At 40.8% G+C, this 1109757-nt stretch overlaps 1 protein-coding gene across 1 annotated transcript; it reads right to left on the bottom strand.

The window, feature by feature from the left end:
- Positions 1 to 167057: 167057 nt before the first annotated feature.
- On the bottom strand, positions 167058 to 949063 carry LOC126479258 (leukocyte tyrosine kinase receptor-like). The gene is given in 25 exon segments (XM_050103770.1): positions 167058 to 169260; positions 177004 to 177105; positions 177107 to 177230; positions 191882 to 191983; positions 231109 to 231299; positions 260169 to 260363; positions 264898 to 264988; positions 265090 to 265285; positions 300392 to 300499; positions 313284 to 313526; positions 336303 to 336482; positions 341858 to 342014; positions 366969 to 367112; positions 399104 to 399248; positions 408901 to 409057; positions 413298 to 413345; positions 425634 to 425690; positions 483272 to 483366; positions 494005 to 494168; positions 504317 to 504447; positions 525935 to 526096; positions 575233 to 575373; positions 600112 to 600242; positions 645882 to 646089; positions 948790 to 949063. Coding segments are annotated over 25 exon segments (4188 nt in total). The 5' UTR covers positions 949040 to 949063; the 3' UTR covers positions 167058 to 168594.
- Between the last annotated feature and the right edge of the window lie 160694 nt (positions 949064 to 1109757).

Below are 1109757 nucleotides of genomic sequence, written 5' to 3' on the forward strand. Positions count from 1 at the left end.
AGCTGTTTGATGAGGATAACCCACCAATGGTCCTGCTGTAGCAGGTCAAGGGCCCTCTGCTGGAGAGAGCAGGGATGCACACCCATGTGTGGCCATTTTTCCCTTGCAGCAGCAGGACCTCCACTGCTGCAGGACCCCTTGCAGCAGCAGTGGAGAGCTCATGGCATCTATTCCAGAAGGCAAGGAATGAAATGAATCATGCAATATTAGCCAGTACTTTGCCATTATATTGTTGAAAACTAGATTGCATAGCTCAAAAGGTGAAATTACATATATAAATCCTACCTAACAACTTAACAGTTAATCAAGCAAACCAAATTAGCTTCAAAATCTTACCAAAAAAAATGGCCGGTTATGTTTCAATTGCTTCAATTTTTAATCACTTCATGTTCTGTGTACGTATTCCATTGTAATCACCATTGGTTTAACACACTGTGCTTTCTCTCATGTGGGTCAGATAAAAGCCACGATACCACTGTGTCTACTGCTCCATAAAATTTTAGCTGTAGTTTGAAAATATCATAGTTCACACAGTCAGAAACCTAGTCAAGTCACAAAAGTGTACATATAAGGTATTATTCATAATCATCTCAGAAAAGTTTGAAAATAAAGTCTAATGTTTGAACCAGACAGATGAATCTCCAATTGTGTCAAAAAAAGATCAGAGTCACCGATAAGTAATACATTTACAAGTACAGGCAGGATCTCCCACAGCCTACTGTAAGCCAGCAGTTTTGAAACTGCTAATACTTGTAATGTCCCCCACGACAAGAAATGTTTGCAGAGAAACTAAATATGCTGATACTAAATCACTTTACAAACCTGGGGTTAAAGTATTCTTCACTAAACTGTTTCTTCAACAGCAACTGTAAAATTACTCTGGAATATACTGCACTGAAGAATTATGGAGCATTGCTACAATATAAACAACTTAATAGAATACAGTTTTGTTTTCAAAAATATATTACCACAAATTATGTACATCTTTTTAGTTCGCACATGATGCCTTACAGCCTTCAAATGGGGAAAGTCACTGATTAGTCTCTGCCACAATTTCACCAAAGTGATGGATCATGGGGCTTATCAGATAATCATAGAAATAATCTCTCATTATGGGTGCAGTAGGTAATTGGTTAAAATTATATCTCCCAGAGAGAATGCAAAAAATAGTTTTAGATGTTTCATATGTGTTGTAGAAATTCAAAGAAAATACCACAACATGCTATAACTAAATTAATAATGCACATGTGTGCTGCAATTCTTACAAATTTGGGACAACAAAAAACATGGCATAAATTTCAATCAGAGATATCAAATACATAGCAGAGAGGTTTCACTCAAATGTCGATATAAACATTTTGAGGTTGAAGCTCTTTTGTCTGTGTTTGATTTAACAATAAAATATGTTTTTGGCTGGGATCTGCCTTTAGCAAAACACAATTTTGTTTGTTGTCCCAGACATGTTTCACTCTAGTTGACGCATCATCAGTGTTTTTTTTTTTATTATTATGGCTGTTAAACACAAGGAATGTTCTTTACTATTTAAATAAATGTAAATATTAGTTTCTAAATCGTAATTACAGATTTTTGAAGAGACCACCCAAAAACATCTAAACATTTCACTTCAACACTTCTCCTAAATGTTAATATCACTAAGTACAGTAATTAAAGAATTTCAATTAACAATCTCAATTATTCAAACTTAACACAAGTCACTGGCCTGGCTTGGCAACAATATCTGAAGCTTGCTCATTGCCCTGTACATAATTAATGGATAACTGGCAATTTCAAATTTTCTTGTGGATGCTGTGCTTGCAAAGAACAATGTGTTTTGATCTCTTCATGATTTTTGGCCAGCTGAATGGCATTTGCATTATCAACAAGAAGAACAGGAACACTTTTCAGTGGTGAAATTACTTCAAAGAGTTGGAAAAGCCAGTTGCTTCTCTTGGCCCTCCAACTCACTTATTGACATTGATATACATTGCGGCCAGTTACTTGCTCCTCCACAAATCTTGCAACCACTCTGCTAACTGAGCCTCAAGTTGCTGGGCCACTGGGATAATCAGCATCAGTTTATATATCTCAAGTCTTCCATTTGCATGGCTAGCTTTGTACTGTATATCAAATGACACTGGTATTTTGATCTACGTTAAAACCGTTTTCACCAAAGACCAGTGATTATATTGAGTATTTGCAAAATATTTTGGCATGTAGCTTACTGTGAATGCTATATTGTGCTTGTACCAAACACTAAATACATCAGCCAGTCAACTGCTTCCTAATATGGATCAGTTGTTGGTTTATCATTGGTCAACTCATCTTGTTAATGGCAGTCCTCTATACCCATTAATAATTAGTGTATTGGTTTAGAGCAGATAGGAGAAAGATGACAAAAACTATCCTGCAACATCTTTTAGAATGAACTGTCTGCAGGCATGAGTGACAGAATAACAAGCTTGCACGATCTAGTCATACCACAGACCTACAAGCTGATTCACGTCTCTCACCAGTGATCTGTACTGCTTCTAAATGTTAAAACCTACCTCCCCTTATCTGGTCTGAATTCATTCCAAAGGTGTGCTCCAACTTAGGTAGCATAAATAATCTTTGCATTGCCCAAAACAACTCATGGAGAACATTGTACACCTTCAAATAAGTAACACATGAATTTGGTAGAAAAATACACTATTGTATAGGCCCTATGTCCCCCTATTAGGTTGGAGTACATTAGCAACATGGAGAAGAAATAAACAACATGGAGAAGAAATAAAAACATGGAGCAGAAATAAAAACTTTAAGGTTTGCCGATGACATTGTAATTCTGTCAGAGACAGCAAAGGACAGGTATACACTCGCACACACACGCATATCCATCCACACATACAGACACAAGCCTTGTGTCTGTATGTGTGGATGGATATGCGTGTGTGTGCGAGTGTATACCTGTCCTTTTTTCCCCCTGAGGTAAGTCTTTCCGCTCCCGAGATTGGAATGACTCCCTACCCTCACCCTTAAAACCCACTTCCTTCCGTCTTTCCCTCTTTCCTGATGAGGCAACAGTTTGTTGCGAAAGCTTGAATTTTGTGTGTATGTTTGTGTTTGTTTGTGTGTCTATCGACCTGCCAGCGCTTTCGTTCCGTAAGTCACCTCATCTTTGTTTTAATAAAGGGAAACATTCCACGTAGGAAAAATATATCTAAAAACAAAGATGATTTGACTTACCAAATGAAAGTGCTGGCAGGTCGACAGACACACAAACAAACACAAACATACACACAAAATTCAAGCTTTCGCAACAAACTGTTGCCTCATCAGGAAAGAGGGAAGGAGAGGGAAAGACGAAAGGATGTGGGTTATAAGGGAGAGGGTAAGGAGTCATTCCAATCCCGGGAGTGGAAAGACTTACCTTAGGGGGGAAAAAAGGAAAAAAGGACGGGTATACACTCGCACACACACACATATCCATCCACACATATACAGACACAAGCAGACGTATTTAAAGACAAAGAGTCTGGGCAGAGATGTCAGTCGAGGCAGAAGTGCAGAGGCAAAGATGTTGTTGAATGACAGGCGACCCACGCCAACCTATTCCTGGGTTGCTTAGAGGAAGCCTTCTTGGTTACCCAGGCCTGCCAACCCAAAGTTTGGTACAGATTTATTGATGACATCTTCATGATCTGGACTCACAGTGAAGAAGAACTCCAGAATTTCCTCTCCAACCTCAACTACTTTGGTTCCATCAGATTCACCTGGTCCTACTCCAAATCCCATGCCACTTTCCTTGATGTTGACCTCCACCTGTCCAATGGCCAACTTCACACGTCCGTCCACATCAAACCCACCAACAAGCAACAGTACCTCCATTACGATAGCTGCCACCCATTCCACATCAAACGGTCCCTTCCCTACAGCCTAGGTCTTCGTGGCAAACGAATCTGCTCCAGTCCGGAATCCCTGAAGCATTACACCAACAACCTGACAAGAGCTTTCACATCCCGCAACTACCCTCCCGACCTGGTACAGAAGCAAATAACCAGAGCCACTTCCTCATCCTCTCAAACCCAGAACATCCCACAGAAGAACCACAATAGTGCCCCACTTGTGACAGGATACTTTCCGGGACTGGATCAGATTCTGAATGTGGCTCTCCAGCAGGGATACGACTTCCTCAAATCCTGCCCTGAAATGAGATCCATCCTTCATGAAATCCTCCCCACTCCACCAGGAGTGTCTTTCCGCCATCCACCGAACCTTCGTAACCTCTTAGTTCATCCCTATGAAATCCCCAAACCACCTTCCCTACCCTCTGGCTCCTACCCTTGTAACCGCCCCCGGTGTAAAACCTGTCCCATGCACCCTCCCACCACCACCTACTCCAGTCCTGTAACCCGGAAGGTGTACACGATCAAAGGCAGAGCCACGTGTGAAAGCACCCACGTGATCTACCAACTGACCTGCCTACACTGTGACGCATTCTATGTGGGAATGACCAGCAACAAACTGTCCATTCGCATGAATGGACACAGGCAGACAGTGTTTGTTGGTAATGAGGATCACCCTGTGGCTAAACATGCCTTGGTGCATGGCCAGCACATCTTGGCACAGTGTTACACCATCCGGGTTATCTGGATACTTCCCACTAACACCAATCTATCCGAACTCCGGAGATGGGAACTTGCTCTTCAATATATCCTCTCTTCCCGTTATCCACCAGGCCTCAATCTCTGCTAATTTCAAGTTGCCGCCACTCGTACCTCACCTGTCATTCAACAACATCTTTGCCTCTGCACTTCTGCCTCGACTGACATCTCTGCCCAAACTCTTTGTCTTTAAATACGTCTGCTTGTGTCTGTATATGTGTGGATGGATATGTGTGTGTGTGCGAGTGTATACCCGTCCTTTTTTCCTTTTTTCCCCCCTAAGGTAAGTCTTTCCACTCCCGGGATTGAAATGACTCCTTACCCTCTCCCGTAAAACCCACATCCTTTCGTCTTTCCCTCTTTCCTGATGAGGCAACAGTTTGTTGCGAAAGCTTGAATTTTGTGTGTATGTTTGTGTTTGTTTGTGTGTCTGTCGACCTGCCAGCACTTTCATTTGGTAAGTCACATCATCTTTGTTTTGTTTTATATATATATATATATATATATATATATATATATATATATATATATATATATATATATATGACACTTCTCTGATGTAGCCGTTTCTCTGTATTCACCATCTACTACACTTTCCTTGGAACTCCACAACTAATCTCCTGTTGCTAAGCAAGTTGGCAAGTAATGTGGTTAAAATAAATTCATTAGTGATGTTGTAGAAGTTTTTCAGGAGTTATGGTTTATGGTGTTGTATGCAGCAGATTGGTCAACAAAGGCATCTTCAATGTAGTGGATAAGACTGAGGATTCTGAAGTGCAGTGTTTATCAGATCTAAAACCAGCATGTTGAGCTACAAGCAGAGAGTCAATTGCTTCTGTCAAGAAGTTGAGAATCATTCTCTCCAGAATTTTATACAGGTGACAAAGAAGATACAAGCGTCACTCCAAAAGAATTGCACACTATTTATGTAAAAATACAGTTTTCATTCTGCATGTGTGAAAGTTTTACAGTGTGTAGATACCTCCTTCCCGCTTGTTTTCAAACATAGTTCAACCTGTTCCCTTGAGTGGCGCCATCACAGCATGTCTTCAAGATGGCTGCTACACATGACATTCGTCAGAAGCAACGTGCTGTCATATAATTCCTGTGCTGTGAAAACGAGACAGTGGGAAACATCCACAAGAGGTTTAAAAAGGTGTATGGAGATGCTGCTGTTGATCACAGTACTATTAGTCAGTGGGCAAGCAGGTTACGTGATGAAAGTAGGCAAGGCAATATTGAGGATTGTCCTCTCAGCAGCAGGCCTCATACTGCACACACTCCAGACAATGTGCAGAGAGTTAACGAATTGGTGACTATTGACAGAAGCATCACAGTGAACGTATTGTCATGCTACGCTGGGATAGGGGAAGGAAGTGTTTGCAGAATACTGAATGTGTTTGCATTAAAAAAGGTTTGTGCCAGGTGGGTTCCCAGGATGTTGACACTGGCTCACAAAGAAACAAGAAAAACGGTATGCAGCGAACTTTTGGAACAGTACGAGAATCGTGGAGATGAATTCCTTGGAAGAATTGTGACAGAAGATGAAACATTGCTCCATCATTTTTCACCAAAGACGAAGAGGCAATCAATGGAGTGGCATCATGCAAATTCACCCAAGAAAAAAAAATTGAAAACCACACCTTCTGCTGGAAAAGTTATGGCTATGATGTTTTTCGATTCCGAAGGACTCTTGCTTGTGGACATCATGTCAAGTGGAAGCACCATAAATTATGATGCATATGTGATGACATTGAAGAAACTTCAAGCTCAACTGAGTCGTGGTCGACCACATCAGCAAAAGCAGGATGTTTTGCTGTTGCACAACAATGCACGGCCACATGTCATCAAAAAACCATGGGAGCGATCACAAAACTCAGATAGACAACACTGAAACACCCGCCTTACAGTCCTGACCTGGCTCCAAGTGACAATCATCTCCTTGGGAAACTGAAAGACTCTCTTTGTGGAACAAGGTTTGAAGATGATGACTCCCTTGCGCACACTGCCAAACAGTGGCTCCAGCAGGTTGGTCCAGAATTTTACTGTGCGGATATACAGGTGCTGGTTCCAAGATGGCATAAGGCAGTTGAGAGGGATGGAAATTATGTGGAGAAATGAAAATATTGTTCCTCAAGGAAGTATCTACACACTGTAAAACTTTCAAACATGTAGAATAAAAGATGGATTTTAAAATGAATAGTGTGCATTTGTTTTGGAGTGACGCTCGTATATTGGATGGTAATTCTTAGGGTCATTGCTCTCTTTACTTGGTTTAAGGATAGTAATGACATTAACTTTCTTCCAAATTTTAGGGATCCTTCCAGAGTGTAGACAGTTATTAAAACGATCGAAAATCAGTTTTAACATTGCAGGACCAAAACACTTCATTTGTTCATTACTAATATCACACAACCGAGCAAGTTTTTCTGATTTACACTTGATAATCACAACCTGCAGCTCTTCCAAACAGAAAGGGATAGACAGATCAATAACAAAAGTATGCATTTTATTAGATTTTGGCTTTATGTTTCAGTTGCCAAATTTCCATTTATTAATAACTGATGGGCAATATTAATGGCTATTGTGTTTTCATGGAGGATCACACTAGCTGGATCATTACTGAGGCATCTGAGACGTTTCCAGGTGTTTTGACTGTTTTTGCTGAAATCAGTTTCTTCCACAAGCTTCATTCAATGCTCTGACTTAGCAGTTGATATTGATTCAAGTAAATGTAATTAATGAGATTTTGTTTCTTCACCAAAGGAGTCTTGCTCAGATGTTGTGTAGTAGTGATTGAGGAACAATGCTATCACAGAGAACAGTCCTTTCACATATGTTGTTTGACTTCCACAAGGGATGGACATTCTAGAACATTTGTTCACAGCCTTTATGAAATGATCATACTGCTCAGAGTATGCACTAATATGTGTTACCTCTTGATCATGGAGAGTTTTCAACTTCTTCCAGTTTGCTTTTTGAAGTTGTATCTTTGGCGAAATGAAACTGGTGACTCTCGGTGTAATGTAGGCAAAGTCTGACACATGATTGGCTTTTGATGAGACTTAGGAATTGATGAGCATACTGACTTTATGCAAAGCTGTGTGATGGTGTCACTGGCAAATATAAGATCAGGATTGTATCCTCATTTCCATCAAGCACTGTTGAAAGATGGTGGTAACTTATCATTGTGTATAAGTGTCACAGACCAGTCCTTCCAGAGTGTAGAAAGTTATTAAAAAGATCTAAAATCAGTTTTAACATTGCAGGACCAAAACACTTCATTTGTTCATTACTAATATCACACAACCGAGCAGCTTTTTCTGATTTACACTTGATAATCACAAACTGCAGCTGTCTGCCCAATTCAGCACTGTCACTCCATTGACATCATCTTTGCTATAATACCAGCAGGTACTATGGCTATTGAAGTCATCTATGACACACTTAGCTGGCTGGCTGTAGAAATTGGGTGTTCCTAGAAAACTGAATGTTTCTGTAGGAGGTTTATAAACTGATGTTACCTTAACACCACACAATTCAACTGTTGTGATCTCAAAATTGTTCTTTGCAGTGATTCCAGTAGAGTTAATGTCTAGACAGGATTTTACAAAAATGGTACTGTCATACTGACTAAGATGTCATTCTGCAACAAGTGTCATGCCAGGTATTTTGGGGTGCCTATCCTGAAAATGCTGATGTGTCCTCTGGATGCAGAGAGTGTCACAACCACTGAGCTGTCACAGCTCTTTAAGGAGTTCCTCCTTCTGATTGCTAAAGCCCGCTATACTCTATTGATAAAGGATATAGTCAAAGCTTACAATAAGTAAAGCTTACAATAAATACCAGATATAAATAAACTAGTGAACATGGCAATGTTTCTCAATTGCTGAATATGTACGGGAGCTGAATAAACTTCTCTGTCCATGGCCTCTCTCTGACCTTGTGCCTTTTTTTTATTGTTATCAAAAACAAAATCTTGGTTGGGAACTGAAGTCACTTAAAATGAGTGGTAAATTGGTTGAGAACACTGGTGTGCATCATATGAGAAAGACCTCTCCAGCCAGATTTTTGAGCACAGAGCTTCAACAATAGTACTTCATGCAATTTTGCAAACAGGTAGAATTACAAAGTTTTGAATGATTCAGATTCTGTAGTAGTAATCATAAAGCAATAAGCTGTACAAACAACTTCTTTGTTTCCTGTTAAAAATGACTGTGAGGAATAAAATAAAACAGCACATTATTGTGGATACAATTTTTGTTTAAAATTGTATGTAAAGAGAAAGAATGTACACGGAAGAAATAATTTGCCTAATAGTTTAAACACTCTGCTATTGTTGTTAAAACTGACCCCAAGAAAGAAAGTGAAACTGTGCATTTTGACAGCACAGTACATTCTTTCTCGTAGTACATTTTAGCAGAAAATTTGTACACTGACGTTTAAAGAAATATGGAGCCTATATCCATCTGAATTTTTGTTAGAGTATTGTGTAAAAATTTGAAGTAAATAAGCCAAGAACTTTTCAGAGTTATTGCTAAAGATGTTTCCTTCCATATACCAAAACAACATGTAGCCAATGTCTGTCTGAATGGGGGTAGTACCTGCCCATAGATCCAAATGGGGGACTATTTTACCTCTTGAATAGTTTACCCAAGACAATGTCATCATCATTTAACCATACAGTACAGCTCCATGCCCTTGGGAAAAATTATGTTGTGTGTCAATTTTCGGCACGATTGTGTTCCGGTTGCGAGTGTTAAGGTCGATATTGGCCTTGCCAGAAATACTGGGGGTGCCGAGTTAGTGGCGAGTGGTCCTCTGTCGATGAGGAGTGGAGGATTAGACAGTACTGAGTGAGAAGGACAGAACGGCAGAGTGTTGGGGTCCGGATGGTCCAAATTGTGTATTTAATAATTTTGGCACTCTGTGGTTGTGGACTGATGGTGAAACCGAGACGCTTGGGAATTCAACATTGCTGTGAAATGATAAGCCATGGGCTCTGCATTTGTATGGGTGCAATTACAGTGAGCTGTGGCTGATGTCGTTTGTGGGTGTTTTGCCATGGCATGCTGTAGCATGTTTGTCCACAGTAAGGACGTCATGATATTGGAGAAGAAAGTAGTGGAAAATGGTGCGTGTATTAACCTTCAGTGACTTCTGTGGTGTTAGTTTCCTTAACTGTGTGGAGATTGAGCAGTAGCTGTCACTTTTCAAAGGAACTGATGAGTATGTAAAAGTGTGGCCAATGCTGGATGGGCATTGTCATAAAGTTATTATATTTCTTATTTGTGAACATAATTTTGTTATCAGGATTACTCACTGGATATATTTGAAATTCAGTTCTGCACTGTAGTTCAGCAGGTTATAAATACTGGAATTTACCATATCTACTAACTGTGAGTTTTTTTATATTTTTTTATATCTGTGTGTTAAATGAAAGTTAATTTTGACGTTTGAAAGGTACCTTTCTACCATTACGATTCTGTAAGTTTTTATTTGCAATTGATGTTGTTTGCTACTGTTATTGGTTAAGAATTTATTACCCAAAGGAACAGTTATTTAATCAGTATTTTATGAAGTGTTTTAAGACATGTTGTTTTTGGTGGATTATTACTAATAAATTATGTAAATTAGTAATGTTGAGTAAGCAGTTATTGAAGGCACCCATCTCAATTAGTCAATCAACCTTGGCCAGTTGGGAATGGGCATTGATGTAACATTAGGGAACTAGAGGCTATTTGATAAGTTGTGGCAATGCTAATCCTGTTGTTTGTTGTTACTGTTGAAGTGTCTAGTCGCCCCAAATTAAATAATAATTCTGTACATTGGTAGCAGAACGTGGTTGATTGGCTGGAGGAGAGTGTCTTCAAACTATGAAAAATTGGGTTGTAGTATAATATGGTTCACTACTATTTTGGACCTGATACTGCTGTAATTATTCCAGGATGCCGTCAAATCTGGTGAAGGACGTGGCTTTATTGAGGAAAAGTGAGCTGATGTATGAACTTCAAAGAAGGGGTTTGGAACCACAACTGGGTTGTTGGCATTATTAAGGAAGAATGTGCACCTTCCGGTAATAATAAAAATTACTGAGAAAAAAGAGGTAAGTTTGGCCTCTGCTGCTATAGTTGCACCGCTTGAGGAAATGTTGGAAAGTGTTGACGGTTTGAATAGGGGGTCACTAACCGAAAATCATTTTAGGAGGTTACAAGCAAGACATGCCCATTACCTAAATCGGGTGGATAATTTAGTAGGTATGGAGAGGGGGGAAGAGAATGAAATACGGGATTATTTAAAGCAAATCAGTGATGGGCTGGTTCACGTTGCGGGAGTGGAAAGTGAAGGGAAAGTGTAGCGGGGCAGGTCAAGCGACGATGTGTAGGGGGGGGGGGGGGGGGAGGGGGGGGGGGTGGCAATGTGTTTTTAGATTGACCATATTTGAAATTACCTCACCCCCATGCAAGATTATTTGACAGGATGTAAGGAATGGTGTTTTGATTCGGTGGAGAATATTGTAGAGTTTTTGTATTTCATGATCAGTTTTCAGTGGAAAGCATGAGCTGTTAACATGACGGACTTGGAAATTTTAAAACTCTTACTGGGAAAGGTAAAGGGAGAGTTAATAGAACACCTATTGATTGCAATTCAGGAGAGACTAATGCTGGAACAACTTAGAGGGTGCAGCCAGCTGCAGATTGTTGCACGTCGGCACCAATGATGCCTGTCATCAGCGTTCCGAGAAATCCTTGGGCGAAGGTGGCCTCCATCTCTCGAGGAGTGGAAGCCAAGCTGATGATCTGCAGCATCATACCCAGGGTTGACTAGGATCCTCTGGTTTGGAGTCGAGCGGAGAATCTAAACCAGAGGCTACGTTGACTCTGTGACAAAAATTGTGCACTACACACAGCAAGCAGCTACATGGGTAGCATAGTACTTGTGGCGTGAACATGGTTTTTTTTTTAGATTAGGTTCCTCCCCATGGGAAACAAACTGTTGGCCTGAAAAATTATCAGTTCATGTCACTGATGTGGGTGTGCCAACTGTAAAATTTGTTAGTGCACCTAAACAGGTAATCCCAAAGGATTTATAATATGCTTAATCTCATGTTAGTAAATTGTTGAAGTGTCTGTAGCAAGATCTCCAAGTTACTCTCCGAAATAAACAGTAGCAATGCCAATATTGTATTAGGCACCGAAATCTGGTTAAAACCAGACATAAAAAGCAGTGAAATTTTGAACTCGGCTTGGACAATGTTTAGGAAGGATAGGACTGATGCTATGGGAGGTGGTGTGTTCATTGCAGTTATAAGTTGTTTAAATGCTGTTGAGATTGATATTGGGTCGGATATGAAATAGTCTGGATAAAGCTGTCAATCACACAAGGATTGACCATTGTATTAGGATGTTTTTATAGACCACCAGCATCCGCAACAAACATTGCACAACGTGTCAGGGAAAGTCATGGGTACATAGGAGGTAAATATCCAAATTATTCATTAGTTATAGGTGGAGACTTTAATCTGGCATCCATTGACTGGAAAATTACATGTTTATCACGGGGGGCAGAAGCAAAGATTCATGTGAAGTTATTCTAGGAGTGCTCGCAACATACGACCTTGATCAATTGGTTAGAAAACCAACTCAAGATGGGAACGTATTAGATATCTTGGCAACAAACAGACCTGCTCTTTTTGAGGAAGTTAATCTAGAAGCTTTCCCCATGAACCATGGACCTTGCTGTTGGTGGGGAGGCTTGCTTGCCTCAGCGATACAGATGGCCGTACTGTAGGTGCAACCACAACAGAGGGGTATCTGTTGAGAGGCCAGACAAATGTGTGGTTCCTGAAGAGGGGCAGCAGCCTTTTCAGTAGTTGCAGGGGCAACAGTCTGGATGATTGACTGACCTGGCCTTGCAACATTAACTAAAATGGCCTTGATGCGCTGGTACTGCGAACGGTTGAAAGCAAGGATAAACTACGGCCGTAATTTTTCCCGAGGGCATGCAACTTTACTGTATGGATAAATAATGATGGTGTCCTCTTGGGTAAAATATTCCGGAGGTAAAATAGTCCCCCATTCGGATCTCCAGGCAGGGACTACCCAGGAGGACGTCGTTATCAGGAAAAAGAAAACTGGCATTCAACGGATTGAAGTGTGGAATGTCAGATCCCTTAACCAGGCAGGTAGATTAGCAAATTTAAAAAGGAAAATGGATAGGTTAAAGTTAGATATAGTGGGAATTAGTGAAGTTCGGTGGCAGGAGGAACAAGACTTTTGGTCACGTGAATACAGGGTTATAAACACAAAATCAAATAGGGGTAACACAGGAGTAGGTTTAATAATGAATAAAAAAATAGGAGTGCGGGTAAGCTAGTACAAACAGCATAGTAAATGCATTATTGTGGCCAAGATAGACACAAAGCGCAAGCCTACTACAGTAGTACAAGTTTATAAGCCAACTAGCTCTGCAGATGATGAAGAAATTGAAGAAATGTATGATGAGATAAAAGAAATTATTCAGGTAGTGAAGGGAGACGAAAATTTAATAGTCATGGGTGACTGGAATTCGAGAGTAGGAAAAGGGAGAGAAGGAAACGTAGTAGGTGAATATGGATTGGGGCTAAGAAACGAAAGAGGAAGCGGCCTGTTAGAGTTTTGCACAGAGCATAACTTAATCATAGCTAACACTTGGTTCAAGAATCATGAAAGAAGGTTATATACATGGAAGAATCCTGGAGATACTAGAAGGTATCAGATAGATTATTAATGGTAAGACAGAGATTTAGGAACCAGGTTTTAAATTGTAAGACATTTCCAGGGGCAGATGTGGACTCTGACCACAATCTATTGGTTATAAACTGTAGATTAAATCTGAAGAAACTGCAAAAAGGTGGGAATTTAAGGAGATGGGACCTGGATAAACTGAAAGAACCAGACGTTGTACAGAGTTTCACGTAGAGCATAAGGGAACAATTGACAGGAATGGGGGAAAGAAATACAGTAGAAGAAGAATGGGTAGCTCTGAGGGATGAAGTAGTGAAGGCAGCAGAGGATCAAGTAGGTAAAAAGACGAGGGCTGGTAGAAATCCTTGGGTAACAGAAGAAATATTGAAGTTAATTGATGAAAGGAAGAAATATAAAAAAATGCAGTAAATGAAGCAGGCAAAAAGGAATACAGACGTCTCAAAAATGAGATCGACAGGAAGTGCAAAATGGCTAAGCAGGGATGGCTAGAGGACAAATGTAAGGATGTAGAGGCTTATCTCACTTGGAGTAAGATAGATACTGCCTACAGGAAAATTAAAGAGACCTTTGGAGAAAAGAGAACCACTTGTATGAACATCAAGAGCTCAGATGGAAACCCAGTTCTAAGCAAAGAAGGGAGAGCAGAAAGGTGGAAGGAGTATATAGAGAGTCTATACAAGGGCGATGTACTTGAGGACAATATTATGGAAATGGAAGAGGATGTAGATGAAGATGAAATGGAGATACAATACTGGGTGAAGAGTTTGACAGGGCACTGAAAGACCTGATTTGAAACAAGGCCCCGGGAGTAGACAACATTCCATTAGAACTACTGACGGCCTTGGGAGCAAGATGTATGAGACAGATGAAATACCCTCAGACTTCAAGAAGAATATAATAATTCCAATCCCAAAGAAAGCAGGTGTTGACAGATGTGAAAATTACCGAACCATCAGTTTAATAATTCACAGCTGCAAAATACTAACGCAAATTCTTTACAGACGAATGGAAAAACTGGTAGAAGCTGACCTCGGGGAAGATCAATTTGGATTCTGTAGAAATGTTGGAACACTTGAGGCAATACTGACCTTACGACTTATCTTAGAAGAAAGATTAAGGAAAGGCAAACCTACGTTTCTAGCTTTTGTAGACTTAGAGAAAGCTTTTGACAATGTTGACTGGAATACTCTCCTTCAAATTCTAAAGGTGGCAGGGGTAAAATACAGGGAGCGATAGGCTCTTTACGATTTGTACAGAAACCAGATGGCAGTTATAAGAGTCGAGGGACATGAAAGGGAAGCAGTGTTTGGGAAGGGAGTAAGACAGGGTTGTAGCGTCTCCCCGATGTTATTCAATCTGTATATTGAGCAAGCAGTAAAGGAAAAAAAAGAAAAATTCAGAGTAGGTATTAAAATCCATGGAGAAGAAATAAGAACTTTGAGGTTCGCCGATGACATTGTAATTGTATCAGAGACAGCAAAGGACGTGGAAGAGCAGTTGAACAGAATAGACAGTGTCTTGAAAGGAGGATATAAGATGAACATCAACAAAAGCAAAACGAGGATAATGGAATGTAGTCGAATTAAGTCGGGTGATGCTGAGGGCTGGTAGAAATCCTTGGGTAACAGAAGAAATATTGAAGTTAATTGATGAAAGGAAGAAATATAAAAAAATGCAGTAGTTGAAGCAGGCAAAAAGGAATACAGACGTCTCAAAAATGAGATCGACAGGAAGTGCAAAATGGCTAAGCAGGGATGGCTAGAGGACAAATGTAAGGATGTAGAGGCTTATCTCACTAGGAGTAAGATAGATACTGCCTACAGGAAAATTAAAGAGACCTTTGGGGAAAAGAGAACCACTTGTATGAACATCAAGAGCTCAGATGGAAACCCAGTTCTAAGCAAAGAAGGGAGAGCAGAAAGGTGGAAGGAGTATATAGAGAGTCTATACAAGGGCGATGTACTTGAGGACAATATTATGGAAATGGAAGAGGATGTAGATGAAGATGAAATGGAGATACAATACTGGGTGAAGAGTTTGACAGGGCACTGAAAGACCTGATTTGAAACAAGGCCCCGGGAGTAGACAACATTCCATTAGAACTACTGACAGCCTTGGGAGCAAGATGTATGAGACAGATGAAATACCCTCAGACTTCAAGAAGAATATAATAATTCCAATCCCAAAGAAAGCAGGTGTTGACAGATGTGAAAATTACCAAACCATCAGTTTAATAATTCACAGCTGCAAAATACTAACGCAATTTCTTTACAGACGAATGGAAAAACTGGTAGAAGCTGACCTCGGGGAAGATCAGTTTGGATTCTGTAGAAATGTTGGAACACATGAGGCAATACTGACCTTACGACTTATCTTAGAAGAAAGATTAAGGAAAGGCAAACCTACGTTTCTAGCTTTTGTAGACTTAGAGAAAGCTTTTGACAATGTTGACTGGAATACTCTCCTTCAAATTCTAAAGGTGGCAGGGGTAAAATACAGGGAGCGATAGGCTCTTTACGATTTGTACAGAAACCAGATGGCAGTTATAAGAGTCGAGGGACATGAAAGGGAAGCAGTGTTTGGGAAGGGAGTAAGACAGGGTTGTAGCGTCTCCCCGATGTTATTCAATCTGTATATTGAGCAAGCAGTAAAGGAAAAAAAAGAAAAATTCAGAGTAGGTATTAAAATCCATGGAGAAGAAATAAGAACTTTGAGGTTCGCCGATGACATTGTAATTGTATCAGAGACAGCAAAGGACGTGGAAGAGCAGTTGAACAGAATAGACAGTGTCTTGAAAGGAGGATATAAGATGAACATCAACAAAAGCAAAACGAGGATAATGGAATGTAGTCGAATTAAGTCGGGTGATGCTGAGGGAATTAGATTAGGGAATGAGACACTTAAAGTAGTAAAGGAGTTTTGCTATTTGGGGAGCAAAATAACTGATGATGGTCGAAGTAGAGAAGATATAAAATGTAGACTGGCAATGGCAAGGAAAGCGTTTCTGAAGAAGAGAAATTTGTTAACATCAAGTATAGATTTAAGTGTCAGGAAGTCGTTTCTGAAAGTATTTGTATGGAGTGTAGCCATGTATGGAAGTGAAACGTGGATGATAAATAGCTTAGACAAGAACAGAATAGAAGCTTTCGAAACGTGGTGCTACAGAAGAATGCTGAAGATTAGATGGGTAGATCATATAACTAATGATGAAGTATTGAATAGAATTGAGGAGAAGAGGAGTATGTGGCACAACTTGACAAAAAGAAGGGACTAGTTACTAGGACATGTTCTGAGGCATCAAGGAATGACCAATTTAGTATTGGAGGGCAGCGTGGAGGGTAAAAATCGTAGAGGGAGACCAAGAGATGAATACACTAACCAGATTCAGAAGGATGTGGGTTGCAGTAAGTACTGGGAGATGAAGAAGCTTGCACAGGATAGAGTAGCATGGAGAGCTGCATCAAACCAGTCTCACGACTGAAGACCACAACAACAACAACAGCAATCTAGAAGAAGGTATTAGCGATCATAATGTCAAAAAAATGGTTCAAATGGCTCTGAGCACTATGCGACTTAACTTCTCAGCTCATCAGTCACCTAGAACATTTAAAAAAAAAAAAAAAAAAAAAAAAAAAAAAACGTTGTCACTGCCCCACTGACAAACAGAAATTATGACAAATGAAAGCAGCCATCAGAAGGACAATGACAGATTCTTTTAACGAATTTGAAAGCAATGTTTTATCTGCAGATTCTAAAAATAACCCCAAAAAATTTTGGTCGTACGTAAAATCTATTGTTTGTTGTTGTCCAGTCCTGAGTCTGGTTTGATGCAGCTCTCCATGCTACTCTATCCTGTGCAAGCTTCTTCTGCAGTACTTACTGCAACCCACATCCTTCTGAATCTGGTTAGCTTATTCATCTCTTGGTCTCCCTCTAAGATTTTTACCCTCCACGCTGCCCTCCAATACTAAATTGGTGATCCCTTGATGCCGCAGAACATGTCCTACCAACCAATCCCTTCTTCTAGTTAAGTTGTGCCACAAACTCCTCTTCTCCCCAATTCTATTCAATACCTTCTCATTAGTTATGTGATCTACCCATCTAATCTTCAGCATTCTTCTGTAGCACCACAATTCAAAAGCTTCTATTCTCTTCTTGTCTAAACTGTTTATCGTCCACGTTTCACTTCCATACATGGCTACACTCCATACAAATACTTACAGAAACGACTTCCTGACACTTAAATCAATACTCAATGTTAACAAATTTCTCTTCTTCACAAACGCTTTCCTTGCCATTGCCAATCTACAAATTATATCCTCTCTACTTTGACCATCATCAGTTATTTTGCTCCCCAAATAGCAAAACTCCTTTACTACTTTAAGTATCTCATTTCCTAATCTGATTCCCTCAGCATCACCCAACTTAATTCGACTACATTCCATTATCCTCGTTTTGCTTTTGTTGATGTTCATCTTATATCCTCCTTTCAAGACACAGTCCATTCCGTTCAACTGCTCTTCCAAGTCCTTTGCTGTCTCTGACAGAATTACAATGTCATCGTCGAACCTCAAAGTTTTTATTTCTTCTCCATGGATTTTAATACCTACTCCGAACTTTTCTTTTGTTTCCTTTACTGCTTGTTCAATATACGGATTGAAAAACATTGGGAAAAGGCTACAACCCTGTCTCACTCCCTTCCCAACCACTGCTTCCCTCTCATATCCCTCGACTCTTATAACTGCCACCTGGTTTCTGTACAAATTGTAGATAGCCTTTCGCTCCCTGTATTTTATTCCTACCACCTTGAGAATTTGAAAGAGAGTATTCCAGTCAACACTGTCAAAAGCTTTGTCTAAGTCTACAAAAGCTAGAAATGTAGGTTTGCCTTTCCTTAATCTTTCTTCTAAGATAAGTCATAGGGTCAGTATTGCCTCATGTGTTCCAACATTTCTACGGAATGCAAACTGTTCTTCCCCGAAGCCGGCTTCTACCAGTTTTTCCATTCGTCTGTAAAGAATTAGTGTTAGTATTTTGCAGCTGTGACTTTTTAAACTGATAGTTAGGTAATTTTCACATCTGTCAACACCTGCTTTCTTTGGGATTGGAATTATTATATTCTTCTTGAAGTCTGAGGGTATTTCGCCTGTCTCATACATCTTGCTCACCAGATGGTAGAGTTTGTCAGGACTGACTCTCCCAAGGCCATCAGTAGTTCTAATGGAATGTTGTCTACTTCCGGGGCCTTGTTTTGACTTAGGTCTTTCAGTGCTCTGTCAAACTCTTCACGCAGTATCATATCTTCTATTTCACCTTCATCTACCTCCTCTTCCATTTCTATAATATTGTCCTCGAGTACATCGCCCTTGTATAGACCTTCTATATACTCCTTCCACCTTTCTGCTTTCCATTCTTTGCATAGAACTGGATATGCATCTGAGCTCTTGATATTCATGCAAGTGGTTCTCTTTTCTCCAAAGGTCTCTTTAATTTTCCTGTAGGCAGTATCTACCTTACCCCTCGTGAGATAAGCCTCTACATCCTTACATTTGTCCTCTAGCCATCCCTGCTTAGCCATTTTGCACTTCCTGTCGATCTCATTTTTGAGACATTTGTATTCCTTTTTGATTGCTTCACTTACTGCATTTTTGTATTTTCTCCTTTCATCATTAAATTCAGTATCTCTTCTGTTACCCTTGGATTTCTACTAGTCCTCGTCTTTCTACCTACTTGATCCTCTGCTGCCTTCACTATTTCATTCCTCAAAGCTACCTATTCTTCTTCTACTGTATTTCTTTCCCCCATTTCTGTCAATTGTTCCCTTATGCTCTCCCTGAAACTCTGTACAACATCTGGTTCTTTCAGTTTATCCAGGTCCCATCTCCTTAAATTCCCACCTTTTTGCAGTTGCTTCAGTTTTGATCTACAGTTCATGACCAGTAGATTGTGATCATAGTCCACATCTGCCCCTGGAAATGTCTTACAATTTAAAATCTGGTTCCTAAATTTCTGTCTTACCATTATATAATCTATCCGAAACCTTTTAGTATCTCCAGGGTTCTTCCATGTATACAACCTTCTTTCATGATTCTTGAACCAAGTGTTAGCTATGGTTAAGTTATGCTCTGTGCAAAATTCTACCAGATAGCTTCCTCTTTCATTTCTTAGCCCCAATCCATATTCACCTACTGTGTTTCCCTACTGTGTTTCCTTCTCTTCCTTTTCCTACTGTCGAATTCCAGTCACCCATGACTATTAAAATTTCGTCTCCCTTCACTATCTGAATAATTTCTTTTATCTCATCATACATTTCATCAATTTCTTCATCATCTGCAGAGCTAGTTGGCATATAAACTTGTACTACTGTAGTAGGTTTGGGCTTCGTGTCTATCTTGTCCACAATAATGTGTTCACTATGCTGTTTGTGGTAGCTTACCTGCACTCCTATTTTTTTAAATTCATTATTAAACCTACTCCTGCATTACTCCTTTTTGATTTTGTATTTATAACCCTGTATTCACCTGACCAAAAGTCTTGTTCTTCATGCCACCGAACTTCACTAATCCCCACTTTATCTAAATTTAACTTATCCATTTCCCTTTTTAAATTTTCTAACCTACTTGCCTGAGTAAGGGACCTGACAATCTACGCTCTGATCCGTAGACGCCAGTTTTCTTTCTCCTGATAACAATGTCTTCTTGAGTAGTCCCCGCCCGGAGATCCGAATGGGAGACTATTTTACCTCCGGAATATTTTACCCAAGAGGACGCCATCATCATTTAACCTTACAGTAAAGCTGTATGCCCTCGGGAAAAATTATGGCTGTAGTTTCCCCTTGCTTTCAGCCATTTGCAGTACCACAACAGCAAGGCCGTTTTGGTTAGTGTTACAGGGCCTCTCAACAGATACCCCTCCGTTGTGGTTGCACGTACGGTATGGCCATCTGTATTGCTGAGACATGCAAGCCTCCCCACCAATGGCAAGGTCCATGGTTCATTCATCTATGAATGCTACAAATAATTCAATACCTTCTCTCGCTGACAGTATGGGTAATGTAACTGATGATGATAAACAGAAGGCCAAAATTCTAAACCTAGATTTCAAAAACTTGTTTACAGTAGAGGACTGCAGCACCATTTCCCCTTTCAATTATCGAACAAGTGCAAGGATGGCTGACATAGTGTTTCGTGTATCTGGGATTGTAAAACAGTTAAGATCCTTAGATGCCAGGAAGGCATCTGGCCCAGATGGTATCCCCATAAGATTTTATGTTGACTATGCTACAAATATAGCACCATTCTTATCCATCATCTATCAGAGACCATTGGAACAGCGGAAAGTTCCACAGGACTGGAAGAAGGCCCAAGTCATAGCAATCTATAAAAAGGGTAGAAAATCGGATGCACATAATTACCAGCCAATTTCACTGACACCAGTTTGTTGTAGAATCATGGAACATATTTTGTGTTCAGACATAATGACCTTTCTAGACTCTGAGAAGCTCATCTGCAAAAACCAGCATGGGTTTAGGAAACAGCGGTCCTGCGAGATACAGCTGGCCCTCTTTGTGCATGATATACAATGGGCTCTAGATACTGGCTCCCAGGTTGATGCCATATTTCTTGACTTTCGAAAGGCGTTAGACTCATTTCTGCACTGTCGCTTGCTCAAGAAAGTGCGTGCTTATGGTCTATCCGATGACATATGCGGTTGGATGGAAAGTTTTCTAACAGACAGGGATGACAGAAAGGGATGACTTCAACAGATACAAGCGTAGCTTCAGGTGTGCCCCAGAGCAGTGTAATAGGTCCGCTGCTTTTTACGATTTACATAAACGATCTGGTTGATGGTACTGACAGCAGCATTAGACTGTTTGCCGATGATGCTGTAGTCTACAGGAAAGTAGTATCACATGAAAGTTGTGAACAAATCAATGAGGACTTGCAGAAAATAAATGAGTGGTGTAATGACTGGCAGTTATCTCTCAATATTAGTAAGTGTAACCTACTGTGTATAACAAGGCAAAAATCCCCATTAATGTACGAGTACAAAATAAATGCCCAGTCTTTGGAAGCGGTAACACCCGACAAGTATCTGGGTGTGGCTATTCGAAATGACCTCAAATGGAATGATCAGATTACACAAGTAACGGGTAAGGCAAACTCTAGATTACAGTTTATTGGTAGAATTCTGAAGCGATGCAGTTCTTCAACAAAGGAAATAGCTTACAATACGTTAGTTTGTCCAGTCTTGGAGTACTGTTCGTCTGTGAGGGACCCTTACCAGTTGGATCTGATTCAAGAGATTGAGAGGGTCCAAAGAAGAGCAACAAGATTCATGACTGGTACATTTAGCCATCATGAGAGTGTTATAAATCTCATACAAAGTTTGAAGTGTGACACACTTGCAGATAGACGGCGTGCTAAACGGAAGGGGCTGCTCACTAAATTCCAAAATCCGATCTTCACCAAGGATGTAGAGCATATATTATTACCACGAACTTTCAAATCATGCATTGATCACCATTCAAAGATAAGGGAAATCAGAGCCCGTACTGAGGTGTTCATCCAGTTGTTTTTCCCTCACACGATCCACGAGGGGAACAGAGAGGGGGAAATATGACTTTGGTGTGAATTGTGCCCTCTGCCACACACCACTTGGTGGCTAGCAGAGTATATATGTAGATGTAGATGTAGTAAGGCACATCCAGGCTATTATGTATGTAGACTCACGGAGGGCGGGGCAGGCCATTAATTATGAAAGGGTACACGGACAGGTGAATCCGTTGGATAAGACAGAATGGAATAGGAATGTTCAAGCGAACAATAGGAATAATAAGGAAATTACTTTTACAAATCAGCAGTGGCAAAAGGAAAGGAAGATAAGGTGTTGGATTTGTGGGAAGTTAGATCATATTAATAGGAATTGTTGGAAGTGTAAGCTAGAGACATCCTGACAATTATAACAAGAGGTAGGAACGGAATGGAAAGAGATCTGTGCGATAAGTAGAGGGGTGAAACAGGGTTTACCTTTTGTATGCTGTGTTGTGAATGAGGAACCTGTGTGTGCGTTGTTGGACTCTGGTAGTGCTATTACGGCAATTGAAGAAAATTGGTTTAACCATAACGGTGCTGTTTGTAAGTGGAGTAAAATAGAAAAGGATAAAGTTAAATACAAGGCGGTAAATCGGTCCAGTGTAAGAGTGAAGGGTGTCGTATGGGTTAAACTGAGAATTAGGGATTTCACTTGGAGGGTGAGGATGCGAGTGGTAAGCAGACTTGCCACGACATACATTCTAGAAGCTGATGTTATTAAAAAGATCAGATTGGTGACTGATTGGGGAGCAAGCAAATTTGGCTTCAGATTTAAACCAGAAAAGAGTTTTTAATTTTGTAAGTACCAAGGGGAAGTTCTGTGGCAGTTGTGACTAGTGAAGAAGCATTACAAACCGAAAAGAGACAAGAAAAAGGGTTGCAGTTGGAACATTTGGAACCAGCAGAGAAAGAGGAGATACAGAGATTATGTAGTGCATTCCCAGATGTTTTGACAGAGGTTGGGGGTGACGTCCCTCGTGGAATATCACATCAAATTATCTGATAACATACCCGTTAAGAAAGCACCACATAGGTTGGCTCCACCTTGAATGAAATTGTTGAAGGAAAAGATTGAAGAGACGTTAGATCAGGAACTAATTTGGCCCTCTAATTCGCCATATGCTGTGTCTATATTTCTGGTCTGGAAACCTGATGGGAATTATCACCTGGTGGTCGATTATAGGGATTTGAATAAAAAAGTGGTATTGCAGTCAGTACCTCTTCCGGACCTGCATTCTTGTTTTGGATGGTTTCGCAGTTCCAGGATATTTACCACCTTATATTTAAACCAGGCTTATAATCAAATTCTGTTCGTGGAAAATTCCAAACCAATTACGGCCTTCGTGACTGATTCAGATATTTACGAATTCAATAGGGTTCCGTTCGGATTATCTACGGGTGCTGCAGTTCTATCTCAGCTCCTAGAAAAATATTCGCAGGCATAAAGTTTAAGTTTATATACCACTACTTGGACAACTTGGTAGTTTACAGTAATTACATGCAGGAACATTATCAACATTTAAGAGAGGTTTTAGTGAGGTTAAGGAAGGCAGGTCTTATGGTGAATTCAGCCAAGGTAAAGTGTGCTTGTGCATCTATGCACTTCCTGGGTCATGTGGTCTCTCCGGAAGGGATAACCATTGCTGAGGAATGGGTGTGAGCTATAAGACAGTTGCCCATTCCTAGAAGTGTGAAGGAGGTTGAAAAGTGTGTCGGGTAGCAAATTTCTTCCGTAAGTTCATTCCGATGTTTTTGCAGAGAAGGCAGCCCCATTGAATGCCTTACGTAAGAAGGGGCAAAAATTTGAGTGGGGTCCTTCACAGGAAGCTGCATGGGAATCCCTGAAACAGTCCTTGGTGTCAGCACCAGTACTCTCACTTCTTTATTTCAATGCTCCATTTATACTTCAGACTGACACCTCAAATGCGGAGGTGGGGGCGGTCCTTCTGCAGGAAGGGGATGAAGAAGGAGGCCTATAGCGTATGCTTTGCATGCCTTGAACCATTTTGAAAAGAACTATTCTATTTACGAGCTGGCGGTGCTCGCAGTATTATTTGGCATGGAGAAATTTCGGTATTACCTGGAACATACACAGTTTTTCTTAGAGACCGACAACCAGGTGCTCAGCTGGGTCCTTGCATGTCCTCGTAAGACTGGAAGGATAGCCAGGTGGGCAACAAGGATCTTGGCATTTAAGTTCCAGGTCAAGAACATTAAAGGATTAGAAAACTAGGTTGCTGATGGTCTCAGCCGCCTTTTTCAGGAATCTGACGTACAACATGATAGTCATGAATTGGATGAAGGTAGTGCTTCCATAGGGAGAATTAGTTCGATTCTCACTGATTTTCCACAGCTGTTTAAAGACATTCGGGAATATCAGGAGAAGGATGACAAGGTATGGGAGATAAAACAAAAGGTTGAAGAAGGAAAGGTGGTGACACCATACCTGCTTAGAAATGGTGTATTGTGTTGCAAGGCTTGGTACGATAAAGGTTACAAAATTGTGGTGCCTGGGAATTTGGTGCCTTTCATTTTTAAATATTTTCATGAATCGCCAGTGGGTGGCCATTTGGGAATATTTAAAATGCAAAAATTCATCAGTATTTGATATGGAAGGGAATGGATAGAGATATTAAGCACAATGTTAGTACATATCAGGTGTGTGCTGCTGCTAAACCAGTGCAGGATGGTAGGGTTGGGTGGCTGGAATCCGTACCTGCAGACTATCCTCTTCAGAAAATGTACATCGACTTTGTAGGGCCTTTACCTTGATCTAAGAAAGGTAATAAGTAAATCCTAGTACGTATTGATGCCTTCACAAGGTTTACTTGGCTGTATCCCACTAGGGCAGCGACGAATGAAATTGTGATACAGAATTCGAAAAATGTATTTGTCATGTTTGGGTCGCCTCAGTATTTGATTAGTGACGATGCTTCAGGTTTTACTTCAGGAAGGTTTAAGAAGTTTTGCATGGGAATGGGAGTTACTCATGGGACCACGACTCCCTATTACCCGAACCCATCGTATGCCGAAAGGATAAATCGCAATCTCTGGGTGGCATTAATTGCCTATCACAATAAAGACTGGGAGAACTGGGATTGCATGCTCCCTTGGCTTATGATGGCGTTTAAGATGGCCAAGCATGTGGCGCATTTGTCGACTCCTGCGGAGCTCATATTGAACTTTAAGATTTCCACTCCTCTGAGTAACCTATGGTCCATTAGGGATCTGTTACCTGAGCACATTGATCCTCAGCATCTGGTGAATCAGTGGAAAAGGGCAAACTGCAATATTCTTAAGGCTCATAAGATTCGCGCAAAGCATTACAATGAGGGGTGACCAAACCCGTACAAATTGGGAGATTCGATGTATGTAAAAAATTTCCAGTCTGTGAGCAGCAAGGTAGATAAGGTTACTAAAAACCTCCTCCCATGTTTCATTGGGCCATACATTATTAGACGTTTCATAACACCGGTCACCATTATGCTGATGGACTCCCAGCAAGGAAAGACAATAACAGCCCATCTCTCTCAGATAAAGCTGGGTCCATCACTTATTCATTCTGGGAACTTAAGGGCGCCATGATTGGCAATTAAGGGGGGGAGTATGTGCCAATTATCAGCATGATTGTGTTCTGGCCATGAGTCTTAAGGTGGATATTGTCCTCGCCAGAGATACTGGGGGTGCCAAAATTGTGGCGAGTGGCCCTCTGGCAATGAGGAGTGGAGGATTAGACAGTACCGAGCGAGGAGAACAGAACGACAGAGTGTTCGGGTCTAGATGGTCCGAATTGCGCATTTAATAATTTTGGCACTCTGTGGTTGTGGCAACGGCCTTGCCGCAGTGGATACACCGGTTCCTGTGAGCGCACCGAAGTTAAAAGAAAAGCAAAATCATAATTAAAATATTTGAGGTTTGGTTTTCTTGGACAAGTTGATTTCCTAATTTCAGGCTCCATGGGATCTGTTTCTAGCAGTGGATCAGTGTTCTTATCAATGTTGCTGTTATGGCGTAAAGTCAAAGAGCTGGCATGCCAGGCAGGAATGAAAGAACAGAGAGGGTTTTGAAGAAGAAGTCAGCCAATTGCAAGTGGATCGGCTCCTCTCTAGGACGACAACACAACAGCAGTGCACTCTATGCAAGGAGAACATAAGCACTGCACCTGACTGGCTGTGGCCCAGTTGAAGACTAACCCAGTTCTATGAGTTCTACAGCAGCGAGTTCAAGAATATCATCAAGACTAGTCATTTTGCTTCTTCTATTTAGCATTGTCTGTACTGAAGAGATTTCTATTTTGTCTGCCACCCTTTGCCTGCGACACATCGGTATTTCACAAAGTTAAGTATTTGCTTTTGTAATAAACTTCATTAATACAATTTGCTTGAATTCTTGTCTAGCGATCTGAGAAAGCAGGTTTCCTAGGCACCCCATATTTGACTAGTAGGCAGGATACAACATTGGCGATGAGTCTCCAATGAACCCAGAGCCAACAGCCACCACAGATGCTCTGTTTTCTTTTCATGGGCTATTGTGTTTTGCTGGTGCCGTAATGGTATATTTTCTTTTCTTTGCAGGGGTTTGTTTACTTGCCTTCATAGAGTCTCTTGTAGTGTTTTTTTTTTTTTTTTTTTTTTTTTTTTTTTGCTAATCAGTGTTTTCAGGTGGACGTTGCATATATTTTATTTGCTTTTGTACTTATTTTTCTTGCTTGCCTTGTCTGTTAATTGCGTTTGGTTTTCTCACAATAAACAACCCACCTATCCCACCACCTGTTCAGGTGCCTCAGCTGCATGCGTTAGATGCAATGCAGCTATGCAAATGTTTCAGTTTTAGAGCCAACAAATGTCAACCCTGCTAAACACAGTGCAGCAGCTACTGGCCAATGCTGTGTGCCCAATGGAACAAGCAGCTACAGTAGCTCTGAGTGCCATACCACCTTTTTGCCAGTTTGATGAACAACGAGAGGAATGACTTGAGTGGTTGCAACAGTTTGAATCCCACATAATTGCTCACAATGTACCTAGTACTGTGAAAGTTCGCTATTTTTTGCCTATGGTAAGAAGTGTAGTGTTCCATCTCATCCAGAAACTATTTCCTAATGCCACTCTGAGCGAACTTTCCTATGATCAGGTTGTAGATCTGCAAACTAACTATTATGACCAGCAAGTGAATGTGGTAGCAGCTAGATACCAATTCTTTAATTGAAAGAAATGGTCAGAACAAACTTATTGTGAGGGGGAAATGATTTCCGAGGTATGATGAGGAAATGCAAATTCAAATGTGCTTGTTGTGATTTATATTCAGATGTGATGTTTCATGATGCAATCGTGTACAGTGTAACTGATGTCAAACTTAGGGAACATATTTTGAAACAGTCAGATCCGTCATTCCAGCATGTAGTGCAAATCCTAGATCAGTGTGATTCAGGTGCCATGTTGGCCAATAAATTTGAGCAGCCACAATTGTCAGGTCATGTTGCCCCTTGCTCATGATCGGGCCATTCGGCAGTGACAGCATGCACACGCCACGCAGCATAAAAACTACTCCATGCCATGTAAACAGCTCTCTAAATAGGGAAACAGAATTAAGTTATGCCCATCCAGACAAGCACAGTGTTAGCTTGTGCCAAGAAAGGTGATTTACAATCCCTATGTTTGCAATGGAACAAATAAAAGAATTCTGCCCACTCACATACATCTAGTCACAAAGCCCATGTAATCAGAGCAGTGTAATCAAAGCCTCCGCAGGCATTAACAAATCTAGCAAGCGAACAGTTTCTTCAGTGCTATGCCCATCCACCACCCTTTTGTTCATTTGCATATTAGTGGAAAACATGTGAAATTTCCGATGGACATGGGTGCCTCTGTTACATTGCTGAATCATAATTCATATGAACTGTTAGGCTCCCCACACCTGTCTAAAACTACCGGTACTACGTACCTGATGTCTTATAATGGACAAGACATTCCCATTCTTGGAAAATGTATTTTGTCTGCTATGTATCGCTCATGTACGTGAACTTTAACTTTCATTGTGCTACCATCATTTGATTATAAAAATAAAATTTGGCCTTGATGCATTTGATATGTTTGGCTTTAACATTCAGGACAATGTGTTGTCAGTGTTGGCATTCAATGCAAAAGACAGTGTAGCTTGTCGAAAGAATTCCCTGAACTCTTTTCTGAAGGCTACCAATTTTGTTGCACATATTACTATGAAAGACAATGCACAGCTGAATTTTTCCAGGCTAGAACTGTTCCCATTGCATTACAGGACAAAGTCATGGCTGAACTTAAAGAATTGGAAGGTAGCAGAGCTATTGTGGCCATAAAAGCTAGTCAATGGGCAAGTTTGATGGTTTTGCTCCCCAAACTTCAGGTTGCATTCGCCTCTGTGTTGACTTTAAGTCTACAGTCAACCCACACACTATGATTGATTTTTATCCATTGCCAGGCCCAGAGGATATCATGGACAAATTAGACTCTGGTCACTACTTTTCAGAAATTGATTTTTGTGACGCATATCTTCAAATACTGTTAGATGAAGAATCTCAAAAAGTGTGTGTTGTGAACACTCATTTAAATTTGTTTTAAATATTTGCATTTAAAAGTGTGTGTTGTGAACACTCATTTGGGCTTTTTTAAATATTTGCATTTGCCTTTTGGCAGTGCTTCCGCACCCGTCATTTTCCAGTGGTATTTGAAACAGCTGACTGCTCAAGTACCACGCTGTTCAAACTATTTGGACAATATTGTCATAGCAGGTAATCTACCTGAAGAACACATTGAAAATTTGTGTGCTTTGTTTGATGTGCTATCTGATGCAGGACTAAAGTGTAGACAGGACAAGTTTGATATTTTTAAACCTGAGTTACAGTATCTTGGTCATGTCATAAATAGTCAAGGTGCACATTCTCTTCAGTCACATTTGTTAGCCATATGAGACTTTCCAGTTCCTCACAGTGTCACAGAATTGTAATCAGTTTTAGGGAAAATGAACCATTATATTCAGTTCATACCGAATGCTGCACAAAATGCAGCTCCATTGCATTGCTTGTGTTGCAAGAATGTCCCCTTTGGAGAGATGAGTGCCAAGAAGCTTTTCAAAAACTTAAAGACGCATTTCTCAGGGATTGATGCTTGGTTTGCTTTGATCCTGACAAACGAGTTGTGTTGCAAGTTCATGCTTACTCTTAGAGAATCGGTGCAATGCTTTTGCACAGAATTGATGATAAAGACAGGTCTATTGCTTTTGCATCAAAAATGTTGACCAAAACTCAGTGTAACTATTCACAAGTAAAGAAAGAGGTGTTGACTGTTGTGTATGGTGTCACAAAATTCCACCACTATTTGTATGACAGAAAATTCTACTTAGTAGTGGATCACAAGCCATTGCAGTCCTTGTTTCATCTGCAAAAGCTGGCTCCCGTATGAACTGCCAAAAAATTGCAAAGTTGGGCTTTGTTGTTGTCTCAAAATCAATATGAGATTGTGTATCATCTGACAGCTAAACATGGTAATGCGGACACACTTTCACATCTTCCGACTGGCCCTGATACAGCCTATGACGCTTCTGCTGCATCTTGTTGTCACATTGATGCTCAGGATTCTGAATTGTTTCAATCCTTTCCTCTGAACTATAGGAAAAGAGTGAAGGCCATGGAAGCTGATTCAGATTTGAACATTTTGCTAGAATATATTCGCACATCTTGGCCTTACTCATTGCATAGCATAAAGAATTCTGTAGTGTGCCAATACTTTGCACATCAGCCTTGTTATACAGAAAGGAGTGAAACTTGTTCATAATGACAGTGGGCAGTCACTTGTGTTGATCCATAAGGCTTTGAAAAAAGAAATGTTGCAGTTACTTCACCAAGGACACTGGGGGATTGTTATTATGAAACAGATTGTGCGTCAAAACTGTACTTGGCGGGTATGGGCACCCAAATCGAACTGATGACATCACTGTGTCCCGCATGTGCGGAAAATCAGTTCACTCCACCACAAAAATTCTCTGCTTGGTCTCAGTCACATTTGTCATGACAACATGTGCACATAGACTTCGCGAGGCCTTTTTGGAACATTCACTGGTTGATAGTGGTAGACTCCCATAGCAAGTTTCCTTTTGCTGTGCCAATGAACTCAACAACATCACATAGCACAATTCACATGTTGTCCTCTGTCTTTCACCTCGAAGGTTTGCCTGAAGTCATAGTGTTAGACAACGACCCTCAGTTCATGTCAAAGGAGTTTGAAACATTCTGTGAATGCAACAGCATACAGCAGCTAACTAGTGCACCATCCCATCCACAGTCAAATGGCGAAGTGGAATGTTTTGTCAGAACATTCAAGCAGCAGATAGCCGAACTTTGCACTGGACACACCAGGGATCAAGCATTGCAACTAGTTCTTGCCTCCTATCATTCACATCCACAAGATGGACAATCGCCGGTGGAATTCCTTCACAGCCACTGCCATTGGACACTGCTCCACCCCCTTCAGCATCCGGCACTGAAGGATGGCTGCAAGTATCACTTCACACCGCATGATATTGTGTTTTACAGGGTTTTTAGTGGCAGTAGACAGTGGGAATGAGATGAGATCCTTCGTCGACTAGGCACGTACATGTATCTCATTTCAGACCCTGACGGATTGCAGCACCTACATCACAATCAAATTCGCCACTGTCATGTGGATGGTGATCCTTCTGTGTCTCTCCCCTAGATTCATGGATCCCGAGGACAGTGCAGCCACAGCAGCTGCCAGAGGGTGCCATCATGACACTGCGGGATGACCCTATGGAAAAAGAGCCTTCATCTCCTCCACCTCTTCTCGTCCTACCAATGGAGCTGGACCCGCTCATGCCCCAGCAGCCAATGTCTTCAGCATCTGGTTACGGGCCTCAGGAGGTGGACATGTAACCTTCTGGTCATTTTCTAGGGAATGTTTCCTCCAGAGCGAAGGCTGGATGGCGGGGTACAACTGAAAGTCTGACATGCCCTGCAGCCACAGCTTCTGGTCCAGCACAGCATCCATGATCCTGCCTCCCCTCCCATTGTCGAGCTCCTTATACGACAACAGTCTGTCATTTTTGGGGGAGGGATGTTCTGGCGTAAAGTCCAAGAGCTGCCAAGTCAGTCGGGAACATTATAGAGAAGAGAGGACAGTGAAAAAGATGTCAGCCACTTGCCTGCGGACTGACCCCTCTCTAGGGTGACAATGCAATAGCAGTGCGCTCTACATGAAGAGAACATAAGCACTGCACCCGACTGGCCACAACTCAGTTGAACATTAGCCCAGTTCTATGAGTTCTACAGCAGTGAGTTCACGAATAGCGTCAAGACTAATCATTTCACTTCTGCTATGTAGCATTATTTTACATGTCACCCTTTACCTGTGAAACACCTGTAATCATTTCCTTTTGTAATAAAACTTCATTAATACGATTTGTTTGAATTGTTGTCTAGTGATCCAAGAAAGCAGGTTTCCTTGGCTGAACTGCATTTTCATCAGCATCAGGAAGTTGTGTTGGTCTCTGCTACTTCAACAATGTCAGGTACTGTCCACAGCTGAGCAATGTCCTTATCAATATCAACAATCATATAACCCTTCATGTTGTTGTCTCACAGCTGCATATTGAATTTTCAATGAATTACATGTTGCAGACCTTCACAGTTGTATTTGGTGAATGTTGACTCATTATATGGTAAGCTTTTGAATTTTCACAATAGCCAACAGAAATAAGTTCTTATGATTTATTTATTTATCTATTCATTTGTTATATTAGAAGCCAAGATGTTCAATGTGAAATAGTTTATTTCATGACCAGTTTTGACAGTAACTAACTGTCCTCTTCAGGAAACTGCCAGAAATATAACTACATATCAGCCTCATTGGCATACTGAGACATGCTCAAATTACAATAATTCAAGTCCACAGTGGCTTGTCAAATATATAAAACTTGCTAAATAAAATATCAATAGCACCAATAAGGAGTCTTCTAACCAATACAAGTACAAATACTCAAGATAAAAAGATTTGTAAATGACTAAGATTTTCTTCTTTAGGTTGTACTCCACTGATATGATAAAATAATTTTTTGTATATATCCAAAAAGCTGATAAAATGTTTATTAAGCTGTAACTAATTTCAACAATTTATGCCATCATTTGCCAAAGTTGAAAATGATTTACATCACTTAACATACCGTATCTAGTTAGTGTTATGAAAGAAAGTGGACTTTATGGGTAGGGCTAAAATAAATTTTAATCTATTCCAAGATAAATTCATTTCATTATTTGAAAATAGCTTTCTTTAATCAGAAATTACATGAAACAGCCATGTAAAAAGCCATTGATCACTAGAAGGCTTATAGTCTCTTGTGAAAGGAAAAGGGAAATGTATCTGTTGGCAAGAACAAGCAGAGATCCTTCAAAAATGCACATTATCAAAACTCTTAAGTTACTAATGGAAGGTACTAAAAAATTAAGAAGCTTGCACATCAGAAATTAGTAATTCTGACAGCAGACTGAAGGCTATACAGAATGTAATAAAACGAGAGACAGGGCAACAAGCCACAGACCAGGACAATATCAATTATTAATTTAAATGAAGGGCTATAAACCATCGGTTACATGTAGCAGATATGCTCTTCAGGGGCAGTGACAAGGGGGAGGGAGGGGGATCTATAGCCACCCCAAAGGAGTATCATATTACACTGGATAAAATGACTTCAGAAATCAGCTAATACATTACTCCAAGAGATTCAATCATTTTTTTATAATTATGTAGCAATATAGGTTGCAATGTATTTCCAACACATTTCAACAAAAGAAAAAGAGCGGCATATAGCTTACTATTTAAACCAATAAATGCCATTTAACTTAAAATGGGCATCTTCTTATTTATCAATACACATTTTTACCCTGACTTCCAAAACAGTTACCAAAAACTACTATAAACTAAACCAAATTTTACCAATTTGTCAGTGGAGGATCCCAATTCTCCTTTTGTTAAGTGATATTCTGTTTACCCAGACCCCCTTCCCTCCATTAGCCCCCCCCCCTCCCCCCCCACTTGACTGACTTCTAGAATTGCCCCTGATGCTTTTTAATCTTTTCTTAAAAGAAAGAGAAAATATAGGGATTAACAGTTCAAGCAACATGTCACAGCAGAGTGTTGAAAAAAGGAACCAGTCATATGAATGTATCAACTTGTCCTTCTGAAATTAAGCAACACACTATTGGCCATTAAAATTGCCACATCACAAAAAAGACGTGCTACAGACATGAAATTTAACTGACACAAAGAAGATGCTGTGATATGCAAATGATTAGCTTTTCAGAGCATTCCCACAAGGTTGGCGACGGTGGCGACACCTACAATGTGCTGACATGAGGAAAGTTTCCAAACGTTTTCTCATACACAAACAGCAGTTGACCAGTGTTGCCTGGTGAAACATGGACTATCTGCTCAGAGCCCATGGCTGTGGTTCCCCTTGACACTGCATCACAGACGGAGCACCTGCGATGGTGTACTCAATGATGAACCTGGGTGCACGAATGGCAAAATGTCATTTTTTCGGATGAATCCAGGTTCTGTTTACAGCATCATGATGGCCGCATCCGTGTTTGGTGACATCACGGTGAACGCACATTGGAAGCTTGTATTTGTCATTGCCATACTGGCGTATCACCCGGTGTTATGGTATGGGGTGCCACTGGTTACACGTCTCAGTCACCTCTTGTTCACGTTGACGGTACCTTGAACAGTGGACATTACATTTCAGATGTGTTACGACCTGTGGCTCTAACCTTCACTCGATCTCTGCAAAACCCTACATTTCAGCAGGATAATGCACGACCGCATGTTGCAGGTCCTGTATGGGCCTTTCTGGATACAGAAAATGTTCAACTGCTGCCCCAGCCAGCACATTCTCCAGATGTCTCACCAACTGAAAATGTATAGTCAGTGGTGGCCTAGCAACTGGCTCGTCACAATACGGCAACCACTACTCTTGATGAACTGTGGTATCGTGTTGAAGCTGCATGGGCAGCTGTACCTGTACACACCATCCACTCAATGCCCAGGCGTATCAAGGCTGTTATTATGGCCAGAGATGGTTGTTCTGGGTACTGATTTTTCAGAATCTATGCACCCAAATTGCGTGAAAATGTAATCACATGTCAGTTCTAGTATAATATATTTGTCCAATGAATACCCGTTTATCATCTGCATTTCTTCTTGGTGTAGCAATTTTAATGTGCACATTTGATGCCTACAGCATTCGGTGTGGGTGCAGGCTGTAGCACTTCAAGCAGGCACAACTTTGCATTCTGTAGCACTGCTGGGAGCATGCCAGGTGCTTTCACCTGGGCCAGATGGAAAAATTGGTGGCTACTGAGAACAGCTTGGAAGAAGGCATATTTTTTATGTTCAATGGACAAGAGTGCTCTTCATAGTCAATTTTGAGACAATGTAATAAAGGAAACCATGGAAATTAAGTATTAATGATCACCATAAATAGAGACTGTGGCTACTAAATTAGCTCTGCTTGGGACCGGTTACTGGGAACAATACACTTTGGCACTCCCAGCCAATAGATGCCCAAAGAACACATGGGTTGAAGACTGAATGACCATGCCATGTCTTGAGTGCAGACCCACCCCCTACTCCCACCCACTCAGCGTGTTAGTAACTGCCAGAGCCACATCTGTAGTTTCTATTTTCAAAGGAAACTGCCATTTCTTATATTTTTTAATAAACTGCTGACTTACAGAATCACTAGTAACACTGACACATGAATTCTCAATTGCAAAATTTAAGTGTTGGAAATTTGATGGAAGTTCACTTAGCATTATGACTTCTACCGAATCATTCTCCATCTTCTTAACGTACTTCTAATTCATCACACAAGTGACATGATTTTCAACAAATACACACTCATACTTTTCTCAGCAGCCAAATGTACATCCTCTGAATGTTGCAGCAGCCTGCTTCTTATATTTAAATGCTGACCGTAAATTTTGCCATGTTTCTATGGCAGTCATTGCTCCATGAAGTTTCATATGAATTTATCAGTTGAACATATTTTGGATACGGTTTCTGTACATTTTCATTCTCTGTACCAGCAATTGTTTCCCACAACCTCTCATGTTTTAGGTACACATAAATAGTAAATTTACAGTGGTCCTTAGTACACCATTCCAATTCATGTTCCAAAATTTAACGGTAACCATCCATCCAAGGCCATCTTAGATACATTCAGTTATTTCAGGAAATAAATCTAGAATTTTTCATAAAAGAGTATGATATAACGTGAGACAACTCATAAGTAACAGCAACAATAATTTATGCCAAACAGGTAATTTCTGAACAGATGGCACCTTTTAGGTGTGGAAATGTTACTACTATCTTCTTGTGATGTCTATCTGTCTGGGCCTTAATCTGCTGGACATTGATTCCAATCAGACTTTTAAGAGAATAAAAGGCTGACTTAGTAACAAATTACATTGTAACAAAAGAAAAATTCACTCAATAAACGTAAGAAAATATGAGGAGTTTCTGACCAGTGCTTGCCATCAGGAGGTGAAATATTTAATACCACCGATAAACACATGCAAAGACATACATTATTGTGGCTTTCTGGTCCTATTAGTTCCTTTTTCAAGGAGGAGACAGGGATAGCTTGGGGACGGTTAAAAGACAGGACAGATCATCCAGTGCCCCATTCCATCCCCTCTGTGCTCCCAATGGAAGGAGCTAATAATTCCAGAAGCTAGGGCAGTGCTTGAATTTTTATACATGTCTATCAGCAGAATTGAATATTTTGCTTCCTATAGGAAAGCACTGGCCATCCATTTTGTCTCATAAATAATGAATTACATTCACATATACAATATTCCCAACACAAATTATCATGGTATTTAGTCCATGATAGTTACAACAGAAAATCGAAGATAAACATGATAAAGTACCTCAAAGTGCCAACACAGAAAATACAGAGATACAAGCATAATTATGAAACTGTATGATTAATCACTTACTTGATGTAAACAATGAAGAGGAAATGACAGCAAAGACTTTTCATAAGCTTGCTAAGTGGCCAGTGCATAATGTTTGATATGCTTAACAAGTACCTCTTATACACAGTCATTACTACATTCATAAACAGTTATTATTTGAGGTATGGGGATATATAATTACTGCGAAACAAAATTGAAAAATATGTAATTTATGGTTGTTAAAGGTCAACTAACACTACAATTTAGCAGTGAAGCAATATAAATGGAAAATACCAGAGACTTGAGAGCAAAAAACAATGGGAAAGCTGTGTTCAGTTAATGAAATTGGACTGAGAGAACAATTATCATCCATAAATGTGTGATTGTCTTGTTGGGACAAAAATGAAAGAATATCAGAAAAATTCAGTTAAAACTGTGTCTAAGTCATTTTACATCTCTAAGGCCTATTGATTATGACATCAAGAAATTTACAATATAACAACTAACCATTTGACTGCTGCATATGGGATTGTTACATGCTGAGCTGAACAAGGAGTCATTATCGCTTGATCATCTACCTGTGCTAAATGGACCACGTATAGGTTTCTACTTGGGCTGGGGATGCCACAGTGGGCTGTCTCTGCAGTGATTTACGAGATGTCTCCTACTGTCACTCAAGATTTGTCACTACTAAGATCAACATAAATGTAGATGTAAAAAATTTGTTTCTGACTTTGAGGGTTGCCTGCAAATCAATGGTTATTACAAATCCACAGTGGTTTAAAGATGGCTTTTTCTTAAGTAGTTTATAATGATATTTAGTAACCCATTTTGATATTACATGTAGTTTGCAATACACATTGGCAGTTTAGTCTCCATTCATAGTTACACATAGATAATACTTACTGTACCATTTGTGTTCATTGCTCTTCTAAACAAAAAAGTTTGATTTAGTCAAGTGGATATTTCTGGATCAATAATCAATGTTTAATTTCTGTTTGCATGTAGACTACACTGTTTAGTTGTTCACGAGGGATGAAAGTCATCAATCATACAGTTGTCTTATTATTTATTATAATATTCTATTAGTCAAAAGAATCCTGTTACTTTGTATGAGAAACAAAATATACTAACTGTTTATGACATTGTTCAGATGCATTGGCATTGATTGTGAAACACATTTAAAACATTTGACTTTCACTTTTGCTTTATCATGAGATTTATTTGGTAGCTTCAAGAATAATTTTTTGGTAGAATAATTGAGTGCTTAATCTCTGGTGTAAGACAGACTGCTTACCTATAATATTTGCACTATGGAAATAGGGCATGAATATTTTTTGTTGCTATTTGAATAGATCAATATCATAAATAGACAATCATTCATTATTTTTCTCTATCTTATGCACTGTATGCTATTTGTTTATTCTTGTGTACTTCAACAACGAAATTGACATCACAGAACTTCAAACTGTCAGTCTATGTATTTATCAGCATAGTTACATAAATTAAAAATAATATGAAGAGTGACAGAATACTTGGGTCACTCCTCAATTGACAATAGTGTCCTGAGGGTGAATCATCAAATGTGTTGTTATTTGGATAAAAATAATTATCTTTCCTATTAAATTTGTCCCTAGACCTTGCATTCTTACTAAGCATTTCACCATCACTTCCAGATTATTCAGATTTGGATGAATTGTCAATTACACCTTAAGACTGTTGTTTTCAGAATCTGTGGAGGTGTTAGCACTTATATCAAGAGTGAATAATTTATCCTCACTGTTGCTCTTCATCAATATCATCATGATCTCTTCCTCAGTAGAATACTTGTTGAGAAAAAAATTGTAATATTAACCTTGATTAACAGTAAGACACAGGCAAAGTCGAATGCAGCAAAATAAGATCACAAGATACAAAGTACCCAAACACAATTAAGCTGCCAGAATCTTGAAAACCTACAGTGATGTAGAGTGAAAAACCACTGTACATTTAAACTCATCCACAGCACACAGGTACCTGAGAGGTAGCATGCCTATACTCATCAGCAGCAAGGAGGCATGAATTAACTCATCATTAGTGCTCAATAAATGAAGTAGAAGAAAAACAAAAATATCTTAAACAAAAAGGTAGCCTCACACACACACACACACACACAGAGAGAGAGAGAGAGAGAGAGAGAGAGAGAGAGAGAGAGAGAGAGAGAGAGCATTTGAGCAGATGAAGTAGACAAACTAATATGAAAAACAAATTGTAGTAAACATACTTTTATGGGTTAACAGTAGAAAAAACTTAAAAGGACAAATATCTTATTTGTAATATGACATTTCCTATATACTTTATATAGTGCAGTGTGTTTCATTATGCTGGAGATCAACATGAATTAAAAGTCACAAAACCACTATAACTTTGTTTGTCTTGAGGCACAATTTCCAATACATTGTTTCAACAGAATTTTTGTACATTCTTCAGCAGAATATGATAATCAAAAAGCTTAACATGCAGCAAGTGGTAATACAAAGTCTGACAGTCCAAAATTGTATTTATTGCATTCATGGATGGCTACACATTTAGCAAACAGTGATGCATTTTATTTAAAAATCACTAGGGAATCTTCATTACACCATACAAAAATATTTAATATTATTACAAATGTATTTATTGTTTGAAAATACATTCTAGAGAAATATGGCAAGATTATAGATTTTTTATGTACATAAAAGGGATATGATCATACTTGACCTAAGTGATTTTTTATTTAGCTCCAAATTGAGTTTATGAAAAAATATATGTCGTATTATTTGATTAGACACAGAAGCTTCACAGGCAACATTTCACTCAGCCTCTGCATTCACAGTGTCACAATTGAGGCAATGGCATACCGGCTTTTTCATCTCTTCATATTTCAGAGACAATAGGTACACTCTGAATGGCGATATTGGAAAGGTGTCACACTCTCCTAGGCCTTTCTGAAACTGTAAGGAAAAAGCAGCTTGAAGTGGGTTCTTAAAAGTTATGAATTACAAGCTCTATTTCATACATGATTTATCTTAACCACATTACTTCAGCAAATAGTACCAGTAAAACAAATCATAGACCATGATACTATGGCAAATTCATTTCAAAAACCATTGTCACAGAGTTGTGCAGAACATGCTCCCAAGAATCTTCAACAAGCCAATTCATTAAATTTACTCATTTTAAGCTGCAAGGGGCGACCTATGATAACAGATTAGAGAAGCTAAACTTCTTGGCCATCAATGTTATGACCTTCAGATCTCAACAATCAGGTTATTGCTTATTTCTAACAGTGCTCTGGTAGCAATGATGCGTTCTGTTGAGAGTAGCATAAGACAGATATATGTGGTGAACACCTGTGTATAGAGTCATTTTAATTTTGACATGCAGTGCATCAGTCTTCTAGTCTGTTATGTACCTCCCATGCGATATCCCCACACATACCTGATCCTCACATCCATCCCAAGAACCATTCACAATGAAGTGCGCCTCTTGTCACCCAGTACCATCTGGAATCGGAACGACTTAAGTACGTCCTTCATCAGGGCTTTGATTATCCATCATCACGCCTTGAAATGAGGGGAATCCTACCCATGATACTTCCATCCCCTCTCAAACTGGTGTTCCACTGTCCACCCAATCTCCACAATATCCTAGTCCATACCTATGTCACTCCCACCTCCAATCCTTTGCCACACGATCACACCCTTGTGGAGCACCTACATGCAAGACCTGACCTATCCACCCAACCAGCATCTCCTATACCAGACCTGTCAAAGGCCCATCAGAGGCTGGGCCACCTGTGAAAGCAGTCATGTTGTATACCAGCTATGCTGCAACTACTGCAGAGTGTTTTACGTTGGTATGACAACCAACCAGCTGTCAATGAATGGCCATATCTAACTGTCCCAAAAACAAGGTGGACCGTGCAGTGGCAAAACATGCAGCAGGGCACAACATGCGAGATTTCAATGGCTGCTTCACAAACCATGCCATCTGGGTCCTCCCCACCACCATTAGCTTTTCTGAGCTGTGCAGATGAGAGCTATCCTTACAGCACACCCTTCACTCCTGTAACCTCCCTGGCCTAAATCATCTAAGGTAACTCGCTCCCCCCCCCCCCCCCCCCCCCTTTCCACTCAATAGTGTGTGTGTGTGTGTGTGTGTATGTGTGTGTGTGTGTGTGTGTGTGTGTGTATGTGTGTGCATGCGCATGTTTCGCCTACAGCTTAAGAAAGGAATTTCGTTATGAAAGCTAGGAAAGCAAAGCTCTGTACCTTTTGTTCCTGTATCTGTCAACGACACAGCACTTCTGCCTTTCATTGAGCCATCCCCATTATTCCTAAATAATTCATCATTCTCAATGAGAACTTTCCACACATTACAATTCATGAGAAAGGGTACTTTTACTGCTATTTTAAGACATTCGCAATAACCTTCTCTTGAGATCTGAAGAAGGTGACATTGATATGAAAATGAAGGTTATTATTAGCAAGCTTGGCAAAGAAGTTTAGTTTCTCTACGCCAAGCAAATTCATTTTACAAATGTGAATGAATGAAGCTCACTTGTGATAATATTGTAATGATTTTACTTTGAATTATTCCAGTGAGTAAAAAGTAAGAAAACTGTGCAGGAACATACACTTTCAGACAATGGACACATATCTCTGCCACAACTGAAGACAGGCAGAGAGGCAGAACAGGAGAGAGAGAGAGAGAGAGAGAGAGAGAGAGAGAGAGAGAGAGAGAGATGCTGGCAAGTAGTAGTGAAACGGTTCTTAGCTCGTGTAAAAACACTTCTTTAGTCGATAAAAAGTATAGAAAGTGCGAAAAATGTTGAAAACTGGAATCACATGCAGTGAATGCAACAATTCGTTTCATTTTCAATGTGCTAAACTTGACTCATCAGTGAAAGAAAACAACAAATTTATGACAAGCTGGAACTGTATTCAGTGCTGCCTTAAAACCTAAGGTAAAATTACAAATGCAAAAAGTTGTGACTGTAAGTGTGAATTCTCAGCATTAGTTGAAGATTTAATAAGTGAAATTCAGTGTTTAAAAGCTGAGATTACATTACTAAATAAAAAGGTGAATAAAACTGATTGACAGTGCCTGTCAAACAATAGTAGGCCTAAATCAAAAGCCAAGGAATGCTTTCCAACTATTACAACTCAAAACAGGTATCAGATTCTTGACGAAATACCGATAGCGGAAGTTGCAGCATTGAAATCTGTGCAAAGTAAAATCAACCGTTCAAACTATAACAAAATTGACAGTGACAATTTCAAAAAACGCCAAGTCCCAAACTCATGTATTAATGCTAAACTAGTGAGTGAACATACACAAAATGTTCAATGTAATACACAAAATGTTCAATGTAACATCAGTGAAATCTGTGAAAGAAATGACAGTGTAATCCATGACATGTATGCAAGAAACTGTTCCAAAATGGCAGTAGAAGAAGTGAGAAGAACCAGAAGTACAAGAAGGGCTGGATTCTTATATATGGAGACAGTCACGGTCGCAAAATAGCTCAAAACATCGCGCGTATCCAAGATGACTTTCCAGCTGCAGCTCACACTCAACCTGGTGCACCTCTTTCTGCTGAAGTGAAGCAGTGTGTGCAAGATAGTGAATCTTTCTCAGCAAATGATTATGTCGTTATCATTGGTGGTACAAATGATGTGTCTAAAAATCAAGCAAATGACGCTATCAGGCACATGAAAGTAACATTCGGTAAGTTGACTGGCACTAAAGTAATTGTCATTAACATTCCACAGAGACATGATCTAATGGACCACTCTATTGTGAACTTGGAAGTGCATAAAACAAATGATAGGCTTAAAACAATATGTAATAAATTTTGCAATGTGTCTTTGGTAAATGTCAGTAACCTAGATAGAGACCTGCACACAACTCACGGTATGCACATGAATAACAGAGGTAAAAAGATTTTGAGTAAATTAATTACTGATGAAATTAGAAGAAACATTACACAAAGCAGTGTAAATAAGTGCATTGCTATGGAATGGCACAATCCACCCAAACAGGACCTGCCACACAAACAGCTACTGCTGACAAGCCAGAGAAACTTGTAAACTGTGCAGGACAGTCTGGTTGCTCTAAATCTCCCTGTATGGTCCAGCAGGAGAAACTCAGCCCTAATATCAAACAGCGGAACCTTCGTAATCTTAAAAACACTCAATCTGGTAGGATGATACGTCCATCAAGTGTTCAACAATCCAAACTCACATTCAAATTAATTCATTAGAACTTTCGAAGTCTTAGCAACACAATTGATAGCCCTGATATTTTAGTTATAAGTGAACACTGGTACACAGATGAGGTAGTTAGTGTATGTAAGCCACTCTCCATGATCTTTTGCTATGCCTTCAGTAGAAAAGAGAAACATGGTGGTCGGGTAGCTTTCTTTGAAGCCACCGTTAGTAATTACAGCGTAATAGATGTAAGTGCTTTCAGCATTGAGGCACTTAATTATAAGTGGGGGAACAGAACTTAATTATTATAGGCCTATACAGGCCTCCACCTGGTAGCCTAGACATTTTCTTTGATGTTCTTAATGACCTGCTTAGTGACATTGACAGTAAACACTGCAATAAAAATGGCTGGGTTAACATAACACTAACTGGAGATATAAACACTGACTTGCTGTCCAATGACTATATATCTAAAAAACTAATGCCAATGCTAGTCAATTTAACTTAACATTTCTGATTAACGAGCCCACTAGAGAGGTCAATAGTATAAAATCATGCATTGACAACATCATAAATAACATGTCCCACTTTACATGCAGTGCATCAGTTCTGAAGCTTGCCATTTCTGACCACTATGCGATACAGGTATTGATAGAAGCTGAAAATCTTCATGACAATAGAAAATAGAAACAATATGTGACAAAAGGAATCACCAATGACAACAATGTTAAAGATCTCAACAGTTTGCTGAAAAGCTTACAATGGGGTGGAAAAAAAAAAAAAAAAAAAAAAAAAAAAAAAAAAAAAAAAAAAAAAAAAAAAAAAAAAACAGCATTACTTTCAGTGAATTTGCATCAGACTTTTACTATTGCTTCACTGTCTCACACCCAGAAATGACCTTTACAGTAAATGACTGCAAAAAGAAACAAAAAAAGTAATGCGATAAATCAAGGAATAAAAACAGCAAGAGAGAACCTTAGACATTTCCAATATGCAATGGTAAATAATAACAACAATAATAATAAACTAAAGGTAGAATTTAAGAACTATCATGATTCTTATAAAGATCTGCTGCTAGACACTAAAAGTGAATATGTAGCCACAATGGTAAGAAACTCTTACTAACACTGGTTTAGCTGTTTGGAAAGTAATATATAGCTCTAGGGATTGTAAGGACAGATCAACTAGTGATTTTACTATAAACCATAAAGGGCATATCATGAAATGTCAATGTCAGATTGCAAATGTTTTTGAGTACTTTTTTGTGTTGGAAAATCTGTCAATGACTATTTTAAAATCTTCGGTATAGATATTAGGGCATTCCAATCAAACAAAGCATATACTTGGCCCCAACCAATAACATGGAAATCAAAAACATAGTTAGGTCATTAAAAAATACAAAAGTTGCTCATCCTACCCCTTGGAAGCCTGTATACACTAGAACTATGCAAATTTGTAAAAAGTAATATTACAAAATTTTATAAAAATGTAAATGTCCATGACTATGGTACTAGGCAGAAAATGAAACTCCATGTTAAAGAAATGCACACCTCTGCCTTTAAAAACTCTCCCTTCAACAAAGGCATTAAAATATACAACAGGCTGCCATCAGAAATAAAAACAGACTGTATTTAATAAAAAATTAAAATCATTCCTACTTGATCATTTTTTCTACAGTGGAAGTGAATTTCTGCTCCACACGGGTGGAAAGAAACATGAAAACAATGTACCAAAGAATTTTGTAAAAAGTAAAACATTAATGCAAGTATGTGCAAAAATCCTGCATCTATATCATCTCCTATTAAGCAAATCAAGTGCAGAAAGAATATCCAACCAGGTACTGTTGTTTATATGTGTGAGAGTAATACAGCATTAAAATACAAATGTGTAACTGAGTATGTAATTTGTGTGTTCATAATGTCTCAGAAAATATGTATGTAAACTCATGTTTGTGTAAACTTTTGGCATATTACTTCATGCCAGCAAATTATCATAAGGTCCAACATCAAATGTATGTTTGTGCATCACCATGTGCATGTCATGTACAGTGTTGATTCACAGGACAATAAATAAATAAATAAAATCAGCAGGCTGAAAAGATGCATAGACAACATATCTGATGCCATGGCCACAGCAATAAATGATGTAACTGCATCAGGTTGTTTCCCAGATAGTCTGAAGATAGCACAAGTAAACCCGATTTACAAGAAATGTGATAAATCTAAAACTGAAAACTACCGCCCCATTTCAATCTTACCTGCATTTTATAAGGTAGTTGAGAAAGTTATTTATGCCAGACTAATGATGTTCCTGAGTCAACACAATTTAATATTTGAAAATCAGAATGGCTTTATGAAAAACAAGTCAACTTCAGTAGCCACAGCACAATTAATAGACAAAATAATAACTGCCATAGAGAACAAGGAATATGTAACTGGAAGTTCCTTGATCTAGAAAATGCTTTTGATTGTGTCAAGATCACCATATTACTTAACAAGCTGTGGAACGTGGGTACTGGAGGAACTGGCTAGGAGCTAATAAAATTGTATATGAGCAATAGAAAACAATTTGTCTTGCTTAAAACAAACAGTGGGTCTTTCAAATCTAAAATTACTGATATCGAATATGGAGTGCCTCGAGGTTCTGTCTTGGGACGCCTTCTTCTCTTGATTTATGTTAATGATATATAGTATTGTTCTCCTAACTGTAAAAAAAATATTGTATGCAGATGATATATCAGTTGTGTGTATACACAAAGAGTATGACAATCTGGAGGTGCTGTGAAACAGTGTAACTAATGAAATAGTCAAGTATTTTAATGAAAGCCATATAAATGTAAGTGCTTCAAAGACTGCAATGATGGAATTTAACACAAGGAAACACATAGAATTTGGCATGAAATTATCCATAGGAAATGACATAATAAAAAACGAAAAATGGACCAAGTTCTTGAGAATTACAATCCAGGACAGCCTCAAATGGGACATGTATATTGATTCCTTAGCCTGTAAGCTGCCGAAGAATGTATTTGCTATAAATATGATTAGCAAATATTGTAAGGATATGGGTGTACTAAAAACTGCCTATCATGGCTTATTCTCGTCAAATTTAAACTATGCTGTAGGGATGCAACAACTCAAGTCAATCTAAGCACATTATTAATACTACAGAAAAAAGTTATCAGATTTATTTGTGGTGCCAAACCTAGAGAATCATGTCGAAATTTGTTCCCAAAATTAAGTGTGCTTACCATTATAGGTGTATACACATTGAAAGTTATATTGCTCATGAAAACAATAAATCCAAATTTCAACTGTGACCTGCACCAGTATGATACAAGGCAAAAGTTCAGATTACACGTGAATACCCACAGAACAGCTTTATATGAAACAATGCTCTTCATGCTGAGCTGAAGCTAGCCAATGCTCTACCAAAAAGTCTCACAGCCCTTCCTACTAACAAATTAAAAGCACAGCTAAAAAGAATCCTAATTGAAAACCCTTTTTATTCCCTAGACAAGTACTACATCTATATGAAAAGTGATTCGTTAGCATGTCAAGCTCATAGTTTTAAGTAACCTACAACTAATATAATGTTGATAACAACAATATCTGTAATATTGTGATTGTATACTACCAAATGTAAAATGCATCAAAATGTAAAATTTATTAATACAAACAAATCTTTAGTTTGTAATTTATAAACTGACATATTCAGAAGAATAATCTGTATTATATATATATATATATATATATATATATATAGACACACACACACACACACACTCCTGGAAATTGAAATAAGAACACCGTGAATTCATTGTCCCAGGAAGGGGAAACTTTATTGACACATTCCTGGGGTCAGATACATCACATGATCACACTGACAGAACCACAGGCACATAGACACAGGCAACAGAGCATGCACAATGTCGGCACTAGTACAGTGTATATCCACCTTTCGCAGCAATGCAGGCTGCTATTCTCCCATGGAGACGATCGTAGAGATGCTGGATGTAGTCTTGTGGAACGGCTTGCCATGCCATTTCCACCTGGCGCCTAAGTTGGACCAGCGTTCGTGCTGGACGTGCAGACCGCGTGAGACGACGCTTCATCCAGTCCCAAACATGCTCAATGGCGGACAGATCCGGAGATCTTGCTGGCCAGGGTAGTTGACTTACACCTTCTAGAGCACGTTGGGTGGCACGGGATACATGCGGATGTGCATTGTCCTGTTGGAACAGCAAGTTCCCTTGCCGGTCTAGGAATGGTAGAACGATGGGTTCGATGACGGTTTGGATGTACCGTGCACTATTCAGTGTCCCCTCGACGATCACCAGTGGTGTACGGCCAGTGTAGGAGATCGCTCCCCACACCATGATGCCGGGTGTTGGCCCTGTTTGCCTCGGTCGTATGCAGTCCTGATTGTGGCGCTCACCTGCACGGCGCCAAACATGCATACGACCATCATTGGCACCAAGGCAGAAGCGACTCTCATCGCTGAAGACGACACGTCTCCATTCGTCCCTCCATTCACGCCTGTCGCGACACCACTGGAGGCGGGCTGCACGATGTTGGGGCGTGAGCGGAAGACAGCCTAACGGTGTGCGGGACCGTAGCCCAGCTTCATGGAGACGGTTGCGAATGGTCCTCGCCGATACCCCAGGAGCAACAGTGTCCCTAATTTGCTGGGAAGTGGCGGTGCGGTCCCCTACGGCACTGCGTAGGATCCTATGGTCTTGGCGTGCATCCGTGCGTCGCTGCGGTCCGGTCCCAGGTCGACGGGCACGTGCACCTTCCGCCGACCACTGGCGACAACATCGATGTACTGTGGAGACCTCACGCCCCACGTGTTGAGCAATTCGGCAGTACGTCCACCCGGCCTCCCGCATGCCCACTATACGCCCTTGCTCAAAGTCCGTCAACTGCACATACGGTTCACGTCCACGCTGTCGCGGCATGCTACCAGTGTTAAAGACTGCGATGGAGCTCCGTATGCCACGGCAAACTGGCTGACACTGACGGCGGCGGTGCACAAATGCTGCGCAGCTAGCGCCATTCGACGGCCAACACCGCGGTTCCTGGTGTGTCCGCTGTGCCGTGCGTGTGATCATTGCTTGTACAGCCCTCTCGCAGTGTCCGGAGCAAGTATGGTGGGTCTGACACACCGGTGTCAATGTGTTCTTTTTTCCATTTCCAGGAGTGTATATAGAGGGAAACATTCCACATGGGAAAAATATATCCAAAAACAAAGATGCTGTAACTTACCAAACGAAAGCATTGGTATGTTGATAGGAGACAACAAAAAACACACAATCACAAATTTCGAGCTTTTGCAACCCGAGGTTGCTTCATCAGGAAAGAGGGAAGGAAAGATGAAAGGATGTGGGTTTTAAGGGAGAGGGTAAGGAGTCATTCCAATCCCAGGAGTGGAATGACTTACCTTAGGGGGAAAAAAGGACACACATTGGTAAATCACCAACTGACATGCCTACACTGTGAAGCGTTCTATGTGGGAATGATCAGCAACAAACTGTCCATTTGCATGAACGGACATAGGCAGACAGTGTTTTTTGGTAATGAGGCTCACCCTGTGGCTAAACATGCCTTGGTGCACGGCCAGCACATCTTGGCACAGTGTTACACCATCCGGGTTATCTGGATACTTCCCGCTGACACCAACCTATCAGAACTCTGGAGATGGGAACTTGCCCTTCAATATATTCTCTCCTCCTGTTACCCACCAGGCCTCAACCTCCTCTAATTTCAAGCTGCCGCCCCTCATACCTCACCTGTCATTCAACAACATCTTTGCCTCTGTACATCTGCCTCGACTGACATTTCTGCCCAACCTCTTTGCATTTACATATGTCTGCCTGTGTCTGTATATGTGCGGATGGATATGTGTATGTGTGTGTGTGTGCAAGTGTATACCTGTCCTTTTTTCCTGCTAAGGTAAGTCTTTCCACTCCCGGGATTGGAATAACTCCTTACTCTCTCCCTTAAAACCCACATCCTTTCGTCTTTCCTTCCCTCTTTCCTGATGAAGCAACCTTGGGTTGCGAAAGCTCGAAATTTGTGTGTGTGTTTTTTATTGTCTCCTATCAACATACCAACACTTTCGTTTGAGAGAGAGAGAGAGAGAGAGAGAGAGAGAGAGAGAGAGAGAGAGAGTAATTAGAAAATGTGTAGTAGTTTTTTCAAACATAAGAGCAATTTTTGTCAGTTTTTATGTGTCCACGCACCAACAACAGATCAGCTGCACCTGAGTGGTTGCCTGTCTGCCTTGTGTCCATCTAGGAAATTCAATCATTGAGATGTATTACTAAACTATTTGTAATAACTGCTGATCCTCAAGTTGAAATAAATTATCCACTAAATGTAATCAACACTTCTGCAGAGAACAATGTCAGTGAAACAAGAAGAAAATAAGTGATATTATTTCAGATATTCAACTCAAAAGGCTCACTAGGAAAAATTTCTCTTTCACATCTTGTGACTTATCTATGTAACTGTAAGTGAAAAGAAAATTTCATGGAGCAAATCATTAATTGTGATTAAAAATATATAGTCTCACCATTAAAATGTCACAGAAAAACCTGTATACAGTATATTTTCAAAGTAGCTTAGCATGTTATCAAAGATTTCACTTTTTTTAAAACTCAGACAAATATATAAAAAAAAATAATGAAGCAGTAAGGATGAACCAGTTAAAGCTATGGTGATATTGACCAACATCAGCACCTACCAAACATGAAGCAGTTTTGTTAAAAAATGTAATTATTTACATTAATTACACCAACATAAATACAGTCTTCTCTATTATCATCATAGTATTAATGTTTAGTGTCACAGATCACACCTGAACTATATTTCCTGTGATTGTTTTAAGTTTTTCGAAAGTGGGAGTATCGTGAGCTTGATTCAGAATCACTGGAGGATCAATTAACTCTTAGATCAACATATTTTATGTATTTTAGTTTCTGATATCTCATAATGATTCATGCCTCTCTATCAAACTCTAACTTGTATATGTGGTTTGATGCATATATATTAAAGTATTTTTGTTTAATATGCAACTTTAGACACTATCTTTGGACAACATCCCTTCACCTTAACTATTTCCCATAGTTATTTTTGCAGTATCAGAGTAAAACTGTATTCTCAGTATTATAGTATATTCAACATCATTTCAAAAATACTTTAGAATCTCTTTGCTTAACACAACAGTGTTTGAATAAATACCTATTTGTCTTACCTGTGTCATTCTCATTTTCATGCTATGGGTACAAAGTGTGAGCCATTCTGGGCATGTGGCTGAATCTCAGTGTCCTGATGGTTCTGAAAATACAGAACAGTTTCAGGTTCATTTCAGACTCATTTATTAATTCTCTTGAAATATATTTTTTCGCCATTGCTCCATGTAAATAACAACGCTGCTGAGCTATTCAAAGAAAGGATTCCTGTAATAAATATTGAAATTATTGCATTGACTTGAATTTTCACAGGTCACACATTACTGTCAGTACTAGGCTGCATTTTGCTTAGAATGATAACATATAACATCAACGAATAGAAAATTTATTCCAAGAGAAAAGAAATGGTATTTAGCCCCTATTTAGAATTTCCAGTTACCAGTGTGTTGCAGAAGAGTAATGGACTTCAGCTGTGAGAACAGACTACAGTGTTCTTACTAGATAGAAAAGTGAGAGATTCTTTAAATCTTGCCAGTTAAAGTAGTGAGAAATACATTGCAAATAAAAATGTAATATTTAATGTAATTTATTTCTGAAAGCTTCCTCTTGTTGTACTTCACTCTTTATTATGATCAATTCCAGCTGCTACAAAATATTTTACCCATTATAGTATTCTGCTATATCTGTATTAGTATCTGATCCACAAACTTTTATAACTAGTATTATTACTTGTTTTAATATCTTCCAGATATTTCTGCTGATGGCACATTCTTTTGTAAATGAGATCTACTGAATACAATAAGTATTAGTTATATATTCTGCTTGCTTCTATACTGTTGTGTTCTGTACATAACCCATCTGTACTACTAAATACACATTCATATAAAAGTAATCCAAATATTCATATTCTTCACGACATCATGAAAGATGTACATGAAAAGACTGTGGATTTTGAAGTTTTGCAGTAATGAAAGGATAAAGTGACCAGTGCTTCATTTCAGTCAGGCATTGTTTCCCTAAAACTATGTCATTAACTGCATGTATTGAGACAACTGCCTGGAAATCTTAAAGTCACATGAAGGAGAGAAAATTTTCTGCCAGACTATATGAACAAGTTAAGATTTTACCAACTGAGATCACATGAGTGATTCTGGCATCCCAAAGTAGAGTCACTGGCATTGGAAAATGTATGCCCTGTACAATAGTTGAGAGGATGTGACAGTTGGTAAATAGTCAACATAGGTAACATGTGAATGATTGGTCTTTCATAGAATTAAGAATTATATCAGTCATCTCTTACTGCTCTGTGCATAACGTATTTACAAAATAGGAGGTTTGTCCAGAAAATAAGCACAGTTTTGGAAAAACTCAAAAACATTTTTTTCAAACCAAAATTTATTTTTAAAAGAAAGAGAATTTCTTAAACTATTTCTTTACATAGCTGCTGGCATTGTACAGGCATGTGTTATAGCATAAAACAAACTTTTCTATGCCCTCTTCATAGAAAGATGCCACCAGTGAAGACAGCCATTGCTGAAGATGGTTATTGCATCACCATCACAGTTAAAGTGCCTTCCTCCCAAAACATGCTTCAAGTTCACATACAAGTGGTAGTCAGAATGTGTGAGCTCAGGTTATATGGAGAGTGGTTGAACGCTCCCAGACAAATCGCTGAATAAGACTTTGAGTGACACTGGCAGAGTGGAGATGTGCAGTATCATGAAACAACACAATGCCTGGCCTGAGTATTCTACACCTTTTTTTAAAATTGCATGCTGACGTTTTCTAAATGTTTCACACCTCTGGGATGTACCCCAACAAGCAGAATGAACTGTCTGTTCCAGAACTCACTGCGCATGATGTTTTGTACTGATAACATTGTTTTGAATTTTTTTGTTTTGGGGGTCATGAGCACTTCCACTCCATCAACTGTTGGTTTGATTCTGGAGTGATATTATGAACACAATTTTCATCAGTCACAATTCTGTTTAAGAATTTATCTTCCCCATCACTATATTGAGTAATAAATGTTGAAGCACTGCCAAATCGCTTCATTTTTGGAACTTAAGGGGAACACAATTTGCAATTTACGACAGCCTCAATCAAAAAAAAATTTCTGAACCATGTGGAAACTCATCACTATTCTTATTGTGAACCATCTGCTTTCATGCATTTTCTCATTCACTTTCGCAATCAAATGAGCATTGATTACAGAAAGCCTACACTTCATTCTTCACCATGAACAGTGGTTCATCCATCATTGAATTGTCTCACCCACTTTCTCCCCATTAAATCAGTGATTATATTTTCACCATAAATCTCTATGTGTTGACAATGAATTTCAGCTGGCTTAATATTCTTTGCATTCAAAAACTGTGTTAGGGAACATACTTCGCAGTCAGTGAGCTCAAAGATTGTCTTAAACATTTTGAATATTCACTAACAAATGTAAACACAACACAATTTGTCTGTAATGACATCAGTGGAAAGAAAAAGAATCAGAAAGATGAGTAATAGTACTTACTTTCTGGAAATACCTCATACACAGATCAGCAAACACGATTAGAAGTGCATAATACTCTTCAAGTGTGATACATGAATGAAAGCAATGTTTAAGTTAGCAGCTGAACATTAATTCATAAAACAATTTACATGATTTTGGTTTCTTAGAATTGTGGGCCCCCCATGAACCATGGACCTCGCCGTTGGTGGGGAGGCTTGCGTGCCTCAACAACCCAGATAGCCGTACCGTAGGTGCAACCATAACGGAGGGGTTTCAGTTGAGAGGCCAGACAAAAGTGTGGTTTCTGATGAGGGGCAGCAGCCTTTTCAGTAGTTGCAGGGGCAACAGTATGGATGACTGAATGATCTGGCCTTGCAACACTAACTAAAATGGCCTTGCTGTGCTGGTACTGCGAACGGCTGAAAGCAAGGGGAAACTACAGCCATAATTTTTCCCGAGGGCATACAGCTTTACTGTATGATTAAATGATGATGGCGTCCTCTTGGGTAAAATATTCCAGAGGTAAAATAGTCCCCCACTTGGATCTCCGGGCGGGGACTACTCAAGAGGACATCATCATTATCAGCAAAAGAAAACTGGCGTTCTACAGATCAGAGCGTAGGTTGTCAGATCCCTTAATCGGGCAGGTAGGTTAGAAAATTTTAAAAGGGAAATGGATAGGTTAAAGTTAGATATAGTGGGAATTAGTGAAGTTCGGTGGCATGAGGAACAAGACTTTTGGTCAGGTGAATACAGGATTATAAATACAAAATCAAAAAGGAGTAATGCAGGAGTAGGTTTAATAATGAATAAAAAAAAAAAGAGTGCAGGTAAGCTACTACAAACAGCATAGTGAACACATTATTGTGGACAAGACAGACATGAAGCCCAAACCTACTACAGTAGTACAAGTTTATATGCCAACTAGCTCTGGAGATGATGAAGAAATTGATGAAATGTATGATGAGATAAAAGAAATTATTCAGGTAGTGAAGGGAGACGAAATTTTAATAGTCATGGGTGACTGGAATTCGACAGTAGGAAAAGGAAGAGATGGAAACGTAGTAGGTGAATATGGATTGGGGCTCAGAAATGAAAGAGGAAGCCGCCTGGTAGAATTTTGCACAGAGCATAACTTAACCATAGCTAACACTTGGTTCAAGAATCATGAAAGAAGGTTGTATACATGGAAGAACCCTGGAGATACTAAAAGGTTTCAGAAAGATTATGTAATGGTAAGATAGAGATTTAGGAACCATGTTTTAGATTGTAAGTCATGTCCATGGGCAGATGTGGACTCTGACCACAATCTATTGGTTATGAACTGTAGATTAAAACTGAAGAAACTGCAAAAAGGTGGGAATTTAAGGAGATGGGACCTGCATAAACTGAAAGAACAAGAGGTTGTACAGAGTTTCAGGGAGAGCATAAGGGAACAATTGACAGGAATGGGGGAAGAAATACAGTAGATGAAGAATGGGTAGCTTTGAGGAATGAAATAGTGAAGGCAGCAGAGGATCAAGTAGGTAAAAAGACGAGGGCTAGTAGAAATCCTTGGGTAACAGAACAGATACTGAATTTAATTGATGAAAGGAGAAAATATAAAAATGCAGTAAGTGAAACAGGCAAAAAGGAATACAAATGTCTCAAAAATGAGATCGACAGGGAGGGCAAAATGGCTTAACAGGGATGGCTAGAGGACAAATGTAAGGATGTAGAGGCTTATCTCACTAGGAGTAAGATAGATACTGCCTACAGGAAAATTAAAGAGACCTTTGGAGAAAAGAGAACAACTTGTATGAACATCAAGAGCTCAGATGGAAACCAAGTTCTAAGCAAAGAAGGGAGAGCAGAAAGGTGGAAGGAGTATATAGAGGGTCTATTCAAGGGCGATGTACTTGAGGACAATATTATGTAAATGGAAGAGGATGTAGATGAAGATGAAATGGGAGATACGATACTGTGTGAAGAGTTTGACAGAGCATTTAAAGACCTAAGTCGAAACAAGGCCTCTGGAGTAGACAACATTCCATTAGAACTACTGACAGCCTTGGGAGAGTCAGTCCTGACAAAACTCTACCATCTTTGTGAGCAAGATGTATGAGACAGGCGAAATTCCCTCAGACTTCAAGAAGAATATAATAATTCCAATCCCAAAGAAAGCAGGTGTTGACAGATGTGAAAATTACCGAACTATCAGTTTAATAAGTCACAGCTGCAAAATACTAACACGAATTCTTTACAGACAAATGGAAAAACCGGTAGAAGCCGACCTCGGGGAAGATCAGTTTGGATTCCGTAGAAATGTTGGAACATGTGAGGCAATACTGACCCTACGACCTATCTTAGAAGAAAGATTAAGGAAAGGCAAACCTACGTTTCTAGCATTTGTAGACTTAGAGAAAGCTTTTGACAATGTTGACTGGAATACTCTCTTTCAAATTCTGAAGGTGGAGGAGTAAAATACAGGGAGCGAAAGGCTATTTAAAATTTGTACAGAAACCAGATGGCAGTTATATGAGTCAAGGGACATGAAAGGGAAGCAGTGATTGGGAAGGGAGTGAGACAGGGTTGTAGCCTCTCTCCAATGCTAGTCAATCTATATATTGAGCAAGCAGTAAAGAAAAGTTCGGAGTAGGTATTAAAATCCATGGAGAATAAAAAAAAATTGGAGGTTTGCCAATGACATTGTAATTCTGTCAGAGACAGCAAAGGATTTGGAAGAGTAGTTGAACAGAATTGACAGTGTCTTGAAAGGAGGGTATAAAATGAACATCAACAAAAGCAAAACGAGGATAATGGAATATAGTCAAATTAAGTCAGGTGATGCTGAGGGAATTAGATTAGGAAATGAGACACTTAAAGTAGTAAAGGAGTTTTACTATTTGGGGAGCAAAATAACTGATGATGGTGAAAGTAGAGAGGATATAAAATGTAGACTGGCAATGGCAAGGAAAGTATTTCCCAAGAAGAGAAATTTGTTAACATAAAGTATTGATTTAAGTGTTAGGAAGTCATTTCTGAAAGTATTTGTATGGAGTGTAGCCATGTATGGAAGTGAAACGTGGACGATAAATAGTTTAGACAAGAACAGAATAGATAAATAGTTTAGACAAGAAGAGAATAGAAGCTTTTGAAATGTGGTGCTACAGAAGAATGCTGAAGATTAGTTGGGTAGATCACATAACTAATGAGGACGTATTGAATAGAACTGGGGAAAAGAGGAGTTTGAGGCACAACTTGACTAGAAGAAGGGATCAGTTGGTAGGACATGTTCTGAGGCATCAAGGGATCACCAATTTAGTACTGGAGGGCAGTGTGGAGGGTAAAAATCGTAGAGGGAGACCAAGAGTGGAGTACACTAAGCAGATTCAGAAGGATGTAGGCAGCAGTAGGTACTGGGAGATGAAGAAGCTTGCACAGGACAGAGTAGCATGGAGAGCTGCATCAAACCAGTCTCAGGACTGAAGAGCACAACAACAACAACAACAGAATTGTGGGAACATTTTCCATAAAGATTCAGAGTGGGTAACATGCTTATCTACTTGTATCTCTTATGTCACTTGGTGTGGGAACATAGTGAGAATGTAACACGCAAGAGTTCTGAATAATGGAAGCAGAACTTTGAAAAAGGGTACTGACTGCTGTGAGACATGTGTGAAGAGATTCAATTGCTAGTTTGTCTGCCTTGCCTTGTAAAGAAAGATAAAATTTAATGATATAATATTTATCTTAATTTTTCAGTCTTAACATACCAAGAAAAATCACATTGTTTTCAAATAATCTGACCAAAGTGCAATACGGAAAGCACTCAGTAGAGGCTGTTTTAATTTTCTTGTCATCCAGTCATCTTGGAAGTAAGATTATTATGTAGGTTCATTCTCTATATTCTTTTGTCTAAACATATTCAATTTCAATTTTGTATAATGAATGAATTTCTGTCTAAAGGGAACAGTATGGTAATCCAGTGATCAGGAAATACTAGAATTGTTTTTTTCTTCTTAGTTTGTTTCTGTGCACCACTGTGTCTGGCACCAAATAACATGGATTCTTTTCTTCATCAATTCAAACAGAAATTTTTTGAAGATCTATTTGTTCCTACTAAAAACACTCTTGAACACAACAATTTGTATTGTTGACAATAATTACTTCACAAACCATATCCTGAAAAAAAAAATGTATGTCATGTTGCAATAAACATACATGTGGGTTAACCAAATCTGAATTTTAAAGATGATTCAGAATGAGAGTCATTGTCAAGTATTTTTCGAAACATCTTATGAGACTGAGACAGCAAATAAGATCTGTCTATAATACTTATAAAGATGCTAAGAACTGCAAACTAATTCCAGTTTTTGTACGTGATAAATATTACTATTAGAATATACTAAAAAATAAAACAAATATTTTGGTTACTATAATAATATGTATATTTAATTTGAAGTTGGAAAAACAGTAGGCCAAATCTGACGGGATTTCCTGCATTTGCATAATTTACATGGGTAATGCAAGTTAATGATTTAGCAGATGAACTGAGCCACAGTTACCATAAGTATCTGCTGAGATTTTATTTGTGGCAGTTGTACAGTACTCTAAAATTAAAGCATATCTCACATCATGTAGTACTGCAACAACAACTAAATGGGAACATCTCAGACAACATTATTTCTTTCCGATTCCCAGAATACAAGGATAAGTACATGAAGGACATGTAATGTAATTCTCTTACATATATTTAAATATCTGTGAAGCAACAGATGCACAAAAAATTATCCTAATGAAAATAATTAATGTCACAAATCGTCAACACTAAACTTGATTTTTTGCTTCTGTGAAAGCTTGGAATACATAGTCTACATGTAAACAACATAATGAGGCCTGAATGAAAACCTTAATAACAGTAATCAAGAAGACATTCTCAAGAGGTCCTGAATGTGTTTAAAATGGTAAACAATAATTTTTGAAACATTTTAGTATCTCACAAATGTAAAATTGAACGTTTTGGATGGTGCATCAATTGATACCTAAAAGAAGTAAGTAAATTTTATTATTGTGCTCGGCAAAAAGTTGGGTATCATGCTTCTACAAACAACTATGTGCAAGATAACAAACAGAATAGTCTTTGTACAGAAACAAATTTATTATTATAATAAATGTTATAGAATAATAATAGACAAAAATCAGTATTACTGTGATGGACTGTGCAAGTCATAAAACACAAATTCTAAACTTAATGGAAAGCATTCTTCAGTGAGCATGCTTTTTATGAACTAAATTACATTTAGGTACATAAACTATTTTTTTAGGATTACCTACTATGACAAGAAATTTCCACCAAAAGTAATAAAAAACCAGCACTTTGACACAAACACGATTCAGTACACTGCCTGATAAAAAAAGTGGAGCACCCGGAAAACATTGTCAGATATCAATGTAACTCTGTACTCATAAACACCATTGGCAGGAATGTAAATCATTAGAGTAGCAGTTCTCTGGAACAGCCACCAGACTGCATTAACATTGTTCCTGTTTAGTGTTGTTACTAAATTTGACAGGGTGTATAAGGGGGCATGAACAACATCAGATGTTGACTGATCACTGCAAAGGACGTGGAGAAGTCATATACTTTTGAGAGGTGGCCTTATTAGTTCCTGGCAGCATCTGAAAGAGGATTCAATGTGAATCTCCATTTAGTGGGCTGCTCAAATTATGCAACATTCAGATTTGTTGGGTATTTGGGTGTGATAGTGGCCTGATGTTTCACTGCATGGGAATGTGGGGCCAAGCATACTCATTATCAAAGTTCTGGTTGACCATGTCTGACCATCATAAGGAGGGATTGCCATATTGTGCACTGACCACATCAAAATCACTTCACATATATGCCTGCCACATGAGAACAAATAATGGGCTCCGTGCAACACTCTGTATCATTTTGCACCATCGTTCGGAGACTATCAGGAGCCAGACTAGGGTAATACCATCCCATGCTTATACTGTCATTAAGACAACAATAAAAATAAGTGGGGAGCATGAACTGCCAATGAACGGTATTGAATTGTATTCACTGACAAATCGTGGTTCTGATCATCGTCGGGCAGTATGGCGACAACCTTGGGAGGGGCCCCATTCTTCCATCATTTTCGAGAAGCGAATAGGTGTTACTCCTAGTATCATGCTGTGGGGAGCCATTGGGTATGTCTTCAAGGCTTGGATGGTAGTCAAAGAGGGAACTGTGATGACTAAATGGTACTTCACAGGCATCCTGCATCCTGAATTGTTATTTCTCGTGGGACAGTATTGTGGTTCCATTTTACAACAGGATAATGTTTGTTTGCACACCTCTAGGGACTTCCTGTGTCATTTTGAGGGACTCTCACAGCCAGAAAGATACCCAGATCTATCCCCGATAGAATATGTGGCACCAGGTTGGGCATTAATTCCATCCCAGTGACCATATTCAGGATATCAAGAACCAGTAACAACAGTTGTGGGCCAGCTTGCCTCTGGAGATTATAAAATGGCTTCATAACACTCTACCCAACTGAAATCAGTGCATCCATCCATACCAGACAGGGTGTAACATAATGCTGATAAGTTGGTTCATACGCTAAATTTCCTGTAAATTTTGCTCAGTATTGTAATCCCACAACCAATATTAAATATCCTCTCAACCCTTGAAGTTTCAGTTTGATTCCTCCTCACCTTCTGGTTGCTTCACTTTTTTGTCTGGAAATGTGTTTGTCTATTACAGTCCCCATTATCTACTGTAACTAAATTCATGCAGTGTTGGATAGGATAAACAACCCAAATTAGGGCCTGAGGTATGTATTACCTATGAATTACAGTGTATTATATAATGGCAGGTTACATAAATATGATTAATTCTCTTGCTTTTACACAATGTCTAAGGATTAATGTGAAATTTTTATTTTTGCACATAATATTGTAAATATTACAACAGAACATTGGTTGGTACCAATTGAAGGTTATTTGATAGTGTGCAAATCACAGCATAAAATCTATTTCTCATCCTTATACATGTAAATATTACAAGTAAATTGCAGTAGCCTAAAGAACAACTTATCTGTAAAAAAGAGATCTTGCATATCTCTATGACAGTATTGATATGAACTCTTTTATGTGTCACTATATAGCAAAGTAAGTTCTTCATTGTTTTTTGTTCATTTACTTTGAAGGCAAATTCTTCTCCAGGCCCACAAATAAGCTTTGCTTGTTTGTAAGTGTGTGTGTGGGTGGGTGGGTAGGTGGGTGGGTGGATGGGTTGGTGTGCGGGTTTGTGCGCACGTATTAGTCATGAGTTACCACCTCAGAACATTACATTATAATGAATGTACAAAACAACAATTTAGAAAAACAGATAATTTATCTAAGAAATTGTACAATCCATAGGCACACCTTCAGAACTTTTTCAACTGTAATGAACTTACATAGTAGACAATCAATCCCAACATGAAGAAAAACATACAGGATATGGCACAAATCAAGAAGTAGGTCAGTGAATTTTGATATGGTGATCAGTAACAAGCTCCATATATTTGATTAATCATTGTCAGAAATATAATAGGTGGTCTTCGTTTAGCAATAATAATGTACATTTCTATGTTATTATTTAATCTACTGTGTGAGAGTAAATGAATTGCTTATTCTTTGCAGAGCAGTCATGGTTTTTAAGTTACATGGTTAATTAATCACCTCAGTGCCTACACACATATACTTGCGTGTTACTTCCTCTAACAATTTTATGTGGTTTATAGGTGCAGAGAAACGAACATTATTTGCTAACATATTTCAATATGCATCGTATAGCTGTCTTTATATAGGTGTCCAAAGTTGATTATATGGTACGTCACTCAAAGAAATGTCACCCTTACATCAAACTTCAGTTATTATGCTGATAATGCTACTGATTTTTCTGTCTAAACTAACACAAATGAACTGTTTTAGTAGGCCACAACAAGAAACTGTGAAACAAATGTAAACATATGGCAAAGTATTCATGGTAAACAAATCAGCCACAGTTGTAGGCACAATATCATTCATGCACATTTAAATGGGATAGTCACAATTGCCTATAAGGAATGTTGGTGTAGGTTAAGGGAATTGATTAAAAAACTTGTGCCATTGAATTTCCACCACAGTGTACTGTCAAATGATGAGACATCACCATACTTTATCCAATGAATATTGGACAATCTCCTTATCAAACAAAGAACAAAAAATTAATTTTGAAGAACCAATCCTAAAGTTTCTAAATGTAAATCCTCTAGATTTCTTTGTTTAGAGACATGTCAGCTGTTAATATCCATGGACAACAATAATAACGTGGCTATTTGGACATTTGTTGTAATTCAGTAGGTCTAATTTCTCTGAAGTTTCACTGACCCACGAACTTCGATATACTGGCAAGACCTTGTCAGTGAGTACATAAAGAGATATCTCAAATGCTTTTTTGAGGTTCTTATATAGATGCCTGTATCAATATCTGTAACTGTACAATAGTATACAGAGCATAAAAAGAACAATGGTCAGTATCATGAGAGGTGTCATTTGAAGTAAAGAAGTCCATGTACATGTAAGTTTTATACCAAACAATGTTAGAGTACTGGTTTATTCACCAGTGATATGCAATTCTTATCTAAGGAACAAGATTACCAACACTGACAAAAAGGTAACTTGAACTGTACTTCCGCCATGAGGGAGTCTCTCCACTATACGGTGAGGCAACTTCTGAATGCACTTCCCCTTATTGTTGGACTGGTCATGGAGCTCAACATCGCATTTATTTCTGTCTCATACAAATATAGCACTGAGCTCCAGTTCACTTGTAACTGCATGTAGGATGATGTCATGTCATACTTCAAGCAGTTCTTGATCCAGTACAAAAAGTAGTGGATACTGACATCAATATGTAACACCATGTTTATGATGTGCACTGTGTTTGAGTTTATATGCCCATTGGATTCCATGGAGTTAAATGTATATTTGAAGTATTGTAATCTTTTACGTATGGTTTGTACTACTATGAACTATGTAGTAACTACTTAAAGGTATAATACAATTGTAGTACATTAGCCTTTTGGAGCATGCCAAATGGAGAAAAGTTGAGGGAGCTAAATAAGTGATGATTGGGTTGACAAAACTAGGAGTCGAAGCTGGGGACTGTTCATAGCCACCAATTCTCCAGTGCTAAAAATTCTGGACATGGCTCAGCAACTAATATTATGTACAATTTTCATACATTGAATATTTGAGAGAGATAGGTACCTAGCTTGACTGCTTGTTCATAATGATGGTACAAATCTCTCATGCTCCAGGGGTACTATGTTGCAGTGTTGCAGATGGCAGCTGAGGCAGAACAATTACTAGCAAGCAGTATCTTCTGAACTTGCTGCTCCTCAGATGTATTAGACTTGATCAAATATACATGCCTCTGCCAGAGTTGACATTTTTAAGTCTGTAGCTGGTGATTGTAATCCAATAGTTACCAATTTGTTCAGTAAATATATTTCCAACGTGTAATCAAACAATGGAAAATCCAGGATGGAATGTAACAATATTTGAGAAGGAAAGGTGCTACTCACCATACAGCAGAGATGCTGAGTCACGATAGGCACAACAAAAAGATTCATACAATTATAGCCACACACACACACACACACACACACATACACACACACACACACACACACACACACACATGCTAATGAAAATGCAACTTGCACACAAGTCTGCAGTCTCAGACAGCTGAAACCACACTTCAGCTGTCTGAGACTGTAGAAATGTGTGCAAGTTGCATTTGCATGAGTGTGTGTGTGTGCATGTGCCTATTGCTGACAAATGCCTTAATCTGAAAGCTATAATTGTGTGAATCTTTTTGTTGTACCTATCACTACTCAGCGTCTCCGCTATATGGTGATTTACAACATGTATGGTATCTGGGAGCAGTAACACCTATTTAGTAAAGTGGATTTCAGACAGTCCACTGAAAGCATCAACTCGGAAAGAAATTGTTAATGGTAGCACAATACTAATTCTTTTTGAGATGTCATTTAATCACAAACAGAGTAGAGGGGTCACTTGAAAAGGTGTTTCCCTTCTATTTATGAAAATGTCTACAGATTGTAACAGGTACTTTGAAATCAGTGAAACATCTAAGAAATGAACCATTATTAGCTGACACAATTACTTCCTGCACATCCTGAAAACAAATTTGTATCCATTTTCCTTGGAACAGCACTAAATTCTCAGTTTCAATGGGTGTGTTGTCACTTTTCAAGATCTCAGGCATAAATGGAATGAAAAGTTATCATTGATGTGAGAATGTAATGAACAGGGGCAAAGTGCAAGTTCAGAAAAACAGTCCCACTGTTATTGACATTTAGTCCATTGATATTTGTGTAATCCATAAAAGGTGGTTTCAACATCTGTAAATGATAACTTATGCTTCTAATACAACATTCTACTTCAAGTATCAGTGCCAAGAACGTGACCTGTGTGAAAAACAGACAAGCTGAAAACAATGGATAAATTTCAGGCAAATGCGCAGTCAGAATTCAAGATGGTTTATAATCTGTTGAAGGTCAAAAGATATGGCAGACTATGTTTACATTTCATACTCTGAAGAAAGGAAAAATTTTTAGATCCAAAAATCATATACAATTGTTACAATTTTTGCTTTAAAAACAAGTGCCTAAAACTATTCTTGCAAAGAGTGTTATGATGTAAAATCTGTAGTCTCCTCTACAGCATTTACAAAGTTTAAAGGGATGATTTTTAACAAAACTAAGGATTCCAAATGTACAAGCAGAAAGAAAGGAACCCAATAATTAACTCAAACTATAGGGTCTGTCACTAGAATCTCATGATTTTCAAATAAGATGTACTTAGTTTTGCTGAAAAAGATTTTTTATTTATAACAATACATGGTATCTCCTGGAATTTCAGTGTCATTTACATTTTGAAGATCGCATTACTCATATTTTGGCCATTTACATTTATGCATGATTGTAGCTGGTTCTGAAAAATATGAGTAGAACCAATTAACACCTGACACAGAACACAAACTGTTTTCTCTTGAACTGTTGTCTTCAGATCTTCAAGGCAATGCAGCTTTTTAACGTACTCTTGAGACACGAGATATCCTCACAAAAAGAAGTCACATAAGACAGGCACTATCCTCATTGCCTAGTCCACAAACAGATTGCATGCCATTTCCCCACACATCCTCAATCTTCTCATCACCCCCTTCAGCCTACAAAAGAGTGCCCTCTTTGTCACCCAGTACCATCCTGGACTATAATAATGAACCACATCCTTCATCACAGCTTTGATTGTCTATCAACATGTCCTGAAATCAGGGACATCCTGTCCAAAATCCTTCCCATCCACTCCTACAGTGGTGTCCCACTGCTCACATGACCTACACAACATCCTAGTCCATCACTATGCCACTCCCAATCCTAATACTTTGCCACAGGGATCATATCCCTGCAGAAGACCCAGGTGCAAGACCTGCCCAATCCACACACCCAGCATGCACTATCCCAGTACTGTCACCCCATCAAAGGCCAGACCACCTGTGAAAGCAACAATGCTGCATACCAGCTCTGCTGCAACCATTGCACAGGTTTTTGTACTATGAAAGTATTTGTATGGAGTGTAGCCATGTATGGAAGTGAAACATGGACGATAAATAGTTTGGACAAGAAGAGAATAGAAGCTTTCGAAATGTGGTGCTACAGAAGAATGCTGAAGATTAGATGGGTAGATCACATAACTAATGAGGAAGTATTGAATAGGATTGAGGAGAAGAGAAGTTTGTGGCACAACTTGACCAGAAGAAGGGATCGGTTGGTAGGACATCTTCTGAGGCATCAAGGGATCACCAATTTAGTATTGGAGGGCAGAGTGGAGGGTAAAAATCGTAGAGGGAGACCAAGAGATGAATACACTAAGCAGATTCAGAAGGATGTAGGTTGCAGTAAGTACTGGGAGATGAAAAAGCTTGCACAGGATAGAGTAGCATGGAGAGCTGCATCAAACCAGTCTCAGGACTGAAGACCATAACAACAACAAATGACTACCATCCAGCTGTCCACCAGGGTGAACAGCCACCACCAAGAACAAAGTAGACTACCCAGTGGCACTAAATGCAACTGAACATAACATGCTTGAATTCAATGGCTGCTTCACACCCTGGGCCATCTGGAGCCTTCCCTTCACCACCAGCTTTTCTGAACTATGCAGGTGGGAGTTATTACAAGACATTCTCTGCTCAGAAAATTATCCCAGTCCCAACCTATGGTAAATTATTGTCCCCCCCCCCCCCCCCCCCCCATCCCCAACAGTTTCAGCAGATGGGAGTTATTCTTACAACACACTCTCCACTCCTGAAGTTATTCTGACCTCAACCTATGGTAACCTACTGTTCTTACACACTCCACCCAACAGTTTCCACCCCCTCTCCTACCAATCCTCCCTTTTCACATTCCCTCGTTCTCTTTGGTGTGATCACCACTGCCAATGTACCCACCTGTTCTTTCCTCCCCTCCCTCCTAGTTTTCTTCTCTGCTCCCCATTTTTTTCACCCAACCCCACCTCCTGATGCTGTGCCTGGCAGACTCTAGCCCCTGCACACCCTACCAGACAGTGTTCTCTCCCCCCATCCAAACTCTGCTATCTCTTCCCCTTCCCTGCCCCCCACTCCAATTGCTACTCACATGACAGTCACCAGAGCTGCCAGTGGGAGTGGTCATGTGTCATGAGGTGTGCTTGCTTGTGAATGTGTGTGTTTTCTCTGCTGAAGAAGGCTTTGGCTGAGAGCTATAACGTGCAACAGTCTTTTTGTTACGTTTGTCTGCAATTCTATGAGTCATCTTAACAGTGAGTAGCAATCTATCCTTTTCCTAATATTGTTCATCTTGCAACCTGGAGTTTCCACTGCATGGTTTCACATAAATTTAGATCAGGGGAATGACGAGGCCAGTGAAAATCGCCAATATCCCGAGACAAGATGGTCTGGAAACAACTCCGTAAGACAGTCTTGAATTATGCGCTGTGTGTGCAGTTGCAACATCCTGCTGATACTGTCTTCATTGCCCATCTGCGATGTTGAAGGTCTGGAAAGAAGAAGGTTCGGAGTATCACAATGTAGCACATAGAATTAACAGTTACAGTAATGTTGTTTTCCTCAAAAAAGGTATGGTCCAAGAATGCCCTTCTCCTCAAGTGCACACCAAATTATTACTTAATTGAGCTGTGTTGAGAGGACTCAAATAACATCTGATGATTTTCATCTACCAGTATCTACAGTTTTTCTTGCTAGGGAACGCATTTAAATGAAAATGGGCTTCACCACTCATAAGAAAAATCATATTCTCATTATCAACCATGGTTTCACATATGGATTCACGAACTACATCATGCTGTTCACAATCATCTTCACTAACTCATGTGGGTGATGATGAAGATCTTTGTGCAGATCCTCTACACTGCTGACTTGTTAATACATTAATACGCATCACAAAAGTGAACCAACTGTTTAGGGCTCTGTATCACAGATAGCTCGCTTGATGTTTTCAGGCATATAGGCTGTGTTGACAGAGCCAAATGGTTTCTTCTTCTTTACAGAATTAGTTGTGTTAAAATTTCCAACAGACTTCAAAATGGTGTCATAGTCTGGACTAGGTTGGTGGACCAGAATATTAAAATGGTGCTGGAAGTACTACAGATTCAGTGTTTACGAAAAATCATCAGAGAGCAAACATATGATGTGCCATGTTCCATGTCATCATGAGAACTAACCTTCCCACTCTAAAGGACAAACCAAGGCCACCTGTCTCTCTCTGAGGCTAATCATTTGGCCGTATTACCCAAAACAAAATATGTAGTTTCCATGATTGACTCTGTAGGAAGGATCCGATTTATTTTGTGTATTCACATCATGTTCTGCTGATCCCATCATGATGGAAAACCCTTCAGGGAATGGCATGAGCCAGAATGTAAGTTAAGAGAAGAGAAGCAGCAATTAAAAACTAAATATGTACACTGTATTAACAGTAAACTAGAACTGCACTGCTATAAACTACTTGTGTTTACACAGCTCACTTGTCATGATGTTAATGTGCTCTTAAATGAAAGAAAAATGTTGCCTTTCAGCTTTATGTAGTGTACATTGTGAATGAAAATTTTGCAGGTAAATAGTCAAAGTATAGTGGTGAACAGGTACAATAATTTTACAACAGACCAAGTTATTGGTATCAGGTACGCTGAAACATGAACAGACTGTAAGCAAAATGAATTAGAGAACAACAGAACACCAGAAAGCTAAGTACATAGTCATCAACCCAATCTTCATAAGCCTTGCATGATTCACCCCCTTACCACAAATTTACAAGCAAGTGCTGTAAATTGTATATGCATCATAGGGTCACCACTCAGTGGCAGATACATATGGGAGGCATACAGGGCGTGCGCCCCCCCCCCCCCCCCCCCTTGTGGGGCCACCTGCATTGTCACCTCCAGTCAGCATGCATGCTATTCGTTCATTTCTTTCGTCAGTCAACTTGAATCAGTGCTTAACTGAACTATCATTCTTTGAAGAAGAATCACTCTTTGTGATTAAAAAGAGACTAATGGGAGCAATTCTTCAATACAAGCAAATGAGCATAAACACCCTTAATGATCGTGATTCTGTTATGCGAGTGTCGTCTGTTTATCCTAGATCTGACTATCCTACAATGCACATGCTGTACAAAATATTTCCCTGTCTACCTGCATCTATTGCTACAGTAGAAAGAAGTTTTTCAGCACTGCGGCATACGAAGACATGGTTGAAGTCAACAATGAAGGAGGATCGACTTAATGGCTTAGCTCTGTTGAACACTTACCCCGACACTGATTGTTATATTGACAATGTAATTAACCAATTTGCCAGTAAGAATAGGTGCAGATAATTTGTCATTTTAGGAAGAGAACCACAATTGTAACTTCCTTAAACTTTGCATGTGACTTGACTATTTTTATTACAGTAAAAGTAAAGGCATCTCAAGATTATCTTCAGTGCCCCCTCCTTGAGGTTTTCCTGTATCTGCCACTGGGATCACTGAAGGTGCTTGTAGTTGTCCTCTCACGATCCCACATATCAGGAAAGTATTATCAACCTCATCAAACAGCTCGCCTGCTATTTCTTTCTCTACAAAGAATTTATTATACACAAAAAGTGTAGGTTTCTTCTGCCTTCTACATAATGGTTAAATTATTGATATGTTGTTGTCAGGAGATCTGCATATTCTGAACAGTGGACAGAGCATGCATATCAGCTCCACAACAGGATGTTTTTCATAATCACCCTCTTCTTATGTTCTCCAACCCTTAAACGCACTGCACAGTGCAAGGTGGTTGCTGAATTGGCTGACAACTTTTTCGCCTTGGCTGGCATTCTTCCCCTTACACTCAGCAAGTGACTCTGGATATCATTGCTAAGTGATATGTAGTGTCTAATCATGCAGCAGCAGAACTTAACAGTTTGCTGCACAGTGTTACCAGATAAGTGTATGATTAAGTACTGGTAAGTTGGCCTTTTGTGAGAACATGACACGAGCATTGCGGGCTACTTCATAATCAGTGAGAACCAGTAAGCCTCACTTTTTAAATGAACATGGGCCTCCACAGCCCCTCTTCGTAGCCTGTTATTCCTGGTGTGCTTTGGAAACCACTTCTCAATTACAGCCACACTAATATTAGCAAGGACAGCAGCCCAGTGCCCTGACACCATTGCACACTGTAAAGCGTACCCATGTGAGCAAGTTTGTGAGTCCTCACGTACTTTTGACAAGTCATCTATTGATGTGTGTGTGTGACTTACGAGCATGTGAAATAAAATCATTGTATTAACCCTTTCATGTGAACTTATAGTAACATGAATTCACTACCTAATGTATTTATGCTTGAAAATTGTACTGTCTTCCTTTGTGTAAATGTAAATTCATTAAGAAATGACCCAACTAAAATTCTGGGGGTGAAATATTGTGTATAGTGTTTTCAGTGTGTAGACACAAGTGATGGAAAGAGCTCTCAAGTGGTCCACCAGATTTTTTCTATGCTCTGTTGAATCTGTAACTGTGCCTTTGTTTTCGCTCATTAGTGGTTTTGTTTTGGCTTAGGACATCGTATCTCAACCACTGTACAAGTTTCTTTCCGTATATTTTGTATAATTCCTCACCAAGATTTTGGGCTGGGTGCCCGCCTGTAGTAGATATATGTTGTTCAGTAGATATTATTTGCATGTCAAAGCATTTAAATTGTTTTTCCTCCTTCCCTAGTGCACATGCTTACTGATCAGCAATCCACTTGTAGGATATTTCCAGTTGTGCTAACGAGTAGAAAACCAATTTTCTTTTATACTAAGTTATTAGCAAGTAAGCACATTCCAATACAGATTTTATCTGTATTTTTCATGTATGGGAACATGAATGGGAGCTCGAACATGTGTCAAGTGAAACAGAGACCACCACCAAATGGCTCAACACATTGCAGAACCAGTCTTCCATTTCCTGATCCACTATGCATTTCCCATGCACCATCACATCCAGACAACCACTTCAACCTCCACAGTGAAACTGATGCCCTACTTTTCCTCCACTGTGAAAGTGCAATCAGTTTTCCTCAGTCAATTTCAGTGCTACCATTTATACCCGAAGTTCAACCACGCACAGTGCAAGTCATACCTACCCAAGTGTAGCAAAACTTTTTTTTTTGCAGGGTACAAAAGCCACAAATCGGTAAACTGCTATGTGTTTACGACAAGAAATCTTCATCGAAACCATGGTAAAAAAATTTTTTCTGTAATATGTCATTGTAAAACAAGAATGTCAGTTCTTTGCAATATATTTTTCCAACAGTGCACACTGCACCCAGACTTCCTGCGAAGTCAAATAATTCATTTCTTTGTTGTTTTTTAATATTTGTTATGCCATGTATAATATATCTATGTATGTGTATCTTTATCATAATTTCATTGTCTCTTACCAAGAAATGAGCATTTGTTATCTTTGTATAATGCATTAGTAAGAGTATGGCTCAATTGTCATGTAATTACCCTATGAACAAGTTACCATCAATTTCAGGTATACAAATATATTTACCTGTTATTCTTTATGTCAACCCTTTGACAAATGTCATATATGAAATGTATTGTAAAGAATTTTAGCAAGTAACACTAACTTGGTTCACGAAAGCAACAGTATTATGACTATGCGTAAGTCGCGATGATCCTCGTGAAGTCATCACTCCTCACATGGAAAGCAATTTAATATTATTGGATTTCAGATACTTTGCATATGAGATATTTGTCATAAAAGAAAAGGACAGCCAGCAAGCTGTAGTTTGTAAATATGCTAAGCATCACAGCACGAGAGTAAAGGGATGAAAATATATATATTTTTTTAATGTGAGCCTATACCAATACGTGCGTACAACGTTTAAATACTCTTAATAAACACTTTGACCCACTGGGCACAGATATTTAAAATCATTGCCACAGTGTTTGATAGCAAGAAGCTGCGAAACAGAAGAAAGAACAATATATCTTTTGTTAAGAAATATTCTAAAGCTTCATTATTCTTGTACTTTTGGTTGCCGACGTGTTAAGACATACAACATAGCATTGCTACAAGTTGTATTTTTATTTTGTATAAAAACTGTGAATTGACAAACAAACATTTCAGTAACTTGGGTGAGGATACAATGTACTTACGCACATGCAAGGACATTTAATTTTTAAGAAGGAATGGACTGACAAAGCAGCGATTATTAGAATGTGCCATGCACAAAAAAAATTTCAGGTGTAAGTCATGCATTTATTATGTGTTTGTCAATGTTTAGAAGTTTAATGCCAATTTGTTCAAAATATATTAATATTTTACGATGCAGTAATTTTCTTATTCTTTTCTTTCACTAACCAAAAATGATGTTCAAATTGTACACTACAAGCCAATAAAATTGCTACACCATGAAGACGACGTGCTACAGACACGAAATTTAACCGACAGGAAGAAGATGCTGTGATATGCAAATGATTAGCTTTTCAGAGCATTCACACAAGGTTGGTGCCGGTGGCAACACCTATAACGTGCTGACATGAAGAAAGTTTCCATACGCAAACAGCAGTTGACTGGCGTTGCCTGGTGAAATGTTATGATGCCTCGTGTAAGGAGGAGAAATGCATACCATCATGTTTCTGACTTTGATAAAGGTCGGATTGCAGCCTATCGCGATTGCAGTTTATTGTATCGCGACATTGCTGCACACATTAGTCGAAATCCAATGACTTTTAGCATAATATGGAATCAGTGAGTTCAGGAGGGTAATACGGAATGCCGTACTGGATCCCAACGGCCTTGTATCGCTAGCAGTCGAGATGACAGGCATCTTATCCGCATGGCTGTAATGGATCTTGCAGCCACATCTCGATCCCTGAGTCAACAGATGGGGACGTTTGGAAGACAACAACCATCTGCACGAACAGTTCAACGGCGTTTGCAGCAGCATGGACTATCAGATCAGAGACCATGGCTGCGGTTACCCTTGACGCTGCATCACAGACAGGAGTGCCTGCGATGGTGTACACGACAAACCTGGATGCACGAATGACAAAATGTCATTTTTTCAGATGAAACCAGGTTCTGTTTACAGCATCATGATGGTCGCAACCATGTTTGGTGACATCGCGGTGAACGCACATTGGAAGCGTTTATTCGTGATCACCATACTGGCATATCACCCGGCGTGATGGTATGGGGTGCCATTGGTTACACGTCTCAGTCACCTCTTGTTCGCATTGACGGCACCTTGAACAGTGGACGTTACATTTCAGATGTGTTACGACCCATGGCTCTACCCTTCATTCGATCCCTGCATAACCCAACATTTCATCAGGATAATGCATGACCGCATGTTGCAGGTCCTGTATGGGCCTTTCTAGATACAGAAATTGTTTGACTGCTGCCGCGGCCAGCACATCCTCCAGATCTCTCACCAACTGAAAACGTCTGGTCAATGGTGGCTGAGCAACTGGCTCATCACAATACGCCAGTCACTACTCTTGATGAACAGTGGTATCGTGTTTAAGCTGCATGGGCAGCTGTACCTATACACGCCATCCAAGCTCTGTTTGACTCAATGCCCAGGCGTATCAAGACCGTTATTATGACCAGAGGTGGCTGTTCTGGGTACTGATTTCTCAGGATCTATGCACCCAAATTGCGTGAAAATGTAATCACATGTCTGTTCTAGTAAAATATATTTGTCCAGTGAATACCCGTTTATCAGCTGCATTTCTTCTTGGTGTAGCAATCTTAATGGCCAGTAATGTACATGAGCTTTGTAACAGGATCGCTCTTTATCGCGGTGTCTCGATTGTACTTGGGAGACCACCTTGTGTTCAACTTCCAATCTGTTAATCTTTCTCTTAGGAAATTCCACTAATTTGCTTTCATTTCCATTTTTATATTCAAATAGGTCCCTTAGGTATTTTCATTGAAGATTCTGATTGCGTGAAGGCAATTCGGGTCAAAAGGTCAGTTATTTGCATGATCAATCCGTACATCTCCTGAACACAATCAAGAACCGACGCATCGGTGATCAATTAAAAATCTCTCTCTCTTTTAAAGTCGTACTAAAATACGGCCACACAGGATAGCCGTAAGTACACAATCTAGCATTAGGTTGAATTTTGTCAGTAAATATTACCAACCAACAGTTACAGCATCACTATGATTATTTACTACTATTTCTTATACAGAATAAGCAAGTTCCTAACGCCAGATGCGGCACCCGAACAAGGACTTGACTAAAAACTAATCTGTTCTTTTTATTTTTCGTGCTACCATCTGGAGGAAATTTGAAAGCACATGGCAAAAGAACCAGTAAAAAGAGACGTATGTGCAAAAAACTGCACTACAAATCCTCAACAGCAGTAAACAGCAGCACGCAAGACAACCAAAGTGAGTACAACTTTTCACTGCGTTTGAAGCTTTGCCTATTGAGCATTCAATCAGCTAGTGAACATTCATTCTTTACCCTTCTTTTCTTTTCCTCACGCTATTTAATTTCCAAATTTCTCTGTATTTTTGCTGTTAGACTCACCTCTTTCACATCATTTCGCTTAAAATAGTTAGAAACAGTTAGTCAAAATTTCCGTTGTATATTTTAGTAGATCAAAATTGCGGTATCTACACTAGTTTCAGTGCTGTACAAATGTTTTTCATTTATTTTATCTCTCCAGTTGCCATATTGGCATCTTTGTGTGCTTGAGTTTCAATTGTTCATAACGGACAAGCAATATCTGAGAAATCAGGATGCGAAATCATTGGCGCGCCTGACAAGTGAAAATCATAATTATAAATTATCTTTTCTGGGACAGCCAGAATGGCCGAGCGGTTTTACGCGCTACAATCTGGAACCACCCGACCGCTACGGTTGCAGGTTCGAATCCGGCCTCGGGCATGAATGTGTGTGATATCCTTAGGTTAGTTAGGTTTAATTAGTTCGAATCCAGCCTCGGGCATGGATGTGCGTGATGTCCTTAGGTTAGTTAGGTTTCATTAGTTCTAAGTTCTAGGGGACTGATGATCTCAGAAGTTAAGTCCCGTAGTGCTAAGAGCCATTTGAACCATTTTTCTTTTCTGGCTCGTGTGGTGTAACTACGCTAAATTTAAGATGGCAGATGAGCAACCCAGACAACTTAGACCACGCGCAGGTGTAAACAAACTTGCATCTCGTAGTGAAGGAAAAACAGATGACGAAGCGACACGTGAGGTGTCGGCACAACAGTCCGCGTCGCCACTGCGTGAATGCTCATTGTCAGATGTACTAAAATTGTTTGCTGATATGAAAACCAGTTTTGAGGCAAATATGGGACAGTTAACACAAAAAAGTGACAACATTGAAGTTCACATGGGTAATCTTAGAAGCCAAATAGCGGATGTTGATGCCAGATTACAGGAACAGAACAGAGCTGTAGACAGCAGGTTCAACAGTTTAGAATTGAGGATAGAGGTCACTCAAGTGCGAATGACCAATATAAATTGTGTTATTACCGACATCCAAACACAAATCAAAAGTTTGAATGACAACATGGAGGAAAAAATTAAAGCCACTACCACTGCTTACGCAAGCGACCTAAATGCAAGCGTACATGCAAAAATAAACAGTGTTCTTTCCATGGTGGATTCCGCCGATACCAACATTGGTAGAAAGTTTACAGATTTGCAGACCCAAGTCGATGTGTGTAAATCAACAGCGAGTGACTATTTGAAACATTACAATGATGTTTCAAAAAGAGTATGGCAGGCCAATTGACAGAATGTGTCAGCCATATTGGCAAGCGAGTAGAAAACCTTGCTCAGCGAATATCCCATGTCAATATTGACAAAAGGATCGAAGACGTCACTGCAGAATAAGCACTACACTTAATAGGGAATTTGAAAAGTGGATGCAATCCAAGAACAGTACATTGAGAGTAAGGTACACTTTGATCTAAAAGGTGTAGTTAAATCTGCCACAGTAGAAATCCTAACCGCTCCCAGTACTTCTGGTGACACTTCAGACAGTGAATTAGGCGAAATCAGACGAGCCTTCAGCCACGATCTTCCGGAATGGAAGCAACGGCTGACCCATGACATACACTCCTGGAAATTGAAATAAGAACACCGTGAATTCATTGTCCCAGGAAGGGGAAACTTTATTGACACATTCCTGGGGTCAGATACATCACATGATCACACTGATAGAACCACAGGCACATTGACACAGGCAACAGAGCATGCACAATGTCGGCACTAGTACAGTGTATATCCACCTTTCGCAGCAATGCAGGCTGCTATTCTCCCATGGAGACGATCGTAGAGATGCTGGATGTAGTCCTGTGGAACGGCTTGCCATGCCATTTCCACCTGGCGCCTCAGTTGGACCAGCGTTCGTGCTGGACGTGCAGACCGCATGAGATGACGCTTCATCCAGTCCCAAACATGCTCAATGGGGGACAGATCCGGAGATCTTGCTGGCCAGGGTAGTTGACTTACACCTTCTAGAGCACGTTGGATGTACCGTGCACTATTCAGTGTCCCTTCGACGATCACCAGTGGTGTACGGCCAGTGTAGGAGATTGCTCCCCACACCATGATGCCGGGTGTTGGCCCTGTGTGCCTCGGTCGTATGCAGTCCTGATTGTGGCGCTCACCTGCACGGCGCCAAACACGCATACGACCATCATTGGCACCAAGGCAGAAGCGACTCTCATTGCTGGAGACGACACGTCTCCATTCATCCCTCCATTCACGCCTGTCGCGACACCACTGGAGGCGGGCTGCACGATGTTGGGGCGTGAGCGGAAGACGGCCTAACGGTGTGCGGGACCGTAGCCCAGCTTCATGGAGACGGTTGCGAATGGTCCTCGCTGATACCCCAGGAGCAACAGTGTCCCTAATTTGCTGGAAAGTGGCGGTGCGGTCCCCTACGGCACTGCGTAGCATCCTACGGTCTTGGCGTGCATCTGTGCGTCGCTGCGGTCCGGTCCCAGGTCGACGGGCACGTGCACCTTCCGCCGACCACTGGCGACATCGATGTACTGTGGAGACCTCACGCCCCACGTGTTGAGCAATTCGGCGGTACGTCCACCCGGCCTCCTGCATGCCGACTATACGCCCTCGCTCAAAGTCCGTCAACTGCACATACGGTTCACGTCCACGCTGTCGCGGCATGCTACCAGTGTTAAAGACTACGATGGAGGTCCGTATGCCACGGCAAACTGGCTGACACTGACGGCGGCGGTGCACAAATGCTGCGCAGCTAGCGCCATTCAACGGCCAACACCGCGGTTCCTGGCGTGTCCGCTGTGCCGTGCGTGTGATCATTGCTTGTACAGCCCTCTCGCAGTGTCCGGAGCAAGTATGGTGGGTCTGACACACCGGTGTCAATGTGTTCTTTTTTCCATTTCCAGGAGTGTAGATCAGCTGAAAAGGCAAGTTATAGAATTGCAAGGTGACAATCACAACGATTATTCATTACCGCCAGAACAAGATACTTGTCAATATCCAGAATATCAAGTACAATTATCACCAACTGTAAATAATACGCGTCACGTAATCATACCAATCAACTGACACTCGTTGAACCAATGCGAGATGAGAGTGTGCTGAAACACTGAGTTTTCCAGACTTTTATAGCTGAAAAACGAAATATACATCGCATGGTATTTCTAAAATCGTTCACAGGTGCTTTTCCAAAACCATGGAACGACAGACAGCGAATACAGTTCATATTAGGGTATGTACATGGCGAAGGATCAATTTGGGGAACTGAAATAATGGACAAATGTCACACCTACGCAATTTCGAAAGGCATTTTTTGAATAAATTCTGGAGTTCAGGTATACAACAAAGACGCCAAAAGGAGGTCTACAACGCTGAACCTTGCAACACCAAGGGAGGTAGTTTGAGGTGTTATTTCGAAAAATATCTACGTAAAATTCAGTTTTGGGACACGCCCATTTCAACCAAAGATGTCATCACGATCTTAAAGTAAAAACTTCCTGTGTCAATAATGGAAAAATTAGTTAATGTGAGTGAAGAGGACCAAGAATCCTTTCTTTCCGTTGTTGCCGATTTGGATATGATCTACGAGGACGTGCGTGCGAGTGCGCGGAATAATTACAATAATGGACCGCTCGCTTCGCAATAGTATGTAGCAGACTGTGTCAACGGAATGTCGTACCATCATAACACGGGACAACCAAACGCTCAGCCTTACAGCAATGATAATAATTTCAACCGCCGCAGTGGAAAACCATCTAGTAAATATCCAAACCAGAACAGATAAAACCTGATTTATCAACGACAATACGATAACTCACCAATAAATCAGAACAGTAATTACCAGTATCCGAACAACAGGGAATATAGGCAATGAAAATCGTCAGAAGGGAAAGAAATGGAACAATTATAACGGGCCACAACGGTACAGTCAGCCAAGTAACTTCACTCCCTCACATCAAATGAATTCTTGACAACCTCAAAACGCGACATTTTCTCACCAACTCAACCAACAGTTCAGGAACAATAATCAGGACAACCGTCGCATGCTTTTCTTAACACCGCCAATCATTATAGCCAAGGAAACCCGACAATTTTTTACGCAACGGCGAACCAAGCATCAAACGTGATGTCAAATGACACGCAATTAAGTGATGCACAGTTCGGATGGGATACGAACGCAAGTTTTCAGCCTGGTATGACGCAAAATACTAATCAAGTAAAAATAACTGAAATTTTAACTCCACCCAAGTCGGAAACCATTAGCATCTTCTTTATGCCTCCACGGGGAAGCTGCGGAACAAAATTACAACACCCTGAAGTAATCTTAGACAAGTTAAGACAAGCTCTCATATCTTTAATCACTCATGCCAACCTAAGGCAAAGGGCGCATGACAAATACATTAGCAAACTCTTATCATATCATATAAATGAACAAATGCAATTAAAGACTCACTTCAAACCGTCTTTGATTCATCATAAGAATCAAGTGGCAGCACTTGTATGAAGGACCATTTATTACACTAAGAAAACCGCACATTAGTCGCTATCTACACTCCTGGAAATTGAAATAAGAACACCGTGAATTCATTGTCCCAGGAAGGGGAAACTTTATTGACACATTCCTGGGGTCAGATACATCACATGATCACACTGACAGAACCACAGGCACATAGACACAGGCAACAGAGCATGCACAATGTCGGCACTAGTACAGTGTATATCCACCTTTCGCAGCAATGCAGGCTGCTATTCTCCCATGGAGACGATCGTAGAGATGCTGGATGTAGTCCTGTGGAACGGCTTGCCATGCCATTTCCACCTGGCGCCTCAGTTGGACCAGCGTTCGTGCTGGACGTGCAGACCGCGTGAGACGACGCTTCATCCAGTCCCAAACATGCTCAATGGGGGACAGATCCGGAGATCTTGCTGGCCAGGGTAGTTGACTTACACCTTCTAGAGCACGTTGGGTGGCACGGGATACACGCGGACGTGCATTGTCCTGTTGGAACAGCAAGTTCCCTCGCCGGTCTAGGAATGGTAGAACGATGGGTTCGATGACGGTTTGGATGTACCGTGCACTATTCAGTGTCCCCTCGACGATCACCAGTGGTGTACGGCCAGTGTAGGAGATCGCTCCCCACACCATGATGCCGGGTGTTGGCCCTGTGTGCCTCGGTCGTATGCAGTCCTGATTGTGGCGCTCACCTGCACGGCGCCAAACACGCATACGACCATCATTGGCACCAAGGCAGAAGCGACTCTCATCGCTGAAGACGACACGTCTCCATTCGTCCCCCCATTCACGCCTGTCGCGACACCACTGGAGGCGGGCTGCACGATGTTGGGGCGTGAGCGGAAGACGGCCTAACGGTGTGCGGGACTGTAGCCCAGCTTCATGGAGACGGTTACGAATGGTCCTCGCCGATACCCCAGTAGCAACAGTGTCCCTAATTTGCTGGGAAGTGGCGGTGCGGTCCCCTACGGCACTGCGTAGGATCCCACGGTCTTGGCGTGCATCCGTGCGTCGCTGCGGTCCGGTCCCTGGTCGACGGGCACGTGCACCTTCCGCCGACCACTGGCGACAACATCGATGTACTGTGGAGACCTCACGCCCCACGTGTTGAGCAATTCGGCGGTACGTCCACCCGGCCTCCCGCATGCCCACTATACGCCCTCGCTCAAAGTCCGTCAACTGCACATACGGTTCACGCCCACGCTGTCGCGGCATGCTACTAGTGTTAAAGACTGCGATGGAGCTCCGTATGCCACGGCAAACTGGCTGACACTGACGGCGGCGGTGCACAAATGCTGCGCAGCTAGCGCCATTCGACGGCCAACACCGCGGTTCCTGATGTGTCCGCTGTGCCGTGCGTGTGATCATTGCTTGTACAGCCCTCTCGCAGTGTCCGGAGCAAGTATGGTGGGTCTGACACACCGGTGTCAATGTGTTCTTTTTTCCATTTCCAGGAGTGTATTAGCTGACACTGTATATGGACGAATAAAAGGATTGTTTCATCACGCAGACTTAAAGAAATACCGAGTCAAACACTGAAGATAACTGCTAAGTTGTCATACTATGTGTGAAGTATAAGGTAATAAGTATAATGCACAGGACTAACACCCTGCCGACCTGCCTCCACACGCGAAGTAATTTATGTGAGCACCTGAAATAAAATACATTTATTGCAGGAGAGCAAGATTTGCCTTAGATGTAGGTTAGTTTTAAGTTGATTGAGCCATGACCGGCCACAGCCAAAGAGAAGACGAATAAATAATATAGTAGGGACGTGCTAAGTGCCACCTGCTACCACTAGTTTTAAGTGTAGCAAAGCTCTCTCCTCTTGAATGAAATAAATTAAAATGATCATTCGGACCAGAATGATTGCTCGTAAATAAAAGTTGATTAAGGTCGCTTACCCTTACGAGGTAAATGTTATATATAAGGAATGTTTGACAACAATTTTTTTATGAAACCACCTGTGAAAAGCACTAGACAAAGGCAGCAGCTTAGCATATAAGAATCAAGTAAATCAATAACAGTCCATGTAGCAGGAAAGCAGTGCGCAACTCAATTATTTTTATTACAGTACGGAGAAAACCGTATGCGTTCATAAGAATTTTACGGCACAGCGCAGCTGAAATACTTACAAAGATCATTTATAAGTAAACTAATTTAGTACCAGAAGCATCTATTTCAGGTCCTCGAGATACGGACAACTGTTTCTTTTTTTCAGAACAGAAGATAGCTATCAGACTCTGTTCACTGCTAATGCATGGTGTAAGCAAGTTTGGATATGTATGGAAAAATGGAGAGCTGGATCAGACGATACTGAGACTACTATATCGATTTAATTAGGCTAACTACTTGTCATGAAAAACTGGAGTGATAATGCACAATTTATGTTAGTGTCATCATTTCATACGGCATTAACATCGTATCTTCAAATCTCTTCACTCCGAAAAAGTCTATTGTGTTTTCTGCTAATCAGTATCCTTACCTCCCTACCCAGTAGACAACTGAATTATACGGACTAATTGCATGCTTCATACGTACAGACCGTACGTGACAAATTGGTTGTTGACAGGCTATGCTTAATTTCCGCGAATTGCGAATTCAATTAGGATTTGTTGTGTGCAATTGAACGATAGGGAACACCAAGCTTCCCAATTTCACTGGTGGAAACTTGAACATGAACTGTTCATCACGTTAATAAAGCCACATTGACTATGCCTTCAAACTAACGACGTAATTAACTCAGAGAAAATAAAAGAGCTGAACTTGAGAAAAGAATAATTATTGTAAAAAGAAAAGAATAACAAGATTTCGAACATGGTGTAAACCTAAAGTGCCTTGGAAGCACAAACTATGAATAAGAGAGACGTTTTTTCGTCAGGCCTTGTAGTCAAAGACACTTAATTTTTCTTTGTAAATAATTTTTAGACATAATATGTATACCGAATGTTAACTGTAGTTTGTAGTATTAATGCAGTCATCAATTTACGGACACATGTGCTGCTAGGTGTGAACCGAATATAGACAAGCAATAAACGGACACGGTGGTGCGTGCGAACTTTTAACATGACGACAAATACATGTGGACATGAAATAATCATAACGTGTGAACTGAAAGGGTGATAACTTTATGGACACGTGTGAAGTAATGTTATAAGTACTTGCACCACGAAACCACGTTGTAGAAAGCCGAATTGTGCAAGTGAATAAGTGTTGTACTTACCGCAACCGGTACTGTACGCCTTTCCACGGACACGTTCTTCGACACAGCTGCGGGAGTCGCCGCGTCTGGCTGCTTCCTAATTCCGAGTCGATGAAAAACTGTAAACACTCACAACACGGCTAGTAGACATCAAACGATTTGCCTCTCGCAGAACACTGCTGCTAGCATTGTGAAGCCATCACGTGACTATGACAAACGGACGTAACACAGAGTACGCTGCGCGCTCAACAATGCAGATTCCTTTGCACAACGAGCGAGGGCGCCAAATGTGTTTGAAGTACTTTCAACATAAAATCTGATAAAACTATGAGTCAAGCACGTATATACGTTATAAAATCACCAAGACCTAATCTGAAAAATCTTAAACTCGACTTTGACAATTGCTACCGAATTTATAGACCAGGCCAAGTAATGACGAATACGTGTCAACCCAAACAAAACCAGAAAAGTAAGTACGGGAACTAAGTACTCCTAAGAGAATGAAACCTTATGTACATAAACAATTGTTATCCTTACCAATTAGCGAGTAAGCACATTCTAATACAGATTTTCTCTGTATTTTTCATTTATGGAAACATCAATGGGAGCTAGAACATGTGTCAAGTGAAATAGAGACCGCCACCAAACGGCTCAACACGTTGCAGAACCAGGGGTCGGCAAGTAGTTTTCAGTGGGGTCCGGATTCGGTGCAAAATTTTTTATGGAGGTCCAGAAAAAAACTAATAATTAAAAGGTAGTGTTTTTTATATTGTTTTCAAGTCGAGTTAGTTTCCAAAAAAAAAAGGTATAACAAGTAGTTCACAGTTAATATTGTAACATATTCAATGTGAGAAATTACATCGACGGTCTTGAGCCAGTTTTTTAAGTTCGGTGTACGAGGGGTACAGCAAATGCGAAGTATCTCTTCGAGGTGTGCGTCTGTCAGCCTTGACCGATATATCTTCTTAGAAAAGTTCATTTTCGAGAACGACGATTCGCATATATGTCGAACCAAACACAGTGGCCAGATTGATACCTACTTTCTTACAATTTTCATATTTTTCTGAAACATGTTTACCCAAAAATTCTTCAGCGGATGCGGTTTTATACATTTGCAAAGAAATGTCTTTTTGCAAGTCGATTATCTCCTCTTGAAGTGAAGACTTTGAAACGCTGAACAACTTAGCAGCCACATCAGTCCATTCTGCCACTGCACCAACTTCATAAGGAAATTTTAGAAATTGAGACAGCTTTCAAATTTCTTGTAGCAAATTCGTCCCTTATATCGGACACATATCTTACAAACACTGCACTGTCTTCTTCAGAGTTCTCTTTTTTATACTCGAGAATTGTTGGGAAATGAATAAATTCGTACCTTGCAATATCTTTTTCAAAAATATCCAGCTTACGACGAAAAGCAGACACGCTTTGTATTAGATCACATATTAATTTGCCATTTCCTTGTAACTCTATGTTGAGCGCATTTAAATATTTCAGAATATCCTTCATAAAAGCCACAGCTGGCATATTGCACTCGTTTGTTATGAACTCTAAATGCTTCTTTGCTCCCTGCGTATCCAAGATTTGCAAGAAGGAGGTCACCAAGCTGTCCATTACATCTTTCAGTGCAGCACTGAGCTTTCCACAAAGGGCAGTCTGATGAATTATACACTGATACGATATTAGACCTGGATTCTGATCCCTGACTTTCTTTACTACACCTTTTTCTTTGCCAATCATCGCTGGGGCGCCGTCAGTATTTTATCATAACGAATGTTGGAATTATTAATAAATTCGTCAATAGCTTTGAATAAATCTTCTCCTCGAGTGTTACCTTTCAAAGGCAATATTGCGAGCAATCATTCCCTGAATATCTTATTTTCAACGTCGAAAAATCTCACGAAAATAGATATTTGTTCATCATCAACAATGTCACATGATTCGTCAAGTGCAATGGCGTATCATGGTGCCTTTTCCAAAAGTTCAAGCAGAGTGTTTCTAACATCACTAGCTAAAGTTACCGTTCTTCTTGTATTACTTCATGCCGACATTGGAATACTTTGAACTGCAGCGACAACATGCTTTTTTTCCTCAAAAAGTGCTGAGGCTACTTCCAACATACATTCTTTGATTATTTCAGTATCTGAAAATGGTTTTTGGTGTTTAATAAGTGTCCAGGAGAAAGAAAACTGGCATACAAAGGATCGGAGCGTGGAATGTCAGATCCTTTAATCGGGCAGGTAGGTTAGAAAACTTAAAAAGGGAAATGGATAAATTAAAGTTAGATATAGTGGGAATTAGTGAAGTTCGGTGGCAGGAGGTACACGACTTCTGATCAGGTGAATACAGGGTTATAAATACAAAATCAAATAGGGGTAATGTAGGAGTAGCTTTAATAATGAATAGGAAAATAGAAATGCGGGTAAGCTACTACAAACAGCATAGTAAACGCATTATTGTGGCCAAGATAGATACGAAGCTCAAACCTACTACAGTAGTACAAGTTTACATGCCAACTAGCTCAGCAGATGACGAAGGTATTGATGAAATGTATGATGAGATAAAAGAAATTATTCGGGTAGTGAAGGGAGGCGAAAATTTAATAGTCATGGGTGACTGGAATCCGATAGTAGGAAAAGGGAGAGAAGGAAACGTAGTAGGTGAATATGGATTGAGGGGAAGAAATAAAGAGGAAGCCGCCAGGTAGAATTTTGCAGAGCATAAGTTAATCATAGCTAACACTTGGTTCAAGAATCATGAAAGAAGGTAGTATACATGGAAGAACCCTGGAGATACTTGAAGGTATCAGATAGATTATTAATGGTAAGACAGAGATTTAGGAACCAGGTTTTAAATTGTAAGACATTTCCAGGGGCAGATATAGACTCTGACCACAATCTATTGGTTATGAACTGTAGATTAAAACTGAAGAAACTGCAAAAAGGAGGGAATTTAAGGAGATGGGACCTGGATAAATTGACATAACCAGAGGTTGTGGAGAGTTTCAGGGAGAGCATAAGGGAACGATTGACAAGAATGGGGGAAAGAAATACAGAAGATGAAGAATGGAGAGCTTTGAGAGATGAAGTAGCGAAGACAGCAGAGGATCAAGTAGGTAAAAAGACGAGGGCTCATAGAAATCCTTGGGTAACAGAAGATATATTGAATTTAATTGATGAAAGGAGAAAATATAAAAATTCAGTAAATGAAGCAGGCAAAAAGGAATACAAACGTCTCAAAATGAGATCGACAGGAAGTGCAAAATGGCTAAGCAGGGATGGCTAGAGGACAAATGTAAGGATGTAGAGGCACATATCACTTGGTGTAAGATAGATACTGCCTACAGGAAAATTAAAGAGACCTAAGGAGAAAAGAAGTCCACTTGTATGAATATCAAGAGCTCAGATGGAAACCCGGTTCTAAGCAAAGAAGGGAAAGCAGAAAGGTGGAAGGAGTAGGTACATAGAGCGTCTATACAAGGGCGATGTTCTTGAGAACAATATTATAGAAATGGAAGAGAGTGTAGATGAAGATGAAATAGGAGATATGATACTGCGTGAAGAGTTTGACAGAGCACTGAAAGACCTAAGTCGAAACAAGGCCCCAGGAGTAGATACCATTCCATTAGAACTACTGACAGCATTGGGAGAACCAGGCCTAACAAAACTCTACCATCTAGTGAACAAGATGTACGAGACAGGCGAAAAACAGGCGAAATAAACCATGACTGCAAAATACTAATACAAATTCTTTACAGACGGGTGGAAAAACTGGTAGAAGCCGACCTCGGGCAAGATCAGTTTGGATTCCATAGTAATGTTGGAACACGTGAGGCAATACTGACCCTACGGCTTATCTTAGAAAATAGATTAAGGAAAGGCAAACCTACGTTTCTAGCATTTGTAGACTTAGAGAAAGCTTTTGACAATGTTGACTGGAATACTCTCTTTCAAATTCTGAAGGTAGCAGCGGTAAAATACAGGGAGCGAAAGACTATTTACGATTTGTACAGAAACCAGATGGCAATTATAAGAGTCGAGGGGCACGAAAGGGAAGCAGTGGTTGGGAAAGGAGTGAGACAGGGTTGTAGCCTATCCTCGATGTTATTCAAATGGCTCTGAGCACTATGCGACTTAACTTCTGAGGTCATCAGTCGCCTAGAACTTAGAACTAATTAAACCTAAGGACATCACACACATCCATGCCCGAGGCAGGATTCGAACCTGCGACCGTAACGGTCACGCGGTTCCAGACTGAAGCGCCTTTAACCGCACGGCCACACCGGCCGGCCCGATGTTATTCAATCTGTATATTGAGCAAGCAGTAAAGGAAACAAAAGAAAAATTCGGAGTTGGGATTAAAATCCATGGAGAAGAAATAAAAACTTTGAGGTTCGCCAATGACATTTTAATTCTGTCAGAGACAGCAAAGGACCTAGAAGAGCAGCTGAACGGAATGGACCGTGTCTTGAAAGGAGGATATATGATGAACACGAACAAAAGCAAAACGAAGATAATGGAATGTAGTCGAATTAAATCGGGTGAGGCTGCGGGAATTAGAGTAGGAAATGAGACGCTTAAAGTAGTAAATGAGTTTTGCTATTTGGGGAGCAAAATAACTGATGATGGTCGAAGTAGAGAGGATATAAAATGTAGACTGGCAATGGCAAGGAAAGCGTTTCTGAAGAAGAGAAATTTGTTAACATCGAGTATAGATTTAAGTGTCAGGAAGTCGTTTCTGAAAGTATTCGTATGGAGTGTAGCCATGTATGGAAGTGAAACGTGGACGATAAATAGTTTAGACAAGAACAGAATAGAAGCTTTCGAAATGTGGTGCTACAGAAGACTGCTGAAGATTAGATGGGTAGATCACATAACTAATGAGGAGGTATTGAATAGAATTGGGGAGTAGAGGAGTTTGTGGCACAACTTGACTAGAAGAAGGGAGCGGTTGGTAGGGCATATTCTGAGGCATCAAGGGATCACCAATTTAGTACTGGAGGGCAGCGTAGAGGGTAAAAATCATAGAGGAAAACCAAGAGAGGAATATACTAAACAGATTCAGAAGGATGAGAAGGATGTAGGTTGCAGTAGGTACTGGGAGATGAAGAACTTGCACATGATAGAGTAGCATGGAGAGCTGCATCAAACCTGTCTCTGGACTGAATACCACAACAACTAGTGTACAGCAAACTCGTAACGCTGCTTCTGCCGATTTTTCTTGCTCACTCATGCAGTGAATCAGCAATTTCGTGCTTTTTTCGTAAGAAGTGAGATATTCTTGTAATTTAAATTTTATCGTGATAAGTTTACAGAGCAGTTATACGTATCACATTTATACATTATCTAATAGAATTATATTACCTGTAGTTTTTCTTTACGAGTCTCACTGCCAAGAGGAAAGTTTTTGTCGAATTGCTGATGAGTTGTTTCATAGTGTCGCGTTAAATTGCCACTTTTAATAACAGCGACATTTTTATTACAAATTAAGCAAACTGGAACGGTTGAGGCCTACCAGGCAGCGTAAAACAATATTGTACAGTCAATTCAGTCAAAAACCTCCTATTTTCAGTGTCCACTTTTCGTTTCTTAGGACCCATTATTAATGTAGGTATGTATGTACGAAAAGGTTTTTCACACTACAAATTGTAAAACAAATGAATAATTGCTCTGCGGCCTGCGTGTGATTGACGAAATGAAGTAATGACCGACCGCCCACTGTGCTCGCTTTTAAAAACACGACAGATTCGAACTTGTTTAACAAATGAACAACTGAGCAGTGACGCTTGGTGGGAGGCGCTACTCGCCGAGAAAAATAGAATTAAATGGATTGGACTAAATGATTTGCTAATCTACTCTACTAAATTTTTGTTTTTCAGACACGTTTAGTTACTAAATAACCCAGCACTCGACTAAATTACTAGCCTAGTGCGAACGAGGCGCCGGGATACTTAGTTGGTCGTCGGACTGTATTTAAGAATATTTGGCCGTCCGAGGTTCCAGCTTTCGTGACCCGTATACGGGCCGCGGTCCGCCTGTTGCCGATCTCTGCTCTAAAAACACTTTAACACGCTGGGCGCAGATATTTAATCCTAGGATGCATATACAGGGCCTCCGAGGCCCTTGTTTGTCTTCATTTTTAAAAAAAAATTCTGTAATTTTTTGTTTGATTTCAAACTGCTTTCCAGTACTCTTTCACTAACACTGTGACATTCCGCCTATCAAGTCTGAACTAGATACCTTTTTAAGTTTTTTGTATAATTCAATACGTTTACCCATACACCGTGAATGCATAAGCAGGGCTTCAGAAGCCCTCACACATTTATAAATGTTCTTTAGCCTATATTGTCTTCAACATTTGTTTGGGAGCAGTTATTAATTCAACAATAACTGTAGTGGTATTTCCAGTAACAGAAGTGCCAACAGCAGCAGTAGCTGTAGTAGTAATAGTATAACTAAAAAATAATACACACTGCTTTCACCAATTGGCGATGTCGGTGTGTTATTGATCTTTTTGCTATGAAATGTTTTATTATTGCATAGTATTGTTATCCTGTGCTGCTCTTGTCAGCCTCATTGTTACTGTAGTTTGTTTGTTGCTGCAAGACCCATATTGTTACGAGTGTGACTCGTTTAGTGCTGCACAAGCTGCTGTTCGAGAGACACGCTTTTTGCTATGGCTTCGACATGCAAAGCAAGAGTGTCAGTACGTGCAAATGCAGCTAATTTTGAAAGTGTTGTGGCTCAGTGGTTTGAAGAAGATGATTCTTGAAACGAAGGAAATATTTTTGAAGATGCAAGTAGCGAAGAATCAGCCAATGAACCTGCAGATGTGAATATTGAGGGAGATGACAGTCCTTCCTATAATATTACTTCATCAGAGTCTGAAAATGAAGAACCACCATAAAAAGGTATAGAAGACCACACATACATTAGTCGGAATGGAGCGATTTGGAAATTAGATCCTCCTGCAACTTTTCGTACGCCTGTCCATAATATCGTAAAGAAGGCACCTGGTCCAGCGCGTGGTTTGAAAACCTGTAAACCTAAGGATGCTTGGGACTATTTCATCTCCAAGGAAATACTAGAGGAAATCATCCACTGCGCAAATATTGAAGGCAGAAGAGTGGCTGCTTTACGTGGTAAAACGTGAAAAAATGTTTCGCTTCCTGAAATGGAGGGTTTTCTTGGTCTTTTACTGCTTTCTGGTGTTGAGAAGAGTTGGGACTGATATACCATAGTGGAAGAAGTGGTAAAAGGCGTTTGTTCCTAAGAGATTTAGCAGAGGAAATGGTAAGACCACTAATGGAACTTCGTATTCAGATCCCTAACCTTCCAAAGAAAATCGTTGATGCCATGCAAAGATGTGGTGTTCAAAAAGATATCATATTGCTGAACCAACTACCTTTTCAGGAAAAAGAAGAAGATGCAATTATTGTCCATATAATAAACACAGGAAAAGTGCTATGACATGCATTAAGTGTAAAACCAACATTTGTAAGGAAACTAGTGTCATTCTTTGTGCTTGTTTGTCACATATTGAAAACTAAGAAAAATGCAATTTTATGTGCACAATGATAATAACTTTTTGTCAAAATATTGCCTATATAAATAATATTGTGAATAATGAGTATGTTTTAATTGAAGAAATTGGTTGGGCATGTTAAGAGGATGCATGGGCAGAGACTCCCCAAAATTATGGAAGAACTAAAGATGGATGGGAAAAGACCTAGAGGGCGCCCAAGAACACGGTGGAAATGGGAGTGAGAGTGTCTGTTGAAAGGAGAGGTGTGACCTGGCAGCAAGTGGAGGAAGAAAAGTGGCGGGAGGACCGAGCCATATGGAGAGGACTCGTCAGCACCCAGACCCGGCAGTAGCTGGAGTGGGATTTGGATATAGATAGATATGTTGTAATAAATGTTATAAGATGTAAACTGCAACTTACAAGTGCATTAATAAAATTATTTGTGTATGTTGTATGTAAATGGATGTAACTAATAAAAATCCACCTTTAAGAGTTATTTTTAAAAAATTAATAAAATGTTAATCAGGCCCACCAGATCCTGTTACTGTATCTTAGGAATCTTTCAATATGACAGTAAATTTGACAGAAATAAATTTAACTCCAAAGAATGATTATATGAAAAGAGGAAAATTTTTAATTAGGTCAGGGCCTCAGAAGCCCTGCATATGCATTCATGTGTGTTTTCGGCACCATGCATCCTAAGGTTAAAACCATTGCCACAGCGCTTGATAGCAAGAAACTGCGAAACAGAAGAAAGAACAAGCTATCTTTTGTTAAGGAATACTCTAGAGACTTCATTATCCTTGTACTTTTGGTCGCCGATGTTTTAATACGTACTACATAGCATTGCTACAAGTTATATTTTTATTTTGTGTAAAAACTATGTGAAACGACGAACAGACATTTCGGTAATTCGGGTGAGAATACAATGTACTTACGCACATGCAAGGACATTTAATTTTTAAGTAGGAACGGACTGACGAAGAGCGATTATTGGACTGCGCCATGCACAAAAGAAATATCAGATGTGAGTCATGCATTTATTGTGTATTTGTCAATGTTAGTAGTTTAATGCCAATTTGTTCAAAATATATTAATATTTAACGATGCAGTAATTTTCTTATTCTTTTCTTGCACTAACCAAAAATGATGTTAAAATTGTATATGAGCTTTGTTACAGGTTCGCTCTTTACTGCGGTGTATCGACTGTATTTATGAGACCACTAATGTGTTCATCTTCCGATATGTTAATCTTACGACAGTCCACTAATTTGCTTTCATTTCCATTTTTATATTCAAATAGGTTCCTTATGTATTTTCATCGAAGATTCTGATTGCGTGCAGGCAATCCGGGTCAAAAGGTCAATTATTCGCGTAATCAATCTGTACGTCTCCTGAACACAATCGAGAACCGACGCATCGGTAATCAATTAATAATCTCTCTCTCTCTTAAAGTCTCACTAAAAAACGGCCACACAGGATAGCCATAAGTACGCAATCTAGCGTTAGGTTGCATTTTGTCAATAAATATTACCAGCCAACAGTTACAGCATCGCTATTATTATTTACTACTATTTCTTATACAGAATAAGCAAGTTCCCAACGCCAGAAAATAAAATATCTGACAGGTAGCAGAAGAGTTTTAAAATGTGGGTTAGGTACATTCCCCCTTCACAATTCCTGCCGTACCACACAGCAATTATTGAATATCAATATTCAGTCATTTACTCAGAAAAAACTTTTAAATGGCCAGCATGTAACCATACAGATATCTGTCATCTTTTCTAAATGTATGTTCTGTGTCTGTACAATTGGTATATTCCACATCATAAAGCTTGTTTTAAATATGATTTACAGAAAATTTAGCAAATTAGTAACATTACATCTCAGTAGTGCCATCTAGGGTAATTTGTAAAAACTTTAAAGGCTAGCCTTGTATTAGACATAATGACTGCTGTGTCATACAGTGTGGACAAAATAAAAGTGGCCCGGAAACCATTTATGATAATGATGCAAAATTAACTCACTGAAAGAACTATTACCTCCTTAAAAAATAAAAAGTCTGTTGGCATTGACAATATTTCCTGTAAAATAGTGAAATATAGCTATAAATATATAAGTCCAATCTTATGTGACATATTCAATACATCTCTGCCAGAAGGAATAGTCCCTGACAGGCTAAAACTAGCTGTAGTGATACCACTCTTTAAAAAACGCGAGAAAAATAATGTTACAAACTATTTACCAATCTCCCTCTTAACTATGTTTTCAAAAATTCTTGAAAAACTCATGAACCGGTTGATTGCCAATGGTCTTAAACAAGAGTTAGTTTGGATTTCATGCTGGTCTTTCTACAGAACAAGCAGTATTCTGTTTCACCAATCAAGTTCTGGAAGCCATGAACAAAAAAAATGTCTCCAGTAGGTATTTTTTGTGACCTCTCAAAAGCCTTTGATTGTGTAAACCATCTAATCCTTTTGAAAAAGGCAGAATATTATGGTTTGGGTGGTACCGTTGGTTCGAGGCTCCAAGTATACCTAAAGGACCGAAAGCAGACTGTAATGCTGAATGGCTCATCCAGAGAACCTGTCTCATCTGAGTGGAGCTTAGTAAGTTGTGGTGTGCCACAAGGCACTGTTTTGGGTCCACAGCTATTTCTCATCTTCATTAATGATCTCCCACTTTGTTCTGATACAAACAGTAAATTAACTCCTTTTGCAGATGACACTACAATTCTAACTCATGATTTTACAGACAACAATCTTGAACAAACTATGAACAAAGTTTTCAATGATATTGTAAACTGGTTTTCTTCAAATGATCTCTCACTTAATACAGATAAAACCCTTTATGTGAGATTCAATACTATACAAAGACATCCGAAAGAAATTAAGTGCAGAGATCAAGAAATACAAAAAGCTAAGGTTACAAAATTCCTGGGTAGGCTAATTCTGTAGACAGCAAATGTAACTGGTCAGCACACATTCTTCTCTTTATAAAACACTTAGCTCAGAAATATTTGCACTGTGGGTTATTGCTTCAGTGGCAGGCAGAAGTAGACACCATTAAGGCTTCATACTTTGGCTATTTTCATTCATTAATGTCATATGCTATTATATTCCAGGGGAACCAATGTCTCACAAAGAAAATTTTCACTTGACCATAGTCTGTAAAAACCCTTCTACCTACAAAGATAACAGCCAATTTCATGACTATAACACAAGAACCAGTAACAGTCTGCACATTGAACTGAAAAGCCTCACTATGGTTCAAAAAGGAGCTTGTTACTCCAGCATTAAGCTGTTTAACGCTCTCCCACCACACATCAAATGCATTCCCAAAAGATTGCAGGCATTGAAACGAACACTCAAGGAGTACTTGATAGAAAAATCTTTTTATACAATTGATGAATATTTGAAAGAAAATGTATATAATCAATAAATTTGTAAGTGTTGTAAACTTAGTATAATTAATTTTATTTTGAGTACTATCACTGGCAAACTATCCAAAAAGAGTTGAAATACTATGTCAGTCTGATTGTAAATTTTTTCCAGATCAATTTTATTTTGTCCACTATGTATCAATAGAAACCACCTTAGTATTCGCATGCGATGCCTTGGAAAAATTCCATGCAGGATGGCTGCTGTGAAGATAGTAATTCAGTAATTCACATTGTATGTATATGGTCAATTAAATTCCGATTGTGTGTCTCTTGATGAAACCAAATACTCTATAGATGAATATCTTAACAGGGACTGTTACCCAAGCTAAAGTAAAAATGTCGGTTATATTTCAGTTTTGACAGCATTTGATCATAACAGTCAAGGTTAGGTATTTTGTGTATGATAAATTTATTAAAAGCACATAACAATGTTTCATTCAGGCAGAGTATTAATTCTGTAAATATTAACAGTTCAAGTTTACTGTAATGTATTCACCTATTCTGACAATCTCCTAACAAATGATCAGGGTAGTAAGTACTATATTCAAATGTTTTATGTTTTTTATGTTATACTTTCTGGCATGTTCCACACCCATGAGAATCATCTCATTTATGGAATCATCTAATCTTAAGGCATAATGATAAAATCAGACTACACACCACCTGAAGATTTATTACACTAACATTTGTGGGAAATGTAACACACAGAAATAATATTTTCAATGACCTGAAACACAGAAGATGTGTGGAACAGTGTACCAGGAAAGACTGGTTATAATTGAAGAGTGGTGATGCACATGAAGTATCATTAATAACCTCTCGTGTGACTGTCAGTGAAGAGTCATCAAAGTGGAAATGGGAAGGTAAGCATTAGTACGCCCCATTAACAGCAAAAGATGCAAAGTAAGTATTTGAGTAAATTTGAACATGACAGAATGGTCAGTTTTTGGGAAATGTGTTTTTCTTATTGTAACGTGTCAGCTTAGACAAGGCATGCAGCAACAATAGCAATATTTGAGTCGAACCAGTGGATAAGGGAAGGCTGTACAAAATGATTAGTATCTACTGGAACATGCAGTGTGATCACAGCACAGAATAATAACAATGTTGACTGCATGGATGAAGCAGGCCATAGAGCTTCATGCACAGTATTGGAACTATGACAGAACATAGACTGCTTTAATGGTTTGGCACTATCTGGTGTAGGCTGGACCTGTGACATCTGTGCCATTGTTTATAAACCACAAAAGCCTCACATAGCAATGGAAATGTAAATACAGTCAGTGGCATGCTGTGTGGTGAAATGTGGTGGTTTCAAAGAAATCCCACACCAGCTTGCCTTACAGAGGTGGCTGCACGAGACACTATCATGATAACTGCACCCTTGTAGCCAGTATTATTGAGGGAAGTAGGGGACAGACACCAATGTAATGGTTTGGTCATTGGTTACATGTGTGAAATATTATGTATTTGAAGCTTGTGGGAAAATAAAAAAAAATAAAAAAAATCTATTGTCACTGCAGCAGCTAGTTAGTTATGTAGCCATGTATTATATTGTACAATGTATCTTAACAGTAAGGAACAAGCCCTTTTATAGAATATCCATTTGACTGGTAATTTGATATGGCTGAATGGCATCGCTGAGTTCACAGAAAACAATATTTAATTTAATAACATACGTAAGTATGTAACAGTTTCACAATAAAGAAGCTACAAGTATCAGATGATATTATGAGTAAGTTGTGTATGCTCCAGCTGACTCAGGAATTATCAATGTGTATAAGGAATATTTTAAAGTAATAGCAACTGAAACAACAAATGCAAAACACGAACATTTCTGTAGTTGCATTAACAATGCTTTTATAGCTGGAAATGAATGAAGACACCATTACATCAGTAAAAATATCAAATTAACCATGAAAGTTGAGAGAGTTCTTGTTTTATGCTCCTGTACATTTGGATATGGCATGACCGCCCAGTCCAATATAGCTTCATGCTTCAGCACTCAGAATATGACTCAGAAATGCTCATGAAAACATTCCATCTGAGCTACAAAATTGGGAGGGGCCTTACTTACAAATAAGAGTGCTGACACCAAAGTTAAGTTTGGAGCAGAAAAATTTCCCAATGAGAAGAAAAATATCATTTTGCTTCTAATGTCAAAGCTAACACAACCTTTCCAAAAAAACATAGCATCTGTTTCACATTCTTCCAGCACAGAAGGGCAAAACATCTAAATTACATAGCTGAGTATTCTACATGGCTACTCGTGTCTAGCAGTCATAACATTCAATAGTCGAATTATTCCTATTACCCAAAAACACCATTTCAGTGGCATTTCTTGTGTTTTACAGTATTTTTGTACTCCCATGTTGTAGGAAAATGGAGAGATAACAGATTGTCTTCAGTAAGGAGATACAAAAGTGAGACTCCAGAAAATATCCAATTTTAGCATTAAATGAAGTTAAAAAGGGTACCATATCAATAACTGCAGCAGCAAACAAATATAACACAGCCAAAAGAACATTAATTAACAGGTCTTACAACAGACATGAAAAACAATGTGGCAAGCCCACTGTATTTTCAAATGAAGAGGAGATGGATTTAGTGCAGCATGCTGTCCTTGTTGGTAAGTGGGGTTTTGATACCCTTGATTTAAGACATCTTGCAAACACTTATTTAGATATGCAGGGAAGGAAAGTTAAAGGGTCTGGTAAGAATAATTTGCCAGGAAATGACTTGGTGCACTCATTTCTAAGCAGACACAAAGAGCATCTCACATTTCATAACTGCCAGAATATCAGGTGTGAAAAAGCAGAAATTACACTAGAGGTAATCAAGAAATATTTCATTAACCTGGAATGACCCTTCAGTATGAAAATGAAGACACTGCTGTACCACAGAAAGAGTCCTTAATTTTTATGAAACCAACCTTGATGATCCAGGTGTGAAGGAGTGCATTTTCAAGTGAAGGGTGAAATACACGGAACATATAAAGGACAGCAATAAAACCACTGTTTCTTTTATGTTTTTGTGAATCTGAAGCAGGAGAGGTTCTACCTCCACATGTAGTTTATAAGTCTGAACATTTGTGGTAAATGTGGATGGAAGGTGGCCCCGGCAAAACCAGGTACAATGGAATTAATTCTGGTTGGTTTTAACAATATTTTTATTGAGTGGTCTATGAAATCATTTCTCCCACCTGCTATGAAGCTTGAGGGCAAAGTTGTGCTAACTGGAAATAATCTTCCTTGCCATTTCACTCCTGAAGACATACATGCAGCTGTCAGCAGTAACACTGCCCTTGTCTGCATCCCAAAAATCTTTCAATATATTTGTCAGCCACTACATGTAGCATTTTACGCCCCCTTACAGAAATATTGGACGCAGGTTTTGGATGACTGGGAAGGCAGCTTAAAAAAGTGGACACAAATTTTGTCAAATGATAGTTTCCTGTCATGCAGCTGGTCCCGACAGAGGTTCAAGTCCCCCCTTGGGGCATGGGTGTGTGTGTTTGTCCTTTGGATAATTTAGGTTAAGTAGTGTTTAAGCTTAAGGACTGATGACCTTAGCAGTTAGGTCCCATAAGATTTCACACACACACAGTTTCTTGTCATTATTATCAATCCTGTATGATATGATGAAAGACTTGCAAGAAAATGAAACTGCAATTCAGAATCTTATTTCAGGACTCAGGAAATTTGATGTCCGCAGCTCGTGGTCCAGTGGCTAGCGTTGCTACCTCTGGATCACAGGGGCCCGGGTTTGATTCCCGGCCGAGTCGGTGATTTTCTCTGCCCGGGGACTGGGTGTTTGTGTTGTCCTCACCATTTCATCATCATCATGATCATTCGTGATAGTGGCATCACTGTGGGGGTCCGGATGGGGGTTTGTCGGGGATGGCCAGCTCATCCTACGCATTCCCCGATCGGACTATGGCTGTGGCTGCCCGGGATACTGCCCACATTGAGGCTGACCCCTCACCCGTGGTAGAGTGGGAGGTCATCTCGAGGTGTGGCAGGGGGCAAAAGACATTCCGGAGGGCTGAACGGAAGGCCTCTCCAGTTTGTCTGACGAACCAGTTCAGGCTCTGTCTCGGCTGATACTGATCTTCGGCCGGACATGGCTGCTTGTCCTGTTCCAGAGGTTGCCCTCAGTCTGCAAGATCTGGGCGGTCACAGAGGGTGGGCTTACTGGTAGTTGGGAGCTCCAACGTCAGGTGCGTAATGGGGCCCCTTAGGGATATGGCAGCAAGAGAGAGGAAGAAAATCAATGTGCACTCCATGTGCCTACCGGGGGAAGTCGTTCCAGTTGTGGAAAGGGGCCTTCCGGATGCCATAAAGGGTACAGGGTGCACCCATCTGCAGGTGGTCGCTCATGTCAGCACCAATGATGTGTGTCACTATGGATCGGAGGAAATCCTCACCAATGATGTGTGTCGCTATGGATCAGAGGAAATCCTCTCTGGCTTCTGGCGGCTATCTGATTTGGTGAAGACTGCGAGTCTTGCTTGTGGGATGAAAGCAGAGCTCACCATCTGCAGCATCGTCGACAGGACTGACTGCGGACCTTTGGTACAGAGCCAAGTGGAGAGTCTGAATCAGAGGCTGAGACGGTTCTGCGACCGTGTGGGCTGCAGATTCCTTGACTTGCGCCATAGGGTGGGGGTGTTTCGGGTTCCACCGGATAGGTCAGGAGTCCACTACACACAGCAGGTGACTACATGGGTAGCAGGGGTTGTGTTGCGTGGACTGGGCGGTTTTTTAGGTTATATGGCTTCGGGCAAGTACAGAACAGGCAACAGCCTCTAAGGGTGTGGGGCAAAGTCAGGACATGCGAAGACCATGGAGCAATTGGTATTGTAATTGTAAACTGTCAAAGCTGCATTGGTAAAATACCGGAACTTCAAGCGCTGATAGAAAGCACCGAAGCTGAAATCGTTATAGGTACGGAAAGCTGGCTGAAACCAGAGATAAATTCTGCCGAAATTTGTACAAAGGCGCAGACGGTGTTTAAAAAGGATAGATTGCATGCAACTGGTGGTGGTGTGATTGTCGCTGTTAGTAGTAGTTTATCCTGTAGTGAAGTAGAAGTGGATAATACCTGTGAATTATTATGGCTCAGAATTTCTTGTTAGGTTTCTAAGGAAACTAGAAAATAATTGTATTTTCCACAAGTGTCAGATGGAAGCTTAATATTACTTGAGCAAATAGCTTCTCTTCTTAGTAAACCAGATATTCTGAAGCATGGTTTACGTTTATCGGAAAAAAGAAATTAAGGGCTTTTCTCTAAATTGACTGGTTTAGGGAGGCCACTGCTATCTGAGATTGCATTAAGTTCAAGTTTAATTCAATAACCATGTATAACTCTTTTACCACTTATAAATGGCACATGGCTAAGAAGAACTGTACTGTAACTTCATTGAGGTTCATTACATTTCATATAAATTTTCTCAGCATGTTATAGTCTTAGGTGGAGATTTCAATTTACCAGATATAGACTGGGACACTCAGATGTTTAGGATGGGTGGTAGGGACAGAGCATTGAGTGACATTATACTGAGTGCACTATCCGAAAATTACCTCGAGCAATTAAACGGAGAACCGACTCGTGGAGATAACATCTTGGACCTACTGATAACAAACAGACCCGAACTTTTCGACTCTGTATGTACAGAACAGGGAATCAGTGATCATAAGGCCGTTGCAGCATCCCTGAATATGGAAGTTAATAGGGATATAAAAAAGGGAGGAAGGTTTATCTGTTTAGCAAGAGTAATAGAAGGCAGATTTCAGACTACCTAACAGATCAAAACGAAAATTTCTGTTCCGACACTGACAATGTTGAGTGTTTATGGAAAAAGTTCAAGACAATCGTAAAATGTGTTTTAGACAGGTACGTGCCGAGTAAAACTGTGAGGGACGGGAAAAACCCACCGTGGTACAACAACAAAGTTAGGAAACTACTGCGAAAGCAAAGAGAGCTCCACTCCAAGTTTAAACGCAGCCAAAACCTCTCAGACAAACAGAAGCTAAACGATGTCAAAGTTAGCGTAAGGAGGGCTATGCGTGAAGCGTTCATTGAATTCGAAAGTAAAATTCTATGTACCGACTTGACAGAAAATCCTAGGAAGTTCTGGTCTTACGTTAAATCAGTAAGTGGCTCGAAACAGCATATCCAGACACTACGGGATGATGATGGCATTGAAACAGAGGATGACACGCGTAAAGCTGAAATACTAAACACCTTTTTCCAAAGCTGTTTCACAGAGGAAGACCGCACTGCAGTTCCTTCTCTAAATCCTCGCACAAACGAAAAAATGGCTGACATCGAAATAAGTGTCCAATGAATAGAAAAGCAACTGGAATCACTCAATAGAAGAAAGTCCACTGGACCTGATGGGATACCAATTCGATTCTACACAGAGTACGTGAAAGAACTTGCCCCCCTTCTAACAGCCGTGTACCGCAAGTCTCTAGATGAACGGAGGGTTCCAAATGATTGGAAAAGAGCACAGGTAGTCCCAGTCTTCAAGAAGGGTCGTCGAGCAGATGCGCAAAACTATAGACCTATATCTCTGACGTCGATCTCTTGTAGAATTTTAGAACATGTTTTTTGCTCGCGTATCATGTCATTTCTGGAAACCCAGAATCTACTATGTAGGAATCAACATGGATTCCGGAAACAGCGATCGTGTGAGACCCAACTCGCTTTATTTGTTCATGAGACCCAGAAAATATTAGATACAGGTGCCCAGGTAGATGCTATTTTTCTTGACTTCCGGAAGGCATTTGATACAGTTCCGCACTGTCGCCTGATAAACAAAGTAAGAGCCTACGGAATATCAGACCAGCTGTGTGGCTGGATTGAAGAGTTTTTAGCAAACAGAACACAGCATGTTGTTATCAATGGAGAGACATCTACAGACGTTAAAGTAACCTCTGGCGTGCCACAGGGGAGTGTTATGGGACCATTGCTTTTCACAATATATATAAATGACCTAGTAGATAGTGTCGGAAGTTCCATGTGGCTTTTTGCGGATGATGCTGTAGTATACAGAGAAGTTGCAGCATTAGAAAATTGTAGCGAAATGCAGGAAGATCTGCAGCGGATAGGCACTTAGTGCAGGGAGTGGCAACTGACCCTTAACATAGACAAATGTAATGTATTGCGAATACATAGAAAGAAGGATCCTTTATTGTATGATTATATGATAGCGGAACAAACACTGGTAGCAGTTACTTCTGTAAAATATCTGGGAGTATGCGTGCGGAGCGATTTGAAGTGGAATGATCATATAAAATTAATTGTTGGTAAGGCGGGTACCAGGTTGAGATTCATTGGGAGAGTCCTTAGAAAATGTAGTCCATCAACAAAGGAGGTGGCTTACAAAACACTCGTTCGACCTATACTTGAGTATTGCTCATCAGTGTGGGATCCGTACCAGATCGGTCTCACAGAGGAGATAGAGAAGATCCAAAGAAAAGCGGCGCGTTTCGTCACAGGGTTATTTGGTAACCGTGATAGCGTTACGGAGATGTTTAATAAACTCAAGTGGCAGACTCTGCAAGAGAGGCGCTCTGCATCGCGGTGTAGCTTGCTTGCCAGGTTTCGAGAGGGTGCGTTTCTGGATGAGGTATCGAATATATTGCTTCCCCCTACTTATACCTCCCGAGGAGATCACGAATGTAAAATTAGAGAGATTAGAGTGCGCACGGAGGCTTTCAGACTGTCGTTCTTCCCCCGAACCATACGCGACTGGAACAGGAAAGGGAGGTAATGACAGTGGCACGTAAAGTGCCCTCCGCCACACACCGTTGGGTGGCTTGCGGAGTATCAATGTAGATGTAGATGTAGATATAACAGTTTTTGAAATGTGAATTCACGTTACATATCATGGTGTTGGTCAATATTTACACTCCTGTTGGGGATATTTTGATCAGTTAAGTATTTTTCATACAACAACTAGAAGTGGAACTAGAGACTGTTGATTGTTCGCTTGTTTGCCTAACAGAACATTGGTATAGGGAGTATGAAATTACACATGTAGCTTTGAACTCATATGATTCAGCTTTCCATTATAGTAGAACAACTATGAGAGGTGGGGGATCATGCATATATGAAAAGGAAGGGATTCTGTATAAAGTTAGAAATGATGTTATCCTATTGAGTGAAGAAAAACATATAGAGATATCAGCTGTAGAAATAAGCAAGCCATATAAGTTCCCAAGTCTTACTATTTTGTGTATTTACCATTCTCCCAGTGGAGACATGGACATCTTCCTAGCAAAACTAACCCATGTGTTGAACTTGGTTTCTAAGCCCAAGGGCGGCAAAATTCTCATTTATGGAAATTTAAACATCAACACATTGCATCCAGATGGGTACTGCAACACATTCTTGAATATCATGTACAGCTATAAAACATCGCCACTGGTTAACACTGCCACATGGGTAACCAAGCAATCGGCTTCAATCATTGATCATGTCCTAACTGACCTGGAGAAAATAAACTGTGGCATTGTTGTAGATAACCTTGGACTTTCACACCATTTCTGTCAGATCTTTAAATTACACATCCCAACAAAAAACAAAACTAAAATACTCACATATAGAAGAGTTTTTTCTAAATCAGAAAGATCAGAATTTGCAATGCAGATTAACAAAGGAACCTGGGATGAAGTCTACACAGAGGCTGGTACGGATAAAAAGTTTGTAAAGTTTCTATCAATATTTAAATTTAGATTTGAAGAAATGTTCTCAAAAGTACTCAGAGTCATCAAACCTCTAAATAGAACCAACTGGATGACCAGTGGGATAAGGAAATCCTCCCTTACCCTCAAGCACCTCAGTAACAAAAAAAACCCAAATGATCATGCATCTCAAGAATACTACCGCACCTACAAAAGATATATAGAAAAGTGCTACTAACAGCAAAAAGAAGTCTCATAATGATAAAATTATAGATAAAGCAGAAAACAATATAAAAGCAGCCTGGTATATCACTAAGCAGTAAAAAAAAATAGAAGAAAAGCTAAACAGGAAAACACCCTTTTACATCACAACAGTATTATAAGAGCCTAAAAAAGTAGCAAACTTTGCTAATCAATGTATCAGCAATATATTCACCAAACATACAACAAAAATTTGACAGAAAACAGTATGTACAATCACTAAATTATGTTCCAAACAAATGATGCTGCAACCCACCACCACAGAAGAAATAACCAGCATTGTTCGGAACCTAAAAAATAAAACCGCAACAGGTAAAGATGAAGTGCCTATGTGCCTGCTTAAGGACAGTATAGAAAGTCTACATTAAAAATTGCTCCAAGCACCATGGGACTTAACATCTGAGGCCATCAGTCCCCTAGACTTTGAACTACTTAAACCTGACTAACCTAAGGACATCACACACATCCATGCCCTAGGCAGGATTTGAACCTGCGACCTTAGTAGCAGCGTGGTTCAGGACTGAAGCACCTAGATCCGCTCAACCACAGCGGCCGGCTATAGAGAGTCTCAAAGAGCCTTTAGCACAGATCATAAATGAATCATTCACTCACAGGTAACTTCCCATAGGCACTAAAATATGCAAAGGTTTTCCCATACTTAAGAAAGGCAACCCAGAAAATATAGAAAACTACAGACCCATATCTTTACTGTCATCCTTTTCAAAAGTAATAGAAACCACAATGAAAAATAGACTAATAGGATATCTAACAAAGTACAATCTTCTGTGCAAAGAGCAGTTTGGTTACAGGCCTAACAAAAGTACACAGACAGCTATAGCTATATTTACAAACTTTGTTCTTGAAGAACTAGATAAAGGAAACCAGGTAACAGGCATGTTCCTAGACTTCACCAAAGCTTTTGATACAGTTGACCACACAATCCTGCTAAACAAACTGGATGCACTTGGCATAAGAGGAGTAGCAAACAGATGGTTTCACTCATACCTGAAGAACAGGGTGAAGCAGGTAGAAATCTCTCACACTAACAACAATTACACTATAAAATACCTCTCTGTTGCAGAGTACATTAACATTGGAGTCCCCCAAGGAAGTGTGCTCGGTCCGATACTCTTTCTGATATATATCAATGATTTCCCGAAGAGTATTAAACTTGGTGAAATGCTACTGTTTGCTGACAACAGTATCATCCTACTCACTGATGCATCACAAAACATATTAAACAATAAAGGTGAAGAAACACTTAAGCAAGTGTACAACTGGATAGATAACAACAATCTTACTTTAAATGTAAACAAAACCAATAGTATCAGCTTCCACACCAATAAAAAATCCAATGGTAAATCTATAAAAGTGAATGATGAAAACATAGAATGTGTCTCAAAAACAAAATTTCTGGAGATGCATATTGACGCTCAACTAAAATGGACTGAACATATTAAAGCCCTTGGAAAGCGAATAGCATCGGCATGCTATGCCCTTAGAATAATAAAATCAGTGTGTAGTAACTCATCCACCAGAGCAACTTACTTTGCATGTATGCACTCAATCATTTGTTATGGAATAATCTTTTGGGGAACAAATACGCAGAATATGCAGACAATCTTCAAACTCCAAAAAAGAGCCATCCGAATTATGACAAATAGTAACAAGAGAATACACTGCACCAAATTGCTTAAACCTATGGGAATCTTGACTGTTCCCTCTGAATACATTTTTCAAAGAGTGATTCACATAAAGAAAAACGTCAATCAGTACCCAACAAACATGAACATGAAACAAGATCAAGTCACCACCTACATCTGAGCAGCAAAAAGCAAAACAAAAACACAGAATATTGTACTATACAATGGACTTAAACTATTCAACAAACTTCCACAGAATATAAAAGATAGAAGCGAAATACATGCCTTCAGACATAGCCTAAAAAGTTATATGTTAGAAAAGTAATTTTATTCTGTCAAAGATTACCTGGAAAGAAGGTAAAATTTTGTCGACAATGTGACTGATTAAGTACTGTAACTAGGGGCTTTCTTTGGTATGTTCAATAACAGAGAGGTACATCATGTATAATCATGAAACACAGTAAGACATATAATTGTAGTTTATATTTAGGAAATGCAATTGTACTTTTATATACCCGTGTGTCTGTATCATATATATATAGTGTCTGTATCATATATATGTATTTGTTGACAACATCCATACAATCTATACTGTCTACGGATGGATAGAAAAAATTAATTAATTAATCCTGTGGAAGCATCCATAGTGATCCCAACTATGGATTAACTGTGACCAATAGGGGGGGGGGGGGGGTGATAAAAAAATAATAGTTTATTTTCCATGACATGCATGCTTTTAAATAACATTAGGTATACCATTCAGAACCTAGGTGGCTAGCCCCTAAAATACCACATTCAGTTTGAGGAAAATGTTTATGTATTTTTTAATATCGCATTTAAATTGAAGGTATTGATCAAAGTACCTCCATTGGACAGTACTTCACTGCTCTTCACTCTCCCACTTTATTTTCTCCTTTCGCCTCCAAATCCACATCTTTGAATGCTTCAATTTTGTCTCTTTATCTCTTCTTCAATGTTCAGCTTTTACAGCCATATGGAAAGTCACTACAGACTGTGCAGAACAATTTTACTGGCTAATTACTGAAAAATCGTAGCTTAGTAATCTGAAGCTAGATAATAAAAAACTGATATCTTAGGAACAATTTTGAGAATGAAAAGTAAGAATACTGTTCAAGGATATATGGTCTGGCAGACTAGTACTCATGGATTAATTTATTAATTTTGTTCTATAGAGACTACTAAGAAGGAGAACTTGCAGAGATGTTTAAATATTCTATGCAGACATTAACAACGATTGCAACACTTAGAAACCTAAGCTGAGCACTGTATTAGCTATAAAGTGCTACTACAAAGATTAGAACTATTTGTGCTTATGTTCACCTATTAAAGTAGCGTGAAATCTACTACTTTTTAAAAGGTTGCTGGGTTGCAATAGCTTTGCAAATGAAGTTACAGATATACCTAAATGTGTTTTCCCTGACCTAGACAGCCACATAATTGTATTTCCTGCAACTGTTGATGAAATAAAAAGCTCATATCCTCAGTGAAAAGTAAAACCTCTACTTGTAAATCCATCCAAGAATGAGTTGTTTTTAGGAAAACGAAATATGCTGTTGCGTATTTATTGTGTGTATTGAACCGGAGGCCTAGAAATGATGGAGAGGTTTCATCCAGCTGTAGCCCTCAGTGGTTCACAACCTCACAACAGGCCACAGCAGTACTCCCACCCCACTGCCACCTCACATGGAAGCCCGGATTATCGTGCTGTTCAGCCCCCAGTTGATTCCCCCCCCTCCCCAAGGAATGTCTCGTACAAGACGAGTGTAACCCCAAATGTTTGTGTGGTAGAGTAATTATGGTGTATGTGTACATGGAGACAGTGTTTGCACTGCAACCACCGACATAGTGTAACTGAGGTGGAATAAGGGGAACCAGCCGTATTCTCTGAGGTAGGTGGAAAACTGCCTTATAAACCATCCTCAGGCTGACTGGCACACCAGACCTTGACACTAATCTGCCGGGCGGGCAAATATGCTGTTGGTGTGCATCTTTTCAAAATTAGAGATGTCTGAAACTATTGTCTCACCTCACTTAAATAAAAACAATTTAGTGTTCCCAGAAAATTTATATATAGCAGTATTCATGCCAATCTTGGACACCTAAATGTTATTAACAGACATTTTAAGAAATTATGGACAGGACAGCTATTAGCCAGTACTTACCTTGATGAGTTGAAATGTTTAGGACTGCAGACAGACACATATAAAATTAAAAGTGATGCACTTCCTCATTCCTTGGCTTTCGGAATTAGTAGCTCCTTCCTTGGGGAGGACAGAAGAATAGGTGCTAGAAGATTAAAAAGGATGGTCAGGCTACTCTGACCCAAGGATGAGAGGGAGCCACTTGTAGCGAGGACAAAAGTTGGCAAAGATGAAAGGGGGAGATGTGTTATGAAGCAAAAATTTTTGCTTTCTTCTCATTATTAACACTCATGATAAACATTTTCCCAGATCTTGTGCTACAGCAGGTACTTAACTAACATTAAACTCTTCTAATCTTTCATATGTCTTCTGTGTGTGATCTTTGGTCATAAGGGTCTGTTTACAATCATGTGCCTGTGTTTTATTCTATGAAAAAGATCCTCAAGGAGAGAAAACTGCTCCTTTGAGGGTGCTTCAGTAATTCAGTGTCATAATTCTTTAAACAAGTTACTGTAAGTTCCTCAGCTATAAGCCAGTGTTCATTAAGGCATATTAGACCTACTTTCTTGAGTTCACTTAGACAGTACAGCTGGATTTCAAGGAATTTATTTCTTATTGGCAGTACATTTTGACAGAAAATACAAAGGACTGGTTCAGTTACCAGTTTATAGCTTGTGGGTCCCTTCATCAGAGCAGATGGGGCGATGGAAGAGGAAATTATGAAAGGAGTCTGCTAGCAGGCTGCCTTTTTAACGAAACCAGATAGAATAATCTCACCATGGGAGATATATCAGAAGAGCCCAAAACAGTTATTTATAGATGTACCTGAATGCTGAATGTTTTGGCTGTTAATCTTGGATACTAAGTGAGCAATTAAAAAAAAAGTGAGATCCAAGCAGCAAAGATGATATACCTCCAGAAAATTGACAACAAGACTGAGAAGGACATATTTTGAAACACAATATTTTGGAAAAATATAAATCGTAGCCACTGGAGAAAACAATTCTGAGCCAACAAAAGATTAGGGCAGTCGAGAAAGACATTCACGTATGGAACAGAATAAGCATTGTAGGAAAGGAGAATGGTGGCAAGAGAGGTTGTTGTTGTTGTTGTGGTCTTCAGTCCTGAGACTGGTTTGATGCAGCTCTCCATGCTACTCTATCCTGTGCAAGCTTTTTCATCTCCCAGTACCTACTGCAACCTACATCCCTCTGAATCTGCTTAGTGTATTCATCTCTTGGTCTCCCTCTACGATTTTTACCCTCCACGCTGCCCTCCAATACTAAATTGGTGATCCCTTGATGCCTCAGAACATGTCCTACCAACCGATCCCTTCTTCTGGTCAAGTTGTGTCACAAACTTCTCTTCTCCCCAATCCTATTCAATACTTCCTCATTAGTTATGTGATCTACCCATCTAATCTTCAGCATTCTTCTGTAGCACCACATTTCGAAAGCTTCTATTCTCTTCTTGTCCAAACTATTTATCGTCCATGTTTCACTTCCATACATGGCTACACTCCATACAAATACTTTCAGAAATGACTTCCTTACAGTTAAATCAATACAGGATGTTAACAAATTTCTCTTCTTCAGAAACGCTTTCCTTGCCATTGCCAGCCTACGTTTTATATCCTCTCTACTTCGACCATCATCAGTTATTTTGCTCCCCAAATAGCAAAACTCCTTTACTACTTTAAGTGCCTCATTTCCTAATCTAATTCCCTCAGCATCACCCGACTTAATTAGACTACATTCCATTATCCTTGTTTTGCTTTTGTTGATGTTCATCTTATATCCTCCTTTCAAGACACTGTCCATTCCGTTCAACTGCTCTTCCAAGTCCTTTGCTGTCTCTGACAGAATTACAATGTCATCGGCGAACCTCAAAGTTTTTATTTCTTCTCCATGAATTTTAATACCTACTCCGAATTTTTCTTTTGTTTCCTTTACTGCTTGCTCAATATACAGATTGAACAACATCGGGGAGAGGCTACAACCCTGTCTTACTCCCTTCCCAACCACTGCTTCCCTTTCATGTCCCTCGACTCTTATAACTGCCATCTGGTTTCTGTACAAATTGTAAATAGCCTTTCGCTCCCTGTATTTTACCCCTGCCACCTTTAGAATTTGAAAGAGAGTATTCCAGTCAACATTGTCAAAAGCTTTCTCTAAGTCTACAAATGCTAGAAAGGTAGGTTTGCCTTTTCTTAATCTTTCTTCTAAGATAAGTCGTAAGGTCAGTATTGCCTCACGTGTTCCAGTGTTTCTACGGAATCCAAACTGATCTTCCCCGAGGTTGGCTTCTACTAGTTTTTCCATTCGTATGTAAAGAATTCGTGTTAGTATTTTGCAGCTGTGACTTATTAAGCTGATAGTTCGGTAATTTTCACATCTGTCAACACCTGCTTTCTTTGGGATTGGAATTATTATATTCTTCTTGAAGTCTGAGGATATTTCACCTGTTTCATACATCTTGCTCACCAGATGGTAGAGTTTTGTCAGGACTGGCTCTCCCACGGCCGTCAGTAGTTTCAATGGAATATTGTCTACTCCGGGGGCCTTGTTTCGACTCAGGTCTTTCAGTGCTCTGTCAAACTCTTCACGCAGTATCATATCTCCCATTTCATCTTCACCTACATCCTCTTCCATTTCCATAATATTGTCCTCAAGTACATCGCCCTTGTATAGACCCTCTATATACTCCTTCCACCTTTCTGCTTTCCCTTCTTTGTTTAGAACTGGGTTTCCATCTGAGCTCTTGATATTCATACAAGTCGTTCTCTTATCTCCAAAGGTCTCTTTAATTTTCCTGTAGGCGGTATCTATCTTACCCCTAGTGAGATAGGCCTCTACATCCTTACATTTGTCCTCTAGCCATCCCTGCTTAGCCATTTTGCACTTCCTGTCGATCTCATTTTTGAGACGTTTGTATTCCTTTTTGCCTGTTTCACTTACTGCATTTTTATATTTTCTCCTTTCATCAATTAAATTCAGTATTTCTTCTGTTACCCAAGGATTTCTACTAGCCCTCGTCCTTTTACCTACTTGATCCTCTGCTGCCTTCACTACTTCATCCCTCAAAGCTACCCATTCTTCTTCTACTGTATTTATTTCCCCCATTCCTGTCAATTGCTCCCTTATGCTCTCCCTGAATCTCTGTACAACCTCTGGTTCTTTTAGTTTATCCAGATCCCATCTCCTTAACTTCCCACCTCTTTGCAGTTTCTTCAGTTTTAATCTACAGGTCATAACAAATAGATTGTGGTCAGAGTCCACATCTGCCCCTGGAAATGTCTTACAATTTAAAACCTGGTTCCTAAATCTCTGTCTTACCATTATATAATCTATCTGATACCTTTTAGTATCTCCAGGGTTCTTCCATGTATACAACCTTCTTTCATGATTCTTAAACCAAGTGTTAGTTATGATTATGTTGTGCTCTGTGCAAAATTCTACAAGGCGGCTTCCTCTTTCATTTCTGTCCCCCAATCCATATTCACCTACTATGTTTCCTTCTCTCCCTTTTCCTACACTCGAATTCCAGTCACCCATGACTATTAAATTTTCGTCTCCCTTCACAAGATGAATAATTTCTTTGATTTCATTATACATTTCTTCAATTTCTTCGTCATCTGCAGAGCTAGTTGGCATATAAACTTGTACTACTGTAGTAGGTGTGGGCTTCGTATCTATCTTGGCCACAATAATGCGTTCACTATGCTGTTTGTAGTAGCTTACCCGCATTCCTATTTTCCTATTCATTATTAAACCTACTCCTGCATTACCCCTATTTGATTTTGTGTTTATAACCCTGTAGTCACCTGACCAGAAGTCTTGTTCCTCCTGCCACCGAACTTCACTAATTCCCACTATATCTAACTTGAACCTATCCATTTCCCTTTTTAAATTTTCTAACCTACCTGCCCGATTAAGGGATCTGACATTCCACGCTCCGATCCGTAGAACGCCAGTTTTCTTTCTCCTGATAACGACATCCTCTTGAGTAGTCCCCGCCCGGAGATCTGAATGGGGGACTATTTTACCTCCGGAATATTTTACCCAAGAGGACGCCATCATCATGTAATCATACAGTAAAGCTGCATGCCCTCGGGAAAAATTACGGCTGTAGTTTCCCCTTGCTTTCAGCCGTTCGCAGTACCAGCACAGCAAGGCCGTTTTGGTTATTGTTACAAGGCCAGATCAGTCAATCATCCAGACTGTTGTCCCTGCAACTACTGGAAAGGCTGCTGCCCCTCTTCAGGAACCACACGTTTGTCTGGCCTCTCAACAGATACCCCTCCGCTGTGGTTGCACCTACGGTACGGCTATCTGTATCGCTGAGGCACGCAAGCCTCCCCACCAACAGCAAGGTCCATGGTTCATGGGGGGGGGGGGGGGGGGGGCAAGAGAGGTTATTGATTGCAAATACAAATAGGAAGAACTGGATAGCCCCTATATTTGACAATATTTTGGAAAGGATAGGTTGCTACTCAGCACACAGAGATGTTGAGCCACAGACAGGCACAACAAAAACACTGCTATACATGTGAGATTTTGGCCAAGAGGCCTCATCCTAGAGATGAAAACACACACACATTTACACAATCACAGCTCACACATACATGTCCACCATCTCTGGCCACTGAATCTGGACTGTGAGCAACTGTGCCAAATGGGAGAAGCAATATGGGTGGTAGGGTTAAGGACGGGGCTGGGGTGGGGAGGAGGAGGGATAACAGGGTAGGGGTGTAGTGCTCCTTGTGGGGGCATGCAGGGGCTTGGTGAGGGCAGGCTAGAGCTGCTAAGTGGAGTCAGGGGGTTTGAAGGGGAGGAGGGTGGGGCTGTGTCTGGAGTGGGGGCAGGGATACGGATAGGTGGGTGAACAACAGGAAACAGCAAAAGTTGACACCAAGAAGGTTATGGAAAAATAGAATATATTTCAGGGAGAGTTCCCACCTACGCAACACAGAAAATCTGGTGTTGACAGGAAGGATTAACATGGCACAGACTGTGAAGCAGCCACTGAAGTGAAGCATGTTGTTTGGACAGCATGTTCAGTAACAGTGTGATCCAGCTATCTCTTAGCCACAGTTTGTCAGCAGCAAAAAGACACCCACACCACCCAGATGCTGAACATGCTGCCCAACACAATGTGCTCAATGTGCTTCACTCCAATGACTTCTTCACAGCCTGTGCCACCTGGATCCTTCCCAACAACAGCTGCTCTTCTGAATTGTACTGGTGGGACCTGTCCCTGAAATATTTCCTATGTTTCCATAACCCTGTTGGCCTCAACCTTTGCTATTCACTGCCCTTCACCCACCTATCCCTTCCCTGCCACTACTCTAGAACTGCACAGCCTTCTATTCCACCAATTCACCCACTAGTGTCTTTCTCTTTTTTTGTCTTCCTCTATTTCTCTCCTTTTCCCCTTCTCCCTCACCCCTCCCCCTCAGGCCACCCAACTGCATCTAACGCTAGCAGACCTACCCTTTCCCCATTCCATCCTTGTATGCTCCCACAAGTAACACCACACCTTCCCTCACCCGTACCCTGCATTCCCTCCCCCTCCAAACCCAGTCTCCTCTCTATCCCCACCAGCCAGATTGCTTTTCCCATCAGGGTATAAGGCAACACCCTCCGCTAACATTACCTCAACAGAAGTAATCGATACCAAAAACATCTTTGAATCTTATGTAGGTTAATATTATCTCAGCTGTTTCCTAAAGAAATTTCATATGATTTTGTATACAGTGTACTATATTTCAAGCTAAAATGTATAACAAGAAATTATTTTATTACTTTATTACAATTGATATGTATTAACTCTGTATGTACAGTTATAATTACTTTTCTTTAGAAACATTTGAAATTACAAAATTTCTGGCATACTTAAAATTCCTATTATTAATTGCACAATGTGACACTAATTATTAAATGTATTTCAAAACTCATTTCTAAATTGATGACATATCTTCATGAAGATTCTTCTTTTGCAAAGAAAGTTTGCAAACTCTTTGGAATACTGTTAGTACAGCTGAATGATGTAGTAGTGGGCATACCTCTGATGCGATCAGATGTGTTTTTATGTTTGGCAATAACAATGTTATTTTGAAAATGAAGTGGAAATTGTAAAGTCGGTGTGATATAGAAAAATGTGACATAATAAAAATTATGGAGCAGGCTTACTTAGACATTATCATGTCATTTGGAACCTACGATGTCATTAACTTCAGCCTCAAGAATCAACCCCTAGACATGACAAACTGGAGCCAACTATGAGAAAAGAAGATAAGTAAAAAAGTTTATTTGTAGATCTTACTCATCTCTAAGCTTATGAAATGATTAAATTATGAGGGGATTGAAAATCAATTGGTGATGTGAGGGAGGGTAAGATTACAAGGGGCAGTTGTCTGCAGGCCAGCCTCAGTGGCAGAGACAGTGGTAATGTATGTGTGAGCTGTGATTGTATGAATGTGTGTGTGTTTTCCATTTTAGAAGAATGCCTTTTGGCCAAAACATCACATGTATAGCAGTATTTTTATCATGACTTCCTGTGACTCACCATCTTCCCTGTATGGTGAGTAGCAGTCTAACCTTTTCACAATACTGTCGTCATTCCATCCTAGATTTTCCACTGTTTGATTTTATCCTGTATATTCTTTGTGGAATACAAGGAAGTTACTAATTAAGTAAAATTAACTATGAAAGACGTTTTCAAGATACTTCATTGATTATTTTGGTTTAACACCTTCATCTTTTGCTCTATCAGATTCGAAAAATAATTATTAAAAGCACCTACTACTTGCAAATGATTATTTACAAGGTTCCAGTGATGTTATCCTGTAACATAAGTTATCACACACTATGAAACAGTTTTTTATACTAAAAAGAGAAAACAAAAACATTCAAGCAAATTTAAATCACAGAATTTCTGCTATTTGTGCATTAGGAATAAAACACATTTCTGCACAAAAATAAAACATTTTTAGAGAGTTTTAACATGCATTCCATGGCACTAACACCTCCACTAATGCAACTGCACTTAATTAAAATTTACTGCTATAAAATATTTTAAAATTGAATACAAAAGTCTTGGGTTTCCAGCCGCATCAAGTGATTAAATTTACATGAGCATTTGGTCAAACATTCCTTGGCCTTTGTCAAATGGTATGACTGCCAGTGGGCTGCTGGCACATCCCTTAATATGACTGTAGTACTGGCTGCTGTACAGAAAATAACAGGACATAAGAGTGTGGTTCAATAGTTTAATCCCGCTAATGAAATAAATGAAGTTATTTCAAGCAAGAAACACAGTAAGACCACCAATGAGGAGCAGGAAAAGAAACTTGCTTTCTTGCCTTTCTGTCGCTCCATGTCAGGCAAGATAAGCCAGCTGCTGAAAATATACAAGATCAAATCGATCTTCAGACCTCTGACAAAAATTTGTCAATTGCTAACACCAGTTAAGGATGGAGCAGGTCTCGAACACGTCAGGTTTGCAAGATACCTCTTGAGTACTGCCAGTCTTACATCAGACAAACAGTATACGCTGTGGAACAATGCAGGAAGGGGCATGAGACACTTTTTCGCTTACACTACCCTGAAAAATCCATTTTGGCTGAGAATACTTTAAAAAACGGCCACCAGATACAATTTGACAAACTTCTGTTTTGGCTTGCACTAACAGTATCTGGGACTGTATAATTAAAGAATCCATTGAAATAAAAATCATAAATAACACAGTATATAGAGACAGTGGCCTGTAGCTCAGCATGGTGTGGGATCGAGCAATCACATGGCTAAATCATGCACATTGAATGCCGAGGCAACATATGCCCATATATGGTGATGCTGTGAGCATCAATAACATTGCTGCCAGCAGCTATTTTATATAAGGCCACAACAGCAGCCCAATAACAGTTACATCACTTGACAATGACCAAGGAGTGCCAGGCCAGAAGCTCATGTAATTTTAATCACTTGATGCAGCTGGAAACCCAACAACTTTTTCTTTATTGTTACAGCTACAAAGACTCTGCATTCTTACATTGTTTTAGAAGTACCTGTTAACTCTTTTTCATTTAAAGACTGTGAGCAGAGTAATTTACAACAGACATATAAGTATAGGATTGACAACTTCATTAGCTGTATAAAATAACCTCAGTTTACTTGCTTCCATGGCCAAGATCACCAATGAACTCCTAAACAGTGGCATTAGATTCAGACATAAGCCAGTTTGAATTATGGCGGTGTATGAACTTTTCACTGCCAGTATTTGACCCATAATTGGAGTAGGAGTGGTGGATGAAGTTCATGGCTACCAGTCTTTGCACCAATAATCTAGATTAAATTTCAAACCTTTCCAGTGTCTGATGAAGTGAGGTCACGTGACACTGTTGATGGTGACTCATTTATTGGTTGGGTATATTAAGCTCAGCAGCTCACTTAGGGCTAAATGATGCACCCAGAAAATATATTCCAATGATCAACGAAGAAAACAAAAACCTATTTAAGAAAGAAACATTTATTGAGATATTTATATAGATTCACTAGCTAGTTCTCAACATAGTCCCCAAAACTGTTGAGGCATTTATTGTAACCGTGCACTATCAATCATACGTCCATGTTACACGAGTATCTCGTCAACATCCAGAATCACTAAGTCTCTTCAATCTGCTCCTCTGCACCATTGTGGAAATGGTTCATGAGATGGAAGAGATGAAAGTCACTTGGGGTGAGGTCACAGCTGTAGAAAGGATATATGAAGATTTACCATCAAAACTGATTCAACATATTTCCTGTGGCATTGGCTCTATGTTGTTTGGATTGTCACACACAAGTGTAAAGCCTCTTGTCAACATCCTACATCTCTTGTTCTGGATCATCTTCCTCAGATTTTTCAATGTCTGACAATAAGCATTAGCATTTACAGTCTCCCCTCGCAGTAAAAACTTGCTCAAGAGGGCACCAAAGTGGATCCCACAAGACAGTGTACATGATTTTTTTTGACAGGGACTTTCTGCTTGAATTTGGCCTTCACAGGTGAATCAGTATGCCAACAATGTGCGGAGTTTTGTTTTGTTTCTTGTGTGGGATGCGACACCCAGATTTCATCTCCAGTGACAACATGGTCAAGAAACTAATCACCTTTCTCTGTGTACCACTATATGAATGTAAATCCTGTGAACAGATGTTTGGTTTCATGTTCATCAGTCAGTGCCTTGAAACCTATCTTGCACAAACTTTATGAAAATGAAGCCACTGGGAAAAAATTTTGCGCATCAGCAAGTGAGGCACCTGGGGGGAATTGATGAGGGAGTTCTAAAATTGCAACATGCTGATTCTGCAAAATTGCTTGCCGCACAGTTTTGATTAGTTCTGCTGTCACCATGGATGGTTGGACACTACGGTGTTCTTGGTGAATATTAGTTCATCCTCCAGTGAATTGCCTGCACCACTGTCTGAGCGTACTACTGCTAATAATGTCAGGTCCTTACACATGGCACAATTAGCAATGGACCTCTGCTGGCGCCTGCTTCAGAGCCTACAAAAATTGGATAACTGTACAAACCTCAAGCTGGTGGGAGACAATATCAGAGCAGCCATTTTATTCTACACTGTGCAGTAACCACTGCTGTCACAAGACTGAAACTGCACTTCATTATCCCCGCTTATCTCCTCTCAACTCTTGCTCATGTGCATTCCCATCTGATTACTCATGTCATCTCTGGACGCAATCAGAACATACTTTCTGAATGCAGCTCATATTTGAGAAGGCTGATTTGCTGACATTGAGTTTTGCACTCTCCCTTTCTCCCACAATTATTGTACAACACACACTACAATACATACATCCATCACACTCACTACACTCCACAAATACACATCCACATGGAAATGGGCCAATGTATGTGGAAGAAGAACTGGGCTGAACCCAACCTGCGGTATATCCCAGCCAACAATTCTATATGACATTAATTTTGCTTCAGTTTTATGGAACATGTCAACTTCCGTTGAGGAACTCACATTTTCATTCTATGAGTAGGAGCTGAGAAAATGCATTAAAAGCTTTCTTTCAGTACTCCCTGTTTCTGTTTCCTTGCACCACTGAAGTTACATCTTTTCAAATAACTAGTTTACAATAGATTTAGCAATAAATGTTCTCCATCAAATCTTCTGATTATACAGTTTCTATTTATTTGTTTTCAGGCACTGTATAATCTAGATGCACATTAATCTTAGCAGCTTGTTGCAACAGTATTCTTATTACGGATAAGAATTATGTTTAATGCCCTCATATCTCTGTTATGATTGTTACCTCATTTAAGCCTTGTTCTTCTCTTTCATTATATATCACTCTCATTATGCCACTACTGAAAATTCCCTGTCCTTTCCATCTTTTGTTACACAATCTTGAAGTGTCGGTGTTGTTATTGACCCTTAATAATAATTACAAGTAACAAGTATAATATACACTGCTCTGCAAAGCTTAAGAATGAGCCAAGTAAAGTACCATAACATATTAACTACTAGATGGAAATGAATTAAAGTGTGTGAGCATCATACCAGAGGTCTCCCAGTTGGGCACAGAAAGCTGGATATTGCATGGCATGAGGTCATTGAGACTAAAGTGCCAAAAAAGGATGGTCCTGCAACATGAAGCAGGTGAAGGAATGGGAATAGACATTGTGTGTGAATCAGTAAGCAGTTACAGTGCACTGTGGTGGTGGTATTCCTTATACATGGGCAGAGGGATGGCTTCACATGGGGAAGAACTATGGGGAAACTGGAAGAAGGAACAAGTGTGATGCCAGGAGTCTGGTATTGCTAACAGCATTGCTTCATTTGGATCGGGAACAATCTGAACCACACAAACTGCTGGTCTAGGGAGAGGAAGTGGTTGACTAAAGTCAACTGCAGCAGCTTTTGTCCACTATATTGTGCAAGTGCAACTGCAACAACATTTAACAGTACTGCAAGGTACACAATCTCATGTCCTCAGTGGCATGATGACTGGATGTGGCCGGCCGGAGTGGTCATTCGGTTCTAGGTGCTACAGTCTGGAACCGAGCAGCTGCTATGGTCGCAGGTTCGAATCCTGCCTCGGGCATGGATGTGTGTGATGTCCTTAGGTTAGTTAGGTTTTATTAGTTCTAAGTTCTAGGCGACTGATGACCTCAGAAGTTAAGTTGCATAGTGCTCAGAGCTGTTTGACTGGATGTGGAAGGTCTCTTTGCCTAATGACCAGTATGTTGTGTTCCATTGACACCCACACATTGGCACTAACATTTGGGCAAGAGTGCCAAATGAGACATAATGTTGCACAGTGGACTGTGCTTGAAATCTTTGAACATGGTACACTCACCAGTCAACATTATTTTGACACTATGCACCTCCTCCAAGTGCACCTTTGAGGGGTGCATTTGACTGAGACTTCATTTTTATGAATGAAAATGTGCTAATGCATCAAACAGTGCTGATGGAGGAGCTCTTGGAGTGAGAGGATATTCAGTGAATGGACTGGCCTGCCCATTTCCCTGACTTAAATTCCCATCAAGCCCTGTGGGATGCATTGGGGATATGCACTGCAGCATGTCCAGATGCACCAAAGACTATCCAGCAGTTTCCAACTGTGGTGTTGGAGGAATTGAATGCCCTAAGAGCATACTGCAGAGCATGCATTACTGTCCCTGGTGGTAGCACACCCTATTAACGACCATGTCCTGCATTTTTTAATGTCCATCATAAATCATGACCACTTCAGTGTAATTATTGTCTTTGAATAAACATGTCATTTATGTTTGTCTCATCGCATTTTTCTTTCAGTTATAGAAAACCCAAATGCAGAAAATGTTGTCCAGAGTAGAGAAGAGGAGGAGGTACTAGGGATACAGCAAGTAATTAATGGTATCAATAGTATTCATGATGACCATGCTGGCAATAATGAGCCAGAAGGGGGAGCAGAAGACAAAAACAGTGGCACTTGTTCGTCATTTCAAGGGCTGGATGAACATGAGGCAATAAACAGTAGAGATGGAAGCATATTCGAAAGACTTGACAACTTAATCAAACTCACTTCAAAAAAACAAAGTACAGGAATAAATAAATTAGGTAAAAAACTTGATAACAAGGGCAAAAGCTAGATCAGTTATAGAAGTATGTACACGAGCGAGGGAAGAGCTAAAGCTTGTTTGTAAAGATGATGACCAAATTCAGATCACTGTTGAGAGCACTGTAGAGAAAACCAAAATTGTTGTAAATGAGGTTACTAATTTGATAGCAGATCATAAAGAGTTCAATATGAGGTTAGATAAAGATGAAAATAGAAATGTGGAAATTGAAAATAGCTTTCTAGATGAGATTAACAAAAATAAAAGAGACAGTAATGCCCTGAATACCGTGATTAAAAATGAGAGCTCAGCTATAAACCAAAGGATAGATTGGAGTAATTAAAAGAGTTAACAAAATTTTTTCAGAAGTCAAATCAATTTAGAATGCATGTTTCAGTGATATTTCCACTGTAAGATTGAAGGTTTCTGAAATAGAGGAAAATTTAATCACTAAAAACTTTTGCAGTAGTGGTTGTAGTGTTTGGAGTAACATAAATGTTAAAAACTTTCCAGGAGCCAGCAAAATCCATCCTGTAGATTTTATTTGCCAATGTAAAGATAATTTTACATTCAAAATGTCAGTTAACTTAAGGATTAAAGTGGTGAAAAAGATATTAGATGGTGATGCCTTATCCTGGGCAAATCAGATCATACTTTCTGAGATGAGTTTTAAAGCATTTGAAAAATATTTTATGCATAAGTTTTGGTCAGGCATTAAACAGTAAAGAATAAAATCAGACTTCTTACATATACCACACTTCAGGGATGGTAGTGGTCATATGAAAACCTTTTATGAAGAACAAATTAAAACGTTAGTACACCTTGACAAACCATTAGATGAAATGATCCAGATAGTTGCCCTTAAGAGATTTTTAGCATGTAAAGTGCAATGGGGATTGGACTATGGGCCAGATGATTCAATGGAGGAATTCTTAAGATACACAGATAAGTCAGACATTGCATGGGAGAGAAATGAAAGAGATACAGACAGACCAACAGATAATAAAAATGACCAAAATGGCAATTTTTCTGATGATCTCCTTGAGCACAAAGATAGGAGAAGGAATTACAGGAATCATTATCGAGATAATAATGTTAACCAAAGAGATAATTACTGGAATGATGGGCGTAGAGATGACAGGAGAGGTAACACTGGAAATGATAGGCATAGTGATGACAGAGGTCATGAGCGAAGGAATAGCCAGTATAACAGTAATTACAACAGGAATTTTAGTAATTGGAGCTCTAAAAATAGAAGGTACCACCCAGAAAAATAAGATTTGCCTCTAGGGGTACATGTTAGCTTGAGGAAAGGAGAAGTAACTATTGAAATCAGGTTAACACCAATTTCAGAAGAGACATGTCTGAATGGAAATACCAGAAAACCACATACAATGAATGAAATAGAATATGGTGGAGAATTTTGGGAAGGTTTTCTGGGTGAAATGAAAGAAGAGGAGAACAGTAAGAAGAAATCGCAATTAGAGCTTTGTAGAGACATTTTACCAATTTCTTTGCTGAATCTAATAACAGTAATGAAGTGACACATAATGATGCTAATGATGTGAATTTTGATGAATATGGTTTAGTGAGATTAATGGATAATTCTGATGAAGGTATGCTAAGTGAACTTGTTGGTGCTGAAGTTGCATGTGTAGAGTCAAAGAGTCACGTACTTAGGAAAGGAGAAGAGAGTATAGGGGATTGCTTGAATAATGATAATGAAGATTCTGTTAGGATTACTGGAATATTTGATGATGATTTAGATGTTAATGATAATATTTGTGCTGAGGATGATAATGGATATGCTGAGGATTTATGTGGTTATGATACTAATGATGATTTTTCTGATGTTGATAATACGTCACTGTGTGACAAATTAGAAGGAATGATTTATGTGGAGATTAAAAGTTAATTTTTGATGGAAAATGATGATAGGAGTTTAACTATGGGGTTATATGATGGTGTTATGTTAGATGGGGAAGTTCATGATAATTTGCTCTCGCCAGTAGATATCAGTCATATTGTGTCCACTTACTTTAATAAAAATAAAAGAAAGGACTGATGAAATACTGAAGGTAGCTAGTGATCAGTGTGATAATGTTATCAATGAAGTTTTAAGGAAGATTTGTCAAGATATGTACTCAGGCAATGAAGCGAAGGTTGCTTCTAACGAAGAGCCATCTAGATATAGTGTAGTTTTGGAATGTTTGTGATCAGCAGGAAGTGATAAAGTTTCAAATAGAGAGGAAGGAACGACTTTTAGGGAAACTGAGGAAAATCTTTTATGTGAGAATGAGAAAGATGAAAAACAGGATGAACTGGGTAGCCTTATATCACTGTACAGATTGATAATTGGAAAGGTAACTGTCTTCTTGACACTGGGAGTCCCATTATTGCTATGCCGAAAAAGTTGAGAGATAGAATATAGAATAGTGAGAACTTTACTGAATTTTCTGAGACAGGTATTAGAATAAAAGGAGCCACTGTTAAGAGGAGCAAATTAATCACCAGACAGATTTTACTATAGGTTAAGATAAATAATATTAGCTTTGTCCATGGATGCTTAATAATTGAGGAGTTAAATGAAAATCTGATATGTGGGATGAACTGGATGGTAAAAGCAAAAGTGAATTTTATTTGAAGTGACATGAAAATAATTTTTACTGGCTCAAAAAGTGGGATCTGTGGAGTAGCTAGTATTGAATTATTTAACAATGGCCACAGTAATCAGGTCAGGGGGTAGAAGAATCTGGAGATAAACATTATTTTGAGGAAGATGAAGAATAGAGTAATGATGAATAAGAAGTAATTCTTACAGTGAACTTGAAGATAAAAATTATCTGAAGCAGAAACTTTAAGCCCAGAAAACAGAGAAGAACTAGGAGATTTTCTGGGACAATATAAAGATATGTTTAATGTTAAGCCAGGAATATCTAAAGGTTGTTACTGTAGACTTAAATTAAATGCTCATGAGCCATTTTTTGTAAAGTCTTATATCATCCCAGTTTGTAAAAGGAAAGAAGTGGAAAGAGAGCTGGAACAAATGCAAATAAGAAAATAGTAGAAGAAGCAGCAGCTAGTACAACAATCCATTAGTCATACTGTATAAACGATATGGTGGTATAAGAATTATATTTGACTCTAGGCATTTAAATAAACATCTTGAGAGGGACACTGGCCATCTGGAGAACACTGATAAGTTACTCAATGAGTTTGAAACTTTGAACTTTATAACCAGTTTAGATCTGACATCTGGGATTCACCAAATATAGCTAGAAAAGGAATCGAACAAATACTCATAACTTTTCTATAACGGAAAAAGCTTTCAATATTGTGTTGTATCATTTGGTTTAAAATTTCTGTATCAGAGTCAATCAGAGATTTGGAGAAAGTGTGGCTCACAATTAAAGGCTCTGAGGTTGAGCTGCCTCAGAATATGTATTGAAAGTATTTCCAATGACACATTTACAGAATGTAAATTATCAGAACGCATTTCACATATTTTTGACTCATATTTAATTAATAGCGGTCTATGTTTTTGGAACTGTTGATATGTGATATCAAGCAATGTTTTTCGAACAGGTAGTATCTAGTCTTCAGGCTGTGGCTTGAAATGTCGCTTAGCTCTATGTAGCAGAGGTTTGAGGTCTTGCATTCCCGGCATACAGGTCTTATGGGAGTCCTGAAGGCCCTGGTGTTTCAGCCTAAGGGTGTCCTACCACCAAGCACATAATTTTCATGTTTCACTGCTTACATGAAAGGGGAATGAACATTTGCTATCGAATCCCTGTCTCTGTGTATCTATATTACATTTAATTGTGACATTATCTGATTAGTGTTTTAGACATTTTTTTGTATCTGTCATTGGCTATTTTCTCCACAGTTGGAATAAGTTTCCAAATGTCTCACCAGGGTCCAGAGTGCACTAGGGTATTGTAATGTAAGTATCACCACCTACTGAGAGTTTCATGAATGATTAGCTGAAAAAGAGTGCGATATACACTAGCACCGGAAGCAGATCAACTCACAGTGCCAATGATGCAGAAAGTGGAGAGGAAACTTTTCATAGCCCATTAGGTGACAGATGAAAGTAGATGTACCACCAAGAAGAACTCAATTTCATACCATATAAACAACTCTCCCTCCCCGAAATTTTAAACTACCTGCCACCTGCCTCAATAGTGCCCCATTCACAAGTAGGTTGCACCTCATGAAGTTTTAGAGATATTCCTACACTGCCAAATAAATGTTCCATATTATACCATGAGTCTTCAATCCAGGCAGTCTTTTTCAATGTTGTGCAAATCCAGTGAAGATGTATCCTTGCTATCTCTTGTGTCCTGTGATGTGTGTAGTGTTGCTAGCACTCAACAGCAACTTGGTGGTTCTGGATAGTATTGCTGTTCAACAGCTGTTGTTCTGCAGCATTTTATTGGTGAGTGTTTTACATCTACATCTACATCTACATTGATACTCCGCAAGCCACCCAACGGTGTGTGGCGGAGGGCACTTTACGTGCCACTGTCATTACCTCCCTTTCCTGTTCCAGTCGCGTATGGTTCGCGGGAAGAACGACTGTCTGAAAGCCTCCGTGCGCGCTCTAATCTCTCTAATTTTACATTCGTGATCTCCTCGGGAGGTATAAGTAGGGGGAAGCAATATATTCGATACCTCATCCAGAAACGCACCCTCTCGAAACCTGGTGAGCAAGCTACACCACGATGCAGAGCGCCTCTCTTGCAGAGTCTGCCACTTGAGTTTATTAAACATCTCCGTAACGCTATCACGGTTACCAAATAACCCTGTGACGATACGCGCCGCTCTTCTTTGGATCTTCTCTATCTCCTCCGTCAGGCCGATCTGGTACGGATCCCACACTGATGAGCAATACTCAAGTATAGGTCGAACGAGTGTTTTGTAAGCCACCTCCTTTGCTGATGGACTACATTTTCTAAGCACTCTCCCAATGAATCTCAACCTGGTACCCGCCTTACCAACAATGAATTTTATATGATCATTCCACTTCAAATCGTTCCGCACGCATACTCCCAGATATTTTACAGAAGTAACTGCTACCAGTGTTTGTTCCGCTATCATATAATCATACAATAAAGGATCCTTCTTTCTATGTATTCGCAATACATTACATTTGTCTATGTTAAGGGTCAGTTGCCACTCCCTGCACCAAGTGCCTATCCGCTGCAGATCTTCCTGCATTTCGCTACAATTTTCTAATGCTGAACTTCTCTGTATACTACAGCATCATCCGCGAAAAGCCGCATGGAACTTCTGACACTATCTACTAGGTCATTTATATATATTGTGAAAAGCAATGGTCCCATAACACTCCCCTGTGGCACGCCAGAGGTTACTTTAACGTCTGTAGACGTCTCTCCATTGATAACAACATGCTGTGTTCTGTTTGCTAAAAACTCTTCAATCCAGCCACACAGCTGGTCTGATATTCCATAGGCTCTTACTTTGTTTATCAGGCGACAGTGCTGAACTGTATCGAACGCCTTCCGGAAGTCAAGAAAAATAGCATCTACCTGGGAGCCTGTATCTAATATTTTCTGGGTCTCATGAACAAATAAAGCGAGTTGGGCCTCACACAATCGCTGTTTCCAGAATCCATGTTGATTCCTACATAGTAGATTCTGGGTTTCCAGAAATGACATGATACGCGAGCAAAAAACATGTTCTAAAATTCTACAAGAGATTGATGTAAGAGATATAGGTCTATAGTTTTGCGCATCTGCTCGACGATCCTTCTTGAAGACTGGGACTACCTGCGCTCTTTTCCAATCATTTGGAACCCTCCGTTCCTCTAGAGACTTGCGGTACACGGCTGGTAGAAGGGGGGCAAGTTCTTTCGCGTACTCTGTGTAGAATCGAATTGGTATCCCATCAGGTCCAGTGGACTTTCCTCTATTGAGTGATTCCAGTTGCTTTTCTATTCCTTGGACACTTATTTCGATGTCAGCCATTTTTTCGTTTGTGCGAGGATTTAGAGAAGGAACTGCAGTGCGGTCTTCCTCTGTGAAACAGCTTTGGAAAAAGGTGTTTAGTATTTCAGCTTTACGCGTGTCATCCTCTGTTTCAATGCCATCATCATCCCGTAGTGTCTGGATATGCTGTTTCGAGCCACTTACTGATTTAACATAAGACCAGAACTTCCTAGGATTTTCTGTCAAGTCGGTACATAGAATTTTACTTTCGAATTCAATGAACGCTTCACGCATAGCCCTCCTTACGCTAACTTTGACATCGTTTAGCTTCTGTTTGTCTGAGAGGTTTTGGCTGCGTTTAAACTTGGAGTGGAGCTCTTTTTGCTTTCGCAGTAGTTTCCTAACTTTGTTGTTGTACCACGGTGGGTTTTTCCCGTCCCTCACAGTTTTACTCGGCACGTACCTGTCTAAAACGCATTTTACGATTGCCTTGAACTTTTTCCATAAACACTCAACATTGTCAGTGTCGGAACAGAAATTTTCGTTTTGATCTGTTAGGTAGTCTGAAATCTGCCTTCTATTACTCTTGCTAAACAGATAAACCTTCCTCCCTTTTTTTTATATTCCTATTAACTTCCATATTCAGGGATGCTGCAACGGCCTTATGATCACTGATTCCCTGTTCTGTACATACAGAGTCGAAAAGTTCGGGTCTGTTTGTTATCAGTAGGTCCAAGATGTTATCTCCACGAGTCGGTTCTCTGTTTAATTGCTCGAGGTAATTTTCGGATAGTGCACTCAGTATAATGTCACTCGATGCTCTGTCCCTACCACCCGTCCTAAACATCTGAGTGTCCCAGTCTATATCTGGTAAATTGAAATCTCCACCTAAGACTATAACATGCTGAGAAAATTTATGTGAAATGTATTCCATATTTTCTCTCAGTTGTTCTGCCACTAATGCTGCTGAGTCGGGAGGTCGGTAAAAGGAGCCAATTATTAACCTAGTTCGGTTGTTTAGTGTAACCTCCACCCATAATAATTCACAGGAACTATCCACTTCTACTTCATTACAGGATAAACTACTACTAACAGCGACGAACACTCCACCACCGGTTGCATGCAATCTATCCTTTCTAAACACCGTCTGTACCTTTGTAAAAATTTCGGAAGAATTTATCTCTGGCTTAAGCCAGCTTTCTGTACCTATAACGATTTCAGCTTCGGTGCTTTCTATCAGCGCTTGAAGTTCCGGTACTTTACCAACGCAGCTTCGACAGTTGACAATTACAATACCAATTGATGCTTGGTCCCCGCATGTCCTGACTTTGCCCCGCACCCGTTGAGGCTGTTGCCCTTTCTGTACTTGCCCAAGGCCATCTAACCTAAAAAACCGCCCAGCCCACGCCACACAACCCCTGCTACCCGTGTAGCCGCTTGTTGCGTGTAGTGGACTCCTGACCTATCCAGCGGAACCCGAAACCCCACCACCCTATGGCGCAAGTCGAGGAATCTGCAGCCCACACGGTCGCAGAACCGTCTCAGCCTCTGATTCAGACCCTCCACTCGGCTCTGTACCAAAGGTCCGCAGTCAGTCCTGTCGACGATGCTGCAGATGGTGAGCTCTGCTTTCATCCCGCTAGCGAGACTGGCAGTCTTCACCAAATCAGATAGCCGCCGGAAGCCAGAGAGGATTTCCTCCGATCCATAGCGACACACATCATTGGTGCCGACATGAGCGACGACCTGCAGATGGGTGCACCCTGCTGCACTGTGGTCAATCTGTGCAATTTGGAAGCCACATGACAGTGACACCTGACATCAGCATACTGTTAACGTGACAGTTGATTCTGGTGGTGGCAGTTTTACCCAACTTAAGGTACTCTCAGTACACCTTTGAAATGATAACATGAGAAAAGCCCACTGCCAGCACAGCTCCAGAGAATGATAGTCCTATGCATAAGATATCCATTACCTGGTTGCAGCCATAGCTCTGATATTATTCCTCCCACTCTTCCTGTACTCAACTGTATGTCAACAGTTAGCATGTCTGATGACATCTCATTATGTGACATGCTAATGTATTCCATTTGCTATGGTGACAGAGCTTCTCCTTCTTTCTATGCCTAATGCAGCAACTACCTCTAATGCAGTTGTTCACCTCCATTGCTCAGTTGTCAGCATGTCTGGCTGCTATGCACAGGACCTGGACTCAATTCCCAGAACTACAAGGGATTTTTCCTTAACGGGAAGATTGTAACAGGGCGCACTCAGCCTTTCGACACCAACTGAGGAGTTTTTTGAATGAGAAGTAGCAGCTCCACAATCAAGAAAGCTTAAAATGAGCCAGAGAGGGTATGGTAATCTTACTTACCTCTATATTGCATCCAATGACATCATCAACACAGGATGACACGCTGGTTGATTGGTATATTGACTGGCTGATCAAGACCAGAATGCGGAGCTCTGCTTGCTCTAATTCAGTTGCCCATGAATGCATACAAATGTTTATGGATAAATTTAATAACAGACTCAATCACATCTGCTAATAATAAACAACTGACAATGAAATGTAAGTCTTTGTACTGTTTCTTAGCGTATATAATTTTGTATGTATTCATAATCACACAACATCTGTTTGCACAACTGACAATGAAATTCACTAACTGCCCTTCAATGGCTTCTTTCCTATTGGAATTCAGATAACTGTTTTACTTTCCATCTTAATCAAGATTTATTTTAGGTACAATTACCAGCCCCTGTACACAATCACAATTCTCCAAGCTGATAACTGACTCAACAATTCAGATAACTGTTTTACTTTCCATCTTAATCAAGATTTATTTTAGGTACAATTACCAGCCCCTGTGCTCAATCACAATTCTCCAAGCTGATAACTGACTCAACAATAAATGAACTACAGGCACATTTAAACTGCATTCATATAATTATGAAACCTCTATTTTATTGATAAATGTGAAAGTATTAGTATTTTCATTGCTGTTATATACAAGTGTATTAATAGTCTTTGGAAGTTGTCTCTCACAGGTCATCACAGTTTTGTTCTTTGGTTTTTCAGTTGTGGATTGTGTGTAATGGCTGTCTGTGACTTAAAGGGCGTTTCTGTTATTCACTGATGGTATTGTAGTAATGTCATACTTTATGTTTCATTTCAAAACAGCATTTTTCACTAAGTGCAACAGCTGTAGCCGATTTCCATGATAATGATGTAGCAGTGTAAAAAGATGACACAATGGCTGACAAAAGACAGCAAATTTGAAACCTCACTGGCAGAGAAAATTGGGGGGCTTGGAGAATCATACTGAGAACTATCTTAGAATGTGAGAAAATGTTTGACATCATAAACAGTGAGCTGCTTAAGCTAGAAGAAAGTGGACAAAACTGCGAAAATGGTCTTGCTAAATGGACCAAGACTAATGCAAAGGGAGAGAAATGGCTAATTCTAATGCTTGACACAAAACCTTTACTTCATGTTAGAGAATGTAAGACAGCTAAGGAGATTTGGGATAAGTCACATAAAATTTATGATGTTCACTCAGCCGAAAACATAGACCTGCTTCGACGGACATTTCATAACATTGTGTGGTAAGGATCTGGTGGTATGCAAGGCAATTTAGCCAAATCTGATGAGGTAAAAACTCAACTTCCATATCCAGCCAATTGACAGTGGTGATCTCTGTTCATGATTTTTGCAAACTTTGCCCAAAGAGTTCAACTACATTTATATTATGTGGCACGATTTACCTAATGAAGAGAAGACATGGAATAAGTTACAAAAATGCTGTTTAAATCACAGAGAAGACATGGAATAAGTTACAAAAATGCTGTTTAAATCACAATTTGAGAATAACAGATCGTGATGTGGAAAGTGTTGATACAGTAATGATATCAAAAATGAAGATTAACAAACAGCAACCAAGATGCAAACAATCTTCATCTGGAGCTGATACATTAAAAGTTTCTGACTTATCAAAACAGGTCACTTATCAAAACAGTGTAAAATGGAGTTGGTTTGTTTCAAATGTAAGGAAAAGGGGCATCGGTCAAATGCAGTCCCACCACAGATAAAAGAGAAGACTGTGCTATGTTGTCAAAGGGTGTACCATCCATGGCACATTCTGGAAGTTCCAGTTGCACAGGCAGGGCTGCTTCAAAAACTGAGAAAAACGTTTTCATGGTGAGATGCAAAAATTTTTCTGTAGATTTGAATACACTAGACTGTGGTGCAACACATCATACAACAAATCAACATGATTGGTGCACTATCTGTGAACTATTTAAAACTCTGAGGAAGGTGAATAGCATCACAAATAGTGTGCAAATTGAAGCATTTGGTACAGGTTGAATTGATTTATAGATATTCAACGAACAAAAATGGATAGAATGATATTTCGAAGATGGTTGGTTTTGCCCTGATGGATCCTGTAATCTATTTTCTGTTAACAATGCTGCACAAAAAGGAATAAATCAAATAATCGAAGATGATGGGAAATTGTTAGTATTTTTCAAAAACAATATTCCCATTGCTGTTGCTACAGTGTGGCGAAAATGAGCTTTATTGTTTAGCTGTGAAGGTTGTTCATCAAGAAAAGTCTTGTGTTGTTGCTGAAACTGATGACACTTTACAGAGATGGCATGAAAAAATGGGCCATCAAAATAAATGCCATGTCCAACAGTTTTTGAAGGATCATGGTATAGAAACAAAGATAGACAGTAGCATTTGTGAGGGATCTGTCTGTGGCAAACATCATTGGCTAGCATTTGGTGAATGAGTGCAGAAACCCACTAAACCTGGAGAATTAATTTATGTAGATGTTTGTGGACCAATGGAAGAACATGATTTGCAAGATCATTGATACTTTACTGTTTTTACTGATGATTTCCCAGTTTTAGAGTAACATACCTTTTGCAACACAAACTTCAAATTAAAGAAAAATTACCATTGTTCATCAAAATGATAAAGACTGAAACTGATGTTATGTGAAAGAATTACATACAGATAGTGGCATGGGTTCAGTAATAAAGATGTACATAAGTTTGCTGACTCAGTTGGATTGAAATATTTGATTACTGCACCATATACTCCTCAGCACAACTGAGCTGCAGAGGGGGAATGTAGAGTACTTCACGAGACCACACTTTCTTTGCTCTGCTTTGCTGAATACTTACCAAAAGCCTTATTGGGTAAGGTTGTTTTGGCTGCAACATACATTTTGAACTGATCTGGTCCCACAAAGATTAAAGGTAAAACTCTAATTGAAATATTTTTGAACAAAGAACATCGCTTGGATAATTTGACATTATTTGTAATGGAAGAGCTATGCTTGGATTCCTACACAACAGCTGAAGACGTTTGATGAGAAACCTGTGAAAGGATATGTGATTGGTTATGATGGTTGTGGATACCATGTTTATTTTCCTGAAAAGATGTATGTGGATGTATGCAGATATGTAAAATTCAACTACAAACAATTGCAGAGACAAGTTACTCAAGACACTAAAAGAACTGTTAATGTGCCAGATGGAGATGAAAATATTAGAGTAAATGAACATGAAAATATTGATTTTGAAGACAGCAGTCAATGAGATTTTATGAACCAAGATGCAGCAATAAGTAATGAAAGGATTACTAATCATCTATATGACACTGAAAGTCAGATCAACTTGGAAGCAAGAAATAAAGACAGAGGAAGCTGCAATTTTCATGAACAATGAAATTTGAAGAAACCATCATATTACTGTGAAGATTCAGTCCACCAACCAAGGCTGATGCTTCTTTGTGAGACACCAAGGAACTATAAAGAAGCAGTACAGTCAGAAAATTCTGAAGAATGGAAGAAAGCAATGGAGAAAGAAATGAGTGCTCTAAAAGGAAATAAAACATGAACTAGTTTACAAAACTAAATCAAATAAGATGATTGAAAATTGATTGGTCTTTGCTACAAAATTAAATGCAAGTAATGAAGTAGTTTGATATAAGACTAGACTGGTGACAAAATGACACACTCAATATTTTGGAATAGATTATGTTGACACATTTAGCCCTGTAGCAAGATTAGAGATGATGAGTGCTGTGTTGAGTGTTGCAATTCAGCATGATTGGAGTATAAGGAAATTCAATGTAAGGATAGCATTACTCAAAGGTATTCTGAAGAAGGAAAATGTATGTATCAACCAGAGGGCTTTGACGACAGTACAAGATGCATATGTAAATTACTGAAGAGTCTGTATGGTTTAACGCAAACCTCAAAATACTGGCATGAATGTCTTGTTAAATTTCTTAATGAATGTAATTTATGGGAGAACTGTTCAGATACATGTATATTCTATGGTGAAAACCTGGTGCTGTTGTTTTATGTTGACAGTGGATTGGCCATAGGCTCTAATGATGCAGCAACTGATTTTATTGAACAGTTGGGTAAATGTTTTCAGATCGCTGTAGAAAAGAGTGTTCAAATAAATCAGTCTGCATACTTGAAAAGAATTTTAGAGAAAAATGGTATTATGTATGCAAAAACATTATCTTTACCCACTGAACCAGTATGGATACTGGGTGAGTCACCTCCTTTTAATAATACTAAACTCTAATGAGAAATGATTGGAAGTTTGATGTATTTCACACAAGGTGCAAGACCAGATTTATCATATGCAGTTAATGCTGCATCAAGAGTTCAAGAGTCAAAAACACAGCACATCCCGCATTGCTCAAGCAAATATTCAGGTATCTTACATCAACAATTACCGACGGCATTAAATCCGAAAAGCATGAAAACTGTAATACTGAAGATTATACTGATGCTGTTGGTAGTGGGGATGGGGAGAGAAGCACAAAACAATCAACAAGTGGCATCCTACTCAAGTTCCATGGTGTTTTTGTTATTCACTGATGGTATTGTGGCATTGTCATACTTTTGTGGTTTTTCAAATAAAAGTTTCATTTCAAAACAGCATTTGGTGTTGTGTCAGCAATAAGGCCTTAATTGCCATCTTCTTCACGGTCACAGCTAACTTTGCAAAACATTTTGTCTTTCAAAACAGAAAATTAATAATAAAAACAACTTTCTGGGGAGGGTAACCACAGCTCAAATATATTGTACATAACAATTACAGCCCTCAACACTTAATAAACATTCAAATTTCATAAATATTACAACAATTAAAAAGTCAGGAATGATGAGGTGTGTCCAAAAACTGCATAGCTACATGACGGTGCTTTATTCACAACTACTGGTTTCATGTCAGTGTAGAAGGGTCTTCAGATTTATCTGTCAGCTATACAAAACACTGTGTGGAATTTTTGAAATGGTCAAAATACAGAACCATAGTGTTGGCATTCAATGAGAAACAATGACAACTACTCACAGTAGTTATATTTCCTTACTGTAGATGGACAACAATGGAGTCCCAGGTTTCGATAAGTTACCCATTTTAAGAATTAAACCACAATGGTAGGTTGTCATGAAAGTACACACAAAAGATGTTGCCAAAATGAACAAAACATGACTGCTCGGTGAGCCAGGCCTGGAAAAAAATGGGGGAGAAACTGATAATGACTGAGACACTGCTGTGAATGGGGATAAAATGCCTAAAAATTAACTAATATCCAGGGAACGTACTCTAAGTATACAGGATATATCATCCAGTTCAGTTAGTTAACTTTTAGGCATTCCCCATTCACAATAATCACTCATTCATTATCAGTTTTTTGTCGACTTTTTTCAGGCCTGGCTCATTCAGCCATCATGCTTTGTACATTTTGACAAACATCTTTTGGGTGTACTTAATTTTATTAGGACAACCCACCACTGTGGTTTGACACTTAATGTGGATAACTTCTTGAAAGATGGGAGTCCATAATTGTCCATCTATATTATGGAAATATATTTGTCATCATTTTTGTTCAGTGCGAACACTATGATTCTGTATTTCTACCATTTCAAAAATTTCAACCATCTTTTGTATGCTTGACTGATAAAATTGAAGATGTGCAACTGGTATTTGGAAATAAAGCACCTTCATACAGCTATGTGGCTTTTGGAAACACCTCATAATTCTTTACTTTTTAATTGTTATAATTTTTATGATAATTTGAATGATTACTCAGTATTGAATGTTGTTACTGTTAATCACAAAATTAATAATATTTATCATAAAAAACTGCCAGAAGTTCAATGGTGTCTGCATATAACCGTGGAAAATGAATACTCCTTCAAGAAAGAGATTATTTTCAGCCTTCACAACACTGAATTATTTCTTCTATTAAATTCTTTGTAACTTTTCCCCTGGCATATCTCAGCTGACTCCTAAAGAAGTGTTTTCCAGATAGATAAATGCTAACAGTGATTTCTTATCAGTACCCATTGTTTTCTTTCTTGAACATCCACCATTGTGGTACTCAACAGTTACAGTTTAGATGCTACTCACTGGTACTTCCCCTCTTTAACAGCTTTAGATGTAACTTCTTTTGATAAAAAATCAAGAAAACATCTAAAATTAGGGACATTTTTTTCATACCTGAAGTTCATAAACCAGCGACTCACACTGGCCCCAATGTGAAGCTGATTTAATTTAGATAATGGCAATGGTGATATTTTACATCATTCTTATTTGGCATGAAAGATACGGTATTCACTCACACTGTGGCAGATGATGAATTGCCCAGTAAAAAGCCACATTCAAATTATATGCACTATATTCCTCTGCAATGTGTCTCTTTACTGCGGTGAGGGGGCTTTTCCCTTAAAGCATGCTATATTCACTTCCTAAGCCGATGCTGAACTGTCCACAAGATGAGTGTAGTGATTTAATAATCTTATGGTGTTAAGTTTATGTTCAAGTTATTCCATTATCAGAACTTAATGGCTTGCCATAGCACTACAAGATAGGTGCACAACCCAGGAGTTGGTTTAGTGTGCCTATAAAGCAAACAGCATTGCAGGCTCCACGATGCCTCTGAAGAACTAGTATGTGACATTTATAACATACTTCTAGACAACATTATTCAGCACCCACTCATTGTCTCATGTCCTGAGCATGGAGTATCCGCTTCATGGACCCTGTTACATTATAGCGAGTCTGGCAAGACCCGACCTCTTTTCTGTGAACTATACACAAACAACTGCAGCACCATGTGTATGGCCATTAGAGATTGAAATCCCTCACACTGTTAGATTAACTTCACCTACAGTACCTCAAGTTTGTTTATTTGTATTATGTACACTCACATTCAGAAAAAAAACAGAACACCTTGAATGACTAGAGATAGGATGTTCATATTCACAGGACATGTACATTAGGATGTTCTGCAGAAATGGTTAGCATTTCAGTCACTTTGCTTCAGCATGTGTCCTGTTACCTAGCAGGCACTGCGTCTGCATGGGCCCTGACAACTTGTTTCATGCATGATGACACCGATGCATATAAGGTGCAAATGGCATCTTGTGATATAGCCATCCATGCTGCATTCACCTGGTTCCAAGTTCATCCGAGATGGTTGACATTGGGTGACTGCACTGCACCTGTCGTTTCACCATATCCAACAAATTTTCAATTAGCGACACCTACAGTAATCTGGTGGGCCAGGGCAATAGGCTGGATCCTGTAACAACAAGAAGGCACATTCATGGAGCAATGTGTGGTCATGCATTGTCTTGCTGAAAAATTGTGTCCTATTCACATAGGTCACACTGGTCACAGTGTCCTGGACACACACCAACTGTGATTTGTGGTTGTAGCCAATAGCACTCCAAACCATAAGGCTTTGAGTTGGTGCTGTATGTCTTGTGCGAATGCAATCACTGTGACACTAGTCCCTCTGTCTGTGGTGAATCAAAATGCAGCCATCTATTCAAACAAACAGAACCTGGATTCGTCCAAAAACACTATCTGATGCCATTCCTGTCCTCAGTGACATCTAACCAAACACCATTACCATTTAGCACATATCTGTACATTCATCAAAGGTAGGCAAAGAAGTGGACATTGTGTATGTAACCCATGCCATAATAAATGGTGACGGATTGTCACCTCTGACAGTGTACAATGCATTCCAATGTTGTGCCAGAGCTGAGGAGGATGCAGATTTGTCCTGCAATGCCATTTGGATGAGGTGTTGATCTTCTTTGGGAGTGGTCTGGGTGGCATGACCTCAACCTTCTTGTTGTGTTGTACAGCATACACCCATCACACTGTCAAACCACATCTCCCATATGAGCACCAACTTCCCATATGCATGCATCACATCCTCTCATGTCAATACTTCATCCTCTTTCAAACACTGATTTGATGGTACAGTTCGTGTATACATCTACAAAAATCCTGCACATCTGCTAAAATAACACTGATCCATTATCTTCGGTTTACAGTTACAACAAGAGCCACAGCCACATTTTACCAGTAGGTGGTGTTGCACCACGATATTGATGATTCATTTTTGCAGAACATACTAATGTACATGTCCTATGAATATGAACATACTGCCTCTAGTCGATATAGTGTTCTGTTTTTTATGAACATGAGTGTATTTGCTTCAGTCACTGTGTTATATCAGCTTCACTTACAATACCTCGAGTTCGTTTATTTGTGTTTTGTATTTGCTTTGATTACTGTATTAGATTAGATACGGTCACAGTACCTCAAAGTTCATTTATTTGTATTTGCATATTTACTTGATCACACTGTTAGATTAGCTCTGTCTACTACACCTCAAGATCATTAATGATGTTCTTCATATTGTCTTCAAAAACAAAAATAAAAAAACCCGTAAACTGATTCCACCACACACAGATGGTGTGCATCCCTTGCATGTACTCATATGCCTTCATGACAGGGAGGGGGATTACCAGACCAAACGAATGATAGCTTTTGTTCATAGACGTTTTCATGACAACTTACTTTTGTAAATGTGCTCTGCAATTAACCATGCCCGTTGGTGTTCCAGTAAAGGAACTGTTCCATATTCAGATGTCTTTTTATTGCATTGTTCCCATGCTTTATCCATCTGTTTTATTCTCCATGACCAGCAAAACCACTGTCTCCACCTGTCATGTTTGGTGAGGAACTTGACTTTCATGCCAGAATGATATTTTTCTCTATTTCTCTTAGATTCTTTCCTTATCGTGTCACGTGCCTGCAACTCCACTGTATGAATAAATCACAATGTATAATCTCGGGGAGCGAGAAGCAGTGATGATAGATACAGTGAGAGTTGGAGTGTGTTACTTCAGTTTCTAAACATCCCTTTCTGTGCCACTGAACTGCATTGCCTCATAAATTTCTCAGTGTCATATTACAGAATGATGGCATAATATGTTATTGAAAATAATTGTTTGCTGGATGAGAATTTTAAATTATGATCTTGGTTCTCACTTACACCATCACCTGTGATTGTGACATGCAGATTGACACTGGATCTCTCAATCTCTCTCACTTCAGTTTACCACCTTCATCGATAATAACATAAAAATTATACTGTATATTAATATATGAGGTCTGTTCAAAAAATTCCAGAACATTCATAATTTCACGCCACTGGGGTGTTGGAGCGAAATTTGGTTGGCATCCTTGCAAACACCTGTTTTTAATGGGTAACTTCCAGAAGTTTCATTGTTGTATGTCTGTTAGTTATTGGTCAGTGCTGTATACAGTAGAATGTTATGTGACACAGTTTGTGAATTTTGGCATGACAGTGTTAGGAGCAATGTGTCTGCATTAAATTTTGCATGAAACTCAAGAAAATCTTTACAGAGACACACCAAATGATGCAGGAAGCCTACAGTGATGAGTGCTTAAGCTGTATTTGATGTTGCAAATGGTTCAGATGATTTAAAAATGGTCAGAAGTAAGTAAAAGATGACCCTCACTCAGGACACCCTTCAGTGTCTACCGATGATGCTAATATCAGGAAATCGTGTGTGCAGTCAAAAACTGACTGCCTGAGAGATTGCACAAGAATGTAACATTTCATTTGGATCATGTCATGAAATCCTGACACAGAATCTTGGAATGCATCGTGTTGCTGCCAAGTTTGTCCCACAGCTCATGAGTCAAGACCAGAAAGACCTTCCCCTCACAATGTGTGAAGAGCTTTTGGATTGTGGAAATGAGAACGAGATGTTCCTTAAGAGAATAATAACTGGTGATGAGATGTATGATGTTGAGACCAAATTCAATCTTCACAATCAGTCAGGAAAGGTTCTTCAAGACCGAAAAAGCTCATGAACTCAGGTCAAATGTCAAATTCATGTTGATAGTTTTCTTTTACTTTGAAGAATTAGTTTATCACGAATCCATTCCACAGAGACAAACAGTTTTATGGTGGTACTATTGGGACCTGTTGTGATGCCTATGAGAAAATGTGAGAAGGAAAAGCCTGAAATGTGGTGAGACAATTCATGGCTCTTGCATCAAGATAACGCACCCGCACACTATGACCATGCATGACTATTAAACAAAAAACGGAATCTCTGTGATGCCTCAGTCTCTGTACTCTCCAGATCTGATCCCTGTGGACTTTTTTTATTTCCAAAGTTGAAAATCCTGTTGAAAGAACAGAGATTTGCAATGATAGATGAGTCAAAAGAAAATTTGCAGATGGCACTTCGCACGATCCAGCAAGAGGAATACTACGACTGCTTCAGAAGTGGAAATGGCAATGGCAGCAGTGTATCACTTTGGTCGACAGTAATTCGAAGGAGACCATGCACAATAAATAAAAGGTAGGTGCAGAAAAATTTTGTGTACTTTTTGAACAGACCTCATAAACAAGCAACTGTGTCACAACAGATTGCTTACAAACATGATGGTAACAACACATGAGAATGTATGTGCAGAAAATACAGTACACCACTTACAATTAGTCATACAGACTAAGAAAAGGAACAGATAAGGTCATATGAGAAAAATGAAATGTAAATTTGAAGTGCAGCCTAAAGTATAAGGAATGCATTGTGCAATATGGAAAATATTTTAATTGGTATGGCAACAAAAGTGATAAGATTAGTATGGCTTCTATATATTAGATAAAATTCTTCATTTCATGCCACAAAAACTATTTCAGATCTTTGGGACAACCAGCTGCTTCCTGAAATGTTATTTTACGACACTTGTTTTCATTATGTTTTTGTTTTCTAATTCCCTTATGTTTTGGCAACTGTAGTAAGCAGTAAGCACAGAAATAACCAGTTTTTCTCTATTGTCTAGGACCTCAGTAGTCAGGCACAGGTTACTAAGAAATCTGCATGATAATAAACATGACATTTTCAATCCAAAGAAAGTTAAAGATTATCAGATGGAAAAGAAATTTTACGACATTAAAGAGTACTTTGACCCTCAAACAGGCATGCTGGTGTATAAAATGTGCCAACCACACATAAAATGGTTTTGCACACTTCCATAGCTGTTTTGCAATTGGAGCTCATACCTATTCCTTCATTATTGCTTCAGCTCAAACAGAAAGAAATTGTACTCTCGTATGTCCAAGTGAGCAGCAGTAATACAAAATACAAAGCTGTTCTGGTCTGAGATGCTGCAGTTGGTGGTCGTGTGTGCGTGAGGTGTGCTTGCTTGTGTTTGTGAATGGTGTGTGTCCTCTTTTACTGATAAAGGCTGTCACTGAAAGCTTTATGCAAGCACCTTTTAATTGTGCCTGTATGCAACTTGACATGTCTTCTTTATGGTAAGTAGCAATCTGTCTTTTCCTAATTTGTTAAAATATAAACTGAGCTAGATGAGAAAAAATTTACAATCCAAGCAAGAAAATGACCCAGATTACAAGCTAGCAGCACAATCCCACAATGATGCAGTTGTCTACAGACAATTAGTATTTGAATAAGTTGTTGGCCATGATCTCACGTAAATGTGCTCTTTAATGATTCAAATAGGTCATTACTGTCTTGGCAACACCTGTCTGTGGCAACAGAGAGCTAAATGAAAGTTTATTTCATTATTGTTTATTTAATAAAACAGTGCTTTAACTCACATTATGCACATTTAGTTTATTTTAATTAAAATAAGATTGAACTGTGATTCTGCTTATACACGTTTAGCTTGGTAATATAATGCGTTATTTTTTACATGCGTATGAAGTCTGCCTCACGGTCACTCATTTTATGAAAAATGGCGTGGCCGCTTGAGGGTTAAATTAAATTTTTATGTATAGTTCTCTATTAACAATGATGTTAGGTAATGTAATCAAGATTATTGCTCCTTAGGAAATGAGTGATAATGATTTTTTTTCTTTTGCTTTTGATGTGTCCTATATTACATGCACATCTATTGTAAGCAAAGTAATCCTACACAATCAAATAAATTTTAGTTCAATGTAAATGCAATCTGTTCATACTAAAAATAGTACATTACCAATTGCTAAAAATAATGCAGAAACTTAAAGACGAGCCATTTAGACAGAACCAAATCAGGTGTTCTAGCTCCCCTCTTGCTTATAAACTAAGTGTGCACATTAGGTAATAAGTGATTATGTAGTATGATAAGATTAATATTGTGTCATATCACCTGTTGAAAGATTGTAATATCAATAATATTCTTCAATTATTTGTCAGTTTTACTGTAACCATTGGAAATCCATGCCTTACTCTTTGATGCATGTTTATGAATATTAATTGAAAAACTGCTTAGAGTCACTGAAGCGGTAAATCACAAATAATCTCAATACTGTACTTTACTGTGTTCAACATGGCTTACAGTTTTTTTCTACATCCATCAAGACCTACATTACCAGGTCACACATGCTCCTTATCTCCTCTGTTTGCTGTTTTCTAGTAAATGTTAGCAACCTTTATTTTCCACTGTAGCTTCAATAGGTTAAGCCAAACTATGGAATACTGATCCTGTTTCTTTGGCTCAATGTTATATGTTCTGTTGTAAGATTTTATTTACTTGCAAACAAACATGTTATTCTTATCTGTCTCCATTTACGCACAACATACAATGATCATTAAAAGATAATAAGTTTGCAATGATTATCTTTTACTAAATGGAAGCCAATATTGTTCAGTATACTGAAAATAATGAAAAAAATAGAAGAATATTTCTATAGCTAATAAAATATGCATCAGAGCTGACATGCACTTGCCATCTATAACAGCTGAATGCAATTTTCTGTTTACTTACCCTTAACATGATTCATTCGTGTAGTTCTCCTCTCTCACTAATGGATTCTGTCTGCTGAAGGCATCATTGCAAATCTATTAGTGATGCAATACAAAATATTATCTTAAATAATTGGTTGCTATAGCAGTTACCTTCACAAAAATGATTAAAGTAATACTACTTACCTCAAAATAACAAAAATACTCTCTGATGACCTCACGTAGAAGCAAAAATATTTGACAAAAGGAGTTTTAGTAATATTGTTCGGTCCACACAGCTTCTAAATAGGTAAACATAAAAATTAATTGAAATCTCATACCACGATACTTTTTTGTTATTCAATTTGAGAAAAGAACTGCACAAACTATTTCAGAAAAAAATTATATACCACAAAAAGCAAAGTTACTTGCTTTCTAATTTGCCTGAATAGTTGATTAAATACACCACATCGCCAATTTTAATGGTTCGTTGGTACATGAGCACACATATACATGCGTGCCTGGTTTATGTTCAATAAATAACATGTTCATGTTGATACACGTGACAGCAGTGCTACCTATGAAATATTTAGGAATAAAGGAGACAACTCACCAAAAGGCAGAAGCGCTGTCTCGTCAATAGGTACACAAACAAAAGGTACAGAGCTTGGTTAGCTTCTGGAATGCACTTCCTTTTTCGAACTAGTAGGAAACTCATGCACACACACACGCACCCTCCTGTTCACATGCACACTCTTGTCTCCCTACACTGTGCTCAGTCAACTGCCAGCACTTTCCTGGCCAACAGTGAGTGTACTGGGATGAGGTAGGGGTATGGGTGTGGTGGGGTGAGGGATGGATAGAGGCAGGAGGGCAGGGACAGGGTTTGGGGGAAGCATTTAGCAGCTCATGGGAGAGTGGGAAGCCTCTGTAGTCTAGCTAGGGGTGCAGGTACACACACACACACACACACACACACACACACACACACACACACACACACACTATTGGGTGGGAGATGAGAGGGGGTGGCGAGTTACCTTAGGTTTACCAGGAACATATTGGGAGCAAATAATGTGCTGCAAGGATAGCTCCCATCTGCGCAGCTCAGCAAAGCTGCTGGTGTTGGGGACGATCCAGACGGCATGGATTGTACAGCAATCACTGAAAAGCTCACACACTGTGCTCTGCTGCATCTTGTGCCACTGGGGGTTCCACCTTGTTTTTGGCAACAGTTTTGTGGTGGCCATTCACTCTAGTTGACAGCTGATTGGTTGTCATACCAATGTAAAACACTGCGCAGTGGTTGCGGCAGACCTTGTATGTAAAAAGACTGCTATCACTGGTGGCCTGCCTGGCCTCTGATGGAGTAGGATAAGCCTGTGATGGAACTGGAATTGGTGGTTCTGGGTGGGTGGATCTGGCGGGTCTTACTTCTGGGTCTTCCACAGGAGTATGATCCCTATGGCAGGGGATTGAGGGTGCAGAGGTTGGGAAACAGCTGAGCACCACTTTGGGAGGGGTTGTAAGTATCTTGGAATCAGGGCATGATCAAAAATAATAAAAGCCATGACTAAGGACATGGTTCAGTTGTTCCAGTCTGGGTTGGTACGGGGTGAACAGGGAGCCGCTGCTTTGTGGTTGGTTCTTGGGATGGATGTGACAATCAGGTATGTGTGAGGATATGGCATGGTATAGCCATTTGTGAATTAACACTTACAGCACGGTGCCCGTATGCCATACGGGCGCGGCCGCCCTGGCGTTGGCGACGGCGCCCGTATACCGTACGGGCGAGCCTTTATTTGGCTCTGCAAGCGCGTTTAGCGCATCTCCGAAGCAGTTTCGTCAACTAATGTGGAGGTATTTCATTCTTCTTCCGCAAGAGGCAAGCTCTTATCGGCTATCTCATCCTGGGAGCAGCTGTGAGCACTGCAAAGAAGAAGTTACCTGCAGTTCATTCACAGGTGTTTACGATCGTGAAAATATCGCGCAGCGAGTTGAGGGAGGTGGAGATCTTAGATATTCTTTATGGAGATGCAGGATCTGAAATTGACAATTCTGACAAAGAGGATTCGTACTCTCTAGACGAAAGTACAAGTGATGATTCAGGTATGTATATGTCTCAATTGTTCATAGAGTGAAGAGTTCATTACCGCATTTTGTATTGTGAGTAATGTTCATTACTTCACTTGCATTTAGTACCTTTTAGTACCAATCTTAGCAATATTTTTTTTCTATGCAGACAGTGGTACAGACCATCAGTCACCATCTGTGGTACCTGGTCATGTGCAGCTCACTGAGCACAAAGAGCCAGACTAGTCGGAACCAGACTATCAGCCAGCACTGCCGGGTTTCCAGGAGGAGGTCGGGGTAGCATCGTATTTTTCAGATGCCACTCAAGAGCTTCGATATTTTAGTTATTTCTTTGATGACGACCTTATTCGGCTCATCAAAATTGAAACGAATCTGTACGCTGGTAACGTTATTACGACAATGAAATGCAAACGTAGCCTGAAAATAAACTCTGACATAAGTGGTCTGCAGTACAATTGCAAGAGATTTATTGGTCTCTCAGTATTATTTTGCATATGTGCGTCGTCAAATTGCCGAAAATCAGTGATTATTGGTCAACAGACCCGTTTCCACAGACAGGATTTGTGAGTAAATTGTTGAGTCGCGATCGATTTTACGCTACACTGTTGATGTTACACTTGAATGACAATGCTACGTTCATTAGCAGAGGCGAAGAAAAGCACGACCCATTTCACAAAGTGAGGCCTTTGTTTGATTTCTTTGTGAATAAAAGCAAAATTAGTTTTCGTCCAGGCACGAATCTGACAATAGATGAGGCAATGTGTCCCTTTCGTGATACAACAAGCTTCAGAGTATAAATGAAAAACAAACCCAATAAATATGGAATAAAATTGTATGCTCATCAACCGGTTATATGCTAAACTGTGATGTATATACAGGTTCTGCAGGCAGTGTTGACAATAGTATCCAGGGCCTTGTAAAAAGGTTGTGTTCACAGTACTTTGGCAAAGGACATTGCATTTATATAGATAGGTACTACGCTAGTCCATCTCTTTTGGACATGTTGTGGGAAAATAAAGCTCTTGGAGTGGGAACTGTAATGAAAAACAGGAAAGGTTTGCAATGAATATTCAGAACACTAAAACTAAAAAAAAGATAGTTTTTCAAAGGAAAGTGAAGTGGAAGTCAAAACGAGATGTTTTTGGTCTTTCACACAGCATAAGTCTACCAGCACTGGTATTCAAGTGAGGGCCAAAGGTGTAATAGCAGAAATTGTAAAGCCAGACGATGTTATTGATTATAATAAGAATAAAGCTGGGGTTGACAGAGCAGATCAATTCTCCAGCTATTATCCGTTTGCCCGAAAAACTTTGAAGTGGTGGTAAAAGCTGTTTTTCCACTTGTTTATCGTGTCAACTGTCAACAGTTTTATTTTATATAAAGACAACACTAGGAAGAATGTATCCCTAGTAAACTTTATTCACAGAGTGGGGAGAAATTGGCTGAGAAGGGCAGAAATAATTTTCAGCAACAAGCCGCTTCATCCTCACAAATTGAGAGGACATTTGCAAGGCACTTTCCAGAGAAGGTCCCACACACTGTAAACGAGGTGAATACTAGTAGGTATTGCAAAGTATGTTCAGACAGAGGGAAGAAAGAGACGGGTAAGCGCATCAGGAAGGAAAGTAGATGGTGGTGCAAGGACTGTGGTGTTGGCCTTTGCGTCCCACAGTGTTTCCAGGATTTCACACACAGGCTAACTACATCTGAACTATTAAAATACTCTAGTTTACAGGTACCTGCAGTTAGACAGTTCAGTGATATTTTGCTTTAAATTTTTTTGTGTTTACTTTTTTAAATTATAACACCCATTTGTATTTTATATTGTAAAATAAACTCACATTCATGTAAAGCTCTTACTTTTCCCTTTGAAATGCTGCAAGAACCATATTCCTATCATTTTTCTGTTCTTTGCACTCTAATTTCAAACATCCATTAAATATGCCAGTTCACAGCCAAGTGCTGCGTGTAAAGAGGGCAGTGTTGAAAGTGTTAAGTCTGGAGAGTATTGCCTGTCTGCAAAGGCATTTGTGAGGCCTGTGACATACTGGGCGACCGAGTTCTTATCATGGCAGATGTGTCTACCAAAGGTGTCAAGGCTCTATGGGAGGGATTTTTTGATGTGGAAGGGCTGGTAGCTGTCAAGCACAGGTATTGTTGGTGATTGGTGGGTTTTATGTGGACCAAGGAGTGGTTGGAGCCATCTGAGAGGAGATCAAGATCAAGGAAGGTGGCATGACGTGTGGTGGAAAATCAGGTATGGGAGAGAAGTATTGAAGTTAAGGAGGAATGAGGATAAGGTGGCCTGGCATTGGGTGCAGGTTATAAGAATATTATCAATAAATCAGAACCAGGCCAAAGGGTTGGGATTTTGGGACCCTCCGAATCTTTCCTCTAGGTGGTCCAAAAAAACACTGGCATAGGAGGGTGTCATGCAGGTGCCCATGGCTGTGCTACAGATTTGTTTGTATACCTTCCCTTCAAGGGCAAAATAGTTTTAATTTAGGATTAGGTGTACAAGGAATGAAGTGTTAAGGTTGGAATCTGCAGGGTGTTGGGAAGAGGTAGTGTTCAATCACAGCAAGGCCATGAGGGATGTTGGTGTGTGTGGAGGTTGCATCCACAGTGATGAGTAGGGATCCGGGAGGTGTAAGGGCATGAGGATGTAGGAGAGCTGGTGCAAGAAGTGGTTGATATCTTTAATGTAGGAGGCTAGGTTTTTGACAATCGGTTGGAGATGTTGATCAACAAGGGCTGAGATACGTCTGGTGCAGGCACTGTAACCAGTCACAATGGAGTGTCCAGGACCATTAGGTTTGCGGATTTTGGGGATATTGTAGAAGGTGGGTGTGTGGGATGTTGCTGGAGTGAGTAGGGAGATGGATTCAGGGAAGAGGTTCTGGGAAGGGCCTAGAGATTTCAGTAGGGATTGGAGGGTACAATGGACTTCTGGGAAGGGGCCGCTTGTTGGGAGGCATCTGGGAAAGGTTGGTGCACCCAGGTTGGAAGTTAGGAACTTCTGGAAGGTGACCAAAGGATGATCAGGTGGGAGTATGGAGATTCACAGTTGGATAGTGGTATGATTTGGGGCAGGCACAGTTTGTTGTTGGGACTGGTTGGCTTTGGGTGGAGGGGTTGGTGGCAAACAAGTGTTCCACTGTAGGGAGTGGGAGAAGGAGAGTAAGCTTTCACAAATCCAACATGGTTAAATCTGGGAGTATGGCTGAATATGAGGCTTTTGGATGGGACTGAAACTTCTGTGGGGCTGAGAACTCTGGTGAAGTGATTAATAACAATGTTCTAGAATTGTTTCAGCTCTATATTTTGTGGAGTGTTGGTAGGGGCTTTTGGAGAAAGTGGTTGATTGAAAAGATCAGCTAGGAAGCATCTGGATGCTATCAGGGGTTGACAAGGAGAACTGTGGGTAGGATAGTGGTTCTCCAAGGTGGGAGTAGGGTATCAGCAGGTTGGATAATTTGCAGAGGTAGTGTTTGGAATGCTCTTCTATGTGTTGGAGTGTCAGGATTTTAATTTGGGTGATGTGTAGATAGTGGGGATTGCACAGTAGCAGTATTTTGTAGAGGGAGTGAAGGCATTTCAGGGATGCCCATGCCATAGAGATGTGTTTTTGTAGAACAAGGTTTGTGAGGGAAAGGGACTGCCGGAATCTGAAAAGATGAAGTCATTGTGAAAGGAGGGGTGGGATCCAGAAATACAGATTTTTATGGTTAGGCCTTTGCAGGGGATTCCATGGCTTAAGCAGCATTTAAGTAACAGTATATGGGACACGGTTTTGGCTGAGGATATGGAAATATTTCTGAACTGATGTAGATAAAAAGAGGAGGGATCCATCATGGTGGGAAAGGGGGGGGGGATGGTGTTGGGGAAAGATGTTGTCATTGGAAGTGGCAAGTAAAGGTGTCAGGTGGCTGTAGAGGGAGTTGAATAATGTTGATGCATCTAAGAAATCAAATTAATTGTGTCTGGGGAATAGGGTAGTATTGTGACTGGGGTATATCCAATCATGCGTGAAATATCATCACGTGTCTGAAATAAATTCGATCAGGCATGATTTATTGTCATGCGGAAGAGATAAAATTGAAACAAAAACAGGCAGTTTGGGAGTGATATGTTAAGAGAGAGGATTTTGAGTTGCTAGAACTGTGTTATGCTGTTGGGAGTCACATGGCACATGGATTTTGTGCACAGCTGTCGTAATGTGTGCAGCAGATACTACAGTGTGTAACAAAGTTGTGTGCAACCACATGTGTCGTGGGCATTACAGAATGTGTCATAAAGGTGAGAGGGAAGAAACATAAGAGAAATAAATGGACTGACAATAGATGGGATCTAAATAAAGGAGTCAGTTATGAAGGGTGGGTAGCAGGAGGTTTGGATGGAAGGGAGCTACTTGGTGATATAATAATGTACAGAAAGTTTTGGTTGAAAATTACGAATTATTTAGGAATAAAGGAGATGACTCACTGAAAGGCAGATGTGCTGTGTCATCAATAGGTACATAAACAAAATGTATAGAGCTTGGCTAGCTTTTGGAATGCAATTCGTGTTTCAAACTTGAAGGAAAAACAGGCACACACACACACACACACACACACACACACACACACACACACACACACACATGCCTGTCTCGCAACATTGTGCTCATTTGTCTGACAGCTCTTGCCTGGCCAGTGGTGAGTGCAGTGGAGTGAGACTGGGTTGTGGGGAGGGGGTTGAAGCACGGAGAGAGGCGGAAAGCAAGTAGGGTGAAGAGAGAAAGCATCTAGTGGTACATGGGAGAGTGGGGAGCTGCCTGTGGGTGCAGATAGGGGGGACAAGTGGCAGATGGCTGGGCTTGTGATTTTGTGTCTAGGGCAGCTGTTGGCCGAAAGCTTATTTTGTGACAGTCATTTAGCTGTTCCCATCTGTGACTCAGCATCTCTGCTATATGCCGAGTAGCAACTGCCCTTTTCATAATATTGTCATATCTAGGGTATGACATAAAAACCCCTATTTTTCTGGATCCCACCCCTAGTGCCACAATGACCTTCATCCTTTCTGACTCCACCAGCCCCTTATCCTCACAAATCAGATTCCACAAAAATACATCACCATGGCATGGGCATCCCTCAACCACCGAAACTCCCTCTGCAAAACACTGTTAATATGCAATTCCCACTACCTACACCTCATCACCCAAGACACTTGCAACATGTAGAACATTCCAGAAACCACTTCCACAAGTTATCCAGGCTGTTGATATCCTACTCCCACTTTAGAGCACCACTTTCCAACCCCAATCCTACCCTCAGTGTTCCTTCTTGTTAACCCCTCATACCACCCAGAGCCTGCCTAACTGACCTTTTCAACCAACCACATCCTCCAAAACCCCCTACCAACACTCCATGAAATACAGAGCTGAAACAATCCCAGAATACTGGTGTTGACCTTTTCACCAAAACATTCAGACCCACAGAAGTTTCAATCCTATCTAAAGGATTCACATTCAGCCATACTCCCAGATTTAACCATGTTGGACTTGTGAAAGCCCACCTTCTCCCGCTCCATACAATGGAACACATTTTTGCCACCAAACCGTCCAACCAAAGTCAATCCAATCCCAACATCGAAGCCTACCTGTCCCAATTCATGCCATCATCCAACCATGACCCTCCCACACTCTCATCTAACAATCCCCTGGTCACTTTCCAGGAATTCCTAACTTCCAACCTGGCTGCACCATCCTTCCCCAGGTCCCTCCTCAAGAACAACAACCTTTCAATAGAAGAAAGGACTGATCCACACAACCCAAAGACAGATCCAGGCAGGCAAAGGTTCCACCAGTGTTGGAATGAACCAGAGTGACTATCTTGCAGAGGCCCTCTGCCAGTATTCTGACACCTCCACCTACATGCTCTAACAAAGTAATCCCATCCCAGAAGTCCAACACAATCTCCAGTCCCTGCTGAAATCCCTAGGCCCTCCCCAGAACCTCTTCCCTGAATATTTCCCCCTACTCACCCCAGTGACAGCCCCCACACCCAACTTCTACATGCTCCCCAAAATTCACAAACCTAACAATCCTGGGCTCCCCATTGTGCCTGGTTATAGTGCACCCAATGAAAGAATCTCGGCGCTCTTTGATCAATACCTCCAACCAGCTGTCTAAAACCTAGCTTCCCACATTAAAGACACCAACCACTTCATCCACCAACTTTCCACCATCCCCACACCCTTACCTCCTGGAACTCTAATCATCACTGTTGATGCAGCCTCCCTGTACACCAACATCCCTCATGTCCATGACCTCGCTGTGACTGAATACTACCTTTCCTAATGCCCTGCAGATTCCAAACCCACCACTTCATTCCTCATATGCCTAACCAACAACCTCCTAACCCATAACTACATCATTTTTGAAGGGAAGGTATACAAACTTCCCAAAATCCTAGTATGTTTAAGGTTTATTGATTCCATTGTTAGAATCAGGACCCAAGGAGAGGAAACCTCTTATTCCTCCATAACCTCAATACCTTCTCTCCCATCCACTTCATATGGTCCTCCTCCACTCATCGTGCCACCGTCCTAGATGTCGATCATATCCTTTCAGGTGGCTAAATCCGAACCTAGTCCACATCAAACGCACCAATCAGCAACAGTATCTGCACTTGATAGCTGCCACCCCTTCCATACCAAAAAATCCCTACCATACAGCCTGCCCACCAGTGGTAGATACATCTGCCATGATGAGAACTCCATCCAGTATGACAAAGGCCACACATATGACTTTGCAGACATGCAATACCTCCAGACTTTATTCACAAAAAGATCTCCCATGTCATATCCTCACACACACCTCGTCCTCACATCCATTCCAAGAACCAACCACGAAGAAGCAACTCCATGAGCAACATGTACCATCCCAAACAGAAATAATTAAACCACATCCTTTTTCAGGGCTTTTAATATCTACCATCATGCCCTGAAATTAGAGACATCCTACCCATGATATTTCCAAACCATCCCAAAGTGGTGTTCAGCTGTCCACCCAACCTCCATGTCATCCTAGTCTATCCCTTTGCCATCTCTCCCTTTGCCACCTCCAATCCCCTGTGGAAGACCCAGATGCAAGACCTGCCGAATTCACCCACCCAGCACCACCTATTCCAGTTCCATCAGAGGCTTATCCTACTCCACCAGAGATCAGACCCCATGTGAGTGATGCTATGTTATATACCAGCTCTGCTGCAACCACTGCACAGCATTTTACATAGGTTTGATAATCAACCAGCTGTCAACTAGAATGAATGGCCACCAGCAAACTGTTGCCTAAAACAAAGTGTACCACCCAGTGGCACAATATGCAAAATTTCAAAGGCTACTTCACAAACTGTGCCATCGAGATCCTCCCCACTACCAACAACTTTTCTGACCTAGGCATATGGGAGCTATCCTTACACCAAGTCCTTCATCCCTGCAACCTTCCTGGCCTGAACTTAAGGTAGCTCTCCCCCCCGCCCCCCCCCCCACACACACACAATTTGTTTGTGTGTGTATACCTGCATCCCTAGAGCTAGACTACAGATGGCACCATCCATTGCCTCAGTACCCCGATCCAATTTGTGTCTCCACATCATCAGCTACTTGTGTGCTGTTATCTCATGCCCTAATCTATGTAATCACATGCCCAGGCATCTACCACCTGCCCACTCTACCTGCCCCCCTAGCTAGTCCACTCTCTCACAAGCCACTAAATGCTTTCCTGCAAATCCCTCCCTGTCTCCTGCCTCTTTTGAGCCCTCAGCCCACCCCTCCGCTACTCCCCCCTCACCCCACTACACTCTCCGTAAGCCAGGAAAGAGCTGGCAGTTGACTGAGCACATTGTAGGAAGTTAGCTGTGTGCAAGTGACAGTGTGTGTGTGTGTGTGTGTGTGTGTGTGTGTGTGTGTGTGTGTGTGTGTGTGTGCAGTGTGTGCATGTTTTTCCTACAACCTTGAAAAAGGAAGTGCATTCTGAAAACTAGCCAAGCTCTATACATTTTGTTTGTGATCTATCGATAACGCAGCAATTCTGCCTTTCTGTGAGTCATCTCCTATAATCCTAAATAATTCATAATTTTCAACAAGCACTTCCTACACATTATTTTTCTAAATAAGAAGAAATGTAAAAGTATGGTATATTCAACCGCATACGACAACAAAATCATTGGAAGCAATTAAATTCACTGCAGCAAACTAGTTAACACTGTAAAAAGTTAGTTACTTTTGTTTCTATTTAGTTTTCAGTAACCTTCCAACTGCTGGAGAATTATTATGCATCTATATACCTTTCTAATTGCTAGAACTCTCACTGATAGCTTCACTGAGTAAGATGAGACAATGGTTAAGGCACCGGACTCAAATTACGGTGGAACTGGATTCAAATCCTTAACCTGTTTTCCAGAGTCAGGTTTCCATCATTCCTTAATACGTTAAGACAAATGTAAGGATGGCTTACATGTTAGTACAGTTACTTTCTCCCCCATTCCAGCCTGATATGAGGTTGTGTTCCATCTCTAACAGCATCATCATCATTGGGATATTCAACTTTAATCTTACTTGTTCTCTCACTCATCTCTAATCTCATCATAGTTTATGAATTATCGCAGGCATCTCTATGTATGTTTCAATCAAATAGCTTCTTCGTGTTATTTTTCACATCATTCCCTTTCCTCACTAAGACCATTTATTTCCTGTTGCCTTATTCTGCAGCTCATCTTGTTTTCCAATTTAAAGTGATATAATACGAATTGATAGACAAAAATGTTACTTTAACCAAGCAGTGGCAGTCGAAAACATATAAAAGTTAATGAAATGCTTACACGTTTTGTGAACTATTATGTGTTTTCTCCTAACTCCTCTTGGTGATAGTTTTAGGAGTAGCAGTCATGTCATCTGCATATTATTTTTTCTTTTGATTTACATAATAGGAGAGGGAGTAATCAGTTTTAGGCAGCAGAATATAGTACAGAATTTAAGATTCCATACTCTGCTTTTAGTGACAGCAAATTCCAATTTCAAGCTTCTGAAACCTCATTAAATCTAGAAAATTAGGGCGAATTGTATGATAAAAAATTGATTCCTTGACTATATAACTACATTAATATATCAAAAGCCATTATGTAGGCACTTCTCTTGCACCTCAAGTATTGTTAATATTCACTCTTTATTTACTTTAAGTAGTGAATGTTTTCCCTCCAGCATCTTTTGAGAATTAAATTCAAAACTTTATTTTATACTTGTAGAGGTAAATATTTTTACAATTCATAGCCCAACATATAATCCAAGAATGATAAAATATGCTTACTTTTCCTTGACTTGCAATCCTCTGTCCATCATTTCTAAATCTGATACTTTGGTGCCCAATCTAATCTGTGGGCTGAAAAAGTCTTGTTCTGGTATGTAAACAATCAGAGGAGACAGACAGCAAAATGGGGACAGTTACAGAATTCCTTGCAATAACAAATAAAGTGCAAAAATTAGATGAATGCAGTTAGCTATCAGATAAGCAACTTCCAATGGAATTTGCATCAGAACTATTATTGTATGGTACCTCATAAAATCTAATATATATTTCATCAACATCAACTTCTGTAATGTGAGAAACTAAATCCTGTAACTAATTGTTTCTTTGATGGATACAATTCCATTATAATCTAAAAGTTACACTCTCTAGTGCTAAGAACTGTCCACTGAGACTGAACTTACAGCAAATTGTTAACATTCACAAAAATGAACCATATAACCGGCAGAAGTTAAAACATTTCATTGACAAGTTTTAGATGTCTGTGATATTTGGAAGTTGGAGGAAGATGATCTTTCTGTAGCAATGTGAAAATCTTCACAGTTGTCAAAACAAACTATTTAAAGCTCCAGATCACTGGCATATTTATTGTGTGAGAACAACATATATTAAAATAATGTAGTCATTTTCCATGAGTTCCAAAAAACATTCATTCTGATGTTTTAGGTAGTAAAATAATGTGTAGCTCTTATTCACATGATGTTTTATGATGTGTAATGCTTATGAGGGCAAGTCAATTATTATATGTTAAGTAGTTATAAAATTTTATTGTAATCAAATAGGAAACTAACAAGAACATCATTTTTTGACATAGTCTCCTTGCATTTCAATGCACTTGGGCCATCGTTGTACAAGCTTCCTGATGCGCTCATAAAAGAAGGTTCTCAGTTGAGCTGCAAACCAGGAAAGCACCGCTTCTTTCAATGCTTCGGCTGAGGCAAATTGATGGCCCCTTAATGCCTGTTTGAGTGGACCAAACAAGTGATAGTCAGAAGGGGCAAGATCAGGACTATACGGAGTGGATCCAGTATTTCAAATTTGAGTTTCTGGAGCATTTCAGCAGTGTGGGCGTCAGTATGCAGATGGGCATTGTCGTGCAACAACACAATACCTTTTGACAGCAGTCCTCGGCATTTGAATTGCAGGCTTTAGCCTGGCAGTAAGCATCTCACTGTAACGTACACTGCTTATTTTTGTGCCCCTTTCCCCATAATGATCCAGTACTGGACCTTGTGCATCCCAAAAAACCGTAATCATCAGTTTTCCTGTGGACAGTTGGGTCTTGAACTTTTTCTTGCATGGCAAATTTGGATGTTTCCATTCCATACTCTGCCGTTTACTCTCTGGCTCATAATGACGGATCAATGTTTCGTCAACTGTAAGGATCCTGTCTAAGAAGTTGTTCCCTTCGTTACCACAGCAATCCAAATGTTTACTCTCTGGCTCATAATGACGGATCAATGTTTTGTCAACAGTAAGGATCCTGTCTAAGAAGTTGACCCCTTCGTTACCACAGCGATCCAAATGTTTTTTGCAGATGTCCAAGTGCTTTTGTTTATGCAACTGTGTGAGTTGTTTTGGGACCCATCTTGCACAAATTTTATGAAACCCAAGTCTACTGTGGATGATTTCGTAGCCAGAACCATGACTAATTTGCAGACAATGTGCCACTTCATCAATAGTTAATCGTCTGTCCACGAGAATCATTTCACATGAATGCTCAATGGTTTCTTCATTTGTGGCGTAACACTTGTGCGACCATTTCAGAATATTTCAATCCATTTGTAGATACTACATTGTGGCAAAACACTGTTCCCCTACTGTACCAAAAGTCTTTGATGAATTTCAGCCCTTGATACGCCTTCCAACCACAAAAAACATATCACTAAACATTGCTCTTCTTTGGTGCAAATAGACAGCAGAGCAGCCATGCTTAACAGCATGGTGGTGATCACAAAACTAAACTAGCAGCTTGAAAATTGCAAATATATAACAACAAATAAACAAAGCATGTGTCATCAATGTCAAATGACAGTACTACCAAAATAAACAAAATTATAACTAAATTGCAGATAATAATTGACTTACCCTCGTAAAATCACTACAGTTATCAAAGAGCATAGGCCTGTACATGGCAATGTACTAGCCAATTACAGGTACGTAACTGACCACTCACTTCTATTAAGAGATGTAGCTGTCAGTCAGAAGTAACTTAAAACAAATGATTGAAACTCCACACAGGAATATCAGCAATGTAGGAAAAGACAGAATGCTATTCACTGTAAAGAAGATATCTTAAAGTTACAGACAGGTACAATTAAAAGACACTTACACAAAACTTTCAGCCACAGCCTTCATCAGCAAAAGAGAAACACATACTATTAATACACACAAGCAGGCACACCTCATGCACACATAACTGCTAACTATGGCAGCTCAGGCCAGAATACAACAATCATGGGGGTGGCAGCACCAATCTGGAGAGGGAGAAGGGGAAGGGATAGCAATGTATGGGGGGGGGGACAGAGGAACACAATCTGGTGGGGTGGGCAGGGCTAGAATGCCAACAAGCACAGCTTCACGAGGTTGTCAGGCAGGGAGGTGGGGGGTGGGGGGTAGGAGTGAGCGAAAAGGAGAGGAGCAAGGGAAGATGGGTGGGTGCGTTGGTAGAGGGTGGCAAACAGAGAGGCTGGGAGAAGCAAATGGAGACGATATGACATGACAGAGGGAGCAGGAACTTGTATGGAGGGTGGTGGGGACAACATGTTACTATAGGTTGAAGTCAGGATAATTATGGAAGTGGAGAATGTGCTGTAAGGGTAATTCGCATCTGCGCAGTTCAGAAAAGCTAGTGGTGGAAGGGAGGATCCAGATGGTTCGGTTAGTGGATCAGCCATGGAAATCAATCACATAGCTCCATGTTGTGCCACAGGGTGGTCTGTGCTGCTCTTGGCCACAGTTTGCCAGTGGCCATTCATCTTGGTGGACAGGTGGTTGGTAGTCATACCCATACAAAAGTGCAATGGTTGCAACAGAGCTAGTAAATGACATGACTGCTTTCACATATGGCCTAGCCTCTGATGCGGAAGGATAAACCTATGACAGGAATGGAATAGGAAGTGCTGGGTGGGTGGATTGGACAGGTTTTGCACGTGGGTCTTCCACAGGGATATAATCCTTGTGGCAAGGGGTTTGGACTAAGAGTGGTGTAGGGATGTACTGGGATGTTGTGGAGGTTGTGTGGACAATGGAACACCACTTTAGTAGTGGGGAGGGGGAGGGGGGTTATCAGGGTAGAATGTTCCTCATCTCAGGATTTCAGGATAGGTAATCAAAGACTTGGGAAAGTATGTGGTTTAGTTGTTCCAGTCTGGGAGGGTACTGGATGATGAGGGCAGCACCCTTTTGTGGCTGGTTCTTAGGGGTAGTGGGAGGATTGGGGTGGGAGTGGTGGTGGGAGGAAAGGGGTTGGGAGGGGAGATCTGTTTGTGGATTGGGTCTGGGGGATAGTGTGTGTGTGTGTGTGTGTGTGTGTGTGTGTGTGTGTGTGTGTGTGTTGTCAGTGGAGATAAATCATCTCTGGGTATCCAGGATGTATGGGAGTGATATTTGTGTGTGAAAGAGAAGACAGTGGTCGAATTGCAGGTACTGTTGGTGTTAGTGGTTTCAATGTGGACAGTGGATGGAGCCATCAGAGTGGAGGAGGTCAACATCTAGAAATGTGGCACATTAGGTTAAGGAGAATCAGGCTGTGAAGGAATGAAGATAGGGTCTCTTGGCCCTGGGTCCAGATCATGAAGATATCTTGAATGAACCTGAACCAGATTGAGGGTTTGATGTTTTGGGAGGCTAGGAAGGTCTCCTCTAGATGGCCCATGAATAGGTTGGCACAGGAGGGAACCATGTAGGTACCTATAGCTGTGCAATGGATTTGTTTGCATACTTTCCCTTCAAAGGAGAGGTAGTTAAGGTTAGGACAAAGTTTGTAAGGTATTTGAGGATTGAGGAACTTGGTTTGGAGTCTGTAGGATGTTGGGAAAGGTAGTGTTCAATAGTGGTAAGACCACTGGCATGAGGGATGTTGGTGTCTAGGAAGGTGGCATCAACAGTGATGATTAGGGATCCACAAGGTAAGGGAGTGGGAATGGTGATGAGTCAATGAAGAAAGTGGCTGGTATCTTCAGTGTGGTAGGCTATGTTATGGGCAATTGGTTGGAGGTGTTGGTCAATGAGGGTCAAAAGTCTTTCAGTGGGGGCACAATAACCAGCCAGAAAAGGCATCCAGGAGTGTTGGATTTCTGGATTTTGGGGAGCATGTAGAAGTTGGGTGTGTGGGATGTCACAGGGGCCAGGAGGGAAATGTATTCAGGAGCCTAAGCCTAAGGCTTAAAGCAGGGATTTGAGGTTGTGTCAGACTTCTGGGATGGGATCACTCTTTCAAAGGTTATAGATAGAGGTATCAGATACTTGTTGGAGACCCTCCATCATGTAATCAATGTGATTCATAAAACAGTGATGGAACCTTTGTCTGCTGGATTATAAGGTCAGGATCTGATTTGAGGTTCTGTATTGCTGTTCTTTCTTCTGCAGAAACAATGGTGTTCTGAGGAAGGGGCCTGGGGAAGGATAGTGAGGCTAAGTTGGAGGTAAGAAATTCCTGGAAGGTGACCAGCAGGTTGTTAGGTGGCAGAGGGCGAGGATTATGGTTGGATGGTGGTGTGAGGTGGGAGAGGCATTGTTCAATGTTGGAATTAGGCTGGTTTCATAGGAGGTACTAATGGCAAAGAAGTGCTTCCACTGCAGAGATCGGGAGAAGGAGAGTAGGTCTTTGACAAATCCAACACAGTTAAATTTGCATGTAGGGCGAAAGGTGAGGCCTCTGCATAAGACCGAAACTTCTATGGAGCTGAGGGTTTCAGTGGAAAAGTTAACAGCGATGTTACAGGCATGTTTTCACTCTGGATTTGATGGAGTGTAGGTATGGAGTTTTGGGGGATGTGGCAAGTTGAAAAGGTCACATTGGCAGGATTTAACTGCCATGAGGAGTGGACAAGGAGGAACACTGTGGGTAGGATAGCGGTTGGATAGTGGTGCCTCACTTCATGATCTGGACTCAGGGCCAAGACATCCTATCTTCATTCCTTCACAACCTCAAGATCTTCTCTCCCATCCTCTTCAACTCATCCTCCTCAACCCAACCTGAACCCTTCCTGGCTTTTGACCTCCTCCTCTCTGATGGCTCCATCCACACCTCTATTCACATTAAGAGCATGAACCACCAATATACCTGAATTTTGGCAGCTGTCTTTCCTTTCACAACAAAAAATCCCTCCTGTACAGGCTGGCCACTGGGGAACAGCATATCTGCAATGACAAGTACTCCCTTGCTCAGTATGCTGAAGTCTCACCAAGGCCTGTCCTGTGCCATTACCCTGTCCATCCCAGTATGTCCACCACCCCCAAGAACCAGCCACAAAGGAGTTCCCCCTCTATCACCCAGTACCATCCTAGACTGGAACAACTGAACCACATCCTTCATCATGGCTTCGATTGCCTATCATCATGTCCAGAAATGAGGGACATGCTATCCGAGATCATTCTCAACAATCCCAAAGTGAGGTTCCATCTCCCATACAACCTCCATCACTATGTCGCTCTGTCCTAACCCCTTGCCACAAGGATCATGTCCTTATGGAAGACCCAAGTGCAAGACTTGCTCACTCCACCCACACAGCACTCCCTGTTCCAGCCCTGTCACAAGTTTATCCTACCCCATCAGGGACCTGGCCACCTGTGAAAGCAGCCATGTGCTGTAACAGCTCTGCTGCAACCATTACACATCTTTCTACATTGGTATAACTGCCAACCACCTGTCCACCAGGATGAATGGCCACTGCCTGTGGTGGCCGAGTGGTTCTAGACGGTTCAGTCCGGAACCGCGCTGCTGCTACGGTCGCAGGTTCAAATCCCGCTTTGAGCATGGATGTGTGTGATGTCCTTAGGTTAGTTAGGTTTAAGTAGTTCTAATTCTAGGGGACTGATGACCTCAGATGTTAAGTCCCATAGTGCTTAGAGCCATTTGAACCATTTGATGAATGGCCACTGCCAAACTGTGGCCAAAAGCACAGTGCACCACCTTGTGGCACAGTATGCAAATGAGCATAATATGCTTGATTTCAATAGCTGCTTCAATATGTGAGCCATCTGTATCCTCCCTTTTACCACCAGTTTTTCTGAACTGCACAGATGGGAATTATCCTTACAACACATTCTCTGCTCCCATAGTTATCCGGGCCTCAACCTACAATAACATACTGTCCCAACACCTTCCACCCAATAGTTTCCACCCCCTCTGTCCCGTCATCTCATCTCCCATCATCTTTGTCTGCTGCCCTCTACCAATGCACCTGCCCATCTCTTCCCAATCCTTCCTTTTCATTCCCTTTTCCCCCCCATCTATCTGCCTCACAACCTTCTGACACTGCGCCTGCTGTCATTCTAGCTCCTGCACACTCTGCCAGAAGTGCTCCTCTGTCTCCTCCCCCTTCCCAAGACATACTCTAATATCCCTGCCCCGGCTTCTCCAGATTGCTGCTCCATCCCACATGACAGTTGTATCTGGCCTGAGCTGCAGGAGTTGGCAGTAATGTGTGCATGCAATGTGCTTGCTAGTGTATATGAATGGTATGAGTTTCTCTGTCGCTCTTTTGCTGCTGAAGTCTATGGCTGAAAGCATTGTGTAAGTGTCTTTTAGTTGTATCTGTCTGCAAGTTAAGGTGTCTTCGTTACAGTAAGTAGCAATCTAACTTTTCCCATATTGTTGGTAACTTAACACAACATTTAGACACTTTTCTGCTGCCTGTCACACATTATATTTCTGGTGATAAGTTGGAAATTTCAACTATGAATGTCATTTCAGTCTGAACCAAAGATATATCAACTATAGGATTGGATGGTTCAAATTTGGGTCCAGCTCTGTATTTATAAATATCACTATTATTCTCTGTCTGAATTTTATTGTTGGGACAATTATATAATCAACAAATAATTGTACTGCGGAGCTAATTTTAGCAATGCTTAAATATATATCTAGAATCTCATTCTTAATTTTAGTAACATTATGTTACTTTCACATCATATAATGGAAATGCTTTGTCGCAGATAGGCACAACAAGAAGACTGTTGTAAAATGAGTTTTGGTCAACAAGGCCTTTGTGACATTCTATCCTGTATTTTCCATTGTTTAATATTACTTTCATTCATGCAAGAATACTTTTTGACTAAGCAAAAAGTTAACGCAAAATTTTGTCTCTCCCCCTCCCCTCCCCACTCAAGACATCAGTGAATTTAGATGTGAATTTGCTGTGTATTACTTCCCCAAAGTTGGCAACAATTATTATGGCAAAAATAATTTACTTCTTAACATATTCACAATACAGTTCCCTAACTCAGTATGTATAAATAAGTAGAGTCTATTAAAAAAAACCATTTAAAACTTCCAGTCCTGTTAGCTTGCTACTTTTATTGTTTATATTTTATTATTGCTTATTTATGTTGGAACATTAGGTAAAATACACAATTTTGACTTTTAGTGCTGGTTTGTTTGTGTGAATCACTTATTAACTTTCTCAGCTATGTCAATTACAGTTTTATCTGCCAAGTTACTTAATTTAGTTTAGAAAGATAACTGTACTATCTTCAGAATAAACCAATTCTTTCTCCTGTTTTCAATAAAATTGCACATCTCTTGCATAATTATAGCAAGGAAGGTTCAGGCTCAAGATATAGCCTTGTGAAATGCTCCTCAAAATTCCTCAGAGTGCACATCCTATACTATTCATCTATAAACATCTTGGGTTACTCCATAATCTACTGTATCATTCTTCCTAATCAAGAAGTAAATCAGTCATGTGCTGAGATATTAATTCCATAAAAATATACTTCTCTCACAGTGAGACATGAGAGACAATATTGCATGAGCTTCAGAAAGTCCGTGAAGAGATGAAGAATGCAATGTTACAGAATAAGTAAGGACAATGGAACACTTTGAGCAAATTTTGAGACAAGTGAATGAATGCATGAAGTGGCGCACAGGGAGGCAATTCTTTTGTGGAACTGTAGCTTAAAATGATTCAATTGCCATAGACAATTTTCTTTTAAAACATTACAGGGCTGTTTTTTCTGTGCCTAATTTTATCTGCACCACATAATTTAATTTTTGAGACTTACTGTTTTATTTTAAGAGGAGATTTATTTTTATATGCTGTTTCTTCAGTGCATGACTTTATTTTCTTTGTCCTGAACTAATACAACAAATTCATTCATATGTATTTTAAAAGTAACTATATAAAGTATAATCCTCAATGTACTTTCTTTTACAATGTTCCCATTCCCATTAACAAAATTCTACCATTGCTGCTTTCATTGCCCCTCTGTTGATTTTATTGGCTGAGCTACTTTCTTCAGGTATGATGTGTAAGTATTTTCATTTTTAAATGCTTTTTTTTTTTGTAGGATTGTTAAACAATAAAATTATCATAAACATGTTATTTTTAGACAGAAATAATCAGAGAATAGAATATTCATATCTCACAGAAAATATATATCTTGTCAATTATTCCAAAAACTATAATTCAGTTTAGTGCACTTGGATCCATGTTTAGGAAAAAATACCAACATACTATCGATTAAGATGAAAGGTCATCATCTAACTGTGCCTAATGGTCAAATAGACCATGCATTTATAGGGCATGCAGTGCAAGAGAAAACAGATGACTCAATCTGCTGCTTCACAACAAAACAGAACATCCTCTACTGGTCACAGCATGCAAAACTTCATGGACAGGGAGTGAGGGCTGCAGGCAGGCCAAGACCCAGCCTGTCTTGGCTTACTTGTTCCCTCCTGGAAGTACTCAGTAAAGAGTGACATTTCACTTAGTATCACAGAGTAGCATTTTTTGGTTGGCACAACTCTCTTCAGTCCAGCAGAACCGTGCTGTTATTGTTATTTGTTTGTGATAAGAAGTTTGTTTACAAGTCCAGTAGTTGTTTGCACAAGAAGAGGCTATCTAGCAATCTACTGTCACAAGCTTTTAATAATGAATGGGAATGAAAGAATAGAGGGATGAAAATTCTCTCTATATATTATGCAGTCACATAACTGAAAGGTACTCCAGATTTGCAACGGAATAACATTACAAGACCATGCAGAAACAATTTGAAGATTTAGTTGGCACTCAAAGAGCACAAAATTACAAAAATTGACAGACAGGAGTCACTGTCCTATACATCAAGAAGCACTATGTGCTAAATTTGCAGGCATGGAGCATATGAAGAAATTGGTGGTATGAATACTAAAATTTCTTCAGTTGCACACTTTATTACACTATCAGTTGCAACAGTTTTCAATGGAACTATACAAAGAGTATGGAGGCTTTACATATTACTGCAAAGCACTCTGGTTAAGTCTTGGGACATGCCTGGAATGATTTTCTGATTTAAAACTCACTATTGCTGCATTTATGAAGCAAAAATAAGTGTGGAACAAAAATTAGAAAGTCTGGAATGAATTCCAAGCCTCACATTTTATGACTGCAGACTGCCCACAGTAAGACACTGCAAGATGAGAAACAACTTCTTTCTGATTTGATAGGAATGCATTTAAAAAGAATATCATGTTGTAGAAGGGACACTTTCTGACAAACACAATCCAGTTGCCTAAGCTCATTGGCATAAAAGAAAAAGCAAGGTTTGAAGAATTCATTGTGTCCTAGAAAGACTTACAAAAATAGTTTCTTAATTGTTTTGAGGGCACTGCAAATCTTATATCTGTTTTCGAGCTATTTTTGAGACCAATTGCCACTGCAGTTGAAAGCATCCCAGCACCCCAGTGCATGTTCCGATGTAACTGATTGGTCTGCAAGGTAATTTCAACCTTAAAGACAAATCTCTTTAACATTGAAACTGTGCCAAATGTCTACAGTACCTTCCTCAGATAGTTTACATGTCTCCATAATGAAGTTGCCACAGTGCTTCAATGTTTTGACCAACATGTGCATGTGAAAGACATTTTCTTGGTTAAAAATAATAATAATAATAATAAGTCATGATTACATGGCACCCTGAGTGTGAAAATCTGAGAACTTGTCTGCTGACAGCCTGTACCAGATAAAAATTATACATCTTCAGCACACCATAAGAAATTCAGTAAATACTGAAATCGTGAAACATAAAGCTAAGCCAATGTAAATGCATTGCCATTTAAATGTGGCATGTTTGCAGTTTCCTCCGCCGCACACTCAGACAGTATGGTGTGGTGTTGGGGGAAGTGTGCCAGTCAGGCTGAGTGCTGTGACACTCATGCTAGGGCATGGCACTGAGCCAAATTCTTTGTTGAGCCTGCCCTACAATACAGTCTTCCTTCCCTTGACCCTCCAAGTCTTAATTCATATGATGTTGCATTCTACAGCTGATGGTTCAGGATGTAGACACATAGTTGATGACATATGGAAGTTTGGGTCTGGCTGTGAGTTGTGCCTGGATAGTCAAATTGTAAGGTGACCACTCATGATAAGCAAGAAATCCAGGTTCAAGTCCCAGTCCAGCACAAATTTTCATTGTCATCATTCCATTCTACAGCTGATGGTAGTTCTTATTCACAATTGCTAATTTATTTGATGTGTAATACTAATTGATATCCTCCACCAGGCTTTACCCCTTCTTACTTTCCTTATCACTATTTTTCTACTAATCACTAGCTCAGCCACTGTGATTGTTCTTAATCTCTTCCCCTCTTTCTCTATATCTAGATCCTTCATCTTCCCCCAGTAACTTTTTCCCCCGGTTTTCTCCCAGTAGTCCTCTGCTCTTTAACTTTGCAGAGGCCCTCTGTATAGATGGCTGCCACCTCTCCTTAATCCACCTTCATGTTCAGCTGCTGCAGAGACTTTCATTAATCCTTTTCATCCTCTTCATCACTCTTCTCTACCATTTTCCTTTATCCTATCCTAATCAAGATTGATTTTTGTAACAAACAGTGCTCTCTCTCTCGTTTTGTAACTGGGTAGCGATCCATCTTTATATAAAAATTATATTCCAAACTATACTAAAAATCACTTTTACTCCAATTGCTATAAATGGAAGTACAATACACTTTGAGTTATGTGTACATTCCTTGTAAAAGAATATGCTGATTTTTTGGAGACCATATTTCATTTGACACTTCATCATGTCCCTGCAGAACTGCAAATAGCACTGAACATCTTACAGAAATATTGGGATGAATGATCACGGAAGCATAACTGTTGAAAAAAGCACATGAATTACAATGAGTGTGCTTATAGCAGAAGAGCTGTAGTAATTCCTAGTTTTCTGTAAATGCATATAAATTTTACATACTTTGCAGCCTGTTTAATTTATAATCCATTCCATATAAACAATAAATCATTTTTTATTTTTGCTTTTGCTTATGGGAGGTCTATATGTGTGTTCATATTAAAAAAAATAGATATTAGCTATAAGCGCTACTTAAAATTGTTTTATTTACCCACTTTCATGGTGTCTGTTAAATTTGTTTTTATCCACAACTTATACCAGGTAAACATTGTTACTTTATGTATATGGAATATTTGTTATTGCTGAATATGTTCCATTCAGTTGAGGCAGTTCTATCACACACAAGTAGAGCTGTATAGTTTCACACAGCCAAAAGCGACAACCACACAAAAATGCTGACCTGTGGGAGTGATCAGTTTCATCTCATCACAGAACAGTAATCACAAACAACAGATGTCCAGAAGAAAATGCTAATTTGTGGGGGAACTCAGTTTCATCTTATCATGGTCACAGGTAGAAAACTGTCAGAAATAATTATTGATTTCATAAAATGCTTTAGGAGATATTACTCTCATCTGTTACAGAATGTCATAGTTGTCACAAATACAAACAAGAAAATTAAATAAGAGTGAGGATCTGGAAAAAATATTTCAAAATATAAAATTGGACTGTTACTAATGACAATTTGAAATTGATGATTATAGTAGTTCATACAAAAATCATGATAACCTTAAAATAACAAGAATATGATCTGTCAATATGCAGAAAGTTTTTATATTTATTTGCATAAGTGATATTTATGAAGAAAGAATATTTTGCACAAAATGATTCAAGAGGAATGGAAAATAAACAAGCTTGTAAGCTGAATTTCAAGTTAGATTCCAATTAAGTGAGAGAAAGCAAGGGTCAGAATCAAAGACAAACAAATCTGTCAATATGACAGAGAGAACAGAATGCATAGTGCAGCAATTATTTGTAAGTAACCACCCAGCCACTCCACCCCTGCCTTCTACCCCCAAAACCCCATCATCATCAACATCTATTAATCACCTCCAACTGGCCAGGTGCCATATAAGAGTGCTTTCCATCTTTTTATCTGTCCAGGTGCAGTTCTTCCCTCGTGGCTGTGTAACAGTCACTCCTTTTATTTCCACGTCTGATTCCCTTTAATGATCCACTGTTCCCTGGGTTGGCCTCTATGTCTTTTGCCTTCAAGTTCCTTTCCAATGCATTTTCTCATTATTCTTGTTTGATCCATACTCTTTACATGGTCAAACCATTTCAACCATGTCATTATTACACTTTTCACATCATAGTGGTTACTTCACTAATGTTTCTCAATGAAGCTTTTCGTTATCATCTTATCTTTTCTTATGTTTTGGAGAAGTGACCTCAGGAAACTCATTTCTGCCATCTGGAGACTACTACTGTCTCTCCTGTTTATGGTATAGGTTTCAAGGGCATATGTATTTATTTGTAAAAAGTATGCTTGATAAAGGATCTGCTTGGCCCTTAAAGGATTTTTATTCTTCCACAGGAGAGTCTATTAGCAATTTCTTTGAAAGACTTGGTGTCTCAAGTTACAATTTAAAAATTCCAAAAGTTGTATTTGGTTCAGAAAAGTAAAGAACATTCAGGATCTGTCTGGGATTAAGCCTGGAAATCAGATAGAAGAAGAATATAATAGTGTGTAATTGACACATCTATAAGAAAATAATAGTTTTTTTAGGGCAGTTAATGGCAATGAGAGCAGATAGACTCAGCAATTGGTAAAGACAATTAGTGAAATGACATGTGACAGAATATCAATTAAGTTGGATGAAATGAGACTCTGAGGCAAAAGACTAAGAGGAAGTCCAAGGAGCAGTTGGCTGAATGGTGTTCAGAGAAAAGGAGAGGACTGGAACTGGGTGGTGACATAATGGTGATGGGAAGGAAGAAGAAAATTGAAAAGTTTCTGTGCAAAGTGGCTGAAAACAGTTCCTGGTGATAATGAAAGGAAATAAAATGATAAGCAGCATAAGAAATTAAAATATGAGTAAAAGTGGCCTGCAGTGCTTTTGATAAACTAAATAGGAATTTCAAAATGAAGTTTCTGATTTCTGTGGAAAGGAAAGTTTACAACCACTGTTTATCAACACTTTTTACTTATTTTGGCAATCACAGATGGACTTAATATGAAACCATTCAAAAACTGAAAGGCTTGCTCAGTAAACAATGAAGAGATTCATGTTGGCAATTACTAGGTTGTATGAGGAGGGTGGGTGGGAGTAAAAGATGCTTCAAGGAATGGACTTAAGTGGAAAATATAATTAGAGTGCAATGAACATGAAACAGAAATGAGTCACAGTGTAGTGATTCGAGAACTTCTGTGTAAATTCTAGAACCAATCAGCCTTCTAGCGTCTAGAACACATGATATTCTCGATATGAGTGTGGGATGGTAGAAACCTAGCTACTGCGCATCACATGTTTGTGTGTGCAGGTTTTAAATCAGTTGTGGGAAGAAAGTAAACATGGCAGTCGGATGGCACCGACAAGTACCTGTTGGGCAATCCATAGATGTTTTAGTTAGTGTATAAGGAAGAACCATGGAGTTTATAAGCAGTTCTGGGCTTATTGTGTCACTGACTATTGTTATTAAAACAAGAACAGTTGAAAAAGTACTCTTGTAAACTCTTGACGTAACCTTGTTAGAGAAGACTCATTTTATGATTCATGTTAAGAAAGGTCATGGTATCAAAGCCAACTTTCTTTTAACTATAACTCAATTTGTTTCTAACATCTGACTGTACAAGGGACTTGCAGAAAGTTAAGTGAAATTTTTATTGTATATGGAGGTCAAATACACCGTTGGTTGACGAAAAGTAAAGTTTGTATGTCTACTTATTTCATAAGTAGAAAGAGTCTAAAAATTCCTGTAGCTAGCATTATTCAATCGAGAAGGAGTCAAGAGGGTTTCCAGCAGCTGGCTTTTCAGTAAATAAGAGTGGCTGAAAATTCCAAGTAAGTCACCTCATAAAGAAGTGGAAGGTGGTTTGGGAGAATAAGCCGATATAACTGTATTTAAATCAAGGAGAGAAATGGAACACAATACAAATTGTTAAAGGCAGAAGAAGCTACTAAATGAGTATAACTAGGATTGTTTATGAGAGAACATATCAGTGAGAATAAGAAAACTTGTCTTCAGTTATCTCCCAAATAAATAAAACAGGTAAATGTCATACAAAACTCAGCATCTGAGACAAAAATATAAACAATGGCATTGGAATAATCATAAATAGGGACCGATAAGAAATGACACTATTTTTAGTCAACACTTCATCCCTGGCAATGCGTGGTGTATATGAAAATGGCAAGTTGCTCAATGATTCTGATTACAAATCAAACTTGATATTACCTTATAACTGTCTGGGTGTCTTTACAAGTAAAAGGAAAGTAAGATTCTGGCTGATAAAATCTTTAATATTGTATTGTAGGATGAGAAAGTACTGTACGCATGTCTATTGTTCAATTAGTAAATATGTGACATAATTTCTTGGAGTGTAAATGCTTTTTATAACTAGATGAACATGTCTGTAGCGTTCACAAAGGTTTGCTAACTAACATTCTAACCAATATGCCTAGTATCATAGGAGATTCATGCTATGGCAAATCTTCCTCAAGGATGGTTTAATGACTAAAAAAAGAGTAAGTACTCAAAACCTGTTATTACTATAGGAACAGTAAACTGTACCCTGACAAAGAATGGCATACAGCATAATCTCAATGCTTTCCTCTTGTTATATTACCACATCTCACATTCAGCAACAAATTCAGAGATTATAAATGTATTTTGCTTACTAGTGCCCTGGAAATAACTTTGTAGTTTGCCATCTCTTGTTTAAGTTAACCATCTATATTAAAATACAATAATGACTGCGATAAAATATAGAGGAAAGATGCAAATTTCTCTGCAAACTACAGAGACACTATGGAAATCAATGATAAATGTTTTAGAAAAGTTCTGGTAGATTATAAATACTTTAGGAATAAAGGAGACCACTCAGAAAAAAGCAGAAGCATTAGGTTGTTGATAGGCACACACAAAAGAAGGAAAATGTGCTAGCTTTTGGAGTTATCCTTTTATGAACTAGAGCACACAAACCCTCTGACACATACACAAATACTTGCCTATGCCCCACATGGTGCCAGCTATACTGACAAATGCCATTTTGTGGCAGGTGGTCTGGTGGTGGTGGGGGTAGTGTTAGGTGGGGTGGGATGAAGAAGAGGCAGGCAGGAGGAAGGACTGGGGGTGAGTGGCAAGCAACTTGGAGGAAGGCCAGTTTGCCAGCTAGGAATGTAGGAGGGAGAGCTGGCAGGGATAATTGTAGCAGCTGGTGGAAAGTGACACACACAAGACCAGATGAAACTGGAGGGTGCGGGGATGGTGGGTTACCTGAGATTGAGGCCAGGATATTTACAGGAGTGGAGGATGTGTTGTAAGTGCAACTCCCATGTGCATAGTTCAGAGAAGCTTGTGGAGGAGGGAAAGATCCAGATGGGTTGGGTTGTGAAGCAGCCATTGAATTTCAGCATGTTGTGCTCAACTGAATGTTGTGCCACCATGTGGTCAACTTTGTTCTTGACACAAAAGTAAGGCGATGATTGTACATCCTGGTGGGCAGCTGGCTGATAGTCATACCAACATAGAAGACTGTGCTGTGTTTGCAGCAAAGTAGGTCTATGGCATGGCTGGTTTCACAGGTGAGCCGACTCTGATGGAATAAGATAAGCCTGTGACAGCACTACAGTAGGAGGTGCTGGATGGGTGGACTAGGCACATTTTTGTACCTTGTCGGGCACATGGATATGATTCTTGTAGCAAGGGATTGGGAGTAGAAATGGCATAGCAATAGACTATGATGTTGTGCAGGTTGAGTGGGAAGCAGGAAATTACTTTATACAAGATAGGAAGGGATCTTTGATAGGATATCCCTAATTTCGTGTCAGGATGAGTGATAATCAAAACCTTGGCAAAAGACATGGTTTAGTTATTCCAGGTCAGGATGATATTGAGTGAAACGGTGGGTGCTCATTAGTAGATGATACTTGGTGGTGGTGGGAGAATATCAAGGGGTATATGAGGATATAGCAAGGAAATCTGTGGGAAGTATTGCCTGTCTGTGAAGGCCTTTATGAAGCCTTCAGCTTCCTACCCATGATCTTTCCCACCCCTTCTAAAGTAGTGTCCCGTCACCCACTCATCTTATGCAACATCCTAGTCCATCCCTATGCCACTCCCACACCCAGCCCCTTGCCACAAGGATCATATCCCTGTTACAGACCACACGGTGCAAGACCTACCCATTCCACCATACACTATTCCTGTCACAGATTTATCCTACCCCATCAGAGTCTGGGTCATGTGTGAATGTAGCCACAACCAGTAGTCTGCAAGGATAAAAGGCCACAGCCAGACTGTTGTGTCAAGAACACAGTCGACCAGCTGGTGGCACAGCATGCAGCTCAGCACAACATACTCAATTTCAATGGATGCTTCACGACACAACACATCTGGATCCTTCCCTCCACCAACAGCTTCTCTGAACTACACATAAGGGAATTACCCTTACAACACACCCTTCACTCCCACAAACATCCTGGCCTCAAAGGCAGGTAACCCAGTTTTCCTGTACCCTTCACTTAACAGTTTAACCTTCCTCTGCCCTGTCATCCGCTCTGAATTCATATCCCCATGTCACCTTTACAGTGCCACTTCCCACCAGCTGCTACAACAGCATCTGCCACCTCTCCCTCCCACAAGCCTAGTTGGCAAAGCGGCCTCCCTCTAAGCTGTTAGCTACATATCCTTCATCTTTCTTCTTACTTCCGATCTCCCTGTACCCACCACACCCAACACTACCTCACCACCACCAACATACCTGCCACAAATTAGCATTGCCATTGTCAGTTTAGGTGGACCATGCACAGGCTTGTGCATATGCATGCGTGTGTGTGTGTGTGTGTGTGTGTGTGTGTGTGTGTGTGTGTGTACTTTAGCTTACCAGAAGATAGCTCCAAAAGCTAGAAAGTTTTCCTTCTTTTGTCTGTGCCTATAAACAACTCAACAACATCATCAATGATATTTTGTTTTGATCAACTGGTACATGTTGTACAGTAATGTGAGCATCAGCATTATTTTAGGAAAAGTTTTGTTTGTTCTGTTCCTTGAAGCAATCATACCGCATGTGTTTTGTTGAAACTGATAAACTGGATTACAGTGGCATTATAAAATAATTTGTTTTTGATGGCTTAGCATTAACAAAATTTCAGCCAGTCTGAGTGGCAGTTTATAAGGAGCCCCCTAATGACAACATTTATGTGTGTCCTTACTTTTCTGGAAGATGATGTGCATGAAGAATGTCCCAAAATTAAGACCACAGATAAAAAACACTGATAAAATGGAAAGTATGATATTGGCCAGCAAATGATCAAAAGTGTATGAAATAACTGACATCATAGACATATCAGAAGAGTGAGTGTGCTAAATTTTACATGAAGGGTTAACTATGATAAACTGTTGTGTTGCTTTTCTTGGATGCAGACCAAAAGCAGATATGGAAATTAACATCTCTGTAATTTCTTTTTTTCTGTGAATGAATTATGAGTCAAGAAGGAAAATGTTTTACATATAAATAAGAGGTTATTGTGGCTGCAGATGACTATATTATGGACATCCAAGAATTCGTTTCAGGAATGCAGTGTACTGGCTGTAAAAATGTTCAGTGAAATACTTTTATGTAAAAGAAGACTACATGGAAAAATAAGAGCATTTTTGCCCATAAAATACAGTTTCTCATTGCCAAACAATAACTTGTCACCTTGCCTTCATAAGCCCTTAGTGTATTTTCTGGCTCCTGATTCAGTGCCATATTTTAGTTCTAAAATCTGGCGTTGTTTTAAGAGTGACTTGATATTACAGTAGTATACGAAAAATTAGGAGAACAAAATATGAAACCTGTCTGCATAGCAACATTTAATAAAGAAAGCAACAACAATGAGATGTTCTCATAGACTTTGATTGAATGTCTTTAAAATTATGCTAAAGAACTTGTGAATAGTTTCAAAGTATTTCCCTATAATTTTGTTTGCACCTGTTAAAACTACACAACATTTAATTAACAATGCAGCTAAAAATTATGTACTAATAACACAAAAAAATAAAATAAAAAATGAAAGTTGATATACAAGCTCAAGGAAAAAATGCAAATTATGCTGAAGCTGTTGGCGCAATGTTCAGTATTCTATCATTATACCAAGAAGTGAATGTTTTATTGATTCACGGAGTATGATATCACAACATATAATATTGAAGCTTTAACAACCTGTAGCCTCAAGTTTAGAAATTAGTGGTCCTGACAATATAAACTGTGAAAGGCAGAGAGTAAGTATCCAGTCTTTGATGTACTGAGAGGTAGAAGCAATACCCTGTAACTCAAGATGTGCGGCACATCTTCTTCATGCAAATGTGTGATACATTTGGACACTGTTATTATTCCCTTACATCCTCAGTACTTTTGACATAATACGTCAATTAAAGGTATGGACATAATGCTGATTAATTCAGCAATAAAAATTTACTATGACTTAGCTAACTTTTTGGGTCATATATTTCTGTTATAATTTTTGCACCAACAATTTATTCTGCCCATATTAAAGTTAAAATAATACACATCTCTTAGAAGCTTAATATATTCCCAAAGGGTGTACGCAGTATGTAAATTACATGGTAACTATTATTATGGCTTCAGTTTCACATATAACTTGCAAGTCTTTTCTTTATGTAAGATTGAAGCACACAACACATCTTAAATTTAAGGAAGTTTGTATCTTCAGTCATATTTTGATACAGTCCTTCTCACTGCTGTGTAGGCAGTCCACATAAACACTCTGTAATGTGCTTGGCACATTAAATGTGAACCAGCTATTCCTCTGAACTCTTTAAAAATTCTACGGAGTTTGTTTCAATTCTTATATGAAAAATTATATAAAAATATACATGTATTGATAGCTAGCACAATATGATCAGTACATACAAATGTTTACAAATTGACATTCTAATTCAAATATCAAACAAAACACTGATACCAACTGTGAGAAATCATGATGGAGAAAAGAGGAGTACATTACATACTCCTTTTGACGACATGCTATGCATCCCTTGAATACACTTTCATGTGAATAATCTATTCCAGTTTATTGTCATGAAGTTTCTACCTGACATGTATTTTTGATCTCAAAATATATTATGAAGGAGGTCTTACCAAGTTATGCACAAGGGTCGCCTTGTCCTTTCATTAACACAATCTTGAGATGTGCGATAAATGTGAAGTAGACTCAGAAAGAGTGTATTTATATGTCAACACACTTATGAATGTCTCAAAACAAATATTTTCCATTTATATGTGTACACAGAAGAGTCTAAAATGAATCAGTACACATTGATGTAGTTTTATCACATAACTTCAGTTGTTTATGAGAAATTACATAAAACAAGGTAACACCAGATATTTCAGACATGCTGTGGCAAATGTTACGTATTTATGATACACTTATGTCGGTGCATGCTTTATGGGTTGTACTAATATCATGCATGATTTCACTGCAACAGATTCATGCACGGACTGACAGAGAGGGATTAATAGGTATGTGATTTTTACAGAGGAGGATACAACATGAATCAATATTTTTCACAGGCATATCAGTTAACCTGAGCAAATTATCCAAGAGGAATTTCAGGATAACTGCATTTTCAGTTTTGTTTCAAAATTAACCATGACCTTTGTTGTAATCAAAGCACATGGTTTTCCTTCAAACTAGAAGTGAAGTGTTAGTCTTGAGTTTCTGTTCAACATGTAACTTCAAGCACTGAGCACTAAAAAATATTCACTTTCCAACAATTAAGCATTTGCACCAGTTATTCTTACCTTAAACCCATACTAAACCCTGATACTCTTGAAACTACCACAGAAAAATTCTTGTGGGAGTTCAATATATATTTATCTGTAATACTTGTTTTTTCTTACAAGTCTTTCACCAACTGCAGATCTGAGTTTTAACAGTAAAATTCTCATCTGCATTGGCTATTGTATATTTTTCACTTTCAGTTTTTATTTTAAGCTAGGTCATTCAACACGATATTTCAAGATCAGATATAGGACGCCCCCTTGTTCCAATTGAAAATGGTTGCCCTGGTGCTTCAGGTAGTTCTGTAGTAGGGGGTGCAGTCGGCACTGCATGGGCAGGTGTAACATTTGCATAGGCTAGCGGAGGTTGCTTCACAAGGGCAGCAGCATCCAATGACAGCAATCCTCCTCCTCCCCCAGTCTCAGAAGTGGAACCTGTGAAATTTTCCCCACTACTTGCCGCTGCACCCACACCAGTACTCCCATTAGTCCCGCCACAGCTGACACTGGCACCAACACCACTGGATGCACCTGGAGAGGGTGAAGATGAAGTGCCCGTACCAGAACCAGACCCAGAGCCAGAGTGAGATCCTGAATGAGAACCTGAGTGTGAGCCCTGTTCTCCCAACAACGGCTGTGTTGAACGTGATTCTGGAAGTGCAAAGCTTGTCTCCCAGTCAGAATTGGCCAGTAGTTTATCCACACTGCTAGTGGATGGGGATGATGGCAAATCAGGGGTAGGTCCCGAGATGGGTACCAGATAATCAGCTGCTCGCTGCAGGAGCAGGCAGGAGTTCTCGTGGGCTGGAGGCCGCATCACGGTGATGTCCCGTTCGGCAGAAGGAGGGCGATTGAAAACAGGAAGTGGTGCATTCACGACATCAGGGTCCTACAACAGTAGAATTTTCCATCAGAATTCAGTAGATGGTAGATTCACATGGATGGCATAACTCACATCAGAACTGCTGATGCAAAAACACTGATTTATCAATATTTCAGTAACATTAAATGAAGCAAAATATTGCAGAGGAAACAACAGACACAGATGAAAAGCAGCATTTCCAGTTAACATACTATAAATCAAGGATTTCATCACTCCTTTTCTTTCTCCTCTATACATTAATAGCAAATTATGATAGCTTTCTGTAAAAATAAACAGAAATGTAGATCTTCAATTTAGAGATTGTGTACACGGTGGGTGAAACACTCGAAAAAGCTGGTAAAGGTGTTGCAGGATAAAATTCGATATGCTGCACTGTTTCTGAGTTAATTAGCATTGAAGTTAGTCAATCAGGTCACTGTAGGTGCAAATTCAAGTGGACCACCAGATACAATGAGTGTTAGTTACTCTCATATTGTAGACAATAGCACAGAAGACTGCTCAGCCTTTGGTTCGATCCTTACTACCATTCTGCGTCCAGTTTTTGTTTCATTCTCTGTTTTGGTTGGACAAAGCCAAGCAAAGGACACTGTCTCTGGTGGGCCATTTGAATTCGCATGCACAGCAGCCTGACTGGCTAACTTCAGTGCTGATTACCTCAGAAATGGTGCACTGTATTAATTTTTTTCTTAGCAGTTATTTCTCACCACAGCCTACCCTGCAACATTCCTATTAGCTTTTGAGACCATTTCTCTCCCACCATGTATATGAACAATGCAAAGCAAACTCCAGTGGAATGGTTCCATTGCTCATGTTTTAGTTAGAAAACTAGACTTCATTGGATAAACTGCTTTCACTCTTAAAGAGGAACTAATAGAACCTATACATAAACAAAGATAATATCATATGAATTACTACTAAACATCAGAAATTAAAGTATTAATAACATTAAAATTAAAGAATGAAATACTTCAATGATCAAAAGCAGAATTCCATCTGATCTCAAGAGAGAATTTTTAGCCACTTTTTATAATAATAATAATAAGCATATGATAGCGTATTGTATGTATTAAACCAGGGACCTAGAAATGGAGAGGCTCTGCCTTGCCATAGCCCTCAGTGGTTCACAACCCCACAACAGGCCACAGTTCACAACCCCACAACAGGCCACAGAAGTCCACTCGCCTCATCCCTGCCCCACAATGAACCCAGGGTTTTTGTGCAGTTTGACTCCCATTCACTCAAATTGTCCAGAATAATCAATAAAGAACAATGTGGCCTGGTGACATGACAATTGTCATCCATAAAAATTCCATTGTTGTTTGGGAATGTGAAGTCCATAAATGGTTGCATATGGTCACCAAGTAACCAAAATAACCATTTCCAATCAATAATCAGTTCAGTTTGACCAGAGGACCCAGTTCATTCCACATAGACACAGCCCACGCCATTATGGAGCCACAGTGCCTTGTTGACAACTTGGATCCATAGGTTTGTGTGGTCTGTGCCACACTCAAACTTCAGACCATCAGCTCTGACCAACCAAAATCGAGACTCATCTGATCAGACCACAGTTTTCCATTTGTCTAGGGTCCAACCTATAGGGTCACAAGCCCAGAATGCTGCTGCACAAGGGACTCACGTAGGTTGTCTGCTGACAGCCAATTAACATCAAATTTTGCTGCACTAGCCTAATGGATACATTTATCACACTCCCCACATTGATTTCCTCAGTTACTTCATGCAGTGTTTCTTGTCTGTAGGTACTGACAATTCTACAGAAATGTTGTTGCTCTCCTTTGTTGAGTGCAGGTTGTCAGTCACTGTTTTGTCTGTGGTAGGAGGTAATACCTGAAATTTTGTAATCTTGGCACATTCTTGACACTGTGGTTCTTGGAATATTGAATTCCCTAACTATTTCCTAAATGGAATATCCATGTGTCTAGCTTCAACTACCAATCCGCATTAAATGTCTGTTAATTCTCGTAATGTGGCCATAATCATATCGAAAACTTTTTCACATAAATCACTTGAGTACAAATGACAGCTCTGCCAATACACTGTACTTTTATACCTTGTGTATGTGACACTACCACTATCTGTATAAATTGAAGTGTTAAGAAGTCTTGTCCGAAGGTATCTGTCTCAAGTGCATCCTTGTACAGAAGTGAAATATGGATGATAAGCAATTTCAGGCAAGAAGAGAATTAAAGTTCTGGACATATGGTGCTTTAGATGGGTGCTACAGATTAGATGGGTAGACTGAATAACAAATGGGAAGGTACTAAATCGAACAGGGGAAGAAAGAAATTCGTGAAACAACTTGACTAAAAGAGAGGGATTGGTTTGTAGGAGACATTTTGAGGCAACAAGGAATGTCAGCTGGGTAACTGGTAATTAATGGAATTTGGGTGACCAGTGATGGGAGGGGGGGACTTAGTCATGAATACAGCAAGCAGGTTCAAAAGGATGTATTGCAGTGGTTATTCAGAGATGAACAGGCTCACATTAGACGATTTTTAAGAGTGAAGATCACAACAATAAAGTCTGTTGCACAAGCATTTTTAACATAACCACAATTTTGTAATTTATTAGCTATCTGAAATTGTTTTTTCTTTTTCCCAATGCTTTTGTTACATAAAATAACACATCAGCAATGCAGATCTTTTCTTGTTGTATTGATGGATATAATTTTTGTGTAATATTGTAATACTGTGGGAATTCTAATGAAATAAATCTGTTGGAATAGATTAACAGCCTTAAACTGTGTATCACAAATGTTGCTCTGCTTGAAATCGCACTGAACCTTGCCCATTGTAGTTTGTTTGGCTGTTCCTTGGCATACTGCACACACGATGGTTGGAACCTTACTGCTCAGGCTTGTACCGCTCCTAGGCAGTGGGCCTCCTGAGGTGTCCTCTATATGAAGAGGGTTCTTGCAATGATGCACTGCCAGTTTCAACTGGTGCCAAGCACGCACAGCTGGGTTACGTCAGAAGGTACCACAGGCCATCCTGTATCCTGGTTTGTAACATGGGCGCTTATTCATTAACATCTTCAAAGATGAAAATATCACTAAAATGTTGACTGTAGAGCCTTCAAATGGGAGGCAACTGACATCTCTACACAATACCTGCCCTATACATGCGTGACTTACTTACTACCTGAACCTGTGAGACTGCATACCCAAAGTGCACATGCATTCCTGGTTACTTCCATACTTTTCTATGATGATTATCAGACATCAAACAAATCCTGCACCTGTCGGACAAGTGAATCTGATGTTACTGACCCAAGTTTCACTCCCGTTATTCCATTATACATCTATTCCACAAACCACAGTACTGGGTTGTTTTTGCTGTTATTCATAATGGAGGCCTAGAGGCAAAATAAATTCTGTGGAGATGGTTGCATAATGTCTGAATTAATGTATGAGGGATGGAAATTAAGTAATGAGACTGCTCACTTCCTATCGTGTAGCCTAATGGGTGGAGGTTGATACTGGAAAACAGTTGCCCTTGAATTTAAAGAGGACCCACCATTAGTTTCATCTTTCTGTCTGTTTTACTTGTCTTTTGAACGTTGGCTGAGGAGCATGTTGTTCGGTAATAGCGCCATGAGCACGGTAAACTTAAAAATCAAGCAATGAGTTAACCTCAAGTTCCTCATGAAAGTAAGAAATCACCAACACAATGTTTTCATACACTAAAGGAGGTGTTTGGTGATAATACTGTATTATGTGCATGAGTTTTTGAAAGGAACAAATGGTTCTCAAAATGTTGGGAAGAGATTGAAAATGATGAACATCCCAGTTGATCTGTGAATTCAAGAACTGAAGCACATGTTTAGAAAACTAAAGAAATGGTGAGCAATGACAACAATTTTCAGTTGTCAAAAGAATTGTGGGAACAAGTTTTCAATCAATAAACACAAGCTATGCAAATCATATGGGAGCTGCAAATCTTCTTAGGCAGTTTACAAGTATATCTTACTTATTGCTAAAATTGTCATGATAGACATTAAAGTATTGACAATCTACAAATACATAAGCACCGGATGACCTTCTCCTTCTTCTTCAGCTGTTTAATAGTATTTGCTTGCAAATTATACAAAATGCAGAATTTAACTTTAAGAAAAATGCTAAAAGACACTCAATACTCTTGCTGGTGTGGGAGATAATGAATTTATTGGTTGGATAAATCACATGCGGTCTTATGACACAGCGAGACAACTCCATGAAGCTGGAATCACATTGCTGTCAATGGCTGAGCAAAAATTCTGGGAGCTTTGCATTGTTGAACAAAGCATTTAACACACTACTTAAAAATGTTGCTCTGCATTACCAATACTTAGTGCTGTTTGTCACTGGGAAAATAATAAAGAAGGAATTTAAACTCTACATTCATGACACCTTGACAGTAATTTTGAATCAACTTCTGTGACCCTTTTGTGAATAAGAATTGTGTCTTTTGGACTTAGGAATATTTGTAGCACAAAGACATCTGTTAAAATATTGAGTATAATCTAATTAATTCACAACCAGCAAAAATGCAAGGAACTAACATCCCAATATAAAACTTCCTGACAGGTCAAAGACGTGTAGCAGATCAGAACTTGCAACTGGGCTCTTGTCTTTGGTAGACAACATTCTTATCAAATGAGCTATCCAATCACAACCAAGACCCCCCTCCCCCCAGCCCACCCTTACAGCTTCATTATGGTGAAAAAGACAGCTCATTCAATAAGAAAATTGCTTGGAAAAGGAAAGAAGGACTTGAGAATCAAGTTCTGGTCTTGCACAAAGTTCGAGTCTATAATGAAGTTTTATACTGAAATGAATGTAAAATTTTTAGGCATTATACTGCAAAATAACATTAAACTCACATTTTAATGCATAAAAGATAGGTTGTCAAGAGGAATTTAGTGAAGAGCACTTCTGAATATGTAAAGACAACATGTTTACTTTTTTCAGTACATTCTGAGATATGGATTTATATTCTGGGGGAATAGGAAAAAAAATTAATAAATAAATGAAATTCTTGTGTTTTGGAAGAAGGCAATCAGTGTAATGGCAAGGGTAGATAGTAGAACACAATATAAAGCTTTGCTAATTAAGTATAAGGTTTTAACAGTAATTCATTTATGATGGCCCTTCAGTAAAGAATGACCATACCTTTTGACAATATACCTCTACTCATCCTTATAATCCTGATGATTCTTTTCAAAATAGTATCCTCTGGTTGCAATGCACTTGTCTCAGTATTTTTGACAATCTACAAAGACGTGCTTCAGAATTGCCTCCGCAGCCTTCACTACTGCTTCTGATGATCAGAAATGGCTTCAGCAAAGGTGTTTCTTCAGGTTAGGGAACAAAAAAGTCAGATGGGCTAAATCTGGACCATAGGGATGGTTAGGGATGCACTTCAAACTGATTTTTGCAAGTTCTGCAGTATCATCATTTGCAATATGTGACTATGCATTATCATGCTGCAGTGTCCAGCCTGTTTCAGGGATATCTGATCTTTTGTACCTGATAAGGACTTGCAATGTTTTCAGGACATCCCTGTAGTATAGTCCAGTTATTGATGTGCGTGAAGGTACAACATACTGATAAATCATTTCAAGAGTATCAAAAAATAAGATGTCCATTACTTTCTCAGCAGGAGCAATTACTTTTGTTTTTTTGGTGGTTGTCAGTAAAGGATATTTTCCACACTAAGCTATGCTGTTTGCTCTCTGGATCAAAATGATGTAGCCAAGCTTCGTCAGCAGTGATTACCTTTGGTAGACACTTTGAATCTTCCACCAACATTAACTTCAGTTGCATGAAAACCTGCAAACAGATGTCCTTTTGTTGGGGAACCTGCAGTCTTGCAAGCCAGGTGCAAAAACAACTCACTTTTGTAAATTTTGTGTTACTAATTTTTGGATGGCACCCAATGAAATTTTCACTATCTCAGAAAGTGTTTGTAAGGTTATTTATCAATCCCCTCTCACAACGATAATATCAGTGTTGAGATTTTATTCTGTAAGAGCAGTAATTGGCATACTGGGTCCATCTTCCTTTGAAATTGATTGTCTCCCATCTTTAAACAATTTAAAGCATCTACGGGCTGTGCTGTAGGGAAGAACAGACTCTCCACAGGCCTCCTGTAACATTGCATAGGCCTCAGATAAAATGTTGACATGAAAGCAGAATTTCAAAGCCACATACTGCTCACTGTTGTGGTAGGTGATACTGAACCTATCTCAGTTTGCCTGCTTCTCACAGGCAGGACCCTAAGATTTAATTCTAGCATGAGATACTATGACCATAACAAAATTATGACAATTATTTACGGAACAGCCCTCGTATATGTTTTTGGTACCTTTAATTACACATCTTCAAAACCACATAAAATTACTGCGACAAACCAAAGACATGATAATTACATGAACCTGTAATTCTCTGCTCTTATCAAAAAATAGATTCAAAAAAATTAATAGCAGCCATGTGTACATGGCAATCAAAACGGATAACAAATTGTCAAAACACATCCTAAGCATGTCAGTCTAAATATTTTGGAAAAATCTGCTCAGTTTCTTGTTAGTTAACCCATTTTACTCAATAGAAGGATTTTTAGAAATGCCCAATATGAGCATAACAATGGTAAAAGGTATTTTTGTAAAATTAAACAATGGAAAGTCCAGGTAGGAAAGTTGCCTGAAGTAGCAGTCATGTGTGTGAAGTCTACCTGCTTGTGATGTATGTGTTGTTTTATTTACTTTTCTGAAGAAGGTTTCAGCCAAATGCTTAGTATGTAACAGTCTTTTCACTGTGCCTGTCTGCAACTCAGTGTGTCATCTTTATGGCATGTGACACTCTATCCTTTTCATAATAATTTTTGTAAAATTTATAAGTGTACTGCTGGAGTCTATTGCATGTACTAAGGCTGAATGACTAATAAATAACCTTTATGTGAATATGGTATCACAAAATGGGATGTTTGCATCTACTGACAGTGGGAGATCATATCATAATTTACACACAATATAAGGCTGAAAGCTGTTTGCTTCACAAACCCTGCAGTAACTACAGTATGGAACAAGGAGATAATTAGTTGGTTTAGGATAGTCATTTGATTGATGTCTCCGTCATGTTATGTTGGTACTTTACTGATACTGCAAACTAATGTACGTACACCCAAATGACCGACCCCAACCTGCTGTTGTTTATTTCTAGATGCTCACTAAACATTTGTTAGCATCAGCTTAGACTATACGGTATCCCTTACAAATGTTAACCCACCAGCCACAGCAAAGAATTGTGTAGTGTGAATAGCTTTGTCCTTAAGCTAGTAGCCTGGTAAAAGGTAAAATAACTATCCTTTCTTCTGCACCTTTCACATTTGCATTCTTAATATCAACTATTTTAAGGATAACAACTAATGTGAAGGTTTTGTTGGGATATAACTCATATCTGACCTTATGCAGTTGATAACCAGAGAAAAAAATTTATTTTCTTGTTCTTATATTATGAATAATTCTACTTTAAATTATCAAGAACTGAAAAGAAATCAAGATAATTATCTATGAGTTACTAAATACTACTGAAGATTTAGTAAAACTGAGAGGGCTGAGTTGATACGTGTGGATTCATGACCAAAAAGGGGTTTCGCCAAACAAAATGTCTTTAATCTAATATTGTCTCATGAATATCAGGCTGTAAGTATAAATTCAAAACATTTGCTAGTATTTTCTCATCACAAATACCTGTGCAACATAGCCCAGCCTCTCAAGTATTGTGGCAAAGTTGGGCCGTTCATCTGGGTTAGGATGCCAGCACTGGGTCATAATACCATAAACTGGAGCAGGGACAGTTGCTAGGAGGCTCCAGACGCCCTCCACTAGTTACAAGTTGCATGACTTCTCGGTTTGCACAGCCCGTGTATGGCATGTAACCCAGGGACATTACCTCCCAGAGTAATACACCAAATGACCTGAAAATACATTTGTCAGAATTTGTGAGAAATCTACATCAGCATATATTTGCTTACGCATATGCAACTTTCATTAATAGAGCACTTAGTCACCTAAAGAATTCACGCGAGTCATAATTCTTTGATCACAAGGCTGAAGAATGAATTCTGCAAAACATCAGGACAGCTGCCACATGCTATTCATTTCATTACTACATATTTCAAGATTAACAAAATAGACTTTATAGGATTCCAAGATGTATACAATAGAATAAATAAAATTCAATAAATTATACTGTTAAATTTCTTAAAAAAATACTTTTAATGCAAACAAAGAATGTATGTAACAACAGAAAATTCAGGATGGAATAATGACAATATAATGAATAGGATAGATTGCTACTTACCATATAGTGGAGATGTTGAATCGCAGGCAGACATAACAAAAAACAGCTAAACAAGTAAGCTTTTGGCCAAAAAGCCTTCTCCTGAGTTAGACAAAACACACACACACACACACACACACACACACACACACACACACACACACACACACACACAACACAAAGACACACACACACTTACACAAATCATTTAAAAAATGCCCAAAATATATTACATCAAACAACTAGACTGAAAGAAATAAAGCTTCTCACAAGCATAGTCAGGTACATTCCCCAAGATGAGGCTCTAAAGAGGGGAAGAAAAACAGGTTGAGAAGGAACTTAAGTAGACCCAGTTATTCAGTCATGTATTCTTTACCACACTGAGCAACGTTAGGTTCCAAAAGTTAGTTTGTTTGTCAGATATTTTAGGTGCCTACCAGTCCACCACCACATCTGAAGCAGCTTTTTGTCAATTTCTATTGCATAAAAAATTTAACCATTCATCCCATTTATTCACATGTACAGATTATCTTTCTACACATGTGCATCTAAAGAATCTAATGTTTTTAAGGTGAGCAGTGAAAAGCCTAATAGGAAAGATGAAGAAAAGAAAAAATAGTTATCTTTTAAATAAAAACCTTCATTGGGGTTACGGAACTTGCTCTCTCACACACAGCAGCTGTTGCCTCACGATGTTTTTGCCTGACACGGGTGAGTACGAGAAAGAGGACAGGAGAGATTAAGGGAAGACTGTACTTTGGTGAAGGTGGGGGGGGGGGGGGGTAAGGGGGGGGCACTTGTAAAGCAGGAGTTTGCAGAAGTAGGTCAGAGGACAGTTAGGAGGACAACAGTGAGAAGCATATAGAAACAAGATAGGGAAATCAGATACGCAAAACGAAATGGAAAGGACTAAGTTTCAACATGTGAGCTAATGGAAAGTAGAAGAGTAACAGGTAGGAAGATGCTGATGCAGAATCAGAAGATAAAATGGGCAGGAACAATTTGCAGTCAAGGGGAAAAAGGGGAGGGGGGAGCATGATAGACGGATATAAAAAAGACAGGTTCCTCCTCCCCCCCCCCCCCCCCCTCTCGCCCCACAAAATTAGTATATGCTCACAGTATTTCTCTCTGTAACATATCATTCATTTCTAATGGCTTCAGCCTCCACTAGTTTATGTCCTAACCTGTCTTCTAAATTCCCTACCCCTTCAGTTTTGCTCTGTTTCATCCTAATTCTCCCGTACACACTGTTATTTTTATATTCCACATAGTTCACTCATTAGAAAGTTTCCTTAGCTTTTTATTGATTTGTCATCCTATAGATGCTGAGCTTCTCAGTAAACTTCATCCTTTTTCTCTCTCTTCCCCCTCTATCCCCCTAAATGTCCTGTGTGCACCTGTATGTTCCACCCGAAGTGTGATCATTGTTAACTTCCTCCCATTATATTACTCACTCTTCCACTTCCTTTCCACTTACCAATCACCCACCCCAATCAAGATCACTATTTGATGCAGTCAGGTGATAGCACAGGAACATGATAGCAGGCTGTATGTGTGGGGTCTGTACATGCTTTCTGTCTCTAAAGAAGGGCTTTGCCCCAAAACTAAACAGTTTTTGACATTTTATATGAGCCTGTACATTGCTTAGTGATTCCTCTAACTGATGAATAATGATCTATCCTCAAATATGGATTTTCCACAAATCCAAACAAGCAAGTTTCCAGTATGAAAGCAGCATTTGATGTCTGACAGTGAAAACTATGCCACAGCAGACAGAAAAACAGAAATACAAGCTCAATGGATATTTCTGATTAACTTAAATTCACATCATAAGTTCATATCCATGCTGTGCCAACATCTTTACAAATTTGTTATTCACATTTTATCCATTCACATAATTTATGAATGTTTCAGTAAAAATTATTTTGTTATATTTACTTTTTTAATTTATTTTTTCAAAATAATCATATAAGACAAACCTCTATTTACTCTCCTCCTTGATTAAATTTTTGTATATTTGTACCCCCCATGAACCATGGACCTTGCCGTTGGTGGGGAGGCTTACGTGCCTCAGCGATACAGATGGCCGTACCGTAGGTGCAACCACAATGGAGGGGTATCTGTTGAGAGGCCAGACAAACGTGTGGTTCCTGAAGAGGGGCAGCAGCCTTTCCAGTAGTTGCAGGGACAACAGTCTGGATGATTGACTGATCTGGCCTTGTAACATTAACCAAAACGGCCTTGCTGTGCTGGTACTGCGAACGGCTGAAAGCAAGGGGAAACTATAGCCGTAATTTTTCCCGAGGACATGCAGCTTTACTGTATCATTAAATGATGATGGCGTCCTCTTGGGTAAAATATTCTGGAGGTAAAATAGTCCCCCATTCGGATCTCCGGGCGGGGACTACTCAAGAGGACGTCGTTATCAGGAGAAAGAAAACTGGCGTTCTACAGATCGGAGTGTGGAATGTCAGATCCCTTAATCGGGCAGGTAGGTTAGAAAATTTAAAAAGGGAAACGGATAGGTTAAAGTTAGATATAGTGGGAATTAGTGAAGTTCGGTGGCAGGAGGAACAAGACTTTTGGTCAGGTGATTACAGGGTTATAAACACAAAATCAAATAGGGGTAATGCAGGAGTAGGTTTAATAATGAATAAAAAAATTGGAGTGCGGGTAAGCTACTACAAACAGCATAGTGAACGCATTATTGTGGCCAAGATAGACACAAAGCCCATGCCTACTACAGTAGTACAAGTTTATATGCCAACTAGCTCTGCAGTTGATGAAGAAATTGATGAAATGTATGACGAGATAAAGGAAATTATTCAGGTAGTGAAGGGAGACGAAATTTTAATAGTCATGGGTGACTGGAATTTGTCAGTAGGAAAAGGGAGAGAAGGAAACATAGTAGGTGAATATGGATTGGGGGGAAGAAATGAAAGAGGAAGCCGCCTTGTAGAATTTTGCACAGAGCATAACTTAATCATAGGTAACACTTGGTTCAAGAATCATGAAAGAGGGTTGTATACATGGAAGAACCCTGGAGATACTAGAAGGTTTCAGATAGATTATATAATGGTAAGACAGAGATTTAGGAACCAGATTTTAAATTGTAAGACATTTCCAGGGGCAGATGTGGACTCTGACCACAATCTATTGGTTATGAACTGCAGATTGAAACTGAAGAAACTGCAAAAAGGTGGGAATTTAAGGAGATGGGACCTGGATAAGCTGAAAGAACCAGAGGTTGTAGAGAGTTTGAGGGAGAGCATAAGGGAGCAATTGACAGGAATGGGGGAAAGAAATACAATAGAAGAAGAATGGGTAGCTCTGAGGGATGAAATAGTGAAGGCAGCAGACGATCAAGTAGGTAAAAAGATGAGGGCTAATAGAAATCCTTGGGTAACAGAAGAAATATTGAATTTAATTGATGAAAGGAGAAAATATAAAAATGCAGTAAATGAAGCAGGCAAAAAGGAATACAAACGTCTCAAAAATGAGATCGACAGGAAGTGCAAAATGGCTAAGCAGGGATGGCTAGAGGACAAATGTAAGGATGTAGAGGCTTGTCTCACTAGGGGTAAGATAGATACTGCCTACAGGAAAATTAAAGAGACCTTTGGAGAGAAGAGAACCACTTGTATGAATATCAAGAGCTCAGATGGCAACCCAGTTCTAAGCAAAGAAGGGAAGGCAAAAAGGTGGAAGGAGTATTTAGAGGGTTTATACAAGGGCGATGTACTTGAGGACAATATTATGGAAATGGAAGAGGATGTAGATGAAGACGAAATGGGAGATAAGATACTGCGTGAAGAGTTTGACAGAGCACTGAAAGACCTGAGTCAAAACAAGGCCCCGGGAATAGACAACATTCCATTAGAACTACTGATGGCCTTGGGAGAGCCAGTCATGACAAAACTCTACCATCTGGTGAGCAAGATGTATGAGACAGGCGAAATACCCTCAGACTTCAAGAAGAATATAATAATTCCAATCCCAAAGAAAGCAGGTGTTGACAGATGTGAAAATTACTGAACTATCAGTTTAATAAGTCACAGCTGCAAAATACTAACACGAATTCTTTACAGACGAATGGAAAAACTGGTAGAAGCGGACCTCGGGGAAGATCAGTTTGGATTCCGTATAAATGTTGGAACATGTGAGGCAATACTAACCTTACGACTTATCTTAGAAGAAAGATTAAGAAAAGGCAAACCTACGTTTCTAGCATTTGTAGACTTAGAGAAAGCTTTTGACAATGTTAACTGGAATACTCTCTTTCAAATTCTGAAGGTGGCAGGGCTAAAATACAGGGAGCGAAAGGCTATTTACAATTTGTACAGAAACCAGATGGCAGTTATAAGAGTCGAGGGGCACGAAACGGAAGCAGTGGTTGGGAAAGGAGTGAGACAGGGTTGTAGCCTCTCCCCGATGTTATTCAATCTGTATATTGAGCAAGCAGTAAAGCAAACAAAAGAAAAATTCAGAGTAGGTATTAAAATTCATGGAGAAGAAGTAAAAACTCTGAGGTTCACTGATGACATTGTAATTCTGTCAGAGACAGCAAAGGACTTGGAAGAGCAGTTGAACGGAATGAACAGTGTCTTGAAAGGAGGATATAAGATGAACATCAACAAAAGCAAAACAAGGATAATGGAATGTAGTCAAATTATATCGGGTGATGCTGAGGGAATTAGATTAGGAAATGAGACACTTAAAGTAGTAAAGGAGTTTTGCTATTTAGGGAGTAAAATAACTGATGATGGTCGAAGTAGAGAGGATATAAAATGTAGACTGGCAATGGCAAGGAAATCGTTTCTGAAGAAGAGAAATTTGTTAACATCGAGTATAGATTTAAGTGTGAGGAAGTCGTTTCTGAAAGTATTTGTATGCAGTGTAGCCATGTATGGAAGTGAAACATGGACGATAACTAGTTTGGACAAGAAGAGAATAGAAGCTTTCGAAATGTGGTGCTACAGAAGAATGCTGAAGATAAGGTGGGTAGATCACGTAACTAATGAGGAGGTATTGAATAGGATTGGGGAGAAGAGAAGTTTGTGGCACAACTTGACTAGAAGAAGGGATCGGTTGGTAGGACATGTTTTGAGGCATCAAGGGATCACAAATTTAGCATTGGAGGGCAGCGTGGAGGGTAAAAATCGTAGAGGGAGACCATGAGATGAATACACTAAGCAGATTCAGAAGGACGTAGGTTGCAGTAGGTACTGGGAGATGAAGAAGCTTGTACAGGATAGAGTAGCATGGAGAGCTGCATCAAACCAGTCTCAGGACTGAAGACCACAACAACAACAACATATTTGTACCAAAAGCTTCCAACCTGAGCTCTATTGGGATGCCATGCTCTGCTTATCACAAGCCACAAGCAGGGATTAAGGGGGAGTTAAGGAGGAGGAACACTTCAAAATTATTGTTTAAATAAAGCTGAATTTTTAAATATAAAATTTCTAAATAAGATTAAAAAGTATAAAATAATTTTGCCTTACCCCCTAGAGATTCCTAACCTTGTGAAAATAGTTCCAAAAATTTCTGATTGAGAATTTTTAATAGCTATGAAAAAACTGGCACGATTTAAAATGTGAAATGTGGGGCACATGCAACAGGTAATAGTAAGTAGGTGTTCATCTACTTCATCATGCATCACTTATGTATTGCATGTGTCCCACATCTTTTGTTTTGAATCTCACAAGTATTTTCGTAGATATTAATAAATCACAATCACAAATTTTCATAACAACCATTTGGGGTTACCAGTCTGAATGTGATTATTTTACACTTTTTTAGTCTGATTTAAAAACTTGGAATATTAAAAATTCATTTTTCTTCAAATAATCTTTTTCTGCTTTTTAGTTGTGTGTGTGTGTACGAAATTGTTCCATTGATTTAAGACATTTCGATGAAATTACATATATCTCACAAGGAAACCAAAGGTAAAAATTAGTGAGATTTGAGCTCACAAGGAGGCTTATCAGCAAATGTTCTCCCCATGAATCATTTGCGGTTGGAACAGGAAAACAGGGACATAGCAGTGGCACACAAAGTACTCTACACCACAGAGCAAACAAGAAAGGGAATTAATATTAAATTGTCATCCAGTTCAGAGCTACATTTAAAATTAGCTCCCCAGGAAGTTAGTTTAACATTAATGGTAAAATTTGTACTGAATGGGGGGTGAGATAATATAAATTTTGGTAAAAATAATTGGAAAAGGAGAAAAAAATAGAATCAGGAGACAATCAATAAGAATCACAGAGTGACAGCAGCAGCTCTCTGCAGTTGGTGCACAGAGAACCTTCATGCTGGAGGAAGGCAGCAATCCCTCCAGAATTCACAATTGATGGAAATGCAGGAATTTGGTACAGAAACTATGGCGATACTAGCAGTTGTCACTGAGTAAGTAATTGGAGTACTGTGATGGAGAATTTAATGAGAAACTACCACACTGTCTTTCCCCAGTACATGAAGTTTACAGCTCATGACAGCTTCCTCCTGTATAAAATATTGTAAAGGTAAAGAGTTCCCCTTGCATCAACAGTTGGGGACAAGGTGGAAGGAGATGTAAGGCAAAAAAGAAAATGCTGAACAGAGAGGTCACATGAATTGTTAGGATGATAAGGATGGCAATCACCAAACTAGTGTAAATTACTCTTGCAGTAATTCTTATTTATTTAGTCTGGACTACTTTAGTAAATTACTTCCACAGTAATATACTCTTTCAGTAATTGTTGGAGAGCTCAACTAAAGTAGTAACACCTGTTTTCTAAAAAAGTAAGCCATTTCAGCATACTGCTGGCACATACATTTCATTTCTGTCTGGAAAACATTTATTGTCAGCCATTACTGCATCACATTTTGACAATAATATTGTGTTAATGTAATCTACAGCTACCACCATCCATCATCGACTGGTGGCATGTGTTAATTTAAGTGGCACTTGCAGCCTGAGATACGAGCTAACAGCAACATGGAGTTGGCCAAGGACAATGTAAGTGTTAAGAAACATTCAAAAAACACACCAGAAACTGAAAAAGAGCTGTTTGCTGGAATAATGAAAAAGTATCAACCACTACTGAATCTAAAAAGCAAAACATGAACATGCTAAAAAGGAAAAAAGATGCTTGGGAAAAAATATACCTACATACAATGTGGAAGCTCTTACACAATGATCACAAGAGCAGCTTAAAGTGATTTGGAAGGACATGAAAACAAAAGCAAAGAAAATGAAAGCTACATGTAATAAAATACAATTCCAAACTGGTGGTGGAGTAGCTGAGATGAAGACAGGTGATATGAGCCAAATAATTGTTGATATTATTCCACAAGTTTTGAAGGGGATAACTGGAGTTAACGATAATGACACAACTGAAGGTAATGTGGTCCTTTAAACCACCATCACTGATGACAACTACTCTGACAATGGCAATGAAACTGCTGAAAGTGAAACTTTATCCCATGGTCATGAGCATTGCCTTGCATTCTCTAGTGGGAGCTTATCACAAGGTACACCTATTAAAAAAGGTAGACAACATGCGCTTGCAGTGAAGAACAGGGAGTTACTGGAAAAAAACAGATGAGCTTGATACATTAAAAATGTGTTTAATAGGAGAGGAGTTGTTAGCTGAAAGACAAAGAGAAATCATGGAAGAAGAGCATAACCTGAAAATGGAAGTTATAAATAAGTTCAAGAACAAAACAGAGCAAACCTCAGTTTCCAGTCCAGCAGCCAATATGCCAAGAAGTTCAGGTTTTTGTAAAGGAATATGAATATCCAACATTTTATAAGCTTGATATTTTTTCAATGATTAATATATTCCCATTTTTTGCCAGACATAATATTTATGTTTATCATTTCAATACCAGTACATGTGACATTTCTAATCAGTGCACTCAAATGTTTATTTACATTAGCAAAATCATAAAAATAGACATCTTGTTTTTCTTCAAAATAATCAAAACATATTTATTTTATAACTCTGTGTACTGAAGAAAAAAAATAATAATAAAGAAAGAAAAAGAAAAGAGCATTTGCTTCTGGCTGAAAGGCATATTGATCAATGTCATACAAATCCACAGCATCAGGGTGAAGCATATCTTCGGCTTCTGTTCCTAAGCTGTGCGGAACTGCAGCAATCAAAACAACATTCCCACATTTGTTTTGTTTGTATCACATTGTTTTAGTGAGAATTTGGAAATATTTTTTCCAAAAACTGAATGTATGCTCTATTACATGCCTGGTAGCAGTATGGGCTCTTTTGTAGCATCCTTGGCTCCTGTATGAGATCAAAACACAGGAGTAATAAGATGTTTGGAGAGAGCATATCCACTGTCTCCAAGAAGCAACCCATCAGACTGTCTATTTTCAAATTCTACAGCAATTGCACTATTCCTGCAGTGGAGTATGCACTGATCTGAAATTTCCTGGCATATTGAAACTGTGTGCCAGACTAAGACTAGAAATCGGGGTCTTTGTCTTTCACGGGCAAGTGCACTGCTGACTGGGCTACACAAGCACAACTCATGACCCATCCTCACAGCTCCACTTCCACCAGTACCTCATCTTCTACCTTCCAAACTTCACAGTAGCTCTCCTGAGAAACTTGCAAGACTAGCATTACTGGAAGAAAGGATATTGCAGAAACATGGTTTAGCCATAGCCTGGGGGATGTTTCCAGAATGAAATTTTCAGTCTGCAATGGAGCATGCAACATTATAAACTTCCAGGCAGATTAAAACTGTGTGCAGGAGTGAGACTTGAACTTGGAACCTTTGCCTTTTGCAGGAAAGTGTGCTACCAACTGAGCAACCTAATCTCCCGCCTTCCAAACTACGCACTAGCTTTTCTGCAAAACTTGCTAGACTAGCACGACTGGAAAAAAAAAAGTATTGTGGAGGCATGGCTTAGGCATAACCTGAGCAATGTTTCCAGAACAAAATTTTCATTTTTCAGTGGAGTGTGCACTGATGTGAAACTTCCTGGCAGATTAAAACAGTCTGCCACACAGACTCGAACTCGGAACCTTTGCCTTTCAAGGCAAGTGCACGACTGACTGAGCTAGCCAAACTCGACTCATGACCCATCCTCACAGCTTCACTTCCACCAGCGTACCACCTTCCAAACTTCGGAGTAGCTGTCCTGCAAAACTTGCAAGACAGGCACTGCTGGAAGAAAGGATACTGCAGAGACATGGCTTATCCACAGCCTGGGAGATGTTTCCAGAATGAAATATTCACTCTGCAGCAGACTGTGCACTGATATGAAACTTCCTGGCAGGCCTTAGTCTGGTACACAGTTTTAATCTGCCAGGAAGTTTCAACTCTACTATTGTCCCGAATGCGTGCATCATACATGGAACACAGCCAATGGCTTACCATGTCCAGAATCTTCTTATTGGCTCCAGAGATGATTTGTGTACTGACAGAAAAGAAATTTTTGTGATTTCTGTATAGTTCTGCTTGTGCTCCAGATGGTGAAAGTATGGATATATGTACACAATCTGTGGTCCTCATGACATTTGGGAATGCACCAGTTTGGTAGAATTCCCTTTTGTTCCTTGAGATATTTTCCTGGTTTCACAGCACGGATGCATACAATGGCTTTAAGGCAATTAAACTGTTTATCACACCATTAAAGCTCTTCCAGCAGTAATATGACTGATGGTAATGAGATGCTAGGATTTGATGCGTACTTGTGAGAAAGACTTGCAGTCCACAAAAAGCTGCAATCTAGAAGACAAAGCAGAGTTCCTATCAGAATTATGCTGCAGTAACAGCTCTAGCATCAAGCTGCAACTCAGAAGATTCCATATGAAACCCAAACTGCTCTTGGGTTGGTTGATTTGGGGGAGGTGACCAAACAGCAAGGTCATCAGTCCCATCAGATTAGGGAAGGATGGGGAACGAAGTTGGCTGTGCCCTTTCAAAGGAAACAGGTAATACACAGAATTAAGTTACCAACATAGTAGCATAATTTTTGATGGTGCCCTCCGCCAGTAGTGGAGTAAATAAATTTACTTTGGGGGTAAATTAAAAATTTACTCCTTTAGTTCAGTATCTCGACTGAAAGCCACTGACTTCCTTCCCTCTTAGTAACTTACTACTTTTGTGTCACTTACTCTTAGTTGGTGCTCGCCACCCTAAGGCGACAGTGTGGGAAACTACAAAATCAAAATGTAAAAATAAAAAGGATGCAGATAGATATTTTAAGAATCTGTGAAGATGGCAGAGCAGGAAAAAATCTCACCAGGCAGTGGCAGAGAACCTATATAGTGGTTAAGGAAATCTGCAAGCTTTCAGAGCCAGTGGTTCCTTCTTCTGGCAGAAGGGTTGAAGGGTAAGAAGAGGAATGAAGAAAAAGGACTGGCAAGGTTTGGGAAATGGAAAGAGTTTGGAAAAGTCACCCAGAATCCTGGGTCAGTGGAGACATACTGGATGGGATGAGAAGTAAAGACATTTCTGCTCTGTATCTATTCAGCTGCAATTTTATTTTCAAAAATGGATTATTTTTGTTGGTGTAGAAAATATAATCGTGCAGATTATATGCCTGAGGTGCTATCAATGCAGCTGAAGAAATGTATGATCATATTAACACCTTGGAGCCAATTAACTTTCTACATACTGTATCAAAGAAAAATTCAATCGAATAAACAGATCAATTATGAGACAAAATTGCTAGCTATTACTTACCTCCATGAGGCAAAATGTGTAATACTGCTGATAGGCACATGTCAAAGCAAAACTGATAAACTTCCTAGTTTCTGGAATAATAGTTCACTCATTAGTGAGGGGTGAGGAATATGTTGGAGAAGACTGAAGGAGAGACACCTCTCTCTTCATCTTTGTCTATCCTCGTCCTCACTACAGGCGGGTCTCCCTCATAGTGGGGTTTGAGTGACTTGCTCTCCTCTAACCTTCTGTGTCTTTACTGGTGAAGGAACTATTAGTTCCAAAAGCTAGGTAGTGTGTCACTTTTACATGAATCTATTAGCAGTATTATACATTTTGCCTCCTAACGATTAGTACTGAGCAGCAATTCTGTCTCATAATTTATTAGAACACACTACATACACCTGATAAGTTTTAACCTTGATTTCTATGATGTATGTCTTATGTTCTTTACTTTCAAATTACTTATGAGCCAATTAAAATGATATTTAAGTTGCTAGGCTACTAGTTTCAACATAGTACAAGGGCTATTCATAAAATAACTTTCAATTTTCTTTTAAAAATTAATGAAAACTTGTAGCTTCATGGTGCTTGAGTGATTCGAAACAGAGACTTAGTCAGTGCTCTGTTGTATTCATTAGTGTGTAAGCAGCAAGCAGCTGAAATGGATGGTGTCATTCTGTCTCCCACTAGTTGAGAGGTATGTTCTGTCACTGACTTCTTGTAAGCAGAAGTAGTAAATGCTGCCAACATTCATTATTAATTGGTCATGTGTATGGAGATGCGTTTACCAGTGAACGTGTTGTAAAAGAGTGGTGCAGAAAATTCAAGGCTGGTCACACCTGATGTGTATGATGAAATTGGTTGAGGAAGACATTCAGATATGGGTTATGAACTTTTATAACACATTGATGAAATTGTGAGATGTGCCTCAGGTTTCAAGGACATACTCTTTAACAATGTCATGGAGATGTTAGGTTAACATAACATTTGTGCATGGTGGGTACCAAAATACATTTGTGCATGGTGGGTACTAAAATGTCTAAGTGATGTTCACAAAACGGAGAGAATGGTTTTGGCCTTGACATTCCTTCAGCACCACCAAGAGGAGAGAGAGGAATTTCAGAACACAGTCATGACTAGCAATGAGACATTGGTGCAATATGTGAACTCCAAAACTAAGGAACAGTACAAACAGTGGATGCACACTCATTCTCAAAATAAGCCCAAATGTTCAAGCAGAAAATGCCAATCCGCAAATGGTTACAGGTTTTGGGATTGCCAAAGAATATTGGCAACATATTTTGTGAGAGTAAATGAGAGAAATCACACATTTGTTGTGTTATGATACTAAAAAGGTCAGTCCAAAACAAACTGTGGGATTATTACCAAAGGAATCATTCTCCTTCATGAAAAATTGTGGCCCCATAATGCAAACCAAATTAAAGAAAAACTCAGACAATTTCACTGGGAGATTTTTCAACATCCTCCATACAGACTGGACATGACACTAAGTGGCATTTTCGTATAGTCCCCAACATGAAGGCCTGGCTGCCTGTTCAGTACTTCACTATCAACAATGGAGTCAAGGATGCTGTCAACAACTGGCTGAAGCACCAGGTGGCACTGTTCTTTGATAAAGAAATAGAGATGCTGGTATCACAGTCAAAAAATATTTGAATTTGGGTGGCGACTGCAGGGAGAAGTAATGTCCACATGTTAAGTACATACTACATATTTGAAAATTATCTACTTTCCTTTTTTTAAATAGCTAATCCAAGGTTAATTTATGAACAGCCTCATAGTATTGTTTGACACTAGGAGGTAACATAAGTTCTTTATTTGAAGCTGTTGTATGATGCATGCACTTACGTCTTGTGGGCTGTGTCAGTGTCACACTGATTGCAGTGTACAAGACAAATTGTTGAAAGTTATTGTGTTCTGTGATGTGTTGATAAATGTGTGAGAACATGTTGGCATTAAAACTGAGGTAATATGGCTTATAGACATCACTTATCAGACTTAGAAATTGAAGAAATCCTGAATAATAACTTACACAGGATAGTCTTTCAGAAAATTCAGAATACAACAATTAATTTGAACTTAAGAGTGATAGCTGTGTTGCAGACAGGAAAGACGTAATTGATTATGAAGAATGTAGTGTACAAATTTCAGGTTTGTTTTTTAATGCACCTACTTGTCCTTCAAGTAAATTGTGAACAATTGTGGCCCGGTGACATGGCAATTTGTCATCCATAAAAATTCCACTGCTGTTTGGGAACATAAAATCCATGAATGGCTGAAAATGGTCTTGAAATAGCCAAATGTAGCCATTTCCAGTCAGTGATCATTTCATTCGACCAGTGTCCATTCCATTCCAAGTAAATACAGTCAACAACATTATGGAGCCACCATTAGCTTGCACAGTGCCTTTTGGCAACTTAGGTCCATCATTTCATGGAGTCTGTGCCACAATGAATTCCATCATCAGCTCTTACCAACTGTAATCAGGACTCAGCAGACCAGGCTATGGTTTTCCAGTCAACTAGGGTTCAATGATGGAGTCATGAGTCCAGGAGAGGCTCAGAACATAATGTCACGCTGTTAGCAAAGACACTTTTATCAGTCATCTGCTGTCATAGCCCCTTAATGCCAAATTTCACTGCACTGGCCTAAAGGAATACATTCGTCATACATTCCACATTGATTTTTGCACTTGTTTCATGCAGAGTTGCTTGTCTGTTAGTACTGATAACTCTATGCAAATGCCACTGTTCTTGCTCGTTAAGTGAAGGCTATCAACCACTGTATTGTTCATGTCTCAGAATACTGAATTACTTAATGATTTCTGAAATGGAATTTCCAATGTTTCTAGCTACAACTCTAATATTTTCCTGTTAAAAATCTGTTAATTCCTGTCACATGGCCATAATCAAGTCAGAAACCTTTTCACATGAATCACCTGAGTACAAATGATAGCTCTGCCAATGTACTGTCCTTTCATATCTTGTGTACACAACACAAAGACCACCTATATATGTACACCTTGCTATCCCATGACTTCCATCACCTCAATGTATTTTGCAATATAATTACTAATAATAACTTCAAAATACAAATTATTGTGGGTAAATCGTGGTATCAGATGATAAATTTGAGCCATAGACCATTTGAAGAATATGAAACTACATCATGATACAGAATATCAATTACACAAAATATAAAACTGTTGGCCGCACCAATGATATGTAGCAGTTACTGTGAGGACATCTTGAAATGAGAAATTTTAAGAGAAAATCCAAGCAGCTGTGGCACTGAGGTTGATTATAGGCTATCAAGTTGGAACAAACAGGTCAGGGTAAGTGCACCAAGCACATACAGCCTAAGTTCCATATAACACACTAACTCTTGGACAGCATTTTAAATTCACAATTAAAAGTCAACAGCCGTAACATGTAAGTGTCTAAAGAGGACAAACGTAAGTCATGCTTTTCCTTTTAGTAAAACAAAAACAAATTTATAGTCTTTAATTAAACTCAGAAATTTACAATTAAGGAAGTTTCATTAAAGATGAAATATGAGACTTAATAACTCAACTGTACTCACCATATGTCAGTCTTTGACGTAAAAATACCGTCCAGGAAAGCTTCTGGGGGCATCCATTTTATGGGTAGCATAGCTTTTCCACCTTTCCTGTAATAATCAGCCCTGCACAAAAATTTTGGAACCACAGAATATAAAATTTGCCATCAGTTGAAATAACTGCAACTCAAGATTTATCACTTTCCTTCACACTTCAATTATTACTTAATGTAATGATGAAGAATCATGAACAACACTAAATCAGATGTAATTCAATAAATTAAATACAACTTATTATCAACATTACACAATTAATTTATATTCAATACATCCAGAAATTAAAATTAGGAAACTGTATGATGTATGTACATTGAATTTGTATCATGGCTACAATGTAGGTATTTCATGGAGTAATATACCTTAGTTTGATAGGTTGCAAAGAAAAGTCGTCAGGTGTCTAGCCTTAGGAGGTGATAGATGAAATGAACTGAATGGAGAATAGTAGAATAACAGAAATACAGAATTATTTTTCTGAACCTTAGCTTATTCCAATCTACATAGAAGGATTAACCTTGCAGAACTGCAGACTGGTAGGGCACAAGAGTAGATAACAAAAAAGAATGGAAATAATTTTACATGGTAATCGTTGTTCTAATTCTTATAAAAGATATCAGTAATTGTCACAAGAACTGTATGCAGATAATCAGAGAATACAGATTAGTACCAAAATGTAAAGATAAATGAGATAAGAGGAGTAAGAAAAGATAAAATGCAGCAAATTTTTACATATGAATTATACATATCAGTAACACAACCTACAAACAGAATCCTTTGGAATCCTTCCCGATTTCCTCCTTGACTTTATAAGAACCATGTCTTTCTCAGAAAGCATAATACTGGGGTGTTTAAAGTTTCATGCAACTCCTATGAATCAAACTTTTTGTTAGGAATGGTAATCATAAAAAGTATCATGGTATCACTTGAGTATTACATTGTCATGTAGTGGAAAGAATAAAAACATGGAAATAATGAAGGTTTCTAAAAAAAAAGAAGAAAGCCTTTGATTTGCATTTACTGCTGCTGGAATTACCAACTAAAAGGTTTACAGAGCAAGAAGTCCAACAAATAAAGTGAAAAATTTTTATTTTTTTTACTAAAAAAACAATAGTAATCATATGAGACACAATAGAGACGGAAATGGAGGCACACCTGTAGAGATGATTTGATAAGAAAGGTATTTCTGGTACTAAGAAAAATTAAATCTTGCATGGATGATTACCACACCAGTAATGTTTTATGCCTTTAGTATTTTCTACCCCAAGAAGAATCATTTTTTCAGACAAAAAGGTTTGCAATGAGAGTGATACACTTGTGAACATTATTCATTACATCACATAATTTTGGAAAGCTGATTCTTGTTTCAGGCTAAATAATGAAATTTACAATCAAAGTAATTCAGAATGGAAGACAAACAGAATAGGAATCAAAGTACAAAGTTCAGCTACTAAATATATTAAACACAAACCTTGAATGACTTGAGTATGTTAATAATTAAACTGCAAAACCTCTGTCAGTGTGGCTGATGTAAGTGTGTAATGAGAAGAAAATTTTGCATGAATAGCAATGAATGAGGTAAACAGATGTCTGAATTTTCATAAGTAAGAAGAAAACTGACTGGAACTCTGTTGCAGGTGAAAGTTGTTGGCAAAGAAACAGCTGAAAAGAAATTATTTGGCATTATCCTAACATGCATGAATTATCCAGTGTGTTCCTGTGATGACAATGCAAACTTTCTGGGTTATGAAGAATAGAAAATATGTCAATCTAAAAGAAGGAACACTGGTACAGAAAATACTGAATTGTGGAGACAAGTGAAAATGAAACAAATTTAATACTGATCTGCACACACTGCTACATTCACAACAGCTGTTTCAAGTAGTGTCTCCCAGATTCTATGCAGGCATGATATCACTGCACAAAAGTTCAGCACTCTGGTGTACAGGCAGCAAGAATGATAACCCCTTGACTGTCAGCAAGTGTCTTATGCACAAGATATCTGAAGAACACCACAAGAAGAAGTCAAATGGGATACGTTCAGGCAAATAAGCTGACTATGAAACAGTATCTTCTCTTCCACCTACCAGAAAATGTCTGACATAGGTGCACAAAGAACTCCCTCATGCTGGAATCACACACCTGCACAGAAGTCAAGTGGGAAATCTTCCAATGTGGGGAGTATTTATCCAAGAAATATGTCTACATTAGTGTAGTTAAGAACATAATACACAGAAAAGGACCCATTAACTGACCATTAACAGAACCTTTGCATGAGGTCACAGCTAATCTGTGTTGTTGTCACTGCACAAGTGCTATGTGGGGATTCATGACAGTCTACATATGTCAGCTGCAACTACTGAGCCTTGCATTTCTGGTGAAACAGGCTTCAAGCAAATAAAAATACAAATGTAGAAAAGCAAGAATACAATTCAGTGTTGTAGCATTCACTGATTTAACATGACATGAAGTCCAAAGTCAGTGGGAGTTGAGCTAACTGTGAGGCAATGGGGACGCAAGAACTATTAACATATTATTTCCTGCTCAGTATTGTGTATGATACCAGTTTCATGTATATCTGACTGGGTGCTGATTGAAAGCTCCTCATCTTTGAACGCAGGCACTGTGTCTTCCAAGTCGGAAATCTGTACAGTTTGTTTACCTCCTCAGTTGTATTATAACTTACATTTTTACCCTTCACTATGAGAAGACTTGAAAAGTGTTTTACATCAGACATGTCCTATCTGGGTATTTGCTTTGATGCAATCAATCAGCTTTCCTACAGTATTACCATGTTTGTAGGTACATGGAAATGTGGGGCTCAGTGTCAAAGTACCAGACTGCAGACCCAAAAGGTCTTGGAATTCAGTCTCAGGTCGGGGGTCTAAGATTCTAATGTGTCACTTATCACGTATTTCACCATTCATTCACACAAGCTGTACCCGTTTAGTGCACTAATGGAGTCTCCAGTCCCCATTCCTCAGGACGTATGTCTATATTCGATCAGGTTTACCTAATTTACAATGTTTGTGACTATGTGAAAACTAAACCAGTTTATTACATCATTGAAATAATAATTTTTAGGTTCTTGTATTCCATAGGCAGAGTTATCTCACAGCACATTTGGCTTCATAAATTTTGACTCAGTAGTTTTTGGACCAGGGTTCCTTCTTTATGACTGACACATCCATCATTTTGTATCACCCTAATAGTTTGTATCACTATCATCATTGAAGCATAATGTATAAAATTACAGAATCAGAGAAATTCTTTCTGTTTTTGGGATACAGGTTAATAATTGCCATGTATGCTTGCTCAGGCATTAGGTATTAAACTCATTCAACTTCACTTTCTTAAAAAACAAATTTGTATTTCTTTAACTCAATCAAATATCTAAATAAACAAAATTGACTTACATCACATCTAAATTCTTTTCTTGATTGACATAATTTTGATCTCTGCTTTTTGAACTGAAAATAAAAATGTATTTATGAATTTACATATGTCTTTAAAAATGCTATTATCTTAAATCTGCAAATTTTCTGAAATTATGTTCATTGCTTCAAACAGTGCATTAACTGTAATGTCTTATGAAATTACCAATAATATTTAAGTTATTACACTTCAAACAACAGAGCCAAACAACATGTACTGCTACAGAGAAATTCCCCTGGAGCAGAGTGTCAACTGAGATGGCAGAAGGTATTACTTAGATGCATATTAGCATTGGCAATCACAAAGTGCAGAAAAAACCATGAATATTTCTCTACATAATGACACCATCTATTTTGTACATACATACATAACTGTTTAAGGTATACCTGAGAAAATGTGGAGACATTTAAAGCTAGATGTGATGTCCACAGTACCAGAAACAGACATTTGCTGGATTTGCATTCTTCAGCACTCCCCTTGGTCCTTAATAACTACAGATATTTGAGTACAAATTTTTTCAACAAGTTTCCATACATAGTTCATTATGTGTCATTCAAAATATACAAGATAGTATTGCAAACATGGATAAAATGCTGCAATTTCTATCAAGATGAAGAATTCTTAAGAAGTAAACACTACAAAATATGATTATAAAGGTCTTTGGCGTTGTTATATAGTCACTTTATGGGCTGTGTTCATATATACTATAGACCACATGGTATTTGTTTATGTCCAGTTATACATCACTGTAGAATGATTCTTTCACCAACAACATACACTTTGCATAAGGACCACAAAGACAATATAATAGAAACTGGGGTTTATATAGAGGTTATAGATAGTCATTTTTCCCTCACTATTTGAGAGTGCCACAGGAAAGAAAATTACTGTCATGCACCACATGGCAGCTTGCAATGCATGTACGTAAATGTAGAGTGAGTTTAAAGGCAATTTGTAATGAAAACTGCTGAAATAATTAGTAAAAATTTACTGTTGTGCTCAGGAACAGTAACTTCCTCTTATGACAATTCCATTTTTCTGTTGAGGTCAAAATCATGAAGAGAACAAGAGCATTACAAAATGCACCTAAAGTCTTCATTCTCTCATTTCCTGTGCACAGCAGACACAAATAATCTGACAACAAAACTGACATTTTATCTGGCACTGTTAATGTGTTATATTTAATACGTGAAGTAACACCTTGCATAACAACAGTATCAATTTATATCCAGAGTGTATTTTCACAAACTAATGAATAAAACAGGTTTTTTAATTGAATGTGACAAACTGAGCTCATTTAACACATATGTAACAACACAATTCCTATGAACTTAAAACTATAACCAACAAAACACTTGGGTTAGCATGTGGAAACAGTAATAAATGTTGTAGATAAATAATATGGTGGTGATATACATGTTGTGGAGATTTATAATAGCTTCTTGCTAATATGCATTACATAATGATCAACAAAAGAACATTCATTAATGTAAGTTACTTTAACTATATACCATATCTGAGAAATATTAAATATAGAAAAGAGACCTTGTTTACTGAGCGCTGAAGAACAACTGAAGCATAGAAAGTAGATAAATAAAATGAACATTGTGAAATATCTGGATTTCAAAATTTCAAATGATGTTTCACCACAGAGACAGAAAAGAAATGAAAAGTTGCTGGGAAGATAGCAGGATCTCCTCCAAATTTGCTTTCAGGAGAGATGCAGGAAAACATTTGGAAGTAACAATGGTTCAATGACTGATATTCAAGTTACAAAGTATTAATAGTGAGTTGCTGGTTAACAGTAGGTCACAATTTAAAAGTTATACTTTTAAGTCACTACAGTATGCAAATGGTGAAGAAAGATTAAAGAAGGTGTTGGAAAAAAATGTAGTGTAGGAAAAAAACAGAAAAGGAACACATCAACAATAAGGATTGCTGCTGACAGAAACAGAAAGCAGTTGACAGTGCTTGTACTACAGAAGATCAAACAGAAAGAGGCATAAAAATCAATACTTAGTAGATGTTTTGAATCAAATATTCATCAGAGAGTCAGTTTTCATTTCAAATGCAGGTACAGTGATACTAGGAGGGAGATCCACATGAAAGCAGCATGCTTGTCAATGCTCTAATGTTTCTGTTACTGCTTACAAAGATCATTTCCTTCTGTCCAACAATTTTCTATCTTTCTCTTTCTTTTCCATGTTTATTATCTTGATGATGCAATTTGATACCATTTGAAACATAGAACTCCTGTCACAACCTTGATCAAGTTGTTTTTGTTACCACAGCTATAAAGTAGAAGTACTTCTTCTGTATGAAATACTTGAACACAAAAAACTAGTTACTAAATGTTATTATTTACTTATAGGAGGAACAGGAAAGTTGCACAGCTCTAGTTAAGAGTGACAAATGCTACCAGTTTTTCCTCACTTAAAAAACAAACTAATGGTAAGATGAACAGAGCATGCTGTTTAAATCTACAACAAACTTCAAGAATTCATTTCTATTACTGCTACTACAACTATGCATACAAAAGTAACAAAATAAAGCTTGCCCCAACTTTAGGAAGGTGAGGTGAAAAGTACTTGTCCTGGCATGCAAATGATGATATCTCAATGAAATTTTGTGTCTGGTTGTTGTAATATGATGTGTAATAATGTAAGTCAGCTGCCAATTTGATCTGCAGAATAGTTTTGTTCATACAGCTTAAACACAGTCATGTGGCATATGTTTTTTTTTTTTTTCCAAATGGATAAACTGGAATATCATGCTGTCACAACATTCTGTTTTGGATGGCTTACTACCAACAGAAATGTGTCTAAACTTGGTGTAAGTTTACAAGGAGCCTACGCCTTCATTTTCAATAGTTATGAAAGGAGTAACTGAATTCAAATGTGATTATCTTCTCTTAAATATGATCCACATGAAGGACATCCAAAAACTGGCACAGATGGAGAAAATATGGAAATTGGACAGTACAATTTTGGTCAACTGGCAATAAAGCTGTATGAAACAGATGATGTCAAAAGAAACAGAAGCGTATATTTTATATGTACAAAATTAATATTCCTTTTGTTGACTGTTGACCAAAAAACAATTTCCAAAGTAAGTTTGCATCATTTAAAACATAATAAAATAGATTTTGTGTACTGAATTGTCACTGTGAATGAAAAGTGGTCCCATCATACATGACTGAAATTCAAACAACTATCAAAGCAGTGGGAGAGGACAATGGGTAAGACAGTTTCCCTTTAACAACAAGGTTATAGCCACATTTTTCTGGATGACAAAAAGGATTCATCTAATTAATTACTTTACACAGCATAAAATAATAACAAAAGAATTCTGCAAATGTCTCCTAGGCTACTGTATGGGGATAAAACTCATATAGATAATAAGAAGTCTAGATATTAAAAGAAAGAAGTCATCTTTCATCAGTGCAATATTGATGTTCATTAAGCTGCTTCAGCAATGGGAAAACTAAAGAATATGAATTATAAACTGTTGGAACATCCCATTTATTAGCCACATTTGATATTCTGACTTATATCTAATTCCACAGCTAAGAAATATATGGATAGAAAATATATGTAGTCTAATGAATAGGTTGAGACATCTGTAGACTGATGTTCTGCAGATCTTCCAGAATCATACTTCAAGGAGTGAAGACTAATCACTGAAAAAAGTATTTGAGAAAAGCTCTTTGGTCAAAATGGTACTGAAAAATAAAGGTATTTTTGACTGCAGTAGTATAGTATTTCACTACCAGACCAAGAACATTTCACCTTGCCTGTGTAATGGAAGTAAAACCTGTGATGTTGTATGATGACCAAGAAAACTAAAACTAAAAAATACATCTAGAGTAATGACAGATACCCACTTACCTTCATATAATGTCTAGAAAGCACAGTATAATAGCTTTCAGAGTCACCAGCTGTTTACCAATCATTGTGAGAATAACAAATATGACATGCATCCCAGGAAAAATAAAATGGTGTGATTATGTACACTTCAAAGACAAGAATATGAAATGAATATGAAGAAATCAAATGCAGTGGGGAAACTAAAATATAAGATTATAGGTAGAGAAAGAAAGAAAATGATTTAACATGAACAAGAAATGTGATCCAAGGAAATATACAACAATACTCATAAGAAGAACACATAGTGGAAAACAAAGGTGAGTTGATAACAGCATCAAAACAGGAATAAATAAGAACATGGAAATGAGTGAACACTGAAGGGTAACATAGGAGGTGCGCACCTCCAAAAGCCTAACTTCTAAGATAGACAAACTGAAGCAGACCCAGATAAAACCTGCTTGTAGAGTAATAACTGCTTAACGTACGGAGCTGTTAATGCACATGTTGGGATACTTTCCCTCTGCTATCCCAAATACACAATAAATAGATCGAATGATATGACAGTCTATAATCCAGGTGATGTGGTTGATGGAAGAGCACTTCTCATTTGAAATATCAATAGGACATAATCCAGCCCAAGATGCTGGTGTTGGCAGTAGTGCGTGTGTGAGGTGTACTTTTGTGTGTGTGGTGTGTGTGTGTATGTGTGTGTGTGTGTGTGTGTGTGTGTGTGTTTGTGTGTGTGTGTTTGTGTTTTACTGATGAAGGCCATCACCGAAAGCTTTATGCGAGTGCCTTTTAATTGTGCCTGTCTGCAACTTGACATGTCTTCTTTATAGTAAATGGCAATCTGTCTTTTCCTACATTGTTGAGATTCCTACCTGGAGTTTCCATAGCTTGATTTGGACATAATAAATTAGTAGATGATATTACTAATTAGAAATAGTAATGTCAATATGTATAACATTTTTATTTAACCTGCAAAAAGCATGCATTTGCTCTTAGAGCAAGCCTCTTACAGTACTATAGTCCAAGCCACACAAATAAAGATTTTATTTTTCTCATATAGATTCTGGGTAGTGTAATAAGGAACATTCTATCAGTGTCAGCTGCGCAAATAGGTGTTCCAAGTTCATGTAGATACCTAATCATACTAAATGTATTGTCCTGTGAATTTACTCTGCAGGTGTGTGACGTGTAAAATGTACATACATTAAACTTTGCTCCATAGATCATGAATACGACATTTTGTAATGATGTGGAATGTGTCACTTTGCACAAAATAATTAATAAATTTTTTACAGTTACTGCTTCATATCTAAGAATTCATTTACTGAGTAGAAGGAGTTGTCATTCAAAAACTCTTTTAATTTGCTTTTAAATGTTGGTTGGCTATCTGTCAGACTTTTAATACTATTTGGCAAATGACCAAAGATTTTTTGTGGCAACATAATTCACCACTTTCTGTGCCAAAGTGAGATTTAATCCAGAATTGTGAATATCATCCTTTCTTCTAGTGTTGTAGCTATGCACTTTGCTGTTATTTTTGAATTAGGATGGGTTACTAATGACAAATTTCAAAAGTGAATATATGTATTGTGAAGGTACTGTGAAAATCCCGAGTTCCTTAAATAAATGTCTGCAAGGTGATCTTCGGTGGGTTCCAGCTATTATTCTGATTACACGCTTTTGTGCAATGATTATTTTCTCTCTAAATGTCAAAATGCCCCAAAATATGATGCCATACAAAAGCAGCGGATGAAAATAGGCATAGTAGGCTAAGTTTCTGATATGTTTATCACCAAAATTTGCAATAGTCCTGATAGCATAAGTAGCTGAACCTAACCATTTCAGCAGGTCACTGATGTGTTTCTTCCAATTCAATTTCTCATCAATGCACACACCCCGAAATTTTGAGTATTCTGCCTCAGCAACAGACTTCCATTCATAGTCTATATTTATAAGGGGTGTTCTGCTGTACAGAATTGTATAAATTGTGTTTTCTCAAAAATTAGTGAGAGTCAATTTGCAGGGAACCACTTAATAATGTTCTGAAAGATGTTATTTGCAATTTCCTCAGCTGAGTCTTGCTTCTTGGATGTGATTACTATACTTGTATCATCATCAAAAAGAACTAGCTTTGCATCTTCATGAATACAGAGTGGCAAGTCGTTAATATATATTAAGAATAATAAGGGACCCAAGACTGAACACTGTGGGACACCATTCTTGATACCTCCCCAGTTAGAGGACTCTGCTGGCTTTTGCAGACTATCTGTACTGTTAATTTCAACCTTCTGCATTCTTCCAGTTAAATATGAATTAAACCATTTGTGCACTGTCCCACTCATACCACAATACTTAAGCTTATCTAGAAGAATTTCATGATTCACACAATCAAAAACGTTTGAGAGATCAAAAAATATCCCAAGAGTGATCTTCAGTTATTCAATGCATTTAATATTTGATCAGTGAAAGCATATATAGCATTTTCTGTTGAAAAGCCTTTCTGAAAACCATATTGACACTTTGTAAGTACTTCACTTTTACAAATATGTGATGCTACTCTTGAATACATTACTTTTTCAAGAATTTTGGACAAAACTGTTAGAAGTGAGATTGGATGGTAGTTGCTGGCATCAGATCTATCCCCCTTTTTATGCAATGGTTTAACAATAGCGTATTTCATGAAAGTCTCTTCGGGTTTGCTGCCGGTACTAAAATCAACCTATATAGGCCACTGTTCAGTACATGGCGCATGCGCCGCCCATCACAGTTTGTGCCTTCCAAAACAGGGAGATGGCGTCACCTTTAGTGAAACACTGCTGGCAACAATATATCGCAATCAAGGCCGCACCAAAGAACGTTCAGCTTTGATGCGAGATAATACAGGATTCCACATCTTGCTAAGAGGAAAGCCATTGCCTCTGTTGATTAAATTATCAGTCAACCTAATTTCAATTGCCTCTTTATGCACACTGTTCCAAAAACCGGAAACGTTGGCAGCCACAACAGTTTCCTCAAATTTCATTTTGTGTCCGTCATTTAGGCAGTGTTCTGCTACCGCCGATTTTTTCGGCTGTTGTAGCCTCGTATGTTGGCGATGTTCCACACACCTGTCTTACACTCTGCGAATGGAACGGCCAACGTAAGCTTTCCCACATTGACACGGAATTTTGTATACCCCGGGTTTCCTAAGCCTCAAACCATCCTTCACAGAGCCCTAATCTTAGAAGGTGGATGAAAACACTCTTAACGTTAAAATTCCTTAAAATTCTCGTTCTACAGCACCAGAAGCGGATAAACATCGGCGTACTGTGATTAATCTCTCTAACAAGACATTGGATGGGCCCACAGTGTCGGTATTGGAGAAAGGTTTGAATTTTTCGCCCACTCCCAAGAGACTTCCTGTCACAGAGTTCATATGCTCTGTAGAACAAGCAGTACACAGCCTACCCGAGGATCAAGCAGAGGAAATAAGGCAAGAAGTGTCGCACACATTATGTCAGGCTCGACCGCCACGGGATAACATCTCTTCCGCAGAGAGAGCAGCCATTCGTTCCCTGAAGAATGATGATGAAGTAGTAGTTTTACCAGCTGACAAGGGGAATACCACGGTTGTAATGACGCAGGATGATTGTGTCCTAAAAATGGATTTACTTCTCAACGACCCGGCGTACAGAAGACTATCTAATGACCCCACAGAAAGGATCAAATGTAAGACACTTTCACTGTTGGAAAAGAGTTCGTTGTCAGATGATTTACGAAAGAAACTTCATCCTGGTGCTGCCATTCTGCCTAGGTTGTATGGTCTGCCTAAGTTGCATAAGGAAGGGGTTCCTCTATGCCTTATTGTTAGTAATTTTGGTGCACCCACATATAACCTTGCAAAGTATTTATCATCTGCTCTCAGTCCATTTGTTGGCAAGTGTGAACACCACATATCCAGTTCGGTAGATTTTATTCGACGATTGGGATCTTTGAAGTTGAGTCCTTCAGATCTTTTAGTGAGTTTCGATGTGGTATCCCTATTTACACGAGTTCCTCTGGAAGAGTCCCTTAGTTTGATCAGTGAAAAACTGGATGAGGAGCTGGTGAAGCTTTGTCGTCATGTGCTGACCTCCACATATTTTTTATTTAATGGTAACATTTTTGAGCACAATGACGGAGTGGCTATGGATAGTCCTTTGTCACCCATAGTCGCCAATTTATTTATGGAGGACTTCGAGGACATGGCACTGAGGACTTCAGCTTTGCAAGCAACATGCTTCTGGAGATACGTGGACGATACCTTCTTTGTCTGGCCGCATGGACGTGGTGCTCTCAACAGATTTTTGGACCACTTCAACTGTCTTCATTCCCGTATCAAATTTACTATGGAGGTTGAAAATGATGGGATGCTTCCATTTTTAGACGTAATGGTTTATGAAAAACCAGATGGAACTTTGGGACACAGTGTTCACCGAAAGCCGATACACACAGATTGGTATCTGCATCCTAAGAGTTGTTATCCACCACACCAACGTAGTGGCGTCCTTAGGACTTTGGTACGGAGAGCATATGACATTTCCGACGCAGACAGCGTAACCCAAGAACTTGAGCATTTGACGACTGTTTTTAAGGAAAATGGATACACCGAGAAGCAGATCCATCGGGCTATGGAGTTTGGATCATCTCCGGAGGTGTACGAAGAGGAACATAGATCTGTGGCCTTTCTTCCTTATGCTAGAGGCTTATCGTTTAAGATTGGACGAATTTTAAGGAATTTTAACATTAAGAGTGTTTTCTGTCCACCTTCTAAGATTAGGGCTCTGCTCGGCTATGTGAAGGATGATTTGGGGCTTAGGAAACCCAGGGTGTACAAAATTCCGTGTCAATGTGGGAAAGCTTACGTTGGCCGTTCTATTCGCACAGTGCAAGACAGGTGTGTGGAACATCGCTGACATACAAGGCTACAACAGCCGGAAAAATCGGCAGTAGCAGAACACTGCCTAAATGAGGGACACAAAATGAAATTTGAGGAAACTGTTGTGGTTGCCAACATTTCCGGTTTTTGGAACAGCATGTATAAAGAGGTGATTGAAATTAGGTTGACTGATAATTTAATCAACAGAGACAATGGGTTTCCTCTTAGCAAGACGTGGAATCCTGTATTATCTCGCATCAAAGCTGAACGTTCTTTGGTGCAGCCTTGATTGCGATATATTGTTGCCAGCAGTGTTTCACTAAGGGCGGCGCCACCTCCCTGTTTTGGAAGGCACAAACTGTGATGGGCGGCACATGCGCCATGTACTGAACGGTGGCCTATATAGGACGTCGATTTGCAACCTGGCGTCAGTTCTCAGCGGGACTCATCAGCATAAGCAGCATTTTCCTGAAGATGGCGAACAGTTGGATCGCCGAAATATCAAGTCAAGTTGATTTTAGGATCCGGCAGCAAACCCGAAGAGACTTTCAAGACTTATTACGCCGGGAAAGCCTACGTAATCACAGCGTATTTCAGTCTATCTGGAAAAATGCCCTGTTTCAGTGAGCTATTACATATGTGGCTAAGACTCCTACTGATTTGTTGGGAAAAAGCTTTTAGTACTCTGTTGGAAATGCCATAAATTCAATGTGAGCTTTTACTTTTGAGTGAATTTATTATTTTCTTAATTTCAGTAGGAGAGGTGGGTTGAATTTCAATTTTATCAAATTGCATAGGTACTGCCTCTTCCATATACTGCCTTTGCATTTTCTAATGAATAGCTGGATCCTATTTTTTCTACAACACTTAAAAAATGATTATTAAAATGTTTTCTACTTCTGACTTATCGTTAACAAACTTTTCATTGTGTTTGATAGAAATACCATCTTCCTGTGCTCTCAGTTGCCCTGTTTCCCTTTTAACAATATTCCAAATTGTTTTAATTTTATTATCAGATGTGCTAATCTCAGACATAATGCACATACTTCTGGACTTTTTAATAAATTTTCTTAATACAGTGCAGTAGTTTTTATAATGTTTCACTGTTTCAGGATCATTACTCCTCCTAGCTATAAGATAACTCACATTTCCCTTTTCTGTTCACAAGATATTTTTATCCCTTTACTGAGCCATGACTTTTTACATGGTTACTTAGAATTATATTTCAATGTTTTATTAGGGAAACTGTTTCCAAATACACTCACAAAGATATCATGAAATAGGTTAAATTTTAAATTAGTATCATGTGTCCTGTACACCTCAACCCAGTTTAACTGTTGCAAGCTTTCCCTAAAATTCTGAATTGTTAAATTATTAATGGAACACACTACTTTGGAGGACTCTTTTGCATTACTGTATGGAGCTATATTATATACTGTAACTAGCTGCGCATCATGATCAGACAGACCATTCTTAACAGGAAAAGTTTTTATTTGGTTAAATTTATCTTGGTCTATGAAAATGTTATCTATCAGTGTGCTGCTTTCCAGTCCCACCTGAGTAGAGAAATCAATAACTGATGTCAAATTGAAAGAACTAGCTTACATGGAAGATGCTCTATCCGACTGAGCCACCGAGGACAAAATGACAGATACAAACTTTCTCTAAATGCCATTAGATTACTGTAGCAAAAGTTAGTAAATTGGTCACAAAACTTGGCTTACATCTGGATATTGCTGTATTGTTTACAAGTCTTCACCACAGTACATTTTGTAACTGATAGTGTAGATAATGCTACTAGTCTAAGATGTTCAATATTCATAAACTGATGTCTAAATGTTATACCTCTGACAGGTGTAAGACATTAAGTGGCAATGTTAGCCAACCATTGCTAGTGCACTGGCCATGAAATACTGAGAGCTGGGTTTTAACCCTAGTTCAACACTCAATTTTATTTTTTATAAATGTCCACTGAAGTGTATACTCAGCTAAAAAAAGCAGAGAACTGTCAACCCAAAGTGTTCTGAGACTTAGTTAAATTGAATTCTCTGCTGTATATGTTTTTTCAGCCTAGTGAGGGATGTAGTATGTAATTTGACAGGGAGGCAAGAAAATGGCAGGCTGAAACTCCAAGTGGTTGATGAGGCACTTACAGATAGTAAAACTGGTAACATATTGTCTGTGGATAGGTAGGATCATGGTAAGAATCCTGGTCTGGTAAACAATTTTCACTAGTTAGATATGATCGTTGCTCTGCTTACCACTCAACTATTTCTTAATAATATGCATAATTCTCTTATGGCAGCACAGGTAACAGGACACTGGATATAGCCACCTCTGCACCTTTGATTACTGCCAGATATGACCCTGCCCTCCATAAATAACATAAATGGTTAAATCAGAACCCAATCAATGTCAGACATGACTTGGTAGGTCCTCTCCTCAATACGTGACATCCTAAAGCTATTGTCACACAAGATGCGAAGGTAAATGTGTACATGGGGTGTGACAATGAATGTGTGTCAGGAACAATTTGATGTTGTGGAACATATCCACCCATGACCAGCAGATCCAGTATGTCAAGAGTTTTAGTGTTGCAAAATTATTGACACATATATTTATATAATGTCACATTTGGCCATATATTATCTGTACTGTAAAACTGATAGCCAACTAGGGATCATCCATGGCCACTTTTGCTCAAGCCAAAGATGTTGAGAGGATGAGCTTCAAAGTGCTGCATGGATGCAGTTGATTTTTTAATTATTGTTAATTTTTTTCTTGTGTCACTGGAGGAGTTTGTAAGGAAGGGATAGAGACATATTAATTAGCTCCATTGAGAAATACGTAAAAATCATTATGAAAATATAATTTTTCATCATTATTATAAATTATTGTCCAGTATTTTGCTAATATGCAAAATATATTTTATGATTGTGAAGAGAAAGATACTGCAATACATTTTTTCCCAAGTAAGCTTCCTGTTCTCAAAAGTGGTCACTGAACCGGCTACTTGTGAAAAAGAAAGTTTTAGAGAACCACTATAGGTTCCTGAATGTACATTTAGAAAGGGATCAATATGATGCAAGACTGCTCTCTATGTTGTAGAGTGAACCAAGAAGGTGCTGTATTGAGCAACACTGTTCTGAAATAAAATGCTATGTTTTTGTATTTGAAAGGTTCTAGTAGGAAACTCCAGATTGGAATATCACCAATTATGGAAAGAACATAACACTAATCACCATAAAAATGACACACTGAGCCACAGATGGGCTTCACAGTCAGTAGCAATCTATCCTTTCCATAACTGTTAAAAGTTCAACTAGAGGTTTTCATGTTTAAATTTATGTACAAGAAGACAAATTCTTCATAAATTATATTGTTAGTGACTGTATGTGATAAAGTAAAAGGCAAAACTTCTCCAGAAATTTTTGCACTTTCATTAAATTAATTGTGGTATGCACCTCTACTGATTATGTAAAAATGAAAACTTCTGATCGTCATGAATATAAAAGAAATAAGACATGAACTGAAATTTTGAATCAACCCAAGGTAAGTTAACAAATATCAGAGATGGCAGCATTGGCAGATGGGGCATTGACTATAAGGCAAGGATCTCAGTCCCAGTCTGACACATAGTTTTAACATATTAGAAATGTTCAAATTTTTGTTTGCTTGTTCACATGTGCAAGTGCTGTCAGAAACATTTTTTAAAGTAGAAATTGAAATGTTTTTAAAGACTTCTTATTAACATACAGAGACCATTGATATATCCACAATCTGTTTTGGGATTACCTCTGCTAATCTTAAACACTTAATGCAGCTATTTCATATCCAATCATTTTCAGACACAAATTCTGTGTGATATGTTTGTTTGGATGGCCATATTCCACAGTAGCTGTTATCAATATCTGTCAATTATTATTTATATTTTTTGGTCTTAAGTGTACTGCAGTTTAAGAGTGTTACATGAGATGCTTTTTACTTTAACTGACTAAGTATCATCACTGGTTTGACACCTGTTACTCCTCTTAACAAAACATCTGGAATAAGCACATGGAAGTACTGTAAAGCATTTACAATATGTTTATTTGGTTGGTCCTTTTCCACAATAATCTTTTTTTTTCCTCCTAGGCATACTGGAAACTCTAGTTTAATACTCTCTTAAACTGCAGTACACTTACAACAGAAATAATAATAATGAATTCTGTATGGTTTGCATAGTAAGTGGAGAATCTTGGTGTCACAGATCATGTCAAATTACATGACAGTGCATCAACCAGTTTGTGGAGCATGACAATGCATAGGACATTATAGCTGAAATAATGTGAGAGGACAACACAAAGTTCATCATATAGTTAACACTATTGACACAATTCATCATGATAGGAGGCAGAGACAGACTTCTTGATTTGATCTTGAACATTCACATGAAGCACTCCACCTCTGAGCTAGAAGCCATGTGAATTACTGATAGCAAAAACAACCGACAATGTGTGAGTAGTGCTTTCAACATTGTGGAGGGTAGTTTTGCAACATACAGAAAATTCTTCCTGAAAAAGAGCCCACAAAACTGATGTGCACTGTGCCCCTAGGGTGCTCTGGGATCGACATGGGTCACAGACTGATTCTGAGCACTGGTCAAGACCGCACAGTATGTTCAACGTTGTGTTTGATCACTGGCCAGTAGAAACAGTCAGCAGTGCATCACAAGCAGCAACTGTAGTATGTGAGGTGCAATGCCATGACCACTTGACAGCTTTGCTCCTCCGTTGCAAGAATAAGAACCCCATTAATAACAATGAGGCAGTCACATAGTATGTCACATCATGCTGCACTGAATCCATTCCTGAAGGAGCGTGTTTTGGGCATCCCTTATGGGCTATGGATACTATTATCTGGAACAGTGAGTCAGCAATTGTGGCAATTTTGACCTCCAATACAATCAAAGGAAAATCTAGCAATGTTTACTGCAAAAAGTAGAGCTTCTTGTTGATTGAACTCCAGTTTGGCCCTGCCAGCAACTGCAATAATGCATCTGTGTTAGAATGCTGGCGAATGGACTGGTAACAAATGTCATAGCAATAATTATTGAGAAAGAGAACCCACATCTGCAATAGGTGGAGAGTCCTATCAAATAGCTTCAAATGAGGACTGAACAACATCATATCAGTGGTTTGCGGTTGGTGATGAGTACGAACTCTGATTTAAAAAAAAAAAAAAAAGAAAAACACTTTTTAATACCAAAAGTGACAGCCAGAACCTCCTTTTCCAGCTGTAAATAGTTACGTAGTTATGATGCAGGGTTGAAAGTGTCTTTAACATGTAAGTGATGCACTGCTTGCTGCCACCAGGGTTTTGATGTGACAGGAAAGGACTTATGCCATAATGAGAAGTGTTGGTGGTCTGGATTAATTGTTTACCAAGCATAAAAGAAGCCAAACAGGGAGTGAAACACAAGCACTGTTTGAGGGACATCATCAACTCCTCTGGATGTGGAATGGGATATGAATCTGTGACACATTGTGTGCTGACTGATTGTTTAAAATCTTTGCAAAAGCACACAGCACTATTTGTTTTCTCAGTCATTACCACATGGATGCTCCATTGTCTAGATGAAATAGGAGAATTGACATCTATTTACTGCCAATGCTGCAGTTTGGACTTGGCAGTTGACTGTGCAGCATTTGACAAAGGGAATGGTATGCGGATGACAAACTTTAGGAATTGCTGGTGGGTTAAAAGAGACATGGGCCTCGAAATTTTCTGCCCAATCCCAGGTATTCTGAGGTAGCTGGCCATACAATCATAGTAAAGAGCCCAAATCTTCATTACAACACTAAACAGATTTCATCAACAATCAAGTTACTCATATCATGAACAACGTTAGCAGAATATGCTGGGACATTACTCGGGAGGCATTGGAGACAGCTTCTCAGTCCAGGGAAAACACTGGGTCTCCAACAACCGTACTGTAGATTGCCGACTGCCTTGAACTGAAGCAAAATGGCCTAGTTTTCAGCACAGCCCATGAAAGGCATCTGTGTACAGGCAGTCCTGTCCAATTTGCAACACAAGGGTTCTGGGGCAGGATCCCCAACCTGTTCATTAAACAGAAACAGGTACGGAAGGAGAGTGAGACCAAGTGGCCAAAAAATGCAATTGTGTACCACAACTCTCCTACTTAATTTCAGTTCACGTTATTCAGTCCTGGGCAACTTCGACTACAGGATTGAACAAGGGGAATACCATAGTTTGAATTATGGTATCAGGTATTAATTGGACAATTACATCTCTAATTAGCTAGTCCCCATATGAGTTAGCATATTGGGGACACTCAAACCGAAACTTGCATGAGAGACTTTGTAGGTTGGTGATCTAGATTGCATACAACTGCCCTTTGTGCTTGTGGTACTGATTAAACTGAAACCATGTTTCCACCACATGAGTTTGATTTCCAAAATATTGAGTGAGCATCTTACAGAGTTACTCAAAGTTAAGTTTCATGGAGTCAGTGGAGGGCACAATTTCATACAAACCTGCACTGCTGGATAATAACAAGGTGACATTATCACCAGGATCAACAATACACCTTACCTAGCAGTGCACCAATAACAGGCACAGGGTATAGCCCCACCTTTCTGTAGACTCGCCGAAACTGGCGAATGGTGTTGGCGGCACAGGGAAAGACAGCTTCTCTGCAAGTGCCTGGCCAGCCGCCAGTGTGGCATGAGAGCATAGCAATTCTGAATTCTTTTTGAGCAGCTTCTACATCTGCTCATGCTGCAGCTTTTGTTGCTGGAGGTTGTAATGGGACACCTTTTTCTAAGATAATCTTTTTTTAATATAGAAGTAGCTGATACCAGAATTAATCCCAAATTTCGTATAGGTGAACACATTCTCGGCTGTTTCACTGAAAGAATTTCATGATTTTGTATGTGATGTATTATATTTCAGGTTCAAATGTGTAAAAAGAAATTAATTTGTTAGTACTCTATATGTACAGTTAAAATTATTCGTCTTTTAGAAACATTTGAAATTATGAAATTTCAGGCATATTTAAAATTCATATTATTAATTGCACAATCTAATGTGAATCATTAAATTTATTTCTGGACTCATTTATAAAGTAATGATATAACTTGAAGATTCTTCTTCTGTCAAGAAAGTTCGTAAATTCTTTTGTTCTGTAAACTCTTCAATTCAACTCTTTGGAATATTGTGAGTACCACAGAATGATAATAGTAGTGGGCATGCCTTTGATGGAGACAGGTGTATTTATGTGATTGACACTAACAATGTAATCTGGAATATTAAGGGGAAATTGTATAAACAGTGTGATATTTAATAATGAGACAAAGAATATAATTCAAGTAGTATACAGGCAAATCTTCATCAGTTATTTAGTGGTCAGGAACCCACAATGTTAAATCAAAATTTCAGCTGCAAGAATGTACCCCTAGATGCAAGACTTGGAGCCAACAAAAAAGAAGAAAAAATGAAGAAGATAAGTAAAAAGTTTTTCTTTTGTGTATCTTACGCCTCTTGAAGCTTTTGAAAATAATGAAGAGACTAAGAAAAATTTAATGGTGATGTGTGGGAGGGTACGATTATAAGGTACAACTGCTCCTGCCAGCACTGCAAAAATGCTGGGTCCATGGTGGCCAAAAATGAACACTAAGAAAAAAATAAATAAAACCATCATATCTGTAAGAAAGCCTCATCCACCACTAATGTATCTGCAAGGGCATCTCAATGCCACAAAACTTTCCTCTTAGCATAATTGTAATTAATTTAGCCAGTGGTGACTCGGATGTGGAAGCCAGGGAGCTGAATCCTGGAAGAAGAAGACGAACTCAACATCACGCTCATTCCACAGGGAACAGAGAGTCCCGGGAGAATCAAGTAGAGACAGGCATGGAGAAAGGCACAAAACACTACCAGCATGAATGACTGAACAACTATCACGTGGAACCAGGTGCAATGTGAAGGCCAGGTCCTAGTTGGTCGATGTTTAAGAATTGGTGGGTCTGGACCATCTCTGTTGGCAAGTAAACACTTAGGTTAGTGGTTCTGCCTGCTTTCTGACAGCCTGCCACTCTAATCTGCTGCAACACCCACATCAGTTCATCTGCTTCCATTTCAATGCCCACTAGCGGGGATACCATACAAATCTTCTTTTCAAATGAAAGCTCAAGCTTTACATTTAGTTATAAGAGACTGTTTAATGACTCCCAGTTCGTAGTTATGTTTTCATGACATCTATTATTCATACATGATGAATAATAATTTGGTCTTACTGCAGTTGAAAGACATTAAAAAGAAAAATCATTTTAATTTTCTGCAAAATTAAAATAGTATGCTTATCAATAATCACTGATGATATATCAATAATCACTGATGACAGTTATAACATCTTGGGTTCCAGTTAAACTGGAAACTTTTTAACACTGTTTCCCACAGGACAATATGTTTTTCAGTGCTCTTTTACTGTATCACTTTATTACCTTTTTAAATACTATTTTTTTCTTTGTCCTCTGCTTAATAGGTGGCCAATATGAGCCTGTGTATGATCTGCCAGCACTGATTTGGTTTCTCTTCTGTGTGGAATATTGTAGAGAAAAATATCCACAATAGGTGGAATGGCACACCAAGAAATACATAAGCAGTTACCAGTTTAGAAAAAAATCAATGCAAGACTACGAAGAAGACTAGAAAACCAGAACATTTACAGGGTTTTCCTGATTGTATGGATGAAAGTGATATTTGTGGCACAATTCATTTCTTATTTGTATTTATTATTAATCAATGAAATTTTACTCCTTATGTACTCCCCCGACCCATTTTACTACTCACAGTAGCTTCTACAAGTAACAGACCAGGGCTCTCAGTGTTTCCAGAGTTTTGTGCCATGCTTTCTGCTTCAGTGCTGAGACACTGCACAGCATCAATTGTTGCTGGCACAATTAAGTTTTGAAATTTTCTCACATGCATTATTTTGCCATCAGTCTTCTGATCGGTTTGTTGTGGACCACCACTCCGCATTGACCTTTTCATTTCAGAGTAGCACTTGTGTGCTACTTCCTAAATTAATTGTTGGATGTATTCCAATCTCTGTCTCACTCTACAGTTCCCTCTAGTACCATGGTTTAATGCATGTCTTATCATCCTGTCTGTTCTTCATGTCAGTGTTTCCAAATGTTCCTTTCTTCACCAATTCTGCAGAGAACCTTACTCCTTATCTCATCAATCCACCTGATTTTCAAAATTCTTCTGTGGCACCACATCTCGGACACTGTTCCCACTGTCCATGATTCACCACCATGCAATGCTGTGCTCTAAATGTATGTTCTCACAACATTCTTTCTCAAATTAAGACCTATGTTTGATACCAGTAGACTCCTCTTGGCCAGGAATGGAATGTCCCCTTTGTCTGTGCTAGCCTGCTTCTTAAGTCTTCCTTGCTTCTTCTGTCATAAGTTATTCTACTTCGTGGTGACTACCAAGTTTTATGTTAACTTTCTCACTGTCCCCATTGCTTGCCCCCCCCCCCCCCCCCCCCCCGCCTTTTTTTGGCTTACATTCAATCCACATTCTATACTCTAAGACTATTCATTCCATCCAACAGATCCTGTAATTCTTCTTCCCTTCGATTGAGGATAGCAAAGTGAATCTTATCATTCATATCCTTTAAACCTGAATTTTAATCCCACTCTTAACTTTCATTTTATTTCCATCATTGCTTCTTTCACATATAGCTTGAACAGGAGGGGAGAAAATTTATATCCCTGGAGGGGAGAAAATTTACATCCCTGTCTCATACCCTTTTCAAATGAGCACTTTGTTCTTGCTTTTCCAATCTTATTGTTCCCTCTTGGTTCTTGTACAGATTGTATATCACCTGCCTTTCCCTACAGCTTACTCCTTTTTCCCTCAGAATTTTGAAAATCTTGAACCATAGCACACTGTTGAATACTTTTTCTGGACATAGAAATCCTATGAGTTTATTTTAATTTTTGTTCAGTCTTGCTTCCATTATCAATCACAAAGTCAGAACTGATCATCATCTAACAGGTACCTACATTTCTTTTTCATTCTTCAGTATCTTATATTAGTCAGCAGCTTGGATGTAAGAGATGTTAAGCTGACTATGCAACAGTTTTTGCATCTATCTGCCCTTGCTATCTTCAGAATTGTGAAGACCATATTTTTTTCAAAGTCTGGTGGCAAGTCGCCAGTCTCATAGATTCTACCAGAAACCTGAATAGCTGTTTGGTTGCCATTTTCCCCACTGATTTAAGAAATTCTGATGGAATTCTAGTTTCTTCTTCTGTCATCAGACAAGTCCTTCCCCTCACAGAAACCTTCAATGTACTCTTTCCACCTATCTGCTCTTTCCTCTGTGGTTTAACAGTGGAATTACAACTGCACTCTTAACATTAGCACCCTTCACCAAAGGTTGTTTTTGAATTGTCTATATGGCTTGTCAGTCCCTCAAACTATCATTTCTTTTTCGATTTCATCATATTTTTCCTGTAGCGATTTCGCCTCAGCTGCTCTGCACATCAAAGTAGGAATATTGCTGTTTTCCTGTCTTTCCTTGAGTATTTTTGTACTGCCTCCTTTCATTTCTTCTGCCACCCAAGGTTTCTTCGCAGTTACTTTCCTTGTATCTACAAGTGTGTTTGACTGTCCAACATCTACGCTACTGGCCCTTAAAACTGCTACACCACGAAGATGACATGCTACAAATGTGAAATTTAACCAACAGGAAGAAGATACTGTGATATGCAAATGATTAGCTTTTCAGAGCATTCACACAAGATTGGCGCCGGTGGTGACACCTACAATGTGCTGACATGAGGAAAGTTTCCAACCGATTTCTCATACACAAACAGCAGTTGACCAGTGTTGCCTGGTGAAACGTTGTTGTGATGCCTCGTGTAAGTAGGAGAAATGCGTACCACCCCGTTTCTGACTTTGATAAAGGTCGGATTGTAGTCTATTGCAATTGCGGTTTATCGTATCAGGACATTTCTGCTTGTTTTGGTCGAGATCCAATGACTGTTAGCAGAATATGGAATTGGTGGGTTCAGGAGGGTAATACAGAATGCTGTGCTGGATCCCAAAGGCCTTGTATCACTAGCAGTCGAGATGACAGGCATCTTATCTGCTTGGCTGTAATGGATCATGCAGACACGTCTCAATCCCTGAGTCAACAGATTGGGACGTTTGCAAGACAAGAACCATCTGCACGAACAGTTCGATGACATTTGCAGCAGGATGGACAATCAGCTTGGAGACCATGGCTGCGGTTACCCTTGATGCTGCATCACAGACAGGAGCACCTGCAATGGTGTACTCAATGAGGAACCTGGGTGCACGAATGGCAAAACGTCATTTTTTCGGATGAATCCAGGTTCTCTTTACAGCGTCATGATGGTCACATCGGTGTTTGGCAACATCGCGGTGAACACACATTGGAAGCGTATATCACCCTTTGTGATGGTATGAGGTGCCATTGGTTATACGTCTCGGTCACCTCTTGTTCGCATTGACGCACTTTGAACAGTGAACATTACATTTCAGATGTGTTACAACCCATGGCTCTACCCTTCGTTCGATCCCTGCAAAACCCTACATTTCAGCTGGATAATGCACGGCCGCATGTTGCAGGTCCTGTACGAGCCTTTCTGGATACAGAAAATGTTCGACTGCTGCCCTGGCCAGCACATTCTCCAGATCTCTCACCAACTGAAAACGTCTGGTCAATGGTGGCCGAGCAACTGGCTCGTCACAATATGCCAGCAACTACTCTTGATGAACTGTGGTATCATGTTGAAGCTGCATGGGCAGCTGTACCTGTAAACACAATCCAAGTTCTGTTTGACTCAATGCCCAGGCGTATCAACGCCATTATTACAGCCAGAGGTGGTTGTTCTGGGAACCATTTTTTCAGGATCTATGCACCTAAATTGCGTGAAGATGTAATCACATGTCAGTTCTAGTATAATATATTTGTCCAATGAATACCCATTTATCATCTGCATTTCTTCTTGGTGTAGCAATTATAATGGCCAGTAATGTATGATTTCTCTTTTTTAGATATGCCTACTCCTCTTCAACTGAACTGTGATATTCCTTATCACAGTAGCCACACCCTTAGAAAACTTCAAATGCATCTCATCATCCCTCAGTACTTCAGGATCTCACTTCCTGCCACACTGATTCTTCGTATGATTCTCTTAAACTTCAGTCTTCTCTTCATCATTACTAAATTATGATTTGAGTCTACATATGCTGCTCCTATGTATGCCTTACCATCCAAACTCTGATTTGGCAATCTCTGTCAGACGATGATGAACTGCTGTTGGAGTCTTTCCATGTCTCCGGGTATTTTCCAAGTATAACCCCCCCCCCCCCCCCCTCTTGTGATTCTTGACCAGAGTACTATAATTCATTCAGCATAAGAATCAACCTGATGTAAACATTGCACTATGTATTCTTCTGTGTTTGCTGGAACCTCACTGGATTTCCATGTCATGCGGGACTACAGCCAAACTGTCATGTACGATAATAAGGGTACGTTTTGTGCTGTGCGTTACATGCACATTGACTTAGCGACAACAGCTTTACCACCACATTTAACCTGGACAGCATTGCACAGTCAGCTGGTACAGCTAGCCTGCAGTAATGTGGCCAGCTGCAGCTCACACGTAAAAGAAATGAGCAGCAGAGGAGCAGCACAGCTTCGAATGTCATTTAATTTTTAAGCAGAATGAAATAATACACTGCAAATATCCCGCGATATGCTCCTTAGATGACTAGACAAAAACCATAACATGTAATCATTTTTAGCTAATGTACTATTGTAATTAAAAGGAAGAATGATGAAAATTCCTGACTTAACCGCTGGGTAATTTTTCTGGATAAGCTGTGTGCAACATTAAGAGAGTATTGAAGGATTTCACCGTATAGTTAAATATGAAGCCACTGAAGTTATTACTTACAGTCAGTCATCTGGTAATCTCTTAGCTCCTTCCTTATCCAAATCCGAGAGATACATTTTAGTTCTGGAAGTGTCACCTGCTACGTTGATAATGAGCCTACCAACAACAGAATCCACGAAGCCAACCAGGAGCAGCATTTTATCTTCTTCTTTTATTATGAGCTGCTCTATATCCTGCCAGCATTTGGCAGTGATGTGTGATAAAGCTGCATGTGTTAGTTCCAGTATATCTGCATAACAGTCTTGTTACTTCTCGGGCCAAATTCCACAGCTTGGCTCCAGATCAGTTCTATTGGGTTCATATTGTAATGGTACAGAAGCAAATGTAAAAATCCAGCAATTGTATGGTGTGCTCGATACTGTGAAAATGATTGTTTTTCATGTTTCTACAATACTTATCTACCTCTGTGGTATAAAACAATGGACAAGTCCAAATAAAGAGGATTTAGTTGTTTATTTTTGCCTTAAAAATTAAATTGTTATGTTTCCTTAATTTAAATAACTTTTACGAACAGTCTTTCATAAAAAATTGATAATTAAGAATTTGTATTTGAAATGGAAACAGGAATTTCATGTCCAACATGTAGTTAGAAACAAGAAGACATGCATTACTTATAAAAAATTATGATGAGTTTTATTATTACGAGATGTAGGCATTTCAAATTGAATGGAAAAAAAAAGAAAGTGGGAAATTTGAACCAACACATGAATAATCACAACCAACTGTGTTACACATTCCATGCTAGTTTGTTTATCAACTACGTTATATACAACACTGGGAAAACATCAAAATCGATTATCTCCTTAAATCTATGAAAAATATTAAGAACAGCTTATTTCTCAGCACTTTTTAACCATGTTCCACACTTGTTTTTCACTATGGAACAGAAGGCAACCCCAGCCATTTTTATACTGCGCAATAACAACGTGACAATCAGAGCACAACAGTGCAGAGGCTGTGACTGTACACGATTTCTGAAATTAAAACTACATAGCTAAATCATGATTGAGAAAAACATTGGTCACTGTTAATACATTTGAATATCTTGAAGTTTCATTTAATGTAACTTAGTAATAAGATATCTAATACATAAGCAGGACCTACTTCCAAGAGTGTTACAACACCAGTGTACTTGTGCTACAGCTTCTGACCAATCATCGTGTTTGTGTTTCTTTGGATCAGATTTATTCTTATGATGAATGGATTATAGCTGTTATTAACTGAAACTTATTGCAGAATTCAGTTAGCCTTCCTCCACTCTCTTTCTTACTGCCTAGGTCAGGTATCTCCAAACTACAGCCCATGGGCCAACACTGCTGACAAACACCATCAGTCTGGCCCAAGGTAACAGGTCAGAGGTGCAGGGTATCTGCCTGCCACCATTCTTTTTTACTACAGTCAAACTTTGCTTACTCTGCATTTCCCATAATGAGTGATTCACACAATGAGGAGAAAAAAAAAATGCAAGGAACCAAGAAACAGATTCACTTAATGGATGATGTTTCACACGAAGGGTCTATTTAGTGTTATTTTTTTGAGTCTTTCATAACCAGTTCACAAACCACTAATGTAAATGAACACTAGGTCACACATTCTCCTACACACTACTGCTCTATAAAACAGAAGCTCTGACAATGCTGTATTCAGTAAGCTGTACTGATCGCGCAAATGTTGTCAGTTGCACTACTGCTCAGGCATCCACAATCATATTGCAAATCCTCTGTAGCAATGTTGCAAGATCTGTTCTTTGCTGGCACATCACAACTCTTTCCCTTGTAGTACCTATTTATAAATTCCAAGTCTAATTTGTTATTGTTAACCAACACAAATACCTTAAAGATGCCCATAGGGCAGTAGGTAAGCAAGCTAAAAGTTTAATTAATGTTACTGCTTTTTTCCCTTTTCTGACAAATTTTAAAGCACAGCCATAAACAAATATCTTCAGATAACTTTCTTCTATAATAGGACATAAAAAACTAAAAACTTCGCCCGAACAGGCCATGAAGGCCCAACGGTACCGACCAGCCGCCGTGTCATCCTCAACCCACAGGCGTCACTGGATGGAGGGGCATGAGGTCAGCAGACTGCTCTCCCGGCCATATGTCAGTTTACAAGACCAAAGCCACTACTTCTCAATCAAGTAGCTCCTAAGTTTGCCACACAAGGGCTGAATGCACCCCGCTTGCCAACAGCGCTGGGCACACCAGATGGTCACCCATCCAAGTACCAGCCCAACAGTGCTTAACTTTGGTGATCTATAAATCTGTTTTGAGTACCCATTTTTTTGGGAATGGGATGCATTGACCTATTCTACACGGATCCCTATAGAAAAAATTGTTTCACTTAATAAATGTTAATTATAAGTAAGATCCAGTAATCAGTTATGCTCATTAAGTGAAGAAAGACTGTACAGCATAAAATTTACACTGCAAATAAATCACACAAAATATGTTCAAGAATCGGTATTTTTTTTATGACCAATTAAGACACATGTCAACTGACATAAATAATGTAACTGAATATTTTAATGCAATTCATTATATGAGATTTTCTGAAACTTTACTGTACACACACACGCACACACACACACTCTAAGGTGACAAAAAGTCCTTGGATTTCTCCTAATTTTATGTTAGATCTCCTTTTGCCTGGCACAGTGCAATTACTATACATGGCATGGACTCAGCAAATCATTGGAAGTCCTGTGCAGAAATGCTGAGCCATGCTGCCTCTATAGCTATCCGTAATTGGGAAAATGTTGCTGGTGCAGATTTTGTGCCCCAACTGACCACTCCATTACGTCCGATAAATGTTCAAAGGGAATCATGTTGAGTAATCTAGGTGGCCAAATCATTCAATTGAATTGTCCAGAATGTTCTTCAAACCAATAATGAACAACTGCAGCCTGATGACATGGTGCATTGCCACACATAAAAATTTGATCGTTGTTTGGGAACATGAAGTCCATGAATGGCTGCAAATAGTCTCCAAGCAGCCAAATGTAACCACTTCCAATCAATAATCAGTTCAGATGGACCAAAGGGTCCAGTTCATTCCTTGTAAACACAGCTCACAACTTTATGGAGCCACTACCAGCTTGCACACTGCCTTAGTGACAACTTGGGTCCATGACTTTATGGAGTCTGCATCACACTCGAAGCCCACCATCAGTTGTTACCAGATGAAATTGGCACTCACCTGAGCAGGTGTCCAGGATCCACCCAATATGATCATGAGACCAGAAGAGGTGTTGCAGGAGGTGTCATACTGTTAGCAAAGGCACTCACCTCGGTTGTGTTAGCCCATTAATGCCAAATATTTCCACACTCTCCTCATGGATACTTTCATTGCAGATCCCACATCAATTTCTGTGGTTATTTCATGCAGTGTTGCTTGTCTATTAGCACTGATGACCCTACACAAACATCACTGCTCTCAGTCACTAAGTAACAGCCATCACCCATTGCATTGTCCATGGTGAGAGATAATGCCTGAAACTTGGTAATTTTGACACACTCTAGATACTGTTGATCTCAAATTATTGAATTCCTTAGCGATTTCCGAAATGGAATGGCCCATGTGGCTAGTTCTGCATTCAAAGTCTGGTAAGTACTGCCAGGGAGCCATAATCACCTGAGTACAAATGACAGCTCCACTAATGAACTGCCTTTTTAGCCTTGTATATGTGATACTACCATAATCTGTATATACGCATATCACTGTCCCATGACTTTTGTCACCTCAGTGTACAACACCTGTGCCTGTGCAGTTTGCAAAACAACTGCTGACTCATACAGAGCCAAAGATAACCACTCTAAGTGTCAAGTCTTCTCAGACAATTCAGTCAATATATTTCAGCAATATCATTTACTCTTCAAGCTACAGTGTTTGCTGACAACCTAATGTTTTGAAATAAATTAGCTTTTTCTGGACACTCTTCTTCAACTGCTGCAATCGTACCATCATTTATCAATTTGCCATCAGGAAATGATTTTCCATGTTGTAACTGTTGGCTTCTGGTAAATTTGGAATAATTCTTAGAATGTTTTGCTCTCTAAATGATGTTTTATATTGTTTTCTTTGAGAACTGATATTGTTTCATTTCAAATTATTCACATCATATTATTACTCGACCCAATTGCAAACTACTGATGTCCTCATTGTTCTTTAAAATTTCTGCACTCACTATCTAGCTTCCATTTCTTTTCCATATTTACTGAAATACACACAAAAGTGATGTAATTGTGTATCAAAATGATGCCAATTAATAATATGAAAAGCAATGGTTCTGAGTACAAAAATTCATTGGATTTACCTCTAAGGTAAATATTCATTTAAATACATTGCATCTTTCCTAAAAAAAAAAACTGCGGTTTCAATGTTATACTTTTAGCATTGTTTGAAGTAGTCATAACAATCCGTTAAGTGCAGCTAGTCATGAAATGAAAATTTGTGCATAATTCTACAGTATGATGAACTATAGTCTGTCAAACTTTTTTTGCACCATGCCATTGGTGACTGCATGGAACAAGATCTACATCTACATATATACTCTGCAAGCCACCATAAAGTGTGAGGTGGATGGTACCCTGTACCACTACTAATCATTTCCTTTTCTATTCTGTTTGCAAAGAGAGAGAGGGAGAAACAGCTGTCTGTAAGCCTCCATATGAGCACCAATTTGTCTTATCTATCTTTCAGGTCTTTAGGTGAAATGTATGTTGGCAGCAGTAGAATCATTTTGCAGTCAGCTTCAAATGCCATTTCTCTAAATTTTCTCACTAACATTTCTCAGAAAGAATGTCATCTTCCATCCAGTGATTCCCATTTGAGTTCCTGAAGCATCTCTGTAATACAAGCATGCTGTTCAAACATGCAGGTAACAAATCTAGCAGCCTGACTCTGAATTGCTTTGATGTCTTCTTTTAATCAGGTCTCATGTGGAACACAAAAACTTGAGCAATACTCAATAATAGGTCGCATTAGTGTTCTACATGCAGTCTACTTTACAGATGAACCACCCTTTTTCCAAAATTCTCCCAATAAACCAAAGCTGACCATTTGCCTTCCCTTCTACAAAGATTACATTCTCATTCCATTTCATACTGCTTTACAACATTATGCCCAGATAAACATCACTGTGTCAAGCAGAACACAACTAATGATGGATTTAAACTTTACAGGTTTGTTTTACTCACTCATATGAATTAACTTACATTATTCTACATTTAGAGCTAGCTACCATTCATCACCTCAACTAGAAATTTTGTGAAGTCATCTTGTATCCTCCTACAGTCACTCAACATGATACCTTACTGATCATTTATGTATATAGAGAGCAACAGCAGTCCTATCACACTTCCCTGGACCACTCCTGACAATACCCTGGTCTTTGATGAACACTTGCCACTGAGGACAAAATACTGGATTCTATTACTTAAGAAGTCTTCAAAGCCACTCACATACCTTGGAACCTATTCCATATGCTCATACATTTATTAACAGCCTGCAATGGGGTACCATGTCAAATCTGCCTTTTGCCCTTCATCCGTAGTTCGTAGTATATCATGTGAGAAAAGGCATGCCAAGTTTTGCCAAGCGGTGCTTTCTCAAACTGTCCTGATTTGTGGATGGAAGCTTTGCTGTTTCAAAGAACCACTATTGCTGCCACGTGGTGAGGAATGTTGTGGTGGGAAGATATAATTAAGTGCTGATACCATATGCTTCTCGTGTTATGATCCAACCATTTGCTGTGATGTTTTAACGATGCACAGAAATAAAAAGATTTTGTGAAAGTTCAGTGTAATGATCTCCACAAGGAGTATTTATTTGCAGCAATGTATAAGAAATTAAATAAGGCCACAGTTCAAGGTCAAGCAAAAAGTGGTTTACTGCATAATGATGACTGTAGTGCCACTCTGTGTCTGCTCGTAAAGATGGGCAGCAGTGGTAAGTTTCAGAAAAACTTCTGGATGGTATCAAGGAGTTCCGAGCAGTCCTAGGGTATCAGGTCTCAAGAAAACTTAGATTATATCCAGTTCTTGACCCCTAGGACTTAGTGGATGAGTCAGTGTGGCCCTTAGGCTAAAATATTTGCAGACCCCTGGCCTTGATCATATTCTCATGTAAATCTTTTTCTATTCCTTCCCCTACAACTGCATTCCACTCCCCCATGATTATTAGATTTCATCTCCCTTTACATACTGAGTTTCCCATTCAGTATCCTCATATACTTTATCTCTCCATCTTCTATTTGTGACATCGGCACATATACCTACCTGAAGTGTCACTGTCAGCATTGGTTTGCTGTCAAATCTGATAAGAGTAAGCCTATCAGTGAAATTGTCACAGTAGCTCTCTCTGCCCTCTTCCCTATTCATAACTAATCCTACTCCCACTATAATATTTTCTGCTGCTGTTGATATTACCTTATATTCATCTGACCACAAGTACTTACCTTCTTTCCATTTCACTTCACTGGCATCCACTATACTAGATTGAGCCTTTGTTCAGATTTTATAACTTTCTTACATTCAAGTTTTTCACACTCCACATTCTGATTCATAGAATGTTACCCCATTGTTGGTTATTCCATCTTTTTCTTGTAGTCACATCTCCCTTGGCAATCCCCTCTAGGAGATCCAGATCTTTTGAGAATCAAGGGATCACCATGACACTTTTTCAACCACAGGCCATATGTCTTGTGGATACACAATTTGTCATTAATGCAGTGGTTTCCATTGCCTTCTATATCCTCATGCTGTTAATGATAGTTGATTCTTCCACCTTTTAGGTACAATTTATCACCCCAAGGGCAAGAGAGTGCCCTGAACCTCTGACCGCTCCTCTGCCCTCTTTGACATGGCTGTTGGCAGAATGAGGGTGACTTTTAATGTCAGAAATCTTTGGCTGCCATTGTCAATGATTTTTATTCAAAATTTAAGCAGTAACTGGGTTCCCACTCAGGACCCATTAAGTTTTGGTTGCTAGTCAGATACACTACCCCTAGACTATGAGTCTAGATGCAAGAATTTCTGTACCTTTGACATCTGTAGGTCCACCTCCATAGCTAAGTGGTCATAGCAGCTGACTGCCATTTGGGGCATCTGAATTCAATTCCCAGTACTGCCACAGATTCTTCCTTGGTGGGAGGACTGGTATGGAGTGCCCTATGCCTAATGAGGCCAAATGAGGATCTACTCAAATGATTAGTAGTGGTTTGTAGATAAAGAAACCTGACAACAATCAGGAGAATGATGTGCTGGCCACATGTGCCTCCATGTTGCTTCTGATGATGCCTCTGGAAGATGACATGGCAGTTTGTTGGACCCAATTAGCCCATCAGTGCCAGAACACAGAAATTTACCTATCTGTCCTACCTATCACCAATAAACAAGCAAACATATGTACAACTAATTTTATTATAATTTTAATAATACAGAAATTGGGCAGGAGAAATGCAGAAAGTTGTTATTTATACATGGATGTTCAAATATTTGCTCTGCATTTTTATTATTTTGTTTGAGGTACTCCTTGTGTGGTGTGTGGTGGATGAGTTCCACAGCACAGGTTCCTATGTCACAGTACATTCTGGTTGGGGCTACCAACACTGTACAGAGTGTCAAGAAGGATCTCAGAGTACTCCATCCCCATGCACTTCAATTAACATGCAAAATAATGATGTTAATGATGAATAAATGAGTGAAAGTCTTGTAAAATTTAGATATAGTATGAACTTAGCTACTGCTCAAACCAGATGTTTGTACTCACATATACAAACTAAAAATTCAATGGTATTTGGAAATAGAAGAATTATTTCATTCAGTAAAAGCTAGAAAATAATAAACAATAAATCATATGATTAAAGGGGAATTTTACTATTGAAAATGATAAAAAAATCAAGTTGCAATAATTGGAGGACTAAAATAAGATAATAAGAAGTTCAACTTTGATGGATATTACATGGGTGTTGGTTTCGAAAGTTTGGAAAGGAGAAGAGCCATGTTGAAAAACAAAATACTCATCACTATAATTTCAACTTGATGCTCAGACTCACTCTGATACTAAGAACCACCTTTCACTAGCAGTAGGTGTACAGTGTGAAACTCGGTTCAGAAAATCGACACTTGCTGCTTTAAGGAAGAGGTGGATATGTATAATTACAGTTATTTTTTACCAAGTAAAAAGTAATGAGTTCTCAACTGAAGCAATTCATAAAAGCAGCAATGTATTGTCCAATATCTAGATAGTAATAAGGACATCTAATTTCTGCAGGGGTTGTCACAGGAAACATTCACATATGTGTAGCAGCAAGCTTATGACATTCTAGTGAAGGTCTGCACCTTACAAAAACTGCAGGAAAGCTCCCTTAACTCAGGCACTAACTAGCTCAATACTGTGTATGGTGCGAACAGAGACAGCCAGTTTTGCTGTTTTAGTTTCCTCTTTTTACATGGGAACATTTTTCTTAATTTTTACAAATGCTTATTTTTGGGACACAAAGACTGTACTCACTGAAAATACTAATATAGAACTGGATTAACAGTGTGTAGTGTGCCTCACTCCAGTGATTTTCAACAGTCACTTAATTGAATGATGAACTGTTTTCCATTACAGTTTAGGATACACAACTTACATGCTTATGACTTGTACCATGGCTCTTCAACAGATATTAATTTGTAATCTTTTATCATTAAACCTTAGTGGAAGTTGAAACAGGTAGAACGAGTTGACTATTCATTACCTCTATGAGCATTCTACAATCTTGTATGGCAACTAACATGTAAAGAATGAGAAAGAATCAAGGCTTAAATTCACAACGGAGCTTTATTTAATATACACGTATGTAATGTTTTGCAGGAAAGCTATGAACTGCATTTCAGAATCCCTAATGATGTCTCGAATGTTTGTAAATGATTGGTTGTTTGTAAATGATGGGTCTATTGGGACATCAAAGTTTATACAGTTATTCTTCTTGTAGAAACTACTATTGAGCAGTTATTCCATATTAGAAGCTACTCATACCCTTAGGAAAATTTAAAAAAGAACAGTAGGCTAGACGGTTTTTAGATGCTACTCTTCTTCATGGGAAAAGATAAGAAATAACAGTAGGCTTGATGGCAGTTAAATTAAATAGGTGAAATCTGGGTGTATTCATTTTCAACAGGATAAGTAAATTAAACTGGTGGGTCAGGGATCTAATGATTGTGATTCACCATACTGATATAAAATGACTACATTAATTAAATTAATTACTTACTACTTTTGTCTCATTTTAATGCAGCTCCATGATTTTTGCTTAGCTTTTAATATTTTCATTTATTAATGATAAAAAACTAAATTATTCACCTCTAATATCCTGTTTTCTTGTATTCATTAACATAGCAATGACTTGGGCAAAGTTCAGATGATTTTGTTTTCTATCACTCATCAATTTTCCCCAAATGCCCTATTAAATGGCTAGACGTGTTTTACTACAAACCAAATTCTTGGAAGAGAACAAGGAAATGCATAAAGAAGATTTATGAAAGTGACGTTATGACTTAACAGAGTTTGATGATAAAAAATAATAAAGTAACAGCAGTAAATAACAGAATAATATACGAAAATGCAGAAACACTCACGAAACAAAAACAAAATAAAATAGGCAAAGAAAGAATGGAAACAATAGTTTTCTCCAAGGAACTAGTCCTGAAATTTGTTTTTTATTTCAGATAGAGTTATTCAGGTTGAATAGATGACCAATTAACTGCAACCAAGGTGATGTGCATGTGCGCGCCCCCACTCACATACATACACACACTCACACACACACACACACACACACACACACACACACACACACACACACACATCCTGTGACTGCAAGAAATTAGCAGTAACAAAACAAACAAACAAACCCTGCCAAATGGATACTTCCCCTTTCTCTTATTCCTCAGAACCAAGTTACAGTCAGGCAGGAGATAAGAAGAAGTGTCAGCTGAAAAACTTGAAGGGAAATTATCATTATAACTTATCATTTACAGAAGCAAATGAAAAAATAAATAAAACAGTAAATGTAAATTATTTGTCAAAGTCTGTCAGTGGTGACAACTTAAATAAACGTTTTACCATTTTGAATAACATAAACCTCAGTTATAGTCATATGTGCTCTATTTTTCTTTTTACTGTGAGACTATAACCAACAATAATTTATATGCACCTCAAACAGAAAATAGTCCACTCTGTCATCAGAGTTGGACGTTTCACAACTTTCTCATTTATTATAAGCATTGCAACAGAACTTTATACATGAAATAGATACTGATATGCTTTTACTTGGCGAAGTTAAATTTGATGTATGGGTCCAAATATGCTTGTTGGAGGATACTCTGTTTCATGCAATATAAAGGTGAAGAACAATTTTCTATTCCATCTATAAACAACAAATTTATCCCAGAACACAATTTATAGATGGGAATTCTAGGTTGTGGTATATATTGCACACAAGACCTGTTATCTTATCCCTAATCACTCACATAAAACTCTTGTTCAATAACTATAACTTATTAATTCAATGGCCACTGGCATGGAAACCACAATTACCAGACTAATATCATACACAAACAGAAATTTTGTCCTTGAAACTTTGCAATATGTTATGACGGAGGTAAGAAGATATGCACTGCACTGCATATCCTTCACTGATTCTGCAATCAAATAGGAGTAAGTCTCACTTTACAACTGATTCCTCTCATTTCTCTGAATATATCTGAAGATTCGTTTAATGTAGCTGTTCTTGATAGCCTAATCTGCTCAAGCCTCTTTATCTTACCTTGCAGTATCACTTACTCAAAATAAAAGACCTGCCCAAACTTCTCTTGATCTCCCAGTTCATATCAGCAGAGGAAGTTATCACAGACCAGACAAATAATATGGAAACCCCACAGCAGATGGTACAAATGATAGTGTGGTTTAGCACAAAAACATTTATGGTTAAACTGTAACCACATTAACAAACTTGTATGTAAAAGATAAACTTCACATCAGACACTACAGAACAGTTATGTAAATTTGCAGGTACTGGAGCAGCACTGAATCCACATGGAGTTGAAAACTGCAGTGTTCCCAAATGTTGTGGAACATGCATGCCCCGTTAATCCCCAACTAGTACCCTAGTAAGGAACAAAGCACAAGTAGTTAGGAGTATGTGATGTATACTTTCACAGTTAATTATTTAAAGTGCATTACCCAATTATAAAAATTTAATCAGATACTGCTGCTACTTATTTGGTGCTAAAGAAGTTATTCCAGTAGCAATATATCACTTAGTCAGAGATGATCCACTGCTATTAGGAGGAAATGTTCCTGTTAATAATGAAAATAGCTGACACCATTGATTTATACTTTTATGTAAGACCAGGGAAATATTTTTGTGCGCTGTTTATATAGAGTAAACACAAAGACAATATTATGAGCTCAAACTTGATGAGGTTTCTCAAACTTCTTCCATGCCCACCAGCATGGACTGTCAAAATATCAGTAAAGTGACATCTAACATGTGCTTTTCACTCATGGTTTCTTGAAGGCCATGGATAAAAGTAATCAAGTGGATGTATTATTTCTTGACTTCCATAAGACACATTTGACTGAGTATCACATCAATACTTATTTACAAACATACAATCATTGAGGGTATACAGATTTCTTTGATTGGGTTGAGGCTTTCTTTGTAAGAAGTATGAGACATGACATTTTGGATGGAGTGTCATTGACACATGTAGAAGTCAGTTCAGGTGTAGTGCAAGAAATGTGTCGGGATCCTTGCTGTTCATGTTGTATACGAATCACCTGGTAAACACTATTAACAGTAACCACAGAATTTGTGTCCATAATGCAGTTACCTATAACAAAGTACTATTCTGGAGAGGTGGAGAGGGTGGGGGCAGGAAGAGCACAAATACAGACAGAGATTGATGTAGTTTCTAAATGATCCAAGCATGACTTGTGTTTAATGTTCAGAAATTTAAATATTTCATGCAAAAAAAAAAAAAAAAAAAAAAAAAAAAAAAAAAAAAAAAAAGAAAAATGCAGTAAAGTAGTATCCTATGAGTAAAACAGCAATGTATCTGTACTGGTATCAGACAACTCATACAAACAGATGGTGTAGCAGTTCATGGGGATATGAAACAGAATGATCACATAGACTCATCGGAAAATAAAGAAGGTGGCAGACTTTGGTTCATTGGTAGGATATAGAAAAATGCAGACTGTCTACAAAGGAATCGGCTTACAAAATACTTGTGTATATCCCTAGATACCATGGAGACTAGATTACACTAATTACAGCGCACACAGAGGTACTACACCAGCCACTCTTCCTACATTCCATACGAAACTTGAATGGGAAGAAACTCTAATACAGGGCAGAATGGGATGTATCTTCTGCTATGCACTCCACAACAGTTTGAAGAGAATGGATATAAATGTAAAAGTATTGTTTGCTGCTACTGCAGATGAACTTTAACCACAAATGGAGAAACTTGATAGAGGAAGTTTAAAAACTGGCCCAAAATCAGTTGCAATAAGACTAATACAATGTGTAATGAAAAACCCATTTACGAGTCTTGTGTTTAGGATGGTTGAAGAAGACAAGTGGAGGGACAGAAAGAGAAATAAACAGAAGGGTAAAATGGGCTTTCATCTAAATATGTGTGGGCACATTTCAATGAGAGAATAAACTGATGAAGGCTTAACAACTCTCTGTTTACTGACTATAGTGGCGTGAGCATTGTTTTCAATAATATTTGAACCAGAAACAGACAGCTCACAACCTAGCATGGTAGTCTCAATTATGATACCATTTTTAAAATGCCAAATAAGTATACTGTAATAACTTTAGTTTTTGGAAAGATTAGTTATGCCAAATAAATTAGTGCTTATATGTATATCAACTTTCAGAATATTTCTCCCTTCTTTGTACTGTCTCCTTTGGGAGGTCTGGTGTTATGATAAGACGAGACTGGCATTGGCACATGAAAGATGTGATATTAGATATCTCCCAGCTTCCTAGTGATAAAGCATTAGTCTTCAGAGTATCCAGAACTTACTAGAGATCAAAGTAGTTCACACATGCCCCTTTTAATAGCTGAAAATGATCAGATTCCTTTTTAAGTTTTAGCAACACTGCCTGGTTTTCCCCTACCGAAAAGGAACAATTTTATGATAGCATAACTAATTCATTAATTTGAACAAAACATACAGCATGACTATAATTCAAAGACATGTAGAAACAAAAACTTCTCTGTATAAAGCTGACCCTTGACTTACGTTATTGTGCAGTATATACCAGGATAACAAAAACCAAATTTGATTGTTATCAAGGCCATATCTGAGACAGACAGAGAATTTACTATCTACTTCCCAACACTTCATCCTTATGACAAGTCATTACCTTTCCTTCTAATCACTACTTGTATTTCATGATGGTCTTCTGTTACCATATCAATTGTTGCAAACATTTGACTCTTCTCTACACGTAAACTAATAATCACAAGAGATTGGCAAAATATCAATACTTACATCTGCCGTAATAGCACTGTGTTTGGAAACAAGATTTCAGTGTTCACAAAATAAGGAGTTGGTCAACTAACAAAAGGAATTGGAAGTCAATAGATTTTATTTGTTTGTTCCTACAGAAGTCTGAGTGAACAACATGGGAATGAATAGAACATAATGAATAATAGTCCCTCATTTAGGAAATATGGAGAGAGAAATACCCACTTTTAATAGAAGAAGGACTGACAGTGTTTTCCACAATATACCACTACATAAAATGAAAATTTATTTATACTATGGTAACTGAAAGTATACAAGGCACAAACAACCTCACACAATTTATAAACACATCATGGTTATCTACATGCATTCTATAAAACCATGCTGCAATGTGAAGAGCAAACAGATGAAAACATTTTACATCACATGAAATGACAAAATTACCTGTAAATATCTCTTGCCATTCCAAAGTCTGCTATTTTTACAACCCTTCCAGGTCCTTTTGTTGTTAATAGACAGTTTCTTGCTGCAATATCTCGGTGTATGAATCTAAGGTCTTCCATATATTTACAGCCTTTAGCTACATCTATTGCACAAGACAGAAGATCCTTCATTGTTAATGGAGAAGGGCGTTCCTGAAAATGAGTTTCCACTTTTGGATATCCAAATTATGATATAATTAAATGAAATGCTAAAACAATCACAACTTCTTTTGCACATAAATAAGTCACCATAAATAGTTAGAAGTACAAGAATCTGGAATTCATATTTCCAATATATGCTCATTTAGAAAATAGCTTTGATCTTCAAACTGAATGTTTACTGTAAGACAACATGCAGTTAGTCTCTGTCAGTCCATTATGGCCAGGAGACATCAGCTCATTCATACTTTTCAATTCAATAAGCTTTACCAACAGCCGTATACTTTAGGTTATTTTATTTTATTTCAAACGCAACCAGTTTCAGCAATTCATTTTGCCATCTTCAGGCCTCATACTTTTTTTTTTTTTTTAAATCAACGAGCTTATCGTATAACAGCATAAAACTGGATACTGTGAATCCCTATCATTATGCAACTGATTCAAATGAAAGCATGGCACCGACTGACTAACGCTTACATGCCACGCTTTCATATGTATCAGTTGCACAATGATTTGGTATCACGGTATCCAGTTTTATGATGCTATACAATAAGCTCATTGATTCAAAAAGTGTATGGGGCCTGAAGATGGCAAAATGAATTGCCAAAACTTGTTGCATTTGAAGTAAAATAAAATAACCTAAAGTATACAGCTGTTGGTAAAGTTTATTGAATTGAAGAATATGCAGAGAGGATCAGTATTCATCAAGTGAAATATATAACAAAGAATGGGATGACCACTTGCAATCATAAACCTTACAGACTGCCAAATGTGCAACATGAACCATTTTTTGTTGGTGAAAAAGAAATAAACTGCTGACATTTACTATAATGTGAAATTTGTGCAATTAATGGAGATACTATTTTGTGTAATAACTGCTATGTCAATGGTGACATGCTTTTGGGGTAGACAAAGTGATCTGGATAATCACATAATGAGTGAATCATGTTTTGTAGCCATTTATGTTTTTTTTTCAAATTATGAATTTAATGGAGAGTTTCATCACTCTTACTATTGTAACCTGTCAGGCAGTTTTGCAACAGCATATAATTAATTGCAGAGTAAAATATTCTGCTATGTAATATTAAGTTTCTTCATCATGCTTTGCAGGCGGAACATTGAACGGCACATAAAGAAGGGTCTAAGTAAAGTAAATAGATATTGTCAAATGCTGTGCTTTTGTCCATGGTGTAGCACTTATAGCTGCTAGTTGGCCATATTTCTTTTTATTTATTTATTTTCATTTCTTGTAAGTAGTGACTGAGCTGATGACTTTGCCTAATGTCATTGTAGAATACACACACACACACACACACACACACACACACACACACACACACACACACACACAACACACACACTGCATAAAGAAGCAAAGTCAAAGTTGATTTATCACACTCTCCAAACTCCAAAAGTGTTGTTCTAATAAATACATACATACATAAATAGCACTGGTACATACATTCATCTTAATATTATCAAGTCTTCTAGCTTAGGGTTCACTAAATGACTACAAACACTTATTTATTATGCAGGGCATTACGGGAGAGACAACTGGGGGAGGGGGGGGGGGAGGAGGGGAGGGATAGCAGATTAGGGATGGGAGACATTAAAGAGCTGCTGGGATCAGGTGAAGAGTGGGGCAGCTAGGTGCAATCGAGAGGTTAGACAAATGGCTCTGAGCACTATGGGACTAAACATCTGTGGTCATCAGTCCCCTAGAACTTAGAACTACTTAAACCTAACTAACCTAAGGACATCACACACATCCATGCCCGAGGCAGGATTTGAACCTACGACCATAGCAGTCGCGCGGTTTCTGACTGGGCGCCTAGAACCGCTCGGCCACCGTGGCCAAGAGGTTAGACAGAGGGGGGGGGGGGGGGGGTAGAGGAGGGGGGGAGGGTTAGTGAAGAAGGAGAGAAGTAAAAAGATTGGTTATGTTGGTGTAGTAGAGGGCTGTGTAGTTCTGGAATGAAAACAGCGAAGGACTAAATGGGTAAGGATAATGACTAACGGTGGTTGAGGCCAGGAGAGTTATGGGAATTTAGGATATACTGCAGGGACAGTTCCCACATGTGCAGTTCAGAAAAGCTGGTGTTGGTGGGAAGGATCCACATGGCACAGGCTGTGAAGCTGAAATGTAGAATGTCATGTTGGGCAGCTTGCTCAGCAACAGAGCAGTCCAGTTGTTTTTTGGCCACAGTTTGTTGGTGGCCATTCATGTGGACAGACAGCTTGTTGGTCGTCATGACCATGTTGATGTTTGTGAACAGACTGGAGTAGGTGGTGGTGTGAGAATGTATGGGACTGGTCTTGCATCTAGGTCCATTACAGGGATATGAGCCATGAGGTATGGTGTTGGGAGCAGGGACTGTGTAGGGATGAGCGAGCTTATTGTGTATGTTTGGTGGGTGGCGAATACCACTGTGGGGGGATTGGGAAGGATAGAGGGTAGGACATTTCTCCCTCAGTTGCTCCAGTCCTGGATGGTAATGAGACACAAGGGGAATGCTCCTTTGCGGCCAGACAGGGGGGCTTTGGGAGTCATAAGGTGACTGGAAAGATAAGGCATGGGAAATTTGTTTTATACAAAGTTGGGAGGGTAATTATCATCTGTAAAGGCCTCGGTGAGACCCGAAGTATATTTCAAGAGGGACTGCTCATCTCTGCAGATGCAATGGCCATGGGTGAGTAGGCTATATGGAAGGAATTTCTTGGTATGGAATGGGTGGTAGTCCTCAAAGTGGGGGTATTGCTGATGGTTGATACGTTTGATATGGACAGATATTTGTTGAGATGGAGGAAACGTTGAGGAAGGTGGCTTGATGGGTAGTGTAGGACCAGGTGAAGGGAATGGGGGAGAAGGTGTTAATTCACAGGGTGTCCTCACCCTCTACCCAGATCACAAAGATGTCATCAAGAACCTGAAGCAGGTGAGGTGTTTGGGCTTCAGGGTGTTTAGGAAGGATTCCTATAGATGGACCATGAATAGGTAGGCATAAGATGGCACCTTGTGGGTGTGGGGATACAGTAACTGGCCACAATGAGGCATCCTGGGTGGTTGGGCTTATAGACTAGGAAGCATGTAGAAGATAGGAGTGCAAGGAATGGTAGGGGTGAGGGGGGAGATGGACTCCAGGGAGAGGTTTTGGGACAGGCCTGGAGACTTGAGGAGAGACTGGAGATCCCGCTGGATTTCTGGAATGTGGTTACTGTGGCAGAGTTTGTAGGTGTATGAATCTGACAGCTGTAGGAATACTTCTGACACATAATCCTTGTAGTTCAAAACAAAATTGGTGCAGCCTTTGTCAGTGAATAGGATTATAAGGTTGGGATCAGCTTTTAGGTGGTGGATTGTGGATCTTTCTGTTTATGTAAGATTAGCTTGCATGTTGAGGGATTTGGAGAATGATGGTGAGCCAAGGTTTGAGGTTAAGAAATTCTGGAAAACTAACAGTGGGTGATTTGGGGGCAGTGGATCATGGATGGACGGGGGTGTGAACCGTGTCAGGCAAGGTTCGACACTGGTCTTTGGTGTGGTATGATTGGTAGGGCTGGTGGCAAGAAAGTGTTTCCACTGTAGGGATTGGGAGAAGGAGAGAAGGTCTTTAACAAGTCCTGCATGTTTACTTTCATTGGTTACTATACTTCATGTCTGTCCTTCTTTCCTCTGTTTCTCTTGTCACATTACAACCTGCACTATATACTCCACTTACAGCCCACACTGTATCAACTGTCTCAATTGCACACAATAGACAGCTACAAGACTATGCCGATTGTTGATGCAGAATCTTATGTCGCACATTACACCTGTCAGTATCATTAATCCTAAACCTTCCATCTGATCACTCTTCATCTGATCACTCTTCCTCCATCACACTTACATATTTTCATGTGTTTTTCTTGCACCATTCCTGTGCAACACAAACTTGTATCTCATCCTATCAACCTCTCCCCTCCCCCCACTCCCTCCCGTCTGTATTCCAGCTCACACCTACTAATTTCACCTAATCTAGTCACTGCTGCCAACACCCTTTTGACTCTTATCTAGCCACAGAACTGCAACATACATGAAAAATATTTTTATTTTTCATTTGATCTCATTGTGACTTCACACCATTTGCAGTTGGTTTTGCCTTCCGCTATTAGCCTACTCCATCAGATTTCAACTTGTTTCCCATTACTTCATCAATTTATTCCTTTTTGTTATTTTTCCCACATGCTCGACTGTATTTTTGCGAATTTTTTTTGGACATAATTCTACGTTATTTACATATTTTTCTGCATTTTTCCACTGCCGTGGATCCTTGCTCCTTCCATCTGCATCAATACAAGAAAGTTTCCTTATTGCTATCCAGAACCCAGTCCCACACATTGTTCCTGCGTTGTTGTTTGGGTCATGGAATCCCTCCAAATGGCCTTACCATCAAATTACTCATATCTGGCTGCCCCCTTCCTTCCACAATGACCTCCATCTTTTCAGATTCCCACAATCCTTAGCCCTCACCAAACTAGTCCTGCAACACTATATCAATCATGCCTAAACCTCCTCACAATACCTTCTCTCTATCCATAAAATTCTCCTTCTACACAATCTCAAATTCTTGAATCCTGTAATACACACTGAAACTCTTGCCCTCCAGGAACCAGAGCAACATGCACAATGCCACCACAGAAAACTCTCCAGCCTGCTCACTTCCTATTCCCACGTTGGACTACCACTGTCCGCCACCTGTACTACAACCTCCAAACCTCCCTCGTGTTCCCTCATAGCTGACAAACCCTGTCTCAAAGACCTACTACACTTACCCCACCATCCAAAACTCCCTCTCACCACCATATGGAATCCAGAACCTAGACAGACCCAAAACACAGTCATGAACCTTTCCTCAAAAAGCCTTGGCCCTGCAGGAGTCTCAGTCCTTTCTCAATGACTCACCTTTCGCCCCAACCCAAATTCGACCATGCAGGACTTGTTACAGACCTTCTCTCCTTCTCCCAGTCTCTGCAGTGGAAACACTTCTTTGCCATCAACCCTACCAATGAGACTCAACCAAAGACCAATGCTGAACTTACCTGACTCAGTTCACTCCTCCATCAAACTGTGATCCACCCTCACTGCCCCCAAACTACCCATTATCTTTCCAGAATTTCTTAACCTTGAACCTTGCCTCACCATCATTCTCAAAATCCTTCAACATGCAAACTAATCTTACACACACAGAAAGATCCGCAATCCACCACCGAACAACAGACCCCGACCTTATAATCCTACCCGCTGACAAGGCTCCACCACTGTTGTTTAGAACTGCAAGTATTACATGGAAGAAGGACTCTGGCAACTGTCAGATTTATCCATCTACAAACCCTGTCACAGTGACTCCATTCCAGAAATCCAGTAGTATCTCCAGTCTCTCCTCAAATCCTTAGGCCCTTCCCAGAACCTCTCCCCAGAGTCCACCTCTCTCCTCACTTCTATTATTCCTTGCACTCCTATCTTCTACATGCTTCATAACGACCATAAACCCCATCACCCAGAAGGCCCCACTGTCACCGGTTACTGTGTCCCCACTAAAAGAATCTCTCCTCTTGTACACTAGCACCTTCAGCCTATTACCTGCAACCTACCCTCCTATGTAAAAGATACCAATCATTTCCTCCTCTGACTCTCCACAGTTGCTGTTCCTTTACCATATGGTTCCCTCCACATCACAACTGATGCCACCTCTCTTACACTAACATCCCTAATGCCCATGGCCTTACCACTACTGAACACTACCTTTTACAATGCCCGACGAATTCCAAACCAACCATCTCCTTCCTAGTCACCATGAACAACTGTATTCTCACCCACCAATTACTTCTTCTTTGAAGGCATTACCTACAAACAAATCTGACTTACAGCTATGGGCACTTGCCTAACATATTCATGGGTCATCCAGTGGAATCCTTCCTAAACACCCCGAATCCCAAACCCCTCACCTGGTTCAGATTCACTGATGACGTCCTTGTGATCTGGAGTGAGGGTGAGGACACCCTATTCATATTCCTCCAGAACCTCAACTCCTTCTCCCCCATTTGCCCACCTGGTCCTACTCAACCCATCAAGACACCTTCCTAGATGTTGACCTCCACCTCAAAGATGGCTACATCAGTACCTCTGTTCGTATCAAACCTACCAACCACTAGCAATACCTCCACTTCGACAGCTGCCACCCGTTCCATACCAAGAAGTTTGTTCCATACAGCCTAATCACACATGGCCATGGCAACTGTAGTTACGAGCAGTCCCTTTTGAAATATACCGAGGGTCTCACTGAGATCTTTACAGATCATAATTACCCTCCCAACCTTATATAAAAACAGATCACTCATGCCTGATCTTTCCTGTCACCCAACACCTCCCAAAGCCCCACTGTCCAGCCACAGAGGAGCATCCCCCTCGTGACCTACTACCACCTAGGACTGGAGCAACTGAAGTACATTTTCCAACAGGGTTTTGACTACCTCTCGTCGTGCCCTGAAGGGAGATATATCCTACCTGCTATCCTTCCCACTCTTCCTATAGTGGTATTCCGCCACCCATTGAACATAGACAATATCCTCATGCATCCCTACACAACCTCTGATCCCAGTCCATTGCCTCATGGCTCATATCTCTCTAATAGACATGGATGCAAGACCTGTCCCATACATCCTCCCACCACCACCTACTCCAGTACAGTCACAAACATTACCTATCCCATCAAAGGCAGGGCTACATGTGAAACCAGTCACATGATCTACAGGCTAAGCTGCTACCACTGTGCTGCATTTTACATGGCTTGACAAACAACAAGCTGTCTGTCTGCATGAATGGCCACCAACAAGCTGTGGCCAAGAAACAACTGGACCAACCTGTTGCTTAGCACTCCACCCAACACGCCATTCTTCATTTCAATGACTGCTTCACAGCCTGTGCCATTTAGATCCTTACAACCAACACCAGCTTTTCTGAATTGCGCAGGTGGGAACTCTCCCTGCAATATATCCTATATGCTCGTAACTCTCCTGACCTCACACTTTGTTAGTCAATGTCCTTACCCATCTAGCCCTTCCATGTTCCCATTCTAAAACTACACAGCCCTCTACTCCACCAATGTATCCAGTCTTTTTACTTCTCTCCTTTTTTGCTAACCCCCCTCTCCCTCCTGGACTCTGTTTGACCTCCCGACTGCACCTAGGTGCCCCACTCTCCACCTCATCCCTGTGCGTCCCCAGCAGCACTTAACCATCCCCCACCCCTACCTTGGTATCTCCCCCCCCCCTCCCCGCCCCAGCCTCCTCCTTACGCCCACCCGGTTGCCTCTGCCATAATGCCCTGCTGCTTGCAGTGTGCCTGCAGCTGCCAGAGCCTGATCATGTGTATGTGAGTAGTGTTTGTGTGGGAGCATGTGTGTATGTTATCTATTTTTGGCAAAGGCCTCATTGGCCGACAGCTAAATTCCCAATAGTATTTTTGTTATGCCTTTCTGCGACTCAGCATGTCTACTTTATGGAGATAGCAACTATCCTTTTCATTATACTGATTCATATTCTTCCTTGTCACAAAGTAGATGGCATTTATGGCAGATGTCGATATTGGATGGATAAAAAATACTACTACTACCACTACTTCTACCACTACTACTACTACTACTACTGATACAGTGGCTCCTCAGTCCATTTTTTATCATTTTGTTTCACAATATCCTCAGCCCACTCTGTTTCAGTTTATTAATAGACACAATCATGTCCTCAACTCCTGTCTTTTCTCCTACTCACTTGTATGTCTTCCTGTACCTCTTTGTTATGCCCAATGTGCGTTATTCATTGAGGGGTCTCTACATGAGCCTCTTCATCATTTTGTTTAACATTTAACTTAATGTACCCTTCTCTGGCACCTCAACTCTGGGCACAAACTGTAAACTACATAAAAAAAGAGTCTGAGCAGCTGTGCGTGTTTATAGTTGCCACAAGGTATATTACCTTTATTTCACCTCACATTTTACTAAGATTTTTGGTAATTATCGGAGCTCCACATGCATATTCAATACATCAATGTGCATTATGTCAGCACATACATCCTTTCCTCCTCTCACCTGATGAGGGTAAAGCTTGAATAAGAGTGTACAAGATAAAGTTCAGTATTTAGATCTGTGAGAGTAAAAGTAGTCTGCTACTGTGGCAGATTAGCCAACCCTACAAAGCACGTATCAGGTAGCAGAGAGGTTTCTGTTCACCTTGGACAAAGGTCTTGTACAGGTTGGCACCAAAGAATAGGGAACTCTCTGGGCACTTCCAGAAGAATGAAATGCATAGATTCCAAAATGGTTCGCCCAGCAGTGTTCCGGGAGATTGGAGACGGGTGACACTGACTAAGTTAAGTGTACCTATTCATAGTTGATCCATTATCTTATTTTTGTAGACTTCAGCTCAAGTCAAAATTAACATCTTGCACTTGTTGCTCATCGCTCAATGAATGGTATATGGAATTTTTCTTGCTAATTTCGGAACATTATGAGCAGTTGAATTTAGCCACACATGCAAGCCATTGTTCTGCTCTACCTCTGTTCAAACATGTGGACTGATTTAGTTTGTTGTTGTTCTCATGAGTACAGTATAACTGAACAGATTTCTAAAACTTCACTAATTTAGATTTCAGTTCATAATCTAGTTTCTATGTGCCTTTGTTGTCTCAGCATGTTTTAAGTACAGATCAGAGAGCCTTAAGCTCACAGATCATGTCTCACAGTAATATATCCTGTCCAACTTCCTTAGAAATTCTGAATTTTACCACTCATTTTATGCAGAATTTTTCTTTGTGATGACCATGTGTTCAGGGATTATGAGAATCACTACATGCCACAGTTACTGATTCTCAGGGTAAAACTTCCAAATTAGTTTCAGAACTTTTTCCATGGTGTGACTATTAACAGTTTACTCTTGTCAGTGAATTCTTGTTCACTTGCTTCGAGTAATCAAGCCAAGGGAACACCCGTTTGCCAACCATGTGCATACTGGTGAAGTTTTTTTTAATTCTTGTATTTGTTCTGAAGTTCTATTATATGTGAATATGTGCAATAATGTCACCAGTGAAAGATTCCTCTGACCCTTCCATAATTAATAATTAATGGTAAACCATCACTCATTTATTAATTGTTTAGCTTATTATTTCATTCAGCTGTCTTTGAATAAATGTTATATTTTTACTAGAGCACATGCTTAAATATTCTCACACAAACATCCATTTTACTTCCTACTGCTACCTGTTGTGCAACAGATAAATATGGCCAGGTTATTTATTTAATATTTATTCAACTACAGGGTTGCCAGAAGTTTCCCCAAGTGAAATTTCCTGATATTTCCATGTTTTACAGACAAGGTTTAGAATTTTTCCCTGATAAATTTTGATATCTCAATGATAAGTAAAGACATAAGTTGCCAAAAAAATGGAAGGACTTTCGTATTTGTCCCCTGTGTGGGCAAAAATCTTAAGTACTAATACCAACATCTTTTGTAATGAACTGTTTTTAGATGGAGAAAGCAAGCTAAATGGTATACGTATTTCATTAAGACCACTGTTCTTATTTTATTTCAATAAAATGAAACACATTTGGTGACAAAAATACGCATATCCTTGGAGTCACAAGGCAGATTTAAAATACCTTCACTGATTTCAGAAATAACCTCAGAAAAATGTAGGCATCTTGAAAGAAGTGTATAAGGCAGGGAAAAGTTGTGTAAAGCACCACTATAGGTGACCACCAATAAAATGTTGGTTCTACTACATTTATTATTGCCAGTTATTACCCACTGTGTTAAGTCTATTATTTTACAGTTATTGTGTGATTTTTCTTTCAAGAAATATATGAGTACATAGCGTACAAACTGCCAGCCACTGCCACAGTTTTCTTCTTCTTATCATCCATAATTTCTAGCGTATAAACTACTTTCAAGTTGCCTAAATGTACTAGAATAAATAAAATGTCTATAAAATGCCGCACTGTACAATGTACTTGTGGTGAGACAGTTGCAGTTCATGAATTCCATCACCCGTAGCCTCTGGCCTGCTGTGCAGCACCGCAATCCCAGCTCCATGGATAAATCACGAAACTCTACCACATTATGCCAAACAGACCTGGCCTGTGAGTAGATCAGTGAGACTATGTCCGATAGGCAGAGCTTGCACATTAGTGGGAAACGATGGGTGTCAGATCAACAGAAATGGCCTGCAGTTTTGGCCCATCATGGAAGTCAGACACCATGTTGATGAAATGAGACTGCAATGATCAATCTGTGCAACAAATAGCTTGCACAAATACTCAGAGAATCAGCACTAATGAGGCTAGGTAGCAACTCACCACAAAGATGATCGCTGAGCTGCAGACAAGCATTTAGAAAAGACAACCACACTCTCACAACTAACTTTTTGGCCATAGGCTTTGCCAGAAAACTAGAGAACATACACAATCTCTCAGACACAACTCATGCACACTTAACCTCCATTTCCGGCTGCTGCGTCAGCAATCTCTGAAAATCAGATTCAAACAAAGCACTCCTGACACCTTCCTGCCTCACATCGGCAGCTGCTGGGCTAGTGGCAGGAAGTGCTGGCAGCATGAACTGCAAGTTGAGGAGAGTGGTAGGAATGGGAGAAGCAGTAAGAACAAGGGAGTATGGAAGTAGCAACCAGCCAGCGACGATGCATGACATCTCATAAGCAAATCATTCGTCTTCTGAGACAAAAACGAGATTTTCCCAGAGTTTTTTTTTTATTTTCAAATTTCTCTGATACTTCCCTAATTTCCCTAACACATTTGAAATTGCCTGATATTCACTGATTTCCAGAATTTGTGGCAACCCTGCATCATAAGTGTGCCAGATCTTTTGCCAACAGCTACCCTTCTTCATTGCACAATCTCCAATTTTTGTTTATTTGCACTTTCAACATCTACATTTCAATTCCATAAGTTTCTACTGGCAGCTCATGCTGATTATAGAGTTTCTATTTAAGGCACATAGGGAATTTAATTATAAACATAGCATTCAGTTTCACAATTGAACTCTACACATGTTTATTTCCGTGGATGTTCATCTACTTGTTTCCTCCAGTTGTTTTAAGTATACAAATTTGCTGACTGTTTCTACAACTTCATCTTCAATCTTTACCATCTTCCTCTTGGCACAATGTAATTAACCTTCAGGTCTACAATCATAGTTGCCCTACTCGGTCTCTCTATCCTATGCTGGAGTAAACTGTAAAACAAAGGTGCTACAGGTAAGATACATCTATCTGTATACCACCTCCTTCTTCCAGTTTAATAATTTGAAGACCTCTTCCATGACAGCAGAAAATAAGCTCACTGGAGCAAATATTAGTCACATTCTTTAAAGAGCACATTGGTCACTTTGGAATGTTGTAGATAGTGTGGAACGGAGACCACACAGACATGTAACCCTCCACTGCTGACATAAGTTGTGCCAATGGAGTGGTGCATATGTGCCCAATGTGTGTACAGAATCAGTGCAGTAATGTGGGTCATTGTAGAGACATGATGGAATGACATAAAGGAGTATAATGTTTGGAAATGCCCATGAGTATGCCATGAGTGAAGTTCTGCAGGGAATGGGGTACAACTTCCAGGCATGCAATACACCATAATTACAGTGGTTGTAGAAAGATCCTAACTGACAGGGTTCATGGATGAGCATCATGCCTTTTCTGTGGTTCAAATGGCTCTGAGCACTATGGGACTCAACTGCTGTGGTCATCAGTCCCCTAGAACTTAGAACTCCTTAAACCTAACTAACCTAAGGACATCACACACACCCATGCCCGAGGCAGGATTCGAACCTGCGACCGTAGCAGCAGTGTGGCTCCGGACTGGAGTGCCTAGAAGCGCACAGCCACCGCGGCTGGCCTTTTTCCATGACAACTGGCTTCAAACATGCAGGAAATCTAGTATCTGTGCATGCAGATCCATCTCAACCAGTTTCTGTACAAACATTGCATAGGAAACTGCACGCAATGGACATTTGGAGATGGTTACTTTGCATAAGGCCACTGCTCACAGTGGCACATAAAGTAGCACATCTTCAAGGATCCAAATGATACTGAAACTGTACAATCACCAACTGGAAGTGTGTAGAGTTGTCTGACAACCTCAAATTTTGCCGCTTTTCAAATTATGCAAGATGCAGCTGACAACGGGGGCAGTGGGGTGTTCTAATTGTCAGGATGTCAAACAGCGATGGTTAAGGCTGGATGGCAGGCCAATGGAGGCCAGAGAGCAGTGGCTGTCAAAATCAGTAATTTATTTTGTACTCGTACACTGGCACTGCTTCAATATGGGAAGGAACTGTGCTCCCGCACCACGGAAAGTGACAAACCAGCTGGCTCACACCGTTTTTGCTGACACCTGGCTTTAGTGCCCCACATGCACAAGCAATTGTGCAGATGTAGCCAACTCTGTGAAAGACTGCACATGGGTAGTCAAATTGTACAGCGAGGTAGTGCACCCATTGCATTGTCAAACGGTGGCTGCTGTGGCCAGGGTGTGACCTTCTGCCTCTGGGCAGGAGTTTTGTTGCTGCTGGATTGAGTCAGGAAGGCCCACTGTGCTTGGAACCAAATCTGGAGGACAGATTTAATGCAGCAAGCTGGTGTTGTGATTTGGCAAATTCTCTTTGCAAATATTCAACACTTATTTCATTTCCTCATACCCTCTTAACCACTATGAAATACATCTCTCTCTGACATTTACACTACAATATTCTTCATTCATTCATTACATCCATCGCCACCTTAGAATCTCTCCTCCTATTGTTTAATCTTACATTTCCCTAGGGCTGACTCATTATCCAAATACTATGAAAAATATCTTAGTGCTAGGCATCTTGCCATGTTCAGGCACACACTACTTCTAACTCTCCATTCCATACTTGCAAACTAAATGTGGCACTTGAGAACTCATCCTCTGTTAATAAATTTATATTCACCTTTAATGATTCATGGTTCACTTCCATTAAACACTTTTTCTAGGCACCTTGTCTGTCTATTCACCGGTTTTCTAACCCTTTCCTAAGTAATTTCTTTTGGAACTTTGTCCCTGTGACAATGTGAATTACACCTTATGCTTCCCTAGAAAACATACTCCCAAAACCAACTTCACAAAAAACCATATTCAGCACTACCATCCACAACATGTCAACATTTTGATCCTCTTACTCCACTCAGTGTAGTGCTTATCAAGGACTGAATCGTAATGTTAAACTTACTGGTACTTCTACTCAGCCAAAACAGCTTCCTGGTGCCAATTAGCACTATACAATGTGAATTAAAACTAAACTCCATCCGAACAGGCCTTGTAAGGTGCAACTGTTCTGACTGGCCGCAGCGTCATACTCAGCCCACGGGCATCACAGGACGTGGATATGGAAGGACATGTTGTCAGCACACCACTCTCATGGCCATATCAGTTTACGAGACCGATACATTGTGAATTACACCTTAGTATATTTGTACACAGTGTAGGATTGTCCACTATGACAGACACACCTTATGACAGATCTACACTGGCAATGGGTTCTCCTATCTGAAATAACTTCCTACAAAGTTCCCATCACACATCTCTGAAGGTCAATTTTGGCATGATATTGATGCAAAAAGTCCAACCCCAAGGTCTTGCTGCAGTCCTCACTTACAAAAGGCACTCACCCCAGTGGCCTTTATCATTATCTCCTACTCCATGCAGCCTATGGCATGGTTGGTTCCTTCACCTTAGATCCACTATGTTTCTACTGGATACCGACAAATACTCCCCTGTATACAACAAGAACTTATACTTCCTGCCCGTTACAACACCCACTGTTGCACATTCTGCCTCTGCATGTATATGGTACTTACTGCAACAAATTTTAATGGGAACACCTTTCAATGGACTTCTGATTCCCTTTTACATTTAAAGGCCCCTTCCTTCCTTCCTGTACACCCCTATTACCATTACCATAACGGTGCTGCCAATACACATACCCCTTTACAGCACCGAAGCTGGGAGCACTGTTTCTGCACTTGTCCTATATGCCCACACTCTTAACATCTCACATTTGCAGAGAATATGTCACATCTCTTACACACACCTGCTGGCACATCAATCTCTTTACATTTGGTTGCCGATCTAACAGCTGAAGTGAGATCCATAGGTATCCTTAAACGCACCCTTCTTGGCACATCTGGTGACAAGTCTCCTAAGAAAGCACTGAGTGCACTCTGCTCAGCCCAGTGGCAAAACTTCATTTGCTTTGTTACTCTAACCAAATCACTTTCCTTATTCGAACGGCAAAATCCTCTATGATTACCCTTTAGATTTTTGTAATGCCACTTAACTGTTCCTGAAAGAACCTCACACTCTCTGCTTCTTGTTACCTCTGCAGAAGATTCTGTTTCAACAACTCAAACATCTCTGCCTTCCTCAGGGCATCTGTGTGTGACACAACAGTGTTTGCCTCTCATACAAGATGTAATTTCACTATCTGCAACAACTGGCTATTAGACCAACCATCCATACTTGCTGATGTCATCAAATCTTCCACAAATAACATCATGCCCTCAAACAACCTTCCAAAAAAAGGACTCTCTAGGCAAGCAGTAGTTGGAGTATTACAAGGTTCAGTGTCCAGAGCAATGCTATTTTCCCACCCTCAGCTGTGAATTTGTTCCACAAGTCTATGTTATCTGCTATCAATTGTGCCACTTCATTAAGCAACAAGTCCAACTCTACAATCAAACCGTAGCCCTCACTTACAGAAGACACTACTTCCACACACTGCTTAAACCCAACTGCCTCCACATGAACATCTGCCTTCTCTGACCCCCCTGGCCTTTATCATTATCTCCTACCCCATGCAGCCTGCATCCTGAATGTAACACATTGCATCTCTCAGTATGCCATTGGAACACATTTACCCCTCATTCACAAATACAATCATAATACAAATAAGCAACAATTATTAAATTTAAAACCAAACTGAAAAACAAATTACACTTCACACCTGATCTCCATCCATCTAGATTCCCTACACTATCTTGCAAGATAGCCAAACCAGTGGCACATAAAACAAGTTACAGATACTGATTCAGCACTCAGTGCAGAATGCCCAAGCACATTGCACTGCAAACATCTTAACAGGCTCCAAATACATCTACATCTACATGCATACTCTGCAAATCACATTTAAGTGCCTGGCAGAGGGTTCATCAAACCAACTTCATAATTCTCTATTAATCCAATCTCGTATAGCGTGGAAAGAACAAACACCTGTATCTTTCCATACGAGCTCTGATTTCCCTTATTTTATCATGGTGATCATTTCTCCAAATGTAGGTTGGTGTCAACAAAATATTTTCGCTTTCGGAGGAGAAAGTTGGTAATTGGAATTTCATGAGAATATTCCGTCGCAATGAAAAACGCCTTTGTTTTAATGATGTCCAGCCCAAATCCTGTATCATTTCAGTGACAATCTCTCCCATATTTCACAATAATACAAAAGATGCTGCCCTTCTTTGAACTTTTTCAATGTACTCTGTCAGTCCTATCTGGTAAGGATCCCACACTGCACAGCAGTATTCTAAAAGAGGACAGACAAGCGTAATGTAGATCTATTACATTTTCTGAGTGTCCTGCCAATAAAATGCAGTCTTTGGTTAGCCTTCCCCACAACATTTTCCGTGTGTTCCTTCAAATTTAAGTTGTTTGTAATTGTAATTCCTAGGTATTTAGTTGAATTTGCAGCCTTTAGATTTTACTGATTTATCATGTAATTGAAGTTTAATGGATTCCTTTAGCAATCATATGGATGACCTCACACTTTTTGTTATTTATGGTCAACTGCTAGTTTTCGCACCATTCAGATATCTTTTCTAAATCATTTTGCAATTTGTTTTGATCTTCTGATGACTTTATTAGTCAATAAACAACTACATCATCTGCAAACAACCTAAGATGGCTGATCAGGTTGTTTTCCAAAGCACTTATATAGATAAGGAACAGCAAAGGGCCCATGACACTACCTTGGGGAACACCAAAAATCACTTGTGTTTTACTCGATGACTTTCCATCAATTACTACAAACTATGACCTCTGTGACAGGAAATCACAAATCCAGTCACATAACTGAGACGATATTCCAAAAACTTACAATTTAACTACAAGCCGCTTGTGTGGGACAGTGTCAAAAGCCTTCCAGAAATCCAGAAATACGGAGTCAACCTGAAATCCCTTGTCAATAGCACTCAACACTACATGCGAATAAAGAGCTAGTTGTGTTCCACAAGAACGATGTTTTCTAAATCCATGTTGACTGTGTGTCAATAGACCATTTTCTTCAATGTAATTCATAATGTTTAAACACAATATATGTTCCAGAATCCCACTGCATAGCGACATTAATGCTATGGACCTATAATTTAGTGGATTACTACTACCACCTTTCTTGAATATTGGTGTGACCTGTGCAACTTTCCAGTCTTTGGGTATGAATCTTTTGTCAAGCGAACAGTTGTATATGATTGTTGAATATGGAGTTAATGCATCAGCAAATTCTGAAAGGAACCTAATTGGTATACAGTCTGGACCAGAAGACTTGCTTTTATTAAGTGATTTAAGTTGCCTCACTACTCCAAGGATATTTACTTCTACGTTACTCATGTTGGCAGCTGTTCTTGATTCAAATTCTTGAATATTTACTTCGTCTTCTTTGTGAAGGCATTTCAGAAGGCTGTGTTTAGTAACTCTGCTTTGCCAGCCATGTCTTTGATACTATCTCGATTGCTATTGTGCAGAGAAGTCATTGATCATTTCTTGCTGCTAACCTAATTCACATATCACCAGAATCTCTTTGGATTTTCTGCCAGGTTTCAAGACAAAGTTTCATTGTGGAAATTATTATAAGCATCTCGCATTGAAGACTGTGCTAAATTTTGAGCTTCTGTAAAAGATAGCCAATCTTGGGGATTTTGTATTTGTTTACATTTGGCATGTTTGTTTTGTTGTTTCTGCAACATTGTTCTGACCCGTTTTGTGTACCAAGGAGGATCAGCTCCATTGTTTGTTAATTTATTTGGTATAAATCTCTCAATTGCCGCCGATACTATTTCTCTGAATTCAAGCCACATCTGGTCTACACTTATATCATTAATTTGGAAGGAGTGGAGATTTTCTCTCAGGAAGGCATCAAGTGAATTTTTATCTGCTTGTTTAAATAGTTATATTTTTCGTTTATTTTTGGAGGATTTGGGGGTTACAATATTCAGTCTCACTACGACAAGCCTGTGGTCACTAACCCCTGTATCCACTTTGATGCGTGTTATTAACTAAGGATTATTTATTGTTAAGAGGTCAAGTGTGTTTCCGAACCATTTACTATTCGCGTGGGCTTGTGAACTAACTGCTCAAAATAATTTTCAGACAATGTGTTTAGCACAATTTCATATGATGTTTTATGCATATCTCAGGAATTAAAAATGAAATTTTGCCAACATATAGAGGGTAAATTGAAGTCACCACCAACTATAATTGTATGAGTCTGGTACATGTTTGAAATCAAACTCAAGTTTTCTTTAAACCTTTCAGCAACTGTGTCATCTGAATTGGGAGGTCAGTAAAAGGATCCAGTTATTGTTTTATTGCGGTTGCCAACAATGACCTCTGCCCATGCTAACGCACATGAACTATCTACTTCAATTTTGCAGCACGATAAACTACTTCTAACAGCAACAAACATGCCACCGCCAACTGTGTTTAGCGTATCCTTTCGGAACACCGTAAGATTCTTCGTCTTCAGCCCGATTTCGGTGCCTTTGTTGTTACCCCAAAGCTCAAACATATGAGTCAGTGCCTATGACCTAAACAAAGTAACTCTCAAGTTGTGGTGACATTCTCTCCTAAACCACATGTTTGGCATGCACACCAAGAGTAACCAACTGTTTTTCCACCCACACCACTTATTGACACTGTAGGTTGTGGTCCAGGTTTCACACTGTGCAGGCGACGCATCCTCTGCTGTCCACTGAAGATGAAGCCACCACTTCTGACACTAATTTATTGCTGACCTGGAGTCAATGGGGTGACTACATTGTCAGGATGTCAAACGATTGAGAGTTGGGGCTGGGTGATAGGCCAATGAAGGCCCAGAGAGAAGCGGCTGTCAAACTTAATAATTTATTTTCTACCTGTACATCAGCACTGAATCGATATGGGGAGGTGACAATGCCCCTGCCCCACACAGAAAGTGAGCCGATAGTCAGCTGAGTGACTGTTAGTGACAGGCCAGCTGGATGTAATACACGTTTATACCCTGCTTTGTTGATACCTGCACTCAGTGCCTTGAGTGCACCCCTGTTGCACAAGAGACAGAAATGGCACCAGCAGCATGTGGAGACAGACAGGAAACTTGCAGAAGTAGCCAGTTCTGCAATCAATGACCACACATGGGCGGTCAAAACACAGTGAGGAGGTGCGCTCACTGCACAGTCAAAAGGCAGCAGTTATGCCCAGTGTGCGGCCCGTTGCCAATGGGCAGGAATCTGGCTGCTGCTGAGATAGACGGGAAGTACTGCTGAACTGTGAGACAAAGTTCAGATGACAGATTTAGTGCAGGAAGCTAGTACTGGGACAGATTTGAACCCATGTCTGCTGCTGATGGCTACAGGTTGTGCCCTTGTTTGGCATAGCCCCTTTGTCTGGTAGACTGGCATAGCCCCTTTGTCTGGTAGATTGCTGTGCTGTGAAGGAATCTGCTACAAAACTTACAGCTATTTTTTCCAGATAGCAGTGCACCTGTTATGTCAATGCACTGTTTTCGGTCACATACTTGGCAACACCATCAAATGCTGATCATGGAGAAGCTTCCTTGCTGTGCCATGCATCACCACTGTGCTCGCAAGTTACAATGAGTGAGTGTAGCCTGTGATTGCAATAAATCAACACTGATGTTGCCTTAAGCCAAATTATGACACACCTGGCTCAACAGCTATCAGTAGCTAATGCAATATTTCACCACACCCTTTCATGGACTTTGCCCTGACAATGGTAGCTGTGCCACAGTATCCCCTCCACAGAAAATACCTGGACACTTAGCTCAAATGATGGCATGCCATATTCACCAGCTGCCAGCAGCTAATGCTATCTTCCACTGCACCTTCTCGCAGATTTTTTCTCTTAAAATGGTAGCTGTGCTACAATGATTTCAAGTGCACTGACATCCAATGAGGCTTTCTACATGGATATATGCTGTGAGCAAAACTATCTCTATGTTATGGTTATTCTCTTGAAACAAAGAGAGAGAGAGAGAAACAAGTAGAACTCACTGATTTTAATGAACGGAACACACAACTAAATACATTGGGCAATTTTTCTTCAGTATTTCTACTCTGAGCAATAATTTACCAATAATTAATGATCAGTGAGAGTGGCAGAGTGCAACAGAATTTAGCAACTTGTGAGATGATGAACAAAAGTTATTTGCAATGTTAACTTCACTTTATTAAATGAAAATCATCCAATGTGTAAATTGCTGTATTGTTTGAAGTAATATGGTCCAAATGATATGAAGTTAGTGACAGTTAAAGGTGCTGTTAGTATAACTGTATGCTGTGAGTGAAGAACAATTTTGTGGTTTTTCTTGTCTTTTTAATCAGTTCAAATGGTTTGAAAATCAGGTGTTGGGAAATTATGGATGGAATCCCCTGTGCCCTAAACATCATTTACATTGCACCCTCTTCTATACTCTCCTTCTTCCTCTGTTCTACCTTTTCTTTCTAATCCATTCTTTCCTCTCACTGTCTGCTGTGCATAACTCCCCTTGCCCGTGTCTGAGCTCACTGTTGCTGTGCATTTCTATTCCATGTACCTGCTACTCCCCTTCCCCCCCCCCCCCCCCCTCACCTCTCTGTACTGGCCATACACTAGATTTAACTCAATGTGAGAAGGTCCTGAGCATCCAGGTTAATAAACTAAGCTGGTACAGCAGTGCTGCCTGTTTTGCTTCTTCAGAAATATCTATTGCTATGTTGATCTTCAAACAGTGTTGCTAGTCTACTTCTTATATTTTCACTCAGTTTGATGGTATGACATAATCATCAGGAACTTTGCAAATAAATACTAAGACTCAAGTTTTTCACAGTGGCATTCTCATACAAAATTTCTCAGTGGTTAGATTGTATCAAATGGAGTTAGAATTTGAACTTTCGAATACCTACACCATATTCGTCATCAGGAGATGACGTGTTTGCCAGGAGCAAAATCTGCTTCCTTTATAGTGGTGTTGAAGCTTGTCATTGGTTGGAAGACATTGCTCGGAATTCTAACTTCTATTGGCTGTGACGTCACATAGAGGGTGGAATTTGCACGTGCAAATGTAGGAAATTGGCAATAGGGTAGTAGGCTGCCCTCCCACACTGAATGGCCATTGAAGGGCCAGAAAGGGAATGAAAATCACCTCTAGTATGAATTTTTTGCTGTATTTCTTTGAAGATACTATGTATAAAATGCTTGTCTCCAAGCAACACTGAGATTATAAGCTCCGTCTCTGTCAAAATTGTTACGGCACATGCAATATACCTCTTTATTTTATTACCAAACCCCTGTTGCTTGATGTGTGGAAGATGACCTTCATTTTCTCAAAGTTGTCCTTCCTTAAGGCCATGTTATGCTATTGCTGATGTCTCAAGGTTTCTGTACTTGATGTGTTGTCTGTGGTCAGTGCAGAGCTCATCTAGGGTTTGGATAGTATGCTCTACATAATATTCAACATATTCACATAGCACATTGTAGACATCAGGCAGTCTCAAATCCAGGATGCCTGTCACTGGATGCAGCAAATTCTTAATTTTACATGGAGATCTAATGCCATATTTATGTAACATGCATCAATTTTTACTCAAAATGCTCACCAGAATGGAAGAAGTGATGTGTGTTTGCCTTCTTCCATTGGCTGGAAGGGTTTGTGCCTGCATTTACCAGCAAATGCACCTCTAATATGATGTGGTTTGTATCAATTTTTCCTGAACACATTCTTAAGGTTTTTCAATTCAGATCCCAGGTACTCATAGTCTGAAATTGTTTGTGCTCAGTACAATAAAGTGCCGTTGCCAGAATGTTTTTTAGTTTGATGGTGGAAACTTTACTTGTTTAAATGAAGACCTGTGTGGGTTGGCATTCTGTACGCAGAGTGATATAATAGTCCATCCAATTTATCTTCTGCCACCATGTCCAAATACAGTAAACTGCCTTCTGTTTATATTTCCACAGCCCACGTTCGTCGAAGAACGGATGTAGTAAATCCATTCTTAAGGCCACACTAAAAAGTGAGCTCCACATATCTACAAAATACAATGGGCAGAGAGAAACAGAATGTAAAGACAGTTCTTCAAAGTCCTCCATAAAGTAGTTAGTAACACAATGAGTTCAGAAGCATATTTCACTAGGAAAAGGATGGATACCACCAACAATAAAATTAAAGATGTCTTAGGGGAAAAGAGAAGCAGCTGTATGAATATCAAGAGCTCAGATTGTAAACCAGTCCTCAGCAAAGAAGGAAATGCTAAAAAGCAGGAATGCATACAAAGGATCCATGCAAGGGAGATGAACTTGAAAGCAATAGTATAGAAAGGGAAAGGGACATAGATGAAGATGAGATGGGAGGTATGACACCACAAGAAGAATCTGACAAAGCTGTGCAAGATCTAAGTCAAAAAAAGGCTCCAGGGATAGACAATATCCCATCAGAGATACTGAGAGCACTGGGAGAGCCAGCTATGACAGAACTCTTCCATCTGGCATGAGGATATATGAGAGAGGTGAAACATCCCCTGATTTCAAAAAGGAACATAATAATTCCAATTCCAACTAAATCAGGTGCTGACAGGTGTGGATATTACCGAACTATTAGTTTAATAAGTCAAGGTTGCAAAATACTAACACAAATTCTTTACAGTTTGATTGGACAAAGTGGTAGATGCTGATCTCAAGCAAGATAAATTTGAATTCCATAGAAATGTAGGAAAATGCAAGGCAATAGCAATCCTATGACTTATCTTACAACATAGGTTAAGGAGAGGTAAACCTACATTTATAGCATTTGTAGACGTAGAGGAAGGTTTTGACAAAGTCGACTGGAATACTCTCTTCGAAATTGTGAAGGTAGCAGGAATAGAATACAGGGAGCTAAAGGATATTTACAATTTGTACAGAAACCAGATGGCAGTTATAAGACTCAAGGGGCATGACAGGGGGGTAGTGGCTAAAAAGCCTACCCCTGATGTTATTCAGTATGTACGTTGAACAAGCAGTAAAGGAAACCAAAGAAAAATTCGGAACAGGAATTGAATTCAGAGAGAAGATATGAAAACTTTGAGGTTTGCTGATGACATTGTACTTCTGTCAGAGACAGCAAAGGACTTGGAAGAGTGGTTGAATGGAATGGACAGTGTCTGGAAAGGAGTATATAAGATGAACATCAACAAAAGCAAAACAAGGATAATGGAATGCAGTTGAATTAAAGCAGATGATGCTAAGGGAATCAGATTAGGAAATGAGACACATAAAGCAGTGGATGAGTTTTGCTATTTGAGCAGCGAAATAACTGATGATGGCTGAAACAGAGAGGATATAAAATGTATACTGGCAACAACAAGAACAGCATTTCTAGAGAAGAGACATTTGTTAACACTGAACATAAATAAGTGTTAGGAAGTCTTTTCTGGGAGGTATTTGTCTGGAGTGTAGACATATATGGAAGTGAAACATGGGTGATAAAGAACATAGTAGCTTTCAAAATGTGTTGCTACAGAAAAATGCTGAAGATTTGCTGGGTTGATCTTGCCACTAATGAGGAAGTACTGAACAGAATAGGGGAGATAAGGAATTTGTGGCACAACTTGGTCAAAAGAAGGGACACATTCTGAGACATCAAGGGACCACCAAATTCGTACTGGAGAGAAGTGTGTGTGTGTGTGTGTGTGTGTGTGTGTGTGTGTGTGTGTGTACGGGGGGGGGGGGGGGGGGGGGGGGGGGGTAAAAATCATAAAGCAAGACCAAGAGATGAACACAGTAGGCAGATCCAGAATCCAGAAAGATGCAAGTTGCAGTAGTTGTTCGGAGATGAACAGGCTTGCACAGGATAGTATAGCATGGAGAGCTGCATCAAATCAGTCTTCAGACTGAAGACCACAACAATAACAACAGCTGGTGGTAATAGAGTGCCCAAAACCCTATTATCAGTTATTTTGTAAGATTTTCCACTGTACACAAAGTAACTGATCATCAAAACATGTTTAAAATGTTGGGTAATGCCAGGTGGAAAACAGCAAGCAGGAAGTTCTAATGCATCTGCTATCATACTTTCATAAATAAAGAAACCACATCTAGGTTCACCATAATGTCACTTGGGGCTAACTGTACCCATTTAATTATTTTCACAAAAACTGTAGATGAGACTTGCAAAACAATAAGAGTTCCAGATGTGATGTGATGGCTGACATTAGGATCCAGGAGCTTTCTTCAGATGTTTTACCAACTTGTGAGTGCAAGACATGATGACATTGATTAATGGCCTGAATGGACTGACCTCTTTATGTATTTTCTGACAAATCATACAGTCTAGGTGGACTGAGAGCATGGCACACAAGGCCATTAACAACGTCATCAGCAAGCTCAAAGTTGCCACATTTTGCTACTGACTGTAGATGTTGGAGCCCTCTTGAGTAATCGATACGTGCTATCAGCAAGTAACGCTGACTTTCTTTATAATTGTCTACAGTATTAAGGCCATATTCCACTTATCCACTGGCAGTACTACTAAGCTGCCATAGTCAGGTAAAAACTGAAGACAGTTCAAACTGTTGCCAAACGCTGCACTAAATTTAACAGCACATCAAGTACAGGAACCTTGAGAAATCAGTGATGTTAGAACACAGTCTTAGGGAAGCACACAAGATCTACTTTGAGAAAACAAAAATCCATTTCATTGCATTGACGTGCTGAGATTCCACAACAAAAAAAGTGGTAGAAATTACATGTGCAGTATCCAATTTCAACAAAGAAGCAGTTTATAATAGGAGTGGTGCCTGGAAATGAGAGCTTGAGATGGAGTAATTTCAAAGAAATCATTATTCCCTAGGGGAAAGCTGATGTTTGGAGTGGTCTCCATTACCCTTTTGCCCCTCAATCATGGCCCAGTGGGGGAGGGTAGTGGGGAGGGGGGGACAACATCTCATAAATCCACCAATTTCCTGCATTTGTGAATGCTAATCCCACCCTCTACATGACATCACTGCCAATAGAAATTAGAAGTCCAACTAACGTCTCCCAACCAATGTCAAGCTGAAATGCCATTATAAAGAAAGTGGGTTTTGCTTTCAGTAAATAGTAGTAGTAGTAGTAGTAGTAGTAGTAGCTTTATTCACCCGCAGATCTCTTTTTACAAGGATATAGGACATGTCAAAGTATTTACAAGTTTAGATCAATTTAAAATAAGCTAATTTGTATACATATATATTTACAGACTTCTAGTTAGACATAATCGCTAGATTTACTCCTGGTATACAATACTTTTTTTACAAATAACTTATTAAACTAACGTAATGCCACACTGTTCACTCATATCTCACTATCAGTCACTGGACACACTACACACACATTGTTTCATAACACTTCACTCACTACACACACACACACACACACACACACACACACACACACACACACACACACACATACAAACACACAAACATCTCTCTGGGCCATTTTCTGTACTGCAACTTCCTATTTGCTATCCCAAAAAACTGAGTCAGCATCCCTCCATAATGAGTGAGATGTTGAGCTCAGAAAGAGTAAGAGGTGTTAGTAATGTGCTATGCATAGCTTGGGTGTGGTAAGTATTTCTAGAAAGGAAAAAGAAGGAAAAAAAAAAACCATAATGTGAAGGTATTATGTGGAATGTTGGATGTTTTATACTCATCATCCTTACTATTATTATTATTTGTACAACATTTTTTATCGAATCCCTACTCTGTTTTATCTAAGTAATCCTTCAATGTATAAAATGTATTGCATAACAGGTACTTTTTAGCTGCCTTTTTAAATAAGTGTATTTTTGCAATTTCTTTAATCTCTTTTGGTAATTTATTGTACAGTTTTATTCCTTGGTAGAAACAGCTGTTTTGAGTTTTACATTTATTTTTTCTTGGAAAATGTAAGTTGAGTCTATCTCTTGTTGCATGGTCATGGACAGAGCTGTTTGTGCAGTAATTACCAATATTATTTTTTATGTGTATACTGACTGGTAAATGTATTCACATGGAGCAGTTAAAATTCCCAGTGTTTTGAACAGATCTTTACAATGAGCTCGAGTAGTATTTTTGGTTATTATTCTTATGGCTCTTTTCTGGAGTTTGAAAATTGAGTTCATGTTTTGTGCATTTGCCCCCCCTCCCCTGCCCCCCTCCCAAAACAAAAAGCCATACCTAAGAATTGAGTGTACATATGAATAATATGTAACTAAAAGACACTGCATGTTACACACTGATGATAAGACTCTAAGGGCATAAATGCTGATGACATTCTGTCTGCAAGTACCTTTGTGTGTTCACACCACTTTAACTGAGAATCAACATTCATTCCTAGAAATTTTGCATTTGTTACACAGTCTATAGAGGTGCCATCTACATTTAATTTAACATTGACATTTTTCCTCTTCAAATTGAAAGTCATGGCATTAATTTTCTTTATGTTCAATGTCACTTTATTGTTTATTGACCAATCATAAACTTCCTTCAGAGTTTCATTTGCTTTCTCGGCAAGGAGTTCTCTTGTTTTCTCAGTGGCTATAATATTGCTGTCATCAGCGAAGAGAATTTTTTCACCATGAGTAACACTAGTGGGAAAGTCATTGATGTACATCAGGAATAGTATTGGTCCTAATGTGCTACCTTGTGGAACCCCTATAGTAATGTATTTTGGTTCTGATAAGTGTTTTACTACTTGTTTGGATCTATTTGAAGTACGTGTTACCTCTACTCTTTGTACCCTATCTGCTAGGTATGATCAAAACCAGTCATTAGCTATCCCTCTTATTCCAAATGCTTGTAGTTTATTTAATAGAATCTCATGGTCAACTGTATCAAATGCCTTAGAAATATACAAAAATATGCCTGTGACACACTCATCTTTATCAAGAAAATCAAGCACAACTTTTGTGAATTCTTCTATGGCTGACTCCGTATTTTTGCCACTTCTGAAACCAGACTATGATTCGCTTAAAAGATTGTATTTATTCAGGTAACCTGTCTTTCATAATTGCTTCTATTATTTTTGTGAATGCTGACTGCAGGGAAATGGGCCGGTAATTTTCTATGTCTTCTGCAATACCTTTCTTGAGCAAAGGTACAACTCTCACCTGTTTTAACTGCTCTGGAAATGTCCCTGATGTGAAGGATTCTTTTATTATATTTGTTAAGGGGCCTTGTATAATCCCTATGCATTGTTTCAGTATACACACTGGTACTTCATCTATGCCTACTGACTTCTGATTTTTTAGTTTTTCAACAGTTTTATTGAATTAATTCTCTGTGGTTGTAACTAACATCATTGTGTTTAGTGCAACATTATTTACAGGTGTTATATTTGTTTTGGGGAATTTTTGCTGTAACTTCTCTGCAATACTTGAAAAATGCTCGTTTACATAGTTTCCTAAGTGTTGTGGACCATTTCTTACCTTATCCCCATCCTTTAGCAGTATGTTATTCTGCGATTGTTTGCCTCTCCCTGTTTACTTTTTTATAACATCCCAGACTGCTTTGCTTTTATTTTCTGCTTTATATATTGTTTTGTCATTAAATGATTTTTTTCTGCAACAATCAGCACCTTCCTATAGATATTTTTGTATCTGTGATAGAAATTTAAGAATTCTGGATCACTGCGAACCTTTTTCGTGGAACTGAGGTGTTTAAGTGTTTGGGAGGACTTCTTAATACCTGCTGTTATCCATCCATTTTTGTGAGACGTTGATATAGACACACATACTTTTGGAAATGCCTTTTCAAAGTTCAATTTAAACAATGTGGAGAATTTAGAGAATTTGGTATTCACATTGGTTTCCTTATACACTTCATCCCAGCTTTGTTTTTCTAGTTCTTTTGAAAAATCTTTTATTTTGATTTCTGATAGATGCCGTTTGTAGGCTTGTAGTTTAGGGCATGATTCAATGCCTGATTTTACTGTTGTTATTTGACAGTGATGGTCTGATAGTCTGAGATCTTTTACAGGTACATCACAATTTTCTCTGTCCATATTTGTGGCCACATGGTCAACTACTGATGCAGTCACTGTAGTAACACTTGTTGCACTATTGACCAATAGGGACATGCCAAAACTTTGCAGGATGTTAATGAAGGTGCTGCTGGATTCATTTATGATATTAGTGTTGATGTCAATGTCCCCACACAGAATTATGTTGACCTTTGTACTTGAGACTTTATCTAGAACTTCTGTTAATTTATTGAGAAACATATCCACACTACCACTGGGAGATCTATACACACACGAAATGATTAATTTCTTGGCAATATCAAGCCCTGTTAATTCAATAGCTGATATTTCAAAGTGTTTGTCTTCACTTACTGTACTGAAGTCATGTCTTGATTTGAACTGTGTTCCTTTTCTAATATAAAAACTCTAGCAGAAGATTCTTCAGCAACATAAGGATTCTTATGCTTACATGCCAATATATGATATTTATGGTTAGTAAAAATACTAAAATTAAGATGAACTTTTCAATTCAAAAGAAAATATTAAAAGTATAAATAATTTTCAGATAGATTATCATTCCTCTTAAGGGTTCAGAATGGAATTTTACACTCTGGTGCAAAATACTGTAAAAGGTTGTCAGTGGGCATCAAGGAGGAAATTGAAAATCCACAAATATTTAAAAAAAAAGTATGAGAACGCTCCATTAGTCAACCCTTCTACAACTTATCAAAATACTTGGACTCAGGAATGTAAATTCTGTAGAACTAACATTTATTTGTGTTACAATATTATGAAAAGGAAAGTTGAAACTCACCATATAGCAGAGATGCTGAGTCACAGATAGGCACAACAAAAATGAGTTTTCGGCCAACAAGGCCTTTGTCGAAAATAGATGAAACACACACACACACACACACACACACACACACACACACACAAGCACACCTCACACACACATGAACACAGTCTCTGGCAGCTGAAGCCAGACTCAGCATCTCAGCTATATGGTGAATAGCAACTATTCTTTTCATAATATTGTTACATTCCATCCTGATTTTCCATTTATTTGTCTTAGATACATCCTGACTACACCAATAAACAGGCACCTGATAATAAACAATTTGCTTGAAGTATTAGATTAAAACAGCAGCTGAGTAGTGTGGAAGGAGGAGCAGTGGCTATTCTTCAAAGTAACTACTTTTCTCCTCAGTTTACAGCACATGGTGTATGAGTGAATGAATGAAATAATTAATTAATAGTGGGTTATTGCAGCAGTGTAGAATGATGCAATAAGATTAAAAAACTACATGTTCTACCTATACAGAATGAAATATTGAAATACTTTTATCATAATGTATGAAATCATAACTCAGTAATGTAAGGAATCACTGAATATTGCACAGCATCAAAAAATAGAACACAATACTTAAAAGTAAGCAAAGTAGTTCTCCGGTCAATGCAATATATCAGTCACATTAAATGAATAATTAATATTTGTTTATTATTAGTTTGTAAATGTCCGACACAAACTTACTGGTTTAGGTCGAGATTCTCTCAAAAATGTTTTGAGATCACCTCCTGCCAACAGTTCCAAAACTATGAAACGTGGATGTTTATCAAAACAAACACCAATAAAATGAACAATATTTGGATGGTTGAATTTGCTCATAATGAGAGCCTCCATCAGAAAATCTGTTTCAGCTTGACTTGTCGAAAGTTCTGGTAAAGTCTGAAAAATAACACAGAATTTGAACACAGGACGACAAAAGTTACATAAATGGCCTAAAATTCTTACAAAATATGACAACATAATATTAACACACTACTTTCTTCAGAATCTACAGACAGATGAATTGCAAATACTCCCATGAATTATGAGTTTCTCAAAAAGTAATGATAACATATTATTTTGAGGAAATGTGTGTTACTGTATTCTTATAGCAAAATTATTGAAATTACACTTTTGATTGGCATTTACATAATTGTACATTTAGAAATAAAGAATTATGTATGACAAATTTTGGAATCTGTAGCAAAACTAATGTTCCCTATCTATGAAGCCAAAGGGCTGTTTCAGTCTGATGTCACCTGTCTCTAATCAAATGAACATTCTTTATTGCTGTAGTTGGTTTACTGTTTTATAGTTGTCATGTTTTACATGACCGTATACACATCTTATAGATATCTAATTAAACCCACAACTGAACTCAAAATCTTGCAACCATCCTAATTCTGAAGTCTCAGAATAAATAACAAATAAATTTAATTCCAGAAAAGTTTAATTGAGTAATGGTTGTTGAAGCTACCACAAATATTTTAGGACATACTTCATTTTATTGCCATCAGGTACAGGTGGTGTGGAATACAAAATTAGCTCGGTATGATGAACTGGTAAATGCATCTATCAAAAAGTTTTTAAGAAGGAAAGCATTGAATTCTGTAACCTGAGCTTGGATTCATATACAGATGAAAAGACTGATGCAAGCAGAATGAAGATGACATCAAATATTACACAAATTTGAGAAGTAAGTACAATAATTTGCATCCTCACAGAGACATACTGTAGTGTTAGAATATTCAGTAAACAAAGGACAAAGAATGATGTCAGTTATTTGCTGGATAACAAATGGCTACTACTACCGTTATGCCTAATTTATTACAGAATTTGTTCACTGTCAGCTGCCATATACTAAGAACATAAATAGAAAATGTGTTTAGAACATTCGTGTTGAGGTTTTTTTAGCTGTGGTGTCAGTTTTGTACAACATACTGTGTTGTGTTTATTACTGAAAATGTTACTGTGACTGAGACATATGCATACCACCTTTGAGTATTTTGATATGACATTTGGCATAAAACCACATCTTAAAATTCACTATAGTGGCTTTACGTAATTACGAATTAAATCTGGAGACCCATGCCAAACTTTTACACTTTTATAGTTTTAAATAACGCTAGTATTTGGAATATATGTAGTTGTAGGATAGTTGTGGGAATGAAGAGAAAATATCTCTAAATATGAAACAAACAATGAAAAATAATAATCAAGAATTTACGATATATCCTTGTGCATACATTTCCAATCGTCAAAAATCTCTTTTGTAGTAAGAATATTTGTTCCAGCTTGTACAACTGGCACAAGTCAGGGACTGTCTGTAGGGCCAAATAACTTGTAACTTTAACTCGACAAACACTTTCAATTACATAAGCACATTAGACCACAGTTTCTTTGACTGTTTGATGCACCCACCAGAAATTACTCTACTGTGCCATAGTGGCAATAGGTAAATTCAAGGTGACAATGAAAAATATATTAGCCATTTTGGAAAGTATATTTGTTTAGAAAAGTCAACTTGTATGATGAGCAGAGACAATGGACTACCGTGCTGGTCATGGTCATTACCTATGAAAATGTGTACACAAATTATACAGCTATTAATGACCTTATATTTAAAAAAAAAAAAAAAAAAAAAAAAAAAAAAAAAAAAAAAAAAAAAAAAAAAAAAAAACTATTTGGGGGAAAAAAACACACACTATTTGGTATATCATAATACGAAAAGGGAGTGTCTTATTCGTGATTATCAATACAAACGCAAATGTTTTATTCCACCTTTAGGCATACTTACATGCACGGTGTCATCAGTGTTAACACAATAATAATATAAACTTGGACAAATGTCATTGGCTACAATATAATAATCCAAGATTGATACAATACATATTTATGCAAAAGTCAATAACAACAAAAAGTTTCCTACCAGATCAATTACAAGATAAACAAACCACATAGTTCAGTGAATCATAAATAAATAAGATTAATATGTTAGCTTCATAAAATACAGGTATGAACTTAGTGTCATGATGCACTTTTACCTGTGATAATTAAAAGTTGCTTTTATGTTAAAACTTTCCACAAATAATAAGTTTTGCCACAAAATTGGTATGCAATATCTGAAGCTGTTCGAAAAACCTTCCAAGCGATACCTCATTCATCCTTGTATAATTGGTGTATGTTGAGAAAAAGTGGTGTTAAATTGAGAAAAAGTGTAAATGATTTTTCAGTATTTGATTGGATTTCTGTCATTTACCTACTTATAAGTTATGCTGTGACCAGTAAGTCTGATTCGAATATACTTTATCTGATCAAAAGTACTTGGTCTCTTTTAAAGGAAATTAATATGACATGTGCCCACTATTCACCTTAATGACAGCTTGAACTGTCCTGGGGATACTTTCAGTGATGTTTCTGACTGTCTATGGAGGAATGGCAGTCCATTTTTCTTCAAGAGCTGAAATTTGAGGAGGTAGTGATGTTGGAGAGACATTGACTTCTAATTCATCTCAAAGCTGTTCCAAGGTGGCTACAAGTCGAGATTCTGGGCAGACCAGTCCATTTCAAGATTGTTATTGTCCACTAACTGTTGCCTCACTGATGCTGCTTTACAACGTCATCTCCCAAATGTCCTCAACTGTACACACTATGCAATGCTGTAAAATGAGTTCACATTCTTCCACATTTACCATTTTCTTAAGCAAAACAAGGGGACCACACCTTAATCATGAAAAACATCTTCTTACCATAACACCATCTCCTCCATACTTCACTGCTACCACTACATGTGATGGCGGCAGGTACCATTCTCCATACATTCAACAAGCCCAAATCATTCCATCTGTTTGTAACCGCATGTACCATGATTCATCACTCCAAATTACTTGTTTCTAGTCTCCACTGTCCAGTGGCATAGCTCTTTACACCACCTCCTGGTACAGAAATGTAGCAGTCATGAGGAGCTTCTCAATCATTGTACCCCATTCTTTTCAACTTTATTGTATTGACATTGTGCTAACTGGACTGCTGGTAGCACTTTGAAACTCACAAGTGATTTCTTAGACTGATTTCAAGTGATACTTTTAAGCCAGCCTCTGCAATGCATGGTGGTCCCTGTGTCAGTGCACGAGGTCTGCCAGTTCTTGATTTAGCTATGGCTGTTCCTTCACATTTTCACTTCAAAATCACATCACCAAAAGTCAACTTGGACTGTTTTATAAGCATTGAAATGTCTCTGGTGCATTTGTTATTCAGGTAACATCCAATGACCAGTCCACATTTGAAGTCACTGAGCTGTTATGACACAACCATTCTGGTGTTATTTCTTCTCTACAGATGACACAATGCTCTCTGCCTCCTTTTATACAGTTGGGCTGCCTCTCACAATCTATAGCAGCCAGTTCTACAATATGTAGGGGTGTCCAGATATTTCTAATTAAGATAGTGTGTGTACTCACACTTTCTACTTACTGGCACAAAAGTAAAATTATTACTTCAACAGTGCAATGCCTATAGGTGTGCTAAGAGGGCCTGATTCTTTACTAAGTCTCACACCAATGTATTTACTCCTGAATCATGGTCATCTTCATACCACAGTGTAAATATAAATTCCAAACATACACCATTCTCAGAAGTATTTTCAGATTTGCCCATATTTTTACATCACGTGCTCCCTCAATGACAAAACCAAACATAGCTATAGAGCATCTATTCAGTAATCCTTTGACAATCTGGTCTTTTGGAAGCCGTTTCATCAGCCAATGTAACAAGATATTTCCTATGGTAGTTTTATTACTCCCAGACTCAATGTAACACTGACTAGATTTGGAAAAGTTCACCCAACTTTGGTACACCTGTATATTATCTACATGTGTTGCACTACTGTGTATGATAATCTCTTACAGTTACACTACATTTCATTAACAAACAACTGCAACAGCATCTTGAATCAAGAGGCAAGGGAAGAGATAATATAAGAGTGCAATGTTTCACAACTGCAGAGATGCTACTGAACCTGAAAGAACTTATGACAGTTTGAATTCATCATGGCTTGCGCAATTAGTCTAGTGCTGCTTTAAAGAGAATGGTTTTCTGGCAGCAAAAGTATAAATGGTACAGCATGTAAACCTGTGAAAAAACATCTGAAACAGTTTGAGTCCCACAGCAAAATTTAATCTACATTATTCATCAATGTATAGTGACTGGAACATCTATCATTCAAATGTCAAATAACTATGAGCTATACATTCACACCAAACTTCCACATCTCTGAGCTATCTAAAGCAAAGATTCTGCACCTCAAATTACAAAGTCTTCATCATGTATATTTCATATAGTAAAACATTCTGAGGAGCAGAGGTTTTATTGTCATTTGTCACATATAGTGCAAAATATTAATGTTTTGCAACAAGCAAGGTAATGCAGGGCATACCTTCACTGCAACAGGCATCTCAACGGCATCACCACTGCGATGTTTATAGAATCCCTGGTACACTTCACCAAATGCTCCTTGACCCAGAGCCCTATGCACAGAATTGTAATTTTCATAATTACTTACTATTTTTTGACAACTTCTCACATACATACTAAAAGCTTATTCTGGTAATTGTAAATATATACATACTTAATTAACCGTAAATGATCCCTTGGTATATCTTTTAGATCATTAACAGTATATGTTCCTCCACCAAATTCATAATTTGGATTATATTCTGTCATCAGACTGTCTGATGCTTCTCGCAACCGATTTAGCTGAAGATCTGGACCACTGAGTACTTGCTGCCTCATCACTGCTTCCTTTCTTTTCTGATAACGATTGTCTGAAAAATAATTAAAAACACTAAGGAAATGTGTTTGAAAGACATCCATTAAACCATTAGATGGGTTACATTACTATACAAATGAACTTATTTCAAGCAAAAAATGGACATGGCATTATGCAGCTAAAATGAAAGACAAGCCCATTACTTACTAGTGATACAATGTCATAAGACATGCATCACACTGAATGATTAGCAGTCAGAATGGGATGAGCAGCTTAGCACAAACAAACAGAGATTTAGTGTAAACAGCAGAATAAAATTAATGAAGTGAAAATACCATTTTTAGTTCATGTAATGTTTCCATTATAACAGTGTGTATTATATGCATGTAACAAGAACGTGTCATCACAACGAAAATAAAAAAAACTTTGTGTTTGCCTTACGGCAGGTCTTGTCATGGGGGAAGCCTCATCAGAAAGGTCCACCACATGCGCGTCTAGGGAAGTGATTCCAGTGGTGGTTTCCCATTGCCTTCCACTGATGATGATTAAATGATAATGAGGACAACACAACACCCAGTCCCTGAGCAGAGTAAATCGCCAACCGAATCGAACCTGGGCCCCTTGGTGTGACTGAATGCTGTGCTGACCTCTCAGCTATTGGGGTGGACATAACAAATATGGAAGTGTGCAGTTAATAACTTGACCAGCAGTTAGCTTACTGAACTACTGCTGCTGAAACAAAACAATATTTGTGTGTGGGAAGAAAAGTATGATTGTGGCCTTGAAAGAACAGTGTCTTGTAAAGCAAATTCCAACCTAACTATCTGCCATCAGGTTTTACTGAGATCTGCAAACTGAGCAAAGAGTGCAGATTTTTAGTGAACCCTTTGTTTTTAAGAGTATTACAAGACACTGATTGAAAATACCAACAAAATTTAGGTACAGACAATAGTATTATGGATATTTTTTCAATAGATATGGCTACCACAGACATCATATTATTAAGGGTTTATGATGTCCTGTCAATAGCATAAAGTTTGCAGCTTACGAATCTGTGACTCATGCCACACAGTTTACTAGTGATGCTAAACTGTACGGACTTCCTTAACAACTGTTCACTAAAACACAGGCACCAACTCTGATTCTAGCATATATGTATTGGCACCTTCTGATGTCACTATGGAAACCGAGTAGCTAGTGCACTATGGAAATCCAATAGCTGGTGGAACATTTATGGCTCACTGCAATAACACGCCATAAACCAGAAGGCAATTGTTGTTGGGAATGCTCTCTGATGGTACCATGCCGGAATTTGACATATGAGCCAGCTCAGGGCAGACCTGAGTCAGATGTGATGTGATTTGTGGTGTGCATGGCAACTGTGCTTGAATTTTTGCTCAGGTGCAGAACTTTGATACACTGTGAACTGGACTTTGCTTTGGAGAATGGACAACAAATAGCTTACACTGTCTCCAAGTAGCATTCTGTATACACTACGTGATCAAAAGTATCTGGACACCTGACTGAAAATGACTTACAAGTTCATGGCGCCCTCCATCAGTAATGCTGGAATTCAGTCTCGTGTTGGCCCAAGCTTAGCCTTGATGACAGCTTCCACTCTCGCAGGCCTAGGTTCAATCAGGTGCTGGAAGATTTCTTGAGGAATGGCGGCCCATTCTTCACGGAGTGCTGCACTGAGAAGAGGTATCATTGTCAGTCGGTGAGGACTGGTGTGAAGTCAGCGTTCCGAAAAATCCCAAAGGTGTGCTGTAAGATTCAGGTCCAGACTCTGTGCAAGCCAGTCCATTACAGGGATGTTATTGTCATGTAACCACACCGCCACAGGCCGTGCATTATGAACAGGTGCTCTTGATCATTTTTAAAGGTACAGTTGCCATCCTCAAATTGCTCTTCAACAGTGGGAAGCAAGAAGGTGCTTAAAACATCAATGTAGGCCTGTACTGTGATAGTCCCATGCAAAACAATGAGAGGTGCAAGCCCCCTCCATGAAAAACATGATCATAGCATAACACCACCGCCTCCAAATTTTACTGTTGGCACTACACATGCCGGCAGATGATGTTCACTGGGCATGCACGATACCGAACCCTACCATCGGATCGCCACACTGTGTGCTGTGATTTTCCACTCCACACAACATTTTTCCCATTGTTCAATTGTCCAATGTTTACACTTCTTACACCAAGTGAGGCGTCATTTGATGTTTACCGGCATGATGTGTGGCTTATGAGCAGCCGCTCGACCATGAAATCCATGTTTTCTCACCTTCAGTCTAACTGTCGTAGTACTTGCAGTGGATCCTGATGCAGTTTGGAATTTCTGTGCAATGGTCTGGATACATGTCTGCCTATTACACATTACAACCCTCTTCAACTGTCGGCAGTCTCTTTCAGTCAACAGACAAAATTGACCTGTATGCTTTTGTGCTGTACATGCCCCTTCATGTTTCCCCTTCACTACCACATTGGAAGCAGTGGACCTAGCGGTGTTTAGGAGTGTGGAAATCTCATGTACTGATGTATAACACAGGTGACACCCAATCACCTGGCCAAGTTCGAAGTCCATGAGTTCTGGAGAGTGCCCCATTCTGCTCTCTCATGATATCTAATGACTACTGAGGTTGCTGATACGGAGTACCTGGCAGTACGTGGCAGCACAATGCACATAATATGAAAAACATATGTTTTTGGAGGTGTCTTGATACTTTTGATCACATAGTGTATATTTCCTGTTGTCAATGAATTGGGATGAGTCTCTGTTAGTTTCATTTGTAACTCATTTTTACAAACATATGTAACTCAGACTCTTCCATATTTCAAATCTTCATTGAGTAAGATAACAGACAGAAACTTTTTTTCCAGCTTAGTCATTTTACAGGGGATGGGGTTTACAAGAAAGTTAATTTGGTGTGACTACCACAGGAACAATTTCCTTCTGAGAGTTATCAGTTCCATTCAGAGATAATTTGAAGGTGTTCACACTGCCTAAGAATTGTTTGATGTCTTTAAGACAGCTATAATGTGTACAGTTCATCAGAGCATAAGAAGAAAAGTGGGAAGGATGGGCACACAAATTTAGTACAAATCTGGTGAATTGTTCGGCACATTGGCTTCATTGGTTTTAGACATGACCTCATTATATAACACCAGCATTGGTGCAAACACCTTTCTTTAGTTGAGAAAACTGTATAAAATATCTTGATAAGAGGGCTGCTTTAATATAGTAACCTGGAAGGCAAATTGAGGGTGGTGATCTCAATATCTCTGAAGAATATTGCATTGAAAGAATATCTGAAAAAATGTTTTCCTTGGAACTCAGAGGTGTCTCGTCTGGGGTGGGGGAACTCACATACATGTCCTGAGTTTGTTTTATCATTAGTATCACAGTTTATGTCAAAAGGTTGAATTGTTCCATCTGTGTAGGTTCTCTCCCCTCCTTGATGGGTTCTAAGAACATGATGAACGAATGTGGTGGAATTAATTATTTTTTGCACATTTCAAGTTACAGCATATGAACAGCAATGTGCTGACAAAAACCAGGCCATGACCTCTTGCATTAAATGAGAACTGGAAGGGCTTTTTCATAGAAAGATGTGAATAAATCTTTATTAATTATGGAATGAGACTTTAAATGACCTGTCCTACTTGAAGGAGAATTTGATTATGTGCTTATATGAAGAAAAAAAAAATGGAAATTATAGGGATGAAACTCCAAGTTGTAATGAGTGATCAAATAGTTTACATGTGCAGTGCTGATATTTATATTGGAGAAAAAAGAAATGACATTTATATCAAGTTCCTGCTCCTGGTGCTATGTTCTCATTTGGGGAACAACATGTAACCTAAACACATGAATTTCATAGAAGTTCTGCAGTCCTTGAGAGACCACAGGAAATAAATACATTGGGAGTTGGAACAGTTATGGTGGACAGAACAGATTCACCTAGAGGCATACTTCATCAAAAACTACTGAAAAGAAAAATGCTATTTTGTTACAGAACAGATCTCTTATGCTTGAAATGGAAAGACAAATGTCATACACATAAAACAGAATAAAATTACTACTTTTCATGGTAGTTTAACATCTATGAGCTGACATGATAATGTACTAAAGCTACATATTATTCTAGACCAAAATCTGTCTAAAATACATGCTGAGCTTGTATTTCACTTAATGAGAGTTTATAAAATGATGGAAAATATTTTGTTGGGGCAGCTGTGAATGTTGCTACTCACAAAATAAATAGGAAAAAAATTGTAACAGCTGTTTCAATTTGCAGATAAGCAAATCACATGGCTGAAAATGATGGAGTGGGACTAAACAAACAAACAAACAAACAGATGTGTGTGTGTGTGTGTGTGTGTGTGTGTGTGTGTGTGTGTGTGTGCGTGGGCATGGGTGTGCGTACACACACACACAAACCATTTAGAAACGTAAATCAGATGCGCCACATGTAATTTTTCTGTGAGACTACCATCTTCTATGACAGGTATTTTTTCTCAGCAATGCTGATCTAGCATGGCATGCAGGGGGGATTTTGAGCTGTTTGGAAAGATGAAAGGTAGAAAGATTAGGGTTTATGTCCTACTGGAGATAAGACTGCAAGTTTAGAATGGAAAGGAAATTGACCACATCCTTTTCAAAGCAACTTCCTCAGCATTTGGATATTTAAACTACAAACCTTTTAAATGTGAGTATGGGATTTAGAAGAGGTTTAAAGATGTACTGTTACAATAAAGTTACGGGGCAGGCAGTGAGACACAACTATATATGGTTGAGCTGGTATGTATGCTGCTCACAAATTACAGTTATAGGTATAAAAAGAGAAATAAAAAGTTTCAGTTTCTTAGGAAGTTCTTCATAATATAATTCAATGTGAACTACAAAAGCTCCATGGTGTGAGAGGCAAACAAAAGTTTAAAAAGTATAAGCTCTGCTGGAGTGTTCCTTTCTCCACATGGTAAAAGCAGTTTGGCTGTTGATTTATAAGCCATGTCAAATCTTTCCTCGAAACAAAAGATGAACAATTACTTGGGAGCTGGCAGAGTAGGTATTGCCTTAACAGGCCTATCAGACAAAAAACAGAGAAAAGTGTTGTACTGCGTTTTTCTAAATCCAATAATTTCTCTGTTTGGAGACAGGCCAGTAAGGTAAAAAAAAATTACAAATAAAAATATAACTGATGGAGTAAGGAAACAATCTTCAGACAGAAAATTCAATTAAAATATAAAAACATATATAATCTTGTATTCATAGTGAATTTAGATTTCCAATCCTGTTTCAGTGATAAAATAATGCAAATGACAGTCATTAAACATTATTTTTGTAATGAGGTTTGTGGATCATTTCATAAATAATGCACAGATTAGTGACACTGAGGACTGAATGGCACAAAAATAGTGAGATTATGGAAGTTGCAGTTGAAAGTTTTGGTCAGAGGCAAATACACTGATCAGCTAGAACATTATGACCATCGATCTACTATCAATACAAACTCATCCTGGCAATAGCAGTATCACATGTTGAGGAATGGCTGCTAGTCAGACACATGCATGGTGTACATAGAATCAGTGAGCGAGCCGTCCATGTGTAGAATGGAGAAGGTGAACGATCTATCAGAGTTTCACTAAGAGCAGATGCTGATGGCCTGGAGGTTCAGAACACGCTTTCTGGAAACTGCACAACTTGTTGGGTGTTCTAGGAGTGCTGTCGTGTCTTCAATACATGGTGAAACCACGTCCAGACATCATGGGGTTGGGTGGGCACCCCCATTGCAGATCTTGGATGTCGTATGCTGGGCAGATTCGTAAGACAGGACAGTGGTGAACTGTGGTGGAGCTAACATCAGACTTTAATGCTTGGCAGAATACAAGTGTGTCTGAAAACACAGTGTACCGAACACTCCTAATGATGGAGCCCCACAGCCAATGACCTGTGCATGCCAATGATAACACCAGAACATTGGCAACTACGACTGAAATGGGCATGTGACTGTCATCACTGGATGTTGGTGCAGTGGCAGAGTGTTGCAAGCTTTGATAAACCCCAATGCCTTCTTCATCATGCAGATGGGATGGCTTGAATCTGTCATTTTCCAGAGGAACAGCTCTTTGACACCTGTACTGTGGGACAGAGACAAACTGTCAGAGGCTCCATTATTCTCTGGGGAACATTCACATGGGCATCCATGAGTCCATTGGAGCCTGTCCAAGGCATCAAGATGGCCAAAGAGTATCATACACTGGTTGCAGATCACGTACACCCCTTCGTGATGACCATGTTTCCTGACACCAGTGACATTTTTCAGCAAAAAAATGCGCCATTTCACAGGGTCGGGAGTGTGTTGGAGTGTTTCAAGGAATACAGTGGTGAGTTCCAATCAATGTGATGACCCCCCAACTCACCAGATCTGAACACATGTGGGATGTGATTGATCATTGGCGCCCCTCCCCAGAATTTATAGGAATTAGGTGGCTTGTGTGAGCAGATGTAGTGCCAAGTTCCTCCAGCAACTTACCAAGGCCTTGGTGCTTCTATGACATGATGCACTGCCACAGTTATCTGTGTCAAAGGTGGACTACCTGCTGTTAAGTAGGTGGTCATAATGTTCTGGCTGATCAGTGTACTTAATTTCATCCATAGCATCCTCTGTTTTTAAGTACACTGACTAACAAAAAAAATGAAGCACCCAGAAGGAGAGTTTGTGATGTTATTTCAGTGATTACAAAACCAAGTCAAATTTACAAAGAACTTGGCAGTATGAGGCTACTTATCAACATAGCATTTCACTCCCTTTGATATGTATGCAGACACTGATTGGGTTGGGAAAGGTGTCACAAAGCCAACGCACCCTTTCCTATGGACAGTTGGCCAAAAGCTGTTATAACTGGCCCTTGATACCCTGGATACTGGCACTGGGACAGAGTTAACATATGAGTTGGTCCTACACTTTCCATTGGGGACTGTTATGGCAATCTTGCTGGCCACAAGAGTACCTCAACATTAAACTGACGGTTGACAGAGACAATATGCCATGTCTGGATGAACATCATCCTGTTGGAAAACTGTGCCATGATAGCATAACATGAGAGATAATATATGAGGATGTAGGATGTCTGTTATGTACTGTTGTGCCATCACAATTCGCTTATTACCAGTTCTGACCTAAGGTCATATCCAATGGTTCCCCACACCATAATGCCAGAAGTAACTCCGCTGTGCCTCTTTAAAACAATGGAAATCACTCTCATAACCTACTCACTGATAACAATAGTCCAGGGCAGTGCTGAACCATGATTTATAACTGAACACAAAGCGACACCATTCATCAGGAGTCCATGCTTCTCAGTCATGGCACCACTCAAAATGTGGCCATTTGTGTTGTGGCATTAACTGCAGCCTAAGCATGGGGCAGAATTTCCCTAGTCCAACAACTGTGAGTCCCTGGCCAGTGGTGCACATTGACACAAAATGTTGCAGTGAGTCCATTGTCCATTCTCAGATGAGAGGTGCAAATTGTGGTGATACTTGGCTATAAAGTAAATATAAGCTACCAAAAATTGTACTGTTTACTCTGAAGCCACCATGTGTGACTGCATAAATTATGAATTGAAGCAGTCGGAAACACTGTTCCTGGGTTTGTGATTGGGCTGTGCTACTGTTTAGGGTCCAACCAAATGCTCTTGTCATAACTACCCTTGAAAACTGAACACGAAAGAAAAAGAAAGAAACAGCAACACTCTTACCAAGCTGAATTTCAAACCAACAATAAAGCAACAAGGCAGTCATTAATGACTAGATGTATGAAAAAGGACTGTAATAAAGTGGAAATTGGAAACATTTCAATACAAGAAAGACAGAATTCCACATCCAGTGAACCAGCAAGTCACAAGTCAAGCACCAAGAACATCATTCGTGGAAAAAATGAAGATCTTTTTCCAAAAGAGACACAAGTGCAAAAGGTGAGGTAAGTGGTCAAGTAAGAAATTATATATTCCCTGTACTTAATTTTAAATATCTCCATCACAATGTTCAGTCACTGTCCAATAACCTTAATAAAATAGAAACAACGTTAAATGACGTGAATGATATTTCTGCCCTATGGTTCACCGAGCACTGCTTAAACAAGATATGTTAGAGCTAGCATATTACCAACAGTTATAAATTTGCAAGCATGTGTTGTAGGAAAATACTGAGTCATGATGCTGCCTGCATATATACACTCCTGGAAATAGATAAAAGAACACATTGACACCGGTGTGTCAGACCCACCATACTTGCTCCGGACACTGCGAGAGGGCTGTACAAGCAATGATCACACGCACGGCACAGCGGACACACCAGGAACCGCGGTGTTGGCCGTCGAATGGCGCTAGCTGCGCAGCATTTGTGCACCGCCGCCGTCAGTGTCAGCCAGTTTGCCGTGGCATACGGAGCTCCATCGCAGTCTTTAACACTGGTAGCATGCCGCGACAGCGTGGACGTGAACCGTATGTGCAGTTTGAGCGAGGGCGTATAGTGGGCATGCGGGAGGCCGGGTGGACGTACCGCTGAATTGCTCAACACGTGGGGCGTGAGGTCTCCACAGTACATCGATGTTGTCGCCGGTGGGCGGCGGAAGGTGCACGTGCCCGTCGACCTGGGACCGGACCGCAGTGACGCACGGATGCACGCCAAGACCGTAGGATTCTACGCAGTGCCTTAGGGGACCGCACCGCCACTTCCCAGCAAATTAGGGACACTGTTGCTCCTGGGATATTGGCGAGGACCATTCGCAACCGTCTCCATGAAGCTGGGCTACAGTCCCGCACACCGTTAGGCCGTCTTCCGCTCACGCCCCAACATCGTGCAGTCTGCCTCCAGTGGTGTCGCGACAGGCGTGAATGGTGGGACGAATGGAGACGTGTCGTCTTCAGCGATGAGAGTCGCTTCTGCCTTGGTGCCAATGATGGTCGTATACGTGTTTGGCGCCGTGCAGGTGAGCGCCACAATCAGGACTGCATACGACCGAGGCACACAGGGCCAACACCCGGCATCATGGTGTGGGGAGCGATCTCCTACACTGGCCGTACACCACTGGTGATCGTTGAGGGGACACTGAATAATGCACGGTACATCCAAACCGTCATCGAACCCATCGTTCTACCATTCCTAGACCGGCAAGGGAACTTGCTGTTCCAACAGGACAATGCACATCCGCATGTATCCCGTGCCACCCAACGTGCTCTAGAAGGTGTAAGTCAACTACCCTGGCCAGCAAGATCTCCGGATCTGTCCCCCATTGAGCATGTTTGGGACTGGATGAAGCGTCGTCTCACGCGGTCTGCACGTCCAGCACGAACGCTGGTCCAACTGAGGCGCCAGGTGGAAATGGCATGGCAAGCCGTTCCACAGGACTACATCCAGCATCTCTACGATCGTCTCCATGGGAGAATAGCAGCCTGCATTGCTGCGAAAGGTGGATATACACTGTACTAGTGCCGACATTGTGCATGCTCTGTAGCCTGTGTCTATGTGCCTGTGGTTCTGTCAGTGTGATCATGTGATGTATCTGACCCCAGGAATGTGTCAATAAAGTTTCCCCTTCCTGGGACAATGAATTCACGGTTTTCTTATTTCAATTTCCAGGAGTGTATTAAAGAAAATACTGAATTCAAGAGTGTAATTAAATACCATAAACTGTCCAGTGAAAAAGATATAGAACTCTCCATAGTTGAAATATCAAGGTTAAATGCAATTATTGTTGTTGTTGTGGTCTTCAGTCCAGAGACTGGTTTGATGCAGCTCTCAATGCTACTCTCTTCTGTGTAATTATTATTTGCATGTAAATGTCACCAGTTGGAGATAAAAAAGTGTTTCATAATCACATGGAGGAACACTGCAAGAAATAAATTCTCCCCAAATAAAAGTAATTATATATGGTGACTTCAGTTTCTCAAAATCCAATAAATTCAAAGACTATATTATCTTGAGTTCCTGGCCACATATATTTACATTTCGTCCACTGTATGTAATACTCCATGCAGTGTACATGGGAATGCGGCTGGCTCCATATTATATGAGCTCTTTTTAACATCTTTCTTGTTTTACCATGGTTTCTCTTTCCAATAGCTGTTGCATTTATAGTTGCCATTTTGTTTCAGGCCTCTTATGTTTTATTTACCTACTGATGATAGGATGATGTTTCCTTATAACTTTTATCTTAAAGCCATATGCTAGAATTAAAGGATGAATGTTGGCTCACCACATTACTTCTTATGTAAGTTTGCAGTTATTTTTAGTTGAAGAGACAGCTACAAAGCCTGGAAATTTGCCTCATACTACACCCATCCACCTGCTTTTAATGTACCTAAGCCTCACAATGTTATTTTACATCCCCTAGGTTAATCTGAAGATGTCCCACAATGGCAAAACATGTCATTGCCAATAAACAGATAAACTATTTGCAACCAAGACTGCCTTATATTATAAATTTACTAAGCTCAACAGTTACAGAAACAACTCAAAAAACGGCAACCTCTGCATCTATCACTGACCAGATTTTGATAAATAAACACATCCAAAAAAGTTTTGCTTTACCTCGTTTACAAGAGTTCCAGAACCTGTACAGAAAATTGGAATAGAGATCAACATAAATATCATTTCCGCCCTTTTTATTGCTCATGAAAACCACACATTGCATGTTGTACCACCACACAGTGAAACCTACAGAGGTGGTGGTCCAGATCGCTGTACACACCGCTACGTCTAATACCCAGTAGCATGTCCTCTTGCATTGATGCAGGCCTTTATTCGTCGTGGCATAATATCCACAAGTTCATCAAGGCACTGTTGGGCCAGATTGTTCCACTCCTCAATGGCGATTTGGCGTAGATCCCTCAGAGTGGTTGGTGGGTCACGTCGTCCATAAACAACCCTTTTCAATCTATCCCAGGCATGTTCGACAGGGTTCACGTCTGGAGAACATGCTGGCCACTCTAGTTGAGTGATGTTGTTATCCTGAAGGAAGTCATTCACAAGATGTGCACGATGGGGGCACAAATTGTCATCTATGAAGACAAATGCCTCACCAATATGCTGCCGATATGGTTGCACTATCAGCTGGATGATGGCATTCACGTATCGTAGAGCCAATTCAGCACCTTCCATGACCATCAGTGGTGAACATCATCCCCAAATAATGCCACCCCAAAACAGAAGGGAACTTCTACCTTGCTGCACTCACTGGACAGTGTGTCTAAAGCGTTCAGCCTGATCGGATTGCCTCTAAACATGTCTCCGATGATTGTCTGGTTGAAGGCATATGGGACACTCATCAGTGAACCGAATGTGATACCAATCCTGAGCGGTCCATTCGGGATGTTGTTGGGCTCATCTGTACTGCACTGCATGGTGTTGTTGTTGCAAAGATGGACCTTGCCATGGACACCGGGAGTGAAGTTGTGCATCATGCACCCTACTGTGTACAATTTGAGTCATAACAAGACGTCCTGTGTTGCTGTCTGGGTTCCTCTGAGCCACAGTCCACAGGTAGGGGTCATCCACTGCAGTAGTAGCCCTGGGGCGGCCTGAGAGACGCATGTCTTCGCAGTTCCTGTCTCTCTGTATCTCCTTCATGTCTGAAGAACATCACTTTACTTCACTCTGAGATGCCTGGACACTTCCCTTGTTGAGAGCCCTTCCTGGCAGAAAGTAACAATGTGGACGTGATCGAACAGCAGCACTGAACGCCCAGGCATGGTTGAACTACAGACAACACGAGCCATGTATCTCCTTCTGGGTGGAATGACTGGAACTGATCGGCTGTTGGACACCTTCCATCTAATAATGGCACAGCACAACAAATCATAATCTGCCATGCAAACAGCTGTTGCAGGCGAGCCTGGGAAACTTGTAAAGCTTTCTGGACAGTTTGGTAGCCCAAAATCATCCCGTATAGTCCAGCAGGGGAAACTCAGATTTAATGTCATACACCAGAATTTCAGTAGTCTTAAAAATAAGCAGAATGATCTGGATATTATTACATGTCTTGATAAACCCGATATGTGACACTGTAGACCTAATTAGAATTAGTCAACCAGTCTCCATGAAATTTTGTTCTGCCTTTAGTAGGAACAACAAGTCTGGGGGAGGCGTAGCAATCTTCACTGTTAAAACAAGTAATTTCAGTGTTCTTGATGTAAGTGCACTCTGCATAGAAGGACTCAGAGGATTTGCTGCAATAAATCTAAAATGGGATATAGAAAATACAGCAATTATCAGAGTGTATAGGCCAGCTGGGGCATGAATGCATACATTTCTCACAAATCTGTCTGACTTGCTGATATACATAGACAGTATATTTTCTGGGCTAATGGCTGTGTAAATTCTATAATAACAGGGGATATAAATATAAACTTCCTAATCAATGATGTTGTTGTTGTGGTCTTCAGTCCTGAGACTGGTTTGATGCAGCTCTCCATGCTACTCTATCCTGTGCAAGCTTTTTCATCTCCCAGTACCTACTGCAACCTACATCCTTCTGAATCTGCTTAGTGTATTCATCTCTTGGTCTCCCTCTATGATTTTTACCCTCCACGCTGCCCTCCAATACTAAATTGGTGATCCCTTGATGCTTCAGAACATGTCCTACCAACCGATCCCTTCTTCTGGTCAAGTTGTGCCACAAACTTCTCTTCTCCCCAATCCTATTCAATACTTCCTCATTAGTTATGTGATCTACCCATCTAATCTTCAGCATTCTTCTGTAGCACCACATTTCGAAAGCTTCTATTCTCTTCTTGTCCAAACTATTTATCATCCATGTTTCACTTCCATACATGGCTACACTCCATACAAATACTTTCAGAAATGACTTCCTGACACTTAAATCTATACTCGATGTTAACAAATTTCTCTTCTTCAGAAATGCTTTTCTTGCCATTGCCAGTCTACATTTTATATCCTCTCTACTTCGACCATCATCAGTTATTTTGCTCCCCAAATAGCAAAACTCCTTTACTACTTTAAGTGTCTCATTTCCTAATCTAATTCCCTCAGCATCACCCGACTTAATTAGATTACATTCCATTATCCTTGTTTTGCTTTTGTTGATGTTCATCTTATATCCTCCTTTCAAGACACTGTCCATTCCATTCAACTGCTCTTCCAAGTCCTTTGCTGTCTCTGACAGAATTACAATGTCATCGGCGAACCTCAAAGTTTTTATTTCTTCTCCATGGATTTTAATACCTACTCCAAATTTTTCTTTTGTTTCCTTTACTGCTTGATCAATATACAGATTGAACAACATCGGGGAGAGGCTACAACCCTGTCTTACTCCCTTCCCAACCACTGCTTCCCTTTCATGTCCCTCGACTCTTATAACTGCCATCTGGTTTCTGTACAAATTGTAAATAGCCTTTCGCTCCCTGTATTTTACCCATGCCACCTTTAGAATTTGAAAGAGAGTATTCCAGTCAACATTGTCAAAAGCTTTCTCTAAGTCTACAAAAGCTAGAAATGTAGGTTTGTCTTTCCTTAACCTTTCTTCTAAGATTAGTCGTAAGGTGAGTATTGCCTCACGTGTTCCAGTGTTTCTACGGAATCCAAACTGATCTTCCCCGAGGTCGGCTTCTACTAGTTTTTCCATTCGTCTGTAAAGAATTCGTGTTAGTATTTTGCAGCTGTGACTTATTAAACTGATAGTTCGGTAATTTTCACATCTGTCAACACCTGCTTTCTTTGGGATTGGAATTATTATATTCTTCTTGAAGTCTGAGGGTATTTCGCCTGTCTCATACATCTTGCTCACCAGATGGTAGAGTTTTGTCAGGACTGGCTCTCCCAAGACCGTCAGTAGTTCCAATGGAATGTTGTCTACTCCGGGGGCCTTGTTTCGACTCAGGTCTTTCAGTGCTCTGTCAAACTCTTCACGCAGTATCATATCTCCCATTTCATCTTCATCTACATCCTCTTCCATTTCCATAATATTGTCCTCAAGTACATCGCCCTTGTATAGACCCTCTATATACTCCTTCCACCTTTCTGCTTTCCCTTCTTTGCTTAGAACTGGGTTTCCATCTGAGCTCTTGATATTCATACAAGTCGTTCTCTTTTCTCCAAAGGTCTCTTTAATTTTCCTGTAGGCAGTATCTATCTTACCCCTAGTGAGATAGGCCTCTACATCCTTACATTTGTCCTCTAGCCATCCATACTTAGCCATTTTGCACTTCCTGTCGATCTCATTTTTGAGACGTTTGTATTCCTTTTTGCCTGCTTCATTTACTGCATTTTTATATTTTCTCCTTTCATCAATTAAATTCAATATTTCTTCTGTTACCCAAGGATTTCTACTAGCCCTCGTCTTTTTACCTACTTGATCCTCTGCTGCCTTCACTACTTCATCCCTCAAAGCTACCCATTCTTCTTCTACTGTATTTCTTTCCCCCATTCCTGTCAGGTGTTCCCTTATGCTCTCCCTGAAAATCTGTACAACCTCTGGTTCTTTCAGTTTATCCAGGTCCCATCTCCTTAAATTCCCACCTTTTTGCAGTTTCTTCAGTTTTAATCTACAGGTCATAACCAATAGATTGTGGTCAGAGTCCACATCTGCCCCTGGAAATGTCTTACAATTTAAAACCTGGTTCCTAAATCTCTGTCTTACCATTATATAATCTATCTGATACCTTTTAGTATCTCCAGGGTTCTTCCATGTATACAACCTTCTTTCATGATTCTTAAACCAAGTGTTAGCTATGATTATGTTGTGCTCTGTGCAAAATTCTACCAGACGGCTTCCTCTTTCATTTCTTAGCCCCAATCCATATTCACCTACTATGTTTCCTTCTCTCCCTTTTCCTACACTCGAATTCCAGTCACCCATGACTATTAAATATTTGTCTCCCTTCACAATCTGAATAATTTCTTTTATTTCATCATACATTTCTTCAATTTCTTCGTCATCTGCAGAGCTAGTTGGCATATAAACTTGTACTACTGTAGTAGGTGTGGGCTTCGTATCTATCTTGGCCATAATAATGCGTTCACTATGCTGTTTGTAGTAGCTTACCTGCATTCCTATTTTCCTATTCATTATTAAACCTACTCCTGTATTACCCCTATTTGATTTTGTGTTTATAACCCTGTAGTCACCTGACCAGAAGTCTTGTTCCTCCTGCCACCGAACTTCACTAATTCCCACTATATCTAACTTCAACCTATCCATTTCCCTTTTTAAATTTTCTAACCTACCTGCCCGATTAAGGGATCTGACATTCCACGCTCCGATGCGTAGAACACCAGTTTTCTTTCTCCTGATAACGACATCCTCTTGAGTAGTCCCCACCCGGAGACCCGAATGGGGGACTATTTTACCTCTGGAATATTTTACCCAAGAGGACACCATCATCATTTAATCATACAGTAAAGCTGCCTGCCCTCGGGAAAAATTACGGCTGTAGTTTCCCCTTGCTTTCAGCCGTTCGCAGTACCAGCACAGCAAGGCTGTTTTGGTTATTGTTACAAGGCCAGATCAGTCAATCATCCAGACTGTTGCCCTTGCAACTACTGAAAAGGCTGCTGCCCCTCTTCAGGAACCACACGTTTGTCTGGCCTCTCAACAGATACCCCTCCGTTGTGGTTGCACCTACGGTGCGGATGTCAACACTAAAAAGCTACACCACCTACTTAATGAATTCAATCTGACTCCACTTATCCATGAGCCAACTAAAGAGGCTGGCAACAGCAAAACATGTCTGGATAATATAATAACATACATGACCCATCTTTCCTACAGTATATCTGTTCTAAAACTATTCATCTCCGACCACCATGCACTACAGCTTCAATTGGAGGTGAATAAGATGTCCTTTGTCACTAAAAAGAAACTGTATGTAAGCAAAAGAATTATGTACAATGATAACATCAACAGACTGAACTGCATGTTAGCACACATACAATGGCTTGAGAATGATAGCTTTTCCTATGATAGCTTTGCTGCTGACTTCTACTGCTGTTCTGATGCCATATGCCCAATTGTAGCCACAAAAGTTAAACAAACTAAAATATAAAGAAAGGTATCTGAATAAATAATGATGGTATTGAAGTAAAGGAAAAATTAATATTAAAATTATTATATAGTGCACTGTTGAATAATAGACAAAATCTCAAGCTAAAGGAGGCCTTCAAAACTTAACAAGAATACTATAAAGATTTATTAATACAGACCAGTAGCAATTACATTGTAAACAAGCTTCAGGCTTCACACAGTGTTACTACTGGTGTCTGGGGAGTGATAGAAGTTTTAGAACAGGTAGAGGCTTTATTATTGATCACCATGGGATGGTAGTAAAATATCAACATGAAATTACTAACATATTCAATGAATATTTTGCTTCAGTATGAGAAGCTATCACTGACACACATAACAACCTACAGTATATTTTTAAAGGCAATCCATCTGAGCATAGATTATATCTAGCCCTCACAAATTGTAAAGAAATAGTTACATCATTAGCTCTCTAAAATCTTCCAGTTCTGCAGGGCATGACACACTCAGTATTAATGCATTAAAAGTGTGCACACAAAATGTTTCAAAACCTCTGTCTCTAGCAGTAAAAAATATAACAGAATCAGGCACCTTCCCAGACAGACTAAAACTGGCTCATGTAACACCAAACTTTAAAAAAGGTGACAAACTCAAAATTGGAAACTAGAGGTCAATCTCAATACTTCCTGTCTTTCCCAAAATAGTTGAAAAATTAATATACAACAGAATTATAAACTTTCTCCAGATGCACAATCTAATATTTGAAAATCAAAATGGTTTCTTAAAATGTAAATCAACAACCACAGCAGCTCTTAGTTAACTGACGAGATAATAAGTGGCATCAAGAACAAGCAACATGTTTCAGGTATATACCTCGACCTTGAGAAAGCTTTTGATTGTGTGAGCGCCACAATTCAATTAGAAAAGATATGGAACAGAGGCATTGCTCATGACCTAATAAAATCTTACATGAGTAACTGAAAACAGTTTGTACTACTTAAAACTGAAAGTGGTGTTCACAAATCCAAAATCACTAATATAAAATAGGGAGTGCCCCAGGGCTCAGTACCGGGTCCTCTTCTGTTTTTGATTTATACATACATCAAAAAAGGTTTTGCATCACCCCAGTTCCCAGAACTCCTGAAGACAGACATTGACTGTGGATATTGTAACACAGACATAGTCCCTTTGACTGTTCAGAGATGTCACTAAACACACCCAAAGATGTAAACAACCATGCATGAGCAGAACCAGTTAGACGGAGGGGGTACGAAGCCAATCAGCTCCAGTCATTCCACCAGGAAGGAGGTACACGGCTCATGTTGTCTGTAGTTACCCATACCTAGACGGTGAATACCACAGTCCAATCGCGTCCGCACTTTTACTTTGTCAGGAAGGGTTCTCAACAAGGGAAGTGTCCAGGTATCTCGGAGTGAACCAAAGAAATGTTGTTCACACATGGAGGAAATACTGAGAGACAGGAACTGTCAGTAACATCCCACACTCAGGCTGCCCAAGGGCTACTACTGCAGTGGATGACCGCCACCATGTTGAATAATGGTTTTCATGCATCCAAAGGATGTCATGTTGTGACTCAAACTGTGCGTAAGAGGCTGCATGATGCACAACTTCATTGCCACCATCCATGGCAAGGTCTGTCTTTGCAACCGTGACACCATGCAGCATGGTACAGATGGGCCCAACAACATGCCGAATGGACCACTCAGGATTTACATCACGAGTGTCGCATCTGCCTTCAACTAGACAATCATTGGAGACACGTTTGCAGGCAATCCAGTCAGGCTGAATGCCTTAGACACACTGTCCAGTGAACAAAGTGGAGGTTCCCTGCTGTTTTGGGGTGGCATTATGTGGGGCAGATGTACGCTGCTGGTGGTCATGGAAAGCACCATAACATCTGTACGATACGTGAATGCCGTCCTCCGATCGATAGTGCAACCATATTGTCAGCATATTGGCAGAGCATTTGTCTTCATGGACAACAATTTGTGGCCCCTCGTTCACATCTTGTGAATGACTTGCTTCAGGATAGTGATATTGCTCAACTAAAGTGGCCAGCATCTGGTCCAGACATGAACCCTATCGAGAATGCCTGGGATAGATTGAAAAGGGCTGTTTATGGACACATCGTGCACTCTGATGGACCTTTGCCGAATTGCTATTGAGGAGAGGGACAATCTGGACCAACAGTGCCTTGATAAACTTGTGGATAGTGTGCCACGATGAATACAGGCATGCATCAATGTAAGAGATGCGCTACTTGGTATGAGAGGTACTGGTGTGTACAGCAATCTGGACCACCACCTCTACAGGTCTCACTGTATGGTGGTACAACATGCAATGTGTGGTCTTCATGAGCAATAAAAAGGGGGAAAATGATGTTTATGTTAATCTCTATTCCAATTTTCTGTACAGGTTCTGGAACTCTCGGAACCGAGGTGATGCAAAACCTTTTTTGATGTGTGTATTTTGAGAGGGACTGTTCGTCACTGCAGATGTGATGAGCACAGGTGGCTAGGCTTTATGGAAGGGACTTCTTGTTATGGAACAGGTGGGAGCTATTGAATTGGAGGTATTGCTGGTGGTTAGTAGGTTTGATATGGATGGAGGTATTGATGTAGCCATCTTTGAGGTGGAGGTCAAAATTTAAGAAGGTGGCTTGTTGGGTTCAGTAGGTGAAGATGAAGCAAATGGGGGAGAATTTATTGAGGTTCTGGAGAAATGTGGATATAAGAAGGTGGCTTGTTGGGTTCAGTAGGGACAGGTGAAGCAAATGGGGGAGAATTTATTGAGGTTCTGGAGAAATGTGGATAGATGGCCTCACCCTAGATCCAGATTCAAAGGATGTCACCAACGAATCTCAACCGGGTAAGTGGTTTAAGTTCTGGGTACATAGCAAGGATTCTTCTAGATGGTCCATGAAGAAGTTGACATAGGTTCTTTCCATGCAGGTACTGATAGCCATACCTTCAATTTGTTCTTAGGTAATGCCTTCAAAGGAGAAGTAATTGTGGGTGAGGTTGTAGTTGGTACTGGCAACTAGGAAGGAGATTGGCAATTTGGGATCCGTCAGGCATTGGGAGTAGAGTCAAATAGTGGTAAGGTCGTGGGCATTAGGGATGTTAGTGTACAGGGAAGTGGCATCAATAGTGATAGGCAGTGCACTTCGCGGTAAAGGGACAGAAATTGTGGAGAGTCAATGGAGGAAATGGTTGGTATCTTTTATATAGTAGGGTAGGTTCTGGGTAATAGGTTGAAGGTGTTGGGCTATGAGAGCAGAGGTTCTCTCAGTGGAACACAGTAACCGGCCACAATGGGACATCCTGGATGGTTAGGTTTATGGACTTTAAGAAGCATGTATAAGGTAGGAGTGCAGAGAATGGTAGGGGTGAGCAGAGAGATGGACTCCAGAGAGAGGTTCTGGGATGGGCCTAAGGATTTGAGGAGTGACTGGAGATACTGCTGGATTTCTGGAATGGGGTCACTGTGGCAAGATTTGTAGGTGGATGTATCTGACAGCTGGCAGAGTCCTTCTGTCAGGCAGTCCTTGTGATTCAAAACAGCAGTGGTGGAGCCTTTGTCAGGAGGTAGGATTATAAGGTTGGGGTCAGTTTTTAGATGGTAGACTGTAGTTCTTTTTGCAGATGTAAGGTTAGTTTGGATGTTGAGGGATTTGGGGAATGATGGTGAGGCAAATTTTGAGTTTAAGAAATTCTGGAGAGTTAACAGGGGGTGATTTGGTGGCAGTGGTGTTGGATCACAGTTGGATGGAGGAGTGACTGAGTTAGGCAAGAGTCATCATTGGTCTTTGGTTGGATCTGATTGGGAGGGTTGGTGGAAAAAAGTGTTTCCACTGTAGGGACTCGGAGAAAGAGAGAATGTCTTCAACAAACCCTGCATGATTGAATTTGGGAGTGGGGCAAAAGGTGAGGCCTTTGGAAAGAACTGATATTTCTGTGGGGCTAAGGCTTCTGGAGGAAAGGTTCATGACAGTGTTTCGGGTCTGTTTAGGTTCTGGATTGTGTGTGGTGGCCGGAGGGAGTTCTTGAAGGCAGGGTAAATGTAGTAGGACTGCAAGACGGTTTGTCAGCTATGAGGGGACATGGAGGAAGTTTGGAGATTGTTGTAGAGGTGATGGACAGTGGTACTCCAAGGCAGGAGTAGGAAGTGAGCAGGGTGGAGAGCTTTCTGAGGTGGCTTTGTGCATGTTGCTCTAGTTCCTGGAAGGCAAGAATTTCAATGTGTGTTATGGGAATTCATGATCATGTAGCAGAAGAATTTTGAAGATGGAGAGAAGGTACTGCAAGGAGGTTCGGGATTGGTTGATACGGTTTTGCAGCACTATGTTGGTGAGGGCTAAGGATTGGCGAAATTTGAACACGTGGAGGTCATTGTGGAAGGAGGGGTGGCAGCTGAAGATGGGTAATTTGATGGTAAGGCCATTTGGGGGATTTCCATGAGCCAAGCAACAAAGCAGGAACAGTATGTGGGAGTGGGTTCTGGTTAAGGATTAGTAAACTTTTCTGTATTGACACAAGTGGAAGAAGCAAGGATCCATGGTGGTGGAAAAAATGTATAAAATTATGTTAGTAACACTGAATTATGTGTAAAAAACATTTGCAATTTTTACTACGTATTTGGGTGTATTTTTTCGAATTTCTTTGCACATAATTCTACATTATGAACACAATTTTTCACATTTTTTCCACCACCATGGATCCTTGATCCTTCCACCTGTGTCAATACAGAAAAGTTTCCTAAACCCCAACCAGAACCCTGTCCCACATATTGTTCCTGCCTTGTTGCTTGACTCATGAAATCCCCCAAATGGACTTACAATCAAATTATGCACCTCCGGCTGCCACCCCTACTTCCACAAAGACCTCCTTCTGTTCATATTCTGCCAATCCTTAGCCCTCACCAACACAGTAGTCCTGCAAATCCGTATCAAAAAAGCCTCAAACATCCTTGTAGTACCTCCTCTCCATCTGCAAAATTTTCCTGCTACTCAATCCCAAAATCCTGAAACCCATAACACACATTGAAATTCTTGGCCTCCAGGAACTAGAGCAACTAGCACTTTGCCACCTCAAAAAGCTCTCCACCCTGCTCGCTTCCTACTCCTGCCTTGGAGTACCACTGTCCATCACCTCTACAACCATCTCCAAACTTCCTCTACGTCCCCTCATAGCTGACAAATGATCTTGCAGTCCTACTACATTTACCCTGCCTTCAAGAACTCCCTCCGGCCACCACACACAATCCAGAACCTAAACAGACCCGAAACACTGTCATGAACCTTTCCTCCAGAAGCCTAAGCCCCACAGAAATATCAGTTCTTTCCGAAGGCCTCACCTTTTGCCCCACTCCCAAATTCAATCATACAGGACTTGTTGACGACATTCTCTCCTTCTCCCAGTCCCTACAGTGGAAACACTTTTTGCCACCAACCCTACCAATTGGACTCAACCAAAGACCAATGTTGAACCTTGCCTAACTCAGTCACTCCTCCATCCAACTGTGATCCAACACCACTGCCACCAAATCATACCCTGTTGACTTTCCAGAATTTCTTAACCTCGAAACTTGCCTCACCATCATTCCCCAAATCCGTCAACATCCAAACTAACATCCACAAAAAGAACTGCACTCTACCATCTAAAAACTGACCCCAATCTTATAATCCTACCTCCAGACAAAGGCTCCACAACTGTTGTTTTAAACCACAAGGACTGCCTGGCAGAAGGAATCTGCCAGCTGTCAGATACATCCACCTACAAATCTTGCCACAGTGACCCCATTCCAGAAATCCAACAGTATCCCCAGTCACTCATCAAATCTTTAGGCCCGTCCCAGAACCTCTCTCTGGAGTCCATCTCTCTGCTCATACCTACCATTCCTCGCACTCCTACCCTCTACATGCTTCCTAAAGTCCATAAACCCAACCACTGAGGACATGCCATTGTGCCCGGTTAATGCGACCCCACTGAGAGAATCTCTGCTCTCATAAACCAACACCTTCAACCTATTACACAGAACTTACCCTACTATATAAAAGATACCAACCATTTCCTCCACTTACTCACCACAGTTCCTGTCCCTTTGCCACACAGTGCACTGCTCATCACTATTGATGGCACGTCCCATTACACTAACATCCCTAATGCCATTGATCTTACTGCTATTGGACACTACCTTTCCCAAAGCCTGACAGATCCCAAACCATTGATCTCCTTCCTAGTCACCATTACCAACTATATACTCACCCTCAATTACTTCTCCTTTGAAGGCATTACCTACAAACAAATCTGACATATGGCTATCAGTATCTGCATGGCAACATCTTCATGGGCCATCTAGAGGAATCCTTCCTATACACCCAGAATCCTAAGGCCCTCACCTGGTTCAGATTCACTGGCAACATCTTTGTGATCTGGATCAAGGGTGAGGACACCTATCCACATTCCTCCAGAACCTCAACAATGTCTCCCCCATTTGCTTCACCTGCTCCTACTCAACCCAACAAGCCACCTTTCTAGATGTTGACCTCCACCTCAAAGATGGCTACATCAGTATCTCTGCCCATATCGAACCTAATAACCACCAGCAATATCTCCACTTCACCAGCTGCCACCCATTCCATACCAAGAAGTTCCTTCCATACAGCCTAGCCACCAGTGGTCATCGCATCTGCACTGATGAGCGGTCCCTCTTAAAATATAGCGAGGGTCTCACTGAAACCTTCACAGATCATAATTATCCTCCCAACCTTGTATAAAAACAAATCTCCTGTGCCACCACCCAATGTCCCACCAACCGGCTGCAGGGGAGCATTCCCCTCATAAATCAGTACCACTCGGGACTGGAGCAACTGAATTACATTCTCCACCATTGTTTTGACCACCTCTTGTCATGCCCTAAAAGGAGTTATGTCCTACCCGCTATCCTTCCCACTCCTCCCACAGTGGTATTCCGCTTGTCCTCCGTACGTACACAATATACTCGTCCATCCCTATGCAACCATTGCTCCCAGACACTTACCTCATGGCTCCGACCCCTGTAATAGACCTAGATGCAAAACCTGTCCCATACAACCTCCATCACATCTACTCCAGTCCGGTCACAAACATCACCTATCCCTTCAAAGGCAGGGTTACCTGTGAAACCAGTCATGTGATTACAAACAAAGCTGCAACCACTGTGCTGCATTCTATGTGGGCATGACAATCAACAAGCTGTCTGTCCACATGAATGGCCACTGAAAAACTGTGGCCAAGAAACAACTGGACCACCCTGTTGCTTAGCACGTTGCCAAACACAGCATACCTCATTTCAACAACTGCTTCACAGCCTGTGCCAGATGGATCCTTCCCACCAACACCAACTTTTCTAAATTGCGCAGGTGGGAATTTTCCCTGCAATATATCCTACATTCCTGCAATCCTCATGGCCTCAACCTTTGTTACTCATTGTCTTCACCTATCCAGCCTCCCTGTTCGCACTGAAGCACTATAGAGCCCTCATTCCACCATTCACAGCCAGTCTTTTTATTTTTCTCCTTTTTCGCTATCCCCCCCCCCCCCCCCTCCACTCCCCCTCTGCCCTGCCCTCCATCTTACCTCCTCACTGTACATAGCTGCCCTACCCTCTCACCACCTCATTCCTGTGCACTCCCTAGCCTACTGTCCCTCTTCCTAATTGCCCAAGCCACCTCCTTACCCCCACCCAGTCGCCACTCCCATCATGTACTGGTGTTGCTGCTTGCAGTGTGGCTAAAGTTGCCTGAGACAGCAGTCATGTGTGTGTGAGTTGTGTTTACATGACTGTGTGTGAGTGTGTATGTGTCTTTTTGTTGTGCCAATCTGCAACTCAGTATCTCCACTATATGGTGAGTGGTTACTTTCCTTTTTATACTATTTTGTCACATTGTCATATGTAAAATCTATGAACGCTACAAATAATTCAATACCTTCTCTTGCCGACAGTACGGGTAATGTAACAGATGATGATAAACAGAAGGCTAAAATTCTAAACCTAGCTTTCAAAAACTCATTTACGGTAGAGGACTGCAGCACCATTCCCCCTTTCAATTATTGAACAAATGGAAGGATGGCTGACATAGTGTTTAGTGTATCTGGGATTGTAAAACAGTTAAGATCCTTAGATGTCATCTGGCCCAGACGGTATCCTTGTAAGATTATGTGTTGACTATGCTACAAATATAGCACCATTCTTATCCATCATCTATCAGCGATCATTGGAACAGCAGAATGTTCCATGAGACTGGAAGAGGTCACAGCAATCTATAAGGAGGGTAGAAAATTGGATGCAAGTAATTACTGGCCAATTTCACTGACATCGATTTGTTGTAGAATCAATATTTTGTGTTCAGACATAATGACTTTTCTAGACTCTGAGAAGCTCACCTGCAGAAACCAGCACAGTTTTAGGAAACAGCGGTCATGCAAGACACAACTGACCCTCTTTGTGCATGATATACAACAGGCTCTAGATACTGGCTCCCAGGTTGATGCCATATTTCTTGACTTTCAAAAGGCATTCGACTCAGATCTGCACTGTCACTTCCTCCAAAAAGTGCGTGCTTACTGTCTGTCTGCTGACATATGCGGTTGGATAGAAAGTTTTCTAACAGACAGGCAGCAGTATGTCGTCCTGAATGGGGTGACTTCAACAAAAACAAGCATAACTTCAGGTTTGCCCCAGGACAGCATAATAGGTCCACTGTTTTTTACGATTTACATAAACGATCTGGTTGATGGTATTGACAGCAGCATTAGACTGTTTGCCAATGATACTGTAGTCTACAGGAAAGTAGTATTTCATGAAAGTTATGAACAAATCAATGAAGATTTGCAGAAAATAAATGTGTGGTGTAATAACTGGCAGTTATCTCTCAATATTAGTAAAAATCCCCATTAATGTACGAGAACAAAATAATTGCCCAGTCTCTGGAAGCAGTAACATCCGTCAAGTATCCGGGTGTGACTATTCAAAATGATCTCAAATGGAATAATCAGATTACACAAGTAACGGGCAAGGCGAACTCTAGATTGCAGTTTATTGGTAGAATTCTGAAGCGATGCAGTCCTTCAACAAAGGAAATTGCTTATAATATGTTAGTTCATCTGTATGGGACCCTTACCAGTTCAGTCTGATTCAAGAGATTGAGAAGGTCCAAAGAAGAGTGGCAAGGTTCATAACTGGTACATTCAGCCATCACAAGGGCGTTAGAAATCTCATAGAAAGTTTGAAGTGGGACACACTTGCAGACAGATGACACGCTAAATGGAAGGGGCTGCTCACAGAATTCCAAAAACCGATCTTCGCCGAGGATGTAGAGCATATATTATTACCACCAACTTTCAAATTGCACAATGATCACCATTCAAAGATAAGGGAAATTAGGGCTCATGCTGAGGTGCTTGGACAGTTGTTTTTCCCCTCGTGCGATCCATGAGTGGAACAGAGGGGGGGGGGGGGGGGGGGGGAATATGACTTTGGCGTGAATTGCGCCATCCTCCACACACCACTTGGTGGCTAGCGGAGTATATATGTAGATGTAGATCCTGGCTTTTCCACTGTTTGATACATGAATATCATATCCTTTGGGTGGCGAGCTTTATGCTGTTACCTAAGCCTTCAAAATATGAACAGGGATAGTGTTCTGGAAAGAACAACAAATCATCTCCAGTGTTTGAACTAGGTCAATGGTAACAGGGAGACTGTATTGGAGGTCTATAAAATGATACTACAAAATAAATAAACATGTAAGTAAATGAAACATTGTATGTACTGTTTAAGAAATAACTCTTACATTTTAACACAACCTCTTTTCACTAGTGACCATATTCCTGATCATGCCAGAATGGTTGAAAGAGATTTTAATGATCTCATAATAAGCTAGAAAATTACAATTACTAGCTGAAAGATAAAAATTTCCTGTGGAATGGAGCTAAAAACAATATCTAGAAACCACTGAGTATAACTTGTCACACTCATGATAGAAATACATAGTTTTTTTTGGTGAGAAATAGCCCTGCCCTTTTTGGGAACGAGTGCCCATGATGAATTTGTAACAATGAAGATCAGCTATGGGTTACAACAACTAACAGAAAAAATTATGTTCACTTAAATACAAAAGCAAGCTATCATGCCAAATAGTGCAATGAACTGCATTATAGTATATACAGTGTTAGGATTATAGTAGTTGTATTCATAACATTTTTAACAAAATATGTACCTGAATAGCACATACTATTATTCATGTAACTGCTGTCATCTGCAGTGCTGCAGATATTTTAGTACAGTTTGTCATCTGCAACTAACAGGGATATCTATACAGTACATTACTTATATTAAAGGAAAAGTTAGGACTATATTACTTATATTAAAGGTAAAGTTAGGACTAACATGACACTGTTGGTGCTTTTTAATGCTATATTGCCCTACTGTAATTACATACCTAGAGAAAAAAAATAACACACCCTGAAGGAATGTACTGAGGGGGACAGAAATTGTTAGGAGTGATGTATAAGTACAGACAAACAAAAATAATTGAAAATCCAGCATGGAATGTAACACAATTATGAAAAGGACAGTTGATACTTGCCATACAGTGGAATGCTAAGTCACAGATAGGCTGCTGGGACTGTGGTCATGTGTGTGTGAGTTGTGTTCGCATGAGTGTGTGTGTGTGTGTGTGTGTGTGTGTGTGTGTGTGTGTGTGTGTTGTCTATTTTCAATGAAGGCTTTCAGAAAAGTCTTTTTGTTGTGCCTATCTGCATCTCAGCATGTCCACTATTTGGTGAGTAGCAACTATCCTTTTCATAATTTTCTTACAGACAAACAAATAATTAGAATTTCAGAAAAATCAGATATTTATTCAAGAGAAAGAGTTTCACAAACTGAACAAGTCAATAATGCACATGTTCCTTTCTTGCCCTTATGCAAGCAATTATTCAGCTTTGCATTGAACATCAGAGTTGTTGGATGTCCTCCTGAGGGATAGCGTGCCAAATTCTGTCCAACTGCTGCATCAGACTGTCAAAATCCCAAGCTGGTTGTAGAGCCCTGGCCATAATGATACAAATGTTCTCAACTTTGGGAGAGATCTGGTGACCTTGTTACCTTTGGTTGTCGTCTGTGACACCCTTACAGCACAGCAGTACATTGATGGTATTCTACATACCGTTCTGTTGCCCTTCATGGCAAGCCATCCTGGTCTGACATCTCAACAAGAGTTTCTACGGCTTGTCTTCACACTTGCCGAACCCTACTTTGGCCAGAAAGGTCGATGGATCTCTCCCCCCACTGAGAACTTTTGGAGCATTATGGCCAGGACTCTCCAACCATCTTGGGATTCTGATGATCTAATGCACTAATTGGATACAATTTGGCACAATATCCTTCATGAGGACATCCAACAAATCTACCAATCAATGCCAAGCTGAATAACTGCTTGCATAAGGGCCAGATGTGGACCAATGCATTATTAACTTGCTCAATTTGTGGAGGTCTTGAATAAATTATCCATTTTTTCTGGAATTGTAATCATTTATCTGTTTCTATAATTTTCAATGCAATAGGGTCCATAGCTGCGATGAATTTTTTGGAAGATTTCATGATGCCTTCAGTTGGCATTCTCTTTACTTCATGTATGATCGTACAGTTTCAGCCTTAGGCCTTTTTCAAGTATTTTGTGTATGATTTTTTTAGAAGTAAATTATAGGAGCAATGACATACATGACATAATATACTACTAAAAAAGTCATCTATAAAATACTTGAAAAGGGCCTAACGCTGAAACTATAATTTTACATGAAATAAAGAGAATGGCAACTGAAGGGCATCATGAAATCTTTCAAAAATTTGCCTGTTTGTACATGTATATCACATCTACTGAGTTCCACCTCATTCATAAAATTCCTTTGTCCCCCCTCCCCACCTTCTTCAGAGTGTAATTACAGTAAAGTAATACAACATTAAAAAACTCAAATAGTTTCATTTTAGGTCTAACATTTCCCTTCAATATAAGTAGTGTACTGTGTAGAAATTCCTAGTAGTTGCAGATGACAAACTGTATTAAAATACCAGCTATACTCCAGATGACAGCAACTACAGTATATAGAATTAAAATTTATATTTTGTTAAAAATATTAAGAATATAATGAACACAATACATCAACTGTAATTTTTACCTGTTTTTCAGTAGAAAATAAAAACGAACTCACTAATGATTGTAGTACTTCACCCAAACATGTGTGGGCGACAAGGAAGAAAACTGTTCAAGATGAAATCTCTTTCAAATTCATTTATTTATTATTTGAGAGCCAATACAGATAAAAAGTGAGCTTTAGCTTCAAGATTAACAGGCAATTATGTTATCTGTTAGATGCATGCTGATTGATAGCAAAAACAAAGTAAAGGAACTAGCTCAAACAAAGTTCATCAGCCTCCATGACAGTTACAGTGTCGCCAATAGCATAAGCATAAGTGAAAGTGTATTTTATGATTAGATTAGATTAGATTAGATTAATACTAGTTCCATGGATCATGAATACGATATTTCGTAATGATGTGGAACGAGTCGAATTTTCTAATACATGACATAATTAGGTTAATTTAACAACATACTTAAGTTAATATAACAAATTTATTTTTTTGTGTTTTTTTTTTATTTTTTAAATATTTTTTTTTCTTAATTTATATCTAAAAATTCCTCTATGGAGTAGAAGGAGTTGTCATTCAGAAATTCTTTTAATTTCTTCTTAAATACTTGTTGGTTATCTGTCAGACTTTTGATACTATTTGGTAAGTGACCAAAGACTTTAGTGCCAGTATAATTCACCCCTTTCTGTGCCAAAGTTAGATTTAATCTTGAATAGTGAAGATCATCCTTTCTCCTAGTATTGTAGTTATGCACACTGCTATTACTTTTGAATTGGGTTTGGTTGTTAATAACAAATTTCATAAGAGAGTATATATACTGAGAAGCTACTGTGAATATCCCTAGATCCTTAAATAAATGTCTGCAGGATGATCTTGGGTGGACTCCAGCTATTATTCTGATTACACGCTTTTGTGCAATAAATACTTTATTCCTCATTGATGAATTCCCCCAAAATATGATGCCATATGAAAGCAATGAGTGAAAATAGGTGTAGTAAGCTAATTTACTAAGATGTTTATCACCAAAATTTGCAATGACCCTTATTGCATAAGTAGCTGAACTCAAACATTTCAGCAGATCATCAATGTGTTTCTTCCAATTTAATCTCTCATCAATGGACACACCTAAAAATTTGGAATATTCTACCTTAGCTATATGCTTCTGATTAAGGTCTATATTTATTAATGGCGTCATACCATTCCCTGTACAGAACTGTATGTACTGTGTCTTATCAAAATTCAGTGAGAGTCCGTTTACAAGGAACCACTTAGTAATTTTCTGAAAGACAGTATTGACAATTTCATCAGTTAATTCTTGTTTGTCAGGTGTGATTACTATACTTGTATCATCAGCAAAGAGAACTAACTTTGCCTCTTCATGAATATAGAATGGCAAGTCATTAATATATAATAAGAACAACAAAGGACCCAAGACTGACCCTTGTGGAACCCCATGCTTGATAGTTCCCCAGTTTGAGGAATGTGCTGATCTTTGCATGTTACGAGAACTACTTATTTCAACTTTCTGCACTCTTCCAGTTAGGTACAAATTAAACCATTTGTGCACTGTCCCACTCATGCCACAATACTTGAGCTTGTCTAGCAGAATTTCATGATTTACACAATCAAAAGCCTTTGAGAGATCACAAAAAATCCCAATGGGTGGTGTTCGGTTACTCAGATCATTCAAAATTTGACTGGTGAAAGCATATATGGCATTTTCTGTTGAAAAACCTTTCTGGAAACCAAACTGACATTTTGTTAGTACTTCATTTTTACAGATATGTGAAGCTACTCTTGAATACATTACTTTCTCAAAAATTTTGGATAAAGCTGTTAGAAGGGAGATTGGACGGTAATTGTTGACATCAGATCTATCCCCCTTTTTATGCAAAGGTATAACAATAGCATATTTCAGTCTATCAGGGAAAATGCCCTGTTCCAGAGAGCTATTACACAGGTGGCTGAGAATCTTACTTATCTGTTGAGAACAAGCTTTTAGTATTTTGCTGGAAATGCCATCAATTCCATGTGAGTTTTTCCTTTTAAGCAAGTTTATTATTTTCCTAATTTCAGAGGGAGAAGTGGGTGAGATTTCAATTGTATCAAATTGCATAGGTATGGCCTCTTCCATTAACAGCCTAGCATCTTCTAATGAACACCTGGATCCTACTATATCCACAACATTTAGAAAATGATTATTAAAAATATTTTCAACTTCTGACTTTTTGTTCGTAAAGTTTTCATTCAATTTGATGGTAATACTGTCTTCCTCTGCTCTTGGTTGATCTGTTTCTCTTTTAATAATATTCCAAATTGTTTTAATTTTATTATCAGAGTTGCTGATTTCAGACATGACACACATACTCCTGGATTTTTTAATAACTTTTCGTAATATAACACAGTAGTTTTTATAATTTTTGATAGTTTCTGGGTCACTACTCTTTCTTGCTGTCAGATACATTTCCCTTTTCCGGTTACAAGATATTTTTATACCCTTAGTAAGCCATGATTTGTTACAAGGTTTCTTACGAGTATATTTAACTATTTTCTTGGGGAAGCAGTTTTCAAATGCATTTACAAAAATGTCATGAAATACATTATATTTTAAATTGGCATCAGGTTCACGGTACACCTCATCCCAGTCTAACTGCTGTAGGCTTTCCCTGAAATTTGCAATTGTTAAATCGTTGACTGAACGTACTACTTTGGAGGACTGTTTAGTATTGCTGAATGGAGCTATGTCATATATTGTAACTAGCTGTGCACCATGATCAGAAAGACCATTCTCAACAGGCTGAGCATTTATCTGGTTAAACTTATTTTGGTCTATAAAGAAGTTATCTATCAGTGAGCTGCTATCCTTTACCACCCGAGTAGGAAAATCAATAACGGGTGTCAAATTGAAGGAACCGAGTAATACTTAAAGGTCATTTTTCCTATTACCCTCTTTCAGAGAATCTACATTGAAGTCCCCACAAATAATAATTTGCTTCCCCCTGTCTGACAGATAGCACAAGGAGTCCAAATTTTTCAGAAATAGATGAAAATTTCCTGATGGGGACCTATATACAGTTACAATTATAAATGTGCCTTTATTTAATTTAAGCTCACAGGCACATGCATCTATATGTTTCTCTACACAAAACTTTTTTGTTTCTATACTTTTTGCACAATGATAACTTTTGACATATATGGCAACTCCTCCTTTCTCCATATTTTCTCTCATTACATGTGCAGAGAGCTTATATCCACTTACATTTACCTTATCCATATCAGTAACAATGTGATGCTCAGACAGGCATAGTATATCTATTTCATTCTCAGCTTCTAAATCTTCTAAACAAACCAGAAGCTCATCTACTTTATTCTTTAAACTCCCAATATTTTGATGAAATATACTTACATTATTTTTAATTATACTTTTATGAGAATCTTTCCTTATTCTAACATTTGCAGTACTCTCCTGTCTGAGTTTCTCATTGTGCTTAGGCCTAGTTCCTATACCAGTGGTCACATGGTGTTCAGAGAGGCAGATTATGTCAACTGGGTTGGGTGACTTTAATTCATCAATGCAATTACCTAGGACTGAGATACAACTTGGTGGAGATAAAATTTCTGGTGATTGGTGAAAATTTATAATTGATAGCTGTGATTGGTGATCAAATGTGCTAGAATTGTGCTGTTTAATTTCTTTCCTAAACTGAAGATTTGTTTCAATCCTGACCTCTCGTAGAACTTGACATCTTTCTGTCTTACCTATCCTAAAAAAGGTGCTGCTCCAACACCTGTAACCACTGGTATTTTACCATTCATGGCAGTGCCTCCCCCCCTTAAATTTCCTGCTATTACCCCAGCCAGTTTCCCCTTTCCTTTCCTGTTGAGATGTAGGCCATGCCTGGTATAGTCCCACCTACTGAGATAATCAACAGGAACCACACCAATATGAGCCCCCGCACCCGACCCAAGCAGCTGTTCCAACTCCAAATTAACTCTCCCAACAGAAGAGTTCAAATGAGGCCGGTCATGGCGTCTCAGGACAGATACAAATTCAACATTGGTGTGTCTCGATGCCGACGCAATCTTTACCAGGTCACACTCTATACTGTACCCAGGATCTCTGTCGATGCTCTTCCCTGGCCCTCCCACAATAACCACGGTGTCTTCCCTGGTAAATCCTTTACAGAGTGAACCTAAATCCTCTGTCAGCTGATCCAGACTAGCACTTGGTTTGAAAAAATTTGTGACCTGGTATTCTGGTCCTAATTCCTCCTGCAGAAGTTGGCCTACACCTCTGGCATGAGAACTGCCTAACAACAAAACTTTCTTCCTTTTCGATGACTTTCCTACATTCTTTTTCAATTTCCTATTGAAAGTTTGTTGTGTCCTGTCTACACCTACCTCTGCTTGAGGCTCATCAGTTTCTAACTGAAGCAACAGGTCAAGCTTATTTTTGACATTCACCACAAAACTGTCAGACTTAGTTCTAGGCCTGTTCCTTCTGCTACCTGTTGCCACTTCCCACCTCTCTTTGCCCTTCTCCCTCCTTAACCTGTCCAGATCTTCCCTAGCCTGATCTAGCTCAGCCTGAAGGGCAGCAATTTTCCCCTCCTGTTCCACTATCTTCCTATCTCTGCTGCAAATCCTACATAACCACTGATGAGCCTGATCCACTTTCCAACACCCACGCCACTGCAGTCCCCCCAGTGAAAAAAACTACTACATCCATCACACCAAACCCCAGAACTAACAATTCTACGGCAAGTCAGGCACTTCTCACTCATGGCAAAAATAATACTTTAGCTAGAATAAATCAATTAAATTACCGAAAATCAAAAAAGACGTTACAAGAGTTAAGCCTATTCACAAATGTATATAAGCAAGTTTCTGATTTAAAATTCCGCTGTTTTTCTGAGATCTGTATTAAGACAATGAAGGTATACGCTATTTATTATATATTTCACTCGATGGAATGAAAAAAAGGACAATTAAACGAGATACTTTAACTTTGATTCTCCAAAAACGTTACGAGAGTTAGGCCTATAAACAAATGTATATAGGCAAGTTTCTGATATAAATTTACGCTGTTTTTCTGAAATCTGTATTACAACAATGAAGTTATACGCTATTTACGGTAGTTTACTTATTTGTTACCGAGAAACTAGTTAAATTACCGTGAAACAAGAAACAAACACATTTACAAAATTTAAGCCTAAGCGCGACTTCGCGAAGTTACGATCTTTTCGTGTTTTCTGAAAAAATACGCAAAGAAAAGTCAAACCTTTAATGGCAAGACTAAACGATACACTAATGCACGTATTTAATTTGTTGTCGGCCTTAAACTAAATTATATTCCTGTCTAAATCACTTAACTTTCTGGAAATGGTTTCTGGCGTCACTTACTCGGCGGCCATCTTGGTACAATGCATACAGAACACAGAATACAATTTGTTGTCGGCCTTAAACTAAATTATATTCCTGTCTAAATCACTTAACTTTCTGGAAATGGTTTCTGGCGTCACTTACTCGGCGGCCATCTTGGTACAATGCATACAGAACACAGAATACAATAACAGATAGACACATGTAAGTATTGATTAAGCAATTTTTGAAACCAGAAACAACGAACCTAGATTTAGATAAATAGGGGAACATGTTAGAGAAAAAAGTCACTTTCCTACCTTAGTGATTGTATTGAAAATGGCTGATTTGTTATTTAGGAAATAATTGAATGTGATTACACAAAATGGATTCAATAAGTTGAGATTCCATTAAAAGGAAAGAAAGCAAGATATGTAGTGAAAATAAAATTACACACAGACTGTCTGGATATTTTTTGATTAGAATGCAATGCAATTACTTACTTATACTGAAGCAAGATGACTGTATTTACTTGTAAGTTTTTAAACAATCTAAATATAATGAACTTTACTGTCACTAGGCCAGGCTATAAACTGGCAACATCTACAAAATGTATATTGTTAATGGCTGAATAAAGAGACTGAACTGATGACTGTGATGTCTTTAGGTTAGTTAGGTTTAAGTAGTTCTAAGGTCTAGGGGACTGATGACCTCAGAAGTTAAGTCTCATAGTGCTCAGTGCCTTTTTTTAGACTGAATGCAAAATTTCATCATTTTGGTGATCCACAGTTTTCACTTGTTTGGAAATAATGTAGTTTCAAATGATTTCATCTCCAATTAATAATAATAATAAAGTTTATCAAATATTGAATAATCAAACACAATCCTCAAATATAATATAGTTTCAGGACATCATACAAATTATTCTTCTGAATATGTCAGTTTATAAGTTACAAACTTAAGATTTGTTTGTAAATTTTTCGTTTTGATCCATTTTACATTTTGTACTACACAAATAACAATGTTACAAAAATTGATATTATTTTGATGCATTTTACATTTTGTATTATACAAATAACAACATTACAAAAATTGTTGTTATCAACATTAGATCAGTTGTGAGTCACTTAAAACTGTGAGCTTGGCACACTTATAAAGCACTTTTCACAAAAAAATAAAGTACCCATCTGGGGAATAAAAAGGGTTTTCAATTAGAATTCCTTTTAGCTGGTCTTTTAATCTGTCAGTAGGAAGGACTGTGAAGCTTTTTGGTACAGCTTTGGCTAGCTTCAGCCCAGCATGAAGTGCATTTTTTTTCATGTAAAGCTGTTCTGTGCCGATTTACATGATAAATGTGTTCATTTGTGTAAGCAAAATTTCTATTTCTTATTTAAATGCTGTGATATATTTATTTTCTTATGTATGACAAGGTTAGATATGTTAAAAAATATTTTCAGTTCCATATGGTTACAAATATTTGCCTTCTTTCACTTTATTGGAAGTACCAAAAACATTATACTTGCACAAAAATTCTTTACTTACACATGAATATGCACAGCATTCCCAAGCTGACGAATGCCATAAGTATGGAACCAACCAGGAAAACAACATATGCGATTGATGTCCAATCACTTGTTATGTCTGGAACAACTTTACAAAAAGTGTTAAGCTTATACATCACACTGATGAAGAATTTCAAGAAAAAAGGAGTAAAATATAATTTCTATGACAAGTAAAATTATAAACTAACAAAATAATGCAAAATTTATGAATGTAGTTCTGAAATAAAAGGCATCATATTGCCAATCACTTTAAAAGTAAAAGTGGATAAGGGGCAAAAGGACCACAACACAGTTACAGCTAATGAAGACTGAGATTTCTGCACCAGGAGCTGAAGGTAAGAAAGGGAACAGTGTAGAACAGGTACACAGGGGAAGAAGCAAAACATCAAATTAAAAACAACCAAACAGTATGTGTACTAAGTTTTTAGTATGGATATTTCTCTTGGGATTTTATCTAGCTTGACAAACAGTAAATAGATTTTTATCTTGTCAGCATTATATGTAATGCTTTCAGAAAATGAAAACCTCAATTTCTGACTACAGTCTAAATGGAGTTCTCATATCTATGTTTTGCATTCAACAACTGCAAGGTGAGACTACTGTTGTGAACAAAAACTTCATGCTAGATGTTTGCAGCTGTATTACATTGTAATATGCTTGGGTACAGTCAGTATGCAATAACAACTGGGAAACTGCACAAGATAAGACTCCAGATTGAAATTGTGAAATGTATCTGGGGTATGTTCAAATGGCAGTTTGTTGGACACCATCAACAAAACATAAACATCAAATTCAAGACACAGTCTGGCAGATAATATTAAGCTGTCAAGAAAAATAACTAGATAAAAATAAAAATGATGACATAAACTGCATAAGGGAATAATTTAATAATTTTTTACATGTTTTTGCATTAACTTGAGACATTGTACAAGACAAACCATACGTTATTTAATAAAACCCTGGAATAGCATTTAATGAGGAAAATGAGTAATTTTTTCATCTCTGCACATATTTGTAGAATGGCAATGTGCTGATGATACAATCTCACATCCATGTTGACCTTGTATTGTTGTACTGTTTTTCCATGGTTTTCTTGTGATAATCATTGGTTTTGAAGATGGTTGCAACTTTTGAAACTCTGGCTTCACATTTTAAGTATAACAGACTTAGTCAGTCATGTTGGTCAAGTCACGTAAGATTTTGGGGGAATTGCTGAACAGGTATCAATTGGAAAAAATTGATTTCTTCCCGTTTGCATGTTCAAATGCGTCATTTGCTCCCACACAGCCACTATAAACTGCATACCTCTGGTATGCACATCCAACAGTGGGCATCAAATGGCTGCTGCTGACTATGATAATGATACAAAATACTCTAGAGAGTATGTCTGCAAATATTTGACTCTGCTGTTATGAACAAATGCAATATCTGTAGAATATCTGAATAAAACATGTGGCGACAGTCGACCGCCAGTAACTTCACCGGGAAAGTGCAGAGTAAAAGGTCTTTGGAGACTGGAGCTTCTTTGGCAGTCCCGTCTGCGACTTGACTAGTGATACACGTGTCGTGAAATTGTGCATTGTTTTTCTTGTGTTTCTGTAAATATACGAACCGTAATAAAAGTGCTTTATCGTAATAAGTTGGAATTTTTGGTGTGTGGACTGCCACTATAGCCATAAAACCCACATTGGTGACCCCGAGTAGCGAAAATATGTTGCAGTCGCTCGCTCTGTATCACCGGTTTCGCGCCAATAGACAATGTCGCAGCCTCCAGTTTTTACGGCAGAGCACGACGCCGCAACCGCGGAATGGACATTCGACTGTGAAGCGCAACGCTTCACCCCGTGTGCCAATAATACACCGGGAATGTTCGTATCCCCCGTGTTTGCCTCGCCTGGCCGGACGACTCTAACCTCTGCCGGCATACCACACCGGGCGCTGTACACATCGTCGCGGACACCTTCTACAGCATTCTACGCTCAACAGAATGCCCCTTCAGCACAGGACCCCGGAAACCCCGAGTTTCTACCGCACAGCATGGACCACGCGGCTGGCCAGTTTCTGGGTCCACATGCATGGCCGCCGTTTAACGTGGCCCCCTTCGCGCCGGTCGAACGGATACTCGCGCCAACCGCGCCGGACCATTTATACGCCTACCCATCCTGCCGCCCCGCGCACACCTCGAGCGACGCATCCGGCTGTGGTTCCGCCCCGTCATTCGGCGCTCAATCGCGATCTCGCGCCTGCCGTGCCATGCTTGTCATGTGGCCGCACAGATTCCGTGCCTACATGGACTGGATACCACGTCTCGCTGACACAGCTCACGGACGTTCAACGCAACACATCGCCTGCCACTGAGCCACATTTCGCACCAGTGAACACCGTGCAGAATACCCGTGCATTTCGTGCCTCTCCTACAGCCCCGCAAACACTGGCCCCCGGCCGTTTTCCGAAGCTGCCGCCGTCACAACCGGACAACCCAGTGACGTGGTTTACCTTGGTGGACAACATGTTGGACATACATGGTATTGCGGACGACAGCACCCGTTTCGTGTGTTTAGTGAACCACCTGCACGACCACCCTGATCTCATCAGTGACTTATTGCTGAACCCACCTAAGAGCAACAAATATGCCTCTGCTCGCGCATTACTTATCGAATGCCTCTCTCGTCCGCCAGCCGATACTATTCACAACATAATTTACGACGAGATTTTAGGCGACAGAACACCCTCACAGCTGTGGTGACACTTGCGTGCCCAGGTCGGTACTGAGATCCTGCCGAACTTAGCGCTCTGGGCGTTGTGGTTGGTGAAGCTGCCACAAGAACTACAGTTACATTTGCTTCCACATGCCGCAGCGTCACTTGAGGATAAACTACGGCTGGCGGATCAGGCATACGCCATTATTCGACACAGCACAGTGTCTAACACCGCCGAGGTTGGTAACCGTGTGTGTATACTTCCACCGTCGGGCGGTAGAGGCCGGGCGCGTGCGTATCGCGGACAGCACTCGGAACAGCAGCCACCTAGCGGCCAAGGCCGGGAACCGCCAGCGGGTCGGCAACAGCCGCTCCCCACACCAACCGGGCTAGTGCCTGCCCGCCCCGCCTTCCCCCCGCCTGACGCTTCGGCTGGTGGGACGAGTATAGCCAACTCACGCATATGCTGGTTTCACACCACTTTCAGGGACGCCGTTCGCAACTGCCGTCTGCCCTGCGCGTTCCCAAACGCCGCACGCGGGCCGCAGTAGGCGCCACGGCCTGCGGATACAGGCAGGGGCGCCCACAGACATTGCATTCTGTCAGATCCCCCACCCCACGAGGACGTCTGTACACCTTGGATGTAGGTTCGCGCCGGTATTTTCTCATCGATACCGGAGCAGACATTAGTGTCATACCTCCCACATTTTCTGTAAAGGACACGACACACTGTCCCTTCGAGCAGCAAATAAGTCGACACTTCGTGTCGAGGGTTTGGCCAAGTTACCTATTGAACTCATACCTGGTAAACAGTTCACTTGGTCCTTCTACGTGGCTGATGTCGAAGATCCAGTATTAGGCATCGACTTCCTTTTCCACTTCGGACTGTCCCCAGATCTTCAGTCAGCCGCATTATTACACCACGCCTCGTCCACGCACATTGCATGTTCAGTCGCCTCTTCGGCCCCCGTCCCCCTCGGCTGCCCTACGACCTGGACACAGCTCCCATCAAGTGCTCTTCATCAGCGGACAGCCTCACAATTTCCATCGCCCATCTCCAGCCTGAACGCCCTGCAGTCGACGATCTCCATCCTCACAACGTCGAACGGAACTGTGCCAGATCATCGGCTACGCAAGCCCTCACCGAGGCACGACGCCTCGTACAACACCTGCCACCGCCACCACCACCTGACACCGGAGATCCCCTCGTGGAACTTTGTCGACACCGAAGCAGACTTCTTCCCTGGCACATCAGGTTAGTGACTCTTGTGTACTATCGATCCCCGTTCAAGACGGCCCCCAAATGAGTTCGCCAACCAAGCTGAACGCTATTACGAATGACACGACGCACAAAATTGTCACGACAGATGGGCCTCCAGTGGGCCATAAAGCGCGTCGACTGCCACCACATAAACTACGCCTTGCTAAAGCCGCAGTGGAGGAACTTCTAAGGACAGGCATTGTTCGCCCATCGGACAGTAACTGGTCCTCCCCCATACATTTAGTTCCCAAAAAGGACGGCACTGTGCGCATGTGTGGCGACTATCGTCGCCTCAACGCGCGGACGGTATTAGACAATTACCCGATACCTCACATACAAGACTTTGCGCAAGTACTTAGCGGAGCATGCATCTTCAGTGTCTTGGACTGCCGCAAGGCTTAGTTACAGATACCAATGGAACAGAGTGACATCCCAAAGACAGTAGTAATCACACCTTTTGGCCTGTACAAATTTTGTTACATGCCTTATGGTCTCAAAAACACGGCCCAAACTTGGCAGCGTTTTATGGACTCAATTCTTTTTAACTGCACATATTGCTACGCATACCTTGATGACATACTAATTTTCTCCCCCTCTGACAGGGAACATGAACTCCACCTGGCTACGATACAGGACTTATTGACATGTAACGGAGTCGAGATCAATAATGACAAGTCACAACTCCGCTGCACTGCTGTCACTTTTCTGGGGTACACAGTCTCCTCGGATGGTATATGCCCCCCACAGGAGCGGGTTGACTGCATTTGTGAGCTACCCTCCCAGTGTCATTTCGCGAATCACGCCGGTTTTTAGGAACTGTCAATTTCTACCGTCGTAACCTGCCGATGGCGGCAGCAATTCAAGCCCCTTTGACTGATGCATTGGCCGGTAAACAAACCTCAGGCAGTCGCCGAGTACCGTGGTCTGACAACATGGTGAGAGCTTTTGAAGACCTTAAAGCAGCGTTAGCATGTGGTGTCACTCTCGACCATCCTTTGCCAGATGCCTGCATCTCGATTACAGCGGATGCAAGTGATTTCGCAATCGGTGCAGTCCTACAACAGCATGTCAATGACACGACTCAACCACTCCGGTTTTTTTCCAAAAAATTATCTACAGCTCAACGTAAATGGTCAGCATTCGACAGAGAATTGCTTGCAGTTTATGAAGCTGTAAAATATTTCTGCACAGACATTGAAGGAAGGAATATAACAATCTTCACGGACCACCGCCCCCTCGCGGAAGCTATCCGTAACTCCGCTACTGACCTTCCCCCACGTAGGTTCCGGCAAATTGACTTAATTTGCCAATACACAACAGACATCCGTTACATTTGAGGGTCAGAAAATGTGGTGGCTGACTACCTATCACGTATCACTGCAATTTCATCCCCCATTAATTTCGATGAATTGGCCCACTTACAGGACAGTGACACCGAATTGCACAACCTCCGACAGGACCCAGATACTGCCCTTCAGATCGTTTCGTGCAACTTACCGGGTTCGGTCAAGCCACTGTGGTGTGATACATCCACGGGCACCGCTCGGCCTATTGTTCCCCCTGCGCTGCGTCGCCAAGTGTTCACTATTTTACATAACCTGGCACATCCTGGTGCTAAGGCTACTACGCGCCTGGTCACAGAACGCTTTGTGTGGCCAGGTGTGAAGAGGGATTGTCGTACTTGGGCTCGTGCTTGTTTACAGTGCCAGCGCAGCAAAGTCGGCAGGCACACACAACCCAGTCTAGGTAAATTCGACATCCCGAAAGGCCGCTTCCGTCTTGTACATGTGGATCTCGTAGGACCATTACCCGTGTCGGATGGTTTCAGGTATATCCTGCCTGGCATTGATCGCGTTACACGTTGGGTGGAGGCAATCCTCCTGCAGGACATCACAGCAGATTCTGTAGCACACGCATTTGTATCCTCCTGGATAGCTCGATTTGGCTGTCCTACATCCATCACCACCAACCAGGGACGACAGTTTGAACCCCTGCTGTTTAACAAACTCTGCGTCCTCTGTGGGGTGGATAGATTCCGCACCACGGCTTACCATCCCCAGAGCAATGGACTGGTCGAGCGGTGGCACAGAATGCTGAAAGCGGCACTCATGTGCCACGGTGGTGAGTGGTGCGATGCCCTTCCCTGGGTTATGCTAGGAATACGCACGGCTTACAAGACAGACCTCCAGGGTTCACTCGCAGAGCTCCTGTATGGTGAGACCCTAGTCCTCCCCGCAGAGTTCGTCAATGACGAAGCAATCGCCGACCTGTCCAACCTCCCCATGCTAGTTGAACAGGTCCGGACACACATAGCCGTGATCCGCACAACTCCTCCACGACCACATACCCGCCCTCGCGTGTTCAGGCATGCGGCACTGGACTCTTGTCAGCTCGTTATGTTACGGGATGACACAGTCAAACCGGCATTACAACCACCCTACTCTGGCCCACATCGAGTAGTGGCTCGCAGAGACAATACTATGGACATTCTCGTCAGTGGTCGCCAGCAGACAGTTTCCCTCCAACGCGTGAAACCAGCCTGGATGATCGAAGAATCTGTAACACCCCCCCCCCCCCCCCCCCCGATTCGAGTGTTCTTCCATCAGATGGTGATGACCCCGATCCCACACAGACCACCCACCCTCCTGCGTCCCACGATGATCGCATGTGCACTGAGCCTACACCCGAGGACAACTCAGCGGTTGCGTACAATGATATTCTACCCTCGTTCCAAACTGGCACTGTGTGTGACAATCCACAACCTCAGGCCCAACCTCATGTTGCGTGTGACATTACACCGTCCCAAGTGTTGGTACCCAATACCTCCACAGAGTGTTCCAATGTTTCTCCTGAACTACGTTACTTTTCGCCCCCACCCCCCCTAGTGCACCCTACATCCACTGTCGACGAAATTTGCATCGCAATCAACGCCTCTGAGTGCCAATGCAATGAGCTTTCCCTGCAGTTCCACGAGGGATCCATCTTCGTCCTCCGCATAGGGGACACTTCACGTGGGTCCACACCCATGTCACACATCACCATCCTGCGCACAGTCCCTATCCCAAATGGGGTGGATACGGCTGCCATAACCGCAACGTTCAGCACCAATGGGATGCTCAAGATTCGCATCCCCCTCTCTGCCAGTACTGCAACAACATCTCCTGTGCCCGTCCAGTTCACGCGCGCAGGTCGACCAGTCCACCCCCCCCCCCCCCCCCCCCAACTGGATGGCGGACTACACGAGCGCTACTCCACCCTGCACAGACAGCATGGACACTTAGCACACACTGCTATCAACCAGCGAGCATCCCACAATGCCACTACACAGGAAGACACCCACATCCTTTCCCCAGTGCTCCGCACTCCTGGGGGAGGGGGGGGGGGGCGGCTCTGTGGCGACAGTCGACTGCCAGTAACTTCACCGGCAAAGCGCAGAGTAAGAGGTCTTTGGAGACTGGAGCTTCTTTGGCAGTCCCGTCTGCGACTTGACTAGTGATACATGTGTCATGAAATTGTGCATTGTTTTTCTTGTGTTTCTGTAAATATACGAACCATAATAAAAGTGCTTTATCGTAATAAGTTGGAATTTTTGGTGCGTGGACCGCCACTATAGCCATAAAACCCACAAACATCATTCCAGGAGACAGTGCGTTCAGGACCGACATTTTTCAATTTACATCAGTGTATTTAGGGGTTTGTTATGCCATGTATATTATTATTGATTTACTTATCCACAACTTAAGCTTTGGGACTGAAAAGAAATTTGACATTTAATTCCCCATTTTCCTACCCTCCAAATCATTACCTCCTCAGCTTGCAGACTTAATACAAGATACTGTTGTTGTTGTTGTTGTGGTCTTCAGTCCTGAGACTGGTTTGATGCAGCTCTCCATACTCTATCCTGTGCAAGCTTTTTCATCTCCCAGTACCTACTGCAACCTACATCCTTCTGAATCTGCTTAGTGTATTCATCTCTTGGTCTCCCCCTACGATTTTTACCCTCCACGCTGCCCTCCAATACTAAATTGGTGATCCCTTGATGCCTCAGAACATGTCCTACCAACCGATCCCTTCTTCTGGTCAAGTTGTGCCACAAACTTCTCTTCTCCCCAATCCTATTCAATACTTCCTCATTAGTTATGTGATCTACCCATCTAATCTTCAGCATTCTTCTGTAGCACCACATTTCGAAAGCTTCTATTCTCTTCTTGTCCAAACTATTTATTGTCCATGTTTCACTTCCATACATGGCTACACTCCATACAAATACTTTCAGAAATGACTTCCTGACACTTAAATCTATACTGGATGTTAACAAATTTCTCTTCTTCAGAAACGCTTTCCTTGCCATTGCCAGTCTACATTTTATATCCTCTCTACTTCGACCATCATCAGTTATTTTGCTCCCCAAATAGCAAAACTCCTTTACTACTTTAAGTGCCTCATTTCCTAATCTAATTCCCTCAGCATCACCCGACTTAATTAGACTACATTCCATTATCCTTGTTTTGCTTTTGTTGATGTTCATCTTATATCCTCCTTTCAAGACACTGTCCATTCCATTCAACTGCTCTTCCAAGTCCTTTGCTGTCTCTGACAGAATTACAATGTCATCGGCGAACCTCAAAGTTTTTATTTCTTCTCCATGAATTTTAATACCTACTCCGAATTTTTCTTTTGTTTCCTTTACTGCTTGCTCAATATACAGATTGAACAACATCGGGGAGAGGCTACAACCCTGTCTTACTCCCTTCCCAACCACTGCTTCCCTTTCATGTCCCTCGACTCTTATAACTGCCATCTGGTTTCTGTACAAATTGTAAATAGCCTTTCGCTCCCTGTATTTTACCCCTGCCACCTTTAGCATTTGAAAGAGTGTATTCCAGTCAACATTGTCAAAAGCTTTCTCTAAGTCTACAAATGCTAGAAACATAGGTTTGCCTTTCCTTAATCTTTCTTCTAAGATAAGTCGTAAGGTCAGTATTGCCTCACGTGTTCCAGTGTTTCTATGGAATCCAAACTGATCTTCCCCGAGGTTGGCTTCTACTAGTTTTTCCATTCGTCTGTAAAGAATTCGTGTTAGTATTTTGCAGCTGTGACTTATTAAGCTGATAGTTCGGTAATTTTCACATCTGTCAACACCTGCTTTCTTTGGGATTGGAATTATTATATTCTTCTTGAAGTCTGAGGGTATTTCGCCTGTTTCATACATCTTGCTCACCAGATGGTAGAGTTTTGTCAGGACTGGCTCTCCCACGGCCGTCAGTAGTTCCAATGGAATATTGTCTACTCCGGGGGCCTTGTTTCGACTCAGGTCTTTCAGTGCTCTGTCAAACTCTTCACGCAGTATCATATCTCCCATTTCATCTTCATCTACATCCTCTTCCATTTCCATAATATTGTCCTCAAGTACATCGCCCTTGTATAGACCCTCTATATACTCCTTCCACCTTTCTGCTTTCCCTTCTTTGCTTAGAACTGGGTTTCCACCTGAGCTCTTGATATTCATACAAGTCGTTCTCTTATCTCCAAAGGTCTCTTTAATTTTCCTGTACGCGGTATCTATCTTACCCCTAGTGAGATAGGCCTCTACATCCTTACATTTGTCCTCTAGCCATCCCTGCTTAACCATTTTGCACTTCCTGTCAATCTCATTTTTGAGACATTTGTATTCCTTTTTGCCTGTTTCACTTACTGCATTTTTATATTTTCTCCTTTCATCAATTAAATTCAATATTTCTTCTGTTACCCAAGGATTTCTACTAGCCCTCGTCTTTTTACCTACTTGATCCTCTGCTGCCTTCACTACTTCATCCCTCAAAGCTACCCATTCTTCTTCTACTGTATTTATTTCCCCCATTCCTGTCAATTGCTCCCTTATGCTCTCCCTGAATCTCTGTACAACCTCTGGTTCTTTTAGTTTATCCAGGTCCCATCTCCTTAAATTCCCACCTTTTTGCAGTTTCTTCAGTTTTAATCTACAGGTCATAACCAATAGATTGTGGTCAGAATCCACATCTGCCCCTGGAAATGTCTTACAATTCAAAACCTGGTTCCTAAATCTCTGTCTTACCATTATATAATCTATCTGATACCTTTTAGTATCTCCAGGGTTCTTCCATGTATACAACCTTCTTTCATGATTCTTAAACCAAGTGTTAGTTATGATTATGTTGTGCTCTGTGCAAAATTCGACCAGGCGGCTTCCTCTTTCATTTCTGTCCCCCAATCCATATTCACCTACTATGTTTCCTTCTCTCCCTTTTCCTACACTCGAATTCCAGTCACCCATGACTATTAAATTTTCGTCTCCCTTCACAATCTGAATAATTTCTTTTATTTCATCATACATTTCTTCAATTTCTTCGTCATCTGCAGAGCTAGTTGGCATATAAACTTGTACTACTGTAGTAGGCGTGGGCTTCGTATCTATCTTGGCCACAATAATGCGTTCACTATGCTGTTTGTAGTAGCTTACCCGCATTCCTATTTTCCTATTCATTATTAAACCTACTCCTGCATTGCCCCTATTTGATTTTGTGTTTATAACCCTGTAGTCACCTGACCAGAAGTCTTGTTCCTCCTGCCACCGAACTTCACTAATTCCCACTATATCTAACTTCAACCTATCCATTTCCCTTTTTAAATTTTCTAACCTACCTGCCCGATTAAGGGATCTGACATTCCACGCTCCGATCCGTAGAACGCCAGTTTTCTTTCTCCTGATAACGACATCCTCTTGAGTAGTCCCCGCCCGGAGATCCGAATGGGGGACTATTTTACCTCCGGAATATTTTACCCAAGAGGACGCCATCATCATGTAATCATACAGTAAAGCTGCATGCCCTCGGGAAAAATTACGGCTGTAGTTTCCCCTTGCTTTCAGCCGTTCGCAGTACCAGCACAGCAAGGCCGTTTTGGTTATTGTTACAAGGCCAGATCAGTCAATCATCCAGACTGTTGCCCTTGCAACTACTGAAAAGGCTGCTGCCCCTCTTCAGGAACCACACGTTTGTCTGGCCTCTCAACAGATACCCCTCCGTTGTGGTTGCACCTATGGTACGGCTATCTGTATCGCTGAGGCACGCAAGCCTCCCCACCAACGGCAAGGTCCATGGTTCATGGGGGGTACCAGATACTATCACTCATTATTATCATTTTCAATTACCCTGGTTCCTCACACTTGTATTCTGTTCTTCTTTTCTCACCTGTTTCTCTACTTGAGTTTTCTTTATATTCTCTTTTACTACCGATTTTGAATGCATTTCTGCACTTCATTATCTCTTTGCAATGTCTCACATATTCTGCTATTTTTTCCATTTGTTATTAAGCTACTTTTTGCTTCACCTCTTCAATTACTTATACCCATGCTGTTCTGCAGTTGGCCACTTTCATTTGACTGGCCTTCAAGATTTTGAGACACAGAAATAAAACTAATCACCTTTTAGATGTTGCAGCTCTTCTTATTTTCCATGCTTACTAAACAGGTAGGTATGCAGCAACACCTCAGATCATTAAAAACTAAAAGGTCCCACTCAACATTTGCTGATCATCTCATAGCACGAAATCACTACTTAATTAACACAGATAATTAATTAAAAATTTTTAAAACTAGCAACAACTTCTAACAAAAATTAATTTGAAATCACATGATCCCAAGAAAGTTCGCAACATAAAAAACAGTAAGTAACATGCTAAAAGTGTCTGATCTTGCACTGTTTCCAGATGACAAACTGTAATATGTGTGGTAGATGTAAAACTAACAGCATACACAACAGATAGCGTCATGTGAGATATGTAAATAAATATATATTATTATATTCAAATTTAGCATCCCAGATCTAAATGTTCAAGCATAGCATAAATGAACAACTTATAACAGCACAACTTAGTGATGTATGTCTTAACTGGGTATTGTATGAAACTAGTACAAAATATTTGGCACCTAGTAGCTGCTCTTTTATGACTGTAAATACTTTTGAGCAACACATTCATACAACCTACACAAGAGGTTAACAAGTAACAATAATTTTTCACAAAGAAAATAAAAAAAACTGCCACTCAAATGATGAAACTATGTTTGGATAATAACAAAGCTATAAAACAGTGTCTTGTATATGGCAGCATTCCATTCCTTATGTGAATCGGGTCAATATTTGCTGAACTGATACCTAATATCACCAAAAATACTGTCCTCTAGCTTACTGAAACTTTTAACACTTTGGAGGTCAGCCCTGACAACTTCCTGGGCCAAAACTTTGTGTTAAAAAGACCACATTCAAATATAAGTTGGGCCACAATTTTCTCGATGCGTGAGTCATCTGATACTCAAAAACTGGACTCATTTCATATGAGAGCATTGTAGAGATACCTCACTAGCTGTTGCTAGACTGATAACTGCCTTCTGTTGTCATTTTCAAAGAATTATTTCGAAATAAACATCAGCAAAATAACAACTGCTGTTGAAAGTGGCTAAGCCAATATGACTGCATTGAGGTAATTTTAAACATCTGCCTATTAGACTTCACACCGTGCTCAGTTCTGCTACAAATATGTCATGCTTGTTGAGTCAGCAAGGAATTCTGGAAGCTCAAGGGGAAGAAATTCATCAATAACTACCCTTGCACTTTTTTTGGTAGGATAATTAGATTTTCTGTCATCTTTACTTTAAAATTTGTAATCTATCAAAGAACTACAGCAAATATTAAAAATAAATCATGATTCTTGGACTTACTTTAGTATGTATAACTCTTTTAAGACACAACGATTACACAGGTGCCAGTAATACTTTAAATAACGGCATATATGGCCAGTTCCCTAGTCCCGATTTCCTCCTAAGCAGCCAGTCTCCAAAGTGTTAAGTGCGTGGGGTAAAAATATGAAAAAAAGAGTACAAAAGGAAAAATACTTACGCACACAACTTATGTTGTCAGCTGCAACTGCCCAGTTGTCTGGGCAGATGCAGCGTACATTATGCCGGTGCTCATCAAGAGCAATACAGCGGTAATTGCAGTTGCAACCAGAAACTGCAGGTATGATAATCACTTGACCAGGACCATCATGTGCCCCCTCCTCTACCTTGCCCATTATTCCATCACCAATAATTGAGTAGCCACCTTCACCATCAATTGTTTCATTATCCCAAACATCTCCACCTGAAACATATAACTGTATCAACACCAGCACAAGCACACAAGAGGGGTGTGGCAGTATGCAGAGAGGCACACCACAACTGGGAAGTATAGATAAGATTTATTTCTTCATAAATATTGTACTTCTTATGGTTCGGCACTGACTTGCTTTTGATAACAATTAGGAAATGTTCCAGCCTCAGCCTCATATAAAGAGTCACATGATCATGGACATGGATAAAGTAAGAAATAAGTGACACCATTTTAGATTTTAAATACTATTCTTTCAATTATTCTGTTTTACCATTCAATCAGTAGATACTGACGATATTATTACAACAACCCTGACTAATGAAAGATTATCTGTGAATATAGGACAGGAAGTGCAAAAGAAGTTAATAAACATAAATAAATGGAAAGACACTTGAGAAATTCCTTAGAGAACTTTGGTTTTTATACTATTCAATTTATGTAGCTCTCTGATAAAAGATAATATTAAAAAAAAACTATCTCTGTGAGTAACTGTATAAATAACTGTGAATTTAAACTACTCACTGCCCATTTGTGTCCCGTGCACAAGTAAAACTAAAGTCAAAAATCCTTCTCACAATATTAAAACTAACATCAATTATTTCAAATAATTTTCATTGTGGTTTCATATTAACAGAGATGGATCGTTTTCCTTATTACGGGTTCATTATTTCAGTTGTGTATCCAGCACAGGACATAAAATATAATCTTTCATAACAGAAATTTCACTGTAATTAAATAATAGCAGTGAGAAAGCAAGCTACTGGTCACACTCCAGGTTGGAGCTGCTTCTCCAGAATGCGTCACTTTATATTTCAAATTGTTCTCTCTTTTTCAAGCTGGCTTTTTTTTGGGTTGTCTGAAAAGTTCTTGGCCTTTCCCAGAGATTGCTGCACTTGAGTCATTAGTCTTATGATTGGTTTGATGTGGCCTGGAAAGAATTCTTCTCCTGTGCCAACCTTTCCAACTCAGAATAGCAATTGCATCACATGTCCTCATTATTTCCTGGATGTACTCCAATATTTGTCTTCCTCTGCTGTTTTACCCTCTACAGCACCATCTAGTACCAAGGAAGTTATCTCCTGATGACATAATAAAGGCCCTATCATCCTGTCCCTTCTTCTTGTCACCCTATGTTCCTTTCTTCACTGATTCTGTGGAAAACCTCCTCATCCCTTACCTTAGAGTCCCCCTAATTCCCAACACAAATAAATAAATAAAATAATAATAATAAATAAATAATAACAAATAAATAAAGAAATAAAAGAACATGGAATCCATGTTTTGGGATGAGAAAGGAATTTTTGGATTGACTGTCTTGAAAGAGGTAAGACCAAAACTGGGGAATACTATTCTCAACTTCTAACAAAACTGAATGCAATCATTTGCGATAACAGACATGGCCTCAAGAAGAAAAAAAATCATCTTCCATATGGAGCTGGTCCTTGCATTGCATCTGCCCACAAAAGTGACTTGGCAATGGGTAAACTGGGGATTTGCACTATTAAGTGTTAGAACACCCACCCTATTTCCCAGATTTGGCTCCCTCATACTTCAATCTATTCTCAAAACTGAAGAAATTCCTTGCTGGTTGGTGCTTTTTGTCCATCTGAGATATGACTGTGGCTGTGGTGGGTACTTTGCAACACTTCTGCAGGAACACTACAGAGAAGCAATAATGTCAATGGAACACTGCTGCATGAAATGTATTAATATTAGAGGAGATCATACAGACAAATAAAACTTCTTTGAAAGCAAAAATTGTTAATTTGACTATCAGGCCAAAAAATTTTCTGATCACCCTTGTAAAGCATATTTTGACCAAATTTCAGTGCTAGTGGTTTATTTATAAATGATTCTTGCTTAGTTAGGTATACAACAAAAATAACTGCTACAATAATAGACTCATGTAACTCACAGTAAATAAGTAAAACAAAAGTTCGACATGGTTGAATGAGATATAAACACAAAGAAAACATGCTGAATATTTATTATTGCATTCAGATAGATATTACACTACTGGCTATTAAAATTGCTACACCACGAAGATGACGTGTTACAGACACGCAATTTAACCGACAGGAAGAAGATGCTGTGATATGCAAATGATTAGCTTTTCAGAGCATTCACACAAGGTTGGCACTGGTGGCGACCCCTATAATATGCTGACACGCAGAAAGTTTCCAACCGATTTCTCATACACAAACAGCAGTAGACTGGCACTGCCTGGTGATGTGTTGTTGTGATGCCTCATGTAAGGAGGAGAAATGCGTACCATCACGTTTCCAACTTTGATAAACATCGGATTGTAGCCTATCACGATTGCGGTTTATCGTATCGCGACATTGCTGCTCGCATTGGTCGAGATCCAATGACTGTTAGCAGAATATGGAATCAGTGGGATCAGCAGGGTAATACAGAACACTGTGCTGGATCCCAATGGCCTCGTATCACCAGCAGTCGAGATGACAGGCATCTTATCTGCATGGCTGTAACGGATCGTGCAGCCACGTCTCAATCCCTGAGTCAACAGATGGGGACGTTTGCAAGACAACAACTATCTGCACGAACAGTTTGACGACATTTGCAGGAGAATGGACTATCAGCTCGGAGACCATGGCTGCGGTTACCCTTTACGCTGCATCACAGACAGGAGCACCTGCGATGGTGTATGCAACAACGAACCTGGGTGCACGAATGGCAAAATGTCATTTTTTCGGATGAATCCAGGTTCTGTTTACAGCATCATGATGGTCGCATCTCGGTGAAGAAACACTGGAAGCGTGTATTCGTCATTGCCATACTGGCATATCACCCAGCATGATGGTATGGGGTGCCATTGGTTACACATCTCGGTCACCTCTTGTTCACATTGATGGCACTTTGAACAGTGGACATTACATTTCAGATGTGTTACAACCCGTGGCTCTACCCTTCATTCGATCCCTGCGAGACCCTACATTTCAGCAGGATAATGTACAACTGCATGTTGCAGGTCCTGTACGGGCCTTTCTGGATATAGAAAATGTTCGACTGGTGTCCTGGTCAGCACATTCTCCAGATCTCTCACCAATTGAAAACGTCTGGTCAATGGTGGCCGAGCAACTGGCTCATCACAATATGCCAGTCACTACTCTTGATGAACTGTGGTATCGTGTTGAAGCTGCATGGGCAGCTGTACCTGTACATGCCATCCAAGCTCTGCTTGACTCAATGCCCAGGCATATCCAGGCCGTTATTACTGCCAGAGGTGGTTGTTCTGTGTACTGATTTCTCAGGATCTATGCAACCAAATTGGGTGAAAATGTAATCACATGTCAGTTCTAGTATAATATATTTGTCCAAAGAATACCTATTTATCATCTGCATTTCTTCTTGGTGAAGCAATTTTAATGGCCAGTAGTCTAAATATAGTTGTTACTGTCATTTGAAAGCTTAACTTTATTACTGAAATTGTGCTGCATATTTTAAGGAACAGTTTTGTAATTTTAAATGATCTCTGTCAGGGTGTATACTTATACAATGGAAAAACAATTCCTAGATTTTTCCCTGTTGAAAAATACACTTTTTCCCCATGTGAAAATACACCTTTTCCGTGTTAAGTGATAGCACACATTTCCTTGGAACTGTACAACTTATCAATCCTTCAAATTATTGAAGTTTTATACACCGGCGTACAACTTCCTGGCACTTTACAAAACGAACCAAGCAAAAAATTTACGCTGCATATTTTTATATTACAAAGGTATAAATTCAAATCCCCCCAAATATAGCACATTGGTTTCCAAAGCATTGAAATTGAAACTGCGATGCTCTTTTGTAAGCCAATCATAGCTCAAGTCACATGATCTTTCCAGTTGAGGACAGTAGATATTCAGAGCATAGGACATGTGATTTAGTCAGCAAATAGCAACATCATTAAAGCAGTGTGAACACATAAAGAGGAAAACTTAATGGTTTAAATTAATATACATAATGTAGCTACACAAGAAGCTAAGCTTTCACATACAACATTGGTCTCAAAGATTAATGAGCTATAAGAGAAGCTAAGGTTTCACACGTAATATTGGTCTTTCTTTACATGTGTTACACTTTAAGATGCACAGCTGTGTCAGTAAAACTTAAAATAATGACATAAATGCCTGGTCATCTGGGCTTGAAATTCTTTTAAGTGGCTGGCCCTTGAAGTGTTGAGTTTTAAATGAGTCAAACACACTGTGATTTAAGAAATTCATTACAAATTCTCACACGTAACATAATACATCTTGTGTAAAAGGAAAATTACTTGAAAGTAATGCTTTTCAAACCACCATCCCCAATATTTTCCCGAGACCTGTTAGAAATAGTTTCATTTCAGCAGTTGTCAAAGAGCACCATAAAACAGGCACTACTGCGCATGTGCAGCTACAATCATGTAGGAAGATCATTCGTACATATAAAGCATTAAGAGATCTTACATTATGTCATAAAAGAAGCAGGAGATCGGAGAATACTCCAAGAGCATCAGAATTTCGTAAGCCATACGAAAATGTATAAACTGGCTTGAAGTGCACATTCATATGTCCAGATTCAGAATGATGTAGGCACCATCCTGATATTAAGATTTTCGGTGTGGTTTTCTGGACATAAATTTCCTTGGAGTACCTGTATTGTACTGTCTTATGTTTGGTTCTTTATTATGGAACTTGAAATTCAGCGAACAGCTGGAACTGACCAATACTGTGAAATGAAACACTTCATTTCAAATAAATGTAACGCCTCAGCAGGAAAGATTAATAAAAGCCAAATTCCTTTAGCATATCGACAAAAATAACTTCATTGTTCTAAACAGTGATTAATGCTCGACTGCCAAAACTGTGGAAATAAAATCAGAAAACAAACTAAAATTATATTTCAGCATTCTGTAATTATGTGACTGTATTTTAATTCACTTGATAGCTCCTGGCCACTGAAATCTGCTTTGTTTTCATTTGATGTGGGAGCTGTAAACGAAGAGGATACAGAAAATTATTAAATGCAAACAAGGGTCACGTGGAAACTACACCCCTTACGATGAATCATATTATTACTTTTTTTTTCTTTCTTCATTCTTATTATACATGGAAGCTAGACACACACACACACACACACACACACACACACACACACACACGACTACAGTATCAGGCATTTGAAACCACACTGGTGTGGTTTCAGTTGCCTAAGACTCTGAGACTGCAGTCATGTGTGTGAGTTGCATTTGCTTTTGTGTGTGTGTGTGTGTGTGTGTGTGTGTGTGTGTGTGTGTGTGTGTGTGCGCGCGTGTGCCTATGTCTGTCAGTTGTTGATAAAGGCCTTCATGGCTGAGTTGCGTTTGCTTGAGTGTATTTGTGTGTGTGTGTGTGTGTGTGTGTGTGTGTGTGTTCAAAAATGGTTCAAATGGCTCTGACCACTATGGGACTTAACATCTCAGGTCATCAGTCCCCTAGAACTTGGAACTACTGAACCTAACTAACCTAAGGACATCACACACACATCCATGCACGAGGCAGGATTCGAACCTGCAACTGTAGCGGTCGCGCGGTTCCAGACTGAAGCGCCTCGAACCGCTCGGCCACCAGCGGCCGGCCGTGTGTGTGTGTGTGTTGGCGCATGTGCATGTATGTCTGTCTATTGTTGACGAAGGCCTTAATGGCCAAAAGCTATAATTGTGAGAGTCTTTTTGTTGTGACTATCTGTGACTCAGCACTTCTGCTATATGGTGAGTGCCAACATTACTTCTCATAATACTGCTATATTAAAAAGTGTTATAGAAGTTATTAGGAAGGCCAATTTATTCATATATTTACAACAATCACACCAGTCTGTTCATCATTTAGCCCACGCCAAGAAGCCTACATCAACATGTTCGAAGCAGAGAAGAGGAATTTGCGCGAGCAGTGGATGGGCAATCCTGTATCAGCATTATCATAACAGTACTATGCACAATTGAACTAATGTGAAGAAGTACATAACGTAAATGATGAATATTGATCTTAAATGTATTGAAGGTCTGTTGATATTAGTACTAGTTAAAGCTCACCCCGGATATGTGTACCATCCAATTTCTTTCAATTAAACTTTCCAATTAATTTTTTGTAATTATTCAAGCAGCAATTATTAATCAGTTTCCATCATTTGCTCGCCCAGCTATATGCCACTAATCAATGGCAACCATGACAGGACAACACCGAGCAGAATATAAACAGGCCTTTCAATTGTTCAGATTAAAAAAAAAAAAAATTTTTTTTAGATAAATGATTCATTTTATTGTCACAAGAAACTAATGAAACCTTTGTTGTATTTGTAACACATTCGTGAGATTGGGAATAAGAAAAGCATTGAAGGAACAAATTAAAATTAAATTCTGACTACAAACGAGATGTGCCAGGAATGCTGGTTTCAGCAATAAAGGTAGGAAGTTGCTATGCTGTATGCTTATACGGCCGTAGTTGGCACCATCTCTCTGACAGTAGATAATCTCTTTTCCTTCAAATTAATATGCTTTATGGAAATTGCATTTCTACCGAAAAGACGAAAATTTGTATAAAGTGATCGTTAAAGTGCAAGATAAGTCATCAAATTCTATAAGACTGTGTCAGATAATAATCACATTTGTTAGGGAATATGCAGATAAATCTACTTTAGTTGAAAAGTATCGATGCAAACAAAATTTCATTTTTGAAAAATTTTTTTTCATAATTTTGTTAAACACTGTTCGCAACGGAGTCAAAGGAAATGGGCACTGTTGATAATTCATTACAAAATGCAATATGCCAAGATGGCAGAAATCCAAGCTTGACAACAGTTGAAGGTAATGCGCCAACTCAAAAACTGGCCAGCAGCTGCCAAAACAGTGATGTTGGCATCCCATTATCAAAAACTGATAACTTTTATGACACTTGATGAGACAATTCCTCAGTTCTCACTGGGAAACATTTCTTCAAATAGTGAAACTGAAGCTCACGACAGCAAAACTTCCTTTGATTATTTGCTAATGACGTCATGCACGCAAGAGCAGGAAACAGTTTGTAAAGGCAATGTAGATACTAGTGAGCCACACAATTTGACACAACTAATGCATCTAATAACACAACAGTTTACACAGAAGTTCACAAGACATCAGGAAAATATAGGACAACAGCTTACACAACAAAATCAGGCATTTAACGATTACAAGAATAATATTAGTCAACAGTTCAGTGAGGTGACCAAAACTCTATGCACTGAATTATCTGACAATCTATACAGGAAGTTGAGAGCTTGTTAAACAACTAAAACACAACTAAAACAAGAAATAATTACCGACATATCCCAATATAAATACATTAATGGAAAAAGTACCATATGTAGATGATAAACAGGAACAACTTGCAGGTAAGTTACAAAACCTTAGAGAAGCAAATTCTCAAATTCAGGAGACGCAATCCCAAGTAGATGAGTTGGTAAAATGTGATGAATACAGCCAGCGAGCTACAAGACATAAGCATATACTTACATACAAAAGTACAAAAGTTAAGTCTAAGACTAGACCTGCTAAGTTTACAGTCAAAATCCGCCAAAAAAACAGTGAGATAAAAGATATGCATAGATATAAAGGAAATAACTGAAAAAGCTGAAGCCGGGATGCTGGATAAGGGCAGCACCCTTGCTGAAAAGGTAGTGTCAGAGCACAAAATTGATGTAGATATTGTAGAAGAAGCTCTAAAGGAGAAAGAAAGTCAACTTCTATCTATAATAGATTCAGGTTTAAAGGAAGTGGAGGAAATGTTAAGGGGCAGTATTGCTAAAACTACAGAGATTCCAAAACAACATTTGACAGAAATCAAACCTATGATTTTGAGAAGTTAGATACTTTCACTGGTTACCCACAATATGGTGCTAGCCCATCGAAGGCAAATAGTGAAAGTTGCACAATGCAACAACACTTGCCAGCAGCTGTACCTGTTGAGCAAGCGCAATTGCCATGCACTACGCCACACATGAACACAAACACATCTGTCACTGACAGCACAGCGGGTTTGTCAACATTGCTCGCAGAGGAGGGATTACTTAGGCATCGACAATTTCTGGTATTTGCCTCTGAAGGGAAAAGAACAAACCCCATGGTCTTTATCGGAGCATTTCAAAATGTTTTACCTCGTACCTGGACTGAAGCCCAGAAAATTAGATTTGTTGTTGGATACACACAGGGTGACATTCTGCTATGGGCTACGGACATGGTGGAACGATGCCACTACTGTGAACAGTTTGAGAGAGCTTTTGTGGTCTGAGGCTGCACAAGAGAGGTTCAGATGTAAAATATTCAACCCAGCTCCATTCAATAGCAAACATGGAAGATTAAGGGGCTATTCTGAAAAATATTTGAATAAAACTAGATACTGGATGAACCCGATAGCCCAAGTAGACATGCTGAAAATTTTAAAGATCCGTCTTCCTGCCCACATTAGGGAAAAACTCATTACCATTCTAGAACACAACACTGAATACTTTCTATCTGTACTAGACTCAATAGATTTGATATATGAAGAGAGGCCGTACAACCCAAGCCTGTTAATATGCAAATAGTGCTACAGAGATTTACAGACCAACAAGTAGACAACAGAATCATTGTAGAACATGGATAGCAACCTTACCCCACACAGAAACTGTGGTAATGGTAACAATAATCACAACAGCAATGGAGAAAGCTTCAAATTCAAGGGCAGATATAAAATAAATGGGCGAAAATTTAACAAAATCATCTACAAAGGGCAAGTAGTGTATGGCCAGCCTGTACAATATGTACAGACACAAGCTACCGGCAATAATCAGCTGATCGCTTGGCAAACCAAAACAACACTAGACAGGTGAATAATCCACAGACAGTGGAGTTTGGCCAGCAAAGTAATACACATATGCCAAATAATGGGCAAAGGCAAAGAGAATCTCAGTCGAGAGCCTCACAGGATACCCATTGATGTAATCAAACACCAACAGCCCATAACGTAGAAGTTATACCTCACCCAGAGACCAAAGCTCCGCAACACCGGAAAACTTTAAGCGGTTATGGTAAGCCCCTGTTCTGTGATCTTGGAGGAGAGTGGGGGCACAACCTTGACTGACACTTGCTTTATCAGGTACGATTATGGCAGTGATGTGAAAGATGATCTGTATCAAGGTTATGAGGGTACACAGAAAGACTTGACAGTACAAACTACTATTAAAGCCAAAATATTTGACCTTGATGTACCCATGGTGCTTGACACAGATGCTATGACTAGTTTGATGTCACAGGGATTCTTTCAAGAACTGAAGAAATGTGGGCACCCACACTGCCAGTGCTAAATTGCAAGGTACAAACTGCCACTGGTCATAAATCGAAAGGAGTCAAAATACAAGCCTTAATTCCCATACAATTAGGACAGTTTTCTGTACAATGCAATTTTTTGATAGTAGAGAAATTAATAGTTGATTGTTTAATCAGTATGGATACATTTAGGACATACCAAGTACAAATTGATATACAAAAGGGCCAATGTCATTTCACTGTTAATAACTAATTACTTGTAATATACCTAATCAGGGGAAGCACTAATAGACATAAGACTGAAGTCACTCATGACTTTGACGTTCAATTGGTAAATTCCATAGTTATGTTTGTCCACACATACAGTAATTAACAGTTGGCAGCAGAAGAAGTAAACGTCGATACAATAAGCACAAAGGTAAGTTAACCAAAGTGCTTGTCTCAAGAACAGCAAGAGGAACTTAGGGAACTGATAAATGCTTATATACATGTATTTGAAAAAAGACCAGGTATCATTAAGGATTCTATGTACAAAATGGAAGTATATCCTCACAAAACTATTTGTTCTATCTCATACCCTATACCTTGTACAAAGAGAGAAGCAGTAAGAAAAGAGATTAACAGGATGCTTGAATGGGGAATAATACAATCATCATTGTCCCCTTACAGTTGTTCTATTTTGGCCGTGAGTAAGCCAGATGGGAAGGTTCACTTGGTCCTCAATGCACGTAACATTAATAAGATTACTGTACCAATCCGAACACATCCAGACAATTTAGAGAAACAGTGTAAGAAATTCCATAATGCTAAATTTCTTACTATAATCGACCTCCGGTCTTCATATCGGCAAATAAAAAAACATGAAGAAAGTCAGAAGCATACCACCTTTGTGTGTGGTTGCAGGAACTTCAAATTTCAAGTATTACTGTTTGGCTTGAATATGTCACTCCCTTCTTACAAGTTGTTAACAACTTTCCCCATACATCAACCAGATTTACACCAAATGAGCTGATAATCAGTTGCAAACAAGCAGACAAGTGGGAAAAACATTTGCCCAAAATACCAATACTAGAATTATCACTGGATGATAAAATACGACAAGCAGTAATCAACCTTGAAACCTGGGCTAAATATAGGAAAGGAATTTATGACAAAAAGCTGAAATGTACAACACAATTTTATATAGGACAAAAGGTGTTACTTAGAACAGGTCCCAAATCCACAAAAATTGGAAAACTGAACCCTAAGTGGAAACTACTATACACCGGACCATACATAATTACTAAAATCCCCTACCCGGGAGCATAGAGATTGGTAAACATGAACACGTGTAAAGACAAGGGCCTTTACCCACACAAAGACTTGAGAATGTTCATATACTGAAGAAGACCTGTATACCCTCTAAGTTGTATATATGTATAATAATATTAGATTTAGAATACTGGAAAATCATATTCCAGAATTTATGTTGTCAGTTGTTAAGGAAAATTTTGGTTTGTGCTTTTCTTATATGTCAAATGTGTAAACAAAAAGGTGAGTAGACGTAACAGGGAAGAATTTTACTTTCAAGTGTCTAGACATGATGATCTTTTGCTCATACGTGGCCCAGTTGTAAACAAATAAATGAACTTGTGAAATGCACAGTAGCACACAATGCAATGCACAACTCACCGTGACATAAGTGGTATCAGAGCGATGCAACACAAGGGCATTGGGGAGCGAGCTATTCAACAAATCACAAGCATGTGCACACCAGCTGGGAGTGTTGGAGCACCCAAAGCAAACAAACCCTATGAGCTACAGCCTGCACTAGCATTTGTAAAGCCTACTGCATAAACAGGAAAATAGAGAATTAAAGGAGAGTCTGTACTACAACTGCAACTATCTACACAATACAAACAGACAAAGATAAGCTAAGGGATTATATACATGGAAACGGATCTTAAACTATGAGATGTTTACTTAAGTTACACTAGTATATACATTATATCTATATACAGTAAACTCCCGTTTATCCAAATCACGTTTATCCGAAATCCGCTTTATCCAAACAAATTTTTGCAATTTTTGCAGCTCACACTGGCACTGTCTGATGCATCGTGCAGCTACGCTTTTGGCTAGCTAGTCTGACACTTGACAATTTTCAACTTGTCTGCGACAATGAGAGTGCAGCGCCAAACACTTTCCACCTGTTGTCGGTACATCAGACGAAGCTGAGCATTTACCAATGTAACAGTGAACATACAAGGCACAGTTGTGTTGCAACATGGGCTTGGGTAGGGCAGGGGAGAGCGTGCAAAAGTCAAAAGCTTTGTCTACTGCATCTCGAGTGTTGTCAAGTCATTCGTCTGTGTGTTTTCAATTTAACATTTCGTACTCGCACTACATGCTTTAAAACGTGCACAGATAAAAGTAGCCAAAACCATAAAAGAATCAATCGAGTGTCAGTAAAAAAAAACACTGAACGAGACTACAGGCTTTGCACTTTGCAGAGAACTGATGCTAGTGAGCCACCCGCAAAAGATGCTGAGGATTTGAACATCGGTAGGAATACATTTGCTGACTGGAAGACAAATCGATCACAAACTGAAAAATTTTGTTCCATCCAAGTGTCAGGCAGTGCAGTGAAATCTCGAGGGGGGGAAAAAAAGGAGAGAGAGAGAGAAAAGGTGTACGTCCTCAGTTAGGAGAGGCATTATTTTTCTGGCACGATCAAATAAGAGCCAAAGGTGTGCCAGTTTCAGGTCCTCTACTTCGTCCAAAAGTGATGACTTTTTACAAACTGATAGAAGGAAAGGAGCAAGAATTGCTTGGAAGTGATGGCTGGCTGATCGGTTCAAGAAGTGGTATGGCATTCATGAAATTGCCATCAACAGTGAATTGTTATCTGGCGATGAAGCAGCTATTGCTGATTTTAAAAGGAAACTGCACACAATCATCAACAAAGGAGGTTAAACTGTGATGAAACCAGGTTGAATTACAGAATGTTGCCAACAAAAACCCTTACCTCAAAAAAAAAAAAAAAAAAAAAAAAAAAATTGCATACAGATATAAAAAAGCAAAGAAGAGTTACTGTTCTTGCACGCAGTAATGCCACTGGCAGTAATAAACTGCGCCTTACTTTAATTGGCAAATCCAAAAAACCAACAGCATTTAGATGGCAACCAGCTGATAGACCTTTGCCATTGTGGGACACGAATCAGTCTAAGGCATGGATGAACGGTGCCATCTTCAAAGAGTGGTTCCATGCAGAGTTTGTTCCAGCTGTAGAAAAATATATGGAAGAAAATGGACTTCCTCGAAAAGGGCTACTTCTTGTGGACAACACTTTTCCTAACCCAGATGATCTACAAGATGGGGATATCAAAGTCATGTCTCTCCAACCAAACATCATGTCTCTATGTAAAACAATGGAACAAGGTGTCCTTGATGCGATGAAAAAACATTACAGATGCAAGCTGCTGGAATATTTAATAGGTGCAATTGATGCTGAAGATTTTGTGCAAGTTCTTAAAAAATCGATGTTTTGTCATTCAATGAATTGCTGACACCTGGAATCTAATTCCTCCAATTTCTCCCAAGAGGTCTTGGTAAAAACTACCCACCAGGGTAGCCACGAATGCTAACGTGGTGCTTCCTGGACTCAAGTAAGCGCGCTGGCCCCGGATCGAATCTGCCCGGCAGATTAACGATGAGGGCCAGTATGTGGTTTTTAGGTGATTTTCCGCATCCTGCTAGGTGAATACCGGGCTGGTCCCCATGTTCTGCCTCAGTTACTTGACTCACAGACATTTGAAAACATTCACACTATTTCATGGCTTACACTAAACGCAGACAGCTGGGATACACTAATTCCATCCTGGGGGTTTCTGGGAGGCAGCAGGAAGGGCATCCGGCCATCCTCTGCAACTAACACTGCCAAATCCATTGAACACCTGTGACCACACACTTAAGTGGGACAAAGGCCGACAGGAAAACAAGCAAGGTCTTGGTAAAAACTCTTAGATCATAAGGCAACTTATCAGTGGTGGGAAGAAGGAGGCAACAAGGAAACTCAAGCTGGCTTGCTAGAAATAGATGAAAATGATGTAATTTTGGTAAATTTACTGGAGAACCTACCATGCTGTGAAGATGCAAACTTCGAAGACATTGAAGAGTGAATGGAAAATGAGTTTTTTGATTTGACTGAGGAATAAATTGTCCAAATTGTGACCAATCAAAAAGTGTCAGAAGAATATGTCTTTGATGAGGAAGCAGAGTGAAATATTTCTCACACAGTTGGTTACGAAATGATCCAACCTGCCCTGGAGTACATCAGCCAACAGGAGGAGGTGTCTTATCCCAAAACCATTTGCTCTCAATGTTGGAGATATATTCAAATAACAAAAGTTTCTTAAGCCAATAAACAAATAACTATTACAGACTTTTTTCACCAAAAAATGAATTCTAATTAAGCATCCTACAACTTCAAAACCTGTTTGTTTTTTTACTTTAAAGTTCCTCTAGACGAGCTTTTTGTTCCTTTCAGTAATCTCTAGATTTGTTTTATAATTTTGTACAGTAGTTTATTTTTTATTCAAAAGAGTAAGTAATAAAACTAAAACTCCCTTTTTTCCTTCTGGCAAATAAGGCAGACTTTTTCTGTAAAAATGCAAAATAAATGAGCTTTGTTATTCAGCATTTAAAAACTTTGCATTTTCAATCATGCTTTTGCAGTCTTTTAACGTGTCAACACAATTTTTTGAGTCAAAAACATGCAGGCTTATTGACAACCATATCAATAACATTCTACGCGGCCTATGCACATTTTACAATCATATTTTGAATTACTGATGCAACTCAGGGTGTTTCACGCATGGAAACAGGGGGATGTCAGTTTATCTGAAATTTTTATTATCTGAACTGGTCACAGTCATGATCATTTCGGATGAATGGGAGTTTACTGTCTGTACAATATTTACAAATTTAAGTATTGAAAGTGCATGCACTAATTATACTTCATTGACCAGAAAAGTCTTGCTGCAGGTAAACAAGCAAGTACAGTATAAGTGGCAAACTGAATAAGAGACCACACCACCCCTATAACACAATTTATCTTTCAGATTTATAAGGCAAGTAGAGATGCAAACATGACATTAAATAAGTTTTATGATAGCTTGACTGCACACTGAAGTGAATGAATACATGGTTGAATATATGAAAAAGGTATTAGTAGCCATCGAGCCACTCTGCACTTATCTATGAAGACTTCGTTTTAAGTTAGTATTAGGTTTTCTTCCTCCAGGGAATGATGCATCAACATGTCCTAAAGTGAAGAAAGATAAATGCTTGTAGAGTGTAAGGCACCATATAAAAATAAGAAAGGACCACACCGCAAGATAAATATATAGTTATAAGTTTATGATATGTGTGACTGTGATGTGTGAAAGTATGCGAAGAAGAAAACATTTGCAGTACATCACATATCATGATGCTGAACTAAGGTTAAGCACTACCAAATAATCAAAGGGTCAAAACCTAACTACTGTGAGTGTCAACTATCCAAGAAAGAGTCCAACACCTGATTTGCACTGAAATATTTATGCACATTTGTTACTTATGTAAACACTGTTTTACACTCATTATATGTAACAAGTCGTATTGATGATACAATTCTGTATACCTCAGTATATGCAATGGTTATTCTTTATACAATGAACATAACAAGTAAATATTGAGCTGCATTTTTAAACACTGAAAAAGTATTTGATACGATTGGTATTGTCAGATTTGAGTTGTGTTTATAAACAACAAACTATTTTGTTCTTTGGGTCACAGTTAAGTCTAGTAACGAGACATAACTGAGCACATAAATGCCTTTTCCTCAACCCTGCAGTGTGTAGATCCTTCCTGGAGAATGCTAGAGAGGTGAGGCCATGCATAGTTATCTGAGCGGTACATAGTATCTATTGTAACGACTATTATTTACTTCTTTAATTCTTTGGAACTGATAAATGTGCTCCAACAAGGAGTCACTTAAACTGAAATGAAATGTATGTCAATTTACGCCATAAAGGAAAACAGAATCTATTATTGTATGAATGTTATATGAAGACTGTATAACCAAACGAGAGTAAAATGTGTATTTGTATAATTGGAATCAAACAATGTAAAAAAATTGTATTTAACTAAATGTACTTTTAACAAAACGACAAACAGACTAAAATGTATATTAGTAATGATAACAGCTTGTCAGAAAATGAATAGGATAAGTGTATTTGGTAATTCTATTTGTATTTTTTTATGCCATGTGCATAGTATGTGGAAAGGACACTATGGAAACTTTATGTAATGCTACTATATGAAAGATGCTCAAAAACAAAGTGCAAGAACATATGAAACCTGGCTGCAAAGTGTTAAGTGTGCATGTGATATTTGTGGGCACGCATGTGATAAACTAAGGATGGCAATACTTCGTGTAACATGAATTTTCTGTGCTAGACAACATAGTAAAAGTGGCAAGAAACTTATCTTGTCGATGGATGTTGGATGTACAGCTGGTGTCCCCACTGAATAAGTGAGAGCGACGAGGTGAAATAAATTCCTCAGGCCACTGATATGGAAACCAGTTGTCACTGCATCAAAGATTTCTCAAAGGATCACACCACTGAACATGAGCTTTGGAATTTGTACAGTGAAAGCAACTGTAAATGCATGATATGGACACTCTGGCTTTGTACTAAAAGTATAAGAGCAAGCTGGGACAACAACGGATGTTGCATTGCACATGCATGCCTTGCAAGCTAAACACTGTACAGATGTTAAATGACAACAATGGGACTATGCAGTTACAGTAAGCACTTTGTTAGGAAAGAAAACTTATGTATGTATGTGTTAAAAGAAGCTGACATGCCCATATAAATGGATAACCATACAGAATAACTCCAATGGCTGAAAATAAAGGCTATACCCATACTGGCCAGGGTTATCAACTCTCAAAAAGAGAAATAAGGTCAGACGCTGTGCACCTCGCTGTGACATCAGTGCACAGTGGGGGGCAATTATGATGAATTGATGAATCACATTTTTTTTTCTTTCTTCATTTTTTTTATACTTGTAAGCTATATGTATATAAAGCCAATGGTAAAATAACAAATTGCTTTGTGGCAAAGATAATTTTTGATACAAAAAAGAGAAGAGGTGCTCTTCAATTGATTAATTCCAGTATCTTCACCTGTTTGTTTCTATAAGTGGTAGCAGGCGGACATATGACTAGCTCTGTTATACCAGTACTGTTTAAAAATGTGTATTCCAAATGTATATTAAAATGTGTTATAAAAGTTATTAGGAAGGCCAAGTAAATTCATATGTTTACATCAATTATACCTGTCTGTTCACCATTTTGCCTGCACTGAGAATCTTGCATTACGAGGTTTGAAGCGGACAAGAGGAATTTGCGCAAGCAGCAGAGGTGCAATCCTGTATCAGCATCATCGTAATCAGCACTGCGCACAATGGAACTAATGTGAAGAAGTATGTAACTTAAACAATGAGTACTGATCTTAAATGTATAGACACTGAAGGTCTGTTGATATTAGTATCAGTTAAAGTTCACCCAGGATATGCATACCTTCCAATTTCTTTCAATTATTCTTTCCAATTAATTTTTTTAATTATTCAAGCAGCAATTATTAATCAGTTTCCATTATTTGCTCATCCATCTATATGCCACTATTCACCCTCCCCACAATAATTCAGACTGCTCTGCACATGCGCGAATCTGGCAGCTTGGGCGTGCCAGAAAATTTTTTCTAGTTAGCATCTAGCTGCTTGCTGCTACTGCTCATGCAGCAAACAGCCACACTTGAAATAGCCAGAAGTGGGAGAAGGTGCTGTTCATAGGTGACTCAACCATGAGTGTGTCTGGAGCCCACTGGCAACTGCTCAAACGAACCAAATGTAAACAGTTGTGATGTCATGTCAGAAACAGTTTCTTGTTATAAAATATTGCATAGTCTTCATCCTAATGCCTTTGACACATTTTGCTGTTGGCAGACGCTTGTTTGTGCACGGTGTTTTGTTGTTGTAAAAGTCGCATTTCCTTTGCAACTGAAGTTTTATTTATTCCCCCCCCCCCCTCTTGTTTATGTTTTATTGCTACAGTATTATTCTGCAGCAGTGGGATGCAGTAATATACTTTGTCAGGGTACCAGTTGTTACCAGGCAAGATAATAAAAATATAAAAATTTAACTGAAAACTAAAACAAAGAAAAATTCCTGGAATTCCAAAAAATCCCTGGGTTTTTCCTGGTTTTCTCCCAGATGAAAAAAATTCTGTGTTCTTCCCAGATATTCTGGTTGTCCCAGGGTGTGTACACCTTGTCTATGTCATTTTTATACAAGCAGGACAATAAAAAACATTTAACTGTGCTCTCACTTCTGCCATCTCTGTCTGGATTGGGATTTTTTTCTGTATAAATATGCAAGCCCAAATGTTGTTATAAATTCAGTAATGAAACATCCAGAGCAGAATACATATAATGAAATGAGAATATATATATAATGTGTTCAGGAGACACCACCTTAACAAAGCACTGTCAGTGTTGATGAGGAGGTCTGCATCCTCTGGATCTGGAGGGCTATGCCGGCAGTGGTTTAGTGACCAGAAGAGTCACCCAAGCCAGACAGACTGAAGGGTAGGAGCCAGACAAAATGTGTTCCACAGTGGCCTATCTGTCCACATTTTCCTATCATCATCCTGCCCCTTCCTTGCCCTTTTTCCTACCATCCCTTGTCATAAGTAAAGAGAGGGGTGGACAGAGCTCCTTAGCCAAAGTAAAGGCAACCTGTCTAAGGGTGACAACCCCAAATAATAAGCCTCTCAAGCTACCAACTTGGGTAGTATCTTGGTCAGTGGCTCACCATTGTCCCATGAAGAATAATCTTCAACTGGGCATGCAGGAAAATTTTGCTGAATGCACTACCCCAGGTAGTAACCAATCCACTGTCACCCAAGGTGATGTTGGTAGACCTTCAGATTCTGGGGAGTCCACATCAACATGCTTTGAGGATGAGTCGGAGCATCCTGAAATCACCACATATAAACTCGGATCAAGAGGGTAAAGCTTCTTCACAATTCACTGGTCAAAGTGGGTAAACTGAAACATCTGACTGATTCACTAACACAACACAACATAGTACTGACAGCAGTACAGGAAACCAAATTCATAGATGATAGTGCCTTCAAGTCCCAAGGGTACAGAACCTCAAAGAAAAAGTGGGTCAGCAGGTAACGAACAACGTACCCCACTTAGGTACAGATTTATAATGAGTCACAAGATACTGGATTCAGTGATTGACTTCACCTTCACAAGCAATCATGTATCCATCCTCTCCCTCAAATGCACTAACAAGGGCTACAACATAGTCCACGTACATGCCCAAACCAACCAGGACAACAGACATAATCCAGACAGAACTGACAAATTCTGGGAAGATTAGAAGATATTCTCTCTACTGTTCCAGAGACACACACCATCATACTGCTTGGTGACTTCAATGCCCAACTGGGAAGAGAGAAAAAGTATAGAAATATAGTGGGCAACTATTTGGGATATATGAGAACCAACCACAATGGGTGGATCTGTGTAGGACTTTTGGGTTGGTCATGAAACACCTGCCTAGGAAGCAGAAGACTTGGATGTCACCTAACACCAACTTAGGTGAATTCCAGGTAGATTATGTGGCCATTTCAAGAAAATCTCAAAAGGAAATACAAAACCTGAAGGTATTAAGAAGTGCCAATCTGGACTCAGACCATATCTCTCAAAGATCAAAATAAGACTCCAGCCTAGAAACACTACGGCACACACAACTTCCAGGATGGTGAGATTTGACGTAGAGCAACTAAAGAACAGACAAGAAGTAAGCCAGAGACTGAAAAGTACAGATTTCAACAGCTGGGACCAACTGAAGGATACTATTGTGCAGACGGCCAACAAACTCACCCCCCTCACGAGAAGAAGCAAGCATCCATGGTGGAATGAAGACTGTGACAATGCAATAACCCAAAGACAGACACTCTGGGGGAAGTGTAATTGTAAGAAAACCAAAAAAAAAAAAATTGGGAGAACTTTTTGGAACAAAGAAGGCTTACAGCTAAGATAATTCGAGGAACAAAATGGACCTTCTCACAAAACCATCTAGCCCAAATCAAAGAGATCTTCACTAAGAATAACTCCAGACATTTCTACAGAACCTTCAGGCAGACACTCAGAAAATACAATCTGCCAAGTCTCTACTTCAGAGACTCGCAAGGCAAACTGGTTTTTAACGACAAGGACAACTGCCACCTCTTAGCTCAGTACTTTAAAAATCTACTCAACTGTGATCCACCCAGCAGAGAGACTGACTACAAACAAACTGCACCAAACCTGTACTCAATGCCTCCTTCAGTGGAAAAAGTTGGACAAATCATTCAATTTCTAAAGAGTAATAAGGCAGCTGAAGGGGACTCTGTTGTTGCTGAACTCTGGAAATGTGCTGGAAGCAATGTCGTGGGAAAGCTCACCGAGATCATCCAGGGCATCTGCAAAACAGTGAAATTACGATCTGATTGGAATATGGCTCTGATTCATCTGCTTCACAAAAAGGAAGATTTTACTGATCTGAAGAACTACTGTGAAATTTCCCTTGTCCCAGTAACACCAGGATCCCCCCCAAGACATTACTGACAAGAGCAGAAGATCTACTGGATAGTCAGCTGGGAGAATATCAGGGAGGCTTTAGGGAGGCCTGATCCTGTGCTGAACCGATCCTCAACCTTAAAACTGTACTAACACACAGCCTGGTTAGTTGTGTGGTCTAATGCTTGGCTTTCCGGAATGGGAAGTAGTGCCTGGTCCCTTGCATGAATCTGCCCGGCGGACTTGTGTCAGCTCCGGTGAGCCAGCCAGTCTGTGGATGGTTTTTAGGCAGTTTTTCATCAGCTTCAGCAAATGCGGGCTGGTTGCCCTTATTGTGCCTCAGCTACACTATGTCGCCGATTACTGCACAAACAAGATCTCCACATACATGTACACCATCATTACTCTACCATGCAAACATAGGAGTTACACTCATCTGGTGTGAGACATTCCCTGGAGGGTCCACTGGGGGCTGAACCACACAATAACCCTGGAAGAGTGGTTCAATGTGAGGTAGCAGAGGAGTGAAGTGTACTGCGCTAGTCATCGTGGGGTTGTGGACCATTATGTCTGTGGCAGGGATGGAGCCTCTCCATCATTTTAGGCCCCCAGTTAACACACACACAAATACTACAAGATGAGAAACCGCAAGGTGGCCTTCACCTCTGTTGATTTCAGGAATAACTATGACTCCATTGATAGAGAAATGCTTAAAAACGTACTCTAGAAACTAGAAGACAATAAAATGCACAGACTCATTCTAGAAACCTTGATTCAAATTTAGAGGTGAGATCTCAGAAAGCTCCACGGTAAAAACTGGAGTGAGACAAGGGGATGGACCCTTCCCACTTCTCTTCAACTGTGTCCTTGACAAGGTTGTGAGAGAATGGCACAAGGGACTAACCAAGTTGGGTTTTTAGAGTGGTGTCTACCTGGGCCATGAGAACGAAGGACTGATTATAGATGGCATGGCTTTTGCAGATGACATGGCACTGACTGATGATTCTCTTCAAATGGCAACAATGCAGGTAAGCTGCCTCAGAAAACAGGCAGCCAAACTGGGTCTTCAGGTGTCGCTGGAGAAAACAGAGCTCTTCACCAAGATCAAAGAAGCTAATAGAGAGATGTTACTACACCAGGGAAACATCAAAAGGACTGAGAAGTTTGAGTATCTTAGCAAATGGATTGAACCAAACTTATCAGAAAAAACTTCATTATCCATGAGAGTCATCAAGTTGGAATACACATCAGTCATACGACCAGAAACCCTGTATGCCATGGAATGTCTTTCAATGAACCAGAGAGGTCTGATGGAGAAACTGGAAGTCAGAGAGAGGAGAATCCTCAGGAAGATCCTAGGCCCAGTAGGAGAACATGGGGAATTCAGAAGGTGACATATCTCAGAGTTCTACAAACATCAAGAGGATCTCTGACTGTGCAAGAAAAAGAAGGGTAGCTTTCTATAGCAATGTTGCAAGAGCGCCTCCAACAGATTGAACAACCATCTGGACACCTTCTGACAAAACAAGAAGGTTCACACCACTTGGCTGACAGAAACTGAAAATGACATTAAAGAACTGAGAATAACTGATCTCCAGAACAGAAAGTCTGTGAGACGTATCCTGAAGGAAGTCTGAGGATTTTAGGAAAAGCCTCGAAGGAAAGGTACACCCTGGACAGAAGAAAGGGAGGCGTTACATCGGCAGAGGATGTGGCAGTAATGGGCAAAGATCAAAGCACCACATTTGAACAAGCATGGTACAAATTAGGCTTGTTTGAAACAAGAAGGAATGAGTAAAAGTAAAAACTGTGTAACTGAGTCACTGAATGTAAACTGGCATTTAAAGAAGTCAGAAAAACATTTCTAAGCCACACATTTCTGTAGTCAGTGCTAAGAGTGACACCAGGGCACAGTGGAGTGACTGAAAATGATTGATTTGCAGTGATAAAACATGCTATACCCTGTGGAAATCTGACAGGAAGATTTGTGTTTGGTGAATGTCTGTCAGACATTACCTGTCATTATATGTGGTACCAACAGTGAAGTACAGAGGAGGTGGTGTTACACTGTGGGATATTTCTCAAGGTTAGGTTGCGCTACCCTTGTTGCGTCCAAGAAAATGCTAAATGCAGAAGGATATGAACACATTTTACAGCACTGTGTACTGCACACAATAGAGTAACAGTTTGGAGATGATGAAAGTTTGTATCAGCATGACAAGCAGCATCTGTGAGGCAATAGTTCGTGGACAGTAATATTTTTGAAATGAATAAAAGTGATTAATTTCATGGCAGAATGGTATTAGTTGAAACAAAACTTTACCTGTACAGTATTTATTATGGATCTGATGAGAATGAGCAATAAACAGTTGTCTAGTAACAATATTCATACTGCAATGCCAACATAATCCCTTGCGCTAGCCAAACTGTAGTTGCAGGAAAATGTAGCTTAATGTGGTTGTGTGTGTGTGTGTGTGTGTGTGTGTGTGTGTGTGTGTGTGTGAGCATAGGCTCACCCATATTCTTACATACTATGTACCTGTTACTGGTGCTAAGGAAGGACATTGCCCGAAAACACAGCTAAAAGGTCAGTCTTGTTTATCTACATCTCTTCCACATAATATCTTAAATATACAATGCATATTAATTTTCCTAAATTTGAATATGGAATCTTTAAGAAAATTTGAAATTGGATGTGTTTCAAAAATGAAAAGTAAGCATCTAATAAATGCCACTGTAAATAATCTACACAATTTGGAACAGAACGAAGTTTGCTATTTTTGAGTTCATGGAGCACACCTGCAAAGCCACCACCACCACCTCCAGCACGACAGCCACTGCCACCTCCTCCAAAACCACCTGATCCTTCATTGATATAAACATGAGAACATCCACGACCACCACGGCCACCGTGGATCAATGACCTTCCAGTGAAGGGGTTTCCTGTATCTGTGTGATTTCTCCAGCCACCACCAGCACCTGAAGAAAAAAGATTTTATGCAGTATTATGTGCTGAATGATATGCAGTTGAGCACATAAGCAATTATTTGGTCAGTTCTATAAGCAACTAACTCTGCAGACAAGCATTTTTTATTGATGTATAGCATGTCATAATTACTAAATTAGTGAAAATGTTTGTGACTACAATATGTAGAGAGAAGTAGCCTATATGTACATCGGCTTCCATACTAGTCAAACCACAATGAAGTGTGCAACAGAAGGTACTTCCCATTGTACCAGTTATTAGGTCATTTTACTGTTCCATTCACATATAGAGTATGGGGAGAATGCTTATGAGCTTCTGTGTGCACTGAAATTAATATAAGCTTGTCCTTATGATCTCTACACAGGGGGTTGCGGTATATTCCTAGATTCATTATTTAAAGCAGTTCTTGAACCTTTGTTAGCAGGTTTTCTCTGGACAGTTTTCATCTATCTTCAGGTGTTCACCAATTCACTTTCTTCAGAATCTCTGTGATATTCTCTCATGGGTAAAAAAACAACCATTTGTGCTGCCCTTCTGTGCTTATCAATATTCTATGATGAGTCACACAAAAGATTTGTAAGCAACCTCCTTAGTAAACTGATTGCATTTTCCCAGTAACCAAAGTTGCCTACCTGCTTTACCTTTGTCCTATGTGCTCGTTCCATGTTATGTCCCTACCCAGTTATTTGTACAAGCTGATTGACCCCAACTGTGACTCACTGATACTGTAGTCATATGATACCATATTTTTTCATTTTGTGGAAGTGAACAGTTTTGCATTTATGAATACTTAAAGCAAGATATCATCATTTCATCACTTTGAAATCTTATCAAGATCTGACTGACTGTGCAGCTTTTTTCAGACGGTACTTCATTGGAGATAAATGCATCTTCTGCTAAATGTCTGAGGTTACCATTAGTATTGTTTGAAAGGTCATCAACAGACAACATGAGAAGTAAGGATCACACCAAACTTCCCTGGAGTACACTCAACGTTACTTTTCCTTGTGTCAATCACCCTCTATCCAAAATTACATGATGCATCCTCCTTCCCAAGAATGCTCAGTCCAGTCACAAATTTTAATTGATATCTCATGCATCCATGCTTTTGATATGCAACATAAGTTGGTACTGAGTCAAATGCATTTTGGAAATCTAAAAATATTGCATCTACCTGACTGCCTTGACCCATGATTTTCAGGATATTATGTGAAAAGAGTGCAAGCTGAATTTCACATGACTGATGTTTCCAGAATTCATGCTGGTTGGCATGGAGGAGGTCATTCTGTTTGGGATATCTCATTATATTTGAGCTCAGAATATATTGGAAGATTCTACAACAAATGCGTGTCACAGTACTGAACAGAAGTTTTGTGGATCACTTCTTATACCCTTCTTGTGGACAGGTGTGGCCTGTGCCTTCTTGCAACTGATGGGCAGTGTTCTCTATGCGAGGGACATACAGTAGATTATGATTAAAAGAGTGATTAATCAGCCATAAAATTGGTATAGAATCTGATAGGGATCCCACTGGGCCCTGGAGTGTTGCTCAATATTAACAATTTCAACTGTTTTTAAACTCCACTGATGTTATTTACATATTTTATGCCCACGTTGGAGCACTTTATTCAATCCATATACATTTAAGTCTTAATACTAGGTGTAGATTTGGCTTTCCTCTTCTGCTCCCAAAACTTCTTCATCCTTTATGACATGGCTGCCCTTTCTTCCTCTGTTTGGTGTATTTTTTGCATGCAAATGTCTTTAGTTTGAATCTCATGTCACTGTGTATCAGGATCTTCTTTTCTTCTCTGCCTTCAATTTGTTGCATTGTCAAGCTTAACTCATCTAAATCACCTTGGACTTCTTCGAACCAGTTGTTCTCGGTCTTACTTCCAAAAGAAGGTGAACAGTTGTTTCAGTAGCCTGGTTCCTGGTAGTCTGGAAATGTGGCGGAAAAAAGCAACCCTCCTTTTCCACATTGTATGAATTATTGACTCAGTTTCTTGATATACAACTTCATTAGGTAATACTCACCACTGTCCCTCTACTTGGTATTTTTTGTTTATAATTGTTCTAAGGATTCTTCTGTCTGCCTTCTGTAGTTTGTCTGTGGTTGATTTGGTGTTCATCTTCAACAGTGTTTCACTAGCATAGGTTGCTTCAGGTTTAATAGCAGAGTGGCAGTGTCTTGAGTTTTGCATTTATCGAGAGACATTTCTTCTTGTATGTTGGCCAGGTGATGTGTGGCGCTTGTTTCAGTTTAGTTGTTCTGCTTTCTACTGACATTTTCTCGTTTTAATTCAAACTTATAACCTCCCCAAGATATTTGAATTTAATTACAATTTTAATTTGTTTGTTATCATTCACTGTAATGGCTGGAGCTTCAACCTTGAAGGATGGCATCATTTCTGTCTTTTCAAACGAGATCCAAAGTCCAACTTTTGCTGCTATTTTTTCAAGTTCTTCAATTTAGTGTTTAGCCTTTTCCACACTATTTGCAAGCAGCGCTAGATCATCAGCAAAGGCCAGGTAATTGAGTTTGATATTTCTGCCAATCTTGATGTTTGGTTGACATATCTTATTCCACTCTGGTGGGACTTTCTCCAGTGCACAGTTAAATAGTAGTGGTGAGAGGCCATCCCCCTGTCGAAGTCCTGTCCGGATTTCAAATGATTCAGATAGTTTCCCCCTGACTTAACTTTTGATTTAGTATTCTTAAGGGTGAGTCCAATAAGACTAATGAGTTTTAGTTGCAATCCAAATTCAGCGAGGATTTTAAGTAATGACTCACGATGGATACTGTCATATGCTTTCTTGAAGTCAACAAAAGTGGTGACCAACCTCTTGTTTCTCACTCTTTGATGTTTCATGATCCAGCTAAGGCTGATAATTTGATCTGGACAGCTTCTTTCAGGACAGAATGCTCCTTGATATTCTCCAAGTTCTTGGTCAAGTCGTTCCTGAGTTCTTGTAAGATAATTCTAGAGAAGATCTTATATGTGACATCAAGCACGCTGGAAAACTCCCCTGATACTAATATCTATTTCACTTATGTAGCAAGTATTATGTTCAACCAATACTCTGCATTTACTTTTGCAGGGGAATGTTTGAAAACGGGGTTCAGCATTTCTACTTTTGTTTTGTTGCCACAAATCTTAGTTCCAGTTTCCTCCATGAGCGTTAGAACACTAACTTTTGAGCCACTGTACCTATGACCAGAATTTCTTTGGGTTATGCAAGATATCCTTCAAAAACATTCTGCCACAATAGTTGCTGAAGGCTCCAGCCAAATGCTTTTCATTCAGCATCTCCCTATCTAAAGCTTCAAGCTTTGTTTTAAACCTATTATGCAGTAGTTTCTGCTTCTTCAGAAGTTTCCTTAGAGTGACTGTGTATCATGAATAGTCCTTCACATCATGAACAGTTTGACTAAGTACATATTTATCAAGTGCATGGTCAACTGTTCTTCTAAACCTGACCACAGTTCTTCTACATGCTCCTCTCCAGCTCTAAATGTTTCGAATTCCTTATTGTTATGTGACACTACTACCTCTTTACCTTGTTTGTTGAACACACGTTTTTTACTTGTTTTAGTTGTTCTTCATACTCTCATAATCACTGTTGCTACAAATGCGTCATGGTCACAGATATCAGTTTCTATGTGGAAATCTTGTTTTAGTTGCTCTTCATACTCTGGTGGTCGCTGTTGCCACAATTGCCTCATGGTCACTGATATCACCTTCCATGTGGAAATCTTCACAGATCAGGTTTATTAGTTGTGTACGAAGCATATTTGTAATCATAAAAGCAAGCAACTAAGCATTAGTTATAATTAGTCATAGCGTGAATATAACCCATACAAATAACGCTAGCAGAGTGATGGTAAGTGACCATTTTTTGAGCTAAGTAATATTTTAAATTGTATATTAACAGAGTCTAAAATATATTTATTCAACTATCCAGTAACTCAGTGGCACTACATAACAAAAACAAAATTTTTCATTGAATAATAATGGAGTATCAAATTTAGGATGAAAAAACTGCTAGTCAAGTGACAGACTTTTTAATTATATGTCCTGTTAGAGGGAACAGCTCAATCCATGTGAACTAGATACTTATTTGCAAGAGTAGATGAAAACATTTTGTACATTATCTGATGCTCAATCACGAGAAGCAAACATAAGATAGTGGAAAATTCAGTAAAATACCACTGATGTCATGACATTTAGAGACAACTTATAATAACAGGTAAAATGGGTTACTAAGTTTTAATAAGTTCAGAAAAAGCAATTGCAAAGCATTATTCAGATGAAAAATATAATTAGATATCAAAGCAAAGGGAATCTACAGTTTAGAATGTCTGCCTGCTAAATACCACCAAATGGAGACATCTACACTAAAGCTGGCAAATTCATTAATTTACAACGTTTTTAACTTGCCTACTCTGGCAAAAAAAAAAAAAGATTTTTTGAAAAATTTTTGAAAAGTGATGCAGATCCTCATCTCAGGCAAGTGTGACAGAGAAGAGCAATAGAAAATTTAACAATGATACAGCAGCTACATATGAGAATTTAAAAGCTGTGGAGCTGGAAGGCTAAATGAGGAGTTGACAAAAAGACACAGTATGGAGACATAATGAATAAGAAAACTGGATGAAATGAAGATGGGTAGGAACAGACAAGTGGAAGGGAGAGCTAAAAACAAGAGAGAGGAGGAATAAAACTATATGAAAGAAAATACAGTAATATAGAATAAAAGAGAGAGAGAGAGAGATGAAAAGCGAAATAAGTGGAAAGACAAATGCAACTATAAGAAAAGATAAGAGCTCACGATAAAGTTTCAGGGGATGTACAGAATGGATTTGACTCTAAGAAGTGGAATACAGGTGAACAACAGAACGACCTAGCACATACTGCAGCTATAAAGCAACTACATTCTGTGGAGTAAGTGAATTATAAAGTCAGAGGAGGGCAGGGCATACAACCCAAAATAGTAATGTACCCCGTAAAACACTGTTGTGTTAAACCAAGCTTCATGTTGAGAATACATAACTTTATATCTTCACTTGATAGACTGATCTGTATCATCATTATCCTATACCCTCACCTCATGACATAAGTAAGCTTTAACGACCTCAGCTATAAAGAAGGATAAGAAGAAGCAATTGTTTTTAGATGTCAAATAAGCCTGTTACTGTGTGTGTGTGTGTGTGTGTGTGTGTGTGTGTGTGTGTGTGTGTGTGTGTGTGTGTGTGTCAAGACAGATAGAAACTCTTGACAACATTTCTCTCTATGAAGTGCTCTTAAAACACCATGGAAATATAAATTATGAGTTTAATGCTGTTCTGAAAATAATAAGTACATACCAGCAGTTGTAGTGTTGTGTTCTTTTCCAGAGAATGCTTTCCTGCTCAAATTAATGCCATGTCCATGCTGTCTGCCTTGAGTGCCAGAAGACTCTCGTCCAAGACCACCACCACCAGCTGCTATCAGTACTGGCCTTCCTTCAGTACCATTCCTAAGCTGAAATTACATAATACTGGTCATGCACACAATTAATATTTTAACTATTCATTTTCTGTTTAGGAGCACATTTATGAGATTAGTCATACGTGTAAAATAATTTAATAGGATAGATGAAAAATCTGCTCACCAAGTGGCGGCAGAACACACACGTAAAAGACAGTTGTAACTGGCAATCTTTCAGAGCCACTGGCTCCTTCTTTAGGCAGAAGGGTTGATGGGAAAGGAAGAGGGGTAAAGGAAAAACACAGGAGAGGTCCAAGAAAAGGGATAGATTTTGGGAAAGTCACCCAGAACTGCGGGCCAGGGGAGACTTAGCGTACAGCATGAGAAGGAAAGACTGATTGTTGGGGACCGCATCGCACGAGATTTGAAAACCTGAGTGTTTAAAGGTGGAAGACAGGATAACATGCAACAGAGATTACTGCTTAAACATCATGCATGAGTTAATAAGAGTGAAAAGCTAAGTGCAATGTACGTAACAAAAGTGGGAGGGGGGCGGTGAAAAATAGACGGGAAAGACAATGAAAGATGTAGAAAACTAAAATGGAGTGAAGAAAAGAGTAGTTACAGTGATGAAATGCTGAGACACAAGAAATTAATGTAGATTAAGGCCAGGTGGGTGGTGAGAACCACAGACTTTTTGTAGTGCTAGTTCCCACCTGCTAATTAGTGCTAGTTCCCACCGGCTGGTTCCCAAATCTCGTCCAATGTAGTCCTCAACAATCAGTCTTTCATTTTCAACTTGTACAGTAAGTCTCTCTTCACCTGCAGTTCTGTGTGACTTTCCCAAAATCTACCATTTTTCCTACACCTCTCCAGTTGTTTCCCTTCACCCCTCTTCCTTCCCCTTCAACCCTTCTGACTGAGGAAGGAGCCACTGGCTTCGAAAGCTTGACAATTACAACCATCTTTTATGTGTGTGTTCTGTTGCTACTTGGTGGTAGGTTTTTTATCTATCCTGTTAAATAACTTCGCCAGTAATTGACTGTTTTCATTGTTATATTAGCCCATGTAGCCATCACTCCTTCTTATTTAACTCTCTTTTCAGTCTTTGTTGTTGTCTGTCTTGTTCAAACTATCGTCTGTTTTCTACTTTATGTGGTAATCCATTCGTTTATCTGTATTACTAAGATTAATCAACACTTTGGCCCTTTATCTTTTATAGTACTGATTTCTGTGCTTATAGACGGGTCCATTTTTATTTGCATATATCAAGAAATGTATGATGAAATAAAAAAAATTATTCAGATAGTGAAGGGAGACGAAAATTTAATAGTCATGGGTGACTGGAATTCGGTAGTAGGAAAAGGGAGAGAAGGAAACACTGTAGGGGAATATGGATTGGTGCGAAGAAATGAAAGAGGAAGCTGCCTGGTAGAATTTTGCACAGAGCACAACTTAATCATAGCTAACACTTGGTTCAAGAATCATAAAAGAAGGTTGTATACATGGAAGAAGCCGGGAGATGCTGACAGGTTTCAGATAGATTATATAATGGTAACACAGAGATTTAGGAACCATGTTTTAAATTGTAAGACATTTCCAGGTGCAGATGTGGACTCTGACCACAATCTATTGGTTATGAACTGTAAATTAAAACTGAAGAAACTGCAAAAAGGTGGGAATTTAAGGAGATGGGACCTGGATAAACTGACTAAACCGGAGGTTGTACAGAGTTTCAGGAAGAGCATAAGGAAACAATTGACAGGAATGGGGGAAAGAAATACAGTAGAAGAACAATGGGTAGCTTTCAGAGAGGAAGTAGTGAAGGCAGCACAGGATCAAGTTGGTAAAATGACACGAGGGCTAGTAGAAATCCTTGGGTAACAGAAGAAATATTGAATTTAATTGATGAAAGAAGAAAATATAAAAATGCAGTAAATGAAGCAGGCAAAAAGGAAGACAAACATCTCAAAAGTAAGATCAACAGGAAATGCAAAATGGCTAAGCAAGGATGGCTAAAGGACAAATGTAGGGATGTAGAGGCTTATCTCACTAGGGGTAAGATAAATACTGCCTATAGGAAAATTAAAGAGACCTTTGGAGAAAAGAGAACCACTTGTATGAATATCAAGAGCTCAGATGGAAACCCAGTTCTAAGCAAAGAAGGGAAAGCACAAAGGTGGAAGGAGTATATAGAGGGTCTATACAAGGGTGATGTACTTGAGGACAATATTATGTAAATGGAAGAGGATGTAGATGAAGATGAAATGGGAGATACGATACTGCGTGAAGAGTTTGACAGAGCACTGAAAGACTTCAGTCAAAACAAGGCCCCGGGAGTAGACAACATTCCATTAGAACTACTGAAGGCCTTGGGAGAGCCAGTCCTGACAAAACTCTGCCATCTGGTGAGCAAGATGTATGAGACAGGCGAAATACCCTCAGACTTCAAGAAGAATATAATAATTCCAATCCCAAAGAAAGCAGGTGCTGACAGATATGAAAATTACCGAACAATCAGTTTAATAAGTCACGGATGCAAAATACTAACGCGAATTCTTTACAAACGAATGGAAAAACTGGTAGAAGCCGATGTCGGGGAAGATCAGTTTGGATTCCATAGAAATATTGGAACATGTGAGGCAATACTGACCCTACGACTTATCGTAGAAGCTAGATTAAGGAAAGGTAAATCTACGTTTCTAGCCTTTGTAGACTTAGAGAAAGCTTTTGACAATGTTGACTGGAATACTCTCTTTCAAATTCTAAAGGTGGTAAAGGTAATATACAGGGACGAAAGGCTATTTACAATTTGTACAGAAACCAGATGGCAGTTATAAGAGTCGAGGGACATGAAAGGGAAGCAGTGGTTGGGAAGGGAGTGAGACAGGGTTGTAGCCTTTCCCCGATGTTATTCAATCTGTATAGTGAGCAAGCAGTGAAGGAAACAAAAGAAAAATTCGGAGTAGGTATTAAAATCCATGGAGAAGAAATAAAAACGTTGAGGTGCACCAATGACATTGTAATTCTGTCAGAGACAACAAAGGACTTAGAAGAGCAGTTGAACGGAATGGATAGTGTCTTGAAAGGAGGATATAAGATGAACATCAACAAAAATCGAAACGAGGATAATGGAATGTAGTCGAATTAAGTCGGGTGATGCTGAGGGAATTAGATTAGGATGGTGGTGGTGGTTGTTGGGATGTTTAAGGGGGACTAAACAGCTAAGGTCATCAGTCCCTTAGATTAGGAAATGAGACACTTAAAGTAGTAAAGGAGTTTTGCTATTTGGGGAGCAAAATAACTGATGATGGTCAAAGTAGAGAGGATATAAAATGTAGACTGGCAATGGGAAGGAAAGCATTTCTGAAGAAGAGAAATTTGTTAACATCGAGTATAGATTTAAGTGTCAGGAAGTCGTTTCTGAAAGTATTTGTATGGAGCGTAGCCATGTATGGAAGTGAAACATGGACGATAACTAGTTTGGACAAGAAGAGAATAGAAGCTTTCGAAATGTGGTGCTACAGAAGAATGCTGAAGATTAGATGGGTAGATCATATAACTAATGAGGAGGTATTGAATGGAATTGGGGAGAAGAGGAGTTTGTGGCACAACTTGACTAGAAGAAGGGATTGGTTGGTAGGACATGTTCTGAGGCATCAATGGATCACCAATTTAGTATTGGAGGGAAGGGGAGAGGGTAAAAATTCGTAAAGTGGGACCTAGAGATTATTACACTAAACAGATTCAGAAGGATGTAGGTTGCAGTAGGTACTGGGAGATGAAGAAGCTTGCACAGGATAGAGTAGCATGGAGAGCTGCATCAAACCAGTCTCAGGACTGAAGACCACAACAACAACATATCAATTCCGTTTTTATTTATGAATTTGCATACAATTTGCAGTTCATTACACTGCATGGCCTTCTCCTGATTGTCTTTCACCGGCTTATTCGCAAATTTGACAGCTATTTTCTTTTCCACCATCCACTTATCTTGTTTAAACATTATTCCTTCATGTTTTCATGCTTTTGTTTTTTGGCAAACTGCTCTGATTGACTTTTATTGCCATCTCTTACATCACTTTAATTCCCAAGCTATGTAGTTTACATTTACTACTATGACTTTTGCTTTCTGTTCACCCAGTTTTTAAAATTTCCTCTGTTTTCACAACTTTCCATATCAATTTTTTTCTTTTTCAATAACTTTTTTTGCATCATATCGATCACCCACTCATTACCTCTGATTAATGATTTTTGTATGAATGTTTCTAATTTTTCTGATGTTTTTCCCTGCTTTTCTTCCATTTTTCTATCTTTCTATATATCTGCTTATTTACTTATTTATTTTCTGCTACCCCCACAATTTCTAAGTCTCCAAAGTGTCCCCTATTGTCATGATGATTCCAATTTCTTATTACCTCTGTTCTTTTCAAAAACATGCCTTTGCACTATTAAAACTAAGATCCCACATTCTGTTTATTGAAACCTGTTTGTCCCTTGGAGCTACTCCAAAAGGCCTAACATTGAAAGTCCCTGTTTCTTGATGCAATCCTAACCTACACCAGGTTCTTTTACAGTTCCAAATACAGCAGTCTCTTGCTCTTACCCAGCTAACCTGTGACCTATATGCCTCATCAGCCAATTTCCACTCTACCAGACTTCTCTCCTTCTACAATATCCTGCACTTATCTGCGCCCCCTCACTTCCTTGAATGGCATCATCTGCCAAGCCAACTCCAAACTGCAACAGCATGCCAGACTTCACCTCAAAAAGCTATCCCACCTTCCCCTAAACTATCCGAACAGTGGTGTTTCCCTTCCTGTCCCTCTGCAGCTCCCTAAACAGCCACACCATCAACCACCACTCCTCTCCTACAAACTGAGCTTGGTCAACCTCCTTAACATCCCGCAGCCTTCACCACTGCCTCCCAGACCAAGAATAACCCATAATCCCAAGAACAAGTCACAACAATACAGTGTCATTAACCTCTCATCTAAAGCACTCTCCCCTCCAGAATTATCTGTATTATCTAAGGGCGTCACTTTCAGCCTTAAACCTGCATCTGATCATGCAGCTTTGGTGAAGGACCTACATTCCTTCACATGTAATATCCACTGGAAATATCACTTTGCAACCCAATCCCAAAACCTCTCCAACCACAAAACAGACATTGAACCCTGCCTTGAACAGTACAGACCACAATGCCAACTTGATCCACCACCAATACCTCAGAATCATCCCTTACAAGCCTTCCAAGAATTCCTCACATCCAACAATCCTTCACAACCCTTACTCGGATCCCTGCAACATGACCCTATCCTGTTCTCTGCAGAGCTCCAGGCTCTACATTCCATCTTTATCCTCCCAGCAGACAAAGGATCTACCACTGTGGTACTTGACTGAAAGGAATACGTCAGTGAAGGTCTACACCAGCCATCTAACACTTCTATATACAGCGTCTGCCATCAAGATCCCATCTCTGTGATTCAAACTGACCTGCAGTCCATCCTTACAACCTCAGGTCCCTCACAAGGATTAACATCTCAATCCACAGAACTTCTCACACCGCCCAAACCACACACCTTCTTCCTAAGATCCACAAACCCTATCATCCTGGTCGTCCTATAGCTGCTGGCTTCAAATCAGCCACTGAACATATATCTGCCTTACTTGATCAACACCTTTAATCCATAGTACAAAGACTCCCCTCCTACATCAAAGATAACAACCATTTACTAGATTGTCTGAAATCTTTGTCCAATCCACTACCACCACACATCTTGCTTGTAACCATTGATGCCACCTCAAATGACTCTAAGCACTATGGGACTTAACATCTGAGGTCATCAGTCCCTTAGACTTAGAACTGCCTAAACCCAACTAACGTAGGGACATCACACACGTCCATGCCTGAGGCAGGATTTGAACCTGCAAATGTAGCAGCAGCACAGTTCCGGAGTGAAGCACCTAGAACCACTAGGCCACAGCGGCCGGCGATTCCACCCCCTTCTATACCAACATAATCCCCCACATACATGGACTGTCTGCTGCTGAACATTTCCTCAGTCAGTGCCCAACTGATTCCAAACCTATGACATCTTTCCTACTCACCTTAATCAACTTTCTACTTACCAACAACTACTTCACCTTTGAGGGGCAGACTTAAAAACAGAGCAGGGGTACAGCCATGGGAGCCAGGATGGCTCCTTCCTATGCCAACCTTTTCATGGGTCACTTGGAGGGGGGGGTGGGGGGGGGGAGGGCTTTCCTGGGACCCATAAGTCTTCAGCCCCTAATTTGGTTTAGATACACTGATGCTATCTGTTGTAACCCTGAACGGAACAGTTGGGGGGTTGGCCGTGAAGAAAAGCGCAGTGGGACTGAACGGGCGCGGCCCACGAACAAATGAAATGGATGAAGAGGAAAGGACGGATACGAACAACAGACAACCAAGCAGACACTAAGAACAACAACACGCAAGATGCAATGGAGCCACAAGTGAAAACCTCCCGAAATCAACAACATCCACTCATACACAGAAATAAGCAAAGTAACACGCTGTCAGTAGGCGAGATATCAGCGACTCACGCGAATATCAGACTGCCTCACTGAGTGAGAGGCAGGTGCTTAAATACATGATAGGGTATGTTGCTATTGGCCGCTGGTACCATGTGCCTCCACCATGGTGCCCTCACATTATACGCAGGCCAGGAGCGCACGCAGCAATGGACTATGGCACGACGGCTGCAGAGACCTCTAGTGGTAAATGAGGTCCATGCCGTCTGGCACGGATTCGAAACCCGCAGCACTTGGAACCAGACACCTCCCCCCTGAAACTTGCATGTAGGTTGAAAATGCCCCAGATGGTGCTGTGGTGGTCGGCAGATGGGAGAAGAAAGAACATGTCTGGGGAGGCCTAAGACAAAAACAACGACCGCTGCATGGAGTCATCCGTGACTTGAAAGTCGTGAAATGTTGCTTCAGCCAATGTACGTATGTTTCACAGTCTTCCTTAGCATCATTAAATGGGGGGAATGAAAGCGGACATGGGAAAGCATCGGACACTTAAGGACTCAGAAGCTGTTGTGGTAGTGCGTCCCTTGCATCAACTTTGTCCATTAGCAACCGCAGTGACTGCTGTAGGGTATCTAACTGGAGCTGCTGCTGCTGCTGCATGAGCTGCTGCTGTTGCTCCAGAAGACAGACCAACTTCACCTCCACGCTAACAACTACCACCTTCACATCCTCGTCACCAAAATGTTGTAACTGTGACCGGAACGGTTGTGGGGTTGGCCATGAACAAAAACGCAGTGGGACCAAACGGGCACAGCCTGTGAATAAACAAACCGGATGGACATGAACAACAACGGACAACCGAGCAGACACTAAGAACAACAACACACAAGAAGCAACAGGGTCACAAGTGAAAACCTCCCAGAATCAACAACGACCACTCATACACAGAAATAAGCAAAGTAGCACGCTGTGCAGCCATGGCTTATGGCGCAATGGCTGCAGAGACCTCTAGTGGTAATCGAGGTCCATGCCATCTGGCACGGATTCGAAACCCGAGGTGTTTGGTAAAAGACCATCTTTACCATATGGACCCATGGTGAGGCTGACCTGCTAAAATTCCTGGAATCTCTGAATACCCTCTCCCAATTAAATTTCACATGATCCTATTCCACACCTCATGCCACTTTCCTTGATTTTGATCTCATCCTCACCAAAGACCAGCTACACAATTCTGTCCACATTAAACCTACCAATAAACAACAGTACTTACATTTTGACAGTTGCCATTCTTTCCACATCAAACGTTCCCTCCCATATAACCTTGGCATCCGAGGTAAACATATTTTTTCAGATGCAAACTCTTTACAGCAATACACCACCATTCTGACCTCAGCCTTCACTGCACATAATTACCCACCAGCCTAGTTAAAAAGCAGATTTCTTGGGCCATCACATCCAATCCTGGTACTGCTGATCCCTCCAAAAAACGACTTTGAAGCAAACCACTGGTGATTCAGTATTATCCTGGTCTGGAATGTGTTAATCAGCTAGTTCAACAGGGCCATGACTTCCTAAAATCATGTCCTGAAATGAAATCTATTCTGTCTGAAATTTTGTCCTCCACACCTAGAATTGCTTTCTGTCACCCTCCCAATGTCTGCAATATTCTTATCAGACCTGCATCCACCTCTCTACACTATGGCTCCTACCAATGTGACTGTCCCTGCTGGAAGACTTGCCCTGTGCACCCTCCTACCACCTAAACAGCCATGTAGCTGGCAAAATATATACTATCAAAGGGAGAGCCACCTGCAAAATGACACGTCATATACCAGCTGTCATGTAAACACTGGTCTTCTACATTAGCATGACTACCACTAAATTATCAGTTAGCATGAATCGGCATAGGCAGAGGGTGTATACTGGCAACTCGCAATATCCTGTTGCAGAGCACGCTTGGCAACATGACATTCGTGACCTTGGCACTTGTTTCATCACATGCTCCATCTAGATTCTCCCCCCAGACACCAGTTTCTCAGAACTCTGCAGGTGGGAACTAGCAAAACAACATGTCCTTGGTTCTCACCTACCATCTGGCCTTAATTTGCATTAATTTTTTCTGTCTCAGATTTTCTTCACTATAACTACTCTTTGCTTCACTCCGTTTCTACATCTTTCATTGTCTTTCCAATCTATTTTTCACCTCACCCCCTCCCACCTCTGTTACGTGCAATGAACTTAGCTTTTCACTTTTATTAACTCATGCATGATGTTTAACCAGTAATCTCTGTCAGCAGATTACCCTGTCTTCCACCTTTAAGTTCTCAGGTTTTCAAATCTCATCCAATGCAGTCCCCACTAACTAGTCTTTCCTTCTCATCCTGTACGGTATTTCTCCTCTGATGTGCACTTCTGGGTGACTTTCCCAAAGTCTACCCCTTTTCCTAGACCTCTCCAGTCCTTTTCCTTCACCACTCTTCCTTCCCCTTCAATCCTTCTGCCTGAAAAAGGAGCCACTGGCTCTGGTAGCTTGCCAATTACAACCATCTTTTATGTGTGTATTCTGCTGCTACTTGGTGAGTATGTTTTTTATCTATCCTATTAAATAAGTTTTACATAATGTGTAAAGCTGCATATGTTGTTCTTTCTCAGAATCAATAACAGAACTGGTTCCCCATAGATAGGAAAGCTACTACACACATAATCTTTTCTGTTGTATAATTATTCTGTTAAACTCCCTTAAAAATAAGAAAAACTAAAATTTTATATATCAATAATAGTGTTGTTTTTTGTATCAGTGATTTTCCATTGACTCTTCTGTTTTTAATTCATATAACATATGAACTATAAATGTGTAGCATGGAGTGACATGTAATGTACAACTAGTCTACTAACAGGATAATGGAGATTCCTGATAGTGAACACATTTGATGTAATTCCACTAAATAGTCACAGCTGTCGAAATTATGGATGACGAAAAAAACAAGTAGTTAGGTATGATAGTGAAGGACTGGCAGTAATTGAAACATGAATTATGGTGGAAGAATTACAAGGCTACTTGCATAAATTGGCAACTGAAACAATTCTCTAACAATGAAAATCCCAAATACAGTTTGCTGAAAAAAAAACTATTTCAAGTTTTCTGGACAAATGCCCCCAGTAATGTATTATGTATTTCAAAAAAGATTCAAAAATGATAGTGCTTATTATGTAGGAACAAGTCTTTTTATATTTTGACTGGCAACACCTTCAAACCCAGCTGAGCGTTTAGTTTTGAGAGGCTACACAATTTTCTTAATTTCAAAAACAGAAGTGGGTGGTACATCCATATGACAGTTTTATGTAAGTTGCCTGTTGAACATACTCTTTTGATTTTTATCTTGAAAAACCATAAAAATTAGCAATGTGCTTCAGGCGTATGATGTATATACATACTTAGTTATTTCTTCTTAAAATGAGCTCAGCACTCACGTAACTGCAGAATGTGTTAACTTGTTCACAATAAAATGTAACTTTTAATTACCACTTATCATGAGAATCAGTTGATATCAGACAGTGTTTACAATCAGCAAAAATGTGGCCTACTGTGCAGGATGCAATTTTACATGATAATATACAAGGAGTGTTGAATAAGTAATGCAACACATTTTGCTTCTGAAAGCAGGTTTGTTTTATTCAGGATTTCAATACACCATTTATACCCCACTCTCACTTCAGTCCAACAGCCTAGTATGCTTGCATGGTACTTCTCTACCAATTAACATAGGAGCCAATGTCTTGCAGCATCGATAATGTCCACATCATCCACATACTGCTTCCTACAGCATGCATCCTTCATTGGACCACAGAGATGGAAGTCTGAAGGTGCACAGTCCATGCTGTAGAATGATCTGTTAGGTAGTGAGGAACCCAGCAGGCACACACCTTTGAGTACCAATGGATGAGTGTGTCAGCACTACCAACAGAGATAGCCAGTTGAACTGTGAGGTATTTGATTTCGATCCATCCTGGGGCCTTGGCAAATTTTAGCAGTTTCAGTAGTTTCTCAAAGCCACTGAAATAAAATCTGTATCACTCATCTTTTTAGTGGTGCAAGAATTAAACTAGAGCAGCAGCACTAAAATGTCTGTACTGGAAAAATTTGAAAATGATGTTGAGAAATTTCTACTTTTGTTTTGTTACCAACAATTTCAGTTCTTGTGTTATTCATGACTTTACATATGACCTGATTTTCTTTGGATTTTGTGAAAGCTCTTTTGATAAGATTCTGTCACAACAGTTGTTGAGCACTTCACATACTGCCTTTTTAACAGTAATATATATTTCATTTAGCATTTATCTATCTGTAATTCTACGCTTTGCTTTATAATTACTGAATAGTAGTGCTGCATCTTTAGCAGTTTCTTTACAGAGGCAGTATTCCATGGAAAGCCCCACCCATCACAAGCTGTTCTACTAGGTGCACTCTACAGCACAAAAATTGGCCACCCCACAAAATTCTAAATTCAGACATATGCATGATCTGGCAACATTGTAGTATGAGGAAGTGTTGTCTTCTACTCAGACTGTTACACTGCTGTATCTGCTTGTGATCTAGTAGGTAACATCACGCAATGCAGTCACAAAGTTCTGCATTTTGGCTGCCCACTAAGGGTATCAGTCTGATGCAATCTCAATGATAACATGCTTCATTTTGTAACACATCAGTAATAGCAAAACTTTCCAGGAAAGAACTCATGGCTGCATCAAAATCTGACCTCTTTGTGATCAAGAGTGCCCCCACCTTACAGCAGGCAGTGGCAATTGGCCACACCACAGGTCAATTAACACCAGCCACCACCCAACCAAGGAACACGCGCAGCACATCACTGACATGTTTCTGCTCTTGCTTTGGTATACATAAAATTGTTTTTTATTGTATACTGATTTTCCATACAAAATAACTTCAATAAATCAAGTGAACACTGTGCAGTTATACAACAAAATGTTCAAATGTGTGTGAAATCATATGAGACTTAACTGCTAAGGTCATCAGTCCCTAAGCTTACACACTACTTAACCTAAATTATCCTAAGGACAAACACACACACCCTGCCCGAGGGAGGACTCGAACCTCCACCAGGATCAGCTGCAAACTCCATGACTGCAGCACATTAGACTGCTCGGCTAATCCCGCGTGGCAGTTATACAACATTCCTAGATTGTTGTGAGGGTATTTTTCAATTTACTGTTATACTCTTATTTGAAGTTCTAGTATTTGTATTGCACTTACAAATAGATATTGCATTCCTGAGTCTTGCAAATATTGTTTACATGTTATAAAATAGAGGCACAAATGGAAAAAGGTCTAACATTTGTTACATATTGCTTACTTCGAGCTTAACAAAGTGGTCAAGGCAGTGGAGGCAGCTAGAAACATTTGTGTCATGTTTGGGGCGGCAAGTACTATTGAACAAATCACTTCAGAAAAGTATTTTCTTGTTTCAAGAATGGTCATTCTGGCATAAATGGCTTTTCACATTGAAGAACTCTCGATAATTTACAAATATGATAAACTGCCACAATTTAACCTTTGTGTTGCATTTGCATTTAATACACAAGGGGCAGTGGTCACTTGTAGGAGTACAGTATGCTCTAATCCAAAGCAGCAAAAGTCACAGGGCGAACTAACACTGCTTTTTTGTCATCAGTTCACTTCTTTGGCATTCCTATGCAATCTGTGATTATGTTAATTTATTAAGAAGAAATTAATAGCTGACTGTTAAGAAAGGACATTTCCTCGAGCAAAGGGTAGAATAGATAATATTTTGCAACTGGTGGCACAAAAGGGGTGTTTTGCACTATGATCTCCTTCGCAGAAGTACGTCCACCGCAGGTGCCTCCACCCCTCTATTACATCCAATGTGAACATGTTGCAAATGTTAGACCTTTTTCCACCTACAGCTCTATCGACATGTAAGCAATGTTTGTAAATTTCAAGTATGAAAAATCCAATTCATAACTGCAAGACAAATACTAAAACTTCAAATAAGAAAATGGCAGTTAGTAATACACTTATAGTGACCTATGATACTTGTGTAACTGCACACTCAGTTTACTGAAGTTATTTCATGTGTAAAATCAAACTACAATAACAGGCCATTTTATGTTTAGCAATGTGAGAGCAAAAATATACCCATGATGTGCCACACTGTGTTCACCCGGTCAGATAGTGGCTGGCATCACGCAGATGGTGGCAGGAGGCTGGTTGCCGGTGACTGCTGTAGGGCAAGGGAACCCTCAAACATGAACTGTTCTGACTTTGATGAAGCCATGAGCTCTTTCACTGAAAGTTTTATTATTATTGGTGAGTTACAATATGAAGCACATTATCTCTGAAGTTCCATCAGACTGACAAATTTAGTAGACAGCCAAAATGCAGTTACGAAAATAAATTTGAATTTGCAACTTTGTGTCTACATTGTGCGATATTTATCACTACAACAAGAGTCATCACAGAATTGTAGCAGCTCAAGTGGAATCCAACATTCCCTTGTCCAAGAGTGTTGCCAGACTGTGCAGATGGCTGTACTTAATTCTAAGAGGTAGCCTATTTTGATGCTGTCAAGTGTTCATGTCTAACTAGTACTTGGTCAACTACTCTTCTAAACTTCAGCCGAAGTTCCTCTACATGCTCTTTGGCAGGAATCATAGTCTCTTGTGGACCAGGCAGCAACTGAACAGAATGCTATGTGGATGGTAACACTTGCTGGGCTACCTGCACAACGCTTCCCCTTGCCCAGGATTTGGTCATTTCTGATCCTACACACCTGTTAAAGGTGAGAGAGCTTTAGTATCACTGTCAGACTTGGACACTGGTAGTGAGATAATCATAGCAATGTTGGTTATTCAGAGTTATATAGTTTAATGGCAACACTGTGGGCAGCATGGACACAGCATCAGATGACAAAACCATCTGGCATTGTAGGCAACAGGAAAATACATATTCATCCCATGATCAGCTGTTTTCATGTTTTCTAATCTTTCACTTAGTATTACTATTCACACACAGTGGCATGTTAGTTTTTGGTTATTTCTCTCAGTTTGCTATTCAGGTTCTGTTCGTACACTGTTGATGGGTCGGTTCTTTTCAGCCACTTGGTTTTTCGTCTGAAACTAACTAGTGACACTCCACTGCCTGGGTAGCACATTACAAAAATAGTACATTTGGTTAGCATGGAAACATTATCCTTAAAGGAATATTCATGGCTTATTGTACTGGTACATAAAAATCAGGCAAAGGTGAAATTTTCTGTATGCAAATAGCTGTTTACATCAAAAGTAACACAGCTCATACAAAAGACCTCATCCTGCTTTTTTTACAACACACATTTTAGTTTTTCCAAAAACTTAACATTTCAAAATTAATTTGTATTAAAAAATTTCATGATCTAGAATGTTCCAATCTTAAATAGTTAAAAACTAAAGGAATGACTAGATCTATAGCTCATGAATTCGCATCTTCAATGCTTGATATTTACCAATAGATCAAGAGGTGATACAGCACTTCAAATTTATCTAATTCCAAACATGCCTGCTTTCAATAAAATAATTTATTAATTTGTTAATTATTCTACTCTCAATACTTTTTGGCAGCCTTTGGGAATCCTTGTGTATACAGAAGTAAAGTAGGATCTCTTATTTTGGATATTTTCTTGTTATGCAGGTCATAGTTAAACAGACTTCCTTCTTTGCCTATTGTTTCTTTATGTTTTTATTATCTTTTACATTAGCATTTAAAATGTAATAATAAATTCTGATTTTTAATCTTATTCATCTCTGTAAATAGGAGTGATATACAAAGACTTGAGGCAGACTGTGACTAGATACCAAAATATCAACAATATGTAGTAAACTAGCAAATTGTACAGTTAATACATGAGATTATCTGTGTGAAACATTCTGTATTTAGCCATCAACATGTATATTCTGTGACTGAAAACTGAACTACAGAACTGTGTCATAAAGCACTAATGAATGTAGTTTGCAAACCTGGTCTAAAGAGTTAGACTATTGCCTGTGACAAAGGTGATCATTAGACAAGGATAACTGATTACAAATATTATGAAGAGACCAACAATTAATTACTGTAGTGTGGTGTACATTACGTGAATTATATTCATCAGATCCTTCAACAGTGCAAAGAAACCATCGCCAACCAAGTACATAATTATTGAAGGCACTGTACAAGGTGAGCAAACTTACATATGATGAATCAGGTTAAGACAGACATAGGGAAATGAACTCACAAAAATTTTTAAGTCAAGGAAATGGTAGCATTATATACACAAACAATGGTTAAAAAACAGTGGCAGGAGACAGAAAATAAGTGAGTCACAACAACTGAGACATAAATACTTCAATGGTTTGCAATGCTTTTATTAGTAAAAAAATAACTGGAACTGTTGATATGTGAAAACGAAACAGTACATATATATGAGCAATATCATGAACAGCACCATACTGGAAGTGAAAGCCAAAGATATTGGTACAATATTAGCATAGCATTGTCTAACAGGGAGGCATCTTGAGGTACACAAACTAACCTGGCAGGGGGCCAAAATTCTTTAAGAGCAATACAACACACCAAGAATTAAGACTAAAGTGTTTATTTTGTTCAGTGTTCTGTAATTATAGCTAAAATGAGTGTCAGAGAAGTTGTAAACAGTGTGTTTGATGATGGGAGCACAGATTAGAATTTAATGATAAAAATTATTTCATTGTTAAGAGTGAACTGTATTCTGACAGTAGCACAACATTGCAAGTAGGCTCAAAGTTGAGACACTGAAATATACGCTAGTCAGTCATGAGTACTGAGTGATATGGATGTAAAACTAAAAGTACAGCTAGAAGAATATCTATACACATCAAACAAAGTTTGGCATCACCTCGGTTCCGAGAGATCTGGAACCTGTACATAAAACTGGAATAGAGATCAACATAAACAACATTTCCACCCTTTTTATTGTTCATGAAAACCACACATTGCATGTTGTACTACCATACAGTGAGACCTTCAGAGGTGATGGTCCAGATTCCTGTACACAATGGTATCTCTAATACCCAATAGCATGTCCTCTTGCATTGATGCATGCCTCTATTTCTCGTGGCATACTATCCACAAGTATATCAAGGACTGTCAGTCCAGATTGTCCCATTCCTCAATGGCAATTCGGCATCAGATCCCTCAGAGTGGTTGGTGGGTCACGTTGTCCATAAACAGCCCATTTCAATCTATCCCAGGCATGTTCAATAGGGTTCATGTCTAGCCACTCTAGTCAAGCGATGTCATTATCCTGAAGGAAGTCATTCATATAAGACGTGCACAATGGGGGTATGAATTGTCATCCATGAAGACAAATGGCTCACCAATATGCTGCTGATATGGTTGCACTATCGGTCAGAGAACAGCATCCATGTATCACACAGCCATTATGGCTCATTCCATGACCACCAACGGTATACATTGACCCCACATAATGCCACCCCAAAACAGCAGGGGATCTCCACCTTGCTGTACTTGCTGCACAGTGTGTCTAAGGCATACAGCCTGACTGGGTTGCCTCCCAATACGTCTCTAACTATTGTCTGATTGAAGCCATATATGACACTCACTGGTCAAGAGAAGTTGATGCCAATCCTGAGCAGTTCATTTGGCATGTTGCTGGGCCCATCTGCACCACGTTGCATGGTGTCACGGTTGCAAAGATGGACCTTACCATGGACGTCAGGAGTGAAGTTGTGCATCATGCAGCCTATTATGCACAGTTTGAGTTGTAACACGACGTCCTGTGGCTGCATGGAAAGCATTATTCAACATAGTGGCGTTGCTGTCAGGGTTCCTCCGAGCCATAATCGGTAGGTAGCAGTCAACCACTGCAGTAGTAGCCCTTGGGCAGCCTGAGCGAGACATGTCATTGACAATTCCTGTCTCCCTGTATCTCCTCCATGTCCGAATGACATTGCTTTGGTTCACTCCGAGATGCCTGGACACTTCTTTTGTTAAGAGCCCTTCCTGGCACAAATTGACAATGCGGGCGCAACTGAATCTTGGTATTGACTGTCTAGGCATGGTTTAACTACAGACGACACGAGCCGTGTACCTCCTTCCTGGTGGGATGACTGGAACTGATGGAATGTCGGTCTCCTCCGTCTAATAGCCGCTGCTCATACATGGTTGTTTACATCTTTGGGCAGGTTTAGTGACATCTCTGAACAGTCAAAGGGACTGTGTCTGTGATACAATATCCACAGTCAACATCTATCTTCAGGAGTTCTGGGAACCGGGGTGATACAAAACTTTTTTTGATTGAGTAGAACAGGAAGTACCAAATACCATATTAGTTGCAGCAAATGAGTGATTATTGCCATTACTGAATTATGTAAACAGTGATCTATTTAATATGCTGGATTTAAAATGTGACATTTTGAATGTAAAACAAGACAAAAACAGTCATGAGCTTAAAAGTGACATCAGTAGTATAAGGGTAGAGATGAGAGAAATCAGTCAAGAAATTTCTGATAGTCTTCAAAGTGACATCAGTAGTTTAAAGTCAAAATCTGACAATTTAAGAATGGAAATGAACTCAAAACTGGGCAGAAATTAAAAACTGGGCAAAAATAGTAATGCATGAAGTATGTAATTTATTATGGCACAGCAGATTGTCATACTCTTTTCACTTTAAATTGTTTGTATATGAGGAAATAAAAAGTATTCTTTTTAATAATATAAATTGGATTTTGTTCCCATATAATTAACACCACTTTTGGTTTAAAGAAACTCACTACTGTCCACAAATTCTATACACATTTCTGAGTAAAATAATGTAATTGTACAGTACATCATGATCTGCTCAATGTATGCATTTCTGTATCACGTAACACTTGTGTTTTGGAGCAGAGTACACTTTGTCAAAGGATGGAAATGCTTTTGAAAGATTTATATTCCAGTATGAAAACAATTTAGGTCTTTTGCTGAGCTCCACATTCAGTAAGCATGCTATAAAACCTCTTACATCAGCTACTGTGACATTCTTGCATTTTCATACAGACTGGACAAAGTAGCAGCAGCAGCATGTATAGAAATAAACTGGTTAGCTGAGTGATTTGTTTTGGTCATAATTAGTTGAAGTAATGCTGCAGTGAAAAATAAATGGAAACATTCAATTACAGAAGATTCCATTGGTGGGATGTGCTGTGTTCCAGGCACTTCATAAAATAGATGTGGTAGTGGTTGTAATGTCTCAGGTACAATTATTCCAATATACTGTATATTTTTAATTCTGTCTTCGCTTTCAATCAATATACCAGCAAGAACATCACTGTTGGTTTCTGAAACCATGCTACCTTCTCTAAAATCATCTGTATCACTAGTATTTTCCATTAAAACACAGTTTTCATTGTTGGACAAATTTTTATAAAAATATCGCAAAAGCAAACAAAATAAACAAACTGTAAACATTAACTTAACGAATAATATGACAGAAACAACATTAAATGACAATATTGCACAAAAACAAAAAAGTTGGATGAAATAACAAAATAAAACAAGTACTATAAAGCAAAAATTTCAACAAATCAACAATGCAGTAGCAGAGTATCAATCATCAATATTTCACAGCAATGACATTTGAAAGTCAATGACTATTTATGTACATGTAAATTGAAATGCTGAGTATCAATACTGAAGATGTTAGCTACACATTGCGGCAAATTTTAAAAGCTGGGTGAAAGTAAACAATATACCAATGAATCGGCACTCTGACAGTACTGGCATTGGTATGCAGTAACAATATGACATTACCTTGACATTCAAAAAGATTGAAAGCTGGTTTCTGCAGTTATATTGAAGATATGAACAATAGGAGAGATTCAATAAAAGTCTGCTTGAAAAAGATTAAATGATGTCCAATATCTTATGTACATTCGATGTACCAACAAGGTATAGTGGACAAATAAATAAATATATTCGAAAATGTAAAAGAAAATTTGGCATTCAAGTTGTTGTTGATTCTTGTAAGGCTGAGTTAGCTGAAGTAGGGCAAATCTGATCTGATAATGATAGTAATGAGATGACTTCCTAAACAGACAAAATAGATAATGTTAAGGTAATGAACGTAGAACAGGGTGTATACATGGAAGAGGAAAAAAATTCCCGGATTTTTCCCAGATTTCCCGGTTAAAAACACACTTTTTGTGTGTTAAGTAACACTATACTCGTCCTCGAAACTGTCAAACTTATCAATCCTTTCAATGGTTGTGGTTTTATACACCGGCATAGAATTTCCCGGCACTTTAGAAAATGAGATGTGCAGCAACATGTACACTGCATATTTTCATATTACGAAAGTATAAATTCAAATTCAAAATCGAGATTGCGATGCACTTTTGTAAGACAGTCACAGCTCATGTCAAGCGATCTCACTAGCCAATGACAGTGAATATTCAGAGCATAGGACACTTGATGTAGTCAGCCAATAGCAGCATAACTGTTAGGTAGTGCGAAGACACAAATAGGAAAAGGTAATGGTTCAAATTAATATACATAGTGTTGCCTCTGCCTGGCAGTTAAGTGTGAATTGCAGAGTAACCATATAGATGTAGATGTATAATAATGGTCTCTAAGATTAATAAGCTGCAAGAGAAGCTAAGCTTTCACACATACTGTTGATATTTTCTGCGCATGTCATATTTTAAGATACATCACACAAATGTGCCAGTAAAATTTTTAACAACGACATAAATGTCTGATCTTCTGGGCTTGAAAATATTCTAAATGGTCATCCTCAAAGACTTGATTTTTGAATGAGACCCAAATGCTCTGTGATTTAAGTAATTCATTGGACATTCGTGCATAGAGTTCATCTTGTGTAAAAGGAAATTTACTTTGAAAGTACGCTTTTCAAACAACCATTCGGAATATTTTCCTGCGACCTGTTACAAATAGGTTCACTTCAGCAGATGTCAGAGTGCGCCAGGTAACAGGCATCACCACACTTGCGCAGCTACAATGGCGCAGGAAGCCCGTATGTTCATATGTCTAAAACATTAAAACATCTTACATTAAGTCATAAAAGAAACAAGACATTAGAGCATAATCTAAGAGTTTGGGAATTTTGTGGACCATACTAAAATGCATAATTCGGCTTAAAGTGCACATTCATACCTCCAGATTCAGATGTAAATTTTCTTGGAGTACCAGTACTGTTTTATCTCATGTTTGGTTCTTTATTATGGCATAATTCCATATGTGCTAGAAGATGGAAATGTGAACTTTAAATACAGCGAACAGTTGAAACTAGCCAATAGTGTGGAATTAAACACTTTGTTTCAAATAAACTGACTGCCTCAGCGGAAAAGATTAATAGAAGTCAAATTTCTTTTAACTTCATTGTTCTGCTAGGCAATTAATGCTTGACTGTCAGAAAGGTGAAAGCAAAATGAAATCTGAAACTAATAACATATTTTGATGACAATGATGATGAGGTCCCATACTCCTAGGAGCGTACGGGATGATGCGGGAGACCCTTCCATAATTATGTGAATGTATTTTAATTCACTTGATAGCTCCTGGCCACAGAAATCCATTTTGTTTTCATTTGAAGTGAGAGGAACAAATGAAGAGGAAACAGCAAAACCACTTAACGTAAACACGGGCCACATGCAGACTACCACCTCCCCACTACAACTCAGACTGCTCAGTGCATCAGCTCTGGATCTACGTTATTTCCAAACCACAGCAGTATTAGATAGTGGCACTCTTCCTCCCTCGAGCGTTTGAGGTAGGATGCAAAAAATTTAAAAAATCGACTTTTCAAAAATATCTTCATTCTGTAGCGCACATCTTTCTGAAGAGTCTGATACATAAAACATATATGTTTGGGGGAACATAAGACATGTTATTTGGTCGTAAGTGTGCCGAAGTGCAGTGCCACGCCTCTTCACACAGCATTCTTCCATCGCACGCCTTGGTATTTCGCTCTGTGGAATTCAGACGTGTAATTGTAATGGATGCCATCAAACTATATTCAGGCCAGTGGAAATTAATATCTCCTGTGGTGCCTCTCCTGCTCCCAGTTGGCCGGTTTGACATGCTGCCCCTCTTTAAAAAAAAAAAAAATACTAGATGATATTAATACTGGATGGGATTATTTGTAACCAGCAGGGCAAGAACTCTTCAGAAAATTTGCAGTCTTTACTGCCTATTAGCTGATAACCTGCTGTTTTGTGTGACATAAAACTAGTAAAGACAAGACACAAGCAGGACAGTATACATTTCTTCAATCCTCAAGTCCTAGCTTTTTTTTCTCTCTAATCTTGCCACAGCTTTATGTGGCATACTTTCCTTTCTGGGAAAGAATCTATTACCTCATCAAAGTTTGGCAACATTTTGCTACATGAAAGAACAAAATGTGGTTGTCTAATACTAGAAAAGCTGTTAGTAAAAATATTACCCAAGACTGATGTGGTTTTTCGATCTGATTATGTGTATTTTGCCACTGTCTGCTAGATAAAATGAAATAAGCCCGCCTAATATTGCAGCAATTGTTACACACACCAAATAAATGAGACTGTTTTCGCACAAATGGTCATTTTTATAACATGACAGAATATAATTCATGAAGTACCAATATCAAATGCCTATTAGGCCTCCTAATAGCAAAAAGTTTTATGTTAGGAAATAGTTTCATGTTTCATTCATACTCTCTAGCTTCTGAAGCATCAGATCGAAAACTAGCAGTACAAAATTTTTATATAAATTTGGAATCATCATATTCTTTTATAATTTGTGTGAGTCCCTGTTTCTTCTCTTTCCTCTTTCTAACAAACAATCTTGTCATCACTAATCTTGTAACCATTCCAGCCAGTGTCAAAACTTATTCTCTGGTTAACTTCACTAACCCTGCCACAATCACCAGTTTAATTATCCCACATTTATTCTCTGGTTAGTCGTTATTACATATTGGTACAACGCATTTTCCGGGCTACTCCCAGAATAGAACTTTAGCGGCTGTTAGCCGGGGACTGTGTAACTGACCCTTAGTAGTGTAGCGGTCTGGCCAAAACTTTTCTGTCAAAATTTAATTCTCTTGGATACACGAAGAAGACAATACGTACTCCTGTTAGTCATTTATTTCCACTCTGGTAGTCTGAATCTATGGAATTCTCTAGTAATTATAGCAACGCTGATCATTTGCAAACCCAGTCAATCACCTAAACAGCAATTGGCATTCACCCATTCGGTTTTATTCCGCTCAGCTCATATAGACCCATCCGCTTTTGTCTGCAGGTAAGTTTACTTGTAGATGCGATGGGGATTCCCCTGCCAGAAACATCATGTACGCTATGCATGCATTCAAAAATCAACTTATGATTCATTCAGAAATCAACTTAGAATTTGTTCAAGATCAGATGAGCAATCAATAGACCAACGTACGCAGGATGCTAGGTGCTTTGTGAAACAAGGTCTTTTTCCTCAATAATATGAATTTGCCCCCCCCCCCCCTCCCCCGAACTGCCACCCAGGGCAGATACCCCTGTTTGACGCCGCCCCCTAGTTCCAGGCCTGTTGCGTATATGTGAATCTGGCAGCTTAGGCGCACCAGTAAAATTTTTCTGGATAGCATCTGGCTGCTAGCTGCTTTTGCTTATATAGCTAACTGCCACACTTCTGTAGCCAGAAGTAGGAGAAGGTACTACTCACACGCGACTCAACTGCACATGCACATAAGCTCCCACGCAACCGCTCAAACGAATCTAATGTAAAAAGTTGTGACGTCACGCTCATCGGAGGCAATTTGTTGTTATGAAGCATTGCATAGTCTTCCTAAAGCCTTTGACACATTTTGCTGTTAGCAGACACTTGTATGAGCACTGTGTTTCGTAGTTGTATATGGTGCATTTCCTTTGCAACTTAAGATTTATTTTCGTTTTTTTTCTCTCATTTGTGTTTTATTGCTGCAGTATTATTCTGCAGTAGCGAGATACAGTAATATTCTTTGTTAGAGTACTGGTTCTTACCAGACAGTTGCAAAAATTTAACTGAAAACTAAAACAATGAAAAGTTCCCTGAATTTTAATAAATTCCCTTTTTTTTTTTACAGTTTTCTCCCGCATGAAAAAATTCTTGAATCTCCCGGTTGTCCCGGGTCATATACACCCTGTAGAAATAGGTGAGGAAATTGCAAATGTAAGTGTTGATAAAGTAGGTCACATTGTGACAGAATGCAAGGTTGAAAAGTAATATAAAACATTTGAAATGGTCAATAAAGTATGAGTATTTGAAAGTAATATGAATACAATTACAGCAGGTAGGTAGAGTATGAAAGGTTGGAAAGACTGACTTTGCAAAATTAAATCAAACTGTCATGGCATTCCCAATAATTGATATATCTAAAATTTTCAAAGGTGACAACAAACTAAAGAGTGTGCAAAAGGTAGTTTTCAATAAGTTTGCAGAGTCTAACAGTATTGGGTTTGAGGCCTTCATTCACATGTAATTAGAATTTTTTTTTGTTATTTTTAACTTTATCTAAAAGGATGAAAGCAAAGAGTATTTAAGTGTCTGTTAATTTAATGGGAAAAATTATTTATTTTGTGTTTGGAAATCTAGTTGTGATAGAAGTGTGGACAAAATAATATACCTCTTTCAGTTAAAAAATAATATTATATTTATTGTAAGCCAAAATATAAAAGAATCTTGAATTCATCTGAAAATTTTATGGGAAAACTTAACAGAACTGTTTGTTACATCAGCAGTAGCAGAAATAATAAATTCACTGCCATTTATATACATATTGGAGGGTAATATTAATGTCATTTGTTCAAGTTAAAGTGAACTGCCTGTAATAAGTTGTATTTTAAGTAAAATGTATTACTGTGTAGCCCTTCAGGCTTGAGTAAGAAAAATGTATTATTTACAGTGAAATATGCTTTGATTTATGTGGTGTCTGTTGTGTTATCAATATTAGGTATTCTTATTTGTTACCATGAAGTGTCATTTTGGTGAGTAAGGCAAAGCAGGGATCTGAAGCTGAAGTATATAATGTGATGATGTATTTAATGCAATACTGAGGTATGTGATTAGGCTTTATAATGAAGTATATGGAAGAGTAATAAGGTGATAATGTTCAAATAATTTACAGGAATGCAGCTGGGTGACATCGTTGAGAAATGCTGATATTTCAAAAGGAGCACACCTTACCATATTCAAGTCAAACCTGCAGTTTTGCCTTGTCAGTGGCAGGGAGTGCTACTGTCAAAATTCCAGCAGTTGTCAATGACATCACCTGACTGCATTCCTGTAAGTTATTTGAACATTGTACACACCAGGAGAAACTCAGGTCTTACAAGGTAATAATATGGTTTTTAATGAGGAGTATGAGAAGTACAACATGAGATAGCGACAGTTAGTGCAATTGTTAGGAACCCTGTCTTCGTGGTAGTTAGTTTTTGTGAATACACTTCATCAGTTAGCAAACTGTAATTAATTTTTACTAATTTTAAATTAATGATACAAATAACTATTTATACATTAGAAACAAAGAAAAATATATATTACAATTAATTCAAAGCATGAAAAGTCAAAACATTTTCAGAGAAATGTGGAAAGTTAAGGAACATCATCTTTTGCATCATCACTAATTTTTCCAAATTTCACTGTCAACTGGACCCAGCATAAAGAAACTAATTTAATGTATTCCCTTAACATGCACTGCAGTAACCCCTTATGTTAATATTTTTTCAAATTATGCTCCAAAAAAATTATTTTTTGTTAATAAAGAACATCATGTAATGAATGACATTACAGATAAACAAGTAAAGACAACTTTTAAAGCTGAAAATAATGAGTCACAAAATTCTGAAGATTACCAAACTTGTGCACTGCATTTTGATTAAAATATCCTAAAACCTGAAGTCATTTTTTAGTTTCTGTGTAGCCATGAAGCCTAACCATGTATTTCACAATAGTTTCCTGTGAACATAAACCTCAGAGGAGTTGACTGGAGCACAGTGGATGTATTTATGTCGTACCACTGGTGAACACTTGTTACTCAACTGACAAACTGTCATCTCTTTCATTATGTAATGAAGTAACATCACATTCTTCTTCACTTTCTGGGCCACCAAATTCAGTGTCAAACTCAGGATCACCGTAGCCACCCTTTTGAATATCCAAAACAGCATACAGTAAAGATGATAGATAGTGGCAATCACCTCAACCAAAAAAGACAGGTAGGCTACAAATGTAGGACCAAATGCCCTCTAGCAAATGAACACTTAACTATCAGTGCTGAAATGGATATAAGTGAGGTTTCATTTTTTCAAAGGTCTGTTCTTAAGTTGCGAGAGTATACTTGGGATTTTAAGTTTCTATTAAAATAATAGAAAAAGGTAACTCAGGGTTTTATATTAAGGAGATACATTACATTACAATGAATCACTATAACTTACAAGGAAGACAAATGTTCCTCCACCTCCACCACCACCACTTCTATTCATTGGTTCAAAGGTCTTCAATCCAAATATGGCACCTCCTGAAGGTCTAGAGGTTGTATAGTTTCTTTGGCAAGCATAATCGTTGCTGTAACCTGTAAACTGAGTACAATACACAATCAGAAACAGCTGCTTTAAAGATTTATGGCTACAAAAAATATGTACAGCATCATACTGACGTAAGGAACGGAAGATTAAGAGTTTAATGTCCTGTTGACAGTGAGGTAATGAGAGACAGATCATAGTAATGTCTTGTGATAATAATTCCTTTGACAATTTGTATGTATCAAATTGAACTGCACCTAAACACTTCCAAAACTGCCTATTTATCAAACTCGGCAACCACTGCTCTGTTAACACAGTGAAGATCTGCAATGAACAGACTAATGGAGATATTAGTCTTGCTGTATTTTTGTAATTGCAATTGTCTCAGTTGTTACTTGTTGTGGTATTGTTACCTCACTGTGGAAATGGGAGCACATATCCTACAAATATAAAACAATGTTGAATATCAAGTGCAGACACCAAGTCATACAAAAGAGGAAGCTTTTGTGGTCTAATGTTTATTTCACTTAAAACATCACATTTTTGGAGGCTGTGGTCAACATGTAAAACTACTCACTGCTGTTTCATCACCACATGCAGGAGGATTCTTCAGGGCTTAACTGCTAACTGGATCAAAATTTCGTGGGGACCTCAAATTTATAGGTGCACTATCAGTTGTATTAAATGTACATTTCCCACAGATGCGGATCTAAGTGTCAACCTCTCAGCCCTTACAGAAGTCAGATGGTAACGAAGATGGAAGAGAAAATATTGAGTGAATCAATAAATTTCTTAACTGTAGGACCAATAACTAAAATGAGTATAGGGAGCTGCTAAATGTAAACTTGTGGCACTGTTAGCAAGGTAAGCATCTACCATGGCAATGCTGTACTACATCAGATGGAAAAAATTGGTTTTTAAATTTCCTGAGGCCAAATAACACACAAACAGCAAAACAGCAAAATGGTCTCAGTTTTTAATTGTCCATAAAAATGACATTGATTTATAACTGTTTGAGACTGGCACAAGATGTATTCAACATGCTGTCCATTATTTTCTGCCACAAGTTGAAATCAAGAAACAGCATGTCAGAGTGTCTCAGAGGACACATTCAGGATGTGTTGTGCAATGTGTGCCTTCAATTCAGCTACAAGCATAACTGGAGAACTGAACACAATATCTTTCAGATAACACTGCAACCAGAAGTCATATAAATGAAGACCAGGTGATCTTGACATGCAGGCTGCAGGAAAATGATGGCTGATAATTCTAGCATTTCTGAACTGCCTCTGCACCAGCCACTTCACTTGCCATGCAATGTGTGGAGCAGCACCATCTTGTATAAAAATGATCCTACCCACACATCAACACTGTTGAAAGGTTGGAATGACATTGGTGCGCAAGACTCTCACAGCATTTACCAGTGACAGTACAGGTAACAAGGCTCCCAAGGTTCATCTCCCCCATAAAATACAGCCTTATGGTAAACAATGCTGTCAACCTGCATCACAGAGTCAGCTTTGCAGAATGAAGTGGTACAGTTTGATGTGCATGCGGATTTTCTGTTGGGCATATTCTGCAATTCTGAGTATTGACATCCTTGGAGATGGAATTGAGCTTTGTCTGTTCACAGAATGTTCCATGCCCACTCACTGTCAATTTCCATGCAAGAAAGACATTCCAGAGTGAATGTTTATCATGCTGGCAGGTCAGCAGGATACCATTTATCATGCTGGCAGGTCAGCAGGAAGCAATTCCTGAACACGGGTGCTTTTATATGGGTAGGAATGCAAGGATGTTTCATACAGTTTCATGCACTATACTTGTAGGTATGTCCAACATTCAAGCAATTCTCTGTGCACTGCATGTTTGCATGTCTACACTCGGCCCCTCCTGCAATGCTGTGGCCACAACTCTGACAGACATCGAACCAAATGCTTTCCTCCTTCTTCCACACTGCCATCAAAAAATTTTGTATTCATTTTTCTCCTAGCCCTTAGCATACTTTGGACCAATACCTTTTTTTATACCCTTCAGTGCCCAGAACTTTCTTGTAAAAGAGCTTACCAGCAGTGTGAGATCCTTTATGGAGACAGTCAAGTGTGTATTTTCTTATGTTTACAGCACCATTTATTGGTCAAATTTTCATTCCAATACGTTTTTCCCTGCATCAATAATATGCTGTTCAAAATTGACATCATTCTGAGCAGCAGTTCTCCTGCTATAGCATTTTGAAACTGGAATGTTAATTCTGGACATGCAAGCCACATTTCTTTCAAAATAATACCACAACATCTTAACTTTTGTCTTACAGTGATAGAGCCTTAGTTATAGTGACAATAAATGCTATACTAATGGAAATTGCAGTCTTTAAATGGCAGTTAGGTAGATGCGAGCAGAATCATAACAGTAAATGCTGTTTTCCCTTTACGTTTGCCTAATATTATTTTTGCTTCAATTACACTGTTTGATAACTGTTCATGGCCATTTCTTGTTATAAGTTTTTAAATTAATATTGTCAGCTATTTCATTTCTTATTGCTAAAATCGCTCTTCAAATGACCAACTTGAATAATTGTGAACAATTTTCAGGGAAACAATATCTATTAATTCATTTGGACTGTTAACGATATTACATAAACAATTTGTAGGTTCAATATGGGCAGTTGCATAATCAACTGGATGAGTGCTCCACTAATCTGTAAAGTTTTTGACAAAAGTTTCACTTCTTCATCATTTGAAAGTTGCACTCTCATACTTGTACTTTCTTCACTCAAGGATAAAGAAATGATTATTTCAAACATGCATTGATTTCATCTGTTAGAGTTGATTTTGGAACAATTGGAAGCATTTACCAGAAACATCCAGAATGTGTAAGTAATGCACCTCCCATTAATTTTGGATTACCTGAAAGACCTAGAACATTCTTGAATCTTCTGGAAGATTCTGTACCATTTTGGAACATTATGCACCATTCCCCAACATTCCAGAAAGAACAATCTGGCCTGTCTCAGCCACTTCAGCACTTAATTCCACACTGCTTCACCATCTTTCCATAACAAGTCCACTGGTGTGATGCCCTCTTTTGACACCCATATCTTCGAACCCAACCTCTGCAGTTTCAAACCAAACCTTCATAATGGGGGATGGAGGACTACCGAACCACATGATGGTGCAGGAGGGTATGGTGGAGGTATAAAACCATGTATGGACACAACACACTTACATTTTTTATGTCTTCATGTACAAATTCCATTTTAAGACACTCACATCTTCATACTTAACCCCTACAGATCCTAAACAACATCTTCTTCATGGAAGGGAGATGGAAAGTTACCATACTATGCAACTCGCAGGGGGCTGCAAAATTTGCTTGCAAAGTTTTGTGGCACATACAGACACACCACACTTACTTTTATAACATTATTATTACTATTGTTAACTTTCACATGAAATATATCTGTTTCCTCTAATTCACACAATGATGACAGTCAACTGATATCATCCATCACTCTAATTCAATGTATGCATCAGTTAAGCATGAATCTCTTTCTAGATTTCTCCAGCATGTATTTTTCATGAAAAGTTCTTTGGTTTCAAATCAAGTGTCAATGTCAAAAAACTGGAACATTTTTATAAATTGCATACTTATCATCACTGCAACAAAATGGTACAGATAATGAGTATGCCACTTGCCAAAACTTTGTGGTATTCCAACTCTGACAACAGGCTGGAAGTCTCAAAGCTTTCCATCAGATTATTCAATAAATTCTAAAATACTGTCTCAGATGTACGAGGGCAGTTCAATAAGTAATGCAACACATTTTTTTCTTGGCCAATTTTGGTTGAAAAAACCGGAAATTTCTTGTGGAATATTTTCAAACATTCCCGCTTCGTCTCGTATAGTTTCATTGACTTCCGACAGGTAGCAGCGCTGTACGGAGCTGTTAAAATGAAGTCTGTAATGGATGTGCGTTGCAAACAACAGGCAGTGATCGAGTTTCTTTTGGCGGAAAACCAGGGCATCTCAGATATTCATAGGCGCTTGCAGAATGTCTACGGTGATCTGGCAGTGGACAAAAGCACGGTGAGTCGTTGGGCAAAGCGTGTGTCATCATCGCCGCAAGGTCAAGCAAGACTGTCTGATCTCCCGCGTGCGGGCTGGCCGTGCACAGCTGTGACTCCTGCAATGGCGGAGTGTGCGAACACACTCGTTCGAGATGATCGACGGATCACCATCAAACAACTCAGTGCTCAACTTGACATCTCTGTTGGTAGTGCTGTCACAATTGTTCACCAGTTGGGATATTCAAAGGTTTGTTGCCGCTGGGTCCCTCGTTGTCTAACCGAACACCATAAAGAGCAAAGGAGAACCATCTGTGCGGAATTTCTTGCTCGTCATGTGGCTGAGGGTGAAAATTTCTTGTCAAAGATTGTTACAGGCAATGAAACATGGGTTCATCACTTTGAACCTGAAACAAAATGGCAATCAATGGAGTGGCACCGCACCCACTCCCCTATCAAGAAAAAGTTTAAAGCCATACCCTCAGCCGGTGAAGTCATGGTTACAGTCTTCTGGGACACTGAAGGGGTTATTCTGTTCGATGTCCTTCCCCATGGTCAAACGATCAACTCTGAAGTGTATTGTGCTACTCTTCAGAAATTGAAGAAACGACTTCAGCGTGTTCGTAGGCACAAAAATCTGAATGAACTTCTCCTTCTTCATGACAACGCAAGACCTCACACAAGTCTTCGCACCCGAGAGGAGCTCACAAAACTTCAGTGGACTGTTCTTCCTCATGCACCCTACAGCCCCGATCTCGCACCGTTGGATTTCCATATGTTTGGCCCAATGAAGGATGCAATCCGTGGGAGGCACTACGCGGATGATGAAGAAGTTATTGATGCAGTACGACGTTGGCTCCGACATCGACTAGTGGAATGGTACCGTGCAGGCATACAGGCCCTCATTTCAAGGTGGCGTAAGGCCGTAGCATTGAATGGAGATTACGTTGAAAAATAGTGTTGTCTAGCTAAAAGATTGGGGAATAACCTGGTGTATTTCAATGCTGAATAAAACAACCCCTGTTTCAGAAAAAAAATGTGTTGCATTACTTATTGAACTGCCCTCGTATATAACTGGAATACAAAGGAATGCTTTTCTTCTCTCTCTACTCTACTTTTTTGCCTCTTTTTTTCTTCTAGTAAATGTCCAATAATAAAATTTGTGAGCTTTAATTTTGTTTGCATTATACACAACATATTTGAATTTCATATGAAAGTACAACTTCATGATTTTTTGCACACTTTTTTTCAAGCAATAGTTTTATGTCACATGTGGCTCTGGAATTAACATTAGAAATACATTAGGGAACAATATTTTTGTCTCTTAACACATTCAGTAATAATATTTTTTTTCATTTAGGAAAAAGTAATAGGTATAAAAAATGCAAAAGAATGTAATTTTCAACAAAATATTTACCAGGACTCCAATATATAACAATTCATATCTATTTTTGGACTAGTATCACACTAAAACCCACATCTCTGGCCCAGGTTGTTGATGTACATTTTTTTCAGTGGCACTCGACTCAGAGGTACGCTGGTTCAAATCCTGGTGGTAGAAAATTTTCATTGCCTGTATTGTCTGGCAGAGGGATGAGGGGTGATGGCGTAAAGTTCTCGACCACCAGTTTTTCTGCTAATGTCCAGGATTAAATGCCAAACCTCTCTGCAGTGTCTCAGGAAGTGAGGGTATGTGACACTGTTGCTTATCCATCTGTCAAACGGGGCATTAAGCTCAGTGGTCCCCTTGATGCTACTTAAGAGGGGTAGCTATGTAATGGCACTGGGTTTCACCCTTTTTCCTTCCCTTTGTCAATAGCAACACAAACCCAACACTACATTGTACAAGCAACTCATCACAGTCATTTACACAACACAGATACACAAATGATACTTCATAACAAGTCAGAGGAAGGCAATGGCAAACCACCTCCATTAGGACCAGGATTCCTGCATCTGAACCCCTGCATTCATTCCCCGAATATGGGTCTACTCTGACTTTGATCAGATTGTGTTGTTGTTGTGGTCTTCAGTCCAAAGACTTGTCTGATGCAGCTCTCCGTGCTACTCTGTCCTATGCAAGCCTCTTCATCTCTGAATAACTACTATAACAAAGAAAATAATCAATTTTTGACAACATGACATAACTGGATAGATAAAAATCTACTCACCAAGTGGCGGCAGGAGAAAACACACACACACACACACACACACACACACACACACACACATTAAAAGAACTGCCACTTGGCGAGTAGATTTTTATCTATCCAATTGCATCATACTGTCAGAACAACTACTGAAAGTTACATCCTTCTGCATCTGCTTACTACATTCATCTCTTGGTCTCCCTCTATGATTTTTAATCCTGGAGGAAATCCAGCACTACACTGGTGACCCACGGATGTCTCAGAATGTGTCCTATCAACTGACCCCTTCTTCTACTCAGGTTGTGCCACAAATTTCTTTTATCCCCAATTCTATTCAATGCCAGTTCATTAGTTACACAATCTACCCATCTAATTTCAGCATTTTTCGGTATTGATCAGACTAATGCTCATCATTAGAGACTCCATTTACAGAATACTGTAGAAGTGATTGCACATCAGTGAAATATAAGACATGCAGCTAGGAAAAACAAATAGAATCTACTGTGAACACAACAAAACTTCCCATGAACAATAACCTAAAAATAGTACTATTCTGGCACAAATGTATTGACTGTTCTAACATAAAAATTTTCACTTTCCCATGTGCAGTAGAAGTTTTAGAAATGTAATGCCAGTATTGAGAAAGAGAGCTGAAAAACAAAGTGTATGTATGTTTATGTACATTTCAGCACTGCTCTGAACTGACATGGTACATTTACAAGAGGTGACATAAAACAAAATTTTAAACAAGCCATAAGATTATTGAATCAATAGTTTTCTGGTTGCTATGCTGATTGGTGACAATCCTGATGACATAAAACCACTGCGGATGCAGATGGTTGTGAGAATGCTTAGATTTAGAGTACTGCTTGGAGCAATCACATCCAGACTTGGTACACATACGATTTATTATCTGGAAAACAAAAGAACTGACTACACTCCTGGAAATGGAAAAAAGAACACATTGACACCGGTGTGTCAGACCCACTATACTTGCTCCGGACACTGCGAGAGGGCTGTACAAGCAATGATCACACGCACGGCACAGCGGACACACCAGGAACCGCGGTGTTGGCCGTCGAATGGCGCTAGCTGCGCAGCATTTGTGCACCGCTGCCATCAATGTCAGCCAGTTTGCCGTGGCATACGGAGCTCCATCGCAGCCTTTAACACTGGTAGCATGCCGCGACAGCGTGGACGTGAACCGTATGTGCAGTTGACGGACTTTGAGCGAGGGCGTATAGTGGGCATGCGGGAGACCGGGTGGACGTACCGCCGAATTGCTCAACACATGGGGTGTGAGGTCTCCACAGTACATCGATGTTGTCGCCAGTGGTCGGCGGAAGGTGCACGTGCCCGTCGACCTGGGACCGGACCGCAGCGACGCACGGATGCACGCCAATACCGTAGGATCCTACGCAGTGCCGTAGGGGACCACACCGCCACTTCCCAGCAAATTAGGGACACTGTTGTTCCTGGGGTATCGGCGAGGACCATTCGCAACCGTCTCCATGAAGCTGGGCTACAGTCCCGCACACCGTTAGGCCATCTTCCGCTCACGCCCCAACATCGTGCAGCCCGCAGCCCGCCTCCAGTGGTGTCGCGACAGGCGTGAATGGAGGGACGAATGGAGACGTGTCGTCTTCAGCGATGAGAGTCACTTCTGCCTTGGTGCCAATGATGGTCGTATGCATGTTTGGCGCCGTGCAGGTGAGCGCCACAATCAGGACTGCATACGACCGAGGCACACAGGGCCAACACCCGGCATCATGGTGTGGGGAGCGATCTCCTACACTGGCCGTACACCACTGGTGATCGTCGAGGGGACACTGAATAGTGCACGGTACATACAAACCGTCATCGAACCCATCGTTCTACCATTCCTAGACCGGCAAGGGAACTTGCTGTTCCAACAGGACAATGCACGTCCGCATGTATCCCGTGCCACCCAACGTGCTCTAGAAGGTGTAAGTCAACTACCCTGGCCAGCAAGATCTCTGGATCTGTCCCCCATTGAGCATGTTTGGGACTGGATGAAGCGTCGTCTCACGCGGTCTGCACGTCCAGCACGAACGCTGGTCCAACTGAGGCGCCAGGTGGAAATGGCATGGCAAGCAGTTCCAAAGGACTACATCCAGCATCTCTACGATCGTCTCCATGGGAGAATAGCAGCCTGCATTGCTGCGAAAGGTGGATATACACTGTACTAGTGCCGACATTGTGCATGCTCTGTTGCCTGTGTCTATGTGCCTGTGGTTCTGTCAGTGTGATCATGTGATGTATCTGACCCCAGGAATGTGTCAATAAAGTTTCCCCTTCCTGGGACAATGAATTCACGGTGTTCTTATTTCAATTTCCAGGAGTGTATAACGCTTCATAGATCGGGTAGGGCAAGGAAGGTCATGACAAGTAGACATACCTTTGGAGAATCTTTATCATAACTTAGCACACTTTTCACTATTTGATATCATCATGTTTCTCCCACAGGCAGATCAAGAGATAGTATCAGGATAATCTGGTCAACTCAGAAAAAGACAACTACCATAAAACTAATATCAAATAATATTACAAAATCTTTGAAAGACAACTGCAGCAACACAGCCTTCTTACATTATACTAAAGTTTGAGATTGGGAAAATGCACGTAGTATAAAGGAATATGCCAAAATCATGGCAATGGAATTCAATAAACTTCTGATAAAAGTTAACACAAACTCCCTAATGAAACTGAAACCTGAACGTAAAAATCTCCAACAATCCAAGAGTGAAAAGAAGCATTACATCAGTAAAAACCAAGTCTTGGTGAAAATATGGAAGTATATCAGTGACACAGTTTGGATATACCCACATACACTGAGGTGACAAAAGTCATGGGGTAGAGATATGCACATATAGAGATGGCATTAGTATCGTGTGCACAACATCCACAAGGGCAGTGCATTGACGGAGCTGTCATTTGTACTCTGCTGATTCATGTGAAAAGATTAATGATGTGATTATGGCCACACAACAGGAATTAACAGATTGAACGCAGAATAGTAGTTGTAAATAAAGGATGGGACATTCCCATGGGGTAGTGATATATGCACATGTACAGATGGTGTTAGTATCACGTGCAAATGATCCACAAGGGCAGTGCATTGATGGAGCTGTCATTTGTACCCAGGTGATTCATGTGAAAAGGTTAATGATATGATTATGGTCACATGACAGGTATTAACAGACTCTGAACGCAGAATAGTAGTTGGAACTAGAAGTATGGAACATTCCATTTAGGAAATAATTAGGGAATTCAATATTCCGAGATCCCTAGTGTCAAGAGTGTGCCAAGAATACTAAATTTCAGGCATTATCTCTCACCTGGACAATGCAGTGGCCAATGGGTTTCACTTAACAATGAAAAACAGCGATGTCTGCATAGAGCTGTCAGTGCTAACACATAAGCTACACTGTGTGAAACTGCACAAATCAATGTGGGCTGTACAACAAATGTTTCCGTCAGGACAGTGGAGTGAAATTTGGTGTTAACAGGCTATGGCAGCAGATGACCACGCAAGTGCCTTTGCTAAAAACTTTGACATTGCCTACAATGACTCTCCTGTGCTCGTGACCATATTGGTTGGACTCTAGATGACTGGGAGACCATAGCCTGATCAGATCAGTCCCAATTTCAGTTTGAAAAAGCTGATGGTAGGGTTTGAGTGTAGTGCAGACCCTCATAAAGCCATGGACCCAAGTTGTCAACATGGCACTGTGCAAGCTGTTGGTTGCCCTATAATGGTGTGGGCTGTGTTTACATGGAATAGACTGGGTCCTCTGGTCCAACTGAACCAATCATGGACTGGAGATGGTTATGTTTGGCTACAAGGAGACCATTTGCAACCATTCACAGATTTCATGTTGCCAAACAAAGACTGAATTTTTATGGATGACAATGCAACATTTCACTGGGCCACAATAGTTTGCTATTCGTTTGAAGAACATTCTAGGCAGTTCAGGTGAATGATTGATCACCCAGATTGTCAGACATGAATCCCATAAAAATGTATAGGGTACAATTGAGGGGGCAGTTTGTGCACAAAATCCTGCACTGGCAGTACTTTCACTGTTATGGACGGCTACAGAGGCAGCATGGCTCAGTATTTTTGCAGGTAACGTCTATCAAATTGTTGAGTTACTGCACTACGCAGGGCAAAAGGAGGTCCAACAAGATATTAGGAAGTATCCCATGATTTTTATCACCACAGTGTACAGTTCAATCAAAAATTTGGACAACTGAAAAATTTCCCTAACTCTGACCCACAGATATAATTCAACCACTCAACAAAAAAGGAGGCGAGAGCAATCCAAAAAGAAATGAGGCAAGGGCAATCCAAATAACTACAAAGGTATATTTCTCCTGGCTGCACATACAAGAGCTTCTCCAGAATTCTATATAGGAGAATTGAAAAATACCTAGAGTGAGAATTAGGTGGATACCATGTAGGCTTCACACCACTGAAGAATCTGCACAGAACAAATAACTTTCAAATTAGTCACACAATACAACAGCAAACAAAACAAGCCTCTTGCAATGCCCTTTTTAGATTTTGGGAAGGCATATGACTGTGTCCAGAGACCAGTAATATTGAAAATATTAAGAAATTTCAGATTCTGCACAAAATTAATCTCACTGATAGCACTCACCTTAACCACCACAAAATCATAAGGAAATTCTGTAGGGAATTTTTCAACAATCCAACAACAAGTTAAAACTCTATAGGAATAACACAGAAATTAATCTAACAATGGAAAATCCAGGATGGAATGTAACAATACCAGAGAAGGTAAGTTGCCACTCACCATATAGCGGAGATGCTGAGTTGCGATAGGCAGTGTGGTTTCAGTTCTCTGAGACTGCAGACGTGTGTGCAAGTTGCGTTTGCGTGAGTGTGTGTGTGCGTGTGTGTATGTGTGTCTACTGCTGACAAAGGCCTTAATGGCTGAAAGCTATAATTGTGTGAATCTTTTTGCTGTGCATATTGCGACTCAGCATCTCCGCTATATGGTGAGTGGCAACTTTCCTTCTCTGATGTTGTTACAGAAATTAATCTCACAGTTTACTTTGAGAAAACAGAAATTACATTACCTGACCCACCATTTGTAACTAAAATCACAACATGAAATCAAAATCAAAGACAAATTGAAATATATAGGGAAAACTATAACATAAAACCTTACCACAAACATGTGTGACAGAATGCACAAAGTGATCAGAGCACAATATATCAGCAAGAATACATACAGCAACATCATGAAACAGTTACACAATAGGGAAAAAATCACTTTTTAGAACAACTGAAAATGCAATAACAGAAAGAATAAGCAGTATAGAATGAGGAATCATTGAATATAAATAAACAATAAAGACCAAGAAAACGGAAATTTGCAACTAACTTCTAACGGAGCAATCTGCTAGGAAATAGAATCAGTAATGATCACAGTCCGGGTGGTACACCTTTCATTCTTGAGGCTTATTATCATGACATACGAAAACAGAATCACCAGTAGAACTGTAGAGAAACTGTGGAAGAGTAAGAGCAACAATGCACAGATTACAGAAATCAAGAAAGATGTGAAGGCACTAAAAATTACAAATTAAGATTTAAGAGAAGAAAAACATACAAATGACACTGTCATTAGTTGTTGAAATCATTTGTACTGCGGTCTGCTTACAGTGGCACCTATTAATATGAACAGGCAGCCAGTTATTTGTCACATCCAGAATGATGCAACGTAACTGCAGCACAGCTGGTATATCATATGGTTGCTTTCAAATGTGACAATACTATTCATAGGGTAGGAAATGCCTGTGACTGGACTGCACTAGGTGACAGGTGAATGCACTGAACATGTCTTGCTCCTGTTATAGCAAGGAAGTGACGACATGTTGGAAAGAGGAAGAATAGAGATGGACTAAGATATTACATATGTCTACTGTCTAAAAGAATGTCACTTCTGGGTGTGAGTATGAGGTTTTGGGCAGGTATTCATGATCACAATGAGAGCTAGCTGAAGCTCTCACATTTTTCAGGACTTGAGTGACAGCTAGGGTAGGAGCTAGTCAGTGGTTGGTTCACAGCAATGATGGTGTTACTGGTGTCATAGGAACAACTGGTACAGAAAATCAATTTCTGGACTAGCTGACTTTGATAAGGAAAAATAGTGTCAAAAAGAAAGATATGATGCTGACCGATGTGAGCGGAAAGTTGCAGGCACTGAGCTACACTTTGGCTGTGGGGTTAGGAGGGAAAAAGTGAACAACTTCTATTTCTTGCAGTGCTATTGCTAGCAACCTACGAGAAGCTTAAAAGTATATTGAGGCATAACTACAATTCATATAATTATACAAGAGCCATCTAAGATCAAGTTCTCAGTTCCATTTATTATAACTGAGTGAAAGGCTGCACTGAAACACACCAAATGCAATAACATTACAGTATGTTGTGGACTCTTCCATCATTTACTGGTATGTAGCAGGCCTTTGACGCAGAAGTGAATTCTCAGTTTCTCTAATAAAATATTGTGCATGAGAGAACTGTCACCACAATCAAAAGGGGCAAGACTGTAGTGTATTGTATTTTATTTTTGTTGGTCCTGTTGTTTATGGAAGTGGCTTATGCATAAGATACTGGACAAATTAGTTTATATGTATTTAGGTAATAGTGGTTTATATGCACACTTCCAGCTTTTGGACAAAGTTCTTCTTCGGAAGCAGAGCTCACACATTCACTTACCAACAATTTGTGAGAGCTCTACTTTTGAAGAAGGACTTTGTCCCAAAGCTGAAAATATTTACAGCATTATTTTTCATTGTGCATGTCTGAGACTCAACCCCTCCTCTAATTGGTGAGTAGTAATCTATCCTTTCCATATATTGTTGTTATTCCACCCTGGACTTACCAAGAAACACCCTTCATATATTTAAATATTTATATAGACAATTTCATACATTTAAATATTCTTCAGGGGAGTAAAAGAAGTGATGCTGTAAATATTTTTTTAAGATTTTCGAAAGATTTTGACCTCAGTATTTTCTTTTTATATATTCAGGAAGTTTGTTATAAAGATTAACTACCACATGGAACATTCTGTTTTGGGACAGGGGTGTTTTGATTTGGGTTGTATGTAACTTCTTGTTTTATCTAGTGAAATGACCATGAATCTCACAATTTTTTGGATATCTACTGTTGTTACCCATTACATTCATTTTAATGACTACAAATGTGTCCATAATGTAGACACATGGTAAAGAAGGGATGGTAGAAATCCTAAACAGAGCTTTACATGCATCTCTAGGATTGTAACCGAACATGATTCTATTGTTCCTTCTGTTTGCAGTTTGACTGTACAGATAGCTGCTCTAGAGTTTCCCCGAAGTGCGATCTCCATATTTAAGGCAGGAAAGTAAGTAGGTAAGATAAGCAAGCTTTACTATTTTATCAGTGCAGTAGGATTTTAGTGAGTAAGGAAGGCAGCAGATCTTGCTCAATTTTGCATTAAGATAGACTATAACTTGACGATAAACCCTGAGCTTTCTGGGATCGTGGCTTGTGATGGCAGGCCACCAGATACCTAGTGCTGCCAGCAGTGTCAGACTCAGAAAGTTGTCATCAGACAGCCTATATACAGAGAAAGAGTGGCCAACACCACTACGGTAGCTAAGTTTCTCCAAACTGCGGTGGCGTGTGTGAACAGATGATAGCTACGTGCAATGGACGGTGTTATACTTCTAACACTGAGGCAAAAACATAAGACGAAATTGCATAATATATGCTAGTAAACATGTATTGAACTACTGTACGCTTACTGGACCAATAATACATCTCCCTACTGCAATTTATGCTTACAGTATACGGCATTTAATATAGTGAATGTAGAAGACATTTATGCAGTTACCCATTTCTCCTTTGAAGCTTGAAATCACTAAACTAACAAGAACATAGACTATGGATTCAGTTGTTAAAAGATTTATTTTCCATGTCAGCTGCAAGAAATTAAATATGAAACACACATTATGCCACATAAGCTTTACATTACCATGCTTGGTGGAACCAATGATGTTTGCAGAAACAAACTAATATAGCAATGTAAAATTTTGAGCCACTGTGCTTAAAGTGAAAAAGCAAACAATTTTCGTGAGAGGCATTCCACGCACTCGTCATCTAGCAGATGCTAGAACATAAAAATTCAAAAGTCTGGATAGCCTTACAGAAATATATGCTGGACAACTGCAAATGCATTTTTCCTCGTTGTTCTATATATCCTCCATTTCCTGCTAATACCCACTAGTTCGTTCTTTCTTCAATCCATGGAGAAATGAGAATATGGAATGCACCAGTATTACTGGTGAAACTTCCTGGCAGATTAATCTGGTTTTGTCTGTGAGGAGGTAGCAGAGTGAAAATTCATTCTGGAGTATTATTAATGTATGTATGTCATTTCACATGCCTGTATCAAATTTTTGTTTGTTTCCTATAACCCATAATTGAAAATAAAATGAAGTTATTTTCATTAGAAAATTATAATCCAGTATTTGTTTATCATTATTTCCACTTGACAAAAAATACAGAACTTAAATAAAAATAAAAAAAGAAATTGCTGTAAAGGAGACTTGAACCAGGGCTCTTCCATACCAAACTTCAGTTCTATGATTCAGCAACAGCCACCTATGGAATATTTGCGGAACATATTGCACCTGACAGTGCACGGAACTTGTCTCATTTTTAGAGGCAAGTTTTTTGAGTTTTTGGCATTTAAAATTGTGTTGCATTTCTTTAGGAAATTAATGTCTGGGCACAGACTTCCAAATCCTATAGTAAGAAAATTGAGTAGGGACAGTCCTTAAGGTCACCTTGTCAGATACAAGCTCATATATATGCTCACCAGTGTAGAATCCATACAACCTGCTGTCTGAGCACAGTGCAAATGCATACACAGTGCACAACAACTCTGACAATAACTCACATACATTGCACTAGTTTTCAAGGGCCTTGAAAAGAATGATTCACTGAGTGTCACATCTACTGGCAGCACTAGGTACTGGTTGGCTTGACAAAACAAGGTTGTTCCTTAGAAGGTCTAATACTGAAACAAAAACTGACTTATTTCGGGTAATTATGAGGAGACATGATTCCCTGGAAAAGATGTTAATGCAGGGGAAGATCAAAGACAGAAGGAGAAGAGGACACCAAAGGTTGAGATGGATCTATGACATCACAGAAGTATTGCATTCCAACCTGGAAAATCTGTAGGAGAAAGTGCAGGACAGAAGAAATTGGCATGCTTTAGTTCATGGACTCATGGAGAGTCAGAATCAACTAAATGAAAAGAGAAAGTGTGTTTCAATATGTTTATTTCATTTTACACTGTTTTGCAACCACAATCCTAAGAATTTTGTTTCTGTAATTTTATCAATTGGTTCACTGTTGATACAGAGAAATGGGATGTAAATATCATTACTCAGAGAACTGTGAAGTTCTAGTGCAGTAATCTCAATCTCTCTCTCTCTCTCTCTCTCTCTGTCTCTCTCCAAGAAGCTTATTATTCTGGGCCAGATGTTAAGTTGTTATGTGGAAATGTTTACTGGTGCTGTCATGCTTACATACTTCCCCATTTAACAGAATTGTGGTGTCATCTATAGATATGATTATTTTACAAGCAGCCACATTTAAGCTTAGATCATTAATGAAGAGAACAAACAGAAGTGGTACCATTATTGATCATTTGGGCATGTTACATTTAATTAGAATATATTCTGATAAGTGTTCAGAAATAGATTTAAGTCTGACATTAGTGTGCATGATGCTCACTGCTTGGTTACAATTGCTCAGGAAGGAACTTGCCTGATTGTTGGACAGGCACTAAATACCACACTTTTCATACCACACTTTTTAGGCTTTGACAGGAGAACCATATGAGCCACCATGTCAAAAACTTTTGATGGCCAATAAATACTCCTGTTGGGTACTGTTTCTTGTCCGTCAGGCTTAGTATACTACTAACACACTCATAAATGGCAGTTATTGTTGACCTCTTATTTCTGACACCATGCTGTTCACTTATCTCTGAAACCATGTTGTTCATTACATAAGATTTTGTTTTTATTTACAAATTTCATAAGTTTGTCATACATAATTCTTCCTAACAATGGAAAATCAGCGATGGAATAACATTAATAGAAAGAGGACAAACTGCTACTGACCACATAGAGGAGGTGCTGATTTGTAGACAGGTACAATGAAAAAAACTATTGCAAGATATTATTCAGCTATCAGATCAAGTCTTTCATCGGATGTAGGCAAAACAAAACTCACACACATTCACACAAGTGCAACCCACGCCTTACCAGTCATCCTTGGTCACTGGTTTTCAGTAGATTCAAATATTTCTCCTGCACACTTTTGTAGGATATATGTTATGGAAACAGCAATATTACTTTTGCGAACAAATCTTTCAACTCTATTAACAAAGAGAATGTAATCAAGGACATCAGTGTAAGAGGCAGCAATATGGTTATTGCAAGATGGAACTGAGCAGATGGACTGGAAGAGAGAAAGGAATGAGGTAAATGCTCATTTTTCTACTGACTTGTACAAAAACCTACAGCCAGTGTTCCTTACCAAGAAATTCCAGTCCAGTTGAAGTATCATTTCTCTTACACACACTGTGCAACAGTATCAATCAAATACAGAATCACAGAGAGATTAGCGCTTATTATTGGTGTACTGTGCGAAAACCAACCACATGGAATGAAGACTTGGATGAACTTTAAGAACTTCAGGCAGCTCACTGGATTGCGTCCATCTATGACTCCCTTTATCTTTGAAGGCTGAAGATGGATATAGAATTTATCTTTGTATAATTGTACCATTTAGAGCTACACTTAGTTGTCACTTATAGCTATGATGCACATGTAATAATAAACAGATTACTTCCATATGAACTGTTCTAATGAACATACTGCTGCTGCATTGGATGTCAATTGTTTTTACATTGTATCACAATAAAGAATTATTCACTGCTCTAACACGATTGGTTTTTTAATGCTGAGACATCTCTTTCTTTGGTGTATATTATAATCAACTGTCCGCTTTACAATTACGGCATTAATATTCCGGCAGACTAAGGTACTTATCACACCCTCAAATTGCAAATACAGGTAACAGCAACAAGTTCTTGTGTGTTAGTATTGATATGTTCGTACTGTCTTCCCATGGACTTTAAGATTGACAAAAATATATTCAAGAATAGAGATTAAAAATTCTGCTCCAATTCTGGAGTGAAGGATACTAGAGGAACTGAACTGGAATACTCTTGAAGATCACTGTAAACTATCCTGTGAAAGTCTATTAACAGAGTTGCAAGAACAGGCTTTAAATGACTACTCTAGAAATATACTACAGCCCCCTATGTATCGCTCACATAGGTATTGTGAGGATAAGATTAGAATAATTACTGCATGTACAGAGGCATTCATCTTTCTTCCCTCTCTCCATATGTGAATGGAACAGGAAGAAACCCTTTAACTGGTACAATGGGATGCATCACTTGTGACACAGCTCACAGTGTTTTTTAGAGTATAGATGTAGATGTAGACTTTCCAAGTGAGTTTCACACGCAGCATACAGTTAACTAAAAGCATAATGTTGACTGGAGTATCTGATCTGTGCTCCTTAATACCACTGAAAATAGTGAAAGATATTTTCCTTCTCAGTCAATAAAGAATTATTGTGGCCTATCTCTAATGTTCTCGTGATTGCCAGGATGTTAAACTTAAATATTCATTGCTTCCTATTAATATGCTCTGGAGTGCCTTTTTCTTTATTTCAGCAAGACTGTGTCTTATCTGCACAGTTCTCTGGAGTGAGACCCTGCCTTTTCCTGTAATTCTCTCAATACCATTCAGGATCACCTTCTGCAATCCACTCAACCTGTACAAATGGGTCCCAATTGCAGAACCAGCTCCCCCCACCCCCAATAGTCTATTTATTTCATTGTAAAGCTCATTCTATCCAATAATATCACCACCTATTCCAGTCCCTTTACCCTCAAAAATCTTCATTATCGCAGAGCTCTTATAGCTACAATGAAATTTAGTAACGCACAAATGGATAATTGAATCAATTCACTTTGTGACACCTAGACAGTTGAAAATTAATGACACTTTCGAGTGAGTTTCCACTAAATTTATGCTGAAGCAGAAGCATTAGATGACATCCTGGTTTTTTCTATCACCTGAGCCAGTTGAACACCATTGAATTTTAATTCAGCTCATGGGCACTTGGCACTTAATATGGTTCAAGCACCATATTCCTTCCAGCTCTTTATTTTGTAACCTCATTTCATTTTGTAACCTCATTTCATTCCCCCCCCAGAACCATGGACCTTGCCGTTGGTGGGGAGGCTTGCGTGCCTCAGCGATATAGATAGCTGTACCATAGGTGCAACCACAACAGAGGGGTATCTGTTGAGAGGCCAGACAAACGCATGGTTCCTGAAGAGGGGCAGCAGCCTTTTCAGTAGTTGCAGTGGCAACAGTCTAGATGATTAACTGATCTGGCCTTGTAACACAAACCACAACCATGCTGTGCTGGTACTGCAAACGGTTTAAAGCAAGGGGAAACTACAGCCGAAATTTTTCCAGAGGGCATGCAGCTTTACTGTATGGTTAATGATGATGGCGTCCTCTTGGGTAAAATATTCCAGAGGTAAAATAGTCATCCATTCGGATCTCCGGGTGGGGACTACTCAAGGGGACGTCGTTATCAGGAGAAAGAAAACTGGTGTTCTACAGATCGGAGTGTGGAATGTCAGATCCCTTAATCAGATAGGTAGGTTAGAAAATTTAAAAAGGGAAATGGATAGGTTAAAGTTAGATATAGTGGGAATTAGTGAACTTCGGTGACAGGAGGAACAAGACTTTTGGTCAGGCGAATACAGGGTTATAAATACAAAGTCAAATAGGGGTAATGCAGGAGTAGGTTTAATAATGAATAAAAAAATAGGAATGCGGTAAGCTACTACAAACAGCATAGTGAATGCATTATTGTGGCTAAGATAGACACGAAGCCCACGCCTACTACAGTAGTACAAGTTTATATGCCAACTAGCTCCGCAGATGACGAAGAAATTGAAGAAATGTATGATGAAATCAAAGAAATTATTCAGATAGTGAAGGGAGACGAAAATTTAATAGTCATGGGTGACTGGAATTCGGTAGTAGGAAAAGGGAGAGAAGGGAACACTGTAGGCGAATATGGATTGGGGCTAAGAAATGAAAGAGGAAGCTACCTGGTAGAATTTTGCACAGAGCACAACTTAATCATAGCTAACACTTGGTTCAAGAATCATAAAAGAAGGTTGTATACAGGGAAGAAGCCGGGAGATGCTGACAGGTTTCAGATAGATTATATAATGGTAACACAGAGATTTAGGAACTAGGTTTTAAATTGTAAGACATTTCCAGGTGCAGATGTGGACTCTGACCACAATCTATTGGTTATGAACTGTAGATTGAAACTGAATAAACTGCAAAAAGGTGGGAATTTAAGGAGATGGGACCTGGATAAACTGAAAGAACCAGAGGTTGTTGAGAGTTTCAGGGAGAGCGTAAGGGAACAAATGGCAGGAATGGGAGAAAGAAATACAGTAGAAGAAGAATGGGTAGCTTTGAGGGATGAAGTAGTGAAGGCAGCCGAGGATCAAGTAGGTAAAAAGACGAGGGCTAGTAGAAATCCTTGGGTAACAGAAGAAATACTGAATTTAATTGATGAAAGGAGAAAATATAAAAATGCAGTAAATGAAGCAGGCAAAAAGGAATACAGATGTCTCAAAAATGAGATCGACAGGAAGTGCAAAATGGCTAAGCAGGGATGGATATAGGATAAATGTAAGGATGTAGAGGCTTATCTCACTAGGGGTAAGATAGATATTGCCTACAGGAAAATTAAAGAGACCTTTGGAGAAAAGAGAACCACTTGTATGAATATCAAGAGCTCAGATGGAAACCCAGTTCTAAGCAAAGAAGGGAAAGCAGAAAGGTGGAAGGAGTATATAGAGGGTCTATACAAGAGTGATGTACTTGAGGACAATATTATGGAAATGGAAGAGGATGTAGATGAAGATGAAATGGGACATATGATACTGCGTGAAGAGTTTGACAGAAAGACCTAAGTCGAAATAAGGCCCCAGGAGTAGACAACATTCCATTAGAACTAATGACGGCCTTGGGAGAGCCAGTCCTGACAAAACTCTACCATCTGGTGAGCAAGATGTATGAGACAGGCGAAATACCCTCAGACTTCAAGAAGATTTAATAATTCCAATCCCAAAGAAAGCAGGGGTTGACAAATGTGAAAATTACCGAACTATCAGTTTAATAAGTCACAGCTGCAAAATACTAACACGAATTCTTTACAAACAAATGGAAAAACTAGTAGAAGCCGACCTTGGGGAGGATCAGTTTGGATTCCGTAGAAATATTGGAACACTTGAGGCAATACTGACCCTAGGGCTTATCTTAGAAGCTAGATTAAGGAAAGGCAAACCTACGTTTCTGGCATTTGTAGACTTAGAGAAAGCTTTTGACAGTGTTGACTGGAATACTCTTTTTCAAATTCTGAAGGTGGCAGAGGTAAAATATAGGGAGCGAGAGGCTATTTACAATTTGTATAGAAACCAAATGGCAGTTAAAGAGTTGAGGGGCATCAAAGGGAAGCAGTGGTTGGGAAGGGAGTGAGACAGGGTTGTTGCCTCTCCCCAATGTTATTCAATCTGTATATTGAGCAAGCAGTGAAGGAAGCAAAATAAAAATTTGGTGTAGGTATTAAAATCCATGGAGAAGAAATAAAAACTTTCAGGTTCGCTGATGACATTGTAATTCTGTCAGAGATGGCAAAGGACTTGGAAGAGCAGTTGAACGGAATGGATAGTGTCTTGAAAGGAGGATATAAGATGAACATCAACAAAAGCAAAACGAGGATAATGGAATGTAATCAAATTAAGTCGGGTGATGCTGAGGGAATTAGATTAGGAAATGAGACACTTAAAGTAGTAAAGGAGTTTTGCTATTTGGGGATCAAAATAACTGATGATGGTCGAAGTAGAGAGGATATAAAATGTAGACTGGTAATGGCAAGGAAAGCGTTTCTGAAGAAGAGAAATTTGTTAACATCAAGTATAGATTTAAGTGTCAGGAAGTTGTTTCTGAAAGTATTTGTGTGGAGTGTAGCCATGTATGGAAGTGAAACATGGACAATAAATAGTTTAGACAAGAAGAGAATAGAAGCTTTCAAAATGTGGTGCTACAGAAGAATGCTGAAGATTAGATGGATTGATCATATAACTAATGAGGAGGTGTTGAATAGGATTGGGGAGAAGAGAACCTTGTGGCACAACTTGACTAGAAGAAGGGATCGGTTGGTAGGACATGTTCTGAGGCATCAAGGGATCACCAATTTAGTATTGGAGGGCAGCGTGGAGGGTAAAAATCGTAGAGGGAGACCAAGAGATGAATACACCAAGCAGATTCAGAGGGATGTAGGTTGCAGTAGGTACTGGGAGATGAAGAAGCTTGCACAGGATAGAGTAGCATGGAGAGCTGCATCAAACCAGTCTCAGGACTGAAGACCACAACAACAACAACATTTCATTCTACTCTTCCCCACCATACTTACTTCATTATCCTGCCCTTAGAGGTAACAGATTAGAAAACACACACACACACACACACACACACACACACACACACACACACACACACACAGAGAGAGAGAGAGAGAGAGAGAGAGAGAGAGAGAGAGACACACACACACAGACACGCACATGGCAATATTATTCTAGGGCTGCAACCAGCTCAACTAGGCAATGTGTGTGTGTGTGTGTGTGTGTGTGTGTGTGTGTGTGTGTGTGGACGTGCACACACTTATTCTATTTACTGGCTTTGATGCTATACTCCATCTTTTCCTATATTGTGCTAATCTTAAAAGTTTCACTTACCACTTATTCTCAATATTCATTGGCACCTTGTTTCATGAACACTGAAGAAGCAATACCGAGTAATTGATTGATTTATTTATTTAACCTGGCAAGATTAGGGCCATCAGGTCCTCTCTTACATCTAACCAGGCATTCTACTTATTTTACATTCATATGTTTTAGTAGGCATGTTAAACTACATCTGGTACAAAAAGTGAAATAAACAATTACAAAGTCACACCTGCAAAAATACATACATATAGAGTTTATATTCATAGATCATAAGTACTGTTATAATTGGACATTATTGAAGAGACAGATTTTAGATAGGAGTGCTAGCAGCAGGGAGCATGACGGAGACTGATGGTGCAGGGAGGAGAAGAACAGAGAGACATGATGAAACATAATTAAGGAAATATAAAGGAAAAGAAGATTGGGTGGCTAATAGAGATAAATGAAGAGGAAGGCATCTCAGGAGCATGATAGGAGACGCTAGCTTTGCTATTTGACAGATGAGATGATTGGCCTTGTACATTAATTTTGTGGAGAACGTTATGAGAATGATAGTAGGATATGCTTCAACTTCTTCTTAAAAGCAGCAGGAGATTGAATTTTGTGCAAGGTAAGGGGCAGTTTGTTCCAGAGGCAGACAGCGGCAACTGAGAAGGAGTTTGCAAAAGTTTTTGTTTTATGAGTGAGCACAGTTAGGATAACAAATAAGAGTGACCTTGTGTTTCGATTATGATGGCATGACAGGTTTTTAATCTCTGAAGCAAGGTACTGGGGAGCTTGTGCGACGAGGAGTCGGTGAAGTAGACATAGAGTGCGGTAGTCACGCAATTTGTCCAGCTGCAGCCACCCTAGCTCGGAGTATGAAGCACTAACATGATCATATCGGCGAATGTTGCAGGTGTAACGCACACAGGCATTCATGGTTAGTTCTAGCCATCTTTTGTTTTCACTACTCATGCCTTGTTGAATTACATCATAGTAGTGGAGGTTCGCTAGAACAAGTGCTTCCACAAGCTGGTGTTTCAAGTCCTGTGGAAATATGTTCCGAAACTTTTTGAGATCATAGAGACAAGCAGACGTCTTTCGGCACACTATGACTGTATTCTCCGCCCAGTTGAGATGCTCATCCAAAGTTACACCCAAGTTCTTAACTGTTTTCTGATATGGTATTGGAGTACCGTCGAGCAGAATAGGAGGTAGCCGTTCACGGAAATCTGAACTTATTCATTTCTGATGGGCTATTAAGATTACTTGCGTCTTTTTTGCATTTAGTTTAAGCCCCAGGTTTTTTGACCATGTCACTACTGAAGACAGATCATCATTCATCTGAGCGATTGCAGTGTTTACATCTTCAGGTCTGATGCTTAGGTAGAGCTGGAGGTTGCCAGCATAGAAATGATATTTACAGGAGGACAGAACCGACGAAATATCGTTGACATATAAAGAAAACAAAATTGGTCCTAAGACTGATCCTTGTCACACTCCTGAGGAGACATGTTTCCAGGAAGATTTTTCATTTACACAGACAATACATTGCTGTCTGTCTTTTAAGTAGCTTTCAAACCATCTCACTGCACTATCTGAGAAATTAAGCTGTTGCATTTTTCTGAGCAATATGTCAAAGTTAACAGCGTCAAAAGCTTTGCTGAAGTCCAGTAGCGTCAATATTGTTGCCTTTCGATTGTCGATGGCATATTTCCGGTCATCAGTTACTTTAATTAGTGCAGTGTTTGTGCTGTGATGTTTACGGAAACCAGATTGAAATTTGTCATATAGGCGGAATTCATGCAAGTGTTCAGTGATTTGGTCATGAACAATATATTCAAGTGCTTTGGAAACAGCAGGCAGTATGCTAATTGGTCAGTAATCACTAGGCACTTGCAGGTTTTCGATCTAAGGGATGGGTCGAATTATGCTTCTTTTCCATGCAGTGGGGTATATTCCGTTCACGAGGGAAAAATTAAATATGTCAGTTAAGACGGGTACTAAAATATCGGCAACATTCTTAGTCATGGTTATACCAATACTGTCGTTGCCTATTGCATCAGAAGAGATTCTCATTATTGCTTTTCTTGTCATATTTGTTGTTACATGTTTTAGATGGAAGGTATCGTTGTTAGTTATCCTGTTTGGGGATTCTTGTGGACAGTAATTATCAGCCGTGCAGGTATTCAGAGGTGCAGAGAAGAATTCATTTAATTCGTTAGCTGACACATGAAAAGTAGTTTCCAATTTTGCCTTTCCGACCCCCAGGCTACGGAGATTCTTCCATAGAGTCGTGGGCGTCAGATCACTGCATACAAGGGAGCGAGCATGCCTGATTTTAGCATTGCGAATGCATTGTTTCACTCTGTTCCGTAGCTTTCTATATTCTTCGAAACGCTCGGGTTTCGGATCTGCCTTGAAACGCCTGTGGGCAGCATCCCTATTAGTCATCATTTGACGTAATTCAGCTGTCAGCCATGGAGCAGGAGATTTTCTTACATGGATTGTGCGTACAGGTGCATGTTTGTCATAGAGGGCAGTGAGTTTATCATCAAGTGACCTCGACCGTCGATTGTAGGTTCTCTGATTATTTGATGCCATGAGATTTCTGAGCAATCGGCTGTCAGAGCGTCAAGGTCAATACGTTTCATGTTCCTACAAGTTATGTAACATGATTTGATCCTTGGGGGCTGCACAGAGTAGGCCAGAAATATTACATCATGTGCTGAGAGGCCAGGAGCCGATGTTTGACCAACATCTTTTACTTTGTCAGTCTGTTTCATTGCGATTACGTCTATAAGAGTATGACTGTGCGCCATATGGTGTGTAGATTGTAACGAAAGAATGTTCATGCTATTGCAACTAAACAGTCTTCTTAGGTTTATTGCGGAGGAAGTGTCTCTTAGCAGGTCTATGTTCAAGTCACCCATTACGATGACATGTTCATATTGACACTGAAGTGAATGTAATTCCGACTGAAAGGAACTCATTGAGCTTATTTTTGGCAGCTTGTACACGACGCCAGTCAAGAACTTCCAACTTTGTATCTTTATTTCAATGAACATGAATTCAGCCTCTTTTTCTTCAGCAGGGTTTGCTGTACATAAGACTTTCGCTTTGAGATCTGTTCGTATATACATGCTGACCCCGCCACCTCACATTTTGATCTGTCTGCCCTAAGAAACGTGTACCCTGGGAGATGAATAGACGCAGAGGATATGTGTGGTTTTAACCACGTTTCGGATAAGAGGATTACGTGGTAGTTTAGTTGGTTGAAGAGGAAGCTAAGTTCTTCGTAATGTGGATGTTGCAGTGAGCTGCTAAAAGCTCTGACGCGTTCCACTGAGCAGCCTGGAGTAGGGTGGCAGACTGGTTTGTCCCTTTGTTAGGCATTACCTGCCGTGAGGGGCACTGGCTGGTGCTTCCGCCAAGTGACATAACACAGAGGTGTCCAAGATTTTGCACTTTTTTTCTGTACATTTTGCACTGTTTTTTCTGTACATTATTCTATGTAGTTGTAGATGATGCATTTCCTGCCACTTTTTGTACTGACGCTAATGTTAAGTATTTTATTCATGCACACTTGTTTTTGTGCATTTAACCGGGACTCTCCTTGGGTATCCCCATTTTCCTAAATGATGTAAATTTTTTTATGGCTGTATTTTTGTCCTATAGATATGCTGATTTCATATTTTCAGATTTCTATTTTTTTTTATGTTTTTACATTTTAAGTACCTAACTGGGCTTTTATTGTTGTAATTAATGTTTATGCATTAATACTCACATATTTTACTTCACTTCTCCTCTTTTGTGGTCTGCATCATTTGCTGTCATGTGCTGCTATGCATGTGGTCTGTTGGTGCATTATACAAATTTGTTTCTAATAAATCTTTTTTAATTTTTAACTTGCATGCCATCTCACTCAGTATTTAATTATTGTTCTTTATCCACCTTGCTTCTGCAGCTTAATTTTGGAATTTTTATTATAAATCTTAGTTGTGGTGTGAAAATTCTTTATGAGGCCCATCTGAATGTGTTCCCACTACTTAACTGTACGGGCCACTCAGTCTAATGCTTAACTATATATGAACATGCTCAACGTCTTCTACTGTGATAGGTGATTCTTTCTGCATTATGTTTAATGAAGCAAGATGTTTGAAATTCTGTAAGTGTGGTCCTATTGCTGCACCACTGCATCTGCCATCATGACTGCATTGGAAGTGTTGTTTTGTATGTTAACTCTTTATTTGACTTCCCACTACATCATTTATTCTTTCTCTCTAGGGTTTCCTTATCAATTTGTCCTCATTTTTTAGGCACCTGCTCCAGTTAGTTTGATCTGGATGTATGTATTTGCCCCTGTGTAATAGTTCTACAAATGTCTCTCAATCCATGGTTCTTAAAAATTTTCTTAGAAATTTTTTACAGCCATGCATTATAGGGTCATACCTTAACCATTACTTTCCCTTTTTCTTTTTGTAGATAATCTGTTGATGCCTACAAGTCATTAAAGCAATATTTTTGTTTTCATGCACTACTCTCACATGAGCAAGAATTTCCTTCTTTGTGAAAAGATCATCTTGTGAAATGCTGTCCATTTTCATTTTTGACTTAAAAACTACTTTCAGACATGCAGAGATATGTAACAATTAATAACAATATGCTGTGGTTAGGTGTAGTTTTGCACGTACACAGCAAATCGAAACATAGTCAATTACACTGTATTGTTGTTTAACAACAATAAATTGCAATTTTTGTATGCCTCTACAATCTTCCCATTTACTGTTTTGTCTAGTTATCCTCTCCTGAATGGCTTAGAATGTATCTCACTGGGATACCTGTTCTTCTCAGAATGGTTTTCCTTAGATTTCTTTCATAACAACTCTCCATTTGCATTTTATTTGTCCATTTAATGTTTAAAATATTTCTGCAGCATTGTCTTCTATATGATTCAAATTTCTTCTTCTTTTGTTTTCTAATTGCCTATATTTCACTTATCTACAATGCTATGCTCCAGACTTCGAGAATCAGAAATCTCTCTCAACATTCTACGCCAAAAATTAATACCAGCAGAGTTCTTTTGCTGGATAAAGGGGGAAAGAAGAATGTGACAATCAAGCTCCCATACATCCATCTTGTGCCACATGTTTCCTGTTTTGTTTGCTCAGAACTGAAATTTTGTGTTAAGTAGACTGTTTATGTATTCAAAATAGTGTATAATAATAATACCATTTCCACCTGCTGAATGATGACAAGATGAAAAGCTGTTCACCAGGCTCAGTGATAGCATTGATATTAACAAACTATTGGTTTTGTTATGCTTGTACATGTTAAGGAGAAATGAGCGTCAAGTGCTAATTAGATCTATGGAATAGTTTTGTTCATACCGATACTTACACTATTCAAGTTGTATTGTCTCAGTCAAATGAATAAACATGAGTACTGTTTCATAGCAAACTCCTTTGCTTAAAACTGTTTGTTAATTGTAATGGATATTCATTCAAAGTTGGAAAAAGTTTAGGTATCAAAAAGAATTCAACTGATTTTGTGCTTTTCTCATTACTTCTTTCTGGTGTTCCAGGAATTAGCTGTCTCACAGCACACTTGAATACCTGCTCAGCCTAGCAGTTGCACCAGTGCTGCACATGCTTTTCTGAAGTGCCAAAGGGCACAGGTATCTGATATTTGCCTAGCTCAGAACCATGGGGAGGTGCTTTTGGGCAAGTTTATAAAAACAGGTTCTGGTAAGAGGTTTGGCGTTTGTCTTTAAATAAAAAGCCTTGGCCATGATGTCATTTTCCATCATATGGTTTACTTCCAAATTCTGATTCATTTCCACTACTGGTTATAATATTCACATGTATTAGTGATGACAATAGTTATTAGAGCAACTCTCATAACAGGTCCACTTCCTACCACTCTGACAATCAAGTGCATCGTCTGCATCAAAACGTCAAGGACTTCATAAAACCTCCATTTTTTAACATGGCTATTCTTATGATGTCAGTGATCAGAGGTTTGTTTACAAGTAATATGCATTTTTTGTGTTCCAAAAATTTATGTTTTCTTGATAACTATGTGGTTGTAAATTGGGCTGTAAGTCTACATCAAAGATCATTTCCGATAAGCTGTAAAATCCAGCCTATTTTTCTTATCTGTAAAAGTTATAGGGTGTCTAAAATGTTATCTGTCACAGTATTGTGTGAACAGTTTGAGCAAATTGTAGATGAACTACAAAGTTTTACTGAATCTTATAATGTTACACATTGTCAGTGCAGCTCCATACAGATGGAGGATGGATGGCCACTGTCACCATCGAAGTGAGGCAGCAGCCTTGGAGCAGAGAGCTGTTGGGATTGGCCAGCGAGTTGGGGCTCATGAGTGATTTCCTGAAGACAGAGCTGGAAATGCGACAGTTGGCTGACGGACAGCCATGACTGTGTTTCATTTGCTGTCAACGTGAGGCCTCATTACAGCTGCAGCAGACAATGTTTGCCTTCATACATCCAGGGGATATTGTGCAGCTGGGAGTGAGCAAATGCTGGCTGAAGGGGGTTTTCTGTTATGGCAAGTGGAATGCAGTGTGAATAGGTGACTTGTGCAATCTTGTCATGGAAACTGTTGAGCCTGTGATGGCATACTTAGGTAAACAAAGTTTTATATTGGTGAAACATGGAAAGGCACTGTTAGGTCCTGAATTTTTAGAGCAGTGCTTTATCTTATTGAATTGTATTTCTGGTGAAACACGATGAGGCCATTGTCAGGCCTGGAATTTATAAAACAGTGCTTTAACTGTTTGAACTGTATTTTAGGGATACATTTGCCTGTTACTGATGTTGCTTTCCTGTGTGCCTTTGTTACCGGATGTACATTTCGTTAATGTGTTGCTGTAGACTGTGTCTGTTTCTGTTGTTTGTCAGTTGTTTGCTTAAAGTATCAGCCTTAGTAGGTTGCATTTTATTATTAGGTTCTGGAACAAGATCCTTGGTTGAGTGTCCTTGTGTCATCCTGCTGATAGATGTGTTGTCATTTTGTGAGATAATCCGTGGTTCCTTTACTGTAAAGTTTTGATCTCAGTCGGACAAAATATTGATACCTGATGCTGTGTATAAGGTTAAGATTTTCTGATTTTTTTTGTGTCTGTTATGCCCATTTTGTAAAGCTGAATATTCCTGTGAGGCAAGAGTACAGTTTTATTCTGCATCCACATTTATACTGCTCAAACCACTGTGAAGTGCTTGGCAGTGGGTATGCACAGCTATACCAGTCATTAAGGTTTCTTCCCATTCCATTGACATATGAAACATGGGAGTAATGATTGTTTGAATGCCTCTGTGCATAAACTAATTAGTCTAATATTTCCCTCATGATCCTATGTGAGTTATACACAGGGTACTATTGTATATTCCTAGACTCATCATTTAAAGCTAGTTCTTGAAACTTTGTTAATAGATTTTCTTGGGGTAGTTTGTGTCTAACTGTCTTCCAGTTCAGTTCCTTCAGTATCTCTGTGATACTCTCCAATGGAGCATACAAACCTATGACCATTCATGCTGCCCTTTTCTGTATACATTCAACATCCCCTGTCAGTCCTATTTGGTATGAGTCCCAAACACTTCAGCAATTTTCTAGAACTGGTCACATGAGTGGTTTGTAAGTAATCTCCTTTGTAGACTGGTTGCCCTTCCACAATATTCTACTAATAAATGGAAGTCTACCACCTGCTTTACACACAACTGAGCCTATGTGATCATTCCACTTCATATCCCTACAAAGTGTCACACTCAGAGCTGGCCAATTTCAATAATGATTCATTGATATTATAGTCATAGGATACTACGTTGTTTTCATTTTGTGAAGTGTACAATTTTACATTTCTGAATATTTAAAGAAGTTGGCAACCTTCGCACCACTCTGAAATCTTATCAAGATCTAACTGAATATTTACACACCTTTTGTAAGATGTTACTTCATTATAGACAACTACATTATCTGCAAAAATTCAGAGGTTACTATTAATATTGCCTGTGAGGTCACTAATATACAATATGAACAGCAAGGGTCCCAACACACTTACCCTGGGACACACCTGAAGTTACTGCTACGATGACTCTTCATCGAAGATAACATGCTGAGTCCTCCCTATTGAAATGTCCTCAATCCACTCACAATTTTCAGTTGATACCCCCTATGAACATACTTTTGACAATAAGTGTATTTGTGGTAATGAGTCAAAAGCTTTTTGGAAATCAAGAAATACTGCATCTACCTGACTGCTTTGATTCAAAGCTATCAGTATGTCATGTGAGAAAAGGGCAAGTTGGGTTTCACATGATTGATGTTTTGGGAATCCAAGCGGTTCAGTTCAAGATGCATCATTATGTTTGCATTCAGAATACACTCTAAGATTCTACAACAAATTGATGTCAAGGATGTGAATCACTTCTACTGCCTTTCTTGTAGACAGGTGTGACCTGTGCTTTTTTGCAAAAACTGGGCACTGTTTTTTGTCTGAGGGACCTGCAATAGTTTATAGCTACAAGAGGGGCTAACTTAGTTGCAAATTCAATATAGAATCTGATAGGGATTACATTGGGCCCTAGAGCTCTGTTCAATTTTAACAATTTCAGATGTATCTCAACACCACTGACACTAGTACTTATTCAATCATTTTTTCAGTGGTACAAGAATTAAATCGGTGCAAACCTCATTTGTAAAGAAACATTTGAAAACAGAGTTACACAATTCAGTTTTTGGCTTGCTCCCCTCTTGTCTATGTATCAAGATCATTTGATAAACTGAACACTAGACCCTACTTATGTTTACTCATGCATGCTCTCTAATTTATTATACTGTATACAATGTTTAATAAAATAGGTTTGCATTTGAATAACAATCTGTGCCTACATAACCTCTACCACTTTCACTCCCATTATGATCCTGTGCCACACTGGAAATGAAACAGCTATAAAAGCACTGAGCAGAAACCGATAAACATATGACCGAAAACGATAAGTTGATTTCATCTGTTGGAAAAGTCATGGTCAGTTATTTATGGAATGCAAAAGAAATTCTCCTTACTGATTGTCTTGGAATGTGTAAAAGAACAACTGCAAGATGAAACATTAGTTTTCTGAGCTACCTGGATGAAACAATACATGGAAGAGACCTCGATTGTATATGACAAATATTTCATCAGGACAAGGAACATATCTACAAATATGCTATGATAACTGGACAACTGAGAAGTTTGATGGACTAATTCTAGAAACTTTCACCATCTTCTCTGCATGTGGTACCTTTCAACTGTTCTCATATCTAAATAAACTGAGTACCTTAAAAATGTTTTTTGTCCACAGAAAATGTTATACCAACCATAGATTGTTGATATACACATTTTTCAGAATCACTTTACAAGAATGGAATCCACACACTGGAAAATCAGTGGACATAGTATACAGACCTAAAGGGAGCTAGGCCAAACAGTGTATTGTAAAAGATGGGAGGGGAGAGGGATAGAGGGAATGCAGAGAGTCTCTCAATGTTTCACTACCAGGTCATGACATTTTTACTTTGCCAAGAAATAAAAACCATTTAAAATTTAGCTCCAATAAGGAAAAAATTATAATTTTTAATAATGATGAGTGTGCACAGGTAGTACAAACTGCAGTTCACGCACTGAACTGTGTACATCATCTGACCATGTCCATAATTACTGATGCCTTCTATCTTTATATCTGTCAAGCAGTTCTAGGATACCTAGTGCTCAAAAACATTACTGAAAGAAACAAATTTTTAATATGTTATCTGAAGTTACATACCTTACATGCTCCAGTTCCTTCTTGCCCCACAAGAACATAAATTCTTTGGCCCTTGTCCAACTCAATTATGGTACGAGCAATAGCACTGTAACTTGCACCATATGCATCAGAACCCGACCCGCCACTTGCTCCTTTGGCTATAATCCTGTTCAAAGAGACAAAAATGAACTGCAGACCTTCTGTGAAAACAATGAAAATAACAGAAGGAATGTGTAATACACTAAAAATAAAAATAAATATTTATTCCTATCTAGATGGTGCATCACTGATTGAAGAGCTGTTTACATATTCAATCATAATTTAAATACATAGTTATCATAAATGACAGTTAAAAAACAAGTGAAATGAAATTTAATGTGGAAACAATCTTTGGAAATACTGCTGGCATCTAACTGCTGAAGATATATGAAATAATTTTCAAAGAAGGTGATACTTTTATTACTAATCCACATCTAGATCTTCAGCAATAAATATTTCAGTTGTTTCTTCAGTGAGGTTTACATTGAGCAGCATCAGAATTAAATGTGATGAAGTTCAGTGTAGTAGACATAGAATGATGAAAGAACCAATGTGTTTTTCTAAAGAAAACATCAGTTCACACAGATGTTCCCACATATTAAATTGAAAATTGGGTGCTGTAATGGGAAATACTCCTCTAGAATTACTTTTCCTCAACAGTAGTTGTCAATACCTGTAATATTTTTTGAATTTTGGACTAGTCAGTATTATCTCAGCTGCTTTCCTGAAAAATGTCCTATAATTTTATACACAATACCTTATATTTCAAGCTAAAATTTGTGAGAAGGAATTACTTTATTTTTGATGTTACAATCAATAAGTACTAGTTCTGAATGTACAATTAAAACAGTTATTTTTATAAACATTTGAAATTATGAATTATTTGACACACTTAAAATTTCTATTATTAATTGTGCAATATACTACTGTTTTATTATGTTTATTTCTGGATTCAGTTATGAAATATTAATCTAATCTAATAGAATTTCATTTGTTATGAAAAACAGTAAACCTTTTGGAATATTGTTATTACCGTGGAGTGAAGGAGTAGTAAGCACGCCTCCGATGCGATCGGATGTGTTTTTGTAGTTTGGGCTAACAAAGTAATTTCAGCTTTGTTAATGTGAAAATCCAAAAGCCTGTGTGATATACTAAAATATGATAGAATAAAATAATGTTAAAACAAAAATTCTGCAACAAGTATTTAGATCAGTTCAACCATGAGGACCTAAAATGTGAGAATTTCAGCTTCAAGAATCAGATCCCTAGAAAAAAGGAAATGGAGCCAATTCTACAAGAAAAAATAAGTGAAGTAAAAAGTTTATTGTAATCTTACGCCTCTCTAGTCTTCAAAAAAGACTTTGCTCATTGTGAACAATTGCTGCAACTACGAATGGGGAGCAGATCACAATGCTCTCTCTCTCTCTCTCTCTCTCTCTCTCTCCCTCCCTCCCTCTCTCTCTCTCTCTCTCTCTCTCTTTCTAGCTTGAAATTAATTCAATTTTTCTGATCTTTGTTTTAGCTATGGCCCCACATATTACTGATTTGCAGATTTTTCAAACAACATTAAAATTTCATTTTTTTATTTATTTAGATTATGTTCATAATTCAATCCATTAACAATCAAAGTATTCTTGATCATACTGCTGTAAACAAAAAGGCTGGCAGTAAATGAATGAAGCACAAAAAAGGGATCAGCTTAAAAAAATGAATATGGGTTCCCAAACAGTAAGTTTTCTGGATAACTTTCAAAAGCATTCAATGTCTGCGTCATAAAATTCTGTTGGAAATACCAAACAAAATGTATCACTTCAGTACGAAATCAATTTAAGGATAAAATCAAAAACAGTATTTTATTTTCAGATGAGTTACCAACAACATAAGGGGGTTCCTCAAGGCTTGATTCTTAGTGCATTACACTTTCTGATCAATGTGCATGTCCTCGTTGAATGAATGAGATCTCAAAAATCTGAAGATACTGGTGTATTACTCTCTGCATGTAGCATAGAAAGTTCATAGTTAATAACAGAAAACTGTGTCAAGCTTCCAGAAAGCTGTATGAGTCAACTTATTTATCTCATCAATATGATCAAAAATGCATGCAAGCAAGAATAAAAGTGAAAATCATCAAAAAATAATACTGGATTTGTGTTTTACTTACAAATTCTATAAACTTGTCATACATACTTATTTCTAATATTTTTGAAATGCAAGAGGAAATTATTGGGGCCTTAAGTTATTTATATCATCCCTCCCATCTTTTTTATTCATTGAAATAAGGGAACAATCACTGTGGTAGCAAGAACAACCTACATACAAACATACATACATTAATATCTTAGCTGGCCAGAGTGGCCGAGCGGTTCTAGGCGCTACAGTCTGGAACCGTGCAACCGCTATGGTCGCAGGTTCGAATCATGCCTTGGGCGTGGATGTGTGTGATGTCCTTAGGTTAGTTAGGTTTAAGTAGTTCTAAGTTCTAGGGGACTGATGACCTCAGCAGTTAAGTCCCATAGTGCTCAGGGCAATTTGAGCAAATTAATATCTTAGTCCATAAACAAAGAGATGAATGAAAAACTGTTGCATCATGCATAAATTTAAATTTATTAATCCTGTGCTACTAACTCTATTTATGATAAATTTTGCAGACAGTATCCACATATGCCACTAAATGCACCTACAAAATTATATCATGTTACCAGACATAGATCAGGAGATATGTCATCATAAACATTGAGATGCGTGAAAAACTGCATCATGTGTGGATTCTTATTGCTCCAGTCAACTTGAGGAAACCCATGACACCTGGCAGCACTTTTGACAGCTTTCAATTGTGAAGCTCAAATGGCCGTAGGCAAAAACCAATAGTTGTTTATAGTACTATGAAGGGGCAATGCCACAGAGACATTCACAAAATTCTGTTATAGACATGATGCACCTAGTATGTGCCTAGTATACAGAAGTACTACGTTCCTTAATCTGGATATTCGAAGGTTTTGTCACGACTGCATGGAAATGAAATCTTTTCGATATTACGCTACAAACACAGTTCATTTTTTGTTTTCCATTTCTAGCAGAAAATTGGCAACAAAATGGGTTTGTCAGCTCTTATATATATATATATATATATATATATATATATATATATATATATATATATATATATATATATATATATATATATATATATATATATATATATAAGGTAAGTCTTTCCGCTACCGGGATTGGGATGACTCCTTACCCTCTCCCTTTAAAACCCACATACTTTTGTCTTTCCCCTCCTTCCCTCTTTCCTGATGAGGCAACAGTTTGTTGCGAAAGCTTGAATTTTGTGTGTATGTTTGTGTTTGTTTGTGTGTCTATCGACGTGCCAGCGCTTTCGTTTGGTAAGTCACATCATCTTTAAAAAGATGATGTAACTTACCAAACGAAAGTGTTGGTATGTTGATAGAGACACTAACAAACACAAACACACACACAAAATTCAAGCTTTCACAACCAACAGTTGCTTCATCAGGAAAGCAGGAAAGAGGGGAGGAGAGGGAAAGACGAAAGAATGTGGGTTTTAAGGGAGAGAGTGTGGAGTCATTCCAATCCCGGGAGCGGAAAGACTTACCTTAGGGGGAAAAAGGGACAGGTATACACTTGCACACACACACACACATATCCATCCGCACATATACAGATGTCCCATCTCTGCCCAAAAGCCTTGCCTTTACATATGTCTGCTTGTGTCCGTATATGTGCGGATGGATATGTGTGTGTGTGCAAGTGTATACCTGTCCCTTTTTCCTACCATGGTAAGTCGTTCCGCTCCTGGGATTGGAATGACTCCTTACCCTCTCCCTTAAAATCCACATCCTTTCGTCTTCCCCTCTCCTTGCCTCTTTCCTGATGAAGCAACCGTGGGTTGTGAAAGCTTGAATTTTGTGTCTGTGTTTGTTAGTGTCTCTATCAACATACCAATACTTTCGTTTGGTAAGTTACAGAATCTTTGTTTTTAGATATATTTTTCCCACGTGGAATGATATATATATATATAATAGAGGGAAACATTCCATGCGGGAAAAATATACTTAAAAACAAAGATGATGTGACTTACCATACGAAAGCGCTGGCAGGTTGATAGAAACACAAACAGACACATGCATACACACAAAATTCAAGATTTCGCAACAAACTGTTGCCTCATCAGGAAAGAGGGAAGGAGAGGGAAAGATGAAAGGAAGTGGGTTTTAAGGGAGAGGGTAAGGAGTCATTCCAATCCCGGGAGCGGAAAGACTTACCTTAGGGGGAAAAAATGACGGGTATACACTTGCACACACACACATATCCATCCACACATATACAGACACAAGCAGACATATTTAAAGACAGAGTTTGGGCAGAGATGTCAGTCGAGGCGGAAGTGCAGAGGCAAAGATGATGTTGAATGACAGGTGAGGTATGAGTGGCGGCAACTTGAAATTAGCGGAGATTGAGGCCTGGTGGGTAATGGGAAGAGAGGATATATTGAAGAGCAAGTTCCCATCTCCGGAGTTCAATTAGGTTGGTGTTGGTGGGAAGTATCCAGATAACCCGGACGGTGTAACACTGTGCCAAGATGTGCTGGCCGTGCACCAAGGCATGTTTAGCCACAGGGTGATCCTCATTACCAACAAACACTGTCTGCCTGTGTCCATTCAAGTGAATGGACAGTTTGTTGCTGGTCATTCCCACAAAGAAAGCGTCACAGTGTAGGCAGGTCAGTTGGTAAATCACGTGGGTGCTTTCACACGTGGCTCTGCCTTTGGTCGTGTACACCTTCCGGGTTACAGGACTGGAGTAGGTGGTGGTGGGAGGGTGCATGGGACAGGTTTTACACCGGGGGCGGTTACAAGGGTAGGAGCCAGAGGGTAGGGAAGGTGGTTTGGGGATTTCATAGGGATGAACCAAGAGGTTACGATGGCTAGGTGGATGGCGGAAAGACACTCTTGGTGGAGTGGGGAGGATTTCATGAAGGATGGATCTCATTTCGGGGCAGGATTTGAGGAAGTCGTATCCCTGCTGCAGAGCCACATTCAGAGTCTGATCCGGCCCCAGGAAGTATCCTGTCACAAGTGGGGCACTTTTGTGGTTCTTCTGTGAGAGGTTCTGGGTTTGAGGGGATGAGGAAGTGGCTCTGGTTATTTGCTTCTGTACCAGGTCGGGAGGGTAGATGCGGGATGCGAAAGCTGTTTTCAGGTTGTTGGTGTAATGGTTCAGGGATTCCGGACTGGAGCAGATTCGTTTGCCACGAAGACCTAGGCTGTAGGGAAGGGATCGTTTGATATGGAATGGGTGGCAGCTGTAATAATGGAGGTAATGTTGCTTGTTGGTGGGTTTGATGTGGACGGATGTGTGAAGCTGGCCATTGGACAGATGGAAGTCAACATCAAGGAAAGTGGCATGGGATATGGATAGGACCAGGTGAATCTGATGGAACCAAAGGAGTTGAGGTTGGAGAGGAAATTCTGGAATTCTTCTTCACTGTGAGTCCAGATCATGAAGATGTCATCAATAAATCTGTACCAAACTTTGGGTTGGCAGGCCTGGGTAACCAAGAAGGCTTCCTCTAAGCGACCCATAAAAAGGTTGGCGTACGAGGGGGCCATCCTGGTACCCATGGCTGTTCCCTTTAATTGTTGGTATGTCTGGCCTTCAAAAGTGAAGAAGTTGTGAGTCAGGATGAAGCTGGCTAAGGTGATGAGGAAAGAGGTTTTAGGTGGGGTGGCAGATGATCGGCGTGAAAGGAAGTGCTCCACTGCAGCAATGCCCTGGACGTGCGAGATATTTGTGTATAGGGAAGTGGCATCAATGGTTACAAGGATGGTTTCCGGGGGTAACAGACTGGGTAAGGATTCCAGGCGTTCGAGAAAGGGGTTGGTGTCTTTGATGAAGGATGGGAGACTGCATGTAATGGGTTGAAGGTGTTAATCTACATAGGCAGAGATACGTTCTGTGGGGGCTTGGTAACCAGCTACAATGGGGCAGCCGGGATGTTTGGGTTTGTGAATTTTAGGAAGTAGATAGAAGGTAGGAGTGCGAGGTGTCAGTGGGGTCAGGAGGTTGATGGAGTCAGGTGAAAGGTTTTGTAGGGGGCCTAAGGTTCTGAGGATTCCTTGAAGCTCCGCCTGGACATCAGGAATGGGATTATGTTGGCAAACTTTGTATGTAGTGTTGTCTGAAAGCTGATGCAGTCCCTCAGCCACATACTCCCGACGATCAAGTATGATGGTCATGGAACCCTTGTCAGCCGGAACAATGATGATGGATCGGTCAGCTTTCAGATCACGGCTAGCCTGGGCTTCGGCTGTGGTGATGTTGGGAGTAGGATTAAGGTTTTTCAAGAAAGATTGAGAGGCAAGGCTGGAAGTGAGAAATTCCTGGAAGGTTTGGAGAGGGTGATTTTGAGGAAGAGGAGGTGGGTCCCGCTGTGATGGAGGACGGAACTGTTTCAGGCAGGGTTCAATTTGGATAGTGTCTTGGGGAGTTGGATCATTAGGAGTGGGATCAGGATCATTTTTCTTCGTGGCAAAGTGATATTTCCAGCAGAGACTATGATTGTAGGACAGTAAATCTTTGACAAGGGCAGTTTGGTTGAATCTGGGAGTGGGGCTGAAGGTGAGGCCTTTGGATAGGACAGAGGTTTCGGATTGGGAGAGAGGTTTGGAGGGAAGGTTAACTACAGAATTGGGGTGTTGTGGTTGCAGATTGTGTTGACTAGAATTTTGAGGTGTTGGGGGGAGTGGAGCTGGAAGTGGGAAATTGAGTAGATGGGAGAGACTGGGTCTGTGTGCAATGAGAGGAGGTTGAGGTTTGTTGGAAAGGTTGTGGAGGGTGAGTGAGTTGCCTTTCCAGAGGTGGGAAACCAGGAGATTGGATAGTTTTTTGAGGTGGAGGGTGGCATGCTGTTCTAATTTGTGGTTGGCCTGTAGGAGGATGCTCTGAACAGCCGGTGTGGACTCCCACACTCAAACTGGTTTAACTTAGGTCAAAGGATGGTGTCTAACATGTTACAGTAGCAACATGAATTACCCTTGCTTTTATGCATCTTGATTTGGAAAAAAATTCAGGCACCAAATTCAGCAACGGTACAGTGAAGTTCCTGAGAGTTTTCTGCTGCCCAGTAGTGAAAAGTTTGTTTATCTGCAGTACTTTACCAATGGGAGTAGGCATCATCAGAAGAAATCAAAATGGTGCCAGAGGGAATTTTTGGGAGAATTTCTTCATGCAGTTCTGCAAGTCTCAAATCTCTCTCACTTAATTCTTTGGCAACCTTCGTTTGGTATGAGTGCATGTAAAGATCTCTGTGCAGGATTATTCTCGCACTCCTATCAGACAATCCCAGGGCAGCTGCATTTTTCAGTATTGAATGCTCTGGAGGTCGCTGTATAGATGCTCCACCATGCGCCACATTTTCCAGCATTGTTATAGTCTGAGGTCAGCCAGTAGATTTTCTTTTCAGTGCAGAATTTGATGCTCTAAAGTCTGATATTCAAACTTGAATATTTTTTCTAACAGGAACACATCAATGTCAGCCAAGTTTGAACTGAATGCAAAATGCTCATTCAGTAGTAATCACACAACTGCCATTAAGAATATACTACTCAACAACAAACACATGATGCTCACCTAGCCAAGCCATTGCGCCTACTGAAAATGGCACATACACCACAATCAATCAATACCCCATTTACTTCAGTATCCCCATCACACCTCATACAGCACCTCTCCAAATATGTGTACGACGATGCTTTGATAAGTCTGGTAAATTGAGTCTTTTTGTTGTGGCTTTATGGTTGGTAAGCTTGATTATTCCAAGTATCATATAAAGAATTTTAACGATTTAAAGTGTACAGTGCATTTTTGACAACCACATGATTTGGCGAGTGTGTCGGCTCTGATTGAAAATGGAGAAAATCGAATTTCTTACAAACTGCCCACAAATCAAAACATAATCGGATGAAGTTTGCATGGACTCTGCACCATCACTGAAGACCATTTACTTTTGGTTTAAAGAATTTATATGTGGTCGGTCAAGCACCAAATACAACTGACGTCACCACAAAAGAAATCATTGACAAAATCCATGACATGTTAATTTAATATTGCCAAATAAAAATTTGTGTCATTGCTGAAACTGTAGGCATTTCACCTGAGTGCATAATATCCTGCACAAAGAATTGGCTATGAGGAAGCTGTTTGTGAGTGGGTGCCGCAATTGCTCACAGTAAACCAAAAGCACATTCGGCACAACATTACAACACAACATCCAAAGATGTTTAATAGCCATACACATCAAAGTCAAAACAGCACTGGTGAAAGTGCACTGGAGAAAGCAAAGACCATTTTTTCAGCTGTTAATGTGACGGCCACTGTTTTTTAGGATTTGAAAGGAATAATCCTCTAAAAATTAACACAAATACAGGAATGACACATACAAACTTGCATAATCCTAAAATAATAATGACCATATCAAGTTCAAATATGAACTGCTTATGATTTTACATTATCTGGGAAACCTTTTTTACAGACTCATCAAATGAATACTGGGCAGGAAACTCGCAGGATAAAAATCTTAATCATCACTTAAAAACAAAAGATCATAATTGACTCTAATAAACAATGGAGCTTTCTGAATGTCATAAATGGATTAACTTGTGGATATACACAGGGCCTTACTTTGTTCATCATTTATGCAAGACATCATCCTAGTTCTCTACCTTTCAAAGCAGTAATGTATGCTGAAGATAGCATATTCATTTCTGCACAGTAACATAGGTGTCATGGAGGAGATGAATGAACATGTGAGAGAGAATGCTTCTGACAATTTATGTTTACACAAAACTAGAATTAAGCATATAATTTTCTCTAAGAAATATGCAAGTAAAAGTGCTGCATATTCATCTTGTCACAAAACTGATCTGAAATACTCACTAAAGTGAGTGTGTTGTATCTCACTAGAAAACTAAAATCTCCATTAATGGAAAACATCTACGTTTTGAAAACTGTGCATTCTTCCACACACCCTTCAGGTATAATGATGAAGAGTTATTGTGCTGAAGCAAAAGATGTTTTTCCTTGGCAGAAGAAGGTTATTCAATGTACATACAGTCTACCTGCTGCAAAACATACCTCACAGAAAATTACATTATTCTGTACACCTTTCAGATCATTATCAACTAGAATTAGTATGAAATACAATCTCATGGTTCTCTCATAGAACAGGAACATAAATTATGTACAAAGTTTCCCTGAACTAGATTAACAAAAACATAAAAAAGTAGTGAGCGCTGGTAAATCTTTTATTAAAATACTACCATTTGCCATTTGGTGGCTGAAACTAAGGACATCAAAGAGAAAAAAACTGTGGCCAATGGAAAAAATGTAGATTACTTTGTGAACAGTAACATAAATAATCATGTCATTTCATAGTAAGTTAGTAACTTGTGTCCTCACAATACTGAATAATCTGTACACAATAACTTTGAGCAGTGTGGTTTTAAACCTATTCCTTGTATTTTATGTTTGAGATCTATTTTATGGTTCAGAAATTATAAAATTACATGTTTATGCAATTAGTTCAACTGATGTCAGAATTTACTCCCATAACAGAACAAAATGAAAGCTACATTTCATAAAAACTAAGCAGTCGCAACAAGATATCAAATAGAAATAAAAAAAAATAAAACTGCTATAAATAAATGTAAGCTAATAAATTAAGGTGAAATTCTGTCAAATGACTTATTGCTCACGTGTAATATCCAGCCTCAGGAACAATCCATTCCTGAATTCCAGCTTTGGCACCAGTGTGGACAGTTACTTTTGTTTCATCTGTGCTATAAGCAAAGTTACAGTCTTCTTGTGTTGGTCCCTCTGGTCCACGTTTATTGCAAGTAGTCAGGACATAATCTATAGACAAACATTAATTCAGTTTGTAGTTGAGCTAAATGCTGTAGCACAGGTTAAATTATAAGCTCACAAAAAAAAGAGGGCTTACAGATTTTAGACATCACTGATAATATCTACTTTGGGGGGAGCTTTCTACCTGGAAAGTATCTGTTATCAGGTTGTAAATAAAATACAGGTACCACAACAGTTGAAGCAAATCTGTTGTTGATGTTGTTGTGGTCTTTAGTCCAGAGACTGGTTTGATGCAGCTCTCCATGCTACTCTATCCTGTGCAAGTTTCTTCATCTCCAAGTACATCCTTCTGAATCTGTTTAGTGTATTCATCTCTAGGTCTCCCTCTATGATTTTTACCCTTCACACTGCCCTCCAATACTAAATTGGTGATACCTTGATGCCTCAGAATATGTCCTACCAACCAATCCCTCCTTCTAGTCAAGATGTGACACAGATTTCTCTTCTCCCCAAGTCTATTCAACACCTTCTTATTAGTTATGTGAGCTACCCATCTAATCTTCAGCATTCTTCTGCAGCACTACATTTTGAAAGCTTCTATTCTCTTCTTGTCTAAACTATTTATCGTCCATGTTTCACTTCCATACAAATACTTTCAGAAACAACTTCCTGACACTTAAATCTAAACTCGATGTTAACAAATTTCTCTTCTTCAGAAACGCTTTCCTTGCCATTGCCAGTCTACATTTTATATCCTCTCTACTTCAACCATCATCAGTTATTTTACTCCCCAAATAGCAAAACTCCTTTACTACTTTAAGTGTCTCATTTCCTAATCTAATTCCCTCAACATCACCCGATTTAATTCGACTACATTCCATCATCCTCGTTTTGCTTTTGTTGATGTTCATCTTATATCCTCCTTTCAAGAGAGTGTCCATTCCATTTCAGCTACTCTTCCAGGTCCTTTGCTGTCTCTGACAGAAATGGCTTGTGAAACTAACCATGCCATAAATCACTTGACTGGTAGTCACAGTTTTGATTTTTATGTGGATGAGGCACCCAGTTTTGAAGTAATATTCTTCATAACAAAAATTAAAAAAAAAAAAGACCACAAGAAATTATTTTTAATGGGTGGGTAACTGGTCTGTATCTTTGTAATTTTCCATCTTCATTTAAAACAATTATCCTGTAACAGCTGAACTGCAATACAGTCACATATAATTTGAAGTCATAATCACTGTTAGCATTAGTAAGAGTGTCAGAGCTATGACTTTTCCTTTTGAGGATAATTTCAAAAAACAGATATTGCTTCCTGAGGAATGTTTCTGCTAGACCTGAAAACATTGACTGAGCCAGCTTCTTTAAAAACAACTGAAAGAAAATAAGCTGCGGAGGCTTGAGGCATTGGATTCTACATGTGAAACTCATAAAGTACAAGAATATAAAGTTGAACTTCAGTAACCGTATAGCTCTGTGGTATGAAAAAATAGTGAAAGTGTGAAGACGTAAAAATATCAAAGGTCTTTTATTGCAACATAAAGTGTTGTACTTATATTATTTGGCTTTTACAGAAATCTAGGGTGTTGTATTAATAGTAAAGAATGAGTTCAGTTTAAAATCAGATACAAATGATTAAATAATTAAATGCAAAAGAATGAGATAGAGTTGCCTACCAGTACCTGGAGGTGAAAATTTCGTATTGCCAACACGCACATAGAAAAGCCCACAACATTGTAGCTTTCAGAAGCAACAGTTCCTTCTTCAGGGAGAGAGATGGACTGGTTGGGGAAGGTTAAAAAAGAAAGCCAGGTCACTCAGGAACCATGATGATAGGCATCCACTTGTTGTAAGGACAAGGAAAGACAAAAATCACAATAGACTTGAATAACCTGCTCTTTCTTTTTAGCTTTCTCCAAGCTATCCCTCCCTCCTATCCAAGGAAGGAACTAATAGTTCCAAAAGCTAGGATGGTGCCATATACTTTAATATGTGTCTGTTGGCAATACTAAATATTTAATCCCTTGTAGCTCTCATAATTTTAGATTTCTCAATGAATTTGCCTTTCAATAGAATGAATAATTAATTGTATATTTTTCTTGTGAGTTTTGTATGCTGCACAAAAGTCTACTTGGAAGATCTAGTATCTTATCACGTTCCTGAGTCCAATATTTAATTAATTATAGCCTTATTTTAATTAGTTCCTGGAAGTGGACCAAATAAACACAATGCCATGACATCTGTTCCATTAATACACTGATCATGGGTAGAGGGAATGGGGTGGAGTGTGTGTGACACAAATAGTGACTTATAAAGATGTGAAATTGTGCATTAAGGAGCCACCTACAATCTTATTTCTTTCTTTTGTATCAATTTTATCATATTTAATCGATGTAGTGATATTCTGCTTGTAACTTATCAATCTTTGCAGCTACACATTGATAAATCCCATGCCATAAATCATCTGACTGATAATACAAACAAATACAAAACCTCATATACGCAGTGTGTCCCAGTTCCATTGGGACTGTGGCTGTGAAAAATAAAAGTCAAGGATTACGTTCACAAAATCACTGTATTTATTCAGAATAATATCCACCTGAATCAAAGCACAGCTGAAATCATTTTTGAAGTAGTTTGAAACAGTCACTATAGTCCTTTTTTCGAGTTGCATTTAGTACTGCAGTACACTTATATTGAATGTCCTTAATTGCATTATAATAGTGTCCTTTCATTGCCAACATCAATTTACGGAACAACCAGAAATCGGCTGGGGCAAAATCCGGTGAATATGGTCTCTGATTCAGGACTGTGGTCTATTTCCTGGTCAAAAATTCATGCAGTATTCACTTCGTGAGATGGGGTGTCATGAAGGAGCAACCAAGAATCTGCCTCTTGGTGTTTGGGTTGAATTGGATGAATTCTCATCTACAAACAGTTAAGGACAGGAAAAACTGGGTATTGCTTTATTGCTCCAGAGCCATTTTCTGGCAAGTATCAGATACATAACATTATATTCACAGCCAGGATGCCTGCTTTGGCTTTTTTCACCGCTGTTTTTCAAACTTCGAGGACTGTAACACTGCAGCTCACCATGAGATAGCATTGCCATTTGGAGTTTCATACAAGCACTCCTGATAGCACTGTGTACATCAAAGTCTGAATGAGACTAGGAAATAATCAGTGAGGAAGACACCTCACTTTAAATTTCTGGTAATCAAAACCTAGAAATGTAACACCACAGTTGAGTTTATTCACAACAGGAGATCTGTGAACAGAGACACATTGGATTCAAGTAGCACTAATTAATCCATTTGCTCACATAACTCAATAGTGCATCTGAAGCAACAGTGAGAAATATGATGCTTTATACAGCTGAGACTTTAATACTGGGAAGACACGGTGTGGAACAACCAGAGAAAGAAGAGGGAAAAATGAAGGAGATTATGAAAGATAAATATGATGACCTAGCAAAGAACTGTACCAGAGCATGAGAACAATATTAGAAGAAATCAGGTAGAAAAGGGCAATTATTGTGGAACACAATGACTAAAAGAGTAAGGGAAACAACAGATACGACAAGGTAAGAGACAGGAACTGAGTAAGTTGCTAAAATCAAGAAAAAGATTGGTCAGAATTGAGCATCAAGAGCAAAGGTAATGAAAACTGGAAAAGCAAGTACACACTGGTCAATATGTCAAAGTTCAACAACAAAGGATATATAAAAAGAAGAAAAAATTTAGGACAGTATAGGTGTAGTTGATCAAATGTTTTAAAGAAACAAGTTGCCATCACTCCTACACAAAAGCACTCCATTAACTTTTGGTTTTGCAACAAATACAGAGGCCCATAGGTTGAATTCAGTACAACTTAACCTGACCTACATCACTTTATGTTGCACTAAATAAAAGTGTGTTAAGAGGAAGCTGTTAAACTCTAATGATATAGTTGACCTACATCACTTTATGTTGCACTAAATAAAAGTGTGTTAAGATGAAGCTGTTAAACTCTAATGATATGGTTAACTAAGCACAGTGATTTTAGTGACCATTACAGCTGTAATACTAATTATGTTTAAACAGTACTCAGTTCTGTATAGTCATATATTCATTTGGATCTAGTTGGCATTACTTATGACAACAACAACAGTAATAATTACTTGCAAACATATTTTTCCCTCTGCTTGTACATAAAATATAACTGCACAAGATATTTAGTACACTAAAAATGTTTAGAAACTCTAGGAGCAATATGATCATTTTCAGTTACACTGTACATGAGTACCTACATGTGGCATTGATAAAAGACGGATGGGGTTCCGTTGATGGTCGTCTTCCTGTAAAGTTAAAAAACAGTATTAGAACAATAACATAATAATAATGAAATGATAAAAAGAACCATTTTGCAAAGTAAACTAGAAATAAGAGATCTGTTCAAAAAGTTCTGTAACTTGTCCACAAAATTTTTCTATGCTTATCTATTACTTATTGTGCCTGGTCTCCTTCGAAATGCTCTCCTTCACAATTGATACACTGGTCCAAATGCCGTTCTCACTTCCAGAAGTAGTCTTCGTACACCTCCTACTGGATCACACGAAGTGCCATCTGTGAGTTTTCTTTTATCTCATCTATTATTGCACATTTTGTCCTTTCAATGGGGTTTCCAACTTTGAGGAAAAAAAGTCTGCAGGGGCCAAGTCTCGAGAATACGGGAGATGTGGCAGCACAGTGATTTTGTTGTTTGTGCAATAGTCACATACCAACATGGATGAACATGTAGTTGTGTTCATTACCATGATGCAAGAGCCATGAATTGTCTCACCACATTCCAGGCCGTTTCCTTATCAAATTTTCTCACAGGCATTGCAACACTTCCCGATAGTACCATCGATTAACAGTTTGTTCCTGTGGCGTGAATTCATGATGAACTAATCCATCAAATTTAAAGAAAACTATAAGCATGACTTTGATATTAGACCTGACCTGACGAGCTTTTCTTGGTCTTGGAGAACCTTTCCCGACCCAATGTGAAGATTGAACCTTGGTCCCAATATCATAACTGTAGGCCAGACTCATCACTAGTAATGATTATCTTCAGGAAAATCTCATTATCATTTGCATGATCCAAAAACTCTTCACAGATTGCGGGCTGTGGGACAAACTCGGCAGCAAAAAGATGCATTCCTAGATGCTGTCAGAATTTCATGACATGATCCCACTGAAACATTACATTCTTGTGCAATCTCTCCTTCGACAGTCAGTCTTCGACTGGCACACACAATTTCACTGACGTTCCTGAAATGAGCGTCACTGGGAGATGTTGAAGGGCTTCCTGAACAAGGGTCATCTTTAACTCCAATCCAGCCATTTTTAAACTATGTGAACCATGAAACTTCCTGGCAGATTAAAACTGTGTGCCGGACCGAGACTCGAACTCGGGACCTTTGCCTTTCACGAGAAAGCGCTCTACCAACTGAGCTTCTCAAGCATGACTCACGCCCCGTCCTCACAGCTTTACTTCTGCCTGTATCTTGTCTCCTACCTGTGAGGAAGGGGCATGAGTCATGCTTGGGTAGCTCAGTTGGTAGAGCACTTGCCCGCGGAAGGCAAAGGTCTCGAGTTTGAGTCTCGGTCCGGCACACAGTTTTAATCTGCCAGGAAGTTTCATATCAGTGCACACTCCGCTACAGAGCGAAAATCTCATTATGTGAACCATTCTTAACACTGAGTATGGCTTATCACTGTAGGCTTCCTGCATCATTTGGTGTGTCGCTGTAAAGGTTTTCTTGAGTTTCACACAAAATTTAATGCAGAGGCGTCGCTCCTCTATCTCTGCCATCTCGAAATTTGCAAACTGTGTGACACAATGTTCTACTCAATACAGCACTAAACAATAATTAACTGACATACAACAACGAAACTTCCAGCACTTACACATTAAACACAGACGTATGCAGGGATGTCAACCGTATTTCGCTCCAACACATCATTGGTGTGAAATTATGTGTCCCAGAAATTTTTGAACAGATCTCGTATAGTTCAATATCCACAATTTTCATCTGAATAAACTTTCTGATACTACTTTAATTCACTTTATTTCCATTACATTCAAGCACCTTACCAACACATCAGCATTTCCAACAACAATACACCTGTCTTAGCTAAAATGCAAATGTTACAAAGAAAATAGTCATTATCCCTTCACAGGCTGCCACAATATCATTAAATTAGTTGGCAATAATGGAAATGTCAGGTTGGAAACAGTTAGCCTAAATGACAAAAAATATTATATTGTTTTCTTAAACTTGTGTTTTATTCAAATCCTATCCAAAACCTAATCACATATTACATTGTCATACATAAGGCTGCCTTTGATATTCTTGCATTTTAAATTCAACATTAAGGAGATAATCACAAACTCATGACAACATCTACAGAGAAAGAAAGAAACACCTTTTAGTAACAACTTTGGTGTTAACGTTAGCACAGATACACAAAAAATGTCTATTGTGGAGACCCTTCTATAAATTCACTCCCATTGGTTCTCTGATGCATATGGCTTCTCTTTACTTACTATCATACCAGCAATGGCAATAAAATAGGGAGACATATGCCACTTTCTTCTAAGCAAGATGATGACACAATTGCAAATTAGAAGGAACAAAATAATAATATGTGTTTCAAAGTGATAATAAAGAATGTGGCATCAGAGTAGTGAAGGAATCAACTACTGTCTACCTTGATGGATTCAGTTTCCAAATAAAATAATATAAATATATGAAAAACCCTTTACTTCACTGATTTATCTGTAAAGTTATGGAATAAAGTATGCAATATAGACATTTCAACTGTGATTAATGTTTTACAAAGTTTCCTTGGTTAGATGTTATGTGTCTCAAAAACAAAAATGTGCCAGCAAAAGGTAGTGAGGAACAGAGAAGTGGGGGATGGGGGGATGTACCAGTGAGGGCTGCAATAGTCTAATCTTACCCTTAATTGTCCCTACAAGATGGGAGGTGCAGGCAAATGAAAATAAAAGTAGGTTCTGTACACATAAAACAGTTTTTACAGTTTTAGGTAATTTTTTATGATACAAAGATGGTCCTTGAATCTTCATTGCATCACTCCACTGGATTTTCACTCAAAGCTTCACAAATGATATATGTCAGCATCACAGGCTTGTTTTATCTTGGAGTGACGAATGGAGAGTGTGCATTGATTTAGAACAAGACATAATTGTAAGGATCCTAACACTCACACATTTTAACATAATTTTCACAGAAGCGACACCATTCAGGTCCATAGTCAGATACATTATTGTAATGTAACAATGTCACACAAGTATCACACTTGTGTGTCACTCTGGAGATCTCAAAGAAATTATGACCATCAATCTATGTGTGTAGTTGCAATGAACTGTCAGACACAGTTAAAAACTACCACAGTAGGGAAGGTTTTTGCTGTAACTTAGGTATGAGCTATTAAGTGAGGACAATTTGTTTTAAAGAATGTGCTGTTGCTCACAAGCCACAAATCACAGTAATTACTTCTTCCTAACTCCCTTTTTTTAATCCACTATAGTTAAAGACAAAATGAGTGCAGCTGTCCAGGAAAACATTTTTGTCAATAATATATTTCTCATACTGTAATAACTGTCTGGAACTGGAAATTTTCTGTATTAGCAGGCTGATGCAACTTCTCACAGACCAGAGAACATTGTATAATGGTTTGAACAAAATGTGTTGCACATAGTGGAATACTCTGCAAAAGTCCTCATCTGCATCCTTTTATACATATTTGGAATGAACTAGACAACAGAGATGATGATATCTTCTTTGGTTCTCAAGTGAGCAACTGCAGATCTTCAAATAGTGATTTCTTAAGTTTACAACCCATTATCTTCAGGGGAAACTTCTGGGTTTGTGTTGGATACTGGGCCAAACACCTCCTGGGCTGACGGCAGAACAACCATATGCCTCTGGAAGAGTGTGTTCCCAACAGTAGCGAATTTGGTCATTGAAAACTGATGCTTTCTGTACATTCCACCCATTGCCTGCACTGCTATGACTCGGCAGCATTCTTCCCAAATCTACAAAAACATAGCGTACCACATGAAACCTAGATGGAAATGACTGTTGGCGGCTGATGAGACCATCATTTGTCTCAGTTTTTACTGCCTATTTGATCACTGAATTTCAAGATCACTGGCACAAAATTGTTGGACACTGATTCCAGTCCGCACTTTTAAGAGAATATAATGTTGATGTAGTTATGAATTAAATTCAAGCACACCATATTGCCATGAATACAGATTATGAAAAAAATTATTCTGCGTTCTCTGTACCTCCCACAGCTTCGCTGCACCATTCATGTTAATTTTCGGCAGCATCTTCATCAAAAAATTAGCTAGGTGATAACTGGTATTGATTGACTTGTTGCTGAACATTCCTGCTTTTTTAAGTTCATGAATATTTTGTTGCCTCACACTGATGTGTTTTGTTTGAGCATGATGCACACCTTTGTGACTCAGTAAAGGGTAGGTCTGCTATCACAGAATTCACTCATTACATGTTCACCGTGGATAACACACAATTTGCAGAGCAATTCTTGAAAATACATTGCTTTTTGTGCTGCAGTTTATGGATCCATGTAGTTGGTTCTGTAGCTGATATATCTTTCAATTGTTTCTGTTTTCTATTGCATGAAATTGTTGGCCTAGTTAACTTAAAAATACAGCCTGTTGTTTATCAAGCTTTGATGCATAATCAACATCACAGATTCCTTCAGTTTCAATTCTCTCACTTTTTTGAAAAATTAGTCCAACACTGACTGTGCCTTCATTGTGCATCATAATTCATTTGACTGTTTTCCATTGGTTCAATCAATAATTGGAGATTAATATAGTTATAACATCCATAATACATGCAATGTCAGTCCCATGCCTTAAGCCCCAGATAGCAGTGAATCAACAGCTTGTTGATAAGGCATGAGATTTAACACAAGTTCTTTATCATCCTTAAATTTGTCTTCAAACTTCTGTTGTTTCAAACCAGGTTCAAGGTGATGTAAAACTGGATAGTAATCTCCATATCAAATTTCTTGATTATGCTGGCTGCATATCTGATATGATCAAATCCTTGTTTTATGTCTCATTTTACTCTATTGCCAAGACACCAACAGCACATCTTTTTATGTCTGTATGCTACCAACCGGCTGTCCAACAGCAAGAATAACTATTGCTAAACTGTTGCCAAGAACAGAGCTGACCATCCAGTGGCACAACATGCAGCTGAGCATAACATGGCTGCTTCACAACCTAGGCAATTTGAATCCTTTTCTCCAGTATCATATTCTCTGAACAACACAGATGGAAGCTATCCCTGCAATACACCCTTTTCTCTTAAAATCATCCTGGCCTCAATCTTCGGTAATCCACTGTTCTCACACCCTCCACACAACAGTTTCCCCATCCTCTGTCCCATCACCCCCTCCCAATTCACATCCAAACATTACCTTCAGCATGCATCACACCCCACCACCCACCAACTCTGACACCCATGCATCACATGTCTAGCCTGTGCACCTACCATCCCTACTCCCCACATTCCCAGCCGATAAAATGGCTGCCTCCCTCCACGTCACTAGCCACCCCACCCCCCTGTCCTTTTTCCTGCTTACCACTCTCTATCCCTCTACCCACCCCCCTGACACCATCGCCATTACATTACATTAATACTTGTCCCATAGATCATGAATACGACATTTCATAACAGTGTAGTAAGTGTCAGTTTAACATAAGTTTTCTTTAAACAATATAATTAATTAATTTTTTTTACTATTACTTCATATCTAAAAATTCATGTATTGAATAGCAGGAGTTTTCATTCAGAAATACTTTCAATTTTTTTTTAAATGTTGGTTGTCTATCTGTCAAACTTTCAATGTTATTTGGCAAATGACCAAAGATTTTTGTGGCAGCATAATTCACCTCTTTTCTGTGCCAAAGTCAGACTTAATCCAGGATAGTGAAAATCATCCTTTCTTCTAGTATTGTAGCTATGCACTTCGCTATTATTTTTGAATTACGATGGGTTATTAATAACAAATTTCATAAGTGAATACATGTATTGTGAAGGTACTGTGAGTATTCTGAGTTCCTAAGTCTGCAAGGTGATCTTGGGTGGGCTCCAGCTATTATCCTGATTACACACTTATGTGCAATGAATACTTTTTCTCTTAGTAATGAATTACCCCAAAATATGATGCCTATGAAAGCAGTGAATGAAAAAAGTCATAGTAAGCTAATTTACTGATATGTTTTATCATCAAAATTTGCAACAACCCTAGCAGCATAAGTAGCTGAACCCATCATTTCAGCAGATCATCAATGTGTTTCTTCCAATTTAATTTCTCATCAATGCACACACTTAGAAATTTTGAATGTCCTGCCTTAGCAACAGACTTCCGTTAAGTCTATATTTTTCAATGGCGTTTTGCCATTTGCTCTATTGAATTGTATGTACATGTTTTCTCAAAATTTAGTAAAAGTCCATTTGCAGAGAATCACTTAATGATTTTCTAAAAGACATTATTTACAATTTCCTCATGTGATTCTTATTTGTTGGGTGTGATTACTATACTTGTGTCATCAGCAAAAAGAACTAGCATTGCATCTTCATGAATACAGAGTGGCAGCAAAAAGAACTAGCATTGCATCTTCATGAATACAGAGTGGCAAGTCATATATTAAGAACAATAAGGGATCCAAGACTGAACATTTTGGGAAACCATTCTTGATATCTCCGCAGTTAGATAGTCTGCAACAATCAGTAGAGGACTATGCTGATTTTTGCAAACTATCTATACTGTTAATTTCAACCTTCTACATTCTTCCAGTTAAATATGAACTAAACCATTTGTGCACTGTCCCACTCATACCACAATACTTAAAATTATCTAGAAGAATTTTGTGATTTACACAGTGAAAAGCCTTTTGAGAGATCACAAACTATCCCAATGGGTGACACTCAGTTACTCAAAGCATTTAACATTTGATCAGTGAAAGCATTTACAGTATTTTCTGTTCAAAAGCATTTCTGAAAACCAAACAGACATTTTGTTAGTTCTTCATTTTTACAAATATGTGATGCTACTCTTGAATGCATTACTTTTTCAAGAATTTTGGATAAAGCTGTCAGAAGTGAGACTGGGCAGTAGTTGTTAGCATCAGACCTATGCCCCTTTTTATGCAATTGTTAAACAATAATGTACTTAAGTCCATCTGGAAAAATGCCCTGATTCAGTGAGCTACTACATATATGACCGAGAATCCTACTTATCTGTTGGGAACTAGCTTGTACAACTCTGTTGGAAAGACAATCAATTTCATGTTGGCTTTTGTGTTTGAGTGAATTTATTATTTTTGTAATTTCAGTAGGAGAGCTGGGTTGAATTTCAATTTTATCAAATTGCATAGGTATTGCCTCTTCCATATACTGCCTTGCATTTTATAACGAATAGTTGGATCCTATTTTCTCTACAACACTTAAAAAATGATCATTAAAAATGTTTTCTACTTCTGACCATTTATTAACAAACTTTTCACTGAGTGTGATAGGAATACAGTCTTCCTGTGCTCTCGGTTGCCCTGTTTCCCTTTTAAAAATATTCCAAAGTGTTTTAATTTTATCAGATGGGCTAATTTCAGATATAATGCTCATATTTCTGGACATTTTAATAACTTTTCTTTATACAGTGCAGTAGTTTTTATAATGTTTCACCGTTTTTTGATCATTGCTCCTTCTAGCTATAAGATACATTTCCACTTTCTGTTTACAAGATCTTTTTATCCCGTTAGTAAGCCATGGCTTTTTAGATGGTTTCTCAGAACTATATGTCACTGTCTTTTTAAAGAAACTGTTTTCAAATATACTCACAAAGGTAGCACAAAAAGGTTAAATTTTAAATTAGCATCAGGTTACTTGTACACCTCATCCCAGTCTAACTGTTGCAAGCTTTCCTTAAAATTATCAATTGTTAAATAATTAATTGAACACACTATTTTGGAGGACTGTTTTGGATTATCAGAACTTTCCTACTATAATACCAGTACTAGGCAGATCCTGATTTTGGCAGTATATCTACATTAATTAATGACTAACTACATAACTCGATCTCAGTTGCATGTCATCTGTCTAATGGCTTCCAGGGGCAATATGAAATGGAACGAGCACATGAGGATTTGGTACGAAAGGCAAATAGTCAACTTTGATTTACTGCGAGAATTTTGGGGAAGAGTTGAACATTCATAAAGGAGACCACATATAGGTGAGTACTGCTTGAGTGTTTTGGATCCACACCACATCTGATTGACATAATTACTGATTGAATTTAAGAATTTAACATGCTCTCATAATCTGCTTATTAAGACCAATAATCTTGTATTAAAGGTTTAATGCAGTGAAACAAGTAGTACAGTTAGAAACTGAGTATATGTCTTGAGGCAGTCTAGCTAAAGGTGCACAGATAACAACACTATTTCCAACCAGTATTTGAGAAAGAGGGCATTTAGCAGATTCCAACAAACTTTATGTATACTTTCAAACTCCCACCCAACAAAATGATGAAAGGAAAGAAGTTCATTGCTTACCACATTTTCACTGTTCATGCAGTACAACTTCAGCATTATTATTTCTTTACTACTGACTTTATTTTCAATATATTTTGTAGGCAGTGTCCACATATACTACTGAATGTACCCGCAAAATTATATCACTGTAGAACATATAGTGCAAGGGATATGACATCATAAGCAGTGAGATATATGAAAAACTAGCTTCTACTTAAAACCCAGCATGAATTACCCAGACTATACTCATTCAGCATTTGATAATGAGAGCACTTAGGAACTACCAATGCACTTGAAATATAATTTTGAACATTTTCCAAACTTTTTCTTTTTTAAATGCTTAACATCAAACATTTGACATTTAACTCATCTGTGAAATAATCAGATTTTGAACCTGTTTTATAAGTTCTTTAAAGAATCGGGGCTTAGTGGTATGCAGCTAATAATTAAAGTTAAAATGCTTAGTTTGAAATATTAGGTAAGTACAGTAGCTAAGTAGCTAAAAAGATGAGCAGTGGCTGTTTTTTTTCATATACATAATGTACACTAGTCATAATTTGTTGTTACTATATGGTACAGAAGTAGCCAGCAATGGCTGCTTCTGCCTGTCAACATAAAACTTGAGTCATGCTACATCCCTGAAGGCTCTCTCCTTCATATCAGGGCTGATAGCACATGATGTGTGAATGAATGTGAAATTTGTTTGTAGAGGAGATTGCTGTCAATAAAAATAAATGGTTATCTATTGGAACCCTCATGTAAGACACCACATCTCTCTTTAGGATAAGAAGGTAAAAGGCACATAGGAGACTGAGAACAAGAATATAATGGCACACAGGTTATAAGTTACAGAAATCTGTCAGGGTAACAGGATGACAAAAATCTATGAAATGGGTGACTTATCACGAAATTTCTAGAAACACTTTATCATCACAATATCACAGAAGGCACAACAAACAAAGTATGAAAAGTATTGTTCAGTCAGTCTGACATGTGACCCTTGGAAACAGCTCACAGTGATAATATACAAAAGAACTATAAGTACAATACACCAACATTCACAAAAAAAAGATCATCTTGAACAATTAGAGATAGAATGTCCATATTCACAGAATGTGTACATTATTATGTTCCACAAAAATGATTAGCATCTGAATCATGTTGGCCCGCAGGTTAAGGTTCAACATCGATCCTGTGACGTGACACCACCTACGACTAAAATGTGCCTGCAGCTCTCATTGTCACAACAAACTGAAGGTAATGGACCAGTGTGACTTGAGCAGATGTGTTGGATGTCTCTCAGACATATGTGTGAACTGTATCATCAGATCAGTGAATTTGAAAGAGAGTGCATTATTGGCATGAGAGAATGTGATGCATCCATCTGGGAAATAGCTGCTTGTGTGGGACAAAGTGTTTTGGTAGTACAACGGGTGTGTGTCAAATGGTTTATGGAAGGCTGTAGAACACAACAAGATGGCTCAGGTCGCACCACCCAGAGCACTCCGAAAGAAGATCGACCCCTCACACGAATGGCATTGCAGAACAGATCTGCATCCTCCTCAGCTCTGGTTGCAACAGTGGAACAGTGGAACACATTGTACACCTTTGGTCAATATGCAGAAATGTAGTAGATGTCAATGGTGACTGGAAAAACATTGCTGGGGTAGGAATGGCATTAGCTAGTGTGTTTGGATGAAACCAAATTCTGTTTATTTGAAAATGATGGCCACATTTTGAAATGCCACAGACAGGGGAAGTGGCATCACTGTGACTGCATTCACACAAGAGACACAGTATCAAATCAAGGTCTTATGGTGTGAACTGCTATTGGGTATAACCACAAATCACACCCGATGCATGTCCATGGCACTTTTAACAATACGACCTACATGAAAGACACCCTACGACCTGTGGCCATGCCCTTTTTGCACAACACCCCACATGTCATTTCTCAGCAAGACAATGAATGACCACATGTTGCTGCACAAACAAGTGTTATCTTGGTGTCACAGGATATCAGCCTTTTGCCCTACCTCCCAGACCACCAGACTTGTCACCAGTCAAAAATGTGTGGGATATGGCGAAATGACAGGTGCAGAGCTTTCACCTAACGCCAACCACCAAAGATGAATTATGGAACCAGGTGAATGCAGCTTGGGTGGCTATACCACAGGATGCCATTTGTGCCTTATATGCATCGATGCCATCACGCATGGAACAAGGTATCAGGGCCCATCGTTGACCCCGTGACTACTACGCAACAGGACATGTATTGCACCAAGGTGACTGAAATGCTAATCATTTCTGAAGAACATACTAATGTACATGGCCCATGAATATAAACATCCTACCTCTAGTCATTCAAGGTATTCCGTTTTTTATGAACAATAATGTAGATACTGGACACAGATGAGTTTGTTTTCAGAAAGCAAAACGTTATTTGGGAAGCAGTTCTGTCTTTGTGCTCTGCAACATACAGGATGAAATAATAATAATAATAATAATAACAAGAACCATTCATGGAACTAGACAAAGCCATCAACAGTGTAAAGTGGAATATGGTGTTTACAATAATAAGAACAGTGGAGCTAACTACAGAAGGACAAGTAATCTGCAACATTTACGAAAGCCAAGTGGATTAATAAAAGTGAATAAATCAGAATGGTAAGTCCATGAGATGGGTGTAAAGCAGGGTTGCAACATATCATCACTGATGTGTACTTTGTAATTAGTAACAAAAAAGAAAGTGAAAGATAATAGCAGCAAATGAATAATATGACAAGGGGGACAGATATCAACGCTAAGATAAGTAGATAATATAGTCCTTCTGATAATAACATAAAATACTTGTTTAATGGAAAGAATAGCATATTTTGGACAAAATATGGGCAAACAAAGCTAGGGTAACTGTGACACTTAGCAGCAGAAAGGAGTATAGCAACTTACTTACCACCATATTTTAAAATGACACAGTAGTAAAAATGGCAATAGAATTATTCTACTTACAAAAGAAGACTACACATGGTGTCCAAAGAAAGGAAGATGCCAGAAGTAGTACAGTAGATGTAAATAAAGTTTCAAATGAGTCCTGGTTTCAAATACTTATATGGGATTGAGAAATAACGTCCTGAAAATGAATGTCTGGATCACAGTATTGAACAGAAGTTAAATGAGTATCAGCATCAAATGATCAAAAGTTTGATGACTAACAATAATCAAAAAACAAAAATAAAATAAATACCTGCCTGTAATAGTTCAAGTTAAATTCAACATGAGAAGTGAAAGCTGTCAGCATAGGTTGATCCTTAGGCATTTTGAGAGGAATGTTCACTACCCACAATGACCTGTGTTGTTAACTCAGTTACTCCTTCTTGTGTTACTGTTAATAGGATGTCTCTCCATTGACGGTTTTCTTTCACATGTTTTTAATCAGTATTCTGTGAATACAGTACTGAATCTGTCTTGTAGTTCTTATTTTTCATAATTTTGTGCTCTCCAGCAATTTGCCGGCATCTGTTCTGTACTGTGACATAACACTGTTGCTTTCTATTACACATAAAATTAGTTACTTTTTGTTTAAAATTTCATAAGTTTCCAATTACTGTCAAAATCCACTTTTTTCTTCCCGCTACTATTACTTACAAATCCTATAATGCGCTTGAAATATTACAGTATTGCTCCTGTCTTCCTATTCTATGAAGTTTAATTTTCGTCCTGTGCCATAAAAAAATTGGCACCATAAAGACTACCTTATATATTTCTATTCAAAGTTCATTTTTGAACCCTTCCATATCATGCCATCTCTTCAGCCTGAGCTTAAGAGTTGATTTAACCATTATCTTACTGATGAGGTACTTTTCTCTCCCTTTTTACCAAGGATAACGTACACACACACAATTGCAAATCACTTTCTGTCAAATTGTCACTATGAGTAATAATGACTTCACCAGTTTCTGAAACTGTGAAGTACAAAAAGGACTGTATTGATACTCACTTGCTTCCCAGTATGATATGTTGTATCTGTAGTTGCCAGTTTCATTTTGAGGAACACCTGCAGACAAAATAAAAATTGTAAGTAGTTGTGGAACAAAATTAATGAACATAACTACATGAACAAGATTCTTCACTTCAGGAAATAAAATGTTTGCAGTGTTGCTTGCATCTCTTGAAAAGAGTGCTGATTTTTCAATTACATCAAAAACACAGAGCTCCACAAGAACAATCGAATGTTCCACTGAACAAAGGTTGCTTGGTTCATTTTATCAAGAAGACGATATTCTTAACGAACCTCAGCTTGCAGTGAATGATACAGAACAGACAACATACCTAGGGAAATCTAAAAGTGAATAAGTTTCACCTCCTGTACATGTTGCCAACCGTGTGAAGTAACAGTACTGACATAGTGAGGCACAACCTGTTAAACTCATCACATCACAGACATTATTGAGTAGGATAAGTGACAACAAGACAATATTCATGTGACTGATACTGGTTTTTGTTTCATTTCGCAGCATCACGGCAATGCCCCACATCCAGTTCTTCATATTTTTGCACCAGGAACAACGCAGTCGAATCTTTCTCCCTCCATGTGGAGCCCAGCTGGCTGTGTTACATGAGAAGAGTTTCAGTTTTTCTCCTGTGCCATGCATGATCAATAGGGTTCTATATGCCAGCACCTTTGGATCACATAACCTAGCACAAATGAAAATGTTTTCCATGATGTTTTGCCACCACAATGTACGCCACCGAAGTTATCTCCATTTCATCCAGAACATCCAGAGACACGGTTTGCTATGGTAGAGAGTATTCTGGCTAGCCATGATAGTGTAACTAACACATTGTAGTATCCCATCTCATTAAACAGTGTTGGGGACTATGCATTTCTAATCAGTGACATGATTCAATAACCTCTAGTAATTGAAAAATTTGTTGCAGCAAAGGCTGCCTTACTACAATGCAGGTTTACGTCATCTAAACAACAGATAAAGTGGATGATTAATTCTGCAAACGTGGATGGCAGAATGACCTTCAAGCTCTGTAGGCACCTACATGAGTTAACTGATACCCCACTTACATTGGTGAACACACTGTGATTAGATGGTTAAGTAAATTGCCTGCATGCTTAGAAGTTTCCATGATTTCTCATGAAGGTGATATAGAAGAGAACTTATCACTTATGGCTGATCAGATACTTCCACTCTCACAACAGTGCCATTACTATAGATTACAGTAATGGCAGTCAGTAACCTCTCAAACTTGGCAACAAGCAACCAAAGACAGCTGAGAGTGTAACAAGAGACACTACAGTGTCACAGCAGGTACACATTGGGGGCTAATGGGAATCCCAGTCATAGGCTGTTTGTGGCAGGTCATCTCACAGCCTAAAAGGATCAGAGTTCTGACTACAACTGACAATGGGCACTTTGGTGCTGATTCCACATACGTTTCAAGAGCCACACTTGCAATGGCTCTTCACGTTGCTCGCACTGAAGCTCCATATGTGACACATTCCAAGCGCACCTACATACCAGACAAGCGAGCCAAACTAGTTTTGCTCGTATCTCCAAGAACAGTTCCAGATTATATGTTCTTGACAAAAATACAAGTAACTAGTTTCTTGTTGACACAGGCTCGCAGGTGCACACAATCCCAAAGACAGCAACTTGATCACAAATTCCACAATTTCTCCAATAGCTATGAGCAGCTTACGATATGTCCATCAAACTGTATGACACAACTATTTGCACTGTGGATTTGGGTCTATGTACAATCTTCAATTTAAAATTTACTTTTGATGAGGTTAATGAGTCATTGCTAAGTGTGGGTTTTTTGCGTTTTCACCTTTCACTGGAGCTTGAGGACGGCAAACTTTGCCAAATCAACAGTGGAGATGCAGTTGCAGGCGAACTGCCCACGCATTCACACCCACACTCTGTGGTTTCTAGCACTAGAGCAGCAAACGGGTTATGGGATGTTTACTGTTCCTTGCAAACCTGGCTTATATGAACAAAAAATATGAAGACAGCAAGGTCAATCATAGAACCTTGTCTGAAGAAATCTAAGTTTCACACACAACATTGACTGACACAGAAAAGATCCAAAAGAAAACAAACATGATGTGCCCCACATAATTTCAACCAGTTCCAACCCACAACATCCAGGTACCTTTACTAGAAATGAAAAAACCACAGGAGCTGCAAACAACTTTAGTGGTTCCTCCATGGAGGATGTGAAACAAGAGTGCAAGAATGCTATTTGACATGTTCAGAGCTGTACCAATCTGCTGGAGTTATCAGTGGCTGTCATAGGAAGGGATAAATCTTAATGTTTCTCACAATGTCTCATGCACAAACATCAAGTCATAGCTTCTGAGCAATGCAGGTCAGTCACAATAATGACAGTGTACTGCTTCCTTCTACCAATATCACCAATGCTCTGTCTTTCATGACTTGTTCTCCAAAAATGCGAGTTCTCAGCGTCAGAACTGTGTGTAAAATCAATACTATGCAGGAATCTCCTGTCTTCCAAAAGACCCCTACATGCTGCTCCACCGAAGTACAGCTTTTGCAAGCAACATCCCCCCCCCCAAGCTCATTGATATTGCAGCACCACTCTCACAACAGAATGACGTCTATTACACCCCTCACTCTCATAATGGCCAGTTTCTTAGGGCCCAGCGATATCTGAGTGAAAACCTAGAGATGTAAGGGTACCACCCCACAAATCGAGCATGCGGAAACAGCTTAACCATGCCCGCAACAGCACGGCTGGTCATGACACACAAGTTGAATGGGGACTGTCAGCCTGCACAATGGTATTCTGTACTGAAGGAGAGGGTTCTGTGAGGACTTCAAATCAATATCAATTGTGCACACATCGACATTACACTGACTAGCTTTCTTTGGTGTGGTAGTTCATCTTTGCTATGTACAGAGAAATCTGTTCTTTGTATCTGACTTATAATAACATCTCTGTATGGCTGTCTGTGTTATTTGTGATACAGTACCACAGTTTTATTCTCTTATCTGAGTGTGTTATGCTCAATCCCACAGATTTTCTACAGCATCAAAAAGTGAAGAGCACCTGAACAATAAGTCTAAAACATACACACAGACTGCTTCAAAATATATTTCAAATGTAAGAAAAAATCTTGTTATACAGCCAACATGGGGAACACACATGAAAAGCTCTGAAAAACTAACCAACATAGTACAGTGGGTCAAAGGTAAATATATATAATGTAATTCCTAGCCAGACAATACCATTCTAGAATGGTAAGTTTGAGAACTAACAAAGTATGGATATGAAGTACAGTAAGACATTTTATAATAAAAAGATTTTGTTTACCATGACATTCCTTCAATAATGGAAAAACTATGCTAGTGCATGAAAAGTTTGTTTTCATGCAGGAAGACAATATAATTAAAAGCAGTGATTGATTTCCCTTAAGTGAGTACCTGCTTCCAGGTTATGGAAGCAGTTGCCATAAAAAGATAGCACAAGAGACACAACAGATATATAAAACATGTAACATAAGATATGCTAAAAATTTGAGACAGAAATGTTACATAACTTGGATTTAAACAATGGAGAATTCAGAATGGAATAGCAACCACATCATGAAAAGAACAGATTGCTACTCACCACATAGAGGAGACACTGAGTCACAGACAAGCATAATGAGAAGACAGCTAAATATTTTAGCATTCAGACAAAAAGTGTTTCTTCAGATGCAGAACAGACATACTCACACAAGCATGACACACACTCACAAAAATGCTACTGTCTATAGACCATTCTGCCCAACACGATGCGCTTTACTTCAATGACTGATTCACAGATTACACCATCTGGATCCTTCTGGGATATTCCATATAAAGTTTATTGTTACAAACCCCAATGTATTGTATAAAGAGTATAAAAAGGAAATAGGTAAATTATAGGTTGGGGTAAATAATGTAATATAACAGCATGAACTTTCATGAATCATGAGTCATTGTCATATAATTAAGTTTTTATACCAAGTGAGAACTCTATCTAGTTCAGTAATTTACTTCTTAGTGTGAATGTGTAACCAATATCACTACTAAAAATTTCCCAGTTTCAACCAATATTATAAAAACAGAAAATTAAATGCCTAATGTGAGTCATGAAATCTGACTCGCAGTTGTATTCTTTTAAGATTAGAAGAAGAGGATGCCCTTAGCAGCTGCAGAAAGACAGAGTTAGAGAAGGAGAAAAATTACAGAGAGAAGGAAAATATGAAGAATTTAAGAAGAAGCATATAGAAGAACCTCAAAAAAGCCAGCAGAAACAGAAACAAAAGTTTCCACAGTTGAGTCAATGTAAGCAAGGTCTATTATTAGAAGAAATATGAGTTAAAAAGAGGGAGAGAGTTGGAAAATATAGGCAACAGAAGATGCAAAATCAGCAACCTAGTAAAGCAATTTTGTCACAGTATAAGTGACATAGTGCTCTGGGTAAAGCCATGGCTCAAGTGCTGCAATTGCTTATGTCTGTCAACTATACCTGATGATGTGAAAGTAGTTTCAATATGGTCAGATGGACCTATCTCACAATTTAAAAACAAATATATTACTGCTGCTGTGCCTCAATTTCCATCATTCCATAATGTGGAAATATACTGGAACTTATTTACTACATCCCATGGTAAAGGAGCTGCAGATGGAATTGGCGCAGTTGCACAACGGCTAGTTGGGAATGCAGTAAAAAAGCGAAAATTCATAGTAACTGATGCATCAACTTTTGCTCAGGTACCTGCAAGTACCACAACTATGCATCTTTTTCATGAGTCTATTGATGAAATTCAAGGAATATGTGAATCAATGTGAAACTTAATCTGGCACAAATATTTTCTTCGGCACCATCAGTACTAAACATAAAATGCATTTACTGCTTTCACTACAAGAGAGGAGTACTGCAAACATATCCGCTGTCTCCAAAGAATTTTACTGCTGCAGATCATCATAGTGAAGACTATAGGAAGTGTGCAAATTGGAACCTGGTACAAAGTAGAATGTGACAGTAAATTCAATGCTGGAGAAGTATGTGCAATTTTTGGAAATTCTTACTTAATCAGTGCAAGGGACTGTGCTGGTCACTATTTGAAATGGCCTATAAAATGTGATGAAATTATAAAGAAAATTAATCCACTTCATGTTGTCAATGCAAGAGGATATTTTCATTTAACTGACTTTTAATTTAATTTACAATTCATTTTTCCAGATGTCATGGTCTTATAATTTTTCATAGCATTTGAAAAGTGAAATGTTAATGTTAAGTTTATCTTATTTGGCACATAATGTCATATATTCATTTCTCTGCTTGCAGGAAAAAAGTTTTTCCAACAAGAAGTAGCAAGTAACATGAATCACATAACATTGAGTCACATGCCTTTTTAAATATATTACAATATTTCACATGGTACAAATATTTTTCAAAATCTATCACTCTGTCATTTGAATGCCAACCTAATAAGCATTTTCTGTGATAAATACCAGAGCCATACTCCTAATAGTTTGAGGACACTTTTGACCTAAAATGTACGTTAAGAATAGGATGTCCCAAATTTGTAACATGATTCATGACATAAATCACATTCTTGTTCTTTAATGCTCTTCCCTGCTTAAATAACGCTTCAAGATATTTGTCTGAATAACACAATTTATAATGATGATTTACAAAAGAAAATATGGGTTTATAGAGTGATAACAAGTCAACATAATAAAGCATTGACTTCAAAATGTAACGTGAGTCACCATGGAATCTCCCTTCCTACTAATAACAAATTTTCTGAACTGCGCTGGTGAGAGATCCCTACATTTCCTTCATTCTTATAAGTCCCCCCTGCCTCAATATTCACTTTCCCTGTCCTCCATACTCTTATCTGCTCCCACTCCAGCACTACACACACCTTCTATTCCACACACATCAGTCTTTTACACTTCTCTATGTCTCTCCTCTCCCCTCCCCTCAGCACAGCTGCCCGAATCTGCACCTAGCAGCCCTATCCTGTCAGTCGGGCCCAAGCAGCCATGGACAGTAGCAGGTATTGTGTGAGTTGTGATGGTATGAGTTTTTTCTCCTCTGAGGAAGGACTTTTTGCCTGAAAGCTAAAAAGCAGATGGTTTAGATCGCTCGCTGGGTACACTCTTACCTTGTTGATAGTATTCATTTAATGTTGATTAAGATGTGTATAATCTTTGTCATGATCAGGCAAGTTATTAAGGTTGGCTAATTGAAAAACCACCATGTTGTAGGGATTGGTGTCTTTGGCTACTAATCCAAAGATCATGTGTCTCTGTTTCATTCCCAGCCACTGATTGGCCTCAATGGCCTCAAGACGAAAGAATCAGTAATGAAAGAAGGCAGGAGGATGCAGAAGGCAATTGTGATCACTGTGTTAAAGGCATATAAAATGCAGTGACAGGCACACAGTCTTTTAAAATACTCTCAGGATGATTGTAAAAGTTTCTAGAAGTAAATTAGTCTCCAGTTCTGACCTATACATGGAGACTAACTAGGAGGTGGTTATTGGGAAAGGAAGAAAAAGTTAGCATTCTAAAAATGAGAAAAGAAATGCTGCTAGTTATCAGGAAGCTGGAGATTCTGAAAATAGAGATGAACAGAGTACTCTTTGACTCGGTATGGCTTGATGAAGTGAAATGGAAAGCAGATGATTACATGATAATAACAACAGAATCAACAAATGGTGGCATTAGCATAATTATCAACAGAAAGGTAGAGAACAGAAGGAGTTAGAATGAGTCACACACTAATCAAATAACTCTTTTGAGGACCGAAACTAAACCAACACTAGCAACCACTGTACAGGTTTGTATGGCCACAACATAAGCTGATAATCAGGAAACAGAGAAAATATTAGAATAAATAGAGAAATTGTTACAAATGTAAAACTGGATGAACATTTGACAGTCTAGGTTAATGGGGAAAGTACAGCACACAGGCTTACTGGAGAATATGGGTTGTGGGGAAGGTCAGGAGAAGAGAGAAGTTTCTATAGATCTCCATACATTTCAGCTGGTTGTTTTTACTTTCATTAATAAAATCCTCAATATTGGCAGTAAAAATCAAATGTATCATCTTGTATTAACATGTTTTTGAAAGCCAAACAAACTTTTTCTGATGGTGTATTTCCACTAACACGCTGAGAAATTCTGAAATGCATTTGTTTTCCAAAAATTTTTGAAAAAAACTTGTAAGCAGTCAGACTGGCCAATAGTTAACAGCTACTGCCTTGTTTTTTCGCGTATAGTAGTTTTTTAACAGCTGCATACTTGAGATATTCCAGAATTATTCCTTGTTCAAGTGAAGCATTAGAAGTGTGACAAAGGATTTCACTTATATGGCAGTAATAGTTTGTTACTGACTTACTACAAATGCTGCCAACTCTAGTAGAGATTTTAGTTTTCAGAGAGTTAATTATTCAGTCATTTATAATAAAATTACTGTCGACAAAAGGATATGTTTCAATCTACTAGGTGCACAGGCTTCTATAAACCTCACAGGTTGATTTCTCGAGCCTTGCGGAATTATTTGTTCTGTTTTTATTACAAATGTTTGTTGAATGTATCAGCAACTACTTCTTGTTCAGTAACCAAATTAACTTATTATTTATTTTGATATATTCTTACATATTGCAATTTTTCTCATTTTCTTCTTCACAAATCTGCAAAACTCTGACTAAGTTATCAATTTCTGCCTGCAAGATTATGTTTTTCTTTCTGCATGGTTTTGTCAAGAGTTTCACTATACACATTGTAATGGCTCATATTATTAGCACCATTACATTTATTGGCTGATTCATGAAGCTTTCTTTCAGTTATGCCAATACAAGAAATTTAGATGCTGTTACTAATTCAAAGCCCAATTTATTTAGAGCTTTCCTCTAACGAATTTTTTTAGGTGATATTTGTAAATTGATTTACATTTTAATTAAATTGGAAGTTAACTTCTGTGACAGCATATACAAGAGACTAGTCTTCAAGTTTGTTGATGCTAATTAGAGTTAGTTTGTGTCTGCTTCAGATTTTTCTTTAAATTTACTTTTCTCTTCATACTGATATGATTTGCGATGTGGACCCATCCATCACAGTCTGAGGGGCTACTTAGAATTATTTGATTATTAAATTGTATCTAACTGTATCTATAAAAGTATTATCCAGTTCTGTAGCCAAGGTTAATAACACATGCCTGTGCAGTGGTGCTTGGCTCAGGTAAGCCAATTCAGATTCTGGTGATGAGTGAATTTTTCACTGTCCATATTTGTCTGGCAAGGGAAGGAGAGGTGGCGGCAAGAAGTTACTCAGTTTCTGACAACTAATCTTTATGACAATCTTCTGGGTTAAATCCCAAACCTCTCTGCAGTGTCTCATGATGTGAGGGAATATGAAGCCATTTACAGTGTTCTGTTTGCTGGATCGGGATGTTAAGCCTGTCAGCCTTCTTAAGGGCTACTCAAGAGGAGAAGGCTATGTGGCACCACCCTCTTCCTTCTCTCATCATTATCACAATATAACACAAACACTACACTCTACACTTCTCAAGAGGAGAAGGCTATGTGGCACCACCCTCTTCCTTCTCTCATCATTATCACCATATAACATAAACACTACACTCTACAAGCACCCGTTACATTCACCTGCACTCCACAATTACACATACGGCACAACTCTTACATATCTGCAAGGAAAGGGGCTGATGTATGAGAGGAAAGAAGATCCACTCTTTTTTAATAAAAATATGAATTATATATTCAAATACTGGAACTGGCTGCTACTCTTGTTGGATACTACACTACTGATACTAAGTTGTAAGGGTACATCAGGTGTTCCAGGTCTGTCCTGTTTTTATTAGTTATGAAGTTCACATTAGGGCCAGCCACTATAGCGACTGAATTAATTTTTCTATACATGTGAGATGAAAGTGACTCACCAAGTCTCAGAAAAATACTCAAATTTACAGTTGATGCCCTGTAAACTGATAGCACTGTATGATTACTGGCTGTTATTTTAATGCCACATATCTCAAAGTGCTGTTCAGAACAACATTTACGTAGACATCTACATCATTTCAAACAAAAACAGCAGTTCCAACTTTTCCAAATATAGATCTGGAATACTGATACAGTAGAGCATTAGTTCTCAGTCAGTCACACATGAATTCCATGTGTAATGTGATGTTCTAAAAAACAGAATATACTGGGTTGATTTCTATATTCTTCGTCTCACAAATGCAGTATATTACCAGTTGGTCTATTTTGTTTTTCAAACCTCTCACAGTTGGTGAAATATTGGATACCATTGGTTCTTGTTCACTTTTGCACTAGTATCATATTCATTTGGAATGAGAGCTATCTCTCTCTGTACAAATTTGTTACTGTAGTTCTGATTAAGGCATTAGCAATAGGATGGCAAAGACAAAACACTTAATACATCAGTTAATATTGGTTATGAAGAATACAATTACAGCTAGACAGATAATATCAACATTCTGTTGCCTTATCCCTAGTCATTTTGATAACAGTATAAAAAAAAAATCTTAAAAGCTCACTGCCTGGTGCAGATCACACATCTTCTGTACTTCTATGAAATGAGGTAGGCTAAATTTCTTTTTTCCTATACATCTTAAATGCAAAGGAAAATAAAAATCTAATGGAACAGTATCTGAGTTCAGTTTTTGCCCAACACTACAATGCCTCAGTAACGTTTGCTCCATATGTTACAGCACTGTGGTCACTCAGCTTACAAATATTTCTTTTTCAAAATGTACCTCATACTTCATCAATGGGACAACTGTTTTCAATATGAATGATCACAGTATTTAAAATAAAGTTACAAAGTTTAAATCACCGAGAGACAATGTAGTTCACAGTCCATAAATAGATACACGAGGACTACCTGGAAAGTACCTGTTATCAGGTTGTAAATAAAATACAGGTACCACAACAGTTGAAGCAAATCTGTTGTTGATGTTGTTGTGGTCTCCAGTCCTGAGACGGTGGTTTGATGCAGCTCTACATGCTACTCTATCCTGTGCAAGCTTCTTCATCTCCCAGTACTTACTGCATCCTACATCCTTCTGAATCCGCTTAGTGTATTCATCTCTTGGTCTCCCTCTACGATGTTTACCCTCCATGCTGCCCTCCAATACTAAATTGGTGATCCCTTGATGCCTCAGAACATGTCCTACCAACCGATCCCTTCTTCTAGTCAAGTTGTGCCACAAACTTCTCTTCTCCCCAATCCTATTCATTACCTCCTCATTAGTTATGTGACCTACCCATCTAATCTTCAGCATTCTTCTGTAGCACCACATTTCGAAAGCTTTTATTCTCTTCTTGTCCAAACTATTTATCGTCCATGTTTAACTTCCATACATGGCTACACTCCATGCAAACACTTTCAGAAACGTCTTCCTGACACTTAAATCTATACTCGATGTTAACAAATTTCTCTTCTTCAGAAACGCTTTCCTTGCCATTGCCAGTCTAAATTTTATATCCTCTCTACTTCGACCATCATCAGTTATTTTGCTCCCCAAATAGCAAAACTCCTTTACTACTTTAAGTGCCTCATTTCCTAATCTAATTACCTCAGGATTACCCGACTTAATTCGACTACATTCCATTATCCTCGTTTTGCTTTAGTTGCTGTTCATCTTATATCTTCCTTCCAAGACACTGTCCATTCCGTTTAACTGCTCTTCCAACTCCTTTGCTGTCTCTGACAGAATTACAATGTCATCGGCCAACCTCAAAGTTTTTATTTCTTCTCCATGGATTTTAATACCTACGATCTTCGATGGTGCGCATTGTCTGTCCAATGTAAGTCTTCCCACACTCACAGGGAATCTGGTATATGCCAGCCTTCCGCAAACCGAGATCGTCTTTGACACTTCCCAATAATGCTCGTGTTTTATTGGGCGGGCAAAAGATAGTTCCTACTCGGTGTTTCCTCAATATTCGTGCTATTTTCCCCGATAGTGCGCCAGTATACGGTATATAGGTGGTGGTTATCTCTTCCTCCGTGACTTAGATTGGACAGACAGTGCGCACCATCTAAGATCGTTGCCGATAACATCAGAGGCACACTCGACTTATGTACCCAAACAAGTCGACAGTCGCAGAGCACTGTTTGTCCCAGAATCACGAAATGGACTACCAACATACCAGTGTCTTGGCACAGACATCTAAATACTGGGACAGCGTCGTCAGAGAGGCTCTCGAAATTCGTACCAGGGACGGACTCATCAACAGAGATTGCGGCTATAACCTCAGCAAGGCATGGGACCAGCACTGAGTCTAATTAAAAAGAGGCTCAGCAAAGAAAACGAACGAGCGACCAGGGCGGACGAGGCAGTTACACCGAGGCCACCACAGACGCCGACGCCAGCCTCTTAGCAACCGCCGACGCGCGGCCGCGGGCGCGGACCACGGAGAGAACGCCTCGCGGGGGAAGAGGATTTACGACGGCCGCCCGCCCTCAGGAGCTTAGTTCGTCAGCGCACCTGACGATGGTGATATGTCTGATCGCCGAAATATTGTGCCTGTTCGACACTATGGACCGGCAGTACACCCGTGGACTGTTCGAGCAAGAAATACGCTGGGAGAAGTTGAAGAATCACATCATGTATTCAAACTACATCTTTGAAACATTCACTGCATAATCATGGATTAGATATAAGGTTTTGTCATATTTCTTAACAAACTGGTAATTTCACCCTGCATTCTGCCAGGTGAGGGCTGAGATTGCAGGCAGCCCATGCAGCCTCAGATCTACCACATTTCCGAACCGGGGGAAACACTTGATAGTGCTCCCTTCCTCCCCCTCCCCCCCCCCCCCCCCCAAAAAAAAGAAAATCTTTTCGAGCGGTTGAGAGAGGACGTCAAAAATTTTAAAAAAATCGATTTTCCGAAAGCATGTTTACTTTGCAGCGCACATTTTCTGATTAGTTTGATACATAAAACATATATTTTCGAGGAAATGTGAGACATGTTATTTGGTATTAAGTGTGCTAAACTGTAATGGCACGCCTCTTCAGAAAGCATTCTTCTATTCGCTCTGTGAAATTCAAACATGTATAGTTTGCAATGGAAGCCATCAAGTCTATATTCACGACAGTGGAAATTAAAATGTCGTGTGGTGCCTCTCCTGTTCCAAGTCGGCCGGTTTGACATCCTACCCTCTTTACTGTTATTATTCGTTTTGAACTCCCAATTAGTACTAGGTGGGATTATTTGTGACCGGGAGAATAAGAACTCTTCAAAAAATTTGCACTCTTTATTGCCTATTTGCTAGTAACTTTCTATTTTGTGTAGCATAAAATTAAATATAGTAAACATAAAACCAGTGAAGATATGAGACAAGAGAGTACACATTTCTTAAGTCCTTTGGTCCCAGCACTTTTTTTTCTGTGTCTTGCAACAGCTTTACACGGCTTGTTTCCGTTCCTGCGAAAGAATCTATTATCTCATTAAAGTTCGTCAAACGTTTTGCTACATGAAAAATCAAACTGTCGTTGTCTAATACTGAAAAAGTTGCTAACACGCATCATACACGACTGGTGTGGTCTCTCGAATTGATAATGTTTATTTTGTCACTGTCTGTTAGATAAAACGAAATAGCTCTTTCTAATATTGCAGCAATAGTAATACGCCAAAAACACGAGACTGTTTTGGCACAAATGGTCATTTTTATTTACCTCATCTAAATAAATAACACGACAGAATATAATTCACGAAGTACTAGTATCCAAATGCTTACTAGCCTTACAACAAGCAAAAAAAAAAAAAAAAAAAAAAAAAAAACAGGAAATAGTTTCACATTTCATTCATACACTCCATTTTCTCAAGCATGAGATAGAGAAGTAGTAAGAAATTTCTATATAAATTTGGAACCCTCATATTCTTCTATATAATTCGTGTGATGTCCCCGTTCTTTCTCGTTCTTTGTTCGAACAATCTTGTCATCACTAATACGCCATTGTCAAAACTTATTCTCCGTTAACTTCCCTACTCCAGCCAGGTTCACCAGCTCAGTTACCCCGTGTTTACCGGTTAGGCGTATTACATGTTCGTACAATGCGTTTTCCGCGCTATCCCGAGAACAGAACTTATGCGGCTGTTAAACGGTGATTGTACAAGTGACCATTAATACAGTAGGGTTCTGTCAAAATTGCATTTTCTTGGATACACAGAGAAGATATATGTAATATTTCTTACCTGTTATTCGTTCATTTCCCCTCTATGGATTTCACTAATAATTATAATAACGCTGATCATTCGCACAACCAATCAACCACATAAACAGCTGTTGGCAATCAACCGTTTGCGTTTATTCGGCTCTGCTCGTATAACCCCGTCCCCTTTCGTCTGGGGGAAGGCTTTTTATTTCTAGACGCGAAGGGAACTCCCCTGGCAGAGACATCACGTACACTACGCAGGGATTCAAAATCAACTTACGAATCGTTCAAAAATCAACTTATTACGCGTTAAAAATGATAAAAAAGCAACTGATTTGCATATCAAAATGATATGAATAATCGATGGACCAACGGGCGCTTTGTAAAACAAGATTTGATAACCCGGTTTGCTTCCCCTCTCTCTCTCTCTCTCTCTCTCTCTCTCTCTCTCTCTCTCTCTCTCTAATCCAGACCTGAGCCCTTTCTTCAATTCTTCATCGGAGTCAGGCAAGTTTTCATGAGCACGAAGAGGTGTAACTAACTCGTTTGCTAAGTATGAACCGTACGGCGGAGGTTCGAAAGCATCCCGTGTAGATTGACGCACCAAGTCTTGCCGGGCAAAGTGGAACCGAGCATTGTCGTGCTTATTTTGAATGTTTCTTCTCTTTTCTTATTTTCGTAGTGGGCTTTAGAACCTATTTTCGTTTCACATTCCATTGAATCCACAAACTAGATTCCCTTACAGCTCCAGAAAACGGTAGCCATAACGTTCTGCCTAATAGTTCTGCATGCTTCTTTTTTATTTCTTGATGGCCCTACGCCTCTGATTATTGATTTGTCTCCGCGTTGCATAGGAAATCCATGTTTCGCCAACAACGGTGTCTCTAGATAATTTTTTTTTTTTGCAATCTTGGGGAAAGTTGTGAACGAAAACTTGGGGAAAAAATTTCGGCAGTAGGGAAGTATTTTTTCTGCATAACAAAACTGCTAATACTGTCTCTGACATTTTAGTTCAAATAACACGTATTTCTAGCATTTGTAGACTTAGAGAAAGCTTTTGACAACGTTGACTGGAATACTCTCTTTCAAATTCTAAAGGTGGCAGGGGTAAAATACAGGGAGCGAAAGGCTATTTACAATTTGTACAGAAAGCAGATGGCAGTTATAAGAGTCGAGGGACATGAAAGGGAAGCAGTGGTTGGGAAGGGAGTAAGACAGGGTTGTAGCCTCTGTTCGTTAAGTCGGGTGATGCTGAGGGAATTAGATTAGGAAATGAGGCACTTAAAGTAGTAAAGGAGTTTTGCTATTTGGGGAGCAAAATAACTGATGATGGTCGAAGTAGAGAGGACATAAAATGTAGGCTGGCAATGGCAAGGAAAGCGTTTCTAAAGAAGAGAAATATGTTAACATCCAGTATTGATTTAAGTGTCAGGAAGTCTTTTCTGAAAGTATTCGTATGGAGTGTAGCCATGTATGGAAGTGAAACATGGACGATAAATAGTTTGGACAAGAAGAGAATATAAGCTTTCGAAATGTGGTGCTACAGAAGAATGCTGAAGATTAGATGGGTAGATCACATAACTAATGAGGAAGTATTGAATAGGATTGGGGAGAAGAGAAGTTTGTGGCACAACTTGACCAGAAGAAGGGATCGGTTGGTAGGACATGTTCTGAGGCATCAAGGGATCACCAATTTAGTATTGGAGGGCAGCGTGGAGGGTAAAAATCGTAGAGGGAGACCAAGAGATGAATATATTAAGCAGATTCAGAAGGATGTAGGTTGCAGTAGGTACTGGGAGATGAAAAAGCTTGCACAGGATAGAGTAGCATGGAGAGCTGCATCAAACCAGTCTCAGGACTGAAGACCACAACAACAACAACACGTATTTAGTTTTACAGATATGCTTCCTCTCTGGCTCTGTCTCTCTCTCTCTCTCTCTCTCCAAATCAATCAATACCCCTTTCCTTTTTTCGTATCTGGTGTTTGGTGTTAGCTTCATATCAGTGGCTACAAGACAGAGATACAAGTGTAGCACATATCGATCTCACGGCGTGTTCAGACACTGCTAGCCTAAGCTACCGGCCCATACAATGCCTGGTGCAACTTTTTACTTCTCCCTTAAAGAACTAAGAGAGAATTAACAATTTTGTGTGTGTGAAAGATAATAAGCAGTTATTTCGACCGACATTTGTCAACTGGTTGGTATTTCCTCAAACTTAAGTACAACTATGTAGAATCTTCATTGTAGCACATTGCGTCCATTTCTAGCTCTTTCTTACGTTCATAAAGGAAGTAATTTACTCCGAACACAGCTGCCGAAAGTTTCGGGTTTAGATGTATTTGGTAGTGGTTTTTTGGGTGTTGTGTTTGTTGGTGCTGTGATTTTTAGGGTGTATTAACTGAAAGAGAGGAAGTAGGTATCTATCACCTAAACTATTTACCATCCAAAGATATCGGCCTGCAACGGTAGCCCAGCCACAATTTTCTGGTAAGTTTCTGAATTTCTACGTACTTCACTGAATGCAAACTAGAGTTTCAATCTTGTCTAAAAAGCTACAAATAAGCAATTTTCATTTTATTTTTAGAATAAATGCAATTATGATGAAATCACGCTGTATTATATGATACCATTCCGATACTGCTTATTGAGTGAGATCAGTAAGTAGTTAGTAGAGCGCTGAAACATGGAAGGTTGGCTACTGTTTACTGATAGTGTTTTTATTTATATTGAGTTGGCTCTGTGGGTTTTCGTGTTGTTCCGTATGCCATTAAAATAAGAAGTAACTATGTATTAATGGCAGCCGGCCGGAGTGGCCGAGCGGTTCTAGGCGCTATAGTCTGGAACCGCGCGAACGCTACGGTCGCAGGTTCAAATCCTGCCTCAGGCATGGATGTGTGTGATGTCCTAAGGTTATTTAGATTTAATTAGTTCTAAGTTCTAGGCGACTGATGACCTCAGAAGTTAAGTCCCATAGTGCTCAGAGCCATTTTTGTACACTCCTGGAAATGGAAAAAAGAACACATTGACACCGGTGTGTCAGACCCACCATACTTGCTCCGGACACTGCGAGAGGGCTGTACAAGCAATGATCACACGCACGGCACAGCGAACACACCAGGAACCGCGTTGTTGGCCGTCGAATGGCGCTAGCTGCGCAGCATTTGTGCACCGCCGCCGTCAGTGTCAGCCAGTTTGCCGTGGCATACGGAGCTCCATCGCAGTCTTTAACACTGCTGGTAGCATGCCGCGACAGCGTGGACGTGAACCGTATGTGCAGTTGACGGACTTTGAGCGAGGGCGTATAGTGGGCATGCGGGAGGCCGGGTGGACGTACCGCCGAATTGCTCAACACGTGGGGCGTGGGGTCTCCACAGTACATCGATGTTGTCGCCAGAGGTCGGCAAAGGTGCACGTGCCCGTCGACCTGGGACCGGACCGCAGCGACGCACGGATGCACGCCAAGACCGTAGGATCCTACGCAGTGCCGTAGGGGACCGCACCGCCACTTCCCAGCAAATTAGGGACACTGTTGCTCCTGGGGTATCGGCGAGGACCATTCGCAACCGTCTCCATGAAGCTGGGCTACGGTCCCGCACACCGTTAGGCCGTCTTCCGCTCACGCCCCAACATCGTGCAGCCCGCCTCCAGTGGTGTCGCGACAGGCATGAATGGAGGGACGAATGGAGACGTGTCGTCTTCAGCGATGAGAGTCGCTTCTGCCTTGGTGCCAATGATGGTCGTATGCGTGTTTGGCGCCGTGCAGGTGAGCGCCACAATCAGGACTGCATACGACCGAGGCACACAGGGCCAACACCCGGCATCATGGTGTGGGGAGCGATCTCCTACACTGGCCGTACACCACTGGTGATCGTCGAGGGGACACTGAATAGTGCACGGTACATACAAACCGTCATCGAACCCATCGTTCTACCATTCCTAGACCGGCAAGGGAACTTGCTGTTCCAACAGGACAATGCACGTCCGCATGTATCCCGTGCCACACAACGTGCTCTAGAAGGTGTAAGTCAACTACCCTGGCCAGCAAGATCTCCGGATCTGTCCCCCATTGAGCATGTTTGGGACTGGCTGAAGCGTCGTCTCACGCGGTCTGCACGTCCAGCACGAACGCTGGTCCAACTGAGGCGCCAGGTGGAAATGGCATGGCAAGCTGTTCCACAGGACTACATCCAGCATCTCTACGATCGTCTCCATGGGAGAATAGTAGCCTGCATTGCTGCGAAAGGTGGATATACACTGTACTAGTGCCGACATTGTGCATGCTCTGTTGCCTGTGTCTATGTGCCTGTGGTTCTGTTAGTGTGATCATGTGATGTATCTGACCCCAGGAATGTGTCAATAAAGTTTCCCCTTCCTGGGACAATGAATTCACGGTGTTCTTATTTCAGTTTCCAGGAGTGTATTAATGGTAACTGGATTGCTGGCGTTATGGGCTTGTTTTCGTTTTGGTGGAATAATCTGATTCGCTCCCTGAAGCGCCTGTAGACGACAGGACCAAATATCAGCTGACCAGCGGACGAAACTACACACTGCGGACGGACCGAAGATACACAGGAATCTCAACCCCCTTTGGTCAGAAGCGAGCGGCACATTGTTGTCCAGACTTCGGGATTACCGTTTCAGGGCCCGTTTTGCTAGCATGGGTTTTTTCGCGAACTTAAACACACATAATCTCTAATATTTTGCTGTCTGTCCTTAATAACTCACGTAATAAATGCTATTGCGATACAATTATAGTTACAAGCGCTGACTTGTGCCAAACATGAGGCATGAAAATTTGTACTGAATGTAAAAGGATTCTAGAAATTATGTTTGTTTGATAAGTGAAACACCAATATGCCAATTTTTTTACTGTTTTACTCTTTAACATTTATTAAACATTATTTTGTAAGTTTTCTTTTCATAGTTGGCTTTCTGTGGTCAGGATAAATATTCCAGTGTTATTGCACGCCACGTAACAAAAACTGCTTTTGTTCCTCCCGCACAGTGATTAAACGATGCAAATTTTATACAGGACTTAATTTCGGCCGGCACCTCCCGGGGAATTTATTTTGAACATAACAAGTCCAGTCTGGAGATTTAAAATAGTACACTTGTATTAAATAGCAATCTAATTATAATTTGCCGTGCTGCGCCGGCACTGGTGAATGTGACAATGGGCGACCAACATGATGTGATGAAATATCTTCACTATCATTCATCGCTACATGTTTTATTAGTTAATACAAGACACACGTTCACCGAGCACCTCCAATGCAACTGACTGAACGTTGCGACTGGCAGCAGTTGCAGTCTCGTAGTCACCAAGACTACTGACTTGGGCCGATATGTGTGAGACTGCTAAAAATGGTTCAAATGGCTCTAAGCACTATGGGACTTAACATCTGAGGTCACCAGTCCCCTAGACTTAGAACTACTTCAACCTAACTAACCTAAGGATATCAAACACATCCATGCCCGAGGCAGGATTCGAACCTGCGACCGTAGCAGCTGCATGGTTCCGGACTGAAGCCCCTAGAACCGCTCGATCACCGCTAGGGAACAGCCGGTAGCAACTGTTATTTATTATAAATCTTATGCAATTTTGTTTTGATTAAAAGAAATTTTGTTTTAAAAACCTGAACTTAAGAACAGTCTTGTGTAAAAAAAAAAAAAAAAAAGAATTATCATTAAGTTTTCTCAAAAGTTTTCAAAAATTAAAACTTGTGATTTTTATGTGTATGTGGGTGGGTGGGGGAGCTGTATGGTTAAAAGAGGTGCGTTCGGGGCTTTCGGCACCTACAGTTTTAAAATTAAACACTAGTCTTGCATCAATTTGATGCTCTTTAGCTGTATTGTTCATTGTCCTCAGCGTCGAAACATTCTTTATAGCTCCTTGAAAAAGCATTATTTGGCCACACACTAGAGCATTAGTGGAGAAAAACTGCCATCAGTTTTCAGGAAATCGAACAATGACTTGTTTTTGACTCGAATGAATTCGTAGATGTATTTTTCTAAAATACCAAAATAGTGATCTAATTAGAAAAATAAAGAGGCAACTTTCTATATTTACTTATTTAGCTTACAGTCGAATGGAATTCAAGGTTCTTCCGTCGATGGGATGTAATGTTTACCATGGGCTGATAAATTCTCTTTCGTTAAATTATCAACCTTTTTTATTTTATTTATTTATCTACATCATTGTCAGACAGTGACAGGATAGAAACTTTATCAGTCAAAGCTGCTGGTAAACCTTTCGGGATGTGAGGTCGTGGTCCAAGAAACTCTTCTGTTCCTGACGTTTCGTCCAGGACTGCGCCGGACATCACCAGAGACGCTCTTCCGCTGAGTCTTGCCGACTGACTGGTCGGACGTGCGAGAGCGACATACTGTAGGAAAGGAGGCGTGGTCAAAGTAACACGTGAAGAGCAGAGATAATCCTAGTCAGCGATAAAACTTAACTATCGATTGTCATCTTGTCTGTCTAGCGATTCTGCAGAGCTACTGTCCATATGCTGCTAAGTTTCATTGCCTCCTTTCTTGGACCACGACCTTACATCCCGAAAGGTTTACCAGCAGCTATGTCATCCGGTCGTGAAAGCCTTCATTCTATTTATCATTCAGGTACTATAAATACTGGACTTTCTTCTGTAAAGTTGTCTTTGAGACATTGTTATCAATTTTTACGTAGCTTAGCATGGACTTCAAAACGCGCAAGCCTTGATAGGGTGCTTCTACTAAAAAAATAGACTGAATCCGTGGCTTGACGTAGGATGTCACGATGAACAGGCAAACGTCTAACAGCGCTGTGCGTCCCTTACCTTACTCGCAATTCAGTACTGAACACAAACTAACGACATTTTTGCGGAATAAGTAGCTCTCGCTGTCCATCGAACTTGGTGTATTGCACCTGCTGGCCGAGTCTTAAATTTTCTATGTATCTCCGCTTAAAAATATCACAGAAATCTCTGTCAGCTGTCGATAATCATCTCTGACTAATTCTTTAGGCAGTTCAGTTCGGTAAAACTCAAGCAGATTGTCAATTTCGGACAGTCAGATGCAATGTCCGCTTTCCTTTACAGGACTATATTTTTAAGTTGATCGGTACTTTTCCAGTAATCTCGGAACTTTTTGATGTGTGGAATATCAGGATTTGTTTTCACTTGGCTGAGTTTGTGGTTTTACTTCAAACACGCTTTTTAATACCAATTCACACACGTAATGGCGGTAAGCAAAACTAACCATATCTCTGTTAAATTTTTGTTGAAGAAGCACACAGGTACAACTGATTATTCGATATGACTCATATCTGAAGCTGTAGTGTCACAACAAAAAAATTGCACTTTCCTATCTTCAAGATGACAGTCTACAATTGCGTTACAAACGGCTTGCGTCTGTTGGAATCCTTAAGAGGTTTCTAGCCTTGGCAAAACAATAAGTTCTATTTGTTCAAATATGAAGTAACTCTTGGAAGACACTCTTCTTTTAATTTCCGATTATATGAAGCAGGCAAAAGTTGGCCATCCTATTGAAGAATGACATCTGGTACCTCGTTTTGGGCTTCCGCACACTCTTTCCGTTATTCTGTACGAATTCTTTGAATGGACAACTTACTTGTAGGAAATTCATTATTATTATATCCAAGTGTTTAAACGAAGCTTCAAGAATAAACACTGAATCTTTCGTACTTAATTAGCAACTACCTATTGCTACTAATTTTGGAGTAATGAAATTTTTCCGCGTAGTTGTAGATGTATGTTCCCGAACAGAGGTGGAAAATCTTCTTGTAAATGCATATCATTTTCATTAGAATCAGAAGATGAGTCTTTGTAACGGTTGATAAGATGTTGAAGGAATTGGCTTGGAAAACTATTATGTATGTCGTTTCATTTGATAGTTCATAGCACGCCCTTTCTTCTTTATTAGCAATTTTTTGTCCACTCCAGCTAAGTTATCACCTGACTTGTCTTCATTAATTGAAGCGCATCGGCGTGTGCAGTGCAAACAAATTATCTAATTTGTTGATATACTCAAAAATGTTCAAATGTGTGTGAAATCTTATGGGACTTAACTGCGAAGGTCATCAGTCCCTAAGCTTACACACTACTAACCTAAATTATCCTAAGGACAATCACACACCCATGCCCGGGGGAGGACTCGAACCTCCGCCTGGACCAGGCGCACAGTCCATGACTGCAGCGCCTTAGACCCCTCGGCTAATCCCTGTTGATATACTCTTCTCGGCGCTGCTCAGATGCGATTTGGGTTTTTTGTGCATTTTTTGTAACTCCCTCCAAGCTTCACACAATTAGGTAAGGATTTGAAAGGCATACAGTGAGATTTGCAGTTTCATTGCTAGTTAAATTCGATTCACTGATATCGTAAACTAAAACTGCCAAAACTTGTCAAAAGAGGGCAATTTTGAGCCTATTATTTGATGTTTTACGCCGCCCATTTAACACACACGTTTTAGAACTACTGCGTACAGCGTGTTGAACTTCCAGGTTGCAGACCGCTCCCTAGCCCTGAAACGGCAGAAGTCGTTAAACATCGGACGGCTTTGGTGGAACGTCATCCATTTTTGGCTGCAGCCAACATTAGCTAGAGCTGACAGTACTGTGTGAGGTAGCCACTGTTGTTTGCTATGTTACTTCGTTGCAGTTCAATCAGCGGCGCCTATTGTGTAAGAGCACAAGAGCCGTGAACATTCTGAACTTTTGACACCTTGCGGATCTATTGCTTATTTCTCTTTGAATGCTGTTAAACGTAATATACAGGGTGGTCCATTGATAGTGACCGGGCTAAATATCTCACGAAATAAGCGTCAAACGAAAAAACTACAAAGAACGAAACTTGTCTAGCTTGAAGGGGGAAAGCAGATGGCGCTATGGTTGGCCCGCTAGATGGCGCTGCCATAGGTCAAACGGATATCAACTGCGTTTTTTTTAAAAATAGGAACCCCCATTTTTTATTACATATTCGTGTAGTACGCAAAGAAATATAAATGTTTTAGTTGGATCACTTTTTTCGCTTTGTGACAGATGGCACTGTAATAGTCACAAACTTATGGCTCACAATTTTAGACGAACCGTTGGTAACAGGTAGGTTTTCTAAATTAAAATAAAGTAGGTACGTTTGAACATTTTATTTCGGTTGTTCCAATGTGATACATGTACCTTTGTGAACTTATCATTTCTGAGAACGCATGCTGTTACAGCGTGATTACCTGTAAATACCACATTAATGCAATAAATGCTCAAAATGATGTCCGTCAACCTCAATGCATTTGGCAATCGTGTAACGACATTTCTCTCAACAGCGAGTAGTTCGCCTTCCGTAATGTTCGCACATGCACTGACAATGCGCTGACGCATGTTGTCAGGCGTTGTCGGTGGATCACGATAGCAAATATCCTTCAACTTTCTCCACAGAAAGAAATCCGGGGACGTCAGATCCGGTGAACGTGCGGGCCATGGTACGGTGCTTCGACGACCAATCCACCTGTCATGAAATATGCTATTCAATACCGCTTCAACCGCACGCGAACTATGTGCCGGACATCCATCATGTTGGAAGTACATCGCCGTTCTGCCATTCAGTGAAACATCTTGTAGTAACATCGGTAGAACATTACGTAGGAAATCAGCATACATTGCACCATTCAGATTGCCACCGATAAAATGGGGGCCAATTATCCTTCCTCCCATAATGCCGCACCATACATTAATCCGCCAAGGTCGCTGATGTTCCACTTGTCGCAGCCATTGTGGATTTTCCGTTGCCCAATAGTGTAGATTATGCCGGTTTACGTTACCGCTGTCAGTGAATGACGCTTCGTCGCTAAATAGAATGCGTGCAAAAAATCTGTCATCGTCTAATAATTTCTCTTGTGCCCAGTGCACAACTGTACACGACGTTCAAAGTCGTCGCCATGCAATTTCTGGTGCATAGAAATATGGTACGGGTGCAATCGATGTTGATGTAGCATTCTCAACACCGACGTTTGTGAGATTCCCGATTGTCACGCAGTTTGTCTGCTACTGATGTGCGGATTAGCCGCGACAGCAGCTAAAACACCTATTTAGGCATCATCATTTGTTGCAGGTCGTGGTTGACGTTTCACATGTGGCTGAACACTTCCTGCTACCTTAAATAACGTAACTATCCGGCGAACGGTCCGGACGCTTGGATGTTGTCGTCCAGGATACCTAGCAGCATACATAGCACAATCCCGTTGGGCATTTTGATCACAATAGCCATACATCAACACGATATCGAACTTTACCGCAATTGGTAAACGGTCCATTTTAACACGGGTAATGTATCACGAAGCAAATACCGACCGCACTGGCGAAATGTTACGTGATACCACGTACTGATACGTTCGTGACTATTACAGCGCCATCTATCACAAAGCGAAAAAAGTGGTCCAACTAAAACATTCATATTTCTTTACGTACTACACGAATATGTAAAAAAAATGGGGTCCCTATTAAAAAAAAAAAACGCAGTTGATATCCGTTAGACCTATGGCAGCGCCAACTATAGCGCCATCTGGTTTCCCGCTTCAAGCTAGACGAGTTTCGTTCTTTGTAGTGTTTTCGTTTGACGCTTATTTCGTAAGATATTTAGCCCAGTCACTATCAGTGCACCACCCTGTAGATGTGGTAATCTGAAATACGCGTCAATAAATCTACATTGCTCCTATAGACTCGCTGAAACTTGGCATCAGAGTCACAAGCACACCTTCAGTTGGTGCACGTTTAAGGAGCTTTTGCGCATGACCAACTAGCTTGACGCAATTGCCTTACAGGCCACATACATATGGATTTGATAAACAACGTGCACGGTTCACGGCGTGCACAACTACACTCTGTTCATCATAACAAACCTGTTGTAAACATTACGCCTTGTATTCTTCCGCGTTTGCTTGAATCTCATTGGCTTTCGTATTACGTGAAGCGGAAGTCAAGCTGTGGCCAGTACAGTCAAGTACAATCATAAGGATACGTTTCATTCTGTGTTACACGCACATAACTGAGCGATAATGCACAACAGCTTTACCGGAACATTAAACTTGGGCAGCATTGGCCAGCCAGCGGACCAACTAACAATGATGTGAACAGTTGCAGTTCAGACGTAAAAAGAGACGTGAAAAGAAACGATAGGTTCGAATGTTATTTAATTTTTAAAGATAATGAAATAATATTCGGCAAAACTCCAGCAGTACTGCCCGCTTCTTAGGTGATCAGACGAAAAGCATAAAATGTTCTCTTCTCACCTGAGATAGCATTTTAATTACAAGCAAGAATGATGAAAATTCCTAGGTTAAACACAGGGTAATTTTTCTGAGCGAGCTATGTGTGATGCAAAAGCGTACTATAGGGATTGCACCGTACTGGTGAGTACACTCAGTCGTCTGTTAATCTCTTCCTGATCCGAATCCGAGAAATACATTTCAGTTTTGGAACAACTGAATCCTTGAAGCCAACCAAGCGCCACATTCTCCCCCATCCCCCCCCCCCCCCCCCCCCTCCAGCGTTCGGCAGTGATATGTAAAAAAGTTGCATGCGTTAGTGCTAGGAACTTGGCTCCAGATCAGTTCTGTTGCATTCATATTATAACGGTACTTTTTCATGTTTCTACGAAACATCTGTACATCTGTGGTATTAAACAATTGGCATAGCCCAAATAAAGAGTTTGTTTTTCATTTTTGCCTTAAAAATTAAATTGCTATGTTTTCTTAGTTTAAGCAACCTTTATTATCAGTCTTTCATAAAATATCGGTAATTAAGAATTTATTCTTGAAATGAAAACAGGAATTTCGCGTGCGATATGTAATTAGAAACAAGAACACCTGCAATATTCATAAAAATGACGATGAATTTTACAATTACGGGATGTAGATATTTCAAATTAACGAGAAAAAGTTAATCTGGCGAGATTTGAACCAGCGAATCGTATACTGCAGTCTGTTATCATTCATACCACGCAACCGATTCCGCTATAGAGTTATTATGCAAGTATGTGCAATTGTATGTAATACAGCCCTCTGAAAATTTCAAAGTCGTAAATTTATGAAAAACATTAAATACAACCAATTCCTTGGCACCTTTTAAACGTTTTCCACACGCGTGTTTCACTACGGAACAGGAAGCAGCCTCAACCACATTCATACTGCGTATTAACCGCGAGACAATCAGAGCACAACAGTGCAGAGATTGTGACTGTATACGATTTTTGAAAGTAAAACTACACAGCTGAAGCATGATTAAGAAAAACGTAATAAAGTTTTATTTTACGTAACTTAGTAGTAATATATGTGATACATAAGTAGGACCTACTTCCAAGAGCGTAACAACACCAGTGTATGTGTGCTATGGCTTTTGACCAATCATCGCGTTTGTGTTTGTTTACATCAGGTTTATTCTCATCATGAACGGAGTACAGCCCTTACCACTCAACTACAAGTTTACAACATTGCTAACAGGTGGTAGCAAACTGTAGCAAACTTTTATTCCCATTTGCTTGGCATAAATCCTGCTAGATGGTAGCAGTTTCCTCAGATAGGCCAATTCACTCACTATATAGTAATATTATAGTTATACCCATAGAAAAAAAGTATTTTGTGGGATTCTGAATGAGATACAATATATTAAGTTTTAGATTTTATCATACAGTGATCCATTTGAGGTGCTGAGAGTCATAAAGCACATTATCGTCAATTTTGAGAATGCAGCATTTATTCATGCTTCTGACATCTGTTGATCTTATGGTGGGTCAGGTTTATCTGTACTGTAGGCCCACATTATACGTATATGTGAATATTCTTACTGGTTTCTCTCATATTCACTAAAATTTGGGTTCAAATAAGTTGTGTTTTTGGCCCTTATGACTCTCAAATGCATTCTAGTCAACTGGCCTTGTTGGCAGAGAGTACTACTTGAATTTAATCACTTCCGAAAACGGTAGTTTGTGATTTGAGTTGGTTGTTTTCTTTACAGGTATCGGCTTTCCTGTGTATCAAAATGAACTCTGTTGAATCTGTTTTAAGTGCTAATAGAAAAGAAAATTACAGGAACTAGGGCCTCCCAGATCAGATCCGTTGACTGAGAAAATGAATAAATAACCGTGACTGCCAGCAAACATTTAAGAAAGAAGTATATAATAAGTGTAAGTTGTGTGGATGCAACATAAGAATGCCTGACTTTCAGCCTGGAAGTTAATTCGTTAATTAATACATGAATTAATGATCTTGTAATTTGTCCAAAAAAATAAAAAAGCGCGAAAACTCCCACTTAAACAAAATGCGAAATGGAGAGTAGCGAAAGCTTAAACATGATTTCCTTGTTTCCACAAATTGGACTTAATTATGTACAAAACAACAAAATTCCACACAAGCAATTATTTCTTTTCCCAGACAAACTAGCATATTATTATTATTTCTATTTTTCTCAGACCTTAGGTCTGGTTAAAAATGGAAAGTGACGCGGACCTTGATCAAGCGGGACTTCCTTTTAACTGTACGGTATATGTTACATTTTATTTAGGAACTTTCGGGCTATTGAACACGTATCAATAATTACGGATTTCTGTAGTTGTATATATACGTTTGGATGTAGCTGTATTGCGTTGATGTACTGGTGGATATTGTGTGGTATGACTCCTGTAGTTGATAGTATAATCGGTATAATGTCAACTTTATCCTGATGCCACATGTCCTTGACTTCCTCAGCCAGTTGGATGTATTTTTCAATTTTTTCTCCTGTTTTCTTCTGTATATTTGTTGTATTGGGTATGGATATTTCGATTAGTTGTGTTAATTTCTTCTTTTTATTGGTGAGTATGACGTCAGGTTTGTTATGTGGTGTTGTTTTATCTGTTATAATGGTTTTGTTCCAGTATAATTTGTATTCATCATTCTCCAGTACATTTTGTGGTGCATACTTGTATGTGGGAACGTGTTGTTTTATTAGTTTATGTTTTATGGCAAGTTGTTGATGTATTATTTTTGCTACATTGTCATGTCTTCTGGGGTATTCTGTATTTGCTAGTATTGTACATCCACTTGTGATGTGATCTACTGTTTCTATTTGTTGTTTGCAAAGTCTGCATTTATCCGTTGTGGTATTGGGTGTTTATTGTTTGATCCTGTATTGCAATCATGAATCCTTCCGTCTCACTGTATATATTGCCTTTTCTTAGCCATGTGTTGGATGCGTCTTGATTGATGTGTGGCTGTGTTAGATGATATGGGTGCTTGCCATGTAGTGTTTTCTTTTTCCAATTTACTTTCTTCGTATCTGTTGATGTTATGTGATCTAAAGGGTTGTAGAAGTGGTTATGAAATTGCAGTGGTGTAGCCGATGTATTTATATGAGTGATTGCTTTGTGTATTTTGCTAGTTTCTGCTCGTTCTAGAAAGAATTTTCTTAAATTGTCTATCTGTCCATAATGTAGGTTTTTTATGTCGATGAATCCCCTTCCTCCTTCCTTTCTGCTTAATGTGAATCTTTCTGTTGCTGAATGTATGTGATGTATTCTATATTTGTGGCATTGTGAACGTGTAAGTGTATTGAATGCTTCTAGGTCTGTGTTACTCCATTTCACTACTCCAAATGAGTAGGTCAATATTGGTATAGCATAAGTATTTATAGCTTTTGTCTTGTTTCTAATTCTGTTTTCAGTATTTTTGTTAGTCTTTGTCTATATTTTTCTTTTAGTTCTTCTTTAATATTTGTATTATCTATTCCTATTTTTTGTCTGTATCCTAGATATTTATAGGCATCTGTTTTTTCCATCGCTTCCATGGAGTCACTGTGGTTATTCAATATGTAATCTTCTTGTTTAGTGTGTTTTCCCTTGACTATGCTATTTTTCTTACATTTGTCTGTTCCAAAAGCCATATTTATATCATTGCTGAACACTTCTGTTATCTTTAGTAATTGGTTGAGTTGTTGATTGGTTGCTGCCAGTAGTTTTAGATCATCCATGTATAGCAAATGTGTGATTTTGTGTGGGTATGTTCCAGTAATATTATATCCATAATTTGTATTATTTAGCATGTTGGATAGTAGGTTCAGAGCAAGGCAGAACCAGAAAGGACTTAATGAGTCTCCTTGGTATATTCCACACTTAATCTGTATTGGCTGTGATGTGATATTATCTGAATTTGTTTGGATATTATTATTATTATTATTATTATTGACAGCAGCTGAATTGTGCAAAATTTGTTGACAAGCATAATTATTGTAAAGCAGACGTTATTAATTTCAGACTCTCATTTACCTGAATTTGAAAATTTGTGAACACTCAGAACGTATACTTACGAGTCGCCACTCAGTTCAATGTATTTAGTACTGTTTCCTTTCCTTACGATAAGTGTACATAATTGCTGCAGTTCGAATCTGCACTAAACAAGTCAGTACGTATGACAATTTCAGTTCTTTTTATGAGCATCTCAGTGATTTTTTACTTCCGTGCATGACTTTTGCTTTTGGCTTAATTTATGATGCACAGCAGGGGTAAAACTACAGTTAACACACTGTAATTCTGTTGACATGTTCACTGATTGACAACAATCTGCTGATTATGTTAAAAATTTTTACAAACGTGTCAACGCAATGCTACACGTTCACCTTACTTAGCAAGCACTGTCATGTTTCAGTACATATCGGCACTGGTTACCGAGGTCCTACGCTTACGATATTTTATTTACAGTTGTTTTTCGCATAGTATAAATAAAGAGGATATGCGTTCAACAGAAATGATTGTCCGATTCTGGGTAATTACTACAACATCAATTTTGATGTTTGTTTCAGGATGGCTCACATGTTGGAAAGGCAATGGAATCAAAGCGCTTTGCAAATTGTTCAAATGCACACTAGAGGAAGAAAAATTGCAGAGTTGAAAGTGGCGGCATTCATTGCGGAGCATTGTTCGGTATCAGCAGTAGAACACTTGGCGTTTTGTTGCCAGCTTTAGACACGTCATCTAATGCTCTCGTTGGAATGAAGTTGCATCACAGTAAATGCGCAGGGCTGGTTATTAATGTAATTTCACCACGTTTGCTTGAGGTTCTCCTCGAAGACAATGACGATAGTCCTTATTCGAAGATACGTCTACTGGCAACAAGAATATTTTGCGCATCGTTGTGCGTTATTTTAGTCATAATACGAAAATGATAATAACAACATTTTATAGACTGTAGGAAATAGAAGGTGGTGATGCTGACTCTTTAGCTAATGCGTTGAAAAAGCAACTAGCTGCATATGGCCTCGATTTTAATAAGTTAGTAGGTTTAGGTGTGGATGGAGCTAATGTATAAAATAATAGCAGGAGAGCATAATTCATTCTCTTCAATTTTGGAAGAATTTCTGCACCATCCTACTATTGTCAAATGTATGTCACACTCACTGCATCTTGCCACAGAAAACACCCACGAAGTATTACCTTCGCATTTAGAATACATCGTTAGAGAAACTTCCTGGTAGATTAAAATTGTGTGCCGGACGGGACTCGAACTCGGATCTTTGTCTTTCGGGGGCAAGCGTTCAAAATAGAGAAGTTGTCAAGGACGCTCCGGCCGGCTCACTAAATTTTAGACCAATGAGATGCTTTACAGTTTCACTTTAAATTGCCCAAGGATAAAGAAAATGCCGTACTGCAGGTCAATTACATCTTTCGCTATTATCAAAATCCAATAAATTATATCTTACAATGAAGCGGCAGGGTGTATTTACTAAAAAGATTTAACAGTTATGAAAGAACGATGTGAATCATTTCTTTTTCAATTATGCCACGAAATTCAGCGGAGAATCCGAAAAAAATCTAAACCTTTTGGAAAAATTGCCTGTTTTACACCTGACTCGGCTACTGGCCAAGTCAGGCATGACGTGGGGGATATAATTGCCAATTTCAAAGAATTGCTTGGAGGTGACAGTGTTGACAGCGCTTTGAATCAATGGCGAGTGTTCCCTTTCCAACAATGGAACAAGGTTAGTTCAACAGAAGAGACATTTTGGGACGAAGTGTTGGCCTTTGAAGATGCTGCTGGAGAAATTCCCGTCTATCAACAAATTAGTGATAGGAGTTTTGAGCCTGCCGCTCTCCAACACCAGTGTGGAGAGAGCATTCTCTATGATAAATGTGGTAAAAGGCAAACTGTGAAACAGAATGCACACAAGCACAGCAGCTCACATAAGTAGAGTGTGGAACATTTTGAAGAATGAAGGGTGTAATAAATTCGAGCCTAGCACTAAAATGCTTACCAAATTTACGTCAGAGCATGTATATAATACTCACAAAGATGTCGATGTCATGTTGCTTCTGGCATAAAAAAATTGATCATACTGATTTTATTGTTGTTTTATGCCAATTTAAACGATAACAAACAGTATTTGCATTGATACAATAATTATAGTAGGCATTCATGTTACATAATTTCATCTACTGTGCCATGTAACATATCTTTATGTCACTACATCAATGTGCTGTAATTTTTATGGCATGGAAAATTTATTTATTGTATTGGTAGACGCAAAAGATATTTAAAAATTTTAAATTATGCCGCCGTAATTGTACTTTTGTCACTCACTAAGCCACAAAACAGCTCTTTTATCTATTTCTAAGGTTTCTGTAGCATCTAGTGGTTAACCAATAGGACAATGAAAAAACACGAAGAAAGCAAATGTGGCGCTCAGAGATCATGCTTTACATTTTTTGGTCAAGCTATCTGTTTTTACTTACAGATTAAAAATTTTAGTTTGTATAACACATTTTTTTATATGTACGACAATTTTACGGTCCTGGACAAATAATTCCGCCTCTTTGTGCTGCCAATACTGATGATAGACATACCAATTCCCTTTTAACTGTTACTTAAGATATTTTGGGAAAAATTGGCAAAATGGTATTATTTTCGGGAATTTTTTAATTTGATATGTGGAAATTCCCCCCCCCCCCCCCCCCCCTCCCACCCATGAGCCATAGACCTTGCCGTTGGTGGGGAGGATTGCCTGTCACAGCGATAGGGATAGCCTTACCGTAGCTACAACCACAACGGAGGAGTATCTGTTGAGAGGCCAGACAAACGAGTGGTTCCTGAAGAGTTGCAGCAGCCTTTTCAGTAGCTGCAGGGGCAACAGTATAGGTGATTGACTGATCTGGGCTTGTAACACTAACCAAAACGGCCTTGCTGTGCTGGTACTGCGAACGGCTGAAAGCAAGGGGGAAACTACAGTCGTAATTTTTTCCTGAGGGCATGCAGCTTTACTGTATGGTTAGGTGATGATGGAGTCCTCTTGGGTAAAATACTCTGGAGGTAAAATAGTCCCCCATTCGGATCTCCGGGCGGAGACTACTCGAGAGGACGTCATTATCAAGAGAAAGAAAACTGGCGTTCTATGGATCGGAGCGTGGAATGTCAGATCCTTTAATCGGGCAGGTAGGTTAGAAAATTGAAAAAGGGAAATGGATAGGTTAAAGTTAGATATAGTGGGAATTAGTGAAGTTCGGTGGCAGGAGGAACAAGACTTCTGGTCAGGTGACTACAGGGTTATAAATACAAAATCAAACACTATTAGGTTTAATAATGAATAAAAAAATAGGAGTGCGGGTAAGATACTACAAACCGCGTAGTGAATGCATTATTGTAGCCAAGATAGACACGAAGCCCACGCCTACCACAGTAGTACAAGTTTATATGCCAACCAGCTCCACAGATGACGAAGAGATTGATGAAATGTATGATGAGATAAAAAGAAATTATTCAGATAGTGAAGGGAGACGAAAATTTAATAGTCACAGGTAACTGGAATTCGATAGTAGGAAAAGGAAGAGAGGGAAACGTAGCAGGTGAATATGGAATGGGGGTAAGGAAAGAAAGAGGAAGCCGCTTGGTAGAATTTTGCGCAGAGCATAACTTAATCATAGCTAACACTTGGTTCAAGAATCATGAAAGAAGGTTGTATACAGGAAAGAGGCTTGGAGATACTGGAAGGTTTCAGATAGATTATATAATGGTAAGACAGAGATTTAGGAACCAGATTTTAAATTGTAAAACATTTCCAGGGAAAGGCGCGGACTCTGACCACAATTTACTGGTTATGAACTGTAAATTAAAACTGAAGAACAGGTAAAAAGGTGGGAATTTAAGGAGATGAGACCTGGATAAACTGACAAAATCAGGGGTTGTAGAGAGTTTCAGGTAGAGCATTAGGGAACGATTGACAAGAATGTGGGAAAGAAATACAGTAGAAGAAGATTGGGTAGATTTGAGAGATGAAATAGTGAAGGCAGCAGAGGATCAAGTAGGTAAAAAGACGAGGGCTAGTAACAGAAGAAATATTGAATTTAATTGATGAAAGGAGAAAATATAAAAATGCAGTTAATGAAGCAGGCAAAAAGGAATACAAACGTCTCAAAAATGAGATCGCCTGGAAGTGCAAAATGGCTAATCAGGGATGGCTAGGGGACAAACGTAAGGATGTAGAGGCATATCTCACTAGGGGTAAGATAGATACTGCCTACAGGTAAATTAAAGGGACCTTTGGAGATAAGGGAACCACCCGTTTCAATATCAAGAGCTCAGATGGCAAACCAGTTCTAAGCAAACAAAGGAAAGCAGATAGGTGGAAGGAGTATATAGAGGGTCTTTACAAGGGCGATGTACTTGAGGACAATATTATGGAAATGGAAGAGGATGTAGATGAAGATGAAATGGGAGATATGATACTGCGTGAAGAGTTTGACAGAGCACTGAAAGACCTAAGTCGAAACAAGGTCCCGGGAGTAGACAACATTCCAGTCTTGGGAGAGCCACCCCTTACAAAACTCTAGCATCTGGTGAGCAAGATGTATGAGACAGGCAAAATACCCTCAGACTTCAAGAAGAATATAATAATTCCAATCCCAAAGAAAGCAAGAGTTGACAGATGTGAAAATTACCGAACTATCAGTTAAACAAGTCACGGCTGCATAATACTAATACGAATTCTTTACAGACGAATGGAAAAACTGGTAGAAGCCGACCTCAGGGAAGATCAGTTCGGATTCCTTAGAAATGTTGGAACACGTGAGGCAATACTGATCCTACGACTTATCTTAGAAGATGGATTAAGGAAAGGCAAAACTACGTTTCTAGCATTTGTAGACTTACAGAAAGCTATTGAAAATGTTGGCTGGAAGACTCTCTTTCAAATTCTGAAGGTGGCAGGGGTCAAATACAGGGAGCGACAGGCTGTTTACAATTTGTATAGAAGCCAGATGGCAGCTATAAGAGTCGAGGGGCATGAAAGAGAAGGATTGGATGGGAAGGGAGTGAGACAGGGTTGTAGCCTATCCCCGATGTTATTCAATCTGTATATTGAGCAAGCAGTAAGGGAAAAAAAGAAAAATTCGAAGTAGGAATTAAAATCTATGGTGACGAAATAAAAACTTTGAGGTTGGCCGATGGCGGAGGACTTGGAAGAGCAGTTGAATGGAATGGACGGTGTCTTGAAAGGAGGATATAAGATGAGCATCAACAAAAGCAAAAAGAGGATAATGGAATGTAGTCGAAATAAATCGGGTGATGCTGAGGGAATTAGATTAGGAAATGAGACACTTACAGTAGTGAATGAGTTTTGCTATTTGGGGAGCAAAATAACTGATGATGGTCGAAGTAGAGAGGATATAAAACGTTGACTGGCAATGGCAAGGAAAACGTTTCTGAAGAAGGGAATTTTGTTAACATCGAGTATAGATTTAAGTGTCAAGAAGCCGTTTCTGAAAGTATTTGTATGGAGTGTAGCCATGTTTGGAAGTGAAACATGGACGATAAATAGCTAAGACCAGAAGAGAATAGAAGCTTTCGAAATGTGGTGCTACAGAAGAATGCTGAAGATTAGATGGGTTGATCACATAACTAATGAGGAGGTGTTGAATAGGATTGGGGAGAAGAGAAGCTTGTGGCACAACTTGACTAGAAGAAGGGATCGGTTGGTAGGACATGTTCTGAGGAATCAAGGGATCACCAATTTAGTATTGGAGGGCAGCGTGGAGGGTAAAAATCGTAGAGGGAGGCGTAGAGATGAATACACTAAGCAGATTCAGAAGGATGTAGGTTGCAGTATGTACTGGGAGCTGAAGAAGCTCGCACAGGATAGAGTAGCATGGAGAGCTGCATCAAACCAGTCTCTGGACTGAATACCACAACAACAACAACAACAGCAAGGGGAAATTTAGAAAAGTCAATCAGGAAACGCTGCAACAGTCATCATTTTCTATCAGCTGGTCTTTCCATTCCACATCGTAGCGGTATAGTAAGTCTATGACTGTGGTTTCGGGATGTCGTTTTGAAACCAAACGAGGGCGAAACTGGGATCAGGAGAATTTTCTTTAAGAGGCATCGGTTTTCGCCAGTTACGTGATATTAATGGCTGCTGCCACATCTCCTTTTTCTTTCTATTTTTTTTTAGATTAGATTAGATTTACTTTCATTCCAATTGATCTGTAGTGAGGAGGTCCTCCAGGATGTAGAACATGTGAGAAAAACAATAATACATGACAAATATTTACAACTGAAACAAATAAACTAATGTACCTTCCACAGGTCCCAAGTGGAATGATTGTAATTTTTTTTTATGAGCACTATATGAAAGAATTAATTTACAAACACTCATTTACTGAGGTCGCAATAATGCACTGAATTTAAAATAAAAAAATCTTTTTATTTATTTATGAGGTAACAAACATATAATAGAACGACTATAATACTTATTTACAATGAACACATTACTGCACTGAAATGGTACAGAAGTTAGGTAGTACTTTATATATATACACACACACACTCACACACACACAAATCAGATGTTTCTACTGAGAAATTCATCAATGGAGTAGAAGGAGTAGGCCACCAATAAATTCTTTAGGCTTCTCTAAAACTGATTTTCATTGGTTGTTAAGCTTTTTATGGCTGATGGTAAGTTATGGAAAATGTGTTGTTGAATAATGCACACCTTTTTGTACAAGAGTAAGGGATTTTAAATCCTTCTGTAGATTATTCTGATTTCTAGTACTGATTCCATGAATTGAGGTGTTGGTCTGAAAAAGTGATATATTTTTAATGAGAAACGTCATTAAGGAATAAGTATATTGGAAAGCAGTAGTTAGTATCCCTAGTTCCCTAAACAGGCTTCTGCAGGATCTTCTTGAGTTCACACCACATTAAACTCTTATTGCACATTTTTGTGCCCAGAAAACTTTAGCTTGGCTTGTTGAATTACCCCAAAAAATAATACCATATGACATCATGGAATGAAAATAAGCATATTATGCCAGCTTTTTCATTTTTAGATCTCCTATCTCTGACACAATTCGCATTCCAAACAGAGATTTGTTAAGACGTTTCAGCAGTTCTGTGGTGTGCTCCACCCAGTTGAATTTATTAACAAGCTGTAATCCCAAGAATTTAACACTGCCCACTTCTTCTATCTGCTTCTCATCGTATGTTCGGCATATACTCGTGGTACACCCCTTACAACTTCTGAACTGCATGTAGTGTGATTTTTTAAAGTTTAATGACAAAGATTAATGACCACAAATATTTTATTAGCCGATCTTTCTAGGACTACACTTGATTTGCTATTTATTGCAATGTTTGTATCATCGGCAAACAAAACAAACTTGGCATCTGGTAACGTTACTGATGAAAGGTCATTGATATATACAAGAAAAAGTAAGGGCCCTAAGATGGAACCTTATGGGACGATAGCTTAATACATGTCGCTTTCCTAATAACACCCTTTGTTTCCTGCTAGAGATATAAGATTTTAATCATTTTGCAGCATTTCCTGTTACAGCATAATATTCTAATTTACTTAAAAGGATATTGGAAGAAAGGTCAGCGTTGGCCGTAAATTTGATGGTTTATTGACAGCAAAATCGATGTTCAATCACATAATGATCATCTTCAGTGCTGTAGTGTACAAATTAAAACTCATAGGCACTGGTGTCAAGTTATTATCAGTAACCAAAGCTATGAAACGATCACAGTAAGTTTCAGACTCACTTAAATCTTCTTAACCTCCCATTGTAGTAGCACAAATCGATCTGACAACTGCGCGAGACACTTGATGTCTTACATAGGCTATGCCGATCGCAGCACCGGATTCTGACTGTTTACATAACTCTGAATACGCACGCTTGTACCAGTTTCTTTGACGTTTCAGTGTATAAGAGTTGTTGGTTGTCAAGTCGGTCACACAAGTTACTTCTCGTCCCATTAGATACCACACGTACTCAATTGGAGACAAGTCCGGAAATTGTGCTGGCCAGGGAAGCTGCCGCATGTCTTGCAGAGCACATCGAGTTTCACGGGCAGTGTATGGGCGAGCATTATCCTGTTGGAACAAGAAGTTACAACAACGACTCTGTACTATTGTACATATAAGTAGTTCTGTTCATCTGATTTTTCGATAAACCTGTGGCATTGATGTTCTGATTTCATTTCTTTTTGTTTCATGCCATTATGTCAAGTAATATTGTAATAGAATTGAAATGTAACAAATGTTGAAACTGTTGTAAGATGATTAAAACTGTAACTGTGCGTCTAGTATATACATAGGCAATGCGTTAGGATATGTAGAATGCAAAACCTCGGGTGAATACCCGGTCTGTCAGGGAGCGGTAAAAGGTGGATGGCAGACGAGCGCGGGAAAATGCGCACGGGCACTGCACGGCACAACGGGCTCAGCAGTAGGAGTTGGAGTTTGGCATTGGTTTGGGCAACACCTTCTGGAGCGAGGAGGCTCTCCTGGAAGACATAGCTTCACTGAGCCTCGGGTATGCCGTTCCAACGCTCACACAGCATGGCAAAATTCCATAGGCACTAAATGGAAAAGTATTGCGACGCTAAAAAGAATTAAAGTGCCGATACGTCAAGAGCCATAGTTGTGGTTGTATGTGTGCTCTGTGCCTCGCTATCTTGCCGCCCGCCAACCGCCGCATCGATACTAGCAGGTTGAAACTTTTAGTACTGTATTCGTGTGGATCAGAGAGTGAACTGTGTTTGTTTGGTGCAATAATAACCTAAATTTTACCAGAACTTTTCCATCATTTAATTATCCTCACAACTAACATAGACAGGGTCCTTTCCAAACGTTGTGCAATCCGAGTGTCCCGAAATGAAAATTAAAAATTGTGTTAATAATAATTATTTGCAGAACTAGCTATATTAGAATGGTGTTTAAAGAAATGTTTTGTTAATGAACCAGTAAATGAATAGCGAAGGTCTAACGAAGTCGAAAGATAACATTAGTATTGACATAGTAATGAAGTTTATTATTTCGAGACAGATTTAAAGGCATTTAAATGAGTAGTAAATAAGATGAAAAGAGTAGTAACTTATAAACTGGAAATCTTGAATGAATAATAAATTCAGTAATCATTTTTTTAAATACAGCGATAATAACAGTTTCAGGGTACCCCTCCCCCACCCCCCCCTCCCACCCCCGTCATTCATTTGAATTCTGAAGTGTTCTAAATTGCTTTGACCAGCAAAAGTTAAAGTCTATATAAAAGTCAAAATTTATCAGTGTTTTATCTTTATCAAAATTGACGTTTTGTTTGTGGCACGAAAGTACAATTTCTAGGGTAACCTATGCTCGATTTTAATCAGATTAATAGACATTATAAAGTTTTGTAGTAAACATTATAGTGTAGTGTTATGTATTCATGATTTTCCATATCAGTACAGAATGTGAAACTATCAGTTCAATAGATTTTCTGGTTCTAAAATTCTACTATATTACGCACAACTTGTTGTTTTGCATGAATATATACCAACTTGTATGGGTAAGAAATTCAGTTAATGCCTAATTAGACTGGCGACCGTATTATTGTCACATTGGTAGCATCTTCTGGATTGCTTTTGATCCATCCTGACATTTGATTGCATTTCGAACTTAGTTGACGTATCATTGTTATTACAGAGTGGATGTAAGTGTGATTTGCCACCATTCAGGCACACGCGATCGATATCTATGCGAAAATCCTTTGTCATAAGGTGAATCCTGCTCCCTTACCATAGCACAGGCTTTAACGTGTACTGTGTTAGGGGTTACAACCTTCCTGTTGCAAAGACGGCAAAAGAACGGGCCTAAAAACATCCTGTATGTACCGAGCGCTGGTTAGTGTCCACCCCAGAAACACAACCGGTGAATGAAGGTTGTAGCTTAGTGCACCGCAGACCATAAGGCCTGGGGTGGAGTCAGTGTGTCTTGCACAAATGAAGTCTACCAATCAGCGCCCACAATATCTGTGTCGCACGCTTAAACGACCACCACTTGCGAGCAGGCAGAATCTGCTTTCATCGCTGAAGACCACGGCGCTGAATTCCATCTTCCAAGTGCCCGTCTGACGGCACCAGTCGAGCTATGCACGTCGGTGCTGTTACGTGAGTGGAAGACGAGCTAGAGGTGTGCTTGCTAAATTGGAATATTTATTCCAAGTCTGGACGCAATCGTTGGTGGAACTTAGTGTCAATGACGTTCGTGTGGTACTCATCTGGCTGTCTGAAGCCAGAGATAAAGCACAGCACATGAAGTATTTATATAAAAATCATGTACTACAAGATGGCATTTTGTTGTCGTGGAGATACCAAAGTAATCTGTAAGTTTTAATTGTCTGAATACCACAGTCTAGATCACAGTAGTATTAATTTTCGATGAACGATCTCCGCCAGTATATGTCATCTTCAGATGTGCAAACTACTGTCAAAAAATAAAAATTTGCCTTATGTTAGAAACAATAAATACTTGAAGGATCACGATGTACAAATGACGGTAGATGAGCTGCCAACATTTAAATGCCCATTTAGAAATTCTTATTTCAAACAGTTCATCCAAAAGGGAAATGAACAAGAATAAAAATGTACAAGGTCTAAAATTTTGAAATTTTCTGATATTTGCACATTTACTATGATGTATGTGCTTGAATGTGTGAACAACGCAATCCAGTCTTGGTTAGACTTGTATATTCCTTTCCAGCTGCAGTCGAGACTGTTTTGACTATCGGCATTGTGGAAAATTTTGACTCACACACGTCGTTAATACTGTGGGTAATACCGTGTCCACTGTCCTTCTTGCTAAATTGGAATGTTCATTTCGAGTCTGCACTCAAAAATTTTCAAGAGACTTAGATTTAAATTCGTTTCGAAGTGTTCTATCACGTGAGAGTTCTATTATCTCCTCTTACTGTTGGCGAGCAATCCGTTATAATCGTATCGAACGGGTTTCGGAGCCAGTCAGCATCAGATGAAGGTCCTCGAAGTTTATGCTCGAGTTGTTGACTAAGGGCTTCGAGATTTTCTACACCAGTTCTACTAATTGAACTTACTTTCAGCTAATTTTCCTTCACGAAATCAGTAAGATAAGAAAACATCCGCAGTTACCCTTCTCCATCTAGGTTTTCCAACATCCAATTTTACTTTTATACACAAGCACTTCCCCGCTTAGAAAAATGATATTACTCTTTTGGCCTTGAATTGATATGTTATGATCATTCAGTTTTTCAAAAACGCCGACCAAGTAACACAATATTAGAAGCCATTTTTCATTCAGAGACAGAGCCGCGAGCGTAGGATAGCTGTTCAGTAGGAGAAAAAACTAAGTCCATCCTTCAGCTCCACAATACGACGAAGCACTTTAGCACGTGACAACCGACGTACCTCCGAGTGTAAAAGAAGCGAATCATGTTTAGAAATCAATCTGCTCGCAAAGAATGGAAATAACCAGTTCGCAACAGTTCGTGTTGACACGTTTGAGCTCACGAGCCCTGTCATCTGTGCTGTGGTAGCTGTACGATCTGCCACCGATACCTTTACAATACGACGATATTGGCGAGCGTCTGTTTTGCGTGGACGTCAAGTACCTCGTCTATGAGTATGAGAATATCCACGCGACTACTGGGGCCAGCATCATTGCAGAACTGACGCAGCACGTCCAACTTATGTGGCAGTTCTCCGAAAGGACCATCCCGCCACTAGGAAGGCCACAATTTGACCACTTTCAAACTAGCCCAGTTGTCTATAGGAAGGACGGGCGTGTCTGAGGCATGGTTGCCTACTTGCTTCACACTTTTGCACCACACTGAGCCTTCTGGCTGTGAGCATTCCATATTAGAAGGTAGACACAGATGCCGGTACGCTCTCAATTAGTGGACGACACTGAAATCACTATCAGTACATATGCTACCCACAGGTGGCATATGCCGTCATCGGATCAAAAACGATGTCGTCTTTGCAGGTGTACTAATTTTTTTCCTACAATGTATGATGCTTTTCAAATATGTACGGGTAAGGGACTTAGTCTTCTAAAATGCATTCGCAATTTTAAAAGAACAATACTACCGTTCAAATACTTTTCTTGCAACCTAGTGCTACCTAAGATTTCACCATTTAACTTTAAAAAATTGATTGAAATCAACACAATGAAGAAAAGTTAACATATGCACAACAAAACACTTGGCAATAGGAATCCACTCATCAGGATATTCTTTTAACACCACGTTCTAGTTCAGGCGACCGCAAAATGACTGCTGCCTCATTGGGGGGGGGGGGGGGAAGCGGGGGGGGGGGGGGGGTTGGGGGTTGAGAGGGGGGATCAGAAAATATTAGACGGAGGCGCCGGCTTTCATTGAAGTATTTATATTTCGTACCATGTAAGAAAAAGATTTCTGGTGAACAAATATTGCTAGCGTCAAATTCTCATTTCGATGAAGCAAGTTAGGAAGATTCCCCATCGTTAATTTGCTGTCTTATATCACAGAACCTGGTCAGTAGATCTTGTCAGCAGGAGTGCTCAGAGAAATCGTGAGTAATATTTCATCACACAGCTCCGTCACCGTCTACCCGAGGGTTAGTTACTTACCATACATTTAAAAACCACTAACGACAATAAGCCGTTTGACAATGTGACCGCCACTTCCTTGCAACACTGACTACAAGAATAGACTGTTAATCAGAGACATTTCAGCCCAGCTTTCGGAGTCAGTTCAAAGATAGTGGGTTACATACAGGGTGTCCAGAAAAGGACTCCCTGATTTCAGAATTAAATATCTCGAAAACAAAGATCGATAGAGGAATGCAGTAAACGGTATGTTTATTGTGAAAGCTGTAAGAAGTTTCTACAGCAGTTTGAAATAATAGTTACAAAAGCTGCTAACAGATGGCGCTGTAATCGCCATACGTAATGCCTAGTAAAAATACTGTTCCGAAGCCCAGAGCGATCAGTTCCACTATTGAAACGTGAAAGGAGGTTAGCGTACCGAAGAAAGAGATTAAAACCATGTACTCCATTGAACAACGCGTTATTCTGGTACTAGAGTACCGCAGGTTAGAAGAGAGTCCTACGGCAACAAGGCGAAGTTTTCAAGCACGATTTAATGTTCCAAAAGGACCCGATGCGAAAACCATTCGTACGCTCTTCGCAAAATTTCAACGAACAAGCAGCGTAACTGATGATCTAGTGGAGCATCTTGGCCGCAAGCAAACCGCAGTTATGCCTGAAAATATCGCCACAATTTCTGGAATTATTCAGCGAAATCCAATGTCATCTGTCCGTAGAATTGCATCTGAGACTGGTTTGAGGCGTTCCAGCATGCAGAAAATACTGAGTAAGAGCCTACACATGTTTCCATTCAAAATTCAAACGCACTAGGCCATACCCGTACGAGCTGTGCAACAAAGGGTTGCCTTTGCTAATCAGATGCTCACAATGATTGATAGTGAAGGATTTGATGTTGGCTGCATCTAGTTTACAGATGAAGCACACTTCCACCTGAATGGATACGTGAATAAGCAGAACTGGCGATTTTGGGGTTCCGAAAAGCCATATTGGTGTGAAGCGAAACCCCTGTATTCTCCTAAAGTTACTGTGTGGGCTGCAGTATGCAGCAGAGGCATTAATGGCCCTTTTTTATTCGAGAAACGGTCACTGGTGCACGTTACGTTGCAATTTTGGAACAATTTGTCGCCATGTAGCAAGCGTTAGAGGATCGACCAGGTACTGAATGGTTTATGCAAGATGGAGCCGGACCACATCGGACCGAACAAGTGTTTCACTTTCTTGAGGAATACTTCAGGAATCGAGTCATTGCTTTGGAATATCCCAAATTTACTGGTGCAGGAATGGATTGGCCTCCATATTCGCCGGATTTGACTCCCTGTGACTTTTTTTGTGGGGCACAGTGAAAGACATGGTCTACCCGAAGCATCCCGCCACGCTGGACGAGCTTGAATCGGCGATCTCTGTGGCATTTGAATTCATTTCGGTTGAGACACTACGAAATGTGATGGCGAATTTCATTCTTCGTTTGCGCCACCTTTGTAGTGCCAATGGTGAACATTTTGAAGCCGGCCGCGGTGGTCGTGCGGTTCTAGGCGCTGCAGTCCGGAACCGCGGGACTGCTACGGTCGCAGGTTCGAATCCTGCCTCGGGCATGGATGTGTGTGATGTCATTAGGTTAGTTAGGTTTAAGTATTTCTAAGTTCTAGGGGACTCATGACCTAAGATGTTAAGTCCCATAGTGCTCAGAGCCATTTGAACCATTTTTGAACATTTTGAAAACATTGTGATGTGATTGTTTGCAAAGATTTTTTTCATACGATTATTTCACTTACGTATGCTGATATGGGCTGTACAGCATACAGCGCCATCTGTTAGCAGCTTTTGTAACTATTATTTCAAACTGCTGTATAAACTTCTTACAGCTTTCACAATAAACATACCGTTTACTGCATTCCTCTATCAATCTTTGTTTTCGAGATATTTAATTTTGAAATCAGGGAGTCCTTTTCTGGACACCCTGTAGAAGTTTCATTCTAGTGCGTGTTTAGTGGATAAGAGTTTTTTCGCAATGGTAATAACAGATCCCATTGAATGATTTATCGATTGTCTCATCAATTCGAACATATGAACAAGATGACGTTAGAGAGACACCTGCAGACAAAACATCCAGACCATATAAGTAAACCCATCTAATTTTTAAGCCTTGTAAGCAACAACTCAAAAACAGGTATCAGTTCCCAAGAAAGCCCTGAGACATCCCAAGAGGTATCGTACTTAATTGCAAAATCAAAATCAATACATATTATTGGTGAGATATTATTTCTTCCCCCAGCCGTCAAAATGTTTGAAATAATACATGGAGAAAGGTTTGGCGAGTCTGCAATCGATATCACTCTCGGACGACATCGTGGCTCGTCGTATTGATACAATGGCGACTGAAATGACAAATCAATTGCTACCATGCCTTCATGAGAAGGCATAATTCTCCTAGCAACTTGTGACAGTACTGATATCGAAAATCTTTCCCAGCTTCTTTTTTCTGTACTCTGCTGTTATGGTAATGAAAAGCACGAGGACATTTTATTTTGTAAAGTTGTGGAAGGGAGAACTGCAGGTGAAGATCGTTCTTTCTTGTGAATTCCTTTTTTGTGACAACAAATGCCACGGAGAAATTGTGTTGGAATATGTACCGATGGGATGGCAACATTTATTCGAACTTTAAAGGGATTTATGAAAAGAGAATGTGCTATTTCTCCTTCTGTAAAATTCACACATCGCAAGTAAACAGGGAGGCATTCGTTTCTAAAGCAATACAACCGCAAGTCAATAAAGTGCAAAATGATGCAGTCAGTTTTGTGAATTTTGTAATAGCACGAGCTTTAAACATTAGGCTACTTTCCATTCTTTGCGAGAAGATTTGGTTCCACACATGATTCGCTTCTTTCGCACACGCAGGTACTGCTCTCATTGTCACGTGGTAAAGTGCTTCGTCGCGTTATGGAGCTGAGGGATGAACTTCGTTTGCTTTTTTTTTTTTCTGCTGAACAGCAATCCTACATTCGAGGCTCTGTGGTTACTTGGTCGACGTTTTTTAGAAACTGGGTGATCTTAACGTGTCACTTCAAGGCCGAAATAGTAATATCATCTTTCTAAGAGAGAAAGAGCATGCGTGTAAGAGCAAAATTGGATTTTGAAAACCCAGATGGAGAAGGGTAACTGTGGATGTTTTCTTATCTCAATAATGTCATGAAGGAAAATGAGTTGGTTGTAGCTGAGATTAGGAGAACGTGCTTAGAAAATCTCGAAGCCCTTAGTCAACAACTCGAGCATAAATCTCGAGGACAGTCATCTGATTCTAAGTGGCTCCGTAACCCATTCGATACGATTCTAACGGATCGCTTGCTAACAGTAAGAGGAGATAATAAGAACTCTCAAGTGATAGAACACTTCGAAACGAATTTAAATGTAAGTTTCTTGAAAATTTTTGAGTACATACTCGGAATGAACATTCCAATTTAGCAAGAAGGGCAGTGGACGTGGTGATACCCATCGTATTAACTTCTTGCGTGAGTCAACATTTTCCGCAGTGCCGTTAATCAAGACGAAACACTGCAGCTGGAAAGGAACATACAAGTCCAACCAAGACTGGATTGCGTTATTCACACGTTCAAGCATACACATCACACTAAATGTGTAAAAAAAAATTGAAAATTTTAGACCATGTGCATTTTTATTCTTGTTTATTTTCGTTTTGGATGAACTGTTTGAAATAAGAATTTCTAAATGGGCATGCAAATGTTGGCAGCTCATCTACTGTCATTTGTGCAACGTGATCCTTCAAATATTTATTTTGTGTAACATAAGGATAACTTTTATTTTTTGACAATTGTTTGCAGATCTGAAGATGAGATATAATGGCTGAGACCGTTCATCGAAAATTAATAACACTGTGATCTAGAGTGGGGTATTCAGACAATTAAAACATACAGATTACTTTGGTATCTCCACGACAGCACAATGCCGTCTTTTAGTACGTGATTTCCATATAAAGACATCATGCGCTGTGCTTTATCTCTGTTTTCAGACAGCCAGATCAATAGCACACGATCATCATTGATGCTAAGTTCCACCAAAGACCCGAAACAGAAGTAAAATCATGTGCACAGATAAAGTAATAAAAGCTGATATATCAGCGCTAAGTCAGTTAATATGTTACAATAACGTAATTCGCCACCCGCACGGATAACTGCGTGTTAACTCACCGCTTCAGCGATTCAGGTAAGTGCGCCGGGCCCGGATCGAATCCGTTCGGTGAATTAACAAGTGCTGGTGTGCTGGTTAGCCTAGTTGTGGTTTTTAGGCGGCTCCCCTCATCTAACTAGATTAATACCTGGCTGGTTAGGAAATGTTGGCCCACTTCATCCTATATGACACTACATGCAGATACTTGGGTTACGCCGCGTGGTTTGAGGCGACATGTCGCGGATTGCGAGGTCCCTCCCGCCGTAGGTTCGAGTCCTCCCTCGGCCATGGGTGTGTGAGTGTGTGTTCTTAGCATAAGTTAGTTTAAGTAGTGTGTAAGTCTAGGGACCGATGACCTCAGTTCGAATCGTCTCTCGGGCATGGGTGTGTGTGTTGTTCTTAACATAAGTTAGTTTAAGTAGTGTGTAAGTCTACGGACCGATGACCTCAGCAGTTTGGTCCCTTAGGAATTCACACACATTTGAACAGAGCAGAACCTAGGGAAATTGTCGGGTCAGTATCAAAGGCTGCCACTACGAGAAATGAAGTAAGAATAGTCGGAGGCGTGACATTTCATCACAAGAAAGGAAAGCTTGGGGCTCCACGCTCAATACTCACAAACTCACGAAAGAGTCGTGACCCCGCGGAGGGGTCTTCGTTTGGAGCACAGCCTTGTATGGAAAGGAATGAAGGACTGTGAGAAAACCGGAAAGAAAAGAATCGGAGCGTTTGAGACTTGTTGGCGTAAAATGATGTTGAAAATTTGGTGGACGGATAAGATGGGAAATTAGAAGATTCTCTACGGAATCGGCGAGGAAAGGAGCAAATGGAGAAAACTGACTAGAAGAAGGGGCAGGATTATAGGATATGTGTTAAGACAAAGAGGAACAACTTCCATGATACTAAAGGGATCTACAGAGAGTAGCCGGCTGGAGTGGCCGTGCGGTTATAGGCGCTACAGTCTGGAACCGAGCGACCGCTACGGTCGCAGGTTCGAATCCTGCCTCGGGCATGGATGTGTGTGATATCCTTAGGTTAGTTAGGTTTAATTAGTTCTAAGTTCTAGGCGACTGATGACCTCAGAAGTTAAGTCGCATAGTGCTAAGAGCCACTTTTACAGAGAGTAAAGAAGGGAAGACAGAGACTGTAATGAACCCAAGAAATAACTGAGGGCTTTGGGAACAAGCGCTACTCGGAGATGAAGAGGTTGGCACAGGAGACATAGTTGTGGCGGGCCGCATCAAACCCTCTAAAGACCAATGACCCAAAAAATAAAAATGGAACCATTTGATGTTCTCGAATCATCATAAGATGAATTTTTAGATATTTTTTCCCTGATGTAGAGCGTGTTAATAATTACACAGCTCGTTAAATCAGATTGCACAGTGCTAGAAGGTATTCTCACGTCTGTAATATATAATAAATCGGCAACTTCACAGGTCCTCTTAAACCACATGTTTTCCTCCATGCCTGTGATCATAAAATAAATGCACTACTGGGCATCGAGGCCTATTCCACTCCACGGCTATTTGGTAGCCAGAATGACCAATCTAAGAATGAGCATGCTGTAGATTTCTGGCTCCTTAGTCGAAATTAGCAAATTTCGGATTTTGTTTTTGCTGTAGTGCAATGGCTCGATGGTTCCTCTCTCGGCGTAGATTCTTTCCTATCTGGTCACTCACATGTTATCGTTATGGTAAATGGACTACTTTGCGTTATTTTAAAGCTTTTTTGTTTATAGGTACCCAGGAGTATTTACAGGGTGTCCATAATTGAAGTTCCAGTTTCAAAACGCTTATCAAACTACTGATAAGAATGACGTCAAATCTGAACAGCGTATTATCGACGAAGGGGGAAACGTCATAAACAAACAAAAATTTAACGAAAATTTGAGCAAAAGACGGAGCTGTAAGCGTCAGAATATGTACACCAGCAGACGTGCGGTACACTCAGTTTGCGTCCGAGACGCCCAAGATGACTGTCTCCATGGAGGATCGCCGTTGGTAAAGCTCTGTTACAAGAACGCAAACTGTGCGCCAGTGGCCCTGCAGAAGTTCCGGACACTCATGGGTATGAAAAACGGCGCGGTGGCTGGCTCTGAGCACTATGGGACTCAACTTCTGAGGTCATTAGTTCCCTAGAACTTAGAACTAGGTAAACCTAACCAACCTAAGGACATCACACACATCCATGCCCGAGGCAGGATTCGAACCTGCGACCGTAGCGGTTTCGCGGTTCCAGACTGCAGCGCCTAGAGCCGCACGGCCACTTCGGCCGGCAACGGCATGGTCCGAAATCTGCTGTCTGGGAAAAATCATCACAAATTCGAAAAGAGTGGTTCTCTTGAAGCGCAATCTAGCAGAGGGAAGAAACAGTTGATCTGACGTCTGTCGAAGACGTGAACACAGCATTGCAGGGATGGTTAACCGGTGGTGTGGAAACATGCAGTGCGCGAAGAATTGCCCGAACATTGGACATACCTGCGAGCACGCAGCATAAAATTATTCGAAACATCCTGCATTGCGATCCATACGAAGTCACCAATGGTCAGGAGTTGCTTCCTGCCGACCTGCTAGCGAGACAGACGTTCGCTCTGGAATTTCTTGCTCGCATGGAAGTGAATAATGAATGGCCGTGAACCATTCTTTGGACAGACGGAGCCCATTTCCATCTCCAAGGACCGAAGGACATGCCAATACGCAGAATTGCAAATTATAAGCAAAAGAAAATCCACACTGACATAAACAGGTACCACTCCATTCTGCAAAGGTGACTGTGTGAAAGAGTTGGCGGCATCGTTTAACGTAATGCTGTACTTTTTCGAGGAGATGAGTCCTGCGCGTGCTGTTACCTGTACCACCACTGATAAACAAAAGCGCGCCAACGTAATTCCCATCTTTCACCGAGCGAGGTGGCGCAATGATAGCAGACTGGACTCGCATTCGGGAGGACGACGGTTCAATCCCGCGTCCGGCCATCCTGATTTAGGTTTTCCGTGATTTCCCTAAATCACTCCAGGCAAATGCTGGGATGGTTCCTTTGAAAGGGCACGGCCGACTTCTTTCCCCATCCTTCCCTAATCCGATGAGACCGATGACCTCGCTGTTTGGTCTCTTCCCCCAAACAATCCAATCCAATCCCACCCTTGAACAACATGGATGTGTGGGTAGGATCACTTTTATGCAAGATGGGCTCTTCCGCAAATGGGATAGCCAGTGAAGGGGCTGCTGCAGAGGCATTTCGGAAGTGATAGAATTATGAACCGTCATTTCCCTACAGCCTGGCCTCCACGTCACCTTGTCTTAATGCATGTAACTTCTGGCTGTGGGGTTATCTGAAAGATGTTGTGTTCGGTGCTCCAATTACGAACTTAGCTGACCTGAACGCATGCATATCGCAACGTTTTCTGAACGTGATCGCCTAGACACTCCGATCTGTTGTGGAACATGCTGTTTCACGATTTCAATTTGTGGCAGAAAACAGTGGATAGCATATCGAACATGTCTTGCACCAGTCTCACGAAAATTAGAAATCGATCTCATTTTGCTTTTTATACCATTTTTGGCTCGAGGAGAATTAAAAACGTAGGCCATTTTACTTTTTAAGCGGTTTTTGATCCCAGAGAATTAAAAGCTAGTGTCTTTTTGCTGGTCTTTGCTTCAGAACAAATAAAAACTGATTTATTTCACTCGACGTGGTACAATCTTGCCGTGGTCGATGGGCTTACCTAATTAACAGTGCCACAACTGTTGACTGCCAAATCTGTGAAGTTATGCACATTGAACAGTACGGGTCGTGTAATGTGCAACTCAAATCATAGCTGTCGTATTGCGATTCATGTGTTATTTGCAGTCGATCTCATGTACGTTAAGACGCTTACAGCGCCATGCATTGGTAAAATTTTTCTTAATTTTTTGTTTGTTTGTTCCATGACGTTTCCCCCTGCGTCAATAATATGCTGTTCAAAATTGGCGTGATTTTGGGCAATGGTCCTTTTTCTAAAGCGATATGAAACTGGAACTTTAATTATGGACATCCTGTATTCAGCCGCAACTTCATAAGTTGTCACCCTACCGCTGCCTATGACAGCAAAGGGAACACAGATAGTCTTATTTATATCATGATGTGGTCACACATTAAAAAAATATTGAATTACAATTCAACAGCCTGTACCCATAAATGAGGGCAAGCATTGTCTTAGAGATACAAAGAATGATAGTGCGCCTCTGTAGGTGAGTGGCCAATGTAAATTGCTCCATACAAAGGACCCGGGTACTGCCAAGGAGTTAGGAGGGCTGGTAGTGAGTGCACCCAGCCTTGTGATGCCACATAACGAACTATTTGACTGAGAAATAACGGCCCCACGATCTAGAAAGTCGACAGAGCGGTCGGGAGAGCGGTGTGCTGAGCCCATACCACATCCACACGGCGCCACATGGCACAGAATGGCACAGCGGCCGGTCGACACGCCTTGTGTCTTCTGGGCATGAACGAGGAACTCGCACAAAGAATGATGTAGATAATTAGCCATACGGGGTGTGCAAATATTGTAATCATTGGTACCTTAATATGTACACACTTAGTGAGTTAGATGCTTTTTTCTCGGCGTCAAGCTACACTCCTGGAAATGGAAAAAAGAACACATTGACACCGGTGTGTCAGACCCACCATACTTGCTCCGGACACCGCAAGAGGGCTGTACAAGCAATGATCACACGCACGGCTCAGCGGACACACCAGGAACCGCGGTGTTGGCCGTCGAATGTCGCTAGCTGCGCAGCATTTGTGCACCGCCGCCGTCAGTGTCAGCCAGTTTGCCTTGGCATACGGAGCTCCATCGCAGTCTTTAACACTGGTAGCATGCCGCGACAGCGTGGACGTGAACCGTATGTGCAGTTGACAGACTTTGAGCGAGGGCGTATAGTGGGCATGCGGGAGGCCGGGTGGACGTACCGCCGAATTGCTCAACACGTGGGGCGTGAGGTCTCCACAGTACATCGATGTTGTCGCCAGTGGTCGGCGGAAGGTGCACGTGCCCGTCGACCTGGGATCGGACCGCAGCGACGCACGGATGCATGCCAAGACCGTAAGATCCTACGCAGTGCCGTAGGGGACCGCACCGCCACTTCCCAGCAAATTAGGGACACTGTTGCTCCTGGGGTATCGGCGAGGACCATTCGCAACCGTCTCCATGAAGCTGGGCTACGGTCCCGCACACCGTTAGGCCGTCTTCCGCTCACGCCCCAACATCGTGCAGCCCGCCTCCAGTGGTGTCGCGACAGGCGTGAATGGAGGGACGAATGGAGACGTGTCGTCTTCAGCGATGAGAGTCGTTTCTGCCTTGGTGCCAATGATGGTCGTATGCGTGTTTGGCGCCGTGCAGGTGAGCGCCACAATCAGGACTGCATACGACCGAGGCACACAGGGCCAACACCCGGCATCATGGTGTGGGGAGCGATCTCCTACACTGGCCGTACACCACTGGTGATCGTCGAGGGGACACTGAATAGTGCACGGTACATCCAAACCGTCATCGAACCCATCGGTCTACCATTCCTAGACCGGCAAAGGAACTTGCTGTTCCAACAGGACAATGCACGTCCGCATGTATCCCATGCCACCCAACATGCTCTAGAAGGTGTACGTCAACTACCCTGGCCAGCAAGATCTCCGGATCTGTCCCCCATTGAGCATGTTTGGGACTGGATGAAGCGTCGTCTCACGCGGTCTGCACGTCCAGCATGAACGCTGGTCCAACTGAGGCGCCAGGTGGAAATGGCATGGCAAGCCGTTCCACAGGACTACATCCAGCATCTCTACGATCGTCTCCATGGGAGAATAGCAGCCTGCATTGCTGCGAAAGGTGGATATACACTGTACTAGTGCCGACATTGTGCATGCTCTGTTGCCTGTGTCTATGTGCCTGTGGTTCTGTCAGTGTGATCATGTGATGTATCTGACCCCAGGAATGTGTCAATAAAGTTTCCCCTTCCTGGGACAATGAATTCACGGTGTTCTTATTTCAATTTCCAGGAGTGTATGTTCCTACAAACACGTCACATAATTTACTACATGATGTTTTCTGAACGGTCGTAATTGCATCACCAAGTGGACGACAATCGTTTTACGTCAGACCTGCCACCCAGGGAAAATAAGAATTAATGGCTGGCTTTTGCCATATATACTTGGAGGTACTAACAAATCTAAAAACATATTACTCCTGATAGCTATAATTGTTAGTCTGCAAATGAAGTAAATACTGATGCGATGTTGTTCGGTACACTGTCACCAATAAAAATATCTGCGTACCCCTAACACTCTGCTGGCCTCTTATGCTTAGCTGAAGACAGACATACTTGACGTAGCAGTGGTGTGTAAATAAATAAAAATCATGCTGCCCCTAGCTGAGAATTTAAAGTGGAAATTAATTTCTCAAAATCAGAGAAATCAGGTGTGTATTTGAACTCAGTATCTGCAAAGTAAGCAAATTTTCTGTGGCAACTCAATGAAGTTATTGAAGAGGCGCATACAATAATGTAGATAACTGATGCAGTCGGAACTGTCACATACATGCTTCAATAAAGAGCGCTGTTGTTTTACTATAGTTTGATACAGCTCCGCACAACTGCTTAGCGAACAGATAGACAGACTTTAATACATCATTCTTAACGAGACGAAATCAGCAGCTGTAAAACTAACTTGCAGAGCATCGGAAGGGAATTATAGGGCCGTTACTGTTTACGATACATATAAATGATCTAGTGGAAAACGTCAGAAGCGTCGTGAGAACGATAATGTTGTTTAGAAGAAAGTCGCCATATCACAAAACTGAAACGAAATGCAGGAAGACCAACAGATGTTCGACATTACACTATTGGCAATTAATCATTGGAAATAGAGAAATTGTAAAATATTTAGGATAGAATACCTTGGAATAACCATTCGGAGGGACCTAAAATGCACACATCAAAAAATGTTTTGCATCATCTTGGTTCCGAGAGTTCCGGAACCTGTACAGAAAATTGGAATAGAGGTCAACATAAACATCATTTCCGCTCTTTTTATTGTTCATGAAAAACTACACTCTGCATGTTGTACCACCATACAGCGAGACCTTCAGAGGTGGTGGTCCAGATTGCTTTACACACCGGTACCTCTAATACCCAGTAGCACGTCCTCTTGCTTTGATGCAAGCCTGTATTCGTCGTGGCATACTATTCACAAATTCATCAACGCACTGTTGATCCAGATTGTCCCACTCTTCAATGGCGAATCGGCGTAGATCTCTCAGAGTGGTTGGTGGGTCACGTCGTCCATAAATAGCCCTTTTCAACGTATCCCAGGCATGTTCGATAGGATTCATGTATGGAAAACATGCTGGTCACTCTAGTCGAGCGATGTCGTTATCCTGAAGGAAGTCATTCACAAGATGTGCACGATGGGGGCGCGAATTGTCGTCCAATATGCCTTGCCAATACGCTGCCGATATGGTTGCAGTATCGGTCGGAGGATGGTATTCACGTATCGAACAGCCTTTACTGCGCCTTCCATGACCACCAGCGGCTTACGTCGGCCCCACATAGTGCCACCCCAAAACAGCAGGGAACTTCCACCTTGCTGCACTCGCTGGACGGTGTGTCTAAGGCTTTCAGCCTGACCGGGTTTCCTCCAAACACGTCTCCGACGATTGTCTGGTCGAAGGCACATGCGACACTCGTCGGTGAAGAGAACGTGACGCAAATCCTAAGCGGTCCATTCGGCTTGTTGGTGGGCTCATCTGTACCGCGCTGCATGGTGTCGTAGTTGCAAAGTCGAACCTTGCCATGGAGGTCGGGAGTGAAGTTGCGCAACATGCGCACAGTTTGAGTCGTAACACGACGTCCTATGGCTGCACGAAAAGCTTTATTCAACATGGTGGTGTTGCTGTCAGGGTTCCTCCGAGCCATAATCCGTAGGTAGCGGACATCCACTCCCGTAGTAGCCCTTGGGCAGCCTGAGCGAGGCATCTCATCGACAGTTCCTGTCTCTCTGTATCTCGTCCATGTCCTAACAACACCGCTTTGCTTCACTCCGAGATGCCTGGACACTTCTCTTGTTGAGAGCCCTTGCCGGCCGCTTTGGCCGAGTGGTTCTAGGCGCTTCAGTCCGGAACCGCGCGACTGCTACGGTCGCAGGTTCGAATCCTGCCTCGGGCATGGATATGTGTGATGTCCTTAGGTTAGTTAGGTTTAAGTAGTTCTAAGTTCTAGGGGACTGATGTTAACTCCCATAGTGCTCAGAGCCATTTGAACCATTTGAGAGCTCTTCCTGGCAGAAAATAAGAGGCGGACGCGACCGAACCGCGGTATTGACCGTCTAGGCATGTTTGAACTATAGACAACACGAGCCGTGTACTTCCTTCCTTGTGGAATGATTGGAACTGATTGGCTGTCGGACGCCCTCTGTCTAATAGGCGCTGCTCATGCATGTTTGTTTACATCTTTGGGCGGGTATAGTGACATATCTGAACAGCCAACGGGACTGTGTCTGGATACTATATCCACAGTCAACGTCTTCGGGAGTTCTGGGAACCGGTGTGATGCAAAACTTTTTTGATGTGTGTAGATTTACATTATGTTACTAGTTGTAGGAAAAGTAGACGTCAGGATGAAATTAACTGGAAGAATTCTGAGAAAAGAATTTGCTTATAAAACGCTCGTTCGGCAGATTATTGAGTAATGATATCCTTATCAGGTAGGATTAAAAAAAGAAACTCTAGAAACAAAAAGACAGGCATCGAGAGTTGAAGATAAATTTACTGTTAAGAATCCACGAAAATATTTTTATGAAGATTCAGGTGGCATATCATTTCACCCCGCGTACATTTCACTAAATGACCACGATGAGAAAATCACAGATATTAGCACTCATATTGCGGCTTATCGATTGGCGATTCAGGTGGCATATCATTTCACCCCGCGCACATTTCACTAAAAGACCACGATGAGAAAATCACAGATATTAGCACTCATATTGTGGCTTATCGATTGGCGTTGTCCCCCCCCCCCCCCCCCCACACCAGTCGCGAATGGATCAGGACAGCAGGTAAAGCATAATGGTACGAGAAATCCCCAAATGCGCCCCCCCCCCCTCCCCGTCACTAACCATTTGCCGTTGTGAGATTTGCTAAAAGCACGTGGATCCAATAGCACAACTACGGTACGACGCATTTTATAAAAAGAACGTAGCAGATTTGTTCTTCATTTACATATAGTCGGTAATGGAACATAACACAGATGCGAGTGAGGAGAAATCGGTTGGATATTGTTTTAGAATCAATAAAGAACTCAACAACTTTTTTTTAAAAAAAGGAATATGGAAACAGAGAACGTATTATTCATAGGAAATGCTATAGAACAGGTAGCAAATTCCTGTTTACATGTAAACTATCAGCTGAGCTTCCTCTCTGGCTGCTGAAAGCGAGATTAAAGTCTAGGGCGCATGTAGCTCCTTAGTGACCCGGAAGTTAAATGCTATGAGGGGTGACAGACAATCTAAAAACTTAGTAACAACAAACTTACTGGAAAATCAGCGATCTTTAACCAGGAATACAACAAAATAATTGAGGACATACAATAAAGTGAGCGGAACATTTAAATAATTAGGGCAATAGTTAGTCTCGTAATTCGTGTAAAGTCATGTAGGAATGTAGAGCATGGAAAGAAAGAATGCAGAAAAATATGAAATTGCTGCTCATTATGTTCTGTCATGCGTGAGATACTATCAAAACACGAAGGGATGCCACAAACTTTTCTAACAGAGTTAATAAATCGCTTGACAGCTGGGTAGGGCAAACAATGATTCCTGTTAAATTTCATGGCCAGGTAGGTTACAAAGCAGGAAGATCATAGACTTTACCTTCCACGATCACGCCACTTTGCTATACGAGAATGTAAAGGTTTAGGAGCTCGGAAATCTTTTTTGGAAAGAGCAGATTCGTAGATCGAGAGGTCCGAATCGAATCGGGAAAAAATATATACACTCCTGGAAATGGAAAAAAGAACACATTGACACCGGTGTGTCAGACCCACCATACTTGCTCCGGACACTGCGAGAGGTCTGTACAAGCAATGATCACACGCACGGCACAGCGGACACACCAGGAACCGCGGTGTTGGCCGTCGAATGGCGCTAGCTGCGCAGCATTTGTGCACCGCCGCCGTCAGTGTCAGCCAGTTTGCCGTGGCATACGGAGCTCCATCGCAGTCTTTAACACTGGTAGCATGCCGCGACAGCGTGGACGTGAACCGTATGTGCAGTTGACGGATTTTGAGCGAGGGCGTATAGTGGGCATGCGGGAGGCCGGCTGGACGTACCGCCGAATTGCTCAACACGTGGGGCGTGAGGTCTCCACAGTACATCGATGTTGTCGCCAGTGGTCGGCGGAAGGTGCACGTGCCCGTCGACCTGGGACCGGACCGCAGCGACGCACGGATGCACGCCAAGACCGTAGGATCCTACGCAGTGCCGTAGGGGACCGCACCGCCACTTCCCAGCAAATTAGGGACACTGTTGCTCCTGGGGTATCGGCGAGGACCATTCGCAACCGTCTCCATGAAGCTGGGCTACGGTCCCGCACACCGTTAGGCCGTCTTCCGCTCACGCCCCAACATCGTGCAGCCCGCCTCCAGTGGTGTCGCGACAGGCGTGAATGGAGGACGAGTGGAGACGTATCGCCTTCAGCGATGAGAGTCGCTTCTGCCTTGGTGCCAATGATGGTCGTATGCGTGTTTGGCGCCGTGCAGGTGAGCGCCACAATCAGGACTGCATACGACCGAGGCACACAGGGCCAACACCCGACATCATAGTGTGGGGAGCCATCTCCTACACTGGCCGTACACCACTGGTGATCGTCGAGGGGACACTGAATAGTGCACGGTACATCCAAACCGTCATCGAACCCATCGTTCTACCATTCCTAGACCGGCAAGGGAACTTGCTGTTCCAACAGGACAATGCACGTCCGCATGTATCCCGTGCCACCCAACGTGCTCTAGAAGGTGTAAGTCAAGTACCCTGGCCAGCAAGATCTCCCGATCTGTCCCCCATTGAGCATGTTTGGGACTGGATGAAGCGTCGTCTCACGCGGTCTGCACGTCCAGCACGAACGCTGGTCCAACTGAGGCGCCAGGTGGAAATGGCATGGCAAGCCGTTCCACAGGACTACATCCAGCATCTCTACGATCGTCTCCATGGGAGAATAGCAGCCTGCATTGCTGCGAAAGGTGGATATACACTGTACTAGTGCCGACATTGTGCATGCTCTGTTGCCTGTGTCTGTGTGCCTGTGGTTCTGTCAGTGTGATCATGTGATGTATCTGACCCCAGGAATGTGTCAACAAAGTTTCTCCTTCCTGGGACAATGAATTCACGGTGTTCTTATTTCAATTTCCAGGAGTGTATATTTTTTTAATCTTAGGGGACTTAACTGCTAAAGTCATCAGTCTCTAAGCTTACACACTACGTAATCTAAATTATCTTAAGGACGAACTCACACACACACGCCCGAGGGAGCACTCGAACGTCCGCCGGGACCAGCCGCACAATCCATGACTGTAGCGCCCTAGACCGCTCAGCTAATCCCACGCGGCAGGAAAAAATAAGTTTATGATATTACTTGCATAAAAGAAGGGGTCGGTTGACAGGACACATTCCGAGGCATCAAGGAATCATTAATCTGGTAACGGAGAGAATTGTGGGGGGATAAAAACTGTAGAGGGAGAGCAAAGCTCGATTACAGTAAGCAGGTTTAAATGGATATTGTTTGCAGTAATTATGCAGAAATGAAGAGACTTGCTCAAGATAAATTAGCGTGAAGTGCTTCATCAAACCATTGTTCGGACTGAAGGCCACAACAACAACAACAACAACAACAACACTCCCTTGGAGTACGCTGCTGTTTTCTCTCTATAAAGGAGGACACGTTGTATACTGTTTGCTGGGAACTCTTTAGCCTAATCCAAAAGTTCATTTGATGTTCCGTGAGCTCGTATTTCGTTGGGCTGAGCTGATATTTATACATCACCGCTTTCTTTAAGTTTTCACTGAAATATTTCGTAATTCATGATTTTATTTATTTTTTTCAAACTGAACAGTCTAAATACAGATAGTAACGAACAAATGTGTAGAGCGCTCTCGTATGACCGTCTTGAAGCCGTATGACGGTTTTCTACCCATCATTAATCGATATGTATGCCAGATGGAAGCACAGATGTAAGGATACGAATCATAAACAGAAGTTATTTATCGTCAAAATTGGGGGAGAGGGGGAAAAGTGGTGAGAGTAGAATGGTACTTACCAAGTCCAAAGCACTCTGGGCTCATGGAGAAGTCATCGATGGCCACATCTCCTCGGGGGCTGTACCCGCGTTTCGCCTCGAAACGAAACCGATACCTGTGGACGAAAAGACACGACTTTAAGTATGATATGTGCACCGCAAGTGGTACGTTACTTGCTCACATTAAACCTTAACAGGTTGTTTTTAACCTCTTGTTTGCTTCTTTTGCTGTCCATCGAGTCGTTGTCATGACTCCACTATTAATTTCCAATAATTTTCCTTTCAGTATTTTGAGTATACATGATATTCATGTAATTTATTTGATTTAAGTACTGGTAGTAAAAAGATAATTGTCTTAAACAAATAATTATAACTCTAATTCCTCTAATTTTTTTATCAGTTTACGGAATAGCTTAGAATACTGAGAATAGCTTTGGCGATCGGCTACTATAAACAGCTAAAGAAAAGTTTTGCAACAGCACACAACATGCATAGCGCTATTTTTGTATAAATAATCTTTTAACAGGAACAAACCGCTCCCTATAGCAACTTCTGTAATGGAGTAAAATTAAAGCTGCAATCCCATTGTCTACAATCGCGAACGGGACAATGCAGTTTGTGTACATTGTCAACGTGCCTCGAAGAATCATTCCAATCTGAGGTCATTCTCGTGTTGTCATTATGCGGCAATAAGGGTTGTTAGCGTGGGGCTTTGATGGTTGCATAGGCGTACACCACGACGTCATCCAAACATTCAACAGAATTATGAAAAAATGTTTTAACTTAATAAGCAATATCCTTGGTAACATATGTAATGCATCACTGGCACAGAAAGTTTCTACGGACAGGATAAAATAAGCAACTGTTAAGCTTCATTATAAGAAATGCCATAAAACAGATATAAATAATTATCGTTCAGTTTCCTTACTGACAGTTTTGCCAAACTATTCCGAAAAGTAATGTACGGTACTCAAGAGAAGTCTCCTCAGATTTAAGTAGAAACAATTTACTTAAACTATCACTGTTTGGATTCCAGAAGGGTTACACAATTGAGAATGCTATTTACACATTCACCCGCAAAATACGGTAGCACAAATTTGGTATTGACCTGTGTAGGTGATGTACTCTCTTAGAAAAAATTAAGTTCTATGGAATTGATGGTTTCATACTCAACTAGTTTGACTCACACTTAGCAAACTGAATGCAAAATTTGTACTGAATGATTCAGACAATATTGGGACAAACCACAAAGGGAGTCCACACGGTTAAATTTTGGGTCCATTCCTATTCCCTACATATGTGTGAATGACTTTACATTTAACATTCAACAAGCAGAACTGGTACATTTTGCGGACGATACTAGTGTTATATTAAATCCTGTTAGAGAGGAAGCAACACATGGACTGAAACTTCCTGGCAGATTAAAACTGTGTGTCGGACCGAGACTCGAACTCGGGACCTTTGCCTTGTGCGGGCAAGTGGTCTACCAACTTGCCCGCGAAAGGCAAAGGTCCTGACTTCGAGTCTCGGTCGTGCACACAATTTTAATCTACCAGGAAGTTTCAAAATCAGTGCACATTCCGCTGCAGCGTGTATATTTCATTCTGGAAACAGAAGGAGTGTTAACGATGTTTTACAAAAGTTCTGAAGAAACAGACTATACTAAGTTCTGCACAGCAAATAGAGTCATATCAACAACTGATGTAGCACATGAACAGGAGTTAGTAAACAGGATAGAATGCTCCAAATTTTTATGTGTACATGTAAATAAAAATTTGAACTGGAGGGAAGAGGGAGATCAATTTTCAGCAACAAAAATTTTTGATCATTTGCCCAATACCATAAAATGTCTGTCAGGTAGAAAAGCAAGTTCTAAATCTAACCTAAAATCATTTCTTCTGGACAACTCCTTCTATTCTATGGACGAATGTCTATTTAAATATTGGCAGCTTGTAAAAACACTAGGTTTTCAATGTAGTAGCTAGAATAGGACTAAAAAGTAATGTGTTCATTAATGTTAACACTAATCATGTATACCTGTAAAATGACTCGTTTCACGTTATTTCGATAAAATTGTCGTTCAAATAATCTATGGAACATGTAACTAGCTGACAAACAACCGCTACTGTGAGACATAAAACACTTAAGAGCTGCCACGTAGTGGTCACTCGTGGTCAGCAGCACTAGCTGATGACTCGTACTTGCATATGGCTTGTAGGTTCCCTGAGAACAGTGCGACAGAACTGCGTGCTGCCATTATGGAAGCAACTGGGAGAGCTGTGTTTACACAGACAGTACTCAAACGCCTCTAGACGATCAAATTGGCCTCGAGAGGTTAATTAAGAACAAAAGTACAGCCCTCAAAACTCCAAATTAGGAACTGTGATATATGGAGAAGGTGGAAAGCGAACTCCTGGAACTGAACGTGGGTCAATGGCGTCGGATCTCTTGAATTATGAGTGCAAGATTTGCCCGACAGTTGATGATCGTTGTAGAACACTGTGGAGGCGGCTAGGTATCAAACAAGCCTCAGGCATGCATTGCCCACTGGCTCAGAAGAGAGATGGTTCAAGTCGTGTCTTGGGGAGGGTCCGCAGCTCGTGGTCGTGCGGTAGCGTTCTCGCTTCCCGCGCCCGGGTTCCCGGGTTCGATTCCCGGCGGGGTCAGGGATTTTCTCTGCCTCGTGATGACTGGGTGTTATGTGATGTCCTTAGGTTAGTTAGATTTAAGTAGTTCTAAGTTCTAGGGGACTGATGACCATAGATGTTAAGTCCCATAGTGCTCAGAGCCATTTGAACCATAGCCGTTCTCGGGGCGGTGCAGTGTGCGGATGTCGTACGCCGTTAAGCATCTAATCGCTTTGGGGTTTGGGGGAGGTAATTTGGGAGCTGAACAGTGTCGGAACAGGATCCTTCAACTGACTGTCCAGCCCTGCATTCAACATTTCACCGATAGGTCCCTCTTCCAAGTCAGCAACCCAGGAACACAATGCGCACATCTCGTAACACCTTCCTCCAGGATGCAGGAATGATCAGTAATGAATGGACTGCCGTGACTCCTGACATGAGCCCGACAGTGCATGTTTCCGTTCAGTCTGAACTTGCAGTGTGTCGTCGCACACTTCACAGAAGTTCTGCTGTGTACTTTGCGGGACTAGCATTTCTGGAGGACGTCAGAATGATTCTCCCTGTACTTCGGTTCTGAGCGTCACTTGGCTCCGTGTACGAAAACGCATGGATTAGGAAATCACTTTGTAGCAACAATTTATCCGCCAATCAGGTAAGTAACTACTTGCCGTGCGTTTCCCATCGATGTGGAATTATAGGGACCAACAAACGGGACAGAGAGAAGCCAGCTTCCTGCCGTCCCCTCTAATTAACATCGAGTGCAAAATTTCTACGTAAGTCTAAAGAGATTAAAAGGGGGAGAAAGAGCGTGTTAGTTATTCGTTCTGTGCCGCCTTTAGAAGTTCCATGTGAGGAACGTACATTGTTAGAGAACACTGGGATGCTTAACTGCAGTTAGGCCAGCCACCTAGCCAGCCGCTAAAGGATTTCTCTTCCAACTCGCTTTAGACCACGTACAAAGGACGGGCAGTTATCGGTTGTTGTCATGGGGAGATTTCCCTTGGAGTGCCGCAGCCCGAAAGGCTTACAGAGCCTTCATGAGGACGTGGCCGTCCGTGTCTCGTGTGACGAATTGGTGCTACCTACACCGAGGTCTTGACATCCCTTTCTTAATTCAGGGCTGAGGCCGAGAACTGAAATTACAATTACTGTTTAATCCCTCATATCCAGTGATCAGAACCTGTTCTGTAAGATGCACGTACATCATAACTGGAAGAAGTTAGAATCAGAGAGTCCTTATTTATTGAACTTATGCAGTTGTTTTTGCTATATATTAGTGCTTTGCTCACTCCTGTCTACTGAAGTGGGGGGTGGGGAGTGTAAAACCAAACAACAAACAGAGGTAGACATCGGTTTCAATGAAACGGTCCAGCCACCAATTGGCAGGGACTGTTTCAACGGAGTGCTACTCCTGCAAAGTATGCAGGACCTGTGAAGTTTGGAAGGTAGGAGCAAGTAAAGCTGTACGGATAGGTTGTGAGCCATGTTTGGATAGTTCAGTCGATGGCCAAAAGTCATAGGTTTGAATTTCAGTCCGGTACACAGTTGTCAGGAAGTTCCAAATCAGCGCTCACTACGCTGCAGAGCGAAATTTCATTTCTCGAACGATGGTAATCAGTCCGAATAATCTGCTGTTCCAGGCACACTGAGGTGACGAAAGTCATGGAATAGTGATATGCACATATACAGATGGCTGTAGTAACGCGTACATAGGGTATAGAAGGGCAGTGCGTTAGCGGAGCTGCCATTTGTATTCAGGTGATTCTCGTATTTAAAAGGTATTCGAAGTGTTTATGACCGCACGACAGAAATTAACAGACTCTGAATGCGGAATGGTAGATGAAGCTAGACTCATGGGACATTCCGTTTCGGAAATCGTTAGGGAATTCAATATTACGAGCTCAACCTTGTCAAGAGTAAGCCGGAAATACCAAATTTCAGGCATTACTTCTCACAAAGGACAATACAGTGGCTGACGGCCTTCATTTAACGACCGAGAGCAGCGGCGTTTGCGTACAGTTGTCAGTGCTAACTAATAAGCAGCATTGCGTGAAATAACGGCAGAAATCAGTGTGGGACTTACGACGAACGTATCCGTTAGGCGTTAATGGGCTATGACAGCAGACGACCTTCGCGAGTGCCTTTGCTAACAGCACGGCATCGCCTGCAGCGCCTCTCCTGGGTTCGTGACTATGCCGCTTGGACCCTGGACGTTTGGAAAATCATGGCGTGGTCAGAAGAGTCCCGATTTCAGTTTGTAAGAGCTGACGATAGGGTTCCAGTGTGACTCAGACCCCATGGAGCCATGACTCCCAGTTGCCAACAAGACTCTGTGCAAGCTGGTGGTGGCTCTGTAATGGCGTTTATATGGAATGAAAGAGTCCTCCGGGCCAACTGCACCTATTATTGACTGTAAAAAGTTACGTTCGACTCCTTGGAGACCGTTTGTAGCCATTCATGGCCTTCATGTTCCCAAACAATGATGGAATATTTATGGCTGACAATGCGCCATGTCACGGGGTCACAACTGTTTGTGATTGGTTTGAAGAATATTGTGGGCGATTCGAGCCAGTGATTTGGCCAACCAGATCACCTGACATGAATTCCATCGAACGTTTATGGGACACAATCGAGAGGTCAGTTCGTGCACACAATCGTGCACCGGCAACACTTTCGCAATTATGAATGCCTATAGGGGCAGTATGACTCAATATTTCAGCAGCGGACTTCCAACGGCTTGTTGCGTCCATGGTATGTCGAGTTGTTGGACTACGCTGAGCAAAGGGAGGTCCGACACGGTATTAGGGAGTATGACACGGCTTATGCCACCCAGCGGCCAGTCGAGGTGGTACACAGCGTCTGTGTGTTCGTCAAACAGGGACCGTATGCATGTAGTCCTCTGAGTCTGGCTGTTATCTTGGAAGAAAGGAGTTCCTACGGCATATAATCGTCCTGGAGAGGTAGAAGAACAACTGTGCACCGAGAATATAACGTAGCATGTCAGTCTCAATGGAGAGAAGTCTTCCGAAGTAAGAGTGATTTCAGGTGTGCCGCAGGGGAGTGTCATAGGACCGTTGCTATTCACAATATACATAAATGACCTTGTGGATGACATTGGAAGTTCACCGAGGCTTTTTGCGGATGATGCTCTGATATATCGAGAGGTTTTAACAATGGAAAATTGTACTGAAATGCAGGAGGATCTGCAGCGAATTGACGCATAGTGCAGGGAATGGCAATTGAATCTCAATGTAGACAAGTGTAATGCGCTGCGAATACATAGAAAGAAAGATCCCATATCATTTAGCTACAATATAGCAGGTCAGCAACTGGAAGCAGTTAATTCCATAAATTATCTGGAAGTACGCATTAGGAGTGATTTAAAATGGAATGATCATATAAAGTTGATCGTCGGTAAAGCAGATGCCAGACTGAGATTCATTGGAAGAATCCTAAGGAAATGCAATCCGAAAGCAAAGGAAGTAGGTTACAGTACGTTTGTTCGCCCACTGCTTGAATACTGCTTACCGGTGTGCGATCCGTACCAGATAGGGTTGATAGAAGTGATAGAGAAGATCCAACGGAGAGCAACGCAATTCGTTACAGGATCATTTAGGAATCGCGAAAGCGTTACGGAGATGATAGATAAACTCCAGTGGAAGACTCTGCAGGAGAGACGCTCAGTAGCTCGGTACGGGCTTTTGTTGAAGTTTCGAGATCATACCTTCACCGAGGAGTCAAGCAGTATATTGCTCCCTCCTACGTATATCTCGCGAAGAGACCATGAGGATAAAATCTGAGCGATTAGAGCCCACACAGAGGCATGCCGCCAATCCTTCTTTCCACGAACAATACGAGACTGGAATAGAAGGGAGAACCCATAGAGGTACTCAAGGTACCCTCCGCCACACACCGTCAGGTGGCTTGCGGAGTGTGGATGTAGATGTAGACGTAGATGTGGAATGGTGAAATAATATATCCTGGTTCGTATTCACCGCAATCTGACTGGCTCCTGGTACGAAAGACACACCCAAATATCACGGACCCACCGCTGGTCTGAAGTGCACCCTCCGCACACTGCTGGTTAAACTTCTCCTTGGGCCATGCGTCATATAAAAAGAGGCAAAGTCACGACTCGTCCGACCACAATACACGCCTCCAGTTAGTAAACGTGCAGTGTTCAGTCCTACTTCGTGTACTGAAGACAAGCAGCTTCATATGCCGCTGTAAGAAAAGGCCTGTCATAGTATCCAACTCCAGAAGTTCAATGTATGATCTCTTCATAGTGTTCACTGGGAAACTGCTTGAGATGTACCTGCATTCACTGATAGCAGTAATTCCTGTCGGGTTTGGAACCGGTTGTCATTGACCACGGGGATACTCGTCGGTGGTGTCTTTCAGTCAGGATCTCTGAACGACCACGCTCCTTACGCCTGGTACGAATTCTGCATCTATCGCACTCCAAAGCAATCGGTGTACCCTTTGGAGGATGTGACTAATATTATTTCCATGAAATTAATTCGCAGCTGCGAATATGGACAACCATCGCTTGTATAATGGAATGATGAAAACGAAAATTTGTTCCGGACCGGGACACGAACCAGGATTTTCCACTTATCGCTAGCGGTCGCCTTGCCATTTATCTACCCGAACGTCACTCACGACCTGACCCAAACTTCCATATGTCGTCAACCATGTATCTATAACCTGTAATCGTACATCCACTATGTATATTTCAGTAAAGGGGAGATATTTTTACGTGAAAGTCGCCTGCCCGATATCGGCAGATAAATATGATACTGCAGTGCCTGTTTTACTCCAACTTACGATGCAATGCGCGTCCAAAGGAACACTGCATCGTAATTTGGTATAACACAGGCACTTTAGTATCGTATTTATCCTCCGACACCGGTCAAGTGACTTTCACGTAAAAATATCTCCCCTGTACGGGAATATAGGTAATGAATGTAAGAGAGCAGGTTGAAGAATTAATGTTTGACGACATATGGAAGTTTGTGTGTCTGTGAGTCGTGTTCGGGTAGCCTAAACCTAAGGTGACCACTCGCAACAGGCGGGAAATCCGGGTTCGAGTCCCGATCGTGCACAAATTTTCATTGTTGTCATTCCACTATAAAGCTGATGTTTGTCCGTATTCGCAACTGCCAATTAATTTCGTGTAGCCCATAAACGCTGTTGTAGCTGCAGTGCCTGTTCCTTCGGACATGCATACATGTCTGAAGGAACATTTCGCCGTAATTTGGAAAACATAGCCATTACAATATCGTATTGCAGTACCATTATTTCTGGTGAGCTTAGTGTCGTCAGCAGGCGTTGCTTTGGTCCACACCTTTTCAATTAGGCGGATGAGGTTACCTGGCGTGATCTCCCGGCCAACTTTATTTTTCCTTATCCCCGGATTTCTGAATGTGCGAGGGCTATTTTCTTTTCAAGGTGCATTGGTCGCGAAATCGATATGGAACCTACAGTGAGAATCAAAAATGTTTTCAGAATGATATTTTCACTCTGCAGCGGAGTGTGCGCTGATATGAAACTTCCTGGCAGATTAAAACTGTGTGCCGGACCGAGACTCGAACTCGGGACCTTTGCCTTTCGCGGGCATTCTGTAAACATCCCCCAGGCTGTGGCGAAGCCATGTCTCCGCAATACCCTTTCTTTCAGGGGTGCTAGTTCTGCAAGGTTCGCAGAAGAGCTTCATTAAAGTTTGGAAAGTAGGAGACGAGGTACTGGCAGAAGTAAAGCTGTGAGGAGGGGGCGTAAGTCGTGCTTGGGTAGCTCAGTTGGTAGAGCACTTGCCCGCGAAAGGCAAAGGTCCCGAGTTTGAGTGTCGGTCCAGCACACAGTTTTAATCTACCAGGAAGTTTCATATCAGCGCACACTCCGCTGCAGAGTGAAAATCTCATTCTGGAAACATCCCCCAGGCTGTGGCTAAGCCATGTCTCCGCAATATCCTTTCTTCCAGGAGTGCTAGTTCTACAAGGTTCGCAGGAGAGCTTCTGTAAAGTTTGGAAGGTAGGAGACGAGGTACTGGCAGAAGTGAAGCTGTGAGGACGGGGCGTGAGTCGTGCTTGGGTAGATCAGTTGGTAATAATTAGAAAAAAAATAGGTTGGTAGAGCACTTGCCCGCGAAAAGCAAAGGTCCCGAGTTCGAGTCTCGGTCCTGCACACAGTTTTAATCTGCCAGGAAGTTTCAAAAATGTTTTATTTGCAACATTTAGCTACGCCTTCCAGCCACTTCTTTCTATAGTCGCCGCTTTAATTTAGACATTTGTCATAACATTTCCAATACCGTTGTTCTAAAAAGCCACCGCTTGTGCTTTTTCTGTGCCAAAATTGTGTCATTATGGCCAACGCTTCATATGAACAAAGAGGTGAAAACGAGAGGGAGCGAAAAGTCCGGGTGTATCGAGCGTGATCACTTCCCATCAAAAATGCTGTAGGAACGTCTTTGTTGGAGCTGCAGTGTGCAGCCGAGAATTGTCATGAAGAAGGACAATGCCCGATGACCTTCGCTTTTTCTGAACTGCTTTTCGTAGACGATTTTCTCGAATCACGTGATTCATTCGTTGAACAAGACCCTTCGGTTGACACTCTCCTCCTTTCCTGACCTCCTGTATCATGAACGTCTGTACGTCCTGCTTCAAAGTTCCTGCACCACTGCCGCACTTTGCTGTCACTTATAAAAGTTGCATTATGTGGACTGCATGGAAATCGGGCGGAACCTCTCAACATACACAAATCGAATGACAACAAGCACTTCTCACTTGGTGACAGAATCCATTGATGTATGCATTTTTACGTGCTCACTATGCGCTTAGAACTGACAGTCTGAAGTGACGCTATTGGCGGGCATACCAGAGACACTGGGCAACACTCTCACACAAAGCGTCTTGTGGTTTTAATTTCGCGACCTGTCGGACCTTGGAAAAAAAAGTCTCGTAGTTTTCTCGCACTCTGCGCATCTATATCTACATCTACATCTACATCTACATACATACTCCGCAATCCACCATAGGGTGCGTGGTGGAGGGTACCTCGTACCACAACTAGCATCTTCTCTCTCTGTTCCACTCCCAAATAGAACGAGGGAAAAATGACTGCCTCTATGCCTCTATACGAGCCCTAATCTCTCTTATCTTATCTTTGCGATCTTCCCGCGAAATGTAAGTTGGCGGAAGTAAAATTGTACTGCATTCAGCCTCAAATGCTGGTTCTCTAAATTTCCTCAGTGGCGATTCACGAAAAGAACGCAACCTTTCCTCTAGAGACTCCCACCCGAGTTCCTGAAGCATTTCCGTAACACTCGCGTGATGATCAAACCTACCAGTAACAAATCTAGCAGCCTGCCTCTGAATTGCTTCTATGTCCTCCCTCAATCCGACCTGAAAGGGATCCCAAACGCTCGAGCAGTACTCAAGAATGGGTCGTATTAGTGTTTTATAAGCGGTCTCCTTTACAGATGAACCACATCTTCCCAAAATTCTACCAATGAACCGAAGACGACTATCCGCCTTCCCCACAACTGCCATTACATGCTTGTCCCACTTCATATCGCTCTGCAATGTTACGCCCAAATATTTAATCCACGTGACTGTGTCAAGCGCTACACTACTAATGGAGTATTCATACATTAAAGGATTCTTTTTCCTATTCATCTGCATTAATTTACATTTATCTATATTTAGAGTTAGCTGCCATTCTTTACACCAATCACAAATCCTGTCCAAGTAATCTTGTATCCTCCTACAGTCACTCAACGACGACACCTTCCTGTACACCACAGCATCATCTGCAAACAGCCGCACATTGCTATCCACCCTATCCAAAAGATCATTTATGTAGATAGAAAACAACAGCGGCCCTGCCTCATTTCCCTGGGGCACTCCAGATGATACCCTCACCTCCGATGAACACTCACCATCGAGGACAACGTACTGGGTTCTATTACTAAAGAAGTCTTCCAGCCACTCACATACTTGGGAACCAATCCCATATGCTCATACCTTAGTTAGGAGTCTGCATCCAAATGAAACGTGCTCTTCTCGCCTCGGATACAGGCTAATCAAAGCAGTTGCTACGAAATGAACACTTTTTATGTGCGAGGCTGACCTCTCCGTGATGTTTGGCAGCTGCGCGACGATGCGCCACCACTGGTCGCCGTGGTCGCCGAACGTGCGCGACAGGATGCGCGCGCTCTGCTTCTTGTCCATCTCGGTCGCGTACAGCTCCAGAGAACCGCTGTGCGGCCCGAACTGGTGGAAGTGGAAACGCACCTGAAAAAAGGCACAGAATACAGCAATGAATCACCACAAGACCTGGCTTTCTCTCCACGAAAACCCTACTAAAATGTTTTACAGGGCTAGCCGGAAAGTAAGAATGGAAGATCAATAGCGCGGCTCTTGGATTGCCACCTACTGTTCAACCTGTACATCGAAGAAACAGTTACAGAAATAAAAGAAAGGTTCTACAGTGGGATTAACATTGAGGATGAAAGGATGTCGATGTTAAGATTCGCTTTGACATTACTTTTCTCTGTGAGGAAGTATTATAGAGCACGACACTTCCTGGTAGATTGAAACTGTGAGCCGGACCGAAACTCGAACTCGGGAACTTTCCCTTTCGAGGAAAGTGCTCTACCCACTGAGCTACCCAAGCACGACTCACTGTCCGTCCTCATAGCTTAAATTCCGCCAGTACCACATGTCTCCGCAGTATTCTTTCTTCCAGTGGGGCTAGTTCTGCAAATTTCGCAGGAGAACTTCTGTGAAGTTTGGAACATAGGAGATGAGGCGTTGGTGAAATTGTAACTATGAGGATCGTGAGTCGTGCCTGGGTAGCTCAGTGGGTAGAGCAGCTGCCCGCGAAAGTCAAAGGTCCCGAGCTCGAGTTTTGGCCTGGCATACAGATGTAAGCTGCCAGGAATTTCATATCAACGCACCCTCAACTGCAGAGTGAAAAATTTGTTCCGCTAATTCTCTTTTATCTTGTCTATCGTTATAAATCTTCATCCTTTCAACAGGGTTTTCGATTTTGGAAATAAAGAGTCCACGGGGGCCAGGTCCGGAGATTACGGAGAATGAGGCAGTGCAGTGATTTCGTATTTTGTGCAATAGTCACGCACTAAAAGGGTGAATGTGCGTGTGAGTTATCGTGATGATAGAGCATGTATTGTCTCGCCACATTTCAGGCCGTTCCCTTCTTACATTTTCTCACAGGCGTCGCGACACGTCCCGATAGAGTCAAAGAAAAGTATCCGCATGGCTTTGACATTTGACCTGACCTGACGAGCTTTTTTCGGACTTGTATAACCTTTCCTGATCCATTGTGAAGCCTAAAACTTGATTTCAACACCATAGCCGTAGATCGACGTCTCATAACCAGTTATGATTCTCTTAAGGAACTTCTCGTTCTCATTTACGCGGTCCAAAAGCTGTTCACATATTGCGAGACGAAGGTCTTTCTGCTCTTGACTCACGAGCGGTGGGACGAACTTGGCGGCAACACGATGCATTCCAAAATGCTGTCTCAGGATTTCATGACATGATTCAACTGAAATGTTACATTCTTCTGCAATCTCTCGGACAATCAGTCTTCGACTGGCACGCACAAATTCGTTGACATTCCTGACATGAAGCGTCGTCCTGAACGAGGGTCGTCTTTAACTTCCATCCGACCATTTTTCAACCGCGTTAACCACTCGTAACACCGAGTGCGGCTTAACCACTCATCTCCATAGGCTTCCTGCATCATTTGGTGTTCTTCTGCAAAGGTTTTCTTGACCTTCTCGCAAATCTTAATGCAGACGCGTTTCTCCTCTAACTCTGCGATCTCGAAATTCGCAAACTGTGCGACCCAACGTTCTATTAAATACAGAATTGAACAACAACTAACAGACATACAACAATGAAACTTCCGGTAGTTACACATTAAACACGGACGCGTGCAGAGATGCCAACTGCATTTCGCTCCAACATACCATTGGCGCGAAATTACGAGTGTTCCAGAATTTTTTGAACAGACCTCGTGCACCCAACCAGGCCTGGTAATGTCACTAGACACGAACAACACTAATGCACTCTGGTGGTTGTTCTACATGTCAAAGAGAATTGCAACTCTAGTCATTTACTTTCCCCGTCGATGGTATGTATGTATACGATGTTACGTTGACATCCGACCTTGTCTTCTGGGTGCTTCACTTTTTTTGCCAGGCAATGTATCTAAATTTGAACCTTGTAGTGAACGAAATGAAGTTTTTTTTGGTACTAAAGAATCCTTCAGGTATGTTTAAAGGTCTTTCAAATAAACCAAACATAGTAACAGCTGGCATATCCCGGCCTGTATCATGACAGATATACAGAGATTAAAATGAAAGAGTTCTGCTAGCTTGGAAACAAGCAACGTATGGCGGTCGGAGCAAGGAGGAGATAAGAAACCGACTAACTCCGGCAGGGAGAATGTTATTTGCTAAAAGAAGTCTACTAACATCAAACACATGCTTTTCTTTGAGGAAGACATTTCTGAGAGCGTACTTCTTGAACACAGCATTATATAGCTGAGGGTGGAACAGAAGAGACTCGAAGTGTTTAAGATGTGGAGTTTCAAAAGAATGCTGACAGTTGAGTTATTAGATAAGAAATAAACAATATTTAAGGAAAGAATAAAGAATATGTGGAAAACAATGACTAGGTGAACGGATGGGATGACAGAACATGTGTTAAGAGACATCAGGGAATAACATATCCGGTACTACAACGGGTTGTATATGACAAGGCAAAAGCTGTAGGGGGAAACAGATATTGTAATATGTCCCACAAATAATTCAGGACGCTGGGTGTAGGAGGATGCTGAGTTGACGAGGCTGGCATAGGAGAGAAAATCGTAGGAAGCGGCATCAAACCAGTTGGAAGACTGATGACTCAGAAGAGTGCGGGAAGTAATCTTTATCAGGTTACAGATAAAAATACTGCAATATTTAATGCCAGTTTATTAGTAAATTCGTACAGTTAAATCTTTATATTACTTTTCTACGTAATCGACATTCAGATTTCAGCATTTACCTCTCTTAACTCTTTGTTGCCTGTTGTTACTTCTAAGTACCACCTGTTTCGATCCCTGTTTATTCTGATTGCACACATATTTTCCACATCCTGACCTGATGGTACGTTCAAGTACAAGTTTATGTTGAATTCGAAACATCTTACTTCCTTCTAGACATCATTTGCAAGTAAAGCAGTTCGTTTGTGTAACATTTAGTGAGAGCTGAAGGTTTGCTTTGGAGAAATCGTATTTGTTTTGTTTACTGTCGTGCAAATGTTAGAAATTTTTGTGTTTACCAGCATAGATGTGATGAAGGTCAGGCCCTATATTCTTCTCGTGCATCGCCGGCCGTAGTGGCCGAGCGGTTCTAGTCGCTTCAGTCTGGACCGCGCGACCGCTGCGGTCGCAGGTTCGAATCCTGCCTCGGGCATGGATGTTTTTGATGTCCTTAGGTTAGTTAGGTTTAAGTAGTTCTAAGTTCTAGGGGACTGATGACCTCAGCTGTTACGTCCCACAGTGCTCAGCGCCATTCGAACCATTTTTGAATCTTCTCGTGCAGCTCTTTTGTTAAATCTGTAGTGTTTATTTACTAAATAAGCCAGAAAATGTGTGGTACTTTAAAGTACCGTCTGGCTGAATTGGCATTTTTCGTGTATTGTCACACAAGTGCGGTTTGTCGCTTTCTTTGATATTTTTCAGTGTATTTTACTAGCTTTATCGGTTTAGCTGCACAATGTGCAGGCTCCTTTTAGTCTTAACGCGGTTCTTATTATTGTAAATGTTGTTTGTTAGATATATACGATTTTTTGGGCATTGGCAATACTAACAGTTGACGGAATTGTTACAGCTCTTTTGACAGATTGTTCGAGATGATAATGATGTTACGGAAGTAGGGGGTGATGAAGACAATGAGACTGACGCAAATTATGCTAATAATCCTATAGGCATATGTTCCGACGAAATTTTAGAAGAAGCTTTAGATTTTGATGCAATTTTAGAAACATTTTTGACTGAATGTGCACCAGTGGAACTCGAAATCGGGTTACCTGAAACTGTAGAGAAACATGAAAAACAGGGATAAATGACGGTTTACATGAAAACCCTCTCAAAAGCAGAAATACAGACTAAAATTGACAGAAGGTGAAGGAAAAGTTACTTTATTCAAAGGAAGAAACTCGGTGAAACAACACAAAACAATGAAGTCTGTACCATGCGGTTACAAACTATGGCGCACTACAGAACTGAAAGGTTTCGTTCTTGCCTTTGATTTTTATCAAGGAAGATATGAAGATTTGGAGACGGAATTTGAAAATTGTGTGTTAGGATATTTTTAAGTTTTTTAAACCAGTTTTGCGGCAAAAACAGTATACAGAGTTTTTTTATAACCTTTTGGCAAAAGTAGAGAACATTTTCGTTTGTGGCATAATGAGAAGAAATAGGAAAAGTTTCCCATCAGGTCTTTCACCTTCTAAGAAAACGAAATGAGGTGACTTTCAATATGGTTCAAAAAAAAAAAGTAAATATGGGATTTCATTCCCTGGGATTGGGGTTCTTTGTTGAAAGAAGGCAAAATTGTGTCTCTGCCTTCCAATGATCATGTAATAAATGTAATATAAGTCTCCAGAAAGCAGAAAGACAGCATTAAAATCAACATTGAGTGCTCTTCTGTAGTTAAGGCCTGTAGTTGTAATATCGGATTTGTGAACCATGCTGACAGGATCTGGGCTGGGAAGAAGATACAAATAGTATCTGTAATTACTTATCAATTGTACTGAGGGCTGTACAGGAGGATTCCACTTCTGGAGTACAGGAGAAATGTTGCTCATGGACTGATGGGACAGATGAATACGAAGCATGTCAACCCCAGAACTGCAAGCAAAGTTCTCACAGAAAATAATACATGTAACAAATGGAATAAATTAGTCCCGAAGGATGTACAGTTAAAAGTTCATTCTGCACCAAATTCAAAATGTTTGGTTTCTGGAGTACTCATCCACTCTAACGAAAATTTCAAGAAATGGTGATTAACTGCATTTAATAACTGTACAGTTACCTTTCTTATGTTCACTGACTTGTAGCCTAGTATTCTAACTCATTTGGATTCGTTAATCAGTGTAAGTGCTGTACTGTGAAATGTTGGTCGGTAAGTCACTGGAGGGGCCAGACGGTACTCAAAAGTACCATTTCCGTAAAATGGATAAAAGAAATTAAATATCCGAAAGAAATTCAGTGTTGTATCACTTACTATTTAATTTTGTGATCTATAAAACTGGAAAATTTATGTCTTTTCGATAGTTCAGGCAGCGAAGGGTTAACATGTTGATAATTTCTCTGCATAAAATTCGGTCACTCGAAATTGCAGCCAGTTCGTGACAGCCGCTTGAAGTTCTTCGATGGAACAAAAGACATCTACTCATATGCACAAGAGGGCGGAAACCACTCTGAGCTAAGTTTGAGCTGTAGCACAGGTGTTGAAAAATGTCTAATTTGAACCGAATGTAAAAGACTTTTGCGTACGTACTAGGAAAGACGTGGCTGAGTATCGTTGTGCAAAAATACCATATCGGTAAAGCAAGTGATCCCGTTGCTGTTTTGAATAGTTCTTCTCAGTTTTTATAATGTCTCACAGCTGGCTTTTTGTATGTGGAAATTTCCTTGGAAAGGGAAGAGGTGTCTGTCGTTACTGATTTTTATGATATTCATATCATTTTCTATATTGCCTGGTCTATAGTGTTCTTCTTTTAGATGATCCACAAATGTTGAATGATTTGTACCATATTTGACGGCTCTGATGTGTTCTTTATATCTTGTGCCAAATGTCCTGCCAGTCATTCCAAAGCATATCTTCTTACATTCTCTGCAGCTGAGCTGATAGATACCACATTGTTGGTACCTGTCTGGTTTTGATTTTAGTTTTGGGATGTGCTTTTGTATGGAATTGTTTGTTTTGTAAGCAATGTTTATGCCTTGTTTTTTTGAATATGTTTCCCATTTTATGAGTGAATTTGCTGTGGTAGGTCATTGTATGCCATTTTTTTGTTGTAGTGCAAGTTGTACGAGTTAGTGTGGTTTGGTTAGTTTTTCCATTATTTGTCTCTTTATTTTTTGTTTAGTTTGTCTACCACTGTTTCTTTGTGTCCATTTTTAATGCTATTTGTTTTATAATGGCTAACTCTTTTTTGGTAATTAGAATTATTTAGGGGGATCCTGTCAAACCTGTTTAACATGTATCTGACTGCTGCTTGTTTGTGGTTCTGTGGGTGGTTTGAAGTTACATGTAAGATAATGTCACTTGTTGTGGGTTTTCTGTATATGTCAAATGTGTGTAGGAGCTGCTCTGAAATTTACTGTTGGACAGAGTGGATAATTTTCTTTATGGAGCTACACACCAACTAGCAAAACAAATGCAGTCACAGCTCACCCAATGTCATAAACTAGAAAATGATAGAACAATCAGAAATACCTCTCAACTGGTAGAACATGTGTTAGACACTAAAATCCCTGACACAGCAACTTTGCTCTTCTTTGATGTAGAAAGTATGTACAGTTGCATCCCTGTTAATGAAACCATAAAAATTATTGAAGAAAACCTGAAAACACACAACCAGCTACCTCACGAACACACAGATGAAACTATAAAATTATTACAGTTAATTACACAACAAAATTATTTTAAATTCAATCAAGAATACTATATACAAGAAGAAGGTTTACCCATGGGTTCTCCTATCTCAGGAACATTAGCCAGCATTTTCATGAATCATATAGAAAAATTAATATTTGAAGACATAATAACAAAGAAAAGCTACTTCATCTACTAGTAGAGATACACGGGTGACATAATATACATATTAGATGAACCTAAAAACAGAATACAGCAACTACACAAAACCATAAATACTGTACACAAAAACATAAAGTTCACAATAAAAGAAGAACAAGGAAACACACTCAACTTTTTAGACATAACCATAAGAAAAGACAATAATAAACACACATTTGATATATACATAAAACCCTCAACAAGTGACATTATCTTAAATGCAAATTTCAAACCACCCACAGAACCATAAAACAAGCAGCAATCAGATACATGTTAAACAAGTTTGACAGGATCCCCCTAAATAATTATAATTACCAGAAAGAGTTGGCCATTATAAAACAAATAGCATTAAAAATGGACACAAAGAAACAATGGTAGACAAACTAAACAAAAAATAAAGAGACAAATAATGAAAAAACTAACCAAACCACACTAACTTGTACAACATGCACTACAACAAAAAATATCATACAATGACCTACCACAGCAAATTCACTCACAAAATAGGAAACATACTCAGAAAACAAGGCATATACATTGCCTACCAAAAAAAAAAAAAAAAAAAAACAATTCCATATAAAAGCACATCCCAAAACTAAAATCAAAACCAGACAGATATCAACAATGTGGTATCTATCAGTTCAGTTGCAGAGTTTGTGAGAAGATATACATTGGAATGACTGGCAGGACATTTGACACACGATATAAAGAACACATCAGAGCATTCAAATATGGTACAAATCATTCAAAATTTGTGGATCATCTAAAAGAAGAACACCATAGACCAAACAATATTGAAAACGAAATGAATATCACAAAAATCAGTAAAGACAGCCACCTCCTCCCTTTCAAAGAAAATTTCCACGTTCAAAAAGCATTAACACAAAATAAACGGTTGCTCAATAACCAGATAAATATTGGAAACCAGACTCTATATAGAATAATTGATGAAATTACATGAAAAAGGAAAGAACCTTTTCCATTCTTCACCCCCCCCCCTCTTCCACCCCCACCCCTCACAAACTCACAGTTTCATTTCACATTTCGCTCCTCACCTTCTTCTCTAACTCACACTCCATCATACTATATACTTATGTCCACTCATCATAGTTTCCTCCTCCGCTAAAAAAATAAAAAATAAAAGTAAAAGTAAAAATTTAAAAAATAATATAGTATAAAAAATTTCTTCATCGCTACTCTTACACAGTACATAAATACACAGAAACATAATTAAATAGAACTACACACATACAACAATCCAATTTAAAAAAATGTTGTAAGTCTAAAACAAAGTAGCGAAAGTTTATGTTGGCAACACCACAAAACACAAACAACAACACATACTTGAAGAAAAAAAAGAAACAGAGTACAGTGGTGTGCATAAAAGTGTGGTGTGAGAAATGTACAGTGCTATAGGACATCTAAAAAGTAGACGAAAATTATCAGTGTCAAAAACAGACAAACATGGATGTGCTAGCAGACCGCATTTCCCGATGTAAGCGAGAAATCAGCCGAAAATCACCGTAAGTACAAATCAACCTCTTCTTAACAAACTGTTTTTTTTATCTAAAAAGCAAATAAAAATGTAAATAACTTAGTTACAGACCACCGATGATGCTTTACTTCAATAAAGCGAAACGCGTCTTATGAAAAAACCACGCAGTTTTGTAGTTGCAAAGAGAGACCAAAAATACCCTCAAGAATTATAAAGCAACTACCGACACTATGTCCACACAAATGAAGAATTTGACTATCAACTTGAATATACGTGGGTTGGAACTTTAATAGTGGCAACTATGTATTTACAGCTTATACAAAATAGATACATGTATGTGTGGTGTGTGTTCGTTCGGACGGTCCTAAAGTATAGACTATGCATAAGAAAGGTGAGGATGGCCAATGATCTCTTCAATATGGATGCACACGAGACCCGAACTCTTATGGGAATCCGCGAAATGTCGCAAGTAATGAGGATAATGGGCAACAGGCACTGCATTAGTAGTGTGTTCGGATCGCTTAGTGGTCAGAGCATCTGCCTAATAAGCAGGAGACTCGGGTTGGGAACAAATTTTGAGTTTTCCCCATTGATTTAAATCAATGCACACACTCGTAGCCAATGTTGTTATTCGATTTTGTCTTAATTCATACTGCCTGCTGGATCAAAATGGAAAAATTAAAGTGGCATGGCCAAATAGTGGTAGATCTGATTTTTGTTCCTTTTATTTTTGGAGTTTAAACTTAGTTAGATGAGACGATAACAAAAGTGGCTAATGAGTAAGAAAAAAGTGATCATAGCATCAGCCTAGTAAGCAGGAGATCCGTGTTCGAATCCCAATCCTGGACAAATTTTCAACTTTCTCGATTGATGTAAATCAATGCCCACTCGCAGCCAATGTCTGTAATTCCTTTGCGTCTATTTTGAGACACATGTATCACAGTTTTACTGTCCTTCAAAGTAGTCACCAGCATTTGTAAATACCTCGCCAGCTCTGTGGAAATCGTACGACACTGTTAGCAGTACCATTTGTGCTGATAGTGCGAGCGGAGCTGTCTGTTGCCCAACGAATCTCTGTCACAGTTCTGAAGCGAATTCCACAAATTGCTTCCTACAATTTAGGGATCAAGTTGAAGTCACACGGGCTTAAGTTCGGGGAGGGTGATGAGTGGTACAACACTTCTCAGCCCCATCGGATGAACAAATCAGTCACAGCTTGTGTCATATGCGTCTGAGCGTTGTCCTGCAAAATGATGGGCACCTCGTGCAGAAAGTATCGCCGCTTCTGTCTCTAAGATGTTCGTTTTTGGAACGCAGCCCGCGACCAGCCGAGAGAAAAAAGCGGCGATACTTTCTGCAGGACTCGGCCAACATTTTGCAGGACAACGCTCAGCTGCATACGACACAAGTTGTGACTGATTTGTTCGACCGATGAGGCTGAGAAGTGCTGTACTACCCGTCACAATCCCCGGACTTAAGCTCTTGTGACTTGAACTTGATTCCTAAATTGAAGGAAGCACTTCACGGCATTCGCTTCAGGACTGTTACACAGATTCGTCGGGCAACAGACGACTTCACTCGCACTGTCTGCACAACTGGACCTACTAACGGTGTCCTACGACTTCCACACCACTGGCATCGGGTTACAAACAATGATAGTGAGTACCCTGAAGGACAGTAAGACTTTGAAACATGTACCTATTGTGCATACATTGTAAATAAATAGTTGCGACTAATAAAGTTCCAACTCCCGTGGTTTGATGCAACGACCATGTCGTCTTTCAATCTTTGAGGCCACTGTATTGCTACTGACAGGAATGTTTTCAAACGGAAACTGTACTATCCCAGCTCTGGGAGGAGTTTTAGCAGCGAGTAGGCATGTCAGCACACATCGGCGCTACAGCCCGAACTACTAGCATGAACCCTCTTACCTTCTGTTGGCTGATGTTCGTTGCAAGGACTTGCTACTCGTGTTGGTCATGCTCACTCACGCGGGACGTCAACCCAGTCACAGTGGACTTCCCGTGGTGCGACCACAGAAGTAGCCCTCCCGTACAGTCGCTTACCTTACATGTACCGAAGTAGGGTGAGGTAGGGTTGGCGTGGTACGGCGGCGGCGGATAGAAGATGGCGCTCTCCAACACCGCCGCGTCCGCGAACTGCTTCGCGTTCGACATGTTGGCGTACATGTAGTGACCTGCGAGCAGAAAACAGCACACTGTGTCCAAAAACTGATGTTTTTATTGAATTCGCTTAGCATATCAAGATGCCCTGCGTAATTGCTTTTACTGTTATTGAAATCTGGCGCACAAACCTTACTGTTATACTATTTGGTCATTAGCTGCTGCAGACTACAATTATTGCGTTTAAAATTACTGTAGTATGAGTTACATATCATTTTTACGGACAAGTCTCCATAACAAACATATTTCGTTGAATCAGTAAGAATGTTGAATATACCTTAACAAATCCTAAAACACAGATCATTTGTAACACATACTGGAACAGTAAAGAATATCATCTCCCAAAGTGTTGTACATTATTCACCTGACAGACAACATTAATAGCAACCACAGACTTTTCGCAAATGATGGAGTCATCTACAGTATAATCAATTCCTGTCCGAAAAGTCAGCAGAAATATTCATTCAGATCTTTGTGAGATCAGATCTCCGTAAGATTTAAAAGTCGTGCAAAGTTTCACAGCTTGCCTTAAATGTACAGAAATAGGCATACAGTTCTACTCTAGGTACATAGATGATACTTTGATTATATACAATGGAATTAATGAAGCTGTTAACCAACTCTTTGAAATATTTAATAATCTTCATGAGAAAATTAGTTTTACTTGCGAGTTACAAAATGAAAAATGAGAACTAAATTATTTGGATCTAAATTTGCCCATAGTAGATGACAAAATAACTTTTGATACTTTCCGTGAGACAATGAATACCGATCAGATCGTGTCTTTGGATTCAACACATCCTCAGTCCCATAAGAAAGCTTTTCATTCAGCTACTCACCGTGCTATAGTCACACAACTATCACCAGTTAAACTAAAGTACGAAATAATTTAATGAGAAGAGCAGCATTTAATAACGGTTATGAACAGTCATTAGTGGCAAAAATTTTCGAAGCGAAAAACAATGTATTTCAATATCTTACTTAGGAAAAGTATCGTATAGTATTCAGCGTCTGTTAGTAAAAAAGTGTGGTTGCAAGGTTGTTTTCTTCGTAAATAGTAGTTTACAAAAAATTTCAATCCATAATTTAAAAACGTCAAATGACCTTTTACATAAGCCAGTAGTTTACAGAATTACTTGCAATACTTGCCCGGTGTTTTATATCGGACAAACCGGTAGGGCTTTTAACATAAGGAACACTTTGATAGAGAAGAAAGATACTAATGTTCATAATTCTGTTTTTCACTGAGCTTTTATTAATATCGGAACACAATCCAAAAGGAGAAGATGAAATGACGATTCTACGAAGAGAGAATAAAGGGTGGAAACTTTATATCTTACGATTAGAAGAACTTGAAATCTTCAGACATATGGTCAGTAACGATGGTTTCATCTTAAACTAACTACTATCATTACGAAACAAAAGCTTCTTTAACGCTTTTAAGCCGTTTCTCGCAACTTTATGATGCTTTGGTTCATGCTCTGCTCGCTTCCTTTCCTTTAAGGACTCTTTACTTCCTTACTGGTTGTACGCCAGACGCCACTGTATACCATATCCTGTTTTGAAGAATTTATGTAAATCATATTTCCCCCTTGTTGATTGTTGTAACATCTTGATAAAAAATTCTGGTTCAGCACACTCTTCATTCTCAACATGTATTAGTAATTAATCGTTTTATTCATTTTTACATCAATCTGTCGTAGTCATTTTTATAAAAACTTATTCCTTTTGTATACCTTTGTACGTTCTGTTTTTATACCACATACAGTTTACTTTGTCTGAAACATCTAAATATATATCATACTGATGAACAGTTGCGTATTTCATACAGTTGAGCGTTTATCCCGCTACTTGCGACCTGTAAGTGGCGCGCTCTACATCATGTTTACCTGGCATCGAATTACGTGCCACACGTCCCGTCCAATGTCTGCTCTTTTAACAAGCTGTACCTGTTGTAACAATTTTTTACTGTTTCCACGGAGGACTTTATTCTACATTTTCTGATGTTTCACTTGAGCTCCTGAGCTCATCATGTATGTTTACGATTTCAACGTCATGTATTTTACGTAAGTACCGTACTAGTTTTATTCCATGGTCTACTTTTCAATGTGGTTAAATCTTAAGTATTTTAGAATTTTTTTTATTGCGAATGGGTCACCTTCCAATTTAAATTGTTCGTTCTTTGTTCTTTTCTTTTCTTCCAGTCTGCCTTGGAATCCTTTCATTTTCAATACTTTTGCCGAAAGGCCTCTGTTGTTTATATCTTCTATTGATATATTGTTTCTTTCTAAATCCTTTTTTACGCCGTTGACCCAGTTTGTTGTGGACTTCTTATCCTACAAATATTTGAAAATCTTCTTAGTTAATCTACTATCTTGCATTCGAAATAGATGTTCAAAAGAAGTTGAATCTTCTTTTTCTCATTACGTTTGAAATATTTTCTATACTTTAGTATATTTCAGCATTACCTCGTAATTTCAACCTTTTGCTGCGTTTTGTGGTCCAAAATTTCCTTATAATTCGTCTTTCTAGTAATTCTAATTTATCTAAGTTATAGTTTAATGCCAGGTATTCGCTTGCTATTAGACATTCTGGCTTCACTACTGTGTTGTAATGCTTTATTTTTGCATTTTTGGATAGGCACTTTTTATTGTAGAGGTCTTTGGCGATACCGTATGCTCTCCCCATTTTATGCAACCTTTCCTCTATTGCAGATTTTTCCAAAGCATTTTTTTGAATTATCTCCCCTAGATATTTGAATTTTCTTACCCTCTCTACTTATCCAATACCCGTTTTGAGAAATTTTGGACCATACTAAACGTTTTTTATAAAATTTGTTTTTCTGCAGAAATTCTTAAGTCAGTTCTGCTGGCTATTTCTTTCAGGATATTTATCTATATTATAGCAGATCCCATGTTTTCGGAAAGTGCAGCAAAATCATCAGCAACTGCAGGACAGTTGATTTTGATCTTTTTGCTTCCTCTTCATAACGTTAATATTATGATGCGTTTGAAACATTATAGGAAACTTCCTTCTGAAGAAGATACCCTTAGTGATATCGAAACGTGGACAAAGTTTTCACATTAAACTTATGCAACCGCTTGGCTGTATATTTTACATATTGAAAATTTATTACGGTTGCTGCCGTCAGCAATGTTTAAAACTGTGATAAAATTATATATTTCAGAATTAAGAGTCAGTCAACACAAAAAAATACATAGCTTCTAGCATTTGTAGTGATATGAAATGGAACGATCATACAGGCTCAGTCGTAGATCAAGCAGGTAGCAGATTTCACATCATGGTAGAAGGCTGCAAAACGCTGTCTATAAATGAGATTGCTTGCAAATCACGCGTTCGATCGCAGAATATTGCTCAAGTTTCTGGGACCAAATACCAAACGGCGCTGTTAATACAGAGCGTGTGCGACGAAAGGCAACAGGAATGGTGACAATTTTGGTTGATTTAAAGGGGAGCGTCGCGACCAAATGTTTAATCATCCTCAACCCACCGGGTTGGCAGACGCTTGCAGATGATGGACGCAAAACGGCTGAGGTCTGGCACCGAGAAAAACTCCTGCGCGTGCTTGGCCTAACTGTTGATTATGCTTATTAAAAGATAATTATTAATGTTTAAATCTCTTGCTGGGTTACGTTAAAACGTGTGGGGTATTTTATATGATTAGCATGAAGTTGGTAATCTTTATGAACACAACAATACTTTGAGTACAGTTGTATAACTATACCAACTAGATTCAAAATAAATTACAAGCAGATACTTATACAATGAGTGAAATGTTCACAATTTTAGGTCCTTGTCCCGCCGAATTCCTTTAAACTCCAGTCCCTGAGTGCTGATTTACTGCAAACTGGATTTAACACTACTTCATGCGTGTGCAAAGGGAATGCTATAGAACCATTACCGCTCACATAATATATCACTGACTTGCTGGATAACGTCTGAAGCTATAAGACTATTCTTAGACGACATTTATACACTAAGATGACAAATATTATGGGATAGAGATATGCACATATACAGACGGCGGCAGTGTCGACTACTTAAGGTATAAAAGAGCAGCACATTGTAACCAGGTGATCCATATGAAAATGTTTTCGTCGCTATTATAGCCCCACTACGGGAATTAACCGACTCTAAACGCGGAATGGTAGATGAAACTAGACGCGACATTCCGTTTCCGAAATCGTTAGGGAATTCAGTATTCCGAGAGCCACAGTATCATGAGTGTACCGAGAATACCAAATTTCAGGGATTAGCTCCCACCACAAATAAAGCAGTGACCGACGGTCTTTCGTTAACTACCGAGAGCAGAGGTGTTTGCATGGAGTTCTCAGTGTTAAAAGACAAGCAATACTGCGTGAAATAACCGCAGACATCAGTGAGGAACTTACGACGAACGCATCTGTTAGGACACTACGGCGAAATCTGGCTATGGTAGCAGACGACCGACACGAGTGACTTTGTGAAGTTCAGACTTCGCCTGTAGCGCGTCTCCTGGCTCCTGACCATATCGGTTGGACGTAGGCGGCTAGAAAACCGTGGCCTGGTAAGATGAGTTCCGATTCCAGTTAGTAAGAGCTGATGGTAGGATTAGAGTGTGGCGCACATCCCATAAATCCATGGAACCAAACTGTCAACAAGGCACCGTGGAAGCTGATGATGACTGCATAACGGTGTGGGCTGTGTTTACATGGAATGAACTGGGTCCTCTAGTCCAACTGAACCGATCATTGAATGGAAATGGTTATGTTCGGCTACTTGGAGGCCATCTGCAGCCATTTATGGACTTCATGTTCACGAACAACGACGGTATTTTTATGGATCGCAATGCTCCCTTCACCGGGCCACAGATGTTCCCGATTGGTTTGAAGAACATTCTGGACAATTCGAGCGACTGGTTTGACCACTCAGATTTCCCGACATGAATCCCATCGAACATTTATGGGGCATAATCGAGAGGTCGGTTTGTGCACAAAATCCTGCACCGGCAACTCTTTTGCAGCTGTCGTATAGGGAGCATGGTTCAATATTTCTGCAGGAGACTTTTCAACAACTTTTTTCCTTCCATGGCGAGAGCTGCTGCACTATGCCGCGCAAAAAGGGGGCCGACACCACATTAGGAAGTATGCCATGACTTTTGTCATCTCACTGTATAGAAATGTCGCAAGGGAGACCTGCAGAAGACCGACGCTTGATAAAGGGACGTATACAAATGTAACTTTTTGCTCACAAATCAGCTGATATGTCCATTGTGTATGCTGCGCGATTGCTTAACAATATTTGGGAACAGTCTCATGCATTAAATTATTGAAAGTATGCATAAGGAGCCATTGAAATATGAATTACCACATGCAATGAGTCATAGGAAAGATAGATGCCAGACTCAGATTCATTGCAAGAACCCTCAGGAAGTGTACCCATAGTCCACCCTCGAAGGAGGCAGCTTGAAAAACCTTCGTTCGGCCGATACATCATTACTGCTTGTCATTCTGGATCACTTACCAGATTGTGCTGATAGAGGAAACAGGGAAGATTCAAAGAAGAGTAGTGCGTTTCGTCACGGGTTCGTTCAGTCATCCAACTCCAGTGGCTGATGGTACAAGAGAAGTGTTCTGCATCACCGCGTGGTTTACTGACAAAATTATGACAGTGTACTTTCCTATAAAAGTCAACCAGTGCATAGGGTATTTCAGCACAGCTATTACAAACTTTCTGCAGAGGCAGAGTACACCTAGGTAATGGAAAATCGCATGGCAAGTTCGGCAATGCTTTCTTGACACGGTAGTGACAATACAAAACACTGCTGTGCTGAAACACCCTGTATTGTTTTCCGCTAGGTGTGTCTCGTGAGAAGACCGTCAAGTTAAAGTCAGAGATATTCCAGCTCACATGGGGGCTTAGCACCAGGCATTTCTCCCTCTCGTGCTACACAAAGTAGGTTACCCTGCAGCTCACGTCATGCTGTGGCTTGCGGAGTGTAGATGTAATTGTTGTTACATCATTCAGTAGCTACCATCATTCCGCCCCCCCTCCCCTCCCCCTCCCCCAACGGAACTGCAGCAACTTCAGTTCCACTCTACGATGTGATGCTGAAAGTCGTCTAAGCCAACTTTTATTTTTGTTTGTTTGATGCTAGTTTATAATCTCTACACATACGAGTGAAAGGCAATGTCTCGACTGACACTGACTCATCATTGCTCAGCCCAAACCACTAAGGACAGGAACTCGAAATTTGCGGACGGTGTTGACCTTATACTGTAGGCGTCGTTTAAGAAGGGATATTTCGGAATTCTACCCCAAAGGGTTGAAACAGGGGATGAAAGGCTTTTTAAAAATACGTCGCTCTTAAGACAAGTTTGAAGCTAGAAATTAATATTTGGTTTTTCAGCCAGAAATTAAAAAAAAAAAAATACTTCTTACAGCATTTGTGGAAATTCAACTACTAATGGGGTACAATGGGGGGTGAAAATTTTAAGTAAATGTTTCGTTATATTAAAAAATGTTCAATGGTGAATCTATGAAAATTGGTATTTCATTTCTCTGTTAGATACAAAGAGATATGTTTTAGGGGATGAAGTTTATATGGAAATACCACCACAAGAACACAAAAGGCATGATTAAAATAAACCGTGGACTCCAGCTACCAGGATCGCTTTTTGGTCAGAACTACATTCGGGACGAGCGAGGTGGGGCTGTGGTTAGCACACTGGACTCGCATTCGTGGGAAAGAGTGTTCAAACCCATGTCAGGCCATTCTGATTTAGGTTTTCCGTGTTTTACCTAAATCGCTCCAGGCAAATGCCGGGATGGTTCCTTTGAAACGGCACCGCTGACTTTCTTCGCCATTGGTCGGCTGCCCCCCTCGGAGATTAGAGTCCTTCCCCGGGCATGGGTGTATGTGTTGTTCTGAGCGTAAGTTAGTTTAAGTTAGATTAAGTAGTGCGTAAGCTTAGGGACCCATGACCTCAGTAGTTTGGTCCCATAAGACATAACCAGAAATTTGCAAAAAAAATTTTCCTTCTCCATTTTTCCCTAATCCGATGAGACGATGACCTCGCTGTTTGGTCCCCTCCTCCAAATCAACCAACCAACCAGCTACATACGGCCAAGACCATGCTTCTATCACCTTATTTAGCATGAAATTTTAGAAAGTTTTGCAATGTGTGAAAAACATAAAAATTCTGTTAAAGAAAAAAAAAATGTGCAGAACATACTATCTATCTCAGCAATGCAGCCGGCGCTAAGCTAGTTACGTATAAACTGCACAGATAACTTTTCTGTTTATTTCTTCGTTGCGAACAGGACACATACGGTGAGAATCATTATTTATTTTATGTATCAGCCAACATACTTTCCACATCCTCTCTGTTTTTACAGATAATCTGTGACAGTCAGAATCTGTGAGCATATGTGCTCCAATCTAACGGTGAGAGAAGCAAAGTTTTTCTTCTGTGTTCTATGCTACACAGTATTGACAATGATAATTTTCCTCAGAGCATTCAAGCAAGTTTGCTAATACCACGAATAAGATCGCTTCCCGCTTTTTTCAACGGATGTTTTGATATGTTTGCCCTACGTTAGCTTAAAAAACGCTCTGAGGAGCTTGTCGCTTCCAGCGGCCGTTGCAAAATGGCGCTCTGGTTCCAGACGACGTCTTGGTACGACTCGATGTTCTTTTGGAACTTAGCTGGAGATGATTCCATTTCGGATGGCACAGTTAGGTGTTGATTAAGTACGAGGAGACAATTTCTTTTGCCTCTTAGAACGTTCGGGAGTGCTTTTTGTTTCATTCTATTGAACTACATAATTAATTTTCCCGAGGAATCCTCGGACAGGCACTCTGGCTTTGATGGTGCCGGAAGCAGCCATGTGCCCTCAGCACTGGTGTCTCTTTTGATAGTTAATTTCATATTTTGCTTGCGAATACTGCTTTATATTCGTCAAAGCTATTTTTAGATTTGAATAATTTCCCCCGTTTGGACCATTTGTAAGTTGGTCATGTGATGAGCCACATGTGAAAAGCAATAGTCATTTTGTCGCTATTCGTACGAGTATATTGCCATCAGCAACCACTCATATTCTAATAACATTGTTACGCAAATCACCCAGCGCAACTAGGGAGTTTATTCTCACACTTTGACATATGACTCTGTTTACATTTTCACTACCGCATGTGGATGAAATCATGAGATGATAAGTGCAGGCAATTCCACTCTGCAGAACATTTAATGCTATGGAGAGCGAATCCCATTTCGAGTAGTGTTTCTTTGTCGGTTTGACAAATATGGAATTTTCCGTCTTTAGTGGGAAAGCTTCGATTCTGGCTTTGCGACCTTTCCAACTCACCGAAACAGTTTCGGTGGTGGTGGACTGCAGTGTTTCGCTTATGTGTTGAGTCGTGCATGGGACGTATAAATGATTAACGCAGAATTATCTTTTCATCCAAACATGGTTTCCTTTCCAGTCAGTTTTTGCGTCCTATACGTCTCTGTGCGCTTTGCCTGTCTCGTCACCACAACAATACGACTCTGCACATGAGGGAAGTAACAAAGGACAGCTAGCATTGTACATTTGCTCAACACCTTTTCACTGAGGTGACAAAAGCCATGGGATACCTCCTAATATCGTGTTGGACCTCTTTTTGTCAGGTATAGTGCAGCGACTCGATGTGGCCTGGACTCAGCAATTCATTGCAAGTCCCCTGCAAAAATACTGTACCATCCTGCCTCTATAGCTGTCTATAATTGCGAAAGTTTTGCAGGCGCAGGGTTTTGTGCACGAACGGCCTCTCGCTCATGTCCCAAAAACGTTCGATGGAATTCATGTCTGGCTGGCCAGATTATTCGTTGGAATTGTCCAGAATGTTGTTCAAACCAATCGCGAACAACTGTGGTCGGCTGGCCGGGATGGCCGTGCGGTTCTAGGCTCTACAGTCTGGAACCGCAGGGCCGCAACGGTCGCAGGTTCGAATCCTGTCTCGGGCATGGATGTGTGTGGTGTCCTTAGGTTAGTTAGGTTTAAGTAGTTCTAAGTTCTAGGGGACTGATGACCTCAGAAGTTAAGTCCCATGTGCTCAGAGCCACTTGAACCAACTGTGGTCAGGTGACATGGCTCATTGTGAGTCATTAAAATACCATCGTTGTTTGGAAACATCAGGTCCATGAACGGCTGCAAATGGTCTCCAATATAACCATTTACAGTTATTGATCGGTTCAGTTGGACCAGAGGATCCAGTCCATTCCATGTGAACACAGTCCACAACATTATGCATCCATCACCAGCTTCCATGGTGCCTTGTTGACAACTTGGGTCCATGGCTTCATGAGGTCTGCGCCACATTCGAATCCTACCATCACCTCTTACCAACTAAAATGGGTTCTCATCTGACCGGGCCATGGTTTTAAAGATGTCTAGGGTCCAGCCGATAAGGCCACGAACCCAGGAAAGGCGCTATAGACGATGTGCTGTTAGCAAAGACACTCGCGTCGGTCGTCTGCTGGCCATAGCCCATTAACCATAAATTTCGCCGCACTGTCCTAACGTCGTCGTACGTCCCACATTGATTTCTGCGGTTATTTCATGCACTGTTGCACATGTCTGTTAGCACTGAGGACTCTACGCAAACGCTGTTGCTCTCGGTAGCTAAGTAAAGGCCGTCGGTCACTGCATTGTCCGTGGTGAGAGATAGTGCCCGAAATTTAGTATTCTCGGCATCCTCGGAAGTGGAGTGTCTCATGCATCTAACTCCAACTACGATTCCGCATTCAAGGTCTTCCAATTCCCGTCGTGCGGCCATAATAACATCGAAATCTTTTCACGTGAATCACCTGAGTCAAATGACACTCCGTGCATGCACTACCCTTTTATACCTTGTGTACGTGATACTACCGCCATCTGTATATGTGTATATCGCTATCCTATGACTTTTTGTCACCTCAGTGTGACTGACTGTTTTCGTTGTTTTCTCCTAGCCCCATCTTAAAGCTCACCCGCTGGTTTTTCGCTTCTAATTTCTTTTTCCACATGCAAGCATTATCAAAATGATTCAAATGGCTCTGAGCACTATGGGACTTAACTTCTGAGGTCATCAGTCCCCTAGAACTTAGAACTACTTAAACCTAACTAACCTATCACACACATCCATGCCCGAGGCAGGATTCGAACCTGCGACCGTAGCGGTCCCGAGGTTCCAGACTGTAGCGCCTAGAACCGCACGGCCGTTCCGGCCGGCCATTATCCAAGGGATTGTCATTTCGTTTGTGTTTAAAGTTACCTTGTGTATTTATTGTGCTGCATAATAAATTCTAAGTGTCAGTGAAATAAGTTTTACGAATATTTTCTGCTTGAAATTATTCTTTTAAAAAGATTAACGAGAAAGTTAGTAAGACGAAAATTGAAAGAGAATAATATTTTTATGTTCATGTAATTCACTCCACGTCTACATGTAGTCGGACTGGTTCATGTGGAGGGCTTCCGTTTCACCATTTTTATATCAGGGTTTCTCATATTTAATACCAACTGGCCGACATTGCACACAGGAGCAAAGCAAACATAAGCCGCTGGCTTCTCCCAATCAGCAAAAGTCCAAGACACATGGCAACACATTTATCCATTCGCGTTGCAATGCTACCTGCAAGACCTGCGAATGTGTCGCAGTTTGATTCGCGTAGTTCTGCAAGTCACAGCAACTGTCACTGCACAAAAGCAAAACTCATTGATATCAATGATATCTTTTTGACAGACCGAGAATATTTCACCCAGCTCTCGCATTTCTTAAAGAGACTGCGAAGGAAAGATTAATTCATATCTTGTACAGTCGTACCTGTCATTAGAAAGCTATACTAGTAATGCAGAGCTCCCGGGTTCGATTCTTGGTGACCAACCGTAAATTTTCCAGATTGGGAAGGTGTGGAACTAGGTTCATTAGGTATCGGTCGGTTGAGTGAGAACCTGTTACATTAGACAAGTTCCTGTAGCGAAACTAACACACAGCCGGCGAATGGGCGTCAAAACGAAAAGGTTTAATGCGGATGGACGACGCATAGCATTTCTTCTTGATTTCCAAATCGAATGATTAATGGAAGAAATGAAAGAAAATTTCAGGAGAGATATGAAATTGTAAAGGGACAATGTTATAATTTTGGAAGTCTGGATCAAAAGGTTCTTCCTCACAAAGTATGGAAGAATAGACAGGTCGTAGCACGTCTTGTTGTTAAAATTAGGCGTACAACGCAAAGTATTACCAAATCAGCATATAATATTTGTAAGGGAAACGGAAGGACTGTTAGGATTCAAAGTCCCGACGACGACAAACTTAATAGAGCGTAAGAGAAATTTCGGAAGGGACAACTTGGAAAAGGGAAACGGCCGTTGCTTTTCAAAGGAACCATCCTTTTATTGGCTATTTGATTGGGGAAGGTACGACAAAATTTAAAATCGACGAACGGGCAGGATTCTGTGGGACCTGCTACTCGTTAGAGCCCATGTACATTTTTGAATATCTCTTCTCTGAAAAAAATTATTAATTGTTTTGAGCCTTAGAAAGGCGCTTAATTTTTTAATATTTATCCATCTCACCAAACGAGTGCGTCTTAGAAGCTAATCATTGCGCTATCTCGGTGATCAGGCAAATAAAATAAAGACAAAAATTATTTTGAGCGGCAGAAACGAGATTCAGATTTTTTTTTGACTCGTCAGTCTTCTGACTGGTTTGATGGGGCCCGCCACGAATTCCTCTCCTGTGCCAATTTAATCATCTCAGAGTAGAACTCTTGAATCTTTGTTTTATTTCCGTCATTACTTTTTCGAAGTATAGATTGAGCAGTATGGGGGAAAGACTACATCGTTGTATTACACCCTTTTTAATCCGTGCATTTCGTTCTTGCTCTTCCAGTCTTATTGTTCCCTCTTGGTTCTTCTACATATTGTATATTACCCGTCTTTCCCTATACTTTACCCCTATTTTTCACAGAATTTAGAACATCTTGCACCATTTCATATTGTCGAACGCTTTTTCTTCAGTTTTGCTTCCATTATCAACCGCAACGTTAGAACTGCCTTTCTGGTGTCTTTACCTTTCCTAAAGCCAAACTCATCGTCATCTAACAGATCCTCAATTTTATTTTCCATTCTTCTGTATATTATTCTTGTCAGCACCTCATTGATTCATTAGGTAACAGAATATTTGTTCTAAAGTTTAGTGCCTAATAGTTACTTTTGTTCTTTATTTATTTATCAGTAAGCACGTTGGTGCAGGTTACTGGCCGTGGAATTCATAGCTAAGAAAGAAATTGTATTGGTTTTATGTAAAAGTATTTAACGTTTATTATGTAATGGATATTACTGTTACTTTATTTAGAACGTGAAAGTGGTCAAGCTTTGTTTATTTAAATATGTTAAAATGTAAAGTAATGGGTAGAATAAGCTGTAGCCAATGAGATGGACGGCTTCAGGAAAGGGAACTGCACTATTCAGTTGAGCGAAGATGATCGGTGCGCGGGAAGCGCGGTCGGAGACGGGCAGAGGGACAGTTCTTGTCTAGACACCAAAGAGTACTGTACTGGTACAGACGCGAAAGCGGACAGTTCTGGTCGAGACACCAAATGGGACAGTTCGGATGGAGACGCAAAAACGGACAGTTGGCTGGAGACACCAAAGGAACAGTTCGGACTGAGACGCGAAAGCGGACAGTCCGTGTTTAGGCAGGTAGGAAGTGAAACGACTTAGAAAAGTTGGCGATGTGTGGTATCACGGGAATTAGTCTCGGAGCCGTGAGCAGCCGCGCGCCTGTTGTGAACTCTAGCTTTTCGCATAGTTAACGAGGTGGAGCATTGGACTGGTAATTCGCGATGAGATTGTGAATGATCGAACTGTGTCAAATGGATATGCGCTCGAGTGTATCAATAACTCTAAATACGACCACTTTCGCTATTAGTTTGCTTTCGGAATAAACATTATTCTAACCAAATCGCAACTGTGTGGCGTACATCATTTATGGATCGTTAATTTAGTTCCCGATATTATTATTACAGTTATTATATGTTATGCTAACTTTGTATTTCGCAAACTTGCCATCAGCCAGACAATTTAATCAAAGGGTCACAAGTGTCTAATTTAGGGCATGTAATGCGACACGTGCGGTTCAACCCCTAGACGAGTTTAAGCCAAGACATTTCGACGAAGAGGAACCGCATGTGAGCCCGAACATCTTCGGGAAGTTAGCTCGCAGAACGATTATTGATAAACTGAAAAACATCGCCGAAGAGATTGCCCCTGTCAGAAGAAGAAACAAACATGCCTGGTGGTAAGAAGACTTTGGTAAAGCAATACAGAAAAGGCAAAAACCATGGTTGAAAGACCAGAAAAAGAATATTGAAAAATCTCGAGAAGAGCCAACCATTGCCAGAAGACAAACGGCCAAGAAAATCAGAAGAATCAAAAGAGATCGTCAAAAAGAAACTCTAAATTTCATAGAGGAATCATTCAGACGACATACAACAAGGAACTATTGTAGGAAATTCAGAAAATATTAATCAAAGTACATTCCACCCACACTCATTACGAAAAATAAAAATGGGAAACTAGCCCAGAAGTAATCAAGACAATGCCAACATACTAGCTGATCACTTCAAAGAATTATTAAATGCCGAGGAACCAAAAGAATACCTAGATTTCGAACCACATCCAAAAAACGAAACACATGCAGAGAAGATCACACCACCAGATCTCAGTGAAGTGATCGAAGCAAGTAAGTGACTCAAGAACTACAAAGCAGCATGGGAGAATCAACTAGTCGCAGAGCTGTGGAAGAACGCAAATAAACAAACACTTCAGAACTTCCGTAAGCACATAGTAGATATAGGGAATTCTGAAAAAATGACAGAAGAGTGGAATACAGCTATAATCCACCTAATACACAAAAGGGTGATAGATCGGATCCAAACAACTATCGGGGGATTTCGCTGCTTGATGTCACATGTAAGATCTTGTCTAGAGTTATCTTTACGAGAATTCAGGTACAACTCGACCATGAACTTGGAGAATATCAAGGAGGATTTCGTCCTGGAAGAAGCTGTCCAGATCAAATTATCAGCCTTAAGTGGACCATGAAACATCAAAGAGTGAGAAACAAGAAGTTGGTCACCACTTTTGCTGACTTCAAGAAAGCATATGACAGTATCCATCGTGAGACATTACTTAAAATCCTCGCGGAATTTGGATTGCACCTGCAACTCGTCATTGTTATTGGACTCATCCTTAAGAATACTAAATCAAAAGTTAAATTCAGAGGGGAACTATCTGAATCATTTGAAATCCGGACGGGACTTCGATAGGGGGATGGCCTCTCTCCACTACTATTTAACTGCGCACTGGAGAAAGTCATGCGAGAGTGGAATAAGAAATGCCAACCAAACATCAAGATTGGAAGAAATATGAAACTCATATGCTTGGCCTTTGTTGATGATCTAGCGCTGCTCGCTAATAGCGTGGAAGAGGCTAAACACCAAATTGAAGAAGTCGAAAAAATAGCAGCAAAAGTCGGACCATGGATCTCGTTTGAAAAGACAGAATTGCTACCATCCTTCAAGGTTGAAACACCAGCCATTACACAGAATGATAACAAACAAATAAAAATTGTAAATAAATTGAAATATCTTGGGGAGGTTATAAGTTGGAATTCAAACGAGAAAAGTCAGTAGAAAGCATAACAACTAAACTGAAACAAGCGCAACGCATCACCTCGCCAACAAACAAGAAAAAATGTCTCTCGATAAATGAAAAACTTAGACACTACCACTCTGCTACTCTTCAAGATGAACACCAAATCAACCACAGACAAACTTTAGGAGGCAGACAGAAGAATCCTTAGAACAATTATAAACAGAAAAGTACCAAGTAGAGGGACTGTGGCGACTGTTACCTAACGAAGTTGTATATCAAGAAAATGAGTCAATAATTGACACAATGCGGAAAAGGAGGGTTGCTTTTTTTTGCCACATTTCCAGACTACCAGAAACCGGGCACAGAAACAACTGTTCACCTACTTTTGGAAAAGTAAGACCAAGAACAACTGGTTCAAAGAAGTTCAAAATAATTTAGACGAGTTAGGCTTGACAATGAAACAAATTGAAGGCAGATAAGAGAAGAAGATCCTGAAACACAGTGACACGAGATTTAAACTAAAGACATTTACACGCAAAACATTCACACAATAACTGATGAAGAAAGGGCAGCCAGGTCCGAAAGGATGAAGAAGTTTTGGGGGCAGAAGAGGAAAGCCAAATCTACAACTAGTATTAAGATTGAAATGTATATGGATTGAATAAAGTGCTCCAATGTGGGCTAAAATATCAAAATAAATAGTAAATAAATAAATATTTTCAAACAAAAATTATATACACAAAAATGTACTGTTTTGTTTTCTTCGTTGCCGTCGGTTTTACAAAAAAATTGAAACGTGAATTTATGACTTATGATTAGAATATCAATCCTGCCTTTTCGCATATTAAAACTTTGCTAAATACTGCTACTGAAGTGTCTACAGACACTAACTCAGCAATTGGAGAGGTCTCTCTCATACTCTGTATACCTGTGATCCTAACCGATTTACCTATTCATTTTAAGCAACTCTAATTCCCAATGAAGGTTTCATTTGTAATAACAATAATTAAGGCCGAAGGCCAGATGGAGGGAGGGAGGGAGAGAGAGAGAGAGAGAGAGAGAGAGAGAGGAAATGGACGTCGAGAGGTAGAAGGAGGAGATGGAGAGAAACGGGGAGAAGATGTTACACGAAGAGAGGGAGAGGAGGAGGAGGGTGAAGAAGAGATGGGCAAAGAGGCAAAAAGAGGGGGAGGAGGAGACTGGCAGAGACAATTGGGGGGGAGCGGGGTGGGGGGGAGAGGAGTTTAGGATGTATATTCTCAATTACCATACACATTTAGCACTTGCGAAGCATTGACAAGTTCGCTAACAAAGAAATAAAGATAAATGTCCCCCAAATGCGACGGCCTAACAGTTCCTCAAATATCTATAGGAGTATTGATGAGAAAAACACCACGTAATACATAATTAAAGAATAAGTAAAATTCGCAGTGCCCGACAAGTGCTGTAGTTATTTGAACCCAGACACTGTCATTACGGAACGTTTAGTCGTGGAAAGATGTATGGCATCTTACCTCGACCACTCCCTCCTCTTTGGATCTGCCATTTATATCATTTACATTGCTCCTCTCCGCTAAATCATTTCTTTTTTTTTACTTCGTCTGTAACTTCTTTTACGTTTACCCTCGTTCCCTTCTCTTTCTCGACGTTGATGCCATAATCAGTAGGTAGTAATATTAAGACGATACGGAAAGAAACCTATTAAACCTTATTTTGGAGCTGAAGCAACTAAACTGCATGAGCTGTTTATTCAGTTTCGTTATGTTTCACTCTTTTTGCGTTCCAACAACTTTATTTACGATATAACATTTTCTTTTCGCAACAGTAAACGAAAGTGCTTTCAAAGCTGTTGTTTTGAGTCACAAATCATGGTCGTGGCATTTAACGTTGCCAAAAATTTCGAAAAGTACTTGACTGATTTACTTCAAATGTTTCCACAATTCCCAACGAACATTCTAACTGACATAGGCTATACATTTTTGAAATATAAATATAATATATAAATATGTTTGTAATATATAAAGAAGAAACGTTGTTACCAAAAACCTCGTAAAGCTTTAAACGTATTTATCTCATGTACACGGTACTCTAATGAACCTTCGGACGGAGGTAGGCTATATATGTTTTTAATATATTAATATATATGCAATATACAAACGAGAAACGTTGTTACCAAAAATTTGGAAAAGTTCTTGACCTGTTTACTTCAAATTTTGGCACGATACTCTAATGAACATTCTCATGAACATAGGATACATATTTTTAATAGCACGCCTTCTCGAAATTACATCACAGCTCTTTTTCCTTTTTGTACTTCTTCTTTATTAATATACACGTCTTATGACGGGTTTAACAGGGAAGTCCTACATCTGAGTATCTTCTTTCATCTGTTATGTTCGTTCTCTTCTAGTGTTCTGCAGTTCTCTTCTTTTGCCTCTATAATTCTTCGTGCAGACATACCTACGCTGTATACGTTCAAATGGCTCTGAGCACTATGGGACTTAACTTCTAAGGTCCTCAGTCCTCTAGAACTTAGAACTACTTAAGCCTAACCAACCTAAGAACATCACACACATCCATGCCCGAGGCAGGATTCGAACCTGCGACCGCAGCGGTCGCGCGGTTCCAGACTGTAGCGTCTAGAACCGCTCGGCCACCCCGGCCAGCGCTGTATATGTCACAGGAAAGATTTCTTCTTCTTTGTTATCACTTCCAGTAATCTTCTTTCTTCGCCTGTTTACTTCATTATTTCTTCAATCTTAAGTTTGACGACCCACTTCAGCTTAATCATTCTTTTCGATTGTAAAATTTAAAACTTTTCTAAATATCTTCCATCTTTCTTTTTAACTGTACTTCGGACACATTCAAAAGCACTGGCGATATATGCTCTTTTCTTTCGACGAATAATACGTAAATGACTCGCTGTTCTTTGACCTTTCACATTGTAAAGTGAATACCGTCAACAACGCAGTACTCAGCTGTGCTGGCTGCTACAGGTCTCACGCCACATGCACCCCTCTCCTCAGGGAAAGAGAAAAGGTGTGCAGCTTTAAGTTACATAGTATGCGCATTACATATATCTGGACGATTATATACAGATTATGGAAAAGAAGTTGCTTACCTCCTGGCAATTTATCGTAGGTCGCTGGAGCAACGAAGTGTACCAAGCGATTGGAATACGGTGTAGTTCATTCTCGTCTCCAAGAAAGGTTGTCGGATTGATATAAATGATTAAAGGCCACTATCGATGATGTCAGTGTGTTGCACAATTGTGGAACGTGTTTTATGTTCACTGACTGACGTTTTTGGAGAACAGAAATCTCCGCTACAGGTTATAGTTATCCAGACCGCTGTATTTTTCTGACTCTTAACTGAAACAATTTCTCTCACAGCATATTCTGTATTCATTTGACTGTTCACTCCATTCAACACATCCTGTAATTCTTCTCCACTTTCACAGAGAACAGCAATGTCACAGCGAATGTTATCACTGATATTCTTTCACCCTGAATTTTAATCCCACTCTTGAATCTTTATTTTATTTCCATCGTTGCTTCTCGACGGAAAGATTATACAGTAGGGGAGAAAACTTCATCCCTGTCCTATACCCTTTCTAAACCGAGCACTTCATTTTTGAGCTTCCAGTCTTATTGTTCCCACTTGGTTCTTGCACATACTGTATATTACCCACCTTCTTTTGTAGCTTCCCACTATTTTTCTCAGAATTTAGAACATCTTTCATCATTTTACATTGTCGAACGCTTTTTCCTGGTCGACAAATCCAATCAACGTGTCTTGAGTTTTCTATGGTCGTCCTTCCATAATCAACCACAACGTCTGAACTGCCTCTCTGGTGCCTTTATCTTTCCTAAAGTCAAACTCATCGTCATCTGACACATCCTCAATTCTCTTTTGCATTCTTCTGTATTTTATTCTTGTCAGCAATTTGAATGCATGAGCTGTTAAACTGATTGTACGATAATTCTCGCACCTGTCGGCTCTTGCTAGCTTCGGAATTGTGTGGGCCAAGTTTTTCCGAAAATATGATGGTATATCACCAGTCTCATCCATTCTACACACCAACGTGAATAGTCCTTTTTTTTGCCACTTCCCACAATGATTTGAATAATTCCGATAAAATGTTTAGATAACTCGTCGGCTCCATCCCCCTCTCTCTCTCACTCATACACACACACGGTATAAAGAACATAAACAGAAGTTAGCCTCGAACATATACCTCGTTGGGTTGGCAACAAATAGGTAAACATGCCAGAGAAGATGAAACACGTAATGGAGTCGCAATATTTACGTTGTGAAAAACAGTGTACGACGAAATAGTTGTATCGAGTGACAAAAGAACATTAGTCCACCACAAAAAAGAGTGAGAAACATGGTGAACAGTGTGTGGAAGGCGAGAACACAAAGATATGATTATGTGACAGTGATAAAAGTGGTAGCGCGACCTCCAGACCAGATGTGAGGAAATGAAGATCAGCAAATCGTAAGTAATTACTTTTTTTACAAAAAAATCGCGAAGTGAACTGTTTAGTAATCTAAAACTAACAAAACTGTATCGTTATAGATCCCACTGATGATGCCTTAGAACAGGAGAAGGCGAAACGCATATGAGATAAATAAAGTAACTGGCAGCAGTAAAAGGCAGTTTTATTTACAAAACAAATATTTATATGCTTGCTGCGGAGAATAGCCACACAAACAAACTTACCTTCTGCCTTATTTGATCTTAAATCGTCCTAAGCTCATCTGAATTATGACTCTAATACTGGATCCCCTATCCCCTCCCTGTCGATTTCTGTTTCTTCCTCTCTCACGTCATCTCCGAGTAGGGGCCTTCAATGCAGTCTTTCCACCTACCCGCTCTCTCTACATTTAAGAGAGGAATTTCCACTGCACTCTTAACGCTACCGGCCTTGCTTTCATTTCACCGAAAGGTTGATTTGATTTTTCTATATGTTGAGTCCGTCTTTACACGATCTTCACTTTTTCGATTTCTTGACATTCTTCATGCAGCCATGTTGTCTTAGTTTCCCTATACTTTGTGTTTCTTTCGTTCCTATGTGACTTCCATTTCTGTATTCCAGAATTTCACTGTACTTTTTTGTACTTCTTTTTTTCGTCGATCAGTTGAAGTATTTCTTCTGTTACCCACGGTTTATTCCCAGTTACCTTCCTTGTAGCTACGGGTTTCTTTTCAACTTGAGTGGTTGCTCTTTTTAGAGATGTCTATGCCTCTTCAACTGAACTGCCTTCTGACCTAACTCTAAGCGCGTCATTTCATTGCTTCGTACTTCCGTATCCCACTTTCTTGCCCATTAATTCTTCCTGACTAGTCTCTTAAACTTCAGCCTACTCTTCATCATTACTAAATTGTGAGCAGAGTCTATATCTGCTCGTAGGTACGCCTTACAATCCAATATCTGATATCGGAATGTAATGTAACTAATATCTTTTTCCAAGGATACCTCCTCTTCTTGTGGTTCTTGAACGGAGAAATCGCTACGACTGACTGATATTTATTGCAAAACTCAATTAGTGTACCTCCTCTCTCGTTCCCATTACCAAAACCATATTCTCCCTTATCCCTTTCTTCTGCCCCTCCCCTGCGACAGCGTTCCAATCCGCCATGACTATAAGAATTTTATCTCCCTTTTTGATAATCCACTACACATTACGAAAGGCAGGCACATGGTGATAACTGTGTGTGTGATCTCCACGGAGGGCAATGTGTGCTCTGCAACGTATTCCCCTGCTGGCCACAAGGATGGTAAATAATTCTCACTTTAGGGCGTTCCATTTCTCCACCAGCTTGGTTGAAAACTGCTGGATGGTGGTTGGTGCATGTGGACGTGCTGTCGAATGTCGGCCCATCGCATGCCACACGTGTTCGATGGGATCTAGGTTCATCCCTGAAAAGACGCACGGGGGAAAGGAGTACCGCAACGCAATAACGTTGAGCGACGAGTGTACCGTGTTCGAAGATTTCGAGGTCAGTGCGTACATGCAACATTGCATGTCCCCAGACCATAACATCTGGACCACAAAAACGATCATCTTCGAAAATGTTCCTGGGTGCATTACGTGTTCTCACCTATCGCTATGTGAGGGTACGTCCGTCGTTGCCTAAGATGGTCGTTAGGGTGGTCCAGTTGTGGGAAGACATAACATTGCGTGGTCGCACTGAACTCAACATCTTTGAACATGCTACACTCAACAGTCAACGTATATTGTGACAACGTTTCCTTCCCTATGAGTGCCTTTTCAGGGGTACAATCAATCCTAACTTCACTTAATATGTATGATAATGAGCGACAGCATCGAATAGGGCATTTGGAGTAGCTCTTTGAACAAGAGGATATTCGGAGCATGGATTGACCTGCCCGTTCCCCCGCCTTAAATCCCATAGATCAGTGTGGGATACGATGGTGGGGCGTACTGCAGCAAGTCTACTTGCGCGAATAACCAATCAGTAGTTGGGATGACCTACCACTTGAACTCGTTAACAACCTTGTGGCCAGGCTGGGAGCACGTTGCAGAGCGTGCATTACGGTACGTGGTGATCACAAGCACTACCGAGACCCGTATGCAGCATTTTGTAATGTCTAGTGGTCCGTCGTGAATCGCGGTGATTTCACATGTCAGTGTAGCTGTTCTGTAGCTGTTCTTTCTATGTATGGTCCAAGTTTCATCGACCTATGTTACTTGTAGTGACACACCACGCGAAAGTTACTTTCGTCTTTCAGCTTCGCACACCAGTGTATTTAGAGGGAACTTAGCCTGCACTTTCTAGTGGTAACTTACCCGAGACGTTGCCATAGGTATGGTCGTGGTCGGGTCCCGTGATATCCTTACTGCTGGAGCCGTTGTGCAGAGTCCAGTTGAGATGGGCATTGGGGGCGTTCTCCCACCCACACCAGCCGTCCTCGCCCTCAAAGGAACAGCGGCTACGTGCAGGCACCTTATCTGTGGGCAGTAAATTGACCATCGCAGATCAACATGCTCGTTCCCCGATGCTGAAATGCTTGGAGAGATAGCAAACACCTACAGAGATTCAGTGACTTATCTTAAATGATGACATCTATCGCTCTCTCTCTCTCTCTCTCTCTCACACACACACACACACACACACACACTCACACACAAACACCTGTAAATATAGATATATTAAATATTCCAAAATGGTTACAAGTGATTATTTTCTAACATATCGACAGGATGTTCCATTTATCTAGACCACCCAAAACAACTTTCTGTCCAAAAGTAAAGTAAAAGATGTATAAAAGCAAATGCTGTTTATGTATAGAGACTGAAGCGATGAAGATTAGAACCCGGGTCTCCTCCTCACTAGTCAGATATGCTGACCATTACACCACCCTGGCACAGAGATCTTGCACAACTGCGTGGACTACCCTAGGGCGCACACCTCCTCAATCCAAATCCCCATTGGCTCCTCAGCCCACTTGCTATCAAGCCCCCCCCTCCCCCTCCCCCCCTCCCGCACCAGATGCCGAACAACATTACAGAGGCTTTCCAACTGTATTGGAATATCATTTCAGCATCGAACGAAAAGGGGGATCCTGCATGAAACCCAGGCATAGATGCTTGAATCAGATGGAACTCTTTGGTTCCAGATACCTTTTGAACTCTCAAACATCTATGTTGTATTAATGGAGACTGAAGCGACATACGTGCAGTTCTGATGGAACAGGCAGATGTTTGAGACTTGAAAAGTATCTGTGCCTGAGTTTCAGTCAAGATCTCCCGTTTTGTTAGATGCTGATGTGATACTTGAGTACAATTGGAGAGCCTCTGCAATGCTGTTCAAGTACATGGGCAAGTGGGCTGAGGCGTGAATGGGGATTTGGATTGAGGGGGAAGGCGTGCTAGGGCAGTCTGTGCAGTTACGCGAAGCCACTGTTCCACGATGGCGTAGTAAATACGAAACCTGGGTTCGATTCCGGGCTTTGGCATAAATTTTCATTCGTCCCTTCAGTCTGAAAATCTATACATCGTAGATGTTTGACACTTGAAATGATTTCTGGAACTACGTAACTTCATTTGAAATGTAACCAGCATGATTGTCTTTGCTCTAAGTTTCTTTGTTCAGAAGATAATAAGAGCAGTACATCCTTTCTAAATAGCACGCTATTTTTTTAGGCAATCACCTTCGTCTCCTCAAGATTTGTCCGAAAAAGTATCACAATATGCCGTTCACATATACATGGCATGATTAAAAACGTAACAGAAAAATGACTTTCACTCTCCTGTACTACCACGCGGTGCAGATACCCTGCGTAATGTAGCTTATTGACAGCAAACAAAATGGAAACACAAGGAAAATGCAAACCGATTCTTCACTCAAGCGTCTTCACTTAAAAGCTTACGTGAGTACAATGTATATGAACGACGAGAAAGCACAAATGCAACATATCGTTTAAAAGTACTACACTATTGTACTACACGTATTCCCGGTATAAATAAGAAAACATTGGTGCAATTACTACCCTTCTGACATAAATTATCCATAGACAGCAGCATGTCTACCTCATCTTCGTTGCCGGCCGTTGTGGCCTTGCGGTTCTAGGCGCTTCAGTCTGGAACCGCGTGACCTCTACGGTCGCAGGTTCGAATCCTGCGTCGGGCATGGATGTGTGTGATGTCCTCAGGTTAGTTAGGTTTAAGTAGTTCTACGTTCTAGGGGACTGATGACCACAGATTTTAAGTCCCATAGTACTCAGAGCCATTTGAACCCATTTCATCTTCGTTGCTGTATATTGTATTCTATGAATATCCGACAATAAATGAACCGTGTGCTTTTTCCTTGTGTTTCCATTTGTTAAAAACCATTCAAAAGCCAAGATACCATAAAAAATGTCTTTATTTAAGACGACCGGTTTCAACAATCATCGCTGTCATCTTCAGGTCTGTAACATCTTTTTGTTGTAAAACATGTTCATTTGTTTACTGTCAACTCCAGGAAATGGATGAGATACGTTACCCTGGGTACCTTCACTGCGTCCTACACTGGCCAGTCACATAAACGTGACCGCCTGCCAGAAACGCGAACCGCGGGGCGACGTGCAGGAAGACAGTCAGTGAGGTTCTGGAGGGTACAGACTCTAGTGCTGTGACCAGCTGCGCTAGGCTTCTCGGGGAGGATCCACAGCGCGACCAGCTCCGTACAGATGGTCCCACATATTTTCGATTCGGTTTAAATTCGGGGCGTATGGTGGCCAGAGGAGTTAGGTAAACTCATTCTGATGATGTTTGAACAAAGCACGTATACTGCGAGCTATGTGGTACGTTGCATTGTCCTGCTAATAGATGCCATTCCGCTGAGAAAAAAGAAACTGCATGAAGGAGTGAATATGGTCCTCAAGGATTGATGTATACTTGTGGTGATATATTGTGCCTTCCAGGATAACCCAACGTATGTACGAAAACATTCCCCAGACAACAACTGTTTCAGGGTGTTTGTTTTCAGACGTTTCACGCCGTACACGCCAACGGCCACCTCTCCGATGGAGTATAAAACGAGATTTAGCTGTAAAGGCCACGTGTCACTACTCAGTTACGATATTGGCGTGCAAATTCCAGCCTTCGTCGCCGATGAACTGCAGTCAGCATGGGTGTACGAACCAGACCCCTGCTGCGGAGGCTCATACGCAGCAGTGTATGCCGAACTGTCATTAAGGAGACACTGTTGGTAGCCCCTTGGTTAATGTGGGCGGTCAGTTGATCAACAATTGCACGTCTATTCGTCAGTACACATCTCCACAACAGTCGTTCATCCCTGTCATGTTACGCCCGTGGTGCATTATTTGTACAGTTACCTTGTTGCCAGTTTTGTTTAGCGCCGTTTTGCCACGCACAGTATACTTTAACCACGGAGGCACGCGAACAGTTTACAAACTTAGTCTTTTCGGAAATGCTTCCACCCTTGGCCCGAAAGCCAGCCCTTGCTCTTTTGGAGTCTGATAAATCGCTCCAAATCCGCATTACGACAACGAAGACACTGTTTTTCGCGTTCCCCCGACACACTTAATAAACTTCCATTGCTAGTGCTGCTACCTGCCGTGTGCGAGTGGTTATTGCACGTTTACGTCGAAGACAGGCGGTGGCCACATTAATCCGACTGGATTGTATAGCTTTTGAACAGGTCTTGACGAAAGGAAGTGGATAAAAAAATAAGGTTCTAATTAAACAAGGACGTACTCCTATTCATGTCATAGTAGCAAACCGGCCGGTGTGGCCGAGCGGTTCTAGGCGCTTCCGTCTGAACCGCGTGACCGCTACGGTCGCAGGTTCGAATCCCGCCTCGGGCATAGATGTGTGTGATGTCCTTAGGTTAGTTAGGTTTAAGTAGTTCTACGTTCTAGGGGACTGATGACCTCAGATGTTAAGTCCCGTAGTGCTCAAAGCCATTTGAACCATTTTTTTCTTAGTAGCAAACGAAGTTACACAAAAGGCAATCATGTTAGTTAAAATCCCCCTCGGAGCTAAACAAAATATACTATTTCTCATTTTTCTTCTGGACAGAAAGTTATTTGTTGTTGTCAAGATAAATTGGACGTCCTATACAAAAACATAGTCTAATACTGCTGTGAGCGATCAATATCTAAACTGTCTATATCTGCGATAGATGAAAGAGGCATCAAACAAAATTTATAGAAGTATTAGTTCTTCTCTTTGGTTTAGACTCTACGTTTACTCTGTAGCAGCTGTGGAAATTAATCAGTCCTGTTCTGAGAAATTTCACTGAGAAATATACAGAGTGTAAAGTGCCAGAAGAATCCACTGTACGTAAAAATTACGTACAGCAGTGCTACGAGCAAACCATTAGAAAACAACGGATAAGATAAATAAATGTCGTGTGACTAGGGCCTCCCGTCCGGGTAGACCGTTCGCCGGGTGCAAGTCTTTCGATTTGACGCCACTTCAGTGACTTGCGCGTCGATGGGGATGAAATGATGATGATTAGGACAACACAACAACCAGTCCCTGAGAGGAGAAAATCTCCGGGGACCCGGGCCCTTAGGATTGATATTCTGTCTCGCTGACCACTCAGCTACCGGGGGCGGACACGGATGAGATTCAAAATATTTTTGCAATGGTGTCAATCGACGAAAAACAAGGCTCTGAGGGACGGTTCATTTCAAATACTGTTACTGGGTCTCTTAACAGAAATGACAAAGAGCTCCGCAGTTTCCTAATTTTTTTTATCGATTCCATGAATTTACTGTAGCCAAATGGCATTCAGTACGAGCTAGTATACCTGTTTGACTGATGCAGTAAGGTACATGGTCAAAGTTGGTACTGCTCTCAAATTTGTATTTCTCAATATCATGCATTTGATTTGTCTTGCTCATGGATCACATCCCGCTGCTATAACTATATGTGCAAATTTTCATCGTGTTGACAAGTTGGTGTCTGCTCTGAAGATGATGTTTGTTTACGCACCTTACAGAAAAGAGGCGTTCAGAGCAGCAGCACCTGACATTCCCCTGCCGCCAGAAACAATTATAACGCGCTGGGGCAGATGGTTGCACAATGATTTACTGCACCGAACACTTAGAAACTGCTAATAGCGTCGTTTCTACATTTGATCCTAGAAGTGCAGTCTCAATTCAAACTGCCCAGGATGTTCTGAACACCCCAGAAATAGAAGCTAATCTTGCGCTATATCTACTCAATTCTCTCATCTTCCGATGGCAATTGTTCCTACGGAGATTTATTGTGTTCAAAACCACAATCTTTAAACTTGATTCTGTCCCTGGAACAGTTGGCGAAATAGTGAAGGAAAAAGTTCAGAGAATACCTTCAAGAAATCCAGGATACGAACAAACTTGTGAAATTGATGACATTTTAACTGGTAAGCACACTGAACTACCAAGCAATACGTCGCTAAGAGCGGAGCAAGTAGCCACTTTTGTGCATGCACTCTTAAGTTCCTGTGAGGTACAGAGTTTCTCCCGCTACAGGGACATATTGCGAGACATCAGGAGATAGCTCACTTTCGGACATCTGAAACATATAGTGTGATTTGTAACAGAAGGGAAATGGAAAATTAATTGTAAGTACAATAGCTTTCCATAAATTAATGTAAAGTACTAGTTTTCTTTCATGTTTTTTAACGTTTTTTGCGAATGATTCACAGGCATTTGAAGTACCTCCTTTTTGTGCTACGACGATGCTACTTCAGTTTTTACATATTTTATGCGAACAGTTTACGTGCATGTTTTAGATTTTTGGTGTATAAATGCATACATATTGAAAGGATTATCACTGCATGAAAATCCGGTCCTTCCTGTGATTACAGACCGAAGATACGATTTCACACTTCGCAGACAAAAACGATCGTTCTGCGTTACAGGACGTTACCGGGAGCTCAGCACCATATGTTGAATTTAATTCGTCCAGGCAGTAGGCCAAGTAGATGTTTTTGCTTTTTCAAGTATTCCACTACTTCATTCAATGAACTAAGATCTGTACAATCACTACTTTGGATAAGTTCATGAAAGATGCTTCAGCAGAGAAGCAAGCGTTCCCCGTCTATATCTGATTCATAGAAAAATAATATATAATCTGTATATTTATCACCAGGAAGAAATTGTTCAATTTAGTTTATAAACATTGGTGATTCAGTGTTCAAACTTGAGTCCAAGAAGCTGACGGACGAATCCTTGGTTTCATAATAAAGTCCTCTATATTTTTCATACACTTCAGTGAATGTATCTACAGATGAATTGTTGAGTCGTCGAATGTCTCGGGTATTTTTCTTTTACAGGGTAATTTTGGGGAATCAACATCCCTGTCTTTTCATTTTGAACTTGTTTAAGCTCGGAATGAGTCAATATTGTTTCTCATAAATTTAATCGATGTTACAAGGGCGGAAATCATATTATTGGCCTCCTGTAATTGTATGGACTTCCTCTGTAGTGCTATGTTTACTCTATCAATGTGACGAAACAGTTTTATCAAAACTGATAACATGAAAAAATCAAAAGTCTCTATATTAATTAAAAAGCCATTTCCTTTGGCCCCAGTGTCTGTACTGTCACTTTTTGAAACATTTAGAAAAAAGAACCCATGAAATTCTGTGTAGCTGGACAAAACTGAAGACATTACAAGGTACCTTATGGTCCACCTTGCAGCACACTGTGATTTCTAATTTGTAGAGACGTCTGCTTTTTAATTAAGAAAATGATCTAATCTTCTAAGTGAAACTCTAGTAAAATGTATTAAATCCTTCATAACATTCAACGCATTCCGACATTTCCAGATTGCTTTTACAGTGTCTTAGCTGTGCCATCAAAAGATAGGACTCTACAATTAGACGTAGGCAAATCAAACCGCCCTAAAACATACATAATAATATCAACCAGGGTCCTAGCCGTGGTACTTTGTGTAGAGTATAGCTCTAAACAACAATCTATCTCTAACAAAGCATCAAAAAAATTTATACAGACACTAAATTTCTCTTTGGTGGCTATGCCTATTGTTTCATTTGCTATTATTGCAAAATACTCTGCACTTCTGATATCATCCAATAATTTTCTATGAAATGTGTGACTTCAAATAACCACAATTCCATTTTGTGCGTCATGGGACGTCCATTTATAATATTCGCGCTGTAACCACAACGAAAGTCGCTGTTTATCTGCACAACGAAGGGGTAACAAATCTTAAACTTCCTTGTTTCATCGGTATGCCCTCGTATAGCAGGCCCCTGCACAGTTTAGTAACGGAGGGAAGCTGTGATTTTTAGTACCCAAGTTCTATTTTCGTTCATTTGTGACATTTTTATTTTCAAATCTGACTTAGGTACATTGACATTCGTTTTAAGCATTTGAATGTCGGTACAGCTTATCTGCAACAACCAGATGTTTCTTGCGCTTTCAACTTTCTTATCCTTTTGTTTCAGTTCGAAAATCCAGTTTCCATGCAATTTTTTTCATTTTGTAAGAAAACTGAAAACGATTTTCTTCAAACATTTTTTGCAAATTTTGCAAAATACAACATATTTTACCTCATTGTAATCGATTCATGCAAATTGCTGGCTTCAAGAGGGGTGATAAATGTGATGTCTTTTTTGTGGAACAGTGTTTTTTGTAACCGCCACACTTTCATCAATACCTTTACCTTCGTTTTCACACAGGGCACCACTAACACTAGATCTAGATTCACAATCAGAACACTTGGCGCATTAGCACTTTTCTTCCAAATTATGAACTTGTCCGTTTCCAACTGACCAGTAAGGGGCAGAAGGCTGATTAATAATTTGACCGAATCACAATAAGACTAACTGACCAATGACGCGTCCTCTATGTAGCGTATCAGTGCACACGCCTCAGATGATAAGAGGTTTGGACGTACTAATCGTATACTTTCACTTGGCCCTCTCCAATCGGTGAAAGTTGGCTACTATGGCTCGGTCGCTGCCAACATTAGAAAACAATATTACTCTACGCTGTAGCAATAATAAGCAGCCATTGTGCGAGTGGTGACTCGTGGGCGGTGTTGACCTAGTGATTGTCAATATTATTTGCAAAAATGAGTGACGACTTTCGTGCCAGTACTGTGGCGCATGTACTTATTACATTTCGCTTCTTTTATAAGTTGCAAATTGGCTCTCCCAAGCTTCCGCTCCAGCATGCCCCCGTACAGAGATTGTTGCTAGGAAAACCCAGACGATTTATATTGGTAGTGAGTGGGATGTCTGGTGGTGTTGACGTTTCTTCGGCCGATTACCTCACGTGGAAGAATCTAATTCCATGCTTATGCAATGTAGAAAATTGTTTGACTTTTTGTCGTAAATATGAACTCATACCGGATGAGGAAAGGAGGGACTGTATAGACTGCAGTAGGGCGAAGTGTGTAAAACTTCGTAAGAAGAGTTCTGATACTGAAATACCGTTACAGTTTCATTGCGCAAAGTGTGGAAAACGAACGCCTATCAGGAGGAACACATGGTTTGACTATTCCAAATTATTCAACCAGACCAGCGTAATTCTTCAATCTTGTTGGATTGGAGACTACATCCTGCAAGCAGCAGCATCGGAAACTGACTTATATACTAATACCGTGTGCGACTATTTCGGGTTTTGCAGAGAAATGTGTTATGTAATAGTGACGAAAGACAGTGTACCGATTGGTGGACCGCGTAAAGTTGTTGTTGAAGTGAACGAATCACACATAGCAAGAACGAAGAACCAGACAGAACGACCTTCAAAGAATGAAATCAAACATATCTGTGTATTTGGTGGTGTAGAACGCGAGTCCCGGAAGTGTTTTGTTGTGAGAGTGTTGTCCAGAGACAATGAAACTTTAGTCGGTTTGATAAAGTACTTTATACTGCCCGGTAGTAAAGTCATTACAGACCGCTTTCAGTCCTACAAGACACTGGAAGCAGAAGGATTCGACCACGAGTTAGTAAACCACTCTGTAGAGTTCGTGTCTTCGGATGATCCCAAAGTGCACACACAGAACATCGTGCGGCTATGGAAATCTTCCATTAAAAGAGAAGGGCGTCCAGGAGAAAGAGACGAACTCTACTTGTTTCAGTACCTCTATTTCCACAACTTGCGTTTTCAAGGAAAAGTTGACGCATGTGACACTCTACCAATATTTTTGCGTGACATTGGCGGAATATACCCAGGTTACGGCAAAAAGGGAATGCTTCTCGTAGCATACACATCAAATGGAATTTCTCATGACAACAACATCGACAACGAGTAAGGTCTACATCTACATCCACATTTACATCCATACTCCGCAAGCCACCTGACGGTGTGTGCCGGAGGGTACCTAGAGTACCTCTACCGGTTCTCCCTTCTATTCCAGTCTCGTATTGTTCGTGGAAAGAAATATTGTCGGTATGCCTCTGTGTGGGCTCTAATCTCTCTGATTTTATCCTCATGGTCTCTTCGCGAGATATACGTAGGAGGGGGCAATATACTGCTTGACTCCTCCATGAAGATATGTTCTCGAAACTTCAACAAAAGCCCGCACTGAGCTATTGAGCGTCTCTCTTGCAGAGTCTTCCACTGGAGTTTATCTATCATCTCTGTAACGCTTTCGCGATTACTAAATGATCCTGTAACGAAGCACGCTGCTCTCCGTTGGATCTTCTCTATCACTTCTATCAACCCTATCTGGTACGGATCGCACACCGGTAAGCAGTATTCAAGCAGTGGGTGAACAAGTGTACTGTAACCTACTTCCTTTGTTTTCGGATTGCATTTTCTTAGGATTCTTTCAATGAATCTCAGTCTGGCATCTGCTTTACCAACGATTAATTTTGTATGGTCATTCCATTTTAAATCACTTCTAATGCCTACTCCCGGATAATTTATAGAATTAACTGCTTCCAATTGCTGACCTCCTATATTGTAGCTAAATGATAAGGGATCTATCTTTCTATGTATTCGCAGCACATTACACTTGTCTACATTGAGATTCAATTGCCATTCCCTGCACCATGCATCAATTCGCTGCAGATCCTCCTGCATTTCAGTATAATTTTCCAATGTTACAACCTCTCGATATACCAGAGCATCATTCGCAAAAAGCCTCAGTGAACTTCCGGTGTCATCCACAAGGTCATTTATGTATACTGTGAATAGCAACGGTCCTACGACACTCCTCTGCGGCACACCTGAAATCACTCTTACTTCGGAAGACTTCTCTCAATTGAGAATGACATGCTGCGTTCTGTTATCTAGGAACTCTTCAATCCACTCACACAATTTGTCTGATGTTCCATATGCTCTTACTTTGTTCGTTAAACGACTGTGGGGAATTGTATAGAACGCCTTGCGGAAGTCAAGAAACACGGCATCTACCTGGGAACCCGTGTCTATGACTCTCTGAGTCTCGTGGACGAATAGCGCGAGCTGGGTTTCACACGACCGTCATTTTCGAAACCCATGCTGATTCCTACAGAGTAGATTTCTAGTCTCCAGAAAAGTCATTAAACTCGAACACAATACGTGTTCCAAAATTCTACAACTGATCGACGTTAGAGATATAGGTTTATAGTTCTGCACATCTGCTCGACGTCCCTTCTTGAAAACGGGGATGACCTGTGCCCTTTTGCAATCCTTTGGAACGCTGCGCTCTTCTAGAGACCTGCGGCACACCGCTGCAAGAAGGGGTGCAAGTTCCTTCGCCTACTCTGTGTAAAATCGAACTGGTATCCCATCAGGTCCAGCGGCCTTTCCTCTTTTGAGCGATTTTAATTGTTTCTCTATCCCTCTGTCGTCTATTTCGATATCTACCATTTTGTCATATGTGAGACAATCTAGAGAAGGAACTACAGTGCAGTCTTCCTCTGTGAAACAGCTTTGGAAAAAGACATTTAGTATTTCGGCCTTTAATCTGTCATCCTCTGTTTCAGTACCATTTTGGTCACAGAGTGTCTGGACATTTTGTTTTGATCCACCTACCGCTTTGAAATAAGACCAAAATTTCTTAGGATATTCTGCCAAGTCAGTACATAGAACTTTACTTTCGAATTCATTGAACGCTTCTCGCATAGCCCTCCTCACACTACATTTCGCTTCGCGTAATTTTTGTTTGTCTGCAAGGCTTTGGCTATGTTTATGTTTGCTGTGAAGTTCCCTTTGCTTCCGCAGCAGTTTTCTAACTCGGTTGTTGTACCACGGTGGCTCTTTCCATCTCTTACGATCTTGCTTTGGCACATACTCATCTAACGCATATTGTACGATGGTTTTGAACTTTGTCTACTGATCTGTTTCCCTTGTAATTACATGTATTTTAGTGACTCTCTTTTTTTATCGTTGTTGTAGTGACCGTTATTAACAAGTTCATTACGCCCGCCTCCACAGTCACGTGATCGATTTACAATCGCACGCTCGATATCTATCGTTTGGAACCCGAGGCTTCGACAGGCAAACACTCTTGGAAATTACCGAAGTCAGAAATGAGGAATGCTAACTGATGACTAGACGCGTTCTCCTGATGAAGATTCGAAGGCAAGAAAGAAGAGCAGAAGGTATTCAGCAAAACTTTAATGCCGGATAACATCTACGTAAATTCTAGAAGCTTCGTAGCTGATGAACAACGTTACAAGACATGTGTGTGTGAGAAGTATGAGGAAACCATTTAGATCAAACGTTAATAATCTTGTTGGAAAAGGAGCTAACGTATGATCTGACTGAGGCTATTAAACGAACCATGTACACAGATAACAAACATTTTACGTGAACATTCAAATTTGATAACTTAATGAGAACCACTAACTACTGAAAGGGCGGAGTAAGGATTTGAAGTCAAGTGGCTTTCTCAATAACATGCATGAAAGCAATCCAATAAAATTAATCTAGGAATACTGAAGAAAGGATACAACACGTCGCCTTTCAAGAATGAAGTCACAAGTTTGTTTCCAATTTGGAAAGACATAGACGAATGTTGATAAACAAATTACTATAGAAAAGTTATCGTAGACATATACCACGTATATCCATATTTCGAACGTAATGTTACATTGAAACACGTATGTAACATAGCAGCGATGGCGAGGCATTGTAGCATCTGTGACCAGAGAGTTTGCGCTTGACCGCGCGAGTGTTGCGAGCGGTTCTCAGTCAGTCAGTCAGTCGTTGCGAGTCTGTCAGGCAGTCGTTGCGAGTCTGTAGCTCTGTCTAGTTGAGGGCAGTACTCTGTCAGTAGTAGTTGTGCAGTGCAATACGTCAGTAGTCGTCATGCAGAGCGGTCGGTCAGTAGTAGCAGCCCAGTGCGGTTGTGTGATGTAGGCGGTCGGCAACACTGGTCAAGATGCTGAATGAGGTATACTGTTAATTAATATAATCATTAGATAATGTAAAAATTTATTTATTGTAATTATTCTCCAACAAATGCCCCAATAATAATTTTTATTTCAAAAGCATTTTTTCAAAAAATTTTATTTTTTATGGAACTAAAGATTTCGTTGCACTTCCCATTTCATTCCACTTCTTTTAAAGAAAATTTTCAGTAAAATCACAGAAAAAAGGAATATTATCATTTGCAATGCAGTTCCTCCAAGCCGTGCGCAAAGATAAGAGCAGAAATTTGACATCCAGTTATTCTGAGGTAAGACTTTAATTCTGATTGATTTACACAGGGCCAAAGACCGATGTTTCGGTTTAATTGAATTTTCTTATCACTGAATAGACTTTAATTTTTTGTGAGGAATTTATATTTGAGTCAGATAGCGAATTTCACATTTTTTGTTGCCATTGTCAGTACATTTCATTGTGGGCCGGTTACGCATAGAGCAATGTCCATTAGCATTTCTAATTAGTATCGTCATTTCTTTTAAAATTTTTATGGGGAGGTTACACTCGGCTCCCATTAGCATTTCTATTAAGTATTGTCATTCCTTTTAAATTACGGTGGGGAGGTTACACTTGGCGACCCTGCCAGGATCGTATTTCGTTGAGAGTCTTTTGAGCGACAGTCAGATATCTGCTCTTATTTGTTTAGATATAATTAGGATTTGGCGCTACGCTTTTATTAACTTGTGACTTTCTTTCTACAGGTCAAAGGCAATTTGTTGCTCTATTGTATTTGTGTGTTGCCTTTGCATTTGTGCTTATTTGTTTTTGAATAATTGTGACTACTGTAAAAATGCCGCGAAAGACTGTGAATAGTGTATCGCGAGGTATTACGAACGAAACTACCGATTTAAACAACTTTACCGATAGGACATGTGACACGCAGTGTAATGATGACAATCCTGCGTTCACTAACAATCAGTGCATTCCAGCCACTAGTGATGACTTTTACCCCGATAATGAACAAACGAACTCAATTGTCTCATCTGTTAATTTGACGACAATTGATGACGCGGAACGCTCTATTGTAATGAGCGCTGCCCAGCTTAACACACCCGATTTAGAAAATCCAAGTAATGTACAGACAAATTTTTCTAGTGAAAATGGACAGTGTACCGAAAATACGACGGATTCATTTAATCTCGAAATAGTGACTGACAGTGTATGTTTAACTGGCAAACCTTTTTGTAAATCTCAGAATAACCAAATGGTTACAGAAAACGAGACAATTCCAGATCCACCACTAAACAGCGCAGAGAATATAAACGCTAATTTTGACTTGGTACGAATTATGACAAGTTTGATACAACAGCAAAGTGAGAAAATGGACAACAATTTCAAACGCTTAAATGAGAAACTTGACAATAATGACAAAAATCTCAAACAACTTATTGAACAGATCAAACAAGATAACAAAAAACTCAAACAAGAAATTGATAAAAGTTTCGAACTCACAAACGAAAAACAAGACGACCTTAAAGAACAGAACAAACAAGTTAGTGAGCAGATTACAGCTGTTACCGTGCAATGTCAGGACAGTAAAGAACAATTACGTGAGGATACTAAGACTTGTGCTAATAACAGTAATGAAGAAGTTGGCACTGTTGCACAAGAATTAAACAGTACACGTGTAGGCACAACAGAATCACATAAAGACGAGATTAATGCAGTCACTGAACAATGCCGTAAAAACGCAGTACAGATACGCGACGAGTTTAATTTGAAGTCATTGGAAGTTTCACACACTCCGAATACGGAAGTTGACGAGAAATTTGCACGACAGATCAACCAAATTGACGGAAGTATTATAGTAACAGAATTGAAAATTATTTCAGTCACCAATACGTCACAGAAACCGCCACGTTGCGAGCATTTGTCAGACTTACGCAGCGTGTATAATGTGAACAATTTACAGAGACTACGCGACTTAAAATCCGAAAAGCCACGCGACTTAAAATCTGAAAAGCTACGCAACTTGAAATCCGAAATGACACAGACAAACAGATTCACACACAAACCTGAACGTGTTATCAAACTGAGTGACGAGAACGTAGATTTCGAGCAATTTGCATTTGTAAGAAAATCTAAGGAATTTAATAATGACAGCGTACAGGCACACGCTTTGCACTGTATACGACAATTTGTTTTTATGCTTTCACCGCTATTGCCTGTAATGCAGAAGCTAGCTTTGAACCAGATGCGACAATTTATTTTTGTATTTACAACAGCATTGCCTATAATGCAGAAACTGGAATTAGCACGGATACAACAATTTGCCTTTGGAATTTTACCGCCATTGCCTGGAACGCAAAAGTTAAAATATATTTGCAGTGCGTAAATGACCTCAGGGGATTCATTACGCTTTAATGAATATGTGCCGTAGCGAGCATAGGGCCCCGAGCTGTAGTAGTGCTGTTTCATCTTTAGTTTTCTGCACTGCTGCCTTTTCTTCTACTATCCTTTATATCTATCAAAACTGCTCTTTAACTATTGCTCTATCTAGAATTAAGAAATATTGTACTGGAAACCCGATATGACAAATATTTTACCGAATGTGACAATTTTCATTAGGCACTCCAGAATCACGAGAACTTAAATAACAGATAAAAATCGTAATCATCAGTATGTGTAAAATTAACAGCAAACGCATTTTTTGGTAACAATAGACGTTTTCCACCACAATAGCATGAAAGTCAGCCGCTTAGCATACGTAACCAACAATGCAGTCTACAAGGTCAACCAAACTTTAATGTTTCGCCGCGTGCACGTATAGTCCCTGATACAACACATGGTAACGCATGGCAGCAAAGAAATAACTACGTACAGACAACACTCTATTTCAACTCGTATCGCAATGCACCGTATAGGAATGACTATCATGACAGACGTAAAAAATAACGAGCACAATTTTCAGCGTACATTTAATAATAGTCGATCTTTTCAGCAGCAACAACATCAGCAACAACAAATAATCATGAATGAAACAGACAATAGGTGTCATCCATAGCGTAACAGGTCAGTAAGAAATAACAGAGCAGTTCATATAGTGGATATGTCACAGCATCATACGTAACCAACAATGCAGTCTACAAGGTCAACCAAACTTTAATGTTTCGCCGCGTGCACGTATAGTCCCTGATACAACAAATGGTAACGCATGGCAGCAAAGAAATAACTACGTACAGACAACACTCTATTTCAACTCGTATCGCAATACACCGTATAGGAATGACTATCATGACAGACGTAAAAAATAACGAGCACAATTTTCAGCGTACATTTAATAATAGTCGATCTTTTCAGCAGCAACAACATCAGCAACAACAAATAATCATGAATGAAACAGACAATAGGTGTCATCCATAGCGTAACAGGTCAGTAAGAAATAACAGAGCAGTTCATATAGTGGATATGTCACAGCATCTTCCCGTAAATAATAGCACGTACGACAGAATTTGACCAGACACAGTACAGACTGCATATTCCAGTAACGTAAGCACTACTTTAGACACGCAGAATGTTATTCACGAAAATGTTATTATTTGACGATATCAGAGACACTCTTTTGCAGGAAAGACCATTTGTTCAGAAAACTATTTCACATCCTGTTATCGAAATTAAAATTGGTTCATCGAAATTCTCAGCAGTAATTGATTCCGGCTCACCTATATCAGTAATAAATGAGGAGACTTTTAACGAATGCAACAAAGCGAATACTTATCCCACATTACCTTTAGGCAAGACGAAAGTGAAAGGAGCAGTACCGAGTAAAGGTGTAGACGTTAAATTACAGACGCATTTATCATTTTGTATTGGAGGTCATACTTTTCACTCTAATTTTTGGATTGTGCCTTTATTGACAACAGACGTTATTTTAGGTACGAATTTTCTGGTACAACACGACGCAGTCATTGATTTTCAGAATTCTTATTTAATGTTAAAGGATGAAAATGTACAACTTGCTTTAGAATTTCAGCACTCATTATCTGCGGAAGAACAAACAATCAACCGCACAGAGGTCATTTCCGCAACACGTGACATAGACTGTAATCCCACATTGTTAACGGATACGTACGTACACAACTATAATACTCCAGACGAAATGGACTACGACGTAATACAAATGATTTCCGATAAAGTTAGACAAAGCAGTGCAAATACAGACGACGAACGCACGCAACTACGCAAAATTCTTTTACAGCAAGCTACATGGACACGTATGTTACGAGCTAGAAACATTTCTCCGATTTATATATCCAAGTACCATGCTTCTTCGAACCCCTGTGAACGATTAATGAAAGAAATTGGTAAACTGTGTAGAATATACTGCCACAAAAGACATATTGATTGGAATACACACATACTCTCATTCCAAGATGTAATTAATTCCATTCCAAATGAATCCACTATGCTATCTTCGACTGTTATACTGAAAAACGTTGAACCACCGAACAAAATTAAAGAATTAGTAAAATTACCCAAATGTAGGCGACTAAGACACCACGAAATAATTGACATTGCGCTGAAGAACATCAAACGTGCCGCAGAGCGCCGGAGAAGACAGCAAAAACAGGTTTGTACACGCCGCGACTTTCACGTTGGACAGAAGATATTAGTACGTACACACTATTTATCCAGCAAATTAAAAGGTAAGTGCAGTAAATTTGAACTTCTATACGCAGGTCCGTATCGGATTCGCAGCATCCCTCACCCCAATGTTGTACACGTCGAAACTTTGAGAACTAGAAAATCGAAAGGCAATCACCATATCTCAAACATTAAACCGTTTATTGAATGAAGACACTTTATGATTCAACACACTATGATGCCATTTATTAATGCAATTATTTCACCTGACTAATTACTGATGATTATCGTATTTTTTTTTTTGGCAAGTGCCCGGCAAGTTAAGGTTAGCAGGTCGCTTTTCTTGTCGTTACACATCAGACCGTGCATATTTTTCCAGATGAACTCACGTATTTTATGAATAATTATGCAATTCTATGTAATGACGTATTAATTTTATCAAATTCTCTCTCCATTAAAGTCTTTAATTCTCGCCTCGATTAACTACACTACATACAAGCTGAACACAACGAACGTCACATTTTGTCTTTTTATGTATGATTGTATTCCAGTTTTGTTTATATGCACTGTGAAATAGTTAAGATATAACACACACCAGTCGACTTTGACTTTTTTTTTTTGCCCTATGATATCTCAACATCGTGACTGTTTTACATTTTTCCTTTTGCTACTGCATTGTGATATTCTGTGTACATTTTTGCATCTGAACACTGTCAATGTCTTTGACATATTACGTTTTCTGTCATGTTATGCTGTACGGTTAATTATGTTACCATAAACCAGTCATTATTTAATGGGTATATGATTTAAATGTAAGACATTAATCTTTGTTCATCAATTTCAGAAAAAAATGATGCGTGTAAGAAATAAATTCAACAGAAATGGGAATTTCACCTACGGAATAAACGAAAGAAGATGCAATAACTTTATGAGGAAGAGTAAATGGATCAGGATTGGCAGGCATTAACAAGAATATACTATACTCATCGTAGAATAGCAGTCTTAACTAATTTTTTCTTTCAGAATACAAGGTGATTGATGCAGGCTGTCAGACTGAACTACACATCTTAGTTTTAGTGATGGAATATGCTAGAGATAAGGAATAGTTGTATAATGAGTAATGAAGTGATTTTTTGCAGATGATAATGAATACTGATGAATAATGATGAAGGAAATGGTATTATGAATAATGAAGTTTTTCTTTACAGGTGATGATAATAGTGAAGTTATGATGATATGGATAATGAAGTTTTTTTCTTTACAGATGAGGATAATGTTGAAGTTATGTATTTATGCTACGTAGTTATTTAAGTATTTGTTGCAGTTTGCTTTGACAGCAGGTGTTACATTGCATAGTAGGATGACTGAAAGTTTTGGAAAGGACAGCTATGGAACACATTTTTATACACACTTCACTGCCTGTTAATTCGAAGTTCACTACTTTTCAGCATAGTGTGAGTTTCTTCTTTCAGGTCAATAATCCATTTTGTATTTTTTCCAGGAGAAGCTTTTCATGATACTTGCTAAACCTGTTACTTATTATACCTGTTCTAGTACTTGCATTTTTATATTTTTACCCATTTGTGTTTATCATTTATAAATGTGATCACATGTACTGCCTTGTTACATAATCTTGCTACAGCTGACTCATGACGAATGACGTTACCTATCCTCATTTGCAGCAATAGGTCAAAAACAAATAGTGTTATGCCTCAGCAATTAATTAACGATCCCAACGCAATGCATTGCTAACAAAAAAAAAATGTATTACCAGTCCCAAGTAGTGATACCAGTTTGAGAAAATTCTAAATAATACTGATTAGCTCTGAATAGTATGTCACTTGAGTAATGACCTCCTAATGAGAAAGTATATATTTAAAATAATGCTTTGTCACTAGCTAATAATTGCCACTGTTTATTGTAATGAGACTACTTATAATGTGCATGATTATTAATGCTATGATTGTAATTAACTGATTTTAATAATGACTTTGTAATGATCTGAATACTACTGAAGGAGAAACACTGTTTATGGTAATGAGACTACTTATAATGCCTGTGATTATTAATGCTATGATTGTAATTAACTGATTTTAATAATGACTTTGTAATGATCTGAATACTACTGAATGAGGAACAATGTTTTATTGTAATGAGACTACTTGTAATGCCCATGATTATTAATGCTATGACTAATTAGCTGATTTTTAATAATGACTTCGTAATGATCTGAATAATACTGAATGATGAACTATGTTTTATTCTATTCAATACTTGGTGGCCACTGAGTGCCAATAATTAATGTCACTCGATGAATTGTTATTAATTATGCCATTAATTAGCTCTTGTTTTCAATGTTCATACTTTGTTATTGGAAAGGAATGTGACTGTTTAATAATGCTTTATAATTAGGAAAAGACTAATAATTCTTACTATATTAGAATGACAAATGATTAATTAACGACAAATGATTAATTAACTTTAATTAGACAAATGATTAATTAACAACAAATGATTAATTAACTGTAATTAGACAAATGATTAATTAACTGTAATTAGACAAATGATTAATTAACGACAAATGATTAATCAACTGTAATTAGGAAAAGGCTAATGATTATTATTGGAATGACAAATGATTAATTAACTGTAATTAGGAGAAGGTCAATGATTCTTAATTATACTCTGTAACTGAAAAGAATGCGATTATTTCATAATACTTTGTAACCAGGAAAAGAAGGCTACTGATTCTATGTAAAACAATTAATGAACATTTTTCTGTAATACTACATACTTGGTACAGAAATGTTCAATAACTGGGCTATGAATGCCACAATCTATCAATGAAGTCTGTAATTGTCAATATTATGTGACTTGATGTCCTTCACCTCATAAGCTGACTACCCTAAATTACTGCAATGTCCATTTGTCCTGTTTATCCTAGTGATCATGGAGCACTATATTTGGTTTTTGCACTAATTCTACGTTGGTGTGCCTTGTAAGAGCGTGGTGTTGACACGACATGCTGTCCACCACCGTGAGCGATGAAGACATTATTATGGTCCCACTGTTTGGTGTACCTAATGTACTGCCAAAATGAAAACATGGAACATTACTACGACAGTTCAGTGTCTTGGCTACACTGATAAATTCTGATGGGAAAAGATCTTCAAGTTGTGTCACTTGGTGTTGTACTTCTGTGGAAAGATATGGACTTTCAGAACAGCTGTGTGCAATCTAAAGTGCTACAACCATGATGCAATCCTTCCCTTTCCTATCCTAATTCTTGTCACATAATGAAAATCATTTTTTTGGTAACATCATTTCTGTTCGTAGGTTATACATTTTTTTCGATTCGCTGAACTCCAGTACGAGTACACCTTTCTCATTTTTCAATATGATGATTTTTTTTGCCATTATGTTTATTTATTGCGAAAATGCTAAAGACATTTTTTCGATTTGTTCTGAAGTACAGTATATGTACACTCTTGTCTTTTATATTGTATATACATTTTTTTATTTGCTGAACTCCAGTGCGAGTACACTCATGTCACTTGTCAACATAATATTTTTTGCCAGTCTGTTTATTTGTTCTGAATATGCTAAAGAATTTTTTCAGTGCCTGTGCACTTTTGTTATCTGTCAAATACTTTGTATATACATTTTTCTGATTTGCTACTATGTTTTGTATTCACATTTTGTCTTTGTCTGATATATTTTGTACTTAGTGCGTGTGCACAACATTTAAATATTCTGTAAGTTGTAGGATTTTGTTAATTAAAGAAAAATTTTGCCGCGCTTGGCAAGTCCAAATGACTCACCATCGCTGCCAAATTTTTGCCCCCCCAGTGGAGGGTTATGAAACACGTATGTAACATAGCAGCGATGGCGAGGCATTGTAGCATCTGTGACCAGAGAGTTTGCGCTTGACCGCGCGAGTGTTGCGAGCGGTTCTCAGTCAGTCAGTCAGTCGTTGCGAGTCTGTCAGGCAGTCGTTGCGAGTCTGTAGCTCTGTCTAGTTGAGGGCAGTACTCTGTCAGTAGTAGTTGTGCAGTGCAATACGTCAGTAGTCGTCATGCAGAGCGGTCGGTCAGTAGTAGCAGCCCAGTGCGGTTGTGTGATGTAGGCGGTCGGCAACACTGGTCAAGATGCTGAATGAGGTATACTGTTAATTAATATAATCATTAGATAATGTAAAAATTTATTTATTGTAATTATTCTCCAACAAATGCCCCAATAATAATTTTTATTTCAAAAGCATTTTTTCAAAAAATTTTATTTTTTATGGAACTAAAGATTTCGTTGCACTTCCCATTTCATTCCACTTCTTTTAAAGAAAATTTTCAGTAAAATCACAGAAAAAAGGAATATTATCATTTGCAATGCAGTTCCTCCAAGCCGTGCGCAAAGATAAGAGCAGAAATTTGACATCCAGTTATTCTGAGGTAAGACTTTAATTCTGATTGATTTACACAGGGCCAAAGACCGATGTTTCGGTTTAATTGAATTTTCTTATCACTGAATAGACTTTAATTTTTTGTGAGGAATTTATATTTGAGTCAGATAGCGAATTTCACATTTTTTGTTGCCATTGTCAGTACATTTCATTGTGGGCGAGGTTACACTCAGCGCAATGTCCATTAGCATTCTTAAATAATATTGACACTCTTTTAAAAATTTTTTGTGGGGAGGTTACAACATACATCGCTTTTTTCGCAGCAGAAAATACTAGTATCCTAGTTAATCTGCAGAGGTCATCCAAAGAATAGGGTACTACTGTTAGCGAAAAAACACCGGCGCGGAATGCCTCAGTTAACTCATACAGGTTGTGCTTCAGTTGTAGGTCAACTGAAATACGGCGTACGAATTTTACTTGTGTTGGTTTTTTCACATGCGCTAGTAGTAGTATAAACTACAGAATATGATACTAGTACTAGCGAAGGCGAAAAAAGCGACACAAGTAAAATTTGCATGCTTCAGGTCAGTTGGAACTATAGGTCAACTGAAGGACAGTAGTACTAGCGAAGACGAAAAGAGACACGAACGTAAAATTTGTTAACCTATACCGATCAACTGAAGAATAGGATACGAGTACTAGAGAAGGGAAAATAGCGACTTACTATCAGGTAATGGTATAATTCAAAATGTGTACACAGATGATTTAAATTACCACACGCGACAAAAAGCATACGCAATATCTATCTCTTAATAACACATTCATTTATTTTTATTTACTATTATGACGCTTTGGCACAGAATATAACCGATATCTACGGCTCGAAAATAAACAAACTAAAACCTGTGACTAAAATATGATGTCATTGGTGACAGCCGAGGAGTTGTATCCCATTTTTCAGATGACCTATTAATCTTGCATATAGTGTTGAGACAACATTACTCTGTTTTGCCACATCCTATCCATCACGCTCCTTTGTGTTATTTAAAGCTTTTATTTTTCATCTTTCAACGATCTCGCACAAGACCTTCAGATATTCAGTCGTTCATAAATGGTTACCAGGGGACGCTATTTGTAGCTACTTAGTGCTAGAGGTTACGAAAGAGGAGTAGAGATCCTGCAGCATTTCACTGCAGCTGCTGGTGACGTCAGCAAGGTAAGAAGCGTGGAGGTAAAAAAGATACGGCAGATTGCACTATGGACTTATGCCACAGTCTAATAAATACAGTCATGCCACTTTCTGATGTGGAAGTTGTTGCCATGTGACAGCTGGAGCGACACTTGCGCTCCAAGCGATGAGAAAGCAGCCACAGTCGTCGAACGATAAAGTTTGTTTTCAATTATTTTCTACTTAATTAATGGAATAGTGGTTATATTTGTGTTTTCCATGCGTCAGTAAGTTACCAAGAGACTTGAATTACCGTGAAAGACATGTAAAAACAGCTGAATCATAATTATTCAATAACATAAGCTACAACTCTTCATCAAGAAATATTTTCGAATATGTCTGTATTTGTAATTTATTCCTTTGAAACAAGAGACTATAAAACACATTTCAGGCATGAGAAGGATATATTTCAGTTGTTATCTGTTGTTATAATCATAGGCACTTTCCATGACAGTTAATTTTTTTATGGAGTCCAGTCGTTCTTCCTTTTTTACTCGTCACTCGACTTTCTAATACACAAATATGTTTGGAAATGTAATGAGTTTCGCTTCAAAAGCGAATGTGTTGAATATTCTTGTGGGTCAAATCTATCAACAATTGTGGAATAAGTTTCTCCTTTATTGGGAAACAGTTATAATGGCTTTGACGATTTAATATCTCGTCTGCGTTGTTTTCCCTTAAGCTACACTTGTGGTAGCTTATTCGATACGTTGAATAATGTAAGTATTACAATCCATATAGGTATCCTAAGTTGCACATTCACTGATTTGGTTGAAAGTGTAGCTATAAAAACACTGCTTTGGTTAGATATACGACCTCTTCCTGTAAAAAGTCAGAGTTTCTGATGTTTACTAATAATTTTTTGTTATGAAAGAAAAACGACATTATTCGGCAAACGTTTGTACAAGAGAATCGTAAATAAACTTTCCCGTGATGCACCGTTTCGTACCTCCCAGGGTGCTTAGAAAACTAAATAATCTCAAATGTGATGTAATTTTTTAATTATTGTCGACTTTTATGGCACTACATTCACAGCCCATTGTAAAAACTATGTTACAAATCAGTATAAACGGTCATATTCTCATGCATCTGGTATCGTATGCAGAAGTGTCGCTTGCTGACCACTTGGGGCGATGCTGTTGCAATGTGGGTAGCAAAAACGAGTCAGAATGTCGCGACTGTTCTGTTAGTCTGTGTTTACGCTTCTTGTTTATTATCTGTGTCATGCGTATGTAACAGCTGTTTTAAATACTAAAAATTGCAGTGCTTACATGAATAATATAATGTAAGGAAGGCAATGTCGAACGTTTTTCCGTTCTTGGATGAGTATTTGCTGTAGTAATAAGACACATCTGGTCTCTTTAATGTACCGTAACTTGTTTTATATTTCAAATAACCAAGAAGAGAAGGAACTGATGTGAAAAGGACACTTTCGTAATGCATCTTATTCCACTTTCACTGGATATGTATTGGTAGCTGGAATGCGAAACAATGCTTGTTTGCTTGCTTACTGGTACTCTTTCTTGCTCGTCGCATTTTCAGCTTTCAACTCGTAGGCAAAATATTTTGTAAGTGCTCGTTTGCAAAAAACTTACCTACATGTTCTCTGTTAGCCCAAAACGTGTGCAATCAGAACAGAAGAAGGTGTGGTCTTGTATCTTGTACATGTCAACAAAGTGAACACAATGAAAAGTTTGCTAACAATAAGTCAGAAGTAGAAAACATTTTTAATAATCATTTTTAAGTGTTGTAGAGAAAATAGGTTCCAGCTATTCATTATAAAATGCAAGGCAGTATATGGAAGAGGCAGTACCTACGCAATTTGATAAAATTGAAATTCAACCCTCCTCGCCTAGTGAAATTAGGAAAATAATAAATTCACTCAAAAGTAAAAGCCCACATGGAATTGATGGCATTTCCAACAGAGTACTGAAAGCTTGTCCCCAACAAATAAGTAGGATTCTCAGCCACATATGTAGTAGCTCACTGAAACAGGGAATTTTTCCAGATAGACTGAAATATGCTATTGTTAAACCATTGCACAAAAATGGGATAGATCTGATGCTAACAACTACCACCCAATCTCACTTCTGACAGCTTTATCCAAAATTTTTGAAAAAGTAGTGTATTCAAGAGTAGCATCACATATTCGTAAAAATGAAGTACAAACAAAATGTCAGTTTGGTTTTCAGAAAGGCTTTTCAACAGAAAATGCTATATATGCTTTCACTGGTCAAATATTAATCACAATGAATAACTGAACATCACTCATTGGGATATTTTGTGATATCTCAAAGGCTTTTGATTGTGTGACTCATGAAATTCTTCTAGATAAGCTTAAGTATTGCGGTATGAGTGGGACAGTGCACAAATGGTTTAATTCATACTTAACTGGAAGAATGTAGAAGTTTTAAATTAACAGTACCGATAGTCTACAAAAACCAGCAGAGTCCTCTAACTGGGGAGGTCTCAAGAACGGTGTCCCACAGGGTTCAGTCTTGGGTCCCTTATTGTTCTTAATACGTATTAACGACTTGCCACTCTATATTCATTAAGATGCAAAATTAGTTCTTTTTCTGATGATACAAATATAGTAATCCCATCCAAGAAGCTAGAATCAGCTGAGGAAATTGCAAATTATGTCTTTCAGAAAATTATTAAGTTGTTCTCTGCAAATGGACTGCCACTAAATTTTGAGAAAACACAGTTTATACAATTCTGTACAGTAAATGGCATAACACCATTGATAAATGTAGAGTGTGAACGGAAGTCTGTTGATAAATATAGAGTGTGAACGGAAGTCTGTTGCTAAGGCAGGACATTCAAAATTTCTAAGTGTGTGCATTGATGAGAAATTGAATTGGAAGAAACAGACCGATGATCTGCAGAAATCTTTAGATTCAGCTACCTATGCTATTAGGGTTATTGCACATTTTCGTTATAAATGTACCAATAAGTTAGCCTATTATGCCTATTTTCATTCACTGCTTTCATATGGCATCTTATTTTGGGCAATTTGTCATTAAGAGAGAAAGTATTCATTGCACAAAAGCGTGTAATCAGAATAATAGCTGGAACCCACCCAAGATCACCTTTCAGACATTTATTTAAGGAACTCGGGATATTCACAGTACCTTCGCAATACATATATTCACTTATGAAATTTGTCATTAATAACCCATCCCAATTCAAAAATAACTGTGAAGTGCATAGCTACAACACTAGAAGAAAGGATGATATCCACTATTCTGAATTAAACCTCACTTTGGCACAGAAAGGGGTGAATTATGCTGCCACAAAAATCTTTGGTCATTTGTCATATAGTATTAAAAGTCTGACAAATAGTCAACCAACATTTAAAAGCAAATTAAAAGAATTTCTGAATGTCAACTCCTTCTACCCAACAGATGAGTTCTTAGATATGAAGTAGTAACTGTAAAAAAAATTAATTAATTATTTTGTGTAAACAAAACTTACGCTAAAGTGACACGAAATGTCGTATTCATGATCTATGGAACAAGGATTAATGTATGTATGTATGTATGTATGTATGTATTATTGAAATGTCAGAGAAACAGAACTTCGTAGAAGTTTACCTCCATGCAGATTACAGTTTTAGTTGTACTAGACTGTCAGTGCATTGGTCTCACTGTAGTTTCTCACTTTGGAACTTACCTATGATGTGTCATTCAGTGTGTGGCCAATAATAGCAATTCATAGGGTTAAAAAACAGATAAAATCTTTTAAACATCCTCCAGCATTTTGGAATGCTATAAACTCGACCACCACCGTCCATGACTCCACCTTTAGTACCCCTCAAGGATGTCCACTCATAGAAGCCTTAAAGCGCACTATCCAGTTAATTGCGAAAAAAGGACACTAAAGTTTTAAACGTAGCTTATACATACGTCATATACGGGTCATAAGCAGCCAGACAGGAGATAGATGAAGTAGCTCAGTCAGTAGTATGCTAGGCTACCATGACGCCACTCTGTGTTCGATCCTATGTACCTGTTGGTATTGTTTCATTTCGTTTTTTAATCGTTTTAAAAATTATAACTGCTAAAAAAAGTTAATGGCCTAAAATATTTTCACTTAAATCATAAACAATTTTGTTTATGAAATGGCTGTCACAGCTACTTAAAATGTGAATAGCACTCATCAATATTTTCTTTTTAAAAAATTGAATAATTTCAAAAGTATTTTTAATGGAGGTAATCGACCACAAAATTTTGGGTGGAGTTTCAGTTATATGAAACTTTTTACAGTATCATATTCATTTGTCAATTTTGTACTTTATGTGCAAGCATCAGAATGGTAATTGTCATAACAACATTGAAAGCAAAAAAAATATTTTGGCATCTTGCACAACTGATGAAGCGTAATTGTTTACAGGAACGTTTTTTTAAAAGATCTGTTGAAAAACTTACTTCGTTGACATTCCTGGAAACATCTCTTTCATCACAAAGCCTGGAAGCATACCATACATATTGGATCATTTCCTTAAAAATTGGTGATGACAGCTGATAATGGACTATTGATTATATTTTTATACAGTCTTCACGACAATTATTTCTGTATTATTTGCAATAATATAAGCACAATTTTGTATATGCATTATCAGACTTTTTACATGTCTGTAAAAATAGACGTCACTTGGTTGAACAAGTGGAGTACAATTTGGAGGAATCACTGTAATCGTACATGTTCGTGATCACTCGTCATCCTAAAAGATTTCGTCGTATAATTCAGCCTCTGCTTGTCCAGCCCAAGAGTCAGTAATTAACAGAAACCTTTCTTGACCCACGTAAGACTCGATTGAGAAATTCACTACACAGTTCGATCGTCAGCTTCGCAGATTTGGAAGACGTTATTACAACGTTTTTATAGTTGTGCTTATATTCTTTTACTGTTTTCTGAACACGGGGCCAAAGTTACCGGTTGCCTGTTGTGAACAAACAAACGCTTGCGGTAGTATGTTTCCAGACAGAGCGAGATAGAATTGAGCGGTATATTTTGTTGTTTGTTATGGTCTTCATTCCAAAGACTGGTTTGATGCAGCTCTCACTGCTACTCTACCTTGTAGAAGCCTCTTCATCTCCGAGTATTTACTGCAACCTACATACTTCTGAATCTGCTGTATTCACCTCTTGGTCTCCCTCTACGAATTTTACCCTCCACGCTTCGTTTCAGTAGTATATTGGTGATCTCTTGATGTCTCAGAATGTGGCCTACCAACCGATCTCTTCTTCTAGTCAAATTGTGCCACAAATTCCTTGTCTCCCCAATTCTATTTAGTACCTCCTCATTAGTTACGTAATCTACCTAACTAATCTGCAGCGTTCTTCTGCAATACAAAATTTCAAAAGCTTCTATTCTCTTCTCGTCTAAACTGCTTATCGTCCTTGTTTCACTTCCGTACATGGCTACACTCCATACAAATACCTTCAGAAAACACTTCCTGACACTTAAATCTGTACTCGATGTTAACAAATTTCTCTTCTTCAGAAGCGCTTTCCTTGCCATTGCCAGTCTACATTTTATATCCTCCCTACTTCGACCATCATCAGTTATTTTGATGTCCAAGTAACACAACTCATCTACTACTTTAAGTGTCTCATTTCCTAATCTAATTCCCGCAGCATCACATGATTTAATTCGACTACATTTCATTATCCTCGTTTAGCTTTTGTTGATGTTCATCTTATACCCTCCTTTCAAGACACTGTCTATTCCTTCAACTGCTCTTCCAAGTCCTTTGCTGTCTCTGACAGAATGACAATGTCATCGGCAAACCTCAAGGTTTTTATTTATTCTCCCTGGATTTTAATTCCTACTCCAAATTTTCCTTTTGTTTCCTTTACTGCTTGCTCCATACACCGAGTGAATAACATCGGAGATGGCTACAGGCCTGCCTCACACTCTTCTCAGCCATTGCGTCCCTTTCTTCCCCCTCGACTGTTATAACTGCAATCTGTTTTCCGTACAGACCGTAAATAGCCTTTCGCTCCGTGTTCTACCTCTGCCACCTTTAAAATTTGCAAGAGTATTCCACTAAACACTGTCAAAAGCTTGCTGTAAGTCTACAAATGCTATAAACGGTGGTTTGCATTCCTGTAACCTCTTTTCTATGAGAAGTCGTAAGGTTAGTATTGCCTCGCGTGTTCCTACATTTCTACGGAATCCAAACCGTTCTTTACCGAGGTCGGCTTCTACCAGTTTTTCCATTCGTCTGTAAGGAATTCGTGTTAGTATTTTGCAACGTGACGATTGAACTGATTGTTCAATAATTTTCACACCTTTCCTTGGAATTGGTATTATTGTATTCTTCTTGAAGTATGAGGGTATTTCACCTGCCTCATACATCTTGCTCACCAGATGGTAGAGTTTTGTCAGGGCTGGCTCTCCCAAGGCTATTAGTAGTTCTAACGGAAAGTTGTCTATTCCCGGAGCCTTGTTTCGACTTACGTTTTTCAGTGCTCTGTCAAATTCTTCACGCAGTATCATATCTTCCATCTCATTTTCATGTACGTCCTCTTCCATTTCCATAGTATTGTCGTCAAGTACGTCGCCCTTGTATACTCTCTATATACTCCTTCCACCTTTCTGCTGTCCCATCTCTGCTTAGGACTGGTTTTTAATCTGAGCTCTTGATATGCATACAGGTGATTCTCTTTTCTCCAAAGGTGTCTTTAATTTTCCTTTAGGTGGCATCTACCTTATCCCTAGTGATATATGCTTCACATCCTTACATCTGTCCTCTAGCTTTCCCTGCTTAGCCATTTTGCGTTTTCTGTCGATCTCATTTTTGAGACGTTTGTATTCCCCTTTTGCCTGCTTCATTTACTACATTTTTGTATTTTCTCCTTTCATTAGTTAAAGTCAATATTTCTTCTGTTACCCAAGGATTTCTACTAGCCCTCGTCTTTTTACCTACTTGGTCGCCTGCTGTCTTCAGTATTTCATCTCTCAAAACTACTCATTCTGCCGCTACTGTGTTCCTTTCTCCTGTTCTTGTCAATCGTTCCCCAATGCTCCCTATGAAACTCTCTGCCATCTGTATATGTATATGTTACTTTATACGTGTCGTGTGTTTTGACGAAAATAATTCTGCTTCCTTTGACAGCCAGAGTCCTGTTGTACACCGACTGACACTGACATCTTGGGAAGAGAAAACAGCTGAAATTGAAGTATTTTGTCAGAGAACCGTAAAAATAGAGAGCAAAATGAATTTTTAAATAGCCTGCAAAATAGCTGTCTGATCACTTCTGACAGCAAAATCTTTGTTAATATTCGGTATCAATTTTAACTTCTGGGTTCGAGAAGTGTCTGCAGTAACCAAGAATCCTTCGATCGTCGCTGTTTCTTTTCTTGAAACAAATCTTGTCACGTTTCGCTGAAGAATTCTATGCTTTTTTTTTTAAAAAAATCTATGAACCCAATTGTCAGAAGTTTTAATTTCAAAATTGGTAAACCGTTGTGTTGCTAAAGCTCACTGCTGTAAATTCGATGTAATCACTTGCTGATAATTCTCTCTGGCTTCATTAAAACGATCATACTTTCAGGATCTGATTGCTGTATTTATAACATTGGTTTCCTTCTTCTTTGATTTACTTTTCCCGTTGGGATAAATATGCATTCATTCTTAGCCGGCTGCATCCTTTTTTGTAAAGTTTGTGGTTTCCACGTGGGACTGCCTCTGCGATATTAACGACGCTATACTTTGAGGTTCGCCGATGACATTGTAATTCTGTCAGAGACAGCAAAGGACTTGGAATAGCAGTTGAACGGAATGGATAGTGTCTTGAAAGGAGGATATAAGATGAACATCAACAAAAGCAAAACGAGGATAATGGAATGTAGTCGAATTAAGTCGGGTGATGCTGAGGGAATTAGATTCGGAAATGAGACACTTAAATTAGTAAACGAGTTTTGCTATTTGGGAAGCAAAATAACCGACAATGGTCGAAGTAGAGAGGATATAAAATGTAGACTGGCAATGGCAACGAAAGCGTTTTTGAAGAAGAGAAATTTGTTAACATCGAGTATAGATTTGTCAGGAAGTCGTTTCTGAAAGTATTTGTATGGAGTGTAGCCATGTATGGAAGTGAAACATGGACGATAAATAGTTTGGACAAGAAGAGAATAGAAGCTTTCGAAATGTGGTGCTACAGAAGAATGCTGAAGATTAGATGGGTAGATCACATAACTAATGAGGAGGTACTGAATAGGATTGGGGAGAAGAGAAGCTTGTGGCACAAATTGACTAGAAGAAGGGATCGGTTGGTAGGACCTATTCTGAGGCATCAAAGGATCACCACTTTAGTATTGGAGGCAGCGTGAGGGTAAAAATCGTAGAGGGAGACCAAGAGATGAATACACTAAGCAGATTCAGAAGGATGTAGGTTGCAGTAGGTACTGGGAGATGAAGCTTGCACAGGATAGAGTAGCATGGAGAGCTGCATCAAACCAGTCTCAGGACTGAAGACCACAACAACAACAACAACTTTGTAATCCAAAAAAGACGATCTACTCTTCTTGTCTTCTTTTCTTCTGGTTCATATTCATCTGATGAGCTGTGATCTCCGTACTTTTCGGATGGTTCACCTGCACAGTTTTAATTATCGTGAGCAAGTTCATCATCAGTCACCAGTATTTTTTTCAGCCATTTCCATAGTACGTCTGTAAATTTTTTGATCCATCAACATTGCTGCACAAGAAATTGCCGTTGAAGATTCCAATGCAATCAAATTATCTAGAGCAAGCAACGTAATAAACAACCTCGTCTTTTAACATCCCCTTTGATACTACACTGTATGATGAATCTGCAGCTTCTGGTACTTACGTGATGTGTTCATTGACAGTCATTTTTAATTCACGATATTGTAAAAATTCCGATAATATTTCACAGTACAGAACGCTCCAATCTCTGCGAATGTCAGAAAATACCTGACACTGTAGCAGCCAATGCCAATTGCTCGATTAGTTCAGTGCGGGCCTTGACCCTTCCTGACCGTATGCCTGTTTATATATACAGTAGGGCAACAGCTATATTCTGCTTTTCCGTGAAGGCTTCGGTTCCTCGAATTTACAACGAATATTTATAACCTTTCCACAGCTTACAATATCACCCATTTTGTAATATCTTTGTAATTACAGTAATTAACGCTTTAATTTACCTCCATTAAAATGCATTTGAAATTATTCAACTTTTAAAAAATAAAGTATGACGACTGTAATTCACATTTTAAGTAGCACGACAGCCATTTCATAAACAAAATAAAATTATTTACTATTTAATTGATTATACTTTAGACCATTAACTTTATTTAAAAGTTGTTTCGATTGTTAAAATAATTAAGAAAACAAAATAATGTAAAATAGAGCCTACAGATAGCAATTTTTAATTCTCATTTTGTTCGTTATTGTTCATTGCATTTGTTGTGGTGGCCGTCCCATGACACCCGTTCAAATTCATCGCTCATCCATTCACTCAGTTTTTTTTTACTACAGAGGGCAGCTAGCTTTCCTTTTTTCCGTGGGTAGTAGAAAAGGGATCCAAAAAGGAAAGGAAAATTTCCATTGTCACTTTTGCCCTAAGTTAAAAAAAAGACCACCAGTTCAGGCGTTGGACCCTATCTAATACTGCTCCCAGCACCACTAACTTGCAGCTATGAGGGGGAGAGAAAGGATAAAGGCAAGGAACATAATAAGTCTTTTGTTTTTTTATTTTTTTGGGAGCCTTGAATAGCAGGTCCTGCGTCGGACAGCACGTCCAAAGGTGTCTTCCCATTGAGTGGGCGTAGATTCTGTTATCGGTTCTGTTTGTGTCGGGTGGATTCAGATCTGTTGCTGATAGCACGGGTTGCGTGTTAGTACGCAGTATCGTTCGTTGCGACAATTCTAATACTCCAGGACTGACTTATGGCCAGAATTAAAAAAAAAAAGAACGAATTGTGTGGCCACAGAGCTAGTTCACAGAGGAAGTTTTGGTGGTGGGTTAGAAAGTACCCTCCGGGAATAAAAGTGTGTGGATGTCGATATGAATGGGTGTTTGATGTGTGAGAAACGCCAAAATACGCAGCGCAAGTATCTAGCTGGACCACAATGGAACCGGTGGTCGTCTGCGTCGTTCACTCCACAGTGGGTGCAGAGGGATTGGGGGGGGGGGGGGGAGGGCGAATCGGCTAGATGGATCCGATGTGGTCGATGTCGGTTAACTTCTTTGACATTCACTGTGATATACCACGGTGACTGGACGTCGGATACTGGGAGTATTTAATTTCGATGGGGTTGGGCGGGCTGCACTGTTTTAACACTTTGTAAACTATTTTCGTCTGAAACAAACGACTGAGCGGTAAAGACTGACAGACATAACTGAAGTAACGAAAAAACCGCCGGATATGATAAAAAGGGGATGGGATGGTCGATACCAAAGCTGGGGGACCATCTGGCCGAAACCACTGAGCTCTCGTGCCGGCATAAGATCGAACCCGGATCGGCCGTATGGCGTCCTAGCACGCTACTACGCTACTGACTGAGCTATTTCACCTGTATGCTGGCTCGCCACTTGTGACGTCCCATATGAGGTGCATGTGAGCTACGCTTAAAACTTTAGAGCCTGTTTTCTTGGAATTTTCTGGATAGTACGCTTTAACACTTTTACGAGTGAGACACCCTTGAGGTATATTACTAAACTGCGAAGTCTCATCCCGAAACTGAATTTCCGAGAGCAGAAGGTTTTCTTATTAGTTAGTTGGTTAATTTCATGTTACATGTGTCATTTGCACTATAAGTCTTGGTATATGGAACAAGTCATAATACAATAACATCAATTCTTTTTGTAAATATGCCTCCATGCTGATCATTTATTAGTTTTTTCGTTTTTTTAATCGAAGGCACATGCTAGTCAGTAACTTCTACCCATCGCCATTTACTCATTACAGCAGTAGATAATTTTCTGTGGAATAGGAGGAGTTGTCAAAGATAAACGTTTTCAGCTTAGTTTCAAATTTTACTTTGCCATTAGGCATTTTGTATCAGTGGGTAAGTGATCAAAACTTTTGGTTGCAGCATTGTGAATCTCCGTATGTCCTACATTTTCTTCTTCCGATATTGTAATTATATACATTATTGTTTGTGTTTAAGGGCAGTGGATTATTTGCAACAAACTTTATGGGGATAGATTGCTACTCAGACGTCGAGCAGCAGGCAGGCATGACGAAAAGAACCTTCTCCAGAAAGGAAGCGAAGAACACACACACGCACACACACACACACACACACACACACACACACACACACAAAACTCACGCACACATGACAGCTATCTTTGGTTGTTCTAGCCACCATTTTTTTAAAGGGGGAGGAAACGTAAACAACGAATAATTATCGGCGAAAGGAATTTAGGGCATGAGATGCTGCCCCAACAATGAGCGCAGTTACGCAGTCGTGTGTTGTGCGGGGACGAGACCGTTGATGCAGTCTGACTCGGATGTCGGAGCGTCTGCAATTTGGAAGGCAATGAAAAACACAGGAAAGAAGAGAGAACGGGTACTTAGTAAAGTAAGGCAAATCCAAAATCAAACGACAGAAATAAAACCACTACAATTAAAGTAAACAGTGCAACCATAAATATTCATGTATACAAAAGAAATTATTGCTTGAGCGGCTCCTCTTACGAATGAAATGTGATTCTTTTAAACTGTAGATTACGATCGGATTGATTAGTACACCTTTAAACTACACAGTCTGGCGTTTTTCAATATACAACTACGTCTCTTAACAATTGAAGTACCAAACGTGGTCAAAACTGGGCACGGGGCACGTCGGAGTGACGTCACGGGAAAGTATCACCGCGGTGAATCTAAAGTTTTGGGCTATTTAAGATGGCGGACGTCGACTTTAGGTTTGTGACATTAAGACAACTCCCTTCTTTTTTTACCTCCTTGCTAAGAAGAAACGTCGCTGGTCTCAGGAGCAAAATAATAACCAATTCGTGAAGCGTGAAAAATGACCTGTTGCAATACTGACAAAAATGTCGCTCTTAACTATCGTACTGAGAGGTACTATATAGACTATCAGAATCTCAGAATTAACGCTGTGCTATAAGAAACGTTTTAATGTAATCAGCCAAATTACAAAGAGAGTTTATAATAGTGCAAGGTGTTGCAACTCTACTTAGATAAAACCGAAACACTGTTGAACCATTATGCAGAGATAGATGAATTAGCATCTGCTCTGAAGAATCTTAATAAATCTCAATCACCCCTTCGTGTTGGATTACTAGAAGTTAAACCAAACGCTTCCTTTCGCTGTTTAAAATTTTGTGACACAGATTGTGTCCTATTCAATCAGAATAATGATTCAAATAGGCCTGTGGTCAGAGCTCCTAACCCAACAGTTTTAATTCTTATTTTATTCACACATTTATTTCCTTTGTTAAGATATGAAGAAAGTTTTAGTACAAGCTTACCCATTGTATCTGTGATGTATCTGAATGAATGAGTAGCGTATGAATGTATGATGTCCACGCCTCTGAAAGAGAACTTACTGAAGAAGCAGCTTATTTGAGGATAAGTAACTAAGCATTTCAAAAGAAAGGTAGCAGTGCTTTCAGTGAAGGATAAAGATTTAACAAAAAAGATGTAGCAGTTATAGGCGCCAGGTTTAAAATGATGTGTTTTTAAGTCCCCACTTGCCAAACCACAAATAAATGTGCCTATCTGACCTATTGTTAATCGCTTTCATCCCAGTTCCTTTGTACACTTTCCTTTTCTGAAGACAGAAGAGTCCTGAGCATTGTCATCCAAAATATCCACCACTACCAACGATCCCACAACCTGCAACAACTCGCGCTTGTAACCTGCTCTATATTCCACCTAAATACGTAAACCTCCCTCCCAATTAACAAGTTCCTGTTCCATAAAATCTCGAGCGTGCAGCCGCATACATTCAGTTTCTTCTTCTAATATTTCGGCTGAATACCGTCCAGCCATCTTCAGAGTGAGCCGAGGTGTAACGCTCCAGCCCTTGCTCCGTCCTTTTAAACTCGAGGACCGAACCACTGCGTATGCGGCCAATGATACACGAGGCGCCAGAGACGTTGATAGGCGGCAAAGAGGTGTAACATACGCGTAGAAATTAAATCTATGGCTGCGCAGTCGGTCCACACGGTGATGTCGATGTGTCACGGAGAGCTGTACCGTCGCGACGTCTTTGTGATTTAATTACAAAAATTGCTGGATTCCATGGTGTGTCCAAGTTGAAACCGCTATCTCTGTTAATCAAATTCATCGCCAGCCGAATTTCAATTGCTTCTTTCACTACTGAGTCCCAGAAAGATGAAGTCGAGGCCTTTATTGACAGACTGAAATCACTCAAACTGAACAATTTTGATATGTTAGTCAGTTTCGATGTAGTATCGTTGTTCACAAAGGTTCCTCTTTCGGTATCATTGTCTCTCACAGGAAAGACTTTCGATAAAAGATTTCAGCTTTATTTGAACATGTTTTGACCTCGACATATTTTTTATTCAGTAACGAATTTTATGAACAGTCTGACAGTGTTGCCATGGGTAGTCCTTTGCGCCCTTGGTGGCCAACTTTTTTATGCAGGACTTCGAGGAGAAAGCGTTGGAATCTGCTAGCTTGAAACCCACAGTCTTTTGGAGGTATGTTGATGACACGCTTGTAGTGTGGCCCCATAGTTAAGACAAGCTAAAAGAATTTTTAAATCATATGAATTCTATCTACAGACAAATTCAGTTCATGATGGAAATCGAAAAAGATGGATGCCTTCTATTTTTGGATGTGTTGGTACGGCACAAAGATGATGGCACTTTAGGACACGCAGTGTATCGAAAGCCGACCCATACGGATGTATATTTACGTGCAAACAGCTACCACCATCAGTGGCAGACGATGAGTGTACTCAGAACACTGGTACACAGAGCATACGTCATTCATGACGAGCTTCTACACCTGAGAAGAGCTTTTGAAGCCAACGGGTACTCTCCACAGCAGATTCGTAAGGCACTACAAATGAAATCAACAGTGGGCACAAGAAGAGCGGAAGAAGACACGGAAAGTTTTAAATCCATGGCTTTCTTGCCATACGTGGGAAACCTTTCGTCAAAAATAGGACGAATCCTCAGGAAACACAAAGTGAAACTGATTTTTCGCCCTCCACCAAAGACTTCAGCACTCCTGGGTCCCATTAAAGATGATTTGATGCTTTGGAAGCCTGGGGTTTATAAGAAGATCCCCTGTGAGTGCGGCCGTTCATTCATCGGACGGACGACACGTGCCAGAGATGCACAAAGCACCACAGGTACACCCATCTCTTACAACCTAATAAATCTGCGGTGGCAGAGCACTGTATTGACACTGGCACTCTATGGTGTACGATAATGTCGAAATTTTATCCACGACTTCATCTTTCTGGGACTCAGTAGTGAAAGAAGCAATTGAAATTCGGTTGGCGACGAATTTAATTAATAGAGATAGCGGCTTCAGCTTGAACAAATCATGGAATCCGGCAATTTCTGTAATTAAATCACAAAGACGTCGCGACGGTACAGCTCTCCGTGTTACATCGATATCACCGATGTGGATCGACTGCGCAGCCATAGATTTAATTTCCTTGCATATGTTACACCTCTTTGCCGCCTATCAACGTCTCTGGCGCCTCGTTTATCATTAGCCGCATACGCGGTGGTTCGGTCCTAGAGTTTAAAAAGATGAAGCAAGTGTTGGATCGTTAGTCACCTCGGCTCACTCTAAAGATGGCTGGACACTATTCAGCCGAAATATTAGAAGAAGAATCTGAATTTATGCGGCTGCACGCCCGAAATTTTATGGAACAGTCTTATGCCGCGAAAACATGAAGATGCACATGTTCCTCTTTATACATACACTGCTCTAACACTAAATCCATACTTTCATCCTAAAGGAAACATCCTCCAAACCTATTACATCTTTCTAAACTCCTCTTTATATCCAACTGATTATCCCCTGCCTGTAGCCCAGAGTTGAATTCCAGTTGGCCACCAGAATAGCACCTCTGCATGGCCACAATATTTCTACAAAGTTCCCACAGATCATTTCATACCTAACCCCCTCTGCAAAACATTATTACTTGTGCCACCGTATATAGGACCTACCTGATCCCATTATCTTGTTTCCTATAATTTCTTCAGTTTCATAGACCAGACTTTTTCACCTATATTGTTGCTTCTGTCCGAAGCAGGCCTAGTAGATCGCTGCAGAACTTAGAGGAAGCTTCAGTTTACACATTCGTTCCAGGGTGACATAGTCCCCTTCCCACAGCTCGTCTGACCTGAACGTCTCCTGAAATACTTGGATGGTAAAGCCTCTAATACACTTGGAAGTGACGACATACCTTTCCTACTTAGTATCCCCTATGCCTTACCTCACCCCCATGCACTCCATCTTAATATCCGATCAAAGGTTATCAAAGATCAATTCGGTACTAACTGGTAATCAATAGATACCTACACTGGAAGCCCCTTAAGTATATCCCTCACATTGCCTCCTTTCTACAACGGACTTGGTCAGGATCAAACACCGTATCCAGCCATATGACCCTCAAGCTTATCTGTCGTAACAATCTCCCCCACACAAGGTCCTCCGCGAAAACCGAGCGAGGTGGCGCAGTAGTTTGCAGTGGTGCGGCAATCTGGACTCGCATTAGGAAGGACAACAGTTCAGATCCCCGTCCGGGCATCCAAGTGTAGACACTTTGTGATTTCCCAAATCGCTTAAGGCAAATTAAGGATTGGCTCCTTTGAAAGAGCACGGCAGATATCGTTGCCTGATCCGAACTTGGGCTTCGTCTCTAATAATCCAGTTGTCGACGTGAAGCTAAATTTTAATCTTCCTTCCTTTCCTCCGGGAAACAAATCGAACACTCACTACTCCTCAAACTCACGTCTGGAATGCATTCAAACGCCATTTCAAAATACAGAGACATAACAGAAACTGGATAAATGCTAAAGAAATGTCTGTACTGGTATCAAACATGCACCTAACTTAACGCTACACGCCCCATTAATTCCTCCAAATATTGGAATTCACCCCACCGAACCACTGCCAATAATTCGTACTCGATTAACAAGTCCTCCTCAACAATGGTTGGTCTTGCTATTTCTCACACTATCAGGGTTATGTTCTCGCTGCTTGCGTGAGAGTACCATTTGTATTTATATTACATTGTTATTTTTTCATCGTTTTTCACAACCCTCACTATATTTCTTTCAATTGAGGTCGCTGATGACCACGCCGTTTACCGACCTAAGATGCCAAACGTCATCGTCGTCACCATCATCATCCTCAACAATCATCCCCTATACGACAATTTAACAACACTAATCACTTTGCATCCCATTTCTTCGACAGCTTCACACCTCCTGATGGCCTGCAGTTCAACTACTCCCCAATTCATACACCCCATGAACGCATAGTTACGCCTGTCTGACTCCTTGCTCGCAGCTTGCACTACATAGATGACATAGCGCAGACACAGGTAAACAAATCAGTCACAGCACATGGCATAAATCACGCACTACACAGAATCTCAACGGTTACTCTAGTCACAATTGCCTTAACTACACGCACTCCAAATAAAGTAATTCTCACGGATCAGATCTCTGCACCTGGCGTCATGTCTTATTAGTTGCAGTGCCCAAAGAACAAACCACAAGTGGCGAGTTTTAGAGAGTTTATGCGAATGAATAGGCCGGGTGATAAGGGAAGATTTCGATTACATTACATCATGCTCAGAAAGTGATTCCGAAATTAGATACTGTGTTGTAAGACGCACCCAGGAGCAGATATCGACTCAGATCAGAATACAGTGGAGATGAAAAGTAGATTTAAGTTTACGAGATTAGTCAGAAAGAATCAGTACCGAAAGAAGTTGGATGCGAAAATACTAAGAATGAAGAGATACGCTTGAAGTTCTCTAAGGCTATCGATACAGTAATAAGGAATAACTCAGTAGGCAGTGCAGTTGAAGAGGAATGGACATCTCTAAAAAGGGCAATCACAGAAGTTGGAAAGAAAAACAGGTATAAAGATGGTAATTGCGGAGAAACCATGGGTAACAGAAGTAATACTTCAGTTGATCGATGAAAGAAGTAAATACAAAAATGATGAGGGACATTCATAAATACGAGTTGCACAGGAATGAAATAAGTAAGAATTACATGGAAGCTAAGACAAAATGGCTGCATGAAAAATGTGAAAAATTGAAAAAGAAATGATTGTCGGATGAACTGACTCAGCATATAGGAAAGTCAAATGAAGAGCAAGGGTGGTACCATTAAGAGAACAACGTAAATTCTACTGTTAAACGCAGAGGAGAGAGCGGCTAGGTGGACAGAGTACATTGAAGGCCTCTATGAGGGAGAAGATTTGACTGGTGTGATAGAAGAAGAAGCGAGAGTCGGTTTAGAAGAGATAGGAGATCCAGTATTAGAATCAGAATTTAAGAGAGCTGTGGAGGATTTAAGATCAAATAAGGCAGAAGAAATGGATAACATTCCATCTACATCTACATCACACTTCGCAAGCCACATAATGGTGTTGGTGGAGGGTAGTTTTTGTACCACTAACTGAGCCCTCCAACGCTCTTCCACTCGCTAACAGTGCTTTGGAAGAATGATCGTCGGTAAGCCTCCGTGTTGGCTCTAATTTCTCGAATTTTCTCCTCGTGATCATTACACGAGACGTATGTGGGGGGGAAGTGATATGTTGTTTGACTGTTCCCGAAAAGTGCTCTCTCGAAATTTCAATAGTAAATCTCTCCGTGATGCATAAAGCCTCTCTTGTAACATCTGCCAATGATGTTTGTTTAGCATCTCTACAACGCTCTCGCACCGTCCAAACGATCCCGTGACGAAACGCGCAGCTCTTCGTTGCACCTTCTCTATCTCTTCTATTATTCATATCTGGTAGGGATCCCATATAGATGAAAACTACTCAAGAATCGGTCGAACAAGCGCCTTATAAGTCTCTTCTTTCGTGTATGAGTTACATTTCCTTAAGATTCCTCCTATGAATCTGAGTCCGGCTTCTGCTTTTCCCACCATTTGTTTTATACGGTAATTCCACTCTAGTTCACTCCGGATAGTTACTCTAGATATTTTACGATAGATACTGTTTCCAGTGGTTTGTCATCAACAGCGTAGCTATACAGAAGTGGATTTATTTCCCTATGTATGCGCAATATGTTACATTGATTTACGTTCAGGATCAGCTATCAGAACCTGCTCCATTCATCAATTCCCTGGAGGTCATTCTGCAATTAGTTACTGTCTTCTGGCGCTGCTACTTTGTTATAGACAACCGCCTCATCTGCGAACTGCCTTAGAGAACATCCGACGCTTTCTACTGGATCATATATACAGGGTGGAGAAAAATTGTGTCACGATATTTTAACCCTGGCTAGCTGATGCCAGTAGAAACCAAAATTACTAATGTTGGGTGGGTTGACAACTCACAATTTTTAAACTACGGCAACTTGGCGCCACGAGCTCCGGTTGGCCGTGGGATTGCCCGGGTCATGCGTTGTCCAGAGCATACGGCAACAGGGCAATCCCGTGGCCAATCGGAGCGCGTGGCGCCAAGTTTCCGTAGTTTAAAAATTATGCGTTGTTGACCTAAACAACATTTGTAATTTTGGTTCCTACTGGCATCAGCTATCCAGGTCTAAAATTTCGTGACACAGTTTTATTCCACCCTGTATATATATTTTGCAAACAGTAGCGGTCCTATCACACTTCCTTGGAATGCACCGGAAGTTACCTTTACATCTGTCGATTTTGTTCCGTTAAGAGCGACGTGATGCGTTCTGTCTGGAAGGAAGTCTTGAATGTAGTCGCAAATCTGCTCCGACACTCGATAAGTTCGTATTTTTTTCACTAAACGGCAGTGCGGGATAGTGTGAAATGCCTTCCTGAAGTCAAGGAACTCGACATCAATCTGAGCGCTATTGTTTATGGCACTGTGGATCTCATGGAGGAACAGAGCGAGCTGAGTTTCGCAGGATCTCTGTCTCCGAAATCAATGTTGATTTTTATAGAGGAGATTTTCATTCTCCAAGAACGTCATAATCCTTGAGCATAATCCATGTTTCATAATTCTACAACAGATTGACGTCAACGATATAGGGCTATAATTGTTCGAATCTGCTCTACGGTCCTTCTTAAAAACGGGAATGACCTGCGCTTTCTTCCAGACGCTAGATATCCTTCGTTGCTCAAGCGATTTACGATGAATTGCTGCTAGACGGGGAGCAAATTTTTTACATAAACTTTGTAGAATCTTATAGGTGTCTTATCTGGTCCTGACGCCTTTTTGCACTACAAAGTTATTGTAGTTGATTTTCTGTTCCTCAATCGGCTATCTCAATATCTGTCATTTTGACGTTCAACCACTATTGAAAGGAGAGACCGTGTTACTATCTTCCGCGGTGAAACAATTTTCGAAAGCAGAATTCAGTATTTCGGCCTCCTCTTTGTCATGTTCCATTTCTATCCCAGTATGGTCACTGAGCGAATGAATATACGCTACTGGCCATTAAAATTGCTACACTACGAAGATGACGTGCTACAGACGCGAAATTTAACCGACATGAAGAAGATGCTGTGATATGCAAATGGTTAGCTTTTCAGAGCATTCACACAAGGTTGGCGCCGGTGGCGACGCCTGCAACGTGCTGACATGAGGAAAGTTTCCAACCGATTTCTCATTCACAAACAGCAGTTGACCGGCGTTGCCTGGTGAAACGTTGTGGCGCCTCGTGTAAGGAGGAGAAATGTGTACCATCACGTTTCCGACTTTGATAAAGGTCGGATTGTAGCCTATCACGATTGCGTTTTATCGTATCGCGACATGGCTGCTCGCGTTGGTCGAGATCCAATGACTGTTAGCAGAATATGGAATCGGTGGGTTCAGGAGGGAAATACGGAACGTCGTGCTGGATGGATCCCAACGGCCTCGTATCACTAGCAGTCGAGATGATAGGTATCTCATCCGCATGGCTGTAACGGATCGTGCAGCCACGTCTCGATCCCTGAGTCAACAGATGGGGACGTTTGCAAGACAACAACCATCTGCACGAACAGCTCGACGACGTTTGCAGCAGCATGGACTACCAGCTCGGAGACCATGGCTGCGGTTACCCTTAACGCTGCATCACAGACAGGAGCGCTTGCGATGGTGTACTCAACGACGAAACTGGGTGCACGAATGGCAAAACGTCATTTTTTCGGATGAATCCAGGTTCTGTTTACAGCATCATGATGGTCGCATCCGTGTTTGGCGACATCGCGGTGAACGCACATCGGAAGCGTGTATTCGTCATCACAATACTGGCGTATCACCCGGCGTGACGGTATGGGGTGCCATTGGTTACACATCTCGGTCACCTCTTGTTCGCATTGATGGCACTTTGAACGGTGGGCGTTACATTTCAGATGTGTTACGACCCTTGGCTCTACCCTTCATTCGATCCCTGCGAAACCCTACATTTCAGCAGGATAATGCCCGACCGCATGTTGCAGGTCCTGTACGGGCCTTTCTGGATACAGAAAATGTTCAACTGCTGCCATGGCCAGCACATTCTCCAGATCTCTCACCAACTGAAAACGTCTGGTCAATGGTGGCCGAGCAACTGGCTCGGCACAATACGCCAGTCACTACTCTTCATGAACTGTGGTATTGTGTTGAAGCTGCATGGGTAACTGTACCTGTACGCGCCATCCAAGCTCTGTTTGACTCAATGCCCAGGCGTATCAAGGCCGTTATGACGGCCAGAGGTGGTTGTTCTGGGTACTGATTTCTCAGGATCTATGCACGCAAACTGCGTGAAAATGTAATCACATGTCAGTTCTAGTACAATATATGTGTCCAATGAATACCCGATTATCATCTGCATTTCTTCTTGGTGTAGCAATTTTAATGGCCAGTAGTGTATGATTTTGGTTCACATACTGATTTTTACATACTTACTGATTTTACCCTGTTAGGGTTTGTACTCAGATCGGTTGACAAAGTTTTACTTTCAAAGTCATTGCTTCTCTAATTGCTCTCCTTATGCTCATTTTTGCTTCCTTTGGCTTTTGTTTGTCGGCTAGGTTTTTGCTTCTCATGAATTTGAGGTGAAGTTCTCTTTGTTTACGTAGTAGTTTTCTAAACGCCTATTACATCATGGTTAGTCTTTCCTATCCACCGTACTCGGAACATATTTTTCTAGGTCATATTGCACGATTCCTTTGATTTTTTTCCATTTGTTTTCCACATCTTCATCCGCACCACAGAAAATTGTTGGTGATAGGTCAGATACTCAGAAAGTTGTATCCTGTCACTCTTGCTAAGCAAAAATATCTTCCTACCTTTCTTAACACTCTTTGTCAGATCCGTTGTCATAGATGCTATCAGAGCCGCATGATCACTGATACCTTCCTCTGCGTTAACTGATTCTGTTAGTTCGGGTCTGTTTGTTGCCAGGAGGTCTAAGAGCTTACCCTCAGAACTGATTTTCTAACTATATGCTCGAAGTACTTTTCGGACATCCAGAACAACGTCGCAGAATCCTTCTCTCTGGCATCAGTTTTGATAGCGTGACACTACCAGTCTATACCTGGAAAGTTGAAATCACCCCTTATTATAACAGTATGATCAGGAAAATTACTAACAATATACTGCAAGTACTGTTTGCAGCGGTCTATCACTAGAGCTCCTGACCGAGGTGGTCTATAAAAGCATCCGATTACCATTTTTGACCGATCTTTGATACTTAACTTCATCCAGATTAATTCACAATCGGAATCCGTGATAACGCTGCTAAATTTTATCAAATTCTTTACTACAATAAATACGCCGCCACCATTGGCGACTAACCTATCCTTACGGTAAATATTAAAATCTGAATTTAGGATTTCGTTGTCATTAACGTCCTGTTTCAACCAACTTCCTGTTCCTTATGCTATCTGTGTACGCCCCCGGTAGCTGAGTTGTCAGCGCGACAGACTGTCAATCCTAAGTGGCGTCAAATCGAAAGACTTAACGCGGCGAACGGTCTATCCGACGGGAGGCCCCAGTCACACGACATTTTCATTTATTTTAGTGCTATATGTGCCTTATAACCTTCAGCAAGCGATACAATTTAGGTACCTTTCCTTGGATGATCCTGCAGTTAACTAAAATCATATTCACCTTTTCCATCTCTGATCTGCGACGACGAACGTTCTCTGAGGAAATTGCGGCTAATTTATCAGGCAAATAGTCTTTGATCCCAAGGGAGGGTTTCTTCGCCTAAAGAAGCCCCATGTGCATGCCACACGTATTCTGCTATCCTAGTAGCTGCTTAGTACGTGTAGTGCACGCCTGTCCTATTAAGGGGAATCCTGCTATTCTGTGCCTGATAGAGGAGGCCGAAAAATTCACATGCGATACCGTCGCAGAGTCGATGGAGCCTCTGGTACAGAGATTTCTAAAATAATTGTGGGACGTGGCAACAAAACGACTGTTAATGTTGGTGTGTAGAATGTATGAGATTGGTGACGTACTATCTGACTTTCGGAAAAATTTGATCCACACAATTCCGAAGACTGCAAGAGCTGATAAGTACGAGAATTATGGCACAATCAACTTAACAGCTCATGCATCTAAGTTTCTGACAAGAATAATATAAGAATGAATGGAAAAGAAAACTGAGGATGTATTAGATGACGATCAGTTTGGTTTTAGCAAAGGCAAACGGACCAGAGAGGCAATTCTGACTTTGTCGTTGATGATGGAAGCATGACTAAAGAAAAAGCAAGACACGTTCATAGGATTTATCGACCTGGAAAAGCGTTCGACAACGTACAATAGTGCAAGATGTTCTAAATTCTGTGAAAAATAAGGATAAGCTATAGGGAGATGGTTCAAATGGCTCTGAGCACTATGGGACTTAACTTCTGAAGTCATCAGACGCCTAGAACTTAGAACTACTTAAACCTAACTAACCTAAGGACATCACACATCCATGCCCGAGGCAGGATTCGAACCTGCGACCGTAGGGGTCGCGCGGTTCCAGACTGTAGCGCCTAGAACCGCTCGGCCACTCCGGCCGGCCTATAGGGAGAGGCAAGAGAGAATAATGAGAGTGGACGACTAAGAACGAAGTGCTCGAATTAAAAAGGGTGTAAGCCAGGGATGTAGTCTTTCGCCCCTACTGTTCAATATGCACATCGAAGCAATGATGGAAATAAAAGAAAGTTTCAGGAATGGAATTAAAATTCAATGTGAAAGGATATCAATGATACAATTCCCAAATACACTCCTGGAAATTGAAATAAGAACACCGTGAATTCATTGGCCCAGGAAGGGGAAACTTTATCGACACATTCCTGGGGTCAGATACATCACATGATCACACTGACAGAACCACAGGCATATAGACACAGGCAACAGAGCATGCACAATGTCGGCACTAGTACAGTGTATATCCACCTTTCGCAGCAATGCAGGCTGCTATTCTCCCATGGAGACGATCGTAGAGATGCTGGTTGTAGTCCTGTGGAACGGCTTGCCATGCCATTTCCACCTGGCGCCTCAATTGGACCAGCGTTCGTGCTGGACGTGCAGACCGCGTGAGACGACGCTTCATCCAGTCCCAAACATGCTCAATGGGGGACAGATCCGGAGATCTTGCTGGCCAGGGTAGTTGACTTACACCTTCTAGAGCACGTTGCGTGGCACGGGATACATGCGGACGTGCATTGTCCTGTTGGAACAGCAAGTTCCCTTGCCGGTCTAGGAATGGTAGAACGATGGGTTCGATGACGGTTTGGATGTACCGTGCACTATTCAGTGTCCCCTCGACGATCACCAGTGGTGTACGGCCAGTGTAGGAGATCGCTCCCCACACCATGATGCCGGGTGTTGGCCCTGTGTGCCTCGGTCGTATGCAGTCCTGATTGTGGCGCTCACCTGCACGGCGCCAAACACGCATACGACCATCATTGGCACCAAGGCAGAAGCGACTCTCATCGCTGAAGACGACACGTCTCCATTCGTCCCTCCATTCACGCCTGTCGCGACACCACTGGAGGCGGGCTGCACGATGTTGGGGCGTGAGCGGAAGACGGCCTAACGGTGTGCGGGACCGTAGCCCAGCTTCATGGAGACGGTTGCGAATGGTCCTCGCCGATACCCCAGGAGCAACAGTGTCCCTAATTTGCTGGGAAGTGGCGGTGCGGTCCCCTACGGCACTGCGTAGGATCCTACGGTCTTGGCGTGCATCCGTGCGTCGCTGCGGTCCGGTCCCAGGTCGACGGGCACGTGCACCTTCCGCCGTCCACTGGCGACAACATCGATGTACTGTGGAGACCTCACGTCCCACGTGTTGAGCAATTCGGCGGTACGTCCACCCAGCCTCCCGCATGCCCACTATACGCCCTCGCTCAAAGTTCGTCAACTGCACATACGGTTCACGTCCACGCTGTCGCGGCATGCTACCAGTGTTAAAGACTGCGATGGAGCTCCGTATGCCACGGCAAACTGGCTGACACTGACGGCGGCGGTGCACAAATGCTGCGCAGCTAGCGCCATTCGACGGCCAACACCGCAGTTCCTGGTGTGTCCGCTGTGCCGTGCGTGTGATCATTGCTTGTACAGCCCTCTCGCAGTGTCCGGAGCAAGTATGGTGGGTCTGACACACCGGTGTCAATGTGTTCTTTTTTCCATTTCCAGGAGTGTATCATTGCTATCCGAGTGAAAATTTAGAAGAATTACATGATCAGCTGAATGGAATGAACGGTCTATGTGTACAGAATTGGATTAAGAGTAATCGAAGGAAGACGAAAGTAATGAGAAGTAGCAGAAACGAGAACAGCGAGAAATTTAACATCAATATTGATAGTCACGAAGTAGATGAAGTTAAGGAATTCTACTACCAAGACAGCAAAATAACCGATGACAGATGGAGCGAGGAGGACATCAAAGCAGACTATCACTGGCAACAAAGTTATTCGTGGCCAAGAGAAGTCTACTAGTATTGAATATAGGCCTTAATTTAAGGAAGAAATTTCTGAGAATGTACGTTTGGAGCATAGCATTGTGAGCTAGTGAAACAAGGACTGTGGGAAAAGCAGACCTGAAGAGAATCGAAGCATTTGAGATGTGGTGTTACAGACGAATGTTTGAAATTAGGTGGACTGATAAGGTAAGGAATGATAGGAGGTTCTACGAAGAATCGGAGAGGAAAGGAATATGTGGAAAACACTGACACGGAAAAGGGCCAGGATGATAGGACATAGGTTAAGACATCAGGGAATGACTTCCATGGTACTAGAGGGAGCTGTAGAGGGCAAAAATTGTAGAGCAAGACAGAGATTGGAATACGTCAAGCAAATATTTGAGGATGTAGGTTGCAAGTGCTACTGTGAGATGAAGAGGTCAGCACAGGAGAGGAATCCGTGGCGGGCTGCATCAAACCAGGCAGAAGAGTGATGACCTCGCGTGATTGGCGGTGTAACACCGTGACCACTTACCCACGATGCCGTTCCTGTTTTAGCCTGCTCTTTATTCCACTTCTCGTTCTTGGACCGTTCATTGTTGCTATTTTTCTTTTTTTTCACAGCTCAGTACACATTCTTCCTGTTTTCATGCTTGATCTCGTTTTTGACGGGCTGTCCACTGTCATCTTGGCACTAAATCTGAAGGGGCTGCGATGGGGAGTTTCCCTTGTTAGTTGTGTGCGTTCCCCCCCCCCCCCCCCCCCAATAAGTCTCTCACGCCCCTCCAGGGGTGACCGACCTCCCTCCCTCGAATACCCCATGCTGGTTGAGAGCAAGAAAGTTTCACTGCCAGCACTTCAAAAATGGTTCAAAAGGCTCGAAGCAATATGGGACTTAACATCTGATGCCATCAGTCCCCCAGACTTAGAACTACTTAAACCTAACTAACCTAAGGACATCACACACATCCATGACCGAGGCAGGATTCGAACCTGCGACCGAAGCAGCAGCGCTGTTCCAGACTGAAGCGCCTAGAACCGTTCGGCCACCACGCCGGCTATGAACAGAGGGCACGTGACACTGTTGATGTAGATCCAACCATCAGTTGGGAACGCTAAGCTCAGCGGCACAGTTGGTGCTAACTGAGAAGAGCAGAGTATGTGTCAACTCCAGGTTTCCCAAAATCCTTCCCACCTCTATTACTACACGCTTATACATCATAGCACTACAAGTTCAAGCACTCCTCACAGGTGTCCGCACGTCAGAGAAACACTCTTGACCTTCGTAACAGGTCACATCGGCAAATCACCTCCAGTGGCACATTGCCCAGGACGGCAGTGTGAGAACACCACGCCCGCAGCCAACGGTCATTCCTTGAGTACAGCAGCAATAACTACAATATAAAAGAAACAAAGGTGTGGATATGGGCGTGAATGGTTTCATTTTAAAGGCAGGGAAGATAACGAATAATCGAGAAAATTTCAGTCTCATTCGCCATGTTGCAAGAATAGAAGATAGACGTTGACTATGTAACGTTACGCATTCGTGGATGAAACATGTAAAGCGATCCATTGCCAAAAGCGTGTAGTTTAGAGGTGCGGCATCCGCCGTTATCAAGTGGCCCACACTTTCAAATACGCGCGCCGCCAGTTATCGTCGCCACGTTTCCTACAGCACGAGAGCACTGACACGGACGATTATGCCAATGTCAATGAGATGCTATCGGCGGGTGCGTTGAGCCCATTTTGTATGTTTGCCAGTTGAATAACATTTACAGTCCCTGTATTGGTGAGTGACAGATTTATGAATATTTTGTATCTGTATATATTTCTGTATTCAAATCAACTGTTAGTAACTGGCGCTGCTACTTCAGCAACAAAGTCATGTGATATTTTTCCAATTTGATATTAGCTGTAGAGTAAATTAATATCTGAATTCTCTGTTCGTGAACGGCTTCAGCGTCCACTAAAGAACCACTCAGCATGCAAAGAATGACATAATAAGAGCGTGGCTGCTCACCTAGGTCCCAGCACGGCTGCTGCTCGTCTTCGCCGTTGTCGCAGTCCTCCTGCAGGTCACACACGTGGTCATAGTCGATGCAGCGACCGTCTTCTTCACACTGGAACGCGTGTACGCTCAAGCACGTCGTCTCCGCCTCCTCTGCATCCAAAAACAACGTTGAATAATATAGTAACACCGTTAGCTTATTATTCTTCGAGCAGCTTTCACACAAAATGTCTGACAGGCAGCAGAGCAAAATTTTATATCTAGAGACAGGCGAAATACCCTCAGACTTCAAGAAGACTATAATAATTCCAATCCCAAAGAAAGCGGGTGTTGGCAGATGTGAAAATAACCGAACTATCACTTTAATAAGTCACAGCTGCAAAATACTAACGCGAATTCTTTACAGACGAATGGAAAAACTGGTAGAAGCCGACCTCGGGGAAGATCAGTTTAGATTCCGTAGAAATGTTGGAACACGTGAGGTAATACTGACCCTACGACTTATCTTAGAAGAAAGATTAAAGAAAGGAAAACCTACGTTTCTAGCATTTGTAGACTTAGAGAAAGCTTTTGACAATGTTGATTGGAATAGTCTCTTTCAAATTCTGAAGGTGGCAGGGGTAAAATACAGGGAGCAAAAGGCTATTTACAATTTGTACAGAAACCAGATGGCAGTTATAAGGGTCGAGGGCCATGAAAGGGAAGTAGTGGTAGGGAAGGGAGTGAGACAGGGTTGTAGCCTCTCCCCGATGTTATTCAATCTGTATATTGAGCAAGCAATAAAGGAAACGGAAGAAAAGTTCGGAGTAGGTATTAAAATCCATGGAGAAGAAATAAAAACTTTGAGGTTTGCCGATGACATTGTAATTCTGTCAGAGACAGCAAGGGACTTGGAAGAGCAGTTGAACGGAATGGACAGTGTCTTGAAAGGAGGGTGTAAGATGAACATCAACAAAAGCAAAACGAGGATAATGGAATTTAGTCGAATTAAATCTGGTGATGCTGAGGGAATTAGATTAGGAAATGAGACACTTAAAGTAGTAAAGGAGTTTTGCTATTTGGGGAGCAAAATAACTGATGATGGTCGAAGTAGAGAGGATATAAAATGTAGACTGGAAATGGCAAGGAAAGCGTTTCTGAAGAAGAAAAATTTGTTAACATCGAGTACAGATTTAAATGTCAGGAAGTCGTTTCTGAACGTATTTGTATGGAGTGTAGCCATGTATGGAAGTGAAACGTGGTCGATAAATAGTTTAGACAAGAAGAGAATAGAAGCTTTCGAAATGTGGCGCTACAGAAGAACGCTGAGATTAGATGGGTAGATCACATAACTAATGAGGAGGTATTGTATAGAATTGGGGAGAAGAGGAGTTTGTGGCACAACTTGACTAGATGAAGGGATAGGTTGGTAGGACATGTTCTGAGACATCGAGGGATCACCAGTTTAGTATAGGAGGGTAGCGTGGAGGGTAAAAATCGTAGAGGGAGACCAAGAGATGAATACACTAAGGAGAATCAGAAGGATGTAGGCTGCAGTAGGTACTGGGAGATGAAGAAGCTTGCACAGGATAGAGTAGCTTGGAGAGCTGCATCAGACCAGTCTCAGGACTGAAGACCACAACAACAACAACAACAACAGTGCAATATCAGTTATTTAGTAGTGATAAGGTTAATATATTAATTCCGATTCAGTCTAACCCAAAGTGCTATTCAGTAATGGATAATTACTAATAATTTAGCCAAACTCACAAACATATACTGAGGTGACAAAAGTCATGGGACAGCGATATGCACATATACAGATGGCGGTAGTATCGTGTACACAAAGTATAAAAGAGCAGTGCATTGGCGGAGCTGTCATTTGTACTCAAGTGATTGATGTAAAAAGGTTTTCGACGTAATTATGGCCGCACGAAGGAACTTAACAGACCTGGAACGCGGAATGGTAGTTGGAGCTAGACATTCCGTTTCGGAAATCGATAGGGAATTCAGTATTCTGAGATCCACTGTGTCAAGAATACACCGAGAATAACAAATTTTAGGCATTGCTTCTCACCACGGACAACTCAGTGGCCGACGGTCTTCACTTAACGACCGAGAGCAGCGGCGTTTGCGTAGAGTTGTCAGTGCTAACAAACAAGCAGCAATGCGTGAAATAACCGCAGAAATAAGTTTGGGACTTACGACGAACGTATCCGTTACGACACAGCGGCGAAATATGGCGTTAATGGGCTATGGCAGCAGATGACCGGCGCTAACAGTACGACATCGCCTGCAGCACCTCTCCTGGGTTCGCGAGCATATCGACTGGATCCTAGACAACTGGAAAACCTTCCCCTGGTCAGTGGAGTCTTGATTTCAGTTGGTAAGACTGATGGTAGGCTTCGAGGGTTGTTCAGAGCTCACGAAACCATTGACTCGAGTTGTCGACAAGGCAGTGTGTAAGCTGGTGGTGGCTCCGTAATGGTATGGGCTGTGCTTACTTGTTAGTCCATGCCTCGTCCAGTTTCTGCGCTACACCGGGCGAAAGGAGGTCCTACACGATAGTAACATGTATCCCATGAGTTTTTTATCTCAGTGTATGTTATTGTAGGGTACATTATGTGTTTTCCTTTCCGGTGCAAAAAGTATTAAGTTTTGTGGTTGATCTACGTACAGTTGACTTTTGTGGAACACAATTATTTTAAATTCACTCCGTAACACTGGAATGTTAGCCCTTGTTGTTTTTTGACAGTCATAGTGGACTCTAAATCTTACCGGAAATTAGATCAAATTGAAGCTGAACTGCAACTTAGAATACATGAATGGAATTCGTTGTATGAAAAGTGACTTGCCTTTTTCTTTTACCTTTAACGCAGTGGATGGAGAAAAATATTGAAACAAAACACGATATATTACCACGCATGAGACGATGTAAGAAAAGCGATAGCATTCATAAAAGCTTAGTCATATCCGAACGGTTAAAAATAGATCCTACATGGTCTCCAAGAGTATCTTGTACCAATCGCCCATCAAAACAGGTAAGGGGAGTAACGATCTCGCACTCTTCTCGTCAAAGTGGACCGCAAAGTTTCAATTCTAGTGAGATCTAGTGACTCTGAAGCCCAGGCAAGGATGCGACATTTCATCCTCGTGCTCACAAAACCAGTCCTGGAAAATGTGAGCTGTGTGAACTGGGCCCCTGCCATCTTGAAATACAGCATCGTCATTGGGAAAGAAATATTGTACCTTGGATAGATCTGATTAGCCAAGATAGTCACACAATCCTTGGCAGTAAAGCGACCTTGCTGTTTAACCATGGGGTCCATGGAATACCACAATGTGGCTGTCCAAATCCTCAGCGAATCCTCGCCATGTTTCACTTTTGGTAGCAAGAAGCCTGCATCAGAGACTTGGGATGGCGTACAGCATTTGGAAAGTGTGAGAGAAGACTTACCTGATCAAATGACTTAACTTCCTTTGCTCCATAGTCCAGGTATTATGGTTCGGTTCAAAGTTTTACTTTTACGGGCATTTGCATTACTGATGCGTAGTTATGGAATTCTAGTTCTACCTCCAATCCCAGTTTATGGAGCTCCCTTCGAACTCTCTTCCTCTTAATTTCGACACAATCCTCTTCAATGTCCGTTCGTCACGTTCACTCAATCCACACTTTCGTCCGTGTTGTGACTTAGGGAACCACGTTTTTCGCTTTCGCTGTATGCGGTATAAATCTTCGATACGGTGCTTCTTGAAACACCAAACACTTTGACTGCCTTGGTGACGGAAGCACGTACGATACGAGCACCAACAATTTTCCCAAGTTCGAATTCAGTTAGTTTCCACATAACGCACTGAACACTGTTCTGACCAAGACTGACACTTGCAACGTGTTGAGGACATTACACAGGTGCCTCCCCTTCCATTCCCCACTTACTTGTTGTTCGTCCACGTAGAGTGGGATACACCTGGTAACCTTCGCCCATTGCCCGGTCCCTTCTATTCCATACACTGAAATATATCCACTTTATTTTACCTAATCTTCTATCGTGCCATTTAACGGCACTTACAATTCCTGACTGCTCGATCTCGTATACATTGTAGTCGTAAGCCGGATGCAACAACCTTCTTTCCCCTTCCTTGTACTTTTTCTTTGTGGGTCATCAATCTTCTGACTGGTTTGATGCGACCCGCCGCGAATTCCTCTCCTGTGTCCAACTCTTCATCTCAAGTACCTCTTGCGACCTACGTCCTCAATTGTTTGGTGGATCTATTCCAATCTATGTGTTCCTCTACAATTTTTGCCCTCTACAACTCCCTCTAGTACCGTGGAAGTCATTCTACGATGTCTGAACAGATGTCTTTTCTCCTTGTCGTTGTTTTCCACATAGTCCTATTCTCTCTTATTCCGTACAGAACCTCCTCATTCCTTACCTTATCAGTCTACTTAATTTTCAACGTTCTCCTGTAGCACCGCATCTCAAATGCTTCGATTCTCTTCTGGTTCTCCCACATTCCATGTTTCACTACCATACAATTTTGTGCTCCAGATGTACATTCTTAGAAATTTCTTCGTCAAATTAAGGTCTATGTGATTGGTTAGTTTGCTGCCTAGGTAGTAGAATTCCTTAACTTCATCTAAGTCATGACCATCAAGCCTGATGTTAAGTTTCTCGCTGTTCTCATTTCTGCTACTTCTTATTAATTTCGTCTTTCTTCGTTTTACTCTCAGTCTATATCCTGTACTCATTAGACTGTTCATACCATTCAGAATATAATGTAATTCTTCTTCTCTTTCACTCAGGATAGCAATGTTATTAGTGAATCGTATCACTGATATCCTTTGACTTTGAATTTTAATTCCACTCCTGAGTCTTTCTCCGATTTCCATCATTGCTTCTTCGATTTACAGACTGAACAGTAATGGGGAAAAACTACATCCCTGTCTTACACCCTTTTTAGTACTAGCGCTTCGTTATTAGTCGTCCATTCTTATTATTCCCACCTGTCTCTTGTACATATTGTATATTACCCGTCTCTCCGTATAGCTTAACCCTATTTTTCTAAGAATTTCGATCATCTTGCACCATTTTACATTTTCGAACGCTTTTTCCAGCTCGACGAATCCTATGAACGTGATTTTTATTTAGTCTTGCTTCCACTATCAACATCAACGTCAGAATTGTCTCTCTGGTACCTTTACGTTTTCTAAAGCCAAACTGATCGTCATCTAGCACATCCTGACTTTTTTTATTCTTCCTTATATTATACTTGTCAGCAACTTTGATGGATTGTGCGGTAATTCTCGCACTTGTCAGCTCTTGCCATCTTCGGAATTGTGTGGATGATGCTTTTCCGAAAGTCAGATGGTACGTCGCCAGACTCATGCGTTCTACACACCAACGTGAATAGTCGTTTTGATACTGGACTCGCATTCGGGAGGACGACGGTTCAATCCCGCGTCCGGCCATACTGATTTAGGTTTTCCGTGATTTCCCTAAATCGCTCCAGGTAAATGCCGGGATGGTTCCTTTGAAAGGGCACGGCCGACTTCCTTCCCTAATCCGATGAGATCGATGACCTCGCTGTCTGGTCTCCTTCCCCAAAAACAACCCAACAACAACAATAGTCGTTTTGTTGCCACTTCCCCCAATGATTTTAAAAATTATGATGGAATGTTATCTATACCTTCTGCCTTGTTTGATATTAAGTCTTCTAATGCTCTCTTAAATTCTGATTCTAATACTGGATCCTCTGTCTCATCTAAATCGGCTCTCGTTTCTTTTTCTTGTTGTATCCACGGACCCAACCAACCAACCAACTCGCGCACGCGCGCCCTGACCGTGACATCGCTGGCCACAGTTCCTGTCGCGGCCGTCGGCGTCTCAGGTCGTTACCGCCGACGGAAGAGGTCGCGCCATTGCTAAGCTCGGGTCCGCAGCGCCCTCTGCCTTTTGCATATAAGGAGGAGCGCTGGCCCCGAGACGGACAGTCTATTGTTGATTGTCTATTACTAGCATTCCGTGGAGTTGATAGCGGAGCCATTCCAGTGTGATATTTGCTATTGTATTCGGCTAGGCTCAGTACACGGATTACTCTCGGATATTACTTGGACTTGTATTGCTGGTGCACGTTTCGTCAGAAATAAAGATAAGTTATCTCTTCATTCTAGCTGGCGCAATTCTTGTCATTAATTATTTTTCGGCCAAGAGACATAGCTTCATCCTGGTCACTACCCACGCTTTATACAATTTGTGGTGGCTGCCCCAAAAGTACCGCCGAGGACCTTGGGTTTGGGAGCCGTCACAAAACTTCTATTACATCAGACAAATCTTCCCCCTCATAGAAGCCTTAATGTACTCATTCCACCTATCCGCGCTATCCTCTGCATTTAATAGTGGAATTCCCGTTGCACTCTTAATGTTACCACCATTTCTTTTAATGTAACCGAAGGTTCTTTTGACTTTCCTGTATGCTGACTCAGTCCTTCCGACAATCATTTCTTTTTCGATTTCTTCACATTTTTCATGGAGCAAATTCGTCTTAGCTTCTCTGCGTTTTCTATTTATTTCATTCCTCAGCGACTTGTATTTATGTATTCATGATTCTGCTGCCTTCTTTTATTGACCAGCTGAAGTATTCTTTTGTTATCCATGGTCTCATTGCAGTTACCGTCTTTCTAGCCATGTTTTTCTTTCCAACTTCTGTTTCTGCCCTTTTTAGAGATGTCCACTCCTCTTCAACTGTACTGCCTACTGAGCTATTCCTTATTGCTGTATCTATAGCTTTAGAGAACTTCAAGCATGTCTCGTCATCCCTTAGTACTTCTGTATCCCAATTTTTCCGTATTGATTCTTCATGACTAACCTGTTGAATTTCAGCCTTCTCTTCATCACAACTACATTGTGATCTGAGTCTATACCCGCTCCGGGATACGCCTTACAGTTCAGTATCAATTTTCTGACTCTTAGTCTGACTATGATGTAATCTAGCTGAATTCTTCCCGTATCATCCGGCCTTTTCCAAGTATACCTCCTCCTCTTGTGATTCATGGACAGAGTATTCGCTATTAATAGCTGAAATTTATTACAGAACTCAATTAGTCTTAACGAATCCTACTCCTGTTATACCATTTTCTGCTGCTTTTGATATTACCCTATACTCATCTGACCAGAAATCCATGTCTTCTTTCTATTTCACTTCACTGATTCCTACTGTATCTAGATTCAGCCTTTGCATTTCCCTTTTGAGATTTTCTATCTTCCTTACCATATTCAAGCTCCTGAAATTCCATACCCCGACTCTTAGAACGTTATTTTTTTCGTCGATTATTCAGTCTTTTTCTCATCGTCACCTCCCCCTTAGCAGTCCCATCCCAGAGATCTAAATTGGGGACTATTCCGGAACCTTTTGCCTCATGTCCTGTGGATACACGCTATGTGTTTTTAATGCAGTGGTTTCCATTGCCTTCTGGATCCTCATGCCGTTGACTATTGCTGATTCTTCCCCCTTTAGAGGCAGTTTCCCACCCCAAGGACAAGAGAGTGCCCCGAACCTCTGTCCGCTCCTTCGCCATCTCTGACAATGCCGTTGGCAGAATGAGGGTGACTTCTTATGCCGGAAGTCTTCGGCCGCCAATGCTGATTATTAATCAAAATTTAAGCTATGGCAGAGGACGTTTTGATTACTTATCAAAGACGCTATCCCTGTACCACGGGTGCAGCACGTGTACATGTCTTTCTCGGATTTCTTATAAGATATGTTTGATAGAGCTGGCTGCTCCCGTTTGCAGCTCTCTTTCGTTGTATTTTTCGTCCTTTTCCTTTATACATTTTGCTTTTAAATGTGGCGGGTGACTATAATGGAAAACTGGAATATTGGGAAACTGATTTTACACTTTGGTAGTTCCGTTGTCAGTGTTTGATTCTTACTCTGTTCAGTCCGATTTCGCTGGTAAGTTTGATGAGTCGGTGTTCAATCGTTGTATGTTGTCTATTTCATATATGCGTTGTTTGGCGTATCTGAGCTTGCTGCTGTAGATTCTTCTTTTTGTGCTACATGATCTTATCCAGACAGATGCAGCGCATTAGAAAAGTGGTGTAGTGGAGGTTTTGTATGAATGTGCTAATGTTTCATTTCAAGAGATGTTTAATCGTCCTCTAATTAGTCTTAAGAGTCTTAGTTGTCGCACAGAAAACTAATACAAACTCAATTTTTCAATGATGCTTCACGAAATTTGTGAAAATTATCCAGACAAAACAAAGAAAAAAAAAGAAGAAGACGCACCACGAAGAAATACTCGAATTAGACGGAAATCGGTAGATGCCATGACAAACATATGATTACAATTTTAAAAAAAGGTCATTAATTCAAGAGGAAGAGCTTCACAAATTGAGCAAATCAATAATGCATTGGTCCACCTCTGTCCTTGCTCAAGATGTTATTCGGCTGAGCATTGATTAACAGAGTTGATGGATGTCTTCCTGAGTGATATAGTGCAAAATTATGTTCTATTAGCGTCTTAGATCGTCAAAATCCCAAGGTGGTTGATGGGCTCTGCCCATAATGCGCCGACCGTTCTCAGTTGGGGAGAGGTCCGGCGACACTGCTGGCCCAAGTGGGGTCTCGGAAGCACGAACACGAGCAATAGAAACTCTCGCAGTGTGCGGAGGGGTGGGGGGGGGGGGATATCTCTGAAAAATAAGCCCAGAAGGTTTTCCCACGAAGGGGCAACGAAACGGAGCGTAAAATGAGCGTACCGCTCTGCTGTAAGGGTGCCGCATATGACAACAAATGGGGTCCTGCTATGAAAAGAAATGGCACCCAGACCATCATTCCTGGTTGTCGGGCCGTATGACGGATGACACTCAGGTTAGTAGTCCACCGTCGTCAGGGGACTCTTCAGACACGTGTTCGCTGGTTATCGGGCTCAGTTCGAAGTGGAACTCATCATTTAAGTAATTCTACTCCAGTCAGTAAGATTCCAGGCCGAAGAATGAAATAGATGGGAGCGAGAAACACGTTCAGCTTCTCACCGAAAGAGAATAAACAGATTGAAAGAAAAGTTGAAGATGTGCAACGAGAAGTAATTAGAGAAGAGGATCGAGTCTGACCTCAGCCAGCATACATAGAGAAATTACTGAAAAAACAAAACGGCGAAGTAAACTAGGTAGAGTTACAATGAGTGAATGACTGCGATTACAACTGCATGATTACTTATCAAATATTAGGAATGTTCTCGAATACTATGGAAAGTTCTCGGTGTTCTATAAAAGCCTGAATAAGTGATTGTAGAGCACTTGATTTCAAGGCATTGCGAATATTTAACTGGATATAAAAGTAGTTCAGAGAATTTTTTAGCATTCGTGAATATTTTTGAGCGTGAAATACAAATATTTCTTATGATTTTTTGAATGACCCTTTTTACGAAGATCTTGAATGTTCTCGAGCGATCTGGGGTGTTCTCAGACAATAAACGAAAATGAAGACCTAGTGTAGCTAGTAATAATAATAATAATAATAATAATAATAATAATAACCCCATGGAGGCCCGGGAAAAGAATAGGCCTCCGGTATGTTCTGCCAGTCGTAAAAGGCGACGAAAAGAACAAACCACTAATAGGGCTAACCCCCCTTTTAGTGTGATTAGTTGGTTCAGGACAGAACTAAAGAAGCCTCGGACAAGCGCCGTCATGGTCGGGGACGACGCTTGAACCCTATGCCCGCCCACAATGGTAACGACACTGCTAGCCAACTGGAAAATGATTTAAATCCAAATAGAGATGTTTTGCAGGATATGCTTCCTGCAACCACCCTAGAAGGAAAACAAAGACAGAGGATGAGATGGTCAGATGAAGTTAATCGACACCTCATGTTCTGTTATTACCAAGCAACAAACCTAGGAACCAACACAACTGGATACAGATCACAAGTATACACAACATTTATTACCAGATACCCAGAATTAAAATTTTTAACAGAACAACGACTAGCTGATCAGATCCGTGTAGTAATCAAAAATAACAGGATACCCCAGTCAGAATTAGAAAACATCAAACAACAAGTACAACAAATACTGGAACAAAATAATGTGCAATCAGAAGAAGGAGAAAATACAGTAATGGACTCAAACATCCCAGAGCAAACAAACAAAGAACAACACGCACCAATTAAACAATCAGAGGAAAACGAAATCTTAAGACAGCCACCAGAACAAGCACAAATAGAACACGAAGTGACACAGATGTTAGATATAGAAGAAAAATTTCAGCTAACATATATAGAATACAAAGACACAAATACAGACATTAGACCATTCTTGCATAGACCACCAAATAACCCACAAGTCGAAACAACAATAAAAACTATCAACACAATCATACACAACAAAATAAATGAAAACACAACTATGGAAGAGTTACAACTACTGGTTTATATAGGAGCACTCACTACACTAAATGTACACACTAGGCAGAGATCAGAACCAACCAACACACTGAAGAAACCCACAAAACCAGCATGGCAACACAGGCTACAGATCAAAATAGAAAAACTGAGAAAAGACATCGGACAGCTAACACAATTTATAAGAAATGAAATCTCGGAAAAAAAACGAAAAAGGTTAGGTAAAATCTCACAACAAGAAGCGACAGAGCAATTAGACGAAAAGAAGCAGAAATTACAAGCATTAGCCAAACGACTCAGAAGATACAAAAAAAGTGAAAATAGAAGGAAACAAAACCAAACATTCAACACAAACCAAAAGAAATTTTACCAGACAATAGATAACACACACATAAAAATAGACAATCCACCAAACATAACAGACATGGAACACTTCTGGAGCAACATATGGTCAAACCTGGTACAACATAACAGGCATGCACGATGGATACAAGCAGAAACAGTCACATACAAGATGAAACCACAAATGCCTGAAGTGATAATTTTGCAACATGAAGTCACCCAAGCAATTAATTCTACTCACAATTGGAAAGCCCCTGGAAATGATAAAATAGCAAATTTCTGGTTAAAGAAGTTCACCTCAACACATTCACATCTAACTAAATTATTTAACAGTTACATTGCAGACCCATACACATTCCCTGATACACTTACACATGGAATAACATATCTGAAACCTAAAGATCAAGCAGACACAGCGAACCCAGCTAAATATCGCCCCATAACATGCCTACCAACAATATACAAAATATTAACTTCAGTCATTAAACAGAAATTAATGACACATACAACACAGAACAAAATTATAAATGAAGAACAAAAAGGCTGTTGCAAAGGAGCATGAGGATGTAAAGAGCAACTGATAATAGATGCAGAGGTGACATATCAAGCTAAAACTAAACAGAGGTCGCTACACTACGTATACATTGATTACCAAAAAGCTTTTGATAGTGTACCCCACACATGGTTACTACAAATATTGGAAATATACAAAGTAGATCCTAAATTGATACAGTTTCTAAACATAGTAATGAAAAATTGGAAAACCACACTTAATATCCAAACAAATTCAAATAATATCACATCACAGCCAATACAGATTAAGCGTGGAATATACCAAGGAGACTCATTAAGTCCTTTCTGGTTCTGCCTTGCTCTGAACCCACTATCCAACAAGCTAAATAATACAAATTATGGATACAATACTACTGGAACATACCCACACAAAATCACACATTTGCTATACATGGATGATCTAAAACTACTGGCAGCAACAAATCAACAACTCAACCAATTACTAAAGATAACAGAAGTGTTCAGCAATGATATAAATATGGCTTTTGGAACAGACAAATGTAAGAAAAATAGCATAGTCAAGGGAAAACACACTAAACAAGAATATTACATATTGGATAACCACAGCGACTGCATAGAAGCGATGGAAAAAACGGATGCCTATAAATATCTAGGATACAGACAAAAAATAGGAATAGATAATACAAATATTAAAGAAGAACTAAAAGAAAAATACACTCCTGGAAATTGAAATAAGAACACCGTGAATTCATTGTCCCAGGAAGGGGAAACTTTACTGACACATTCCTGGGGTCAGATACATCACATGATCACACTGACAGAACCACAGGCACATACACACAGGCAACAGAGCATGCACAATGTCGGCACTAGTACAGTGTATATCCACCTTTCGCAGCAATGTAGGCTGCTATTCTCCCATGGAGACGATTGTAGAGATGCTGGATGTAGTCCTGTGGAACGGCTTGCCATGCCATTTCCACCTGGCGCCTCAGTTGGACCAGCGTTCGTGCTGGACGTGCAGACCGCGTGAGACGACGCTTCATCCAGTCCCAAACATGCTCAATGGGGGACAGATCCGGAGATCTTGCTGGCCAGGGTAGTTGACTTACACCTTCTAGAGCACGTTGCGTGGCACGGGATACATGCGGACGTGCATTGTCCTGTTGGAACAGCAAGTTCCCTTGCCGGTCTAGGAATGGTAGAACGATGGGTTCGATGACGGTTTGGATGTACCGTGCACTATTCAGTGTCCCCTCGACGATCACCAGTGGTGTACGGCCAGTGTAGGAGATCGCTCCCCACACCATGATGCCGGGTGTTGGCCCTGTGTGCCTCGGTCGTATGCAGTCCTGATTGTGGCGCTCACCTGCACGGCGCCAAACACGCATACGACCATCATTGGCACCAAGGCAAAAGCGACTCTCATCGCTGAAGACGACACGTCTCCATTCGTCCCTCCATTCACGCCTGTCGCGACACCACTGGAGGCGGGCTGCACGATGTTGGGGCGTGAGCGGAAGACGGCCTAACGGTGTGCGGGACCGTAGCCCAGCTTCATGGAGACGGTTGCGAATGGTCCTCGCCGATACCCCAGGAGCAACAGTGTCCCTAATTTGCTGGGAAGTGGCAGTGCGGTCCCCTACGGCACTGCGTAGGATCCTACAGTCTTGGCGTGCATCCGTGCGTCGCTGCGGTCCGGTCCCAGGTCGACGGGCACGTGCACCTTCCGCCGACCACTGGCGACAACATCGATGTACTGTGGAGACCTCACGCCCCACGTGTTGAGCAATTTGGCGGTACGTCCACCCGGCCTCCCGCATGCCCACTATACGCCCTCGCTCAAAGTCCGTCAACTGCACATACGGTTCACGTCCACGCTGTCGCGGCATGCTACCAGTGTTAAAGACTACGATGGAGCTCCGTATGCCACGGCAAACTGGCTGACACTGACAGCGGCGGTGCACAAATGCTGCGCAGCTAGCGCCATTCGACGGCCAACACCGCGGTTCCTGGTGTGTCCGCTGTGCCGTGCGTGTGATCATTGCTTGTACAGCCCTCTCGCAGTGTCCGGAGCAAGTATGGTGGGTCTGACACACCGGTGTCAATGTGTTCTTTTTTCCATTTCCAGGAGTGTATATACAAAGACTAACAAAAATACTGAAAACAGAATTGACAGCAAGAAACAAGACAAAAGCTATAAATACTTATGCCATACCAATATTGACCTACTCATTTGGAGTAGTGAAATGGAGTAACACAGACCTAGAAGCACTCAGTACACTTACACGATCACAATGCCACAAATATAGAATACATCACATACATTCAGCAACAGAAAGATTCACATTAAGCAGAAAGGAAGGAGGAAGGGGATTTATCGACATAAAAAACCTACATTATGGACAGGTAGACAATTTAAGAAAATTCTTTCTAGAACGAGCGGAAACTAGCAAAATACACAAGGCAATCACTCATATAAATACATCGGCTACACCACTGCAATTTCATTACCACTTCTACAATCCTTTAGATCACATAACATCAACAGATACGAAGAAAGTAAATTGGAAAAAGAAAACACTTCATGGCAAGCACCCGTATCATCTAACACAGCCACACATCGATCAAGACGCATCCAACACATGGCTAAGAAAAGGCAATATATACAGTGAGACAGAAGGATTCATGATTGCAATTCAGGATCAAACAATAAACACCAGGTATTACAGCAAGCATATTATTAAAGATCCCAATACCACAACGGATAAATGCAGACTTTGTAAACAACAAATAGAAACAGTAGATCACATCACAAGCGGATGTACAATACTAGCAAATACAGAATACCCCAGAAGACATGACAATGTCGCAAAAATAATACATCAACAGCTTGCCTTACAACATAAACTTTTAAAACAACACGTTCCTACATACGAGTATACACCACAAAATGTACTGGAGAATGATGAATGCAAATTATACTGGAACAGAACCATTATAACAGATAAAACAACGCCACATAACAAACCTGACATCATACTCACCAATAAAAAGAAGAAATTAACACAACTAATCGAAATATCCATACCCAATACAACAAATATACAAAAGAAAACGGGAGAAAAAATTGAAAAATACATCCAACTGGCTGAGGAAGTCAAAGACATGTGGCATCAGGATAAAGTTGACATCATACCAATTATACTATCAACTACAGGAGTCATACCACACAATATCCACCAGTACATCAACGCAATACAGCTACATCCAAACATATATATACAACTACAGAAATCCGTAATTATTGATACATGTTCAATTACCCGAAAGTTCCTAAATGCAATATAACACATACCGTACAGTTAAAAGGAAGTGACGCTTGATCAAGGTCCGCGTCACTCCATTTTTAACCGGACTTAACGTCTGAGAAAGTGAAGGAAATAATAATAATAATATAAGGCCACCGTATTTGATATGGACAATTGCAGCATAATCGCACCTATGAAAAATGCGACATCTATAAGTATTTGGGTCTCCATCAAGAAAGACGTCTGTTGCATGAAACCATAAAACAAAGCATCACGACTACATACATCAGCAGAGTTCCCTCAAGTCTGAAATCTAAACTAAATGGAAAAAAAACCTTCAAGTCATTAACATGTATAGAGTTTCAGTGCTAACTTACGCTTTTGGCATCAATAACTTAACGAAAACAGACCTGGAAGTAATACGGAGGAAAACATAGGCAATTATTGCGAAGTATGGCATCCATAATTCTAAAAAAGCTGTAGAAATGCTGCCTATCTCACATGAGGAAAGAGGTAGGAGGCTAACTGGTATTGAGCAGCTGTACGAAGAGCAATTTAGGAATCTGAAGCAGTATTTTGACAACAACTACTCATCAATCCATAAAGCAACAGCAGACGCAAATATTAATTACACAACACTCAATCTCGTAGAAACATCCAGTACAGTCCCAAGGACAAAGACACAAATAATAATAAGAGATAATAATAGGATGTTTTAAAAACTCCACGAGAAACATCCGAATGACCTCAGGTAGGATAACGTTGATTTAAAAATATCGAACAAGTGGTTAACATGCGCTAGTTTACAGGCACAAACTGAAGAATTTCTGATAGCGATCGAGGATCTACCGGAAGTATAGCTTGACAGAGTGAGGAATAGGTGATAGCTACAGGAAGTGTGATGGTCGAAAGGAGACTGTACCACACGTTATATTCGGATGTAAGAACCTATCACCCAATGGATACTTGGAAAGCCATGTTGAGGCTGTCACAATACTCCATCTTAAGCTGGAACAGCAGTATCAATTAAGGAAAGACACAATTTATTGGAATCAAAAGATAACAACCGATAAAATAATCCATTATAACAAACCGGATGTAAGTGATCAATAAAAATGACAACCCTCTCTAGGGAGCCTATATAACCATATTTTTTTTATTATTTTGTTTTATTCATTATATTTGTGTGGAGCTCACCATCAATGAAGTATAATACACTACTGGCCATTAAAATTGCTACACCAAGAAGAAATGCAGATGATAAACGGGTATTAGTTGGACAAATATATTATACTAGAACTGACATGTGATTACATTCTCACGATATTTGGGTGCATAGATCCTGAGAAATCAGTACCCAGAACAACCACCTTTGGCCGTAATAACGGCCTTGATACGCCTGGGCATTGAGTCAAACAGAGCTTGGATGGCGTGTACAGGTACAGCTGCCCATGCAGCTTCAACACGATACCACAGTTCATCAAGAGTAATGACTGGCGTATTGTGACGAGCCAGTTGCTCGGTCACTATTGACCAGACGTTTTCAATTGGTGAGAAATCTGGAGAATGTGCTGGCCATGGCAGCAGTCCAAAGTTTTTCTGTATCGAAAAAAAGGCCCGTACAGGACCTACAACATGCGGTCGGGCATTATCCTTCTGAAATGTAGGGTTTCGCAGGATTCGAACGAAGGGTAGAGCCAAGGGTCGTAACACATCTGAAATGTAACGTCCACTGTTCAAAGTGCCATCAATGCGAACAAGAGGTAACCGAGATGTGTAACCAATGGCACCCCATACCATCACGCCGGGTGATACGCCAGTATTGTGATGACGAATACACGCTTCCGATGTGCGTTCACCGCGATGTCACCAAACACGGATGCGACATCATGATGCTGTAAACAGAACCTGGATTCATCCGAAAAATGACGTTTTGACATTCGTGCACCCAGGTTCGTCGTTGAGTACACCATCGCAGGCGCTCCTGTCTGTGATGCAGCGTCAAGGATAACCGCAGCCATGGTCTCCGAGCTTATAGTCCATGCTGCTGCAAACGTCGTCGAACTGTTCGTGCAGATGTTTGTTGTCTTGCAAACGTCCCCATCTGTTGACTCAGGGATTGAGACGTGGCTGCAGGATCCGTTACAGCCATGCAGATAAGATGCCTGTCATATTGACTACTAGTGATACGAGGCCGTTGGGATCCAGCACAGCGTTCCGTATTACCCTCCTGAACCCACCGATTCCATATTCTGATAACAGTCATTGGATCTCGACCAACGCGAGCAGCAATGTCGCGATACGATAAACTGCAATCGCTATAGGCTACAATCCGACCTTTATCAAAGTCGGAAACGTGATGGTACACATTTCTCCTCCTTATACGAGGCATCACAACAACGTTTCACCAGTCAACGCCGGTCAACTGCTGTTTGCGTATGGGAAATCGATTGGAAACTTTCCTCGTGTCAGCACGTTGTAGGTGTCGCCACAGGCGCCAACCGTGTGTGAATGCTCTGAAAAGTTAGTCATTTGCATATCACAGCATCTTCTTCGTCTCGGTTAAATTTCGCGTCCGTAGCACGTCATCTTCGTGATGTAGCAATTTTAATGGCCAGTAGTGTATTAATAAATAAAACTTTTTGGCAGCGTTATTAGTTCACCCTCCCTCCGCGTGGAGGAATATCTTTGTGACTCGAGCCGTCCTCAGATCGCTGTGAACAAGGAGGTTAGGCTGTGAACGATAGTATGGTATGCAAGCCAGCTTTCTGTGCGTTCCGTTGTTAGTAATAAATACGTGTTAAACTTACTCCCTAGTATTCAGCTTCATTCCGCAGGCCTCCCGCATAGGTATCTCTACATATCTATCAGCAATTGTCGATCAGTTTAAATTGTATATCTGTCTGAACCAAGGATCTGAACATAACGCATTTTAATGTATCTGTAAGCATATTTACTATAAGGGAGCCTGTTGTCGACCATCGAAACTGAACAATCGAGCGATATTATCAGTCATGACGAGATGCTAATTGTTGAATTGATCCATAAAGATACGGATCAAATGTTTTAATTAATATGTGCATCTTATCAGTGCGAACTACAGAAAGACAGTGATTAATATAGCGTGAACTGTGAACTGATGCTGCTCTTATATTCAACGATGTACGAAGATAGTTTCCGCGTATGCAATGGACGCAAATCAGTGAATGAACAATGCGTGTGCACGGTATCAGATCTGAACATTTAGAGGATCGAGCCTTGATGTGAATTAGCCTTGAACTGTATCGTATCTCTTACTGAAAAATTGCTTCGCGGTGCCACAGAGTGATACACTGTGTAGAAGAGATGGGCAAACTGAAACACGTAACTGTTTCGAAACAAATGAAACAGTACAATGTAATGTTTCGATACGCTGTTTCGAAACAGTGAAACAGTTTGTGTTTTGTAATCTAATAAACCTAGACATTTTATCATCTTGAATGTCTACAGTATAGGTATGTCCATATAAACACAAATGAGGTGCGAGAGCGCTAATCATATCGCAGAAAGTATGAAACTATCACTTAGGCGTCTTGGCAATTTCGTATTTCGTGCAGCAAATGCGCTGCTTTCGTGTCGTGTGACTTTCATACTTTTCAATTGGCTGAGGACAGCCATAGCTGAAGACAGAAGAACCACCACGAACGGAACTGGAGGTGGGAGCGAACTGCAGAAACAACGGATATGGTACTGGGATTCCCACATTCCGCTAGTATGGGAATATACCCATCCTGCTAATTCCCATGCACTCAAAGGGAATCATTGTGGATAATAGGCACAGTGACTATAGACTCACAAATAATGCCAAATAATTCGAATAAATAACAAAATATAACATAAAAATTTTTGTCTTTCAAGGTATTTCGAACTGTTACTATAAATTCACCATGCTTCCCAGCCCTTCCCGTTCACCATTACACTATCAGTGATATGTCAAACAGATTGCTTGCAATTATACCTACATTAAATTTATGTATATGTATAATAACTGTCACTCTACGCCTTTTTTTATTCAAAATGTTCTAGGCTTACTTGCGTTTCTTAATATGATTACTGTACTTGAACAGAGAAACGTATGTTATAAAAAAAAGTGTAATTTAACTGAATGATTTTCACATATTTATTATTTTGAATGTGAATAGTATGCGTTGTTTTACTGTTTGGTTAATGTTTATAAAGCAAATGTTACGCCATTTAGGAATAGGACAGTCATCTAGAAACGAAGCTTTATTTTCGGATATCTTAAGCTTCATGCTATTGCTTGTCAAAACGATTTCGACACTCTTGAAAGTGTTTCACGAAGTGGTATGTTGTGTTTCAGTACCTGTGCCGAGCCCGAATCTCGTCCGACACAGAGCGGAATGAAACATCACTGTTTCGATACAATCAGTCCGTTCCAAGCACAGGTGTACTGAAACAGCCTTATTTTGAAACAACGATACAGTTTCTGTGTCTGGCTCGAGATCGAATCTGGTCCGGATATCCGAGACAGGGGCGGAATGAAACACCACTGTTTCGAAACAGTGAACCACAGCCGTTCCGAAACACTGAAACAGTTCCACGTATCGATACACTGTATCGAAACATAGAAACAGTGGCCAAGTCTACTGTGTAGAGAAATATAGGCTTACTCTGTAAGTACGTCAGTACTGCGTATTTATAATTGGATACTTAATTGTAGAAAGGTGCTAAATCCCGAATTCATAAAAAATGTGATAAGAGGTTTGAAAGATGCAGGATACCGGACCGGACGATTACATGTGAAAAGTGCTATGTCCACCGAGAGTTCCAAGTGGTTACATTTTCCACCACAAGATGGCAATTGTGCTAAGTTGCCTGCTGATTTCATAAGATTTCATGTGGTATTCAGTTGTGCTTGTTTCATTTTGTTGCATATCGATTGATATGCTTCAGTCTCACATGTGCATGTGAGATGAGAGTATCGCTGGTAGGGGCGGAAATGAAATCGCGTCATGCATTCTGAAAGTGTTAACTACTGGAATAACAATGAAGATGGTTCAAATGGCTCTGAGCACTATGGGACTTAACATCTGAGGTCATCAGTCCCCTAGAACTTAGAACTATTTAAACCTTTTCGAACCTAAGGACATCACACACATCCATGCCGGAGGCAGGTTTCGAACCTGCGACCGTAGCAGCAGCGCGGTTCCGGACTGAAGCGCCTAGAACCGCATGGCCACAGCGGCCGGCAACAACGAAGAAAAACTTTATTGTTTGGAGTGACAACTGTGCTGCACAAAACAAGAATTGAAAGATGGTATTTCTGTTTCTTTTCCTGGTGGCAAATGGGTTGTTCACGTGAATAGAAAAACAGTTTCTTGTTAGTGGCAGAGCTTCTTCCCCTGTGACTCTGAGTTTGCCTTGATAGAGAAAAGGAAGTCGGTGACGAAGGCATTTGTACCCAGCGACCTAAGCAAAATGGTCGAAGGAGCAAAGGTTGTTAGACGAGGTACTCTCTACAAAGAAGCTGAACATTTCAAAAGATGTCAGCTTCACATATGATTCAACAGATGTAACACATGTAGCAATAAGAGAATGTTACATTGACATGGAAAGGATCCGTAAGGTGAATGTGCTCAAAAAAGTGAAACATGCAAGAAACATTCAATGTGCTAACTTTGAATCTATTTCCTCAACCCATTCAATTACAGATGAAAAGAAGAAAGCCTTAAGTCTATGATACCTTACCTGGAAAAGAATGACCACAATGAATATTACATGCAGATCTGTGGAGTGTGACTAAGAACGTAGCACCTAGAATAATTTGATGGTACTTAGCACCTTTCATAAATGTTTCTGTTTGAATTGCCTTCAGCATCAAACAATTCCAACTGTGTTATTGTGTCATATTAGTGGTGGATCTAATATGTGATAAGATACTCCCATTTGTAACATGCAAAAGTTTGAGGAGTAAATAATTAAAACACTGCACTACAGACAGTTTGTTTGTAATAACTTCAGTTCATGAGTCTATCACTTTGCACCTTTCTACAATTAAGTGACCAATTGTGTACGCCCTGGAACTGCAAGCCCACGACAGCAAGCTCGCGACAACAGGTGTAACAGCACAGGACTCTTCTCATTACTTGCCACAGTAGTTACAACGGATCTGGAGGCATTATTTTGAACACAGAATCGGTAAATATTAGTCGACCACAATATTGTTGCACCTGGGAGTGAGGACATTACGGTCTGGGTATCGTGAGATTTTATTGTGACATTTGACAAGGGCACAGTGGACCACTTTATAATATATGGAAAACCGACCTGACAGCATTCACAGTGCGATGTGTTTTCCATAGACACCTCTATACTTGTTTACGGTAACGTCCCTGTGTGTTCCTGGTAACGCCTAAAGAAGGCCAAGGGCTATAACATAATGGTCCGCTACGTCCGCAGCTCGTGGTCGTGCGGTAGCGTTCTCGCTTCCCGCGCCTAGGTTCCCGGGTTCGATTCCCGGCGGGGTCGGGGATTTTCTCTGCTTCGTGATGACTGGGTGTTGTGTGCTGTCCTTAGGTTAGTTAGGTTTAAGTAGTTCTAAGTTCTAGGGGACTGATGACCATAGATGTTAAGTCCCATAGTGCTCAAAGCCATTTGAACCAACCATGGTCCGGTACTACCATCATTGCACGTCATCGTCGTCACATTATCTCGGAATCCTGCAGTGACGTGAGGTGCAGCCATGGCAGTGACTGTTAGAAAACAAACTGCTAAACAAGATCAGGCTCTCAATTGCAAAGGTCATTTATAATGATATACCAGTATACTGTACAATTAAGGAAGGACGACCAATTGGCCACTGCAGAACATGATCAAACTCTTACGGGAATCGGCGAAACGCCGCAAGTAATGAGGATAACGGGAAAGGGCCACTACATTAGTAGTATGCGGGTAAGTGTAGAATTTGGGTCTGATGGGAGGCGTGCTAGGTTAGTCCGTGCAGTTGCGATGACCACTGTGTCCAGATGATGCAGCAGTCGGCAAGAGACCCCGGTTCGAGTCCGGGCCTGACACAGATTTCCAATTTTCCCCATTCATTTAAATCAATCCCCACTAGCAGCTAATGCCATTAATTCCTTTGTGTCTTCACGTATTATGAGTTTTCTCTTTAAGAAAAAAAAATGTTATGCACTTGTAATTTTGTCACTGCAATAGTACTAACATATTAATGTAGGTTTTGCAGGACCAGTTCGAGAGCATTTTTCACACAAACGAGACTTATCATTTAGCACCCTTTCCATCTTTCTGCCACATCAGTTTTCCCTATCAATCGTAACAAGCACTGTGTGCAAACCTGCACTTGGACGGCCCTGGCGCCCTGCTCAGTTGGTACCCCAAGCAGCCGCTACTAATATTGTGATAAATATTGTATGGAAATCTTACATTAGTGGCGACTCTGGCGCTCCTCTCAGCTTGGGGCCCCAAGCGGCTGCTACTAATATTGTGATATGTCCTGAATAGAAATCTTACACTTGTATCTTCTCTGGTGCCTCTCTCAGCTTGGTGCCCCAAGCATTCTCTGCTAGTAATGTGATACACCCTGTTTATGAATCTTACAGTTGCAGCATCTCTGGCGGCCCTCTCAGCTTGGCGCCTCAAGCGGCCACTACTAATACTGTGGTACATCTTGTATAGAAATTTTCCACTTGTGGCGTATCTGGCCCCCTCAGCTTGACGCCACATGTCCCCACTTCTAATACCGTGATACATCCTGTATAGGACTCTTACACTTGTGGTGTTTCTGGTGCCCTTCTCACCTTGGCACCCCAAGCAGCTGCTACCAGTATTGTGAAACGTCCTATGTAGAAACTTTACACTTGTGGTATCTTTGGCACCCCTCTCAACTTGGCGCTCCAAGCGGATGCTACGAATATTGTGACACATTCTGTATAGAAATGTTACACTTGCCTGCTCTCTGGCTTCCCTCTCAACTTAGTGCTTCAAGCGGCCGTCACTAATATTGTGATACATCCTGTATACAAATCTTTCACTTGTGGCGTCTCTGGCACCCGTCTCAGCTTGGTGCCCCAAGGAGTGGTACTAATAATGTGATACACCCTGCATAGAGATCTTACTCTTGTGGCGTCTCTGTCAGCCCTCTCAGCTTGGTGCCCCAAGCAGCTGCTACTAGTGTAGTGATACGCCCTGTATAGAAATCTTACACTTTTGGCTTCTCAACTTGGTGGCCGTATCGGCTACTACTAATATTGTAATACGTTCTGTATAGAAATCTTACACTTGTGGCACCGCTAGTGCCCCTCACAGCTTGGCGCCTCAGGCGGTAGCTTCTGTTGCTTGGGCCTTAAACCAGCCCTGAGTGTTCGCTCCACATCTCTCAGTACAATTTTTCAGTTACTTTGTAAAGCAGCACTCAGACTTATTTCCATTAATTTCCCAATATCCGCTGATCAGGCATTTCACGTAATAAACTAACAACTTCCTGTAGCTAGCAAAAGTGGAAACCACCATTATACGGCATGCGAACCTATCGTATATGTCCTTTGTTGTGATTGATCGAAAACCGTAACCCGCTCGACAGGTTCTGGTGGGACATAGTTAACTTAGCGATATTTTGTTGTTTAAATCCGTATCATCGTATCAGTACCGTTGTAAAAGGAGCGAGCCAATAAATTAGTAATAATAACGATAATGATAATGATAGTAACAATAATAATTATACTGTTTAGAAAACTTGCGGGAATGCAGCCGGGTGACATCGCCGACAAACCGATGTTTGGACAGTAGCACGTCCGCTCATTTTAAAAAAGTAAGCACTGTGCAAGGAATTTAAAACCTCGGTTTGTCAAGCAATTCCTGAAATATGAGATAAAGGTTTTGTTTAAATCGTGCGTGTAATCCCGCTCTCTCCCTTGTCAAGAAAGCGACAGAGTTAATGCTACCTCACCCGTTGGTTATTAATTTTCGCTTTCGATAACTTCTGACGTCAGTCAACTTTGCTTGTGTGATGGCTCTAGTGTTGTTTATGGTGTGCAGTTTTGCCATGAAAATGACAGTGTGTGCTCCTATCGAAATGTCGGTCGTTGTCGACCCTATCCCATCCCCGTAAGTTATTTGAACATTGTATACGCTGGGAGAAACACAGGTCTCACAATATTAATAACACGGTCTAACATAACAGTCGCGACATTCCGTCGGGTTTTTGTTACTCACAGCAATAGCAGCGCTCCAAGAAGCCAGCAAGTGACACTTCTGAGTACTATACGGGACGAGTGCGATTACTATTGTTTATATTTATCGCTAAAGTAGTTTTTACAATAGAGAGCATGTTTATTGCCGTAAAATCCACAATAACTAAAAAAATGACACTGCATTTGTAATTCTTTAGTTTCCCAAGGGCTCTGGGAGGTATGAAACTAGATCACAGACAGTTTATTTGCGATTCATTTGTAATATACAGATACTTACTGAAAAATGTCATTTTCCTTTAACAGCGAGAAATTGCCATTAAACACTAGAAGATCTGATCTTTCGCAGAACGAAGCCATATATCTACGCAACAACGCGAAGTTCTGTTTGCTACACATCTGGTGCAATTCACTGAATGTGGAACGTATGAAACCTCTATGGAATGTAATGCCTATATTATTTAATGTATCACATAAATCACCACACCTGTAGCTGAGGGAAAACCGCACAGATGTCATAATAAAACGTCAAAAAGCAATAAAGCTGTTACGCAAAGGGAAGAAACCAATTCCACGATTGTTGTTTCATCTGAGCCACAAACGACAAGAATCTTCAACATATACACTTTTGTCAATAATTCAAAAACAGTCTTAATCGCATTTATTATTATTATTATTATACCGCCAACCGGTTTCAACCCGACGTAGGTGTCATCTTCTGGGCGTTTACACCATTGGTCGACTGCTGGTGGTGTGAAATTGGGACGTTTATAAATTATTTAACTATAATCCATGTCCTTGACAATTTACTAATGCTTAGAACGCAAAAATATACCTAACAATTATCTAGTTAATTAAGTAGAAAACTACGTTCAACTTTCATTATCTTACGACACATGTCACTATCTGCTTTCTCACCGCTTAGAGTGCTAATATCGCTCCAGCTTTCAAATGGTAACAACTTTCACACCAGAGAATGTCGCAGATTTATGTGTTAGACTGTGACAGTACTGTTCACCGAAAATTTCGTTAACTTGCAAGAACAACTGAAGTGCCATATTTTAATTTTTGCAACGCTCGGCAAATTGTTAGACGAGTAGGTGTTCGGTGATTACCTGGGAAGCAGTCGATGACAGTGATGTTGTCGATGGCGAGGTGCGAGGGCATCCCATTGGCCGTGACGGCCTCCAGCGCCAGCTGGAAGTCTTCGCTGACGCGTCCAATTGTGAACTCGTGCCGCCGCCACCTGCCGAAAGACGAGATTCAGCTATCAGGCCAGCCTCCTACCGCCTCCGACCAAGATTTCCTTTGATTGTCAGGCGAACGTAAAAACTGGAAATCCTCTCCAAAATATTCCTAACTGTCAACTACTCGGTCCCACACACAGCCAACGGGGATATTTGGCTGAAAAAAAAAAAATACAAAGTTGTACAACCGCCCACCCACATCTCATGAATATCAAAAGAATAATGTAAGATGCCTAAAAAAATAAAAAATAAAAAACAACAACAACTTACTCACTGTCTAAGCGACCTTGCAGCCCCAGTGTCTGTTGCTTCCGAAACACGCTGCCCAGAGCGGAAACTGATAGACCAATGCAGTATCACGATTTTCAGCAAGTGATTCTACAGGATGAGCCCAGAGTCCACCGCCAAAAAAATTTTTAGAGATTTTTTATGAGTATTTTGGTACATGTGACTCACAGCACCGTAAACCGTAACTTTGACCATCGTGGTTACATTGACCACTCCTACACCAAAAGGTTTACAGCTTTGTGCAGGCTCTTACCTATATGTTTAGAATATACTGTTTGGTAGCAAAGTTCGATCAATACATACGAGATGGCGCCACGTAGTGCCGATTTTCTTGCACAGCAGTTGGCGAACCCGTTGCACTTACAGTTGTATACGAAAAAAATGAGTTAAAATCTGGTTGTGCAAAAACCATCGCTATCTTTCACCTGAAAATGAACCATATCTTGTATGTTACTCGATTAATTATCAAAACAGATCATTGAGTTTTTTGTTCAGATGTATGTGTGTACCAGTATATTAAGATTTCTGAGGTCATGTGCATGATTCCACAGTTTCGGGTTTACATTGACCACTTGTCATTGTAACCCCAGGATTACAGATACTCATTTTATTAAACAGCCAATGACAGTGTGGAACTAAAGAATACAAACATTAAGAATCCATAGATAGGCAAGTGCCCATTTGTAATTGTTAATGCGCATACAACTAGGAAAAACAAATGGCATTCATATATCGCTCAAATTGCGAGCTGCTCTGTTTCAGGCAGTGATTTAGGTATAATATATGTCAGATATATCCGGAAATAGCGAATGAACATTGTTTGGCCACAAGTGTCAGATACTGATTCGATAAATGAAGAACAGATAACCTTACTTCTAACTGCACTGGATGTTTTGAAACAAAGATTTAGGTTTAAAATACTTGAAACTGAAGGAATTATCCTCAACTTGATTTGGAGCTATGTGTGTGGAACTCCACCTTAAAACCGTTTATTACACTTATAATTCTGATGATGATTACACTAATATTTGTTTTGTTAATAGAAACCTCCTTTTCTTGCTGCACTGTATTTGATTTGTCCCAGACGCGTTTCGACTTTTCATTTTAAGGCATCATCAGTGGGATCTAGAATGATACAGTTCACGTCCCGCCTTTTATGTAAGTAAGTAATTACTTATTTATAATCTATAACTGATACATATCAAAACAAAACTGTATCATTCTAGATCCCACTAATGGTGCCTTGGGAAAGTTAAAAAGGTGAAACGCGTCTGGGAGAAATAAAATCCTATGCACATGAAAAGGTGGTTATTATTCACAAAAGAAATATTTCTGTACTTGCTGCGAACGATGACCACGCAAACAAACTCGTTACGGATCACTTTATTCGATTCATGTTCGCCCCGGTAGCTGAGTGGTCCAGCCGGCACGTTAGCTCAGCGTGTTCGGTCAGAGGGTTAGCAGCCCTCTGTAATAAAAAGAAAACTGAGCTAATCGATCAACAACGAACTTAAACGGATGTCTTACAACGTCCACCCCGAGCAGATGCAACGAACAAAAGCGAACTAAATATTAGATTTAAAAAAAAATGGTCAGCGCGACAGAATGCAAATCCTATGCCAATCCCATGAACCATGGACCTTGCCGTTGGTGGGGAGGCTTGCGTGCCTCAACGATACAGATAGCCGTACCGTAGGTGCAACCACAACAGAGGGGTATCTATTTAGAGGCCAGACAAATGTGTGGTTCCTGAAGAGGGGCAGCAGCCTTTTCAGTAGTTGCAGGGGCAACAGTCTGGATGACTGACTGATCTGGCCTTGTAACACTAACCAAAACAGCCTTGCTGTGCTGGTACTGCGAACGGCTGAAAGCAAGGGGAAACTACGGCCGTAATTTTTCCCGAGGGCATGCAGCTTTCCTGTATGGTTAAATGATGATGGCATCCTCTTGGGTAAAACATTCCGGAGGTAAAATAGTCCCCCATTCGGATCTCCGGGCGGGGACCACTCAAGAGGATGTCGTTATCAGGAGAAAGAAAACTGGCGTTCTACGGATCGGAGCGCGGAATGTCAGATCCCTTAATCGAGCAGGTAGGTTAGAAAATTTAAAAAGGGAAATGGATAGGTTAAAGTTAGATATAGTGGGAATTAGTGAAGTTCGGTGGCAGGAGGAACAAGACTTCTGGTCATGTGACTACAGGGTTATAAATGCAAAATCAAATAGGGGTAATGCAGGAGTAGGTTTAATAATGAATAGGAAAATAGGAATGCGGGTAAGCTACTACAAACAGCATAGTGAACGCATTACTGTGGCCAAGATAGATACGAAGCCCACGCCTACCACAGTAGTACAAGTTTATATGCCTACTAGCTCTGCAGATGACGAAGAAATTGAAGAAATGTGTGAAGAAATAAAAGAAATTATTCAGATAGTGAAGGGAGATGAAAATTTAATAGTCATGGGTGACTGGAATTCGTCAGTAGGAAAAGGGAGAGAAGGAAACGTAGTAGGTGAATATGGATTGCGGGTAAGAAACGAAAGAGGAAGCCGCCTGGTAGAATTTTGCACAGAGCACAACTTAATCAGGAACCAGGTTTTAAATTGTAAGACATTTCCAGGGGCAGATGTGGACTCTGACCACAATCTATTGGTTATGAGCTGTAGATTAAAACTGAAGAAACTGCAAAAAGGTGGGAATTTAAGGAGATAGGACCTGGATAAACTGACTAACCCAGAGGTTGTACAGAGTTTCAGGGAGAGCATAAGGGAACAATTGACAAGGAGGGGGGAAAGAAATACAGTAGAAGCAGAATGGGTAGCTTTGAGGGATGAAGTAGTGAAGGCAGCAGAGGATCAAGTAGGTAAAAAGACGAGGGCTAGTAGAAATCCTTGGGTAACAGAAGAAATATTGAATTTAATTGATGAAAGGAGAAAATATAAAAATGCAGTAAATGAAACAGGCAAAAAGGAATACAAACGTCTCAAAAATCAGATCGACAGGAAGTGCAAATTGGCTAAGCAGGGATGGCTAGAGGACAAATGTGAGGATGTAGAGACTTATCTCACTAGGGGTAAGATAGATACAGCCTACAGGAAAATTAAAGAGACCTTTGGAGAAAAGAGAACCACTTGTATGAATATCAGATGGAACCCAGTTCTAAGCAAAGAAGGGAAAGCAGAAAGGTGGAAGGAGTATATAGAGGGTCTATACAAGGCCGATGTATTTGACGACAGTATTATGGAAATGGAAGAGGATGTAGATGAAGATGAAATGGGAGATATGATACTGCGTGAAGAGTTTGACAGAGCACTGAAAGACCTGAGTCGAAACAAAGCTCCGGAAGTAGACAACATTCCATTAGAACTACTGACAGCCTTGGGAGAGCCAGTCCTGACAAAACTCTACCATCTGCTGAGCAAGATGTATGAGACAGGCGAAATATCCTCAGACTTCAAGAAGAATATAATAATTCCAATCCCAAAGAAAGCAGGTGTTGACAGATGTGAAAATTACCGAACTATCAGTTTAATATGTCACGGCTGCAAAATACTAACGCGAATTCTTTACAGACGAATGGAAAAACAAGCAGAAGCCGACCTCGGGGAAGATCAGTTTGGATTCCGTAGAAATATCGGAAACGTGAGGCAATACTGACCCTACGACTTATCTTAGAAGTTAGATTAAGGAAAGGCAAACCTACGTTTCTAGCTTTTGTAGACTTAGAGAAAGCTTTTGACAATGTTGACTGGAATACTCTCATTCAAATTCTGAAGGTGGCAGGGGTAAAATACAGGGAGCGAAAAGCTATTTACAATTTGTACAGAAACCAGATGGCAGTTATAAGAGTCGAGTGACATCAAAGGGAAGCAGTGGTTGGGAAGGGAGTGAGACAGGGTTGTAGCCTCTCCCCGATGTTATTCAATCTCTGTATTGAGCAAGTAGTGAAGGAAACAAAAGAAAAATTCGGAGTAGGTATTAAAATACATGGAGAAGAAATAAAAACTTTGAGGTTCGCTGATGACATTGTAATTCTGTCAGAGACAGCAAAGGACTTGGAAGATCAGTTGAACGGAATGGATAGTGTCTTGAAAGGAGGATATAAGATGAACATCAACAAAAGCAAAACAAGGATAATGGAATGTAGTCAAATTAGGTCGGGTGATGCTGAGGGAATTAGATTAGGAAATGAGACACTTAAAGTAGTAAAGGAGTTTTGCTATTTGGGGAGCAAAATAACTGATGATGGTCGAAGTAGAGAGGATATAAAATGTAGGCTGGCAATGGCAAGGAAAGCATTTCCGAAGAAGAGAAATTTGTTAACATCGAGTATACGTTTAAGTGTCAGGAAGTCGTTTCTGGAAGTATTTGTATGGAGTGTAGCCATGTATGGAAGTGAAACATGGACGATAAATAGTTTGGACAAGAAGAGAATAGAAGCTTTCGAAATGTGGTGCTACAGAAGAATGTTGAAGATTAGATGGGTAGATCACATAACTAATGGGGAAGTATTGAATAGGATTGGGGAGAAGAGAAGCTTGTGGCACAACTTGACTAGAAGAAGGGATCGGTTGGTAGGACATGTTCTGAGGCATCAAGGGATCACAAATTTAGTATAGGAGGGCAGCGTGGAGGGTAAAAATCGCAGAGGGAGACCAAGCGATGAATACACTAAGCAGATTCAGAAGGATGTAGGTTGCAGTAGGTACTGGGAGATGAAGAAGCTTGCACAGGATAGAGTAGCATGGAGAGCTGCATCAAACCAGTCTCAGGACTGAAGACCACAACAACAACATGAGCCGGGTTCGATTCCCTGCTGGGTCAGAGATTCTCTCCGCTCAGGAACTGGGTGTTGTGTTGTTCTATTTGTCATCATTTCATGCCTATCGACGCGCAAGTCGCCGAAGTGGCGTCAAACCGAAGGACTTGCACCTGGCGAACGGTTTACCCAACGGGAGGCCCTAGTCACACGACATTTACGTTTATTCGATTTATGTATCCTTTACGAGGCTTATTAAATCACTTAAGAAAACTTTAGATAGGTGTATATATTTCTGGTTGGTCAAAGTTTTGATGTGTTTTTGAAATATCGACCACAAACGGAATGGTAGTTGGCAGTTGTGGTGGAAGTGTAGGCCGGTCAACGTGTCCCCATATCCATGCTAACTTTTACGACCCACTATTCTTTCATAACTTCCACTGCGTTTTATAGAATGTATTGTAATAATTTGTACGTCATGCTTTCGTATAAGCCGCTATGTTCACTACCATAAATATCATAATTAAAAAAAAAGATCACATTAATCACATTTCAATCTGAAAATTGGTCAAAGTATGCACCGTTTAAGATATTCGGATACAGTGTAAATATTTTAACACCAGTGAAAAAGGCTGTTATATGTAGTCACCAAAACGTGAAAACAGAGTAATGCAACTACACTCACAAGAGGAACCCGACATACGTGTCTCACTGATACATCCGACATTAAGAATGAAAGTCTTCATTCCTCAATAACATGCTGTTAGAATAATCTGTGGCGCTCACGCACGATCGTCTTGTAGTCATCTGTTTAAGGAATTCTACATTCTGAGTACTGCTTCACAGTATATTTATTCCCTTACGAAATTTGTTGTAAATTATCCACTGCAGTTAGAAAGGAACAATGATGTCCGTAATTACAACACTAGGACGAAAATTGGCGTTCATTGTTCCACATTAAGGTTGTCTTTGTACAAAAGGGGTGCACAATGCCGCAACTAAAGCTTTTGATAGCTTACTCAGTGATACAAAACGTCTGACAGACAGCAAAGTAAAATTTGAAAACAAACTGAAGAAGTTGTTCCTTGACAAGTCCTTCTATTTCGTAGTAGAATTTTTATTGTTGTAATGTGTAAAAGGTGGTGGGTAGGAATTTCTAATTCACATCATTGTACTTTTAAAAAAATGCTTAAAAGTTTCAGCACATAGTCATATTCACAATTAATTTGCGATGTGAACGTTAACTGACTTTCCATCTAATTACTATTTATCGTGCAAATGATCCACGGAATATGTTAGTAAACATTTAAAGACAGAGCGAAGGCAGGAATGTGGAATTTCACTACTTACATTACAAATGTCAGCAGAGTACGTAAAAACGAGCATCGCAGAAATGATAAATGTTGTGAAAAATAAATGAAATATCGATTGTAATGCGTTTTGTTGGACATTATCGGCCACTTGTTTCGTATCTCAAATCACACAGGCGGGAAATCATCACCTATCACGCTTCCATGGCGCTACGGACATACCGTATATAATTAAGAGTTAAAAATTTCAATCTAAAAAAATAAAAAAAAAGAAGAAAGAAAAATCCAAATATTTGGAGGTAGCCATAGATTATGAAGACTGCTGGTAGTATCTAATTGTCTTGAAGAGCGGACGTGAAGGGACGTTTGTCTTCACGTCTCTGTATGAGGCCAAATTTTTAAAATTTTGCTATTATGGCTGTTATTAGATATATGTGAAGAGCGTGGCAATATCTTCGTCGACTTCTCCGGGAATTTTGTGATGCGTAACTTCTCTCTTTTAGCATCACACATTAGAGGTCGTTGAAAGTTTTTTTTAATTTTTTAAAATAGTCGTCAGGCTTCTGACTGCTTTGATGCGAGTTCTACTCCTGTGCCAACCTGTTCACCTCAGAGTAGCACTTGCAACCTACGTCTCCAACTATTTATTGTATGTACTCCAGTCTCTGTCTTCCTCTACAGATTTTACCTTCTTCAACTCCGTCTAGTATGGAAGTTATTCCATGACGTCTTAACACATATCCTACCATCCTATGTATTTCATTCCTAAGTGATTTATATTGCTGCGTTCCTGTCTTTCCGTGAAAATTGCCGGCCGTTGTGGCCGAGCGGTTCTAGGCGCTTCAGTCTGCAACCGCGCGACCGCTACGGTCGCAGGTTCGAATCCTGCCTCGGGAATGGATGTGTGTCATGTCCTTGGCTTAGTTAGGTTTAAGAAGTTCTAAGATCTAGGGGACTGATTACCTCAGATGTTAAGTCCCATAGTGCTCAGAGCCATTTGAACCATTTTTGAACCGTGGACATTTTTGTACTTCCCTCTTTCGCCGATCACTGGAACTATTTCTTCTGTTACCCATAGTTTCTTCGGAGTTACCTTCTTTGTACCTATGTCTTTCTTTCCAACTACTGTGATTGCTCTTGTTAAAGATATCCATTCCCCGTCAACTGAAGTGCCTACTTTGTTATTCTTATAGCAGTATCCACATCTTTAGCGAACTTCAATGGCGTCTCATCAGTCATCACTACTTCAGTATACCACATCCATCCACACTGATTCTTCCGAATGATTCTGTTAAACTTCAGTCTACTCTTCATCATTACTCGTTGTGATCTGAGTCTATATTTGCTCGTAGGTACGCCCTACAATCCAATATCTGCTTTCGGAATTTCTGTCTGATCATGATGTAATCCAGGTGGAATCTTCCTCTGTCTGCGGGCCCTTTCCACGTATCCCTCCTGGTGTTGTGATTCTTGAATAGAGTACTCGCTAGCACTAGCTGAAATTTATTGCAGAACTCAATGTTTCTCCTCTCTGATTCCTACTACCAAGCCCATATCTTCCGTAATCCTTTCTTCTACTCCTTCCCCTACAACCACATTCCAATACTACGTGATCATTAGATAGCATGTCAATATCCTTAAATATTTTCTGGACCTCATCGTCTTCTAATTTCGACGTCGGCATTACTGAACTATTGTTGTCGGCGTTGGTTTGCTATCGATTCTGATGAGAACAACTCTATCACTGAAGTGTTCACAGTTACTCACGCTCTGCCCTGTTTTCCTGTCCGTAACGAATCTTACTCCCGTTATATTATTTTGTGCTGCTTTTGATGGTACCCAATATTCATCTAATCAGAAATCCTTGTCTTCTTCCATTTCAATTCACTGACCCTCCTATATCTAGATTGAGCCTTTGCATTTTCCTTTTCAGATTTTCTAGCTTCCCTACCTCGTTCATACTTCTGACTTTCCACTCCCTGACTCGTAGAATTTTATCTCTTGGTTGGTTATTCCATCTTCTTCTCATGGGCAACTCCCTCTTGGCAGTCATCTGAGTGGGAGATAATCCGAAATCTTCTGCCAGTGGAGAGATCATCATGACATTTTTCCCAATTACAGGTTTCATGTCCTATGGACACATATTGTGTGTCTTTAATTCTGTATATTCCATTGCCATCTGTATCCTCATGCTGTAGATCATTGCTGATTCTTCCGCATTTTAGTTGCAATATCCCACTCTAAGAACGCGAGAGTGTCATGAACCTTTGTCTACTTCTCCTCCCTCTTTGACAAGACCGTTGGAAGACGAGGGTGCCTTCTGGCGCCGGAAGTCTTAGGCCTCAATTGTTGATGGGTTTTATTGAAAATTTAAGCAGTGGCTATGTTCAAATCCGGGACCCAGGACATTTGGATTACTGGTCAAAGATGCTAACCCCATTCTTTTTCTTTCGATCTCTTTCTTTGTTTATCGTCATTGGTTCTGTGCGGATACCGCTGACACCTATCAAATTCCATCGATAAGAGCTTCATTCAGTTTCTAAAATGACAGAGGATGGCCAGCCCTCTGTCCGAACATCCCTGAGCTACCGTGCTGGCCATGGTTGTTGAACATACCTCGAACTGTAATCCGCGAGATACCTTATGTTATGCGGTGGAGAATACTTCGTGTACCACTTCTTTCCTCCAGAATGAGATTTTCACTCTGCAGCGGAGTATGCGCTGATATGAAACTTCCTGACAGATTAAAACTGTGTACCGGACCGAGAATCGAACTCGGGACTTTTGCCTTCGCGGGCAAGTGCTCTACCAACTGAGCTACCCAAGCACGACTCAGGCTTCGTCCTCACAGCTTTACTTTTGCCAGTACCTCGTCTCCTACCTCCCAAACTTAACAGAAGCTCTTCTGCGACCCTTGCAAAACTAGAACTCCTGAAAGAAAGGATATTGTAGAGACATGGCTTAGACACAACCTGGGGGATGTTTCCAGAATGAGATTTTCACTCTGCAGCGGAGTGTGCGCTGATTTGAAACTTCCTGACAGATTAAAACTGTGTGCCGGACCGAGACTCGAACTCCTTCGTCAGGAAGTTTCATATCAGCGCACACTTCGCTGCAGAGTAAAAATCTCATTCTGGAAACATCCCCCAGGCTGTGGCTAAGCCATGTCTCCGCAATATCCTGTCTTTTAGGAGTGCTAGTTCTGCAAGGTTCGCAGAAGAGCTTCTGTTAAGTTTGGAAGATACTAGACGAGATACTTGCAGAAGTAAAGCTGTGAGGACGGAGCGTGAGTCGTGCTTGGGTAGCTCAGTTGGTAGAACACTTGCCCGCGAAAGGCAAAGGTCTCGAGTTCGAGTCTCGGTCCGGCACACAGTTTTAATCTGTCAGGAAGTTTCACTTCTTTCCTCGCCTGCTGAGGTCGCGAATTGTCCTCGTGAAGGCGATTGTTGGTAAGCTTTTCTGCGAGACAGGAACACACTAATTTTACCTTCATGGTCTTTTCGCGTAATGTACATAAGGCGAAGCAATGTACTGGTAACTCTTCTTGGAACATACTCTCGGGGAATTTCAACAGTAAACCACACAGTTATACACGGTACCTCTCCTGTAGCGTCTGCTACTGCAGTTGGCTGAGCATCTTCGTGAAATGTTCGCGTTTACTAAATGAACCTGTGATGAAAAACGCTTCTCTTCTTGGGACATTTTCTCTTTCTTCTATCACTTCTGTTTGATGTGGATCCCAGTCTGACTAGCAGTATTCACGTATCTCCTTCGAGGATGCACTACACTTCCTGAGGATCATTCCAATGAGTCAGTCTGATACCTGCTCTCATATATCTATTATCTGCAATTAGTTTTATGTGATAATTGCACATTTAAAACTGTCCGTACGCATACTCCCAGATATTTAATGGTCGTCTGTGCTTCCAGTGATTGTTCTGCAATCGTGGAATCAAACAACAATGTATCTTTCTGCCTATTTACTCGCAATATGCTACATTTGTTCATGCTGAGGGCCAACTGCCAATCCTTGTATCAAGCGTCGATTCTCAGCAGGTCTCCCTGCATTTCGTTATAATTTTCTAGCGTTGCGACTTCTCTATATACAACAGCATCATCTGCGAAAAGCCTTACTAAACTTACGACGTTACCGTTGGTTACTTATATGTATTTTGAAACACGTATGTAACGTAGCAGCGATGGTGAGGCACGTTAAAATCTTTGACCAGAGAGCCTTTTATCGTGGTTACTCTGCGCTTGACCGCGCGAGTGTTGCGAGCAGTACGCGAGTTGCAGTAGGCCAGTGCACTCTGTCGGTAGCAGTAGCTCAGTTCAGTTGCGTGCAGTACGCTAGTAGTCGTCATGCAGTGCACTCTGTCGGTAGTAGCAGCCTAGTGCGGTTGTGTGATGTAGCCTGTCGGCAGTAGTGGTCTAGTCCTGTCACGGTCGCGAGCGGGACGCAGTCGGCGAGCGTCGACATGGCATTCTGGTCAAGATGCTGAATGAGGTACATTGTTAATGTAGGTAACCATCAGATAACGTAAAGTTTATTTATTGTAATTAATTTTGAGCAAGTGCCCCAATAATAATTTTGATTTCAAAGCAATTTTTAACAAAAAAAAATCATTTTTATTACGATTTCCTTTATTTCCCTTAAAGAAAAGTTTCAGTTAAATTTCAAAAAAAAAAAAAAAATTATTATTTGCAATGCAGTTCCTCCAAGCCGTGCGCAACAATAAGAGCAGAAATTTGACAAGCAGTTTCAATGAGGTAAGAATTTAATTCTGATTGTTTTGCACAGGGCCAAAGACCGATATTTCGGTTTAATTGAGTTATCATTATCATTGAGATTTTCTTATCACTGAATGGACTTTAATTTTTTTGTGAAGAACTTATATTTGAGTCAGATTGCGATTCTCACTTTTATTGTCATTAAATTTAATTGCTAGGGAGGTTACGTTTGGCTCCCATTTCTATTAAATATTGTCATTTAAATTTCGGTGGGGAGGTTACACTTGGCGACACCTAGTCCAGGATCGAATTTCGTTGAGAGTCTTTTGAAAAACAGTCAGATATCTGCTCTTATTTGCTTAAATATAATTAGGATTTGGCGCAACGCTTTTATCAACTTGTGACTTTCTTTCTACAGGTCAACGGCAATTCGTTGCTCTATTGTATTTGTGTGTTGCTTTTGCATTTGTGCTTATTGTTTTGTGAATATTTATGACTATTGTAAAAATGCCGCGAAAGACTGTGAATAGTGTATCGCGAGGTATCATGAATGAAATTACCGACCCAAACAACTTTACCGATAGTAATTGTGACACGCAGTGTAATGATGACAATCCTACGTTCACTGACAATCAGTGCATTCCAACCACTAATGATGAACAAACGAACTCAATTGTCTCCTCTGTTAATTTGACGACAATTGATGACGCGGGACGCTCTATTGTAATGAGCGCTGCCCAGCCTAACACACCCGGTTTGAAAAATTCTCGTGACGAACAGAAATTTGTCTAATGAAAGTGGTCAGTGTACCGAAAATACGACGGACTCGAGTGAGAAACGTTTTTGTAAATTACAGAATGACAAAATGGTCACACAAAACGTGACAATTCCAGGTACACAATCAAACAGCACAGATAATGGAGTAGGTAATATTACTTTGGAACAATTTATGGCAATAATGCTACAGTTTAGGAACGAACAGAACGAAAAACTAGACAAACTTAGTGAACAGATCAGACAACAGAGTGAAAGTTTCGACAACCATTACAAACAACTTAGCGAAACAATTGATAAAAGTTTCTAACTCACAAACGAAAAACAAGACGATCTTAAAGAACAGAACAAACAAGTTAATGAGCAGATTACAGCTGTTACCGTGCAATGTCGGGACAATAAAGTACAATTACGTGTGGATACTAAGACTTGTGCTAATAACAGTAATGAAGAAGTTGGCACTGTTGCACAAGAATTAAGTAGCACACGTGTAGACACAACAGAATCACATAAAGACAAGACTAATGCAGTCACTGAACAATGTTCAGCGAACGAAACACAGATACATGAAATTAATGCAGTCACTGAACAATGCCCTAAAAACGCAGTACAGATACGCGACGAGTTTAATTTAGAGTCACTGGAAGTTTCACACACTCCGAATACGGAAGTCAATAATAAAAGTGAACGACAGAACAACCAAAATGTCGAAAGTTTTAAAGTAACAGAATTAAAAACTATTTCAGTCACCAATACGTCACAGAATCCGCCACGTTGCGACCATTTGTCAGAGTCACGCAGCGTGTATAATGTGAACAATTTACAGAGACTACGCGAATTAAAATCCGAAAAGCTACGCGACTTAAAATCTGAAAAGCTACGTAACTAGAAGTACGAAATGACACAGACAAACAGATTCACACACAAACCCGAACGTGTTTTCAAATTCAATGACGAGAACGTAGATTACGAGCAATTTTTATCCGCCAGAAAATGTAAAGAATTTAATAATGACAGCGTACAGGTACACGCTTTGCACTGTATACGACAATTTATCTTTGTACATTCACCGCTATTACCTGTAATGCAGAAACTAGCTTTGAACCAGATGCGACAATTTGCTATTGTATTTTCATCAGCATTACGTATTATGCAGAAATTGGAATTAGCAAGAATACAACAATTTGCTTTTGAATTTTTACCGCTATTGCGTGCAACGCAAAAGCTAAAATTTATTTGCAGTGCGTAATTGACCTCAGGGGATTCATTACGCTTTAATGAATATGTGCCGTAGCGAGCATAGGGCCCCGAGCTGTAGTAGTGCTGTTTCATCTTTAGTTTTCTGCACTGCTGCCTTTTCTTCTACTATCCTTTATATCTATCAAAATAGCTCTTTAACTATTGCTCTATCTAGAATTAAGAAACATTGTAATGAAAACCCGATATGACAAATCTTTACTGAATGTGACAATTTTATTAGGCACTCCCGTAATGACAACTCCGCCGTAATTTTAATAACAGATAAAAATTGTAATCATCAGTATGTGTAAAATTAACAGCAAACGCATTTTTTGGTAACAATAGACGTTTTCCACCACAATAGCATGAAAGTCAACCGCTTAGCATACGTAACCAACAATGCAGTCTACAAGGTCAACCAAACTTTAATGTTTCGCCGCGTGCACGTATAGTCCCAGCTCCAACAAATAGTAACGCATGGCAGCAAGGAAACAACTACGTACAGACAACACACTATTTCAACTCGTATCGCAATGCGCCGTATAGAAATTACTATCATGACAGACGTAAAAAAAAAAATGATGAGCACAATTTTCAGAGTACATTTAATAACAGTCGATCTTATTAGCAGCAACAACATCAGCAACAACAAATAATCATGAATGAAACAGACAATAGGTGTCATCGATAGCGTAATACGTCAGTAAGAAATAACAGAGCAGTTCAAATAGTCGAAATGCCACAGCATCCTCGCGTAAATAATAGCACGTACGACAGAATTTGACCAGACACAGTACAGGTTTCATATTCGAGTAACGTAAGCAATAATTTTGACACGCAGAATCTTCTTCACGAAAATGTTATTAATTTTGACGCCATCCGACACACGTTTGCATTAAGGACAGAATTACGACGTATGTAGACGACATTCTTATAGCAGAAGCTAACTGGTCTGAACACAATCTGATTCTTGAACAACTGTTGCAAACTTTTCATGCACAAGGACTTACAGTTAATCTTAGTAAATCGCACTTTGGCAAAACTTCTATAAAATTTCTTGGACACGTAATTTCAGCAGAAGGCATTGCACTTGATCCGGAAAAACTTCAAGCTCTACGTGACATTACTATTCCCACGACGAAGAAACAATTACGCAGTTTTTTGGGCTTAATTAACTTTTTTCGTAAATTTATTCATCACTCCGCTTTAGACACGCCTAGACTATGCCAATTAACAGGTAAAAACAGTATTTGGTCTTGGGATAAGCAAGCACACTCTGAATTCATGAACCTGAAACATGCTCTGTTGAATGCACCACTTTTGTTGCACCCAGATCTTACTAGAAATTTTTCTATTGCCACCGACAGTTCCAACACCGCTTTAGGCGTACATATTTTCCAGGAAATTGAAGAAGATGGTTCAACAGTAATTAAAAACATCGCATTTGCAAGTCGCATTCTGTCACCTGCTGAGCGAAATTATTCCGTTACAGAACTGGAAACATTATGTGTTGTATGGGCTTTCACGAGATTTAGGCACTTTCTTTATGGCAGACATACCACCGTCTACACAGACCACAGAGCTATACAATTTTTGCTTTCAGCTAAATTTACTCACGACAGGTTAAGTAGATGGAAACTATATTTACAAGAATTTAATTTTACGATTGTTCACATTCCCGGCACACAAAATGTTATAGCAGACGCACTATCGCGTTCTCTCGGCAACAATCAGCAAGACGCAGCAACCAACTTCTGCAAAACAAATTTCAGTGTCATGTACATTCAGCAAGTTGCATTTGAAAATTTTATTTCATCGTCATTACAGGACATAGCACAAGAGCAAAATAAAGACAATGTGTGGAAAGAAATTAAACACCTTTGGCAAGATAAGAATAATGTTACGATTAGAAACCATTACACTGTACGCAATGACATTCTGTTTCGCCGCTCTCATCCTGACAGCAACAATTGGTTATTATGCATTCCTGACGAACTGGTCAACAAATTAATCTGGTACACTCATTTAAGTTACGCACATTACGGAGCACGAAAATGTTTTCTTATACTGAGACAGAACTGTTATTTTACCAACATGGAAAAACGTATACGACGAGTTTTAGCGTCTTGTAAAATTTGCCAGAAAGCTAAATCTGACACCACTTCACATATTCCTCCATTATATCCCATTGTACCTGTTAAATTAAGACATATGGTCGCAGTAGATATTTTTGGTCCAATTCCGAGAACTAACAGAGGTTTTTGCTACATCTTTGTCGCTGTTGAGCTCACTTCAAAATTTGCTACTTTCACTCCATTACGCAAAGCTACTGCTAAAACTGTTTCGAAAGCATTTGTAAAACATTTTCTATTTCATGTAGGGCATGTGATGAAAGTAATTTCTGACAATGGATCACAATTTCGATGTGGCATATGGACACGCATGTTACGAGCTAGAAACATTTCTCCGATCTATATATCCAAGTACCATGCTTCTTCGAACCCCTGTGAACGGTTAATGAAAGAAATTGGTAAGCTGTGCCGAATATACTGCCACAAAAGACATATTGATTGGGATACACACATACTCTCATTCCAAGATGTAATTAATTCCATTCCAAATGAATCCACTATGCTATCTCCGTCTGTTATACTGAAAAACGTTGAACCACCAAACAAAATTAAAGAATTAGTAAACTTCCCTAAATGTCGTCGACTAAGACACCACGAAATAATTGACATTGCGCTGAACAACATCAAACGTGCCGCAGAGCGCCGGAGAAGACAGCAAAAACAGGTTTGTACACGCCGCGACTTTCACGTTGGACAGAAAATATTAGTACGTACACACTATTTATCCAGCAAATTAAAAGGTAAGTGCAGTAAATTTGAACTTATATACGCAGGTCCATATCGGATTCGCAGCATCCCTCACCCCAGTGTTGTACACGTCGAAACTTTGAGAACCAGAAAATCGAAAGGCAATCACCATATCGCAAACATTAAACCGTTTATTGAGTGAAACCACTTTATGATGTAACATGCTATGATGCCATTTACTAATGCAATTATATTCACATGACTAATTACTGATGATTATCGTATTTTTTCTTGGCAAGTGCCCGACAAGGTAAGGTTAGCAGGTCGCTTTTCTTGTCGTTACACATCAGACCGTGCACATTTTCCACTTTTTTTTGTGTATATGATTGTACTCCAGTTTTGTTTGTATGTATTGTGAAATAGTTAAGATATAACACACACCAGTTGACTTTGACATTTGTTGCTCTATGACACCTCAAGATCGTGACTGTTTTACATTTTTTGCTGCTGCTTTGTATTATTCTGTGTACATTTTTGCATCTGAACACTGTCAATGTCTTTGACATATTACGTATTCTGTCATGTTATGCTGTATGGTTAATTGTGTCACCATAAACCAGTCATTATTTAGTGGGTATATGATTTAAATGCAGGACATTAATCTTTGTTCATCAATTTCAGAAAGAAATGATGCGTGTAAGAAATAAATTCAACAGAAATGGGAATTTCACCTACGGAATAAACGAAAGAAGATGCAATAACTTTATGAGGAAGAGTAAATGGATCAGGATTAACAAGCATTAACAAGAATATACTATACTCATCGTAGAATAGCAGTCTTAACTAATTTTTTCTTTCAGAATACAAGGTGATTGATGCAGGCTGTCAGACAGAACTACACATCTTAGTTTTAGTGATGAAATATGCTAGAGATAAGGAATAGTTGTATAATGAGTAATGAAGTGATTTTTTGCAGATGATAATGAATGCTGACGAATAATGATGAAGGATATGGTATTATGAATAATGAAGTTTTTCTTTACAGGTGATGATAATAATGAAGTTATGATAATATGGATAATGAAGTGATTGATAATGAAGTTTTTTCTTTACAGATGAGGATAATGTTGAAGTTATGTATTTATGCTATGTAGTTATTTAAGTATTTGTTGCAGTTTGTTTTGACAGCAGGTGTTATATTGCATAGTAGGATGACGGAAAGTTTTGGAAAGGACAGCTATTGAACACACTTTTATACACATTTCACTACCTGTTAATTCGAAGTTCACTACTTTTCAGCATAGTGTGCGTTTCTTCTTTCAGCTCAATAATCCATTTTGTATTTTTTCCAGGAGAAGCTTTTCATGATACTTACTAAACCTGTTACTTATTATACCTGTTCTAGTACTTGCATTTTTATTTTTTACCCATTTGTGTTTACCATTTATAAATGTGATCACATATACTGCCTTGTTACATAACCTTGCTACAGCTGACTCATGACGAATGACTTTAACTATCCTCATTTGCAGCAATAGGTCAAAAGCAAATAGTGTTATGCCTCAGCAATCAATTATCGATCCCAACGCAATGCATTGCTAAAAGAGGTATTACCAGTCCCACATAATGTCACTAGTTTATGATAATTTTGAATAATACTGATCAACTCTGAATAGTATGTCACTTCAGTAATGACTTCTTAATGAGACAATATATATATATATATATATATATATATATATATATATATATATATAAAATAATGCTTTGTAACTGGCTAATAACTGCCACTGTTTATTGTAATGAGACTACTTAAAATGCCCATGATTATTAATGCTATGACTGTAATTAACTGATTGTTAATAATGACTTCGTAATGATCTGAATAATACTGAATGATGAACAATGTTTTATTCTATTCAATACTTGCTGGCCACTGAGTGCCAATAATTAATGTCACTCAATGAATTGTTATTAATTATGCCATTAATTAGCTCTTGTTTTCAATGTTGATACTTTGTAACAGGAAAGGAATGTGATTGTTTAATAATGCTTTGTAATTAGGAGAAGGCTAATGATTAATACTATATTGGAATGACAAATGATTAATTAACTATGCTATACTTTGTAACTGGAAAAGAATGCGATTATTTAATAATGCTTTGTAACTAGGAAAAGAAGGCTACTGATTCTATGTAAAACAATTAATGAACATTTTTCTGTAATACTACATACATGGTACAGAAATGTTCAACAACTGGGCTATGAATGCCGCAAACTACTAATGAAGAATGGTATGTGACTTAATGTCCTTCACCTTATGAGCTAACTACCCTGAATTACTGCAATGTCCATTTGTCCTGTCTATCCTAGTGATCATGGAGCACTATGTTTGGTTTTGCACTAATTATACGTTGGTGTGCCTTGTAAGAGCGTGGTGTTGACACGACATGCTGTCCACCACCGTGAGCGATGAAGACGTTATTATGGTCCCACTGTTTGGTGTACCTAATGTACTGCCAAAATGAAAACATGGAACATTACTACGACAGTTCAGTGGCTTGGCTACACTGATAAATTCTGATGGGAAAAGAACTTCAAATTGTGTCACTTGGTGTTGTACTTCTGTGGAAAGATATGGACTTTCAGAACAGCTGTGTGCAATCTAAAGTGCTACAACCATGATGCAATCCTTCCCTTTCCTATCCTAATTCTTGTCACACAGTGAAAATAATTTTTTTGCTAACATCATTTATGTTCATGGGTCATACATTTTAGATTTTCTGAACTCCAGTGCGAGTACACTTATGTCACTTGTCGATATGATTTTTTTTTTTTTTTTGCCATTATGTTTATTTGTTGTGAAAATGCTAAAGACATTTTTTCGATTTGTTCTGAAGTACAGTATATGTGCACTCTTGTCTTTTATATTGTATATACATTTTTATTTTAATGATATGTTCTGAACTACAATGCATGTGCACTTATGTTAGGTGTTAATATGTTTTCTACTGAACTTCAGTGCCTGTGCACTTTTCTCATTTTTCAATATGATTTGTACTCATTCTGTATGTTCAATACTTCAGTGTGTATGCACTTATGTCATTTGTTACTAATTGTATATACATTTCGTCATTTGCTATTATGTTCTCAACTGCAGTGCATGTGCACTCATGTCACTTGTCAACATGATTTTTTTTGCCAGTCTGTTTATTTGTTCTGAATATGCTAAAGAATTTTTTCAGTGCCTGTGCACTTTTTTATCTGTCAAATAATTTTTATATACATTTTTCTGATTTGCTACTATGTTTTGTACTCACATTTTGTCTTTGTCTGATATATTTTGTACTCGGTGCATGTGCACAACATTTAATTTATGTACTAAATTTGAATATTCTGTAAATTGTAAAAATTTCTTGCGATTGCAAGTCCAAATGACTCACCATCGCTGGCAAATTTTTGCCCCCCCAGTGGAGGGTTATGAAACACGTATGTAACGTAGCAGCGATGGTGAGGCACGTTAAAATCTTTGACCAGAGAGCCTTTTATCGTGGTTAGTCTGCGCTTGACCGCGCGAGTGTTGCGAGCAGTACGCGAGTTGCAGTAGGCCAGTGCACTCTGTCGGTAGCAGTAGCTCAGTTCAGTTGCGTGCAGTACGCTAGTAGTCGTCATGCAGTGCACTCTGTCGGTAGTAGCAGCCCAGTGCGGTTGTGTGATGTAGCCTGTCGGCAGTAGTGGTCTAGTCCTGTCACGGTCGCGAGCGGGACGCAGTCGGCGAGCGTCGACATGGCATTCTGGTCAAGATGCTGAATGAGGTACATTGTTAATGTAGGTAACCATCAGATAACGTAAAGTTTATTTATTGTAATTAATTTTGAGCAAGTGCCCCAATAATAATTTTGATTTCAAAGCAATTTTTAACAAAAAAAATCATTTTTATTACGATTTCCTTTATTTCCCTTAAAGAAAAGTTTCAGTTAAATTTCAAAAAAAAAAAAAAAATTATTATTTGCAATGCAGTTCCTCCAAGCCGTGCGCAACAATAAGAGCAGAAATTTGACAAGCAGTTTCAATGAGGTAAGAATTTAATTCTGATTGTTTTGCACAGGGCCAAAGACCGATATTTCGGTTTAATTGAGTTATCATTATCATTGAGATTTTCTTATCACTGAATGGACTTTAATTTTTTTGTGAAGAACTTATATTTGAGTCAGATTGCGATTCTCACTTTTATTGTCATTAAATTTAATTGCTAGGGAGGTTACGTTTAGCTCCCATTTCTATTAAATATTGTCATTTAAATTTCGGTGGGGAGGTTACAATTGTAAAAAAATAATGCTATATGTATTGTAAAAATAATGGTATTTTTAACATTCCCTTGGGGCACACCATAAGTTAGTTTTACGTCTGATGATTTGTTTCCATTACGAAAGACAGATTGTGTTCTGTTAGGATCTCTTGAAACTAATCAAAAAAATGGCCTGATTTTGGCACGTCCGAATTTTGTTCGCAAGCCGACGTTGCGGAACTATACCGAGCGCCTTCTGGAAGTCAAGTAATACGGCCAAACGTGGGGGCCGTCTTGGTCTCGTGGACGTACAACATGGACAGGCTTCAGACGAAATATGTTTGCTAAATCCATGTTTATTCCAACAGAGGACATTTTCGATTCTTAAAAATGTCATGCTACGCGAGTACAAAGTGTTCCAAAATTCTACAACGTTCTGATTTCAGCGAAATAGGCCTGCGTTTGTTTGGCGACCCTTGTTCAAAACAGGAATGACCTGTGGCCGTCTGTCTGTGACTAAACAAAACTCATGGGCATGACATCTTAGTAGCTGCTAGCAATGTGTTTCAATATTTAACCTAGCGCATCCGAAGGCAAGTGGATGATGTAGTGGAGTTTCTTCCTTTCGCATTGCCAACGTTTTCTAAGAACGATTTCGCCACCTGTTTAATAGCTTATGTACCCTCATTGCACGATTTTTTCACATCTGACTTAAAATCTGCAATAAGCTACCGATTACCTGTAGTACGTCCGCTGCTCGTGGTCTCTCTGTAGGCTTCTCGCTTCCCGAGCACGGGGTCCCGGATTCGAATCCCGGCGGGGTCAGGGATTTTCACCTGCCTCGACCTGACTGGGTGTTGTTGTGCCGTCTACGTCATCATCATTCATCCATATTACGGTCAGAGGAAGGCAATGGTAAACCACCTACACTAGGACCTTGCCTAGTACGGCTGCACGGGTCTCCCGCGTCGTTCGCTTACGCTCTGTCAAGGAGTATGGGACTTCATCATCACCTATAGCACTTTATTTTCTGACCCTGAGCCGGTAGATTTCTGTTGCTATCTTTTCCTGTGATAAACCATACTCTTCCACCCCGCGCAGGCCTCAGCTTGCCAGAAGGATAATAGTGAATACCACCTCGCCAGGCGACGAAGATATTCAGAGTCGGGTGGAAAATTGACATGGTAGTCGCCACCTGGACTTTCAAGTTGCCGATTGTGTACCAATGCTTACGTGAACAAATATGAGATTAAAGCATAATGTGCCACCAGTATAAGTGCAGGAACTGTGTTCTTACCTCCGGCGTTGTTATTAAGAGGGTGCAATGGCATTCGCTGACAGGAAATATTTTTTTCTCTTGACTTACAGGCACTTATAATTGCGTAGGCTTCCGCGGCCAGAGTCAGTCGACATAAAACTTTTCTGGGTATGGTACCGCGTCATAATGTAAAAAACTACTGCTGCTGGAGAAAAACCAACGTTTCGGCCACGGTCTAATGACCCAGAAGAAGGCCGCTGAAACCGTGGCCGAAACGTTGGTTTTTCTCCAGCAGCAGTAGTTTTTTTACATTATGACGCGGTACCATATCCAGAAAACTTTTATGTCGACTTACAGGCACTTTTCGATGAATGGAATTTTCGCTTAACATTTCTAGCTCAAAACTTTCACGCGTTGTTTTTTTCCCTACAGAGAGTGCTTTTGGGAATGAGCTACCGACTCTTGTGTGACCAGATGCTATGAGCAATATATGCTTTCATATGCAAATTATACGTGTTGTTGCACGAGATTATCGTCAATCGCCGGGCGTCGAGAACGAGGGCGACGATCATTTGTATCTTTCTTCAACCTCCAGCACTAACAGTAATTTGACAGTTGGCTCACCTCGTGTAACACGTTGGCACTCCGTCGGAAGGAATACCGGTCTCAGTTGATCCAGAATAAGAACTCTCTAAAATTCAGCCAGCTGTACGAACTGTTCTCATGGCTGCCTTTCTGACATATCAGCGAATACAGGATGTGTCGAGGGGAATCCGTACAGATTATAAACATGTATGTATGTATATGATCGTGCGCGCGCGCCGGTATGTTTATGTATGTTTCACATCTCCTCCTAAATCACTGGAGCAATTTAGACAAAACTTGGCGCACATATCCTTTACTGTCAGGTAGCAATCACTTTGGCGGTGAGAACTACCTACCTATCATAGTTCAAGAGATATGACATCATAAACAATGCGTGAAAAACGGCCGCTTTGTTCATTACATTTACAGTTATTACTTCTTTTATACTAACACTGTTCTCAAAACATTTTGCAGACAGTGTGTACATATGCCACTGAGTGTACCTACAACGTTATGTCATTGTGCGACACATAAATCAACGGTTATAACGTCATAAGCATTGAGATGCCTGAAAAACTGTCGTTTCATGCTTTACGTTTAAATTAAGTACTCCTCTGCTACTAACTCTATTTGCAACATATTTAGCAGACAGTATCGACGTATGCCGCAGAATGTACCTGCACATACACATTTAAAGAACGCATGTCTGTAAATGTGCCGTGTAGTATGGTAGAAAGATAGTAAATTTGGCCTGTTGTGTTATCGCATCGTCTTACTGGGCACTGTTGTGTAGACTTTCTTGAAAACGAGATTTCCGCTTTATTAAAAGAAGTTCCTTTATCTAAAAAGATGTCTATGTTCTTCCAGCATGGCGCGGAGCCTTCATATTCTAGTCGTCAAGTGACACAACATCTATACCTAACATTCCCACGAAAATCGGTAGAAATGATCACTATTCTTGGCCACCAAGTTCTTCAGATCTTACCACTTAAGATTTTTGTTTGTGAGGATTGTTGAAACGTACGGCTTACAAATAAGGAGTAAACACACGAGATTTTCCTTCAAATAAGAACGCCAAAACGGCCTCGGAATAGCTCAGAAGAGCTATGCGCGGTGTTCTCAAGGAAATTCGGAGATATATTTAAGTCTCAAGTGGAAGTTACGAGCATCAAGTTTGAAAACTATCATTGATCGGGCTACATTGTAACATGTCTCTCTGTAATGAATAAAAATTGGATTCATGTTATCAGAACTCTTTTATTCGAATTGCCACCCGGAATGGCCGCGCTGTTTGAGGCGTCATGTCACGGATTGCGCGGCTCTCCCGCCGGAGGTTAGAGTCCTCCCTCGGATGTGGGTGTGTGTGTTTGTTCTTAGCATAAGTTAGTTCAAGTAGCGAGATTTACTGAAACTGATTTACGCTGCTGAAAAAAATTGGTTCCTATTGCGGCCACCAGGTGCATATCTGGTGCTGTACACTGTTTGTATGACGGTATGATACCCATACTGTCTTTTGACAAGCCATAGCGTGGGGGAACAGTACGGCTATCGAGAAGAGACTGTGCAGCTGTTGGTGAAACTGTTTTATGTGAAAGGCAGCAGTTGCAGTGCTGCATGGAGAGAGTATTGCCGACTGAAAGGTCAGAGGAGAGGCCCGATGTCATTAAATAGTTTAAAGGAGATGCTAATGAAATTCGAAAACACATTTGAGCTTGGTGTGGCACCTGAACGAGGAAGGCGACCTATTCCAGTAGAAGCTATTGACGAGGTTGCGTTTGCTGTAACTGACCATGCACCATCTCACTCGGGTAGAGCTATGCTCGTGCAGTATCACGAGAATTGTCCATCCAACAGTAAACAATACAGCGGGTTTTGCGGTCTATTTTACACTGGCACCTGTACAACATCCAGACGTTGCACCAACTGAAAACTAGTGATCCGCAGCAATGTTCTGAATTTGCTCTTCGGTTTCTAGCACGGATTGAAGTTGATGACGTGAGGCCAGGTAATATTCTATGGAGTGACGAAACACATTTTACACTGCAGGGTGCAGTAAATACACAGAACTGATGTCTTTGGGGTACTGTTAAACAGCGTGTTGTCCACGAACATTGCACTCGTCGTATGTGACTGTGTAGTATGTATTCACAAGCACCTTTATTCTTGATATGTTCCTCTTTGACGAGAATACATCCAGAAGTCATGTCAGGTGTGTGAAAACGTCTACGCGTTACCGGGACCTCCTCGTACAGCAAGCGGTTCCTGCTTTGGAAGAGCTCAGTTATGTGGAAGCCACTGTTTTCATGCAAGATGTGGCGACATCAAAAGTCGCTCGCCCAGTGGAAGATCTACTTCGTCTATCCTTCCATGGAAGTGTTTCTCCAGAGGTTTACCAGATGAATGGCCTGTACAATCACCTGATCTGAATCCATGAGACTTCGGCTGTGTGGATGTCTAAAAGAACGTGTTTACCAGGGACACGCACGGATCTGAAGGCCAGTATACAGGAATACGTAAGGCGCTGCAGTCATGGACTGTGCGGCTGGTCCCGGCGGAGGTTCGAGTCCTCCCTGGGGCATGGGTGTGTGTGTTTGTCCTTAGGATACTTTCAGTTAAGTAGTGTGTAAGCTTAGGGACTGATGACCTTAGCAGTTAAGTCCCGTAAGATTTCACACACAGGAACACGTTGCTCAGATTTCACTGGAACTGCTGCGAGCGACAGTTGTACACCTCGTTGTATAGGTGCAACATCTCGTGTAGTGATGCGTCAGACCTCTGCTTCTGCTTCCGCAGGTGCGGAAGTTCCGCACATTTTTCCACATCCGCTTCCACTTCCGTTTCCGCATTTTTTATCATAAGTTTATCCCAACTTTCAACAATGGCGAGATTGTCGGTGCGCGCGCTGTGCCTGTAGCGATTGTTGCGTTTATTGTATTATTATGAAATCTCTGCCTATCACCGCGAAAGTATATCATTTCCTCGCTCGTCAGTCTATTTTGTGTTGCTTTCTAGTATTATTATATTGTACAGTGTTTTTTAGTCTACAGTTTTGTGGTGTAACGTTAGTTAAGAGTCCAATTATGGAACAAAAACAAGTCTTATTTGGAACTATTTAGTTGAGTCTTTTGATCTGAGTGTGGTGTCACCGCCAGACACCACACTTGCTAGGTGGTAGCCTTTAAATCGGCCGCGGTCCGTTAGTATACGTCGGACCCGCGTGTCGCCACTGTCAGTGATTGCAGACCGAGCGCCGCCACACGGCAGGTCTAGAGAGACTTCCTAGCACTCGCCCCAGTTGTACAGCCGACTTTGCTAGCGATGGTTCACTGACAAAATACGCTCTCATTTGCCGAGACGATAGTTAGCATAGCCTTCAGCTATGTCATTTGCTACGAACTAGCATGGCGCCATTACCAGTTACTATTGATGCTGTAAAACATGTACCGTCAAGAGCGATGTTCACCATTTACGGATGAAAGTTAAGTATTCCACCAGCTACGTACGTTTTTTGTTAGTCTCATTTCCATGACCTGTTCCAGACCTCACGCCAGCCTGCGTGAGCTATAACGCGTGCCTTTCGGCTTCCTCTCATAGTGGGTTGGCAATCTTGCCAATCCACAACACTGAGTACCAAATTCAAAATCTGTGACAAAGTATATTTGCGAAAAGGGTGCACGACCACCGCATTAAAGAGACATCTTAAATAATTGCACGTCGAGTTTGAGAAGTTAGATGAAACTATCGAACTTTCAGTGGAGGCGGGAAAACAAAAGATTAGTCAATATTTGTATAATAATGTAGTCGATACTATTAATATCATTCGATTACTATAAGGTGATCTCTGTGCACTACCGTTCAAAGCTGATTCATCCAAATAATTCACAATACGATAACATTTTAAGGATCTCACCCCACCCTTAGTTTTGATCGGGTCGTGTTGGTACAAGTCGATAGGCAATGGGCCTTGTCTTATAGCTGCCAGCAGTTAACAATATAAGCATATTACAAAGAGCCTGTGGCAAGGAATAAGTACGGTGCTGTAGCACGTGAGCTGCACGCGAGTGTATTTTGGCATCACCGCAAGGAATTTAAACTGATTTTATGTCCCTGCCCGTCATCCAAAAAGTGAAGTGAGCACCCAAAAAAGTTATCGCACTCTATATAAAACCGTTACTAAGAATATTACCTTCCATTTATTTGCACAAGAGTGATGGTACTCAAGTACTTTCATAATTTGAAACAATACCAATCACGATGCATTTATTCAGTAGAATGTTACTTTATTTATTGCATTTTCCACACTGCACATCACGTGTCGGTAACTTCTTTACCATTATCTGTTCCAAAATAAACACTAATGATTGTAAACACATTACCGAAACCTAGTATGCAATATGACGAATAAGATCCAATATTTATAAATTAATACCCTACTGAGTAACTGCAGTGTGTTTTGTAAACTGGCTCAGAAACGTTACACCGGTCAAAGACGCTAAACAACAATTACGTTGCAACAAAGCCTGTAAGTAAATGATTATTGAGATTCGTCACACCCAAAGTCTCAACAAATAGATCTTGTGATTGCTGAAATGACGGCCCTCCAGAACTTATCGTTTAATTTTGTCGACGGTACCGTCTTTCGCAAAGTAATGAATGCTGCTCTTCCAGAGTATAAGTTGAAAGGTCCTGATTTTTTTTACTTCATATTTGTGCGATAACTTGTACTAAAAGCTGGCAAGAAAAATGAAAAATTTAATTGAAGAATCTGAAAAAAATATCTTTCGCAACTGACATATGGTCTGATCTACATTCTGGAACATCATTACTTTGTTTGACTTCTACTGGTATTTCAAAGGATTTTCGCAGGGTGTCTGTAATTTTGAAATGAGAAGTCATGCCTGGGCGTCATACAGGTGACGTAATATCGATAAATTTTGAAACGATACTTGAAGAATGGGACATAAATCACCCATCAATGCATTATATTTTTCGTCATCGTGGATCTAACATGATTCAAGCATTGCAGTTGTCTGGATTTGATGATGTGAGTTGTGCAATACATCAGCTACAACTTTGTATTCAGGACGCTGTGGAATCATAGGAGTGGCTCCTACAACTTACGGCAAATTGAAAAAAAAGCCACCCATTTCAACCATTTTTTGATCGCAAAAACCGAGCTGACAAAAATTCAAAGGGAACGCCATAATCAACTTGCTTTATCTCTCATTCAGGATTACCAAACATGGTAAATATTGTTAAATATATATATAAATGAATTTTAATTTTATGGTATATCTGTAGTGCAAGTATTTTGTGTTTTGTTTTTATTAAACCCATATCTGTTAATCTAAGTTCCACTATTTGCAGCTGGAACAGCATGTTCTGTATGATGGAACGATTTTCAAAGCTCAATGATTAGCTAATTTTGTACCTATGTTCATGTCCAATCACGATGATCTCCACTGAAGACAGGATAAATATTCAAAAATTTGTAGAAGTAATGAAACCATTTGAAGAAATTATAAGAAACTTAAGCAATTGTCAAGCGTACATTTCATCGGTCATACCGCTAATTCAAATTCTTGTGACCACTTCACAGCAAGAAGCAACGAAAATGATACTTCAGAACAATTCCAAAAGTTTACAAGAAAATTACGTAATGAATTCAAGCATGAGATTTGAAGAACTTACCAGAAACGGTAAGAACACAATTGCGACTTATTTAGATGCGAAATACAAGTCAAAATTTCGCAATGGCATTGTCACAGAGCACGTTGAGTTCCAAATACTTAACTTGATGATGGCGAGAGACCCAAACTCATCTCAAGATGATTGCAAACCTAATAGGTCTAAAGGTGCCGATTTGAAACTGAAAATCAGCCATCAACAAGCTGTGGCTTAAACACAGAATCTCAAATAAAAATAGCGTTACAAACGTTAGAATTCATGTTAAGCATGCAAGAAGATTAGCAAGACCCGACTACGACTAACGAAAACAGTAGTCTGCTTTTGATACAACAAGTAAACCTACTGGAGTACAAAGAGCAAAAAGATGATCCGCTAATGTTGTGGAAATCAAATGGTCAGAAGTACCACTATCCATTGCCACTAGCTCGCCAGTATTTGCCAGCTCCTCACAGTAGCATGGCCAGTGGACAATTATTCAATGGAACTGGCCCCGTATATGAAGGATATCGAAATAAATTACACGGTGAAAAAGCGGGAAAATTAGTTTTGTTAAATACATAATTTGCCATTCATAAATTTTGAATACTAATACAATAAAAATGTTTTTTGATAAAGAATTGTTACTTTTCTAACCTTCCTATAGGCTCGCGTATGTGTCAGATACGCAGCGACAATGTTTGTTACCTTTTTTTTGGAAAGCGGGAGGGAGGGAAATCCCCCCTCTGCTCTAGCCTCTTCATTCGACCCCACCTGCTTCAGTCCTGGTCGCTGACCGCTTCGGTGAACAGCAAGCTAGTAACATATGTTTCGTATCTGAGGAATACGCGCAACCCTCCGAGTAAATTTTTAACTTTTCATTTTCCATTATTTATTGTTAAATTTTTAATGCTTATTAGTAATTTAAAGTAGTGTACATGGTGAATTTATATGTGTCTCGAATCGACAGTGAAATTAAACTAAATTGTATGTGTCAGATACGCGCGACCTGTAATGTTTGTATCATGTTATTTATTTCTTAGGTACTATGGAGGACATAGAGATGTATAATTTAAACAATCATTTGGATGTTGAAGCTGTGATAAATGCAATCCTGCGTGATACCGACGATGAGGATGATCAGGACAACAGTATACATATACTATGGAAATATACGCTGGAACTCAACCAGAAGGTCCATTTAGTGTAAGTAATAAACCTTCCGACGTTGAGAAAAGGTTAACACGCCCATTTTCTACAGTGGGAGAAATATCACGGCCGACAATTGGTTTACGGATTACGATCTGGTAAAGGAATTGGCACAAAAAAAAAAAATTTCATACGTTGGCAGTTACGTAAAAATAAGCCTCAAATTCCTCCAGTATTCCGAGCGACCAGAAAACGAGAGCCCCACTCAATTCTGTTTGGTTTTCGCAAAGAGGCATCACTTGTCTCCTACGTGCCAAAAAGTACAAGAATGTTTTGGTGATATCCAGCCTTCTCAGCGATGGAAAAATCGATGAAGGAACAGGTGGTCTCAAGAAATCAGAAATTATAACTTTTTATAATCACACAAAAGGCGGCGTTGACACTGTCGACAAACTTTGTGGGTCTTTCGACGTTGCGAGAAGAAAACAGCGATGGCCTCTGGTGGAGTTTTTTTTGATGATGAACGTTGCTGCCATAAATTCATTTATAATCTCCAGCAATAATCTCAAGAGAAGAAAATATCTCAGATATCTTTCGAACGAACTTGTGCAGGAACATGTACAAGGAGAAGTACTAAAGTAACTGGAGACCTCCATGCAAAAGTTTTAAATGTGTCGCACACAGAAGATGATCACCAACAGCAACAAAGAAGAGGAGAAGACGATCAACATCAGGAGCATATAAAGAAATGTGAAATATGTGGACAGTTTATTTGTTTACAGTATTGGTTCAAATGGCTCTGAGCACTATGGGACTTAACTTCTGAGGTCATCAGTCCCCTATAACTTACAACTACTTAAACCTAACTAACCTAAAGACATCACACACACCCAAGCCCGAAGCAGGATTCGAACCTGCGACCGTAGCGGTGGCGCGGCTCCAGACTGTAGCGCCTAGAACCGCTCGGCCACTCCTGCCGGCTATTTACAGTATTCAAGAAATGTTTGCAATGATTGTATTTCAGCTTCTAAATAATCACCCGTTTCAAATATGAGAAATATAGACAGTATGTTTTGTTTACATCATTCAAGAAATGTTTGCATTGGTTGTATTTCAGCTTCCAAGTAACTTAAATATATTGAGAAACCAAAACTTCAAGCACAGTCCTGTATAAATTTGACATTCGTACACGGAAAGTAAGTATCAGTACCTCGAGAAGCTGTGGGAAGAAAATGTGTGTTTTGGAACATAACTTCGTTTTTAAATAGATTTTTTACCTTGCTTTTGTTCTTATAACCCATGAATAATACCTAATATGACTTTTATGATAAAAATTTGATGTTTAAAAAAACATAAAGTTTATTAACAACAAGTGGTATCTGCGAGATAAGCGCGACTGCCCTTGTCCGACTAGAAGGCGCACCTATTGCAAGGTTAAATATACACACTTCCGCTTCCGCATCCGTTCCCGCTTTTGCTGAAATTGGCATTTGACATCTTTTTCCGCTTCTGCTTCCGATATCACACTTCTGTCGCATTACTAAATTCTCGTCGACGTCTCCGGTGCTCATATTGAACGAATTGTGAAAATGGCAGTTAGTAATGAAATCAACATTATGCCTTTCTGACATGTTTTACCTTTTCTGTCCGCATCCCGTACCTAATCTACTGCATTCGGAAACATTTCTTGCATTCAAAGCGGCAGATTTGCACTTAGTGGGCAAAATTGCGACTAATTTTTATTCCAGTGTAAATCGGTTGTGCATTAACTAATTAAATATCTACCAAAGTTCGCTGCCGTACGATAATTATAGCCCATACTGGGTCTCTGTGAGTAGTTGCACTTTATTTGTAACCGCCCGGTATAATTATTCCCTCGGTTGCTACTCTACATCAGCATATTTGCGCAAGGTGAATTTAAGGCCCAATATAGCAGCAGCTTGATGCGCTATAATGTCGCCTATCGCTGTTTGCTTTTTCTTTTGGAGCAAGCCACTGAATTAGTACATCATTCTCATTACCTGCCTCATCACCCACGCACATTTGGCATGCAAGCCTCCTGTTCTGGTATATCAATCCACCCTCTCCTTTATCTCCCTAAACAAATTTTCCTCGTCGATCTGTTCTCAATAGCTAGTTTAGGCACTTGTTCGTTGACAATTCGGACATTTTCCCCTATTTTATTCGACGTTTTACCATTATTGAGATGATCTTTAATTATCTTCTTATGTCTTCATTGTGGATGTGATCCAGTCTTCTTTAAGCACATTCCCCTCTCAGAAACATCGCATTTGCGTCTTAATATCAATTTCTGCCGTTGGTCTACGGCAGGGTCGGCCAAGAATTCGGCTCGCGAGCCATACATACTCTGGCATGAGTGTCATAGCGCTTAGTATGGCTGCGCGTTTCTCCCACTGCCACCACAGACTGAGCATGAGGAGGAGGAACAGGGGGAAACTGCAAACGCGCCACATTTAAATGGCAATGTAGTCGCTGTTTTATATTTCACTTTTCTCAACAACGTAGATAGCAAACAAAGAATGCAAATGCTGAAGAATGAATGAATGAGCGTGTGGCATTGGTGGCCGGGAGACCCCTCGCGGATGAGGATGAAATGATGATGAAAGACACACAACACCCAGTCATCTCGAGGCAGAGCAAATCCTGACCCCGCAGGGAATCGAACCCGGGGTACCGCGCGCGGGAAGCGAGAACGCTACCGCAAGACCACGAGCTGCGGACAATGCTGAAGATATAATGTAATTGTCCTCTGGTACAAACTGTAGACATATGGACGCACACAGTTGATTTCATATATTTTTGCACTCAGGTTAGCACATAATCGTGAATTATTTAGTCATTTATCATAATCGAAAAAAGGTCTTTCACACCTATATTTTGATCGAAATAATGTAGTCCTTTTGTAAACTCAGTATGGAGACGGGAAAACTACCTGAGGAAAACAATGTAAATGTCCGGGACAGTTTCAACGTAAAAGTCCTTGTCTTTAAAACACGAATTACATTGCAGAGCAATCAGTTACAACGGCAAATGAGCGAGGCCGCTTTCAACTGTAACTGCAAACTGTATCGAATACAGGTCGATATAATATTGAAAGTGGCTTCAGAACGCCTAGAAAACTCTCATTGTAATTCTTTCAAGGTCACTATGAATTCTTCAAACTTCCCGTTCTCTTTAACACCACCGAGCTTAGGGAAATGGACTGCGATTGTCAAAATTTGTCTCTTCTACAATGCAAATTTCTGTTTAAATGCATCAGCATAAAATCGTAAATAAGTTGTTTCTCAGCTTGAATTGTGCAGTCAAGTTCACTTAAAATGCGAGGTGTGCAATTCATTATGGATGTTGTAACTTTCGTTCCTGCATTTTTTCTTCCTTCATAAATTCTACAACAGCGAGTTTTAAATCGAAAAATCGTTTCAGGCATGCCCTTCGACTTAACTCTTCGTTCAGTTCCGTCGAAAATTGTTGCAAGTTACAGTGGAATAATGCATGTGATTTCAGAAATTGTAATATTCATCACACCAATTTCTTCAAGTGCTCCATGCCTGCAAATCTGGCGCAAAGTGCGTCTTGATGTACCGGTACGAAAAAATCAGCCCTGTCTTCTGGCCGCTGTAATATTTTGCTTCTTCACTGTCAATTTTAAATTCCTTCTGCAAGGTATTCTATTGCAGTCTCATAGCAAATTTGCAGTACCCATTCAGTTTTAAAGGCTTTTGGCGATAGTTCGCTAGACTACCTCTTTTTGTGCAAACAACCATAGTATCTATGAACGTCCTTCATACTACGAACCAATACCAATGGGTAAGCAATGCTGACACTACCATTCTGTCGAACTGAAAAATGTTGTACCTACCGAAAAATGCCTCACCACAATTCTAAATGGAACGTCGCCCTTCACCAGATAGATATTCCCGAGAACAAGGGAGCAAAGCCGAACAGGTCGAGCCGCATCCCGCACACAGCCCGCACATCCAGGATCCATTCTCCGCTGTCACACAGAAGAGTGGCGACTGCAGTTTTCTGTTTTTCACATGGGTGCTCTTGCTCCAGGTTTCTTCACATTCATCTGCACTTCCTTGAAAAATAGCTAACTTTCCCTCGATAACTCAGTCGTAGTCATTTGTGATGTTTCAGCCAATGTAATTACACATTGAAGTTTGTTCCAGACAGATTACATCTAGGCATATTTTTAATCTCATCTTCTATTTTTCTCTAAAAATCACAATTAATTTTATTGAGCTTTCGCAGCTATAGGCAACGGCCTTGCCGCAGTGTATACACCGGTTCCCGTGAGATCACCGAAGTTAAGCGCTGTTGGGAGTGGCCGGCACTTGGATGGGTCACCATCCAGGCCGCCTTGCGCTGTTACCATTTTTCGGGGTGCACTCAGCCTCGTGATGCCAATTGAGGAGCTACTTGACCGATTAGTAGGGGCTTCGGTCAAGAATACCATCTCAACAACCGAGAGAGCGGTGTGCTGACCCCACGCTCCTATCCGCATCCTACACTGAGGATGACACGGCGGTCGGATGGTCCCGGTAGGCCACTCGTGGCCTGAAGACGGAGTGCTTTTTTTTTCTCAGCTATAGTTTTGGCTCTGTTAAGCAGCCATTTCCAGAGTAGGTGGTGACAAGCTAGTAATACCTTGAGTAATGTATAACTAGGTCTATGTTGTCGGATCTTGAAAGCGTCTCCTATCGATACTCCCCCCTCCATTCCCCTGTGAATCGTGAGCTCGGAGCGTCAAATTTAGTTGGTGCCAAAACAATTGTTAAGTGTTCATTTGTATCGGACAGCATGATAAGACATGTGGACATCGGAACTACATCTGTTTTGTGCCAACTGGTACGTACAAACAAGAGTTAGTATCATTTTTTAATTTTTTATTTACTTGTGGGGTGCAGCGTAACTAATATATAATGGTGAAATTTAATACAGAAAGAAAAAGTACTTACCCAATACCCAGCATCAACAAAACCGCGAATATGGACTAATAACGGAATTAATTGCGGAATGGACTGTAGATGTACTGGAAAGCGACTTTAATTGTGTCCAGAGACAGTTTAGTTAACTGACTCAAAGATCTGATGCTCGAGAACATTCTCCCAATTTACGCAGTACATATGTGCAAGTAGATTAGAATGAAGGAGGCAAAAATTTTATAAATTATGTTTATGCAGGATGATGCAGTCCCATATTCCACAAGCAAGTTTAGTGGTATGTTACATGTTTGGTTTCCAGTTCGCAACATTTGCACGCAATGGCCTGCCCGAATCCTGATCTGAGACCTTCGCTGGTTTCCTGTGTAGATGAGTAAAGAGCGAGATAAATCTAAAAATCCCAAAGGCATTAGACGAGCTGCAGACAATACGCTTCATCGTGCTCAGTAATATGCGGTGAATAACGTAGCAGGAAGGTGTAACTGTTAAATCAGATCAGACAGAGAAACTTCAACATCTGAAGTGCATAACTGAAAAAAAATTGTTTAATGGTTATCTGAAACAGGATATTTCACTGTTTGCTGGAAATTTCGTTGCGTGATTAATTATGTCATTTTATGCTCCTAACGTGCTTTTTTTCATCTTGAATTTCAGTATTCTTTTATAACAACGGAAATGAAATTCAAATAATTTGAAAGCCGCTAAAACGCTCCATTCGAGCTATGTGATGTCTGTGAGGTCTGTGGCTAGCTCGCTGCTAATTCACAACAAGGTCTTGTTTTGGAATTTACGATTCGGAAAATGTGTTACAAACGGTGAGTAGTACCATACTGTACATATATATCTATAAAACTACTGAAAAGTTGTTTCGGATCTTTCCAGAGAATGAGAATACGCGTAAAATTTGGTTGCACTGTACCGGCAAATTGCTACCATGTCGACGAAAAAGTTCACTGACTTGATTAAAAATGTGTTGCACAGTGAAGTTAACATTAATTTACCTCCGCGATATGCTTTTCCACTGTTACAAGGAAGGACAGCGTCGTTCAGTGAAATTAAACTCTTCGTCATTTGATCCAGTTTCACACAAATTATTCGGTAGCTCAGTTGTTAGAGCGGGAGGGTCGAATTTTATAAGATGATGTCAACAGATCGCTGGTTCGAATCCAACCCGAACGAATATTTTAATCTACTTGTAAAACGCCTTCGCAGTCCTTTCATATGAAAACCAAATCGCAATTACAAAACTTCACTTCCCCGATCAGAAACGGAACGGAATATTGTTGTGTTTTCCTTGCTGTCTCCATGCTCTTACATTTGAAATCGCTGTTCACACAAGTCACATTCAAAAACACATTTTCTAGTTCATGTGACCACACATTTTTTATTTTATTAGAAACAATGTTTTTATCTTCGTACTGTCCAGCTAGGGATCCCTATTGTCTAAACTTATGAAGTTATCATCTTACGTAAAAATGAAGCTCCTGGTGAGAAGAATGTATCTGCTGAGAGCTTTCTAGAGAGGTAACCAACACTAAGATTTGCCAAGAAAATTTTTATTGTGCTTTGGGTCGTAACTAATGACTGCTATTTGACAATCTGGTATCATATACGGACCCATTTGCAAAACTTCTACAATTCCTTAGTTTTGAGCGACTTTAATGATGTCGTAAGGAGCAGGGAAAAGAATGTCCGTCGTTGCACATATCGCTGCTCTAAATGGGTGGAGCATAAACGCATGATGTTTCGCAAGGTTACCACTATCAGCGTGCACAAGATTCCTTTCCATTGCTAGTTAAAAGTTGTAATTGTGTTTCTTCGCTAAATAGGTAAACTGTTTGCAGAGAAAGTACGTAAAAAGATCGTAACTTCGACTAACACTTATAACACACGTATAATTTATTCTTACTCCTAGTCTGTGACATCACCAGAGCTAATAAGAGAGCGTTTTCGATCACGTGAGCAAAGCTTGATATTTAATTGTTTTTAAGCTTTAATTACATAAAAGTAACAGATATTTCGTGAGAGTATTGACCATAAACGCTATTTGAATGTTATGATCGACCAGAATAAGAACAATTCGAACCATATTTTTAATACAGGAAAATAGCCTATTGCACTGTCACTGAAGTTAGATGAAACTCAACAGACGCACTTTTGCACTGCGTACTGCTTTACGACACTGTGAGGAATAATCCATGAGTCAATATCAGTAAATAAAACAGAATAATGAAAATTCTTAGGGGTTTCTATTTATAAAAACAGTAACTGGAGGTCACAAACTAAAGATCTTCTGAAACGTCCACACTCTATAACATTTTTGCTTCATAGATACTAGCAGACTTTGGAGATAAAATTTTTAAAAAAGTACACTTAATTTTCCAATTTTCATTCACTGATATCTTATGGCAACACATTCTGGGCAACTGCAAATTCTTAACTGTGGAATAAGTATTTGTTGCACAGATGCGTGAACAGTGATAAAATGTTGATAAAACGTCTCCACATTACGTCCACGAAGCGGTCAGGATTTTGTTAAAGGGGGAGTCCGATTTACTAAGGAGGACCTTAAAAAGACTCGTGTTTTTCATTTTATGCTGAAGGTATACATAATGAAACATACGAAAAACACTCAAATTTTAAAGCGCCCTTTCATAAAGACGGGTGAAATGGAAAATACGTTTGGCAACGGATCTGTTCATAGAGCTAAAAGCTACACTAAGAGAAAAATAAACCCTATTTATTTTAAAATGCAGCATACTTATTCCTGGATGATTTTATTTATTGATACCTTTTAGCAAACGTTCAGTGTCCTGCTCAGTGAGGCAGGAATAACAACTTGAAGGGGGTTCTTGTTCTGTTAATTGTAGCAATATCTTTTCTCGTGAGCGCTGGTAGAGAAACTGAATTGCCCAGTTTCATGAGCCATTGATGTTACTATCCATATCCACTAACATTGTCCATTCCGCTCTTACTTGTTCTGCGATTATAGGAATATCACATTATGGTATTGCAGCGAGAGGTACACGGTGCAGCATATTTGGAAATTGGTCTGCATGTTCGTTGCCCCTAGCTCCAACTTGCCCACATTGTGTTCCTGAAGTGCACATTTCAGGGACAAGTTGCAACCGCTTGTTCATAAAACATCATTCCACACGATCCAAAACAATCGCCTCAAATTCAGTCCGTTGCGAAACTCTTCTCCGTATATTCATTTGGCTTTCCAGGTGCAGAATCTTTTTGTACTATACTTTAATTGAATGTCTACCAGTTCCTGTAACAGGTAACGCTCCGTCTTTTAATAACTAGTCATGAAGTGTAAACACTGGTAATCTCCACAATGGACATAGCAGAGAAGATAGTACTATTTAACATATCGCCACCAATGTTGATGAGCCGTGAAACTGTTTGTTATAGAACATGTGCAGCCTACGAAACGCGCTTCACACTGATTGCTCATTCAATACCTCGCATTCCTGGTTTATTAATTTCCGACCATTAGATCCTTAGCTTACTCAGTTTAGAATTCTCCACCGTTAGTATAATTTTGACCCTTAAGATTACGAGCACCCTTTATCCTCCTTACTAAAGAGCTTAGATTTTGTGAATGAAAAGTTTATATTGATGGTCATTGAGTTGTTCTGGGACAAAATAATGCTAAAATACTAAATTCAAAAAATTATTGTGATTCTCCTAAATATTAAGCATGTAGCATGCATGCTCCAACAAATACATTTTAAAACAAAAAAAATTATCCAAATGGGATGGCAATTGGTAGATCTAATGTACATGTACATACAAGCAAATGGTTACAGTTAAACAAAGATTGGATGATTTATTCAAGAGCAAGAGCTTCATTAACTGAGCAAGTCAATAAAACGTTAGTCCATCCCTGGCCTTTATGCTAGCATTCATTCGGCTTGTCAATGACAGACAGAATTGGTGGATGTCCTCCTGAGGGATCTCGTGCCAAAATCCTGTCGAATTGGCGAGATAGGTCGTTAAAATCGCGTGGTGATTGGAGGGCCCGCTCATGATGCTCCAGACGTTCTCAATTGGGAAAATTGGGAAGAGATCCGACGACCTTGATGGCGAAGGTACGGTCTGGCGAGCACGAAGGCAAGCAGTAGAAACTCTCTCCGTTTGCGGGCGGACATTGTCTTGCTTAATTGTTGTCTCAGTATGGCTTATCTTGAAGACAAAAAAAAAAAAGTGGAATATCGTTAGCGTGCCGCTGTGCTTGTGCTACAAGGGTGCCGCGCATGACAACCAAAGGGGTCCTGCTATGAAATGAAATGACACCCCAAACCATTACTGCTGCTTCTCAGGCCTTACGGCGCGCCAGACGACAGTCAGGTTGGTCTCCCCCTATTGTCTGGGGTGCCTCCAGAGACGTCTTGCTGGTCATCGGAGCTCAGTCCCAAGCGGGACTCATCACTGAAGACGACTGTATCGCAGTCTATGAGATCACAGGCCAAAGTCGTGTCTGGAGGCGCCGCAGACGACGGTGGAATGCCAACCTCACTGCCACCTGCCATTCGACCCGGCAACAGGAGTGACGTTTGGGGTGCCGTTTCTTTTCACAGCAGGACCCCTTTGGTTGTCATCTGCGGCGCCCTTAAATCTTAGCGGTACGTCGACGGCATTCCACGCTCCGTTTTGACGTTTTCTTCCCCGTCTTGGCAAATCACCTTGGCTCTCGAATCCAGGGGCTACTAGCTCAGCGCCTCAAAGTGCAGAGGTACGCTGCTCGGTAGAGAATTTGGCAAAACTGGTTGTTGTACTTTGTTCCCCCCCCCCCCCCCCCCCCCTTCGTTCCGTATTGGAACCAGTTTTAATAACTGAGTACTGCCCATTGGGCGATATCTTGCCTTTTGAGCTTTGGTAGAATTTTGAGCAAATCTTTTGAAGAAATGCAACCATCACCGTTTGGACGATATTTTTATTGATCAATGCGCTTTTTGGGCGACAGTGGCAAATCCAAGTGTATTTTTATGCACTGGTTTTAGGTTGATGTTATTTGTAAGGATCTTACTGCACCGCTGCCTTGAGAAATGCTGAAATATTGCAAACCCAAAGTTCTACCTGTCTCCAAATGGCGACTCTAGTCTTAACATTAAACTGCTATATAAATGTAATGAGGCTATTTTAGTTGTGCGTATGTATTTTTAACTTATCTTAACGCAAGTGGACGATAAAAATTGTTTTCCTCCCATTTTTTGTTACAAAATTATCCACAATTGGAAATCACCAGGACAGAAAACTGCTAAAAACAGTAAACAATAGAGTTTACGTTAAATTCAACTGCAAATAAGAACTGAACTGATGAACAGAAAAACAACTAGATTCAATTAAGGTAACAATGTACAATTGTTAGTCTTGAGTAAAGGTGGGATAGGTTACAGCCGATAGTGCTAATTTAGGCGTATCAATGACCTTTTTGATTGTCGATAGTGCGTATTCTTCTTTCGTCGTATGAGTGAACATCAAAATACAAGAGACATCAAAAAGTTTCTGTTACGTGGGTGTACAGCCCACAATTGGTATGCCACTGATGCAAAATTGCCGTGCGCATTGAGGAAATCATTACACTGAAGCATCAAGTTAAAGATACCCTTTTGGTAAAACAGCGTGCCCTGTTGCGTGAAATAGTGTGTAACTGCCTGCCGCGTATCCTCGCCCGACAGGAATCGTCGACCCTTCAACGGCTCATTAAAGAACCGAAGGCGCGATCATCGCGTTATTGGCATAATGCCTGTCTTACTACACTTATATGGGGACATGCGTTATCATCGAGCAGCATCACTCCTTGAGCGCACCACTCCACAACGCTGGTTTTGGACAGACAGGCTTCCCCGTACAAATTCTTCATTCACCGATGGATGTTACCGGTGTTTGTCCTTCCGAAGCCAATAAAAGAGTAACAGCTAACAGCACGTTGGTCCCGTTTGGACGCATTTGGTAATAACGTCGCCATAATTCATGTTTGCACATTTACTCCATGCACGTCGGAGAGACACGGATGCCACGCTAATCCCTTGCCAAAATGTCGAAACTTCCACATCTGTTTCGGAGTCGCGCTACGTTGCATATAAGCCACAGTAACACCCTCAAAAGCAAAATTTGACCGTCACTTGCCTCTTTCAATTTGAGTACCCGGCAACTGGGTAATATAATTTATTGTAGGCGATAGGGGAATCTGAACCCCCACCCTCCTCCTACCCCTTTGACTACGCCCTTCTTAGCTCCCCTTGCATAGAGCCCTTTCAATGACAAGCAAACAACAACCACGCGGTACATTTAGTCCTTTATCAAGTTTGTCACCAACTATCAATCACGGTTTGGAAACAATAATAACATTCATAAGCGTACGAAGTTCTCTGACAGTTGCAGAGAGCTGGCGCAGCAATTTAGAGCGCCTACATCAACCAGTCACGTAACGCGATTTCGTATATGTCTCTATGGCTATGCTTCAGTGTTGGCGCAGCCCTGTAGGAGGTTCTTGTGTCGCCGTTAGCGCTTCGCAGTTGAATGCTGGCAGCAGTGCTGCCAGCTGTCAGGGACCTTTTTACTCCAACTCTATTATACAAGGAGAAATGAATTCACTATCCCTTACTCAGTATTAGTAGGCACAGAAATGAGAGAGGTATTTAGACCTGAAAATCTTTGATCGTGTACTAATATCTAATAGATAAAATTAATTTTGAACAAAAAATTAAATCATATCTACTTTGTGAACCTTGCCATTTCTGAATATAATGTACAGAGACGAGCATAATTGAAGAACGTAGCTAAGAATTATATTAGGCGTCGCTAAGTAGAAACAGCTGTATGAAACTTAGACCATACGTAGAAAGAGCTACTACAGCATAGCACACAAGGTAACTGAAAGGAATACGTACTGAGACGAAGAGAAATAAAATCATTATTCAAAGGCAATAATTGCACAGAAGTCGTGCTTTATGATGGTTCCCTATAACATTACAAAAGGTGGGGCATGGTTCTTAAGAGGATGTGGCCACCTCGGAAGACGGTGCATGCCCTGCAGCATGCTCCCGCGTTGGCTACAACGTTGGTAAGCAGCTCTTACGGTAGGGCGTTCCATTCGTCGACCAGCGTGGTTGACAACTGTTAGATGGTCGTTGGACCATTTGGACGTGCTGCATTACATGTCCCCAACGCATTTCACACATGCTCTATGGATTTAAGTCTGGGCAACGGGCGGAGCTGTCCATTAACCGAATATCCTCTCGTTTCAAGAGCTCCTCCACTTGCGCTATTCTATACAGTCACGCCTTGTCATCCACAAGAATAGACTCATGGCCAAATGCATCCCTGAAAAGAAGTACCTGGGAAGGAGTACAGTGTCACAATAGCGTTGACTTTTGACTGTACCGTGTTCAAAGATTTGGACGTCAGAATGTCCTTGCAACATTAAGCCACCACACGCCATAACACCTAGACGACTAAAACAATCATGGCCGACAATGTTCCTGAGTGCATTAATATCTTCATATGGTGAGAGGTGAGACTGCATAATGTACCTACGAACGCGAACACGATCGTTTTGGTGTTCCATGTGCTACGGCGTGGGGAGGCTTGATGTTGGATGGGCGTACTGACCTCCAGATCTTATATGAACACGTTGCACTCAGCAGGCAACGTTATTGTAATACTGACCTGTGGTCTAGGGGTAGCGTCTTTGATTCATAATCCAAAAGTCTTCAATCCCGGGTTCGATCGCCGCCACTGCCTAAATTTTGATAAATAATCAGCATTGGCGGCCGAAGACTTCCGGCATAAGAAGTCAGCCTCATTCTGCCAACGGCCTTGTCAAAGAGGGCGGAGGAGCGGATAGAGGTTCAGCGCACTCTCTTGTATTAGGGATGGGAAATTGCCCCTAAAGGCGGAAGAATCAGCAATGATCAACGACATGAGGATGCAGAAGGCAATGGAAACCACTGCATTAAAGACACGTAACGTATATCCACAGGGCATGTGGCCTGTAATTGAAGAAGTGTCATGATGATCTCTCCATTGGCAAAATATTCCGGAATAGTCCCACATTCGGATCTCCGGGAGGGGGCTGCCAAGGGGGAGGTTACCATGAGAAAAAGATTGAATAATCAACGAAAGGATAACGTTCTACGAGTCGGGGCGTGGAATGCCAGAAGCTTGAACGTGGTAGGGAAACTAGAAAATCTGAAAAGGGAAATGCAAAGGCTCAATCTAGATATAGTAGGGGTCAGTGAAGTGAAGTGGAAGGAAGACAAGGATTTCTGGTTAGATGAGTATCGGGTAATATCAACAGCAGCAGAAAATGGTATAACAGGTGTAGGATTCGTTATGAATAGGAAGGTAGGGCAGAGGGTGTGTTACTGTGAACAGTTCAGTGACCGGGTTGTTCTAATCACAATCGACAGCAGGCCAACACCGACAACGATAGTTCAGGTATACATGCCGACGTCGCAAGCTGAAGATGAACAGATAGAGAAAGTGTATGAGGATATTGAAAGGGTAATGCAGTATGTAAAGGGGGACGAAAATCTAATAGTCATGGGCGACTGGAATGCAGTTGTAGGGGAAGGAGTAGAAGAAAAGGTTACAGGAGAATATGGGGTGGGACGAGGAATGAAACAGGAGAAAGGCTAATTGACTTCTGTAACAAGTTTCAGCTAGTAATAGCGAATACCCTGTTCAAGAATTACAAGAGGAGGAGGTATACTTGGAAAAGGCCGGGAGATACGGGAAGATTTCAATTAGATTACATCATGGTCAGATAGAGATTCCGAAATCAGATACTGCATTGTAAGGCGTACCCAGGAGCAGATATAGACTCAGATCACAATATAGTAGTGATGAAGAGTAGGCTGAAGTTCAAGACATTAGTCAGGAAGAATCAATACGCAAAGAAGTGGGATACGGAAGTACTAAGGAATGACGAGATACGTTTGAAGTTCTCTAACGCTATAGACACAGCAATATGGAATAGCGCAGTAGGCAGTACAGTTGAAGAGGAATGGACATATCTAAAAAGGGCCATCACAGAAGTTGGGAAGGAAAACATAGGTACAAAGAAGGTAGCTGCGAAGAAACCATGGGTAACAGAAGAAATACTTCAGATGATTGATGAAAGGAGGAAGCACAAACATGTTCCGGGAAAATCAGGAATACAGAAATACAAGTCGCTGAGGAATGAAATAAATAGGAAGTGCAGGGAAGCTAAGACGAAATGGCTGCAGGAAAAATGTGAAGACATCGAAAAAGATATGATTGTCGGAAGGACAGACTCAGTATACAGGAAAGTCAAAACAACCTTTGGTGACATTAAAAGCAACGGTGGTAACATTAAGAGTGCAACGGGAATTCCACTGTTAAATGCAGAGGAGAGAGCAGATAGGTGGAAAGAATACACTGAAAGCCTCTATGAGGGTGAAGATTTGTCTGATGTGATAGAAGAAGAAACAGGAGTCGATTTAGAAGAGATAGGGGATCCAGTATTAGAATCGGAATTTAAAAGAGCTTTGGAGGACTGACAGTCAAATAAGGCAGAAGGGATGGATAACATTCCATCAGAATTCCTAAAATCATTGGGGGAAGTGGCAACAAAACGACTATTCACGTAGGTGTGTAGAATAAATGAGTCTGGCGATATACCATATGACTTTCGGAAAAGCATCATCCACACAATTCCGAAGACGGCAAGAGCTGACAAGTGCGAGAATTACCGCACAATCAGCTTAACAGCTCATGCATCGAAGCTGCTTACAAGAATAGTATACAGAAGAATGGAAAAGAAAATTGAGAATGCGCTAGGTGACGATCAGTTTGGCTTTAGGAAAAGTAAAGGGACGAGAGAGGCAATTCTGACGTTACGGCTAATAATGGAAGCAAGGCTAAGGAAAAATCAAGAGACTTTCATAGGATTTGTCGACCTGGAAAAAGCGTTCGACAATATAAAATGGTGCAAGCTGTTCGAGATTCTGAAAAAAGTAGGGGTAAGCTATAGGGAGAGACGGGTCATATACAATATGTACAACAAACAAGAGGGAATAATAAGAGTGGACGATCAAGAACGAAGTGCTCGTATTAAGAAGGGTGTAAGACAAGGCTGTAACCTTTCGCCCCTACTCTTCAATCTGTACATCGAGGAAGCAATGATGGAAATAAAAGAAAGGTTCAGGAGTGGAATTAAAATACAAGGTGAAAGGATATCAATGATACGATTCGCTGATGACATTGCTATCCTGAGTGAAAGTGAAGAAGAATTAAATGATCTGCTGAACGGAATGAACAGTCTAATAAGTACACAGTATGGTTTGAGAGTAAATCGGAGAAAGACGAAGGTAATGAGAAGTAGTAGAAATGAGAACAGCGAGAAACTTAACATCAGGAGTGATGGTCACGAAGTCAATGAAGTTAAGGAATTCTGCTACCTAGGCAGTAAAATAACCAATGACGGACGGAGCAAGGAGGACATCAAAAGCAGACTCGCTATGGCAAAAAAGGCATTTCTGGCCAAGAGAAGTCTACTAATATCAAATACCGGCCTTAATTTGAGGAAGAAATTTCTGAGGATGTACGTCTGGAGTTCAGCATTGTATGGTAGTGAAACATGGACTGTGGGAAAACCGGAACAGAAGAGAATCGAAGCATTTGAGATGTGGTGCTATAGACGAATGTTGAAAATTAGGTGGACTGATAAGGTAAGGAATGAGGAGGTTCTACGCAGAATCGGAAAGGAATATGTGGAAAACACTGATAAAGAGAAGGGACAGGATGATAGGACATCTGCTAAGACATGAGGGAATAACTTCCATGGTACTAGAGGGAGCTGTAGAGGGCAAAAACTGTAGAGGAAGACAGAGATTGGAATACGTCAAGCAAATAATTGAGGACGTAGGTTGCAAGTGCTACTCTGAGATGAAGAGCTTAGCACAGGAAAGGAATTCGTGGCGGGCTGCATCAAACCAGTCAGTAGACTGATGACCAAAAAAAAAAAAAATTTATTCTCAATGTGCTTCTTTTCAGGCTGCATTCGGGGCCTGACTTCCTTTTTATGAATGACAGTGCGTGCGACCGCATTCAACAGCGCAGGTGAAGACGCTCTTGGAACGAGAGGATGTTCGAAAAATGGACTTGTCTGTATGTTCCTCCGACTACAATCCCATCTGACAGGTATGCGATGCGTTAGGGAGACATACCGCAGCACAAAAACGCGCATCAACGACTATCTGACAGTATTCAACTACACTAGTGGAGGAACGGAACACCCTACCACAACAACTCCTTGCCATCCAGTATCGGAGCTCGTCACAGAGCATGAATTTCCTTGCGAAGTGACCACACGCTGTATTAAAAATCATTTCCTGCCTTTTTCAATATCCTGGGGACCATTCTGAAACGCTGGGCCTTCAGTATAATAATTGTCTTTGAGTAAAAGTGTTATTTCTTTTCGTCTCATTGGTATTTCTGTCAGCTACTTTGTGCACTATACTGTAGCAGTTCTTTCTACGTACGGCCCAAGTTTCATCGAGCTATGTTACTTAGCAGCGACACATTATGCAAAAGTTATTCTCGTTCTTAAGTTTTGCCCACCAGCACTGCCGTTCCATATCACAACGAGAGATCGCTGGGACTGAGAATAAATAAACCACTGAACTAAACTGTTGAGGATTCAGAAGTGTAATACCTTAGTTTCACAGGTGGAATACATTGTACACACGAAAGTACAAACTGTGGAGTGAGTTATTTAATAGCTAGGGATTTAGAGGCATTGGGTGTGTCACATAAACATGTGCAGACTTACGCGTTGTCGGAGTTCCCGCGCTTATCGATGACGATGACGGCGGGGCTGACGTCCTTCTCGATGACGACCTTGAAGTGGCCGTCGTCCATGTTGAGCATGTGAAGCCACAGGTGGAGGCGGCAGCGCTGCATGGTGCTGGGCGTGCGCGGGCTTCGAACCAGGTACTCCAGCGGCGGGCCCCCGCGGCTCTGCACCAGCAAGTAGTGTCCTGCGCACAGAGTCCATGTCAGTGTCTGAAGGCTGCAGACACTCATTCGCAATATACTCGGCTATCTTTAGACACTATATATGTGTAACATTATACCCATGTATCGTTATTTATGATCACATTTACACAATGATTTCGTCCCTTTAGGAAAGAAGATCAGAAGTTCTGCCTCAGTTCACTTCTCACACCACTGAAAAGACGAACGACACACGCATTAATGTCAGTGGCGCTAAGAAACAGCTGAAACTGCAAAAAATTAAATGTTACTTCAGATCATCGTTGTGGGCCCTGTCAGATTCTATACTTAAGAAATTTACTTTTTCTGCGGATTACGAAAATAGTTTGTTTCGTTATTTTTGAGGCAATTACAGAACGAGTTATAATTTTTGAAATGAAATGCTTTTTCTATCATATGGCTGATGTATTTAAACCAACCGTGCACAAATCAGTTTAAATCAAATTTCCGTCAGTTCCATTACGCAGCTAGAATCGTTCAGAGTTCTGGGGGTGGATGCAACATTCTGCAAATAGTCAGTTGTGTTCAGATTGATGCTCTGGTGGCGAAATGTTCGTTTAAATGAGGTTTTCAAATGAGTGCCCGTTTCCCTGAATGTACAAATGGATGCGCCTTCCAAACGGCCTGTGGACGATATGTAAAAGTGGATATGCACATCCGAAGGAACTTTGCATCGTACTTCTGAAACAATACAAACACTGGAATATCGTATTTATCCGCTGACACCGGCAAGCCACTTTCTATTATAATGTGTTCCCTGTGAGGGAATATGCATATGTATGTACGAGTGCAAGTTGTAGACGGGTGGTTGACGATGTATCAAAATTTTTATCTGGCCGTGAGTTGTGCTCGGATAGCCTAATGGTAAGGCGACCGCTCGCAATAAGCGGGAAATCTCAGTCCGAGTCCAGGTATGGCACAAATTTTCGTCATTCGATTACACTGCTGATGGTTGTCCATATTCGCAACTGCGAATACATTTAAGATGTAAAGCTGCTGATGTAACGGAGCGGCAAACTTCCTCGACGCGCAGTTTGAATTCATATTTGGTTAGATTTTAGAATATATCCTTACACTGACCTATACAATGCAGGTGGAAAGGTAGAAACACGCGAGGTTTGGCCTGACACGGAACTTGACTTGGAAAAACATGTCATACACATAAAACGACTATGTTTACGTCTACATTATCACCCCAAAATCCACTTGACGATGTGTGGTAGAGGGTAATTCTGTTATCATTAACTTAACCCTCTCTTTCATGTTCCATTTGCGAATGCTGCGTGGGAAGATTGAATGTCAGTAAGTATGTGTGTGGTGTCACCGCCAGACACCGCACTTGCTAGGTGGTAGCTTAAATCGGCCGCGGTCCATTTAGTACATGTCGGACCCGCGTGTCACCACTGTGTGATCGCAAACCGAACGCCACCACAAGGCAGGTCTCGAGATACGGAATAGCACTCGACCCAGTTGTACGACGACTTTGCTAGCGACTACACAGACGAAGCCTTTCTCTCATTTGCCGAGAGACTGTTAGAATAGCCTTCAGCTAAGTCCATGGCTACGACCTAGCAAGGCGCCATTAACCGTAACTGAAGAGAGTCTTATTTGTATTATCAACAGTGATGTACCACAACATGGAATAAAGTTAAGTATTTGAGGAGCTGCATACTTTTCTTATTAGAATTCACTACTTATCCTGTTCCAGAATTCACGCCCGTCTGCGTTAGATAGCGTGCATTTAGGCCGCCTCTATCTACAAGGTGTTGGCACATTTACCAACACATCATTGGCGACGAGACAACGGAAAGGGTCTTGTTCTTTCTAATTGCTTACATTTACTTGTGTCATGGCTTCGCCACAATCTCCAGATATACTGTCCGAATTTTATCGCTTGCAGACTCAGCAGACGCAGGCGTTATTGGATGCCCTTGGACAGCTCGTCCAGGGTCAACGTGCCATTCAAACCGATGCGGCAGCCGCCGCTTCACCGCTCCCGCAGCCACAACATGCAGTTGCACCGCAGTTTCGCAATTTTGATGCACAGCACGAGACCTGGACTGAATGGTCACGCCAGTTTGGATTTCATCTCGCCGCCTACAGAATTCAAGGTAATGAGCGGCAGCCGTTTTTGCTTTCGTGTGTAGGTGTGTCCACCTACCGTGTGATAGTGAAATTGTTTCCCCGACGCGACGTAGCAACTCTGTCATACGAAGAAATTTTGTCGGCATTGGACGCCTATTTCAAAGAAACAGTCAATGTAGTTGCAAAGAGGTATACTTTCTTTCGTACGAAACGTACGGCCGGTCAAACTAATAGGGAGTGGGTTGCAACTTTGCAAGGCCTTACTAGGGATTGTGCGTTTGAATGTGACTGTGGCCTTCCTTATTCAGATACTATGGTACGTGATGCAATTGCACAGAACGTTTCTGATGTTCGTATACGGGAGCAAATTTTGAAACTAGTTAATCCCTCCCTTCAACAAGTGATAGACATATTGGATAGACAAGACACACTTGACTTTGCTCAGGAATCATTTGAAACTTCGTCAGCCGTGTGTAACATTAACCGGCCCGCCGGGCGCGCAGCACGGCCCGGTAAACTGGCCTCGCGCACGTCTGCGCAGCTGCCACCACACTCTAAACCAGGTGTGCCGTGACAGAATACAACTGCAGTGAAATCTTGCCCGCGGTGTGCTACTAGACATTCGCGTGAAAATTGCCCGTCACGCCAAGCTCTTTGCTTTTTCTGTAATAAGAAAGGACATGTTCAAAGTGTTTGCCAGAAAAAGCTCAGATCAGACAATCACAACCATTCCAGGCCCTTTGCTTCGCGCCGGAATCGAACCAAGGACACTCAGGCTCGTGGACCTTCGCCCTGGCGCAGTCGACAGGACGCATTGTTGCTCTTTTTGTCTTCGTATCGCTCTCAGCCCCGAGATGGTCGCTCGCCGGCTGAGTTGCTCCACGGTCGTCCTCATCGAACCTTGATGTCTTTGCTGCATCCGCCGCATCAGGTTCCTGTGCAGCGGCAGACTCCTGCTTTTGCTCCAGGCGACGTTGTATTCTATCGCAATTATCGAGGTTGACGGCGTTGGCTCGCAGGGCGCATTCTTCGCTGCCTCAGCCGCGCGATGTATGTGGTTTTGGGGGCCTCTGGTGAGGTGCGTCGGCATCTCAATCAGCTGCGCCTCTGTCGTCGCACGGGTTCTGCCGCTCCCCGTCTGCTTTCAGCGACGGTGCCGTCCGGTCAGCGCCCTGGGGACCCATCTACTGGCTCGCCTCATCCCCAGGTGTTACCGACGATGCCTTCCATTTTGCCCCATGGCGACGCGCCGCAGCAGCCGCCGCCGCCGCCGCCTGTTCTCCCGCCGGCGCCGCCCGCATTCGACGCTTCGCTGCAGCCGCCAAGCGCCTCCCTGGGTCACGCGCCGCCGATCGCTTCCCGTGACCAGCCGTCCTCCGCCATGGACCTCTTGCCCGCTCCGGACCACATGGCGTCTTCGCCCGTCGAGTCCCCCGACGCAATGGAGGTCGACCCTTCGGCCGCTCCTGTCTCTTTACGGGCGCATACACCGCATGTTGACGTGCACCCTGGACTAGGTTTTCAGGCGTTTCCTAGCTCCCCTCGGACCGAATGGCCGGGTGCGGGTGGCACAGCCTCGCCTGTTGTTAGGCTCCCCACCTCATCGCATACGTCAACATGGGGTCCTCCCCACGGCGGGCGGAAGCCTTATAACACGACCGTTCGCCGATTTGCGGGGGAGGAATGTGGTGTCACCGCCAGACACCACACTTGCTAGGTGGTAGCTTAAATCGGCCGCGGTCCATTTAGTACATGTCGGACCCACTTGTCGCCACTGTGTGATCGCAGACCGAGCGCCACCACAAGGCAGGTCTCGAGATACGGAATAGCACTCGACCCAGTTGTACGACGACTTTGCTAGCGACTACACAGACGAAGCCTTTCTCTCATTTGCCAAGAGACTGTTAGAATAGCCTTCAGCTAAGTCCATGGCTACGACCTAGCAAGGCGCCATTAACCGTATCTGAAGAGAGTCTTAATTGTATTATCAACAGTGATGTACCACAACATGGAATAAAGTTAAGTATTTGAGGAGCTGCGTACTTTTCTTATTAGAATTCACTACTTATCCTGTTCTAGAATTCACGCCCGTCTGCGTTAGATAGCGTGCATTTAGGCCGCCTCTATCTACAAGGTGTTGGCACATTTACCAACACATCAATGTGTATTAGCTCTAATTTCTCGAATTTTCTGGTTTCGCGAGACGCATGTGGGAGGAAGTAATATGTTGTTCGATTCTTCCCAGAATGTACTTGTAACACCGAAAATCCATGATGCATGGCACCTGCTACCGACGTATAATTTTTTTTAATTGTATGTAAATATTTGTAATTTAAATGCTTTCGTTTAATAAGTAAGGACATTGATTCACTGTATATGCACATTTAGGGGAAAGTCTGTTGACCTTTCATTGTATTTATCTGTGTTTTACGGTGTAACTTACAAGCTCTGGGAAAAAGCCAAAGGAATTGTTATTTGCATCGACTAGCAACGATAATAGCAGTGCTTGTACGTTGTAAAATCTTTGGGTAGGGGATTGTTGCGCAGAGCGGTGTGGTGTTAACGCTCTCGCAGTAGAGTATACCACTTCGGCGGCATCATGTACGCGCGCCGGCCAGATGACTAGTAGCAGGAGGAAGGACAGTGGACGGGCGGGAGAGACTATATTAATTGCAATTGCCCGTTCCTGTAATTGGCCGTGGCCCCACAAGATGCTACTGACTTCAACAACAGCAGTTCCAGCAACACAGATTCGTCGTCGGCTCCGAGTTTCGTCGCACGCACAGCACTGAAGTAAAACTGTTCATTGGTAGAAAGCATTAACGGCTAACCCAGCAGCACAACTGAATGTGATTTGATTAATGAACTTTATTTAAATAATAATCAGTTAAATTCAGGGCGATTGTGTCCTCATTGTCCCCAGACATTGTTACCAAGCATGGTCCTTGTTCCCTTTTTTCCTTATATGCTAACTGAAGTTTGAGAATCTATCACTGGAAAAAATCCAAATCTATAGAAAATGCACAAATTAAGAGTGCAGAAGTTTATTTATTTTACATATAACTTGGAGCATACGGCTATTTAGTTTGGTACGTATTCTATTATTTGTTTCTGTTCAAGTCAGTAAAAAAGGCTCAGTTGTTCAGACAATAATATGAAATCCAATTTGAAATTAAGTAGCTGCAAAGTAAAAAGTGCTTGCCTTTCTCTAAATTTCTTTGATGAAGTTATGTTGAGGTCTCTAAAAGTCATTGTTCACGTAACGAAGTTCAATACTAACGTACAGTTTAAGTGGATATTTTCAAATCATTACTCGATTGCCTTTTTCCAAATTTTGCTGGCTCTGAGCACTATGGGACTTAACATCTATGGTCATCAGTCCCCTAGAACTTAGAACCACTTAAACCTAACTAACCTAAGGACACCACACAACACCCAGTCGTCACGAGGCAGAGAAAATCCCTGACCCCGCCGGGGTTTTCAAAATTTAATGACAAAATTAACGTAAAAGTGACTTCTCAGTTTTCTTTATCATTACATACTCACTTAAAATTAGTGTCAAAAAAAGTGACAACCTTCAGTTGCTACGTCAGTGTTTAATAATAAATGTCTTTCTTTCCCATCATCTTGTTCAAATGGCTCTGAGCACTATGGGACTTAACATCTGAGGTCATCAGTACCCTAGAACTTAGAACTACTTAAACCTAACTAACCTAAGAACATCACACACATCCATGCCCGAGGCAGGATTCGAACCTGCGACCGTAGCAGTCGCGCGGTTCCGGATTGCGCATCTAGAACCGCTAGACCACCGCGGCCCCCATCATCTTGTACAGGATTTTGGATGTAAATCGCCCTAGTGGGCTGGCGACCGTAATTATTTCCTTGTAGTTCATTAATGTAACTTTTGGATTCATGATCAGTGGTACCCCTTTTCTGTCCAGTGTTGTTCGTGAGTGAATGCACAAAATAACTTTCATTTTTCCAAATTGTAGCCCTGTTCGGTTTAATTACTTTTTTATTTTTAGTAGACTTTTCTATCAGAAAGATCTGTTGTACACTTTCCCCCTACTTATCGGTATTACTTCTTCGCGAAAGGTGGCCATATCCAATTAGAAAAATTCCATTAGGTATACACGCGATCCACTGTCATATTTTATATCGCAAGCAGACTAGGCCGATTAGTAAGGGGGAGGTTACATACTCTCTCGAAATTTCGACAGTAAACATCTCCACGATGCGCAACGCCTCTCTTGTAGCGTCTGCCACTGGAGCTTGTTGAGCATCGCTATAAAGCTGTTGCGCGGACTAAACAATCCAGTGACAAAACATATTGTCTTCGTTGGATCGTCTCAATCTCTTCTATCAGTCCTATATGTAGATTCCCAATAAAACACCAGTAAATTTCTTTTTATGGAGATATCTAAAATCAACAGCCCCAGATGACTTAAAATAGTACATTGAGGAAGCTTTTCACTACGTGATAGTAGTAACTTTACATCTGACATCATGTTGGATTGTTGCTAATTTTGTATAGACGTATAGTTTTGCCTGATGATCATGTTTTCTGCTTCTAGGAGGGATACACTCAATGTGTTCAGTATGAAACTTTGGAAAGCAATACCTCTGCCGCTACTGTTGGAGGAAAGCAAGGAATGGTAAGAGCATTACAGTTCGGATAGCTAAATAGCGTTTTCTTCGTCAGTCTTTCGTCTAGTTTCATGCGGCCGCAACTAATTCTTTTCCTGCACCGACCTCTTCATATCAGAGCAGCACTTGCAGCCTGTCTTCAGTTACTTTTAGGGTGTATCCCAATCCCTGTCTCGCCGTGTAGTTTTTACCCTCTGCAGCTCTCTCTTAATACCGTGGAAGTTATTTCCAGATGTGCTAGCACACGTCCTCCCATCATCTGGTCCTTTCTTCTTAACGGAGTTTTCCATGTGCTCTTTCTCATGCCGTTTCTGTAGAGACCCATCGCATTTCTTGTCTTTTCCGCCTACTTAATAATTTTCAGCATCCTTCTGTAGTGCCACATCTCAAACGCCTCGATTTATTGCTGCAGATGTATAGTCTCGGAAATGTATTCCTCACATTAATGCCGATATTTGATGCTAGCAGACTTGTCTTGGCCAGGAATGTCCTCTTTTCCTGTGCTAATCTGATTTTTAAGTCTTTACTGCCTCGTACATCGCATGTTATTTTATCTTCAAGATACCAGTATTCTTTAAATTCGTCTACTTCGTGGTCCGGCTGGTCCCGGCGGAGGTTCGAGTCTTCCCTCGAGCATGGGTGTGTGTGTTTGTCCTTAGGATAATTTAGGTTAAGTAGTGTGTAAGCTTAGGGGATGATGACCTTAGCAGTTAAGTCCCATAAGATTTCACATACATTTGAACATTTTTGAACTTCGTGGTCACCAATTTCGATGTCATGCCTTCCCCTAATCCTATTTATACTACTCCTCATTTCTTTCGCCTTTCTTCGGTTTACTCTCAACATATATTTTATGCATATTAGACTGTAAATTTCATTCAACAGGTTCTGCAAATCTTCTTCACTTCCACTGGGGATAGCAATATCTTCAGCAAATATTATAATGGTGTGGCACAGGGAATGTTGCGAGTGGTAAGTGGATGGGGGGTGTGTTCGCACAATTTCTTTAGCAAATGTAATTCAGATTATTAATATGTATGAACAATCCAGAGTCCGCAGCTCGTGGTCGTGCGGTAGCGTTCCCGTTTCCCGCGCCCAGGTTCCCGGGTTCGATTCCCGGCGGGGTCAGGGATTTTCTCTGCCTCGTGATGACTGGGTGTTGTGTGATGTCCTTAGGTTAGTTAAGTTTAAGTAGTTCTAGGGGACTGATGACCATAGCTGTTAAGTCCCATAGTGCTCAGAGCCATTTGAACCATTTTTTTTAACAATCCAGAGCACGTGCAGAATAAACAAAGACCAAAGAACTCGGCACTCAGAATAACAAAATCCGACTTATGAACCAATACAATTTTGATAATTTGCCCCAATAAAATCAAACAGCTTTACAATAAGGGAATACAAATGAATATATAATTTAATAACGCATTAGTACCTAAATTGCAACAGACAGAATATCAGTATACAAGACCCTCTAATTTCATTCAGGCTACAACACAAAGTCATGAGATAAGATACACAGATCACACAACACGTAGTGAAAGAAACGAGACACTCAAAAACAGATCTCACCTCAAAATCCAATCCCAAATATGCGCAACGAAAGTCAACACTCCATTTAATACTAAACAGAAAAACAAGAGACAGAGTTCACAACGGACCCAACAGCGCTCAGAATATCAGAACGGTAAAGCAATGAAATCCAGAAGCAATGACAATTTAATTTTCACTAGGCAGACTTCCTTCAGTGAATACACTTGCCCCATCATCAGCCTCCTTGCGTTACACCGCATAATTAAAAAGCAACTCAAGTAGGCCAAACCTGCCTCACTCGTATGCACTACAGCCAGAATTACCACAACAAACACACACTCTTCTGAGTCGTACCCGGAAACATGCCGCAGCAACCGGCTCTTCACTGCTGGATGTGCTACATTTGTTTGGATTTGCGAAGCCTAGCACGGTCCGCTGCTCCAGCCAGAACGTTGCCCGTGTTGACAGCAGACGCCTGCCAATCTCGGCCGGTCGTCCACCAGACTGCCTCGCTGCCCTGCACACGTTCCTGCTTCGTCTCTCCAGGAGAGGTTCATTGCCCCTCCCCCCACAAGCTCCCAGAAGAGTTCCGTTCGCCAGCCGATTCCTCTCTCAGCCATCGTTCCACCGCGGCTGCCTGCCGCCGACTGGCGGTGGTGTTCCAAGCACTTGCTGTGCTCCACTCGCGACCTCTCGCGTTTTACGTCGCTTAATCAATTCGAACACCCACCGCCAGCGGCAGAAAAGACGAATGCGCCACAATTCACGACACAACTGATATCCCTTCACTCTTGATTTTAATCCCCCTGCTGATCCTTTCTTTTATTTCGATCATTGCTACTTCATTGTCCTATTGGCTCAGAAGAGCAAGGGGTAGAAATTAGTAAATTTTTATTGAAGCGCATTCAAATGACCACAGGCAAACTGAAGGCAATCCCGAGACAGGCAGAATCAGGAAGCAAGCCACTACGTCGTAGGTGTGTCAGGTCGTCGACACATTGTGACACTGCCTGTCAAGTGAGGATTCACATTCAGCAGAAAGGAGGCTACAACAGAAAACCAAACGAAATGAGACAAGCGTACTCATTAGCCTGTAAGACGTCTTGCAAGAAACTCTATCCCTTTCACAAGAGTACATAGTGAGGAACTGACACAGCAGTTAACAGTCTGTTAACCGAATATAGTAGAATAAGAGTGATTTCAGGTGTGCCGCAGAGGAGTGACGTAGGACCGTTGCTGTTCACAATATATATAAATGACCTTGTGGATAACATCGGAAGTTCACTGAGGCTATTTGCGGATGATGCTGTAGTATATCGAGAGGTTGTAACAATGGAAAATTGTACTGAAATGCAGGAGGATCTGCAACGAATTGACGCATGGTGCAGGGAATGGCAATGGAATCTCAATGTAGACAAGTGTAATGTGCTGCGAATACACAGAAAGAAAGATCCTTTGTCATTTAGCTACAATATAGCAGGTCAGCAACTGGAAGCAGTTAATTCTATAAATTTTGTGGAAGTAGGCATTAGGAGTGCTTTAAAATGGAATGACAATATAAAATTAATCGTCGGTAAAGCAGATGCCAGAGTGAGATTCATTGGAAGAATACTAAGGAAATGCAACCCGAAAACAAAGAAAGTAGGTTACAGTACACTTCTTCAAAAAAATGGTTCAAATGGCTCTGAGCACTATGGGACTCAACTGCTGAGGTCATAAGTCCCCTAGAACTTAGAACTACTTAAACCTAACTAACCTAAGGACAACACACACATCCATGCCCGAGGCAGAATTCGAACCTGCGACCGTAGCGGTCGCGCGGTTGCAGACTGTAGCGCCAGAACCGCTCGGCCACCAGCGGCCGGCAGTACACTTCTTCGCCCACTGCTTGAATACTGCTCACCGGTGTGGGATCCGTACCAGATAGGGTTGATAGAGATATAGAAGATCCAACGGAGAGCAGCGCGCTTAGTTACAGGATCATTTAGTAATCGCGAAAGTGTTACAGAGATGATACATAAACTCCAGTGGAAGACTCTGCAAGAGAGACGCTCAGTAGCTCGGTACGGGCTTTTGTTGAAGTTTCGAGAACGTACCTTCACCGAGGAGTCAAGCAGTATGTTGCTCCCTCCTACGTATATCTCGCAAAGAGACCATGAGGATAAAATCAGAGAGATTAGAGCCTACACAGAGGCATACCGACAATCTTTCTTTCCACGAACAATACGGTACTGGAATAGAAGGGAGAACCGATAGAAGTACTCAAAGTACCCTCCGCCACACACCGTCAGGTGGCTTTCGGAGTATGAATGTAGATGTAGATGTAGATGTAGAAGGACACATACGCGCATTACGAACTGAGTCGTGCCTCTTAACCTCACACCAGCTCCCTCTATATATCCCAGCTCTCCAGTTCTCTTCAGGAGTTGATCATTGGTATCAAAGTTATTCAAAGTAATAGCACTCGATTCCACAATTATGATACTTAATCAATCTATGTGCTATGCTCCAGCACAGTCTATGAACTAGCCAAAGATGTACTTGAAATCATGGCAATCACCTGATGAACTTCATGCTGCTCGCCGCGTATCACCTACTGATGGAGGAATTGACTGTCCTCTGACAACGCATCATGGGGTGCTGAACTTCAACACAGAAGTCAGTAACAGAGTTTCTTGGAGTCCACATACCTGTTCAACATTCAGACTTCTCCAGGTGCTGAAACCTACCAGATAGCAAGGAGGATATCGACTATCGACACCATGTACATCGCGGATGGTTCATCAAGGGTCATTGCAGAATTCGGAGCGAGACCGAGGACACGCCAGCAGCCAGCCCAAGACCATTTCGCATTGGGCAATGGCGACACCCGCTAGCTGGAAATCCGCCACAGCACAGCCGTAGCTAAACCTCGCCTTCATGTGTATCTGCGGAGCTGGACAGACGTCAACGGAATGAGCGACAACTAAGGCTGGCACAGAAGAGCGACGACTTGTAAATTTTGAGAATAAATGAATAAACTCTACTAATGTTTTACTAGCGTTGATGATGCTTCGTAGATCCCCAGTAGCTATCCTGACTTCCCGTTCGGATCTTTGTAGATGAATAGACTGAAATGTACTTCGTTCTTGATCTTCTGTCCTTATTCTTTCCCCTCGGTTCTTGTACACATCGTAGGCCTATATTGCGTCTCTTTTTCTAAAGCTTACTCCTTTTGTTCTCACAATTTCGAATGTCTTGCACCACCTTAAACTATTGAACGCTTTGTTTAGGTAGATAAATCCTGTGAATGTGTCTTGCTTCTATTATCAATCGCAACTTCATAACTGCCTTTTTGATGCTTTTACCTCTCCGAAAATCAAAACGATCGTCATCTAACAGCTCCTTGATCTTGTTCTCCATTCTTTTCTATATTATTCTGTCAACGACTTTGATGGCTGAGCTGTTGGGCTGACTGTGCGATGGTTCTCGCATATATTTATCCTTGCTAACTTCAGAATTGTATGGATGATATTCTCCAAAAGTCTGATGATATTTCTTCAGTCATATAGACTGCACACGAGCTGGTATTGTCGTTGGCACTTCCCCCAATAACTTCATTAACTCCGCCTTGTTTGATTGCAAGTCTCCTAAAGCTCGGTTTGACTCTAATAACGGATCCCCTATGCTTTCCGTATCGTTCTGCTTTCTACAGCCAACTGATCATGTTGAAAATAAGTAAAATTGCAGCCTTCTGAATGGCAGGATGGTCCTTGCGGAAAACTGCCACACATTCTGGACGTGCTCCCTCAGGTTTTGCAACGATACTGGTATCAGTTATCACGTGAGCATTCTGATACCCGTCGACGAGGTTCTGGACGTCCACGCAGCACAGACGCCCGCCAGAATCGTCGTATTGTAAGGGCAGCAGTGGTAGATCGGACAGCTGCCATAGCACACGTAAGAGAACTTTTGAGCCCGGACGTGTCAGCACGAGCTGTTGTGAACCGGTTATTAGCAGTGGCACTACGGGCACACAAATCTCTAGCTCGTCTTTTACTAACGCCACAGCAACGACGTGCACGGTTCGACTGGCGCCGTCAGAGGGCCACTTGGAAGATGGAATGGCGTGCCGTGGTCTTCAGCGATGAAAGCAGGTACTGCCTGCACGAAGGTGTGTTCGTTTGCGCTTACGACGTAGACCTGGCGAGTACTGTCTCGTAGAGTGCATTCTTCCAAAACACACTGGTCCCATCCCAGCCTTTATAGTCTGGGGTGCTATAAGCTACCACTCTCGTTTACATTTGGTGTTTCTGGAGGGGACGCTAACCAGCGCGCGGTACGTGCAGAATGTTGTTAGAGCTGTTCTTTTGCCGTTCTTGCAACAGGTAGGTGATGTGTCGTTCCAGACGTGAACAAATGTAGCATAACGTATCCCAGGTCAGTATTCGCCATCTGTGCCATCAGCTTGATGCTAGAGTCAGCACCTGCACTGCAGCCCGTGGAGGCTACACCACATACTTAGGCTCTGAGCACTACGGGACTTAATACCTGAGGTCATCAGTCCCCTAGAACTTAGAACTACTTAAACCTAACCAACCTAAGGACGTCACACACACCCATGCCCGAGGCAGGATTCGAACCTGCGACCGTAGTGGTCGCGCGGTTCCAGACTGGAGCGCCTAGAACCGCTCGGCCACCCCGGCCAGCACCACGTACTTAACGTGGGTGTTATATGGTACCTCAGAACCTCTTGTGCTATTAATCTGCAAATGTATTCCATATGCACTGTTGCAACATTGAACCCTGAGTGAATTGCAAACCTCTCTGATTTTTCCCCGGCAGTGTATATTAAAAACTACATTTTTCTCTTTCTTATGAATTTGTTATAGCACAATCTTAACTGAGCAGGGTTTCATAAACAACGTTTTTGGTCTTGCCTTCTTTTGCAAGGACGTAAAGATTTTTTGGGTTGTATACATGTGAGCATGCCACATAGTTGCCCATGAGAAAAACGCGGATTTTGTAAAGGCACACCGGCAACTTGCAGTGTTTGACGTTGGTCTTCGTTTTTAGTCATCCCAAAAGCAATTTCTAGCGGGTATTGAGATTTTTTAAACTGAGAAGGCAAGATGTCTCCCTCTTTGTCCTACAACATTTAAATGATGCCACCGTTGTGAGTCTTCAAGCGTCTCAGAAGTGATAAGAGATACTTGACGCTCAACGTCTAAAATGCGACGGGCTTTCGGGTGTTCTAAAGCCTCTCTAGCTCTTAAGGCCGTATGACGTTCCGGAGAATGTGACATTGCACCGAGGCTTGATGGTTTCGATTAACTTTCGTAGCTCTAGCTCTCTTAGAACTAACACAGATTTATGTTTGCGAGTCATTTCCTAAAATAAATGCTATTAACTGTATACTTAATGTATTATGTTCTATAAGTAAAAGTCCAGTTACGGGTCGCTCTCGTGTTCTTTTTGTGTTGCTGTCTCACCGTGCCGCGTCCAATATCTACATTTCACATAGAAAGCCAAGACACCGTAACCACACTTTAACTTCAATAATGTGCTTCTTAACGCTTTTCCGACATAAAGTTTTAAATACAGTTCTTGGGCTTATCGTCGGATTTTTATTGTTACTCCATAATATTTCGTCGTAAAAACTGTCCAGCTTCGTCGCTGGTGTAGCAATTTTTTTTTGTTGATACATCACAAACCCGCGCAAGAGTAAACATTGCAATTGCACTGTCGAGGAATAATCTACAACACTTCGAGCCGCTAATCTGGTACGAAAAAATGTGTTCCATTTCCTACCTCACCCGCTTAGGAGTCTTTTTTTTGTACTTTCTAAAGTGGCTTTCGTTCTTCCTCGGGGTTCAAGCTATCTCCATACCAAATTTCATCAAAATCGGTTCTGCGTTTGAATCGCGAAAACGTAGGAATTATAATACACTGAATTGACAAAACTCACGGGATAGCAATATGCACGTGTACTGATGGCGGTAATATTGCGTTTACAGAGTATAAAAGGGCAGTGCATTTGCGGAGCAGTCATCTGCAAGCAGGTGATTCACGAAAAAGGTTTTCGATGTGATGATGGTAACACGACGGGAACTGACAGACTTTGAACGCGAAATGGTGATTGTAGCTAGGCGCATGAGACATTCCATTTCGAAAGTGTCAAGAATGTGCTGAGACAGCCAAAGTTCAGGTATTACCTTTCACCACGGACAACACAGTGGCCGACGGCCTTCAAGTAACAACGAGAGCAGCGGAGTTTGCGTAGAATTGCCGGTGCTAACAGACAAGTAACACATGAAGTAACCGCAGAAGTCAATGTGGAACTTACGACGAACGTATCCATTAGGACAATTCAGCGAAATTTAGCGTTGATGGGCTATTGCAACAAATGACCGACGCAAGTGCGTTTGCTAACAGACGACGTGGTCTGCATCGGGTCTCATGGGCTCGTGGCCATGTCGGTTCGACATTAGACGACTGGGAAACCAAGAGCTGGTCATATGATTCCCCATTTCAGTCGGTAAGAGCTGATGGTTGGGGTTCGGGTGTGGCGCAGACTCCACAAAGCCATTGGACCCAAATCGTCACCAAGGCACTGTGCAAGCTGGTGGTGACTACATAGTGGAGTGAGCTGTATTGACATAGAGTGGACTGGATCGCTCTGATACAACTGAAGCGATCATTGAATGTAAATGGTTATATTCAGCTACTTGGAGACCACTTGCAAACATTCATGGACTCCACGTCCCCCAGCAACGATGGAATTTTTTTGGAAGGCAATGCGCCATGTCATTGGGCCACAGTTGTTAGCGACTGGTTTGATGAACATTCTGGACAATTCGAGCGAATGTTTTGGCCACCCAGATCGCCGGACATGAATCCCATCGAACATGTATGGGACATAATCGAGAGGTGTACAAAATCAGGCACCGGCTACAGTTTCGCAGTTGTGGAAGGCTATAGAGAGAGCATGGCTCAATACGTCTGCACGGGACTTCCAACAAACTGTTGAATCCATGCCACGTCGAGTTGTTGCTCTATGCCGGGCAAAAGGAGGTCCGACAAGATATTAGGAAGTATCCCATGTTTTTCTCATCTTAGTGTATGTAAACCTGCCTATAATTGTTGAAGACTGGTTTCACATTTTTCCACATACTCGTATACTCTAAAGAGGAGATCAGAGATAATTGAGATGAAAACGATGTAAGCGATTATGTGAGAGACAGTAGCTGGTAAACGCTTCGAGAAAAAGACGACATTTGTAGCAGAGGGTGGGCACTACGACAACGCTTGTCATCTGGCGCAAAGTGGGCCACGGCCCAGGGCAGAGCGCCAGCAGTCGGCCGGTGGCCCCAGTTCCTCAAACTCTGCTCTAAATACACGACATCTGTGCCAGCTGCGTTCGAACATGGCCTTCACAACATCGTCCGACGACACTACTTAGCACAAATAACAATAACACTGATACTACATCACTCTCGAAGAATATGAAGCGACTATTAACAAATTCTGTCAGAGGCAGCAAAGGACCTGGAAGAGCAGTTGAACGGAATTTTCAGTGTCTTGAAAGGAGGATATTAGATGAACATCAACAGAAGCAAAACGAGGATAATGGAATGTAGTCGAATTAAGTCGGGTGATGCTGAGGGAATTAGATTAGGAAATGAGACACTTAAAGTAGTTAAGGAGTTTTGCTATTTAGGGAGCAAAATAACTGATTATGGTCGAAGTAGAGAGGATATAAAATTTAGACTGGCAATGGCAAGGAAAGCGTTTCTGAAGAAGAGAAGTTTGCTAACATCGAGTATAGATTTAAGTGTCAGGAAGTCGTTTCTGAAAGTATTTGTATGGAGTGTAGCCATGTATGGAAGTGAAACATGGACGATAAATAGTTTGAACAAGAAGAGAATAGAAGCTTTCGAAATGTGGTGCTACAGAAGAATGCTGAAGATTAGATGGGTAGATCACATAACTAATGAGGAGGTATTGAATAGAATTGGGGAGAAGAGGAGTTTGTGGCACAACTTGACAAGAAGAAGGGAACGGTTGGTAGGACATGTTCTGAGACACAATTTTTTAGCATTGGAGGGCAGCGTGGAGGGTAAAATTCGTAGAGGGAGACCAAGAGACGAATCCATTAAGCAGATTCAGAAGGATGTAGGTTGCAGTAAGTACTGGGAGATGAAGAAACTTGCACAGGATAGTGTAGAATGGAGAGCTGCATCAAACCAGTCTCAGGACTGAAGACCACAACAAGAACAACATTAAATAATATAACAAATTGTGCAGAATTTTTCTTGTTGCATTTTGGCAGGGCATAAATGGAACAAGGAAGAAAGTTTCTGTTATGGCGTAAAATCAAGCGCCGGCACGCCAGCCGGAAACTATAAGCTGAGAGGGCTGTGACAAGACGTCAGCCAATTGCACACTGACCGACCCCTCTCCAGGAGGACAGTGGCGGCCTCTATGCGAAGAGAACATAAGCACCGCTCCCGACTGGTCGCGACCCAGTCGAAGAGAAGCTTCAAGTCTAGCGACCTGAGTAGAAGCGTCAACTGTGTTACTTCGCTTGTATTAGGATTGTTTATTCTGAAGAACCTTGCTTATATTGCATGTCGCCCTTCGCTTGTGACACTTCTGTGTAAAACAAAGTTAAATATTGTAATTGCTCATTTAGTAATAAAACTCATTAATACGATTTGTTTGAATGTTGCCTACCGAAGCGAGAAAGCAGGTTGCCTAGACACACCATACTCAACGACTAGACAGGATTTAACAGTTTCGGCAAGGATATATATTGCTCGAGATCGAGCCAGGTATTTAAGTGGTTTCTATTTGTGTGTGTAAAAAGCATCATAGAACGTAGACTCGAATAAAAATTTTTGGTAAGGTCTTATGGGACCAAACTGCTGAAGTCATCGGTCCCTAAGCTTACACACTACGTAATCTAACTTAAACTAACTTATGCTAAGGACGACACACACACACCCATGCCCGAGGGAGGACTCGAACCTCCGACGGGGGAATTACTCGAATACAACAAATACTTAACATAAAATGAAACTATAAGTATACTGTAAAGAAAGTAGAAACGTGTTACATACGTAATACATAGACGTAACGAAACATACACTACTGACCATTAAAATTGCTACACCATAAAGATGAAAAGCTACAGACGCGAAATTTAAGTGACGGGAAGACGATGCTGTGATATGCAAATGATTAGCTTTTCAGAGCATTCACACAGGGCTGGCGCCTGTGGCGACACCTTCAACGTGCTGACATGAGGGAAGTTTCCAACCGATTTCTCATACTCAAACAGCAGTTGACCGGCGCTGCCTGTTGAAACGTTGTTGGATGCCTCGTGTAAGGAGGAGAAATGCTTACCATCACGTTTCCGACTTTGATAAAGGTTGGATTGCAGTTTATCGCGATTGCGGTTTATCGTATCGCGACACTGCTGCTCGCGTTGGTCGAGATCCAACGACTGTTAGCAGAATATGGAATCGGTGGGTTCAGGAGGGTAATACGGAACGCCGTGCTGGATCCCAACGGCCTCGTATCACTAGTAGTCGAGATGACAGGCATCTTATCCGCATGGCTGTAACGGATCGTGCAGCCACGTCTCGATCCCTGAGTCGTTTGCAAGACAACAACCATCTGCACGAACAGTTCGACGACGTTTGCAGCAGCATGGACTATCAGCTCGGAGAACATGGCTGAGATTGCCCTTGACGCTGCATAACAGACAGGAGCGCCTGCGATGGTGTACTCAACGACGAACCTGGGTGCGCGAATGGCAAAACGTCATTATTTCGGATGAATCCAGGTTCTGTTTACAGCATCATGAGGGTCGCATCCGTGTTTGGCAAGATCGCGGTGAACGCACATTGGAAGCGTGTATTCGTCATCGGCATATGGCGTATCACCCGGCGTGAGGGTTGGGGTGCCATTGGTTACACGTCTCGGTCACCTCTTGTTCGCATTGACGACACTTTGAACAGTGGACGTTACATTTCAGATGTGTTATTACACGTGGCTCTACACTTCATTCGATCCTTGCGAAACCCTACATTTCAGCAGGGTAATTCACGACCTCATGTTGCAGGTCCTATACGGGCCATTCTGGATACAGAAAATGTTCAACTGCCGCCCTGGCCAGCACATTCTCCAGATCTCTCACCAACTGAAAACGTCTGGTCAATGGTGGCCGAGCAACTGGCTTGTGACAATACGCCAGTGACTACTCTTGATGAACTGTGGTATCGTGTTGATGCTGCATGGGCAGTTGTACCTGTACTCGCCATCCAAGCTCTGTTTGACTCAATGCCCAGGCGTATCAAGGCCGTTATTACGGCCAGAGGTGGTTGTTCTGGGTACTGATTTGTCAGGATCTATGCACCCAAAATGCTTGAAAATATAATCACATGTCAGTTCTAGTATAATATATTTGTCCAATGAATACCCGTTTATCATCTGCATTTCTTCTTGGTGTAGAATTTTTAATGGCCAGTAGTGTATATGTATACAGCGGTCTCATTTATCTTGATCCCAGAAATAGCTTTATGACCGGAAGCAAAATCAAAAATGTATCAAGCAAATGTTGTTTATCTATGATAAGGACATTAACGGGAGTGACTGCGTTTATTGAAACTTTATTCGTTACGAAGATATGACCAGCAGGACGCCTTTTTTGAATAGCACCCAAAAATTCCCTCCGTACGGTAATCGACTTCCTCTCAACACCTGTTCAAAATCTAATCACAGTGAACCATTCACATATAGATGACGTTATTAACAATGTAACATGAAACTGAATCTGACGCTCCAGTATTAGCGGATAGTGCAGGTAGCCGGGGCAACATTGTCTTCAGTGATGAGTTCCGCCTCTAACTATGCCCCGATCATCAGTGTAAACGTGTCTGGAGACGTCTCGGTCAGAAGTCGGATACTGATCCGACACGGTCCAACGACCAGAAATGGTGGTCTGGGGTGCCATTTCTTCTCATAGTAGGAACCCTTTGGTTGTCATCCGCGGCACCTTTATGGTACAGCCGTATGTCGACAATATACCACTATCCGTTTTGTTGTTTTCCATGGCAAGCCGTCTTGGGCTTACATTTCAGGCACACGCCGAGAGTTCCTACTGCTTGTCTTCGCGTTAGCCAGACCCTACCTTGGCCAACAAGGACGCCGAATCTCTCCCAGTTGACAAAGTTTGAAACATTATGGGCAGTACCCTTCAGCTAAGTCTGGATTATGACGATCTAACGCGCCATTTGGATAGAATTTGACACCATGTCCCTCAGGAGGACTTCTGACAACTCTGTCAGTCAATGCCAAGCCGAATGATTGCTTGCACAAGGACGAGAGGTGGGCCACTTGCTCAGTTTGTGAAGCTCTTTCTCTTAATAAATCATTCAGTGTTAGTGAATTTTTAATCATTTTTTTGTCTGTACATCTACATCACATGTACGAATTTCCGTCCCATTCGGATAATCCCTTCATGGTGCGACTTTTTTTTTCTTACAGTGTACGCCAACGGCCTTGACGCAATGATACCACCGGTTCCCGTCAGATCACCAAGCTAGGCGCTGTGGGGCTGGGTTAGCAATTGGATGGGTGACCATCCGGTCTGCCGAGCGCTGTTGGCAAGCGGGGTGCACTCAGGCCTTGTTAGGCAAACTGAGGAGCTACTTGATTGAGAAGTGACCGCATGCCCCTCCATATCCGCATCCAGTAACACCTTCTGGCTGAGAATGACACGGCGGCCTGCCGGTACTGTTCAGGCGGAGAGTTACAGTCCACAGCACGCTCACAGTTATTTAAACAAACATATTTCCCACGCTTCGTACCTGAATTCAATGTGGAAAAGCCCTAAAAACGTGTACAAAGGCGTGTGCCTTCTGCCATGCCCTTCACACTGGTTTACATAATGAGGGGGCGCTCAGAGGGCAGGGCATTTGATGTAAATTCTATGATTACTGTATATGTCCCAACTTCAATTGGCAAAAGAAGGGAAAAATGTTGAATCGAAGATCAAAATTCAACAAACTATTGTACTAAAATAGAAGAAAGTACCAATTTATTAATCTAAAGAGTGCTGGTTGCAGTAACCATGTACGGTACCGTCAGAATCTTTGTCGTGTAAATCTGTCTCCGCAGCCGAGGTCACCAACCCGTGCCTGTGCAACAACCCACAGGCTCTGAGGTAAGCGCTTAGAATACGTAATGGTGCAGAAAATTCATCCGATGTCACTCGCGTTAATGTTGAAATGTACTGATGTCACAGGAGTACCCTTCTATAAGTGATTTATCATTTTCTTCTGACATCTGCTCTTCTAAATGAAGAGGAGAAGTAGCGGTACTAAGTTCCTGATCACCACACTGCGTGCAAATGTCCTGGATTAAATCTAAACCAGTACACACTGTCGCATGGAGTGAGAGCGTGTGACAATGTTGCTCCGTCCTTGTGATGAAAGCGTTATGACTGGCGAGCCCTGGGTGCTAGTCGAAAGAAGTAGGCTGAGTGCCGACAACGGTTCCACCCTTTCCCTTCTTTCATCATCAGCAATCTTTAGTTGATTATCCGCATTTCTGTATTGCTAGTGGCGAGACTTGGAAGAACTGGTACTCACATTTTTCTTATGGTCCATTTGCGCAGTTTCTGACATGTTAAATATCACACACAATTTCTGTGCACAGTATGTATCGAGAATAACAAACAAGCAGTTACAATGATGTTTATAAATGTAATCAACAGAGATAATATTATAGATCTTCCACAGTCTAAGTATGCTCTTTCACAGAGGGTATTTTACTTAAAAATTTGCATCACAATTTTCTTATATCTATTTATAGTGGCACTTATTTCTATGTGTTAGTATTTTTATTTAAGTGTACTGTCGAAGCATGTGAAGAATTTCACTGCTTCACTTTCAATTTTTTCGTTTAATATTTTCTGTAATGTGAATATATCTCCAGTTCTTGTAACAGATTCATCTGTGCCATTTATTTAGTCGGTGGAGTACTTAGACATTTAGCTCCACTTTTCCAAATGGATGTCCTATATTGTGTATGCGTGTGACTATTGCTGATGTGTGTCTGGTGTGTGTGTGTGTGTGTGTAGTCTTTGGTGCTCTCTGTATAAGCATCACTGTAAACAGATATAAGAAAATTATGATCCAGACTGTTAAGATAAGTATCTTCTGTAAAAAAGCATTCATATTCTATGGAAGACCTCTGTTGACTACATCTACAGCCGGCTAGTGTGGCCGAGCGGTTCTAGGTGCTTCAGTCTGGAACCGCGCGACTACTACGGTCGCAGGTTCGAATCCTGCCTCGGGTATGGATGTGTGTGATGTCCTTAGGTTAGTTAAGTTTAAGTAGTTCTAAGTTCTAGGGGACTGATTGCGGCGGCGCGGTTCTTTCCGTCCCTTTACGACGAACCTGCACCTACCTGTGAACATTGTCTCAGCAGATCATCAGTAGGAAAACCGAGTGAAACCGACGTGAACCAGGCTGCAATTTAAGTCACTAATCTACGTTTCGGGAGAAACACGAAATGAAAGTTTGGAAATTTGGTCCTGAAACTTAGGTGAACAAGTATCACTGCCAAGCCCGTGCTAGTCTTAACACAGTCACGCATAATCCCTTTCACTCACGTTAGCACGTTTATGGTGTTGCATTTCGCGAAAACGTAATAGCTACAAAAATACTGGTCGTTTTAGATCGAAATGCTCGCTAAATATAAAGTCTGTCGGTACCAAATGCAGTCACAGTTTTTAGCCACCGACCTGCTCAATACGCCACGCGAAATATATGTCTTTTCTCGTCACAAAATTCACTTAAAAATTCCGAAATTTCTACACACACATCGGAATAATTATGCCGTCACTTTCCAACACTTTTGATGTATGAAACACTGCTAGATCCGGCAACTTATCATTTCCATCGGAACTACTACTGCACACGTCCGATTTCTTTCATGGCTAGTCTTCGACTCCCCTTTTCTCTACCAGCAGAGAAAGGCGCACGAAGAATATTGCTTTACCATTGGTCAGTTTACTTAACAGCCAATAGCAAAACAACATTCTCCCGCGTCAGTCCGCGCTTTTCATCCATAACCAATCGTAAAATAGTAAACCTAACCACTGCTCTTTTTAACGACGTAATTCACTAATATTCTGAAGTTTTTAATGCATAAAGTTATTTACTATTGTTATTTATCCCTGAATTAACTTTCCCTTTACCATAAACTTACTTTACAAATCTGTTCTACAAAAATCCCCTTTCTCCATATCCATACTTCTTCGAAATGTTCCCACACTATATCCTACTACATAACTCGTTAAACAATTATCTCCATATTAACCTTAAACCACACTCACGCATCATTCATACTGCTAAAACACATTTACAACATTTTACATACATAAAAAGACATGTACTCTTTATGAAAATACTAGAACAGTTTATGGAAAACATTCAATTACTTTAGTGCACTCTAGTGGGCACAATCAAAACTAAAATCACAGTCCCCCTATCCAATACTGCCCTTTATCGGATGATACATACACTACGTGCGCGTCCACTCTCGCGTCACCATCTGTCACTATCCAGCTCTGAGACACATCTCCCAATTAACCGCCTCCAAGGCAGGATCGTTATACGGCGCTACGCCTCATGATGACCTCAGATGTTAAGTCCCATAGTGCTCAGAGCCATTTGAACCATTTTTGACTACATCTGTAAACATCTTTGTGACTGTTTCTTTATGTAAATTTGTTGTCCCGATACATATTGTACATAGAAAATTGTGTGTGGCGTTTAACATGTGAGACTCTGCACAAATGGACCCTAAGAAAACTTTTAAGCACGAGTTGTTCCAAATTTCGTCACTAACTATATGTAAAGACAGATATTCAACTAAATATTGCGGGCTTTTTATACACTGCAGTTAAGTCGAGAAAACAACTCAGAACCGCACATATCAAAAACATCACCAAAAACGGCATAGCACATGCGGAAGTATGCACTTGAAAATGGGAATCATTTCCCAATGCGTCGTGTAAAATATACGAGAAATAAAAAAGAAAATTGTAACTTGTAGCAGAAAAGTTATTTACAAACAAACTCGTTGTTTTCACAGTCGTCGGCTTTCACAAACCATTTCTGATGGATCAAATCGGACAATTTATGACACTTTCTACAAATGAAAGTATCCCACAGTACATGTGTGAGTACTGTGGAAGAATATGGAAGACCGATGCCAATTACTCTATAGTGCTGTTAGCTGTGTGTCGCCGCTGTCTTTTGCATACAAACGCGCTGCTGAGCGCGCCAAGTGTTGTAGCGGCCGGGCAGCTGTTCGCGCGTCCACCTGTTACCGGAGGCGGCCCCGTGGTGGAAGCTCGCCAGCGGCGCACCACGCAGCGGCGTCGCACGCCAGGCCGTGGGCGCACGCACGTGACGTCGCCACAGCTGACCGCCAGCTGCGTCTCCACCACGCCTGCTCTCATCCCGCTCACCCACAACACGCCTCTTCCTGTAGTCTTTTGTTTCAGTTCCCCGTGGCGATGGGTGGCTTACAGCTGATGAAACTGCTCTTCAGCCTGAAGCGATTTGCTTTCTTTATTATTAATCGATTATGATATTGTAAGTTATGATTTGGTCTCCTCACTGAATGGCCGGTTTATTACATAAATTATTTATGTGGACTGTTGGGCGCCAGATTATATGGTGTGGCATTAACTGTTAGTTTGTTACGTGTTCCATTGATCTCTTGAAGTGATTGGCTACTGTTGGCCATTTACAAGTTACTAATGGCATACTGACCTAAATTTGGCATTAATATACAGATTATTTTTCAGTCTTAGTCATGCAGCTGCAATTAAAACTACGTTTTCTTACAGGCGATCAGTTTATACCGAAAAATTCGTCTATGGAATAGGAGATGTCTAGAAAAAATTATTTTAGGTCAGGTTGCTAACTTGCTTTACAACATGTCATACATTTTATGTCATTGAGAAAATGATCAAAAAGTTTTAGTAATGCATACTGAACTATTTTCAGACCCACTGATAGCTTTAATAATCAGCAAATAAAGGTCCTTTTTTCTTCTAGTGCTGAGGGAATGGACTTCGCTGTTCTTCGGAAATTCTAATGGGTTATTTATGAAAAATTTCAGTAGCTAATATATATGTTGCGAAAGTACAGTTAAAACGCCTAACTCCTTGAATACATATGTTCAAGATGACTAGTGATGAACATCATACATTACTGCCCTTTAAAATTCCTACACCAAGAAGAAATGCAGATGATAAACGGGTATTCATTGGACAAATATATTATACTAGAACTGAAATGCGATTACATTTTCACGCAATTTGGGTGCATAGATCCTGAGAAATGAGTACCCAGAACAACCACCTCTGGCCGTAATAACGGCCTTGATACGCCTAGGCATTGAGTCAAACAGAGCTTGGATGGCGTGTACAGGTACAGCTGCCCTTGCAGCTTCAACAAGATACCACAGTTCATCAAGATTAGTGACTGGCGTATTGTGACGAGACAGTTGCTCGGCCACCATTGACCAGACGTTTTCAATTGGTGAGAGATCTGGAGAATGTGCTGGCCAGGGCAGCAGTCGAACATTTTCGGTATCCAGAAAGGCTCCTACAGGACGTGCAACACGTGGTCGTGCATTATCCTGCTGAACTGTAAGGTTTCGCAGGGATCGAATGAAGGGTAGAGCCAAGGGTCGTAACACATCTGAAATGTAAAGTCCACTCTTCAAAGTGCCGTCGGTTAAATTTCGCGTCTGTAGCACGTCATTTTCGTGGTGTAGCGGTTTTAATGGCCAGTAGTGTATATCATTCCTAATGCTCCCTTTGGTGCAGTTAATACTTTCTTTCTAAGCGATTATTCTATACACCACTATTAACTATAAATATGCATTTTGGTTTAGGATATTGATTTTTTTGTATACAAGATGAGCAATTACGCGAAGAATGTAAGTAACTGAACTTAACTGTTTGACGACCACCGAAATATGTTTTCCCAATTTGAGTTTTCATGAATATGTAACCCTAAAAATCTGAAACATTATGTCCTGTCTACTGACTCCCATTCATGCTGGGATGACTATTAGCTGTACAAAACTGAATATAATGCATTTTCTCAAAATTAAGGGAGAGTCCATGTTCAGGGAAACGCGTAATAATTCTTTGAAAAACATCATTAATAATGTCTTCTGTTGTTTCCTCCTTTATGGAATTTATAACAACACTACTATTAGCTTCAAAAAGTACTAAATTAATGTAGGAATAGGTCAGGACTCAAAATTTAACCCTGTGGATATCCTTTCTGATTTCTCCCCAGTCACGAAACTATTCTCTCCTTCTAACATTCAGCACAACTTTTTTCATTTTGTTTGTTAAGTATGGATTCAAACCAGTAGTTTGTAAAGCCATCAGTTCCATAAAACATCAATTTTTCTTCTAAGAGAGTAACATGATCTACACAGTGAAATGCTTTGGACAGATCACGAAAAATATCGACTGGCGATATTTTATTACTTAAGACGTGTGGTATATGGTGGATGAATTCATAAACAGCGTCTCAGTCGAGCAATCCTTTTGGAATGGAATCCAAACTGTGTTGCGATAAACAAACTATTTCTGGTTAAACGTGGGATCACTCTCGTGTATACTCTATTAATAATATTTAAATAACAACTCCGGCCAACAAAAATTTTCTTCAGAATCATTCAGTTTGGTGGCTCAGTTCAGAATGAAAAAAGAAAAAGAAAAACATTGGTAGCACTTAACTGCTCATGATATCACTGTACTCTCAGCTCCCTAAGCACTTTATACCGGTGCTCCGACTCCGTCCGAATAGGCCTCGGAAAGCCCAACGGTACCGACCAGTCGCCGTGTCGTTCTCAGCCCTCAGGCGTCAGCGGATGTGGATACGGAGGGGCATGTGGTCAGCACATCGCTCTCCAGGCCGTTGTTAGTTTTCGTGACCGGAGCCGCTACTTCTCGATCAGGTAGCTCCTCAATTTGTCTCATTAAGGGCTGAGTGCACCCCGCTTGCCAACAGCGCTCGGTAGATCCGACGGTCACGCATCCAAGTGCTAGCCAAGCCAGACAGCGCTTAACTTTGGTGATCTGACGGGAACCGGTGTTACTACTGCGGCAAGCCGTTGGCTTATAACGGTACAAATCCAATGAAATACCTTCTACCAATTTATTTTTGTATACGTTTTTATATTCTTACAGTTTATGTATATTGTCTTCTCTCTTCTGATATTTAGCATTAATTTTGCGTCACAGATTGTGAAGATGGCTTTTAGTTGAAACTTGCAAAGTGCAACGCCAGTTCTGTAAGCCGTACTGTGATCCCGGACCTCTACTTAATTCTCATGTTTTTCATTGGCATTCTTTATGCTAACTGCAGCCGTGAAATATCGGTGTTAAATTTTATTAGCGACTGATTAAGATGGGCGGAGAAAATCCGGTAAAAGGTCGTGCAGACAAAGGGCCGAGAGCATGTATCACGTTACAAACTATAGAAACATTCCAACCTTTCCTTGAAAAAAGCCAGTATCAGCATATTTGAACAAGGAAACAAATTCAGCATTTGTGACAAGTTAAAGATATACACCAGATATGTAACTGTACACACCCCATCATAGTGTTTGCAGTTTATTACCAAGTACGCTATTCAACCATATCTCAAGAATTTGCTCAAAGTTTTTGTTTAAACTGGTGAATAAATCGTATTGAGCGGTTGATATTCCCGTTCTTACTTTTGCATGTTTAACTGCAAGCCAGCCTTCTCCCTTCATTTTACTGTAACAAATCATACCAAAAATACCTGGTGTCCTCAAAGATCATGTTTATATAGTATGTAAATTCTAATACAAAAACCATCAAATACGACACTTTAGCTTCCAATATCTGTATTCCAATATGGCGTCACCTTGTTTCGGCCTTTGATGCACTAATCAATCTTGCATCACACTGGTTCTCGTCTCACATCATGTTTAGAAAATTCTATTCGATTTCTACTATTGTTTACACTCTGAAATGTGTCGCGACGTGGAAATCCGCAGTATCACTTTAAAAAATAAGCACATTCTACGTCCTCTAATGTATCACCTTGTCATGTGTTTCTGTACTGTCCTACCACAGTTTAGTCTGCACAGTGCCGCAAAACTGCAATGTCTTTTTTTATATCTCTAATATTCCGTAAATTTTCGTTCTAACTGTATACTGAACGCATAGACTTCTTCTTTGAAGAGGATGCATTCCTTTAACTGAAATTCGCACTTATAAAATATGTGACTGTTTCTATTACCAATATTATGCATGCGGTTTCTTATTGATACAATGTTTTCAGACTTCAGAAATTGTCCATTAATATTTTTAATATGACTTTCAACAAAGATCACTTCGTTACCAATAGCACTCCAATACATCACCAAAGACACCACGATGAATACTCCCGATCCGAAGCCCAATCACAGCCAGACCTGAAATACCTAACCTTCATCGATTACCTAAACCAATATTGCAAGAAACCCACATCTGCCCACTGAATTGTACCAATCTTCGAAATATGCTCCTATGTACCTCTGAAATCTCTTCAATTCTCCATAATACTATAAAAATGAAAGGCGAATTCTCTCTCTCTATACCTGAATCGCCTCCATTCGCCTCTCAATGCAAACGCTTCCCAATGCTCTACATGTTGTGGGTTGGCAGAAGAGCCAACACCGGGTTACTAGAGGAAGCCGAAAGGCTGGCGTGAGGTCTGGAACAGGACAAGGAAATTAGACTTTAGAAAAAACGGACGTAGCTGGTGGAATACTTAACTTTAATCCATAAATGATGAGCGTCGCTCTTGACTGTACATTATTCACAATATCAATAGTAACTGAACACGGTGCCTTGCTAGGTCGTAGCAAATGACTTAGCTGAAGGCTATGCCAGCTATCGTCTCGGCAAATGAGAGCGTATTTTATCAGTGAACCATCGCTAGCAAAGTTGGTTGTACAACTGGGGCGAGTGCTAGGAAGTCTCTCTAGACCTGCCGTGTGGCGGCGCTCGGTCTGCAATCACTGATAGTGGCGACACGCGGGTCCGACGTATACTAACGGACCGCGGCCGATTTAAAGGCTACCACCTAGCAAGTGTGGTGTCTGGCGGTGACACCACACTACAACCACCATCCTAAATGTAGTCCGGTCGCAAAGTCCTCCAAAATATCCAATGTCCACGTACCCTTCAACTAATCACAGAGGCCACTCACATAGGGTTTCAGCTTATGTCACCACCATAGATTCCAGGGACCTCTTCCGTTAATCTTTCTCTTTCCTTAATACCCTTGATTGATTGCAATGTCACAACATCCCGTTCTTCAGATCATCTCCTGTCTTATTGCACTTATTCGCCTCCACAAGATCAACTATATGCTATTTCGTTACCCCAAAACTCGCGATACTGACTTGAAACCCAACACCACTCCCAACATCAGCTTCCTGTTCGCATTGCATCTGCACTTGCTGTCTCACAACATTTTACCAGGAGCTGGTCATCAAGCCCCCTCCAGTGAAACCACAGTACTGTAGCTCCAAGATTATCAACAATAATACAACACCATTACGAACATCATCGCAGCCAATGATCTTCGCATCATGATCACACATTGTTATTGCTGAAATACTAACTTTTTATTATACTTTAATATGTTTAAGTTAAACTTCATTCTATAAAAAAAAGAAAAAAAAGCAGTTACTTTGGTGCTGACAGACTCGTGAGTGATTGTGAGTGTAAAATGTCCGTTGTGAAGTCTCCGGCTTTCTTTCACTCTCCTTTTCAGATGAATATGGTAAAACTATTAAAATTTTGTTTAGTACCTGAACTACAGATTAAGATTTTATGCTAGAGGTTTTAATGTGTTGAAAAAAAATATAGCTGATCATAAAATTTCGTAGGAGGCAGGCGACCATGGTTATATTATAACGTAGTACTGTATTAGCACTGAATAGTTCGCTTCAAAAAGTCATACAGCCAGTGAAAAACACTTTATTATGCAAACTGCTCACTTGATGTTTTCTTAATTTCTTCCATTATCAGATACCTAAAAGATAAGACGAGAACAAATTTGTACAGAGAATATGAAAAATTTAACAGTCATTAATAAACTACAAAATGCAATACATGAAAACCTATCCAAATGTACAGAGGGCCAAAGGATACGAGCGTAGCTATATGTGACGTAAGCTGACAGACTACTAACTAACGAGAGGCGTGGTCTGAGGCGCCTCGTCACGGTCCGTGCGGCTCCCCCCGCTCGAGGTTCGAGTCCTCTCTCGGGCATGTGTGTGTGTGTGTGTGTGTTGTCCATAGCGTAAGTTAGTTTAAGTTAGATTAAGTAGTGTGTAGGCTTAGGGACCGATGATCTCAGCAGTTTGGTCGCATAAGACCTTACCACAAAATTATTAAAATTATTAATACTAACTAACACAGAGTGACGGAAGGGGAGGGAAGACAAGGTTGACCACCAGAAGGCAGGGGTTACATGGTGGGGCATAGGAGTAATATCTAATGTTTTGTGTACAAAAACGTCAAATTTTTAGAAAGGTGCAGACTATATATTAATAGTAAGTAAACATGAATTGAAAGTTTGACTGATACAGCATAAAAATCCATACATAACAATGATGAACAAATGCTAGGCTCCATGTAGCAAGGATGCAGGCAGTGTAGAAACATACCTTATACAGAAAATTGAATAGCATCAGTTATTGCAAGGATGACTGTGAGTCATTACTAACTGACATCTATGTATAATCGTTTAAAGTTAGCTGGTTTACGCAAGTCAGCAGACTTTATACACGAACAATATAAAGTGTCAAACAAATTGCATACCAATTGCATTTCCCAGGCCTGAGCTAAGAGGCACAATCCTGGGGGAAGGAGAATTTTATGACGGCAACGCTCGTCCCAACGTTAGGCCTAAACCCACACAGTAGGAAATGTAGTGGACAGGATGAGACGCTGGAGCTACTGTGCAGGCCATCGGTAAAAGCCGCTCTTGTCCCTGCTTTTAATGACGACCCTTCGGAAAGCTTTTCTACAAGAACACGGCTGGAGATGGCAAATAAACGTCTGGAGAAACCCAACTCAAAACACTGGTAACTCACTGTAGCCAACTGTGTTATAAACTTGCATGAAAGAAAAAGCTGTTTACCTCAGCATTACCCTAGGAAAGAAACGAAGCCTGTGATAGAATACGAAAACTAGTGGGTGGAGTTGTAACAAGTACGAACGCTTTGAATGGCCAGAAAGAAAACGCCTGGCCACCAACTTTGATAAAGACAGATGTAGACAGAGAAATCAGCTCTTTCTCTTGCAGCCAATCGTCGAGTGTTTGAGCAAGGCGTATCGTGCTGCACTGAGACAATTGGGAGAGTCATATTGTGAACACTTGTTCATAGGATCCTCTTAACTCGTAAGGAGTTAAACTGCAAAGTCTCCTAGCATGGAGAATTGCGCCAAACACTGTCAGTCAATGCTTGCGAGTGATTTGAGAGCAACGATGTATATGTACTATTTCAGCCAATTAGCGTGTACCACGCCAATTAACATAACTAGGGAATAACTAGGAGTCTCGGCTTCATCAAAGATGTAGGAAATGTATCAGACTGTTGTTTAACAGTCGACAGAGATATAGAATAGATTCTCAGGTGACAGCTCGCGCCGACAGCCACCACTGCCGCCTCCGACGAAAGGTAAACACCTACACGCGCGCTACGCCAGCAAGTGATACTCAATTGACACTCAGAACTGCGGTCGTCTGCATTTCTCCTTTTATTTTATTTTTTTTTGTTCATTCAGCCATGACCTGTAGTTAACCATATTCGCGATTGTCGGGCTTAATTGAAGCAGAAACGTGAGATATCCTATTTGACGAAAAGAATTGATCAGCCACTCCGAGTGCTTCATGCCCTGAAGTTATTGAAGCGTTTTAATTGTGTACATCTATCTGATTGCTCTTTACGGACACCCATCCATTAATTGCTTATATTAATTGTGCACTTTTTCTTAACTGATATCTCTGGCTGCAACTGTATTTAATTGTTTGTATTTTATCGACTCCCAGATATAGTCATCAACCATCATATTATTAAAGAACCTTAGAATAATTAGGAATTTCGCTTCACTGTTGTGAACACCCAATATCAATATTTTACGATGCTGTACATATTATAATTATGTCATGAAGTCATACTTAGAGTAAGAATAAACCTTAATAACGAAAGTCTAAGATTTTAAATTTTTTCTAACATATAGTGATGCATGAAGCCTTACACTAATTTCTGTTCTCAATAACGTTTCCTTTACAGGGAGTGTAGTGGAACCGCCATTGAGATCATTGTCTGAGGACATCACTGTCTCCGCACTGCTGCACTCTTCTGAACTCTGAATGGTGAGCTGGTGTCTTCCTACCATGCAGGCTGTAAGTTCAACATAAATTCCTAAAACACTCACAGAGCATCCTTGCCCGATTGTGGTATGAAGATAGAGCAAAACCAATCTCACATATGTTAGAACAGGTTACAAATTTCTAATAACAATAATTAAATTATGTTTATGTGACCGGCACATCTGATGTAGAATAATAAAGACAAAATATTGTCCACTGAACTCGACCAATTTAACTGAAAATTTTCGTATGTGAGGTGAAGGTAACAGGGTGTCACGGGGTAAAGGTAAAAAATAGGGAGTTATGAGACTGAGGAGGGTGGGATGTGTGGGGGCAGGAGGGGAGGTATGTAGAGGGGGTAGGAGAAAGGGAAGATGGTGTCCTGTAGGTGTCGAAGAAAAATGTGATATAAAGGATGGGAAGAAGAGCAGCGAAATATACAAACAAATATATATGTTATTAGGTCCCATAAAATGAACCAGTACACAGCGAGTGTTGGCGAGCAGCTGGATTATCCTTCTTTAGACCAGGTCCAGTGATCACCCAGGCTCATTTATCTGTTTTACTGTCTTGGATCTTTCCACTAAATTTACATTTCTTATTGTCACTATTAGAATTATAAACACGAGATTAGTGTTTCTGTCGGGTGGTCCCGGCGGAGGTTCGAGTCCTCCCTCGGGCATGGGTGTGTGTGTTTGTCCTTAGGATAATTTAGGTTAAGTAGTGTGTAAGCTTATGGACTGATAACCTTAGCAGTAGAGTCCCATAAGATTTCACACACATTTGAACATTTTTGGAGTGTTTCTGTGTGTTTGTGTTTCTATTTTTGTGAATAATGCCTCGCTTAGGCATAGGTTTTCTTGATAAACACTGAAAGTCGTTTTACAACTTCCGAGTTTTAGGTTGATGGTGGCAGGCAACACACTACGGGTAACACAGAGGCATGCAAAATCACATCATGGTTCCTATGTGTATGAAAAGGCCCACGGCAACCTCAGTGACTACCGTACGAACAGAAGCAGGCAGCAATGGATTTGTCCACAAGAACAATGGCGGCTGAACGGCTGAGTGGCCCCAGGCTCGAATGGTAGACCTCTAGTGTAGGAGGCTGGTAGTGGCTGAGCTAGGTCTACAGGTGACGTCTGGTTGCAGAGCGCGAAGTCCACAGCTAGGGACTCAGCGCTAACACCGGGGCCGCAGCTAGCAGCGACAGACTGCAGAGGTGGGGACTGAGTGATCCATCTAGGCTTGTACACTCGTGGACTGTCGTAGGTGTTCCTCCCGGCCCCCCTCCCCTCTACCCTCGGAACTGGTGGCTGGTGGACCCCAATAACTTCGACTAGAAATGTGGATTATTTGTACAGACTTCTCAGTTTTACTCGGCAGTGCCCAATAAATTATTTGTAGCACAGCATTATAAATAAAGTAACATGTCAAATGATCTAGACAGTTTTGTTCGCAAAATATTCGCGGTGATCTCAGACTCACTCAGGAAACTTATTTCCTTTATTAATAATGTGTGTGTGTGTGTGTGTGTGTGTGTGTGTGTGTGTGTGTGTGTGTGTGGTTTAAGGATCGTTTTATAATTTAATTTTTAATTGTTACGATACTGCAGTGCCTGTGTTGCTAAGAATAACGACGTAATGTTCCTTCCGACATCCGTCCGTGTCCAAAGGAACATTGCATCGTAATTCTGAACAACGCGGGATGTGCAGTATGGTATTCATTCGACGACCACGGGCAAACGACTTACGATTAAAATGTCTCCCACCGTACTTGAATATATGGCATGAATGTAACAGCGCAGGTTGTAGACACATGGTTGACGACAAATGGAAGTTTGGTTGGTTTGTTGGTTGTTTTGGGGAAGGAAACCAGACATCGAGGTCATCGGTCTCATCGGATTAGGGAAGGATGGGGAAGGAAGTCGGCCGCGCCCTTTGAAAGGAACCATCCCGGCATTTGCCTGAAGCGATTTAGGGAAATCACGGAAAACCTAAATCAGGATGGCCGGACGCGGGATTGAACCGTCGTCCTCCCGAATGCGAGTCCAGTGTCGAACCACTGCGCCACCTCGCTCGGTCCAATGGAAGTTTGGCTCGGGCCGTGAGACGTGCTCGGATAGCTTAATGATAAGGCGACCATCGCAATAAGCGAGAAATTCGGGTTAGAGTTACGGTCCGGAACAAATTTTCATTGTCTTTCTTCCATTATACAGCTGACGGTTGTTCCAATTCGCAACAGGGAATACATTTCATGTAATTGAATTGTTGTTCAATTTTTACTCTTGTACACTCTAACAAAAAGCACACCGACACACCACGAAGGAGTTGTGAAAATTGTTAACAAATTGATATTCATACAGGTATGGACGGAAAATACAAACATGTAAACTTCGACGGCCTATGGATGATTATGTGACACTACACCGCAATTTCACGGCACAGCTGGCAAGGACAGTAAACAGCGGACACATTTATACCAGGACATAAAGCCCGTTTCGATGCGAACACCAAACACCAAGATTCAAGTCGAGAAAAAGCTCCGCAAGGACCATTAATGGTCGGTTCACAGAATCGGGGCTGAGCTCACAGCTTGCGCCGACTGTACTCCAACAAGCCCGTTTCCGGCGCTGTCGTGCACATTCGGCCTTTAATCTCGTTGACTGGAGTAGAGCTGTCTTCAGTGATGAGTCCCGCCTCGAACTGAGCCCCAATGAGCAGCGAAGACGTGTCTGCAGACGCACCGGTGGGTTACCAACCTGACTGTCGCCCGCCATATGGTCCGACAACCATGAGAAATGGCCTGAGGTGCGATATCTTTACACAACAAGACCCCTTTGGTTGTCATCTGTGGCGGTACGTCGACTATATTCTAGGCTCAGTTTTGTAGCCCTTCAAGGCAAGCCATCTTGAGATTACATAGCAACAAGATAATGACCGTTCGCAGATGGCGAGAGTTTCTACTGCTTGCTTTCGTACGTGCTAAGCCCTACGCTGGTCAGAAAAGTCGCCGTATCTCACCCCAGTACAGAACGTTTGGAGCATTATGGGCAGGGCCCTCCAAATAACTCGACATTTTGACGATCCACGAGGCAATTCGACAGAATTTGGCACGGTATCACTGAGGAGCGCTTCCAAACACTGTATCGGTGACAAGCCGAATAACTGCTTGCATAAGGGCTAGCTGTGGACCAATGCGCTATTGACATTCTCAATTGGTGAAGCTCTCTCTCTTAAATAAATAACCCAATTTTCCTGAAATTGTAATCGTTCGTTTCTTTGAACATGTACATCACATCTACCGAATTTCGTCCCATTCTGATAACTCGTTAGTGGTGCGTCAGTTTTTTGTATTAGACTGTAAACTTTTCGCTTGCCATAGGACAGGTGCCAAAACTTGCGCCCTAAACAGTGTATAATTATCGACTCAATTTCAACGTGGTTGGATGGTGCAGAAGTGCGATCTGAGCAAAAGAATGTAACGAACTACACCCCGAAATTTTCATCGAATGCTCGGTAAGCTTCGGAAACCAGAGGGTTGCCACTATAACCTTACCACTGCGGCCCGTTGTCGGGCTGGCCAGCCAGTTATAGTTGAGTCAGCGTAAGGTGATCCCTGACAGTTGCTGTGGTGGGGGCAGGGCGTGGCAGTTTCGTGGGCCTGCCTCAACTAATAATGCAACGCGATTTTACTAAACGACTCTATGGCAACACCTCAGTGTTGTCACAGCTATGTAGACGGCTGCTGTTTTCGCGTTAGCGTTTCGCAGTTGAAAGCCAACAACAGCGCCATGAGCAGTCGGGATCTTCTTACGCCGTTTCCACTGTAGTACCTGCGATGGTGGCTGGCTGGCTGGCTGGCGGGCGCGTCCCGCAGCAGCAGGCGGCGCCCGCCGTTGTGTGACAGTACGGACGCGCTGCCCCACCCCAGCAGCGCCTCCCGGCCACTGCGGGCCGCGACGCCCGGCAGAATCGCAGCACGGCCAACACTCCATCTATTTTAGTCGCCGATGAACAGTGCGGCTGTCCTCGAGGGCTCAGGGCGCCCGGCTGTCCCTGGCGATAGCGTGGCCGTGCATTAGCAGCCTCCAGTCTGCCAACCGCTGCTCCTCGCGATTCAGCGCCTTCTCCACCGAACGGCCCAACATTATCGTTGTGAAGGTCTATGTGTAGCAGTAGCGACGCCTTCATTAAGTACTACGCCACTGAATGTCGTGAAGCGTCGTAATATATGACTAAAATCTTCGCTGACGACCAGCTGAGCACCAATGCCACGAGGTATCTCTAACAGAATGACCTCCATGCCAGCTAGCACAAATTTCGAAAACAACGATTATATGAAAACCTACTCGCACTTTTATTATCCATAGGCCAAAGTATTCAGTTAGCTGCAGTATTTCTTGATTTCCGTCAAGTATTGTACTCAGTACCACATTTACGCTTGTCATCGAAAGTACAAACTCTTATTTGAGGCCAAGTCTCAGGCACCGTGATCTCAGTTGTAACAATACGTACACAAACACCACCTGCAACACAGTTTCTATTATTAACGACCACCGGTTTCGATCTTCCCTGCAGATCTTCTTCTTATATACCCTGCAAGATTCACTTTGCCAATGGTGGTATGAGTGACATAAACTACGATAGTGTAGGTGTCGATAGAAATTTGTGACTGGATTCCGGACATTTTGACAGGGAGGATGCAACATGTTATACTGGATGGAGATTCACCGACAAATTTAAAAGTAACTTCAAGGGTGCCCTCCGGTAGTGAACTTAAACCCTTGCTATTCATCTTCTATATTAATCATGTCAGAGACAATATGAATAGCAATCTGAGACTTCTCGTAGATGATGTGCTTATCTATAAGGAACAGTCAAATCAAAACTAGACAGATGGGAAAAAAGTACATAAACTGTTTATTATTTCAAAAGTAATCGCTACAACTATTAATACATCAGACGGTGAGGCAAGACGCTCATTGCCTTAATCGAAAAATGTTTGCTGTTGTCTGCAGTACCATGTTGTTCGCCCACATGCTGCCATGGTTGGTTCGACTACGCTGTAAATATTCGCCATTTGGATTTGCAGCTCCTTGTGTTTAACGTGTTTGCAGTTAAAACTGTTGGAAGTAATGTCCGCCAGTTAGCAAAACACCGTTTTTTCCAAGTTTACAAACATGTTTTAGCACCTCTGTGCCATCACAGTGCGTTTGTATTTTATTTAATCTGTAATGTGAAAAGTTTTGCTAAATGATTACAAAATTACGGGAATATTTAGTTCAAAAAACAATTTGTTTCATTTAGTTAATACCTTTACACTAGGTTTGCATGGTTTTTCAGGACCACTTGTGTATTATTTCTTAAAGGTAGCTTGTCATCTGCAACCAAACGACAATCTACCTGTGATAAATAATACACAGGTGGTCCTGAAAAACCATGCAAACCGAGTGTAAAGGTATTAACTAAATGAAACAAATTGTTGTTTGAACTAAATATTTTTGTAATCATTTAGCAAAAATGTTCACATTGCAGATTAAATAAAACAGAAACCCACTGATGATGGCACAGAGGTGCTAGAATATGTTTGGGAACTCGGAAAAAATGGTGTTTTGCAAACTGGCGGACATTACATCCAACAATTATGCTGTAAATTTTAGCTAGGAAGCTCTTAGACAGCCTCCATACAGTCTCGATCTCTCCCCATGCGATTTCTATATTTTTGGAGCCCTGAAAAAAAAAAAAAAAACATTCGTCGCCGTCGATTTGCTGCGGACGAAGAAGTGCACGCCTGGATACAACCATGGTTCCGTAGGCAACCGCAAACATTTTTCCAAGAAGTCATTAACTTGTCTCACAGTGGCATAAATGTGGTAACAGTTATGGCGATTACTTATGAGGTAATAAACAATTAACTTACTTTCTTCCTTCTATCTCGTCCTCATTAAATTTCCCCTTGTACAGTAAAGTACTGTCTGAGAAAAGCTACGTTATCATTCAGTCATATCTTGATAAGATTTCAAAGTGATGCAAAAATTGGGAACTTGCTTTAAAAGTTCAGAAATTTAAAACTGTAGGCAAAACAAAAAGGCAGTAGTGTATGATTACAATATCAACGACTCACAGATGGGATCGCCCGAGTCATAAAAATATATCTGGGTGTACGAATACGTAGGAACGAAAAATGTTACTTTCACAATGGTTCTGTGGTTGACAAAGCACGTGGCAAACTGTGGTTCGTTCATAGAATACTAGAGAACTGCTATCAGTCTACAAAGGTGATAACTTGCAAAACATTTCTATGACACATCCTAGAATAATTCTCAAGAGTCTGGAATCCGTACCAAATGAATTAACAGTGGATATTAAACGCATGCAAAGACGGGGAACATGGTCACAGGTTGACCCATGGAAGAGTGCCACGGAGGTGCTGAAGAAATTTAACAGGCAGACGCTTGAAGATAGACTCAAGCTATCCAGAGAAATCCTACTAACAAAGTTTCAAGATCTAGCTTTAAGTGATGAATCTAGGAATATACCACAACCCCCTATGTATTGCTCGTGTAGGGATCGTGAGGATAAGATCGGATATGTTACATCGCGCGGAGAGGTTTTCCCATTCCACCCGTACACGGGTGGAAAGGAAAGAAGCTCTGATAACTGGCACAATGGAAAGTACCCTCTACCATGCACTTCACAGTGCAAAGTATTGATGTACGTGTAACAGTTAACGGACTCAAGCTATATGCCGGGGGAAGCTGTTTGAAGAATATGACAAAGGGGTTTGAAAATAAATGCAAATAATACTGAGTGTATGACAGTGGGCGGTGAGAAATAGCACGAAGTAGATGGTGGAAAAGATATTGTTTTAAATACCTAGGTGTAATTATACTTGCGAAAAGAAATAATGTAGAAAATACTTAAAATAACCCTGCACCAGTGAAATGTTAACCGACAGTTAAACTCAATTCTTTGGAGTAATAAGATCGCAAACAAAACAAACAGATTGTACAGTAGGACGCATATATATATATATATATATATATATATATATATATATATATATATATATATATATATAGAGGGAAACATTACACGTGGGAAAATATATCTAAAAACAAAGATGTTGAGACTTACCAAACGCCGGCCGCGGTGGCCAAGCGGTTCTAGACGCGTCAGTCCGGAACCGCGCGACTGCTACGGTCGCAGGTTCGAATCCTGCCTCGGGCATGGATGTGTGTGATGTCCCTAGGTTAGTTAGGTTTAAGTAGTTCTAAGTTCTAGGGGACTGATGACCTCAGATGTTAAGTCCCATAGTGCTCAGAGCCATTTGAACCAACTTACCAAACAAAAGCGCTGGCAGGTCGATAGAAACACAAACAAATACAAACATACACACAAAATTCAAGCTTTCGCAACAAACAGTTGCTTCATCAGGAAAGAGGGAAGGAGAGGGAAAGACGAAGGATGTGGGTTTTAAGGGAGAGGGTAAGGAGTCATTCCAATCCCGGGAGCGGAAAGACTTACCTTAGGGGGAAAAAAGGACAGTGTACACTCGCACACACACACACATATCCATCCGCACCTCTTTGTATATATATATATATATATATATATATATATATATATATATATATACCTCAACTAATAATGCAACGCGATTTTACTAAACGACTCTATGGCAACACCTCAGTGTTGTCACAGCTATGTAGACGGCTGCTGTTTTCGCATTAGCGTTTCGCAGTTGAAAGCCAACAACAGCGCCATGAGCAGTTGGGATCTTCTTACGCCGTTTCCACTGTAGTACCTGCGATGGCGGCTGGCTGGCTGGCTGGCGGGCGCGACCCGCAGCAGTAGGCGGCGCCCGCCGTTGTGTGACAGAATTTTGAAAACAAGAAAGAGACAAAAAGGAAGTGGATTACTGGAGACGAAATATTGGAGTCTCACGGTTAGACCATACCAGAAATTAAGGAACCAGTAAAATGATATAAATGGAAGAGAACATAACTGAAGCTGCTGGGAGGAAGAGGTTGCTATAGTATAGCCATTTAAAACGAATGGATCGTAATAAATGCCCAAAGAATGTATGAAGATGGTTCGCATAGGAAAAAAAGGAAGCGAGGTCGACCATCCAGATAATCGATTAGTGGTATCCAGGGAGTTATGCACTCCAGGAATTTCCAAGTGGGGTCATTGTAATGACTGCAAACTGTGGAGGATGTGCGGCGAGAAAAGAAATTGGCTGCAAATACTACATATTTAAAATCACTGATTCACAAAATCAGACAATTTCTGTGAATTAACCGTCAGCGTGCCACACCGCCACGCGGACAAGCTTAAATTCTCGATACATTTGAGCAAGTCTTTAGAACTGTATTACACATTGGACCCATAATGTATTAAGGCAGCTACTCCAGATCAGAAATATATGCGAAAGGACAATGTAAAATCACCTTTTGAAAAATTAGAGTAATCCGAGGAGCTCATGGTGTCTTTATGTGGCTGTAACAAAAATATTGGCCCACTATCACGCCACCGAAGAAAACTGATAGTCGACGTAATGGCTTGGTGAAACTGTCTAGGAAAAGAATAAAAAGCGAGAACACTTTGGTCGGAGGAAAAAATGACAGAGGCTGGTTTCTGGAAGTGATAGTTTTTCAGTGACATACATTTTTTTTTGAACCGGTGACTTGCTCAAAACACAAAGTTATTGTTTCAGTAACAAGCATCGGCAATTAAATGGTAACATCTATTTTGCATCGTCCTCGCACTGATGACGGCGGTGATGGTTCTGTCATGGACCCTACGAGACAGCTGAAGTGTTGGAGAGCCAGTTTCATCGATAACCTCTCCACTGCTGCACACAAATATTTGAAAATGATCGAAACTGAAACACCACGTACGACATGTCGCTCTATGGTGCCCCAGATGTGCAAAACAGGGTTGAGGCCATCTGCTTGGGAGCCAAACAAATTACTCGTTTCCGTGATGTATTTCTCAGATCATTCAGACACCAGTCATGGCGACGGAGGGCGTACAGTCTTGACGGAGGCACATTTCACCCAAACAAACGAATATCCAAGGTCAGACTTTTATGTTGAAATGTTACTGTAGGTCTCACTTCCTTATTACGATACAATTTTTTACGCAAGTGTTAACTGGCAGGTGGCATTTCCAGAGATGAGCGTTGTAGTCGATCCTAGTCCACAACGTACTGTCCACTGTAGATTTTATTTTTACGACACAATTGTATCGCGCACCAATTTACTGGCGGGTGGCATCTCCAAAGATGTGCGCTATAGTCAATCCTAGCCCACAGGATACTGATCAGTTTGAGTCAGTACACAGCCGGGAGACAATAGTATCTTCATGAGTTCTTTGAGCAGAGTGCAGACATTTTGAGTATGAGAGTTCTCTTCCAGTGGTTGGGGGAGGAAGGACGTAGAACTTGTCAGAATCGTGTGCGCTTTTTGTTTGGTGATATACAGCCATGCTTTGTGTGTGAACTGTACTGCCACAGTTTCTGCTGTCATTCCTAACTGGCTTCTTTATTCCACTTCGTTTTGCGTGGATTCTCTCATTGGTTTCCACGAGGTGGTCACATGGACCCATGAATTCATTTGATTTTTGATCTTCTACAATCGTATCTAGTCTAATTAGACTCTTTAAAATGGAAACAAGAATAAACTCTCGCTTGCATACAATATTTTGTGAGAATATTTTGGAGATTTTTTTTAAACAGGATGTTCTATTTAGTTCTTTTGTTTGGGTGGTTAGAGACCATTTGTTTCTCTTTGTATACCACACCATGTATTTGTTTAGAAATGTTGACCGGAACATACCGCTGAGGTGAATTTTTTTTGTCATTTCTCTGTGGGAGAGTTTTTCTTTATTATATTGTGAATTTTGAATAGTGGACTGCTGAATAGTTCATGTCGTTTGTTGCTGATCGCCGAGAGCACCGTCAGTAGGTAGAGGTTTACAAATTAATTTCGGTCTCAGGAGTGATTTCTCCAGAATCATCGTAACACCTCCTTACTATACTTTATCAGGGACTATCTTAAGCGTTTTCCATGCCTTGAGTATTCTAAGAATATTAATTTATTATGCAATAGCCTCTCTATTGTGACTCCCTGCCGAAGCAAAGTAATGTTCATTTTTTGTAGTTTTCAGGTTCCTTAGGGTGAATTCAGCAAGATGGGTTCACGTGTGACACAAACCTACGTGACAGGTAGGAGTGGAATTCATTCAAGGTCTGTGTTGGCAGCTACCTTTTCAATTTTTCTTTTATATAGTTTTTGCGCCAGCCGTTGTGGCCAAGTGGTTCTAGGCGCTTTAGTCCGGGACCACGCGACCGCTACGGTCGCAGGTTCGAATCCTAAAAAAAAATGGCTCTGAGCACTATGGGACTCAACTGCTGAGGTCATTAGTCCCCTAGAACTTAGAACTAGTTAAACCTAACTAACCTAAGGACATCACAAACATCCATGCCCGAGGCAGGATTCGAACCTGCGACCGTAGTGGTCTTGCGGTTCCAGACTGCAGCGCCTTTAACCGCACGGCCACTTCGACCGGCGTTCGAATCCTACCTCGGGCATGGATGTGTGTGATGTTCTTAGGTTAGTTAGGTTTAAGTAGTTCTAAGTTCTGGGAGACTGATAACCTCAGATGTTAAGTCCCATAGTGCTCAGAGCCATTTGAACCATTTTTATAGTTTTTGGCCTACAAAGATGTTCTTCGCCTAGATTGCCCTACAAAGAATTACATGGAAGTATAGTCAAGTATTAGATGCTTAACCTTTAAAATCAGTTATTTCGTTCAGTCTCCATTCTGCCTACTTCAAAGCCAGTCAGTCTCTGTAACTCCATAGCTATCTCTATTTCTTTAAGATCTTAAAAACATGAGCTGCATTAAAAAATGTGGTGTTACTAAATCACAAGAAAAAATGTGGTTTTACTAAACGAGTGCCAAGCGGACAGTAAGGGTGGCTGAAAGACTCGTAGGGTCTTACACTTATCCTGAGCCATTGGAAAGTTCACGTGCATTTCTGAAAGAACAGAGACTGTTGACGATCTACAGCAGTACAGAATAGTTCAAACTTAATTCGCTGAATTAGATTTCCTTGACATCAGCTATATTAGCTATAGATCTGCTATCTAATGGTATTGATTCCTCATTGTGTCATTCTTTCTGTTGCGGTAATCAGAGTAATGTAGTGAGGATAAAATGATGGATTCAGTGGACTACGGTAGAAAAATGTAGACAGTGTGATATATAGAAGGTTGAGTCAGTCTGGAGAGCGTGCATAGATGGTCGAAGTGGTTCGGGTGACCACCAATGATAAGCAGGAAACCCGGTTTTGTGTCCCGCTCCAGCACAAGTTTTCATATGTTCCTATTGGGTAGCTGACCGCGGTGGTCGAACGGTTCTAGGCACTTCAGTCCGGAACCGCGCGACTGCTACGGTCGCAGGTTCGAATCCTGCCTCGGACATGGATGTGTGTGATGTCCTCAGGTTAGTTAGGTTTAAGTTGTTCTAAGTTCTAGGGGACTGATGACCTCAGATCCTAAGTCCCATAGTGCTCAGAGCCATTTGAACCTATTGGGTATCAGATCTATACTAATACAGCTTAATTCAAGGAATTCTCATTTAGAGAATTAATTTCCAACTATTGGAGAGTGTTTTACTTGGTGGAAACCAACAGATGCATTTTATGCACGGGCATAACCATCCTACCAAAATGTACCCTTTGAATTTCTATCAAAGAGGACACACAAAAGGAATTGGGTACCACACCCCTCATCAATGTGTGTTCCACAAGTATGAGCAAAACTGAGGGCAGCCAGATATGTTCTTCTGATCGTGATTCTTTGAGATGGAAGGCTGAAAGATATGTAAGAAAGGGTGGTAAGTACAGAACAAACATTTCGTTGCCAGGTAGAGTACACTGCATTTTTGTTCAGTTGTCAACGATTCAAGCGTCCGAACAGATACCGTATATTTTATCAAATGACCGTGCTGTCCTCTGCATACAGATTTAATACACATTAAAATGACTCCAAATCGAGTCGAAACCGGTAGCGTAAATAAAACTGCCACAAAACCGGCAACTGTAGCGATTGATTTCAATTAGCGTGACGCGTTGTCGGAGGAGTCGGGCGCGGGGCAGCGGGGCAGTAAGTGAAGAGCGAGAAGAGCTGTCAAGCCGTAACGGCGGCTGCTGCCGGAGCCGCGCCTAATTAATTAAGGTCTCGAGTGCCGCACTGCCGCCTAGCCGCAAGAGCCGTTACGTGGGGCAGCGCGGGCCAGCTGCTGCTGCCCGCCTGCCTACCCGCTGTGCGGACCGGGGCCGTGTGTAATGCAGGCTGGGTGTTTGGCTGGCTGCAATAAGCTATTTCTCTCCATTACAACGAAATCTACATAATATGGCATCGACAGTAATGTTATGTGCTTCAAGGTTCGGCAGTACTGAGAGCAAGCTGCTTGCCACACTTGCGGACACGATTAATTATACTCTACACTTTGTAGGTTTACAACACCACAGAACGACACGTGCAATGTTATCCACTCACGCTTTCAGTACAGATGCAGGTGAAGTTTAATTACCAATAAACAAAGCCCAAAAAGTTCATAAAAAAAGGAATGAAACAATTATCTTTCCTGTATGCATGTGTGGTGTCTACCCTTCCGGCGGCTGTGATACATTATATGTAAGTTGGAGGTGGATGGGGACAGAGGAAAGGAAGGGAATGACTGACGACAGCTGCATCGGGACATTAGGCGGAATCAGCAGCGACGAGCGAAAATATGTACCAGATCAGGACTCGAACCCAGGATCTCCTACTTACTAGACCAGTGCGTTAACCACTGCGCCACAGCTCCGCGCGGGCTATCTCAGCCCACCTCACGGCCGATCCACATCCCACCTAGCGCCACCTATCCGCAGTTTCTGTATATTTCCTCTTGCTGCTCTGAGAATTCCGCAGGTTGGACGTACTTGTGCATCCGCATTGAAGAACGAGGATCCATTGTCCATCTAGGCGAATCAGTTATATGAATGCGTCGTGTCTGTTCTTTCATTCATATTAGTGATTCGCCTAGATGGCCAACATGGGGAATGGATTCACTGTGTCTCAGATGGTGCAGTGGTTAACGCACCTGCCAAGTAAGCAGCAGATCACGCGTTCGAGTCCCAGTTGGGTACAAGTTTTCACTCGTCGCCGCTAATTCCGACTAATGTCCCGATGCAGCTAACTTCAGTAATTCCTTCCATTTCCTTTCCTCCTCCCCCCCCCCCCCCCATTCACCTTCAATTGAGATTGCACCAATCCACCTTCGATCCGCCTTTAGAAACTTGCCGATCAGAGCACAAAAGCGTCAACAGATGAATGATGGTCACTTTTAACATCTGCTATAGTCAGGTTAGTACTGTATTTCCTTTCCTCTGCTGTGTTTCTTTATATCCTGCAGCTCTGTTCTCCGGGTCACTTTTATTTGCTCCACCCTGCAGAACCGTACGATAATATTAAGATTCCCGGCGGGGTCAGGGATTTTCTCAGCCTCGTGACGACTGGGTGTTGTGTGATGTCCTTAGGTTAGTTAGGTTTAAATAGTTCTAAGTTCTAGGGGACTGATGACCATAGATGTTAAGTCCCATAGTGCTCAGAGCCATTTGAACCATTTTTTTGATAATATTAATTTAGAAAAAAAGGGACGCGTCATCAAACTGTTATAGCACAGAGAAAAGAATTACACTTGTTAAAGTTAATCTTTCATTTATTAATTCAAAAATAATGATTCACATACTAAGGGAAACTATAGTGACAAGTCACCATGTCATGGATACTGAAATTATTGCGAATGCAATTACAAATTACCTAGTCATCATCAGATAACTTGCTGTCTATTCTGACTGTACTGAATAAATGATGAAGGCACTTGAATGCCATGTGGAAGATTGCTACTCAACAATTCAATGACGTTTCAGAGACTGAGCAGTTCGCAAATGCAATAATACTGAGAAGATCCAAATGTAATAATTCTGAGAAGATCGACTATGATCCACGTGCAAGAAATTCGCCCTAAGAGAGGAAACTCACGTCGTCAAATAAACTCGAAAATTGAGTTGTTAAGAGGTAAAGCTGCACGGGTGCTAACCGCGACACGCACTAAAATGGAACAGCGAAAGAAACGCCAGGTTGAGCCTGACACCTCGCAATATCTCCGCAACGAGACGTCCCCCGAACGGTGAATACTAGATCCTCGAACCCGCCTCCGTCTATCAGTGTTCTACCACGTCCCTTGCCGCTCCTTAATCCTAGCATATTTTATGATTTTTTAATGCACTGAATTCCTGTGGTTTCTGTTTATTGGAATACATGAAAGTGGTCTAAGAGCATAATTGTAGAATAGTACGACAAATAAAATACATGTAAATTCATGGATCGATGTTAACCAAATTTGGTACAGAAACAGCAATCCACATGAGTATGAGGAGTGTGGCACATATAACCCTGTAGCTCCTTCAGAAGCCCCTGTTGTATAGGCTGCCCTACATAACAGACATGTTGAGGGAGCACAGTATCGGTCTGCGAAATCAATCTGCTTTGCAAGACGGCCTACATATCAGGAGCAGGAAACGGTTTTCCAGGCCCAACATATAGGCTGCCATGGACAACAGGCATATTGTGTTGGAGTAGTACTGGCCTGTTTTATTGACCTGCTTTGTTTGATGACTTGTATATCAGGGGCAAATGACATTTAGCCTGCACTGCTTGACTGGTTGACTGGCTTTTGGGACTCGTATCAGTCTGCTTTATTGAACTGTATTGCAGGGGCTACATCTGCTGAGGAGCATGGCTGGGGACAGGTGAGATGGATAGAGGAGGTGATGTGCAGAGTGAGGGGGATGCGGAAATGGACAGAGAGAGGGAAGGAGGGGGAGGTACTTGAGGCAGGTGAAGATGTAGAGAGGCTGTGGCCATATGGTAAAGGAAGAGAGGGATGTAGAAATGAAAAGAGAGGGGTGAGAAGAATATGGTAGGGGAAGGGAGGAAGAAGATATCGTTAGAGAGAGGGCGTGGAGAAAATGGGCAAACGTAAGGGGAGGAGGAGATGAAAAGGCAGAGAGAGTGGGGAGAAGGAGATAGGTAGAGGTGGGAGGATGTGGGGGACAGATACAGGGAGGTGGAAACAGAGGTGGATAGAAGGAGATGTGTTCAGTATATGTGTTGAAAGCCTATGCGCGCAAAGCTGTAGGGAAAAGGCTCGTCTGAGTAATAAAGGTGTGCCGAGAATTATCAATTCATGGCGCAGTTGAATTACAGCTCCATCTAGCAGTTGACCCTCAAACTGCTCATGTGTTTCTACTGCGCCAGAGCACACAAGTGTCTGGTAGTTGCCGACAAAAATAACACGCCAAGAGCAGGTGTGGCCATATGCGATGGTGGTGAGGAAGTCACGATTTAATGTAAGAAGCGGCATCAACTTGAAGCCAGCGGTGGCCGAGACATCGCGTACGGCACCACGCATGTGGATGGCGCACCGGCTGGTCTGGTTGATGCCCCAGAATGGCTCCTGACAGTGCCCTGTGTAGTTGGAGGACGGGATAGCCACTGGCATCGCCTGTGGAACCGTGGCAGTATGAAGATGGCCAACAGAAAGTGAACATAGCTAGAAACTTCCTAAGAAAGAATCTGACTGAACGAGACGAAGCAGGAACTTGTGCAACAAAGCAATGAGACAGCCTGGTGGTATCTGCAGTCTGGGTTTTCTGTCAACACGGGGAATCGATTCCAGTCTAAATGAGCTTGGTTCCTTCGTGGATATAAGGAAAGCAGCACCGTTGTTAGATATGGTGTGTTTTCGACTATGATGGTTAATGGAGCTGCGCGAGTGCGATCAGTGCAAATCTTTGTAGTGCGGACGACTGTATGTGGCTTGGTGAGTTTGAATTGTGCAAGAGGTCACATTGCAAATAAGCAGAGGCCACTGTATGGCCTAGTGTTTTTTGGTCTGAGAATCTGTGGTTTATTGTTTATTGTACTCAGTGAACTTTTTAATCTATTCTTATTGCTGGCGTTCATTGATGCTGTTTTCATTTATCGTGGTTGAGGCCAGCAGCTGGTAACCTGGGTTGGTACAGTCTCTTGTTCTCTTCATTTCTTTAGTAATCGACTGTATAGTGTTAGTTCCTGTGTCGTAGTTTGGTGGGGTATTTTTTACACTATTGTGTTCTGAGCCAATATTTGATTATTGTTTGTCTTTATTGTCATCCTTTAACTGTTGTTTATTATTAGTGGTGTATTGTTAGTGCTACTTTTATTGTAAAGTTGCAGAAATTCTAAGGGGTAGATTATTTTACTGCGTGTCCTGTTGTATTAGGTATTAAGTTTTGTATTTGGATAATGTGAGCGGTGAGTACCTTACGTACTTAAACTTTTGCATGTGCCCGGAATTTTTGAGTCTGATTAACAACTATATTTAAAGCTTGTTAAAGACTTACGCCTATGCAACCGCTAGACACTTTCCACTTCCATCGTCTCCCGTGCAGGAAAAGGTGGTACACGTTGATAGAAGCCTATGTTAGGGTATACAGGTATGATGGCACATCCCACTTGCCACCGGAGCACTGTAAGGCAGGCAGGGGAGATACCGTGGTGAGGGGTGGCGATGTTCAGGCATCATGGAAGAGAGCCCCTGATGCGTCTGCCGTCGTTGTCACAGGCTAACGATACAGTGACGACTGTCAGATCATTTGAATCCGTTTATTTGCGTACTACACTCTGCAGGCAATCGGAACCTTTAGCAAGACAATGCACTACTCCATCGCTCCTAAATTAGGGAGTCAAAATATTTCGTGGAGCACTCCACTGACTTGAAGGAGAGCCTGTTGCCTTGCATGTCATCTGACCCCAGTCGTACTGAGCACGTATCAGGCACAATCAAGCGCTATGTGCTTGTGTTGAAATCATCTGCACCCTAGTTCCATGAATCGTTGGCGGCTTTTGAGCAGTCATACACGAGGAAGCAGTCTCTTTTGTTTTGTTGTCTTGTGGAGTTAAGCAAAATGGAGGAGTGTGTTACACTTTCTTAGGTTAGTATATCTAATTCAGCTGCTCAGTTGCTTGTGTGCCCTCTTAGGCAGAGGAAGGAAATAAATTAATTCCCCTCTGAGCCTGCGAGCAGTTTATACAGACTTCGTGCGGCGTACTGGCGAAGGCCAGACGCGGTTCTCCCATCTACAGGTAATAACGTAACTATTGAAGGCAGCGCAGCGCTTATTTATCTCCCGGATGTGTGACATGTTGCAGGCGCCGCTCGGCACGTTTGCCTTGGTCACACCGGATGTCCTGTGGCGGTGATGTATATTCCTTGTGGCATCTTCAGTACCGTCCACGCTCACTCGGCTGTCTCCTGCGAGCTGTAGGCAGTACTCGACTAATGTGTTTGAAATAAGTGACTACATTCTTCAGTGGGAGGACGTTTTTATATGTAACACTAGGAGTGCCCCGCGGTGTTAGCCGCAGTTAAGCATTTCCTTATCAACAAATGTTAATACCGAGCCGGCCTGGGTGGCCGAGCGGTTCTAGGCGCTACAGTCTGGAACCGCGCGACCGCTACGGGCGCAGGTTCGAATCCTGCCTCGGGCATGGATGTGTGTAATGTCCTTAGGTTACTTAGGTTTAAGTAGTTCTAAGTTCAAGGGGACTGATGACCTCAGAAGTTAAGTCCCATAGTGCTCAGAGCCATTTGAACCATTTTTTTGTTAATACCGCAATCCACTATCCATACTTATGCAGCATCACAAAACATCTCCGACTTATGACCACAGCAGTTGAGTCCCATAGTGCTCAGAGCCATTTGAAAACATCTCCCTCGAATGTACTGAGGCGTGAGCCATTTGCTACCCAGCAAACTGCGCTACATCGGAAAATAATCCACCAAATTTTTTTGGAAATTTGTGGTAAGGTCTTATGGGACCAAACTGCCGACGTCATCGGCCCCTAAGCTTACACACTACTTAAGCTAACTTACGCTAAGGACAACACACGCACCTAGGCTTGAAGGAGGACTCGAGCTTCCGACGAGAGGAGCCGCGCGGACCGTGACAAGGCGCATCAGACCGCGCGGCTATCCGCAAAATTTGGAAACGTTGGGAGAAGTTGACAGAACACATGTCTCTCACAACTCACTCGATTACTTAAAGAAAAAAATTTTGCGCTAGCCAGTGATAAATTACAAAATATTCTAGGAAGTGGAGTAAATAATTTCATGACCATCCGCAACTTGCTTAGCACTGAAAAGATCACAATCGTCTTGGTGTGTATGGGGCTCCAGAAACCTACTGTCATATGTTGACCATCTCACGGGAACAATATTTCTTTTTTTTTTTTTTTGTAATAAAAGGTGACCTTTGGTTTAGATCGTCCAGCCGCTTAAGCATTAAGGAGTAGCAACCATACTAACTCGACGAAGAAAGAAAATAAGCAATTTATAGATCGGTTCGGCGCAAATTTTATGATATTTTTACGTGCAACGTCATCTGCCCTCACGTATGTGCCTGTTATCAACAGATACGCTCACATATCATAATCAAATCCAGCCTTACTGGAATCCTACCACATTATAGATGTAAAGGCACGTCGCCTCTGTATCGTATGCATTTAAATAACACCGAAGTTGTGAGTCTTCAAGCGTCTCAGAAGCTTAAGATACGCCTGACCCTAAGCGGATAAAAGGTAACGGGCTTGTATGGAAGCATAGATTCAACATTTTCAGGATTGTATAAGTATTGTATTCATTACGTTAAATCGTATTATGTAGGACACATTAAACAATAAGCCCACTTTCAACCCACTTTCACAAATACTAGACAGTTCAAAAGTAAAAGATTAAATAGGTTTTTTTTAAGGGTAATTATTGTTCCACATTTCGCTGTATATTCTTCAAATGAATAAATATCTTGCACTACACACTTTTAAAAGTAGCCTGTGTGTTAATTCAGGTAAAAAGCTAATATCATTTCAGATTTCTTCCAGATCTGTCTAGCTGTTTCAGGATTTATAATATATATATGTGATTTATGCTCTTTCTGCACAGAAGCGCTATTGACTGAATTTCTATTGCGCAGAACACCGGAAGTAACTTTCCTAGGTACAATAATTTTCACATGTTATGAAAAAGTTATGTAGCGAACAATGACTCTAAAACTTAAGACTATTGACTCGGAAACTGCGTATGTTATTAACATAACGCAAAACTTCTTGGTGTCTCTAACATTACCCGTGCAGCCTGCTTTGACCAACTGAACGTACGCTCAAAGCAGAGTAGGAGTCATACTGTAGTACGTGCCTATAGTTCACTTATACGCCACGCATTCTTACGTTATTCCTTGCTCTATTTCGTCATTGTCGTCATGACGTTTCACAACTTTTTTCCTGATTAACAGTATCTGTGCAGTTTATAAGATGTGGTATATTAGATTATGTGTATATGTGTTATACTTGTGTTATCATGATGACACTTTAACATCACCAGCGCCAGACATGAGACTGATAGTATAATAATTGTGACCACCGATACTTGCAGGATAACTGAGAGAATTTACAGGGTCGTCAGAAACAGTCTTATAAGCTTGCCATGGGTTGCAGAGTACGCTACGCTGAGAGATAATTGTTAAGAAAAAATTCGATACTTTGCGCCGTTTCCTAGTTAATTAGAAGCTAGCCAGTCAGGCGGTTGCGCGCACACATTCAAGGGGCTCGACAGACACATAGCGTAGATGATAGCGCACGAGACTGCTCCGCCTTTGCCAAGGGTTCGATCCTTATTATCCTCCCATCTCCAATATTTTCATCGCCCTCTTTTTCGGCGTTAGGAAACCAAACAAAGAACACGTTTGGCGACACCATCTCTGGCAGGCCGCTTGAATTTGCTTGCGCAACTTTCTGATTGGCCAACTTCAATGCTAAATAACTCGGAAACGCAACATAAAATTTTTTTTGTTAACAGGTATTTCTCAGCACAACGAACCCTGCAATATCCTTACAAGCTTTTCAGACTGTTTCTGACCACCTTATATAGTGCTTCTAGAAAGTAAATTTGGCTCCTCGTTGGGTCGTAACATTGGCGTTATTCGAGCTATCAGCATAAGTCGGCCTTGCGGAAAACCCATTGTACATAATTTCTGAAAATATTTTGCAATTTGTTTCGATGTGGATAACATTTTATTCTCTATTTCCTTTGTTTATAGAATCGCAGTGGATCAGATATTTTCACGATTTGGTACATTATTTTTAACTTTTTGGTCGAACGTCCCATACTGCCGTCAGTACCCTACAGCAGGGACGTTGTGGCGTCCTGTGTCGTATTTTCTGAGGAGGAGATTGGGGACCATTGTTGCAAAAGTGCATGTGGAGTACACGAAATTATCACAATCACAGATCAATCTCACAAGCTATTCCGAGATACCGGGTATCGACCCTTGCTGAAACACCTATATTAGTACGTAGTACAGCCTCCACGAGCGGCAATGCGCTGACTCTGGCATCCAGTCGACCATTCAGATGGCATATACTGTCCTAGGATATGCTCTGCTTCTCCTGCTCGTTCTGTTCACGTAGGTCTGTAAGAGTTATTGTTTGACGTGTCGCACTAGTCACTTCTCGTCCCATAGTAACCCACACGAGCTCAATTGGAGACAAATGCGGAGGTCGTGCTGGCCAGGGAATTGCTTCACGTCTTGCAGAGCATGTTGACTTTCATGGGCATCACCTTCCTGCTGCAAGAACGGAAAAAGAACGGGTATAATAATATTCTATACGTACTGAGCGCTGGTTAGCGTCCCCTCCAGTTGTAGCTTATCGCACCTCGGATCATAATTCCGGGGTTGGGGCCATTGTGTCTTGGACGAATGGACTCTCCGAGGCAGCGCTCACCAAGTCTACATCGTGTGTGCAAACGACCATCAATTGCGTGCAGGCAGAACCTGCTTTCATCGCTGAAGACCCAAGTCATCCTCTGACGTCACCACTCGAACCGTGCACATCCATTTTGTGGCTTGAGTGGAAGACGCGCTACAGGGGTACGTGCCTGCAGTCCTACTTTTAATAACCGGTTTTTAACAATTCGTGTTGACACGTCTGGGCTCACACGCTCTCTTATATGTGCTACGGCAACTTTATGATCTGCGATTGCTGTCCTTACCATCCTGGCGGTCGTCTGTGCTGCGTGGAAGTCCAGAACCTTGTCTTCGGGTATGGGAATGTTCACGTGATCACTGGTACCAGCATCGTTGCACAAAGGACGAAGCACGTCCAACTGGTGAGGCAATTCTCCGAAAGTACTATCCCGCCACTCGAAGGCTACAATTTGACCTCTTGCAAACTCGCTCGGTTGGCTGTAGTAAGGACGAGTGCATCTCCGTGGCATGGTTGCCTGCTTGCTTCACACTGAGCCTTCTGGCTGTGAGGATTCCCTATTACAGGGTAGACACAGAAGGCGCTCTGGTAGGTATTCCATTACGCTAACTTTTGGCGGACGAAGTTAAAATTATTATATCTCTTATCCCCCAGCATATGCTGTCATCGGATCAAAATCGATGTTATCTTTCCAGGTGTACTAATTTTCGTAGAGAGCAAAAACTGTCATGGAAGACTGAAATTGTAATGTTTTCAATGCGTAACTGACGTTGGGAGAAAAAGTTACTCTCAAATGAGGAGATAGACATATGAGAGATCGTTTCGGGCTGGATCAAACTAGTCCGAAGACTGACTTCCTCGCTATGCATTTCCTCTCCCCCCCACCCCCTCCCACCATTCCACTGCCAAGCTGCAGCATTTCGCTGTCATGCACCGAACAACAAAATTATGGTGAATTGGGAGAGCTTCTTTGTAGTAGAAGCACATCAAAGTATGTAACACCGCTGAAAAAAAGTGCGGGCGCAAGTTTCCAGAGTTCTCCCAGTCGCGTGCATAAAACTGGACGTTACATGGCTGTGAGGTCAGTGTGACTACAGCAGCAACTTGGGCTGGTCCTGCAAAACGAAGCAGTTGAAGAAACGGGATAAGACAGTGTGTATCAATCAGCGAGCAGTAACTGTGCACGATGGTGGTGTTCTTCATTACAACATGGCTCAGATACAAAATATGGATGAGTTCACAGGAGGAAGATTGATCGGAAAACTAGAAGTATGACGATGTGTGGCGAGTGTAGCCAATGAGTTTTGTATTGCTTGCAGCATTGTTTCGCTGTGGGGAGTGTTCCGAATCAGAGGTACTTCCGCCCGAAGGAGAGGTCGTGGACGACCAGGGTCAACTACAGCAGCAGATGAGCGCTACATTGTGTAACAGGTAAGAAGAGACCCACGTCAAACAGCCGGCGCAACTGCAACCATGTTTAACAAACTGCAAGGCACGCAATCTTACACTCCACATCGGCACGACTCCGTGGGGATGGTCACTTTACCCGCTGACCTGAAAGTTGACACACAGTTTGTGGTGGGGCCAAAAGCATAGGGACTGTACCAGCGAGGAGTGGAGTCGCGTGCTGTTTTCGGATGAGAGCGGATTCAGTGAGTCGTGATTCTGGACGTACCCTCATATGACTGGAGGAGGGAACATGTAATGCACACAGGACCATTGGTGAACATCACAGTTTTGGTGGTACAGTTGTTACGGCGTGAGGAAGCATAATGTTCCATGGCTGCACTGACCTCCAAATCTTTGAACACGGTACGCTCACCAGTCAATGTTATTGTGACGTTGTACTCCTTCTTCAAAGCTATCTTTTCAGTGTTGCATTCGGTCCTGGCATTACGTCTGTGGATGACAATTCGCTTCGCATCGAATGTGCAGTTGGAGGAGGTCTTGGAACGAGAGTAAATTCAGCGAACGGATTGGCCTGCCCGTTCCCCCAAGTTATCGAGTACATGTGGGATGTGGCGGGGAGACGTATTGCAGCTCGTCCGTATACACCAACGACCATCCAGAAATTGTAAATAGACTGGTAGAGGAATGAAACGCCTTAACCCAAGAACCAACTTTGTGTCCATGGTGATCACACACCTTATTAAGAAATATGCCCTGCCTTTTGTAATGTCCAGAGGACCATCATAAATCGCGGTGGCGTCAGCATAGTTATTATCTTTGAAAAAAAGTGTCATTTCTTTTCGTCTCGTTGCGTATTTCTTTCAGTTACCTTCTGTAGTATACTGCCGGCCGGTGTGGCCGTGCGGTTCTAAGCGCGTCAGTTTGGAATCGCGTGACCGTTACGGTCGCAGGTTCGAATCCTGCCTCGGGCATGGATGTGAGTGATGTCCTTAGGTTAGTTAGGTTTAAGTCGTTCTAAGTTCTAGGGGACTTATGACCACAGCAGTTGAGTCCCATAGTGCTCAGAGCCATTTGAACCATTTTTGTAGTATACTGTTGCTGTTATTTCTATGTATGGTTCAAGCTACACCGAGCTATGTTACTTAGCAGTGACACATCATGCAAAAGTTACTTCCGTCCTTAAGTTCTGCACTTCAGTATATTTACAAGTGATCTGACTGTAGCTTGCCAGTTACTGATGTGAGAGCGGCGAGCAGCCAGCTGCAGATAATTTGATCAAATGGTGACATTTACCAGGCGAACGTCAGTGGATGGTCGTTGCCACACTGGCCAAATGTTTAAATGTCATACTTTCTGTGCCACACAGACTGTGGCATCGACTTAAATAAGACTTGCATTTGGCGGCCGAACTTCCCTGGATGGGGCCTCCCGGCCAACGATGCCATACGCTCATTTCATTTTTTGTAGCAACAATTTCTAATTACTATTTTATGTCTACCCAAAATTTCAGTCAGATATTGCCAATAACATATGCACTAGAAAATATAACACAAGAGTACTCATAAATGTTACTATGGTTTCAGAAGAAGACTGCATGGTAACTATAAGGCATACATAAATATGACATATCAGTTTTTCCAATTTTTGATTTGTAACACACGGCGTGGCGTAATTGAAGAGCACCGGCGTGTCGGAATATGTAGACAAATCATCCGCTCTGTGTTGTCGCCATTGTGCTGGCGTACACCTTCGCCAGCACACTGGTCGGCACTAGGAAACACTGTATAACAGTCACTGAACTAAATGCGCCTGTGACAAGAGAAGATCAAGACATGTCCCCAGGCTACGCGCCGAGAACGACCCCAGGGCAGCGTGCGTATACTGTAAACCTCCGCCGCTGACCGAGCTGTCGCACTCTCTATCTCAGTAGCTCAGTAAGTCGCATTGGGACTCAGTTCGCATTGCACCTCAATACGTCGCACAGTTATAGTCGTCGTCTCGCACCTTAGCTAGCGGTGAGTGAACGTCAGTCATTGTACTCGTCTATAGTTGTGATATGGACACAGACATGATTCAAGAGCCATCCAATTAGTCTGTACCTCCATATGAGCAGCCTACTGGATTTCCAAAGAGACTTGCTGTCTTTGCACCTTGCTGGGCACCAGCACTAGTGACTAGAATGGCTGCACACATTCACTGATGTTTGCCACATCACAAACGATGTCCATATTGAGCACCGGATTCCTAAAGTCATTTTTTCAACATAATCTCCGTTCAATGTGACTGCTGCACTAACCTTACTGGGACGGCCTGTGTGGTACCAGTCAACTAGTCGACGTCGGGATCAACGTACAGTTGCATCAATATCCTTCCCATCACTCACATACTCTTTCCCGTCAAGTACATCCTTCATTGAGCCACACGGAAGTCGGAAAGTGCGAAATCCAGGCTGTAAAGTTGATGAGGAAGAACAGTCCAACAAAAATTTATGATCACTATCAACAGAGACGTCCAGTTGTGCAGCGAGGTATTTGATTGTTTTTCTTCGATCATTTCGAATGCGACTGTCAGCACGTTTCAGCATTGCAGGAGTCATAGCTGTGTGCTGTTAGCCTGGATGCGGGAGATCAGACAGGTTTGCTCGTACTTTTCACGATGATGACGGACGTCTCGCCCAACGACTCACTGTGCTTTTGTTCACTGCCAGATCTCCATAGAAATTCTGCAAGTACCTATGAATATCTGCGAGGCTCTGGTTTTCCGCCAAAAGAGACTCAATAACAGCTCTCTGATTGGAACGCACCTCCGTTACAGACGCCTTTTTGAAGGCTAGGTATAGCACCGCCACCCATAAGAACTTCATGAAACTATAGGGGTGGAAGTGGGATATCTCATAAAAAATTCCGCATTTTTTCAACCGAAATTGGCTGAGAAAAAAATATGTTTCACGGCCCCTCGTACACCGGCACCAGCAGCCAAGCATAAATTACACATTTAGCAGAACGTTCACTGGGAGAGTAAGACAGACATATATCCGTTACTTCTTGTTAGGCGGAGCAACAAGCTGCACCTTGGACGTAATGACAGCTATCGGAGACTTGACAGTGCAGGTAAGAGCCTGTAACAAGTTTTTAAGCAAACGCAGGGGAACGAGGACCACGAGTACCATTAAAGAACCGGGCCACATTCGGTCATAACGAACAGTGCCTAACGTTATTGGCTTCTGCCCATCTCCATATATACTACAGCTCTCCAGCTCTGACGTCAGTTAGTCATTAGGATCGACGTATGTCTTTTAGATTTTGCATAGTCATCGTCGCGAAGCACTCGATTCAATGATTATTACGGAGTAGTGACATCCCTGTATTAAATCTTCCTGCGCCTTTCGTGCACACGCTGCTTCTCGTGATGCCAGCATCGCAGCACCCATGACCTGCGACTCGTGGGGCTTCACAATGGCCGCCTACCACATCGCTGATTGGGAGACTGAGGGTCTTCAAACACCAGTACATCTCGCTGTGCTTATCGCACTATCATCATCGTCACTGCTTTGTAAGAGGGCTATTCGGTGCCTTCTGAAACAGCAGTACATCCCCGTGGGATACCACGGATCATCGTCATCTTTCTGAGCGGGATCAAGGATGCTCTAACGCAGTATGGAGGCATAATCTCACGCTACGGGTTCATCTGCATACTGCAGATGTCGACTTACAAGGCTTCAGCCGAATTATTGGAGTAGCATCCGTGCCAGCCGAGCCGACAACAAATCCCACCGTGTCACTGGCATCAGGTGTCATCCGAGGCTGACGAGAAGATACAGAACTGTAAATCCAAACGAATAAATATTAACTTGCTAATTATGTTTTATTAGAGTCTTGACAACGTAGAGATGTCTCCGCTCGGCACCCATAAAGTACTTACGAACAATCCTGTATATATGACGATTGGTTTATAGACAAGATTTTAGATTTCAAAACACAACACACTGAGTTGTACAAAGAGAAACCTTAAATGTATAGTTACAAATATAAGTGCTCAATGTTATCCAATTTTGTCCACATAAATGATTAACAGTTAGATGTAGAAGTAAGTGAGACAGTTCTGATTTATCAAATCACAACATTTCTGGAAGTTCACATTAGCAAGTTATAAAAATTAAATATGCATACCATTGAAAGATACATATTTTTCCGAATTTAACAATCACTTTATAAAGGCGAATGTCTTTATTACACGAAAGAGAAGACGCTGATTGAGGAAGGTGGTATCTTCACATAGTCCACCCGTTCACGGTCAAATTTGGGACGCAAAATCAAGATACGCTTTACATCGGCCTAAGACTCAGAATTACAATCACATGCAGGTGAACTATAAATATTGAACCGAAGTAGATGGAGAGGAAAAGAGGCGTGGTAGAAGCAGAGCGACTGATAGGTCCTCGTAAACCACGGCTTTGTAGAAATTCGATGTTGTACCACTGCATGATAACCACCTTCCGTTTGTTGGGACACCACTCACATTATTTGCCATTGATGTTTTCCGTGGTAATTCGGCTCGCATAAGTAGTCTGCAAACGATAATGTCATATCAAGGACATCTACACCTATATCTACAATTATACTCCCCAAGCCACCTTGCGGTGTGTGGCGGAGGGTATTATGTGTACCGATGTCGCTTCACCCTTTTCCTGTTCCAGTCGCATATGTTTTGCGGGAAGAAATATTGCTGGTGAGCCTCCGTATGGGCTCGAAACCCTCTAGTTTTGTCTTCATGGTATTTTAGCGAGGTATTCATAGGAGGAAGCAATGTATTTGTTGACTCTTCCAGGAACTTAAGCTCCCGGAACTTTAACAGTAGATCGTAATGTGATGCAGAACGCCTCTCCTACAGCGTCTTCCGCTGGAGTCGGTTGGGCATCTCCGTGACGCTTTCACGCTTTTTAAATGAACCTGTAACGAAACGTTATGCTCTCCTTTGGGTCTTCTCTATTTCCTCTGTCAGTCCTGTCTGGCACGAATCCCATACTGACGAGCAGTATTAACGTATTGTTCGAGTGAGTGTTTTGTAAGCTGTTCCGACAATTCCTGAGGATTTTTCCAATGAATCTCCGTTTGACATCTGTCTTACTCACGGTTAATTTAATGTGGTAGTTCCACTTCGAATCATTCCGTACGCACACTCCTAGATATTTCATGGAAGAAACTGCTTCCTGTGATTGTTCTGCAATTTTGTAATCATACAATAAAGGTCATTTATTTATTCGCACTGCATTACGTTTCTTTATGTTGAGGACCAGTTGCCACTCGCTGCACAGAGGGTCGAACCTCTGCAGGTCTTCCTGCAGTTGATTACAATTTTCTAGCGTCACATCTTCTCTGTATACAACAACATCATCCCAGAAAAGCCTCATGGCCGACGTTATCTAGGAGGCCATTTATACAGTATATAGTAAAAAGTAATGGTTCTAAAACACTGCCCTGGGGCATGACTGAAGTTATTTTTACGTGTGAAGACATCTCTCCGTTTAAAACGACATTTTGGGTTTTATTTGCTATAAACTCTTCAGTCCAATCATACAGTTAGTCATATTCCATACGATCGTGCTTTGTTCATTAGGTGGCAGTGCGGAAGTCAAGGAACACAGCATCTACATGGGCGCCTGCATCTGCTGCTTTCTGTGGAGCTGTGTTTTCTCTTACAGAGTTGATTTCTAGTCTCCAGAAATGTCACAATACGTGGACATAAAACGCGTTCCAAAATTTTACAACCGACCGACGTCAGAGACATAGGTCTATAGTTTTGTGCCTCTGTTCGACGACCCTTCGTGCGTGAAAACAGGACTGACCTGCGCTTTTTCTCAATTATTAGGAAAACTTCGACCCTCTAGAGACCTACGGTACACTGCTGCTGAAAGAGGAAAATGGAACTAGTATCCCTTTAGAAGCAGTAACCTTTCCTCTGTTGAGCGACTTCAGTTGTTAGCGCCTCTAGATGCCCTTGCTTCGCTAATACGTCGACTTCCTCATTATAGAGGACGCCAATGTGGAAATGCGCACACAACAAACAGATAGTCTGCCCTCTCCGTTTACTGCGATCATATACAAAAACCACATCGAATATATACCGGTTGGTTGTTTTATTCCATATCTCGTGTTGAATATTTTTAAGGACTTTCTGGGAGACAGACGGGACTAATATCTTTTCGAAGGGAGGTGGAGATACCAACTTGAATGCTTCCAAAAAAACACTGTCTCCGCCGTAAAAATAGAAGTGCTTTTAGGCAGTTTGAAGGCTTTCCTGATTTGGACCTGTGGGCCAAAAAGGTGATTACGAAACGGTTCATATCTTCGGTGGTGGTTGCGGAACGTAAGGAGTTGTTTGGACGTAAGGGCATGGTTAATCTAGGTTTGGTAGTAAGAGGCTTAGACTTACATTTATGGAGGCTGGGTGGAATACATTGCAGGTATTACATAGTTGTGCCGATTATAGTTTGAAGCGTTTCAGGAGAGGATTCGCTTTACAGTTGGGACAAATGGGAGGTTCAAAAGCTTAGCTAAGGTGATCGTGTTTTGGTAGATTGACGCATCGGTATGACTGGGAAGTTGAAGCGTGCAACTGACTGTCTTCAATTCATTCGTGTTATCGCAGTGTGTTTCCTAACACTCACGATTTGTTTTTGTGTTTGTAATGAGCATCTTGTAAGGCAGGGCGCTGTCCATGGTAACACCCTGGTGTTTTGGTGTGTTTCAGTGTTGCGTTTGGTGTCCTTTCCAGGTAACCTACAGAACTTCAGATGAATGTCTATATTTTAGATGGATTTATTGTTGAATGTATCTTTCCGTTATAGGCTGTAGAGAGATGTATGAGGGACTTTCGATAGGTAATGGAAGACATTTTACTCTCTGCCAGTTTCGGTTGAAAAAAGCGTAATTTGCTGTGGAATATCGTTGAATATTCTCTCTTCAGCCCCTATACTTTCATGAAGTTCCGATAGCAGGCGGGGCTATAAGTAACTATTAAGGTGGCGTTCCAAGCAGGGAGCTGTCTTCGAGTTTCTTTTGGCGGAAGACCAAAGCATCGCAAATATGCACAGGCATTTTCAGAATGCCTTCAGAGACCGGGCAGTAAACAAAAGCAGGGTGAGTCGTCATCACAACAACGTCGCGCAAACCTGGCCGATCTCCTGCGCGCCAAACAGCTGTGACTCCTTCAATGTTGCCATGTGCTGACATGCTCATTCGAGCTGACGGATAGATGACAATCAAATACCTCGATACACATCTGGACGTCTATGCTGGTATTGCTGACACAAGCGTCCCCCTCTTAGGGTGCTCAAAAGTGTGTGCCGCCTAACAGAAGACCACAAAGAACAACGAAGAACTGTCTGTTGGATGCAGTACATGGGTGATGGAGATGTCAGTGATGCAGGTAGAAGTTGGCTCTAACGTCGACCAGTAGAGTGGTAACTTGCGGGCATACCAGCCCTCTCCGTAAGGACGTCGTATTGAACGGAATTACGTTGAAAAACAGGATTTTGTAATCAAAAGAGTAGGGAATAAGATGGTGTATTGGACTACAAAAAAAAAAAAAAAAACCTGCTTTCAGAAAAAAAAGTGTTAGATTACTTATTGAACGCCCCTTATATAGTACTTTTTCAGAGCTCTTTGCCTGAGGTGACAGAATGGCATTGTGCCGGCGACACAGCGCTGCCTCAGTAGCCGGGTGTTTGTTTGCGTGCGGTGTGACGCGGCCACGACTCACGACCCGCTACGTCACGCCGCGCCACGCACGCCAGCGACTGCTGCCGCTGCTGCTGCTGCCGCCGCGGCTGCTGAGAGATCAATACGCGAAGGTCGCCCCCGCTCGCCGTGCGAAGGTGGCTGTCTGGCCGCCACCCGCCACTCTCGCCCTCTCGTGATTTATACCACACCCAATAACCTGCCCTGGTCTGCTCCCTTCCGGCTGGTCCTCCCAGTCAATCCATACACCCCTACGTAATGCGGATTTGACGACTAGACGTTTAGAGAGGCGGCGAGTACTGTGCTGTGAGTAGAGGAGCAGTAACAGCAGATGAGTAAGCTCAGTGACTTATCGTGGATTTGTCGTTGTGTGTTTCCTGACTAACAGATTCATCAGGGGCATTTCAACTCTCCTACATCTGGCTAACTGTTGGTGACGTGATTGTGAAGTGGAAACGTGAAAGAACAACTACTGATAAACCAAGACCAGGCAGATCTCCCACAATGATGGACGGGAACCGCCGAGAATTGCAGATGGTTGTTGTAGATCAGGAACGGCCTAGAACTCGACTCGCGTGCGATGCTCGTGCACGCGTACCGATCTGTTGTCAGAGTCCACCCCCCCCCCCCCCCCCCGTCAAAGCAGGAAGAGAGGGAGGAGGGGGCGACGTCAGGGGCACGCGGCTTTGTTTCATATTTCATATTTCTCAACGACACAAATCGTACACAAAACAAATGTTTAGTATTGAAGACATAATCAAATTAATAACTTGAATACATAATATTAATATTCCGCAAATAATAATATAATAATAATAATAACAATAATAATATTGTGGAACATTAGTACGGTGTCCCCCTCATGAACCATGGACTTGGTGGGGAGGTTTGTGTGCCCCAGCGATACAGACAGCCGTACTGTAGGTGCAACCATAACGGGGGGGTGTATGCTGAGAGGCCAGACAAACGTGTGGTTCCTGAAGAGGGGCAGCAGCCTTTTCAATAGTTGCAGGGGCAACAGTCTGGATGATTGACTGATCTGGGCCGCGCGGGATTAGCCGAGCCGTCTAAGGCGCTGCAGTCATGGACTGTGCGGCTGGTCCCGGCGGAGGTTCGAGTTCTCCCTCGGGCATGGGTGTGTGTGTTTGTCCTTAGGATAATTTCGGTTAAGAAGTGTGTAAGCTTAGGGATTGATGACCTTAGCAGTTAAGTCCCATGAGGTTTCGCACATTTGAATTTTGACTGACCTGGCCTTGTAACATTAACCAAAACGGCCTTGCTGCGAACAGCTGAAAGCAAGGCGAAACTACAGCCGTAGTTTTTCCCGAGGGCATGCAACTTTACTGTATGGTTAAATGATGATCGCGTCCTCTTGGGTAAAACATTCCGGAGGTAAAATAGTCCCCCATTCAGATATCGGTGCGGGGACTACACAGGAGGACGTCATTATCAGGAGAAAGAAAACTGGTGTTATACGGATGGGAGCGTGGAATGTCAGATCCCTTAATCGGGCAGGTATGTTAGAAAATTTAAAAAGGAAATGATTACGTTATAGTTAGATGCTGTGGGAATTAGCGAAGTTCGGTGGCAGGAGGAACAAGACTTCTGGTCAGGTGAATCTAGGGTTACGAATACAAAATATAATAGGGGTAATGCAGGAGTAGGTTTAATAATGAATAAAAAATAGGAGCGCAAATAACTACTTCGAACAGCATAGTGAACGCATTGTTGTAGCTAAGGTAGACAGGAAACCCACGCCTACCAGCGTAGTACAAGTTTATATGCCAACTAGCTCGGCAGATGGTGAAGAGAATGAAGAAATGTGATGCGATAAAAGAAATTACTCAGATAATTAAGGGAGACAAAATTTAATAGTCATGTTGGGCTGGAATTCGATTGTAGGGAAAGGAAGAGAAGGAAAAGTAGTAGATGAATATGGACTTGGGAGTAAGGAATGAAAGAGAGAGCCGCCTGGTATAATTTTGCGCAGAACATTACTTAATCATAGCTAACATTGGTTTAAGAATCATGAAAGGAGGTTGTATACGTGGGAGAGGCCTGGAGACACTGGAAGACTTCAGATAGATTATATAATGGTAAGGCAGAGATTTAGGAACCAGGTTTTAAATTTTAAGACGTTTCCAGGGGCAGATGGGGGCTCTGATCACAATTTATTGGTTGTGAACTGTAGATTGAAACTGGAGAAAGTGCAAGAAGGTAGGAATTTTAAGGAGGTAGGTGCTGGATAAACTGAAAGAATCAGAGGTTGTAGACAGTTTCAGAGGAGCATTAGGGAACGACTGACAAGTACAGGGGGAAGAAATACAGTAGAGGAAGAATGGGTAGCTTTGAGAGAAGAAAGAGCAAAGGTAGTAGAGGATCAAGTAGGTAAAAAGAGTGGGGCTAGTAGAAATACTCGGGTAACAGAAGAGGTATTGAATTTAACTGATGAAAGGAGAAAATATAAAAATGCACTAAATGAAGCAGGCGGAAAGGAATACAAACGTCTCAAAACTGAGATCGACTGGAAGTGCAAAATGGCTAAGCACGGATGGCTAGAGGACAAATTTAAGGATGTAGAGGCATATGTCACTAGGGGTAAGATAGATACAACCTACAGGGAAACTAAAAAGACATTTGTAGAAAAGAGAACTACCTGTATGAATACCAAGAACTCAGATGTAAAACCAGTCTTAAGCAGAGAAGGGAAAGCAGAAAGGTGGAAGCAGTATATAGAGGGCCTACACAAAGGCGATGTACTTGGGAGTAATATTATGGAAATGGAAGAGGGCGTAGATGAAGATGAAATGGGAGATATGGTACTGCGTGAAGAATTTGACAGAGTACTGAAAGACCTAAGTCGAAACAAGGCCCCGGGAGTAGACAATATTCCATTAGAACTACTGATAGCCTTGGGAGAACCAGCCATGACAAAACACTACCATCCGGTGAGGAAGATGTACGAGACAGGCGAAATACCCTCAGACTTCAAGAAGAATATAATAATTCCAATCTCAAAAAAAGCAGGTGTCGACAGGTGTGAAAATAACCGAACTAACAGTTTAATAAGTCATGCTGCAAAATATTAACACCAATTCTTTACAGACGATGGAAAAACTGGTAGAAGCCGACCTCGGGGAGACCAGTTTGGTTTCCGTAGAAATCTTGGCACACGCGGGACAGTTCTGATTCTACCACTTTTCTTAGAAGATAGATTAAGGAAAGGGAAACCTACGTTTCTAGCAGTTATAGATTTAGGGAAAGCTTTTGACAATGTTGAGTGGAATATTCTGTTCAAAGTTCTGAAGGTGGCAGTAGTCGAGATGGAGTAAGACAGGGTCTTAGCCTACCGCCGACATTATTCGGTCTGTATATTGAGCAAACAGTAAAGGAATCAAAAGAAAACTTTGGAGTAGGAATTAAAATCCACGGAGAAGAAATAAAAACTTTGAGATTTGCCGATGATATTGTAATTCTGTCAGAGACAGCAAAGGACACGGAAGAGCAGTTGAACGGAATTGACAGTGTCTTGAAAGGAGGATATATGATGAACATCAACAAAAGTAAAACAAGGATACTGGAATGCAGTCGAATTAAACCAGGCGATGCTGAGGGAATTAGATTACGAAATGAAACACTTAAAGTAGTAAATGAGTTTTGCTATTTGGGAAGCAAAATAACTGATGATGGTCGAAGTAGGGAGGATATAAAATGCAGACTGGAAACGGCAAGAAAAGAGTTTCTGAAGAAAAATTTGTTAGTATCGTGTAAAGATTTAAGTGTCAGGAAGTCTTTTCTGAAAGTATTGGTATGGAGTGTAGCCATGTATGGAAGTGAAACATGGACGATAAATAGTTTGGACAAGAAGAGAATAGAAGCTTTCGAAATGTGGTGCTACAGAAGAATGCTCAAGATATCTATCTATATATTTCAGACAGTGCTTCGTGTATGTATCTACGAAGTACTGTCTGAAACTATGTAGTCATATGAAACTTCCTGGCAGATTAAAACTGTGTGCCGGACCGAGACTCGAACTCGGGACCTTTGCTTTTCGCGGGCAAGTGCTCTACCAACTGTGCTACCCAAGCACGACCCACGCCCCGTCCTCACAGCTTTACTTCTGCCAGTAACTCGTCTCCTACCTTCCAAACTTTGCAGAAGCTCTCCTGCGAACCTTGCAGAACTAGCACTCCTTAAAGAAAAGGATATTGCGGAGACATGGCTTAGCCGCAGCCTGGGGATTGTTTCCAGAACGAGCTCTGAGGACGCGGCGTGAGTCGTGCTTGGGTAGCTCAGTTGGTAGAGCACTTGCCCGCGAAAGGCAAAGGTCCCGAGAACGAGTCTCGGTCCGGCACACAGTTTTAATCTGCCAGGAAGTTACATATCAGCGCACACTCCACTGCAGAGTGAAAATCTCATTATGTAGTCATATGTTGATAAGATTTCATTGTGGTGCAAACATAGTCACATTACTTTGCATTTACAGACACTCAAAATTTTCCACTTCACAAAACAAAAAAACATGGTTTCCTTTGGGGCAGCATCAAAGAACCACAAATAGAGACAATGAACAAAAACAAATACCCGAGGTACCACTTTATAGGAGTCTGAAGTGGATCGATCATAAAGGCTCAGTCGAAGATAAAACAGGTGACAGACTTCGATTGACTTACAGAACATTGGAGAAATTCTGTCAGTCTACAAGGAACATAGCTTAGACAACACTTCCGCAACCCATCATCGAATATTGCTGAAGTATGTAGAACCTGCGCAAGGCAAAGCTACTGAACGAAAGCACTGAGGGGCAACACAAATGTCCACAGGTTGGTGTGACTCATGGAAGAGCGGCATGGAGATACTGAAACAGCTTCTGGCAGACGCTTGAAGATAGGCGCAAACTATTCTGTGAAAGACTACTAACAAAGTTTCAAGAAGGAACTTTAAGTGATGAATTTACCTATAGTGGATGCTGGTGAAATCCGTGGCTGTTCCTTTATAGGGTTTCGAAAAAAATTCCACTACCTGTTACAATAAAAGATTATTTATTTGTCACACGACCGGTTTCGGGCTTGTGCCCATCCTCGGGTTTTGATACATTCATGTAAATGTTTATATTACTGGAGATCACTATATAAATACAAAGAAAATTATATGCTGGTGACTAAACAGATACAAGTGGAACAATTGTAAATGGCAAGGCAGCATTTGTCGAAAATATATCTGTACTTACACAAAGATGAAGTATCATTACTATAATTACTTTGTGGTGACAGTTAATGTATAAACACCTGAGAATAAGGAAAAGCCCAAAACCGGTCGCGAGACGAATAGATTACCTTTTATTGTGATTGGTAGCGGAAATTTTTCTAAAGCCTTTAAGTGATGACCCTTGGAGTACACTTCAACTCCTATGTATCGCATCTGTAACGATAGCGAAAACAAAGACTAATTACAGTGTGACAAATACGTTTAAGCAATCATTCTTCCAACGCTAGACATGTGAATGGGACGTGTAGATGCCCAAACAACTGGTACAATGGGGCGTACCCTGGATTTCGGAGTGGTTTGCAGAATAAGCATGTGGATATGAACTATGTGATCAAAAGTATGGCTGCAAATGACATAAAAGTTCGTGGCGCCCTCCATCGGTAACGCTGGAATTCAATATGGTGTTGGTCCAGCCTTAGCCTTGATGAGAACATCCACTCTGGCAGGCATACCTTCAGTCAGGTGCTGGAAGGTTTCTTGGTGCTTCACGACGTGCTGCACTGAGGAGAGGAATCGATGTCGGTCGGTGAGGCCTGGCTCGAAGTCGGCGTTCCTAAACATCCCAAAGGTGTGCTATAGGATTCAGGTCAGGACTCTGTGCAGGCCAGCCCATTACAGGGATGTTATCGTCGTGTAACCACTCTGACACTGGCCGTGCATTATAAACAGGTGCTCGATCGTGTTGAAAGATGTAATCGCCATCCCCGAATTGCTCTTCAACAGTGAGAAGCAAGAAGGTGCTTAAAACATCAATGTAGGCCTGTGCTCTGATAGTGCCTCGCAAAACAACAAGAGTTGCTAGCCCCCTCCACGAAAAACACGACCACATCATAACACCACCGCCTCCGAATTTCGAATTTACACGCTAGCAGATGATGTTCACCGGACATTCGCCGTACCCACACTCTACCATCGGATCACCACATTGTGTACCGTGATTCGTCACTCCACGCAACTTTTATCCACCGTTCAATCGCCCAATGTTTACACTCCTTACACCAAGCGAGGCGTTGTTTGGCATTTACCGGCGTGATATGTGGCTTATCAGCAGCCGCTCGACCATGAAATCCCAGTTCTCTCACCTCCCGCCTAGCTGTCATATTACTTGCAGTGGATCGTGATACAGTTTGGAATTCCTGTGTGATGGTCTGGATAGATGTCTGCCTATTACACATTACGACTCTCTTTAACTGCCGGCGGTCTCTGTCAGTCAACAGACGACGTCGGCCTGCACGATTTTGTGTTGTACGTGTCCCTTCACGTTTCCACTTCACTATCACATCGGAAATAATGGACCTAGGGATGCTTAGGAGTGTGAAAATCTTGCGTACAGACGTATGATACAAGTGACACCCAATCACCTGACCACGTTAGAAGTCCGTGAGTTCCGTGGAGTGCCCCATTCTGCTCTCTCATGATGTCTAATGACTACTGAGGTCGCTGATATGGAGTACCTGGCAGTAGGTGGCAGCACAATGCACCTAATATGGAAAACGTATGTTTTAGTGGGTGTCCGGATACTTTTGATCACATAGTGTATTCGTAGAATGGTGGGTTGTTTCTTTTGAAAAGCACTTGGCAGATTTCCTTCCTCACCCTAACTTGTGCTGTGTCTCTAGTGATCCATCATCGGCGAGACTTTAAACTCGAATCTACATTGTTTTTGCATTGGTATTTCGTGTTTTAGTGTCATTTCCGCCCAGTCCTGGTTCTGTCACAAACGGTGAGCGGGAAGATCTAATGTTGGGAACACTTCGTACGAGCTCTGACTTCAGTTTTATATACATTACCTTGTCGTGAGATAGATCTAGCAGGAAGCAATTTATTGGTTGTTTTCTAGAAAAATATACTTTCAGAAATTCAGAAAATATCTTGTTGATACAGATTGTCTGTTTTGCAGTGCCTGCCAGTAGAGTTAGCTGACCATCTGAATGGCGCTTTCGCAATTTTTAAACTGTACGAAACCTGCTGTTATATTGGGTGTTTCCTCGATAAGTCCTGCAGTATTTAAATGTCGGTTCAACTAGAGTTTACTAAGCTGCCTCCTTCGAGAATGGACTAAAGATGAATGAATCTCAGTCTGCCAGCAGCGTTTTGCACGATTAATTGTGTGTGATCGTGCCAGCATAAATCGCTCCATACGTATATTCCCAGATATTTAATGGACGTGATTGTTTCCGGTGATTATTCAGCATTCGTGTATTCAAACAGTGGTGGATATTTAGTCCTATTTATTCGCAATACATTTATTTATGTTGAGAGTCAACTTACAATCCCTCCATCAAGCGTCGATGCTGTCTGGGGCTTGCAGCATATCGATACAATTTTCTAGCTTTGCGACTTCTCTGTATGTAACAGCAACAGTCTCACGGAGGTTCCGACGTTATTCATCGTGTCATACACAGATTGAATCAATTGCCATACCAATGGGCTTTATGCAACCCACAACACCTTCAAATGCCACGTGCAAGATTTTATATTCTCTCGATTACTACAGAAAAAGTGAATAGGACCTTTTTGAGGAAATAAAACGTAGTTAAATTTTGTACTGGGATTCGTTACGCTAGAGGCCGTAGTTTTCGAATTATTCAAGAAAACGTGCAGAAGTGACCTTTAAACGCATTTCTCTTGAATAATATGAAAACCGTTGTCTCCAGCGTAAACATCTCCCAGAATAAAATTTAACTAAATTATATTTCCCACAAAAAAGATCATGTTCAATTTTCCAGTTAGACTAATAGTTTGCATGTAGCGAGTAAGAGAGCATAAAAATATCACACTTTGTTTTTGAAGGCGCTGTGGATTGCATAAATCTGATGGGTAGGGACAGGTGAATCAGCCTTTGTATACCCTGCGAATAGCAATAGTCCATTTGGATACCCTGAAGCTACTTCTAGGTCTGACAGTTGCTTTCTGTATTATTTTTGCTAGTAACATTTCGGTCGTAAAGTTATTCTTATACTCCATACCTCGTATTTTGTGTATTTTGTTTATTAATGGATAGTGTCAAACTGTATCGAACGCCTTCTAATGGACAAGGAAAACTGCATCAAGCTGGGCGGTGGTATCTACTGCGTGCGTCTCTTGGGCGAGCAGAATTATCTGGTTTTAAGAAGATCATAGTTGAACTTATGTTGACTACTACGGAGGAGACCAGCAACTAATGTTGCATCTAGACTGATTTCAGACGCTTTGGACCTCATGTTAATTGCTAAATCGGCGTCCTGTGGTATCCAGACACCAAAAACTAACATCCGTTCTGGGATGAGTTCTTAACAAATCCTGCTGCTAATTCTTTCCAACCTTGTTTCATCTAAAAACATAGTCCCTCCTTTTCGAGACAGTGGACACTTAACAACGCCGTCTCGAGATAGGGCACTTTTCAGCCGCCTTACAGGGCAACGTGCTACACCTGCAAAAATGTCTCTGAATTCTATTCTAAAATATTTTTAATAATACAATGTCATCACACTTCTTAATATAGCACGAAAACTTTTGGACGATACATCTGGCAACTCTTTCTTGAAGTATATTCGTTTGGTTCAAATGGTTCAAATGGCTCTGAGCACTATGGGACTTAACATCTGTGGTCATCAGTCCCGTAGAACTTAGAACTACTTAAACCTAACTAACCTAAGGACATCACACACATCCATGCCCGAGGCAGGATTCGAACCTGCGACCGTAGCAGTCGCGTATTCGTTTGGTGGTACCTACCAAACGAGACTTACACTGTGTCTTCGTAGGCTTTCCCGGCGTAATATGTGTTGAAAGTCTCTTCGGGTTCGTTGCCGGATCCTAAAATCGACTTGATTTAGTATTTCGGCAGTTCAGCTGTTCGCCATTTTCAGGAAAACGCTGATGCTGCTGAGTCCCGCTGAAACTGATACCAACGCTGCAGATCGTCATCCTATATAGCTGTCCACACGGACACGACGCGTGCGCCGCCATCACAGTTGTTGCCCTCCAAGGGTGGACAGGTGGCGCCACCCTTAGTAGGACACCGGCGGCAACGATATATCGCATTTAAAGACTATTTTTACACTCAGGCTGACTACATAGATCGTTCTGTTTCGATGGAAAATAGCACAGGGTCCCACGTCCTGCCATTCCTTCTATTAATCAAGTTGTCTGCCAACCTAATTTCAACTGCCTCTTTATAAACACTTCCCAAAAACCGGAAGTGTTGACAACTATCACTGTCTCGTCAGATTTCATTCCATGTCCCTCATTTAGGCAATGCTCTGCTACAGCCGATTTTTCCGGCTGTTGTAGCCTCGTATGACGGCGATATTTCACGCATCTGTCCTGAACTGTGCGAATCGAACGGTCGATGTAAGAATGTCTTCCGTCCACCATCCAAGATTACGGCACTACTCGGCTCTGTGAAAGATGGTTTGGGGCTTAGGAAACCTGGCATATACAAAATTCCGTGCCAATGTGGGAAGGCCTACATCGGCCGCTTTACTAAAGGCGGCGCCACCTGTTCACTTTTGGAGGGCAGCAACTGTGTGGGCGTCGCATGCGCTGTGTACAGTACTGACACCTATGTAGGACGACGATCTGCAGCCCTTTCCAACGGGACTCAGCAGCAGCAGGAGCTTCCCCTGAAGTCGCCGAACAGTTGGATCGCCGAAACATTAATCAAGTTTATTTTAGGAGCCGGCAGCAAACCCGTACAGGCTTTCAAGACTTAACAGTGTTTTGGAATTACTTTCGGTGAGCGCCTCTTCGTACTATATATATATATATATATATATATATATATATATATATATATATATATATATATATAACGTGTTGCAAAGAAAATTTGCGTCACTGGTAAGTCATTTAAAAAGTATTGAAGTAAGTGCAAACTTAATACAATAATTATTTCTTTTAGATTATTTCTTATCACCATTATTTAGATAATTATTACCTGGAGGTCATGTCGAAGGAAAATGTTAAGCACACTACATGGCTACCGTGGTATTGCAGTCTGCTATCTTTCTGTGCGGTTTTATCTACACTGCTTCAGCAAGCTACCCTCATTCTGTGAAAGTCTGCAATTTCACAAACAGACTAGATCGGGAACACATTATTATGTCTGCCGCCCTGCGGTGAGAAACTGACGCTTTAATTCGATCGATTTGTAGTCGCCATCATCCCTTACTGCATTTACTTTCGCCGGTATGATTAATGATTTTACGGCCTCTCTTACCTCAGATACAACGTATAAAATGAATTTAGTAGGGCAATAGTAAAAAGTTACATTACTTAACATAGTTATTACAATAGCGCTAGTGTTATTAACATTGTGATAAGTAGGTTCCCTGCACCATAATGTTCCTCTCAAATGGATGTAATGACAGAAAAGTGAGGAATGGGGTAATGTAAGTTGCTGCTTAGGTGGTCATAAATGCCAAAAGAAACGCCGAAATGTTACATTGGGGTTTTCAGTCCATTATGTAACTCACGGCAGCACAAGCCATAGTAGACGAAAGCTAATTCATCTGTGTGTGTCAGAGAGAGATTGTAATGCCTCGATTGAGGTTTTTTTTCTTTTTGTAACTTTTGTTTGGATTATATGAAATGATATTTCGATTGTTAAGAGTTTTAGATTAAGAATTTGTTATGCTATTTATGAGTAACGTAGGTTGGAAGATTTGGGTTGGTCACAACATTTTATAAATAGGAGTGCGTGAATACAGCTAACGGTTACACTATCGTTTCATGTGGATAACAAACAATATAATGAAAACTATAAGCAGTTTCAATTGTGCCTGGCTAAATGGGAACTATTCTTTGTAAATCACACAAACGCACGTGGGAAAGTATGATAATGTTCTGCTCAAACGGAAGCCTGAATTGTTGGACGAGGCAATGGAAAAACAGAACCACTGTTCAGGCTGCAAGTGTTCAGTATGCCCTTCCTTATGATAAATTTCGGCGCCCCATACTCTGCGCCAGAGGAAAAAAAAAATAGAAAAACAATCTGTTTTCACAACCGAGCATGAAAGTGCCCTAACGAAGAAGTTTCAAGATAATGCGGTTTCGCTCTCATCTCGCAGAATGTTCGCAAGGCAGCCTTGGATTACGCAGAATCTCTGAAAATCCAATATTGGTTCAACAAAAAAGAGAAAGTAATTGTGTACGATTGGTTCCAGAAAATTATGGACTAGCACCTGTTGACATCTTACAGTCCAATTTTTCTGAGTTGACACGGAAAACTCCGACTGATTTCTACGAAGTGTTTCAATCAGTAGCACTAAAATTTGATTTTAAGGTCAGAGGATAGTCAATTTTGATAAGATTGCTTTGCTCTGAATAGTCATGCTTGTGCTCGAATCGTTGCTACTTAAGGTACATTGTTAGCACAATATGTGACAAAAGGCGAGGAAACGAAACTGTTTTGGTCTGCTGCAATGCTATATGAATGTTTATCTGTCCGTTCATTGCGTTTAAAGGAATCAGGCATAAAAAAATAACATCGGTAATGGACTGCCTGCAGGATCTGATATCCATATGATACAGTCAGGCTACGTTAACGAAGAATCATTTTCCGCATGGGTAAAATGTATTTCGGAATTCATACCAGTGGGACCTGCTTTTGAAGTATGGCCACAAGACCGACACAAAATCGATTACTGTTTTGGGAAGTTGTTTGGAACATGACTGGGTGGCTTTATGCTTCCCCAGACGCACAACGTATTCACTCCGGCCTATGGACAACGCAGTTTTCAAGGCACTGAACACCACCCACTATCAGTGGGTGTTCAGCCACCCACACAAGGCGATAACGAAGTCGCAATTTGGTTCCGTCTTGTATGAAGCCTGGCAGTTGCATTCCTAAATGCTGTAGGAAGTTTCGTAGGGATGGAAATTTTTCCTCTAAATAGACTGGAAATTCCCGAGTAAAAGTTGATTTCTGATACAACATAGGGGTATTCTGTGACTAGCTTCAGCAGCCAACTGAAAAGAAAGAGGAGTCGCAGGCAGCAAGAAACGCATTGTCCTGTCCGAAGAAACCGGAGTGGAATTAAGAGGCGTGGGGCTATTGACAATATTTCAAATGGTGCAACACACAACGGTCAGGAAAGGAAAATCTCTCCTAAGCCTGTTAAAGGAGAAGAGAGGCTTCAAAGAATAAACCTGGATCAAAGTTTGTGTGGATTTCTTGACAGGTTCTTCTTTGAACAAAGTACTGTGGATAAGTTATCTCTATTAAATGCAAGAGATGTGGCACGTGGTAGGAAGAGTACTGTCTGCAGTAGCAAAGAAAAAAAACTTCTTTTGTTGTAAATTGGCTTAGCATCCGCTTCACCCTACGCAAGAAAGTCTCGTTGCTCTCTTTTTCCCGCATATTGGTACGATGAGAGAAGAGTGCAAAGACCAGAATTTTGATTGTTATTATTTTTCTTTTGTGTATATTCACGATTTTCATTGTGTGTGGATGTAGAGGGTATCCCTAATATAGAAAATGTGTCTTAAAATCGATAGTATCCACTTAACCCCGATTAATTCTACTAATAGAGAAACATGGAAGAGGAATAAAAAGAAACAACTTTGAAGTAGAGCGTCACTGGTTTGCGGAAGAACGACAAATAATAAGTCAGCAGAACGTAAAGGAAACGAGACAGAAAAGAAAGGTTTTAAAAAAAGCAGGTATTTTGGGCACAAGGTTTCTTCCTGTTACAACCGAACTTATTGCGAATCGGTCAAATCAGACCTCATTTTGCTATCGTAGAATGACAGACTGAAATAAAGTTCATGAACGGTGGAATGGGGACGGCTGTCTGTTATCAAAATTCAGAGCTTTGCATAAAATGTGACGCAATCAATGGTAATATTGCATATTAACAGTTTGTGCTGCAGAACGAAGTGGAAACAATAAGTTATCACTCAGCAGAAATAATTGTAGGTCAGTTATTTCATTTAATTATTCACCTACGAATCAACGTCGAGAAAAAAAAAAACGATGCGCTCAAGGAAAGCTCTCAATCATATTGAAGGTAACAAGCAGTATGTTATACTTATGTGAAGCAGAATACTTCTTCAGAGCAGAAGATACATCAGAACACTGTTCCAAGATAAAGACTCCGAAATTTCAATGATCAAGATTAAAGTCTGCATGTCGCAGATTATCTAACATTATATTGCAGTCGGAAAATATCATATGAACAGATATAAGCATCCATTGTGCAAACAAGAATGTATAAAACTTAGCACTTAGAAGTTCGACAACAGAAAATTTCAGAACCCGGGGCGTTATACTATCGTACTCAAGCCCGCCCGGTTGGCCGTGCGGTCTAACACACGGTTTTCCGGGCGGGAAGGAGCGCCTGCTCCCCGGCACGAATCTGCCTGGCGGACTTGTGTCGAGGTTCGGTGAACCGGCCAGTCTCTGGATGGTTTTTAGGCGGTTTTCCATCTGCCTCGGCGAATGCGGGCTGGTGCCCCTTATTCCACCTCAGTTACACTATGTCGGCGATTGCTGCGCAAACAAGTTCTCCATGTACGCGTACACCACCATTACTCTACCACGCAAACATAGGGGCTACACTCGTCTGGTGTGAGACGTTCCCTGGGGGTCCACCGGGGGCCGAACCGCACAATAACCCTGGGTTCTGTGTGGGGCGGCGGAGGGTTAAGGTGGACTGCGGTAGTCGTCGTGGGGTTGTGGACCGTTGCGGCTGTGGCGGGGACGGAGCCACTCCGTCGTTTCTAGGTTCCCGGTTCAATGTACAATACAATACAATCGTACTCAAAGTGGTATTGCACAGCTGGAGCGTTATTTTGGATCTGGAGATGTGCAAGGTTTCTTCTCTTTCTCTATAATTTTTACCCAGTACGGTGCATTTCCTGCGCTTGAAAGCGGAGGTAAGACTAAAGTGTTTCCAATAGAACCACGATGGTCTGCTATTGTACCGTTATGAGAGGAAAAACAGCGACTCGGTTGTTTACAAGCAGGTGCAGTCAGTCTGGGATGTTTCTTCCGTCTCGTCCTGGAGGTTTACGTGGTGCCGGACGGAGCCCCTCTGCCGGCCACTTCCGGAGTCTACATACACGGCGCGCTAGACAACTTGCGCGAGGGACCGATGACCAAGCAGTTTGGTTCCTTCTTCCCCTCCCCCCTTTTTAAACCAACCAACAACTTACGCGACGTATCGCTCCTCACACTTACTCGGAAACGTTTACTAGCGAAGCTCGGATAAATCTCTGTTCTCATACACAATTAAATAGTCTAAAAGAGTCGAGAACCACACTTCGACCCACGAGACAGGGTTAAAATTCTCACTACTAATAAAACCACTATTAAGCAATCCTCTTTTAGAAATGCTCTCGGATCCGACAGCTAGATTGGGAAATGTACCTCGCAAATAAGCTTCAGCTGCTTCCTAACTATTCATGCCGACTGGCTAATCAACAAACAAACCAAAATTTCTAAGTCAGAAGAAAAATAAGTCCCGGAAGTAACATCAAACTTCGTTTCCACTGAAAATAGTCTGGTTCAATTGGACCTCAGCATTTTCGTCTCTTATAGCGAACTCTACCTCCAACGATCCAGTGATTCCAAGTTCTAATACACTGGTGCGCAAAACTTAAGAACGAAACGTGTTGTGTCACATCCAAGTAACGTAGCTCGTTAAATCTAGCATCACACACAGAAGGAACTGCTACAGTACAGTACAGTAAAGACATTAAGTACAGGGGTTATTACAGAAGGTGGGACGTGGTTCTTAATAGGGAGTGTGATCACCACGGACGGTGAATGACTGGCCTGCCCGTTCCCCGACTTAAATCCAGTCGAGGACGTGAGGGAATGCACTGGGGGGAGTACGGCAGCTCAGCCCATCCAGCAGTTGTCAGCCGCGCTCGTGGAGATGTGGAACGCCCTACCACAAGAACGCCTTACCAACGTTGTTGCCAGCGTGGGGGCACGTTGCACAAGTCCGCGGTGGCTCCACACTCTATTGACAACGATACCACGCCTTTTGTAACTTCCAGGGGACCATCACAAATCGCGCTGACTTCAGTCTAATAATAATCTTTGAATAAAAGCGTAACTGTGCGGCTGGTCCCGGCAGAGGTTCGAGTCCTCCCTCGGGCATGGGTGTGTGTATTTGTCCTTAGGATACTTTAGGTTAAGTAGTGTGTAAGCTTATGGACTGATGATCTTAGCAGTTAGGTCCCATAAGATTTCACACACATTTTGAACAGTAAAAGCGTAATTTCTTTCTTTCTTTCTTTCAGTTATCTTTTGTACTACACTGTAGGAGTTATTTCTATGTGTAGTCCAAGTTTCATCGATCTATGATACTTGGCAGTGACACGCCGTTCGGAAGCTATTTTCGTCCCTTAAGTGTGTACGAGGTTTCTGCCTACTGAAAATATGCTTGCTCAGTAAACTACAACACCTGTTCAGGGCACTTGGAAATGGCTGAACCGAATTCCACACCTTTGTATAGGAAGGCACTTTCAAATAACTGTTGGTTTCCATAACAGCAGAATTGCTTCATCGATCACTCACTTCACACACACAATAAATAAAATATCAATTCCACGCGAATAGGACCTACGACTTGATTCCTCTGGGGGCTGCCAACCGACTCCTCAATTTTGCGAGCTCCGAGTAGCTCTACCACATCCAGGCCTTTCAGCCACTGGGGTTCAGGAGCAGAATGAAAGCAATATCATTGGCTGTTTTCTGTGCGTACTACTAATCCGTCTAAATGGATTGCAGGGGGCCCTGCCCACCGTCTCCAGGCTCGATAAAGCCCACTGTTCCGATACACCGGAAACCGGCTCTGGCGTTGACAACAGCAAGAGGCTGAGTTCGCGGGTGCAGCCAACTGCATCACGGTTTCATCGTAAGCGTTAAGGTTTCTATGATACCGCTGGATCAAATGAGGCGAATCCTTCGTTAGTGCCCTCATCAGAGTCATGACTTATTCCTTCTATGGGACAATGCATGGTTTAGTGTCTTCACTGCGAATAGAGCGCTCACAGCGATGTTATCAGTGAATTCTAAACTCTGGCACAATAAAGATGTATTGTTGACAGGCAGATTGTTAGTAATAGGTTCAGGTTCCTAGTTGGAAAGGTTATCTTTCTCTATGACCAGTACCACTTTTTCCATAGTATGCATGAGTTGCTCTTAAGGTGTAGCTCATGAAGTTTAGGTGACAGAGGTGACAGTAACGAATGTGAGTCAGCTGTAGTCCTCGAGACCAAGATGAGAAGTTCCTGCCCTAGCAGAGAAAAGTGTCGGTTTTTTTTAAGTAAAAAATGCCCTTATTTTACAATCTTGTTTCCTCATATATCAGTACAATTTCCACGTTGTAATCTCTTAATTGGACTCAAAATGTTTTCCTGTGACACATGTCTTTATTTGTGGGAATAGACAGAAGTCTTATGCTGTCAAATTTGGTGAGATCCGAGAATGTTCCAATCCTTTGGTTTTTCCAGTCCCTGTATACCCTGAATACAAGCGCAGTTTCTTTTGTGATCCAGGAGCATTCTTATCCATGAGCTCCTAAAGAAGTATGTAGAATTCTCCATTAATGTTTTGCTCTTTTCTAGGTGACAAAGAAGATGCTCTAAGGTGGTCATATCGTCAGGCACCTCAGTGGCCACCTTGCATTTTATTAACATTCATTTGATTAATTTTTAATATATGAATGAATAATTGCATCTGCCCTGGAGTCAATGCATCTTTTTATATCATTATTCAGTTATGCAAATAGCGTGAAAAAAGGAGTCGTTCAAAAAAGTGTTGTGCTCGTCAGACTATCAAGTGAGAAACGCACGCTTTGCTACTGTGAGTTCTTTGATGGTGTTCACGTGATCAGAGCGTGACCTGCAGATACAGAGAGTGCTAAAGGAACGCAAGATGGGCTAATACGAAGGTTGCTGTCTGCAGGAGAGAGATGGAACAGAGAGTGGCTTGTGGTCACGGTCGGAAGCGTGTGCGCCCAATTGACAAAATATTAACGAATGCAAAATTCTACATCTACATCTACATCTACATCCATACTCCGCAAGCCACCTGACGGTGTGTGGCGGAGGGTACCTTGAGTACCTCTATCGGTTCTCCCTTCTATTCCAGTCTCGTATTGTTCGTGGAAAGAAGGATTGTCGGTATGCCTCTGTGTGGGCTCTAATCTCTCTGATTTTATCCTCATGGTCTCTTCGCGAGATATACGTAGGAGGGAGCAATATACTGCTTGACTCTTCGGTGAAGGTATGTTCTCGAAACTTTGACAAAAGCCCGTACCGAGCTACTGAGCGTCTCTCCTGCAGAGTCTTCCACTGGAGTTTATCTATCATCTCCGTAACGCTTTCGCGATTACTAAATGATCCTGTAACGAAGCGCGCTGCTCTCCGTTGGATCTTCTCTATATCTTCTATCAACCCTATCTGGTACGGATCCCACACTGCTGAGCAGTATTCAAGCAGTGGGCGAACAAGCGTACTGTAACCTACTTCCTTTGTTTTCGGATTGCATTTCCTTAGGATTCTTCCAATGAATCTCAGTCTGGCATCTGCTTTACCGACGATCAACATTATATGATCATTCCATTTTAAATCACTCCTAATGCGTACTCCCAGATAATTTATGGTATTAACTGCTTCCAGTTACTGACCTGCTATTTTGTAGCTAAATGTTGATGTCGCAGGGACGGATCAGAAACCATAAGTGAGTAGTATGAAAAGTAATGTATTCACTTCAGTGGACGTCGAGCTGTCTAATCTGATTGACAAAGATGGTGCAATCCGTATCTCTGGATATTAACAGCTGATGTCGTGAATGTAAGTGAGTATTGATAGTTCGTAGCTCGAAACGAATACAATTATGGGTTTATTGTTTGGAATAACTACTTTAACACAAACATCACCTTGACAGTTCAGAGTGGCGTCGCCATGATGGGAGCAACACACTCAGTGAGGGTTCACTGCCACGGTACATCTGAAATAGAGCTCATTATTTGCATGGGAAGGCCACATATCAAGATAAAAACGAGAAGAGGATGGAATCCAGTGTTCAGCAACAGACACTGCGTGCCGTAGATTCTTGTATTACTATTTCACACTTAGGTTGTAGTAAAATATTGCCGTTGTGCAGCAAAAGGTTAAATAACAATTATAAGAGGCAGTCACTGAAAGCGAAAAAGATGAAAAAAGGTAACTAAATCTTTATTATTTCAAAAATAATCGCCATACTTGTTAATACATCTCTCTCTCTGTAAGACAAGACGATCAGTGCCTATATGGAAAAATATTTGGAGTTGCCTACAGAACCATGATTGTACCCCAGGGCGCACTTCTTCCTCCAAAAATATGGAAATCGCATGGGGAGAGATCGGACTGTATGGAAGAAGTGTAACGCATAGGCACTCCCAGAGACACGTCTGCAGCGTAGCCGAAACAGACGCGCCATGCTCCAGGAAGCCGGCCGCTGTGGCCGTTAGGTTCTAGGCACTTCAGTCCGGAACCGCACTGCTGCTACGGTCGCAGGTTCGAATCCTGCCTCGGGAATGGATGTGTGTGGTGTCCTTAGGTTAGTAGGTTTAAGTAGTTCTAAGCCTAGGGGACTGATGACCTCAGATGTTAAGTCCCATGATGCTTAGAGCCATTTGAACCAAGCTCCAGGAAAGTCGCGATGACTTTCTGCTTTGACTGCAAGGGCCCACTCCTGACTGACTTGGTGGAACACGGAAGCAAAATTAACGCACAGCGGTACGTGTACACTTTGCAAAAACTGGAGCTCACCATCAAGTCCAAACTCCCAGGAACTTTGACGAACGGCAGCATTCTGCTGCAAGACAACGCCCGCCCATATGTTGCCAACGTTCGACTACGCTGCATAAGTTTCACAGAGAAGCCCTTACCCATCTTTCATACAGTCCCGATATATGTGCATGAGATTTCCATAGTTTTGGAACCCTGAAGAAAGACATTCCTGACCGTAGATTTGGTTTGGACGAAGAGGTGCACGCCTGGGTACAATTATGATTCCGTACGCAACTGCAAACATTTTTCCATGAAGACACTGACCGTCTTGTCTCAAAGTGCGATAAATGTGTTAATAGTTATGGCCATTATTTTCGAAACAATAAATAGTTTACTTACTGTGATTCTTCAGTTTCTCCCGGCGTATTTCTTGCTCGAACAGTCCACGGGTGTACTGCCGGTGCGCACCTGACGATGGCGACATGTCTGATCGTCGAAATGTTGTGGCCGTTGGACACTATGGACTGGCAGTACACCCGTGGACTGTCCGAGCAGTTTACTTACTTTTTCATTTGACCGCAACTTATACGTTGCTATAAACGGTATACAAGACAGTTCTGTACTACAGTCTTAATATGGACAGTAGTACTGTTAATTTGTACTTGGTTTTGCGTGCCAGAATAAAACCAAGTTCTTAATCATGTAGAAACTGTCGTTTTATAACCCTTCTCCTTGAGTATATGAAACATTTCAGTCCACAGGTATACTGTCGGTTCTCGGTGTCCATTGCGCAGAGCCAACCGCAGCACACTCGTGGACTGCTCTGTCAAGAGGAATCTCATTTGGATCACAAGAAACAAACCCCCCCCCCCCCCCCCCAGGAACATCTCATACCCGACGAGTGTAACCCAAAATATTTGCGTGGTAGAATAACTATGGTGTACGCATACGTGGAGACGGTGTTTGCGTCGCCAACACAGTGCAGCTAATGCGGAACAAGGGGAACCAGCCTGCATTCGCCGAGGTAGATGAAAAATGGCCTTTAAAGCCATCCACAGGCCAGGCTGGCTGGTACACCAAACCTCGCCACTAATCCGCCGGGCGGATTCGTGCCATGGACCGGCACGCCTTCCCACTTGGGAAACAGCGCGTTAGACCGCGCGGCTAACTGGGCGGGCATCGTAATGGGTATATGTAATATAAAATACACTCAAAGAAAAAAAACCGAAGCACTATGAAGGCATTATCCTAATGGAACGGAAATCGGTGAATGTATTGTACATGAACAGATTACGAAATGATTACAATTTCAGAAAAGCATAATAAATAATTACACACGTATTGTTAAGGAATCAGCGGTAAATTAAATAATTGGTCCTTAAGAATTGGTATTGGGTCTTCTAAGCCTGTGAAAGCCATGAACTAAATGACTCAACAGTGGAACGAAAACAGAAAGTCACTAAAGAACTGTAATTCTATCTTTTGTAAAGAGGAAGAAGTGTCAGTACTGTGTTTCACATTGCTGGTTACCCTTTCACCTGGCCAACTGTAAAAACGATAACTGGCATCAATTTAGAAAATATCTGAGAAATTAAGGCAACTGCGCTACTGCATGTGCAATACTATAGTTAAAATGTAAACTTCCGGCTCCATGCTCATAGGGGATAATGACTGAATCTCGGCACATGATTTAGACGATGGTTTCAGACCTTAACACGGCACAGAGAGAGAGGACTCCGCCATCTGTATGTATCTGTGGTTAAAGACTCCGACCATCTCATCGAATTATCGACAAACAGCGCCATATAGACTTGCTGTCTTGTTGAAAATAATGCCACTGATTGATACGTATCGTATTCGGTCGTCAGAATCAAAGCGCGAGCCGGACAGCGTTGCACAGTCATTAGTAGAATAAGACATCCCTTATTGGGGCGAGAAAGGGGTGACAATGGGTGCCTCCTTAGCAATTGGAGCTGGACTCTTCCGTCGGCTCGCGGGGGCGCTGCGCACCAGGTCGGTGCGCAGGTCACGTGACCGCTCGTAGCCGGCTAGGTCGGCAGGGTGGGGGTGGGGCCCCGGTGCGGCTGCTCGGCTATCGATTGGCAGAGCGCGCAGTCGGTCAGCTGCCGCCACGACGCGCCGCCTGTCAACTGTCTGCTAAATAATTGTCAAGCGCGGCAGACAGCCAGCCACGCCGGCCGAAAATCAGGCGTGCAACACGTAGTAAGGAAAGTGGCGTGCCCCCCTAGTCGCTTCCGGCCTACCAAATGATGTCAGCTACATTCCGGAACTCACGTCGAGTACATGAAGAAAGAATATATAAGAAAAGCGATAATTAGTAGAAAATGTCTATTACTAATTTTGTTTGACAGAATGTCATAATCCTTCTTGAATAAAATAGACTATAAATTACTGTAATTTACTAAGTATTGCAACGTCTCGAATTACATCAATGTGTGAATACCAACGTGACAGACTTTAACGTTGGAATATGGGACAGATGCCAAGACTTACCAAGACTTACAGATATAAACCTTCCATCCAATACATTTTAAAATACATTTGTCAGTAATAACTGATTCGAAACAGAGAAACATCCACAGTAAAATGCGTTGTCTTGAAAACCAAAAAAAAACCTTTCGGCTTCTACAAATCTGTTCTTTTGATTGAAAAATGCAAAATTATGTTAGGTGGTGTGATGATTCCACTGCCCCCCCCCCCCCCCCAACAAAAAAAGTTTACTTTTTCCTTCACATCATGAGTCAATCTTACTTACTAATTTTCGGGTGAGAAAAAACGAATAGTGCAAATGCACATTTTTATTAGCTTTATTTTCTGCAATACATAAAATGTAAAAGTATCGTATTTGAAAGGATTCAGAGAAAACGATACATTTAATTACATACGCCGTTAACATTGAAAATCCATTGGACTATTTTGCATGGCAGTTACACTCTGAGCGTTGTAAACCGATACGAGAATACCTGGCAGTTGGTTGCGTCTGGAGGGAATCATGTGATTGCTCCATGAGATCGTAACTTTTGGTTTGCCTCTTGTGAGTGAGTTCTGGAGCATCATTATAGGCAGCCCAGCCGTAATCAGCAAGCACTGCTTCATTCCAACGGCTCTGATATGTTTGTTCGATTACAGAACTATTCTGACGGAAATCTTCTCCGTGTTCATCACCGCCAACTCCACTGCTGGAAGGGGAAAAATCTAGGTGTGAGTCGAGAAAATAGATTTTAAGGGACGTGCTGGATCCCAGTTGATGGTATTTTCTGCAGAATTACTGTCACCAATTGACTGTAGTTTCCATCTCATTTGTTGCCTAAAAACCGGTGGAAGACTTCCTTTAAGGCTTCCCAAGCTTCCTTTTCTTTCCCCTCCAAAATTCAGTCAAACGCAGGGCCCTTTACAATTTGGTGAATTTGTTGCCCAATATAAATACCTTAACTACAACCGACATATTCACCATAGCTGACATACTCATACTACGATGTGTTGTACTAATACAGACCGACAGGTTGGTGATGCAACTACTTAAATCTGTAGATCATACAGAGATAGCGAAACTAGTCACATAGTAAAAACAATGTGCAACTAAAGCAAAAATAAAGGATATATTAGAATTGTTTTAAAAATACTGTCATTAACTTTTTGATCTCTTGACGTAGGAAATTTGTCTCTTACATACTTAAAGACCTGTCCTTTTCAATTCATACTTTTGACAAAATTTACATCAGACTCAACTTTATAGGAAAAGGTGGAAGATGAACATCTTTTGGGTCCACGAGAGGCTCTGAACCAACATTTTTCTCGATTGAGTTAAGATTTCTTGCAGGTCACTCTGCTTCAATATAATGTGATTTTCTACTCCTCCTGTTACAGATATATACAGGGTGCTTCAAAAAGAACTGACTTTACAACTCTGAAAATTCATATAAATTAATTTATAGTACCTACAGAGGTGATTGTAGTGTCAATTTGTAGGGAAATACATCAAGTTTTGTCTCGCGTAGTTCGCTAGTGCCGAATCGCACCGTAAGGAGCGCTAGCAGCAGTTGCGTTAAAGATGGCTGCCTTCACTGGATCCGAGCGTGTTAGCTGTGTGTTTTGGTCTGAAGAGTCGAAGTCCGCGACAACAGTCCAGAGTAATTGCTAAAGATCGTACTAGTAGGCCTACAATTATGAGTGGCAAAACGTTTTGTAGAAACAGGGTGATCGGTAAGACATGGGAAATCATCAGGTCGTCCAATGACATCTGTCGACGTCGTTGAGCGAGTGAGACAACATTTAGCCAACAGCCCTAAGAAATCGACCCGGCGTGCATCTCGCGAACTGAAAATCCCACATACGACTGATTAGCGTGTGTTGAGAAACCGTTTGCATTTGAAACCGTACAGACTGACGATCGTACAAGCAATAAAAGATATTGATAAAATTGCTCCCAAGAACTTCTGTGCGGATATGTTAAATCGATTATATGAGGATGAACATTTCTTGGACAAAATCATCTCTTCTGACGAGCCGACTTTTCATTTAAGTGGCAAGGTTAACACTTACAACTGTAGGATTTGGTGCAGTGAAAATCAACATCAAACATTGCAACATGTTTCTGATGGCCCTAAACTGAACGTTTTTTGCGCATTGAGCAAGAACAAAGTGTACGGCCCTTTTTTTTGTGAGAGAACTATCAGTGGGATATTGTATCTGGATATGTTACTACAATTTTTGATGCCACAGATCGATGAGGATGACCAAGAACGAAATGTATACTTCATGCAAGATGATGCACCACGCCACTACCTAGGTGATGTCCGGGATTTTCTCAGTGACCGCTTTCCAAGTCAATGGATCGGTCGTGATGCGCCATTTGCTTGGCCCTCGCGTTCCCCAGACCTGACACCACTCTTTTTTTTTTAGTGGGGATTCATCATAGATATCGTGTTTGTACTTCCTGTGTCGGCTTCTCTACGTGAACTTAGAGCAAGAATTTACGCCATCACTGAGCAAGGTACGCCTGTAATGCCACAGTGAGTTTGGGAAGAAATTGACTTCCGATGTACAGGACAACCAACGGAGGCCACGTACAACGTCTTTAGTTTAAGGTAAAAAAACCTGATGCGTTTGCCGGTCTGTGTGGCCGAGTGGTTCTAGGCACTTCAGTCTGGAATCGCTCGACTGCTACGGTCGCAGGTTCGAATCCTGTCTCTGGCATGGGTGTGTGATGTCCTTAGGTTAGTTAGGTTTAAGTAGTTCTAGGGGACTGATGACCTCAGATGTTAAGTCCCATAGTACCCAGAACCATTTGAACCTGTTGTGTTTCCCTACAAAAGAACACTAATACCAGCTCCATATCTTCTTTAAATGCATTTATATGAATTTTTAAAGTTGTGAAGTTCTTTTTGGTCCAGAAAGCAGCAGTGTACAGGAGTACCACAGTTACATTCTTAAGACTACAGCGATGACTTTTCTGTCATCGCCGCGGCTGGTCCCGGCGGAGGTTCTAGTCCTCCCTCGGGCACGGGTGTGTGTGTTCGTCCTTAGGATAATTTAGGTGAAGTAGTGTGTAAGCTTAGGGACTGATGACCTTAGCAGTTAAGTCACATACGATTTCACCCACCGATTGTCATCGCCGGTTTTCACTAATGTTCAGCATATTTGAGTGAGTCGAGTGGGGCTGCCATACTGGCAAGAATCCATTACGTGAACTTCCTAAAACCCATGGAGCTTCTCTAACGTTCGGCACCAGCATGGTGACCACCAATACTTACAGTATGAATGACGTTGTATTAAAATTAACCTGGACCAGGGTTCTTCCTGTTCTGAGGGAATGATGACATGTAAGTTCGGTGTCACTCTCGTCTTGGAGAAAAACAGAAAATCGAGAATTAAGATTTTTTTTTATTTTAACTGATAATTTAATCTCCAAACAAAATAAAAGAAGTACCACAATCTGACCGCAATTGCAAAGGACGTCGTCCTAGTCATTTTGGTCCCATCTTGCTAGGCGCCTCCCCGCGGCCGGCTGAGCATCTTCCAAGTCTTCCGCGGAAATTTAGCGCTAGTCGGTTCGTCCTGCTGAAGTGCGTATCATTTTGAATTTGTGTGGTAAACTATGGTCTGATAATCCTTCTCGATTTTACACGTAGTAGTATACCGAACGTGTCTTCTGCTCAGTAAATGTCACGCCTTTCTTCACAGATTTTGAATTTTCTATTATGTTCATGAGCTGTTCGAAGTGTTGTTGGAATAACAGTTTTTGCTGTTTGTCCTTAGGTTTCGCCTTCACGGGTGCAGTGGTATGTGGCAAGTTTAATTAAGGATGGCACCTACATTCTCCGTGAGGGCAGGGCAAACATTTCCAACTCTAAATACGCATAAGGCACCCCATCTACTGCAGGCCAATTCTCTGAGAATATTATTGCTCTCTGCAGCTTTCTCGGCGGCATAGCCACAATTATTCTTGTAGTTGAGAGACCTAAGATAAAGCCGAGACACCTGAGACTATAAGTACTCTTTAGCATTTGCCCTTCCCATGACACATTGTTTTCGTAGCGCCGATCTTGAGTGCAGATGGAATACACCTTCCTCAGAGTTTTGACTGTGCATTAACCCTGAAATATACTGACGTGTTAGCCAGGACAGGATTTTATCTCCAACCTGTTTAAAGTTTGAGCTGGTAGGCCAAGAGCAAGATAATTTGCTTAAATAAATTATTTGGCATCCTGGAGCATTGACTGATGACTTACACACATGTTTAATAGTGTTGGTGATTAAACATTTCCTAGTTGTAAACCATTCCTCTGACCCTCCATTTACTTTTCTGCAAACAAACCAAATATATTATCATCGGCGAGAAAGAACAGATTGAATTATGCGATACAAATACTTGGAAGCAAAATTTTATGGTTTATAGTGCCAATGCGGCCGATATACCTGTCACTAAATCAGGAGAAAGCTTCTTTTGCAAGAATATCCCTTTGCGTTCCTCGAGGTTAAGAACGTGAACAGTATTTTCCCGGTGTTTAACTAGCCCGCTGCGACAATAGTTGAGATATAACGCAGGACTGGATTCCTTCAGATAATAACTATTTCACTGAAATACCAAAAGTAGGAGAAAGGTACTGGCAAAAAGAATCTCTGAGACTTATAAGTAGTGCCTAGGTAGCTCAGTCGTTACTAGTATTTCGCGTAAAACACAAGTTTTTGACTTCTATTTATGTTCCGGAACAGATTTTTAATCTACCAGGATATATCAAAACAACCCACACTGCTCTGCACGGAGAAACACTCATTCCTTCATATAGTTTGGCGATATGATAGATGAGTGATATACACCGGTAAATAACGAGCATAATGGGATCTTCCCGTTACTCTAGTCATGCAGAAACTTTGATTGTCTTCATAGTTTGGGAATATTACGATGCTGCTGTATTACATGGTACATGTATTACTGTTTGGTGACAGGTGCACAGTTTTTAATTTACTCGTTGTGTAGATCGGCACACAATAATGCATAACACATTTTAGAAATTTCCGTTATTCATATCGTTAGTGTCACTGTAGTGGAAGTGCAAAATGGCGAAACAGCAATGGCTAGAGGGTGTAGAAGCATATACCGCTAGAAGAAAGTTAGACACTGTTTACAGGAAAATTAAAGAGGTCTTTGGGCAAAAGATAAACAGCTGTATGAATATGAAGAGCTCAGATTAAAAACCAGCACTAAGCAAAGAAGGAAAAGCTGAGAGGTGGAAGGAGTATATAGAGGGTCTGCACAAGGGATATGAACTTGACGGCAACTGAAGCGCCAAAGAAACTGGTATAGGCATGCGTATTCAAATATAGAGATATGTAAACATGCAGAATACGGCGCTGAGGTTGGCAATGCCTATATAAGACAACAAGTGTCAGGTCAAGTTATTAGATAGGTTATTGCTGCTACAATGACAGGTTATCAAGATTTAAGTGAGTTTGAACGTGGTGTTATAGTCGGTGTACGAACGATGGGACATAGCATCTCCGAGGTAGCGATGAAGTGGGGATTTTCCTTACGACCATTTCACGAGTGTACTGTGAATGTCAGGAATCGGCAAAACATCAAATCTCCGACATCGGTGCGGCCGGAAAAAGTTCGTGCAAGAACGGGACCAGCAACGACTGAAGAGACTCATTCAATGTGACAGAAGTTTTACCCTTCCGCAAATTGCTGAAGATTTCAATGCTGGGCCATCAACAAGTGTCAGCGTGCGGACCATTCGCCGAACATCATAGATATGGGATTTCGGAGCCGAAGGCCCACTCGTGTACTCTTGAGGACTACACGATACAAAACTTTACGCCTCGCCTAGGCCCGTCAACACCGACATTGGACTGTTGATGACTGGAAACATGTTGCTGATTTCGTTTCAAATTGTATTGAGCGAATGGACGTGTACGGGTATGGAGACAATCTCATGAATCCATAGACCCTCCATGTCAGTAGGGGACTGTTCAAGCTGGTGGAGCCTCTGTAATGGTGTGGGGCGTGTGCAGTTGGAGTGATATGGGACTTCTGTTACGTCTAGATATGACTGACAAGTGACACGTACGTAAGCATCCTGTCTGATCACCTGCATCCATTCGTGTCCAATTGTGCATTCCGACCGACTTGGGTAACGCCAACAGGCCAATGCGACACTCCACACGTCCAGAATTTCTGCAGAATGGCTCCAGGAACACTCTTCTGAGTTTCAATACTTCCGACGGCCACCAAACTCCGCAGATATGAACATAACTGACGATATCTGTGATGCCTTGAAACGTGCTGTTCAGAAAAGATCTGCACCCCCTCGTACTCTAACGGATTTATGAACAGCCCTGCAGGATTCATGTTGTCAATTCCCTCCAGCACTACTTCAGACTTTAGTCGAGTCCATGCCACGTTGTGATGCGGCACTTCTGCGTGTTCGCTGGGGCCCTGCACGATATTAGGCACGTGTACCAGTTTCTTTGGCTCTTCAGTGTAGAAAGAGAAGAGGACGTAGATGAGATGGAAGATATGATGCTGCGTGAAGACTCTGACAGAGCACTGAAAGACCTGAGTCGAAACAAGACCCCTGGCAGAGTAGACGATATTCCGTCAGAGCTACTGACAGCCTTGGGAGAGCCTGCCTCCATTCGTGTCCATTGTGCATTCCGACGGACTTATGCAACCCCAGCAAAACAATGCGATACCCCGCACTTCCAGAATTACTACAGAGTGCCTCCAGGAACACTCTTCTGAGTTTAAACACTTCCGCCGACCACCAAACTCCCCAGACATGAACATTACTGAGCATATCTGGTGTGCAAGATGTACGAAGACAGGCGAAATACACTCAGACTTCAAGAAAGAGTAATAATTCCAACTCCAAAGACAGCAGGTGCCGACAGATGTGAATACTACCGAACTATCATTTTCTTAAGTCATGATTTCAAAACGCTATCAGGAATTCTTTACAGGAGAACAGAAAAACTGGTAAAGCTGATCTCAGAGAAGATCAGTCTGGATTCCGGAGAAATGTAGGAACACGTGAGGCAGTAATGACCTTAAGATTTTTCTTAGAAGATAGGTTAAAGAAAGGTAAACCTATGTTTACAACATTTGTAGACTTAGAAAAAGCTTTTGACGTTGTTGATTATAATACCCTTTTTGAAATTCTGAAGGTAGCAGGGGTAAAATACAAGGAGTGAAAGGCTACTTACATCTTGTACAAAACCCAGATGGCAGTTGTAAGAGACCAGGGGCATGGAAGGGAAGCAGTGGTTTAGACGGGAGTGAGACATGGTTGTAGCCTATCCCCGGTGTTTCTCAGCGTGTACACTGAACAATCAGGAAACGAAACCAAAGAAAAAGTTGGAATTAAAGTTTTGTGAGAAGAAATAAAAACTTTGAGGTTTGCCGATGACATTGTAATTCTGTCAGAGACAGCAAAGGACTTGGAAGAGCAGTTGAAAGGAATGAAAAGTGACCAGAAAGGAGGATATATGATGAACACTAAAAAAGCAGAACAAGAATAATAGAAGGCAGTCGAATTAAATTAGATTAGGAAACGAGACACTTAAAGTAATAGAAGAGATCGGCTCTTTTGGAAATAAAATAACTGATGATGGCCAAAGCAAAGAGTATATAAAATGCAGACTGGCATTGGGAAGAAAATAGTTCATCTACAGTGTACATAGATGCTCTGCAAGCCACTGTACGTTGCGTGGCGGAGGGGATCCTGTACCACTACTAGTTATTTCTTTTCCTGTTCCAGTCGCAAATACAGCGAGGGAAAAAAACTGTCTTTACGCCTCCGTATGAGCTCCAGTTTCTTGTGTCTTATCTTCGTGGTGCAATGTATGTTGGCGAAATTAGAATCGTTCAGCAGTTCAGTACATCAAGAGGCACTTTGTACTAAATTTGCAACCATGCAGCACCTGAAGAAATTGGTGGTATGAACAGCAAAATTTTGTAAAGTCTCATGCATTATTCCACTGTCAGTTGCAACAGTTTTCGATGGAATAGATTGAAGAGTGTAGAGACTACACATATTACTGCAAAGAACGTTGATTAAGCGAATGGGCACGCCTGGAACAATTTTTCGACTTAAAACTCGCCGTTATTCAATTCATGAAGGAAAGAAGAGTGCAAGAAAGAAAATTAGAACATCCAGAATCGATTGATGCCCTCAAATTTTAAGCGGACTTGATTGCAAGTGCAATGTGAGAAGCAGAAACAACTCATTTTTGATTTGAAGGAGACGCATTTAAAAAGAAATAGCAATTTGAGAAGCAAAAGCAACTCATTTCTGATTTGAAAGAGACGCATTTAAAAAGGAATTGCAATGTGAGAAGCAGAAACATCTCATTTCTGAATTGAAGGAGATGCATTTAAAAAGAAACTCACTTTGTAGAAGGTACACATTTTGATAAACACAGTTCAGTTCATTCAACTCGCCTCCGTTAAAGAAAACGCGAGATTTGAAGAATTCATTGTGGCCATGAAAGAATTACAAGGGTAGTTTGCTACAAGTATTGAGGACTCTGTCACTCTTAGACGTGTTTTTGAGATGTTTTAGATACTGTTTTCCGTTTCATCTGAAATCTCCCCCGTGCATGCGCAGATGTAACTTACTGACCTGCAAGGTAATTCCCATTTTAATGACAAATCCTTTTACGTTAAAATGGTCCAAGATGTCTACATTGGTGTCCTCAGGTGGAGTTTCCACGCCTCCATAACAAGGCCGCAAGAGTGCTACAATATTTCGATCTACAAATCTGTGTGAAAGACCTTTTTCCGATTATGAAACTAAAGTAGTCACAATTAAGTTGCAACTTGAGTATATAAATTAATGAAATTGTCTGTCTGTCCGTATGCTGACAGTTTGTACCGGATAGAAATATTGTGATGTCTTCAGCGCACCAAAAATACACTACTGGCCATTAAAATTGCTACACCAAGAAAAAATGCAGTTGACAAACGGGTATTCATTGGACAAATATATTATACAAAAACTGACATCTGATTACATTTTCACGCAATTTGGGTGCATAGATCCTGAGAAATCAGTACCCAGAACAACCACGATCTTGATACGCCTGGGCGTTGGGTCAAACAGAGCTTGAACGGCGTGTACAGGTACGGCTGCCCATGCAGCTTCAACACGATACCACAGTTCATCAAGAGTAGTGATTGACGTATTGTGACGAGCCAGTTGCTCGGCCACCATTGACCAGACGTTTTCAATTGGTGAGAAATCTGGAGAATGGGCTGGCCAGGGCAGCACTCGTTCATTTTCTGTACCCAGAAAGTCCCGTACAGGACCTGTAACATGCGGTCGCGCAGTATCCTGCTGAAATGTAGGGTTTCGCAGGGATCGAATGAAGGGTAGAGCCACGGGTCGTAACGCATCTGAAATGTAACGTCAACTGTTCAAAGTGCCGTCAATGCGAAAAGGAGGTGACCGAGACGTGTAACCAATCGCACCCATACCATCACGCCGGGTGATACGCCAGTATGGCGATGACGAATACACGCTTCCAATGTGCGTTAACCGCGATGTCGCCAAACATGGATGCGACCATCATGATGCTGTAAACAGAACCTGGATTCATCCGAAAAAATGACGTTTTGCCATTCTTCACCCAGGTTAGTCGTTGAGTACACCATCGCAGGTGCTCCTGTCTGTGCTACAGCGTCAAGGGTAACCGCAGCCATGGTCTACGAGCTGATAGTCCATGCTGCTGCAAACGTCGTCGAACTGTTCGTGCAGATGGTTGTTGTCTTGTAAAGGTCCCCATCTGTTGACTCAGGAATCGAGACGTGGCTGGACGATCCGTTACAGCCATACGGATAAGATTCCTGTCATGTCGACTGCTAGTGATACGAGGTCGTTGGGATCCAGCACGGCGTTCCGTATTACCCTCCTGAACCCACCGATTCCATATTCTGCTAACAGTCATTGGATCTCGACCAACGCGAGCAGCCATGTCGCGATACGATAAACCGCAATCGCGATAGGCTACAATCCGACCTTTATCGAAGTCGGAAACGTGATGGTCCGCATTTCTCCTCCTTACACGAGGCATCACAAAAACGTTTCACCAGACAACGCCGGTCAACTGCTGTTTATGTTTGAGAAATCGGTTGGAAACTTTCCTCATGTCAGCACCTTGTAGGTGCTCCCACCGGCGCCAACCTCGTGTGAATGCTCTGAAAAGCTAATCACTTGCATATCTCAGCATCTTCTTCCTGTCTGTTAAATTTCGCGTCTGTAGCACGTCATCTTCGTGGTGTAGCAATTTTGATGGCCAGTAGTGTAATTAAATAATACTGAAAATTTGTTCTGTTTATGATCTATATTGCTGAGAAATGTGAAATATAAAACCACATCGTATGCAGTGCGACTGTACTACTGTTTAAATGCAGAGCGTTCACAGTGCCCCCCCCCCCCCCTCCCCTCTCACCTCAAGTACTCAGAAATCGTGACATGGGGGTGGGGGAAAGGCACAGCGAGGTTGAGCGCTATGGCAGTCGTGCCAGAATACAGCCCGTAAGCAAAAATCTTTTCTGCCGCTGCAGCATGGATGATTTTCTATTTGTTTCTTCTCGACTAATACCTGATAGAAAGTCTTTATGAGTGGTTGAAGTCTGCTGGGGATACTTTCAAGTGTGTGAATGTCTGTGGAGGATTGGAAGCCATTCTTCCCCAAAATCCGAAACCAGAGAAGGTAGTGGAGTTGGACGTTGGGGTCTGGGCCGAAGTCGACGTACTAATTTACCCCATTAGGTTCAGCAACGTTATGGTCCACAGGCCACTGCCTCACAATTTCTGCATTTCGACAGGATGCATTGTCATGCTGATACAGTCACCGTCTCAGAAATGTTCCTCTACTGTATCCTTCCACATTTAGCAATAAGGGAACCGCACCCTACCACAAAAAAGACACCCATGCCGTAAGATCACTTCTCCCGAACTTCACTGTTGGCACTTCGCCTGATGGCGGGTTAAATTCTCCGGATATTCGCCAAACTTAAACCCCCCCCCCCCCCATAGAAGTGCATAGGGTGTAGCGTAATTCATAGTTCCAAGCCACTCATTTCCAGTCATCCACGTGGTGTCTGCTGTTTATACGAGCTCCAGCGTCGCTTAGCACTGACTAGCGAAATGTGTTGCTTATAAGGAGCTGCTTCACCACTGTGTCTTATTCTCTTTAATCCCCTTCGCATAGTCACCGGGTAACTGGAAAGCTAGTAGCACTTTGGAACTCTCGAGTGATTCCTTTCACTCGTTTAATGCGGTTTCTTACAATCACCAGCCGCAATGTTCGATGGTCCCTGCCTGGTCTTGGTTTAGCGCGATTGTTCACACCACCAACAGTCGACTTGGGCAGCTTTAGAAGGGTCCAAATGTCCCTGATTGGTTTCTTACTCTGGCGCCGTTCAGTGTCTAGTCTACGTTCGAAGTCAAGGAGCTCACCTCGATCGCTTTTCTTTGATGTTCTCTGACAACGCAATACTACCGGCCTCCCTTTATACTGGAGGGTAGTCCACTCTTGACCTCTAGTGATTAATTCAGCTTTATATAAAAGTGTCTGGATACACTTGAGAATCTAATTACACTTTCCTTAAGGCGTCACGCGACTGCAACGCCACCAACGGACATTTTATTTCACGGTGGGTAGTGGTCATAATGTTTTCACTCGCCAATGTCCTCGTACAGTCTCAGTGAAACAATGGCTTCTCTTAATCGATAACATAAATTCTGGAATGAGTGTGCTACACTGACAAACACGCCTTATAGAGTACCTAACTAGGATGCTTTCGTTTGTTTTACAGGACAAGCAAGAGACGTGGCTGGCTGTTTGAGTTGCAGACGCACAAAAACGGACAAGTGGCGAGGGAACATTGCAGCAACCGTACCAAGTGTGGAGTGCTTTTAGCTGCGATCGTTCTAAATGGACGCCTTGGGGCTCAATGGTGGTGGCCTTACAAAAAATGTTCTAGCATTTGTTCATTCTGCCACTCGTGCTCGGACTTCGCATAATTTAGTGGAAGTGCTGGCACATTTTTATTCGTAACACTGTTGTCAGCGATTCCGACTTTAATTATTGGCGATAACTGAATACATTATGCCACTGCAATTATGCGATGACAGTGGTTCGATCCAAAAATAAATAAAAGACAAAGCGCACAATAGATTTACGAAGCCGATTTATAATAAATACAAAAATATGACTCAAACGTCGTCTACGGAACATAATGAATCCGATGTATCTACCCGATAAATGCTCACCTTATTTTATTACCTAAAATTGAGCTTCGTCCTATTTCTTCCGCCATCCGTCGGATATGAGAAGGTGTTCCGTTTCTACTACTTGAAATACCAGCCTTGTTTCACTTGACTAGACACCTGAAAGTTATTTGTTGCTTTTTATTTGCATTTTGTCAACGTTTAAGACAATATCACTGTTCGACATGGGTTCTATTTCTGTTATTAAAGTATGTGCTTCTAGACCATTTTCCGTGGGAAATTCAAATATGTAAACAAAATATCGTTGCCAGGGATAATTTATATATATATATATATACACGTATATTCACACAATTCATGGCAAACACAAAGACGTTATAGAGAAATACGGGTATGTTGCCGCATCCAGTAGTGATAAAACATGATAATTTCTTGTGCAACAGCATGTGGGAAGAATCACACATCATTAGGTTATCCCCTGCCACACCTATGTCATTAAGACCACCTGAAACATCTCATTAACTCGAACGGCGACAGCCGGTCGCTGCCTCGACAGTAAAGCTTCACGCCTCCTAGGGGTATGTGCATCGAGTTTACAACAGTGGTGTTAGCCACAATTTATGTCAGTCTTAACAAGTGGGTGTTTTGGTTCAAATGGCTCTGAGCACTATGGGACTTAGCATCTATGGTCATCAGTCCCCTAGAACTTAGAACTACTTAAACCTAACTAACCTAAGGACATCACACAACACCCAGTCATCACGAGGCAGAGAAAATCCCTGGCCCCGCCGGGAATCGAACCCGGGAACCCGGGCGCGGGAAGCGAGAACGCTACCGCACGACCACGAGCTGCGGACGTGGGTGTTTTGGCTGACAAGTAACTGTCTGTCATATTTCCGAGCACGGTTGAATTTTTTAGTTCCTGTGTGTAAACTGATTGAGCCTGGTGCTGAAGGTAAAACGACTGCTTGTTTTTACACATCAGTGTTTCTCTAGTTCCCTACTATTAATTTAATACAGGTGTATTACCAAAGTGGTATTTTTAAATTTGCACAAATGCCACGTCGTCATGGATGTCGATATAAGCCGGACAACTTCTGCTACATCTGTGGGAAGTTCACTTTTGCCAGAAATAGGAAGAAAATTTCTTCAGTCATAAAGAAAGCATACAAACATTACTTTGGAGTAGAGGTAGGAGACCAAGATAAAGAATGGGCACCAAATTTCTGCTGTGCTACATGTTACTGCAAACTAATTCAGTGGTGGAAAAGTAAGAGAATGTGGCATTGTTTGCTGTTCCCATGGTGTGGAGGGAGCCTAAGGACCATGTTACTGATTGTTATTTCTGTCTAACAAAAATTCAGGGTTTTACAAACAAAAAGTCGAAGAGGCACATTGTTTACCCAGATCTGCCTTCAGCGAGAATGCCAGTGCAGAATTCCGACAACCTTCCAGTACCTTCAAGAGCTCGAGGTCAAATTTCAAGTGACACTGAAATAAGTAGTACTGAAAAAATCACAGATGATGATTCTTTATATCACTGCACAAGTGAGTCATCACCACATTTGTTAACACAGGCAGATTTAAATGATTTAGTATGTGATCTAGGACTAAGTAAACAAAAGGCGCAGCTGCTTGGTTCAAGATTACAAGAGTATAATCTACTGCACCAAAATACTAAAATCAGTGTGTTCAGGCACAGAGAACATGCCTTTATTTCTTATTTTTCAACTGACGAAGCACTGACATTTTGGAATTACTGATGAAAGTGCTGAACTTCACTTATATTTCACAGGAGTGGAGACTTTTCATAGATGCATCGAAAACAAGTCTGAAGGGTGTTTTGCTCCATAACGGAAATAAAATACCCTCTGTTCCAGTAGCTTACACTAGTTTGACAAAAGAGAATTACGAATTTGTACAAAGGATGCTAAATTCATTAAAATACAATGAACACAAATGGAAAATATGTGCAGATTTCAAGGTAATTGCTATGGTACTGGGAATGCAACAAGGCTACACAAGGTATGCCTGTTTTCTTTGCGAGTGGGATAGTCGAGACCGAAATTCTCAGTACGTGAAAAAGAAATGGCCTAGGCGAAGATGGAAAGTTGGCAAAAAGAATGTACAATGTGAAAGTCTGGTAGTTCCTGAATATATACTACTTCCACCGCTTCACATCAAACTTGGCCTGATGAAACAATTCGTGAAGGCCATGGATCCAACAGGCTGTGGGTTTTCATATCTAGCTACCAAATTCCCCCGACTTTCAGCTGCAAAAATAAAGGAAGGTGTATTTGTGGGCCCACAAATCAGGGAGCTGCAGAAAGATGAAAATTTTGAAGCATGTTTAACTGATAAAGAAAAAACCGCATGGGACTGTTTCAAGATGATGTCGGAAAACTTCCTCGGTAGGAGAAGAGCTACTAACTACAAAGCAATGGTGAAGGATATGATCGACTACTTCACAGAGAGTTGTAGTGATGTATCGGATGAACATGGGGAAAGATTCCATAAAGACATTTCTACCATAGAAAGGCGCTATGAAGGGAAGTGGGTACCTTCTATGTTAGCAGGTTATTGCTGGAATATCATTCGAGAGAAGAAAGATTCACAATACAAGAGAAAAAAAGTGATGTGCATTACAAGGCAGTGGCTCATTGTTTGTCAATGTTCTGTAATTTCTCATGTCAAATAAATGCTTCAAAGTGTATACACACAGATTACTGTGTTATATGTTAGATCCCACTCTCCATTAATGTTATGAACTTATAACATCATAAAGATGTGCATTTGTTAGTCGAATTTCACCTCACGTTTGCTGCACTATATCAGAAACTGAAAAGAGAAATAAAATTTTGATTACTCATAAACTATCCCTGACAGAAAAAAACCAAAAACAGTTTTCAATTCAGCACTCAAAATAGAACTAGGATCACAATATTTTTTATCAGAAATAGAACAAAAGATTTTTTTTGTAGAACAGTGTAATTGAAATTAATCGAACGTTCTCCAGTACCTCTCCTGGATACCAAATATTCTGGAAGTCTAGTTAGTTTGCGCTCCGATATTTTACGAATGTACAGCCGTGTTACATAAACTGGTGCGGATACTGGTTCGCTTTTGAATGACATTTTGTCTGGCAATATAGACCCAGCTACTATGTTACCATAGAGGACCTGATGATAGCATAATGGAATGCCGAAACCGCTTGCTTCTGGAATAAGTCAGTGATGAAAATACAGCTCTTGTTTTATTTATTACTGGTTATAATTAGTTATTTGTTCATTAATACAAAGATTATTTTCCAATTATAATAAAAACACACACACACACACACACGTGCGCGCGCCGGCGGCCGAGCGGTTCTAGGCGCTACAGTCTGGAACCGCGCGACCACTACGGTCGCAGGTTCGAATCCTGCCTCGGGCATGGATGTGTGTGATGTCCTTAGGTTAGTTAGGTTTAAGTAGTTCTAAGTTCTAGCGGACTAATGACTTCAGAAGTTAAGTCCCATAGTGCTCAGAACCAAATGAACCAACACACGTGTGCGCGCGCGCGCAAACATACACTTTCTGCTGATATTAGAATCACGACGCATCTGCTACTATTCTGTTACGCGCTTTACTATTTTATGTGTCTGAGAAACTAAGTCCGTATCCCTTCATAAGGAATGAGATATTTAGGTAAAAGAGATAAAGGGTCGTTAATATTAAGCATCACACATCTTGGGAGTTAGTTTTTTTTCAGTAAGTTGCATTACATTACGAACTTACATCGTAGTATGACAGAAGTATTCCACTGCTAATTAATGTTGAACGTTGTATTTTCATCTACTATATCTCCATATTATCTAAAAAAAAAAAAAAAAACTCATGGATGCGGATGTTATTTAAGAGCTACACCGTAACTGACTTCTCAAGTACATTTCTTTCTGTCGCATCTTTGCGCGATTCACTGTAAAATTTATTTCACTGTTAGTCATTCTGTTTTGAATTATTCGCTTTTTAGGTTTCCGCACCTCATTCGGTAAAAATGGAATTCTTATAGTATCACTTTGTTGTCCGACTACTAAAAACTCCTTTTTTCAGGAATTTATGTTATATATTAAAGTCTGCGGTCCCTGAACACTGTAACAAACTGAAGCTTCTAAGTGAATGCGACCAAAAGATATGGCCATTTACTGCGCATATGTTGATGCTCGCATACTCACACTTCGAGGCACTTCCATTCACACAGAATCACGTCATTTGGCAAGAAGCAACGTTTCACAGTAAAACTAAAGAAAAAATTTTAAACTACTAATTTGTAATTATAGCAAGTGAAAAAAGGGTGGTCATTTGTTATCTGTCCGTCTATTAAGACCTCTTTTTTTCTCAGGAACAGGTAAACGTATCAATTTAAAATTTATGTCTCATACTAACGACCATTTATGTCACAAATTCTGATACTCGCGAACTCAGTATCAAAACATGAGGGGTACATTACCTAGAGCCATGAAATTTGGTAATAAACAAGGTTCCACAGTACAAATAAAGGAAATAATTCAAATTGTTATTATTCCACACAAAAAAAAACATATTTTTGGTCATTTGTTATGTGACTGTCTCTCTGTCCTGTTAAGAGCCCTTTTTCCTCAGGAACGGGTAGAAGTATCAAGATGAAATTTGTGTCACTTACTAGGGTCTACGGTTCCTTGGCGGTGTAAGAAATTAACCTTCTAAATCAATACTTTCGATAGATACCGTCATTTATGTGAAATATTTTACACTCGCAAAGTCACTCATAAAAAACAACAGGATACTTCCGTTGATCCAGAGTCATGGAATCTGACGTGATGAACGTTGCACAGTAAAAGCAAAAGAAAAAGTCCAAAAATTGTTAATTTTAGTTATATCACACGAAAAAAATTTTTGTTATTTGTTATCCGACTGACTGTCCTCTTAAGATCCCTTTTTCTCAGGAATGGCTAGACGTATACCCTACGTGTATCGATATAGATAACAGACAGAAATATTGGAGACTGTCGATTCCTGGGATGGATGAACTATCTGTATACATAACTAAGTTCGTACGGAAACCTCGGTGCGCTAGTCCTACTTGCACTTACCAGGATGTTTTTATATGAATACAAATAACTGTAAGCGTTCTTTCTATCGAAGCTGACAGTCACTGTTCATTCCTAATTATTATGTTGCACCATCTATGGAATGATCATTAATATTGACAGTATCTGCATAGAGAGGAGAAATATACAATGATTAAAGTTTCATCTGTGGCTGTTTAATTTGTGGCGTTTTTCCTATGGTACGAAAAGCATTTCAAATCTCTTTCCTCCGGAACTTTCTATTTATCTCCCGACAATTACTGGTGACCTGAATGCGAATGTGAATTTCCATTGCACTTAACAGAGAGCGTCGTCTGCAAATAGGATTTGCAACGAGGTCAGAAAGAGGCGCTCCGATACATCTGCTAATTGCTGCTTATTTTTAACCCCGTGTTATTCTCATCTCCCCGGATTAAGGGGTTCATAAGAATTGAGCGAACGTTGTGTCTGTTGCGTAATTTTTTCCCTGACCCACAGAGACAAGCTTCCACATTACCTATCCCTATTTATGTACTCGGTTAGCCTAATAAAAGTTTTCAAACACAGAGTCAGATGCAATGAGTAGTCGGTTAAAATTGTATTTGGAAACTCTGGCTACTGTCTATATATAAAGTCTAGGCAGACTGTTTCATCATTGGTACCGTGAAAAACAGCCTTCCTGTGGACGCTGGACCACCTTTTCTTTCTTTATTTTTTTTTTACGAACTGTTTCCTGAAATATTGCTTCATCCTATGAAATTTACCTTTGTTGGCAAATCTGCGACATGTGCTTCTGCGCACGCGAACAATGAACAACTCTTCAGTGTGAGGCAACGGGTTCTTTATCATAATCAGTCGACTCTTCCCCATTTACATACTGAGTAACGGAGGTGTGATAGCCAGTAGAGCTTAGTATCTGCGTATTTCGTTCTTACATCTCTCGTGTGAGGTTTACGCCGAGTAATTGCGTGATTAGACTCTGAAGATACGCGATGCTGACCATCCGCCGCCTCTCTTTTTGCCGCTGGCACTGGTTGTGATATGTGAGGAAGCGTGTGATCACCACACCGCTCTATGAAATTTGTGACTGCATTGAGGAACTTTTGGTAGGGACAACGCAGCATGTTACCTAGGATGGAGTGTCATAATCAGATGTACAAGTGTTGGGAGCCTCGCTGTTCATGTTGTATATTAATGACCTTGCAGACAATATTAATAGTAAAATCAGGTTTTTTGCAGATGATGCATTTATCTGTAATGGAGTACTACCTGAAAGAAGGTGGATTAAGATTTAGTCAGATCTTGATAAGATTTAAAAGTGGATCAGAGATTGGCAACTTGATTTAAATAATCAGAAAAGTAAAATTTTGAACCGCAAAAAAAAAAAAAATCAATGAGTCATTGGTGAAATCGGCCTACAAATACCTGCGTGTAACACTTTGCAGGGTTATGAAGTAGAATGATCGCATAGCTCAGTCGTGGGTAAAGCAGGTGGTAGATTTCGGTTTATTGGTAGAATACTGGAAAGTGCAATCAATTTACAAAGGAGATTGCTTACAAATCATTCGTGCGACCGGTTCTAGAATATTTCTGAAGTCTGTGGAACCCCTACCAGATAGGAGTAACATAGGATATTCAACGTATACAGAGAAGGGCAGCACGAATGGTCACAGGTTTGTTTAATGCGTGGGAAAGAGTCACAAATGCAGGAGAAACTGAATTGGAAGACTCTTGAAGATAGACGTAAACTATCCCGAGAAAGTCTGTTAATAAAGCTTCAAGAACCGGCTTTAAATGATTACTGTATGAATACACTACGATCCCCCTACGTATCGCTCACGTAGTGATCGTGAGGATAAGATTGGAATAATTACTTCACGCTGAGAGGCATTCAAAAATCATTCTTCCCGCACTCCATACGTGAATGGAAGAGGAATAAATCCTAGTAACTGGTACAATGGGACGTATCTTCTGCCATGCACCTCACGGAAGTTTTCAGAGTATAGATATGGATGTTGATCATTTCTCGATCATTTTATTAGCGAAGTAGACCATTTCTTACACAACAAAAGAAGAGCCTGCTCTACTACTGCTGGACAACCATTCGACCCATCTCAGCACAGAAGTTCTTAATCAATGTAAGAATGATGGTGTAGTGCTTCTCTCATTTCCTCCCCACTGTTCTCGCAGATTGCAGCTCCTAGATGTGAGTAATTGAGTCCCTTTCAAGAAGATGTGCAATAGGGGATTGAGGCCTTGTTGAAAGCGAATCCGGGAAAGACATTAACAATTTTTGATTTGCATTTCATTATGAACAAAGGACGTCTCACTACATTAGCAGACATCGCTTCAGGATTCTCTGCAATAGGAATATTCCCGTATGACACTGAAAAATTCCAAGAAATTGATTTTTTTGCATCTTTTGTGACCGATAGGACTGTTCCAGAAGAAAAAGTTTCAGATTCTGTGGCTAACTGTGGGAATGTGGCGAATGACTGTTCCAGGAAGTACTGTGGAGAAACGTTTTTCCCCTGAGCATATTCATCCTTTTTCTAAGGCTGGACCAAGGGAAGAAAGCAACCATGGAAGAAGAAAGGGGAAATGTTCTATCTTAACAGAAACACCTGAAAAACAGGGTCTACAAAAAGAAAGAGAGGAAGGAAATGATCTAGAAAACTAGAGAGAGGAGAGAAGTGATAAGAAGGCACCGAAGAATGGAAAAAGAAGGAAAGAAGGAAGCAACAACTAGCAGCAAAAGAAAAGGGCAGTTGCGTCTATCTGAAGAAGAAGACGAAGATGAAGAAAATTGTTGTTTGATCTGTCACGATGTTCATAGATAGGGAAAGGTATTGGTACAGTGTACTAAATGCTAATTATGGTTTCATTGGTCACGTGTGAATAATGATCCGTTCTACATGTGTGCAGACTGTGGACACAATGAAGACACTTCTGACATGTTACACGTTTGATACTGAGTTGACTATTTTCAGTGAAATATTGGTATGTAGCAACGCGCCACATTGGTGGCGTAAATTGAAACACGTATCGCTCTCTCCTCTATATTTTATTGTAGCCATTCTGATGGTTGAATTACGGTATCGCCGCAGTGGTAACACCACTTCCCGTCAGATCACCGAAGTTAAGCGCTGTCGGGCTGGGCTAGCGCTGGGACAGGTGACCATCCTGTCTGCCGAGCGCTGTTGTCAAACGGGCTGCACTCAGCCCTTGTGAGGAAAACTGAGGAGGTAATTGATTCAAAAGTAGCGACCCCAGTCTCGTAAACTGACATATGACCGGGAGAGCGGTGTGCTGACCACATGTCCCTCCATATCCGCATCCAGTGACCTGTTGGCTGAGGATGACATGGCGGCCGGCGGTACCGTTGGACCTTCAAGGCCTGTTCGGGCGGAGTTTAGTTTAGTTTTATTCTAATGGTTGAATTGGACATTCCATTTATGATTTCTGTGTGTAAAAGTATGTAATTTCTCAAGATCTTTTTCAAATTTAACCATTTTAAGGTAAATAAATACCAAAAATAAAAAACCTTTTCTTTAGCAATGTGCCTGTGCCCCTTTCTCCCCTACCAGAGAGAGTTTCTGGTCACCATATTCCTCCTCGGCCTTAACCAACGACTGCACTGCTGTAGGCGATAACTAACTGTCTCAGCACTATTTTGGCGCGAAGGAGTAAATCGACTACATCGTTTCCGGCTGCCCACTGCCATACCAAACGACAACCGAATTACTGCAGTCCTTGGCGCTTTGTGCACAACTGCCTAGAAAAAGTGAAATCGCTCGCAGCGCGTGATGTCACTGTGTAGAGATACACAGAGTGAATCACCTAATACTTACACTGCAGATATTGCGGAAATGGAAAGTGCTGTTGATTTGCCGTTTTAACAGAATTCATTGGTGGTCAGGGTCTCGTATTTTTAGCCAATAAACAGACTGTAAAAATTGTATTTTTGTGCAAACATACAGTTTTTTAGATGGAACAATGCCTGTTGCCATTAAAAAACTAAAAGTGGAGTAAATTAGAAAATCAGTGGTGTTTGTTGCAGGATTCTAGTGCGAGCCGTTTACGAGATATCGTATTGCGCAAAGCTTTTACACCGACACTTGTTTGTGCCGTTCAACCTGTGTAGCTGCGAGGCACGATGTTGTTATGTTTACTTACAGTGTGCTTGGGTATTCCTTGAGTGCACTGCCACTTGCTAGTTAGTTAGTGATTGACAATCCAAGCAGTAGGTCATCTGTGGACGATGGGATTTACCAATGCAAAAAATCGACATTCTCATGGTGCATGAAGAGTGTAGAGGGAATGCAGTTTGGTCTTGTACAGTGTAAAGGGTAAGATATCCCAACATATGTCAACCATCTCGGCAATTATTTATCAATCCCTTGAACTAGTTACGTGATAGTAGTACTGCAACACCTAAAAACGTTACAGAAGGAAACAAGTGACGAAACAAGAGGGGGAAATTAATGTTTTTGCTACTGTTGCTGTTGATCTGCACGTTAGCTCCTGCACAATCACACGAGTAGTGGAACGAGTCAGGCAAGTCTCATACTCATTCTCCATCGAGATGTCCAGCCCTATCGCATCTGTAAGCATCAAGAGCTGCATGGAACCGATTATGAGAATCGAGTTAACTTCTGTTCATAGACATTAAGAAAGGATACTCTAGATGAATCATGTATCTTGTTTAGTGATGAAGACACATTTACCAATCATGCCTAGGTACATCGCCGAAACATGCACAAATGGTCTGTTGACAATCCCCATTGGCTTCGCTGGGTGGAACGTCAGCGCCCATGGAGTGTAAACGTGTGTTATGGGATAGTGGACCATCAGCTCATAGGCATGTTTTTCATATATAGAACGTGCACAAGTATCGCAGCTTCTTAACACATCTTCCACAGATGCTTGAAGACGTGTGGAACCTGTGGTGCCAACATGATGGCTGTTCAACCCATAGTGTACAAAGTACTACAGCATGTCTTCACGAATTGTTTCCATTCGTTGGAATGGATGCAGAGGACAGGTACGTTGGCCAGCCCATTCCTCAGATTGGACGCCTATAGATTTTTTTCTGAGGGGAAAGCTAAAAGACGGTGTCTACAAGGACATACAAAAAAAAAAAAAACCAGTGATATGCTGCTCGGACATCACTGAAATCCTAACACGTGTGCAGCAGTCGTTCCAAACGAGACTGGAAGCATGTATTGCCGCTACCGGTGGTAATTTTGAACACAACCAGTGATTGTCAATTGTATCAGAATCCACATAAGTAGTGTACATACTTGCGTTGTTCTTTAATGTGTGCTACCACAGGTATAGTACAGGTGTCAGTCGAAGAACTTTTCAAGATACGATATCTCGTAAGCGATTCACGCTAGAACCCTGTAACAAACATCACTGACACTTTAATTTGCCAGACTTTTAGTTTATGAATGCCAATAGACATTGTTCCATTTAAAAAGTCTATGTCCAAGTAAACTGTTGATTGGCTAACAATACGACCACCAGACGACCAATTCATTCTGTGAATACAGCACATCAATATCACTTTCCATTTCCGCATTATTTGCGGTGCAAGTTTTAGGTGATTCACCCTGTATATACACATTTTTGGTGGCTGAACACATGAGATGTACACAAGATATGCAAATATTGTATGCGAGTTTTTTAGTGTAGGCTAAGTGTGTATGTGATGTATGTCACTGGGTATGCTTTTTAATATGCAAAACATATCATATATTGGAGGCTGGCTAAGCGGATCATTTGTGAAGACCATAAGTAAAATTAAGCTAATTAATGCCTACATTCTTAGAGTGAGAGCATTCTTCTAAGATGTCTCAAGCGGCGTCATGCAATGAGCGATGTTAGCAATTATATGTTAATTAGCGGAATCCTTAAAGTTGTGGCCGGCCGCTGTGGCCGAGCGATTCTAGGCGCTTTAGTCTGGGACCGCGCTGTTTCTACGGTCGCAGGTTCGAATACCCTCGGGCATGGATGTGTGTGATGTCCTTAAGTTAGTTAGGATTAAGTAGTTCTAAGTCTAGGGGACTGATGGCCTCAGATGTTAAGTCCCATAGTGCTCAGAGCCATTTGAACCTTAAAGTTGTTACTAAAGCTCCAAAGCTGCTACAACCAATCACTTAATTTTTCTATCAACTTCCATTAGTTCCATATGTAATAGATCATCATTTGGATATGTTTATAGATATGACATCAAATAATGACTTACGCGACGCCGAGTAGTTGGTTAAAACGGTACTGCCTGTTACAGAAACAGCGATCAGTTTCCTATGACAAACGTAATCTTGGTACTGAATTAATAAATCTGGTAACGTCATCATTATTGATAAAATGTTGTGCATAAATGTGCTAAAACTCATCAGAATGTTACTGGAACTTAAATGAAGTTGTTGTGGCAAGCAAGAGTAGTTCAGGCAGGGTTCGTTATCCACAGACCTCAAAATATATTCATTGCTGCTGAATAACAGTTGGAATAACAAAATACTGTTACAGGCAAGGTAACTTGGATCGCTAATTAAAGCGATTAAGATGAACAAATTAAGCCCCGTTGTTGATGAACCAACAGATTAGGAGTGCTCGAAACAATTGTGTATAGAAATATGTGTCTTCAGTGAACGAAACGAAATTTGTGATGCCTTTGTAGGACTGATTCCGTTAACTGATGCTACTAATTTTACCAATTGGCTGTCGTTCCAGTGAAAGAAGAGGGGTGACGCTTACATCCAGATACGTAGGCAGTTATTCAGTTCTACCATGTACCTAAACCAACCTACGCATTGCTTCCTATGCACATAGGCATCCATATTTAAAGATATTTCTGAAACGAGAAAAGAGTCAGTTCATGGAAAGACAGTTTATTAATTCTTGAGACAAGTAAATAGTCTCTAGTCTGTCCCACAGCACCCATTCCGTGTAGCCGCAACGACAAGTTTGAACTCGAATCTTAAGTTCAGATGAATTAAACTAACTCACTAGCCCACAATCTAGCTCCTTCCAGTTTCCGATACGTTCACGGTCAACTTAATAAAATGCAAGTTTCCGCGTGGCATTATCGGCGCCCATACACGTAATATTCCATGATCTTTCTTCAACTTATAGCCTTCTAAAAGGCCAACGACATGTTACTCAATGGAACTAGGTGGTTGTGATCGATCATTAGTAAGGGTATCGACAAAGGTACCCTTACATAGTGCTACACTATATCAGGAAACTTTCAAGTTCCTGACAAGCAGAATCTATCTGATTTTGTAGCGGACGGAGCGAATGCTTAATTAAGGATCCAGAGTTTTCTGTTGTTATCTGTGGTTGTAACCGCGCATATATTATCGTGTTTATTAGATTAAGTTTAATAAGCACGTACTTAGCTACTAATACCAGAGTACTGTACTGACCTGCAAAGACGGTCCTGGCTCTAGTACTGTTATAATTACTGCAAGTTCGACCGGGGTACTAAGTAGCGAAAAAATCACTCTACGGCTGTCTTCATATCACCCTCATGTATTGTTTCAACTATACCGTATACGCATAACACGCAAAAATTTCATTATGTACCATTCTTTCTGGCGTTGCATTATTGATTGGCAGCTGCACACATCTTCGAAGAACTAAATATTCGCATCTATGCATACACTTAATACAAAAAGATGATAAATAATCTCATTCTGTTCTCCTCTATGTGAAAATTTAGAACCTTATCGCATTATCTTAGTTGTGTCGGTTTCGAATAGTTACGATTCAAAAAGGTGTAGCGGAATGCTTACATTCTGACTAATGGAGTATTGCTTGCGAAGCGAAACGGTAATTGATTTCTGTACTTCAGGCACACTGTATTGAGAAACTACATGCCATTGATGGATGGTAATTCCAGCATCATCAAATATTTATTGAATCTATTTTTTCCATATACCTCCTGCAAGCACTTCAGCAAATCACATTCTTTTTTATTCAGAGATATTTTTTTAATCGCTCGCATTTTGCTACATCCGTCCCTTTTATTTACTTCGATGCACCGGCGAAGATTCCAGAGCGCGTTCCAGGCTTTTGGAGAATCTCCGGTTCTGCGGAGCACAGATCGGCAAGCGCTGACGCGGGGGTCCGCAGCTGCCGTATACCAACAAGCGATCAGCTTACTCCAGGGCAGCAGGCATTGGCAGGCGAGACCGCAGCCGCAGTCGAGTGCTGCCAAGTGAAACAGTGGAGCGTCGCACGTCTATTTCGCGCTGCCACAACTCGTCCACGGGTCTTGTCTTTCGTGACCCCTCTACTAGAAACCCCACACTGCCTTCTAAAATCTGTTGTGCAATTGTGATATACCAAATAAATTAATAAGAGATGGTACTGAACCCCTATGGTACACAAAACGAGTCAGAACATTGTTGCGGAAGCAACGAAAATAGCATGCCAAATTTAAAAGTACAGAAAATGCCCCAGATTGGCGATGTTTGACGACAGCTCGAAATTTAGCGTGATTTCCTATTGGAGATGTCTTTAACAGAGTCCACAACCAAACTCTGTCTTGAAATCTGAGCCGGCCGTTTTGGCCGAGCGATTCTAGGCGCTTCAGTCTGGAACCGCGCGACCGCTACGGTCGCAAATTCGAATCCCCTCGGGCATGGATGTGTGTGATGTCCTTAGGTTGGTTAAGATTAAGTAGTTCCAAGTCTAGAGGACTGATGACCTCAGATGTTAAGTACCGTAGTGCTCAGAGCCATTTGAACCATTTTTTTTAAATCTGTAAGAAAATTCGAAGAGATTCTGGTCGTATCTAAAGTACTTCAGCAGCAAGACGCAGTCAATACCTTCATTGCGTTGTAATGATGGTGATATTACTGATGACAGTGCCACTAAAGCACAGTGACAAAATACGGTTTTCCTAAATTCCTTCGCCAAAGAAGACGAAGTAAATATTGCAGAATTCGAATCAGTAACAGCTGCCAACTGTAGATTGAACATCTAAAGGTCCTATCACGCTTCCATGGAGAACACCGGATTTTATTTTCGTTCTACGGAACATTCGCCTACAATATAAAGTACTGAGTTTTATCAGACAAATATGCCTTCAGTCAATCATATTTTTTGTGAAGACATTCCGTGTGATCGAGTCTTGGTCAGTAGCTGACGATGTAGTGCAGTGTGGAATGCCTTTTGGAGAACTAGGAAGACGAAACCTCCCTGTTTATCTGCATCTATTGTTTGCAGGACGTCGTGTATGATTTAAGCATGTGGTGTTTCTTCTGAACCCGTCGGAAAGCTTGTTTTCCTCCAGGAACGTTATCATTCTTAGCTTAGGCATGCCCCGTATCCCTTTCAGACCTTCTACCTACGATTGTGTACGTTAACTTATACCGTGTCTTATCTGCAACAGAAGCAGTTTTTCCCAATGAAAACCTAACATAACCCAATGGAAACATGACATAACCCAATGAAAACCTAAACATTTGTGAACATTCAACCTTTCCATCATGCGAAAGTGCTGCCAACTGTTGAGCATCACTATGCCAGTAACAGCAAGTCAACGTAGCAGTGCGCAGCAGTTAGTGACCACCAGAATACACGGCTGTCGTTAGTTTGCTCTTTTTCATGTATAATCGAATATTGTTAATTTGCATGGCACTTACTAAATGATCATTTTGCTATTTATTACAATACAGCATATTTCGTACTTAGCTATTTTAGTCCATAAAATTAAGTCAATTGTATGGAAAAGGGTTCAGATTTAGAATAAATCTTGCATCTAAAATCATTAAACAAATCACCTAGAACGTTACCATATAAATGGAAATTTTCCTTCCTCCAGAAGGACTGAGGCCAGTGTAGTGAACAACATTTCATCAGTATTTACTCCGTTTGCAAGCTAATAATTATAGCTATTACTAGTAGTCACTAATGTTTATTTTCTCCGGACAGCTGGCCAAGGACGCGTGGACACAAAATGGATATTCTACACTGACAAGGGCCAATTCGCAGTGCAGTTACGACTGTGAAGAGAATATTAGGTAGTAAATTATGTGATGTATTTTCGAGAAGACTATTAGACACAGAGAAAAAGCCACTAACACTCTGAAGTGGGTACATATTAAGGTACCAATGATCACAATGTCAGTACCTATAACCCTAACACCCTTTATACTCTAACGGAATTGATACCAACGTTAAGCTCGAACAACATTAATGTACACTGGTGTCGTTTCTACAGGTCCTAGGGAATTTATATTCTAATAATTTATATTCCCACCAATGGTGAGTGCGTGTACAAAGCTACACTGAGATAAACGGTGCCTTCTGCGACTTCACTTTTTTTTTCGGGCGATGTACATACCAGAGTTCATCAATCGTAGCCGTTGGTGAGTGGTCGCCTATCAGTCTGTTTACAACCCACGAATAGGTGTTGTCAGTGGATCAGAGACTTCTTAGTGTGCCGGTCAAGGCAGAGTGCAGAGTGTTCTCTGTATCGAGGTAGATGAGGACAGCTCGGGTAACATGTGTCTTGCATTATCTTGGTGAAAGGTAATGTCACGGACACTTCGAAGATAGGGCGCTTCATAAACCTTACACCCGCTGACCACATTACCGTCCATACGAACAAGAGGTGACCATGTTTAGTGTCAATTAGAACCCCATATTATCACGCCAGATGCTAGACCTGAATGACGATGATGTAATTCCACGCAAGCATACTTGTACGGAGTGACAGTTCTGCATGGGGCTCTTTCTGGGACAAGCAGCTTTTCACTGGTAGCAGACAGACACACTAAGAAGTCGAGCAGTGTAGCACAGTGAGCTGTAGTCTAAGACACGTCTTCAGACGGAGAGAGAATGAATGGATATACACTATGTGGTCAAAAGTATCCGGACATCCCCCAAAAAAATACGTGTTTTATATTAGGTGCATTGTGCTGCCACCTACTACCACGTACTCCATATCAGTGACCTCAGTAGTCATTACACATCGTGAGAGAGCAGAGTGGGGCGCTCCGCGGAACTCACGGACTTCGAACGTGGTCAGATGATTGGGTGTCACTTGGCTCATACGTCTGTTGACGAGATTTCCACACTCCTAAATATCTCTAGGTCCACTGTTTCCGATGTGATAGTGAAGTGGAAACGTGAAGGGACACGTACAGCACAAAACCGTACAGGCCAACCTCGTCTGTTGACTGACAGAGACCACCGACAGTTGAAGAGGGTCGTAATGTGTAATAGGCAGACATCTATCGAGACCGTCACACAGGAATTACAAACTGCATCAGGATCCACTGCAAGTACTATGACAGTTAGGCGGGAGGTGAGAAAATTTGGATTTCATGGTCGAGCGGCTGCTCATAAGCCACACATCACGGCGGTAAATGCCAATTTCCTGTGTCAAGCGAGGGTGTAAAAGTCAGTCCTCAGAATTTTACCAAAGTGCTTTTACATCATGGAAAGAAAGTTGTGCCAGCTACGTCACAGCTGATGGAGACTAAATTGAGTAGGCTCAATGTATAGCTGAATGTTCCAAGTGTGTTCACAAAAAATGTCATTCTCCTCCTGCAAAAAATAAAAAAAATAGAGACGACTGTGCAAAACCTTTTGAACACCTTTGTAGATTCTCTCAAGATGAATAACACGATGATTTCTTAGAGGAGGCATGGCACTTGAGATAGCCTTTTCGGTCTTCATTAATGAATATTTTACAAACTGCAAGAGACATTTAACGGGCTTTCTGTCATTTCAAAGGAAAACTACTAGTAGTTTGTCTCATTTCGTCCCTCATTAAAGTTATGTACGAATTTACCAATGAGTATGACATGCATTAAAATACTTTTCAATATTTACACGGTTTCCAATGGTTGTGCCATTTTATCCTTCACAGTAATTGGTTTGCGTAGGCAACAGAGGATACAAACGATTTTAAGTTGCATCAATTTGTAGTCTTTTAAAGTCTTTGGAGTAGTCTCATCAATCTTAATTGCTGAGCTCTTTCTTCTTTGCCCATCGAAATTAGAAGTTAATTCGTTAAACAAATGGTGGCTGTGGTACTCTGCCTCTTCTCGAAGATTTTTTCTGATGAATAGTCGTCCGGAAGGACTTCTGATATTAATCTGTTTCTCCCTCGTTTCCATCCTTCAGAGACGTTGTTAATGCGATGGCGCGTTCTAATGTAATTTCAGATATCTCTTTCTTGGCATATACTCGTTATCAAGAAATAAAAGAATCTCGATGTCCTGAAGCTTTTGGTTTCCAACGTGCTCTGCTGAGTAGAGAGCCAACCATCATAAACTATAAAGGAAGATATGCCAGAGCTGAAAACAACCTTATGTAACAGTGTACGTCTTCGTTTTCCTTATAAGCAGGAAAAGACCGCTACTCTGAACTTGTTTCCACAAACACGGTCGGCCGTAGTGGCTGAGCGGTTCTAGGCGCTGCAGTCTGGACCGCGCGACCGCTACGGTCGCAGGCTCGAATCCTGCCTCGGGCATGGATGTTTGTGATGTCCTTAGGTTAGTTAGGATTAAGTAGTTCTAAGTTCTAGGGGACTGATGACCACAGCAGTTAAGTCCCATAGTGCTTAGAGCCATTTGAACCACAAACATGGATGAACGTTTGTTTTCTCCCAATAACTTGTAAGATCGGCATCGTACAAACAACTGTCCAGTCTGGAATGAACGAACTATTTGTTCGAACTTTTGTATGTTCCATCAAAAAAAAAGAAACAATTCACAGCTGATTAAACATGATTTTTCGCTTGCCTCTGGCCGACGTCATTTTTCTCTTATTCGGTCTTTTTTGTCCTTTTCAAATAAAAAATTTGCTGCCATCATTCATCAGTATGTTGTTTTCTTGAATGAATATTCCTTCAGAATTGGCCGGATTTGCAGATGTCCCCTGTATTTTCTCCCTATACAATGTAGTTACTTTTTCGCACTTAACTGCTTTGATGACGATGTTACTAACAAGACACATCTCTCGGCTAGAGCAGGAATTTGTGTTTAAACATTTGTACACAGACTCATCTCACATTTATAACCACGCCAACGACTGTATGTGATTGTGTTGCTCTTGGTTTGTACACGACAGCGCTTGCAGTCTTGGGGGAGTGGGGGTTAACACGCCAGTCGATCAGTTACCTCAGCAAGTATTTGACATGTTTAGCATACGCGTGTCAGTCAGTATTGTCATACACATATACAACAAGAATAGACGAAACCATCGTAAGTGAGTAGCCTTGACTTGTGTGTGTAAAAACAAACCTGGGAACGTGAACTGACAACCTAGGGTGCTACTGAGCTCAAAGTCACATCACTTACATGAAATTGAAAAGAATCTCAGGTGTGTGAAAACCGATCTAATTCTTAAGCAAATAAATATGCAAACCAATAATTTCACGCTCGTAGACTCGGTGAGGGCGAACAGTTTGAAAAAAAAAATCGTAACTGCATAAAAGAACTGTAATATCGACCTGTATAAGAATTAAACTTGAAACAGACGAAAATTTGTGCACTAACATAACACAGTATGTCAATAAAGCACCTGATTCAACCTGTAAGTACTGAAATTTCAATTAGGAAGGAACTTATCAAAGAAAACAATTATAAACTCTAATACGAAAATTGATTTAATCTAATAAGTTCCATGTTACGGTAATTAACTGAGAAGATATATCAATGAAATAATTAACAATAACTCGACTGCGGCGAGGATGAAGTGAACCAGCAATACAAGTCTACAAAAATAAAAATAAACTTTTTACCTCATCAAATAATACCTTATCCTTCACTTCAAAACCTTCTTTATGTCAGTATGCTATCCAACCATTGTTCTGAGGCATCATTTCTCCTCGTAATAAATTTGCAGCTCACATAGTTCCAAAAGTGCGTCCATGCATTACGCTGTACACTCAACGAATCCCTGCCTGCTGCATACCGCACCTATCCACTACTGACTGACAAAGATTCTACGGCTCCACAGTGTTGCCAACGCAGACACAGATCTGTTGCCTAACAACTGTTTATCTGATCACAATTCTTCAAATATATCATTTTCGTTTACAAATATTAACACATCCAATAACATCATCAAAAAATAGCCGTCTTACATCACTCCTTGACTCTTTTATATTTTCATAACTTGCCATGGAAGTAGAAAAACAAAAAACTTTTTTTGAAAGCAATACTTAAATTCCTAAAAACAAAATTTTCTATAACTACAGTTCGGAATGCTACATTTCTATGTGTGGATGCGTAACCACATAGTGAAATATTTACAGATTCACAGCTTAAATAGAAATGTCAGAAAAAGACAAATCCTTTCTCAGCACAGATCCTTTTAAAGTTTATATCACACCTTCGATTAACACAGGACCAAACTTAGCTAAATTCCTACTTGTTCAGTATTCACAACATAACATGTACACTATTTAATACATCATTTAAATGCAGGTAATTGTCTGAAGAGTAATTGCCTATTGCAGGAGCCTTCACCTGAAGTCCACAAGTAGCATCTACGAGCAAATTGTAAAAGTCTGATCAACTGATAGCCAAACTGACTGTAGGTGGTAGCACATAATGGTGCAGAGTTTGTAACAACATAGTTTGGTATCGTCCGATAATCAGAATATCTTGGTAAATTGGTGGTGTGCACCACCCTGGCACTTATCAACTACTGTGCACAAACAGAATAAAAATTGCACTTGTATGTACATATTACATTAATATTTACACATACATGAAGAAGGAAACCAATGGAATGAAGTACATGTGTAAATCAATATTTACATATAAATGCAGAAGAAAAAAGTCAATGGCATCCAATACATGTGCACAAAAAAATTACTCATATATCATAAACCATAAAACATGAAATTGTTAACTCAAACAACTGTACATATCTGCTGGCAAAACATGACGACACATTTACATGAATATGTTCAAAATTATTTCCCTCTTAGCATTCAGAATGAAAGACGACGTACTGGCGGAATTAAAGTTGTTAGGACGGGTCATGAGTCGTGCTTGGGTAGCACAGTTGGTAGAGCACTTGCTCGCAAAAGATGTGTACAGTAGTATATTGTGAAGTACCACAGAACTGAATTATGAAATGTATATACAAGTACTCACACTTAAATCCTACATAAATTAAATGGTGAAACATAACATGTAAATTTTTAGTGATAGGACATTAATTATTTGCCACGTGGGTATGGGAAACGAAAAATTGCATGTCAGTCATCTGTCAGCAAAAGTCAAATATTTTGTGTCAAGTATCTAAGTGTTTGAAGCTACACATTTCTGTCTATGATATCTCGGATAAACATTATGCAATGTCCATGGACCCATACATTAACAAAAATTTCATCATTTTTTCAAATACCTGTTTTACTCATATAGGCTCATAGACTTCTTTTTCATCAGGTATTACACACAAACCTCTGTGTCTTCATTTCTAAATCATAAACCTCTGTTTCATCACCAGCTGTTCATAAACCTCTGTGACATCCTACTAGCAAGCTTTCATTTCACGCGCCTTGAAAACTCATCTTCAACCATTTCACAAGAATATAACACACTCATTTCCTTTCTCTCTTAACATAAACTCATTTCTTCTACCTATACCAAAAAATATACTGCAGTGTCTGCCACCTCATTTAATTTATGCTTTCTTACTTTATAATCAAGTCATACCAAGATATACCTTCATCTATGACATTCTCTTCCTTGCTCATTTAAGGATGAGATGAACCTTAAAATTAATGCTTAATCTAGTTCATGAGGTACGCACGTCCTCTCATTCATTCATACCAAGAAAAGAAAATTAATTCTATTTGAAGCCAAATTCTACAGCAAATAAAGGAGAGAAAACTCAAAGTACAGTATGTCAAACTAATACAGAGATGCATTGCTGCTATACAAAAAACATAAAAAATATCCAGAGAACTTGTGCGCAAACAAACATCTCCACGCTATTTACCATACCATAGTAATGAACAAGAAGCAAAAAAATCTGAAAAAGATGAAAAAAGGTAAGAAAATTGAGTCATTATGTTGTCCTTCCAAAACTGTACATATTTTCGTATAAAACTATCTTTTATTTCCATATTGTTTGCTCTATGGAAATAGACATCACCATTATGCTCTAGTTTCTTTTCTCCTTTTTTAACCATAAAATGCTGTTATCATAAAAATCTGTCTTTTAAGATCTGCAGGATGAGAAATGGTGATTAACAGTTTGAGCCACATTACATTACAGAGTCACAGTTGTATCATAAACATTATTTGCAGAATAAATTCACTGCCTTCAACAAAATCTAGAAAAGCATATGTTTCATATCAAAATAAGATGTTCAGAAAAGAAAACTGTCAGCAAATTCATCAAATCAGAAACACTGAGGTAAATAATGCTGTATAAAAACCAAATGCCATTCATATCTGTACATGTAAGAACCATCATAAGTGGAAAAGTGTGCACAGTAAAAGATATCCTCTCTCCACGAATCCAAAGAATTCATCAATCATTCGCATACTGGTTTCCTATTCTTTCATTAAACATAGGCAGAATAATGTAATAAGTGCAAATATAATCTCATATAGTTCCATAAAAATCTTCAAGCACAACGGGCTACAACAAAACACATAAACTTCATAAAGTGTACCCTATAAATATCGACACTTCATCTCATTTCACTCAGTACATCATAATTTCTCTGTTCTGTTTGCACAATGTAAACTATTTGAAGACTACATCACTGACAACATCATGGCTGTTCATTCGCTGTATATCCCTTAGCGATACTCTACAAAATTAACTGTTCCACAGGATTTCATCGTTTCACACTATATTCCGCACTTACCTTAATATATTTTCAATATAGGTCATAAAATGTTTCACTGTACAGATTGAATTGCAGGAATATTTAGCATGTCTCACAAATCTACCAAAATGTCACTAAAAGTTAACCCAACAATGGAAAGGTATATGTCTCATGTTTCACTTCCCAGTGCAGTACAGTCAGACAAGTCTAATATTTGTCATGACATAAACAAACAAAAACTATTCAAGAAAATCTTCAACACGTGAAATGTGATGCAAACCTCTAAATTTTTAGCGCGTTTCTGCCTCTGTTTTCTTTAAATAAATTAAATAAAAAATTCAATAAAATATTAACGTAATACAAAGAGAACATCGTCAAAAAATTGCCATCTTACATGATTAATATTTGGAACATTTTAGGAATGACGGCAACCATGTTAAAAAGGTGTCTATGGAGACGGTGGAGGACAGGATTATGACACTTTCGATAAGGTTTAATGTATCTGATTTTTTAGAATCACGAATATTCATTTGACTTATCAACGGAAGTTACACTGTGTAGGATAGTGGAAGAGGAAAACGACTTAACGGACCATAACGCAATTAATAGCGATCAGGATTGTAGTGCTAGTGGCAGTGGCGGAAACGGTGCTCAACAGACAAATGCTAACAGTCCTGAGGACTATGAACCTTCACTGGAAAAGAAATCCACTATTGTTAGCACTTTTTCGGAAGATCTTCTCGAACGTATTTATGTTGATTATCAAACACCTCCACGTAAAGTTGCGACCTAGATAGAGCTCGTTACTGAAGAAATGTTACTGAAGAGCACATCGAATATCAAAGCAGTATTTGATTATGTGGAGAAAAAAGACGTAGTGTATAACCATTTAGAGGAAACAAGGCGATCAAAGAACTGTAGATAAAAAACACATTCTATTACAATCTGACGCAACAAGGAATGAAGGAAAATTCGTCCATTACTCGCAATGCAAAAAGCAAGAGAAATTGAGCACTCGAAGTTTAAATGTCCTGCAGCTTTCATAGCTCGTCTCAAGAGAAAATACGTTATGTGTCGTGGCCACAACACTGCTTTCATGACAGCCGGAGATGTATAGGAAGACCTGTTTTGGCAAAGAAATAAACCAGAAAACTGCAAGTTTCCAGATACAGCCACAGTGCATTTGGAACACTGATCAAAGAGGATTCAATTGTGAACTTCTGATACGAAACTATCTACAAAAGGGGGAAAAACCAAGAACTGCCTTGGATCAGTGTGCACACAATACAGTCCATAGTTATACAGTAGATGTTGGACTTTCAATGTCTGGGCCCTTAACAAAGAAATCGTACTTTTGTCTACACGAAAACAACTTTCGGCCTGAGACTACCACAAGTGAGAAAATACCAAATGACAATTGTAGCGGACCAAGGGCGGTGTAGGTTATGTTGCGTCTTTTGGTAATGATAAAAATTGTCTATTAAGAAAAGGCAATTCTTGATGTTAAAAAAACGTGAATTTTTTGATAGTGAATTGTACGTAAAGGGACGGTAGAGTCATAAAAAGCCTGCATACATCCTTTTTCGTGAATATTATCAATGACTGTGTTGCAAATAAGCAGAAGCGTGTACTACGTACTTCATGATTCTTGGAGTGTTCACAAGCACACAGCAATAGCAAAAGATTCATTTGCGGGTAAAGGCCCTGAAAGCATGATCATTCCGCCAACAGCAACAAAATACGTACAGCTTTGGATGTATATTCTATTACTCATAGCCAGTTGTCCCCTACAGTGTATCAGCCTATGCTTCAACATTCCCGGCAAGTCGCTGGGTACAATAATCTCGCAAATGTTGCTGAATTCAAGAATGTGGTTCAAGTGGCATTTGACGTTGCAACCGAAGAACCTGATTCCGAGGATTTACCAAATATTGTTCTTGACATTGTGATTCCGCATATTGTTAAATGCATTTTGTTGAGAAACCTCATGTATATTTTTAAAGTCCGTTCGAAGGCAAAGTAAGGGTGCTACAATCGAATGCTTCACGATTAGAATCACATTGGTACGTAAAGTTTCTAAATAGAACTGGACCACCGTATTTATATCCGAGTCGACAGACTTCTCTTGTAAGTCGTAGTCTACTTATTCAACGTAAATCGAAGAAATTTTATGATCTGTTTCTTTTGCATGCTTTTTTGCACTTACAAAATGTTTCACACTTCATTTGCTGCTTTATATTGAAAACAAACATGACTGACTTCGCCCAAAAATTATGTTTTTTTTAGCAGATGGTCTTTCTTTAATTTATTCTCCATAAAGTTTACATAACGTCAGTATGTTACGTCTTCTTTGGTAATGTAGACCACCATACAATAATGCCGTTGTAAATCACCTCTCCTTTGTGTTCTCAATGAACTCCGTCTTCACAACACTTAGAACACGGAACACTACTTGTCAGTCAGAGATGAACTACAGTACTGAACCCTGAGAGAAAGCCACGCATCACATCCGTCTGTCAACGAAATGGTGTGCGAATAGGATTCTTAGTGCAGGAGGTGACCTTTCCCAGAGTAAGTCGCAGGTAGCGACGGAAAGGCTGGTGTATCTACCAAAGTTCCCCTTCTGATATTTCCTGTGCTCCGTAGAAATGTCAACACATTCCGTCTCCGTACGAGTGTCAATTCGCACCAGTGTCATAAACTCCGTCCATCATGATGCTGTGCTCAGGACCGGCACTCGTCTGAGAAATGGCGTGACATCACTCCTGTGTACAGTGTGGTCATTGAGAGCACCGCTGTGGGGGCGCTTCTCCCTGCTGTTGTGTCAAGGGTAGCCACAACAATGAGCGCTTTCCTGACAGTCCGTGCTGTTCCAAACATCGCCACACTGATCGTCTGGATACTTGCTTTGCTATAACGAGCCGATTTCGTTTTCCAATGTACGTGACGTGGCTGTCCTTTCCTACACAGCCAAGTGGACATTCTCTGTCCTCTCTTGCGCTAATGGTCTGGAGCCATTGAGACTGCATGGGCTTCATCAAGGCCCACATGAATCAGTTACAAAGTCGCATGGCAGTCACAAGATTCCGACCGACGCGAGCAGCAATATTGCCGAGCAGTATACCGCAGTCTCGACATTCCACGATCAGCTGATATGACAAAATCTTGCCGCTACCCAGTTGGCAGCCATTTCTCTCCTTTTGACACGAGACGAGTCGTAACTCTATCTTGTCAGATGCAGACAACATTTAGGGGCGATTACTGAATGAGAAACTCGTTGAACATATAGCATGTACATAGTGGTACTCCCGTATACTTAGAAGTAGGACTGTTGATACTTTTAAAAATATCGGGAATCTGATATGTCGATATTATAAAAAATATCATTACTGGCCCACGATATATCGAGAAAGAATTGATATATCGACAGATAAAAAATATTGCCTTTAAAAGTATCGACTGCGCATTGTAAATATACTGACGGTTTTAGAGTTATATATTCAAGTAATGATTTATTATTAGGTATACTGTACATCAACAAGCTGGCAGCCTGCTTGTCCTCCTTAGAGCAAGAATTGAAAGGAAAACGACGCACGCTCGCGCTTGACGTTAACCACCTTGCTAACAATGGTCACTGCACGTAAGTGGCACAATAAAAGGTGCCCGATGGCTCCGTCGTTTGATTTCGTCACGTATCGGATTTTTCCGGAACACTACATGTCGACTTCCCTGTTTTTTTTTTTTTTTTTTTTTTTCATTTCTGCCGACGCTAGCGAAGTAGCAGTTGAACTGTCAGAATAGCGCGGTGAACTTAAACGTCCCAGTTTCTGTTAGTGGCGCCGAGTGCCGATTACGTCAACATATCCCCTCACAAAAAATGGTTCAAATGGCTCTGAGCACTATGGGACTTAACATCTATGGTCATCAGTCCCCTAGAACTTAGAACTACTTAAACCTAACTAACCTAAGGACATCACACAACACCCAGTCATCACGAGGCAGAGAAAATCCCTGACCCCGACGGGAATCGAACCCGGGAACCCGTGCGCGGGAAGCGAGAACGCTACCGCACGACCACGAGTTGCGGACTATCCTCTCACATGTCTCTGCCCTCCACAAAGACCAATCTTGTCATTAAGATTGATTGATTCGATGGTTGATTTGGGGGAAGGAACCAAACAGCGAGATCATTGACCCCATCGGATTAGGAAAGGGTGGGGAAGGAAGTCGGCCGTGCCATTTCAAAGGATCCATCCACGCATTTGACTGACCGATTTAGGGAAATAATTGAAAACTCAAATCAGGATGGCTGGACGCGGGTTTGAACTGTCCACCTCTCGAATTCGAGTCCAGTGTGCTAGCAACAGCGCCACCTCGCTCGGTTCGTCATTTAGTTTTGTTCACCATTTTCGGCTACTGTTTTTTAAGAACGCCGATGTGAAGAAATAACACACTAGTTACGTTAAAAATTGTTTTTCAACGTAAGTGGAGAGCTGTTTCTTCGCATCGGAAATCTTGTTATTCCCTCCGGTGCAATCGGACTCTTCTTTGTACCACCTAAACTTGCTTCACAATCAAAGAGAACGACTGGACGCGATGAAAGATCAAAAAGTAGTAAGACTCCTTCACACAGTGAAAGTAAATTTATGTTCTACTATATAATCAAAAGAACAATTTCAAACATTTACCGAAAATTGCAAAAAAAGTATAATATAAGATAAAATTTTCGGCACTCGATATTGCCATCTTATGCCGGCCACTGTGGCCGAGCGGTTCTAAGCGCTTCAGCCCGGAACCGCGCTGCTGCCACGCTCGCAGGTTCGAATCCTGCCTTGGGCATGAATGTGTGTGATGTCCTTAGATTGGTTAGGTTTAAGTAGTACTAAGTCTAGGGGACTGATGACCTCAGTTGTTAAGTGCCACAGTGTTTAGAGCCATTTGAACCATTTTTATTGCCATCCTATACCAATATATCGATCTGATGGGGAAAAGTATCGCAGATATATAGCGATATTTTATGAGAAAATATCGATATTTTATCTAAAGTAGAAGTAGATGTCCTCGGTGTAGTGAAGGAGCTTAAAGCACTTAATAAAGGCAAGTCTTCAGTCTAGATAGCATATCAGCTAGATTTCTTTCAGAGCATGCCGATACAATAGCCCCATACTTAGGAATGACACAGGATGTCAGAAGCATCTGAAAAGCTTGTAAGGATATTGCAGGGTAGGTTGCACTGAGAAATAATTTTTAAGAAAAAAATACATACGTTGGGCCGTTTCCTAATTAATTAGCATTGAAGTTAGCCAATCGGGTCATTGTGCGCACAAATTCAATCAGCAGTAGCCGGGGTGAAGAACTCAGACGGGCACTCTGCTAAAAGGTATGAAGGTGAAATTGCGGTTGGCGGTTGGCCGCGATGAGCTTTCTGCTCCCAGTGTACGAATCGAGTTATAAAGTGCTAAGACAGTCATTACAGCTGCTTGCATAATCAAGATCGGAAGTTTGAAATCACTATTTCCGCTTAAACCTACAAAAGCGAATGAAGAATTCCACATCCAACACATGGATGACAGTGACATTACGTCCGTGGCAGTAATCGGAAATTAGAAGCATGCAATACCAATGCTGCACGTACGGCATGTCAGGAGCTTCGAATTGCCCTCAGCTCTGTTTCCAGGAAGATAAACACGCCGTTTGTGTGGTTATGAGAAGGAAAACTAGAGGCTCAGAGGGCGGTATTTACGAGCAGTAACCGTAAGCAGGCAAACCGCGCTAAGGCCGTTATCTCAGCTACAATGTTAAACATCGCGGGCCAGAAACAACAAACAGTCGCTCCTTACGGAGCAGGACAGAAGCTTATCTGCGCTTTCCTTTGACCGACGCCGCTCACAAACCTTAAAAAAATGTCATACTCGTACATACACGCACGCACACGTACGCATATCCACATCCATATGAGAATGCAAGCATATGTGACGACGGCGAAAAGGACACGATTGTACATCAGTTTTCCGGTCGGAACTCTCACTTTTGTGGCTTGGTATTTCTGATGTCTCCGGGACTGGACACACTCACCCATATCAAGAAAGGGGGAAGATAATCCTGATTCATATAAGATCTCCTCATGAGAATATGGCTTAACACCGAAGATTAATGTGCAGGGACAGACCAGGATTAAAACGATCCATCTTTAAGCTAGAATTGTGTGACGGACCACTACTCGAAATCGAATTTCAGACTTTCGGAGGCTATATCCTTACTGCTTGAGCTATCTCGACACGACTCACGACCTTCTTCGCGTCTCCCATCCTCCATCAGCATTCCCCACACCCCCTTTTCACGTCACAGCGTCAATCCTGCCATCCTTCCCACATTCCAGCACTTAAGCATATCTTCTTGGAATAATACTCTGCAAAGGTGATTATCGTGGAGAAACGATTTAGGCTACAGATCAGGAGCTGCTTCCAGAATAAATCGTCTTGTTCTGTTTCGAAGTGTACGTCGCTTAGAGTTGTGAGAGAGCCTTGTGCTTGGAGAGCTCATGCTGTAAAACACTGATTACGGAAAGAAACGTTCCAGATTTTAAGCTGCTTGGAAGTTTAAAAATAGCACAAACTCCGCTGCAGATTGAAAGATTCATTAGGAATTCCTCTTCAGGTCAGCTAACTCTTTAAGTTGTTACACATGAATTATCAAATTGCTATAGGTATTTTTTTGACAGTTCCTGGCAGATGGTAGCATTCATGGGCGTTCTGAGACTAGTAGCATGGGTTTAAGACTCTTATTTCCTTACCCGTTATTAAGTTTCGTAAAACTAAGTGATTTCTGATACTTGAAGTTTATTGTTGTGTTTATTGTCATCATAGCTACACTGACGGAAAAAACTACAGCACCAAAAAATAATTAACGTAGAGCAACATATTTAAGTGAGTAACCTTGGCTCGGTTTCAAATAGTGAAGTACATGACCTCAGTTCATGGCTTGTAGAAAATAAACTAACACTAAATCACAGTAAGGCTCAGCTTTTACAGTTTCTAACACACAATTCAACAAAACCTAACGTTTTAATTTCACAGAATGGACATATGATTAGTGAAACTCAGTTCAAATTTCTAGGTGTTCAGATAGATAGTAAGCTGTCGTGGAAAGCCCACGTTCAGGATCTTGTTCAAAGACTTAATACTGCCATTTTTTATATTCGAACGGTATCAGAAGTGAGTGATAGTTCGACACGAAAATACTTTGCCTATTTTCATTCGCTATTGTCGTATGGTATTATATTTTGGGGTAACTCTTCTCATTCTAAAATGATATTTTTGGCTCAGAAACGGGCGGTTCGGGCAATAAGTGGTATTAGTTCACGAACCTGTTGTTGACCTCTGTTCACGAGTGGGGTATTTTGACATTGGCCTTTCAATACGTATATTCCTTATTGTCGTTTCTTGTTACCAATATTAGGTTATTCCCAAGAATAAGCAGCTTTCACTCGGTTAATACTCGGCAGAAATCAAACCTGCATTTGGATCGGACTTCCTTAACTCTTGTGTAAAAAGGTGTGCAGTACTCTGCTGCATCCATTTTCAATAAGCTGCCACTCGAATCCAAAAATCTTAGCAGTAATCCACGCGCTTTCAAATCGAAACCGGAGACTTTCCTCATGGGTCACTCCTTCCATTCTGTCGAGGAGTTCCTTGAAAAATTAAGCTGATTTTTATTTTATTGCTGATACCGTTTACTTAAACTTATGAACTGACTTTTTTAAGGTTCATGAACATTTATTTTTGTCTGTTAATACGTTTATCATGTCCATTATAATTATCCGGGCTGTTATGCCGTGGTCGCTTGGTGAATTCTGTGTCGATTCCCAACGTTTCGTCTCCGACTGCGGGAGACATCTTTAAAGGGGTCCGTAGCTCGATGGAAGGTCCAACACACCCACTGGCTCGCTACCGAAGTAGCGTAAACCACAATTTTAATGTTACCCAAAACCAAAAGTCTAGTGGATTAAGGGCAGGTGAAAAGGAAGGGCAATTCACTAGCTTTTGACGATCGTTCAACATTTTCTTCTTAAGGAGAATCACATTTGCTTCTAGTGTTATAGTGTTTTGTGGAGACAGGTTCAGCCACGAATGGAAGTGAATATCTGGGGAATCATAGCTCTTACCTTTTGAACGTCAGACAGCAATTTCGGATTGGAAAATTGCATTCATTTCATTAAAACCTTTAGAATGTGATATTCAATTGTGTAGACGGTTTGATCAGTGTTTTCCACCAGCAAGACGTTCATTGGCATTTGAGCCATGACCCCAGGACATATTCTATCTTTCATTATATCTGCACTTGCTAGCAATGTTCACGATATTTTCCGTTACTTTTTCTTGTTTATCTTTCCTTCTTTGCTCCTAGTTTCGAGAACATAGCCTCATAGCCAAGCAATCCCAAGTCATCAGGCTATGATCCGGCATCACCACTGACAAAGGGACCATCAGGCCTGTTAACCATGGATTTTGATGAGTCTTAGGTGTGTTGTAGAGGGACCGTCCTGTGTACCTGGCTAGAGCCTTTTCATGCGACGGGCCCTAGATTTCGAGAAAATCGTTTTTGAAGTTTTACGCGTATTACCTTTTTACCTGTAACAGTCTCATTTAGATCAAGCGAAAATAGCGCAGCGACTTAGGTTCACTTGTATCACGCGAACGGTTTAGGATCAAATACTGTGTGTCTACATTTATTTTCAATCTCATCGTACAGAATATCATTAAATAGTACTTGTCATACAAAATTATTCAGAAATAGTAAACTTCGCCATAGTAATTTCATACATAAATTAATCAATACAGCAAACATTCTTCAAATTCCAGATACTTGGACAACGTTCACTTGATTCGTCGGGAGGGCAGACTGATTAGTCACTTTAAGATGAAATCTCTGAAGATGGAAAGCACGCACCTGCACCATAAAAATCATGTCATCGAAATGTGTTCAGCTTTACCAAACCTATGATGTTTATTTTTACAGGCATATTAAAATTTTCAAGAAAAAAATTTTAAATGCTGCAACTTCATAAAGCCCAAAAGAGAAATCGCTTCTAGGGAACACTCTATGGAAATACTTGTATATTTTTTAATTCTGCATCAATTTAGTGCACCCACTTTCATAGCAATGATCAAATGCGTACGGTTCGCATCGAAATTGATCGAAGTAAGAATAATCTTTCTGAATTTGAATCATCTGTATTGCTGTAATGATTGATTTAGTAACGAACTTACTACAACGAAAAGGACTATTTTTGTATAATTTTACTTATGAAATACTATTTAATGATATTTTTCACCATGAATTTGAATGGAAAAAAGTTACACAAGCAGGATTTGAACCCGAACCACCAGCGTGATTGTCGTGAACTTTAACCGCTGTGCTTCGTTGAAGCATGACTAACGTTTCAGGTACAGAAGATATGCACAGAACTTCAAGATCGATTTTCTCGGAAATCAGAGGCCGTCGCATGAAAAGCCTCTAGTCAGGTACTCAGGGCAGGTCGCTCGACAAAACACCAGAGACTCGTCAAAATGTATTGTTAACAGAGCTGTTGGTCCCATTGTGAGTCTATTTCCAAACTAAATGCTAGGTATTTTTTAAGATACACCACGTTTGAAAAAGCATCAACTAGTTTCATAAGACTACATGAACATAGGCATACAAAGTAATAGCTGAGCTTGCTGTATCGTATTGTTACCCTGCTACACCTAGCTCATCCACCAGCGATAATTCACCAACAAAAGTCGTTTCATGTTTCAGGGCAGAGCACCATCGCTCTGGCACCTGCATCTAACAGCATTTCTTAACAGTGAGCTATCTCATGGACGAATCGGCTATAGGGGGCACACACGCGAGCGACGAATTGCACTGATCGCTTCGTAGATCGCACTTGTGTGGGCAAATCACAATGATCGGTCGCTGATAGCATGGAAATCCCGGGAAATCTGATGGATTGCATGCGATTTGTGCTTGCAATATGGCTGCCTGGATGATTAGCAGCGGTATCCGACGATAGAGCTGCGACTCTGTTCTCTAGTTATTTGACGTATTTGTGCAATTTTATTTCGTTTCGCTTTACCCACCTTGAGTAAGAACTTTATATGCAACAAGTTATAATTATCTACCCTGAGAAGTGGAGGTCGGAGTTGCCATTTATACAAGGTGACATTAATGTGGCCACCGCCTATGTTCGACGTCAACGTGGAATAAGCGTTCAAAAACGGCAGATGGCTGCAGTAGCAGCGGACGGTATATGAAGTATGTAGGTGGGCCAGGGAAAACAGTGCATTCGTTGTCGTTATGCGGAAACAGAGAGATTTATCTGACTTTCAAAAGGGCATATCCATTGGCTATCGGACCATGGGTGGAAGCGTTTCCGAAACGGCTAAACTTGTAAACTGTTGACGTGTCGCCGTGGTCAAGTATACCGTGCATGGAAAACTAGCGCTGTCCAAAACTGGCGCCAACGCAACTGTGGCGCACCACGGCCTATAAATGACACGGGTGAACAACGGCTGCGGAGATGTGTACGGTGAACAGACGTCCAACTGTCCAGCAACTGGGCTACGGACAATCTCTTCTCAACGACGGTTCCGCGAACGCTGCTGCGTATGGGGCTCTGTATCAGGCGTCTGGTTCATGCACCCATGCTGACTACTGTTCCTCGGCGACGGACGCAACTGTACGTCCACTGGTTGGCGAAAAGTGTCCTTTTCAGATGAAACACGTTTTATCCTCCATTGGATAGAAGGCAGTTGTTGTGTACGACGTGAAACATCTGAAAGCAACGACCCTACACTAGCAGTAGGGAGAGTCAAAGTTGGAGGACGTGGCGTTATAGTCTGGGAATGTTTTCGTGGCATTTCTTGGGTGATCTCGTCATTCTGGAAGGAACATTGAATCAACAAAAGTTTGCTTCTATCCTTGGGGACCATTTTCACCCCTACATGCTGTTTGCTTTTCCTCGGCATGATGGCTTCCACCAGCAGGACAATGCAGCGTCTCACACAGCTCACAATATATATGTGTGGTTGGAGGAGCATTAGAATGACTTTATCGTACTCCCATGGTCCGCAAAATCCCCAGATTTAAACGCAATCGGAAATCTCTGGGACCATCTCGATTGGGCTGTATGCGCCATGGATACTCATCCGAGAAACCTAGTGCAGCTGGCCACAGTCCTAGAGTACTCCATATCCCCGTCGGTACCCTCCAGACCTCTCTTCCTGCACATCTCGAAGCAATCTGAGCTGACACTCCGGCTTTTGACATGTCGTATTAATGTGACTGGACACTGTAGAAATGATACAATGGGCTCTATCTGATGGTTTTGAATTATTTATGAAACAATCCCAGGCATTATGAAGCTCTGAACATTAAGTGGGCGTTTTAATTCAGGGCTAACCTATTATACAAGTCCCTCTTCTTCATTCAGTTTATACAAAGAGCGACGGTAATCAGCAGTGCTACTGTAGACACGTCGAAATTGCTAAATAAATTGTTTAACTATTTGAAATGAAGCTAGGAGACTAATGAAAAAGAAACTGAGGACTAATAAACGGTGGCCTTGCGGTACTGGGCGCTTCAGTCTGGAACCGCGTGACCGCTACGGTCGCAGGTTCGAATCCTGCCTCGGGCATGGATGTGTGTGATGTCCTTAGGTTAGTTAGGTTTAAGTAGTTCTAAGTTCTAGGGGACTGATGACCTCAGATGTTAAGTCCCATAGTACTCAGAGCCATTTGAACCATTTTTGAACTAATAAACGAAACACGAATTTTATTTGCACACTTTGAGGATGTACACAACGCACTTGGCGTCAGTGAAATATGTAATATATTCTGTAAAGTAACGTACAGTTCCCGAGAAAAGCGTTTCAAAAGAAGATTAATAAATCACAGTTCCCATTTTTTAAAATTTATTTTTTGCAAGTATTGGTAGGATAAGGAGCTCAGTACTGCTAAACATAACAGTTCATTTTCCTTAGAACAATTTTTTGCTTTGGCAAACTGTCCGTGTGTGACGGGGTCAGGGAGAGCAACCGATTGCAGCCATATCTCATGCGATCCGTCGCTTGTGTGGGGCCCTTACGGGGAGTTCGGATTTATCACTACACTAAGGTCGCCTGATCTGACGGTATGTGATATTTTCTTGTGGCTGTTTGTGAAAGACTCCATCTACCTTTCTTCTCTTCCAACAACTTTGGGTGAACTGCAATAGTAGAAATAGTGTAAGCATAACTCCAGACATGCTCGCGAAAGCGTGAGACGAGTTTGACCATCGTTTGGATGCTTTTCGTTCGGTGGAGGGCATATCGAACATTTATGAAACGTAAATTTAAATTTTGGTCTTTGACGTGATTGCGAAAAGGATCCTCACGGTGAATGCATATCCACGTAAATAAATATATATATATATATATATATATATATATATATATATATATATATATATATATATATATATATATACCCTCCTAAAACCTGATGGTTCTATCGAAAATAAAAACCTTTTTGTGTGCGTAAAATTTTTATCTTCATTCGCGCAGAAGACGTGTTTTCGTGAAATCGGATGAAACTTTCTGAAACAACCAGTAGAATCCGAATTGAGGGGCAAGCAGGCATTATCCGAGTGAGACCGTACCAGTGAGTCTAATAACGTTTTTACAACTCTCTGACCTGTTTCAGTATTGACAGGCACTGCAGAACGAATTACATTTATGACGTTATCGCGCTACTCAATAAAATGTTTAATACACAAAATGTCGATAATGTGACGGAGGAATCCGATTACAGTCTCGGCACGGATGTCATATCGTCTATCTATACGGTACAAGTTTCACAGTGGGAGTCAGCAGTAACCACTGCCTGGTAAATACGAGTATAGTAGAAATTCTCACGTTGAAACTTGAACAGTTTGCTTGAACTCTGTTACTGTGAAACACCTCAGACTGCATATTTATATTACACGCTGTGATTCCGCAAAGCGTAATGAATTACGCAGCATCAGACGCACCATATCTTTTCCGCTTCGGCAACAACTATGTTTTGAACTACTTACAGTTACATTCAGAATTATTAACGTTCCAAATGTGTTATATTTATGTCACTAATATCTGCCACCACTGGGGTAACTGGTAAACTGAAGTGGAATTTTAGTAACTGGTGTCAAAAAACAGGTTTGCAAATAGCGCTCACTGCAGCTGATTCAGTGTAACTGATAAATTTCGCATAATCCTTTTTCAATTTCTGGCTGCAACTAGCTTCCTCACTGAAAGAGGTAATTTTTAGTAAACCAGGACTCTTTAAAGAATCGAACAGCCTGAAAATTCTGTTTACTTCACAAATGAGTTAATGTGTTAAATACACGACGTTAAGCATGTAAGCGGGAAAAAATTTAGAAAAGGTTTGAAATTGTATTTAAAGTTTGTTGAAATGGCTAATTTCTCTCATTATGAAACACTGGATGAGTATAGTCGGCGTCATTTCGCCTCCGATCCAAGCAAAAGCAAATTTTTCAGGGCTTTCAGTTTTTATGCCGTCGTCTCCTGAACTTTGTGTTGCACAATAATATAATTTTGCAGGTAAACTCAGCGAATTGCGAATATGGTTAGTACTAAAGAAGAAATTAAAACTTCGTGCCTGATACGGCAGTTTTAACCGAGCGAGGTGGCGCAGTGGTTAGACACTGGACTCGCATTCGGGAGGACGACGGTTCAATCCCGCGTCCGGCCATCCTGATTTCGGTTTTCCGTGATTTCCCTAAATTGCTCTAGGCAAATGCCGGGATGGTTCCTTTGAAAGGGCACGGCCGACTTCCTTCCCCATCCTTCCCTAATCCGATGAGACCGATGATCTCGCTGTCTGGTCTCCTTCCCCAAACAAGCCCAACGGCAGTTTTACTGCATGAACAGCGAAAATGTAGCAAGCGATAAATTTCTTCCTTTGATCGTACTGTGAGGTTGTCAGGGAGGAAACGTTCCGTAAATGTTTGAGATTATGTGTAGCGTTTATTGCAAGTCAGTAAGCGCTCTCACCCTCATATCCTGGATGAACATCACATGGGATTTGTGTGCGGTAAGTTACACTGCCTCAAGATATACACCCAGTTTCTAACGGTAATATTTGGCTTGTTGCGTTAAACCGTTGACACTCAAAACGAAATCGTTGTTTCCCATGGAAGCCACTGGGTAGGCAGCCCGCAATTGACACCGTATACCATGAACCGTGACCCATCGTAGCTGTTTGGTACTGTACACTGCGCAATGCAGCTAAAGGCTCTCTTCTGAAATGCCGTAATTGCCTCCCATTGCAACGCATACGTTTAAAGTTTGGCTCAAAGTTGTCTACAACCCACCTCTGTAGTGATGCGGAAGCGTGGCGTCCTGCGACGTCACACTCGGACACGGTGACGCTTCAAACAGCAACGTGTCGACGCATGCGCAAAAAGGCCAGAGCTCAGATGTTCGTGTGATGTGCAAGGCGTGTTCATAGTCACATTGGCTCCAAATTTCTGACGCCAACGTGGACGCGTCACACGATGGGAAAGTTGTCGCACCTCCTCCTCTTACCTTGGAGCTTTGATTCCCAAACAGGTTGCGATCGAAAATGACAGTTCGCAGTGCAATAAGCAACAGGAAGGCGTTCGTAACGACCTTTAATAACACCCCCTCCACCGAACAACTCAACCCTATCCTATGCCAGGAACCGCCCTAAACGTGATCGCACTTCTTTGCAGCGCAGTGGACTGCAGTTGTTGCTCTGGTGTACAGGGATCCACTAGGGACTGTGCAAAATCATTTGACGAAATTTGAACGTAGTACGAAGCGTCAAAGGCTGATTATGCTTTTTCATTTTTCAACCTTTCTGTTTTGCAGCATCCTGTGATGTCCGAAAGAACAGATACCATCTTCATATAGTTAAGGCTAACCGGCCATTGACCTTTTTCTTCTGTGAATGATGCACACGCATTGCCTGAACTCTTACGGGACACGGTAAGATTGTCTGTCGCGAGTAATGAGTGTAATGCGAACGGGCATTACGAATGTATTGTGTGGACATTAAGATGGGCATGTAGGTCTCACGGGGAGCGTGCAAGGGATAAGTCCCTGCAATCGCTCTATCGTTTGTGCCCTCGGTCGCTCAGATGAATAGAGCGTCAGACGCCATGTACGTAGGAGATCTCGGATTCGAGTCCCTCTCGGAGCACACAGTTTCAACTGTCCCCGTTGATGTATTTCAACTCCTGAAGACAGCTTAGGGTCTAGATTTAATTATCATTTCTGTCTTAAGTTGTCTCTTGCTCAACAAAAGTGGGCGGATGGCACCAAGGGTGTTGCCGATGTGAATGGTCTTAGAGGGAGGGACTCTTTGTCGTTTAATTCACATATGTGTCAATGCCGAATCCCTCCCACACCACAAGATGACGTAAGACGACGGTGCGAAACAGGAAGACTAAAAACGCACGGTAACTGTTTGTTGATTCAGATCACATTCATATTTCGTCAAATGGTTTTGAACGTTCTCTAGTGGTTCCACCCTATAAACCAGAGCAAAAATTGCGGTTGCGCTGCACTCCAAACTCGTGCGATCGCGTTGATTGTGATGTTTTGTCAACGACATACTTAGAGAAGGACTGAAGGGGGGAGGGGGAGGGGGGAGGGGGGGGGGTGTCAGCAGTGTCAAACGTTGTCACGAACGTCGTGCTGTTGTTTTTTGTGGCTCTGAAAACTGTGGCTTTCGAGAGTGAAAAGTGAGAATCAATGCTCCAAGGAAAGGGATGGTTTCATAGACCCCCTTTACGCCACCACCTGATGTCTCTTTAAGTCGCGGCGGAGGTTCGAGTCCTCCCACGGGCGTGGGTGTATGTGTTTGTCCTTACGATAATTTAGGTTAAGTTGTGTGTAAGATTAGGGATTGATGACCTTAGCAGTTAAGTTCCATAAGATTTCACACACATTTGAACATTTTTTTTCTTTGAGTCGATTCTGAACGGCGGTGTATGTCAAATTTTTTGCTCGGCCACCCACAACAGAACCGCGAGATTTCAGAGCTGGGCCTCACATTTCTGACCTGCGCTTTTCCACTTTCACTCAGCACAACAATGTCATCGCCGAATCTTATACTGATATCTTTTCACGTCGAATTTTAATTCCAATCTTGAACCTTTCTTTTATTTTCGTCATTGCTTCTTCGATGTATAGATTGAACAGTAAGGGCGAAAGACTTCGTCCCTGTCTTAAACCATCTTTAATCCGAGCACTTCGTACTTGGTCTTCCACTCTTATTATTCGCTCTTGGTCCTTGTACATATTATGTATTACCCGTCGTTCCCTACAGCTTACCCCTCTCAGGATTTCGAACTTATTGCACCATTTTATATTGTGGAGCGCTTTCTCCGTCGACAAATCCTATGAACGCGTTTTGATCTTTCTTTAGTTTTGCTTTCATTATCAACCGCAACGTCAGAATTGGTGCCTTTACGCGTCCTAAAGCCAAATTGATCGTCATGTGACAGATCGTCAGTTTTCTTTCCCCTTCTTCTCTACATTATTCTTGTCAGCAGCTAGGATACATAAGCTGTTAAGATGGTTGTACAATGATTCTCGCACTTGTCAGCTCTTTCAGTCTTCGGAATTGTATAGATGATGTCTTTCCGAAAGTCAGAGAGCACGTCGCCAGATTCAAACATCCTACACACCAACGTGAATAGTCGTTTTGCTGCCATTTCCCCCAATGATTTTAGAAATTTTGGTGGAATGTTGTTTATGCCTTGTGCCTCATTCGAACGTAATTCTCCCAAAGCTCTTAAATTCTGATTCCAATTCTGGATACCTTATCTCAACTATATCGAGACCCTGTTTCTTCGTCTATCGCGTCATCATTACGTCTTCCCCTCATAGAGGCCTTCGAAGTTCTCTCTCCACCTGACACCTCTCTCCACCGCGTTTAACCCTGGAATTCCTATTGCACTCTTAATATTACCATCCTCACTTTTAATTTCACCGAAGATTGTTTTGAATTTTCTATGATATATGCTGAGTCAATCCTTCAGACAATCATTTCGTTTTCGATTTTTTCACATTTTTCATCAGCCATTTCGTCCCTGCACTTCGGACTTATTTATTTCCTAAATCACTTGTATTTCTGTATTCCTGCAGTTCCCTGAACGTTTTTGTACTTTCTTCTTTTATCGATCAACTGAAGTATTTCTTCTATTACCCATTGTTTCCGCGGATACCTTCTTTGTACCTCTGGTTTTCTTTTCAACTTCTGTGATTGCCCTTTTTAGGGATTCCTTTCCTCTTCAACTGCACTGCTTACTGAGCTATTCCTTATTCCTGTATCTATAGTCTTAGAGAACTCAAGCGCATGTCATCATTCCATAGTATTTCCGTAACCCACTTCTCTGCGTATTGATTCTTCCTGACTATTCTATTAAATTTCAGTCTACTAAAGTTGGATCTGAATCTAACTCTGCTACTGAGTATGCAATCCAATATTTGATTTTGGAATCTCTGCGTAACCATGATGTAATCTAATTGAAATCTTCCCGTATCACTCCGTTGTTCCAAGTATACCTCCTCCTCTTCTGATTCTTGAACGCAATTAATCTTTCTCCTCTCTCATTCCTAGTACCAAGGCCATATTTCCCGTAACCCTTTCTTCTACTCCTTCCCTTGCAACCCCATTCCAATCCTTCACGACTATTAGCTTTTCATCTCCCTTTACGTACTGCATTACCCGTTCAATATGCTCATATACTTTTTCTATCTCTTCATCTTTGGCTTGCGGCTGAACTATAGTTGTTGATGTTGGTTTGCTGTCGATTCTGACGAGAACAACCCTATCACTGAACTGTTCACAGCAATTCATTCTTTGCCCTATCTTTATATTCACAACGAAACCTACTCTCGGTATACTGTCTTTCTGCCGCTGTTGATTTCACCCTGTACTCATCTGACTAGCAATCCTTGTCTTCTTTTCATTTCACTTCGCTGACCCCAACTATATCTAGATTGTGTCTTAGCATTTCCCTTTTCAGACTTTCTAACTTCCCTACCATCTTCCAACTTCTGATATCCCACGTCCCGACTCGTAGAAAGTTATCCTTCCGTTGACTGTTCAGTGTTTTCCTCATGGTCACCTGCCCCTTGGCAACTCCTCTCGGAGATCTGAATGGAGAACTATTCCGGAATCTTTTGCCAATGGGGAGATCATCATGACACTTTTTCAATTACAGGCCACATGTTCTGTGGATACACGTTATGTGTTTGTAATGCAGTGGTTTCCATTGCCTTCTGGATCCTCATGCCGTTGACCATTGCTGATTCTTCCACGTTTAGGGGCAGTTTTCTACCCCAAGGACAAGAGAGTACCCTTAACCTCCGTTCGCTCCTCCGCCGTCTTTGACAAGGCCGTTGACTGAAAGAGGGTTGACTTCTTATGCCGGTCGTCTTCGGCCGCCACTGCTGACGACTTCTATTCAAAATTTAAGCGGTGGCTTGGTTCTAACCCGGGACCGAGGACGTTTTGATTGCTAGTCGAAGACGCGGTGAAATGTAGCTGTGTGACACGTTCACTGTGGCGCTGCGCACAATCTTTGTGAAATGCGGTGCCAATGTGACATTATTAACCCGCCTTAAAGCTCTCGTGGATTTCTGAGCTCTGGCCTTTTTTTCGCATATGAACACCCTGCTGACTGAAGTGTCACCGAGCCCCAATCGTCACCGACCCCCAAGCTTTCGCATCATTAAAGAGGACAGTTGCAGATGCCTTCGAAATAAATTTCAAACTTATGCGTGGTTTAGAATGAGTGGCCCTTTAATTCTATTATGCAGTGTAGGTACTTGTTGCATACCAAGCTATCTGTTGCTAGATAAAATGATAGGTAAACGCTTACGCTGCCTTCGATGGCGTTACGAGAACAGCCCGCTATGGAAATCTGTTCATTGGCGTTGCCTGTCGGCAGACGTGAACTTTTCCTTGCGACCATATGGAGAGTATAATTTGTGTACACGTTGTGACACACCTGTCTCTTAGTGGTGCGCTCTATCATTCATCAGCCAGAACATTATGACCACCGACCTATTATCGATACAAACGCGTCTAGGCGAGAAATAACTGGTAGACACAAGCGCGGTGCATGTAGTATCAGTGAGCGGGCTGTCCGTGTGTAGAATGCTGAAAGCGCGCGATCTGTCTGGGTTTGACCGAGGGCCGATTGTGATGGCCTGGAGGCCATTTCGAAAACTGCACGACTTGTAGGGCGTTCGAGGAGTGCTGTGGCGAGTGTGTTCAACACGTATCGAAACCAAGGTGAAACAACGTCCAGACGTCGTGGAATTGGGCGGCCACCACTCATTACAGATGTCGTACGTCGTATGCGGGGCAGACTGGTAAGACAGGATAGTCGGCGAACTGTGGCGGAACTTACATCAGACATTAATGCTGGGCAGAGTACAAGTGTGTCTGAACACACAGTGCATCGAACACTCGTAACGATGGGCGACCTATTGTAATGGTACCTGAATTACGTAACCATTACGGCACCTCACCTGAACCTCTCGATACCAACAATGCTACTGTGTTTCTGTAAAGTAGTTGACATATTTTTGAGACAACATTCAGATTTGATTTCATTAATGTAGAGGTATTTTGATACATCGATATGTTTATATTGCAATGATATTATTCTTATGCGTATTCTTTCTTTTGTCACTATGATCTTTGACGTACTTATAACTCTGATTTTTGGGCGCGTAAGCGATTATTAGTTAGTTAGTTAGAGAGTCGGACCTTGAGAAGGTCAAGTCTTGGACGTCATGTTGGAAAGACGCATATTGTAGTCAGCTTATAAAATGTGAACTTTAACATTGAGGAAGATGTTTTCAAGTATGTTTTGTATTGTGAAGTGATGTTTTGTGTGCTACGTGATACTGCAACAAAAGCAATAAAAAGGAAGTATAACTTAAATTCGGAGTGCTGATCATTTTTTTACATCATCATTGTGCTAACTTTGGAAGGTTTAATCTTCAAGAATGGTTTGTGAAGCGCATCTACAAAACTTTTGAATATAGCAGAATAAAACCTAGGCCTCTTTGCATCCGAGCTTGGAATCATCACCACCTAGATTTTCGACGATTGAGCCATGATTTTACAACGAGACCAGCGTGGGAAACACGAAAAGATGAGTGCCTAGTTTATTCATTATTACATGAAATGACTTTATTAACTGTGCTCTAATGACACCTGCCACATAATAACTTTGTTGTTGCCCGAAAATGCAGTATTTAGCAGCGTGAGCAACACCACAATCGTTATGAAATTTTGACCTTTGTTGTGGTAGGGTTGTTAGACTATGCACGTGCCAATGTTAACACCACGCCTACGACTGAAATAGGCACGTGACCATCGGCACTGGACGTTGGCACAATGGCAGCGCTTCGTACGAGCTTATGAATCCTAATACCTTTTTCCATCGTACCGAACCGAGGGCGCAAATCCTTCGTCTTCCAGGGGAACAGATCCATGACACCAATACTGCGGGACGATGGGCCTAGTGGAGCTCGTGCAAGGTACCATGAAGGCTAACGAGTATCGCACACTGGTTGCAGAACACGAACACCCGTTCATGGCTATCACGTTTCCCGATGGCAAAAGGCGTTTCTCAACAAGATAATGCGCCATTTCACAAGGTCAGCAATGTGATAGAGTAGTGCCACCAAGTCGTCAGATCTGAACCCGACCGAACACATCTGGGATGTGATTGAACTTGGCGTCAAAGCTCGTCGCCCCCTCCCCGGAATTTACGGGAATTACGTGACCTGTGTGTGCAGATGTGGTGCCAACTCCCTCCAGCGAGCTACCAAGGCATCACTGTTTCCGTGCCACGACGCCTCGCCGCTTTTATCCGTGCCAAAGATGGACATAACGGCTCTTAGGTAGGCGAGCATAATGTTCTGACTGAACAGTGTATCTACGCTACGGCGCGTGTTACGAACAGAAACTTGGAGAAATTCTCTGTCAACTGATATGTGTCATTTTTCTGGTATATTTATCAGTTTCTGCGTATTTGTTTTCTGAATCCTTGAAGGAGAAGGAGATTAGTTTTTATCGTTCCGTCAACAACGGGGCCATTAGAGATGGGGCACAAGCTTGGATTACAGAAGGATGGAGAAGGAAATCAGCCATGCCTTTTCAAAGGACCTATCCCAGAATTTACCTGAAGCGATGTAGGGAAATTACGGAAAACTTAAATCAGGATGGTCGGACGCGGTTTCGAACCGTCGTCCTTCCGAATGCGAGGCCATTGTGCTAACTACTGCGCCACCTCGCTCGGTTCAAATCTTGGTGGTACTAATGAATAACTCTGTGAATTGATATCCCTTGCCATGACAGCCCCGGTTCCTCCATTGGCGAGTTAAGAAATAGTCTGTGTAGGTCTGTGGTACATTCTGTGCACCTTCTAAGTTCATCATATCTATTACCATGCACGACTCTACGTAACTATATTTCCAATACAGTACTGTCGCTTACTTGCTGCATGGTAGGAGGTGTATGCCATCGTGACTATTGACTTTGTATATTTCTTTTAACTTAAGAAACAACCATATGATATGACGACAACCATAACCGCTTTCGGCCAGCATTAGTCACCTTCAGAAAGAGCGCCGGCCATGGTAGCCGAGCGGTTCTAGGCGCTACAGTCTGGAACCGCGCGACCGCTACGGTAGCAGGTTAGAATCCTGCCTCGGGCATGGATGTGTGTGATGTCCTTAGGTTAGTCAGGTTTAAGTAGTTCTAAGTTCTAGGGGACTGATGACCTCAGAAGTTAAGTCCCATAGTGCTCAGAGCCATTTTTGAGAATGATCATTGCCGAAATACTGCGGCGGGCAAGCAGCGCACATGCGGCAGCGAATCCAACTCTCCGACGTGAATAACGGTCAGCAAACAGAGAGAGTTCGAAATATGTAAGAGGTATGTAAGAACATTTGGTTTTTGTATTATTCCATTCTGGCATGTATATTTTTCTGTTGAATACAATTCCTGCTATGGCTAGGGAGTCGTTTCATGTTCTTGTTTGCTTTTCATGCTGCTTGTTGTTTCTATATAGTAATATTGAACATTTCCGATCGTGACTTATGGGCCGCCGTGCAGAAAGGGAATGCGCTGCGCTTAAGCTATAAAAGTAAGAACCACCCCCCTCCCCCCTGCATATTTCAGTGTGCGCGCAAGACAAGAACTACCGACTAGCAGGACCTGTTGCTTAGCCAACATATTCGCCTGAACTACCATATCTTTATTTTTATTTTCTTGGGGGACATGTCGAGTGTGCGGTGCAAATTACTGCAGTAGCCACCATAGTTGACCTGACAGCCCGAAACAGCGAGGCATTTTTCACGATAACAAATAGAAGGCTGTAGTGCTCGACATAGTGAGATGGTCATTGCTGCAAAAGTATCAAGCGTATAATGAGCCTCAGCGTAGAATATTTAAGCACCTGTTGTAAATTTATTTGTACATCCCTTCAATGAGAGTAGCTTAAGTACAGTTATTATCTGTGAATTGAGCAGCACTCTCTCAATCAGTATTTTCCGTTACATAAGTCACATTTTGAAGATGGACAAACAACTCTAGTGACTCCAGTTTTATTCTTTGTAATTCGTTCTGAGATGTATGACGCTGAACTAATTCAAGTTTTGGTCATTTGCAGATATGTATTGATAGTGAGCTGAACGATTCTACAGGTACAGCGCGGCTTTCTAAGATTTGTGATCATGAAATTTTAATCTGAGGTTGACTGAACTTAAACGGGTCACCACATGTAAATAAAAGGGCAACTTGGACTGTTTCAATGTTATTTTTTGGCTGCCAACGCAGTATTTTCTGCAGGAGCAGTACTGATGACAATTTAAATAAACCGAAACCAGTTACCAATATTTTATTTTTCCAGTTTCAAGTTTTTATTGACGAAAGAAAAAATTAATAATAAGCAAGCCAAGTTGAAAGAAGCAACTGTTAGACGCCGCATGTAATTTTAATTTAAACAGAATTTAAAGATAGTATACAGCCTAGCGAAAAGTGTAAGGAAATGAAAAGCAAGTAGTTCTAGAAAAAAAAGGCATAATGACATATGATCTAAATGAAAAATAAGTATTTAGCTGAAAAGAAATGTTCCATAAAGGAAAAGGATGAACTGCAGGCCTCTATGAGGAGCAAAATTGTCCTGTGGAGATATTTTAAAAGAGATAGACTGTGATGAGAGAAAAAAATTGATGATTGTAATGAAAGCAAGGAGATTAGAAATTTCCAATCTGAAAGAAGGCTGTAACAATCGATTAAATAGCTTCAGACTCTCACTGTCAATTGGTACTGTATGAACTAGAAATTAATTAGAAGTATTAGACCGGTGACGAGTCAACAGGATTCCTGGGTGCTACTATATACTTACAAATAAACAAAGACTTAACACATGTCAGTACATCAACAAAGCATCTCAACTTTCGCGTCTTAACTGTAGATTAATGCGCAGAAGAACAAATCCAAACACTGAGATGTATTACACAATGCCCAGTTTAATATGAGAAAGAGGAGACTTATATTATTACGCCTAAAGATAGAATTCATGTCTACGGATGTAATTCTGGTGGCAAATTTAGTAATGGAAGACTGATAAAAGAGAAATAAGGGTACTTTATAGTACTTTGTAGAGAAATGTTCTTCATATTGCATAACTGGAATATTTTTTGGAGAAACCGCATTGTCCCAACGTTCATTGCATTATGGGAAGGTATACATTTTCCGGTGTTCTCTGCGCTGAGTTTTGGGTTATTCATAAAGATGATGGTTGGTGGGTTCTCCCGTCGGCCTACAAGCATTCTGTATGCCTTTAACTCTCATTTCCCTGTATTTATGTTCGTCTCCAATTACCTGGTATACAGCCCAGACCATATATAAATATTCAGAACATCATACCCAATAAATTGAATGGAAATGTCTGACCGAGATAATCTAACAAGAAGACTAAAATCAATGAAAAAGTTGCCTTGTGGGTAATAACAGTGCCACAGGAATTTTACGGCACAGCAGAACTCGTCTTTATACGATTTGAAACTGTATATAATTGAAAATTCTTTATTGAAATGCATTTGGTAATAATTTAGACTTAGCACTGAAAAAGTAGTTTAATAGGATTCAATCAAGAAGAAACGTTATGGTGCGGCAGTACCGTCTTGTTGTCCCGACAGGCAGTACTGATTATCGATCTATCGCCATGAAAAGAGCTGAAATTGTAAACGTATCTCCGTACCAGATTTGACACTCATGAAAAAAGTGGAAGGAGGCATGAGAGAAATTTTTATTTTTCACTCTTAGGACTGGTTTGACGCAACACTCCAAGATTTCCTTCCCTTCCTCTTCATCTCTAAGTAACAGACAGAAGACCCTTCGTTATTTGTTGAGTAAATTCCAATATCTGCCCTTCCCCAGAGTTTTTGCCCTCTGCGGCTCCCATCAGCAGCATGGAAGTTATTATAAATGTCTTAACACTTGTTCTCTGACCATGTTCCTTCTTATGAGTCAGCGTTGTCCATATACTCGTTTCCTCGACGATTCTGCAGAAGACTTCATCATTTATAATATGATTATTTCTTCACTCCGCTTAATTTTCAGCATTATTTTGTAGTACCACATCTCAAAACGCTTTGATTCACTTATTTTCTGAATGTTATTCTAGTCATAATTTACTTCCTTATAGTGCTGTGTTTCAAACGTACATTATCAGAAATTTATTCCTCAAATTAAGGTCCATATTTGCCAAAACTGCAGTACGAATAAAGATATCTTATTCATAGCAAGAATAGCCGAATATGAATTCACTACGAAGTGACCATGATTACATCGATAAACAAAGGTTCATTTCATGACGGTTCCTTATTATATCTCCATTATACTGTGTGGTTATAATTAAAGTGCAAGTACTTACGAAGGTTCGGTGTGGGCTGTAATTATCGTATGGTAGTGGAACTTGGTACATATGCTAATACTTTAATGTGGACCCGATTTGCGGTGGAAAACAATAGTTCCAATTTTGGCCACCAAGTGCAAATCTGGCGCTGCACAGCACGTCGTCGATGTCTCAGGTGCTTTTACCGAACAAATTATATAATTGGCGGTTAATAATAAGGCCAACATTATGCCTTCCTCACTTCTGTCCACATTCCATTCCTAACTCATTGTATATAGAAACATTTCTATTCGACTTTCTTGCATTCACAGCGCCAGATTTGCAGCTGGTGGCCAGAATTGCAACTAACTTTTTTCCAGCGTAAATCGGTTCCACATTAACGCATTAGAATACCTACCAAGTTTCACTGCCATACGATAATAACAGCCCACACTGGACCTCTGTGAGTAGCTGCACTTAAATTATAACCACCTGGAACTTCGTCTAAAATGAGTCTCTATCTTCTTCCTGGCCACGCCATGAGTCTTCACAGGGCCGGTGTATCAATGTGGATTTGGCAATGTTACTGGTAGAGGGCAGCCGATTGTCATTTCTATAGCCAGCCGGTCGCACCTTCCCCCCCCCCCCCCCCCCCCCCCCCAAAGTCCAGCGGGAGGTACCCCATTTATGTGCGTGAACGTTTTTCTCGAATTTTTACAAATTGTGTCGCTGAGGCAGGACTTGGGTGCCAGCCGGTATTCATGAAGTTCCTTGACTTCCGGGAAGCGTTCAGTACAGTTCCGCACTGCCACCTAATGAACAAAATACGAGCGTACGGAAAATCAGACCATGTGTATGACTAAGATCCTACCAAAACAAACAGAATGGGGAGACCTCACGAGACGTAAAAGTAGCTTACCACAAAATATATATTTATGTATATGATCTAGTAGATAAAATCGGAATTTCCGTGAGGCAAATGATGTTACTGATACAGGGAAGTCGCAACACTAGAAAAGCGTAGTGAAATGCAGGAAGATCTGCAGAGGATCGACGCTAGGTGCAGGGAGCGGCAACTGAGCGTCAACATAAACAAATGGTAAGTGTCGCGAATACATAGTCAGAAGGCGTCGTTATTACATGTTTACACGACTGTGGAACAATCACTAGAAACGGTTACGTTCGCAGTAGTATGCGTACGGAGCGATTTAAGGTGGAACGACTACATAAATTTAATAGCGGGTGTGGCAGATGCCAGACTGCGCTTCGCTGGAAGAATCCTGAGGAAATGTAGTTCATCAGCAGAGGAGGTAGCTTACAAAATGGACGTTCGACCACTACTTGAACATTGCTCGTCAGTCTGGGATCCGTACCAGATAGGATTGATAGAGAAAGGTCCAAAGAGCAGGAGAACGTATCGTTACATGGTCATAGGCTCGTTTGATGAGGGCGAAAGAATTCCAGTGGCAGATGCTGCGAGAGAAGCGTCCTGCGTTACGATGTATTCTACTGCTGACATTCCGGAAGTGTACCTAACTAGAAGAGTTAACCAGTATATTGCTTCCTGCTACGTATATCTTGGAAAAGACCATCAAGATAAAATTAGAGAGACTCGGCAGACACGGAGGCTTGCCGGCGATCGTTTTCCCCACCATACGCGACTGGAACAGGAAATGGGATAAGTGTCAATGGTACTCAAAGCAACCTCCGTCGCACCGTAAGATGATTTGCGGAGTATAGATGTACGAGGAACGGCAAATAAGTAATGCAGCACATTTTTTCTCGGCCAATTTCGGTTTATAAAATTACGAATTTGTTGTGGGACATCGTGGAATATTCCCCCTTCAGCCTTATAGTTTCATGAAGTTCCAATATCGGCGGAGCGACACGTAGCCTTCAAAATGGCATATATAACGGAGGTGCGTTTCAAGAAAAGAGCTGTCATTGAGTTTCTTTTGGCGGAAAACCAGAGCATCGCAGATATGCATAGGCGCTTGCAGAATGTCTGCCGAGACCTGTCTGTGAACAAAAGCACGGTGAGTAGTGAGCGAGGCGTCTGTCAGCGTCGCAACACGTCTTGCAAACCTGTTCGATCTCTCGCTTACCGGCCGGCAGCACACAGCTGTGACTACCGCAAAGATGGAACGTGCGGACACTCTCATTCGAGGCGATCGACGGATCACAATCAAACTGCTGAACTGGACGTCTCTGCTGGTAGTGCTCCAGCTGGAGGACTCAAAGGTGTGTACCCTCTGGGTTGCATAAGTTATTGTACGCTCCTTCTAGATGTAGATATGCATGCAGCTGTATATGGGAAACCACCTATAATTTCATCCAGGCCGGCAGGCACACTTGCCCTCGCCGGACGGAGTGGCCGAGCGGTTCTAGGAGCTACAGTCTGGAACCGCGCGACCGCTACGGTCGCAGGTTCGAATCCTGCCTCGGGCATGGATGTGTATGATGTCCTTAGGATAGTTAGGTTTAAGTAGTTCTAAGTTCTAGGGGTTAGTTAAAAATAGGACCTACTAATGTACTTAGGTAGTAGGTTAATTTGTATAATAATAATGATTTGATTTGAATAAATATTTTTTAAAAAAGTTCTAGGGGACTGATGACCTCAGAAGTTAAGTCCCATAGTGCTCAGAGCCATTTGAACCACACTTGCCCTCGTCATTAATCCGCCGACGCCTCTCCTCGAGCCTGGCGTTGTGGCCGAGCGGTTCTAGGCGCTTCAGTCTGGAACCGCGCTGCTGCTACGGTCGCAGGTTCGAATCCTGCATCGGGCATGGATGTGTGTGATGTCCTTAGGTTAGTTAGGTTTAAGTAGTTCTAAGTCTAGGGGACTGATGACCTCAGAAGTTTACGTCCCATAGTACTTAAAGCCATTTGAACCATTTTTAACCTCTCCTCGAGTCTCGGAAATAGCGTTCTGATGGAATCGCCTATCTGGGGATTTGTCGAATGTACCACCTTGATTAGTAGTTATCACTATTATTATTATCATTGTTCGTTACTACCAACTCTGTGATGCATGGAGCGATGGCTGGCCATCGATTATTGACTTCAGTACGAACTTGTAGGAGAAGCATCGTATTACTTCCTCCCACGTACGGCTCCAGAAATGACCAGCCCGGCTACTGGGGAAAATATATCAAAAACTTAGCATACAAGTTCGAATCTAGGGCACAAACTAGCAGTCAGATTTCCGTCCAGACGATGATAACACCGGTAATGGTCCTCGCAGGCTCGAGCTTTAATTTTGCACACTGTAAACTTTATGTTATATCTTTACGTCGGAAACTCTTCGTGGGTACGGTGGTTCAATCGCAACAGCTTGGTATCTTTCGAGGCGAGAGCAGTACTACTTATCGATGACGTGTTGTGGCGAGTGTTCTCGTCACCGTGCATGTAGGGATGAGGTGGCCGACGACGTAGAGGAAGCGCGATAAGGAGCTGGAGTGGCGTCCACGACAGATAATTGGCGACGGGGCGAGGACCGCGAGAGGGTGGTGTCCCAGCGGCGCGCCCGGGAAGCAGGTCGCCATGGCAACGGCGCGCCCGGCCCGGCCAACGCCGGCGATTGATCGGCTGCGGCCCGGCGGCCCGGCTGCTCCGGCAGCTCCTGCTCTGCCCTCAACCCGCAGCGCACGGCCGCCGCCGTGCGAACCCGCCCTACGCACACCCAGATTGCGCCCGGTTTCGCTTTCGAAATAAGCACACAGGGCGAGAAGTAAGTCACGCCCCAGGAGATACCACGCTACATGTGCATCTATAATCCCCAAACCACCCTGTGGAGGGTGCTTCTGGCACAACTATACGCACCGCCCTTCCCTGATCCATGCCGTGAAAAGGATGATAGTTGGGAAACATCCGTTTAAGTCTACTTTCTTCTTTGTGGTCATTTCTGTAGCCGTAAGTGGGAGGAAGTAATACGTTGCTCGACTCTTCCCGTAACGTAATCTCGGAATTCCAGTAAAGCCCTCCGTGATACACAATGCCTCTTTTGCAGCGCCCGTCACTGCAGTTTGCTGAGCATTTCCGTGACGCACTAGCCCGGATTAAACGATCCCGTGACGAAATCTGCCGCTCTTGGTTAACCCTTACCTATCAGTTCTATTAATCCGACCTGGTAAGAGTGCCAAATTGACTGGCAGTACTCAAGAACGGGTCGAACGAGAGTTTTGTAACCTACTTTTTCGTGTATGAATTAACATTTCCATACTCCCTTCCAATGATCTCAGGCTGGCATCTGATATTCCTACAGGTTGTTTGATGTAGTCATTCCACTTGAGGACGCTTCGGGCCGTTTCTTCTAGGTAGAGAGTGGTTATAATTAAACTTTTGCTACTAGAACCAGTGTCTAGGGACAACTATTTGCCGTATGAGTATCCAACTTTACAGGAATGTTGTTCATACTTTCGCTGCAGGATTCTCGTTGTTAGTTGTGTTAGTGTCATGACTTGCCGTTAGGCGTCAGTACTGGTACGGCGACGTAGGATTGAAACACGAACGTCAGTGCCAAAATAAAATTATAATGTCACAATTAACAAAATGTTCCGGCCTATAACGCCGCGTTCGAACGGATTTCACATTTAAAACCATCGTTTCGTCCCCATCTGTAGAAGACATTTTCAAGGGTAATTGTAGGTTGTTTGAGCGTCCGATTCAAACCCTGATTCGCGACTGACACTGTAAGCAACAGTGTGCAAAAGAGTTGCAGACAGTCAACATGAGTCTAGACAATGGGAGTAGGGCTTTGCTCGTAAAGCGATTTTACCTCTACAAGAGCAATTGTGCCGCCGCTGTTTAGGAGTGTCGATGCATTAAAGGAGTACGGAGAGTTTCTCTTGCCGCACCAGGGTTCATGCTTCGGAAGGTCGAATTAAGTGGCGATTTGGGAATTGCTCCTGGGACACGCCGATGCCAGTTACGCCACAAATTATTGAAGAAGTTACTGTTGTCACGGCTGAGAATGCTGTACGGAATGTGCAATTTTCAAGCAGTGCACGTGATTTGTCACGAGAAAAAATTCCATAGTCCACCGGTATATACTGCGTACAGTAGTTTCGGGTGGCAGCAGAGCGGTTTCTAATGTAGGTCAGGCTGTCCTGGGTGAGTTGATAGCCACACTGAGCAATGTTTTAACCTGGAACGTAAACATGGTTCGCAGTTAACAAATGTTACCCTCCCATGTGGAAATTTAAATGTGTTTCTTCCGGTGGTTTATTCGATGTTTCTATTCCGCATGCCCTTAGAAGTGACTTTTCACAAGAAAATAATCAAAATGTACATTTAATTAGCTACAGTGTGGATCTCTTCTGAGTCAAAGAATTACAATCAATTTCCTGCTTAATGCCGCACTCTGTGATAATGAAGTCTAAGCTCTAAGCCAATGCCTGCACTGCATTTAGAACGAAATTAGTACAAAAGAAATGGCGGACAGAAGGAGAATTGTTCCTATCTTTAATCAAGTTTCACATATTTATTCTTTTTTAAAGTTTAGGTATAGCCTAAAGTATTTGCTCTTACTTAGGTAAATATTTAAAGCACGTTTGAATAGGCCATATTTTGGAATACCGCTTGTACATCTTGTAGCAAAAACAGCATATTGACACAATAGAGCGCAAGATCCTTGAAACTGGTCGTACTTATATGGGATGTGATAAAGATTTTTGTCTCTCTGGAAAGGCAAAGAAACACTTCAAACACCTACTGTTTTCCAAAGACGTGATGGAAGTAGCGAAGTAGGGAGCAGAAAGTTTTCTATAATGGAAACGAAAACAAAAAACTTCCTTTCAATTAAAGCCATAGACGCAAAAGCAACGGATAAAGTTAATAAGGACACAGTAGGAAGCAAAATACAACCTAGGAATACCAGGTGGATCTGAATCAGTATAGAAAATCCTCTAACAGTGCAGCTCAAGTGTTCACTAAAGCGTGACCTTGAGTTTATAGAAGTGGTCTTTAAGAGGCCCAACGCTGAGCCACCATAAATACCTCTTCTGTAGCCTTTGCATCAGGATGAAGTAGAAATAAAATTTGAGAAATGGAAAGATCTTTAGGAGACGAAGAACTACATCCCTCCACTTTACCGTGAGTTCTATAACAATGTTACATCCCATTTCCAAACATGTGTGTAAGAAGAGGGAGTTGAGAAAGAAGAGAACTTGGTCAAAGAAGGGGACAAGAAAGATTGAAAAACGCGCAACACAATTGTACAGCTTCAGGAGAGTTGTCCAGAAAGGACATTCTTCAACAGATACCACAGAAGGAAATGAGTATGCTTCTCTAGATGCTGGAGTGAGGGGCTTATAGAAAGTAACTAAAAATAATACTTCGTATTAGTTGGAACTACACCAATATATTTTCGTTTTGCTTTTTAATTTTATTTGCTATTTACCTATTTTTCAGCTTGTATTATTAATTCTGTTTTAATTATCCGCATATCCTTATTTTGTAGAAAACGTGTTTTGAACTAAGTACGAGTATATCATGGGTGTTGCGCCGAAAAATCTTCAAAATATAGCACAGTAATAAAATCTTTTCGCACATGTACTGTTTTGCTCTAACAAGCTTTAAGCTGTAAGAAGTGTAAGCATTTATGTATATAATGAAAGATAATGCAGAGTCACTGCAATGTCTATCCATACCTACAATTATACGTTGACCAACATACCGTTAGGAAAAAAAACCTGATGTTTCGATAGTAACTCACATAATTTATAAATAGCCATTTAACTTTGGCACTTATTTACTCAGTTTGCTTCGGCAAGCACTTGTACAACTTGTACTCTTAGCCCCTCAAATATTTCCACACTATTTCATTGTCCTATGATCGCTCGATTTTCATGGGAGCCCTCTCACGAAACGGAAGTTTGATTACAACCAACCTATATTCCACTGGTGGTAGTGCATCCAGGTATTTGCCATCAATTCTTTAACGTCTAGTGGGTTTCTTCGCCTTTTATGGGTAAGATGTTACATTTATTTACTTTCAGAGTCAAAATGGTTCAAATGGCTCTGAGCACTATGGGACTCAACTTCTGAGGTCATTAGTCCCCTAGAACTTAGAACTAGTTAAACCTAACTAACCTAAAGACATCACACACATCCATGCCCGAGGCAGGATTCGAACCTGCGACCGTAGCGGTCTCGCGGTTCCAGACTGCAGCGCCTAGAACCGCACGGCCACTTCGGCCGGCTACTTTCAGAGTCATCGTTCAGTGATTGCACCAAACATGAATCCTCTGCAGATCTTCCTGCACTTCCCTACAGTGTTCTGCCGTCGCTACCAACATATCAGCAAAAGCATCATATGTGAACAGCGTCATGGATCTTTCGACGATATCCACTAGATTATTTTACTGGAAACTTTAACGGTCTCCTCACACTTCCTTGGGGTACTCCTGAAATTATCTTTACATCTGTCGATTTTGTTTCGTTAAGAGGGGCGTATTATGTTATATTTGCAAGAAAGTCCGAAATCCAGCCACAAATATGGACCGATAATAGGCAAGCCCGTATTTCGTTCACAAAACGACAGTTCGGAATTGTCACTGTACGACACACAGTTCGGGAAGTATGACGTCATAAACATGGCTGCGTGAAAACGAAACTGCTGAGTGAAATTCGCTAGAGATATAGGTGAAATATGTGTACAAATATGTGTGAAAAACGTTAAATATATGTGAAATATATATGACATGTGTGTACGCAGGCAAAGCCAAGGGTGAAAAGCTCTTCCTATATCCACTGATCGTTTTCAACCGAACTTGGTACACATACTATTTACTCTCTGGAAAGAATGCTGTGGGAGTAAGAACCAGCAACCTCCTTCTGCGATAGGGGTGACAACATGGATAAGGAAAGGTGTAAAAGGAGATGGACAGAGTAGTGGAAGGAGGAGATGGCTACAGATGGGGAAGGAGGAGGTAGACAGAGAAAGAAAAGATGAGGAGATGGAGAGGAAGAAGCGAAAGGAGGATGTGGATAGAAAAAGGAATGAGGAGGACAAGGACAGGAAGAGATGGATAGAGAGAGGGAGAGGTGGAAACGGCCAGAGGAAAGGAAGAGGTGTGGATATACAGAGAGAGGGGTGTGGAGAGGATGGACTCTGAGAGGGGGTGGAGGGGATGGGCATAGATAAGAGGAAGAAGGAGTTGGTCCAATAGATTGGAAGAACTACATATATGGGCAGTGCCGCGTACTCAGCGAGTGTTACTGAAAATATGTACATCAGTCCTACTGAACAACCGTGTAACGAGGCCTCAACCGTTGATAACAAGGTCCGTTCAGCGACGTAGAGAGCCTACAAGTCTCTTCAGGTACAGAATATTCAGGTGAAGACACTGCTTGGTGATCAGATCCCGTAGAGTTGAAAATCACGAGTTTGCTGATTGCTACTTTCAGCCGCTGTTACAAACAGTACAGACATATTCCGTGGGGTTATGGCCTGGTGTTATAGCGGATTAGTGCAGGAGCGACATTGTACCTGAGTGTCAGAAAAAACAGGAGTACATCCGTGTAGCCCTCTGACCACGGCTGTTGTCATATTGGAAAATAGGTGTATCCACAGTTTACTCATTATAAACATTTTAAGGAAAGGGCAACTGTGGATTACTATGAACGTTAAAATAAAAGTCCTGCTTCAGAATATGGGATTGCGGGTCCGTCTTGGGGCAAAACACCTTCGTTTATTTTATTCTCAAACTACTTTTAGCGAAATATCGCCATCATCAGCCGGTTTCTTTATTCTAAGACATTTAAAAGTTAGCATCGTTACAAAAGATTAAGAAACACTTTATTATGTATTGTGGATAGTTCCATAAGATCTTTTTACACATGTTTGTTGCCTACTTACGGCATACAGCATGTCATTTGCAACGGAATGAGTGGCTGTTATTAACAAATGTGAACATATGACTTGCATACGTCAGTGGTATTACTATTGAAATTTGCAGTAGTGTTGCGAATGCAATGTCGGTGGGCACTAGGTTGTAACGTAATTTAATCTATTCACGTTAGTCACCCGGCTTGTAACTTCTCTAAAAACATAGAAGTACGTAACTGGTTCACGGTAGCGTGAAAGGGTAGACCTTGTTAATGGTTTGAAAAACACCCCCAAACGACACAGAACCACTTACGGTCTGAACTACACCCTCTACGCACTCTGAGAGAAACGCCTCGTTGGACTGTCGGTGTACTTGACGCCTTGCATCATTTGAAGAGGGACAAAACATCGACTCTTCGGATCATAATACACCCCTACTGCTAAATGTCTGTGTTCTTGACCCATTGAAGGCGCCCACCTCTACGTGCCATTTTGCAAGAAAGAAGGAAGCAAGACTAGTATCTAACGTCCTATCGGCAAAGAGGTCACCGGAGACGGAGTAAAGCCTGGATTGTGGAAGAATCGTAAAGGAAATTGGCCATGCCTATTTCAAAAGAACCATCCACGAATTCGCCTTAAGTGATTTAGGGTATCACGGTATCATGGAAAACTAACTCTGGAGGGGCAGAAGAGAATCTGAATCGTCGTCCTCCTGAATGCCATTTTGAGCATTAGCCTTTTGCGAGAAACAGTTCCCACGAGACCTGTTTCAGATGGTCCTGCACTCACTGACAGTAGAAACTGCTGTCGGGTTTGATACCGATTGTCATTGGCAAGATGTGGCATTTGCCTCCAGTCCCTGTCGATTAGGCTCTTTGTACGATCACCGTTTTTATGCTGTGTTACGTGTCTGCGAATGGCAAACCATAACTTGTTGAAGAGCTTGCTTTCATACATCAACGATATGGCCAATTCATTCACGGTATGGTCATGGGCACATTCACTCGAAGATCCTTTCTACAATTCTGGAACGTCTCCAGTTGACGCATCTTACTGCGCTGATTGCTTACAACCTATTGGTTTATACGCATCACCTCACTATAATGACTTAACAGCAGCACTGGAGGGGTCACGTAACTACCTGCACCAGTTCTGTCCCTTCCTCCACACGCTGCCTTCTGTTCCCAGATTCACACATGGCTTTACACATGAGTTCAAACCTTTAGGAAACTTTTTCTCGCTGACAACCCTATAAAATGATGAAAAGAAGAAGTTCATCGCTCACCATATTTTCTCTGGTCATGGAGTAAAACTGTTGCATCAGGCATGACGTTTTAATTTATTATTTCTTCACTACTAATCCTACTCGCGACACCCTTTGCATACAGTAATCACAATCACCACCGCATGTACCTCCAAAATTATATCGTTGTACGACACTTAGTTCAGGAGGTATAGCGTCATAAACATTGAGCTGCGTGAAAAAAAAAACTGCACTGCGAAAAATCCGCTAGAGATACAGATGAACTATGTGTATAAATATGTGTGAAATATCTTAAATATGTGTGAAATGTATGTGTCATATGCGTATGCAGCAAATCCATTAGTATAAAAGGTCGTCCTAATCCCCTGGATCTATTTTAATCAAACTTACTACAGTACATACAATCTGCAAAGAAATACTGTGTGGTTAAGAACCAACAACCTCCTAATGGGACAGAGGTAACAACGTTGAGGAAAAAGGGGGTAGGATGAAATGAATAGATATGGAGGTGATAGGAGGAGATGGGCACAGATAGGGGAGGAGGAGATGAAGAGACAAGAGGGAGAGCAGATTGACAGACAGAGAGGTAGGAGACAGTGGATAGAGAGAGGGGGAGGAGAAGTTGTAGAGAAAGACGGTGAACGAGGAGATGAAATTAGAGGGAGTGAGGAGGAGACAGCGGGGCGAGGAGGAGATGAACTTAGAGGGGGGAGGTCAGACAGAGGGGAAAGGAGCGGATGGCCGGAGAAAGAAAAGAGGAGGAGATGGACAGAGACGGAGGAAATAAGACCCTTTGAAAGGTGGTGCTGCTGCAGAATGTTGAACATAAGAGGTATGTAGCACAACCTGACTAAAAGAAGGGGTGGGTTGTAGGGACACATTGGTGAGTGTGTCATGTGACACCTGCATACTTAATAATTGACGCATTATAACTGTGAATGATTAAGTGTGAATGTATCACCAGCTGTGTACTACTGTAATTCCGCCAAAGCGCAGCGCATTTATGTGGACTATGTTAAGACTGACTATTAACGCAATTATATATGTTCTGAATGCGGTTTACTCATATGTGGCAAAATTGTATGTTTGATCCATTGATGTGTACTGTTTTTCTCCTGTGAGGATGATTACAGTAATCGAGACCGTTAGAGCATAAACATACAATCGTACAGCTGATGGTATAAATATGTTTTTTTTTTCAAGATATTTTCTGTACGTCGTGTAGCTGTCGCACAGAGGCTATAAGATAAAACAAAAAAGTAAAACAAGGGCTATAGAATGTTCTCGATGGTGAAGGGATTAGATTACGAAATGAGACAGTAAAAGTAGTGATGTGTTTTGATATTTTGTCTAGAAAATAGCTGATGGTGGCAGAAGTAGAGCTTATATAAAATGCAGACTGCCAGAAGCAAAACAAGCATTTCTGAAAAGAACGTAACTTTTTAACGTAGAATATAAACTTCGTCTGGAATGTTGCCTTGTACGGAAGTGAAAGGTGGACGACAAACATACAAGAAGAGAACAGAAGCTTTTGAAATGTAGATCGGGTAGCTAATTGAGAGTCACTGAATCGAACGGGCACGGGGGAGAAGTGTGTGCGCGCGAAGGGGATGGCGGTGGGAGGGAGACAGTGGATATTGTAGAAGGAGAGCAAAGCTTGTCTACATTTAACAGGTTCCGATGGATGTTGGTTGCAGTAACTATGCAGAGACGAAAAGGCCAGCATAGGATAGAGTAGCGTAGAGAGCTGCATCCAACCACTCTTCGGAATAAAAACCAGAACAACAACAGTGTTTTCCTTGAAAGGTGCACTGTTCAGGACTCTTGTGTAACTAGTGAATAAAATATACCAGCGGATAAATGAAAAGTAATTCTTCATACTTTAACTGTTTTAATGAATAGACCTTTCCTACCGGAACACAGCGAAAAGTCACGAGCATGAGAAACATACTCTTTCAAAAACATAAACCTCTAGCAACCGCGAAATGCTGAGCAGGGCAAGTAAATGTTAATCCGACGTCTTGATACGAAGCATTAGGAAGGTAAATTTTCGATAACGGTAAAAGTTGACGAATGCGCCAGAACGAATTTAAAAGCGGCTCGGATGGCGCGAAGTTTTTCACACGTACTTTCTGGAGTAATTATTTTCATTTATGCGGGAGTGCATGGGTGCCCCCGTTCCGCGGTATCTGGGACACTTTTCATTTCCGCTCCGTTAGGCGGCGACAGCCGGCGTGGGCGCTTTGTGTGGTCCCCAGTCTGCGCTCCGAGCGACCACCCTGCCTCGCAAAGCCCACTGCGGTATCACCAAGACACGTCTGTCTGTCTCTGTCAGCACCCGCAGAAGCACTCCATCCTTCCTTCCTCCATCACGTTCCTCACTAAATAATCTTTGTCTATGTTAAACTGCTTCGAGTTACATTTATTTTATATTTAACTAGTTTCTTGCCTGCAACTACTCTCCTGTACACACACACACACACACACACACACATATATATATATATATATATATATATATATATATATATATATATATATAACGCTGGCAACTGTTTTTATGCTGTTTTACACCAAGCGACTCCAAAGACATTAAATGTATCTGAGGTATTCGGCCTTGTGGTTTCAACTCTCGCCTGAAACTCGCTTGTAGAATTACTGTCTTTCTGCAGTACTCGTTCTTGCTTCCTGCCTGACATATCCCACAACACACATAAGAGACATGTTGTGCTTCACACTTCTAAATCATTTCATGTCAGCCAAGGACAGGAAAGTACGATGATTATTCGTTTATTAAGGTCCGATTCGTCGCAGAACCACAGTGGAAATCCAGTAAAGCTTTGCCCAGATGTGTCGGGCAGTGTCTCTAGCATGCCCGTCGATGGCGCCAGGTCGCTCTCTTCAGGTTAGAGGGCACAGTTAGCAAGTAAAGATGCCTAGAAAATACTGTTTCCTACCAGCCAAAGCTGCAAAATACTAACGCGAATTCTTTACAGACGAATGCAAAACTGACCCTACGACTTATCTCAGAAGCTAGATTAAGGAAAGGCAAACCTACGTTTCTAGCATTTGTAGACTTAGAGAAAGCTTTTGACAATGTTGACTGGAATACTCTCTTTCAAATTCTGAAGGTGGCAGGGGTAAAATACAGGGAGCCAAAGGCTATTTACAATTTGTATAGAAACCAGATGGTAGTTATAAGAGTCGAGGGACATGAAAGGGAAGCAGTGGTTGGGAAGGGAGTGAGACAGGGTTGTAGCCTTTCCCCGATCTTATTCAATCTGTATATTGAGCAAGCAGTGAAGGAAACAAAAGAAAAATTCGGAGTAGGTATTAAAATCCATAGAGAAGAAATAAAAACTTTGAGGTTTGACGATGACATTGTAATTCCATCAGAGACAGCAATGGATTTGGAAGAGCAGTTGAACTGTATGGATAGTGTCCTGAAAGGAAGATATAAGATGACCATCAACAGAAGCAAAACAAGGATAATGGAATGTGGTGGAATTAAGTCGAGTGATGCTGAGGGAATTAGATTAGGAAATGAGACACTTAAAGTAGTAAAGGAGTTTTGCTATTTGGGGAGCAAAATAACTGATGATGGTCGAAGTAGAGAGCATATAAAATGTAGACTGGCAATGGCAAGGAAAGCGTTTCTGAAGAAGAGAAATTTGTTCGAGTATAGATTTAAGTGTCAGGAAGTCATTTCTGAAAGTATTTGTATGGAGTGTAGCCATGTACGGGAGTGAAACATGGACGACAAGAAGAGAATAGAAGCTTTCGAAATGTGCTGCTACAGAAGAATGCTGAAGATTAGATGGGTAGATCACATAACTAATGAGGAGGAATTGAATAGGATTGGGGATAAGAGAAGTTTGTGGCACAACTTGACTAGAAGAAGGGATCGGTTGGTAGAACATGTTCTGAGGCATCAAGGGATCACCAGTTTAGTATTTGAGAGCAGCGTGGAGGGTAAAAATCGTAGAGGGAGACCAAGAGATGAATACACTATGCAGATTCAAAGGGATGTAGGTTGCAGTAGGTACTGGGAGATGAAGAAACTTGCACAGGATAGAGTAGCATGGAGAGCGGCATCAAACTAGTCTCAGGACTGAAGACGACAACAACACCAACCAGGTATAAGTGCCTGGTGGGAGACTTCGCCTGGTATCATGCAGCCCACATAACTCTCATACGATTCGTTCTTGGTAACAATTCTCGGCCGCACTCTGCAGGGGCAATGAAGATGCTCTTGCAGCGTTTTTGATGGGAAGTATTGATCATGCGCCATACAGCCCGCAGTTGGTTCCCTCTGAGTTTCATCTGTGTTCACATGAGCAGCTGGCTTGAAGACAACGTCTTGGAAGATACAACGAACTGTAGATCAGCGTAGAGAATTGGCAGAAAGCACAGGTGGCTGTCTTCAATGACGGGGGTATTGGAAAGTTGGTACAACGCTACGACAGACGTCTCGGTCGAAGAGGTGACTATGTAGAGAGGTGGCTGGAAGGCATAGCCAACTGTCGAACTGTTGCAAATCAAACAGCTCTGATTTTCACAGTGGTTCCATTTCAAGACCTACCTGAACTTACTTTCCAAATATGTGGGATGATTCTATTCTACGTGTCTTTCAATGGCAGACTGGAAAACACAGTCCAAGCAAGATCTTCTCATCCGAAATCCATTCTGTTCTTCTCTAAGAAACGTTTCTAAAAGTATCTTTATTCTATTTCTAATTATTTTTACATATAACTTGTATCCAGAGTTTCAGAAGACTAATACCTCGATAACTGTCAGACATTTTGCAGATCCGTTTTTTAAATAACTGAGTAACTACTGCAGTTTGCCAGTCTTCTGGTATATTGCTGTATTTCGAGTAAGTATTTACCAAATTTTAGTAGATTTAAAAATAATGATTCTGAAGCGTATTTAAATACGTCCACACTGAGGTTGTCTTCCCCTGGGTTTTTCTTTTTTTGGACCTATTTAACATAGACGTCAATCCAATGCTGTACTTGTCGGTTTGTTCAAGAGCCTCACTAACGATAACTAAAGGAACTACAATAAGACACTCTTGCATGTTAATTATAGTGTCAGTGATACTTTCGGTACTGTAGCCGTCTTCAGCTGAAGAAGTTTGGAGATTAGTACACCGTCGACGTTCGTGGTACTAGAGGTAGAGCAAAAGTTCAGACTGGAATCAGAAAGGAGAAGGAAATCGACCGTCATGTATTGGAGACAACCATCTGGTGCGCAAAATTAAGTAATGGTGCCCGGAGTGTATAAGAACTGCTTTCACGCTGAGTATGACTCCAGTGCGTTAACAATTGCGACGTTGTTTCAAGTGTTTTCACCGAGCGAGGTGGCGCAGTGGTTAGACAATGGACTCGCATTCGGGAGGACGACGGTTCAATCCCGCGTCCGGCCATCCTGATTTAGGTTTTCCGTGATTTCCCTAAATCACTCCAGGCAAATGCCGGGATGGTTCCTCTGAAAGGGCACGGCCGACTTCCTTCCCCATCCTTCCCTAATCCGATGAGACCGATGACCACGCTGTCTGGTCTCCTTCCCCAAACCAACCAACCAACCATCAAGGGTTTTCGATCTTATTGTGTCGTTAACGACAATTTGGTTTACGAAAATTACTAATTTTATCATATACTGCCTTGCGGAACAGCCACATAAATCTATTTTTGGGAGTGGCAGAAGCTGGGCTGACAACCCCTGAAGAATTAGTACGGAAAAGTAATTTGTCAGTAAATGAGATCGCCTACAAACCACTCCAATTGCAGACTACTGCAATGACACCCTTACAAAGTTAATTAAAAGATGATGTAGGGGATATGGAAAGAATAGCTTCGAGATTCATCACAGGTTTGTTCGGTCGTGAAAAACTTTCACAAGAAGAGGTAAACCATCTCCAGTGAGATACGTTGGAGGAATGACGTTGTATATCACGAAGAGTCTTGAAAAGCTTCACGACGAATCAAAAAACATATTACTTCCCGTCGCGTACATCGCAAATAATTATCACTCCATTAAAATTAGAGAGATTAGAGTTTTATATACATTTACTTATTGTCGTAAATCCCGTGCACCAACAGCAAACCGAAATAAATAATATTAATACTCTTAAGTATTTTCTAGTACATGATGAAATGTTGTTTCCGGAGTAATAATGTAGATGTAGAAACTATAGTCAGAAAATGAAGCCAAATACCGTACCGAAGCAAGAAAATTTTGCGAATCTGGCAATGAAGCTTCAATTTCGCGAATACGTCGCTCCAAACTAAAGCAATAAAATGCGCTTGACTACTGTATGCGATCCGTCCTTAGACTGATAGGCATCGGTACTTTTTCACGGTCGACATTCCTTTCATAGTAGGTAGCACTTCACCTTGTGAACAACGTTACTTCTAAATAAGCAAAAACAAATTTTATTTGCAGCTCGTTTTACAGAATGTGCGCTCGTGTCCCTTTGATTCGTAGCCGGTGACGTAGATCCACCGAGCTCAGTCATAGGTGCTGCGTATTTTCTGTTGGCAGGACAGGGTACAGTGAGGGAGCGGGAAAATGGTAGGGCGGGGGGGGGGGGGGGGGGGAGAAGAGGTTGCGCTGCTTTCTGGCACAAGCCACGACTCCTACGTCACAGCACGCGGTTCACCGTCACGGGCGTGACGTCACGCCAGACCGCAGAGCGGCGCGCGTGCGTGCCCGTGTTTACGCAGACCTCCGACGGCGGCGCTGCCGTGCCCGACCCGTGACGTCAGAGAGCCCCGCCTCTGACGTCACAGCGATCTCTTGAGGGCGCACGTTCGCCGCAGCCGCGGTGACGTTCACCAATAGGCTGCAGCCGCTGTTATGCACAGCCTACCGGCGCTCGCATTCAACGTTTCTTGAAGAAAGTTATTCAGATTCTGTTCATTTAGCGATGGCTTTTAACGATTGTAAAATGTCTACTCCTGCGTTACCCATTTTGATATTGTGTCGATAACACTGTACTCACCCGCTACAAGTGCTTTTCATCCTGCTTCTGCACTTCACTATGAACATTTGAAGCATTTATACCGGAACGCAAGAAGGGGTCGATTAACAATATCATTTTAAATAATATGACTGCATATACTTTATTTTAAGTAGACAAGATAATTTTGTGAGATAAGTATTATATTTTTTTTTTTTTTTCTTATTTGAGGAGTGCCTCAAATGGTGTTCTTTTATTGTAGAAGGTGCTACAGAGCTTTGAAACAGAACAGTACAACCGAAAATATCAGCCAAAATAATTCCCAAGTACATGTTGCCATTCTGGGAAGCACGTGTGCATTTTCTTCATTTCTCTTGAAGTTTTTCTTTTATACCTCCAACATTATTTTCGTGCAACATCGTCAGTGCTAGCCAAGCAATTTTAAATACTTCCTACATTCGTGTCAATACAATGAGATTTATTGCTTTTAATATACGCTAGATCATCGACATCAGCGTGTATGTCGGAGATGTCTAATAGCGCAGATGCCACCTACCACGAACGAATAAATACGAGCTCTAACTGACAAAGAGATACAGTAGTAAGTTCGAGGAATTCATGGCGGGCCGCATAAACCAGTCAGAAGACTGATGACGAAAAAAAAAAGTTCGAGATTATTTCTCTAGATCAAGATAAAGTTCTTAATAGAAACAACAGATGAAAGTGACTGACAGAAAAGTAACTGGTAAAAACTCTATCAATCTTCGGCAAGGCGCTACCGGTCTAAAACCAGCTATTAAGTAGAGTTCTCTTAATTTGCTATTTTTAAGTAAATTTAGTAATAAACTTACCGCTTTAGAATATCCGCTGTTTCTCATCAACTATATTTTGCCCATAGAAAAAGATTGATAATGTCACTTCTAAAAACGCTTTTCATATCTTTTTCGGAAATTCATGTGTACACCAAAATCACGCCAGTAGTTAGGAATAACAAGCTGATGAATTGAACGATAAACATCACTTATTAAAATTTCCTAATTATGTTCTTCGTAATCAGTTTGTCTCTTCCAGTTACAGTATGGTTCTCATTTCCTATTTACCGTCGTATTACAAAAATCAGTCTTCTTCATGGGAAAGGCTTGTTTTGGAGCCATTATTCAAGAATTTTGCACCGACTCTGTGATTTAAATGTCTGTGGCTACGAGGACATTCCCAGATTGCACGCTCTATGCGTTATTCAAAAATCTTCACTCAAGAAGGTTGCAACCAATGAGGCAAAACGGTAAACAAGCTGAATTGAGACTTCAGAGGTAGACTTGACACGGACACAATGCCAAAGTGCATGAAACTAATAGCGGGAATGAAGAATATTGACTAAAATATTGCTGCAAATAGCCTAAAATGCAGCATCACAGTAAAGAACTGATATCAGAAATTGTTTAAAAAGATCGAGCTAATAATAACACTCGTACTAATAACACTCGTACTGTCGTTTAGAAGAGAATATTAATACATATTTTACGTTCTAACATAGAACTTCAGAAATTACTCAGTCTGCGTTGTTCGTGAGTAAGCAGGTTTACCTTTAGATTTTTTCATAATACTTATATAGTGATTGTGATAAAATATGTTACGATTTTTATGTGAATATTTAATACGTATTCCTGTATGACTAGTGTGTAACGTAAATGCAGAACCTCTTGAAATTATTTCTTCTATAGATATCACAAACATTATTACGTTGCTCTTCGATGCCAGTCAAAGAAGTTGAATGGTAAGCATAATATTTATTAAGTGTATTTCTCCTGTACGTCTCACCACCTATACACGGACGTTAAAAGAGATGCCCTACAGTTTATTACTGCGTGAGGTTATTAAATTCCTATTTTCATGATAAGGAAAATATTACCGGATGTTTAGTAACAACACCTGATGATGTAACTCCACTGCAAGAGCATGCAGATTTTCTGTAAGTAGCTAGAATGCACAAAAATGAGAAACCATATAATTACCAACGGTATGCAATAGATAACAGTTCAACGATATCCATTGTCGACGAGGCACTGCTGCAACAGAAGTTTACACCGTTAACGCTTGCGACTAGTGAGAAATTGGGTCTTCATTGATTCTTTCGGGTCATCTGTTTACGCCGCAACACCATTATAAAACTTCGGGAGCGACATACGTGTATGCACATTAAAGGCATGATGTCCAATTTTAGAACAAATATTGGCAACGGAATCAGGAGTTGCGATTATTTCGTTCCTCGCCCACCACTCCCTTTCCCAATACTTTTTTTTCTGACGCAGATGTTCTGTGTACAATTCGAGACATATCAATGCATATGACAGTTTCTGAAGTCATCAGGAACGCCTGAAGATGGCAAGAAGTCGGCTTGGCGAAATATAACGCCTTCTGGATGACAGCACCCGGATGAATACCCGAGAAATATTCAGAATATTTGTTGGACATATTTCAACTTCAGTCTTTACCTGTGGTTTTTGATTTCTTCAGTTGCCCCTAATATCATGCAAAATCTTTCTTCATGTAGTAACACATCTATCATTGTGTGCCTCCTGTTTCTATGGTTTGCTGTTCTTACGTATTCTGTGGAGAAGCTCCTTATTTCTTATCTTATCAGTTCACCCACTTTTTGCATTCAGTCCGCCTAACTTTAACTTTCTACATCCTTCTCTACCACCACATCTCAAACGCTTCGATGCTCTTATTTTCCGGGTTTCCTTCGACTCCATGACTCACCTCCTCAGAAATTTGTTCCCCAAATTAAGGCCTAAATTTGACACTGGTAGACATAACGAGAAATGCTGTAGTCAGTAAATTGTTTGTTACTTTCGATAGGTTCTCCATTTCTTTCTGTCGCGGAAGAGAAGAAGATGATCAGCGAATGTTGTTGTCGATATTCATTCACCCAGAGTTTTAATTCCACTGGTAAGTCTTTATTTTTATCGTTGCTACTTAGGTGTACAAGGCGAAAGTTATAGAATAAAGATTGCGTCCTTCCCTTGTGTCCTTTTTAATTCGAGCATTTCGCTATTTCGAGCACTTTCATGTAAATAACTTTGAATTCACCGAAAAACGCAATGACAGTACGTTATCACAGAGGCGACTTCACAGAGCGGTAGCAGGTTCGTCTGTGACGTCACCGTCGCAGCTTGCGACTGTTTGCACACATTTCTACCGTGTGTTCTAGCTACCGTGTTGGAACGCAAGAAAGTAATATGCAAGGCCAGTGGATTTTGGCACAGAGTATTAAAGGAAGCCACTGAAATTAGGACTGGCAATGATCTCGTAAACAGAGGTGGTGGCTCTGCTTCTAACCCGTTAATGGTCGCAATAGACTGCGAGCTACAAGATGACGGTAGTGACTGTAACCGAAACGTCACGTCACTCCGACGAACTCGCTTGGTTGAAACTTGAGTCCTTTATGCTAACGAAAGTTTAAAGTGATAGTGAAATACGTAAAATGTTGAAGTTTAGCAACAATTGACACCTTAAAATTGGATACAAATAGCAAGGCGAGTAAATCAAGTTATCTATAGGAGAAGATCAAGAAACCTCGCGCAACAAAGAAAGTGGATTTGGTGGGGTAAATGATCCAGTGAGGAGCAATTTCGGTGAACAGGGCAGTAAACTCAATTTTTGTGACTGGTGTCAGTTACCAGCTACTGATGTACGCTACGTTTTTTCTACTACGTCTTTTATTTATTTTTGAGTTACTGTTAACTAATAGTCACATGTACATGCCAGTGTTACGACTCCATCACACGTACCTTTCACACTATCTTTGAGGATGAGGAATCTGTCATTCGATAGTGTGGTACACCGTCACGTTGCGGTAGAGACTGCCTCAGGTTGTTAGAACACTAGGTAGTAGAGAGGTATGCAGGAAAGTTTGTCTTTGTTTACTTGATCTTAACACATTTATGCTGGTGGTACATATGTCGTGTCTGTAGCATCAGCGAGTATCGGTGGAAGTTATCCCGACGCGCAGATATTCATGATCGTACGGCTAGCCTTCCCCGTCTTACACGCGATTATACTCTGAAAATAATCTTCTGAGTTATGCATGCAAACATCTCCGGAGTAAAACGAGGCAATGAAAACACATTCGGTGTAAACATGTGCATTCGGACAGGCTTTCCAGATAAGCTACGTCGTAGTGAAAACCGTTATGCTCGCCGCCTGGTAAACATATCCCCGCTATATTGGAACGCCGATTTCAGACATGTTAACCAGATGCTATGACGTAGCTTTCTCACACTTACGGACGTTCATATGGCACGTCTTGACAAGAATCCCAGGACAACGCAAAAATAAATATATTCCTTTATTCTCGCATTGTTTAAATGAGACCGTCTTACCTGCAAGGCAATCATTCTATTTCAACATATCTGTCTGTACGTTAGGCTCGACCAATTTCGACAACGAGTACTTTGACCTTTTCAAGCGAACCGTCATTCATATGAGTGTATAACCCAGCAGTATAATTTGAGTACAAAAGATAAGCTCCAAGAGATTTGAAAATAAACCACTTATGTTGTGGTCTTTTGGAACTCAAGTACATGTGGAGTAATGAACATTGCCTGAAAGAGTAAGTGAAGCACGCAGAAGGGGAGCAGAACACGTATCGGAACTTCGCTGGGTGAAAGGGTATCTGATGTTACTTCAGCGATTACAAAATCGAGCCAAATTTACAAAGAAGATGGCAGTAGGAGCCCACGTATCAGTACGACGTTGAACCCCCTCTGGCCTGGATACATGCAATGACTCGGCTGGGAAGAGTGTCATGAAACCGTGGTGATGATGACGATGTTAGGTTTGTGGGGCGCTCAACTGCGCGGTACAAAATCCCACTTTTTTTTTACACAGTCCAGTCTAGCGATTGTCACGTATGATGATGAAGATGAAATGATGAGAACAACACAAGTCCGTGGGTAGAGAAAATCCCCAACCCAGCAGGGAATCGAACACGGGACCCCGTGAGCCAGATGCAGCAACGCTAGCCACTAGACGATGACATGCGGACATGAAGCCGTTGTACACTCTCCTGAGACAAGAAGCACACACCTGTTGTAAGTAGACCTTGACATTTTGTGATACTGTTCCGCACTTGGAAGTAGGTCCAACTTATGTAGTCGAAATCCTATTGCTGCGTCACTGTGTGTGAAACTTTAATACATTCTTATGTATCAACGTTTTTCTTAATGGTATTTTAGCTACGTAATTTTTATTTCAAAAACTATGTACAGTCACAGTCTCTGTAAACGCTACTTGTGCCCTAATTGCCTCTGTTCATACGTGCCGTGAAGATGGATGACACTACTTCCTCCTTCGTAGTGAAACACGCGCGGAACACCGCTAATGATTAGAAACAAGTTCTTCTTAATGTTTCCACAAAATTACAGAGAAAAATAAGCTTTGACGTTTTTTGAGATATAGTATGCTAAATATAAGACAAAGAAATTTAATTATATGCGTGGCGTAATCAGTACCGACAGAGATTAATAAACGGGCTTGGTGGCGGGCAGCGGTTCGAAAACCGTGGAACACTAATTGTTTTTGTTCGGTTTCAATACCTAAATCATTTAAATTTGAAATCAGATATATGGTAAGCAACTTACACTTAGCCATCATTTTTCAAGAAAAACGCACATCTTCTAGTTTCTAATAACATGTTTCATGCAAAATTCTGGTTTTCATTGAAAATATACGTTCTTAATCATCGATCGTTCACGAAAGATTGTCGAAGTTAAGAAATCATTACACAATTAAATTGTCTGGGGAAAAGTGAGAGCCGGCCGGAAAGCCAAGCGGTCCGGAACCGCGCGACCGCTACGGTCGCAGGTTCGAATCCTGCCTCGGGCATGGATGTGTGTGATGTCCTTAGGTTAGTTAGGTTTAAGTAGTTCTAAGTTCTAGGGGACTGATGACCTCAGAAGTTAAGTCCCATAGTGCTCAGAGCCATTTGAACCATTTTTTTGACAAGTGAAAAATAAAATACTCTTTGTTTGAACATGCCCATTGTTTTGTAGGACAGAAGTGGTCTCATACGAGCTAGAATGATAGGTATCGCAGAAACATAGAAAGCAATCATTTTCAAGGCGTCGAGCACAGTTTACACATGTTGCGTTTTTACAGTTGTCACCTGAACGCTACAATCTGAACCCAATAGAATCGATCTAGAGCCAAGTTAAGGAATTTGCCGCGAGAAACAACAAGACATTTAAGTTGACAAACGTACTGGAACTAATGCACGAAGCTTTGTGACACGTCACTGCTGAACGATGGCGAAATGCAGAACTGCCTGTCATAAAAGAGGAGGTGGCTTGGGATTCTGTTACTGATCGCCTCGTTATCAACGTAGCAGTACTGAAATGTATTCCTCGGACTCCAATATGGAAGGAGTTCAGGGATTACCAGACGACTGACTGCAATACCTTCAGTGGCTTCAATATTTAACAGCGTGGTAAAATCCCACCAGGACGCTTTCTCGTCGCACATAGCTCATACAGAAAAATTACCATTGTTAAAGTCAGGAATTTTCATCACTCTTGCTTTTAATTACAGTACTATGTTAGCTAAGAACGAGAGTGTGGTTTTTTTCCGTCCGATTACCTAAGAGCCGGCCGGGATGGCCGAGCGGTTCTAGGCGCTACAGTCTGGAACCGCGCAACCGCTATGGTCGCAGGTTGCAATCCTGCCTCGGGCATGGATGTGTGTGATGTTCTTAGTTTAGTTAGGTTTAAGTAGTTCTAAGTTCTAGGGGACTGAGACCTCAGATGTTAAGTCCCATAGTGCCATTTGAACCATTTGATTACCTAAGAAGCCTGAGTTATACCATATATTATTTCCTTCGTTTCAAAATTAAATGACATTCAAAGCTATATTGTTCTCTCCTCGTCTCTTTTTACGTCTTTACCGCGACTCTTCACATCACTGCAAGTTAGTTGGATCACTTGCCTGGCCAGTGCTGTCCAAGATAACATGCACCGGTAAAGCTGTTGCCCCGTATTATCTCTGAGACAGTGTGCACGTAACGCACAGTGTAAAACTTCTCCTCATTATCGTACTTGAATGAACTCGAGAAAGCTTGGTTTCCGCTCCACGTAAAACGAGATCCAATGAGGTCCTAGCAAACGCGGAAGAATACTTCGTGTAATGTTTACATCAGGTTTATTCTTATTATGAACGGAGTATAACAACAATAACTCCAACAACACTAATGGAGTCTCTTGGTTCTTCTACTTGTCGAAGAGAATTGCAACTCTAATCATTTACTTACTGGCCTATGATGTGAACATGTACGAACTTACATTAACGTCCGGCCATTTCTTCTGGTTGCTTCACTTTTTTGTCAGACAGTGTATGCGTGCGGTTCTAGGTGCTACAGTCTGGAGCCGAGAGACCGCTACGGTCGCAGGTTCGAATCGTGCCTCGGGCATGGATGTGTGTGATGTCCTTAGGTTAGTTAGGTTTAATTAGTTCTCAGTTCTAGGCGACTGATGACCTCAGAAGTTAAGTCGCATAGTGCTCAGAGCCATTTGAACTTAACAGCTGAGGTCATCAGTCCCCTAGTACTTAGAACTACTTAAACCTAACTAACCTAAGCTAAGGGCATTACACACACCCATGCCCCAGGCAGCATTCGAACCTGCGACCGTAGCGGTCGCGCGGTTACAGACTGCAGCACCTAGAATCGCTCGGCCATCCCGGCCGGCACAATGGTGTACTGCAAATAAATATTCTCAGGATTTGTTTTTTCAAACTAAGGTCTACAGAGGATACAAGTCAGCTCACAGTGCTTTGCAAATAAGAAGGCGGCTAAGCGATAATGTTTCGTGTTGGAAGTGATGGAGAACGACACGTCAGTGTGCTCCCTGTCTGTGTTCCAACGCCATCGCTCCAGCCGTTTCTTACCCCGGTAACTGACAACGCTGGGTTAAGCGCAGCGTTGGATCACGATTTCTGCTTTTGTCATTCCTTAGGAGAGTTTACGTGCTCGGCAAATTATCGCTGTCACTTGTTGACGTAATACTAGGCGTATTTGCTTTAAGTCACTCACAATGAACACTGAAGTAGCTAAGTTACTTTGAAACATCCCCTTAGAAAAATTATACATGACTGTGTTTAAACTGACACACAATATTTTTAGCGCAACGCAATCTGACTTTTAAAAATCCCTACAAAAGAATGGCCCTGACTAACATTAACCTATACCTTTCACAAATCACTTACCTCACCAAAAATCTTCGTTACTCAAACTACTGCAATACAGCGAGCGCCACTACTGCCAGCTAAATAAAAGATTCAAACCACTGAAGGCACTAACTACTAATAGGCATAGTTAGCAAATGAAAGATTTTGATAGAGAACAAACAATGTATTTACCTCAATAGTGTTCAAAAGTCATAATGTATATAGCAGTTCATGACATACAGTCTTACAAATTTCAAAACTGCGCCATCTCTCTCCCCACATCCACCACTGCTGGCGGCTCACCTCCAACTGCTCAACGCTACGCGCTGTTCACATCCATCTGCCCAACACTACAATGGCAGACAACAATAAAAACTAGCCACAGATTGCACACAGCACAGCCAGTGATTTTCATACAGAGCGCTACGTAACGTTGCCAATAAGAAAACATAAACAGCCTACTTACATAGTCCCCATGCTCCCCACAAAAATTTTTACAAATTGTTTTGGGCAGTGGCCAATACAGATTTGAAAAAATTTTTTCATAATTACAGTAAGAAAGATATCAAATGCACACACTTATTAATACAATGTTGGTCAAAAGCTAAAATTTTCTCACAGTTCATAAAGACAGTCCTGATCATTCATCGCAGTAAAACTGCCGTTTCTTTTCTCAAAGTCTGAGCAGTAAAAGACAATGCACACGGAAGTAGTGGATTTCCATGCAGTCTCGAAGTAGTAGTGTTGTCCTTCCAACGGAAAGACAGTGCTGACTCTTGACATGCAGACAGGTAATGGGTCACAACAGAGCAAACCCACAGCAGAGTCAGTCGAAGTTTTGAAGAATATTGGTAGGTAGGTAATCACAGAGTAGACCCACTGTAGTCCTGATAGAGTGTATGGTATTGTTGGGCCACCAAAGGTGCAGACCAACTGCAGTCGTTGTAGAAATAATGGTATTGGTGGGTCATCAAAGGTGTAGAGCCACTGTAGTTCTTGTAGAGACAGTCAGCAACCATCTGTTGCGACTGTGCAGGTGCACAATCACCATCAAAGAGTCTTGCGGACAATATAGCAAGTCCATCTCTCTCCCCACATCCACCACTGCTGGCGGCTCACGTCCAACTGCTCAACGCTACGCGCTGTTCACATCCATCTGCCCAACACTACAATGGCAGACAACAATGCAAACTAGCCACAGTCCGCACACAGCACAGCCAGTGATTTTCATACAGAGCGCTACGTAACGTTGCCAATAAGAAAACGTAAACAGCCTACTTACAACTTCACTATGCGTAAACTAATTTGTAAATTACCACTCGCTGTTGAACACGGGCATCGAGGCGCACATTACAGAAAGACGTGACTGAATGACGCTATTGGCTGAGCGTCACTTGCTGCGCATCGCCCCATCACCGGACTCCGTACGTGCGCACTAGTACACGTCTCCTTTAGTCTGAAATGCGTTACATTACTTTCGACGCATCAGGGGTGCTTCATTTCGTCCGTTATGTTCTCCCCACTTTTAACCTTAAGGGCTGGGATACACATGAGACAATTTGGTATTCTCAGATAGTACTCGCAGAATTGTTTACAAAAATGGTTCAAATGGCTCTAAGCACTATGGGACTTAACTTCTGAGGTCATCAGTCCCCTAGAACTTAGAACCACTTAAACCTAACTAACCTAAGAACATCACACACATCCATGCCCGAGGCAGGATTCGAACCTGCGACCGTAGCAACAGCGCGGCCACAGCGGCTGGCCACCAGAGGCAAAACTTTCTCTGATAGTTACTGTCTGACAATTACTTACGGATACTTTCTGTAAAGAATACTTTACACGACGACATTGGGTTGCGCCACTGGTTGCGTGGAATGAGTTGCACGCAAGTGGTTTCATATTTGACTGTAGACACGGCGACACCAGTATACACTTCAGTTTCGTCGTTTTGCGGGTCCCTGAGTCGTGTCTGAAATGAAAGCTTTGGCAGCAGCACGTCGCACGAGTTGTGGCGGAGTTAAAGCTTGTTGCGTAGAATCGCTGCATAAGAAAACAATAAGAAACGTGTTTTGATTCGTGTCTGGATGAAGAAAATACGTCAGCTCGCTTGCTCACCATCCTTGCTGAAATTTATAACGGAAGACCCAAGAAGTTCTTGTAATTATCTTAGAATGTCACCAGAACTGTTCACGTTTCTTCTAAATAGAGTTAATTATGCGATAAAGAGTAGAGGTACTGTAACGCATGAAGCACTGTCGCCAGAACTGAAATTACATATCATATTGCGTGCATTACAATTGAGAACACTCGGCGTGATACAAGATGCGGTTTTAGTTTGTGATGACGCTTTTTCATTAATACCAATAATTATTAACATTAACGGTAATAATTCTCACCAATAATTATTAACATTAACAGTAATAGTTATTAACATTAACAGCAATAATTACTCGAAGCAGGCCGCACTAAGAAGAGAATGGTTTGCAAACTACTCTCTTGAAGATAGATCTGAACAGTGGCAATATTTCAAAATTCTTACATATGTGAATGGGGAGCACTGCTGCGACGCTTTAAATAGACGAATATTGAATAAAGAATGTAGCTTCTTGAATTTGTATAGACTTCCCTCCTGTCAACAATATTCCTTACCAAAGAGTTGGCCAACTCGAACGATGGGATTTTAGTCTTGTAGAGGAGAGCGTTGCCGCAGCTAGAATTACGCTTGTTTGTATTTTTCTTAATTAGTTGTGTACGTGCTCCTAACTCAATAAATTTCGCCCTGCAGCTCGGATATTGTCAAACCATCTACACTCCTGGAAATTGAAATAAGAACACCGTGAATTCATTGTCCCAGGAAGGGGAAACTTTATTGACACATTCCTGGGGTCAGATACATCACATGATCACACTGACAGAACCACAGGCACATAGACACAGGCAACAGAGCATGCACAATGTCGGCACTAGTACAGTGTATATCCACCTTTCGCAGCAATGCAGGCTGCTATTCTCCCATGGAGACGATCGTAGAGATGCTGGATGTAGTCCTGTGGAACGGCTTGCCATGCCATTTCCACCTGGCGCCTCAGTTGGACCAGCGTTCGTGCTGGACGTGCAGACCGCGTGAGACGACGCTTCATCCAGTCCCAAACATGCTCAATGGGGGACAGATCCGGAGATCTTGCTGGCCAGGGTAGTTGACTTACACCTTCTAGAGCACGTTGGGTGGCACGGGATACATGCGGACGTGCATTGTCCTGTTGGAACAGCAAGTTCCCTTGCCGGTCTAGGAATGGTAGAACGATGGGTTCGATGACGGTTTGGATGTACCGTGCACTATTCAGTGTCCCCTCGACGATCACCAGTGGTGTACGGCCAGTGTAGGAGATCGCTCCCCACACCATGATGCCGGGTGTTGGCCCTGTGTGCCTCGGTCGTATGCAGTCCTGATTGTGGCGCTCACCTGCACGGCGCCAAACACGCATACGACCATCATTGGCACCAAGGCAGAAGCGACTCTCATCGCTGAAGACGACACGTCTCCATTCGTCCCTCCATTCACGCCTGTCGCGACACCACTGGAGGCGGGCTGCACGATGTTGGGGCGTGAGCGGAAGACGGCCTAACGGTGTGCGGGACCGTAGCGCAGCTTCATGGAGACGGTTGCGAATGGTCCTCGCCGATACCCCAGGAGCAACAGTGTCCCTAATTTGCTGGGAAGTGGCGGTGCGGTCCCCTACGGCACTGCGTAGGATCCTACGGTCTTGGCGTGCATCCGTGCGTCGCTGCGGTCCGGTCCCAGGTCGACGGGCACGTGCACCTTCCGCCGACCACTGGCGACAACATCAATGTACTGTGGAGACCTCACGCCCCACGCGTTGAGCAATTCGGCGGCACGTCCACCCGGCCTCCCGCATGCCCACTATACGCCCTCGCTCAAAGTCCGTCAACTGCACGTACGGTTCACGTCCACGCTGTCGCGGCATGCTACCAGTGTTAAAGACTGCGATGGAGCTCCGTATGCCACGGCAAACTGGCTGACACTGACGGCGGCGGTGCACAAATGCTGCGCAGCTAGCGCCATTCGACGGCCAACACCGCGGTTCCTGGTGTGTCCGCTGTGCCGTGCGTGTGATCATTGCTTGTACAGCCCTCTCGCAGTGTCCGGAGCAAGTATGGTGGGTCTGACACACCGGTGTCAATGTGTTCTTTTTTCCATTTCCAGGAGTGTATATTATAATCGCACATGGCTGTCTCAGCGGCATCAATATGTTGCTTATTTTTGTAATCAGCATGACTGAAATCCCACAAACATCTATGCAAAGCATAGATATCCATAAAGCGAACAGTATTCTCCGTTCCCCACCTCATATTTCAGTTTGTCTACACTCTACGAACACACTCAAAACTCATGCAACTAGCGTCGCCAAAGTTGGAACACGCCGAAAGTGTTTAGTTTTACCAACGAGTTGCGCAAACGCGAGACGCCCATGAGCAGTGGCCGGTAGCGCAGTTGCCTGCAACCTAGTGTAGTCGTGTAAACTAGGTTTCAGTATCGGAGAATCTTCCGAGAGCAAATGTCGGAAGTGTTTGCACGCAGCACATCTAGAGTCTCTTTGAGAGCTGGGAGATCACTCTGCGCGAGATTTTTCAGTCATTTTTTGCGTGAAGAATGAGGCAGCGATTAGAGTGCTGCAACGCTCAATGTTTGACCGGTCACAGCTCGCCTGTTGACAGGGGGACCGAGCCGCTCGTGTCCGGCCCCGCACGCCTCGGCTCGGCCACGTACTCGCCCCATGTCTGTTGTCCGGATTCCGGACACGCGGATACCCGAGCATGACCGGTCACCGCTGACGTCTCACCTCGCCTCGCCCCGGGCTCGTTGCACTGTACTGCCAACGCGCCTCTCTCTCTCTCTCCTCTCTCTCTCTCTCTCTCTCTCTCTCTCTCACACACACACACACACACACACACACACACACACAGACACACACACACAGACACACTATTTATCTATGTTTCTCTCTCTTTTAATACAAAACTATCGCTTCCAAGAACGAGTACGTGACACAGCTAAATTCATGAAGCACTTGGAAAGTAAAATGATATTTCAGTACAATCGCGGATAGGAGACGTAGCAATTTTAAGTCTGGAAGTGATCACAGTCTTCTCACAAACGAAAGTCAAGGCTCGATTTTTAATCCTTTGTACCTCCTCTTAAAAATACATATTTGTTAGTACACATCAATTACGCTAGTTAATTATAAATCTATTGCGTATCATTATGAAACAGTGCTTTTAACTGCAGTAATTACTCACCTGACAGTCAGTGTCATTGACACTGTAAATTTGTTGCAGTTTGTGAAACCAAAGAAGAACTAACTGGATTGTCGGCTCTTTTTCGCCTCTTTAAGTGGTCTCAGAAAATGCGCAATTTTTCCTGCAAGCTCATTACCATATCCTTTTGATCTGTAAGCGGAGTCCTTTTCCGTCAGCAAAGCAGCAACTTCGTTATACTGAGTGTGTAAGGATTCTAGCATAGTGTACAAGCTGTTCCAGCGTGTGCAGACCTCTTGTTTCAACGATGATTTCAAAGACGAGCTGAGGCCACTTTTCTTAATGTACGTTACAATGGATTTTGCAGTATTAATTGTTGATGTGATGTTCGGGGCATGATTTTACAAGAAGTTATCTTCATCGGAAGTATGGCTACGTGCTGTGTTTATACAATGAGCAGCACAAGGAATCCTTTCGTGATTTTCCAAAGCCTTTATTACATTGGCAACCTGGTCGGGAACAAAAACAAAACTGTGCAACATGTGCGGCGAAATGTCCCAATCAGCCATCCTCTCTTCAATTTATTTCATAATATTTACTCCCGTCTTCTTAACGTCAGGGAATTTTGTTGTAAATTAAACATTGTTCACAAGAGACCAATCTGTGTTAATGTAATGTGTTGTAAGTTCCAAATACTGCACATGATTACGCGAATCAGTCCACATATCAACTGTCGCAGCACTTGTTTTATTAATAACTTCCGCAATAACAGAAGGCATTATGCTGCTTCGCAATGAGTCCACATATCAACTGTCGCAGCACTTGTTTTATTAATAACTTCCGCAATAACAGAAGGCGTTACGTACCCAGTAGATGCACTGTTTTCGTCTACAACCAACAGGCATGTACTCCACACTTGGCTTTTTAGACCTTCCCGTTCCTTCAATGTGTAAATATTGGTTTCAATCTTAGGTCTTACTGCACTGGCTTCCTCGCGCTGCATGATTACAGAGAGAGACACACACCACAAACGAGAAGCCCGTACTGGCTGCAGACTCACATGGATAATGACACTTGTAATGTGTTTGAAGTTATGTGCTACGTATTCGGTCACGGCTTCCATGTTCGGTCACGAGACCTAGTGCGGGCAGCCTACCCAGTTAGGGTGTTTTCGCCCCATCTCGTATTTCGTGCTCGCGTACTCGGTCATGCAGGACTCTAGTAGCGATGAAAGAGCTTCGGGCTGTAGCTGTACGAGTGGATTAAGCGGCGGAATTATTTTGCAGCATGCAGGTATCTCACCGTAGAGCTTTTTATGGAGGATCCACAAAAATATCGAGATTTTACAAGAACGACAGCTGTTGTTGTTGTTGTGGTCTTCAGTCCTGAGACTGGTTTGATGCAGCTCTCCATGCTACTCTATCCTGTGCAAGCTTTTTCATCTCCCAGTACCTACTGCAACCTACATCCTTCTGAATCTGCTTAGTGTATTCATCTCTTGGTCTCCCTCTACGATTTTTACCCTCCACGCTGCACTCCAATACTAAATTGGTGATCCCTTGATGCCTGAGAACATGTCCTACCAACCGATCCCTTCTTCTGGTCAAATTGTGCCACAAACTTCTCTTCTCCCCAATCCTATTCAATACTTCCTCATTAGTTATGTGATCTACCCATCTAATCTTCAGCATTCTTCTGTAGCACCACATTTCGAAAGCTTCTATGCTCTTCTTGTCCAAACTATTTATCGTCCATGTTTCACTTCCATACATGGCTACACTCCATACAAATACTTTCAGAAACGACTTCCTGACACTTAAATCAATACTGGATGTTAACAAATTTCTCTTCTTCAGAAACGCTTTCCTTGCCATTGCCAGCCTACATTTTATATCCTCTCTACTTCGACCATCATCAGTTATTTTGCTCCCCAAATAGCAAAACTCCTTTACTACTTTAAGTGCCTCATTTCCTAATCTAATTCCCTCAGCATCACCAGACTTATTTAGACTACATTCCATTATCCTTGTTTTGCTTTTGTTGATGTTCATCTTATATCCTCCTTTCAAGACACTGTCCATTCCATTCAACTGCTCTTCCAAGTCCTTTGCTGTCTCTGACAGAATTACAATGTCATCGGCGAACCTCAAAGTTTTTATTTCTTCTCCATGAATTTTAATACCTACTCCGAATTTTTCTTTTGTTTCCTTTACTGCTTGCTCAATATACAGATTGAACAACATCGGGGAGAGGCTACAACCCTGTCTTACTCCCTTCCCAACCACTGCTTCCCTTTCATGTCCCTCGACTCTTATAACTGCCATCTGGTTTCTGTACAAATTGTAAATAGCCTTTCGCTCCCTGTATTTTACCCCTGCCACCTTCACAATTTGAAAGAGAGTATTCCAGTCAACATTGTCAAAAGCTTTCTCTAAGTCTACAAATGCTAGAAACGTAGGTTTGCCTTTCCTTAACCTTTCTTCTAAGATAAGTCGTAAGGTCAGTATTGCCTCACGTGTTCCAGTGTGCAGATGGAAATAATACTGTTTATAACCGGACCTAAACTTGCAGGTAGATACAATTACGCATAAAGAGCTTAGTGTAAAAGACAGACTGCTTGCCACACTAAAATTTCTAGCATCAGGTACGTTTATTCTCTTTAATATTTGGTAAAGTAACAATCAGAATGAAACAAAATTACATCAGATTTCATTTTGAAGCCCGCCAAATAGTGCGAGTATCTGATAAACGTAGTGTTTCCGGATATACGTTTATTTGAACATTTTTACTTCCATTGACGTAAGGATCCACTCTTAAATTGCTGAAGGTCTATTCTTCAACGGTAAACATAATAATCAGTAAATATCACGCCATATTAAATCTGCAGCTGCATTACTTGACGTTAAATGGAAATTTCCCGAGTTCCAAAACAATTACTTTCAAACATATCTTTACATGTTTCTATTTGTCAGTTAATCAATGTTATGAAACTACTTCGCCTGATTCCTTAAATTGTGGATATTCTAGCAAATTTTTCCGTGGAGGTGCTAAAAACTACCCATTTAAACCAACAAATTTTGTTTCTTATCTCGGTTCCTGTAATCCAGAGTCTGTGGAAACTAATTACAAGCACAACTTTGTTCTGAGTCCACACTTCCTGGCAGCTTTCTTCATCAGCTTTTTTTTCAACTCATCGCTGATATTCGCTTCACAGTGCGTATACATCGCGATAGTAGTCTCAACTGTCCCGGAAATGCCGGTATACATTTAGCGAGTGGTTCACAGCAGTGTTAATGTGGCGCAATGGGTAACGCGCTAGTCGCTCATTCACGTTTTCGTATTAACATGGGATCGACTCTCTTCTGTGAGAGCTATTTTTTTCTTTTATAAGTTCTGTATACGTACATATATGACGTTTTTATATGTTCATTGTTGTATTGCTGTGTTTAACTACAGAACTTTTGAAATAAGCTAAAAGCTCGCGCTTTTCGTGTAGAAGGTAAAACGGGCAATTTTATCACTCAGAAACATGCTACGCCCACAAATTATGGGTCAAAACTCGTAATTTCGTGGCTACTTTTATTTAATATGTGCATGAGAAAGGCAAAATTTGTTACAGAGATGTAGTAGCTTACAAACTGTGAAATACTGCACAAATCTGGGACGCAATATGGGCACTCACACATCTTCGAGTACTCTCAGTTCTCTTTACGATGATGGTATAGTTTTTCTGTCTGAAGGTCTGGGGTGCAAAGATATGGAGGTCACCGTCTACACGAGAGGCCTAAACCTGCAGAGCGTGACTGTTTGAGATCTTGTCCCACTCTAGGCACTGCCGTCGAGCCGACTCTCGCCAATGTTTACTCGACAAGTATTACTAAAAAAGGCTCTCTGTAAGCGAAAATTTCTCACGTGTGTACTTAGCTTGACTCGAATCTCATTTCTGCTGCTCCTCAATGCAGTCTCTAGATTACTCTGTCTCTCATCAGAGGAATACAATTTGTATGGACAGGGAGTTGAGTTGTGAATTATTTCCTTCTCGAGTTATCTTGGTAGCCATTCTGCTGTGCTGAGGTGGACAGGGTCCCAGTTGTGGCCGTAGTGCAGGAGCCAGTGCGGCTGTTAGTGGTTGGCAGCACGAGCCCGCGACGGGGCGCCTGCAGGTGTTGTCCCATCTGCTGCTCCATCCGCTCGCGGTCGCAGCTGCCACCGCGGTTGTGGATCATCCGATGCGGCGCCAGATTAAGATCCAGTACTCTGCTCCACATTTTGCGGCTGCTACAGAGTTACGTTGTTGTCACACTGTGTTCTAAGCGTTCGTGAGTGTTATGCTCACTCAAACAGTTAAAGTAAGAACAATTACTGTACGTCTTTCCACAGGTGTAAAAGAATTTTTGTTTCACTACTTACACAAAAGTGCGGAGCAGTGCGTATTTTATCGTAAACGCTATCGAGTCCGTATTACTTGTATCTAGATTCGGCTTTGGAGTTCAGTTTCGTAAAGCTTACCGCACAAAGACATTAGCCGTCTTAGTTCTTCGTTGTTTCATCATCACTCTTCTGGCTAATGCTGCTTGCTATACCAGTGTCTTCATTTCAGAGTAGCACTTGTACCCTACATCCTCAGTTCTTTATTTACGTATGTATCAACCTTTGTATGCACCAACCTTTTTGCCTAACGTTTTTGCAATCTACAGCTCGACCATCATAATGGAAGTTATTTCTTGATGCCTTAATACATCTCCTATCATGCTATCTCTTCTTCCATTCATTGTTTTCCAAATATTCCTATCCTCACTGATTCTTCGGAGACCTCACTTTTTATCAGTGCACCTTGTTTTCCGCACCTTCTACAATGAAGAGCGAAAGAACCTGGTACCCCAGCCTAATATCTTGAACAGCCCCCGCGAGCACCCAAACTGCTGCAATACGACGTGGCAGGTACTCGACTAATGTCTGAAGTAGTGCTGGAGGGAATTAACACCATCAGTTCTTCAGGGCTGTCCATAAATCGGTAAGAGTACGAGGGGGTGAGATCTCTTGTGAATAGCACGTTGCAACGCATCTCAGATATCCTCAATAATGTTCATATCTGGGGAGTTTGGTAGCCAGCGGAAGTGTTTAAACTCAGATGAGTGTTCCTGGAACCACTCTGTAGCAGTCTGGACTATGGGGTGCCGCATTGTCCAGCTGCAATTGCCCAAGTCAGTCGGAATTCACAGTGGACATGCATGGATGCAGGTGATCAGACAGGATGCTTACGTATGTGTCACCTGTCAGAGTCGTATCTAGAAGTATCAGGGGTCCCATATCACTCCAACTGCACACGCACCACATCATTACAGAGACTCTATCAGCTTGAACAGTCCCCTGCTGACATGCAGCGTACATGGATTCATGAGGTTGTCTCCATACCTGTGCACGTCCATCCCCTCGATACTATTTGAAACGAGACTCGTCCAATCAGGCAACATCAAGAGTCCAGTTTCGATGCTGACGGGCCCAGGTGAGGCCTAAGACTTTGTGTCGTGCAGTTATCAAGGGTATACGAGTGAGCCTTCGGTTCTGAAAGACCATATCGATGATGTTTCGTTAAATGGTTCGCACACTGACACGTTGATGGCCCAGTATTGAAATATCCAGCAATTTGTGGAAGGATTGCACATCTGTCACATTGAACGATTCTCTTCAGTCGTTGGTCCCGTTGTTGCAGGATCCTTTCCCGACGCAGCGAAGTCGGAGATTCGATGTTTTACCGGATTCCTGATATTCACGGTACAATCGTGAAATGGTCGTACGGGAAAAACCCCACTTCATCGCTGCCTGGGAGACGCTGTGCCCATTGCTCGTGCGCCAACTGTAACACCACGTTCAAACTCACTTAAATCTTGATAACCTGCACTGTAGCAGCAGTAACCTATTTAACAACTGCGCCAGACTCTTGTTGTCTTATACAGGGGCTGCCGACCGCAGCGTCCTATTCTGCCTGTTTACATATCTCTGTATTTTAATACACATGCCTATACTAGTTTCTTGGGCGCTTCAGTGTGTAACGCTACATCTCAAACACTACGATTCTCTCCTTTTCCATTCTCCCACAGTCCATCATTCACTTCTATACAACGAACATTGTCAGAGATGGATTTCTTGAAATTTGACACTAGCACACTGCTTTCAACGAGGAATGACCGGCCGGTGTGACCGTGCGGTTCTAGGCGCTGCAGTCTGGAACCGCGTGACCGCTACGGTCGCAGGTTCGAAATCTGCCTCGGGCATGGATGTGTGTGATGTCCTTAGGTTAGTTAGGTTTAAGTAGTTCTAAGTTCTAGGGGACTGGCCGACCGGAGTGGCCGTGCGGTTCTAGGCACTACAGTCTGGAGCCGAGCGACCGCTACGGTCGCGGGTTCGAATCCTGCCTCGGGCATGGATGTGTGTGATGTCCTTGGGTTAGTTAGATTTAATTAGTTCTAAGTTCTAGGCGACTGATGACCTCCGAAGTTAAGTCGCATAGTGCTCAGAGCCATTTGAACCATTTTTTTTTCTAGGAGACTGATGACCACAGATGTTAAGTCCCATAGTGCTCAGAGACATTTGAACCAATCAACGAGGAATGCCGCACAGGGTAGCCGCGGTCTGAGGCGCCTTGTCACGGTTCGCGTGGCTCCCCCCGTAGGAGGTTCGAGTCCCTCGGGCATGGATGTCTGTGTGTGTTTGTGTGTGTGTGTGTGTGTGTGTGTGTGTGTGTGTGGGTTGTTCTCATCGTAAGTTCGTATATGTTATGTATGTAAGCTTAGGGACCGATGACCTCAGCAGTTTGGTCCCATAGGGCCTTTCCACAAATTTCCAAATTTCAACGAGGAATGCTGTCTTAGCCTGCGCCAGTCTGCTTGTTATGTCCTCCATTTCTATCCTGAAACTTTCATTTATCTCCATGATTGATTTTTGATATATAGATTAACGGATAGGTGTGAAGGACTTCATCCCATTCTTACACTATTTAAACCGAGATTTCGTTCTTGGTTTTTGCGTACTTACTTTTTAGACTTCATTTTTGTACATACTGTATATTACTTGTATTTCTCCTCTATTTTTTCTTCTGACAAATTGAAACGTATTATCCTATTTCATTTTCTTGAATGCTTTTTCCGAGTCGACAGATCCTAAGAAGATGTCTTGATTTTTCTAAAATCTAGCTTCCGCTGTCAGTCGCAACGTCAGTACTGCCTGCCTCGTGTCTTAACCTTTCCTAACGGCCGTTCTTCGATACACAGTTCGGTCAGCAGCTTGTATTCGTGAATTTTAAGCAGATTGTGTGGGCTCGCACTTTTTTCGCTGTCTTCGGGAATGTGTGAATGATTTTTATTCAAAAGTCTGATGGTATGTCTCCAGTTTCATAAATTCTATACACCATCTTGTATAGTTATTAGGCTACCACTTCCCTTATGATTTTAGAAATTCGAATATTCTCTTCAAGATGGAGGTGGGAAAGGAGGTGGAAAAGCATGGCTGCCTTCCATTCCTTGATGTACTAGTCAGAAACAGGTTGATGGTACTTTGGAACATGTCGTTTCTAGGACACCAAATGATACTGATTTGTATCTACAGGCTGACAGTTGTTACCATCGCGCACAGACTGCCGTATTTCGTGCCTTAGTTCACAGGGCCACGTCGTCTGAGATCCTGAAAATTTGTTAGCGGAGTTAGCGTTTCTTGAAATCACTTTTCGTCGGAATGGTTACAGTGAAAGACCGACTAGGCGCGCGTTGCGCTGTCCATCAACCATTAATCGGATGAGGGAAGATAATAACGAGCTGGCACCAAAGCCTACGGCTTTTCTGCCTTACGCAGGACGCATTTCCAACAGGACTGATCGTACTCTGCTGAAACATAATGTGACATGTTGTTCTCGACCAACATTTAAGATTAGGGCCCTTTTAAGAAGCCGTAGAGGATGATTTTAGTTTGCGTAAAGCGGGTATCTATCGTATTCCTACCAATGGCATGTGATACATAGTCAGGCCATCAGAAACGTGCAGGAAGATAAGCGTCACGCACGCTTACAACAGCCGATCAAATCTATTACTGCAGACGGTTGCCTTGGCATCGGACATCCTGTGGAATGTAACAGTACCAAGATCTTGGCACTCACTTCCAGCTATTGAGATAGTGTTATTATGGTTCAAAATGGTTCAAATAGCTCTAAGCACTATAGGACTTGACATCTGAGGTCATCAGTCCCCTAAACTTAGAACTACTTAAACCTAACTAACCTAATGATACCACACACATCCATGCCCGAGGCAGGACTCGAACCTGCGACCGTAGCAGCAGCGCGGTTCCGGACTGAAGCGCTAGAACCGCTCGGCCACAGGGGCCTGCATGTTATTAAGGAAGCATTGAAATTAAATTAGGAAGTGACCTTATAAATAGAGATGGAAACGCTTACATTTTGTGTGAAATCATGCTCTTCCCTGGACAAACACAGAGGAACAGAGTAAATGAGACCTTACCAGGTGGTTATTAATGTTCACTACCGGTAACTTCTGACGTTGGTCGTCTCTGTCTTTGGTTGTGTGGTGGCGGTAGTGTTTACAGTGTGTTGGGTGTGTGTGTGTGTGTGTGTGTGTGTGTGTGTGTGTGTGTGTGTGTGTGTGTGTGTGTGTGTGTGTTGCCATGCTCTGCATACGTAGATTTTAAATTTCGGTGTCTCGTTGAATCTGAGTCTTAAAAATGAGAGTGTTTTCACCTGCGGAAAGCCGGCCGGTGTGGCAGAGCGGTTCTAGGCGCTACAGTCTGGAGCCGAGCGACCGCTACGGTCGCAGGTTCGAATCCTGCCTCGGGCATGGATGTGTGTGATGTCCTTAGGTTAGTTAGGTTTAAGTAGTTCTAAGTTCTAGGGGACTGATGACCTCAGAAGTTAAGTCGCATAGTGCTCAGAGCCATTTTCCTCCGACCACTTTGCAAGGCCGTTGGTTGACAACGTCGACTCCTCACACCAGAAATCTTCTATTCAGTTTACGCATTGACAGTGTCTGAATTTGATTAGTAGTCAAAGACGCTGCTTATACAGGGCGTCCTACGAGGAATGATCGGTATTCAGGGATATGTAAGGAGCGACCGTTCGGAGCAAGAAAGGTTTAGTAAACACGGGCTGTAAAATGCTTTCCTTAAGAGCTAAGAGAACTTCTTCATCTTCGATATTGCATCGCAAGCTCTTTGCTTTCCATATTTTGGTAGGAGGCAATATGGACCAAAACAAGAAAAAAGAAAGCCTAGGGGCATATCTAAAAAGCAACGATTACTTGTTCAGTAAAAGAAATGTGTTTCATATTATCAAAGATGAATAAGTGCTCATAGGGTTTAAAGCATGAATTTAGAGCCCATTTTTATTAGCTGTTCTGCTTCGAGTGAATATTGTCCATTCCTCCAGGGACAGCCTGTATAAATCTTCACGCAGCCTTGATGCAGCACTCGAACCCACGATCTCCGCTTCTTGGCACAGCTGAGGTACATTGAAACCAATGATACCAGCCACCAGCGATGGTCAACGTGGCCGCGTTAAATTTCTGGCTGCGTACGACGCGACACGCCCTCTGTGTGTAGGGTACGAGGCCCACGACAAAGACAGGACGCGGCGTGTACGTCACGAAGGTAGGCCTGAGTTCGCTCGCTCGCTCAACTCAGCAACTCTTAACTAGATGTGTACATACAAACGAGAATTGCATCTTCTATTGGAATCCGCCATTATGGAGTGTTAGTGTTATTAGACCTACAATGATCGGAAGTCCATAGGCCTACTAATAATTTCTTATGTCTGTACTGGGATAAAATAAAGTTAAAATCATGCCAAAATGATTATCAGTTGCGTACGGCACCACATCTTGTATGGAATGTGGACTGTTCAGAAGAGACTAAATGCTGTAAACAAGACGTTACACGATTTATATCGTGTATTGATCTTAAAGTAAATTGTGTTGTAGTTCTGTTAATCAGTAAGACTTCATAATAGCAGATTCCAGCAGAAGATGCAATTCTTGTTAGTGCGTATACACTCAGCTGCGTGGTAACAGAAGTAGAAACATTTTTTGTCTGCAGAGCTGAGCGAGCGAGGGAGGGAGTTGAGACCTACCTTCGTGACGCACGCGCCGCGGTCTGTCTTCCTCGTAGGCCTCGGTGGTGTATCTCAGACGTCACAGCCGCCGCGCCGGAAGCACCGGCTGACGCCGGCCGGATGCGCTCCGCGCGCCACGTTCGCAAATCAATTTCCCTCTGACGATGTGCGTCTCAGGCCGGAACGACCCGCTACATCCGACCTCCGCGGATTCGTCCTCGTCCTGTCGCCACCCCAGCAGAGAAAACTGTCGATAAGTGGAAGCTGACCTGCGATTCCGACCCATTCGTTTTTTTCATAACAGACAACGCCCTCGCAGGTTAATACTTGCAGTTTTTAAAGGTTGGAGTACACTTCAGAAAAATTGTTCTTCATGTCGGTTCTGGTGCAGGCAGTGTTCATCAGTGTGATTCAACATTACCTTCTCAAAACATTTTTTTTTCAGTCCGAGGAATCTGCTGTTATTTCTAGTATTCGCGAATTTAACAGACCCAACTCGAATTCACCGTTATCGATAACCGTAGGTTGTCATTATTGTTGCTGCTGTTGTTATTGGCGTGGTCTTCAGAGTGAAGACTGTTTTGATACAACTCTCCACGCTGGACTATCTTGTACAAGCCGCTTCTCCTCTACATAACTGCAACAATTTACATCAATTTGAGCTCTCTTACTATGGCAAAACCTTGATCTCCCTAAACAATTTCACCCCTGCCTTCCTCCTCCCTACTCACCCCCGCCACACACCCCCACCCCCCACCCACACACAGTTTCCCCCCTTACCAAACTGTCGAATGCCTGGTGCCTCCGGATGTGTTCTATTAACTGATAAATTTCTTATCTCCCCAGTTTGATTGAGTACCATTGCATTAGCTATCCGCTCTACCCATCTAATCTTCAGCATTTTCCTGTAGCACCACATTTCAAAAACTCATGTTCGCTGCTTGTCTGAACTATTCATCATCTAGTTTTGTTAGTTTTGTATGTCCATCCTTATGAATGATGATCGGAGGTTCATAAAATGAGACACCTACAGCCGTCGTTTTGATGTAATTATATTACATTGCAACCAGTTTCGCTGATTCACTACGCCCTCTGCAGGCCCCAAAATTCTTCTGCACAATTATTTTTCTTTTGGGTCATCAGGTCCTGTAGTTATGCCCTTCTTTCACACAAGACTACAATGGCATTAGATATCATCACTGATAGCCCTTCACCGAGAATTTTAACCTCACTTCTGAACCTTTTTTTCTTTCAGTCACTGCGTCTTCGATGTAGAGGCTGAACAGTAGAGGAGAAGGAATGCCTCTGCCTTCATGCATTTTTTTTGTTTTTTGTTTTGTTTTGAGTCCTTAGTCTTCTGACTGGTTTGACTGATGCAGCCCGCCACGAATTCACGAATTCCTCTCCTGCGGCAACCTCTTCACCTCTGAGCAACACTTGCAACCTACGTCCTCAATTATTTGCTGGATGTATTCCAATATTCCAATCTCTGTCTTTCTCTACAGTTTTTGCCCTCTACAGCTCCCTCTAGTACCTTGGAAGTCGTTCCCTCCTGTTCCTTCTCCTAGTCAGTGTTTTTCACATATTCCTTTCCTCTCCGACTCTACGCAGAACCTCCTCATTCCTTACCTTATCAGTCCGTCTAATATTCAACATTCGTGTGTAGCACAACATCTCAAATGCTTCGATTCTCTTCTCTTCCTGTTTTCCCACCGTCCATGTTTCACTACCATACAATGTTGTACTCCAGACGTACATTCCCAGAAACTTCTTCTTCAAATTAAGGCCCATGTTTGATACTAGTAGACTTCTCTTGCCCAGGAATGCCCTTTTTGTCATTTCAAGTCTACTTTTGATGTTCTGCTTGAACCGTCCGTCATTGGCTATTTTACTGCCGAGATAGCAGAATTCCATAACTTCATCTACCGTCAATCCTGATGATCAGTTTCTCACTCTTCTCATTTCTGCTAGATCTCATTACTTTCGTCTTTCTTCGAATTGTTCTCAATCCATGTTCTGTGCTCATTAGATTGTCAATTCCATTCAGCAGGTCATATAATTCTTCTTCATTTTCCCACAGGATTGCAATGCCAACCGCAAATCGTATCACTGATATCCTTTCACGCTGAATTTTAATTCCACTCCTGAACCTTTCTTTTATTTCCATCATTCTTCTTCGATGTACAGAGTGAACAGTAGGGACGAAAGACTATATCCCTGTCTTACATCCTTTTTAATCCGAGTGCTTCGTTCTTGGTCTTCCAATCTTATTGTTCCCTCTTGGCTCTTGGTTCAAAATGGTTCAAATGGCTCTGAGCACTATGGGACTCAACTGCTGAGGTCATTAGTCCCCTAGAACTTAGAACTAGTTAAACCGAACTAACCTAAGGACATCACAAACATCCATGCCGAGGCAGGATTCGAACCTGCGACCGTAGCGGTCGTGCGGTTCCAGACTGCAGCGCCTTTAACCACACGGCCACTTCGGCCGGCTCTTGGCTCTTGTACATATTGTATATTACCATTCTCTCCCTACAGCTTACCCCTATTTTTCTCAGAATTTCGAACATCTTGCACTATTTTACATTACCGAACACTTTTTCCAGGTCGACAAATCCTATGAACGTGTCTTGATTTTTCTTTAGTCTTGCCTCCATTATCAACCGTAACGTCAGAATTGCCTCTCTCGTGCCTTTACCTTTTACAAAGCCAAAGTAATATTCATCTAGCACATTCTCAATTTTCGTTTCCATTCTTCTGTGTATTATTCTTGTCAGAAACCTCTATGTATGAGCTGTTAAGCTGATTGTGTGATAATTCTCGCACTTGTCAACTCTTGCAGTCTTCGGAATTGTGTGAATGGTATATTTCCGAAAGTCAGATGGTATGTCGCCAGACTCATACATTCTACACACCCACGTGAATAATCGTTTTGTCGTCACCCCATCCAATGACTTTAGAAATTCTGATAGAATGTTTCTATCCCTTCTACCTTATTTGACCTTAAGTCCTCCAAAGCTCTCTTAAATTCTGATTCTAATACTGGATCTCCTATCTCTTCTAAATCGACTCCTGTTTCTTCTTCTATCACATCGGACAGATCTTCCCCCTCATAGTGGCTTTCAATGTATTCTTTCCGCATATCCGCTTTCTCCTTTGCATTTAGCAGTGGAAATTCCGTTGCACTCTTAATGTTAGCACCATTGCTTTTAATGTCACCGAAGGTTGTTTTGACCCTCTTGTATGCTGAGTCTGTCCTCCCGACAAATAATTTCTTTTTCAATGTCACATTTTTTCTGCAGCCATTTCGTCTTAGCTTCCCTGCACTTCCTATTTACTCCATTCTTCAGCGACTTGTATTTCTGTATTCCTGAGTTTCCCAGAACATTTTTGTACCTCCTTCTTTCATCGATGAAGTGAAGTTTCTTCGCAGTTACCTTCTTTGTACCTATGTTTTTCTTTCCAACTTCTGTGATGGCCTTTTAAGAGGTGTCCATTCCTCTTCAACTGTAATGCCTACTGAACCATTCCTTGTCGCTGTATCTATAGCCTTAGAGAACTTCAAGCGTATATCGTCATTCCTTAGTACTTCCGCACCTCATTTCTTTTCGTATTGATTTTTCCTGAGTAATGTCTTGAACATCAGCCTACTCTTCGTCACTACTATTTTGTGATGTCAATCTACATCTGATACTGGATACGCCTTACAATCCAGTATCTGTTTTTCGGAATCTATGTCTGACCATGATGTAATCTAACTGAAATCTTCCCGTATCACGTACTGTATTACCCTTTCAATATCCTCATATACTTTCTCTATCTCTTCATCTTCAGCTTGCGACGTCGGCATGTATACTTGACCTACCGTTGTCGGTGTTGGTTTGCTGTCGATTCTGATAAGAAGAACCCTATCACTAAACTGTTCACAGTAACATACTCTCTGCCCTACCTTCCTATTCATAACGAATCCTACACCCGTTTTACCATTTTCTGCTGCTGTTGTTATTACTATATACTCATCTGACCAGAAATGTTTGTCTTCCTTCCATTTCACTTCACTGACGCCTTCTATACCTAGATATAGCCTTTGCATTTCTCTTTTCAGATTTTCTATTTTCTGACATTCTACGCCCTAGTTGTAGAATGTTGTCCTTTCCTTGGTTACTGAATCATTTTCTCATGATCACCTACCGCTTGGCAGTCCCCTCTCGGAGAAACCTTAGTTGGTTATGTAACAACTGAGATTTTCAAAAAAATGGCTCTGAGCACTATTGGACTCAACTTCTGTGGTCATCAGTCCCCTAGAACGTAGAACTACTTAAACATAACTAACCTAAGGACATCACACGCATCCATGCCCGAGGCAGGATTCGAACCTGCGACCGTAGCGGCCTCGCGGTTCCAGACTGTAGCGCCTAGAAACGCCCGGCACTCCGGCCGGCTGAGATTTTCACTCTAGGATTTTATTTAACGAGCGCAACTTAGCTCTAAAAAATACGACGACGTGTAATAAATATCACACACTGAAGAATATTTTAGATTTATATGAAGATGGCTCGATAATGAGCCGAAATCGATAATCAGTAAGAAAATTTGCGATCTTGACGTGGGATTTTTATCTACACGTTTTTAACCGACGAAAGTATTTACCCTGCACCATGAGCAAATGGAACAGTGAAGGGGCTAAATGATAGCGGTTCTACAAGTACATTCCACCATGCGTCATAAGCTTGATTGCACAATACTGATGTAGACGTAGCAGTAGGATTTGTACGAAATTGGCCATCTCTGTGTGCAGCTCAGAACGAACATGCTTAGTAGTCAGTAGAGACAAAACATTTGTGCTGGAGAAGAGTTGGTTTGAATCCCATTCGTACGATCATTACACAACTTTCTTTGTTCCTGCATCACTTCAACCAAAGAGTGGGATGATTAGCTTCTTCTTTCTACTTCTTGCCTAAGAAATTATGTTATTAATACAGTATCACATTCTTATAAAAGTATGTTGTTGGCTAGGGTGATATATTTCTCTTCTAAGAAATCCTACCTTATGTTATTTCGCTGTTTGTCAGTTATTCATAATCAAGAAACACTAAAGGTTTATTAACTTTGCTACTGCTTTCTTTACGATTTCTTTTGGGGTGGAACTGTAATCTAAAATGGCAGACTTTCACTCGAAAAATGCTAACGATTCCTAATTTAATTTGAGGTGACGGACTCGTAACTACTGAAGATGAGATTCAACTGTCGAAACACATAGCAAAACATTATCATAGTGACTGATAAAATGGAAACCGTGTATTCAGTTAGAGAAACCTCGTTTGCTGTAATAAGCCACTTGTCTGGAGCCTCAACGGCGTGGCGTGGAGGGAGCATGGCGGTCACGGCGGGCCATTCACGTGGCACCTGAGCGCGAAATGGCGCGCGGACCTTTACCGGGTTCCAGCCGTGGTCGCGGAGCCCACGTAGTAGCTATCAGCAGGGGTTACCGTACTGCAACCTTCAACTTCCCCCAGGATACAGGGGCGACAGGGGGCAGATGTAGCGCATTGGACTCACATTCTGGAGGACAGCTGTTGAGATTTTCTGAGGGTTGCCTCAGTTGCTTATACCTAAAGGTGAGAGGGTTTCCTTGAAAGCGCCGCCTGCGATTTTTGGCCCCCTTCCTTCTCCAGTCAGAGCTTGTGCTTCGTCTCTGGTGACCCGGTAGTCGAACGGACGTCAATCTCCAACTGTCCTTATTCCAAGATTTAGGCATGTCTCCAGATATGTTGCTTTATGTAGCTATTCATATTCCCAAAATGAAACATGCATTTTCCGCGTTTGGAAAAAATTAACGCTTCGCCCCTTAATTTGACAGCAATGTTCAGACCATTACTCAATTGTGTGTTGATATCAAAGTAAAAATAAAATTTTGACAGCCCACCTAAGAAAACACAAAGATTTTTTTTTTACAAAAACTTCTTTTTCCACATCTCAATATTATTTTTTATTTGTAATGCAATCCATGGATAGATGGGATACTAATTTTCACATGGTTAATCGTTAGGGGATAAAACAATCGCAAGTACACAGTCAGATGATGGAAATTAGCGTTAACTGGCAAAGGGAAGCAATGACGATTCTTCAGCATAACAAGAATGATACTGATAGTTATGCAAATCGACATTTATTTCAGTCTCACCCTCAAAATTTAATACATATCGCTGCGATCGGTCATGCCATCCATTAGATAATAATCATAAAATAGGTGGCGGCGCGTGCTGAACATTACCTTAGTTATTACTATTTGATTTCAGTTCCTATAATGTAATTTTTCGGTTAAACATCGAATTGCAAAGGTAATGATTTGCTAGACTCGCAAGTTTCCTTAAATAATGGTCTATCTACGTAACAGTAACAGAGAACGCTCATGACTGAGTATCTGGCCGTATAGGAGCAACTTAGGTGGCTGATGTGTAATATTTCCAACATGGCTCTGTCTGCCCCGATGACAGACATAGCTGTGCGATCTAAGATGAAGGACACACGCTGAGCCATCAAGGAATCTTCAGATAGGAGGAAAAAGGTGGGACATGACATGACGTAAGCAGCTTCAAATGGGTGTAGGCTGCATTAGTTATGCACAGATAGAGGGGCTTGCACAGGCTAGACTAGCTTAGTGAGTTGCCTCAAACTAGATTTCGGAAGTCATGCCTAACGATTTGTCATAGTGGCAGTAGCGAGCAAAACGTCGGATTGAATTTCAAATTTTTATGCAACTCTTTTTTCAGTTCCAACAGAATGGTTTCCTAAAAAGGCAGGCTGCCGGCATTATGTGGCATTCTTACTCAACTGAGCTAATGTTACCTCTCTATGGCTGTGACGTCGCAGGGAGATTAGCTCCAATCTTCTTTCTTCATTCTTTAGATGAGTATCTGTGTGTATCGAGGGGAAGATATCTTTCAAGATTTCATGTAGGAAGCTCTATAGTTACAAAAGTGGAAGGATTGCTTCAATCACCATTTATCTTCTTGCAGCGTCAATTCAGGGTAACACCTCGAGCTTCCCACGATTTCCACCGTCGCCATTGCCAGGAGCAACTGACTGTCAAAGTCGCTTTTTTTTCTTTATTGTTATTTTGATACATTTACAATAAAGGTGCCGCGCGGAGTGGCCGTGCCATTTGAGGCGCCTTGTCAGGGACCGCGCGGCCTCTCTCGCCGGAGGTTCGAGTCCTCCCAAGGGCACGGGTGTGTGTGTTGTTCTTAGCATAAGCTAGTTTAAGTAGTGTGTAAGTTTAGGGACCGATGACCTAAGTAGTTTGGTCCCTTAGAAATTCACACACATTTCAACACACACAATAAAGGTAGGCCTGCAGCGGCATATCTACGCCGCTCTTCGGCCGTAAACAGAAAAATAGAAACAAACAAACATGGCGGATAAAAACGGGAGACAGACATAGTAAAATAAATGAAGCCATTCGCGGGCGCACTGTTTGGATAAAAAACGTTCATCAGTGTACACAGTGGAGAAGACAGAGTTTACACATGTGAATGGAGGAGCACGAACGGAGAGACACTGAAGCACCAATGCGAAGACAAACACGAGCACTGGCGACGATCTCCAGCACACGAAGATGCACCGTTCACACGAAAAAGCCGGGGACCTGCCAGAGGGAACGGATGAGGGTGAAAGGGAGAGGGGGAGGGGGTAGATGCCACTGGGAGAGAAGAAGGGGGAGGGGAGAAGGTAGGCTGGTGTGTGGAAGCCCGGGGAGGGGAGGAGGAGGGCAGAAAGAGAGGAGGGAGAGAAGGGAAAGAGGGTGCCCTGGAGGAAAAACTCAGGGGGAGGAAGGGGAGGATCAAAGTTGGTAGGAGGGGTAGATGGAGGGGATGATCCCATCATCAGGGCCACGTTGGGCAAGGGTATGAAGTGTGGAGAGATGGAGAATGGGTGGGATGTGAGAGTACAGGCGTGGCAGCAGACAGGGGTGGGAAAGGATGGGAGAGATAAGTGGGTGAGAGGGATCAAGTTTGTGGCAGGTGTAAAGGATCTGCATCCACTCAAGGAAAAGGAGGAGGTGTGGGAAAGGAATTACATCATAGAGGATCCGTGTGGGGGAGGGAACAGGGATGCGATAGGCGAGGTGGAGAGCATGGCGTTCCAGGATTTGAAGGGATTTGTAGAAGGTAGGAGGGACGGCGACCCAGGCAGAATGGGCATAACAGAGCATAGGGTGGATGAGGGATTTATAGGGATGGTGGAGGGGTCCAGACCCCATGTGCAGCCAGAAAGGAGCTTCAGGAGGCAGAGGTGGGAGTGTGCCTTGGCTTGGATCGTCCAGAGGTAGGGAGTCCAAGAGAGGCGACGGTCAAGGGTGACCCCAAGGTACTTGAGGGTGGGGGTGAGGTTGATAGGACAGCCATAGATAGTGAAATACAAATCGAGGAGTTGGAAGGAAGGGGTGGTTTTGCCTACAGTGATCGCCTGGGTCTTGGAATGATTTACCTTGAGTAGCCACTGGTTACACCAAGTGGTGAACCGGTCAAGATGGGATTGGAGAAGGTGCTGGGAGCGTTGCAGGGTGGAGGCGAGGGCAAGGAAGGCGGTACCGTCGGCATATTGGAGAAGGTGTAAGGGGGGTGAAGGCAGTGGCATGTCCACCATGTAAATATGGTAGAGAAGAGGGGAGAGAACGGAACCTTGGAGCACACCGGCAGAGGGGTAGAAGGTGTAGGAATCTGTGTTGTGGATGGTGACATAAGGAGGACGGTGGGAAAGAAAGAAGACAATCAGATGGACGTAGTCAATAGGAAGGGCGAAGGTTTGGAGCTTGAAGAGGAGACCGGAATGCCATACACGCTCGTAGGCACGGTCAAGGTCGAGGGAGAGGAAGATGGCGGAGCGACGGGAGTTGAGTTGTTTGGAGAAGAGGTGAGTGAGGTGAAGGAGAAGGTCAATGGCAGAGAAGGATGGCCGAAAGACACTTTGGGTAGCGGGAAGGAGGTGCTGCTGGTGGAGATGCTGTTGGATGCGTCGGGTGAGGATGGATTCCACGACCTTGCTGAAGACCGAGGTAAGGCTGATGGGATGGTAGGAGGAGACAGCGGATGGCGGTTTGTCGGGTTAGAGGAACATCAGGATCCAGGAGGGTTTCCACATGTCGGGGTAGAAGCCAGTGGACAGGACCACATTATAGAGTCTGGCCAGGGCGAAGAGGAAGGAGGTCAAAATCGCCGCCGTGGTGGCCTTATATAGCCCAAAGACGACTTATGATTGGTCGATAGTTACGTCATGCTGTCGCAGATGATGTCAACGTCTGCGCTGGTGTCGCCACCGCTCTCGCCGTGGCGAAAACACCTCGAGGATTATCTATGGTTCTTCTCTGCATTGAGAGCTCGCTTCCACACACCGCCAAGATTGTATCCGCCGTCATGGTTTCTGCAACCTCTTTAATCATACAGTCCCACGTACTGAGATCCTGGGACAAAAACTTGGCTTCGTCAAATAGTATTTTATGTTTGTTTGTGAGGCTGTGCTCTGCAACTGCGGATTTCTCCAGCCCACGATTTTTAATACGCTGTTGATGTTCTGCACAATGGTCGGAAACGGTGCGGATGGTGTGACCGAGTTTGTAAATTCCAGGAACCCTGAGCCCGAGACTGGCCTTAGCAGGGCGTACCACCCGCTTTATCTTCTTAGGAGGTCGGAAAACAGATCTGATATCTCGTCTTCGCAGGAAGTAATTTAACCGGTGACTCATGATTGATCGCGTGAAAAACATTTTCAGATTTCCGTTTCTTGGTGAGTGGTGAACTGATATCACGTGAACCATAGCCGTTCTTCCGGAACACGTGCTTCGTATGACTGATTTCGGAATCCAAGCGGTCTTCGTCAGAAACGGTTTTTGTTCTGTGTATTTAAAGGTGCTCTCTTCTGTTCTGGTTGGTGAAAACTCTGGGCGCTCAGATATAAATCACTGCGCGTCGGCTTGCGTTACACTGAGGGGTTGAGACGTCCATCCGACTTGTGTTGTACGAGGACATATAAAACGGCAGACTTCCCTCTTTTTTTTGTCTCGACGCTGAACTGGATGTTTGGATGCATGCTGTTCATATGTTCCTGCAAGTGCTCAAGAGCTTCTACGCCGTGTGGGCAGATCATAAAAATGTCAACATAGCGATGGAGAAACAAACTGAAAGTAAGAAGACAAAAAAGTGGTAGTCCACGTCCATACGAAAGACAAACGTGCTAGGCTCTAGTCTCGGTCCGGTATATAGGTTTAAAATGTTAGGTAGTTTAACACCAGAGCACACTCTGCTGCAGAGCGAAAATTAATCCTGAAACATGAGCTGATAGACAATAATGACCTATTATTTAACCTAGTGACACCATTTGAATAAGGAAATAATAGATATTAGTTTAAAACCATGTTTCCCAGTACGTCGACGTCACTGCCCACCTATCCCTATACTTCACCCACCATCTCAACGATTTTACTTCTTGGCTCCTCTAGAGCGATCCCTCGTAAGTCAAGCAGTAATTACAGGATGAACCACGCGCAAATTCTGTCCTACGACCCCTACCTCGCCGTTTACAGCCATCCTGTTCGATGGAGACACTAAAATATCTTGGACTAACTCTCGACTCTTAAGTAACGTGGAAGACCCACCAGCTAACCAAACAAAAAGCACCTAATTACTGTCCCCGGCCAAACATGGGTATTGCATCTCTCCACCATACTCCACATCTATAAAACTTTAATCGGACCTATCGTCTCTCATGCCAGAATAGCCAGAATTTCCACTCCACCAAAATTATGTCTCTCCCTCCAAATCCCCGAATGCCCTACTCTCTTGTCGCCAGTCTGTCTACGCTCCCCCACATGTATGCTGCATGAACATAATTTCCCCGTTTCCTCTCCCACATTTAACATCTTCAGATTTCCTACTCTTTTCACAAACTCGACACCAACTACCCATCCTACTTCATCCCTGATTAGCATCACTCTTATTCTGATGTCTTTGAACATTCGACCGATCGAGGTGGCGCAGTGGTTAGCACAATGGACTCACATTCTGGGTGACGACGGTTCAAACCCGCGTCCAGCCATCCAGATTGACGCTATCAGTGTTTTCCCTAAATCGCTACAAGCAAATCCCTGGACGGTTACGCTGAAAGGGCACGGGCGATTTTCTTCCCGATACTTAGAACAATCCGAGCTCGTGCTTCGTCTGTCGTTGTCGACGGGACGTTAAAACTTAATATTCCTTCCTTCCCAACTTTAATTTTTTCAATATTAACAGTCAACAGTATCGATATAATTGGAGAAATGCTGATACACGCTATGCTGTCTTACAATAGAATTTTTCATAACCGATTTCGATCATGGACCATCTCCACAGTGGAAAAATATCTACTTTGACAACTTCACATGTCAAACATGCTATTTAACCCGAAAAGTATATGCCATTGCTGACTTGAAAAAGTCATAAAATGATTCTTAACTCCATAATACTGGCTTAAGCAAACAGAAAGCACTGAAAACATGTAATAGCAGTAAGCGCGCAGCACCTTTGCTCAGGCGCAACCTCCTGTAGGTTAACACACAAGTGTGTGTTGTTGTACCTGAGCAATGGTGGTGCAAACTTACTGCTGGTTCATGACTTCAGTGCTTTCTGCTTGCCTGACTAATGGTGCTGTGCACATTCTACTGTCACATATTTTCATGTTTTCAGTACTTTCTACTTGCTTAAGCTAGTATTATAGCGTTCAGAATCATTTTCTAACGTTTTCAAGTCAGTAGTGGCGTATACTTTGGTGCTTAAAAAGCATGTATGACATGTCAAGTTGTCACAATAGATATTTTTCCGCTGTAAAGATGGTCCATGATCTAAACCGGTTGTGAATAAACTATTCTAAGACAGCACCGGTTGTGAATAAATCATTGTAAGACAGCACAGTGTGTGTCATGCATTTCTCCAAGTTCTCAATATTAACACTATCCGCATCCTTTTCCAACGAAACTTAACCACCTTCCCGACGAAACTTAACCATCTCCTTCTATGTGACAACGAATGCTGCCCAAAGATGACAACATTCTTCAAGATCTTCCTCTTCATGTCAGATATCCTTCCCACTTCATGACCTCCCAAGTTTGGTTCGGAATCCTCATTCCCACCTTCTCCATTAGATGCCCTTTTCAAAACACTTCCACACAAAAATTCTCGTCATTTATTGGTGACTACCTACAACGTATTGCAGTGAAAAGAAATGATTCGATTTTATTACTGCATTTCGTTTTAGTATTTTAGAAGACAACACTCATTTTTAACATCTACACTGTACTGCCGCCATTTTAGTAATTAAAACTCATACCAATTTGATATTTAATTTTTTTAACTACGCATGTACGCTTTACGAATCCACTCAGCTGAAGAGCGGAAATGTACCGCTACTAGGTCACAGGGAATAAAGTAACGATGGTGAAAAAACATAGTTTGAAGCCACGTAGAATCCAAGATTGGAGATGAAACACGAACACAATAGGTCAACCATGGCAAAAACAATCAGCCATGTCCATATTAAGAAATCAGCGGAGCATTAGCATCTCGAGGCTTAGTGAATCCACAAGTTGCCCAGACAGGGATCTGAATGTTATTCTTCCAGAAGTTGAGTCCAGGCTCTTAACGAATACGCCACGACGGTCGGCTACTCAAGCTGCGAGGCTTACTTTCGAATAAATCGAAGGAGGAGCCAACTATTCAGAGTTCACGAATGTATTTCGTGCAACACGTCAGTGGACGACACAGCTAATGCACCGGTAAGGCCACAAGCCAAAGCACATGGGCCCAGTCGGGCACATATCGCTGTACCGCTGTTAACAGTGGTCTATTAGATCCGGTACCGAGCTGCTTTTGAAGGCGCTGGGTTAGTAATGGATGACGCCTGACGCCTCCTCGCGGCTGCACAGCGCGAAGCGGCCGCGTGATCTCTCTACTTAACAATGTCTTCAATAGGGAAATGAGCCGCAGCGAGGCAGTGTGAGCTCGGCTGCGGTTTATTCTATTAGTCTCCGTGAATGGGAATGGCGCTGACAAGCGGGCTCGCCTGACCTGCAACAGATCTGTCGCATTTCGGTAGCTCTCGTGGAAGTTACGCTCAAGGCCTACCTGTCGACTGTCGAAAAATAACGATCGAGGTCACGCTGCAGTGACTTCTTGCTACCATCGATGTACTGTTCCAAAATTATCGGATATTTAGTTTTGTTTGATGCAAGACGAAGTACAGAGGCAAATGCAAACCGAAAAAAAAATAGTAATCGTAGGCCGTAGACTCAGTTTCTGGAAGAACGATGTTTAAAACTCCGGCTGAGCATCCTGTGGCTTCACTAAACCTGGGGAGGCTAAGACACTGCTGATTTCTTAATATGGATATGGCCGATTGATTTAGCCTTGAGCCGGCCGCGGTGGCCGAGCGGTTCTAGGCGCTTCAGTCCGGAACCGCGCGACTGCTACGGGCGCAAGTTCGAATCCTGCCTTGGATATGGATGTGTGTGATGTCCTTAGGTTAGCCGGCCGGCCGGTGTGGCCGAGCGGTTCTAGGCGCTTCAGTCTGGAACCGCGCTGCTGCTACGGTCGCAGGTTCGAATCCTGCCTCGGGCATGGATGTGTGTGATGTCCTTAGGTTAGTTGGGTTTAAGTAGTTCTAAGTTCTAGGGGACTGATGACTTCAGATGTTAAGGTCCATAGTGCTCAGAGCCATTTGAACCATTTAACCTTGGTTGTCCCTTGTCCTACTGTATTCGCGTTTCGTCTTTAATCTTGGATACTATGCGTTCTCAAATTAATTATTATTTTTTCCTTATTGTCATTTCATAATCTGTTGCCTGTAGCGGTATATATCCGCTCTTCACCTGAGTGCACTCATAAAATATAAATGCATAGCTTAACAAACGAAAAAATTGATGTATCTTTTAGTTAAAAAAAGAAGAGCGGCAGTACGCTGTACACGTTAGAAATAATTGTCGTCCTTTAAAATACTAAAACAAAGTGCGACCATAAAACCTAATTACCTCAAGTAATAGGATGTGACCAACAGGTGATGGCGGTTGTCTGTCGGGAAGTGTTTCAAAAGGATGTGTTATGGAAAAGATGGGAGCGAGTTTCCCCATACCAAATTGTTGTAAGTGGAGTTAGCAAAGTGGGAGAACCTCCTGGCCTGCAGAGAAAGGTGAGCATTACGTTAAATCTCAAAGAATGGTTTGATCTGTGGCTGGCATTCTGAATCATCTGAGACAGCAGTTCGCATTTGAAACACATCGGACAGAACAGAAAAAATGAAAAGTTATCTATAAACATTTAAATATTAGTAAATGCTCTAATCTTTATACACTGATCAATCAAAACATTATAACCACCTGCTAAAAATCTTGTTTGTCCCTCTTTGGAACGAAATACACCACTGATTCTGCATATCAGGGATCCGACAGTTTTTTCGTAGGTTTTTTGAGGTATGTGGTATTAGATATCTACGTACAGATAATTAATTCGCGTAAATAACGGGCTCTGATTTGCGTGCGCGGCCGTGGCGCCCGATAGCGACTCAGATGGGTTCCATAGGGTTTGCATCAGCCGTATTTTTTTGCAGAGACAGCAACGTGAGTTCACTATAATGCTCATTAACCCACTGTGACAAGGTTCTGACTCCGAATCAGGGACAACTACACTCCTGGAAACTGAAATAAGAACACCGTGAATTCATTGTCCCAGGAAGGGGAAACTTTATTGACACATTCCTGGGGTCAGATACATCACATGATCACACTGACAGAACCACAGGCACATAGACACAGGCAACAGAGCATGCACAATGTCGGCACTAGTACAGTGTATATTCACCTTTCGCAGCAATGCAGGCTGCTATTCTCCCATGGAGACGATCGTAGAGATGCTGGATGTAGTCCTGTGGAACGGCTTGCCATGCCATTTCCACCTGGCGCCTCAGTTGGACCAGCGTTCGTGCTGGACGTGCAGACCGCGTGAGACGACGCTTCATCCAGTCCCAAACATGCTCAATGGGGGACAGATCCGGAGATCTTGCTGGCCAGGGTAGTTGACTTACACCTTCTAGAGCACGTTGGGTGGCACGGGATACATGCGGACGTGCATTGTCCTGTTGGAACAGCAAGTTCCCTTGCCGGTCTAGGAATGGTAGAACGATGGGTTCGATGACGGTTTGGATGTACCGTGCACTATTCAGTGTCCCCTCGACGATCACCAGTGGTGTACGGCCAGTGTAGGAGATCGCTCCCCACACCATGATGCCGGGTGTTGGCCCTGTGTGCCTCGGTCGTATGCAGTCCTGATTGTGGCGCTCACCTGCACGGCGCCAAACACGCATACGACCATCATTGGCACCAAGGCAGAAGCGACTCTCATCGCTGAAGACGACACGTCTCCATTCGTCCCTCCATTCACGCCTGTCGCGACACCACTGGAGGCGGGCTGCACGATGTTGGGGCGTGAGCGGAAGACGGCCTAACGGTGTGCGGGACCGTAGCGCAGCTTCATGGAGACGGTTGCGAATGGTCCTCGCCGATACCCCAGGAGCAACAGTGTCCCTAATTTGCTGGGAAGTGGCGGTGCGGTCCCCTACGGCACTGCGTAGGATCCTACGGTCTTGGCGTGCATCCGTGCGTCGCTGCGGTCCGGTCCCAGGTCGACGGGCACGTGCACCTTCCGCCGACCACTGGCGACAACATCGATGTACTGTGGAGACCTCACGCCCCACGTGTTGAGCAATTCGGCGGTACGTCCACCCGGCCTCCCGCATGCCCACTATACGCCCTCGCTCAAAGTCCGTCAACTGCACATACGGTTCACGTCCACGCTGTCGCGGCATGCTACCAGTGTTAAAGACTGCGATGGAGCTCCGTATGCCACGGCAAACTGGCTGACACTGACGGCGGCGGTGCACAAATGCTGCGCAGCTAGCGCCATTCGACGGCCAACACCGCGGTTCCTGGTGTGTCCGCTGTGCCGTGCGTGTGATCATTGCTTGTACAGCCCTCTCGCAGTGTCCGGAGCAAGTATGGTGGGTCTGACACACCGGTGTCAATGTGTTCTTTTTTCCATTTCCTGGAGTGTATATGCCGAATTATGACATCGCCGTCGGGGAAGACATCAAGCATGTAGGGATAAAGGTGGTTCATAGCCGTCAGCGTATCTTCGATTACTACCACAGGTCCTATATAAGGGCAGGGGAATTACTTTCATAGCATAATACTGCTCCCGTCAGCCTGCGTCCGTGGCGCGCTGCACCTTTGGATCCACCGTTCAACTCGATGGCAGCGTTTGTGGAGACGACCATCGTCCTAGTGTAGCAAAAAATGTGATTCACCCGAAGATCCGATATGTTTCCATTGACAAACGGTCGAATCCCGAATCCAATAGTCCCGCGTCCACTGTAGCATAACTGACGATGTCGTTGGGTCAACGTAGGGGTGGTCTGCTGCGGAGCTCCATGTCAAACAATGTACGATGAATGAAGTGCTCCGAAACACTTGTGCGTGCACCAGCATTGTGCAGAGCCGCCACAGATCACCATCTATCCTACTTTACAGAGCAGACAAGCTTCTGAACACCACGTTCTGTGAAGTCGTGGACGTCCAACCATTAAGCGCCTAGTGGTAGTTTCACTGTCCTTCTACCACGTTCCGTAGATGCTCACGGCAGTAGCACGTGAATATTCGACCAGCTTTGCCGTTTTTCAGATACTCGTTCACAACCTCTGCGTAATAATAATCTACCATTTTCAATGTCGCTTATCTCAATGGATTTATCCATTTTGAGCCCATATCTTCGCTGGGGTGATATCCCGTTGGTGTCTGCTCTGCTTTCATGGTTTTGTTACTGCGTCACGTGCCAGCAACGCCACCAGGCGGCATCAAACATCGCGGTAAGCAGTGGTAATGATGTTTTGGCTTGTCAGTGTATGTCCTTGTAGCCCGAGGCTTCTGAGATCTGAGGTGCTGCGCTAGTGAAATTTTTTGAGAACTATAAAGTTAACAGACTGCCCTCAGAAGCCAGAAACTGTGGCTTCCTGTGTGTGAGCTGCGTTTGCGTGAATGTGTGTGTGTGTGTGTGTGTTTGTGTGTGTGTGTGTATTGTCTATTTCCGATGAAGGCCTGGTTGGCCGAAAGCTTACTTTCTGGCAGTCTTTATGTTGTGCCTATCTGCCGCTAAACATCTCCGCTATAAGGTTACTGGTACTATCCTTTCCATACTAATGTCTTATTCCATCCTCGATTTTCCACTGTTTGATTTTTCAAAAAATATGCTTTTATTAAGCAAATTAATGTTTTTTTAAATTTATTTGTTAAATAAATTGTCATACATTAATTAAGGAATAGGTAAAATAAATTATTGTTAAATTTGTCTTATTATAATATAAAGTTCTTCAACTAGCCGTTTTGCAATTTATGTTAATAAAACTACAACTGCTATAATTCAAAATGACGAATGGGATAAAACTGAATATCTCGAAATGATGTTTTATCATAGAATTCACACAGGATAATGAAGAGATCTGTCTTTTTGGAACTGACATCGTGATATAAAATCAAACTGTTTTCCTCGGGGTATATTCTGAAATATATTTTTTGCGATAATTTAGTGGTACTGATCTGAGCCTTTAATAACGTAGTGTCATCGTTCTGAGTCTACGTGAAATCGATTTGATTCTTTACAGTAATTTCGTGTCAATAGGGCAATGTTCGCGACGCGCATTCTTTTCGAAGTTACACGGATAACTCAAGGCTTCAGATATTTTATTCTATTCTGCCATGCAGTGGCTTTACTTTCTCAACATCTCAAACATCTCAGATTTTTAAGCCTTCATTTATGCTTGGAATTTTCGTGCTGTAAATGAATGTATATTATCACATTTGTGGTAATTCATGGCGTCGGATGATCCGTTGAGTACCGACAGTTTTCACTAACAAATATACAGAACATATAAAAGTTACTTAAAACAACTTTTGGACGCATACCTGACACCACAGCTATAAAAAAAGTAGTTGAAGTATAGACCAAGAAAGTCTTCGTTTTGTAGTCATTACTGAAAGAGCGTAGTAATATTGACATTGCTTGTTTTAAAGTGTTAGCTCACAGTAATTGCTAGCATTATCAGCAATGCGCAGTTGGAAATGTGTTCCCCCCCGCTCCTAGACAAACAATCGGTTGAACCGTAGACCATCGCGCCGTTTCAAAGCCCTCGAGAAGAGGCTGGAAGTTGTCCCAAGGTCTGACTCGTAAGTAAAAGCGCCTTTGCATACGTAATCCACACGAATAGTTACGTTTCCAGAGGCTCGTTCTGAAAAAGTTCTTGAAGAATTTATCAGCAAGTCTGACTTTATTAGGAGAATCACTTAAAGTCTTTCAATATTAATCAAAGAATTATAATTTCTCAATAAATATTTAACAAATAATTTTTTCTTAGTAGCTGGAAAAGATTTGTTAGTGGCAATAACGCCAAATGATGTCATTTGAAAGCAAGCATTGTATGCCCTCATACTGTGTAGAAAATGTTTGTTCTCCTTTGCACTTCTTGAATGTGTGTGTGAAATCTTATGGGACTTAAATGCTAAGGTCATCAGTCCCTAAGCTTACACACTACTTAACCTCCGCCCCGGTAGCTGAGTGGTCAGCGTGACAGACTGTCAATCCTAAGGGCCCGTGTTAGATTCACGGTGGGTCGGAGATTTTCTCCGCTCAGGGACTGGGTGTTGTGTTGTCCTAATCATCATCATTTCATCCCCATCGACGCGCAGGTCGCCAAAGTGGCGTCAAATCGAAAGACCTGCACCAGGCGAACGGTCTACCCGACGGGCGGCCCTAGCCACACGACATTTCCATTTTACCTAAATAATCCTAAGTACAAACACACAAACCCATGCCCGAGGGAGGACTCGAACCTCCCCCGGGAACAGTCACACAGTCCATGACTGCAGCGCCTCAGACCGCTCGGCTAATCCTGCGCGGCTGCACTTCTTGAACACTAAGTTTTGTTCCTGGACTTGCAATCATTGTCTTTCACGAACTTCACTCATTGTAATACAACTTAGCTCATTTCATATGCTACTTCTTGGGCAGTTTCTCTACGTTACCTTGCTGAGTGTCTCATTTGATCCTACTCTCTAATTTCATCTCGTTGTTCTTCTCTTAAATTTGCTCTCAGTTTGTTCATCTTCTTCCGTTGTGAAGCTAAACGTGCTTCTCGGTCCTCATTCTGCACCTTGCTGTTTTCTTCTTTTCGATCAGTCAGTCTTAAGACCTCCTCCTCTTCTATATTACAGCATCATGTTGAATCCTAATATTATCTAACACACCAAAATTGCACTTAATAAATGGTTCCCTACATTAAGCAGTTCACTTTCATTTAAAAATTGTTGCTTTCTGTACACTTTCTTTTTACCTTTCCTTTAATCGATTTCCAAAAATATACTGATGCATGTGTCTCGCCGTTCCTTATGTACATATCTGCCCAAAAGTACCGCGACACGTATTAGCAGACATTAATATGGGGTGTGGCCACCCTTCTTGTTTATGACGGTTTGAACTCTGCTGGATGAACGACAGCCCATTCTCCCTGAAGACCCTAAACAAAAGACGGTGCTGACGCTGGCCACTGGGGTCTGGAGCGAAGTCGGCGTTCTAACTCATTCTGAATTTGTTTAGTTGCGTTCGGATCGGGCCTCTGGGCAAGCCAGTCCATTTCAGGAACGATATTGTCCACAAACCATTGCCTCACAAATTCTGCTTTATGACAGGGTGCATTGTCATGCTTATACAAAGAATCATCGTCTCAGAACCGTTCCTATGTTGTACGTAGTACACAATGATGTTAAATGTCTCCTTATTCTTCCGCATTTAGCGTTTTCTTAAGCTCAGTGAGGGAATCATCATACCGTAACGCCACGCCACCTCCTCCGCACTTCACTGCTGGCGCTATACACGGGGGAACGTAATCTTCTTCAGGCATTCGCCAAACAGAGACTCTTCTTTAGGCTTGCCACAAAGTACAGCTTGATTCATCACTCCAAATCACTCGATTCTGGTCATCCACTGTTCAGTGGCGCGCTCTATGGTCCACGTAAAGTTTCGCTTAGTATTAATTACAGGAATGTGTGGCTTATGAGGAGCTAGTCAACCACTGTAGGCCGTTCTTTTTAACTCCCTACGCACAATCGTTGTAGTAACTACTGTGCTGGTAGCACTTGGAAATCACGGGCGATTCCTTTCGCTCATTTCAAACCACTTCATACGACCATCCTCCAAAATGTTTGACAGACCTTGTCCGTCAGTACATAAGGTCTGACAGGTTTTGGTTTAGCTATGGTTGTTCCTTCGCGTTTCCACTTCACAGTCACACTACAAACAGCCGACTCGGGCAGCTTTAGAACGGATGAAATATCCCTGATGGATCTGTTACCCAGGTGACATCGAATGACTGTGCTTTCCTGACCGATCCATTCTGACGTTACTGCTTTCCACCTGATAACACGTCCCCCCTGCCTCCTTTTACAATGACAGATCCGCCTCTGGTGATATTCAGCTATCAGTCCTGCATTACACAGCAGCATCAAGATGCTTATGATCGGATAACTTACACCCTTCTGAAATGGAACATATCACGACAACGACAGGATAACTGACCATTCTAGACTATTATCAATCACCCTAAAAGATTCTAGAACATACTTGAACATTTTGGAAAATTCTTGAACATTTTGGATCATTTTAAAACATTATAGAACAGTCTCTAACCTCTGAAAGAATCTGTGGCATTGACCAATATTGTCGAACATTCTAGAAGAATAATTCTGGCCAATGTCGATCATCTTGACTCTCGATTCCCAGCTGCTTTGCCGATTTCCCACAAGACGTCCACTGGTGCGATGCCCTCTTTTGACATCCATGTCTTCAAACTCAACCCCAAAATATCATTCGTAGATGGGGGATGGAGGGCTGCCATACTACAGGTCATGCAGCTACTCAAAGAGGTCGAGTGTGGGCTGTATTTGTCATGTGACAGCGAAATTTGATCGACACGATAAGCGCTCCAAATTTGAGCATTGGGAATAAATCCAGCGTTGTACAGCATCTCGTCGACGTCCCCGGTGCTCATACTGAAAAAACTGTGTAAGTGATGGTTAATAATAAAACGTCCTGCTCCTGATCCATTACATACAAGAACATTTCTAAACGTCTTTCTTGCATTCAGAGCGCCAGATTAGCACCTGGTAAGCAAAATTGTAACTAAATTTTTTCCTACTTGAATCGGTTCCCAATCAAGGCATTAAAATAGCTACCAAGTTCCGCTGCCATACGATAACTACAGCCCGCACTGGACTTCTATGAGTAGCCGCATTTTAATTGGCACCACCTGATATACAACCTGACTCGGCTACCCCTATCTACATGTTTTACGCAACCCGCAACGCCTTCAAATGCCACACCTGAGATTTTCATATTCTCTCACTCGCTACCTGCAAATTATTGGTCTTATAGAAAAAATGAACAGTACCTTTATGTAGGAAATTTAATGTAGTTAAATGTTGTACTGGGATACGTTTTCGCTGGTAGCCACGGTTTGCGTGTTATTCAAAACAAAACGCATTCGAAGATCACTTTTGTACGTTTTCCCCCGGGACCAGCCGCAAAGTCCATGACTGCAGCGCCTCAGACCGCTCGGCTAATCCCGCGCAGCTTTTACAGGAGTTGTCGAGCTACAAGACACGTTCGTCAACGTACAATGGTGTAAGATATCCGAAACTATAGATGTAAGCTACAGTGAAAGACAGATAACAAGAATGGAAGACCAAGAATTAAGTGCTCTAATTAAAAATGTAGTCTTTCGCCCCTGCTGGTCAATCTATGAGTCGAAGCAGTAATGACGGAAATAAAAGAAAGGTTACGGAGTGGGAGTAAAATTAACAGCGACACGATAAGAACGACTAGATTCGCTGACTACATTACTATCCTCAGTGAAATTGAGGAAGAACTGCAGAACCTGTTGAATAGAATGAATGGCCTAATGAATACAGGAATGGATTGAGGATAGCCAAAGAAATAGATAAAAAATGAGAAGAAACAGAAATGACTTTCAATAGTCAAGATCATATAAATTTGTCTTTATTTTTCACAACCGGTTTAAACAGATGTAACTGTCATCTCATGGTCTTCAATATATATTTGTTCATTGTGAGTTAGAGCCTTATGCCATGTGGCCGTTGTGGTGGATAAAAAATAGCATTCACACAAAGATGCAACGGACACCCCATCTAAGATGGATCCTAAATGTGTGGAACATGTATATTGTGATTTTTAAGAATTAACAGTCATCTGCGAGCGCTAATTATGCGAACATGGACATGAACACAAGGTGCTTTTTAACTGCAAATTTTTCATTTCTGACTAATCTTTTGAAGTGCTCTATTTTATAATAACAACATGGCATGAGGCAAACTCAAAACATCCACGTTTACTACTGAAATTTTTTTGAAGACCAGAAGATGACAGATATTTTATTCGAAAACGGTTGTCAAAAATAAAGTCGAATTTATGAGATCTTGTCTGCTGAAAGTTTTTTACCAAGTGAAACAGATCGCTCCCTCCAATTTCTCAACATGAGAAACTGCAGTCATATAAAAATGAGTTTAGCGATAACCCTAACAGCAAAATTTGGGCCAGATGGACGAAGTGAAAAACTTCTCATATCGTGAAATCAAAAATTTGTCATCACAGTCATGAAGGAAATAAGCACTGGGTGAAAGTGAACCATATACTGTGGAGTAAATGGAAAAGAAGATGAATGACGCCCTTGAGACATGGTTTTACAGAAGAATGCTGAACATTAAATTGACTGAGACTGATGCTACAGCAGTTCGACATGTGATGCAGCACTTAGTGGCCTGTCTCTTTGTTTTCTATTTTAATATTGTGTGACTAAAGCGTTATCGCTTCATATTTATTTTATACGTGACATGCCAGATTTAAAGGTTTTATTTCTGGTGAAGGAACTCTTAGAAGTGGCCGAAACCGAGGTCAAAAAGACTTCGTTACGCGACCGAGGGCTGCAATTGTTTAAATTTTATATTATTTGTATTTTTATGGGAGGTCAGATGAATATCACCCTCCAGGGCAGATTGTTTGTATTGTTATGAGAGGTCAGATGAATATCAGCCTCCAAGGATGATTGTTTTTATTGTCATGGGAGATCAGATAAATATTACCACCCAAGGAAGATTATTTTTAGACATCAAATTCACAAATCATAATTAGTTATTTACTGAAGAGAATATTGAAAAAGTAAAAAAAAAGAAGAAAATATTAATTAATTACAAAAAGTAAATAAAATGCGAAATATTTCCGACGTGATTAAAAAAATAAAAGTAAGAGAGAAAGAAAGGCTGCCGTGAGATTTGATCCGACACGAACTACAGTTAGCAGTACAGGAAACTGACCCGCCTCAAAGAGCTAACGATCTCTTCTTTTTAGCGTAATGGTCGAATAGGCCTACCGTAGTTGGACAACGAATATTACACTGAAAACAACAGATACTGGAAGGCGTAGTCACTTGTTCGTGTAAAACGCGCTTAAGGACTTAGTAAAATATGCCAGTCAGCTGATACGTTTCTCTCAGCTGAAAATTGTAGAGACACCATATGGCGATCGAAGTAATTACAAATAAATACATCCATTTTCAATATTTTTACTATGACCATTTGTCTGTTTGTTTAATGATTAGACTAGTATAAAATGGTATCTTTTAAAAGAATGTAGAAGCTAGAAAAGCCTACAGCTGTACAATTTGTAGCGAATTAAGATTTAAAATATTACCCGTCCATATAATATGAGTGACGATTAACTCCAGTTACATTAGAAAGATCGTCATTTACGTTCGTAAACGTTAGCCTACCCACGCAGTCATTGAAACAGATGTGAAACGCTCGTCTTCATTCTTCGGACATGGAGGTCTTATATTTCAACTGTTTCTACGTCCTCGAATACTGATTTTCAAAAGAAATGATAGATGAGTTAAATTGCAATGAATCTCCTCATATACTGTGTCCTAACTATACTATTGCTTCCATTTGGCGATTAAAACGCGAAGCTGAAGCTCCACGGATTGCTAGAGTTGTGAGCACCGGCTTATTTGAACTTGCGGACGCGCAATGTTCTGTTCTTGGACACTAAAATTATTCGTACCGGGCAATGTTTTTGCCTCTCATTGTACAAGAGGTTGGATTTTTCCTATACATCTGTCAGGGGGCATGAAGATTGCGTAGTGCAACGGCGAAACTGGTAACAAAACAAATGGCTGACGACACTTTCGATTTGACATTTTATATTGATCAGCCGAGGTCCCTCAACTATCCCGTGGAAAGATTAACTTACAGAGACTTCTCGTTACGGTCAGGCCGTTTGTAACAGTGAAGAATATAATTGTCTACTGTGCTGCATTTCAAAACAAGCGCTACGTCAACAGGAAGTTTATTGTTCTGGCACAACAGAATGCCACTAGAGACAATTGCAGCCGAAGAAATGAATTTCGGTTCTAAAGAGCTTTCCACTGGAGTTGCTCGCAAAACCAGATACGTAAACCAATCGTATCCTGGAGCATCCTAAATACGTGTGAATCAAATCTATCGATGAAATAATATCATCCAGTGATTTATGGTTCGTGAGAAGCATGTTGAAATAAGATCAAATTCTGAGATGCGCAACTAGCTTCTGTTGTCCAGTGCATCATGACAAGCAAGATTGTTTCTCATGTTTCATGTCCACATAGTTGTTATTGTATATCTACTCTTTTACCAATATAGTTAACACTGCATCACTTGTCTAAGGAAAGTTTCTCAGGTACAGAAAACACAGTAAAATGTTAGAGATAAAAACATAAAAGCAAGTGTAGGAAATAATAGAGAACTGGTATTCGTTTTCTCAACCATAAACTTGTGACCAGAAAAATACAAGAACAAATTAAAGAAAAAAATTACAACTGGACAAATATCAGTTTGAGAAAGTACCAGAAAAGGCAATTCCCCTAGCGGAGGGGTTCAACAGTAAAATGTAATAGCACATTAGAAACCCTGAGATATTTACGGACATTATACAAAAACGAGTAACCCAAATACAATGTGAGTAATAATAGTAGAAGAACAAGCACAGTTTCATGATGAGTGCTGTGGCAAACCATGTTGCCGAAGAACCAAGCAAAGACCTAAATGAGTATTTCAGAGCAGAAATGGAAGTGCGCAGGGAGGTGATACTAATACCAAGGTTCAAAGACGGCGTAGTCCTTCTCGTTGAAAGTAAGGGCGACAAGAGGAACGAGCTACTTAGTGCAGAATATGGATTAAATATTCATGAAGCTAAGGTGAGAGTAATTAAAAGTAGCAGAAAGAATGGAAAATTGTAGTTAAACGCCAAAATCGGAAAACAAATGGTAGAGGGGAAAGAATTATCTCGTGTAAGAACTAATATAACACAGGGCATAGGAAGTAAAGAAGATGTCAGAAATAGATTGACGCAGGAGTAAAAAGATTTGTTCAGTGTGTGTGTGTGTGTGTGTGTGTGTGTGTGTGTGTGTGTTCGTGTAGGAAATTGTATGTGTTTCTGGAAGGGTGTGCTTTGAGGAGAGTACTGTATAGCAGCGATAAGAAGAAACTACAACTATTTGAAATGTGTTCAGTCGATCCTGAAGAAGCTCCCAAAAGAGAAGTAGAAACGTCAGGCGTATTGAGTGCATAAAACGCTGCCTAACAACCCATAAGATTTTACCTTAATTTCAAATGTATTGCCATAGAATCATATTAGATATTTTTTTCTTTAGTCATCAGTCTTCTGGCTTATTTTATGTTGGCCACCACGAAACCTTCTCCTGCGCTAACTTCTTCATTTCTCAGAAGCACTTGGCTCCTGCTTCCTCTATTATTTGCTCAGTCTCTCCCAATCTATGTCTTTCTCGACAGTTTTTACCCTTTGCAGTTCCCTCTACTATCATCGAGGTTATTCCCTTATGTCTTAACACATGTCCTATCAGCCTGTCCTTCTTGTCATCGTTGTCCATAGGTTTCCTTATTAGACGGTTCCGCGGAGAACTTCCTCATTCCTTATCTTGTCAGCGCACCTGATTTTCAACATTCTTCAGCAGCACCACATCTCAGATGCTTCGATTATTTTCTTTTCTGGTTTTCCCACAGTCCATGATTCGATAGCAAACAATGTTGTGTTCCAAACGTACAATCTCGGAAATTTCTTCCTCAGATTAGGGACGGTGTTTGATACTAGAAGACTTCTCTTGACCAGAAATGTCCTCTTTGCCTGTGCTAGTCTACTTTTTATGTCCTCCTTGTTTTGTCCGTCACGGTTTACTTTATTTCCAAGGTAGCGGAATTCCTTAAATTCGTAACCACAAGTTTTGAGGTTATTCCTCGCTATTCTCATTACTTTTGTCTTTTTCCGGTTTATTGATACTAAAATAATAATTTGCGATGTTAAATGGCCTAATTACTATGCATGTTCGCGTTACCCGAGCGGGGATAATATTATCATCTTCACACGTGGTAATTAATCCACAAACAGTTTCGTCATGATGTATAGACTCTAGTTATATGCATACTGAGAGTCATGAAATAGTATAAACATGTCAACAAGATAGTTATCACAGTGTTGCATGGTAAAAGAGTCTTGCTCCGATATATGAAAATTTGCGAAGCCAAGTGCTTCCTTTTCTTAAATCAGAGATGTAACTATTTCGAAACTGGTAGAAACAGCAATGGGAAATTTTGCAGTGGTAGACGAGGATTCATATGAAACATATCATTGAGAGAGGCAGCCAGTAACAGGAATAATACCTCGATTATGACATCATTTTACTGCAGTATTAAAACACACCGAAAGCAAGTTGTTATTCAGTTAATATGACGTTTAACGTTATTATACTGCAAGCTTACGAAAGAGTAATCAGGTGCAGCAAAGCGATAGCTTTTAAATTTGAGTCAGATGGCAGGAGCAAGTCACCTCGCTTGGAAGAGTAGCAGCGCTCCTTGCTGGGTAGCCCTGGCAGATAAGGCCGCCTGGCTCTTCTCGGAATTTGGTACCAGAAAGGGGAAGCAGAGCTCCTTACGCCCTGGAGATCTTCCTGTGAAGGGCTGCATCGTCGCGTGGGCGGCTCCCGCAGGCGGCTTGCCAAATCGCCCTTTACGATTCCCAGAAAGGGTCGCGAGCAGCGGCAGCAGAAGCGCCGGCGATTGATAACGCCGAGTGAGATTGCCACCGTCATAAGTCTGAATATCGACACCGCTGTATGGCTGGCTACGGCCAAATCACTGAAAGTTAGCGCACAATATCGTGTCTCCACGGCTTGTAGTCCGCGTATAACTCCCATGTAAGGATACACTCCAAATACTTTGAGGAAAGACTTTCTAAGACTTAAACTGATACTTGATGTCAACTTTTTTAGGAAATTCTTTTCCTGCCTATTACAAAGGGCGTTTTATATCTTCTCTGGAGCTGCGTCGGTTATGTTGCTGCCAAAATAGCAAAATTTATTTATTACTTCTAATGCATCATCTCCGAGACTAATTCCATCAGCATCGAGTGATTTAATTCGAGTTTATTCCATTACCTTCGCTTTAAATTCCTTTAAGTCCGTCTTACAACCTCTTTTCAAGATATTATCCATTCCGTTCAACAGATATTGCAAATTCTTTGCCGTCTAATGACAGAATTAAAATGTCTTAGGCGAATTTCAAAGTTCTTATTCCTTCTCCTTGAACTTTCATTCACTGGCCAAAGTTCTCCTTCGTTGCTTTTACTGCTTTCTCTACACACAGATTGAGTAACATGGTGGATAGGCTGTGGCCCAGTGTCTCTCTCCCTCTTTTGAATTAGTTCATCTTTTTTATGCCTTTAGGCGCTTCTTGGAACTGCAGTCTGTTTTCTGTACACGTTGTAGAAAGCCCTTTGCTCCGAAAAATAATTACTAGTTGTAACGGTGATGGTAGATGAAATAAAGAAGGTGGTCGGCGTATCTGTATTTCTCTCAGTAATGTTAATTAAACGACTAAATTTTCATTCATTGTGTGAATCCCGTTACATATCTTCTCACTTTAGTATGTATTGCGACAGAATGATTTGACAGTGCATTGTACACAGTAACACGTATGCTTAAATCGTGTAATGCATTTGATGCAACTTTCATTCCCGAACATCCTCGGAAAATCAGCTGACAACGTTAAGAAAAGGTCAAACTGCTTTCGCTTGTTATTTTAAACAACTCAAGAGATTAAAATACGGATTTATCTGGTAAATTTGACCACTTTCGGAATGACTGATAGTATCAATCAACTCAAACATTGCTTCAAAATAATTAGACATCCAACTGAGTGTAATGTGACGTGAGTAAATATGCTTCACTTTCTCTCATACAGTAAACTCATCAAACCAGGTAAGGACAATATGCCTATTAACTTCCCAAGAAAAACTTTAATAAAATTTCTTCTCAGATCAGATGCAGTTATTGCGTATTCTCATAGAATTTGCCATAGTTTTCGTAGTGTTGGGAGCGAAAGTTACGAATGTGCCTGACAGAAGGTAGGCGGACTTAGATGCTAAAGATTCATGGATTAACTAACATTGGTAACTTGGAATTGAAAAGGACTAAGAACATTAAATATCGTTTCTACTAGTATAGTATTCCTGAACCACCTCATTTAAGACACTTTCTCAAAAATTCATGTGAACGACGTTTATTTTTGGGAGAAGTAAATGGAAAACTGTTCAGAAACTAAAGTATCTTTGCCTATAAGTAACATTTACGCTCCACTAGAAGCTATAGCAGCAAATACAGACTGCAATGATAAATTATGAAAGCAGTTGCTAATGAGAAATTATTTTAGTTTTTTTTTTTTTTAATATTGTGGGATTTTGAATTTCTTGCCTGATGTCCCCTGGCAATCTACTATTGAATTTTGCTCCACAACATGAAACTAAGTTATGAACCGTAGAGAGGTATAGCCCATACCGAAATTATTTCTGTATGTACTACTGCGCTTGTGAATTGCTTACTTTATCTTAAATTCATTCTTGTTATTAACCACAATTACGGGGGTGTGCTGAAAAGTAATGCCTCCGTATCTTTAATGTGAAATCTCGTAAAGCTTTTTAAATATAACATTAATTATTAGCTATATATTTGTTGCATTCTGCGGCCGGACGGCTCAGAATTGTAGCTTGCAACATAGCGGTGTGTAATGCAACCACGGTACGTCGGTGCGTGAGAAAAAGCGTACTGCAACCTGCTTTCGAATACGAAGACTTTGCCCTCACACTCAGCATCCCCTCCTGCAGCATGATAATACCAGATCACTCTCGATCGCCGCGACATCCGCAACAATCTTACGCCTTGGGTTCACTACTATCGCCAGCCGGAGTGGCCGTGCGGTTCTAGGCGCTACAGTCTGGAGCCGGCCGACCGCTACGGTCGCAGGTTCGAATCCTGCCTCGGGCATGGATGTGTGTGATGTCCTTAGGTTATTTAGGTTTAATTAGTTATATGTTCTAGGCGACTAATGACCTCGGAAGTTAAGTCGCATAGTGCTCAGAGCCATTTTTCACTACTGTCGATCAACCTTCACACAGTCTCGACTTTCCGCCATCCGGTTTTCATCTGTTTCCAAAACTTAAAGAACCACTTCAAGGACTTCACTTTGGTAGTGATGAAGTGGTGCAAGCAGGGGCAAAGTTGTGGCACCATCAACGAAGTCAAACGTTCTACAGTGACAGCATTAGGAAACTGGCGTGTTCATCACCAGTGTGACTATGTTGAGACATAAATGTGTAGACGTGAATAATACAGATGTGTAATGTTAATAACGTTTGCTTTATTTAAATAACTTTAAGAGTTTTCACATGAGTAGTCGGAAGCATTAGTTTTCAGCACGCCCTAGTAGCTTTAGGGAGTGTATTTGTTGGCAGGTAAGTGTAAGGGTTCCGAGGACCCTGAAGAGGTTTGTGAGAGATGTGCGGTTAGCAACTTCACACAATATTCTTATGACACGCTTCTTCAGAATCAGGCCCAGAAGAATGTGCCATTTGACTTAATTGAGGGAAAGTATGCAAAGAATGCTTGCTATGTTGTCTGCAGGTCAGTGAGAGAGATTTCTCACTGCTAAAGAAGGAAGACTGTGCTTTTTGGTTAACTTATCCTCATACTTGTCCCACCTTAGTTTACTAATTGTCCGGATGTCCAGGACCTTCACATATGAGGCCTCATCCAGATTCCAGTTTATTCTAATGATCTCCATTTTGGTACCTGTAAGTCGTTTTTATTTGTTTAGAATTATAGAATAAGAGTTTTTGCAAGATGAATGATGGACATTCTAGGATTGGGTGAAGATGGAGATGGAAATCAGCCTTTTCGTTTTTAAAAAGACCCGTTCCAGTACTTTGCACAAACGATTTAGAGGAAACATGGGAAACCTAAGTTTGGTTAGTCAGATGACTTTCCTTCACTTCGTGACCTTGTTCCGTTTCTATCGAGGTAAATTCTCGGCTGATAACTGTGCCAGATCTTTTGATTCCATATTTGCGTAGTAGTTGCTGTACATGTCTAATTTTTTCCTTAGTGCTTATGTTGTCTGTTATTCATGACCATCATTTTCCCCATCACTCTAGTCAACTGCAGCGAAGTCATCGTTCTTTTTTCTCCCGGCAACGGAAAATACCCAAAAAGATGAAGCAGTGGCGCGTAAAGCCTTACGTATATGTTGACTGCAAGATCCCGAACGATGGGTTCAACTACCCGCCTGAAGCGATCTTCTTTCTTCGTGCACAATGCTTTAAATCTGAGTGACTAATGTAGGTCGTGCTCCTTTCAGATCTACGTGTATACCAATCGATCTGTATTTGTGGTAAGGAGTAAATTTCATTTCACCTTGGATTTTAACCATCATTAATGATGGGCTGTGGAATTCACAATTGCTTGTCTGTCTCCGTGCCCGATGTTATTTTATTTTCACAGTCTTTACGGGAGCGATATACATGGGAGATGAAATACATTCGTAGTTTCCCCACTGAAAACAGGTTCTTGGAATTTGGAATTTTCTAAACAAATTTCACGAGATATACATCATCTTTCTGCGAGTACGTACCGTTAACAACTTATCAGTGTTTATGTTACACTCTACCGGCTGTCAAAGAAACCTGTAACCATTCGTACCGCCTCCCCCCTTTTGTATACGCATTATGCCCTCTGTCAGACTGAGCCGATAGGAATCCCATACTAGGGGCTGTTCAGGCATAGGCTGTGCAAATGTTTTTTAACCCTTCTCTTTTGCAGATAAACTACGTTGCCCAGAATCTATCAGTAAATCGAAACCAATACTTCATATTATAGGTCACGTTTTTCCTAGATGTTTGTGCGATACGTAGACAATAGTTGTGATTCGTTAATCATGTAGATAAGGTTACTATTTTTTACGCCGGTCAGTTAGTCAGTTACTATTTTGTACCATTGAGCACTTGTACGATTAATTGAAACGATGTGAACAAGTTATTTCACATTCATGTGTTTACATTTATAAGTAGATTTGAGTGCAAGCTCATCATCTACATGTTTTGTAGATTTCTCTTACCTATGTAAACTAGTACTTTCTATTGACCTTTTACAATCCGAGCGAGGTAGCGCAATGGTTAAAACGCTGGACTCGTATTCGGAAGGTTGACGGTTCATATCCCTGTCAGGTCAGTCAGATTTTCCGAAATTTTCTAACTCGTTCCAGGTGAATGCCGGGATGGTTCCTTTGAAAATGGACACCGGTGGATATCGTCTCCATCCTTTCGCAGTCCGGGCTTATGCCCCGTCTCTAATGACTGCACTGTCGGCAGGACGTAAACATTGATCTAACTTCCTTCCTTTTGACTTTTACCTATTACATAATTAGACAGTCTTTTACGGAATAGAAGTGATCAAGGAGAAACGATTTGTTTGTCAGGCTTAACATATCATTGGGTTGGTGATCACAAATTTTGGTGGCTGTATTATGAACTACTTTTTGAACTGAAGTCAACCTTCTGATATTGTCATTATGTGCATGATTGTTTCTTTTAAACGACTGTGGATTATTCATAACAACAGCCATTGAATACACATGAAGCAGTAGTCAGAATATCTAACGCATTTGACAAATGTTTACAAGATGATCACAGTTCAACACCACATACTATTCTCAAAACACGTTTCTGAGTAATGAAAACTTTTTGCTTAAAGATCAGTTATCGCATAACCTTATACCATGGGACATTACTGGATGGTAACACGCAGAATATATTAATATCTTTTTCTCGTTAAGATTTTCAATGACCTAAAGTGCAAATGCAGCTGAACTTAGTTATTTAATGAGTTCTTGAATACGCCGGCCGCGGTGGTCTAGCGGTTCTGGCGCTGCAGTCCGGAACCGCGGGACTGCTACGGTCGCAGATTCGAATCCTGCCTCGGGCATGGGTGTGTGTGATGTCCTTAGGTTAGTTAGGTTTAAGTAGTTCTAAGTTCTAGGGGACTTATGACCTAAGATGTTGAGTCCCATAGTGCTCAGAGCCATTTGAACCATTTAGTTCTTGAATATGTTTTTCCAGTTTAAATTCTAATCAGTATGAACACCTAAAGTGTTGAAGTTCCCACCTTATTCAAAATTTTCTCACCATGTGTTATATTTATTGGTGGTATGGTACTTCCTCATGTGCATAATTTAATGTTGTACAACTTTTTTTAAATTAAAGCGTGGCAACTTACAGAAAATCGCTCAATTATACGCTTGGGAATATTCGTTTGCATTTATTCTGTTTTTGTCTGTATTTTCTGACTGATTACAATAGTAGTGTCATTTGCACAAACTAATTCTGCTGGTTACATTTTGGAAGTTGGTTTGTGCACCTGAGGACCAATAGTGGACCTAAGAGTGAAGCTTGTAGAACACCAAAAGTGATTTCTCCTAGTCGGAAGAATCTTTACCGCTTTTGCAATATGAATTATTAAGTGTTCTCCCGTGCTTTTATTGGTTGCATTATTAAGTAGACTTTCTGCATTCTTTTGGTTACGTAATACAATATCTATTGGTTGCCTATGCCACCAGTTCCATAAAACATCAGTTTCTGTAATAGGACACAGTGATTCACGCAGCCAGATGTCTTATATAGGGCACTGAAAATACCAACCGATGCTTTTGTACTATTTAATTCTAGTATATTTTGGCGGGTGAACTTGTAAATGGTATTCTCAGTTGAGCAACTCTTCTTAAGTACATGCTGTAATGTACCAAAGATTGTTGGGCAAGTAGGGTATTATTCCTCTCAAAAAGTTTGGAAAGTGATTTTATTAGGGAAACAGCCCGATAGTTATTGAAAAACCTCTTTTCGTCCTTTTTATAGAGGTTTAACAATTGCATATTTCGTGAAGTGTAGAGCTTCATATTACAATAAGAGATAGCTGTCAGTTTTTGTCCCACATTTATATTTTGCTAAGAAAGAAATGAATGTTGTCGTCGTTGATGATGTTGATGATAATAATGATGGTGCTGATGACGATGAAGATAGGGAAAAGGAGGTTGAAACGTGATACAAATACGTAGTCTACTACTCTTTAGTGGTACTGAGGGGGCGCCAGTATTCACGCCGTCGTCCAACTTAAGAATACCCTAGTCATCATCAGATAACCTCTCTACTGAGATATTTGGAACTGAACACAACGTTCTTGGGCATTTGGCATATAAATAATTAATATTTCATGAACTATGTTCGCAACTTCACCGAATATCCATTTATGCTGAAAATTCATGGAAAGTTGCCAAGCAGTTCGGTTAATTTTGCCTTGGACATTTATGTATCTTTAACAGGTTTCATACATTCATAGGGTTTTTTCCTGGGGTAAGGCTTGATTATTCTTTATAACCTACGTGCACTGATTAACGAGAATGTGAGGAATAGAGCTGGGAAGGAAAGTAACTTCATTGTTGAACCATGCGTCTCGCTCATGGACGAAAACACGAACGTCAAGAGGGTGTCATGTGTTCTCGTTCTAACAAAAGAAAGAAACAATGGGACGCATTGTGAAATAGATAGGATTCACTGCCTGGGTCGGAAGTGTGGCTGTCACTCAACACTGCGTGTTGCTTATCTCCTTCGTTAGGGGGAGCTGCGTTAACATACCCACAGCCCTGCTGCCAACTGCCCAACGAATGGCGTGAAGTGGAAGAATCCACCTTACAGGGCGCAAGCCTTTACTGCCGCCTCACAGACTACTTCTGTGACAAACGTGGGATGTGAGTGTGAGCATTAGACTTAGCACTTACAACTCTTCTGCCTCAAATCGGCGTCCATTTCCGTGGAGAATGCGGCTCTGTAAAACAATTCCCGATTTCTACTTCTGCCACGTCCTCACCCTTCGGTTGCCACCACTGACTTCAGCCACGCTAACGGAATTGGAAAGCGTTACACCTCGACCGAACGCTACCAAGATCACACTCCAATAGTCTGTGGTGTGCGTTTTCATCCTTGTGCGAGCTTATTTTCAGTATTCCTAGTACATGGAAAAGCCATTTCTACCTTTGGAAACTAGTGTGAGTATACACGGTGGCTTTTGTGTGTGTTCTAAAGTTAGTGGAAATTTTAAGGTTGAAATTGCACCACAGTGTGCGCGCACAACATGCAATTTCAGGTTATCGCCATCTTTCGGATTCATTGGCATGCAGGGGAGCATCATACTGACAGATCTCACAGACATTCGGCTGTTTTTCAACGACTGCAGAGCGACTAGTCACGAGATGGTCTCATGATAACAGTACGGCAAGAAGACTAGAGTCGCGTCCTTCCAGGACGATCGCACTATAACGTATCTTTTAATAAACAAAAGGATGAATTTGTGTACCTGACTGAATGTTCCTTAAATTTCACGGCAATTCCAAGTAATATTTCTAGTTGTGGACTGCCACGAAACAATTACTAATGTTACTTCAGTTAAAATTTTTAGAAATTATACCAATTTCATTGACTAACATCAAAAACCTATTTTTCTTCATTCTACTTATGAAATGGAAAAGTCTTTCGACCTGGTCCCTTGAACCCCACAAACCAACCAACCAACAAAACTCTTGGAACAATTAGTATATAATACTATAATATTGTTTATTAATATTTTATTTTTTATTAATTATCATTGTTAATTAATTATTATGTATAACAATTTTAATTATTGATAATTAATAAATTATAATATATATAACGTTACACCCATCTTTGTTCTCCTGTAACTGTAACTGTTGTATCTGTGAAAAATACTACATGAGACTGTCTTCCTCTTGTTCTGGCATCGACACGATAAGGATGTAAGTAGTATTAGCTGTAGCTTTTTGCCAATGATAACTGGAACACTGAATTTAAAACATGTTTTATTCTGTAAAACGACAACGCTCTCATTTCTCCCATATTAATTAATCAATGCAGAAGCGATGTGCACGGTGACGCAATGACTGAGCGCTGTGCTGTAAGCGCTCTATCTTGAAGTACTTTATTACTCTTAATAATCGGGCTTGCATCTTAATTGGAAGTCGGATTAATGTTTTACAAAATAATTTCCTTTGTATAAAAATTAGTTAAGTACATGGCCGTTCATCCCCAAGCACGTCGTTAACGAACAATCATTTTTTGGAGTGAGGCTCATTTTTCTTCACCCTGTTAAAGTTAGTGAATATGATTTGATTTAAAATAAAAATAATCAGCATTTACAACAGATTCATTTACAAATGAATATAATTGCACTTGCCCTTTATTCTCGTCTTTGGAGTTGATGCTTCTGTTTGAGACTTTATTATATAATCTGGAAAATTAATGAGTTTGTATAAAAGGAACCATGAGATCTTAGACATCAGTGACACTCACTCTGTCCTTTTCATTGAGCAACAGGTATCAGTGGCTTAAAGATCCATCTTCATGTTGCACCAAATAACGAACAGATCACGAATGTGTGGTCGTCGGACTAGTCACGCATTCATGATCTGCTAATTATATCCTCATTTGCGGATGTTAGATTGACTAAATATTTTTATGAGATCGTAGGAATGCTCGAGTGGCTCTAACGAATTGATCGATAGCAACAGCTGAAATATTTCGAGTTGCCATGCGTCGTTTATCTCTAACACTGTACCATAGATTTACATGATGTAGAACCAGAATGAAGTGGGATACAGAGTGGCATTCTGAGCTGTTACGTTTAACAGCTCAGAATGTCACTAGCGGTCAGATCGACGCCAGTGAGTTCTTAAACGACCTGCTTAAACATCATAAGAAGTATTGATTCGAGAGATCCATACCGCCCCAAATTCTGCTAACGTCTGGTGAACTATTGCATATGACTACAGAACTTATTTGGTAATCGTCGGAGACAGGCTGAATTCTTCCCAGTATGTGGGAAGAATTTTAAATCATCTTGTCATATACCCTCATGAGTACGGGAGGCCACCAATGGTTGCCGGCACGATAAATCAGCCTGTTCGGTCAGAGAGCTGCCTGGTCTCTGCAATAACTGAGTGAGGGGATCAACAACGAACTTCAATGGATATCATGTGACGTCCGCTACGACCAAATAGAAATAACGAACAAAGCACTAAAAAATGCTCGGTGTAGCATCTTTGATTACTAATCAAAACGTCCTCGGTCCCGAATTCAAACCCCGCTATGGATTAAATTTTGATTAAAAATAGTTAGCAATGACGGCCGAACACTTCCGGGATAAGAAGTCGCCCACATGCTACCAAAGGCCAATACAATTTTCTTCTTAGTTTTGAATCTCACGGCCAGTAGCCTTGCAGCATTGTGCTTTCTGATCAATAAATAAAGAACAAAAGTAAGTATTATGCACTAAACTTTACAACAAATATTCTATTATCTAATGATGCAATAAGGTGTCATGCTGTCATCGTTCAATATGTTCTGCTTAACTGAAAATACTGGTAATTTAAATTTACTATATCTTTTAAACAAGTGAAGTTACAGGGTTGATATTTACAACATTTGTCATTTTAACGATGCGCTTCTATATGAAATGTCAATCGTTAAGATTTTAGCATTGAGGTCTTTGTTACAAAACTTGTTAATTTCACTTTAACAGTAAATCCTTAACTATTATAGATGTGATCAATATTCAAGTTTAATTGGGATCACCATTAAAATTTATGAAGGATGCTAGATTAAAATTACTGTGGCTTCATTCCTGAATTACTACAGAATTAAATAGTTTTCATAAATGTGTCCCCTTATGGCCAATCTCAGGTCCGCCATATTTAACACTGCTACGTCTCCCTGGTCACAAATACTTCTATGGGGTTTCCCTATGACGTAGGTTCTCGTCTGTCTCACTCGCACACTAGAACATTTAGGCCTCATTCACCACAATAGAAGCCTGTGAATTTCCCCATCTCGTGGTGAAGCTGCGCTCTTGGTGGCACACGGTCCTGGACGACAGGGTTAGTTTCTCAATTCCTGAAGGCTGACTCTTCAGTCCATATACTCAAATGAGAGTGAAATGCTCGTTAACTCACGGGACATTCAAAAGTCCAAATGACCTTCGGTGAAATTAAAAGCAAGGATGATAACGAATGCAATGGGAATTACACTGTTAAGTGCAGAGGAGAGAGAGCAGATAGGTGAAACGAGTACAGTGAAGGCCTATTGTAGGGAAGCAGCCCACTCACGCCATAATAAATGCACATCAGTCTTTCCATTGTGTGCCAACCAGTACGCTGTAACTAGCTCTGACGTCATAAATGTTGCGCAATACTTTAAAAAGCAAGTAAATAACCTAAAATGTTTCTAGCATGTCAGGAGTAATACTAAATTAATATGTGTTGAATATCAGTTCAATAACCTTAACCATTTTCGAAATTTGGATGTTTTTCTGTAAAAATCATTGGCGCAACAGAAAAGAGCTAGAGATTTAAAAATTTATATTTAGATTCCTTTTTCATAATTATTTAATAGAAACAATCCTCTGGATCTCACAAATTAAGATTTTAGTTGAAATTCATAATTTTCTGGTTTTTGTCTTAAAAATTAAGGAAGCAAGATAGATTAAGTAGGCTAATAAATAAGGCTAGGATGTTTATATTTAAGTAGAATGGAGATACGCTATAACCATAAAGATTTGAGAAGTTTCATTTGAATAACTATAAAACTACAGCAATAGCGTATCTCCAAAGGGCAGGTTCAGAGCTCGTCTACTGCGTGTAGTGTAATTAAATTAATTCTCTCGCCCAAAATATTTAACTGAGCCACGTCAAACTTTTATTATCATTACTTACCTGTGTGTTGAATACATTGAGAGCTTCATTGGCCATCAGCAAAAGAAGCTATGATTTATTCAATGACTTAATGTGGTGCATTACTAGCCCAGCGGCTAGTCGGGAGAGCCGATTTGATCAGGCGTTCCCTTAGCCGTCCGCACCGCGGCTTTAAATATAAGAACGCTGCAAGAGGAAGGAAGGCCCCAGTCCTCTCCAGACGCTGAATAGCACACCATATGTGTCGGGAGTCGCGTCGCGTCGGTATCATTGCTATAAACAGCCTCGGATGCCGTATTAAGTTACTCGTGATATGCGTAACCATGAAATCATTTTCGAGAGAAGTGTTAATTCTGGGATGACTTTAATGATATATCTTCAGTTTGCGTATGTCGTATTTTCACGTGCCGTCGCGGGACAGACATTCTACCATTATTTAGCGTGGCGTTTGATGAGCATTATCATCAAATTATGGCGAGCATTCATTTAAACATTTAATTTGGACAGTTATAGTTGCATCAGCGCATTAGACTCTGAACTGCTCTGTTAGTCAGGTTGTGTGGATTCTTTTTTTTCATCTGTGACTTTCAGAATACAGACAACGTTTTTTTTCACGATCGTTTTTGATTATGAATCCCAGACAATCTCCTAATTCCTCAGAGCTATAAGCTGTAGCTATAAGTGTATTTCTCAGATGAAGTGGGCACTAGGAATTCTAATTACAGGCTTCACGTTTTGCTAATCACTTTCTGGTTGACAATATTGTAGTTAGAGAGCCAGTGTTGAGAACGGCAAAAGACAGCATAAATAATAGGAACTGGTTTTGCTTTCAGGAACATTTATATAAACAATTAATTTCACCAGCCACCCCACATATGGTGCATCGGCCGGGAAATGCTTCTTTTCTACATCACAAACATTTATATACAACAGTAATTTTCTAACCGCCGCCCCACACTATATGAAGAGGAAGACGTGATAGAACAAACAGGAGTCGATGTAGAAAAGGTGGAGGATGCGGAATCAGAATTTAAAAGAGCTTTGGTAGACTTACGATCGTATAAGGCAGAAGGGATCGATAACACTACATCGTAATTTCTAAAATCATCGGGGAAGTGGCAACAAAACGACTATTCATATTGGTATGTAGAATGTATGAGTCTGTCGACATACCATCTGAATTTCGGAGAAACAACATCCACACAACTCCGAAGAGTGCAAGAGATGACAAGTGTGAGAATTATCGCACAATCAGTTGATACATCCAAGTTTCAGACAAGAATAATTTACAGAGGAATGAAAAAGAAAATTGAGGATGTATTAAACGACCATCAGTTTGGCTTTAGGAAAGGTAAAGGCACCAGAAAGGCAAGTCTAATGTTGTCGTTGATAATGGAAGTAAGACTGAAGAAAAATCAAGACACTTTCCTAGGATTTGTCAACCTGGAAGAAGCGTCCGATAATGTAAAATAGTGCAAGATGTTCGAAAAAACAGGGATAAGCTATAGGGAAAGACGTGTATGTATAAGAATCAAGAGAGAATAATAAGAGTGGGAGATGAAGAACGATGTGCTCGGATTGAAAAAGTGTAAGACAGGGATGTAGTCTTTCGCCCCTTCTCTTCAATCTGTACATCGAAGAAGCAATTACGGAAATAAAATAAAGGTTCAAGAATGGAATTAAAATTCAAGTTGAAAGGCTGTCAATGATAAGATTCGTCGATGACATTGCTATCCTCAGTGACAGTGAAGAAGAATTAATGATTTCGATATAAATGAAATTAAGGAATTCTGCTACCTAGGCAGCAAAATAACCCTGACGGACGGAGCTATTGTTATTGTTGTTGTGGTCTTCAGTCCTGAGACTGGTTTGATGCAGCTCTCCATGCTACCCTATCCTGTGCAAGCTTCTTCATCTCCCAGAACTTACTGCAACCCACATCCTTCTGAATCTGCTTAGTGTATTAATCTCTTGGTCTCCTTCTACGATTTTTACCCTCCACGCTGCCCTCCAATGCTAAATTTGTGATCCCTTGATGCCTCAGAACATGTCCTACTAACCGGTCCCTTCTTTTTGTCAAGTTGTGCCACATACTCCTCTTCTCCCCAATTCTATTCAATACTTCATCATTAGTTACGTGATCTACCCATCTAATCGTCAGCATTCTTCTGTAGCACCACATTTCGAAAGCTTCTATTCTCTTCTTGTCCAAACTATTTATCGTCCATGTTTCACTTCCATACATGACTACACTCCATACAAATACTTTCAGAAACGACTTCCTGACACTTAAATCTATACTCGATGTTAACAAATTTCTCTTCTTCAGAAACGCTTTCCTTGCCATTGCCAGTCTACATTTTATATGTTCTCTACTTCGACCATCATCAGTTATTTTGCTCCCCAAATAGCAAAACTCCTTTACTACTTTAAGTGTCTCATTTCCTAATCTAATTCCCTTAGCATCACCAGACTTAATTCGACTACATTCCGTTATCCTCGTTTTGCTTTTGTTGATGTTCATTTTATATCCTCCTTTCAAGACACTGTCTATTCCGTTCAACTGCGCTTCCAAGTCCTTTGCTGTCTCTGATAGAATTACAATGTCATCGACGAACCTCAAAGTTTTTATTTCTTCTCCATGGATTTTAATACCTACTCCGAATTTTTTTTTTGTTTCCTTTACTGCTTGCTAAATACACAGATAGAATAACATCGGGGAGAGGCTACAACCATGTCTCACTCCCTTCCCAGCCACTGCTTCCCTTTCATGTCCCTCGACTCTTATAACTGCCATCTGTTTTCTGTACAAATTGTAAATAGCCTTCGGCTCCCTATATTTTACTCCTGTCACCTTCATAATTTGAAAGAGAGTATTCCAGTCAACATTGTCTAAAGCTTTCTCTAAGTCTACAAATGCGAGAAACGTAGTTTTACCTTTCCTTAATCTAGCTTCTAAGATAAATCGTAAGGTCAGTATTGCCTCATGTGTTCCAATATTTCTACGGAATCCAAACTGATCTTTCCCGAGGTCCGCTTCTACCAGTTTTTCCATTCGTCTGTAGAGAATTCGCGTTAGTATTTTGCATCCGTGACTTATTAAACTGATTGTTCGGTAATTTTCATATCTGTCAGCACCTGCTTTCTTTGGGATTGGAATTATTATATTCTTCTTGAAGTCTGAGGGTATTTCGCCTGTCTCATACATCTTGCTCACCAGATGGTAGAGCTAAGAGTACATCAAAAGCAGACTAGCACTGGAAAAAATGGGCGTACCTGGCCAAGAGAAGTCTACTACTATACCAAACATAGACCTTAAATTGAGGAAGGTATTTCTGAGAATGTACGTTTGGAACACACCATTATATGATGATGGAACATGAACTGTGGGAAAACCAGAACAGAAGAGAATCCAAGCATGTGAGATGTGTTGTTATAGAAGATTGTTGAAAATTAGGTGTGCTGATAAGGTAAGAAATAAGGACGTTCCCCGTAGAATCGGTGAGGAAAGGAATATATGGAAATACTAACAAGAAGAAGGGACACGATGACAGGACATCTGTTAAGACATCAAGTAATAATTTCTATGGTACTGTAGGGAACTGTAGAAGGTAAAAACAGGAAAACAGAGGCTGGAATACACACAGCAAATAATATTCAGGATGTAGGTTGCAACTGCTACTCTGAGATGAAGAGGTTGGCACAGGAGAGAAATTTGTGCTGGGCTGCATCAAACCAGTCACATGAATAAGAGAATAGGGTACAAATGACATGCGACAGCAGGAAAATGAAAGACCCCACAAAGCTGTTTTATGGCTTCCAGCTGCTTTTACGTGTTGACGATTTCATGGTAATATTCCTTTATTCACTGTTTTTTTAGACATAGTTATTTCAGATTCAAAAACATAACATGTGGTATTTCGTTAAACTGCGACTACTTAATACGAATATAGCCTTCTGTCTTTGGGACTACAAAAATATACACTCTTGTACTACCTTATTGAGTTGTATTTATTTTTTCTTTGCTCATTCTTTCGTCTATAAGACGCTTCAACGATATTTCTACGACATGCTTCCTTCTATCGAATGATATTACGTATTGCTGGCATAGTGCATCGTTTCTTTCCCCCTAACTTTACACCGCCTCCTTGACTTAGTTTACGTACTTCTTTGTTTGTTCTGTGTCAAGTATTTTATTTTGTCAGACATTCTGTTCTTGTTTAACACCCTGCCTATGTTTACATATACATTTTTACTGTAGCATCAAGGTCCTTCATCAGTATGCAAAATGTTTTGTTTGCTTTAGATGGTTTAAGCGCCACTATCTTCATCTTCCTTCTTCCCTCTTCTTTCCTTCACCACCATTCTATTACTTGCTTAGTTGTTGACTTACATTCCTTCATCGCTACATTTCTCTCGTGTTTCAGTAAGTTTCATATAATGATACCTAACATAAATGTTAGCGTTTGATTATGTACATATATTATTGTAGTTGATATATTTTGAGTATATTCTTTCTGTTTCGATACAGCGATTGAAGTTCTGTTTTTCGACTCCAAGTATGTGCTACTACAGTGATATATTGGATCATTCATTTATTAAGGACACATTCAGCACATACCGATTCACTTTTTACTGACATATTAAACCTTCTGGATTTTTAAAGCCCTACTTTTCACTTCACCATGTACATTGTTCCTCACACAATGATTGATGACCGTTGGGTTCTTTATCAGGTGTGGCATATCCTTTTGTAATTGAGCTACCTTTTGAGATATTTTCATGAATTGTTGCATATTATATGATAGTCACATAGCTTGTACCACATTATACTTTGCACATTAAATTAAATTAGAGAGCTTTATCCTATTTTAGAATTATGAGCTGTTTGCGTCCGTATGGAGGTCTATTTAACTTCCAAGTTATCAACAGATCCCATATTTTGTAATAATAACAATAATAATAATGACATGGCATATTTTGTGTGTCTAGGTTTGTAATGAATCATTATACTGAGGTCGGCTGTACGAATATACTTACCTGTTTACTGGAAAAGATTACTTACATGTTATTATTACAACTGTTTGGTATTGTATATTACCTCCCTTATCTCTACTACAATTCTCTTATATTGTTTTATTAATGCTTATCAGTATCTGACTGCATGTTTATATTATTATACGTCACTTGTACATTTATGTATCTGATCATGTGTATGTTGTACATGTTCCACAACTTTTTGTTGACTTCGTCGTTATAATGTTAGCGACAGTAGTATTTGGTCTATTGTATATTTGTTCATATAAATATATATATTTGTATATTGTATATTTGTTGATTTCTAATGTACATGGGCCTGAAGATGACGCCTGAAGATGACGCTAATAAAGATTCGGAATTAGTTGCTTGAATAATAGAAGGTTTTTAAGAAGAATTAAGCTGTTGGTACCTTTCTTCTATGGGCCGTGAAAAATGTACGAATCCTTCACTGTCTTGCACAATCCCCTGATTTCTCACTCATAGATCATGTTCGGAATGTGATAGGAAGGTATATACTTTCATACCAACCTCGAGTAACTAATCTTGATGAACTCACACAACATGTGTATCAAGCTTTGCAAAAAATTCATCGACGTGATATTCGGAGGCTGTTTGCTTCTAGGCCAAATTTAATGCAAGTATACTCGTCTCTGTGGGGGCTAGATCTCACACTGATATAGACATTGGGTATCAAAGTGTAATCACTTAATTTCTGAACTATCTTGTATGAGGGACAACCGCAGCAATAAGTAGACATCTTGAATAATAACCGCTTCTCTATTCTTGTAAATAATTTACTTAACGACCGGTTTCGTAGCCTCGAAGCCGCATCCTCAGGATAAATATGTTAAATCTTGACATTAAACTTATTATTCAAGTGTGCGGAACCTAAACCAAATACGACAGATGTGGAATATTGAATGTATACAAAGAACAGTTCGTTTGATTCACGGGAGAGCATCACGGAATTGTTGAAAAATATGAATTGGTAGACCCTTGATGATAGACGCATATTATCCCTACTCACAAAATTTCAAGAACCAGTACCAAGCGAAAAATCTAGAGGTGTACTTCAGCCCTGTAGGAATCTTGAAAACGAGACTAGTCACAGCAAGCACACACGCCAAGTAACATCTGCCCTGCACTTGGCACTGATTGACAGAGTTCTGTATGTAGTTTCAGGCATGTTTCATGCTGTCTTTGACCCGTCTGTATTGTACCGGCCCAGCATGCGACAGTAGTGACGTATCAGCGGCGTCCTCGCAGGTAGCACATAGCGGGCTCAGTCGCAGGACTGTTCAGGGTTCGGTCTTCAGACGCGCCTGGGGCAGCGTAGACTGTAGCGTGTAGCGTGTAGCCTGTTGCTTGTAGCCTGTAGCCTGCCGCTGCGCTACCCTGCGGTCGATACCCCGCTCAGCGCTCGGCGCTGCCGCTAACCTGCTACACCGCGACACGCTATCCACCTCTGATTTCCCAGCATCCACTGTCTTCCTGTACTCATCTCCGTGGGCACCTTGCCTTCTCGGCGTCAGGAGCCAATGGCGGCCAGTGCCTAAAATAGCTAGGGGTTCATTGCTATTACTGCATTATGCAATTTACCTTTCCAAATAATTCAGTTTTCTAAGTTACTTAAAATATTTCTGTAGTTCTAAAACTATCTTAACATCTCCTTTAGAGGTATATTTATGGAGAAAGTCGATTCTTCTTCCCTTTTCCGTGGCGAATCTGTCTGTGACTTTCTCTTTGAAGTCTGGAAGCCTGTGGATCATTTTCTTCTCAATAGATAGCATGGCAAACATGGGCACTCTTCCTCCATCCGTGGTACTTCTAACAAGGAAAACTCCCCATCGCACACCTCCCTCCCCTCCTCTCAGATTTAGTGGTAAGTTGGCCCATTGGATAACCCCTCAAAAACTGAAGACAGATCAAGCATTGAAAACAGGAAGAAGTTGTACTGAACAGTGTAAAAAAGGAGAAAAACAGAAACACTGAACAGTCCAACTTTAGTCTGTGCAATATTGAGCGAAGTTAATGAATGTCGTGTCGTGGTTATGTGGTCACGGTATTGGACTGCGAAGGGGAATGCCTGGGTTTTTTTTTCCAAAAATTACGAACGTCCTGTCTGGTCATTGAGATGCCTGTTCGCTGTATTCAAATTTGTGTATGTGTCGTAGAGTAATGTCAGTTTGCAACAGCGACGTATAACGAAGGAACCTTCAGACGCACTTACCTCCTATTTGTTCTACATACGCTCTGTCATCAAAAGTATCTGGACACCCCGAAAACATACGTTTTTTATATTAGGTGCATTGTGCTGCCACCAACTGCCAGGTACTCCGTATCAGTGACCTCAGTAGCCATTAGACATAGTGAGAGAGCAGAATGGGGCGCTCCGCGGAACTCACGGACTTCGAACGTGGTCAGGTGGTTGGGTGTCACTTGTGTCATACGTCTGTACGCGAGATTTCCTCACTCCTAAACATACCTACGTCCGATGGGAAGTGGAAACGTGAAGGGACACGTTCAGCACAAAGGCGTACAGGCCTACCTCGTCTGTTGACTGACAGAGACCGCCGACAGTTGAAGAGGGTCGTAATGTGTAAGAGACAGACGTATATCCAGACCTTCACACAGGAATTCCAAACTGCATCAGAAACCACTGCAAGTACTATGACAGTTAGGATGGAGGTGAGAAAACGGATTTCATGGTCGAGCGGTTGCTTGTAAGTCACACATCACACCGGTAAATGCGAAAACAGTGGAAAAACGTTGTGTGGAGTGGCGAATCGTGGTACACTAAGTGGCGATCCGATGGCAGGATGTGGGTATGGCAAATGCCCGGTGAACGTCATCTGCCAGTGTGTGTAGTGCCAACAGTAAAATTCGGCGGCGGTGGTGTTACTGTGTGGTCGTGTTTTTCATGGAGGGGGCTTGCACCCATTGTTGTTTTTCGTGGCACTATCACAGCACAGGCCTACATTGATGTTTTAAGCACCTTCTTTTTTTTTTTTTTTTTTAAGAGATGTTAGAGAAGACTTTAATGGGATCTAGATTTACATAGGAATCAATTTCCGGAAAAGTCATGCAACGACGCTACTGAGCATGAAAGCTATAGGCACCGGCGCCTGTAAATGTATGTACATACATGGTGATTCCGTGATGACATTACAATCTTTCAAGGATGATGGAGAAGGAAACCTGTATTAATTTGAGGTAAGGATCCCTGTACCGGAAACGAACGAATCGAAAGTCACAAGCGAAAACCGTTGTGATACATCTGACAGCGGATTACATGTAGCGGAACTATTGTTGCTAAGATCGTAGGGTTAAGCACCTTCTTGCTTAACACTGTTGGACAGCAATTCGAGGATCGCGATTGCATCTTTCAACACGATCGAGCACCTATTCATAATGCACGGCCTGTGGCGGAGTGGTTACACGACAATAACATCCCTGTAATGGACTGGCCTGCAAAGAGTCCTGACCAGAATTCTACAGAACATTTTTGGGATGTTTTGGAACGCCGACTTCGTACCAGGCCTCACCGACCGACATCGATACCTCTCCTCAGTGCAGCACTCCTTGAAAAATGGGCTGCCATTCCCCAAGAAACCTTCCAGCACCTGATTGAACGTATGCCTGCGAGAGTGTAAGCTGTCATCAAGGCTAAGGGTGGGCCAACACCATATTGAATTCCAGCATTGCCGATGGAGGGCGCCACGAATTTGTAAGTCATTTTCAGCCAGGTGTCTAGATACTTTGATCACGTAGTATAGATACCATATGTTATGCCTCGTGCGTTTCAAGTTTTTACTTTTGAATCCTTTCGTTGTAACATAGTTCAGACCCATTTATTTGTTGTTTCATATCTGTGAGAGGTCTATGCGGTATCTCAAGTGCTCTCGCTATTCATCATAGAATACCAGTCATGTGGAAAGAATACGTTGCCGTCGCAAGTGAATGTGATGAACAGTAGGAGCACGCGAGATGCTGCAGAGACCTTTCACAGAAATGAAAACAACAAACAAACGGGTTGAACTGTGTTGCAACGAAGAAATTCCAGAGTAAAAAACTTCCAGCAAGAGGCATAACATTTGGTATCTGAGTAGAACAAATAGAAGGTACATCTGGAGGTCCCATAGTTATACGTTGCTGTTGCAAACTGACATCACGTCACGACACATACACAAATTTGAATACAACGAACAGACACGTCAATGAACGAATGGAAAGTTCGTTATACTGTGGAAGAAAAAAAAAAGTTCGAGCGATTGAGATTTGAACCAGGATCTCCCCCTTTGCAGAGCAACACTGTGACCATACAACCATGACACAACAGTCATTAACGGTGCTCGATATTACACAGATAAAATCTGGACCGTTTACTGTTTTCTTTTTCTTCTTATTTCCGCAGTTCAGTACACCTTCTTCTTGTTTTCATGCCTCATCTGCGTCCAGTCTTTGACGGGATATCCAATGGGACAATTTACCACTAAATCGAGTGGGGGTTCGATGGGGACTTTCCCTTGTAAGAAACATTTTTATCCGCTACAAAACGGTGAAACACCTCTCTGCTTCACACGTTCGTCTGAGATAGTAGCTACTAATTTCAAGAATTTAATAACGTTACAGAAAGTTTCTTGCAGGCTCTTAGTGTTGCTGTGGTCTTCAGTCCGAAGATGGGTTTGATGTGGCTCTCACCATCTCTGAATAGCTATTGCAACCAACACCATTCTGCATCTGCTTACTGTATTTGCCTCCTTATCCACCACTCTTTCCTCTAATACTAAAATGATGATTCCTTGGTGTCTCAGAATTTGCAATATCAACCGATCCTTTCTTTTAGTCAAGTTGTGCCACAAATTTCTTATCGTACCAAATCTATTCCTCACTTGCTCATTAGTTACGTGAGCTACCCATCAAATATTTAACGTTCCTCTGTAGCACCACATTTCAAAAACCTCTAATCTCTTCTTGTCTAAACTGTTTATCGTCAATATTTAATTTTGAGGAAAGAGTTCCTAACACTTAAATCTATATTCGATGTTACAAATTTCTCTCCTTCATAAATGCATTTCTTGCCATTGCCATTCTACGTTTTATATGCTCTCTACTTCGACTCATCAGTTATTTTGCTTCCAAAATGGCAAAACTCATCTACTGCTTTTAGTGTTTCGTTTCCTAATTTAATTCTTTCAGCATCATCTGATTTAATTCGACTACATTCCATTATTCTTGTTTTGGTTTTTCCTTTCAAGGATCTAGCCACTCCGCTCAATTGCTCTTCCATGTCCTTTGCTGTCTCTGACAGAATTACAATGGCATTGGCAAACCTCAATGGTTATATATCTTCTGGACTTTAATTCCTATTCGAAATTTTTGTTTGTTTTCCTTTACTGCTTGCTTCATTTTCAAATTGAATAACATCGGGTATAGACTACGGCATATCTCACTCTCTTCTCAACCACTACTTCCCTTTCATGCCCCTCGACTCTTATAACCGCCGTCTGCTTTCTCTATAAACTGCAGTTAGCCTGCGCTCTCTGGATTTTACCCCCACTATCTCCAGAATTTAACGAGAATATTCTAGTAAAATTTGCCGAGAGCTTTCTTGGAGTTTATTTTCAATTAAAAACTTCAGAACGGCGATTCTACTTTTCATTTCTTGAAAAATAAATTATTTGTGGATCTCTTTTTAACTTAGCTTTGGTTAAAAATGGATTTTTTTGAGAAAATTGTTTTTCAGTGAAATGCTGTTTAAGTAAATTAGAAGCTACTAAGTGGGAAGTGGGAAAGAATTAAGTTCAGTTGGTGTAGATAACACAGCATATAATACACAAAATGATAATCTTCTCTTACAATTGTCTGGACCCCAGTATGTTGGCCGCGCACGACGCAAGCACCATCATAACTTTCAGATGTTACTTTCTTTTCATTGTTTTGAATCACATGGGCGAGGAAATTTTTAATTCAAGTTACTAAAGAGCGAACATCATTTCGAGATGGATTTGAAAATGTCCAAGGTCTTTCGCAGCCTCTCCAGAAGGTAACGGATAACGAAAGCGTACAAGAAACTGAAATTTAGAAGACCTAACAGAAGTTTCATCTGCTACCATAGACACAAAATCTGCCTTAGCTATTTCTGCATTAATTTCCTCGCAACATACTTTAACACAGATTCCAGTAAATCATTTTGTATATGCTTTGAAATAACCTCAAAGACCGTAACGCTGTTTATGTGCTCATTTACAGTTGCGTATTAAGCTGAAGTAAAGTTTATTAGCCCTCTGAACATTCCAGGATTGTTAGATACTTTTTCTTCATTATGTCCACGTAGGGCAAGTTCCAGCTCAGCACAGAGATTCATACAGTCAATTATTTTGGAAAGAACCTAGCTATTTTTCCTTTCGTTGTCATTGTGTCTTTCTATATTCTGTCTGAAAGCTGAGCTTAGCTGTCGCCTAATTTGTGTTTTTCCAAGGACTGCTGACTGTAAGTAAGCTTACTTGTGCGCAATAGGTTCCTCGTGCCTCTTGAAGTTCTGTGCTAGATGACTTAGCTCTGAGAAGCTAGCTCTCGTCCTCATTGTTATTTACCCTTAGCAAACAGAAAGCAAGCTTATTTGTAGAAATGCAGCCGAAAATCCAACTATTTCTTACATATGTCAAAAGATCTGCAAAATTTCATACCTCGGTTTGTTTTAATTCGAGATGAGGCATCGCCCTACCAGGATTCTTTATTTTACACTTCTCTTCCAAGCTTAAAGCTGAGAAATTCGTTTCTAAAAGGTACTGAATGCTGTTCATTCTACTTTCAAAACAACTCCAAGAGGGGATGAATATGGATGTGAACACTAAAGCACAACAAATAACTGTTTCTTCCACCAGCAAACTTTGTTTCCTGTTGCCCCTCCCTGCCGAAGGAACACCCATAAGCTTACTCCAGGAGATTCTGAATCTCGACAACGTCTGGGTAACGCTTTGGCACACATGTGTGCTATCTGAAAGACTTAAAAGTTTTTCATACAAGAACCAAGGACCTTGCCATTGGTGGGGAGGCTTGCGTGCCTCAGCGATACAGATGGCCGTACCGTAGGTGCAACCACAACGGAGGGGTGTCTGTTGAGAGGCCAGACAAACGTGTGGTTCCTGAAGAGGGGCAGCAGCCTATACAGCAGTTGCAGGGGCAACAGTCTGGAGTATTGACTGATCTGGCCTTGTAACACTAACCAAAACGGCCTTGCTGTGCTGGTACTGCGAACGGCTGAAAGCAAGGGGAAACTACAGCCGTAATTTTTCCCGAGGGCATGGATAAAATATTCCGGAGGTAAAATAGTCCCCCATTCGGATCTCCGGGTGTGGACTACTAAGGAGGACGTCGTTATCAGGAGAAAGAAAACCGGCGTTCTACGGATCGGATCGTGGAATGTCAGATCCCTTAATCCAGCAGGTAGGTTAGAAAACTTAAAAAGGGAAATGGACAGGTTAAAGTTAGATGTAGTAGGAATTAGTGAAGTTCGCTGGCAGGAGGAACATGACTTTTGGTCAGGCGAATACAGGGTTATAAATACAAAATCAAATAGGGCTAATGCATGAGTCGGTTTAATAATGAATAACAAAATAGGAGTGCGGGTAAGCTACTACAAACAGCATAGTGAACGCATTATTGTGGCCAAGATAGACACGAAGTCCACGCCTACTACAGTAGTACAAGTTTATATGCCAACTAGCTCTGCAGATGATGAAGAAATTGAAGAAATGCATGATGAAATAAAAGAAATTATTCAGATAGTGAAGGGAGACGAAAATTTAATAGTCATGAGTGACTGAAATTCGGTAGTAGGAAAAGGGAGAGACGAAAACGTAGTAGGTGAATATGGATTGGGGCTAAGAAATGAAAGAGGAAGCTGCCTGGTAGAATTTTGCACAGAGCACAACTTAATCATAGCTAACACTTGGTTCAAGAATCATAAAAGAAGGTTGTATACATGGAAGAAGCCTGGAGATACTGACAGATTTCAGATAGATTAAATAATGGTAAGACAGAGATTTAGGAACCAGGTTTTAAATTGTAAGACATTTCCAGGGGCAGATGTGGACTCTGACCACAATCTATTGCTTATGAACTGTAGATTAAAACTGAAGAAACTGCAAAAAGGTTGGAATGTAAGGAGATGGGACCTGGATAAACTGACTAAACCAGAGGTTGTACAGAGTTTCAGGGAGAGCAAAAGGGAACAATTGACAGGAATGGGGGATAGAAATACAGTAGAAGAAAAATGGGTGGCTTTAAGAGATGAAGTAGTGAAGGCAGCTGAGGATCAGGTAGGGAAAAAGACAAGGGCTAGTAGAAATCCTTTGGTAACAGAAGAAATATTGAATTTAACTGATGAAAGGAGAAATTATAAAAATGCAGTAAATGAAGCAGGCAAAAAGGAATACAAACGTCTCAAAAATGAGATCGACAGGAAGTGCAAAATGGCTAAGTAGGGATGGCTAGAGGACAAATGTAAGGATGTAGAGGCTTATCTCACTAGGGGTAAAATAGATACTGCCTACAGGAAAATTAAAGAGACCTTTGGAGAAAGGAGAACCACTTGTATGAATATCAAGAGCTCAGATGGAAACCCAGTTCTAAGCAAAGAAGGGGAAGCAGAAACGTGGAAGGAGTATATAGAGGGTCTATACAATGGCGATGTACTTGAGGACAATATTATGGAAATGGAAGAGGATGTACATAAAGAGTAAATGGGAGATACGATACTGCGTGAAGAGTTTGACAGAGCACTGAAAGACCTGAGTCGAAACAAGGCCCCGCGAGTAGACAACATTCCATTAGAACTACTGATGGCCTTGGCAGAGCCAGTCCTGACAAAACTCTACGATCTGGTGAGCAAGATGTATGAAACAGGCGAAATACGCTCAGACTTCAAGAAGAATATAATAATTCCAATCCCAAAGAAAGCAGGTGCTGACAGATGTGAAAATTACCGAACAATCAGTTTAATAAGTCACGGATGCAAAATACTAACGCGAATTCTCTACAGACGAATGGAAAAACTGGTAGAAGCGGACCTCGGGGAAGATCAGTTTGGATTCCGTAGAAATATTGGAACACATGAGGCAATACTGACCTTACGACTTATCTTAGAAGCTAGATTAAGGAAAGGTAAAACTACGTTTCTCGCATTTGTAGACTTAGAGAAAGCTTTTGACAATGTTGACTGGAATACTCTCTTTCAAATTATGAAGGTGGCAGGGGTAAAATATAGGGAGCCGAAGGCTATTTACAATTTGTACAGAAAACAGATGGCAGTTATAAGAGTCGAGGGACATGAAAGGGAAGCAGTGGCTGGGAAGGGAGTGAGACATGGTTGTAGCCTCTCCCCGATGTTATTCAATCTGTGTATTGAGCAAACAGTAAAGGAAACAAAAGAAAAATTCGGAGTAGGTATTAAAATCCATGAAGAAGAAATAAAAACTTTGAGGTTCGTCGATGACATTGTAATTCTGTCAGAGACAGCAAAGGACTTGGAAGCGCAGTTGAACGGAATAGACAGTGTCTTGAAAGGAGGATATTAGATGAACATCAACAAAAGCAAAACGAGGATAATGGAATGTAGTCAAATTAAGTCGGGCGACGCTGAGGGAATTGGATTAGTAAATGAAACACTTAAAGTAGTACAGGAGTTTTGCTATTTGGGGAGCAAAATAACTGATAATGGTCGAAGTAAAGAACATATAAAATGTAGACTGGCAATGGCAAGGAAAGCGTTTCTGAAGAAGAGAAATTTGTTAACATCGAGTATAGATGTACGTGTCAGGAAGTCGTTTCTAAAAGTATTTGTATGGAGCGTAGCTATGTATGGACGATAACTAGTTTGGACAAGAAGAGAATAGAAGCTTTCGAAATGTGGTGCTCCAGAAGAATGCTGAAGATTAGATGGGTAGATCACATGACTAATGAGGAAGTATTGAATAGGATCGGGGAGAAGAGAAGTTTGTGGCACAACTTGACTAGAAGAAGGGATCGGTTGGTAGGACATGTTCTGAGGCATCAAGGGATCACCAATTTAGTGTTGGGGGGATGCGTAGAGGGTAAAAGTCGAAGAGGGAGACCAAGAGATGAATACACTAAACAGATTCAGAAGGATGTAGGTTGCAGTACGTACTGGGAGATGAAGAAGCTTGCACAGCATAGAGTAGCATGGAGAGCTGCACCAAACCAGTCTCAGGACTGAAGACCACAACAACAACAACAACAATAAAAATACTCTGAAAACGCAGATAAAATGATACAAGGAAGAAACATAGGATGACTGTTTAAATATATGCTTTAATAATTCGCACAACTTTCTTCCGGGGTTTCACTGAACTACTGAATACATAGGACGCGCCGCCACGGTTAGGAGCGTAGCTACAGTCAAATGGAGATAGTACCTATGAGTGATCGCCCTGAGCAATATACAGTCGATTAGTAGAATATCATTTTTAAATATGAAATTACGTTTCTGCCGAATTTGTTGCTCTCTGTGTCGTACAAGTGAGACCTCACATGCCACAGGAGATCCTCTTCAATAAATAACAGAACTAAGCTTCTAAGCTGTTCTCGAGGCAGTGAACTACATATACAATTTAGTTCCTTTCTTATGGCTGGAAAGTTCCCCTCGGCTGTGTCATTGAATGCAGGAATAGTCAAAGTAAGTTCAAAAAGTTTTAAAATTTCACAGTATAAAATCTGGATCCCGTATATCAATAAGCGTCAATAAATCACCAACACTTTCATGCTGCATTTCTCCAGAAATATAAGCAACCACTATCTGTCATCTCGAAAAGGAAAAAAAACTGATTCATAGTAATAGTACAGGGATTGTAACCCGTAGTCTAGGGGTAACGTCTTTCATTAATAATCAAACCGCTCTCGGACATACGTTAGAACCCCACCACCGCTTGAAGTTCAGATAAAGGGACATCAGCTTTGGTGGCTGATGACTTCCGGAATAAGAAGCCACCCTCACTCAGCCAACGGCCTTCTCAAACAGGGCGGAGGAGCGGATAGAGTTTCAGGGTACTCTCTTGCCCTTGGGTTGGGAAACTGCCCCTGAAGGCGGAAGAAGCAGCAATGATCAACTGCATGAGGATGCAGAAGGCAATGGAAACCACTGCATTAAAGACACATAATGTGTATTCACAGGACATGTGGCCTTTAATTGAAAAAGAATAATGATGATCTCTCCACTGGCAAAAGATTACGGAGAAGTACCCCATTCAAATCTCCGGCAAGGGACTGTCAAGGTGGAGGTTACCATGAGAAAACGCTTGATAACCAACAAAGGGATAAGATTCTACGAGTCGGGGTCTGGAATGTCAGAAGTCTGAACGTGGTAGGGAAGCTAGAAAATATGAAAAGGCAAATGCAAAGGCTCAATCTAGACATAGTGGGAAGTCAGCGAAGTGAAATGGAAAGAAGGCGAGAATTCCTGGTCAGACGAGTGTAGGGTAATGTCAACAGCAACAGAAAATGGTGTAAAGGGAGTAGGATTTGTTATGAATAGGAAGGTAGAGCAGAGAGTGAGTTACTGTGAACAGGTCAGTTATAGAGTTGTTCTCATCAGAGTCGACATCAGACCAACAATGGCAACCATAGTTCAGGTATATATGCCGACATCAAAAGCTGAAGATGAGGCGACGGAGAAAGCATGTGAGGATATTGAAAGGACAATTCAGTACGTAAAGCGAGATGAAAATCTAATAGTCATGGAGGGTTATATTGCATTAGTAGGGAAGAGTAGAAGAAAGGGTTACGGGAGAATAAGGGCTTGGTACTAGGAATGAGAGAGGAGAAAGACTAATTGAGGTCTGCAATAAATTTGAGTTAATCATAGTGAATATTCTATTCAAAAACACAAGAGGAGGATGTATACTTGGAAAAGGCCGGGAGATACGGGAAGATTTTAGTTAGATTACATCATGGTCAGGTAGAGATTCCGAAATCAGCTACTGGATTGTAAGGGGTACCCAGGAGCATATATAGACTCAGATCGCAGTTTAGTAGTGATGAAAGGTAGGCTGAAGTTTAGAGACTAGTCAGGAAGAATCAGTACACAACGAAATGGGATGCGGAAGTACTAAGGAATGAAGACTTACGCTTGAAGTTCTCTGAGATTATAGTTACTGCTATAAGGAATAGGCAATTCAATTGGAATGGACTTCTCTAAAAAGGGCAGTCACAGAAGTTGGAAAGAAAAACATAGGTACAAAAAGGGCAACTGAGAAGAAAGCATGTGTAGCAGAAGAAATACTTCAGTTGATCGATGAACAAGGAAGCCAAAAATGTTCAGGGAAATTCAGAAATGCAGCAATACAATTCGCTTATGAATGTAATAAATAGGAAGTGCAGGGAAGGTAAGGCGTAATGGCTGCATGAAAAATATGAAGAAATCTAAAAAGGAATTATTGTCGGAAGGACTGACTCAGGATACAGAAAAGCCTAAACAATCTTCAGTGAAATTAAAAGCAAGAGTTACGACATTAAGAGTGCAATGGAAATTTCACTGTTACGTACGTAGGAAGGGCGGATAGATGGAAAGTGTACACTGAAGGCCGCTGATGACGTTATAGCAGAAGAAACAGGAGACAATATAGAATAGATAGGGGATCCAGTATTACAATCAAAATTTAAAAGGGCAAAGGGATAGATGGCATTGTATCGGAATTTCTAAGATCATGAGGGAAATGGCAACAAAACGACTATTTACGTTGATATATAAAATGTATGTGTCCGGAGGTATACCATGTGATTGTCGGAAAAATGTCATTCACATAATTCTGAAGATTGCAAGGGCTGACAAGTGCGAGAATTATTGCACAGTCAGCTTAACAGTTCATGCATCCAGGTGTCTGACAAGAATAATATATAAAAGAATGGAAAGTCTTAGATGACGATCCGTTTGGCTTTAGGAAAGGTAAATGTACAAGAGAGGCAGTTCTGCTTTTGCGGTTGTTAATGAAAGCAAGACTGTAGAAAAATAAAACACGTTCATAGGATTTGTCGACTTGGAAAAATGTCAAATGGTGGAAGGTTTCGAAATTCTAAGAAAAATAGAAGTGAGCATAGGAGGAGGCAGGTAATATACAGTATGTACACGAAACTAGAAGGAACAATAAGAGTGGAAGACCAAGAACGAAGTGCTCGGAATAAGAGAGGTTAAGATAGGGACGTTGTCTTTCACCTCTACTGTTCAATCAATACATCGAAGAAGCAATTACTTCAACAAAAGAAAGTTTCAAGTGCGGAATTAATATTCAAGGTGAAAGGCTATCAATGATAACATTCGCTTATGATATTGCTATCCACATTGAAACTGAAGAAGAAAAACAGGACCTGCTGAATGGAATGAACAATCTACTGAGTCAGAATATGGATTGAGACTAAATCGAAGAAAGATGAAAATAATGAGAAGCAGCAGAAATGAGGATTGGTGGTCACGAAGTAAATGAAGTTAACGAATTCTGCTACCAAAGTATCAAAATAACCCATGACGGACGCCACAAGGACATCAAAAGCAGACTAGCGCTGGCAAAAAGGGGACACCTCGCCAAGAGAAGTCTACTAGTGTCAAACATAGGCCTTAATTTGATGAAGAAATTTTTGAGGATGTACGTTTGGAGCACAGCATTGTATTGTAGTAAAACATGGAGTGTGGGAAAACCGGAACAGAAGAGAATCGAAGTATTTGAGATGTGGTGTTACGGACTAATGCTGAAAATAGGTGGTCTCATAAGGTAGGGAATGAGGAGGATTCGGCAGAATCGTCAGGGAAAGGAATACATGGAAAACTCTAACAAGAAAATGGAGCAAGTTGATAGGACATCTGTTAAGACATCAGAGAATAACTTCCGTGGTACTAGAGGGAGCTGTAGAGGGCAATAACTGTACAGGTAGAAAGAGATTGGAATACATTCAGGAAGTGCAAGTTACCGATTTAGTCTTGTACTGTCCCGTCACTGTGTACAAAATTTTACAGTAGATTTTTCCAAAGTTTTTTGCCAAACAGACTAGTATTATTCGTAGGACGTTTAGCCAGTGGTTGACGCACGTTTTGGCCACGAAATTTCTGTATACTGTTTCCCTTATTCTTTCAGACCCGTCACATTTTGTTTCCAACTTCTCTTCGAATTCATTAACTTTTATGTTTTAATGTCATAATCTCTGGTTTTCAAATATATCAAATAAACGATGAGTGAGAGAGAAAATATCTGGAAATATCTGCAGAACAAAATTTAAATTGACAACTTGCACCCTGATTTCAGATCCACGAGTAGCAGTATGAGCTTCTCAGTCCGAGTTGTTTTGATCTTTATCTTCTTGAAAAATGAAATCAGTTCACCCTGATATTAAGTTTTCACCAAATGAATCGCACAATTCCATTCCGTAGCTGACACTTTAGCCAGTTCTTTCATTTCTTTTCTTTTTATTCGCTTGGAAGAAAAAATAGCAATACTGTTCGAAGTCAGGATAAAAATTCTGCATTGTTTGATCTTTGACACAGCTTGTAATATCACTGAATTCAGTCGATGAGCGAAACGGTGAATGAACATGTTTATTACTCTTACCTACAATTCATTCAAATAACCAGCCAAATGCAGTTCCATGCAACTCTGAGCATGTTCATGAGATTTAGAAACCTGACTTGACTAACATCTGTTACGCAGTGAAGTTCTAATGACACCTAAAAGAAATTACACATCTCATTGCTTCAGCCAGGATAACTGAGACAAAATTCGGTTCAATTTTCTCCTTTCTTATTTTATTCACAGAAAAAGCCAAGTGATTCTCCATTCGATTTGACACTCCTGAAAACACAGAAGAATGTACTTAATGGGTTTTCATCTTTTCTTTACAGTCGTTGAGAAGATTTAAAAGTTGAACATAAGTGAGTTTATTCAGATTTTGCATAATGGGACATCCTTAATTCTACAAATTGCTGTGGTAAAGTTGCATATTGAAACACAGTATAGAAGATTTCTTGTTGTGGTGTATGATTCGGTTGTAGATCTTTCCAGTTGAATTATGATCTTCTCCACTGAGAAACAGCGAGAGGAAATGTGCGGCAGAGTCGTAAATTTACATTGTCACTAACCTGCTTGGATTTCTTTTGACTCCGTCGCTCAGCGGAACAATACGCATTGGGCTCGGTAGTGCTAATCCAAAAATATTGTATAATATCGCATTTGTCAAGCCACGTGAGGAATGCTTTTAAACTTTCATGTTTCCATTGGTTTCACCACTGTTTTGACTTCATGCTGGGTCAGAAGCGCTTACCTTGCGGCCATTTAATACACGCCTCTCCCCGTCGTCCACGCCTGCCCTCTTCCAGTTGCTCATCTTACCGAAAGCAACGTTCACACCTCGTCTGTCACAACTGGCACCGAATCCCTTCTACATCTATATCTATATACATACTCCGCAAGCTAACGTACGGTGAGTGGTGGAGAGTCATTTCCTGTTCCACTCGCAAATAGAGCGAGGGCATATCTATATACCTCCGCATTAGCCCTAATTTCTCGTATCTTCTCTTCGTGGTTCTTCTGCTTAATGTATGTTGGTGGCAGTAGAATTGTTCTGCAGTCAGCTTCAAATGCTGGTTCTCTAAATTTTCTCAATATTATTCCTCGAAAAGAACGTCGCCTTCCCTCCAGGGTTTCTCATTTGAGCTTGTGAAGCATCTCCGTAACACTTGCGCATTGTTCGAATCTACCGGTAACAAATCTACCAGCTAGCCTTTGTAATACGTCGCTGTCTTCCCTTAATCCTCCTTGTTACGGATCGAAATACTCGAGCAGTACGCAAGAATAGGTCGCACTAGCGCCCTATATACGGTCTGCTTTATAGATGAACCACATTCTCCCAAAATTCCCCCAATAAACCAGGGTTCACCATTCGACTTCCCTATCACAATTCTCACATGCTCTTTCCATTTAATATAGTTTTGCATTGTTGACGGCCAGATATTTAATGGACGTGGCTGTGAAAAGCATTACACAACCAATGCTGTATCCGAACATTACGGGTTTGTTTTCCTACTCATCATTCATCACACCAAATAGAAAATTTGTTTAAGTCTTCTTGCATCCTCCTACAGTCACTCAACTTCGACATCTTCCCTTACACCACAGCAACAGCAAACAATCGCAGATTGCTGCCCGCTTTGTCCGCCACATAATTTATGTATATAGAAAATAATAGCAGTTCTATCATACTTCCCTGGCGCACTCTTGAGAATACCCTTGTCTCTGACGGTGGCCGAGCGGTTCTAGGCGCTACAGTCTGGAACCGCGCGACCGCTATGGTCGCAGGTTCGAATCCTGCCTCGGGCATGGATGTGTGTGATTTCCTTAGGTTAGTTAGGTTTAAGTAGTTCTAAGTTCTAGGGGACTAATGACCTCAGCAGTTGAGTCCCATAGTGCTCAGAGCCATTTGAACCATTAAGTTCTAGGGGACTGATGACCTTAGAAGTTAAGTCCCATAGTGCTCAGAGCCATTTTGAACCTTGTCTCTGATGAACACTGGTCGCCGAGTACAATACACTGAGTTCTGTTATGTAAGAAGTCTTCTAGCCACTCACATATCTGGTAACTTTTCCATATGCTCGTACCTTTGGTAACAGTCTGCAGTGGGAACCTCGTCCAGTGCCTTCCGGAAATCTAGAAATATGGAATCTACCTGTCGCCCTCTATCCATAGTATATCATGTGAGAAAAGGGCGAACTGATTTCCCGATGCTTTATAAAACCGTGCTGATTCGTGGGGATAAGCTACCTGGTCTCAAGAAAATCTATTATAATCGAACTGAGAATATATTGAATGATTCTGCAGCAAACTGGTGTTAATGATATTGGTCTGTAATTTTACAGGCACGTTCCAGTTTGTTCCAGTCGCTTGGCACTTTGCACTGGACGGGAGATTCGAGATACACAGGGCGAGTCACCTAATATTACCACTGGAAACACCTCCCAAACCACAACAAACACTGAATAACAAATTCCGGAGACTGAAAGTGAGAATAGGGGCTGGTGTAGTTGGTAACAAACCATTTAGAAATGCACGGAAGTAAGATTTTCAACACATACTTTTTTTAAAAATGGAAACCTGTTATTATTTTTAGCACAACTGAAAATAGAAAAAAAAATACTTAATCAATGCCGTTTCTTACATTGTAAAATGTTGATTACATCCAGAGTGATTTGTAACGTAAAACTAACGCTTGAGTAACTCCTCAGCAATTCAGTCGTATGTATCGGAGAGAACCGAATTAATTAGGGATACAAAAAGAATAGTGATGTAACGTAGGTACAGAAGAGACATGAACAGCACGCAACGTCCACATGTTAACGTTTTTATTAGTTTTTTTCTCTGAAGAATATTGTACGACACTGATTTGTTAGAAGAATATTGTACATTAACATGAGAATGCAGTTAAACTTACAAACTCGTTTTTTGTTTTCAATTACAGAATGTAAAAGAGTGTGTCGTGACATTTCAGGCCAATAAATGTTCAAAGTGGTGCCCATCATTTGGTGCACGTATTCGCAAGCTACACGGCGCAGTACATCTGGTGTAATATTGCCACAGGCTGCTTCAGTACGATGTTTCATATCCTCTGGGATTGTAGGCACATCACGGTACACGTTCTCCTTTAACGTACCCCACAGAAAGAAGTCTAAAGGTGTAAGATCAGGAGAACGGGCTGACCAATTTATGCGCCCGCCACGTCCCATGAAACGCCCGTCGAACATTCCGTAAAGGGTCAGCCTAGTGTTCATTGCAGAATGTGCAGGAGCACCATCATGTTGATACCACATACATCTACGCGTTTCCAGCAGGACTTTTTCTAGCAGTGTTGGCAGATCATTTTGTAGAAACTCGGTGTATTTTGCAACTGTTTGGGTGCCTTCAATGAAGTGAGGGCCAATGAGATGGTCACCCAGTACTCCGCACCACACATTTACATTCCACGGCCGCTGTCGCTCTACCTATCGAAGATTGCCCTCGGGCCAGTAATGCATGTTTCGTAAATTCCCTGCACCGTGGTTTGTGAAACCTGCTTCATCGGTAAACAGGTAGAATAGCAACGCATTCTCTGTTAATGCCCATGGACAGAAATTCACTCGATTATTAGAGTCATCTCCATATAATTGCTGACGCAGCGGCACATGATACGGGTGAAATTTGTGGCGAAGAAGTATTCGCATTACACTACTTTGACTGATTGCACTGCTTCTAGCGATGTCACGTGAACTCATAAGTGGGTAGACGGCAACAGCAGGTAATACACCAACTGCTCCTGCTTCACCTGTGATGGGTTTGTTACGAACTCGTTTGCGTGTAACGGCCATACCTGTTGCATAAAATTGTTTGTAGATGCTTTCAAATGTGCGGCGCATTGGATGATCTCTGTCCGGGTACCTTTCTGCATATAACCTACAGGCTGCAGGTGCATTTTGTCTACATTCGCCGTAGATGACTATCATATCTGCCTTTTCAGAATTAGAATAAAGCATTTCCACAGTTCTTACAACACTGTACACACTGTTGTACTTGCGACCTTCTCACGTTCCTCTGTGAGTACTTCTGTTCTTACCTGTGTACAGTATACTACCATAGATGTCCGGTAACACAGTGTACTACAGTCATTCTGAGTACAAGGACTAATTCAGCAAGTGCTACATGCAGACACTGAGACAGCCAAACCCGTAAACATCGTAGTCTTCGCAAACACACCCCTTCAGATCTTGTTTGTTACAACACGCGACTGAACGCCTGAGGTTTCAAGCGTCAACTTTACCTTACAAATTACTCCGGATGTATTTAAAATTTTACAGCGCAAGAAACGGCATTGATTAAGTATTTTTTCTATTTTCAGTTGTGCTAAAAATAATAACAAGTTTCCATTCAAAAAAACATAAGTATGTTTTGAAAATCATACTTCCGTGCATTTCTCAATAGTTTGTATTAACCAATTACACCAGCCCCTACCCTCAGTTTAGTTCTGCGGAATTGGTTACTCAGTGTTTGTTGTGGTTTGGGAGGTTTTCCAGTGGTAATGTCAGGGGACTCGCCCTGTATGCAAGCTAAGTGGCAGACGCCGTAGAGTACTCCCCTCTTCTCCTCCTCTGAGAACTGTGTTATGGAGCAAGCCACCCTCCTCTCATTTAGATCAAAAAGTAAAATAAGTGATAAAACTTTTTTAGAAAAACAATGTATGTATAGGGAGGGGCCCCATGGCTCCTACTGCATCCCGCATCTCGGCCTGAATGTGTCTTCAGAGGTCAAATTTCTGTTGCTTACTCTCTATTTACCCCTTGAATCCATTCAGGTCGCAGTCTTTCTCTGCGCCTTCTGTTCGCCTCCTATATTCAAATATATTTAAGTATATCGTTCCTTGTCCCTTTCTCCTGAAGTGTCCAAACCGTAAAAGGTGACTGCGTTCTATTTCAACCATTTCATCTATAATGTTACCTTTCTTCTGTGTTATTTCCCATACATCGTCATTTGTTCTGCGTCCCGCACTCGATATCCTTGTGGTCGTCTTAGAAATCCCATTTTTACAGCTTCATTTTTCTTGCGGCTCTTCTCCGTAATCGTCAACACCCACTACCATAAATGATAATTGACTTAATATTGGCTGTATACAGGGTGATCAGAAACAGTCTGACAAGCTTGTAAGAGTGTTGCAGGGTAGGTAGTGCTGAAAAATAATAGTTAAGATAAAAATGCACCGTTCCCGAGTTTATTAGAATTGGAGTTAGCCAATCAGACCGTTGCGCGCGAAAATTCAAGAGGCCCTCCAGATACAAAATGTCAGTTGTTCTCATGGCGTAGATGATAGCGCACGAGACTGTTCAGCCTTGGCTCAGATTAGATCCTTATTACACAGCCGCAAAAACAACCTAAACTGAAAAAGATCCATTAAACAAATACTGAAAGAAAGGAAGGAAGATTATAGTTTAATATATCGTCGACAGCGCAGCCATTAGAGACCGAAGGAAATAGGGAGAAAATGACATAAATACAGAGAAGACAAAATAAATTAATTGGACACCTAATACGACATGTTGTTGTTGTTGTTGTGGTCTTCAGTCCTGAGACTGGTTTGATGGAGCTCTCCATGCTACTCTATCCTGTGCATGCTTCTTCATCTCCTAGTACCTACTGCAACCTACATCCTTCTGAATCTGCATAGTGTATTCATCTCTTGGTCTCCCTCTAAGATTTTTACTTTCCACGCTGCCCTCACATACTAAACTGGTGATCCCTTGATGCCTCAGAACATCTCCTATCAATAGATCCCTTCTTCTAGTCAAGTTGTGCCACAAACTCATCTTCTCTCCAATTCTATTCAATACCTCCTCATTAGTTATGTGATCTACCCATCTAATCTTCAGCATTCTTCTGTAGCACCACATTTCGAAAGCTTCTATTCTCTTCTTGTCCAAACTAGTTATCGTCCATGTTTCACTTTCATACATGGCTACACTCCATACAAATACTTTCAGAAACGACTTCCTGACATTTAAATCTATAATCGATGTTAACAAATTTCTCTTCTTCAGAAACGCTTTCCTTGCCATTGCCAGTCTACATTTGATATCATCTCTACTTCGACCATCATCAGTTATGTTGCTCCCCAAATAACAAAACTCCTTAACTACTTTAAGTGTCTCATTTCCTAATCTAATTCCCTCAGCATCTCCCGACTTAATTCGACTACATTCCATTATCCTCGTTTTGCTTTTGTTGATGTTCATCTTATATCCTCCTTTCAAGACAATGTCCATTCCGTTCAACTGCTCTTCTAAGTCCTTTGCTGTCTCTGACAGAATTACAATGTCATCGACGAACCTCAAAGTTTTTATTTGTTCTCCATGGATTTTAATACCTACTCCGAAATTTTCTTTTGTTTCCTTTACTGCTTGCTGAATATACAGATTGAATAACATTCGACGTAAGAGCTTGATAAAAAAACAACTTAGAAGGAAAAAGTCAAGAGGCAGGTCCAGAACAATTGCTAAGTGTGGGCATTGAATGCCGCCTGTACTTCAAAATGTAATTACGTAATTTTATTCCAGGATTCTATCCATTGATTTCTGTGACTATGCCTGCCAAAAATCGCTGTTAACACCCAGATCGGCGAATTCATTTAATTCTGAAGTATAGCAAATTATTGACTGCGTAGTTTGTGATCACTTTAGTCACTTACTGAATAAGAAACTAATCTCCTTTATTAGATACACTCTATCAGGACCCTACGATTTCAGGGCTATTTCATTATTCAAAGTTAGTGTCAATGTTTCGCGATATAGCCAAGTCAGAGATTAACCACCCTTTGGCTTCGTGGTAACTTGAAACTTTCATTCAGCATAATCACTTCTTCTCATCATCTTTAGACACAGCTTCGGACAAATATATTAGTTTCATCTTCCAAATTGGTTAACGATATAATCATTTTTAACTTCTTTCTAGAACACACAATCAGTTTTATTTCAGAACCATACGTACACACTACTGCGACGTAATATAAAACTTTAAGTAAATTAAAATACAGGGTGTCCCAAAAACGGTACGACAGACTTCTAGAGGGTGTCCTGACGAACAAATGTAGGAACCCGTGTTCAGAAGTGTCATCCATCGACGCTGCACATTGTCGAAGTTATGGGCGCTGGCGCCTGTCACTAGGCCACCCCTTTGACAGCAAACGTTACTCTGTACACTGATTGCCACGATCGCTAGCGGACAAGATGGAGCTCGCTGCTGCGTAGATAGGCCTTGTCTCCTATGAATGTGGTGCTCTGTTGGCTTAGTGGATGACAATTTCGAGCACGGGTTCGGTCTGCAGTTCATTTGTCTCCTGTATACCGATGAACGTTGGAGATTTTAGAGGGTTCCAGAGCAACACGTGTCCGAAACTGTCATCGATGGACGCAAGAGAGCATCACATTGAGACAAAGCTTTCTATGCAACAGCAAGCTCCAGCTTCTCCACTGGCGATCGTGGCAATGAGTCACGATCACTGAATAACAAACAACATTGCGAGACGTTCCGCTTACGGTCCGTCAGCGTACAGGGTCACAACTGCTGCAGAAAGAGTGACATAGTGGCAGGTACTAGCTTCCATAACTTCGTCGATCTGTACCGTCGTTGGATGACATTTCTGGACACGGGTTCCTGTCCTCGATTTGTTCCTAAAGACACCCTCTACAACCCCTCGAAGTCTGTCGCAACATTGCTGTAATGTTACAAGCGTGTCTGTCTCAGAATGAACATACATAAATTCATTCAAAATTTTGATACAGTTTTTCATTGTTCTATAGACGTAGATCATAGCATTTAAGGGAGGCTTCCTGAATCTTCTTGTACACGGCCATCGGCTCTTTGAAATTTACATCCAGCGACGTCAGCATTTTGTACAAGGTTGAAGATCCCTTCGGCTGCCACTTATCTGCTGTGCCCCTCATGAAACATAGAAAACAAAGAAATACAATCATTTGCAGTCCTCAAAAAAATTACCAACTTACATGCAAGTATTGCATTTGTTGCGTAATAGTTAAAATTAGTAACCTCGGGTGAATACTTACCATGTGCGCTTGCTGCGATGACTGAGAAAAAAGTCCTGTATCACCACAAAAGGTCACAGTTTTGAAAATTTCACAGACGCACTCACCGGAAAGATCAACATGCACGAAGAGATTAGAGCCACCGCCACGGCACTAGTGCAGCTGCAGCAAGTCGATCGCCCCTGCGTGATTCGCCATCGGAGCGCAGCTCTTGCGACCGCTCGCAGACGAGTGCAAGCAGGCGGCCACTCACACAAGGCGCTTAAATAGTCGACAGATTCTGTCTGCGCAGCAACAGGTGCCGCCGGCAGCGGCAGCGGCAGCAGCGGCCAGCGACTGGGTGCGTGTGCCGCACAAAACCAACAGCGCCCGCCCCTACCTCCCAGCTGCCCCAGGGGCGGAGGAGCCCACGTTTACGACCGGCAATAGCAGCACAAGTGCCTGTCTGCCAAAGCACAGTGTCTGCTTAAAGCGCCGCCACTGCTTTCCTCCGTGCCGCTAGCGCCACGCGCGCCACGCATTCTCATTTACATTGCTATCAACCGCAGTGAGCCGTAGGCTTCTTCATTCACTTGCGGGCCTACTTATCGTCTGTTCCCTCCGCTGATCCTCTGCTTATTTCAACAGCTGCGTCAGCCCCCTCGGAGGCAACAAGAGATGAGAGAAGCTGATACTACACTTTCACAAGCCTAGATACTGGTTCTTCTTGCTCTTCATGTAAAGTGTCTGCTACGTAACGTAGGTACCCCTAAAATGCGAAACATCCTGACACATTAAAACAAGAGCCGGAGCGGGGCACTAATCCTGAAGTTACCTTCAATTTGCCAGGAACTTCAGGAGTACGTCTCTGCAGAGTTAAAGAACTATTCCCGATTCCGGTAAAGTTTCTCGAATGTAACAGTATTTTGATATATGGCCAAGAGGCACAAAAGTCAAATGTACACTTATTTTACAGCAGACACAATTTTTCAAATTGAATTTTCTGCTTTCTTTAATATCATTTAAGGGCTCTTCAGAACAGGAGTGGTGCTTATTGGCAAAATAGTGGCACATGTGCCAAAAGAGGAAAAGACGGGAAGACCATGGGTTAAAGTATCGTTAACGTGGGGTGGACAAGGACAGCGACGGAGGGCGGCCGTGCCTTTGTCCTTTTCAAAGGAGTTTCCCTTAATCGGGTTAGGTAAAACTCAGAACACGTAAATCTGAATGCCCTAACTGGGACTGCAATTGCCTCTGTCCTTTTCAAAGGTATTTCAGTTAATTGGTTTAGGTGTGTGCTCAGCGCGAAGGAATGCCGATCCTAAGGGCCCAGGTCCGATTCCCGGCTGGGTCGGAGATTTTCTATGCTCAGGGACTGGGTGTTGTGTTGTCCCAATCATCATCACTTCAACCCCATCGACGCTCAAGTGGCCGAAGTGGCGTCAAATCGAAAGACTTACATCCGGCGAACGGTCTATCCTACAGGAGGCCCTAGTCATACAACATTTATTTTAATTGGTTTATGTAAAACTCAGAAAACGTAAATTTGAATGTTCGGACCGGAATTACTACCACCGGCCCTTACATGTTCGGGCAAATGTGCGAGGTGAAATGAAAATTAAAACATTCGCAGCCGCCTCTTTTGCGTGTAAAATAAATTAAATGCAAAGGAGACGACTACCGGTGTTTTAACTTTCATTTCAGACTGAACAGTCGGAAGTCCTGGTAGCCACCCATTATAAGCTTAAATGTGTGAGACGTGACGGACAAGGCTGCCGGGCCAGTATGATGTACCTTCACTGCCACGTAGATACCGCATAACCAGATAAGATTTTGACTGAAAATAGCACAACCTCCGGCTCTTTTTACGTAACATTTCTGTATCAATATTAACAACAATCTAATGATGTTAAAAATGACGTCGTTAATTAAGAAAAACAAAAGTAACATATTTAGATTCCTGTCAATTACAAAAATTCTATACTGTTACCAACTCACAAATTAATCAAAATATTTCGATACCTGTCAGTATAACAAGTATTAATGATTCAGTGAGTACTCACCGTTTTACTTACTTCCACCTGTCAACAAAATCGATTTGACAGATTTCGCATGTTTGAACAGCTCATAGAATATAAGGGTGTCCACGTCATATGTGTCATCGAGTGCGTCTATATGTGAAGTCCCTTTAGGATCAATAGATTTCCAAGAATTCTAATTATATGTTCTGGACTTTTCTGGAGATATTATAAATATTTCAGGGATGTTAGGGCGGATAGTTATTATCCACCTCCAGTGGTTGTCACTGGAAGAGGAATGTTGACCACCCACGTTTTATGGCCAGGCAAAGACATACAAGAAAGAAACGCATCTACGGTCTATTCTTAACACCAGTGGATCAGGTGCAGATTGGCAACACAACTTATCAGTCTACTTACTCCGAATGTGGCCCATAGCGCTCATCACATGAAGAACACGGACGTTGTTGTGAACCGTATTAAGGGTCTACGTCTTGGAGAAGATGATATTGTGGTTTTCTTTGATGTGGTGTCAGTATTCTCACGTGTTCCCAACCACAGACTCGATAGATCTGCTCACTCAGTTCTTTGATATCACGGTTGTGGATCTATTCAAGTACACACTAACGTCGTCTTAGTTTCTGTGTCGCAGTGCGTAAATCGGACGGGTGGTGTTGCAGTGAGGAGCCCGTTAGCTCCAACCATAGGCAGCCGCGAGATACCGCTCTGTCAAAACATAGTTGTTTGTACCACTATATCGATAACATGTTCGTTGTCTGGCCAGAGGGAAGTAGAAAATTGGGAGACTTGTTGGAATACTTTAGTAGCATCCACTACCACATCAGGTTCACAATGAAATTTGGAAAAGACGGTGCTATGCCCTTACTTAACTTACGAAAATCCAATGAGTGTCTCAGCCACAGACTACACAAAGCTAAAACACATACGGACCGGTATCTCTGTGCTTTTATCCATCATCACTGAACCCTGAAGCACAGGACAGCGGTTGATCTCTGCTACTCAACTTGACACAAAAACTGGACTGCCTACGAAAGCCTTCTGTGAGAATGGTTACAGCAATAAACAAATATCGGAAGCATTTTTGGAAGGTATCCACAAGCAGAAGACAACCGAGGAGCAGAGTCCTTGTCATTCCGTGGTTAGTTGATGGAAGGTTAGCCTGTAGAGATATAACGTACGTCAATCATCATGTCTCCAACTCATATGTGTCCTGTGGTGAGGTCTGTGAAAAATAATGCCCGCCTCAGAATTCCCACGGCGGACGTCTGTGCATTGGGCAGACCGTTCTGTAGAACAACGCCGTTGTACAAGAGATGCATCTGCGACTACGCTACCCAGAAAAATCGACAGTAGCTGAGTATGCATTCGACAACGGACATAAACTGCGTTGAAAATTAACAAATCTACATCAATCAAAATATATAACAACAACACTGATAAAGGTGGCAGCTTGCATTGAGCTACAGCCTGGAGTCTAGCCACCGCGAGGTTAAGGCGGACGTGGAACACTCAGGACGAAAGCACTGGATTTTACGACGATGGAATGAGCACCGGTCAATTCACATGCAGTACCGTAGCTATGTGAGGCCTATGCCAGTAACCATCCAGTCTAGATCCAACTGATAGTCGTCGTCCACCCGGTTTTTCCCAGGTACCACATCGTGAACCAAACAGGACCCAACCAAATCCTAACTGTTCAAAAAGGCAAATCCAATGTTATTCCAGAGCAGACCGGAATACATATTTTTGGGTCATTAGTCTTATGACTGGTTTAATGATACCCGCCACGAATTCCTTTCCTAAGCCAACCTCTTCATCTGAGAGTAGCACTTTCAGCCTACGTCTTCAGTTATCTGCTGGATGTTTTCCAGTCTCTGTCTCCCTCTACTGTTTTTGGCCTCTACAGCTCCCTCTAGTACACAGAAGTCAGTCGCTGATGTCTTAATAGATGTCTTGACCCTTCTCCTTGTCAGTGTTTTCCAGATATTCCTTTCCTCACCCATTCTGTGCAGAATCTTCTCATTCCATACCTCATCAGTCCAACTAATCTTCAACATTCGTCTGTAGCATGACATCTCAAATGCTTCGATTCTCTTCTATTCCATGTTTCACAACCATCTCAGACACTTCCTCCTCAGATTAAGGCCGACGTTTGATACTAGTAGACTTGCCTTGGACAGGAATGCCCTTTTCGCCAGTGGTAGCCTGCTTTGATACCCTCCTTGCTCCGTCCGACATTGGTTATTTTGCTGCCTTGGTAATAGAATTCCTTAACTTCATCTACCTCGCGACCATCAATCCTGATGTTGAGTTTCTAGCTGTTCTCAGTTCTGCTACTTCTCATTAATTACGTCTTTCTTCGATTTACTCACAATCCATATTCTGTACTCATTAGACTGTCAATTTCATTCACGCATCTTTTGTATGCGTCATTGCTTCTTCGACGTGCAGATTGAACAGTAGGGGCGAAAGACTACATCTCTGTCTTACATCCTTTTTAATCCGAGCATTTCGTTCGTGGTCACTTCTTGGCTCTTCTACGTATTGTATATTACCTGTCTTACCCCTATTTTTCTCAGTATTTTGAACATCTTGTACCATTTTACATTGTCGAACGCTTTTTCTAGGTCGACAAATCCTATAAACGTGTCTTGATTTTTTCTTTAGTCTTGTTTCCATTATCAGCTGAAATGTCATAATTGCCTCTCTGGTGCCATTACCTTTCCTAAAGCCAAACTGATCGTCATTTAAAACCTCATCAACTTTCTTTTCCAGCCTTCTGTTTATTATTCTTGTCAGCAGCTTGGATGCATGAGCTGTTAAGCTGATTTTGCGACAATTCTCGCACTTATCAGCTCTTTCAGTTTTCGGGATTGTGCTGATGGTATTTTTCCGAAAGTCAGACGGTATATTGCCAGTGTCATATATTCTACACACCAACGTGAATAATCGTTTTGTTGCCACTTCCCCTAATGATTTTAGAAATTCTGATGGACTGTTATAAATTCTTCCTGCCTTATTTGATCTTAACTTCTCCAAAGCTCTGTTAAATTCTGGTTCCAGCTCTGGATCTCCTATCTATTCTAAGTCCTGTTTCTTCTTCTATCACATCAGACGAATCGGCCCCCTGATACTGGCCTTCAACGAACTGTTTCCACCTGTCCGATCTCTCCTCTGCATTTAACAATGGAATTCAGGTTGCGCTTTTAATGTTACCACCCTCACCTCTAATTTCACCGGCCTTACTGCCTACTGTGCTATTCCTTATTGCTGTACCTCTAGGCTTAAAGAGTCTCAAGCGCATTCCTAAGTACTTCCGTATCCCACTTCTTTGCGTATTGGTTCTTCTTGACTAATGTATTAAACTTCAGCCTACTCTTCATCACTACTACATTGTGGTCTGATTCTATATCTGCTCCTGGGTACGCGCTACAATCCAGAATGTGATTTTGGAATCTCCGTCTGACCATCATGTAACGTAACTGAAATCTTTCCGCATCACCCGACCCTATCTAAGTATATCTCCTCCTATTGAGATTCTTGAACAGAGTATTCGCTATTACTATCTGTAATTTATTACAGAACTCAATTAGTTTTTCTCCTCTCTCATTGCTTGTTCTAAGCTCATATTCTCCTGTAGCCTTTTCTTCTACTTCTTCCCCTACAACTGCTTTCCAGTTCGCCACGACTATTAGATTTTCATCTCCCTTTGTGTATTGTATTACCCTTTGAATATCTTCATATACTTTCTCTATCTCTTCAGCTTGCAACGTCGTCATTTATAACCGAACTATCGTTGTGGATGTTGGTTTGCTGTTGATTCAGATAAGAATAACTGAGCTGTTCACAGTAACACACTCTCTGCTCTCCTTCACATTCATAACGAATCCTACTCCCGTTAAATCATTTTCTGCTGCTGTTAATATAATCCTATACACATCTGACCAGAAGTCCTTGTCTTCTTTCCATTTTACTTCATTGATCCCTACTATATCTTTGCATTTCCCTTTTCAGATTTTCTAGCTTCCCTATCACAATCAAGCTTCTGACATTCCACGCCTCGACTTGTAGAACATTATCCTTTCGTTGATTATTCAATCTTTTTCTCATGGTCACCGCTCCCTTGGCAGTCCCCTCCCAGAGATATAAATGGGTTGGTTGGTTGGTTTGTGGGATTAAAGGGACCAGACTGCAACGGTCATCGGTCCCTTGATGTAAATGGGGAACTACTCCGGAATCGTTTGCCAATGGAGAGATCATCATGACACTTTTTCAATTACAGGCCACATGTCCTCTGGATAAACGTTATGTGTCTTCAGTTCAGTGGTTTCCATTGCCTTCTGCATCCTCATGCCTTTGATCATTGCTTATTCTTCCGCCTTTAGGGACAGTTTCCCACCCCAAGGACAAGAGAGTCCCCTGAACCTCTGTCCGCTCCTCCGCCCTCTTTGACAAGGCCGTTGGCAGAATGAATCAAAGACGCTACCCCAAGACCACGACCTGTTATGGCTGTCCTATTCTCCCTCCACGTGCTGTCGCACTCCTGCAAGAGTCCCGACGTCTTCACAGAAAATTCCTTCGTATTAATGACGGAGGCACGCTCACACTATACCACTGACAGCTCCAGCGACATGTTCGCAGTTACAAGCTACATCTACATCTACATACATACTCCGCAATCCACCATACGGTGCGTGGCGGAGGGTACCTCGTACCAAAACTAGCATCTTCTCTCCCTGTTCCACTCCCAAACAGAACGAGGGAAAAATGACTGCCTATATGCCTCTGTACGAGGTCTAATCTCTCTTATCTTAACTTTGTGGTCTTTCCGCGAAATGTAAGATGGCGGTAGTAGAACTGTACTGCAGTCAGCCTCCAATGCTGGTTCTCTAAATTTCCTCAGTAGTGATTCACGTAAAGAACGCCTCCTTTTCTTTAGAGACTCGCACCCGAGCTCCTGAAGTATTTCCGTAACACTCGCGTGATGATCAAACTTACCAGTAACAAATGTAGCAGCCCGCCTCTGAATTGCTTCTATGTCCTCCCTCAATCCGACCTGATAGGGATCCCAAACGCTGGAGCAGTACTCAAGAATGGGTCGTATTAGTGTTTTATAAGCGGTCTCCTTCACAGATGAACCACATCTTCCCAAAATTCTACCGACGAACCGAAGACGACTATCCGCCTTCCCCACAACTGCCATTACATGCTTGTCCCACTTCATATCGCTCTGCAATGTTACGCCCAAATATTTAATCGACGTGACTGTGTCAAGTGCTACACTACTAATGGAGTATTCAAACATTAAGGTGTTCTTTTTCCTATTCATCTGCATTAATTTACATTTATCTATATTTAGAGTTATCTGCCATTCTTTACACCAATCACAAATCCTGTCCAAGTAGGTGCGTCCGTCGCACTAAATGGAGATCATGTTGAAAAATGTTCTGTAGTGAATATAACTCTGTCTACTGGAATCTTGTATAAAACCAACCTGCTTTCAGAAAAGAAAATGTGTTGTATTATTTATTGGAATCCTCTTGTATAATATACAAACAGTAAAATTTGTTATTTTCTGCACTTCCAGGTGTTACAATTTTTTCGGCTAGCAGTGCATTTTATAATTCTGCACTACGGAGCGCAGACGTGTGCTGAAAGCTTCTGTATCTGGGTAGGCTGAGAATGAAAATCTGTTAGCTCCATCCATTGAATTGGTACGTTACAGCTTTCTCGATAATCGCGTAGGTGTACCTGTCTTTCTTCATGGAACCCAACACACGGCGACCTGCCGCCGATGAGCCGGGTGTCACCTAGCACCGGCTAACCCCGCCACGGCAGCTGCCGCCGCCGCTTCCAGGAAGCGGCGACCGCAGTGCGCTCTTTCGGCTGCCGCTAATTCTACGCCCCCGGGCCTTCCGGGAAGCCGTGTTAAATGCCTCTCTTATTGGCTGCCGGTATCTGTTATGCGATATGCAAATCTGGTTAGCGTGTGAAAATTTTTTGTGCTGTTTCCATTTCCAGAAAACCAAAATTCCCGGAACATAGTTGACCTGTGAAACAAATTAAATGTTCTTCCTTAAAACACGAAAATTCATATTTAGCGACAAATCTGCCAGACGAGTCGAGATCAGATTTTTTGACTTAGTGTATCCGAATTTCCAGTAAAGCAATAACATGCTTAAGTAATGAAAGAGATGAAATAAAGCTAAATTTTTGAACTACACAATATTGCGTCTTCCGCATGTGTAAAATAGTTTCCCTTCTTCTTTTTTAGTCGCGGGCAATGTAAATGCTGTAATTAAACAAAAGTAAATAAATAAATAAAATGCAAGCTGATTGATGGACTCTTAACCCCGTCATTCACGTCGTTGCTACCTATTTGTGTCTTTGCATTTTTGAAGGAAAAAAATTCTATAGTAAATATATATAAATCTCCTTTTCCGTAGAAATTCGAATTCTTGTTTCCTTTGATGCATTTATGAAAATCGTTGTTTGTCAAACGCATACTGAAATAAAAATACTCATCCTACTAAAGTCTTTCACTTCAAAGGGCGCGTATCACTTCGGTTAGACGTGTTCGTTTACGATAATGCGAACCTTAAGAAGCTTTGAAAGCGTATCTTGTATCTGGGTTGTGTCTGCAGCTTATGATACTCATATAGAATATAAATACCTGTCGAGTGGGTGATTTGTTTACTATGACGAAGAACACAAAACATCCAGTTAGGCAAGTGTAATTATTTTGCGCTTGGGTAAACTTTCCAGTCGTGATAAAGGGCATCATTCACTGACAAGTTGCTCTGAATGGTTCTGTTCACTAAGGCTAGATTTTGCCTTGGTCCAGAAGCAGATTCTTGCCGTATTTTTTTCTTAGAAAATGATTAGGTAAGCTACGTATTCGACTAGCAGGCAATGATCACAGAGATGGAAGCTTCCAGCTAAATTTTATGGATTCTTTCGGCAGTAGGTATGGTCGCACTGACTGCGTCGTACCAAGTGGGGCTTCCGCCCATAATCTCTGCCCTTCCTTCCTTCCAAGTGGCGCTTACTCTAATGTGTAGGATAGTGTTAGATTCCTGCTGGAGGTGGAACGTAAATATGCACCTCCACTGAAGGTTGTAGAAACACTGCCCTTCTAGGCAAATCAACTATATGAATGCGTGGTGTCTGTTCTTTTGGACAGTTGTGTGCGGCCGGCCAGCATGCTGGAGATCGGACACGTTTGCGCGATCTTGATGACTGACGCCTTGCCCAACGGTTCACCGTGCTTTTGTTCACTGCAAGGTCTCCAGAGGCATACTGCAGGAGCCTATGAATATCTGCGATGGTCTGGTTTGCACCAAAATAAACTCAACGATAGCGCTCTGCTTGGAACGCACCTCTGTTACAGAGGTTTGAAGGCTACGTATAGCGCCGCTACCTACCGGAACCTCACGAAACAATTGGTGCAAAAGAGGAAATATTCCACGATGTCCCACAATCAATTCCGCATTTTTCAACCGAAACTAGCCAAGGAAAAAAATGTGCTTAATTAATTACTGAAGGTCTGTAGTATATTCAAGACTCCACAGAAAGAGTGAGGTTTTTTCATGTATTTATCTAAATAAATATTCATTTCACTTAATATTTTGTAAGTTACAGAGAGAAACACTATACCTGAAGTACCATGTTTATGCACGTACTCATTTATCTGAAGGCCAAGATGTGGAACTTTGGTAGGTGGATTAGTGGACTCTTCCTCCACCTTTCGGAACTGCGGATCTGGTGTGCGGAAGCATATGCTCCGCTTCCGTCGCTTCATTCCGAATGGCAGAGAGAACAAGTAATACTGGTACAGAACATCCCTATCATCCACTGCGCGGTGGCCAGTCGAGCGTGTACGTGCAGACTGAAATTCTGCTGATAAAATGACGGATGTCAAGCGAGAGCGGAGCAATTTACAAGCCGGAGTATAAGTTGATAAGTGATTGCAAAAGCGATGCGTTTGAGTCGAGGGCGGCGCTGGAGTGTTCACGGCGCAGCGCGCTAATTAGCAGAATTGCAGCCCCCGATGGCCGCGACCCCTCCTCCAGCCTCCAGCTCCAGGCTCCAGACTCCAGACTCTAGAGGGCGGCTCAAAAGTACAGGCCGCCTCCGCCGTCCGATTAGCGCTGAGCAATCTTCTTAATGCCCAGGCTGTAATTAAGCATCGCACCTCGCCTCTGCCCTTAAGCGCGCGCCTTAACTCCGCCCCGACTGCCCGACTGTCCCACATACCAGGCAACACCTTCAACACTCAGAGGCACATTACCTATTTACGAAATGAGTCTGTAATAATACCATACGATGGATATTTGTACGAGGGGCGTTCTATAAGTAATACAACACATTTTTTTCTGCCGGTTTCGGTTGAAAAAATGCGCACTCTTTTGTGGGACTTCGTGCAATATTCCCAGTTCAGCACCTATAGTTTCACAAATTTCCGATAGGTGGCAGCGCCATCGTAGCCTTCAAAATGGCGTCTGTAACGATGCTGCGTTACAAGCAGAGTCTTTTCTTTCTTTCTTTCGCTTGTGCCTTTTTCCTGCAATGATGCAGGGTCGGTATGGTTAATCGGTTTTGGCAAGGTTAATTGAAGGGGTGGCCAGATGCCCTTCCTGCCACCACCCCGTACCCCCCGGGACAGAATTAGTGTACCCCAACTGCCTGTGTCTAGTGTAATCTATGGAACAGTGCGAATGTGTTCAGGTGTCTGTGAGCCGTGTAACTGAGGTGGGATGTGGGGGCCAGCCCGATATTCACTGAGTGGGATGTGGAAAACCGCCCAAAATCCACATGCAGGCTGGCCGGCACACCGGCCTCCGTCGTTAAGCCGCTGGGCGGATTCGATCCGGGGCCGGCGTGCCTACCCGAGTCCAGGAAGCAGCGCATTAGCGCTCTCGGCAATGTTAAGTGTTTCCTGAGACATATAAGGACTTCCTCTATGTCACCTTGTAAATTGAGCCGTGCGCGCGTTATATCGATTCCTGTGCTTGCGGAACGTCTTTGCCAAGCGATTTTTAGCTACGGTTTCTCTGGCATTTCACGTGCTGGCGCCTTTGCAGCACAGCGGCCGGTATTTTAGCGGGGCCCAGCTCACATAGGGGCTTGACACAAAGGAAAGGAAGACATCAGCTGCAATTGAGCAGTAAAATATATCAGTCTGGAAAGTTGAAAAATTCTATCAGAGCGAGATTCGTAGAGAATGTTGTGCACAGAAAGGATCATTGGGCCGTTCCGCTCTGATTATATACAGGGTGTTACAAAAAGGTACTGCCAAACTTTCAGGAAACATTCCTCACACACAAAGAAAGAAAATATGTCATGTGGACATGTGTCCGGAAACACTTACTTTCCATGTTAGAGCTCATTTTATTACTTCTCTTCAAATCACATTAATCATGGAATGGAAACACACAGCAACAGAACGTACCAGCGTGACTTCAAACACTTCGTTACAGGAAATATTCAAAATGTCCTCCGTTAGCGAGGATACATGTATCCACCCTCCGTCGCATATAATCGCTGATGCAGCCCTGGAGAATGGCGTATTCTATCACAGCCGACCACAATACGAGCACGAAGAGTCTCTACGTTTGGTACCGGGTTGCGTAGACAAGAGCTTTCAAATGCCCCCATAAATGAAAGTCAAGAGGGTTGAGGTCAGGAGAGAGTGGAGGCCATGAAATTGGTCCGCCTCTACCATCGGTCACCGAATCTGTTGTTGAGAAGCGTACGAACACTTCGACTGAAATGTGCAGGAGCTCCATCATGCATGAACCACATGTTGTGTCGTACTTGTAAAGGCACATGTTCTAGCAGCACAGGTAGAGTATCCCGTATGAAATCATGATAACGTGCTCCATTGAGCGTAGGTGGAAGAACATGGGGCCCAATCAAGACATCACCAACAATGCCTGCCCAAACGTTCACAGAAAATCTGTGTTGATGACGTGATTGTACAATTGCGTGCGGATTCTCGTCAGCCCATACATGTTGATTGTGAAAATTTACAATTTGATCACGTTGGAATGAAGCCTCATCCGTAAAGAGAATATTTGCACTGAAATGAGGATTGACACATTGTTGGATGAACCATTCGCAGAAATGGTACGGAAACAACTGGTTCTTCCGTAGCACTCTGCATACAGTGACGTGGTCAACGTTACCTTGTACAGCAACAACTTCTCTGACGCTGACATTAGGGTTATCGTCAACTGCACGAAGAATTGCCTCGTCCATTGCAGGTGTCCTCGTCGTTCTACGTCTTCCCCAGTCGCGAGTCATAGGCTGGAATGTTCCGTGCTCACTAAGACGCCGATCAATTGCTTCGAACGTCTTCCTGTCGGGACACCTTCATTCTGGAAATCTGTCTCGATACAAACGTACCGCGCCGCGGCTATTGCCCCGTGCTAATCCATACATCAAATGGGCATCTGCAAACTCCGCATTTGTAAACATTGCACTGAGTGCAAAACCACGTTCGTGATGAACATTGCTACGTACTGATGTACTTGATGCTAGTACTGTAGAGCAATAAGTCGCATGTCAACACAAGCACCAAAGTCAACATTACCTTCCTTCAATTGGGTCAACTGGCGGTGAATCGAGGAAGTACAGTACATACTGACGAAACTAAAATGAGCTCTAACATGGAAATTAAGCGTTTCCGGACACATGTCCATATAATATCTTTTCTTTATTTGTGTGTGAGGAATGTTTCCTGAAAGTTTGGGCGTACCTTTTTGTAATACCCTGTATATGCGGTGTTTGTTCTTTCGAGTTCTTACTAGCATCAACGGATCGTTGCGAGTGGTGAAGGTAATGGACAGGGGCATTACGTCAGTATTGTGTAGATAAGTTGAAAATTTGAGTCGGTCAGGGACCGTGTTCGGACGTGTCCGAAAGAGCAGACGGAGCATATACAGGATGTAACAATTATAAGCGCAATGTCTATTGGTGACTGAGGACAGTGTATTGAACAATATTACACCTGTATTTACGTCATTTGCAGACTAATAACTACAGATATTACAAGTTGTACATTTTTGGGTTGGCTAGTACCTCCAAGTAAATGTGACAAGATCAAGCGATTAATACTTATTTTTCCATGGGTAGCAGGTCGGGCGCCGAAGTGTTCAAATATGGATGCAAAACAATTCGTCTATACTGCTAGGCATCGTTCTCTTCGCTGCTCAGTTACGGCCACGCTGAAAAAATCTGGTCGTTAATTTTGTGACGTGTTTGAGCGAAGACTGTTCGACGCAGAGAAAAAAAAGCAACCAATAGGTGATGTGTGTACATATTAAGGTACTACATACAAACATTTTTGCACTTACACCCTGTATATCACACTGCGTATATCTGCTTGGATCTGGTAACTCGGAGAGAGCCTTGCTGGATTGCAGCCAGGACTAGGCTAGCCGTGGATGTCCACTCGCGGGAAGCGCTCTAGGGAGTGTCCCTATGCCTACCGGAGAGTCGCCAAGCGCCGCTTTCCTCAGTCTCTAGAGTTCAAACCAGCGCCTGGCTTGGTAGACGTGCTCACATACGCCGTCTTTAGTTATAATGCAGGAATAATGGTGAGCATCATGCACTTGCCACTGTGTTTCGTTTGGTGTTCTTGCCGTTATGCTGTCCTAGTTTATTCTGCAGGCCAACCGAGCGAGGTGGCGCAGTGGTTAGCACACTGGACTCGCATTCGGAAGGACGACGGTTCAATCCCGCGTCCGGCCATCCTGATTTAGGTTTTCCGTGATTTCCCTATATCACTTCAGGCAAATGCTGGGCACGGCCGATTTCCTTCCCCATCCTTCCCTAACCCGAGCTTGTGCTTCGTCTCTAATGACCTCGTTGTCGATGGGACGTTAAACACTAATCTCCTCCTCCTCCTCCTTTGCAGGCCATTATCTAGCCGACGCATTTGACGTGGATCGGCATCCGGATAAAAAAAACGCCCTTAAGTTCAACGGTGACTGTTTATGAAAGCTATTTGTGAGCGATTTGTTTTATGTGCACTATTGGTGGGTGTGTTTTACATAACGTGCAAGGATTTGTCTTTCGTGTGTTTTTGTTGCATGGGGGCTATTCGAAAAGTGAGTTCCGATCGATTGCGAAATGAAAACCACTGTGAAAATTCGATGAAGCTTTGCACAGGTGTCTTCGGCAGTGTCTCTACTACAGCTGTCAATCACAGCACGTCACGCTTTTCGTTCTGAGCGCATAGTGAGCACATGAAGACACCTAGGTAATTGTCTCCCGCCAAGTACGAGGGACTGGTGAGAGATTTCGCCTGAAGCCATGCAACCCACATAACGTAACTGTCATGTGCTTCCTTCTTCGAAACAATTCTCAGCCGCATGCTTCCTCTTTCATCTCTGCTCACGTGATCCAGTGGCTATCAGGACAACATTTTGGCGTAGACAGCGTAGAGAACTGATGACTGTCTTCTATGATGAGGATATTGGAATGTTGGTACAATGTTACTACAAACGTCTAAGTCGGAGCAGAGAATATGTAGCTAAGTGGTGGAAGTTGTAGCTAACTGTTGCAAACAAAACATTTTCACGAGGGGTTTCTATTTCACAGCTTACCAGAACTTACTTTCCAAATACCCCCTGTAAGTACCTTTACATTTTTTATCATTGGCCATAGACCATAGATTTTAATCCGAAAGGATTTCAATTTGCTTTCACTACTAGTGTGTGCTTTTAGGGTTCAGATATTTTTAACGTTTCACCAGTTAAGGTAAAAAGGCCCATGCGTGTTTTGCGAGGGGCGTTCAATAAGTAACACAACACATTTTTTCTCAGCCAGCTCCTGTTGAAAGAAATGAAATTTGTTGTCAGACATCGTGGAACGTTCCTTCTTCAGCTCCTATAATTTCATAAAGTTCCGGTAGGTGCCTGTGCTGTATTTAGCAAACCTGTCTGATCTATCGCATGCTGGCCGTCCGCACACAGCTGTGACTCCTGCAATATTGGAACGTGCAGACACTCGGATTCCGGGTGATCGATGAATCACAATCAAACACCTCGGTCGTAACTGGACGTCTCTGTTGGTAGTGCTGAAACACTCGCCCGCCAGTTGGGGTACTCAAAGGCGTGTACTCACTGGGTTTCTCTCCTCTTAGTGCAAAATCGAAAAGAGCAACGAAGGACCATCTGTTTCGCCCATTTGCTATTTACCACTTACATTATGTAAATGTAATGCATTTTTTGTGGTATGTTTTAGAATTTGACTGAACTGAGCCACTGTTCTTTGTCTGAGCTGAGTTCAAGCCAGTTACAGTGCGCTAGTTAATGCATGCATTTTAGCCCCTTATTTTGGATTGCCCTTACTTAATCATTGTTGTTTATTTACTAATCTTTATCTTTTATTTTAAAACCAGTAAAGAATCATCTGTATATTTTGAAAGTTTCTCTTATGACTAAAGAATATGTGTATTTGGGTCTTAGTAACATCGATTTCTAGTACATCTGAGGCGATTTTCAAATATTACAGAATTCAAAGTTTTGCTGTTTTTAAATTTTCTCTACTATTACAGAAACTGTAATTTTAAATTTTCGCCTGTGTAAAAAATAAATATGTAAAAATTATTTTCTTTATGTTTAGCACCTACCCATTCCAAATCGTAGCTCCCTAGAATTTCACAAATGGTTAATTGAGAGTTATTACTCTCAATTAACATACAGGTACTTTGAATCTAGTAGGCGAAAAAATACGTGAGAAGGTCATGCTTTTACATCCTCACCCCTTTTCATCCATCTCAGTACCAACTCACTCGCCGTTCCCCTACTTTTGATCCCTCGCTCAGTCATCTTCCCCCTCCTGCCCCCCTCCCCCACCTACGCACCATCTTGATCTTCTACTCCATTACTACTCCTTCATATCACTTACACGCTAAATAAATACACAGTAACATAATTCAACGGCATAATACACATTTCACAAATCGCAGAGAAAGAGAACATTTTTAGACCAATGGAAAATCACAACTAGCGCTTAGCTTGATAAAACTGCTCACACAAAGCGACAGAGACATGTTTATCCAGAAGAATGCAAAACAACAGTAGTGGTGCTACAAAATACCGTGATTCACGTAAAGAAATTTATAGTTCTGCAAAAATAGCGCATTATTAGAGAGAAAGAGCAGTACCAAACAAGGGAACACCTCAGAAACATGCAAGCAGATGGATTATCCTCTTGCGAACGAAAACTGGACGTACAATACCGTAATTAAAATCACCATCTTTTGTAACGAATTGTTTTTAGACCTATAAAAGATGCCAAATTGTAAACATCTTTTATTACAGACCTATGATGATGTTTTACGTGAAATGCATTTGGTGACAATACGCAGTTTTCTTAGACGCGAGGACAGGTTTAAAACACCTTTAAAACTTGTTCGAATGAGAACGAGTACCACAGCTTCCCTGTCATCCAAGTTCGAACATCATTTCGCCCAGCGGAAGTGTTTCGTTTACGGTCGATCAGCAAGTTATTCTTCACAGTCCGCACTGTTAATGCTAAGCGGAGAGATTATACTATGAATGCGTAGTGTCTATTCTTCTGAATATGTCCGAAAGAACAGACGCCAGGCAGACGTATAATTGTTTCACCCCGATTGCCAATGAATCCACAACATTTAGTGAGGATGCACACTTCGTTAGATGTCCAGCGGGAATCTAGAATTAGCGAGCATGGAGGACAAGGACTGTGACTGAGGACAGATGGGGCTGGGTGGGAGTGTGGGTAAGAGGGGCGGGGGGGGGGGGGGGGGTGAGGGTGGAAGATGACGAAATAGGCAGCGCAATTGCAATAAACACTCCGTCTGGGTGACATAGAGGTTAGCGCAACTGCCTAGTAAGCAGGAGATCCCAGGTTCGAGTACCAATGTGGGACACATTTTCACTCTCGTTAGTGATCCCGCACAAAGACCCGATGTAGCTGATATCATCAGTTCCTTCCCTTTCCCTTACTTTCTCTCCCCTCTACCTTCAATTACACTACTGGCCATTAAAATTGTTACACCACGAAGATGACGTGCTAGAGACACGAAATTTAACCGACAGGAAGAAGATGCTGTGATATGCAAATGATTACCTTTTCAAAGCATTCACACAAGGTTGGCGCCGGCGGCGACACCTACAACGTGCTGACATGAGGAAAGTTTCCAACCGATTTCTCATACACAAACAGCAGTTGACCGGCGTTGCCTGGTGAAACGTTGTTGTGAAATGCGTACCATCTCGTTTCCGACTTTGATAAAGGTCGGATTGTAGCCTGTCGCCATTGCGGTTTATCGTATCGCGACATTGCTGCTCGCGTTGGTCGAGATCCAATGACTGTTAGCAGAATATGGAATCGGTGGGTTCAGGAGGGTAATACGGAACGCCGTGCTGGATCCCAACGGCCTCGTATCACCAGCAGTACAGATAACAGGCATCTTATCCGCATGGCTGTAACGGATCGTACAGCAACGTCTCGATCCCTAAGTCAACAGATGGGGACGTTTGCAAGACAACAACCATCATCACGAACAGTTCGACGACGTTTGCAGAAGCATGGACTATCAGCTCGGAGACAATGGCTGAGGTTACTCTTGACGCTGCATCACAAACAGGAGCGCCCGCGATGGTGTGCTCAACGACGAACCTGGGTGCATGAATGGAAAAACGTCATTTTTTTCGGATGAATCCAGGTTCTGTTTACAGCATCATGATGGTCGCATCCGTGTTTGGCGACACCGCGGTGAACGCACATTGGAAGCGTGTAATCGTCATCGCCATACTGGCGTATTACCCGGCGTGATGGTATGGGGTGCGATTGGTTACACGTCTCAGTCACCTCTTGTTCGCAATGACAGCACTTTGAACAGTGTACGTTACATTTCAGATGTGTTACGATCCGTGGCTCTACCCTTCATTCGATCCCTGCGAAACCCTACATTTCAGCAGGATAATGCTCGACCGCATGTTGCAGGTCCTGTACGGGCCTTTCTAGATACAGAAAATGTACGACTGCTGCCCTGGCCAGCACATTCTCCAGATCTCTCACAATTGAAAACGTCTGGTCAATGGTGGCCGAGCAACTGGCTCGTCACATTACGCCAGTCACTACTCTTGATGAACTGTGGTATCGTGTTGAAGCTCCATGGGCGGCTGTACGTGTACACGCCATCCAAGCTCTGTTTGACGAAATGCCCAGGCGTATCAAGGGCGTTATTACGGCCAGAGGTGGTCGTTCTGGGTACTGATTTCTCAGGATCTATGCACCCAAATTGCGTAAAAATGTAATCACATGTCAGTTCTAGTATAATATATTTGTCCAATGAATACCCGTTTATCATCTGCATTTCTTCTTGGTGTAGAAATTTTAATGGCCAGCAGTGTACATAATAAGCGGAGAGAGTGGCATGACGTTCACCAGAAAGTAGAGTTGCGGTCTATCAGAACTATGGTTCTGTAGTTTTGGTACAGTGCATAAATGTAGTAGATGGTAAGATTACTTGTAGCCTTGGTAGGGAAATAATCATAAATGAATGTGTAAGAGAGAAACTGGGAGCCGACGACTTCTCCTCCTTTATTTGCTTGTCTGTTCACTTGTTTTGCACATAATTAGAACCGCACGCTATTCAGTGTTAGACCAGTATGCATTTTATATTCTTACAGAATATAAAATGCATTTTGTAAGTAACAAAAATTAGTTGATCGTATAACTTCTGCCATTTGATGTAACCAAAAAAATTACTTTTGATGCAAGTCAGTTCACACACACACTTGCATAAAAAATCTATATAATTATTGTTGCTATTTTGTGCTCAATAGAACGCACTTCATCATGATCAAAGGCAAAAAATTCCTGTTGTTGCTGATAAGTGAGAAATTTGTTTATGAATAAGAAAATCATGTTTTACATAGAATCGACGAAATATTGAAGCGATGTTTACTACACTTCCGTTTGATTCTTTGTTTTTAAATTTTACCTTTTTTATGAAACTGCATTTTCTAGCGCTGTATCGTAAATCTGTGTTGCCTTTTTTATTTTTAATACAACATCCCTCTATTTCATTTTACAAATCAACAATTTTCGAATAAAACCTAAATTAAACATTGCCAGGTTCAATTTTGCTATAAATACTTTTTATTTTTAAGTAACAGACAGGAGGGTAGTTATGTATGGCAAAAATGTTCCAGAGGTTATGCAGCCCTTTGAATGTATATCCTCAGTTTATAGACTGTTCTCCGCTTCTGGTTTCTCAGGGAATCTAGCAAGACACTGATCGCATATGTAAACAAAACGCCCGACATGATGTAACGCCTGATAGATATGCAACACAACTAACATACGGGTAATGTGGGTACGATCTTACCTGACCAAGGCTACCAGGAAGAGTACCGTAGTTTACAGTCATGATAGTCAACGGTAGACTACGTAGTTTCATGACTCTACCAAATACTCATCTAGACCCTCTTCGATTTTATGCTACGATATTTGAATGCTCTCGTTCGTAAAACATGATGCTTTTTACACTCAGATGTAAGGTACACTTCTATAACGCTAACCATTTTTGTAGTACTTTTTTTTCTTATCAGACGTCTAAAGCGCACTTCAGTGAACACGCTAAGTGGTCTCACAATTGTGCTAAACGTTACCTTTGACAAAACGGGATGATTTTCTTCCAAATTTAATCTCCCACTATATACGCAATCACAGTGTTCTTTAACGGTCGACACATATCGCTTGTTTTGTCAAAGCAACCACTGCTTTGCAATAGAAAGACAGGGATGAAATGAACGTGCGATATTGTACTCCGCACCACACGAGTACGTGTGGTTGCTAACAATACAGCAGCAGCGTAACATTTCCTCAGCGAAAAGCTCGTATGTTTGATGACACAACAGAGCCACTTCGCGAAGAAACCTAAGATCGTCCGTTCTACATATGAAGGCTCCCTGTGTAAAGTAGCCTCAGCTGCAGAGACGCCCGCAAGTTGACAGCGTTGCGTCTGTGACTTTGTGGGCCCAGCTGTTGGGGCCAGTGTTATTGATTCAGGAGCCTATCTGGCACGGAGGCTGGAGGCACCGCCGCCTCTGGGAGAGCGGCTTCCTGCCACGCGCACTGCCTGCAGACTCTTAGAAGGTGCGCCCAGGAGGCCTTCTGTGACCACTCGTCAAACAGACTGCACAGCCTTATCACAGTAAGTTAGTTGCGTGTTCCATAGATCATTTGAACGGTTCTTTTAGCGGAATGATGTGGAACGAGTTAGTTTACAAGATATAGTGTTAACATTAATGAACACATTATTATTTTTAGACCTACTAAGCTACACTTAATTCTTTGTTTCCATTTTTGTTTATAGGCTATCAGTTTTTAAGAAGAAATTCGCCATTAGAATAGAAGGAGTTGTCCAGGAGAAATGATTCTGAACTAGATTTAAAACTTGCTTCACAACCTGTCGAACGTTTAATGTTATTGGACAAATGATCAAAACTTATTGTTGCTGCACATTGTGCTCCTCTCTTAGCCACTAACAGCTTTAACAATGGTAATGAAGCTCATTTTTTCGTCTATTGTTGTAGATATGGACACCAATGTTCTTCTCAAATTTCATTAGCGAATAGATGTATTGTGATGGCGCAGTTAAAATACCTAGCTTCATGAAGAGGTATAACGTCTATGGGTGAACACCACATATTATTCTTACTGCTCTCTTTTGTGCAATCAATACTTCCATTATAAGTGATGAGTTACCCCCGAAAATTATTCCGTAAGACATTACTGAGTAGAAATTTGCAAAATATATCAAGAGGTGATGCTTTTGTTCCCCAGATTAGTAATTATATGAATAACAAAAGTAGCTGAAGTTAATTATTTGAGAAGCTCAGTAATATGCCTCTTCCATCAATATGTACACTCAAAAATTTGGAGCATCCTACCCCGTTTGCTGACTCCTGCTCATCTCCTACATCAGTTATCGGTATGACTCTGCTTGTAGTACAGAACCGATTGTAACGTTTCTTTCAGAATCCATTTTCAGAGAACCACTTGATACTTCTTAGGAAAATTTCGTTTAACAACTCTTCTGTTGCTTCTTTTTGAATGGGAGTTATTATAACACTAGTATCGTCTGCAAAAGTACCAATTTTGCTTGTCGAATGTTAACTGGAAGATCATTCACATATGTAAAGAATAGGATTGGTCCCAAAATCAAACCCTTTGTGGTATTTTTCCCCAGTCACTGAAACTTCCTATCTTCCAACTTTGAATCATTCATCACAACCTTTTGCTTTCGTAACCGACTGATTTGACGTTCGAGATATTATGCAGATATTCGAAACGCCAAGATGCGTCAGAAAATCATGTTGTGGTACAATAACTGTAAGTCACTATTTTATTCAAGCACTACCAGTCTAGGCCAAACAACAGACCACCCTTAGGCCTTAAGAACGACTTTAATTACGGTTAATACGTCCTTGAGCACATTTACGGGGTGTTTTAAAGCATAGTCTGTAATTAATGTCGTCCTTAAGGCCCTAGAATTGTTTATTGTTTCACTGAAATAAAGAAGCTGAACTACAGCTATTACGTCAAATCATGATTTTTGAAAAATACTTCGGTAAATCATCGTCTCCTCAAAAGCCCTTACGAAAAGACAGTTCCGTGCGAGCTTTTAAGGCATCCTGTAGAGAGCAATAGGAACGACAAGGCATTTGGGGATCTGGATAAATCATTCGATAACTTAAGGTGGTATAACACTTTTCAAATCTTGACTAGAATGGGGTAAGGTAAAACATAATATCACCAAAAGTAAGTGCTGATTACGAATGCAAGCTCACGTGAAAGACGTGTAAGTGAAGGTTAAGGAGATTTGGAAATAGGAACAAAACTGTAGAGGCAACAAATTCCAGTACAAAGATTTGCGAGTGATGTAGTCTTTCTGGCTGGAAGTAAGGTAGACAAATAAATGGACTGGACATCACAATTAAAAAGCAAAATGGATCAACAATAAGCAAAGCCAAAGTGAAAATTAAAGACGAGAATTAGTGGATCAGTGCTGACTTGCTGGACATCTAAATGAAATAAGGCACAGCAGAAAAAATGAAAGAATTCTGCAATTTGGGAAGTAAGATAATACAAGGTGATCGAGGAAACACGTTGGGGCTAAAAAATAAAGCTTTCTTCAAGAAAATAGCTCTGCTGATATTAAATATTGTCGCTGGAATGACGAAGAGATATCTGAATATGTAAGTCTGGAGCGCAACCTTGTATGTACGTCCAACGTCCATAGCAAGTAACTGAAAACACCTGAACTGTGGTTCAAATGGCTCTGAGCACTATGGGACTTAACAGCTGTGGTCATCAGTCCCCTATAACTTAGAACTACTTAAACCTAACTAACCTAAGGACATCACACACATCCATGCCCGAGGCAGGATTCGAACCTGCGACCGTAGCAGTCGCGACCTGAAATGTGGGTGTATTGCTAGAGAAAGAAATTCAAAAAGCACATAAAATATGAAAGTCATAGATAAGAAAAGAAGTGTACAGAAAACTCTTGCTAGAAGAGGCAAGGAAGAGGAGTGCTGAGGCACCCACAAAAAAAAAAAAAATTGTCTTATGTAGGAGAAGCAGCCGGTAAAAACTGCAACGAAAGCCAATAACTGGAGTATGTTCAACAGTTTATACACAATGCAGAGTGTGGCAGGTATGCAGATATGGAAAGATCAGAAAATCATGGAGCACAAAAAAAAAAAAAAAATAAGAGTCAGCAACTACAGAAAGGCGGCGTTGTGTCGCCGGGAAAAGCGACCACTATATTGCTATTTTCTAAATGAAATGTTATCTATATCAGATATGCATTTTGTTTGGAAAGTCGACAATTATTGGTAACATTACAAGAGGAAGGCAACGGCCTTGCCACAGTGGTAACACCGGTTCCCGCCAGATCACCGAAGTAAAGCGCAGTCGGGTTGGGCCAGCACTTGGATGGGTGACCATACGGTCTGTCGATCGCTGTTGGCAAGCGGGGTGCACTCAGCCCTGGTAAGGTAAACTAAGGAGCTACTTGACTGAGAAGTAGCGGCTCCGGTCTCGGAAACTGACATACGGCAGGGAGAGCGGTGTGTGACCACATGCCCCTCGATATCCGCATCCGGTGACGCTAATGGTCCGAGGGTAACACGGCGGCCGGTCGGTACCGTTGGGCCTTCATGCCTGTTCGGGCGTTCAGTTTTATGAGAAGAGGAAGATGCGAAGACGTTAAAATGTTGACACTGGTCAGTAAGAATTGGAAGATAGCTTTAAACTGGTAGAAAGGCTCAAGATTATTTATAAGAACTTTGAGACAGCGAACGAACCAGACAGTTTTTTTAAGATATTGTTTTGTACATCAGCTAGCTTTTGTTGTGGATTTGTTTTCATCTCGACACTGAGGCTATTAGACGCTATTCTATTACCACCTGTCATAAACAGAGAAATGGAGTAAAAAAATAGACAAAAGTGGGAGGAATGGAATCGCTCGGAATACTAACTGAATAAATTATTCCGACATTTCGACCGACCGATTACGAAAAATAAGTGCAATCTTAAAACGTTGAATGGGATACTGAAGCCTGCCGCTTCCGAATGCGAACTGATGCAAGTTTGTGCGTCTCCAACATCCTTCGAATAAGAGACTGTGGTACAAATGACGCCTAAAGACAGATTGTGTCGGGCTGCCTGCCTCCCAGAGTTAGGAATAGTGATGATGCGAACCTTGGTTTGGAGTTATCAGTTGATCAAATTTTTTCTCTGCAAGAATGCTAATTGAAACAGCGGCTATAAAATCCATATTTCCTTCGTACGATTCTGCTGTAATAAGAACTCTTGCCTTTCCGTTAATTTTACCATAGGCGCTGTTCCCTAGGAAGTGGAGAAATGAATACACTGTGTGTTTAAAAAATTGAGGCTGACAATTTCGAGAAAGTAAGTTAATGATTCGCTAAAGCAGTTTATTTCCAGTTTTCTCCAAATGTTGTGTCGTATGCAAAAAGAACGAATTATGCATGGTATTTGAAAAAGAACAAATTATATAATGTATTACAAAAGGATTCATAGGATTACGCAAGATTTCATGGAAGATGGATAAAAATATTGAAAGACCGTGAGAAATGTATCTGGAACATAAAAACAGATGCTTGCCAAACCTGTACGTTACAATGATGTAACTGAGCAAAGATGGCACCAGCATATTGTCCTCAATACGTTGCAAGACACAGTCAAGGTTACAACAGTGTTCCGTGTAGTTGTAAGTGCTAGGCGTCAGAGCTACGTGAATTCGAATATTGGTAAATTCTCGGTGTCCGCACTGTAGGTGCTTCCGTAACCAGGGTATAGCTTGCGTAGGATATGGTGGCCGATGCGCAGTGACCAAAGAGCTGGGCGAGTTCATTCGTTTGTTTAGAAGGGGAGGCCGGTAAATATTTCCATCTTTCGGCCGGCCAGCGGTGACAGAATCGAGCTGCGCGCTTGCAAACTTTCTCAAACGATTTTATAGAAACTATTTGGTAAAAAGAATCATTTTGCTTTACTTACAGCTTTAGAGGTCAGGTTCATGATGATGTGTCCATCATTTTGTTAATGATCTTAGTTATTTTGATACTTAACGTGAAAGTAAGCCACCGCGCGAAATTCGGAAAAGCGTGCAATGAAAAATAGAGGTCGCTATGATTTTGTCTTTGGTGCATATTACATAATATGTTGCTGCATATGAAATTTAGCTACCATACTGAACTTTTATTTAGACTTTAGTAGAGGTATCTATCTGTCACCAATTTCGAGAAAATTGCTCTGATGTAACACACTCATTTGCGATCGCGCCGCGCCGGCGAAATATTCACAACTTTCTTCATATTTCGTAAACAGGTTCATACATCGAAATGAAATTTTGGCAAATGATACCACGCAAAGAGGAGACTATTTTACCATATCGTTTTTATGTAAAGCTTCATTACCTCCTGTGTTATACCAATAACTACAGACTTTTTCGGTGAAAGAATGTGATTTTTAAGTGCCATCAATAGCTAGTGAAACGAGAAATGCTATGGGTTTTGCAACAACATATGTGAAGACATAACACTTTTTTTTATCGAGGATGTGCATTTTCATGAGCTACTGACTTTACTTTTCCTAAGTTATGCACTTAATATATTTAATAAACCACTGTTTCAGAACTCTCTCACAGTTGTGTCTGCACAACATGTTGGTGAAGTGACACAGGGTAAACTCTGCTGTGTTTTGGCAAAAGGAGCACGTTTTGACATGGGAACCAGAGAAATGTGCAGGTTTTACACAAAATACGCCACTCATTTGCTTCTCTGAAAGCTACAAATGGTTAACAAGCCAGGCGAAAATAAATCGGCGGAATTCTTTTGAGATACTAACGAAAGCAGAGGCAACAGTAGATCTTTATGAATGGTCACCGTGCAAGAGTGGGCGCGGAGGGGCCCCATTTAATATTTACAAAAAATATTAGCATAGGCTTCAGTTTAGAAGGGCACTTCCCCTCCAGCGCTCGGCTTTTCCCCTACAATGCCTGCCCATAACCCCTATCACAATCGCTCTTCCCATGCGTGCCCTGCCATCTGCGCATATACTGGTCACAGCATTCCGTGTGGACTATAGCCGAAGTGTTTGGTGTTTCAGGAGGCATCATATCGAGGAATTACGCCGCCTACAGAGAAAACATCATCCGCAAAGTCACAACACGGATGGAAGTGTGTGCTGAGTGATCGTGGCAGACGGTTATTGAAGAGGATTGTGATAAAAATAAGAGGACGAGAGCTGCTTAAGTCACTGTAGAACTGAATGTTGCACTCGCAAACAATGTCACCAGCAAAACAAAACAAAAGGAGCTCCATAAGCGGGGAACTTCAGGGCAGGCTGGCATTTCAAAACCAGCCATCAGTCATACAAATGCCTGTAACAAGAGAACGTGGTACCAAAGTGATAAAACCTCGACTGTGGAGCAATACAAGAAAATCATTTGGTTGGACGAGTCCTGTTTCTCACTGTTTGCATCGTCTGGCCGAGTTTACGTACCAAGAATGAAACATGGCGGGGATTCGTTGGTAATTTGGGCAGCCACATCGTCGTTTTCCGTGGGAGGTCGCTCTACTGCCAAGGATAATGTGACCTTTTTGACTGATCTGGTCCACCCCATGGTACAATGTTTGTCCTCCAATGCTGATGTTGTCTTCCAAGGCGACAGGGCCTCTCTTCATACAGCTCGCATCGTCCAGGACTTGTTTTGTGAGCACAAGGAACAATAGTTGCTGAGCCTCTGTGGTGCACTTTGGAAAAAAGGGTGCATGATCGTTATACACTTCCATCGTTAATACCTAAGTTACACTATTTTGTAGGAGTAGTAGTATAAGATTCCAATGAAAACAATAAGTTATAAAACGATTTGACCCGTGTCTGGATGCCAACGATTTTCCTACACCGTATTCGGTATGCCAATGTGTCCTGTTTTTGCTGTTCCCATATTTTTTGTCCAAACCCTGTATCATCTACAAAACTGAAGGTAGAAACCTGCATAAATTTTGACTTACAAATCGAAAATTAGAGTTTATCTTGGCGCCAGCTATTTTTGAAAGTACAATTAAATATATATGTTCTCATACTAAACTGTTTATCTCATACGGTCGCTGATGATCAAATCAATTAGCTCTGAGCACTGTGGGACTCAACATCTGTGGTCATCAGTCCCCTAGAACTTAGAACTACTTAAACCTAACTAACCTAAGGACATCACACACATCCATGCCCGAGGCAGGATTCGAACCTGCGACCGTAGCGGTCGCGCGGTTCCAGACTGTAGCGCCTAGAACCGCACGGCCACACCGGCCGGCCGCTGATGATCGTATTTTATACAAGACAGTACCATCTTTGGACGATCTTGAGTTTAGACTTGGACAAATTCCCAGTTTTGTAATGAAAGGCAGATCTCTTTAAAGGTAGACAAAGAAGGACAGTCTCTACACAAGAAAGAATGCGATTATGTCCTATTACGAGATCAGTGGTGAGTATCAAGAGCACATCACAAGTTTTAAATCTCTAGTGGCATCAGTAAGAAGGGTTGTGTAATGGAACAATCATGAAAAATGGGCAGCAGGTGGGCCAATGGAAGTCTTAGATTACTTGAAAGAGTTCTCGGAAATCTGTATCTGTAAAGAAAGTCGCGTACAAGAGGGTAGCACAACCAACCCTAGAACGTTTGGCGCCGCTATGAAGTGTGCATGTCCAGAAACACACGAGAGGGTCACAGAGGTCGAGAAAAGGATCTTCACTCAGCTGCGAAGTTTGTGCTGATTGAAACTGTGTGCCGGACCGGGACTCGAATCTAACTCAAATCATTGCTTTGCACGGTCAAGTGCTCTACCGACCAAGCTAGTACGCAAGCACGACTCACGTCCTGTCAGTACTTCTTCTCCTGCCCTATAGACTTCACAGACTTTCTCCTGCACGGTAACGCGGAGAAATGGCTTAGCCACAACCTACGATATTTTTTCTGAATTTTCATAGAGCAGCTCAATGTCCGATGATCGAAACTTCCAGGAGGGCTAGTCTCGCAAGATATGCAACAAGCAATCTGTGAAGTTTGGAAGGCAGAAGAAGAGATACTGGCGGAAGTAAAGCTGTGAGGGCGGGTCGTGAGTTGTACTTAGGTACCTCAGTTGATGGAGCATTAGCATCCTTCACAGCAGCTGTTATAATCTATTACACCCTAAGACAAGAGAACGATGCCCTACAAATAAATTGGCGAATGGGATGGAAATCGGTAGATGTGGTGTACACGTACACACAAACAATAACACATGGTTCTCCTCTGACCTTTACGCAAGCAGTTATTCTGCTTGGCATTGATTAATGGAGTTCTTGGATATCCTCCTGAAGGATATCGTGCCAGACTGTGTCCAATTGGAGCGTTAGATCTTCAAAATGCCGGGTGGTTGGAGTGCTTGTGGAGAGATCTGCTGTCCAAGCTAAGGTTTGGCAAGAAAGAAAACAAACAAAAGAAACTGTCGCCGGCTGCAGGGAAGCATTATCTTGCTGAAATGAAAAACAAGGATGGCTTTCAATGAAGGGTAGCAAAATGGTGCGGATCGTCGACGTGTTGCTGTGCTGCAAGGGTGCCACTATTGACAACCATAGGGGTTCTGCCATGAAATGAAATGGTACTGCAAACCGTCATCCTCCCTGGTTGTCGGACCGTATGACGAGCAACAGTCAGTGTGATGTACCACCGCCATCTGAGGCGTTTCCAGACACGTCTGCTGTCCGCAGCTCGTGGTCGTGCGGTAGCGTTCTCGCTTCCCACGCCCGGGTTCCCGGGTTCGATTCCCGGAGGGGTCAGGGATTCTCTCTGCCTCGTGATGACTGGGTGTTGTGTGCTGTCCTTAGGTTAGTTAGGTTTAAGTAGTTCTAAGTTCTAGGGGACTGATGACCATAGATGTTAAGTCCCATAGTGCTCAGAGCCATTTGAACAGGTCTGCTGCCTGGAGTATCATTGATTGGAGAATAATTGTCCAGTGATGAGTCAAGCTTCGAACTCAGCCCTGATGACCAGCGAAGACGTCTCTGGAGACGCCCTTGACAGCACTGGTATACCAGTCTAATTTTCGACCACCATACGGCCCGACAGCCAGGAGTAATGGCCTGCGATGCCGTTTGTTTTCATAGCAAGACCCCTTTAGTTGTCATCCGCAGCACCCTTACAGCACAGAGATACGTCGACGAAATGCTACGCCCCGTTTTATTGCCCTTCATGGCAAGCCAACCTTGGCTTATCTTTCAGCAGGATAAATGCCCGCCAGCACACAGCGACAGCTTCTTTTGCTTGTCTTCGTGCTTGACAAACCCTGCCTTGACCAACTAGGTCGTCAGATCTCTAACCAACAGAGAATGTCTGGACGAGCTAACGTGCCACTCAGAAGGAATTTGGCACGACAGCCATCAGGAGATTATCCATCAACTCTGTCACTGTCAAGCCGAATAACTGTTTGCATAAGGTACAGAAGTGGTCCAACGCGTTATTGACTTACTCTGTTTGTGAAGTTCTTTCTCCTGAATAAATCATCCCATTTTTCTGACATTGTAACCATTTGTTTGTCTCTGCATGGACATCACATCTACCGATTTCCGTCCCAATTGGTCATTCCTTAGTGGTACGTCTTTTTTTATCAGAGTGTATTATTGGTTAGTCCTTCTTAATTGTAGTGAGCTTCAAATGGAAAAACCAATAATAATAATTCATCACAGGTTCGAGTCCAGGACCGCCACACAATTTCATTTAATAGAGATGCTTAGAAACTTAAATGGGATAGGCAAAGTTTTTGAGCTCCGGATCCCAGTCCGGCAAACAATGGCTCTGAGCACTATGGGACTTAACATCTTAGGTCATCAGTCCCCTAGAACTTAGAACTACTTAAACCTAACTAACCTAAGGACATCACACAACACCCAGCCATCACGAGGCAGAGAAAATCCCTGACCCCGCCGGGAATCGAACCCGGGAACCCGGGCGTGGGAAGCGAGAACGCTACCGCACGACCACGAGATGCGGGCTCCGGCAAACAGTTTCAATCCATCAGGAAATTTTTATATCGGACTGTGTGAACGGTCGGAGTTCGTAGTAACTGAAGGAAAGTCATCTAGTGAAATCGAAATGGTATCTGGGATCCCTCGAAGAACTATTATAATAGGCTCTCTGCTGTTCTTAATCTATACAAGAGACTAAGGAGACAATGTAAGGAGCCATCTTAGTATTGTAGATAATCTTGTCGTTTAGCATCTAGTAAAGTCATTCGAAGGTGAAAACAAATGCAAAATGATTTGAACACGGTATCTGAATGGTGCGAAAAGTGGCAGTTGGCCACAAATAATAAAAAAGTGTGACGTCCTCCACATAAGCAGTAAAAAAAAATTAAACACAACATATTAACAATTCGATGGAAATGAATTAAAGTGCCGGTGCATGTAGGCAGAGGTCTTCCAATCGCGCACAGAACGTCGGACGCCACATGGCGTCAATTAGGGCTGCTCCCGCAACGCGAAACACTTCAAGGAACGGGAAAAGACAGTATTTGTCTATCAGCGAGCAATGGTGTATTCTTCACTACTACATGACGCGGAGACAACATTTGGACTACTTCACAGGGGGAAGAACCGGTGGAAAACAGGAAGAGGGACGAAGTGTGACGAATGTAGCGCAGGAGTTGCTCACACCATCGTTTCACGTCAGGGGAGCGTACCAAACTACATGCACTGTTGCTCGAAGGGGATCAGGTGGTCGAACACAGTCAACTACAGCAGCGTATGATCGCTACATTGTAAAACAAGCAAAAAGGGGCCCATATCAAACAGCTGCTGCATTTGCGACCACATTTAACAGGACGGCAAGGCACGCAATCTCAACCTCCTAACTGGCTCGGCTGCTGCGTGGGGGTGGTCACCTTGGCCGACAACCAGTAAGTTGTATTCCGTAGACACCCGCAAAACGACAGCACCTTTTGCGATGATGCCAAGGGCACAGGGACTTCACCAACGAGTAGTGGTGTTGCATGGTCTTCTCTGATGAGAGAAGATCCATTATGAGTAGTGATTCTGGACGTATCTTCAAATGGTGTCAAGTGTGAACACGCAGTGCACCATGGAACATTGTTTGACACGATCGTTTGGGTGATACAGGTGTTATCCACCAATTCCTCTCCTGTATCAACCTTTTCCTCTCAGAGTAGCACTTGCAACCTACGCCCTCAATTATTTGCCGGATGTATTCCAATCTCTTTCTTCCTCTACAGTTCTTGCCCTCTACAGGTCCCACTAGTAACATGGAAGTCATTCCCTGATGTCTTAACAGATGTCCTATATCCTGTCCCTTCTTCTTGTCAGTGTTTCCCACATATTACTTTCCTCTCCAGTTCTGCACAGAACCTCATTTACCTTATCAGTCCACCTAATTTTCAAAATTCGTCTGGAGCACCACATCTCGAGTACTTCAATTCTGTAATGTCCTTTTTGCCAGTGCTAGCGTGCTTTTGATGTCTTCCTTGGTCAGTCCGTCATTGGTTATTTTGATGGCTAGGTAGCAGAATTCCTTCATTTACTTCGTGACCATCAATCCTGATGTTAAGTTTCTCGCTGTTCTCATTTCTGCTACTTCTCATAACTTTCTTCGATTTAGTCTCAGTCCATGTTCTGTACTCATCAAACCGTTCATTCCATTCAGCTGATCATGTAATTCTTCTTCACTTTTACTCATGATGGCAATGTCATCAGCAAATCGTATCACTTATATCCTTTCACCGTGAATTTTAGTCCCACTCCTGAACCTATCTTTTATTTCCGCCATTCCTTCTTCGATGTACAGATTGAACAGTAGGGTCGAAAGAATACATCCCTGTCTCACACCCTTTTTAATCCGAGCACGTCGTTCTTGCTCGTCCACTCTTATCATTCCCTCTTGGCGCTTATCGTGTATTAACCGTCTCTCCCTATAGCGTACCCCAGTTTTCTTCAGAATTTCGAACATCATGTACCATTTGACATTGTCGAACGCTTTTTCCAGGTTGACAAACCCTATAAATGTATCTTTATTTTTCTTTAGTCTTGCTTCCATTACCAACCACAACGACAGAATTGCCTCTGTGGTGCTGTCACCTTTCCTAAAGTAAAAATATTGTCATCCAACACATCCTCGATTTTCTTTTCCATTCTGCTGAGTATTATTCTTGTCAGCAACTTGGATGCATGAGATGTTAAGCCGACTACGCGATCATTCTCGCGGCTCTGGCAGTCTTCGGAATTGTGTGGATGATATTTTTCCGAAAATTATATAGTATGTCGCCAGACTAATGCACTCCACACACAACGTGAATAGCCGTTTTATGTTGTGGGACTGTAGCCAAACCCTGCTCTAATCCTCAGTCCTCTGCTGGACTTCCCGAATTTCGCCAAATTTTCTAGCGTTGTGACTCCTTTCTGTACAACACCCTCGCTGATCTTCCGTCGCATCGTATGTGGTATGAAGCGGAATTTGTAACTAGATTGAAGGTTTCTGGCAGGGAGGACGCAGCAATTATCGTCATTCGAAAATCATCGACAGATGCAGAGGTAAATTCGGGTGTGCCCCATGAAAGTGTGTTGGAATCCCTGTTGTTCATCATCTTCATTAAAATGACCTTGCGTACAATATCAATAGCAACTCCAGACTTTCTGCAGATGAAGCAGTTATCTGTAAGGAAGTACTGTTCAAATGGTTCAAATGGCTCTGAGCACTATGGGACTTAACAGCGAAGGTCATCAGTCACCTAGAACTTAGAACTACTTAAACTTAACTAACCTAAGGACATCACACACATCCATGCCGAAGGTAGGATTCGAACCTGCGACCGTAACGGTCGCGCGGTTCCAGACTGAAGCGCCTAGAACTTGATAAGATTTCAAAATGGTGCACAGATGGCAACTTGTTTTAAATGTTCAGAAATGAACAGTTGTGCCCTTCACAAAGCGAAAAATAATAGTATTTTGTTACTGCAATGTCAAGCGTGCCCGGCAAGCCACGCGGTCTAACGCGCTGCTTCTCCAGCGGGAAGGCATGACGATCCCCGGCACGAATCCGGCTCCGGTGTGCCGGCCAGCCTGTGGACGGCTTTTAACGCGGTTTTCCATCTGCCTCGGCGAATGCGGGCTGGTTCCCCTTATTCCGCCTCAGTTACACTATGTCGTCGATAGCTGCGCAAACACTGTCTCCACGTACACGTACACCATAATTACTCTACGACGCAAACATTTGGGGTTACACTCGTCTGGTATGAGACGTTCCCGTGTGTGGGAGGGGGGGGAGGGGGGGGGGGGCAAGAACACAATCAGTCTTCAAAGGACGCTGTTTAAAATACACATGTGTGAGGTGAGCCATGCTAGAACGTTGCTCGAGTATGTTGGACCCGTACCAAGCAAACCATGGGCATTACACCGTACAAAGGATGGCAGGACGAATGGTCACAAATTTGTTTGACAAGTGGGAGAGCCTTATGGTGTTGCTGTGAAAGATTAAGTGGCAGACGCTTGGAGGTACACGCAAACTATATCGATAAAGCCTACTTACAAGTACCAGATATAAGTGATGAGTCTAGGAATGCACAGGGTGTTACACAAAAATGCACTACGTTTCCAGGCGGTTCAAAAGCAGTAATTCTTCGTTTCAGATCTGACTTGACCGTTGGGTGCCGAAGAACCTAAAGTTGCTGCCTAATTTTTGTCAACGTTTCACACACTTTCACTGTTTCTTGTTGCCCATTCAAGCGGAAATGGTATCAGTTTAGAAGACGGCATAAAGTGTGCTTTGGTACGCGGAATTTAAATCCACTGTTCTGGTGCAAAGACAGTTTTCCTCTCTTTACAAGAAAGTAGCACCAGAGGCCAAGAGGATAAAGACATGGCGTAGGTAGTTTCTGGACACTGGCAACATTCTGAAGTGGCATGCAGGGTGCCGGCTTGTCTCTAAAGAATAAGTTGGGAATAGGGTTGCCACATTAAACTGACAAAATTAAATTTGGTAATTTGTGGTAAGGTCTCATGGGACCAAACTGCTGAGGTCATCGGTCGCTAAGCCTACACACTACTTAATCTAACTTAAAGTAACTTACGCTGTGGACAACACACACACACATGCCCGAAGGAGGACTCGAACCTCCAACGGGGGGAGCCGCACGGACCGTGACAAGGCGCATGAGACCACGCAGCTTACAAAATTACCGAACATTGCCTGGCGAAAGGATTTGCTGAATTGAGGGTTAACTCAAGAAAATACTCTGTAAACGTTAAAAAATTGTGTTTATTATTACCAGTTACAGTTTTCAACAGACATGTATCACCTTTCATTTTTTGGCAAAAGTGCTTGCATGTTGCAGACTTCAAATTACTGGTAAAACGAATGCAAAGCTCTGCTTTTACCTTATCGACACTCACTTTGTTTCCAGCGTCAGACCATAAATGATTCATGTGACTGAAGTCTCTTTCCTCATTGGCATTTCTTCACGGGACCGCCGTTACCCTTTTGATAATTTTTTGTTAGGCGTGTCGACGTTCAAAAACGTTTCTCACGAAAACGAGTTTGTGGATGTAGAAGCTTGGCTTGTAATTGTTCCAAATGCAGCACTAGCCGACTGGCAACAGAGCAATAAATGTTTCTTGACTGGATTTTGCATATCATTAAAAAAAATTAAGGGTACGATTGGAATTCTAAAAATATCGAACCACTCACAATTCGGTAACGAAAACCATAATTTAATAACCATAAGTTAACACAGCAGCATCTTTTTAAAAGTTTACTTTGAAGATAATAGTGTAAAGAACTTCCAGAAAAAATCAAACTTCTACTTTGTCTTTATTTCTAGATATGTGTAGCTATGCTGTGCATAAATAAATAACACGCTTTATTTCACTTGCAACACAAAATTCAATTCAGAAAACAGTATGAGACCAAAAGCTGTGATTTGTACATTAAAATGTTCCAAAAAGAACGGTTAAAAGATGGTAAGAATTACACAGCCTTATAACTCTTATTCTTTGCGCTACACTATTTAGAAAACTGACAAATATTTCAAGATTTCCCCTTGTCTTCACATGACTATCCCTTTAAGCAATTATTGTCCTGCTTTCCATACATGAATGAATCCCAATAACTAGTACAATGGAACCTACCCTCTACCTAGCACTTCACAGTATTTCACGGAGTGTGGATGTATGAGAGCTATCTTTTCTTTTCTTTTTCTTTTTTTCAACCTCCGACTGGTAGCGAAATTAAACACATAGTGAAATCCGGTGAATTTTTGCGCAGGTGTGGTGCGCCGTGTCTATAGAATTCCCGTCTATTTCGTCACGACGTACTTTACAGTTCTACGCACACAGTGAGCACGTAAAAATCTCTAGTAAATACTTTCTCCCCCCCCCCCCCCCAGTTTGAAATCCTACTACTTAAATTTAGCCTGATTTCTTGCAGCCCTCATAATGTAACTGCAATGCATTTGCTTCTTCATGACAACTCTCTGCACTTAGTTCAGGTGCAACGAAGACGATCCTGTAGCGGTTTCGATGGGGAGTGTTTAATCGCTCAATATACAACCTGGAATTGGGTCTTTGATTTTCAAATCTTCACCGATATAAGGCGTTGCGTATGAGGACATTTTGGCATATACAACGAAATGTGGATCAGCGTATGTAATTGTGAGAAATCACCTTCTATGAGGACGGTATTTAAAGTTGATACTGTGCTGCGACAAATTTCCCGTCTGCAACTTATCCTACAAACGAATGCATTTATCATATCAGCCGTTGGCTATGAAGACAGTATTACGACACACACGACTAGATGTTTATCAGCGTAAGAAACTGACTAAAATCTTCTGAAACGTTTATCTAACGTCAAGATCGCTGTAATCGACTGTGAGTTATATCTAGATTTTCTTTTCTGTTTTTGGAGCGCTGCGCGTTCCCTTGACTCTGTGTGTAAAAAAAAAGAAGAGTGAAATTTAATTGGAACTGGTTGGTTTTTTTAAGAGGAAGATAGAAGATGTGTTTTACGATAAGGTTTTTCAGAGAATTTTATTGGTCAATCGGGCGCCATGACTGAGTTTCTTTACGCCTAAATGTATAAACACTGCGAAGTCATTTCATGCAGAGAATTCTTATTAATCGTACGAAACAGTATTACTTGCGCAAATAAACAGAAATAGTGTTCGTGGGTGAAACATTTACTAAAACTTTGGATGTTGGCACGTCTAGACAGTTGGAGTCCAAGGAAAGTGATGGCCGGTACGAACCTGCACGCGGTCCAGTTCCGTCGACTTTGAAATTGTGTTCTATTTTGCCCGAATTCACATACTCTCAATCGGTTCATTATTCTGTAGAGCAAACTGTACTGCAGGAAAGCGGTTTCCGATGTGCCTGTCGATTTATATTGGAGAGGGAATTTCGGTTCTAAAAGCCAGAGAGTTCATCAGCCACAGCAGGGTGGAGCAGAAGAGAATTTTCGCTGTGTTGTTGTTGTTGTTGCGGTCTTCATACCGAAGACTGGTTTGACGCAGTTCTCCCTGCTACTCTGTACTGTGTGAGCCTCTTCATCTCCGAATAACTACTGTAACCTACAGCCTTCTGAATCTGCTTACTGCTTTCTTCTCTTGATTTTTACGCTCCACGATTCCCAACAACTAAATTGGTGATCCGTTGATGTCTCAGAACGTGTCCTATCAACCGATCCTTTCTTTTGGACAAGTTGTCTCCCAAATTCTATTCAGTACCTCTTCATTGGTTACGTGATCTGTCCAACTAATCTTCGACATTCTTCGAAAGCTTTTATTCTCTGTCTGTATAAACTGTTTAACACCCATGTTCCCCTTCCATACATGATTACACGCCGGACAAATTTCTTCAGAAAAGACTTCCTATCAGTTAAATCTGTATTCGATAGTAACTGATTTCTCTTCTTCAGAAATGGTTTTCTTGCCATTGCCAGTCTACATTTTATATCCTCTCTACTTCAGCCTTCATCAGTTATTTTACTGCTCAAATAGCAAAACTCATCTGATACTTTAAACATCTCGTTTCCTGATGTAATTTCCTTGGCATCACTTGAGTTAATTCGATTACGGTACTTTCCATTATCCTTATTTTGGTTCCGTTGATGTTCAACTGATATCCTCCTTTCAAGACGCTGTCCATTTCTGTTCAACTGCTCTTTCAAGTCCTTTGCTGTCTCTGACAGAATAACAATGTCTTTGGCAAATCGAAGTTTTTATTTCTTCCCCCTCAACTTAAATTCCTACTCCATATTTTTCTTTGGTTTCCCTTACTAGTCTGGATCCATCCGACCGCTACGGTCGCAGGTTCGAATCCTGCCTCGGGTATGGATGTGTGTGATGTTCTTAGGTTATTTAGGTTTAAGTAGTTCTAAGTTCTAGGGGACTGATGACCTCAAAAGTTAAGTCCCATAGTGCTCAGAGCCATCTGAACCATTTTCCTTTACTGTTTATTCGATATACAGATTGAATAACATGAGCGACAGGCTACAACCCTCTATCACCCCTTCTCAACCACTGCTTCCCTTTCATGCCCATCTTCTAAACGCAGTCTGGTTTCTGAACAAGTTGTAAATAGCGTTTCGCTCCCTGTATTTCACCCCGGAAATCTTCAGAATCTCAAAGACAATATTCAAGTCTACATTGTCAAAAGCTTTCTCTAAGTCTACAAACGCTACAAACGTTGGTTCACCTTTCCTTAACCTGTCTTCTAATATAAATCGTGGGGTCAGTACTGCCGTTTTCCAACATTTCTTCGGAATTCCTACTGATATTCCCCGAACTCGGCTTCTATCAGTTTTTCCATTCTTCTGTAAAGAATCCATGTTATCATTTTGCAGCCGTGACTTATTAAACTGATAGTTCGGTAATTTTCACACATGTCAGCAACTTTTTTCTTTGGGATTGGAATTATTATATTCTTCTTGAAGTGTGAGGCTATTTAGTCTGTCTCATACATCTTGCACATTAGCTGGAAGAGTTTTGTCATGGCTGGCTCTCCGGAGGTTACCAGTAGTTCTGAGGGAATGTCGTCCGTTCCAGGCTCTTGTTTCGATTTAGATCCTCCAGTGCTCTGTCAGATTCTTCTCGCAATATCGTATCTCCCATGTCATGATGATCTACGTCCTCTTCCATTTATACACTCCTGGAAATTGAAATAAGAACACCGTGAATTCATTGTCCCAGGAAGGGGAAACTTTATTGACACATTCCTGGGGTCAGATACATCACATGATCACACTGACAGAACCACAGGCACATAGACACAGGCAACAGAGCATGCACAATGTCGGCACTAGTACAGTGTATATCCACCTTTGGCAGCAATGCAGGCTGCTATTCTCCCATGGAGACGATCGTAGAGATGCTGGATGTAGTCCTGTGGAACGGCTTGCCATGCCATTTCCACCTGGCGCCTCAGTTGGACCAGCGTTCGTGCTGGACGTGCAGACCGCGTGAGACGACGCTTCATCCAGTCCCAAACATGCTCAATGGGGGACAGATCCGGAGATCTTGCTGGCCAGGGTAGTTGACTTACACCTTCTAGAGCACGTTGGGTGGCACGGGATACATGCGAGCGTGCATTGTCCTGTTGGAACAGCAAGTTCCCTTGCCGGTCTAGGAATGGTAGAACGATGGGTTCGATGACGGTTTGGATGTACCGTGCACTATTCAGTGTCCCCTCGACGATCACCAGTGGTGTACGGCCAGTGCAGGAGATCGCTCCCCACACCATGATGCCGGGTGTTGGCCCTGTGTGCCTCGGTCGTATGCAGTCCTGATTGTGGCGCTCACCTGCATGGCGCCAAACACGCATACGACCATCATTGGCACCAAGGCAGAAGCGACTCTCATCGCTGGTGACGACATGTCTCCATTCATCCCTCCATTCACGCCTGTCGCGACACCACTGGAGGCGGGCTGCACGATGTTGGGGCGTGAGCGGAAGACGGCCTAACGGTGTGCGGGACCGTAGCCCAGCTTCATGTAGACGGTTGCGAATGGTCCTCGCCGATACCCCAGGAGCAACAGTGTCCCTAATTTGCTGGGAAGTGGCGGTGCGGTCCCCTAGGCACTGCGTAGGATCCTACGGTCTTGGCGTGCATCCGTGCGTCGCTGCGGTCCGGTCCCAGGTCGACGGGCACGTGCACCTTCCGCCGACCACTGGCGACAACATCGATGTACTGTGGAGACCTCACGCCCCACGTGTTGAGCAATTCTGCGGTACGTCCACCCGGCCTCCCCCATGCCCACTATACGCCCTCGCTCAGAGTCCGTCAACTGCACATATGGTTCACGTCCACGCTGTCGCGGCATGCTACCAGTGTTAAAGACTGCGATGGAGCTCCGTATGCCACGGCAAACTGGCTGACACTGACGGCGGCGGTGCACAAATGCTGCGCAGCTAGCGCCATTCGACGGCCAACACCGCGGTTCCTGGTGTGTCCGCTGTGCCGTGCGTGTGATCATTGCTTGTACAGCCCTCTCGCAGTGTCCGGAGCAAGTATGGTGGGTCTGACACACCGGTGTCAATGTGTTCTTTTTTCCATTTCCAGGAGTGTATGATATTGCCTTCTAATTCATCATCCTTATATAGACCCTCTGTATACTGCTTCCACCTTTCAGCTTCCCCTTCCTTGCTTAGCATTGGTTTTCCATCGGAGCTGTTGATATTTAAACAGCTGATTTTCTTTTCTCCAAACGCCTCTTTAATTTTCCTGTAGGCGTTATCTATCGTTCCCCTAGTGAAATATGTTTCTAAATCCTTTCGCCTTGTGGCAAATGTTATTCCATTCTACAAGATTTCGACTTGTGGTTTGAAAAGGTGTAGCCGACTTGCACCTAAGGAAACATGGATCCGTTCATTGATTAATCAGAGGCTAAAAGTGAACTTTTGCCACATTTTTTATGTCTAACGATTTAACTGTTTTTGCTAACAAGGGGAGTGACAGGGTTGGGAAATGAAGTTCGGAGTGGGACGGCGCGTGTTTGCAGCACTACCCCATAGAGTTACAATGCCCCAGCTATACGGCCGGGTGGCCAGCCATTCAAGAGAAAAAGGCTCCGAAACTTTCAGTCCTATAGTATACAAAACCCATGCGTCCGCTCACTGAACGATGACATCCTTTACTTTTCAGCGCCTGCAGACTCCACCGAGGATGTGCTTTCGCAATGTTGACGCATTGTATTTTGTTTTCTAGCGGAATATCCGTAGGCTCTTTGGATTTTTTTCCCTAGGAGTTCATACTCGTCCGAAGAATTGTCTATTGTAACCTCTTCGAATTCTACATCTTCACCACCTTCATTCTCGTGAAGTAACTCTTCATCATCCACGATAGTGTTTTCACTCAAGAAATCTATCACAGTGTTGTACAACTTCTGTGCCATCATCATAGCTTTGTGTGGAATTGACGGCGAACCTCCTGACGCTAGTAAATCGTTTTCAACCAGCAGTGCATTGAAATGGGTAACTGCATTTTTAATCAGCAACTTCGATTTCTCGCTGTGTGTAGAATCGTCGGTAATATCTCCTGCAAGTCCCTCAGAACTCGAGATGTGTTCACTTCGAAGCATTGTAACCACAAAACGTTAGCAACAGGAAAAACTTTCACACACGTGTACTCGTTCCAGGCGCGCAAAAGCAACTATTAGGTTCTTCTTCCCTGTTTGTAGTGCAGGGAGCGCGGATGCTCTGCCATCCCTTCGCTCTCCAAGTTTGTCAAATGCCCCTTTGTGGGGATCCTCGTTTATAGCGATCTCATGACACTGAAGTCGATCGTGTACCTGAACTAGTCAGATAGAAGTCGTACGCTCCTGTTCGACGGATATTATCTATAATATACACGATAGAAATGAAATATTGTCAGTACACAATACGAACGAATATTTGAAGAAAATAATTTGGTTGGAAAAGTTGAAAATATTGAAAGAACAAAAGTTTTCAATTTGAACGTCATTGTATTTTTTTCCAATGTTGTTGTTGTTGTTGTTGTGGTCTTTAGTCCAGAGACTGTTTTGATGCAGCTCTCCATGCTACTCTATGCTGTGCAAGCTTCTTCATGTCACAGGACCTACTGCAACCTACATCCTTCTGAATCTGTTTAGTGTACTCATCCCTTGGTCTCTCTCTACGATTTTTACCCTCCACGTTGCCCTCCACTACTAAATTGGTGATCCCTCGATGCTTCAGAATATGCCCTACCAACCGATCCCTTCTTCTAGTCAAGTTGTGCCACAAATTTCTCTTCTCTACAATTTTATTCAATACCTTCTCATTAGTTATGTGATCTACCCACCTAATCTTCAGCATTCTTCCGTAGCACCAGATTTCGAAAGCTTCTATTCTCTTCTTGCCTAAACTATTTATCGTCCACGTTTCACTTCCAAACATGGCTGCACTCCATATAAATACTTTCAGAAACGACTTCCAGACATTTAAATCTAAACTCGATGTTAACAAATTTCTCTTCTTCAGAAACGCTTTCCTTGCCATTGCCAGTCTACATTTGATATCATCTCTACTTCGACCATCATCAGTTATTTTGCTCCCCAAATAGCAAAACTCCTTTACTACTTTCATTTCCTAATCTAATTCCGGCAGCATCATCCGATCTAATTCGACTACTTTTTTTTTCAAATAAGGAAAAGCAAATAGATACTTTGAAAATACGAAGCACGAATTGTTACCAATATTGCATCGACCACCGCGCCATTCGGTTCAGTGAGCGGATGCATGGGTATTATATAATGTAGGACTGAAAGTTTCTGAGAGTTTTTCTCGTGAATGGCTGGCCATCTGGCCGTATGGTTGGGGCATTGTAACTCTATGGGGTAGTGCTGCAAACACGTGCCGCCCCACTCCGAACTTCATTTCCCAAGCCTGGCACTCCCCTTGTAAGTACAAACTTTTAATCTCCTTTCATAGAGCAGTTTCGAGAGTGAGTCATATCAAATTTCGACGCTCAATATGAGAACCTCTGACTTTCTCTAAGGCTAGCTAACTTTAAGGTGGTAGCCTCAGACGATTAACCAAAATTTTCAAGTTAAAATCTTATGCAAACTCGTTATTAGCTTACCGGCAGTGGCTCGTGGTCTTGCGGTAGCGTTCTCGCTTCCCGCGCACGGGGACCCGGACAGTGCCTGAAAGACGCACTCGACGCACCAGCAGACGACCAGCAATACCTGCCGCGAGTGAGGAGAATCAAGGCAAAACTCCTTCAAATAAAGAAACAGCAAATAAGAGGCGTCCTCACCAGAAGTAAAACATATGGCGAGGTGGATGAAGAGCCACTCACCATGCACCACCTAAATAGGGAAAGGGATAGAGGCGCAGGAAAGTGCGTAAGTGATCTTCAGGACAAGCAGGGAAAGACGCTCACGACGAAAACGGAGTTAACAAAACACATCGAGGACTATTTCCGAGACATATTCCGTCGAGAAGCGACAGAAGACGCAGCAACTGCCGAAATCCTCCAGCAGACGAGGAGCGTGCTCACAGACGCAGACAGGACGTTGCTGACAGAAAATGTCGACGTGGATGACATCAAAGAAACGATGAGGACCAGCGCAAGAGGAAGAGCACCCGGCGCCGACGGCATCCCGCTCGAGTTCTACCTCGCATATTGAGACGTGCTAGGAGGGCAATTCACGGAAATGGTGAACGAGATACTCGATGGGGCGGAAATTCCACCTGGGCTGACCGAAGGGACCATAAAACTCATCCCTAAGAAGAGAGCCGCCCGCCGCATTGAAGAGTTCCGTCCGATTACGCTCCTCAACGCCGACTATAAAATAATAGCGAAATGCATCGCAAACAACCTGAAATCGGCGATGAGGAAAGTCATCAGTCCGTGGCGAACATGTGCGGTACCAGGGAAAAATATATTTGACGCCACATGCACCTACAGGGACATAATAGCACAGGCAGCCACCACCAGAAGCGCAGGTGCCATAATTTCGGTGGACTTCAACAAAGCCTTCGACAAGATCGACCACAAATATTTCGTAGAGACACTAAACAGACTCGGGTTTGGGCAAAAATTCATCACAATCATCCAGAAGATACTAAGTACTGCGAGATCGACAGTAATAATCAATAGTTGGGAAACAAAACTGATAAAACTGGACAGATCCGTGAGGCAAGGCTGTCCATTGTCAATGGCTCTATTCGCTATAGCACTGGACCCGCTGCTGCGGAAACTCACAAACGACATCAGAGGCTTCTCCGTAGGAGGCAAAGCAGTAGCATGTATAGCCTACGCTGACGACCTAGGTGTCTTTATTGAAGACCAGGAAGATTTTGGGAGAGTAGAAACCATCATGAATACATTCCAAAAAGCGTAAGGCGCCCAAACCAATCCCAGAAAAACAAAAAACATAACTGATAAACATGACGATCCTGTCGAAAGCTTGGTACCTGGCGCAAATCTTAAGCATCCCGAAAGAAATTGCGCGAGCACTAACGAGCGCAGTGTACTACCTGTTGTGCCGTCGAAATATATTCAAAGTGGCGCAAGAAGGGGGACTAGGTCTAGTTGATATAAAGACCAAATGTGCAGCCCTTCTACTGAAACGAACGCTCGCCATCCAGGACAAAAACCCTGACAGCGTCACAGCCAAGATAATTGGAAGATACAAGCCCGCATCACAAGAAGCGCCGGTCGACACGAGGCACATTCCCTTCAGAATGCGACACGTCAGGCTGCACTACGCCAACAAAAGTTACGTTCTGGACACCGTGGCGAATCCCAGCCACAGAACAGCCAAGAGAATATACTGGGGTCTCAGGGGGAAGGCGGCAAAAAACAAAATTGAACACAAACTCCTGCAATACAATTGGAAACAAATATGGGGGAACGTCTCGGAAAACGTGTTGCCTAAACATGCGAAGGAGACATGGTACAAAATAATTAGCAGAACGGTACCAACCAACCAATGACTGGCCGAGATAAAACTCGTCGCAAGTGACAAGTGTGACGTATGTGGCATAAACGACACCATCGAGCACCGATTCACGTGCGGGAATGCCATCAACATCTGGGAATCCTGCCAGCAGATGGTGGCCCACACAACAGAACGGCGCCGGGAAGCAACACAGTGGAAGCAATCACCACCCCAGACTGCAACCCATTTCCACGGCCCAAGCGACTGGCGACTCTCTGGATCCTCGCCATGACGGCACACGCCATCGTAGCGCGGAGGCAGACCGACCAGCTGGCCTTCCTGATGGACCTCTGGGAGGAGAACAAGACAGCCCAGCAGCACAGGCGCTACCACGAGAACTTCAAAAACTTCTTGCAGATTCCACTGCAGTCAGCAATCGCCAGAGTCCTTCCCAGCCTGTGACCCTCAGCACCGCCACCAGCCACCTCACAACACTCACCACAAGAATAACGTGTGCAGTGATAGTGAACAAGTGCAACACAAAAGATAAAGTGCTTTCTCTTCTCGCATCAAATAGTGAAGTATAGTAGTATAAAGTGTTTCTTCTTAGTGAAATCAGTGACACAAAGTGCTTCTCACCAAACATCTGTCATGCTCGCAGTCAAAACAGTGTCAAAAGTATGCACAGTAGTACTACCAGTTTTTTTTAACTAACTTTTCTTCCATTATTTGTACTATACTGAATAGGAAACAAGCATTACTTAGTGGAAAGTGCCAACTACTCATTATTATTATTAGATTTTTTTTAATGATTTCCTTTACTTCGTGCCTATAAAATTCTATTGATTACTCACACTATCCTTTCTGCTTCTCTTATGTAATATGACAAAATTTTCTCTCTTCTTCAATTTAGGTATATTCTGTAGTACATGTAAAAAAAAAAAAGTTTCTTCCACTTCTGCTCCACCTATCATGGTGACATTTTCCTCCTGCTGTCCCACTTGATAGTGTAACTAGAGGAAGAGATCAAACCAGAGTACACAATGTGCCTGTGGCATCACAAGTGCATCACATACAGAAACGTAAACTCAAAATCAATGCATCGATGCCAAATATAAACTGTTATGCCTGTCCTGCAATGTCTACCCCCTCAAAAAAAAAAGACGACAAATGGCCAAGTAAAAGGGTTTAAGGAACAACAATAAGAGAAAAATGAAAAATGAAAATATAAAAACGAAAACATATAAAATAGTAATATTAACCAACACTAGGAATATAATAGATTAATAGAATAAAATGTCTTTTTTTAAAATGTATCGTTGTTAATATATTTAAATAAATATATATGGTTACAAAAAAAAGAAAGGATCGAATCCCGGCGGGGTCAGGGATTTTCTCTGCCTCGAGATGACTGGGTGTTGTGTGTCTTTCATCGTCATTTCATCCTCATTCACTCGCAAGTCGCCGTAGGGGTCTCCCGGCCACCAATGCCATACGCCATTTGTTATTATTATTATTAGGTTACAAATAGGAGGACTGTATAGAGAAGCAGCTAGGAGGTGTAGCTAAATGTTGCAAGTAAAACAGTCTTGATTTTCACAATGGTGTCCGTTTCGTGTCCGATCGGAGGTTGAGAAAAAAAAAGAGAGAAATCCCTCGCAGATGTAGATGCCAGTAGCGGTTACTCTGAGCGAGCCTACTAGCAGGTGACGGGTCATTGAGGTCAGTGCGGAGGATCGGCCCGCTGCGCCGCGCAGAGGCTGTGCCGGCAAAGATTGAAGATGGCAGTTGCGTCGCGCCGCGGCGCGCAGGAAAGGCCCGTAATCAATTCTTGCGCCGGCCGCGGCCAGCGCGGCGGCTGGGTGACCCGCGATGGCGCTGGCGGCGGCGGGGGTGGCGGCGCAGCCTGTTGCGCCGGGGCCACCGTCTGCCCCGGCCCGGCCACCCAACCACCTACCGGAATCATGACGCAATACGTTTCCCTTCCATTCCTGCGAAAAATTTCACTGTGAAAAGCCTGCGCCGTAATTTCATCGCTTTGCAAGAGAAACAAATGAAGTCGATACTTGGTAATTCTAACCTATATACACCGATTTTCTCGATAAATTGTCCCTTGAAAAAACCTCGATGACCTAAGAAACCACATGTTGGTTGTTTTCTTCTACTTCTTTTTCTTCACTTCTTGTGTCAGGCAAATTGCCTGTTCACGGTGCTCCATCCCTTGTACGGCGTTCCCGTATTTACTTTTCCGGTGCATTTATAATTGAGAGCCTTTAAAGGGAATCTTTCTCCATCCATACAGCCTAGAAGTTCCTTTTACGTTTTCCTTTTCTCTTTCATTTTTTCGTTTAAGCTTACTGGATGTTCGGAAATCCAAACTTCTAGGAATTATAGAGGGGAGTCAATAGATAATAGTCTGAATTTGAACCAACGTGCGGAAACATCTTGTTTCCGTGATTCAGCCATTTGAAAACATGTTTGTAACGCGACTACTTTTAGAAGTAATTGCTTCGGCGTGATCCAGTATCTCACTTGTTTTACAGTTTCACTCGTTAACAGCCAAAGAAATTGTTCATGTACTCGTTGAGGGGTTCTCTTCAACGTAATGTAATACAGTCTCTTCCAATTCGGGTGTGCGGCGTTTCCTTGAAGCACCAGCTACACCTGCTGGCGGTGAAGATACTCGCTGCTGTCGTGTAATTATGACGAAAGGGATATGTAACGGAGACGGGCGTTGTGGAGAACGATCTTGGTAAAGGCGACGAGCAGCCCTTCCATTACCGCCAGCTCCGCCATTTAGAAAGATCGTGCCGATGTATTCTGCAAACGTGTACCTAGCCATGTTGCTCTAACACTCACAGACACGTGAATGAGACTCGAACGAGGTTAGAAAGGTAGGACAGATGTCAAATGACATCAGCCGATTCGACGTATCTACTCCCTACCATGATTACCCTGTTGCATACCTACCCAGCAAACATGTTTTCAAACGGCTGTAGCACGGAAGCGCTACGTTTCCAGAAATGGGTTCCCATTCAGAACATTGTGTACTCACTACCGTCTGCAACTCCTAGAAGTTTGTAACGGAAATTTCCGAGCACCCTGTATATTCCTGAGTCTTCCCGTACATCCTCATTTATTTTACGACCTTCTCTGGTACATCCTTCCACCATTCTTAGAAATCTAATTTATTGCTTGGTGTCTTGCTGTTTCCAATGCTTCACTGCCATAAGTGAGGGTTGTTTCTGCTTTGGTTTTATGAAACTTCAGCTCGATTTGTACCATAACTTTTTTGAGCAAAGTTCTTTCGATCGTTCTGCATATGAAATGTAATTTATTTAATTTTTAGACCACATCGTGATTATACACCTAAGTTATGTCGCATCCTAGATATTTAATATGTTTAACTTGTTTTAAGATTTTATTATTCAAGACTGTTTTATGTTTCACTGATTGGATTTCCTCAAATTCCATCACTTTCGTTTTATCTACAGGCAATGTTAAGTTCTATTCTGAGGCTATCTGCTGCAATTTACGTACCCCACCTGAAGATCATTTTCATTCCCTGCAAACACAGATTGGCTAGCTACATATAAAACCACATTCTGCCTTGTGTCACGATCTGAACATATTCCATTTCTATTCAACTTTTTCCATTTATTGATCATTTTATTTACGAATGTATTTTAAGAGTGTCGAAGAAATACACAATCTTTGCCGTTCTCCTTTGTGTTCATTGGCTTTGTGATTATGTTCCCCATATACATAACCATTACGGTGTTTGTGTATAGACTTGATAGCATTTGTGAGATGAGGTGAACAAGCTTGTTCGGCCGTTATATTCCATAACTTTCCACTGATCACATTATCAAATGCCTTTTCAAAACACCTTACTAGCAAAATAGGGCATGATTTACAAAGCAGACAAACTATCGCTTATAAAGTGATGAAATCATTCGACAAACAAGAAAAGGATTATGTACGTGTGAATAACATAAAAGAGAAGGAATGAATATCTTATTATAAGTATTAATAGTATGATTATACTGTAATTCTTCGTGTTCTGAACTAAATGACATTTAAGGACTGGGTGTTTGATATGATAAAATTAACGGATCTCTAAAAGGTTCAAAGAATAGGAAAGCAGCTTGTTTTGATGGTATTAACAGAGAATTGTGGAAATTTGCTTTGTAACACTCGATACATCGATCCAGTTGTCATGACAGACCGCCCACAAACATTCTGTGTGCAATTCGATGTTGGCGGCTACATGACATTCAGTAATTTGTTTTATTTCGTAGGTTGTTCCCGTGCTTGTTTTATTCTTTAATTTTAGCGGCACTCCTTTGTTTACTCAGCAATACATAATGTACTACAGTAAATAAATCACTTGTGAAAGACACCAAAGAAGTTCATGTGACGGACTTCCAAATAAATTAAGTAGATTATTGAGACAGTGGAACGTGGAGCTGAAAAGCGGATATGTTGAAAACTTTAGGGATTCCCCCATCCACGCTGTCGACATCTTGAAGCAGAAAGATCGTATTGCTCACAACGCTTCAAACTGAGGAACGAAGCGATTTCAACAGCGTAAGTTGCCACGTCTTGAACAATGCTTAGTGAAATGGTCTAGCCAATTTAGAGGGCTCATCGTGACTTTCGGGCCTTGTATGCAGTAAGAAAGAATACGTTATTCGCTATTAGTCTCGCCTCTAGTTAGGGGTGGCTCACCAACTTAAGAAGATTTGTGGAGAAAAGGAAGCGCTGATGAAGTTTTGCAGCAGAAAAAAATGTACTAGGAAGCCTGTTTTTTCCTTAAGTCTTCCTTCATCATTTATACCTTCGTTAAATCGAACCCTCAGTTTTTCAACCTATTTCTGAGGTCTCTTGAACTTCGAATTGATTGTATTTGAAAATAAGCATCTAGCGGGAAAGCTTTGGCGACAGCTGTTGACTAAGATACGCTATTTAAAATTCTGAAATTTTCTGGGATGACACACAAGAAGCTGAAGGCTATCTACAACTTGTTCAGAATCCATAGTGCAGTTCTAAGAGCCGAAAGAGATGGCACGTTTGTAGCAATTCAGAAAGGGAACGCGACAGGGTTGAAGCCTACCCTAGGTCTTACACAATCTGCATATACAGTAAGCAGTGAAGGAAACCAAGGAAAAACTAGGAAATTCAAAGGTAAGAAATAAAAATTCTATGAGACGGCAAAGTACTTCCAGGATCGCGGAGCGGGTAATGTATTGAAGGGAGGTTACTAGATGGTCATAAATAAAAGCACGAAAAAATTAACGGCGTGTATGCGATTAAGTCAGGAGATGCTGGAGGTTACGAGACACCTAAAACAGTAGACGGGCAGCAAAAGAACTGAGAACGACAGAAATAAACAGGATGTAAAATGTAGACTAGAAATAGTAAGAAAACTTTCTTGGATGATAAATATAAAATTTAAGTTTACGCCCAATGTTAGGAACCATTTTCTGAAAGTGTGTGTTTGAAGGTAGCCTAAAACGAACGTGAGACATGGACTATGAACAGCACAAGCAAGAGTAAAGTAGAATCTTTTGAAATGTGGTGTTACATAATAATGCTGAAATTTAGGTGCTAAGACAGGATAATCGATAAAGAAGCACCGAATCGAGTCGCTGAGAATAGATGACACAACTTGGACAAACTCAAATTCTTGAGTCATCAAGGAACCGTTAATTCAGTGATGTAGGAGGGGGGATGGGTATAAATTACAGGGACCTTGGCTCGATTACAGGAAGCAGATTCAATAGATGTAGGCTGCATTAGTTATAAGGAGATGAAGCGACTTGCACGGGACAAATCAGCATGGAGAGCAGATTCTTACCAGTCTTCGCACCAAACAAACAAGAAGAAAAAGAAATACCTAGACGGTATTATGAACTCATGGGAGCACTTGACAGCAAAAAAAATGGCTCTGAGCGCTATGGGACTCAACTGCTGAGGTCATTAGTCCCCTAGAACTGAGAACTAGTTAAACCTAACTAACCTAAGGACATCACAAACATCCATGCCCGAGGCAGGATTCGAACCTGCGACAGTAGCGGTCTTGCGGTTCCAGACTGCAGCGCCTTTAACCGCACGGCCACTTCGGCCGGCGCACTTGACAGCAGTTGAAGATATATTTAATTGGTTGTACTGTAACGACTAGTAAGTAGGAAACTGAGAGTTAAACGCGCTGCCGGTATCAATATGGTGGTGAAGAAAATCGATTGTGCCCCTCTTAAAGGAACAAACAAGACGTTCGCCTTGCTTTGTTTAGAAAAAAGTAATTCAGGCTGGCCATGGAGGAATTTCCCTTCAACTCCTTCCGAATAATATTCCCGTCTCTTCACCAATGTAGCAAATGCAAACTTAGTAACAACCAACAGTGGGCTAATGCTTCATTGGATTCAGTACATCACTTTGATTGTGATGACATATTGCGCTGAAGACCATAGATATTGCAATAGCTTTAATATTAATGACGTAATAATTTTTCAAAAGTCCTTCCACTCAATTCTGAAACTCTGTGGCACTGGTACAGCAACCGTGATAATGTTACAGAAAGAATTCAATCGTGGTTGTAGTAAAGACAGTTTTATTAGTTCTTCATTTACGAAGCGTTTCGCCTGTATGTAACGGCGTCTTCAGACAATCGAAGTATGGATAAATAATCATTTCGAGAAATGCGGAGTCAAAAGTATAAAATTACACTCAGGCAAAAATGGGCCAAGTGCATGTACATCGCTAAAATACGGAGCAATGCCGATGTAGCAATTTGTAGCTTGTGAAGGTTTATAGTAGTGTGGTGACACACACCAGCCAGTAATGGTAACAGAGGGGAATTCTCATATGTTAAGATGAAAAGCGACTTTTTTAAAAATACCGGTTCTGTTAATAGCATAAAAAACTCATCATATGAAGACGGCGCCACTTAAGCACAAAATATTGTCTGTTTACATCTGTGATACATGCAAAACCTGACGCGCTAGCACTGGTCTGGCTAGCTAGTACGTAAGGTTGTGCATGAATCACAGATGTAAGCAGGCACTGTTTTGTATTTAAGGGGCGCCGTCTCCACGTGATGATTTTTTATGCTATTGGCAGAACCGGAATTTTTTAAAAAGTCACTTTTCATCTTAATATATGAGAATTCCCCTCTATTACCATGACTGGCTGGTGTGTGTCACTACACTACTGTAAACCTTCACAAGCTACAAATTGCGACTGTCGGCATTGATCCGTATTTTAGCTTTGTACATGCACTTAGCCCATTTTTGCCTGAGCGTAATTTTATTCTTTTGATTCCTCATTTCACGAAATGATTATTTATCCATAGTTCGATTGTCTGATGACGCCTTTACATACAGGTGAAACGCGTCGCAAATGAAGAACTAATAAAACCATCTTTATTGCAAACACGACTGAATTCTCTCTGTAATAATTTTTCCCTTGGTAGCTCTTTCGCCTTAGGTTCCTTCGCGATCTTGTTATTCTCCACCTACTTTCTCTTATTTTTTCTACCTCTTTGTAAACTGCATTAGCACAACCAGATAAGAAGGAAAAGTCTCACTTTACTTTAACTTCTTTGGATATCTATTGATAGTTTCTTCTTTGGTGAATTAGAAACAAGCCGCAAGACGAGAAGCTAATGTAATAAATGCTTTACTATTGTAGTTGGCAGATGAATTGAAATGCGAGAGGTCTGCTATTATCTTGAGCTGTTTTGCCACTGAGCAGTCCGAGGGTGGCGACGCAATGTTTAGCACGTTGTATACATTTGAGTCAGACAACAAACCGGTCATTCTCTTTAAGGTTTGCTACAATTTTTCTGTGTTACTAGAGACAAACGTAGGGTTGTTTCGTTCAGAAAGGCCATGATAGGCATCCGCCTTCACACTTCTCCACCTAGTGCTGCCGCTGGAGCGACCATGACGTCGACGAAACATTAAAACGTAACCCTCTTTCTTTCTTCCATCGAGACAAAATAGACTATTCTTAGTTTAAGTTTTCTACGATCCGGTTTAGATAGCCAGCAACTCTAGAAATTGATTTAACTTTTAAGTTACTTTGCCCATAAACCGTTATTACCAAGCGGAGACTTTCCTTAAGGTGTTTCACCACTTTTAGTTTCCTTTTCAAAGCACAACGAAGTACAGCTCCAGAGAAATTTTGTTCCATTGTCTAAAAGACCCCGAACGTGTCCGAACTTTATGTGCGTGACGAAATACGTCACAACACCAATGAAGAGTAATGTGGCAAGTACTTCTCAACGGTGTATATAGCTGCAACGAAAAAAAGATTTCTGAGTTCTTGTGTGCTAATTTGCGTCTGTATCCTTGTGAAGATTAAACAAACGGGAGTAGTAATTTTCTGCTTTTCGGTATAACGAAGTTCACTATCAGCTAACAGTACTTTGCGCTCATTCTTATTCCTCAGGTTTGTATCTGTGCCCGACTATACTCTTGGTAATCGGTTGATCTGTAAATAGATCTTTGCTTCTGTAGTGTGGAAAACTCTAACCATCGAACTATTGTCTTTTTTCAGATTGTTTATTCACTCGCGCAGACACAATATTTAAAAAAAAATACATCGATATTCTTCATATCATGTGATTTTTCATGGTGATTTCATGCGTGATCTACCGTTTTTCCTGCACAATTTTATAATTACCTATGGCGTCTATAAACGAGAATATATGTTGAAAACTAATGTGGTAGTGTCGATAAAGAAAAAAGTTTAAATAAGACTTAATCATAAACTGGTCTCCTTTGCAATAGATATGTCCTTGCTTCTAAAAATCCTTTTGTTTTTGTTGTTCGTTTCGTATTTACGAAATAGATGATATCACAACAAATGTCCATATTATGTCAGTCATTGAAACTTACCTTCTTATATGTAAAACATCAGAACAGAATGCTGTTCCAAACAGTGCGCCGAACTTCCCAACATGAAGTGCTGTAATAAGCAACTTTTAAATATTAATCGACTCATAAGCATTTCAGAAGCAGACTGCTGCGCTATGGAGAGTACAGATTTTTCCTCATGCACTGACGACAAAGTTCCTTCCGACAAAACTCTCCACTGATTTCAGCACACACAACGGACACATCGGTGCTCGTTTTTTTAGGTTTTTCTTTGCCTTTCGATTCCCTTTATCCCGAATGCGAAGCGTTGATTACTTAAAGTGCGCAATTTGCCAACAGCCCCACTTCTTTGGCACTTTTTAGTCTCGTTTATCAGTAATGAAATACACTTTACGTTAAGAACCCAACAACTTGTAGACTTTTATTTTATCCCATAGGGCAGTTACTCTCCAGACCTATCACGTCGTTCCCGGACTGCGTAAAATGGTACTCGGGGCGTTCTAGTCCTTCTGTGCCTGACTGATGGTACATTCCGCTGGCACTGAAAGTTCAGTTTTAACTCCGTTTAGCTGCGAATGATGAAAATTGTCTGTTAAAGAGCGAGTAAATACGAGATTAAAGCAGACAGCAACACAAGCAAACCATATCACGTCAGAAGTACTTGCGTATGTTGCAAATTTAATGTAAAACAACAACATGATCTATGACAAAAATTTAATAACATGGCAATATTTTCTGTCAAGGTGGTAACTAGATCTTTAATAGTCTGTTTAGCCACTCATAAAGTAGGGAAAATTGGGCTGTGTTTAGTGCGATACGGATGTATGGTAACTTTTTGTTGCAAGTAAAATGGGCTGCGTCATCCAACAATGATAACAGATGCCTTCATCAGTTTTCCGTCAAAGGGAAGTCGCTAGAATCATTGGTATGATTGTGTCCTTAAATCGCAAGGAGTTTTAGTTTTACTCAGACACATGAAAGAGGGTGTGTACTTCTCTTCAAACTTATTGCATTGCAGAACTCACTAGATTTTCAAGCTCGACGACTGCTGGTGCCGAGGGGTGTTCAGGGCAGTTGGACTCACCATCAGCGTTTCCGCTGGCATCGGTGGCAGGTGCGGTGCCGTTCTCCAACGGCGTTGCCCCCGAGGCGAGGACGAAGCCACCCGCATCCCACCTCCAGGCGCAAGGGCTCTCGAAGTCGCAGTCGAGGCCGTGCTTGTTGCTGGAGCCGGAGGCGGGCACCGAAGCCGTGAAAGCGGCCGCCGCTGCAGCCGCCGCCGCCGCCGAAGCCGCTGCAGACGCCGCGCCCACCAGCAGCACGAGCACCATCATATTCTGTCTCAACAGCGAGGCATCGCGAGTCCACACTGAGGAGCCCGTGCGCCGTAGCCCACCAGCCTAGAGCGCCCGATCGCTGCGCTGTCTGCGGGATGCTGCAGAACTACGTGGCACGCCGGAGCTCAAGGTGCAGGACCACCGGAGACCGTAGCGCCGCACCCGGGATGCTGACGAACTACGTGGTCGATTGGGTGGATGCGCGACTGCTACGCCTCTCGTGGCGAGTTACACGACTATGGCGCTGGCGGCGTCCATTTGAAATAGTTGATCCCAGCTGTTTTCAGTTGTTTCCCGTTTGTAAAGAGAATTTAAAAAATTAAATTGGCGAAGTGCGAGTAGGACTCGCGCACTGAGGGTTCCGCACAAACTTAATTGTGTACATATACATTTCATCCATTCGGCGAACTGAGGGTACTATCAATTTTTGCCAGTTATCGACATTAATAGTGGCAAGCTATCGGTTCCAGGTATTGCAATACTTTCAAGGATGTCTTGATTTCGAGTTTGAAGTCGGATAATAACTGATAAAAGAAATTTCTTTTTCGTGAATTACAATTTAAGAATTTCGAATGTTTCCCCTTTTTCTTGTATTGTAAAACCTTACCTGGAGAGCAGCGCGCTTCGTTGCAGGATCATTTAGTAATCGCGAAAGTGTTACGGAGATGATAGATAAACTCCAGTGGAAGACTCTGCAGGAGAGACGCTCAGTAGCTCGGTACGGGCTTTTGTTGAAGTTTCGAGAACATACCTTCACCGAAGAGTCAAGCAGTATATTGCTCCCTCCTACGTATATGTCGCGAAGAGACCATGAGGATAAAATCAGAGAGATTAGAGCCCACACAGAGGCATACCGACAACCCTTCTTTCCAAGAACAATACGAGACTGGAATAGAAGGGAGAACCGATAGAGGTACTCAAGGTACCCTCCGCCACACACCGTCAGGTGGCTTGCCGAGTATGGATGTAGATGTAGATGTAGATGTTCTCCTTTGGGTAAAATAAAGGGCTAGATCGCAATGATATTTATTTATTTATTTCAAACTTCCAGTATTGTCAATTCTCAGGTTTACTGACGGCACTACTACATGGGGCTGGAGATGTTCAGCAGAGTACCTACTGTATTAGCTTGTCCCTGATGACGAAAAGGCGAAGGACCAGCAACATCACACAGACTTACGACGACAAATGGATGACACATATTCGAATGGTCCCTTTTACTGACCCATTTGACCGAGAAGAGGTAGCGTTAGCAGTTAAAGAAGAAGAATGGCACACACTTAGAAACATTAAAATATACATTTGCACAAATCAAACCTTTTCAAACGCAGTTACTGAATGAAAAATTACTGCAAGGTAGGGCAACGCCATATGGGAAACTGCGAACATAGTAACAATCAAAAAATCAGAGGATCGGGACGCTACAGATCTTGAACACGTTGGTTAAAGTACAGGAGAGAGCCCTCTGTAATCGAATACGGTCACACAGGAGGCTCTTCGGTCTTATGTCACGTCAGTATACCTTTAGGCCCAGAAGCTCAGTATACGATGCAGTTAACCGCGTGCTGGAAAGAATGCAGGACACACAAGAAAAATACGCAGTAACAATAGCAGTAGACATAGCCGCCACCTTCGACAGCCTCTTGTGGCCTCCCTTATTTGCAAGGCTACGAGAGAGGTGCAGACACCAACAGTCCTATACAATAGCTTACTCGACTACTACAAAGATAGAGTGGCTAAATAGCAGACAGAAAAACAAAAGGTTGCCAAGAAAATAACTGAATGATATCCACAAGGCTCAAAATGCGGGCCAATTTTCGGCGATATTGTCATAGAATCACTTCTAAGTACACGCATCTAAAAGTTTTGCATCACCCCAGTTCCCATAACTCCTGAGGATAGACGTTGACTGTGGATATTGTATCACAGACACAGCCCTTTCGACTGTTCAGAGATGTCACTAAACCCAGCCAAAGATGTTAAACAACCATGCATGAGCAGCGCCTAATCGACGGAGGGGGTCCGACAGTTCCAGTAAAAATGTAAATGTCGTGTGACTAGGGCCTCACGTCGGGTAGACCATTCGACGGAAGCAAGTCTTTTGATTTGACGCCACTTCGGCGACTTGCGCGTCGATGGGGATGAAATGATGATGATGAGGACATCACAACACCCAGTCCCTGAGCGGAGAAAATGTCCGACCCAGCTCGGAATCGAACACGGGCCCTTACGATTGACATTCTGTCGCGCTGACCACTCAGGTACCGTGGCGGAGAGTTCCCGTCATTCCATCAGGAAGGAGGTACAGGGCTCGTGTTGCCTGTTGTTCAACCATGCCTAGACGGTCAACCGGTAGTTCGATCGCGTCTGCATTGTTACTTTGTGCCAGGAAGGGCTCTCAACAAGGGAAGTGTCCAGGCGTCTCGGAGAAAACCAAAACGATGTTGTTCGAACTTGGAGGAGATACAGAGATACTGGAAAAGGAACTGTCGATGACATGCCTCGCTCAGGCCGCCCAAGGGCTACTACTGCAGAGGACAACAGCTACCTACGGATTATGGCTCGGAGGAACCCTGACGGCAACGCCACAATATTGAATAATGCTTTTCGTGCAGCCACGACGTCGTGTTACGAGTCAAACTGTGCGCAATAGGTTGCATGATGCGCAGCTTCACTCCCGACGTCCATGGTGAGGTCCATCTTTGCAACCACGACACCATGCAGAGCGGAACAGAAGGGCCCAACAACATGCCGAAAGGACCGCTCAGGATTGGCATCACGTTCTCTTCACCGATGAGTGTCGCATATGCCATCAACCAGACAATCGTCGGAGACTTGTTTGGAGGTAACCCGATCGGGCTGAACGCCTTAGACACACTGTCCAGCGAGGTTACCTGTGCTGGAGGTTCCCTGCTGTTTTGGGGTGCCATTATGTGAGAGTGACGTACGCTGCTCGTGATCTTGCAAGGAGCCGTAACGGCTGTACGATAAGTCAATGCCATCCTCCGACCGATAGTGCAACCATATCGGCAACATATTGGCGAGGCATTCGTCTTCATGGACGACAATTCGCGCCGCCATCGTGCACGTCTTGTGAATGACTTCCTTCGGGATAACGACATCGCTCGACTAGAGTGGCCAGCATGATCTCCAGACATGAACCCTATCGAACATGCTTGGGATTGAAAAGGGCTGGTTATGGAAAACGTGACCCACCAACGATTCCGAGGGATCTTCGCCGAATCGCCGTTGAGGAGTGGGACAATCTGGACCAACAGATAATGAACTAGTGGATAATATGCCGCGACGAATGCAGGCACGCATCAACGCAAGAGGACGTGCTACTGGGTATTAGAGGTACCGATGTGCACAGCAATCTGGATCACCACCTCTGAAGGTCTCGCTGTATGGTGGTACAACATGCAGTGCGTGGTTTTCATGAGCAATAAAAAGCGCGGGAATGATGTTTATGCTGATCTCTATTCCAGTTTTCTGTACAGGTTCCGGAGCTCTCGGAACCGAGCTGATACAAAAGTTTTTTTGATGTGTGTAATATGGACGAAGATGGTAGGGTTAAGAGCGTGGTAGCCTATGCTAACGACTTGTTAAAAGTAATAGCTGTAAACTCGAAAGCGCAACTCGAAAGCATGGCAAAACAACTCTAAAATAAGTAACTGGTGCAGCCATAACACCTTCACGATTGCGGCAAACAAGACAATATATTTACTGATCCAAGGGGCATTGCAGAAAAACACCACCATTACACTGAACAACTCTAGCATACAGAAAAAAATAACAACAAGGTACCCGGGCATATACCTCGATAAACGATTAACATTCGACGAGCATGTGAGACATAAAGTTGAAAAAGCGACTAGACTAATGCACAGACTTACCACGCTAAACTCAGCTCGCTACGGACTGCCACTTCAGGCATTACGAATATATCATACAGCCCTCTTTGAGTCTATTCTGTGTTTCGTGACAAGTGCCTGGGCACATCGACTGTCACCCGCGACTCAAAAGCCGTGAGACGTGGACAAAGAGGTGTATTGCTCAGAAAATCATGGGCGTCTGGCACCACATCTGTGGAAGCCCTATGCGCTGTACTTGCGGCATGCCCCATTGACAGACCATTAAACACAGAGAAGCAGCATACTGGCTGAAACGGGGAAGACTGGACAAATATGCGAGATAACAGAGAAGCATATGACAGAAAAATAGCAATTAAATCTTTGAAAGACTGAGGCATGGCAAAAAGAATGGGCGTCTGACAAGGGTCGTCGCATCTTCTCCCTCTTCCTGAACATCCGGGAACGTTTGAGGCTCAGACCTGTTGACCCAAGTCGCGGTATGGTACGCTTCTTGACGGGTCATGGCTTCTATTACCCTACACATTGGTCCCACTTTTGGCCGTAGCCACAGTCAACAGAGGGAACTTGGAGCACCCGAACAGATAACACTAAAATGCGGCACACACACGCACATAAGATCAATGACAGAAATCAAAGACACGGGACAAGCTTTAAGAGACCCACTTAAATGGCGCGTGCTTAACCGGATCGCTGATGAAATGTCAAAAGCGCTGCACGAGACTTAAAAGCAACAACGACCGTATACAAGATCACGACCAGACACTAACCCTACACCACAACACGATACATGGGACAACAGAGATTCAAACGCTGATATGGAAACAGACGATGACATGAACACACCAGTATCACCAGATACTGACACATACACGGCATAAAGGCCGATCACACGACTGCCACAATACTACAAGTAATACACACATTAAATTTACAAATAAGTAAGTAATAAGAAATAAAAAAACGAAATTTTGCCGTCTGCTGTGGCCGAAAGGTTATAGGCGCTTCAGTACGGAACCGCGCTGCTGCTACGTTCGCAGGTTCGAATCCTGCCTCGGGCATGGATGTGTATGGTGTCCTTAGGTTAGTTAGATTTAAGTAGTTCTAAGTCTAGGGGACTGATGACCTCAGATGTTAAGTCCCATCGTGCTTAGAGCCATTTGAACCATTTGAACGAATTTTCCTGTTTGTACAAAGTAAAACAAGTAATTCTTTAATTTTTTGTATCATTATTTTTAAACATATACGCAAACTCAATAAGATGCTAACTGTAAAATATGTTAATTTTATAATATTGTACATAAACTTACATACGCAGAGTCATAAGACTTAATTATACGAACACGAATGCACAACAGAGCTAAGAAGTGCCTTTTGGGGAGACGAGACTTGTGGTCAACCTTACAAGGCTCCTTTCCCGCTTATGGATTGGACAAATGGAGGAAGTAATTGCAGTAACGAATAATGCTTTTAAACCTCATACACAAACCACGTAGAGCTGACATTATACCGTACATACACACAATAGTAACCATAGAATAAAATATAATATGCTAATTGATGTAAAACAGGCTCGAAGTGTTTACTGAAGCCCTCCCACTTCAAACAGTCAGATAAAACGACCTCTTTTGTCATCTAAATCTTTCCTTTCTCCTATTATTTCTTCTTAATACTATATCAAAAATTTCTCCCTTCTCAAAATGTGCTTTATGTACAGGGCTATTACAAATGATTGAAGCGATTTCATAAATTCACTGTAGCTCTATTCATTGACATATGGTCACGACACGCTACAGATACGTAGAAAAACTCATAAAGTTTTGTTCAGCTGAAGCCGCACTTCAGGTTTCTGCCGCCAGAGCGCTCGAGAGCGCAGTGAGACAAAATGGCGACAGGAACCGTGAAAGCGTATGTCGTGCTTGAAATGCACTCACATCAGTCAGTCATAACAGTGCATCGACATTTCAGGACGATGTTCAACAAAGATCCACCAATTGCTAACTCCATTCGGCGATGGTATGCGCAGTTTAAAGCTTCTGGATGCCTCTGTAAGGGGAAATCAACGGGTCGGCCTGCAGTGAGCGCCGAGTGTGGGAGGAACTTGATTATCGGCTTGATGTCTGCTGAATCACTAAAGGGACACATATCGAACATTTGTGAATACCTAAAAAAACGTTTTAAGTTTTTGTATGTGTGTGCAAAGCATTGTGAAAATATCTCAAATAATAAAGTTATTGTAGACCTGTGAAATCGCTTCAATCATTTGTAATAACCCTGTATAACAGGTTTTTTAAATTAACACTGTAATTATTTAAAGACAAGAAAAATAACAGGAAGGGGGAGTAGGTGCAGAAAAAGACGAAGAGTCTGTCTCTACAGCTTGTTACTAATTTTTAGGAACAAATAACCCACCGTAGCTACCAACGCGGTGGGTCACTCTGTAATATTAAGAAATGAGAAATAAATAAATAATATGCAACAGGTAAGAAGCAACAGACCTCTGACAGAAGTTGCAATTGCAACCACATTTACAGGTAGCTGCACTGCAACGCACGCTCCACGGTGGCAGGGCGATTGTGGCGGTCTCTTTGCCCAACGACCAGTGCGTTCTGTTCTGCTCCTTTGACATCCGCGCGTGAGCGGCACCGTTTGCGATGGTGCGAAGAGCATGGGCAGTAAAGCAACGAGGAGTGCCGTCATGTGCTCTTTTTGGGCGAGAGCAGATTCAGTCTGAGTAGTGTTTCTCATGCGCCGACAAATGGGAACACGAAGTGCTCCGAGGAACATTGTCGAACATAATTGTTTTGATGATCATGGTGTCATAGTGTGGGGAGGAATAATGTAATGTTGCCAGGGCGGTTTTTTGTGAGGTATCACTCTTTCTGACTAGATTAATGGGGCCCGCCACGAATTTATCTCCTGTGCCAACCTTTTCATCTCAAAGTAGCAATTGCAGCTTACGTGTTCAATTACTTGCTGGATGTATTCCAAACTCTGTCTTCCTCTACAATTTTTGCCCTCTGGAGCTTCATCTAGTATAACGGAAGTTATTTCCTAATGTCCTATCATCCGCCCTACCAAATCCAAGGAGAGGATGGGAGTCTGCCCCCCCCCCCCCCACATCCCACCCTCCTGCAATTTCCTTGAAGCATCCCCCAACCCGAGTGCCTCCGCGCTGCAGCCATTGGTACGTGGTTTGCATTCGTGCAGTCATATGCACCCCTGCTCAAAGCGTAGCCAGCACACTTGCGCTTTCGTGGGAGCGAGAGTCAACTGTAGTTCACACGTGTGATGTCATATTCCAGGGATCAGGACATCAGCATCATGGATTGGGCACCCCTGCCCCCTACAAAAAAAATGGCTCTGAGCACTATGGGACTTATGATCTGAGGTCGCGCGGTTCCAGACTGAAGCGCCTAGAACCGCTCGGCCTGCCCCCTACACTCGCTGCTCTAATGTATGTCCAGTGGCTTTCAAATTTAAGATAAACAACTGCAGTAAGTAAGCATCTCTCTGTAATTGTTATTACATTTTTATGTAAAGTTGTGCTTAGGGTTCGTTTGGTTACTATTACAGAGCTAGTGGAGGAGTTCACAGCAGCAGTAGGTCATGGGTTTTAAATATTCATGCACTGTGCTCTCTTGCAGCATTTGCATTTTGACGATGGCAACGATTGATGGTGACGTCGGCTGCATAAGTATTTGAAAAAAAGTTTACCATTGTTACATCACACTGCTATACATTCAGTTTCCCTTATTTACTTATTTCTTTTAGTCTCGACAGCACAACGTGATGGATGAGCTGATGGTGAAGTGATTGAAGCAACTTGCTGCTGTTGTTGTGGTATTCTAGAAATCGTAATGAGAATATTATCAGCAGTTATGTAATAATAAATAATTATTGCTTAAATGTGTACTGGTGCTCACAGCAATCTGCAGGAATAAATATGTCCCACACACTGGCAATACAAACTTTTTCAACGTACGGCGTGCAGCCTCTGGCTCTTATCACCCACGGCTTAAGCATGGCGCCTAAATGTTTAAACCACATGAGCGTAAATATGGGTATGATAATGATAACGTCAGTAGAGGTTTGCAAATATATTTAGGGTGATCGATAAATATTTCACCTACTTGTGAGAACAACGTCGTAGGTAAGGATGTCAAGACGTATATCAATACCCCCACTTTGAGGCAGTGTGTTTATTAACGCCGATGGTGGTGAACAGAGGAAAAAAAGCAGATGTGCTTAACTAATAACATGTTTTCTTATAGTCGAGGCGAAGTCGCTGCAGCAGCAGCCACCCAACGTGTAAATAATGATGTTCAGTCTAACTTACTGTATGAACAGTGGGAGCAAGCGTGTCAGTGTCGGCATCGTATTGAATATGGAGTTCTAACCGGTGGTAGTATCTGAAAACCCTCGATTTAGAGGCGTCAGAGTAATATTGACCATGAATGAGTGGGGGCAATTACGTGAAATGTCAATGGAGATTGCAGCCTTGTTCCGTGGAACTGTTCACCCTCTGTCGGTGATAGACGAACGTACATTCTCTGTAGGGGACTTCCCTGGTACACTTAAAAGATATAACAACTGAGAGTGCGTACATCTACAGGAATGGTCTTTTAAGAGTTTAATGAATGTCAACTACGCAATACATCATGAGCTAGAGTGTCGACAAAGGTGTCAGTCATTCGTCTATCAATTCTGTGAGATATTGTGAAGTAATCTGCCGAACTCTCCACCTATCGGAAGAAATCATAGCTCAACTCTACAATTCATGCTGTGCATTGGTGGAGGTAGAAGCATATGATTCAACATTGTCAGATGTGGGCACAGTATTACGATCCTATTTAAGTTTGTTTATATATCCAACGGTATGTAAGAATTTCTAAAATCTCCTCATTCCAATGTAAACCAACAGTTACCATCGTGACCGAGTGAACGAAACAACTGCATCTCAGGGGGTCTTAAAGAAAACGACTGGTTCTGCAACGACAACGCTGGAAACCATAAGAACAAGACGAATGGATCATTACTTCCCGATATTACTCGTGCTTTGTTTATTGGGCCTTCGGGTGGCTGGAAAGCTAATCTTGTCTTAACATTGTTGACACATCTTGAGGGAGTCCACTTCGAGCATGCATATATTTAAAAAAAATCTGTTTCAGCTGAACTATCAGCTATTGCAGGAGATTTTGTGTGGCACTGAGGGAGTGATATACCATCCAGTCAGCAAAAGCAGTGATAGTGCACTAACTGAAAAAGTAAAGCCAGAATGCATACTTGTATTTGACAGTGTCGCAGTGGAAAATTAGGATGAGATCCACAGATATTTCTTCTCTGGTCATAATGCACAAGTCAATGTATTTTATTTGTGTCAGACATACTCAAGTATCCCAAGGCATTTGGTTCGAGATAATGCGAACCGTGTTATTGCCTTCAAATAAGACAATCTCTCTTTAAAGCTTATTTACCAAGCACATGTAGGAACTGACTTGTAGTTCAAAGAATCTTTCAGCATATGTGGGAATCGCTGGAATAATTAGCAGTATGGCTTTCTGGTTGTATAACACTAGGAAATTTAATGAGTCCTGATGTAGATGAAACTTCGATGAGTTTCTGCATAAAGGACAGTGTATCAAAACGTAACTGTATCAGTATACTGTAGACTAAGGACAAATTTTCACATTTGTTGCGCACTCTTTCAGGGGGTGCTAGGCATGTGTATCCATACAGTAACAGAAAAATCGAGGCAATTAACATTAAATTAATGAAACTAGAAAGTCTTACTGAGGCGAGGACTCAAAATGATGGGGAGTTGAATGCTAAAACATAGAAATGTGAATTATACATCAACGAGAAATTAACATTATGCATGGCTATGGCAAGGTTATAGCTAAGGTACTTGACGCCCATTATCTCCAATAGTCTTAAAGTATACTTAAGTTGTATGCTATCTGAAAAACAGCTTACTATACAGCAGCATGTCATCGACAAAGTGTAAAGTTATTGACAGAAGTTATGATTGTTAAAGTTAGGATAATTTCAATGAGATCAGCATCTCTCAGAAATGTTTTAAGTCAGTAACTGGCACTCAGAATGGGCTGTCATGGAGCATTTTGGAGGCAGAAAAGAAGGAGAATAATAAGAAGACATGTAATGTATGCTATTACTGATTCATTAACCATTACAATAATGTTGAGTTAGACACATTTTACAAGGTCATCAGAAAAGTAAAGGACTATCATGTGTTACAGATGGAGGCAGAAAAGAAGAAGAAGAATAAGAAGAAGTAGAAGATGATGATGAGGGAGTGTATGCTATTACTGACTTCATTAACTGTTACAGTAATGCTGAATTAGACACAACACTCTTGGTCAGCAGGGTGAAGCCATATGTGTTGGGTAAGCACCCAATACTTTTAACTGAGAATGAAATATGGGGACAAGGGATTTGAAAGAACATCCAGTTTATTAGAGCTAATATTCTTAAAAATTTCTAACGTCAAAAGTTTATCCCGAAAGAGGTAAAAAAAGTATGGTCAAATATTACACATGACTAGCGCACATAGGACCTCAAAAAGACGAATGAAAGCCTCAGACAGTGACAAATATAAGAATGCAATTAAACCAGCCTTAGCACATATCGCAGGCAAAGGGCTTTAAGCTTAGCATAAAAGACTTAACAGTCTATCTCTAGAGTATGTATATTATGATGACCCAAATGAAATCATATACTGATTATGACTGTTAATAGCATCATCTGCCGCAGGGAATATAGGACTCACAAACGAAATACTATTAATCACATCTGAACTTTAGAAAGACACATCATTGAATAATTGTGGTGACGATTATTCATGAGCTTCACAGACCTGCACACAGAACATTACTGTACGGATGTGTGACAACACGAGAACTGGATGATTAATGACAGGCTCATCTCATAGATATCTGAGACTACTCACAACTGAATAATGATTTCAAGTACATTCTAAGGGTTATAGGTATGTATTCCGAAATCGCCTGTGCTCTATCAGTGAAGGTAAAGATGGGGAATGCGGTTTCAGGGATTTTTGAGCAATGCGCGGCAGACTGGAATGAATCAGAGCCCCAAAAACCTTCAGACCTACCAGGGAGATTTATTTTACAACAGGTATTTCGAAGTGGTCATGCAACGGTATAGGATAAATCATTACTCGACATTCTCCCATTTGAAAGCTAGTCTTGTTGAAAGCACAACAGCTGGGAGACCACTCGCAATTTACTGTGTGATAGAACAAGCAAACCTCAAACCACACAGTAGCACAACATGAGTGCTAGGAAAGGTATCAACAAAGGTGGGGGCAGTATTCTCGAGAATCTATAATTCAAACCTCATATCCCGGAATCCAATTTTTGTGGACCTGGAACAAAACTGAAAACGCGCCTAGCTCATGCTTAAGGGAATTAATATCGTAGACGATACACGCAAGGAGTACACCACCACTAACGCTACAAATGAAGATAGTTGCACTACATACCAAATATTGGCTAATAAGACTAGACAGACATGCTGAAGAAAGGACACTGCTATAGGACACTGAATTGCTGCACTTGTGGTCAATAGAGCAATACATATCAAACTTAAATTGGGTGATGTAATGACCTTCAAGCAAATAATGAATGTAGCTGTTGCACCCTAAAGAAGAAAAAGATACCTAAAGCTTGTTTAAAAAATTGCATCCAATCAGCAGGGACAGCGGTGAATGGTACTGTGAGGCAGAAGGGAGGAAGGGAAAGATGTGTTAAAATACCCAGGGTCCTGCCATACCAAAGACATCTGGTAGAATAATTGTGTTTCAAATCCCCACATTTGCTGGGCTATTAGCCATTAGCTCATTAGGCTGTGGAGCCACTGCCATAAATCAAACAGTAAGGAATGCGTAAAATGTTGAGAAGCAACTACAGGAGGCTAAGAGGCATAATACGGCCATTGGGAACATCGTTATCGGTAAAGGACTGTATTTAAAAAACCATACAGGAAAGGACTTGGGTTGTACATTAACAAACAAAAAAAATGCCCATGAGATATTACCGGACAGACTGCTTACAAACATACACTTGCTTAAACTCGTCAGAAATCTCAAAATATCAAGATTTTGCGAATTCTTCTTGCGGGATACGCTGCAAGAGGTGATGTGGAAATCCAAAGAATGTGGTTGTTGGAGTGTCAATTTAAATGTTGTGAGGGAAATGAAACTGACTGGAATGCGTATGTTAACGAAAATCGGAACACCATCTATTACATTGATACAGTCGGTGGTTTAAGAGCACCTAAAGAACTGTGTCGTTACGTCACTGACAGGAACCAGGTGTTACAATTTTCGACTTTAGTTGATAACCTCTGTGGACATTTCTGCCTAATGTTTCTCCTGCTAATGGTGTAAAAAAGCAGTATGCACGTCAATGCATCATTTAAGGTTAAAATGAGATGTCATTCACCATAACTCTAAACGAATAATCATAACCATGAAAAGCGAACTATTTTTCTCCAATAGAGCTGAGCGTGCTAACGTCACTGAGATAAATAACATACTGCATCTGGGGAGAGGAGAAGCTATGGTAATACCTCCTGGCTCCTATGACCATTCAGACATTGGTCAGTATTGAGCTGAATAATATCGTATGTAACAACAAGAATCTAGTCGATTTTTGTGGTTAGGAAATTATGGTACATCTTCATCTGAAGCAGAATTATGGGTATTAAATATAAATATGTCATACTCAGCCATCAGAAGACCACTATGCAACGGAAGCAGAAAACGATAACTCACAAGAATAACGGGTTTCTCATATCTACTCGTATTGGTCTGAAACCACACAATGATGTCACTCAATATAATAACTGAAGTTCAGTATGATGAGTATATCATTAGACAGAAATATTATTCTCACAAACAATTTGTCTTATCAGAATTTAATAATAACGGTGAGGTACGACTTATTATTCAACATCAAGATGGACTGACATTTCAAAGCAAGAGATTCCTATATTTGGAAGGGGTATTTACCCCTAAGAAGGCTTCGATGACATCTGTAACATCGCGCCTTACATATAATGCATTCGCCTTTGAATTTCAAGAAAGTGACCGCATCAGAAACTTTGGTATGGCATTGATGCTCAAGATGTACGTCTCTGCATAAATATCTGATAATAGTGCCCTACAAAACGCAGGATGGATCGATAGATAACTCCTTTATTGTGTGCATTCCAGCCAAAATGTTAATGGGCTTCTTTGAAGGCAGTAATCATATTACAATGAAGCGCCAAAGAAAATGTTATAGGCATGCGTATTCAAATACAGTGATATGTAAACAGGCAGAACACGGCGCTGCGGTCGGCAACGCATATGTAAGACAAGTGTCTGGCGCAGTTGTTAGATCGGTTATTACTGCTACAATGGCAGGTTATCAACATATGAGTTTGAACGTGGTGTTATAGTCGGCGCACTAGCGATGGGACACAGCATCTCCGAGGTAGCGATGAAGTGAGGATTTTCCCGTACGGCCATTTCACGAGTGTACCGTGAATACCAGGCATCCGGTAAAACATCATATCTCCGACATCGCTGCGGCCAGAAAAAGATCCTGCAAGAACGAGATCAACGACGACTGAAGAGAATCCTTAACGTGACAGAAGTGCAACCATTCCGCAAATTGCTGCAGATTTCAATGTTGGGCCATCAACAAGTGTCAGCGTGCGAACCATTCAACGAAACATCATCGATATGGGCTTTCGGAGGCGAAGGCCCACTCGTGTACCCTTGATGACTGCATGACACAAAGCTTTACACCTCGCCTGGGCCCATCAACACCGACATTGGACTTTTGATGACTGGAAACATGTTGTTGGTCGGACGAGTCTCATTTTAAATTGTATCGAGCGGATGGACGTGCACGGGTATGGAGACAATCTCATGAAACTAAGGACCTTGCATGTCAGCAGGGGATTGTTCAAGCTGGCGAAGACTATGTAATGGTGTGGGTTCTCTGCAGTTGGAGTGATATGTATCCCCTGATACGTCTAGAAACGACACTGATAGGTGACACGTATGTAAGCATCCTGTCTGATCACCTGCATCCATTCATGCCCATTGAGCATTCCGAAGGACTTGGTCAATTCCAGCAGGACAAAGCGACACACCACACGTCCATAATTGCTACAGAGTGGCTCCAGGTACACTCTTCGGAGTTTAAACACTTCCGCTGCCCACCAAATTCCCCAGACATGAACATTTGTGAGCATATCGGGGATGCCTTGGCATATGCTGTTCAGAAGAGATCTTCACCCCTTTGTACTCTTTCGGATTTATGGACAGCCCTGCAGAATTCATGGTGTCAGTTCCCTCCAGCACTACTTCACACATTAGTCGAGTTCATGCCACGTCGTTTTGCGACACTTCTCCCTGCTCGCGGTGGCCCTACACGATATTAGGCAGGCGTACCGGTTTCTTTTGCTCTTCAGTGTATTACGAACTCTAAGCAAGAGATGATTCTAGTTCAAAGTGCTATAGATAATAACTCGCACATTTTAGGACAATGAGCAGAACATCATAAAATCGTGCAGGATAAATTGATACGGAGAGTACTGAAGCCGGCCGAAGTGGCCGAGCAGTTCTAGGCGCTTTCACGTTCGAATCCTGCCTCGGGCATGGATGTGTGTGATGTCTTCAGGTTAGTTAGGTTTAAGTAGTTCTTAGTTCTAGGGGACTGATGACCTCAGATGTTATGTCCCATAGTGCTCAGAGCCATTTTTGAGAGTACTGAACTTCTCTCTATCAGATGAAGAAACTATTATGTCTTCTCAATTCAGGAGCACAACTGTCCTTAACTCTCCGTTCATGGGAGTTGTTTGAACATCCAATCCTTCCACAATTATCCCACCAAAAATGCCCACTTTAAGACTTCTATCCAGCTAGAAAAACCTCCCTTCATTATTTTGGAGTTGCAAACAGACAGGAAGGGGAACCCTAAAAAGGATTCAAGCATATTTTATGATTCTAAACTAACCAGTGCTAGAAATAACCTAAACTCCCAGTTTTTCCATACAATAATCTACAGCTAAAATGGAACAGAAACACATATGGACTGTAGCATAGCATGCACACCAGATGTTTACGCCATATTATGACACTGACGATGGTTTCGGCTTCGCACTTAGTACAAAACAGTTTAACGATTGTCGAAAGAGACATGAGGCACTGAAGACTGGAACTGTCGGGGAACTGAATTCGAATCATCACTAAATTCCCCTGCGGTTATGGCAGCATATGCCTTAATATTACAGAACAGTCTCATAAACTACTCATTGCTAACAGGAATTGTACAACGTTAGTATAAATGTAGAGGCTTTACACAATATGTGGTGCATTAACAATGATGTCTCAAATAGCAACGATTAATGGTATCATAGCTCCAAATGTATGATAATAGAGACAGCATAGGTTATATGAAAGACTGTGAGAAGATTTCCTGGTTTCAAGAAATATATAAATGGGTACCTATCCAGAATGCGGGTGCAGAAGGACGTCCTGCTCTCAGGCAGTTGAAGAGGACATATGCACAACAAGAGTTTGTAAACGCTACAAAAAATTTCAACTATTAGCAGTTGGCTTACCAATAAATAAATCATTTCTTTTAATAAAAACTTTGTATTTATTTATTCACTTTCTGTTTCCTTCCCCCTCACTTACAGGGTTCAGGTGAGTATTTAATACTGTCTGCTTTGTTCCTCGTAAAGCAGAAGAATACGAAAAGCCGTAGGTATGGCTGATAAGCAGGGACCTCGCTCCAGTACGTGCTGACAGGCAGAAGCATGATGCCACGACTTTGATTAGTTAACACTGACTCACCCGGGACGCTATCACTGTACTGCATATGCGCACGTATTCTAACAGATGCAGCACGTTAGATTACAAGTACCACAAATGCGCGCATGGCAGCAGTTGACAGTGCTACAGGCGTGTTAGATTTCGTGTACATACATGTGTGAATTGCAGCTACCTCTCACTTTCATGAAAAGTTGGAACCTACTGATACGTGCAGATGAGAAGGAATTACCCGAATGGCGCCACATTTGGTGGAAGTGGCGACGGGTGTGCAAGCAATACGCGATTCGTTTTGCAGCGAGATGGGGCACATGTAGGCCGAGCGGAGCCCTTCTACATCTACATCTACATTTATACTCCGCAAGCCACCCAACGGTGTGTGGCGGAGAGCACTTTACGTGCCACTGTCATTACCTCCCTTTCCTGTTCCAGTCGCGTATGTTTCGGGGGAAGAACGACTGCCTGAAAGCCTCCGTGCGCTCTCTAATCTCTCTGATTTTACATTCGTGATCTCCTCGGGAGGTATAAGTAGGGGGAAGCAATATATTCGATACCTCATCCAGAAACGCACCCTCTCGAAACCTGGACAGCAAGCTACACCGCGATGCAGAGCGCCTCTCTTGCAGAGTCTGCCACTTGAGTTTATTAAACATCTCCGTAACGCTATCACGGTTACCAAATAACCCTGTGACGAAACGCGCCGCTCTTCTTTGGATCTTCTCTATCTCCTCCGTCAGACCGATCTGGTACGGATCCCACACTGATGAGCAATACTCAAGTATAGGTCGAACGAGTGTTTTGTAAGCCACCTCCTTTGTTGATGGACTACATTTTCTAAGCACTCTCCCAATGAATCTCAACCTGGTACCCGCCTTACCAACAATTAATTTTATATGATCATTCCACTTCAAATCGTTCCGCACGCATACTCCCAGATATTTTACAGAAGTAACTGCTACCAGTGTTTGTTCCGCTATCATATAATCATACAATAAAGGATCCTTCTTTCTATGTATTCGCAATACATTACATTTGTCTATGTTAAGGGTCAGTTGCCACTCCCTGCACCAAGTGCCTATCCGCTGCAGATCTTCCTGTATTTCGCTACAATTTTCTAATGCTGCAACTTCTCTGTATACTACAGCATCATCCGCGAAAAGCCGCATGGAACTTCCGACACTATCTACTAGGTCATTTATATATATTGTGAAAAGCAATGGTCCCATAACACTCCCCTGTGGCACGCCAGAGGTTACTTTAACGCCTGTACACGTCTCTCCATTGATAACAACATGCTGTGTTCTGTTTGCTAAAAACTCTTCAATCCAGCCACACAGCTGGTCTGATATTCCGTAGGCTCTTACTTTGTTTATCAGGCGACAGTGCGGAACTGTATCGAACGCCTTCCGGAAGTCAAGAAAAATAGCATCTACCTGGGAGCCTGTATCTAATATTTTCTGGGTCTCATGAACAAATAAAGCGAGTTGGGTCTCATACGATCGCTGTTTCCGGAATCCATGTTGATTCCTACATAGTAGATTCTGGGTTTCCAAAAACGACATGATACTCGAGCAAAAAACATGTTCTAAAATTCTACAACAGATCGACGTCAGAGATATAGGTCTATAGTTTTGCGCATCTGCTCGACGACCCTTCTTGAAGACTGGGACTATCTGTGCTCTTTTCCAATCATTTGGAACCCTCCGTTCCTCTAGAGACTTGCGGTACACGGCTGTTAGAAGGGGGGCAAGTTCTTTAGCGTACTCTGTGTAGAATCGAATTGGTATCCCGTCAGGTCCAGTGGACTTTCCTCTATTGAGTGATTCCAGTTACTTTTCTATTCCTTGGACACTTATTTCGATGTCAGCCATTTCTTCGTTTGTGCGAGGATTTAGAGAAGGAACTGCAGTGCGGTCTTCCTCTGTGAAACAGCTTTGGAAAAAGGTGTTTAGTATTTCAGCTTTGCGCGTGTCATCCTCTGTTTCAATGCCATCATCATCCCGTAGTGTCTGGATATGCTGTTTCGAGCCACTTACTGATTTAACGTAAGACCAGAACTTCCTAGGATTTTCTGTCAAGTAGGTACATAGAATTTTACTTTCGAATTCACTGAACGCTTCACGCATAGCCCTCCTTACGCTAACTTTGACATCGTTTAGCTTCTGTTTGTCTGAGAGGTTTTGGCTGCGTTTAAACTTGGAGTGGAGCTCTCTTTGCTTTCGCAGTAGTTTCCTAACTTTGTTGTTGTACCAAGGTGGGTTTTTCCCGTCCCTCACAGTTTTACTCGGCACGTACCTGTCTAAAACGCATTTTACGATTGCCTTGAACTTTTTCCATAAACACTCAACATTGTCAGTGTCGGAACAGAAATTTTCGTTTTGATTTGTTAGGTAGTCTGAAATCTGCCTTCTATTACTCTTGCTAAACAGATAAACCTTCCTCCCTTTTTTTATATTCCTATTAACTTCCATATTCAAGGACGCTGCAACGGCCTTATGATCACTGATTCCCTGTTCTGTACATACAGAGTCGAAAAGTTCGGGTCTGTTTGTTATCAGTAGGTCCAAGATGTTATCTCCACGAGTCGGTTCTCTGTTTAATTGCTCGAGGTAATTTTCGGATAGTGCACTCAGTATAATGTCACTCGATGCTCTGTCCCTACCACCCGTCCTAAACATCTGAGTGTCCCAGTCTATATCTGGTAAATTGAAATCTCCACCTAAGACTATAACATGCTGAGAAATTTTTTCGTGTTGGTTCGACAGTGCCGGTGTTGCGCGTAGTGTAGTCGGTGCAGAGCTGCCACACAAGGAGGAAACAATAGAGTGAGGGCCAGTATGCGTCGTCGACGTCAAAGGGAGCCATATCGGCATGTGGGCGAGTTCTAACGGATCAGAATGATCGGTCTCCGGGAAACGGATTTGTAATACTGTGACATTTCGGCTCGCACAGGCCATGCTGCTACGACAGTGATGCGTGTGTGGAAGCAGTGGATAGAGGAATGTCGTACGCAGCGACGAACGGAAACTGGACCACGGAATATGACCACAGCACGGGATGACCGTCATCTTGTCCGCATGGCCATTACGGACCCTACAGCGTCATCCACAGTTTTGACTCTTCGCTGGAGCACTGCAACAAGAGTGAACTTGTCTGCATCGACTGTTCGTTGCCGTCTGCTGCAGGCTGGACTGGTTGCATGCATGCCATTACGTCGCTTCCATTGTTCAGAAACCGCAAGCTCCTCCGACTGCAATGGGCACCTGAACACCGTCACTGGGGTGCTGAGTGGCAACATGTAATCTTTTCGGATGAGTCCCGCTTCAACGTGTCGTCCAGTGATGACCGCACACGTGGTGAGCGCAACCTGGAGGACTGCACTGTGGAGCGGCATAGCGGACAAACACCAGGTGTGATGGTTTGGGGCGCCATTGGTTACGACAACCGATCTCGCCTCGCAGCTATTGCGAGCACTTTGAACAGCAACCGGTACCTATCGGAGGTTGCGGAGCCTGAGGTACTCCCCCTGCTTCAGGCATCTCCACAGGCCACATTTCAACGGGACAATGCCCGGCCACATATTGCGAGGAATGTACAGGCCTTCTTCAAAGAGGGACGGGTACCGTTGCTTTCCTGACCTGCACGTTCGCCAGACATGTCGCTCATCGAACATTTCTGGGATATGGTTGGTCGGCACCTGGTGCATCACGGTCCTCCAGTAACTGGTGTCACGGATTTATGGGCTCGGATACAAACTGCATGGAGGGAAATCCCTCAGGAAATTATCCAGAACCTTATTGATTCAATGCCACGGCGTATAGCAGCTCTAGTTGCAGCGCATGGTGGCCACACAACATACTGAATAGTAGGGCCCAAAGGACGTGTATAGATTTGAAAAGGTAATCATTTGTTACTTGTTGTGTACCTAACCTGCGATATAAAATAAATTGAATTCATGCACTTCCTTATTGGTGTTGCAATTTCCACAAACGGTAGTGTATATTAGAATATACCTCAACTGAAAGCACTTATCGCCTGTGAATGTCCACAGAAGAATCAGAACTTAATTACGTCCATTGCTTATGTCTGTGCACAACACTTATTCAATTTCGCTTTTTCTAACGTGGCAGAAAGAGTATTAGAAGCTTCTGGAGTCTGTCTTGCAGCATCGCAACCGGACCTACTACTGATGCGGCAATCAACACCTACGTCACCTTGGCTTAGCCGTAGCAGGTTAGTACCATCAACGTCGGCTTCACATTGGCCTGGTGGTAGCAGCATCGACGTCTGCGCCATTTTATCTGAGGCTGCAGCCTAGTGACAGCAAGGTGGTACAGTCAATGTCTGTGTCACCCCGTCCCTGAACGAGCAGTAGCAACTCCACAGCCCATTTTGTTCACCACCACGCAGCCACATCAAACTACTTTGTGGTTGCTGATGCTTTCAGGGATAGGATCCTGTTCTGTATTGATAACGTCAGTGTTGGATTTCGAGATACAGCTACCTTCCTTCATGCATAACAAGCAGTGTTGGAAAGGGATCTCTCTGAAATCATCAATGCCCATCATTATCTCGCCATCAGGTCCAAAGCGGTTCTCTACTGTGAGCTGTCACACCTCCCTAAATATAGCAGTTATGATGCTGCAGATGAAAGCATCATCAAACTTTGAGGAAGGATGGAGTGATACTGCAGGACATGTCAATTGCAAAATGATCTGTAACTTTTATCAAGAGTATTACACTGAAGTGTTTTTCCAATTTGAAGGGAAGACGGTTTGGTAGGGTGCTCATCTGCGTGCTCCAACTTGATGTCTGCACGTTTGTGATCCATTTAATGGAGGGTCCAGTTTCATCCCTCTTGCAGATGATATTGCAGCGAAACAGGCATGTGTAAATGTCGAGAATCTAGATGAGAAGGATGAAGCACATAGAAATCACTCGAAACATGCACGCCTTACAGATAAATACAAGACATCTAATGTCTGCGTGCACTATAACTTTCAAGAAATCTCATAGCCCATCTCAATTCCAGACATGACAAAATTCGAAACGCAGAACCGTAATTACTCGCTTCATGTTTACGATCTGGGTGTGGATGAGAAAAAAAGCAAGCCAGGAGATGTGAAGCATGAAGTAATTGGACACCACTTTTCCAAAGTAGTCAGTCAACATCATAAACATGTAGACCAACTGCTATTCTCCAAAGGTGAGAAACAACACTTCATCCGGATCAAAAACATGTCTCATGCACTTTTCACCCAAATATCGAAAAAGAATGGGGCAGGCACTTTTTCCACAGATGCCTCAAATCTTTTACTATGTGTGAATATTTATAAAGACATCTGATTGGTTGCTTGAGCCAGGAACTGGCACATGTAAAAATGTCCATTATGGAAAAAAGTTCTTAAAGTTTAAGAATGCCCACTACCAGAAACGGTATCCTTTTGTTGAGTACACTGACTTTTAAGTGCTTATTATTTCCTGTGGCGCATTTTGAAGTGATCCCAATCTCTCTCAAACCACTTTCAAATATCGTCAAGTACTATTGTGGCAGCATAACAAATTGTTTGCTCATATGATTCCAGTTGTAATAAATTTGGTTCATATGTTGGGTATAATAATACAAGATTGTTGCTTTCTGAATTCAGAAAACTTATGTAGAATGTCGATGGTCTTTATAGCAAAAAAATGTCAATGACCAAGTCACAGAAGGATAATGTCTTACACAAGGAGGCAGTTAAAATCATATTTGTGACCTGTCTTTGGATAGAAAAGCAGAATCTCCATTTAGAGATCATCATCGTCTAACGGGGAAGTTCCATGGGGTAGCTCACAATGTATGCAACTTTGAGTAAAAATTACTTCAATTATATGAGCGGGTATGATGCTCACTTTCTTGTTAACATTTGGATGCCTTCAGGCTGGAGAATGATAGTATTATACATCTGACATTTGTATCTGCAAAGTGAATGTACTAATGTGTGTAAACTTAGCTTACCACTTAGTGCACAAATGGACAAATCCTCTGAATTGTCTTCTCAAGCCCAGGGTGTCAAACAGACATTCTAAATAAGTATGACCCTTGCCCTGTAGGCAGCTAATATCAGGTGTGGATCATAACAAAAATCATTAGAAATGCTGCTGTCAGGTACCTAGAATGAATTAATTAATAAAAGTGGACGTTTGGGGTCCATTCTATAAAGACAAAACAGCTATTCCCTTTTATATTAGTTTTCAGGGGTCAGGTGATAAACAACAGTCATGTTAAATTACTTTTGATAATGTACAACAAATTATTTAATTCTTGGACATGTTGCAATGAAGATTATTAAAATCGTTAACTCTGCATATGAAAATTTTTTATCACAGGAGAGAATCATTATTAAAAATCCTCATCAGCTCATTTAAATCTACGTTGTCATAGCTGGTCAATGCACCAAGTTGGTAGAGAATAAATTTACTTTTTGCACCAATGAAAACATCATGTACTCAATGTGAGGGTAGGTTAGTATCCTAGCTTTTGATATTCAATGGTCAAAGCGTACACAAGTTGGAGTGAACAAAATCTAGACTCAACATTTACTGTGGCCTAATGCACGATGGTACTTTACCAAGCGGCATCTGCAACAGTGTTGTCTCCAGGCTGGATCTGAAATGCTAGTTCCCTACTCTGGCCTTGACTGACTTCACTCAGTCGCAACTTTACTGTGTTCCATAGAACGTTTATCTTTCTGTAGTCGAACTAATGGCTATCGCACACTCGCTATGGGTTGGAGGGATGTGCACAATTTCTTTGCCCACAAATCTTCCTGCAGGAATATTTAACTACCGCTTTGCTATCTGTCACCACGATACGTGAAGCTTATCGTCCTCACTTCGCAGAAAGCAAATTCTCAACGACTTCGCTTATTTCCACACACTTGTGCAGTCCGCCACGAGACGAAAGAGAGAGAGAGAGAGAGAGAGCCTTAATTTTAGATCTCAAAATGCTTTGATATAATGGGGATCTCCCCATCATTCGCGTCTGCATCGCCAAGTATGGATTCAGCCAACCACCATCTTGCTAGAGGTGAATAAACATTTTAATTTTTCTTTCTGGGTCATGGCCTAGCCTGGTTAATGACGTGCAGCCACTAACTTTTAGTCCCGACCTTATTTACGATAAAAGTAATAATGTATTGTTCTGGCATTAACCCTTTCTGCACTGAAGCTCGCTGTTCTCTTGCTAATTTAAGTTTTACGATATCAGTAGCCACCTGCGCGGTTCATCTCCAAAATGCATTTCGCTTTAACTTGTTTGTTTCATACCACTGTCCATATATTGGTAGAGATTGTTTTGTTGGTGTTTGGGTACATGAGATTAACTGAAATTGCCTTTTGTTGATATAATGTAATTATTATTTTCTGAGGATCTCCTACTGTATTGTACTATCATTATGGATAAAGTTCATGTAAGGTCCATTAAATCTGAATGCCTTACACATGCCATCCCTTCTGAATTAATTTTATGCTGCTGTGATCAACGGTTGAGGCATTGTTCATTGCACTGCAAAATTTATAATTTCAAATAATTTAATCATTGTCCAGCTACTTGTCTATCTTATGCTACATGATGTGGTTTTAACATTACATATACAGGGTGTCCCATTTATCTTGACCATCCTAAATAACTGCTTGTCCAGATGAAAATTACAAAATGTTTCCAGCAAATGTTCTTTTGCCGTCAGTGGGACATCAATGAGCATGGTTGCTCTTGTTGTAACTTTGTTTTATTTACAAAGATATGAACAGTGGTATGACTTCTTTAAATGGCATTTATTATTCGGTAATTCATTTTTTCTTCTAAAGACCTATGCAAAAATGTATTGTAGCGTACCATTCACTGAAAAAGAACGTTATTAATTACATAACACGGCATTGACTTTGAGCCTGGGATCACAAACTCGTCCACTTGCTGGAGTTGTCAGAAAACAAATGAAAACCAAGTAAAAACATAACACAAAATTGACTTTGACTCTCCTGTACCATTGCCCAGGTGTAGAACATTCAAAGGTGCTCAAAGTGATGACCCTGGACACCAGTACACTGGTGCACCCGTTGAATGAAAGAATTATTTACTGCTTCCAGTGTTGCCTGCTGAAGAGAATTACAAGCAAGCATGATACATTCCTGCATATTTTTGGAATATCGTGATAGACAATGCCTTTAATGCTTCCCCAAAGAAGAAAGTCCAAATGATTTGAATCAAGAGACCTAGCAGGCCTCCTCAACTAATCCATCTAGCATGATATCTTCAGTTCAGAACACGATGTGTACACAAGGCATTATGTTCTGGACATCCAAAAAAATGGTCCAAATGGCTCTGAGCACCATGGGACTCAACATCTGAGGTCATCAGTCCCCTAGAACTTAGAACCACTTAAACCTAACTAACCTGAGGACATCACACACATCCATGCCCGAGGCAGGATTTGAACCTGCGACCGTAGCGGTCGCGCGGTTTCAGACTGAAGCACCTAGAACTGCTCGGCCACACCGGCCGGCTTCTGGACATCCATTGCGTTGATACCACCTAAGCATTCTGGTTCTTAGTGGCACTTCATCCATAAGAGCAGGAAGAATTCGTCTGAGGAAGTTGGCATACATTGTGCCATTTAGACTACCACTGATGAAATAAGGGCCAATAATTATAATACCAAGCATCCCTCACCAGACGGTAACTCTCCATTTACGCTGATGTTTCCCTAAGTCATCGTAGGTTGTCGCTGAACCAATAATGCATATTCCTTGTATTTACCTGTCCTTTGTTTGAGAAGGAACATTCATCGGTAAATAGAACATGGGAGAAGTAGTTTGGGTTGGTGAGGATTTGCTGTTGTGCTCACTGACAGAACTGTATATGATTCTGGAAATTCTTGATGTAGGTGTACATTGTAAGTATGGAACTGGTGCCTTGTAATAATATTATGTACATTGATTTTAGGAATGCCAATCTCGTGTTCAAGCTGTCGTTTGCTCACATGTCGATTTATAGCAATGAAAGCGAGAACAGTAAATTTGGCAGCTTCGTCTATGCGAGTGCTATGACGATTGTGTTGTCGTGGGTTGAAACTTCCTGTTTCCTGAAGTGTCGCAACAAGACAAGAAAACATCTGTCGGGAAGGTGAGTTCTTGTCAGGATATCGCTCTCTGTACTGTCCCACTGCCTGTGTAGCGTTTCGCCTACCTTCAACAACAACAATAACAACAACAACAACAAAAGAAACGTTATGTCGATGCAGTTTGTAGGAAGGACAGACTTTACTGTATGCCTACTCTACATCACAATATTTAAAAGGACTAAACTACTGTACTAAATGTACCCGTACATAAGAAAACAGTATTGCAGTTACTGTTCATCTAACTAACATTCCCCATAGATGAGTAGCATTTCTACCTTCTCTTTGCTGATGTACATTCTACTCACACAACTCTTCAACTGACGATGGTTGACGGAATTACGGGTGTGCATTCTACTTATGTTAATATTTGTCCTCTGTAGCTGTCAGTACATAGATGTGCTCCATTACCCCGAGTACCTGCACTAAGTGCTGGGAGCATCAATGTCAGTGTTGTGTTATGTAATTAATAACGTTCTGTTTCAGTGAATGATACACTGTGATACATTTTTGAATAGGTCTTTAGGAGAGGAAACGAATTACTGAATAAAAACTTCAGGATGCTATTTAAAAAAGTCCTATTGCTGTTCATATCTTTGTAAAAAAACAAAGCTACAACAAAGGCAATCATGCTGATTGATGTCCCCCTGATGGATAAAGAACATTTGCTTGAAACATTTTCTAGTTTGCATCTGAACAAACAGTTATTTAGGGTGGTCAATATAAATGGGACACCCTGTATATATATATATATATATATATATATATATATATATATATATATATATATATATATATTAACTAACTGATTTGAGCTGTATTGCTTTACAAGGCATTTTCTATTTAGAAGATTATTAAGTGGCTATAGTCCTTTATAGATAGTTATTTGACTAATCTTAAAACATTTTTCTCTAGTACTTCTGGTTAAATTCTATTAAAATGGTTCATCCACCCTTTCGATTCTCTCTTAACAATAACTTCAGACATTCCACAATTCTCAAACATTCTTGATGTTGATCGTTGTGAAAGATGAGTGAAGTTAAGGGGAGTTTGCAGGGCCTATGCGGGCAATGTTAAATTAGCCTACTTCATGTACCTTTATCTCTGGAATCACTGAAGATAACATGTACAATTTTTACAGCTGTCTTATCCACGTTATTTATGTCTACTGAAACAGAACTAAGAGATGAGGTTCAAAAGAAGAAGATATATATATGTATTTTCAATTATGCTATTTTTTATTAGAAATAATTGTACACATAATGCCCTAGATGGCCTTCTATTCAAGTTATTGCTATGTTTGTGCTCCAGCAGCTACAATATATTGTAATGTAATAAGTGCCAAAGTTTCATATAGCTATCACGAGTAGGTTTTGATATAAAGGAACATAAAGCATAAAAAAAATCACATTTAAACTATAAAATGATACAAATTGACTTGTAATTTTAAATTAAGTCGCAAAAACACCCAGCAGCATAGTCAGCATCACCATCTTTTCCAGCTTCCTTCTCCAAAATCTTCTTTCTTCTGATTGATCTTGCTTCTTTGGTGGTGAACTGAGCTGCATGCTGTGCCTTGGCAAGTCTTATCTTCTCCAATAAGTTCAAGCCCTTTACAGTATGGTAGCCTGGAGTGATGTTAAGATGTTATAGAACTCTTATTCTTTCCATATTTGCATCATTAAATGTTAATGCAGCATCACTAACTCCTCATTTTAGTGTACTGAGCCCTACAAAAACATTTTTGGGCACTCATGTCCAGATAATGTTATTGAATGATTCATTAGGATTCTGTGTTCGCCCAGTTAGACACTTTTGGAGGAGGTCTGGGTGAGCTAGGTCCCTATAATTTGGTTTTATTGCTTCCATAACAGCTTCAGGAATAGAGTACTTGTGTTCAAAAGACACTCCTGAAAGTTCAGCCTTCCGAAATTTACACCACAATTCAGGTCCAGGTGGGCAGAGTGAATGTGTCAGTTTCCTGTTGGTTGAAAGTTTGTGGAAGTATGTGTCCTAGACTATTTTTCTCATACTTTCGAAATCATTTCCGTTATTTCTGATGGCCATTCCATAATACATCTGGAGCTGATCTATTGTTTTATCAGTTAGCCAACCTCTAAGTGGCTTGCCATCAGACAGTATGGTGGTGTGAAGAGATTGTTTTAATTTTCTGAGACATGTGCCCATCCTCTTTTGCATATGCCCAATTCATTCCCATTTCTTTATCACATATATTCATATGTATTTGCTTCAACCACACACGTATACTCCTTAGAATCTCCATCCCCAAGGAACTGGGTGTATTATACACCCCTTTCCTGCAGTGATCTACTAAAAATTTTCATTGCGGCATCAGTTTCCATTCCTCCGCTAGTTCCTTCATAACTTTTTAGCAGTTTTCATGTTCATTTTTTTCCATTTTTGTCACAGACACTATAGCAATGTTTTGTAATTGCTTCAAAATTAATTACTTTGCCTGTGTCTACACTTGTGATTGTGGCAACTGAGTTTTTAGACGTGTGATCATGCTTTTGCCATGTCCCACCAAACGCAACTGGTATATCAATTTTGCCTTCGTTCACTTCAACAGCTTCATTTGTTACAGCCTTCATTGACAGGGAAGTGACAGATTGAACAGCTTCTTCTATAACTTCAGTATACCTCTGAATTTTTGTAGATGGTGGTGGCATATTCATAACCAAACAGAAACACTGAGCTGCACTAAGACCTTTTTCAATAGCTCTCATGGCATAGAAAACTCTTAAATTTACCTCATAAAGATAATTCTTGTATTCATTTGATGTTACAAATCACATTTTGTTGTTACAGCCAGTAAAAATAATTACTATTGTCATAGTGAGTCCTATTCTTGCAGAAAAATCTTCTTCAATAATTACTTTTCCGCCACAAATATTACTGCAGAATGCATCACACAACACCTCAATTAAAATGTTCATATCACACAAAACATAGCCCAAACAGGAAGTACAATTTTCTAAATTATCCTGCAGTAATTCTAGTTTTTCAATTTGTTTATGTGATTTAGTTTTATTTGCATTGGATGAGGTCGCCTTCCCCTTGTTTTCTGGTGGCACATCACGGTTATTTGATTTTACATTGCTTGTGGGTTTCAACTCCTGAACAACACACGGTTTTACATTTCTAGTGTGTTGGTTTCCACCAAACTTACGTTTCGTGAATACACTAGCACTTTCAGGCATGTTTATTTACGTCAACTGCACCAGATTACGCCAAAAGTCACTGTTTCACTCAAAACAAACAAACAGTTGCCAAGCGACTGCGAAATAGCAGTGTGACTAACATCGAGCGCCACGTGTTTTCTGTCAGAGATGAAAATCACAGCCTTCTATAAAATCTAGTTGCCGAGATATTCACATATAAACAGATGCACGTCCAAAATTTGGTGATCTCGCAGATATATATGTAAGACTTCAAAATTAAAAATAAAGTACTTATAAATGTCACACACAGATAATTTATGCACTATTTTGTGCAGGAAAGAGTACATAATATTGTATGGCTTGTTTTGTAAAATGTGAAAATTTTCGAATTTTTGCCTACAAACTCCCCTTAAGGAAACGTTCGTTTTTCTTATATCTACTCTCAGCACTTAAATGCTACATCAATATTGAAAATTATAATCATAAACAGATATGTATGTATTTAATTGAACATTATATATGTAAAATAGTTATGTTTCTGCTTATTACTATACACATTAACACAAACTTTGTATTCATTGACATTATTTACTATTAAAAACTCATATTTCCAAAATATCTACAATACACAAATTCTTATTAACATATATTTACATTGGATGGACTTTTACAAATACAAATGAAATACAAAATATAAAACATGGTACATTTATGAATAGACTTTAACAATTTACAAATCAAATTACAAAATACAGATGAAACACATAAATTACAAATTCTCAGTGGTACAGGTGCGACTGAATATTTACAGGCATCTCAACTCCTAGCTGAAGTCATTATCTTTTGCACTCTTTAAAATGTTACTATGAATTTGTCACACACATCACTTTCATTCTTAATGCACTTTACACTTTAAAATTTGAGTTGGATTTGCTTCCTGATGCTGCTGTCGATGCTGGTAGTCAGTTGTAGACTCTGCATGATATTGATGAAGATTATTGACATTTACAGTTCTGAGTGTTCGAGCACAAATGCCATTGCATGGTCGATTCCTTGTTTCGTTGATTTGTTGACAAACTGCTTGTCCAGGGGCAATACCATGATGTGACAACATATGTGGCATAGTCCTTTATTGGCATAGTTGCCATTGAGGTGATGAGTGTAGCCCCTCAATGGTTGCTGCATCTTGATGTACCCATTATGTGTACTCTGTTTGATGGTTTGACCGCCTTTGGTTGGTTTGATAGTTAGAATGAAATAACTGCCATGGTTTTGTTGAATATTGCTTTCTGTTGATTCTGCCAAATTTCATACTGGTTTAAGGTATAGGATTTAGAAAGGAAGTATAGGATTTAGAAAGGAATCTTGCTGTCTTCTGCTCTCATCTCGAGACCATTTCTTCTCTTCGTTACTTGCTGTGTCTTCATCTCTTCTTTCTTGGAACTTGCAACCTCTCAGGCATAGGGATAGGATATGCTATTCAGTGAAATTATTCAGAAGGACGACCAGTTGTTCTGAGATACGGTCAAGTCTGAATAGATAATTTCTGAATTTCAGTCATCTGTTTCCTGTCTGGTTGGGCGCTGATGACCACGCTGTTTAGCGCCAGAAAACCTCAAACCACACACACACACACACACCCATCTGGAATATTGAGAGAAATATATTCTGAGTTTATTTCTGTAGGCGACTGTATTAATGAGCTGTTGCAGATGGTTTGCTATTGTTCATCACTGCTAATGGGTTCACTTGGGTCTTTCTCACAGGTGTGCTGCTTATGCATCCCTCGCTGCTAATGGGTTTTCCTGTCCTCTCGTTAATAGGGTGAGGCGTGGGATAATATTCTTCAAAGTACACCTTGCTTATTCTCCGCGCTAATGTGAAGTATGAGACAGTAAATTCCTTATTCCTTGTTTCTGTCTTCAGTCTGTCGCCAATGGCATATTGTGCAATCATATAAACTATTACACTCAGCCCGTAGGTACCCATAGACTTTCTGTCGTCAGCTTGGCTCCCTTCTCCAGATGATTGTAGTGACGTTGTTTGCGTGCCTTCTTTGTTTCATTTATTTTACAACGACTTTTGCTTAATATCACTTCTTACAAGTTTATTTATCTAAATTTATTATAACCTTTACATTTGAACATTTACATGAATAACACAAAATGAACATTTAAATAGTTTTTCTTCCTTTTCAGTACATTACAGAAGAAATTAAAATATATCTCTGACAAATTAAGTTACTTCATTTTAAAACAGTTCCTTTGCTTCTTGAATGAGCATGGATGATGTATAGGTTAGTTAGTTTGTACATCATGCAACTAGTTTTCGTTTATACTTTTTATATCCTAACCTACTTTGATGATTTAAATGATTAGTATTATTGTATCTATATTTGAATATTTACATGTTTGTTGCTCATCCTGTCTGCCTCTTGAGATCTGCTGCTACCTGAAACATATTTAGATTCTCTTGCTGTATCATCTGTGATACATTTATATTTTAGTTTTCATGCTAATTGCCATATGAACACTGCAAGAATTATCATTCATTATAAGCCTTTAGGTGGCTTATGTCATGTAGACCTATATTTTTTCCTGTTCTTGGGCTCACCAATTCTACTGCATTTGTTTGAATCCTTTACTAATTAACATGGATCCCTTATTAACTGGTAGAATTTATGGCAAACCTGTTTTCCTTTATTAGATAATAAGTGAGTTCGAACAAGATCTGGCTGTCCCAAAGTGAATACCCACCTGGATGCGCCTTTGTCTTCTCTGAGCTTCATTTTTGCAGCTGCTTGTTCACTGTTCTTGGGTACTAACTTTATTATCTGCTGGTGTGATGGTATTCTATATGGGGGGAACTGTACAACTCCTCTTACCCTACCCAATGGTCTTTTATTTTTGAGCACTGTGACTGGTCATAATCGTTTAGTACCGTGCAGCATTTAATTAATAATAATCTGTAAATGATGTAAATTGGCATCCCACGTGATACGTCATGAACTACAGTACAGATGACACCATGTCCCAATATCCTTCATCGTTCGTTCTGCACAATTGGCTCTTGGTTTGTACCTGTATATGAAGATGGGTTCAATTTTATGTCTTTTTAAAGTCACCAACCAAGGTTTAGATCTATATTGGGGCCTATTATTTGAAATTAATCTTTCTACATGCCCTACCTGCTTGAGGAAACACGTTATAGTATCTTACTGATCGTAACACCAGTTGCACGTTTCAAAGGGATCAAAGTGACATACTTTGATGTTAACTCTAAAACTACAAAGATATACGTGTTCCCATTGCTTGTTCTTGGTAACGGTCCCATCAAATCTGTTGCTGCTCGATTGTTTAGATTTTTCGGTATTGTGGGTGACAATGGTGGTCTAGTCTGAAAAATAGCGTGTTGGGCACATTGGCAATCCTTACATTTTTTGAGTACTTGCTGAATATGTATTTCCTTGTTGGGGAAATGTGCGGTCTCTTTAAGTTCCATAAAACATTTCTTTGGCCTAAAGTGCCCAGTACCTAAGTGTGTGTACCATATATACTTGTTCATGAGTTCATCAGGAAGACATACTGTCCATAAACTTGTACTTAGGTCTTGTCTGTAGAACAGTACGTCATTCTTCAGCAAGTAACCCTGACGAATGTCAATGGAGTTCTTGTTTTTCCACTTATGTTTCACCCTTAACACCTCTCCGTCTTTATTCTGTTTGTTTGAAATGTTTGAGAAAGCTGTTATTATGTAGTTTTCAAGAGGAACTCCTCTTATGTAATATATACCAATTTGGTCTTCATCTGCACTGAACTTCGTGTTACTTGGGGACACCGGGAAAAAAATCTGCTAAGGTTTTTGCCGGTCCTGCGATATGTTTTTCACAGAAATCATACTCTTGTAAGATTAAAATCCACCTTGCTGGCTTATCATGTGTCAACTTTGCTGTGAGTAAAAACTCAAGAGCTTTATGATCTGTGTATACAATAGTTTTCCTTCCGAACAGAAAATATATATACTTTCAGAAACCGCAGACTACCGCTAAAACTTCCAGCTCTGTAATGGATTAATTGCTCTCACTTTTTGATAACACACGACTTGCAAATGCAATGGTCTTACGTGTTATCTGTCCATCTTGTTCATAGCGTTGAAATTATACTATGCCTTGGCGCTGTCCGTTGCCATACAAAAATCTTGCGTAAGATCTGGGTGTGAGAGTATCAGTGCTTCTGCTAACGCCTTTTTCAACTTCTGAAATTCTTGTTCCACAGTACCATCCCATATCCATGGAGTGTTTTTACCAGTTAAACTGCATAATCGGGGTGTAGCTAGAGTGTCGATGAAGATGAACCTCTTACGAGTTACGAGTCCCAGAAAGCCCCTGAGCGTCTTCCTATTATATGGTGTTACAAAATTTCTTATTGCCTCTAGTTTTTCTGGATTCAGTTTTATTCCCTGTGCAGATATGACATGTCCTAGGAAGGCTATGTGTTGTGTTCCAAATTTGGATTTTTTCAAGTTTACTGTTACCGCATGTTCTTTAAGTGTTCTCAGTGAGGTATCCAGAATTTCATTATGTTTCTCCCATGATGACTCTGCTATGAGGAGGTCATCCACATAACATGCCACTCGCTCCTGTAACTCTTTAGGTAGAATACTTCCTAGACCTCGAATAAAAGCTGCGGATGAAATGTTCAGTCCGAAGGGGAGTCTTTTAAACCTATAACACCTTGTAAAAGCAGTAAATGCAGCATATTTCCTGCATTCAGGAGGTAATTAAATGTGGCAAAAGCTTTATCGTAAATCTAGTGACGAGAATACTTTTACATTATGAAATTTTTGTAGCAAGTTTTTTAGTCTTTCAGGATGATCTGTTTCTGGAACTATGCTCATGTTAATTTGTCTGGAATCTAACACCAAACATATCTTTTTATTCCACAACACATAACGAGCTATTATAAGTTGACGGCACCTGTTCAATGACACCATCTTGTTCCATCTTCTTTAACTCCAAGAATACAGAACTTTTAACATTGCAGCGCATCAGCAATCGTGAATAATTTAATGATTATAAAGAATCCGCCTCGACTGCAAATTGAAACCGGATGTTGACCTTGGTTTCGGCGCGGTTAACCACGCCTTCTTCAGAATACATTAAAACTGGAAACTGCCTAAAGAGGCATGGTCCAACATTAATACAGAGCACTCAAAAGGCCCAAGAATACAGTACGTCAGTAACTCAATGGGATGTTACATGGAGCTACTCTAAAAGGCTTATGGTCCTTAACCTCGAATCTGTATCGTATATCTTTAATTGCTGCAGGTTTAGGTTCAAATACAATCGCATGCTTGCATAATATTCAATCTAATTCCAACCTTTGCTGATCTGTTAACCCTTCTAGACTTCGTATTTTTATTCCATCTCTGTGTAAATGTCTTCAAGTATTCCCAAATCCATAGGCACTGGTTCTTTCGTCCATAGATATCGCAGATTATTCTGACAAGCAATATCCCCATCCACTTGGATTTGTAACTGTGTATAATTTACAGACATTTCTTCATGTCTCAGACTTTCCACGAGTTTCAAGGTGATTTCTCCTAAAGTGACACTTCCTCTGCCCTTATCCAACACAGCTTTATGTTGATTGAGGAAGTCAGCTCCGATAATCATATCGATTGACATCTTTAGTACTATTACAAAATTCGTTTCTATTACATGACCCTGGCAGTCAAATGCAAGTCTTGTCTGCTTTGTGACGTTCGACGAACGTCCCATAATTGGTCTGTGTACTTTGACCTTTCGTGTTTTTAACGCTAATAAGTTATTGTGACAATTGCAACGGTCGAATAACGGCTCTGATATCGCTATTAACTCACTCCCACTATCAGCTATTGCGTTAACGATAATATCCTTGACTGTTACACGATGTATCGGATTTATCTCTGAAGTACTTACGTCTTCGACTTCCTCCAATAATATGTCCTCAATTACTTCGTAATTTAATCGATGTATGTGTGTTTGTTCTGTCACAACTGGATGTTTATGAATATCCATAGCTGTGACATTAACCATTAACATTTTATGGTCTTCATCGAGAGTTTGGGGAGAAGTACTTCCCTTTTTTTAAATTGTCCAACTTTAGTCTCGCTGCTTCTAGATCAGCTTCTATAGTAACTAATCTAGATTTTAAATCCTCATTTTCACACCTTGGTACTTGCTTTAAGTTTGTTTCCTGGACACACATCTATGTAATCGGGTTTAATTTGGATTTTAGAGCCTGTCACATATTCTTTAAGTGTGACATCACTTCACTCTTAGATCCTGGGGAGTCAGACTCTACGTTAAGTGTATCTGTACTCGCACCCTGATTCAACTCGTTATGATATTTGTTATCTGCCACTGAGAGTTGCAGATTCAAATTCTCAGCTGTGTCATTATTTATTACGACACTGTTTTCTGTGTCTGGTGTGATGATTACATACTCTCGGTAATACTGCCATACTATGTCCTAGTATGTGCCAAAATTGTATACATTTGAATCTGATTTATCAGACTGTTCACATACTTTATTATCTGGTTCGTTTTTCGATCCAGACGGGATATTTTCCGTCATTTTCCTCTCCATTACTGAATTGTTCTTCCCGATTTTGTTCGATTCCCGCAATCAGCAATGCCTCAGACTGTTTCTGCTTTTCTTCCAAAGTTTTGTGGAAGGATTTTAGAAGATTCTGTAGCGTGTCGAACTTTTGATCAGGTGTACTTATCCATACTTCCTTCTTTTCTCTATGACCTGTATTAGTCGTATTTTGTCGGTTAATACTATCGTCTTGATCAATCGTAGCGTCTCAGGTTACAGTAGAATATGTATTATCCTCCTGAAAATCATTCGTCTGTGCAGAATCAAACATCTGCACCATACACATTAATGCTTCGTCATAATCAAGTGGTTCATTACTAGGTAATGTTGGGAATTAATCCTCATCTTCAGTGTCAGCCCAACCAATCTCGTCCCAACACTTCAGTTGTGACTTCCTCCGTATTTGTAGTATCTGTGCGGATACGTTTGATGATCTTTCTGTCTTTCTTGTTCCCAATTCCGAATCTTGTATGTCACACCTTAACCTATTTATTTCTGTGGACGCCTTGTCATCCCTTTCTGCAGAAAGTGGTTATCTGCTGGAACTCCTGCAATACCTAACGTCAATCAGTCCTCACGATTCCCAGGATTTGGTGGTCGTAATTCAACCTCCATCTGTGGTTCGTTTCTCCTGTAATTACCCGAAGTATTTGCCTTTGGCTACGTTCTCGCACCACCTCCCCATCTGCTTTCTCTCTCTGATTAAAGTCAATCTGTCGGTTATCCCGAGTTCCCCAGTTTCCATTCCTGTTTTCGTCTATATTCCGACTGTTCCGACCACTATTAAAGCCATATCCATCACGCTGTGGACCAGTTTTTCCACTACTCCCATTTCCGTAATTATTCCCATTTCGTCCAAAATTCAATCCCAATACTGGCCTATCATCGCTATTCTCCTTACTATTACGTGTTCTTACATAATTACTCTGCCCTGAAACGCGACGCCTTTGAATGCCGTTTTCATACATGAATTCTACTTCTCTCAAAACACCTTTGAAAGTGCCGGCCGAAGTGGCCGTGCGGTTAAAGGCGCTGCAGTCTGGAACCGCAAGACCGCTACGGTCGCAGGTTCGAATCCTGCCTCGGGCGTGGATGTTTGTGATGTCCTTAGGTTAGTTAGGTTTAACTAGTTCTAAGTTCTAGGGGACTAATGACCTCAGCAGTTGAGTCCCATAGTGCTCAGAGCCATTCACCTTTGAAAGTTTCAACATTATAGCCCCCATGTCCTATCAAGCCATGTTGATACTTTATTGGTAGTTTCGTTTTGCATATTTGAATCAATTGTCCGTCGCTATATGGGTTATCTAAGTATCGGTTCCTTTTAGTCATATTCTCAAAGAATTTGAGTGCTGTTTCCTCACGCGAATTTTCGAATGAGACATTTTAAAATAATCCATATTTTATTCTCATTTGAGTCTCAGGAGACCAATATCTTGCTATAAAGGCAGCTCTAAACGAATCGTACGAATCGCAAGTTTCTGCTATCTTCTGCGTAGTTTCAGCAACACTTCCCTCCCTATGTGCGCAAATAAAATCTAACTTATCTTTCAATGGTCAATGTGTCGGTATTCCTACTTTTAATTGGTCAGTAAATGTGCGAGAGTAGAGAATATTTGCATATTCCTTATAGTGCTGGTATTTCCGAACTGTAAGAAAGTGGTTATAATCAAAACCTCTCGCTTCTCTCTGTGATGTACCTGCTGGGTTTTGAAGACTGGAATTCTGTCCTTGGTTTACGACAAATCTACGATAACCTGTAACTTGGTTCATTCTCTGACATTTGTGCTGTAGGCCCACTTACAGTTCTCATTGCGCAATGTGCATGCATAACGCCCGGTACCTGCTCTGTATCTAGACGTGCAAGCAATTCTGGCCGGCTAGACGCCGTACTGCAACCCGTCGGTATTCAGCCTACAGGTTGTGGCGTTGCGTAACGCGTCACTATAGTTTGATCAGCGTATGTCACGCTTTGTGCTTGACGTACTGAACCTTGCTGCAAACCGCGCTCTTGTGTTCCAGATTGACCTGTTATTCTTTCTTCAACTAGTGGTCGCAACCCAAACTGTTCCCTACAGTTACTGTAATGTTCTGCATACGTTGGTTTGGACTAATTTCCCGTTCGCGGTTTGCGGTTCCGGACTGGTATCCACATGTACCTTTCCGTCAGACGTCGCACGTAATTTCGCGTACCATTTCTGTCGTATTATCGGCAACTGTTGATTTTGCAGTATTCACAATAGTATTAACCAACACTAAAGGGGATTCTGTCGTCGTCGGTGACTCCTCACTAACGCTTTCAACGTCACTACGACTTTCGATCGAATGTAAAACTTCCGATCCCAACCGTTGAAGTTGGTGTTCGTTTATCTCTTGCATTTTTAAAATACGAGCATCGAATTTCTTTAATGCTGCTTTTGTCGTTCTTTTGTGAGACGTCGTCTCAGCAATAACATGTTGCGCCTTCGTTGTCGCTTTGATGGCAAAAACTTCGACCTGTTGTTTAACCTCTTTGACACTTTGTTGTGTATCTTCATGCAACGTAACCATGTCTCTTTGGACAGTGTCAGTTTCTGTTATCAGTTGTTTGTGCCCTGTAAGGAGCGTTTGAAGTGTGATTTGCGCTTCCTTAGCTTCAGTTCGCATTTGATCTAATTGGCCTTGAATAATATCACGCGTTTCTTGTATTTCCTTGTTAGTTTTTTTCTGCCCTAGTGTTATGCGCCATTCTAATTATTTTTGCCCTTGTGTTATCTGCCCGTCTATACGCTTTTCTGATTCTTGAAACTGTGTTGTTTGATGTGTTATGCGCCCCTCTATATACTTTTCTGATAGCTGAGATTGTTGTAATAAACGCTGCCACTTTCCAAATATGTTGGCGTTTTCAAATGGCTCTGAGCACTATGGGACTCAACTTCTGGGGTCATTAGTCCCCTAGAACTTAGAACTAGTTAAACCTAACTAACCTAAGGACATCACAGACATCCATGCCTGAGGCAGGATTCGAACCTGCGACCGTAGCGGTCTTGCTGTGCCAGACTGCAGCGCCTTTAACGCACGGTCACTTCGGCCAGCTTGGCGTTTTCATCTACACCATTCTCGCCAGTTGCCATCTGCTGCAACCGTTCCCTATCTCGTTTTTCGCGAACTGTTTCACTCACTTCCGAACATAGCGTTGGAGCACTAACACTCGTACTTTCATGCAATTGCAAGCCTGACTGATTCAATATGATTCCGTTTGATGCGATATACTGTAAATCACTGTCTACAGACTCAGCGTCTGATTCATTAGCAATGCCGTTCTCACGTCCATTCTTTGGACTATGTTGAACATCAAGTGTTGCGTTTTCGATCTTATTCGGTATTTCTAAATGTTCTGTCTCGTGTTATTCACGCTGATCTACCTGTTGCATCTCCAGCTCGATTCTATCAAGGTCTTCCATGACTTCTCTATGTCTTAATCGATTATTTTCTGTCATTTCTGAGCGTTCCACTAAGCGTTGCTGTTCGCGAATTTTCCGAACCTGACTACGCGTTTACATCTGATCATAAGACTTTATTCTACCCGAAAATATCATCCTTGGGCCTATATTCGATATCTGAACCCATTTTCTCGTCTTTTATTTAGCCTTTTGGTTACTGGAGTGAGTCAGAATTCAACACAACATAATCAACGATGTGACGTTCTTCCTGTGCGTCAGAAAATAATAAATACATGAATACAATTCAATCTATACTTACTACACAGTTGAGTCACATTTACATTTACATTTTTTGCTCCAATTTGCATCAGCTTATTGTTTGGGAGGATTATGTGTTTGGTACCTATCAAAAGCAAACCATCAATCTATCAGAATGCTGTAATTTCGCATCCTGGTCGCCATTTTTGTCATACATCTGACCTTTATATCTGCACAGTGAGTATAGTAATGTGTGCAAATTCAGCTTACCACTTAGTGTGCAAATGGACAAATCCCCTGAACTGTCTTCTCAAGCCCAGGGTGTCAAACAGACATTCTAAATAAGTAAGACCCTGGCCCTGTAGACAGCTAATATCACATGCAGATCATGACAAAAATCATTAGAAATGCTGCTGTCAAGTACCTACAATGCATTAATTAACAAAAGTGGAAGTTTGAGGTCTATTCTAGGAAGACAAAGCAGCTATTCCCTTTTTTATTCTACACATAATTTATCAACTCTTGCTTTCAGGGGTCACATGATAAACAACAATCATGTTCAATTACTTTTGATAATGTATAACAAATTATTTAATTCTTGGACATATTGAAATAATGATTATTTCTAGAATAGACCTCAAACTTCCACTTTTGTTAATTAATGCACAATGGTACTTTACCAAGCGGTATCTGCAACAGTGTTGTCTCCGGGCTGGATCTGAAATGCTAATTCCCTACTCTGGTCTTGATTGACTTCACTCAGTCGCAACTTTCCTGTGTTCCGTAGAACGTTTATCTTTCTGTAGTCAAAATAATGGCTATTGCACACTCGCTATGGGTTGGAGTGACGTGCACAATTTCTTTACCCACTAAAATTTCCATTGGAATATTTAACTACTGCTTTGCTATCAGTCGCCATGATACGTGAAGCGTATCGTCCTTACTGCATTCAATAGCAAATTCACAGACATTGCCATGACAGATGTGGAGCATAGCCAATCAGAGAATGATTGGCAGGAGTGGAACATCTCTGATTGAGAGGGTGATATACACTATGTTTGGTTGAGTAGGATAGCTTGGATGCCAGAAGTACTTACCTTAAAATTTTCACTAACAAGAATTTATTGGATGTCAACATATACATATTTGTGTACATTGGAACTTGAGAAACCTGACTCCAATGTATATTAAAAATTGATGCCAAAGTTCCTTCAAGAAGAATGGGCGTCCACCCTTTCCCATTTAACCTTTGCTATAAAATAACTAATTTAAAGAAACGACTGAATGGACAAAGAATCCTTGAAACATAAACTGCAATCTTCGGATTGTCTCAATTAGGGGGTAAGTGGCATGCAAAATTTAAAGAAAGCTCTAAAAGCCAAAACATCAAATAACAATTCACTGCTGAAATTGCTATTCAATCCCTATCGCCATTAAGTAATGATGAACAGCTGCACAAAAATAAAACTCAGACCTTTAGCAAAAGTATAAGACAGTAAAAGGGTACCATTACTCAACCTGCTAGCGAGTGACATTTATAGAAATTATGATAACAAATCTTAAGAAACAAGCCACTCCCAGAGTTATTCAGGATATAAGTTGTAGTAATCTGGCCAGACCTTGCACTTACAAAGAAATTCTAAGCTTAGAAACACAACAGTATATTAAATAATCGTTAATGTCCCCTTCACTCATCATCAAGTGACATTTGGCCATGAACGCGTCATTGGTTCCTTTTGTACTAGGCGAAAATTAACCTTGGTAACTAGCACCCAAGTAAAATATTCCCGTGTCCCACTTCCTTCCTGTTGTACGTATAAAACATCATCCGAAATTGTGCTAAACGCATTCTCTGAAAATTATTTAGAGCAGTTAGTTCATGTGCTCACACCTCTTAGCGACAAATAATCCTAAGTTAATAACGAGTATCGAAACGGATACCGGGATTGGTGAACACAAGGTTGTCGTAGCGAGATTGAATACTGAAAATCCCAAATCCTCCAAAAATAAACGAAAAATATACCTATTCAAAAAAGCAGATAAAAACTCACTTGACGCCTTCCTGAGAGACAATCTCCACTCCTTCCAAGTTAGCAATGTGAGTGCAGACCAGATGTCGCTGGAATTCAAAGGAATAGAATCGTCAGCAATTGAGAGATTTATACAAAATAAATTAACAAACGACGGAGCTGATCCTCCTTGGTACACAAAAATTATCAGAACACTCTTACAGAAACAACGAAAAAACATGCCAATTTTAAACAGACGCAAAATCTCCAAGACTGGCGATCTTTTACAGAAGCTCGAAATTTGTGCGAATTTCAATGTGAGATACTTATAATAGTTTTTACAACGAAACTTTGTCTCGAAAGTGGTAGAAAATCCAAAGTGATTCTGGTAGTATATGGAGTTTGTTAGCGGCAAAACACAATCAATGCCTTCTCTGCTTGATAGCAATGGAGATACTATCGAAGACAGTGCTTCCAAAGCAGAATTACTAAACACAGACTTCCGAAATGCCTTCACAAAAAAGACGAAATAAATATTCCAGAATTCGAATCATGAACAGCTGCCAACATGAGTAACAGAGAAGTAGATATCCTCGGAGTAGTGCAGCAACTTAAGTCACTTAACAAAAACAAGTCTTCTGGTCCAGAATGTATACCAATTAGGTTCCTTTCCGAGTACGCTGATGCAATAGCTCCGTACTTAGCAATCATACATAACCGTTCGCTCAACGAAAGATACGTACCCAAAGACTGGATAGTTGCACAGGTTACACCAATTTCAAGAAAGGTGCTAGGATTAATCCACTAAATTACAGTCACATATCATTGATGTCGACATGCAGCAGGATTTTGGTACATACTTTGTGTTCGAACATTACGAATTACGTCGAAAAAAAAACTGTCTATTGACACACAGTCAACACAGATTTAGTAAGCATCGTTCTTGTGAATCATAGCTAGCTCTTTACTCGCACGAAGTTCAAATGGTTCAAATGGCTCTGAGCACTATGCGACTTAACTTCTGAGGTCATCAGTCGCCTAGAACTTAGAACTAATTAAACCTAACTAACCTAAGGACATCACACACATCCATGCCCGAGGCAGGATTCGAACCTGCGACCGTAGCGGTCGTTCGGCTTCAGACTGTAGCGCCCAGAACCGCACGGCCACTCCGGCCGGCTCGCACGAAGTGTTAAGTGCTATCGACAAGGGATTTCAAATTGATTCCGTATTTCTGGATTTCTGGAAGGCTTTTTACACTGTACCACACAAGCGGCTTGTAGTGAAACTGCGTGCCTATGGAATATCGTCTCAGTTATGTGACTGGATTCGTGACTTCCTGTCAGGAAGGTCACAATTCGTTGTAATTGACGGCAAGTCATCTAGTAAAACAGAAGTGATTTCTGGCGTACCCCAACATAGCGTTGTAGGCTCTTTGCTGTTACTTATCTATATAAAAGATTTGGGAGACAATCCGACCAGTTAGCTTAGGTTGTTTGCAGATGACGCTGTCGTTTAACGACTAGTAAAGTCATCGGAAGATCAAAACAAACTGAAAAATGATTTAGAAAATTTATATGGTGCGAAAATTGCCAATTAACCGTAAATAATGAAAAGTGTGAGGTCATCCACATGAGTGCTAAAAGGAATCCGTTAAATTTCGATTACACTATAGATCTAAAGGCCGTGAATTCAACTAACTAGGAATTATAATTACGAACAACTTAAATTGGAAGGAACACACAGAAAATGTTGTGGGGAAGGCTAACCGAAGACTGCGTTTTATTGGCAAGACATGTAACATATCTACTAAGGAGACTGCCTACACTACGCTTGTCCGTCATCTTTACAATAGTGCTGCTCGGTGTGGGATCCTTACCAGATAGGATTGATGGAGTGCATCGAAAAAAGTCAAAGAAAGGCAGCAAGTTTTGTATTGTCGCGAAATAGGGGAGAGAGTGTCACTGAAGTGATACAGAATTTGGGATGGACATCATTAAAACAAAGGCGTTCTCGTTGCGGAGGAATCGTCTCACGAAATTCCATTCGCTAACTTTCTCCTCCGAATCGGAAAATATTTTGTTGATGCCGACCTTCATAGGAAGAAACGATCACCATGATAAAATAAAGGAAATCAGAGCTCGTACGGAAAGGTAGAGGCGTTCCTTCTTTCCACACGCTGTACTACATTGGAATAATAGAGAATTGTGAAGGTGCTTCGACGAACACTCTACCAAGCACTTAAATGTGATTTACAGAGTATCCATGTAAATGTAGACGTAGATATGTTATCGAAAGCACACTATCTGAAGGCCATGGGCAGGAAAGCGCGAGTTTTGCCACTGGATACATCGCAATAAATGTCGTTGCTGGGACTCCACTATCTGAAGTTTCAATGATGATTCTTTGAATGATGATTCTTTGAATGGTGAATTTGAGAGCAGGTCGTGCAGCTCCCAGTTTGCTGTATTTCTGCGAGTTCTGTGAAATCCATCGACCGAATATTGCTGCCAACGCGGGAGGAGCAGTCGGCCACAATTTTGTCTATTCCGGAAATGTGTTTTACGTCTGTACTGAACTGAAAAATGTAGATCAACTGCTTGTGCTGCTGAAGTGAACAATTCATGTTATTTTGTCAGAAAGCATATCAAGTTGCCTTAGGTGATCGGGAAAGATGGTGAAGTCTCGCCTTCAGTCGAGATCAGAAATACTGAAGGGTTTGGCAGATTTCCAAAAGTGTTCTGTCATAAGGACTCTATTTCTGTTGAGACAGAGATAGCTTGTGTGAGAGGAATGCTAGCGGCTGCCATACTCCATCACGAAGTTACAAAGCTGCATCGACTGCCGCCTGTCTCGCGTCAAATACTAGTGCTAATGATGGGTTCAGTTCAGGGTTTGCACTTGGCTGTTTCGAAAGCCCAGATCATTTCATCCATCCATGAAATTGGTGAGTTTCCCTTACTCTTCGAGCCAGTGAGTGCTGCTATTAATGGTGCTTGCAACTCAGCCGCGCGAGGTAGATGGCTATAGAAATTGAGGACGCCGAAGAAACGATGGTTCTTTGCTGGTCTTTGGCCGTGTCATCTGGAGGATGGCTTCAGCTTTCTCTGGAAGTGATCCTGTCGCCGAAAAAATCAACTTGTGGCTGGCCGAAGACAGACTTGGCGGTGCTTAGAACGACGCCTGACGCTTCAGCAAGATGCTGCTGATGTTGTTCATGAGAATGGAATGTCATTGAAATAAGCGTAGATGGAGTTGCTGAACCTTTGCAACCTGTGCACAGTGTTTCTCAGGCCAAATGTCATGATCCGACTCTCAAAAACACCAAAAGCAGTAATAATGGCTGTCTTTTGTGTATCTGCTTCCGTCACCAGAATCTTTCTAGATGTTTTTGCACAGTCTAAAAAACTGAATAATTATAATTATGCATAATTATAATCCAAAAGCAATGGTAGGGGGTAACGATCGCTGACAGTTCTTGTGTTTGGGGCCCGATTATCGTAAGGGTGCCATGAGCCGTTCGTTTTTGGCGCCAAGTGTAGTGGAGACGGCCAGGGGCTACTCGAATGTCGCATCACACCTTCACAAATCGTGCTATCAAATTCTCTTTCGTTATGGCAAGTTGATTTGGTGCCAAGCGAGAGGTCGGCGGTAGACTGGCGGGCCCTCTGTAATTTGTTTTTTATGTAGTGTGTGATGGGGTGTCGGCTTTGGTGATCCGGAGGTCTTGTCAGTGCTGGGAATCTCTTCAATAAATCTGCTTACTTGCCGCCGGTCTCTTGCACGAGTTTAGAAGTGTGAATGCCACATCTCGAGGGAAACCTACAGCTGTTAACCCAATGACGCCGTCGACAAGCCGCGTATTCGCCGCGTCGGGAAGCAGTTGAAAATGTTCCAAAAACATATAATGGGTTCTGACTTGTCTGTAACCGCGAAATCCCACATAAAGTCGCGTCTTAGTCCGAGGTCCAGGCTGGTTCGCAGCGTTCCGTACGTCGATACTGTTGTTGTTGTTGTCTTCAGTCCTGAGACTGGTTTGATGCAGCTCTCCATGCTACTCTATCCTGTGCAAGCTTCTTCATCTCCCAGTACCTACTGCAACCTACATCCTTCTGAATCTGCTTAGTGTATTCATCTCTTGGTCTCCCTCTACGATTTTTACCCTCCACGCTGCCCTCCAATGCTAAATTTGTGATCCCTTGATGCCTCTGAACATGTCCTACCAACTGATCCCTTCTTCTTGTCGATATACGACTAACTGAATTGTTGGCGGCGATCAAACAGAAGGGGGCAGGAACACACGTAAGTATGACCCAATACCGGGAGATATTTCTCCATTGACTTATGGTCAATGACGAACAGGCACAGAGAAAGCACCCGACAATCTGTTGATGCTCCTACATCCGATTACCGTCGGCAACTGGATGTGAGCAAGGCATTGTACACCTGCTTGCTTGGTCCCCAAACCTCCCGTGATACCAGCAAACGGCTGGCTTATCAGTAGCTGACATGGAGGAAGTGGCAGACGAGTGGCTTCTTCGCTGCTTGCCATAATGACTCTTATCCCTGCTGCGATCACGCCTACCTAATGATTCTTACATATTCTTGGTCATTAGATCCATTTTGGCGGACAGCATAACGTAACCGGTCCATGTTACCGTATGTGACGACAAACTCTTGCACTCCGCCGTCACTGTACTCATTGTCGTAGGCGCTTTGGCACAAAATATTGTGACAGCTAAATCCGCTGCAGCCTCTAAGGGCATGCCGGTCTGCAGTGGCGGTTGCTGTGTAAGAACGCAAGAGCACGTGAACACCCTAACTTTCGTCACCTTGCGAGTTTATTGGTTATTTTTCTTTGCATACTGTTAAATGTAACATAGATGCTGCCAGCTGAAAGATACAGCACTTAAATCTACCGTGCTACTGTTCCTCTGGCCGGCCGGTGTGGCCGTGCGGTTCTAGGCGCTTCAGTCTGGAACCGCGTGACCGCTACGGTCGCAGGTTCGAATCCTGTCTCGGGCATGGACGTGTGTGATGTCCTTAGAGTAGTTAGGTTTAACTAGTTCTAAGTTCTAGGGGACTGATGACCACAGATGTTAAGTCCCATAGTGCTCAGAGCCATTTCAACCATTTGTTACTCTGGTCCCCGTGGTACTTGGCATTAGGGTCGTGGGCACACCTCCAATTGTGCACGTTTTAAGCAGCTTTTGTGCATGCGCAACTCGCATGACGTAATTGCATTAAAGGCCAAATACATACGGATAAAAAACGTGCATGGTTCATGATGTGCACAGCTAGCCCTTGCCTCTCAACTAGAAGTTTACGTCAGTGCCACCAGGTGATAGCACACAGTAGCAGACTTTTATCCCTATTCGCTCAGCATAAAACCTGCTAGATAATAGCACACTCCTCAGGTACGCTAATCCACTCATTATATAGTAGAATTAAATCGGACGTCAGTATATATTAAAGTTGTACTGACAGTAAACCTATTTTGTGGGTTTCTGAATGAACTATAGTATATTAAGTTATGTATTTTATCAAACAGCAGTCCATTTGAGGCGCTGAAAATCGTAACGGCTTAAAGCACATCACCATCAATTGTGAGATTGTAGCATGCTTCTGAAATCTGTTGATCTTATGGTGAGTCAGGTTTATCTATGGTGTAGGCCCACATTGTGTGTATGAAAATTCACGAACAGCTGTGTCATCGGTTTCTCTGAAATTCACCTAAATGTGGGATCGACGTCGGTGTGTCTTTAGGTCCTTATGCATCTCAGACCCTTATTTGTTAGTCAACTGATCACGTTGGTAGACATTACTACTTGAGTTTAATATTTCCAGAAACTGCAATTTGTGTTTGGATTTGGTTGCTTACTGTGTGGGAATCGGCTTTTGTGTGCAGTGTAAATAGGAACTATGCTGAATCTATTTTAAGTGCCAAGAGAGAAGTAAAGCTGTGTGGACGGGTCGTGAATTGTGCTTTAGTATCTCAGTAGAACACCTGCCTGCAAAAGGCAAATGTCCCCAGATCGAGTATCAGACTGGCACACAGCTTAATTTGCCAAGAAGTTTCATATCAATGCACACCCCACTGCAGTGTGAAGTCTTTATTATGGGAACAGAAAAGTAAATTACCAGGAAAAGTTAGCTGCAAAGCAACTAGAGACTCAGAGAACAGATCATTTGATTGAGAGAGTGACGAAATCAAATAAGCATGCCTACAAGCGAACATTTAACAAGGCAGTGTACAGTTAACACTAGTTGTGTGGATGCAGCGTAAGAATATCTGATTTTTAGACTGGAAGTAAATTCGTGAACTAATACATCTGTTACCAATCTTGTACATTTGTCCAAAAAAAATGGAAAAGCATGGAAACACCCACTTCAACAACAATGGGCTATGTAAGATGGCGGCAGGACCAACCCACTCTGTATTCAAAACAACATACAATGTAAGTCTATAATGCCAAAACTCTAATGACAAAAAACTCTAATGACAAAACTCTACCATCTGGTGAGCAAGATGTATGACACAGGCGAAATACCAACAGACTTCAAGAAGAATATAATAATTCCAATCCCAAAGAAAGCAGGTGTTGACTGATGTGAAAATTACCGAACTATCAGTTTAATAAGTCACAGCTGCAAAATACTAACGCGAATTCTTTACAGACGAATGGAAAAACTGGTAGAAGCGGACCTCGGGGAAGTTCAGTTTGGATTCCGTAGAAATGTTGGAACACGTGAGGCAATACTAACCTTACGACTTATCTTAGAAGAAAGATTAAGAAAAGGCAAACCTACGTTTCTAGCATTTGTAGACTTAGAGAAAGCTTTTGACAATGTTAACTGGAATACTCTCTTTCAAATTCTGAAGGTGGCAGGGGTAAAATACAGGGAGCGAAAGGCTATTTCCAATTTGTACAGAAACCAGATGGCAGTTATAAGAGTCGAGGGGCATGAAAGGGAAGTAGTGGTTGGGAAAGGAGTGAGACAGGGTTGTAGCCTCTCCCCGATGTTATTCAATCTGTATATTGAGCAAGCAGTAAAGGAAACAAAAGAAAAATTCAGAGTAGGTATTAAAATTCATGGAGAAGAAGTAAAAACTTTGAGGTTCGCCGATGACATTGTAATTCTGTCAGAGACAGCAAAGGACTTGGGAGAGCAGTTGAACGGAATGGACAGTGTCTTGAAAGGAGGATATAAGATGAACATCAACAAAAGCAAAACGAGGATAATGGAATGTAGTCAAATTAAATCGGGTGATGCTGAGGGGATTAGATTAGGAAATGAGACACTTAAAGTAGTAAAGGAGTTTTGCTATTTAGGGAGTAAAGTAACTGATGATGGTCGAAGTAGAGAGGATATAAAGTGTAGACTGGCAATGGCAAGGAAATCGTTTCTGAAGAAGAGAAATTTGTTAACATCGAGTATAGATTTAAGTGTCAGGAAGTCGTTTCTGAAAGTATTTGTATGGAGTGTAGCCATGTATGGAAGTGAAACATGGATGATAACCAGTTTGGACAAGAAGAGAATAGAAGCTTTCGAAATGTGGTGCTACAGAAGAATGCTGAAGATAAGGTGGGTAGATGAGGAGGTATTGAATAGGAATGGGGAGAAGAGAAGTTTGTGGCACAACTTGACTAGAAGAAGGGATCGGTTGGTAGGACATGTTTTGAGGCATCAAGGGATGACAAATTTAGCATTGGAGGGCAGCGTGGACGGTAAAAATCGTAGAGGGAGACCAAGAGATGGATACACTAAGCAGATTCAGAAGGATGTAGGTTGCAGTAGGTACTGGGAGATGAAAAAGCTTGCACAGGATAGAGTAGCATGGAGAGCTGCATCAAACGAGTCTCAGGACTGAAGACTGCAACAACAACAACAATGCCATTTCCCTTCTTTTTTTCACCATCATGCGTAGAATACAGCGCGAAACAGGGAGTTGCAAAAGCTAACACATTATTTCGTTATTGCCCTAAACTGCACTTCATTATGTGTGAAATAACAAAATTCCACAAAAAATTCTTTCTTTCGTCAGATAAGTTATGCATCTTCTTCCTATTATTATTATCACTTTTATTATTATTATTATTAGCAGTGGCTGTAGCTGTATAAACATGTTGATAAGCAGATGTTATTCAGCAGATGCTATTAATTTCGCACTCTCAAATTTATTTGAATCTAAAAATTTGTGAACGCCCAGAATGTGATGGCACTCTACTGTGACGCAATAATGGCTTGGTGGCAAGCAATTAGTGCATAGTGTGCTCGAAAAACTACCATACATAGTTCCTGTTTCGACCTTACTCCTTAGGAGTCGCAAATATTGCGAGGATCTGCTGCCGCCAATGTCTCCTTGGTTAGGACTTGTCTGGTGCTTTCTTCCTGTGAAGCAGGAACTAGTTGATTGCGTTCTGTTTGTAACTTCTCATATGCGCCTATTGCTGGTGAACTGGTGATCATATCTTCGATCTGTGTTGCGTTTTGCTGATCCAGATGGCTCACTACAATTGCGAATTTGGTTGCGTCTGCCATAAACCTGGCACAGAGGAAGCTCGCTTCCACCTGCACAACCATAACGCCTGCTTATGCTGCCAAAATGGAGCCAAACACACTGCTCTGTCTATGCGCCCATCATGTCTAACACAGGTGCTTCCTGTGATATAATATGGCTAATTCTATCACCCCAGTATCACCAGTATTAGCGTGGTCTTGTCTCTGTGGCCGTATGAGCAAACTGCTGCCTGCGTACTATTAGCCGGCGATATAGCGAAAGAGACTCTTCATATCAGAATCAGTAACTCGTGATTCTAATGTACAGGGAGTTGGTTAATGATGAATGTTAGATTGGAAGTAGAATCGACCAGACAACTAAAACATGCAGTAGCCAAAAGAACTCCATAACTAATCAACAACAGAACGTTAAAACTGTTGTAATAGTAAATGCACAAGCATAATAGTCTCATGGAAGTAAAAAAAAGAAGAGATAAACTTGATGCCAACTTCCAATATCTTAAGTAGCTCTAAACATTAGGCTATTGCATTCATACCTCCATGATTCACTGCAGTGATAGTGGTATCCAAATGAGAGTTCTGAAATGAAGGGTATAGTAGTTTTAAATTTTCAGGACACAAACCAACATTCTAATTTCTCCATATCCCCTCCACCAAAACTTCATCCATACTGACAAACGAAATTATCATTTACAATTTACAAATCTAGTAAAAGTTTATATTTTATAATTAAGAGTCCGCAAACCTTTTGTGTCTGTACTCACAAAACGAATTTCCGAATTATTTAAAAAATAACAATCTACTAAAATTTTCTCTTTATAAATAAGATCTCTAACACCTCATCTATCTATACTGTGGATGGAAATTTAAATTAAAAAACTCAACAGTACATATCAAACATAAATGTTTCAATTTTTCAAAACCTAAATTTTTCGATATAAATAAAAGCAAAACAAAATGTACTCCAAAGCTCACCTATATGAAAACTTAGGAAATTATAGTAAACGAAAGTATGGATTAAGTCACAATGATATAGTAAATTACTGTAAAGAAAATGGGTATTCAAATAGAACTAGACAAGATCTGATGGAATTTATCAATTATTTAAATAAGAAAGAAATGAAGAAGGAAATGAAGGAGAGATAACTAAAATAGAAAAATATGAAAGAACTTCGATCAATTTGTGAAACAAAAAATTTAAATAACTATCCCAAACTTAATAAAAAAAATTAAGCAATCCTATCGCAAATATTATAGTCAATATTAACAACAATAACGATAATGAACTGAATAAGAAATCTGTAAGACATCTTCATAAAATATGTAAAACGAAAATAATAAAAAAATTTAAACTTAATAAAAGGCAATTAATCACCCTTATCGAGTAATAATAATGATAACTATTTGAAAAAACTCTTTAAAATGTAGAACTTAGTAAAATTATTCTAATATTAATAAATAACAATTAATAGATTTTACCAACAGATTTGAGAAAAATATTAACAATAATGATAATGAGAATTATTTACAAAATCTTCTAGTAGATAAACATTAAGAAATTAGCCAAAAAACTGTGAGAAAAATTTTTCAGGTTTCAAAATTATAGATGATGACAGTCACTTCAAATCACCTAAACTAATTTACAGAAAGATCCTGGTTTTAAATGAAGAATAATAATGATAATACTGTTGGGCTACAAGAAATTTTTAGTCAAATTAGAGAAGAAATAACAACCAAATTAAAGAATATTTTAATACAAAGAAATTTTACTGTAATTTTAAAAGAAAACATGAAATACAAGTATTTAATTTTAAAACTAGAAATAAAGTTTTATTAAAACAACTGATTTAGATTATTATATCAAAAATCAATGAATAAACTGTTAACTGAAATGGAAGAGACGCAAAGAAAGAACTCTAGTTGGACTTTATTATTTATCAACAGTTTGGAATTGAGTTTTAATAGAGACAATCTATTTTATTGTTCTTTTTTCGTCTATTCACCAAAAGTAATTAAATATAAAGAGCTATAATTAATGTAAAAATGCAGATCAAAAAGTTTTCTTTATTCCATAAAATCGGCTTTATATCCAGAATATCATTTTGCAGAAAGAGTTTGTAAGGAAAAAGAGTATTGGATTCGAATTAGATGAAAATTTTGAAAAAGAGAAAATTAATTTTCTTGTTGAGTTAGCTGATTTTGCAAAACTTGAAACTAATTCAAATATTGCAATTAATATTTATGCATATGAAAACAATGAAGAAGAAGACAGAATTATTGTATATGCTTCCTTCTATACAAAAAAACCAAGAAACACATGCTAATCTTTTAATTCCAGAGAAAAATAATTCACATTATTGCTGGATAAAAAATCTATATATATTAATTAGATCCTAAACAAGAGAACACAATGGAAAAATTTATCTTTGTGATAGATGTTTAAAATATTTTCATTCACAATAAAATTAAGTAATTGTAAGAACGATTGAAAAGAAAATAAAGATGAAAAATAAACACGTATTTTAAAAACCAAAAAATTGAATCTGAAAATTATAATCATCCATGAAAGCTATCTTTTGTAATTTGTGCAGATTTCGAACATTAATAAACGATATAACACTTGCTACTGAAGACCTCAGCAGTTTGGTTCCATAACACCTGACTTTATCTAACACTTGAAACCAAATGCTCAAAAATCATATATTAATAAATAGCAAAAACAATTCGATTCCGTTATTGTATTAAATATTCTAATTGTCTTTTTAAAAGACCTGTTACGTTTACTGGTAAAGATGCAGCAAAAAATTGTTGGAATGCAATAGAATAATCAAGTGAAACTGCTAAAACTGCTCGAAATATTCCAATTATAGTGTCGAAAAGGATCAAATAAGATCTATAACTTCTAAAACTTGTTATATTTGTGAAAACAAATTTACTAATGGAGAAAAGAAACTAAGATGTCATTGTCATTTAACAGAAAACTACTGCAGAGCATGAAGATCCTAATCTTAATTCTCAAAACTGTAAATTTATTCTACTCTATATTCATAACTTAACAAATTATGATGTTCATTTGTTTATCAAAGAGTTAGCAATACATAATAAAGATATTGATGCTATTCCAAATAATTGACAAGAACATATTTCTTTTAGTAAATATCTTCGAAACAGGTTAACATTAATATTTAAATTTATGGCTTTGGGTATTAATAATTTGTCTCCTAATCTTACAAAAGAAAAATTTAGAGAACCAGCAAAGTATTTTGAAGATGAAAAGTTAGAGTTAATGAGTTTATTCTGAAGAAAAATCACAAGAAAATAAATTACCAAAAAAAGGTTTTATTTGACACTTAATAAAAATAATATTTCTGATGAAGGTTATAACCAAGCAAGACCAGTTAGGAAAAAATTCAATGTTAGTATTTTAGGTGAATATACAAGATGGTATAATAAATGTGACATTATAATTTCAACAGATTTTTTTGAAAACTGATATGTCATAGACTAAATCCATCTTGGTATTTTACAGCTCCAACATTATCTTCGAATACTATGATAATAATGACAAAAGTTGGATTAGATTTATTAAATCATTATGACATCATTATTTTTCATGAGAAAGAACACAGAGTGGAATTTCTTAAATGATTAAAGGTTCTGCTGAAGAGAATAATAAATATATGTAACACTTTCAGCAAAAAGCCAATCAAATTATATTCCTAATACAGATGCAAATAATTTGTATGGTTGGGCAATATCTCAATTTTTACCATTTAAAAATACTAGTTGGTCAGAACAAATTGCTTTCAAATCTGAAAATATTCTTAAAACAGTAGATGATAATAAGTATTGTTGCATTTTAGAAATCGTTTAAGAATATCCAAAACATTACATCACTTACATAAAGAATTAACATTAGCATCATGACGAGGCAATAAACTATTAACAACTCTAAATTATAAAGGAAAATATGTTTATATTACAGTAGCCTTAAATAAGGTTTAAATCTTGACTTAAAATTGAATTGACAAAAACTCATAGAATCGTAATTTCGGCAGTAAGATTGGTTGAAGAAATACATTGATTTTAATACAGAAATCAGAAAAAAGATGGGTAACGATTTTGAAAAAGATTCCTACAAGATACTGAGTAATTCAGTATTTGGGAAAAATGTAAAATATTAGATGTAAAAAAATATTAAAATAGTAAGAGATCATAGAAACTATATGAATTATATTTTAGAGGCCAGCTGTGGTGGCCGTGTGGTTCTAGGCACTTAAGTCCGGAACTGCGTGACTGCTATTGTTGCAGGTTCGAATCCTGCCTCGGGTGTGGATGTGTGTGATGTTTTTAGGTTAGTTAGGTTTAAGTAGTTCTAACTTATAGGGGACTGATGACCTCATATATTAAGTCCCATAGTGCTCAGAGCCATTTGAACCATTTTTAATTTTAGAACCAAAATATCGACTTGCTACAATATTTTCAGAAAATCTAATAGCTGTTCCTACAAAAAAAATTAAAATTATATTCAAGAAATAATTTTATATTGCAATAAGTATTCTAGATATTTATAAATAAAAATGTACAATTTTCACTATGATGTTATGAAACCAAATTATGGCAACAATACTGATTTATGTAATATGGATACTGATTCCTTTACGTGTGATTTTATAACTAAAGACTTCCATAAAGTTATGAAATCAGTGATAAACGAATTTGGCAAAGGTGATTACTCAAAAGGTAATATTTGTGGAATTCTGCAAATAAATAAGAAAGTTTTAGGAAAAATGAAAGATGAGAAGAGTACAACAAGTATGTTAGAGTACATTAGTTTAAGATCGAAAATATGTGCTTGCAAGGTTGGATAAAAAGAAGAAAGAATCAGAAGCAGTTAGGAAATCTCTTGTTAAAAATGAAACACTTTGGCAAAACAACTTATCTGACAAAGTAAAAAAATATGCAAAAATTAATTAGATTAGATCATCTAAACACGAATTGCATAGAGCAAAAATAATAAATTTGTTTTAAGTTCTGATGATGATAAACGTATAGTATTTCAAAAACATGAAATTAATATACTACCATATTGTGATTATAAATTAAATTAAAAGAAAGATATAGAATATGGCAATCATTTTTAATGTGAACTAAACTGTGAAATAGAAGATTACATTTAAAGAATATTAATCATGATTTAATATTTGTCATGATTTGGTAATTTTTTATGTTTTTCCAAATATATTTTACAAACAAATTTTCTGCTATCCCATTCTACTTTTTGATAATCTCATTCCTTATCTTTTTGATAATATGTGACAATTATTAATATATATAGAGGAATTTCTGATTTTCTTTCTACACTTTTCACTTTTCATGAATAAATGTTTTTATGCCTGTTATTAACAAATCCTAAAAGATGTTCATATTTATTTTCCCTGTATTCCTTTTTAAGCAATCCGTTTTTTAAGGCATATTCCATTTTGTTATTTTTCGTTCTTTGATTTTGTTTTTCTTATTTGCACAATTGACAAATCACTCTATTTTCACATTCCATTTGTAATGAAACTAGATATTTGAATTAAAAGATAAAAATACATAAAATCTCATTATATATAAATCGAGTCCTTCCAGATCTAAAAAAATAACAAACATACATAAAATGATAAACAATGTTTTAATAATTATTGAGGAAAATAATTAACAATTGTTTAAAGAAAAGATGTGGCTTCAAACATTTTAATGAAGTAGATAGCATTACATTAGGAAAGATGTTCTCCTCCAATTTGGAGATGTTGAAAGAAAAATGAAACTAAACTATTTTCACCATGAAGCAGGTCTTCAGTCTTTGATTTTCAAATCTAAAAAAGAAGAAGCAAAACAAAAAAATGGGTTACCCATGATGTTTTACGTTCAACAAGAATATATGGAGATTAGAAAATAAAATTATAACGTACAACATCTCTATAAAGGTCAAATAAATCATTTTAAAAATCTAAATAAAATTAAGGATAATTATATAAAATATCACATGAAATAAATGACAGAACTGTAGAAATTTTAATGAATGAAAGGTTATAATAAACAGTCTATTAGGACTTGTTGTTGCTCAAGTAAGTAACGGATAATTAAGACCAGACTTTGTTATTTTATGATTATATGATTTTAATTATGAATATTATGTTACTCAAACACAATTTAAAAATGAACAAAATCAAATATATATTATCACATAGGGGCATCTAATATGTAAAGAATTTTTAAGAATTAATTATTTACCAAATTCACTAAAAATAAATCAACATATGAAAGAAACTGTAAAAATTATTTGCCACCAAAAATATTTCAATACTTTGGATAAAAATTAATGAGATCAACTATGTGATTAAACAACTAATCTAGTGATGGTTTCTTAGAATATAGAACTAGATTTTCTGATACAGTTTTCATAATTAAATTTTAAGCAACAGTCATAAAGATTTATATATATATATATATATATATCTAATACATAAAATGAATCAAAATAATTTGATTCCATTAATAAAAATTTATAATTTTCAAATAATTTTAACATTTAATCATTTTTGTTAACCTTTATTTGAACAGAATGAAATATACTCTGTCTTGATTAATGAAATAATAAGTATGATGAAAATTATATTCAATACCAAACTTGTAAATGTTCAATAATAACTCTATTTGTTTACAAAATTTTCACCAACTTTTAAAAAAATGATATTATATTTATTGAGACCACTATTGTGTGAATTATCAAAACCTAACTATTTAATGTATACTTGAATACCGTCTTATTTCAGAGTTTATACAAGATAGACATCTTGAAATTTTTTATCGATAGATCTTCATAAAAACTTCTTTTTATTTGTCCACCATTCAAGTCTTTCAATTCATATGTGATTCCATTAGAATGAATAATATTTTCAATATAAAAAATTATTGTTGACCATTTGGAAATATATACTTTCTCTAAAAATACTTCCAATTCACTTATTCTCAATTCATCTCCACTTTTATATTAAGCATTAGTATCTAACAAATTCGCTATGTAACAGTTTACAATATGATTTTTCATTTCTTTCGTTTTTCATTTGTTGACTTCATTTTTATTGTTGAGTGTTGAGTGTTGATGTGCAAATTTTTCCACATTTTTCTTTTAATGTTCCATTAAACTGTTCAGCACCTGATGCTTTTAATTCAGATAAAGTTGAACAATGATTCTATGTTAAATCTTTTCATTTAGTCTTGAAATTCTTTATTTTAAGAATCTTTACCATTATGTGTTTCAATTTTTTTTAGTTTTCTCAATTTGAATATTTTTTCAAAAGAATCAAATATATATTTACCTGTTTTATCATTAAATGGAACAGCCAAAGCAAATTTTGAAAAACATCTATAACCGATAATAAATATATGTATCCTTTATTTAATTTTGAAATTCCTTTTAATTTTCCAGAGTCTATTTCAACTAAATCAGCTTGCCATAAATCATGTATTCGAAAACAAATAATATTTTTTCTTTTAAATTTTTTTCTTATTGGCTTATATAAATCATTAATAACTTGTTCATAAATATTTGAAGGGGGAGGGGATCACTCACTCCACCTATAAATTTTTTTGAAGAAGTTACTCTTCTCAGAAAGACATTCTGTCCTGTTTATTCCATTCTTAGTTGTTAATCTATAAGGATTATATGATTCAGTAAACTTCTTATAGTTTAAACAGTAAATCTGTTTATCATTCATCGTTTACTTCGAATAAAAAAATTAAATTATTTCATCATATATAATTAGCTTTGTATCAACAGGAAGAGTTTGAACAGAATATTTCTATCTGACAGTTAGAAAATATGATTTGTGCACTGTTTTGTTTTAGTGGGTGTAAGAAGTTTTTTTGTAAAGTTTTCAAGAACACTCATCAAAAGATCAAAATCATTAAATTTTAAATCTCTGTTATATTTTCACCAACTACAGCAACTTTTTTAAGAATAAAATCATATTCATTGAAATTGTGAATTATTTTCTTCGCCTTCAGTCATAAATGTAAATTCAATAATTTGATTATCATATATTAACTGAACTTAACACTTATAGTAATTTTTCTTCAGAAGTGTTCACTAAATTTTCAGAGCTGAAAAAACATAAATCTTACATCATTTCAAAGGCTGATATTTTACCAGCCAAATTCGGTGAAAAAGTTGGATTACTTTTAGATAATCAATTTAAAATTCCTTGTCCATATTGTTATGCAAAAGTCTTTAGAAATGACGATGGTAAATTAGATAAAATTACTGGATTACATTTTATTTGTCAATGTAAAGAACAAAATAAAGATCGCCCAATTCATGTTATTGAATTTTAATTAATTTTAACATTTTTAATTTAATTTTTGAATATAAAATTTTATTTGAATAATTTAATTTTTTAATTAAATGATAATTTCATTTTGTGGGTATACATATTTCTGGTGGGGGATACATGAAATTAAATTGTTGGTTTATATTCTGAAATTTTTAATCCAATATGTCTTTTGAATTAGAACTTTCATTTGGATACTACTAGTGATACTTCCCCATGACATCACTACAACGTGATTTTGTTTACAAACACTAGTTATGATAGCATATCTTGCTTCTTTCCTCACTGCACACATTTATGCGCTAGCAAAGAAATCATATGTCTGTTTTTTTTTTTTACAAACTGTAACATGGAAAATGTTGTGGATATGAGCTGAAAGCTGAAAATGTGATTAACAAGAAGCAGGACCAATAATCAAAGAGTACCAACTTCATTTTCAAACGATACAAATATAAAAAATAGGAATATAATATATTACATCCACATCTTTTTCACATCACCTCCTTCTATTCTTGGTTTCTCGAAATATATCAACAAAAACAAGTTACTCTAAGTACGCCAAATGTGTCGCATTACCAGAGTAAATACGCATTCAAGACCAGAAAAACTTCCGAAATTGATGTTCATGAAAGCACTGTAATTTTTAGTATTTAAAACAGTTGTTGCATTAACACTACTGAAATAATGAGCAACATGCAATCGCAAACAGTAGTCTGATAAGGTTGTGGGTTATGTAACATGGCGGAGGCCTCGCCCACTCTGGCTTCAAAACAAAGTACAGCATAAATCTATAATGCCATCTCCCTTCTTTCTTTCATCACCACGCATCGAACATAGCGGCTCTGGCAGCTAGCGCAAAAGCACTTCGACAGCATCACAAAATTATGCACAGAAACCACACAGCTTCGAATTGTATTCTGCTACTGGCTACATATCTTTTACATAGTTGCCCACACAACCATGACACATTTCTTTTGGAAGAACATCCGCAACTAAGCATTATAGGAGACGTTGAAAATACTGCTTCAGTTTAAGTTACTTTATTTTCACACAACCGGTTTTGGATTGTTTTAAGCCCATTCTCAGGTGTTGTAGCTGTACTGTGGTCCCCAAGCACCATGTGTAGCAGACGTGGTGTGCTGCCTATGAGTGCAGAACAGTGTGCTCATAGGCAGCACACCACGCCTGGTACACGTGGCACTCAGGGACCACAGTACAGCTACGACACCTGAGGATGGGCTTATAACAGTCCTAAACTGGTCATGTGAAAATAAAGTAACTTACAACTGATGTGGTATTTCCAACATCTGCCATGACACATTTTTTACTGATATGTTCGTGATCGTAATTTTCATTTAACTTTCATGAGCATTCAAAGTACCCTCCACCAGACTGTTGATCAAAATCCAGACAATAATCAAATTCGTTCCACACTTTTTCGAGTATGTCAGGAGCTATGATTTCTCTCAGCATCGCTTTTCACGCAGAGTTCCTGAAAGGCAATGCACGTGGGGTGTTTCAGAAACCTTCCCAAGTAGTTTCATACCTGCCGATCAGTTGCCCTTGAAGCCAAATGTCCAGTTGGAGAATGGTATGCGCCTTACGGCTGATCCATGGTTAAGGCAGCACATTTTTGAGAAATCCAGTCTTGAGAGTGGGGTTCTCCATAATGTTCAAAAATAAAGTTTTCCGCGTCTTCTGGCATTGTGCGAAAATTCAGTATCGAATATATCCATGTATGTGATTCCTGTAATAGTTTTCCCATAAAAAAAAGATCTGACTGCAAATATTTTCTCAGGAAACATCGCAAAATACATGAAGCATTGGAGACTCTTGTGTGCTCGATAGTATTGCGTGCTTCTTGTGTTCTCCACATTCTAACGTTGTGGTGGTTCATGTTCCCACTTAAATAAAACTTAGCCTCATCAGTGAACACTGAACTTGAAAGTAAATTACATCCTAAGAAAAAAAAACTATGCACGATGAAGCAATTGTCCGAATGGGACGAGAATCGGGTGATGTGCTGTACACTACACACAAACAAATGTTAAATTTCATACAAATTGAATGATTTATTCAAGCATCACAAACTGAACAAGTCAGTATCACATTGATCTACCTCTGGCTATGATGCAAGTAATTATTCGCATAAAAAATGCAAGCAAAATCCCGAGCTGGTTGGAGAGCCCTGCCCATAATACTCCATACGTTCTATCTTGGGGAGAGATCCGGCGACCTTGCTGGCCAAGATAGGATATAGCGTGCATGAAGACTACCAGAAGAGACTCTCATCGTGTGTGGGCGGGAATTATCTTAATAAATGTAAAACCAGAATGACTTGCTATGAAAGGCAACAAAACGAGTCGTAGAATATGGTCGACATACTGCTGTGCTGTAAGGGTGCCACAGATGACAGCCACAGGGGGGCTGCTGTAAAATGAAATGTCATCCCAGACCATCACTCTTGGTTGTCGAGCTGTATGGTGGGCGACAGCCAGGCTGGTATTCCACCACTGTCAGGGACGACTCCAGACAGATCTTCGCTTGTCACTGTTGCTCAGTTCGAAGTGGTGGACATTATTGAAGACCTACTTCTGTCAATAACATTCCATGCTGAAGATATATCTGGAGACACCCCAGACAGTGATGTGATATCAACCTGATTGTCGCCTGATAACCAGAGGTGATGAGATGGGGTACCATTTCTTTTCACAGCAGGCTCCCTTTGGTTGTCATCTGCAGCACTCTTACTGCCCAGCAACATGTCAATGATATTCGACGCTTCGTTTTGTTGCCCTTCATGGCAAGCCATCCTAGGCTTACATTTCAGCAAGATAGTGCCCACCCACACACAGGAAGAGTTTCTACTGCTTGCCTCGTGTTTGCCAAACCCTACATTGGCCAGCAAGGTCGTTGTATCTCGCGCAAGTTAACTTTTATTTTGACACTTAAGTTAAAATTGTATAAGCAGAACATTTTTGGAATGGGTGTGAGTCCCCATGCAATGTGTGTGTGGATGCCTTCTCATCGCCCATAACTTGAAATAAGTGTCATAGATGAGATTTGCTGCTTTCCTACCCATACAAAAGGCGAAATACACTTCATTGGTTAACCACAGCAAAATCTGCAATAGCAGGGAATTTGTTTGTACGGTAGTTTAATTATCATTGATGAAAACTCACAAGGTCTGGACAATGAGATTTCCATGCTGGCAGAACTACCTAAATTTCATAGAGAAGATTAAGAAGACGCTTCCATTTAAGGTGCTGTAAAAACACTTGCTGGAGAGATGTCACTGAGGAAAGCACTTGGTCTCAGAGCTGCAGAGCGAGATGTCTCCAACTTACAGCAAAACACAGATTCCAGTGGTGAAGTAACAATTCATAGCCACTACTGCGGCCTTCTTGCGCTTCCATACATCAAACATGGTACGTATATGTACTCTCTGAGACGAAGGAAGTGCAAAGTCTTTTTTGCTGCATCAGGGTTTCATTTTATGGACACAACTTTCACAGCCTGCTAGTTTCATCCACCACACACATATGTGAGAGAACTGATGAATTTTCTCATTTTTGCACGACTGTTCTTTATCATTAACATTTTCCACAATCTTTGGGCATTTTAGAGACATGATTTTATATTATTTCTATCTTGTATCCACTCACCTGTGCCAAGGCTACGTTATGTATTCTCAATCAACGGTCCATTTAATAACTGACAGTATTCTTGACTCATCAGATAAAATATTTTTGATATACTTTAGTAATAAATCATATTGTTATAGTGATCATTAGTTTCCTTTCCTAGTTTGATGGATCCCTGTCTGTGTGAGGTTTGGTACACATACGTTCATGCTTAATTGGGCCACTCCCAGTAATTTAATTAGGTAAGCCATTATCCATTGCATGACCTAATTTTCTTTTCATTCATGTGATCTTGCGGGGAGTTTTCTATCTCTGTACTTCACCAGCAATAGAATCTGTAGCATCTCAGAAATATACCACATAGCTCAACTGGCACCTCACATGGGCACCTAGTGGATGGAGCCAGTGATGCTGAAGATTGCTGGGGTGCTTGCATGGGAAGCCAGCCCTTGGTGCCACATCACATTCCTATGAGCCACAACATATGGCATCTAGGCAGCTGTGCCAGCATGTTCATGTTCTACCCACACAATACTATGCCTTTCAGTAGAAACATCTTCGCAATTTGTGCCCACCAGAGACTCTTCTCTTTCGCCAGCTGGCTAAAAGCCCTAAGGCTGCAAGACCTTTTTACTATACCAAAAGCAGAGGAATAACAGTTAAATTAGAATTGCAGTCATCGGTAGTTCTTGTTATTGCTTTCGGTTTTCATGCAGCATTAGTAATTTAATTTGATTTACTAGTCTGGTGTGCATATTGGATTATTAAACAGATTACTTGACAATTATTGGAAAAATCTTTTGTATAACATGACCCCTTGCTCAGTGCAAAAATGGATGCCAATGCAGTTGCACAAGTAGCTCAAAGACATTTTTTGTTGGGCTGTGGGTATTATTTTTCATTTTTTACAAGTCTCCTAACACTCATTCACATTAGCTAGTCTAGGGTAAATTTATTTGGATTGTAGTAATTAAGGGGCTCACCAGCTAAAAAACTCTATACAACTTACTAAATGTTTCACTATGTTTGCAAAAGAAGGCAATGGCTTGACAGCCTCTTGCACATGCGAACTGCTTGTGTTCAAATACACACATACTTAAAATCGATTAGATAGTTACCATTACACAATCAGACTAAGTGTAATACAATTGTAAATCATTCATCGTTTTAGAAAATTAGCCTATTAACATGATTTAAGCTAAATACATTATACATATAGACACATATACTGGCATATATAAGTATATGGAATTGACAGTCATAATGTCAGCAAATAAGTGTGTTCAACATTCATGTCCCTGTGTGATCAAATGCAAATGTAAATTTTAAATGTATTAAAATGTAAAATGAAGGCATCATCTGAAAAAATTATCGTTTCGTTTTGTGTGTACTTAGAGTACACATTTGATGGTTGACACTGAAAACATTGGCAAAATACTCATTTAACAATGTCTATGTCACTGTATAAACAGTTTCAAGTGCGGATTTGTATATTTGTGTCTTAGTTGCGACACTGAAGTGACCAAGACATAACATTGACATAAAACGGGATTACTTTCATATAAGATCAATCATCACAAAATATCATAACGTTATAAACATATACAAGTTGCAATGCCACTGACAATGTATGTCAGCATCAATTCATTAGTAAATAATTTTGAATTGGCCTACAGACCACTCTTTGCCAAGAAATTTCTTGAGAAATACATAAAATACACATAGCAAAATAATAAGTGGATCCAAGGAAACACACAAACAAAAACACAGAAGAAACACGAAGGAACTCCATTGTTCTCAGGCAAATACGCCGTTCAATACAAGAATTGTCTTGACTGATAGTTTGACACATAAAATAGCGCATTTGCAGAAGAATTAACACCCATAGAGTTTCTGCACGTCTTCTCGCTGAAGCACAACATAATTTATAAGTTCAAATTAAGAGTTCCTTAGATTAACCTGTGGCACACCTCCATTGTAATCAACTGGCTGGTTACCATAAATTTTCATGTCCAAGGCCTGCTCGCAATTAACAGTTGGATCACCCTTGCCTTTACTATATTCAGTCTGTCATCATAAGGTTCACAAGTCTCAGCTCTAACATATAACCAGTGTACTAATAGTTTCAGTGAGTAACCTGAAAAATCTATGTGCTTGGCTTTAAAAAGCCGACACTGAGGTGAGTGGTATGGTAATGTCTGGGACGGTACATACCATTAATTGTGATGAGAAACTTTTGAAACAGACATGGCCATGTACACATATCCTGTTGTAGCGTTAGGAAAAGGAGCAGCAGAGCTTGCGCGAGTGTTTGACTGCAGAGGAGGTTGGAATCACAGCGGGGCAGAGCTCAGTAGCTGCACAAGACTCGTGGTGTTATCAACAGACGGCGGCACCCTTTGAGCGCAGTGATTTGCGAATGCTCTGAGTATAGAATTACCAAGACCGCGGGTCAGGTAATGGCAGGCTTTGACTGCGTGGTCGGGAAGCTCGGCCATTGGCATGAAACATGCAGGCAGCCGCCGTGGTTGAATTGAGTGTATAGAACAAATATCAAATAAGACTAAATCCAAATAAACCTGAACCCAACTAGTTACAGAGATGGAAGTAACATGGGTACAAAGACAAATTTAAGACGAGGGCTTGGGTGAAAACGGCCTCTCAGTACGAAGTGTAGTTTCTAAGATATTTCATCTTAAATGTCTTATGTATGAAATGAACTTTAAAAACTAATATCTCGACACTGCCTTAATCAGTTTACACGAACAAAATTTCTGTGGATAGATCTCATTAAACGTTACCTAACTGTGATGGTAGATTTTTCGTCAATATTACCTATTTTGAATTACAGCCGGAATGTACTGTACATTCCACACGTAAAAAGAAGAACTTTTCCATAAATAATGAGTGAAACAGGAAAGGTAGCGGCATCATTACGAAGTAGACATAGCTGGGGATGTAGAAATGTAATTACTTTTAACTGTTTTTATTGTTAGTTGTATAACAATGTAAAGTAGTGTTTACCTAGATAAAATCATTATTTGTGAATAAACTATTTAAGTTAGAGAAAAACTAATAACAGCAATAGAAAGCTGATGGAATTTACGTCAAATTTACATATGATACATGTACTCGTGTATAAGATTAAATTTATAGCTTTTAACTACTTTGCGAAACGCATAAATGTGTGTCGCTTTCATAATAGCCTAGGGCTCCTTGGATTCCAACCGTTCGGCAGTCAGTTTTGAGATCTAGAACAGGGAATGTGTATGACAGACTGTAGGTCGTCTCTTGAGTGTATCGAAATTATTCTGAATTGAGTTACGGACTTGTGATATTCATGTGTGTCGCTAGCGAAAACTCCTAAATACACTGACGGAAAAAGGAAATTGTTGTACCAAGAAGGAAATGTGCCACATAAACGAGAATTGTAAGGTGTGTTTCACACGTCATAAAGATCTATTGAGATTTCACGCTAGTCGCATAAGAGTGGCGCTAGTAGCGTCACTAAGAGGATGTAAATCAGGTTTGCTTTACATACGCACTTAATGGTCGTGAGCATTGGTCACCTTTAAGATTGGACGTGATGAGTTGATATTAGGCAAGAATCCTTTGAACGACAAAGACACCATTATCAGCGCCTCACTGACTTTAAACAAGATAGTGTAATAGGCCTATGAGAAGCTGGATGTTTCTTTGGCGATATTGCAGAAACACTTGAGAGGATTGTAGCCATTGTACATGATTGCCAGCAGCGGTAGTCTCGAAGATCAGGCTTGGACGGTCATATGGCACTACCGAGAGGGAAGACCATCATGTTCGACGTTACGGCAGTGACGCATTGTACTGCATCTACACTAGCAGCAGCGGACACCACAGTGACACAACGAACCGTTATAAGCCAGTTACTTCAAGACAGATCCAAGCCATACTCGCTGTAGCGTGCATTTCACTGCCATCTACGACTTCACTGATGCCAAGCGAGAGCTCGTTGGAGGAGATTAGTGTTTAATGTCCCGTCGACAAAGAGGTCATTAGAGATGGAGCGCAACGTCGGATTAGTGAAGGATAGAGAAGGAAAGTGGCAGCACCCTTTCGAAGGAACCATCCTGGCATTTGCCTTAAGCGAGTTCATTCTAGGGCGGGGTTCGAAGTCTGTTGTACTTTCGGATGAAAGCTGGTTATGCCTCGGTGCAAGTAATGGCTGTGTGTTGGTCAGGAGGAGGCCAGTTGAGGGCTTGCAACGAACCTTTCTGTATGCTAGGCAAACTGGGCCTGTACCTGGACTTATGGTCTGGAGCGTGATTTCGTATGACAGCAGGAACTCTCTCGTTGTTATAGAACGCACGCTGACTGCAAATTTGTAGGTCAGTCTGGTGGTTCGATCTGGTTGTGCTGACATTCATGAACAGCGTACCAGAGGTGTTTTCCATCAGGATAACACTCGCGCACGTACCATTGCTGTAACCCAGCATGCTCTAGGGAAATTTCAGTCATTTAAGGGAAGCTGGAACGATCCATCTCATCCATGTTAATTTTAGCAACTAGAAGGAACATTTTTTCTAAAACCATTAAACATATTGCTGTGGAATTTGGACTATATGTTCTGTCAATATTTCTCTACAAAGTTATAATGCCACGTTTAGAAATATGTATTAGTTTTTGTTTTACAATATTTTAAACAGATGTTTATTTTTTTCTTTAATTTTTTGCACTTTCTCTTCTATAGCTCTTGAATTATACAATACTTTTTTACAATTTGTTATAAAAATAACGGAAAAGAAGTAAACAATATTGGGTATAAATTTCATTGATATACTGTTAACAGGTTTTGAGAAAATGTTCCTCAAAGATGAAAATTTTAAAGTTACGGAAAATGGTTTCCAAAGTTTTTTAAATACATTCCTGCCCCATATGATGGATTATCAGCATCCTCTTCTTTTGCCAGTGTTAGTTTCCTTTTCACTGATCTTTTCTTCCCTTTTGCTGCATGTTGTAGGCTTTTGTCTCTTCTTCCTGCACCTCTTACTCTTTCTTCGTCAATTAGGCACATTGTGGAAATGGTGTTGTGTCCTGGTTGGAAACCTAAACGTTTCAGCACATCACATTTGATAATGCTTCCTTCATTGTATGTTGCCACTGCACCATACACTCCAAAATGCAATGCTTTTATCTGTACAAACACTCATTTTGGAATCCTAATCCAAATTAAATTATTTTCACTTTCATTTGGATTTTGTGTTTTCCCATGTAAACACTTTTCCAATAAACTTGGCTGTGATAAGTCTCTGAATATGTGCTTAATTACATCAATTACAGCATTTCGAAAACTGTTTTTATGGGCATATTCCTTTCCTGATTGGTACTTACACCATGAGTCATCACCTGTGGGGCACAGTTCATCTTGTGGGTGCTCATTTGTTGATGCAGTATCAAAAAAATTATGCCCATACTGCTCTCCTCATATGCTCAATGCTTCTTGTATTTTGCCTAATTGCACACCCTTAATACCTCTGCAATCTATCAATTGTTTCATCTGTCAATCTTCCTGTTCCTCCAAGGGTCTTACCGTCACTAAGCTTTTGGGATCCTAATGTCGGCTTTAGTTTGCACAAGTGAGCCCCCACATGCGAGCCCCCATACATGTCCAATGCACTCCTGTTTTTTAATCTGAATTTCATTGCCATAAGGTTTGAGTTCCTCTACGGCTTTATATCCCTTAGTATCAACATCTCCTAGATAGTTAGTGTATTGTACATTATACACCTCCTGTGATCTGGAAAAAATTGCTTTCACTCCCTCTACTTCCATCGCTCCACTCGTGCTGTAAAAATTTGCTTCACAACTTTCACTATGTTTGTCCTTGGTATTTCCCTTACATCTACAATGTTTTGAGAGAATAGCAACATCAATTACTTTGCAATTGTCTCCACTGGTAGCAGTTACAACTCCATTTAGAGATTTATGACCTCTTCGTTGCCATGATCCATCTAAAGCAACAGTTAAATCTCTACAATTCCCATTATCTGTCGCAGCGTGTTCAACAGCTTTCTTCATTGTTGCTTGAGCAATATCTTCAGCAGAAGATCCCACCAGTTCATTATAAAATCCAAACTTGGTTGGTGGTTTTGCAAGTTCATAATTCCACATAACATTGTCCCTGTAGCACTGTCTTTGCCAATGCAATGCAAGCCATACACTAGCCTAACATTTATATCATACACCTTCTTTCCACTATTACCACTATGAGGAATACTGTTAGAATTAGAAAACGAAACTTCTGCAGCACATTTGTTACACTTCAATAACATTTTACATACCAAACCAATATGTGAAGTTACTTTCAATTCCAGTCCTCTTTCTTTGCAAACTTGGCACAATACGGTATGTTTCAAAATATTAGAGAGCAAGGAAATGTTAATTATTTCATTCACATCATTACTGTCACTATCATAGTTTTCAAATTTTTCTTTGCTGTCACAAAGTTTCTTGCTGGAAGAAATCTATCACATTCATTTGGAGTAGTCAGTGAAGCAGTCTGAGCAGAATCTCCCATCGAAACAACAAAAGATTTCTTCTTCCACTCATTGTTCCTTTTCTTAAACACTCGATTGCTGAAACAGGGCATACTGATATCCACAAACCAAATACGTTAAGTGGGTACGAGCAAAATCCGTCAAATACGCAAAATTGAACAGCTAAATAACACAAAGCAAACTTCACAAATCAACACACACGGTATAGCGTTTATGTTTATCGATATGAACAGTCACTTGTCACAGAGATAAAGCCATACAACGATGGAAAACAAAACACTATCTAATTCCGCAAAGATACCCTGCTTGCAACCAGCGAGCGGCTCCATCAGTGGTGACACACCATGTCGCTACAACTGTTTCTGCAACACGTCAACTTTACAGCGATAAAAAACACGCTTAGAATTCATTTAGAAGGGTGAAACTTGATTTGTTTTATCCAGAAAACTCCAAATAATTTTATAATGAAAAACGTTAATTTTGTCATTTTCATCATTCCGGCTCCTGTTAAATATGTTACCTACACAACTCCCCCGTTCCCCCCATGAACCATGCGCCTTGCCATTGGTGGGGAGTCTTGAGTGCCTCAGTGATACAGATAGCCGTACCGCAGGTGCAACCACAGTGAAGGAGCATCTGTTGAGAGACCAGACAAACGCGTGGTTCCTGAAGAGGGGCAGCAGCCTTTTCAGTAGTTGCAGGGACAACAGTTTGGATGATTGATCTGGCCTTCTAACCCAAACCAAAACGGCCTTACTGTGCTGGTAATGCGAATGGCTGAAAGTAAGGGGAAACTACAGCCGTAATTTCTCCTGAGGGCATGCAGCTTTACTGTGTGGTTTAATAATGATGGCGTCCTCTTGGGTAAAATATTGCGGAGGTAAAATGGTCCGCAATTCAGATCTCTGGGTGGGGACTACTCAGGAGGACGTCATTATCAGGAGAAAGAACACTGGCATTCCATGGATCGGAGCTTGGAATGTCAGAATCCTTAATCGGGCAGGTAGGTTAGAAAATTTGAAAAGGGAAATGGATAGGTTAAAGTTAGATATAGTGGGAATTAGTGAAGTACGGTGGTAGAGGAAGAAGACTTCTGTTTGGGTGACTACAGGGTTATAAGTACAAAACCAAATAGGGGTAATGCAGGCGTAGGTTTAATAATGAATAAAAAATAGGAGCGCAGGTAAGCTACCACAAACAGCATAGTGAACGCATTATTGTGGCCAAGATAGACACGAAACCGACATTTACCACATTAGTAAAAGTTTATATGTCAACTACCTCCGGAGATGACGAAGAGATTGATGAAATGTATAATGAGGTAAAAGAAATTATTCAGATAGCGAAGGGAGACGAAAATCTAACAGTCATGGGTGACTGGAATTCGATAGTAGGAAAAGGAAGAGAAGGAAACGTAGTAGGTGAATATGGAATGGGGGTAAGGAATGAAAGAGGAAGCCATCTGGTAGAATTTTGCACAGAGCGTAACTTAATAATAGCTAACACTTGGTTCAAGAATCATGAAAGAAAGTTGTATACATGGTAGAGACCTGAGGATACCGGAAGGTTTCAGATAGATTATATAATGGTAAGACAGAGTTAGGAACAAAGTTTTAAATTGTAATACATTTCCAGGGGCAGATGTGGACTCTGACCACAATCTATAGGTTATGAACTGTAGATTAAAACTGAAGAAACTGCAAAAAGGTGGGAATTTAAGGAGATGAGACCTGGATAAATGGACAGAACCAGAGGTTGTAGAGACTTTCAGGGAGAGATTGACAAGAATGGGGGAAAGAAATACAGTAGATGAAAAAGGGATAGCTTTGAGAGATGAAATAGTGAAGGCAGCAGAGGATCAAGTAGGTAAAAGGATGAGGGTTGATAGAAATCCTTGGGTAACAGAAGATATAATGAATTTAATTGATTAAAGGAGAAAATATAAAAATGCATTATATGAAGCAGGCGAAGAGGAATACAAACGTCTCAAAAATGAAATCAACAGGAAGTGCAAAATGGCTTAGCAGGGATGGCTAGAGGACAAATGTAAGGATGGAGTGGCATATATCACTAGGGGTAAGATAGATACTGCCTACAGGAAAATTAACGACACCTTTGGAAAAAAGAGAACTACTTGTACCAATATCAAGCGCTCAGATGGAAACTCAGTTCTAAGCAAAGAAGGGAAAGCGGAAAGGTGGAAGGCGTATATAGAGGGTCTATACGAGGGCGATGCACTTGTGGACAGTATTATGGAAATGGAAGAGGATGTAGATAAGATTTTAAATGAGAGATATGATACTGCATGGAGAGTTTGACAGAGCGCTGAAGTCGAAACAAGGCCCTGGGAGTAGACAACATTCCATTAGAACTACTAATAGCCTTGGGAGAGCCAGCCCTGACAAAACTCTACCATCTAGTGAGCAAGATGTATGAGACAGACGAAATACCCTCAGGCTTCAAGAGGAATATAATAATTCCAATCCCAACGAAAGCGGGTGTTGGCAGATGTGAAAATCACGGAACTTCGAGTTTAAAAAGTCACCACTTCAAAATACTAACACGTGTTCTTTACAGAGGAATGGAAAAACTGGTAGAAGCCGACCTCGTGGAAGATCAGTTTGGATTCCGTAGAAATGGAACACGTGAGGCAATACTGACCCTACGACTTATCTTAGAAAATAGATTAAGGAAAGGCAAACCTACGTTTCTAGAATTTGTAGACTTAGAGACAGCTTTTGACAATGTTAACTGGAATAATCTATGTAGGTGGTAGGTGTAAAATACAGGGAGCCGAAGGCTATTTACAATTTGTACAAAAACCAGATGGTAGTTACGAGAGCCAAGGGGCATGAGAGGGAAGCAGTGGAAGGGATGCGAGTGAGACAGGGTTGTAGCCTATCCCCGATGTTATTCAATCTCTATATTGAGCAAGCAGTAAAGGAAACGAAAGAGATATTCGAAGCAGGAATCCATGTAGAAGAAATAGAAACTTTGAGGTTCGCCGATGACATCGTAATTCTGTCAGAGACAGCAAAGGACTTCGAAGAGCAGTTGAAACGAGGATATAAAATGAACATCAACAAAAGCAAAACGATGATAATGGAATGTAGTCGTGTTAAATCGGGTGATGATGAGGGAATTAGACACTTAAAGTAGTAAATGAGTTTTGCTATTTGGGGAGTAAAATAACTGATGATGGGCGAAGTAGAGAGGATATAAAATGTAGACTGGCAATGGCAAGGAAAGTGTTCCTGAAGAAGAGAAATTTGTTAACATCGAGTACAGATTTAAATGTCAGGAAGTCGTTTCTGAAAGTATTTGTGTGGAGTGTAGCCATGTATGGAAGTGAAACATGGACAGTAAATAGTTTAGACAATAAGAGAATAGAAGCTGTGGTGCTACAGAAGAATGCTGAAGATTAGATGGGTAGACCGTATAACTAATGAGGAGCTATTGAATAGAATTGGGAGAAGAGAAACTTGTGGCACAACTTGACTAGCAGAAGGGATCGGTTGGTTGGACATGTTCAGAGGCATCAAGGGATCACCAATTTAGTATTGGAGGGCAGCGTGGAGGGTAAAAATCGTAGAGGGAGACCAAGAGATAAATACACTAAGGAGATTCAGAAGGTTGTAGGTTGCAGTAGGTACTGATAGATGAAGAAGCTTGCACAGGATAGAGTAGCATGGAGAGCTGCATCAAACCAGTCTCCGGACTGAAGACCACAACAACAACAACACCTAGACAAATGTGTTCTCGAAATCTCATTACCCTACTTTACTTATATTTTGGTGTTGCTACTTTTTCCATCAGTTGTTTCAACTTGAGGGCTCTGAATATTTCACATAGGCGAATGCATTCTAAACTATAAAAACTTTACTGTGGTTACTTTGCAAATGAGATGCACTCGGCAGTTAGTTAATCTGCAGTTGTGGAACTTTTATTTTAAATTTTCAATACGGGAACCCTGATTATTTTCCGTACTTCTCTGAAAGTTCATATTAACATAAGATACTGTTCCATTCCGTTTAAGCCCTAGCCCTCGTATTACTTGATTCATTGTTAAACCATTATTAACTTGTGCTAGTTGGTACTGCGTATGAAACTAACTAACTTTTGCTAAAGTTTAAATCGCTGTGAGTAATGAACATTATTTTTCACTGCCAATTTCTGCTTGCATTTGTTGAACTTTGTGACTGGTTTTCGTAGAAAAAAATGGTTCAAATGGCTCTGAGAACTATGGGACTTAACATCTCAGGTCATCAGTCCCCTAGAACTCAGAACTATTTAATCCGAACTAACCTAAGGACATCACACACATCCATTCCCGAGGCAGGATTCGAACCTGCGACCGTAGCGGTAACGCGGTTCCAGACTGAAGCGCCTAGTACTGCTCGGCCACCAGCGGCCGGCTGGTTTTCGTAGAGGTAATGTGACTAATGTGTTGGTAGTCTCCTAGACTGTAGTGCAGCCAACACTTCAAAATCAAACCATATATTTGTAGACCCTATAAACAGCGATTTTATCGTTTACAATTTATTATTCATGCTGATGCATTTAGGGGCTCACGAGCTATTATTGTTATGAACATTTATTTTGTGGAAGCAACAAGTTTTAGATTCTCTCTCTCACATACATTCATAATTCATTACCTCACATATCTTGGTCTCATCCAGAATCAGCCAATCATTTATTATCCATCTTCTCACAGATGTTAGTCTCGTTTGTGATCAGCCACTTGTCTATTATCCCTAATATCACATGTTCATCCTTACACACAAGTGATGGTAAATAATTCAGTGTCATCTTCTGATTCAGTGTGATCACATCCGAGTCTCTTGTTCCACGGATTATGTGCACACCATGGCATGAGTTCAAAGAAAATGTTACACATGATGAATACTGTTCATTGGTGTAGCATGTCCTTGTGTGATCAACACAATAGTATGTTCAGTTGCAGCTCTGTCGCAGATCTCACACAAGTTTGCTAGTGTCTCTGGTCGACTTAAAGCCTTTATGGTATTTAATGTTGTGGACACAGATAATTTGTCCTCAGAAGTGTAGCCTCTTGACTTCATTATCAGCCATTAGTATTGCTGTCCCAAGCAGACAGCAATCTCTTGTGGCGGTGCCAATGATTGAGTGTGGGTCGCCCAATAGTGGAAACCCAGCTGTGGTCTGTGTTGTGTGCCATCACACTGCGTGAGGTTGACAGTGCTCCCGAGCAGATATTGCTCAGTGGGACGTGGGGGGCTTACTCGTGCTCGCCTGCTGTAAAGTGACAAGACCATCTCGTCGCTCCCTTCCAGCAGCTGGCTCCTCAGTAAGCTGTCCCATCATCTTCTTCTTGTTTGATCAGCTAAGTCGATTGTTTTGCCCCCAAACAGTGTTACACAAAAAAATGAAATGTCGTGTGACGAGGGCCTCCCGTCGGGTAGACCGTTCACCTGGTGCAAGTCTTTCGATTTGACGCCACTTCGGCGACTTGCGCGTCGATGGGGATGAAATGATGATGATTAGGACAACACAACACCCAGTCCCTCAGCGGAGAAAATCTCCGACCCAGCCGGGAATCGAACCCGGGCCCTTTGGATTGACAGTCTGTCGCGCTGACCACTTTTTTTTGTTTTTATTTATTTATTTTCCATAAAGATCACTCTGTTAAAAGGAACATGTAGATCATTTCATGGTATAGTATGTGCATTATATATGGAGCGGTGAGAGAAGCGTGAGGTTCATTATCAGCTGTCAAATGTGCACACCGGCTGCACCCGGCACCTCCCAACTGCGTGGGGGGGTCGAGGAAGACTGCCTGAAGGTAGCTGGCAAAGGTTTTCCGATAGTGTGACCATCTATGAACCTCATTGTGGGCTTGCTGCAAGAAATACCAAAAGTCGAGTCGCGACTTGGCAGCATCCCCATAGAGGTACGCGATCGTCCAACCTTTGACCCAGATGATCGGGTGTGATTTAGTCGCCGGAAAGTATTCACTCTCCGGATGTAAGAAGGAAGCAGGTGTAATATGTTGCGGGGTCACACGGAGGTAGCAAGCCACCATCTGTCTTCCTAGGAGCCATACGTCCTCCACTGCGATACAAGTTAAGCGGTGATGGTCGTCATCCATTTGGCGACATTTCGGGCATAGTGGAGTGTCCACTAGTCCAATTGCATGGAGTCGTTGGTTGGTGTTGAACTTGCCACAGGTGACAGAGAACCACAGTGCCCGAACGAAGGTAGGAAGGAATTTTTGGTGCACATGTCTCCAAATCTTCGGCCAATGCAACTTGGGGTGTTTGAGTTCAATGACATTACGACTTATCCGTCGTAGCAGCCAAACATAAAAATCCTTCACGCATGGTGGTCTCGTGCGCGGAAGCTCGTCTCTGATATAACTAAGTTCCACGATAAACGTTGATACATGCGCAAAATGTGACGTAATGTTGCCCACCGCCACCGGAGGTGTGAGGGACGCTGGAACTAGGAGATCCAGTAGGCGGAATGTAAGGGAATCACGCCCGCTACGCCATTGCTTGTACATCGTGGCTAGAATGAGCGCCGTCGCTCGGCAGTGAACATTCGTAAGTCCGAGTCCCCCATTGTCCGTAGGGAGCGTGAGCGTTGCGTATCGCACCTTGAGGGGCGATCCAATCATCGCAAAATAGCCTAGTGCTGGTTGAAGTCGACGTCCGAGCGTGAGTGGTAGGGGCAGGATCTGCGAAATATGCACAACTCGAGAAACCACATAAGTGTTCAGATATTCGACTCGCTGCAAAGGATCAAGGCGCCGTAGGAGATGTTGTCGGACCATGACACGTGTTGTCTGTAAAATACGTCGGTAGTTAACTACCGCAGTATGTTTTACAGATGAGGTAAAGTCTATGCCGAGATAGCGGAATCGTTGCACATAAGGAAACGGACTGATTTCTTCCGGCGTAAGGCCCCTACCAACCGGCATTGCTGCCGATTTGTTCATGTTCACTGCACTACCCGCCGTCACACTGTGGTCCAACAACAGTTCAAGGACCGTATTCACCTCTTCCTCAGAACGAACGAGCAGCAAGAGGTCGTCCGCATAGGCAAGACATTTGAAGGTGTATCCCCGCAGCTCCATCCCAGAAAGACAGTTTGTTAGCCTCCCAATTAATAGTTCCAACGCTATCGCGAACAGCAGCATCGAAAGAGGGCAGCCCTGGCGAATGGATCGTCGAATTTAAATAGGCCCTGCTATACACCCATTAACCTGTACCAAGGATTGTGCGCCCCCATAAATTCCTCTAATGAGACCAGTAAAACGGTCTGGAAATCCCATTTGTTCCAGCACAGCGTACAGATAGTTGTGGCGCACTTTATCAAAAGCACTGTCAAAATCAACCGCCACCATCGCCGCTTTAAGCCGGCACTCCTCCGCCAGCGCTATCACATCACGGCATTCGCCAGTAGCTGTTTGCACATTCACCGATCCACCCGGTGTCGTCTGTTCTGGAGAGAGAACGCTACGAATTAACATACGACATCGGGACGCTAGCAACCGTGCAAAGATCTTATAGTCGGCATTAAGCAGGGTGAAGGGGCGATAATATGTGACCGCACTTCCTGGCTTCGGTTTATGTACTGGCACCAAGAGGCCTTCCATAAAAGCCGGTGGAATAGGCGCATCGGAATTTAACATCTCGTTGTACATTTCCGTCCATTGCGGTGCCATTTCGTTGCGAAATTCTCGATAAAATTCAGCAGGAAGTCCATCAACGCCTGGGGACCGATTCAACGCACCCTTTGCGATCGCATTATGTGCTTCCTCACAGCTAATGGCTTCCAGTAAGGTTCCCGCGGCTTCCACCGTCAGTGTACGGGAGACGTACGTGGCTATGCGTTCGAGGTCATCGACAGGGGCTGCTTCTTCCCGATAGATGTGTTGGTAATGGTCGACGAATGCAGAGACAATGTCCGCTTGACGCGTCACTCTTCGGTCTTCGCGGGTAATTAATTCCCGTACCAAATCGCGTCGTCGGTGCTTTCGTTCATTCACGACGTGGTGCATGGAAGGAATCTCGTGCATTATCGTATCGTGACATCTGGCGCGCAACATGGTTCCCTGAAGATGTTTCCGAGCTAAAGCCACTAGTTTAGCTTTTATCCTTTTGCGTTCGATCCAGACGTCCTGTCCCGGCGGACCATCGTCCAGGTCGCGCAGCGCTGCAAAATAAAAGTCGCTCGTACGGCGGCGCCATTATGCCATCTCCCTGCTATACGAGATGAACATACGGCGAAGCGCCGGTTTAGCACAAGTCAGCCACCAATCAAGCTTCGTCGCATACCTTCCAACCCTTCGCTCGCACATCGTCCATGTCTCAAGGATCCGGTGACGACATTCAGGATCATGTAGATGTTGAATGTTTAATTTCCACGGGGCCTTACTGTTCCGCACCTCTCTACGGGGAAGAACCACCGTACAGATGGAAGCGCTGTGATCGGAAAATGCCAATGGCCAGCGTTCCGCGTCCTGGACATCATTTGCATGAGCCCGTGAGATATAAATGCGATCTAACCTGCTCGCCGAATGACTTGTCACATAGGTGTATCCCGGTGCATCTCCATGTCGTAATTCCCACGTGTCACTAAGTAAAAGGTCGTTGACAACGATTCGCAACTCCTGGCTGATGTTTGCTTGCGGCCATTGGTCTTTCTGGCTAAGAACACAGTTGAAATCTCCACCAATTATTACACATTCATAACGTCCATGGAAAAGTGGGGCAATGTCTTCTACATAAAATCGCGCCCTTTCCCGCCGCCGATTGTTTCCCGACGGTGCATAAAGATTGATGATGCGTGTCCCAAACGTCGTGAAAGCCATTCCCCTGGCCGACGGAAGGTAACACACGTTTTCCACTGGGAAGCCATCTCGCACCTAAACTGCCACCCCACTCCCATTGTGATCTCCATGTGACGAATAGGATTGGTAGCCTGCGATGTATGGGAGTGCAGCTATGTGGACTTCCTGCAGCAAAGCAATATTCACATCAGATGCCCAAATCGTTTCCTTCAGTAAGTGTATTTTGGCCGGTGAACGCACGTCATTTATATTTAATGTCGCAATACGGTTCGCATGGCGTTGAATCCCACTCTGTCGATGCGCAACAACATCTCCCTGCATCGGCGCTGGAGGCTGAGTTAGAAGACGTTCTCTCGCCCCTCTCCCTTCACCTTCAGCAATTGTTAGGCTGTCTTCGTGAGTGCCGGGTGCCTCTGTATGACGTCCGGCGCCTCCTCAATATCGTCATACCACATCTTTGCAGGCAGTGATATATTCGTGTCCATTGCCACAGCATCTGCGTCTGGAGAGCCAACTGGTTGTCATTCCTCTTCAGCATCACCACGTCCCGGTCCGTCAATGTGACAGACCGCTGGGGTCTGATCGAACAGTTTCCATTGCCTCATCCTGTTTCGTAGAGGCAGTTGTGTCGTCTTGGTCCACAAGCACATCGTCGTCGGGGCAAGGGGAGTCATCCCTAGGAGTTGTCGTGCGACGACGCCGTTTCCTCCTTTTCGGGGAACGTTGTTTGCGTGATCTTCCTTCCGTGTCCTCAGATTGTAGGGAATCACGGCTGCCCGACAGAAAAGCATCCGTAGGAACAGGAAGTGTTTCGAGTCCCATCGTTGTACTTGGCGGGAGTTCGGTCGAAACTGATGTTGTCGTCACAGAGTGCGTTCCAGACGGAACAGCATCCGTAGTGGCTGGAACTGCTTCGTGTACTATCGGTGTGCTTGGTGGGAGTTCGGTCTCATCTGATGTTGTCGCCGTAGATTGGATGCTCGGTGGAGCAGCATCCTCTGTCATCCCGACGTCTGCTACAAGGTTTCGGAGAGTGCCATCTTGATCTTCCACCGGGGCTGTGTCTTTTCGGTCATCAGCGGACGCAGTGAGGGCTTTGGCATAGGTGATCGGTAGTACTGTCATCGCCGGTGACGGCTCCCGCACATCTGAAGGCAGTTGCGTAATCCGCCGTTGCATACAGTTCGACCTGAGGTGTCCCTCCTGGCCACAGCCAGAACATGTACGTGGTTGACCATCGTAAATCACCACCGCCCGACAACCACCAACTGTCAGATAGGACGGTACATGCTTCTGAAGATCAATAGTGATCTGTCGCACTCCGTTAAGAACGGGGTACGTGGCGAATTGTGTCCAGCGTTCTGCTGTGTGACCATGTACCGTGCCGTATGGCTTAAAAGCCTCGGTAACTTCGTCAGCCGGGAGCTCAAATGGCAGCTCAAAAACACGTATTGTCCGTACACCCAGACCAGCATGCTCTACAGTTACCGTGCCGACATTCCCGTCACTATGGCAAAATCGGAGACCTGCTTTTGTCGCCTGTAGAATTCTCTCACACGCCGCGTCATTTACCATCTTAACATACACCGTGGGACTAACGATGGACAGGTGAATTCCGACAATATCGTTTGGCGGTATCTTGACGTCCTCTCGATTGAATCGTTCCACTGCTAAAGCCTTTGGTCGTTCGTAGTCTTTGCAGAAATTGAATCGTAATGTAGTTTTCCTGTACTTGTTCGCCATGATCGTTGTTACTAGCCCGCGCGCAGACTAAGTCCACAAGTAAACAAACACTCGCACACGCCGCACAGGCGGAAGTATCGGACCTCCGCTTCGCATGGCCGCTAGCGCTGAACTGAGGTATATTTTGGCGCCTCAGTCTCTTGAAAATAAACAAATTGGGTATTTTGACTCCTTGGCCTCCTGAAAGTTAACTAATTATCTCAAAAATGCACAAGTAAGTATTATCAGGTTTTGGCGGCGCAAAGACTGTTCCATTAAGTTTCGGGTGTGCAGCCGCAAGAAATCTCCTTCTTCTTCTAATATTTCGGCCGTATAACGTTCAGCCATCTTCAGAGTGAGCCGCAAGACTCGCGCGGCTCACTCTGAAGATGGCTGAACGTTATACGGCCGAAATATTAGAAGAAGAAGGAGATTTCTTGCGGCTGCACACCCGAAACTTAATGGAACAAGTAAGTATTAATTCTACTAGTAGATCGGGTGGTACCCGTTAAATTTTAACCTTTTTGTTTAACCTAACACTGGAACAATACAACAATTATTGTATTAGCACATCGTTATAAGTTAGTAGGCATGCTGTTAACACTTTGTGCATGCAGATATCTTTTCCTCTGAGATATTTCTGCCAAAGCTTATCAGAATCTAAACTTCTGGCAGATTAAAACGGTGTGCCAGACCGAGACTCGAACTTGTGACCTTTGCCTTTCGCGGGCAAGTGTTCTGCCATCTGAACTACCCAATCACGACTCAGGCCCCGTCCTCGCAGATTTACTTCCGCCAGTACCTCGTCTCCTACCTTCCAAACTTCGTAGAAGCTTTCCTGCGAAACTTGCAGAACTAGCACTCCTGAAAGAAAGGTCCGGCACACGGTTTTAATCTGCCAGGAAGTTTCATATCAGCGCACATTCCACTGCAGAGTGAAAATCTCATTCTAGTAACATCTATCAGACTGTGGCAAAGCCATATCTCCGCAGAATCCTTTCTTCCAGGAGTACTAGTTGTGCAAGTTTCGCCGGAGAGTTTCTGCCAAGTTTGGAAGGTAGGAGACGAGGTACTGGCGGAAGTACAGCAATAAGGACGGGGCGTGAGTCGTGCTTGGATAGCTCAGATAGTTAGAACACTTGCCCGCGAAAGGCAGAGGTCCCGAGTTCGAGTCTCGGATCGGCACACAGTATTAATCTGCCAGGAAGTTTCGTATCAGCGTACTCTCTGCTGCAGAGTGAAAATCTCATTCTGTCTTATCAGAATCCTCCCTAGACCGTAGAGCATGGGGAATTATGATAGATATTGGTGCTCAATTCGACTAACTACTACGCAGGTAGTGTCCACGGATGTGGTCCCATATTTGACAGAATACTTCCTTATCATTTATGTGTATATTCGCATCTTTTCTTTTCCCGGAATTCTGGATCGAAGTTGTCCATTCTAATTATCAGCTGACTACTCTGCAACACATGAAACGCACAAGCATAGCATATGATAAAAATGCTCAAGAACAGAGAACAGTCTGTTATGACATTCACCACAAGCACTACATATTTTCGTGATTTTATTTCTGTACCGGAGCTCACAACCTCACCTTCCATGTGTTTTCAGATTGCGTTATTTTTTACTTATATGTTTCCTCTGCTGGCTATACCTCTCCTTTTCTATCATCTTTAGTATTATATAGTCCGATCCCCTGTGAACAGTATAATCAAAAAAGGCACAAAGTTGATCAGATTCACGTACCTTTGTGTTGCATGGTGTGTCTGTACTCTATCCTTCCTTCTCCATCGCTCAGTGCATCATGCTACTCGCACTCTCAAACACAATTAAAAAATCCTCATTGGCACAGTGCTCCATTGTGTCCAGAAAATCGTAAAGGTCCCAGCGCAAAAATGCTACCGGCATTTATGTGTCAGTGCTTTCCGCCACTGGATTCTAATAAACACACAAATCATCCTCACGTGGCAATTTGCCCATGGGTGTGAGACTTGCTGATTGGTCTCTGAAATTGTTTACTAAATAAATCTTTTGAGGCAGGAAATATGTTCCCATTCCTTTGGTGGCTCTTAAAGATCTCAGTCTCTAATACGTTGCTGCATATTACCTTCAGTACAGTCCGCAATGTACTTAGGAACATTTGTGGCTCACAAACTTGCCCTTCTGTTCTCTCTTCCTCGTCTTTAGTAGAACTTCATCGCCTTCTGCGAACTTGATTTGTCTTATTGCACTCTTAATATCCATATCAAGAAAAACATTTAACTTGTGCACATACACATGAATTCCCATCACTACTAATTTGTAACCTATATAACCTACTTCCAATGTTTATTGATTATGCAGGTACCTCAATTCATGCCCCACAATTACTGCTCGACATCACTGTGCAGTGTTTCATCGACTACCTTCTCTGTTCCCACAGTCAGAACTGTCAGACTTCTTGTGTCGGTAACATGCCTTTTCTTCTGTTGTTTCACCGGCAGTTCTCCATTCACAGATTCAGACTCATCTCCCCTCGAATCATCATTGTCCTCCAGTAAATCGAACGTTGCGTCCACCCATTCTTTTGCATGGTGAAAAACATCAAAAGCATTGCCGGCCTCTGCTACCGTTCACGTTATCAGTATTGGTAATTTATCTCCTCGTCTTTAGAGTCAAACGTTCATAGATCTCCACATTCACCATCATATTCACAACGTTCTTCAGCACATGACACATTTCCTTCTGTGATAAGTTCTGTCCGTGCCTCAGAACTCTTAACAAAAGGTTGGTTACTCTCTCTCTCTTGTGTTCTTCGTCTGACTCTTCCTTATTTCCATTTATTTTCATGCCCACCACCTGGTAATAATCTCCCTTTGCCAGTGAGTACAGTCCATTCGTTTCAATTTTCTTGTCTCTGGAGGTTCGCTTAACTTCTCTCTTGCTTAGACGTATCAGTGAATATCTGTGCTTCAATTATAGTACCCCTCTGTTCCATTTCAGAACGTCAAGTCTGAGACTCACCTTCATTGTTAGGCTAAATATAATTAGAAAATTTCCACAGAGTGTGTATGATTGAGATATTATGAGACGAATTAGTAAGGAAATGGGGGAGTAAAATTTTCTAAGTTCGAAAAACCAAGGTTACTCAATCACACAGCAGTATCGACAGCTACCAGCCAGGAAGCATAAAATTTTCATCGCTGTTACTCAGTCAGGAATACAGCAACCTTGACACTCTTGAACGAGTTCATCAGCAAATCGTTAGAAGAGTGCAGAACCGATTAAATCATTACAAATGACATTGTAGAGCAGAACATCTCCTTGATGACATAACCACTCCGTCGCCACTAGCTTAAAGCACCGTTTTTGTTCTACTGTTGGTCTTACACTTGCTGCCTTATGAGTAGATCAGCAATCTGTAGCCGTGGACCATGAAGTAAATCATCCAGTACTGAAGTCGCAACAACAACCAGGCCTGATGGGTAGTCCAGGCGTCTATCAACAAAGCTCCAGTTCAGAGCAGATACTACCCGAAAACTCCAGTGTCGCATGAGTCAGATGGCCTAAGGTACCAGCGGGCCACGTTCAGCTTTCAGCATGACATCATGCCGTCCGAAGTCACAGTCGATCTGATGGGACAACTTGGGCAGCGATCTGGGAGGGATTCAGTATTCCCTGAAATGACGTATGAATCAAACACAAATGTCGCAGTCGCCGCCACCTCCAAGCAGGGCTACTGATGCACATGCCTACCTCGCCAGCAACTGGCAAACTGCCCTATCAGGAGATCATCGACTCCGCTCTGAGCTAATACAGCGTCATTTACAGCTCTGAGTCCTCTCCGTATTACACAACCACCAGCCATCACAGAAGACATGGCAATGGCTTGTATTCTGAGTAATAAATGGAAGAATCTTGAATACTGATTTATTGAACACGATTTCTCGGCCTGCATCCTGACAAAATACTAGAGGTTCCCTGCCCAGCAGTGATCGACCTCTACAAATTGGTGGTCAGAAGTGCTCCAGCTCAACACCAGTAAGATTTGGAGGGCAAGGATGTGGCACACCAACGTCAGCAACCGTCACAGAGGGTGAGTTGAAGCGAAGACATTGTTACTTAATCGCAAAAGAAAAAATTGTGTTCTTTGCTATGTCGAGGCTAGGACTTGAAGACTTTATAGTTTCCTAGTTATTAGAGGAAAATGAACAATGGAAAGCACTATATGTACAGCTAAGTAAGCAGTTACAAGCTTTATTGGCCGAACAGGAGCCACAATCAGATTTGAATGAAGGCAAAGCTGTTCCCTCTTCATACATTGTTCCTTTAGTCGCAAATCTCATAACCCACTTATTTGGGGAAGCAAGAGGACGTTACTGTGTTCATAGACGAGATATCAGCAAAGGCCACATTGAATAACTTGTCAGATTAAACATGCTTGCGTACACGGTTTTTTAGGGAGAAAGTCAATGGCTTAGCACTGATGGCGAATGAAATGTTATTATTTTATGACATAATATACAAACTCAATGCACAAACCAAATGCGGACAGTCTTGCTCAAAGAAACGGAAAATAGAGCATTGAACGAGTTTCTCGGAGGGATCCACCCAGATTTTTCATGACGGTTGCGAATGGAAAACCCTGAAGACTTACCCACAGACTTCACATTGTTACGCGTTTACAAGAAGTGGGTAGTGCAACTGTGATGTGTACTGAACGGAAGATTTTCAGATCTTGTAAAGAATGTTACCGCTTTGGCCAGCAAGGGCAGTTAAAGGCGCAGTGTCACCAACCACAATGCTGTGATTGCCAAAAGTTTGGGCATAAGGTTCGAGATTGTCAATTTAGAGAACAGGGCATGTACAACGCGAAAGAGAAACAGACACCAACGGGAATCGTCTTTCTTTTTGGAATCGTTCCTACTAAATTGCAGTACTGTAAAACGCACGCAGAGAGAGACTGTTGTTTGAGAGCATGGATTAGTAAATACTGGGGCACACATATCGGTTGTGATTCTGGACCTCGTGGAAACAGGAGACTGAAAACGCCAAGGTACACATTGTGTGCAATAGGTGATAACAAAGTAGATTCAGTGGGGACAACTAAGCTCAAGTTTAGGATAGGAAATGCATGGTTTCAGGAGAAAATGAAAGTGTTGCCAACTGTGAGTCAGGGATTTTCTGCAATACATGGATTAGACTTTCTGGTCGAGCATCATGCTAAAATCGACCTTAGGTAACTAACAGTCGAACACACTGGGGATTCGTTCTCGATGGATGCAATAGCTGCAAATGTTTCTGTCACAAGGTACACCCATTCTAAGGCGGTACCAACGAAACTGTATACGAGTACATTAGAAGTTGTTTCGCATGAGAGAATACCAGCAAGTACAGGACAGTTCATTTGGATTATGATAGATATCGGTGCTCCATGAGCTCTATATTTCATAAAACTTCTGTCAAATAATGACATGGTGGATGAACAGCATTGTCTTATATAAAAAAAAACTGCAGCACATGCCAGGGAAATAAATGGTCAGGTTGTGGTGCCAGTAAGCCTAGCTAATTTCGGAGTGAACAAAGTAATGCTTTTGAAAGGACGGGTAGTAGCTAAGCTACAATTACTCGATGAAGAAGACATCAATGGGTCAAAGATAGAGCAGAACGTCAAGCAAATCATCAACATGTCTGCATTATGTAACAAGGTTTGTCACTTAAAGGGTAATACTCTATCAGTCATGGATTCATTGTTAGTTCTGTTCAGAGATTGATTTAATTCAGAATATCCTTCAGCAGCCAAACGCAAAACACATCATCATGTTCCAACAGGTGGTCGTACACCACTGCACCATAAGCGTTATAGGTTGCCAAAACATCTCAAGCCATTAATAGATTAGTTCGTAGATCAACAGAATGCATAACAGAGCACAGTGCCAGTTCTTGGTCAGCAAATATAACCGAAACTTTAGATAACCTGGGCCGGCCGCTTGGGTTCTGAGGCCATCCTTGGTTCCTTCCGGCGGCTGGCTGATTTGGTGAAGACAACCAGCATCGCACGCGGAGTGCAAGCTGAGCTTAATATCTGCAGCATAGTGCCCAGAGTCGATCGCGGTCCTCTGGTTTGGAGCCGTGTGGAGGGTCTAAACCAGAGGCTCAGACGACTCTGCGACTATAATGGTTGCAAATTCATCGACCTCCGTTATTGGGTGGAGAACTGTAGGGCCCCCCTAGACAGGTCAGGCGTGCACTACACACCGGAAGCAGCTACTAGGGTAGCAGAGTACGTGTGGCGTGCACACGGGGGTTTTTTAGGTTAGAGGGACCCCCCCTTGGGCGAAACGATAAAATACCTGACGGCTTACCAGAGAGGACATTATCATCGTTGATAAAGAACGTCCGTCCTCAGAGACCAAAAACAGGAAAAGTTAACGTAATATTGGTAAACTGCAGGAGTATCCAGGGCAAGGTTCCTGAATTAGTATCTCTTATTGAAGGAAATAGTGCGCATATAGTATTAGGAACGGAAAGTTGGTTAAAACCGGAAGTGAACAGTAACAAAATCCTAGACACAGAATGGAATATATACCGCAAGGATAGGATAAACGCCAATGGTGGAGGAGTATTTATAGCAGTAAAGAATTCAATAATATCCAGTGAAGTTATTAGCGAATGCGAATGTGAAATAATCTGGGTTAAGTTAAGTATCAAAGGTGGGTCAGATATGATAGTCGGATGCTTCTATAGACCACCTGCATCAGCAACCGTAGTAGTTGAGCGCCTCAGAGAGAACCTGCAGAACGTCGTGAAGAAGTTTCGTGATCATACTATTGTAATAGAGGGAGACTTCAATCTACCAGGTATAGAATGGGATAGTCACACAATCAGAACTGGAGCCAGGGACAGAGACTCTTGTGACATTATCCTGACTGCCTTGTCCGAGAATTACTTCGAGCAGATAGTTAGAGAACCAACTCGTGAAGCTAACGTTTTAGACCTCATAGCAACAAATAGACCGGAACTTTTCGACTCCGTGAATGTAGAAGAGGGTATCAGTGATCATAAGTCAGTGGTTGCATCAATGACTACAAATGTAATAAGAAATGCCAAGAAAGGAAGGAAAATATATTTGCTTAACAAGAGTGATAGGGCACGAATCGCAGAATATCTGAGTGACCACCATCAAACGTTCATTTCTGAGGAAGAGGATGTGGAACAAAAATGGAAAAAATTCAGAAACATCGTCCAGTACGCCTTAGATAAGTTCGTACCGACTAAGGTCCAAAGCGAGGGGAAAGATCCACCGTGGTATAACAATCATGTACGAAAGGTACTACGGAAACAAAGAAAGCTTCATCATAGGTTTAAGAGTAGTCGAATCATAGCTGATAAGGAAAAGCTGAACGAAGCGAAAAAGAGCGTAAAGAGAGCAATGAGAGAAGCATTCAACGAATTCGAACATAAAACATTGGCAAACAATCTAAACAAGAACCCTAAAAAGTTTTGGTCATATGTAAAATCGGTAAGCGGATCTAAATCCCCTATTCAGTCACTCGTTGACCACGATGGCACCGAAACAGAGGACGACCGAAGAAAGGCAGAAATACTGAATTCAGTGTTCCGAAACTGTTTCACTGCGGAAAATCGTAACACGGTCCCTGACTTCAGCCGTCGCACGGACGCCAAAATGGAAAATATTGAAATAAACGATATCGGAATTGAAAAACAACTGCTATCACTTAGTAGCGGAAAAGCATCCGGACCAGACGAGATACCCTTAAGATTCTACAGTGATTATGCTAAAGAACTTGCCCCCTTTCTATCAGCAATTTATCGTAGATCGCTGGAAGAACGTAAAGTACCTAGCGACTGGAAGAAAGCGCAGGTCGTTCCCATTTTCAAGAAGGGTCATAAATCCGATGCGAATAATTATAGGCCTATTTCGCTTACGTCAATCTGTTGTAGAATAATGGAACATGTTTTGTGTTCTCGTATTATGACGTTCTTAGATAATACAAATCTCCTTCATCATAACCAACATGGATTCCGCAAACAGAGATCATGTGAAACTCAGCTCGCCCTATTTGCCCAAGAAATTCACAGTGCCGTAGACACTGGCGATCAGATTGATGCCGTATTCCTGGACTTCAGGAAGGCATTTGATACGGTTCCGCACTTACGTTTAGTGAAAAAAATACGAGCTTACGGAATATCGGACCAGGTTTGTGATTGGATTCAGGATTTCCTAGAAGAAAGAACACAACATGTCATTCTTAACGGTTCAAAATCTGCAGATGTAGAGGTAATTTCGGGAGTACCGCAGGGAAGCGTGATAGGACCTTTATTGTTTACAATATACATAAATGACTTAGTTGACAACATCGGTAGCTCCGTGAGGCTATTTGCAGATGACACGGTTGTCTACAAGAAAGTAGCAACATCAGAAGACTCGTACGTACTCCAGGAGGACCTGCAGAGGATTAATGCATGGTGCGACAGCTGGCAGCTTTCCCTAAACGTAGATAAATGTAATATAATGCGCATACATAGGGGCAGAAATCCATTCCAGTACGATTATGCCATAGGTGGTAAATCATTGGAAGCGGTAACGACCGTAAAATACTTAGGAGTTACTATCCGGAGCGATCTGAAGTGGAATGATCACATAAAGCAAATAGTGGGAAAAGCAGGCGCCAGGTTGAGATTCATAAGAAGAATTCTAAGAAAATGTGACTCATCGACGAAAGAAGTAGCTTACAAAACGCTTGTTCGTCCGATTCTTGAGTATTGCTCATCAGTATGGGACCCTTACCAGGTCGGATTAATAGAAGAGATAGACATGATCCAGCGAAAAGCAGTGCGATTCGTCATGGGGACATTTAGTCAGCGCGAGAGCGTTACGGAGATGCTGAACAAGCTCCAGTGGCGGACACTTCAAGAAAGGCGTTACGCAATACGGAGAGGTTTATTATCGAAATTACGAGAGAGCACATTCCGGGAAGAGATGGGCAACATATTACTACCGCCCACATATATCTCGCGTAATGATCACAACGAAAAGATCCGAGAAATTAGAGCAAATACGGAGACTTACAAGCAGTCGTTCTTCCCACGCACAATTCGTGGATGGAACAGGGAAGGGGGGATCAGATAGTGGTACAATAAGTACCCTCCGCCACACACCGTAAGGTGGCTCGCGGAGTATAGATGTAGATGTAGATGTAGATGTGGTCTAGCGGTTCTGGCGCTGCAATCCGGAACCGCGGGACTACTACGGTCGCAGGTTCGAATCCTGCCTCGGGCATGGGTGTGTGTGATGTCCTTAGGTTAGTTAGGTTTAAGTAGTTCTAAGTTCTAGGGGACTTATGACCTAAGATGTTGAGTCCCATAGTGCTCAGACCCATTTTTTTTAGATAACCTGGAACAAAGCAAATTCTTTTCTATGATAGATTTGGAAGGTAGTAGACGATGTACCGGCGAAATTAAAGCTTTGAGGAGGGATCGTGACTCGTGCTTGGGTAGTCAGATGGTGAGCACTTGCCCGCAGAAGGCAAAGGTCCCGAGTTCGAGTCTCGGTGCAGCGCACAGTTTCAATCTGCTAGAAAAATAATGTATAGCTACAACATCATTTTCTTCGTGCTTAGAGGAAGTAAAGGTTCAAAGTAAAAGTAAATATATAAGATGGTCAAGAAAACAGAAAAGAAAAAATTTCGAAACGAAATTTATTAAATTGGTCTGGAATATTATACTGCAAATTACATTGTAAACTGAGAAGTACAATTTTCTGACTTCGAACAGCCGACGTTACTCAGTCACGCGTCAGTATCAACAGTAACCAGCAGGGAGACTTAAAGGTTTCAACACCTTTAGTCGGCCAGGATGACAGCATCCTCGACACTCTTAAGCAAGACTGCGAGCGAGCTCAGCAGAAAATCGTTAGAAGAGTTCAGATCAAACCGCCTATCCAACTTTATGTAGGAGGAAATACGTAGGACGCAAGATCGTCTAGCAGAGGTTTGCCTAAGCAGTAAAGACACTGTAACAAATTCGTTAAGCAAATGTAGCCGAACTGAAGTCTGCTGACGACTCGAGAAGAGCAGAGTCGATTCGGTCTTTATGAATGACTTCGTATAGCAGAGGCTCTACTCGACGACATAAACACGCCCTTCCCCCTAGCCTAGAAAACTCGTAGATCGATGGCATCCATGTTGTCCCCATTCGATTCTCGGGAGTACGGTAACATCTTGTGTGTGAGACTGTTCTAGTGTTGATCTTACACTTGCTGCGTTACAGGAAGATCAGTGATCTCTAGCCACAGATAATGAAGTCCAGCGTCTGCTACTGAAGTCAGGACAGCAGCCTGCACTGATCAGTAGTCCAGGTGTCTACCAACGCTCTGGTCCAGGGCAGAAGCGGCCTAAAACTCCAGCGCCACACGAGTTGGACGGCCCACCTTAATGGTGGGCCACGTTCAGCTTTCAGCATGACATCACGGCATCTAACATCGTAGTCCACCTCATGGGACAATGCAGGCAGTGATATGGGAGGGATGAGTACTTCCCTACATGGCGTGTGAATCAAACACACACCCCGCCGGCGCTGTCATCTCCAATTAGGACTACCAATGTGGCGTGCGTACCTCGCCAGTGGGCGGCAAACCACCGCTACAGGGTATCATCGACTTTCATTCCGAGTTGATATAGCGTCCTGGGCAGCTTTGAGTTTGCTGTTCGTTTCAGCACATTCCTCTCCAGATTAAATAGCCACCAGCCATCACAGAAGACATGGCAGCAACCTGTATTCAGAGTAATAAATGGAACAGTACTGACTGCTGTTTTATGCGTCTAAAGACGCGACACAAGTCCTATATCTGCATTCATACAAAACACAAGGGGCTGCCAGCTCTGCAGGGGCTCTGAAGTGCGTGGTCATCAGCGCCCGTACGAAGCCTAATTTTTACGCAGTGCAATTTTTTTCACACTCCAATCTAGCCACTCTCACGAATGATAATGATGAATCACGGTTTCCGTGCGGGGAAAATCCCCAACCTGGGCGGGTATCGAACCTGGGACCCTGTGCTCCAGAGGCAACAACGCTGGTCGCTAGACCACGAACTGCGGACGGCGACACCTACAGACACACAGTCAACTCAACCTGTTACTTAAGTGCATTCCCATATACTGCACTGCATACTCTCATTCCTTGCATTCTGAACGTTGACCACGTCTTTCCTTTAGCGCACATTTTTATAGACTTCCTTATCTAGTACCGAGAGTTGGCTGCCTCAGTCAAGAATACTGGTACTGTTAGCTCTCCCAATGTCACATCATTTACGGAAAACATACTATTTTCTGTTCGATTGTTAATTTTTGTGATACCTTCTGACAGTTCCCTTTTCAACTCTTCACAGCCTACGAGTAGCTCTCTGGTAAGACGGATACCATCTGAACGTAAAGTTGTAGCCTCGGCCGCTAGTGAATCATACCTGGTATTTCTGTCTCCAACGCTGTCTCACTGATTTCTTCGCGAATCTGGACTGTATACCACTACAGTTTCTGCACCATATCTTCAATGGTCATCACACGCTCCACAATTTCGTCTATAATCTGTCCAATCTATGGCGTCCATGGCCCATAAGGATTGTTCCTGTGCCACTTGTTTCCGTTCTTATGATTTGGTTGGTCTGTTCACCAGTTCGCATTTGTTGGTGCATATCGTACCAGCCCGTAGTGGTTTTGCACAAAGTACACTGTTTTGTACCACGCAGTCGTACCCAAGTTCATCCAATAAATATGTGAACCTACCCGTATCATTTATCCCTCGATGCCCGCATCTCGTGGTCGTGCGGTAGCGTTCTCGCTTCCCACGCCCGGGTTCCCGGGTTCGATTCCCGGCGCGGTCAGGGATTTTCTCTGCCTCGTGATGGCTGGGTGTTGTGTGATGTCCTTAGGTTAGTTAGGTTTAAGTAGTTCTAAGATCTAGGGGACTGATGACCATAGATGTTAAGTCCCATAGTGCTCAGAGCCATTATCCCTCGATCTGCAAGCGCAGTATCCTTCTGTATCCTATTTCGCAATTTAGTTTGGCAGATTCTTATTAATTCTTTCTGCTCAAATGGTGCATCCAGCGACTGGCTTTTTGACCATATCTTAAAAGTATTGGAATGGATTGTGAATCAGTGATTTAACATATGGCTCCATCAATAAAATTTCTAATATCATATCCTTCCGTATCCTATTGGAAGTTTAGTTTGGCAGACTTTTATTAATTCTTTCTGCTCAGATGTGCAGCCAGGAACTGATTTTTTTCACCATCTCTTGAATGTAGTGAACTGGATTGTGCATCAGTGATTCAGTATACTGCTGCATCATAAAAATTCCTAATACTACGCGCTCCTATTTGTCTTGCGCCCAAAACTATTGTAGAAATGCCTTTGAACTGATCATAAGTTCTGCATTTTGCCTTAATCACTCGCATCACGGCTGCTGGTTCTTCTAGGAGGGGCATGCATACGAAATTTATATTTTACCCCGCACAGTGGCCTCGGGGGTCCGTGTTGGAAGTGTTTGATCCAAGTCTTTGGATGCAAACTGTTCGATCGGTCTGGGAAAAGCACATATCGCTGTACCAATACAATGATTTTCCGAATTTCATCCGCTTTGACTGCTAGCTGTACAGTTTCATATGATTGTTCTGGATCGGTGCATATACGACATAAAATGTGAGTTAGCTGAAGTAATGCTTCTTCTTCCATTTGCCTATCTTCTTCACTCATAATGGCTTTTCCGACTCTAATAAGTCTACAAAGAGAATGATATTCTCTTTCGTTGAATAATTCTATTAGTGCTTCTCGATTTTTAGGATTAATGTCCAGGAATAATTTCCTTATTTTTTTCTGATCTCTTAAGTTAACTGGTATGGTCCTATCTGAGCCCACATCACTTTTTAATGGCTGCTGCTTGACTTGTTTCTTCACCGTTGTTCCATTCTTTGATAATGTCTACGTCCTTGCGCGATTCATCTATAATGCCCTTCACTTCCTGAGACAATGTGCCTAACTTACTGACACAGTTACTGACATTCATTAATTATCTGATTAGTTTTGTCTTCAGACTTTTTGATTTCTTCCCTGATCTTTAGCCTATTTATACAACCTTTTCATCACGCCCTTGTACGTGATTTACTAACTTTTGTTCTATTCTCATGAAATGTTCACTACGTTCCTTATACTGTTCCTCTATCTTTTTTGCACTGCACATTGTACTTTTGTCTTACTGTTTATTGACCAAGGCTAGTGTTCTGAAATTTTCTTCTGTCTTTTGAAAAACTCTTCCTTTCTTTTTTTTTTTTTTTAACACTCATCCGCCCTTTTGTACAGGTCTTCGTACTGCTCATCTGTATTGCCCTTCCGTCTTTTTTAAAAGCTCTTCGGGTCTTTTCTGCTGCTCTTCCGACTTTTCATAAACCTCTTCTACAATTTTGTCCTGCTCTTCCATCTTTTCATAATGCTAGTTGTTTTTCTGGTGCTGACGCTTTTTTCCAAAGCAGTTTCACTCAGAAAGGATTGGAGATCAGAAAGTGGCGGTGATGGAATTGTTGGCACATGATCCGTAACACTCTGTGTCACTGCCTCTCGTCTAGCGGTCACGGAGTTTCCCATTGTCTGTGCCATCGTCACATTCTCCTCACGCGACAACTCAACATTAACCTGCACATTATTCGATTCATTATCTATTACTACTGATCCCTGCAAATTACTATTTTGACTTTCGCTAACTTCGATACATTGCTGTCTTATTGGACTTCCACAGTCAATTCACTATTGGTAGTTATTGATGCTACTTCCCCATCAGTTTCACTCTTTTTTTTCCAACGATGTGGATGATCATGTGTTAACCCCAGCATACCCGAACACTGATACATGTAAAACATTTCCCCCAATTACACAAATTATAACCTACACACACAACGAAACACAATAAAACCCACGAAAAGCAGAAATACACAATATAAATTCACGAAAAAAGAGGCGCAACACCAAGAAGGATTTGTGTGACATAAACATAAGTTGGTAGGCGTCTTTCTACATCTGGAAGATGATGTCTGTTCAAATCTCGCACCTGTCACATAAGAGTTGCATTAGTAGCGTCACTATGAGGACGCAAATCAGGTTGGCTTTTAACACGCTGTAACTGTCATGAGAGTTAGTCATCTTTGAGATTGGACATGGTAAGCTGATGTTAGTCAAAAATGCCTTTAAGACTTCTCCTACGCCACGAATAAGTACAGACGTGGATTTGGGGAATTCTTGTAAATTTCGCGCAGCTATAGCTGGAAGGCAGTAGTTAAGCGACCGATTGGCATATTGGATGGCAGGCGCGGGCGATATCCATATTTTGCAAAGGTTTCTGCGAGGCAGGTTACGATACCGCTTGCAGGCTAAAAGGAACGGCTCAGCGAGCACTGTACACAAATGTGAAGTAATCAGGGCAGCACAGGGAGCCGACGTGCTGCGAAGATCCCATACATTGCAGTTACCACAGCGCTTGTTGACCTGTGCGTAGGAGACGAAGCAGACTGAGGAAAGGTGACGTAATTACCAAAGAACACTCCGCTTGTCCCCTACAGAGGAACTAAATCAGATGCATAGGGAAAAGATGTATAAATAAGCTAACCCAGAGGCACAAAGCGGGCAGTCGTCGCGCTATTTTGTTGGCGTCTACAAACGGAGAGAATGGCGATTGCTTAGCTGCAGGCCAACCAAGATGACCTTCTGGTGATGGATATCGACGGCCAACCGGCCCGCTGGAGCTACCGCCAACCTCCGCTGCTTTGTCGGGGCACGTCGCACCTTGGAGCTACACCGGCGCGAGTAGGATCGTAACGTCCACAAGACAGCAACCAGCCGCCTATGCTGCAGAGTCTAGCATTCATGTTGACGCTGACCCACGCACGCTGCGCGGCGCCATCGCTGAACTGAGCGGTAGCCCGGCTCTGTGCCTTCGATGTAATAAAGTCAATGACACACTTGCCTGTATTTCTCTACACCTTCAGCCTGAGTCATCCCTCTCTCCCAAGCCAAACCTCTCGAATGTTCTGACATATTACAACCCATGAGCTCGGAGATTGTAATAATTTGGTGTCAAGAAGTCATCGTTTCGATTTCGTCTGGCGTCTCCTTACCAGCAACAGGTCCCAGGTTCAAACTAGTCAATTCCCTAAAAAACACGCTCAGAGCGTCGTTGCGCGAAAGTGATAGGGAGACACGACATAGAACAACAGACACCACGCAGAATGTTAGATAGTCACGAAAAAATAACATACGAGTATCATTTTGTGCATGTAAGCACTCATAAGCCCCTGACATTGATAGCATTCCATTTGACAGAATAACGAAACATTATTTATAGTTCTCTAAAAGTGTAAAAAAAGGCTTTCGGCTGCGTGTATACTAATATTACATAGAATTCCAAATAGCCCAAAGGGGGAGAGAAAATAAATATATAAGTATCATTGTGCTGATGAGCTTTCAAATCTACTTGACATTGGTGGTATTTCATTTGACAAGACAACAAAATGTTATATACAGTTCTTCAGCAGAATAAAAATCATCTGGCAACAGAAAACCAGGTAAAGAAACACATGTTTTAGGTGCAGCAGACTCAGGGACAACACGCACTACGTCCACTGACAACCACACAAATGTATTAATATTTTCATTTGACGACACACAAGTTTCAGGTGTAAGCAGACTCAGGGACTCATTACATACGTTATGTCCTCTGACAACCACACCAAAATGTTAACGTATTCATTTGATGACACACAAGTTTGAGATGTAAGCAGATTCGGGGACTCATTGCACACATTATTTCCACTAACAACCACACCAAAGTGTTTTAGTTTGTCACTCCTTTTCATATTCAGATAGAGATGCAGTACAGAATCAGTAGTAATAATATAAGGCACAAGTATACCTTTTTGAGTACCAAAGCATTCATGATGGGCATAAAAGCATTGACTTCGTATCCCTCTGAGAAAACAGGTTCTCATAATTGACATAGGAGATCAAAAGTCTCATATACGACACTGTAACAGAAACAAATCATACTGAATAAATGAATAAGAATAAGTTATATGCACTTGAATATAAAGGTCAACATTACATGAAAAGGCATGTAATCTCAATGCTCAGTGAATGACTCAAATGTGCATGATCACAGATAATTACATAAGTGTGGCAAGTTTCTTGAAGTACAGTTGAAAATATGAAGTTCAGGTCAATCACATAATGGCAAACTAGTTTTATATAAATTCATTTTCTAATGGTACAGTACACAGCGTAGCACATACAAAATATGTGACTCATAACATCACTGAATGACATACAGATGTGTCCAAAGACATTAATGGCAACATATCTCAAAAAACTTTTACAGTTAATCGTAGATTCCAGAGGTAATATACAGGGTGTTACAAAAAGGTACGGCCAAACTTTCAGGAAACATTCTCCACAGACAAAGAAAGAAAATATGTTATGTGGACATGTGTCCGGAAACGCTTACTTTCCATGTTAGAGTTCATTTTATTACTTCTCTTCAAATCATATTAATCATGGAATGGAAACACACAGCAACAGAACGTATCGGCGTGACTTCAAACACTTTGTTACAGGAAATGTTCAAAATGTCCTCCGTTAGCGAGGATACATGCATCCACCCTCCGTCGCATGGAATCCCTGATGCGCTGATGCAGCCCTGGGGAATGGCGTATTGTATCACAGCCGTCCACAATACGAACACGAAGAGTCTCTACATTTGGTACCGGGGTTGCGTAGACAAGAGCTTTCAAATGCTCCCATAAATGAAAGTCAAGAGTGTTGAGGTCAGGAGAGCGTGGAGGCCATGGAATTGGTCCGCCTCTACCAATCCATCGGTCGCCGAATCTGTTGTTGAGAAGTGTACGAACACTTCGACTGAAATGTGCAGGAGCTCCATCGTGCATGAACCACATATTGTGTCGTACTTGTAAAGGCACATGTTCTAGCAGCACAGGTAGAGTATCCCGTATGAAATCATGATAACGTGCTCCATTGAGCGTAGGTGGACGAAACTAAAATGAGCTCTAACATGGAAATTAAGCGTTTCCGGACACATGTCCACATAACATCTTTTCTTTATTTGTGTGTGGGGAATGTTTCCTGAAAGTCTGGCCGTACCTTTTTGTAACACCCTGTATAGAGTGGAGAAAAACAGTCCCACGAAATTTTAACTGTGGATAGCTGATGCCAGTAGGAACCAAAATTACCAATGTTGTGTAGGTCCACAATGCACCATTTTTAAACTAAGGAAACTTGGTGCCACGCTCTCCGATTGGCCGTGGAATTGCCCTGTTGCCGTTCGTCGGTTGACGGGCAGCACTACGATTGTCGGTTCGCATACTTCGCAATCTCCGGCAGGCAAACCATTTGCTTTCATGCGTTGTCCAGAGCATCCCACAACAGGGCAATCCCACGCCAATCGGATCGCGTGGTGCCAAGTTTCTGTAGTTTAGGAATTGTGCTTTGCTGACATATACAACATTAGTAATTTTGGTTCCTACTGGCATCAGCTATCCAGGGTTAAAATTTCATGACACGATTTTTCTCCACCCTGTATACATAGATTTACATATCATTTAATTTATCTTACAATAGAAAATTAGCATTGCTCGAAGATACATTTACATACAGAGTAAAATTACAAGTAAACAATCAAAATATAAAGTTCATATAATCCAGTTTCTGTGGGAGATATTTAATAAAAAATAAATGTGAGTATACATGCTATTCCTTTTTATACAGTATAAGTGATTTGTGCTCCAGTCAACGTTAGTTAGTAAATAATATCATTTTTCATGAGTGCATATTCCGTTTAGTTCTCATAACTCATTACACATTCAATCATTCAGTGATGGGACTGTCAGTATCACAAGTACTTCCTTATTATTACAACATAATTATTTCATTTCTCAAAAAGCATGCTAATGTTTACATGATGATCATCGAGCAAAAAATAGCAGGTAGCAACACAAGGTCAATATTGTGAGATGTCAAATGTCAACCTGTCTATGTGTAGAGTCAGAATTGTATGGCAATGTGTAGTAAGTCACAACAGCAAAATAAATACGACATTCAAAGGATGTATCTTATAAACAAATAATAATGACATAACTTACTCTAAGATAAAAAAAAGTATCGTAGAATGATTCAGTAGTAGCTGAAAGAAATGGTTTATTAACCAAAATGAAGCAAATAATTTCTCTTGAGGTTCAGTATTTTTTAATGACAAGAGAAAAATGTCATCATCTTACAGTCATTAACTTAACTTGATACAATTGATACTGCACACTGCTGCAGCAGAACCATAAGAGAAAGTCTGAAACAAAATTGTTTAAATAAAAAGGCACAAATGTATTTTACGCAATTACTTACAATATGCGTGCAAATGTAGCTGATTAATTTGCAACAAGGCGTAAAAATGCTACAGTAATAAGCAGAAAAACAATTTTTTTTTACTGAGACAATTTCATTCCACAAATCCGCAAAGCTAGAAAATTCATTTCACGCGTACCTCACATAATTCATCAGTAGACAAAAAATTTTGGTAAAACTATCCATGATTATTACTCGACGAATACATTCACACATGTACTCTTTCCTCTCATACTGTAACTGGAATTCGAGTCATTGTGTCCTGCAAATATATCACGTTCACGAAAGAAGTGATCAACATTTCCAAAACTAGTGTGTTTTTTGTGATTTCAACGTGAGAATGATTGAACCTGCTGGAATCATTATCGCAATCGATCTTTTCTTCGATACTGGCAAGCTGGTCTTGTATCTTTCCGTCACGTTTATTTTGCTGATTAATCCTCATCTGCGCTTCCTTAAAACGATGCAGACACTGAAATTCTTCGCTGCCAGTGAACGGACCCGGTTGAGAGTCGTCTGACCTTTTATCTGAATTATTGTTCATTTGCGTCACTCTCTTTGATAATTCTTCGACTCGTTTTGCAACAGACATCAACAAATTTTGCGTCTTTGAAACATCGATGTTAGTTTGTAACTGTAATGACTCGAACTTTTGTGCTAATTCCTCTATATGCAATTCCTGTTGTGACGTCTGTTGTCTCATCTCAACAATATCAACAGACTGTACATGATCAAGACTGGACTCAAAATTATTAATATCATACTTGAGTTCCTTGCGTATCTGAATTTTCGACCGTTCTGAGATTTCCTTGAATTTACGATTTAAATTGTTATTTACCTCGACAAGAAACATTTTGAAGTTCTCTTCCTGTTGGCTACTAGATTCCTTGACCTTGTCATTTATGTCGTCAAGGAACAATTTGAAGTATTCTTTCTGTTTACTGCTAGATTCTTTGATCTTGTCATTTATCTCGTCATAAGATTTCTTTAATCACATCAAATTGAGCTAGTACTGTTGTGTAACGTTATTACTGAAAGAGCGGAAGATAAAATGATTTTGCTCTGTAGCAGTAGAAGCAATATCTGACTCTCTCATAACAAAATCGGATTGTGTTACGATATTTTGATCGCCTGAATTGATTGTAGTTCCTTGCACATCATCACGCATGATTGGCAAATAACAGCCTATACTTTGATTAGTCACAGTATTGTTTGAAAATTCCTGACTTCATTATCCTGGGAAGGGTTTTCCACACCAAGTCTCAAATTTTCCAAAACTTCTACTGTCTTGTCCATCCCTGCCTGTGCTCTAGTTTTCATTGTAGTTGCGACATTAAAGAAAATACCACAAAAATGCAAAATAACTATTTTAACACAAAACTGTTAATTTCCACTGTTACAAAATAAATACTGAACTAGAAAATTGCTGAAATAAAAGTTCTTAATTAACGCAAAGCTGGATAACTACTGCTGCAAAAAAATTTTCAAATGCAGTAGTAACATGAAGCATCTCTGTAAAATCTTCCAACGAAACAAAATTCTGGCAGGCACGTAGAAAGTGAAAATCTTTTTGGTAAGGTATTTTACAAAGATGTACAGAAATACATGTGTGACGTCCCATCTCCGACAATAATAGAATTTTGATCTGAACAGAAATTTGAACAGAAAAGAATAGTCTTTCTTCCCAAGAATTATAAAGCAATCAACTCTCAGCCATCTGACTGCGAGTTTTAAAATATTCTCTAACGTCTCGTAACAACTATTCTGCAATGCTCCTGTGTGCAACAGACAACTTACCTCGTCCTGCCACTGCAACTGCGTGATGGGCAACATGGTAAACTATTTCAAAAAGTAATACTGCGATCCACACAGAGTGCAATGCATGGATTAATTGCAACAATTACTGCCATACTTCTATACGTAGAATTTGAATGATCAGGAGGGTCTTGGTAAGATAACCTTTTCCATGCAAAGAAAAATGAAAGACCCCAATAAAAACATTTAATTTACTATATTCAGAAAATTGTTCCTTTAAATGCTGACTTTTGATTACTCCACAATGTCTATACTCAGTAAACACCTTTCTGGCCACAACAAAGATACGAATATGACTCTGACTGTTTGTGTACATAAATCTGACAAAATCCCTCCAGTGCGCTGGCAACCAACAACTAGGTGCAGCAAAATGGCAAATTACCAAAGAAAAAGAATCCTCAATTAATACCGAAGTCTGCTCTGGAGCTACTAGAGTGGATAGCAGCTATGAAGGCGAGTCAGGGTTGGATGGGCAGAAGCAAGCAGAAATGTACAACGTGACTTAAGCCAATCGCGCGCCAGTGACATTCTTGTCCTCGCTCTGTGCGGGTCGTGCTGTGTTCGGAAGTTCTGTTTATTTCAGTCATAGTGTTCCGTGCTGAGTGCTGATACCTTCATAGCGTTTATTATGAGTGAAGGTAAGTAATCACATCAAGTGCTACACAACAGACAAGAGGAATAGTGTTCCGTGCCTACCAATGCTTAAGAGACAACCTTCTGCTGAATCCACGCCGGCACAAGGCGCGGGTCGCGCCGTTACCAAATGCCAGGAGCAGACAGCTGAAGCTTGTGGTGTTGGTTTGAGAACCGTTCAGAGAATATCCAGCGAAGCTAAGACGTCTATGCAAGCCTACGGCTAAGCTGTTTTCAAATCACCAGGGAAGCAACATAACCGCAAAAGAAAAGTGGGTGAGCTAGACGATTTCGCGAAAAATGCTTTGTGGCGCATACTGTTCAGCATATACTGTATGCTGAAGGCGAGTATCCAACAGCAGAGAAATTAGTTTCGCATTTGAAAGTAGCTGAAAATTTTAACGGAAGCAAATGGACCATGTTGAGGATACTGAAAGACATGGGGTTCAGGTGTCAGAAAGCTATAACGATGGTAGGAAATTATTGATGGAACCAAGTGATACTGTAGCTGCAAGAACTGTGTTTTGAGAACTTTGCAGGAGATCAGAGAAGCTGGCACATATTGAATTTATAACATAGATGAAACTTTCATTAATCAGAACCATGCAAGGGCTATGTGCTGGAAAATGAGCGGCGTCTTCAGTTATAGTCATGGACAATGTGAGCATCCACTCAGTGCAAGTGAACAAAGCTTCGAATAGGAACTCCAAAGTGGCAGACATTATTGCATGGCTGTCATCCAACGGAATACTTCGCAACTCGTCGCATACCAGAGCAACACAAGCCTGCATACAGAATTTATGTGACAGACGAAATTGCAAAGCAGTATGGACACCCTATCGTTAGATTATCCCCATACCATTGCCATTACAACCCAGTCAAGCTGGTATGGGCTCAGGTGAAAGCATATATTGCAGAAAAGAACAATACATTCAAAATTGCAAATGTTGAGAGACTTACACATGAAGCAATAGACAGCATCCCATCATCTGCATGGGCAGCTTGCGTAAGACACACAGAAAAACTGCAAGATGAAGAATACAACAGGGAAATTGGCAGGGGCACGGTTATGGAATCATTCGTCATAAACCTTGCTGAGTCTGATTCATCTACGTCGGACAGCGAAGACGATGGCGTGTATTTCTTGCTGTGCAGTATGTAAGTACCATTTGCTGCTACTTATGACTTTATTTGTATGACTGTGCCTACAGCAGCATAAGAAATTATTAGTAGTTGAAGATTATCTTTGACCTCGTAGCAATGCCATTTCCTTCATAAAACATATTTCGTTCAATTAAAGACACATACTATAATGCTGTAGCAGGTTGCACATTGAAAGAAGATTAGCTTTTAGTAACACTTTGAACGATCTGTTTCTGACATCCTTACGATAACAAATTATTAAAACTTGAAAGTGCTTTAAATGGATTCGATCACTGTGGGTGCCTAATGTAAGTAATAAAAAAATTCGTTTGATCAGCGAAACAAATCGTCTTCATTCAAAAGATGGAACATTAAACACCGACAGTATTTAAAGAAAGAATGAAGCTACATCACGATTACTGACAAAATAGTGTGTGTATCACCTTGAGGTTGAAGCTCTTCCTTCTGTGTTTGCTTTACAAATAAATTGGTCTTTTGGAAGGGATCCACTTTGAGCAAAGCACAATTGTTTCTTTTTGTGGTATCGCCAAGAGACGTTTCGTTGACGTTTCAGCATCATCAGTGGGCTTTCATTTGCTTTCTGTTATACAATAGGAAAAATATTCGTTAGTTCTTACATGTATATAAATTAGAGTTTTTAAGAAGTTTTTACAAAGCTGAAAACAGCATAAAGTTTTGCATATGTACCTTGTTACCACATTCAGTGCATTTCCTGGTTTTTTTATGTTTTTCTTTACAGTTGTTTTACTTTCAGAGCCTGTCGTCTTCAACCATGTAGAACTTAATGTAAGAAATTATTTATCTCGATATTTTATACGATTGGAAATGTTGTGAATGAGTTCAACTGTAATCAATTCTATGTGGAAGGTTGTGTGAGCGCGCACGTAAGGATTCTGCTTAACTAAGAATGCAGTTCTTACAGTTCACTGTGGAACGATGTTATGCTAGCGCACAGTCAGCTGTCTCAGTGCTTGAACTGATGGAAGGAAATTGGCAGCGTCGCAACGTATCTTCCCTCTCTCTCTCTCTCTCTCTCTCTCTCTCTCTGCGCTGCGACCTCCCATGTCTTGCAGCTTCTCTCCAGCGCACCCTGCGTCCGACCACTTCCGAATCCCCTCGACAACTGCTCGCGATAATAACATCTCAGACTCAGAGTTTCTGTATGCACACAGCAGAATCATAGATGCCCAACTTTCAATATTATTTTTTATGTTTCCTCTCGTTGTCAGAGTTTGTTAAGTAAGCTAGGGTACAAGATGTTTAGAGATACTGTTGTGAAGCCACAGGAGTCCGTGGACTTATCTTTGTTCAGAGGCAATGGTAGACCTGATAATCTAGTGTCATTGTGGGGTCCAGTTTGCAGTTTGTCTGGGAACGACCTGCCATGTACCAGAGCTGTAGCAGCTGTTTGTTTTGTATGTAGGCCTACTGATTCAAATGGTTCAAATGGCTCTGAGCACTATGGGACTCAACTGCTGAGGTCATTAGTCCCCTAGAACTTAGAACTAGTTAAACCGAACTAACCTAAGGACATCACAAACATCCATGCCCGAGGCAGGATTCGAACCTGCGACCGTAGCGGTCTTGCGGTTCCAGACAGGCCTACTGATCATCTGTCTAGTAGTTAAGTGTAGATGGCCGATGATTCGCCAGAGGGATTAATTTGTATTTACATTTTTTTGTGTAGAACTGAATGGGAATTAAATTTTTGTCCTATTTTAAAAAAATCGGTTGCACTAAGGTGGAAGTAGAATACGCAGAATGATAGAAACACAAGCTACTACCCCAGACTCGATTGCTGCTTTAGCTCGCCAAGTGCAAGCGTTAACGGGGCAATCTGAGAACATGAAGTAGGCAAATTTTGAACGTGAGTTAGAGCTTCGTAAGGAGAGCCATGATTAGTCGCAACCGGAGTCTCAGGAAAGTAAGTCTGGATTGAAAATGCCTTCTGTTCTGTATGACTCGGCGATCGTCGCACTGATTGATCGCATCTCAGGCAAGGGAATGGAGGACATGACAATTTTCATTATGGATGTTAGGGACGCTGAAGAAGCACATGGGTGGTCAGATGAAGTAACCCTGTATGTTGCTAATAAGCTTTTGGCGTGGGTCGCCTACGACGAGACACTGAGCAAACCACATACGTTCCAGGAGCGGGTTGTGGGATTGTGCCAGTGGTAGCAAAATCAGAACAGTGCGCGATTTTTTCGGGACTAATCAAGCACGTTATCGATGCAGCACAACGAGTCAGTGGAAGCGTTCGTGGATATAATGCGTACGCTAGACGCAAAGACTTATGTGCAGACCCAGAAGTTTATAGGGTACTGTTACAGGAGACAGAAAATAGTGCAGTGGATGTTTTATTGCGTGGTATAACCATTGAACAGATGGGGAACACAGACGACTTAGAGTCAGCTCTGTAACGGCAGAAAACTATAGGAGAAATTGGATAAGACGTTAGAGCCCAGAACTACAACGAGGCCACAGCCAGACACCAGATGCTGGTCGTTGAACTGCGCGATCGGTTCTCGTGTCGTCGGACCACGAGCGAAGAAATCAGACGACAAACCACGGACCTCAGCCGCAGCCGGCCGTCGCCCCTGCTTGATCAGCTCCCCTCAGAAGCAGCAAGACTTCGGTGATACCATCCAGAGTAAATGATGACTAACTGAAAACCCTCAGCTGCCGACAGGTGCTGTTGATATACCTCGACGTGGACAGTTGAAAATGTGTGCCCCGACCGGGACTCGAACCCGGGATCTCCTGCTTACATGGCAGACGCTATATCCATCTGAGCCACCGAGGACACAGATGAATAGCGCGACTGCAGCCACTTATCCCTTGCACGCTTCCCATGAGACTCACATTCCCAACTGTCCACAATTCTACATATGTAATGTACCTTATAGACATTTGCCCATCCACTCATTACTCGCGCACACTTTGGCGATTCCCGTAAGAGTTTGGGCAACCTGTGCGCATTCGCACAGACGAAGGTCAATGGCTGGGTAGCCTTTAACTATATATGTGAGGACAGTACCTGTTCTCGAAAGAACAGAATACTGTTGATGACCGTGCAGCTATTCATCTGTGTCCTCGGTGGCTCAGATGGATAGAGCGTCTGCCATGTAAGCAGGAGATCCCAGGTTCGAGTCCCAGTCGGGGCACACATTTTCAACTGTCCACATCGAGGTATATCAACAACACCTGTCGGCAGCTGAGGGTTTTCAGTTAGTCATCATTTATTCAAGGGAAAAGCTGCACGGTCATCAACAGAATTCTGTTCTTTCGAGAACAGTTACTGTACTCACATATATACCATCCAGAGTGTTAATGCCCTGGGCCAGCCATCGAGAAGCCACTCCGGTTTGACTGACTTCTGCGTCGTCGACGATTACGCCAGGCCCCGGTCAAAAAAACAAATGTGTGTGAAATCTTAAGGGACTTACGCTTACACACTACTTAACCTAAATTATCCTAAGGACAAACACACACACACACCCATGCCCGAGGGAGGACTCGAACCTCCGCCGGGACCAGCCCAGGCCCCGGTTATTGCCCTGCTCCAGAGGGTTTGCCGTGGCCCACAAATGCAGCCCTTGCGTGAACTGAGCGCCGGGAACCAGCATTTAAACACTGTCCGAGCCGAGTATGTTATGTTCGGGCACAGAAGGGCCACACCCGGCGCCTGGTTTGTGTTAGCCAGGAATTCACGTTGGAAACTCTGGAGCCACCAGTTCGCGAAAAAGGGACCTCTGCCTGTCTGCACAGCCTGTGCAGGCAACATCGCGCCGTCCACCCACCCCTGCTCTTCACCGCCGGTTTAGGCTTCGACTCTGGGCACCGGCAACGCTGTGCCACTGGAAAGATACAACATCCCGCATTAGAGAAGACCTGGTGGCCTCCCGTAACCACAAAGTGGTCGCATCCTGGCGTCTCAGGAAGCCTCGCATACAGGGGACGCCAGCACAGAGCTTTGTGTCCCGAGCAACGCGTGCACACCGCTCGCCTTACGTCAATGGCTGCAACTACGACTCCGGACTATTACGAGGGAACTCTGGACCATGGAGCACAATCAGAAGAGTGGCTGAACTGTATGGATTAGTAAAAACTAATAAAGAGTTGTATTTTTACCAGGACCCACCTCTGCTGCTGTGCACGTCCCTCGTTTTCGAAGGAGAAACCACCCCACACCCAAACAGCCTACCTTTCTCGCCTTTACATTGGTGTCAGAAGGACTGTTGAAGACAGACATGAAGATGGACATCTGGGAAGACAGCAATCAGCGCCGTAGTTCCATAGCAGCATCTTTCTGAAGGACAAGTGGCGGCAGAATTCACAGCTGGGATTCCTGGATGAGACATAGCAGGCGCTGGGTGTAGCTCTGCTGTGCCCAAAAGTGATGTGTCAGCATTTAAATGCTGGCTCCCGGCGCTCAATTCGCGGAAGGGCTGCGTTTGTGGGCCACGGCAGACCACCTGGAACAGGGCAGTGACCGGGGGCTGGCGTGATCGTTGATGACGCGGAAGCAGGGGCGACGGCAGGCTTCAGCCGATGTCCGTGGCTTGTGATCTGATTTCGGCGTTGGTGGTCCGACGACACGAGAGCCGATCGCGCAGGTCAATGACCGGCAACTGGTGTCTGGCTGTAGCCTCATTGCAGTTCTGGGCTCTGACTTCTGCTCCAAGTTCTCCTGTAGTTTTCTCTTGTTACTGCTCTTAGATTCGACCACTTATAGAGGAGGTCATAGATCTGGTCGGGAGGAGCATGTGCGGAAGTAGTGTGAGCAACCAGAGTGCTAAGCGCGTGGCATAGTGGGCCAGAGTGCATTTACTGTAGGGGTAGGAAGGTGGAAGGCACCAGCAAGGACAGGGGTCGTTAAAAGGAAACGGGAATGCTTCTACATGTAGATCTACATAGATACTCCACAAACTACCGTGCCGTGCGTGGTGGAGAGTACCTTGTACCTCTGCTTGTCACTTCCCTTCCTGTTCCACTCGCGAACGCGACTTTCCATACCCCTACGTACGTGCCCTAATTTCTCGAATCTTATCTTCGTGGTCCTTGCACGCAATGTATATTGGTAGCAGTAGAATCGTTCGACAATCAGCTTCAAATGCTTGTTCTCTAAGTTTTCTCAGTAGTATTCCTCGCAAAGAACATCGCCTGTCCCCAGGGATTTCCACTTGAGTTCCTGTAGCATCTCCGTAACACATGTTGTTCGAAGCCACCGGTAACAAATCTAGCAACCCGCCTCTGAACCGCCTCGATGCCTTCTTTCAGTCCGACTGGTGCGGATCTCAAACACTCGAGGAGTACTCAAGAATAGGTCGCACCTGAGTCCTACAACGGTCTCCTTTACACATGAAGTAATCTTTCCTATAATTCTCCCAATAAACCATCGGAAGGAAGTCCCAATATACTGTAACACAGCAAAAGTTATTGCACAGACGGAACGTAGCTTTGTGGGCTTAATGGGTGGCAGGAAATAGATTTTTGGCGGACACAGGTGCGAATGTGTCTGTTATCAGTATAGACCTCGTGGGAAAGAGGAGACTGGGGCCACTGCAGTACAGGTTACTTGGGGTTGGCGATAATAGGGTAGAATCATTGGGTACGGCAGTGCTGAAGTTTTCACTTGGAAAAACTAAGCTTAGCGAATGCATGGAGGTTTTGGCATTGCGAAGGTGAAGGATATTCAGTGATTCTCGAGCTAGACTTTCTCGACAAACATCATGCTAAGATTGATCTTTAGCAACGCACAGTGGAACTCAGTGGGACTTTGTTTCAACTGGGGGAAACTATTGCAACTGAGCCATTGAAGCAAGGTTCACCTACCGTGGGGATGAGACAAACTGAACTACATAAGTTTTCAGTAAAGATCGATAAGCAGGATAAAATACCAGCAGGTACGGGAAAGATAGTGTGGGTTTCCTACCTATTTGCCAAGGGCAACATTACATGTGGTTCAACCACTCTTAAGCAATGAAGAGTTGGATAGTTTACATTGTTTTATCCGCAGGAGTTTAGCTCGTGTGAGTGACATCAATGGGGAACAGATGATTCCGATTAGTGTGGATAACTGTGGCAGAGAGGAGGTGACTCTATCAAAGGTTGCAGTAATAGCCACTCTGGAAGTTTTGGAAGATGAAGACTTCGATAGATCGAGCCTAGAAGAAAGCCACAAGCAAACCGTCTATAAGGAAGTGTTACGAAGGAAAGTAGATCATTTGAAGGGCAGTGATCGAATGGCTATGGAGAACTTGTTGTTGAAGTTTAGTGATTTATTTTGTGCGGACGGTAGGTTACCAGCAAACCGAGCGAGGTGGCGCAGTGGTTAGCACACTGGACTCGCATTCGGGAGGACGACGGTTCAATCCCGTCTCCGGCCATCCTGATTTAGGTTTTCCGTGATTTCCCTAAATCGTTTCAGGCAAATGCCGGGATGGTTCCTTTGAAAGGGCACGGCCGATTTCCTTCCCAATCCTTCCATAACCCGAGCTTGCGCTCCGTCTCTAATGACCTCGTTGTCGACGGGACGTTAAACACTAACCACCGCCACCACCACCGGTTACCAGCAAACCCGCTGATGCAACAAATACCGACAGGGGACAGTGCATCAATTTGCAGGAAGCCATACCGTATAGCAAAGCAGCTGCAACCACTGGTAGGAGAATTTATTGAACAACAACTACAGGATGGGATCATAGAGCCGAGTGACAGTCTCTGGAACGCAAATATTGTCATGGTGACAAAAAAGTACACGTTTTTCTGTGACTACAGATATCTAAACGCGCTAACCATGTCGGATGTTTATCCAATTCCAAACATCACGGAAACTTTGGATAATCTGTATGAGTGTCAGCTCTCTACAATTATGGACCACAGTGGCGCCTAAAGATAGGCCGAAAAAAGCGTTTACCATCCCAGCAGATGTTCATTACAAACGCATGCCATTTGGATTAAACAACGCACAGGAAACTTTTTAGTAGTTGTTAGGTGCAGTACTGAGAAAATTAAAACCAAAAACTTGTCTATCTCGATTACATAACTGTCTACTCAAAGGATTTACCGGAGCACGTGAGACGTTTTGAGGATGTCTTTAGTGTACTACGATCGGCACATTTATCGTTAAGTGTGGACGAGTGCCATTTTGCGCAAACTCAGGTAAAGAAGCTGGGGCAGGTCATTAGGGAACGTGGCTTACAGATCGTTCGTCGTCTTACAGATGCAGCTAAAAATTATACGATACCACAAACAGCTAAGTATGTACAGTCATTCATTGGCCTCTGTAATTATTATAGACGGCTCATGAAAGACTTTGCGGAAATAGCTGGATCGTAGAACATGCTAGTGAAGAAGGGGACGAAATTCCGTTCACCAAACTAATGTCAGGAAGCATTTGAAAAGTTGAGAGAAATATTATTTTCAGATCCAGTATTGGTTTTTCCAGATTTCGAGAAAGAGTTTAGCCTTTCATGCTTCAAATGAGGTAGTCGGTTGTGTTTTGATTCATTGTAGATGGCCAGAAACATCCGGCAGCTTATCGCTTCAAAGCAGTTAAACAAGATGGGGCATAGCTACTCAACAACAGAGAAAGTGTTGTTAGCGGTCATACGTGGTCTTACATATTTTAGGTGTTATCTGTGTGGTAGGGAGTTTAAGGTCCTGACAAATCATGCTCCTTGAAATGGTTGCTTGTTTGTAAGATCCATCTAGTAGATCAACTCGATGGTCACTTAAGCTTAGTGAATTCGAGTACGGGGTAATCCATAAGCCAGGGAGTTCAGACGCAAATACAGATTCGTTTAAGCCGCGGGGTAGCAATGTTAAGTACGCTGCTGAAGACACACCAAGGGGTAAGGAGTGCCAGGCACTTACGTCACAGCCACATTTCGTTATGCAGGAGGGTTTGTTGTGTAGAACGACGAGGTGTGGACCACGTGTGGTGGTTCCAGAGGGTTTTCAGAAGGAAGTTTTGCAGCAAGCTCACGACCATATGTTGTCACGTCATGGGCGTGTGCGACGGACAGACTTGTAACAGAACAGTTTTGGTGGAGGAACAGGAAGAGCGCCGTGGAGCTGTATGTTAAGGACTGTGAGCCATGCGCGCAAAGGGCCGACATCACGAATCAGAAAGTGACGTTGCGGAGGTTATCAGAGGAGTCCAGTCCATTTTCGGTGTTGGGATTGCATGTCCTTGTGCCATTTAATAAGACACCTGCAGGAAATAGGTATGTTCTCATGATCATCGATCATTTTTCACGATTTTTGGCAATGGTACCGATGCCAGATCAACAGGCTAGCACATTAGCGCAGGCGTTAGAAAATAACGGGATATTGAAGTTTGGGGTGCCTGAGACCATAATTACTTACCAAGGTACAAATTTTATCTCGGATTTAGTGAAGCAGCTATACTGTGTGTTGCATATAAGAAAGTTATGGACGAGTCTGTTTCATCAGCAGAACAATGGGATAAAGGAACGCGTGCGCAAGACAACTGCAAAGATGTTTAGCTATTACCTAGGTCCCAGACGTGACTATTAGGACGCCTATTTACCATATGTACTGTGTGCCTGTAATTCGAAGGCTCATTTTGACATTTTGATTCCTAAATTAGGTCTATGGTGAGTCAGTAAGGAAATTTGCCTGAAGATATAGGGAAGTTTAGAGAAATGTGCAAAAGGCAAACACGATGGCCATGGAATGTCAGGAACAACCAAACAGACACATGGGCAAACTGTCGCAATACCGCGTGGAGCAATGGGTAATGGTTACGAATCGCCATACCTCAAAGGGAGAAACAAAGATTTTTTTAACAAAACACCAGGGACCATAACAGGTAGAGGAAATGACCTCACCAGTCAACATGAAGATAAAGTTTCCCCAAACCATCTGTTATAGACGCCAGTCGCATAAAACCGTTTAAAGAAATGGTTTAGGAGATACCACAGTTATCAGTCGCGAGTCAGGAGGCGAAAGTTACAAAGAGAAAAAAGAAGGAACATGGAATGGTGAGCAAAGCAAGGTGCATGATGTGATGCATAAGTTAAGATCGTGTAGTTAAGTTGTATAATTGTAATTCGTTGGTTTTTTTTATTTTGGTTTAGTATATCAGAGAGTCTTCCCCCCATGAACCATGGACCTTGCCGTTGGTGGGGAGGCTTGCGTGCCTCAACGATACAGATAGCCGTACCGTAGGTGCAACCACAACGGAGGGGTATCTGATGAGAGGCCAGACAAACGTGTGGTTCCTGAAGAGGGGCAGCAGCCTTTTCAGTAGTTGCAGGGGCAACAGTCTGGATGATTGACTGATCTGGCCTTGCAACACTAACCAAAATGGCCTTGCTGTTCTGGTACTGCGAACGGCTGAAATCAAGGGGAAACTACAGCCGTAATTTTTCCCGAGGGCATGCAGCTCTACTGTATGATTAAATGATGATGGCGTCCTCTTGGGTAAAATATTCCGGGGGTAAAATAGTCCCCCATTCGGATCTCCGGGCGGGGACTACTCAAGAGGACGTTGTTATCAGGAGAAAGAAAACTGGCGTTCTACGGATCAGAGCGTGGAATGTCAGATCCCTTAATCGGGCAGGTAGGTCAGAAAATTTAAAAAGGGAAATGGATAGGTTAAAGTTAGATATAGTGGGAATTAGTGAAGTTCGGTGGCAGGAGGAACAAGACTTCTGGTCAGGTGAATACAGGGTTATAAATACAAAATCAAATAGGGGTAATGCAGGAGTAGGTTTAATAATGAATAAAAAAATAGGTGTACGGGTAGGCTGCTACAAACAGCATAGTGAACGCATTATTGTGGCCAAGATAGACACGAAGCCCACGCCTGCTACAGTAGTACAAGTTTATATGCCAACTAGCTCTGCAGATGACGAAGAAATTGATGAAATGTATGATGAGATAAAAGAAATTATTCAGGTAGTGAAGGGAGACGAAAATTTAATAGTCATGGGTGACTGGAATTCTTCAGTAGGAAAACGGAGAGAAGGAAACATAGTAGGTGAATATGGATTGGGGCTAAGAAATGAAAGAGGAAGCCGCCTGGTAGAATTTTGCACAGAGCATAACTTAATCATAGCTAATACTTGGTTTAAGAATCATGAAAGAAGGTTGCATACATGGAAGAACCCTGGAGATAATAAAAGGTATCAGATAGATTATATAATGGTAAGACAGAGATTTAGGAACTAGGTTTTAAATTGTAAGACATTTCCAGGGGCAGATGTGGACTCTGACCACAATCTATTGGGTATGAACTGTAGATTAAAACTGAAGAAACTGCAAAAAAGGTGGGAATTTAAGGAGAGGGGACCTGGATAAAATGAAAGAGCCAGATATTGTACAGAGTTTTAGGGAGAGCATAAGGGAACGATTGACAGGTATGGGGAAAAGAAATACAGTAGAAGAAGAATGGGTAGCTTTGAGGGATGAAATAGTGAAGGCAACAGAGGATCAAATAGGTAACAAGACGAGGGCTAGTAGAAACCCTTGGGTAACAGAAGAAATATTGATTTTAATTGATGAAAGGAGAAAATATAAAAATGCAGTAAATGAAGCAGGCAAAAAGGAATACAAACGTCTCAAAAATGATATCGACAGGAAGTGCAAAAGGACTAAGCAGGGATGGCTAGAGGACAAATGTAAGGATGTAGAGGCTTATCTCACTAGGGGTAAGATAGATACTGCCCACAGGAAAATTAAAGAGACCTTTGGAGAAAGGAGAACCACTTGCATGAATATCAAGAGCTTTGATGGAAACCCAGTTCTAAGCAAAGAATGGAAAGCAGGAAGGTGGAAGGAGTATACAGAGGGCCTATACAAGGGCGATGAACTTGAGGACAATATTATGGAAATGGAAGAGGATGTAGATAAAGATGAAATGGGAGATACAATACTGCGTGAAGAGTTTGACAGAGCACTGAAAGACCTGAGTCGAAACAAGGCCCCGGGAATAGACAACATTCCATTAGAACTACTGACGGCCTTTGGAGAGCCAGTCATGACAAAACTCTACGATCTGGTGAGCAAGATGTATGAGACAGGCGAAATACCCTCAGACTTCAAGAAGAATATAATAATTCCAATCCCAAAGAAAGCAGGTGTTGACAGATGTGAAAATTACCGAACTATCAGTTTAATAAGTCACAGCTGCAAAATACTAACGCGAATTCTTTACAGACGAATGGAAAAACTGATAGAAGCCGACCTCGGGGAAGATCAGTTTGGATTCCGTAGAAATGTTGGAACACGTGAGGCAATACTGACCCTACGACTTATCGTAGAAGAAAGATTAAGGAAAGGCAAACCTACGTTTCTAGCATTTGTAGGCTTAGAGAAAGCTTTTGACAATGTTGATTGGAATAGTCTCTTTCAAATTATGAAGGTGGCAGGGGTAAAATACAGAGAGCGAAAGGCTATTTACAATTTGTACAGAAACCAGATGGCAGTTATAAGAGTCGGGGGGTATGAAAGGGAAGCAGCGGTTGGAAAGGGAGTGAGACAGGGTTGTAGCCTATCCCCGATGTTATTCAATCTGTATACTGAGCAAGCAATAAAGGAAACAAAAGAAAAATTCGGAGTAGGAATTAAAATCCATGGAGATGAAATAAAAACTTTGAGGTTCACCGATGACATTGTAATTCTGTCAGAGACAGCAAAGGACTTGGAAGAGCAGTTGAACGGAATGGACAGTGACTTAAAAGGAGGGTATTAGATGAACATCAACAAAAGCAAAATGAGGATAATGGAATGTAGTCGAGGGTTTATACTCATTGGCTATACTTCGTATTCACGCCAGAAAATGTATGGTTGGAATGCTGCCAAGGAACCAGACAGGCAAGGTTTAAAAGCTCGAGCTTCGGGAAATCTGAATGATCATTAATGGCACGACTTGTGAGGTATTCGTAACGGATTTTCGTCCTCCGGCTACGCTCACAATCTCAAGTGTTATGACATTGTCGCGTAATACGTTGTATTGGCCAGAAGGATCATTGAGGGTATTACCCATTCAAAATTTAATGTATTTAAATGACACACTCAATCCAGAGCTTTGCAGTCGTTGGAAAGATTAATATAGTCCCAGCAAGGGGGAATTTCAATGGAATAAAGGTAGCAGCTTGTACATCATTTCTGGGAAGAATAGGGGCACAAAGTATTAGTGGTGAGCCTATCGGTTACCAGTTGCGTCGTGTTTCTAGCAGGCTTTTCCGCACTGTGTTTGAGGGCAAGACGCAAGAGGGCACAGGCCGTGAATGTGCCAACACACCAGTTACCTGTAGAATGGCTGACAAGCATTGGTCGGTCAAGCAGTTAGTTTTAAGGTCTTAATTAGTGTATAAGAGTATGATAGGGGACACATGGTATAGTAAAATGTGAGCTTAATTCCTGTAAGATGAATTTGGGAGATTGTCTACAATGTGTAGATTATAAGAATAAAGTAAGTTAAGTGGGACCATGATGGTAAAGATTCGGGACGAATCTTCTCAGAAGGGAGAAGATATGTTGCGCCACGAATAAGTACATGCGTGGTTTTGGGGAATTCATTTAAGTTTCGCGCAGCTATGGCTGAAGGCAGTAGTTAAGGGACCAATTCGCACATTGAATGGCAGGCGCGGACGATGTTTATATTTTGCAAAAACCTTAATTCAAAGAAAAATAACACCTAAGAGATTTCTAAAAACGATGTTTGATTAAATAGTTTAAAAATTATAATTATTTAATGACAACAGCGTTACGTAATTTAAGTGTACTGTACTTTTTAAGCTCAAATACTTTGCGTGATGAAACTTACTTTCGAAAGATAATGATAATTATTCACCAAATATAACTTCATTTATGAAAAAGAATTCAAATTATATAAGAAAAATTACGTTCAGAAGATTTGTAGGTTAAGAGCAATTTGTTTGAGCTGAAGTGTCGACTGCTGACGTATTGTGACAGATCCAAATGTTTACTGCACAGAAACGAAGGTTAGGTTTGTTATATCCAGTACATGATCCAGATAAATAGTAATAACTTGTTAATTAGATTATATTCAAATAATAGTATTTTCTCAATAACATTATATTATGCGTACAGGTACACCTAATATTGTTGTAGCCGTAAATACACTAACTACAAACTTAGTCAATCTAGACAGCTTTTAAATAATGAGAAGTTCTACAAGTGTATCAATCAAGCTTCAAGGGAAATCAAAGAGAAATTTCGAAATAAAATGAAACTTCTGAGAGAGGACGTATAAACCATGATGTATACCGATGACACGGGGAAATCCTGTCGGACACGGCAAAGGACTTGAAAGGCAAAATAACTGACGATATCTGAAGTGTAAATGATATAATTAGCAGACTGGTGAAAGCAAGTAAAGCGTTTCTGGAAAAGAGAAATTTGTTAACTCCAAATATAAACATCAGTGTTAGAACATTCTTATGAATGGATTTGTCTGGAGTGTAGTGTTGACAGAAATGGTTCAAATGGTTCAAATGGCTCTGAGCACTATGGGACTCAACTGCTGTGGTCATAAGTCCCCTAGAACGTAGAACTACTTAAACCTAACTAACCTAAGGACATCACACACATCCATGCCCGAGGCAGGATTCAAACCTGCGACCGTAGCGGTCGTGCGGTTCCAGACTGTAGCGCCTTTAACCGCGCGGCCACTCCGGCCGGCTGACAGAAATGGTACAGGGACACTAAGCAGTTCAGATAAGAAGAGAATATAAGCTTTTGAAATGCTGTGCTTCAGGAAAATCGTGAATATTAGAGGAGTACGTCGGATAATTAATAAGAGCTACTGAATAGAAATGGGGAGTAAAGAAATTTATAACACAGCTCGATTAATAGAAGTGATCACTTGATACGACAAATACATACGTAAAAATTGTAGACGGGGACAAAGATGGGAATATTGTAAACAGGATCAAATGGATATGCCTCTCACTAGGTATACGGAAATGAAGAAATTTGCACAGGAGAGAATAGCATTAAAAAATTTCACCAGTCTAGTCTTCACACAGGAGACGACAACGTCAATAATAAAAAAATAAACTTGAACAAGCAGAAAACAGTCTGGAGTGAACTGGATTACATAAATGTACGTACAGTCTTCTTATTAGATGTGAACTCACTGGGTTGTGCTAAATACCATTATAAAGGGTCAGCGTAGCACATTGTGCATGTCGTCCGTATAAAACAGGAATTGTCACTTCACTTCCTCATAACGCTGTTTGTATACATTTTGCGCTAATGTCTCTGTAAAACGAACGACGTAGTGATCGTAGCTCGCGGAAGTATACTTTTTCTGGTGCTTCAATAGCGTGGAATAGATCCGAGTGTTTTCCCGAGTTCGTCTTTGCAGTTAACAAGTCACTTATAACTAGCGTAAAAGGAAAGTCGCTGGGAGATTACTCTCAGCCTCCAGCAGTGCTAATTACAGAGCAGCATCAACTGGGTACCACCGAAATATACTTCCAGAATTGCTGTCCTCAAAATGATTGGTGGAGCTGGCACAACATCCATCGCATTCATTAGTCCTCTCGCAGTCTCAGACAACCAAAATCCAGCGATAAACGACAAGACAACGAAAACCACCAGCACAGTGGGTACCGGCTCGCGACTGAGATCTGGCAAAGAAGGCGAAACCAGGTGAAATGCATAGTGGCAATGTAGTAGACGTACGAATAGATGTGTTAGGTACTCAAATGTGGACTACACTCTAGGAGTTGTAGGCACAGACAGTAGCTTGTGTGCTAATTCAGTAGACAGAAGCTGCAGTCACTATGGCCAACCCACTTTCCATAAATCTGGCAGTCTGAGGACTTGGACGACCCAGTGACAACAGCTGTAAATTCTGCAGGAAATAATACGTTTCCTCGCAACAGGAAGTACGATAGCAAAGACAACACCTGTCAGTTACCAAACATGGGTCCTTATGTTGTCTTTGGAGAGGGAGAAAATGATAATCTGTGAAAGTTACATGCAATGGCCCTAGGAAAAATGTTGTTTAGAGAAAGTGACAACTTACGACATGAAATTATTAATATGTCAGATACTGGCAGAAACAGATTTAAAACTGAAACCAAAAGTGAGCATTCAGCAAGCAGATCAACATTGCTTGGCATATTTCGACAGAAAAGCATGGAGGCTTACATCCCCAAGTTTCTAACAAATAGGTGGTGAGTTATTCGCGATGTTGATACAGTATCTAATGGAGATATTCTTGCAGAACTAAAACCTAAATATTTAGTAACTGACGCAAGACGGTTCACAAAGAAAGTAGTTGGAGACGGAGAAGTGAAAGTCGATCCAATACCTAAATGCTCGTAATACTTAAATCTCAGCAGATTTCTCAATATGAAATTATTGTGCGGTATGAGCAGCCCAATTGCTCCGTACGTCCAGTCAGTTCTGCAATGCTGTAACTGTTGAGACATTTCCATTTAAGTCCACAGTGTACCAGTAGAGTGCTCGTTGCCCAAATGCGCAGAACACGATGCTCCACAATGCTCGCATAGCGGAGATTCCAGGTGTTTGCATTGCTCAACGGAAATCTTGCCACCACTGACAACAGTTGTCAAATTTATCAGAAGCACTTTATTGACAGGCACAGCAAAGCTTAGGGAAATTCTTACGTGTATGATGCCCCATCACTCCGACCATGATCTGTAGAAGTTGCTACCATTGTTCCTACGATACAAGTGCCCTCTACTTGTGATTGACCTAAATTATGCTGTAAGACAGATGGTATGAACGTGACAGAAAACGGCTACAGTGAGGACCTAAGTATCCAGTTACACCAGTTACAACTCCCAGATCTTACAGAAATAAAACAATCACTTGCAATCCTTACAAGCACAATTATTCTGATTAACGAATTTCAGTATCCAAGGAGTTCTACACAACATAATCCATATCCTCCCATCCCGCTATCCACATCTCACTCTGTTCGAGAACCTACTACTAACAGCTTTTGTGCTTTCACAATGGAGATCATTCTTTCCCTAAAAAATTTAACTGCTGTGGAAACGGCACAGACTCTAATATGGAACGCTGGTGACGACTTCTGTAAATCTGACAAAGGACTCTGAAATCGTCCATTGGAATGCATGAACAGCAATATCGAACAAATAAAAGCTTTATAGCGAACACAGCAACGAACCCATATCAGTAGCTTGTAATTTTGAAACCTGGCATAAACCTTCTAATCGAATACAGTTCAAAGGATATGCAACAAATTGAAACGACAGAGACTATAGAAAACAAGGTGGATCCATTTTAATTAGAGATATAATTGCGTTTAAGAAATATGACGTCAATTTTAGGATGACAGATTGCCTAGCAGTGGCCACTGTAATGGCTCTCCTAAAAGCGCATTTACCATTGTCACCATTTACAAGCCTCTTAAGAGTAAAATACAATATCTTACATTGGATCAGATTATTGTGCAGCTTCGTGCACTGTTCCCTATATATGCAGACTTCAGCAGTAGTGGGGCAATATTCCTATCACCCCATTCTGTGTTTTTGCTAAATTTATTAAAAATGACAGACCCTCCCCCTCCCCTCTGGAAAATTTCCAGTCCTCCCCCCACCGTTTCCCTTTGTATAGATGTAGCAATGTCATACATATGACATCACACTTTTGATATCAAATTAGTTGACTAACTAATTAAATTGTTCAATTAATTACTCTATCCCCTTCTGCGGTATCTCCAACCATCCCCTATTGGCGGGAAACTTAAAAAAAATCAGTGGTAAATCAGAAAACGGCGGTAAAATCAAATGTTGATTACATTGCACTGGAAAGAACACAACAGTAACGGTAATAATAACAACAACAATAATAATATTCATTGTCTATAAAAATTCAATTTACATATCACTGGTGTGGTAGGATGTAGGGTACTCTATTTCGTCATCTTTAGAATACTGTTTCATTCTATGATGTCACAATACAATATGTGCGACCCAGAATATTGGTGTAGTGTAACTCCCACAAGGGAATGCTCCTCTGTTCCCATATAGGAGCATATCCTTCATGACTCAGTACCACCTAGGACTGGAGCAACTGATTCACATTCTCTGCCAGTGTTTCGACTACCTCTCATGGTGCCCCTAAATGACGAATGTCCTACCCACTATCCTTCCACCCCTCTGAAACTGGTATTGCACCACCCTCCAAACCTGCATAATATCCTTGTCCATCCCAACACAACCCCTGCTCCCTGCCTCATGGCTCATATTCCTGTAATACACCTAGATGCAAGACCTGTCCCATACATCCTCCCACCACCACCTACTCCAGTCCGGTTACGAGCATCACTTACCCCACCAAGGCAGGGTTACCTGTGAAAGCAGTTATGTGCTGTACAAGCTAAGCTGCAAACATTGTCCTTCACTCTAGATGGTCACGACATCCAACAAGCTGTCTGTCTGCATAAACGGCCACTGACAAACTGTGACCAAGAAACAGCTGGATCACACTGTTGCTGAGCACACTGCACTGCACGATGTTCTTCATTTCAATAACTACTTCACAGCCTGTGACATGTTGACCCTTCCCACCGACACCAGTTTTCTGAACTGCACAAATGGGAAATCCCTGTACAATATATCTTACATTCCTGTAACCTCCTGGCCTCAATATTTATTAGTCATTGTCCTTGCCCACCTATTCACTTCACTGTTCCCATGACGGTGGCCATGTGTGTGTAAGTTGCGTTTGTGTGTGCATGTTATCTATTCTGATTTGATATCAGAAGTGTGATATCATCGGTACAACATTGCCACATCTACACCAGAGGCTAGGGTGGAGGTGGGAGGAGGGAGGGCTAGGGATTTCCCAGAGGGAGAGGGGGGGTTTCCTCCATCTTGAATAAATTTGACGAACATGCAGAGTGGGGTGATACGAACATTGCCATACTACTTTCAGTACACACCACTCGGTATGGGGTTGTGCAATTGACGTCGCAGATGGCAGAGGTCTGACTGAACTTATAGAAAATTTCAATTTAGTAAGGCTCTTTTACAGTGATACCCAACTCATACAGAAGATCATCGACCACAGGTCTATGATTATGCTCTCCTGATTTAGACTGTGTAATAGAGTGTACAGTCATATCGTTGCAACAGGAGTATGCACATGGAAGTGGAGCAAGCTAATGCTTTTACTGCACTAAATTTTAAGTCATTATTTATTGACAAACAACTATCATATTACACAGCATGCTAAGAGCATGAGCCCTGTGAGAGCCTTTATCGCTACCTGCTCCTCTGATCTCTGGTGGCTTGCCTCATAACCACAACTTGAGCATCCCACTAGGGGGCAGTGATGTAATGCTTCATGAGAATAAAATGCTTGCACCTAAAGTGTAGCAACAGATTTGGTTGAGCGTCCACTGCCATGCTGTGGGAAGTGGGCGACATTTTGCTGATGAACCTGAGTAATGGCTGAGTGATTTTCTTCTAGTTGGGTCCACTTAGAGTATCGGGACAGATGTATTGACTTTAAAAGGGGTGGACACGGTGTTTGAAGTTGTTGTTTGCTTCCTGCTTGAGCAATGGCGAGCTGTGGGTTGGAGTCCGAGTCCCTGAATATACTGCCTCGTCTGCAGGACAGGATGCTTGTGGTGGTTTTTAACTTCATCCAGGGACAATGTGGAAACTACAGTGGTCACCTGCCTTACAACCATTGGTGATGAGGGGTGAAATTCAGGAAAATCTCTGTGTTCTGCCATCCTGGTTGTTGAGACACATTGAGCTCTAACATTGTGTGGTCCCAACCTGTGTAACATGTTGGTTAAACTCCTTTCTTTTAATAAGCCAGTGTGCTACTTTTTATTAGACTTCTAAAAAATTCTGCCTCACATATAGTGGAGGATTCCTATACCAGTACACACGCACTATGCTGGCAAGTGGACACTGTCCATATGTAATCTGTTGTTTTTGTCTTCACATTGCATATAAAATTGTGTGACGCCTGTAGCACTGACAGAAGTATTTAATTGGCTTTTGATTTCTACTGTGCCTTTTTGGCGTTAACGGGTACTTATATTTTGATTTCTGTGGCCTGTCGCGCTGTTGGCGGTTTGGTGATTGCTATTTGGAGTATTCTTTGCTTTTTACTGTCTGAACACTAAATATTTGATCTACTGATTGTATTACAAATTCAGGCTTAATTCTGTAAGTTTGTCAAAGTAGTATGTAAAAGCTTAAAGACTTTTGGTGTATATTGCATGAGCCTCTTATCGTTTATGGTCCTTGACATTGTAATGAATATAATATCTTAAAAGCACTGTGGAGGGTCTTGTTCCTTGCAGGTTTCTGTTCAAGAATTGTTTTCTAAATCTTGGTAACTCAACTGAAACTTAGTTGTCCACCTGAGGTGGATATTCTTTGTTTTGGTAATTTAATCTGACTTCTGTCACGGCTAGTTGACGAGTTACTGATTGTAACTGTTTTAAAATTATATTTAATCATATTTGTCGCTGAGAAGACTCTTGATTAATTAGTGTTTTTCTCTATTCTATTGACTTTTTTAATAGCTGCAATTGTTTTCCATATTTTATTATTTTTGCCCTCATTATTCTGAGTGTTAACTACAGCAGAAAATCCAATAGGGTGTAAATTGGTTTTCTAAAGTGTCCACCTGGAAAATTAAGATGTTTGATCTGATTTAAAATAAACTAATTGAAACTGTATAAATTTATCTGATCCAGCACCACACACCAACATAGCAACTTACCATTTTAGAACAATTACACAATCATTGCTCAGACTACAGTCTAATATCCACTTTCATTTCATCACATTTGCTGCAAAAAAAAAAAAAATCTTTTGACCTGCAAGTAACTAAAAACATTTGTAAGTTAAATCTCTCATTTTTGTAAAACCATTCTTCAAGACATGACCCTAAAAGCATACACAAGAAAACATACCAGCTGGCATCGTGTATATTAAACTCTTCGCATTGATTCAGCGCCACTACCCAACTAAACATTGTTATAATTAAATGGTGGCAATCATGCATCAATAGCTCTCATACACACATATCATCCCGGATCCCAGAACTCCTGAAGATAGAAGGTGACTGGATATTGTGTCACAGACACAGTCCCTTTGACTGTTCAGAGATGTCACTAAACCCGTCTAAAAACGTACACAACCATACATGACGCAGGGGTCCAACAGCCGATCAGTTCCAGTCATTCCACCAGGAAGGAGGTACACGGCTCGTGTTGTCTGTAGTTTAAACATGCCTAGACGGTCAGTACCGCGGTTCGATCGCGTCCGCTTTGTTACTTTGTGCCAGGAAGGCCTCTCAATAAGGGAAGTGTCCAGGCGTCTCGGAGTGAACCAAAGCGATATTGTTCGGACATGGAGAAGATACAGAGACACAGGAACTGTCGATGACATACCTCTCTCAGGCCGCCCAAGGGCTGCTACTGCAGAGGATGATCGCTACCTACGGATTATGGCTCGGAGGAAACCTGACGGTAATGCCACGATGTTGAATAATGCTTTTCGTGCAGCCACAGGACGTCGTGTTACGAGTCAAACTGTGCGCAATAGGTTGCATGATGCGCAGCCTCACTCCCGACGTCCACGGCGAGGTCCATCTTTGCAACCACGATATCATGCAAAGCGGTACAGAAGGGCCCAACAACATGCCGAAAGGACCACTCAGGATTGGCATCACATCCTCTTCACCGATGAGTGTCGCGTATGCCTTCAACCACGCAATCGTCGGAGACATGTTTGGAGGCAGCCCGGTCAGGCTGAACACCTTAGACACACTGTCCAGAAAGGTTTCCTGTGCTGGAGGTTCCGTGCAGTTTTGGGGTGGCGTTATGTGTGGCTGACGTAAGCCGCTGGTGGTCATGGAAGGCACCGTAACGGCTGTACGATACGTGAATGCCATCCTCCGACCGGTAATGCAACCATATCGGCAGCATACTGGCGGGGCATTAGTCTTCATGGACGACAATTGACGGCCCTATCGTGCACATCTTGTGAATGACTTCCTTCAAGATAACGACATCGCTCGGCTAGAGTGGCCAGCATGTTCTCCAGACATGAACCCTATCGAACGTGCCTGGGATAGATTTAAAAGGGCTGGTTATAGAAGACGTGACCCACCAACCACTCTGAGGGATCTACGCCACATCGCCGTTGACGAGTGGGACAATCTGAACCAACAGCGCTTTGATGAACTTGTGGATAGTATGCAGCGACGAATGCAGGCATACATCAATGCAAGCGGACGTGCTACTGGGTATTAGAGGTACCAGTATGTACAGCAATCTGGACCACCACCTCTGAACGTCTCGCTGTATAGTGGTACAACATGTAATGTGTGGATTTCATGAGCAATAAAATGGACCGAAATGATGCTTATGTTGATCTCTGTTTCAATTCTCTGTACAGGTTCCGAAACTCTCTGAACTGGGGTGATGCAAAACTCTTTTTTATGTGTGTGTATTCGATCATATGTCGTGCAATCCTGCCACTGCCAACGCAGTAATACTTAAAAGCAGGTAAATGGCGGCAAAATTCATAAATTAAACTTCCAATCAAACATGAGATTGTTTTAAATCAATTAAAAAACACATAGCTACAACATATGTAATCAGTAAAAGCTAAACTGAATACTAACTTTACACAAGAGACGATGAATGAGTAACAACATTTGGTGTTGTAATAAAAAAATAAAAACAATAAATAAAATATATATACATATGAGAAACAATTAAAAGGATAATACAATTGCGTTATTACAAATGTTCTGTGCTTGTACGAATTTGAGGCTATCGGACTTCTTCTCTTACATTTCAATTGTAGATGCAGGCAGCGGACCACAAGTACACCAGTGTGTGCCATAAACAAGAAAATCCCCCTGACTTGGTTTCACTTCACTTGAATAAAACGTATTTAATACTGGTATCAGTTTTTCTTATTTTGAAACATGTATGATACAAAACACTAGTAGCCCGTCATTCTCCGAAAAGCATTTCTTAACAGAACTTCTACATACCAGAGAGAGTGAGAAATAAAATCATGTACAAAAAATGAATGATGTTTTTTCATTTGTCTGTACCTTACTACGCAATCGTAATTAACGTCATTGTCAGCGCTTATGGTCGATCGGTGTTTCATTTTTTGTTTTTAATAAATTTCAACTTTACAATATCCCGGGGATCTTTCATCGTGTACAACTGCCCTCACACTGTATGTTGACATGGTATGGAGACGTACAGTTGCCGATAGGGGCTGATGCCCTTTATTTGTCGAATTCTCTTTTATTTAATGGAATGGATATGTCAGCTTATCCTATGTATGTTAGGGTTCTACAAGAAATTAAAAGATTATGTACTTAATATGATAGTCCATTACATATTTGAATTTAGCGCGCTGACAATGTTCAGTTTGCTTCAGTCTCGCTGCCGGGTTTCGCTCTTACGCACTGGCCGATTTGGCGGCTAAGAGCTAGACGCTAACGGTCAACATGTTAGATGCTACCGTCGCACGTGCATGCACTCGTTTTCTTAGAGTTTATTTCACACTGAGTGTCACACTTTCACCTAAGTACCACATACTGCAGAATTGCCGTGGCGTTTGTTTTCATTCTAGGTGCAGTGGGTGTGTGCTTATTGTTCAAAATACGACGATGTGGCAGAAGATCTCCATTTTTACGGCCCGGGCGTCACTATTCCCCCCCGTACTCGCATTTTCAGCGGAGAGAACCCCGACCAACAGTATCCGTCAATGAGTACCGGCTCGAACAACTATAATTCACTTGTTAATGTATCAAGCGTTGTGGGCCACGATGCTCAGAAATTATTTTGTTGCGCACGCATTTTCATGTCACCCCACTTGTCCATCCACTTGTTGAAAGACACATATGGCCGTCCAGAACATAGTATAAATCGATTGTTTTAAAGTTCATTTCTTCATATGGAGTTTGGTTTATAATGAAAATCCATACGAATATTGAGTTACAACATACATAACATGATAGCTTATACCTATGGCTGACATTCCATCCATCGCTTGTACTATGAACATAAATTTCTTAAGTTTTAAATTGTCATAAAATTTTCGTTAACTGGGTTCTGTTACTACAGTTAGTTTGTAGCTTCTACTTCTCTTCGTTCACATCACATATACAGATTAATTACACACATTATCATGATACAATACAAGCATATGATACATTTATGCTTCATTTTACAGATTGGCTTTTATCACCTATGGGAGCTTATTTTTTCCTTAAGTAGAGGAGGGAGAAAATCATTGGAAAGAGGACTAAACATTACGCATTGCTGGCCTAATTACGGTTGGCGTCGTCTCCTTTGTTTGGGAAGGAAGAAAGGAAATACTCATTTACTGGTTCAAGGATTTATGAGAAAATGTTACTCGTTCAGTCATGGACTAGTTGCCAAGGAATTTTGTTTCATGGAAATATTGTGTACTGACTAATCATTCACATAGTACTATGTTGTTTCTTCATGTGCTAGTGCTATTTACTTCAGTTCATGTGTAGCTTAGTGTGAAATATGACATTTTAACCATCGTAGACTTATCTTTCGGAAATACCAATGTCATTATTCGAGCTTTCATGTGACACGATAAAAATTAATTGGTTTTTGTAAAATCTCATGCTTCGATGTTTATGTGTACTCTGCAGCGAATAGGTACTGATAATTGTCACGGAGATACACTGCGACGATGCATATTTCATATTTCATTTGCCTTATGACCTTTGTATAAATATCCTTATAACTGAATTGTGTACTCGAGGTGCGGCCCTTTTCTTCATTTAGTACCTGCTACCCTCGACGTAATTCTCTTCTTCTGCGCCGTGAAGATGCACTTGTCGCTGAAAGAAAAAAACTTAAAACTAATTGCATTACGTAGCTCGGTGGCCACTGATACATTTGGTCATTACATCCTCCGCAGATATTTCCATACTTTTTTTAAATTAATAGACATTCGTTTATTCTGATACCTATTATGAACATATTTTGTCATTTCTCCTTAGCTTACACGTCCCGTATAATTTTTCGTAATGCTTCCTTTTGCTTGCAAATATGTTGTATTTAACTTAGTATTTAATTAATCTCTGTGCACATATATCAATAGGTTCCTTAGTTCTTAGGCTGTAGATGTAATTGCGTAGTATTTCCGTTTACTGTATTTAAGTTAGGTGCTTGCACATATTGAATTCCTATTTGGTTGCGCCTTCTGCCCGACTGTCAGCCATGTGCACAGCTCAATGCCTCCTCTCCTACTACTGACGTCAGCGTGTATTGTTGATCACAGACAGCTGAGCCATAAGGTAATTTTGTTTATACCTTCGCTTCGCGTTAAGCCTGTATTACTACTCATACCTGTTCATTTTATGCTTACATGTACAAATCAAAAGAACTACTTATGCCTATACACACACATTACTTTATCTTAAAACACACTACAGAAGAAAAATTACGCTTAGAGTTATGTACCCTATGTATAATTATCTTGTGATAGAAAGAAAAAAGTGCTAACTAGTTTCATCATTCTATAAAAGCTTTTATATCTTTGTGAGGGTGGAGACTCTTGTCTCTCTCTCTGTTTTCTCATAGACTAATCTGTACGTCCCAGGGTGTGGTATTTTGGTAATTACATATGGTCCTGAATAGAGTAATTGCCACTTCTTATTCAGTTTGCCAAATTTTGTCGATTTAGGGTGCGTCCGTAAGAGGACTCGTTGCCCTTCAAAAACTTGTGTAACCCGTTTCAGTTTCTTATTATAAATTTTCTTTCTATACTCGGTCCTTTTTTCTAGTGTAACCATGGCTTGCTCGATTTTGTCTTCTAGTGTCATTTCTGTAGTGCGTACCTTTGGTGTGGGTGACTGCCTCCCACTCCTTCGATCGTTCTGCCGGAACATCAATTCATTAGGTGTGAAACCTGTTGAAGAATGTGGAGGGTTATTGAAAACTTGCTTGAAAGGAGTTACGTATTCTACCCATCAGGTGTGTTTGTGAGGGGTGGATGTCCTAACAAACCGGTTAAATTCTTTAAAGACTCGTTCCACGGGGCTTGCTTCTGGGTGACAAAAAGTTCGTAATATGTGCTTTATGCCTTGTGAGGTCATAAATTGTTTCCACTTTTGACCAACGAAATATGAAGCAATATCTGTTAGTTGTGCCTTTAGTTTACCTACTCTTCTCAAATAGTCTCCCTCAATTCTTTTTCTGATATTAGTGGCCGTTGAATTTTTAATGGCATACATTTTGATATGTTTCGAGAAAATATCGTACAGTGCTACTACGTATCTTACTCCTCCTTTACTTCTTGTATACGGACCAGCTATGTTCAGGGATACTATATCCAGAGGGTTTTTTGTGGGTATTGGATGTAGCTCAGTCTATCTTGACACATTGGACTGTTTTGATTTTTGATGTATTGCACATTTTCTTAATACCTGTAGGATTCGCCTTCTCAAATTTGGAAAATAACGAAGAGTTGCAATTTTTTTCAGTACATTTGCCTACTCCATAATGTCCCTATACTTCATGTGTATGTCTTATAAATTCGTTGACATAATCTTCAGGAATACACACTCACCATTGATCAGATTTTTCATGTTTCCTATGAAACAAAACGCCCTTGTATTCCTGATACCACTTACTTAGCTTTACACCTTCATCCTGCTTAAGTTTTTGCATGACTTTACTCCATCTGCGATCTTGCTATTGTATAATTTTCATTTGCTTACAAAACTTATGGTAATCAGACTTACATTGTACCTTGCATTAATAACGTTTTTAATTCTGCACCCTGCTCTGTTAATTCACCAAATTCCTCTAAACCTTGTGGTAACCGAGACAAGGCATGTGCAATAACACTGTGACTACCTTTAATATAAATGATCTCGAATTTGAATTCTTGTAAATATAGACACCACCCAGGTAAACTATGGGGCAATAGTTTACATGTCAAAAGAAATGACAGTGACTGATGGTCACAGTAAACTTTGGTATTCTTACCCCACAAAAAATATTCAAACTTTTTAAATGCCCATATTACATCTAAATTTTCCAATTCTGATACAAAGTAAGATCTTTCTGATTCCGATATTGTGCGAATAGCAAAACTGATGACCTTGGGTACTTCTTTACCTTCTTCTTCTCGCATCTGGAGCAAGCATGCCCCCCAGCCCCTGAGATGTGGTCAGTAGCCTGGGGCTCAACTACGACCGGTTGGTGTTTTCCGACGGCGTAGTGTGACTTAATTCATTACCCGGAGTAATTTCAGTTAGTTGCACTGTGTGGGTACTTAACTAATTTATGTCGTTAGCTGCTGTGCCGTTCTTCTTCTGCCCGAAGGTCGGCTGCGGTACAGCGTAAGTCATGGAATTGTTACCGCGCGTCGGCCACTGCTGCGGCCGATTATTTCTGTTCATGTTCGGCATAGGGCCTTGTGATGGTGGATTGTAATTCGCTCGTGCGTTGAAATGACTCCTGTTTCTTTGAAAATTTCTTTTAAATCGTTCTTTTTTTCCGTTCCCGTTACCGTACTCGTTACCTCTGGGTACGTAACATTGTTGTTGTGTGTACCATCCTTGCTGTTTGTTTGGGTCACGTTTTATTGACTGATTCGTATAATGATGTTGTTGTTGTGCCTGATTTTCGGTTGCCCTATTGATTACAGGTCTTTCTTCATAGATTAAGTCGATAGAATCAAGCACTGACAGAAAATATTCAGTGTCGTGCTCTGGCGTTGTGACTAATTTTTCTCTAATGTGCGATGGCAAACGACTTTTCAAAATTTTCAACACGTCTACCTGTGATATTGGGTTCGTCCAATAGCGTGTCTTGTTCAGGTATTTTTCAAAATATCCACGTAAGCTACCGTATTTGCCAATGCATGGCGCGGGGTTGAGAACCTCGTATCTGAGTCTTTCTTGCACTGACTCAGACCAATATATGTCGGGGAAAGCTCGTTCAAATTCTATATAAGTGCTTCAACGTTCGGTCAGTTCAGTTGCCCATAAAAGAACGTCACCTTGCGTATATCCGACGACAAATCTGATTTTCTGTGCTTCCGTCCAGTTGCGTGGAAATACATGACGAAAAGCACTTATAAATAGTACTGGATTTATTCTTTCACCTTCGGTAGAGAATGTAGGAAACTGTCGATGTGTTAGGAAACCTTCGTCCGGAAAAATAGTTGATAGACACGTGGCATTTTCGGTCGTATTTATGTTGTTATTGTAGTTACCTGTAGGTCCGGTTGGTAATTGTTCAGTTATTGGAGTTGTGGGTATGTTTACATTTTGCACTCTACAACTGTTACTTGTACCTGTTGTGGGACTCGTGACAATTTGTGGATAAATACCTACAAGTATGGTTTGTTCACTGTAGCCTGTGTATTATTTACATCATATTTCGAGATACAGTAATGTTTTCTTCTAAAATATTGCGGATCCTATTTTCTGCAGCTTGTAGGTTAATGTTTACTTTGTTCACGATTTTATTTTCTTTTTTCTGAATAGCCTTTTCAACTACATCTGTGCATAACTTACAATCGGTTACTAACTTCTCTACAATGGCATTACCCTTATCTCACGTACCTGCTTCAGTCTTACTAATGATACCACTTAGATTTTCACTGATCTCTTTCTCCTTCTTAGCACATGCTGAGTCAACTTCTAATGTGGCTTCCCTTAAAGTAATCTCTTCTACAGCTAGAGGTACACCTCCACAGTCTTTATTTAGTTTTTTAATGACACTAATTACTTTTTTTTACTGTCGAAACCAACTGGTTTTGTGTGGTTTCAATGTTTGTGTTTGCATCTGTGATTTTCTATATCTGTTGCTCTACTAGATCATTATGGTCGTTAAAATAATCTACCTTCTGTTTTAGCTCCGTAATGTTACTGTTGAATTCAGAAAGTACGTCATACTTTAATTATTTTTTCGTATCATTCAAGTTTTCGTCGATTTCAGTACAAAAATTTTTGGCTAAGTCATCAAACTTCTGTGATACCGTGTCTTGCAAATCACTGAATACTTGTTTTTGTTCTTGTTTCATTGTATTTAGATCTTGTGTGATGATGTTCAGATTGTGTGTCAAATTATCAAATTTGGTCTTCATATCTAATTTTATATCACTGAAATTGGTGTTCATATTGTGTTTCATATCACAAAAGTCGTGTTTATGTAGTAATAACTGCCATAGCAGTGCTTCAGTGTACTACGTGGTTGCTGCCAGCTGTACTTTCCAAATTCATGATTGTTTTGTGACCAAGTGGTATTTTCAGATTCAGATTCTTTATTGGTCATTCAGCTTTATTACATGCAATAAACTTCGCCAGTTCACTTAACCTATTAATTTTACAAAATAGATTTTTACATATTTAAATTGATGTTGGGCATTTCTAAAAATTCTTCTAATGAATAGAATGGATTAGTTAACAAGAAGTTATGAACATTGTCTTTAAATAATTTAATTGCCATATACTTGTGACTATTGTTAGTTTTACCTAATCTATTTTGTGGCAACAGCAGAGAAGTACAGGTTCTTGTATAGTTGTCATGCCTTTGATTTGTTACACTTAAATTAGGTAGTTCAGCAAGTATGTAGTTAACACTGTCAAGAATATATAAATTAATAACTTAAAATTCCATATTTAATGTAGAATTGTTTACAATGTGTTCTATTGTCTACCTTAGCCATTACTCTGATTGCTTTCTTCTGGATCACCATAATTTCATTTATTTTTCGGTTTTTTCCCCAGAGTATTAGCCCATACCTTAAGACAGATTGAAAAAAGGCAAAGTAGGCTGTCCTTATGTACTCAAATGTCACACAACACATCAGTCTCTTCAGCAAATATATAACTCTTGACAACCTAACCACTATGTGATCAACATGAGAGTTCCATGTTAGGCTGTTGTCAAGTATGATACGTAAAAACGTTGCCTTTTGTTCTTCTATTTTTGTAGTCTTTGATAGACTGAACCACATATTCTGGGTCTTTTCCTCATTTAATAGCAGACCATTGGCATTAAACCATGAAGTTGCATTTTCTTTTGCCAATTTAATGTCTCTTACAAAGTTATCAAGTGCATGGTTTACAGATAGAAAAGTTGTGTCATCTGCATACATATATGTCTTTACATCTATATTTCCTGGTAAGTCATTTATGTGTACAAGGAAAAGAAGTGGTCCCAATTTAGATCCCTGTGGCACTCCATGTTGAACCTCGAGTATGTTTGACGGATGACTTCCTGAACTCACCACCTGTTTCCTTTTATTGAGGTATGACTTGATGAGTTTTAATCTTTTATCACATATTCCATAGTACTCAAGTTTAGAGAGCAAAAGTGAGTGGTCAACACAGTCAAAAGCTTTGCTCAGATCACATAAGGTTACCTGTGTGTGTGCATGGTCCTCAAATGCTGCTAGAATGTCTCTGACTAAGAGCTCTATGGCATGTATAACTGACCTTCCTTTTCTGTAACCAAACTGTGATAGCACTTAACAAACCATTTAGTTCTAGGTACTCATACATATGCTGATATATTATGCCTTCAAAGGCTTTTCCTAGTACTGGAATTAGTGAAATTGGTCTGTAGTTTGCAGGATCTGATTTGACACCCTTCTTAAAGACTGGAGTTACCTTGGATAGTTTGAGAGGATCAGGAAAAAACCCTTCTATGAGACACAGGTTTATAGAATATGTTAATGGTGCTGCAATGTAATGTATGATTTCTCTCAATAGATTGTTTGACATATTAAAAATATCTGCACTGTATGATTTTTTCATTTCTTTGACTATTTTAAGAATAGTCATGTTGGCGTACCTCTTTAAAGTGTTTCAATGATGATCTGGCCCTATTATGATTTAGGTTTGCTCTCTTAAGATAATCTATACATGTTACATTGGGTTTACTGATCAACTTTTTGATATCATCAGCACAGCTTACAAAATATTTATTGAATGTATCTGCTTGTATTGGGATTGTCTTTCTGACTTCACCTTTAACAGTATTAATTGCTGACCAGGCTGTTTTGCATTGGTTTTTACTATTTCTTATTTTTGTGTTGTATCTTTGTTTCGCCAGCTGCAACTCTTTCTTATACAGTTTCTTAGTGATTTTTCGAGATCCTTTATTTCATTAGAATTGTTTACTTTGGCAAGGCACTTCAACAGCAGTAGCTTATTTTTTAGATTCTCCAGTTCTTTGGTGTACCAAAATTTACGCTTTCTTGTTTTACGGTATTTCTTTTGAACTAGATAGGCTTTTAAAGTACCTGTTAAGTAATTGTGGAATGTTTCATAAACTGTTTGGGCACTGGAATCACAGTTTTGAAATAATTTGTCCCAGCTTGTTATGCTCAGCTGGTGTGTTAGTTTTATGAGATTGTGTTTTGTTAATATTAAGGTATTAGATTTTGTTAAATTTTGTGCAGTTTTACTCTCATCCCCTTTTATAAAATGTCTTAACTCTACTGTTAACATGGAGTGGTCTGAGAAAACAAATTCCTTTACCTTGGTGGAGTACATATCACGAGCACAGTTGACAAAAGCATTATCCAAGCATGCTTGTAGTCTTGTTTGTTCTGAATTTACGTGATGGAAGTTGTGCTGCCTTAGCATATTCAGTAACTTATTTACACTGGGTTTGTTACATGTTACATCAAAGCTTGAATTAAAGTCTCTCCCAATTACAGTTACATGCTGTTTCCATTTCGTTATGTAGCAGAGTACACTGTCTAAATTATGTAAAAAAGTTTTATCATCTGAGTCAGGGGTATGGTAGATACATACTTTGATAAGTTTCATTATATCACATATGATCCCGGTAATTTCAAAGTGTTTCTCTGCACATGCCCAACTAAGATCTAGTTCTCTACACTCTATTTCATTTGAAACATAGATAACAGTACCACCATTACGGTACTGAGATCTGCAAAAACTGTTTCCATGTTTATAACCTTCTGGTAGATAGTACTGTATTTGTCCTGATTTAAGCCAATGTTCTGATAGACATAAGAAAGAATACTGATTCTGTGCCAATGACTCCTCCAGAATTTCAACTTTACCTTCAAGACCCTGAATGTTTAAAAATAGGATGTTGTTGTGACTTATCTGTGAGTTAGCAGGCTGGTTTTTCACATTCTTATTTTCTTCTTGGCTTGAAGCCATAAAAAATTATCACTGAATGACACAGATGTATTTTTCATTTGGCTCCTCCTTAAGCACTGCTGTGTTGCTGCTCCAGTTGTTGTTGGTTTTGCTGCTGCTGCTGCTGCTTCTGCTGATAATGATGGTACTGCTGCTGTTTCACTTATTTCTGGTGTTTGTTGTTCCACAACTGCTGTGCCTTTCTGTGAATTATTAACATTTGGAGTGTTCATTTGCATTAATAAAGTTTCACATTTGTCTTGGAGAGGTATAGCTTCACTGACAGCAGATTTCACATTTGAGTCTACAGGTAACACACACTTCCTGTCCATGAGAGGTATGACTTTTCTGTCATCACACTGCACATTTGAGATTTTATTTACTAGTTCTAAAATTTTTGTTACTATTACGTTTTTTTCAAGTACATTTAGATGAAAACCATGTGTTGTGTGAAATCTTTTCCCTAAATTGCTGATGTTCACAAATGTTACATTTTTAAACCGCTTGCAAATATTTTGCATCTATTTATTTGCAGTTTCAATTTCTTTATTTACACAGGACCGTTCTATCAAGTCGTAACGGCGTGGCACTGAAAAAACAAAAACATTTGTTCCTTTCAGCTCATAAAGTTTTCTTTTTACCGAGATTAAGATATCGTTTTTTTCGTTCCTAGCTACATCGTTTGATCCCGCCAGGAAGATGGAAAAGTCCTTTTTGCTCAATGAGGAAATTTTTTCTTGACTCATTGATGTAGCAGCACTGAATTTTGCTCCTGGTTTTATTGTACAGCTAAAATTAAAATTCTGACTACTTGTACGCCGAAATTCAGTGGCTATATTTCGTTCTTGGCTGTCGGCATACAGTTCAATTTTACTGGTACTTGCTGTTCCGAGATTACCTGTTTTCTGCCTACATTTGCAGTAAGCGAAGTCTTGTTTTGCACTATTTATTATGTCTTTTTTGCTAACACATGTCGATATTGTCTCAATAGAACAGCTTAGCGGTGGAAAATTTTTCGTGAGCACTTTCGCATATGATCTTTTACTTAACTGCTGCTGAAATATTCCATGTTTTACCTTATTCACAAAGTCGTTTGTTTTTCCAAATGGTACACTCGCACTGTTAACTTCACTGTCACAGTCCGTAGTCGAAAGAGCTTGAGAGTAATTTTCGTTCACTACATTTATGTTTCTTTCGCCGTTTTCTGTATCTTGTATTATCTGTTTGCTCTTTTGTACCTCACTTCCGCCCAATTCTCCGACATATTCGTACTTTCATGGCGCGAGTTTTTCATGTTCCGTTCACTTTTTTCTTCTTTAAGTTTCTTGATATCCATCTTCAAGGAACCGATAATAAATTGTAAACTAGACGCCCGTTCACTGAGCTTTGTAATTTCATCCTTACAACTGTCAAAATTTTTCTTTTTCACGGCAAAATTCACACTTTTTCTCGGAGACGCACAACGAATTTTTACACTAGCCACCATCTTACCTCAAGATGTTGTCAAGATTCTTATTGGAATCGCTCTCCCATGTTTCATTCATGAGCGGTATGTCGCTCTGTGAGATGCGTGACATTGTCTCGTCAATTGTAAACATTGTGTTGTCGAGGTTATTCTGCTGTGGAGACTAGCTATCATTTGTCACACTTGCAGCACTCATCTCTGATCTACTTAAACTTTATGCAGTAGGCATGCATGGTGCCTGAACTTCACTTGTTTGATCACGCAATTCTATGCCATTTTGGTGGATTGAGTTTTTACTGTCGCAATCAACAATGGGCATATATTTTTCTGCCATGTTAAATAAATATGCAAAAAAATAAAATTTTAACAAAAATGTTAAAAATTTCATATGTCAATTATTACACTTGACACTTGCAGTTTACGTGATGTGAAAGCCTGTGCATGTGCAAACTATTGTGTCACAGTTCTTTATGTTCTACTGACAATGTGTATCACACTGAAAAATTCCTGTAAATTTTTCACAGTAAAATTCAAGGAAGGGAATAATGAGGAAAAGGTTTCTATCAACACCAAAATAGGCGCTACCAGACATAACCATGCAAGTAACTTGCGTAGCCATCTTATTTTTACTACGCCAAACAAAACAGCTTACTATGGAAAATTTTATGTAAGCTATATCAAAGTCTTATTGCTTTCCAAAATTACTCCTCAATTTTTGCCTTTTTGCTTTACTTGCTCCCTGTCGTGATTCATGCAAACAGAAAATACAGACAATAACTTTTTATGATTCATAACAATGTCATAGAAATTTCTTACCATAACAATAGTTAACAAACCCTACTCACAACCGGTGCCCTGAAGTCCTGTCACAAAGGTCGATAGTTGTGTCACCCCCTACTCAGTTTTGTGAAAAAGTTTATTTTTGAAAAAATTAAATATTAGAAATGAGGGATGATATTATAGCTGACCTCTTTTAAATGAAACTGATTTTTAGCAAAATTCCTTAACATTACACATACAAAACAACATGACATAATGGATTTTTGCAAATCATTTACATAAAAATTACATAGAAAGGTGAAATAGAATTTTCGATAATTACAAAATTATTATTTTTTTCTTACATAAATTTTTCAGTCTTTGCCTGAAAGAGAAACACACAAAATTTTTGAGTTTTCAGTACTCACATATTGCATCACAATTGTGGGCACCAATGTGAGCATCCATATGACACTTTCACTAAATCATTAGAAGTAGGGGTGGGAATTCACTTCTCCATTATATTTAATGACGAAAAGGAAAGAGGATGACTCACTGAAGATCATGTCGTCCTTGCTTCCTTTTCCACTACAGCTTGTAGGCTGCCTTTCATGAAGCCTCCATGTTCCTGAGAAAGCTTCTTTCTCAACTTAAACCTAAGGGAAGACAAAACACATTTTATATTATATTTTCTTGTAATAGTTCCAATAACTGAGAAGTTACCAGAAGGAATATTGGCAACAAGTGACATTCTACTTCATTATTTATCCTGAAACACAAACTTAGCATTTATCTTTTCCTTTTTGCACAAACCATAGCTTCTATGCACTAAAGTTCAATTTAGTTTCTTAAATAGTGACTTCTTGGGCTAGTTTGTGATGTCTCTTATTACTTTAGATGTTGCTGTAACTTAGAAAATTCAGTAACCTTTGTAAGTTTTACCTCCATTTGGCTCAATTACCGTACAGATTAGTATCCTACAGAAGTCATTTATTCGACAGCACTTACTTTGTTTTGTTGAACACCTCATTATGAAGTTGTTTTTACTATAACATATCAATACTTTACTATCTGCATTTTCTTAACACATTTGTTGGATTTTGTTGTCTGTATTTATCAGTTAATTGACCATCTGCCTAAAACAAGATTAAGCGTTTCTAAACCTTTTCGTGAAACGTGAGGGAAATTACTCATCAATTTTCCACCATTTAACCATATATATCAGCCTACTGACTTCATTTCTCTTTTTTCTCCGCAGTTTCATTTGTTCATATATTTCGACGCTCCTTTCTCCCTTTTCTCTTCGTCAGCCTACTGACCTCATCATTTACTTATACATTAGGTGTGACCTCACACCACTTCCACACATCTCCTTTGATTAAAATTAAAACCGCTTTGGCTTGCCTCTAGGGGCAGCACATTCTTACCCTCTTTTAACTTCAGACAGCCTTATTCCCAATTGAAAATTATTACTTTACGCAGAGTCTATTGGTTCAAATTTTAGGAATTTCCAGCTTCAATAATTTCTCTTAATGCAAAGTGTCTTTCTATTTTCGTAGTTACTAACCCTTTTTATGTATCTTATTTATTAATGATTTATTTTAGGCATGCATTTTCTGTCGCTGGTACACAAAAGTTACCCATTGTTATTTTAATCTTTAGAATTTGCTTCTGCAAACTATCTGTCACATTCCTTTGTAAGTCATCGGTTAGGTATAGTCCTTTTTGGGAACCATTCTCATTCAGTAGGAAGACATTGCAAACTAATAGTATATGTACAACATGAAGACATATGTTCCTTACTTACTATGATAAGACAGAAGAAGGGAATGAAACTTGAAAGGAAAATAATGTTTTGTCCAGCTGGGACCGCACAGTACGCCAAACCGTGTATCTGCCAAAGAGTGGCAGACTCCCTACAGTATCTGGTTACTGTTATTTTTAAATCTTTTCAGATCTACAATATTTTGTAAGCCTAGTTCTTTCTAACTCTTCCGGTATTCCAAGCTATATACGTTCGCATGAGGCTTACTTAATTACCCAGAATGGTCCTTGATAGACATGCATAAACTTCTTTGTTTCGCTGAAATTTTCTTAGATTTTTCTTTAGGCTTAACCAATACTAGTTCACCAATGCTAAAACTAATGGGGGAAGCTTTTGCGTCATGCGTTCTTTTTCTATCCAAGGCTGTTTTACGTATGTTTGCTCTAGCTTGTGCCTTGTTTTCGCCTAAAGAGCTCAGAGTTAGGACTGGAAAAATACACCATGCTTGAAATGATATTATGCGGTCCCTGATCAAGCATTAATTCACACGGAGCAAAGCCTGTGGCCTCATGTTTAAGATTATTGATGATTTCTTCAAAATTTTTAATATGATCGGCCCAAGTCGAATGCTTACCGGCACAATAAATTCTACACAGTCTGTTTAATTCACGCATAACTCCCTCGCTCATATTCCCCTGCGGAAAATACGCCGAGATTCTTATATGGCGAATTCCGGCCTTTTCAAGACATGCCTTATATTTTTCAAATACAAATTGAGGACCATTATCTGATATTGACTGTATCTTTGCCTCTGTTTCTTCTAGAATATAGCTCTCTTCTGCATTAGCATCTTGCACATTATTACTGAATTAAGTATCTTCTGCAAGTATCCTTTATTTTTCATTACACTAATGGGCAGTTCTCAGGTTTCATTATTACAGCCTATATAACTTCCTATAAAAGGCTCTTTTATTACCTGAGGGTCAGGTAAGGTTAAAACTAAGTTGTTCAGGTCAAAATCAATTTTCACCTCATACTTTGTTAAAAAAATCTGTACCTATTCATATAAGAACATTTAAACGAGCAAGACTAAACACGGATGATCTATTATCACGACACCTATACCAATGGGTATCAAGGCTTCGTGCTGTGCTGGTCTAGAAACATTTCCAGTAGTACCAATTATTTTCAAACCACTTACTTTTATGACAGTTAATTCACTCTTATTAGGAATAGAATCACAAAATGCTTGGGACAAAACACTTGCTTCACTGCCCCTGTCAAGATGACAACGCACTGTTACTCCCGAGGTATTAGTTTTTAAAATAGGATGAGTTATTTTATTCTGGACAGGTTTCTCATAAACATCTTCTAGTAAAACCTTCTCAATTCGTTTCCAGCTAAAGTAATTTTGTTCAGTTGCAAGAACATTCACACTTAGATTCTGGGCTTCATCAATCTCTACATTTTTAGCTGCCTTTTCCAAGCTGCCCGCCAATTTTAAATCAAAGCTCTTGACAACTCCCTCTACTTCCATTTGCTGCACATCAGCTAAACTATTCCATACCTCTGAACAACTGAGTCCCTGCACAGCATTGCTACCTATAATACTATCGTCAGTGTTTACAGTTTGTGGCAAGCCAAAGTTTCCTTGACCTCATTATTATTGCCACCCCCTTCATTCATTAATTCTTCCGCTGTAAAACTTTACAAAACTGACTCTACATCCTCTACCGTAACTTAAGCCTTCAGATTGCCGTCATTGTCGACGATGTAAGCCTTTACCTCATCTTCATCCATATCAGACTCAAACCTGTCAATTTCCTCCTCCCTATTATCTATAGCGTTTTCTTGCTCTTCTTTGACCCATTTTTCCAAAGTATCCAAAATGCTGTCAACTATATTATGAGAGTGGTTTAACAAATCACTGGTACTATATGTTCCTATTTCATTATCCCTATTTTCTGTTTGCGTGTGTTGGCTGACTGCGGTCTGTGTTTTTGTTACTGGCAGTGTTACTGTTACCACCTTGTGAGCGCCAGTTTCCTCAAAGACGGGATTTAATTTCCCACACGCGGCCTGTTATGTCCCTTTGATACAGCATCAGATAGGGAGCAGTTTGCTCTCCGTCTTGTCTCAACGCTACAATATTTACATTTCTGCTTTCTTCATAGTAACTGTTGCGAAAGTGTGATGACTGTCTACCCCCTCTTCCTCTAGCACGGCTTGATTATGATAATTAGACGTATTCCGAATCTTCACACTTCTAACATTCACGTTCCCACTGTCATTATTTCTGTTGTTTACATGATTGTTAGAAGATTTGTTATTATTTTGCATCTGCTCCTCAGCAGCAGTTGCTCTTTCTACTCGCTCTAAATATTCAATGAACCTATCTACATTACCTCTAGGTGCCTAAACAATTCTATTCTTCCAGTACCAAGGCAGTTTACCTTCTAGACCCATAATAATCATTTCCGGTTTCATGTTTTCTGTCAGATGTGACAGCCGTGAAACCTGAAACGTCCCCTTTCAACAATTATTCAGGACTGTGCTTAAACTGACACACAATATTTTGTTAGCGCAACGCAATCTGACTTTCAAAATTCCCTACAAAAGAATGGCCCACATTAAACTATACCTTTCACAAATCACTTACCTCACAAAAATCTTCGCTGCTCAAGCTACTGCAATACAGCGAGCGCTACTATTGCCAGCTAAATAAAAGGTTCAAACTATGGAAGGCACTAACTACTGATAGGGATAGTTAGCAAATGAAAGATATTAATAGAGAACAAACAATGTATTTACCTTGATATCATCATATATAAATATAGCAGTTCATGACAAATTTCAAAACTCCGCCATCTCTCTCTCCACATCCACCACTGCTGGCGGCTCACCTCCAACTGCGCAACGCTACGCGCTGTTCACAGCCAGCTGCCTAACACTACAATGGCGAGTATTACAACAATGCAAAGCAGACAGAGACTGCCCACAGCACAGCCAGTGATTTTCATATTGAGGTGGCGTTACCAATAAAAAAACCTAAACAGCCTACTTACATAGCCCCCATGCTCCCCACAAAAAATTTTTACAAATTGGATTGGGCAGTGGTTAATACAGATTTGAAAAAAAATTTTCATTATTACAATAACAAAGAAATCAAATGCACACACTTATTGATACAACAAACAAATCAAATGCACACACTTATTGATACAACAAACAAATCAAATGCACACACTTATTGATACAATGTTGGTCAAAAGCTAAAAATTTCTCACAGTCCGTAAAGACAGTCCTCATCATTCGTCACAGTAAAATTGCAGTGTTTTTCTCAAAGTCTGAGCAGTAAAAGAAAATGCACATGGAAGTAGTGGATTTCCATGCAGTCTTGAAGAAGTAGTGTTGTCCTTCCAACGGAAAGACAGTGCTGACTCTTGACATGCTGACAGATAATGGGCCACAACAGAGCAAACCCACAGCAGAGTCAGTCGTAGTTTGGAAGAATATTGGTAGGTAGGTCATCACAGAGCAGACCCACTGTAGTCCTGGTAGAGAGTACGGTATTGGTGGGCCACCAGAGGTGCAGACCCACTGCAGTCCTTGTAGAAATAATGGTATTGATGGATCATCAAAGATGTAGACCCACTGTAGTCCTTGTAGAGATAATGGTACTGGTGGGTCATCAAAGATGCAGATCCACTGTAGTCCTTGTAGAGATAGCCAGCAGCCATCTGTTGTGACTGTGCAGGTGCACAATCACCATTGAAGAGTCTTGCGGATAATATAGCAAGTCCATAAACCACCACTTGTGCACTCACAAAGTTTTTGAAATTGTCCTTAGAACCAGCAATGCTGTTATCCAGTCCCTTGCTGAGTTATTAACACACGTGCAAACACTAACAGTCCCTACTTCTCACATATTGTCCATATACTATGACCAACAGAAACGTGTGCAGTGAAATGTAACTTAATTTGAAGAACTGGTGTCTGTACAATTATAAATTTACAACATGAAAATACAATTACAAAGGTACAAAATACATCATTAAAAACATAACAATATAGATAACATTTGTAGTAATAGGGGCTTTACAAAAGAATAGAAATAACATATACATCAGTGTTACAGGAATTATGACATAAGTGAATATATAAAATAATGAGAATAGTTTTCGAAACATTAATTTCACACATGAGCATTAAATCAGAACAGAATAAATAATGTCTAAACATCTTTACAAAGAAAATAACATAGTATTAATGCCAATTGTATTTGAGGATAACAGTATTCCTCATCATAGTGAATGTAACTTAGTATTAGAAGAGAAAAATGTTCTATGAAACAGTACACAGAGACAGGAAGAAACAAATACACATGGGTACACAAACATATAGTGGGATAACACAAAAGGGAAAGGACAGGGTTTGTTTTACTGCAGTATTTTGCATTTGCATGGAGATCTCCCTTTGTTCATCATTATTCCCAAAAAGTCCTATCTAAGCCTGCTTTCTGTATTCTGTTCATATTTCTTTCAAAATAATTATTTCTGATTGTACAATACTCATTTGGGCCCAAATCGTTTTCATATAACTTCGCAATGCATTCTTTACCTATTCTCCATAGTCAGTTTCTTATACAGTCTACCCCCTCTTAAGCTAACTTAAATCTACTGAGCTCAGATGCTAAACTAAGGAACGAGGCAGTGCAGCAGCACAAAATAAGTAACACAAACAACAATGACCAAAAAAAAATGGAAAATTGCAAAGCAAGCTACAGTAAATCTAAATTACCAAGCAATTCAAGATTACAACTAATATGAGCCAATGTGCAGCAACAAAAAAATAAATCTGGCTTAGCAGAGTAACACAAATTAAAGTTCAGTAGCACTATGCCTGGCAAACAGCAGCTTATATCTAAACATGACATAGCTCAAGCAGAAAAAATATTACAGTAAAAACAACAATGCAGATAAGGGAAATGTATATTCACATCTTAATATCTATGTAATTAAAGTGGTGCACCACAACAACTTATTGTAAAAAATATATTACCATGTACTTGAAAAGAATATTATGTATGCAATTACTTTTACTAGTCCCTTCTTATTGTTCTTTCCTTTCCAAGTGCTCCTTTTTTGAAGAATGTGGATCACAAAATTATTATTTAATAGATCTGTTGACAGAAAGTGTTCACATTAGCAAATGCATTTAATTTTATTTTATGAAACCTAATGCTGTAACACAGCTGGAAAACAGGTATCAAATGAAATAAGCAATTACGCAAACCAAAGCATAAAAATATCATTCAATAGTCATGTGACATTTCATAAGTTAGTAGAAATTCTCTCAACTCTCATAGAAAGACGCTTGTCATAATCAGGTGTGCAGATGTAAAAATATTTCTCGTCATTTCATTAGGCATTTCAGTAAATATCATAAATTAAGAGCTAGTGTAATTATATGTTTTCAAGTTCGACCGTGTCGTTTTTGCGATGCTTTCTACAAAGGAATGTCAGAAGCGAGGTTAATGGCGTCCCCTTTTTTTTTCTACCTGTGCCGCTGAAAGGCTAATGGCTTTTTGTTATTTTTCGGGCGGCTGTCGCCCAGGTGGGTGCCCGCGACGCATTACGTGCAGGTGGTCACTTAACTTTCTTACGGAAATATTTACGACAGCAGTTTCCGCTACAGTGACAGTCTCACATAAAAATATTTCACAGGTCAAGAATTAGCGTTGCAAATCTGTAGAAAGAAAATCCTATAAATATAAGTGTCCAAAAAAATTTTCGCCGGCATTGTGATACAGTCACGCATTTACACACACATTTCATAACTCTTAAAGTACGATTCTCGGTTTCCAACATCCTTTTTCACAAGTCAGGGTCCCTAACCACTATTCATTACTCCTTACCTTATTCGTCGACACTTCTTCAATATTGCATCATAACAGATAAGTATCATAATCAAATAACTCATATAGCACCAGCCTGTTAATCTTAAACATACCTCAGCAGCATAATACACATCGTCGTCGTAAAAATAACATCATAACACCTCAGTCAAATCTCAAAATCGTCGTAGCTTCCTCCAATAATTAAAAAATTCTCTGCTCATGTCAAAAGTGTCATCTGCCTCAAACGTACTTTAAAAATCATGAATCCATACCAAATACATCATTCAAAGCTCTCATAGTATCACAATGGTTCCAAAAAAAATATGAACAGTTTACACAGTACAGACAAAATACAATTTCGTAAGTGTGAAGTAATCCAACTCTGTAATTGCGTAAACATATGTCACTGATGTAATAAAAGGTTTATCTCTCAGTTACATGATCAGATAGCTGTGTAATTTGTGTGTTAGAGAAATATGGTATCGATGTGTAAAGTTGTATAAGCAAATACCATATTAGCTAGGGTTCCTTGTGGTTGCCACACACATGGTACACAAAGTAAGCGTGTACCCCCCTGAGGATAAATGTAATTATACTCCCAGGTGTTACAAATTACAGCAATGGAATGAAATGTATCACGGAAAACTTTCTTTGTAATTAAAAAAATATTTAAAAATAAGTGTTTTAAGTATAAGATTGATCACTCAAATGCGTGTACTGTAGCGCTAAACTGTGCATCTTGTCGCAACACAATCTCTGTGGAAGTGTCGTAGTTATCGTCCTCCGAAAGCTAAGTTCTGCAGAAGTCAATGTACTTACCACATGATAAACAAAAGTGAAATGCTTTGCGTATAGATATCGTAGTTATTATGCTTATTGGCGTGATGAAGAAAGTACTGTACAGTAACGTATTGTTATGCCACGAAAAAGGCTGTCTCATTGTTGCTATACCACAAAAGTTACTACTAAAACATGTTTTTCTTCCTAGAAGAATTCAGAAAACTGTGCAGATATAAAACAGATACACTGAAAAAGCAACATTGTAAATTGTCACTCATTAGTAGCGTCGTGATAACATCGTGTAGCTGTCACATAAACTAACCACTGTGTCCTCTGGTATCTCACAGAAAGTACTTTAAATCCAGAATATATTTTCAAGTAAACCAAAATGTTGCATTAAAATCTCATTAGCAGTACCAGTATGTGTCCTAAGTGTGTAAGCCTGATAGTCGTTACGTAATCGTGCAACTAACAAGCAAGAATGTACAAATACAATACTGTGTCGTCTGTTCACTATAACAATGCATTCGTAATTTCTGTTTAAATAAGTTCTCTTGGTTCTTGACTGGATATTTCACTTCAAACATTGTTAGATGTTAACAGATTCTAAATCTGACAAAGCATACTAGAAATGTGAAGTGAAAAGTTTTATGGCAATGAAAAAGTTAAAAAGCAGATTATCTTTCAATAAACGGTTTTACATGTGAAATATGGTGTAAACCTTTACTCTTCCTAGTACGCAGAATTTCAACTTGAATGCAATTATCATGCGGTATTCGTCCGTAAAGAATACTGGAATTTTGCTCAAGGTTAGCGTCAATGTTATTTTTCTCTGAGCCAGCCGGCGCACGCGGCTGCCTGCGGTGTGAGTCATTGTCTGTTGTCTCTTTGTTGGCGCGCGTCGTTATTGGGGTTTGGAGACCTAACTTCTACAAATTCACCGTGACGAGAGGGCCCTGCTCTGTTTGAATCCCGCCAGTTCTGATGCAATTCAGGTCTGTCGTTACGATCACATCGTCTGTCGTCATGTCGGTAGTTCCTGTAGTTTCTTTCTTGTCGGTTAAGTGGTGGAGAATTTCTCCCTGAATCGTAACTGCACGCTGGACCGTTGCGTCTCAAGTTATTCTGTCTCCCGTAATAGTAATTGTTTTGGTTCCCATATAGTCTGTTTCTCTGATTGTCACTGTGATAGTCATTACTACAGAAATGCGATCTTTCTCTGTAACTATTATTACTCTGCCAGTGGTTGTCATATGGGTGGTGTCTGTTTTGATCACGATTTGCGTTGTAAGAATAGCCTTGTCGTGTCCAGTTATTATTTCTGTCGTCACGGAATTGTGACGGATGTGCCCTGTAGTGCTTGTTTTCCCGTTTTCGCATCCCGCGACTGTCTGTGTCAATTTCTAATTCTTGTAAGAGTCCCTGAAAAGCTTCAATGTCGTCTTTGCAACGTCCTGCCAAAATAATATGCCGTAAATGTTCAGGTAATTTGATTAAGCAAATGCGGATGAGTTCTGAGGGGCTGTATGGGTTTGAAAGATACTGATTCTTATGCAACATGTCTTCAAAATATTTCATAAGACTGGAAAATTCAGATTGTTCGAAACGTTTCATCATTATGATGCTTTGTTTTACTCGGTCTTGTGTGGCCTGAGACCAGTATGCTGAGAGGAAGGCATGGTAAAACTCTCCTTCACTGTGGCAATCGTGAATGACCGACCGCATTCTTACAGCTGGTTCATTCTCTAAGTAGCCACACATAAATTCTAATCTGTGCTCTAATGACCAGTTGGGAGGAAAACAATGAGAGAATTGATGGAGCCATGCTTGTGGATGAATGTCGTTCCCAGAATTCTTAAATGTTTTGAATTTACGTGTAGTAATGAACAGCTTATAGTCAAAGTCATCATGTCGGCGAGTCGCATATCGGTCATTGTTACGTCGTTTCGGCGGTTCCATTTCAAAATTCGGTGCACCTTGCCAATTTCTTTCATAACTTCCGAAGTGTCCTGTGTTACTATTTTGTGGTTGTTCCGTATTTCTAAGTCCCTCTTCCCGTATTGGAGCGCGAGTGGCCTCTGAATTAATTTTCAGAATGGAATTCAGAGAGTAATGATTTTAAATTAAAAATTAATAACAAATGAGACATGTCAGCCCAGCAATGGACCGACACGATCACAAAACAACGACTGGTGACTTAAATCACATCCTATTTCAGTGAAAGTGCTATGAGAAAAGACGAGTCAATTTTTTAAAGAAGCTTCCGACACTTGATCACTGCCTACTACTTTGCACTACCACAGGTGTCACGCAATGGATAACTTATAGGAGAGGGGTGCCCCTAGCAAACATGAGACACACGTACCTCACAAAAGATGACAAATAGGCTTATCATATACCTATGAAACAAAGCAGTGGTCCATATTAATCCCTGTTTATTACGATGCTCCCTGCTTACAGTCACGGATTACAAAATTTCACAGAAACTGTTCAATCACAAGAAATGCAGAGAATAAGAAAATGAACAGTTTTTGACACTAAACAGTACTAATCTGTAAAGTGTCAGGCAAATCCAACACCTTCCATGAAAACCATGAAATAATAAGCAAATCCAGTAGTATGTCACGTAACTCCGAATAAATCGTGACATGAAATTAACCAAAGTAATACGAGTAACGCATGTCATACCTTACCACCGTGAGACAGACGCAGTTCCGAGGGGAGAAACGAGAACAGAAGCCGAGAGCAGAACCGTGTTAAGCTAGAAGGCCCTACGATAAGGGACGGACAACCACGCTGCCAGCTAACCGTCAGGACCACCCCCACCCCATGTTAAAAGCTAGAGCCCTCCAGAAGAACAGTATAGATCTTACGATAACACTAAAAGGGCCACACCAGTTGCAAGTTTTAGCATAAGACTTTTTCGCGTCTCTGTTACGTTGCAAACGCTAAAAACATTGCCCCACCACGAAAAGTAACAGCCAGGACCACCCCCCAGCCCATGTTAAAAGATAGAGCCCTCCAGAAGAACAGTATAGATCTTACGATAAAACTAAAAGGGCCACACCAGCTGCAAGTTTTAGCATGAGACTCTTTCGCGTCTCTGTTACGTTGCAAACTTTAAAAACATTGCCCCACCACGAAAAGCATAACGTTTCTCATTGGATAGACAGAATTTTTGTAGGCGGAGCTTAAGGTTAACATTGAGACCCTGATTGGTCAGATGAAAACACAGCCAGATAGTTTTTTTTAAACCAACTTTGGTAAATTGTAGTAAGGAGAAGTTAGGAGAGAGTTGCTTCCGAGACGGCGAGCTGTATGGAGCTGCGCCGGCCGCCGCCCCCTGACAGACACCGACAAGGTATTGAACGCACACGATGCCGCATTTTTGAGTGCATAAGGCTTCATTCATAACTGCAGAAGTCTCATCTGTTACATCCCCTTTTTACGTAATACTAGTGTCAATCGTCAATTGAAGCTCATGGTATTCACATTTGCTACGTAAGTTAAAATCTGAAACGCGATGATTTTTCTGTTATATAGTTATTGAGAAGCCACATCAGCCACTGTAATTTACGACAAGTTAGATAAGTAATTAAAGATAATTGAGGCTCACTGTAGACCATTTTGATAGTTTTCTCTTTTGTGAAACTTAATTTAAACATAGATTATAGATGTGATATGGCATAGGTCATCCTTCGATCCATTGTAGAACTTGGAAACCCATTCAGGGAATATTCGTTTACATTTTTGTTGAACGCAGTTGGTTTTTATCATCCTGTATTAAACCATTTCCTTTTATCAATAGTGCAATTTATAAACAATGTTTTGTGAGTAGAATAAAAGTTCCACTGGTAAACTTAACTGCATTTTCGACGTTATTTTACCAGGTAACTAAAAATAGGAAAGCCTTGAACCCCTTCCACTAAATTTAGTTAGTATTAAGATTCTTTTACAGGGAGTGCAGTGGAGCTGACGCTGAAATCATTAAGTATTAGGTTATATCATCGCTAGTCTCACTGAACTCTTCTAAACTCTACATGTCATGTGTGGTCTGGCGTCTCCTTACCAGCAACAGGTCCCAGGTTCAAACTAGTCAATTCCCTAAAAAACATGCACAGAGAGTTTTTGCGCGAAAGTGGTAGGGAGACACGACACAGAGCAACAGACACCACGCAGAATGTTAGAAATCAAAAACTTGAATATTCAATCAAAAACTGGGTAGTGTAGGTGAATGGGATAAGACTTTAACCTATGCACGAATTATGGGATGATGAATCCACTGTGGTCACACAGTGATTGCCTTAATTCTCCAGAAGAATGAAAAACTATGGAAGCAACTAAAATTGCTGACGGAGTCATGAATAAGCTTTCAGTCATTCGATAAAAGTGCAGGATTCTCGAAATGTGGCTAATCATAACAACATGCCTACAAATGCACAATAATTCTCATACCTTGCTCGCCCCAGTTTCTCACAATATTCAGCACTCTGATGTGTGGAAAATAAGGAGTGCTGTGATCCACCACAGATTGCGACATGTCAGCTATCAGATCTCCAGGAAAAGTCTATACACCACGTGTTCGCTTCACATCCCTAGAAGAACCTTTTCCACTGTATCCTGGGTCGATGTACTCTCTCAAACAGCATAGAGTTCTTACTCCTCCCTACCAGTCAGCACAGTTTCCTCGAACCAATGAAAAATGGTCTGCAAAGTGCTAACCGATTATATTTTTGTTAATAAGCCAAGTGCTTCCTTTCCCAGCAAAAGTTCTACAACATTAACCAATCGTTACACACCCATACACGCAGTTCTTAAACAATTCTGAGTTCCTGTCCCATTCCTCAGCTAAGTTCCCTGCTACAGTCAATTCGCTTGTCTCCACATCCGCATTTCTCTGAAATGGCGTCCTAACTTCTCCTATTCTAGTGTTTTTCTAGATTAGCCAATGAGGAGCTCTCTTACAGTTTTTTAGGCCAGAGCTTATTCACACTGCAAAAAAAACAGCGCCTAGAAGTTAGTTTATTACATTATGAAGAGAAAATAATCCATGTCCACAAATCAGGTCTGTCGCTTCTTATGGGACACCGAAATTTTTGTCATTGACTTTCTCTCACCGAGAGTTCTCAGAAAGTGGCTCATCAGAGCAGAACATGGTTCCTTTAAAGTATTTTTTGGCCGGATGGCACCTCCAATAAAACTTTCTGCGAGTACAGACGTTCATCATGCTATATTATACAATTTCTGTGAATGTAGCCATGGATCCCACGTAATGCACGGCACATTATGTAAAAACTGCAGGAAAGCGACTCACAGACGCCAACACTGACACTGGGCAGGGCGCTTGTCACTACCTCCTGTGAGCAGTCAGGCCGTCTCATCCCTTCACACTTTCCTGTGAAAGGCGGGCTGTCACTCTCAGGTGGACCAGTCTGAGCACGAAGCCACTGACCTGGGCCACTGTGCTCAGCATGGCTTATGACGTACCCAACTAGACCACAGAGAAAATTACATGCAAAACATCTACTAGGAAAGAGAAGGAATTAATATAGAAGTAGATGGTTTATGCTGGCAGTCACTAACGTTACTGATTACAAGTAAGATTATTAACTGTCGAAATTGAATTCAGATAGTAATGATTTTCAATAAAGAAATGAGTAACACATGAAAGGTGTCAGTCTGGGGAAACTGACTGATGTGTATCACATCATAACAGTTGGTGATGTAAATCACATCCTATCTCAGAGCAAGTGCTATGAGAAAATTGGGGTGAGCTTCTAAAGGAGCCCTCCAGACTTGCTTATTGCCTACCACTTTGCACTATCACAATTCTTTGAGATCCAACAAAGCTTGAAAATGACACTACTCCCAGGTTTACATCACAAGAAGAAGTAAAAATGTAAAGGGCATGATGGATGTCAGAAGTAATTAAGGAACTGAATCAAATGTTTTGATACAAACAACATTTTAACAGTGAAAAAGTCATTCCTATTGTAAGAGGAAAATGCAGTTGTTTGGACTTTATTTCTCACTTAGAAATAAAGTACAGTGGATAAGGTAAACAGGCACTGTATATTGTCTCACAAACATTGTTTGATATACAGGGTGGACAAAAAGTGTCTGAAACGATTGTAGGGCTGTTGCAGGGCAGGTTTATGGAGACATAAATGTTAAGAAAAACATTTCATATGTTGCGCCATTTGCAACTTATGTAGCATTGAAGTTAGCCAGTCAGGTAATCATGCACGCAAATTCAAGTTTCAGCTTACCAAACTAAGCGCTCATTGGACAACACCACCCCTGGTGGGCCACTTGAATGTAAGTACGTAATGCCTCATTCAGATAATTTCAATGCTAAATAACTCGGGAATGGCGCCACGTATCGAATTTTTTCTTAACATTTATGCCTTGGTACAACCTGCCTTGCAACATTCCAACAAGTGTTTCAGACATTTTCTGACCACCCTGCATATACTCGCCAGCAAATAAATGTCGATGTTTTGAAATGTCTGGATACCATTTTCGTGTTGCCTTACTCCTCGGCATATTACCATATAAACTTGATGAAGAACATCCATTAAAGATTTTGGTTTGGCCATTAATATAGTTTATTATTGCCAGTTTCTTAACTATAACACCATTCACTAACATTTGTATCATGATTAATATCTTATAATCTTACGTTCACTGTTCAGAATTGGGATAAGCGAGGAGACATTGTGTTGCAATTCCACCTAGTGTGAACACTCACCACTGTTTGCCAGTAACTTTGTCTGTCTTTCTGTTCCAGTCCGTTGGCATTTAGTGGGAATTGGTATTTAACCTCCTGCATCCTTTGGTATCAAATATGATATTGCAGGCTTTTATTGAGTGGGCCACTGTTATCGTACAGTATAGGTTATGTGCTTGCTATCTGTCGCTTGCTCCACATTGTCAAGAACCCCAGCAGGCAGCAGTTGGGTTCAATAATTACGGATCTTGTATTGCTGCAGTATGTCGAACAACAGAGGTAAATTAAACAGCTCTATCGGTTATTATTACTTTGTATGTTTTTATACCTTGTTTTTAAAATATCTTCAAACTAATATGACACAAAATCCAGTGCTTGAAAGTCATGTTACCTTCACTAATGAACAGTTTTCTGTATGGTAACACCCATGACAGCCTGGGACTCTATTACTACAATTACATTTGTTAACCATAACTGTTTCAAGGTGCACACTGAACTATTTATGCCTAAATATCACACATTAGACATTAAAGTTTTAAAAGCATGTGTCTTCTTAGGTTAACAAAGTGCATGACTGAGGTTACATCATACTGTAATTGCATGCAGGCTTGTCTGAAAATGAAATTCTGAAACTCGGATCTTACAGTTAAATTTTCGTTGAGACATTTGAGTCTCATCTTTAGCTATGATAATGATGGAATCTGAAGAAAAGAATTAAATAAGCTGAAGATAAGAAAAGAAGTTTGTGTTGGGGAGGGCATTGTACTTAGGTGGTCCATGCAGCAACATTAACCATAGTGCTGTGACAGTGCAATCGTTAGCATTCCTGCCTAGCAAGCTCTAGACCTGGGTTCAAGTCCTGGCATTGGCACAAATTTTCATTCATTTCTTCAGATTTCATCATTATCGTGAATTCTGGAGTGGTTAGAGGAGATAAATCCAAGCACTTCAGTTGCAAAATAGTCGGAAGATGAAGACGATGATGAATTAACTGTCTAGGCTGCAACTCTCCAAGGGGATGAGATCAAATGAACAGTAAGAATAATGCATCATTTTCTGGACTTCGTCATATCTGCTGCATGGCTAGAATACAGATAAGATTCTATCCAAAATAAACGGGCAAGAAAGAATATAATGCAGAATGCAATATTATGCATTTAAACTTGACACTGCTCAAAATATGATCTACTGAAGGGGCCAACTGAACAACATGAGAGCATCTCAGAAGAGGATGATAGACAGCAAGAGTGCAAATGTGCGAGAATAGCTCAGGCGATACCACTTGTTCAATATAGGCTGTTAAAAGCCTTACAATTGCCTCAGATGAGAAATTCTCACAAGTAATTCTCTTCCCAGATGTTGGTTCACAGGATGTAAGCGTCTCACGTTCATTCATTGTACAGAATGCAAGATACTTTTATGTGTCACAAATGATCACAACTGTTTCTTGAAGTTTCACAGTATGTAATCTAAAAATTGCATTAGTTGAAGTTGTGTGGCGGCGCGGTTGGTTTTGTCCTGCACGTATCTGTGAACTCATTGTAGCAGGTCGCCAGTAGGGAAGCTGAGGGAAGACCTACTGTACTGGAACTCGCACCAGGCTTCATACAACGTACCTATTCTAAGAATCGGGAAAAGGTGTTAATTTTGAATGAAAGGTGAATACTGGCAAAACTTGGTATATTCTGAAGCCAAGAATTACACATTCACAACCAAGTCCGTTCTAATCCTTACACAGTCATGCACTGACACTTTCATTAACGTTAGCAAGCTTATAGTAACGGATTTCCCGAAACCTGAAAAGCTATTGAGCACGGATTCTTCTTAAATGAAAATTCTCACCACACTATTAAGTTTATCAGTGTCTAATGCACTCAAGTCATCAATATGCCAAGTGGATTTACTGTCTTTTCTCATACACAAAATTACTTAAAAAATCCTTACTTTCTAAAAAAACACACCAGAATTAACACGCCTTCACTTTTGAGACATGTCGCCCAACTGAAATCGGCAAATTATAACTTCTTTTGGAGTTCATATTAGACATGACTTTACCATTGAAAAGCTGGGCTCCGACTACCTAGACTGTTGTAAGCATTCTGTATCTCCCAGAGAAAAGACGCATGAAGAATAGTCCGTTCTGACTGGCCAGTTTTCTTTAAAGCCTATAGAAGAACATTATTCTCCAGCATTAGTCCGCGCTTTTCATGACTAACCAATCAACAAATAACACACTTTCGAACTGTACTTAGCCCAAAGTAAATAGTTAACATTCTGATAGTTTCTTTATTCTTTACTTTAACAACTAATTGCACTTGCATTCGAATTAGCTTTGCTTTTACCATGAACTTACTTAACATATTATGATACAAAATTCCCCATCATCTGCATTCACACTGTTTTAAAAATTTCTCACAGTATTGCCTTCATCAGCAGAAAAAATGATCTACACATTTACTTTGGACCACATTCACACATCATTCACACTACAAAAAGCATATACAAAACTCTACAAACATAAATAAACAAAAAATCTAGAAATAAACAGAACAATTCACAAAAACGTTCTCTTGACCTGTTTCTTGAATGTCTCTGTATACTACTGGACTGTGATGGATGAAAATTAAAACTACGTACTCGACTGAACCCATTTCAGACCACCTGTCACTGTGAACACATGAGGCATTCTCCCGATCACAGGCTTTAGACAGGAGCAATATAAGGCACCACACCTCACACCCCCTATGATCATAAAGTTTTTCTTTTCAAAAATTTTAGAACTATGCAAATTATTGAACTTGGCTTCAAATGTTAAATGTTTCAAAAAATTCTTATTCTTATAAACTAAAATTACAAATTTCTTACTCCGGACTTAGCAGTCTACAAATAACATAGCCTAATATTTTAATTTCTTTATGAAAAATCATTTCTTACTTGACAAAACTGATGCAAATTTTCAAAACAAGTTTTCAACATTTTAATAACTTTTTAACCATTTTTAAGTTCATGTTTCATGAAAGTCATTTGAAGTTACTTTTTTTTCTTTTTATTTAAAGGCACTACAATTTTTGTCCTTCCATTTAATAATGGTATTTTATCCTACCTTAGCACAAGCACATCACTATAGTTGACACATACATTTCCCTGGTATTATTATGGCACCTTTGCATTGTAGCATCCATAGCATTCCTCCATTCTCCACATATCTGTCCTTCTGGGGTTTACATGCAATGTTGTCCTTGAAACCATAGTTCTGTCTAAGACTACTTTCTTTACATACATCCTAATACACAATCACTTATTACTACAAAAAATTATTTACAAATTTTATATTTCATTTAACTAGATTTCAAATGAAAGTAAAGTAACAGAGTAATGCTTCTTTCAATCAGCAAGATCAAATCCACTAGAAATTTTTTCAACAATTTATTCTCTTTAAAAGATTTAATGCATCTTTTTAAAAGAACTAGTTGCTACTGAAAACAAAATTAAACTTTTTCTTTTGCTTGAAGCAAACTGGAGAAAATTTAATTGTGAAAAACACATTTCACACAAAGCAATTATGTACAAACATTTTATGATACCTAGTTACCACTTTTATGCAGTGTCTCTTTGCATCACTTCTTATTTTTTACCATTATTGAACAGGAAACAATTTTTTTATTTATAGTATATATATATATATATATATATATATATATATATATATATATATATATATATATATATATATATATTCAGGATGAGTCACCTAATATTACTGCTGGATATATTTCGTAAACGACATCAAATATTGACGAACCGATTCCACAGACCAAACGTGAGGAGAGGGGCTAGTGTAATTGGTTAATACAAACCATAAAAAAATGCACGGAAGTATGTTTTTTAACATAAACCTACGTTTTTTTAAATGGAACCCCGTTAGTTTTGTTACCACATCTGAACATATAAACAAATACGTAATCAGTGCCGTTTGTTGCATTGTAAAATGTTAATTACATCCAGAGATATTGTAACCTAAAGGTGACGCTTGGGTACCACTCCTCCGCTGTTCGATCGTGTATATGGGAGAGCACCGAATTACGTAGGGATCCAAAGGGAACGGTGATGGACCTTAGGTACAGAAGAGATTGGAACAACACATTATGTCCACATGCTAACACCTTTTTATTGGTCTTTTTCACTGACGCACATGTACATTACCATGAGGGGTGAGGTACACGTACACACGTGGTTTCCGTTTTCAATTACGGAGTGGAATAGAGTGTGTCCCAACATGTCAGGCCAATAGACGTTCAATGTGGTGGCCATCATTTGCTGCACACAATTGCAATCTCTGGCGTAATGGATGTCGTACACGCCGCAGTTCATCTGGTGTAATGTCGCTGCAGGCTGCCATAATACGTTGTTTCATATCCTCTGGGGTTGTAGGCACATCACGGTACACATTCTCCTTTAACGTACCCCACAGAAAGAAGTCGAGAGCTGTAAGACCAGGAGAACGGGCTGGCCAATTTATACGTCCTCCACGTCCTACGAAACGCTCGTCAAACATCCTATCAAGGGTCAACCTAGTGGTAATTGCGGAATGTGCAGGTGCACCATCATGCTGATACCACATACGTCGACGCGTTTCCAGTGGGACATTTTCGAGCAACGTTGGCAGATCATTCTGTAGAAACGTGATGTATGTTGCAGCTGTTTGGGCCCCTGCAATGAAGTGAGGACGAATAAGGTGGTCGCCAATGATTCCGCATCATACATTTACAGTCCACGGTCGCTGTCGCTCTACCTGTCTGAGCCAGCGAGGATTGTCCACAGACCAGTAATGCATGTTCCATGGATTCACTGCCCCGTGGTTTGTGAAACGCGCTTCATTGGTAAACAGGTAGAATTGCACTCGATGATTAAAGTCATCATCATGTAATTGCTGATGTACCGACACATGAAACGGGTGAAAGCGGTGACTATGCAGTATGCGCATGACACTACTTTGACTCAGTCCACCGGCTCTCATAATGTCCCGTGTACTCATGTGTGGGTTCATGGCAACAGCAGCTAACACACCAACTGCACCCGCTTCTCCTATGACGGGCCTGTTACGGACCCGTTTGCATGCTACGACCATACCTGTTGTATACAGTTGGCGGTAGATGTTTTGCAATGTGCGGCACGTTGGATGCTCTCTGTCCGGGTACCGTTCTGCATACACCCTGCAGGCTTCAGCTGCATTTCGTCGAAACTCGCCATAGATGAGTATCATCTCCGCCTTTTCAGAGTTCAAATACAGCATGGTCACAGTTCCTACAACACTACACTATCACAGACATCTGGTAAGACGGTTTACTACAGTTGGTCCACGTGCGGAGACGAATGCAGAATAACAATAGCAGCAAGCGCTACATGCGGACACTGCGACAGCTAGACCAAACCACAACAGTGCACTACAGCCACATTCGTAAACACGGTCGTCATCGTAAACATCTCCCTGCAGATGCTGCTCGTCGACCGTGGCCCGCGTTTGTTACAACACGCAACTGAACGCCGGAGGTCTCAAGTGTCAACTTTAGGTTACAATATCTCCGGATGTAATTAACATTTTACAATGCAACAAACGGCACTGATTACGTATTTGTTTATATGTTCAGATGTGCTAACAAAACTAACGTGGTTCCATTTAAAAAAACGTAGGTTTGTGTTAAAAAACGTACTTCCGTACATTTTTGTATGGTTTGTATTAAACAATTACACTAGCCCCTCTCCTCATGTTCGGTCTGTGGATTCGGTTCGTCAGTATTTGATGTGGTTTACGAAATACATCCAGCGGTAACGTTAGGTGACTCACCCTGTATAAATATAGTCTCCACAATTGTTCATGTTCCTTTCATAATAAATGTTCTTCAGCCTTATCTAGGCATATTCTTCATCATATTTGTTAAACTTCCTTTACCTATATGGCCACTGTATATCCCTTTTCGTCATTACAACTCATCTTTTCATGACCACTACCCTTTAATGTTCATCATCAAAATTTCCTTTATTAACTGCACTTGTCACATCCAGTTTCTTTCATTTCCCTACATTAAAATACTTATGTCATCACTTCACTCCATTACAATTTGACCCCAATTTCTCTCATCATAAAACTTATTGAGTCATAAGACACCATAACACCCTCTGAGGTTCTCAAACACTTTACTGTAGCTACAATTATCTGCTTCCACGTTACTGGCATTATTACAAGTTCATTTCTGCTTGGCAACTGTTCTAACCAACTTTTACTCACAGCACATAAATCACAGTCACTACCTACTGCACACAGTACTTCTTCGTTACACACTTGCAGACAAATTACTGGCTGACTCAACACCTTCCTTTCATTGCTAGTGTCAGAACCCTCCTCAACAAATCGTTCAGAACCTCCTTTCTATCGAAACCTTCCCTGTTTCCAGAAATTACACAGATTTTTGCAGAATTACTCTCATCACTTTTCTTTCCCAAACTAACTATTCTGTCCATTTTTTCTGGCGTTTCGCCGTTCTCCCTTCCCTCTCTCTCTTCCTTTTCTCCACAATTAGTTGGCTGCCCCCATTTTGGTTACCATTTTCCTGCCTCTCACTTATAGTCTTACAAATGTCGTCATTTACAGATGCTAGTATTTCTTCTACACTGACATAACTAATCTTCCCTAGAACATGACTCGATTTCAACTTGGTTGCTAATGACTTTCTGGCAATCAGCTCCTGTCACATTTTCCGCTAATACATCACCCATTTCGTCTGCAACACAGTGCTTATTTTGTTTATGTCTGTCCAAAAAATTCTCTAAACCTACGTTAAAAGTACAGATTTTTATGTAGCTCATTTCGTCTGTTGTTACTACCTTCTTCTGCACCTCACTTATAATCTGTGTCTGTTTAGTTCTAACATGTACAAAGGGATTTTCTAGTGGGATCAAATTGCTACTTCCCTTCTTGTAAACGCTAGCCCTTTCACAGACAGCATTTACTTTAACGGATTCTGGGATCCTGTACCATTTCTTATGTTGACCGCCATTTTCTGTCACCTTGGCGCAACATCATCCTCTCGCACCAAAGAATACGATCGATAATTACGCACCTCCTCCCCATTATTTCGCCTATCATTTGCGGATAAAGCCACCTCCCAGCACCTCTGCTCCTGCTGTTTCCATGGTACACGCCAATTGTGTTAACGTTCACATTCTGTCGTGGTTCTGTAGTACTTGGTGGGCTGATATTACGATTTGCGTGCTCCTCCTCATGCATCAACTTCTAAACTCTCTCCAAATAATTAATGAAGTTATGAACGTCATCCCTCGGAGTTGCAATAATATTGTTTCACCAGTTCACGTGCAGTTTACCTTCCAGGCCCATAGCAATTTGTTCTGACTCGACTTTGTTGTTTAAATATGACAAATTTGTCACCCACTTTATTGCAACCTTTCTTACACTTTCTTATCTGGGATTAAACTTTTTCCTAGCCCAGAAGCTATTTAGCAACGCTATTTGTTTTTGCTTGCCCTAATATTTTTTAAAAAAGCCTCTTTAAATTTATCTAGAGTATCGTATTGTTCAGTCCCGAAAATCCCGCAATTTCTAGACTCTCCCAAGAATTTAGACGTAATAAACCCTATTTTTTAGTCTGTCTGACAACAAGTTAGGTAGAACACCTTCAAAATCATTCCAAAATTCTTTTGGATGTATATTTCCTGTTGGATCAAAACGTAAAAACTGCTGTAAGTAATATATATTTCAGACGATTCTGCTACAAAACTAGACCCACTACTGTTAGTTCTACATCTGGGGTTAGTTTCAACTTGGTATGATCTACTGCTATGTTCATCTAACTTATTTTCAACCTCGTCTAACTGTTTAGTTAGGTGAAGAACATTTTCTTTAGACTCACCCACTACGTCAGACACTTTTAACTTCATTCATACATTTGCCATATTCAGAAATGATTTTACTGTCTAACAATTCGTTATCATTTACACATGTAGACTCTACCGCCGCTATTTTAACTTCTACTTTCTTCACACTTTCTTTTATCAAATCTACCCTTTGTTTGTTTCCAATAGCAACTTTTTTAAGGCATCTGTTAATTCACTTTTTACAGTTTTAATGAATTGTTGGCAGTTATTCTCAACTAGAGAAATTTTGCCATCCACTTTACTTTCTAACGACTTCAAATCATTTTTCCACATTTCTTTTAAAACAGCAGCCTGCTTTACAAGTTTTTCATCAAGTTTGTTCATTTTCTGACCCATTGTTTCAGCCAAATTAGTATATTGTTTGTTTCCATCTCTTATAGAATCCATTAATGCTGCAAACATTTCTTGCATACTTCCAGGTACTGTTTTCTGCATTACTGTTTTCTGTTCACCTTGTTCCACCAGTACTGTACCAAATTTGGTATCCACATTTGACACATTTGATCCAGTAACACTACCAACACTGTCATCACACAATTGGTTGTTACCGATTTTATGCTTAATGTCACTTTCAGGATTTACATTAAACCCACTAGTTACATTAACTGACATACTTCAAGCAGATTCTAATCCACTATCCACAAATAAAAAAGCAATATCGTCATAAACCTCCTCTTTTACTTTAACATCTACTCCTTCTCTCTGTTCAGGTGTGCTAGTTTGTGAAGCATGTACACTGAATGAGAGTCCTCTCTCTTTTGTCATATTTACAAAATCTTTATCGCTTTCCAAGTTACTGTCTTTCAGTACACACACACACAGACACACAGTAAATGTAACAAAATTATCTTTCTTTGAATGCTGCAGCCTCGGCGTGCTGGAACTGCGAGTCCAATCTCCTTTGCCAGCCATACTAGTTTCAGGGTCCCTGTTCGTCGTGTATGTTGGCAGCGCTGCCCTGCTGTACTGCAGCTCGTTGATACAGCGATGACGACGTCTGCTGCTTCGATGCGCCCTCGTCGTTATGGTGACTGTTTAACTATACGGTCCTTCACAAAAATTACCTCAACCACGGATTCAATGTACTACAGCCTTTTAACTGTTTTCCCGGCACAGATGCACCATGTGCAATGACGATGTCCCCTGCTTCGATGCGCCTTCGTTGTTATGGTGACTGTTAACCATACGGTCCTTCACAAAAATAACCTCAACCACGGATGTTCATTAAAATAGGAGGTTATATGTGCCTTCATGACATGGGGGGGATAAGATACCTATGACACACATTTACAAAATACATGGCACACTTGAACAGAAATTCTCTGCACTAGCTATGTAGTGATATTCAAAATATTCAAAGTGCAGACAGGGAAACTTTAAAGCCTGTCCATATGCAGTAATCTACCTGCGCAAAGATCTGTGCAAATGTCTGTGCTTGCAATAGATAATTGCAAATGTAGTATATTCACATGACACAAGTTCCAATTTACTGCTAGCTCGGTATTCATTGGTACAGAAAAGAAATTTCAGTGGCAAGCGACTGGACGCTCCTACAGTAACCTCAAAGTTTATTCCGTTTATTCAGAAATGTAGGAAATTATGTTACTGTCTGTAGCTGTAGCTAGTGTTGCAGAAAAAAAAGCCAGAAATAGAGAGACAGGTCAAAATGATCTACACAGTGACTGCTTAAGCAAAGGCAGTTTTCACACGTAATTTACCACACGAGTTGCAGGCCGAACTCGCCGACTGGAGAAATTATTTGAGGATGGATTTAGAAACATACAATCACTTTTTGACGTTCATAAAAAAACTTATATGAGGAGAGCAATTTCTCCACACAAGTGGCTGATGACGTTGTTAAGATTCCTGGAAATAAAAAATAGAAGGATCTGGAATTTACCACTGCAGTTTCGAAACAAGCATTCAGTGAAGTCATACAAAACATATGTGATTTATTTACGCCGTCCTGAAGCATGATTTCACGATGAAAAGTAATGTATTGTACAGTGCCTCAATGCTGACAAGATAAAGATCATATTTTTGGAGTTTTAGACGTGTTTGATACAGAGTATATTCTTAAAAGTTATATATGTGGCCAGTGAGCTATAGTTAAGTTTCCTTCTAACTCGAGATTTTCGATTCTGTATCTGAAGTCTACCAGCAGCTTTTGCACTAGAATGTAAAATTCCATTCTGAGCTCTAGACAGGGATTCGTAGTATATCTGGAAAGCTTTAATTGTAGTATTTTGGTTGTGAATTCTACAGTTCACCTCTAAACCACTCTTATAATGAACCACATATAACATTAGGAAGTAAAACAGGAAGTAAATGACATGTAATAACACCTACATGCCTGAGGGGTCTGTTTAAATGTCTTCCATTATAAGCTTAACACAATATTCTGACTATACTCTTCAAAAATCGAATAGGGTCTACTTTGTTTTGCTACACTGCCACAACTCCCATCAGACTGTGATACAAACACTACCGACTGAAAGTATGCTAACAATCTTCCACCACCAGATCTAAAGGATTTGTTCCCTTGCTTAGCTCCTTGGGGTAAACAGTAGGCAACAATTTTTTAACTATGTACCGTTTTCCTGTTTGCCACAGGGTTAACCGCTCGTTATTTCTCTGTTAAAGAGTAATAAGCAGCTGCTTTCTTATTCCTAACGCAATATTTTCTGCGTTTAGTTTTCCACAAACCAATATAGTCCAATACATTATGATCAAATCGGCAGTGAATTATCTAGAACACCGACATATAACTGCCGTTTTAAAATGCACTCTGTACACACAGACGAGAAACATTTGATTGAACAAACAGCGATCCAAAATGTTTTAGTGCCACATTTGCGACGATCTCCTATCCACGTCTTCGAACTTGTCTCCAGAGATGTGATTTGAACCCACAGATTTGAACACAATTGCACACATCTCATACCTGCACAGGTCATCTCCTATTCATAGAAAACTACCTGTGTGCGCAGATGTGTTGTGCACAGACTTTTGTGAAGATAGGTCGTTGGGTGTGGTTGGGCCCTAACACTGTACCACACTTCAAAAATGGCTCTGAGCACTATGGGACTTAACATCTTAGGTCATGAGTCCCCTTGTACCACACTGATGTGACTTTTGAAGTAATGTACGTTGTCAACAAAAATTCTGTTCTGCGCCCTTAACTAATTCCTCTATGGATACTCATACTTTTTTATTTAATTTTCTTTGACATTTAGCGAAAAAAGTCATACAGCCATACATATTACAAATACAATACATAGCAAATAATTATTACAAATAATTGTGTTCTTAAATATAAATAATTGTGTTCTTAAATATAAATAATATAATCTGGCACATTTAGGTGCTACAGATTTAAGTTAGACTATAATCTGAGAATATGTCATAAATCTAAATATCGTCTTGTATATATGGTTGCAGTTGCCATAAAAGATACTGGGGAAATCACAGGCTATGTGGGTGTCAGCATTCCTCAAATAATAAATACATTTTGAGATCAGCACAGGCGGTATTACAATCACAATAAGGAGAATTCAACATTAGTATTTGGTAAAGAATTGATGGAAAACACTCATGGTCATCAAGCAACTGATGAAACTATTTATTAATTTCCTTGAAAACTTTTTGTCGTGTAAGAAAGGTTAGGTGGAATAGATGGTTGTATTGATGCATACCATTTGCCTTTTTTAGATACAGATAAATTGCAATATTCTTTCCAGTGGATATTAATTTTCTTCATTACCCATGAATTAAGGCCTGATTTAGGAACTTGTGGCATATAAAATTCCTGATGTAACTGTTGACTTCGCTATGTGATCTGGTACCTCTTCATTATGAGTAACTGCTGAGAAAGCAGGCATTTCATTGAAGGAAGGGATGTCATTGCTTTGCGTCACTATATGAACAGTTTCAATTATGTTTGTATCATAGTTTCACATTGGACTCTACAACAGAATAACGCTTTTGTAATCTGATGCAATTGCAATGTTGCTATGCCTTATTTGTCAACGAAATATGTTTCATTTATAGATATTGCTTCTGG

Source organism: Schistocerca serialis, chromosome 1, assembly GCF_023864345.2.
Source record: "Schistocerca serialis cubense isolate TAMUIC-IGC-003099 chromosome 1, iqSchSeri2.2, whole genome shotgun sequence".
Classification (NCBI taxonomy): Eukaryota; Metazoa; Arthropoda; class Insecta; order Orthoptera; family Acrididae; genus Schistocerca; species Schistocerca serialis.